The 1,153,433-nt window shown below is 35.0% G+C and overlaps 21 protein-coding genes, 2 long non-coding RNA genes, 2 other non-coding genes and 1 pseudogene across 47 annotated transcripts; 15 read left to right on the top strand and 11 right to left on the bottom strand.

Moving 5' to 3' along the window:
- The first annotated feature begins 56,071 nt into the window (after positions 1-56,071).
- On the top strand, positions 56,072-56,268 carry LOC114804853 (small nucleolar RNA U3; annotated as a pseudogene).
- A 62,966-nt stretch (positions 56,269-119,234) lies between these two features.
- Positions 119,235-194,499, top strand: LOC105219165 (protein kinase C, brain isozyme-like). Its single transcript, XM_054233460.1, has 11 exons — positions 119,235-119,740; positions 174,824-174,903; positions 186,075-186,203; positions 186,844-188,968; positions 189,752-189,854; positions 189,953-190,232; positions 190,492-190,693; positions 191,733-191,921; positions 193,146-193,286; positions 193,469-194,104; positions 194,185-194,499. The coding sequence occupies exons 4-9, from the start codon at positions 188,681-188,683 to the stop codon at positions 193,239-193,241; spliced, it is 1,158 nt and encodes a 385-aa protein (XP_054089435.1). The 5' UTR covers positions 119,235-119,740; positions 174,824-174,903; positions 186,075-186,203; positions 186,844-188,680; the 3' UTR covers positions 193,242-193,286; positions 193,469-194,104; positions 194,185-194,499.
- A 52,432-nt stretch (positions 194,500-246,931) lies between these two features.
- LOC105214832 (protein kinase C, brain isozyme) lies at positions 246,932-357,448 on the top strand. 11 transcript variants are annotated; one of them, XM_054233192.1, is made up of 16 exons: positions 246,932-247,092; positions 261,714-262,900; positions 305,458-305,484; positions 317,778-317,809; positions 318,287-318,366; positions 324,576-324,690; positions 349,459-349,587; positions 349,966-350,122; positions 350,560-350,677; positions 350,930-351,040; positions 351,156-351,284; positions 351,478-351,743; positions 352,038-352,239; positions 353,219-353,407; positions 356,364-356,504; positions 356,643-357,447. In XM_054233192.1, exons 2-16 carry the CDS (start codon positions 262,707-262,709, stop codon positions 356,793-356,795), a joined length of 2,043 nt encoding a protein of 680 aa, XP_054089167.1. In that variant the 5' UTR covers positions 246,932-247,092; positions 261,714-262,706; the 3' UTR covers positions 356,796-357,447. The 11 variants fall into 11 exon arrangements, with proteins under 11 accessions (XP_054089167.1, XP_054089163.1, XP_054089168.1 ...); XM_054233188.1 differs by having other exon boundaries at positions 246,932-247,604; XM_054233193.1 differs by lacking the exons at positions 246,932-247,092; positions 324,576-324,690 and adding exons at positions 258,790-259,046; positions 340,264-340,375 and having other exon boundaries at positions 356,643-357,448.
- A 7,507-nt stretch (positions 357,449-364,955) lies between these two features.
- On the top strand, positions 364,956-365,712 carry LOC105214833 (39S ribosomal protein L36, mitochondrial). The gene is made up of 2 exons (XM_011188493.3): positions 364,956-365,116; positions 365,184-365,712. The coding sequence occupies exon 2, from the start codon at positions 365,184-365,186 to the stop codon at positions 365,616-365,618; it is 435 nt and encodes a 144-aa protein (XP_011186795.2). The 5' UTR covers positions 364,956-365,116; the 3' UTR covers positions 365,619-365,712.
- Positions 365,713-365,953: 241 nt separating this feature from the next.
- Positions 365,954-367,208, bottom strand: Gapdh2_0 (glyceraldehyde-3-phosphate dehydrogenase 2). Its single transcript, XM_011188494.3, has one exon. The coding sequence runs from the start codon at positions 367,064-367,066 to the stop codon at positions 366,002-366,004; it is 1,065 nt and encodes a 354-aa protein (XP_011186796.1). The 5' UTR covers positions 367,067-367,208; the 3' UTR covers positions 365,954-366,001.
- A 175-nt stretch (positions 367,209-367,383) lies between these two features.
- On the bottom strand, positions 367,384-375,453 carry LOC105214837 (uncharacterized). Its single transcript, XM_011188496.3, has 15 exons — positions 375,199-375,453; positions 374,967-375,120; positions 374,625-374,909; positions 374,217-374,553; positions 374,080-374,151; positions 372,927-374,019; positions 372,843-372,869; positions 372,432-372,777; positions 372,237-372,365; positions 369,903-370,989; positions 369,694-369,827; positions 369,267-369,595; positions 369,047-369,203; positions 368,719-368,974; positions 367,384-368,661 (listed from the first exon to the last, which is right to left on the bottom strand). The coding sequence occupies exons 1-15, from the start codon at positions 375,315-375,317 to the stop codon at positions 367,493-367,495; spliced, it is 5,694 nt and encodes a 1,897-aa protein (XP_011186798.2). The 5' UTR covers positions 375,318-375,453; the 3' UTR covers positions 367,384-367,492.
- LOC105214836 (ubiquitin-fold modifier 1) lies at positions 371,414-374,553 on the top strand. Its single transcript, XM_011188495.3, has one exon. The coding sequence runs from the start codon at positions 371,690-371,692 to the stop codon at positions 371,951-371,953; it is 264 nt and encodes an 87-aa protein (XP_011186797.2). The 5' UTR covers positions 371,414-371,689; the 3' UTR covers positions 371,954-374,553.
- A 139-nt stretch (positions 375,454-375,592) lies between the features above and the next one.
- On the top strand, positions 375,593-377,807 carry LOC105214838 (CAAX prenyl protease 1 homolog). Its single transcript, XM_011188498.3, has 3 exons — positions 375,593-375,739; positions 375,815-375,958; positions 376,274-377,807. The coding sequence occupies exons 2-3, from the start codon at positions 375,866-375,868 to the stop codon at positions 377,546-377,548; spliced, it is 1,368 nt and encodes a 455-aa protein (XP_011186800.2). The 5' UTR covers positions 375,593-375,739; positions 375,815-375,865; the 3' UTR covers positions 377,549-377,807.
- Positions 377,808-378,805: 998 nt separating this feature from the next.
- Positions 378,806-381,514, bottom strand: LOC105214854 (uncharacterized). Its single transcript, XM_011188521.3, has 3 exons — positions 380,493-381,514; positions 379,782-379,956; positions 378,806-379,663 (listed from the first exon to the last, which is right to left on the bottom strand). Exons 1-3 carry the CDS (start codon positions 381,116-381,118, stop codon positions 378,824-378,826), a joined length of 1,641 nt encoding a protein of 546 aa, XP_011186823.2. The 5' UTR covers positions 381,119-381,514; the 3' UTR covers positions 378,806-378,823.
- A 97-nt stretch (positions 381,515-381,611) lies between these two features.
- LOC105214839 (protein C1orf43 homolog) lies at positions 381,612-383,331 on the bottom strand. Its single transcript, XM_029042048.2, has 4 exons — positions 383,060-383,331; positions 382,831-382,990; positions 382,555-382,777; positions 381,612-382,490 (listed from the first exon to the last, which is right to left on the bottom strand). Exons 1-4 carry the CDS (start codon positions 383,213-383,215, stop codon positions 382,043-382,045), a joined length of 987 nt encoding a protein of 328 aa, XP_028897881.2. The 5' UTR covers positions 383,216-383,331; the 3' UTR covers positions 381,612-382,042.
- Positions 383,332-384,138: 807 nt separating this feature from the next.
- Positions 384,139-563,572, bottom strand: LOC105214842 (calbindin-32). 3 transcript variants are annotated; one of them, XM_029042046.2, is made up of 12 exons: positions 563,104-563,572; positions 531,952-532,237; positions 530,442-530,527; positions 526,166-526,255; positions 508,854-508,940; positions 505,476-505,616; positions 490,210-490,265; positions 489,384-489,429; positions 412,272-412,286; positions 394,652-394,708; positions 389,792-389,863; positions 384,139-389,540 (listed from the first exon to the last, which is right to left on the bottom strand). In XM_029042046.2, exons 2-12 carry the CDS (start codon positions 532,127-532,129, stop codon positions 389,394-389,396), a joined length of 975 nt encoding a protein of 324 aa, XP_028897879.1. In that variant the 5' UTR covers positions 532,130-532,237; positions 563,104-563,572; the 3' UTR covers positions 384,139-389,393. The 3 variants fall into 3 exon arrangements, with proteins under 3 accessions (XP_028897879.1, XP_054089824.1, XP_011186806.1); XM_054233849.1 differs by lacking the exon at positions 563,104-563,572 and adding an exon at positions 551,367-551,384; XM_011188504.3 differs by lacking the exon at positions 412,272-412,286 and having other exon boundaries at positions 563,104-563,560.
- Positions 532,699-571,948, top strand: LOC105214841 (serine protease grass). 3 transcript variants are annotated; one of them, XM_054233848.1, is made up of 7 exons: positions 532,699-532,850; positions 569,405-569,678; positions 569,748-569,958; positions 570,723-570,997; positions 571,079-571,266; positions 571,337-571,438; positions 571,521-571,948. In XM_054233848.1, the coding sequence occupies exons 2-7, from the start codon at positions 569,650-569,652 to the stop codon at positions 571,859-571,861; spliced, it is 1,146 nt and encodes a 381-aa protein (XP_054089823.1). In that variant the 5' UTR covers positions 532,699-532,850; positions 569,405-569,649; the 3' UTR covers positions 571,862-571,948. The 3 variants fall into 3 exon arrangements, with proteins under 3 accessions (XP_054089823.1, XP_054089822.1, XP_054089821.1); XM_054233847.1 differs by lacking the exon at positions 532,699-532,850 and adding an exon at positions 569,168-569,309; XM_054233846.1 differs by lacking the exon at positions 532,699-532,850 and adding an exon at positions 569,173-569,309 and having other exon boundaries at positions 569,388-569,678.
- A 4,173-nt stretch (positions 571,949-576,121) lies between these two features.
- LOC128922643 (serine protease grass-like) lies at positions 576,122-580,739 on the top strand. Of its 2 annotated transcripts, XM_054233843.1 has the most exons (6): positions 576,122-576,400; positions 576,476-576,698; positions 579,153-579,427; positions 579,508-579,695; positions 579,767-579,868; positions 579,961-580,738. In XM_054233843.1, exons 1-6 carry the CDS (start codon positions 576,372-576,374, stop codon positions 580,299-580,301), a joined length of 1,158 nt encoding a protein of 385 aa, XP_054089818.1. In that variant the 5' UTR covers positions 576,122-576,371; the 3' UTR covers positions 580,302-580,738. The 2 variants fall into 2 exon arrangements, with proteins under 2 accessions (XP_054089818.1, XP_054089819.1); XM_054233844.1 differs by lacking the exon at positions 576,122-576,400 and having other exon boundaries at positions 576,511-576,696; positions 579,961-580,739.
- Positions 580,740-581,364: 625 nt separating this feature from the next.
- On the top strand, positions 581,365-584,842 carry LOC128922642 (serine protease grass-like). The gene is made up of 6 exons (XM_054233842.1): positions 581,365-581,537; positions 581,613-581,835; positions 582,392-582,666; positions 583,948-584,135; positions 584,206-584,307; positions 584,376-584,842. Exons 1-6 carry the CDS (start codon positions 581,509-581,511, stop codon positions 584,720-584,722), a joined length of 1,164 nt encoding a protein of 387 aa, XP_054089817.1. The 5' UTR covers positions 581,365-581,508; the 3' UTR covers positions 584,723-584,842.
- Positions 584,843-585,378: 536 nt separating this feature from the next.
- LOC105214844 (tetratricopeptide repeat protein 7B) lies at positions 585,379-590,672 on the top strand. Its single transcript, XM_011188505.3, has 9 exons — positions 585,379-585,856; positions 586,271-586,550; positions 586,618-586,729; positions 586,805-587,753; positions 587,817-588,377; positions 589,428-589,555; positions 589,627-589,740; positions 590,135-590,331; positions 590,391-590,672. The coding sequence occupies exons 1-9, from the start codon at positions 585,733-585,735 to the stop codon at positions 590,521-590,523; spliced, it is 2,598 nt and encodes an 865-aa protein (XP_011186807.1). The 5' UTR covers positions 585,379-585,732; the 3' UTR covers positions 590,524-590,672.
- A 423-nt stretch (positions 590,673-591,095) lies between these two features.
- On the bottom strand, positions 591,096-592,931 carry LOC105214845 (uncharacterized). The gene has a single exon (XM_011188507.3). It carries the CDS (start codon positions 592,777-592,779, stop codon positions 592,093-592,095), a length of 687 nt encoding a protein of 228 aa, XP_011186809.2. The 5' UTR covers positions 592,780-592,931; the 3' UTR covers positions 591,096-592,092.
- A 238-nt stretch (positions 592,932-593,169) lies between these two features.
- LOC105214847 (SAM50-like protein CG7639) lies at positions 593,170-602,480 on the top strand. Its single transcript, XM_011188512.3, has 8 exons — positions 593,170-593,348; positions 598,159-598,294; positions 598,382-598,503; positions 598,576-598,896; positions 598,969-599,080; positions 599,148-599,579; positions 599,647-599,773; positions 601,141-602,480. The coding sequence occupies exons 2-8, from the start codon at positions 598,235-598,237 to the stop codon at positions 601,290-601,292; spliced, it is 1,326 nt and encodes a 441-aa protein (XP_011186814.2). The 5' UTR covers positions 593,170-593,348; positions 598,159-598,234; the 3' UTR covers positions 601,293-602,480.
- Positions 594,418-642,809, bottom strand: LOC105214846 (SH3 domain-binding protein 5 homolog). 4 transcript variants are annotated; one of them, XM_011188510.3, is made up of 5 exons: positions 641,781-642,809; positions 597,566-597,628; positions 596,596-596,773; positions 596,332-596,534; positions 594,418-596,271 (listed from the first exon to the last, which is right to left on the bottom strand). In XM_011188510.3, the coding sequence occupies exons 1-5, from the start codon at positions 641,817-641,819 to the stop codon at positions 595,123-595,125; spliced, it is 1,632 nt and encodes a 543-aa protein (XP_011186812.2). In that variant the 5' UTR covers positions 641,820-642,809; the 3' UTR covers positions 594,418-595,122. The 4 variants fall into 4 exon arrangements, with proteins under 4 accessions (XP_011186812.2, XP_054089816.1, XP_011186810.2 ...); XM_054233841.1 differs by lacking the exon at positions 641,781-642,809 and adding an exon at positions 607,988-608,032; XM_011188508.3 differs by lacking the exon at positions 641,781-642,809 and adding an exon at positions 605,734-606,109.
- Positions 642,810-644,052: 1,243 nt separating this feature from the next.
- Positions 644,053-705,782, bottom strand: Caskin1_0 (Caskin-1). Of its 5 annotated transcripts, XR_008471661.1 has the most exons (11): positions 705,579-705,782; positions 704,588-704,807; positions 671,570-671,892; positions 670,711-671,435; positions 650,628-650,861; positions 650,103-650,285; positions 649,573-649,860; positions 648,418-648,711; positions 647,993-648,340; positions 646,907-647,925; positions 644,053-646,819 (listed from the first exon to the last, which is right to left on the bottom strand). XR_008471661.1 is itself a non-coding variant. In XM_011188513.3 (10 exons), the coding sequence occupies exons 3-10, from the start codon at positions 671,808-671,810 to the stop codon at positions 647,254-647,256; spliced, it is 2,985 nt and encodes a 994-aa protein (XP_011186815.2). In that variant the 5' UTR covers positions 671,811-671,892; positions 704,588-704,807; positions 705,579-705,782; the 3' UTR covers positions 644,053-647,253. The 5 variants fall into 5 exon arrangements, 4 of the variants coding, with proteins under 4 accessions (XP_011186815.2, XP_011186817.2, XP_054088853.1 ...); XM_011188513.3 differs by having other exon boundaries at positions 644,053-647,925; XM_011188515.3 differs by having other exon boundaries at positions 644,053-647,925; positions 649,573-649,851.
- On the top strand, positions 667,365-669,260 carry LOC128922441 (uncharacterized). Its single transcript, XR_008471662.1, has 4 exons — positions 667,365-668,389; positions 668,452-668,570; positions 668,666-668,839; positions 668,908-669,260. It is a non-coding gene; the product is annotated as an uncharacterized LOC128922441 (long non-coding RNA).
- A 630-nt stretch (positions 705,783-706,412) lies between the features above and the next one.
- Positions 706,413-709,538, top strand: LOC105214849 (pre-mRNA-splicing factor syf1 homolog). The gene is made up of 5 exons (XM_011188516.3): positions 706,413-706,591; positions 706,693-707,390; positions 707,446-708,033; positions 708,093-708,837; positions 708,909-709,538. The coding sequence occupies exons 1-5, from the start codon at positions 706,547-706,549 to the stop codon at positions 709,482-709,484; spliced, it is 2,652 nt and encodes an 883-aa protein (XP_011186818.1). The 5' UTR covers positions 706,413-706,546; the 3' UTR covers positions 709,485-709,538.
- Positions 709,539-711,978: 2,440 nt separating this feature from the next.
- On the bottom strand, positions 711,979-714,602 carry LOC105214850 (uncharacterized). The gene is made up of 4 exons (XM_011188517.3): positions 714,342-714,602; positions 714,157-714,285; positions 713,721-713,846; positions 711,979-713,647 (listed from the first exon to the last, which is right to left on the bottom strand). The coding sequence occupies exons 1-4, from the start codon at positions 714,409-714,411 to the stop codon at positions 713,436-713,438; spliced, it is 537 nt and encodes a 178-aa protein (XP_011186819.1). The 5' UTR covers positions 714,412-714,602; the 3' UTR covers positions 711,979-713,435.
- A 148,686-nt stretch (positions 714,603-863,288) lies between these two features.
- Positions 863,289-893,844, top strand: LOC128922449 (uncharacterized). Its single transcript, XR_008471663.1, has 3 exons — positions 863,289-863,436; positions 891,849-891,897; positions 891,966-893,844. It is a non-coding gene; the product is annotated as an uncharacterized LOC128922449 (long non-coding RNA).
- A 42,311-nt stretch (positions 893,845-936,155) lies between these two features.
- LOC114804306 (small nucleolar RNA U3) lies at positions 936,156-936,369 on the bottom strand. Its single transcript, XR_003752525.1, has one exon. It is a non-coding gene; the product is annotated as a small nucleolar RNA U3 (small nucleolar RNA).
- Positions 936,370-936,831: 462 nt separating this feature from the next.
- Positions 936,832-936,911, bottom strand: Trnal-uag (transfer RNA leucine (anticodon UAG)). Its single transcript has one exon. It is a non-coding gene; the product is annotated as a tRNA-Leu (tRNA).
- A 210,525-nt stretch (positions 936,912-1,147,436) lies between these two features.
- Positions 1,147,437-1,148,553, top strand: LOC128922448 (jerky protein homolog-like). The gene is made up of 2 exons (XM_054232907.1): positions 1,147,437-1,148,000; positions 1,148,062-1,148,553. Exons 1-2 carry the CDS (start codon positions 1,147,638-1,147,640, stop codon positions 1,148,377-1,148,379), a joined length of 681 nt encoding a protein of 226 aa, XP_054088882.1. The 5' UTR covers positions 1,147,437-1,147,637; the 3' UTR covers positions 1,148,380-1,148,553.
- Positions 1,148,554-1,153,433: the final 4,880 nt, after the last annotated feature.

The raw sequence follows: 1,153,433 nt of genomic DNA, 5'->3' as shown, positions 1-1,153,433 counted from the left end.
TCCGTATAGGTTGAAAGCTCTTCACACATCAAAAATGAACACGTAAATTTTGAGTAAGTTTTAAAATCCCGCTAGATGGTGTTGACAATTAAAGATATTAAAAGATCATACCAAACAACTCTTTAAAATATTTATTCAGTTATATAGAAATATACTAGCTCAAATTTTGCTAAAACTTGCCTTTTTATCTAAATATCATATAATATAAATTTAACAACAGCTCCATAAAGAGGTTAAGCTCTGGAAGCTTGATTAAGCTTCTGAAGTAGGCTTAAGCGAGAATTAGTTATTATTTTGTGTATGCAATTTTTAGTAAAAAAAAGAAGAATGTATAAAATTCTTTTACTATATTGACAACAATCGAAAAGGTAATTTTTCAATCAAAAGTTCAAATGCATTTTCCACAGTGCCACCTATCGTTGAAGCTCATATAGTACGGTAAACCATATGGACGAGGTATAGAAAGAAATAAGTGATCATTTCAAATATGAAATTTGTTGATAATTGACCAAAAAATATTATATCTTATCTTATTATTTTTTTTTCCTTAAGAATTTAAATTACTTCAGAAATATATATAAAAAAATATGCTTCAAAATCCTTTCTATACGACTTTTACATTTTTCCTGTTCAAATTGGATTCATTTTCAGTTTATAATTCCAATTATACTGAAGCTTAGTAATTGTACTCTGTCGCTAAATCAAAATGAAGCGCACCACATATTTAAGAGCCGCATAAAAACTCCTTCCACAGTACATCATGTGTGCCATCGTTAAAATCTAATTTCCGTATATTTACACTACCAAGTAGCACCTGTACATACAAGTACAAGTGCTCGTACAATACTCAAACACGAAATTCTCCGCATAACGAAATTGATAATAAATATTTTCGTAGTAGCTACCAGCTTCAACACACAAAAATTTTTTAAAAAAGCATTTTATGCGCAACTCAATTGCGGGCAGCCTAAATGTATGCTACACTTTTATTATTATTTTTGCATAATCTGCTTTTGCCAGCAGTAGACTTCCTGCCATTTCGATTATTTGTTTGTTTGTATGTACGAGCTAAGAGTTTAAGCGCGTGTGTTAAGACCTTGTCTGCTGATGTGGCCATTTTCAATGTTAAATTGCCAAGCCATAAATTTGTGGAGCTTTGTTGGAAATTTGGGCTATGCATGAGAGTAGTACTTAGGCAGCCGGCAATGCACTTGAAAAGATTGAAGTGCGCAAGGCTTTCACAAATGTGAAGTTATAAATTCCTTTTGTGTTCCCGCCTCACCACATTTACAGCAAATTCCGCCATATTGTTATTGTTGTTGCCCCGTGTGTCACTTGCGAATTTTATGATTGACGAGATATGCATCTCTTGCTTGCTGATTCGCGCTGTTGCTTGACATGTAAAGCGTGTGTGAACTCACAAAAATATGCATAGAAGTCACAATTCCTTCCCTTCCTCTTCTTTTGTCGACAATCACTTTGCGTGTCTTCGCTCAACGGTAACGCGCAGAAGGTATTGCTGACTTACAGCAACCCTAATGGATATTAATGCGCTTGAATTTACTATATACAAGTATATGAAAATATTTCTTTTTGCTGCTAAGCGCAGGCGATCAATTGACGTTGGCAGCGTTGGCAATTTATTTAGTTTTGTGCACAGAAAAAAAGTTGGTGGCGTGTGGCAGCTTCGAGTGGTGAGTAGTTGAGACCACATTTGTTTAGATAAATATTGTTTGTGTAGCAAGCGGAGGTGTTTTTGGGTTTTAAATCTGTTAGGTTTATGATTATTACAACAAATTATTAAATTATTTATAATTATCTAGAAGTTGTTTTCATTTACAGAAGACTTTTAGCAGGCTTTGTCCAATACTCAAAGAGTTTAAGGGAACTGCTCATTTGTAGTAAATTAAACCAGAAAGATGGCTACCATTAGTTGTGAAAATAAAATAAAATCCAAGTTTAACTCTGTTCCAAACTTCCTTCATAATCCTAAGCACTTTGTCCATAAATACAGTGTATTCTTTGTCTGTTTTCTAAACGGAAACGAGGCAAGAGATGCACTCTGATCGATCGATTATTTCTAAAGAGTTCACGTTGAACATCAGCAAAATGTATAATCAGCAATCAGCTCAACCAAAGATCTTAAGTTAGTTTAGAACTGAACCGAGATTCTACTGATCAACAGTTCGAGACTTGTTAAGTCGAATATAAATTATATATAAATTATATTCCAAATAAATATATGCTACAATCGAAATAGCCCTGAATTAACATTTAACTTAAGGTCGTACATATTTTCAAATTTAATGATGCAAAACTGACAATCTGACAGCTTCGATGACTTGTGTTTCTACAGAATCAAGAAAATGTCCACAATTTTGTTTGTAATGCGCTGGGATTGATATGTTGAATTTTCATGTTTTCTGTCATATATTAATTTAAATATATACGAAAATTCAGGCATTTGACTATGAACGTCAGTGAATTTGACGTAATGAAAATTAAACTTCATAATCGATCTGCGGAATTGGTTAAAACGCTTAACTTACCTATTTACCGATTATGTCAAAATTAATGACGTTAAGCTGACAATTATACAATTCCAATACTTGCGTTTCTACAACATCACGAAAATAACCTTTTTTGTAATGATTTGATTGACAGACAAAATTTTAATTTTTTTCTGTTCTAAACCTTATAAATGATCAAGTAATTTGATAATAAATTTCGTTGAATTTGACGTAATGAAAACCAAACGTAGTAATGATACCACTTCAATGAAAAACAAAAAAATAACTGAGTCAAAACTCAAAAGAGAATTCCAACAATTAGCTGAAGTCTTTTTATTTCTATTAAGCTGTATGTATATTCTGAAATTTCCGTATATTTACATTACCAAGTAGCACCTGTACATACAAATGCAAGTGCTCGTACAATACTCAAACACGAAATTCTTTCCGCATAACGAAATTGATAATAAATATTTTCGTAGTATCTACCAGCTTCAACACACAAAAAATTGTTAAAAAAGCACTTTATGCGCAACTCAATTTGCGGGCAGCCTAAATGTATGCTACACTTTTATTATTATTTTTGTATAATCTGCTTTTGCCAGCAGTAGACTTCCTGCCATTACGATTTTTGTTTCTTTGTATGTACGCGCTAAGAGTTTAAGCGCGTGTGTTAAGACCTTGTCTGCTGATGTGGCCATTTTCAATGTTAAATTGCCAAGACATAAATTTATGTCATATACAAAACAGAGCAAAGCATACACATGTATATATATATATATATATATATTTGGCGTAGGAACCGCTTTAAGCGATTATAGCCGAATCCCCCAGAGCGCGCCACTCATTCCTCCTCCTTGGCGCCAACTTGAAACACCAAGTGAAGCCAGGTCACTTTGCACTTGGTCTTTCCACCGGAGTGGAGGTCGTCCTCTTCCGCGGCTTCTTCCAGCGGGTACTGCATCGAATACTTTCAGAGCTGGAGTGTTTTCTTCCATCCGTACAACATGACCTAGCCAGCGTAGCCGCTGTCTTTTTATTCGCTGAACTATGTCAATGTCGTCGTATAAATCGTACAGCTCATCGTTCCATCGTCTGTGGTATTCGCCGTTGCCAATGTTTAGAGGACCATAAATCTTGCGCAAAACCTTTCTCTCGAAAACCCCAAGAGTCGTCTCATCGGATGTTGTCATCGTCCACGCTTCAGCGCCATACATCAGGACGGGAATAATGAGCGACTTATAGAGTTTGATATTGGTTCGTCGAGAGAGGACTTTACTCAAAAGAGAATTCCAACAATTAGCTGAAGTCTTTTTATTTCTATTAAGCTGTATGTATATTCTGAAAAATATATACAAAACTGTACATATTTTTATTTAAACAAAATTACGTCAGTATTATGACCACTTTCTACATATTTGAAAAAAGTGCTCAAATAGTTAATATACCACTTCAAGAATTTCTGCTATCCGGTAGAAAAAACTACTACATTAAAATTCACAGACAGCAATTAATTATTACAAACAGCAAACAAATGTATTAAATGTGTATAATAAACCGCACTCACTAATTTGAACTGAAGAGTTCAGTGGCATATATAACTCGACTAACTAAAGTCTAACACGAACGAAAAATAGAAAAATATAAATAGAAAACATTGAAAAAATAGTAGAGAAATGCCATGGAAAGCAGTTAAGCCAAAAAAGCACACATCAAATATTTATGAATGCAAATTTCGCTGCTAAACGCCATGATAATGTTTCGTATAACAATTTTTTTTGGTGTGTATGTGAGGAGAAAATGCACAGCAGAAGAAAACTAAAATTAATAAAATGACAGTTGACGAGGCAAACAAACGTCGCATGATAGGCATAAACATTTCAATTCTTTTATAGAAAAACTTTGTAACAACAATACTATATTAGAGCAACAATTTTAGTTGGTAAGCGATCATAGGGGCAGCAAAAATCTAGTCTACTCATGAGCACGACATAAAAACTTACAAACAACTGTCGCGCCAACTGGCTAACGGTCCGCTTATTAAGTCCGGTCCGCCCTTTATTAAGCGCAATTCACATGTTGTTTTTTACAAGAGCACGCCATGGCGTATGAGTAACAACGAAAGCAAAGTTGTTAAACCCGCTGACGGTGCTGTCATTTAATATGAGGATTTCTCTGCTTTCCGCTTTTTATTATTGCTTTTTTATTGTTGTTGATAAATGAACATATCAAAATTACCGTAGATAATCACTTTAAATTGAGTTGGAGTAAACTGAGTTTATTGGAAATATATAAATCTATACATATATATAAAATGAAACCCGTTTTCCGTTGTCACGACATAGCATGAAAACGGCTTGACCGATTTGGCTGATTTTTTTGTAGTTTTCTAATACTCTGTTCAAGGTTCTTACGGAAAAAAATATTAAGAAAGTAAGGAAAGGCTAAGTTTGGGTGCAACCGAACATTTTATACTCTCGGAATTTATTGATGTAATTTTATTAAGATAACACACAATTTGACCTATATATTCATAAAGAAGAATAGAATAACGAAAATCATCAGATATTGTATATGAGGACCGTGGTAATTCCTGAACCGAATTCACTAATTTTCACCATCAAAGCATAACGGGAATAGGGGCAACTTGGCAACCTGTTAGTAGGCACACAAACTGTACATTCGGCATTGAAATTACTCCTAAATTGCAAATCAACGAAACACCAGTTTGCAAGTTGATAATTTGGGAAGTACGGCGCATAAAAAATCGCTTATTTATACATACAAGTGTTTTTGTAACAATATCAAACTGCGATTTTAGAAGCTGTTGCTAGATATTGGAATTGGCATGGTCACAGTTGTCACCTCGATGTATTAATAACATTTCAAACAGATTTCTGTTTCTTTTCGGACATAAAACAACAATATAATACCCATAATTGGCTGAGTGAACGACCAATATTGAAATCAACAAACGCAAAAAATAAAGATGTCGTCGATGTCATTGCGACAATTTGGAATTTCGTTAGAGGAGAGCTGACATAGATACAAATTAGGATGACGTAGCCAACTATCCCAAAGGATTTTTATAATTATTGGAATTGCCTGGATTATCACCACTTAATTTAACATTTAAAAGTAGCATCAGTAAATGTAACATAAATCAACATTGACTTGTAATGAACTTTGTATCGTCATCGAAGCCAAGATTGTATATTTTAGCCACAAAACGTGTGGCCGGGTCTGCTAGTTATATATATAATTATTTTAATAAAATTTATAACAAATATTTTCATATAAAACACACCAAAATAAACGAAATAAAATTATTCAAACTTTTAATGTCCTTGCGACCAAGCATCACCTCTAATGCTCAGTAACTCAAAATTGCTAATATTCGATAACCTCTCAATTTGATATGCTATCCACTTATAGAAAGCTTTCATTTCACTCCATAAATAAATCGATTTTCGTTTACCTTTATATGTATTTGAATTGACGACCGTAATTACCTTTCACAACTACTCGCATTCGCAGAAAGTAAAAGTTCAAAAGTGAAACTTCACAAACAATTGGCGCATCAATTTTATCTCAATCTTAGCATTTCCACGAAATTCGACATCAATTTAAATCAATCCAATTAAATTGTGAGACGCATGAACTTGGCTGTGATTGACTGCAGTCAGCGCTCTCTTACTACAGATTTAACTGACGAAAAAGCTGCATAAAGTGCAGCAAAGAAAATGAAAACTAAAAGAAATTAAATTGAAATTGTGTTGGAAAAATTGTAATCAATTGATAAGCTCTGTACTGTTATTTAAATAAAGGTGAAAAAATCAAAAATGTTATTGAGAAGATGTGTAGTGTGGTTGCTATTCATTCAACTCACTCACATTTGAAATGGAAATGCGGAAGCTTATTTGAAAATGGTTTCAAGAAATTTTCAATAAAATATATTCCTAATTGATAACTCAAAGAAAGGACTTTTGACAGTAAGTTGTGAAATTCCGGAATATGGTGACAGTCTCGTTGAATGAAGAAGTGGGATGATAAAGCAGCTGACTGGAAAAGGACAGACATGTTGTGATCTCGAAAAATTTCTTAGTATTATAACAATGTAGCCCACTAGAGGAGATGCATTTCTCAATAGAAGATTTTGTAACAATCTTCCGATGTCCTATTATTATTTGAACAGTGGAGATGGCAAAAGAGATCACAAAAAGCACCTAAGAAATTCGTGTTCAAGAAGCGAAGAAGGAAACATTGTTTTGGATGGAGTTATTGTAATGCTTTGGAAAACACAATACTATGGATCGACTAGTCAATTGATCGCCCTGCCAAAAATGGATAATTTTCACTGATATTGACATAAGATCTTTGTGTCCAAGGCCGTGTGATGCTTTCGATTACGAGTTGGCCATTCCGTTGCCATTTATTCTTTGTTTACGAGTATCAAATTTGGTGCACTTGGAGGATTATTTGGATCTTCATATGACCGATGATCTTTCATCTTTCTAACTCCGGCTCTCCGTTGATATCTTATTATCCAAACGTTACCATTCTGTTTCAAGTTTCTGAAGAACCCCAGGGCATTTATATCATGGTCACTGTTTTGCATAGTCGGACTCGGATATCAGAGCCTAATTTGTTTTCACTCCTCTACGATCTATAGCATCAATTATAGAACACAGACCAATCAGTAAACCATTATCAAAAGACTGGCGCTTTCCTCTGACCCTGGATTCACCAACTCATCGTCAAGTTCTAGTGAAAGAGAATATTTTTACTTCAAAGTCGAACACATACCTGGGTTCATTCACTCTTAATTTCTATTAGATAGTTCATTAATTGTAATTTTTTTTCTGATCCTTAAGTAATTTTCTCTAATATTTCATTAAACTTTGTCAAGAACTTGCAATTCTCAACAGATTTATGTAACTTTCTATATACTCCAAGAAACAAAGATGAAAAAATCTTATGTAATATAGAATACTTATTTAATTTATTGAAGATTATGCTTATATTTCTAACATATAACAGCAAAACAAATTTCTTGAAAATTTGTGGTAATAATAAAAATTTAATATAAGAAAATTCTATACATTTGTTTATGCGTTTGGAACTGAAGAACCAACTTAAAGATAAAGAAATGGAGGAAAGAAACTAAACTATAACACAGAATTTGATTAGCTACTTTACAAAAGAATTAACAATAAGAAATAAGAGTTCACCACGAAAGCTTCATTTTCAAAAACATAAAAGAAGATTTACAAGATACAAGTCTGACTGTTAAAAATAACTTCAAAAGTACAAAAAAAAACGAAAAGCAATAAAGTAAAAACAACAACTGCAAACGACAATAACATAAGGTTGAAAAATATACAAAATTAATATTAACCAAGTCCATAAAATACAAAGCAAGCGCACATGTGGCACGACTAAACTTTTCCAATTCCAGCACAAAGTTAAAAAGAATCAAAAGCGAAAGAACACATACATAAAATTCAACAAAACTGATGAAACAAAGCAACAGTGAAATCGCTCAATTAAATGCCAAGTCCCCTTTGGGGATAAAGCAGTGGTCCGCAGCGATATAAAAATACAAAATACCAGCAACAAGTATACAGTACTCTAAGTACAGTACAGTACTCTACATAAAATGCAAACAATAAAAACTCTGCACATAACTTCCCGAAAACCAACTCCAAGTGCATACAAAATGGCGCCACACTCAGCTCAACAGGCTGAACACGGAATTTGTGCGGCACTCAAAATCCAGTCAAAGTCTGGTGGCAACGCTGCGCATTATCCGCAACAACGCCGCACTGTTGGCAGTCGAGTATCTTCCGGCTGGTGCACGCACCAGTGGCACAATGCCAAACAATGTATTACAGTTAAGTTCAAGTTTTTAAATATACACATCACGCTTTGAGAAAATCTGTCAGCTTTCTACTTTTCGGCCATTTTTCAACAGCAAATGCTTGAGGCGAATTTATGTGGGGAGAGTTTGGCGCAGCAGTGCGGAGGAAGTTGAATAACATGCAATATAATCCTCGGAGTCTAAAAAGGTGTCATTTAGAGTAGACGGGACTTGATCGAATATTCATTAATACGTCTGAATCTATGTTTAAAAATTTCATCTTCAAGAATGTAAGAAGAATGCTAATTAATCCCCAACTAACATCAAATTGATTAGCAAAGGTTTTGTTGCAACCAGATTTGTCCTAGCTTGAATTGGAGAAAACAAAAGAACATAAGAATCAATTCATATTGATCCATAGAAAGACGACTTCCACAGACTTTCTAGAGATCGTTCTGCTAGATCGTACCACACGTTTTACTTAACAGTCATAAGAATCAAATCCTGAAAACCGAAAATGTGTACACCATTATACTTATTCATACCTGGATAGAGAAGATAGTAGATATTATAGATCAGATAATTAATCCAGCTTTTGGTGCATAGATCCCAGGAGTGCACTCGGGATGAAACCACCAAGATAATCAAATAGAGTTTTTTACTTCGAAATGTGCATTCTCATCAAATATTTAGTATTAGTAACAAAAAGATTTTCAGGAGTATAGACTCCCAGAACCTTCCTTAGACTTTTTAAACCCCCATAGTAGGCTATTGAATTTATGAAGAAACTGTGACAAGTAAGCATACACAGTTATAGTCACCCCAAAAGAATTTGAAAACAATAAAACAACAAACATGAGTTTGCACCGGATATAATTCCCTTACAACAACTGGCATACCTTCAGCAAACAAATATTATTGATTACTTTTTCTATCTCTCTATGCTCCAGCGCTAATTTATACTCGTAGTACAAACTACTCGTATACATACTATAAGATAACCTACAATACTAGCTTGTATTCTGTTAAAAGTTCAGCGCTCATTCATAAATGTTTTTAATGGCGCCTAATGTGCCAGACAAACACTTAAAACACACACAAACACAGCAAAATTTTTGCTACAAAAAGTTTTAGATTTAGATTGCCTTTCGCCTTCACCTTCGCCTGCGACTTTGCCTTGGAGCCAAAAGGGACACACAACGTACAAAGCCGCAATGTCAATGCCAATGAGGTCAAAGGACAGGCAGTGCAAGATTGTATGAGATATAGATAAGACCATAAGAAACTTATTCGTTTGTATGTGTAGGAGATATATATTTATATATTATATAATATGTGTGGCATCCTTCATCGCAAAATATTTTTTGCTCTCTTCTTTTGTGCCACATTCTCTGATTGGCCTTAATGACCTTTTTACGATTCACATTTGTTTAAGCATATGTTTATATGTGTAAATGTATGTAAGTGCATAATATTAAATTATGTGCTCTACATGTTTTTGCTGTCATTTATTTGACTCCTTTTATTTTTATCTTTTCATTTATTGCGTTGGATTCCACAAATGTGATAATATGTGGCAAACTGATGGCATTTTTCTTTAGCACAATTTCAGATGGATTAACGGTTAGCTGATACATCTCAAGAAAAACTGAGAAATATATATAACTACATAGAAAAAGTATATATCATTTGTAAAGGGTGGATACTTGACAGACTAGTGTCATAATTATGGCATTAATACAGGCAAATTTCTACTTGTTTTAATATCGACGAGACGTTAATATAAAAACAAGTAAGGATGGGCTAAGTTCGGGTGTAACCGAACATTTTATACTCTCGCAATTTGTTTAGTCCAAACAAATACTCCTCTGCATTACTCTCCAAAAAGTAATAGAGAGGTAATGCAGTGGAGATAAACCGCCCTAACTTCGCTAATCACTGATCACCCTTTACACAACAACAAAGATAAACACAAATAGAAGAACAAGTCAACAACCCGAACACACAACCCGCGCTTAAACAAAGTGAATAACACGAACACAAAAACCCGCGCTTTCATATAAGGAACTAAACTCATAAGAAAAAACAAATAAACAAACTCCAATTAACACAAGTTACAGTGAAATTCACGAAAACATAAAATAAGTGAAAACGGTGATAACAAAAACCCAAAACTGTGACAATTACAGTGTACACACAAACTCAAGGATTATATCCCTCACACATAACACCAATCAACAAGGAGAAAATATACCCAACACTACACAACATAAAAAGGAATAATCCAACAGGTCAATATAGTTACGATATACGAACACTAAATTCTAACTAATAAAACAATTAACAATATTGTCAACACACACCCGTATAAATAAACCTAATTTATAACGTTTAAAACTCAACACACTAATCTTTTCTTCAACGGAATCGGCCTCATCGTCAGCTTAACCCGACACAATTTATTGATATATTTTTATTAAGATAACACACAATTTGACCCATATATTCGGCATATATATTGTATAAAGTCCATTGAATGTTGGGAACCGTAATATTAGGTTAGAAGCACCGAGGTCCTCGTGTTCGATATATGGGGCCTTAAAAACCTAAGGTCCGATTTCGGCGATTTTTAGAATTGGGCTGTCAATTTGTGCAAAGTTCTGCACCGATATCTTCACTAGTACTTACTTTAGATATTGTAAAGTAAACGATTCAGATTGTCTTCAAAGTTCTGGTATATAGAAAGTAGGCGTGGTTGTGAAGGGATTTGGCCTATTTTCACAACATATCATTGGGATGTAAGGAAAATATTACAACCAAGTTTCATTGAAATCAGTCGAGTAGTTCCTGTGCTATGGTTTTTGACCCATAAGTAGGCGACGCCACGCCCATTTTCCATTTTGTAAAAAAAATCTGAGTGCAGCTTTCATCTGCCATTTCTTATGTGAAATTTAGTGTTGCTGACGTTTTTCGTTAGTGAGTTAACCCACTTTTAGTAATTTTCAACCTAACTTTTGTATGGGAGGTGGGCGTGGTTATGATCCGATTTCTTTTATTTTTGGACTGTATTAGGAAGTGGCTAAAAAAACGACTGCAGAAGGTTTGGTTTATATAGCTCTATTGGTTTGAGAGATATGTACAAAAAACTTAGTAGGTGGCGGGTGCACGCCCACTTCCCCAAAAAAATTACATCCAAATATGTCCCTTCATAGTGCGATCTTCATACCAAATTTTATTTCCATAGCTTTATTTATGGCTTAGTTATGGCACTTTATGTGTTTTCGGTTTTCGCCACTTTGTGGGCGTGGCAGTGGTCCGATTTTGTTCATTTTCGAAAGCAACCTTCCTATGGTGCCAAGAAATAAGTGTGCCAAGTTTCATCAAGATATCTTAATTTTTACTCAAGTTACAGCTTGCACAGACGGACGGACGGACGGACAGACAGACATTCGGATTTGAACTCCACTCTTCACCCGTCAGAACCCAGAAATGATAATTGATTTGGACTTTGGTTTATAATATGTGAATTTAATCTCGCTAATTTTCTTTCATACAAAATGATATGCATTTCTTGGAATATTACAAAAAATATAACTTCATCCGCGCGTAGGGACTCCACGCACTCTTTTTTTTTTACGAGGAGGAAGCATCGAAAGCCTGAACCCCATGTCAGTGTAGAACTTTAATCCGAACTAAACCTCTTACCGTGCTGTACCGTTCCCCCCGGTACCACCGTCAAGTATTACGTCGGGAGGATGGTTGAGTTACACTCATGCGTACGTGATGGTCAAAATGCATTCAGTCAAAAGTTGCATTTACTTGGCCCCACCTCTGTTGGTCTATTGCCCCGCCTCGTACATTGTTCGTCGCCAACCCTTCCCTTCCCGTCACGTCAATGTTAGTGTGTTCAGGTCGTAGTTGTTCGTTGTATTTACCAGCTCACTTTGGTGCCATAAGCAGAGCACCAGAAAAACACGTGACTTCGGTAACTCACTTTTCACAGAGTTGTCTGTATAATATGTGGGTCAGAGAACTGCAAAACTCACTTTTTCCTTGAATCAGCTCATACGCAAAAGTTTCTATTCAATTCCAATCACTGAGCGAAACACAGCGTTGAGTAAAAATCAGCTCATGTTGCCGCACCGCTTATTCGCGTACAATGTGAGCCTTCGGTCCGAAATGCTTTGCTCACGTTTGCTCACTTCACGAAATGTTTAGCTCACGTTCGCTCAGTGATTGGAAGTGAATAGAAACTTTTGCGTATGAACTGATTCAAGGAAAAAGTGAGTTTTGCAGTTCTTTGGTATACATATACAATTATATATGTACGTATATATGTATATATGTATGTGTGTGTGCCAACGGATTTTACAAAACCAGTAGCGCTGCTGGTTGCGCATTTATTCAAGCACAGTCAGTTTATTCATATGTGCTGAGTGTGCTCATACCCGTTGAGTTTGCTCATAGACGTTGAGTTTGCTCTTTTGTTTGCTTGTTTTCATTCAACACGATCATTGTTGAGCCGAATGAGCGAACGCCTGGGTAGAGCTGTTTCAACACGAGCGTGAATAAACTCAGCAAGCAAACGAATTTACCGCAATTGAGCTGAATTTAGCTCAGTAGCGAATATATTCACGAATGCCATTTTGAGCGCTTGAGCCGAATGGGCTGATAGTTCGGGTATTGTTTGTGCATGAACATTTTTGCGCTCAACGGAAGCCGTTCTCTGATGTGAGTATCATTATGTCAAATTCAATGTCAGAGCAATAAAACAAAATAATTTTGCATTTTAAAGCACTTTGTTAGTGAAATTCCAACATTTTTGCTATTCAATAATGTTTGTAAGAAGTTTCAGCCTCTAACTTTTTAATGTGCAGTAGATGTACATGCCATTAATTTGCCAATCCAATTTGTCACTGAGTTTGACAAAATAGAAAATGCGTATTAGTTCATAATACATACGAAAATCGATTAAATATTTGTAAGACAGCCTCATCTATAAGTCATATATAAATTTGGAATTTTTTATATATCGTTTGGCTCTTTCAGCGATTAGTGGTACGCTTGTAAAACGACGGCCCATTAAGGTTTTCTTTATTTTTGGAAATGGGAAAACAGGATACTTGTGCGACTGGAATTGAAATTTTGAATTTTAAGAAATTGTTTCAATTTCACTTTGAAAAAATTTAAATGCATATTGTTAAGAAGTTTTTATAAAAAATATTCTTTAGTGGTATTTGTCCAGTTTTTACCATGAAAAAATATATAAATTATTTCGATCAGGAGACAGCCAAGTAGCTTGGTGTATTTTCTTATGCTGGAATCTGGTACTACAGACGACCATATTTCGGGCCCCAGCGAAGTCGATCAGCCTCAGGCCGTTTGGCGATGTTTCGTCATGGAGGCTGAATTTTCCGACTGTTGTGCCAAAGACACCTTCTTTACCCATCCTAGCGTTGAAATCGCCAAGCACGATTTTGACATCGTTTCGGGGGCAGCGCTCATAGATACGTTCTAGGCGCTCATAGAAAGCATCTTTGGTCACATCGTCCTTCTTTTCCGTTGGAGCGTGGGCGCAAACACATCTTGACAACTTTTTTTTTAATTTTTTTTCTGAACCATCAACATCTCAAGAATAGTGTGTTAAAGTTTTAGGTCATTCGGAGAAAAACTAACGAAGTTACAGCAGGTTGAATAGCGGTACCTCCAGCTACCTGCGCTGAGTGTACAAATCTTTGAATCGATTTTCCCAAATATGTCATTTTTAAAGTCAGTGACCAGCCTACAGAAAAAACTACTGCATCGATCGTTTTGAAATTTTGAACAAATATTCTACATATATATAGCTCTCGAATGACGTCGAGTTTTCTCGCAACAAATGTTGCTAAAGAGAGTATTACAGTTTTGTTCACATAACGGTTTTTTGTAACACCCAAAACTAAACGAGTTAGATATAGGGTTATATATACCAAAGTGATCAGGGTGAAGAGTGGAGTTCAAATCCGAATGTCTGTCTGTCCGTCCGTCCGTCCGTCCGTCTGTGCAAGCTGTAACTTGAGTAAAAATTAAGATATCTTGATGAAACTTGGCACACTTATTTCTTGGCACCATAGGAAGGTTGCTTTCGGAAATGAACAAAATCGGACCACTGCCACGCCCACAAAATGGCGAAAACCGAAAACACATAAAGTGCCATAACTAAGCCATAAATAAAGCTATGGAAATAAAATTTGGTATGAAGGATCGCACTATGAACGGACATATTTGGATGTAATTTTTTTGGGGAAGTGGGCGTGGCCCCGCCCCTTACTAAGTTTTTTGTACATATCTCGCAAACCAATAGAGCTATATAAACCAAACTTTCTGCAGTCGTTTTTTTAGCCACCTCCTAATACAGTCCAAAAATGAAAGAAATCGGATCATAACCACGCCCACCTCCCAAGTTAGGTTCAAAATTACTAAAAGTGGGTTAACTCACTAACGCAAACCGTCAGAAACCGTCAGTGGCGTCGCCCACTTATGGGTCAAAAAACATTTCTCATTAACTACTCGACCGATTTCAATGAAACTTGGTTTGTAATAGTTTCCTTACATCCCAATGATATGTTGTGAAAATAGGCCAAATCGCTTCATAACCACGCCTACTTCCTATATATCAGAACTTTGAAGTCAATCTGAATCGTTTACTTTACAATATATAAAGTAAGCACTAGTGAAGATATCGATGCAGAACTTTGCACAAATACTATCTTTATAGTGTGGCAGCCCCATTCTAAAAATCGCCAAAATCGGACCATAGGTTTTCAAGGCCCCATATATCGAACATGAGGACCTCGGTGCTTATAACCTAATATTACGGTTTCCAACTTTCAATGAACTTTATACAATATATATGACGAATATGTGGGTCAAATTGTGTATTATATAATATAAATAAAGTTAAATAAATAAATTGCGAGAGTATAAAATGTTCGGTTACACCCGAACTTAGCCCTTCCATACTTGTTTCGTCTAAAATCGTCATTTTGGCTTGAAAATGGTATAAAAATTGAAAAATTAAAAAAAAAAACCCGACGTTAATTGAAAGATTAACTAATAAACTAAAGAAAGCATTTTGATTTTTTGGTTTCGGATGATCCAGTGATGCTGTAGGCTGGTCACCCCAAAAAACTTCTTTTCGAGGTGCCTGCAGAGATCGACGATAAATCCATTATTCCTCGCTATTTTTCGGTAAAACTTTTTTTTAATTATCCTTCAAATGTTGTACTTTCATAAAATTCATGAAATAGGTCTTTTTTCGACCTAACAAATGTTTGCAGGGGTCAGCATCAAAATGGGGGTGTCTCATCCGAGGCTCTCGATTTTTCATTAGTACTTCGTTTTTATATGGTGTGTCCCAAACCCTACTCAAACCGCAGAGGCGAGTTCGCCTCCCCACTTTATCTCGCCTTCAAACGGATGTTTGTTGGCTACCCAGAGGATTCTTGGTCTAAAACCGGAAGTCGTGAACTGCTTGAATCATGTGATGATGATCATGTGTACACATGATCCTAATAAAGTTACATGCATAAAGAAATTTTCTTTGAATGCATTGAATGGCCACGATCCATCTTATTCCACGGGGCGTATGATGAACATTTACTCAATGGATAAATATTACTTGATATTGATAGGCTTGTTTTAACCATTCCTCAAACTAATTAAAATAAAAGTAGAAATGAAAGAAAACAAAATATAAAAAAATTATAAAAAAGTTTCGAGCAGAAAATAACGACATATACAATTTAAAAATATTTCATACCACTATTTTCTCACAAAATAAACACAAACAATTTAACTAGTAATAGCCTTCAAAGTAAATAGAAACAAATCTCACTACACGGCACAGAAAAGAGCAACCTTCTCAAGCGCGTCAGCCAATATTAGCGTTTTATTTCCTTCACTGTGCTTGGGACAACCACAATTTTCGTCAAATTATGCATACAAATAACACTTAAATGTAAACAAAGCACGAAATGGCTGAGGGTAGGAGCAGAAATGGCAGTAACACTATAAAGCACTGACGAATTAACCGCCAAAGAGAAGGAAAATAAAGAAATGTAAAACAAATCATTTTCTACATATTATTGTATGTGCTTTTCACAAAAAAAAAAAAATCTGCAAAAGCGGTTGCAGCTGTGTTGCTGAGTATTTACTCAAATATTTGTGGACAAATGTCGGTAGGTTGGGGACCACGAGTAATATGCATACGTCCTTACAGCTGTAATGCGCTGAGCAAACACAACATTTTATTCATAGATACATATATATGTACATTTGTATGCATTTAAGAATTCGAGTGTAGTACATAGGGAAATAATACCTTTATTTCGTATTTGCACATATTTACTGCATTCAAGCATTAATTTACATATGAGTACGTTCGAGAACATGTGCACATATTTGGCCTTGAGGCACGCACTGCTCGGTGCTGTCGAGGACAATAGGCACCCATTCAGTTCCTGATCCCCAGCGACGAGAGTTGAAAATGCAAAACGAAAAGAAATCAACAAAGGTTTGATTTTGGGGGAGCGAAAAAGTAAAGCAATTTTGGAAGGACATTGCAGTCAATGAAACATTTATAGTCATACATACATTTTATATGGCCATGTGTAACATGCGGAAATCATTGGATGTTATTGAAAATAATATAGTTTAGGGTACTTGTATCTTGTATATATACATAATATATTAATATTTCCTAAATACTTTTTTATTATATATTTAGAAGAAAAAACGATTACAAAATTAGCTTTGGCATTTTTACAATTTTTATACCAGTTTATATCAGTTGAAGGTGTTTTCTAAAACTTGAATTATTCTCAGTGTGGAACAATTTTTTTAAAATTTGGTGCTTTTGAAATACTTTTACACTTTAATTCATACCATTCATACCAGATTTATACCAGTTTAAACATCTAATAAAAACTTGTGTAAATGCCTTTTCCAATATTTAAATATTTTCGACCAGTTTGTATCATTATTTTTAATGACAAATGGGTATTTTAAATTGGTATAATTCTATTGTTATGTTATGGCCATATTTTTTTTAAATTTAATTTTATCACCTTTCGTTTATGCACACACATTACAACTGAAAAGCGCCGAAAGATTAGGCGATATTTCATTCAGCAACATTCAATCCCTTTTCCAAGCATACTATTTGCAAAATGCGCTCTAACAATCTTAAGAGCTTAACAATTCACTGAATGTCACAAATGGCACGATTGTCAAGCAAGACTGCCGGCACACAAGTGGCGGTGGTTAGTAAGTTGCCCAAAGAGGTTGGTTAAATGGCTATTCGCTCACTTTAAACTGGCTCTTGAGCCTTTGGCTGCATAGTTATTGGTTTCAGCCGGTAGAGGGCTGTTAATATAGGGTGGTCTATATGTATAGGAGATATATGGCTAACAGTTGCTTTTACACGTACACTTTGGCTGCTACATAACCTCACTACAAACCGTGCCTTTAGATGATAAAACTAATTTTACACTTGGCTTAACAATTTCCTTTATATGATGCATATGCTAATAAATATACAAGTCGATGTAGTAATTCTTGCTAAATATAGCCGTACAAAAACAAAGTAAAACTGTTTGTAGTAGACTGAATTCTTATGAAGAGAATATACAAAAATAGTTATGTATATTTATGCTGAGCGTGGTGGAAACGAGGGTGCTGTTATAAGTCTACGAATATAATTTTATTGGATTTTTAATCTGATTAAATGGACGTTTGGAGGGGTTACTCAAATTATCATATTAGTTTTAGTTTTGAAGTTAATAATAAAAATACACATATATGGAGACAGAGTATATGAATAATAAATATATAACTGGCATAATTTTTCAAACGGGAGTTCGACCGTCCCGAATAAGCTAAAAATATTTCGTATTGTCACTTACTAAAGCTAATTATACTTCACAAACGCATGATAGAAATCTTGACTAGAACAAACAAGAACTGGCATAAACTTTATTTGGTCTAAATTTTGTTAAATCTAGAAAAACAAATTTTATTTGTTTGGTATGTATATAAGATTATATAAGATTTTTAAAGCAGGCATAGTTTTACACAGCAAATACTTTTATAACCGGTACAAACATTTATAAAGTTCAATTTTGCAATACCAATCGGATAAAAAAACTTAAAATCGATATAAAAACCACAAAAGAAAATTTGAAAATTTAAATTAGTATCATATAATTCGAGAATTGATATAACATAAAACTGATATAAAATTCTTATGAAAGCCTTGTACATATCATTTACGGAGATATTTATAAAAAGTTAAAATGATTGTAAGTACATTAATATGTAAAATCTGGAATACATTTCATTTACAACTGGTATAAAATTCTATGAAAAGCAAAAGTTTGCTGGAATTGCGCTCAGAACTTTTTCATTTTTTAATAAATTCGGCACAATGTTAAACATTTTGGTACTGGTTATTCAAAAACTGGTATAAACATCTCAGAGACAAGTTTCATCTGGATTAAAAGAAGAATATGTTTTACACATATTGTTTGCCATACAACTAATTATAATTATGAAGTAAACACAAAAGCTCCCACTGCTTACGCTATCAGTTTCTAATAATAACTCACCTTTTTCTACAGAAAAATTTTTTCTTTGCTGACCGGCATTTTTGTACTTTCCTCCACTATTTGCAATTTCTTTATCTCCAACCACTGCTACTTACTCTGAACGTAAAATAATGCGTCATATTTTCATGATTGACTGTCACTATGTGTTTACCATGTGTTTCCGCCGCATACTTTTGTAAAAATGGCTTTGCAGCTTTTGCAGCATTTTTCTTTATTTTTTCCATTTCGGTCCCCTTTGTTCACAGCAACACAACAAAGTTTTACTTTTAAAATAATAACACGCCATTTTTTTTTTGTTATTTATAGTTAGAGATTCCTGCCTGGGAGGATAGAGTCATATGTAGAAGTTCACGTAAGTGAGGAAAGCTTCTGACTGTCATTCTCTTGGGAGTGGCCAGGAACGATTCTTTTGCATGTGGCTCAAGCAGCTCACGACTTCCGGCCTTAGACCAAGTATCCTCTGAGTAGCCGACAGACATCCGTCTGGAAGCGATCTAAAGTGAGAAGGCGAATATCCGCTTATGCGTTTGTGCGTAGGGTTTGGGACCCACCACATAAAAACGAATAACCAATGAATAAGAAGCAGCAGCCTCAGAAGAGACACCCTACTTTTTATGACGACCACAACAAAAGTATAAAGGACTATGATTTAAGGGCATACACCTGGAATGTCCGGACCCTTAATTGGGGAGGTGCCTCTGCCCAGCTGGTTTATGTCCTCGTAAGAGTAAAGGCTGACATCACCTCAATCCAAGACGATGCGATGGACGGGACAAGGACGGAAGAAGGTGGGTCCTTGTGACATCTACTACAGCGGCCATATAAAGGAGCGCAAATTCGGTGTAGGATTCGTGGTGGGAGAGAGACTCCGTCGTCGAGTCCTGGCATTCACTCCGGTGGATGAACGTCTAGCCACAATCCGCATCAAAGCGAGGTTCTTCAACATATCGCTGATTTGCGCCCACGCCCCAACGGAAGAGAATGACGAAGTGTTCAAAGATACCTTCTATGAGCGCCTAGAATGAGCGCTGCCCCCGCCACGATGTCAAAATCGTGTTTGGCGATTTCAACGCTAGGGTGGGTAAAGAAGGTGTCTTTGGCACAACAGTCGGAAAATTCAGCCTCCATGACGAAACATCACCAAACGGTCTGAGGCTGATCGACTTCGCCGGGGCCCGAAATATGGTCGTCTGTAGTACTAGATTCCAGTATAAGAAAATCCATCAAGCTACTTGGCTGTCCCGATCGAATCACTCGCAACCAGATCGATCATGTTGTGATAGATGGGCGACATGTCTCCAGTGTTTTTGATGTGCGTACGCTTCGTGGTCCCAACTATCGATCTGTGTAGAATAGCGCACACGTCAACAAACCCAAGGAAGGTTCGACATCGAGCAGCTGCAATCACAACCGACAGCCGAACGATTTTTTACTCGACTTGCACTCCTGCTCTCTGAGAGCATTCATCAGCATCTCGGTATAAGGGAGCTGTGGGATGGCATCTTCTCCAACAACACTTCTCCAGCCTTCTGAATAGCAGTGAAAGTACAACACCAGGAGATGGCGAACCCGATTCCCCAATCGACGACGATGGAACAGATGTTCCATTGCCCGACCGTGAAGAAATTAGAATAGATATTACACGCTTGAAGAATAACAAGGCGGCGTGGCCCGATGAATTGCCGGCCGAGCTATTCAAATACGGCGGCGAAGAACTGATATGGTGCATGCATCAGCTTCTTTGCAAAATATGGTCGGAAGAAAGCATGCCTGACGATTGGAATCTCAGTGTGCTCTGCCCAATCAATAAAAAGGGAGATCCCACAATCTGCGCCAATTACCGTGGGATAAGTCTCCTAAATATCGCCTATAAGGTTCTATCGAGCGTACTGTGTGAAAGACTAAAGCCCACCGTCTACAAACTGATTGGACCTTATCAGGCTTTAGACCTGGAAAGTCCACCATGGACCAGATATTCACCATGCGCCAAATCTTGGAGAAGACCCGTGAAAAGAGAATCGACATCTTACACACCATCTTTTTGTCGACTTTAAAGCTGCTTTCGACAGCACGAAAAGGAGCTGCCTTTATGCCGCGATGTCTGAATTTGGTATCCACGCAAAACTAATACGGCTGTGTAAGCTGACGTTGAGCAACACCAAAAGGTCCGTCAGGATCGGGAAGGACCTCTCCGAGCCGTTTGATACCAAACGAGGTTTCAGACGAAGTGACTCTCTATAGTGTGACTTATTTAACCTGATGCTGGAAAAAATAGTTCGAGCCGCAGAGCTAAACAGAGAAGGTACAATTTTTTATAAAAGTGTACAGCTACTGGCGTACGCCGATGATATCGATATCATTGGAAACAACGCCCCCGCCGTTAGTTCTGCTTTTTCCCGCCTGGATAAGGAAGCGAAGCAAATGGGTCTGGTATTGAACGAGGACAAGACGAAATATGTCATCAAACAAACAGTCAGCGTTTCGCGTCTTGGCTCCCACGTCACTGTTGACAGTCATAACTTTGAAGTTGTAGATAATTTCGTATACCTAGGAACCAGCATCAACACCGATAATAATGTAATCCTGAAATCCAACACAGAATCACTCTTGCCAACAGGTGCTACCATGGACTGAGTAGGCAATTGAAAAGTAAAGTCCTCTCTCGACGAACAAAAACTAAACTCTACAAGTCCCTCATCATTCCCGTCCTACTTTATGGTGCACAAGCGTGGACGGTGTCAACATCCGATGAGACGGCACTAGGAGTTTTCGAGAGAAAGTTTTTGCGGAAGATTTATGGTCCCTTAAACATTGGCAATGGCGAATACCGCAGAAGATGGAATGATGAGCTGTATATGTTGTTCGACGACATAGACATAGTCCAGCGAATAGAAAGACAGTGGCTACGTTGGCTGGGTTGTTCGAATGGACGAAAGGGCCCCAGCTCTGAAAGTTTTCGATGACCTCCACTCCGATTGAAGGACCAGGTGGAGAAGGACCTGTCTTCACTTGGTATTACCAATTGGCGCCAAACTGCCAAAAGGAGAGATGCGTGGCGCGCTGTTGTGGACTCGGCTATAACCGCGTAAGCGTTTTCTACGCCAGTCAAGAAGAAGAAGAGTCCTGCCTCGAGCAGGAGCATTGAATGAACATTAGACATGCTCCAATAATTCCTGCTAAAAGCTCTGGGCACCTTCCATTAGTTTCCTTTCATATTCTTTCCATACCCACCATGATGATGCAAAAATGTGTCTATAATACCAGCCATGCAGGTAAATGGAAAAGTGAAATATTGTAGGGGCCTGTTGCAAACTCTCCACACACACACTCCCACAAACGTGTGCTTCTCTCCGCTTCGTAAATAAATTGCGTGCATTCATTGAGCTTTAAATTTCCACACAAAATCCGTATTCAACGCACGCCAACTAATCAAATCGCAATGTATTGAATACGAAATGAATTGCAATGCAACATTGTTGAGGCTAACTTCTGTTTAGGATTGATTTACATTGGAACTGTTGCCTCGTGAAAGCTTGTTGCATGCCACACGTTGTAAAACTAACAATAATTTCACACAGTGATATTGTATTATTATTATGTGATAACTCCAACTAAATAGTATTCAGTTATTGCAGTTAATGCCACAAACAATAACTAATACCAATTTACAACAAATACATTTTACTACCAACATTTCCTTGCTAACCAAATTGTGTCGAAATCATAATTTCCGTTTGCCATTTAAATGAGTAGATTTACTATTGATTTATGGTAAATAGGCAAATGTATATACCATCCATTAGTTGGTGTGTTAATTGACACAGGATATTTACTCGAATTTCTGGCTTCCTTTGTTGCTGATGTTCCTTGCAATTTCGGCGCTCAGCGCAAAAGCTTGTTGATTGCAAATTGCTTGATAATTATGTCAATCGGTGATATTCATAGCGAAGTCAAGTAAACGAGGCGAATTAAAATGACCTCAGAAAAAATTATGCGGTTATAACGGTGGCAAGTTTACGTATTTCAGGGTTGTAATTTACTTGCTTATAAATTACGTAGTAATTTAGATTATGTTTAATTGGTTTACACAGTCATGTTCTGCAATTCGTTTTCGCATGAAATTGTTGGCGATTGTCATCAAATCGTAACGATATGACTATATTTATTAAATAAAACATACTGAAACTAAAATAGTTCACATTAAATTATTTGCAATTTGTTTTCTTATATTTATCGAATCAGAGTGCGGGCTCTGAAAGGTAGGTTCATCTTGAATATTTTTTGCATCAAGTTCTTTCATGATAAAATCTAAATAATTAAAGCGCCGTATGTTGTTGAAAACTCAACACACACGTTCTTCCAAGCGCTGGATCTCTGAAATCCCCCTTCCGCAAAAAATCTCAACGTAGCTGCTAATTTCAGCTTAAGCACTGAATAAACTTGCAGACTTGTCTGTACTACATGGCATACCGTCGCATCGTGTAAAGCCTGGTTGTACACCAAATTTTAGGTCTGCATGCAAGTATGCACAAAATTGAAATGTTTCCATTTTTCTGCTCGTCGTTGCGACGGGTAGCAAAGTGTATTGTGTGATACGCAGACCGATCTCATTCTTGCTTCATTTTTGCAGTGGAAGGTTGTGTACACATCATGGCGCGACACGATATTTCGAAAATTTATGAAGCGATTTTGTTCAAATTTTGCACATTTTTTTGCAATAACATTATGTAGTTAATGAACTAAGGATTATATATATTTTTTTATTACAAATGTTTTTTTGAGCCAAAATAAGCCGAAAATTTTAGTTTTTTTTGTTAAAAATCTATAAAAAAATTTAAATTTTAATATAATTTTTTTCCTTCGATCATTAACTAGATTTATGCATTTACTGTCGAAATATTTTTGGTTTTTTGATTTTAATATTAAGTTATAATGTCCACGGCAAGAGCCTTTTTGGACACATGATCGGAGATGAAGTACCAACGACTGAGGTTTCGAAATTTTTCAATAAAAATTTAAATAAAACAACCCTTAAAGGCTTATGAAACTCCTACAGGAGAGAATTCAGTAAAATCTTTACAAATATGTTCGCACCAAAATCGTTGCTTTCGTTTTTTTAAACTCTCGTAACAAAAGTTGCTAAGAGAGTATTATAGTTTTGTTCACATAACGGTAAAACTAAACGAGTTAGATATAGGGTTATGTATATCAAAATGATCAGGGTCACGAGACGAGTCAAAATCCGAATGTCTGTCTGTTCGTCCGTCCGCCGTGTAACGGATATGTATGTGATTGGCGTTGCAACCGTTTAGCCGGTTATAGCCGAATCGACGATAGTGCGCCACCTCTCTCTCTCCTTCGCAGTTCGGCGCCAGTTGGAGATCCCAAGTGTAACCAGGTCGCTCTCCACCTGGTCCCTCCAACGGAGTGGAGGCCTTCCCCTTCCTCGGCTTCCTCCGGCGGGTACTGCATCGAACACTTTCAGGGCTGGAGTGTTTTCGTCCATTCGGACAACATGACCTAGCCAGCGTAGCCGCTGTCTTTTTATTCGCTGAACTATGTCAATGTCGTCGTATAACTCGTACAGCTCATCGTTCCATCGTCTGCGGTATTCGCCGTTGCCAATGTTCTGAGGACCATAAATCTTGCGCAAAATTTTCCTCTCGAAAACTCCTAGTGTCGTCTCATCTGATGTTGACATCGTCCAAGCTTCTGCACCGTAAAGCAGGACGGGAATGATAAGCGACTAAGCGTAAAAATTGAGATATGGGATAAATGGCAAAATCGGACCACTGCCACGCCCACAAAATGACCGATGAAAACCGAAAACACATAAAGTGTCATAACTAAGCCATAAATAAAGTTATAAAAATAAAAATAAAGAACAGAGGATCGCACTAGGAAGGGGCATATTCTCAACAGCTATGTTCCTATATAAATCCCATAAGCAATCTTTATTTGGATAAAAATATGGGTCTTGATCCAACATCTGAGGTTTATAACAACATAACTACCATGCTTATATTAATCTGCAAGCTACGGAAACCCCTATGAACCTTACGAAGAAGATCTATCACCATCTTTTTCGGCTCGAAAAGCTTGAGTGGCTTCATTAAAGACACTATTACTTGAGAACATTATTTAAGACAAGCAGTTTCCTAAGCAGTTTCGATATGTTATTGCAGCAACAACACAACCAATTTAAATATATTTTCAAGAAATCTTATCACAAATACTCAACCATTTTTCTCAAATACGATTCATGAACTCTCATATTTCCTCAACAGATCATTCTATATCAACCGTACGGGAAATGAGTCGATTAGTTTGCCTATGGTGTTTTACGCTACGAAATGCTCGACGAATGCACACCTACAAACTAACACAGAAACATCGCAAAAATGTCTCGAATTTCGATAAGCAATTCACTTCGGAGAAAACGGATCTGACACCAATGGATAAAGTATTTATGATGAAATTGGATCAAACGGACTTTGTAGGCTTCTCCTACATGAATCCGGACTATGCGGGGCCCATTTAAATACGCTGAATACGCTGCACCAGCAGACACACACTCTCCCACATACTTGAAGGCATTGCATTCGGGCAGTGTGTTCCTATACACGAAGGCAAATAGCAATGGAAGCGAAATAGAGATAGGTGGTATAAAGTTTATGTGCGGATATTACATTGTTTTAACAGATGTTACAAGTTATGTTCTCACTACACTGGTGCTTTCAGACTATGGTAAGTGGAATCTGTTTCTTAGTTGAGATTTTGAGGTTAGGTTAGGATCTTTTGCTCTGCAGGGTCGCTTATTCTTCGTTATGGAGTACTATAAAGGCGGTGATCCTATGGATCACATGCAGATCTATGGAAGAGAGCACTTTTAAAAATATCAAAGATAAGCCGTATTCCGAAGCATTTTTCTCAGAAGGCTACGTGCTTCATAGTCAGCGTAAGTATTGTTCATATGAAGGGAATAGAGAAAACTAACTATAAGCATTTTTTACACTCTACATACAGTTCCTCGCTAAGAAGCCAAATAATCATTTGGGCGCCTGCCGCTATGCACGCTCTGAGGTTACCACACATCCATTCTTCAGGAATATTGTTTGGCAGAAAGCGGAAGCTAAGGAAGTGGAGCCACGTTCGAGCTTAAAGCTCACCCTCAATGAGTACTAATATTTCGTCGTTCATTTAAAAACGTCGCACGGAGATCTCAAATTCCGATAAAGCTTTTATCACCGAGAAAACTGCCTTGACACCAACTGATAAGTTGTTTATGATACACTTGGATCAAAATGATTTTTTAGGTTTAACGTATATGAATTCGAAATTTATTACTATTATTATGTCTAAAGTAAAGTTTCAAATACATGTATAATGTAATCGATGGGCGAATAAAGTGAAGTGGTAATCTATTTATTTTGATTAAATTCTATAAAAATAAATAAAGACACTTATATTCATTTGGAGACAGCAAAACAACAATTAGTACTTGTGGTGTTTTTTAATGGACAATAATAAAGGTGAGTGCTGTTTAAAAATCAACCAAAAACTAAGCTATTTTACGATGTTTAGTGATCTAAGAGTCATGTGGTATTATTAATTTTAGTACAGATTGTTTGGCACTCGTTTTTATTACATACTTTTAGCTTTTTAGCACATACACGTAATTGTAATTTGTTTTTAGTACAAAACTTCGATAGAAATGATACTTTTAGTGCAAAAAAACTGATTGCTGGTGAGAATTAGTGTGGTTGTAGTAGTTTGTTCCTTTTAAAATCGTATTTATTTGAGACATTTTAAGTTTTAGTACAAATAAATTTTTAGTACAAAACATAACACAACAATTATAATTATTCAGTTTTGGTGACAAAAAGGGAATTCTGGGCTCCAATAAAAAAATAATATCAAGTTTAAGTAATATTTACATTCCCCTTCAATGCTGTAGCAGTTTAGGTTTTTAGTGTGGGAATTGCATGTTATGTATTAGGGAGTTGTGTTTTAGTACAAACGTATTTTTTTAGTACATGGGCTTTTTTATACTCTCGCAACAAAGTTGCTAAGAGAGTATTATAGTTTTGTTCACATAACGGTTGTTTGTAACACCCAAAGCTAAACGAGTTAGATATAGGGTTATATATACTAAAGTTATCAGGGTGGAGAGTGGAGTTCAAATTCGGATGTCTGTCTGTCCGCCCGTTCGTCCGTCTGTGCAAGTTGTAACTTGAGTAAAAATTAAGATATCTTTATGAAACCTGGAACACTTATTTATTGGCACCACAAAACGGAAAATGGGCGTACAATATGTAAAGTAAACACTAGTGCAGAAATCGGAACAGAACTTTGCATAAATACTGCCCTTATAGTGTGGCAGCCCCTTTCTAAAAATCGCCGAAATCAGACCAATGGACATCGGTGCTTCTAACCTAATATTAGGGTTTCCAACTTTCAATGGACTTTATACCATATATATGACGAATATGTGGGTCAAATTGTGTATTATATAATATAAATAAAGTTAAATAAATAAATTGCGAGAGTATAAAATGTTCGGTCACAACAGAACTTAGCCCTTGCGTACTTGTTTTTTATTGTATTTGATTTATTCTTAACTTTTGTTTTCTCTTTATTACAATCCTTTGTGTACTAAAAGATTATAGGGTCTCTATCTTATCGCCTTCCTAGTACAAAATATGACTTTAGAACAAAAATAGAAACATGTTTTCTGACTCAATTTGATCAGTTTTGTTAGAATTATCTCAATTATAAATAACTAAGGTGTAAATAAATGTGTGTATAAAACTTGGAACTAAAACTAACAATATTATAGACAAAATTTTTTTTAAAATAAAATTAAATTATAAAAACATTTTTTCAATATTTTTAAATATATTTTTTGCTGCCAATATCTTTGAATTATCGATTATTTCTTATGTTGTCTACATAAAAACTGCATATTTGAAAGATTCTTATAATGTCTTCGTAAGAGATCATTTTCGCTTTTGGGGTTTTCAAAGCTTTTAGGCATTCCTAAAACACATCAATTTAAAAACATACAACATTTCAACATTAGAAAAACACAAAGTTATTTAATTTTTAAGAGTATCAGGCTACATCAAAAAACCCAAAATAAAACTTTTATGAGATTCTCAAAGTACAAAAGTGGAGAAGCTTTAGCGGGAAAATTGTTGTCTACTATGTGATTGGCGTTGCAACCGTTTAGCCGGTTATAGCCGAATCGATGATAGTGCGCCACCTCTCTCTCTCCTTCGCAGTTCGGCGCCAGTTGGTGATCCCAAGTGTAACCAGGTCGCTCTCCACCTGGTCCCTCCAACGGAGTGGAGGCCTTCCCCTTCCTCGGCTTCCTCCGGCGGGTACTGCATCGAACACTTTCAGGGCTGGAGTGTTTTCGTCCATTCGGACAACATGACCTAGCCAGCGTAGCCGCTGTCTTTTTATTCGCTGAACTATGTCAATGTCGTCGTATAACTCGTACAGCTCATCGTTCCACCGTCTGCGGTATTCGCCGTTGCCAATGTTCTTAGGACCATAAATCTTACGCAAAATTTTCCTCTCGAAAACTCCTAGTGTCGTCTCATCTGATGTTGACATCGTCCAAGCTTCTGCACCGTAAAGCAGGACGGGAATGATAAGCGACTTGTAGAGCTTGATTTTGGTTCGTCGAGAGAGGACTTTACTGTTCAATTGCCTACTCAGTCCAAAGTAGCACCTGTTGACAAGAGTTATTCTGCGCTGGATTTCAAGGCTGACATTGTTCGTGTTGTTGATGCTGGTTCCCAGGTATACGAAATTATCTACGACCTCGAAGTTATGACTGTAAACAGTGACGTGGGAGCCAAGACGCGAATGCGCCGACTGTTTGTTTGATGACAGGAGATATTTCGTCTTGTCCTCATTCACCTCCAGACCCATTCGCTTCGCCTCCTTATCCATGCGGGAAAAAGCAGAACAAACGGCGCGGTTGTTGCTTCCGATGATATCAATATCATACTATACTAAAGAAATAAACAGAGTGGAGCTTTTGCTGGTACAAGTAGAATTGAAGTGGAAAATGGACACTATCGATTGAACTCGACTCGAAGTTATGCTTGTCTGTGTGTGCATGAGGAATGAACTGCACTGGGTGGAGCGAAAATGCAAAATAAAATTTTACTGCTTAGCTATAACGGTCATAAATAGATTTATAAAGTTATGGTAGAGCCATCATTTTAAAATTATATTGAAGGCAAATAATTTAAATTTTTGAAGAAAAATGCATGTGCGTTAGAAAAAAATTCAATTTAAAAAGAGTTTTAGTGCTTTATTTAGTACTAAAAATTTAGTACTAAAAGTTTTGCGAAAATGTAAAATATATGTTTAATATATTTAAATTTGTTTTAAAAACTTATACAATTATAGTACATTAAAAAATTAGTTCTAAAATATGTGTACTTAAAATTTGTACAAAAAAATTAGTTTTGCTTTGCGAAAAAAATTTTTAGTACAAAAAATTATTTATTAACTAATGTAATTCTTCATAGCTTAGTAAGACAAAAATGTTTGATAATGAATTGTAGCACATTATTATCATCTATAGAAAATTTTTAGTACAAAATTTAGTACTGGTTTTTAATGCAAAACCCTAAAAGTTTAAATATTTTATATTATTTTTAGTCAAAGATTATGCTTTTTACTGTTAAGTCAATTATTTTGTACATATTTGAAGTTAAACATCATATTTTTAGTACAAGAATGTAGTATGTAAAAAATAATCATTAGCACGAATATTAGTACATTATTTAAAATTATATGCTCTACGGAATTTTTAGTACACTATTTCTAACTGCTTATTCTTAGTACAAATCGCAATTAGAAAATATTATTTCATAAATCTCAAAATTATTTATGTTTGCTGCTAAGATAATTATTTAGTACACATTTTAACGAGTGTAAGGTCAAATAGCATAATATTAGTACAAGTTAAAAGATTGTACAACATTTTAGTACAACATATTTAAGTACTAAATATAGTACTGAGCTCGAGTCTTATAATTATTATAAAGAATAATTGTAATAAATCTCAAATGTCAAAATGTACTTATGATATGTTAAAATATATTATTATATATTGAAATTAATGCGCTTATCATAGAGGTTTGTAGAGTTTTGGGCGCACAATTGTTTTGTATTGCAAGAAGTCCACGATGGGCTGTCTTTCACTATTTAAATTGTATAATTGTTAGCTAAAATTTGTGTTCTTTAAATTATTATGAATTTTTTAGCAAATTTGTTTAACTTTTCGCCAAAAGGTTTCCTACTAAATTTACAGTTTTCATGTGGGTGGTATTGTTAAATATTTTTGGTGGTCTCTTTGCTTGGTTTTTATATCGTTTCAAGCTGTTCAAGGCTGAGCTTCCAGATTTTCTCGCCTCACTATCATTTTTTTAAGTTTTGGTTTTATTGTACTAATATGCATTTGTTTGCAACCCTGTTTGAAATAGACATTCTGGTTGACGTTCATTTGGGCTTCGTACTGAGGGGTTTTATATGCAATCATTAAGTATTTTTCGTTTCTGAAATATTACCAAATCAAAATCTATTTGATCCTTCTTCCTAAGGTAACTCCAAAGTTCACTTTCAGATACAAATTGGATTCACATCCATCAGACTCATTAATGAATTGCGGATCCCTAATGTGGTCGGAATAAGGTTGGGAATCAGAACCAAAATAGTGTTCGGAATGTAGATCGAATACTAAATTAGTTTCGAGTTCGAGTTGGGTCTTTAGTATTACACTCCACAGAAATCAATTCTCACAAAAGCATAGAAGCTTACACCTCTTCGCCTTCCATCCACTAAGTTTGGGTCACTCACGTTTTGCTTTCCAATCATTTGGCTCGACAGCTCTTGACAGCTTAACATGCTGGCCTGTCGCTCGTCATCAGTACCCTGGTAGCCACTTTTCTTTTGGCGAGGCGTGAAGCTTTTGCTATTGCTATTGTTGTAGCAGTTGGCCGGTGTCGTGACTTGTTGCCAATAACAACTGCAAAATAGCCTTTGATACATTGACAAAGGAATTCAGGTCTCTAACATGCGGACTGTGGCTGCTGTGAATTTTCACTGGAATATTTGCTTATCAATTACGCACCCACATTTTGCCAACCGCAAATTTGATTACAAATGAATTTAATTTGAGATAGTGGAGTTGTGATTTTAAAATTGGAAGTGAAGACTTATTAGCGAATTTATAAAAAAACTTAAAACAGACTTTAGACCTCAATACAGCAAGATTGCATTACAATTCAAATTTTTAGTACAAAATTTAATTAGTACTAAAAACCAAATTTAGTACTTAAAAGTTTCGGTATACGTGAATACGAAAATAAATATTATAAATGAGTTTCTCAGGTAAACTAAACTAACTGAAAGTTATTTAATTATTATTTCAAAATTTAATATTACAAGTTTTTAGTTATAAGTTAATTTTATGAAGATAATAATAACAAATGTTGAATTGTTGCATGATATATTTTAGAACAAGCGTAAATTTTAGTAAATACTTATACTTATTTAAATTTCAAATGCCTTCTACCAGAAGTAATTGTGTTCGTTAGACATGAAATTTCAGCGTATAATATCATTTCAGAGCATATATAGAAGTTTAGCACAAAGTTCTAACATACTTTTCGATTAGTATTGAGTTATTTTTTGATCAATTAAATGCTTAACAACGGTTAAAGTTATATTAAATTTAATTAGAAGTTGTAAAACTATGAATATCTATATTATTTGTTAATTTAGCAATTCAGTACAGAGTTCTAAAACAAATTTTGTTTCATAGAAATTTCAAGTAAAATTTATGGCCTGCTACTGTACGAGGGCTGCTATATATATTTCTGGCCTAGGCAACACTATGTGTTGCCAGGTGCAATCTGACATTTCCACTGGAAAGTTTGACAATTTTAGCATAACATCCTTAGAACGTTTTGTCATTTAATCGTGAAATGTTTTATTTACAGGAATTAAAAAAATTCTTCTCGGCCAAAAAATGGAATTAACTCGTGAACATTTTCGTGCGATCATTTCGACGTGGATTATCGCGACAAGAGTGCTTCGATGCACTAAAATAATTGTATGGCTATTAAGCACCTTCCTATAGCACTGTGAAAAACTGGTACATCGATCAATCGTGGCCGACGCTCGCTCAAAGACGAATTCCGTGAAGGTCGTCCAAAAACAGCCGTTGTGCCAGAAAACATCGATGTCGTACGTGAACTGATAATGCAAGACCGTCATGTAACATACCTTCAGATAAAGGCATGCCTATGCATTTCTCCCACCAGCATATGTACATTCGATATTGCATGAACATCTGGCCGTAAAAAAGGTTTGTTCTCGTTGGATCCCGCACAATTTGACAATCGCTCAAAAAAAGGCTCAAACAAGTAAGGAAGGGCTAAGTTCGGGTGCAACCGAACATTTTATACTCTCGCAATTTATTGATGTAATTTATAAAGATAACACAATTCGACCCATATCTTCGGCATACAGTTCAACAGAATATCGAAAATCATCATAAATAGTATATGGGGACTGAGGTAATTCCTAAACCGATTTCACTCGTTTTCACCACCAAGATACAATGTATCGAAGACTATACGCTCACTTAATTTAATATTACTTATAATTAGGTATATGGGATCTGGGGGAAGTTATGACCAGAGAGCAGCTTCGGGTATGTTCGAGTGTGTTCAATCACACTAGCTTAAATTCGGTACGAGTGTGTCGTAACACTCTTCAAACACGTGTTCGATCGAGTTTGGAACCCGAAGCGAAAATAACGCAAACGAACAATCACGACGGTCCTATCTTCGAGTGCAAGCAGCAAACTCGGATTTTATGTATATTATATTTTCGGGTGTGTCGTGCACGTGTTGATTGTGATCGACACACTCGAGTGGCACTCGAAGACCAAAAAATAATAGATAAACATACGTACACACATATGTATGTATGTTGGCGTCGGGATGACGCGTTCTGTCTTAGCTTTTTTGGTTGAATAATTTGAATATTAGACGTACATAGTACATATTATAAAAGAATAATTCAATTTAAGAATAGAATTCACTCAAAACTTATTTTATTTATTAATTCATAAATCATAAATAAAAAACATTTCATTGCACTTAAATATTTTAATTTTTTTTTTAAATCACAAATTTTAGGTGTAGACCAGATAAGGTGTTTGTGCCATTGGAAATGTTCTCACAATCCGAATTTTCTATCGTTGTCATTATGAATTATAAAAAGTAAACAAAACAAACAAAACCAATAATCGTTGACAATCACTACGCAGTAATAGCATGACTGCCAATTACATACATACATATTCTGAAATTTTGTGCACACTCATGTGTGACTCGATCACATTCAATACGATCGGGTTAGAGTTCCAGCTCGTTCACAAACGAGTGTCAACTCGGCACTCTGTTAAAATAAGCATATATGCTTGTGGTTCGAGTGTCGCGAAAGACTCGTTCGTTTTGAACATGTCTCCAAGCGATCAATACGTGTATTCATACCGAAAAGTTTAATCAAACAAAATCAGAGTGGACATTCGAGTGTGCACGAAAATGATATACCCGTTGCAGCTCTCTGGTTATGACCCGATTTTTAGCCTTTTAAGGTACAGAGAGAAACTGTTATAAGAAAAAAATTCAGAGGAAATGAATTACATAAAAATATCTGAGGGATTTACCTATATTTTCGGTGAAAAATTGCCCTTAGGCACTGAGTCCTTCATGTTCGATATCAGGGGCCTTGAAAAGTCATGATTCGATTTTGACAATTTTTCCACAAGTGATGTCACAGCTCAAATACAGTATTTGTGTCATGCTTTATTCCGCTATCTTCATTTGTTCCTAATGTATATATGTATTATAAAGTGAACGAATCAAAAGAATTCAAAATTGAGTTATATGGGTAGTAGACGTAGTTGTGAACCGATTTCGCCCATATTCCACTCGTGTCATCAGGGTGTCAAGAAAGTGTTATATACTGAATTGCATTGAAATCGATCAAATAGTTCTTGAGATATGGTTTTTGGCCTATAAGTGGGCGACGCCACACCCATTTTCCATTTTAAAAAAAATCTCAGTGCAGAAAAATTTGGTGTTTCTGACGTTTTTCGTTAATGTGTTAACGCACTTTTAATAATTTTCAACCTAAACTTTGTGTGGGAGGTTGGCGTGGTTATTATCCGATTTCTTTCATTTTTGGACTGTATAAGGAAATGGCTAAAAGAACTGACTGCAGGAAGAGTTATATAGAAAAAACCTATTTGGGGCGGGGTCATGCCCACTTTAAAAAAAAAAAATTACATCCAAATGTGCCCCTCCCTAATGTGATCCTATATTGCAAATTTTATTTTCATAACTTTATTTATGGCTTAGTTATGACACTGTATAGGTTTTCGGTTTCCGCTGTTTTGTGGGCGTGGCAGTTGGCCGATTTTGCCCATTGCCCAGCGAAAGCAACCTCCTCAGGGTGCCAAGGAACATGTGTTCCAAGTTTCATTAAGATACCTTAATTTTTACTCAAGTTATCGCTTGCACGGACAGACATCCGGATTTCAAATCCACTCGTCATCCTGATCATTTATGTATATACAACCCCATATCTAACTCTTATATTTCTTGGTGACACAAACAACCGTTATGTGAACAAAACTATAATACTCTGCGCAACAGGTGGCGAGAGCATAAAAAAGTGATTCGAAAATTGGTTTGAGCGCATGCAAAAGTGTATAAATCTTGATGGAGAATATTTTGAAAAACAATAAAACCATTTTCGTTGATAAATATTCCTATTTTCATTATTAGGCCAGAAATATATATAGCCGCCCTCGTATTATAGTATTATATAAATGTTGGTTTTAGTATATCTAAAGAGGAAATGTATAATATTGGTCTAAGTTTTGTAGTGAATCAATTCTGCGAGGGTTTAAAGGAATAAAATTTCAGTAATAAAAATTGAATAATTTGTTTTAGTAGAAAACAAACTATAATACTCTCGTTTGCAACTTTGTTGCGAGAGTATAAATATATATTAAGACTTGCTTTTATATATGAAACACTGGCAAATTCTCTTTGTTGAGTTTTAAGGCATAAAAAGATAAGTTATAAATCATTAAAAATGTTTGAACACAGAAAAAGGCTAGAAATTATGTTATATAGTATATAAAATATTAATTTAGAGTACAATATTGTTTTAATATAATAGTTTTTGATCTTTTCAACGCTCATACTACTCTTGTTCAACCTACTCATCAGTTCAACAATCAAGTACTAAATAAATTTAAATTTTTTCTGCTTATTGATGAATGAGGCCATCGACATGATTGCTAATGAACGCCTTCATCAACGCCTTGTTTTGCCTAAGTCGATAGGCGCTGTACCAATCAACACATTTGCTACGCATCAGCGCCACAAAGTATGCTACGAAAATATGTAGCCGTTTCTGAATGTGGTTTAGCATTATTTTTGGCTTTTGGCCACATAAATAATGATCGAAATTATTACAAATTTGTGGTGAAATTTTGAGAAAATTGCTGTGGTTTGATGAGGTCGATTGAGGATAGGTCTCTTAAAATGTTAGTTGATGCTATGCTGTGTGCGTTAGCAAATAAAGCAGAACAGATTCACAAGAAAATCAAAAATATCTTTACAAAATTTTTATCAATTTAAACTCATATTTAATTATAACTCAATTTAAAATTAGACTTAAATTCAAAATAAAATCATATTGAACTTTTACTCAAATTAAAATAAAACTCAAATACAAATTAAACTTGAATTCAAATTAAACTCAAATTTAACTTTTACTCAAATTCAAATTTAACTCAAATCAAAATAAGTAAGGAAAGGCTAAGTTCGGGTGTAACCGAACATTTTATACTCTCGCAATTTATTGAAGAAATTTTATTAAGATAACGCACAAATAAATTCGGCATAAAGTTTAATAGAATAACGAAAATCGTCCTATATAGTGTATGAGGGCTGCGGAAATTCCTGAACCGATTTCATTCATTTTCACCAGCAAGGTACACTATATGAAAGACTATACACTCACTTAAATTCGCTAAGATATCTCACATATTAATCAATACATATATGCAGATTGGAGGCCAACGAATTTTTGAAAAACCTATAATTAGGTATATGTTGTGATGTTGTGACCCGATTTTAATAACTTTTGGAACAGAAAACAATTTCCTCTGAATTACATTAAATTAGCTGAGAGATTTACCCATATGTTCGGTTAAAATTTAACCTTAGGCGCTGAGTTCAACATGTTCGATATCTGGGGCCTTGAAAAGTTATAGTCCGTTTTCGACAATTTTTTCACAAGTGATGCCACAGATCATATACTGTATTTGTGTAAAGTTTTATTTCGTTATCATCATTGGTTCCTAATGTATATATTATAAAGTAAAGGATTTAGATGGAATTCAAAAGTGAGTTATAAAGAAAGTTGTCGTGGTTGTGAACCGATTTCAGCCATTTTCCACACATGTCATCAGGCTGTCAATAAAATATTATATACCGAATTTCATTGAAATCTGTCGAGTAGTTCCTGAGATATGGTTTTTGACCCATAAGTGGGCGATGCCACGCCCATTTTCCATTTTGTAAAAAAAATCTCAGTGCAGCTTCCTTCTGCCATTTCTTATGTAAAATTTGGTGTTTCTGACGTTTCTCGTTAGTGAGTTAACGCACTTTTAGTCATTTTCAACCTAACCTTTGTATGGGAGGTAGGCGTGGTTATTATCCGATTTCTTTCATTTTTGGACTGTATAAGGAAACGGGTAAAAGAAACGACTGCAGAAAGTTTGGTTTATATAGCTTTATTGGTTTACAAGATATATACAAAAAACATATTTGGGGGCATGGTCACGCCCACTTTTCCAAAAAATTTACATCCAAATGTGCCCCTCCCTATTGTGATCCTATGTTCCAAGTTTTATTTTCATAACTTTATTTATGGCTTAGTTATAGCTCTCTATGTGTTTTTGGTTATCACCATTTTGTGGGCGTGGCAGTGGTCCGATTCCGCCCATCTTCGAACTTATGGTGCCAAGGAACACGTGTTCCAAGTTGCATTAAGATATCTCAATTTTTACTCAAGTTACAGCTTGCACGGACGGACAGACGGACAGACGGACGGACGGACAGACAGACATCCGGATTTGAACTTTACTCGTCACCCTGATCACTTTGGTATATATAACCCTATATCTAACTCGTTTAGTTTTAGGACTTACAAACAACCGTTATGTGAACAAAACTATAATACTCTCTTTAGCAACTTTTGTTGCGAGAGTATAATTTGACTTATATTTAACTTCTACTCAAATTGAAATCTAACGCAAATACAAATTAAACTCATATTTAACTTTTACTCAAATTAAAATAAAAGTAAAATTCAAATTAAACACACATTTGTTTTTTACTCAAATTCACTTTTTACTCAAATTTAAAATAACCTCATATTTCTCTTTTACTAAACTCAAAATAAAACTCAAATTCAAATTAAACTCATATTTAACTTTTACTGAAATTCAAATAAAACTCAACCTCAACTTTAACTCAAACTAAAGTCAAATGCAAATTAACCCAAATTTAAACAAGGAAAGACGTTAACTTCGGCTGTACCGAAGCTAATATACCTTTCACAGGTGCATTTCTTTTAGTAATAAATGAAAAATTGTTTCGGAGATTAAATTATTTCTATGAACAATAACTCACACCAAATTTCGTGAAGATATGTAGTAAAATGCGGAAGTTTTCCATACAAGCCCTTGATTCCGATCGTTCATCATTTGTATGACAGCTATATGATATAGTGGTCCGATATCGGCAGTTCCGACAAATGAGCAGCTTCTTGAAGAGAAAATAACATCTGCAGACAGACAGACAGACGTACATGGCTAAATCGACACAGTTCAACATACTGATCATTTATATAAATACTTTATAGGGCCTCCGACGCTTCCTTCTGGGTGTTACAAATTTCGTGGCAAACTTAATATACCCTGTTCAGGGTATAATAAAATTGAAGAACTAATGAAGTTCAATATAAAATTTACAATTTATTAAATTACCATATCGCTCATTTACTTGAATAGTGTCACAACTCAAAAAAGTCGATTCTAAAGTTTTTTTGTCTCTTATTTAGCAAATATAGTAAAATGCCATTAGTTTATTGACAAATCTAGTGGCGTGTAATATATTAAATACAATGTTGAGCATAAATAGACCAAATAGAATATACTAATGCTTTATCTTGGGCATAAATGTGACCCACTTTGAATTATGTCGTTATTTGTAAAAAATATAAATCAATTTTGCCGTCATAAGTCAAATGTGTCGTTTTTGCTGAAAACAAGCAATATGAAAAATTTAATTAATTTTTCACCAAAATCGCTGTAATGCAAAATGTGTCGTTCTTTCTGAAAAGAAAATCAAATTCACCTTTTCACAAGATGTGTTGGGACACAAAATATGTCTTTATTTCGTAAAAAATATTATAACTAATTCTGGCACAACTGAGAAGTGTCGTTATTGTGGTTAAAAACTAATGCAAGATAACAAGTTTAAGAAAGGCACATTCTTATATCACGGTTTATTTTCCTACGTATCGGAAAGAAATTTTTATACAATATGAACGATGAAGTTGCGCACATTTCTGCATACTCAACTCAAAAATTGTGTTTTTTGAGTTATGACACTATTCAAGTAAATGAGCGATATAAAAACTTAACTTTTCACTCTACCGAAAAGTTATATGTATGTACATATATTTCACTCATTCATTTAATATTTAAAGTTATAGATTTATTGGGACATTCATTTAATAACCTACCACAATTAATCGTAATCAACTTGTCAACGGAATAAATCTGAATCACTGATACGCCCCGATGAGCACATAAAAAATGCAATGGCTCCAATGGACGGTGGTTAAAGTAGCAATTTTTCCGCTTGCCTGGCATAAGCAGTACAAAAATGCATGTTCGTGAAAAGCTACAAAGACAAGAGAATACACACAAATACACTACTGTAAAACAGACTTTACTGTATGCTAAAGCACCGTTGCAGTGCTTCACTTGTGGGCTTATGTGGGCACATTGAAAGTGATCATTCCAAGGGTCACTAATTTGCACAATGAGCGTGTGAGGGGATAGCAGAGAGATCTTAATGAGCAGGACTGCCACTGTATGGTGGCTGCATACATCCTCATGAGAAAAACAGCTGCATCAGCGGAATTTGTGGTCAAATACCATTGGCCACAGCCCACAAACTAGATAACTGAATAATTGTGAATTAGTACGATTCGTTGCACAAAATTGCTGTGTCAGCGAAGAGGGAGTTCAGTTGTTGTTTAATGGCCAGTGTAATGTTTTGAAGCCCTGATATGCTGGTATATACCTACGTAAATACTTGATAATGAATATATGCATTTCGTGTGTGTCTATTGAAATTTACATATAACTTCTTGAGAACCGTGTGCAGTGGAAGTGAAGTGAAAATATTTGCTGATTACGTTACAGAATTGCTTATAATACTATTTTTCTTAGTTAAGAGTGAAATGGAATGGAAGACATTGCTATGAATGTTGAGAAATATTTTAGGGGAGAAAAGTATATTTTTATTGTTTGAATACTGAACTAAATTCAATCGATCAATCCAAGTTAAAGTTAAAAACGAACAACTTCTATGAAACTAAATATTTGATTAGAACTATAGGATTCACTGAAGTTTATGTGCTAGTTTGAGTCAAAAAATCAAAGCTTATAAAAAATTTTACCAAATACGAGAGTAAATAACTAAATATCTAGCTCAAGAAAATCATTAAATCTCAAACTTAATATCTCTTTTTCACTCAAACTGAGAGTAAATCACCATCTCTTCCTTTCACTCTTCTTCTTCTTTTGAATATTTGAGTTATTAAATTTCATATTCCACTTGTACGAGTAATCCTAAACAGGCAGCTCATAAATGGCCCTGCTTACTAAACCAAATCCTTTTACAGGTAAGTCCGCTTTCGTGGCATTATCTGTCGTCCTTATGGTTTTAATGTATTTACTGCAATTAAATCATTGCGTTATTCAATGTTTGTCATTTGTAACAATACATAATTACAGCAACAGCAATTATAACAAGAGCTATTCATGGTAACCTCTTAAAATGTAATTAACTCAACACACAGCTGCCGGTTTAAACGGTTTGCCGGAGCTGTCATCATAGATTTCCAATGATGCTTTAAATTTATGCAAAGTTTCGAAAGTGCAACGAAAGAATATATTTACATATTTGTTTTGTCACTAAATTTTTTAGTGTATTTATATGTATAGCTTAAACATAAGCAACAGGATTTTTAAATAGTTATTGCACACTTTTAGGATGTTTTTTAAGTAAATATGTTGCCTACTTTTAGGTGAAGCGTGGACGATGAGAACATCCGATGAGACGACTCTTGGGGTTTTCGAGAGAAAGGTTTTCCGTAAGATTTATGGCCCTCTGAACATTGGCAACGGCGAATACCGCAGACGATGGAACGATGAGCTGTACGATTTATACGACGACATTGACATAGTTGAGCGAATAAAAAGACAGCGGCTACGCTGGCTAGGTCATGTTGTACGGTTGGATGAAAACACTCCAGCTCTGAAAATGTTCGATGCAGTACCCGCTGGAGGAAGCCGCTGAAGAGGACGACATCCACTCCGATGGAAGGATTAAGTGGAAAGTGACCTGGTTTCACTTGGTGTTTCCAGTTGGCGCCAAAAAGAAAAAGGAGAAACGAGTGGCGCGCTCTGGTGGATTCGGCTTTAATCGCTTAAAGCGGTTCCCACGCCAATTATATATATACTTTTAGGTGCATTCATACATTTTATTAATTTCAATTAAGTTTCAGAGACTATTGTTTGGCTCCTACGGTTATTGACACTGACCACCGAGCACAAAATGCAATTCAAGCTAAGGAAGAAATAATACAAACTACCTCTACGACAGTATCAAGTGTTGAGAGCATTGAAACAATGTTGGTGTGGTGAATTTCTCCGTAGATTCCTACCGAAACGAAAGCTCTGCCCAAAAAACGATTTGCAAATACTCTTATTGAGTAGATCAGTAGTGAAACTGTTATCCTGCTTTTGTAGTTCTTTAAATGTTGATGGGGCGACGTATGCTAACCTAAGGTCGGCATTATGTTGCCATTAAATAATTATTTATGTACGTCTTACACACAAAATGGTATCTCTTGTTGGATAGATATAGATATATATAGATATATTATTCCTTCAATGGGTTCAGATAAGCTCCCTGGTGTGTATGTACAATGCCCATTACTCGGTAGCTATGGATATATTACATTTGCATGCTAAATAAATATTAAATATGAGTATGCAGAAAGGTGCGCAATTTCATCGTCCATATTGTATAAAAATGTCATTCTGATGCGTAGAAGAATAAACCGTGATATAAGAATGTGCCTTTCTTAAACTTGTTATGTTGCACTAGTTTTTAACCACATTAACGACACTTCTGAATGAGGCATGGTTTCTTTTCAGAAAGAAAGACATATTTTGTGATAGAACGATATGTCTGAAAAGGGAATTAAATTTTTCGTGTTGCGGTTTTCAGCAATAACGACAAATTTATATATAATATAAATAATAATATATAAATTTATAGATATTTATACGAAATTGATTTATATTTTTCACGTTTATACCTACGGCAAGCTTCAGTACACTCTTTTAGTCTAATTATGCTCAGCATTTTATTAAATCCTAGCAGACCCGGCCACACGTTTTTGTGGCTAAGGTATACATTAAATTAAGTTGGCCAATCTTGGCTTCGGCGACGATATTGATTACTCGAGGTTGATTTATGTTACGCAGCATGATTACAACTCACACTACTTTTAATTGCAAAGTACAGGCAATTTTAAATAGTTTGGGATAATTGACTACGTCATCCTGGTTAGTAGCTGTGTCAACTCTCTTGGACCGAAATTCTAAATTGTTGCATTAAGATCATCGATATTTTTTTTTACCACCAATATAGGTCATTCAATCAGTCATTTGTGGTTATCATATTGAGGTTTCATGTCAGGAAAACTTCTCTTTCGAGTCAATGAAGTGAAAGAAATCTGTTGGAAATGCTATTAATCCATCGAGGTGTCAACTGCCAACTATTTCTACAATCGCAATTTGGTATTGTTGCAAAAACACTCATATGTTAGTTGTTAATTGGCGATTCTTTATGTGTCGCCACAAATTAAATCATTTTAGGCATGTGATTAGCCCGTCAGTAACAGTTGATCCAGGAATAATTGGAAGAGTCTGGCGTAAATCACCTACTAACAGAATCCTGCTCCACCAAAAACGTTCATCGACAATCAAGATCTTTTAAAGTCCTGTGCAGTACCTCCAACGACTTCTTGAATATTTGGAACATTTTCGTTAAAGCGCTATTTTTGACGATTTTGCTGACTGGTGTTTCGTTTATTTGCAATTTAGGAGTAATTTCAAGGCCGAATGTGCCGTATGTTTGCCTACTAACAGGTGCCAAGTCGCCCCTATGCCCGTTAACCTTGGTGGTGAAAATGAGTGAAATTGGTTCTGGAATTACATCAGCTCTCATATACTATATATGATGATTTTCTATTGCACTTTATGTCGAATATATAGGTAAAATTGTATGTTATCTTAATAAAATTACATCAATAAATTGTGAGAGTATAAAATGTTCGGTTGCACCCGAACTTAGCCTTTCCTTAATTGTTACAAATTGTTTTGGGCTATCGACACAACCTTATACAATTGAACAATAACAAAAATATTTTAACAAAGCAACAATGACAACCTTCAAATTATAATTTTTTGTTTTCTCTTTTATATTTTCTTGTCAACTCGAATAAAATTCTCTTATTATTATCTTCCTCTTTTTTCATATTTACTCACTTTCTAATCTTTTTCTGGCCTTCCACGAATATTTCAAGACTAAAATTAGCCAGATCGGTTTGGCCGTTCTCGTTTTTTTGCGGCACAAACGAACAGCAATTAATTTTTATATCATATTATTATCAAGCGACAATTATTTTTAATTCCGCACAGGACCATTCAAAAATTTCAAAATTTTTAACTCGTGATATCTTTTGAATGGTATGTCAGAATCTAATAATTCAAAAAGTTATATAAAGGTTTTGAAGCGATCTTAAATAATAAATCATTTATTTCGATAAGGATTAATACTAAGGTATAAATAAAGAGCCTTTTCAAGTAGTGGTATTTTAATTAATTTTTTTATATAAAATCGCTTATTGTGACAAAACTATAATAGTTAGAGGTATGATGTCGCGACGTTTTTTGTAGATAATGATAAGTTCTACAAAATACTAATAGTACTTCACTTTGTTATATCTTCAATCGTTTTCGCAGTATTCGCGATTAAAGAAAGTTTTTTGGTATTTTTTTTACATTATCGGAGTTTTGGTAAGGAACCCTATTTTTTTTTAAACTAAATATAGCCTATGTCACTCAGGGATAGTATAGCTTTCCAATGGTAAAAGAATTTTTCAAATCGGTTCAGTAGTTTCGGAGCCTATTCGACACAAACAAACAAAAAAACAAACATTTCCTCTTTATAATATTAGTATAGATATTACATGCTATTCGTTTTTTCAATCCACTTATAGCTATATATATTTGGTAAATAAGAGACAATTGAAAACTTTAAACCGCTCTCCTGAAAAATCAACTTTTTTGAATTGTGACACTATTCATGTAAATGAGCGATATATTAAGCAAAAAAATTAATATTGAAGTGAAAATAAACAAAACAACAAAATAAAAGACTTTCTAATTTATTTTGGCAATTTTTCTGGTGGCAACCACTGTAAAAATTATATCCGTCTAAAATAATGTTTTAAATCTGCTTATAAAATATATTTTATATAATAAACTTTATGCCAGAGTGTTCAAAAAAGAAGATACGAGCCTTCTTAAATCCTGATTAGACTGTTGAAAATTCTAGTGTTCTGAAATTGGAAGAGGATATACAAGTATCAAGTTAATACAGAATTAAAAGAAACTGACAATTAAGTAATGCTGTACTTATTGTATTGAGTCCATAAATGTTGGACTGACTACTCGAAATAGCGAAGAATATGATAATAATATTCGTTTATGGTTTCTCCTCTTCCTACTCTTATATTATATCTCACAATTTATTCTGACCATTCATTAAAAAAATAATAAATGTTTCTTGTACAAGCTTTCTTCAACACCAATCATTAATTATATTAAGACTGTGAGTGTGGTCAGTAAACCCTTGTTATCCCGACTACTTTCCAGCCTCCAACAGGTGTTTCTTGTCTTGACTGCATCCACCTTCATTGTAGTGATTTTCAACAGAAATTGAACCGTTTTGTTTTTGTTTGTGTGAGAATTGCTCATCTCGGCATTGAAGTGGCTTTGCTATTTGGTATTGTGTGTATGTGCTTGAAGAAAAGGTGAATGTGTTTTGAATGTGGCTTTGCTATTTGGTATTGTGTATGTGCTTGAAGAAATGGTGAATGTGTTTTTAATGTGGCTTTGCTATTTGGTATTGTGTGAATGTGCTTGAAGAAAAGGTGAATGTGTTTTGAATATAAAGTGAGCTACTTTCTGAAGAAGACAATGCACGTGTGTTTGTGTTTTTTTTTATAGTAGGGGGAAGTATCGAAAGAAGGAGTGCGTAACTTTAATCCGCTAAACCTAACCTACTCCCAACACAAGAGTCTCCCACGGGACCACCGAATAAGGTATTACTTCGTGGGAGTGACAAGATATTTTAAGTCTCCTCTATAGCGCGGACTAACTGACGCCTAATCTGTTGGAGTTGTCTCAGTTCTGCCATGATTAATGCTGCCGCTTCGCTTACAGCTTTCCATTTTTTAGAGGACTGACACATAAATGCCGTCAAATTTCCACCGTTAAGCTACCACCTAAGGTTATTTTCACCTTTTCCCTTATTTTTGAAAAGCGTGGACAATGAAAAAATACGTGTTCCGAGTCTTCTACAGATTCTACACATATTGGACAATACGGACTAACATCACAACGGAATTTGTACAGGTAGCTTCTGAAGCACCTATGACCACTTAATATTTGGGTCAGGTGGAAATCCAGGTCCCCATGTTCCCTATGTGTCCACGAATGGATGTCGAGCTAGTTCATCACCCTGGATGTCAATAGGCGGCATGCTGGCTAAAACTTCAGCAGCATCACTGGATATGGTTCGGAAAGCACTAATTACTCGGATTGCCGACAGTCTATGTACTGCGTTAATTGGTCTAGCATACGCTTTAATGTCTAATGCCTGGATCCATAGCGGAGCTGCATACAAAATTACGGAAATCATCGCCTTTGCAATTAACAGTCGTCGACTGGAGCGGATGCATCCTCTATTCGCCATCATTCTAGATAGAGCGTTATATATTTTATTTGCTTTGTTTGACGTGTGCGCCAAGTGCTCCTTGAATTTAAGTCTAGAGTCTATTATTACCCCCAAGTACTTTAACTGTGGTTGTGAAGTAATCTCACAATCCCCTATAGTGAGAGTTATGCTTTCTTCAATTTTCCGTGTGCTTATGAGCAAGACTTCTGTTTTATGCTCTGCTAGTTCCTAACTCTCGGAGGAAAACCATTACCGTAGACCATTTATGCATTCATTGCATTTGCTCCGTAGGTCATCAAGATGCTTTGCCACTGCTACCACTACGAGGTCGTCGGCATATGCTATTAATTTCACGGTTTTTGGTTGGTGTCTTCGCAGCACCCCGTCATACATCAGGTTCCATAAGAGGGGGCCTAATACCGATCCTTGCGGTACTCCACTCGTAATAGAGTAACTCATTGTGCCTTTGTCTGTGTCGAATATCAGCCTTCTGTTTTCAAAATAACACATTATTATTTTTACTAGGTATTGAGGGGCGTGCATTTCATGTAAAGCTTTGATTATAAAGGGTGATTTTTTAAGAGCTTGATAACTTTTTTAAAAAAAAAACGCATAAAATTTGCAAAATCTCATCGGTTCTTTATTTGAAACGTTAGATTGGTTCATGACATTTACTTTTTGAAGATAATTTCATTTAAATGTTGACCGCGGCTGCGTCTTAGGTGGTCCATTCGGAAAGTCCAATTTTGGGCAACTTTTTCGAGCATTTCGGCCGGAATAGCCCGAATTTCTTCGGAAATGTTGTCTTCCAAAGCTGGAATAGTTGCTGGCTTATTTCTGTAGACTTTAGACTTGACGTAGCCCCACAAAAAATAGTCTAAAGGCGTTAAATCGCATGATCTTGGTGGCTAACTTACGGGTCCATTTCTTGAGATGAATTGTTCTCCGAAGTTTTCCCTCAAAATGGCCATAGAATCGCGAGCTGTGTGGCATGTAGCGCCATCTTGTTGAAACCACATGTCAACCAAGTTCAGTTCTTCCATTTTTGGCAACAAAAAGTTTGTTAGCATCGAACGATAGCGATCGCCATTCACCGTAACGTTGCGTCCAACAGCATCTTTGAAAAAATACGGTCCAATGATTCCACCAGCGTACAAACCACACCAAACAGTGCATTTTTCGGGATGCATGGGCAGTTCTTGAACGGCTTCTGGTTGCTCTTCACCCCAAATGCGGCAATTTTGCTTATTTACGTAGCCATTCAACCAGAAATGAGCCTCATCGCTGAACAAAATTTGTCGATAAAAAAGCGGATTTTCTGCCAACTTTTCTAGGGCCCATTCACTGAAAATTCGACGTTGTGGCAGATCGTTCGGCTTCAGTTCTTGCACGAGCTGTATTTTATACGGTTTTACACCAAGATCTTTGCGTAAAATCTTCCATGTGGTCGAATAACACAAACCCAATTGCTGCGAACGGCGACGAATCGTCATTTCACGGTCTTCAGCCACACTCTCAGAAACAGACGCAATATTCTCTTCTGTACGCACTGTACGCATTCGTGTGGTTGGTTTAATGTCCAATAAAGTAAACTGAGTGCGAAACTTGGTCACAATCGCATTAATTGTTTGCTCACTTGGTCGATTATGTAGACCATAAATCGGACGTAAAGCGCGAAACACATTTCGAACCGAACACTGATTTTGGTAATAAAATTCAATGATTTGCAAGCGTTGCTATTTGGTATTGTGTATGTGCTTGAAGAAATGGTGAATGTGTTTTTAATGTGGCTTTGCTATTTGGTATTGTGTGAATGTGCTTGAAGAAAAGGTGAATGTGTTTTGAATATAAAGTGAGCTACTTTCTGAAGAAGACAATGCACGTGTGTTTGTGTTTTTTTTTATAGTAGGGGGAAGTATCGAAAGAAGGAGTGCGTAACTTTAATCCGCTAAACCTAACCTACTCCCAACACAAGAGTCTCCCACGGGACCACCGAATAAGGTATTACTTCGTGGGAGTGACAAGATATTTTAAGTCTCCTCTATAGCGCGGACTAACTGACGCCTAATCTGTTGGAGTTGTCTCAGTTCTGCCATGATTAATGCTGCCGCTTCGCTTACAGCTTTCCATTTTTTAGAGGACTGACACATAAATGCAGTCAAATTTCCACCGTTAAGCTACCACCTAAGGTTATTTTCACCTTTTCCCTTATTTTTGAAAAGCGTGGACAATGAAAAAATACGTGTTCCGAGTCTTCTACAGATTCTACACATATTGGACAATACGGACTAACATCACAACGGAATTTGTACAGGTAGCTTCTGAAGCACCTATGACCACTTAATATTTGGGTCAGGTGGAAATCCAGGTCCCCATGTTCCCTATGTGTCCACGAATGGATGTCGAGCTAGTTCATCACCCTGGATGTCAATAGGCGGCATGCTGGCTAAAACTTCAGCAGCATCACTGGATATGGTTCGGAAAGCACTAATTACTCGGATTGCCGACAGTCTATGTACTGCGTTAATTGGTCTAGCATACGCTTTAATGTCTAATGCCTGGATCCATAGCGGAGCTGCATACAAAATTACGGAAATCATCGCCTTTGCAATTAACAGTCGTCGACTGGAGCGGATGCATCCTCTATTCGCCATCATTCTAGATAGAGCGTTATATATTTTATTTGCTTTGTTTGACGTGTGCGCCAAGTGCTCCTTGAATTTAAGTCTAGAGTCTATTATTACCCCCAAGTACTTTAACTGTGGTTGTGAAGTAATCTCACAATCCCCTATAGTGAGAGTTATGCTTTCTTCAATTTTCCGTGTGCTTATGAGCAAGACTTCTGTTTTATGCTCTGCTAGTTCCTAACTCTCGGAGGAAAACCATTACCGTAGACCATTTATGCATTCATTGCATTTGCTCCGTAGGTCATCAAGATGCTTTGCCACTGCTACCACTACGAGGTCGTCGGCATATGCTATTAATTTCACGGTTTTTGGTTGGTGTCTTCGCAGCACCCCGTCATACATCAGGTTCCATAAGAGGGGGCCTAATACCGATCCTTGCGGTACTCCACTCGTAATAGAGTAACTCATTGTGCCTTTGTCTGTGTCGAATATCAGCCTTCTGTTTTCAAAATAACACATTATTATTTTTACTAGGTATTGAGGGGCGTGCATTTCATGTAAAGCTTTGATTATAAAGGGTGATTTTTTAAGAGCTTGATAACTTTTTTAAAAAAAAAAACGCATAAAATTTGCAAAATCTCATCGGTTCTTTATTTGAAACGTTAGATTGGTTCATGACATTTACTTTTTGAAGATAATTTCATTTAAATGTTGACCGCGGCTGCGTCTTAGGTGGTCCATTCGGAAAGTCCAATTTTGGGCAACTTTTTCGAGCATTTCGGCCGGAATAGCCCGAATTTCTTCGGAAATGTTGTCTTCCAAAGCTGGAATAGTTGCTGGCTTATTTCTGTAGACTTTAGACTTGACGTAGCCCCACAAAAAATAGTCTAAAGGCGTTAAATCGCATGATCTTGGTGGCCAACTTACGGGTCCATTTCTTGAGATGAATTGTTCTCCGAAGTTTTCCCTCAAAATGGCCATAGAATCGCGAGCTGTGTGGCATGTAGCGCCATCTTGTTGAAACCACATGTCAACCAAGTTCAGTTCTTCCATTTTTGGCAACAAAAAGTTTGTTAGCATCGAACGATAGCGATCGCCATTCACCGTAACGTTGCGTCCAACAGCATCTTTGAAAAAATACGGTCCAATGATTCCACCAGCGTACAAACCACACCAAACAGTGCATTTTTCGGGATGCATGGGCAGTTCTTGAACGGCTTCTGGTTGCTCTTCACCCCAAATGCGGCAATTTTGCTTATTTACGTAGCCATTCAACCAGAAATGAGCCTCATCGCTGAACAAAATTTGTCGATAAAAAAGCGGATTTTCTGCCAACTTTTCTAGGGCCCATTCACTGAAAATTCGACGTTGTGGCAGATCGTTCGGCTTCAGTTCTTGCACGAGCTGTATTTTATACGGTTTTACACCAAGATCTTTGCGTAAAATCTTCCATGTGGTCGAATAACACAAACCCAATTGCTGCGAACGGCGACGAATCGACATTTCACGGTCTTCAGCCACACTCTCAGAAACAGACGCAATATTCTCTTCTGTACGCACTGTACGCATTCGTGTGGTTGGTTTAATGTCCAATAAAGTAAACTGAGTGCGAAACTTGGTCACAATCGCATTAATTGTTTGCTCACTTGGTCGATTATGTAGACCATAAATCGGACGTAAAGCGCGAAACACATTTCGAACCGAACACTGATTTTGGTAATAAAATTCAATGATTTGCAAGCGTTGCTCGTTAGTAAGTCTATTCATGATGAAATGTCAAAGCATACTGAGCATCTTTCTCTTTGACACCATGTCTGAAATCCCACGTGATCTGTCAAATACTAATGCATGAAAATCCTAACCTCAAAAAAATCACCCGTTATTTGTCCATTTCGCTGAATTGAATGCATTCTTCACATCCAGGGTGATGAGAACGCAATATTTTTTGGTTCCTCCTTTCCATCTTTTACCACTAACTGCATCCCTTGCAGTGTTAACGACTTCTTTTAGTGCATCGATAGTGAATCTCCGTTTTGTTAAGCCGTATTGTCTTTTCGATAACCCGCCGGCTTCCTGGATTGCAATATCCAAGCGGTTTCTTATTATGCTTTCGTACACTTTTCCCAGTGTGTCCAGCATACACAGAGGTCGATACGATGACGGTACTTCGGGTGGTTTCTTTGGTTTTGGGAGTAATACCAAACGCTGAACTTTCCAGGGGTCGGGGAATACCCCTTCTTTTATGCATGCGTTGTACATTTTAACAAACAGGGTGGGTTTTGCAGTTATTGCTTCCTTTAGAGCTATGTTGGGTATACCATCTATTCCAGGCGCTTTGTTGGTTTTGATTTTTTTGGATATGTCCAATAATTCTTCTTCTGAGACTAAGAGGGGTGACCCAGTAGCATATTTTCGTTGTTCGGCATAGGTGATCGGTTCATGCACCGGAAATAATACTTCGACGATCTTCTTCATAAACGATACGCTTCTAGTTGGCTGGGACTTGTTCTTAAATTTTGACATACAAATTTTGTACGCTGATCCCCAGGGGTCTACGTTCGCTTCTTCACAGAGCTTTTCAAAGCATTTTCTTTTGCTGTTGATAATGGCTGCCTTCAGGAGTTTCTTATGCCTTTTAAACACCTTTTTGAGATTTTTTTCGTTTTCGCCACCCTGGTTGCGCTGTAGGCGACGTCTAGATGAGTGGCAAAGCTTTCTGATCGTGGCTATTTCTTCGTTCCACCAATATACTGGCCTTCGTTTGGTGTGGTGTGCTGTCCGGCGCATAGTTGCGTCGCATGCTGCAACCAGTTCTTTTCTAACTGCGGATACCAGGTGGGCTGCGTCTTCGCAAGGGACATTTGCTGCGCGCCAGGCAGTCACAAAAAGGTCAGAATCAAACTCTTTTTGCTTCCAGCCTCTCTTGTTACACCTGTTCCTACTGAGGTTTTCCGTCTCTCCGGGTAACGAGACTTCTGCCATAATAGCCATGTGGTCGCTATTTGTATATATGACTTCTACCCTCCAGTTAATGCGCCTGCCGAGTGCGTCATTCGCAAACATAAGATCAATTATGGAACATTTTTTCCCTTTCTGAAAGGTATTTTGCGTGGCGCTATTCATGATACTCAGATTTGTTTGGCTTAGAAATTCTAGTACTAGACGCGCACGATGATTTGTGCTTCTGCTTCCCCAAGCAGTCGACCATGCATTAAAGTCGCCCGCTCTTAGTATAGGCGATTTGCCCCTGGTTTCTAGAGTCAACTCCAGTATGAAGTTCTCGAATTCTGTGGTAGAAGCACTGGGACGAGCGTAGCTGCTTACGATGTATATACCATATAAATTCGCCCATGTGAAGCCATTTGGTGATACTCTGGCACAGGACATAAAAGGTTGTCCTTTGCAGGACCATATTGCTGCTTTACCAGTTACGTCTGCTATCCAGGTGCTTTCCGAACGCTGAGAATATTGTTCACTTTGTATGGCGACGTCAATATTCTTTTCTACTACAGTTTGTTTCAGTAATTCTTGTGCTGCAGCGCAGTGATTTAAGTTTAACTGTAAAACCCTCATTTCTTAAGTGACTTCAACATCTCCTGATACTTGGGACATATCGTGCTCAAGGCCGAATGTTCCCCCTTGCAGAACATGCAGCGGATGCGGCATATTGACCACCCAAATTTTACTTTGCCTAGCTTTAGGGCAGTCTTGGCATCCTGAACACGTAGGCAAATGATTGCAATTTGAGTACCGCTTCGGGTTTTCCGCATACTTTTAACGTTTGTTTTATCAGTTTTATTCAATCCGCATTCCTTTTTTAGTGCATCACAAATTTCTTCCGAGGTCGTGATCTCATCGAGGTCTTTGCACATAATTGTGACATTGTGGGTTTTTGGCTGCATTACTGCCATTTTCCCGATCACCCCCTCTAGGGCACTTTGAAAAGTCTCGGCTTTCTTGTGAAAGTGTGGGTGTGTGTGTTCTTGGTGGTCGTACGGGAATTGTAGGCAGAAACTCAATTAATTTGCGTATTGCTGTGCATTCTTATTGTGTTTGTAAGATAAAGTATCGGATGTCAATAAAAGTGACTTCCGGGAATGCAGGCTTTAATAGTGAAATCATTAGAATTTAGACACTTTTTGGTTAGTTAAAATTCACCCGAAATCCGACCTTAAATTAAAAATATTTTTGACTTTAAGTGGCTACTTGAGGCATTAGTCAAACCTTTTAACTAAATAAAAGTAAGGTTAAATAGAGATTTAATCGATGTGAACGAGTTCTGATTAGGTCCGTTGAAAATGGCTTGTTTATTTCAGAGTTAAAGAAAGTCTGGGTTACAATCTGAATCAATTGAGAGAATATTTTTAGTCAATATTTTGGTACGAATGGACTACTAATACAAGTGGTGACTTCGGAGGAAGGTGATAAACCTTTTGTGACCTTTATTCTTCGTACTTCAATATTTCCATATTTCTTTATTTATTTATTTTTTTCAATAAATGGTGCCTTTCAAATCGTTTTGCAACTAGTCATACATCTTGAAGACACGTTTTGCACAGCACTTCTACTGAAAAGCAACTTGTTGATCTCATATATACTCATAACATTAAATTTGAACATGAGAACCTTTTAATAAAATATATTTTTTAAATAACTTTAATATTTATTTGCCACCATTTATTTGAATCTACGTTTTCCGAGTATTTTTAATAAATCACCCGTGAATATCTACACAAAAACTTCATAACTCTTTTTAATATAAATAACATATAATTTTAAATGACATACATATATTTGGGGGTGAGCAATTTACCATTTCGCCACCAAATGGTCAATCTTTTCTGTAAACACCGATTAAAATATACAAATAACCGTCTGTAACCCTTTTAGCCAGCCAGTAGTGTGCGACATACAGACTAATACAATTTGATGCGCTCCTAAAAAATAGGTCTTAAGCTACATTATACTGCAGCAAAATGTGCGTAGGCAGCAAAACTGAAATCGCTGCTCTAAATGTCCAATACACAAAATCGATTTCGTACTATCACAATGAAACTCCCAATCCACCTAGAGCTCGTGTACGACGCCTAGTGTGCAACATTTATAGCATCTCCAATAATATGTTTATTTTTCTATTGATGTGCTCATCCGTTCAAATCCCAGTTTAATGGCTATATTTATAAATTTGACTGTCGGCGAATGCTGTGGCGTTGCTGACCGTTGGCCGCAATCTCGTAGCCGCTTAAGAGGTGCTGCGCACTTTTAGGCGCTCTATAACAATTTAAGTATTTACGAATTGAATAGTGTTGGGATTGAATATTGTGGTTTCTAATTATTTTCAAGATTTTTTGTAATCAGTATTTGAAAGATGTTGATGGATTATTTGACAAATAGGCGTCATTTGTTGATGAATTATAAATTATGAAAAGATATCGAAAAGGAACAGAAATTAAATTATGTGAGGAGTAAAATAAATAATACAATTTTCCTCCTTGGAAGTCGTATGAATGGAAAGTTATGCGGAATTAATTGATTTTTATAGCATTTACATTTAGGAGTGAATCTTGTTATCATTATAAAATGAAGGAAATTGTATTTCAAAGAGTGTCTTTTAGCAAAACATTTTGATTCCCAAGGATAATCAGTCATATTGTGATACGTAATAATTTATAATCATAATTCAATTTTCATTTCAATTCATTTTTTTTTATAAAGATGAACAAACTTTATATGAAAATGATAGTTTACCCAAATATTTTTCTCGTCAAACTTTTTGTCAGTCAACAAAAATGTGAAGCATACATTTAGGCGCTCAGCATATAAAGCTATATTTTACACAGAATGCAATTCCTAGTTAAAAAATAAAATCATAAGATGTACAAGTTAGTCATAAATGAATCTAAGTGGCTCTTACTATTTAAATTTGGCTTAATTGCCAAAAAAAAATATTATATCACTTATTTTATCTGTAATTGCGCTTCAATAGCTTAAACTTACTGTAGTAAGTGCCTAAAAGTAGGCTATAAAAAATAATAATTAATTTATTACCACAAACAATTATGTAGCAAGTAAACTAAAATTATAAAGGTGGTATTAAACAGTGTAGAAAATTAGTTATTTAACGGTTTTTTACAAAATACAATATTTATACCCTGAACAGGGTATATTAGGTTTGTCACGAAGTTTGTAACACCCAGAAGGAAGCGTCGGAGGCCCTATAAAGTATATAAAGTATGTATATATAAATGATCAGTATGTTGAACTGTCTGTCTGTCCGTCCGTCTGTCTGTCTGTCTATCTGTATATATACGAACTAGTCCTTCAGTTTTTAAGATATCGTTTTGAAATTTTGCAGATGTTATTTTCTCTTCAAGAAGCTGCTCATTTGTCGGAACTATCGGACCACTATATCATATAGCTGCCATACAAACTGAACGATCGGAATCAAGGGCTTGTATGGAAAACTTCCGCATTTTACTATATATCAGAGGCAGAGATATGAATTAGGAACCGTTGATACCAAAACACTTATATGCCACTTATCCCTTTACCTAGGTCTATCCAGTTGTTATTTTTTTTATGTGGTATATTTTTTAATGAAGGTAAGATCTGCGTTTGTTTTCTTCTAACTTTAATTAGAAGAAAGAAGAAGAATTAGAAGTGCCTTAAAACATGAACCTCGGTAACAAGTAAAATGCAAACTCCCACAAATTAATTGCAATTTATTGAACCAGCAGAAACAAGTAGAAGCTGGATCTCTACTAAACCACCACATGCAAACGCTATACTAATAAAAATGTATGAACTGAAAATTGCTGCCTAAGCAAAAATTGGAGAACATAGCAGGTACATGCGTATATACTGAAGCTACCATTTTTGAATTCTTGCGTGTGTCACCGAATTGAAAAAGCATACGAAAATTACTCAAACATTTAATTATTGCACAAATACACAAACACCAGTACTATTGGTGGAAAACACTAAACGGCAGCAAATCACTTACCACTCACTTACCAGAGGAAGAATTCATAGCGGAGTCGACTGAGGCGTAAGCACACACATAATTAGTGAAAGAAATTAGTGCTGGCAGTGTGTGTGGGGTCAAAGTTAAGTGTATGTATGTGTGTGCGCTTTAGTTAATATTGCTCTGGAAGTTGGGAAATTGCTCATCCAAGCAATTTCGTATGCGTATTTTTCGTTCAATTTGTTGCAGAACAGCATGGAATGGTGTGCTGAAACGGATATTATTTGCTATTGTTATTTTTATTAAACGAGTTTTTTTGGGCTTGCAAGTTGAGGGGTGGGAATAGTCTTACTTGGTCTGATGTGGCAAATTATTAAAGTCTGAGCCGTGGTCCATTTTCGTCGTTTAAGTGTAGGTTTTAAGGCATAAAATGTAGTTTTTAAATTTATTTTCATATTATTCTATTCCAGTAACTAAACTTTAATCAAATACTTCGACTGCAACGAAATTGTGTAGCGTAACAAAATTACATCACGCATGCAATTTTCACAAGCTGCACCATAAGTAAAAATGAAGAAAATTAATTAAATTTTATTTAAGTTATACTTCTTATACGACTTCGGAAAAGGTTGCGATAATTGTTTAACGCTTCAGTGGAGAGGGTAGTTTCAGTGGTAGCGTTGAACAATTAACGCGGGAGAGAGAGTGAATGAGAGTAAAGCAGAGAACTTAAAGCACTTGACATGCTTATGCTATTTGAGCAGTTCTTGTTTTTGTAGAACAATGTTTAAATTTTTGGTTGGTGACATATTCACATGTGTACGCATATGTATGTTTGTATGCTTGTGCATTATTTATCTTTCTTTCTTTTCTGTTTCATTTCTGCGAATTCTCAACTATTTTATGTGGCTTTTGGTTGAAATACTCTGCGTTGGCCGTTGAAAAGTTAAGGCTATACTTCACAGGATCATTTCTGTAGTCAGTCTTCATTTACTTTCTTTGCAAATCGAAAGTATTAGCACCTGCGATGAGGAGGTACATATATCGTTTTATCTGACAGCGTGAGGTTTATGAACTTCATTTCTAATTTTGTCTTGTGGCATATTAGAAATGATGTTAAACAGAAAAAATTTTATCATGGCATTGGAAGCAATGACAGGTGATGTCGCGCTTTGCGAGATGAAATGATAAAATTACGTCAAAATCCAATTATCACCTTAGAAAAAGAATTATTCGAGTTTCTTACCACAAGAAAATGTTTATCAATAATATCATTCAATTGTCAAAGTCTTCGTGCTCATGTTGATAATTTCTCAGATAAAGTGCTTAAACAGTCAAACATCTTGATGTTATCATATTTCAACGAAATGAAACAAGAAATTTAGGCTTTGCTATTTATCACAATGAGCAAGACAAATGTCATATTCTCACTCCTCATTTAGATATAAAGGCTGCGTCCGCGAGTATTGCTGATGTGACGATATCAACAACAATAAGAATTGGCGATTTGTGTACGGTACAATGCAAAATAAACCCTACCGATAGTCATAATAGTAAAAAATTGAATTTAATTGCATATATCACCAAATTCATCGATGAGAGATATAAAAATGTTCATAGGTAAAGCTTTATTACCGTTGTCAACTGCAGGTTCGCAAGCTTTTGCAGATATTATCGGAGAAATAGTAGAGTATAGCGAATAACCGGTACTCCTATAGATAAAATAGATGTAAGACATTTCATATCGTATTTTAGTTATCATAATCCAATTGTAAATATTATAGATATCAATCCGTCAGAACCCAAAAATGATAATTGATTTGGACTTTGTTTTATAAAATGTGCATAATAAATTTATAAAATGTGAATTTAAGAAAGTGTTGGTCACTCCACCACATTTTTATCCTTTCCCTCTCGCTAGTTTTCTTTCATACAAAATTATATGTATTTCTTGGAATATCACTAAGAAGTATAACTTCTTACGCGCTTAGGGATTCCACGCACCATTTTTTTCTTAGTGACAATCGAATATTACAATGCTGCCACATGTTTTAAAATTGTAATCAATAAAATTATAAATAAATAAAAATGTGAAAATCAAAACAAACTTAACAAACTGAGAATGTTTAAGAAAATTTCCAAATAAATTTTTTTGTAAAAAGAGTTGCCAAATGTTAAAAAAGTAAAACATATATTATTAAAAAAAAAACAAAAAAATTATAAAACAAGTACACGACCATTTTCCAAGGAACATATGTTCCAAGTTTCATTAAGATATCTTAATTTTTACTCAAAATACATACATATATGCGGAATAAAGCTCACCGTATTTTTGAAAAACCTATAATTAGGTATATGAGAGCTAGGAGAAGATACTTTTGAAAAACCTACAATGAGATATATGGAGATGTTATGACCGATTTTAATAATTTTTGGAACAAAGACACACTATTAGAAGAAAACAATTTCCTCAGAATTACATTACATTATTTGAGAGATTTACTCATATTTTCGGTTAAAATTTATCCTTAGGCGCTGAGTTCAACATATTCGATATCTGGGGCCTTGAAAAGTTATGGTCCGTTTTTTTTTTCACAAGTGAAGCCAGAGATGATATGCACTATTTGTGTAAAGTTTTATTCAGCTATCTTCATTGGTTCCTTATGTTTACATTATACAGTGATGGATTCAGATGGAATTCAAAATTGAGTTATAAGGAATGACCCATAAGTGGGCGATGTCACGCCCATTTTCCATTTTGTAAGCAAGCATTTCTGAGTACAGCACCCTTCTGCAATTTCTTCTGCAAAATTTAGTGTTTCTGACGTTTTTCGTTAGTGAGTTAACCCACTTTTAGTAATTTTCAACCTAACCTTTGTATGGGAGGTGGGCGTGGTTATTATCCGATTTCAACTATTTTCATGGTGTGTGGTGCGGTACGTAAGAGAACCGACTGCAGAAAGTTTGGTTTATATAGCTTTATTGGTTTGCGAGTTAAATACAAATAACCGACAGACATCCGGATTTCAAATCTACTCGTCACCCTGATCACTTTGGTATATATGACTCCAAATCTAACTCTTTTAGTTTTAGATGTTACAAACAACCGTTATGTAAACAAAACTAATATAATAATATAACATAAATAGCAAACAAAGAGTTTTAAATTTAAAATTATTTGTAGCGGGTTGCCACCTGTTTGGCAAGTATAAATCAAAAATTCCTTAAATAATTAGGTCGATATTAAAATATCTCATCAGAAGTTTAACAGCTTAACATATTATTTGAGAAGCGTAGCCCCATATTTAAAAGTATTATTCTATAAAATTTATAAACCAGAAATTTCGAGAGTAGTTTCGATTTTTGTAGATATTTTTGAAATTTTCAATTTTTTGTTCTTTATGGGTCTGCGTATATAAATAGATACACTCATGTGCAAAAAGCGCTTATTGCCTACCGCACTTGGGTGGGTAAGTCTTTGGAAAATTGCAGGGATAAAATGCTTTGCTAATACTCACGCCAATAAAGTAGCGGCGAAGGGCATGCATGTTTATGTGTCCGACAAGTCTTTACATTTATGTGGATGCGCCCGACCGCTTTTCTTGAAATTCTGTTTAGCGAGTGATTAGCACTGAAAATGAATTTTACCCAACTCACACTCAGACTTGTTCTCATACTCAAAAAAGTCCTCTAAATAATTTGTCATGTTGAATATAGAAAAAAAAAATTAAACAAGTTTAACAATTAACACATATTTTAATAAAAATAGACAAAACTTATTTAAGAAATCTAACTTAAATCCGCATAAACTCGCTCATATGTAGAAAGTAACTCAAAGTTAACATCAAAATGCAACTACAGACAGCGTAACTCCCAAAAAGTGTGAGAAATCTAGCTCAGAAACCAAGATTGTAGAAAAATTCACATTCATACACAAACCTACTCAAAATAGTAACAAATCGAAATTACTCAAACTCAAAGTATTCGTCACTCAAACAAAAAGAAACATAATTGCAAGCTGAAAGTTATAAATATAAGAATTTTATAAAAGCTCAATCATATATAAACCCACTCAAAACCATAAAAAACTCAAACAAGAAGAAAATATAGCGAACAACTGCAAAAAAAATGTTTACTCAAATAAAATGTCATGATTTTTCATTGTACTGAAATAGGTGAAAATAGTTGACAAGATAAAACGGCAACTCAATTTAATGAATCCAGCTAAAGCTGATATCTTGAGATTTAGCTTAACTCAACCTCAAATCATTATTGAGTTAATATTTGAAATTGTGTGAAATGCATATTCTTCTCTTCACATACAACCTTTTTATAAAATATAAGGTTCAAGCTTGAAAGAAATGTGGCATTTAATATTAAAGGACTTAATGGTTGAGTTTGCCACTCAATGCGTGCGAAACTACAAAACTTATTTGTTCTTTAATTTAGTTATACATAGGTAGGCTAGTAATACATATTTTCAATAAAATTTTAGAATGATTTAGAAACTACAGAAACTCTCAACACAAATTGAGCTAAAATTTTAATAGTTTTAAGTGATAATATTAAATAAACTCAATTATATATTCCCACTATTTATTAGCAAATATTACCACCAACGAATATTTAAAACTCGTATCAGATATGACTCGAAATTTAGATCTGAGTGAAACTCTGAATTTTGTTTGAGTGGAATTAAAATTTTTATTGAAAACATTGAATTTTACATTATTTTTTTCACAAAAAAATTTAATTTTTAATATATGTACATAAGGCACACTTTAAATTTTAGTACAGTTCAACATTTGTAAAATACTAAAATTCTAACACAGAATATGTATATTGAACAATTTTAATGAATTTTATTTGCTTTCGAATTAATTTACTATAAAGATAAAGAATGAAGAAATTAAACTTTCTTCCTAATATTATTTTATTCGAACGATCGCTTTGGACAACAGCTTATAACGCACGAAGCGGCAGCAGCCACAACAGCAGCAACATCAAGAAACAGCAAAGTCAAATGGACCTCAACCGAGCAGCTGTTCGAACTCAATTGCGCGTCAAATAATCCAATTGTCGTTGGCGTTCGGGGCTGAGTTTCAAGTTCCATGCTTGAATTTGAAAAAAAAAAATGCAAATTGCAAGCAAATGACTTGCAAATGGTTATGAGAGTGTTGTTGTGCAATGACATGACCACTGGGGATTTGTTGTTTCCTAGAAAAACATGCTTTTATTTTAGCCTCATCGAATTGCGAGTCGTACCATAATGAATTTGAGTTAGATGAAAGTTTTAAATTGTATTTTAAAGGAAACTCAATTAAACTCTATGCTTGGAAACTCTGAATTCCGTAGGAAGTTCGAGTTCATTCCATGTTCTGTAGCTCAGTTTGTTGTCGAGCTCAAGCCTTTTTCTACACTTCACTCATATAGGAATAGGAGGCTGGTTCAAGCTCAAAGGAAAGGTTGATAGGGGAATCAGTGACATGAACTCTCCATAATAACCTTCTACCAGAATACGGCATTACTGGAACCACTTTCAGGAAGGTAAGTATTAATTCGATGGCGAGGTATTTATATTAGTCCTGGCGTTCCAAAATAATGAAAATTGCTGAACTGCTCATTGTCATTAGCGGCCTTTACACGGTCACACATGCTCGCGAACATGGCATGATGCAAAAGTTTGACGTTTTCGTTCACACGGTCATGGATATGTGTGAACTTCACTTTCGTTCAGATTTCAACGAGTAAACATGGCACGCGCATTAGTGGCAGCTCTTCTTATTGAAGAAATTTTGGAAATGGAGAAAGAGGAAGAAATTGCAAAAAGTGGCAAGAAAAAACGAATTTGGGTGCAAGATTGGCGTAAGAAAAGACCAACACTCTCGCGTACAATTTTTTTAAAAGAACTAGAAATATCTTGCCCAAAGCATTACAAAAACTTTCTAAGGATGGATGTTGCAGTTTACAACGACCTCTTGGCGCTGATAACGCCATAAATTAAACTCTTTCCAAAATTGCTCGTTCATGCGCGACACCATCTCTGCAGACTGTCTTTTTTTCGACTGAAAAAATACACTGCGTGCATCATGCAGCCTTCACACGATCACACTTGTGTGACACACCAGCAGAAAAATTAAACAATTTTGAAAACTTTGAACATGTGTGACATGCATGTGTTTTCCCCCTTTACACGATACAACTTGGTGTGATGTCACACATGTTGTCACACATATGTGAGCGTGTAAAGGCCGCTATTAATATATTCATTATATTTCTTTGTATAGTATCCCATATAGGATACCTACTTGGTTACAATCGCTGGGTATTGTTAGTATGCTAAACTCGGTAATAAGAGTAATACAGGTTTATTTCAACCCGACTAGGAGCGTGCTGATATTTTCTGGAAATTTAGCTATTTAGTCTAGAACTCGTGGACCTTAAATAAATAAAATCAGTGAATATTTCCTGATGATCTCTATCGATATTACGTGACACAGCCTTCACACCTTGGTTCTCACTCTTTTATCCATACTAGGAGTATTTGCGGATATGGAAAGGGTTTCTAGAATAACCTCACAATTTATTTGAGTATACAATATCCTTTTTTTCTCTGTAAGACTTTATTATTCAATATGTTAAAGTAATATCCGAGTTTACATTATCTCATGCTGTCATTAAATCCCTCTTTTTTCGGAAGTATCTTAAGATTGAATTTTTAAAAAAGTCGAATTATCTTGTAGGCGCATAAATTTTTAAACTGACAAGTTGAGATTTTTCCACTTAAATCACCTCCCCTTATATAGATACCAGCTAACTAATAACTTAAATATTAAATCAAACATGAAATTTTCTAGCCAAACAAGCAACTCACTACAAGTAAATAATAAAATAACAGCAATCACATGAAATACACACACATTCATGTGCTTGTGAACGAATTCGGAAAAGCATACATACGTAGCGCCCACATGTATGCTATACTCTTGTCAGTTTGTCTGTTTGAAAGATGTCGATAAATAATCAAATTTACGCTTTTAGATTAAATTACCCGAGAAACAAGCTGTCCATGAAATTGTTTGCTTCGTTTTATTTCTTTGCTATTTTTCTTTTATTTTTGTTATTTCCTCCACATTTTAATTTTTTTTTATTGCTTTCTCTTCGATTAGTACTTTTACTTGTCACTGAACGGTCAGCAATAATAAGCAACAATAATATATAATATATATGGAGTCATATGTAGAAGTTCACGTAAGACACGTAAGGCATCCGTTTGGAGGCGAGCTAAAGTGAGAAGGCGAATCCCTCATCTGCGGTTGTGCGTAGGGTTTGGGATCCACCACCTAAAAACGAATAACCAATGAATAAGAAGCAACAGCCTCGGATGAGACACCCCCCTTTTGAAGACGACCACAGCAAACGTATAAAGGACTATGATGGTGGGTCCTTGTGACATCTACTACAGTGGAAATATAAAGGAGCGCAAATTTGGTGTGGTATTCGTGGTGGGAGAGAGACTCCATCGTCGAGACATTCACTCCGGTGGATGAACGTCTAGCCACAATCCGCATCAAAGCGAGGTTCTTCAACATATCGCTGATTTACGCCCACGCCCCGACGGAAAAGAAGGACGAAGTGATCAAACATACCTTCTATGAGCGCCTAGAACGTACCTATGAGCGCTGCCCCCGCTACGATGTCAAAATCGTGCTTGGCGATTTCAACGCTAGGATTGGTAAAGAGGTGTCTTTGGCACAACAGTCGGAAAATTCAGCCTCCATGACGAAACATCGCTAAACGGTCTGAGGCTGATTGACTTCGCCGGGGCCCGAAATATGGTCGTCTGTAGTACTAGATTCCAGCATAAGAAAATTCATCAAGCTACATGGCTGTCCCCGGATCGAATCACTCGCAACAAGATCGATCATGTTGTGATAGATCGACGCCATGTCTCCAGTGTTTTTGACGTGCGTACGCTTCGTGGTCCCAACATCGACTCGGACCACTATCTTGTAGCAGCTAAGATACGCACCCGCCTTTGTGTAGAAAAGCGCACACGCCAACAAACACAAGGAAGGTTCGACATCGAGAAGCTGCAATCACAACCGACCGCCGAACGATTTTCTACTCGACTTGCACTCCTGCTCTCTGAGAGCAATTACCTGCTTGAAGAACAACAATGCGACGGGGGCCGATGGATTGCCAGCCGAGCTATTTAAATACGACGACGAAGATCTGATAAGGTGCATGCATCAGCTTCTTTGCAAAATATGGTCGGAAGAAAGCATGCCTGACGATTGGAATCTCAGTGTGCTCTGCCCAATCCATAAAAAGGGAGATCCCACAATCTGCGCCAATTACCGTGGGATCAGCCTCCTAAATATCGCATACAAGGTTCTATCGAGCGTACTGTGTGAAAGACTCAAGCCCACCGTCAACAAACTGATTGGACCTTATCAGTGTAGCTTTAGACCTGGAAAATCGACAACTGACCAGATATTCACCATGCGCCAAATTTTGGAGAAAACCCGTGAAAAGAGGATCGACACACACCATCTATTTGTCGACTTTAAAGCTGCTTTCGACAGCACGAAAAGGAGCTGCCTTTATGCCGCGATGTCTGAATTTGGTATCCACGCAAAACTAATACGGCTGTGTAAGCTGACGTTGAGTAGCACCAAAGCTCCGTCAGGATCGGGAAGGACCTCTCCGAGCTGTTCGATACCAAACGAGGCTTCAGACAGGGTGACTCATTATCGTGCGACTTCTTCAATCTACTGCTGGAAAAAATAATACGAGCTGCAGAACTTAATAGAGAAGGTACAATTTTTTATAAGAGTGTACAGCTACTGGCGTACGCCGACGATATCGATATCATTGGAAACAACACCCGCGCCGTTAGTTCTAGTTTTTCGTGCCTGGATAAGGAAGCGAAGCGAATGGGTCTGGTGGTGAACAAGGACAAGACTAAATATCTCCTGTCATCAAACAAACAGTCAGCGCATTCTCGTCTTGGCTCCCACGTCACTGTTGACAGTCATAACTTTGTAGATAATTTCGTATACCTAGGCACCAGCATCAACACCGATAATAATGTCAGCCTTGAAATCCAACGCGGACACTCTTGCCAACAGGTGATACTATGGACTGAGTAGGCAATTGAAAATTAAAATCCTCTCTCTTCGAACAAAAACTTAACTCTACAAGTCCCTCATGATTCCCGTCCTGCTTTGTGGTGCAGAAGCGTGGACGGTGTCAATATCCGATGAGACGGCACTAGGAGTTTTCGAGAGAAAGGTTTTGCGGAAGATTTATGGTCCCTTAAACATTGGCAACGGCGAATACCGCAGAAGATGGAATGATGAGCTGTATGTGTTGTTCGATGACAAAGACATAGACCAGCGAATAAAAAGACAGCGGCTACGCTGGCTGGGTCATGTTGTTCGAATGGACGAAAGTGCACCAGCTCTGAAAGTTTTCGATGCAGTACTCGCTGGTGGAAGCCGAGGAAGAGAGAGACTTCCACTCCGATGGAAGGACCAGGTGGAGAAGGACCTGTCTTCACTTGGTATTACCAATTGGCGCCAAACTGCCAAAAGGAGAGATGCGTGGCGCGCTGTTGTGGACTCGGCTATAACCACGTAAGCGGTGTCTACGCCAGTCAAGAAGAAGAGAATATATAAACCCAAATGATTACCCTCCTACCGCCCAACAGACGCGTGCGTGCGCAGTCCGCATACGAGCGGAATTTGCCGAGTCTAGAAAGGCAAGAGATTTTTAAGCGTCCAGTTCTCAAACTGCTCAGCTACAGAAGGAAACATTTGAACAGCTGAGATTTAAAATTTATAAAATCAAAAAGTTAAAAATTTCTGAATATTACTTATTAAGAGAAGACAAAATAGTTTTTTTGATGCTAAATATTGAGTCAGATGGATCAAATTTGCTGGAATGAGAATTAAAATCCTAACATATTCGGCGGTTTGGATCGTTTAACTCAAAATTTGTTCTAGAAGTAATGGTCTAAACTGCCTAGATGAACGCAATGGGACATTAAACTTAATATCAGACAAAAGGAATGAACTACAAACTAAACCATTCATAAGTTTTACTAGCAATATTATACCTAGCATTTCTCTGCGACTAGTGAGTGTAACACAGAACTATACTCCAACATAGGCCTTACCAATGTTGTAAAAAGAATTTTAGTAATATACGGACCACAATTCTCTAGACCAACGTTTAACAAAGCTAAGAGCACCTTTAGCTTTTAAGACTATTAAATTTACATGAGAATTAAAATTTAGTTTACGGTCGTAACTCCTAAATCAACAAAGCTAAAAACTTGCTCTAAACTGAAGTTATTTACTATATAAGGAGAAGGATCACCAGTTCTGCGGGAAAAGCACATAGTTTTACATTTTTTAAGATTCAGTGGCTTATCATTTTTGTGACACCAAGTAATTAATTGTCGTCTCGCAGTGGAGAGATAACAGACTGCCTACCTCGCAATGTTGCGATCGTCCGCAACACGAGCGGGATGGGAAAGATACCGAGAGCTGAAGAGGGAAGCGAGACGCATTTGCAGACAAAAAAAGAAAGAGGCCGAAATGCGTGAGTATGAAGAGCTTGAAAAGCTGGCCGACAGGGGTAATGCTCGAAAATTTTACGAAAAGATCCGGCGACTAACTGAAGGTTTCAAGACCGGAGCGCACTCCTGTAGGACCCCCAGAGGTGATCTAGTTATTGATGACCAGAGTATACTGAGTTTGTGGAGGGAACACTTCTCCAGCCTGCTGAATGGCAGTGAAAGTACAACACCAGGAGATGGCGAACCCGATTCCCCAATCGACGACGATGGAGCAGATGTTCCATTGCCCGACCGTGAAGAAATTCGAATAGCAATTACCCGCTTGAAGAACAATAAGGCGGCGGGTGCCGATGGATTACCGGCCGAGCTATTCAAATACGGCGGCGAAGAGCTGATACGGTGCTTGCATCAGCTTCTTTGCAGAATATGGTCGGAAGAAAGCATGCCTGACGATTAGAATCTCAGTGTACTCTGCCCAATACACAAAAAGGGAGACCCCACAATTTGCGCCAATTACCGTGGGATAAGCCTCCTCAACATCGCGTATAAGGTTCTGTCGAGCGTATTGTGTGAAAGACTAAAGCCCACCGTCAACAAACTGATTGGACCTTATCAGTGTGGCTTTAGACCTGGAAAATCAACAACGGACCAGATATTCACCATGCGCCAAATTTTGGAGAAGACCCGTGAAAATAGGATCGACACACACCATCTCTTTGTCGACTTTAAAGCTGCTTTCGACAGCACGAAAAGGAGCTGCCTTTATGCCGCGATGTCTGAATTTGGTATCCCCGCAAAACTAATACGGCTGTGTAAGCTGACGTTGAGCAACACCAAAAGCTCCGTCAGGATCGGGAAGGAACTCTCCGAGCCGTTCGATACCAGACGAGGTTTCAGACAAGGTGACTCACTCTCGTGTGATTTCTTTAACCTGATGCTGGAGAAAAAAATACGAGCTGCAGAGCTAAACAGAGAAGGTACAATCTTCTATAAGAGTGTACAGCTACTGGCGTACGCCGATGATATCGATATCATTGGAAACAACACCCGCGCCGTTAGTTCTGCTTTCTCCAGACCTCGACGAACAAAAACCAAACTCTACAAGTCTCTCATCATTCCCGTCCTACTTTACGGTGCAGAAGCGTGGACGATGTCAACATCCGATGAGACGGCACTAGGAGTTTTCGAGAGAAAGGTTTTGCTCCTGATTTATGGTCCCTTAAGAATTGGCAACGGCGAATACCGCAGACGATGGAACGATGAGCTGTATGTGTTATTCGACGACATAGACATAGTCCAGCGAATAAAAAAACAGCGGCTACGCTGGCTAGGACATGTTGTTCGAATGGATGAAGGTGCTCCAGCTCTGAAAGTATTCGATGCAGTACCCGCTGGTGGAAGCAGAGGAAGAGGGAGACCTCCACTCCGATGGAAGGACCAGGTGGAGAGGGACCTGGCTTCGCTTGGAATAACCAATTGGCGCCAAACTGCCAGAAGGAGAGATGCGTGGCGCGCTGTTTTGGACTCGGCTATAACCGCGTAAGCGGTGTCTACGCCAGTCAAGAAGAAGAAGAAGTAATTAAATATTTAAATCCGATTGTAACTCAGTCCTTTCGCTATGAGAAGTATATGATTTAAAAAGTTTTACATCATCCACACTCACAGACACTCCTCAATTTTATATTATTTTTATTTTTAATACTTATTTCTAATTTTTTTTTGCATCACTTGTTTATCTACCATGAACAATTTTCTATATTTTGTTGTTGTACTTCAATGTTGTTTGTAGCTACAATTCGTATTTTGCATTCATTGCTTTGACTTGTGTGCAATCGCAAATGCAAACATTTATTTGTTATTAATGTGTGATGTTGTTTGCAATCCCATTGACACATGAAATATTGCATATTGATGATATAGACATGGCCGTAAGCCCCGACAGGCATTGCGCCAATTGCACACAAGTGACAATTTTCAATTTGTTTAGCATAATTTAGGCGTACCGGTTATTGATTGCTTTGGTATTCAACTGCAAAGGCTTGTCAATGTGCTCTCAAGCTGGCTTTAAGCAATATGCGGCAATGAAGTTTTAAAAATGCACTTTCTTAAATATGCAGATGTACATATGTATGTATATAGCATATATTTGCCATCTGATCCTTCATTCTTCATTACCCATATTGATCCATCGTTTTCAATGTTGGAAGACATGTTTCGCGTGCCAATTCCATCATCTGTAGTAGTAATATATTCATCCTATACATATAACTAATATTACTAGGATTAAATTCTGGAACTCCGAGGTATCTTAGCTCGGATCGCACTATGTAGCTTTCGCACACAGTCGTTATAAGAAGATATCTGCCCCGATTTTTAAATTTAGGAATATTTAAAGCTTTATTATTTTGCTAACATTTGTGGACTCTAATTAAAACCCCGGAAAAGGGATATATTACATACTATTTTGGATAAAAAAGTCCCCAATTTGAGAAGAGTATGTATACAGTAAATATTGTGTTTTCTATGGTTTGAGTAATGTAATTGAATTTGTATCCTTCAGAAATGAACTATTAAATAGTATATTCACAACGCCTCACAAACTCGAGTTTATTGGCAATCTCAGAGTTTAGCATTAAACGCTACAAATCTCAGATGAAGTACTGTACAGCCTCACTGTCGATTGACAGTTTTGAGTTTCTTAAGGACTACGATGAAAAAATTTTCACAAATGTTCGTACACAGAAAATATTAAACTCGAGTTTATGACAGAGTAAAATTACTATAACCTAAAAATAGATCAGGTATCCATAAGAAAGTTAAGAATTGACACCAATGTGAATTTGCTGCTTGCCAAACAAAAATTGTTTAAAATGTTAAAAGCGAAAATAATTTATTTCACTGATCTTACTGAGTGATCTTACTTAGATAAAACTAACATCCTTTTTCCTTTTCTGTATTCAATTTAACTCAATAGTTTGTTATCTAATTATTACCTAATTCAACACAACATAAATTGACAACTCTACTTAATTTGACAACTCAACTCGAATTTGAATTTAATATTAAGTATGATGTATGTTCTTAGCTTTTAGAGCAGTAATAAGTCGAGTTACTGTAATGCCGATAAGGTAGTTTAATTTAACAACTTTTGGGGGCTCTATTTACCAAATTATTTAGGAGTATTCTTTTCTTATATAATGCACGAGGTGTCAGTTTGTAACAATGTAGCATTTGATGCTTCCAATTCTTTAGAGACTGTATATCGAAATACTGCCGATAATGCCTCCACGATTGCTTCTTCTTCTTGACTGGCGTAGACACCGCTTACGCGGTTATAGCCGAGTCCAAAACAGCGCGCCACTTATTCCTCCTTCTGGCAGTTTGGCGCCAATTGGTTATACCAAGCGAAGCCAGGGCCCTCTCCACCTGGTCCTTCCATCGGAGTGGAGGTCTCCCTCTTCCTCGGCTTCCACCAGCGGGTACTGCATCGAATACTTTCAGAGCTGGAGCACTTTCATCCATTCGAACAACATGACCTAGCCAGCGTAGCCGCTGTCTTTTTATTCGCTGGACTATGTCAATGTCGTCGTATAAATCGTACAGCTCATCATTCCATCGTTTGCGGTATTCGCCGTTGCCAATGTTTAAGGGACCATAAATCTTCCGCAAAACCTTTCTCTCGAAAACTCCTAGTGCCGTCTCATCGGATGTTGACATTGTCCACGCTTCTGTTCCGTAAAGTAGGACGGGAATGATGAGAGACTTTGGTTCGTTGAGAGAGGACTTTACTTTTCAATTGCCTACTTAGTCCATAGTAGCACCTGTTGGCAAGAGTGATTCTGGGTTGGATTTCCAGGCTGACATTGTTATTGCTGTTAATGCTGGTTTCCAGGTAGACGAAATTATCTACAACTTCAAAGATATGACTGTCAACAATGACGTGGGAGCCAAGACGCGAATGCGTTGACTGTTTGTTTGACGACAGGAGATATTTCGTCTTGTCCTCGTTCACCAACAGACCCATACGCTTCGCTTCCTTATCCAGTCTGGAAAAAGCAGAACTAACGGCGCGGTTGTTGTTTCCAATGATATCGATATCATCGGCGTACGCCAGTAGCTGTACACTCTTATAGAAGATTGTACCTTCTCTATTGATTGCTTAAGTAATATTATTCTCTCAACGAGAAAAAAAGAAGTGATTTAGAATATTTTGCTACTCTACTGAAGAAATTATTCTTCCTCTTTCAACCTTTCTTATGTCGCCTAGGTATCATAAAAGTGCCTTCCTTGAACTGCCAGCCAGTGTAGATGAGAAATCACTCAAATTTTCTCGCAGCAACGAAAACAAAACCTTGGAGCTCACAAAATTTCCAAAGTTACTGTGCTATGTATGAAAGTCTCTTAAGAAACTTATTCGCAATTGAAAATTAAATCTCGCACGCTTTTAATTAGTTAAAATGGAATTGTGCTCCCCTAAACATATTTTACCATATTAATTTTTTCTTAGAACGGCGACATTTTCAAGACCCATTATGCTAATAAAGGACAGCATAACATAAGTTAGCAATTAATTTCTGCTCCTACGATGACGAGGTTGTCGCCGACTGGTAGACTTGTGCAGCAAAACTGCCACGTACACAAGCAGCAAAGACGAGTTGATCTCCATACACACGTTGGCAGACATACATTTGCATATTATTGCTAAGTATTTTCCTAAGTCTGGCTACACTGTTGTTGCTATTGCTATTAGTGGTGCTACTGCTGATGCTATTGGCTTGGCGTTTGCTTCACTTGGCTTTGGTGCCAAATTAAAATTGTTCTAATTAGTTTTAAAAGTTTTCGCTTCTGAAACTTATACCCTATTCAACTTGCTATTATATTTAATTAAAGGTAACCAAGCGTACATCCTCGTACGGGGACAACAAAAGCTTGCCAGCCTGACAGCGAGTTAAAGGTGCACGAGCTAGTAAAAGCAACAAGAACTATTGGAGCTTACAGCAGCTTTTACGTATAAGTTGATGTATAACATGACACTCCTGTTATGAAAAATATTTATATTTGTAGAAAAGGATAACGGTAGGACTAATGGAGAATGAGTTGACTTAAGTCACACAGTTTCCGGAATGTTGTAAAAGAAAACCATCGAGCATGTTACATTTGTCATTTTTAATGTCAATAATAACTATGTACCTGTAACATTAACGTAACTAAGACGTAACTTTAACAGAGTTAAGTTATTTAATAGCAATTAAGTAGAACAAAAGTGGTTCTATGAAAGAAAGGCCCAAGTCAGCTTGAATAAACTTATGCCGAAAAGTATGCTTAATAATATGTTGACTTTACTTAAACTTAGCCATAACGTAAGCATAGAAACTTAGGCTTATTGACTAAGATTTCTAATTTTTCTGGTTAATATAACACAATAATTATATAATTGTAATATTAACATAAACTTAACTTAACCGTAACATAACCATAACATAAAATATTTTAAAACTTTGCAATACTACGCTCGCATGGAGGAATATCAATTGACAAAATTCCAAAGTTTTCAATAAATCTTCCCCACAGGGTTGTATTTCTATTTAAAGTTTATGTGCTACTTTTACGTAAACTCGTAATTGCTAATGTATGGCTATGTGTTTATTCTATTATAAGTGATTACACTCACCTGTATGAGTCAGTGTCAAACTGAATACACGTACGTATACTTATAATATAATTATGCTATCCAAAACTTTTGTTAGAACGGTGCGAGAGGATGTTGTCGCAATTGGTATGTTTTTGTATGTGTGCGTAGTTGACTCGGTCAAACTTTTCAATGAATACCAAAACAACCGAAAAGCTTTTGTAAAAGTCGGAAACATATTGCTGTTGGTATCCCATTCTATTTTCAGGGCTAATGGCAGGTTAAATGCTGCACGTCAAAGCGCTGTTGTTGTTGTTACAGGTGTTAGAGGAAGGAAAATGAAAAATCATTCGAAGTAGAAATATTGTTGACAGTTTTTGGTGAAATATTTTCATGGGAATATAATTTTTTAGACTAGGTTTTGAGGTAGGATGCTTTAGAGAAATAATGTGAAAGTGAAAGGGATTGAAATCTGAAAAAGACAGATATACGAAAGCTAAAAGAAGTGCTACAGTCCCTGGCTCCAAACACTTTTACAAGAAATAAAGTACAGGTTACATAATCTCTATAACAAGCGATTGATAACTACTTATAAGATTTTACAAACCTAGATCAGAATAATTAAGGGTTTATAATAATTTTCTAAACGGGTTTCTAGGTACCTACAAAAAAAGTGGTTAAATCTCAGTCACCGAAGTTTCTAAATACATACTTTTATGGCAGTGAGAAAGAAAGAAATACCAAAAACAATAACCAGACTCCGGATCGATCCAAATTATTCGTAGAAACTGTAATAAAGCATTTCTCACCCTCCTCTGGATGAACGATATGACTATTAAGGGCTCCATGGCACATCACTCGAGATAAGTCTTCAGATCAATTTTGGTTGAGTAAGAAAAGTACTCGAAGTACAGTTCATTTGGTAGTAGTCTTCAATTTTTTGCCGAATTGTAATAGGTTATGGAAGAATAAATATGCCTAGGAAAGACAAGCATTCAACGGACTTTAATCGATCCCTAACTACTCACAAAATCGCAAATTCTGCTAGTTCCGGCTTATTCTGATCGAACTCCCAATTGTAATTTCAAATTGTTAGTTGACATTAGGTAGAGCTGTTTAAAATATACACATTTTCAGCCTCATTGTAATGTATATTGTTATCATCCAATTTCAGTTAACTATAAAACACTTTTTGAGTAATATGTAGGTTATTGACACGTCTAGGGTTTCAAGTGAAGATTTCTAAGAGCATTTTCTATATTGCAGCCTTTTAAGTATATATAATACTTAAGTATGAAGTTTAGATTGGAACAATACTTTTAAGTAGAACATGAATTCAATAAAATAACATAGTTAGGATCACTGTGATTATAGTGGACATCCCTCTATGTACCACCTGATCCATATTGGTCGATTTTATTTTCTAACTTCCAGAAATATTTCCGTATTCCGGAACTTAAATATCCAATTCTTCATATGTATGTATGTATGTATGCGATTGGCGTTCAACCGTTTAGCCGGTTATAGCCGAATCGATGAGAGCGCGCCACTCCTCTCTTTCTTTCGCAGTTCGGCGCCAGTTGGAGATTCCAAGTGTAACCAGGTCGCTCTCCACCTGGTCCCTCCAACGGAGTGGAGGCCTTCCTCGGCTTCCTCCGGCGGGTACTGCATCGAACACTTTCAGAGCTGGAGTGTTTTCGTCCATTCGGACAACATGACCTAGCCAGCGTAGTCGTTGTCTTTTTATTCGCTGAACTATGTCAATGTCGCCGTATAACTCATACAGCTCATCGTTCCATCGTCTGCGGTATTTGCCGTTGCCAATGTTCTGAGGTCCGTAAATCTTGCGCAAAATTTTCCTCTCGAAAACTCCTAGAGTCGTCTCATCTGATGTTGACATCGTCCAAGCTTTTGCACGATAAAGCAGGACGGGAATGATAAGCGACTTGTAGAGTTAAGCAGAACAAACGGCGCGGTTGTTGCTTCCGATGATATCAATATCATCGGCGTACGCCAGCATCTGTACACTCTTGTAGAAGATTGTACCTTCTCTATTTAGCTCTGCAGCTCGTATTATTTTTTTCAACATCAAGTTAAAGAAGTCGCACGATAGTGCGTCACCTTGTCTGAAACCTCATTTGGTAGCGAAGAGAGGAGAGGTCCTTCCCGATCCTGATGAGCTTAGCAGGAATACCAAATGCAGACATAGCGGAATAGAGACAACTCATTTTCGTGCTGTCGAAAGCAGCTTTAAAATCGACAAAGAGATGGTGTGTGTCGATTCTCTTTTCAAGGGTCTATTCCAAGATTTTGCGCATGGTGAAGGTCAGGTCAGATGTAGATTTTCCAGGTCTAAAGCCACCATGATAAGGTCCAATCCCACTGTAATTGGCGCAGATTGTGGAGTCTCCCTTTTTGTGGATTGGACAGAGTTAGATTCCAATCGTCAGGCATGCTTTCTTCCGACCATATTCAACAAAGAAGCTGATGCATGCATCTTATCAGTTCTTCGCCGTCGTATTTTAATAGCTCGGCCGGCAATTTATCGGCCCCACCGCCTTATTGCTCTTCATTCGGGTAATTGCTATTTGAATTTCTTCATGGTCGGGTAATGGAACATCTGCTCCATCGTCATCGATTGGGGGATCGGGTTCGCCATCTCCTGGTATTGTACTTTCACTGCCATTCAGCAGGCTGTAGAAGTGTTCCCTCCATAAACTCAGTATTCTCTGGTCATCAACAGCTAGATCACCTCGGGGGGTCCTACAGGAGTGTGCTCATGTCTTCAAACCTTCAGTTAGTCGCCGGATCTTCTTTCTTTCGGCTTCTTTCTTTTTTTGTCTGCAAATGCGTCTCGCTTCCCTCTTCAGCTCTCGGTATCTATCCAATCCCGCACGTGATTGTGCTCGTTTGCAACGTTGCGAGGTATGCAGTATGTTTTCTCTCCGCTGCGAGACGGCAATCCTCATCCTACAAGCTTGTTTTTTGTCGTTGCCGAAATCCAACTGTTTCGGCTGCAGCAGTACGCAGTTTGAGATGCCGTTTCACAGTTCCCTTATACCGAGATGCTTATGAGAGCTCTCAGAGAGCAGGAGTGAAAGTCGAGTAGAAAATCGTTCGGCTGTCGGTTGTGATTGCAGCTTCTCGATGTCGAACCTTCCTTGTGTTTGTTGACGTGTGCGCTTTTCTACACAGAGGCGGGTGCGTATTTTAGCTGCTACAAGATAGTGGTCCGAGTCGATGTTGGGACCACGAAGCGTACGCACATCAGAAACACTGGAGACATGTCGTCCATCTATCACAACATGATCGATCTGGTTGCGCGTGATTCGATCGGGGGACAGCCAAGTAGTTTGATGTATATCCTTATGCTGGAATCTAGTACTACAGACGACCATATTCCGGGTTCCAGCGAAGTCGATCAACCTCAGCCCATTTGGTTTCGTCATAGAGGCTGAATTTCCTTCCATATGAAAGTATCTTTGATCACATCGTCCTTCTCTTCCGTCGGGGCGTGGACGCCAATAAGCGATATATTGAATAAGCGATATATCGCTTTGATTTGGATTGTGGCTAGACATTCATCCACCGGAGTGAATGGCAGAACTCGACGACGGAGTCTCTCTCCCACCACAAATCCAACAACAATTTTGCGCTCCTTTATATCGTCGCTGTATTGGACGGCGGTGATGTCAGCCTTTACTCTTACGAGGACATCAACCAGCTGGGCAGATGCACCTTCCCAATTAAGGATCCGTTGCAGTAGTCGTCATCAAAATTGGGTTTTCTCATCCGAGGCTGTTGTGGTGGAACCCAAACCCTACTCACAACCGCATAAGCAGAATTCACCTTCTCACTTTGGCTCGCCTCCAAACGGATGTCTGTTGGCTACAGTATATTAGGGCTGAGGTAATTCATGAACTCATTTCACTCATTTTCACTACAAAGGTACACTATATCCAAGACTATACGCTCACTTAATTTTGCTAAGGTATCACATATTATCCGATATATGCGGAATAAAGCCCACACACTATAAGAAGAAAATCATTCCCTCTGAATTAAAGTAAAATATCTGAGATATATACCGATAGTTTCGGTGAAAAATTATCCTTAATCACTGAGTTCTGTTCGATTTCTACAATTATTCCACGAGTGATGGCATAGCTTAAATACCGTATTTGTGTAAAGTTTTATTTCGCTATCTCCATTGAATCCTAAATCAAATTGAGTTATATGGAATTTACGTATGGTTGAGAACCGCTTTCACCCATCCGTGTTATCAGGATGTCAAGAAAGTTCTACGTACCGAATTTTTTTGATATCGGTCGAGTAGTTCCAGAGATATGGTTTTTGACCTATAAGTGGGCAACGCTACGACCATTTACCTTTTTTTGTTTTAAATCTGAGTGCGGCTCTACCGTATTTGTGTAAAGTTTTATTTCGCTATCTCCATTGAATCCTAAATCAAATTGAGTTATATGGAATTTACGTATGGTTGAGAACCGCTTTCACCCATCCGTGTTATCAGGATGTCAAGAAAGTTCTACGTACCGAATTTTTTTGATATCGGTCGAGTAGTTCCAGAGATATGGTTTTTGACCTATAAGTGGGCAACGCTACGACCATTTACCATTTTTTGTTTTAAATCTGAGTGCGGCTCTCCTCTCTTTCATTTTTTCCGTAAAATTTAGTGTTTCTGACGTTTTCCTTTAGTGAGTTAACGCACTTTTAGTAACTTAAAACTAACTTCCGTAAAATTTAGTGTTTCTGACGTTTTCCTTTAGTGAGTTAACGCACTTTTAGTAACTTTCAACCTAACCTTTGGGAACGATTCCAGAAAGTTTGGTTTATTTATTTATTCGTTTGCGAGACATTGACAAAAAACTCATTTGGGAACGTGGCCATTGCCACTTAAAAAGAATTACATCCATATATGCCCCGGCCTAGTGCAATCCTTTGTTCCAAATTTTACTTTCATAGCTTTATGTATGGCTTAGTGTTTTCGGTTTTCGCCATTTTGTGGGCGTGGTAGCGGTCCGATTTCGCCCATCAACGAAAGCAATCGTTTTATGGTGCAAAGGAATATATGTACCAAGTTTCGTTACGATATCATTTTTACTCATGTTATTCGTTGCACGGACAGACGGACAGACAGGCATCTGGATTTCAACTCGTCATTCTGATCATATGGATATACATATATAACTTACAAACAAAAGTTATGTGAACAAAACTATAATACTCTGTTAGTAACTTTTGTTGCGGGGATATAGAAATAAAATATGGTCATGCGGTAGATTCTTCAAATAAGGTGCGATTGAAACCTTTTTTAGATAAATATTTGTATTCTACAGGTGGTAAATGAATAGAAAATGGGTAGAAGGAGCAATCATTTTAAGGATGTGACTTAGTGTATTCCTTTTTGTACTCGTACAAACTACACCTTCCTTTTGCCGCCATTGTATTGTACTTTTGTCAAGCATCAGATTTCCGACAAGTCTGATAAGGCTTTGCTTTTAAGGTCACTAGTGTAGTGTAATGAAGACGCTATTGTTTTCCTCTGCATCGAATCACATCCTCAAGCTGTGCGCATAGCGTCACGACGCAAGGCAATAACACGCTTATAACAAAACAGACAGAAAGTGATTTTTTTTCAGCAACAACGGTACACAAAAGCCCCGATACGCACCTTTACTTATTAATGTATGTGATGGGCGATAACTAACAAATTACGTGTGTATAGGGTTTCTAAATAGGGATGAGTTGAAAATACTCGTGATATCAGTTCTCAAATGATAGCTAGGACCCGTGGTTGATTTAGTAGTCTGCAAAAAGCTTGGGAGAAAGCTACTCTGGTAACATCGGTAGGATCCATGTAGGATATTGCAGTGTAGAGGAGTTGTTCGATTGATCTAACGTATAGATCTTTCAGATTTTCATAATTCGCCTGTACCATATTGACAAGAATGTCTAGGGATCCTGAAAAAGGACTTAGCAACAGCCATGACTTAGGAACTACATTTCTGGGAGGAGAAAAATAACCATAACCTCAAATAGTTAATGTTATCTTAAAAGTGAGTTTGATGGAATTTAGACTTCAACAGTTCAACTTAAGGCCGTCCAGTCTCAATCCTGATGTATGAAATCATGTATTCTGTATACTAAAACCACGCAAGAGATATAGTTTTATAGTTTTCTGGACTTTCTAGTCATTTCAGCCAACCGTCAACAGCCTCGACCGTCCTTTATAGAGAATCCGTTTACATAAACACATATCTATCTATATGAGAGTACACAATAACGGAAGATTGTAATCCTTAGCGCCAACAAAAGTCACGCTTACACACGTGCAACACAATGCTATGTCCATACCCATAGCCATACATATATACTAGTTTGTAACTATATACACTAATAAAGGCCACATAACCTTTGCGTCAAAGGGAAATAAAAGCGTTCGTTGATGTTGTTGTTGTTCATGCTCATTTAGCGCGTACTCGTATAACTAAGGTTGGGGACAAAGTTGTGACATTGGCGTAAGTGGAGATCAGCAACCTAACCATCCGCCTCGCTAATCTGCCGTTCGCATAGTTTTCAGTGATAAATTCCTGAGGTTTTAAATATTTAATGGTACTGTAGTATTCGTGTATATGCAGTGAGATATATTTCAGTAAGTAGTAGAAAGGAAAAATGATAGTTTTGAGCTATGCGTGAAGGCCAAGGTAGCGGGTGTATCCAAAGTTTCGTCAAAGTCATTACGGGTTGGCGCGCAGTCATGAGCGCAAGATGTCGTACATGTGTGTTTAAAATTTAGACTCTAAATGATAAGACTTGAGAATTCATAAGACTACTATGGCTCCTACGCGGACATCTGCATTATTCGTATGAAGTCCAGAGAGTCTCTGTAGTACTAAACTTTAATTTTAAGGATTTTTCTCATTCAGTGCTCTCCAGTAGTCGCTTTTCCCTTCACAAGACCTTTTCTACCTCTTGGTTCGCTTCCGAATTTCGTTTAATGTATCTACAACTTCTTCAATTCATCACCATCACCTCGATACATCTTATTGTACTCTCGCAACAAAGTTGCTATGAGAGGACATATTATAGTTTTGTTCACATAAAAAAAGTTAAAATCCCTGTCTATCCGTCCGTCCGTCTGTCCATGTAACGGATAACTTGAGCACAAATTGGGATATCATAAAAACTTGGTACACATATTCCTTAGCACCCAGAGGAGGTTGGTATTAAAAATAGGTGAAATCGGACCACTGCCACGCCCACGACCACAAAATGGTGAAAAATTAAAACACATAGAGGGTCATAGCTAAGCCATAAAAGGGAGGGGCATATGTAATGTATGTAATTCTTTTGGGGAAGTGGGCGTTCTCGAAAACCAATTTAGCTATAGAAACTAAACTTTCTGCAGTCGTTTCTTTTATCCACTTCTTTATTTAGTCCAAAAATGGAAGAAATCGGATTATAACCACGCCCACCTCCCATACAAAGGTTATGTTGCAAATTACTAAAAGTGAGTAACTCACTAACTAAAAACGTCAGAAACACAATTATATTTACAGAATACAATACAATTACAATTACAGAAGAAATGGCAGAGAGAGTTGCACTCAGATTTTTTTACAAAATGGAAAATGGGCTTGGCTTCGCCCACTTATGGGTCAAAAACCATATCTCAGGAACTACTCGACCGATTTCAATGAAATTCGGTACATAATATTTTCTTGACACCCTGATAACATGCATGAAAAATGAATGAGAGATCGGTTAGCAACCACGCCTGCTTGACATATAACTCAATTTTATATTCCATCGAATTCCTTCACTTTATAATATATTCATTAGAACCAATGAATATAGCGAAATAAAACTTTGCACAAAGTTTGTGGTGTGGTGAGGTGACAAAAATTTTGGAAAAATTTTCGAAATCGGACTATAACTTTTCAAGGTTTCGGATAACGAACATGACGAACGCAGTGCCTTATGCCAAATATATGAGTCAAATTGTGTGTTTTCTCAATAAATTGCGAGAGTATAATTTATTGCGAGAGCCAATTTTTATTTGGCTCGCATGAACTCTTTAGTAGCACAAATTTGTAGAGTACATGTCACATGTTGCTTGTTGCGAACTTTCTGTCCGGTTTTGTTGTGTTCTCTTATATACATCTGTAATCCACATTTAGTGCGATATTTACCGAATAAGCATCAAAATTCTTCCAGTTATCATAATGAGTAGTATTATATCGGCATTATATCGAGTGATGGTTCTGAATTCAATGAATAATTGTCAAAACAGTTATTTTATGTAAAAACCCGCCAAAGAACGACCTATTTTAGATTAGTAGTAAACTAAGCATAATAAACTGAAGTCCAAATGTATCTAATTCTTATCCTGCTTTAAAATGTCAATACTATGCTGGAGACCAAAGACAATGAACTTCACTGAATGGGCTTTAAATTTTGAATTGCCCCATGACCTACAAACTTTTTGCATTGGTGTAGACTGCTTTCATTCTCGGCCATTAGCAAATTTTGGAGTATATGTTGAAAAGACACAAATAAAGCTCAAATTTCCAGTCACAATCTGACTGGTGGACTCTGCGAGTAACGAACAAATGAGAGGCAAACAAAAAGACGGCAAACAACAAAACAAGTAAATATTTATATGTGTTGAGTGGTGGAATAACGAGTGCACTACTTGAATTTCGGCTTTATTAGTGTCTATTAGTTATTAGTGGTCAATCAATATTGATTATAACATTTCGGGATTTGATTTGGCACTCTATTAGGAATTTTTACTTAGACTAGATAGATACCGAAAATACCACTTAATCAAGAGCATTGTATGCCGAATAATTAATTTGTAATCATTTATATATGGAAAAGAGTAGTAGATGATATTTAGCTGATATCTTATATGTCCTAGGCAACTAGGAGTAAGACTAGAGAATTTTTTATTTAAAAAGTGGTGTACGATTTTTTTTTTTTTTTTTGAATCTGATAATACTCTACACTTGTTGCTACAAAAATGTGTTGTCCGAAGTCAGTATGAATTTGATCACACCTTTATACAGTTTTTAAGATAGTATAGAACGGTATAACCCAATTTTATAGGCAGTGAACTTCTTCGAAAGACATCGAAGTTACACTGAAGTTACTTCAGCTGTTCGGAATGATAAAAATAGGAGATTTTGGAAATTAATTCCCTAGAAAATATGAAATAAAAAGTTTTTACATCACTTAGATCACTGTTTTTTTTTAAGATGGATTATTGTGGAACTATGATTTTCAGAACACATTTATAGACCAAAAAATTAATTTAAGGGCTTCTCAATTCTGGATCACTATGGAAATATGATTTGAAGAGTTTCTGGATGAAATTGAGTCAGAGTGAGAGAGTCTCTCGATCAACTAAAAAGTTAAATTAGTTGAATTATTATCTAGGAAATTTTCCCCCAAAATTTTGGGATTACCTACATTATTAATTCAAATGTCTGTATATATATTGATAAATATATGTATGTTTCTGCGTAAATTCACGAACTACATTTACTTTATTGCTGTTCAAGTTGTACATTTTCACCAATTTGTGCTCTTTTCATTCCCGTTACCTTCAGTAACACGCTGCAGTGCAATGCACGTTTACCGATACGCTTAGCTGCCCAGCTATGTGTTTGCTTTGTTTGTTTACTACACTTTCATTTTGTTGTTATTTCGTTGCACAGTGATTTTTTCTGCTATTGTTTGCATTTATTGGCTTGTTGCGCTGTCCGTAGCTGTTAAAACCAATACTTTTTTATGCCAAGATCACTAAAAAATAGTTTCAAAAATTTACTTTACGACCGTCTTATAGTCTTGAATGAGCAAGTTCGACAGGGTTCTCCAGCTAACCTTGTACTTCCGGTACTTCCTCGTAAATTTTCTAATTCGAACCAAAATAATTATTCTGTAAATATAATTACATATATGGATCGTAGGAGGACTACCAATTAGTCAAATAGATGCAAGGAGAAGTATGTAGTCCAGATTTAGGTTTTCGGAGTTACGTACTCTCCTTTTCCAAGATTAAATGAGAAGGTGATAAGAAAACTCCTAACTATGTTCGCTGGATATTTAAGGCGACTGAAAGAAAAATACCAATCTCTAAAATATAACTTCATTTGAAACTTTTCACAAGCTTAGATCGTTTTGCAGCACCCTTTTGATTTCAGTATATAATAATTGCATTTAATCATTGCATCTGAAGTCTTCCTTTCCCTTTATTAAAGATCCAAAACTCCTTGAAATAATTCAAATTAATCAATATTGTTTATTCTTCTAATTTAGCAATGTCGTCACACAGCGCGTACCATGATAATGGTATAAAAACATAATCTAGAAATATGAGCCTCAATCAGCTCAGAAAGAGAGTAGAATACAAGAGAGAGAGAGAAAGAGCACTTGACCGCCGATGCTATATACAATTGTAGCAAAGTATGATATTATTTTGTGTTGTGTTATGATCTCGGGTTGACCATGTCTACGAGACGATCCAAATAATCCTGGCCAAGAACCATCAGTGCACTATACACTTCCCAAATTTGATAGCTGCTGATGCTGATGAATTTTGTTTTACATAGATCTAGCGATATAGATTTAACTAGATAAGAATGCCATCTAAGTCTGCCGAGCTCTGATATTGTTAGATTTTAAACAAACAGCTACAGTACAATAGCTTGGTATTCAACAAATATGAGTTAATAGAGAAAGATTTATGAAGAAGCAGAAGTCGTAGTAAATTTGTAGAAATTAGGTTTCAATTTTGATGTGCCTGTGTTAATCTTAAATATTTAAAACTATGTCATAAAGAATAATTAGAAAATATTATTCATAGTTTTCCAGAAGTGTCTTTCAGAATCAGAAGCTTTGTGGATACTCGAATCATTAATCATCAGCATTGAACTTATCAAAACAGTCTTTAAGAAAGTTCTTATAGATGATGTTAATGATGCATATAAGTTTTAAAAATATTTGTTTGTATTCCTGAAAAGTCTTGAAGATAACATCAATACCTATTTGTTAACTTCACCCCTAAAATTCATCGAGTATATACCAGAGTGAGGGTAATGCTCGAAAATTTTATGAAAAGATGAGGCGATTAACAGAAGGTTTCAAGACCGGAGCATTATCATGTAGGGACCGAGAAGGTAATCTGGTAACGGATGTCCAGAGCACACTGGGATTATGGAGGGAACACTTCTCCGACCTGCTCAATGGCAGTGAAAGTACAACACCAGGAGATGGCGAACCCGATTCCCCAATCGATGACGATGGAATAGATGTTCCATTACCCGACCATGAAGAAATTCGAATAGCAATTACCCGCTTGAAGAACAACAAAGCGGCGGGGGCCGATGGATTACCGGCCGAGCTATTCAAATACGGCGGCGAAGAACTGATAAGGTGCATGCATCAGCTTCTTTGTAGAATATGGTCGGAAGAAAGCATGCCTGACGATTGGAATCTTAGTGTGCTCTGCCCAATCCATAAGAAGGGAGACCCCACAATCTGCGCCAACTACCGTGGTATAAGTCTCCTCAATATCGCATATAAGGTTTTGTCGAGCGTATTGTGTGAAAGACTAAAGCCCATCGTCAACGAACTGATTGGACCTTATCAGTGTGGCTTTAGACCTGGAAAATCTACAATGGACCAGATATTCACCATGCGCCAAATCTTGGAAAAGACCCGAGAGAGAAGAATCGATACCCACCATCTTTTTATCGATTTTAAAGCTGCCTTCGATAGCACGAAAAGGAGCTGCCTTTATGCCGCGATGTCTGAATTTGGTATCCCTGCAAAACTAATACGGCTATGTAAGCTGACGTTGAGCAACACCAAAAGCTCCGTCAGGATCGGGAAGGACCTCTCCGAGCCGTTCGATACCAAACGAGGCTTCAGACAGGGTGACTCACTATCGTGCGACTTCTTCAATCTATTGCTGGAAAAAATAATACGAGCTGCAGAACTAAATAGAGAGGGTACAATCTTCTACAAGAGTGTACAGCTCCTGGCGTATGCCGATGATATTGATATCATCGGAAGCAACAACCGCGCCGTTTGTTCTGCGTTTTCCAGACTAGATAAAGAAGCGAAGCGTATGGGTCTGGTGGTGAATGAGGACAAGACGAAATATCTCCTGTCATCAAACAAACAGTCAGCGCACTCGCGTCTTGGCTCCCACGTCACTGTTGACAGTCATAACTTTGAAGTTGTAGATAATTTCGTTTATCTGGGAACCAGCATTAACAACACCAACAATGTCAGCCTTGAAATCCAACGCAGAATCACTCTTGCCAACAGGTGCTACTTTGGACTGAGTAGGCAATTGAAAAGTAAAGTCCTCTCTCGACGAACCAAAATCAAACTCTATAAGTCGCTCATTATTCCCGTCCTGATGTATGGCGCTGAAGCGTGGACGATGACAACATCCGATGAGACGACTCTTGGGGTTTTCGAGAGAAAGGTTTTGCGCAAGATTTATGGTCCTCTAAACATTGGCAACGGCGAATACCGCAGACGATGGAACGATGAGCTGTACGATTTATACGACGACATTGACATAGTTCAGCGAATAAAAAGACAGCGGCTACGCTGGCTAGGTCATGTTGTACGGATGGAAGAAAACACTCCAGCTCTGAAAGTATTCGATGCAGTACCCGCTGGAGGAAGCCGCGGAAGAGGACGACCTCCACTCCGGTGGAAAGACCAAGTGCAAAGTGACCTGGCTTCACTTGGTGTTTCCAGTTGGCGCCAAAAAGCAAAAAGGAGGAATGAGTGGCGCGCTCTGGTGGATTCGGCTATAATCGCTTAAAGCGGTTCCTACGCCAAATATATATATATATATATATATACCAGAGTTAGTTTAAAATATACTTTGATTTTTTTTTAATTATATACAAATCAAATACGATTTTGAAAAATATTGTATGCACAATAATGCAGAAATATTGCGAAGTTTGCAGAGCAGTGTGATGACCATACAAAAGATATCATAGAATGCGAAGAATAAATATAAAATCAATTTTCTGTGCACTTTAAAAACCTATAGCCTGGCGTTTGTGGAAGTATCTATAGAGATATTAGAGAGAACTGTATATACAACTATAATACGAGGGCTGCTATATATATTTCTGGCCTAGGCAACACTAAGTGTTGCCAGGTGCAATCTGACATTTCCATTGGAAAGTTTGACATTTTTTAGCATAACATCACTCAGAACGTTTTGTCATTTAATCGTGAATTGTTTTATTTACAGGGAATTAAAAAATTCATTTCGGCCAAAAATGGAATTAACTCGTGAACATTTTCGTGCGATCATTTTTCACAACTTTCGACGTGGATTATCGCGACAAGAGTGCTTCGATGAACTAAAATCATTGTACGACTATGAAGCACCATCCTATAGCACTGTGAAAAACTGGTACAAAGAATTCAATCGTGGCAGACGCTCGTTCAAAGACGAATTCCGTGAAGGTCGTCTAAAAACAGCCGTTGTGCCAGAAAACATCGATGCCGTACGTGAACTGATAATGCAAGACCGTCATGTAACATACCTTCAGATAGAGGCATGCCACCAGCATACTTTGGATATTGATGAACGCCTGGCCTTAAAAACGGTTTGTTCTCGTTGGATCCCGCACAATTTGCCTATAGCTCCAAAAAAGGCTCAAAAAAAGTACTTCGAAAATTAGTTTGTGCGCATGCAAAAGTGTGTAAATCTTGATGGAGAATATTTTGAAAAACAATAAAACCATTTTCGTTGATAAATATTCCTATTTTCATTATTAGGACAGAAATATATATATCAGCCCTCGGAGATCTGGAATGTATGAATTTATATACAAAATATGTATATTTTCTTATCTGTACTCCAATTGTTGCATGATTAAATACATACACATAAATGTACGTTTGTCTGCCATTTCATCAATAACCATCAGCTGATCACTGAATGGACCATGGCCATGGCGACCAAAAGGCAAACGAGTCAAAACAAATAGAGGCAGCGCCACACAAACAAACAACAGCAAAGCAATTGAATGAGATGACGTAAAAGGCCAGTCTAAGTTGCTTACAAATGGAGCAATAAAAAATCGCTGACTGCTTTGTCTACGCAAAACAATTGTTTATGTTTGTTGATTTTTGTAGCTTACAATAGTTTGCGTTATTGCTTTTTTGCTGTTGTAATTATTGTTGTTATTGTGTTTTGTTGTGAATATTTATTAATTTCCTTATTACAGTGCTTTTATATCTTTTTGCATATTTTGGTTGCAAAAAAATTTTAAAAATAAAAAATATATTTTCATTCACTATGAAAGCGCTACTGACTAATAAAGAGCGTAGTATTCGATTTTAGTGGTTTGTGGTAATAATAGCTTGTAAATTGCAAAAAATAGGTTGGAAACTTTGTTATTGTATCCAAGATATTGAGAAAACGTCATACAATGGAAAATCCCCTGAAATTTCGCTTTTGTTGTGGTCATAATGTGCTGATTAGCGTTCTACTAATTGGACTTTCGATGGGAACATCGAAAACGAAAAATTATTAATAAGTCCATTGTGGTATCAAAACAAAATTCCGGAAATATTTTGTACTAATTCCACATATATCAACCAAGAATCTCAAGCTCCTCTGCAATCTGCTACGGCAATTGATAAAACTACATAGTTCACCTGGATGGGAGAGATTTCTTATTCAGATTAGTTCTCAATAACTCAAGGAATTTATTTTCTAATGAATCTTGTTGAAACAACATCGAAAGCTAATTGATGGCCATGTGTGAGAATAAACATGATATACAAAGAATCAAGGAGAAAATGTTCCTAGTCTTGTAACGCTTACGTAATCGGAACGAATTCAGATTTAGATTAATCCAGGATTTATTAGTATGAGTTTAACTAAAAAAATTAAAAAATTTAAATATTGAAAGTTCGGTGAAAGAACTGCTGATATATTAGCAGTACTTCTTTCAAATGTTGGTCAGTTACCTTCAGATAGTACTGAAGATATATATATAATAATTAACATCGAAGCAATAATGATAAAAATTAAGCTGTCAATGAGGCTAAGTCTCCAGAATGGATCGATAGAGTAAAAATTCTCCAAAAAAAAACTCGAGAAAGAGTTATCATGCACCTAGAAAAAAAAATTTCGGAAAGTCTTGCCAGAATTGTTCGAAGTAAAGTTGCTCAAATCGACAGGAAAATCAACAAATTATTTCTACCAAGAATCATATAGGGTTATGAAGTCCTACTCGGTGTTTAATATTGGGAAAGTTGTGAATTTGGAAAAGTTTTACATTCCACCAAATTAGGAATTAACGTGTAAAATACCACACCATCTCCCCTTATAGATTAACTTTGAAAAATTACATTACGTAACTTCGAAATATTACTGCATAATTTAAGAACATTGTTATAGGAAAGCAAATATTTACCGCTTATTACACAGACGTGTTAAACAACTTTTTTTCGTTTTAATTTTTTTTTTTGTGGAATGCAAACAGCCATACATATTTACGTTGCATGTATGGCTGTAAAATTAAAAATGTGTATGCATTTGCATATAACGATTTTTTATCATCTCAGTAAAATTTCACACCTTACTATACACTGAATGTGGTAGATCGGACCACAGAGGAGGGAAATTCATAGTAACAACGTTGTATGCAAATAGCGAAGTATTATTGATTTTATATATATACAAACATACATATATTAAGTGCACAAGCTATATATATATATATATATATTTGGCGTAGGAACCGCTTTAAGCGATTATAGCCGAATCCACCAGAGCGCGCCACTCATTCCTCCTTTTTGCTTTTTGGCGCCAACTGGAAACACCAAGTGAAGCCAGGTCACTTTGCACTTGGTCCTTCCATCGGAGTGGAGGTCTCCCTCTTCCGCGGCTTCCTCCAGCGAGTACTGCATCGAATACTTTCAGAGCTGGAGTTTTTTCTTCTATCCGTACAACATGACCTAGCCAGCGTAGCCGCTGTCTTTTTATTCGCTGAACTATGTCAATGTCGTCGTATAAATCGTACAGCTCATCGTTCCATCGTCTGCGGTATTCGCCGTTGCCAATGTTTAGAGGACCATAAATAAACCACAAGAGTCGTCTCATGGGATGTTGTCATCGTCCACGCTTCAGCGCCATACATCAGGAGGGGAATAATGAGCGACTTATAGAGTTTGATTTTGGTTCGTCGAGAGAGGACTTTACTTTTCAATTGCCTACTCAGTCCAAAGTAGCACCTGTTGGCAAGAGTGATTCTGCGTTGGATTTCAAGGCTGACATTGTTGGTGGAGTCATATGTAGAAGGAAAGTTTCTGATTTCCATTCACTTGGGAGTGGTCAGGAACGATTCTTTTGCATATGACTCAAGCAGCTCACGACTTCCGGTTTTAGACCAAGTATCCCCTGGGTAGCTAACAGACATCCGTTTGGAGGCGAGCTAAAGTGAGAAGGCGAAGCCCGCTTCTGCGGTTGTGCGTAGGGCTTGGGACCCACCACATAAAAAAAATCTCCCCAATGAAAACAAGCATAAACTATATATTTGAATGAAAATGTCTGAATTTTGTCTGTGTGTGATTTCATCATTCAAGTAAATGAGTCTTTGTCAATTTACACTTTCAATTTACAAATTGTTGCTGTTCAAATATAAAAAAAAAACAAACTAATAGACATATGTTTGTAGTTAAAAATGGTCAAGACAGCCATTACAGTGCGGAAATTTGCGCTAAAAATTGAAAGGAATCATGAAATTCGGTCATAAATAGGTCAATAAAAAGGAAATATGCTAAATAAACGCGTGCAACAGGTGGAGCAATATCAAAAATACATAATAGATTTAAAAATAATTCGAATTTAGAAATTAATAATTCATTCATTGTAAAGGTTAAAGGTTTCATGATGATTCTAATATAAACGAAACAATAGGTACTCTGTAACTCTTATAAGCGTTAGAACTAGCAGTACCTGCAATTTTTTGGGACTCAGATCATGATGTTGTTCAACGAAGGTTTTAACAGTCTCATAAGTGTTCCTCGATTGAATGATACGAGTGACCGAAACACATTGTGTGCGAACTTGTCAGCTGAGAAATAATTCCACCGAGAATAAAATAATCAAGTTTTGTAGCCATCCATCCATGATATGAAAATCACGAAATTTACCACAAACGAAATAAAATATTACTTAGAAATTTTAATAATTTGAAATCTTGATCTTGTTCTGTTAGCAGAGCGGCACAAAATTTTTAAAACGTCGCAGAGATATAATTAAGTTAAAAATAGAATACTTTTATGTTTTGATTTGAATAATTTAATGTTTAGACATTTCAAACGATTCGTCAGGGTATCATAATGAACTCGCAATTACAGGTTAATTCAGAATTACCCCAATTAATAGCAAGTTGGAACAGCCGCCAGAATCGGCTAAAAACCCCCGGTAACTGCGGCAATCTAACAAAAAACATTTTTGTTCATTCTCTGAGGAAATCATACGGAAATGAGAGTCCAAGCAATGATTTGGCATAATTAATAGACTAATAGATCTCGAACCATAGATTGTCCTGTAGGCAAACTCTTAAGTTCTTCAGTCAACTTCGATTCTTTAGTGAGAACTAACAAAATCCTACAACTTCTATTGCATCAAATGAACAAGTGTAATATTTTCGATTGAATTCTACTTATGATAGTGTGATAACAATCATCTGCCATATTCAAGACATTATAGTGAGTTCAAAGGTAAACTATCAAAATCAATCAAAATTTGGCTTCTGGAAACCATCTCACAGATCTACATAGTGGACGCGACCTCTGACATTGATATAACATTCTGGCTTTTTAAATAATATATTGGGTCTTATGTGAGTTGGACAAACCCAAATCAGGCACTGTTAATTAAAAAAGCATTAGCTCTACAGGACCACAGTATATATAATGTCACCATTGAACACTAGTACATATAGTGATGAGGCTGGCGCGATCAGTTATGGTCTAATCGACGACAATGTTAAGGAGGAGAGATTATATAGTGTAATTATGTACTTTTGCTTTTAAAGTTAGAAAAGAAGAAAAAAAATTAAAACACTTTTGATAAAACTATCTAGAATGGGCGTCTTCAATATGATTAATAGTGATACCAGATGTATTTGATTTAAAAATCAGTAAAATTATTTCAACTTTTCCAAATATATTTCGATACAAAACGAACCATAAGAGCTTATATTTAATATTTATTTTCCCAAAATATGCAGAAACTCCTGAAGATTTATAAAAAAATATATTTCTTGTGGTTTCTAAGGCAAAATAAATATAATATATTAATCGTTTATCAGATCCTACATTTATTTCGATAAAACCGTTTAAAAATGCTATGCTCTATCTGATCTTCATCGCCATTAACAATTCATAGTTTCAGTCAATTACAATAAAAAATATTGTTTAATATGAAATTCGACATACCTGTTTGTTTGTTGAACGTAGCACTCCTACAGGCCTACACCCTAAGGCCAACAACAATTGCCCGCCAGCCAACCGGCTTTTTCGTTTTGCTTACGCTTATTTTGCATATTAAACTATTTATTTGTGTTCTTTGTTGTATTTGTATTTCTTTTTTACTTTTTTTCTTTTGCTTCTCCACTTTTATTATCCAATATCAATGACGTCGTTTGCGTCGAGCTCAGCTGATTAGGTTGTTGTCGCCAAGCGACCGCTAATGGCATTTAGTGCGATCTAAAGCTTTGTCGCGATCACTTGTACTAATCCAGCCGATATTTGTTCTACATATACATACATACCTAACATTTGTTTATATGTATAGTGTGTAGAAATCACGAAACCGTTTAGCCGGCAGCTGCTTATCATCTCTTAGCGATCGAGCGAGAATAGCGTGTCGTGCAAATGCTTTTCACTCGAGGCGTAAAGTTATTTATCGAAGTCGTGCAGCCAATGGTGACGTCAAATATTGAAGTTTACAGTTTTTTAGTGTGTGTGTGTGAGTGATCGAGTGTTTGGATATCGATTGTTTTGTATCTGCTGACCTATTGTTCGATACCAACATCTGTGAAAAAAATAAATTATTCATATGTATGTTAATGAAGATCGAAGTTGTTCGTTATAAAAAAACAACGGTATTTTGAGTTTTTTGTTTTATTCTAAGGAAGTAAAGTTCGGGGAACACTTAAGTAAATAAACGCTTTGATGGATGACGAAAACAAATCAAGATGTGTGTATAGACATTAATACCAAGAAATTATTTAAAATTATAATAAGTAAAAATATAAAACAAATAAAGAATTAAATGAAAGGCAAGGTAGATGAAAAATAATCGTAAATTGTAAATTAAATTTCTAGAAGTAAGAATTACTGCTGCTACAATTCTTATGCACTGCAAATGTGAGGAAAGGTAATGCAACTTGCTTAATTAATAATTCGATAATTTAATATATATTTCTTGAAATTTCAATAAAAATTTCCATCATGATACTCTATAATTTTTTTACCGTTATATGCTGTATACACTCTATTCTGATAAATGATTATACATTTTGCTTTAATATTTTATCCCATTTAAATATTATTATAGTAAAAAATGCTCAAGATTGATTGATAAGAATAAGATGTGACTGGATATATTCCTCTATCATATCTAAGCAGACTCTTAATTGGGTAATTAAGATAATTTAAGCCACTAAACACTTAATTGAGAATTAAAGTCTCTGATATAGAATAAATATTCAATATTTAATTAACAGTAAATTGATATACAATTTTCTATGCAACTCTGATTACTCTAAAAGAAAAAAGTCTCTTATTTAGAATAAAAAAAATACCATACCCATAATTGTTCTCAATTTATTAAACAAATAGACTATTAACTAATGGAGTAATTAATACTAAATTAACTCTAAATGAATCTAATAGCCTATGCAATTGTCAGTACGCCAAAACCCAAACCCAAAGCGATAGAAAGTCGCTAATTAAGGTTAAATCTCAGAGTGAAGCTATTGTGATTTTAATCACGTGGAAATCTTCATAAATTATTATTTAATAAATTGTTAACGCTAAATTACTACATATATGATTATTTTGTGTCCTAATTGCCTCAGTACTTCTGAATTGAGTATTACAGGGAAACTTATAGATTACAATTTTGGTTATGTATATAAGTATGGAAAAGGAAGGCGAAAAAGAATCTGTAACCAAGTAAAGTAAATTTAGTGAAGCTGTTTTCATAATTTACAGTTTTTACATTACAATCTAAATTGAAAAGACGAAATTAAAAAGTTTCTTCAGATCCAGCAGAGTGTAATTGATATGAGATTTAGATATTCAAAACATGTAATTTCACTTAGATCATTTTAAGAAGTACTTGATTATGAGAATGGATTATTATACAGTAACAACGAAATATTGAACAGTACCTGATGAAATGAAATCCTGATTATTTGTAGATGCTTGTCTAACAAAGTACCATGAGAGCACTTAGATATAATTACAAATATATGTACATGAAGTGATCCCCATTCCCCAAAGCGATCGCGACGCACTACCGAACTGTCTCAAAACAAAATTAGATGATCAGCCTTTTTTTTCTTTCTGCGTAACAGTTAATTATTGAATGAATCGTTGCCTGATTAATTCAATCTCAAACGAGAGCAAAAAAATTAAAATAACAGTCAACAATGGTAAACAATTGATGTGATACAGATCGAAAATGCCATTATATTAAATGCATAATTCAAGTTCACATTCATATTTTTATGATAACATTTATTTTGATCCAGCAGAACATTTATCAATTAAGATACGATCAAAACTGGCATCTTCTTTTAATACAATAATCACTTCAACTCACTTGACAACTTAATTAAAGCAACAAATTATTAATTAAGAACTAAGTTATACGGTGAGGTAGAGTTCATTCTAACAACAAATGTGCTGATCTACTAAGTATTGTCTCATTTAAAATGGCAAATAGTAGCTTATTCTAATCGCTTAACCTTAACTTCCAGAGGTTGTTTTCATTAACTCATAACCTAAGCTTTTCTATTTTTATGAGCTTATATAATGTGATATATTTTAGTTTCAACGTCATCAAGTAATAATATATATGAGTAGTAATATATTTTTGTACTGCTCATAATATTTCTCCAATCAGATTATAAATTTAAAATTGTTCCTTCAAAACTTTCTGATATTAAACTTCATTTAATTTTAACTTTTTTCTTTACGATCTATAAGTCTTGTCTTGAACAATGACAGCTAATTCAAGGTCTTTCAAACAACGTAAACAATGAATCATTATGATTACTTGAAAACCTCATTAAAACCTTACAGCGGATACATTGACATCTACAGAGTAATTATAAGGGACTAGGTATAGTTCTAATTTTTACAGCTATGAGTATTCGAATCTTTGGAGTTGGAAAATTGCTAAAGCTGAAATCTTACATATGTGCGTGGATTAAAATGATCTACTAGTTTGCTCTTCGATTGTTTTATTCTGATGAGAGATTTTTTCTTTTTTATTGTCATAGTTTTTGAAATGAATCAATCAAAATATTTTTTAGCCTTGAACCACCAAACCGGATATTACCAGTTCTTGGTTCCACGAATTTTTGAAGGAAATGATATTGTTTTTTTGGGAAGCTCTATATATAAAGAAGGTTTCATTATGTGCGGCCAAAAATATATGAAACTATTGGTTTCCGGTGCGGGTGGAACAATACAATTTACTTATTAAAATTTCAAATGTTTTGTGGCGGTTACAGCCTTTGAGTTGTTAAAGTTTTAGCAAACAGCATTCGGCATTTATTTTTATAGAAAGCTGTAGACAATGTTTTTCGGTAAAAACATTATATTCCGATTACGTAAAACCGAATGTTGTGATATTGGACTTAAAATATATAAAGTAATTATGGTTGGAGGCTCTTAATATCCATAAATTTGCATTTTGTTCACTATAGTATCTATGAGTTGATGGTTCTAGAATTAGGTGATTGGGTCAGTATGGGAAACATGAGTTAGTAATAATGTCCGACCGATACCAAAATTTTGGCCGATGCCGATGCCGCTTAATCGGCCAGTTGGCAAAGAATCGGCCGATGCCGATGCCGTTTCTTTCATCAATAACTTTATTTAGTAAATTAGTATAGTAACAAAAGAAAAACAAAAACAAATAACATTACAAAATAAGTAAACAACTCAGTTCATATGTAAATATGAAGTTGTTTATTCATTTAATTAATATTCAAAACTTAATAAATTATTATTATAATATATACATTTGTTGATAGAAAAAATAAGTTATTCACGTTTTTCTAAGCGAATCAGCAATATACAGTGGGAAGCTAAACTGTCCGGATGTTTTGCACTAAGGAAGTTAGGTAAAGAAAATAATACAAATATAGGTATATTATCAGATATATGTATTTTTTTTAATTAATTGAACATTATTTTAAATTATAAAGCACAAAAACTCATATAAATTGCTTCAAAAAAATAAAAAAAAAATTAAAAAAAAAAAAAAAAAATCCCTATTCGGACACTTTTGCACTGTTTGTTGAAACCAATTAACGTTGCCAATTTAATATTTCGTCCAAAGGCCTTTATTTCTAATTATGTTTTCAATACGTTTTGGCATACTCTCCACCAACTTTTGGATGATATCACGGTCAAGAGCTCGCCATTCATGTTGTATTCTCTCCCAAAGCTCGTCAACATTTTTTGGTGGGTTTTCATATGCTCGCAGCCTTCTTTTCACAATAGCCCATAAATTTTCTATTGGATTCAAGTCTGGGCTTTGTGCAGGCCATTCCATTGTCCTAAAAGTTTGGTTTTGTAGCCAGCTTTTAACAATTTTGGCCGTGTGCTTCGGATCCCCGTCTTGCTGAAAAACAACTTCTTCGTTTGGATAAGCACTCTCGTCAACAAATTCTGGTAAATTTGTTTGTAGAATATTCAGGTAATCCTCCTTCTTCATTATACCTTGTATTCTCACCAAAGGACCAATGTTCCACCAAGTAAAACATCCCCACACCATTATACTGCCGCCACCATGCTTCATCGTTTCCTTCACATGGTGCTTTTGGATGCGCTCCTGTGGCCTATGCCAATAGTATTCTTTTCCATCAGACTGGTATCGGTTGACTTTAGTTTCGTCGCTCCAAATAACCCGTTTCCAGTCATCTACTGTCCAATTATTGTGGGTTTTACAGAAATGAAGGCGTCTTTTCACATTTCTATCGGAAAGTGCTGGCTTTTTCTTTTTCACACTTGCTACTAAACCAATTCTATTTAATGCGCGTCTAACCGTCCAGGAACTGACCTCCTTACCAATACTTTTTGCAGCATTTTTCGGGGTCTTGGTGTCCTTATTATGTAGCAAACGTTCAATCTGCCGGGCATCACCATCAGAAAGTAGTCTTGGTCGACCTCCTTGGTTATTATTGCAAGCTACATTTCGTCGTTTTTTTATATCATTTACCGTGGATTTACTTAAATTTAATTTTTCAGCAATTTTACGGCATGAATAATTATTTTGCAACAAATTTATCACATTGTTTTCAATATCAGTTGGCGTTTTTCTCATTTTTGAAGATTTTTTAAATTTTTATTTAAAAATCATGTTAATCACTTCACAGGTCAAACAATAATGCACAAATAGAACAATAAAAGCTTCATAACGAGACAACAAACAAAACAAAAAACCAACGGGTTAAATACCGTTAGATTTTAACAAAGCAATATCATGATAATGTGTATTTCTTGTACTGTGCAAAAGTGTCCGAATAGTAAATTTTTTGTTTTTTGTTAATTTTTTTATTTTTTTGAAGCAATTTATATGAGTTTTTGTGCTTTATAATTTAGAATAATGTTCTATTAAATAAGAAAAATACATATATCTGAAAATATACCTATATTTGTATTATTATATTACCTTACCATTACCTTACTTCCTTAGTGCAAAACATCCGGACAGTTTAGCTTCCCACTGTAGGTTTTTTCCTTTAAGAGGTTACATGGGTTTCGTGGATTCAAAAATTCTTTTTTTTTTTGTTTTATTCTACAATATCGCAAGAATGTTATCCTAAATTTTCAAGTCGATCCGAATAATAGTTTCTTCGGAGTTACAGACTTTGGAAGGTGTGCATTCCAAGTCAGTTATTATTGTTCCTCAAAACTTTAAACGCGTTTTTTCTCGGCACCATGTTTTCATAGTCGGTTGTCAAATGTTCACGAAAACTACTCAATCGATCTTGATGAAAGTTTGCATAATGTGTATTAGATACATTTCGTGCTTGAACGATGATTTTTCAATTACAACTATTTAAAAAAAAAAAAACACAAAATGTCAAGCAAATTTGACCAAAATTTTTATTTTTTTGGAAAAATTTCTGCCACAATTCCAATTTTTAGTTTTTTGTCTTCCCTTCGTTCAAGCACGAGTTTATGGTCTTACCTAGAACACTTTTTTATTTTGGGTGATCCTGTCAGGAGTTATGCTGACAACGCGGACGCACCTTTTTTCCGAGGGGTCACCGGAAATGATGTCTCAATGGAGGAGTTTTATTATTTTTTTAATTTCAGAAATTATTCTTTAAATACTCGTATGTATCCATAAAACAGAAAAAAGTTTGAATTACATAAATAATTGTTTACATAGAAAAAAAAAATTATTGAAAACAACCATTTAATCCCTTACGGACAAATATTTGCATTAAGGCTAACATTCGAAAATAGTAGGTCTAATAAAAATAATCCGTTATTTTCAAAGGGATGACTTATATCTCGCATTGTGAAAGGCGTCACTTAGTAATGACTCGATAGAAACATTGGAAGCTTGTTTAGCAGGTTCTTTTGCATGCACCTTATAGTCCAGGACAGTACCAAGTGATCCGATCTATGGCGAACCTTTAAAAATAGACTCTCTTAGTTACGAATGCTTCTATAATAGTGGCTTTATGACATTATCTTCAAAATATCCACAAGTTGTTAAACAAAACTGTGAATATTTGACATAAATTTAATCTTTCTAGCAGTGCTAGAATAAAACCAATTTAATGCAAACTTATTGAATTTCTTTATACTAGACTTAAATTATCATCGTGGTGATTTACTAGTTTAGTCAAATGTGAATCACTGTGTTTTATATGGTAAGCAGAATAATTCAAATTATACGCGTGTAATTGTAATAAAGCGTGCTCCCCAGCTGGTCTGCCGTTTTGTATCGATCAGCTGTTCTACTTTTTTCGCTTTCGCTTTCGTTTTTCTTTTTGGTTTTGGCGTTGCCAACTACCGAATACATAAGTAGGGTTTTAGCGACAGAGACTGAACACACGTACGTACAGGTTTTCCCAACTATTTTCCAGCCAGAGTATGGCCTCTGAAAATAGCTTAGGGCTTACACCAGAAAATCCATTTAGGAGGAATTCTAAAATCATAAGAACGCCTCCCAATGGAAAAATGAGGTTTCCACCGCTGCTGGATCAGCAAACAAGAGTGAAATTGCTAACCAAGCAAGCAAAAGCTCTAAACATTCCGAGGAGCCAAATAATTCGGAGACAGCGCATATTTTTAGCCAACTAGGTGGTAAAATAAAGGAATTAGAATTAATGATGGCTGGTCAAAGGCACGTTAACCAGGCAATGCGCGACCTAGTCAGCGGTATTATGAGCCTACATGAAAGATGTTAGAAAATCGAAAATAATTCGAAAAAGACTATGGTTGAGAGAGCTACTCAAGTATCCCCTATTTTTTAAGATAAAATTACCCAAAAAAGGCTGCAAGAGATGCCAGGCAATTTACCTCCAACAAAAAAACCAAAAAATGTGGTTGAAAAAGTGCAACCAAATTATAACGAGGTTGTGAAAATGATATCAGGAGATACTACGGCTAAACCCAGCGCAAATGAAAAATGGGTAGATGTTTTGAAAAAAAGAGACCAAACGTGAATAAAATAAGATCGAAACCAGACGCCATCAAACTAACGAAAAAGGATGGTGCGTCCTATGCAGATATTTTACGTAAAATAAAAAGTGACAGTGGCCTTGAGAAATTGGGTTCAAATGTAACCCACATCCGAAAAACTCTCAAAGGAGATTTATTAATCGAACTAAAAAATCAGGACAAAAGAGCTGAAAACGATCGACAGGTCTTCTTTATGCACACGGTGCGGAAGCACGGGGCATGTAGCGAAGGTGTGCACTGCTACTCCTTGCTGCATGCTTTGTAAAGGGGAACACTCTGCCTTGAGTACGACTTGCCCCAAATATCAGGAGATGGTGAAGTCACTGAAAATATGAGAATATTGCAGCTAAATTTAAATCACTGCGCTGCAGCACAAGAACTGCTGAAACAAACCTTAGTAGAAGAGAACATCGACATATACACAAATAGCGACCACATGGCTATTCTGGCCGAAGTTTCGTTACACGGAGAGACGGAACTCCTCAGTAGGAACAGGTCAAAGAAAATATGCTGGAAACAAAAAGAGTTCGACCCGGACCTTTTTACGGCAGCCTGGCGCGCAGCAAATGTTCCATGCGAAGACGCAGCCCACCTGGTATCCGCAGTTCAGAAAGAACTGGTAGCAGCATGTGACTCAACTATGCGCAGGACAACGCACCACAACAAACGAAGGCCAGTATACTGGTGGAATGAAGAAATAGCCACGCTCATAAAGCTATGTCATTTATCTAGACGTCGCCTACAGCGCAATCAGGGTGGAGAAAATGTAAACAGTCTCAGAGAAGCGTTTAAAAACCATAAGAAACTCCTGAAGTCAGCTATTACCCGCAGCAAACGAAATTGTTTTGAAAAGCTCTGTGAAGAGGCAAACGTAGACCCCTGGGGAACAGCGTACAAAATTTGTATGACAAAATTCAAAAATAAGTCACAGGGAACCAAAAGTGCATCATTTATGAAGAAAGTCGTCGAAACACTATTTCCGACGCATGACCCGATCTCATACGCTGAACGCTGAACATGACGAAACGGCTGAGTCATCGCTATTAGTTACGGAAGAAGAACTATTGGCCATAGTAAAAAAAATTAGCATGACCCGATCTCATACGCTGAACGCTGAACATTACGAAACGGCTGAGTCATCGCTATTAGTTACGGAAGAAGAACTATTGGGCATAGTAAAAAAAATTAAAAACAACAAAGCGCCTGGAATTACCAAACAGAGCTCTTAAGGAAGCTATAACTTTGAAACCCACCCTGTTCACTAATATGTACAATGCATGCATAAAAGAAGGAGTGTTTACCGACCCCTGGAAAGTCCAACGCTTAGTTCTCCTTCCAAAACAAAGGAAACCACCGGAGGAACCTTCATCGTATTGACCCTTGTGTATGATCGACACAATGGGTAAAGTATACGAAAGCATTATACGAAACCGCTTGGAAGTTGCAATCCAGGAAACCGGCGGATTATCTGAGAGATAATACGGCTTCATAAAACGCAGATTCACTATCGACGCACTAAAGAAAGTCGTTGACACTGCAAAAGATGAAGTCAGTGGAAAAAGATGGAAAGGTGGTACAAAAAAATACTGCGCACTCATTACTCTGAATGTTAAAAGCGCGTTCAACTCCGCAAAATGGGCAAACATTATCAACATCTTATATGTAATGCGCGCCCCCAATACCTCATTAACATAATAATAAGTTATTTTAAAAACAGAAAGCTAGTATTCGACACGGACGAAGGCACTAAGAGCTGAAGTGTTGCTCATAAGCACAAGGAAAATTGATGAAAGATTAACTCTCACTATTGGGGAGTGTGAGATTATCTCACAGCCACAGCTGAAGTACCTGGGGGTAATATTAGACTCAAGGTTAAAATTCAAGGAGCACTTGGCGTACTCGTCGAACAAAGCAAACAAAATTTATATATTTATTCTTATAATATATTATTTTATTCTTATAAAATAAGAGCAATAAGTGCTTTCCGAACCATATCTAGCGATGCTGCTGACGTGTTGGCCAGCATGCCGTCTATTTACATCCAGGGAGATGAATTCGCGCGACTGCATATGGTAGCAGCGCCCCCCTCAGAGAATAAAAAGTTAGACGAGAGGAGAACGAGCATCATGAAGTGGCAGCAACGGTGGGAGGCCTCAACTAAAGGACGGTGGACACACAGACTACCGGACATCCATTCGTAAAGCATGGTGACCTTAAGTGGTCACTGGTGCTTGAGAAATTACGTTTACAAATTCCGTCACGACGTTAGTCCGTATTGTCCGGTGTGTGCAGAGCCCGTAGAAGACTCTGAGCACGTATTTTTCTACTGCCCTCGCTTTTTAGATATAAGGGAATAGTTGATAACAACCATGGGTGGTAACTTGACGGTGGAAAATTTCACTGCACTTATGTGTCAGTCCTCTGATAATTGGAAAGCTGTTAGCGAAGCGGCAGCGAATAATGACAGAATTGAGACATCTACAACAGGCTAGGCGTCAGTCAGTGCGCGATATAGAGGAGACTTAAAGTGTCTTGACACTACCATGAAGTAATACTTAATCCGGTGGTTCCGTGGAAGTGTTTTGTACTGGGAGTAGGTTAGGTTTAGCGGATCAAAGTTCCGCACTTCGGCTTTCGATGCTTCCCCTACTATAAAAAAAGCTACTAAACGTACAATAAGCTGAATTGAAATTTTACACCGTTGTGGCAAAAACAATATTTTATATTTAAAAAAACACGAAAACACATCCATAAGCAAGCAAGCAATTAATAATGGTAATAATCATGTGTATATAGAAATGAAAATGAAAACGTGCAAAATGTGGAATTGTAAAGTAATTGAGGATGAGCCATACGCTGCGTGGCCATTGTCTGGTGAATATACAAAAGCAAATAGTAATTTTTCAACTAAAAGCGTTAAAAATAAAAATTTAAAGCAATTAATAGGAATAAAAGTCATTGCAAGCAATTTACAGGCGCTGTGATGATGAAGAATGTGTGTGAGTAAGGTTAATTGATAATAGAGAAAACAAAATAAAAGTTAATATCAATGTTGTATAAATACATTTTTTGTAAAAATATGGGGACTGAAGTGTAATGGAACATGAAAGTGGTTTGTAAAATTACACTAAAACTGTATATTTTAATAAAAATTAAATGTAAATAAAATAAAATTTAGCGGCGCATAATGGTATTGGAACACAGTGGAACGTAATGGTAGTAGAACGTAGTGAAACTTAATAAACTTTGTGTAAACACTTAGTAATAAGGCTTAAAGGATTGTACTTCCATAAATCAGTCTGGATTACAATGGAAATGAAATATTTAGTATCACAAGTGAAATGAAACACTCTAATGTGCAGTGAAAATGAAAAAGTGAATAAATTAATTGCAATTGAATAGGAAAATAGCAATGGAAATAAAATAGTGAGGAACTAATTGAAATTGCACACTCTTCAATTTTATTGAAAAAGAATACTGTGAAACTTAATTGTACGTGAAATTGAAATACTAAAGAACATAATTGAAATTGTAACGCATGAAAAGCAATGGAATTGAAAATTTTAAATAACATTGAAATGAAACACTCGAAAATTCAATTAAAATGGAAATTGTGGAACTTAATTAAAATGGAACCCCCTGAAATGTTTATGTTCTTGAAATTATTTATGTTGCTCTATTAAAACAACATTTTTGGATCTAACTAAACTAGAGCCAAGAAGTCTTTTTCAAACTATTTGTAGCCCTGTACAATCTAGATTGTCTAATTCAATTCTACGTTATATTTTATCACATGCCTTTAATAGAGAAATGTCACTACATAACTCAAATACTCAGTGACACTATCAATCTTCCATCAACATTTCCATTACATCATTTTCCTCCTTCCAAGACTCTCTACAGTCTCTGTGTCTTCGTTCTAAACACTTGTTAAATGATAATTTATTTGCGCTTGTTTAGCAGGCATCGCTTGCCTACAATTTAAATTAAATGTATTTAATAACTCTAATTGTTAGTGATCCGTATATTAATTTCTAGCAAATTTACCCAATTGAACAAGTTTTCGGATTTAAAAACTATTAATTCTTTTTTAAATTTTTTTCGATTTCGAATTTTCGAACATGAGTTATTAATTTTATAAATTTAGTTCAGATTTCGAATTTTTCGAACATGAGTTCAAAACTCTGTTATTAATTATTAAAATTTAGTTTCGATTTCGAAAATTTCGAACATGACCTCAAAACACGCCGTTATTAATCTTTTTAAAGTAGTTGTGATTTCGTATTTTTCGAACATAAACAAAAAAATCTAACTATTAGTTTAGTCTAGTTTTTTCAATTTCGAATCTTAATTAATATTATTTTTTTCGATATAGAATTTTTAGAGTATGAACAAAACTGTTTTTTTTTTTTGTTTGAAATATTTTAATTTTTTTTCGAAATTCGAATTTTTCGAACATGAATTTAAAAATTCAATTCTTCACATAAAAAACTCAAAAACAGTCATTTATGCCTTTAATTGGTGAATGAGCCGCAAATCACAATATAACAACGACACTAAAAATCAAAACAAAAAACGCAAACACCAACTGCAACCCAAACAAGTCCAATATTAATGTTGCCTATGTTCGACAGCCATAACAACACAAATCCATAGCCAAATATGAATGTACGTTTTTGTTATTGTTGGTAAAAAAAATTATAAAAACCACAAACGAAGGAAATATTTTCAGTGAGACAAATTGGTTCACAAAAGATGTTGCTTACATAAACAACAAAAATAAAGGACTTATGTAATCAGACGCTATTAAAGAAATTGGAATAAAAAGAGTGTTAAAAAAAAATAAAGTAAAAAATAACAAGCGGAAAATGCCCCTAGAAAAAAATAAATAAACAGAACATTTGAAAATATTTGGGTTTTTCGACTCTTGCTCATACCAGCTAATTATTTAAGATTCAAAAGATATATGAAAAGATCCACTCCTACTCAAAAAAGTTAAATATGAAATTAAATTTAGAATAGGATTGCATACGACTTTATAAATATTTTCGAAAAAATTAAGGGGTAAAAGGATTAAGAAGTGTCATATCAAGTAAAAAAAAACAATGGAAATATCTGTGTTTTTATCTAAAGATATAGCGTAACCATCGAAAAGTTGGAATATTCATATTTTCCGGGGTTTCCATATTATCATATGCTGCATATTTATCAATTTCAATCAAGTAAAAAATCCCTTTTATTCCAATGAAATTCGTTATTAAAAAAAAACAACATTGAATTTATATAATCTTCAAAACAAATCAAATAAGGGTTGCCAAGTCTTATTTTTCAAAAAAAAAAAAAAAATATATAACATTTGACATTTAAGAAATAAATGAAAAAAAGTACAAATGACTGAAGCCTCGTTTTCAAATGTTTGCAAATGTTTGTAACAATAATTTTTTTTAACTATAAATCGTTGGCAACTCTGTTAATTTTTTTTAAATAAAAATTCTTATATATGTATATATGTTTTGTTTTTACATATTTCAATATTTTTATAATTTTGAATTTTATAAATGTTTTTTATTTACTTTTAAAAAGTTTAAACATTATTAGTAATCTATATATATAAAAGAAAGTCGTCTTAGTGCAAGTCTTTCTAATTGAAGAACGGCTGAACCGATTTGGCTTAAATTTGGTTTGGAGGTAGCTTAGCACCGGGGGCAGGACATAGGATACATTTTATACATTTTTCGTGACGAGAACGTGAATAAACTGTGGAATAAAAAACGCAATTAACATTCCATATAAAACACAAATTTATTGTTCAAAACATCTGAGTAGGCTTCCTTTTCATAAAAATGAAAACAAAACTGAAAAACGAAAAAATTATCAGTCTCAACATCGATTGAATAAAAAAAAGCAACTGAAAAAAAAAGAAATGTTACATCTTAATATATAGAAATCCAGTGTCCGTTTGTATGTTCCGAATGAACTCAAAAACGAGTCAATATTCATGAAAGTTGGCATATACATGTAATTTGGTCCAACTTAGATGATAGGATAGTTATTATTCAAATTAAATAATTAATTTTGTTCGTTTGTGCCGCAAAAAAACGAGAACGGCCAAACCGATCTGGCTAATTTTAGTCTTGAAATATTCGTGGAAGGCCAGGAAAAGATTAGAAAGTGAGTAAATATGAAAAAATTTCGAGGAAGATAATAATAAGAGAATTTTATTCGAGTTGACAAGAAAAATATAAAAGAGAAAACAAAAAATTATAATTTGAAGGTTGTCATTGTTGCTTTGTTAAAATATTTTTATTATTCTTCAATTGTATAAGGTTGTGTCGATAGCCCAAAACAATTTGTAACAAATAAGGAAAGGCTAAGTTCGGGTCAAACCGAATATTTTATACTCTCTCAATTTATTGATGTAATTTTATTAAGATAACGCACAATTTGACCTGCATATATATTCGGCATAGAGTCCAATATAAAATCATCATATATAGTGTATGAGGGCTGATGTAATTCCAGAACCAATTTCACTCATTTTCAGCACCAAGGTTAACGGGAATAGAGGCAACTTGGCACCTGTTAGTAGGCAAACAAACGGCACATTCGGCTTTGAAATTACTAGTAAATTGCAAATGAACGAGACACCAATCGGCAAAATCGCCAAAAATAGCGCTATAACGAAGATTCTCCAAATATTCAAGAAGTCGCTGGAGGTACTGCACAGGACTTTAAAAGATCTTGATTGTTTATGAACGTTTTTGGTGGAGCCAGGATTCTGTTAGTAGGTGATTTACGCCAGACTCTTCCAATTATTCCTGGATCAACTGTTACTGACGGGCTAATCGCATTCCTAAAATCATTTAATTTGTGGCGACACATAAAGAATCACCAATTAACAACTAACATATGAGTGTTTTTGTAACAATATCAAATTGCGATTGTAGAAGCAGTTGGAAATGGTAGGGTCGCAGTTGACACCTCGATAGATTAAAAGCATTTCCAACAGATTTCTGTCACTTCATTGACTCGAAAGAGAAGTTTTCCTGACATGAAACCTCAATATTATAACCATAAATGACTGATTTAATGACCTATATTGATGGTAAAAAAAAGATAGCGATGATCTTAATGCGACAATTTAGAATTTCGGTCCAAGAGAGTTGACACAGCTACAAACCATGATGACGTAGTCAATTATCCCAAACTATTTAAAATTGCCTGTACTTTGCAATTAAAAGTAGTGTGGTTGTCATCATGCTGCGTAACATAAATCGACCTCGAGTAATCAATATCGTCGCCGAAGCCAAGATTGGACAAACTTAATTTAATGTATACCTTAGCCACAACAACGTGTGGCCGGGTCTGCTAGTTTATAATAATTATAATTTATTATTATTGTTTTCTTCTCAATAACTTGTTGACATTTACATATAATATTTCTTTTATGAAATACACTAGCAGACCCGGCCACACGTTGTTGTGGCTAAGGTATACATTAAATTAAGTTTGTCCAATCTTGGCTTCGGCGACGATATTGATTACTCGAGGTCGATTTATGTTACGCAGCATGATGACAACCACACTACTTTTAATTGCAAAGTACAGGCAATTTTAAATAGTTTGGGATAATTGACTACGTCATCATGGTTTGTAGCTGTGTCAACTCTCTTGGACCGAAATTCTAAATTGTCGCATTAAGATCATCGCTATCTTTTTTTTACCATCAATATAGGTCATTAAATCAGTCATTTATGGTTATAATATTGAGGTTTCATGTCAGGAAAACTTCTCTTTCGAGTCAATGAAGTGACAGAAATCTGTTGGAAATGCTTTTAATCTATCGAGGTGTCAACTGCGACCCTACCATTTCCAACTGCTTCTACAATCGCAATTTGATATTGTTACAAAAACACTCATATGTTAGTTGTTAATTGGTGATTCTTTATGTGTCGCCACAAATTAAATGATTTTAGGAATGCGATTAGCCCGTCAGTAACAGTTGATCCAGGAATAATTGGAAGAGTCTGGCGTAAATCACCTACTAACAGAATCCTGGCTCCACCAAAAACGTTCATAAACAATCAAGATCTTTTAAAGTCCTGTGCAGTACCTCCAGCGACTTCTTGAATATTTGGAGAATCTTCGTTATAGCGCTATTTTTGGCGATTTTGCCGATTGGTGTCTCGTTCATTTGCAATTTACTAGTAATTTCAAAGCCGAATGTGCCGTTTGTTTGCCTACTAACAGGTGCCAAGTTGCCTCTATTCCCGTTAACCTTGGTGCTGAAAATGAGTGAAATTGGTTCTGGAATTACATCAGCCCTCATACACTATATATGATGATTTTATATTGGACTCTATGCCGAATATATATGCAGGTCAAATTGTGCGTTATCTTAATAAAATTACATCAATAAATTGAGAGAGTATAAAATATTCGGTTTGACCCGAACTTAGCCTTTCCTTATTTGTTACAAATTGTTTTGGGCTATCGACACAACCTTATACAATTGAAGAATAACAAAAATATTTTATTTTAACAAAGCAACAATGACAACCTTCAAATTATAATTTTTTGTTTTCTCTTTTATATTTTTCTTGTCAACTCGAATAAAATTCTCTTATTATTATCTTCCTCGAAATTTTTTCATATTTACTCACTTTCTAATCTTTTTCTGGCCTTCCACGAATATTTCAAGACTAAAATTAGCCAGATCGGTTTGGCCGTTCTCGTTTTTTTGCGGCACAAACGAACAGCAATTCATTTTTATATCATACTAGCAGACCCGGCCACACGTTTTTGTGAATACATTAAATTAGTAAATCTTTCAATGCAGAGAAAAAATTTTACGCATAAAGACGAAAACGTTATAGCCGATAAATTTTAAAATGATTGATAGACATTATTGTAGATCTGTGTTAAGCGTAAATCATCATAAATTGTAAAACTTTGATTTTTTAATCGTATATTAGAGAAAATAACAAATGACCAAATTTCATAGTTGGATTTTTATTGGATTTGGTGCCGATATTGATTACCTTCTTCACAGCCAGTCTTGTTCTTTTGCAAAGTTTGATGTTAATTTATGTTACGCAGCATGATGTCAACTCACACTACTTTTAATTGCAAGAGAGTGGGGATAGTCCAGCAATTTAAAATAGTCTGTGGGATAATTGAATACGTCATCCTGGTTTGTAGCTGTGTCAACTCTCCTTTAACGAAATTCTAAATTGTCGCATTCAGATCAAAGAGATCCTTGCTTTTTTACCACCAATATAGATTCAATCAGCCATTTATGTTTATTATAACGGGTGATTTTTTTGAGGTTAGGATTTTCATGCATTAGTATTTGACAGATCACGTGGGATTTCAGACATGGTGTCAAAGAGAAAGATGCTCAGTATGCTTTGACATTTCATCATGAATAGACTTACTAACGAGCAACGCTTGCAAATCATTGAATTTTATTACCAAAATCAGTGTTCGGTTCGAAATGTGTTTCGCGCTTTACGTCCGATTTATGGTCTACATAATCGACCAAGTGAGCAAACAATTAATGCGATTGTGACCAAGTTTCGCACTCAGTTTACTTTATTGGACATTAAACCAACCACACGAATGCGTACAGTGCGTACAGAAGAGAATATTGCGTCTGTTTCTGAGAGTGTGGCTGAAGACCGTGAAATGTCGATTCGTCGCCGTTCGCAGCAATTGGGTTTGTGTTATTCGACCACATGGAAGATTTTACGCAAAGATCTTGGTGTAAAACCGTATAAAATACAGCTCGTGCAAGAACTGAAGCCGAACGATCTGCCACAACGTCGAATTTTCAGTGAATGGGCCCTAGAAAAGTTGGCAGAAAATCCGCTTTTTTATCGACAAATTTTGTTCAGCGATCAGGCTCATTTCTGGTTGAATGGCTACGTAAATAAGCAAAATTGCCGCATTTGGGGTGAAGAGCAACCAGAAGCCGTTCAAGAACTGCCCATGCATCCCGAAAAATGCACTGTTTGGTGTGGTTTGTACGCTGGTGGAATCATTGGACCGTATTTTTTCAAAGATGCTGTTGGACGCAACGTTACGGTGAATGGCGATCGCTATCGTTCGATGCTAACAAACTTTTTGTTGCCAAAAATGGAAGAACTGAACTTGGTTGACATGTGGTTTCAACAAGATGGCGCTACATGCCACACAGCTCGCGATTCTATGGCCATTTTGAGGGAAAACTTCGGAGAACAATTCATCTCAAGAAATGGACCCGTAAGTTGGCCACCAAGATCATGCGATTTAACGCCTTTAGACTATTTTTTGTGGGGCTACGTCAAGTCTAAAGTCTACAGAAATAAGCCAGCAACTATTCCAGCTTTGGAAGACAACATTTCCGAAGAAATTCGGGCTATTCCGGCCGAAATGCTCGAAAAAGTTGCCCAAAATTGGACTTTCCGAATGGACCACCTAAGACGCAGCCGCGGTCAACATTTAAATGAAATTATCTTCAAAAAGTAAATGTCATGAACCAATCTAACGTTTCAAATAAATTTTATGCGTTTTTTTTTTTAAAAAGTTATCAAGCTCTTAAAAAATCACCCTTTATTATGGTTTCATGTCAGGGAAAAGACGATGAATAAGCTCCTCTTTAGAGGCCATGAAGTGACAGAAGCACGTTAAAAGTGTTATTAATCGATCGAGGTGACAACTGCGCCGCTACCATTTTCAACTATTTCTACAATTGCAGTATGATATTGTTGAAAAAACACTCGTATGCTATTTGTTAATTGGCGATTCTTTATGTGTCGGCACAAATTAGATGATTTTAGTAATGTGATTAGTTCGTCAGCAATCACAGTTGATCCAGGAATAGGCTGCCGAAAATCACCTGCCAACAGAATCATGGCTTCACCAAAAATATTTTCGTTGTCGCGTAAATCTTTTAAAGTCCTGTGCAGTACCTTCAGCGACTTTAATATCTGGAAAATCTTCTTTGTAGCTCCTTTTTTTTGGCGATTTTGCAGACTGGTGTTCCGTTGATTTGCAATTTAGGAGTAAATTCAAGGCCGAATTGCCGTTTGTCTGCCTACTAACAGGTGCCAAGTTGCCCCTATTCCCATTATATTCTTAAAATTGTGTGTAATAAAATTACATAAATAAATTGTGAAAGTATAAAATGTTCGGTTGCCTTTCCCTACTTGTTACAAATTGTTTTGGGCTATCGACACAGCCTTATACAATTGAACAATGATAAAAATATTTTAACAAAGCAACAATGACAACTTTCAAAATATTATTATTTTATGTTTTTTTTTTTTTTTTTTTTTTTTAATTTTGTTGTCAATTTAAATAAAATCATTTTCTTGTTATCTTCCCCACAATTTTTCGAAATATACTTACGTTCTAATCCTTTCCTGGCTTTCCATAAATATTTTAAAACTAAAATTAGCCAGATCGGTTTGGCCCTTCTCGACTTTTTTCGAGACTAATGACACAAATTGTTTGTATGGGTGATTAGAAAATTGTGGATTTAAGAATTTTTCAAGCAGTTTTTCTATTTTTTCTTTCCGTAATAACCATCCCGGTACCTCTAAAAACATTCTAAACAAAGAATTTGCGAAATCGGATCAGCGGTTCTCGAGTTATGCGCTTAGCAACACATTTTGCGATTCATTTTTATATTATAGATTATTATCAAGCGACAATTATTTTTAATTCCACACAGGACCATTCAAAAATTTCAAAACTTTTAACTCGTGATATCTTTTGAATGGTATGTCAGAATCTAATAATTCAAAAAGTTATATAAAGGTTTTGAAGTGATCTTAAATAATAAATCATTTATTTCGATAAGGATTAATACTAAGGTATAAATAAAGAGTCTTTTCAAGTAGTGGTATTTTAATAAATTTTTTTATATAAAATCGCTTATTGTGACAAAACTATAATAGTTAGAGGTATGATGTCGCGACGTTCTTTGTAGATAATGATAAGTTCTACAAAATTGTAGTACTTCACTTCGTTATATCTTCAATCGTTTTCGCAGCATTCGCGATTAAAGAAAGTTTTTTGGTATTTTTTTACATTATCGGAGTTTTGGTAAGGAACCATATTTTTTTTTTAAACTAAATATAGCCTATGTCACTCATGGATAGTATAGCTTTCCAACGGTGAAAGAATTTTTCAAATCGGTTCAGTAGTTTCGGAGCCTATTCGACACAAACAAACAAAAAAACAAACATTTCCTCTTTATAATATTAGTATAGATAAGAATTCCCAGTCAATGTAAAAACGCTTAAGTCTATACGACACAGCTCGAAGCCAACAAGCCGCCTCAGTTTAAAAGCCGCTAACTGAGTCTCAACAAAATGTCGGTCAAGCATATATGCTTTATTGTTCTTGTTATTGCTGTTGTTAAACTGGTCAAGAAACTTGTGAATAAGTAGGTTTATGAGACGCGAACGCTTAGTAATCGTTTAGCGGCAAAAAACAGAGACGCCGACAGCTGCGGCTCATAATGTGCGTCGCACCGCATAAGATGCTGACTGATAGGCCAAATAAAAAAAATCAAAACAAAACAAAAACGTGCTGAGTGTTGGTCAACGCTTTAGCGGCACTTAGCGGCTGCAGACGGCTCTCGCTTGGCTTCCATGTAATTCGTGTTTACGTGCATTGCGCAATCGCAATAATGCATTATCTGCATTAAATTTTGGCAGTAAAGTATTGATTAATTGCACAGTGTGCGTACATGTATGGGCGAAGGCTGGCGTTGATATGTTTCTCCAAATGAAATGAATGTAGACGAAAACCTCGATTTCGTTTATTACATGTTGTGTTGCCAACAAGTCTCGCCAGGTCTCATAAGTTTTTTTTTCGTTTTCATTCTTCGATTTTACTTTCTTCGTTCTGAAAGTATTGTCGATAAAATATACCCAAACATTTTCTAAGTCTTTTTAATACCTTTTACAGGATTTAAGTGATAAAACTTCAGTGAAAGAAAGTTTCCTATCTACTTGCCTTGTACTTTGCTTCCAGCTTCGTAATCGATCTTTTTCTTATGATTATTAATAAAAGTTATCGATCGATTTTGGTTGTGCTTAATATTAAGTTATGCTCGATTTTTTTAATGAAAAAAATGAAGCGACTTAACGAAGGTTTCAAGACCGGAGCATCCTCATGTAGAGACCAAGGTGGTAATCTGGTAACCGAAGTCCAGGGCATACTGAGATTATGGAGGGAACACTTCTCCGACCTGCTGAATGGCAGTGAAAGTACAACACCAGGAGATGGCGAACCCGATTCCCCAATCGATGACGATGGAACAGATGTTCCATTACCCACCATAAAGAAATTCGAATAGCAATTACCCGCCTGAAGAACAACAAAGCGGCGGGGGCCGATAGATTACCGGCCGAGCTATTCAAATACGGCAGCGAAGAACTGATAAGGTGCATGCATCAGCTTCTTTGCAGAATATGGTCGGAAGAAAGCATGCCTGACGATTGGAATCCCAGTGTGCTCTGCCCAATCCATAAAAAGGGAGATCCCATAATCTTTGCCAATTACCGAGGGATAAGCCTCCTAAATATCGCCTATAAGGTTCTATCGAGCGTACTGTGTGAAAGACTAAAGCCCACCGTCTACAAACTGATTGGGTGGCTTTAGACCTGGAAAATCCACAACTGACCAGATATTCACAATGCGCCAAACCTTGGAGAAGACCTGTGAAAAGAGGATCGACACACACCATATATTTGTCGACTTTAAAGCTGCTTTCGACAGCACGAAAAGGAATTGCCTTTACGCCGCGATGTCTGAATTTGGTATCCCCGCAAAACTAATACGACTGTGTAAGTTGACGTTGAGCAACACCAAAAGCTCCGTCTTGATTGGGAAGGACCTCTCCCAGCCGTTCGATACCAAACGAGGTTTCAGACAAGGTGACTCACTATCGTGTGACTTCTTTAACTTGATGCTGGAAAACATAATACGAGCTGCAGAGCTAAATAGAGAAGGTACAATCTTCTATAACAGTGTGCAGCTTCTGGGGTACGCCGATGATATTGATATCATCGGAAGCAACAACCGCGCTATTAGTTGGCGCCTGGATAAGGAAGCGAAGCGAATATGTCTGGAGGTGAATGAGGACAAGACGAAATATCTCCTGTCATCAAACAAATAGTCAGCGCATTTGCGTCTTGGCTCCCACGTTACTGTTGACAGTCATAATTTTGAAGTTGTAGATAATTTCGTTTATCTGGGAACCAGCATTAACAACACGAACAATGTCAGCCTCGAAATCCAGAGTAGAATCAGTCTTGCCAACAGGTGCTACTTTGGACTGAGTAGGCAATTGAAAAGTAAAGTCCTCTCTCGATGAACCAAAATCAAACTCTACAAGTCGTTTAGCATTCCCATCCTGCTTTATGGTGCATAAGCTTGGACGATGTCAACATCGATTTCACTCATTTTCACCACCAAGGTAGACTATATCCAAGACTATACGCTCACTTAATTTTGCTAAAATATCTCACCTATTAACCAACATATGCGGAATAAAGCCCACCGTATTTTTGAAAAACCTACAATTAGGTATATGGGAGATAGCAGATGTTATGACCTAATTTTATTAATTTTTGGAACAGAGACAGACTATTACACGAAAAAAGTTTCCTCAGAATTACATTAAATTATCTGATAGATTTACCCATAATTTCGGTTAAAAATTATCCTTAGGCGCTGAGTTCAGAAGCCAGAGATGATATACACTATTTGTGTAAAGTTCCGCTATCTTCAGTGGTTCCTTATGTATAAATTATAAAGTGAAGGAATAAGATGGAATTCAAAATTGAGTTATATGGAAAGTAGTCGTAGTTGTGAACCGATTTTGCGGATTTTCCATCTGTGTTTTCAGGGTATCAAGAAAGTAGTTCCTGAGATATAGTTTTTAACCCATAAGTGGGCGACGCCACGCCCATTTTCCATTTTGTAAAAAACTCTGAGTGCAGCATCCTTCTGGTCTTTCTTCTGACAAATTTAGTGTTTATGATGTTTTTCATTAGTTAGTTAACGCACTTTTAGTAATTTTTAACCTAACCTATGTATGGGAGGTGGGCGTGGTTATAATTAGGCGTATTTCAACTATTTTCATGGTGTGTGGTGGGGTACGTAAGGGAACCGACTGAATAAAGATTGGTTTATATAGCTTTATTGCTTTGCGAGATATTTACAAAAAAACTAATTGTAAGCCGGGCCACGCCCAGCTCCCCAAAAAATACCACATGAATATGCTCCTCCCTAATGTGATCTTCTGTACCAAATTTTACTTTCATTACTTTATTTATGGCTTAGTTATTACACTTTATGGGTTTTCGGTTTTTGCCATTTTGTGGGTGTGGCAGTGGACCGATTTCGCCCATTTTCAATACCAACCTCCTTACGGTCTCAAGGAACATGTGTACAGAGTTTCGTCAAGATATCTTAATTTTTACTTAGGTTAACCGTTGCACGGACAGACGGACGGACGGATGGACATACAGACATCCGGATATCAACTCGTCATGTCATCCTGATCAATTTGATATATATAACCCTATATCTAACTCGTTTAGTATTATGTCGTACAAACATCCCTTATGTGAACAAAAATAGCAACTTTTGTTGCGAGAGTATAAAAAGGACTCCTGATTGATCATAGGCTACTTGTTGTTTTATTTGCCTGACGAAACTATCGTTATATCTTTTCCTTGATCGCCAATTCGACATTATAAATGAATAATGAGGAGTCCTTGAAATCAATATCCTCTTTAGCGGTACGACATCTTTCCAACGCAGACCGATATGCTGCTGATTTTAGCAACAATCGCTGCTTTGGACAGCTGACAAAACATTGTCAATTGTATGTAAAATTGTTAAATGTTAACTGTTAAATGGACGTCTATGATAGCTGTCAAAGAGATGCCAAATTAACTACGGGCGATAGCTATCGAAGCGATACGCAGGCTTTCAAAGAGGTGAGAAATGGCAAATGTCTAACAGACGACAAATGTCAAGTTTATAACAGATGACAGCTTTCAATTGAATATCAAATACCGTTAAACATATCTTTGATTTATCGAAACCAAGTAGGAGAACGTCTCTAATATATCACAGATAACTTAGATATGGTATTATTATAATAATCTCATAAATACAAATTTTAAATAAATTTGAACTTAAATAAATTTAAATTTCCCTGTAAAATATCTTGCTATCACGAATTAAACAATAACAGTGACAATGAAATAACTCTGAGGACTATAAATTAAAGCCCTGAAACAACTGATTATCCAGATATGAGAATTTGAACCATAACGTCACTAATTATTCATAATGAAATTATTATAAATTAAGTATTATTCAAAGTTTATTGTAATACTATTTTTCAAAAAAGAAGAGAAAACCAGCAGTCGAAGCTTTTAACATAATGCATGCCACAAGCGTGGCAATAGTGACAACTAAGAACATTAACTCCAATAAAAATTAGCTACAAAATAAGAGAAAATTTTGCGAGAGACAAGTGGCGACCAGTGCCAGGTGCAACAGCACTTCTACAACACAGTGGAGCGAGCATTGCTACAATTATTTCGTTTTATTAATTTTATTTTTCTCCAAAAAAACTCGCAATGCCGAAAATACCGAAAGCAGGCAAGTGTGGCAAGAGCGTGGCAGGCCACAGCATTAACACACAGCACACTAGTTGCTCACTGATGAGAAATTCACCACGCGGGCACATACATACAGCTGCTGCTTCGAGCAGGCATTTGGATATTGGCAGCGCTGGACTCTCGCCATCAGCGACTGTTTTTGCAATTTTCACAAAGTATCGGGTTGTTGAGCGCAGCGGACGTGTGCTGATTTGAACGCAGCGGTCAATCGGATATTTGAGAGAAAATACCAACAAAAAATACTAAATAAAATCACCAGAAAATCCACAGACGAATGCAATTGGATAACTGGCGCAGAAGAACAAAAATAATAAAAATAAAAATAAATTTCATGTAGTAAACAAATAAAAAACAAAAATAAATAAATTAAACATTAAATGGCAAAACGATTGTGTAAGTAAGCGTCGAGTGTAAGTGAAGACTCTTTGCTGGCCAATTGAATTGTGTAGAATTCTTTTCACGCTGTTCTGCAATTGCCTGACTGCGTTGCATTCAACTGTGCGTATGACGGACTGACTGAATGTTATATATATATATATATATATATATATCTATATATATATATATATATTGCATATATTTATATATTTGAAGTGGGAACCGCTTTAAGCGATTATAGCCGAATCCACCAGAGCGCGCCACTCGTTTCTCCTTTTTTGCTTTTTGGCGCCAACTGGAAACACCAAGGAGTGGATGTCGTCCTCTTCCGCGGCTTCCTCCAGCGGGTACTGCATCGAACACTTTCAGAGCTGGAGAGTTTTCATCCATTCGGACAACATGACCTAGCCAGCGTAGCCGCTGTCTTTTTATTCGCTGAACTATGTCAATGTCGTCGTATAAATCGTACAGCTCATCGTTCCATCGTCTGCGGTATTCGCCGTTGCCAATGTTTAAGGGACCATAAATCTTGCGCAAAACCTTTCTCTCGAAAACCCCAAGAGTCGTCTCATCGGATGTTGTCATCGTCCACGCTCCAGCGCCATACATCAGCGACTTGAAGAGTTTGATTTTGATACGTCGAGAGAGGACTTTACTTTTCAATTGCCTACTCAGTCCAAAGTAGCACCTGTTGGCAAGAGTGATTCTGCGTTGGATTTCGAGGCTGACATTCTTGGTGTTGTTAATGCTGGTTCCAAGGTAGACGAAATTATCTACAACTTCAAAATTATGACTGTCAACAGTGACGTGGGAGCCAAGACGCGAGTGCGCCGACTGTTTGTTTGTTGATAGGAGATATTTCATGTTGTCCTCATTCACCACCAGCCCCATACGCTTCGCTTCCTTATCCACTCTCGAAAAGGCAGAACAAACGGCGCGGCTGTTGCTTCCGATGATATCAATATCATCGGCGTACGCCAGCAGCTGTACACTCTTATAGAAAATTGTACCTTCTCTATTAAGTTCTGCAGCTCGTATTATTTTTTCCAGCAGTAGATTGAAGAAGTCGCACGATAATGAGTCACCCTGTCTGAAGCCTCGTTTGGTATCGAACAGCTCGGAGAGGTCCTTCCCGATCCTGACGGAGCTTTGGTGCTACTCAACGTCAGCTTACACAGCCGTATTAGTTTTGCGTGGATACCAAATTCAGACATCGCGGCATAAAGGCAGCTCCTTTTCGTGCTGTCGAAAGCAGCTTTAAAGTCGACAAATAGATGGTGTGTGTCGATCCTCTTTTCACGGGTTTTCTCCAAAATTTGGCGCATGGTGAATATCTGGTCAGTTGTCGATTTTCCAGGTCTAAAGCTACACTGATAAGGTCCAATCAGTTTGTTGACGGTGGGCTTGAGTCTTTCACACAGTACGCTCGATAGAACCTTGTATGCGATATTTAGGAGGCTGATCCCACGGTAATTGGCGCAGATTGTGGGATCTCCCTTTTTATGGATTGGGCAGAGCACACTGAGATTCCAATCGTCAGGCATGCTTTCTTCCGACCATATTCTGCAAAGAAGCTGATGCATGCACCTTATCAGTTCTTCCCCGCCGTATTTGAATAGCTCCATCGGCCCCCGCCACTTTGTTGATTTTCAAGCGGGTAATTGCTATTCGAATTTCTTCATGGTCGGGTAATGGAACAACTATTCCATCGTCATCGATTGGGGAATCGGGTTCGCCATCTCCTGGTGTTGTACTTTCACTGCCATTGAGCAGGTCGGAGAAGTGTTCCCTCCATAAACTCAGTATACTCTGGTCATCAATAACTAGATCACCTCTGGGTGTCCTACAGGAGTGTGCTCCGGTCTTGAAACCTTCAGTTAATCGCCTCATCCTTTCATAAAATTTTCGAGCATTACCCATGTCGGCCAGCTTTTCATACTCACGCATTTCGGCCTCTTTCTTTTTACGTCTGCAAATGCGTCTCGCTTCCCCGAACGTGTTGTGGTCGATCGCAACGTTGCGAGGTAGGCAGTCTGTTTTCTCTCCACTGCGAGATGACAATCCTCATCATACAAGCTGTTTTTTGACTTTTCTGAAAGCCAATGGTTTCGGCTGCAGCGGTATGCAATGAGTTTGAGATGCCGTTCCACAGCTCCCTTATATCGAGATGCTGATGAGCGCTCTCAGAGAGCAGGAGTGCAAGTCGAGTAGAAAATCGTTCGACTGTCGGTTGTGATTGCAGCTTTTCGACGTCGAACCTTCCTTGTGTTTGTTGACGGGCGTTCTTTGCTGATCAGAGGCGAGTGCGTATCTTTGCTACTACTAGATAATGGTCCGAATCGATGTTGAAGCGTAAGCACGTCTAAAACACAGGAGACATGTTTTCCGTCTATCACAACGTGATCGATTTGATTGCTCGTGTTTCGATCAGAGGACAGCCACGTTGCTTGATGAATTTTCTTGTGCTGGAATCTGGTACTACAGACAACCATATTTCGGGCCCCAGCGAAGTCGATCAGCCTCAGGCCGTTTGGCGATGTTTCGTCATGGAGGCTGAGTTTTCCGGCTGTTGTGCCAAAGACACCTTCTTTACACAAATCCAACACCAAATTTGCGCTCCGTTATATGACCGCTGTAGTAGATGTCACAAGGACCCACCTTTTTCCGTCCTTGTCCCGTCCATCGCACTTCTTGAATGGCGCAGATGTCAGCCTTTAGTTGTATGAGGACATCAACCAGCTGGGCAGAGGCACCTTCCCAATTAAGAGTCCGGACATTCTAGGTGCATGCCCTCAAATCATGATCCGTAAAACGTTTGCAGGGGTCGTCATCAAAAGTGGGGTTTCTCTTCCGAGGCTCTGATTGGTTTTTCATTGGGGAGGCTTTTTTAAGTGGTGGGTCCCAAACCCTACGCGATTCTTCAAATGGTCACTTGGTACTTAATATTATGACTTGGGTTTGTTTTTACTAGACCTGTTTTAAATTAAGATTACTTCTATATATATATATTTCTTAAGTTCCTTATGTATTAAAAAATCAAAAAAGACAAATACCTGCTGTTATCCACATTTTCATTTCCAATTTACTCCAATGTAATTTATACTGACACTCCTCCTGCTATACGGTCAAACCTTTAATTTATAAACTCACTTTCCCTTCTTCTGCTTTATCACATCACCACCCATTTCCACACTTACAAAATTCTAACAAACACCTCACACTCCCATGCAAATAAAAGTGCCCACTCCAAATTGTTGCAAAATTGCACATAACTGTAAATATCGATAGACTTTGCGTGGGTGTTGTCATTCAGGTGTTACTCCGTTATTATCATACTCTAATATTTTTTTTATTATCTCTTTTTTTTCTTTATTACGATACCTTGTTCTTGTTGTTGTAGCAATTGTTGTAATTTTGCCCACGCTTTGTCACTAAACATTCGCTTATATTTGTGCAAGCTCACTCATGTCCCTAGGGTGCTATTTGCATGCGAATAGCTGAACAGCTATGTGGTGTGAAGGCAAATATCGCGTCAGACGGTGCGTATACGTATATTGTTGATAGTCAGTTTGCTGGAGACAGCCACCTGTATTTAAATTCGAGTGTGTTTAACTTAACAGTGTCCAATGAGTAAAATAGGAAGGTATAGTATAGAATAGACCTCACAAATGTTAAAAACTTATTTTGTGAAACTCATTTTGAAATATAAAATTAAGTTAAATAAGAAAAACAGCGTTTAAAAGTTTTTAAATATCCTTTTTTAAATAGAAAAAATTTAGAAAATAAATTGCGGAAATATATGTTTTTTAAAAAAGTGTAATTTGTTCATTATTTTTCTATTTGAACACTTCACTTGTATGCCTTTTAATTGACCTAGATAAATCTGCTTTTATTTCAGGAAAAATATTTTAATGAGCCAACAGCTGTCAAGTATATGTAATAATAAAAGCCACCAATTGATGAAACAACAAACAGAATAAAATTAAAAATTCGCACCAAAAAAATCCAAACTTACAGGTGTGCAATATCATCGTGGTTCGTAAATATTTTATATATAAAACAAAACTAATAAAAATCTGAATAATAAAAAAATAAACACACATACATACATAAAACTATTCGCTAAGTGGCATAATTTTAACAATAACATAAATTGTGGAAAAATTTTCATGGAAAGTGAGAGGGGAAAATAAAAATATTTTGACAAAAATTAAAAAAAAAATTAAATAAAATTTTGTGAAAAATTTTTCAAAAAAATTCTGAAAATCTCATATAATAAATAATAATTTACATCAAAATGGTAAATACAAAATATATGTGTGTAAAAGTGGAGTGAAATTGTTAAATTAACATGATAATAGTGAAATAGCAAAAAAGTAGCAATTTTTCAGAAAACAATTAAAAAAAAAAACAAGAATTAAAAATTCATCGGAAAAAACTGACCGGCGGAAAATTAACTAAATAAATTCAGGTGTATGTCACTCATGGGTTTTAGGTGAAAAAACTATAGTGGATTACTAGTTATATTTAACAAAGAAACAAGCATTTAAATTAGTTGTTGGAAAAAAAGAGTGACAAAATGTTTAATTGAAAATGAATGATGCCGAAAAGTGTGAAATTAATAATATTTAATCAAGAATTCAATCGTAAATTCCACTATGGTTAGAGAAATTTTGAACAAGTAAAAAAAAAATTAACTGAAACAAAACATTGTTAATATATTTAACAGAAAAAATCAGAAGAAGTGAAAATAAATAATATATAAATTAATTTAATTTTAATTAATTATTTAATATTAAATAATCTACATGTTATCAAAATAATAAAAATAAATAGTATTGAGCAAAATATAAGAGAAAATAAAATAATAAAATAAATTTCACAATCACCAAAATTCAACTATAAAATCCAAATTTTTATTACTCACACATAAAAAAGTGTATTGATGTATAAATACTATTCCCTAAGATTAAAATATCTCTAAATATAATCTGTGTATACTCTCAACTTTAGCAACAAATAAAAGAAAAACAAAAGCATAGTGTATAGTGTAGTGAATATCAACAGCAAAGCACCAAACTCTCCAACAAGATGTCTGAAATTCATGACAACAACGGCGATCAGCCGCTGCAGGATGAGGCTGGCGGCAGTGAGAAAAAAATGAAGTCACGCCTACGTAAAGGAGCGCTAAAGAAGAATAATATCTTCGCTGTTAAAGATCATTGCTTTATACCGCGCTTCTTCAAGTAACCAACATTCTGTTCACATTGCAAGGATTTTATATGGTGAGTACAGTACTGAGTTGTAGAAATAATAATCAATTTTAATAAAATATATTGATAATAAAGGAGTTTCACTAAAAATTATTATTATATCTAAATAAAAAAATGAGATTATGTAATGAAATTAGAATAGATTCACAATAATAAAATGTTCATCATACGCCATGGACACCAGACCACTATTATGCGTTTTTTAAGATTAGAACATAGTGGAACATTGTATATTAAATTATATTTTTAATTTATTTACCGATTTTTCCTTTGATTTTTAATAATTTGGCAACCATACAACTGAGAGAATATAAAGAAAGAAAGGAACCAAAATTGTGATAAATAAGTTTCCTAAAAAAAAATTTTTTTTTTAATTTTCACAATTTTATTTGTGTTCTGTTAATATTTGTATTGCAGCTAAGTGTGATACATACTCTGAAACCTTAGTAATTTTTACACGTGGTTTATTCACCTTCACCTTCAACCACAATTTAATTGTACATATAAAAACCACAACTATAATTTACTGAAAACTATCCTGCATTTGACAAGTTGACATTGTCATTGTTATATTTTAAAAATTTAAAACCAACCACCCATAGCTAAGTAAACACCCACAAAACCTCGAAGCATTAACAAGAAGAATAGGCTAAATGACAAGCACACATAAGAACGCTGTTATATAGTTACTCATACATAGTATTGTGCAATATTTTCACGAACACACACAGGTATTTTCAATGTGTGGGCGTAAAAAGAAAAATCGATGGCTATATGAGGTGGATATAACATGGTTATGAGAAAGTGAGATGAAGAAAACGAAAGGCAGAAAATTAGCGAAATTTCACAATGCAAGAGGTGGCAATGAAGGGCATCACAAGAAGCTTTGGCGTACAGTAAACGATGGCAAGAATTTCCGAAAAAAATGCAAAGAAGTTGGCGCATAATGAATATGAGCTCAGCACCCACATTGCAACTTAGTATGATAGCCACATTTGCTGCACCGTTATAAAAATGTGGCGCGTTTTTATAAGCTATTTTCATTGAAGCGGTATTTTTGCGATTTTTCTCTCTTCGGTTTCAAACTTTTTTTTCACCCTGCATGTAATTTGCCAAGTGCTGCACGTGCACGCTTTCGCATGCGTGGTTTCACGCAGCGTATGCAGGTGTGTCGTATGAGTGGATGTATTCCACATACATATAGTATTTTTCTCTCGCGTTCTAACCTATTCCATCATAAGCGACAATCGAAATTGACACATTTCCATCATACATTCGTCTCTTGATTTTTTGCTCAGTTTAGTGAAGTAGTGGAACTTGTCAATGAGCAGATAGCACTTACGTTCCACATTATCCACTCAATTAAATGCAGGCATTTTTGGGATATTTTAATTTTCATATTTAATTTTTATGTAGCCTCAGTTATTAATTCCATCTTTCTTGGAAGATTCCGGCCGTAGTCTACATGACTGCCTTTAATTTAATTTTTCTATATTTTATTTACTATATCAACTAAATTTTCTAAGAAAACGCATTTCCCTCAACTTCATCATATCATGTGATGAATATGAATGGATGAAATTGGATAATAACCACATTCACCTCTCATTTAAAGGTTATGTTCAAAACGATATTAAATGGAAGTAAAGAAAAAATCTGGAATATTAAATTATACATTAAAATACGCAAGTGCTATAAATCGGTATAAATTATATAAATCAGCAATGGGCGTGGCCGACCACCAACTTTAAGGTGGAATTTTTCCTTTCGATTTGATTGAACCACATTTAATGCCTAAAATTATTTTTATATCTAAATGTTACGACTTAAAAATGGGCAAAATCGACTTTATGACCACGCCCACTACACATATAAAACAATTTAAAATGAATCTGTCTCTTTAACTTTAAATCAAACACCAATAAAGATATGGGAATAAAACTTTGAAAAATAGCACTTTCTAGGATCGTTTCAGAATATTACTTTTCAAGCCCCCAGGTACCGAATATGAACAACTCAGTGTCCATTGCGGACTTCTCTCCAAAAACAATAGTTGAAACTCCGAAATATCTTAATGAAATTCAGTGGGAATCTTTTCCTGATAATAACGTGCGGTGGTGCTAAAAATGAATTGGATAGAGTCGGTCGGAAGTTTTGACCTTATGTTCCATATAACTGAAATACATAAGTACAGTGGAACTTCCATAAGTCGAACTTCTATAACTCGAAGTCTCCCTTACTCGAAGTTTTTTTGTGGATTATGGTGATTCGGGTTAGAGAAGTTTCATTGTATTTTCTAATTTTAATATGTAAAATAAGTAATTAAGTGAACGTATGCATATACTGAATATACTCTAGTTGCGTTAAAGAAACAATATAATATTAGGAAATTAAATGGACAACAAAGAGCAGCCTGCGTAGGGGTTCCCCGTGCTATTAGGTCCTGCCCGACCGATGCACTTAATGTGCTTCTATACCAGCTACCCATAGACATCCATATCCATAAAATAGCTGCATGTTCTGCTGTAAGAATTAAGGAGTTAGGTGTATGGAAACAGAAAACCTGTGTACATAGCGACATTCTGAACAGAGTTAAAGTTAATGCCAATAAATCAGATTGCAATAGTGAATTCCAAGTGAGGATACCCTCTAGACGAGAGTGGAGAAGAGGCCTAATAAGGAGGAAAATACCATATCAGTCTATACCGACGGGTCCAAAATCGACGGCGGAGTAGGCACGGGTGTATACTCCGATGAGCTTGGCATTTCTCGCTCCTTCCGTCTACCGAACTTGGCTAGCATCTTTCAAGCGGAAGTACTGGACATAGAGAAGGCCTGTGAAGCTCTATTGACTAACTACCAGAGGATACAAAAGGAATAATATATACAGATAGTCAGGCGGCGCTCCTAGCCTTGTTCCCGGCCACAAGAACATCTTCGGTAACGAAAGGGCAGACGAGTTGGCAAAAGCAGGAGCCGTTCTAGACGAATCCGATGCTGAGCTAATACCATGCCCGCTAGGAACGATCAGAAGAGAGCTCAACATACATTCCGAACAATTAGCAGAGAACAGATGAAAAAACAAAAAAATATAAAATAACTAAACAGAGATGGCCAAAATATGATAAGGCTAGATCTTGGGTATTATTAAATTGGTCCAGGAAAAGTATATTCAGACTTACAGCTACTCTAACGGGTCATTGGCTATTTGGAGAACATGCAATGAAAATGGGCTTGCCCTATAATAACATTCGCCGAGGCCGTGAACTAAAGGGGAAAATGAAACAAATTTCCACTTTTTCTGTGGATGTCCAGCCCTATCGCAGATCCGACACGGGGCACTTGGAATCCATCAGGCACCAAGCCTTAAATGGATTTCCAGTAAAAGCATATCGGACATAAGTAGCTTTATCGAAAACACAAAGTGGTTTAATATGGTTGCACTCCTTCCTACCAACCTACCTACTCTAGTTTGATAATGGGTATTGCGTTGATCCCCAGCTAATTACAATAATTTTCGTTTTTCTAGTGGACTTTATGCCAAATATATGCATAAATTTGTAAGTTAAACTTACGTGGAAATAGTATCGCGAGTATAGAGACTTCCCTGAACCAATAAACCTATTATAGTGGCGGAATCGGTATCTGCTGTATTCTCGATCAGATTTACCTTATATAATATTTTTCGTCCCATTGTTGTACTTTTCTTTCATATACCCAATAATGTACTTAATTTTGGTGATTATTTTGGGTGATTATTTTCATTAATTTTTATCATTTTTCGGACTTTCTTGTTTGACTTCTTTAACCCTTCTACTAAATTTTTAGTAAAACTCGTCGAAATTCGCGTGTTAGTCTAGTCGTATTGTATTGATTCTTCTTCTATTTGTTAACTGCAGTAAAAGGAATAGATAAATATGAAAATTAAAATAATATCTGTTTTTTATGTTGCTGGAGGATACCAAATGTAATTCCATTACACTTATTACGTTGTTGGGTCAATTTGACCCACCTAGTATTTTGAAACATTTTGCCGTTTATTATTACATCACTCGATCAAAAACGAAGACAAAGAAAGCTAGTTATCGGAATTCGAGTATATTTTGCACAGCTCTATGCTTTGCCAGAAATGAATCCACCAAAAAACCACAGCGATGTTTCCTCTGTCATCATACAAAAAATTCGAACAAATATTCAACTGTTTGTAGTATGTGCCAAAAATTTGTTTGAACACAGCAGCTTAGTTTGTGAAAATTGCCGTTAAAACATACATATCTCAACTATTTTCTACAATTAAAATACACTTAACTTGATTCAACTAAAAAAATATCAAGTCTTTCAATAAAATAGTGTTATTAGTGGAGTTTTTATAAGTGGGTCAAATTGACTCAAAATACTATATGTGTAATTTTTTCCTAACATAGCAGAAGGGTTAAAATTTATTTAGTTATATTTTATCAATAAATGCATACTTCATAATGTTTAAAATTTATAGTTTTAATTTTATTCCTAATTGTTATATTAATTTTATCATCCACTTCTGTTTGATATGACATTTGTTTACGCTAATGCAATGTTACGGTATTTTAAATTCCTGCAAACTACTATAAATAGTGCAGGACATACATGGAATAGTTCTTCTCTTTTCTGATGTGAAGCTGTACGGTCAAGCCGTCAAAAAAACGTAAGATTCAATTGGAACTTTACCCGCTGTAAAATTAATTATTTGACACATAATTTTTTCCCACTTCATCTAGCAACAAATACGGAAATAATAAATAAATGTAACATAATGAACCCCAACAATTAACAACACCACGCACTCATTTCACACGCTCTATAGACACCTGTTCGAAACAGTGCGCGCTCACCAATATATCATCATTTGCATGGACGGCACGCTACCTGCTGTCCGATCAACGCGACACTGGCGCAGCAGAAGAGCGTGAAAATTCAATTGTCTGTTTATTTACACGACGACATCGGCGGGTGCGGCAGGCGAGAGCCTACAAAGTGTCACCTTTTGTTCATGTAGTAGTGTTGTTATTGTTGTTGCGTGTATTGTCTACCGCATTGCATTTAAACCAATTTATAATATTAGTTTATAACGCTGCTGATGGTGGTTGTTGTTTACACGCTGTCATTCAATAGCAAAAACAAATAGCAAAACTATGGTTGCCACATGCAAGCAAATAACGATAGTGTGTGTAGCTGTGTGTATTTAAATATGTAGTAGTTATAAGCATAGCTATGAATAACAGTAGGAAGGGAAATTGTTTGTGTATTTTTTTTGTTTTAATTTTTATGGTTTCAAATCGTCCATCAGACTGCTTGCCTTGTGGTTGCATCAGTGCCGCAACAATGTTGTCTAAACACAGTTTTGGATAATAAATACGAAATAATACGACACTTAAAGGCCAATGGCTACGCAGTGAGCTATATAGGTAGCTAAAAGGGAATTGAGAATAACAAGAGTTGGTGGTTATAGTAGCATAACAAAGAGAAAGCATGGAAAATAAATACCTAGATGACAGAGAAAAAACAATTGCTTAAAATTGATTGTGTTGTGTCTCTCCTTAAATCTGAAAGGTTAAATTTTTAATAAGTAAAAGAATTAACCACAGTTTTCATACGAGTTGGTTTCAGCTTCAATATTGGTAACATCGTTGCCCTTCAAACCAAATAGAGGAAATTTTAGGAACGAGCTGAAACACAATGTTGAAAGTCTCATTATGTTACCATAACATTAAACTTAACCTTCAACTCAATCTTAAACTTAACCATAAAATTCACTAGAGAACTTAACCTCAAACTTTATCTTAAGCTTAACCACATTCAACTTAATCTTAAAACCTCAAAACAATAGTGGGGCCGCTTTCAAACTTGACAAGTGAGCAATCAACCGAAATTGTTAAGACCTCCAACACCCTTTAGAAACGAAGAGTTTCGAGAGAAATGTTTGTCACTTTTTTCCTCAACCCAAAGAAGGATTTTCAGTAGCCTGACGGATTCATGTAACACATCAACGGAGCTGGATTTTATGCTGCCGTTGTCTTAAAATACGACATCAATCTACTGTAATTTGAGGAAGAAGAGTTACTTCTTATGAATGTTGATTGTTATCAGAACTGTATGGGAATAGTGAGTATATGCGCAGAGACGAGTTCGTTGATATTATGTGTTCATTTTTCTATTTTTTCTGGCCACAATATAGGTAAAGATTGACTATTTCAACTAAACTAGTTTTTAAGAACATTTCTCTTATTTATCCGAAACTGAAGGAAGTAGGTTTCTTACAACATAGACTGAAGACCCTAGGCACATTACTCACACAGCACCGTTTAGTAAAAAGTATCAAAACTAGGCAATTCGTTTACTATTTATAAGACACCAGAGGCTTAAAAATATTTCATCTTCAGATTTAAATGAGTGGGAAAGTTGTTTCTTCTTTTATATAAGGAGTACCATCAGCTCAGAACTTGAGCACATGGTGACATATAGTGGAGACACGGTATGTGTCTATGAACATTATTTCTTTGCTTAAGTCCTTAGCTGAGAATAACATGTTTTGGGCAATATCAAAAGGAGTATTAAGTTTTGAAATTATTGCCTTCCTTTAGGCTTTTATATAATAATATAACGAAGTCTCACACCTAATAGAGTGATAATAAGTGGAGCGAAATTGTGTGAAAGAATATAGAAAAAATTTAGAGTATGTTTTCGGCAATTTCCGCTTCTTATTGTCTAATAATCGATTGAATATAATATTTAAAGACATGCCCATGATATGATAATGTTATGTATCTTGGAGCCGCAATTATCCACATCTAGTTGAACACATTTGCTTTACATGCCTTTCTAGGCTTCCAGCCTACCATTCAGAGTACAATAGTGCTTCTTTTATAATATATAAGTATTATATATAAATTGTTCTTGTAATCGTGTCGCATCTGTTGTACTGTCACGAATGTTTGCTAATCATTCGCGTAGTCGCTTTGAAACGAATATCCGTATGTATATAGAAACCAAGCAAAAATTTTAATTGGGGTGCCGAAGAATAAAGCCATACATACCAATAACATGTGAACGATGTATGCATGTACGCAAAAACTCAGCTGTGATAATTGTTGTATTTGACCCTATGGGGCAAAAACAGCAGGTGCAAAATACGACGTCAAAATACAATGTGGAAGCCAAGTAAGTAGCGCAAATTATTCTCGGTAATAGAAAATGTAAGAGCATAAAAGAAAAGTGATGAAGAATACGAGGAAATTGAAAATGTTAATGGGTAATGGAAATGTCTTAAAATAGCGGAAATATATATTGGCATAGAAATGTATAGAAATGTATGGAATAACAAATATTTTGTTTAGATGAACCATTATTATTTATTTTCAAAATTCAGGCGAAAATAAAATTATTCCAACAGCTGGTGCACAAACACTCCTCATTTTAGGCAACTGAAGCAATGATTTCCTACCGTTTTGTCCCCTCAGTATTATGCATATGATAATATGCAGCAGTAGATGTCAACAACAAAATATTTTCTTCTTCAGAACACTCATTTTTTTAGCTGTTCACTATACAAAACTTAAATTGCAAATGCAATTTACGCTCTTATCGCAGCTCTGTTATGCACACCACACAAAACTATAACTCGATGCTATGCTCTTGTCGCTGCTCTTATCGACGCTCTTATCGCTTATCGCAGCTCCGACATGCACGCAGCCTAAGGCAGTTATTTTTAGGGAACAAGCTTTCAGAGTTTACAACTACACACACTCATACAACGCCGTCGACATCTGCTCAGGTAGATAGACATTTAATCAATTGGTAAAATGGTGTGAGTTGCAATAACAGCAATAAAAAGTGTAAATAAATCACTCAAGCAGAAGCAACGTTTGATGTAAAAATGAGCTGATTTACTATTTATGAGCAGAGAAAGGTAAAAGGTAAAAAAACACAAAAACGCAATGAAGTTTGTGTATTTTTAATCGTTCCGCTTTCGACATACCGCGATTAATGCGAGTTAAATCCAATTTTAACAAAAAATCTGCATAAATTTTCACTTTAAGCGCCGAGTTAAATAAATAAAAGCAATGATTTATCAAAGCTGCTTGTAGGAATGAAGTTGAAGCACTTTATATTGGTAAACTAAGCATATTTACTACATATTTTACTATAATTATTCACCTTTTGCTATGCAATTAGCCCACATTTTCCACCATTTTACACGCAACTTAAGGGCAATTTTCTATTCTCACTTTTTCACACTTGATGCAGCTGTGCAAATTGCTTACCCATCCTTAATTGCATTGCAAATAATGGGCGCACTAGTTCTGCTGGAAATCTAATCAAATGGAAATCTAATTGCAGCAAATTTAAATTAAGAGCCAATGGCGAAATGGGTAGTATTTTGAATGCTTTTGCTTTTCTAGAAAAAAAAAAATTGTTTTTCTCCTTTCTGATTTTTTAATCCAAAATCGTTCTTTGGAACCTAAGAGTATGCAGATTATTTTAAATTCCGAGCCATCGGATCTTTTATGTAAAATTCGGAATTATATCAAATATAATGAATATGATGTAATAATATATTCTAGTACAGTTATCAATTTTTCTGGTGCCAGAAAGTATTATTTATTCTCGAGGAGACTGTTCCAAAGCGGGTATAGATATAGATTGTTCCAGTTATTTTAGCGATCTTGGAAGAAAAGTTGAGTTAGAGAGAGTGGAGAGAGTTATGTCGCTGGTCAGTTTATTGAAGATGACGTTTAAGGCCAAGAGTGATTGTCAAGTGTCTTAACTATCTGAACCTAAAATTAATGATTTTACTTTATTCCGTTGCGTGGGAGAATTCTATGCTCATGTCACATTTTTCAGTCACTTCTCATCTTATTCCAATATTTCTGAGCTGAAAAGGCTTAAATATAAATGTTTCCAGTTCAATTCAATTTAAGTACTCGAATATATTTAACATATCCCACAATTTATGCTTTTTGCTCGACTTGTAATGCCAGTTAATTTAGTTTGCGAATAAATTAGGCTTAACTATTTGAAATTCAATTTACAATATTTGTTACTGTTTAAGTACTTTTGTTTAATTGAAATGTAATACACAAGAATTAAGTGAAAATTGACAATTTGGTTATTGTGCGGTAGAATTGGTTTTAGCTGCAGTGTGTACATGCATTTGTATGTGTTAGTTTGTTTCAATATATTGGTTACAGAATATAAAGTATGCTTTTAATATATTCGAATGTTTTAGTAAAGATATGTTTTATGTTCAGTAAATCTAATATGACAGACTTAAGTGGACTTTGTAGTTATTACTTTTTGTTTGTGGTTTGAAAAATAAAACTTTTTTCAAATAACTTTTATGTAAGTTGTATTTAAGAGTGGAATACATTAACGGCCTTTGGTTTAGATTCAGAATCCTTTATCTTTGGCTATATAGGAAGTAGGCGTGGTAGTGAAGCGATTTGGCCTATTTTCACAACATATCATTGGGATGTAAGGAAACTATTACAAACCAAGTTTCATTGAAATCGGTCGAGTAGTTCCTGAGATATGGTTTTTGACCCATAAGTGGGCGACGCCACGCCCATTATCCATTTTGTAAAAAAATATCAGTGCAGCTTCCTTCTGCCATTTCTTATGTAAAATTTGGTGTTTCTGACGTTTCTCGTTAGTGAGTTAACGCACTTTTAGTCATTTTCAACCTAACCTTTGTATGCGTGGTTATTATCCGATTTCTTTCATTTTTGGACTGTATGAGGAAACGGCTAAAAGAAACGACTTCAAAAAGTTTGGTTTATATAGCTTTATTGGTTTGCAAGATATATACAAAAAACCTATTTGAGGGCGGGGTCACACCCACTTTTCCAAAAAAATTACATTCGAATGTGCCCCTCTCTAATGCGATCCTATGTTCCAAATTTTATTTTCAAAAATTTATTTATGGCTTAGCTATAGCCTTTTATGTGTTTTTGGTTATCGCCATTTTGTGGGCGTGGCAGTGGTCCGATTCCGCCCATTTTCGAACTTAACCTTCTTATGGTGCCAAGGAACACGTGTTCCAAGTTTCATTAAGATATCTCAATTTTTACTCAAGTTACAGCTTGCACGGACGGACAGACGGACGGACAGACAGACATCCGGATTTGAACTTTACTCGTCACCCTGATCACTTTGGTATATATAACCCTATATCTAACTCGTTTAGTTTTAGGACTTACAAACAACCGTTATGTGGACAAAACTATAATACTCTCTTTAGCAACTTTTGTTGCGAGAGTATAAAAATTCTCGTTAAACTAGATAATATTGTCGGTACAATGACCTACGATAAAAAAAATTAAAAATTGACAATATGGCGGCGTTTAAAAAAAAATAGTCGAATTTTACCCAAAATTTTGGTCGTTTTTGGCCTGCCAAAATTCGATTTTTTGATCAGATCAAAAATCGATAGGTCATTGTACTTAGAACTATATATAGAACATGTAAAAAAAACGATAGTGATCGGATCATTTGTTTTTGAGTAATCACTGCAGCAAATTCGGAAAATTCTGTTTCGAGAAAAACGCTTTTAAAGATAAAATGATCGTTTGCACTGTTACCGAGCGGCTATTTGAGATAACGATTTGAAATTTTAATATGTTATTTTTAAAGGTGCTAAACCAAAACAGAGGCAATTGTGCGAGTTCATTATAGAAAAAAATATGTCCCTTGAGAGACTGATTGGAATTTGCTGTGATGGAGAAGCAACAAACACAGGTTCTGAAAATGGAATTTTAAGGAAATTCGAAGTCATGTTGAATAGACCATTGCACTGGTTTGTTTATTTATTACACTTCTTCGTCACTTGTTCTCCGCATTGGAAAAGTCCACTACAAGCGGACCGCGCACAGCTAGCGGGATAATAACAAAGCAAATCGAAACATGCGAGCAGATGGCTGTAAGCAAACAATTGTTTTAAAGAGCCTAACATGTATATTTTGATCTGAGCTAAATAAATAAAATATATCGAATTGCAAATGTAGTTTGTGATGGTTTCTGCCTCGAAAATTGAGCCAGTATGAAACCGGGACAAATTGTGCACTAAATTTATACAGTCCACGCGATATTTACCACCAACGCTGCGAGAAATTGTTAATTATAATCCAAAATAATTCATACTTCGCTCATCCTATATCTCTCTGGCAATGCTTAATGATAAGGGAATAGATGTCCGCGAAAGAGTCATAAAAAAGATACTAGACTATCGTGATAAAGTTTGTGATCTAAGGGTTTATGATAAAAAGCACGTAATAAATTTTGAATGCTCAGACTACTTTGATCTGGTTGACCTATATGATGACAGTGTTTTGTCTGAGCCTCCATTCTCAGCAAACATTCCATACGAACACTTGTTGCAGTTTATTGAGTCTGATGATCCGCCGCTTCCTGACCCAGGGATTCCATGTCATACCCAAGCAACTGAGCATTGGATACAGCTTCTGACAACAGTTTCCCAACGTGCTATTGCAAAGAATAGAGACGATATCATGGCCGTAACTATAGAAAGTCGTAATATTATTTATTTACTGGGAATTAATTTTAGACCCATGGTTTCTTGGCAAAACTTTCTTAGGATTTTATGTAGTTTTAGTTTTTGCTAGCCGCTTTGTTGGTTTTTTTCCACCCATACAAATCGACCCGGCCATGTACGTACATGTACATACATCCAGGCAGTCAGTCAAGTTGAACAAAACATTCGAGTCATTTGAATATTTGTAAGAAAAGCATATGTATTTTCACATGTATTTTATTATTTCATACATATGCATATGTTTACAAATATAATAATATAACGTATACTAACATAACATAATCAAATATTAGTGTGTCACTCAAATGTTTATAATATTATTTTATTTTATTTTATTTTATTTTATTTTATTTTATTTTATTATTTTATTTGTTATTTCACTGTTTTCCTTTTTGTTTTGTTTTGTTTCTACGACAATACTTCAATATGACAATGCAATCTTTTATCAAAATCAGACATTTACGCCTCCAAACTGGCATATTCCATTTTCTCCCGTCTATTCATACCTGTATGTATACAAAGGAATACATATGAACCTATATATGTATGTACTCAGACTTTTTTAATAACCACGGTTTCAAACTGCATTTCACGCCCTTTGCATGGGCAGCCAAACACCCAGCGCCCATTCAAACTTATTGCAAACTAAAGTTTTTACATTAAAGATGATTTGTGGTTGTTGTTATTGTAGTTTTATGTGCATTTCGAGTGTTAAGCGCCATTAAGCGAAAAATTCGCAATAATTTCCTTGGACTTTAATGATATGGGGTGCAATACATGCGCTTACATCTATGTATATGTGTTTGTATGAGTGTAAGAGTGTGTGAGTATGTATAAAAAAGTCAGTTATACACTTGAAAACATATTTGTTACATTTTTGTTCATATAACTGTCGCTTAAGGTTAACTACAATCTCAAAGGTCTACTAAATGGCTGAAGCGCCTACCAGTATGCAATGAAATTGAATTGTTGGCAAAATGACATGAAAGTTAGCGAATGGAACTTCCTAACTGAGAATAAATGGTTTTCAATAATATTTTTTTCTTCAATCAAAGCACTGGAAGCTCGAGGTAACATTACAACTTACAAAGCCTGCCATACGACAGTAGTTTCATAATAATCTTGTGGTTTTCAGTTAGTGCGAATTTGAAGAGAAACTTTGTAAAAGTTATTTCTAGCCCACGGCGGTACTGCGGTGCGCTTTGAGTCCAGTTGTGGCGGCTAAATGGCCACACCAAAAAGTGCAAAAAACAAAAAACGGAGCATAAAACGAAGACAAAGTAACAAAAAGAAGTAGGAAAAAGAATAATAAAAATAAATACAAAAACAAGGAATCCTGTATTGCGGAAGTCTGTTCCGAAGAGCATTGTCCGACAAGTTCATGAACATTAATTTGCTTTGAAACCAAACTTTCCCAAGAAACCTGGTCCACATTATTAAAATTAGTCGACGATGCACTGCTCTTAGAATTTTAATCGTATAGATATGGATAGATTCCCCTTTAGTCTATTGACCACCTAGTAACGTCGATTCCAATTTGAAACAGAAAAGCCATCCAAAGACCATATTTCTTACTTTTCAGGAGCATATTTAAAAAATAGCAATTGAAGATGTAAACGCTCACCCAAAAAGCACATTCCGCTATTCTCTATCTGCAAGACAGAATTGAAGATCTCTTTTCATATCAGGAAAGATTAAAAAACATTTTTTTTTTTAAGTTAGGGTTCTGAAAAAGATGTGTTTTATGACCGGACTCCAGTTTAGAGAATGTCCAATTAGCAAAGAATGTGATACAGAGCTGTAAAGGAGTACGCGTAGTTTCATTTGAACAAATGGGATAAAGCCAGAACAGCGAAGAACTGAATGAAAGACGGTGTATTCACAACCGCGATAATCATGTGTATCCTGTCCAGAAACCTTTGGCGTGGAAACCGTTTAGCCGGTTATAGCCGAATACCATTTACTATACATTGAATGACCAGCAAACCAACCAAGTTAGTGAGCAATTGATTTCACGCTTAATGGCTTGGAAGCTTCGTAAAAAACTCACATATTCGCATTATGTTGTTAGTATTAGCGTAATACTGTAAAAATAATATCAGCGCTGAAATCGCTTTAATGCTGCTTCAGAAATATCCACTAACTGCTAAGGAGAGTTCCACCAACTGTGAAATGACCTTTATATGTTCAAATTGCACATTTCACTAAAAGCAAGCGATGGTTCTCTTGCGCAACGATAAATGGAAATATTGTGCGAAGCTTAATAGGACACTTTAAAGGGTAGTATTAAATTAATAAAATTTCTTCCAGATATTAAATTAATGTACGTGAAAATTCATTGAATATATGTAAATAAAGTATATGGAGTGGTGGATTGTATCTGAACAAGTGGATTGTATCTGAACAAGTTTTTATGACGGTTCATAATGGCAGAGCCTTTCAGAGGTCATCTCGATTACTCCATTGTCAAAACCTAGTTAAATTACTGGACCTTTTCATATAAATAATACAAAAGACCAGACTGCACCGAATATCCTGAGCTTTAAATATAATTTTTCCGTATGAATTTCAAAGACAAGTATGGAGATCTGATTTTAGAGTGTACAGATACTTTACAGCCACTTTCATTAAGCCTTAGTGACTTTTTAGGAAATAAATAAGATTGTACTGTACGAAATTATAGTAAAACTTCTATAATGAAAATGCAAGTGCTCTCTTGACAACTTTTTGACCCATAAGTGGCCGGAGTCACACCCACTTATAATTTTGTATACCAATTTAGATGTAGCGCTTCTGTACCTTCTTTATAATTAAATTTAAGCTTTCTGGTGTTTTCCCTTACTGAATTAAAGCAATTTTAGTAGTTTTCAACATAACCTTTGTATGGGAGGTGGGCGTGGTTATAACCCATTTTTGAACTGTATAAGGTAGTACCTAAAAACCTACCCAAAAAAGAGCCAAGAACCAAGTGTGCCCAGTTTCATCAGGATATCTTAAGTTTTACTCAAGTTACAGCTTCCACAGTCGGACGGACGGACGGAGAGACAGACATTCGGATTTGAACTCCACTCTCCACCCTGATCACTTTGGTATATATAACCCTATATCAAACTCGTTTAGTTTTGGGTGTTACAAACAACCGTTATGTGAACAAAACTATAATACTCCTTAGCAACTTTGTTGCTATTTTGTTTTAAGGTGATAAGGAGATCTACCTATTTGATTAACTATCTCTTTTTGACTTAACTATCTCAACTACAAATTCATAGAAAACTGTGCAGCAGTATCAGCCGTGCAACCGAATTGAATTACTCCTTGAATTCAGTAAGTTATTTGGACAGCGGCAACAACAGTAAGTTAGGTTCTTCTCATGGTTTCATGGATAGATCCCTGTAGATGCTTTACTCAGGAAGTTCTGGATTCTGGTATAGACAAAGATTATATTGAGAAGATTTTGGGATAAATACTTATCAAGAGTATACACTAAAGTCGGCAAATTAGAGAGTCCAAAAGGCATTAGCAAAGCGTGTCTTTTTTAAGTTTCAGATACGGCAACAAATGGTAGATAGAAAGCATTATTTTAAGAATAATATTAGGCGTTCCTCTTGATAGTGGATTCTTCATTCCAAGAGAGTGCTATTATACTAAAATTTCTTAGCTCACTAGTCAGTGAAGAAAATTTCTATACCAAAACCTATTAATTAAAATAGTTAAACCATTCTCACTACTCTTTTTGATAAATATCGTTTAAAACTTAAATTAAATGGATAAAAATATATGCTAACCCTCTTTACTTTCAAGTTTTTTTTCTATTGAACCTATCTAAGCATGTCTCTAAATGAAATTCTTTGAAGACACAAAAGCGAAGAGAAAAAAGAACTGCACTTTAATAAATTGCTCATACTGCGAATGGTATGAAAACGATTAACCCTTTACATGTTGTGCAAATTAAAAATAGGAAAAAAGAAGAAAAAAAATTTATAAATCAGTGAAAACCCGAATAACTTGAGTGAGCTCAACAAATGCTTTAATGATAGCCATCAGTTATGCAGATATTGCGGATGAATACAAACACAAAGGCAATCGGAACACAAAACGCCTACTACGTGCGGTCTTCAGTTGCACGCCAACAACTACATAGACACACAAGCAGATACTGGAATTTGAGAGCTATCAACGTTAGCGCTTAATTGCCAGCAGTTCAATGTAAAGGCAGAGCATTGAAGAATAGAAAAGTGCAGGCAAAAACAGGGCGAGGCAAAAAATTAACGAACAAACGCACATATAAACTTATAAAAGCCGTTCCGTATTTGTATGATTGTGTGCGTCAAATGACACTGATTGTTTTTGCTTCAACAAATGGGTTTTGGCATTTGTGCTTTGGATATAACGGTACCTCGCTAAGCGTCTATTAATTGCAACAGCATGTAGGATACACCCCATCGGACGGTCATGGCTACCAGTGAAGCTTCATGACAGATGCTGGCCATCGAACCAAGTAATGTGAGTGACATTAATGCATGCCATTTGTCAAGCGTTGCAGAAAGCAACTCTTCACTGGGGTGCTCTTCACTGGGAGATCTTTGCAGTTTATGGTGAAGAGCATAGTTGGATAATAGAAAAAAGAGGAAAATATAAATTTAGACCAGAATAAACTTATTTCGTAGATTAAGTTAGTCCAAACTTAGATGGATTGGTCTCTGATAGGTACATTTAGAGGTTCTAGTTTCGATTCCCATGATAGGACTTGAAGGATAATGACCTGGACTTTTATGCCGATTCAGTTATCTCGGCGATTGAAACTAAATGGGCTTCTTACTTATTATGTGGTTTAAGTTCCAGAAGTATCGGTAGTGGATCCCCAGTGAGCTTAAATTGGCAACCTCTAAGTAAAAAATTATATGAAATATAAGTGTTATCACGCAAGCATTCCATTTATAAAATAATTCTCTAGTTTATGGTAGTGGAATATTTGTAAGATGTTAATTTGATAAGGAGTCTCCACTAAGCCTTAACACCAGACCTCTGATCGACTTCGGGTTGATGTAACTTCCTTTTAAGAAGGCCTTATAGAAAAGGAGACACTATATTGATGGGCTCGTATTGGGGTTCTCTTAAACTTACTGTAATATTGTCACAAGAAGATCACTGAACCGATCGATCTTTATTCGAATGATATTAATACTAACTGGTCTTAGCAGCTAGCATGGCCTCCTTAAAGTCCTTAATATCCAATGACGTGGGTATACGGACTTCTATAGATTTACTTGCGCTGACCAATATTTGCTCACACCACTTGTTCGGTTTGAAGTTGTGTGCACATCAAATTACATCGTTTAACTGTAAAATGGTTTCAGAGTCCTTTGACAGCCTGCGAAAAGGATGTTGAGCTGCATTTTCCTTCAACACTATCACACGAAGATTTCTTTTCATTGTTGTTTGTTGATTCAGTATTGTTTTCGTACTTTGCGTGGTTGACTCTGTCGCTCATTTGTAGTTGAGTTGAGCTTTCTGTCGTTGCTTTTTTTCTACTATTTTCCTCTTGACTTATATTCTTTTTTCTATACTTGTCCATTACCATAATGTAACGTGTGAAAAAAGAATAAACTGATTTTGGTCAGTAGTGAAGCTTGTAAAGCGTTTAGCCACACCACAAAGATAAAGGGATGTGCGCACGAGCAAAGTGTAATACAATACAAATTAAGGTTGGTGTGCGTATAAGGAAGACACTACAAGATTATACCGAAGCTGTTGTTTGCATTTGCGAAACAAATGGATGTGACCAGACTTGAATTTACAAATGGGTGAGGAGGTCATTCGAAAATAGGAAAAGCAAAGAAATTCACAGATATAAGAGACAAAAAGAGTAATAGCTGTGGAAAAATTATATCGACGTAGTTTATCAGATGTAATTTGGAACTCAATTAGGGCTATCTTTCGTCACGGAGATCAGCGAACTTACTACCATTTAGGAAAATTTGGAAATCAAAAACTCAAAATTCGAACTTATTAACCTTTTTTAATGTAAAAGTATCATATCCCCGTGAACTCTAAACTATCGAATTGTCAGGTTCTGGTTTCATTAAAAGTTACGTTTAAATCTTTTGAACCAAAAAGAGGTCAGTTGCTATAAATTGCTTTACTTTGCCTTGAAAGCATCTTCGGTTTTACTAGAATAATGTTTAAAACTCTCTTCGAGATGTTTCCCGAAAACATAATCTTTGTCATATGGAAAGTAGGAGTCTCTTTATTCGAAGTTTATTTTATGGATTATTATAGGTACATACCTTCGTAACAAATACTTTTATATGTGTTCTATTAGATTTTGGTAAGTGAAAATGTAGTCCACTTTTTCTTCTCTAGATCTAACATCAAATCCACAAACTGTGTACTAAAGTGCTTACCGACTAAATTACACATCTACGCAGTCACTACTTCTTACTCTCTTGAAATTGCTTGCTAACAGTAATAAATAGCTTATTGATATCACTGCCTCGTACACTGTGCATTTTCTACTTCAACGTTCCGGCCAAACATCCGCTGACACGTGCTAATTAACCAGAATTCACATTGACTCTGCAAGGTTTATATGTAGATATAAATTTACGTGACAATCGTTTTTACGGTTATACTGAACCAACAATTGGCTATTACAAGGCGTAGAGATGTTCACATGCAAGGAGTTTCGGTCAGGAGTATTGCATATCAAAAGCCTCGTAAGTTATAATAATGACACAAAGACGAAAATCATCAGCTCATCCAAATAAAAAGCCCCTTAATAAGATCTTGTACCAATATCTCTACTTTAGCCGATCTATTCGCAATGGACTGCGCAAATTCGCCCAAAACTTGCATGCATCCGTTCTACCCCTCCTTTCCTTCCCATTCCAGTTCAATCTACTAACTCTGGCCTCTCTCTTATTGCATTCCCTAAATAAAAGCGGCACCTGCAAATGACTGTCAAAAAATCCGAAATAACGCAACGGCGACGTTGAGTGGTAAAATATATTCCGCCAACGTTTTTATTTAGGGAGAGCATGCTAAGATGTCTGCTCGTCTTTGCTTTCCTTATCAGATTTTCTCACTGATTTGCTGGTGATAAGTAAATATGCTTGGACTCACACACATACACACGCACTAATACAAATAGCTAAGCCCCAACTATTAAGCTATGCCAAAGCCACGTAAGTCAGAAACCACAAAATGTATAATGCAGTTAATTGCATATTCTTATGTAAGATTGCCTTGTTTGGCTGTGCAGATTATTTTAGTTCATGATATATTTCTTTAGAGAAACATTGACCTAATATAAACAAGTAAGGAAGGGCTAAGTTCGGGTGAGACCGAACATTTTACACTCTCGCAATTTATTGATGTAATTTTATAAAGATAACACAAGTCGACCCATATATTTGGTATAAAGTTCAATAGAATAACGAAAATCATCATAAATAGTATATGGGGACTGAGGTAATTCCTAAACCGATTTCACTCGTTTTCACCACCAAGATACAATGTATCGAAGACTATACGCTCACTTAATTTAATATTACTTATAATTAGGTATATGGGATCTGGGGGAAGTTATGACCCGATTTTTACCATTTCAGGTACAGAGAGAAACTGTTATAAGAAAAAAATTCAGAGGGAATGAATTACATTAAAATATCTGAGGGATTTACCTATATTTTCGGTGAAAAATTAACCTTAGGCACTGAGTTCTTCATGTTTGATATCAGGGGCCTTGAAAAGTCATGGTTCGATTTTGACAATTTTTCCACAAGTGATGTCACAGCTCAAATACAGTATTTGTGTAAAGTTTTATTCCGCTAGCTTCATTGGTTCCTTATGAATACATTATAAAGTGAACGAATCAGATGGAATTCAAAATCGAGTTATATGGTAAGTAGACGTACCTGTGAACCGATTTCGCCCATATTCCACCCGTGTCATCAGGGTGTCAAGAAAGTGTTATATACCGAATTTCATTGAAATCGGTCGAATAGTTCTTGAGATATGGTTTTTGACCCATAAGTGGGCGACGCCACGCCCATTTTCCATTTTGTAAAAAAATCTCAGTGCAGCTTCCTTCTGCCATTTCTTATGTGAAATTTTGGGTTTCTGACGTTTTTCGTTAGTGAGTTAACCCACTTTTAGTAATTTTCAACCTAACCTTTGTATGGGAGGTGGGCGTGGTTATTATCCGATTTCTTTCATTTTTGTACTGTATGAGGAAATGGCTAAAATACAGAATATATACAAAAAACCTATTTGGGGGCGGGGTCACGCCCTCTTTTCCAAAAAAAAATACATCCAAATGTGCCCCTCCCTAATGGGATCCTATGTTCCAAATTCCATTTTCATAACTTTATTTATGGCTTAGTTATGACACTGTATAGGTTTTCGGTTTCCACTATTTTGTGGGCGTGGCAGTGGACCGATTTTGCCCATTTTCGAAAGCAACCTCCTCAGGGTGCCAAGGAACATGTGTTCCAAGTTTCATTAAGATATCTTAATTTTTACTCAAGTTATCGCTTGCACGGACAGACATCCGGACTTCAAATCTACTCGTCATCCTGATCATTTATGTATATATAACCCCATATCTAACTCTAATATTTCTTGGTGACACAAACAACCGTTATGTGAACAAAACTATTATACTCTGTGCAACAGGTTGCGAGAGTATAAAAATTGGAACATAGGTATCTTTTTAGGCTTAACAAACGTCCACTGTTCGATAACTTTTCATTGAAATCGATTAGTCTATAACTGCAAAGAACAACATTATATTAAACGTTATTAACTCCAAGCAAAACGAACATTGTAGGTAGCTCAAAAGTTATGATTGCAAAACATTAGTATTACGATTACTAGTTTTATCGATTTTTGCAATCGAAATTTTAATCGATAGTACAATCGATATCTCAATAATCAGAACAAAACCGTCAGTAAATATTTAACCCTTCTGCTATGTTAGGAAAAAATTACACATATAGTTTTTTGGGTCAATTTGACCCATTTATGTATAAAAACTCCACTAATAACACTATTTTATTGAAAGAGTTTGTTTTTTTTATTTGAATCAAGTTAAGTGTATGTTAATTGTAGAAAATAGTTGAGATATGTATGTTTTAACGGCAATTTTCACAAACTAAGCTGTGTGTTCCTTGCAAACAAATTTTTGGCACGTACTACAAACAGCTGAATATTTGTTCGAATTTTTTGTATGATGACAGAAGAAACATCGCTGTCTTTTTTTGGTGGATTCATCTCTGGCAGAGAATAGAGCTGTCCAAAATATACTCGATTTCCGATAACTAGCTTTCTTTGTCGGCGTTTTTGATCGAGTGTTGTAATAATATACGGCAAAATGTTTCAAAAACCTGGTGGGTCAAATTGACCCAACAACGTAATAAGTGTAATGAAATTACATTTGGCATCCTCCAGCAACATAAAAAACAGATATTATTTTAATTTTCATATTTATCTATTCCTTTTACTGCAGTTAACAAATATAAGAAGAATCAATACAATACGACTAGACTAACACGCGAATTTCGACGAGTTTTACTAAAAATTTAGTTAAATTGACCCAAACATAGCAGAAGAGATAAAACTATTTAATATATTTTTGGTCTATAAATTGACTGTGAAGTTATCGGAATGAATTATATACCGACATCGACTATACAAATTTTGATCGATTTTACATTGCAAAAGTTAATTTAATGCAAACATAAATGAAGTGCACTTATGAATATATTTTCGAAGGATTATCTGGAATAAAGTAAAAAAATTTCCCAAACCAAAATTCATAAATAATTTCTTCATATATGGGAATATATCCATAAACATATCCCTTAGCATCCGCGCATATAAATTACATAATCGTCCAGTTTGTATGTGTGCAAAATTGTTTGTTCAAAATAAAATCGAAAATTAAATAAAGTATAAAAGCGGAAAGTGCATACTTTTCTCTGTAATTGAACACGTGAAATTGCCAAGCACTTAAGTGCCACAAGCTAACACACACGCACACTCCGGCACAGTGAAAGATTATTTGTATATTGTATATCTGTGGCTGACAAAGAGAAAAGTGCAATTGGCAGTTGAACAGGCAAATATACTTAAGTGGCTACTTAGCTGCGCTGGTGCGTGTGAATGTGTGTGTGTGTGTACACTCATGTGATTGTCAGTGAACTATTGAGTATAGATAAATATGTATCTAATGGATACCACCACAAATATGTCAATGTATGTGTTTGGCTAATACACGAATCGATAAATTTCCATCTTGTTAGCAAAGCAGTCAGTGGATAATTCCGCAATTCAATGGCAAACGCATCAGCACTCTTTGCCACAGTGACGACTTTATGTACATACATACGAGCTGCTATATAACGGGTGATTTTTTTGAGGTTAGGATTTTCATGCATTAGTATTTGACAGATCACGTGGGATTTCAGACATGGTGTCAAAGAGAAAGATGCTCAGTATGCTTTGACATTTCATCATGAATAGACTTACTAACGAGCAACGCTTGCAAATCATTGAATTTTATTACCAAAATCAGTGTTCGGTTCGAAATGTGAAAATCCGCTTTTTTATCGACAAATTTTGTTCAGCGATGAGGCTCATTTCTGGTTGAATGGCTACGTAAATAAGCAAAATTGCCGCATTTGGGGTGAAGAGCAACCAGAAGCCGTTCAAGAACTGCCCATGCATCCCGAAAAATGCACTGTTTGGTGTGGTTTGTACGCTGGTGGAATCATTGGACCGTATTTTTTCAAAGATGCTGTTGGACGCAACGTTACGGTGAATGGCGATCGCTATCGTTCGATGCTAACAAACTTTTTGTTGCCAAAAATGGAAGAACTGAACTTGGTTGACATGTGGTTTCAACAAGATGGCGCTACATGCCACACAGCTCGCGATTCTATGGCCATTTTGAGGGAAAACTTCGGAGAACAATTCATCTCAAGAAATGGACCCGTAAGTTGGCCACCAAGATCATGCGATTTAACGCCTTTAGACTATTTTTTGTGGGGCTACGTCAAGTCTAAAGTCTACAGAAATAAGCCAGCAACTATTCCAGCTTTGGAAGACAACATTTCCGAAGAAATTCGGGCTATTCCGGCCGAAATGCTCGAAAAAGTTGCCCAAAATTGGACTTTCCGAATGGACCACCTAAGACGCAGCCGCGGTCAACATTTAAATGAAATTATCTTCAAAAAGTAAATGTCATGAACCAATCTAACGTTTCAAATAAAGAACCGATGAGATTTTGCAAATTTTATGCGTTTTTTTTTTTTTTTAAAAGTTATCAAGCTCTTAAAAAATCACCCTTTATAATTCTGGCCTAGGCAACACTAAGTGTTGCCAGGTGCAATCTGACATTTCCATTGGAAAGTTTGACATTTTTTAGCATAACATCACTCAGAACATTTTGTCATTTAATCGTGAATTGTTTTATTTACAGGGAATTAAAAAATTCATCTCGGCCAAAAAATGGAATTAACTCGTGAACATTTTCGTGCGATCATTTTTCACAACTTTCGACGTGGATTATCGCGACAAGAGTGCATCGATGAACTAAAATCTTTGTATGGCTATGAAGCACCATCCCATAGCACTGTGAAAAACTGGTACAACGAATTCAATCGTGGCAGACGCTCGCTCAAAGACGAATTCCGTGAAGGTCGTCCAAAAACAGCCGTTGTGCCAGAAAACATCGATGCCGTACGTGAACTGATAATGCAAGACTTTCATGTAACATACCTTCAGATAGAGGCATGCCTATGCATTTCTCCCACCAGCATACATTCGATATTGCATGAACACCTGGTCTTAAAAACGGTTTGTTCTCGTTGGATCCCGTACAATTTGCCTATCGCTCCAAAAAAGGCTCAAAAAAAGTTCTTCGAAAATTGGTTTGAGCGCATGCAAAAGTGTATAAATCTTGATGGAGAATATTTTGAAAAACAATAAAACCATTTTCGTTGATAAATATTCCTATTTTCATTATTAGGCCAGAAATATATATAACACCCCTCGTATGTATGTCTGTTTGTGTGTGCTGTGTTGATTTGACACTTAATGATTTTGTGGTTCAATCCAGTAAAATTATACGATAATAATCATAATGATTTAGTACTTATGTCTTTATTTTATCGATATAGTAAATTATTATTATTTTAATTTTAATTTTAATTTTAATTTTAATTTTAATTTTAATTTTAATTTTAATTTTAATTTTAATTTTAATTTTAATTTTAAATTTAATTTTAATTTTAATTTTAATTTTAATTTTAATTTTAATTTTAATTTTAATTTTAATTTTAATTTTAATTTTAATTTTAATTTTAATTTTAATTTTAATTTTAATTTTAATTTTAATTTTAATTTTAATTTTAATTTTAATTTTAATTTTAATTTTAATTTTAATTTTAATTTTAATTTTAATTTTAATTTTAATTTTAATTTTAATTTTAATTTTAATTTTAATTTTAATTTTAATTTTAATTTTAATTTTAATTTTAATTTTAATTTTAATTTTAATTTTAATTTTAATTTTAATTTTAATTTTAATTTTAATTTTAATTTTAATTTTAATTTTAATTTTAATTTTAATTTTAATTTTAATTTTAATTTTAATTTTAATTTTAATTTTAATTTTAATTTTAAATTTAATTTTAATTTTAATTTTAATTTTAATTTTAATTTTAATTTTAATTTTAATTTTAATTTTAATTTTAATTTTAATTTTAATTTTAATTTTAATTTTAATTTTAATTTTAATTTTAATTTTAATTTTAATTTTAATTTTAGTTTTAATTTTAATTTTAATTTTAATTTTAATTTTAATTTTAATTTTAATTTTAATTTTAATTTTAATTTTAATTTTAATTTTAATTTTAATTTTAATGTTAATTTTAATTTTAACGCGCTTATACAGACGTTCGCATAACTATAGACTACACTTCACTTTATTCGCAAGTTCTTTCATGCGACACAGCTGTGTGGCATCACATCATTTCTTTCTCCTATTCATTGTTTAGCTCATTGAATTCATCAATTGTGCTTTTCTTTGTTTCTTGCATTATCTACTTCAACGACATCCACTTTACACGGTCTGCCTCAGACTGCCCATGTCCTTGCCACCCACACCATTGAATTATCATTAGGAAAAGTAGTTTATGTGCTTTTTGTATGAGAAAGTAAACAAAAGTGTGTGCAGAACTTACTGTGTGTGTCCACTTGTTTTCCTAGTACTGTTCATTCTCCGCAATGGCTAACCACTCAAACGCGCTCATCAAGTTGAAGACGATGTTAGTAGAGGGGGTGCGAGACACAACCAACACTCGCAATTCAACGCTTTCAAGCACGCGCCAGTGACATTAAGTGGCACAAATGAAGCGTTTTTCTGCAGTTATGCGTGGCTTAGCATAATTCTAGTGGAAATAAATAGAAAATGTTGCATGGCGCCGCGCATAGTGCGAGAAAATGAATTAAGCTGGTAAGTGCAAACTGCAATGGAATAAAAGGAAAGTGGATGAGATGAGCGTAAACATTCTTGTCATAAAAATGAATATAAAAAGAATTAGTGAAACGGACGTAAGGTTGAGTGGTTAGGTGTAAGATTTGTAGGTTCTCTTATAAACGAGTTGTGTAGAATCTGTTTATGGTGAAAATGGCTAAAATATATACTATATATAGCCAGATTTTGTAGCAAAATTTTTCGCAATTTCACGTCAGTTATAATTTTTATAAACTTGTTGCGAAAGGAGAGCTTGAAATTATCGTTGTAAAATGGTAAATTGTAAATGAAATTGCTTCATAATCTCGGGTAGTAATATCCAATTAGTTTACCTTATTTCTGTAATCTTAGTATTTTTATTTAAGGTTTTAAGTTTGTCAAAGCTTAAGAGAGAACTGAAGTTTAAAAAAGTCTCAAGTTAATAATCCAGTGATTTGATGAGTTCAGGAAACCCTTAAAGTTGTATTCCACCAAAAATTTGGTTCCCAAATAACTCGGAACCAAATATATGCTTAATTTCTAACAAGAAACAACTTAATTACTCATAAATTTCAAGAAATCTATATAAAATAAAAACAAACTACAGAAAAATTGAGTAAAATATATTCGTGCTACTAAAAGAATGTATCATTAAGATAAAGCAGAAGTATTCTTCTCGAAATATGGATATTTTATATTTTAATTTTCTACAACAAATTAATTCAACAATTATGTGCTGTGAAAATAAATTTTTTCCAAAAATTCAGAAATTCCGATTGTAATTTTTTAATCTCGGAATTCCAAATATCAACAATTATCAACACATTCATGGTGCAAACTACCTTAGAAATGTATCTAAACTTTCTGCATAAATAAATAAAATACATAATAAATAAGCATCAGCGGTTAGCACGAGCACCAAATTTATGTACACAGCATACACTTGGGCGCATAATATATTGCTGAGTACATTTGTCGCCAGCAGCAACGTGAATCATTTTAAATATTCATTCGCAATAAGAGTGTGACAAATAGGAAATTATGAGGTGAAATATGTTTAACGAGGCCAATGAAAAAGAGCTCGTGTGCAGAAAATTGCTACACGGAAAAGGTTTTGTTCACTTTTATGGTTAACTTTTACTTTGAAATAAACACACTTAAAGTTCTACTATATTAAAGTATGTGAATTCAGCAACTACTAGCTACTATTCAGTATTCAGTCGGCTAGTTTGCCATGCGTGCAAGTTACCAACGAAAATTTATAGTAGTCCAACAACAAAATGTGATAAGAAGCAGAAAATACTTGCAGAATATATGGATTTGAAGCATCAAGGTAGTAAAGTGCCTCCACTGCCTGAAAGTAGGCATTTTTTCATTCAACGGTTAGTCAATCTATGTATATAGAGAGCATAATTCATTCGACACTTTAACATTTTTATATTCTCGCAACAAAAGTTTTGTTCACATAACGGTTGTTTGTAACACCCAAAACTAAACGAGTTAGATATAGGGTTATATATACCAAAGTGATCAGGGTGAAGAGTGGAGTGCTAATCCGAATGTCTGTCTGTCCGTCCGTCCTTGATATCTTGATGAAACTTGGCACGCTTATTTCTTGGCACCATAGGAAGGTTGCTTTCGAATCGGATCACTGTCACGCCTTCAAAATGGCGAACACCGAAAACACATAAATTGCCACAACTAAGCCATAAATAAAGCTATAGAAATAAAATTTGGTATGAAGGATCGCACTATGAAGGGCCATATTTGAATGTATTTTTTTTTTTTGGGAAGTGGGCGTGGCCCCGCCCCCAAATAGGTTTTTGTATATATCTCGCAAACCAATAGAGCTATATAAACCAAACTTTCGGCAGTCGTTTTTTTAGCCATTTCCTTATACAGTCCAAAAATGACAGAAATCGGATAATAACCACGCCCCCTCCCATACAAAAGTTAAGTTGAAAATTACTAAAAGTGGGTTAACTCACTAACGAAAAGCGTCAGAAACACTAAATTTCACATAAGAAATGGCAGATGGAAGCTACACTCAGATTTTTTTACAAAATGGAAAATGGGCGTGGCGTCGCCCACTTATGGGTCAAAAACCATATCTCCGGAACTACTCGACCGATTTTAATGAAACTTGGTTTGGAAGAGTTTCCTTATATCCCAATGATATGTTGTGAAAATAGGCCAAATCGCTTCACAACCACGCCTACTTCCTATATACCAGAGCTTTGAAGACAATCTGAATCGTTTACATTACAATATATAAAGTAAGTACTAGTGAAGATATCGATGCAGAACTTTGCACAAATACTATGTTTATAGTGTGGCAGCCCCATTCTAAAAATCGCCGAAATCGGACCATAGGTTTTTAAGGCCCCATATATCGAACACGAGGACCTCGGTGCTTCTAACCTAATATTTTGGTTTCCAATTTTTAATGGACTTTATACAATATATATGACGAATATGTGGGTCAAATTGTGTATTTTATAATATAAATAAAGTTAAATAAATAAATTAAATAAATTGCGAGAGTATAATGTGTGTATAATGTTCGGTTACACCCGAACTTAGCCCTTCCTTACTTTTTTTAATTTTGTATATTCAAATAATTACTTTTGAGTATTATTAGGTCTTATTAAAATTCATATTATTAATTTTCTTATATGTATTATAAATAACTTATTTTTATTTTCTTTTCTTTCTAGGTATGTGAGAAGCTGCTTTCCCTAAAGTCTAAACTGTATGTTTTACGGTGTAGTTGACTCATAAGTATAAATGTATGTAGTACGGCTCGATTTCAAGCATTTACGTACATGTAATACATCTTTCAGTAAGTGTATATTCAATATCAAGCATAACAATTTATATGTATACGGTATTTAAAATATATTATTTTAAATGGAAATATTATAGAAGATTTTCCAATATTACATGCACACTTCTTCAGTTTCGCGCAGTATCTTTTAGAAGGATTACCAAGTCAAGCTACATAAATTATTTAATAATTATACAGGAAACTTGCATGAGAAACAATTATATGTTCATTGGACTTTATAAAATATTTTTGTTCTCACAGCGAAGTATTGTTATATACAAATTAATCACTGAGTGTACTTTAAAGGACAACCGGCATTGAAAAATAGACCTATAACCTTGGAACACAGCAATATTGAGTTCGCTTACTTTCTCTTGCTGATCGGTTTAACTCAATTATATCTGATGTTATCATGCTGATGTAAATAAATTGTTAACTTCATTTATTCCAAATGAACACCCATATACATTGGGTCATATCATGGGGTAAAACGGCGAGTCCGAAAGTCTTTATTCCAGCCGTAAACAGCTTAAGGCATTTCAAAAAGCCTTTCCAAACTAGAAAGATACTCAGTATGATATAGCCTTCATAGGAATGATCAAACAAAATATTTTCATTCCAGTTTTTATTTTAAAGTAACGAATTTTTTCTCTACAATCTATGCAAACGAAATCTCTAGCACTAACGCTGAATCAAACCAACTTCAGCCGATAAGTCTAAAGCGTCCCGCATTTGAAATGGATAATTTTAACACACTTTCTGTTATAAATTCCAATAATTTCCATCAATTTATTTCCGCTCAACCAAGCATTATTATAATATGAATGCGCGCAATTTACACTCATTCCATCAAAAGATACGCTCTCGCTACCACTTTGCTTAAATTTTGTTTTCCAATCGGTGAAATAATGGAAAATGTACACTGAAACATACTCATACCCACATATTAACATATAAGCATATAAACACTCACACAAGCCTAACTGTCGCATTACAAGTGCACATTGATTTTTAATGATTTTTCCAAAGGTGTGTATTTGAGTGAAAATTGAATGAACGCAAGCAAATGGCGGCTCACGTGCGCAAATACAGTAGATAAACACTCACAAACACACAAACACTTAAATATATATAAATAAATAAATATACAATGCTGAGTTGCATAAGAATGCCAGCGGCAAGAATCAAACTTTTTAACGGTACAATTGCGAACAGAGTGTAGGAAAAATGACAGAAAAATCGTGATAATCTGTGTGCTTAAACAACAACAATAGCACTGGCTTTAGCTATGTTAACAATATTAGCAAATAATCTGCAAAGCAAATGAAAATAAACAAATATTACTCTTACACACAACATCTCCCTGTAGTTCGGTACCATCGGAGAAGAGCTAACGATATAACTAATTCCGAATCATTAGCACCGGTCCTAGCCCGATTACATGCAATGGTATTTGACTAACGATTTTTACATTGCAATGTCCTACGAGGGTAATCGAGCGGTGCGACTCTGCATTACCAGTCATTGCTGAAAGGACTAGTTCCAAAATCGTTAGTGAATCGCTAGAACAGAATCACTAGCGTTTTCGTTAATTCAAAATGGCTAGTGATTTGACTAATTCGAATACGCTAGAGGTTTCATTAATTCAAAATCGCTAGCGATTCTACTGGTCCATTAACGCTTGTGGTTCTACGCCTGAGAAAAACTTTTGAAAACAACACTTTTACAAAAAATAAAACAAATGTTTACGAAATATAAAGATATATATTTTTTTTTCTTATTTTCTACTATTCTTATTTTTTATCTCCTCCCTTTTTTCGTCCTTAAAAATTATCTTACATTATATTATTCTTATTTACTAATTATTTATTTTCTTTATTAATATTAGTTTTTTATTATTAGTTATTTTAATTAATTTTTATTTATTATTTAATATACATACGTACATATGTGTACAAAATAAAAAATATTATTAGTTTTTCGTATAATAATGTTAAATTGATTGAATTGACAAAAGAGACTAGAGAGAGAGAGAGCGCGAAATGAAAAAAACAACTCAGAGTAGTGTTTTTAGGGGTGGGTTTTGCTAATTCATTTTTCGAGTAATGCCTCGTTGCATTACAAATCATTAGCGAAAAGACTAAATGCTAGTAATGCATGAAATCGCTAGTAGGTTTAGCGTTCTAGTAATCGCTTGACACCAGCCGAACTACTGGGCTGTTTACCGTATGCATAGAGCACAATAAATAAGCAAGCAACAGGAAATCTATTGAATGTTTTAAAAACTATTTTATGCATTTTTTTTGTGACATTATTCATGTTTTCTTTACTAAAAATTTAATATTTAACGTATAGAGCCATGTATATGTATGTGTGTATGTGGTTGGCGTTGAACCGCTTAGCCGGTTTCCTTCGCAGTTCGGCGCCAGTTGGAGATTCCTAAGGTAACCGGGTCGCTGGTCCCTCCAACGGAGTAGCGGCCTTCCCCTTCCTCGTCTTCCTCCGGCGGGTAATGCATCGAATACTTTTAGAGCTGGAGTGTTTTCGTCCATTCAAACAACATGTATAAATAAATCTACCGCAAAACCTTTCTCTCGAAAACTCAGTGCCGTCTCATCGGATGTTGACATCGTCCACGCTTCTGCACCGCAAAGTAGGACGGGAATGATGAGAGACTTGTAGAGTTTGATTTTTGTTCGTCGAGAGAGGACTTTACAACCCTAATCTGATATAACTGAAATGATATGACAAATAGTATCCAAAACCTTTAAAAATACGAAGAAATTGTTTAAATATCTATTTTTTATACACATTTATTTGTAAGAGAAGTTGGCAACTCTATTTCAACCCATTTGCAAGAGTGGCAACCTTGTCGAAAATTAACTTTCAAAATAAACAAGCAATAAATTTTTACAATATGAATTTTTAATTAATACCAAAAGAAAATTAATTGAAAATCCAAAAATAACATAAATTGTCACACATTCAACCATTGGAGTGTCCAACCCTTTCCAACCACTCCATCTTAAACACATTACTCATACGCCACATCCATCTCCAGATCAGCGCTATCTTATTTTGATAAATTACCACAATTGACTTTTGTACGCGAATTATTTATTTATTCCGTAGGCGTAATGCATGTGCTCTGCGCAGGTTTGTAGATTTATGCTAATTACAGTGATGGCAATAAATAAGAAAACCGAAAAAAAATAAATGAGTAATTAACAAAAATGTAATGAATAAAAAAATAAATGTAATTACAAAGTGAAAAATAAGATATTTTTAATATGTAGTGATGAATGATTGTCGGGAGGTAATTTTTATTTACTCGGCAGGTGGTGTTGTTATAGGTTTAAAAGAGAATTTGCAGACCAATTTTATACACACATGTATATCTTTTATTTTCAGAAATATTTATAATTTAAAATGTTTCAATATATGACACACCCTGTATAATATGCTTGACACTCGTATGTACTAGACGTATTTAACCCTCTCATGCCCGAACCGATTTTGCTCATCTTCGAAAGCAACCTTCCTATGGTGTCAAGTAACAAGTGTTCCAAGTCTCATCAAGATATCTTAATTTTTACTCAAGTTACAGCTTGCACAGACGGACGGACAGACAGGCATCCGGATTTGAACTCCACTCTTCACCCTGATCACTTTGGTATATATAGTCCTATATCTAACTCGTTTAGTTTTAGGTGTTACAAACAACCGTTATGTGAATAAAACTATAATACTCTCTGGCCAACTTTTGTTGCGACTGTATAATAATAGAGGTTAAACTATAAAACTTCCTTCACTTCCATTATTGACTTTATACAAAACTTCTATCAAATTGTATGTATTTTTTCGTCAATAAATTTCATATAACAACACTAAGTAAGTAAACTAGCTATATTTGTTGAAATATACATATTTAATATATCAGTTGTTTGTTCGATTCACCACTCTCAATGTTTGTCATTATACAGACAATTATTTCTGTGCGAAGATGTATATAAAACTGGCGCGTATTAAAAAAATATAGATTTAGATCAAGTATTTATTAAAACTCTTAGAAGACGGTACTAAGAAACCTCATAGAGAAAGATTTTTATAGGACTAAGCTCTGCCAACTCTGTAAAATTCAAAGATTGGGAGGTTTAATGTTTCAATTTAGAAATCTATAGAAGTTTGAAAAACTTGCTTTCCGCGAAAAGCATTATTATTTCATTTTTGGAAATATTGCTTGGAATTAATGAACTATTGAACTTGATCAGGAAAATATGAGAATTAGTTTTGAAAGATATAGCAGAGTTGGAAAAGTCAGTTTCTGAAACCGTTTTAGGGGTCTGGAATAATAGTGTGTACACAATTATTAATGTTTTGATTAAAAACTAATGAGTCAAGATATATCGATCAAAGCAACCAGATATTTTCAACCAACTATATTAATACATCCATTAGATTATTTTTTGCAGCATGATTGGTACTCTCTTACGATTCTTAAAAATATTTCCTAATAATAAAGATGTTTAAAACCTGAAGAATTTCTTTCAGCAAATTTTCTTATTTTATATCTTATACTGGCAGCCCGGCTTAACACTGGTATTAAACAAACACTTCAAAAGTTATAGTTTTTTACGCACATACTCACTCATAAATACTTTTTCTCTTTTGCGTGGGATCATTAAAAAGCATAATAAGAAGAAGAAAATACGAACATGAAATTATTTTTTTTTTTTGCATATTTATTATTATTATTTTATATTTTGTTTTCACTGGAAATTGAAGCCGTTTAAATAGTATTGGCAAATCACTTGGGATCATCGGAATCCTCGGTATATGAACTACTTGATCAGCTGCTGGGCCGGTGATAGTGGATGCCACAATAAAATTGTCCTTCAATTCCCCAACTTATTATTAGATTGTTTATTTCGTTGACACTATCATTCCTGGGTGACAATATTGCCCTGGAATACAACCAATGAAAGTCCTTTTCGTGCATATTCCGAACAAATATTTATAGTTATAGTTGCATGAGAATTGTTGTCATATGTAAATAAGTGTACGGGATTACTTCCGTACGGGATCTTCTTCCCGCCTTTTCTGACATGAGCTGTCAAAAATTAATTCAACTCGCATTGCTACCGACTGAAAATGATTGATCAGAGAATTCGGTTTAAGGTAAAACGAGAGAGTTTCGTATCATGTCATCTTTGGCAATAGTAATTGATTTGACAGTTGGTATGATATAAATATATTATAGGAGCTTTTGTAGCAGTGGTATTTGAATGCATTTTTTAATGAAAAATCACTTATTGTGACATAACTATTATAGTTAAACCCATGTTTTCGCGATATTTTTTGAAGATATTGATATGCTATTTAATATTTTTTATTCTATCATCAATAGTTACCGCACCGCATGACGACCGCGGCGGATTGCGTTAATTAAGTTTTAATAAGGATGGAGTAATGTAGCATTCCAATGGTAAAAGAATCGGCACAGTAGTTTTTGAGTCTATTCATTACAAATATCTTTTCTATTTATAATCATCTTTTCTGTTTATAATAGTAGTATAGATAATTCCTCCTTCCTTTTTTCTGCAATTGGCGACGTTGGGTTTTAATGGGTTTTGTCTTAATGTCTTTAAATTAACCTCAACATTTATATTAAAATTTTACCCTCCACTTTGACATCTTTGAAACATTTTTAACTCAACTTCCAACCTTCTGCTCTCTAACTTTCTCTAAGTTCTAATATTCACACTCCTTTAGTAACTTCTTAAGCACTTTTAAAATACTTTCAATAAAACTTCAAGTCATCGAAAAGTGTCATTAGTAACTCCACGTATTTAATTAATTAATACCAGTCAATATGGATATCTGACGCTACTTTTTCTTACTCTCAACTACTCATCCTAATGAAGCTACATTTATATTACAAAGCGTTTGCTCTAGAAGAAACAACTAAACCCAATCCAAGCTAACAACTCTTATTTTGAGAACAATGTGCAAAAACAAAGAAAAATAATATAAATTAATAACTTTTCTACTTTACGCCTTCTAACGTTTAAGCAACATTCAATAATAAATGATAGGACTCTTAAGCGCAGATATCAGGCCAACATATTTGCTAAGGAAGTTAAACAAAAGAAACTGCATAAATATTAAACAACAAATACATTTATGATTGCTCTTACTACAATATGTCTGGAGGCAAAAACTAAATGATTCACATTAACTCTCAAATGCATGAGTTTAATTAGTAATGAAATGTTGTCTGCCCTTAAATGTATGCTTCAACAGTGATAGCTTTGGCTATACTTTTGGCTGTATGTATGTCACGAAGTTCATTAATCGGCCGATTGCTTAATGTCAAAATCATTTTAGGTTAGTTCACATATGCCAATTTGTTTGTCAGATTAGCGTCAGCGCCTAAGGCATTGATTGAGTGAGTTTACTGCTTTTATTTATCAGTTTAATTAGTCAAATTTAATATATCTTATATCTAGTGTTGGAGAGGCAAATTACGAAGACTAAGTTGTTAGATAGTTTATGAAAAGTTTACTAAAGTAATAAATAAGTGTCTAAAGAAAGAGAGAAAGCGGTATCAGAAGTAGACACAAGAGAATTAAACCGTTTTATAAGACGAGAGATTATACATTTCTCTTTGCACATATTACAAATATCCCCCATACGCCCTGTAAACTCGAATAAATCAAATGAGTGAAGTATTACCACATTGATACAATTTTAAGGTTATAAAAATTAAAAGATCCGCTCATAGCTTCGAAAAAACTGCAAATTAAAAAGCGTAAATGTGGAAAAAGCAATGCACACAATAATACAAGTAAATAAAGCCCATAAGCCAATTAACGATGTGTACGATTTTTTTTATTGTTTTTGGGCATACATTTTCAGCTTAATGCTCTTTAACGAATTTTCGGAATTTCCGATTTTTTGTACGCCACAATATTTACGGACAGAAATGTTTTGGAATTACATTAATGCAAGTTGAGAAAATATGTATATGAAGAGTGTATATAAAAAGCGCTAATGCCAATCAGTGTAGCTACTGTTAATTCACGTTTTTTTTAACAAATGCTCGAAAATTTTGGCTAATTAATGCTATGAAAGTCAAATTTTGTACAAAGGATCGCACTATGAAGGGGCATATTTGGATGTATTTTTTTGGAGAAGTGGGCATGACCCGACCCCGCCTAAGTTTTTTGTACATATCTCATAAAATACTATAGCTATATCAAACAAACTCTCAGGAGTCGTTTTTTTAAGGTACCTCCTTATGCAGTTCAAAAATGGAGGAAATCGGATAATAACCACGCCGACCTCCCATACAAAGGTTATGTTGAAAACTACTAAAAATGCTTTAATTAAGTAAGGAAAAACACCAGGAACTTTAAATTTCATTATAAAGATAGTAGAGAAGGGCTGCATCCAAATTGATATACAACATTTTAAATGGGCGTGGTTCCGCCCACTTATGGGTCAAAAATCATATCTCAGAAACTACTCGACCAATTTCAGTGAAATTTTGTTTGTGATATTTTCCTTGCATCCCAATGATATGTTGTGAAATAGGCCAAATCGGTTCACAACCATGCTTACTTCCAATATACCAGAACTTTGAAGACGATCTGAATCGTTTACTTTACAATATATAAAGTAAGCACTAGTGAACATATCGGAACAGAACTTTGTATAAATACTGCATTTATAGTGTGGCATCGCTCTTCTAAAAATCGTCGAAATCGGACCATAAGTTTTCAAGGCCCCATATATCGAACATGTGGACCTCAGTGCTTCTAATAAATTTTTTACCGAAAATATAGGTAAGTCTCTAAGATATTTTGAAAAAATTTGTAGGTAATATTTTTCTTCTAATAATATGTCTCCGTGCCAAAAATGGGTGAAATCGGGTCATAACTTCACCTAGCTCCCATATACCTAATATTAGGGTTTCCAACTTTCAACTGACTTTATGCCATATATATACCGAATATGTGGGTTAAATTGTGTATTAATTAATAAAATTAAATAAATAAATTGCGAGAGTATAAAATGTTCGGTGACCCCCGAACTAAACCCTTTCTTTCTTGTTTTATTTTATTATTTTCTTTTTTGCACGCATTTGCTACAATTTAAATACTTTAAGCCGCTGTTGTCAATTATTTGGAATGCATTTTTTTGCGTAGTTTGTGCGTTTTTCTGCTGTTGTCCGCGCGTAATCACTTTTCGCCATCCTGTACATTTCATTAAGCATCATATTGCCAAACGAAAAGTAGTTAAAAAAAAAATGTGCCAGCAAAAACGAACAAATGAAGAGCACAATTTCAGTGAGTGAGAGATCGATTTAATTAGCACTCTTTTTTACACACCTACTCACAACAATATACAGAAACATATATTTTAAACTAAAATTGCCACTTCAGCATGGTTTTTGATTCAATTTTATTTCACCGTCGCTGCATGACAGCCGCTCACAGCGCGTTTGTCAACACTATTCATTAAATAAATGAAAATAAAAAAGAAATAAAAGTATTTTTGCAAGAAATCTAAAGTAGCCACTAAAGTACAAAAATAATAACCATTTTTTTGTCTTTAAATGTGGGCCGAAACTTACTGAAACTGAAACCAGAAAGTGAACAACTCAGTCCCATTGCAAATTTTGATAGAAAATGGTGCAATTTTATTATTCTAATTGAACTAAACATTTTTTTTCACTTCAAAAATTACTGAAAAAATGTTTTTTTTTTAATAACAGAAAGAGACTATGAATACACAATAGAAATACATTTTCAGAGAGACAACACTATATTTATTTATTTGGAATATAGGTGACTATCATATAATTAACGGAAGTATATTTCGGTTTAATTTCGATGCCATGGCATTCCAATTAGTCAACGAAGTCAAAAAAGTCCACTTTTAGAATAAATTAAATATGAATATAAATAAATATAAAAAAAACCAAGCTGAATGATCATAGCGACCATAAATCAGGGAAAGGTCCATGGATAACACATGTTCAGCTCTGGAAGTATTGTAAAAAATGCATATCAGCGGTTTCTGCTGTTTTCCAGCTCAATGTACCACAAGTAAGCAGAAACCTTTTCCAAAAGTTGGATTGATACATTTAATAAACACACTATGAAGATAAAGTTCCAAAAAAAGTTTAACCCTTCCACGACTGAAAGCCAACATATCTGCTCACATGCTAAAGCTCCTATTTTCAATTTGACATGGTAACTGCATAATTTCTTCATTTTCCACCTGAACTAAAGCATTTTTCCTTTTCTCCGCTACAATGGCGGTAATTTACATGCTTCAAGCTTCAATTTTACTACACTGCAGTATGAAATAATCAGGCGACAAGCAACTTAATTACCACATGCGGTGAGCCTGCAGTTGGCAGTTTATTATTGCTGTTGTTGTTATTGTTTTAGTTGCAGCAACACTTTAGCGCTTTTAAGCCGCCACAACACAACAACAACAGTGCAGAGAGTGTGCTCAACTGCCAGCAAAGCACCTCTGGGTACCAAGTCAACTCACATAACTCTCTCTCTCTTGCATGCAACTCTCTAGCGCACCTTAGCCATTGCTGCTGGCAGCTGTTGGTTGGCCTTTGCCTGCATTCATCACGTGGATTTGCTTATTTATTGCAATCGTTTATTGTTATTTTTGTTTCAACGTTTTGTTTTATCTTCACTGCAACAATCACAATGCAGCTGTCCAAAGGCGTTGGCTTGACACTGGCGAATATGACACACTTCTGACATTTCCACGAAATTTCAATGTCCGGATTTCGGTGCGTCGCTCACATTTGCTGAAATTGCTTTTTAATTGCATTTGTATGTTGGCATTTTTTCGCGTGAGTGATTGGCTTAATAATGCTGGTAAGTTTTGATGAACTGAGCTCTCACCTCTTCATATGGAAGATATTCGCCATGAAAATTGCTGGATATCCATGGTATCATAAAGAAACGTTTTAAGTTGAAATCAACTTGAAAATATCTGAGATCTGGTTAAAACCAAGAGAGGCCTCGAACGTCTGACGACCACTCTACGGTTCAATGACTTCGAAACTGACCAATTCTTGATTGATGACAGTAATTATTGAGTGTATTAGGTGTCAAAGGTTTTGTTAGTAATCAATAGTTGTTCAACAAGTTCATATATTGTTTTGAAACAGGCAGTCAAGTGTGCTCCACAAGTTCAGTTTTCATCATAGTCAGTTCGTGATGTCACTGGGTTCTATTACCTAAAACTGAGGAGCTCAAAGGCAGAGAGATAAGTAATATTAATTACCTTTCTCGGTTTCGACGCTGTATGAGTGGAAGCGATCGAAAAACAGGGAATTCAGAAGTGTTCCGCAAGTTCAGATACTGAATGCTTTCTAATTGCTGTCGATATTCGTAAAAAAAGACCGCCGAAGATACCTACACAGTTCACGATCACTTTGAATCAAACCAAATAAACGATTTCAGAAATATTTTTGCAAAATTTTGCTGAATTAGCAGATTCTATTACAAATGATTCCTTGTCAGTTCCAGTTACATAAAACCGATCATAATAGAAACGAAACTAACTGTTTAGGCTCGCCTATTAAAAAGTTCTTAACAAGATTTTTCAATCAAGAACATAAGCTGTAGTGTTCGCCTCGACAATGGCAAAATGCAATGGGGCAAATGCAACAATAACGGCTCAAACGTCTCGAATGCAGCAGTCACTCATCTTCTGTTGAAAGACTACTTTTTTGTGGATTTGAAAGTTGTGGCGTAATGACACAAGCTAATTGTGGTCAGCTGTCGAGTTGAATTTAAAAATTATTTTGAAGTGAAAAGTTTATAAAAAGTTGATTTGCGTGTGAGAGTTTTAAAAGCAATAAAACAAATAGATATGAGTAAAATACAAATATTATTTCGAATATAATATTTATGAGTTTGAATATGAATATGAGTGTAAGTATGAATATGAATATGAATATAATTATGAATATGAGTATTGATATGAATATTAATTTAAGTATAATTTCGAGTCTAAATTTGAGTATGTACAGGACTAGGAATATAATTATAAGTATGAATATAAATACGAGTATGTGTATGAATATGAATATGAGTATCTATATAAATATGAGTCCCAGATTCATATTTTCCAACAATGTCTTGAAAAATTCTTATTAGTATCCACGCGCTGAGTATTAACATCTCTACCGATCCTCGCTAAGCTTAATTGAGCTAATGGAACGCTTATGTCGAAAAGATTATCACAACGCGCAAAATTTAAAAAATTTCCGACTTAATGGTATTAAATTCTAATTTAGCGACGTGCAGCGAAAAAATAAATGGAATTTACCCTGATAATACACACAACACATTTAGCCACCAAGCAGAGAACAAAAAAAAAAAAACAAAAAAGCTTAAAAGACAGCACAAACAAAGATTAACAACAACGAGAACGCGTAGGAGATGATCCCTAATAGGGCTAACAACAGCATAAGCTTACACAGAGGCAACCACAGCAAATACACACACACACAGTAATAGTTCGGAAAGGACGCACTAAACACGCGCTGCCACTTAAAAATTAATTAAAAACTAAAATCCTTTACAGACAGCAGCGGCTAAACAGCTAAAGCGTATTTTGTGACATATATATACATATGTACAATTTTAATTTTGTAAACCAAACAACAACAGCAAAGTTCGTAAGTACTGTTGTTGACTGCCGCTGACTGTCCTGAAGTGTCGTTGACAAGGTCCACTCAAGTGGCATTGAGCGCGCCAAATGTGACGAAAAAGAGATTAAGAGTTGAACTGAGCGAATTGTTGTTGTTGTTGTAACAAATTGTGAAACGGAAAATTAATTTTGTTGCATAGCTTCTATTTGCTATATGTGTGCTTGTTGTTGCTATTGCTTTATACATATGCCTGTTTGGCCCTGACCGACTGATTGATTGACTGTTTGCTTGCGTGAGTGGAAAATGTGTGTGTTGAATTGTCACGACGCCTACTCGTATTAAAAATCGTACGAATTTGATTGAACGAGGTTTTTTGAGCATGTGCGTGGGTCATTTTGAAATTTATGTCCACAAAATAGTAATTGTTGCTTCTCTAAATGAGTGTCTTAGAGCGGCTTATATTTTGAATGGAAAGGCGAAACGAATATGCAGTCTACTTTCTCGGATAACCTATATAATTATAATATAATATAATTATGTGAATATGAATATAAATATGAATATAAATATGAATATGAATATGAATATGAATATGAATATGAATATGAATATGAATATGAATATGAATATGAATATGAATATGAATATGAATATGAATATGAATATGAATATGAATATGAATATGAATATGAATATGAATATGAATATGAATGTGAATATGAATATGAATATAAGTATGAATATGAATATGAATATGAATATGAATATGAATATGAATGTGAATGTGAACTAAATTTTAAGCATTTCTATTTATCTACCTAATTCCCCCTCACATTCCGAGTATTTATCCATGTTCTTGTAAGCTAATTTATCTCTTCAACAGGCCAAGTGTGACCAAATTCATATCCACATTTGACACTTTGGTGACAAGATATTTAACGCCGTTGGCAACCGGAAGGAACATATGAGCCACACGCACTTGCCAAACAGCCAGCCAGCGGGCCAACTTGACAAGCCCGAATAAAGTAGCCAACCCTCAGCAATTAAATGATAAACGAGCGTATAAATTTATGACAAAAACTGCTTCAACTGAGTCTGATATAGCCGAGGCAAAGATAGCGGTGTTGGTGGCAACAAGCGTTTGCCATAACCGTTACATTGTCACTTTCAAGACCATATGCATATCCATATCAATAATTGCGTTATTAATTTTTACAAGCTCACAGCGCTGATAAGGATGTGTGGCGGAGTAAACAATCAATAACGAAATGATTTATGAGGGAGATAACATGTGGTGTTATGTAAGCAAATATTAACATATGTATATGTAGTATATATATTATATGCATGAATATACATATATTCAGAGTAGTAAAAGTTATTATATAATAAATCATTTTCATTCTCTTTGATAGTGGACAATTTAATTAAAGCGAGTGGTTTTACAAGGTCGTCACATAAATATTTGAATTTTTTTTTTTTTTTTTTCATATTTATTGATCTATTAAGAGAAATACATATATGTATGATCACTGAAAGAAGTGAAAACTGGAAGTAATAATTAATAATGAAATTATAAATGCAGTACTTTAAAAAATTGCTAATTTAGAGTACTGTAACTCATATAAATACATCCAATTTATAAAAATAATGAAATGTATGAACGGTGTAAGCTTAAACGTAAAATGTAATGGCAAATATTGTAATTATAGTAGCATTACTTCACAATTACTCATCTAAAATACTGTAAATACACATTATGTTGTTAATTTGTTTATTTTTGTTCATTTATTGAGAATATGGGAATACTATGAGCACAAAAATTATAAATATCGAAAAGTAATGATCAATAATGGGATTAGAATAGCATTACTTCAATTAATTAATAATTTCGTGTACCGTAAACTAGTATTTATATTAAAGCAGCATTTTGTGAGCGGTGAAAGTAATTAGAAGTGGAAAGTAATTACAATTTCTGTAATTATAGCAACATTACTTTAAATAATTATTATACTAATCTTATTATATAAAATTCATTTATTTATGATTATTTTATATATATTTTGTGTAGAAAATTACGAGCGCCAAAATAATAAATTCCAAAAAGTAATGAGTAGTAATGAAATTAGAATAGCATTACTTCAATTAGTTACTTTTTCTTTTATTCAGAGATAAATTTAAGAGCGCTAAAAATAATGAAAAGTGAAGAGTAATGAATAGTAATTGAATTGAAATAGCTTTACTTCGATTAATTTAGAATATTTATTTTCATTTCTATCAAATAGCAAAAATTTTCTGTGAGCAAAAAAAGAAATTTATGAATGCTGAATGACAAATGAGATGTAATGGATAATATTTAAATTACAATAACATCAACTAATTACTAATTTAGAATACTGTTATTTAAGATAAAATACTGCAAAGGGCTTGGATGCATTGCGATTTAAAGCGACATTTTGACAACATATTAGAACAATTTCCTATTCTCATAACTACCTAAAGCAACTATACTACATTCTCTTCACACGTTGCTTAATTTTACAAATATTGAACTCATCTACATTTTCGTCGACCATTTCTAACAGCTTGTGCTATAGCTATTGTTTGTAATTTGGCAAATTTTTGGACTAAATTTCAAAATTTTTATTGACAAAATTTATTTTTTTCTCAATTTTATTTATTTGCAGTGGTTATCAAGTGGGCTATCGATGGATGTAGGCATTATTATCAAATAATATTAACTAAATATTTGAAAAGCAAATGCTTTTGAAACGTTCAAATATATACCGTTACTTCATAAATAACCATAAAAAAATTCACAAAATTTATAAAATTAATACAAATGGAAGCTCTTTATATATCTTCATATCTAAATCCTATTTGTATAATTTATTTCAACACATTGACATAATATCTTTGGAATTCTTAACCCCCTCGGCTTACTTCATTACACACTTATTCTGCAGTACAGTTTGTGTTTCGGTTGTATTTATGTGCTGTGTCAGCTTTACTAAACATTTCAACACAGCGACTTATTCAAAAATTTATATGCGCCACTCCCATACAAACGTAGCATATGCTGCATAGCTGTGTAACTAATGGTAAAGCATGTTTGTAATTGAACGTTTGTAATTAATTAAGCATGTAGACTGGGGTGTTTCACATTTAAGCTTGAATTTTATAATGTAATTACAAATAAAATTTAGTTACGCATACGCCGTGGTGCTCATAGTAATTCGAGTGTTTATGTGATGATAATTTATTGAATTTATCGCAAACTATTATGTTTCCTTGAAGATATAGGTAAGCAAATTGAAAATTGGTGGATCTAAGGTTTCATTACCAAATTGGAAGGAAACAACATTAAATTTATGTACATATTATATTTTTGCTACGGAAGACTCAATACAACATGCATGGCTTACGCAAATAATTTCCGAAAACTATTTCTTAAGAGAGCAAAGCTCATTGTAAACTTTCGTTTCGTTAGAGGTTATTGATTCCAAGCAGCTTCCAGAATGATGCAATAGCTTTCTTGTTCGCTCCAACCGAAGTCTACTTTGAAAAATTTGAGATCGATGTTATTGCGGTAACAACTCGTCGACAGACAAATGAAAATCTGAGCCCTAAGCCGAAGTTAAACGGGTTTCAGCGATAAGACAACATTTGTTCAACTGGTCGAACCTGGAGATATCCATACACACAATACTGAAATACTGAAGATAAGATAATAGATTTACTAGTATATTTCGAACATTCCATTTCCAGTTGCCATCTCAAAAAACGATAAGCATATGCTATTTATCATTATTCGTGAAGCTTTTCAAACCATCCAGCTTTTACCGACCCATCGAGCTTTTATTGAGCTACCGAGCTTTTATTGAAATCAATATATCAAAATCAAAATCATGCTCGATATACTATTATATTTCGAACGATTTGCTATCGTTTGCTATCTCTAGTGCGATAAGCTTTCATAGCCCTTGAAGTATACTTCAGCTGTAAAATACCAGCGTTACATACAAGTTTTATCGGACCATCTAACACATTAACTTTAACTAAATTATAATACCTTTTTATTACAACAACATCAATTCCTTTTATAAAAACTTCGGTGTGAACAACAGTAAGACAGCTTTTCTTCACCGTAAACCACTCAACCGCGTCTAAATAATTTAACACAAAGTCAAACAAAAGTTAATTGAAGTCTTAAGATAACGGGAGCGTCATTGTATGCCATTGTTTGCTTATGTAAATGCAAAGTCACTTGAGTTTATGCGCCAACACACAAAATTAGCGGGTGATAAATGAAGGATAAGACAGAGTTCAGGAGGTAAGAGATGTTAGGAGAAGGTGAGTTAAGCATTAAATGGCGTCGCAAGTTGCAGAGGTTAGCGTGACAAATTCAACAGTTTTCAACAGAAACGTATGTGCTTATCTGAATTGCGGATGTTTGTAAATATTTGTATGCAAATTTTATAAGAGAAGAACGAAGAGTTTGTTAAATAAGAACAACGATCCTAAACTTGGAAGGAAGTTCACAATCTCACAGAAGTCTTCACCAGTTCGAGAGACCCACAAATGAACCACCAAAGGCAACTGAAGTTAGGTATTACTTTGTTGGTATCTGCATCCATATCTGGTTAAAAACCTCACATATTCGATTTTTTGTATGTGGAAGCACCACCTTCAGGAACCAGACTAAAATGGAACGGTTCACAGCACTTGCTTTCGCATATGTACCAATTCTCTCTACCTTAACATGCATCTTGTGCTACAAAGCCACCACTTTAGTTATACCGCACATTATCTTTCATCCCCGTCAACCACGACGCATAGTTAGCTTTTGAAAAATTTAAAACGCCAACATAAAGTAAACATAGTAAACGCGCACCACAACGCCACATATTAATAATGACTTATGTCGTCTTTAAGCGGCAACATTGAAATATGAAAGCTCAAGTGTCTGCTTTAAGCCAAGTGACTGTCAGTCAAGCCGCTCAGCTTGTGGATGTTATCACACGCAGCAGATACCTCAGTTGGCGGCCTTGTGAGTTTACATTGCTTTCGACTCTTAACTTCTACTTCACTATGCAACTCTCTCCTATGAATAAAAACTTGAAATGATAATGGCCTGAATTTCGAGTTTAACATTGTTGTTGCAAGAGTTTTAGACTGGAATCAGTTGAGGTAAGAAAAGTGTTTCGCTTGAAGAAAAGAAGTTAAACAGAAGTAGGAAGAAAGTAATTTATTTTAAAAACAAGTAAGGAAGGGCTAAGTTCGGGTGTAACCGAACATTTTATACTCTCGCAATTTATTTATTTAACTTTATTTTATTACATAATACACAATTTGACCCACATATTCGTCATATATATTGTATAAAGTCCATTGAAAGTTGGAAACCATAATATTAGGTTAGAAGCACCAAGGACCTCGTGTTCGATATATGGGGTCTTAAAAACCTATGGTCCGATTTCGGCGATTTTTAGAATGGGGCTGCCACACTATTAACATAATATTTGTGCATAGTTCTGCACCGATATCTTCACTAGTGTTTACTTTATATATTGTAAAGTAAACGATTCAGATCGTCTTCAAAGTTCTGGTATATAGGAAGTAGGCGTGGTTGTGAAGCGATTTGGCCTATTTTCACAACATATCATTGGGATGTAAGGAAACTATTACAAGCCAAGTTTCATTGAAATCGGTGGAGTAGTTCCTGAGATATGGTTTTTGACCCATAAGTGGGCGACGCCACGCCCATTTTCCATTTTGTAAAAAAATCTGAGTGAAGCTTTCATCTTCCATTTCTTATGTGAAATTTAGTGTTTGTGACGTTTTTCGTTAGTGAGTTAACCCACTTTTAGTAATTTTCAACCTAACTTTTGTATTGGAGGTGGGCGTGGTTATTATCCGGTTTCTTTCATTTTTGGACTGTATTAGGAAGTGGCTAAAAAAAAAGACTGCAGAAAGTTTGGTTTATATAGCTCTATTGGTTTGCGAGATATATACAAAAAACTTAGTAGGGGGCGGGGCCACGCCCACTTCCCCAAAAAAATTACATCCAAATATGCCCCTTCATAGTGCGATCCTTCATACCAAATTTTATTTCCATAGCTTTATTTATGGCTTAGTTATGGCACTTTATGTGTTTTCGGTTTTCGCCATTTTGTGGGCGTGGCAGTGGTCCGATTTTGCTCATTTTCGAAAGCAACCTTCCTATGGTGCCAAGAAATAAGTGTACCAAGTTTCATCAAGATATCTTAATTTTTACTCAAGTTACAGCTTGCACAGACGGACGGACGGACGGACGGACGGACAGACAGACATTCGGATTTGAACTCCACTCTTCACCCTGATCACTTTGGTATATATGACTCTATATCTAACTCGTTTAGTTTTAGGTGTTACAAACAACCGTAATGTGAACAAAACTATAATACTCTCTTTAGCAACATTTGTTGCGAGAGTATAATAAGAGGAGTTTCATACAGCTTCTTAAATCTTATTCCAAGAAATATTAGCGTTGATTAGACCAATTAATTTTAAATTGAATAACAATTTAAACGAAGTCTTCGAATGCTTCAAATTTCAATTTATTATTCCATATATATGAGTCTATTAAGTCTACGCTCTTAATTGAAAAGTAATTCTATTTCAGCTATGGAATCCTTAATTGTTCTCAATTTACCATATAATGATTCAAATAACTAATTGAACAATTAGTATTTAATTGACGACAAATTAAATAAAAATAAAAAAACGAAATTTTTGTTATAATGCTGTCAAATTGTTCAATCTTAACACGGTACTGCTCAGAAGTTATTACGTTTCAAATTTTTCTGAAATGAAATGAACCCATGTATTTTGGCCCCATGACAATGAAGTTTCGTGTAGTTTTATAATGTAATTCAAGTTATTTTTGAATATATAGGAATAACTTTGCGTTACCATGTGGTAATCGTGGGTTATTTCGGGTTAACGTATTTGAACAAGATGACTCAATTCATCCAAATCGCCTCAGCTAATTGACCTGTGTGAACATGTTATATGTTCATATAATTAAAAGGCCATATTGTGCTCATATATAGTAAAAAATGTTAAAATAAACAAGAAATCTTCACAGTACTAAGGGTTGTATTTAAAAATACATTTTCTTGAAGAAAATTCGTCAATTGTGCTTCTAAAGGTATTGTTAGAAAGAAAATCCTCTTCTAAAAAACTGATGAAACTTTCGGCTTTAAACATAAAACATATAGGACATTTAAATGTATTTAATTAGTGGAATTCAGGCTTAAGTAGAATTATCCCAAAAACACAGGAACACACTTGAAGAAACATTTTTAAATTAAACAGGTAGACTGATTTAACGATAAACATGTGGGATTCTTCATGGATTTAGAGCCCAGCCCAGAGAGAATACACAAATATTGTACAATGAACCTTATAATTATCACCTTCCTCATAACAAACTTCATCTAGTACAGTTCGTAATGGATAAAAAAGTGCGAGCTTGAATATAAGTGGACTATAAATAGAGAAACAAAGAAGCAGATCGCTCAATATTACTCTAATACCTGTATCAAAACCTTTTGAATGCCAAACTACATACATTTGTTTTGAAACTTAAATATTTAAAGCGTAGAACTAAAAAATCCACATAGGACATTGTCTCTAATTTTTCTTTCTTTTTTCAAAACTTTTTCTTGTATAAGTTTAAAAAATACTTTTGACTTCTCGTTGTGGATGGTGCGGACCTAAAAAGTTGCCTACTTTTTAGCGCTTTTTAGGAAAACATGGAACAGTTGCCTACATTTGGGCGCAAAGAACAAAAGTTGGTTGAAAAAAAGCAGAAAATAGTAAAATTCAGAAGAAAAAATATATCCCTTCAGAACAAAAAATAATTTCGGCTGAACTATTTTCATTTTATACATTTCAGCAAAAAATTATCTGAACTGTGTTTTTTTGCCACAAAAATCGTATATTCTACTACATAGAAAAATAAAAGGGAGCTACAGTAAAAAAGATTAGCTGCAAAAGCAGAGGAAAACCAGTTTTTGAGGAAACATGTACTCTGTACACGGTAAAGTATTCATAAACTAATACCCTTCTACTGCAGCTACTACTTCACTCAGACTTTTTAGCATTTATGCGAATATATTCACATTCCTGAGCCCCATCCTATACAAATACCTACATTAATGAGTAATGCGTACCGCCGAGCTATCTTGTACGTGTTCGTGGCGCTTTTCACGTTCGGAGCATTTGTTGCAACAAAAATATACTCGTGCACTTGTTAACGGTAATTACTGACATTGTCGTTTGGCGTTGATGTCTTTGTGTGTGCATACCGCTTTTATTTTAATTTTTCTTTTTACTTTTATTAAATTGTAATTTACCGTTTACCTTTTTTTTTAGAAAAAATTGTGAAAGCATTTATTTCTGCATATTTGGGCGTAATGCCGTACAATGTTACAAATAAATAACTTTTTTTCTGTTTTGCTTTAAAACCCAAAATTATTTCTGCTAAAACTCCTAAATTATTCTCACATTTTGTCGCTGTTTTACGTGTGAAATATATGCAAAGTACGTGTCTTCCATGGACTACGCTAATCTTGCACTAATTAGGGATTAAGTGAAAGAATTTGGGAAATTCCAATAAATTGAGGGTAACAAATCGCAAAGTGGAGTTCGTTTTGTAAATAATTATATTCCAAAATTTGACTAAATAATTTGCGCTTTAAATAAATGTTATATTATACATTCGACATCTAACAAGTGTTAGAATTAAGATAAATATACATATTGTATAAATGAAAAATTTTGATATCCCTGTGTTCATAAAATTCCGCTATAAAGCCTCTAAACGAATTTCAATTATTATTTTGTGCGATATTATCATAAAATTTTGTGAAAATAATACGCTTCATACAGTAGTTTTAGGTAATTCCAACAGGTCTACACTTTTCATTAGTCCCTACAAGTTCCTTAAAACGATTTTCGACTTTATGTCTAAATGAAGTATAAAACGATATCAAAAAATTGAATTGCGTAAGAGTTTTCTTGGAATGAAATGTGATTTGGAGGTCGACCCTCCGCTAAGATATATCTCGTATATTCTGTCAATCTGGATATTATAATTATATTTTAACAATTTTAATATATAAATTTTATTTTAATTGCATTTGTTTCATATTATTTCCCTAAATTTAAAACTGTGGCCTAGTGCTCTGCGGATGTGTTATTCCATATATGTAAGTCTAAGCAGCCACATAGAGTACAAATGTGCTTTGCCAAACTCAAACGCCATTAACACCTTTTAAAGAAACAGTACTCGTTTATATTGTCTACCGAGCCCAGAGACAGGGCACTTAGTGCAGGTGCTCATCATACTTCTGCATGTAGAGTAGAATAGTGTAAAAAGGGGCCAAAAAATATAGTATATAATAAAGGTTGCCACATATTCAAGTTTATCTGTTTTTTTCTTTCACATATATGTAAATGAGAATGATTATTTTTTCCACATTTCCCCATTGCTCTTCACCTCCATCCGTCGTGTCTGCTTTACTGTCGCTATCTCTTCATCTGCTCTTCAATGCGCGTGTTTATCTCTGACACCCACATTTGTGTGGCATATTTTATTTATTTTTATTCGCCTGCCTGTCTATCTACGAGTTCACTCGCCTCTAAACTTAAATGTCTTTGCTATCTGTTTGTTGGTCATTGTGGTTGTTGTTTTGTAGTATGGTGTTCAAATAACAATAAAAAAAAAACATATAATAATCATAAAAATAAAATAAAATATTTGCCTATCATTATGCCACATTAAGTTAATATTTTTAAATTCACACTTGTAGCCTATCTATTTGGTATTATGGAAACATTTTATGTGGCACTTTGTGTATAATTTGGAGGCAGATGGAATGAGTTCTTTCTGGTAAATGCGGGTACTTATGAGTTTTGGAAAGTAATTTTTTGCAAATTGATTTTTAAATATATAAAAATACCGTTAATTGTTATCGATAGGGTATTTTCATGGTATTAATAAAATAGTCAGGAAGAATTTTGAAAATTTTTATAAAGATCTTAAATGGGGTTAGAGTTAGAGTTAGTCATTAATCGATTAAAATCTCAAATCGAGTTTATTGGATAACTATTCATTACTGCTAAAGCTCTTAAATGAAGAAGCAGAATGTAGATAAAATCGCAGCTGGAGACATCAGTTAATAATGAACTAAAATTGTTAAAATTGTTTAAAGTTATCGATAAAAGCTATCGATTTGGATATTTTTGATATAATTATTGTTTGTAATGTAAATAATAAACAAATTATATTTAATCGATGAACATTTTTTTAAATCATCTTCTTCTACTTCTTGACTGGCGTAGACACCGCTTAATCGCTTATAGCCGAGTCCACAACAGTGCGCCACGCATCTCTCCTTTTGGCAGTTTGGCGCCACTTGGTAATACCAAGTGAAGACAGTCCCTTCTCCACCTGGTCCTTACATCGGAGTGGAGGTCTCCCTCTTCCTCGGCTTCCACCAGCGGGTACTGTTTTTTCCAGCATCAGGTTAAAGAAGTCACACGATAGCGAGTCACCTTGTCTGAAACCTCGTTTGGTATCGAACGGCTCGGAGAGGTCCTTCCCGATCCTGACGAAGCTTTTGGTGTTGCTCAACGTCAGCTTACACAGCCGTATTAGTTTTGCGGGGATACCAATTTCAGACATTCCGGCATAAAGGCAGCTCCTTTTCGTGCTGTCGAAAGCAGCTTTAAACTTCGTAAACTGAGTTGTGTTTTTTGAGAATTTTTGGCTTCAAGTGTAATGATGAGTGGTGTTAAAATAAATGCCCCATATCATGATTTTCAGTTTCTGTCCATCTTGCATGATTTTGAAGATATTAACAAGAAAGTGTCTGAGGTGGCCATTAGGAAGTTTGTAGGACATCTGTGGTATTTAACACCTGAGTGGGTAACGCTTGCCGTATTTGATTCCACTCTTTCTATTGAAATGAAACGTAAGATGTCACAGATACTCTGCTCTATGGAAAAAGAGGATAATGCATCTAATTTATCGCATCCATCCTTGGGTTACAAAAAAATTATTGTCAGGCCGAAAGATGTTGCAAATTTTCTCGAAAAAGGTTTTTATGAGCTACTAAGTCCAAACTCTATCAAAATTTTCCGCATGTTCAATCTTAGTTATGATTTCCTACAAATTGATCCAATTGAATGGGCCTCATGTAAAAGTTTTATTATTGCCAAGGAATTTTTTACAACGTTTCCTGTTATCAATGACGCTGCTGAAAGGGCCGTAGGCTTAACTCAAGAGTATTTGGGACAAGTGAAAACAGAAGACAATTTCCAAAACCTTCTCCTTGTTAGTCAGCACGCTCGTCGACTAATGCCTATGAAATCATTGACCAAAAGCTCTGTTCTTTCAGGTGTATTTGCCAGTAAATAAATAATAATTTAACAGTCTTAAAGTCTTTGTTTTCTTCACTAAATGTACTGATATCAATTTAAGTTCTTCTGGTAGTAGAAACTTGCATTATTATTCGCGTTACAGCAAGTGAATAACCTTTGACATTTACCTTTCAAAAAGTTAAATAATACATATTTTGAGCTTCTTGAGGCAGGGTATAGGATCATCGCTGAAATTCTGAATTTTTGTGGCGGTTTCAGTTAACCAAAAAGAAAAAAATAACAATGTGCCACGCAAAAAAATATCAAATTTTGAAATTAAAAAAAAGGGACACCTTACTGTACCTCTGCCTTGAACTTACTGTACTTAATAAAGAGCAAAAGGCACATAATTGGCATATTTTGAGGCCACTCATTAAATTTGGCCAAGCACACATAATAACAGAGACTTCTTTCAACGCAATGTAGTACAACCAAAGCACACATAACACACGCTTCTCTACAATTTTAATTTATTAATCCCCTCAGCCGGTACTTGAGCATGGCCACAAGCAGTCAAGCGAAAATTTTGCCCTAAACAATGCCTTGAGACTATAAAGCACGAAAGCAGCCAAGCAAAATTAGGTAACGCAATGAAGGTGCTTGCAAAAAAATATGAAAATATGAAAACAAGAATAACTCTGAGAAGCACACACACACGCATTCGCATATTTGCCGTTTTAGTTTGCCACTCAAGCAACGAGTGGTGGCAACCACTGCCTCCATGTGCACCAATTCAATACATTTAAGCAGTTATGAGTGGCCAACTATAATAATGCTCATAAATGTTGCATACTTTGTGGCTCATGAGCGCATACATAGTGACTATAAAAATGCCATTTTCAGTTCCACTTGTATAAAAATATATTTCCTGTATATGTTTGCATGTAAGGTGTGTGCTAGCTAGAATTTATGCGCGTCCCCGATTTGCTGTCCGCCTTTGGTTATTCGCCTGTAAATATGCTTTTATTTTTATCGATTACCCACAGAACAAAATCTCTCACGAACATACAAACACACGATAATATACTGTTAGGTGAGTTATGTGAGTGAGCGCTTTTGTGTTTCACTTTCTACCGGTAAGTTGGGTACGTTACGTGGAATTGCGCTTATGGCATTATGACTGGAAGTATGGAAGCATGATTTGATAGTCTTTATCGTGTGTTTTTTATGCATTTCATCTAATATATTAAAGTATTGTGACCACTTAGGTGGTAACACTGTTAATATCTGTATCTTTTTATAATTAAATTTAATAACAATTCGAATTTGGTTGGAGGTCCGTAGGTTCATTTATGTAATTAATAGTTAGTTGAGTTTTTATAATACCTGAGCATCTATTTCAAAAATATTATTTTCATGGCATTCGAATAGACGTTATATTGGCTTTTATCCGATTTCACAATATTTTATGGAGAAAATATATACCAAATTTGGTTAAAATCGGTTATGTGATTTGGGAGTAACCAATTTGAAGTTTAGCTGTATTGTCCTTTTCATTGCATTTAAATTACTATCGTAGTTCTTTATAGAGTTGTAACGCTTATGATAATTTCGAACACAACAATTATATGGAAAATGGGTGTTGTCCATATTCGATTTTATTCATTTTGATTTTAGTATGAAGTCGTAGAAGGGGTGTTCTCGACTTTCAGAATGGCCTGACAATTAATGTCTTCGTTATTTCGGAAAACTACTGTTTGCTATAAGTACGTATATGCTTTTAAGTTTCTACCGGCTTTAGTATTCTAAGCCCTTCTTCCGTATCTCGAGTAATAACAATATCGTTAAACATTAGTAATTTCATAAGTCCGGATCAAAAAAAGATGCCAGAATTTTAAAGTCTCAACTATTGTTGTGTAGGAAATATTCATCGAACTACATTATTGTGTGCTTAAACGGAGCTACTGTACTTTCTAATTATACACTTTCCATGGGATTTCCTTTCATATCGAATAATATCAACGCCAGTACTTAGATAGGAAATGCGATTTCTTTTTCCTTTGCTAATCAGAAAATTCTACAATTATTCCTAGAAACCGGGAATTATTAGTCTAATAAAAAAACTACTTTTTAAATATGAAGAAAGATTTTTATGTACTCTCGTAGTTCTACTCTTTATTGAACTGAGCCTCGGACTTACTTTTAAGTTTTATAATGCAATTGCTCAATTTTTTCTACTTCTGTTTTTTTACAAAATACGTTTTTTCTTTTCCAGATCGATAAATTCCCTTATATTCATTTTGAAGCAATAAAGTAATAAATTTAGTACAGAGGCATCTTTGCCTGTTACTCTAAAGATCACTGCTCCGGAGTTAAAGACCGATAATTTCCTTTTCGGGTTCCTAACTAATTTCTAGACGTCATTCTCTCTGTTTTTAATTTCGCTAGAACTCTTTATCTGAACCAATGGGCACCATTGTCCTCCCAAAAAAAAAAAAAAAAAAAAAAAATCCTGAAACCAACCGAATTCATCATTCGTATAGCCCACATATTAACATCCACTTCAGTGGCACTTAGTCAATTTGCCATATTTACGCTTCACTTACTCGCTTATGACAGCATTGTATGCACTTCAATAAATCAGAATGCATAATTTTACGCAAGAGATGCAGCGGGCTTCAGTGAGTTCAAGCATCAAGGTCACTCCCGAATTGGCGCCAACTGGACGCCATAAAGTCAACTTGAACTGCTACAAATGGGTTCAGACATACAAACAGATACTGTACCAAACATAACTAATGACTAACGATTTGTCTCTTTTTTCGCTACGCCTCATCGAACTCCGGGTACACAACCAATTGCATATATAATGCAAATTTTGTGCGTAAAATTTGACTGATGGTATGCTTGGTCAAGTCTTAAAGTTAATTAACTCACTTAATTTTTAGTGCCACTAACCGTTAGCTTTCAACATTGCCGCCAAGCTTCAACTCGGTCATCTTAAGCGCTATAATTTCGCTTTAAATTGTTGTTATGTAGAAAGTTTGCGCCTATATTAAATTCTTCGATATATAATATATATATATATATTTACTTTTATGTCACTTGACCTTGACTTTATTATTAGCCATAGGTTTCACTCTCACTTCAAGGGTCACAAAGTTTTCGGCCCAACAACTGGAGCATATTTATATTTATTAGCCACCAGCCGACACCTGCTTGCCAGCACAGCAGCATTTTTATATTATTATTTAAGGAAAGGTTAAAGTATAATTTGCCCGTAGTTTTTCTCATAAAATATGTGTTTTTAGTATTATTATGACATTTTATTTTATATATATATAATATTAGTTCTATCTCAGTTAATTCCAGTAAACCATCATCATCAAATAAATCTCTTTTTTGAGTAAAGACCCTCATATGGTAAGGTTAATAAGAGTTCTGTACATCGTTTATGGAACGATTTTTCTATTTTTCCTTCCTCCACATTCACAATTCACAGGGGCTTTGGCAAACAAGGATTCCAATGTCATGGTGAGTTCAAAACATTTATTGCAAAATGCCTTAGTACCACCTACTAAAATACAAGCAACAAGAAAAATTAAAAAAAAAACATATAAAGTTATACAAGTAAACTGGTTAGTGCCAGTATTGGTATGAAAGGATATTACTTCAACTTTGCCACAACTATCACTGACAGTCTAAGGCAATACAAGCTGAGTACGAGCAGACCATATAATGGACTTATGGTTACTGATATTGCTTAGGAATACAAATAGACACATATATAATGGCTACATAGTAACTTCTAAACTACACATACACTTTCACTTACTGAGTTACAACAATTCCTTGTCGCTGCAACAAGCTAACTGTACTTTTAAAAACGCTTGCTGCACAACTTTTGTCCACATTTTAATATTTAATATTGGTGAAGGACAGCACAGGAGGCAAGACAACATTTTGCAACTTTTTGACCATCACACTAACTTTTTATGTCACATCACTATATTTCTTATTATTTCATTCTTCTTCTCCCCTCTCTTTTACAGTTTGTTCGTATGTGGTGCACAAGCGCTGTCATGAATATGCGACGTTCAAATGCCCCGGCAAGGATAAGGGAATCGATTCCGTAAGTTTTTTCTGAAACGAAATATTAAAAAACAAATTATAAGTATAAATTATAATTATAATGCATTTCATGTGCAATATTTTTAATAGAGAGAAAAACATATTTTTATATATTAAATTAACAAACTATAAACATTTACTTTCAATATTATTTTATTATTATTATTTTTTTGTTTTGTGTCATGATTACACTGTCCAACAGCATTTTTGGAACAGAATAGCGACCCCATAATTATGAAAGGGTATGTTCAGTAGATCATTTTTGTAGAACAAACTTATGGTCCAGCACGTCTGAGTTTTTTTACAGTGGGTCAAAGTTTTCATTTTTTGGTCGAAGGGAGCATTATACTATATGAAAAAAATGCTGTAAGTTAATGTCTGAGAGAATTCTTATGGTCAGAGTTGTATTGTGGAATTGTATGAGGATTATTTTTGTGGAAGATCTTAACCCTCTAACTGGTTTCTTTATGGGTCAATTTGACCCTTTTTTCGAGGAAATCAAAAAATATCCTTTAAAAAAGGACATTTAAGGATTAAAATTTTCTACGAAAATGTTTGGCGGAAAATTTTAGTGGGGGTCACCAAAGACACCATTGTTGTAAATAAAGCTCTTTACGATTAATTGGCAAAATTACACGCCAACATATACAAAGTAGGTGAAAACGTCGTCAAGTTCGGCCGTTTAAAAAATCAGAAGAACTTGTATACTGTTGCAGTATTGAAGAGGTTCGAGTTCAAATCCGAATGTCTGTCTGTCCGTCCGTCCGTCTGTGCAAGCTGTAACTTGAGTAAAAATTGAGATATCTTGATGAAATTTGGAACACGTGTTCCTTGGCACCAAAGGAAGGTTGCTTTCGAAAATGAATCGGACCACTGCCACGCACACAAAATGGTGAAAACCGAAAACACATAACTAAGCCATAAATAAAGCTATGAAAACAAAATCTGGTACAAAGGATCGCACTATGAAGGGGCATATTTGGATGTACTTTTTTTGGATAAGTGGGCGTAGCCCCGCCCCCTACTAAGTTTTTTGTACATATCTCGTAAACTGCTTGAGCTATATCAACCAAACTTTCTGGAATCGTTTCTTTTAGGTACTGCCTTATACATTCCAAAAATGGGCGAAATCGGATCATAACCCCGCCTACCTCCCATACAAAGGTTATATTGAAAACTATTAAAACAGCTTTAATTCAGTAAGGAAAAACACCAGAAATGTTAGATTTCATGGTAAAGATGGCACAGAAGGGCTACACACAATTGGTATAAAATTTTTTTAATGGGCGTGGCTCCGCCCCCTTATGGGTCAAAAACCATATCTCCGAAACTACTCGACCAATTTCAACAAAATTCAGTTTGTAACAATGTTTTGGCATCCTGATGGTACAGCTTGAAAATTGGCCAAATCGTATTACAACTACGCCCACTTCCCATATAACAATTTTATAATCGAACTGATTCTTTCACCTTAGATAATGTAAATGGAGATATCGGAACAAAATTTTATAAACTATATACGTATAAACTATACCCGTATATAGCATTGACATTAATCGGACTATAACTTTGCAGGTACCGAACATGAGGATCTCAGTACCAATGACGGTAATATCCATAAATAACCAAGATATCTCATTGAAATGCAAAGGGCACATTTTTCATCAAATATTAATAGGTTTTCTCCCATCTTATTTCTTTTACCTTAGAATACATTGAATTTATGAATTTATTGAATTTATGCTACCAAATATAATTGTATCCATTCTTGGTTTCGCCGAATCACGATTATTAATTTCCTTTGCATCATTTGTTTACTCTAGCAACAAGTTGCACGTAATATAATAGTTGTGTCCACCTAGCGGTTGTTTGTCACACTGAAATCAGTATCTAACCCCAGATATCGAATGAGGACTTTAGTGCCCATGGCTATTTTTTCCTGAAAATATCCTAAATATATGCAAGCTAATTTTTATACTCTCGCAACAAATGTTGCTAAAGAGAGTATTATAGTTTTGTTCACACAACGGTTGTTTGTAACACCCAAAACTAAACGAGTTAGATATAGGGTTATATATACCAAAGTGATCAGCGTGAAGAGTAGAGTTCAAATCCGAATGTCTGTCTGTCTGTCCGTCCGTCCGTCCGTCCGTCCGTCTGTGCAAGCTGTAACTTGAGTAAAAATTAAGATATCTTGATGAAACTTGGCACACTTATTTCTTGGCACCATAGGAACGTTGCTTTCGGACCATTGAAACGCCCACAAAATGGCGAAAACCGAAAACACATAAAGTGCCATAACTAAGCCATAAATAAAGCTATGGAAATAAAATTTGGTATGAACACACTATGTAGGGGCATATTTGGATGTAATTTTTTTGGGGAAGTGGGCGTGGCCCCGCCCTCTACTAAGTTTTTTGTACATATCTCGCAAACCAATAGAGCTATATAAACCAAACTTTCTGCAGTCGTTTTTTTAGCCACTTCCTAATGCAGTCCAAAAATGAAAGTAATCGGATAATAACCACGCCCACCTCCCATACAAAAGTTAGGTTGGAAATTACTAAAAGTGGGTTAACTCATTAAAGAAAAACGTCAGAAACACTAAATTTCACACAAGAAATGGCAAATGGAAGCTGCACTCAGATTTTTTTACAAAATGGAAAATGGGCGTGGCGTCGCCCACTTATGGGTCAAAAACCATATCTCAGGAACTACTCGACTCGAAAATCGACCGATTTCAATGAAATTTGGTTTGTAATAGTTTCCTTACCTTCCAATAATATTTTGTGAAAATTCGCCAAATCGCTTCACAGCCATGCCTACTTCCTATATACCAGAACTTCGAAGACAATCTGAATCGTTTACTTTACAATATATAAAGTAAGTACTAGTGAAGATATCGATGCAGAACTTTGCACAAATACTATGTTAATAGTGTGGCAGCCCCATTCTAAAAATCGCCGAAATCGGACCATAGGTTTTTAAGGCCCCATATATCGAACACTAAGGACCTCGGTGCTTCTAACCTAATATTATGGTTTCCAACTTTCAATGGACTTTATACAATATATATGACGAATATGTTTGTCAAATTGTGTATTATATAAATAAAGTTAAATAAATAAATTGCGAGAGTATAAAATGTTCGGTTACACCCGAACTTAGCCCTTCCTTACTTGTTAAGATTATATCTTCAAATATAATTTAGGTACGCTTGAAGCCTTTTACGTATCTAGAGTAAGTATTTGTTATATAGAAGATAAGTGGAAATGAATTCAATAGAAACAGAAGGTCCAGTAATTTAATGGATGTGATCATAGTGAATACCCTCCAAGTACCATCTGATGAATATGTATCAATTATCCTTCCTAACTTTCAAAGATCTCTCAAGCCTATAACCATTTATTTGAAGCAAAGATAACAATTTTAAAGAACATTTTAAGCAAATTACCATACCTAACAGCTAACTTATTTTCTATGTATTACTGCGAACACTCAATTGTACAAAAAAGTTAAATTTCCACTTCACATCAGCCATTTCTTACGCATTTTTTCGACATTTCGATTTCCGTATACATTTGGGTGTGTGTATATCGATAACTGTATTTACATGCTGTAGATATGTATATACAAGTGATTAGCTACAGTTGTGTGTGCGCATTGTTGCGTTCTGCATTTTCGGGAAGAGCAAGTCGATGTAGAATAGTGTAGAATGTAATATAAAAACATAGACACAATTACATACAAAAACAACATTGAAACAACTGTCATGTTTTACGAGTGAAAAAAGGAAAGGTAGAAGGAAAAAAATTAATAAAAATACAAAAAAAATAAAAAGAAAATAAAAAATAATGAAAAATTAATAATTGTATGAAAGCATAATCAATGTTACAGTAAGAATAGACGCTTTAAGTAGTTCAAAATCAATCACCGCAATATATATATAAACTATTTGTGCTACATACAAATATATAAATATGGCGACCACCGCTAACTAACGCTCATTAAGCCCGCCTTGGCACCTAATTCAATTTTTATTCTTTACTATCATTACTTTCTACGCCCTTTTGCTTTTATCCACATACTCTAACGTCTGCTATCACTATCACTATCACTTGTATGTTTCTTTATACTTTGGATGTATCCTCTGTTTTATACTTTATCATTTGTGTTCTACTTTATACTTTGTTTTCTCTTTTAAACTTTGTTTTTTACTTTATCTTCATTTCTCTCTCTCTCTCTCTCTCTTTATCTATCCTTCTAAAGTACTTTCTCTTATCGCTAAGTATTTTTGTACGAATTTAGTTTTTTTAACAGCAACTACTACCGCTAAGCTTTATGTTAATTTCCCATCAGTTTTCTCACCTATTCCCAGGCCCATCAGATGCCGCACAAATGGCAGCATATCTCCTTCCTGTCGCCGATGTTTTGCGATCATAGCGGATCGCTGCTGCATGGCATCACTCATAAGGGGCTCAAGTGTCGAGGTAAAGGTGTGGCGCGGCGCACTCTGTGCCCAATGCCACCAACAAGTAATGTTTTTGTGCAACAACTATTAATCAGCATTGTTCTGTAATTGTTGTTGCTTTCACAACTACAGTTATATGTAGTAGTAGCTTACTTTAAGAGCTTTCTTGCATTTACTACTTTTCTACCTTCCTGTTAAACTTTTTTTCAAGATTTTTTTTGTACTTTTTTCAATTCTTTCTTCTTATAGGCACTCTGCTTTTTTACTACTTTTCACTGTTTACAATAACACTTTATTGTTTTTGTTACTGTAGTACTTAAGTACAATTTTCCGTGCTCGCTTTTCACACTGTTACAACTAGCGGCTTAGTACTTTTTCTAAAACTTTTATTTTCAAGCTTTATATTTTCTTTTTATGCTATGTTTTGTCTTTGGTCGCTTTATTCTGCCTTCTTGTAGGTAATTTGCTATTAACACATTTTTGACTTAGTGTCTAGAATAATTAATTACTACAACGAACAGTGCCTCTAGTTTAGTCTTAGCCTTCGCTTAATGGTTTGTTTTGGAAGAATAGTAGTTGAATTTTTTTCAACATGGAAGCAGGTAAGAAGTCTTAAGAACATTACTATTCAGAAATAGTTTCAGTAAAGTGAAAAACCAGGTGTATTTAAGACAGTGGACAGCTCAGATCAAGATGAAGAAATATTCGCAACAAATACAAAAGACACATGGAATGTTTGTCGGTACAACCCCTCCAGCGGATTAAATATGCTTCAAACAACCATAAACCATGTAAATATGGAACCATTAATAAGGCATATATTCCTCCACCATTTTGTTTGAAGTTTGAACGGGTTATAAAAATTAGAAGTAAGAAATAAAAACGTAGAAAACCTCATTCGTAAGGAACTCCCAACATAAAGTTCTTAGCAAAAGAAACTGGTTTTCTTTCAAAACGTTTTAGTAGAAGTCCAAAAGCACTCACAAATCTCGTCTCATTCACTTTAGTCATCAGATTTTACTCCAAAGAAATTTTAATTTACACCGTAAATTGCTTGAAGCTGGAAAAATGAATTTGCTGAATAAACTGAACTAGCTCGATCGTAGCAATGATCAAAACAAAAGGAACTTATATCGAATACTTCATTAAATATTTTTTTGAATTACGTACAATGTTTTCTTTAAGTATTGGTTGAGGTTTTTGCTGGGAACTCCAATGAAGAACCCTTCAAAATAAACAAAAAAACATATCCCACTAGACGGCATAGAAAAGCACAACCTTCTCCGAAGCGTCAGTCTACATTAATATTTTATTTCCTTCACTGTGCTTGGGGCAACCACAATTTTCGACAAATTTTGCATACAATTAAATACAAACAAAGAACGAAATGGCTAAGCGTATAAGCAGAAACGGCAGAAACACTATAAAGTACTGACGAAAAAATGCCTAAAAAGAAAGGAAGTAAAGAAATGTAAAACAAATAATATTTTCTACAATAATATTTTTGTATGTGCTTTTCACAAAAAATACAACAAAAAAATAAAATATTATATTATTAATAAAAAAAATATAAGCAGAAGCGACAGCAGCTGTGCAGCTGAGTATTTACTCATTTGTGCGCAAATGCCGGTTGGTTGAATAATAAGCATACGCCCTTAGAGCTATAATGCAAATACAAAATTTTATTCACACATATTTATGCATTTATATGCATGTTTGTATGTATTGGAATTCGAGTAGTAGTACACAGGGAAATAATACCTTTATTTCGTATTTGCACATATTTACTGCATACAAGTATTAATTTACATATGAGTACACTCGAGCACATTTGCACATATTTGGCCTAGAGGCGCACACTGTTCGGTGCTGTCGAGGACAATAGATACCAATTCAGTTCCTGATCCCCAGCGACAAAAGTAAAGCAATTTCGGAAGGACATTACAATGCAAAATTTACGGCCATACAGACATTTTATATGGTCATATGTAAAGTGCGAAATCATTGTATGTTATTGAAAATAATATAGTTTAGTGTACTTATATCGTGTATTTATACATATAATTAACCCTTCTGCACAAATTGGGTCAAAATGACCCAAATTTAAGAAACAAACGCGTATTACCATGCCTTAGAATGGCTAATTGCTTATAAAACCATTTTGATATCCTCAGTCTGAGTCTTATGATGAGTTGTACGTACACATTTTTTTTCCAGGACGAGCCAGTTTTCTTACATAATTTTTTAAAAACTTTTCGTACGCGTATACAATTTGTGGGTCATTTTGACCACCAAGAACATTTATGCTCAAATGTGACTAAACAGAAAAAGCGTGCTAGTGCTTCATCATTCGGCAGTGACTAGGGATGATCAGAAAAAGAAACCACTATAATGCGACTAAAGCAAGTGTTGATGCGCTGGACCATGTACACCACGTACACATGTAAACGCCAAACGAAACGATGGCCAGTTGCACCCTTTTCCAATATGGTCGATGTTTCGGGATATAACGCATATGTTATATGGACCGAACTTAATCCCGAATGGAACAGAACTAAAAACTTTAAGCGGCGATTATTTTTAGTAGACTTGGCCACATCTTTGGTAACCCCGCACATTGCACGCCGAAAGCGAATGCCTTATGATCCTTCTGCAATAAGAGTTGTGAAAAACATCCAGGAAGCAGTCGCAGCAGACACTCCCAGTTTATCCACGGTCGTGCAGCCTCAAGATTCTCCTTTATGCTTCTTGGGTAAGAGACAAAGGTGTTTTTATTGTCCACATACTAAAAATCCAACAAGCATTCAGTTCGTCGCGATAAATGCTTGAAATTTATATGCAAAGAACATAGTGTAAAGGCAGTTATGTGTATAAATTGTCAGAATTTATGTATTTTTTACTGACTCCTATTGAAAACAATTTTGAATTTGTTAATTTTATGTTTGAATAATAAAAAAATGAGTTTGCCATTATAATTTTACCAAAAACACGTCAGTTTTGCTATTGGGTCATATTGACCCAAAATTGTTTATGAGGGGTACAATCTCAATTTGTGCAGAAGGGTTAAGTTAATATTTCCTAAATGCTTGTTTATTATATTATATATTTAGAAGAAAAAACGTATACAAAATTAGCTTTGACACTTTTACAATTTTTGTACCAGTTTGGAAATTTTTATTTCTCTTTCATAAAATTATACCAGATTTAAATCAGTTTAAAAATTTATTAAATTGCCTTTTCCCGTATTTAAATATTTTCGACCAGTTTGTATCATAATTTTTAATGACAAGTTGGTGTTTTAAATTTGTATAATTCTATTATTATGATATAACCATATCTTCCATTTAATTCTATCATTCTAACAATGCCTGACCAGCCTTTTGTGCTTTCTTGGAATACACTTGAATTTGTTTTGTCGTTGACTTTCATTACACAGGAATGGCATACCAAGCGCATGATGATGCACTTATTCTATTCAGTTTGGCGGGAATACGCCGCTCTGTTGTATGAAATTTTGGTTTTGATGACGAACCATGTTGACATAGTGATGTCGTTGGTGGTTAGTTAACGCGTTTATTTGTCAACACAGCCCACTAATTTGGTAGCTGCTTTGTTTGTGTATCAAGCTATAGAAGTCGGGCTGGGTTTAATGGTGGTGGTGGTTAGTAAGTTGCCTCCAAGCGATTGGTTAAATAGCTATGCGCTTACTTTACACTGGCTGAGCCTTTGTCTGCTTGGTTGTTGGTTTCAGTAAGTAGAAGGCTGTTGGTACTAAGTAATATGGTATGGTCTATATGTATACTAGATATATGGCAAACTGTTGCGCTTCCCCGTACACTTTGGCTGCTACATCACCACAAACCATGTGGTATAAAATACAATAAAATCGTAAAACTAATAAACATTTGTTATTTGTAAAAGTTATTTGAATGTAAAATTTACAAAAATCTAAGGTCGTACAAGATTGTAAGTTTAAAATATTTGTAAACTGGTATAAAATTGTGGTATAATACAATTTTTAATTGAATAGTACTCAAATAATATTTATCAATTAAAGTGGCCATAAACAATGTTAGACATATTAGTAATCTGGTATAAAAATTATTAGACTAATTTGATCTGAAGTTAAAGAGAAATATATTTCACATATATTATGTCATTGTCATCTGCTTAGTCACGTGAAAAGCCATTCGTTTGATTGATTCTACGCAGCTACACGACGTTGTCCATTATGTTCACGCTATTTAACAACTATTTATGATGTTTTGCTGCCTAGTTTTGCAAAAATGGCTTTGCAGCTTTTGAGGCATTTTGAATTTTTTTTTTTTCATTTCGCTCCCCCTGTAATTCGGTATATTGTTTTTTTTTTTATTTTGTTTTATAATTGTTAGTGAGTTGCATGCCTGCCTCGAGCAGAAACATTGAATGCACATTAGACACTGTGGACACCCTTCATTATTTTCCTTTCATGTTCTTTTCATACCCACCATGACAATACACATATGTGTCTATAATGCCAGTCATGCAGGTAAAAATGGAAAAGTGAAAAATTGTTGCGACCTGTTGCAAAGTCTCCACACATTTGTAGGAGAAACGTGTGCTTCTCTCCACTTCGTAAATAAATCACGTCCGTTCATTGAGTTTCCAATTTGCGCACGAAATCCGTATTCAACGCACGCCAACTAATCAAATCGCAATGAATTGAATACGAATTGTATAGCAATGCAACATTGCTGAGAGTAAGTTATGTTCATAAATGATATAAATTGACATTGCTTGCATCGCAAAAGCTTGTTGCATGCCAGACGTTGCAACACTGTGTTATTTGTGCCACAAACAATAACAACAACTAATACCAATTTACAACAAATACATTTTATTATCAACATTTCCTCACTAACCAACCAACTTGTCTCGAAATCATAATTTCCGTTTGCCATTGAAATGGCATTCCCCTGTTGCCCATTTAAATGAGTTGATTTATTATTGATTTACGGTAAATATGCAATATAATTATGTCAATCTGTGAAATTCATAGCGAAAGGTAAACGAGGTGAATTAAAATGACCTCAGAAAAAATGATGCGGCTATAACGGTGGCTAGTTAACAGTCTTCAGGGTTGTAATTTACGTTGTGTAAAAATCAATTGAGCATGTTCTTTAATATTCTCACTTTAAATACTCAGCTTTCTAGTTCATAATGAATTAGGTTATGGAGAGTTGGTTTATAACCTTAAACCACAGTTTAAAAAACGAGGTGAGTTATAATTAATTTAACTCAAGTTACTTCTTAGCTGTTTAAGTGAAATCAAATTTGAATTTCAGTTAACATTATGTTAGGTTAGGTTATGTTGAGGCGAATCCAAAAAAAAGTTTGAAAATTTAAGTAAAAATAAGTTTCTCTGTTGGTCCTTATATCAAGTTCGTGTTAGATTGTGTTAAGTTATATCACACTTGAAATATGTTATTTTAGACTTCTGTTGGCTTTAGTTTTCAATCCAGTTAACACATACATATGTTACCTCAAACTTTTTTGTAACCACAACCTCTTTGTTTATAAGTTGTTAGGTTAGATTCAAAATAATTTAATTCCAACTCTTACAATTAGTTAGTTTATGTGTTAGCATCTAATTCAAAATAAACTAGTCTATATTGGCTGGAATAATAATTATAATAATTAAGAATCTCTTAGAAGGTTTTAAATTTTCAATAATTGAAGTTAGGTAGTGTTTAAGAATTAAACAAATGACTTAAGTAAACTCTCATAGAAATGTTAATATTTTAAAAGCCTAACATATTTAAACTATAGAACTATAAAATATATAACGCTGCAAAGTTTTTCAACTTATAATCAACTTTCTTTTTGAAATAGAGTCGAAAATGAAAATGTAATTAATATATATCGTACTGTATCGTACAAATAAATTAATAAATATTTAAGCATCTCGAGCTAGTTTCAAAAGTTTTATGATCAAAGTCGGTCTGTAAAATCAAATGATTATTGATCGTCCAAAATCTTCTAGTTAATGCAGTAAAAACACCTAAGCTTCTACTTGTTCTAAGTGTTCAGTCAAGTTACCGTTGTTACTCGAAAAATACGTTTTATACAGTTCACTGAAGGTCCATTAAGACAATTCTGCAGAAGGAAGGATATTCAAATGGAATGATAATAATTTGGTCCTTAGATGCTTCTGATGAACCTTTATACACCTGTTATCATTATTTCTAAGAAATATGTGCGAGATCTGTATGAAAACTAGTGCTTACAATTCAATTGTTAATTATTAGTAGGTCTCTGCAAAAGCAAAAAACCGTTGACAAAACTAGATTTTAATATAAATTGTTAGCGTGTGTTGAACGTGCAACCGCCTTGAGTTTGTTTGTGTATGTTTCTCTATATGTAAGTGTGTGTGTATGTCCTTTATTGGCTGTAAATATTCTGTACTTTGTGCGCGTGAGTGTCTGTTTACCTTTTGTACATTTATTTTATTACTTTTTTATACACATTCACTTTCAATTGGTGCGCAGCATAGTCCAGATGGAGTTTAGTTAATTTTATGGCAGCTACAAGCTGTTTACAAAAGTTTTTTTTTTTTCATTTTAAGCTAAACACAAAAATACTGATTTGAATATACTTTTTATACACCTTTTTCGCAACTTTTCCACCGCTACTTGGCTTTTACGCTAACAACAAACGAACAGCATGTGACATGAATCTGCATGCCCGCTGCAAGGAGAATGTTCCGAGCTTATGCGGTTGCGATCACACCGAACGCCGTGGGCGCATTATTTTGTAATTGAATGTGAAGGAGAATTTGCTGAATGTGCAAAGTAAGTTGGGTGAATTGGAGTTTAATGGTTTTTTATCGACTTTTTGCCTTTAAAAGTATATAAAAAATTTTGTTTTAAAAAAATTGCATTCATTATTTTTTTAACTTTATATTAATAAATATTTGCAAAAATGAATTTTTATACATTTTTAAATATTTATTTTTTTCTTTATAAAATATTTAATTTTTGTTTAAATTATAATATTTATCATATTTACATGTTTTTTTATAAACTGTATTTAGTTTTACTTTTTTTCACTTATTTTCATAGAAATTATTTTTTTATTTATTCTGTTAAGTTAAATTATTTTTAAAAAAATTTCACTCTTCAATATTGCAAATTCTTAATATTCACTTTTTTAATAGATTTTCAATAATATATTTCACTTCATTTGATATTTGTTTATATGTATATTACTATATGTGACCTGGTCTACGAAAAGGGAGCTAACGTGTGAAAACTAGTTTTCTGGGAAACAGCTGTTAAAAATAAACACCAATAAAAATAAACTAAAAAGTGAAAATTGATTTTTTGACACCTAAGCCCCCTTTCCGTAGACCAGGTCACATATATATATATTTAAAACCTCTATTTATATTCAATTAAAACTAATTATAACACAATTATAACTTCATTTCAGTCAAAGAAGGCCGTAATCTCATTCCAATGGACCCGAATGGTCTTAGCGATCCCTATGTTAAGGTTAAACTCATTCCAGATGAACATGAAAAGTCAAAGAAAAAGACGCGCACTATTAAAGCTTGTCTTAATCTCATTTGGAATGAGACCATCAAATAGTGAGTAATTATTAATAAGGTAGTTAGCACGTCCCCGCAAAACTAATACGGCTGTGTAAGCTGACGTTGAGCAACACCAAAAGCTCCGTCAGGATCGGGAAGGACCTCTCCGAGCCGTTCGATACCAGACGAGGTTTCAGACAAGGTGACTCACTCTCGTGTGATTTCTTTAACCTGATGCTGGAGAAAATAAAACGAGCTGCAGAGCTAAATAGAGAAGGTACAATCTTCTATAAGAGTGTACAGCTACTGGCATACGCCGATGATATCGATATCATCGGAAGCAACACCCGCCGTTTGTTCTGCCTTTTCCAGAGTGGATAAGGAAGCGAAGCGTATGGGGCTGGTGGTGAATGAGGACAAGACGAAATATCTTCTATCGTCAAACAAACAGTTAGCGTATTCGCGTCTTGGCTCCCACGTCACTGCTGACAGTTATAACTTTGAAGTTGTAGATAATTTCGTCTACCTGGGAACCAGCATTAATAGCAATAACAATGTCAGCCTGCAAATCCAACGCATAATCACTCTTACCAACAGGTGCTACTATGGACTAAGTAGGCAATTGAAAAGTAAAGTCCTCTCTCGACGAACAAAAACCAAACTACAAGTCTCTCATCATTCCCGTCCTACTTTACGGTGCAGAAGCGTGGACGATGTCAACATCCGATGAGACGGCACTAGGAGTTTTCGAGAGAAAGGTTTTGCGGAAGATTTATGGTCCCTTAAGATTTGGCAACGGCGAATACCGCAGACGATGGAACGATGAGCTGTATATGTTATTCGACGACAGAGGCATAGTCCAGCGAATAAAAAAACAGCGGCTACGCTGGCTAGGTCATGTTGTTCGAATGGATGAAAGTGCTCCAGCTCTAAAAGTATTCGATGCAGTACCCGCTGGTGGAAGCCGAGGAAGAGGGAGACCTCCACTCCGATGGAAGGACCAGGTGGAGAGGGACCTGGCTTCGCTTGGAATAACCAATTGGCGCCAAACTGCCAGAAGGAGAGATACGTGGCGCGCTGTTTTGGACTCGGCTATAACCGCATAAGCGGTGTCTACGCCAGTCAAGAAGAAGAAGTCTAAGTGATCATTAAACTTGGAAAAGCTTGTTGTGTCAGTGAAACAGCTTTTTTGTGCAGTGTGAAAGCTTCTATAAGTAAAAGCTCGAAAAAATTCAGTAAAATAATGGCTATTATTTAAAAGCTTACTAAGTTAGTATGAATGCTACTGCATTCAATTTGAAAGCTTGCTTTGTAAGTGTGACAAAAACTTTCTCCAATGTGAAATTCTGAAAGCAAAAGCTCAAAAATAACAATGAAATGAAATATTTTTTTAAAGGTGCTCATTGTGGCTTATATTTCCATCGAATCTGATAATATTAACGACTTTTAAAAGCTCTTTAAAAGCTTTTATTTATTCTATGGCTGTATGGTAGTTTATATTTCCACCCCATATTTATTTTGAAATTTTTGACTTGATTTTCATATAAAAAGCTCTTTCAAGGAATATATATATTTTAAAGGTATTCATTGTGGATTCATTCTTTTATAGAACTTTACTCTACTTAAAATTCCGTTGAATGAGCCACAGTTAACGACTACTTAAAGTACTTATCTTTACGTACAGGGTGGCTGATGAAAACCGCTACCAAAAAAAAAATTAAATAACTTTTAACAAAAATGGATAACTGGGACACCGAAACAAGATTTTGGATTGTCCGCCGCTATCACGCACTGGAGTCCGTAGTTTCGGTTCAAAGAGAGTATAGGCGCACGTTTGGCGGCAATCCTCCGAGCAGATGGACCATAATGAGACTTGTAAACAATTTTGCCGAGCATGGGACAGTCAACAGAAGACCTTACCATCGAAACCCTTCAGTTCGAACGGAGGAAACAATCGCTGATGTAGCTGCTGCCATACAAAACAATCCACGTGTTTCGACAAGAAGCTTATCTGCTCAAATGGGTGTAAGCAGACAGTCATTACAGTCAATTATGCACAATTGCAAATTTTTAAACTTAAAAAATGCATTAATTTATTTGCTTTAATAAAACATACATGAAAAACATATTTACATTTACATACATACATATGTATTTACTTTGAAGAGAAAAAATCTTGAATATTCTTTTGTTTTTTTTTTCTTTTGCAATATATTTTCTGACCATTTTTGTACGACAATTCAAAAAGTCTGACACCTGATTTGCATCGTTTTCATTTTTAAACCAGTGGATCAAGTAGGAGAGTTTATTTACTAAAAAGACGCGATAAACAAGAGAGTAAGTGTTTTTGCGACATCGTAAAAAACGCTGCTTGCTTCGTTTCGAATTTTTTATCACACTCTCTGAAAAGTAAATTAAAAAATTTACTTTTTCGAGGTGCATGTGTAATCTTAAAGGTGATTAACTTCTCCGCGATTATTTACTTTTTGAGAATTTACTTTTCGAGAGTATACTGTATAATAAAATTGAATGAGCTTTAACATGAATAAAGGAAAAATGAATTCCATACACTGAAAACAAAATTATTTGAGTTTCTTAATGTAGCAAAATTCAGCAAAATTGGTAATAAACAAAAAGTCATTCTAATCCCGAAACTGAAACTCGGATTGGACTAATCTACCTATTTCAACTTGATTATTTTGAGTTCGGCTAAATTTAGTTTAAGAAACTTAAGTTTTTCTCTGACAAATTACTGTTATTTTGAAGCATCTTTCAAAGTTACACAATTAATGCAATTAAATTTTTCAGAATCCCGCGGATGGCTGGTTCAAATTGCTCACACAAGAGGAGGGTGAATACTACAATGTGCCATGCGCCGATGCCACACAGGATCTACTAAACTCAAATGCGGGTAAACTGCAGAAAAAAAAACAAATAAGCCAATTTGAGAAATATTATTTGATACTTCGCTCGGTTACTTACACCATTCTACTCGCATTTCATTCGCAGAAATCATCACAAAAGAAACCGCTGGTGATGCGCAGGTGAAGGGCACCGAAGATCTCTACGCCATTAAAGTACTTAAAAAGGATGTCATCATACAAGACGATGATGTCGAGTGTACAATGATTGAGAAACGTGTTTTGGCTTTAGGCGGGAAGCCGCCTTTCCTAGTGCAACTGCTCTCATGCTTCCAAACGCTAGATCGTCTCTTCTTTGTCATGGAGAATGGTGGCTATTTAATGTTTCAAATACAACAATTTGGCAAATTCAAGGAGCCGGTAGCGGTGTAAGTATAACGAAAGAAAAAAAAAAAAAAAAGAATACAAAAAAAACTAATAACGAATAAATAAATAAATAAAAAAAGACTGACCTCTGGCGCAAGTGATTTTTGTGCTGTTGATTGACCTCTCTGAAGTGGCCAATCTCGGCAGTGTATTTACACAGTTTTCTTTTCACAGTTTTCTTTACATTTTACTACTTTATTTTCTTTACAAACACCTTTTAATTTTTTCTATTTATTTTTCTTTTTTCCTACTGTCTATTAGCTTTTACGCATCCGAAATCGCCGCTGGGCTCTTCTTCCTACACAGTAAAGGCATTTTGTATCGTGATTTGAAATTGGACAATATTCTTTTGGATGCAGATGGTCATGTGAAAATTGCCGACTTTGGCATGTGTAAGGAGAATATTATTGGTGATAAGACAACAAAGACATTTTGCGGCACACCCGACCACATAGCACCCGAGGTGAGTAAAAAACCCGATCTCTGTTTATGTTTGTGTTGTTATTGTTGCAAGTAGTTGCTAATATAAATGGGACACATATTTCGATTTAATTTCAAAGATAAACAAAAATTTTTGTTTAAGTGTCTGCGTGTATTTGTGTCTGTCTGCCGACACTAATTAGTTCCGATTCAAGTCTATATGTGTTTGGATGTGTGCGTTTTGAGGCTTGGTTGCCTTAAAGGCAGTCCATTTTCTTGTTTATTTATTGCGACTCTAGATTACTTGAGTAATAATTTCGACAACGATCTGCTAGGAATGGTGTCTAATAGTTCGCAGCAGTTAAGTGAAAGCTGTCATCAATATTTGTGTGGCAGATCTCTTAATCCTTATCTTAACTACGTCTCAAATATTGGATAATTCGTAATTCGTCTTATAATAGTAAAAGCTTTAAACAGCTTATTTACATCCACATCTATTGTCTCAAATTTATGCAGAATTTTTTATCCTTATCTTAACTACGCTTAAAATATTGAGTGTTTTTTTAAATATCATACAATAGTAAAAGCTCTCAAAAGCTTATTGAAGCTTTCACTTTATTGTTTAAATTTAAATGGAATTTTAATTTCTTATCTTAGCTACATCTAAAATATTGAATAATTTGTAACTTGTCGCATAATAGTAAAAGCTTTGAAAGCTTCTTCTTCTTAACCCTCATCGAGACCAACGGTTCTGGCCAGGCATATTTTGTTTTTAAATTTTATTTAAATATATTTAGAGTGTAGCAAACGACGATATTACACCTCAGTCGAGACCAATGGTGCTTGGCTAGACCCCATGTATTTTGTATGAAAATATATGAACTTTGGTATGTTTCTATCACTTCGCACGGTTGATTTAGTCTTCATATTTTGATTTCTCAAGTAGGCCTCGACCTTAAGATCAAGATTTTAGGCAGTACCTAAAACACAACTAGTTTAAACAGATTTTTCAAATCCCTTATTACTAATTCTCCACCATTATCATCACCTACCAATCTTTAACTTTCAAATTCCCTCAACAGATCATTCTATATCAACCCTACGGCAAATCGGTAGATTGGTGGGCCTATGGAGTTCTACTCTACGAAATGCTCGTCGGTCAGCCACCGTTCGATGGTGAGGATGAAGAAGAATTGTTTGCTGCCATTACCGATCACAGTGTCTCCTATCCTAAGAGTTTGAGCAAGGAGGCCAAAGAGGCGTGCAAAGGGGTAAGTAAAATGCAGTAAACAGAGTTATTTAAAAATAATTACGCTCTCTGAACTTATGCCAAGCTTTATTCGATTTATTTTTACTGCGTTTTACTGTACCACAAATGCTTAAAGCCATAAGCTATCAACTGATCTTTTGTTTATATTTATATTTTTTGTTTTAGAATAATAAAATGTGCAATTTATTTTATTTTTATATATAAGGTACGATTTTATCTGTACGATTTATATGACGACATTGACATAGTTCAGCGAATAAAAAGACAGCGACTACGCTGGCTAGGTCATGTTGTACGGATGGAAGAAAACACTCCAGACATCATAATTCAATGATACATTGACCGACTTGATCGACTTCAAATTTAAACTGAGTATTTATTATTGAATATATTTACTATACAATGACCTACGATCTTTTTGATTGGTTGAAAATTGTCGATTTGGCATTAAAAGAAATACCATTTTTTTACCTAAGAAACGACATTTTTTCAGAACTACGCCATTTTGTCAATTTTTGATATTTTTCAAAAATCATAGGTCATTGTATAGGAATTTTTGTGTTTCGGCAACTCCTTCGGCCGGAATCATGGCAACAGTTAGGGAACATTTTTTTTGGCACTTCCGAAGACAGCATATATGTAAATCCGTTGATTTTCAATATTTTTGTAAAGAAAAAATTTTGATTGATTTTTTGAATTCGAAACAATCGATGGAGTACTTTCTTTTAAAAAAAATTAACGAAAATCGCCTAATTTTTCATGGGTTAGACTGGTATAGCACCTTGAATAAATTAAAATTAAAGATTTTAAAGAAAATAATTCATTAATTACGGATTACTCATGCCTTTGTTACACAATTTTGTTGAAATCCTTAAGTATTAAAAAGTATAAGTCTTATTAGTATAAGTCTGTTCATGATCAAAGTACGGACTATTCTAAATCTTATAGCTAGTTTCAAATATCCAATAGTTATCAGATATATACCCACTTGAATTTATTCTGTTCCAAGAGAACATCGTGTTGAAAAGACGTGAGAAGCTCATCAAAATATGGAGAAAAAAAATGTTCGCCTACGATGTATTGGCTTTCTACGACAGATGCAAGTTATTTTGATATAAAGAAATATAGTGATATTCTTAGTAAACAGAACTCGACTTTAATATACCAACATAATATTTGAGTATTATTAATCAGTAAACCACATTGCTGTCTCTTATCTTTTCAGTTCCTCAACGAGCAACCGAACAAGCGGCTCGGTTGTGGAGCCACCGGTGAGGCGGATGTGCGCATACATCCATTCTTCCGACGCATCGATTGTTAGAAAATTGAGAATCGTGAAGTGCAGCCGCCATTTAAGCCGAAAATCGTAAGTGAAAGCAAAAAGAAAAAGGAAAACTATTTTGAAAAAAATTAATTCATTCTTTTGACTATTTTTTTTTTTGAATACTCTTCTTTCCACTTTCCACTGTTTTATCACTTCTTCACTTCTGTGAAATTAATATGCAAATACCTTGAACTATACACATACACATCTAAAAACTTATATAGAAACATAAAAAAGATGTTTCAAATTTCGATAAGCAATTCACTTCGGAGAAAATGAATCTGACACCAACGGATAAAGTATTTATGATGAATTTGGATCAAACGGAATTTGTGGGCTTCTCCTACGTGAATCCGGACTATGCGCTGCCCGTTTAAATACGATGAATACGCCACACCAACAAACACACACTCGCCCACATACTTGAAGGCATTGCGTTCGGGCGGCAAATAGCAACGGAAGAAAGCAAAATAGAGATAATGGGTATATAGTTTATGTGCGGATATCATATTGTTTTAACGGATGTTAATAATTTTGGTCCCACAACACTGGTGCTTTCAGACTGTAGTAAGTGGCGTGGCTCTTTTATGCTGCAGGATCGCTTATTCTTCGTTATGGACTACTATAAAGGCGGTGATATGTATCACATGGAGATCTATGGACGGTTCACTTCAGATCGTAAACTATGAATCCTATAAGCATACCGTCGATTTGTGGTTTTGTAGTGTTTTGATTTATGAAATTTTGGCGGGTTAAAATTTCTTCCAGGATGTGGTTGAGGAGAGCACTTTCAAAAATATCAAAGATAAACCGTATTTCCGAAGCATTTTACTCAGGAGGCTATGGGTGTCATAACCAGCGTAAGTATTTTTCATTAAAATATACGCATAAAGCTCTTTGGCAGCATTCGTTTTCACTTCACAGTTACTCCATTTTTCAGAAATATTGATTGGAGAAAACGGAAGCAGGGGAGTGGAGCCACCTATTGTGCCTTCGAGCTTAAAGCTCACTCTCAATAATACTAATATTTCGTCGTTCATTTAAAAACATCGCAAGGGCATGTTGAATTTCGATAAATTTTAACACCAATTAATAAGTTGTTTCTCATTTATGAATTTGGAATACTATTATTATATCTAAAGTAAAGTTTGGTATATACGAGTATATATAATGCAAACGAAGAGCGAATAAAGTAAAGTGGTAATCCATTTGTTTTGATTGAATTCTAGAAAAATAAATAAATACAACATAATATACTCGTATATTCATTTGAAGGCAGTACAAAACAATTAGTACTGGTGGTGTTTTTGATTGACAAGAATAAAGGTGAATGCTGTTTCAAAATCAACCAAAAGGTAAGATTTTTACGATCTTTAGTCTAAGAGCTATGTGGCATTATTACTAGTACAGAGTTTTTTAGTACAAAATTGTTAATACACATTTTTAGTACAGATTGTTTGGCACTAATTTATAGTACATTCTTTGAGTATATTTGTCAATATACACGTAAAACTTATAGCTAATTGATTTTGTTAGAACAAAACCTTTAGTACACAAATATCTCGATCAGTTGATACTGAAACTTCGATAGAAATGAACCAAACTTTCTGCAGTCGTTTTTTTTTAGCCACTTCTTAATACAGTTAAATGAAATGAATGAAAGAAATCGGATAATAACCACGACCATACAAAGGTTAGGTTGAAAATTACTAAAAGTGGGTCAACTCACTAACGAAAAACGTCAGAAACACTAAATTTCACATAAGAAATGGAAGATGGAAGCTGCACTCAGATTTTTACAAAATGGAAAATGGGCGTGGCGTCGCCCACTTATGGGTCAAAAACCATATCTCAGGAACTACTCGACCGAATTCAATGAAACTTGGTTTGTAATAGTTTCCTTACATCCCAATGATATTTTGTGAAAATAAAAATCGCTTCACAACCACGCCTACTTCCTATATAGCAGAACTTTGAAGACGATCTGAATCGTTTACTTTACAATATATAAAGTAAGCACTAGTGAAGATATCGGTGCAGAACTTTGCACAAATACTTTATTTATAGTGCGGCAGCCCCACTCTAAAAATACGAAATAGACGAATATGTGGGTCAAATTGTGTATTATATAATATAAATAAAGTTAAATAAATAAATTGCGAGAGTATAAAATGTTCGGTTACACCCGAACTTAGCCCTTCCTTACTTGTTAAATTTTGTTTGCTCTTTAGTACAATCCTTTGCGTACTAATAGGTTATAGGGTATTCATCTTAAGGCCATCCATCTAACTACAAAATATGTCTCAATGTGATCAGTGTTGATAGAATTACCTCAATTATAAAACACTAAGTACTTGGTGTAAATAAACAACAAATTTGTGGGTAGAACTAGAACTGACAATATTTTAGACATTTTTTTAAATAAAATTAATTTCTGAAAACATATTTTGAATATTTTGAAAGATATTTTTTGATGTCAATATCTTTGAATTATTGATTATGTCTTATGTTGCCTACATCAAAGTGTATTCAACAAAGTGAACCAGGTATATGACATATCACAATTTTTTACCCGAATGTGACATCAATGGCAACAAACGATTTAACCCACACATTTATTCAAAAATTCAAATTTTGAAATTCAAAAGTAAACAAATTTCAAACCAAAAAAGAATATTTTTTAAATGAATAAAAGAAAATGCCGAATACTTTCTGCTTAGGCAAAACAACTCATGGAAGCAATTTACTAAGGTTTTGTGCTCCAACTGACAAATTGCAAACAATTTTATCAATATATATTATATTGTTAAAGTTAAAAAAGACGGGTTAATGTAAACAAATACATGTATTGTTTAATATTTTATTGTCAATAGCGGGTATGTCAAATACTTAGTTCACTTTGTTGAATACACTTTGGCCTACATATAAACTGCATATTTGAAATATTCTTATCAAGTCTCCGTAAAATACATATAATTATCGCTTTTGGGGCTTTCAAAGCTTTCAGGCATTCTTAAAATCCATCAAATTAAAAACATACAACATTTCCATTTCATAGTAACTATGCTATTCTAACCTCTCATTCGCCACTAGAAAACCTTAAAGTTATTTAATTTTTAAGAGTATCAGGTTTCATCAAAAGTCAAAAAAAAAAAAAAAACTTTTAAAAGATTCTCAAAGGTCCGAGGTCCGTTTCCGAGGTCCATTTAGCCCCATTTATGCGTGTGTTCACTCGAAACTTTAAGAAAGTGTGCAAAAATGTCAATGAAGTGGAAAATGGACACTCGACATGAAATTATGTTTGTCTATATGTGTATGAGGAATGAACTGTACTGTGTGGATCGAAAATTTAATTTTATAGTACAAAAAAAAATTTTATTGCTTAGTTAAAACGAAACTTTGAAAAGAGTTAGTTGAAAATATAGGCATAGAAATTTTAATATTTAATAGACATAAATAGGTTTAGAATTTATGATACAGCTATCAATTTGATATAGTACAGGCAAAATTTTTAATTTCTCATCAAAAATACCTTTGTGTTACCAAAAATTAAATTTTTTTGCTAAGCAAATAAATATTAAAAAAGAGTTCTGAAAAATATTTGGACTAAAAATGTTGCGTAAATTTAAAAATTAAGCTTAACATGTTTAAATTTATTTTAAAAACGTTTTTTTTTTATTAATTATAGTACATTAAAAAATTTAGTGCTAAAATTTTTTACATAAAATTGTGTACTTAAAATTTTGTACTTAGAATTTAGTACTAAACATTTTGTACTAAAAATATAGTACTAAGAACTTAGTATCCAACAAATTTTCAGTCGTAAAAAATGTGATAGAATGCTCCAACATATTTTTTTAAATCTATAATCTCAGGCCTTTAATTTGTATTGTACAAATGCAGTACTATTACTGTAGTTAGAAGTTTGATAACAATATTTCTGTAAATCAAGTGTAGTACAATAAATTTTGGTTTAAAACACAATGTATTTTAAATCATAACTTATATAACCAGTTAGAACTTATTGTTTTTAGTACTAAATTTACATTTTGGAATCAAATTATGGGCACATTTTAAGCTAGTTTTAATTTATAACTAAAAAAATTATTTTGTAGAAAATGTAATATTTCATAGCTTACAAGAAAAAAAATTTATAAAGAATTGTAGCACATAATTATCATCTATAATTTTTTTTAGTACAAACACTAAATTTTACAATATTTTATATACATAATTTATATAATTTTTAGGCAAATATTATGCTTTTACTCTAAAGTCCATTATTTTGTACATATTATAAGTTAAACATTATATTTTTAGTACAAAAACAAATTGATTAGAGAGTAGTTTCATATTTATGTAAAAAATAGTCAATAGCACGAATATTAGTACATTATTAAAAGTTATTTACTCTACGGAATTTTTAGTACACAATTTAAGCTGCTTATTTTTAGTACAAATCGCACATATAATATATTTTTTATAAATCTCAAAGTTTATTATGTATGCTGCTAAGATAATTATTTAGTACACAATTTAACGTGTATAAGGTTTTATAGCATACTATTAGTACAACCTGAAATTTAGTACAACATTTTAGTACTACATATTTTAGTAGTAAATATAGTTCTGAGCTCGAGTTTTAGTACATTAATACAGTTCAAAAATTTAGTATACATTTAGTACTATCATTTTTAGTACAAATCTACCGATTTCTCAAACTGCTTCAAAGATCTCAAATGTTTTCTTTCTTTTAGAAGAAAATATTTAAAATTTTAAAATATGTTTGAGCCACAAATTCCACATCCCAGCCCACTGTGCCACCAATCAAAGTGTCCGAGCAAAAATGGCGCAAGAACCAAGCTGTAGATCGACTGACACACCACTTGAGGTTGTCATTGCCAAAATTGATGGCCAGCAGCGCCAACAAATAACTGTTGAAAGCGCAGATGAAAGAGCCGAATCTGCTCGAACATATGGACATAAACAGATATGCTTGACGAGATGGGTGTCTGTATGGGCGTTTGGACCTGCCAGCGACTAGCTGTCAGACAAAGCAGGCGTGCCACGCCAAATGCTATGCAAATTGCTAACGAAGCCAGAGAGGAAATTTTTCATGACAAACGAGTGTACGCCTTGAAGTATACACTGACAAGTATTTTGGCTAAATTATGAGTGGATGGGAGTATAAAATTATTTATAAACACATTTACATGGTGTTGATAGGCTACTTTAAATTCCTATAAAATTGTTAAGCAGCAATTTCGACGTTGCAATTTGTCACTGCTGCCAACTTTTAGGGGTACACACGCAATATATCATTGCGTCATTTGCTGTGTCATTTAACTTTTTAAACTTTTTATTTGCACCGTTATGTTCAACTCTCACTTTTGTTTACTTCGCAAATTGCGCAGTAAGTATTTATAGATGTTTTGCGCGCCTGTAAGTATACACCACTGTTATATGTATTTCGACATTTATTGTCGCTTTGTATTGACTATCAGTATGTCATAAAGTTGCGCAGCAAAAATATGCCTGTCATTTAGGGGCGAGAAAAATATGTGCGCAAATTGAAAAGTATCATAGATTGTTTGTAGAGTTTTAGGCGCACAATTGTTTTGTATTGCAAGAAGTCCACGATTGGCTGTCTTTCAGTATTTAAAATGTATAAATGTTAGCTAAAATTTGTGTTCTTTAAATTATTATGAACTTATAAGCAACTTTGTTTAACTTTTCGCCAAAAGGTATGCTACGAAAATTACAGTTTCCATGTGGTGGTGTTTTTAAATATTTTTAGTGGTCTCTTTATTTGATTTTTATATCGTTTCAAAGTGTTTACGGCTGAGTTTCCAAATTTTCTCGCATCAATATCATTTTTTATATATTTGTTTTTATTGTGCTAATATAAATTTGTTTGCAACACTGTTTGGAACAGGACATTCTTGTTGACGTTCATTTGCGCATCGTACTGAGGAGTTTTATATCGCAATCATTAAGTATTTTTCGTTTCTGAAAGATTATCGACTCAAATAGATCACTTCCCAAGGGAGCTCCAAAGTTCTATTTCAGATACATCGGGCTCATTAATAAATTACTGATCACTCATGCGGTCAGATTAATGTTGGGAATTATAACCAAAATATTGTTAGGAATGTAAATCGAATACTACACCATTTTCGAGTTTCATTTCGCGATGCGTACATGGTCAAGTCTATAGTATTACACTCCACAGAAACCGTGGACGCGAGACGTGAAATTTGCTTGTCAAAGCTGTTGCTATTGCTATTGTTGTTGTTGCTGCTTGCTGTCACTACTTGTTGTCAATGACAACTGCAAAATAGCCTTTGATACTTTGACGAGGGAATGAGGGCTGCAACAGTATTTGCTTTATCAATTACGCCCCACATTTTGGACCACCGCTAATTTGATTACAAATAAATTTAATTTGAGATAGTGAAGTTGTGAGTTAAAAATTGTAAGTGAAAATTTATTTCAATAAATTGGTAAAGGCCCTCAGAAATATTGATTCACGAAGTAGAAAATCTAACATGGTTGCTATTGAATTCGAAAAAAGCTTACAAACTACAAACAGGATTCAGGAAAATATGGCATCTATAAAGTATTATTTCTTTAGAAAAGTTATTTTAGTACAAAACTAAATTAGTACTAAAAACGAAGGTTTGAACTAATTAAGGATTAAGTAAAGAACTTATTTTAAAAGAGGATGTTACTATAAGCCTAAAACCGTTTGGTACTAAATTATTACATGGAAATTTTACGTTTAGTACACAGTCCACTTATCATGTACTTGCTGAGTATTAGAATACATTTATTTTTATTAAAAATAAACTATTTGAAAGATTTCCTAATAATATTTATTAATTTTAATACAAAGTCAAGGAATTAGTACTAGGCGTTTTTAAAACATTAAACTTTGTATGCCAATATTATACTAAAATAAGTATTTTACCATAAACACAAGGTTTAGTACATATATATATATATTTGGCGTAGGAACCGCTTTAAGCGATTATAGCCGAATCCACCAGAGCGCGCCAGGTGAAGCCAGGTCACTTTGCACTTAGTCTTTCCACCGGAGTGGAGGTCGTCCTCTTCCACGGCTTCCTCCAGCGGGTACTGTATCGAATACTTTCAGAGCTGGAGTGTTTTCTTCCATCCGTACAACATGACCTAGCCAGCGTAGCCGCTGTTTTTTTATTCGCTGGACTATGTCTATGTCGTCGAATAACATATACAGCTCATCGTTCCATCGTCTGCGGTATTCGCCGTTGCCAATGTTTAGAGGACCATAAATCTTGCGCAAAACCTTTCTCTCAAAAACCCCAAGAGTCGTCTCATCGGATGTTGTCATCGTCCACGCTTCAGCGCCATACATCAGGACGGGAATAATGAGCGACTTATAGAGTTTGATTTTGGTTCGTCGAGAGAGGACTTTACTTTTCAATTTCCTACTCAGTCCAAAGTAGCACCTGTTGGCAAGAGTGATCCTGCGTTGGATTTCAACGCTGACATTGTTGGTGTTGTTAATGCTGGTTCCCAGATAAACGAAATAAAGTTATGCCTGTCAACAGTGACGTGGGAGCCAAGACGCGAGTGCGCTGACTGTTTGTTTTTCGTTTTTTGTTTTGTAGATATTTCGTCTTGTCCTCATTCACCACCAGACCCATACGCTTCGCTTCTTTATCTAGTCTAGAAAACGCAGAACAAACGGCGCGGTTGTTGCTTCCGATGATATCAATATCATCGGCATACGCCAGGAGCTGTACACTCTTGTAAAAGATTGTACCCTCTCTATTTAGTTCTGCAGCTCGTATTATTTCTTCCAGCAATAGATTGAAGAAGTCGCACGATAGTGAGTCACCCTGTCTGAAGCCTCGTTTGGTATCGAACGGCTCGGAGAGGTCCTTCCCGATCCTGACGGAGCTTTTGGTGGTGCTCAACGTCAGCTTACACAGCCGTATTAGTTTTGCGGGGATACCAAATTCAGACATCGCGGCATAAAGGCAGCTGCGTTTCGTGCTGCTGCTGTCGAAAGCAGCTTTAAAGTCGACAAAGAGATGGTGTGTGTCGATCCTATTTTCACGGGCCTTCTCCAAAATTTGGCGCATGGTGAATATCTGGTCAGTTGTTGATTTTCCAGGTCTACAGCCACACTGATAAGGTCCAATCTGTTTGTTGACGGTGGGCTTTAGTCTTTCACACAATACGCTCGACAAAACCTTATATGCGATATTGAGGAGACTTATACCACGGTAGTTGGCGCAGATTGTGGGGTCTCCCTTCTTATGGATTGGGCAGAGCACACTAAGATTCCAATCGTCAGGCATGCTTTCTTCCGACCATATTCTACAAAGAAGCTGATGCATGCACCTTATCAGTTCTTCGCCGCCGTATTTGAATAGCTCGGCCGGTAATCCATCGGCCCCCGCCGCTTTGTTGTTCTTCAAGCGAGTAATTGCTATTCGAATTTCTTCATGGTCGGGTAATGGAACATCTATTTCATCGTCATCGATTGGGGAATCGGGTTCGCCATCTCCTGGTGTTGTACTTTCACTGCCATTGAGCAGGTCGGAGAAGTGTTCCCTCCATAATCCCAGTATGCTCTGGACATCCGTTACCAGATTGCTTCCTCGATCCCTACATGATAATGCTCCAGTCTTGAAACCTACTGTAAATCGCCTCATCTTTTCATAAAATTTTTGAAACCTTCTGTAAATCGCCTCATCTTTTCATCAAATTGTCGAGCATTACCCATGTCGGCCACCTTTTCAAGCTTTTCATACTCACGCATTTCGGCCTCTTTCTTTTTACGTCTGCAAATGCGTCTCGCTTCCCTCTTCAGTTCTCGATATCTATCCCACCCCGAACGTGTTGTGGTCGATCGCAACGTTGCGAGGTAGGCAGTCTGTTTTCTCTCCACTGCGGAACGACAATTCTCATCGTACCAACTGGTTTTTTGGCGTTGCCGGAGACCAATTGTTTCGGCTGCAGCGGTATGCAATGAGTTTGAGATGCCGTTCCACAGCTCCCTTATATCGAGGTGCTGATGAGTGCTCTCAGAGAGCAGAAGTGCAAGTCGCGTAGAAAATCGTTCGGCTGTCGGTTGTAATTGCAGCTTTACGACGTCGAACCTTCCTTGTGTTTGTTGACGGGCGTTGTTTGCTGCACAGAGGCGAATGCGTAGCTTTGCTGCTACTAGATAATGGTCCGAGTCAATGTTTGGTCCTTGGAGCGTACGCACGTCTAAAACACTGGAGACATGTCTTCCGTCTATCACAACGTGATCGATTTGATTGCGCGTGTTTCGATCAGGTGACAGCCACGTTGCTTGATGAATGTTTTTATGCTAGAATCTGGTACTACAGACAACCATATTTCGGGCCCCAGCGAAGTTGATCAGCCTCAGGCCGTTTGGCGATGTTTCGTCATGGAGGCTGAATTTTCCGACTGTTGTGCCAAAGACACCTTCTTTACCCACCCTGTCGTTAAAATCGCCAAGAACGATTTTGACATCGTGGCGGGGGCATCGCTCATAGGTGCATTCTAGGCGCTCATAGAAAGCGTCTTTGGTCACATCGTCCTTCTCTTCCGTTGGGGCGTGGGCGCAAATCAGCGATATGTTGTCCACCGGGGTGAATGCCAGGACTCTGCGACGGAGTCTCTCTCCCACCACAAATCCAACACCAAATTTGCGCTTCTTTATATGGCCGCTGTAGTAGATGTCACAAGTACCCACCTTCTTCCGTCCTTGTCCCGTCCATCGCACTTCTTGGACGGCGGTGATGTTGGCCTTTAGTTGTATGAGGACATCAACCAGCTGGGCAGAGGCACCTTCCCAGTTAAGGGTCCGGACCTTCCAGGTGCATGCCCTTAACCTCTGTATTTGTTTTCATTGGGGAGATTTTTTTATGTGGTGGTCTAAAACCGGAAGTCGTGAGCTGCTTTAGTCATATGCAAAAGAATCGTTCCTGGCCACTCCCAAGTGAAATGCAATCAGAAACTTTCCTCACTTGCGTGAACTTCTACATATGACCCCATCCCCCATATTTATAGCATAAACTTACAAAACCTTGTACAAAAAGTTCACAACTCTTATGTGCTGATACATTTAGTACTAAACGTTTTTAGTACGTTTCCAATGATGTATACTAATAAAAACGTTAAAGTAAATATTTTTCATTCAGAAAATTCAGAAAAGTTTTAGTACATACAAAATTTAGTACAAAAATATTTCCATTACAAATTATATTAATTTTTTAACTTTTAGTAGACAATATATAATTTAATTTTATTTAACGTAGTTACAGTAATTTTCCGAAATAACGAATATTCGTTTTAACGAAAACCGCTTATAACGAACAAGCAAATTTGTTGTATTGAGTACTTTAAATAACGAACATCGGGGATTTGTAAGTACTCGGTTTAACGAAGGAACCAGAATTAAAAATACAACTTGAAAAAAATTCAAAAGAAATGTGCAAATTGGCCAAATAATGAATTTTATAACAAATAATTAATACAACAATTTATTAAACTGCAATTTGCGGATATTTAACTCATTTTGATTGAAAAATATATCTCTTAGTGAGTACTGGAATGAACGAAAAATTCGATGTAACGAACAGGCCTGACAATTAATGTGTTCGTTATTTCAGAAAACTACTGTATATGGAAATATTATTTATCAGAAATGTGTCTAGTTGTAGTAACGAAATAGAATTTGTACTAAAAATTTAGTACTAAATAAAACTCTAAACAATTCGGATTCTAAGTCATTATTAACTTATTGTTTAAAAACAGAAAATATATTTCTTTTGAAGAAAAATTTCCAAATGGTTAAATTTTTTTCCATGCCAAGTTTTAGTACATTGATTCAATTTTTTGTCTGGATAGTTCAAAATTTACTTAGTACTTACTAATTTTGTGGGAATAACGCCAAAAACTCATTTGAATTACTAGCACATGCTACTAGAAAGAAACGTATTCATTGCACATATAATTTCAGTGTATAATATCAATTCAGAGCATATTTAGAAGTTTAGTACAAAGTTCTAAAATACTTTTCTATTAGTATTGAGTTATTTTTTTATCATTTAAATGATCAGCAACGGTTATATTACATTTAATTAGAAGTTTCTGGTCTATGAACAGGTATGTATTTGTCTATATAGCACACAGAGCTCTAAAACAAATTACCGTTATATATGAAATACTGCATATTCCATTCGTTGAGAGTTGAGGCCTGAAAAGAGAGGTTTATATTATTAAACATTTTTGAAAATAGAAAAAAGCTAGATATGATGATAATTAGTAAAATGAATATAAGTTTAGAAGATACAATTAAATTGTTTGAATAGAACATTTTCTACATATTTTGTATTTGTTCAAAAATTCTTAGTTTCCTCCTCCTCACGTTCATATTAATCGCCTTCAACCTTCTACATACCTCAAAACTTTCTTTCCAACTTTTTTACACAACTTTTCAATTAAACAACAAAAACCATAAAAAATTGCTCGCGCACATGATCAAAGCTTCAAACAACCGCTTTACCACAAACAATCAAGTGCTAACCCTCAAGGTCGACATGGCGTATACGTAAAGCGCGAAGCTTAATAGTTGTAATCCTGGAAGCAACCAGTTGGGAGTAAATGCAAGTCAAGCGTACTGCTTGTAACTGTTAGTGAAGTCTTATGGATGTAGGGTAAACAAATGGAATTTGTGGCCATTGTGCTGGTAGTTGAAGGGGGAAAGAAGTGAGGAAGGGTTGGAAAACACAGGAATCAATTTCACCTTGAACGACAGCTTGTTGTACGCATCATTAAAAACTTTTTACAAAAACACACTCATACCCACTGAATGACAGTTACAGTTATGTATGCTGGAGGAGTAGAAAAGGAGGAGAGAGACAGAATATCAAGAAGCAGAAAATAGTGAATTTGAGATGCTGCGCCAAGTGGAGCTCGCCGTGGGAAGCAGACTACTGTAGAGATGTGGCGTTCTCACCATTGAGGACACACTATTTACAAGAGTTGTTGCCACCAAAAAAAAACCTGTTGTTTCCCATTTTGACATTTATAAATGAAAAGTTATTTTGCGAGTCAGAAATGCGAAGCAAGAGTGGACAAAAACACTCAAAACTGCAATGAATCCTGAGGCGGGATAAGTGCCAGCGGTGGCTTAGAAAAACTTTCGCAATATAATTGTCCAGCGCCGCGAAGTATGCAACAGTTGCTTACAAAAGTAATTGGATTGAGTTCTACTTTTAGAAGTGTGAGAAGCAATAAAAAAATAAAAGTTGCCAAGCAACAAGAACTTCTTGGAATTCACTAAGGGTAAGGGTTACATGAATAGTTTTTAATTAGTAATGAAGGTTTACAAAAGTATTTCATTACATAAATATTACTCATTTTTGTAATATTTTAAACTACTTTGAAATAACTGAATATGAAAAAACGTTGTCTACGTTGTCACTACAAACCCAACAATCAAACGACACAATTCAAATTAAAAGCAGCATAATGTAGTGAACATTTACATGACAATCAATTTAACAGCAACTTGGGTTGTTGTTGAATGAGGCCATCGTCTACATGATTGCCTATGAACGCCTTCATCAACGCCTGGTCTCGCCTAAGTCGGTAGGCGCTGTACTAAGCAACACATTTGCTACGCATTAACGCCATAAAGAATAAATAATGATCGATTGTGATTGTGTGTGTGTTTTGAAATTTTAAGAAAATTGCAGTGGCGCCAAGTTGATGAGGTTGGTTGATAGTAGGCGTTTTAAAATGTTAGATGATACTATGATCTGTGAGTTAGCAAATATAGCAGAACAGATTCACAAGAAATTCACAAGAATCCTTAATAAATTTTAACAAATTTAAACTCATATTTAATAATAACTCAAATTAAAATAAAACTCAATTTCAAGTTAAACTTATTTTCAACTTTAACTCAAATTCAATTTTTACTAAAAATAAAAAAAAAAATCAAATTTAAATTTAACTCAAATTGAAAATAAAACCCACATTTTGCATTTACTCAAATTCAAATCTAACTCAAATTGAGAATTAAAGCAAGTTTAATTTTTACACAATTAAATTTACTTTTTGAAGTGCATTGTAGAACTCACATTTCAATCACAAATGCGAAAAACTAGCATATATTAACTTAACACTTTACTCAACTGAAAAGTAGAAGGTATGTTTCACTCACTCATTTAATCAAAAATCAAAATTAAATATTTTTTTGGACACTATTTTACTTTTATGTTTTTTTATAAATTTCCCTATATTCCTTTCATTTAGTTATCTACCACAATAAACCGTAATCAATTTGTCAACGGAATAAATCCGATTTACTCATACGCCACCAGTGAGCACATAAAAAATTCAATGGCACAAATAGACGATAGTTAGAGTGGTAATTTTTTCCGCTTGCCTGCCATAAGCCGCAAAAAAGTGCATATTAGTGGAAAAGCAACAAGCGCAAGGGCATACACACACACTTATACATATAACGGTACTATAAAACAGTCTTTATTCTGTGCTAATTGCCCATATTGTACCGTTGCAGATGACCACTTCCAGTGACACTAATTTGCACAATCGAATAGTGCATGAGCGTGTGAGGGGAGTGAGCGGTTAATGAGCACGAGCAACTGTATGCAGCCAAAGCCATCATCAGCGGAATTTGTGGTCAATAGCATTGGCTATATGACAAACTAGTTAGCAGAATAATTGTGAATTAGTACGATTCGTTGGACACAATTGCTGTGCAAGCGAAGAGGGAGTTCATTTGTTGTTTAATTGCCAGTCTAATGGATAGAAGCCCGCATATATGCAGGTATATCCATACTTATATGCGATAATGACTGTATGATTTTCGGGTGTGTCTAAATGAACATTAGTATATAATTTCTAGAGAGCCATGTGCAGTGGAAAGGAAGTGAAAATCTTGGCTAATAACGTTGCCGAAATATTTATAATTTATTATATATTTTTATTATAATATTTTTTCCATTTGCAGTGAAATGGCGTGGAAAGCATTGCTTTGAGTGTTGAGAAATATTTTTTTTGAGACCAGTATATTGTTAATGTTAGAATAATGAAGAATATTTAATGTTTTTTTCAATCAAATATCAGTTAGAACTAAAGAAGTCACTCAAGCTTATAAAAAGTTTTAGTCGGATATATCAAAGTTTATGGATCCTTTACCAATTACCAGAGTAAAATTTCAAGTCTTTAAAATTGTTCCTTGATAGTAAAACTTAAAATTTTTTATTATGCCCTGGTCGAAAAGTTCGATTTATGGAAGGAAATTTGTATGAAATTTGACCTATTGCCAATTTAAGAGAATGAGTTAGATCTTCTACTTATAGAAGTACGAGTTATGGAAGTTCCTCTGTATTATAAAAATGTAGCTGAAATCTTACAAATATTCATTTTTAAATATATAATCGCATTTAAATTCACAAGCTATATTCAGTTTAAATTGAATTAAAATATTTTTAACGCTCAAGTTCGAAAACTCGAGTTTACGTTTAACTCCAACTTCAATTTACTTAAGGACACTGCAAATCAAAATTAAACTTAACTGAAATTAAAACTCAAAACTGAATTTTCAACTCAAAACCATACATTTTTCTGACTCAACCTAAAATAATATTTAAAATTACAACTCAAACTCAATATCTTCCTTTTTACTCAAACTTGAATTGGAAACTGCTTATAATCAAATTAACTCAAATTATGCTCAAACTCAATTTTTACTCAAAATTAACTTCAATCTAAACTCAAATTTGAACTAATATCTAAATATAGAATTATAGTCAATCCACCTCAAGTGCACAAACTTAAATCTAATTCATAGTAATAACAAAAATGTTTAACTCAATATTTGATTCAGAACAGTAATTTTAACTCAAAACTTTTTCTGATGCCCTCATAACCACAGTTTAAGATATTCATAACTTTTTTTGTATATATGAGTTAAAATGCCTCACAATTTTAAACATTTACTTCACTTGTATCTCTTAGCAAGTAACTCCTAAAGGGTCCTCCTTACTAAACCAAATACTCTTACAGTTAAGTCCGCTTTCGTGGAATTAACTTTAGTCATTATGGTTTTAATGTAATTACCGCAATTAAATCGTTGCGTTATTCAATGTTTGGCCATTGTAATAATACTTGTACATAATTACAACAACAATAACAAGAGCTTTTGGTGGTGACCCATTAAAATGTACTTAACTGAACACACAGACGGTTTGGCCGGAGAAGAACAGCTGTTGGGATAGATTTGCAATGCCAGGACGCTGAGGGGGGTATTGATGGAGACATATGCTCTAAATTTATACAAAATGTTGAAATTGCATCGTCTGAATATATTTATTTTTTGGTGATGTCACTCAATTTTGAGTAAAATTGTATAAACAAATTTAAAAACTTCTTGCATTTATCTGGGCGGAATATTTTTCAAACATATATTGTCTACATTTAGGTGCATTCACTTAATAAACAGGTGTTGGATACTTTCATGTGCACATTGTCAATTTCAATTAACCCGCTCATGCCCGAATTAAAATGAGCGGAGCTAACACATTTTTTAGGACAGATATATATTCGTCTCAACTCAAAAATGAAGTGATAAAAATTTCAAAGTCCTATGTATCCTGTTTCATTAGTTACAGGATTGATGCTTATAGGCACAAATTAAATTATTATAAATAAACCAAACACTTGTCTCATGCATTTTTTTTTTAAATAACTCTCTTATCTTTACTTATTTATATAGTTCACTTTGTTTTAAAATAAAACAATTATTTTTATGTTTTTGAGCACTTTTTGTATAATCACTTTAGTGTAACTTTTTTCGCGAAACCGAATTTCTCAGTAGATTCCTACCTAATGCCTTACAAACGAAATGGTAACTGTTCTTTGTGAATCTGACCACACCAGCATTGCTTACAAATGTACACTTATTATACCTTGAATGCGTTCAGATAAACTCTCTGGTGTTAAAAATGTATGTGTATGTATGTACAATGCCCATGAATCAGTAGCTGCGGATTATTGCATGCCAAATAAATATTAAATTCAATGCTGGTTTATGATTGACAGCGTGAAATACAGCGTTGCCACCGAAACTCTCAGTTGAGTGATTTTGAAACGGTGACGGCAGATGCAAGGAAAGAATATTATGCTTTCATATACGTGGAAGGAAGTAACTTGTTGATTGTAAAATTTATAAAGAAAACTTAGAGGTCCATCATAAATATAATTAATTCCTAATAATTTAAATAAGAAATTCATTATTCAAAAATTTAATTTTTAAGTCAATATTCACAAAACTTGCACTTTATATATACATATGTAACCTTGGAACCGAACTTCAAAATAAAATACTTAAAAACATTATTTTTATTTTTTTTAAATTAATTTGGATTAAAGCAGGTGGCAAACACCATAAAAATTATCTCTGTCTAAAATTATGTTTTAAATCTGCTTACAAAATAGATTTCTCATAATAATGCTTATGATAACTATGACTAAAGGTAATACCTAAAAGAAACGACTCCAGAAAGTTTGGTTGATATAGCTTTAGCAGTTTACGAGATATGTACAAAAAACTTAGTATGGGGAAGGCCCCGCCCTCTTCTCCAAAAAAATTACAACCAAATATGCCCCTTCCTAGTGCGATCCTTTGTATTAAATTTTATTTCCAAAGCTTTATTTATGGCTAGTTATGGCACTTTATGTGTTTTCGATTTTCGCCATTTTGTGGGCGTGGCAGTGGTCCGATTTTGCCCATCTTCGAAAGCAACCCTGCTTTGGTGCCAAGAAACAAGTGCCAAGTTTCATCAAGATATCTTAATTTTTACTCAAGTTACAACTTGCACATACGGACGGGCAGACAGACAGAATTTGAAACCCACTCTTCACCCTGATGACTTTGGTATACGAGTCAAGCTCATTAGAAAATATTTTTATATTATTTTTAAATAGGCAAAAATGCTACTGTAAAAATTTTGATTATTATAAATTTAAAAAAAATAGTTATCAAAAATGATAGAATATTAATAATTAATATTTATTGAAAAAAATACACCGATTGCAAAACACATTTATGCTGATAAGAATTAATTTAAAAGAAGATTGGTAGTCTGAGTTCTACCAGAGTAGATACCTAGAAGGTAGGTTACTGAAACTATAAATTTGATATTTTCATGAACTCTTCTTAAGGCTAAAATGATTCTGTAGATATTCAAGAAAAGTGATTTTTTGTTTTTTTTTACAATTGTCCCTTGTATACAATGATTAAATACTAACAACAGTTCAATTCTAATAACTTAAAAATAATAATTAAAAGCTAAATGTTAGAGAAATTCTTTTGCTGCAGTTGCCTTGCTAAGTCTGAAGGCCTCTTACGTTTCAGTCGGTTTTCTCGTTCAGCAGTACCGATGAGTCTGGATGCCTCTTCATTTACATGCTGTATAAGCCTCATTTCGTGAGTCTTTGCAAGTTTGGTTATTTCGTTACCTACTGAATTCACACCAAGATCACGGTGAAGGTCAGCAGATCTAACATACCAAGGAGCATTAACTATACTTCTTAGTACCTTATTGTGGAAGCGCTGAATGCAGGCAATACAGTTTTGAGTTGAGCAACCCCATAGTTGAGGTCCATAGGCCCAAATTGGCTTTAGTATTTGATTATATATAAACAGCTTGTTTGCGATTGAAAGCGTGGATCTCCTATCGACCAGATGGTAAAACTTAGCAAATTTTAAATCAAGCTCACACCTCTTTTTCTTGACATGCTCTTTCCAGCGAAGCTTTGCATCTTGGGTGATTCCTAGGTACTTAGCATTATTGTGATGTGGTATAGGATTACCATTTATATAAATGGGATGATGTGATTGTTTTTTTAAAGTAAAGTCTACGTGCATTGATTTGGAATCGTTTAATTTAATGCGACACTTGGAAGCCCATTTAGTAATTGCATTGACTGCTGTTTGCACTCGAAGGGTAGATATTGAGGTTGACTCTCCTGCTTCTAACAAGGCTGTGTCATCCGCAAAAGTTGCTGTCACGTATCTTGAGTCAGTGACCCGAATGCCAAACTCTATCAAAAGCTTGAGACACGTCTAAGAAGGCCGCAGAACAAACGTCTTTTTATCCTTAGCATTTTCAACGAAATTAACGATTCGGTGTACCTGGTCAATTGTTGAATGATGATCACGAAAGCCGAATTGATGTACTGGTATAAGGTGTTTTCGATTATTGATTTGAGCCTCTTTATGAGAACGTTCTCGAAGACTTTCGATAAGATGTGACATCATGTAGTGGTTGACCCGGCTTAGGTATCATAATAACTTCTGATACTTTCCAAAGCGATGGAAGGTATCTTAAGTATAATGCGCTGTTTACAATGTTTACAATTTTTTTTATACAATTCTTTGGTAGATTGCGTAATATCTCTCCGGTTATTAAATCAAACCCAGGAGCTTTTTTGAGCCTTACATTCCTGATAAGACTTTTAATTTCTTTACAATTAACTGGAGAAATGTTGACGAGTGGATCCAACCAACTATTTTCACAGTTTAGCTCATCTCCATCGTTAGGTGTAAATGTATTTCTCAAATCATTTGCAAATACTGGAGCTTTTTGTGCATTCGTTTTGGCCCATTCAGTTTCGTTTAATTCGATTGGTGCGACATGTTTTATGTGCTTATTAATATTCCTTGCAGCTTTCCAGAGCGAATAATCGGTAGTTTTATCAACAGTGAGTTTGGACAAATGCGTTTTGAAGGAATAGTTTTTAAACTCTCTAATTTGTGTTCTTAGTTCCGCTGTACATCTATTAAGCTCTGTTATGAGAGCAGCCGACCTAGTTTGCTGCCATCTTCGTCGAAGTTTGCGTTTTTTTATGGAAAGTGAATAACCGAGTGTAAAAATATATGATTATCGGAAGAGGATATATCAACTATATAAAAGAAAACTCATCATATAATACTGGTGTTCTTACTCGATTGAGTCATTAATGCTTTAAATGACGGCTTAAAATAGAGATCTGAGAAGACAATAATTGAATTTTGTTCAAGATTTCTTCCCTTCCTCTTTTTATATTAAGTCTTATATATTAGCGATGCACTCCCAGGAGTGCTCACTACAGTTTAATTTTACCATTTCTTAAAAAAGAATAAATTTTTCTTGCACACGCTTTTTTCAACACCAATCATTAATTATATTAAGACCATGCACCTTATTAAAAAAAGAAAACAAACAAATAATAACAACATAATAACCACATTTCATTACATAACACTAACTTCCCTTGTAAACCCCTTGTTATGCCAACTAATTTCCAGCTTCCAACAGGTGACAGGTGACCATCAAGGTTAGCGCTTTCAGCTTAATTTGAGTTCCCACAACCGCCTCCGTGACCGCCAACTCACGTTAAGACACCGGTAAATCTTGTGGTTGCGCTCGGCTCACTCGTAAATAAACTCATTGTTGTTATCAACTTTTCTGTTCCCCTCCGCCATCATATTGACTGCTGGAGCGAAATGTGGGCGGTCAATGTCGACGCCTATCCAACGGTCTGGCGTTAAGTCAAATTTGTGTTGATTTTCAACAAAAATTGAGCTGTTTTGTTTATGTTTTTCTTTTTGTTTTTCTTTGGGTGTGAATTGCTCACCTCGACAATGAAGTGGCTTTGGTATTATGAGTGCGTGCTCGAAAATGCGGTGAATGTGTTTTGAATGTAAATTGAGCTACTTTCTAAAGAAGACAAAGCACGGGTTCGCTCTCTGTTTATGTGAAAATTTGGTTGTGTGTACTTAGTGGTCGTACGGTATCGGATGTCAGTAAAAGAGACTTCCGGGAATGCAGGCTTTAATAGTGAAATCAGGAGAATTCAGACACTTTTGGGTTAGTTAAATTTCACCCGAAACCCATAAATTGCTAAAGCTAAGGGAAATAAGTGTTTTAGAGTTCGAAAAGATTTTCGACCTTAAATTAAAAATAATTTTGATTTTGACCAACTACTTGAGTCAATAGTCAAAGTTTTTAACTAACTTGATAATAATTAAGGGTAAAGAGAGATCAAATCAATAAGAACGAGTTCTGGTCAGGTCCGTTAGAAACTGATTTTAAGAAAAAAGAAGAAATTTGTTTTGTAATTAAGTCGTAAAAGACAGCAAACAACTGACATAGCGTTTCTTATCGAGCACCACCGAAGTAAGTACAAGAAGTTGTTCTTGTTGTCGTAGTAGCAGAAAAATTTACCCAAAATTATTTGACGAATACTACCGAGTTGATAGTACTAGGTCGGATGATATTACGGGTCCTTTGAGGTTATGCAAAGCGACCTTTTTTGGAAAGAGCTGGTGTTTGGATATGTTTTCTACCTGTAATATCCACGCTCTCCCCGGTATTGTTTTTACTATCACACACTGACAACAAAAAAAAAGCTTTTTGAGCTATTTAATAAGGATAACAGTGTCTTCCAGTTTTTTGGTCTTTATTCCACGAAATTTATATCGGCCTTTAATTTTTTATAACATTAATTTGCAATAAATAGTCCGTTTTCAATTCGTTTTGCAACTAAAGGGTGATTTTTTAAGAGCTTGATAACTTTTTAAAAAAAAAAAAATTGCAAAATCTCATCGGTTCTTTATTTGAAACGTTAGATTGGTTCATGACATTTACTTTTTGAAGATAATTTCATTTAAATGTTGACCGCGGCTGCGTCTTAGGTGGTCCATTCGGAAAGTCCAATTTTGGGCAACTTTTTCGAGCATTTCGGCCGGAATAGCCCGAATTTCTTCGGAAATGTTGTCTTCCAAAGCTGGAATAGTTGCTGGCTTATTTCTGTAGACTTTAGACTTGACGTAGCCCCACAAAAAATAGTCTAAAGGCGTTAAATCGCATGATCTTGGTGGCCAACTTACGGGTCCATTTCTTGAGATGAATTGTTCTCCGAAGTTTTCCCTCAAAATGGCCATAGAATCGCGAGCTGTGTGGCATGTAGCGCCATCTTGTTGAAACCACATGTCAACCAAGTTCAGTTCTTCCATTTTTGGCAACAAAAAGTTTGTTAGCATCGAACGATAGCGATCGCCATTCACCGTAACGTTGCGTCCAACAGCATCTTTGAAAAAATACGGTCCAATGATTCCACCAGCGTACAAACCACACCAAACAGTGCATTTTTCGGGATGCATGGGCAGTTCTTGAACGGCTTCTGGTTGCTCTTCACCCCAAATGCGGCAATTTTGCTTATTTACGTAGCCATTCAACCAGAAATGAGCCTCATCGCTGAACAAAATTTGTCGATAAAAAAGCGGATTTTCTGCCAACTTTTCTAGGGCCCATTCACTGAAAATTCGACGTTGTGGCAGATCGTTCGGCTTCAGTTCTTGCACGAGCTGTATTTTATACGGTTTTACACCAAGATCTTTGCGTAAAATCTTCCATGTGGTCGAATAACACAAACCCAATTGCTGCGAACGGCGACGAATCGACATTTCACGGTCTTCAGCCACACTCTCAGAAACAGACGCAATATTCTCTTCTGTACGCACTGTACGCATTCGTGTGGTTGGTTTAATGTCCAATAAAGTAAACTGAGTGCGAAACTTGGTCACAATCGCATTAATTGTTTGCTCACTTGGTCGATTATGTAGACCATAAATCGGACGTAAAGCGCGAAACACATTTCGAACCGAACACTGATTTTGGTAATAAAATTCAATGATTTGCAAGCGTTGCTCGTTAGTAAGTCTATTCATGATGAAATGTCAAAGCATACTGAGCATCTTTCTCTTTGACACCATGTCTGAAATCCCACGTGATCTGTCAAATACTAATGCATGAAAATCCTAACCTCAAAAAAATCACCCGTTAGTTATACATCTTGAAGACACTTTTTGCACAGCACTTTTAAAAGTGCAGTTTTGGTGATATATATTTGTAACAACACTACTGAAAGCGGATTTTATATTTAATTATCCATCTTGTAATACTTAATATGGACACGAGAATCATTTAATAAAATATTTTTTATAACTTATTAATATTTTCTTGCCATCATTTATTTAAAATATTAATCTCCCAATTCATTTCAGCTTACATCTACGCTTTCTGTATTTTTAATAAAACACCCTTAATTAAATACACAAAAACTTTATAACTCTTTTTTATTGCGTATATTTGGGAGCGCAATTCATCATTTCGCTACCAAATGTCCTTCAACACGCCAACCTTTTCGCGAAACAATATGAATAACACCGATTAAAGTATACAAATATCCGTCTGGCACCGTTTCATCCAGCCAGCATCCCACAATCAATACACTGTGCTACATACAGATTAATTCAATTTGCTGCGCTCCTAAAATAGGCACTTACGCTGTGTTATATTGCAGTAGCAAAATGTTCGTAGGCAATAAAACTGAAATCGCCATTCTAAATGTCCAATACAACAAAATCAATCTCGTTCTATCGCAGCGTACACAAGCATGGTAGAAGCTCAATCGGTAGATTGGCTCGTGTCCCACATTTATAGAATCGCCAATGAAATGTTTATTTTTCTGTTGATGTGCTCATCCGTACAAATCCCAGTTTAACAAAAGTCTATATTTATAAATTTGCTTGGTATTGAATATTGTATATTAGAAAGTGGTTTCTAATGATTTTCGAGATGTTTTCTTTTTGTAAATGTTGTCTAATCAGTGTCTGAAAGTTTTTGATGGATTTTGATAACAAATGGACATAATTTATTGATGAATTATCAATTATTTAAGGTTATCGAAAGGGAACGCAATTAAATTTGTGGAGGAGAAAAATAAATTGCTAAATTTTCTGCTAGAACAAATGGAAGTGGATAAAATGGACTGTTATGCGGAATTAATTGATTTTTAGGGCATACATTTAGAAGCGGATCTTATTTTTATTATAAAACGAAAAAAAATTTTATATCGAACAATGTTTTTTTGCAAAATATTTTGCTCCCCAATGATAATCAGTCAAATTATGATCCGTAATCATTCATAATCATTAAATTAAAGGATTTTTGAACGTGTATTTTGAATAAAGACGTGCATTCTTTATATGAAAATACAAGTTTACTAAAATATTATTCTCGTCAAAACTTTAGTCAGTCAACAAAAATGTGATGCATACATTTAGGCGCTCTACTTATAAAGCAACAAAAGACATTTTCCATGTTAACTATAATATCTTAATCGGTATAAAGTGGATATAAATGTAGGTAAAAAACTTTTAAGTTAAAAATATAGTAATATATGTATGTATTTAGTATAATTGCCTCGCCATAAATATTTTAATTACCTCTCCAAACACTTTCCTCTCAATTAAAACCAGTTTTGCTTAATTGCACTGAGTTGCATAAAACAATTAGTACTCGAAGACTTAATTTCGAGTGCTTTTTTATTTTCAATTGTGCAAAAATAGCTTAAGTAGTTAGCGCCTAAAAGTATTAAAATTTAACAATACATTTATTATCATAAACCGTTAAGTAACGAGTAAAATATAATGATAAAGGTGGTAATAAGCAGTAAAGAGAATTAATTGTTCAACTGTTTTTACATAAAATACCATTTTTTCTTATTAAAGTAAATAATTGCAGAAAATTTAACATTAAGGAATAAGGAATTTTGTTTTTAGATATAGGATAAATGAAAAAACAATTTTAAAACGCACAATTACATTATCTTCATTGGTTCCTTATGTTTACATTATAAAGTGAAGGAATAAGATGGATTTCAAAATTGAGTTATAAGGAAAGTAGTAGTGGTTGTGAACCGATTTCGCCCATTTTTTGTCCGTGTTATCAGGGTGTCAAGAAAATATTATATACCGAGTTTCATTCGAATCTGTCGAGTAGTTCCTGAGATATGGTTTTTGACCATATTTATTATTTAGGTATGAAAAATTTAAAACAATAGTTTTAAAGATTTCACAAAACAACTTGCCTATGACAAGAAATATTTTTTCCATACACTTTTCTGCACACCTACGTATAACTTTATAGCGCGCCTAACGAGCTGCTAAACTACAATTTTATAAGCGCTTAAAATGTCCTTCACTTTACCTTCCTCCACCAAAAGCGAACAAATAATAAAAAAAATTTAAGATAAGGCTTTTTTAAGCTAAAACCAATCCTCACACATGTAAATTTTAGAAAATATGTATTTGCGCCTAAATATATGCGGACACGTTGTAAAATGTTACACACTCAGATTCCCATGAAGTCAGCGAACCGTATTGTCTAACACATAAATGTACATACACCTTTAGGCACTCCAGCACCATGGCGCTGATGTTGTTATGATGCTGCTATTAGCCCGGGATACATACAGGCGTGTGTTGAGGAGTATTTGAAATCACTCCACAAAATCTGTTCCCTAGGAAGCATTTTAAATTACTTTTTAATGACGAATTATCGTGATTTCCTACGCTAACTTGGCATCAATTAGGCCATTCTTTTCGGCGCTATCACACAGATACTCCTAGCTAAGTCCTTATTTGTGTAGTAATTGCGGCGATTGCTTTAATAAATTTAAGAGCTAGGAGTAGTACTCAAAACGTAAATGGCAGGCGCCATAAGCGATTATAAAAGGCATATTTTTTGGATAATAAGCGTGGAGAAGAGCACCGCTGAGTATCGCCGGTTAGCATAGACTTGCCGGCAGCCAAGCGGAGTTACTCAAGCAAAAATTTAGTCATTGCGCGGTAACGAGAACTTAATTCTACCCGACTAAACAGAAATTTCTGCGACGAATCGACAACTTCGCTGCGCATGGTTGCACACTAATCAAAAATAAATGCTTCAAAACGAAATTGGCAAAGAAAATATGGATTTTTCAATATTTCAAATTGGCGCGCTTTAATTGTAGGTGATTTGAAGGGAACAGTGGAGGAAATACAGGAAAAAGCAATAAGTGGAAGAAATGAAAACGAAAAGTAAAGAGTTTAAATTATGAATGCAAGAAAGGCTTTATAAAATTTTCAGCAAAAGTTTCACAACTTTAATAAAATATTTAAATTAATTTAATTGAAAGGCTGAATTTGTATTCAGCGAAGAGTCAAATTATGTCAAGCCGTTTGAGGACTTAAAATTTTATTGCAAAGAGGTTGGAGTCTTTCGCTCGTAGATATACAACTTTGTGCATGTTCATACCTCTTACTACTCCTAAAAATATGCTTCTATTTGAGTTTGAATATACATATGTGCTAAGCGCGCCCGTGGGTATGCGGGTTCAAAGTTTACAGAAAAGTTTGATTTCGAATATGGAAAACTTCTTTGAAAAATGTTGGAACAATAAAATCTTGTACAAAAGTAATAAGTTTTAGTTAATTTATTGTAAATTAATTCAATTGTAATTCAAATTATATTATTATGTAATTCTGTGGAGTTAAATGCAATATTATTTGAAAGTAAGCCTAAAGGAATGCTTCAATATTGTAAAATAGAATTTTTGAAGGTTAATATACTGATCCTAAAGTATTTTTCTTACTTTAAAAATATTTTTTATAAAATTTTATATATATAGTGTTCTTAACAACACTTTCCGAATTCCCTATTTCTCATTTGATTCTAATATAAAAATGTGAAATGATCAAAAGAATAAACAGTGTGGAGTTTGGTATGAATTATTTATTCAGTTAAAAAGTCTCTTACAAAAATAGATTTTAAAGTATGAAGACTTATTCTTTTGCAACTTGAATGAATAATGTATAGAACATAAAAAGGAAGCTATTGGAAGTACACTAGTATTACGATGTAATAGATAGTATAAGAAGAGGTAAAATTAGAGAAATTAGAAAAGGTAGTTGGATAGAACCAAGATAGTTAGATCCAATAGATTTTTATACTCTCGCAACAAAGTTGCTAAGAGAGTATTATAGTTTTGTTCACATAACGGTTGTTTGTAACACCTAAAACTAAACGAGTAAGATATAGGTACCAAAGTGATCGAGGTGAAGAGTGAAGTTCAAATCCGGATGTCTGTCTGTCCGTCCGTCCGTCTGTGCAAGCTGTATCTTGATGAAACTTCGCACACTTCTTTCTTGGCACCATAGGAAGGTTGCTTTCGAAAATCGGACTACTGCCACGCCCTCAAAATGGCGAAAACCGAAAACACATAAAGTGAATGTATGAAGGATCGCACTATGAAGGGGCATATTCGGATGTAATTTTTTTGGGGAGGTGGGCGTGGCCCTTCCCCCAAATAGGTTTTTTGTATATATCTCGCAAACCAATAGAGCTATATAAACCAAACTTTCTAGAATCTTTTCTTTTAGGTACTACCTTATACAGTCCAAAAATGGAAGAAATCGGATTATAACCACGCCCACATCCCATACAAAGGTTTTGCTGAAAACTACTAAAAATGCTTTAATTCAGTAAGGGAAAACACCAGAAACCTTAAATTTCATTATAAAGACGATGGGTTCCACCCAAATTGATATACAAAATTTTAAGTGGGTGTGATTCCGCCCACTTACGGGTCAAAAACCAATATCAATGAAATTTGGTTTGTAATATTTTCCTTGCATCCCAATGATATGTGTGAAAATAGGCCAAATCGGTTCACAACCACGCCTACTTCCTATATATATATACCAGAATACCAGAACTTTTAAGTCGACATAAATAGTTTACTTTACAATATGTAAAGTAAGCATTAGTGAAGATATCGGAAGAACTTTGCATAAATATTGCATTTCTAGTGTGGCAGCCCATTTCTAAAAATTGCCGAAATCGAACCATAGGGTTTCAAGACCCCAAATATCGAATAATATTAGGGTTTCCAACTTTCAATGGCCTTTATACCATATATATATCGAATATGTGGGTCATATTGTGTGTTATATTAATAAAATTAAATAAATAAATTGCGAGAGTATAAAATGTTCGGTCACAACCGAACTTTGCTCTTCCTTACTTGTTTCTTTTGATGTGGTGTGTTTTTAAATGAAGGCAAGTTCTACGTTTGTTTTCTTCTACCTTTAATTACAAGTCTCTCAAAACCTGAACCTCGTTAGTAATGTGCAAATTCCCATCAAATTAATTTCAATTTATTGAACCAGCAGAAACAAGTAGAAATCGGAACTCGAATAAACCAACACATGCAAAGATCATAAATATCAAAAATGCATGAGCTGAATAATACTGCCTAAGCACAGACCGGAGCAAATATACTGAAGCTGCCATTTTCGAATTTTTGCGTGTGTCACCGAAATGAAAAAGCATACGAAAATGTGGTGGAAAGCACTAAACAGCAGCAAACCATTTACCACTCACTTACCGCAAGCTTATAGAGGTTTTGCGCCTAAAAATGTGCTTCATACCCAGGCAGTTTCGAGAGCTTCGGAGGAAGAATTCGTACCAGAGTCGGCTGAGGCGTAAGCGCACACATAATTAGTGAAAGAAATTAGTGTTGGCAGTATGGATGTGGAGCAAAAGTGTCTACATGTGTGTGTGAGAGTCTTTAGTTGAAATTGCTCTGGAAGTGGAGCGAGGGAAATTGCTCAGGCAAGGAATTTCGAGTATTTTTCGTCCAATTTGGTGCAGTGCATTATGGAATGATGTGCTGAAACGAATATTATCTGTTATTGCTATTTTTATTAAACGAGTTTTTTTGGTCTTACACGCATTGGAAATAGTCTTACTTGATAATTTGTATTAGTAGTACAACATTATTTTCAAATTATTATAGTAACTAAACTGAATTTAAATACTTCGGCTGCAACAAAATTGTGTAGCGTATCGAAATTCCGTCAGCCCTGCTATTCATACAAACTACACCATAAGTAAACATGAAAATAATTAATTACACATTTATAGTGTTTTAAATTTTTTTTTAAAGTAAATAGAAAACGAGAAAATAAATATAATATTTGATAGTCATACTGAGAATGTTTAATATAATTTACAAATAAATTTATTTTTGAAGAGGGTCGCCAATGTTAAAAAAATTAAAAAGAAATATTATTTCTAAGAAACAACAATTATTACAAAATTAATGTCAAAGCAAGAAGTTTTAAAATTCTTTTTACAAGGAAAAAAATTTAAAAGATAACCTTGCTTTCAAAATTATTCCAATTAAATTGTTAATTAAATAAGATTAAATTAATTGATTAAAAATTGCCACCTGTTTGGAAAGGATAGCTCAAAAAATTCTTTAAATAAACGTATTATATTTATTTATATATTGATTTATACATATTTTGAATTTAATAAAATTTATAAAACAGAAAATTCTGTTTTTTTGGTTTTCATTGTTACTTTTGTAATTTTAGTTTATTGTTATTATTATATGTACATATATAGCTTTAGACTTTCTGAAACTCTCCCTTTCTTTCCTTCTTTACGCAAAATGTTGGAGTATAAACCAACACAATAACTTAACTGTGCAACAAAACAATTTGACCGTACAATTTTAGCTACGCAAAGGAATTTCACAAAATAATTCCCAGAAGAAATGAAAAGTATTTGAATTAAGGTAAGTGAGCATTACAATTCAAGCATTGTGATAGCATTCAGACTAAGGTTCCAAAAGGAAAAGAAGAAATTACGTATAGAAAAGCAATGTTTTGGTCAGATGGAGTCAAGAAAGGGCGATGAAGTGGGTTGATTCTAACTAATTGGCTAATTTTTTAAACGTATTTTTGTTTTTGCTCCACTTTTAAGCACTCAATCTTTACTCTCAAAAACTGCGCGGAATTTAAAGTAAGATAATATTAGGTCTACAACTTTGCTGTGATAGTTTTACTTGGCTTTGGCAGCTCATAATATGTCACCCCCAACTGGTCCCACCAAATGCAGAGCATGCCTTGGCGCCGTGAATGTTCGGTTTTGCCGTCGACGTGGAGGCATGTCTAGGCTTTCCCCATGACTTTCTTCGCTTAGGATTATCGGAGTGGACCCATTTTTCGTCGCCAGTTATAATGCGATGTAAAAATCCCTTTCGGTTGTGCTTTTGAAGTAGCTGTTTACATGAAAAGAAGCGCCGTTCGATATCTCTTGGTTTCAAGTCGTTGTTTCTGAACCATCCCCATGGCTTTGAGGCGTTTTGATACGGCTTGCTGTGTCACTTTCAACGATTGAGCCAATTCCTGTAGGGTTTGAAACGCATTTTGGTCGAGTAATTCTTCCAATTCAGCATCTTCGAAAATCTTCTCCCTTCCATCACCATGCCGGTCATCTACTTCATAATCACCATTCTTAAAACGTTGAAACCATTCTCGACTTGTTCTTTCACTTAGGACAGCCTCACCGTACGTATCCGAAAGCATTCGATAAGCCTCAGCCGCACTTTTCTGGAAATTAAAAAAGAATAGTAAAATTTCTCGCAAATGTCGAGAATTCGGCTCAAAAAGTGACATTTTCAGTTGAGAATAAGTTTGGGATGCAAACAGATCTCTACAAATATTTTGTTGGGTTAATGTTGACACAAATGTCCAAGATTGATATAAAACGATTTAATCGACCAGTGCTTGACCCTAGAGACATCTATTGGAAAACGGTGGAAGCAAAGTTGTAGACCAATATAAACAGAGTACATAACACTAAGGGGTTACTTATGGCTAAATTATGGACGCATACTGAGCTTTTCTTCGAGAGTCTTTAGTTGAAATTGCTCTGGAAGCGGAGCGGGGTTAAAAGGTTAAAGAAATGAAATTGTCAAGAGAAAACAATTGTTACAAAATGGAAGTCAAAGTAAAAGGGTTTAAAACAACTTTATTAGAAGGAAGAAAATAAGAGTGATGCTATACCTTCAAAATATTTACTACATTAAAATTGTAAACATAAACTAATTCATTACATATGAACGAAAATATTAAACAGATTTATTTTAAAACAAAACGGTACATATTAATTAATTACTTTACAATTACTCAACAAGTATTTCAAAATGAGAGCTGAGAAAGTTGTAATTAAAATTTGTTTGAACAGGGTTGTCATCTATTTAGAAAGGTTAACTAAAAAAGATCTTTAAATAAACATGTGATAACAATATGGTTATTAAGATATCCCAAGAAAGTCGACAGTTGAATATATGATTTGGCAGCCATCTATCTAAAATAATAGTTTATTTAAATTAATAATACTTTAATTTCGAAAACAATAACCGATGTTTGTAAAATTTACGTTATTTCACTTTAATGCCATACTATTACTTTGGTATATTGATGAAATTGCGATCAAACTCTACGAAGTTCGTTAGGAGAATAGATATTGTGCCTGGGATTGGCTTACCTATAAGCAGAAACATTTCAGAGGGGCTAGAACAATAATCATTATAGCTGCAATTCTTCCAGTATATTACTATTTGGATTCACTTCACTTCTCCGTCTCTCTATCAAAAAAGTGTACTAAAACCAAAAATATCAACTTAACTGTGCAAGAAAACAACTAGACCGTACAATTTTGGCTACGCAAAGGATGTCTTAAAATAATCCAAAGAAGAAATGAAAAGTATTTGAATTGAGGTATGTGAGCATTACAAAGTCCCAACAAGAGTGCAACGACACTGTGGCGCGTGTTGTGTACTTTGACTTACAAAATATATGCATAAAAGTTAGTAGACTCGTTGTTGTTTTTCTCTTTGCATTCCCCAATTTTAGTAGAACAAAATACAAATGTTTCGTTTTTTGCTTCATTGTACGAGTCATGTTTGTAGAACACGAGCATTCACTTAATTACACATGCACAACCAAAATTTGCACATAAATACGACATGGAATGAAATGCATATTATTATTTTGGAATTGTGTGAGTCAAGTGGAAAATTGAAATTGTGTCGGTGACGCTCTTGGTGTTTTGTGGTTATGAGAGATTTGAAGGTTAGAGTATATTGAAGAGAAAGTTGTATTACTTTACTTCTATTGAAATGATTCATTGCCGTCTAGAAAGACATTGTTTTGGTCTGATGGGTCCAAGAAGGAAAGACGAAAAGGGTTAAGACCTTACACTGAGAGATTTCCCCTCTGTAATACGCGGTTCATGGACTACCTAATATATGTCGATTTTTAGACCAAAGAATACTTTTGGCTCCTGTCCTTAGATCAGATATTCTTCTTAAAAAATCGGTCCGAAGAATCGGTTCTCTGATCTGTAGACCAAAATATGAATACAGACTTCGAATTTCTTCGATGGAGTTCCCTTTCTCATATAATTTCTATTGGGATCAGTCTCCAACAAGAATTAGATTTGAAAATTTTTTGCTGTTATTGTTACTGTGGTAAAGATTTTCGTATTACTAAGATAATTTTCGAACAACTGCTACCCAAAAATGCCAGAAAATACTTTTCACACATTTTTCAAGATTTTTTCTTCAAAAATTTTTCATACTCTCCCAACTCATCAGTGTCAGCGAAACACACCACCCACACAACTATTCCTCTACCCAGACCTTAGCCTCTTTTAATTAACGCACTTTTCTATTTTTCACGTACTCTGGTGGAAACGGTTGCTCTTTCAATTAATTCCAACACAGAAAAACAGAAAACCAAAATGAAAGCATATCTACAGGCGCACACGAGGTGCCAAAAGCTCGGTGGCATTAGAAATATTCGCTAAGTAATTAAATGCTAATTAAGGAGATGCATAGGCTCACAGAAGCATAACAACAGACACGCAGCAGTAATTTTTATCTATAAACAACTCATAGGATAAGGAGGTTGGGATCATGTGTAGAAGTTCACGTAAGTGAGGAAAGTTTTTAATTGTCATTCACTTGGGAGTGGCCAGAAACGATTCTTCTCCACATGATTCAAGCAGCTCACGACTTCCGGTTTTAGACCAAGTATCCTCTGGGTAGCTAACAAACATCCGTTTGAAGGCGAGCTAAAGTGAGAAGGCGAAGCCCGCTTCTGCGGTTGTGCATAGGGTTTGGGACCCACCACATAAAAACGAAGTACCAATGAAAAATCGAAAGCCTCGGATGAGACACCCCCCTTTTGATGACGACCCCTGTAAACGTTTTAAGGATAATGATTTAAGGGCATGGACATGGAATGTCCGGACCCTTAATTGGGAAGATGCCTCTGCCCAGCTGGTTGATGTCCTCATACGACTAAAGGCTGACATCACCGCCATCCAAGAAGTGCGATGGACGGGACAAGTACGGAAGAAGGTGGGTCCTTGTGACATCTACTACAGCGGCCATATAAAGGAGCGCAAATTTGGTGTTGGATTTGTGGTGGGAAAGAGACTCTGTCGCCGAGTCCTGGCATTCACCCCGGTGGATGAACGTCTAGCCACAATCCGCATTAAAGCTAGGTTCTTCAACATATCGCTTATTTGCGCTCACGCCCCAACGGAAGAGAAGGACGATGTGACCAAACATGCTTCTGCTGCCCCCGCCACGATGTCAAAGTCGTGCTTGGCGATTTTAATGCCAGGGTGGGTAAAGAAGGTGTATTTGGCACAACAGTCCTCCATGACGAAAAATCGCCAAACGGCCTGAGGCTGATCTACTTCGCTTGGGCCCGAAATATGGTCGTCTGTAGTACCAGATTCCAGCACAAGAAAGTACATCAAGCAACGTGGCTGTCTCCTGATCGAAACACGCGTAACCAAATCGATCATGTTATGATAGACGGAAGACATGTCTCCAGTGATTTAGACGTGCGTACGCTCCGAGGACCAAATATAGACTCGGACCATTATCTGGTTGCAGCGAAGATACGCACCCGCCTCTGTGCAGCAAAGAATGCCCGTCAACAAACACAAGGAAAGTTCGACGTCGAAAAGCTGCAATCGCAACGGACAGCCACGAAATACTCTACTCGACTTGCACTCCTGCTCTCTGATCTCTCAAAAGTAAGTAAGTAAAGTACAATTCCAGAAGATGGCGAACCCGATTCCCCAATCGATGACGATGGAGCAGATATTCCATTACCCGACCATGAAGAAATTCGAATAGGAATTACCCGCCTGAAGAACAACAAAGCGGCAGGAGCCGATAGATTACCGGCTGAGCTATTCAAATACGGCGGCGATGAACTGATCCTCCAGGGGAAGGATTGCTCGGAAAGTGAGTGTCCAGGAGCAATTTGAGGGTTTCCTCACTACTCAGTGTCCAATTTCCATTCACGTCCTTGAGGTATTCGGAGGACGTGGGTCTCTTTGCGAGAATGTGCCTAAATCTAGACGCTTCTTGACATCCCTCTACTTTTTCGCAGAAAGTTTTCCAGGACGACCTCTTAGCTCTCCTTATCTCGGACTTGTACACGGCAAGTCCCACCTTGTACAACGTCCAGTCATTAGCTGACCCGCTTCTACGAGCTTTCTTGAAAAGCCTTCTGACAGATGCCCTTATTTCAGAGAGCTCCAAAGTCCACCAGATCGGTCTCCCTCTGCCCTTCGGCTTCGTAAAGGGACACGAGCTCTCCAGGGCATAGTTGCACGCGGAGCTGAAGATTTCTACGTAATTCTCCACCGCTTTAGTTGTAAGCAAGGATTTCTCCTCCGGTGTTTCTTGGAGAGCAAAACGGAGCCTTTTGGAGTAAAGGTTCCAGTTTGTTTTCCTAAAGTTCCTATAATATTTGTTGGATGGACGTGTTTCGTCCGGACTAAACCCGATGCACCTATGATCAGAAAAGGAGTGGTCCTCTAGGACCTTCCAGTCTGAGATCAAAGGTGCAATCGAGTTAGAGACAAAGGTGAGATCGAGGACCTCCTCTCTACCCGCAGTTACAAAACTCTACCCGCAGTTAAAAAAGTCGGAAGAATCTTGAAAGAGAATTATTAAGTGGTAAATATCCTTTAGGTGCACACAAATTTAAAGAAACATGTAGAACTCTCTTTCACTTAAATCACCTCCTCTGATATACAACGTTAAAAATATGTTATACGCCTAAAAGCTACCTAACTAATAACTTAAATAATAAACCAAACATGAAACTTTCCAGCTGTGGAAGTAAAAAAGCAACTCACAGTTAGTTAATAATAAAATCACAGCAATTATATGGAATACAAACACACACACATACATGTGACTTGGAAAATCATAAGTTGTGCCCACATGTTTGCTACAGTTTTGTGTGTTTGTCAGTTTAAAAGGTGTCGATGAAAAAATCAAATTTACGCGTTTAGCTTAAATTACCCGAAAAACAAGCTGTCAATGAAATTGTTTGCTTCGTTTTATTTCTTAGCTATTTTGGCTTTGTTTACTTTTTATTCGGGAAAGGACCTCTCCGAGCCGTTCGATACCAAACGAGGTTTCAGACAAGGTGACTCGCTATCGTGCGACTTCTTTAACTTGATGCTGGAGAAAATTATAAGAGCTGCAGAGCTAAATAGAGAAGGTACAATCTTCTACAAGAGTGTACAGCTCCTGGCGTACGCCGATGATATTGATATCATCGGAAACAACACCCGCGCCGTTAGTTCTGCTTTTTCCCGCCTGGATAAGGAAGCGAAGCGAATGGGTCTGGTGGTGAACGAGGACAAGACGAAATATCTCCTGTCATCAAACAAACAGTCAGCGCATTCGCGTCTTGGCTCCCACGTCACTGTTGACAGTCATAACTTTGAAGTTGTAGATAATTTCGTATACCTAGGAACCAACATTAACACCGATAATAATGTCAGCCTTGAAATCCAACGCAGAATCACTCTTGCCAACAGGTGCTACTATGGACTGAGTAGGCAATTGAAAAGTAAAGTCCTCTCTCGACGAACAAAAACTAAACTCTACAAGTCCCTCATCATTCCCGTCCTACTTTATGGTGCAGAAGCGTGGACGGTGTCAACATCCGATGAGACGGCACTAGGAGTTTTCGAGAGAAAGGTTTTGCGGAAGATTTACGGTCCCTTAAACATTGGCAACGGCGAATACCGCAGAAGATGGAATGATGAGCTGTATGTGTTGTTCGACGACATAGACATAGTCCAGCGAATAAAAAGACAGCGGCTACGCTGGCTGGGTCATGTTGTTCGAATGGATGAAAGTGCCCCAGCTCTGAAAGTTTTCGATGCAGTACCCGCTGGTGGAAGCCGAGGAAGAGGGAGACCTCCACTCCGGTGGAAGGACCAGGTGGAGAAGGACCTGTCTTCACTTGGTATTACCAATTGGCGCCAAACCGCCAAAAGGAGAGATGCGTGGCGCACTGTTGTGGACTCGGCTATAACCGCGTAAGCGGTTTCTACGCCAGTTAAGAAGAAGAAGAAGAAGAAGAACTTTTTATTGCTGTTTTTTGATTCTTCCTTTATTATCTTTACTTGTCACTGAGCGGTCAGCTAAAATAAACAAGCATAATATTGGCGATGTTGAAACGTTATTTGACTTAAAATATTAGCTAACGGTATACAAGATGTATACACGCACACAAAATTTATTTGATAGCTGATATTGAAGACTGATTGACATGTCTGACTATCTATTTATTTTGCAAATTTTGTATTATTTTAATTTCCATGTTTATTACGAATTCTCTTTTACTCACTGTTGTTTTATCTGTTTTGTATATATTTTTGGTGTAATTCAATGTTGCTTGTAACTACAATTTGTATTTCGCATTCATTTCTGTGACTTGCATATTGATAGCATAAACGTGGCCGTAAGTCCCGACAGGCATTGTGCCAATTGTATACGAGTGACAATTTTCTATTTGTTTAGCATACATTTAGGCGTACCGGTTTTTGATTGCTTTGGTAGTCAACTGTAGTTGTTAATGCACAAAGTTATAATGCAATATGCGGCAATAAAGTTTTAAAAATGCACTTTCTCATTAATACAGACAGGTATATACATATGTTTTCAGCATATACATATATGCCATCTGGTAGCGCTTCATTATCCATAAAGATGCATTTAAAGCATTCATTTTCACTGTAGTAACGATCATATATGTATTTTTCTATCAATGCTCTTAGTTTTATATTTATGTGCGCTATTCATTTTTATTTTTAATACATTATTTATATTCAAGCAATATCTGGATTGCTTGTAGAATTGTTTTGCACTTCAGCGAGGCTGTGAGTAAACATGAAAGCGGGTAATTTTCTGAATATTAAAAAATTTAAAGATTGATTTAAAAAATAAGAATCAACAACAAAACTCAGTGAGAAACTTATTTTTTGTGAATTCTGAGAAATACTGCTTATTGCTTTACTTTTATTGGGGAACGATCCAAAATCAGAACATGTAAGGATGTAATTCTATTAAGGTAACACACAAATTTACCCATAAATTCGACATAAAGTTTAATAGAATAACGAAAATCAGCATATATAGTACTAGCTGTGCCCGCGGCTTCGTCCGTCCGGAATAGTGATTTTGGGCTTCGTCTTTATCTTCGTCAGCGTCAATTTCTGTTATCAAAGAACTTCTGCGTAAATTATATTTTTTGTTTTATTTTCTGGTGGCAGAAGAACATATTGATTTTCTCCGCAACCTGGTCTTGACAACGCGACATATAATTGGCCATGACGTGTTTAAATTTTTGCTCCTGCGATTTATTAATTGTAACGGCGAAAGATAGCTTAATGGGAAATTGAATTCTTTTAAAATTAAAAGGTATATCATTTGGGATCATCGGGATGCGAGGTATAAGTACTGTTTGACCAACTGCTGGACCAGTCAAAACGATTGCAACGATCACGTTATTGCGAAAGAATTTGACTTGAAGTCGGGTCCCGTTGCATAAATTAGGTGGTTTCAGATTTCTAAGAAAAATTATTGGGGTTCAAAGAATTTAGAAACTCCTGTGGGTAATGGACCACATCTTCTTGATCCATTACATTATCAATAGATGTGTATGTGACTATATCTCCTTCAAGTTTATTTGAAATTATGTCATTAATTTCGTCCACGCTACTGTTTCTCGCCGCCAATATTGCCCTTTGCCACATCCATTGGTGATCTTTATTTTCTATTTCGCTAATGTCAGGGTAAACTTTTAATATTAAATCCTCAATGTTACCTACTCTTACTCCTAAATCGCGGTCAATTCCAATTTTATTTTGAAAATGAGGTATTTTCCCGTCTCCTACTAAAAGTAATTTTGAAGGGAAAGTTATACTTCCTCCCCCCAAATGGGCTCTCATATTTGTCGATAATTTTAAAATATTTACTAACTTGATCCATTACATTATCAATAGATGTGTATGTGACTATATCTCCTTCAAGTTTATTTGAAATTATGTCATTAATTTCGTCCACGCTACTGTTTCTCGCCGCCAATATTGCCCTTTGCCACATCCATTGGTGATCTTTATTTTCTATTTCGCTAATGTCAGGGTAAACTTTTAATATTAAATCCTCAATGTTACCTACTCTTACTCCTAAATCGCGGTCAATTCCAATTTTATTTTGAAAATGAGGTATTTTCCCGTCTCCTACTAAAAGTAATTTTGAAGGGAAAGTTATACTTCCTCCCCCCAAATGGGCTCTCATATTTGTCGATAATTTTAAAATATTTACTAACTTCCATAATGGAGAACTTTTAAGGCAAGACTTTACAATGTCTGCTCTAGTACTATTACGGGTAAAGTTTGTCGAAAGTCCCCAGCAAACATAACAGTAATCCCACCCACATTTTATTACAGCTTCTAAGATCTCTAAGAGTTCTGTCTAGAGCTTCTACGTGAACTGTATGGATCATGGTACATTCGTCCTAGATTATTAAACTGACATCTTGTAAAACTTTTCCCAAAGGGCCATTTTTACGTATAGAGCACACGCTATCTTTCTCTAAAGAAACAGTTGGGGGCAGTTTAAAAGTTTAAAAGTGGAATGAGCTGTGCGTCCACCTGCTAATAAAGTTGCAACGATACTAGCTAGCTGTCCCTGAGACCTTACTTTTGCTAATATAAGATTAGTAATGAAGGTCTTGCCGGCCCCACCGGGAGCATCCAAAAAAAATTCTTCCTTCATTGAAACGAACACTTTTCAGAACACCATTATACGCTGTCACCTGGTCATTAATTAATCTTGGTTCATTTTGAATAATATACTCATTTAATTCATTTATATCATATGGTTTTCGCAATACTTCTAACGAGTCCAAAAGCGAATAATTTCTTTTTGATGCAGGAAATCAGTTAGGGATTTGCCGAAAATCTCATGAATTTTATCTTCAATTATGATTAGTCCATCATTGTATACATCATCATTATATGCTAATGTCATATCCTGATTCTCATTACGAAGTCTGTTTAATATATCTTCACATAAAGCATTACGAAATTTATTTCATAACTCAAAGGGGTTAAATAGTTGGCAAAATATAAGGATGATGGTAAATAATTCCCTTAATTATGTTGCTGACTCGGATATGACAGCATCGGACATGATATTTTGCCAATGTTCATCTCCCTCCAGAACACCTAATTCCTAGCAAGCGCCTTGATAAGTTTGGAAAATAATACCATTCACGGTCTTTAGATGTTCAAATGACACTGGACCGCGAACATATTGCAGTAACATCCTTAAATAAAAACATTCAGATTGAGTTGGATAAATGTTGTAAACACGGTCTAAAGTTGTGTCTTTTTTAAACCGGTCGCAGCGTGATGCTATATAGCCTTCCTCGATAAATGGACTATCCAACACAGAAATAATTATTCAATTCGAACCAGTAGTTTCGGAGATGAGCGCGTTCAAACCAACAAACAAACTCTTCAGCTTTATAATATTAGTATAGATATAGATTTGAGGGCTGAGGTAATTTCTTTCATTTTCACCAGTAAGGTACACTATATTCAATACTTAAATTTGCTAAGATATTTAACATATTAACCAATACATATATGCGAAATAAAGCGCACCGTATTCTTGGAAAACCTATAACTAGGTATATGGGAGCTAGGGGATGATATTTTTGAAAAAAAAAGCTAGGAGATGTTATGACCCCATTTTAATAATTTTTGGAACAGAGACACACTATTAGAAGAAAACAATTTCCTCTGAATTACATTAAATAATCTGAGCTATTTTCCCCCTTTTTCGGTTAAAATTTATCCTTAGGCGCTGAGTTCAACATGTTCGATATCTGGGGCCTTGAAAAGTTATAGTCCGTTTTCGACAATTTTTTCACAAGTGAAGCCAGAGATGATATCACAATATGTATAAAGTTTTATTCCGCTATCTTCATTGGTTCCTTATGTATACATTATAAAGTGAAGGAATAAGATGAAAATCAAAACTGAGTTATAAGGGAACCGATTTCGCCAATTTCCGTGTTATCAGGATGTCAAGAAAATATTATATACCGAATTTAATTGAAATCTGTCGAGTAGTTCCTGATATGTGGTTTTTGACCCATAAGTGAGCGATGCCACGCCTATTTTTCATTTTGTAAAAAAATCTGAGTGCAGCTTTCTTTTGCTATTTCTTCTGTAAAATTTAGTGTTTCTGACGTTTGACTTTGCCTCATAATTTTCCCACGTACATCAGTTTAGAGAAGGACATGAAGGACATGAAGCTATTGAGTCATTAGGGTTATACCTTTATAGGTTAGTACTTGGTTAGTATAATATAAAACTTTATTTTATATGCCGATATCTTGCTTACCACGTTACCATCGGGTTTCCGTAACGAAATGTTTCGGCTTAAATTTGGTTTTCAGCGAATATACATCGAAAGATGACACGAAAATCTTTCGCAGATTGATTATACCATATCTCTCTCCTAAAATATTAAAATTGTCAGCAAATAATTTGGGGAACATTCACGGATTAAGGCTTTCAACAGGTCTTTTCTGAACAATATTATTCTCCCAATAAGAGACGTGATGCAACCAAGAATCTTTGCTTGACTTCTGTATAATTTTTCCCATTTCTTCTAGTCCCTTGTTATTAAAGCAGCCTTCCTTGAACTGTCAGACTGCGTAAGTGAGAAATCAGTCAAATTTTACAGCTCGAAAACAAAACTTTACAGCTCACAAAAGTTTCTAGGTACATGTAGTATGTATGTAAGTCTCTTAAGAAACTTCTTTGCGATTGAAAATTAAATATCGCATGCTTTTAATTAATTGAAATGGAATTGTGCGCCCCAAAACATATTTTACCATATTCATTTTTTCGTAGAACGACGACATTTTCAAGACCCATCATGCTAATAAAGGACAGCATAACATAAGTTAACAATTTATTTCTGCTCCTACGAGGACGAGCTTGTCGCTGACTGGCAGACTTTTGCAGCAAAAGTCCCAAATACCATAAGCAACAAAGACAAGCTGATCCGCATACACACACTTGCAAACATAAATTTGCAGATTAATGCTAAGTATTTTCCTAAGTCTGGCTACACTGTTGTTGCTTTTGTTATTAGTGATGGTGCTGCTGCTACTAGCTCGACGTTTGCTTCACTTGGCATTGGTGCCAAATTAAAATTGTTCTAATTAGTTTGAAAAGTTTCTGCTACTGAAACTTATACCCTATTCAACTTGGTGTTATATTTAATTACAGGTAACCAAGCGTACATACTTGTACGGGAATGAACACAGTGTGACAACAAAAGCTTACCATCCTGACACCGAGTTAAAGGTGCACTAGCAAGTAAAGGCAACAACAACTGTTAAAGCTTACAGCAGCTTTTGAGTATAAGTTTATACAGAACATAACACCCCTGTTAGGAAAATTATTAATATTTGAGGAAAATAATAACGGGAGTTTTAATAGCTAATGAGTCGGCTTAAGTCACTTTGTTACCATATTGATTTGAATCGTTATTTAACCAGCAAATCATCTAAAATGTAAGTTTTGACATTTTTAATGTTAATATTACCGTAACTTAAACTTAACTTAGACTTAACATTATCGTAACTTTAAAATAACTTATAATTAACTTAAACACAAGTTAAATTATAGTTAACCGACTTAACTTAATCGTAATATAACTTAACTTAACCATAACTTAGACTTAACTTAACCGTAAACTTAGTATTTATTACTATAATTAAATTGTAATTCTCCTTAACCAATTACAGCACAACACAAGATCTTTTCATTCTAACCTAATAATAATAGCAATTTAACATTAGCGTAACTTAGACGTAACATTAAATATATTAAGTTGTTTAACGAGCTGTTAAATACAACAAAAGTGGTTCAATCAAAGATAGGTCATGAAAGATAAGCAGCTTGAATCAACTTATGCCGAAAAATATGTGCAATATAATATTGATTTTACTTAAACTTGGCCATAGCGTATAAGTATGGCATTTTAGACTTATTGAGTTCTATTTGTTATTTTCTGTATAATATAGTAAAACAATGCTTCAGTAGTTACTTACTTAACTTTAACGTCACATAACTTAACCGTAACGTAACTTAACTTATCCGTAACGTAACTATAACTGAACATAAAATATTTTAAAAATTTGCAAGTTTACACAAGCATAGAGATATTCCAACCCATAAAAATTCTAAAATTTCAATAATTTTTCCCCACAGTGTCGTATTTCTATTTAAAGTTATGTGCCATTTTTACGTAAACTCTTAATTGCTTATGTATGGCTATGTGTTTATTCTATTATAACTGATTACACTCACCTGTTTGTGTCAGTGATAAACTAAATGCACGTACATATACTTACAATATAATTATGCCACCCAAAACTTTTGTTATAACGGTGCGACTGCGAGTAGCGGTTGTCGCAATTAGTATGTTTGAATGTGCGTAGTTGACTCGGTCAAACTTTTCAATGAATATCAAAATAACCGAAAAGATTTCGTAAAAGACGGTAACATTTTTTTCTATTTTCAGGGCTAATGGCAGGTTAAATGCTGCACGACAAAGCGGAAGGAATGTCGTGATTACGGCAAAGTTGCTGTTGTTTGTTACAGGTGTTAGAGGAAGGTTCTTTGTTACAGGTGTTCAAACATTTTTCGTTTTGAGAGAGGATGCTGTAGAGGAATAATGTTGAAGTGGAATGTATAGAATTCGCTCCAAGTACTGTTATTTTGGCAGTAGTCTCCATTTTTGTCGAAAACAAACATTCGATATTCGATTTCATCTTGTTCTGATCGATCTCTAAATTGTAATTTGAAATTGTTGGCTGATTCTGCTGTTGGTGCTGCTTACTTAAAATATTCACTTTTTCAATCCTATTACAATATATAAGACTTTTTTTCAGTGAACTGTAAATCACTTTTGGGATAATTTATTGATAACCGATCCAATTAGGGTTCCGAGATTTCTTGGAATAGTTTTTTAAGATTATATTTTCAAATATAATTTAGGTACGATTGAAGCCTTTTACGTATTTAGAGTAAGTATTTGTTATATAGAAGATAAGTGGAAATGAATTCAATAGAAACAGAAGGTCCAGTAATTTAATGGATGTGATCATAGTGAATACCCTCCAAGTACCATCTGATGAATATGTACCAATTATCCTTCCTAACCTTCCAAAGACCTCTCAACTCTCGAAACCAAAATATCCAATCCTAGTGACACGATGTGAGATATATGAGATCAATGAATGAATATATCCAAATTATCACCATTGTAAAGGGCTTGAAAAGGTATTAAGAAAATTAATAGATTGTTCCTGTCTTAGGCTCTGATGTAGCCTATCTTGGAGACGCTCATTTGGAAGGCTAGAACATATTGTCTACTGTGTTATGACCCATTCTAGACTTAAAGCTTTCATTTTCAATAATTTCATTCTTAAATTCAGGGAACGCATTTCCCATTAATTACATCCAACAATATTTAAAAAAAAAACCATGTATCATAACACGAAGCATATTTATTAGGAAAGCGCATTAATAACGACTCCAAAGTACGTTATTCCTATACAATTAATTAACGTTTAAGCATTTTATCACAAATCCAACGCTTCTAACTAAAAATATTTATAGCTAAATAGAAAATAAAGCATTAGCATTGCATGCCACATATGTGTATAGACGAACTTTAAATTTAATCTTTACACACGTGTACACTCGTACGAACATACGAACTTTTCTTCTGCCGCCATTGTATTGTATTTTTGTTAAGCATCAGATTTCCGCCAAGTCTGATAAGGCTTTTGCTTTTAAGGTCACTCGTGTAGTGTAGTATAGTGTAAACGCCATTGTTTTCATCCGCATCGAATCACATCCTCCCGCTGTTCGCATAGCGTCACGACGCAAGGCAACAACACGCTTATAACAGACAGGAAGTGATTTTTTATCAGTTTTTATTGACGAGAATGCCTGGGATTCCCCAAAAAAGCCTTAGTAAAAGCCATTACCACAATCCTGGGAGGAGGAACAAATCCATAACTTCAAATAGTTAGCATTATCTTAAAAACGAGTTTGCTAGAATTTATATTTCAACAGTTCAACTTAAGTCCGTAAGCCTTAGGTCTTAAGGACTTAAGGACATCCAGACTAAATCCTGAGGTATGAAATCATATATTCTGTATACTCAAAACACGCAAGAGATTTAGTTTTCTGGACTTTATGAAATACCTTTGTCATTTCAGCCAACCGTAAATGAATGAACCCTCCTCAGATACCCTAAGCAACTCTGAAAGATCTAAAAAAATAATAAAAATAATTATTGAAGAAAGGCCAAACAAGGAACTGTTCTTGGATACCCTTACAGATGATATCCTGACCGACCAAGTTCTTAGTACCTTATAAGACGTTATTTCTGTCATCTCAAATTAGCAGCCTCAAACGTCCTCTATAGAGAAACCCTCTCTATCTATACCTTAACCCACTCACCCATACGGATACAAGTACAAGTGTTTATCTACATTGGCAACATTGACAAAAGACACGCTTCCACACGTGCAACACAATCGCATAGCCATACCTATAGCCATTCATATACAAGTTCGTAACTATATACAGTAATAGAGGCCACATAACCCCTACACCATAGGGACATAAAATAGTATAGTTCTTGTTGTTGTTATAGTGAGCTCATTCAGCGTGTACTCGTCTAACTAAAGTTGGGGACAATGTTGTGGCATTAGCGTAGGTGTAGGTCATACACCAACTCAACTATCCGCCTCACTAATCTGTTGTTCGCACAGTGATATATCTGTGACGTTGTAAATATTTAACAGTTAACGGTACTGTTTAATCCATGCACAGAGTCGTATTTAAGTAAGTACGTAGAAAAAAACAATAGTTTTGAGCTTAGCGTGAAGGCCAAGGTTGTGGGTGTATGCAAAGTTTCGTGAAAGTCATTACGAGTTGGCACGCAGTTACTCAAACCTCACGTAGGTACTCACGCCTCCAGCTGATGTGATATGTCGTGTGGCCGTCTAAACGATAAAACTTGAGAATTTATAAGAGTGTTATGGCTCCTGTGTGAGCATCTGAATTATGGAGTGCTAAACTTTAATTTTAAATTTTGTCACTTTCATTCCTCTAACATTGGAAGACTACTTCCATGTTACTCTCCCTCTTTTAGTTCGTTCCGATTTTCGTTTCACCTTTCGGTAACTTCTTCAATTCTACGTCCTTCACCTCGGCACATTTATGCACATCCCATTTGTGTACTATGTAAAGTTCCTATAATGTACCGTTATGTATTCGTGTTTTCCATCCAGTTTTCCTACATTCGTTCGCCTTTTTTTGCAATTTTTATTTGTCTCGCATGATCTCTTTAGTAGAGCAAACTTGTAGAGTAAATGTCACATGTTGCTTGTTTCGAACTTTCTGTCCGTTTTTCTTGTGCTATGTTTGTTTTGTTTCTTGTAGACCTCTGTCAATTCAGGAAAAGCGTAAAGGAAAAGAAAGAAAAAAGGATGGACATAGTAGTTTTTGTATCCCTGATTGGGTCTTATTATAATACTCCGTCACTTGTTGCGGATATATTAATTTAGAATGATCTATGTGCATAGATTAATATAACGTTAGAATTATGGTACCACTTCTCTTGGGTGCCTTTTTAATCCCGTTATCTTTTATTTCTCTAGATAGAGTTTATTGAGGGGTATTAAAACAGAACTTAGCTCCAATTATTCTCCTGATATGTAGTAAATTCTTCCAATTAACATCAGACATTGCCTTATATGGGTATCATTTCGAGTGATGCACTGAATGTGGTTCTGAATAAATAATTGTAAAAACAGGGATTTTATGGTAAAATCCGCCGTGCTATTTTAGATATAGTAAGCTAAGTGTAATAAACTGAAGTCCAAATGAATCTAATTACAATCTATGTAATTTTTTATCCTGCAATAAAATATCAAAACTCAACATATGCTGGATACCAACGATAATGAACTTCGCTGAATGAGTTCATGAAAGACTGGTCTTTATTTTTTGAAAGTATAATAATCTAAATTTTAACATTTAACTTTAAAATTTTGAATTTCGGGCACCAGCAAATATTGGAGTAAATGATTGGTGGACTTTACAAGAAACGAACAAATGAAATGCAAACCAAATGACAGCAAACGTCAAAACAAGTAAATATATACGGTGAATGGTGGAATAACAAGTGCATTACATGGATTTCGGCTTTATTAGTGACGATGAAATGTTGTTCGTAGTTCGGGATTCTATTTGATATATTTAGTTCGATTGTTATATTTGCAGAGAATAAAAAGATGTATAGTCTATGATGTTTTTCACACTTTGTCATTTAGTTTTAGATTATATTATGAATCATTTATATAATGAACCTAATATACAAAACGCTTTCCAGGATTTAGCAGATGTAAGTCTCTACATATTTATTATTTTGGATAACAATTAAAAAAAATATATATAAAATTTATCTTGTAAATGGTTGTGGTCTTTTTGATTACTATTTATTCAGGAACCTCGCTAATATTATTTAAGTGGTGTCGTATAAATTGTTTGTTCTATTTTTACCAGTAGAAATGTCCATGAAATCTTAAAATAACTTATTTAGTTGGTCATGTTAAAAATGATCAACGGGTTTCGTGGTTTGAACGATAATGGAACGGACACGAAATAAAATTACTACCGGTCTGTCAGGTATTAAGATAAGCTACCCTAAGTGAAAGTGTATGATTGTTATAAAATTGGGATTTTTTGACTGCTAATTACTTTACTTTAGTTGTTCCAACTATTTCCACATTTGTCTTTGGTTAAGCCAAACAATTTATTTCAGAAATCAAAATTATCAAATAAATTTTCTCCTAAACACTTCGGGACTTACTTCATTATACGTTTATATACACTAGTATGTATCGAAAAATCAGTATATGTACATGTCTCTACATAAATTCACGAACTACATTTATTTTATTGATGTGCAAGTTGTGCATTTTCGCCAATTTCTGCTCTTTCCATGCCCGTTAACTTCAGCTACACGCTGCAATGCCATTCACATTCAGCGACACACTTGGTTGCTCAGCTGTTTGTTTGCTTTGTTTGTTTACTATGCGTTATTATTGTTGTTGCGTCTTATATTTCGTTGCACAGTGATTTTTTCTGCTATTGTTTGCATTTATTGGCTTGTTGCGCTGTCCGACTTTGTATTTGTTGTTATTATGGTTTGTGTTGTTGTTGCTACTGCACTTACGCTCATAAATTTCAATTTATTTAGGCGTCTTACAAGAGCACCAGCTTGTTTCGAGTGTTTTTATTTTGCTTCCATTGTATGTTTGACTGTCTGTCTGTTTCCAGTCCGCTGCGAAATCGCTTTATTGTGGCCACTGGACTGACCATCAGTACATCAGCTGATAATGTTGATAACGCTGCAGATAAGCTTAATGATGGATGCTATTATGTGCATCAAATGCATTGTTAGAAATTTGTACTGTTATTCTTAGCATTTTATAAGTTGCCCAGTAAGCTTTCGAAAGCGAACTGAGAAACATTTAGTAATAAAGATCGGTATTGTGCTTTTACTTTTTAGACTTTTTTATGCAAAGATCATTATAAAAACCGCCCTTCCTCGTAGAATTTCTAGGTCTGACCTCTAAAAGTATTACTCTTTAAATATTTAGACATATAGATCCTAAGGAGACTACTAAATCAATCAAATGCAAGGAAATTATGAATTATTTATTCCACATTTTGACCTTCGGAGATACTTACTCTTCGGTCTTTTTGGTCAAGATTAAATGGGAAGGTGAATAAAAAATGCACAACCGTTGTTACTGGATGTTAAAAACGACTAAAGAATAATATTATAACTCACTAAACTAGAGCTTTATTGAAAACTAAATTCCCGAAATATGGAACCAATTAGCACAAAAAGTGGGTGAGATATGAGAGACAGAGAGGACTTTACCACAGATCCGATTTACAATAGCAGGAATGAATGATATTATTTTATGTTATGATACGATCTCATATACACCTACCGGATCACACAAGACACCCTGGTCAAAAACCATAAGTACATCAGATTCCTCCCAAATTTGAGCTAGATCTAGAAAAAACAGCTACATTACATGGGTATAGTATGCAGCAAATAGACGGAGTAAAGATGTGGTTACGAATACAAATACAGTTGATCTCCTTTTTGCACGGTTAACTGGGACAGAAAATTACTCGTGTAAAAAAAACCGTGCAAAAAATGTAAAATTTTTACATAAAACTCACTATTGGGACCAATTTAAGAAAAAATCGTGCAAAAAATGGAAAACGTGTAAAAAATATCTAATTTTGCATGAAAATCTATCTATTCGTACTGTGAGAATTTACACTGTTGTTGTTGTTATAGACTTTTCTGGTATTATATGTATGTATATGTACATATTACTGTTAGAAGGAGCAAACAACAACTATTATGGGAATGGCAAAAATATAATACATTTCAAAGTTCCGTCATTAATCGCTGTTTCTTCTTTTTTCTTACTTCTTCATACAGCTTCGATTATTTGTTAAAAAGTATAAAATGTATGATTTTCGAACCATAAAACCCTATAGCCTCGAGTTTATGGAAGTATCTATACAGATATTAGATAGAACTAAAATTTGTTTTTAAGGACAGGAATATATCTAGAATTTATATACAGTCTCTTATATATACTCTCTCCATGATACTCAAACACATAAATGTACATTCGTCTGCCATTTCATTAATATTCATCAGCTGATCACTGAATGGACCATGGTCATTGCGCGGCGACCAAAAGGCAAACGAGTGATCGAATGAATGGAGGCAGCGCCACACAAACAAAAAACAACAGCAAAGCAATTGAATGTAATGACGTAAAAGGCAAGTCTAAGTTGCTTACAAATGGAGCCACAAAAAAAGCGCTGACTGCGCTGCGCTAAATACAATTGGCCCCCAGTTGCACTCTCCGCAGCATTATTGTACTGCTGGAAGCTCAACATTGTTTGTCTAAGCAAAACAGTTGTTCTATTTGTTGTTGTTGTTATGTTTGTTAATTATTGTTGATCTTACAATAGTTTGCGTCATTGTTTTTTTGCTGTTGTGATTGTTGTTGTTGATGTGTTTTTTTTTTAATATTTTTTACTTTCCTTATTACAGTGCTTCTTCTCGAGCGTGTGGGCACTTCTTTATCTTTTTGCATTTTTGCATTCAAATTTCAAAAATAAAAAAATAATTTTTCTATTCACAGTGAAAACGCTACTGACTAATATTAAGCGCTGTATTCGATTGCTGTGGTTTGTGGTAATAAAGCGTGGAAATTGCAAAATAATATTGAAAATTCTGTTATTGTATTGCGAGATATTGAAGCGTTAACGCTGCACAATGGAAAATCCACTAAATTTTTACTTTTGTTGTGGTCATAATGTGCTGATTAGCGTTCTACTCATTGGAAAGAGAATAATTTTGCAAAATATACAAGGACATCAAAAATAACGATATAACAATATATTTATTTAATAAGATTGGTTTAGTAGAGTAATATTTTCGACCTTCGGTCGGTGGATCAAAAATAAACAATTACAATTTAATCCATCCCACATATCTCAACGTAGAATATTATGGGCATCAGAAATTTGTTAAGACGATTGAGCTTAATACTAGTACTTAAAACACTCAGGTGAACTATGAATGGGTCAGATGTCTTATTCAGGTCAATCAATATATGTCTTAGGACATACATAACCGAACTAAAAGCTTCTTGGAACCATGCTTTCCTGAAATTACTTAAGACTGATCTAAGCGTATGAAGATGAATACAACTTGTCTTTACAACTTTTTTTAATTCAATGAAAAATAATATAAAATATATTTAATAAATAATATTCACTCTCCTAGCCTGTCAAATGCCTTCCTTATTCCCTTTTCACTTGACTTAAAAAATTATAAACTAGTTATCGAGATTATTTCACCTAAATATCTCATTAGATTATCACTCATGCCGATCATATTCCTATATTCTTTTCAGAAGAGTTTTCCTACACTAAGGCTATAAAAGCTGTTCTTTTTAACCTAAAATAGGCGTTAGGTGCTATAAGAATCTAAAAGATGGAGTATGTGGATTCATATGTGTCGAGGTACTCGACGTTGAGTTGCCGGTGTGCCAAATAAAATAAGATAATTAGTTTTGATATAATTTAAGTTTTGTGTATTTGGGTGTGTGGGGTATATGCTAATACAATTTATGTGGGTTAGTTTGTACAACTGAGGGTGTGTGTGTTTATTATATAAATGAGTTGGTTTGAATGTTAGTAGATCATACAATTCGCAATTAGGGATTAATTATAAACAATAGTTATAAATATAACCTTTGATTTGGGTGGGTAATCCCGCGATTAATTGATGATCCTGTGTTGTATTGGATTGATCCGGTGTTGGCGCCTTTTCGTCCGTCCGTGTGTTTTCCTTGCTTCTTCATCTTGTGTTGTTATTCTTGTTATTGTGTACTTCTTATTAGAATCCTCTTCGCAAGCTATGTTGGCGCTGTTGTGCATTTCTGCATTGTCCTCTAATTCGTATTTAGACGAGTTTATAGAACAATGCAGGGTTGTGTTCATCTGGCATGAACAATATGTATAAATCGAATCTAACAGATTAGGTACTTACATAATTTTAGACGCCTTTGAAACTTGACTACTCATATCTGTTACAGCAATATCGAGATGACATGATAGAGATGAACAATTAAACAAGGTTAGGAATCTTATGATTCCTGGAAAGTAGAGTAGAGTTTCAAAAAGGGACTGGTAAAATCAAAAAGCTATCTCTTCTAAGAATCATATACATTGGCAAGCAAACCCGTTCGGATGTTCGTCACTCCTGCACTTCCAGTGCTCTAACTTTTTAACCGTTGGGTCAAACGTTACCAAATTAAATTGGTCAAAATCTCTGGAATTATGAAAAAAGAAAACTACTTGGCTATGTCACTGTCAAATTTATGTGATTTTATGGACAATTGTCTTATCCAAAGGAAGAGATAATTTTCTAACAGCATACCGATTCAAAGGACACTGCCAGAATTGGTACCCATATCAACGATTTCAACTCATCTAATGTACAGCATAAAGTTCTGAGCTTAATCCGATTTAGAATTTGTGGGTTATTGTAAAGAGGAGACAATTAGAAAAAGAGAAAAAAAGAGCCGAGCCGAATGGAGAAGCATACCAAACGAAATATTAGAAAATTTAGTTGAAAATATGTCTAGACGTCTAGATAATTTAATTAAAAGTAAATGCCTTTAGACCAAATATTAAAAAAATTAATTTGAAACCATTTGGTCTTTACGAGCAAAACTGTACTGTATGAGATTATTTTAGTTTTTGTTGTATTTCTATTTTGTGTTAGTTTATAAATTATATTTTTGATTGTTATTTTATTATGCAATAACTAATAAACTTATCCTGAAAATTTTATAATATTTGAGCTGTTGTAAAAAAATTTACAGCACTCCAAATGCAAAAGTGGAGAACATCCGAACGATTTTGCTCGCCACTGTATGTTTAATATTCGGAATGCTGGAAATTTTAGGCCATATAAGAGTAATTTTGAACACTCTTGATCACAATGAGCCATATTAGCAATTAACGTAATAATAACACATCACACCATCTCCCCTCATAAATGAACTTCGAAAAATTCCATTACGTAACTTTGAAATATTACTACATAATTTGCGAACATTAAAGCAAACAATTAGCGAATATAACAGGTATGTTATAGGCAAGCAAATATTTACCGCTTATTACACAGATGTGTTAAACATTTTTTTCGTTTTAAATTTTTTAATTTTTTTGTTAATCGAATGCAAACAGCCATACACACATATTTACGTTGCATGTAAATTAAAAGTGTGTATGCATTTGCATTTAGCGATTTTTTATCTTTTCAGTAAATTTTCACGCCTTGCTGTACACTGAACGTAGTAGAATGGACCACAGAGGAGGGATATTTATAGTAACAACATTGTATGCAAATAACGAAGTATTATATGTATGGATATATACACACATACATACATATAAAGTACATAAACTATGTATTTGAATTAAATTGTCTGAATGTGTTATGTTTATGTCTGTGTGTGATTTCATCATCAAAGTAAATGAGTCTCGTCAATTTACACTTTCAATTTACAAATTGTTGTTGTACAAATATACAAATAGACATATGTTTGTAGTTAAAAATAACCAAGACAGGCATTACAAATCGGCAATTTGCGTTGAAAGTTGAAAGGAATGAAGAAATTCGACCATAAATAGGTCAATAAAAGGGAAACAAGTGCAAATAAACGCGTGCAACAGTTGGAGCAATATCAAAAATAAATAATTACAAGTAAAATTAATTAGAATTTATAAATTAATGATTCATTCGGTAGTCTCACTGTCTTAAACAATAATAAATGGTTTTACTCACATCTCGAACGAGAGAAAAAAGTGTGCTTGTAAAGGTTGAAGGTTTCATGATGGATCTAATATCAACGAAACGACATTGCCACTGTGACTCTTATTAGGGTTAGAACTAGCACTATCTGCAAATTTTGAGACTCAGATCATGAACGAAACATTTAATAGTCTCATAATGGTTCAGACGAAATAAAATTTTGCTTAGAATATTTAATGGTTTGACAACTTGACCTTATTCTATTATCAGAGCTAAACGAAATTTTTAAAACGACACCGAGAGATAATTGAGTTAAAAATATATTAGTTTTGAGTTTTATCTTAGTCATGTTTCATGTCAGTTCATGTTTAGACATTTCCAACGATTCGTCAGGATAATGATCTCTCAATTACAGGTTTATTCAGAAATACTCCAAATAATAGCAAGTTGTAATAGACGCCAGAATCGAACATTAGAATATATTGGATCGTATTCACATCTCTAATTGTTTACGGGTAAAAACCACTCATTCTCTGAGAAAATCATATAGAAATGAGAGTCCAAGCAATGATTTTGAATAATTAATAAATTAACACATCTTGAAACTTGTTCAATTTTATAGGGGGGTGTATCATAAAGGCTGCTGGTATCTGTTCTTATGGATAGGGTTATAAAATCAAACAATCGCGGTGCATATTGGGATCTAAATTAGCTGGATAGGTTCATGATTGTACATTGAAAGATTGCCCGTCGGCCAACTCTCAGGTTCTTCAGTCAACTTGGTTTCTTTGATAAGCACTACCAGAATTCTACAGCTTCTACTGCATCCCATGACCAAGTGTGATATTTTCAATCGAATTTTACTAATGATAGTGTAATAAAAATTATCTTCCATATCCAAATATATACATAGTTGAGAAGTGACGTTCGAGACATTATAGAGAGTTCAAAGGTAAACTATCAAAATCACAATTTGGCTTCTGGAAACCATCTCTCAGAACTATATAGTAGTCGCGACCTATGACATTGATATAGCGTACTTGATTTTCCATATACCTCAAAAGTTAAAAATAATTTATTGGGTCTTATGTGAGTTGGACCAACCCAAATCTGTAACTGTTAATTAAAAAACGCGTTAGCTCTACAGAACCACAGAATATAGAATGTCACAATTGAACACTAGTTTATATAGTGATGAGGCTGCCGCGATCAGTTATGGTCTAATTGACTACAAAGTCAAATAGGAGATATTATATAGTGTAACCAGGTACTTTTGCTTTTAAAGTTTGAACAGAAGAAAATGAAAACACTTTTGATAAAACTATCTGGAATATACGACTTCAATATGATTAACAGTGATCCCAGATGTATTTGATTTAAAAATCAGTAAAATTATTTCAACTTTTCCAAATATATTTCGATATAAAACCATCCAGAAGAGCTTTTTATTATAAACATCATTTTTTTTCTTAAGAAATCCTGAAGATTTATAAAAAATATATTTCAAGGTTTCTAAGGCAGAATAAATATAATATTTTAACCGTTAACTTTCTATGTTAAGAAAGACATTTATCAGAATCTATAAATATATCGATAAAACCGTTAAAAAAATAAAATTTTTAGATTCCCTTTCTGACCTTCATCGCCATTTACAATTCATAGTAAATAAAAAAACATTTTTAAAATGAAATTCGACATATTTGTTTACGAGTTGTTAACGCAGCACTCCTACAGGCCTACACCCTAACAACAACAATTTGCCGCCAGCCAACCGGCTTTTTTTTGCTTACGCTTATTTTGCATATTAAACTATTTATTTGTGTTCTTTGTTGTATTTGATTTTGTAGTTGTATTTTTTTCTTCTGCTTCTCCACTTTTATTATCCAATATCAATGACGTCGGTTGCGTCGAGCTCAGCTGATTAGGTTGTTGTCGCCAAGCGACCGCTAATGGCATTTAGTGCGATCTAAAGCTTTGGCGCGATCACTTGTACTAATCCAGCCGATATTTGCTCTACATATACACACATACATATCATTTGTATATATGTATAGTGAGTAGAAATCGCGAAACCGTTTAGCTGCCAGCTGATTGCCATCTCTTAGCGATCGAGCGAGCGTTCGCTTGTGTTCGTGTGAGTATTTCGTCGTGCACATGCTTTTCGCTCGAGGCGTGAAGTTATTTATCGAAGTCGTGCAGCCATCGGTGACGTCAAATTTTGAAGTTTACACGGTGTATGTGAGTGTGATCGAGTGTTGGGTTGTTAATTGTTTTGTATCTGCTGACCTATTGTTCGATGCCAACATCTGTGAAGAAAATAAATTATTCACATGTTAATGAAGATCGAAGTCGTGCATTATAAAAAACAACGGTATTTTGTGTTTTTTGTTTTATTCCAAGAATGTGAAGTTCGCGGAACTCCTAAGTGAATGAACGCTTTGGTTGATGACGAAAGCAAACAAATATGTGTATAAATATAAAAAATACCAAAAAATTATTTAGAATTATAATAAATATAAATATAAAACAAATAAAAAATGAAATGAAAGGCACGGTAGATGAAAAAAATACTGTTAAATTGTAAAAGAAATTTCTAGAAGTCAGAATTATTGCTGCAATTCTTATGCACTGCAAATGTGAGGAAAGGTAATGCAATTTTATTAATTACTAATTAGAAAATTTAACATATATTTCTTGAAATCTCAATAAAAATTTTCAGCATTACACTCTATAAATTTCTTCACCGTTATATGCTGTACACACTCTTTTCCGATAAATCATTCTAATGTTTGGATTCGAATAAATAAAATTACAACAATTTAACCTCTGGTTGTTGTCAATTTATCAAACAATCAAACAATTAACTAAATGAGCAATTAATACGAAATTAACTACAAATGAATATAAAACCCTATGAAAAACCTTATGAGCATTCCAAAACATAATCAAATTCTCTGACAAATATTCTCCATTTATAACAGAGTTAACTAATTGACTCATTAACATTGAACCGATAGTATGTTAATAAAAGTCCGTATGCATTCCAAAGCATTTAAAAATCAATAGAAAGTCTCAGGTTAAGGATGAATCTAAGAGTATAGCAATTATGATACTAACTACGTGAAATATTCATAAAATATCATTAAACGTTGTTTTCGCTTAATTGACTACAAGATTAATGTATGCCCTAGTTCTCTCCGTAAATTGAGTTTTTTGAATTGAGTATTAGTGAGACTTATTGATTGCAACTTTGGATTTGTATATACAGGAATACAAGTATGGAAAAGGAAGGAAAAAATAATCTGTACCTAGGTCAAGTAAATTGAGTAGAGCTGGTTTCATAATTTACAATTTTTATATAATTTACAATCAAAATTGAAGAACAAAGTTGAAAAGTTTCTTCAGATTCAGCAGATCTGCAATTTTATTATACTGTAGCTACTATTATCTGTATTTTCTCACATCTCACATTGAAGGTAAATAGTTTAATTTATATGAAGATTAGATATTCGTGATATGTAATTTCGCTTAGATAATTTCAAGAAGTACTTAATTATGAGAATGGGTTATTATACAGTAATAACCAAATATTGAACAGTACCCAATGAAATGAAATCTTGATTCTTTTAATCAAGTAGATAGATGTCTTATAAAGTACTATAAGAGCACTTAGATACAATTACAAATATAAACAAATGAAGTGAACCCCTTCACCAAAACGATAGTGAAGCACTACGGAACTGCTTAAAACACAATTAGGTTATCAGGTTTTTTTTATTTTTTGTTTCAATGAAACGGTGGAAACAATGGATCATGAATTAATCGTTGACTGTTGAATCGAATTGTGATCAGCCGAATAAAAAATAAATAAAATAACAGCACAGCAAAGGCAAACAATTGATAAGATGCAGACCGAAAAGCTAGCTGAACTGTATTTCAATGATATTGTGAACGATCACTGCCAGAGGGAACGTATTATGATTTATTATTCAAGGAACAAAATCTTTATATTATTGAAATAAAATATGAATAAAAAAAAAAAAAACAAAAAATATTTATATGTAATTTTACACTTTATTTGAAAGACATGGCTTATCAAAATTACACTTTCCTTTTTTGATTAACAATGCCTTCCTCTTTCGCATAGTTCCATCTAAAATGTTTGAGATCATTCAGGATACCATTTATATTCCAAAAACAAATAAAAATATTGTTCTTCTATGAATACCTATCTCCAGTCATTATACTTTTTTTAAATGCTTTTCCTTTATGACATATTAAATGCCATAATATTTTATGCATAATTCAAGATCACATTCATATTTTTATGACTACGAATTATTTATTTTGATCTCGTAGAACATTTATCAATTAAGATACGATCAAAATTGTTCATTAGTATTTCTACATCTCAATTAATACTTCTAAGCTACAATAAACAAGCAGTATTTTGTCATCTTCTTTTAATACAATCATCACTTCAACTCACTTGACAACTTAATTAAAGCAACAAATTATTAATTAAGAAATTCATTTCAACAGTTATAAAGTAGGGTTGAGTGGTTTCAAATATGTGCTTGACTATTGAGCATTGTCCCATTTAATACGACAAACAGTAGCTTATCCGAATCGGTTAACCTTCTTTCAAACTCCAGAGGTTGTTTTCACTAACTGTTAATAGGATAATAAATCAAAAGTACTGCTCACAATAAATATCCGATATAATTATTATTTAAATTTAAGACCGTTCCTTCTAATTAACTTATCTTGAACAATGATAGCTAAATCAAGGTCTTTCAAACAATGTAAACAATAAATCATTATGACTACTTGAAATCGAAAACCTTATTCAAGCCTTACTTCGGATAAATTGACATCTGCAGAGTAATTGTAAGGGACTGGGTATAGTTGGAGTTGGAAAGTTCTTATATATGTATACCGTGGATAAAAATGATCTACCAGTTTGTTGTTCAACTGTTTTATTCTGTTGGGTTTTTTTGGAAGCTCTATATATAAGGGAGTTTATTTATGTGGTAGGTGTTGCGGAAATCTTTGAAATGTGACCACAAATATAGGAAACTTTTTGTTTTCCGGTGTGGTTGGAGCAATACAATTTAGTTCTTAAAGTTTCAAATGTTTTGAGGCGGTTACAACCTTTAAGTTTTATTGTTTTAGCAAACAGCAGAAAGCTGTGGACAATGTTTTTCTGTTAAAACGTTATATTCCGATTACGTAAAACCAAACGTTGTGGTATTGGATTTAATATATAAAGTAGTTATGGTTGAAGGCTCTAAATATCCATCGATATGAATTTTGTTCACTATAGTATCTATGAGGTGATTATTCTAGAATTTGGTGCTGGGGTCAGTAAGGGTCACATGGTAACTTCTTGATTTTTTTTTTACCGAACTCCGAAACACACGAGGAACTACCGGTGTTCTCAAAAGTTCAACAGCTATGAACTTTTGCCGTGAATGAGTTAAAAAAAATTAACGAGGAACGATATTAGAAGATCAATTTGAATTTCTTCGACGTATGACACATTAGTATTTAATAGGAGGGATGTCTCCAACGTGAAGGGTTCCTACATTACGAGGTGAAGAGAAAAGCTATACCAAAGGTTAAGAAACGAGCTTTTTTTATTCGAAAACGCTTTTTAAATAATTTTTTGTTCTTTTAAGTTCTTTGGTAAAACTTTATGGCTGTTCGAATATGTCCCTTAAAAATGTTTACAACCACAACAAAATATTAAACTCTGTTTCAATAAAATGTAAATGGAAATTGTAGCAACAGCGACATAAAAATATAAATTACAACAAAACAAAAATTCGAATTTTTCTTACGTCTATTTGCTTTTCTGTTTGCGTATTTTCTTCGACGTTCGACATATTTGCACTTACACCGTTACGCAAGTGCATAAATACATTGATGATAAACAAAAAGAGCTGGAACAACAATAATCTTACACAACTATAACAATAACTACATACAAAAGAATTGAAAAAATACAAGATAAAATCAGAAAAGAATACAAACATAGCAATTGTAATAAAAATACAAACAAATCATCAACAACAATAACAATAGCAATAACAATTTGTAATAAAAGCGTAATTGAAACGACACACGTACGGGAAACCTTGCAAACACAGGGTGTGTGATATAGGGTGCACAAAATATCTTAAATCAGATAACTATCGATGGCGAGGCGCAAATAAGGGAGCGTCAGACACTAGCCAGCTGGTGTGGTAGGTGATTGTTGGATGTGTTGTTGTTGTTTTTTTATTTGTGTGTGGTTTTTTGAAAGTGCGAGCGGCGTACGCCAATGATTTCTGTCGCATCTAAATTTTCGGCGGCATAAATTAATGAACGCCAGGTCGTTGAGCTGGCGCTGACTGACGGTCGGATTGATTGTTCAACTGCCGCTCTCCTCCGTTGTGGGGATATCGCTGTGCCGCTGCAATTGTCTACATCAATGCTTATGTTTATATTATCAACTACAATAATAACAACAATGCGAGTAACAAAAGCGCCATCCAACAATAAATTGGAACAACAATAAAAATAAAGGTATATGTGTGTGTGTGTGATATATATATAAATATACCGCAAATGAAAAAATCTACTAAACGTACAATATGCGGAATTGAAATTTTAGACTGTTGTGGCAAAAATAATATTTTATATTTCTAAAAACACAAACACACACATCTGCGATGTACAAGCAATTAATAATAATAATCATGTGTGTATAGAAATAAAAATGAAAACGTGCAAAATGTGGAATTGTAAACTAATTGAGGCATGCGAATGTGTTGTGCTCCCTGGGTAGTGATTGCTTGCTGAAAAAACAAAAGCATATAGTATTTTTGCCACTAAATGCGATAAAAATAAAAATTGTAAGTAATTAATGGGAATGGAAGTCATTGTGATGATAAAGCAAGTGTGTGAGTAAGCGTAATTGATAATAGAGAAAAGCGTCTAACAAAGGAAAAGTAATATGAATGTTGTATAAATAAAATTTTAGTTAAAATAGGAGGAATGAAATGGAATGGAACATTAAAGTGCCATGCAAAATAACGCCAACACTATAAAATATAATAGAAATTAAATTAAATTTAGAGGAATTTTGTTGAAATGGAACGCAGTGGAACGTAATTGAAGTAGAACATAGTGAAACTAAATAACATTTGTGTTAACACTTAGAAATAGCGTTTAAAGGATATTACTTTTATAAGTCACTCCAATAAAACGGAAATAAAACATTTAGTATCATAAGTGAAATGGAAAACTCTAAAATTCAATTAAAATGAAGTACTCAGTAACTTATATGAATTTGGACAGCCTTAAAAGCAATGCAAAAAAATATTGAGAAACATAATTATGGATAAAAATGGAATAATCTGAACTATTTTGGAAACTCAGTACTGTGAAACTAAATTGAAAGTGAAATTGAGGTACTGAAGGACTGAATAACGTAAAGAAATGGAAATGAAAAACTTAAAAATTACTGAAATTTAACACTGTAAAATTCATTTAAAATGGAAAATGGGGGAACTTAATTGAAACGAAACTTTTTGAAATATTATTGAAACGGAACTCCATAGACAGTAGATAAAAATGTAATTGTGCTAGTGCACAAAAATTTAATAATTTAGAATGCAATTGAAATAAAATAGTATTTCTTATTACGCGGAATACAATGGAATTGGAACAAAGTGGAATAAAATGGAAACAGAAGATTATGGAACTACATAAACACTGAGTAACGTATTGGAAATATAACACTATATGTTTTAATAGAAGTAAAGCACTGTGAAGTGCAATGGAAGTGAAACAAAGAGGAATATATTTCAAAGGGAACACTCAGAAATGCGTTTTAAATGAAAAAAAAAAATATGGAAAACTGATTGAAATAAAACCCTCTAAATTGCAGATGAAATGGAACAATGTGAAACTGAATTGCAACTGGACACTCTGATATGGAATTGATTTGGAACACTAAGGCAATTTAAAGAAATGGAATTTAGTGAGTGTAACTATTTAATTTGCATTTTATTCTAAAATTAAATAGTATAGATACCAACTAAGTGCAGAGATATATTGTACATAAAATTGAATTAGAATCATGTAGATCAAAGAACGAAACGAAATTAAATGAATGACCGAAACGGAATGGATAGAATTTCGAATTTGTAAGAATGGAACGTTACTGGCATGAAGTGAATTAAATTGAAGCAATGAGTTATTACAGTTAGAATACATATGTAGCGAAACGGCGATACTTTCATTTTTGAATAGCGGTCGCCTAATTTCAAAAACGAAAGAATTTTCGAAATAGAAATATTCGAGTGCCTTAAAAGACAATTTTGTTGGTAAAATCTCAGAGGGAATTTAAATTATGTATGTTGCTTCATTAGAACATATTTCAAGCTCTATTCAATCTTGATTGTGTAATTCAATTCAACGTTATATTTTATCACATGCTTTTAATAGAACAATGTCACTGCATAACTCAAATACTCAGTGACACTGTCTATCTTCCACCAGCATTTCCACTACATCATATATTTTCCTCTTTCCAAGACTCTCTACAGCCTTTTTTTCTTCATTCTGAACACTTGTTAAATGATAATTTATTTGCGCTTGTTTAAAAGGCATCGCTTGCCTACAATTTCTATTATTTATATATTAATTTATTTAACGACTCTAATTGTTAGTGATCCATATATTAATTGTTCAAAGTCTGTGGCAATACAAATTTGTTGAGACATTCATATGAATTTTATACGAAGAAGTTAGTGAATGTCTGAAAAGTAAAGTAAAATTTTTTATTTAATTTTATATTAAGTGGAAAATATTTTAATAAATATATTTATTTTTTTTATTTTCACATGTTTGAGTGAGTAAACAAATTCATTGAGTATACGTGGTTTTAATTAGTGGAAAATTTACAAATTTCGAAGTTAGAATTATTAATTACTTTTTAATTTTTTTTCGATTTCGAATTTTCAAACATGAGTTCAAACACAAGTCATTAATTTTTAAAATTTGTTATCTTTTTCGAATTTTTCAAACATAAACAAAAAACACTCAACTGTTATTTTAGTTCAGTTATTACGATTTCGAAACTTAATTGATATTATTTTTTAATTTTTTCAATTTCGAATTTTTCGAACATGAAATCAAAATACACACTTCATTTTTTTAATGTTTTTGATGTCTAATTTTTCGAACATGGATATAAAACTCACTTCTTTTTTGTTTTTAATTTTTTTCCTTAATTTCTCATTTCAATTCACTTGAAAAACTCAAAAACACTCATTTACGCCTTTAATTGGTAAATAAGCCGCAAATCCCAGTATAACAACGGAAATAAAAATCAAAACAGTGGAGCAAAAAATGAAAACACCAAAAGCAGACCAAACAAGTCCAAAATTAATTTCAAAAATAAATTAAATAGGATTGCCAAATGTTGTTTATCTAAACAAATTTTATTAAAATGGGAGAAGGAAATGTTTTCAATATAGGTAAAACGACTTTCAAGGTTTATGTTTAAATTTTTTTTAGAATTTAGAATTGATAAGTAGTGATAATAATACCAAAATAATATATAATATCGTATAATAATCATGAAAAAGCTGAAATAAATATTTCTCAAAAATTACAAATAGTCTATGAAAAGAATAAGCAAAGAGTATTAGCGCCGTCTTCCAAAAGTACTGAATTATAATTATTAAATAATTATAAGAAAAATACTAGTCATCTTAGAAACGTTTAAGTCTAAACGGTACAGCTGGCTGCGCCAGAAGCTCGAAGCCAAGCAGTCGCCGTTTAAAAGCCGCTAAATGAGAAGCAACACAACGTCGGTCAAGCATATACGCTTTATTATTGTTGTTTTTATTGTTGCTGTTGTTAAACTGGTCAAGAAATGGCACAACTTGTGGATAAGTAGGTTTATGAGACGTGAACGCTTGGCAACCGTTTAACAAAAAAAAAAAAAAAACAAAAGAAAAAAAGACGCCGACAGCTGCTCATTAAATGGCTCATAATGTGCGATGCGTGTGTGTATGCGGCGCGCCGCTAAATGAGTGACGAAAACGAGATTTTCAGCGCCTGTGAATGCTAAATATTTCATAAGATGCTGACTGGTGGACCAAAACAAAACAAACACCAAAACAAAAAAAGCAATAGCAACAAAACAAAAACGTGCTGAGTGTTGATCAATGTTTTAGCGGCACTTAGCGGCTGCTAACTCAGACGGCTCCCGCTTGGCTTCCATGCAATTCGTGTTAACTTGCATTGCGCAAACGCAATCATGCATTATTAGCATTAAATTTGGGCAGTAAGATATTGATTAATTGAACGATGTAGCGTACATGGGTTGATGCATGTATGAGCGTATGACTGGCGATCATATGTTTCTACAAATAAATTTAATGTAGGCGTAAAAGTGGATTTCACATGTTATATATAGTAATCTCGCTTTACTATCCTACTGTTGTGAGTCTGACCTTTAGTTCCCCAAAACCAACAAACAAAGAAGTCGTCACATAAGGCTCCATGTATTTGATGACATCCACGATGAATGAATTTTTGACTATAATTTGAGGGGACTAACTCAATTTTCAAAACGGACAATATATTTCTATCTGTCCGAATTAATGTGATAGAGTTGATCAAATGATATTAGACACTCAAGACGTTGATTTAAATAATTCTAAGTCATAACTTTGATTTGAGGAGCATACAGGAAAATTACTTCAAATTACGGGCCCATCTAGAATTAAATTATGTGGAATCAAGCTCTTCTCTTTTAAGGGATAACTTAAAATAAAATAAAATGGTCTGTTTTATTAATCGAAAAGAACCACTGATAGAAATCGTCAGAGAAAACCATGTACATAAGTAATTGACTACTGACTCTTACTACAGTTTTCTCGACCAAATGAGCAATCGGCCTTCCCGGTCAAAAAGATGTCAAATTTAGATACATTCTCTGACATTCAGCATTATGTTACAATTACAAAGAAAAATTTAAAACGATCTACTAAATAGCTTGTCATATTTGTTTTGACGTATTTAGACACTTTTCAAACATTTAAAGACGAAATGCTGGTGTACCATTATCTAGATAGATATATTAGGTCTTCCGCCGTTTTCCAATAGATGTCTCTAGGGTCAAGCACTGGTCGATTAAATCGATTTATACCGATCTTGTCAACATTAACCCAACAAAATATGTAGAGATCTGTTTGCGTCTCAAACTTATTCTCAACTGAAAATGTCACTTTTTGAGCCGAATTCTCGATATTTGCGGGAAATTTTGCTTTTTTTTAATTTCAAGAAAAGTGCGGCTGAGGCTCATCGACATTTGTAACCGTTGTTATACAAAAAATTTACAAAAAAAACGATGTTCCGCCGATGTTTTCAGTGACCTTAAAATGCATATTCTTACAGGTCATTAACAGCACACATACAACGGTAAATATGTGTTTTGTTGGTGTTTGCATTCTGCTTGTTGCATGCAGCTCCCTCTCGGTTAAAAATATCCCTTATACTTTTGGGGTTATGTTCTCCTTGCTGCTGCCACTTCATGCAAATGGTTAATTTCTGACCAACAGCTGTTGACCACTAACAACAACAAACATATGTATGAACAGTCAGAAACAACGGTACAAATAATGTTACTTACTAAATTATACAGCGCTTGCATTTGAGTGTAAACACACACAGCTGGAAAAGCAAACAAGTGTGCCAAAGCCAACGGGAAAATGTACGAATAACAGCACAGCAAGAACACCAAAATTCCAATATTGTGAAGAAGGCCATTGACTTAGGGCTTAACAGAGCAAAGGAGTACTGAAGCACTTGCAATATTAATATTAGTATGAACACATACATACTTAAGCATAAAAGCAAAAAGCAACAAATATAAATTTTTAATATGTATGTAGTCCTACAACAACAAATACAAACACTCCACATTATTGACGAACGTTAATAGGGTATTAGTGTGTCGCCTACAAGGCGTTACAACTCGTTGTGGTGAGTTTAGCATTCGAGCTTTGTTTAAAAAGAGAAAGAGAGAGAGTGAGAGGGTGGAAGAGAGACCTAAGAGATTGAAGTCAAAGCTCTTAATGGCAATACATATTTAATCGGGGTTGTGGCGCATACATCCCCTAGATAATTAAATAGTGAGCACTGTTAAATTCCGAGAGTGTGGTGAGTTAGTATTCAAGAGTAGAGGTGACTTATGGCTGCTTTCTTTAAAGCTCTTACTTTTAAAAAGAAATTCGAAAGAGAAATATTTAATAAATATTTTTTTTTTTCATGAAAAGGATATGAATAGCTAGTAATTCAATTAATTACGAAAAAATATTATTTTTTATAGAAATAATTTATATAATAAATAATTTTGTAAAATAAATTGTCTATATAAAGCATTTAAGCAATAAAAAAATTATATATTTAATTATAGTCAAATTACATTAATACTTATTTTATTAAAAAGTTAAGTTAGGTCATAAGAAACTATGATTGTACTTTTTACAACTAATCTGTTTTAATTGATTCAATTAAGCTATAAAATATGAAGCAAATTTTGTTGTTTCATTCCTAAATTTATTCAACAAATGGCATTACATTAAATGCGTTGATGACCTTAACACATATTTGTTCCTATATTCCATCGTTATTTCGTAATACTGTAAATAAACTATCTAAATGGTTTAGAAAATAGATCTTAATTAATTTAATTGCCTTCAATTCCCAATGATAAAATGAGTTCAATTAACGACGTGATTTTATAAAACTAACTTTTATCTCAATTAACTGCCCATAGGATCCATGTATGACCGCTTTCTAAGGAAGTGGTGTTAGCTATACTAAAGTACTTCGAAGATAAGAGATTTAAATCTTCTCCTGCCTAGACTTTGGGACCGTGTTTGCAAGAACAACAGTTCTATAGTGAAAATACTAACCTTAAAAAGGGCTCCTGATTGATCATAGGATACTTGTTGTTATATTTACCTGACGAAACTATCGGTATATATTTTCCTTGGTCACCAATTCGACATTATAAATGAATGAAATCAATATCCTCTTTAACGGTACTCCATCTGTCCAACAATAGCTGCTTTGGACAGCTGACAAAACTTTGTCAATTGTATGTAAAATTGTTAAATGCTAACTGTCAAATGGACGTCTATGGCAGCTATCAGAGAGATGCCAAATTAATTACTAGCGATAGCTATCGAAGGGATCTTTCAAAGAGATGAGAAATGGCAAATGTCAAAAGAGCTATAGATGACAGTTTAAAAAATTTAAATAAATTGTAACATAAATAAATTTAAATTGTTCCTGTAAAATATCTTGCTATCTCGAATTAAACAATAACAGTAACAATGTGAAGAGAAAACAAGCAAATAAAGCTTTAAACATTCCGCATGCCACAAGTGTAGCTAGAGTGACAACTAAGCACATTAACTCAAATAGAAATGAGCTACAAAATAAGAGAGAATTTTGCGAGAGATATGTGGCGACCAGCGCCAGGTGTAACAGCACTTCCACATCACAGTGCTGCGAGCATTGCTCCATTTTCTCGCTTTATTATTTTTATTTTTCTCCAAAAAACTCGCAATGCCCAAAGCAGGCAAGTGTGGCAAGAGCGTGACAGGCCACAGCATTAACACACAGCACACTAGTTGCTCACTGAGGAGAAATTCACCATACGCACACACACACGTATAGCTGCTGCGAGCATTTGGGCATCGGCAGCATAAATGGCGCTCATCGCCAGCGCTGGACTCTCGCCAGCTGCGACTGTTTTGGCAATTTTCACAAAGTATCGGGTTGTTGAGCGCAGCGGACGTGTGCTGATCTGAACGCGGCGGTTAATCGGATATTTGAGAGAAAATACCAACAAAAAAATACTAAATAAAATCACCAGAAAATCCACAGCCGAAAGCAATTGGATAACTGGCGCAGAAGAACAAAAATAATAAAAATAAATTTCATTTAGTAAACAAATAAATAGTTGAAATAAAAAACAAAAATAAATCAATCATTAAAAGGCGAAACGATTGTGTAAGTAAGGGTCGAGTGTAAGTGAAGACTCTTCGCTGTCCAATTTAATTGTGTAGAATTCTTTTCACGCTGTTCGTCAATTGCCTGTGTGCGCTACGTCCAACTGTGCGTATGACGGACTGATTGGCTGTTATTGTTGTTGTAATAATATACAGTGATTTTTTTGCTTATTCGCCAATTTCATGCCACAAACCAGTTTGTATGTGTTTGCGGGTTGCGAATAGTGCGCCAAAATTTTTTTTGCTTTCGAGTACAGCGCAATTGTTGTGATTGTTTGTCCACCGCCGGCATTTCGCGTGAACTCAAGGCGATTTGTGGTAATTTTGAGCGCTGGAAATTATAGCGGTGACTTTGTGGTTGTTGATAATGAAAATTACAAATTAAAAAAAAGCAATTAACGGGAAACTGTGTAGGAATTTTGGAGTCGCGACGGAAAATAAAAGTTTATGCAAAGAGGTATTAAATCATTTGTTTTTTAAATCAAAAATAAATAAATAAAATGAAATAAAATCAAATCAAATCAAATCAAATCAAATCAAATAAAATAAAATAAAGGAAAATAAAATAAAATAAAATAAAATAAAATAAAATAAAATAAAATAATATAAAATAAAATAAAATAAAATAAAATAAAATAAAATAAAATAAAATAAAATAAAATAAAATAAAAGAAAATAAAATAAAATAAAATAAAATAAAATAAAATAAAATAAAATAAAATAAAATAAAATAAAATAAAATAAAATAATATAAAATAATATAAAATAAAATAAAATAAAATAAAATAAAATAAAATAAAATGAAATAAAATAAAATAAAATAAAATAAAATAAAATAAAATAAAATAAAATAAAATAAAATAAAATAAAATAAAATAAAATAAAATAAAATAAAATAAAATAAAATAAAATAAAATAAAATAAAATAAAATAAAATAAAATAAATGAAATGAAGTGAAATAAAATAAAATAAAATAAAGGTCTCTATATTTTTTCTTTGCGAAAAAGAAAACCAAAAATAAAAAAAATAAAATGCTAATATTTTTAATAAAATTATTTATTTAATTGTGACAATCGAGGATGTTTTGAATATAAAAAAAGTTATTGGCTTTAAATTTGTGAAAGGTATAAAATCGGGGATATTTTCTTTCGGTAAGAAAACTTTAGTTTACATAGTTCGCCTTAGAAAGAAACAGTTAGTAATCATTTGGTACACGAGATGGTATATACATAATCACCTTCCAACCAAGCTCAAGGAACTTCTGGTGTGTCCATCACCAGTAATCAACTCATTCAGGAGTGGATGGATTTTTGTCGCGATTCAGCAGATGGGCGTTTGGTCCATGATATAGTGATTTGGAATTTATTCAGCCTATTAACTCTTTTTAAATTAAGATTACATTTATCTGAAATTTTTGTAGTTTTTTTTTTATATTAAAAAAGAAAAATAAAAAAGACGCGTAAATGCCTCCTCTTATCCATTTTTTGCTCTTTCAATCCACTCCAATGTAATTTATAAAGACACACCTCCTGCAATACGCCCAAATTGAACCTTTAATTTCTAAACTCGCTTCCCTGCTTCCGCTTTATCGCATTCTTCTTTCAACCACATTTCAACACGATAAACAGTACACCTTATATGCTGTCCATTATTTACCCACAAACAAACAAAAATAAATTAATTACAAGCGAATAAAAACAAACAAAATAATAATGAAAAAGCAACAAAAGCTCCAACCTCTATAGAAAAGTCACGTAAAAAGACGCGTGCAGTGGCGACACTCATCAGCGTTGCCGTCGCAAAAATCAACATATCGACACTAACACAATTCTAACACTCTCACTCACATGCAAATAAAAGCGCCCACGCCAAATCCTTAGAAGTCTCACGCACATAACGGTAAACAATATCAATAGCCGTTACGTTGACTACACTGACTGAGTTTGTGTTGTCGTTCAGGTGTTACACTGTTATTATCATACTCTGATAATTTTTTATTATTTGTTTTTTATGACTTCACTTTTTTTGTTGTTTACTAGAAGTTGCTGTAATTTTGCCACACTTTGCGCTTCTTATGTCACTCAACTGTCGCTAATATTTGTGCTAGCGCCCTCATGTCCCTAGGCTGTTGTGTGGAGCGAAGGCAAATGTCGAGGCAGGCGGTGCGTATACGTAACTTGTTGATAGTCGGTTTGCTGGAGACAGCCAGCTGTGTTTACATATTATATGTTTGGTTCGCGATGTCGAAAGTCTAATACATGAATGAATACTAGTGAATGAAATGAAAATTTTAGTGACATTCCCATCAAATATAAAATTAAATAAAATTTTAGAATATTTGTCTTTAAAAAGTATTGGGAAAAAATTCAAAAATAAATTTTATAATAAATTTTTTCCTATATAAGCATATAATTTTCGAAAAAATCGTTTCAGGAAATAAACTTCTAAAAAAACCAAAAACAAATAATATTTGATTTTTTTTTTTTTAATTCTCGAATAGACAAAATTTTGCAAATATTTTTTTAATTAAGAATTCTACTTTTTTTAATTTCCTTTTTAATATATTTATTATTTGTCATATAAATAATATTTTTTTTTTTATTTTTTTAAACAGTTCACTTCTTTCTGCTGTTTAATTGACAAAGAAAATGTTTGATTTTATTTCAGGAAAAAATATTTCAAAGCTCCAAAATCTGTCAAGTATATGGAAAAATTGGAAAATAATAAAAGCCGCCAATTACTGAAATCCCAAACAGATTAAAATGAAAAATTCGCACTAAAAATTCCAAACCTGCAGGTGTGCAATATCATCGTAGTTCGTAAATAAATACAACAAATCTAATAAAAATCTGAATGATAAATGTATATGTTTAGCGCATATCTATACAAAAATAAAAACTATTTGTTGCTTCAAGGTCATATGAAGAGCTAAGCGGCATAATTTTGAACCAAAAAATAAATTGTGAAAAAATTTCATGGAAAGTGGAAGTGAAAAATAAAAATATTAAATAAAAAATAAAAAAAGATTTCAAATAAAATTTCGTGAAAATTAAAAAAAAAATCTGAAAATCTCAGCTTATAAATAAAATCAAAATGCAAATTATTTGTGCAAAAGTGAAGTGAAATTGTTTAATAAATACAAGAGCAGTGAAATTGAAAAAAAACTTTCGAATAAAAAAAAATCGCGGAAGATAATAAAAAATTCAGCGGAATATAAATGCAAGTGTGTGTCACTGATGGATTTTAAGTGGAAAAATTTATATGGATTATACATATAAAAGAATAGCAACAAAAAATATTTAATTAAAATTAATGATCCTTCAAGTGCGAAACTGATAATATTTAAATAGAAATTATTTCGATAATCATTCTACATGTATGCAAAAAAAAAGTAGTATCGAAATAAAGATATGTAAAAATTGTAAAAAATAAAATAATAAAATTAATTTCACATTTACAAAACTCAGTCATAAAAACCATCTTTTTATCACTCATGCATATAAAATAGTGTATTGATATATAAATATTATTCCCTAAGATAAAAATCACGCTAAATATAATCCGAGTATACTCTCAACTTTAGCAACAAATAAAATAAAACAAAAGTATAGTGTATAGTGTAGTGAATATCAACAGCAAAGCACCAATCTCTCCTCCAAGATGTCTGAAACGCATGACAACAACGGCGATCAGCCGCTGCAGGATGAGGCTGGCGGCAGTGAGAATAAAATGAAGTCGCGTCTACGTAAAGGTGCGCTAAAGAAGAAGAATATCTTCGCCGTTAAAGATCATTGCTTTATACCACGCTTCTTCAAGCAGCCAACATTCTGTTCGCATTGCAAGGATTTTATATGGTGAGTTATTATTAAAATTAAATTAATATGAAATGTAATGGTGATTAAGTAATTATACATATAGATTCAAATTTTCAAAATTAAAAATGCGATTTTGTAATAAAAATATAACAAATCCAAAATTTCAAAATGTTCATCATACGCCATGGTCACCAGTATACTTATATGCATTTTGCTTGATTAATAAAAATAATGTATTTATAACAAAGAGAAAAAGATGTTGAGAGAATTAACTTTTTACAAAAAAATAATGTCTAAAAATACTATTTAATATTATTTAATTCTTCTCAAATATTTTTAATTTTAGTATTCGAATTGCAGCACCATATAATTCATTCTCTGCTAATTTTGTCATAGTTACTCTGTTTTTGCATCACCCTTAATGTAGGCAACATATATTGCAAGTGAACTGTTGCCTACAATTAGGCGCACAGAGCATTATATTTTGTTATACAAGTTAGAGAAGCATTTATTGGGTACTGAGTTCGATTCTGATCAGGGTAAAGGCAAAATTCTTAAATAAAAGCAAGTTTGCAGGAGGCCTTGAGATATTAGTACCGCTTAGACTTAGTAGGCCCTATACTCGTATATCATATAACTAAATTTATTTAGAAACATTAAAAACAAATAGGAAAAGTTTTTTTCTCTAGAAGTTTTATTTAAATTAAAATTATTAAATAGGTGTTACCCTCTTAAAAAGTGTTGGTTTAATACCCATATGTTTATATATAATTCTTGTTATGAATTATTTAGAAAGCATTTTAAGCAAGTAAAATGTTTCCAAGATATTTTTTCCCAATCCGTTTCACTTTGATATCCATATTGTACTATTTTATTTATTCTAAGTATTTAATTAAAAAAAAAAAAACAATTTATAAAAATGTTTTCAAGTGGCACATTAATAAACACTCTGTGTTTGATGCTCATATTGTCATTATTAGTTCAGCTTTTAAATGCTTTTAACTGAAATTTTTTCCAAATGTGACAACCCCTTTTAATATTTCCAATATAAATTTTATATAAAATAAAACCGCTTTAGTTGATACCCCCAGTCTTATAAGTCGTTTAATTTGTCAATTTTATTAATTTATATTATTATATTGTTTTATTGTAATTTGCAAAAGAGCATAACATTATGGAAAATTACACAGCCACACAAAAGAAATGTGTGTCATGAACTGGGTCTTACTATGTGTGCCTTATGTTCGGGGTCTTTAAATCAGAATACTTGGTCCATTTATCCCCATCAGATCAGGGTTTTGGCAAAACCCCAGGAAACCAATATGGCGGAAATCGTTTTTTAAACTTCATCAGATTCGCTTGAAAATCGTTATTCGAGGGTATTCTGTTTAGTTTATCTAGATGTTCGAGATTCGAATATTTAACATCACCTTCACATTAAACCACAATTTATTTATTCATATAAAACCTACAACTATAATTTACTGAAATCTATCCTCCATTTGACAAGACCAACTAACGGCATATTTTTAACAATTTAAACCAACCACTCGTAGCGCAGTACACGCCCACAAAACCTCGAAGCATTAACATGTTACTCACACATAGTTACTCATACATATAATTGTGAAATATTTTTACGAACACATACAGGCATTGGGGTACGTGGGCTGAAAAATCGATGGCGTGAGGTGGATATAACATGTTATGAGAAAGTGAAATGAAGTAAAAGGAAAGCAAAAGCAAAGAAAGCAGAAAATTAGCGAAATTTCACAATGACAGAGGTGCAAATGAAGGGCGACACCTTCAGCTATGGCGTACGGTAATCGATGGCAAGAAGTTGCTAAAAAAATATAAAAAAATGCACAGAAGTTGGCGCATAATGAATGTAAGCTCCGCGTGGGCGTTGCAATTTAGTAGGATAGCCGCACCGCTAAAGCGGCATTTTTGCGATTTTTTTTCTGTTCAGTTTCAATATTTCTTTTTCTCTGCATGCAGTTTGCCAAGTGATGCACTTGCACGCTTTCGCATTGTGTGGTTTCACACTGCGTATGCAGGTACGTCGTATTTGTGTATGTGTTCCACATACACGCTCTCAGCTATTCCATTATAATCGACAATGTAAATTGACACATTTCCATCACATATTCGTCACTTGATTTTTTGCTCACTTCAGTGCAGTTATGGTACTTGTCAATGAGGGGAGAGCACTTACGTTCCACACTATCCACACAATCAAATGCCGGCATTTTTTATTTTAATTTGAGTTATCTATAAGTTGAGATATCGAAATAAAACCGTGTGAAAGACCTGTTCTAGAGTTTAAATCTTCCCTGGCTCCAATAAATCAAATAAAGTAACAATATCTGTTTAGTCCTTGATCTAGATATCATACAATTGATAAAGTATTTTTGCTTTGATAGAATTTTCTTCTTTTAAATTTCGTTGCTTTGTGTGATTCTATTTTATAATTCAAATTTTTTGTCTTCTATATCTGACTGTATATCTTCTTTAATATTTATTTATTTTTTTGTTTATCAATGAATATATTTTTCCCTCTTCATCAGCAAAAACTAACACATTTTGCCCCAACAATTAAAGCACTCATTTCACACACTCTATAGACACCTGTTGGAAACAGTGCGGCGCTCACCAATATCATAATTTGCATGGACGCCACTCTTCCTGCTGTTCGATCAACGCGACTCTGGCGCGACAGGAGAGCGTGAGAATTCAATTGTCTGTTTATTTACACGACGACATCGGCGGGTTGTGGTGTGGATTTAGAGCGCCAAACGCGCGCACTGCCAACAACAACACAATGTGATGTGCGAGTGGGGTGAAATGTGTGGCAACACCCGTGTGGTGTGCGTTTGGCGAGAGCCTACAAAGTGTATAGCATGTCACGTTTTGTTCCCTCTGTTGTTATTGTTGTTGCGCGTATTGTCGACCGCATCGCATTTAAACCAATTTATAATATTAGTTTAAAAAGCTTGTGGTGGTGGTGGCGGTTGTTTACATGCTGTCATTCAATAGCAAAAACCATGGTTGCAACATGCAGGCAAATATAAAAAGTGTGTGTGGTTGTGTATAAGCAAACAGTAAAGGTTCAGCTAAGAGGTGAGGTGAAATTGTTTGTCCGTATTTTTTGTGGTTTTCATTTTTTTGTTTCAAATCGTCCATCAGAATGCTTGCCTTGTGGTTGCATCAGCACTGCAACAATGTTTCTAAACACAGTTTTGCAAAATAGATACGAAAGAGTACGGCCTTTAAAGGCCAGTGGCTACGCAGTGAGCTATATAGGTAGCTGAAAGGGAATTGAGAATAACAAGCGTTGGTGGTTATAGCAGAAATAAAGGAAAGGAAGAAGAATGGGAAATAAATAGTTAGAGGACAGATAGACACGCAATTGCTTGAGGAACCGTAGCTTTGTTAAGTTTTAGCTTTAAATCTTAAAAGTTTAAATTTTAACAAGTAATAGTTCAATCAGTGAAAAATATTGAAAGAATTGCATATTCAATATCACATATATTAATATTGTAATGTTATGAACATTAGAGCCGCAATTATGCGCTTCTAGTTAAAAACATTTGCTTTACTGGCCTTTCTAGCCTTCCAGCCATTCACCATTACAAACAAGTATTATACATAAGTTGTTCTGGTAGTCAGGTCGCATCTGTTGTACCGTCACGAATGTTTGTTATTCAATCGCGTAGCCGCTTAGAAGCGAATATCCGATAAATGACATGAATGTAGAAACCAAACAAATTTGAATTGGCGTGCCGAAGAATAAAGCCATACAAAGCAGTAACATGTGTATATTCGTATGAAGGAGTATATATGTTTAACATTGACAGTAGTACAATGACACAAAGACAGACAGTAGTAAAGACTATGATAATTGTTATATTTGACCCTGTGGCAAGAACAGCAGGTGCAAAATTCGCCGTCTAAAAAATACAATGTGGAAGCCAAGTAAGTAGTGCAAATTATACTTGATAATAGAAGATGGAAGTGAGTAAAAGAAAAGGTGATGAAGTATAAGAGGAAATATAAAATGATAGTGAGTAGAAAAAATGCGTTGAGTTAGCGGAAATATATATTGGCATAAAAAATATTCGAATAACAAATAATACAAGTAGCGCTGGAATAAACTTTCCCTACAATTCAAGTCGACCACTTTTATACCTCATACCAACAAACCCAAATAAGGGTAAGGGTTGATTCAGCAAACACAACAAAGTTACTATCATAAACATCTCGCATGTATATAGCATGCAAACGCTTTTGTTATATGTTTGTCTATGAAATTAAACTTTTGTTGTTTAAGGTGACACATTTCACACTCGTAAGAATTCGCATAAGTTGGTATTGTATTAAGGTCGAGTGTCGGGGGAATTTAATTATTTACGAGAGGGTGGAACGAGCACTTTATGGACTCCTAGTCATGCATAAGGACTTAGAAAGGTATGACGGAAGTATTATGTAGGAAAATGGGTTGAAATATTCAAAGGTAAGCGATTGGGGTCTCGGCTAAATTTCTAAAAATATGAAAAAGTGCGTTTATTTCCGCTTAAAAACAAAATTTCAGCTTACTAAAAGAGCTTAAAACTAAAAATGTCAAAATAACATTAATTATTTTATTCTTTTACAATTTCGCCTGAAAGTATGTATTAATTTTTATTTCCGCCTAAAGGTAGGCCAGATTGTGCCTGATGATATGAAGTAATTTTCTTTGACATTAAAGAAACTTTGTTTTGTTTATATAATCCATTATTATTTATTTTCTTTCTTAAAATTTAAAAATAACAGTTTTTAGAAAAAAGTACTGACAAAAAAATCAGGCGAAAATAAAATTAAGAAAACAGCTGGTACACAAAACACTCCTCCATTCAAGCAACTGAAGCAATGATTTCCTACCACGTAAAATCCGTTGAACCGTTAAAGGTCGAACCCCTAAATTTAGCAATGAATTATTGATACTAAGGCAGTTATTTTTAGGGTATAGTATGGGTAGGTATGCAGAATTTACAAAGGCACACACATTCGTATTCTTTTTCCGACGGCCTCACAGGTAGATAGGCATTTAATCAATCGGTAAAATGGTGTGAGTTGCAATAACAGCAACAAAAAAAAAATGTAAATAAATCACTCAAGCTGAATCAACGTTTGATGTAAAAATGAGCTGATTTACTAATTATGAGCAGAGAAAGGTAAAAGGTAAAAAAACACAAAAACGCAATGAAGTTTGAGTATTTTTAACCGCTCCGCTTTCGACGTGCCACGATTAATGCGAGTTAAAGCAGAATCTGAAGGGAATGCTGCATAAATCTCCACTTTAAAGCGCCGAGTTAGATAAATAAAATCAGTGATTTATCAAAATTACTTCCCGTAACGAAGGTGCTGTAAAGTGTACTAGTAAACAAGCAATTTGAATTAGTAAACACTAACTACCACCAAATTTACTATATATTTTATTATTGCTGTGTGCGGCTATGATTAAAACTAAATATTCACCTTTTTAATTGCATAGCCCACCTTTTCCACGCTTTCGCACGCAACTTAAGGGCAATTTTCTATTCTCACTTTTTCTCACTTGAAATGTTGCTGTGCAAATTGCTTACCCATCCTTAATTTCATTGCAAATTATGGGCGCACTAGTTCTGTTGGAAATCTAATCAAATTAATTGCAGCTGAGTGTGGATTGGGAAATAAAATGAAGCATAAAAATTTAGATAGAAATACTATCGTGAAATATTTGGTATTTTGAAGGTTTATAGTTTGATTTTCAACGATAATAAATTTTCTTACAATTTCTGAAATCATATTTATTTCTATGAATCCAAAATGTTGGTAATATTTTCACTTTTAATGAATTCATTTCATCCAGCTTGTGAACCGGGAACAACTTGTAGAGACAAAATTTAAGAAAACTTTGGCTAATGAGTTAATATCTCTTCACAGCAGCGCAAAGTATCCTTCTTTGCGTAATCACTCAGAGCACAGAGCTCTTCAGGGATCGGAATATACACATAAAAATTAGCTGAAAAATAGTGTATGGATATTCAATGGTTATTCAAATTACAATCTATTATTAAAGCACTAGCATTATGACATTTTTGGTAGATAATACTCAGTCCCGATTGTTTCATATTCATAATAAAAATTCATAATACCACTATATCGGTAGTTTTTCAATATTTAAGGGTTTAGGGTTCGTCCACAATCACGAGGAATCAAGTCGACCGCTTTCAAAACTTTCATTTATACTGAGTGAAATACCTGTAATACTCTTAGAAATATGCGATTCCTATTTTCATGATCCTCAGATACTATATTCCTAAATTTTTACTCTCTCGCAACATGTTGCACGGAGTATACTAATATACTTCTCAGCTGAAAAGGCTTAATGTGAATACATTCCAGTTCAATTCAATTCAAGTACCTAAATATCCTTTATAGTACCCACATTGAACCCTTTTTGCTCGACATGTAACACCACTTAATTTAATATAATAATTTAGTTCGCCAATAAATTAGGCTTAATTATTTGAATTTAATTTACTATATTGTTACTGTTTAATTACTTTTGTTTAATTGAAATGTAATACACAAGGATTACGTGAAAGTTGCCAATTTGGTTATTGTGCGGTTAAATTGATTTTAGCTGAAGTGTGTACTTGTATTTGTATATGTTTGTTTCAATATAACTAGAATATGCTTGTATGTTTTACTAGAGATATATTTTATATTCCGTAAATTAAATGTGAAAGACTTAAGTGGACTTTGAAGTCATAATTTTTTGTTTGTGGTTTGAAAAATAATACTTTTTTTCAAATAACTTTTGTGTAAGTTATATTTGAGAATGGAATTCTAGAATGAATTTTGATTTAGAATCTTTTACTTTTAATACCTTTTCTGTGGTTTTGTACTCATTTTATGATGTTTTGAATCATGCATATGCTTTAAGAAAACACACACTTTTTTTTTTATTTAAACATTCTGTAAGTCGAACTAAATATTTGAGCCATTCCAACATTAGAAAGAAAAACATTATTTCCATGGACATATGCATACAATACATACAAAAATAATTACAAACATAACATACTCAACATAATGTTAGTTTATGAGCTTAGTGTTTATTCTCAAACATAAAAACCGTAATAGTTCATCCTTTTCCCAATGGTCATTTAAAATTTAATACCCTTGGCACATTATATATACATAACATACATTTGTGTTATTTACTCTATAAAGGCGTAACTATAACCGCCCACAAGGGAAGAATGCCGAAATGACAATAGTGCGCTTCAATCTAAAGCAATTATGTTGTTTGTAGGTCTAATATAAATATATAACATATTATATTTATTTTATTTTATTTCATTTTTTAACAATTAAATATTATTTCATTATTAAAAGGATTAAAGTCTGTCGTAAAGAACACATGGCGTATACGTAGCCTACCTCAATCTCAGTGGTTTGCTTTTCGTTTTATTTTTTCTACGTCACTGCTTCAATATGGCACTGCAGTCTTTGGACCTATGTATGTACTCAGAAGTTTTTTAATAACCACGGTTTTATGAATTTTTCAAGAACTTGTTTTCCTTTTTCTCACTTTTTATCACAATAACTACTAATAGCGCTGCCTCAAATTGCATTTCACGCCCTTTGCATTGACAGCCAAACAACCAGCGCCCATTCAAACTTATTGCAGATTGAAGTTTTTTCATTCAAGATGCGTTTGGGTTGTTATTATTGTAGTTTTTATGGCTTTTCGAGTGTTCAGCGCCTGTGAAGATTTTCATTAAATGAAAAATGCGCAGCAATTTCGTTGAACTTGAGTAGATAGGAGATGCAACACATGCACTTGCATATACATAATAATGGGAGTAAATGGGTGTATATGTGTGAAAGGGTCAATTATATTAAACAAAAAATATATTTTTTACATAAATTCACATATCTGCTCATATAACTTTCGCTTGAGGTCAACTACAGTCCCAAAATTAAACTAAATAGCTGAAACGCCTATGAGTATGCAATGAAATTTCATTGTAAGCAAAATTATATGAAAGCTACGGAATGGAACTACGAAGCAGGGATAAAATGATGTTCACTAATAATAATTTTTAATTCAATCAAACCAATTACAGATAGCTTGAGGTACCTTTTCACCTATCAATAGACATTACAACTTCCAAATCTTTTCATACCGCAGTAATTACATAACGATGATGTAGTTTTCAGTTAGCGCAAATTTGATGAGAAGCTTTGTATTGCACAATTCCAGCCCACTGCAAAATTTCGGTGGGCTCTGACATTGATTGTGGCGGCTTAATGACCACACCGAAATGTGCATAAAATGAAGGCGAAGCAACAAAAATAAGAAGAATAAGATAATAATAAAAATAAATACAAAATGAAGCAATTCTACATTGCGTGCTCGTTGAGGCATTCAACTTTAGCGAATCGCACGAAAATATACCGTTAATAGCATATGTGTTAGATCGATGTTTGGCGCCTAAGGGCCACATACCACATGTGGCTGATAAGCGTAGAATAATTAGGCAGCAATCGAGCAAAAAAAAAAGAAAAAACAAGAAATACACAGAAGTTGTGTAGAAAAACAGCAGTAAATTTGAGCAACAAAAACACATAAAAAAAAGCGTTGCGGAATTGAGGTTCCAATTTGGCGTTAAATAACAGACAAAAATTTGTTTGGTGTAAAACATTTTACGGCTTCAAAAGTCAGCATGTTTGTGGTTAATTAAATGTTCTGCGACCTCAGGTGAATTAACAGGAAGTGGCACAAAACAAAAAGAAAAAATTAAAAAAAATGTATATATGTATGTATATAACTACTTCATATAGAACTTTTTATTCGATGCATTGAGGCTTATAACGAAAAGTGTAATTACGACGTTAATGTAGTGTTGTGGTGTTGTTTTAACGTTAAATAACTGCTTGGAAGATTGATGTTGAGATAATTCACTTTATACTTAACAGATTACAGGAATTAAATCGTTGTAGTAAGATGAAAAAGACACAGAGTCTCGAAAGAACCGTTAAAAATGTATAGATCTTTGGAGGCCTCTAGACGCAATATGCAAGGTCAATTGGACACCTTTGCTCCAATCTATTGAATAACTACGGTTATCTCATCGTAAGGTGTACCTATAAATCTTAGACCAGAAGAACCTCAGACAAATTCAATTTAGATCAACAGTTTGCTGTTTGATTCAATGGTTCTGTGTCCAAAAGTAAAAAAGTCGGAGTTTTGATGTAATATTATGCTTTTTCTCAACAAGGACCAAGGAAGTCTGTACTGAAGAGTCGTCTCCGACAAGTTCACGAACCTTAATTTGCTTAGAAACCGACCTTCGCCAGGAGACCTGGAGTACATTTTTAAAAATAGTAGACAATAAACTGCGCTTAGAATCTGAATCGTATGGAAGGAGAATCCATCTTCAAGGAGAATCCATCTCTCCGACAAATTCACGAACCTTAATTTGCTTAGAAACCGACCTTCCCCAGGAAACCTGGAGTACATTTTTAAAAATAGTAGACAATAAACTGCGCTTAGAATCTGAATCATATGGAAGGAGAATCCATCTTCAACTCCAACTCCAACTTGAGCCAGAAAGACCATTCAAAGACCATATTTCTTCATTTTTAGGTGAATATTATAAAAATACGGATCGAAGAAGTAAGCTCTCACCCAAAAGGCATATACCGCTGTAATTCGGCTAAGGAGCTTAACCCCTATCTACAAAGAAGAATTGAAGATCTATTTTCTTATCAGGGTAGATTAAAACACATTTTTTTGCGCTAGGGTTCTGGACTAGCAAATAATATGATACAAAACTGCGAGTGAGTTCGCGAAGCTATATTTAAGCAAATGGGATAAAGACACGATGTATTCCCAACCGTGATAATCCGCGTGTCCTATCCACTTTCAACCAACCTTTCGGATATCACTTATTACTTACGGGACTCCATACATTAGAAATAAAAGTCACAAAAATTTAAAAAAATGGCTCGTCGAAACGACTAGTAAAACTATATCTTCCAGTTCTATTATTAGTAGAACCGCACAACAGTCAACCCGGAGAATTATTAAATTAAATAAATATATTAAAGGAACTACAGCGCCTTTAGTAAAAATCTATAATTTTATATACACGTAAACACGTATTTATACACGTATTTACTATACCATAATTTCCAGAAAGCCAACCAAGTTAATGAACAACTGATTTTACGCTTAATGGCTTGGAAGCTTCGTAAACAACTCCCGTATTGGCATTATGTTGTTGGTATTAGTAGAATACTGTAAAAATAATATCAGCGCTAAAACCGTTTTAATTCTGCTTCAGAAATTTCCACTAACTGCTAAGGAGAGTTCCACCAACTGTGAAATGACCTTTATATGTTCAAAGTGCACATTTCATTAAAATCAAGCAATGGTTTTCTTGTGAAACTATAAATGGAAATGTTGTGTGAAAATATGAAAAGGAGATTTTAAACATATAAATAAAGGGTGGTATTATGGTATTAAAAGTTTCAAGATATTAAATTTATGGAAGTGATCTTCAAATAATATAAATAAAGTATATGGAGTGGTGAAGTGTGTTTAAACAAGTTTTTATGGCGGAGCCTTTCAGAGGTCATCATCAATTACTCCATTGCCATAGTTAGGTTACTGGACCTTTTCATATAAGTAAGACAACAGATCCGACTTCACCGAAGATCCCAACCTTAAAAAATTAATTTTTCGCACGAATTTCGAAGCCAAGTATGAAGATTATTCACTTCTACTTGAAAGCAAAGACCGTATTTAGAGTGTATACATATATACTTTACAGTCACTTTCATTAAACCTTAGTGACTTTTCAGGAAATAAATAAGAAAGTACTGGACAAAACTATAGTAAATCCCTACTAAATATGATGGAAATACAAGAGCTCTCTTGCCAACTTTGATTTCAGATGCCCCGAAATACGTTATGGGTTTATAAGCTCTGAGGAAGATTTACGAATTTAGCAAACAAAAGAGATCCCAAAAACCTTGAGTGCGAACTATTAATGAAATATTTATGAAAGGTTTCAAGACCAGATAAAATAGTAAGCCTGGAAAGGGTGCTTGAGATCAGTTTTATACTCATAACTAAAGTAGGATGTCCAGGAGGACTATGTACTGAACCATTGACCGGGTTAAAGACGGTGTAGTAACATAAAAAGAGTTTTTGTTGTTCCAGTTATTTAGACCAGTCTATTATTAAAACGGTATTGTTGTAGAAACCTAGTATCGTGCAGACCTAATTCGGCAAAATAGAAAGTCCAAAATGCACTATCAAAGCGTTGCGGAGCTCAGTGTCTTTTATGTGAAAATTTAGCCTTCATAAGTTTCAGATACGCAACAACTCGTAAAGAGGAAGGATTATTTCAAGAATAATATTAGACGTATTAAAACCTATTAATTTAAGAAGTTAAATCCTGCTCACTACCATATTTGACAAAACTTAAATTAAATGGAAAAGGACATGCTAACCCTCTTTACTTTCAAGTTTTTTTTTCTATTGAACCTATCTAAGCATCTATGAATGAAATTCTTTGAAGACACAAAACCGAAAAGGAAAAAGGAAAAGGAAAAGAAGAGCAATTGAATAAATTGCTCATACTGCGAATGGCATGAAAACGATTAACCCTTTACATGTTGTGTAACTAAAAAGAAAAGAAAAAAGAAGAAAAAATATTTAGAATCAAAGAAAGCCTGAGCAACTTGAGTGAAATCAGCAAATGCTTTAATGATAACCATCAGTTATGCAGATAATGCGGATGAATACAAACACAAAGACAATCGGCACACAAAACGTCTACTTCATGCGGTCTTCTATTACACGCCAACAACAACTACATAGGCACATAGAGATACAGGAATTTGAGGGCTATCAACGTTAACGCTTAATTGCTAGCAGTCCACAGTAAAAGCAGAGAACTGAAGTAGAGAAAAATGCAGGCAAAAATCATGAGACAAACTTACATTTGTATGAGTGTGTGTGTCAGATAGCACTGATTTTTTTTTTGCTTCTACAATTATGTTTTTGTAGTAGTGCATAGCATGTAACGGTACCTCACTAAGAGTCCATTAATTGTAGCAGCTTGCAGGAAACACCCAGTTGATCGGTCATGGCAGCAAATGAACCTTCATGACAGACGCTGGCCATCGAACGGAGTAATGTGAGTGACATAAGTGCACTGCATTTGCCAAGCTATGTATAGAGAAAATCTACACTGAGGTGCTAACACCAGAGCTTTACAGTTTATGGTTGAAAGAAGATTTGAACACAAAACGGGGTTAAATATGAACATTAAGGCTGCTCAGAATAATATTCTTCTCAAATATCATCAAGGTTTTAAATTATGAGATCTCCGAGTGCACAAGGCCCTCAAGTAGTCTAATATATGAATCTATTCGTTCAAAACCTAGAAGGCAAATACAATCTCACTATATTTGCTTATGAGTTAACCGATTTCACTGCTCTGTTGACCAATTTTTACCCACACCACTGACGCTGTATGCACATCAAATTACAGCATTTCACTGTGAAATGGTTTTGATGTCCTTTGACAGCTGCGAAAAGGATGTTGAGCGGCATTTACCTTCAACACTATCACACAAAGATTTCACTTAATGCTTTCGTTCTTTGTATTGCTGCCTCTTTCGCTCATTTGTAATTGAGTTGAGCTTCCGGCTCGTAGCTTTTTCTACCATTTTCCCCTTGACTCAATATTTTTCTACACTTTTTTCCCAGTACAGACAGCGTACAAACTTATTTACCCATTACCATAATGTAGGGTGTGAAAAAAGGATAAACTGATTTGGGTCAGCAGTGAAGCTTGTAAAGCGTTTAGTCATACCACAAAGATAAGGAGATGGGCGCCCGAGCAAAGAGTAACACAAAGCAAATAAAGCTAAATATTGTTGTGCGACTAAGGAAACGGACGTGTGTGAACATTGGAAGATGCAACAAGATTATCCTGAAGCTATTGTTTGTATTTGCGAAACAAATGGAATTTGACCAGAGTTGAATTTTAAAATGATGATGAGATCATTAGAAAATAGCAAAGAAAGCAATTTTATTAATTTAAGAGCTATAAAGAGTGATAACAGTAGAAAGTTAGAGCGTCATAGTTTCTTAGATGTTACCAAGAGTTGAATCTGGGCTCCCTTTCGTTGTGGAGTTCAGTGAACTCACCTCAATTTGGAGAAGTTTGGAGCTCTAGGGTCTCAAAATTCGAACTATTTAACCTTTTTTAATGTAGAATTATAATTTTTGATTCCCCGTATTATTACCCGAGTACAAAAATGTACTATCGAACCCTAAACTCGAGAATGGACAGGTTCAGCCTTCAGTTGGTAATAACTTCCCGTCTGGATATCCAGGAAAAGGTCTTGTACTGTAAAAATTATATTTCTACAAATCCAGGATATTTTAAAATTTGGAATAAAGAGAGGCCAATTGCTATGATAACGGTGTTTTTGTCACATGAAAATGTAGGGTAAACGGTTCTTCTGAGGTGTAACATCTAACTTTGTTCTTTACTTTTGATCAAAAACTTCCTGAAATCTAAAAAAAAGTCAATATAAGCTCTCGATATTACGTTTCCATTACTCTTATTATACATTTTTAGTCACAAATTGGTAATAGGCTCATTATGTAAGTAGACAGTTTAGTCAATGGATATGTGTTTGTGAACATGACTCACCATTTGCCGAATGACATTAATCACTACGTGCGAACAGCTGTTTCAGACATTAATTTGTAGTCTAAACAGCAGCGGAGGTGTTGGGATGGTAATAAATACTGTCAAATCAAAAAGGAAAGAGAGAAAACCATTTAGTCCACATTCTTTTCTAGATCTAACTCCACATCCACAATCTGTGTACTAAAGTTACCGACTTATTTGCTCATTTCCGCAGTCACTACTTCTGCTTCTTTTACTTATGCGTTAGGTAATATGTCCTGAAATAGAGTATTGGTATCATTGCTTTGCTTCGTACATTGTGTGGCAGTCTCTCTCTGAGCACTTTCATTTATTATGTTAACACTTACAGTTACTTCAACGTTCCGGTCAAACATCCGCAGACAAACACGTGCTACTTAACCAGAACTCACATCGAGTCTACATGGATTATTTATAGATATAAATTTACGTGACAGTAGTTTTATACTGTTATACTAGGCCGACAATTGGCTATTACAAGACGTAGAAGAATATACTCATATGCTATAAACAGGGTATTCCAATAAGAAGTAGTGCATATTAAAAGCCTAGAATATGATGACACTGACTGCTATATCAAAATCATAGACTTGTCCGAATGAAAAGCCCCATGCTTAGAGCATGTGTATATGGCATATCTGTACATACCAATCTATTTCGCCCAAAACTTGCATGCTTCCGGTCTACTCCTCTTTCCCTTCCCATTCCGCTTTAATCTACTTACTCTGGCCTCTCTCACTTACTTAGCTTGTCTGCTCGCCTTTGCTTTGCTTATGTGATTATCTGACGCGTTAGCTGCGATGCTGCAATTCATGATTCAAGGTCGTTGCTTTTGTGCCCAGCCGAGCCGGGTGGCCGTCTTCTCTGTTTGTCTATTTATCTTGTTGTCAGTCTGTGCTGTTTTGGCTTCATTGTATTTGGTTATTTTGCTGTCAAGTTAGATTTGCTGGTGATAAGTAAATATGATTCGAGACAGACACACACATATGTAAGTCAGAAACCACAAATTGTACAATGCAGTTATTTGCATGAATGTGGGATGTGAGTTAATTTGGCTGTCTGTAATTTTTATTTAGTTAAGAGAACAGAAACACTGATTTAATACAAAGAATTGGGACACAGAAATCTCTTTAGGTTACAATAATTAGTTAACGATTGGTCGATAGCTCAAAAATAACGAATTGCTTTTAATTGCGAATTGCTTTTAAGTTGAATCCAAAATTTTCATAAATATTTATAGATATATTATATTTGATATAGATTATATTTGAAACTTTTTTTTACTTTTCTTATTGTTGTAGTTCGTTCATATAATCGATATCATATATTTACTATATCGAGGAAATAAAAATATTAATATTAAAATATTATTATTATCAAGTTATTTTTTATTTTATTGAATCACAAAATCATTAATCGTCCAATCAACACAGCAGACATACACATACAAACATATGTTCATAAAGCCGTCACTCACGTGCTGATGCGCTTGCCATTGAATTGCGGTATTATCCACTGACTGCTTCGCTAACAAGATGGCAATTTATCGATTCGTGTATTAGCCAAACACACACACACACTTATCCAAATATATACATTCACATACTTGCAGTGGTATCCATTAGAAACACATGTATCTATATTCAAGAATTCACATGGTATATATATACATATATATATACAATAACATGAGAGTGTCAGCTAAGTAGCCACTTAAGTATATTTGCCAGTTCAACTGCCAATTGCATTTTCTCTTTGTCAGTCACACACATACATACATACAAATAACCTTTCACTGTGTATCTGTATGTGTGTCACTTAAGTACTTGGAAATTTCACATGTTCAATTACAGAGAAAAGTATGCACTTGCCGCTTTTATACTTTATTTCATTTTCGATTTTATTTTGAACAAACATTTTAGCAAACAGCTGAACTTGACAGTTACGTATTTTATATGCGCTGATGCCAGGAAATATGTAATATATGTATATACATATATTTGAATAGATTTATATACTCTATATATGAATTTCGGTTTGTGAAAATGTATCACTTTATGCCAGATAATATTTCGCTTAATTTATATTATATTTTCATTAAATTAACTTTTACAAGGTACTTATGAATGGAAATGTTTGCATTTTATGTCCAACCAACGGAGAGTACTTAATTGTGGGCTTCTGATAAGTTAAATATGAATTTCCTCAACATCTGAATAATATTACAATATTTGCCATTTACTTACATCAGAGATATCACTAAATAATAATTTAAATTTCAAGTTCCAATATCCAAGGCATATGGTTCTAGCTAAATTATATATAAAAACTCAACAACACACTCATAATAACACTCATAACTAGCCAAATGTCTGAGACAAGTTTTCCGCTTGTTTTGCTACCAACTACCATTCTTCGCAACGGCTACCCACTCAAACGCGCTCATCATATTGACGGCTATGTTGGCGGAAGCGGGTTGAGACACAACCAACACCCGCAATTCAACGCTTTCAAGCACGCGCCAGTGGCTTTAAGTTGTACAAATGAAACGCTTTTCTGCAGTTATGCGACGCATTAGTATAATTCTAGTGGAAATAAATAGAAAATGTTGCGGTGGACACGTCGCGAGTAGTGCTAGAAAATGAATTAAACAGATATGAATAAATTGCAATGGAATGAAAGAAAGTATGAGATGAGCGTAAACATACTTATCATAAAGAGAAAAGCAAACGGAATGAAGCGGAAGTAAGCTGAGTGGTACGTGTTGAGTAGTTAGGTGAGAAATTTATGATTCTATTATAGATGAATTGGGAAGGATCTGTTGATGATGGTACTAGCAAAAATATGTATACAGCCAGATTTTGTTGAAAAAGTTTTTACAATTTCTCTTCTAGTTTAAGGTTTTGGTTACAAGTTTTATAAACTGGTAGAGAATTACATATGAGTAAGAACTGCATGTATAAAATTATGAGCGAGCCTAAAATTATGCCTAGTAGAATCCTAAATTATGCTATATGCTTAACAATATATTTTTTAAGTATAGTAAGTAAGGAGTCATATCTCACCAAAGATTACGGATACGTTAAATTTTAAGCGGGAATAAAAATAGTATTATTTTTCCTAACATTCAAACAAAATATTTAAATTAAACGTAACAGTCAAGAAAAATATATTCTATGTATTTGAGTTCATAAAAATAATCATTAAAATAAACCAGTAATTTTTTGTTCGAAATACTAATATTTAGTAGCATATTTTTTTAAAACTATGACCATTTTAATGGTTAAACCGTGAACTGGAAACACTTTTTGAAAATCTCGAAAAAAAAAATTAAAATCCAGAAATTTCGGGATTAATTTTTTAACATTACATTTTTTTAGTCTAATTTTGCATAGAGGCAACATTTTACCAAATTTTGCTATAATCTTCATTAAATTATTTTTCCTTTTTCATTCATTTCCAACTGCAGCTCTAAACAGGCTTATTGTTATTGCTTAAGTAATACTCCTTTATCCTAGAATTACACGAATTGTTATACTTTTTATTAACATAAATAAGTACTACATTAAACACTGCTAAAGTTAAATAAAATTCGCCAACTTTATTATGCAGAAGTATAATTAAATTAGGCAGTGAAAAATATACAACCAAACTAACTTAGAAATACATCTAACCTTACTTACAAACCACAAAACACAGGAGCAACTGCATAAATGAATAAAATATATAATAAATAAGCATCAACGGCTAAATGCTATTGTCCAGCCGTCCAGCGAAATTCATTTACAAAGCATACATTTAGGTGCATAATTTATAGTTGAGTACATATGTCGCCAGCAGCAACGTGAATCATTTTAAATATTCATTCGCTATAAGAGTGTGACAAATAGGAAATGATGAGGTGAAAAATGTTTAAGAGGCCAGGGAAAAAGAGCTGGAGTACACAGAATTGACTGGAAAAAATGTCTGAGATATTTTAATTTAATTTTTTTTTTGCTTTAGAATATACAAAGTATAGTAGTAGGTCACACTTAAAGTTTTACTATGTTAACGTATGTGAATGTAGCAATTACTAGCTTTTATAAACATATATACATACATTCCTCACGTTAACAATCAGCCGGCCTGCCTGCTTTGCGTGCGAGTAACTCGCGATAATTTATACATTTTTTGCCTGCCAGAGAAAACAACAATTAAAATAATCGTTGGTAAACATATTTTTTTTTGCCGTTGGCATACAAACATATATGCTACTTAGTGTGTGCATGTCTGTGACTCTGTGGTTCGTGGAAAAACGCTTTTCATGCCATTAATTAACCGCAATTTTACATAATTTATTAAGAGAATATGGAAGTGCATTTTCTGCTAGATGGAAAAGGGTGTAATGCAGCGAGAAAATGTGATAAGGAAGCAGAAAATACTTCCAAACTAAAAATAAAAATTTAAGAATCAAGGTTGTAAAATGCTTCCAACGCCTGAATGTAGGCAATTATTTATTAACCAGTTTGGCAATCCAGGAAAAGATATAACGAATTCCTTTTGAACCACTTGTTGAGGCTGTAAAGTTGTTCTCTTTTGTGGAAATGTAACTTTTTCCAGTACGATCCATTGGGTGTGCTTGTCATTTAAACTAGGTAATTTTGCGTGAGTAATTTTCTGCGAACTAGTATTTAAGTCTATTTGATCATATATTAGCCATAAGGCAGAGGAAAATGTAAAACTCAGTTCTCTATAAAGTTATTTCTATGACAAATAAATACAAAAAAAACACTTATACGCCAGCGTAGTCAATAACCAACAAATTTAATAATAACTTCCTTCCATATAATAATAACTCTTTCCATTCAAGCTTCCCTAAAACATTTTTTTCACAGCAGCTTTTGTGTTCTCTTTTCTATTAGATCCTTATTTTATTTGTATATTTTCTAAAATAAATTTTAAGTATTAATATGATATACATACAGATTTTTATGTTAATCATATTATTTATCTCTTTTCTTTCTAGGTAAGTGAGACGCTACATTTCCATCAAGTAAAACGAGTTAAGTCTAAACTGTATGTATTACCGCGTAGTTGTCTCATAACTATAAATGTATGTAGTACGGCTCGATTTCAAGCATTTACATGTAATACATCTTTCGGTAAGTGTATACTCAATATCAAGCATTTTAATTTACATACATATAAGGTTTATAAAAATAAAAATTTAAATGGAAGTATTGTTAAATATATTCTTCTTCAGTTGCACTCAGTATCTTTTAGAAGGGGTACCACGTCATTCATAGACTGAATAAAATATTTGATGATCATACTTGAAACTCTTACTGTTCAATTAACATTGTTATAACACTTTTATTCTTAAACCAATTCTTAGAAATATGGACCCCATATAACCTTGGAACATAGCTTAATTGAGTGCAACATTTTTTGGGTCCACTAAAGTTGTCTTACTTTACTTTGATTATCGGCTTAAACTAATTAGATTTGATGTTAAGCAAAAGAAATATATTTGTTTACGCTTTCTGAGTATTACGAAGAACTATTGGATATGGTGCAGCCCTATGCATTCTATATTAGATTAGATTAGATTATATTGTGAGGATTGCACCGCGACCTAAGGTCTATTGTGCCCTCTCCAGTTATCACAGCACCCACTCCAACCCCGTCACGTTAAGAAATCTTAACAGTGTTGCAGGGCTGATGCATGCGATACTTCCTCTTTGGGGATAAAGAGCCCCAATTGTCTGCCCCCTTTCCTTCGCGATCGCCGGGCAGTCAAGGAGTAGGTGCTCTGGTGTCTCCGCCTCTGAATCACAAAATCGGCAAAGATCCGACGAGTGGATTCCCATTTTGTGCAGATGACACCGTAGTCTGCAGTGGTCGGTATATAGTGCCACTAATTGTCTCAGTTTGTACCTGGGGTGCGCCATTAACTGTTTGAATCTTTTCAGATTGTATCCTCCCAGGAACAGTTTGGAGTGACGAAGTCCCTGCGTGTGCAACCAACAGCGATTCCTGCTTGCTGCCTCCTCCTCTTTCAGGCGGGTTGTAAGAACATGCCGACCAACCGCAATAAAGGGCTCTGGCCCGATTGGGTTGGTGGCCGCGGCCTTCCTTACTAGTTGGTCCGCGAATTCGTTTCCCTGTATTCCTTTATGCCCTGGAACAAACCACGCTAGGGTTATGCTGTTATATCTGCAAATCCTGTTCAAAGTATCTATGCAGTCCATGACCAGCCCCGAGTCCACCTCGAAGGATGATAGTGCCTGAAGAGCTGCTTGGCTATCGCTGATAATGGCTATGCGTTCCTTATGATAGCCCCTGTCCAATATTACCTCTGCACACTTGGTAATGGCATAGACTTCAGCTTGGAAGATGCTGGGGAAATGGCCCATGGATAAAGACAGCTTCAGGCGTGGCCCCGTTATCCCGGCGCCTATACCAACTGCTGTCTTTGATCCGCCTGTGTACCATTGTTGTGTGCTTCTACTTATGAGTTCCTTGAGAGTTGAGTCCTCCCATTCCCTTTTGTTGGACATGACTGTTTTGAAACGTCTCACAAGATGAACCCTTTTGATGATATCGTCCCTCGGGAGGAGAGTCATTGGAAGCTTCCTACCGATGATATCCAATTGCCGGGCGCTTAACATCCTGCTGTTTCCTAAACCTGGCCTTGTTAGGGCCAGTAAGGTCTTATTGACCATAGTGCCAACCACCAAATGAAGTGGGGTAAGGTTTAGGATTGCTTCCAAAGCTGCAGTTGGACACGCGCGCATAGCACCAGTGATGCATATACAAGCCAACCGCTGTAGCTTGACCAGCTGCTTTTCAGCTGTGGCCAGGGAGATCCTTGAAGACCAGACCACCGCTCCATAAGTGGTTACAGGCCTCACTATCATGGTGTACATCCATCGCAGTATGTGCGGGCTACAGCCCCAGGTTTTGCCTGCTAGGCGTTTGCACACCATTAGTGCCTTGGTGGCCTTCGCAATCACGGAATCCACATGCTTCTTCCACCTCAGTTTCGTATCTAATAATACTCCAATATATTTTATTTCTTCTACCCTAGCTACCGCTTCGCCATTGAGTGTAATGGAACCCAGGGCTGGGAGCGATCTTCTTCTTGTGAAGGGGATAATGCCTGTTTTTGATGGATTGATGTTGAGTTCAACATTAATACACCATTTCCTCGCTAGAGTTAGTTCTCTTTGGACGATGTCTCCAAGAGTGCTTTCGAATTTGCCTCTGGCGATGATTACGATGTCATCCGCATATCCCTGACATCGTATTCCTTTTTCTGTTAGCACCTCTAATAGCTCGTCCACGACTAGACTCCACAGAAGCGGTGAGATAACCCCGCCTTGGGAACAGCCCTTTGTCGTGCCTAGACGTATACTGCGTGAGCCTATCTGCGTTTCTGTGATTCTTGTACTAAGAACTGCACTAACCCATCTTACGATCGATGGATCGATCCGCCTCCTTTTTAGGGCTCTAGTGACACTTGCGTGGGAGGTGTTATCAAACGCACCCTCTATGTCTAGAAAGGCACACAGGACCACCTCACCGGTCGCAAATGCATCCTCAACCTCCGATACCAAGCTGTACAGAGCCGTGTCAGTTGATCTACCAACTCTGTGGGCGTCTTGGCTCGAGTGTAACGGGTAAAGCTCTAATGCCACAGTTCTGATGTAGTTATCCACAATTTTTCCATGCCTTTCAGTAGGAAGGAGGTAAGACTGATTGGCCTGTATGATTTCGCCAAGGAGTAGTCACTCCTACCAACTTTCGGTATGAAGACTACCTGTGCGATTCTCCATTTTTTCGAGATGTAGGCATGTGCCAGACTATCTCTCATCAGCCTGACTAGGTGATTGAGGATATGTTCCTGACCATGCTGGAGCAGCGCTGGGAAAATACCATCTACCCCTGGTGATTTGTACTTCTTAAAAGTTCCTATGGCCCATCTTACTGAGTCGGTGGTAAAGACTTCCTTAGCCACCTTCCAGTCCAGTGGACCAGGCTTATGATCCTCCGTCCGGACTAGCTGTTCCGTAGGGATCGCACCTGGGAAGTGCGTCTCCAGCAGACATTTCGCCCTTTCCTCCAGACTTGTTGTGAACGTGCCATCAGGCTTCCTGATTGCTCACTTCGTCTCGATGGCTCCTTTGGTGAGGGCTTTGTGGAGCCTGGCTGCCGCAGGAGTTGAGGAAACGTTTTCACAAAATTTCCTGAAGTGATGAGAGTTTCTTGGACCACCATGGGTTTTTGTTTTTAACTTTCAGGGATGTCAGAGGGCAGCTTGCCTGAAGTGCATCTATTATGATGCTCTCCATAATAACAGCCCTATCTTCGATTCCCTGCATCCGCTTTCACCGCTGTTATACACAACACTCTCCGCGTTAAGTCCGAGAATATCGTTATATTTGGACCAATTCACGTTTCTTGGGTTCCGTACCTCTGTACGATTCCCAACAACTAACCCCACCTTGTATTTAATAATTCTGTGGTCGGACAAAGAGGGTTCTGTGGAGACTCTCCACTGAGTGATCAGACCATTTGCAAGGTGGTTACTGAGGGTAACATCTAGTACCTCTTCTCTAGCCCTTGTGACGAATGTTGGTTGGCAACCAACATCACTTATTTCTAGGTTGGTACTTAGTATGCCTGACGATTGGAATCTCAGTGTGCTCTGCCCAATCCATAAAAAGGGAGATCCCACAATCTGCGCCAATTACCGTGGGATCAGCCTCCTAAATATCGCATACAAGGTTCTATCGAGCGTATTGTGTGAAAGACTAAAGCCCACCGTCAACAAACTGATTGGACCTTATCAGTGTGGCTTTAGACCTGGAAAATCGACAACTGACCAGATATTCACCATGCGCCAAATCTTGGAAAAGACCCGAGAAAAGAGGATCGACACACACCACCTTTTTGTCGATTTTAAAGCTGCTTTCGACAGCACGAAAAGGAGTTGCCTTTACGCCGCGATGTCTGAATTTGGTATCCCCGCAAAACTAATACGGCTGTGTAAATTGACGTTGAGCAACACCAAAAGCTCCGTCATGATTGGGAAGGACCTCTCCGAGCCGTTCGATACCAAACGAGGTTTCAGACAAGGTGACTCACTATCGTGCGACTTCTTTAACCTGATGCTGGAAAAAATTATAAGAGCTGCAGAGCTAAACCGAGAAGGTACAATCTTCTACAAGAGTGTACAGCTCCTGGCGTACGCCGATGATATTGATATCATCGGAAGCAACAACCGCGCCGTTTGTTCTGCTTTTTCCCGCATGGATAAGGAGGCGAAGCGAATGGGTCTAGAGGTGAATGAGGACAAGACGAAATATCTCCTGTCATCAAACAAACAGTCGGCGCATTCGCGTCTTGGCTCCCACGTCACTGTTGACAGTCATAACTTCGAGGTCGTAGATAATTTCGTATACCTGGGAACCAGCATCAACAACACGAACAATGTCAGCCTCGAAATCCAGCGCAGAATAACTCTTGCCAACAGGTGCTACTTTGGACTGAGTAGGCAATTGAACAGTAAAGTCCTCTCTCGACGAACCAAAATCAAGCTCTACAAGTCGCTTATCATTCCCGTCCTGCTTTACGGTGCAGAAGCTTGGACGATGTCAACATCAGATGAGACGACACTAGGAGTTTTCGAGAGGAAAATTTTGCGCAAGATTTATGGTCCTCAGAACATTGGCAACGGCGAATACCGCAGACGATGGAACGATGAGCTGTACGAGTTATATGACGACATTGACATAGTTCAGCGAATAAAAAGACAGCGGCTACGCTGGCTAGGTCATGTTGTCCGAATGGACGAAAACACTCCAGCCCTGAAAGTGTTCGATGCAGTACCCGCCGGAGGAAGCCGAGGAAGGGGAAGGCCTCCACTCCGTTGGAGGGACCAGGTGGAGAGCGACCTGGTTACACTTGGGATCTCCAACTGGCGCCGAACTGCGAAGGAGAGAGACAGGTGGCGCACTATCGTCGATTCGGCTATAACCGGCTAAACGGTTGCAACGCCAATCACATACATACTTAGTATAAACTCCAATAGTGACTCACCTCTGTTATTGCAGCAGTCGACCAGCTTCTGTATTACATCTGGTGGTGCCACGGACGATTCACCCGGGAAGTAGGCTGAGGCAATGATTACCTCGCCCGCTGTGCAGTTGACCTGCACCGCTACGAGATCACTCGTTAGGAATTCTGAAAGACAGAAGAAGTCAATGCCTTTTCTTACCACAACACAGGCCTGGGTCTCTCACTAGAGAGATCCCAAATTACCTTTCTGTCTTTTTCTAAGAGGCCCTTTACCTCACCTCTGAAAGCCCACGGTTCCTGAATTAGGAGGGCACCCAAGTTATTCGATATGAACCTCTTCGAGATGACAGCCGAGGCTGCCATAGCTCTATGCAGGTTCACTTGGGTTATTGTCATGTGGGATCCGTCTATAGAACCAGCTCCTCCAGGAGTGGTTCCTTCTCCTCGCAGGTTTTGTCAACTTGCATGGCCTCAGGGCAATCCTTTTTTGGCGGATTTTCGCATATTACTCATCATCGATGCCGATATTAAGCCTGAGCCCCGCCTCCTCATCGGTACTACTGATAACTCTCCAAGCTGAGAGGTTCAGACCTTCGTTCTGCGCTTTCAGCAGACCAAAAACATAGTCTGTGGTCTTACCAACACATCTCGGAAGGAACACAGTCATGTTATACGTGCTCGGTATGTCGGCACCTCGCCTGGTGCATAGTACCGGTCCTTTCCATCCTACTAGGCGCGGAGCAGTCTCCGCCAGCCAGGATGCCGTTTGCTCGTCTCTGCAGTCAATCAGCAGTAGCCCTGATCGGAAAAAGATGCCCGAGAAAGTTAAAGGATATTTCCACCCTTTAAGCGCCTCATCCATGATGACCTCTTGCAGGGTGGTCAGCATTTCTGCTTCCATGGCCTCAGCCGGATAATTGGATGGAAGAACCGCCATCCTGATGCTTTTAAGGGCATCGGAGTAGCGGCCGCCATCCCCAACTTGGGCACTGCTGCCTTGTGTGTCTGTCCACTCCTCGACCCAGTAGGAGGGAGTTTTGAGCGCGCCTAAGACCTTTTGTTGTCCGGCTCATTTGGTGTAATGTGGTAGACCTATCGGTGTGGGACTTCCCACTGTCCGAGACAACGCCCCTGTCTCGCTCCAGAGTGTGAGCCCTGGCTTCACTGGGCGATTTGCCTTTGCTAAAGTACCTAAGGTACCACTTTACGCTGGCCCCACTCATTCCAGCCCTCATTGGGTTATCATAGCCCCCTGGGCAACCGTCAGCCGGGATTTGAATAGGTTTGGACCTTCTCCGATTTCTAGTCCTTTTCCGGCTATTACTAGGCGGCGTAGTTTGTCGTGATACCTCTTCTGCCCTCTTACTAGTAGAGGGAGCCTCATAATCGTCCCTGGCATGTTCCTCGAAGAGATCTCTCTCCTCAGAGGTTAGTCGTTCCAAGAATTGCCGACGTTTGACACCAGCCGCTCCTGGAGTGCGAGTACCTTCACCCTTAGCTGCCTCCTTAGGCGTTGCTACAGGGTTGATCGGTTTTCGTTTTTGACTTTTATCTTGTCCTTTTACGTCGCCAGTGTCGTTTCCTTTAGGGGTATTGTCATTTTTGTTAGTTGTGTTTTTGTTGTTGTTCTGAAGGGGAACTTACGGTCCACCGCGCCAGCGCCCCATAGCGCGGTAAGGCCACAGTTACTTCCCAAGGCGGCCCGGTATTGGGAAGGCTCCGTAATACTACAGCCGAATTTACCTCCCGGCTGCAAATCATCCAATGGGCATGGTACGCATAACCACCCGGATTGGGAGGTGGTAGCTCTTGGTCACCGGACACCGCTCCACCTAGGCGGGGCGAATGTCCGGCTAAGCCTCTGCACCAACGACAAGGTGACTACCATCGCAAGAGGAGGCATTCTATATAGTCGGACTCTTTTTATACTCTCGCAACAAAGTTGCTAGCAACAAAGTCGCTAAACGAGTATTATAGTTTTGTTCACATAACGGTTGTTTGTAGGGTTTCCAACTTCCAATGTACTTTATACCATATATATGCCGAATATGTTTGTCAAATTGTTTGTTATATTAATAAAATTGAATAAATAAATTGCGAGAGTATAAAATGTTCGGTCACAACCGAACTTAACCCTTCCTTATTTATTATATAATGAAGTTTTCAATTCGCGCAATTTTCGCACAATCTACCAAAAGAGACGCTACCGATACCACTTTGCATACATTTTGTTTTCAGTCTATGAAGTAATGGAAACTTTAAGTACAGTATTCTCGTATACCTATACACACATACAAACACGCTCACACAAGCATTAATGTCGTATTACAAGTGCACATTGATTTCTAATGATTTTTCCAGAGGTGTTTATTTGAGTGAAAATCGAATGAAAACAAACGAAGTTGCTACTCACGTGCGCAAATACAGCGCATGAACACTCACAAACATACAAACACTTAAATATAAACATATATGTATGTATATATGTATATGGAAATAAATAAATACACCATGCTGAGTTGCATAAGAATGCCAGCGGCAAAAATCAAACTGTTCAAGGGTACAATTGGGAACAGAGTGTATGAAAAATTACAGAAAAATCGTGAGGAAGTGTGTGCGTACACAATAACAATAGCATTGGCTTTAGCTATGTTAACAAGCACACATAGGTATTTTTTTTGTAGGCGTGCTTGTGTTTGTGAATATGCACGAACGTAGCGTTACACTTGTCCAATTACATATGTGTCAGCAAATAAGCTGCAAAGCAAATGAAAATAAAGAAATAACAAAGCTGCTAGCAAACGCATGTACTACATACATACACATATAAGTGAAGGCTTGTCTGTTTACCGACTGCATGTGCATGTATGCAAATATGAATAGGAAAGACCTATAGAGTAAAGTAAATAAGCAAGCAACAGGAGATGTATTGAATGTTTTTAAAAACTCTTTTATGCATTTCTTTTGTAACATTATTGTTTTTATTTTTAATCTAACTGTGAACATATAGAGCCATATATTTTTGTGTGGCCACTGCCACGCCCACAAAATGGCGAAAACCGAAAACAGATATAGTGTCATAACTAAGCCATAAATAAAGCTATACAAGTAAAATTTGGAATAAAAGATCGGACTAGGAAGGGGCATATATGGATGTATTTTTTTAAGTTGGCGTGACCCCGCCCCTAAATAAGTTTTTTGTGAATATATCGCAAACAATTATATAAACCAAAGTTTCTGCCGTCGTTTCCCTTATGCACCCCACTATACACCATATATATATATATGGCGTAGAAACCGCTTTAAGCGATTATATCCGAATCCACAAGAGCGCGCTACTCGTTCCTCGTGAAGCCAGGTCACTTTGCACTTGGTCTTTCCACCGGAGTGGAAGTCGTCCCCTTCCGCGGCTTCCTCCAGCGGGTACTGCATCGAACACTTTCAGAGCTGGAGTGTTTTCATCCATTCGTACAACATGACCTAGCCAGCGTAGCCGCCTTGTTTTTATTCGCTGAACTATGTCAATGTCGTCGTATAACTCGTACAGCTCATCGTTCCATCGTCTGCGGTATTCGCCGTTGCCAATGTTCAGAGGGCAATACGCTTCGGCGCCATACATCAGGACGGGAATAATGAGCTACTTGTAGAGTTTGATTTTTGTTCGTCGAGAGAGGACTTTACTTTGCAATTGCCTACTCAGTCCAAAGTAACACCTGTTGGCAAGAGTGATTCTGCGTTGGATTTCAAGGCTGACATTGTTGGTGTTGTTAACGCTGGTTCCCAGGTAGACGAAACTATCTACTACTTCAAAGTTATGACTGTCAACAGTGACGTGGGAGCCAAGACGCGAGTGCACTGACTGTTTGTTTGATGACAGGAGATATTTCGTCTTGTCCTCATTCACCACCAGACCCATACGGTTCGCTTCTTAAAAATAGTATACAAAACCTTAAAAAATACGACGAAATTTTTTAAATATCTATTTTTTATACATATTTATATGTGAGAGAAGTTGGCAACTCTATTCCAAGCCATTTGCAAGAGTGATAACATTCTTGAAAATTATAAAAATAAACTTTCACAATATTTAAAATAAGCAACACATTTTTACAATATTAATTTTTAATTAATACCAAAAGAAAACAAGTAAGGAAGGGCTAAGTTCGGGTGTAACCGAACATTTTATACTCTCGCAATTTATTTATTTTATTTATATTATATAATACACAATTTGACCCACATATTTGTCATATATATTGTATAAAGTCCATTGAAAGTTGGAAACCATAATATTAGGTTAGAAGCACCGAGGTCCATGTTCATGTTCGATATATGGGGCCTTGAAAACCTATGGTCCGATTTCGGCGATTTTTAGAATGGGGCTGCCACACTATAAACGTAGTATTTGTGCAAAGTTCTGCACCGATATCTTCACTAGTGCTTACTTTATATATTGTAAAGTAAACGATTCAGATCATAAGTGGGCGATGCCACGCCCGTTTTCCATTTTGTAAAAAAATCTGAGTGCAGCTTCTATCTGCCATTTCTTATGTGAAATTTAGTGTTTTTGACGTTTTTCCTTAGCGAGTTCATCCACTTTTTGTAATTTTTCCTAACTTTTATATGGGAGGTGAGCGTGGTTATTATCCGATTTCTTTCATTTTTGGACTGCATTAAGAAGTGGCTAAAAGAAACGTCTGAAAAAAGTTTGGTTTATATAGCTTTATTGATTTGCGAGATGTATACAAAAAACCTATTTAAGGGCGGGGCCACGCCCACTTCTTCAGAAAAATTACATCCAAATGTGCCCCTCCCTAATGCGATCCTGTGTTCCAAATTTTATTTTCATAACTTTATTTATGACACTGTATATGTTTTCGGTTTCCACCATTTTGTGGGTGTGGCAGTGAACCGATTTTGCCCATTTTCCAAAGCAACCTCCTCAGGGTGCCAAGGAATATGTGTTCCAAGTTTCATTAAGATATCTTAATTTTTACTCAATTTATCGCTTGCACGGACAGACGGACGGACATACATCCGGATTTCAAATCCACTCGTCAACCTGATCATTTATATATATATAACCCCATATCTAACTCTTTTATTTCTTGGTGACACAAACAACCGTTATGTGAACAAAACTATGATACTCTGTGCAACATGTTGCGAGAGTATAATTAACTGAAAATTCCAAAAATAGCATAAATAACATAAATTTCCACACATTCCACCATTGGAGTGTTCAACCCTTTCCAACCTCTCCATCTTAATCAAATTACTCATGCGGCCCATTCCCCAACAGAGTGCCTATCTCATTTCGGTAAATTACCACAATTGACTTTTGCACGCGAATTATTTATTCATGCCGTAGGCGTAATGCACGTCCTCTGCGCAGGTTTGTAGCTTTATGCTAATTACAGTGGTGGCAAATCGCAAAAAATAATAATTAAAAGAGTGATTAACAAAAAAGTGATTAATAATAAAAAATATTGATTCTACAACCTTTTATTTAATTACAAAGTGAAAAATATGTTTGCGTGACATTGTAGTGATGAATGACTGTGGGGAGGTAATTTTTATTTACTCGGCAGATGGGACTGCTGTCATTAACTTTCCGTAAGACTAAATATTTAGAACTTAAATTTACTTGATAAGTGACACAACGTGTGATGTATGCTTGGCATTCCTATTTCCCAAACTTATTCAACTTAATTAAAAACCAATGGCTTTACTGTCAAACAGTTATTATGGTCATTCGTACTACTTTTACTATATGAATATATATCACTTACATATTTGTATATTTCGTACAAATAAATTATTCAGCCATATGTTAGCAGTCACGTTACCACACACTTATGCATACATATCGGCTTATTAATAAAAACACTCTGGCGAATGAGTACCTTGGCTACATGTGTGCATTAATTCTCATATATGTATGTACTTACAGCACAAAGTATATTAGATATATACACACATATGTATGTACATATCTATGTTTCCTTACATAGTTACATAGGCATAACAAGCATTATGTGTCAGTCTCATCTTCATATTCAATAAGCGAAGAGATCAAACAAAGCGTAAAAAACTGCAGATAAAGTAACTGCTTGGAAAACATTTATGTAACAGGTAAATAGGATAAGACGGAACAGAGTGCAATAAAAGAGGAATAGAAAAAATGTCTACATATGTGTTGAGAAGAAATTTTGACTATAATATTCAGCGAATTGAAAGAGATGAGAAAGTAAATATAAAACAAGTAAGGAAGGGCTAAGTTCGGGTGTAACCGATCATTTTATACTCTCGCAATTTATTTATTTAACTTTATTTATATTATATAATACACAATTTGACCCACTTATTCGTCATATATATTGAATAAAGTCCATTGAAAGTTGGAAACCATAATATTAGGTTAGAAGCACCGAGGTCCTCGTGTTCGATATATGGGGCCTTAAAAACCTATGGTCCGATTTCGGCGATTTTTAGAATGGGGCTGCCACACTATAAACATAGTATTTGTGCAGAGTTCTGCACCGATATCTTCACTAGGGCTTACTTTATATATTGTAATGTAAACGATTCAGATCGTCTTCAAAGTTCTGGTATATAGGAAGTTGGCGTGGTTGTGAAGCGATTCGGCCTATTTTCACAACATATCATTGGGATGTAAGGAAACTATTACAAACCAAGTTTCATTGAAATCGGTCGAGTAAGTCCTGAGATATGGTTTTTGACCCATAAGTAGGCGACGCCACGCCCATTTTCCATTTTGTGAAAAAAACTGTGTGCAGCTTCCATCTGCCATTTCTTATGTGAAATTTAGTGTTTCTGACGTTTTTCGTTAGTGAGATAAGCCACTTTTAGTAATTTTGAACCTAACCTTTGTATGGGCGGTTCGCGTGGTTATTATCCGATTTCTTTCATTTTTTGACTTTATTAAGAAGTGGCTAAAAAAACGACTGAAGAAAGTTTGGTTTATATAGCTCTATTAGTTTCCGAGATATGTACAAAAACCTATTAGGGGGCGGGGCCACGCCCACCTCCCCAAAAAAATTACATCCACATATGCTTCTTCCTAGTGCGATCCTTCATACCAAATTTTATTTCCATAGCTTTATTTATGGCTTAGTTATGGCACTGTATATGTTTTCGGTTTTCGCCATTTTGTGGGCGTGGCAGTGGTCCGATTTTGCTCATTTTCGAAGTAACCTTCCTATGGTGCCAAGAAATAAGTGTGCCAAGTTTCATCAAGATATCTGAATTTTTAGTCAAGTTACAGCTTGCACAGACAGACGGACAGACAGACATTAGGATTTGAACTCCACTCTTCACCCTGATCACTTTTATATATATAACCCTATATCTGACTCGTTTAGTTTTGGGTGTTACAAACTACCGTTATGTGAACAAAACTATAATACTCTCTAGCAACTTTGTTGTGAGAGTATAAAAATTGCAGTTAAGGGCAACCAACATAACAGTATATAATAATACATTATGTTCTTATACTTATACATATGTGTACTGTCAAATAAATAATTGCGGAATAAATTCAATATATTTTCGCTGAATTTCTCCTTCTACTTCATATTTATTTCTATTTATTTAATATCTTTCATAAACATTTTGTAGTCAACCAATAGCTTAATATCTCACATTAATTCCTTATGTTCAACATCAAAAATCAGAGGTGAGTTAGCTCACATTTATATGAGAGTACACAATTAATTAATTTCAGCATAAAAATCCTATCCCAAAAATAAAACTAGTTTAAATATTTAATAAAACTCTTAGAAGAAGTTCATAAAAAACTGTAACAAAAGGAGATTTTTATCCGACTAAGATCTACCAACTCAGTAAAATTCAAAGGTTAGGAGATTTAATTTATGCAGTTGTACTTTCAAATCGTAAATCTACTGAATTTTGGAAGACTTGTCTTCCACTAAGAGCATTTTTATTTCATTATCGCATATATTGTTGTAGGGACTCAATTGTAGTCATTTCTTGAAGAGAACGGTCTAGCGTTCTGGAATTCTAGAGTATACACAATTATTAACATTTTGGCTAAAAACTAATGAGTCTAGATATCTCGATCAAAGCAACCAAATCTCTAGAACAACTATATTAATATGTCCATTCGATTCATATTTTCCATTAATAAAGATTTTTAAATTCTGATGAAATTCTTTCAGTAAATTTTCTTATTTTATATCTTAATGTGTTTCATATTTAACCTAACCTCAACATTTCTATTAAATTTTAACACTCCATGTTGACAGCATTAAAAGATCTTTAACTCAACTTCCAACTTTCTGCTCTCTTACTTTCTGATAATTTTGTGTCCCTTCATGTTCTAATATTCGCACTTCTGTAACGGGTGATTTTTTTGAGGTTAGGATTTTCATGCATTAGTATTTGACAGATCACGTGGGATTTCAGACATGGTGTCAAAGAGAAAGATGCTCAGTATGCTTTGACATTTCATCATGAATAGACTTACTAACGAGCAACGCTTGCAAATCATTGAATTTTATTACCAAAATCAGTGTTCGGTTCGAAATGTGAAATCCGCTTTTTTATCGACAAATTTTGTTCAGCGATGAGGCTCATTTCTGGTTGAATGGCTACGTAAATAAGCAAAATTGCCGCATTTGGGGTGAAGAGCAACCAGAAGCCGTTCAAGAACTGCCCATGCATCCCGAAAAATGCACTGTTTGGTGTGGTTTGTACGCTGGATGCTGTTGGACGCAACGTTACGGTGAATGGCGATCGCTATCGTTCGATGCTAACAAACTTTTTGTTGCCAAAAATGGAAGAACTGAACTTGGTTGACATGTGGTTTCAACAAGATGGCGCTACATGCCACACAGCTCGCGATTCTATGGCCATTTTGAGGGAAAACTTCGGAGAACAATTCATCTCAAGAAATGGACCCGTAAGTTGGCCACCAAGATCATGCGATTTAACGCCTTTAGACTATTTTTTGTGGGGCTACGTCAAGTCTAAAGTCTACAGAAATAAGCCAGCAACTATTCCAGCTTTGGAAGACAACATTTCCGAAGAAATTCGGGCTATTCCGGCCGAAATGCTCGAAAAAGTTGCCCAAAATTGGACTTTCCGAATGGACCACCTAAGACGCAGCCGCGGTCAACATTTAAATGAAATTATCTTCAAAATTTCAAATAAAGAACCGATGAGATTTTGCAAATTTTATGCGTTTTTTTTTTTTAAAAAGTTATCAAGCTCTTAAAAAATCACCCTTTAGTAACTTCTTAAGCACTTTTTAAAGGACTTGCACTAAAACTGTGTAAAATTCATCGAAAAGTATCATTAGTAACACCACGCATTTAATTAATTAATACCAATCAACCACTGTATCAGTAGATACTTTTGCTTACTCTTCTCTACTCATCCTAATGAAGCTGCATTTCTGTTACAAAGTGCTTGCTCTGGACGAAACAACTAAACTCTACAAAAGCAAACAACTCTTATCTATCGAGATCAATATGCAAAAGCAAAGAAAAATAATATTAATTAATAACTTTTCTACTTTACGCCTTCCACCGGTTAAGCAGCATTTCAATAATAAATGATGGGACACTTAATGACACATGTCACGAAGTTATTAACACGTTGACTGCCAAGGCCTTTTTCTGAAAACTGTCCAAAAATGACATTTTGATTTTTTCACATTATATTACTAAAAACTCTATTTCTAGATCATTGGTATCATCAAAAATCAAAAATGATGTTTTTTGATGAGAAAAAGAACCTACGAGTTATCTCGTAGTTGGCGTCTGGGAAAGAACGCTACGAATTATCTCGTAGTAGGTAGGTCCTTTTTTTCCTAAAAAAACATAATTTTTGCTTTCTATAGTATTATGTTTTATAGTTATTATAATTTAAAAAAAGTTAGTTTTATAGTTATAAAATTAGCATAATTTTATTATTATATTCTTTCCTTTTAGATTTATAAACATTCTCTAAAATTACTGTTATAATTATCAAGAACCCAATACCTTTGTGTGGAAAATTGTTTTAAAAACTACTTTTGAGTTAATTTTTACATACATTTATTTATTTTTTTTTTTTAATAAAAAAAAGGTCACCGAAATTTTTTTTATTTTCCCAGAAGCCATTTATCGATACTAACACTATTATAATACGGTTTTACTCCTAGCTACACAAAAAGTGGTATTTTTAGGTAGTACGAGATAACTCGTAGTTGGCTTCCTGGAAGGGAAATCATACTACGAGTTATCTCGTAGTTGGCAGTCAACGTGTTAATCGGCCGATTGCTTAATTTCAAACTCATTTTATCTTAGTTCTCATATGCCAATTTATTTGTCAGATTAGCGTCAGCGCCTAAGGCATTAATTGAGTGAGTTTACTGATTTTATTCATCAACTTAATTAGTCAAATTTAGTATATCTTATGATAGTGTTGAAGGGGCCAAGTACGAAGACTAAGTTGTTGAAGAGTTTATGAAACGTTTGTTTAAGTCATAAATAAGTGTCTAAAGAGAGAGGGAAGGGGGTGTTAAAAGTAGACACAAGAGAGTTAAACCGATTTCTGATACGAGAATGTTGTTCCCTCTAACATATATTTATCTTTGCACATATTAAAAATATCACTCCTACGCCCTGTCAACTCGAATAATTCAAATAATTCATAAAATGAATTGATAAAATGATAAAATTTTTAGGTTATAAAAATTAAAGAATCACCTCATTGCGTCCAAAAAGCTTAAAATTAAAAGTATATTCGTGGAAAAAGCAATGTTCACAATCATACAAGTAAATAAAGCACATAAGCAAATTAACTCTGCACATGATTTTTATATGTTGTTGGCACACACTGTAAGCTTTAAGCACTTTATCGAATTTTCGGTATTTGCTATTTGTTGTACGTAGCAATATTTATTTATTTTCTCGCTCACAGCCAGCAATGTTTTCGTCTTCAAGCGTACAATTTGTATTACTCATACGACCTGACGGCCTACAATTTGTAGAGCTTGACATTGCATACAAAAAGCTGGAGGCTATTAAAATTGCTACCATCATTTGGCAACAAAAATTCGCGAAATTTCTTTAATGCAAGTGGAGAAAAAAATTATATTTATTTAAGAGAGTACTCGTATATAAAAAGCGCTTAAACCCATCAGTGTAGTTACTGTTAATTCATATTTTTTTACAAATGCACGACAATTTTGGCGTTTTTTGCTTATATATGTAATATATTTATTTAAAAATTACTCTTTATATTTATTTTTTGAATTTTTTATTTTATTGGATTTTTTAATTTTTTTCCTGTATTTTGCTACAATTTTAATGCTTTAAGCTAATGCTGCCAATTATTTGGAATGCATTTTCACATTTTCCAACATTTTTTCGCATAGTTTGTGCGTTTTTTCTGCTGTCCACGAGTAATCACTTTTCACCATCCTGTACAATTCATTAAGCAACATATTGCCAAACGAAAAGTAATTAAAAGGAAAATACGCGCGCGAATTGTGGCAGCAAAAATGGACAAATGAAGAGCACACTTTTAGTGAGTGAGAGCTCGATTTAATGAGCACACTTTTTCACAAACATACACACAAATAGAAACAGAAATACATATATATTTGCAGAAAAAATTACCCTTCCTTCAACTGCCATTTCAACTTTTTTTTGCTCAAATTTTATTTCACCGTCGCTGCATGACAGCCACTCACAACGCGTTTGCCAACACTATTCATTAAATAAATGAAACTAAAAAGGAAATAAAAGTACATTTGCAAGAAATCTGTTTCCGACACACTTTACAACAACATAAAACTACAACTAACTGCTTGTGTTGGTACCGTTAAAAGCTGTCTAAGTGAAACTAAAACATTTTCGAAGTTTTGCGCAAAATTTCTGAAATCAAATTAAGGCTGCAAAATTATGGAAGAGCAAAATTTGTTCAGAGAAGAGCTAAAATTGCCATGAAAACATATAATACCCACTAATGTACAAAAATAATAAATATTGGTTTGTATTTAAATGAGGAAATCAAAAAATTCCACTTTTAGAATAAATATGATATAAATATAAATATAATATATGAAAACTTAAGCTGAATGCTCATAGCGTCTATAAATCGGGGGAAGGTCCATGGGTAACCTATGTTCAGCTCTGGAAGTATTAGAACGGACTGTTCTTCTGACAAGATAATACAATAAAAATGACTGATGAAGTCTCCATCGAGTTTGGTACTAATCTAGAGGTCTTCATCCAGTCCAATAGAAATTTAGATGTTTCCAAACACTTGTAAGTTAATCAACGATTTCTGCTGTTTTCCAGCTCAATGTATCACAAGTAAGCGGAAACCCTTGCCAAAATAAGAATAGATGAATTTAATAAACTCACTCTGAAAGCAAAGTTCCAAAAAAAGCCTGCAAAGGGAAAAAATCGAAAAGCAAATTTAGCACTTTCACGACTGGAAGTCAACATATCTGCTCACATACTAAAGCTCCTATTTTCAATTTGATATGTTAGCTGCACAATTTCTTCTTTTTCCACCTAAACTACAAAATTTTAAAATTTTAAACATTTAATTAAATGGCTCACAGTAAAATTCATTCCTCTACACTTCAACACACACACAACCGCACCGATACAATGACGGCAATTCACATGCTTCAAGCTTCAATTTGACTACACTGTAGTATGAAACAATCAGGCAACAAGCAACTTAATTACCGCGTGGGGTGAGCCTGCAGTTGGCGGTTGTTGTTATTGCTATAGTTGCTGCAATATTTTCGCGCTTTTAAGCCTCCACAATACAACAACAGTGAAGAGAGTGTACACAACTGCCAGGAAAGCACCTCTGGGTGCCAAGTCAACTCACATGAACAAACGAACGCACACTCTCTCCCTCTCGCATGCAACTCTCCGGCTAACCTTTATTGCTTACCCACCTTTGCTTGCAGCTGTTGGTTGGGCAATGCCTGCATTTATCACGTGGGTTTGCTTATTTATTGCAATTGTTGTTGTTATTGTTTTTTATTACTTGTTTCTGTTGTTGCTTTCACTCACGTCACCAACCACAACAGCGTTGGCTTGACGCTGGCAAATATGACACATTTTTGACTTTTCCACGAAATTTCAATGTCCAGATTTCGATTCGTCGCTCACATTTGCTGTAATGGCTTTCGTATGTTGATAGTTTTTCGCGGGAGTGATTGACTTGGTTTTTTCTGGTGGTAAATTGTGACGAACAGAGCTCACGTCACAAAATATAATCAAAATTGCAGGACATTCGTCGTATCCAATTCAAATTCACTTGAAAAGAACTGAGTTCTGGTTAGAACCAAAAGAGACTCCAAACTAATGAAGAGCCTCTCGAACAGAATGACTTCAAGACTGATTAAGTGTTGCTCGATAATAGCGATTAGTGAGTCTGACATAGAACCCTAAGTAAGAGGATCTTCGCGAACCCCGATTTTATCAGTCAACAGGTGTTCCATAAGTTTATTTATTATCTTCAGAGTATAGTTACTTATCAGTTCGTCAGCTATGATATTTTTCGTAATGCCAGTAGGTTCTGCTACATAAAATTGAAGGCCTCAGCGGAAGAGATATAATTATATTATGTTCCTCTCACTTGAGGACCTCTGTGTTGAGACGAAACAGGCAATCAAGTCCGTTTTACAAATTCAGATATCATCTTAACAGTATCTTTCTTAGACAGTTCGACAATTCTGCTATTTTTCGTGATGTCCTGATTTTGGCTATTGAAAACTTAAGAATCTCAAGACAAGAGCGCTTCTTGGTAAGTTAGTTATTAGCACAACTCTTTCGGTTTCGACGCTATAATATGATAACAAGAACAAATCAGTGAGCGCTCAAGCTCAGTGAATATTCCTGCGAGAAAAATCAGGTTTTCAGGAGAGTTCCATAAGTTCAGATATTGTGTGCTTTCTAATCAATCGTCTACTGGCGATATTCTTATTGCCTTCCACATGAACTAGCAGCTGTACAGTCTTTTATCATTTTCTATGGAAGGCCGTCCAGTATAGAAGAGTTCAAAAGAATAGTTAGAGAATCAAGGTATTCAGAGATGACTCACGCTATAATCATTAAATGACCTCAAACATTAATTCCATAATATACTTTTTTGTTCCAACAAAGCATTACAAATAATATCTAAATCAGAGCGAAAAAAGGTGCTCAGAATTCTAGTAAGTTTTAGTTACGTAGAACCAATTGGGATGGAAACGGAATTGGATACTGAGGTTCGTCTATCAAAGAGTTCTTTACTAGATCTTTAAATCAAGTACATACAAATAAGCTAACTGAAGCTCTTTTTAGTTTGTGATTCTCCATTTAAATCTCTCCCGAAGTTCTATTGTAGTTAAGAAATGACAGCAAAAGTTTACAAATTCAATGGAAGAAAAGTATCCACGGAAGAAACTCAACCGAAGCCAACATTGATTTTAATTTCTTCATTGCCTGCTGTGGAGCTCACACCATGATATCATTTCGCTAAGCGCTTTATCTCTAGAATTCGTTTGCCGCATTAAGGTTTTTTCACGTGCAGAAGTTAAAAGTAAAAGCAGAACATTAAAATATGACTGACTGCTGACATAAAAGACCGGATGAAATGCAGAAGAAGTGTTAGTAGCACACGCACAAGTTAGATACAAGGCACAATGAGGCAGTACGCTTGCTTGCTGCATACCGACTTTCACCCTGCAGTGAATCTGAAAAGTTGGTAAGCAAGAGTGTACACCTCGACAATGGCAAAATGCAATGGGGCCAATGCAACAATAACGACTCAAGTAGTGTGTGGTATGATGTGTGAGTGCTTGTGCTTTCTTCTAGCATTCATGCACATTCAAACGTCTCGAAGGCGACAGCACTCTCTCTTCACTTGAAAGACTGCTTCGTTTGTGGAGTTGAAAGCTGTTTGCAAAAATCAGTTTGCACGTCTTGCAACCTTGCCATGCATGTGTGCTTCATCACTTGTTGCGCATTGTGGCGTAATGACACAAGCTGATTGTGGCCAGGTGTCGAGTTGAATTTAAGAATTATTTTGAAGTGAAAAGTTTAGAAAATGTGGATATGAGTGTGAGAAAAGCAATAATTGAAATAGATATGAGTATAAGTAGAATATGAATATTAATTCGAATATATTTATTAGTATTACTATGAATTTGAGTACGTTTATGAGTTGGAATAGAAATATGAGTATAAGTATGAATATGAGTATTAATATGAATATTAATTTAAATGCAATTAAGAGTCTAAATATGAGTATGTGTAGGACTTGGAATATGAGTATAAGTATGAATATGAATATGAGTATGAATATGAATACGAATATGAATATGTATATGAATATGAATATGAATATGAAGATGAATATGTATATGAATATGAATATGAATATGTATATGAATATGAATATGAATATGAATATGAATACGAATACGAATATAAATCCCAACATGAATATGAGTACCAATATGTGTCCCAAATTCAAATCTAACACTTTCGGGACTATCCATTCGCCAGCAACGACCTAAAAAGTTCTTTTTAACATCCACGCGCTAAGTATCCGCACCGTTACTCACCAAGCTTAATTGGGCTAATACAACCCTTCCGTCGACTAGAACATCACGCAAAATTTAATAAATTTCCGACTTAATGGTATTAAATTCTAATTTAGCGACGTGCAGCACAAAAATAAATGAAATTTACGCTGGCAATATACAAAATACAGTTAGCAACCAAGCACAGAACAACTTCAATCTAAAACAAAAAACTTAAAATACAGCACAAACAAGGATTAACAATAATGAGAACGCGTTGGAGCAGCTCCCTAATAGGGCTAACAACAACATACGTTTACACAGAGGAAACCACAACAACTCTTGTATATACAGAGCAATAGTTGGGAAGGACGCACCACGCGCTGCACTTCAAAATTAATTAAAAACTAAAATCCTTTACAGACAGCAGTGCTAAACAGCTAAATCGTATTTGGAGAGCACTACCACGTATATGTATGTATATACATACATGATTGTGTGTTTGTATGTTTGTAAACCAACCAACAACATCCAAGTACGTAAGTACTGCTGTTGACCGTCGCTGACTGTCCTGAAGTGTCGCTGACAAGGTCCACTCAAGTGGCATTGGACCTGCCAAATGTGACGAAAAAGAGATTAGAGTTGAACTGAGCGAATTATTGTTGTTGTTGCAACAAATTGTATAACGGAAATTTAATTTTGTTGCTTAGTTTCTATTTGCTATATTTGTGCTTGTTTTTGTTATTATTGTTGGCTATGCCTTGACTGACTGATTGATTGACTGTTGTGGAAATTGTGTGCGTTGAATTGTCACGACGCCTACTTGTATACAAAAGCATAAGCATTTAATTGAGGTTGAAATGTATGTATGTCCACAAAAGAGCAATTATTGCTTCTCTAACAGCCGGTTTCACGAAACAAATTTAAGTGAAAAATAATTAATTTCAGTTCCACCATTTGACTTAATTTTTATTTAAATGGTCACGCTTTGCCATTTAAATATTATTTAAATACTGTCATATGTAACCATGGTTACGCTTTTCTATCAGCTGAATTCCCATTTGTTTACCATTTTGACAAAGAAATACAATTTATTTGTTTACATAAATCAGCTGTTATTCTTACTAACATCCCTGCCTTTTAATTTTTTTGATGCCAAATGTCAATAATGGTGAAACGCAAGAAATTTAAGTGCAAAGTTAAATAAAAATTAAAATTAAAATTAAATGGAACTTAATTTTCAATTAAAAACTTTCGTGAAACCGGCTGTAAGAGTGGCTTAAATTTTGAATGGAAAGATATTTTCGAAACAAAAAACAAATAGTATGATAAATAGTATAGATTTGAGTATGAATATGAATATAAGTAGGAGTATGAGAAGGAGTATGAATATGAATATGAATATGAATATGAATATGAATATGAATACGAATATGAATATGGATATGAATATGAATATGAATATGAATATGAATATGAATATGGATATGAACGAATATATTTTCTTGATAAGAAATACAAAGTTTTGCCATTTCTATTTGTCAACTTAATTCCCCCTCACATTCCAAACAACAGCTTAGCCAGCTGATTTTCCATTCGAGCTGTGTCATCCACCCTTTCATTGCGGACATGAGTATTTATCCATGTACTTGTAAGCTAATCTATCTCTTGAACAAGCCAAGTGTGAACAAATTCTTAACCACATTTGACACTTTGGTGACAAGCTATTTAACGCCGTTGGCAACCGAAAGGAACATATCAGCCACACGCACTTGCCAAACAGCCAGTCAGCGAGCCAACTAGAATAGCCCGAACAAAGTAGCCAACACTATGCAATTAAATGATAAACGAGCGTATAAATCTGATATAACTGAAGCAAAGATAGTGGTGTTGGTGGCAATAAGCGTTTGTCATAACCATTACATTGTCACTTTCAATAAGACCATATGCCAGCTAACGGTTAAGCATATATAGCATCATCAATAATTGCGTTATTAATTTTTACAAGCACACAGCGCTGATAAGAATGAGGTACCGTAAACAATCAATGACGGAATGAATTTGTGAGGGAGATAACATGAAGGCTTATGTAAGCAAATATTAATATAAGAGTCTATGTATGAATATAAATATGCGGTGTAGTCAATAGTTATAATAAATCTTTTTCATTCCTTTTGACAGTGGACAATTTAATTAAAGCGTTAAGATTTGGGGACTTTCCTTATTATAGCGATCCGCCAAAATAATCACATAAATATGTGGAATTTATTTCTTTTTCCTCAATTAATTATTTATTACGAGAAATATATGAGTTCTAAATATAATAAAAACTTTCATTTGATTAATAATGGAATTATATTAGCATTACTTCAATTGATTACCAATTCAAAGTACAGTAAATTAATATTAAATCTAATAATTTATATGAATACTGAAATGTGTGGCCGCTGAAAGCTAAAGTCTAAGTAATGCACAATATTGTAATTATAGTAGCATAACTTCACAATAACCCATTACAAATACCGTAAACCTAAAAGAATATTGCCAATTTTTGGATAAGGGGAATATATGAGCGTTGTAAGTAATGAAAACTGATCAATAATGATTATATTAGCATTACTTTAAATAATTACAAATCTAAAGTATCAAATCTTTTTTCTCTTATATTAAATTTATTTTTTATTCGCTCATTTGCATTATATTTTGTGTAGCAAAGAAATTTATGAGCGCTAAAATAATAAATACTGAGAAGTAATGATTAATAACGGAATTATAATTGCATTACTTCAATTAATTACTACATTTTTGTTAATTTTTCTTTTTTTCTCTTCGTTCCTTACTTATTTAGAATACCAATAATTAAGATAACATACTGCCGAAGGGTTGAATTCAGAGATCATGTCTTGATTTCTGTGTTTTGGTTGCGATTTTTTTTTTTTTTTTTTTAAAATATTAGAAAGTAGAAACTAAAATGAGTAAACTTCTAATTTTCATAAATACATTCAAGCAATTATACTTCATTCTCTTCACAAACTGAACTCATCTACATTTTCGTCGATCATTTCTAACAGCTTGTGGTATAGCTATGGTTAGTAGTTTGGCAACTTTTTGGACTAAATTTCAAAATTTTTATTGACAAATTTTGTTTTTTTCTCAACTTTATTTATTTGCAGCGGTTATCAAGTGGGCTATCGATGGATGTAGGTATTATTATAAAATAATATTAAGTAAATATTTGAAAGCTATGTATATTTTTGAATAAAATTATAATAATTACTTCATAGATTTCCATTCGAGTACCAAATAATTACAATACTCAAATTTCATAACAACTCTTTGGCTCTTCATATATCGTTAATTCCATTTGCTTAACTTATTTCAAAACATTTGCAAAATATCTTTGAAATTCTTAAGCCCCATTGGCTTACAACACATTTCTTCTGCAGTACAGGATGCCTACAGTTATATTTATGTGCTGTGTCAGCTTACTAAGCATTTCAACAAAGCGATTTATTCAACAATTAATATGCGCCACACACATTCTTACGTAGCATATGCAGCTTAGCTGCCTAACCAGTGGCAAAACATGTTGGCAATTAAACTCTTGTATCTAATTAAACATGTAGACTGGGGTGTTTCACATTTAAGCTTGAATTTTGTAAGCATAATTACAAACGAAATTTAGTTACGCATACGCAGAGGTGCCGTCGGATGACTAAGTAATGAATGTTTATTGAATTTGTCGCTAATTAACTTTTAGAAAGCTCCTGAATGAAAAGTTTCTTGATCAAGTCTAAATAAAGTCCAGATATTCTGAGCAGCTACATCCTAAGCAGGAATTAAGGCTTTTTGTGTTTTGGGTTCAACTACAAGTACAACTCGAATGAACATGGAAATCTCCGTCCATATAATACTGAAGATTGATGATTGATTATCGTGTATCGCTTATCATCTTCAGCGTAATTAATAAGAACGACTCTTCATAAGTCTTTGGACTGTTAGAAAAATCGCTGCTTTCAATATTTTATCGATTTATATCGATATCAATTTTTTACTTATAATTTTTTATCGATAACTCTCAGTCAGGCATTACAACAACAACAATATTCTTTACATCAACCACGACCTTCGATGTAAACGATAACAAGGCAGCCTACCTCCACCGTAAACCACTCAACCGCATCTCTATAATTTAATACAAAGTCAAGCAAAAGTTAATTGAATACTTAAGTTAACGGTAGCTGCATTGTCTGCCATTGTTTGTTTAAGTAAATGCAAAGTCACTTGAAGTTATGCGCCAACACACAAAATTAATGGGTGAATAAATGAAGGATAAGACAGAGTTCAGACCAGGGATAAAGGGATGTCCAACTTATTCCAGTGTAAGAGCGCCTCAAAATTTGCGTTTTTTATAACATTTTGCATTATTACCAGATCAGACAAAATACTAATTTTTGGGCATTTTAATAAAAATGCCCAACATTTATTATGGTTAAAAATTATTATATACTGAATGTTTAATATAAAATGTACGTTTTATATTTCATTTAGCGATAAAATGGTATATTAAAATAGCCGGTTTTCGAAGTTTCAGTAATAAATATGGTCAATTATTAAGTGTCAACTCAAAATAAATCAATTTCTTTTATAATTTTCCATGAAAAATTAGTTTCTCGATGCTGCAATTGACAAAAACATTCTTAAACCACTTTTAAATTACGCGTTTTCATTGATATTTATTGTTTTAAGTTCTTATTAGTGATCTTGCAAGGCGGCTAAAAATGTCTCCATCGCATTATTTTTTTTGCAACATTTCAATCTGGCCTTTCCCGTTTCCCAATTGCGAAACGTCAAAACCTCCTCATCTCGACAAACTGTCAAAGTTTAGGTGGTTTTGACGTTTACAATTGCGCTCTCACTTCCAGTGATATGAAAGTTGTACATCTCTTTATCTCTGGTTCAGACGATAAGTGAGATTAAGAGAAGGTGAGTTAAGCATTAAATTGCGTCGCACGTTGCAGCGGTTGGCATGTCAAAGTCAAAAGTTTTCACCGAAAGCGTATGTGCTTATCTAAATAGTGGATGTTTGTAAATATTTTTTGTTGGAAGTGAAAGCCAGGGGGTTGAAATAACAGTTCAGAGAGTATAAGAGTAGGCCAAGAAGAGAGGTAGGATATATCAGAGCGAGTAATCCAAAAAGATGTTCCGACTGAAGTCCTTACCAGTTCGAGAGACCCGCAAATGAACCACCAAAATCGACTGAGCTAAGTAATTATTATGTTAGGATCTACATATATATTAAATTAAAGACCTCCATTTTTCGCTTTTTGGAATTTTAAACACCACATTCAGGAACCAGTCCAAAAAGGAACGGTTCACAACACTCTCTACTTAAACACACATGTGCCACAAAGCCACCACTTTAGTTACTCCGCACATTATCTTTCATCTCCGTCAACCACGACGCATAATTATCTTTCCAAAATTCAAAACGCCAACATAAAGTAAACACAGCGAGTGCGCATCAAAACGCCATAAATTAATAATGACTTATGTCGTCTTTAATTCAGCCTCGAAATCCAGCGCAGAATAACTCTTGCCAACAGGTGCTACTTTGGACTGAGTAGGCAATTGAACAGTAAAGTCCTCTCTCGACGAACCAAAATCAAGCTCTACAAGTCACTTATCATTCCCGTCCTGCTTTACGGTGCAGAAGCTTGGACGATGTCAACATCAGATGAGACGACACTAGGAGTTTTCGAGAGGAAAATTTTGCGCAAGATTTATGGTCCTCAGAACATTGGCAACGGCGAATACCGCAGACGATGGAACGATGAGCTGTACGAGTTATACGACGACATTGACATAGTTCAGCGAATAAAAAGACAGCGGCTACGCTGGCTAGGTCATGTTGTCCGAATGGACGAAAACACTCCAGCCCTGAAAGTGTTCGATGCAGTACCCGCCGGAGGAAGCCGAGGAAGGGGAAGGCCTCCACTCCGTTGGAGGGACCAGGTGGAGAGCGACCTGGTTACACTTGGGATCTCCAACTGGCGCCGAACTGCAAAGGAGAGAGACAGGTGGCGCACTATCGTCGATTCGGCTATAACCGGCTAAACGGTTGCAACGCCAATCACATACATATGTCGTCTTTATGTGGCAACACTGAAATATGAAAGCTCAAGTGACTGCTTTAATCCAACTAACTGTCAGTCAAGGAGCTCAGCTTGTGGATGTTATCACACGAAGGAGATATCTCAGTTCGCGGCACTGGCGACAGAGCTGACTGAGCAACTCTCCCCTATAGCTATAAACTGCAAATGGTAATGTCATAAATTTCAAACTTAACATTGTTGTTGCAAGAGTTTTAGACTGGAGGCAGATGTTACAAGAAGTGCATTTCACTTGAAGATCAGAAGTAAAACAGAAGAAGTAGAAAAGTAGTTTATTTATAAAATTATGCGGAGTTTCATAAAGTTTCTCAGATCTTAAGAAAGTAGTTTATATTCGTCAAAACGTATAACGGCTTTTCAGGCCAATAAATTTTTAATTGAATGTCAATTTAGACGAAGTCTTCTTCTGTTTCAGATTTTAATTACTCATTACTAATATAAGAGTATATTAAGATGTTCAAAAACACTCCTAATTGAACAATAAGATTATTTCAGCTATCGAATCATTAACTGTTCTCAATTTATGATATAAGGATATAATAATTCAATAAAAAACGAAATTGGTATTACGCAGCTGTCTAATTGTTCAAGCATAACTTAATATCTTTGAACCTTTATGGATTTAGTGCCAAATAAACTGGTCTACACGAGCACTTAAAATTAGCCCCCTTCTCATAAGATACTTCATCTAGCACAGTCTGAATTTAATGAAAAAATTCGAGCTTTCTTTAAAGAAGAACTTAAACTGAAACCACATACATTTGATTTGAAACATAAATTGTGAAAGGTGAGAATTAAAAAGTTTTTTTTCCTCTTCTTTGTTCATTACTTTTTGATGTACAATTTTAAAAAATACTTTAGAATTTCAAAGTTTTAATTCCGTTGCGGATGGTGAAGAGTGAACAAACAAATTTTGCGTACTTTTTAGCGCTTCTTAGGAAAGCATGCAAGAGTTGCCTACATTTGGGCGCAAAGCACAAAAGTACCATGTAAATTGAAAAATCGGAGGAAATAGTAAAAGTCATAAGAAAAAAAATATATCCATTCAGAACAATAAATCATTTCGGCTGAAATATTTTCACTTTCTACTTTTCAGCAAAGAACTATAAGAACTGTGATGTGAAAAATAAAAGTTGAAAAAAAATAAAAGAAAACATTATGAAGAAGTATTTGTGGAAAGAAGTATTCAGTACTCAATGAGGAATTTCTAACCTAATCCTCTTCTACTGCACTTGCTATTTTACTCTGTGCTTTTTAGCGATTATGCGAATATATGCACATTCCTGGGCCCCATCCCATACAATTACCTACATTTCTAGGTGTACTTTACATCGCCGTGCTGACGGGTACGTGCTCATGGCGGTTGTCACGTTCGAAGCATTTGTTGCAACAAAAATCTACTCGGTCACTTGTTAACGGTAATTACTGACATTGTCATTTGGCGTTGATGTCTTTGTGTGTGCGTACCGCTTTTATTTTAATTTTTATTTTTATTTTATTTTTATTAACTTTGTGAAAGCATTTATTTCTACTCTATTTCTATTTACGAGTGAAATATATGGAGAATACGTGCTTTAAAATGGAAGATGTTAACCTTGCGCTAATTAGGGATTAAGTGAACAAATATGGAAAATTCCAAAAAATTGAGGGAAGCAAATTGTTGAAAGTAGTGTACGTTTCGTAAATAATATTCAATTCCACATTTTAATTAAATAATTTGTGCTGTAAATAAAAATAATACTTTCAACACCTTAAAAGTGTTAGAATAAAATTAAATATTGTATAAATGAAAAATGTTTGTAACCCTGTTGTCATAAAGATCACTTTTAACATATAAAGCTTCAAAAGTACATTAGTCATTTTCCAAACAATATTTTATGGTTTTTTTTAATATATTTATAAAAATGAAATAAGTGAAATGTAATAAAAAAGATCGTAACCTTGAAAAAATATATTTCCAGATTAATATAATCTTTTTAGCCAACTTAAAGATAATAGATCGTATATTCTTCTTCTTCTTCTTGACTGGCGTAGACACCGCTTACGCGGTTATAGCCGAGTCCAAAACAGCGCGCCACGCATCTCTCCTTCTGGCAGTTTGGTGCCAATTGGTTATTCCAAGCGAAGCCAGGTCCCTCTCCACCTGGTCCTTCCATCGGAGTGGAGGTCTCCCTCTTCCTCTGCTTCCACCAGCGGGTACTGCATCGAATACTTTCAGAGCTGGAGCACCTTCATCCATTCGAACAACATGTCCTAGCCAGCGTAGCTGCTGTTTTTTTATTCGCTGGACTATGTCGTCGAATAACACATACAGCTCATCGTTCCATCGTCTGCGGTATTCGCCGTTGCCAATTCTTAAGGGACCATAAATCTTCCGCAAAACCTTTCTCTCGAAAACTCCTAGTTCCGTCTCATCGGATGTTGACATCGTCCACGCTTCTGCACCGTAAAGTAGGACGGGAATGATGAGAGACTTGTAGAGTTTGGTTTTTGTTCGTCGAGAGAGGACTTTACTTTTCAATTGCCTACTTAGTCCATAGTAGCACCTGTTGGCAAGAGTGATTCTGCGTTGGATTTCCAGGCTGACATTGTTATTGCTGTTAATGCTGGTTCCCAGGTAGACGAAATTATCTACAACTTCAAAGTTATGACTGTCAACAGTGACGTGGGAGCCAAGACGCGAATGCGCTGACTGTTTGTTTGACGACAGGAGATATTTCGTCTTGTCCTCGTTCACCACCAGACCCATACGTTTCGCTTCCTTATCCAGTCTGGAGAAAGCAGAACTAACGGCGCGGGTGTTGTTTCCAATGATCGTAGATCGTATATTAAATGTATAAAAAACAGCTAAGTGCTTATTAAATTACTGAAACTCTAATTAAACTTAATGTAACACTTAAAGCACAGCAAAAATAATTTATGTAGAACTAAATTACACCTCCCACCTCAACCAAAAAATTACCAAAAATAACAACAAAAGATATGAGCTATACCGGAAACATTCAATTTACACGTCTGAAAAAATAACGAAAAAAGGATAATGGTTCCATACTGCCAGGCATTACAATTCGTTTTGCTTTTCATTTCATAATGCCATAAGCGCAATTCCACGCAACGCACTCACACCCGCAACCAATTTAACGGTAGTGTAGCAAATGAAATACAAGCGCTCACTCATATAACTCACCTAATTCTCGTGTGTGTGTATGCTTTTGAGCGCCCCTGTTCGGTGGGAATCGATAAAAATAAAAGCATATTTACAGGCGAATAACCACAGGTGAGCAGCAAATCGGCGACGCGCATAAATTCTAGCTTACACACGCAAACACATGCAAACATACACAGGAAATGTATTTTTATACATGTGGAACTAAAAATGGCATTTTTGTAGTCTCTATGTATGCGCTTATGCGCCACAAAGTATGCAACATTTGTGGACATTATTATAGTTGGCAACTCATAGCTGCTTAAATGAATTGAATTTGTGCGCGCGGAGGCAGTGGCTGCCAACACTCATTGCTTGAGTGGCAAACTAACTGCAAATTCGTTGCTTAAAGTTAGATGCGAATATGTGAATGCGTGTGTGTGTTCTTCTGTTATTTTTGTTTTCATATTTTTTTTGCAAGCACCTTCACTGCATTACCCACGTTTGTTTCGCTGCTTTCTGGCTTTATAGTCTCAAAGCATTGTTTAGGGCTAAGCTCGCGCTTGACTGCTTGGCGACCATGCTCAAGTGCCGTCTGAGGGGATTAATAAATTAAAATTGCAGAACAGCGTGTGTTATGTGTGCATTGGCTGTACTACATTGCGTTGAAATAAGTCTGGGTTATTATGAGTGCATGTCCAAATTGAATGAGTGGCCTCAAAATATGCCAATTATGTGCCTTTTGCTCTTTATTAAGTACATACATATAAGGAATTTACCTCAAGTCGAGGCAGAGGGTCATTCTTCTTTTACGTCTGTGGTCAGCTCTATTTAACAGTGAATTTATATAGCACTTTTTCCATTAGATAATTTATGTAAAATCCACATTTACAAAATTATCGATTTTTCGATACTCACAGGCGTAAAATTAATTTTTCAAACCAAGTTTTATTAATACAAATGTCCTAGATATTAATGTTAGATTTTCACATTTTCGATAACACCCCATCGATATATTGATTCATTATTTCTATCGAATTTAATCGTTTTATTAAAAAAAAATTCCTTTAAAAGGTACAATGGATTATTATAAATGTTAAATTGCTTTCAAACAATATCGATATTTAAAAAATCATAAAAAATAAATTTCTGTCAAATTACCATAATATTTTATTTGCAATCGAAACTTTTGTTTAAAATATACAAGAATGGATTATTATGGACCAAATAAAATTCAATTTCCATTTTCCAAAAATATAGTTATAAATCCGATAACTTTTACTACGACAAATAAAATGAAAAATATTACAAATTCTTCTATCGATTTCAATCATTTTAAGCGTTTAAATCAGTTCAATTATATACTATATACAGTACGAACAAATTTACATTTATTACAATATTTAAACAAAGAATATTTTGTTAGCGATAGCTTCTTATCAAAATGTCGAATATTATAACTAAAATGGAATAGTAATAAATAAAAAAAAAATACCTTTAATTAACAACTTTCAATGAAATAATATCGATTTTATGATTATACGATTTCGTTTTTAATCGATAATAGAGTACTACTTCAAGTGGTCACATTTATTTCAGTAATAATGCGACTATAATACAAATATACGATACCAAACAGATGTGTATGAAATATTGTGACTTTAACAATAACAAAAAGTTATTGATTAATTTCGAATGTCGATTTTGTTTGATTAATGACTGTCATCTCTAACAAACCCTTTCGCTCAGAAATATTGTAACCAAAATACAACTTCTGTCAAAAGCTTTACAAGAATTTTAATGATTATTCGTAATTTAATTTTACCCCGCAAGCCAATTCAGTATCGATATTTCAGTATCGAATATTTTGCAGTTTTTTACTTAGCAAGAAATATCATCCCAAAACTCAGATGTTAAAAAATAACTTATCTCAACCGCCTTCAGTTCACCAAAAGTGGCATATAAAATGTTTCAATCACACCAAATAGGCAACAGTGGGTTAAAGAACAAACACCAAAAAGTGTGAATTTCAAAATAAAAATATTAACTTAATGTGGCATAATTCCAGGCAAATACTTTTTTTTTTATTTTTATGATTATTATATATTTTATTGTTTCTTCCACACCATACAAACAAATAAATGACCAACAAACAGATAGACAGCAAAGACATTTAAATTTAGTGACAAGTGAACAAGTAGACATGCAGGCAGACGAATAAAAGTAAATAAAATATGCCACTCACACGAATGGATGTCAGAGATAAACGCGCGCTGAAAAACAGATGAAGTGATAGCGAGAGTAAGATAGATACGTTGGATGGAAGAGAAATAAGGAAATGTGGAAAAAAGAATTATTCTCATTTAGATATATGTGAAAGTAAAATGAACAAATAAACTTGAATAAGAGGCAACCTTATACATATATATATTTGGACCTTTAGCACACCGCAATCTGTCGTTTGTCTATCCTACATGAATACATATGACTAGCACCTGCACTAAGTGCCTTGCCTAAAGCTCGGTATACAATATAAACGAGTACCGGTTTTTTTAAAAGGTGTTAATGGCGTCTGAGGTTGGCAGAGCACACTAGTACTCCATGTGAGACCAAAACAATATAGGCACACCCTTAGGAGATTTCTGCTACGAGTAACTGTAATTGTTGAGTACCTAGAATTATTGTTGCTGCATCTGCAGAGCGTTGGGTCCCCTTACATACATATATAGCTGTCAACATAGATAGCATACAAATATATATATGTATATAGTGAATTGAGAGGAGGCCGCGCACAATGCAAGTGTCATTCGCTTTTGTTGGCTGCTATGATTAAAAGCCGTGTGATAAGAATTTGAGTGTCACACTCACAACAGAGAATGAAGTTATTTTTAAGCAAAAATGTATGAGAATGTGCTGAGAAATTTCAATTCAAAAGAAAAAAAATATTTATACGTATATAATAATATTAGATATTATTAAGATTGAGATAAGTATTATCATACATCCACAGCTTACACACACATAGATTATATACGTAGATATGTGATTAAGATATCTAACAAAGTAGTCGTTATTTGTAGTTGTTCTTTGTGGTTTCTGCTCTGTTCATACACTTACGAGAGATATGTAGGCTTAACGAGGCCACTGGAAAAGAATAGCAATAAACTTTTTCATAAATGGATCGAAGCACAGAGGAATGGTTGGTGGAGGATTCTTCTGTAAGGAGTTCGCTGTTAACTAAAGTTTTAGATTACTACTGCCATCTTGAATTCTGACATTGGATCTTTTAATCTCACATGAATTCGTGAAGCGTTAGTTAATGACCAACACTTTCGTGTTTGACTAAGTGTGGATCGTAGGAAGTCCACTGAACTACTTGCTCTTAGCAAGGTTCAGGTCGTCTCAATTGTAGGAGTCCTTACTAGACACTGCCCAATGGGCTAACATGCCATGTGGCTACACATTCTGCAGTATGCAAGGTGCCAATATTGCATGGAAGAAGACGAGGGAAACATCATATTATCCTTTACTGTCCAGCTTTGGTCACTGAGGCTTATACATCTCGATAGCACTAACTTCGTTGAACCAAAAGAATTGGCCCGCATAGATATCTACCGCCTAAAGAAATTTTGAAAAAGCCGAGAAGCGCTTCATCAACTCTTGAAGGTCTCTGAAATCTATATTAAGGAGTTTGTGGTATTTCTGAGAAGTGGCGATTTTAGTTATCCATGTGAGATCCATTATATCAGCATTTTAACATGACCAATCTCACCCATGATATCTTCAAACAAATTCAAAGTAGGCGTGGTCAATATGTGATTTATTCGTCTTGGTGTCAGTAAGAAAAAAATGGAGTCTTCTTGACTTTCAAAGTTATACTGATAAATTTGTAAACCTTGGTTCTTATATTTAATACTAAATTTCACAACTGTTTTGTACATGAATCGAGCCTTAAAATGTCTAACCTTGAAATTCTCTAATAATAATCCCTACCAGGTCCGGCACGGCTTCAGCTCTAAGGAGTAATTATTCCTACTTCGGTCTCCTTAATAAGTACCTCACTGTATCTGGTTTACTCGAGTGCCATTATCCAAACCGATACGGTTATACTTACTAGCTTTCTTTATTTGCACCATTGGATAACTTTGCCCTTTCCTTAGATCAAAAGACATAAAATTTTTCATTCAAGCAATCGAATTCATCATTTGTATTGTAATTGATTCTCATCCACTTCTGTTGCACTTAGTCAATTTGCCATATTTACGCTTGACTTACTCACTTACGACAACTTTGTATGCATTTCGTACACAAATATTTATTATTTTGCTCCAATAAACTTGAATGCATAATTTTACATAAGGGAGTTATATACTCATATATACAACCAAACATAACTAATGGCTGAAAATTTATCTCCGATACCGGTATGCCTCATCGAACTCGAGTACACAACCATTTGCATACATAATGCAAATTTTGTGCATAAAATTTGACTGCTGCACAACTCAACTCATGGCATGCTTGGCCAAGTCATAAAGTTAATTAACACACCAAATGTTTAGTGCCAATGACCGTTCGCTTTTAACTTTGCCGCCATGCCTCAACTCGACCATCTTAAGCGAAATAGTTTCGCTTTAAAGTGTTGTTGTGTAGAAAGTTTCAACATTGTACTTTTCTTAAATATATTCTTTATATATATTTATGTCACTTGGCCTTGACTTTATTAGTAGCCTGGTTCCACTTTCATTCACTCCAAAGTTCAAAAAGTTTTCGACCCAACAACTGGGACATATTTATATTTATTAGACACCAGCCGACACCTACTTGCCAGCGCCACTACATTTTTATGTGTCGAGTCTGATAAATGTGCACATTTAGTTTTGGCCGGTTGCGTCCTTGCCATATTTTGCCTATTATTACATAGCAGTGTCACACGGCATTTACTACGCAGGTGTATAAGGAAAAGATAAAGTATAATTTGCCCCTAGTTTAACCCATAAAACATATGTATATAACATTAGTTTGACATTTTACTTTATCTTTATCCCTTTAAGAGCTTGAGAGCGATTGTAGGAATGTGAGTAACTCACCGCTCTTAATATCTACATTTCACTGCATGTATAATATATATATAATCTATCGAGCTGCAGATAGCTTTGAACCTTCCCGTAGATGAATTTTCATTTGTTAGAGTTTTACAAAGTAAGGATTATCTACATGTAACTAGTATCTCAAAAAGAATGGGGCTTTTCCTATTATAATATCGGTATTCAAAATTTGTATATCTCATCTTGCATATTTTTTCAGGAAAAATGTAGCAGAAAACAACAACGTGACTTTATATAGCAGCTTTATGTCGAGTGTTCTCCAAGTTATAGGAACAGTTTATAGAAGAACTTTTAAGACAGCTTGATACTATACATTCATAGCTTATTTCAGTAGTTATTTGGGCATAAGATCGAAGGCTTTAGTTGCAGAAAAATTTTAATGGTATCGAAACTATTTCATAGATACTGATGAACTGTTGCAGAGGAGACATTGTCGATAAAAATCAAAAAAGTACAATTTGGCGAAGAAAGCTTTTTCAAAATGTCTCTGATTTACTGAGATAAAAAGTCATTATGAAGAGCCAGATCTCATCATCAATAATTCCAAGTAATAAAAATTCCAAAATTCCAGTAAACCAATATTTATAAGCATCAGCGCTGTATATTCAGCATCAAATAAATCTCTTTATTTAGTTAAGACCCTCAAATGGTATTACTAATAGAATTTCTGTTTTTATATCCAAGTATAAAAGAAATTTTAGTAATAGCCGCATTGAAATAATATGCTAAGAGGGAGAGAGTCTGCACATCGTCTTTGGAACAAACGAAGGAACATTTGTATCTCAATAAAATTTCACTAAAATCAAACTTTTTTTATAAAAGTGATCGGTCATTCATTTCAATAGATAGATTTATTGATGGGTTGTTTGGAAGACTTCTCTACTTCATAGAAACATAGTAAACTATAAAAAAAAATCCTTAGGTACTTCGGATATATTTTAAGGATAAATATATACTCATAATATTATAAACTGAAATATTTTTATAAAATTTGTTATCCAATTTATAATAAAAACGTTTTAATAATAATTTTTTTTACTTTTTCTCTCTACCTTTCCACCCTGCAGGGGCTTTGGCAAACAAGGATTCCAATGTCAAGGTGAGTTCAAAACATTTATTGCAAAATTTTCTACCTCATTGACAGAGTGCCACCTAATAAAATACAAACAACAAGAAAATTAAAAAACCGAAGAACATATAAAGCTATATAAGTAAAGTAAAGTAGTTAGTACTTTGGCAGAACTAGCACTGGCAGTCTAAAGCAATACAAGCTTAGTGCGAACATACCCTATAAAGGGCTTATGGTTACTGATATTGCTTACAGACACATATATTGTTGCTACATAGTAACTTTCTAAACTAGACATACATATTCACTTACCTACTTACCTTATTCCTTGTGCCAGTTTAGTGCATGTCGCAGCAACAACAACTTTTGTCCACATTTTAATATTGATGAAGGACAGCACAGGAAGCAAGACAACATTTTGCAACTTTTTGAGTATCACACTAACTTTTTATGTCACATCACTATATTTCTTATTATTTCATTCTTCTTTTCCCCTCTCTTTTACAGTTTGTTCGTATGTGGTGCACAAGCGCTGTCACGAATATGTGACGTTCATATGCCCTGGCAAGGATAAGGGAATCGATTCCGTAAGTTTTTCTGAAATGAAATATTTAATAATAAATTTATAAATATAAACGATAATAATAAACAAAATTTATTATTAGTTGCACATAGATAAGAATATTGAAGAAATATAATAATATTAAAAATATAATTTTTTATCAAAGTAATAATTTAAATTAAATTTAAAGTTTTTTTATCATATATCAATGATTAATATTTTTTCTTAAAAAGATCGTATTTAAATTGTGTAATACAACAAAAATAAATGAATTAAATATTTATTATTAATTGCTTAAATACTAGCTATAAAATTAATAAATTAATAATAAATTTATTTAAAAATAATTTTAGAAAATATTTTAAAGAATTTTTCTTTTCGCAAATATTAAATTTTTGAATTTTTGTTTACATTTTTATCTAAAAAATATATTTAATGGTCATACATTTTTTATAAAAAAATATAATGTTTATAAACGAAAAGAATAAATTTGGTAATTTTTAACTTATATTTTTTCTTATTTTATTTTTTTAGTTATTATATTTAAAATATATCTTGTGTAATTTAGAAGAAAACTAGAAAAACTATTTTTATATATATATTAAATTAACAAACTATAAATATTTACTTTCAACATTTTTTTATTATTATTATTTTGAGTCTTCGTGTCATAAATATTAATTCTATTTTCATAATATTTTTGTACACATCTCATACAAAACTCATATTTCTTCACATTTTTAATCATTTAGTGTTAAGAAAAAAAATTATCAATGTTTTAAGCAACAAAATATTTTTAATTATTGATTATTAAATAAAGATAAATGATTTTTTAAAATAATTTTAATAATTTCATAAGAATATGTTTATTTTATATATTATTTCCCTAGAGTATAGGTAATGTTTCATATTAGTCACTTTTCATTTATTTCCACCATAATGATTAGCTAATAGCGAAATCTATTAACTAAAACATAAATATTCCTTATATGGCCGACTCCTTGCCATAACTAATAGTAGTAAAAAATGGATAGCTTATATTAAGTAATAAAAAAATACAGTTAGTACACCATTTTCTGCATGCGCTGCGTTTGAGAACACATATAATTTATCTACACATAAGCTTACACATGCATATACAGAACATATATAAAATAGCATATGTATGTATAAACACACTTTAATAGATATAGCATATAGCAAATTTAATGACAGTTGGCAGTTTGAAGCCTATAAACTGGAAATATGAGGTAATAAATGCTCATATATGCATATATCTCTCTTACTGGTTTACCATAAATTAGCATAAAGAGGGTGCTTGAGCTTAGTTTATTATCCGCTTAGAGAACGAAATTCAAATTTTGTCACGCTTTTACTTCCTAACTAGTCCAAAAATGTATATGATTGAAGATTGTTTACAAAACTAAACGCTTTGATAAGCTTCAATTTATTATATCTTTTATTTGTCCTGGTCTATCTCCAAGGAATAAGAGAGGAATCACTGAATTGAGATGAAATAAGTGAGTCCTATCCTCAGATATACATATTCCGAAATATACCCGAAAAATACAATCCTTCCTGACAAAGTCTAAATATAGAGCACCCTCAATTTTGCTCCTTTCTCCCTCCGAAACATAATTTACAAATCATTACTATATACATGCATAAATCTAAAAACTCACACCTACAATGCAAGGGCATAAAGAACCTCTTAATGCTCACAAGGTCACACACAAGCAAGGCCAAAAAAGATAAAACCGCAAGACAGAAAGCATTTGTATTCAATTGTACCAAAATGCTTCTATACCAACACGTCAGATGCAGCTGCACGCAAACAAAAAACAAAATACCGAAAGATAAGCGCAGCTCAAAACTTAACCAGTGGTTTTTTGAAAATGTATTTATATTTATTTCTTTTTACAAAAAAAAAGAAAATGTCTGCATTTAAGATATATATATGTATGTATGTGTATAAGGAAGTTTGAAATTTTATTTCATAAACAGGGTGATTTATAGTATGAAAAATATTTATTTTATTGATATACTTCTCAAAAAGGAAGTTCTTCACTAAGGTAGAGTTAATAATAGTAAAAATTATTACAAAATAAAAAAAATATTCAACTCAGTTTCATATTTAAAATATTCAGATATTTATATAGTCTCACTACCATAATGCTTGAAAAATGTAAAACGAATACAAGCATCAATACGAAATACTATTTATACTATATTTTTTAAGCCTTTCTAATTTTTTTGTTGATACACAAACAATCTGGCTGCGAACGAATTTAATATAAAGCATTTTTATGTCAAATCGGATGTAAAGCATTCATTCCTTCAGCATATTGATCGCCCTGCTATGTTATATATTTTCATATTTGCAGGATTTATATATAATATCAATATCTAAAATAACCAAGTGATTTTCAAATTCCCTCCACAATAATCATCCTGTATTTTTATACTCTCGCAACAAAGTTGCTATATACCAAAGTGATCAGGGTGACGAGTGGAGTTCAAATCCGAATGTCTGTCTGTCCGTCCGTCCGTCCGTCCGTCCGTCTGTGCAAGCTGTAACTTGAGTAAAAATTAAGATATCTTAATGAAACTTGACACACTTATTTCTTGGCACCATAGGAATGTTGCTTTCGAAATCAGCAAAATCGGACCACTGTCACGCTCACAAAATTGCGAAAACCGAAAACACATAAAGTGCCTAACTAACTAAACCATATATAAAGCTATGGAAATAAAATTTGGTATGACGGATCGCACTATGAAGGGGCATATTTGGATGTAATTTTTTTGGGGAGGTGGGCTTGGCCCCGCCCCCAAATAGGTTTTTTGTACATATCTCGCAAACCAATAGAGCTATATAAACCAAACTTTCTGCAGTCGTCGTTTTTAGCCACTTCTTAATAAAGTACAAAAGTGAAAGAAATCGGATAATAACCACGCCCACCTCCCATACAAAGGTTAGGTTGAAAATTACTAAAAGCGGGTTAACTCACTAACGAGAAACGTCAGAAACACCAAATTTCACATAAGAAATGGCAGATGGAAGCGACACTAAGATTTTTTTACAAAATGGAAAATGGGCGTGGCGTCGCCCACTTATGGATCAAAAACCATACCTCAGGAACTACTCGACCGATTTCAATGAAACTTGGTTTGTAATAGTTTCCTTACATCCCAATGATATGTTGTGAAAATAGGCCAAATCGGTTCACAACTACGCCTACTTCCTATATACCAGAACTTTGAAGACTATCTGAATCGTTTACTTTACAATATATAAAGTAAGCACTATTGAAGATATCGCTGCAGAGCTTTGCACAAATACTATGTTTATAGTGTGGCAGCCCCATTTTAAAAATCGCCGAAATCGGACCATAGGTTTTTAAGGCCCCATATATCGAACACGAGGACCTCGGTGCTTCTAGCCTAATATTATGGTTTCAATGGACTTTATACAATATATATGACGAATATGTGGGTCAAATTGTGTGTTATGTTAATGAAATTAAATAAATAAATTGCGAGAGTATAAAATGTTCGGTTACACCCGAACTTAGCCCTTCCTTACTTGTTTATATTATATTTTTTGCATCTTCTGAAAAAAATTAATATCCTAAACTATTACTTTTCAACAGTTCTCTGCGATAATCGTGCCTTATTAGAATTTCATGCACACATATAGCATACTTATAGGCTCAATTGTGAATAAATTTGGTAAAAAAATGTGGAAAAAATAGACTGCATTTCATTTGAAATAAAGTTATAAAACTAAAAAAAGTGATAATGGCACAAGCAGATATTACTTACAATTATGGCACGAAAAAATATGTAAGATATACTATTTTAAGTACTACAAACTTACAATGCACAGCATTGCTGCCTTACATTCGCTTAATTTGCGCCACTTAAAAAAATAATGTTATAACTCATTTTAGTAGCGCAGTCGCTTGGAAAATTCACATGAACAGCAGTGAAACGTATGAAAAGCGCATAATCACGCGTGTGTGAATGTGTGTGTGCCGTGCAGAGACATGTTGCGTGCCACACAAGGATTACATATGTACATATATATATATTTAAATGAGTGCTACATATATTCGTATATTTTACGAGTTTTATATGCCAAAAGTTACGCTGAACGCAGTCGTACGCACACATTGCACATTGCCTGCAATGCATTATGCAACAACAATTTTATATCAATCTGAAAGATATTCTTGTTTTTTTTGTTTTCAGTAGCACAACACGAGTGCCGAAAAGAAGTAATTGGCTTTAGGCACACCACAGCAACGTATTGAAACGTCTTTTGCATCCGAAAGTCTTTAAATTGCATGAAGATTAAGTGATTGCTTAAACATTAATTAATTCTTAGAAGATTGTATGAGGTCACAGAAACCTTTTCTACTAACACTCACAGATCAACCAAATTTATGATCCGATATTCATACTAGGAATAAATTTTGAAAAAATCATGTGGGGAGAAAGAGCCAAAGGCAATCACAATAACTAAGCCAATATTAAATTTTCTAAAATTTTCGAAAGTTTATTCTTTTCGATAGCCCATTGCTGATATGAGCTTCAAACCCCGATACTTAAAACACTCAATACAATAAAAAATGTAAGTCCATTTCAGATATTTTCCCCCTCACTTTACTTTTTCATGGATCTGTATTTCAACTGGGAGCATTGACTTAAATAGCTATTATTTATGTATTACTACTATTAACTATTACAAAATAAAACAAGATCGAGGCCATGTATTGAAGTTATCCTGTCTTAATCAAGCTTTATTACCCTTTTTTTATGTCTACTCATGTCAAAATATTAAAAAAAGACAAAAAAATCCTCTACAAATTCTGGATCACAAGAGGAGTTTTGAAGCTTTCTCCAAGAAGAAATTACTTTTTCATGGATCTGTATTTCAACTGGGAGCATTGACTTAAATAGCTATTATTTATGTATTACTACTATTAACTATTACAAAATAAAACAAGATCGAGGCCATGTATTGAAGTTATCCTGTCTTAATCAAGCTTTATTACCCTTTTTTTTATGTCTACTCATGTCAAAATATTAAAAAAAGACAAAAAAATCCTCTACAAATTCTGGATCACAAGAGGAGTTTTGAAGCTTTCTCCAAGAAGAAATACGAAGTCATTTGTGAACCTTGTTTGAAGTCTGTTCGAGATGTCTTCTATGCAAATATTTTTTTTAAAGAGTCCACCCAAAGAGACAATATAAATATTTATATTTATATAAAACAGTTTTTGAAATGCACTGGTGAAGTTTCGAAAGCTAAAAATAGCAAACAAATATTAATATAATTTATATATTTATAAGTACAAAATAAGACAATATTTTTAAGAAAACTTATACTTTAATAAAAAATATTCTATAATCTTGGTTTAATATTGTCGACATGTTTTAGTTATGATAATTTTACTAAACAAAAATCATTTCAATTCTTTTCATATCATAATTGTTAAATTCCTATTAAGGATATTTAGATATTTAAGAATTCCAAAAGTAATAATTCATTGCATTCTCACATATTTTCTTCTTCTCCTTTTTTGTATGCGTTTTTCAAAACAACAATTAAAACATCAAATTCATCAACTGCAACTCGACGCATGCAAATTGCAACATTTCACGTGTCTTGTGTCTCGTTTTGTGCGTCCAACATTCAACAAACCATCACCTCACCAACGAAAAAATTTGTGTTACAAAAAACAACATACAACAATTTAAATAAAAATAACTGAAAATTAAAAAAAAAAAATTGCACGTGAAACACTCATGACGCGCAATCAATGTCGTTGGCAACTTTTTGCAATCACAAACAATAAACCATCATAACAACAATAAAAAACAACTCTGTATTCATCCTTGACAATAATAAACGATTAAAACCAATTTAATCCCGAATAACGGTACACAATTGAATGTGACCTTTGCGTAATTGGCTGGAAATATTTACACGGGGTCGTGAAAAATCAAAAACATTACATTAAAAAATCTAAATTTTGTTAAAAATAAAATACAAATTATAAAAATATTAATTATTTAAAAATCATTAAAATGTTTGAAATTTTTTTATAAATTTTAACAAAACATATCAACAAAAAATGGCCAAATATAATATCACATTTGAAATATGTAATCTTCTATCGCGAAAAAATTACTGCAAAATTCATCACATTGGTTTGTCCATCACAGGATTCACCACAAACAGTGCATCATTTCGAACCATTCACATTTGGCGGTCCCACATTTTGCGACCACTGCGGCTCGCTACTCTATGGCATCTATCATCAGGGTCTCAAATGCTCAGGTAAAAGCAAATTGAGTGTGCGTGTTTGAGAGAAGTATTATTTATGAGTTCTGAGACAGTGCCAAGTGAAAGTGAGAAAATTACACACACAACAACTTATTGAAAGTATATGAGAGTGAGATGTGTTTGATTAAGGAATTTTTTTAATAATTTACTTGAAAAATAAATATATTATTTTAAATATCCTATACATTTATACTTAAAACTTGAAAACTATTCATTTTATTAAAAAGCTTAAAGCTAGAAGTGTTTAATTTTTGGTGTGCCATGACGTATGAGTAAAATTTCTTCAATTTGCTCGTAACTATTCATTACTAACGATCTGCTCATGAAAAAGTTAATTTAAGGTCCAAATTACTTATATTTTTTTTAAATTTATGCAATGATTACCAAAAGATTGAAAATATATCATAGAATATTATTTTAACCTACTCATTGTCTACCAATCACTTCCGAAGTGTCCAGACAGTCCAAAAAAATTTATTTTCATTAGCCCAACTCCACTTTATATTCAACCGACACACACTCAAGTCGGTAGACACTGCGCCCTCAGTATGCAATTTAATTTAAATATTCTCTTTTTTGTTGCGCAAAAAGCAGAGATTGTGCGTAAAATGCTGTCACATATAAATATATTGCTGCATACTACCTCATATATCATTACTTACCCTCTTGTGTATCCGAATGCGCGCTTAAGCGGCATTAAGACACTTCTTGCAATTTTTACTGATTCGATTTGCACTTCGTTGCCTCCGCATGGCTTTTACTTAATACGCAATATGAAAAATCAAGACCATGTGTTGACCGTTTTTAATGAATATTGTTGGAGGGACTTTGACTTTCAAGTATGTGTGGGATTAATAATTTAACCAGGCTAAGTCATACACAATATCAAAAAGAACAGCTCGGATTATCGATTCTGTATTGTTATCGCTAGACCTAGAAGAGACCGAATTAATTGAAAGGCAAGTGTCTCAAAATCACAAATTGTAATAAAATAATTGTATCCATCTAGAAATTGAAATCAAAAAGCTAGTCGATATTTCATCAACAAAGTTAAGATTTCGAATGGAATGTGGACGATTTCTTGAACTTATTGAGACATTTTAAGCTCTTATAAACCAAATAATTGGTTCTTAATGCATAAAAACTGTAGATTTAATTGCCAAAAGTAATTTATAGAAACCATAATACTTGAAATTCAACCGATTTGATATAAATATAAGCATTGAAGATTCCTATTCGTATTCTGAAAAAAATCAAAACCGCCAAAAATCCTGAATGGAAATACATAAATAACATATAAATTACTTATTTGATACACAGAAATTTAGACAAATTTAGTCTCCTTCAACATTTTATAGACCAACGTGTCTATGGGAAAAAATAATAAATGTACTTATACCAATATATTTCCATCTCTGAACGAAATAAAGTGATATATTCGGAGTTGCAGCTTTTTACCACAATGTGTGTACTAGTGAAATCAAAGTACTTAGAGCTAACGTGATGAACAGTGCAAACAAAGCATATTTTATTTAAATTTTTTTCCTCAAAATATATGTTCATTTTTTTTCAAAAAACATATAGACAATTAAAAAATACTCAAAAATATCTAAGTCTCATATTAACCATAAAATTTATCATTTTATTGTCTTCTCTATGTCACTTCTTCTGTATAAAATCCCTTAACTCAACACTTGTGTAAACAAAAGCAATAACAGAGGCAGATAAGGCTATAAACGCTGCGAACAATAAAAGGCATAAAATCATTTGTTGCGCCAATTGTCATGCGACAAAAACAAAAGTGGAAAATAGGCATGAGATTATTTGCATATGTGCCGCACACTTTTGCCTCAATCTTGAATGTTTCTAGACACACATACGCACACACAATAAATACATATATATTGTTAATCGACATGTACCTGAGCTATCGAGCTACAACGACTCGAAATGACGCTGGTCGAGTGAATAGCATATAAAGATACATATGTATATGTATGTATGTATGCATGTAACACACATGTAAATAGCAACAGTCGCGCTTGCAGCAAATGCATATCAACACATACATATGCAGATACAGTGCATCCACAGTTAATTAAAGGCAAATGTATGCGTACACAAACGTTACAAAAGCAACAACAACAACAGAATAAACTGCATACGTATGTATGCACTTGTCCACAGATGCATTTACATATTGGTCGTTACAAAGCGTTGCGGTGCTTTACTTACTCTCTCTCTCTCTCTCTGGCTTAAATATGTTTAATGGCTATTTTTGTTTTTTGTTGTTGCAATTCTCTTTCCTGTACTTTATTTTTTTGCTTGCATATATAATGTGAGTTTAATTGTGGCAACGCAGCCGAATGTCTGTATAATTAATTAAGTGTATTCAATGAAAATAAAGTATTTAAATAGGCTAATTTATATAATTTTTACACTCAATGAGTTAATAATGTTATAGTTATAGTTATAGTGTTATAGATTATTACAATTTCTTTAGACCTCAAATTAATGTACATGGTCGTAGTTTTCAAACAAATTTGGCTACTTTTTTTAGCTAAGTGGCATCTTTGTCCAATCAATCGATTCTAAATATTAGCATTTCTAATTAAATTGCCTTTCTTTCAGAAGAGTGATGTTACTTCTTCTCACAAGTTGATTTTTTCGAATAGATAATATAATAACACAATTTAATTAAATCACTTTTCCACTTGTAGCTACTAGAAAAATCCAGTGAAGGCAAAATTTTCATATAAATTTCTCTTAATTCCGATAGCACCTTACCGAGGTTACTAAATTTGCCAGTTGAGATCTTACTGAGTTCAATTCGTGTCTGCACTGCTTCGAGAATACGTTGTGAAACCCTATAAAAATACTTAGACATTATATGTATTACTATAAACTCATCACGGTCCTACATTAGTTTCATTGAAGCCACGTTCAATTAAAGCTCTCCTGTCCGTGTGGGTGAATAATAATATATCCAGAACTATTACAAAATTATTTATTGACAATAGAACTTATTCACCCTACTTATATTAACTTTTTACCAACTACTCGACCAGAGAGCTTTCAGATTTTTTTTTGATAATATAACCTTTCAACCTTTTTTCCTTATACCTGAGACAGACATGTATTATATATTGTAGTATGTTTGAAAGCAAATGGTGTTCCGTACTACTAGAGTTCTAGAAACTATTGAAATTTTGTGGTATTGTGAAATGTACTACAATGGATTGCATTCAATACACCGAAAGCTTTAAGCTCTTCTGCCACAATCATATGTTTCTGACATTTTGGCATACAGAAAATAAATTAAATTCACAATAAATTGAAATGAAAAAAAAAATTTGAAAAAATTATGTGAAAAATATGTAATATGTATGTAATAATATGTAATATGTAATAATTATAAAGGAAAATAATTTTTTAAGATTGCTTGGAGTTGTAACTAAGTCAGGATCAATTTTCCTGCCTGTTATTCATAATTATATTTTGCTTGAATTTATTTGCATCAGCTGATGGATGTAAACATAGTACAATACTTTATGTGTGTTACTATGCTGGTATATGGTTTCTTGAGCTTTTGTTGTAGTACATATCGTAGTACAGAAACCATATGTCTGTCTTAGGCATTAATCATTTTCACCAACTTTCAAACAACAAATAAACTTTCAAAACTGAACACGTAAATTATGAATAAATTTTAAAATCCCGCTAGATGGCTGACAATTCAATATATCAAAAGTTTATACCAAACAACACTTTATCATATTTATTCAGCTATATGTAAACATACTAGCTCGAATTCGGCTAAAAATTGCCTATTTGTTCAAAATATCTAATCAAGAAATACAATTTTGAAACACTTTCCTAACAGCTCCATCTAGGAGTTAAGCTCTGGAAGCTTGGTTAAGCTTCTGAAGGAGGCTAAAGCGAGAATTAGTGATTATTTTGTGTATGCAATTTATAGTAAAAAAAAGTATAATTTATAAAATATTTTAACCATGGCGACAACAGTTGAAAGGAAACCTAAATTTCAAATAAGTTTCGCACAGTGCCATCTGCCATTGAAGCTCCTATAGCACGGTTAACCATATGGACGAGGTGTGGAAAGAAATAACTGATCATTTCAAATATGAATTTTGTTGATAATTCAACAAAAAATATCTTTTTAAATATTTATAAAATTTTAGAACTTAATTTTTTACTTAAAAGGCCAATAAATTACTTCAAGTATATAATTACTTACTACCTATATTAGTACTAGTTAGAGAATTAATTCTAAATCCTTTCTATACGACTGTCACATTTTTCATATTCAAATTGGATTCATTTGCAGCTTTTGCTCAGCTGTGCTCCTAATACCAATTTACCTAAAGCTTGGTAATAGTACTATAACTTGTTGCTTTAACGAAATTAAGCCTCCCACACATTTAAGAACCACTTAAAAACTCACTCCACAGAACATCATGTGTGTCATAACCGTTAAAATCGAATTTCCTCATATAAACACTACCAAGTAGCGCCTGGTACAAAACTACACACACACAAAATTCTTTCTGCATAACGAAATTGATAATAAATATTTTCACAGTAGCTTCAACACACAAAAAAAGGTAAAAAAAAACACTTTACGCTCAACTCAATTTGTGCGCAGCCTAAATGTATGCTACATTTTTATCATTTTTGTTTTTTTTTTTTTTTCTTTTTTGTATAATCTGCCACTGTCAGCCGTAGACTTCCTGCCAAGGAAGTTAAATTCTTAACGCGTGTGTTAAGAGCTTATATGCTGATGTGGCCATTTTCAATGTTAATTGCCATGCCATAAATTTATGTCATATACAAAAACAAAGCAAGTGTGCCATTGGCAAATATGACAGGTACACACATATACATGTATAAAATCTAACATATGCAACGTGCGTTTGAGTTCGCTTTGGCTATGTGTGAGTGCGCGTACACGTGTCAGCAGTTTTTTGCCAGGCTTTATTGGCAATTTATATATGATATGTATTAGAGTATGAGGCCAAACAAACCAGCCAAGCACTTAGGCAGTCGGCACATCACTTGAAAATACTGAAGTGCCATATATAAGATATAGTATATACTATATATAAATATATGCAAATAACTACAAAAAAGTGAACTTAGTATAAATCCTTTTGTGTTCTCACCTCACTACATTTACTGCAAATTCCGCCTTATTGTTATTGTTGTTGTTCGTGTGACACTTGCGACTTTTATGATTGACGAGATATGCATCTATTGCTTGGTGATTTGCGCTGTTGCTTGACATGTAATGCGTACCTACACTTACATACATATACAAAAGCTACACGTACGTCCCCTACCCTTTCAGTTGCAACCCTTTTTTTCGACTATCACTTTTCGTGTCTTCGCTCAATTTGACTGCGCTAACGGTATTTCTGACTTTCAGCAACTCTCATGCATATTAATGCGCTTGAATTTACTATATACAAGTATATGAAATTATTTGTTTTTGCTGCTGGGCGCAGGCAATCAATTGGCGTTGGCAATTTGCGCAATTTGTTTATTTTTCAACAAGAAAAAAGTTGTTGGCATGTGGCACATTCGAATGGTGAGTAGTTGAGAACACGTTAAGTTAGATAAATATTGGTTATGTAGTAAGCAAGTGGAGGTATTTTTGAGTTTTAAATTTATAACAACTTAATGATTTCTATAATATGTTATTAATAATTTAATACTTAACTAGTATACTGATTTTAGTTAATATACTCAAAGGGTATAAAGAGAACTGTCCACTTCCCTATCGTTAGACTAACAAGTTAGCTCCCATTACTTGCAAAAATAAAATAAAATCGAGTTCACTATCAGGAACATCACAGAAAGCCGGGATCTAATGAATCCGGTTTAACCAACGTTTCTCTTCATTGAGATCAAATTATTTATATTATTAATATTTATAAATAAAAATATATCCGATAGATGGCGCTGCTGTCGAAATTTCTCTCAAATTGTATTTATCATAAGTTCATATGTTTTAGAAATATGAATTGTATAAAGGTTGTAATATTTCTTACTGACGAGTGGTTTAAATTATGGCAAATTTAATAACTTTAAATCGACAAGTTTACCTTTTCAATAACTTGCATTTCTATAGCATCATATAAGTGTTGCACTAAATATCTTCAGTTCAGTTTTTAATGTTATAGAATTGATAAGTATGATTTTGCTATATAAATGAAATGTCCACTATTTGTCAATGACAGTCAGTGAATTGGACGTAATGAAAACCGTACATAATATAGAAACTATTTCAATGAAAAATTAAATATTGAGTGATTCAAAATTAAAAAAAAAAACATTTTTGATAGGAATTTGACTACAATAATGCCAACAGTTGACAAGACTGCAGCAAATATGTAAAGCCTTATTTTTAATTTTTCATATAGGGTATTAGATATTGGTTGTAGATTCCGAAAAATAATTACAAACTTGTAAATATTTTTTATTTAAACTAAACTACGTCAGTATTCTGACCACTACCTACATATTTGAAAAACGTTCACAAATACTTAACATACAACTTTAAGAATTTCCATATCCAGTAGAAAAATTTACTAAATTAAAATTCACAGATGGCAATTGATTACGATAATCATCCATGTGTTTAGCACTTATTGTGTATAATAACTAACTAAAGTCAAACACAATAAGACTAATTTGAACGAAAAATAGAAAAAGAAAACATTGAATAAATAGCAAGAAATGTCATGAAAAACAGTGCAGCCAACAAAACACACATCAAATATTTATGAATACAAATTTCGCTGTTAAACGCCATTATAATGTTTCTTATAACAATTTAACACATATTATTTGTTTTCTCTGTATGTGTGTGATGAGAAAATACATAGCAAAAGAAAACTAAAACTAGTAAAATGACAGTTGAAGAGACATACAAACGTCGCATGATAGGCATAAACATTTCAATTTTTTTTGCATATAGAAAACTATGCAGCAACAAAACTACATTAAAGCAACAATTTTAGTTGGTAGGCGGCCAGAGGTCCAGCAAAAACTAGTTTACTCATGAGCACGGCCTAAAAACTTACAAATAACTGTCGCGCCAACTGGCTAACGGTCTGTCTATTTTGCGCTTATTTTTACTTCAGGCGCTTTCCATGATATTTTTATGAAACCTCCCCCCAGTGGAGTGCCCTTTATTTAGCGCAATTCACATGTTGTTTTTTTATATGAGCTCGCCATGGCGTATGAATAATCAAGGAAGACGAAGTTGTTAAACCCGCTGACTGTGTTGTTGACAAATGAACATATCAAAATTGCTTTGGCTAATGGCTGTAAATTGAGTTGATAGTCTAAATAGAGGCATTTAATTGCAGGAAGTTAAAGTTGAAATGAAGTAGTAAGTTGAAAAAAAGTATATATAATTGTTATACTCTCGCAACAAAGTTGCTAGAGAGTATTATAGTTTTGTTCACATAACGGTTGTTTGTAACACCTAAAACTAAACGAGTTAGATATAGGGTTATATATACCAAAGTGATCAATGTGAAGAGCGTAGTTCAAATCCGAATGTCTGTCTGTCCGTCCGTCCGTCCGTCTGTGCAAGCTGTAACTTGAGTAAAAATTCAGATATCTTGATGGAACTTGGCACACTTATTTCTTGGCACCGTAGGAAGGTTGCTTTCGAAAATGAGCAAAATCGGACCACTGCCACGGCCACAAAATGGCGAAGACACATAAAGTGCCATAACTAAGCCATAAATAAAGCTATGGAAATAAAATTTGGTATAAAGGATAGCACTATGAAGGGGCATATTTGGATGTAATTTTTTTGGAGAGGTGCGCGTGGCCCCGCCCCCAAATAGGTTTTTTGTACATATCTCAAAAACCAATAGAACTAAATAAACCAAACTTTCTGCAGTCATTTTTTGAGCCACTTCTTAATACAGTCCAAAAATGAAAGAAATCGGATTATAACCACGCCCACCTCCCATACAAAGGTTAGGTTGAAAATTACTAAAAGTGGGTTAACTCACTAACGAAAAACGTCAGAAACACTAAATTTCACATATAAAATAACATCTTTTTACAAAATGGAAAATGGGCGTGTCGTCGCCCACTTATGGGTCAAAAACCATATCTCAGGAACTACTCGACCGATTTCAATGAAACTTGGTTTACATTACAATATATAAAGTAAGCACTAGTGAAGATAACGATGCAGAACTTTGCACAAATACTACGTTTATAGTGTGGCAGCCCCATTCTAAAAATCGCCGAAATCGGACCATAGGTTTCGAACACGAGGACCTCGGTGCTTCTAACCTATTACTATGGTTTCCAACTTTCAATGGACTTTATACAATATATATGACGAATATACTGTACTCTATAAATAAATAGACTCTCGTCTACCTTTATATCCATTCATTTGAATTGACGAGCGTAATTACCTTTCACAACTACTCGCATTCGCAGAAAGCAAAAGTTCAAAAGTGAAACTTCACCAACGAGAGACGCACCAATTTTATCTCAACCTTAGCAATTTCCACGAAGTTCGTCATCAATTTAAATAGATCTTGAACTTGGCTGTGATTGACAGCAGGCGGCGCCTTCTGTGCTATTAACTTAACTGACGAAGAAGCTGCTGGCTGACAGTGAAGTCCTATAGAATTTTTCAATTAGGTGCAGCAAAGATAATAAAAACTAAAGAAATTGAATTAAAGCTGTGTTGAAAATATTGTAATCAATTGATAAGCTCTGAACGGTTATTTAAATAAAGTTGAAAAAGTCAAAATTTTCTTGGAAGCTTTGTAGTGCTACTTATTTCACTCACTTTAATGAATTTTTTTGATTCGGAGAAAAGTTATTTGGAAATGAATATTTGAATTGAAAGTATTGATATGGAAATACGGAAACTTATTTGAAAATGATTCTTACAAACATTCAATAAAATGTGTTCGTAATTGAAAATGCCAAGAAACGACTTTTCACAGTAAGTTGTGAGGAAAGTACGGGATAAGGTCACAGTCTCGTTGAATGAAAGAAGTGGGATAATAAAGCAGCTATTATAACAAAGTAGCCCACTAGAGGAGATACATTTCTCAATAGAAGATTTGGCAACAATCTTCCGATGTCCTATCATTATTTGAACAGTGGAAATGGCAAAAGAGTACCCATAGAGAAGCTCCGGTGTTCAAAAAGCGAAGAAGGAAACACATTTATCAAAATCTGGATGTGGTTTACGGTTTTTCAATGCTTTGGAAATCTCTGTACTATGGATCGACTAGTTAATTTGTCTCCCAAACGGAAATAAATAATTTTGACAGATATTGAAATAGGATCTTCGAGTCCAAGCGGAACTGGATATCGTCCTATCCAGCCCTTACCAGTGCCTTCAATCTTCGCTAGTGACCGAAGTCCAAGTTTTTTAATGTTTCTGAAGACTCCGATAGCATTTACCATCATTAAAAGCTGATCAATGTATGTCATTAGTCATTGTTTTGCACAGTTAGACTCGAATATCAGCGTTACTTCTAACTAAATGAAATATTTATTTTGTTTTATTTCACTCCTCTACAATCTGTAGACAACCTCGTGCATCTATTATAAAACACAGACCAATCAGTGAACCATTATCAAAAGACTGATGCTTTCCTCTGACCCTTGATTATCTAACTCCTCGTCAAATTCCAATGAAATGTAATATTTTTGGCTTAAAAGTCGATCTTATTTCGGAAATTAATACAAGTTCTAGGCATCTCAGAAATCTGAGTTCATTCACTCTTATATTGCGCTCCTTCTGTCACAGAGTCGATGAACTATTAAGGATGGAGAATAATATAGAACAACAAGATAAAAGAAGAATTCCAAGAAAAAAGTTTTAATGTGAAAAATAACTTCAGAAATACAACAATGCGAAGATCATTACAGCAACAAAGGAAAAAAATAACTTCAAAAGACAGCAACATAAGGTTGAAAAATTATACAAAATTAATATTGAGTAAGTCCATAAAATACGAAGCGAGCACACATGTAGCACGACAAAACTTTTCTAATTCCTGCAGAAAGTTAAAGCGAATCAAAAGCGAAAGAACATATTCACATACAAATCAACTTGCAACAAACTGAAGAAACAAAGCAACAGTGAAATCGCTCAATTAAATGCCAAGTCCCCTTTGGGACTAAAGCAGTAGTCCGTAGCCGCTATGAAAATACAAAATACTAGCAACAAGTATACTCGTATACATAAAATACAATCAATAAAAACTTTCCACATAACTTCCCGAAAACCAACTACAAGTGCAAACAAAATGACGCCACTCAACTCAGCTCAACATGCAGCACATGAAATTTGTGCCCCACTCAAAATCCAAAGACTGGTGGCAACGCTGGGCATTAGCGGCAACAACGTCCCACTGCTGGCAGTCGAGTAGCTTCCGGTTGATGCAACAGCGCACCAGTGGCACAATACGAAACAATGTATTACAGTTAATCGAGCCGACAACAGGAAGTGGGCGGAAAGAGATACCTCGGCTACAGGCTTTTAAATATACATATGAGGGTGTATGTATGCGCTTTGCTAAATCTGTCAGCTTGCTACTCTTCGGCCATTTTTCAAAAGTCAAGGCTTGAGGCGAATTTATGTGGGGAGAGTTTGGCGCAGCTGTGCATACAAGGCGTTGGAGAAAATGCGGTTAAGGAAGGTGAATTGGATTGCAGAATTTTTTACTAGCATTTTTCTTCTCTGGAGTTAAATTTCAACATTTTGAGACTATGTATAAAAGTAACTTAGGTAAAGGGTGGGCGAGACTTGATTGGATTTCACCTCTGAAACTGTCGCTGTAGTTCACTAGAGAGATCCAATCCAGTTCGATCACTAAAAACCGAACTAGGAACTTCCAAGAGATCTTTCCACAAGTTGCCGTTCGGGTTGTTCATAAGAAAAACTTGTAAAGACTTCTTGGAGATTGTTCAATAATTTTTCTTCTCGCTTACCCCAATCTTTAAGATACCCACACTTTAATCACTTTAATTCAGTCACACCTTGGTGTACCTTAGAACTCTACAAGATTTTCCGCGACGGATAAAGTACCCCGAAGGCACGTTTAGCTCTAGATTATATATCTCAACAATAAATACCGGGGAAATCCTTTTCCAGATCAAAGAAAATCCAATGGATAGGGTCTAAGTATAGTATTCATGCTCTACGAGATTTATGGAATTTTTAGCGGGAGTTGTTGGTGTTACAATAAACAGATCATCTAGTATGTTTGAAGAACTCCGCGAACTGACAGTTTTTGGCTGCATTATAAATAGTTTCTATTTCTGATTTGTAAAACGAGGCGTCTTGAGAATTGTCTATCGAGGTTGAGGTCTTAGCCCTAAGGGTCCTTAGCCATGTTGAAGAAATATGTAATCACTAAAAAAATCTTACTTATTTTAGTCCGAATTTAGTTGGTGAGCAGACTCTGTAATCCGTAGAACGATAAATATGGAGAATTTGTTTCCTCACATCTTCTTCCCAAAACAAAATTATAAGAACTAACAAAACATAATCCAAAATAAATTTGCACCGGAGATAATTCCTGTAAAACAACTGACATACATTCAGCAATGAAAAAATTATTGATTATTTTTTCTATCTATCTATGCTCCAGCGCACATTTATACTACAAAATACTTGAATACATACTGTAGAATAAGCTGCAATGCCGGCTTGTACTCGGTTAAAAATTCAGCACCCATTCATAAATATTTTCAATGGCACCTAATATGCCAAACAACCACTTAAAATAATACGCACAAAAGCAGTAACATGTTTGCGACAAAAACTTTTAGATTTAGTTTGCCTTTCGCCTTCTCCTACGCCTTCGACTTTGCCTTGACGACGAGGACATTTGCGCCGCTGAAGATTAGTAGGCAATGAGCGCTCATTGTAGTTTTTCTATGGACCCAAAATGGACACACAAAACCGCCGTGTGGCAATGTCAATGCCAATGAGGTCAAAGGACAGGCAGCGCCTGATTGTGTGATATATGTATGTGTAGATAGACATAATGGAAGGATATAAGAAAATTATTCGTTAGTATATGTAGGTGATATATATTTATATTAACGCCGTGTGTATGGCATCTTTCAAGCATCGCAAACTATTTTTTGTTCCCTTCTTTTGTGCCACATTCTCTGACTGTCATTTAAGAGTTAGGCAACCGAGACATCAGCAGTTTGTCCTTAATAACCTTTTTATGATTCACATTTGTTTAAGCATATGTTTAGATGTGTAAATGTATGTGCATAAAATTAAATTCTTTGCTCTACATGTGTTTGCTGCTATTTATTTGGTTCGTTTTATTTTTGTTCGTTTATTTCGCTGTATTCCACAAATGTGAAAATATTTGACAAACTTATGTCATTATTCTTTGTCACATTATTTGTGGCGGACAGTTTTTTAGACGAATAAACGGTTGGGTGATGTATTTTTAAGAAAAAAAATCTTTGAAATATATAAATAAGTTAATTTTTTTAATATTTTTTAGACGTCATTTAAGGCGTTTCACTACACCTCAAGGAAGGAATATTATAACTGCAATAGAAAAAAATTGTATATCATTTTTAAAGGTGCATAATACGACTAGATTAATTGCTTAGCAAATTTTATGGAGTTCAGTGTTAGAACATCCTTACGAGACCTTTTCCAGAATAGGCGGTCTTTTCTGGTTAATAATGCACTAGAGATCAAAAATGTCTTTGGTGTGCAAATCACACCAGACTGTAACTTTTTATACATGGAAGGGAGCCCGAAGAATCTTTTTCATCATAATAATCCTTAAAACAGATATATTATTTCATAAAATAATTAGCAAACCGATATATTTACTTCGACAGCTAGTTTGACAACCATTCTTCTAACAACTATACCCATAAAAGGCACCCTTTAATTTTATTTTACAATTTTTTTGCTAATCTCTATATAATCATCTAATTTTAGAAATTGGAAACAATTGCGCTACTTGACAGAGTAGTGTCATAATTATGTCATTAACACTGGTAAAAATCTGAATGTCTTAATGGGGCCTGCTCCACCTTCAATATTTATCGTGATATTTGGATCGCGATCTATATTATATATTGATATATTGCGGGTAAATACTTCGCGACTGCTAGACGTTCAATGTATATTATGTCAATATTTATTTGGACGTTATCAAAAAGACCTTTGGCAGATGAGTTGCATAGCTCTGGCAAAGGTTCTCCTTTAACATTATAATTCATGTTCATTTTATTAGAATAAAGTTGATTTTAAAATTTTGGCACTGTTTTCTTTCACCAACTCGGACTTGTAAATCACAAAATATTCATATACATGCGATCCACGATCCGTGATCTGCATTTCAAAATATTTAAATATTTTTTGATATATGTAGATCGTGATCCATCAATATTGCATGCTAAACGTTCAATAAATATCGCGATACAGGAAACGACTTTCTGAATACCTATGATATCTGTTGAAATGGTTTCAGTATAATGTGTGGGTACATTAATGAGAACAACAATGAAATAAAATAATTTTCCATATTTAAAGTAAGTTGTTAGTGGAAATCTAAAATTGTCGCTTATCAATCAAGTTTGTACGAAGTTTCACCACATCATAGTCTCTAACTTTTAAATATGCATTAGATGTACATGCGATTAATTGTCAATTTAGAGTCACGGAGTTTGACAAAGTCCTAAATGCGCATTAGTTCATAATTCTATTAATTTCTTATAAAAAATGTAACATACAAAAAGCGAAAAAATATTTATAAGACAGCGTCATCTATAAGTCATATTTAAATTCGAAATTTTTGAGATATCGTTTGGCTTTTTCAGCGATTTCGGGTATACTTGTAAAACGACTGCACAGGTTCTATTTATTTTTGGAAATGGGAGAGATTCATGTAAACCTTTCAAAGAAATTAACATATTTTTCCTTAGTAAATAAATTCGTTAATTCTCACACATTTTCGTTTGGTCACTATAAAAAAAAAGATATTTGTAATATAAAAGAGGATATTTCTAAAAATTTTGGTAAAATGTTAATTGAGAAAATCAACTCAAAACTGTGGTTTGTGTAATTGGAATTGAAATTTTGAATTTAGAGAAATTTTATCAATTTCATTAAAAAATTAAAAAAATATATTGTTAAAATGTTTTTATTAAAACATATTTTTTAGTGCTATTTGTCCAGTCTTTTTCCATTAAATTATAAGCTTCCAAAGGTATATCAATCTAAGCTGCAACATCAAAAATGACTACCGGTTACTGGGGCCTATAACAATTTTTTAAACAAAACAAGAAAAACATTTTGGTCACATCTAGTATAAAAAACGTCATGTTGTACAAAACTCTTATCTACATATTCCTCTTAAATGCGGTTTTTATACAAAGCAAATTACCATACCTAGCAGCTAACTTGAATTCTATATACTACTGCGAACACCCAGGCGTATACGCAACACGACAAAAAGAACAGTTGAATTTTCACTTATCACAACAGACATTTCTCACGCATTTTTCGACATTTCTATTTCAGTATACATTTGTGTGTATGTATATATAGTTAACTGTATTTACATGCTGTAGTTATGTATGTATGTATACGTGTTTAGCTACATTTGTGTCTGCGCATTGGCATTTATTCCTCATGATATTTGTGTAACATCTGCATTTACGGGAAACGCAAGTCGATGTAGAATAATATAGAATGTTAGATAAATACATAGACACATTTACATACAAACATAGCATAGAAACAGCTGTCATGTTTTTCGAGTGAAAAACGGAAAGGTGGGAGAAAAAATACATAAAAAATATAAAAACTGATTTAAAAAATATTAAAAATAATTTCAAGAAATATAAAAAGTAGAAAAGATTAGCTAAATGCTGTTATCTTTTATGTAGAAGACCCTTAGTAAGTCTAACACAGTCTTTGAAAATATTGTAACATAAAATTTTTAACTATTTTTAGCTTAATTACTTAAGCCAAAGCTGAAACTGTAATTAAAAATGCATAAGCTTAAGCAAATATCATTAAATTTACATTGAGAAAAAGAGCTTTAAGTAGTTCAAATTAATTCACTGCATCATAGAAATAAAATATATGTGATACATACAAACATATAAATATGGCAACCACCGCCAACTAACGCTCATTAAACCCACCTTGCCACCTTCATCGACGTTTATTCTTTACTATCATTACTATCTACGCCCTTTTGCTTTCTCTCTCATATTCTAATGGTCTTCCACTATCACTTTTATGTCTTTTTCTTTCTCTTGTATCCATTATGTTCTCTTTTATCCTTTGTTTTCTACTTTTCCTTTGGTTTTTCTTTTATCCTTTGTTTTCCACTTTACTTTGATTTCTCTCTCTCTCTATCTTTATCGGTCCTTCTAAAGCACTTTCTCTTATCGCTAAGTATTTTCCGTACAAATTTAGTTTTTAACCGCAACTACTACCGCTAAGCTTTATGTTAATTTTCCATCAGTTTTCTCACCTATTCCCAGGCCCATCAGATGCCGCACAAATGGCAGCATATCTCCTTCCTGTCGCCGATGTTTTGCGATCACTGCGGCTCGCTGCTGCATGGCATCACCCATAAGGGGCTCAAGTGTCGAGGTAAAGGTGTGGCGCAGCGCCCTGTGTACAATGCCAACAACAAATACTAGCTTTAAGTAGCGCAAATGCGGGTAGCATTAGTTGCGTAGAGTTATTCTAAGCGTGAGAGTATGTATGTATGCGTGAGTGGGTAAACCAGAATTATAAAAAAGCGTGTAATGTTTTTGTCCAACAACTATTTGCTGATTAGCAATGGGTTTTAATGTTTGTTGCTACTACTTATTTTCAACTGCTTTCTTTAAGCACTTTTTTCGGTACAGTTACTACTTTTCTACTTGCCTGTTAAACTGTTTCAAGTTTCTTTTGTATTCTTTTTTTTATTATTTCTTCTTATTATGCACTCTGCTTCTTTACTCTTAATTACTTTTCACTGTTTATAATAACACTTTATTGTTTTTGTTACTATAGTACAATGTTTTTCGTTTCCGCTTCCCACTCTGTTACTACTAGCGGCTTAGTACTTTTTCTACAGCGTTTTCCAAGCTTTAATTTACACATTCTTTCTGTGTTGTGTTCATTTGCTATTAAGATTTCTTAGGACTTCGTCTCTAGAATAATTAATTACTACAACCAACAATGCCTCTAGCTTGGCCTTAGCCGTTGCTTAATGGTTTATTTTAGAATATAAGTTGTATTTTTTTCAGCACGGACACAGGTAAGAAGTCTTCGCACATTTCTGTTCATAAATAATTTGAGTAAAGTCTTAGTTTAGTAAGAAGTAAGATTCCATAATCAGCAACAAAAAAACTAATCTATAAACACTCAGAAAATTCTCGCCAGTAGAGTCGAAATATCTTCTATTATAAACCATATTTTAAACTAAACTGATTTTTGGAGAAACAATGAAGATCTATTATTAACTGGTTCTAAATATTTGAGTTCCACGATATCGTATCACTCACAATACGATCTTCTTCTTCTTGACTGGCGTAGACACCGCTTACGCGGTTATATCCGAGTCCAAAACAGCGCGCCACGCATCTCTCCTTCTGGCAGTTTGGCGCCAATTGGTTATTCCAAGCGAAGCCAGGTCTCTCTCCACCTGGTCCTTCCATCGGAGTGCAGGTCTCCCTCTTCCTCTGCTTCCACCAGCGGGTACTGCATCGAATACTTTCAGAGCTGGAGCACCTTCATCCATTCGAACAACATGTCCTAGCCAGCGTAGCCGCTGTTTTTTTATTCGCTGGACTATGTCTATGTCGTCGAATAACACATACAGCTCATCGTTCCATCGTCTGCGGTATTCGCCGTTGCCAATGTTTAAGGGACCATAAATCTTCCGCAAAACTTTTCTCTCGAAAACTCCTAGTGCCGTCTCATCGGATGTTGACATCGTCCACGCTTCTGCACCGTAAAGTAGGACGGGAATGATGAGAGACTTGTAGAGTTTGGTTTTTGTTCGTCGAGAGAGGACTTTACTTTTCAATTGCCTACTTAGTCCATAGTAGCACCTGTTGGCAAGAGTGATTCTGCGTTGGATTTCCAGGCTGACATTGTTATTGCTGTTAATGCTGGTTCCCAGGTAGACGAAATTATCTACAACTTCAAAGTTATGACTGTCAACAGTGACGTGGGAGCCAAGACGCGAATGCGCTGACTGTTTGTTTGATGACAGGAGATATTTCGTCTTGTCCTCTTTCACCACCAGACCCATACGCTTCGCTTCCTTATCCAGTCTGGAGAAAGCAGAACTAACGGCGCGGGTGTTGTTTCCAATGATATCGATATCATCGGCGTACGCCAGTAGCTGTACACTCTTATAGAAGATTGTACCTTCTCTGTTTAGCTCTGCAGCTCGTATTATTTTCTCCAGCATCAGGTCACATCAGGAAATCACACGAGAGTGAGTCACCTTGTCTGAAACCTCGTCTGGTATCGAACGGCTCGGAGAGGTCCTTCCCGATCCTGACGGAGCTTTAGGTGTTGCTCAACGTCAGCTTACACAGCCGTATTAGTTTTGCGGGGATACCAAATTCAGACATCGCGGCATAAAGGCAGCTCCTTTTCGTGCTGTCGAAAGCAGCTTTAAAGTCGACAAAGAGATGGTGTGTGTCGATCCTATTTTCACGGGTCTTCTCCAAAATTTGGCGCATGGTGAATATCTGGTCCGTTGTTGATTTTCCAGGTCTAAAGCCAAACTGATAAGGTCCAATCAGTTTGTTGACGGTGAGCTTTAGTCACAATATGATCACGTTATAGAAATCTTTTACCAATTCGATCAGTTAGATTACCAGGAAGTTGAAAAATAATTTCAATTCTAATTTGAAGTTCGAAATGAAAATGTTAAGTTTTAAAACTCTGAATGAAATTATTTTTAACTTTTTCAGAAGGCTCAATAACCTACAAGCAGCTATCTGAAATTATTTATTAGCAGCGCAATATAGTAGTTTATTTTCTTTTAATACAATACATTTTATTTCACTATAAATAAGGCAAAGAAAAACTCCCCACACCACAGTACTGGGGCGTATACGTAACATTCATGCTACTCAACTAAATATCAGATACAGCTTAGTTCATTTCTTGACAATGCAATGCTACATACTTAAATAAATAATAATCGCTAATACTTTGTAATAAAATAAATTTTATGTAGAAAATAATACAACAAAATAAAAAAATATCTAATGCATACTAAATAATATTTAATCAAAAATAAAATAATAAAAATAAAAAAAAAAAATTTCGAATAAATTTAACATATTTTCAATAAAATTAAAGATATTTGCTAAGAATTGAAATGACCACGAAGTTTATTTTTACAATAACTAATAGCTGATGCCACGGGGCGTATGATGAACATTTATTCGAAAGAGAAATATTACTTGATATTCATATACTTATTGTAACCATACCTCAAACTAACTAAAATAAAAATGGAAATGAAAGTAAAGGGTGTGTGGAAAAAAATATAAAAAAATAGTAAAATAAAAAAAATAATTATTGTATAATAATAAAAAAATTAAAAAAATTTGAAATATTTTTTATGTGAAAATAGTATAATATACATTTTAGGCAGAAAATAACCGTATATAAAAATTTTAATTTTCTTCTATTTATTTTTCTTACAACCACCCTTCAAAGTAAATAAGAAACAAATCTCACTAGACGGCATAGAAAAGCGCAACCTTCTCCATCGCGTCAGCTTACATTAATGTTTTATTTCCTTCACTGTGCTTTGAACAACCACAATTTTCGACAAATTTTGCATACAAATAACACTTAAATGCAAACAAAGAACGAAATGGCTAAGAGTATAAGCAAAAATGCCAGTATCGCTATAAAGCACTGACGAAAAAATGGCAAAAATAAAATAAAACAAGTAAGGAAAGGCTAAGTTCGGTTGTAACCGAACATTTTATACTCTCGCAATTTATTGAGGGAATTTTATTAAGATAACGCACAAATTTACCCATAAGTTCGGCATAAAGTTTAATAGAATAACGAAAATCGTCATATATAGATATGAGGACTGAGGTAATTCCTGAACCGATTTCATTCAATTTCACCAGCAAGGGACACTATATCCAATACTATATATGCGTAATAAAGCCCAACGAATTTTTGAAAAACCTATAATTAGGTATATGGGAGCTAGGAGATGTTGAAAACAATTTCCTCTGAATTACTTAAATTAGCTGAGAGATTTACCCATATTTTTGGTTAAAATTTAACCTTAGGCGCTAAGTTGCGAGAGTATAAAATGTTCGGTTACACCCGAACTTAGCCCTTTCTTACTTGTTTACAATAATATTTTTATATGTGCTTTTCACACAAAAAAAAATAAAATAAAAACAAAAAAATATAAGAAAAAGCGGCAGCAGCTGTGTAGCTGAGTATTTACTAAAATATTTGTGCGCAAATTGCGGTTGGTTGAGCAGACGAGTAATAAGCATGCGTCCATACAGTTGTAATGCGCTAAGCAAACACAAAATTTTATTCATACGTACATTTATGTGTATGTATGTGTAGGAATTCGAGGAGTAGTACACAGGGAGATAATACCTTTATTTCGTATTTGCATATATTTACTGCACAGATGCATTAATTTACATATGAATACGCTCGAGCACATGTGCACATATTTGGCCTAGAGGCGCTCACTGTTCCGTGTTGTCACTTCCTGATCCTTAGCGACGACTGTTGAAAATGCAAAACAGAAAAGAATACAATAGTGGTTTGATTTTTGGGGAGCGCAAAATTGAAGCAATTTCGGAAGGACATTACAGTGCATAATTTATAGCAACACAAACATTTTATATGGACATGGGCAAAATGCGGAAATCATTAGATATTATTGAAAATAATAGAGTTTAGGGGTACTTGTATTTTGTATACAAACATATAATTAAGTTAATATTTACTAAATGCTTTTTTATTATATATTTAGAAGAAAAAACGAATACAACATTAGCTATGGCACTTTAAAATGTTTATACCAGTTTATACCAGTAATAGATGTTTTCTAAAATTTAATTCATACTCAGTTTGGAAAATTTCATTTTCAAATTTTTACCAGACTTATACCAGTACAAAAATTTATTAAAAATTGGTGTAAATGCGTTTTTAGTATTTAAATCTTTTCGACCAGTTTGTATCATAATTTCTTTATGTCTATTGTTTATTTATAAATTGGTATAATTCCATTGTTATGATATTTTGAATTTAATTCTTCCAAATTTTATTTAATGCACATACAATAAGAATATTAGGCGCAGCACTGCCAACATTTTTTCAGGAACATACAATCCCTTCTCCAAGCATACTATTTGCACAATGCGACCAACAATCTTAAGAGCTTAACAATTCACTGAATACCTCAAATGGCACGAATGCCAAGAAAGACTTGCGGCATACAAGTGGAATGCATTACGTTGGCTAAATGGCGTGTAGTCACGCTGATAACCACAATGCCTGACCTGCCTTTTGTGCTTTCTTGGTACTCGTACTCTTGTATTTGTTTTGTCATACGCTTTCATTACGCAGGAGTGGTAGTTGATGCTTACCAAGCGCATGATGATGAACTCTACTCAGTTGGTGGGCATACGCCGTTTCTGTTGTTTGAAATTTGGGTTTTGATGACGAACCATGCTGGCATGGTGATGTCGTTGGAGGTTAGTTAACAGGTTTATTTGTCAACACAGCCCACTAATTTGTTAGCTGCTTATTTTGTGTAACAAGCTATAGAAGTTGGGCTGGGTTTATTGACAGCGGTGGTTAGTAAGTTGCACTCAAGCGGTTGGTTAAATGGCTATGTGCTTACTTTACACTAGCTGATGAACCTTTGTCTGCTTAGTTGTTGGTTTCAGTCGGTAGAGGCCTATTACCGCTACGTAGTATAGGGTGGTCTATACATACTTATGTATAGGAGATATATGGCAAACTGTTGCTCTCTCGCGTACACTTTGGCTGCTATATAACCTCACCACAAACCATGGTGTCGTTAGATAGTAAAACTAATTTTACACATGGCTTAACAGTTTCTCTAATATCACCCATATGCTAATAAATATACAACTCGTTGTAGTAATCCATGCTAAATGTAGCCGATAGTAGAATACAAAAGCAACAAAAAACTGTTTGTTGTAGCCTGAAGTATTACGAGGAGATTACACAAAAATAGATATATATAATTATCCTGATTCAGTTGAGTTGCAGTGAAACGTGAGTGATGGCAGAAAGTCAATAAATAAAGTTTTATTGGATTTTTAATCTGATTAAATGGACGTTTGGAAGGTGATACTATAATTATCATATTAGCTACAGTGTTGAAGTTATTAAAAAATACTCTTAGATAAAGTCGTTTCTATGTATCAATTCAAACTGGTATAAATGATCGAGTTCCCAAATAATAATAATAAAAGACCTTGATTTAAACAAACAAGAACTGGTATAAATTCAAAATTGTCTAAATTTTTATGAATTAAGACTTTTATTTAAATTTTGATTATTTATCTCAAATGACAACAACAATGCTTTTACAACTGGTATAAAAACTAACCGTATAAAATATTAAAATCGATGTAAATAATTACAAAATAAAACAAAAAGAAATTAAATTGAATGTAATTCGGAAATTGGTATAAGTAAAAATCGTTAAACTGGTATAAATATGTTATGAAAGTCTTGTACATAACTAAATAAAATTAATACAACTTAAAACATATTTAAATATGTACTTTTAATGGCTTATATGTACATTTAAAAACTGGTATAAATGTTTGAATAACTGGTATAAACTTATTATTCATTCAAATATTTACCAGAATTGTACTCAAAACACTATTTATTAATTAAAGCCGTCATAAACAACGTAGTACATATTATTACTGGTAATTCAAAAACTGGTATAAAAATTCAAAAGACAAATTTTGATGCGTTTCAAAAAAAGGAATATGTTTTACATCTATTTTTTCCGTGGAAATTAATTTAATTAAGTAATAAATTTTTCTACTCGTGCTGGTAGACACAAAAGCTCCCATAGGAAACGGTATTAGTTGCTATTAATGGAAAAATATAATCATATTTTTCTACAGATAATATTTTTCTTTGCTGACTTTCCTTCATTTGCTGGAATATCTTTATCCCCAATCACTGCCACTGAACGTAAAATAATGCGTCATATTTTATGACTATTAATGAGTGTCACTCCGTGTTTGCTTGTCATCTGCTTAGTCACGTGAAAAGCCTCTCGTTTGAAGAATTCTACGCAACAACACGGCGTTGTCCATTATGTGCACGCTATTTAAGAACTATTTATGATGTTCCGCTGCCTACTTTTGCAAAAATGGCTTTCCAGCTTTCGAGGCATTTTTAATATTTCTTTTTTCATTTCGCTTCCCCTGTGTTCGCTGCAACAACACATAGTTTTACTTTTGTAATAATAACACGGAATATTTTTTTTTTGTTTTCTAAAAGTTAGTGAGTTGCATGTCTGCCTCGAGCAGGAACATTGAATGCACATTAGACATGCTCCAATAATTCCCGCTAAAAGCTCTGGGCACCTTTCATTGTTTTCCACATTTTTTCCTACATACCATGGCAATACACAAATGTGTCTATAGTGCCAGTCAAGTAGGTAAAAATGGAAAAGTGAAAAATTGTTGCGACCTGTTGCAAACTCTCCACACACACACTCCCACAAACGTGAGCTTCTCTGCACTTCGTAAATAAATTGCGTGCATTCATTGAGCTTTCAATTTCCGCACGAATATTCCGCACCGTATTCAACGCACGCCAACTAATCAAATCGTAATTGAATACGAATTGAATTGCAATGCAACATTGCTTAAGCTATGTTCGGTTCAGGAATGATTTACATTGACACTGCTTGCATCGTGAAAGCTTGTTGAATGCCACACGTTGCAACACCAACAATAATGCCACACTGTGCTATTATGTGATAACTCCAATTAAATATTAATCAGTTATTGCAGTTAATACCACAAACAATAACAACAATTACTAACTATTTACAACAAATACATTTTATTATCGCCAACTTGTCTCGAAATCATAATTTCCGTTTGCCATTTAAATGACATTCCCCTGTTGCCCATTTAAACGAGTTGATTTACTATTGATTTACGGTAAATACGATTATGCTAATATATATACCATTCATTAGTTGCTGCGTTAATTGCCGCAGGATATTTACTCCAATTTGCTTGCTTTCCTTCAATCAGTGTAATTCATAGTTTCGCTATAAATGTAAATGAGGTGAATTAAAATGACCAAGAATAATTGATTCATATCCTAAAAAGAGAAGATTAAGTTTTATAATTTGGAAACAAGTTTCTGTATCAGACAGATACAATAGTTTGGTTTTGTTGAGTTTAATCCAAAAATAGTTTTAAATTAAGTTAAATCGATTGTAGTCTTAAATAATTAATACATAAATAAATTTGTTGTGTTGGCTCTTATATCAATTTCGTAGTTATTTGACTTTCGCAAATGAATATTTTTATTATTAAAAATCTCAATATACAAGACTTTAATATATTAAGAACAGTTCGGCTCTCTAATTCAGTGGATATAGAATGAGGAAGTATGTTTTATACAATACACAATATACTGATCGTAGTTGTATTGTGACAACTCTGAAGAGGCTATAACCCTAAAAGTTAGTGATGAAGCTCTGTAAATAGGTTATCATCACTAAGAAGTTTTGGGATATCTTTTAATAATCTTTTTGTCGGAATTTTGAATCAACTTCTGTTGGAAAATTTATGCACTACTCGTACATCCAAAGGAAAACGGAGTGTATCTTCAACTCTGTTAAGCAGCAAAAAAGAAACCAAACTAAAATTTGAAGTTGCCGATATGGATTAAAGTATAGCAGTTAAGTAATTTTAATTGTAAGAGGAATACCTTCTAAGATTATATGGTTGAAATTGTTGTCTTAAAAAGGGCTCGATACAGTTAAAAGACTGAAGATATGTGCACATGTACATATATTGAGAAAACAGTGAAAAAGTAAATTGGGAATATGTTGAATCTTTTGGTAACACTTTATAAATAAGCTGAGCTCTGTTTATTAATTGGGAGCTTAAAATATTCCTGAATTTTTTGACCACTTAGTCCTTCGACTTCATTTGATATAAATAGACTTTGAAAACGATAAGGTCCTACTAAAAAAAAATATTCGCACAGGTAAGAAAATTTACACAAAATTACGTACAAAAACCCGTTGAAAAAAAATAAATTTTAATTTAAATTGTAAGTGTGTGTTGGACGTACCACCGCTTTGTATGTGTGTGTGTCCATAACTAAGTGTGTTTGGGTTCTTTATTGGCTGTAAATATTGTGTTCTTATGTGAGAGTGTGCGCGTGTTTGTTTAGCTTTTTGTACATTTCTTTTATGACCTTTTGATACACATTCACTTTCACTTGGCGCGCAGCTTAGTCCAGATGGAGTTTAGTTAATTTTATGGCAGCTACAAGTTGTTTACAAAAGTATTTTTTCCATTTTTTTTTCATTTTATGCCAAATACACAAATACTGATTTGAATATAATTTTTAATAAACGCACACCTTTTTCGCTACTTTTCCACCTCTACTTGGCTTTAACGACAAACAAACAGCATGTGACATGAATGTGCATGCCCGCTGCAAGGAGAATGTTCCGAGCTTATGCGGTTGCGATCACACCGAACGCCGTGGGCGCATCAATTTGGAATTGAATGTGAAGGAGAATTTGCTGACTGTGCAAAGTAAGTTGGGTCAATTGGAGTTTAATGCCACTTTTTGAATGCTTTTATAGGCTTCTGGTATAAAAAATATTTTATATAATTTTAATATATAATTTAATTTAAAATGTTTTTATATTATCTTTTATTTGATTATTTTCTATTATTTTTTATAAACTTTATTTATTTAATTTTTAAACTTAATTTTCAATGAAATTATTTTATTTTTATTATTCTGTTTTCAACTGATTTGTAAAAAAAAATTCCACTACTCAATATTTTAAATTCTTACTATTCACCTTTTTAAGTGATTTTCGATAAAATGCACTTCATTTGATATTAAAATATTAGTGTTAATAAATAGATTTAAATTAAATTTTAAATAATTCAACTTCATTTCAGTCAAAGAAGGACGTAATCTCATTCCAATGGACCCGAATGGTCTTAGCGATCCCTATGTTAAGGTTAAACTCATTCCAGATGAGCATGAAAAGTCAAAGAAGAAGACGCGCACCATTAAAGCATGTCTGAATCCCATTTGGAATGAGACCATCAAATAGTGAGTAATTATTAATACGGTAGTAGGCACGGCTAAGTGATCAATAAACTTGGAAAAGTTTGTTATATTATGTGAAAGCTCTTTTGTTCAATGAGAAAGCTTCTAAAAGCAAAAGCTCTAAAAAGTGTTCAAATTTTGACTATTCTTTGAAAGCTTACTAGCTTAGTATGAAAGCTGCAGTTAACGACTTATAAAAGTATCTAACCTTACTTGGAGTTGAAAGTTCTTAAAAGCTTTTCCATGGCCACATGGTAGTTTGATTTCCATTCCATATGTATTTTAAAATTCCCTAAATGCATTCCCTATATGTATTTTGAAAGAAAACGAATTAAATCCTACACTTTGGATATCCAATAAAAATAAACCCAAGCTTTTCGGGACAACTGTTTGATTTTTCTATATCCATAATATAATTTGAAAACTTTATCTTATTTTAGTGATCTTAAGCCAGAAGACAAAGATCGGCGTGTACTTATCGAGGTCTGGGATTGGGATCGTACATCTCGCAATGATTTTATGGGCGCTTTATCCTTTGGCATATCGGAAGTTATTAAGGTGAGTTGGTAGAGTACTTTTATAAGGTTAAGAATGCCATAGAAGTAGGCTTAGAGTGAATCGATAGTGATATGATAGAGAGTAATAAAGAACAAATCACATCTTTATTCTAAATTTAAGGAAAAGAGGAGACTCTTCCTTTTCGAACTTGAATCCTCTAGGTTCGACTAAGTTTTTTTAAGAAACTTTACTACTTTTGAAAAATTGTTGTTACATTCTGAAATCTTTCAATGTCTCTTTCAAATTTTCCAGAATCCCGCGGATGGCTGGTTCAAATTGCTCACACAAGAGGAGGGCGAATACTACAATGTGCCATGCGCCGATGCCACACAGGATCTACTTAAACTCAAAAGTCAAATGCGGGTAAATTGCAGAAAGAAACCAAAAACCAAATAAACCAATTTGAGAAATATTATTTGATACCACACTCTTACCTCATTCACTTACTTACTCCATTCTACTCGCATTTCATTCGCAGAAATCATCACAAAAGAAACCACTGGTGATGCGCAGCGATACAAATGCACAGACACAATCCAAAAAGGATATGATACGTGCCACAGATTTCAATTTCATAAAAGTGCTGGGCAAAGGTTCATTCGGCAAGGTGAGTGAAAAGCAATTGTCATGTTATTGATAGCTTAAGTTTGTTTGTATACAATTTTAAAGAGTGTTATGTAGATTTGGAGAAAGTTTTATTGACTCATTTTTTACTTAAAAAGTTATAAGATATTCCTGAAAAATCATAAAACTTCTCGTTTTTTCATAACTGTTTTTTTTCGCTTCTCAACCTGCTCCAGGTCATGTTGGCCGAACGCAAGGGCACCGAAGATCTCTACGCCATTAAAATACTGAAAAAGGATGTCATTATACAAGACGATGATGTCGAGTGTACAATGATTGAGAAACGTGTTTTGGCTTTGGGCGAGAAGCCACCATTCCTAGTGCAGCTGCACTCATGCTTCCAAACACTGGATCGTCTCTTCTTTGTCATGGAGTATGTCAATGGTGGCGATTTAATGTTTCAAATACAACAATTTGGCAAATTCAAGGAGCCGGTAGCGGTGTAAGTATAACGAAATAGAAAAACAAAATATAATAAAAAAGAGAAATGAAATAAAGAAAAAATAAACAAGAAAACCATTCGATTGTATTGACTAACCTCTGGCGCAAGTGACTTTTAGCCGTTGATTAACCTCTCTGAAGTGGCCAATCTCGGCAGTGTATTATTTACACTGGTTTCTTTTCACAATATCACTTTAAAACGTTTTTTTTTTTTTCATTTTACTACATTATTTTCTTTACAAACATACCTTTTAAATTTTTTCTTCGATTTCTCTTTTTGCCTACTTTCTATTAGATTTTACGCAGCCGAAATCGCCGCTGGGCTCTTCTTCCTACACAGTAAAGGCATTTTGTATCGTGATTTGAAATTGGACAATGTTCTGTTGGATGCCGATGGTCATGTGAAAATTGCCGACTTTGGCATGTGTAAGGAGAATATTATTGGTGATAAGACAACAAAGACATTTTGCGGCACACCCGACTACATAGCACCCGAGGTGAGTAAAAGGATACGCAATCCAGTCGTTGAAAGGGAAACTATTTTATGTTTGTGTTGTTATTGTTGCAAGCAGTTGCTAAAATAAATGGGACACACATTTCGATTTCATTTCAAAGAAAAACACAAAATTTCGTTTAAGTGTCTGTGTTGAATTGTATCTGTCTGCTGACACTAATTAGTTCCGATACAAATCGATATGTGTGTGGCTGTGTGCGTTTTGGGCTTGGTTGCCTTAAAAGGCAGTCCAATTTTTTGTTTATTTATCTGCGTAGCAATTTAGATTGTGATTCTAGACTACTTGAGCAATAATGTCGGCGGCAGTCGGCAAGCAATATTGCCATATATTGCAGTTAAATAGAAGTTTTCAATAATATTTGTATTTCATAACTCTTAATCCTTATTTTAAATACGTCTAAAATATTGGATAATTCGAAATTCGTCGTATAAATATAAAAGCTTTCAAAATCTTTATAAAGCTTTAAAATCTATTGTCGCAAATTTATGTAGAATCTTATCTTTATCTTACCTACGTTAAAAATATTGAGTGTTTCATTAAATTTCATTCAATAGTAAAAGCTCTCAAAAGCTTTTCTCACTATACTGTTTAAATTTATATAGAATTTTAATTCCTTATCTTAACTACATCTAAAATATTGAATAACTGGTCTAATAATAGTAAAAACTTTGAAAGTTTCTTAAAGCTTTCATATCTACTGTCACAAATATATGTAAAACCCTTACGTTGTACCTTAAATACGCTTAATGGTTATTGCGTAATTTGTCGCATAATAGTCAAAGTTTTTAGAGCTTATCCAATCAATCTTTTCAATTTCTCAAGTAAGCCTCGACCTTAAGATCAAGATTTTAGGCTGTACCTAAAGCACAACTAGTTTAAACAGATTTTTTAAATCCCTTATTGCTACTTCTCCACAATTATCATCACCTACCAATCTTTAACTCTTAATTTCCCTCAACAGATCATTCTATATCAACCCTACGGCAAATCGGTAGATTGGTGGGCCTATGGAGTTCTACTCTACGAAATGCTTGTCGGTCAGCCACCATTCGATGGTGAGGATGAGGAAGAGTTGTTTGCTGCCATTACCGATCACAATGTCTCCTATCCGAAGAGTTTGAGTAAGGAGGCCAAAGAGGCGTGCAAAGGGGTAAGTAAAATACCGCTGTTTAAAAATAATTACGCTCTTTGAACTTATGTCAAGCTTTATTCGATTTATTTTTACTGAGTTTTACAGCACCACAAATGCTTAAAGCCATAAGCTATGAACTGTTCTTTTGTGGCTGAACTTCATTAAATATGCACACATATGTTGTTGGGCATAAATTAATTTTAAATGTCCGTCAAGCAGCCCGGCACTTGTGCATATATAAATTGGAAGTGGAATAAGTTATAAGCGCCAACTGTGTACATTCTTTGTTTATGGCATCCTTTTTGCATTAAATTTTAGTGACCTTGCAAATTGTAAATAACTGTACTAAGTTGATTTAAATTTTATGCTGAAAATGTAAAAGTTTTAAAGCATGTTGTTGCGGAATACTTTAGTGAATAAGCATATTTTGGCAGCAGTGTTTATAGTGGTTCTGTAAAATAGCTTTTGTTGAGCTTTTGTGAATTATAATTATATTTTTAGATTTTATATTAGTGTAGGGGTTCAGTTTAGATGGTTTAAGTTTTGTTAATTTGAAATGTTATTTACGAAAAATTTGTTTAAAAAATTGCCCACTGTTTGAATCAGTTTCTAAAATGATCAGAAATTAATACAAATGGGCCCTTAGAAATCTTTAGTGCAGCGGACAACATTTAGGTTAGTTCTTATGTATATCTGTATAATTAATTGAGGCTAAAAGAGCCTTGTTGATTTATTGGAACATATTTGCTCAACGTCAGCTTACACAGTCGTATTAGTTTTGCGGGGATACAAATTCAGACATCACGGCATAAAGGCAGCTCCTTTTCGTGCTGTCGAAAGCAGCATTAAAATCGACAAAAAGGTGATGTGTGCCGATCCTCTTTTCACGGGTCGTCTCCAAGATTTGGCGCATGGTGAATATCTGGTCAGTTGTTGATTTTCCAGGTCTAAGGCCACACTGATAAGGTCCAATCAGTTTGTTGACGGTGGGCTTTAGTCTTTCACACAATACGCTCGACAGAACCTTATACGCGATGTTGAGGAGGCTTATCCCACGGTAATTGGCGCAAATTATGGGGTCTCCATTTTTTGTGTATTGGGCAGAGTACACTGAGATTCCAATCGTCAGGCATGCTTTCTTCCGACCATATTCTGCAAAGAAGCTGATGCATGCACCTTATTAGTTCTTCTCCGCCGTATTTGAATAGCTCGGCCGGTAATCTATCGGCACCCGCCGCTTTGTTGTTCTTTAAGCGGGTAATTGCTTTTCGAATTTCTTTATGGTCGGGTAATGGAACATCTGTTCCATCGTCATCGATTGGGGAATCGGTTTCGCAGGTCGGAGAAGTGTTCCCTCCATAATCCCAGTATGCCCTGAACATCGGTTACCAGATTACCATCTTGGCCTCTACATGAGGATGCTCCGGTCTTGAAACCTTCGTTAAGTCGCTTCATTTTTTTTCATAACATTTTCGAGCATTACCTCTATCGGCCGGCTTCTCAAGCTCTTCATACTCATGCATTTCGGCCTCTTTCTTTTTCTGTCTGCAAATGCGTCTCGCTTCCCTCTTCAGCTCCCGGTAGCTAACCCATCCCGCACGTGTTGTGGTTGATTGCAACGTTGCGAGGTAGGCAGTCTGTTTACGTACCAGCTCGTTTTTTGTAGTTGCCGAAATCCAATTGTTTCGGCTGCAGCAGTACGCAGTGAGTTTGATATACCATTCCACAGTTCCCTTATACCGAGATGCTGGTGAGTGTTCTCAGAGAGCAGTAGTGCTAGTCGAGTAGAGTATTTCGTGGCTGTCTGTTGCGATTGCAGCTTTTCGACGTTGAACCTTGCTTGTGTTTGTTGACGGGCGTTCTTTGCTGCACAGAGGCGGGTGCGTCTCTTCGCTGCTACCAGATAATGGTCCGAGTCTATATTTGGTCGTCGGAGCGTACGCGCGTCTAAAACACTGGAGACATGTCTTCCGTCTATCAAAACATGATCGATTTGGTTACGCGTGTTACGATCAGGAGACAGCCACGTTGCTTGATGAATTTTCTTGTGCTGGAATCTGGTACTACAGACGACCATATTTCGGGCCCCAGCGAAGTCGATCAGCCTCAGGCCGTTTGGCGATGTTTCGTCATGGAGGCTGAAATTTCCGACTGTTGTGCCAAAGACACCTTCTTTACCCACCCTAGCGTTAAAATCGCTAAGCACGATTTTGACATCGTGGCGGGGGCAGCGCTCATAGAAAGAAACTTTGGTCATATCGTCCTTCTCTTCCGTCGGAGCGTGGCCGCAAATAAGCGATATATTGAAGAAGCTCGCTTTGATGCGGATTGTGGCAAAACGTTCATTCACCGGGGTGAATGCCAGGACTCGGCGACAGAGCCTCTCTCTCACCACAAATCCAACACCAAATTTGGGCTCATTTTTATGGCCGCTGTAGTAAATGTCACAAGGACATAACTTCTTCCGCCTTTGTCCCGTCCATCGCACTTCTTGGATGGCGGTGACGTCAGCCTTTTGACGTATAAGGACATCAACCAGCTGGGAAGAGGCACTTTCCCAATTCAGGGTCCGGACTTTCCAGGTGCATGCCCTCAAATCATAATCCTTAGAACGTTTGCAGGGGTCGTCATCAAAAGAGGGGTTTCTCATCCGACTCTTTCGTCGATTTTTCATTGGTACTTCGTTTTATGTGATGGGTCCCGAACCCTGCGCACAACCCCTTCTTTAGCTCGCCTCCAAACGGGTGTTCGTTGGCTACCCAGAGGATACTTGATCTAAAACCGGAAGTCGTGAGCTGCTTGATCCATGTGGAGAAGAATCGTTTCTGGCCACTCCCAAGTGAATGACAATCAAAAAATTTCCTCACTTACGTGAACTTCTACACATAATCCCATCCTCGACTTTAATATACCCACAGAATATTTGAGTATTTTATTAATCACTGAACCACATTCCTGTCCCTTATTCTTCCAGTTCCTCACCAAGCAACCGAACAAGCGGCTCGGTTGTGGAGCCACCGGCGAGGCGGATGTGCGCATACATCCATTCTTCCGACGCATCGATTGGGAGAAAATTGAGAATCGTGAAGTGCAGCCGCCATTTAAGCCGAAAATCGTAAGTGAAAACGAAAAAAAACCCAAAATATTTTCACAAAATTAATTCTACTTTTATTATTTCTTTCAAATAATCTACTATCCTCTTTTTGAAATTAATATGCAAACACTTGAACTACGCACACGCACACACACACAGAAACATCGCAAAGATGTCTCGAATTTCGATAAGCAATTCACTTCGGAGAAAACGGATCTGACACCAACGGATAAAGTATTTATGATGAATTTGGATCAAACGGAATTTGTGGGCTTCTCCTACGTGAATCCGGACTATTCGGTGCCCGTTTAAACACGTTGAAACACACACCAGCACACAAACACTCACACATAGAAGAAAGTATTGCGGCGGTGCGTAGGAAACAGAGGCAACGGATAGAAAGGGAGAGGCAGACAGAGAGAAATTTATGCGCGGATATTACATTGTTTTAACGGAAACAAGCAAGAAGTGAAGCAGGAAATCAAGCGTTAGCCAAGCGCTGTAATATCATTTGGTGTGTTAGTGTGAATACTGTTGCGGTGCGTCATTTTTTTCGAACACACTGTACGTACGTAGGTGGGAACAACGTGCCATTATAAGAATTTTAAGGAGAATTTCTAGAACGAAAGGGACGAAAGGGAGTAGAGAAAGCAGAGCACACACACACGCTCGCACTCAAGTTACATGCATACCTGCAGGCGTGTGGCAAGCGAGTGATTGTGCGTGTGTGTGTTTGTAGGTGAATAAGGTTTGAAAATCCACTGCAGGCGTTGAGAAGTGCAGTAGCAACTAATTTATATGTTTTAAATGAAATTTTTGATTGAAAAAGACAAAAGTTTTTTATTTGCAAAATAATATTTTTTTATCTTGATATTTTTTAAATTATTATTTTTAAAGAATTTCTTTTTTATTATTTAACTATTTACAAAATTTGTAATTGAAATATTTAAGCATATTTTTTTGTAAAAATTGTTTTAAGAGAATAGGTTTTATTTGTAAAAATTATAAAAAAAAATTGTAAAATATACCTATTTTTTTATGTAAAAACTATTTATTTAAATATTTATTTAAATATATTTTTTTAATTATTTATTTAAATATTTTTTTTATTTGTAAAATTTATTAAAAAAATTGTTTTAAATTGTTTTTTTTTTAACAAAAAAAAATTATTTTTTATAATTTGTTAAAAAACGTTAAGCAATATTGTCTATTTAAGAATTGTGTATTATAAATAAATCATGTTGTTATTATTTGTTGACCGTTAAACGTATTACCTATGTTAAATAAAATATTTTTAAATAAGAATAGTTGTAAACTAAATTTTTAAAAAATTCCAATTTGTTTTTAAATTAAATTATGTGCATATGCTTAGTCATAATGAAGCTTAAGAAAATTGAAAATACTTGTTTAAGTAACATAAATGTTTATTATTAGGTTTTAAATTTAATTATTTAAAAAAAATTTAATTATCAAAAAATATTATTAAATAAAATTAAAGAAAATTCGAAATACCTTGTTTTTATTTTTTTAGTCTGAATTTTCATTATTTGTTTTTTTTTTTTTTAATTTTGGAGAAAAGCATTTTTTTAATTAATTTAATGGAAAAAAAAGAAATCCACAAAAAAATTTAAAAATATATTATTCTGAATAAATAATAAAATAATTTAAAAAAATTGAAAATAAAATTGAATATATTTATTTTTTTTTTAATTAAAAATAATTGCTATTATATTTTGGAAAAATATAAATATTATGGTTTTAAAAGTCAAAAATATTTTAGTAATTTATTTAAAAAATATAACACTCATAACTAGTATAATCGATAATTGAGTTATCGAAGTTACTTTTAAATTTCCAAATGACTTGAGTTGTAATTTTAATTTTGCAAAATAACAGTAATAATCTAATTGATTAATTGTGTATGAAAAACCAAGAGAAATACTTAAATCAACTTCTCTTATCGATTAATCGATATACATACATTTCGTAAAGCAACAAAAACAATGAATCATTAAAGCAATACACATTAAGCAACAACATTGCTCAATTTACATATCTTGAAATGTATAATTTGAAGGAGAATATTCATTTTTGTAGCACGATGAGCAGCATTAATCGTAATCGATAACTTTTCGAAATAATTTTTAACTTGATAAAATATTTAAATTTATACTGAAATGCAAACAGGTCGTTCTCTATTATTTGACGATGCTTAAATCGATAACCAATAATGAACATATTTTTAAGAATTTCCCCTTTATAAATGGAATGGGAATCTAAAATCGGGTAATTTCTTATTTGAAAAAAAAATAATCGTTTTATTTAAAAAATTGTTCTGAGAAATGTAAACAATTGTTATCGACTCAATTACAACTGCATGTATGGAGAAAAAATATTTGTTTCGATTAATTTCGATTTTGATTTTAACAAAATAATTTCTTCTTTTTCTCTTTAGGTCTTCTAACCTTTGACTGACTCACTTCCTTACCTTTTCCTCTCCAGTATAACCTTCCAAATATTTCCACTATATAAATATTGTGATCATCTACGAAGCACAACAAAAGTATATAAATGCGCAGAGAAAAATATACATAAATATTAATTTCCAAAAATATAGAACAAAAAAACTTATACAATGGGTACTCAAGAAATGAATGCTGAGGTTAAAAAATATGAATATGAATGTATTCTTGTAGAGTACTAACTAAAAAGTTGAAGTGGTGAAATATTTGATTTTCGCAAAAAAAAAATCGCCAATAATTATACCAAAAAATATAAAATCTCGCTATAAAATAAAACAATTTGTAAAACTTTCAAATATTGAGTGAATATAGTGCGTGAAAACGTTTGACGATTGTAATGTTCGCCCCTGCATTGCACAATCGGTACAAACGTTTGTTATCGATAAACGATTAATTATTCAAATATGGAGATGTAGAGATCATTTGCTGTCAAAAGTTTAAAGAAAAGTAAAATACGTAAAATATTGTAAGAATAAACATAAATGCTTGATTGAAATCAGAGATCAGATCTATATATTGAATATATGACGTATATATAAAAATATATATTTTTTTTTTCAATTTGTCTGTTAACTGCAATAAACATATTGATTTAAAAAAAATCTTCCGAATAATACATCTTTGCTAAATACACGTAGTCGATATTTTATAGGATAACATTTAGTCGATAGTATTTAATTCGAAATCAATCTCAATGTATTTTCAAATAAAGCACTTTGATGGCGCGCTCACCAAAGTCTGAAAAACAGTCTAGTTGCCTTAAAAACTCTGAAAAACACAAAAATTCAGCTATTTAGCTTCCGATAAATTGAAGCTTTCACTTATGAAATATCAAGCGCTATCAATTGATTTTTAGAGACTTTTAAACATATTTAACTATTAAAAAAATATATAAAAACACATTTCAACACCTAACTGTTGCAGTAACCCTTTTCCAAGTACACATTTTCGCTTATTCCCTTGCTATATATATATTCTTTTTCCAAGAAATTTCTACAACTCAGCTGCTTTACTACATAACTTATGGTGGGTTCACACTGTGCAGCGCTTATATGAAAAATGAAAAATACATAATAAATCCGTTTGAAATCTAGTTGTAATCAATTCATGAATAAAAATGTGTGTACAATCTTTTTTATGATTTTCGATACAATACATATTTGAGAAAAGAAATCAGTAGTAATAAAAATTATATTTATAATGTTGTAACGACCAAATAAATCGATAAAAACAAAAATATTGATAAATAAAAGAATATTGACGGTTTAAGAATACAATTTCAAAAAACTTGAAAAATAAAATCATATATCAAATGCAAAAGAACTTTAAAATAAACCATAAAAAACGTTTATGACAATCTTTTTAGCAGAATTTTTGTGCCACATATTTAGTTTAGGAATGCTCTGGAAACCAGTTGAGAGTGTTATGAGCGTAATTTAGTGAGAAAGATATGCACTTAATTTAATTTCAAAAAAGTTTTAAGTCTGCAGAGATGAGATTTCTAAACGTGACTGTTCTAATAATAAATTTGAAGGTTAATTTCATATAATTCTTGCTGAAAATGCAGAAACCCCTCTACTTCTTCTGAAAATAAACTTCAAACTATCCTCAAAGATACGATTAGGTAAAGAAAAAATAAAAGTAATAACAATAACAAATATAAGTTCCATATTCTTACCATTTCCTACGAAAGTTATGAGTTTTGCTAACGCCTTTATACAATTTCTTATCATTTTATTTTTAAAACCGAAAAAATAACTTTTTAGTATAAGAATGTAGTTAGCCTTCCAGTCTTTAGTCTAAAAAACTTATAAAAATATTTAAAAAACTAAACTCTAAATAAAATTTAAAACAAATATACACTTAAAAACGTAAATCTATACAAATACAAATAAATAATATATTTATGCATACCTCTAAGCCTAAAAAACTCTATATAAGTACTCTCTCTATAGGCTGTAGCGAAGCTAAAACTAAAAAAAATTCAAAAAAAAATTTTAAATAAGATGACTTAAGTAATTTATTTTTAAAATATATTATATTTATTATTAAACTATTAACTGAACAGAGAATTAGTACCTAACAGTTGAATACATATTTCACAGAAAGCATTTGAAGCATTTACTCCAAATAAATATTATTAATAAAATAAATATTTGCAAAAAAAATTAATAAAAAAAAGAAAGATTATGAAAAAAATATATTTAAAAAAATAAAAATTAGTAAATCTAAAGAATGCGACTACTTTATTATAAAAAAAAATTAAATATTGGTAAAGTCGCAAATATTAAAAGCTGGGTCGATTTTGCGTTGTTTTGCAACACAGTGCTGCACAGCAGTTGAAAAGGATTTGATTGCGATTGCTAATTATTGCATTTTTTAAATTAATTTTTTTCTTTAAAATATTAAAAGTAGCGTAAACGTGTCTAAAACATGTTAGTGATGCCTGCTAGTAGAAAAATTATATTATTATAAAAATAAATATAAAAAACAAAAATAAAAATAAAGAAAAAAAAATTACATGGAATAAAACTTTACATGAAAAAAAAAAAAATATTGAAATACCGTTTAAATTGCAACACATCAATGTAATGGTAATGAAAAATTAAGAAAGTACTTAAATTAACGGCATATTCAAGATATTTCTGTAAATGTAAGCACTTAACATTTAAGCAAAGAGACTACTTTAAACTTAGAGTTAAAAGTTACAAACTCCTAACTACTGACAACATTTGCCTATGCATTACAAATTACATATTTAATTACGTAGTTAAAATTTAGCTGAAATATTAACATTTTTAATTTAAAAAAATAAAAAATAAATTTAATAGTAATTCGTTTTGAATGTTAACAATTTAAATTATGAATGTTAACAGCAAAAGAAAAAAAGACATAGCGACGCTGTCTTATTTGTAAGTTTCATATTAACATTTACATTATATATTAACGACTTTATTAATATGCGTATACAGAAATTATAAAAAAAAATAGAAAAAAATCAACTGTTAGACTATAGTTTGAAATTTATTCAAATATATTTGCGATATTTTAAAAATCATAAAAGATATGTGTGTTTAAACTACATATAAACGATTTATTTTTAGGAATAAAAAGAAAAATTTAAAATTTAGCAACTAAAGGCAAAAACATTAAGTAAACAAAATCATTAAAGAAACATCAAATATACAAAATTTAGCGCGTATTGAAATTCCGAAACAAGGAAAACTGCGAATTGCTGCGGAAATCGGTGTGCATACTTAGCAAACATATTAGCATTCAATATATGAATTAGCAACATTAAATATTAAACTAAATATATAACGGTCAAAAACACATATTTAAATTAAACAAATATATCAAACTACTGCAGTTACTACAATACATAACCTAAAACTTGAAAAGCAAATATCTACAAGTGTATAGAAATACTACCAAAAGCGAGCATTTAATGTTATACTACATAGATACATATATGTATATGAAAGATGTAAATTTCTATTTATATATATATATATGTTACAACCATTATTATTTGCCTAAGCGTTTTGCAAAATTAACCTAACAAAAAACTAAATCTCATACACATCTTTCAAGATTTTACGCTTAAAGTAAGAAAAAACTTACAACAGATACTTACAAATATAGAAACTTAAAAAACATTTACTTCAAAGAAATCTTATGCACACATACTATAACATTCACATTAAAATGAAAAAGATTTATAGGAAAAAAGTAAGACGCAGAGTGTTTCTATTGCACTTTTTGTTAAGCAAATATTTAACTTACAATACTTTATATATACATACATAAATATATATATACATGTATTTTACATATAATAAATAATGTATTAGAATGCAACTCTAACAAAATCATCATGAACTTACAAAACATATTATTCCGGTAATAATAAAAATGAACTCTACAAAAAAACCTAATTTTGTTTATTGTATTTGACTGAAGAGAAGTGAAGGGTTTGAATATTCTTGGTAAAGACAGTAAATAGGTAATACATGTACTATCAGCAGCTGCCGATAAGTTAAGTGGTTGTCAATCAACGCGCCTAAGCCTTTGTGACACCACCGGGACTGGGATCCCCTCGCACTTGTTAAAGTGAAATAATTCACATAATTTTATATGTGCAACTTCGCCCACATCATCGAGGAAACCGCGCCCAATAGTTGAGATTCTTTTTCTATATAGAGTCTTACATCCGCATTACGACAAGCGACGAGCGACATCTGTCAAATATTAAAATACACGCGTTCTTATGGACACAGATTTTTTGACAGCAGCACGACTACGCGACAACAAGCTTGTAATTGTCGTTGTCGCCAAATTAGAAATGTTTCTAATTTTGCCGACGACAATGGCCGCTGTAGAGCTGCCACTAACATGTGAAATGTAAAATTATTCAAAGTTCTCCCAAGTATGACGTCATTTTGCCAGTAGAAACGTAAAATAGCTTTGATATATCATTTATAATAACAATCGATTATTTAAAACAAATAAATCGCCAATGTTTACATTTTTTGAGTAAATAATTTCACTTTAAACTAAATATGTAAATTTTATTTTTTATCTTCAAAATGTTCAAGGCGCTGGCTTCAAAGCGACATTTGTGATCAGCCGTCGCTACGTCGTGTCGTGTCGTCGTCTTTGTGTTCAGCACTATCTGCAAATTGCCAGAGCACAGCACAGCTGCCGATAACTTTCGATAACATTTATGCATCGTTTATTGTTTTTATATTATTTATATACAAATGTGTGTCTTTAGTTCTCATTTAATGGAAAAAATAATTTAAAACACACACCTTATTGTTATTGCACTTGTTTTTTCGAACGGCGAAAACAGTTATGTTGAAATATTTACACTGCCTCTGAAGAAATATGTATTTTATTTCTTTAAAATGTTTTGCCGATTTGATCAGTTTTATATCACATACCCTTTTATATTTTTCTTCCTTTAAATACCGTTTCAAAACTCTATTTCAATAAAGATTTTGGAAATCACATTTATAAATTAAAAAAATGCTGTATATATGCACCGAATAACAGTTAAAATGCAACTATCAAATGTAGAATGCTCAACGCTTTTTAAATCTTAAAATTAATATAGAAATAATTCACCAAAAGGTGGCGCTGTATGCAGTTGGTTTATTGGTATTCAAGCCAAATTTTATAATTTTTTTCGGGAAGTAATCATTGTGAAGATTACTTTTGTTTAAATATCGCTCTATATAACAATATTTTACACGAAAGACACTTTTTGTAAATTATTGCCTTTATATGGGTTCATGTAATACCGAATAACCGAAACCGAATAAAAACACGAAAGAAAATAATTTTCTCATAATTAACAATAATCTCAATTTTGTTGTTTAAAAATTTAATTGTTCCTACGCAACTGTATAGAGACCAGCACGGAATTCAATGTTTGCGATTGTTCAAAAATGGCGGAAAAGGAAGCTGAATAAGCTATATTTTTACATTTACTACAAAAAGCTTTTATGTACAAACAACTCGCCAACATATGGCTGAGAAAGCAACTGAATAGCGGTACATAAAAATATATATATGTATGTATATAATGCAAGTTGGCGAATTAAAGCAATATTATGTTTTTTTATAGAACAAAAAAGGGCGCACTCCCGATACATTGCTCCATGACCGCCAACAAACTTTTTAATAGACGGACGGATATAGGCCTTTTCAGTAGGTCCGCTTCCACACAGCTTAAATTACCTGATTATTTTTGCTTATTTCTAGCTACAGATACAATATGTTTTCTTCCGTTTCCTTTAAAAGTCATTTTATTAAATTTTATATTAAAATTTGAACAAAATTCCTAGTTCAAAATTAATATTAACCAAGCACGACCGAGTGAAAAGCGAACTGAATGCACTGACTGAAATTGGCAACTAAAATGGCGGAAAAGAAAGCTGAAAATTAAAAGCTTTTAAATTTACAAAGTTTACACAAACAACACGACAGCAGATGTCACCTACAACAGTAGACACACCGCTTTGACAAGCAAACAGCTGATTAGCAACATTCATAACAGCTGCTAGAAAATTAAGCAACGATTTTGGTTTTGGCAGCGTTAAAAAGGTAAAATAAATTAATTTATAATAAATACAAGCAACCATAAAAATAAACATAAAATACATTTTCACAGATGTCGTTCATCACAAAAATTGGTGCACAAGTGTACAAAAGCGGTGTACGTCTGTTGACTGCCGCCACCAATATGCAAACAAACGCCGTCAACTCGAGCAGCCGCACATATCACATAATGGCCAATTGTCGCACACTGGCACCAAGTGGCCCAATTGCCAGCAACTGTAATATCACTGCAACACCTACAGCCATTGAATGTGGACTCCAGCGTCTGCTCACACCATTCAATTCACTGCTAACACAAGTGGCCGGTTTTAAGGTTAAGGGACGTTTGCGTCGTCGCTGCAAAGATTGCTATTTTGTGGTGCGACAAGAGCGGCTTTTTGTGATTTGTCCGACACACCCGCGTCACAAGCAAATGGCTATGAAGAAACGTGAGAAGAATACATGGTTGCTAACGCATGCCACACAATCGAAAGTGAGACCTTACTAAGTTTGTTTAGTCGCCAAGAAAGTGCTAAAAAAGTGCATTATTATGTGTTATTTAAGCAGCGCATTAGAAAATAAAGTGAAGAAGTTCAAAAGTATATTTTTTTTATAAAAGTTTTGGAAGTGATGTAAGAAACTTTTCCTACATGCGTGGTTTATCTACGTAAACAAATAGAAATTGTTGTGTGTCAGTTACATCAGCAAAACATAAGCCATTCCCACGACAGTCGGTACAATGTAACTAGAACGAACCCTCTTTATCCGGCCAAGAACTGTCGAATAGGCAGCATTCCTAAAAATTATTTCGGGAGAGTTTTATGGCATTAAAACAACAACAAGCATTATTTAAAAATTGTATACTAAAAAATTATTTAATCAAAAAACATCTTATTTTTTCTTACTATCACACTTGTCACCTCCCTTTTTATCTTTTTTACCATCTCCGCCTGCTTTTTTATCCGCCTCTTGCACATATTTTACCAGATCTATCATACGCGAGGAATAACCATATTCATTGTCATACCAAGAGATTAATTTAAAAAATGTATCCGTTAATCCTATGCTCGCTTTAGCGTCAAAAATCGAGGAGCGCGCATCAGTTGTAATATCAGCCGATACAATCTCATCTTCTGTATAACCAAGAATGCCTTTCATTTTACCTTTTGAAGCTTCTTTTATTTTCTCTTTAATGCAATCGAGTGAAGTTGGCTTGCCAAGACTAACCGTCAGATCGACCACAGAGACATCCGGCGTTGGCACACGAAAAGCCATACCAGTGAGTTTGCCATTCAAAGCTGGTATAACTTTACCCACAGCCTTGGCGGCACCCGTCGATGCGGGTATAATGCTTTGTAACGCACCGCGACCACTGCGCCACTTCTTCGGCGACGGCGCATCAACACATTTCTGCGAGGAAGTGACCGCATGCACCGTAGTCATTAGACCTTGACATATTTCGAAATTGTCATTTATAACTTTCGCTAACGGCGCCAGGCAGTTAGTGGTGCACGATGCATTCGAGATGACTTTCATATCCGGTTTGTAAGCATCCAAATTGACACCGCAAACAAACATGGGCGCATCAGCAACGGGCGCAGAGACAATCACCTTTTGTGCGCCACCTTTCAGATGTGCACTCGCCTTCTCGGTGGATGTGAATTTGCCAGTGCATTCGAGCACATATTTGGCGCCCACTTCGCTCCATTTGATTTTGGTTGGATCCTTCTCAGCCAAAATCTTGATGCTTAAATCGTTGATTTTTAAATTTTGACCTTCCATCGCGATTTTACCTTTGAAGCGTCCATGTGTGGAGTCATACTTCAGCATATAGGCCATGTACTTGACATCGATGAATGGTTCGTTGATTGCAACAATTTGTGCCTTACGACGTATTGCTTCGCGCAGCACTAAACGTCCAATGCGACCGAAGCCATTAATGCCAATGTTGGACATATTTCAAGTTTAGATGAGTACAACAAATTTTGAAAAAAATAAAAGTATTCGATATTGCAAATTTTGAAAACGTTTTATAATCAAATAAAATATTTTTGAGTTTATTTTGAAAAATATTTCAACGTGTACATGTTTGAAATTAATTGCTAGTAAACTGATAAGCTTACGAGCTTTTTTGTATTTCCAGTTTAACTGTGTTGTCATACCCACCATTTACCGTTACATAACAGTTCAAACCAAAGAACGAGCTTTTATTGAAAATTCGTTTTTTTAGTAAATTCCTTTTTTTCAAAATTATTATATATAAAACACCCAAATTTTGGAATTCTTAACGCGAAATTCGATTTGCCGAATTTTTATTAGAAAAAAAATTTACGGTAATAATACAAACTTAATCTTAGACAATAAATAAACAAAAGTAACTACTTATTTGCCCTGCAGTTTTGACAGAAAGTCCATTAGGAAATTATAACGCTCTTTAACTTCCGCCAAAGTACGCGCTGGCAGCTTGTCATGCATGCGCTGGAAGAGTTGCTCCTTCTCTATGCCCGCGCTCAACTTCATCTCGATCAATATGAGCTTGTCCTCCTCGCGTGTCCAAGCTGTGGATGCTTTAACTGCGGCCCGAGTGGATTTACATGTCGCTGCAACGTCAGCTGGCGTTGAAGCGCTCAATGTGGCAACCACCTCCAATTTACAATCTTCAGTGTAACTTTCAGTTGTGGCCGTAGGATTGGACGCATTTGACAACTCCTGCATGCTGCTATCAGCACGTTTTGTTTGTTGTAATGTGTCGTAGCAGGCGTGCGCAAATGAATTTGTCACCTCAGTATTTTCTGGTATGAATTCCAAATCATCGGAATTATCACTGTGCTCCATTTTGGTGACTGACAGCAGTGGCGGCGTGTGCGGTGAACCTGCTCGACGCTCATGCGATTGCAGTATAACGCTGTCATCTGCATCAGGCGACCCTACACTCGTGTCGCTGACGTTTTTGACACAAGCTACAATAGCCAGGCGATCTTTATTATCGATTTCACCTTCACAGTCTTCTTCGGCAATTAATGATTGTAGTTTCTTCGCGCAAGCAATGGCCGAACTGTGTTCGTACACCACAACCATTGGTTGTGTGCTGCAGCTTGGACGTAAGCGTGACGCTGATAAAGGTGAACGAATTTTCTTTGTGGGTGATTTGCGTTTATCGCGTAGCTGCTGTGCGTCCGCGTTGCTTTCAACACTACTGACCGCATTAGCAGTCGGTGTGTTAACTGTTGTTGCAGCACACGCGTCATTTGGCGAAAGACATTGCAGCGGAGTTAAGCTTGTGTTGGCGCATGTAGGTGCACCTGGTGTTGGATGTTTGCGTGGTGATATTATTTTCCCCTCCTCGTTGAAATTCAACGCTGACTTCTTAGCATTCGGATGATGTGGCGCATAGTTAGTGCCCGTATTTGGTGTGCTTGTAACAGGCGCAAAGCAGGTGTTACCATAATAGGCGGGATTAAGACGCATGGCATGTGCACGAAGAGCAGTATCGTCACATACTTCCAGTGAAGAGGTGGTGTCCTCGTCATTCGGTGTATCGACTATAAGCACTGCAGGGAATGACATATGATAAATATATATAAATAATGTTTATTATAACCTCATACCTTTAGACACATCTTCCTCCTCATTGTCATCACTATTACAATCAGCCGCCGCATTTGCTGCCGCTTTGTCCGCAGCAACCGCCAACTGTTTCTCCCCATGCTCTCGTATACCATGCACACATTCGGGCATTTGTTGTTCCGACAGCTCTTCGTTATCACATTCTTCAGCCGTTTCAGGCTGACAATTACTCGCCATGAAGGAGAGTTTAGCGGGCAGCGTCATTTTATTGCCATAGAAGATGCGGCCATTTATATACTATAGAACAAAGGTAGAATATATAATAAATATATTTTTGTTTTATTCACCACAATCAAAATGACTGCTCACCCTTAACTGACAGCTGTGTATTTGGTTTTGTTGCTGTTGCTGCTGCTGCAGTTCACAGCAAGGCGCTGCCACTTCGGTGGAATCATTGAGCGTTTCATAGAGATTAGGTCTGATTTCGACTTCCTTCAAGTTTACTTGTTCTGGCGTTGAAAATATTCTGTAGAAAGCAAAAAAAAATGTTTTTTATAAATTCATGAAATTATTAAAAATATTTGTATACCTCTCTGGTGGTTTAGCCTCGGTAAATTGTTGCAAAAACCAGTCAATGAGGAATTGATTGCCCTTGAGCAGCGGTAAAATTTTTGATTCAACCTTCTTCATAGTAACCTCCGGATCCTCAGCCAACTCAGCTAAGCAATTGTAGATTTTACGTATTTGCGCGGGTTGTTTATTAAAATAAATATTCAATTTGTTGATAAACGTAGTCATATTGTTAATCATGAAATGCTCGAAGAATTTGCCTATTTCTGCGGCTTCAGATGGTAACAGAAATGTGAGAAACACCTGAGCCAGCTCAGGATGCTCGGGCAGAAAAAGTTGTTCTAATTTCTATTAAAAAAAAAATAAATATATATAATAAAAAAAATATAAAAAAATGATTAGCAAATAAAAAAAAAAATTTATTAATAAACCCGTTTTACACTCACATAATATAAATCCGAAACCTTATCACGACGCGGGTCGAATGTTTTGAGTATATGATTGAATTTTTTGCAGTCTTCAGAACGATTAGAAGCTTTGAAAGCTTCCTCCACCTTCTCATAAAAGTTAAGCGCGTAAACTGTGTATACAAAAATAAACATATTGGTAAGCAAATATATTTTAATTATTTACTATATACATTATCAATACATACTTGCATCTTTGCGATTTGCATCCTCAGCCGTATCAGGCAGCAGCATATGTTTGAAGTTTTCCTCCTGTCGGCTTGCCTTTTTGCTGCGCGAGACATTGGCGTCCTCTTCAACGCGCGCACGTTTACCGAAATATTGTTGTGCACTATGCACAAAAAATTTTGCTGTCGGTATTTGCTGCATTGCAGTAGGCGTACTAGTAGTTAACGGTTGCGTATTGCTGGTTGTGACACCACCAGCAGTTGTGGCAGCGATAGCATTACGGCAAGCCATTTTGAGATCTCTTAACAAATTTGTGTACAACTCTAAAGCTTTGAAATATCTGTAAACTGTGCGCACAACTGGCACACGTTTGTAGAACACTTCTTTGAGCTTTAAATTATTGCGGTAGCTATTCAATAAAAAGCCTAATTTATGCTGCCGTTGGCGTTTATTTTTCTTATGACGTTCAAATGTGTGACTCGCACGGCGGAATGTCCTGAAGCGCGTATTTTTCAAGTGCGCAGCTTTAAGCCGACTTGGCAAATGCAACTTGCGTCGTGCTGATGTAACTGTTGAATCACGCGCTTCACTTATACACCGCAAAGTAGTAGATTTCACGCTAGCGCCACTTTGATTCGGTTCAACAATCGGTTGCAAAGTTTTTGAACGCCAATCGTAATTGAATGAAGCGATATTCGAATTCTTTAACGGAGACGCACATGATAATGGCGTACATCCCAAATCTGAAGCATTCAAATTTTCTTTGCTCGTAGGAGTTGCATCCTCTATCGCTAAAGCAGTTGCGTTATTGGTGGGTTGTTGTGGCTCACCAATTGTAGTGGTAACACCAGTAAAATGATAATTTACATTTATCGTCACGCAATTAGCAATATTTCTTCTCGAACGAGATTTCGTGAAGAATGTATTGTTTTTTGTCTGTGAAAACCACGTTGAGTTAGCACCACTGTTGTCCGGTGTTGAGGCTTCAGTTGTGCTATCAGGTAGTCTTATATCTTCGCCCAAAGCTTCACGTACGAATTCCAAATAGGACGAACCAGCCTTTTCAGTTGCATAAACACCACGTTTTCTTCTTTCCGCACGTCTTTTCTAATGACAAAACAGTATTATGACAAATATTAACAATAAAGTTTTAAAATATATATGTTTTTGTAAGTCACTTAATTAGCAAAAACTTCACAAATCAAAAACACTGCGAAATGCAATATAAACTAATGTCAAAGTGACAAAAACACAATTATAAACAAAACCATTGTGAACGAATCGCTTTTAAATGCAGTACCCACTGTGAATATTTCGTAGCGTAAAACTGATAGCATTAGAAAATTATCGATATTTGTTCAACTCAAAACATATAAATAATTAATAATTTAATATTTACAAAAGAAATAAAAAAAAATAAAAATATGAGAAAATATATACAATAATAATATATATATATATATATTACGATATATGTATATTTTTTTATTTTACATGTTAACATATACTTTTTAAATATCGATTATTATACCGATAACTACTCAAATTGCAGCTCTCAAATAGTCAAGTGGAAAGTGAATTCCTAAACATAAGTGGTTGGAAATTAGCAAATAAAAAAATATTAGTTTTTTGTGAAAAAACTAATATAAATATTTAGACGCGCTTTGCAATAAATAAGCGTGACAAAAATTAATTAAATTGTGCTAAAACTTCGGTACTATTTACAGCAAAATTTAGTTGCATAGTTTCGAAGTGACCACGTCACAACGTTTAATTTGTGAAACCTGATTAGCCACCAGCATACAACATGAGTTCGAAAGTAACTTTCAAAATTACATTAACATCGGATCCTAAATTGCCATTCAAAGTGCTCAGCGTACCAGAGGGCACACCATTCACAGCTGTGCTGAAATTCGCGGCGGAAGAATTCAAGGTGCCAGCAGCAACCAGCGCTATAATAACAGATGATGGCATTGGTATTAGCCCACAACAGACAGCAGGGAATGTATTCTTGAAACATGGTTCGGAGCTGCGACTGATACCTAGAGATCGTGTCGGAGGCGCACAATAAATGTGTTTGGCTAAAATAGTTGCTATTTTTAATTATGTTAGCTTAACAGTAATGACACGATATTTTTTGTACAATAACCAGCCAATATAGCGTTTAACAAACCGTATTAAAATTTTTGTGAAATATTTTTTTTTGGAATTAATGAGATTTGTGTAAAACATAACATATTAGTAGCTTTAATTTGCAGTAATAACATATTGGTCATGAGTTATATGCCAATAATATGCACACAAGCGCAGAAATGTAATATTTTGTAATAATTTAAAATTAAATATGCACTTACCTCATCAATATGTGTTTGCCATGCCAACGGTAGCTCTGTGTAACGATCCTTAGGCAGTAATACTTTGTTGTTTTCGAAATAAATAAGTTTGTGTTGAACTGGTGGCGCACGTTTGTATTCGAAGTAGTACTGAAATGATAAACGCAAAGTGAATACTTAATAACAGGAATATTTTCTATATAAGCAGTAACTAACCTTCACGGGATTGTAATAATCTGCGCTTTTCAAGCATTTTACTTGAGCCCATATACGTCTATACGACTTGCCGTAGACGGTATCCTTTGCCAAACGTTGCACGACCACCTTTAACTCCGAGGTTTTCTTCGATATTTCCTCACCTGTTTCGCGTATTTTACGTATATGCCGTTCCAGACCCATTGCAATCAGTTGCATTTCGGCAGGTGCAAACGCTTCGTACTTGCTACGCCTTGATATGAACGGTATGCGCGGCAAATATTCGGGATACATGAAAACTTCGCTATTCAATACGAATTCCATAATGCGTGGCGGAAAACGTGGCACTTGGCGACAATTGCTTTTGCTGTAACGGTCCAGATAGCATTATTACAAAAAGTTAAATATTCAGTATTAACCAACAACACTTACGTGCTACTAATTTCGTGGTGTATGAATCTGTAAAGGATGGACTAAATTATTGAAACACTTTTGATATTATTGCATATTACTCACTTCATCATTTCTTTGTTTTCCGGTGTATCCTTATTTAAATCTTCTTCCCATTGTTGTATAAGGCTCACTGCTGACTTGAGATTCCACGCTCTAAACGATGCATCGTCCTGTGCTCTCTTTTCGATTTCCAACAGCATATCTTTCGCTTTAAACGACAGCTTCCAATAGATCGGATGTGAGTAGCTTTGTATAAATGTTTGTGTTAGCATTTGTACGTGTATACGTAGCTGTTGTTGTAATATATCATGTTGTTGTTTTGTAAAGCCTATTGCTTCGTTTGGTAACTCGGAGATTTGTGACACATCATGCGTTATGTTGCGTACACTTTCAAATCGCTTTAAGTATTCAGTATACACATGTTTTCGAATGGAAATATATTCATATGTAAAATTCGTGTCGTATGGTACACTATAACGTGGATCTTCTGTGGCTTTCGGGGTAGCAGACTGTTCAGCTGGACGTGCTGGCATCAATCGCTGTGGCTGTATTCTCACCAGTGGTGGTGGTCCAAAGGCATTAGCATTGGGTACAACGCGTGCCAATTGATAGGAGTTACTTTGGCCGGGTATTTTAACAGCTATCCACTCAGGTTCCGACGAAAAATTGGACGCGGGTAGTGTTACAACTTGACTACCACCTTGTTCGGGACTGTTTGTATATGCCACCGGCGCTTGTAGTTGCGTTGATGGTGTGGACACAACATGCGGATTGAATGTGTAATCATTGACAGTGACGTTGGGTCTATTATTAATGGGCACTAAAGGTGGTACATCAGCAACATAATTCGTCGGTGGCGCTTGCGTATTATAGGCACGTGTTGTTGGTGTGTTAAAATTTAGCGCTCTTACTACATGGTCACGTGCATCATTAACAGGAATGGCAGGTGTATTCAGCCTCTCAGTGGGCGGACTATTGTTATTGTCTGCAGTAATGCTTGTTTCGCCGTAGTTATGTAATAAAAACTTTTCAGGTGTATTCAATTCAATGCTTTCAAGTGAAACACCTTCATTGACTAGACCTTCGAAGAGTTCAGCCACGAGATCAGTTAGTTCTTTTCTGGGTATATTGATGTCACGCAACTCTTCGGCATCCTCTGCAATAAATTATGATTCAATTAATCAATTCAAAACAGAAACAATTTTAATTGTCAAACCAAATATCTTCTCGGCTGCAACATACTCGGGATCATTAATGGGATCATCTTCATCTGCTACAAAACTGGTGTCTGTAATTAAATTTGAAAAAATATTTAAACTAATTCACTATTTCACTTTTTTAATGATATGTTACTTAATGGTTTTGAAAAATCGTTTAAAAATTGCATCCAATCCTCATCGTTCGCAGTCATATCAAAGTCTTGCAAATCAATTTGTTCCACATCAGGCGGCACAAACTCAGACTCTAAATCTTCGATAGCTCTTTGCTCCAAACATAATTTTGAACGCGTACGCGCCGCAATACGCACATCTTCGCGCGCACTTTTATGTTTTTCCAATGGTATTTTGAAACAGCCATCGTCGGTTAGCTTTACGGGCGAGTCTTCGGTTTCTGTCTGAGAATAAGGTGTTTGTGGTGTGCGCGGATTAGAATCCAAATCGGAAGCTGTGGTATTTGGATCATCATCGGACTAGAATATATAAAAAAATTATAATATTTTAAACTATATAATTTTGAAAAATACAAATGATATTTGCATACAATAAAATCCTCCTCTTTGAAGACATACTCCTCATCGTCTTCATCTGAATGTAATTCGTCCTGTATAAGTGTTGCGATTTCCGGCGCTTTAATTTCATTTATTGCTGACAATGTAATACCAGGCGTTTTATTCAACTCGCGTGCTTTGGCGCGCGTCAATTTAGGCACAGAGGGTGTATCAGTAATTATTATGGCTGGTTGTTCGGATTCCCGGCGTTCACGCGCAATCTCATCTTCTGCTTTAAGAGTGACCAACGCGAGTATATGTTCATTTTTAACAAATTTCTATATGAAAGACATATTAAAAAATGAATGACTTCAAATATTAGTCAAAAATCTCACCTGTATCAATTGTCGCATCTCGTCGTGACTTAGATCGTTGTCTTTGGCCACTTTTCGCAACTTTTTTTCGATTTCAATTGCGTCCTCCATATTGCAATCCTCTAATTCGGATTCCAAGTCACTATCACTAAACCGCTTGACTTTACATCTCTTTCTGTAAGATATATTAATTGGATATTGTTTATACAATTCAAATAACTTTGTATAATGCTTATAGTTCTTCTAAACAAACCTTTTGCGCGCCCTGCTACTCCCCGTTGATCCGCTTGCATTTCGTACTGAACTATTACTTGTATTTGCTCGCGACGAGTCAACTCCAGGACTTTGCTTCTTCGCACTTCCACCAGGCATATTAACTTTTAAATGCAAATGCGCTCCAATCTTTTATAAATGCACTTAAAACACAATAATTTGGCATCAAAAATATCAGAAATTACTTTTACACAAGCAACAAACTTTATAGCGGCAATGATTCACAATAGATGGTTTTCATTGCTAGTAAACAATAGACATATATTTCTCAATTTAAAATAAACTTTATAAAAAGTTTTTTCACTGAATTAGCGTTTTCCAAAATTATTTAAAAAATTATTGAAAATAACACATAATTTAATTAAGCTTAACATACTTTTAATGAGAATATTTAATAAAAAAATGTATATCCAATTCGAAAAAAGTCTAATATGGCATCACCAGGAAGCGTGACAGCTGCCAGCTGCTACTCACATTTGCGGCGTCGCTTATCTTTAATATTAGCCCATTGGCGAAAAATTGTAAGTTCTACTTATTCAGTGATAATTATTTAAACAACTTGCTGCTAAATAAATATAAAATTTTCACATTTTTAGCTTCAGTAAATTTTTGGCACCTCGCACTTTAAAAGCCGGTGAAGCAAGAAAATGGTTTTGCCAGCGGCAGAAGTTGTTTTGTATAGCGTACTTGGAGTGATCCTTTTGGAAAACATATTTGATATCTACATTACATATCGTCAGGTAATTGGAATTATTGGAAGTTATTCATAAATTATTTAATATTAAAAAAATGTATATATATATAATATATACATATTGGGGTTTAATTATTCAATATAACAGGGCTTGAAACAAAACAGGTTAAACGAGGGTGGGGGTTACGATGCGTCAGAGAAATATACATACGTATGTATAGTTAACTATAGGTTAGTTTAGAACTTAATTTTGCCAAAGGTAATAAAATGTATAACAGACAATATTTATTGTCACGAAGTAGTAAATTTGCATATTCTATAAATAACAATTACTATTTTTCCATTTCTTACTTACTTGTAGATACGAGTTTACAGAACAGCTTTGAAAGTGCCCAGGGAGCTTAAAGACTGCATGAATGATGAGACATTCCAGAAAGCGCGTCTTTATGGCCTCGATAGAGCCACTTTTGGCGTATTCAGCGCCATTATAAAAGATGTTATACTGATGTGCATTGAACTCTATACTGGCTTCATTGCTGTACAATGGGCTTGGGCAATTGACTTGGCAAACCTACTGCATTTAAATGCCGATAATGAAATCATTATCAGCTGCCTATTCGGACTTATCACCAGTGTAATTGGTACAGTTAAGGATATTCCATTTAAAATTTACTCGGTATTTGTGCTGGAAGAGAAACATGGCTTCAACAAGCAAACTGGTGGATTTTTCGCATGGGATCAAGTAAAAGGCTTCCTCGTCACTCAAGTTTTAATGGTTCCTATCATTTCGGCCACCGTATGGATTGTGCAGAACGGCGGTGATCAATTCTTTATTTGGTTGTGGCTTTTCACAGGCATCACCTCATTAGTTTTGCTTACCATATATCCAATCTTCATTGCACCACTCTTCGATAAATACACACCGTTGGAGCAAGGTCCTCTACGTAAATCCATTGAAGATCTCGCAGCCATGCTTAAGTTCCCGCTTACCAAATTGTACGTTGTTGAGGGTTCAAAACGTTCATCGCACAGCAATGCTTACTTTTATGGCCTGTGGAATTCGAAACGCATTGTGCTCTTCGACACTTTGCTCCTCAACAAAGGCAAGCCAGATGATTCGGAATTGAAAGAGGAAGATAAAGGCAAGGGTTGCACAAATGAAGAAGTGCTCGCCGTACTGGGACATGAATTGGGTCATTGGAAGTGTGGTCATGTAACCAAAAATATTGTTATCGCACAAGTACATTTACTTTTATTATTCGTCGTTTTTGGTTATTGCTTCACCTATGGTCCCTTCTATGAAGCAGTCGGCTTCCAACCTGGTACACGCCCCATCATTGTCGGTTTACTTGTTGTGTTCACATACGTAATGGCACCATATAATGCTATAGTCAATTTCGCTATGACAACTCTCTCACGTTACTTTGAATATCAAGCCGATGAGTTTGCACATGGTTTGGGTTTCTCGAAGCAGTTGGGTCAAGCTTTAATCAAATTGAATTTGGACAACTTGGGCTTCCCCGTTTACGATTGGTTGTACTCGGCTTGTAATCACTCACATCCTACGCTTTTGCAACGCATGGACCGACTAAAACAATTAGATGTGGAAGAAAAAACACAGAAAAAGCAAAACTAAAGACGAAGCTGGTGCTATGCGAGTGTACTAAGCTAAAAGAATAAAAGTTTCTTTACAGTTGCCAATGCTACTGCACTCAGCGTAAAAAAGCCGCACAGTTACAGTTTCTCACCGCTGTACTAGTCTCACGCCGATTTCAATTAACAATCAACTATTTTATAAATATATATCATTTTTTAATATTTGTATTTTTAGTTGTACAAATTTAGTTTTATTCAGCGAAATAAATCGGAGTTAAAGGAAGCTTTTAAACGAAAAAGTTTATGATTTCAATGTTAAGCCGAAAAATTTAGTTTTAAGGAATTTTCTTAGAAAGCTATTGCCATTTGAAATAATTGCATATCATTTATGCTTTACATATATACAACTCTAAATTTTGTATACACAGCTGTAAACAAAAGCAAGCACATATTATGCCCTCTTAACTATACACGTATATATGTATGTTTATGCACAAATAGAAATACAACTGTATATATAGAAATATAGTTGTTTACTATTTAATTAATTTTTTGTCTAACAGACTTTTCCGAGCAACACTCAAAACACTTATGTCACCTTCTGGTCAGTTGTCTTACAAACGTTTTACTGTTAACGCGTCAAAATAAAATATTAGAAAATGAATTTCCTCCAAAACACGCAAATTATTTATATTTTAATATTTTTGTTGCAAAACTATTGCGCGGCTTGGCTGCTGCCCATGGTGAAGCAAAGCGAATTTCAGAAGGGGCAAAATGTTGATAATCTAGAAAATAACAGTACAACAGAAGATCCCAAAAGCGTAATAGGCATAAAAATAGTTAAATTTACACGTCAGGATCCAGCAATGCAAATTTTCGATTTCGATATGGATTTGGCACGTAAATTTGCCTACAGTGAATGGCAAAAGTTGCTGAATGTTTATGTGCCCGTGCCAGATTTGCAAGTGGAAGAATATACAGTACAAGTGCCAGCACGCGTTTTACCAAACACAAGTGAAAGACCACAAAACAAGTTTATAAAAGCAATTTTACCGGCAAAACTTGAATATGATGAGGATGGACCACAGCGTGTGGCAAAGGCGTTGCAGGATATGCACGGTAGCGAGGATATACATAAAGGATTGAAGTAGTTTTAATTTAAAATAAATTTTTTTATTAATCTCAATTTTATAAGTATGTATGTATGTATCCAGCATTTGACTCTCAATTAAAGCCATTTACTTTTATAACAACAATTTCTCATACGTGTATGCATTAAACAAATAGTTTTAGTTTTAGTTATTGACTAATTCGTTTAAAATGCCAGCGAATGTCGCTTTGTTTGCTTTGCTGTTATAGCCGCACTTCCCGCACAGGCTTTATGTTCCGTCTCGGCGTGTTCTTCTAGTGCGTTATTTGTTATTTTTCCACTCGCGATACCAATTTCAAGCGCTAGATTATCAAATGCATATTCACCAAACGAACTGGAACGCTTCCAAGCTAAGTCTGTACTCCACACTTGCTCGTGCTTATGTATGCCATGCTCACTACTGAAGCGATAACGATTGGGCGTACGTGGCGTTGTTACGCTATTCCGCCAATAGCGATACAAGTCGAAACCAGGCGTGCCGTCAGCATCTTCTGGATCTGTATCCCAGTTACCATTTGCACTAGCGCTACTGGCAGCATATCTTCGGCTTACACTCTTTCTTGCTTCCACCTGCTGGGTCACACAGTCACACTCAATGCGCCCATCAACAGTTGCATGTTCGTAAACACATTGCGTTACATTATTCCCTGTTTGTGACTTTTGATTGTGCGCCTTGCAGCAAATGTAACGCGCGCAGTGCAGTAGCGGCGTTAGACAAAATATGTTGCAACAAAAATCGGATGCACCGCGTAAGCACTCAAAGAATTCAGGCATAAATGATGGATTGATTACAGCATAGACGAGTATATTTATGCTGAGCTGCAGCGCATTTAAGGTTAGACAAATCATATCCAGTTTGGCCATCAAATGGAAATTTACACGCGTAACGTCGCCACCAAAAAGCAAATTAAGTGCATTTTTACGTGAGGTCAGCGCAGCCGGTAACTCACCAATCATGTAGAGTACAATTAAAATGATAATTGTTATAGTTAATTTAAGCTGATGCTGTGCAGCGGAAAGAAAAGAAGATTGTGTTGATAAAGATTGGTGTTAAACGGATATGGCGCTTAATTTAAAAATTTATATGAAAAATTGTATTTCCTCTGTATCACTCTATACTTACATGATAACGCTTTTTTGCTGTTTTTGCATTACTATTGCCATACTTCTGACATTTTTTGCTTTGTTTTGTCCAACGTCGAAATGCAACAATTATGGCTATATTACCGATTGTGAGGAATATAGCCGGTATCACGGTTAACAGCACGAAAGTACACCAATTGTGTATTTTGTAATAACTAAAAGTTGAAGGAATTTAAATAAAAATATAATTTATTAATTTGTCTATAGATTTATGCTTTCTATATATGTAAGTATGGATAACATACGGGGATTTTTCTATTATTTAAATTGTGTTTCATTTGTTGTAAATAAAGCTTAATTATATACGTAAAATTATAAAATACATATCTACACATATTTGTAGGCAATCCGTGCAGCGTCACACGATTTTATAAACGATAAATAATGTGATAAGCGTCATTGATTGCGTGTTTATCACCTAATTTAATTACAGTTTATCATAACTCCACTTCAATCAAAGCAACAACAAAAAATAATTACTTATAAATATGCAAAATTGCATATGAAGCATGACAGTGTTTGAGGCTGTACAAATATAGCAACAAATATGTGCACACCCATACGAATGCGTGAAAGAAATAGCCGGAAATGCAGTTAAAACGGTAGTATGTTGACAGCTGTCAACCGTTTTCTTTTGATGTGCCGCCAAATTATGTTAGAAAATTAAAAGTTCCCTCGCCTTAGTACTTACGTGGTGTAGTATAATTTGTGTGTTACAAAAGTGCCGTCGTCATTTACCACAAAAATTAAGAAATACGGTAAATTTAGTATCACCGAAAATATAATAATCACTACAATAATACGCCGCGCAATTTTACGTCGACAAAAACGCGGTGGCCCACAGCCATTGACGATGCCGTAATTTAAGTAAATCCAACGGTCACAACTTACGCTACCAAGTAAAAGATTCGCAGCACCGGTGCTAATGCCAAATAACGGTGTTTGCCATTGAAAATCATACGTCATCCAGAAATGGCTGTGAAAGAAAATGCTACGCGAGAGTGCAGTGAATAAAATGAGCAGGCAGGAAAAGCAGTCGAGCCAAGCGAGCGCAGCGAGGTAAGAAAAAGCCGATGGCGTCATTTTAGGACGCATAAAGACGATAGCATTAATAAAATTTGCACATAAACCGAAACAGGCGAGTACGGGCACGACAAACGCGTAAATCACATATGCGGTCACTATCGGTTCACCACGTTTCCAAACGCAATTCTCGTTGTCCGGTATGAATATATCATCTGGATTAATATGTTTTAACGTCAATGTGACAACGGTTGCATTTTGGATGTTACTATTTAGACCCACAATGCATTGCATACTTTGTAGTTCATATAGGTAAAATATGCGCGTTTTCTTATCTAGCCTGTTAGTAGGCTATGCGGAGGAATGCGGGTGTGTTTTATTTTACACTCTTAATTATTTGTTTATTTACTTTCCGTACCAGGCTCGCGCACGACAATCGCTCTGTCAATCAACTGATTTTAACTGAAAGATGACTATCAGTGAGAGCTGTAGCCAACTGTTATCAGTGTGTTATGCCTCAACTGAGTGGCAAAGCGGTGCGGGCAACGTTAAACGCCTGCAGATATGCTAATTTGACTATAATGATAAGTTATCAGTATCAGTTGTACACGCCAGTGCGCCTAAGAGTATACTGACAAGTATTTCACTACATTTTGGTTATTGGAAAGGCAAATAATTTGGTTACTATTCTAATAATTAAACGTCAACTATGACAAAATGCGGAGTGCACCTAGATGCACAATATTAAAGTAAATTTGAATTTGCCTAAAAAGTAAACAAATGTAAAGTTTCTCAGTATTTCTCGGTTAAATATTTATTATAACACATATAAATCAATTTCACAATGAATTGCCACATACATCTTAATACTAGGAATTATTTTAAATCTTATTTTGAAAGAAATATTTTATAACTACATTACTATTTTAAGCTTAAGCATATTTTATTAATATTTAATGTAAATATTATTCCATTATCATTTCGTTTATTTATACTCTAAATTAAAACTTTGGTTTAGAGCGGTAAAGTGTCCCGAATTACATTCAAACAAACCAAAAATTTCCGTGTCTTAATCTCATACAGCAGATTTGTACTGCACACATAACACTTGTATGACACTCCGTTCGTGCATTTTTATTTGCTGTTTTCCTTTCATTTCGGTAGCAGACGCCTTAACGCACTTGCCATGTAACGTGCACGCGCCGCGTACTCAAGCAATCAAACAACACTTGAATTCGGTTGAAATTGTACCGATGAAATGCTCATCACTTCATTATCTTCACCTTCAACATCTTCTATACGCACCGCGTCATTGATGCTACCATCGCCACCACCTAAATTATTGATTTCATCATCATCCACATCGTCCAATGTGGGCGTCTTAATACGATTGCGTATTATTATATCACGCTCAGCTGGTGGTTGCAAATGCAACGGATTTGGTGCTATATCTACTGTATCCATATCGCGTCCTTGTAGACCTAAAGTCAAATTCACTTTTGATTGTTGTCCAACAGCTAAACCAGTATTGGGTGGTAGTTTAGGTGTTGTTGTTGGTGGACGTAAACGTGCAGGATCCAATAAAGAATGCATTTTTGTTTGTTTTTTCGGTGTGCGTGCGGGTGAAGTTTTCCGTGAGCTGATCAGAGATTTTAATTGTTTCGCGCTAAAAAAGTAGAAATTAACGATTTACATAAATTACCGCGCTTTTTACAAATTATTATACTTACGCTTCAATTAGTTTAAGCAATAAACGATGATATGCTTCATATTCTTCACTGCCAAATTCATTGGGATCGTGTCGTGCGTGCTCATACATATCACAAAATTGATGTATCATGCGTTGCTGTCCCGTACCATTAAGTGTGGTGGCCGCAAGTGTTGTAAGCAGGAATGCACGTAAACTATCATAAGGATGCCGCATGCTACCATCGCTACGCATTATTTCCGTTTCTGCAAGTGTATGTGTTGCTTATAAGAAATTAATTACACTTACACTTGCTTACCCAAAATTTTCACATCGTCAACAGCTTTCATGCGATAATAATATGGCGGTAATGGCTGATCTGTACGCAAAATATACTTATCATCAGTCCAAAGTAAACGCGGCTCCTGTGCAATTTTCTGTATGCAATCAAGTCGTCGCTCAATCTCCTTGCGTAGTGTCTGGAATGTCATGTGTAATAGTTGTAAGCTCTAATATTTATTTTATGAATGTAACTAATTTTTCCACACCTTCTTTGCATCATTACCCACGGGTACGTGTGGTCCGCGTCGACTACGTAGTGTAAAGCGCATAATTTGTCGTTTAGCAAAGATGAATAGCATCACAAATGTCAGCACTCCACCTCCTATTATGATAATAATCATAACACCCGATAGTTGCTCCATTTTGTGTATTTTTTTATATTTTTTAAATTAAGAATCAATGTCCACAACAATTCTCTTAACTAGTTTGTTTTTCTTGCAAACAAAAGCACTACCAGTAGGTGCAGCAAAACAGATGTTAATTATCAGTGTCTATTGTGAATGAGTTGTACAAAAGAGGGTGCACCCCAATCGTTCTACATTTAAAAATTTTAAATTAATAAGAATTCGAAGATTAAAATAACACAAATTGCCAGGTATATTTAAAGAATTGGAATGAAATCCCAAAATACAAATAATAGAATAATACAAACAATTGTTTGTTGCAAGCTGAAAGCTTCATAGTGCAAGAAGTATTCAGTTTGATTTCTCAGATTGGAATCTTGATGGAAAATGTTGGAATCTAGTCCTTTATCTATAATATATTTGCGTAAAGATCCCGGGAAACAATTCGAGTTGCGGCCACGATATTTGAGAGTAAGATGACTATAGTGTTAACTCCCTGAAAATGATTTTTTATACCTTTTGGAAGGACACATCGCCATGCAAATAAAGATTCATTGCGAGGTGTTCTGCATATTGAGTCTTTTTAGACATTCAGTTAAAGCGATTTGCTATCTATCTGAGAATATTACGCTCATTTCTAAAAATAAAGCGAGAATGTTTGGATCTCTCGGGAGACTCTCAGTTATCTTCTTACCCTTAATATTTTTCACAAATGTCAAGTCTGCACCTTAACAGAAATAAAACACCATACAATTCAGTTTTGGTTTTCTTTTATTTATTTTCCATATTTATTGTTTACATAAATTAATATTTTTATTTTAGCTGTGGCATACATCACTGTATTTTTGGTACATTCAAAACAAATCAGCAATTTGTTTAGCGTTTATATATTATTTATATTATTTGTTACCTTTTTGGTAAATTATATTTTTAAGTTCTTACTTGTTTTTTTTTTTAATATTTTTTCAGTTTTAAGTACGTACATTTAGTTATACATACATCATTTTTAAGTTTGTCTAGAAGCGTTTTTTTTGGCTTTTTGGTATTTTTATGAATAGTTTCAGTATTAGGGCATTTTGTTTGACCAATTTGTGGAAATTTTAATACTTGTTACAGTTAAAATTGTAGTTATTTTACATAAAGTGCATATTTGTTACTTTTTATATATTTTCATATATTATTTAAATAGTGCAAGACTAGATTTGTATGCTGCCATAGAATTAGAATATTATTATATATATTATTTTTTAACTACAGTTTTTAGTTAATGCGTAAACAAAATCGAATTATATATATGTTAGTATATAAAGAAATATATTTTTAAGTTGAAAAATTTAGTTAAATGTAGCATTTCTTGATATGGCTTAGAGAAAGTGCTTAAGTATTTGCAAATAAATTATCTAAAGCGATAGTATAAAAAGTTTTGACTACGTTTTCACTTTAAATCTAGTATTTTCTACGTTTGCTTTTAAAACACAAAATGTCATGTCAATTTTATAACAACAAATAGTGTTTATCGGCACATCACTAGTTAGGCATGTGCAACACTGGCAATTAAGTGCCGCCTGCGCTCACGTTATACACACACACATAATTTCCGTTTCCTAACGTCACACATTTTCCATTGCGGTTAACTGCAATTCGTGCAATTTAAACGAGTTAAGCATATGCGCAAACATTTTCAGAGTATTTTGCGGTTGCACATGCCTAACGTTGGCATAAAATCGACATGTAAAATTTTGCATTTACGTTTTGAACAGCTGATTAGTTAAGTCTAATCAGTTGTGTGTGTTTATTAGTTATATATTTTCGTGTAACGATTTTTTTTTTGCTGTTTAGTATAGATAGTTATATATAGCACCGTTAGAGATACAATTTGCGTTCACTTTTACATTAGTTATCATTTTTGAACTTTTTTTTTAATGTAGGTAGTATAAGAAAACGTAGCAAGTTAGTAAATACAGCAGTTAGCTACATTTGTAGTTACTATTAGATTTGTTATATTAATTTTTATTATTTTTTTTAGTATTAATTTTTAATTTTTTTTCAAATGCCCTAATTAAAAATAAATAAATAATTTTTTAGTTAAACTTACACATTCATATTTATTATTTTTTATAGCGCCTTTAATTAGTTTTTTTTTCAAGTAGCATATTTTTTAGCAGTAACATTTATAATTTTTATAGTTATTTTTGTCTATAGTTTTATATACTGGAGGCATAAGTTTAGTTTTGGAAATTTTTTGTTAAATATAAATTTATTTAAATTACTTTTTCAGAAGTGAAAGCTTGATATTTTGGTTTTTTAATACAATATTTATTTAATTTATTTTTCAAAAGTATTGATTCTTGAATTTTGTTTCATTTTTTTATAGTTTTTAAAATAAAGTTGTTTTTTTATATTACTTGCTGTCTTATATACATACATATAATACATATAGTATGTGCTCCGTATCAACAGTTATATTTTTGCGCAAAAATTCAAATTATTAATAATTTTTAATAGTTTTATAATTTTTAGTTATTATTATTATATTTTAAATTTATTTTAAGGTAGCTTTCTCTCGCTCAATAGTTTGCTTAGTAAATGTTAGGTGACTCTGAAATTGTGATGTACACTGCATGACTTGTCCCGTCATCAGCGTTAATCACTTAAATACACTACAAATTGTTGCTATATTTTGCTTTGAAGTGTTATAGGTCATTATAGGTCATGCTCTTATGTATGGCTATGTAGTTTAAGGAAGCATTGTGTTTTTATTAAGTACTTTGCATTTAACTGCTTTGATCTTCACTTTGAATTGTCATTCTACGTTTACATGTTTTTTTCCTTCTCTAGCACATAACTACAATTTTAACTAACTAGTTTAAACGTACAACCACTTATTTTTCCTTTTTTTTTGTTACTTAGGCATGCTGTTGAAACGTTAAAAGCGACCTAGCAGCACATTCTAATGGACTCAATCACAAAGCGCACCACATTAACAACACACTACTTGAATTGGTATAATGTACCAGGCAGCAGTTGCACAACAATCACCTCAATGGCATGATTTTATATCACTCAAGTTCACTCTAGCTAACTAGTCAGTACGCCGGTGTAGCTGCTCTGCATAAATTTTCTACTTTTCTGCCTTTATAAGTGCTTTATTATCAGACTATTGCTGATGTTGATTGAGCGCGCATCAGCAGCTGTAAGCTGTGTACGGTGGCTGTGTGTTATTGGCCAGGACAGCTTGGTTAACTGCCAGCATATAATCTACATTTCACTTTTGTTTATTTGCCTTTGCACGCACTCAATCCTTTGCTGTGCCTCATTAAAACCCTATTTACTCAACCTTGCTGTCGATTTTGACATCGTTTTTTAGATTTCCTCAAGTATTGATTTACATTTAAGGCTCTCAGCTCTACAGCATTCCCTTTGGCTGCAGCATTAGCGCAACTGATAGACTTCACATCATCAGCGTGCTGATAGTTCGTTTACTCGTTGGCACTTTACTCAGCTCCAATGCTTTTTAATGTTCAATTTCCCCAAACTCTTTGCCGGGGAGCGCTTAATAATGTGTGGTAAATCAGTGTATAGCAGCGTACTATTTTTATGTCAAAAGTTATTGTTGTGTGCTTGTTTATGTGCGGGTTGTTGAATGCTCAATTTCAAATGGAAATGTGACATTTTGTGTTTTTAGTTCTAGTTTACCATAGCAATCAGTTTCAGTTTAGTAGCCGACATCAAAAACTCAAATAATGTGTCTATTTTAGCTAGTTTGTCAAATTAGTTTCTGTTGAATTTTATATGCAAAAGTTTAATTGAAGAAGTTTACTTTGTAAGTTTATTTAGTAGCTCGCTGTTTCAAGGGTCATTTGTTTGCTGTTAGTGCATAATTGGTTTGGTTTGAATGTGACCAAAGTGAGCTGGTAATGTTTTCGAAAAGGTTAAGTAAACACTATTTGTTACAAAAAAGTTTTAAAACAAATGTAATTTATAGCAAATGCTTGTTTTCCTCTTCGTTTGACCCTTTTCATTATTGCTAATAACAGCTGAACATTACTTGATAGCACGGAAATTGATTTCAATGCAATTTTGTTAGATTTCGAGCCGTTCACACGTTTTAAATTGACTTTCAAGCTTTTAAAATCAGTTCTATGCATTTTTGAAATTTTATTGCAAAAAATTTATACAATTTTTGTGTTTACATTTGTTTGTTTGCATTGCCTAATAGCATGTTTTCAACACTGAAAGAATTATGTGCTTCATTTATATGACAATTATTATTTTTTATTTATTTTTAATATGTACTTCAGCATGTTTGGTTAACGGAAAAATACCGTTAGTTTGTTATAACTATATTGTTGTTATTTTTTTATTTTGCTTTAGAGTTAAAGGAAGTTCATGTTTTTTAGCGCATCAATTAACATGCCAGCAATCAAGTTTTATACATTTCGCGTGAAAATCGAAAAATTATTGAATTAAGTAATTGAAGATAGCTTGCGCACAAGTTACAAGCACTGTAATTAACTATGTGTAAGCTTTACTTCATTTTGACAGGTACACAATATGACATTTAAACCATTTATAAGTATAACATTTAAATATATATATTTCTCTCGCAACAGAAAACACGTTTTTGAGGTTTTTGTTTTATAATTTTTAACAAACTTTTTTCGCTGTAATGATGCAGTAACAGCATTTTTGACATTTTTCACATCAATAGCGTTAAATTGCAAGCACATGCATGAGTTTTGAAAAATCATTTGTTTTCTAAATATTATTATTATTTTATTTGTATCATTTTTTAACAAACTAACATACATATATATTTATCTAAAAATTCGTTACTCATATGCCACATAATTAATATTTTATTTGTATGAATTAATAAAAAATATGTATAATATAAACTAATACACATTAAAAAACATACATATAAATTGTTTTGCAAATACTATATAAGTTTTCGTTATTTTCTTTACATTTACTATTTTAACAATAAAATCGATGTTTATATATATTTTTTCACGCTAGGACATGCACATTTATTGGCTGGTTTATTTTATTTTCATTTATTTTTTCACATATTTGGAGGTTTGTTGTACATAATTAAGCATTATTTTTTAATTGGCTGAGTTTGTTTTGTGATTTTCAAATTATTTTCATATTTTTTCAGCATTTTCTGCTGCAATGCAGTAAAGATTTTTCGTTTTACATACAACAAATAATAATTAGACAATTAAATAGAAACTTACGGTGAGAAAAAAATATATTTTTTAATTTTTGTTCAAGAATATATTTTAATATTTGTAATTCGAAAAGTTCGAAATTTTTAGCTGAATAAAGTCATTAAACAACAACTATAGCAATTAAAAAAATTGTTATATGCTTTAAAAATGTCATTTATATTTGTTTATTTTTTTTCTCTAGTTTTTTTTAGTACCCAAACTTGACACTTAATAAGTGTAGCTAAAATCTCATTGCCTTCAAATGAAACATCCACTTTTTATATAACATTTAAATAATGCTTCCTTCTTCGGCTTTGATTTTGATATTATATATTTCATTGACTGCTTTACATTGGCAGCATTTTAAAGTAATTAATTTCCCTCGTTGAATGTTTTATTGTTGTATTCTTGTGTTTTTGTGTTGTTTTTGTCACTTGATTTGTTGTTCATTTCACACGCATTATTGCGGCGTCTCGTCGTGCAATTAATTATTTCAATTAAATATCCAAAATGTATGTTATAATTTATTTGATAATTTTTTTTCATATATTTTAATAATCATTTTTTTTTTTTTAATAAAAATCGCAATATTTACGCTGCATTGTACGCTTATGCAAGTTTATTTAATTTTTTTCAAATATACGTACTACTTTTTTTCTCATGTTCTATGCCTCTGTTTGCTTAACGTGTCATACAACGCATAAGCTGTCCAAAAAAGTGTGGTTATGTGTGTGTGTTTATTACTGTTCATTGGTTTTATCTGTTTTTTATTTTTTTTCAATTTTACTACATATTTCTGCTTCTATAATACCATTTTTTCGGCTTGCCTCTTTAATAGCTTGCACTTGCTGCTTATTTTCATAAGTCTAAAATACTTTAATATTAAAATTTTTATGTTTTTTCGTACCACTTTTTAATTTTTTTATTTTTATAAATACTACAATTTATACTTGTTGTTGTGTTACTTGTTGGCATTCAACTTATTGTTCATCCTCTGGTGGCATTTTAGCCAAAGTCAGCAGTATCATTGTCAGTTCCTTACGTGAGATTTTGCCATCTTTGTCGTAGCCCACACCACGTAAGATGGTCTCCTCGAAAGCTTTTAAATCCTGCGCATCATAGTCATCCTGTGTTGGTACGAAAAGTACAAAAATAAAAAACAAAATTAGCTTGTCATTGAAACAACAATTGATTTTAACAGCTGACTTAGTTGATAGTTTGCTATATTTTACTTTATATTCACTAGGTTTTTGCACTTACGTGCAGAAATATAAACTAAACCACAAACATACTAAACTATAGATTTACTACAATCTATACATACTATACTCTATACATATTCTACTCTATTACTATTATACTATACTTTACTACATACCTTCTTCACCAACTCCAGCAGATCCTTGAGGAATCCCTTTAGCTCTTCGTTTTCTATTGAGCCGCTATTATCCTGCAAGTGTTGAAAAAGATAAAGTGTGTTTAAAGCACTAAATAAATATGTGTCGGGTTATGTGCTTTGCGTAAAATAAACATTGAAATATTGCTGTGGCGCCGGCACAAATCCATTGCAACATGTCGACAGCAAATAAATGAAAATTTAATAGCTCTTGCTAAATTCCGTTCGGAGATAAGAACGTAATGAAATGTGATCTGTGCAAATATAAGCAACGCTGATGCTTATATTATACATACATATGTGTTTTTGTTACAGGGTTGCACTAAAACATAGCTTTCCGGTAAAAATATATGACAGTTACGGGATTGAATGCAAAATGTTTGTGAATTATAATTAAGAAATAATATTACTTAAAAAATTAGTTAAACTATCTGATAGAAGCTAAATATGTTTTGCAATTTCAGTTAGTGTTGTGCACAAAAATATATAACGACCCTTTTTTGTAATCTTTTTAAATTGCGTAAAAAACAGCAACCGATGGTAGCAATATGTATTATCGAAAGTCGATAATTATGAGTTAACGTATGACTTATGAGATGTTCACACGCTTGTTTGATACATGTGGAGCTCAAATTTAAAGAAATATCGAGCTGTACATAGCAATTTACAATTTTTTATCACAAAAAAGCACTAAATTACAATATTTTATAAAATTTGAGTAATTTTTTCTAGGCTGAAGTACATTTTTTGAAAATAAATATGTTTGTTTGCGAAATTAGTTTTTTTTTTTAATTTTTAAAGGCGTCAAAGCCTAAAAGTAAAAAGTATTTGCAAGCCTAACTTTAAACACAAACTCATTTATTGCCGAAACCAAGTTTACGCATCGGTTTTAACGCTGCTGAGGTTTATAGCATGATTCAATATAAAGCGAATTTTCCAACGCAAAGAAATTCTAATGCACCCACTTTAGCGCTAAACGTGTGGATTGCAAATAGCATGGCTAACTGGAGAATTTCGCATACATACATTGCACAAGCTTACCCGATTGCCTGAGTTGTGGCTGTAAGGATTTTATGGAGAAAAAAGCAACTACCTAATCCAATATAAAGTGGAATCTCTGTGTTTGCGCAGAGTTATTTAGCTGTTTCCCATTACACAGCAAGGCAACCAACACTAACCAAATCCTGCTGTGGCTGTGGATGCGGCTATGGCAGAGGACTCTGTTGCTCAACGCGCCATTCAGATTGTTTGAATGGCAAAACAATTGACCGCACTCCACTCAACACAGCATAATGTTGCAATACAATACAGCAACAGCAGCGGCAACGGCAGCCGCAACCAAATCACACAATAAAGCATGCTATCTTTTACATACAGCCATACATACATATCTATGTACACTGTTAACATAGCATTTCCGCTGAGTGTTATCTGAGTTCGTGTGTACAACTTTTGCTTGAATTTGCGAATTTTCTTTTTTTTTTGTACTTCATTTTTGCGTGTGTTTGTTGACTTTAAAATGTACTTAGCTACATAATGTGAAGTAAAATCGAAATTCTGAAGTGTTGCTTTTCTGTGTTCGCACATATTCCCCTTTAACCTGGAGTGGAGTGAATGCTGTAGCTCAATGCTCAATTTTAGATTGGAAATGCAAAGTAGGAAATTAATTTACTTTTGTCACAGTAAGTATTGATTGTGATTTGTGGAAGTGTGGAATTCATAGCTGTTTTTAAATTCGCTCTGGAATGCAACGCTGCAGTTGTAAAATCTTGATAATTTGTAGTTTTCGGCAGAAGTTTTATCAGTAAAGGATCGACATAGAATAATGATGACTTTATAATATAATTTTTAATTTCATATTGGTGGAAATGGGTAAAATATATCGATAATTTTGCAATCGAAATATGAATATAATTGTTAGCAATAAAGCTGACACTGAAATTGAATATTTTTCCGACAATATTACTTTAAAAATCCTTTCAAAGCTAGCAAATGCAACCTTAGATTTTATTTAATTAAAATGTGAAATTTTTTGTTTTATTGAATATTTTCAAAATAAAAATGAAATAAAAAGAAAATCACCGTTTTAATTAAAACACATAAATGCTTTAAATCAGCTGATTAAAACTTTGACAGTCAGCTGATTGCAACTTTGGCTGTAAGCTGTTTTAAATTTTGACAGTCAGCTGATTTTTAATTAATTAATTTTAATTTTTTTTTAATCTAATTAAATCTACAAAGCCTGTGTTTTTCTATTGAACCCACTTTAGTTGATAACAACACACTGCTCTTCATTTGCTTAGTGTTCTTTTATAACCTCTATCCTCTAGCAATAATTCTTGCCACATCTTTATTACAATGCCAAAAGTGATTGTTTAGATTTGAATGACCACAACAAGTATTTACCATTATTTGTAGACGGTAGACTGTTCAAGGCATCTGTCGCTTCACAGCAGCTGTATTATAAACCTTTCAGAGAAATACTACTTTTAAATTCTATGCAAATGGTATTTTTACTGTTACTGACAGCTGCAAATTATACAAAATTTTAAGCATTCCTTTTTCGTCCGAAATATTTCCACTTCTCACAATTCACAATGAACAACCGTTGTGACCATTAAGCACTTGTGGCTTTTTAATTTTACTTATTCATTTGGTTATTTATTTATTTTTTTTTCTTTCACTTTAGCTTTCGAGCTGCTTAGTGAAATAAGCTTCATTGAAGTGCGAAATTTTATTAATGCATTGTGATTGCTTTTTTATGTAAGAGGTGTCGAAAAGCCAATGAAAAGAAAAGAATTTATTAGAGTAGATCTGTTGTAGGGAGTGGCGGCTGCTATCTTTTCTTCATCAATAATTTATGTTGCACATAAAAGTAATTTCATTTAAAATTCAAATGTGGTAAACAAGTGATTTTGTTCTGAATGTGTCACTTGCGGGTTTGAGTTGGTATGACAGCTAGTTTTCTTCTTCTTCTTAATCGAATTGAGAGTTGACACTGTGGATATTGACATTTTTCGATTATTAGAAATTAGGTTCGTTCTTGCATTACTTTAAGGAAGAAAGAAGAGAGAAGAAGAGTTCTTACAGTTTGAAGTACATATTTGAATCATTCAATTTTACTTAATATTTATCTAACAATCTCCTAATCTTTACAAATTATGGTTTATTGATCGATATTAATCGACTTATTGTTTTCACTAATATGAAAATTGTCTCTAAATAAATACACATAACTAGATTTCATTTATTTTTCGAAGTATCCTGCAAGAGAACGCAAAAAGAACGAACCAGTGCATAAAATTGCTCCATAGCAGAGATAAAGAGATGTACAACTCTCATATCACTGGAAGTGAGAGCGCAATTGTAAACGTCAAAACCACCTAAACTTTGACAGTTTGTCGAGATGAAGAGGTTTTGACGTTTCGCAATTGGGAAACTGGAAAGGCCAGATTGAAATGTTGCAAAAAAAATAATGCGATGGAAACATTTTTAGCCGCCTTGCAAGATCACTAATAAGAACTTAAAACAATAAATATCAATGAAAACGCGTAATTTAAAAGTGGTTTAAGAATATTTTTGTGAATTGCAGCATCGAGAAACTAATTTTTCATGGAAAATTATAAAAGAAATTGATTTATTTTCAGTTGACACATAATAATTGACCATATTTATTACTGAAACTTCGAAAACCGGATATTTTAATATACCATTTTATCGCTAAATGAAATTGAAATAAGTTATTTTATATTAAACATTCAGTATATAATAATTTTTAACCATAATAATTGTTGGGTATTTTTATTAAAATGACCAAAAATTAGTATTTTGTCTGATCTGGTAATAATGCAAAATGTTATAAAAAACGCAAATTTTGAGGCGCTCTCACACTGGAATAAGTTGGACATCCCTTTATCCCTGTCCATAGTGTGGCCTCCTTCAGAGAGGTATGCATTCACTCCGACAGCAGAGCGGCAATACTAGCATTGAATCTTCTCTAAGTAAGCCTCCTGGCAGATGCATTTTGGATACATGTTTGGGTGAAGGCGGGCTGGAATCATATAAGCATTTCCTTCTCTAATGTCCAGTTTTTGCCAGACTGAGGTTGATACACCTTCGTCGAACATAGCGAATTGGCTAGAATTAACATTAACTGACTCAAGAAGTATGTAACAGATTCCAAGCACTTTGCCAAATCATAAGGGTCTCTCTGATCCATTCGAAGTATTTTAGTATAACATGCATGCAGAGACCTGCCTACTAACTTAATCTAACCTAACATGAAAGTGAACTAATTACAAAATGAAAATAATTCTCAGAAATCCTAAGAAGAATGTGGTATCCACACATAGATAAGCTGACAAAATATGCGTAAGTAAAAATGACAAGCCACATTACACAAAATACAATATTCCTTCTTACAGATACTGCAAATCGAGTTATTTCACACCACAGCAACAATTTTCTCTTGTGGTTGGCATGCAAAATGCAGTCTGCGTTATTTTGCATACTGAAACACATTAATTTTCATTCAACTACAGTACATAAGTCAGAAGTGTAAGAGAATTATTTGATTTGCAGAGGATGGCAGGAAAACAACTCACAATAGATATGAAAAATAAGAGAAATAAAAAGAAAAAATCTGCATGCTGCCTTGTTATAACTCCGCTGCGCCCCAACTCCCAACTCTCCTAAGCATAGAAATGTAAAATAAATCAAAATAGAAAGAAAAAAACCAAACATGTTGAAATGTTGCGACGCAAATGTTAACTGTAAAACTATTTCTGCGCCATTTTTCTTACGCAACTTTGGCGTTGAAAGTTTTTTAGCATTTCAACTTACCCGATCGTATAGGGAGAAAACTTTTTCGATGTCCTCTTTTGTCAGCTTAGCGGCACCCTATTGTAAGTCATTGCGGAGCGGCGTAATTCGAGGTTATGTTGTAAAAGCGCCCAAGCGTCAAGATTTGCATAGAGTTTTGGTGCAGTTGTTGAAGGTTGCAAACAACAATGGCGGAAAGTTGGCGTCAAAGTTGACATGTGCGGCAACGTAGTGTTGAGTATATAAAAAGAGAAAAGTAATATTTGTAATTAGCATTTATTTTTGTTTTTCATTTTTGATAAATATTTCATGAAAACAATTACAAGTGTAACAAGTAAATTTTTTAACGAAATTTTTTAAATTTAAATTTATAATTTTTGGAGTTTTCAAAGTGTAGACATAGTATTATGTATGAGTATTTGAAGGTTATATAAAGTCGGTGTGCTGAGTATAAGATATTTTCAGCAACTAATTTACAAGTTTATGTGTATGTTAATAGTGCGGTTTGTTTTTATAAAACATTAAAAATATCGATAAAAAATCAGTTATTAATAATAGATATTTCAAGTCGAATATTACTACAATTGAAGAAAGAAATAATTTATAAAAACAAATTTAATCTTTATACTATTGGATTACAGATATGCTTAAAAATTTATTTACAAGTTTGTGAGTATGTTCATGGTGAGATTTGCATTTAAAAAGCATTTAAAATATCGATAAAAATAAAAATATTTGGGAAAATATATTTGCTAAAACTGGATATTATAATGTGTAAACCAGTTATTTAAAATTTTTTTTAAAGCTTATATTGATTTATATAAAATTATATATATTTATATTTAAAAAATATATATATATTTTTTTTTCAAAAATGTATGGAAAATTCGATTACCTATATTAACAACAATATTTATTTATTAATCTAATAGATATTAAAACATTTTTGTATACTAATAAAAAAATTTAAATTTTAAGCATGCAAATTTTATTGAAACAAAATTATATTAAACAAAAATTAAGTGAACATTTTAAATTTTTACAAGAAAATGTGATAAGCTTAACAGTTTTTTATATTTACATTAGAAATTTCACTCACTTCAATATATGACAGTGTGTGTCTACTCATTGTCAAAATGTATTTTATTTCACTTCCTCCATACCATATACATACCAATAAACTTACATACTGTATTAAATAAAGTCAAAATGTAAATAAAATGTATGAGCGTGTGTAGCTGTCTAAATTTGAAAGCCTGCTGCTGTGCCTAGATAGAAATTTTCTCAGCTATCATTTCGATTTTAATATATTTTTATTAGCTTTAAGGCTTGTTTTTTGAGCCTGTAATAATATGATAAAGAAATTCAATATATAAAAGCACATGAATGTGTTATTTGCATAAGAAATGTAAATAAAGCTTAGTTTCAAATATATTTACTTGTATAATAATTGAAAAAAAAAAATTGTGAAAAAAATATTTAAATTTTATTATTTCATATATCATTTTATATAGCTATATAGTGCAAACAAGATTTCAGGCAGCGAAATAGCAGCGAATAGTAGTGAAAACACAAAAATTTATGAGTAGTATGGGTATAAAAATAATATTTTCCTCTCTACAAGTTCTCCACATATATTTATAGTTACATACTACCACCAACAATACGTAAATTCACATTTTAAATCAAAACCATGCCAAGTACTGATAAAATATAGCACCTCAAACACTTGTAATTCTGTAGCAAAACATTCTCTTCCTCCTCCATCTCAACCGCTCACACACTCGCTGCATTCAATCAAAGCATTTCATGTGTCATCATTTAGTAATGCGCTTCTTTTCTGCTTTTGCTTTTGTCAGCTTTTAATTATGCTGGGAAATGCTCTTTATGCATATTTAAATTTGTCGTACGCGGCGTATAAGTAATTAATGGCGGTGGATTAAGTGGCATAGTGTTTGCACTGGGTAGTGTGGTGTGGTGATGAGCGCGCGAATGTCAGCGAATGCTGGCGAAGTTCAAATGGAATTATTTTATTGAAGTGGCGAAGTACGGATTATGATTTGAATAAAATTAAAAGGGAATTAATTAGACTTTTCGTTGGGATTTATGCGTAATAAATTTATTACCATGAAAGGCGGATTAATTGGAAGTGATTTAAAGCGCTTAAAGAACTTTTTTGATTCGAGAGGTTTGAGAGAAAATAAAGAAAAAAGTTTATTTCATTAAAATTTATTCACTTTTTTAAGAATAATTTTACGGAGGTTTAAATAATCACAACTTCCTCGAAATCAGGATGTTTGTCCATCCATACGGATATCTTTTTGAAACGGATTTCTCAATGAAACTTAGTATACAAATTTCTTTACACTATAAGAACGTTGCTATTGTGAAACTAGAACAATGGCACGTCCACAAAATAGCGTTAACCGAAGTGCTAGAGAGCTACACACAGATTGGTATGAAAAATTGAAATTGAGCGTGGCGTCGCCCACTTTCAAAAACCATATATCAGGAGCTACTTGACCGATTTTAATCAAATTTGTGTTGAAAACGAGCTAACACTACCACGCCTACATCCCATTTAACACAATTTTGAATTCCATCCGATATGTTCGCTTTACAATATGTAAATCAAGAATCATGCAAAAGTTGTGACATTGCTCTTTTAAAAATTATTGAAATCGGACTATAACTTTTCCAGGCCCCTAATATCGAACATGAAGATTTCAGTGATTATGAATAATTAGTTGCCGAAAATATCGCTAAATCCCTCAGATATTTTCAAGAAATTCGTTTTTTCTTTTAAGCTTTTAAGCCATAGCTACCATATCCTTAAAATTAAGAATTCAAACAACTGGTGGACTTTATACCTATATATCGATTAATATGTAAGATATGGAGAAAATGGGTGAAATCGGTTCAGGAAACACCCAAGCCCCATATACTATATATATAATGATTTTCGTTATTCTATTGAACTTTATACCCAATATATGGGTCGAATTGTGTTATCTTTATAAAAGTACATCAATAAATTGCAAGAGTTTAAAATGTTCGATCACACCCGAACGTAGCTCTTCCTAACTTGTTTCTTTTCGTTTTGACACCTAAACTTTAGTAACCTCATGATAGCTTCCACTTGAATGACTATAGTAGATTAAATGTCAAACATTTTCTGCCACGAAACAAAGCAAAATATATAAGATGGAATAAAGTAAAATAAAAAGAAATTATCTATCGATTACCAACCCACCAATGCCACCAATATGCCACTAAAATTTAATGTCCTCCATTATTGTCCGTCTGCCAGCTACTTCGCGCGCCGCTATCATGCTTTAAAACCACAATGAATTAATGTTTGTTTGTGTCTCTTGGCGCAGATTAAAAACGAAAACAGTAACCGTGCCTTATTGTCGTAGCGACGTTGTGCTCATGTAATTGGAAATTTGATAGCGATTTTGTGTCCTACATTTTTTCGCACTGTTGCCACTGTTAAAAAGCTGAAGCCACTGCTTATTCATGTTTCTTTTTCATTTCTTCTCTCTCTGTCTCCCTCTTTGTTTGTCGTGTCATTGGCACTGTTTAAATTCCAGTGGCTTTATGTCGATTACTATCTCCTTAATTTGTATGTATAGTGTGACCTGCTGTGCGACAATATAATTCCGTTTTCTGCTGGCACAGCTGTGGAGCTGTCCAACACCCACTATTTGTCAACGAATCTGTAAATTCTCACAGTTGATATCCACCCACAAACGAATGAAAATAGATAATCGCTAAATAATCGTGTGTCACACACTTGTGACCGGAAAACCGGAAGTGCCGCAGCAAGCAACGGTAGAGGGATTCATAGTAATTGCTTTTAATTAAAGTAAGGCAAGAAATTTGTAGAGTGAAACAGAGAGAATTTGAAAACAAAGATAAAGTGAGAATGGAAAGTAAACAGATAATTAAAGAATGATATTTTAAATGTGATAGACCGTAGCGGGGAAGACCTTGTAACGTTTTTATAAAAAATATTGAATTGCTTTATGGAAAAACAAACATACACAATTCATTATTTTATCCTCTCTCTCTCTGATATGATATGATTCTACACATTTTTTCATCTTACTAATAAAATTTACAGTTCTTTCGGATGGCTTTATTTTCAAGGCGACTTTAGGTACCTTCGGTGTGGTTCTAGAGACACCGTTTCTAAATCTGTTGAGCAATTCATAGTTCTTTCAAAAAACTATGTTTTTTTAGATAGCTCCTGTTCGGTTCTGGATATATCCTTTCCAAGTCTGTAGAGAAAGTTATACAAGGAGCGCTTTCCATATCTCATAGAAGTGTGTTAAAGGTTGCTCGGATTTTGGGTATGGCTAGTAAGTCTTACGTCAGCAAGTTTAGTATCTATACTGATTTGTAAGATCTATTCAGGACGTTTTTTCTGGGTTTAGACATATAATATGTCAGACATCAAAATTATTTCTCACACCATCCCACACGACTAAATGGGTTCCAGAGATTTATGATTTATGATAATCCAATCTAACCGCTGTTCTACATTATCCCAGTAACATTATCCTGAACATGAGTACTATCTCTCTTTCTCATTTTAAAATAGTATTCTCCCACTCTTTAAATTCATTCCAATATCTTTCGTGACAATTTTCGAACAGCTGCAATTTCTCACAAATTAAAAACTTTGTTTACCCAACTAATTAGTCTCCAACCATTTTCACACCTGCCCAAGTACCCAAGCAGTCAGCCAGCAATGTGAGTCCAAAGCGCCAACCCAATTAACACATTACTGCCTATTAGACTGAGGCTGCAAAACACAAATGGATTTCTATATCAAACAAATGTTACACCAAAACAAAAAAGACACTTTGTAAAAAAGAAAACTTAATATGCAACTTTTGTGGGACGCATAAGTATAATGTCGGGTCGCTTTGGAAACTTGTTTGATTCCAACAATATTTGCATAATTAATTGTGATCCCTTGGGTCGCTAAGCTATTAAAACTCAGCCGTACACACTCTCCACTTATCACCTTATGTTCGTGTTGGCAGCTCTATTGAACTGGCTAATTTGATTATGCAAATATATCTATGAGGGTAGGTAGGTTGTAGGTAGTTGGAGACTCCAAATGTTGAGATGGCGCTTTCGGCTGACAGAAGTAAGTGATAGGCAATTTACCTTAATTTGTGCGTTTTCTTTGCTTTCTTAATGACATCGAGATTTTTAATTGAGACAGCATGAGTTTTTTTTGTTTTTTCCTTTTAATTTTTGTTTTTGTTTTGGTATTTTGCCTGACGGAAAAGTTTTGGTAATTAGGCGACGTCATTTCGTCTGCTCTAAAAAATATGCATTTGTATTAAAAGTTGTTGTTTTAGCTTTATTTTCTTTTGAATGTTTTTTTTTTAAGATTCAATTATTATTTTTATTTAAATTTTATATTATAAATGTATCAACAACTTTGATGCGAGATTTCTCGGTTTTTAATTTTTACGATTTTTTTCTAATTGGCGGGAAAGTTAGAGAAAAAATTATACGTCCTATCGAAACGGGACAAAATTTATTGTATTCGAGATTGAATTCTCTTCTAGTTGAACCAAAAAACCTTAAGAAAGTTTTGTTGAACTTACTTTTTAAACTTTTTTTTTGCGAAAAGTTTTTGAATTTCTGGCTTTCTGTTTGATTTTCTTTGTTTAGAAGCTATACTAATAAAAAATTTTGGGGTTTTTTGGGGAAATTGCGACCTGCATCTTTCCCGCCGCATGGCACATGCTCACTCGAGGCGCCTCGGTGAAATGCTTGTACCAGGCGTAATATGACATATATTTTAATGAAAAAGACTGTTGAAATATATAACAATAAAACCTGGAATATTCGTTTCAATCGAATATTTCTTTTCTTCTCAAAAAAGTCCTCGATTTTTGAAGCTTCTAAAGCAAGCTACCCTTAAGATAACATTATTAGAAGAAACAGATTGCCTCTGAATTATATTACAATATCTGAGAGATTTACCGATATTTTCGAAGAAAAATTACCCCTAGGTAATGAGTTTTTCATGTCCGATATCCGGGGCATTGAAAAGTTATAGTCCGATTTCGACAAATTTTCCAAAAGTGATGTCAAAGCTCAAATACAGTATTTGTGTAAAGTTTTATTCCGCTATCTACATTGGTTTCCAAAAAAAAAATACAAATTTGAATTATATGGAAAGTAGGTGTGGTTGTGAACCGATTTCGCCCATTTTTAATCCGGATTATCAGGGTGTCAAGAAAATAATAAATATCAAATTTCATTAAAATCGGTGGAGTAGTTCCTGAGATATGGTTTTTGACCCATAAGTGGACGAAGCCAAGCCCATTTTCAATTTCTTAATAACACCTAACTACAGCTTTCTTTTACCATTTCATCTGTAAAATTTAGTGTTTCTGATGTTTTTTGTTAGTGTGTGTGTGCCTGCAGAGAGTTTGGTTCATATACTATATATAATGATTTGCGATATATCTTCTTCTTCTTGACTGGTGTAGACACCGCTTACGCGGTTATAGCCGAGTCCAAAACAGCGCGCCACGTATCCCTCCTTCTGGCAGTTTGGCGCCAATTGGTTATTCCAAGCGAAGCCAGGTCCCTCTCCACCTTGTCCTTCCATCGGAGTGGAGGTCTCCCTCTTCCTCTGCTTCCACCAGCGGGTACTGCATCGAATACTTTCAGAGCTGGAGCACGTTCATCCATTCGAACGACATGTCTTAGCCAGCGTAGCCGCTGTTTTTTTATTCGCTGGACTATGTCTATGTCGTCGAATAACACATACAGCTCATCGTTCCATCGTCTGCGGTATTCGCTGTTGCCAATTCTTAAGGGACCATAAATCTTCCGCAAAACCTTTCTCTCGAAAACTCCTAGTGCCGTCTCATCAGATGTTGACATCGTCCACGCTTCTGCACCGTAAAGTAGGACGGGAATGATGAGAGACTTGTAGAGTTTGGTTTTTGTTCGTCGAGAGAGGACTTTACTTTTCAATTGCCTACTTAGTCCATAGTAGCACCTGTTGGCAAGAGTGATTCTGCGTTGGATTTCCAGGCTGACATTGTTATTGCTGTTAATGCTGGTTCCCAGGTACACGAAATTATCTACAACTTCAAAGTTATGACTGTCAACAGTGACGTGGGAGCCAAGACGCGAATGCGCTGACTGTTTGTTTGACGACAGGAGATATTTCGTCTTGTCCTCGTTCACCACCAGACCCATACGCTTCGCTTCCTTATCCAGTCTGGAGAAAGCAGAACTAACGGCGCGGGTGTTGTTTCCAATGATATCGATATCATCGGCGTACGCCAGTAGCTGTACACTCATATAGAAGATTATACCTTCTCTGTTTAGCTCTGCAGCTCGTATTATTTTCTCCAACATCAGGTTAAAGAAATCACACGAGAGTGAGTCACCTTGTCTGAAACCTCGTCTGGTATCGAACGGCTCGGAGAGGTCCTTCCCGATCCTGACGGAGCTTTTGGTGTTGCTCAACGTCAGCTTACACAGCCGTATTAGTTTTGCGGGGATACCAAATTCAGACATCGCGGCATAAAGGCAGCTCCTTTTCGTGCTGTCGAAAGCAGCTTTAAAGTCGACAGTGTCAAGTTGGCCGACAGGGGTAATGCTTGAAAATTTTACGAAAAATGAAGGTTTCAAGACCGGAGCACACTCCTGTAGGACCCCCAGAAGTGATCTAGTTATTGATGACCAGAGTATACTGAGTTTGTGGAGGGAACACTTTTCCAGCCTGCTGAATGGCAGTGAAAGTACAACACCAGGAGATGGCGAACCCGATTCCCCAATCGACGACGATGGAGCAGATGTTCCATTGCCCGACCGTGAAGAAATTCGAATAGCAATTACCCGCTTGAAGAACAATAAGGCGGCGGGTGCCGATGGATTACCGGCCGAGCTATTCAAAGCTCTTCATACTCACGCATTTCGGCCTCTTTCTTTTTTTGTCTGCAAATGCGTCTCGCTTCCCTCTTCAGCGATATATAATATGTACAAAAAACCTATTTAGGGGAGGGGCTTTCAAATTATAGCTGGAGTTAAATTTTTTTTTCTTAAAAAAAAAATAAATCAAATGTGAAATGTATCATTTCCAACAACTATAATTGATAATTTTTTCAATTCTAGAAAAAAAGTAATAATTAATCTGCTAATTATTTGTTGAGCAAAATAGCTTCGCCACCACCCTTGGAAAAACTTTAAAATCTGCCTGACTGCATTTATCTTGCATAATTTATTTTCGTCTGCAACTGCTAACACCTATTTTTTGCCAAATAACACTTGAAAAAAATATTAGCACCATTGAGTGCCATAAATCAACCAAAAAACCATGTTTACGCCGATGCACAAAAAGCGCCATAAATTACCAAAGATCATCAGCAAAATACAAATTTGCATTTCCACAAATCAAACGCGCCAGCATTACGTGCATTTATTTAACGTTTTATGCACACACACACAAACACTCAGTCGGCGAGTGAGCAATTAGGCGCGTAATTTACTTGTCAGTTGCACAAAGCCATGGCTCACTGCAGTGCCATGCCCAGCAATGACAAATCAGCCAGTTAACATGCCAGACAACAATAATAACGGCACATTAGCTACAGTATTGTCATCAATTGCAGCTATTTGTGGCCTTTTTTCACGCACTCTCTCGCTTTGCTTGTGAACTAACACGAGCTGCCGCCCTTATAATTAAGCCTGCGCCTTTAGTCTCATTCCTGGAAGTTGTGAAATTTATTGGCACGCATTGCCAACAGTTAGCAAATATAATCAATTATGTGCCTCACAGTTCAATTGCTGCAGCTGTAGTCTGGGTTTGTCAAAATAAAAACAAAAAATTTTAATTGATGACTTGCTTTCATACACTGGCCACAGCTCAAATGCTCAAAATTATTTGCAAAGAAAAAAAAGAATTCAATTTCACCACTTCATTTCATAATTTCAATTATGCGATGAAATTCACTTAATGCCTGTCAGCTGATTTTATTATTTTCACGCAGCAGCATGCGTAATTGCGGTCAAAGCAATAATGTTAATGGTTACTCATACGCCATGGCAACATAAAGTGGCTGCGCTTTTTTGTATTTTTTGTGTTGTGGCAACGGCACTGATTGAAATTGTTATTATTGTTTTTAAAGTGATTAAAAATTGTTATTATTATGATCATTTGCGGTGCGGCTTGCGTGAAGCAGTTAAATTTAATTTTTCCTATAATACTAATAGAATTATATGCGCAATTTGCTTTTATTGGCAATATTAAATTGATGTAATAAATTAGGATTTATGGCATAATTCAAGTGAGGCAAATATGAATTTTAACGAGAAATAAGTTTTTGTTTTTTTTCATTGTTTTTTACTTTTACTTTTATTATACATATAGGGTGCGTCGTCTTCTATGTCGGTAAATAAACTTAATATGAGGGCTGCTATATTTATTTCTGGCCTAATAATGAAATAGGAATATTTATCAACGAAAATGGTGTTATTGTTTTTCAAAATATTCTCCATCAAGACTTATACACTTTTGCATGCGCTCAAACCAATTTTCGAAGCACTTTTTTTGAGCCTTTTTTTGAGCGATTGTCAAATTGTGCGGGATCCAACGAGAACAAACCTTTTTTACGGCCAGGTGTTCATGCAATATCGAATGTATGCTGGTGGGAGAAATGCATAGGCATCCTCTATCTGAAGGTATGTTACATGACGGTCTTGCATTATTAGTTCACGTACGGCATCGATGTTTTCTGGCACAACGGCTGTATTTGGACGACCTTCACGGAATTCGTCTTTGAGAGAGCGTCGGCCACGATTGAATTCATTGTAGCAGTTTTTCACAGTGCTATAGGATGGTGCTTCATAGCCATACAAAGATTTTAGTTCATCGATGCACTCTTGTCGCGATAATCCACGTCGAAAGTTGTGAAAAATGATCGCACGAAAATGTTCACGAGTTAATTCCATTTTTTGGCCGAGATAAATTTTTTAATTCCCTGTAAATAAAACAATTCACGATTAAATGACAAAACGTATTGAGTGATGTTATGCTAAAAAATGTCAAACTTTCCAATGGAAATGTCAGATTGCACCTGGCAACACTTATAGCGTTTTCTTTTCTCAAAAAAATGTAACATTTATTCTGCCCTGTATTCGGATTTTCAAATCAAATTGTGGATGAGAGTTGACCAGCATAATAGGAAGACATTTCTCTGTTCTTTTACCACGTAAAAAATGGAAAACATTCAAAAAGGTAGTACAGCATTTGTATAATGTTGAAATATAAAAAGGCAACATTTTCATCGAGAAAAGAAAACGCTATTAGTGTTGCCTAGGCCAGAAATATATATAGCAGCCCTCGTAATTATTAAATAAGTTCGATATTTACTAAATAATTGAGTTGGTGAGATGAGGTTAAGAATATATAAATCAGTCCAATTCTATCCACGAGTCGCTTCTATGACGAAACAACACGCTCAAATAATGATAACTTACTATAGGCAATAGTATTTAATATTCCATTCTATTGAGAGCGACATGAGTAGTTTTCGAACTGCTGTTGGTCTTAATAAATAAAACTATTAGTAATTGGGGCACAGAAAATCCATTTGGGTTCCACGAAGCACTATTGGCGATTCAAATCGTGTTTTGGTTTGTAGTTTAAACTAAAACCTTCATATTTCTTCTTCTTCTTGACTGGCGTAGGCGGCGCTTACGCGGTTAGAGCCGAGTTCACAACAGCGCGACACCCATTTCTTATATTGGCAATTTGGCGCCAATTGATAATACCAAGTGAAGCCAGGTCTCCCTCTTCCTCGGCTTCCACCAACGGGTACTACATCGAACACTTTCAGAGCTGGAGCACATTCGTCCATTCGAATAACATAACCTAGCCAGTGTAGCCCCTGTCTCTTTATTCGCTGAACTATGTCTATGTCGTCGAATCGCACACATCGTCTGCAGTATTGGCAGTTGGCAAAGTTTAAGGGACCATAAATCTTCCGCAAAATCTTCGTCTCGAAAACTCATTGCCGTCTCATCGGATGTTGACATCGTCCACCCTTCAGCACCATAAAGTAGGATGGGAATGAGTAGGGACTTGTAGAGTTTGGTTTTTCTTCGTCGAGAGAGGACTTTACTTTTCAATTGCGTACTCAGCCCAAAGTAGCTCCTGTTGGCAGCAGTGATTCTGCGTTGAATTTCCAGGCTGACATTGTTATTGCTGTTAACACTGGTTCCCAAATAGACGACATTATCCACAACTTCAAAGTTATGACTGTCAACAGTGACGTGGGAGCCAAGACGCGAGTGCGCTGACTGTTTGTTTGATGACATAATCTAGAGGATGGGGTCATGTGTAAAAGTTCACGTAAGTGAGGAAAGTTCCTGACTGTCATTCACTTGGAAGTGACCAGGAACGATTATTTTGCATGTGGCTCAAGTAGCTCACACCTTCCGCTCTTAGACCAAGGTTCCTCTGGGTAGCCAACAAACAGCCGTTTGGAGGCGAGCTAAAGTGAGAAGGCGAAGCCCGCTTCTGCGGTTGTGGGTATGGTTTGGGACCCACCACATAAAAACGAACTACCAATGAAAAGGCCACCATAATTATTCATATTTTTTCGGTTTCGATGAATTTTAGTCAATATGTCAGCCCGAGAAATGCATGAAATAGGTTTTAACAAATGCTGGTTTTAACTAGATGGGCACCATATCCAATTGCGACCCAAACTATTCAGTTTCCAAAACCGAAATCTCACATTCTTAAGAAAAGATAATACAGAGCTCCAAATTTGTCTCCCTCTGACGTTTTTTCTTTTAGGTTTTTTTTGGACTACAAAGTGTACATCAGCCATCCTAGGGCCATTCAAAAGGTTGAAGTAAACATTCCTGCCGAACACATTGATACGATGCCCGAAGAGCCCGAAAGTCTCAATAAAAATAATGGAGAATAACTAATTTTTCCATGGACAATTTAAATTTTAATCCAAAAATAGTCCATATAAACTCTGTAGAGTCAGTTTAAATAATAAGAGTCACTTTCATTTTTTAAAGTTTTTCAGTGTTTTAATATCGACATAAGCGACAACACACTCTGTAAATTCGAGCGTAAATTAATATAAATATTCACTTCCTAACTTTTATGTTCCACAAACAATTTTCTAATTATTATTGATATATACAATCTACAAAATGAATATACACCTTCCTTTACACCCACTATCACATAAGTCGAAATATATTGAATTTTATACGATCTATTATAAGGCAATTATAAATGATTGACTGTAATTATGCCCATTGAGCATGCGCCTACATACATAAATACATATATACATATGAACATGAATGAGAGGCAACAAAAAAGAATGCACTCTCTCCACAATCGCCACATTCTTTTAATATAGAAAAATCTGTAACAAAAGCAGCTTTATACCAGTGTGTGTGGTCTTCTTCTCCCTTGCCAGTAATTTTAATTTATTTGCCTTTCTGGCTTTTGTTGTAATTAATTTCACGGTCATTTGGGTGAACTCACAAGACGATAAACATTTAATAGACAAATTGTTGATGCATTTATAATTCTAATAAAAGTATATTATAATATATGAGCATATATATATTTGTGAGTGCTTTCACGCGTTATGTGACAGTGATTATCTGTTCAATTAATATTTTTATCTTTGCCACATTATTTTACGATTTGATGTTCTGTGTTGAAAATATTTGTAAGTTTTTGAAAAAAAAAAACACTTGAAAACTGTTGATCATATTTACATATATGTATTCATTTTTATTTTATTTTCCTCTTGAGCGGAATTTATATTATAATTGATTTTTCTTCTTCTACTTCTTATCCCGATCGTAGAGAACTTCTATACATATATGCCAATTGTTGTATCGTTTAGACCATAAATTAACCGATTTAACCTAAATTCTAATTATATTAGTATTAGTCATTGATAATTTTAGCTCTTCGAAGTAGTTATCTGGTTTGGTTTATCTTCGTAAAACTTAAAAACCATGAATTTTATAATAGTGCTAAATTTCGAAAACACCCAAGTACTAGTCTATTAAGAATACAGACTTTAGTTCTTTCATAAGAATTTTAGTATTATAAAAATATTTTCCATTTAGTCTTAAAGTGCGGCTCACAAAAATCACATACCAACGGAAACCAGCCGTAACTTAAATAATTTGTCAAAAAATATAATTTAAACAAGCATATCCTCCTCTTTGTTTGCCTTTGCTTTTATGTAGCTTTTGTTAGACTTTCACCATTTGTTTTAAACACAAAGGCATACTTTTGCAAACAAAAGTATATTTGTACATAATTTCCACACACATTTTCTCTGGCTTAGCTTTGTGCGGCACCATTTCTTTTGTTTTGATTTTAATGATGTACATTACGGTTGTACGGTACTACGTTGTTGTAGAGTTGTCAATATGGAATACGCCAGCTACACCTTCATTACCTTTATATTTCTTCACCTCCACATAGCTTGAGCTACTCGTTGAGAGTTAAAAATGCTGCTTTAAAACCTTTCCAGTATTCCATTAAATTTTCACCTTCGCTCATATCATAATTTTTATCATATTCTCTGTTTGGTGTTAAAGATAAATTCGCAGAATATGTGTTAATAATATTTTTATAGCTAGAAAGTTAATGCTTGTTTACATGGTTATATTATTTGTAGTAGTGTACATAAGCCAGTGCAGGCGAAATATATGATAATAGTCCCCCTTTGTCACTGCTTATCCTCCTCTTCACGTAGGGCACCAAACACGAGGACTCTCATATAAATTTACAACTTATCTTCTTTTTATCGACGGCAACTTTCATTGCATGTCGCACAGAATGAAGCTATTTGTTGGACAAAGTGGTACATAAATGTTGGAAGTTATGGCAAATAAAAAAAACTGTAAGACGATGATGGTTGGAATATATGAGCATTAAAAAGTGGTGAGAATAATCACATCATACTTAAAGATTCGATTGAGATAGTAAGTTGAGTGAAGGAGGACGCCCAGAAACTAGGATTTGATAACCAATTCTAGATTAAAATTAAAATTAATCATATTAACTACTTTTTAAATATTAGCAGAACAAGTAAGGAATGGCTAAGTTCGGGTGTAACCGAGCATTTTATACTCTCGCAATTTATTGAAGAAATTTTATTAAGTAACATACGAATTTACCCATAAATTCGGCATAAAGTTTAATAGAATAACGAAAATCCTCATATATAGTATATGGGAACTTAGGTAATTCTTGAACCGATTTCACTCGTTTTCACCACCAAGATACAATATATCGAAGACTATACGCTCACTTAATTTTGCTAAGGTATCTCACATATTTACCGATATATGCGGAATTAAGCCTGCACATTATTTGGTATATGTGAGCTCGGGGAAATTCTGATCCGATTTTAATAATTTTTGGAACAGAGACACACAATTAGGAGAAAAAAATTTCCTCTGAATTTCATTAAATTATCTGAAAGATTTACTAATTTTTCTGTAAAAATTTACCCTTAGGGGGTGAGTTCTACATGTTCGATATCTGGGGCTTTGAAAAGTTATAGTCCGTTTTCGACAATTTTTTCACAAGTGAAACCAGATATGATATGCACTATTTATGTAAAGTTTTATTTCCACTAACTTCATTGGTTTCTTATGTTTACATCATAAAGTGAAGGAATGAGATGTAATTCCAATTGATTTTTGTATAAGGAAAGTATTCGTGGTTGTGAACCGATTTCACCCATTTTTTATCCGTGTTATCAGAGTGTCAAGAAAATGTTAAAACCCCCAAAGTAATTGAATTTTTAAATAATAGAATTTAATTCTACATAGTCATTTGAAAAAATGTAATTTGTTGTTTTCAAAGCAATCTTTCTGCCGACGATGTATGAATATGTAAAATAAATGAATACATTAGTCACTAACAGCGTTACCGTTTGGATACAATTGTATCTTCTAAATTTGATTGCTACTTTTTTTCACATACGGCCTATTTTGATACTTTTCTGCTGATAGAATTTAATTTTTTGAAACTATGAAAATGTTAAACTAAAAACAAACCTATTGTATCTGGATAGTATTAAAAAGTTGTGGGAATGCAGGCCAATTAAAAAACCCAGAAAAATATAAACTGGACTTTGCCTTATAACTCTGTGGCTGCTGAACTGGATTTTTTTAGATTTAAGGGGAATTGTGAGTCGAAAATGGACTTCTTTTGAAAATTAGTTCTGAACTGAAAAGTCACCAATAAGATTTCTATTATTTTTTTTAGAGTTTATTGTTAATCATAATACAGGAAAAATTTGAAAAATTTTTTTATGACTTTCAGTTTTCGTTCCATGAGCAAACTGTTGTGAAATAAATTTAAATTAAAAAAAAATTATGCTATTTGCAAAAAAATACTTGAGTGTCTTAACTTAACCGCTGATGTAGAAGATCCCGATGATTTCGTTGCTGAATTTAGAATGTGGAAAAGGTTAAAAATCTTTTCTTCAGATTATATTTTTAACTAAAATTTTGAATATATTTTCAAGAACTGGTTAAATCAAACAAAGAGATCCAAAACTTTTTTAGACGCGTTGAATTGTTGCGATGCAAACATTTTCAAAACAGTGCATCGTTTTTTAAAGATTGGAGCAATAATCCCTATATCTGTCGCTTCAAGTGAACGCTCGTTTTCGTCACTTCGCAGGCTTAAAACATATTTAAGAAATAAAATTGGAGAAGCACGCCTGAACGGAATGGCTCTCTTGAATATCCATAGAGATATAGACGTGACGGAGAAAGAGATTTTAAATGTTATGGCCCAAATTAAAAGAACATTAGACTTCAATTTCTGAATAAAATAATGAAACATTGTCTTTTTACCTAAAACCCCCCCAAATTTTTTTCCTGCCTTCGCCACTGGTGGTAGGGTACGTAAGAGAACCGACTGCGGAAAGTTTGGTTTATATAGCTTTATTGGTTTGCGAGATTTATACAAATAACTGATTTGGGGGCAGGACCACGCTCACTTACCCAAAAAAATTACATTCAAATATGTCCTTTCCTAGTGCGATCCTTTATTCCAAATTTTACTTTTCTAACTTTATTTATAGCTTAGTTATGACACTTTATGTGCTTTCGGTTTTCGCCATTTTGTGGATTTCGCCCATTTTCGAAAGCAATCCTCTCACGGTCCCAAGGAATATTTGTGCCAAGTTTCGTCAAGATATCTTAATTTTTACTCAAGTTACAGCTTGCACAGACGGACAGACGGACGGACAGACATCCGGATTTCAAATCTACTCGTCATCCTGATCACTTTGGTATATATAAGTGACTCTATATCTAACTCTTTTAGTTTTAGGTGTTACAAACAACCGTTATGTGAACAAAACTGTAATACTCTCGTAGCAACTTTGTTGCGAGAGTATAAAAATAAGTTTTATGAAATAATCATAAATTTGATAATTCGCGATTACCGCTAAAAGTAATCATACGAGCTACTTTTTATATATTAGCTGAAAAAAGTCAATATTTTATGAAGTAATCAAAAATTTAATAATAAATTCCCGATTACCGCTAAAAGTAATGATAATTTTTTTGATAATCAATTCTAGATTAACATTAAAAGTAATGATAATAACTTCTTTTTAAATTTTAGCAGAAAAATTTAGATAATATGTTTTTTTTATGAAATAATCATAAATACTGCTTCTGAATTTTGGTTTTGATTACTTTTAAATTATTTTTAATTCTTTTTTATATTAAACATACGAGTATAATATACAGATATGAAAAAAAATAATCTAAAAATATTCAAAAAATAATTAAATTACTTTTTCATTACTTTTATTTTTATATGATTAATTTTGGAAATAATCATAATTTTTTCGATTACTTACATTTATATTTAATTACTAAATCTTCATTTAACATATGTATTATATTATGAATACCACACTCAAGTAATTGATTAGTTTATTAATTGTAATTGAATGTAATGGTTCGGTTAGAGATTTTAAAACTTCTACCTTACATACATGCATACTAAAACAAGTTAACGGTGCAAAGCATGGAAATTTTAGAAATCTTTAATTAATTATTTTTGTTTGTAATTACTAATTATGTGAGGGGAGTATGTTAATTAGTTGGATTACATGTATGTCTGTGTACGATTGGTTCTTGATTTGGTTGATTAGTAAAGTAAAGTTCCAATAATTTATCGGTTATTTAAGAACTTTTTAAAAAATATATTTTTGCAAATAAAATTGCAAAGGTTTTACAAAAAGAAATTCAAACTGTTTAGTATTTACAATAAACTAATAAAATAATGGTTTTATTACATAGGCAACAAGTAAGGAAAATAATTGAGCAACAGTTTGAAATATTAGAATTAAAGAAAAAAATATTCAAAAACTGTTCAAAACCCAAGTTTAATTGTAAAACTCGCCGAAGCGTAACAAAATAACAGCAAAATATTATTACAAGTTAGTAAACAAAGAACTTGAAACCAACAACAACAGCAACAACAACAACACAATGAACAACGTTGCTGACAATAACGGTGACGACGTAGGCAAATGGTTGTAACGGTACTTACTTCAATACCTTCCTGCTTGTGGTTGTAGTATTTACAGTGCAATAATTGTTGTTGTTGGCATACAAATTTGTTGTGCAATATGTAGAGTTGAGTGGTTGTTGTTGTATATTTTACACAGCAGTATATGCAAGTATTTAGTTACATAGTTGACAGATATACATTTTTGTTGTTGTAATCATACACAAGCCAGCGCGCATTTAATGTTGCGATAGTTGCAGTTGTTGTAGTCGAATTTGTTGTACAATTGTTGTAGTGGTTTGTTAATTTGTTGTGGAATATATTTTGTACAAGTGTGTGCGTGTAAATAAGTTCAGTTATTGCGTTTAATTATTTTTTAAATATTTTATGATGTTTTATATTAATTTTTTTAAAATAATTTTAATTTTTGTTTAATAAGTTTATATATATACATTTTAAATTTCATAGCATTTGAATTAATATTTAATGGATTGTTGGGAGAGTAGTGTGTGGTGTAATTTGTGGTTGTTTTAATATGGAAATTGTTGGTTGTGTATAGTTATTAATATTTAATTTATTAAGTTGATAGCATTTTTTTGTAATTGGAAAGGTTGTGTGTAGTTTTTAATTTAATGTTTTTTATAAATTTGGCATAGCAACATAGTAGTGACGTTAGGCATACACAGTTCATACGGGAAGTTGGTTGTGATTGGGAGTACAGCGATAGAGAGAAAGAGAGAGATAGAGAAAGAAGAAGAGTATGGTATAGTCATAGTTGGCTAAGTTTTTTAATACTATTTTAATGAATAATTATAAGTGTAGGTATGTGATTTAAGTTTCGTTTTAAGCGTCGAAAGTTTTGCTATTTTCATTTATTTTTTTGCTTTGTGCTACTACTTGTTATTAAAAGAAAATTTAACGCGATTTAATTTAAAAGTTAATAGTTTACAATATGCTAAAAGAGAAAGAGCTAAAAATATGCAAAACAGTCATTAACATCATTACTTTGGCAACATTTTGAACTTAGCAACATTTTAGAAATTTTGCAGTAGCCATATTCTTTTCATTTGTGTGTCATTTGAGGCTAATGTCGTAGGTGTAATATCGCAATATTAAAATATTTAGCACAGTCCTTTGCAGATATGCCGGCAAATCGCGTCTAAAAACTGACTACACTTTTGTATACATTCTTGCAATGCTTTAGGCAACATGTTGCTGAGTGTAATATTGCATTTTAAACTATTATATCCTGTCATCAAACAAACAGTCAGCGCATTCGCGTCTTGGCTCCCACGTCACTGTTGACAGTCATAACTTTGAAGTTGTAGATAATTTCGTATACCTAGGAACCAACATTAACACCGATAATAATGTCAGCCTTGAAATCCAACGCAGAATCACCCTTGCCAACAGGTGCTACTATGGACTGAGTAGGCAATTGAAAAGTAAAGTCCTCTCTCGACGAACAAAAACTAAACTCTACAAGTCCCTCATCATTCCCGTCCTACTTTATGGTGCAGAAGCGTGGACGGTGTCAACATCCGATGAGACGGCACTAGGAGTTTTCGAGAGAAAGGTTTTGCGGAAGATTTACGGTCCCTTAAACATTGGCAACGGCGAATACCGCAGAAGATGGAATGATGAGCTGTATGTGTTGTTCGACGACATAGACATAGTCCAGCGAATAAAAAGACAGCGGCTACGCTGGCTGGGTCATGTTGTTCGAATGGATGAAAGTGCCCCAGCTCTGAAAGTTTTCGATGCAGTACCCGCTGGTGGAAGCCGAGGAAGAGGGAGACCTCCACTCCGGTGGAAGGACCAGGTGGAGAAGGACCTGTCTTCACTTGGTATTACCAATTGGCGCCAAACCGCTAAAAGGAGAGATGCGTGGCGCACTGTTGTGGACTCGGCTATAACCGCGTAAGCGCTTTCTTCGCCAGTTAAGAAGAAGAAGAAACTATTATATTGAATTCAAGAAGGTAGCTGTCGCCTAAAAGCTGTTGCATTAACTGTTGCTATGCTTCAAGCAACATGTTGCTGAGTAAAATGTTGCGCTTTTCTACAATTTTATTTAAGAGTTTAGCTTTATTTTTCAAGTTACAATCATTTATATGAGTTCGCTTTAAATTTTCTTTTAATAAATATATAAATATACATATTTGTTCTATTGTTTGTGCTTTGCTGTGCTTTGAGCTTCTATCACGCAGTTCTAAACACTAAATATATAGCATTGCAGTTGCATTAAAATAAAATAAAATGTGAAGAAACTAAAAATTAAAGAGCGAGCATTCCGAAGATTGAAATGTGATTGCTAAAAGCTACAAATTCTGTTGGTGTTCTTTATGAAATTTTTAAGAAAATTTTGTGAAAGAAAAGTCTTAAAATTTTGTTTTAAGAAAAATTAATTCAAATATTTATTAATTTTTTATATATTTTTATAATCTTTTTAATATTTTATAAAATAAAAATGAATATTTTTTTCGTAAAATTCACTTTAAAATATTTATTTCAATAAATTTTTGTAATCAATTATTATAAAATACATATCATATATCTACTCAATACAATATAGCATAAATAATAATTTTTATCTCCTATTTTCCGCTGTCAAAAACAATAATATAAATTATAATAAATATAATATAATTTATATGACAATTATCTTCACTTCTCCTAATCCTTATTTAATATATTATCTCTAATATTTAACCCAACTCATTGTTATTACACTCAAGTACCCAAGCACATCCGGCAATAAAAATGGACACGTTCGCGGATTTCTAAGCTCTTGCTGTATGTCTTACTCACATTTGTACACTCTTTTTACATACATAAATATATATTTGTCATACTACACTTCGTTGCATTGTATTTCTACACATTCGTCATAAAAATCCAAATCAAGTAATAATATTTTTATTACATTTGGTATTCAGAGCATCCATCGTCTTTCTGGAGTTGTCAGCGAAAAAAAAAAAGTTGATTGACACATGTCACACAAGCGCGTACACTGGTATTTTAAAGCTTAGAAACAAAGTGCCAGAGACAAAATAAAAATCATAAGAAATTACATACGAGTATATGCGTAAATATGTGCACGTACGCGGGAAAAAATGTCGAAATAGTAGAACAAATAATAAAATTGAAGTACGTGTGGAAGGAATATTCCTATATCCTTCATTGTACTAATACATATTTAGCAATATATATTTGTGAACAAATTTTTCGCACTAGAATTAGCAATAAATTTCACTCTTTCAACTGATTGAACACTAATTATTTATTATAGATTCGTAATTATTATTTTGGTTAAACTTTAAAAAAGATGTAATTTTATAGGGTATATTAGTATAACTTCTCTCCTTAATGAGCCCATGCAAAGCCTCAAAATAAAATACCTTATCTAATCTACGGTTTGAATAATATACATAAATACAGATGCACCATCCTAGGGATAAAGAACTTGTCTAGGCATAAACATATTTATTTCTTGGAAATTTAACAAACCGATTTATCTTAACTTCGTATTTTTATCCTCTCAAGCTGTAAATACCATTATTTTAATGTTAACCAACCAACCAATTAGTTCTATAAAGGCAATGAGTCCTAAAGCTGGATTTAATCGAAGAAAATATGCTAAAGTTAAGTAAGTTAGGGTTTTCAAAAGTCCCCCATATTTTTATAATTAACAGCCATTTAAATAATCATGAAGTATAGCCATCTAGAAGCCACAATTTAATTTCTATGAGAAACTATTCATATCTTTTACTTCTACGTAATTTGAAACGGAATAAGCTGCCAAATATTAGTAATAAGTTTAATTAATTTTTTTAGTTAATGGATTTTACTATGTCCAATCTGGCATCACTATTAACAGGTGATCTGTTAACGCTTTGGTATGTCTCACGATCATGGTCATGCCATTGGCGTTTCTCGAGAAGAGGGGTTCTAATAGCTTCATTTCTACTATCTTCCACCGGGTTACTGCAGCCAATGAGAGCCACGATCAAATGTCGTTTTGCAATCTCACTGTTAGTGACGCTTAGTTTCCCAACTACGCCCTTGCACTTCCTCTTCGTTGGTGGCTTCGGTTCGCTCTCTATCGAACGCTGCCTCTTTTCAGCTCCTCTTCCCTCAAGTTGGACTTGTCCTCGAGTCGATTACAAATCCCAACCCCCGCCTTATAACACGCTTTTGCCTTCAGTGTCTTCTTACTTGTTTCGGGATCCTCTCTTGTTGGCAGAATTAGAACCCTCAAGAGATCGAAGAAGTTCTTTCTTTCTCCGCGTTCATGTTCACACCGCTTTCTTGAAGCTATGGAGCTAGCTTGGCAGGCAGCTTGTCGCTCTTTCTCTTTCTGCGGCTATAACTATAACAAGGCTAACAAAATAGTGAATCGCGGGGTCGCTTTGAAATCATTTTGCAGCTAAAGAAGCAGTCGAAACGGAGAGAGATAGCAATCGAAGAGATATCAGACAGAGTTTAAAATTAATACTACTATGTAAATACTTTAGATGTTTCGAGATTTGATGATCTTAAAGACAATACTCAGAATTTTTGACACTTCAGGTTAGATCGCATTATAAACTCGTCGCAAGTGGGTGAATACGCCTAAAACTAGCGGCCTAGATTACTACTAAATTTAGACTAGATTACATTTTCAAAATGTATAATTTTGGTATACAAAAGGTGCTTTGTCATTCTTTTCGGACATATTAAATCAGTTATAAATTTAAGTATACACATACATATGCGTATATAAAGCAAAAGAACGGTAAACATATGCTTTCTGTGAGGCCTCAAATGAAGCTATATAATACAAGTACCCTACAACTACATCAACTACAATAAAAATAAAAAATAAATAAGCGATGTGAAATGAAAATAGCATCTTTTGAGCTTAGCTAAGCAAAGTAAAGAACCCGAGGCTAAAACGTGAAAGAGGACAATCAAAAATGAGCTAACAAGCGAAAGAGCAAGTGACCCACACACACTCAAAACACATATATGAATACAAAAGCAGCGCATAGAAAGTGCAAAAAATAAAGGAGGCTGTTACCTACAGCAACAATAAAAACAACAAGGCAAGCATAACCAGAATTGAGCAAGCTCCAACGCAGCTCAGATGGGCTTTGCAAACATTTCCCACTCAGCAGCCGTTGCGTTCGCCATAAAAGAAGGCTTGTATGGCTTCTATGAAAGTATATATGTATGTGTGTTAATAGGTGTGCAGCAATAAAAAACTTTTTAGATACCCTATTTCGGGTTGTCGGCTTGCATGTGGGCGTCTAGTAATATTTGTTGATATAACGTACCTCAACACATGCACACACACAACTACATGCAGTATTTGCTCAAAATTGCACTAGCTTGTAAAATTTATGTGTTTTTGACTTCCGTTTTCTATGCCAACTTCTTACAGCACAGGTGTGCTGCGGCTGTAACGGCACATTCGTTTATATTCATGCTCATGCTTGTGCTGATAGGTAATATCTCAATATCTATGCCTGCTGGGTTGGCAATGTCTTCCGTAATTTATCAACTGCTAATGCCAAAGGAAACTTTAACTCGAAGCCAAATGCCTGAAATTTGTCCACAAACCTAATGGAAATCTTGTGAGAAGGTGTGTAGTCGAGCTTTGAATACTAAGCGGTGGTTCAAATTTATATTTTGTTTTCAGTGAGGGTGACAGGGATCCAAGCTCCATTTAATATAACACTTATTAGCTTTTAATGATTTTCTACTCGACTTGCACTCCTGTGTGAGCACTCATCAGCAACTCGGTATAAGGGAACTGTGGGGCGGCATATCAAGCTCTTTACGTACAGCTGTCAGGATCGGGAAGGACCTCTTCGAGCCATTTGATACCAATCGAGGTTTCAGACAGGATGACTCACTATCGTGTGACTTCTTTAACCTGATGCTGTTGAAAATAATTGGAGCTGCAGAGCTAAATAGAGAACAATCTTTTATAAGATTGTACAGCTACTGGCGCACGCCGATGATATTGATATCATTGTAAACAACACCCGCGCCGTTAGGTCTGCTTTTTCCAGACTGTATAAGGAAGCATATGGGTCTGGTGGTGCACGAGGACAAGACGAAATATCTCCTGTCATCAAACAAACAGTCAGCGCATTCGAGTCTTGGCTTCCACGTCACTGTTGACAGTGATAACTTTGAAGTTGTAGATAATTTCGTCTATCTGGGAACTAGCATTAACAGCAATAACAATGTCAGCCTGGAAATTCAACGCAGAATCACACTTGCCAACAGGTGCTACTATGGATTGAGTAGGCAATTGAAAAGTAAAGTCCTCTCTCGACGAACAAAAACTAAACTCTACAAGTCCCTCATCATTCCCGACCTACTTTATGGTGCAGAAGCGTGGACGATGCCAACATCCTATGAGGCGACACTAGGAGTTTTCGAGAGAAAGGTTTTGCGGAAGATTTATGGTCCCTTAAACATTGGCAACGGCGAATACCACAGACGATGGAACGATGAGCTGTACGATTTATACGACGACATTGACATAGTTTAGCGAATGAAAAGACAGCGGCTTGGTGGTGAACAGGTGGAGAAGGACCTGGCTTCACTTGGCATTACCAATTGGCGACAAACTGCTAAAAGAAGAAACGAATGGCGCGCTGTTGTGGACTCGGCTATAACCGGATAAGCGGTGTTTACGCCAGACAAGAAGAATATGCTTCTTATGAGTGGTTCTTTGGTAGATATTGTTGTAATTTTTGCTTGGGTATAAGATATATATGTGATATTGATTTCATAAATCAGTGGAGAATTGCAACACTACATTCTCAATGCGAGAGATTTACACCAATCAGTGACTTCTATGAATGTTTGGACCATATTTATGAGTTCAGATCAAATAGAATAGTTAAATAAACAGAGTTAGTAACGAGCTAATAACGATAGGAAGTCTGCATCGCGGTGAAGATACTGATTTAATGTGAAAGCGGTAGGTAAAGATTGACAATTGAATCCTGTAACTGATGGAATGTTCTCTTCTAATTAGATCTTATTAATTTATTTAAGTCTTTACCAATTTACCATTTGTTTACCATTTTCTTATCAGAATTTTATGTCAATAGTTCTTATATTGACAGACTACTATTTACATATGACTGATGACAATTGACATATGACAGATGACATAAATCAATATTTTAAGCGTCGGTAATGAGAAAATTCATTTAAATTCTCACTTAATCATTTATAAATACTTCTCAATTAGTATCTTCTGGAAATGTGGGTCAAAATATTTTTTGGATTTTAAAAAATAGTTTTTTGGAGATTTACTAATATTTAAACAATATTTGCACTTTGTTCCTGAGTTTCAAAGTTTGAACACGCAGGAATATTAAATTTAGTGTCTATATCTATCTTACAACTATAAAACAAGTTGGGTTGTTGAGACCTTATGCGCTCTATTTTTAAACAAATGGATCTAAGTGTGGATGAACAAAAACAAACACATCTAATTGCTTGCTTACTGGCTCTACTGATAAAAATCGGAACAGAAGCTATCGTAGGTCTTCTGTAGAAGTATTGAAGTCTGAGATTTTCATATTTCTATTTTGACTGAAGTTTAAGCTTAAATGCTCAAGATCGCTTCAGTTCTAACAGTAGTAATCTTTGCAGAATCTCATATAAATTATTGTGTTAAAGGATTTTACTAATTAACTCAATTAAATTTCGGATTTCACTTTTAATTTACCAAATTAGACATTTTTTATTTTCTTGAAAAATACTCATCAAACCTATCCCAGATAACTTACTAACTGTGTAAAACTATTCGCTCTTCGTTATATTAAAGCCCGTTTGTTTCGTTTTAATTAAGCTGCTTTTGCGCTTTGTTAAACTAAATGTGATCTATTATCTTTAAACTGTGGTCCACCATCTAACAATACAAATCCCCACACAATTTTAGTTTATTATACACTCATCTATTAAAATTCTCACGGGAAAAATGAGCGCTCTATATTTTCTACACTTGTCTATATACACGACTCTATCTACATACATAGATGCTGCGCAATTCTCTAGCAGAGGTGGTGCATAAATATTTGCTTACAATATACCTTGTGTGGCATTATGTACGTGGTGACTATATATGTATGTATGTAGCTTGTAGCGCGACCAAGCGTTGTGGATATTAAGCTTAAATCTTTTGCGAACTTTGCCACAAACGCCGATAAAGCTAAAGGCGCTAAAGTGGCTATGATAGCGGGTACGCACATACATTCAAAGCATACATTGGGGCGCAAAATAAAATAAATCATATCTGCATATACTATATATATTCGGTCTTCTGCCACTACAGTAGTACCATTGCGAGCATCCTCCAGTTCGCTGTTGTATAAGTAGCATTGTTGTTGTTGTATGTCCTTGCCCGCTGCTAAAGCACCAGCAACCTTTTACACAACGCATTGTCTTTTCACAATAAGTTTGTTGTTGTTGTTGGCTTTTGTTATTGTACTTGGCGCAGTGTTGGCACATTAGTAACTTTTGTCGCCTGGTTGAGCCCAAACAATTTGCGCTGAAGTGCATATGTGTGTGTGAAATTTGTGTGCATATGCAGTACTATGTATGCGGCGTGTGTATGCGCCTAAGTGTATGCTATGCGCGTTGCCACAGCCATGTCAACGATTGCTAATGCGACTTTAGTTAAAACTGTCACACACACACATGCATATATTCTTACATATATACAATAACTGTAAAATAAATAATATTTTTTTGTTATTGCATTTTTGGGGTGTGCACAAAGTTTAGCCAAAAGCTGTCGTTGACAATAAATTGCATGTCGACAATATATGGGCATACTCCTTTACCGCTACCGATCTATCGTTGATTTTTTCGATTTTCCTCTCCTTCCTTTTGCTTACAAAGCACCTCCTACTTTTCCACTCACGTACACGCTTGCGTTATTCTTGGCAGCGTTTCGGCTTTTAATGAGCATTTTGCTACGAAAACGCCGCAGTGCATCCAGTGCATAACGAATCAAGTGAAAAGCGGCGAGTACGCGCCGTGAAGCTGGCGGGGAAAGCTACTAAATAGAGTTGCTTTATGGGATGTTTTTATTTGTGTAGATTTTGGCTTGTGGCCAAAAGAACTTTTGACTTGTCAGTGAAATAGAAAATAAAGAGTTTGCGTGACCCAGTGTTGATATTAAATTGTAGAGTTTTAGGTGGGTTTGTGTGAAAGTTATGGCACGAGTAAGCGCCGTATGTTACCCAGCTGAAAGACACCTATAATTCTGGTGAGTTTTCCGCAAAAGAGTTTTCAAATTGTTAATGTTTTCTTTGCTAAAAGTTAATAAATTTTGACAGGTAGATGGCTCACTATGGATTTTATTAAATATTGAAGAATTTTATAATTAATTCTAACTAAACTTTAGACAATGTTTTTGATATTTGATGAAATATATTCCATATATATATTATTATATATATTTAGACTGTTCAAACCAGCATATTATATATTTTTTCCAACTTTAAAAAAGTAAGTTACTTAATTTAATGACAGCCGTAGTCTAACTCTTGACAAACTTCAAATCGAATTGACAGCCAAGTGACAGCTATCAACTTTGCACTTTTCAATCTAAATAATGCAAAATGTCAGCACGGTTTGAAAGCTATTGCAGCGCGTGTCATCGTCAAGTATTCGCCATTAAATTTGTCATAGTATAAATTATACCTATTAAATACCTATTTATTGAGTAATTAAACTAGTTTATGGAACCTTTCTTTTAAAAAAGTACATTTTGTAATTGAATATATATGTTCCATTAAATGCTTGCATACTTATAAATATATCTATACTTTCTCACTTCTACTGGTGAGTCTGCTTTCATTTTGTTCAACTTGTCCGCTTGTTTTTCTTTCCATTATCTGCTATTTAATTTTCTGCTCTGGTCACATTTTTGTTCGCTTCTCTTCGCTTCCTGACATAAATCATATTTTAATATCACTGCCAAAAGTCGGATACTAAATTTGCTTGCAGCTTTTTTCGACGTTGCCAGATAGATTCAAATTATTATAATGGCGCTCAAGTGCTTTATTCTCATAAGATCGGAAGTGATTAAAAAAGCTTCTTCGATTTTTTTTATTTTGTAGAGCAAAAGTATTAAATGTGAAGTAATCGAAAATTAAATATTATTGTTTCTATTTTCAGTTGTTTGAAATTCGGATTTTTTTTTAATATTTTGAATTAAATTCCTAATGTGAACTTTTCTTAATAATTTTCAACCTTTAGCCCAATTTTTTGATAACTCTAAATTCTTTGCAATTCAATTTCTAAATTTTTTTCTTCTCCGAAATATGCTTCAAGTTCTGTTGCACATTCGGCTTGGAATAAATTATGCAAAACAATTGTAATGAATGTTGTTGGAGACTGTAAGGCAGAAGAATTGAGGCTGAATGAAAAAATATGAGGAAAGAGAGCTTTTGGCTTGCCAAGGAAATATAAAAAAAATAAAATATAAATTTCAATTTAGGCTGACGTATGCCTACGAATTTAAATATAAGGATTTTCATGTGATTTCATTTTTTTATTTTCATATTTTTTGATTGCAAAGTCATTTCGTACAACTACCTTATACAATTCAACAATTCACATGACTTGCCAAAAAGGTCTCAATAAAAACATGGAAAAATGTATAATGATACACACCTAAACCCTACTTTGCCTCACCTCACCTGCTCACCAAAAGTCCCTTTTATTCTCTCTCATTTATTTATTTATTTCTTTTCCATTTACCGTTATCATGTTTAGACCTCAGCATCAGCATCCACAATTCGCCATATTGGCAAGCTCATGTGCTCCGTGTCTGTTTGTCTGCCTGCCTTCAGTCAAAATATTCATTTTCGCTTCCTCAATGAATGACAATTACGAAGGTTGACAGCTGCCGACATGCAAACACAGACATACATACACACCGACATACACAATTAAAGGTCGTGCATTTCAAGATTGTTTTGCCATTGTCAAGAATGTAATTATTTGGATTCTCATAGCTGATTATGCGAAAATTTCCACGGAAATATGCCAATGTCACTTGTTGAGCGACAACCAACAGCTTTTGCGGAATTAAAGTGGTTTGGGTAGCATGTGAAGGCTTCAATGATTACATAATTTTTGTGTAGAGTTGCATTTCAGGAATTGAAATTATTATTATAGCTTTCAAATATAAATTGCATATGAATAAGAAATCGTAGAACTGTGGTATTTTTTTTTCATAGAGTTGTCCATGTTTCGCGATTGTTATTAGTTTTGTATTTAGTTTATATTAAAGTTAGCTGTAATCATTGTGCCTACAATAAAACAAGACTCATTTCAGCGTTATAAGATATTGATATATTCATGGTCTTCCGTTTTCAAGTAATAACCCTTAGCAGGAGATATTCCGACGTATATTAAAGGAGATATCACATGTATCCTCGTTCATTTAAAATCCAGTTTTCAAGATATTTCATTAAAATTTATAGTAAAGACACTATATCTGTGCATTGTTTCAATCCACATGGTGGTTCCTCAATTCGATTGGTACCTAATTGATTCCTTCCGATCCCGAAGTAATTTATGATATTATTCTTTCTTCCTAGGTCTTTAAGGTTATCAAATGTGAGCCTAGTGGTTTAAAATACACTCTTTGGGGTGTTCCGAAAACGGATTTGGAAATAGATTAATAGCTAGGTCTGACTAATTGCTACAATAAATTATTCATAGTATCTGCTAACTTTTTTATAGCATTTTTCCAGTTCAGTTCTTGGATTGGTCTGACCGATTGAACCTCCGCCTCAAGATCTACGAAGATCAAGAATATACAAATCTTGGTGTGGCACAGTCGAATCATCATCCGGAACGGTTCTTACAACGATGACATATGAAAGAACTAGCTGTATGAACCACAGATCAAGAAAGGTTTGAGCTTAGTTGGTTGTAACTGTTTTAGGAGATATTTTCTCGAACAAAGGTCATCCCTTGGAAAATACTTTCACGAACTCGTGAAATATGACTTACTGGAGGAGAAGCTCAGTCAACATTACGACAAAGATACAAGCAACCATTCTACAACGAATCAACACTTTTAAACGTATGAAATTCCGAAAATTGAATTTATTAGCCTCCAAGTATTTTGTATCGGGTTTCGGTTTGGGATTCTTTTAAATTTGACAAAATATTTGAGGTTATTTTCCAGTTTCGCAAAAGATATTAAATGAACCTCAGTACCTCAAGCTAACACTGTCTAACTTGACAAATTGCGCTCAGGGTAACGGTACTTAAATACTACGTTTAGCTAAGTCATTTGCTAGTCACCGCAAAATCATTTAACACTTGAATACAAATTACATGACATTCAAGTGCACATAGTGCAACTGCATGCCAGCACCGCTGTAGTTGTGGCAAAACAAGTTTTCAAGTAAAGTTTACCTTACCACAAGTTCTTCCTTGGCCTTTTAGCACTCTGCATGGCAACAACATTTCTCGCAAACACCTCGTACCCAAAGCTTATTGCTGTTTGCCTAACGAGTTCGGTTGGAAAAAATATTGAAATTGCAAGCATTTATGGCGCCTACGTCGGGCGACCTGAGGAAGCCGGAAACCCGAACAACCGAATTGCGGAAAGAGACAAAAGCAAAAATCAAATTAAAAAAATCAGAAAACACAAATGCAATGACAGAGGACACTCATAACTTGCTCGTGTGTGTATATTTACAAAAACTCTCATGCAGACATACATACGCATCCTTATTTTGCCTCAACTTACTTGCTCGCATATGAATGTGACATATTTATGGAAATGTACGAATAGGTTTTTGTTTTTATCTCTATGTAACGGTTTGAAATATTTCTGTACACGTTTCTGGTCGAAAGTACCGTTAGTTGAGTCAGCATATTGCAAGCAACAATTTTATGAGTGCTTATGCAACAAGGCTACGAAACGAATGTTTATAAATGCAATTTGCCGTTAGTAAACGTTCAAGTCTTTTCATGCTGCTTTGCACGTGACCAACTATTGTAAAGAGTAGAAAAGGAAAAGAAAAAACATTAATACAGTTATAAGCACAAAAGCCTTGGAACATTTAACGGGTATACTATTAAGTTTTTTCTTTTTTTCTATGGAGATATTATTGTAGACGTGAACATCAATCTCTGAGATCTTTAATCTACATAGAGTAAATAATATCGTTTTGGCTATGCCACAAAACAAAACAGTCTTCTTGCGCTTAAGAAAATGGTCGAGCTTCAATCCAAACTCTACACACTCAAGCACTCGAGCACCCTTCTTTTTGCTCGTTCTTTCGAGGCTTTCCAAGAACACGTTATATAAGCTTTGTTACGGATAGAGATGTGAAAGATCTCTGCCTTTCCGCCAATTATCTAGATCTTGAGTCATGAGATAGATCTATATAAATACTAGAACGGTTGTAGTTCAATAAAACTTTATATAATATGGAACCGGACAGCGTTCTTTTCACTTTATGACTTACATATAATATTTAGGATGATTTTTTAACCTAATGAAGGTTGCATTAAAAAAATATGGTAAATTGATCTGTCGAGAGTTTTGATTTCGGACCTCTTCATATGGAGAAGGGCTTGTAACCGTCAAATCCGTGTATGTTGCAATTACATAGTCCCGAATGACTTGATAAAGTTCGAAAGTTTTCAGAGAGGCCTGTTGTCTGGTTTTCGGAAATCTTTTCAAACTCTGCAAACTGTTATTCGACAATGTTTCGCTACAGATTACTCTCGATAGACAATAGAGACAATGGGCGTTGTAAATAAATTGAAAGGGTAAAATTCGGAATGGACGACAATAAGCGATCCAACTTGGTTTGTACCCATTTATGAACAGTTATAGTTCCTCGCACTAGTCTCTTTTTGGTCTATGTATGAAGACGACTAGTTTGTGAGTTATGCAAAAAAATGCTGCTTGAGAACTTGCGACACATGATGGCTTTATTCTCCCCACATGATGGCTTTAATCCGAGGTCGCATGGGTACGACTTTTGCGTATTTAGGCAGATGGTAGGACAGAAAAATAAAATTCTTTATAGTGATAAATTATTGGGTCGTATTGGCCAATGGAAAGCAGAAAGGGATCGAAGACCATTCCCACGACAGTCGGATCTATGCAATCGGAAAAGATTTGAACTTATATCGAGCCGAGCATCTAATGTTATTTGTGCCTACCACAGACTTGCTGAGACAGAACTAGAGAATAACCGCTTTCACTGAACGGTTCGATTTGTAAAGTCTTCATGAAACTCCAGAGCTTTCGAGCCTTCTTTGTGGTATGTGAATGAGTTGGATGTAGAAATAGAGGCTGGACTTAAACGTATGGATTCTACACGATGGAGGCTTCACAGACATGAGGCTATAAGCAGCGTGGGATCTTGGTTATACAAAAGCTTGCTTCCAAGATGAAATACAATCTTTGTGTTGTTTTTCAAACAATTTAATTTTCGGTATATGACAACTCTGTTTACTTCGTTATGCTTAAGCTGCCACTGACAGTGCTCCCCTTTTAACCACAACCGAGTTATAAGCTCTTAAATCACAAGCAGCCAACGGTAGTTTTTTTGCCAGAAAAAAAATAAAAGGAATGGCGAAAACAACGCAAAAATTGGAAATGAGAAAAAACCGCGCAGTAAATAGCAATAATAAAGCTTCACAAAAAGCATATCGTGCTTCTACGCGACCGAAGCTACATCCGCCCCAAGCGCTGAAATGAGCTGCAAGCGAACGAGCTACTCAACTGAAAACAACAACACATTATCATTACTACTCATTGGACTATTTTACCGTGCTAACTGTAAATATGCCATATGCTTTTATGCAAAATAAAAACGCCCAGCAACAACAAGGACGGCAATAACAATAACCCAATAATGACCACAATGGCCGCCGAGTTCTGAGTATAGAGCAATGTGAAAAAAAGAATATTTAATTTAACATTATTTAAGCTGCAAGCGAAATAAAGTCATGTTTACTATTTACACTTATTATTTGAGTTTCGCTCATTCTCCTTGCATTTTGCTTTTGAATTTTTTTCTCAAGAGGCCTTATAGCATCATATAGTCAATGCCATCTTGTTGTTGCTCGTGTTTTTCTTTTTTGCTGCCGCTGACGTTATTTGTTATTTATCTCCGTTACGTGCCATAGGCGCCTGCAAAGTGCCTTCAACGACGAACGGAATGGCCATGAGAATCGGTGAAGATGTCGAAAAATTGCAACACAGCAAATAACTTCATCCTCGCGGTGGCAACAGCAACTCAGTTACAGTTACAACGCAAAACTGTTTACAGTGTTAGCTGCCATCATCATGCATATAAAAAAGTAGAAAAAAAGAAGAGAGCAGAGTTGCTACTTATGCACATAAATGCACAGTTGTTTACGTAAATAGCGTAGCAGCTTATATCTGCCGCAACTTCGAAGCTGAAAAAAGTAGAAAGTGTGGCGACGACTTAAGCTGCAGGCAGCAGCTTAGCTCATGATCATCATGTGCACTGTGGGGCGCAAAAGGCGGTCAATAGTGTGTTAGCTGGCTTGTAGCACAGTGGGTCATGATAAGTAAGACAATTTGTATTTCCCTACATCGTTTACCAATGCTTGAAGATTCTTAGAAATAATCTTTAAATCTTAAAAGTCCAAAAATTTAGGTTGAGTAACACTTGAAGGTATGGACATTTCAAATAACACCTTATCGTTTTCGAACTCGGAATGAGATGTTCTATCAAAATATATAAATATTGGTACTCATATTCTACGTCATCTCCATTTTTTATGAGGAGTAAGTAAGCTCAGAGATATAAAATTTACCAGAAAATATCCATAAATAATCGGAACAGAAATAATGTTTCGACTTGTCTTACTTCTAGAAGAACTGGAATTCTTATGGGATGAGAATTGTGGGAGCCTTGTGTGGTTGTTTCTATTTATTTATTGTTTCTATACAGTCCTGCAGTTGAAAATGAAGTACACGTGACGTATAAGTCAGCTTGTCGTTTCTATCCCAATTTCTAGTAGATTTTGAACTGTTTTCAGCACCGTATTCAGCATTCGTTAGACTGTGATCTCGTTAAAAAGGCTTTTTCTAGACTTTGTCTAATTTCAAGCTCTTTAGATTCGAAACCGTGGCACCGCTGTCTAGTTCGATCTTTATTTGTAAACTGAAACACAAACTGCTTTTTACTGGAACTGGAACCCATAGCAATCGTGTCGATAGCGGCTTCACACTGTTCCACAGGGCTCGGGAGCTCTGAACTCAAGAATCATCTTGCCATAGCCCGAATAGTTTGTTACAAAGGAACGTTAGACTATGAACCCCTTAAACATTTTTTTGTAGAGACGTTCAATCTCTTTAGATTCGGACACGTGGAACCGATATTTCTTTCGAACTCAATGTGGGAATGGAAACATGTCTCTGGAACTACTTCTCACTCGAATAAGAACCCCAAACAATCGTATTGATGGCGGCTTCACTCTGTCTCACAAAGGTCGGGAGCTTTAGCATCAGGAATCACCTTGTCCCTTTCTAAGATTCAAATCTGAAATAGTCTCTTATAAACTGTGCAGACCTCGTACGGCTTGTTATAAGTGCCAATTAAATATTCACAGTGCTCTGAGTAAAGGCTGAACGGTAGTTTCATGTATGGATTATTAAAAAAGAATAAAGTAATTTAAATAATTTTAAACACTGTACCACAACCAAGCGCTTAGCACCAACGAACTTTTACCCTACTTTTTTCTTACCCACAACAAAGCAGCATGCTTCCTTAATATCGCACTCACCTTGTGCTTATTGTTTCTTACCAGACTTTGCGGGCGGTAAATAGAAAAAGTCAAGGTTTCTTATGTGCTTGCGCTCTAAATTACTGTATTTTGTAATTTTAGACAGGTACGAGTGCAATAAAACCAACCGACCAACCCGCAGCTTTTCTTTTCGGCGATTAAGCAGCTGCGATAAGTAGTTCCGACGTATAATACATTCCTTTGGACGTTGCTGCTTCACCAGCAATCAGCTTTTGAATTATTTTGCAATATTTTTTGGACCATTTGAATTTATTCACCATTTATTTTTGCGATAATTCTTTATGTGAACCCAGCAATTTCAATATTTTTTATTTATTTAACGCGCTCTCATAGCGGTGGCGCCACATAAATTCAATGCGGTCATTTTATTTTTATATTTTTTATTGCTTCTACATTTGTATTCTATTTTATCAACACACATTGTCTATGTATTGCATATTTTCCGCTTATTTCTATAATATTAATTTTTGTTTTCTTCTTCTCTTTTCAGGTAAGATTTTTCGTTGCGTACTTTCTATAAATGAAATTTGAGGTTTTACAACAACTACTCTGGCATGCATGCGGTTGCTGTGCGACCGTGATATTATGACCTTGTCTTGTCGGCCCTTGAAATGAGGTTACGTATTATGAAATTACACGGGTGGCGCATATTTTATTGAAACTAGTTGTGTAGAGTAGTAATATTCGTTTGGTGAGTGGAATTTTGATTTACATTTTTTACTAAACAATTTTTAAGAAATTGTTTTACTTAAAAATCATATATTTTATACTTTCTGAATACAGAAAGTTTCAATTTTATTAAAACGTTTGTACAAAGTAATAGACGAACAGTATTGCTAAAAATAGACTTCATCTTCATATATGAGGTTAAAGAAGTACCGTTATGCGAGTTCTAATAAGGTTAAGCTCACTTTGGGAGATTAAAAAATCTCTTAAAAGTGTTGTTTTTGAAGGCTATCTATTGAAGTAATCTAATCACTTTGGTCATCATCAGATTTCCAATTCGTTGCTAAACTGAAGCTAAATATTATTAAATCGAAATTCTGTTGCATACATTTAGGGTGAGTTTTTTTTTTTAACTGGCTACAGAAACGTAGATAATCATTATATTGGAATAATAATTGTTTAAATATAAATATTTCAATTTTGACATAACATTTCAAAATATATCGTTAAATCCTGGTCTTCAGTTTACTGGAATCGAGACAATTCAAAAAATGTTGCCTACATTTACGAAGATGCTTATTTTGGAAATACTTTATAAAGTATTTGGAGCTGTGAGTAGCAATAGACAGAACTATATTTTATCGACAGCTAACATATTTTTGAGAATAAAATGCTAGGGAATCAAGTTTACCAAAAATAAAAATTAGTTGCCTACATTTAGGATGAATCTTAGCATAGTTAGCCACGAAGGCTTTTACAATTTCCCAGATTGTCAGACCCAGAACTCATCACATGTACTACTTAGCCATCTACATTATTCATCTATCTCACTCTATTAACACAGACTACCCTAGTACCTAGCTTGGCATACTACTTTCTGAGAACTATATATTACACACTTTTAATACTCACATAAAATATATGGTTTCGTTTTCAAAACTAAATCATAATTATACGCTTGTAATTACGCTCGCACACACAGAGCAACATATATATATGTAAATTTTTTATTTGAATATGGTAGACATACATCCTTACAACTGTGTATTATACGATAAATACCGACCCAGACCTCTTCGCCTTCATTACACTCACTCGTGTGTCGGATATATGAAATACTTAAGTTGACTCGAGTTGTGTTGAGTGCATGTGCACTAGCTTTTGTGTTTTTGTTTCATATTTATCTATGTGTAGGTTTTGAGCTATGTGTAGCAAAGTTCCACCTTACATTCATACAAGTATTCGTATATGCAAATCTAAAAATTTCATTAGAAGAGATTTATATTTATGTACTTTCTCTAGTACTCGGTGAGTTTGGCTTAACTGTGGCTAAATAAAACCCGACAAGTGTGCTAGATGCAAATGAAACTATTCAGTTTAGAACAAAGACAGAAGTACAAATAATAATATATGCGTGCCACTAAAATAGGTTGTATGCGGAGGATATATGTATAAAGCTGCTATAAAGGACTGTTTGTTTTTATAGCAAAAGTTTGTACGACTCTTAAGGATATGAGACACTTATAGTCCCCAGAGGCATAGCCAACTATTGCTACTTTTGTTGGAGCGAAAATACCACATGCACACCCAAAAGAGATACTATTTATTCTAGGTGATCAGATGGGCAAAATATATTCTACTGGAATTAAAATCTCTTGATATCGAACTGGATCATCTCAAAAGATTTGTTCAATCTACAAAACTTTAGCCAGTGAACATCTAATGTATTTAATTCCGTTCTTTATCATTAGAAAGATATGTCCATATCTTTCCAATCAGTAGTATTAGAATAACCTTCATGACTGATTACTAAGGATTAATTACTTGTATAAGGCTCTTGTGATGTTTTCTGTCAACGAATGGAATATGTTGTTTTAAAAGTATACGACTTTAAGAAATGTCTAGTATAAAATATATACTCAGTCAGTTCCTGTTACGTAGACCAGACAATCGTGAGAACGAGGAAGGTACGAGTGCATAATATAAAGGTTACAATGAAGATAAAGTAAAAAAAATAAGCCGTGAAATATTTGAAGTAATGTGTTTTGAAATAATTCTAAGTTGATATCAAAGAATATCTCGATCACTGAATAAGTGCTCAAGATTTGAAAAATAACTGAATTAACCAATATAATGACGGAGTTTTTAAGAATTGAAAGAAAAGACTTCTAAACCTCGCTCTTTTGTGTATAGCTTAAATCACTGTGTGACTTAATTCTTTATTAATAGTGAAGTTTCAGCTCAGAAAACTGAGGTTTTCGAAAACACTGTGCAATAAAATATGGACTTTCGCGAATCTTGAAACCGAGATCCACGGAGCATTTTTCGTTTATATGTTTTGACGAAGTTTATAAATTTATTTATGGATGAATACCAAATCGCTTAGAAACCGTATAATTTTGAGGGTTATTTGATATGAGCGCCACTTATCGGGAAGCTTTGAAGTTAGTTGCGACGACAAAAAGTTGAAAATTATTTGATTTTATCATTTCAAAGGCTTCATAGTATCTAAAAATAGATGCACACTCACAAAAAATAAACTATTTTATGTTTGTATGTATATAAACTATTTTTAGCCATTTTTCCTCATTTTCATTTTGGCTACCACATGGGTTTTGACTAAATCAACACTTCAAAAATTCTAAACTTGGATTCACGTGAGTACTTTGTACAACAGCACAAACATACCAATATTACCAACTATTCTATATGCATGTCTGTATATAAAAGCCACGACTCACTGAGTAAAGCAGCATGCCAGTAAACATGCACAGGGCCACCACATAACCGCAGGCTTATATGTATTTTACTCTTAGTCCTTGTTTATATTTCATTAAAGACGTCCTTTGCATTTTAAGCTCAATTTAAGACCCCAACTCGCAGCAAGTGTAAGCGGTTAGGGTGTGTGAGCTTACTAACACTGTATGTGCGCATATTTAGTTGTTAATATGGCTGTGGGTGTGTTTCATCGTAAGCTTGTGGGCAAATAAAGTACAAATATAGATGAATGTGTGCATTCACACGTGTGTGTTTCTATTTGTATAAATGTGTATGTATTCAACATATTTGAAGACAGCACGCCACAGTCGCTCTTATGTGTAAAGTCAAATACCGTTACGAGCTTGCACACATCAACTCTGACAACCTTGTGCCACTACTACAACAGCAACAACTACTACAGAGTAGTAATAAAAGCTAGAGTAGTCATAGTTGATATTAACCTCCGTGCCTTTACTCTTCATGGCCTTAGGGATTTGACAAAAAGCCACAACAGCGCCAGTGAACCGTATATGCATGCTGCGCCACGCTTATAAAGTTCTTAGCACTTACCACACACACATACATACTTGTACATACTCAATCACATATTTATGCATATTTACCAAAATGCGCGCTCATAATTGCCGCTAAGCTCAAGCACATAAATACTCGCAATCGCTTATGTATGAATATGTATGAATATGCATGTGCTAAATTGTGCAAATGTGCTAGTATTTAGTGTTTAAATCCAGTGCGTGGCACTGCGATGGCGGTGTCTTTCACCGCAACTAGTGATTTGTTGATCTTTGCCTTGCCGCTGGAGCTTTTGGACATTTGTTGTTTGTATCCATATAGGTAGTTGAAAGTTGTTGTTGCCTTCTACCACATTCATTCATTTAGCACATTTGCATAGTAGTTTTGTGTGTGACCAGCCGAGCTTTGTGCCAAGCTAATGAATGTATGAATCTTCGTCGCGTTGGGTTACGTATACGCCGTGTATTGCATATGTTGCGGTTCAGTGCATTTCATTACCATCAATTAGGATGTGAATTCAGCGTTGTGTCTGTTTGAGGCTCACTTCGCTATTTGATTACCCCTTTTGCAAGTTGTACAAAAACTTTGTTTGCATTTTCTCAACAATTCAGTTTCAAAGGGTGTCTATGTTGTGAATTATGCCCACGCCTTTTGTAACTAAGTATGTTCGAGGGTAAGGCATATAAGTCATAGTTTTGAGCGGAAATTAAACGCAATGACTTATGTGTTGAAAGAAAAATGTTTTGCGAGAGCAATGAATCAATGATTACTGCAAAATTTCTGTGACAAACAAAGCCTAGACTGTGTTATATTGCAAAACTGACGGTTGATTGTTAGGAACACAATTTGAGACATGTCAAGCCTTAATGATGAATCTCCAATATTAGAAAGAACTATTAAATCTTTAAGCTTCCGAAAGCGAAGTCGATCAGTGTTGGACTATAAAAATATAATTATATTTGCCATATATGTAGCATATACTACATATATCATAGATCTCTGTTTACAGCTCGGTCCCTCTACAGATAACCCTCTGTGATATATATGTATTTTGTCATATCTGGACCCAATCTCTTTGATTTTGCAAATTTCATTCCTATTCTTATTCATTGAAACACGTTTTCTTCTTGATTTGAAATTTTTGAAGTAATTTTTTGAACACAGTATGTTATAATTTCGAAATAATTTAGATAAATATAGAATCTAGTTTGTTCACTAACTCCCTCGATTTTCAAAATCCCACAAAACTTGTTTCAATCATTAAGCTTCGGCTTGGAAGATGCAGGTCGTATTCGAGTGGCAGATTGAAAGATAAAGGAGGCATGTCTAGAACTTTAGAAAATATTAACCATAAGAAATCGCTCCAATAATATCCTCCCCAAATTAAATTTTGCTTAGCAGACTTCCGCTGTATGATAATAGTTTACGATAGAAACTACTGTTGAAGAACCAACAAATTTCCAATTTTCTCCTACCTCCTACTAGGTTAGATTAGGTTAAAGAGCTGATCCAATGGAACTTAGACCCTAACTTTGACAGCTAAAATCCCCAGTCCAGACAGGCCTTCAAGTGTCGACAAATGGCTTTTAGGTTATTACAAATTTGTTAAGACGGTCATTATGTAAACACCCCAATTCATCTGGTTCGCCAAAACTAGTGCTGCCAAAATGTTTCCGCCGCAGTCTAGCAAAAGCTGGACGGTGAAGATGAAAGTGCCTAGTTGTTTCATCTTCCACCAACTAACGTCGACAACTTGTATTCTGAAGGATACCATGGCAAATAAGAATAGCCTACAGATCCAGTGCCAGAATGCAGGAAGATGTTGAGGTTCCAGCTTGTTCCCAAATCCGTCATGATCCGGCACCCAAACGAGTCTTATATTAAAGTAGATTGATGGTATTGATAGTGAGGTCAGACGATTTGACCAACTTTGAATGCAAAGTCAGCTACCTCTAGAACAGTTCTGCCGAACTCCTACTCTGAACAGTATTCCTACGGCTTAATTGCAGCAACTTCTGCTTGAAACACTCTGCAGTCATCTGGTAGTCTACAGCTGTCATTGACGACGAGTTCCTTACAGAAATCTCTTTCACCAACTATCTCTCAAGACTTCGATCATGAAAAAGTTCACAGCACCTTTACCCCATCGATTTCGCTCCGCCCTTATATCCGTCGTACGAATGTCATTCTGCGGCGCAGTGATCCAGGTTCCCAGGGATACAGTCGAATCAGCTAAGAATTTCGAAATGTCCCAAGCCTCCTTTTAAGAGCACCAATATTATCAAAGGCACTGGAAAATACTTTCTAAATATTTTTCTAAAAAAATTGCACTACAGGGTTAAGTTTGCTCTCACACATTAAGCTACAGCACACTTTAGAATACATACTTCCGGTTTGAGGTTAACCGCTTCTCCATCTATACATGCAATGTGGCTCCGAAGTGCTTATTTATCCTTTCGATTAGTTTATTGGCTGTGGAGTGCATGTGTGTATGTGTGCGAGAGCATGTGTACAACTTGGTAATGGCTTATTTATGTTGACTAAACACTTGAGATTTAAGGCAACAGTAACGAAAATTTACACTTTCAACGCTAACAAGAGTAATTGGCCTTCCACACTTGCAATAACTATGCTAATAATGATATAACCGCAAAAGTATGAAAGCAACAACAACAATTGTAATAAACACAACAACAATAGTAATAATAACAATAATGACAACAATAATAACACTTTAATTGCCAACAACAAAGTGTACTTTTGAACAATTGAAGTGGCTATTAAACTGTGTCTTTTGCGAAACAGTCGGAGGTGGAGAAGGGAGCTGTGGAACAGGCGAGGTAAACAGGTGTAGTTGTGTATCCATGGGTATATTTCAGTGTGTGCCTGTTGTTATAAGCCCCTACATGCTTTTACGGTAATTAAAAGTGTAATAACAGCGCGCCATGCGGCAATTTACAAGCGCGCAGTCAAAACCGTAGTGACAATTGGGTAACGTTAAAACTGCTGCCAGCTCAAAAGTCAACACATGCTAAATAAATTACTCCCACTTTTTCTGCCGGAAATTCCGGTTGAATTGCAAGCAAATATTTTTGTGAAACAATAAGCCATTCTTTACTTCACGTCCGCTCGTTTAATTTAATACCACTCTCTCTCTCTCTCTCTAGTTGACTTTAAGTGTGCTCATACTTTTATTAGTCTTCCCGTTCGCTTGACTGACTATCATAAAATGTATATTAAATGTCGTTTATGACAAATGGTCGCTTGATTGTGCTTATCTGACGCAGAGCAGCGTCGAGTTGTCACTCACTAATGTCGGTCCAGCACTACAGAACGCAATTAGAATGCAGTGCGTTTGTAGTGGAAATTAAATACATGCGCTTTGTATGAACGAGGGACATACGATAAATCTTCATGACTTTAAAGCTCTATAGTTCAAGTTACATTATATTACAGTTGATTTATTTTAGACACGGAAGTCAAGTTCCGCTCTTAAAGATAGGAAGAAAGATCAGCGGATGCAGTTGAGCTAAAGAGTAAAGAGCAGTGCAAAACTAAAACTTAAGAGAGGTCACATCTGTAAAGCTTCAGAAAGAGGAATCGTAAAGGTAATCATATTCGTCTAACAGACATTGAAAAGATCATTGAACTGATCTCAAGTTTATTCGATATAAGAAGAACTCTCGCGATCTCTTTCGTTTATGCGATTTCAAATCCGCGTTCTCTCACAAATCTAAAAACGCACAGTTGTCGCCTCGTGTAACCAGAATATGAGTTTATATATTCTCTTCATAAATTACCGCTGTACAGTTCGATAATAGTCATAGACTTGAGCGAAGCCTTGAAGGACAAGGTGTTCTAGAAGTGCTTCCTACATCGTTATTGATATTCTTTACTTCAAAATATTAATATTCTTTGTAGATCAGAAGAACAACTGTAGATTTGAAAAGGAGCAGCCGTTTACTGAAGCATACAGGTCTAAAAAATCGGATTAACAATACTTTAGATAGATAAAGCCTTAAGTTGTTCCGATTGTAAAACGATTTTGTTATTGTGAATATCATGAAGTCATCAAAAGAAAGAAGAAGAAAACGAGGATGAAAAATAATTACTTCCTGACAGTGTTTGAACTCTCTAAGAAAGCTTCTTTTTGAGAGCTTTGAACCTTTAAAAAGCTCCTACCGAGAGCTTTCACAGTTCAAAAAGCTTCTTTTGAGAGCTTTCAAACTTTAAAAGTTGTTCTATGTTTTTAAAACACTTGACTGAAGTTATAGAAAAAGATTTTCGTTTTAACAGATAAAAAATAACAGTATTAACAGAGAAAAATTTATTCTTAAACACTCGCCGACTCATCTAACTACCCTTGTATGAAGAAAAATGAATTAAATGAGAAATACAACAATAAAATGTGTTTTCAACTCAAGAGCTGGCTACTGAAACTAAATAAATAAATGAAAGCCGGAACAAAAAGCAAAAAAACACTGTTTCCCTGTTACAATAATAAAACAGATAAAACCGGAAAAGGAAAGCAATAAACTGAAATCAGCTGCGAGTAATAAGAGCTCTGTCAAATCGTTTTCCACCTTTCTGTATGCCATCATTCGCATTTTATTGCCTACAATAAGGCGCATAAACGATGTGCATAATTTTATTACCGCCGCTTCGAACGTCTTGAAACTTTATGAGCTTAACTTTTTTTTCTTTCTTATTTTTAGTATTTTTTGTTGTTATTGTTTTCATACTTCCTCATCGTCAGCGAGATTTCTGATTTCGCTTTAACACTGACATATTTGATTTTGCTTAATCTCAAGCGTCCATTTTACAATGTCATGACACAGTGTTGCTTTACGTTGTTGGTCCTGTTGCGCTGTTAACCCTCCATCCCTTTGCGTTGCGTTGTAAGTTACATTTTATGATTACTCATTGTCAAATGATAAATCGAGTTATGACTTGCATTTACAATACATTTGAGCTCACATAGCGCCATAAATTGAAATTAAGGCGCGTGGGTTGCGTGATTGGCAATTTGTTCAGGGTATGGTAAGCATGTAGGGGGCATGTGCTGGAAGCAACAGTTTGCTATTGAATTTTTAAATTTACTGTTTGCTTTTTGTTTGAATTTTAAATGAAAAATAATTCGTGAAGAAACTAAATTAATTTTTTGGGTCGGTAATATGACTACAATGAACTGGCGATCTTTCAACCATTTCAATAATAAATTTCTATAACTGCAGTGTAGGATCTCTTGGAGGCTTGTTATATTATCTTTATTTTGAGAGAACCAAATATTTTATATATGAATGTAATAACGTTTTTCACAACATATATAAGAAATCATTTTAATGGGATAATTAGCTTGTGGTACTATGATTAGACTTTATTCCTGAATTACTTGGAACACTTTGAACATCAAGTTGTTCTCGGCCTATTGAAAGTTCTGGAGGGACTGTTGTTTTGTTGTATGGCTATGATAACTTTTGTGGGTGATTGAAAACATTTCAAAAATGATATCCAGATTCTTGGTTATTGTTTCATGAGATTTAGAAGAAATTAGTGTGTTCTAAGGCAGATTATTCTAGGTGGTTCTGTTATATCTCGAATATTGATTATGAGCTCTTTCTGGGTTCTGGGGTAAGGTCCCTCTGAATTATGTTCGTTAAATCAGCATATAACCACATTGTAGAAGTATTTTTAGGTAACCCTTTCCAAATATATAATACAAACCTCATTTTATCATTTTAAGTGAATTTCTGCATAATTCCTAGGTAGAGTTATAAAATTGGATCTTTTTATTTAAATGGCGAAAACTAAGCTTTATATTTAATCTGATTAGTAAAGCTAAAGCTTTGCTGGGAGAAAATAAAGATTATGTTTATGAATATCCAATTAGGTTATTTTGAGTTTAATATTTTCCTTAGAAACTCAATCACTTGTTGACAAAAAGTTATGAGCTATGATCGTTTGTACAAAATAAGTATATTATCGGTTATTCAAGCTTTGGGAAACGGTAGAAAAAAACTGCACACAGATTTATTAAAAATGGAAAAGGGCTGGCGTCGGCAACTTTTGGGTCAAAAATCATATCTTCGACCGATTTCAATGAAATTTGGTACATAATATTTTCTTCGCACCCTGATGTTACCGATGGAAAACTTATGAAATCAGGTAACAACCACGCCTACCCATGTGGCACAATTTTGAAGTTCATCTGAGTTCAATTTACAATAAATACATCAAGAGCCAATGAAGATCAAACAACATCAAAACAAAACCTTACACAAACACTGAATTTGAGGTGTGACATCACTGATTTAAAAATTATCGAAATAGGACCATACATTTTAAGGGTCCCAGATATTGAAGACCTCAGTGCATCAGTGCTAATTTTTAACCTAAAATAGATTAAATCGGATCACATCTTCCACTAGCTCTCATATACATACCTAATATTTGGGTTTTCAAATATCCTATGCGTTTTATACCGTATATATCGGTTCATATGTGAGATATCATAGTAAAATTAAATGAGTATATAGTCTCGGATATAATATAGCTTGGTATTGGAAATTAGTGGTGAAAAATCGGACTAGGAGTTATCTCAGCCCTCATATACTATATATAATGGTTTTCACTATTCTAGTAGTTTATAATAAAATTACAAATTACAAATTAAAATTCATATGAAATTTTGTTTAGAATCTGCTGATTTATTAATAAATCGCTCTCATCTATTTTGCCATATCCATATTAATATTATAAATGCGAAAGTAACTCTGTCTGTCTGTTACTCTTTCACGCCTAAACGGCTGAACGGAGTTTTATGAAATTTAGTTAGGAGATATTAATAATTAACATTTTGTTTTACTTCTAATTTACAGTTACATAAATATAATACATAACGGGTGATTTTTTTGAGGTTAGGATTTTCATGCATTAGTATTTGACAGATCACGTGGGATTTCAGACATGGTGTCAAAGAGAAAGATGCTCAGTATGCTTTGACATTTCATCATGAATAGACTTACTAACGAGCAACGCTTGCAAATCATTGAATTTTATTACCAAAATCAGTGTTCGGTTCGAAATGTTTTTATCGACAAATTTTGTTCAGCGATGAGGCTCATTTCTGGTTGAATGGCTACGTAAATAAGCAAAATTGCCGCATTTGGGGTGAAGAGCAACCAGAAGCCGTTCAAGAACTGCCCATGCATCCCGAAAAATGCACTGTTTGGTGTGGTTTGTACGCTGGTGGAATCATTGGACCGTATTTTTTCAAAGATGCTGTTGGACGCAACGTTACGGTGAATGGCGATCGCTATCGTTCGATGCTAACAAACTTTTTGTTGCCAAAAATGGAAGAACTGAACTTGGTTGACATGTGGTTTCAACAAGATGGCGCTACATGCCACACAGCTCGCGATTCTATGGCCATTTTGAGGGAAAACTTCGGAGAACAATTCATCTCAAGAAATGGACCCGTAAGTTGGCCACCAAGATCATGCGATTTAACGCCTTTAGACTATTTTTTGTGGGGCTACGTCAAGTCTAAAGTCTACAGAAATAAGCCAGCAACTATTCCAGCTTTGGAAGACAACATTTCCGAAGAAATTCGGGCTATTCCGGCCGAAATGCTCGAAAAAGTTGCCCAAAATTGGACTTTCCGAATGGACCACCTAAGACGCAGCCGCGGTCAACATTTAAATGAAATTATCTTCAAAAAGTAAATGTCATGAACCAATCTAACGTTTCAAATAAAGAACCGATGAGATTTTGCAAATTTTATGCGTTTTTTTTTTTTAAAAAGTTATCAAGCTCTTAAAAAATCACCCTTTACATATATAAATTAATTGCTGTTCGTTAGTCTCGCAAAAAGTCGAGAACGGCCAAACCGATCTGGCTAATTTTAGTCTTGAAGAATTCGTGGAAGGCAAGGAAAAGATTAGAGTGAGTAAATATGGAAAAATTGCGAGGAAGATATTAATAAGAGAATTTTATTCGAGTTGACAAGAAATATATAAATAGAGAAAACAAAAAAATAATATTTTGAAGGTTGTCATTGTTGCTTTGTTAAAATATTTTTGTTATTGTTCAATTGTGTAAGGTTGTGTCGATAGCCCAAAACAATTTGTAACAAATAAAGAAAGGCTAAGGCTAGGCTCGCAATATATTGATGTAATTTTATTAAGATAACACACAATTTGACATATATTCGGCATAAAGTCCAATAGATAATCATCATATATAGTATATGAGGGCTAATGTAATTCCAGAACCAATTTCACTCATTTTCAGGAATAGGGGCATCTTGACACCTGTTAGTAGGCAAACAAACGGCACATTCGGCCTTGAAATTACTCATAAATTGCAAATAAACGAAACACCAGTCGGCAAAATCGCCAAAAATAGCGCTATAACGAAGATTTTTCAAATATTCAAGAAGTCGCTGGAGGTACTGCACAGGATTCTGTTAGCAGGTGATTTACGCCGGACTATTCTAATTATTCCTGTATCAACTGTTACTGACGGACTGACGGACAATTTAGAACTTCGGTCCAAGAGAGTTGACACCGCTAGAAGCCAGGATGACGTAGTCAATTATTCCAAACTATTTAAAATTGCCTTACTGTTACCACTCACTTTACAATTAAAAGTAGTGTGAGTTGTCATCCTGCTGCGTAGCATAAATCGACCTCGAGTAAGCAATATCGTCGCCGAAGCCAAGATTGGACCAACTTAATTGAATGTATACCTTGCCACAAAAACGTGTGGCCGGATCTGCTAGTGTTTATATATATTTAAAAATCAGTTTAAAGCAAAAAAATAAAATTAAATTATGAATATAGAATTACTAGTCTAAAATAAATATTTATGCAAAGTTAAGTGGAGTGAAAACGCATTTCAATTATATGCGCCAAACATTGTAATCAAATATATTGGAATATTCATAAACTTTCACTATATTTTCGCAGAATACAGAGCCTATAATGAATTTTATATGAAAAATATACATTATTTTAATACAAATATACAATATTTTGCATAATTGTTCAGGCGACGAAATTACTACGCTACAATAACCGTTATTTTTTACGCTATAATTTTCAGTTATATAAATTTCGAAAGTTTGTTTTCGCAGCAAAAGCACAGCCACCACTACACACACCTGCACAAATGCCCAAAAGCATATTTACCGAAATGTTTAGGCACCATTTTCCACACTCAACATACACCGCTCACTGCTTACCATTTATGTACACCAGCTATCACAACATACATTTAGCATTTATCTGTGAGCGTTTTTTCCATAAAACATTTGTAAACTCTCTTACCGCATTTCACTCCATTTCCATTTCCATTTTGCATATTTGCATTTTAGTTGTACAAAAAAATTTTGTGTGCGCACGATTAAGTTTGTGTGTGTGAGTGCCACACTTACAGTTGGCGAACTGGAATGCGGCATATGTTCACACTCGTGTGGCATTTAGTTAAAATATTTTTGCCCCACTAGTGTATTGTGCCACAAATATTTTTTGCTGCACTTTTGACGTTAGAAATATGGAAATTTTGCGTGTATTCGTTTTGAAGATAATGCATTCGTGCTTGGTGCGTCTTTTTCGACATTAAATGTTGTTTTTGTAATACTCCTACACAAAAATGCACTAATGTGCTCACATACATAACTGAAGGCTAAAATTCATTACCTTGAAATATGTGTAATTGGATATCGTGCTCTTGATCTTGCAAATATAATGGATGAATGGATAGGATGACTAAGATAAACGCTGTGGGCACTCCAGTTAGAATATAAGTTAGTTTGGAACAATGAAGTTTAAACAGCCAAAAAGCCATTAGATCCAAAACGAACAGGACTTAAGTAAGCTTAAAATCAATATTTTTAACTGGACAGATCATTAACTTTTACATTACCCAAATTATCTTCAATCTCATCTTTGTCACATTTGTCTGTTTAAAGATAAAATAATGTAATCTACAGTCAATACTAAAACAATTCAGACATCTTCCCATGAATATCGTAATCGTAAGAATCCATATAGGTACAAAATATTTTTTATATTGCTTTATTCCTCATTCACTTCATCATACGTGACGTAAACTAGAAGATAAAATAATAAAATGTCTTCTTCTGATTTGAGTTTCTCTATAGAAGCGAAGTAAGATCGTAGCTTCAGGGGCCAACCTTAAACAGTTTTTGACAAGAATTGCTAGCAGATCTATAATACATAGCGATATATGTGATCTTGTCTAATCCCTGTAATTCTCGGTTGACCACGATTGCTATACCGACAAGTTTATGTAACCGGTATGGACCCAGGAAAGAAATTACTTTCAGTAGTCTAGATTATTTGAGAGTTGTTTATGCTGTTAACGTCGGTTTTCTTATTATTTATTCAACTTTCTTTTATTGTATTAAGTACAGTAAAATTATTATTTGCGCCGTAGAACTCACATAACGATTATTACGGGTTATGAAATGTGAAGCTGTCCCGGTAATAGTGGAAAAAGCAGAAATAAATGCCTATCCACTACAGAGTCCAAGTTTTATACATTTTCAATTACATTAACAAGTTGAGAATTACATGAATTTGATTAAACGAATGAACTAAGAGGTTTACGCCTGAGATTATACAATGAGGAGACTGACATATCATTTATAAAAGACATTTAAGACTTATTTTAATATAATTTAATATAAATAACTCACTTTTACAAAACAAATACCCAAACTCTCAGCTTTCATTTATCATATTACTGATATGCTTTTGTTAAGCAGACTACTTTGTTTGAATTTATATTATTTATATCGTAGACATAATCTCTCTCATTTTGTTTATTCCCTTTGAATGTAATATTTATTTGTCTACTTTGCTGATGACAGATAAATACAGAGTCATGAGATGCCAAGGAAAAATATAAATTGGATAAATGTAAGTAATTCAAAAAGTTTCCAGCCATATGTGCACATTATTTTTATGCAATCATATGCAATCTGTCTACAAGTTATTAAAATATTTTGCTTTAATTTTTTACTTGCTATCTTGTGTGCTTTCTCTAAGGCTATTAGTTTTGACAGGATCTGACTGGGTATACATTTTAATGTAATTTATAAACAAAAAAAAAACATTTTATTGCAGAAGAAGGTTGAGGAGTATTTTGCTCAGCTACTAATATAATAACACATCAAATGATGAAATGTACATTTAAGAAATTTAGTAAAAAAGATAAGTGAATGCATATGCATAGTTTGTTTCCCCTCTCATCTCTTTGAATCCTCGTATTTACTCACTTTTTTACTACTCTTTCCAACCAAAATTGCTTGTAATTTTGACCTCACATTTATACTGCTCTTCATTTAACCCACGTCTTTCGTTCTCCCCATCTTTTTTTACCGTATTCTGTTGTTTCACGTAATTTTCTTGCGCTCGAGGGGTCCTTGAACTCAAATATTCATATGCAAATATGAATTAGGGGTACTTATACTTACATACATATATTGCCCTAGGTATTATTGTATATGCCTAATAATCGCTTTGCGTCACTTTGTCGCATAATGAAAAAAATTGTTTATTCATTACTGTCGCGCTGCAGTCATTTTAATAGCTCATTAGCGTCGACTACATGTTCGTGCATTAATGTACGTGTTATTTATTTATTGATGATAAATATTGGGTATTGATTTTTTCGTTTTTCTTTTCAACAGATACATAAAAAAATTTAAGGCAATAACGGTGACATAAGTATTTCATAGACCTTGTAATAATTTCTCATAATTGAAAAAAACATTTTAATTCAAATACATTAATAATTTAATTTTTCATTATAGTACAGTATTCCAACATGTCTATTAGCTGCGGCAAATAATATATAAATTAACATATGGGTTTTAAATTTAAATGTACTCAATTTAGCTTATTCTTACGAGCGTCCGGTCTAACTAGAATCTGGATTTTTATCTGCCTAAAACTTGAATTGAGTAATAATTTCAATTTGAGTAGCATTTTATTAATTTATAATCCCGATCTTCACAATCAATATGCATTAGTACAATTCTACTAATTTTAATTATACTTAAGATGGTTGTAGCTATTATTCCTTGAGGTATTTTGGCAAATCTATCACATCTGCAGTTTAAAAGTTAATTGAATAATTTACTAATTGCTCACTTACAACCTTTTCGTACAGCAAAATTAATTGATCGATTGAAATTTTAATTGAGAAACGAAATAATACGATTAAATATAGAAAATTTATATTTTTATTTTGTATGGTAAATCGATCTAAATTTGCGCTTTAATCGAGCAAAGGCTCAATTAGCTCCTGTGCGAAAAGGCTATTACGCGGTAAATTGAAAACAATTAGAGTTTGAGAGTTTTGTTCAATTAGGAGCCTAATTGTCTTAATTGCTCAATTAAAGTTATTAAAGATTGTCTCAAGGATAAATTAAAAAATTAATCGGAATCCAAAAACTATTAAATTTGTAAGTCAACATATAAACCCATTGTAATGTGATTAAATCGTTTAAAATAAATTATAAAGTATAATTGGGAGACGACTATAGATATATAGATAAGTCCATGCTGTTAGATATAGAACAGGACGGCTCTAGAGAAATTTATGAATTAGAATATTGATTCAAAATCAGGCGTTTCCGATTACAGGCACGCATTTGAAGCCTACTGATTTGTTTCCAATTCAAAAATAAACCTGGTCCCCACCTGGCAACTATCAAGCAAATATATGGTGATGGTTTACAAGAGAAATTAGTTGAGACTGTTACGCGAATATGGTTCCATTAGGCGCTTGAAAATATGTTGAAAAATAAATTTGAAAAAATTCGTAATTTTTGAGAGCTTTTGTATTAAAAAAACTAAAATTCCTAATTTTTTTTTTAATTTTTAACTTTTCTAAAAAATAAAATTATTAGTTTTTCTTTATTTAATAATTATTTCTTATTTTTTCTTAATTTTTTTTTAATTTGTTTTAATGAATTTTTTCATTTTTTAATTATTTTTTCAAAACCACATCTGCTTATAGTAAAACTGCTTTTTTTAATTTTTAATCCAAAAATTCTAAATCATTTAAGCTAGTATAACAAAAAAATCACTTTTACCCACACAAAACACACCACCATATGAAAAATCACTCATACGCCCAGTGCAACCATGCACTCTTAGCACAAAACCCCCCAGCATTAGTTTGCTAAATAATTGAGTTGAAAGCATGGCAGTTGCAAAAATGCGGAGATTAGCTAAAAAGCGTAGAATTGAATTAAGCTAGAAAAAGCAGAATGCATGTCATGCTATGAAATTTAAATGGCATTATGCAATTTCAAGCCAAATAATAAACTACATACTGTATGTATTTGTGCTGCATTTTATTATAAACGAAAATGTTATGAAAAAGATGTAGTTTAATTAGTTTCTGTATACGAAAATATAAACAAATAAACACATTAAATCATTTTGCGGTGCGTTTGTGTAGCAAATACAATTTAAGTGCAAATAAATCACTCATACGCCATGTTGGCTGCAAAAATTTTTGCTAAATAAAGCTTATAAAATGAAATGTATACGTTTTGATAGTAATTTTTGTGAAATTATTTAAATGCATCAATTAAATTTGATATCAAATTTAGTACAGATATGGCTTATGTGATTTGCAGCAGACAGTTATTGTGATATATGCTTTTAATAGCATAATTGGTAAATGACAGCTGTTGACAGTATGGAAAATGAAAAACAATTTTTTTGTGATTTAAAATTCAAATTTTTTAATTAATGTGGTACATTTTATTATTATTGCTTAATGGAAAACGACAGAAGTGCTTCTTATTTATATTTTTAAATGACATTTCACAATTGATTGGGTCCTAAAAGTAATTGTTGGCTGCAAAAATTAATATTTGATTTGTGAAATAACAACAAAATTGGTGAAATATTTTTTAAAACCATTTTATTGTGTTATTCATTACATAGTAATGCCTATAGAAGTCTTCAAAAGACGCGCCAAATAACCCTCATAAATATTCATATGACTAAATCAGGCTTTCAACAAACTGTGATTTAATTTTTCAGCGCCACATACACAAAAACAAAAACATCCTTTAGTAACAGCCCTGCCTGAGTTGGCTCCAGCGTATGCCGCCTGTGCTAAATGATTGTCAGTAATGCGACACAAATGCGTCCACGCATATTAAAACAAAAACAACAACAAATAATTGGAAGAAATGGAACCATTTGACATTTGCTTTCACATTAGTGTCGCCTTTTAAGTTTGAAGTGTGTGGTGATAATAACGCCAACAACAACAAATCACTATTATCAACAACGCTTTTGTAGTTGTTACTGTGGGGTGTCGTGTGTGTTGTTGCGCTTGTAAGCGTATGCTTGGCGTCTTTCCGTCTTCTCCGCACCATTATTTGCCTATCACGATACGTGTCTTTTAAGCAAATTTGCGTCTTAAGCACACTTTAATAGCAGGTTGACCGATTTTAGACGCATTGCAGTTAAGCTGTAAAGTGTGGAAATATGTAAATACAGCTGTTGTGGAAATTAACATACGCGAGTAAATGCATAGATAGATGAATTTTTGTATTAATTTAGTATACAACAGCTGGTGGGTTTCATGCATAACGCACATTTTGCGCTCATTTCATATTTATATAAGTACTTATAGATAACAAGTTGGAAAATTTGACTTGAGCACTCAGTTTGCCTTAAGAAAGAAGTATTGAATACCTAACGGTACATAGATACATTTATTTTTGGTTAGAAATGTTGTATATTTCCACAGGTTGCGATACTGTCGCTGTACCAAATATCCAATCCAATTCCATATTAATTCCAATTTGTCCCAACAGATGGTGCTGAGGTCAAATCCATTGTTCATCAACTCACATTAAGATAAAATTAAACAAACGTTATTGATTATAACGAATTGTTTTTAGAAAAATTTATGTTATTTTAAAGTATAGTATAATGAAATTATTTCATTTTCTTTCCTTTCATACTTTGTTTTATATACTAGTGGTAGAGATATCATGCAGGACAACGTCTATCGGATCCGATAGTATACATATATGGATGATTCCCTTGACACTAGGATAAAATCACAGTCGCGTTCCTGATATTGTTTGAAAGTTATATTTAGGGTTATAATTGACATTTACTACCTTTCCAGTATTTTCCAATTTTTGTGTTTTAAAAGTTTATTCATTAAGTCTTTTAATTCCAATTTTTTATTCCAAATTTGCATTTTATTAGTATATATTTTACTTCAAAAATAAAAGTTGTTTTACTCTAAAAAATTTCCCAACCTCCCACCACAACACCAATCCACATGAAATCCACGTAGCAAGCGTACCCATATTACCTTTCTCAAACGTGCGCCCCACCTGTGCAAACTCTGAAATTTATCACACTGTATCATCTACAAACAAACTACAAAAATTCACACGCCAGCGGAAGTTTCAACATCACCTGCTCACTATCAAATTCAAATTTCACACCTTCGAAAACGAGCGCACACAAAAAAAAAAGGAAATCATAAAAAACGTGCTTGCACGTGAAAATGGTAAAATCCGTTAACTTCGCACACAGTTGGCGCACAAATTCGTTTTCAATGCAACTTCGCTGCGCAATTAATTGCAGTTCACCTCCGTGCAGCTGCAGTTTAACTGCCTGCTGTTGCCGCCTGACGATTTTGGAAAATGCACGTAAATGAAGATGAATTGTTGTGGCACCCAGTTTTTTATTGAGTTTGAGTTGCGCCATTTTGTCACAATTGTTGTAAAGTTGTCGTAGCTAAAGGCATGAGTGTAGAGTTCTAACAGCTGCATGTGATTAAGTTAACGCGAAATGGTAGAGATCGCTGATAAATGACATTTTGGTCGATGAATTAAATTTGAATTACGATTTTTAGGTTTGCGGAAGAAGTTTCTTATAAAAGTCATGTGTCATTTGGATCAAGTTGAAATATTATATATTTAATAATCAAATGACTCACAGTTAAGAACGTAAGATCTGTCAAGCCTTATATCTATATGTCTAGAATAATTTTTTGAAGTTGGACTCATAGATTTTTGTATTTGTATAAACGATTAATAGTAGTCTTTATAACAAATTAGAAAGAAAGAATTGCTAAACAGCTTAGAAAAATAAAAAAATCTACTTTCATAAACCAGTTGAGAATTACAAACGACTTTTAATGAAATCGAAGTATATTTTCTTTACTAATAAAATTAATTAATTAGATGTTTGGCAAAATATCATATTCCGTTCGCGGTATTTTAATTTTAATAGGTACTTTTATAAATGTGATTTTTACATGTATTTATTATTAAAATTGAGCTTTGTAAAAATTATTATGTTTTCTTATCTTTTTGTTTGCTTGTCAGCTTACTTTTATTTTTCTCTGCCTCGGACTCTTATTCATTGTCAGTAATGTCAGTAATACTAGAAAAGGTTACTGGTGACAGCTTTTAACCTATTTTTAGTCAGAAATATTTTGACCTCTTGTTGGTAGTAACTGGAGAATATTGAGGAATAATATTTTATTAACATTTATTATTAATACCGGTTAAAGGTTTGAAAATCAGTTAAGGAAATTTTTTAGCGGAATATTTAACTTACGCTTAAGTTATTGGTCACTTTATGTGACGTTTAAATACATAAAATATTCCTTGGAGAGCTTTTTAATCTCTGAAAACTTAGAGAACATACTGGTATACTTTTATATGAAAATAAACATTAAACATATGTATAATTGGCAGTTAGCAAAGTTCCCTACCTTTAAGTTATTGGTCACATTATCAGACGGTTAAACAAACCCTTGAGCAGTCTTTCTACTCATATATATTTAAGTATTTAAGTTAAGTATGTATTTTAAAACCAGATAAAGAAACGAGAAATTTTTTGGAATGTTTATATAACTTGCCTTTAAGCTATTGGCAACTTTATCTCACGGTTAAATATGAAAGATATTCCGTCGCAACTCTGTAAACTTGGAGAGGATTAGAGCAGTTAGCAAAGTTTCCTTAAAATTCCTTTAGGTTATGATTACTTTTATCTGACGATTAAATATAACGGATACAGTATATTAAAGTATACTTTAAAGTTAGTCAAAAATTACCGTATGAAAATATATCGCATAAAGTACAATTTAAGTTATTAATCAGTTTAATTCACTGTTAAATCCACTACATAATTTTCGGGCGGTTTTTATACTCAGAAAATAATGATTTGAATGGATAGAAAATATGCTAGCATATTAAAGTATACTTTAAAGTTATTTAATAGTAAGTTAATCGTCACTTTATCTCTTTTACTTTATCACTTGTACTCAATGTTGAGAAAATAACCACAAATTAGGGCACATTTGATTACTGTTGTAGTGAGGGAAAGTTTGCTAGCATTTCAGCTGATTTCAAACTCTTTACACCCACAAATACTTTCAATTTTCGTTTGATTACAATTGCATATGTGTGTCAACAAATAAAAAACCAAATATCCATATAAATATTTTTGGCATTTCTACTGACTACTCATGACATTTTTCTTATTTTTCATTGCTGTCATTGGCCGTTTGACGACTACGAAAATTTGTGCACTCGCCGTTTAACATTCAACGTCTAGCCAACATTGAGTGCCGTGGTTGGTCCCGACGACGCCACACAAAGGACGACAGGGTTACTGACGCCGTGTCGCGTCCCCCAAAATCAGACGACGCAGTTGATGGAGAGGAAAGGAAACGCTCATTATGGCTTGATTGTTAGTTGTAAGAAATTACAATTGTTTCCTTCCGCCCCTTGGGAAGCTATGTATATATACATAAGTTTGTACAGTATTATACCGTTATACTGCCTGTCATTCTTCAGCGTCCGCAGTGCCCTTCACTCAACTTTGAACTTGTTTATTTATTTATTTTCATAATTATGTTATTGTTGTTATTATTATGCTGCTTGTTTGTGTTGTACGAGTACATAAAACGCCGTAATAAAAAGGCAACAAACAATGCCACCAACAACAACAACAACAATTGCTATAATTATCGCTATACTTTACTACGTTGTACAAGCGCTTTATTGTTGTTGCTGCTTTTGTTATTCTTCATCTTATTCATATTCTTCACCGCTGGCACTTTGCTGGCTCGAAAAATTATGTATATCCGACTTGTTGCTTTTTTGTTATTCTTCTCCATCAACAAGTAAATGAATAATGTCAACAGCCAGCAAAGTTAAAGTGAAAGCAACAGCATGCCAAGTAGTGGTGCGAACGAACGGTTGGCCGTAACAAAAGGTAATTAAAAAGCGAAAAAAAAAATAATAATAAGTCTACTTTTAGGCGCCTATACTTTTAGTTACATCATACATATATACAAAGAAAAGGAAACATATGTTTACTCGCTTTCATGAATTGCTCTTTGACTTATTTATTTTCATAACTTGATCGTATTGTTGCCCCGGTTGCCTTGCGTACAGCCAATAACAAAAATAACAACAAGAGTGCTGCATATTATTTACATTATTCTTAATGCCATACGCCCATCGATATGCTCGAGTGTTTATTTACTTCTCTATTATCAATAACAATATTGTTACTTGCCACGAGCAAAAGTGGCATGGCAGCCACTCACTACAAGTGTTTTTTTTTTGTTGTATTCAGTGTTGTTTATTTGATGTTAACTTCTGCAATGTAAATTTTGATGGTAAAATTTATTTATGGATTCTTGAAATATCAAATTTCTCATAATGGAGAAACTTATTTTTAATTATTTGTTCTCCACCTGCAAAGAAATTTAAGAATTTTAATTAAGAAAGACTTATACAAATTATTATTTCTTCGAAAACTTTAAAGATTATTTAAGTAGTATTGTGCTTAAGATTCGAAACAAAATGTTTCGCTGTAGGATAATATAGTTGTGACAGGTAGTCCTCCATTTAAAGCATTTGACTCCGACAATCTTCACCCAATACCTTCATTTGACTTTCCAGGTTTAACATTTTAAACCTTTATTTCTGTAATTACCAATTTTTCTTTTCAACCCCTTTGTCAAAGAACCGCCTTTTCAAGTTTGAGAGCAGATTATAGTCTGTGATTGCACTGAATAAATTATCAGTTAGATAACCTAAGAATAACGTAATTATTTGAAGCTCAAAATACTTTATATCACTGAACTATAACTGTCTTATTAAAAAAGATCTTATTGCCCGATCAATATAATCAGTATTCCAATTAATCTGGACTATGACAAACTGTGATTTGTTTGTTGGCCTTACGGAGAACCATAAAGTGTTCTCTCCTACGATTTTTTTATCACTATCTTGTTTTTAGTATCCTACATTTCAACGTTCATTATGATGTTCATTCATGGTACTCAAAAATTCTCCAAGTTTGTTGGGGTTCTATCAGGTAGAGAGTTAAGAGCATATATGATTTCTAGATATATAGTATAAATACTTATTATTTTTTTACTTTAGAATTATGATAAACTACACCCTTTTTTCAGCATAAAGTAGGTTTATATTGAACTTTATTTAAACTGAGTCCGATATAATATATTTGGTATCTTTTGGTTTCTAAAGCTGATGGTTCTAGGTTATTTTAACTGGGTATTTTAACTTCAACTCCATGAAGTCAATACGTGAAGTAATAAGGTCCATTTATATCTACTTAGTATTCATCTTTCGACTATAAGAGTCTCTACTTCGAATATAATCTTATTTACCAAGATCTTATCAATCAGATCAGTTAATAGGGATATTGATGTAGCTCGTATAAACTTGAGCAAACCAGTTAGGTTCAGCCAAAATATATCTATACTAATTATATAAAATCGCTTATATGAAAAATGTTTGTAACGGCTAATCTCCTAAAGTTCTGAAGCGATTTTTATAAATTTTTTTTTTTAAATAAAGCATTTGCTCTAGGCTCGCGAGTGGCATACTTATTTTTTTAATTTTCCGAAATCAAATCCTTTTTCTTTCGGGTTGAAGTTTTTGAAAAATCAAAAATATTGCAAGCATAAGGTTTTTCGTTCACCAAACGCAGTCTACAGCGAAGCGCGCTTTGTGTGTGTGCGTGTGTTCTTTATCGTTTGCGGCACGCACTCTCTCTCTCTTCCATCTCTGCACATCTTTTCGAGCATAACGTAATGAAGTAAAGTACATACATATGTATGCACTCTCTCTCTTCCATCTCTCGCATCTTTTACTACATAACTTATTGAAGTAAAGTACAAAGCAAAAAAGTTTGCATATATAAATGATCGCAGAACAAGTGAAATAACGCTAAACAGCACAATCAAATGCTCGCATAAATTGCCGTATGTATGCATGTATGTAGATATGTAAATACAGTGTCAACTATATTTACTCTGTTTTACAGTTACTTATTTTGCAGCAACGCACCGTTGCTTGAATTGCTTTTCTTATTGTATTTGTACTTTTTTCTAACAAAACACAACTATCGTCTTCTTCTATATAAATAAAAATGGATCTTCGAAATGTATGTACGCCCATAACTTTCGAACGATTGCACCAAATCCGATGATTCTTGGTTTTATGAATTCTTTATTGTTAGGACAAGGTTTGTATGTTGGAAAATTATAAAAAATTAAATAGTGAAGTATTAAAAAACACATTTAAGAAAAATTAATTAAAAATGAATCGCAAAATGTGTTGCTAAGCGCATATATCGAGAACAGCTGAACCGATTTCGCTAATTCTTTTTTTGCAATATTCCTTGAAGTATAAGGTCCTGAAAAAGTATAAAATCCACACTTTTTTAAATTCTCATACAAACAATTTCTAATCTATAGATATAAAAATGAATTGCTGTTCGTTAGTCTCGCAAAAAGTCGAGAACGGCCAAACCGATCTGGCTAATTGAAGTCTTGAAATATTCGGGGAAGGGCAGGAAAGGTTTAGAAATTAAGTAAATATGGAAAAATTGCGAGGAAGATAATAAAAAGACCATTTTATTTGAATTGACAACAAAAATATGAAAAAAGAAAACAAAAAATAATAACATTTTGAAGGTTGTCATATGAAAAAAGAAAACAAAAAATAATAACATTTTGAAGGTTGTCATTGTTGCTTTGTTGAAATATTTTTGTCAGTGTTTAACTGTATAAGGTTGTGTCGATAGCCCTAAACAATTTGTAACAAATAAGGAAAGGCTAAGTGCAACCGAACATTAATTTTTTTTTAAGAAAACACACAATTTGACCCATATATTCGGCATAAAGTCCAATATAAAATCATCATATAAAGTATATGAGGGCTGATGTAATTCCTGAACCAATTTCTCTCATTTTCATCACTAATGTTAACGGGGCAACTTGGCAACTGTTAGTAGGCAAACCAACGTCACATTCGGCCTTGAAATTATTCCTAAATTGCAAATCGAAGAAACACCAGTCTGCAAAATCGTCAAAAGTAGCGCTATAGCGAAGATTTTCCAGATATTCATGAAGTCGCTGGAGGCACTGCGAAGGACTTCAAAAGATTTACGCGACAACCAAAACTTTTTTGGTGGAGCCATGATTCTGTTGGCAGGTGATTTACGCCAGACTCTTCCAATTATTCCTGGATAATCGCATGATTAAAATCATCTACTTTATGGCGACACATAAAGATTCGCCAATAAACAACTAACATACCACTAATTTTGCAACAATATCAAATTGCGATTGTAGAAGCAGTTGGAAATGGTAGGGTCCCAGTTGACACCTCAATGGATTAATAACATTTCCAACATATTTCTGTCACTTCATTGACTCAAAGAAGAAGCTTATTCATCGTGTTTTTCCTGACATGAAACCACAATATGATAACCATAAAGACTGCTTGAATGACCTATATTAGTGGTAAAAAAACAAGAATCTCTTCGATCTTAATGCGACAATTTAGAATTTCAGGAGAGTTGACACAGCTACAAACCAGGATGACGTATTCAATTATCTTACAGACTATTTAAAATTGCTGGATTATCCCCACTCACTTGCAATTAAAAGTAGTGTGAGTTGTTATCATGCTGCTTAACATAAATCAACGTCGACTTTGAAGAAGGTTAAAGTTTTCGTCTTTATGCGTAAGAATTTTTTCTCTGCATTGAAAAATTTACAAATTTAATGTATACCTTAGCCACAAAAACGAAAAATTAAACCCGTTTTCCGTTGTCACGACATAGCATGAAACCGGCTTGACCGATTTGGCTGATTCTTTTTTGTGTGTATTCCAGGGGGTTTGAGGATGTTTCTTACGGAGAAAAAAGCCTAAAATTCACACCTTTATAATCTCCCATACAAACAATTTGTAATAAGTATTCATTTTTATATGGAGGATATTATAGATTCCAGTTCAAATTGAATAGGTACGCATACATAAGATAGGTCAGCTATACAAAATAAAGTAGTGCACCAAATTTACGCTACGGCGATACGAAGTTCGCCGGGTCTGCTAGTATATTATATATTCAAGAGATAATAGTCATCTCTGAAGAGCCTTTTTAAAATATTAAAGTATTCAATAGTTTAGACAAAGAGGCACCATTTTCTGGCAGCTATGGTTCTAAAACATTCCAAATGAGAGGTTGGTAATGATAAAATGTCAATGTTGTTCTGAGGCAATACAAAATACACTTGAGCATCTTTCAGAGCTAGAACATAAATATAAGTCATGAATTGTCAATTAGTCAACTAGTGAAAGCTTATGCAACTATGACCTAAATACGTAATATGATTTTGCTATAGATCAGAGGGAACACAAATTAAAGAGTAGTAAAAAGAAGTATTCAATAGGCCACCTATATAACTATTGATAAGTATCCTAAGTTATAATGCTCTTGTATTTGATTTTAGGGTATTTCTTCCGGGGTTTGAAAACAAATGAGGCTGACAAGAAAATTCAACCAAGTTTAGGGTGTAAGGGATCAGCGTACAATAGGATCAAATATACAAATATAGGGCATTAAATCGACTCTTTCACGAAACTAGAATAGAATAATAAAATTATTTCCTTTTTCTATACTCATATTAACCCTTCTTGGAATAAGGGTCTTAATTGAAACATTTAATAAATTTTCTAATTTATTTATAAATAGTTTATCACTCTCCTTGTATTAATACAAAAAACAAAAATATTTTTCCCATTAATATTCATTTCACAAATGATAATTAAATATCGCACAGCCAACGCATCAATCATTTAATCGCCGCCATTCAATTAGTTCCTTAAGAACAGACAAGGCATAAAATTCACTTCGTACAGTCATAACAAATAGCATTATTGTATTTTTTTCCTTTCAGTTTACAATTTTTAATAACGAACTCGATAACTGTGTGGACATTCTACTAATACAAACATATTTATATGTATGTCTGAGTATGGGAGTAATAAATTTGAACGCATGGGAGTGTACGAGCAATATGGGTCGACGCACATGAGTAATGTTTGCGCTTACCACTAGATATTCGTATATACATACATATGTATGTATCTATATATACATGTAGGATATGACAAATGAACTTTGCACTCACTTATCACGATACTGAATGGTATATATTTTACAAAGAATGACAAGTTTTGAGGACGCGTATGACGCGTTTGGTTTATTTGTGAAATAAGAGAAATTGCTGTATTTCGACAAGTGAGTGATATATGCTTGCAAGTACGAGTATGTGTAGTAGGCTCATGTAAATTGAAAAAGTAGGTTTCGTTAAAAAAAAAGAAAATTTTAAGCTGTGATATATGAGTATTATCAGATTAAGATTGAACATTGATTCATTGGATGACGTCGAATATAGACTTCATTGTCAAGGGAGCAAAAGTTCAATTTACCTGAATCAACAAGAGAGCTTCTAGAAGCAGATTTATTATAAATAACATATGGAAGGATCTTCTAATAGTTGTGAAGTTGTTAATGAAATCTTATTCACCGAAAATTTTGATCTTCCTCGCTCAGATTATTAAAGTCAATACTTCAGCAAACTGAGAGTCAATATGATAAAAAGAAAACAAAAATTGGCTTGAATTGCGCTTATTCTCTCTCTACTAGCAGACTCCGGTAGGATTAATCTCAAATAAAGAAGCAGTATTTTTGCTCTTGAGGACTTTAATATACAATTCTTCCAGATATTCATTAAGAAAATACTTCTTAAAAGTCTTCAGAAATTATTTAATATCTCTCTAGAATTTTTTTTTAACATCTTCCTATTATTTAAGAAACTAATTGTTTTCTTCGGCTGGGAACAATTGATAAGGTGCATGTATCAGCTTCTTTGCGCAATATGGTCGGAAGAAAACAGGCTCGACGATTGGAATCTAAGTGTACTCTGCCCAATCCACAAAAAGGGAGACCCCATATTCTGCGCCAACTACAGTGGGATAAGCCTCCTCAACATCGCTTATAAGGTCCTATCGGGCGTACTGTGTGAAAGACTAAAGCCCACCGTCAACAAACTGATTGGACCTTATCAGTGTGGCTTTAGACCTGGAAAATCAACAACTGACCAGATATTCACCATGCGCCAAATCTTGGAGAAGACCCGTGAAAAGAGGATCGACACACACCATCTCTTTGTCGATTTTAATGCTGTTTTCGACAGCACAAAAACTAGCTTCCTCTATGCCGCGATGTCTGAATTTGGTATCCCTGCAAAACTAGTAACAGGATCGGGAAGGACCTCTCCGAACCGTTTGATACCAAATGAGGTTTCAAACAGGGTGACTCACTATCGTGTGACTTCTTTAACCTGATGCTGGACATAATAATTCGAGCTGCAGAGCTAAACAGAGAAGGTACAATCTTTTATAAGAGTGTACAGCTACTGGCGTACGCCGATGATATTGATATCATTGGAAACAACACCCGCGCCGTTAATTCTGCTTTTTCCTGGCTGGATAAGAAAGTGAAGCGAATGGGTAACGAGGACAAGACGAAATATCACCTGTCAAAAAGTCTGCACATTCGCGTCTTCGTTTCCACGTCACTGTTGATAGTAATAACTTTGAAGTTTTAGATAATTTCGTCTATCTGGGAGCCAGCATTAACAGCAATAACAATGTCAGCCTGAAAATCCAACGCAGAATCACTCTTGTCAACAGGTGCTGCTTTGGACTGAGTAGGCAATTGAAAAGTAAAGTCCTCTCTCGACGAAAAAAACTATACTCTACAAGTCCCTCATCATTCCCGATGTCAACATCCGATGAGGCGACACTGGGAGTTTTCGAGAGAAAGGTTTTGTGGAAGATTTACGGTTCCTTAAACATTGGCAACGGCGAATACCGAATCCGAGACGATGGAATGATGATATGTGTTATTCGACGACATAGACATAGTTCAGCGAATAAAGAGACAGTGGCTATGTCCTGTTGTTCGAATGGACGAAAATGCTCCAGCTCTGAAAGTGATCGAAGTTGGAAGGACCCGGTGGCGTCAAACTGCCAAAAGAAGAAACGAATGGCGCACTGTTGTAGACTCGGCTATAACCGCGTAAGCGGTGTTTACGCCAGTCAAGTAGAAGAAGAATTATTTTCTCCAGAGTGCTGAATTTGAAGTGAGAGCTTGGAAACGATGAAATCATAATATAATCGGTCACTTTCCGAAAGGTATTTGGCTGAGAGCTACAACAGCTGAGAGTCTTTCTGTTCGGATTTTTCTTTTTGTTTTCAAGATGTTGATTGAATTATTTGTACACCGTTCTCAAGCTTCTACATCCACTGCAGCGTAGTTACGTTCAATTAATCAAAAAGTATTCTTGTAAGGCACACAGTACCGCAGTTGATTACTTAATTACTTAAAAATACTGTTAGCATATTGGTACAGTATTTCAATCAATAGCGCCACACCTTGCAGCACCAAAAGTCATGCAAGACACAAGCAAAACTTCGCAAAACTTCTCGCCACTACGGAAGCAGCAAACAATTAAAAACTACGAACTGAAAATGTTAGAAATTGCAATAGAAATTCAATGATTCATTCTGCACTAATCGAACAACTCAATTACACCAGCAACTTTTACCTGAGCCAAGGCTAGAAAGCAAGTCACGGACTCCACTCACACAGTTACACTTGATTGCAAATTACAACAATTACAACAATGCAGTACGAAACAAAAGCGTAAATGACAAATAAGCGTATCTTCAAACAGTAGAAACTTCGACGCGTAGTATAACGGTAAATACGAGTGTAATCAGTAGTGAGTGAGAGAGAGAGGGTGAGCGATATTGACAGCAAATTCCACCAGCTGTCACACACATACAACTACAAAGTACACAGTTAAAACTCAGTGGACTGCAACAGCAGGAATGTAACGGAAAACATATATTGTTAAAAAGAAAGAAAAAAGGATTGCAGCGAAAGGAAAAAAATTGCTTGCATTTCTAACTTCAATAAATTCGCTAGCGAGTGAAGGTTGCTCTTCTGCATATTTGTGGGTCACTCGGTGTAGACGCACACTTTTTTCTTCTCCTTCTTCAGCTTACATTTACACACCGCGAAATGTTTGCTTTTGCTGTGGGAAATATTTGAAAACATTACAACAACAATAAAATCGGTATATTGTGCAATCACATGACACTGGCGCGGCACTCGCTGCATACCAAGCAGCCAACATGGCCAACACATGGCTTTGTGTGAAAATGACTGAATTGCATGCGCTCTGCCGCCTCCCACCTGCGTTTGTCCGCTCTCCAATCGCCGTTGCCACCACCGCTACAAACAACTGACCCGGAAAATACACGTTGTATTAGAATCTGGCACTGTTGAACCATCGATTGCTTCGGTTGATTTTATGGCCGCAATGGCATTCGCAATCACATGGCGCCGTGCTATGCTACGCTGTGAATGTGCTATGCTAAGTGAGTGTCTGTGCATGTAAATTCATTGAAATTATGTGGCTATGATGTGCGGCAATAAAATGTATACAGAAATGTTGGAAAAAAAGGGTGTGTCTGTGCAGGGGATTGCCAGCTTGCAGGTCCATTAATAAAATTACAAATAACACAATTTTGCTTTGGATATTGAAAAACTTGTCGGAAATGTAAGAAAATTGTAGAACTAATATTATATTTTGCATACATGTGGATTTTTTTTGTTGTTGTGATATACTTGAGTCTTTTGTAAAGAAGCTATCTATACAACTATACAACAGCAGAGGTGTCTGTACTTAAGGTAGCGGTAGATGAACTGATTCGAAGTGTAACCTCCTCATCCACTCCGGTATTAGACACAATTATGGCCCAGATTTATGAGGACATTATCTCGTGTGGGTGCTGGGTCATAGCGGAATCGCTCGGAACTGCAGAGCGAATGAGCTCGCAAAAAGGGGCACCAGTGTACTTTTTTCACTATGCTGGGAACAAGTCGGAGCTCCGTTATCCTAGCACTGGATTACTGGACCTTTCGCGAGCTTGGAAAGCGCTGGTTAAGAACTAAAATCTATTGTGAGATCCTTTGACCCAAAGTGGAGCGCAAGAGATCGGAGAAACTACGTGCATATAAAAAGGTTCGCCTAATGGGAGGACACACCGGACACTGCGAAATTGACATACAGTATGTCAAGAAACAGTTTACACATTGAAAATAAATACACTTCTTCACTTTCCGCAGCAAAATTTTTTACTTTTTACTTCAGTTCAACATATTTTTTGAATCAGGTATGGTTACTTACAGTATTTAAAGAGATGTGATGCAAAAAAATCTGCGAAAGCAATGCAAAAACTAACCAAGAACAACAACAAACAAAAATCATTCAATCTAGTTAGTGTCAAGAAAAACTTTACACACTTCGATTATTTTACTTGTTAAGCACGTGTTATACAGTTAACCGTACTTCACCGTTACCTATTCTTCGCAAAGCCATTTACAATGAATTTGTCAATTAGGTGGTGATTAATTTTTGCTTTTTTCATATCTAAAGTACCCAATATTGTCTTTTTAATATTCCATGCAAAGGGTTTAGTTTGAAGAGGTCCAACTATTGCCCCATAATCCCCAATGGGGTAAAAACGTTTGAGATCTAACAGCAATGTTTTCTTTAACCCTCTAAATAGTGTATAATGGCTAAAATTGATCGGAAAATATGGAAATACAAGAGCCAAAGCCAGAAAAAGGGCCTAAATTATAAATAAGTGGACATGTACAGTGCTTAATGTCTCGAAAACTTGACCAAATTCCAAAAATTTCGATCAGTGTTCTTACGAAAGAGTTCTAGGAAGAGTTCAATATTCAGATTTCTCATGAAACTGCGCGACAAAACATGCTACGACGCTGTGGAATTGACATATGTACATGCGATACTGGCTAGGAATCCTGCCGGACTCAAACTGCCATAATTCCACTGTCCAGCTTTAGCAAGACTGAGGTTGAAACATCTCAATTGCCGTACTTTAGGCTGACTAATAAAATTTGTGATAAGCTCAAAGCAGTTCGTCACCTTTGGCAGTCGAAATGGGATCTGACCTAACCTAACCTGGTTTATAAACAATATTCATAAATAGGAGGACTATAGTCAAATTCATTTTAGCAATAAGAACATAAACATAAATTAAATCCTCAATTCAGATTCGTTTTTGGAATAAAGTTACCATATAACAAAAAAAATGGATTTTTTTTTGGAATAGAGTTACCATCTATTGAAAAAGTAAACCTAATGCCGGAAATATTAAAAAACTGAAAAATGTACTCTTTGGAATTTATTAAATTATAAATATGTGGCAACACAGATTTATTTATATATATTATAAGCAAAGCTTTGAATATTAAAATAAATTTATTATAACCAGTATAAGTTGGAAACCTTATTCAATATTTATAATTTTTAAATTATTATATTATTGTGTGATAACTTTGGTTTTTTTTCTTTTTCATCTCTATGAATTAAATATTTTAATATAGATGTATATATTTCAGTTTCCCTACTCGTATTTAATACGCCAACAACACAATCACTATCACAGCATGTGCTTATTCCAGTATTGTTATCTACACTAAACTCTCGTTGTGCGTAAGCCATGTTACTTAATATGCAGAATTTTTTTAATTTTGTATTTAAATATAACATAAATTGAAATAATCATCTTTTGCGTCATACAACCAACTAAGTCGAATAATCAAAAGATGCAGTCATCGTTTGCTCATTAAATTTTAGTGGTACGTAGAACTTAAGAAAATTACATCATCATCACCATCGTCGCCATACAAAGAATTTCGACCTAATTCGAGAAAGTGTCAAATAACATACTTAATATGCAAGTAAATAAAATTACTAAAGTGAATATACATAAATAATCACAATGATATCATCTCGGCTGAAATACTTTTTTATTCGTCATCACATCTTTCGGCAGTATTTGTGCATATATACAGCCCTATTTTGTGCACTTGACAAAATAACAAAAAAATTGAAATTTTTTCAAATTTTTATCAAGTAAGAAAATTTTTGGTATTCTGTGACAATTTTGATAAAATAAAAAGCTTGAGTACGCATAGCTTTTCCCCACACGTGTGGGAAACAAAATAATATAAACAGAAACAGCAGATTTCTGTCCAATGATATTGAATTGAATTGAAAAATTTATTTGAATTATTCTATTAAGTACGTTTTCACATGCATTTCAATTTTTGTTGCAAAATAGTTGGTAATTTAACATGAATTTCAGAATAAATCATTTGCTCTTGGTGTAGACGTGAAGTTTCTGAGAGTGCGCAAATATTCCATGCTGCGAATCTGGCCCTATTTTTCATGCATAAAGCCGTTATTTGTATGAGTGTTTGTTTTAACCGAGCCTTCTTCATTGTAGCTTCATTAATAAGTTTGGTTTACGATTGACCGGTTATCAGCCTATCTATCCGGTTCTGATGTCGAGATATCGACTGAAGCGTCCCGGACCTGATGCAAAGTATTTGGTTTGGTTTTACAACCCCATTTACTCTATATAGATGATAAGGTTATACCGCCTTTACTCGGTCGCCAGAGCCTCATTAGCCTCACTAACCAAACAGGGAGTGTCACGCGTAAATGAGGTTAATTGATAATCGGATGGCAGAGGCTATTCGCTTTTCCATCCCATATCCCCCCTAATCTTTTGCTCCCCCGCAAAGCCATAGAATACTATATATGTACATATGTCCTTTATAATATATTTAAAACTATTTGGAATGCAATTTTGATTTAGTTGGTAGTTATGTTTAGCTTCAGAAAAGTTTTTTGGGGACTACGAAATCTTTGTTCATTATTGGCAAAAATTTGCTAAGCTGTAATCGTATGTAATACAGAGAAAACAATGTCCTCAAAGTAACCCTCATTATCTTAATTTTTTTTATATAAAAAAGGGGGAAAAAAACGGCTCAATACTGCGAGCAATCAACATGTTCATATTTTTCCTCTTTGTATAGAAATAACGACAAAAGTAAAATATCTCCATTGCAACAAATTCACTTTCACACCTATCCACAATTTGATATTTTATTTGTCAAGAGCATTTTACTTTTTAACAACTTATAAGGAAAAAGCTTTTTATTTTAGACACAGAATACGAAATGCTTGATAAATTTCAATTTTTTACAAATTAGAAATTTGTTGAATTTGTAAAGTGCACAGAATAGGGCTGATAAGCTTAAATAAAAGTTTAATTATCTATAGGGAGAAGACAAACTTTGTGGAATTTCTTGATGATTATATTTATTGTGAAGGTTAGTCGGTGAAGAGATTATATTAAAAAAAGTAACCAAATATAATAAAAATATGCGCATTAGAAGTGAAACTAATCTAAAATTTATTTAGTAAAAACTGGTGGCAACCCTTCTCAAATACATTTATGTATGCCTGCTTAATTAGCTTTTTTAATTTTGTTTATCATATTGTAATAATGCATTTATATGGATTTAATTAGTATAAAATTTCACGCAGATGGCAACCCTACTATAAAAAAGTTTTTAAAATAGAAAACCTTTGCTAAAATACTTATATTAAAATCATAAACTGATGGCAACCTTCCTCCAAAATTCTTTTATCTACATGCATACAAATACCTTTTTATTAATTGCTTCAGTGTGACACCCTTACTTTACTTTTTTTTAATCTTATCAGATCTCATAATTTAAATTGAAACAGTTGGCAACCTAACTTTTCTTGTTTCAAAGCATTCATATAATTCACGAATAATCCAAATAATTTATTGAAAAATTATATGCGTTCCATTTGGTGACGCATTGTATTCTTCGAACGTAACGGAATTTCGTTGCGCTACACATTTTCATTGCAATCGACGCAATTATTTTAAAAATATATTTTGTTTAACATTATCTTCTCTCACCAAAACCCAAAATCAATTCAAATTTTTGAAACTATTTTATTCCAAATAGATGGCTTACATATCTTATTAGTGTAGCTGGAAATATTTTATAACCACCACAAGTTGGGAATATTATTCAATAATAAATATTTATATAGTATTATTATGTGGCAACTACAGGAATTGTTATTTAAAGCTCTATAGACTCGGATAGATATATGTATATACTTTTCACAGTTTGTCCACTATTATTTAATGCACTAAAACACCATCAAACAATTTGATAGCGTTTGCACGAGCTTATGTAAATCCCTCCCTTAAGTATTTCTAAATAAAATCAGCTTATGCACTCAGCACTGGCTCATCCCAATACAATGCGAAATTACATAATACATAATACATGAAGAAGTACTCACACAAATCTGCAGCGAATTTGCAAATTTCAGTGCAGTGCAACAACGATTAGAGTAACTGGAAAAATACTTCAATATATATGTATATACTTCAATGCTTTTTTCTTATTTTCATACGGAATTTCACACGTTTTTCTCTGGTGAGGCAATACCGACTCGAAGCGGATTATCGTCTTCTAGGCAATACTTGCGAAGGAATGAGAAGTGAGATTAAAAAATTGTAAAATACAACCACAAAAATATGCAATTTATTATATTTTTTTATTTCTATATATATTATATTTTTTTGCTTTGATAAAAGTTCAGCACACGCCATGAAAATTCGCGCTAATGTGGCATAAAATTGACTAATAAATCAAAATTATATATTGCAGCCATGTGATGTAAGGTCAATTTATTTATTTTACTTAGCTTTTTGTCTCGATTCTTTGTCTTCCATGCGAGTGAACATGCCAAAGCTGACAGCAGGCGTCAACTGTCAATTCAATTAATTTCGATATAGATTTTGTCTAGCAGCCGGTTGCTTTTAACTTTTATACACACCCGCGGCGGCATAAATTAAATATAATAATATGTAATTATTTAGTAAAATACTGGCTTGAGTATTTTAAAGGTAAACTTGCTGTCTTTGGAGAAGAAATGGAAGGCGACCGGCGAACAGACAAAATATACTAAAGATAATAAATATCAATTAATTATTAACAAATTTTGATACAGTTTCGAGTATACGATAAACAAATATAATATACAAAAATGGCAATAGTACACTTTTGCTGGAATGCGATACCACTTTACTCAGATTTTTTTTTCAAATGACTTTAAGCTCACAATTTATCATAGTTTTTTTCACTTGAACAGTGTTGCCATTTATTTTTATATTACATCGTGCCAAATATAATTACGCTAAGCAGACGTTGAGCAACACTAAAAGCTACGTCAGGATCGGAAAGGACATCTCCGAGCCGTTCGACACCAAATGAGGTTTCAGACAAGCTGATTCACAATTGTATGACTTCTTTAACCTGATGCTGGAAAAAATAATACGAACTGCAGAGCTAAATAGAGAAAGTGCAATCTCCTATAAGAGTGTACAGCTGCTGACGTATGACGATGATATTGATATCATCGGAAACAACAACCACGCCGTTTGTTCTGCTTTTTCCAGACTGAATAAGGAAGCGAAGCGTATGGGTCTGGTGGTGAATGATGACATGACGAAATATCAAGCAAACAGTCAACGCACTTGCGTCTTGGGTCTCACGTCACTGTTGACGGTCATAACTTTGAAGTCGTAGATAGTTTCTTCTACTTGGGAACCAGCGTTAATAACACCAACAATGTTAGCCTCGAAATCTAACGTAGAATCACTCTTGCTAACAGGTGCTACTTTGGACTGAGTAGGCAACAGAAAAGTAATGTCCTCTCTCGACGAACCAAAATCAAATCAAAAAACTGGAGTAAGCCGTGGAGGAGGACGAACTCCACTCCATTGGAAAGACCAAGTGGAAAGTGACCTGGTTTCACTTTGAATTTCCAGTTGGCGCCGAAAAGCAAGAAGGAGAAATGATTGCCGCGCTCTGGTGGATTCGGCTATAATCGCGTAAGCGGTTCCTACGCCAAATATATATGTATATACATATAATTGGCAATAATACATTTTCGATGACCTGAGTCAAAAATTAGAACGATGTGTTCCGAACAATTCGATCATGGGAGAGAAGAGCGCTTAGAGAATAAAGAGTTACTTACAGAGAGTTAGAGTCATACTTCTTTTGTATCGTACTAGATCATCATCATGGTCAGGAACTAATGTTTTGAAGGCCAATATTAGTGTCAGAATATGTTCTAAACATGTTATGTCTCTGTTATTTTTAATTGGAAGAGACTGGAGTTTTCAAGAGCATCTTAGAAGTAAATTCTTAGGCCGGTACCCATCATTCAAATCCCCGAGTTTGAACATATCAATTCATCTACTCAGCCCAAGTTAGCGTGCAAACCGTCTAAAAAACCATAATACAGACCCTCAGAAATCGATGTACTAATTACATTTAAATTGAACGATTGACGTCAATATGTAATCATCGTGAGATTTGTTGAGAAAGAACTAGAAGCAAGTACCAACCATTGCACTTTTATTCTCTCGCGACGATCGAATGAAAGACGGCACGACTATTTAACAATGGGATTTGCATTCAAGAAACTCTGGTTACATAACCAGCTAGCCCAAAGCCTTCGCAGAATTTGCTGGAAATTTCATTTTCTAAAATATCTTCATTTCAAAAGCCTTTGCTAACACTTACGTCTTTAATTTGACATTTTCAAGCCTTCACACCACACAGAAATGCATGAGATGACCCAAAAACACACAAAAATAATTACTACAACAAACTCTGCAATAGCAAGCATATGCTTACTGAGTTCACCGAAATATGTCAAAAAATTAATCGCATTACGATGATGCAATGGAGCACAGCGCGTGCCATCTTTTGCAGGCACAAATTGGCATTGCCAAACAGCCAGTGCACGAAGTGTGTTCACCACAGGAACTCATTGCATAACGTATTTGCAAACGGCATTCGCTTGGAAATTTTCGAACATTTCTGCGCGGCAAATACAAATGCCTGAGTACACAAGCGCTGGCCACATGCCAATGCTTGGAAAAGTCGCACGTGAAGTTGTGGCAACAGCAGTTGTAGCTGCATTAACAACAACAACAAGCAAACAATCAAAAGTAAAGGACTTGAGCACGAATGGCGGCACAAACACAAAAGACAACTACAAAATCCACAACAAAAGCACGGTCCACTGGCGATTTATGCATGTAATCGCCCAACAATGCCTTCAATAACAGCAATAGCAGCACCAGCAACAACAGCAACAACAACAGTGAAGCATCGCCATCATTATCATTGCTGCAGCGAGAAGCAAGAAATCATTTCGGTTTTATTGTGGCGACATACATAATTCGTGCTTCAATGGCAGCGAGAGTTGTTGGCGCTTTTGTTGTTGTTGTTATTGTATCGCGCTAGTTACATTATGTAAATGCTCGTAAATATTTGCAATGATCATGTAAATTACGTTGCATTTTCCCCATTTTACAATTCGCATTTTGTAATAAGTTGACTGTAACAACAGCAACAACAATAAACAACTACAACTCGAAATACACCAAAAGCGCCGACCACATTCATCGAGTGAGCGCCGCCTGAAACGCTATGCAAATATTTGCGCTTCGCACACACATACACTCACTCACACAAATTAATCTGCCGTTATTGCTTCGCAAGCCTTGTTGTAGCGCTGAAATGCTCGTTCGAAGCCTGCTTACATGTCCTTCAGCTATAAGCATACATATATCTCGTATATATAGTTATTACGAGTGTTCTTGCACTACAACTACCCATCAAATTGCATATATTATACACTTCAGTTGTTTGTAGTGTTCAGCAATTATTAAATCAGTTTTAATTTATGCATTTAAATTTGACTTTCATTTTTTTCGCGCATTAATTTCTTTATGGAGATTATTAACCATGAAACTTGGTTGCTTAACCTCACTTATGGTTGATGTATTATGTAATCGCTGGGAGCATATTTTGTCATTCTCATTAAGTTTACTTGTTTAAAAATAAGTGAGAAATGGGAAATCTGGGTGCTTTGCTGTTCTTGCAGATTATTGCATCGCTGAGCTAACTACTGAACGCTTTGAAAATTTAATATATTTCTACGAAGAATAGTTTTCTCCATTGACGTATTCGCAAGGCACAAAAACTGACCTCGCTTGCTATTTCTGAATTCCTCAACCTCACTCTCGTTTGGATGGGAACAGTATGGCTGATGAACTTCCAAAACAAGACAGAGAAAATCTTACTTTCTCACTTCACTTCCCAGGTTCTTCTGGACCGGTTTAAATAAATCGTAAAATAGGATAGTGATCATCTTACGCTTAACCAGGCATTTCTGCTTGTACTTATAAAGGGTTCGTATGGTTTGACTGGATTGGAATCATTCTATCGAAATAACCTGAAATATGATGAAGTAGAACAATCTCAGAACTTCATCTATTAAGCTTTTGTAAGACTTGCTTGAGACAATTCCAGGAAGGGATTGCCAATATTCAGAGGACCATAATTCTTTCGCAAAATTTTTCTTAAACTCCTAGTGCCGACTCATCGAATGTTGACATCGTCCACGCTTCTGCACCATAAAGCAGGACAGGAATAATGAGAGAGGTGTAGAGTTTGATTTTGATTCGTCGAGAGAGGACTTTACTTTCCAATTGCCTACTCAGTCCAAAGTAGCACCTGTTCCAAGAGTGATTCCGCGCTAGATTTCGAAGCTGACATTGTTGTTGATGCTGGTTCCCAGGAAGACGAAATTATCTACGACTTCAAAATGATGACTGTCAACAGTGATGTGGGAGCCTAGCCGAGAGTGCGCTGACTGTTTGTTTGTTTGTTTGAAAAATTAATTGCTGGTCCATAATTCCTTCGACTTTTAACTTTAAAAGTATTCTTCTTACTGATCTTATGACCATAGACATACCGCCTTGGCATTAAAAAATAGTGAACCAGAAGATTAGGTTTTGGTTTCGACTGTATATTCTCCAGCAGACATACATAACTCTTCAGCTTCTTAGTTACTCTTTCTGCTACCGGAGACAAAGAGTGTCTGACTTTGTGCAGTATTTCTACTAGAAAAAATGTGTGAGAGCACTTACTTTAGACTAGTTCAAGTAAAACGTTTTTGTTGTGGGTTCAAAAAAGAACGGGAATTTTAAAACCTCAAGAGTTTGAAGAGTTCAATTGATATATTTTTTATATGTTGGCATGTAGCCCAACTGTACTATTTGCAACTGTATTCATTGCTTACTTAGTCTTAAATAGCCGCTGAGGTTAGATGTGTTTTTATGGACTTGGCGATTTTCGTTGGTTAAAAGCGCTCACACTTCGTTGGTTGTTCATTAATTCTTGGCCAAAAACAATACTGTAAAGATGCCCCAGCTCTGAAAAAAAATTGTTATTTTAGGTAAAAAAATGGTCTTTCTTTTAATGCCAAATTGACAATTTTCAACCAATCAAAAAGATCGTATAGTACGAGTATATATAGTAGTATAGTAAATATATTAAGAATACTCAGTTTAAATTTGAAGTCAATCGGTCAATGTATCGTTGAGTTATGTGTCAGCAATTTTGGGAAATGTCGTTTCGAGAAAAACGCGTTTAAAGTTTCGACTATAGCTGCTTATACCAGCGAGCGGTCGCTCTTTAGAACGCTGTCATTCAAAAACTATTCAAGATACAAACATACCGCATTCACAGCATATTTTTTAAAGTATAAACTATCGAAAACACACTGGTATAGCCCCTTAAAGGGCCGTCGTTTTATAAGCCTACGAGAAATCCATGAAAGAGCCAAAGGCTATCTCAAAAGTCGGTTTTGAGAAATGTTTCGACGATTGGAAGATTCTTTCTAGATCTCATCTAGTTTCTAAACTGAATAAAGTTCAGAATTCTCAAAACAGATGTTGAAAGATAATTCTCGAGGCTCTTACCAGAGATTGTTGACGAGGACGTAATTAAATGGTCTGATGTGAGTAGTGACAATCAGTCCTTCAGCTGCGGTAACCTCGCACATTTTCTCAACATCTTCATAAAGATTTATCAATGTCCACCGATACATACCTTTATCAAAAGTCTTACTAGAAGAACTGTATTGTATATCAAACGGTAGTTAAATACTAATTGTGCAAATTTTGCCGTTAAGTACCGTAATAAAAATATCAAGCGCCATTTCCCGTCCATTCACAATCGAGACTCACTCACTTACTCGTGGACTGCAAATTACCACGCCCATAACATAACACTAACACTTAAATCAACACTTAACGCAAGGGTACCAAATTGTAATGTGAATGAAAAAGTATACTCAAACGACTGCATACAAATTTATACGTTGTCCTTGCGGACCAAAATAATCGCTCGGCTATAAATTTCGGACTATTTTTATACACACAAAAAAGGGTTCTTCACACCGAACGCCACAAACTCGCCGGCTTAACGAAGAGTGTGAAAGTGAATGAGCGCGAAAACCGAAACAAAGCAACAAAAAAGCAAAAAAGAAAACGATGCAAATCAATTTAACAAAGTCATCAGCCACGAAAGCAACTACAACAAAGCAAGGTTTATAATACATTAATTTGGCAAACACTGTAGCCCGGCGTTGGCTTTCAATTCAATTAATTGCACTTGTAACGCAACAATTTCGCTTTATTTTACGATTGAAGTGAAACAGTCAAGTCGAACGCGGTGAAGGAGAGATGGGGGCACACGCTCACTGAGCTTGACGTCGGTAGGCAATTAAAAGGGTCGTTTGAGGTGTTCGTTGGTAGGAATGGTAAAGGAAAAAGGCATTTGCTTTACTGCTTTCAAGTACCGTTGGGCGGACGTTAGAAAGCAAATGAATGAGTGGATTTACCGAGCTACAAAAACCATTGACGGAATTAAGCGATTGTCTAAGACAAATAGGAGCGAGTTGTATAAAAAAATAGGAAAGGTAAAGCTGTACAGAATAGTATAAGTAGAATGATACATTTCAATTTGACTATAGTATATAAAATCATAATTTTTTTGTGAGATTTATAGTAGTGGCTTGATGAGATGGCGATTTGCACAGTGTCCTGAATACGATCAAAAATAACAAGATAGTTTTTATAATTTGTCTGGTAAATATAAAATGTTTATATACTTTTCAAAGCCTTTTATAAAATTATAATTTATTTTTAAAATAATATTTTCATTTAAATAAAACTTTTGAAACCAAATAATTTTGCGATTAGACCGAAATTTGATTTAAGTCCCTCTAACATGTCTTCTTTTAGTTACGTATTACAACCATTCAACTAGCTTGCATATTTAATCGATATGTTTATCGATACAATGATCGTTTCATCGTATTTTTTAGTTAAATTAGATTTAATAGAAATAAGTTTCTAAAATGTTAACTAAATCAATGTGTTCAATATTATTACAATCGCCTTTATAATTTACCGCTTCAAATATAATGTTTTAATATTTTTTGTCGAAGAAACAATCGAAATCAAATTATCGATAAATATAATTTTTTTATCGAATTACTATAGTATATTTTGTCCAAATAGTTCTGAAAGTTATGTTTTTTATAACATAATTATTGATATAACAATTTTTTTCCAAAATAAACTTTTTTTTAATAAAATGAGAGTCTAAAAGAACAAATATTATCTTAATTTATTAGATTTTTTGAATATTTATATTATCGAAAACTAAAAAACCGTTGTGGTTATGAATAATTAATTTTTGAACTGCGAATCCTATCCGTAATATTTGATTATTCAAAATTCGTTATTTTTTACTTTTTCTATATGATTTATTCAACAGAAAGTTGACAATTAATGAAATTAATTATCGATATACATTAATTTGTATCAAATTGCGATAAAACTTGTTTTTAAATAAAAATAATCGCTTTGACTCTTATGATATACATTTATCAATATTAATTACTGTACGAACCTTTAATATCCATGATTCACCGAAAAAACGGATAACATTTTTATATAATCGATTTTACGAAGGAAATTATCGATAGTTTCAGTTTTATTTTTTCTCTGGGAAATTGAAATCCCGTAATTTTTTGAACACATTTTAAGTCTCTGCGTTGCACTGTGCAACATCCTCAGCCAAATGCGATTTACGAGTTCAGTAACTTCAATGAAAAATGTGTGCAGAAAGACAAGCGAACCGCCATTCGAGTTCCATTCAAATGAGCATTTATTTAGTCAGTCAAACGGTCGACTGGTCATTAAGCATTTCATCTTCCATGCGGTGATAGCTGCTACAGTGCGGTGCTGTGTTTGTTGTTGATTATCTATGGTTTTCAGCCAACCAAATATTTTACCCAACATACATACATACAAACGTATGCACATTCACATGCATATTAATTTAAGTGTCAGTAAACAATGCCAAAAGAAAACAAAATTTATCTGACTGATAACTTTGTAATTTTCGGCAAAATACCTTTTCTTCTTCTGCTTCGCTTTTCGCCTGCAACTTTTGACTCTATCAATTAATTTCGTCTGCTTAACATTAATTTGATTTTCACACTAATTTTTCTTCCTTTATTCAATATTTGTGTATGGTAGAGCTTACACTGTCTGGGCAAACACTATGCTTCTCTGTTGTTGTTGATATAGGTAAGCTTCTTGTTAAGCTGCAGTGCAAACACTAGTAATATCATTGAGATAGAAGAGGGATATAAAATAGGCAATATTTGCAGAAGCAGAGTAGATTCAATAGAGAAACGAAGATTTAATGGAAATGTTTTTTTTTTCTTCTAAGAAATGAAATTGAGTATGCTCTTCGTACAGCCGTTTTGTCCGAAAATTGATATTTAGATCTAAGAAAGGCTCCCGAATCTTTCATTGACGGCGTCAATATATAGCTAATTATACTCGAAAAATCAATTAATCAATAAGACATCTGATTTTTTTGAGAAACGACAGTTATACAAGCCAGACTATCGATAAACATATTCGAAAATGGATTATTTGCTAATAGTACCACTAAAGCGTTCAGGGCAGTTCCAGAACTTAAGGGGAGTTTATGGTAAGGGTCGTCAATAAGGGTCGAAAATTATTATTGAGTAATAGACGTTCAATAAAGTTTTGGTATATGGGAAGAAAATTGCTTTGGTTCAAAAAGACATTTCCGAGTGTTTTCAAGAATTTGAAGTCGAAGAACCCTGCAACGAAATTTCCTGGGTCATGATGGCCTTCAACGTAGAAAATAAGACTGAGAAAATTATTGGAGACATCAGAGAACTTTGTTGTATTTGTTGTTGTAATGACACAAAACAGTCTTTGGGCAGGTAAAAATCCGTATCGGTTCCGATTAGGTAGACCCCATTGTCGTAGCTATAAATGTGGTCACCGTCGCAGATAGTCAACCAGTTCCGAAACTCAAAGCGATCCCAACTTGCTCAATTCGGTGTTAGTAAATGAAAATTCTATGAGCCTTGAAGTCCTCAAGCTTTAATGGAATTTGAGAATTACGTAAAGGGATTTATAAAGGAGGTAGGGTGTTGCTACTGGCATATACTGTATTCCTTTAGTCATCAGGACTTTTTCGAATTCTTAATTCTGTTGGAACTGAGGGTCATGTTTTCGAATTGAGATTATTTCTTCTCTATCGTCTAAGTATTCATATTTCGAGTTTCGAGTTCATCTTGTAACATATTTTTCTTTATTTTTAGATTTTCCGTTGAATTTTCTCTTGTTTTTATTTTTTCGCTTAGTAATTTATGTGAGATTATATCATTATTTTCAATATGTTTTCCAGAGTAAAAACTTGAGTATTATTGAGACCTATTCCCAACCAATTTTCATTTTATTGGCTTCCCTCCCCGAAATGTGATTAAATGTGCTTCTTTAAAGAAATTTCTTTAGTACCAGTTCTAAATGAATTCTTCTTCTCATCTGCAATCCACATTTTCCACACACAAACCACACACTGTCACTAAATTCTTATACACAACCTTCTACAAATATGAAACAGTATTCGTTACGACAACTGCAAATGGGCATGTATGTCATCCACAGAGATGTATCACCGCACCAGGTACAAATGCATTACAGCCATGGAACATAAAATCGTTTTGTAATAATGTGTGGTTCGGTTGTTGATCACGTGTCGTTTCGTGTCGCCTTGAAATGCGGGTGTTACAATATTACTGTTAGAACTGTCGACATTGCACAATGTACACAAGACGACACTGCAAGGGGAAATGACAATGAAATACTAACTGTGAAATCAAATAAACGTAGTGCTAGTTGACGAAAGGACACGACGATTGCTACTGTTTATTTTAGTGTGCATGCGTATGTGTTGCACTGAGATTGTGAAATTTTAATGCCAATCGAATGGTAAATAACGACGAGGGGAGAGGAAGAGTACCAAAAATGTGTGGGTAGAGGAGTGCTCTTTGAAAGATTGTGAGGATGTGTACTTGTGAATACGAATCTCTACCCAGGAGCAAAACTGGGTCTACAAGTTATAAGAAAATTATTTAAGGAACTTCATATTTTTCTAAGATAATACATTTATTCTGGAAAATTTAAAAACAATATTTGTTTGAAAAAGCAAATTATTTCCTCTTAACTAGTTGGACGTGAAAGAATTTTCTATTTTTCTCTGGCAAACTATTCATTGATAATAAAGATCGAATCGTTCATTAAGAGAAAATTTTCGACTTCCTCGGGATCTACATCTTGGTTCATATATTTCTACAACAAACCAACAAGTCCCGCAAAGATATTTCATCAGTCGTTATAGACTCTTGTGCCGCTTTGAAGGTTCAGATTTCAAAAATCTCTCATCTCAACCTCTCCTCTTAATCTCTATATATTTAGTTCTCTGGTATAATGTTATGATTTAATATCTCTCGCTTAAATGGTATTTTTTTGGAATATCTCGGGTTCGACTTTTGAAACTGCCATTCAAAGACGGATCTATAAATTTACACAACTGCTCATGATGGTAATCAATCATGGATAGACTCTTCGAAAGTTACCAATAATCAACCTACCCTATTTGGGAATCAACACTTTCCAACTAGTCCAGCACGAACCATTCATTTCATTCAATCTTCACTTTGTAAAATGCAATGATGCTCAAAATTTAACTCTCCTTCTAAAAATAGAATTCCTGCAGCTTAAGCTCACCGTACTGCAGCAAACTAACCAATACTCACATGCTTCAACAACACGCGAATGTGTGAAATAAATTCGAAAACAGTAAAACAATGCCAGAACACGAATTCTGTTTTCCACTTCATAGCATTTCGGTTGATGTGAATGCAATATGGCCATTGCGAATATGGTCATAAAGAGTGAGTAAACAGCTGCGCATGAATTCCAGTGAATGAGGCAAGCAGCGAGTCGCACTATTGCACCATACATATATAGAAAATACATTTTCGCATTTGTTGTACCGTCATGAGGGTGTCGTGTGAATGTGCAAATAAATGCCGTTATACTCAAATAAACGGATACTTCGATATTGTTCAAATAAGCATTTGGGTGATTTTGCAGCTTTGTTGATTGAATATTAGTTTTATTGGCAAATATAAAGTGTAAGAGCATAGCGATTTGGTGGTATTATTATGACATTGGCAACAATTGAGCTTTAGTAGAGGAAAGATACAATGAAGTAGTTGATGTAGTGAAAATTAGATAAAGACATACATTTTGGTAATCTATCAGTAGTAATTTTTTCTGTATGTTTTTTGAGATTTGATGGCACTTAAAATATCTGGCATGAATACTTATTTAATTTGTTTCACATCTCTCTCATATTTTTGCCTACTATGTTCTCCAAGAATCTAACTCTATAATCCCCGACTATAATGGCTTCATACCCACCTTAGAGCTTTGTAACTTTAACTAGTAAGGAAGGGCTAAGTTCGGGTGTAACCGAAGATTTTATACTCTCGCAATTTATTTATTTAATTTTATTTATATTATATAATACACAATCTGACGCACATATTCGTCATATATATTGTATAAAGTTCATTGAAAGTTAGGTATATGGGAGCTAGGTAAAGTTATGACCCGTGTTCACTCATTTTTGGCACGGAGTCATATTATTAGAAGCAGGGAATATTTCCTCCGAATTTCTTCAAAATATCTGAGAGACTTACTTATATTTTCGGTAAAAAAAATTATTCGAAGCACTGAAGTCTTCATGTTCGATATATATGGGCCTTAAAAACTTCTCATTTCGACAATTTTTAAAAAGGCGATGCCATACTATAAATGCAGTATTTGTGCAAAATTCGGTTCTGATATCTTTACTAGGACTTAATTTATATATTTAAAGTAAACGATTCAGATATTATATGGAAAGTAGGCGTGGATGTCAACCGATTTGGCCCATTTTCAAATGGGATGCATTTTCCTTGGGATGAAAAGAAATTTCATTGAAATTGGGCGAGTAGTTTCGGAGACATGGTTTTTGATCCATAAGTGGGCGGAGCTCTTCTGTACCATCTTTACTGTGAAATTTAAGGTTTCTAGTGTTTTTCCTTAGTGAATTAAAGCATTTTGAGTAGTTTTCAATATAACCTTTGTATGGGAGGTGGGCGTGGTTATAATCCGATTCCATTTTTGAAGTACATAAGGAATGGCTAAAAAACGACTCTAAGGAGTTCGGTTGGTATTGCTTTAGTAATTTACTAGCTATGTACAAAAACCTTACTAGGAGACGGGGCCACGCCTACTTTCTCAAAAAAATTACATCCAAATATGCTCCTTCCTAGTATGATCCTTTGTACTAAATTTTACACTAATAATTTATATTATGGCTTGGTTATAGCACTTTATATGTTTTCGGTTTTCGCCATTTTGTGGGCGTGACAATTGTCCGATTTCGCCCATTTTCAATACGAAACTCCTCAGGGTGCTAAGTAATATGTGTGTCAAGTCTTTTAGTTTTATAAGAACTTCTCATTTTATCCATTGGACTTATTATACCGGAGGAAGGGCATGAAGTATTGATATAACTCCCAGTTTTTGGCCGATGCTCCTGCTGATTAATCGGTCTGACTGTAGATATAGCCGCTAAATAAATATTAACTCCATTTTAAAAGTCTCAACCATTGTTCTTACGTAACAGTTATCAAGATTGAAAGCTAGCAATAAGTATTAAGACTTTTCAACCTTCATATATGCTTTCTAAATTTCATCTTTTCTGTATTTTTAATGAGGCTTGCAGTAAGAAGTGTAGGATAGGGTATTATGTAATAATATTAAATGGATGGAAAAATTGTTTTAGTTAAATTTTCTAAGAGTTGAATTCAAAGTAACTGAGTTTGTGGATAATTTATTCGCTTGTTATGTTATCTATATCTTAGTAGGCCAGTTTATAAGATTTATACCAATTGTTTGTGCGATTAAGTTCGTTAGGTTTTACTCCTTCGAACGGGTTAATTTTTAGAAATACTTAAATAATTACAAAAATACACTCGTGTAACCAATTTGATTTGGAAAATCGTAAATTAAAGAGGTCAGTTTAAGCAGTTTGTTGAATAGATGGAATGAATAGAACTACTTTAGAAATTTTCTTAATTTTTTTCCACAATAATTGAAGTTTCTTTTATATTCCTCCTTGTATTTAGTAAGCCGATATCAAATTTCATTCAAATTTCCTTCCCTTTTGAAGTGCCAATAAAAGGCAACTTTCATGTAAATTTCCTTCCATAAATCGAACTTTTCGGCCAGGGCATAAACAAAATTTAAAATTTTACTATCTAGGCACGATTTTAAAAGAGTCCCTCTATATGGTATGGAGACGACCAAAAAATATGATAATATGCTTATGGAAACAAAAGCAAACTGCAACTAACAAAATTATAGAATAACTGTTTTAACGTATGAATATAAAACTCTATATTTCCAGCTTTTTGGAAAATTTTATGTTTTAATTAAAATTCTATAACTCGAAGTCTCTCTAACTCGAAGTTTTTTTTTATGGATTATGGTGATTCGAGTTAGAGAAGTTCCACTGTATATGAATTCATAAATTGAAACATCGATGACTCAAACCAAAGCCTGGCATACCAAACTACATATAAGATCACTGCTGTATATAGTACATATATTCCATATAGGATTTTTTTAAAACAACAAAATTATAAAGTCATTAAACTAAAACAAATGGGCGTACTAGGTGACTAGAGAAGCAATCCAACGTGGAAATGTATGCAAGACAACCTGAAAGCCACAAAAAAGGCATCTTTATTTTCGGGCATAACGCCCCAGTAATCAACTTCACAGTGAGTGCGCACAGATAAGAGCTGCTTAATAAACGGCAGCGCAATAAGAAGGCAATTTCAACAACCAACTGCCAGCCGCAGAGTAGAAAAGGCGTAGCAGTCTACATAAAATGAATCGGGCCATACGAAAGCCAAGTGAAAGTTAAGTGAAACGACAAAGCGCGCAATCACACGCAAATGTAGGGAAATCTGTGTGTGTGCAGAAGGGTAACGGCAAAAAATACTGAGAAAGAGTTAATCTCTTCTGTATATATATATATTTATATATATCTACACCAATTTTCGCTACATGGACAGGATGTGCAAATTAAGTTGCGTCCGCTGTTTAGCACGCTATTGTTGTTGTCACTTAATCGTGTTGTTGTTGTTGTGCATGTTGTTAATGCTGCGGCGTTTTTCATTTTTCTGCTGTTTTTTTGTTTTTGTTGTTGCGCATCACTTGCAAGCAGGATATTAAAAATAATTGTACTGTTGACAGTGCCATATAAATCTTCATTTTCATCCAGCATTAGCAGGCAGCAGCGAGCGTGTTCTCCACTTCCGCTTCAACTTTGGTTATGCTCTGCCTGTGCGCCGACAACTGCGTGTTCACATGCAGGCAGCATTTCAGCAGCAGGCTGCTTTTACAACAACAACACACAGACCTCTGCTTGTGTGCTTGTAATCTGCTTGCTAGTGCTAGCGGCGTGTGGAGCCTGCTGAAGCCAGTCAGCCAGCTGTGTGTGCGCATTAAAAATATCTGCTTTAATTTTGCAGAAAATTCGCTGTTAATGGAAAATGTGTGCACACATTTTGCTGTAGTAAAATTAATTGTGTACCGTTATAGCTTTATTGTGTGCAACACACAAAACCCAACGCCATCTGCAAATTGCTGCAGTAACTCTGGCTATTAAGCCAAATACTATTTAAATTGAAATAATGCCATTTCCAAGAAACACACACGTGTAATTTTTTTTATTCAGTCACCGAACGTACATGCATTCCACGTGTGTTGCACATTTATCGTTGTTGCAAATTAAATTCGCTTCAATGCATTGGTATACCTTTGTATGCCATAGCTATTCGCTTGAGCGCATTACATTAACTGCTCTGCATGTTTTTCTTATTTAAATTATTTGTTGTTGTTGCGGAAGTATAATAATTATTTTTTAGAATTTATTTCATTATTTATTTCAGATGACATCTCATTAGAGACTAGAGACTAATGTACTTTCTTCAAAATTTTATCGCATCTTTGAAATATCCAAAATATTTTTAACTATTTAACTTAACTTATAACCTCACTGTTACCATCAACCTAACGCGATTGACAAGAGAAATAAACACACAATTTCTAAGTGAGCGCATTATAATAGTCAAGAATTTCACAGCTCAATATCCTGAATTTATTATCAAATCCTTGTTATCATTACTATAAAATTAACCATATAAATACACACTCTGAAGATGTAGCTTTTGTAGTCTCTGAAATATTTTCACGTATAGCGTCTCAAAATTTTGATCTCGACCAAATTTTAAATTAGCTAGCCAATTGCTGCAATATTGTTAACAGGCCTGTAACAGCTCTTAAAAACCTTTCAGTTGAAAATATTTTTTTAAAACTGTTGCCACATGTTTAACATTACTACATTTGTTTCAGTAATTTAATTCAATATAATTGGCTACAAATTTCAATTTGATAGAAACCAATTTGATAGATAACGAGCTGAAAAGGTTTTAGGAATTTTCAGTTAAAAAAATTAAAGAGTGTTGCCACCAGTTTAAATTTGGTTCTACAATTTAATTCAATATCAAGTTAAACAGTGTAAGGAATATTTTCAGTTCAAACATTTTTTTAAAAGGGTTGCCACCTTTTTATATATTTTGTTCTATTAAATTAATAATTAAAATTACTAAAAGTGGATTAACTCACTAACGAAAAACGTCAGAAACACTAAAATTTACAGAAGGAACAGCGAAGGAAGCTGCACTCAGATTAAAAAAAAAATTGAAAATGGGAGTGGCATCGGCCACTTATGGGTCAAAAACCATATCTCAGGAACTACTCGACAGATTTCAAAGAAATTCGATATATAATATTTTCTTGATACCGGATGCATTTTCTTGACGGATGCAATATGGCGAATGTTTAAAATGTGAACCCCCGAGTAGCTCTATGTCAGTGGAGTATTTCTCGAATCTGGATCTCGAGCGCCTTCAAAATTATTAAATTACTAACATATGTATATCGAAAGCTTATTGAAACCAGAGTTCAGTCTGTCAAGATAGGAATGCATAAAATCCAAGAAAATATCGCTATATCGTTTCCTTCCTCATTTTGAAAGCAATAAAATCTGATCAAGTCTAATAGTGTAAAAGCTCTCCTTCGTAAAGAAAAAGCTCTGAAGAGACCAAATTGATTAATTGTTGTTTGTTGGAATTTTACCATAGTGGCTGTTTTCAGATCAGGATGAGCACTATTAGAAATAAAATTCAGAAAACTATATTTTTGAAAATTTGTGGAAAGAAGATTGTCAGCTGTTCCAAAAGTTTGAATTAGAAAGCAAACCACTGCAGTATGTGGAACAGGCTGAAAATGTCTAAAAAACCTTGCGGTTGAAAATATTTTGAGAAGTGGTTTGCCATATGATTAAAACATTTGTTCAAGTATTTTAATTTAATATCAGTGGCTAAAAATCTCAAATTAGATAGAAAATCACTGCAATGTTTATAACAGACTGAAATTGTTTAAAAACTTACGAGCTACAAAAATTAAAAGAGTTGCCACCTGTTTAAATTTACTTCAGTATTTAATTATACTAATTCTATATCAAGCTAAAAACGTATAAAGTGAGTTTACACTTAAAAATATTTTTTGAGAAGTGTTGCCACCTGGTTTAAATTGTTTATTATCCTAAATTCATTACATAAAACATATAACACATACATATATTATGGATATCAATAGATAAATGATTTAGGAAGACTTCTATCGAAGACATTTTTGAAAAGGATTGCCACTTATATGAACATCTTAATTCAAACAAAAAATAATAAAAAATTACATTTACTATATTAGTATCAAATGAACGGGTTTGGAACAATCTGAGATGTAATAGAAAAGTTTACATAACAAACAAGTATCTACTTTCGCTCTAAAGTTATGTGAAATCAATCAAAATGTATCATACTAACTTTTGAATAAAATCATAGTTTTTTCAATTAGAAAATTTGATAGAATATTGTAAAATATTCCTAACTCTTCGACTATATAGTATATCATTCAATATTCAATAGTGTTCAAGTGGGAACTTAAAGGTTCAGATAGTTATAGCGGCCCTTAAGGGGTTATATACAGTTAGACGGCCGAAAAAAAGTGAATTTTCCCGAATTTTTTCTGAGAAAACTTTTTAATTTATTGTTCCAAAAATTTATACACATATTATATTTATTTGAAAAAGAGCTACAGCTGATCTCCAGGAGCTCCTCTCAAAAAAGACGTTTTGCGGTGCCCACTATATCTCGGAACTGGATCATTTGAAATTAAAAACCAACCAGATTTCGTTAAAATAATGTTAAATCTAGTAATTAATCGAAGGAATAAGCAAAATAAAATTTTTTGACAAAATGGCGGTTTTTCAAAAAAAAAAATCGATTCTTCACCGAAATTTCGGCCTTAAATTGTTTAAAAAAAAAAAAAAATATTTATCGGAGAGAAAAAATCTTCGATTAATTACTAAAAAATATATTTAAGAAGGTCGTGTTAAAATTGAGACTAATCGGTCTAGCCGTTTTCGAGTAATGTTGGTCACCGACTTTGAAAACACCATTTTGAGAAAAACGCGCTGCCGCTCGGACCTTGTACATCCAAGCACTCTGAAATGCCTTTTCAAATTTGCTTGTAACTTTGAAAATATTCACCTGAACGATATGAAATTTTCTGTGTGTATTCTTAAATATACAGAGGTAGTCAAAATTATTCACACATCGGACGTTTTTTTACATGTTTCACACAAAAAGCTTTCGCTTGTTGTTGTTGTTGTTGTCGCAGGGTAACAAATAAACAAACAAATGCTATGTTGTTGTAAACCTTGATCTATTCCCGAGCGAATGAAGTCAGTTTGGCTAGAATAGCTAGAAAAATGGCGGAGATATAAGCAAATGAACTGAAGACTCGCAGTAGTCAAAAGTATTTACACACATTTTTTTTGCGTCAAAAGTATATACACACGGCGATTTAGCCTTTATCCTTGGATTTGGTTTGAGCAAAAGTAGTAATTTGATTCTATTGCATTCTTAACAACCTAACTCAGCCTTAAAATATAAAAATTGGTAAATAAAATATCGAAAACAAAAGAATTATCGATTATAACTAGATTGGAGACTGTTACTAAGTTTAAGACTCGAGTTTAGGCTTCGGAGTTAGTTAAAATTTATAGAATTTGATGGAATACTGTTTATAATGTTATTAAAAAGAAGGAAACTAAGTATTGCAAGGACAATTTAAAGATAATTGGGCGGAAACCTGTGATAACTCAAAGAGAATGCAGAAGATTAGTAGGAACTGTCATACAAAATCCCACAATTAGTCCTCTTAATATTGCAGCTTTATCGAATCAGCATATTGCATGAACAGTCAATGATGCTACACTGCTAAGGACATTTAAAAATAGTAACATAAATACATACGTTGTGTATAAAGTTGACCACTTCCGAAACCAAAAAAGCTTTATTTCCGAAACCAAAAAAACAATATGCCTCTCATTTACCTTAATTTGTTCCAGGGCTTATTTAGTAAACGCTTTATGCATTTACCACGTGAGAAAAAGAATAATGCAGCTTAGACGCTAAATAGAGTCGGGAGTGATGATTTTTGATTTTTTTTGATTCTTTGGGGAAATTTTCCTTACTTCTGTTTTGGAGATTTGGTATTAATTTAGTGACCATAAATCATCCGGATATATCAGATTTCACATGACCATGCCATTGTAGTGGTCCGTCGGCCTTTTCCAACTATTGACTACATTTTACAACAGGATAATGCTCCATTTCATGAAGGATCTTTACCTACAAAAGTTTTAAATGAAGCAAATCAAGTTGACCTCCGCTCAGCCCTGACCAAAACTTTAGTCAAAATGTTTGGTCTTTCGTTAAATATCAGAGGACAATTGATATAATAACCGAAAACGCCGAAATTAGCGACATTTGGTCTAAATTAAGTGTTAACTTAGCGCACAATTGTGTTGAATCAATTCGGACCATAAAGCAGGCTAGTATTGATGCCAATGGTAATGTAACCAATTATGAATTTATCGCCTTAGAATAGTAACTTGGACTAAACATTAAAATTAAAAAAAGTATCATTAAAAACTAACAGGATAATCCATTTCATGTTGTGTGTAAATACTTTTGACGCAAAAAAATGTGTGTAAATACTTTTGACTACTCCGAGTCTTCAGTTCATTTGCTTATTTCTCCGCCATATTTCTAGCTATTCTAGCCAAACCGACTTCATTCTCTCGGGATAGATCAAGGTTTACAACAACATAGCATTTTGTTACCCTGCGACAACAACAACAACAAGCGAAACCTTTTTTGTGTGAAACTTGTAAACAAACGACCGATGTGTAAATAATTTTGACTACCTCTGTATATGTAACCCCTTAATTTGCTCTCGAACTTTTTATACAATTAAATTATTAATTATATTTCTGTGATTATAATATTTGTATTTTAGAAACTATTTTATTTACATTTTTTCAATATTTTAAAATGAAATATGTAAAATAGTTTCTTGGTTATAAAAAGAACTGAAATTATAGAATTATTTTGCTAACCGAATGAGAAGTACAAGTATATCAAATAATAAACGAAAATCCGTTCTCCAGCCAAAAAGCAAACTACAGAAAATGCTTTATCAGTATTTGAGTTAGAAGGGATTATTAAATCATTTCTAGAAATCACTTAGTCTCTTTCGCGTCTTTGCAACAATTAATGCTGAATTTTCACCGGACCCATACACATTAATTTGCAAATTTTACAAATACAGACCTACTAAATGCGTATATTATGCACATTTCCAAACACTATTAGGTGCCTTCGCGTATAATTTCCATAAAAAAGTTCCACTATAACAGCATTCAATAATTCCCTTTATTGCAGCGCTTAACAGCTGTTAAAAACTGTAAGCATATGCATATGAAAACCAGTACAAAGCGTATTGAAGCAAAAAAAAGTACCGCATTGCGCATAAAATTCATTATAATTGCAAAAATTTGCGTAAAGTTGTAATGTAATGTAATGTGTGGCAGCCTGTGTGTATGCTACGATTTTGCGTTTTTTTTTGTGCTACAAAACTACAGCAAAATGAATACAAACGCACGAATTGTCCAATAAATACATGAATAATTGCTAGTATTTTGACGAAATGGAAGCATAAAAAAGTGTAATAACACAGTTACCGTTAAAATAGTGAAATTGAAAAGTCGAGTGTTAGTGAACTTTCACCAGAGCGACGTTGAGCAGCAAATTGAAATAAAATTTAATGGTCATGTACATTATGCGATTTTTTTATGTTTTCACATGAAATGGGTAACACTGGCTAGCAGCACTAATGGAAAACCACTGGCTTGTGTAGTATATCAAATTTATTGCCTGCCTGCTCTTTTCGCTATTTTTTTTTTGTTTTGCTTCTATTTTTTACGCTCGTATAGCGCTTAACTTTGAGTTAACAGCGTAGGTCAAGTGTTGGAAAGACACTTTAAAATTTTTAAAAACTCAAAGCAACAAAAAAAAATAAATGGCAAGTGGTAAGGACACCGAGTATAAGAGTGAGCGCAGAGCGATAAAATTGTTGGTCATGCTTTCGCTAGTGGCTAAGTGCTTTTACAGCTTACCAAATTCGAGTCAAACTTACTGTGCCACAGCGGCACGTGGCAGCACGTGTGTATGCATGTTTAAAGCGCAAATAAATTTTCAAATTAAGGAAGTGTTAATAGTGAAAGGATTAGGAAATTCGAAACTTTTTTTCAGGTCATTGGATTTAGAAATCTCATGTGCCGCATACAATTACCAGCAAGAAGCGAAATAAATGAAAGTTTGAACCTTTATTCAAGCTTCAATGACGAGTTTTAGCAATATCCAACTTCTATTGGCTCATATCGTTTGAATTTTGACAAACAATATTCACCTTCTTATTAAAAATACAATAATAGTATTATGAATTAGTAGTAGTAGTTAGAGTAGTAGTTTGTTTTATATAATTTGAGAAAATATAAATTTTTGATTTTAATTTATTTATGTTGTTGTGTTGAATTAAAAAAAAACATATATTTAAAAAAAAATATGTGGCAACCCTATCAAAATATTTTTAACTTTAATTTTTTTATAATTATCTATTAATTTTTAAACTAAATTTTCATTTATACTCCATCAAAAAGCAAAGTAAACAATCACTGCAACCAAATTAAAATATAGATAAATGGCTACCCTGACAATAAAAATAAAATGCATAATTTCTAAGCTATAGGCACTCGTCTATCTAAAAACTGTAAAAAATTTAAATTTAATGAAAAATATTGCTCTTCTATACTAATGAAGTACAGCGCTTTAAAAAGGACAACGTTCGGCATAATTGTGAAAGCAATATACACCTTAAGCCCGAACAGTCCTTTTTTCGATTTCCAAAGTAATTGTTTAACAATCATCCGAAAATATCAAGAAGCAGCATAATTGCAAAATGAATAACAAAAATTTTCAAAACTAAGTCCTAATCCTTCATATAACAGCTGCCCAACCAAAGGGTTTCCTGTTCTGTAGTAAATTTTTTGATTTATTTGACAGTGGAAATGTGAAATTTATTTAAACTTTTGTTTTCACTTTTTGTTTAGTTTTTTTTCCTTTTGAGCCTTTCCGACTAAAATTCATTTATTTAAACTCGCATTGTACTTTCACATTGTCTTTGACCCTTTTGTCACTTGTTTGACTTTTGAATTATTACTTTTGTGTGGATTGTATTTCATGGAATCTGTATTATCTTTTTGTTCAATTTTTTCAACACCTTTCCTTTTCTTTGTTTTTCTTTTATACTTTTTTTGCGTACATTCAAATATTGATATTTCGTTTTTTATTCCTTTTCAAACTATTTCAATTTTGGACATTACATTTTTTACTCTCTTTCTTAAGGCAAGCACTCCTAACAAACTAAAGGTACTCTTTTCCATTTAAAAGTGCACTAAGCTGTATACGATTTTTAATCTTGTCAGTTTTATTGTTTATAAGTTTACGAAATACATATAAACATAATATTCTAAAAAATTTTTTCCAAACTTAATAAAACATCTTAAAAAACAACCGATTTCTTACTACCAAATTTCCACAAACTCAGCAAGCTTATTTCAATAAAACTCAATCTTTCGGTTTGTAAAAGTTTTCGCTAATTTTTCTTAACTTTCCTCATTGCAATGCAGTAGATACTTGAGCAAGAATTTTCTCGAAAATATATTACTTTACCTTGTTTCTTTTCTTTTTACAAAGTATTACATATGTTTCATGGCAAATATCTCACAAAGCTTGTGTCCATCAATGTCACAAATGTAGGCAACAACTTTTATCAATAAGTTGCATAGAAGTAAACTTTCGCAAATATTACAAATATAAAGTAAATGCAAGAAGTAGACATAAAATGAAAATATCAGCATGCAACTGGAAATATAATGCGTTAAATTATATCGAGCTTGACAATGATTAGTAATTTTTTTTCAACTTTTTTTGTAGCTAAGAAAATACATGGATTTTCTCAAGAGAAATGTTCATCAAGTTGTAATTAATTAGTTTTTCTTGTCAGCTCATATGAGTTGGGCACAAAAGTTTAACTCATTTTTAGCATTAGTTACATAGTACGAATAAAGCGTTGCCTACATGTTGGTGTATTCGAATAAAAAAGGTTGTATTTTAGCGAAGTCGCACACCAAATACAGAATATTAAATTAAGTGGTTTATATGAACGATAAAAGGTCCAACACTTTGGAAAATCTTTATCGACCAGTTTTAAATTGTGAAAAGTTTTTATTTAATTTATACCAATGGCTTGTTCGATTCGCCACTATCCATTTATACAACATTACATGTATATGTAAGTTGCCCTACCGAAAAACTCGATAAATATAAACTGGATAAATATTTAAAGTGGCAGACAAAAAACAATTTAAATATTCGAGGAATTAATTCATAGATGAAAATGAGTGAGTGAGCTACTATAAGACAATAACTGAAGGAAGAACTTAGACTACGAAGGATGTGCTTGGGTCCGCAATAACTCTAGCTTATAATAATTATTTATGGTAACAAATATTTTTAAATATATTAAATTTTAAAATCTTTATAATACTTGAATATTTTGAAATATTTTTCGTAAAAAAATAAAAATAAATTCTTACAGTTTAAAAAGAAACAAACAATATTTATAAAAATGTAGGAAATTAATGTGGTGCTGAAATGTGTTTTTTTTTCAGAAGCATGCTTCTAGCAATGCACTGAAGCTTAAAAGTATGCAATGCAAAAAAAATGCAAATAAATGTTAAGTAATTCAATTATATAAATACTTTACTTTGTATTGAAGCAACAGATTATTTCAATTTTATCGTAAGTAAATGTCTTTAATAACCCTTTCACACAGCCAAATAAATTGATCAATTAAAATTTTGATCGAGAAACCTGTTTTTGCACTTCACACTGCCGGCTACTCGGTAATTGAGCGCTTTTACACATTTTTGTTTTTGCCGATTAATTGATCAATTAGCTCCTGTGTGAAAAGGCTATTACTTGTGATAATCTCACTTCTTCATTTTATAATTTTATAAGTTTATTATATTATTACTTTTAAGTATTTAAGGAATTTAATGATACATTTTAATGCTAAAGAAATATATTTAATAATAGTAAATAAATTACTAGAATAATTACTTAGACGTGATCATGTAATTTATATTAGCAATTAAAGTAATTTATTAGATTTAATATCATTTCTTCATCAAATAATTTAAATATTTTAACACTTTTTAGTATAAAAGAATACTACTATAATTATTTAGATGTATTGTCCATACAAATAATTGAAGTAACTTACTTGACATAACCTCATATTTAATCATTTTTCGCATTTAAACAAACCACTAATGCATTTTTATAATCAAGAAGTGTTTTTAATAAAAGTAAAACAATTACTAAAATAACTTAGGTGTAATCTTGTCATTTATATAAGTAATTGAAGTAATTTTTCCGACGTAGCCCCTTTTTATATGATATAATTGAATTATATAATCTTTAATCATAATAAAACAATTACTACAATGATTACTTATGTGTAATCATATTGTCCATACAAGTAATTGAAGTAATTCACTGGATTTAACCTAATTGTATAACCTAAAATTACTTTATATATAATTAAACCTAATAAAAATGTATATCTTGATTATCAAAACGATTGCACGCAACATTTGCGCTGCTGGTATAGTAAAAATTACTTTTTTTCGTATTTGTGTCTTTGAATATGTGTATCCCTAAGAATTTTATGCTGACTTCCATTCTAACCCATTTTATTTAATTTTATCACAATCTTATTTCGAATCTTTCTATATAAATATATGTAAAAGTGTTTGTGTATGCTCAATAGTAATTGAAATCAGTAGGGTTGAGTGGTTTCGAAGGGACGCAAGTGAATGCAAAATGCATACAGACAACTGTATTAAGTCTAGCACTTACCTTGAAAACCTGGCGACAGAGGAAATTCTCTTTTACCGGAAGCAATCTGTAATGAGTGAAAATAAACAAGTCAAATAGGAAGATAAAAGGAAGCATATAAGAGGTCAGTGATTGAGTGTAACAAACAAACAAACAAACTGAAAATAAGTATGTAATAGAAAGTTAAAGATCTCTCGGGTTTAAGTAGCACCGGAAATATCTGGAAGGCGGTCAAGTGCGTTAAAAGGGGGAAATATGCGAGTGTTTGAGAATTGGTGAGCAGGAAATTAGTTTGGTGAGTTGGTTGGTGCTATCATATTTCATTTAAATATGCAGAAAGTTAGGAGAGAATGTGGTGGAAGTGGAAAAGAGGATATAAATATAGGACTACAGGAGAAGGGAAGAGTTGACAATATACATATATTTCGACTGTGTATCCATTTAATTTATTTGCTTAGCTTAAAATGGCTTTCCTCTAGAATATATGTACGAGTACATTTGAAGTTAAATAAATTTTCGGATTTTTAAAGCAACTTTCGAAGTTCTCTTCAACATTTTTCGGAAAGTTTAATGTTGAAACTAAACTACAAACTTAATTTATTTGCTCAACAAATCTGCAGTTTAGCAGAAATTTAAGTAATTAGCGATAAGCCGCCTAACTCTTAGCAGGCAACGTCACTACAAGCTGTCATACTTAAAACAATGCCCGTAATGGCGTTGCCACACTCTGCGCTTGTCTGCAACTTGTTAAAATAAATGCATTTTCCAATGCAATCCAGCACGTATTACACAAACAACAATAAAATAAAACAATACAAACATTCCGTTAATGCATATATTTACTCACTTGGCCATTTCGGAGAGCTGCAGACGTCCATCCTTGTTGGCGTCGAAAACTTGCAACTGCAAAGAGAAACGAGAGAGAAAACAACAAAAATAAGTTAAGTTTTATATAGTAAGCGGAAGCAGAAAACAGCGAAATAACTGTAAACGCAGTGTTGAATACAAATTAGTAAATTTCACAGTGAATTTGTTGAAACCTCGTAATACACGCAGCGCCTCAACTTATGCAATCATTTAACTTGAACAATGGCGCGTCTTTAGCAGCAGACATTTCGAATTACAAGAGTTATTCTTTTCTTCAAGCTACAAGTACAGCCAGCACTTGGGCGTATTTTCGTTATTTCTGCATTACTGATGCGTTGCGGCGCCTGAAATTATGCAAAGTATAACACGCTTTATGCTTCGTTTCGCTTCATTCACCAGCGTCAGCGCCGGCGACTGCCAGCTTGCGCTCCCTTAAGGTCACTTCGAGTGCTCCCTACGGTAATTAAGTAAATTTTATGCTATTGCTACAATTACAACAATAGTCCGCAATTTGAAGCACATTTTTTATGTGTTGAGATTTATGGCAGACATTCAGTTTAATGTTATTGTTGCTGTTTTATACATTTGCATACAATTTAGTTCACTATTTGCTACTTTGTTTTTGTTTCTACCTGTGGGATATAATTTTGTCTCTTATATTCACTGTGGATTAGGGAAATCTGTGTCCTGCCAACAGGGGTTATGCGCTGATTTAACCCGTTATTTCAGTGAAGCCACTGTAGTTTTAGGGATTATGAGTTTGCGTGTATTGGGTCGGTTTAACATGAATTTGGTTTTAATACTGGGCAATTGTTAAAAAAATAATAACATTTTATTAGAAGAAACATATTCCCTCAAAATTTCTTCAAAATATCTGAGAGACTTAACTATAATTTCGGTACAAAATTTGTTAGAAGTATTGAGGTCCTCGTATTCGATATATAGGGTCTGGAAAACTTATTGACCGATTTCGACGATTTTTAGAAGGGTGATGGCACTTTTTAAATACAGTATTTCAGCGAAGTTCTGTTCCGATATCTTCACTAGTACTAACTTTATATATTGTAAAGTAAACTATTCAGACCGACTTCAGAGTTCTGGTATATGGAAAGTAGGCGTGGTTGTGAACCGATTTAGACTATTTTCACAACACATATCACACAACATATCATTGGGAAGATAGGAAGGTATTATGAACCGAATTTCATTGAAATTGGTCGAGAAGTTTTGGAGATGTGGTTTTTGACCCATAAGTGGGCGGAACCACGCCCATTTAAAATTTATCTACCATTTTGAGTGCAGCTCTTCTGCACCTTCTTTATAAATTTAAGGTTTCTGTTGGTTTTCCTTACTGAATTACAGCATTTTTAGTAGTTTTCAACATAACCTTTGTATGTGAAGTGGGCATGGTTATAATCCGATTTCCTCCATTTTTGGACTGTATAAGGTAGTACCTAAAAGAAACTACTTGATAAAGTTTCCTTGATATAGCTTTAGTAGTAGTTTGGAGATATGTACAAAAAACTTAGTAGGCGGCGGAGCCACAACCACTTCCCCAAAAAAATTACATCCACATGTGCCCCTTCATAGTGCGATCGTTCATACCAAATTTTGCTTCCATAGTTTTATTTATAGCTTAGTTATGGCACTTTATGTGTTTTCGGTTTTCGACATTTTGTGGGCGTGGCAGTGGTCCGATTCCGTCCATCTTCGAACTTAACCTTCTTATGGTGCCAAGAAATACGTCTTCCTAGTTTCATTAAAATATCTCAATTTTTACTCAAGTTACAGCTTGCACGGACGGACCGGCAGGCATCCCGATTTGAACTTTATTCGTCACCCTGATCATTTTGATATTTATAACCGTATATCTAACTCGTTCAAATTTAGGACTTACAACCAACCGTTATGTGGACAAAACTATAATTCTCTCGTAGCAACTTTGTTTTTCGATAAAAAAAAAACTTAAAACTATATAAAATAATGTCTTTCAATTATCATATGTTCTTTAATTATAATTGTTAAAATAAATATTACATTAAGAATAAAATAATTTTTAAATGAATAAAAACATAAATTCAATTTTTTTAATAATTTTGAAATTTATTAAACTATATAATTTCTTTTTTTTTTAATTATTAAAAATAAGTTTAAATATAAATAACTTCAATTAAAATTAAATATCTTAAATTTTGATTCTTTGATTTTTTTAATTGAAATATATTTTATTTAAATTGTTGAAAAGAATTCTTAAGGTTTTAATACATTTTTAAATGAACAAGAAAACACATTTTTATAAAAAAAAAGTTCAATTAAAACAAAATAATATTTTTGAATTATTATTTTTTTTTTTGCTAAACAAATTATAAAAAAAAACAATTAATTACTAATTTAAATTTAAAAGTGAAATAAAATAGAATTTTGAAATTAAAAAATAAACAGATTTGTATAACAATGTTTAAATATTAAAAATATATTTTTCAAATATTTATTTTTTATTTTAAATTCTTATATATTTTAAAATAAAATATTTTTTGAGTTTTTATTGAATAAATTTTTTTTTTTCACATTAAAAAATTAAGAAAAAAAGTTAAAAGTTAAATAAATAAAGTACATATGTAAATTTAAAGAACGAACTAAATTTTTCAATTATTTTTTTAACTTCATATTTATTTTTTATTAAATTTACGAAAACACATATTTTGAATTTTAAACCTTTCTAAGAATATAGTATAATTTTAGACATCTTTTAAAAAATATTTCTGGAATATGGATGACATCTTGGACAAAACGTTTATATGTACATATTTATTAAACTTTAAATTATACTTTATATCTGAAGATTATGCGTTCAAATTAATATTTCAGAAATGTTTTTGAAAAGTCATCAGAGTGCTCAAAACTATTGAATTCGATAAATAATTGATATTTAATTTATACATTTTTTTAAACTTAGATATTAGATGTATTTATTACTATAATTATAACATATTTTTACTCTAGACTAAAAAATTTATAATTATTTTCATTATTTGATTAAATTTTCTATTTACAGCTTAACCACTCAATACGCTTATTGAAAATGGTAAGTCAAAATTTTAATTTATGATATATAAATTTAAAGATACGAAATTTTAATAAAAGTATTTCTTTGTTTTAATTTTTGAAGAATTTTAAAACTGTTTATATGTATTATTATATTAAATAATTTTTATTTTATATTTTTGTAATTTTTGTTTATCATACAATATGGATTTTTGACCTAGATCGTATTTAACACCACATTGAATTTAAATTAAAACCAGAAATAATCGGTATGCATTTTAATGCATTAGTTTCTTATTTTCTATTATTTTGAAATATTGAGTGAATCACAAATCCAATTACGCTTTGATTTGATGGCAAGAGACCCATCACCTACAGTCAGGATGCGTGCGTCCTGTCAATCAAACTGTCTCTGCACACGCAGACAACACGCTCTCTATATACTTTTATACGCAGTTTCATGCTTAGTTGGACAGATGTCGGGTACAAATATAAATATACCTACGTGAGTTTTGTGTTTGTATATTTTAACCGAATTGCTGTTGACATAGCAAAATGTGACATTTGTGCTCAATTATAAAGCAGCAAACTGCATTTTGTAGAATTAATATCAAATTGATGATAGATCTTAATTATAACAAAACCACTAGTGAGAAACACTATGTTTATCAAGCTATCCAATTGCACCCTGGAAAAAATTCTTTCAAGAGCAGATAAACTCTTTTCTTATTTTCCGAGATCGACCCTCGTTAGATAATGTCTGACCTTCAAGGGTAAATCTACTCTAACAAAGATCTTAATTTAAGAGCTATATAATCGCATATCTCAATCTGATCGACTTTTGTTACCGAGATCTATAGATTGAGGTCTCTTCTTCAGTCCTCTCCTAGGAACCTCATTAGGAAGAATTGATTAAAGTTCAACGCTAATAGATTAAAGATCTTCTGATTATATATTAGTTAGAGTTAACCCTAAATTACTAGTATAATATATAGCTTCCCTCTTCCCACAGTATATCTCTTTCAATCATAAAGCAAAAGTGGTAGCGGTATATATACACTTCGTTTTAATACTACATACAATATTTAAAATTAAAACCCAAAGGAAGTTTAGCAGAATTTATACTCGTATATATACATTTATGAAATTCCAAATTTTTTAATTAAAATATTTAAATTAGTCTAATAAAACTTATGACAAACTTTTCATCAGCATTTTATACACCTACTTGTTACACCGCACGCTTTGACAGGAAGTGAAAAGAAGCGAAAAAGCGATAACAAGCGCCAACTACTTAAAAATACATATTAATAAAACCCGAAAGCCAGTGATTGGCAGGCAAACTTTGAAATTCGTGATAAAATAAAAACAAAACGCACACAATAAAATACACAAGAAACTATCTTAACGAAATACAACAAAAATTGGACTAAAATTGGGACCATCAAATACAAAGTATAAGAAATATAATAAAATGAGTGAAAAGTTCCGAAAAAATACAAATACCGCAGAGAAAGTGAGAATGTGACAGTTAACGAGGACTTACTTCTTAAATTTATACCCAAGGCGTGTTCTATAGTTGTGGGTACTTTATTTGTTTACTTGGTGGTCAATATATTTGTAGAGAGATCTCAGATTTGAATTATTCGTCACAAAATTACTTTAAAAAGATACTCATAGGTGGTCCGAATAAGAATTTTTTCATTTAAGCATAAACCACCATCTTCCAATTTATGAAATGAAGCATAGAAAATTATATTCATTGTACTCCGATTCATTGTCAAAAGAAAGGAATAGAAATCTAACAAAACAATGTAGAGAGATATGGATTCAGAGAAATAGGGAGAGAGAGACTCTGGTTTTAGAAAATGAAGAGTTGTGAGATAGGGAGAAAAAGATAGCGAGCTATAGAGAAAAAAGAAGAACAGAGATATGAAATCTTATGTCAAGTTAAATGTTGACTCGAAATTTCCAATCAATTTTGGGATCACTTATTTTTTGCGAGAGAGAAACTCTAATTCAAGAAAAAGGAATAATGGTTTAGGATAATTGAGAGCTGTGTGATAAAGAGGGAAAGATAGCGAGTTATGGAGGAAAAGAGAGGGAGAGAGAGTGAGAGAGAGAGATGATATATTATGTTGTGTTAAACGTTAGACCAAAGCATCTAATCCCTTTTTGAAACGCTTATTTTTATACGATAACCTGTTTGATCTCAGAGGCCGACCTATTTAGAGAACTGAGTGGTTACTGCTTTTTCATGAGGGTTTTTTTCGAGAAAGTTATTTTACTCTCGGACACCAACGAGGTTTATATATTAATTTAGCTTTGAAGGACCTATTTTGCATTAGCCGCAGTAACTGTCATTAAGTATCAAAATTAATTCTCTAGAGGTTCATATTGATCGTTATCGAGGAGAACCCTCTCCAAACTATATAGTTAATTTAAAAAATTTTGATCAGGACTTGATCATTTGATGACTAATTCATAACCAGTGTAGAAAATATTCTAAATTATTCTTCAATATGAATATAAGCAAAGGTGATAAATATATACAGCCGATCTCTTAAACCGAGAGGCATTCGAGACGTGTCTTCTCAGAAAGCAGAACTCTGAGAAAGTAGTCAAAATAGATTCAAATCTGGCTTATAGTACGAGAGAACTCTCATTTAACATTAACAAAGATAAATCCTTAAATGGAATATTTTTCTTGATTACCAATCTCAACATCGATATATCAGTCCAACGTTCCATAGCCTAAAAGTATGCATTGGGTACAAAAAACTACCAACAACAATGACTTCCTTATTTTTCCCTTTATATTTTATCGCATTATTCGATGTGCCTCGAAAACTTTTGGAATTGCCAAAACTTTCAACATAAAAACTTTAATTCCCCACCATTATCTCCACCAACCACAAGCGCCTGGCAGACAATTGAAGCAGCTAGTTAATAGCCCGCGAACCCAAGCGGATATCTCTCAGCGCACACCTGCCCCTCGCACAACCGTGGCGCGTACACTTACTACGTGTAAAGTTCGTTTATTGTAAGCGCTTTTGTTTTTTTTGAATTGCTTCCTCAAAAAGGTAAAAAAAAAAGAAAGATAAAAATAAAAACAAATACTTAATGTCAATGGAAATGAATCTGCATTTATTTGTGGGCGTTTAACGGCGAAAAGGCAAATGAGAAAGGTTAATGACGGCACACAATGAAATTGAGGTGTAATGAAAGGTGGGTTGATGCCGTGGAGTGTTGGGGCGGGAAAGGAAGGAAAATTTGTTGGTAGACAGGTAGCATGATAGCAATCCAGCAGACAAAGCCTAGCAATATACCACACGACAGGATCCAGGAGACGCACAGCACGAAGCCATGGTAAGATTGTTCGTTGGCTCCGCAGCATAATAGCACTTTGGTTACTTTCATATGCGCATCAGCCTAAAATGCTGATAAGGTTGGTCGTGTGACATGTTCAATTACTTACACACACACATACACAAACAATAAAATAGCGATAAGCCGCAGGCACTACAGCAAAAGTTCCCTTGTCTCTTTGCTACCCAAACTCTGCCTAGTCGAACTCTGTGCCAAAAGCTTTGTGCTCTAATGTGAAATTCATGCGCTTTGTTGGGAAATAGTTCACCACTCACGCTTCGTTTCGTCGTCGTTTTATCGTTTTTCAAGCTACAGCTTTGCATATTTTTTTTTAAGCCTGCTAGCCTGGTGCGGCCTGCCTGTAAGCGGGCAGGAGCGCAAAAAATCGTAGTAAATCATTAGCATTGACAGCTGAAGTGGCGTGTGATGACAAAAGCCAGTTGCCGCCAGCATGCGGTTTTTGTGCCCTTTATCTGCCACGTATACTGTATCAGTGGGTGGTCTAGCTGGAAAAAATGCGCAACAAGAGCTGCCGGCTGCAGTGTAGTCGGGAAAGTTATACCGATATTGCTCATCAATTTCAATTTAATTTCTTTTTTATTTACATTTTTTTGCCATTTGTATATATTTCTTAACCCTAATTAAGCTTTAGAATCTTTATTTATTTTCTATATCTTCATATTTACTTTTTTATCTTCATAATATTGGAGTATTGAGTGTAATCGTGGGTTTATTGTTATTACTTGATGTCGTAGTCGAGTGAATTTAGTACATGACTAACACCCGGATGTTCTTAGGTCTAACAGCCGGTTTCACGAAACAAATTTAAGTGAAAAATAATTAATTTCAGTTCCACCATTTGACTTAATTTTTATTTAAATGGTCACGCTTTGCCATTTAAATATTATTTAAATACTGTCATATGTAACCATGGTTACGCTTTTCTATCAGCTGAATTCCCATTTGTTTACCATTTTGACAAAGAAATACAATTTATTTGTTTACATAAATCAGCTGTTATTCTTACTAACATCCCTGCCTTTTAATTTTTTTGATGCCAAATGTCAATAATGGTGAAACGCAAGAAATTTAAGTGCAAAGTTAAATAAAAATTAAAATTAAAATTAAATGGAACTTAATTTTCAATTAAAAACTTTCGTGAAACCGGCTGTAAATATTGAAAATTTAATTTTTTGTCTGAGAAGTCACGCCCTGGATGGCAATGTCGAAGGTTCGTGTATATTTCGGACGTAAAAATGCTTCTCATAAACTTCATTAACCTTTCATTATAGCATAAGACCCCCGATCTATTTGAGAACGACAAGGCTTATACCAAAATAGTAAAAGTAGTTGACTAAAAAATATAAAATAAGTTTAGTTAAGGACCAGATTCTTCAAGATCAACCTGTCTGGCAACAAAACTCCATCTGTGAATGAATAATTGATTATTCAGAGTAAATTATCATGTTAAGGGACTATTTGAGTCTTCATCTATTCTCATACTTTTTGGCATATCGAAATTCCGGAAAAGTTGGGACGCATATTTCGCAAACTCACTGTTGCTGAGATCCGGAAATAATGATTGTTTATATCCACCGATCACAATGAATATACGGAGGAACATGTGTCGAAAAAACGATGGGGTTTCAATTAAGAGAAATTTAAGAAGTCCAAATCATGTGAAAGTGTTGATCCAAAAATAACGAAGAACTTACGGAAGAACACTTGACACGACTACAATAGTACAATTACAACACCTAATATTTTTATGTTTGGACTTGTGAAACACTACGAACTCTGATCAATTGACAGCTAACTCTGAACTGGAGAAGAAAACGCCGGCGAAGAACTGATAAGGTGCATGCATCTGCTTCTTTGCAGAATATGGTCGGAAGAAAGCATGTCTGACTATTTTAATCTCAGTGTACTCTGCCCAATCTATAAAAAGTGAGATCCCACATCCTGTGCCAATTATCGCCTATAAGGCGTACTGTGTGAAAGACTAAAGCCCACCGCCAACAAACTGCTGGAACTTATCAGTGTGGCTTTAGACATGAAAAACCACAATTGACCAGATATTCACCATGCGCCAAATCTTGGAGAAGACCCGAGAGAGAAGAATCGACACACTCCACCTGTTTGTCGATTTTAAAGCTGCTTTCGACAGCACGAAAAGGAGCTGCTTTTATGCCGCGATGTCTGAATTTGGTATCCCCGCAAAACTAATACGGCTATGTAAGCTGACGTTGAGCAATACCAAAAGCTCCGTCAGGATCGGGAAGGACCTCTCCGAGCCGTTCGATACCAAACGAGGCTTCATACTTCTTCAATCTATTCCTGGAAAAAATAATACGAGCTGCAGAGCTAAATAGAGAAGGTACAATCGTCTACAAGAGTGTACAGCTCCTGGCGTATGCCGATGATATTGATATCATCGGAAGCAACAACCGCGCCGTTTGTTCTGCTTTTTCTTGACTAGATAAAGAAGCGAAGCGTATGGGTCTGGTGGTGAAAGAGGTATTCGCATCTTGGCTCCCACGTCACTGTTGACGAAGTTTAAGAAAACTTATCAAACAACTTAGAATATCAAAACAATTGCGGAAATCTATCATATACTCTTAAGTTAAGTTCTGATGTATAATATTATGTTACGTTCCATTATGTTATGTTAAGTTACGTTATGTCATATATGTTAAGTTCCGTTACGTTACGTTAATTCATGTTAAGTTATGTTATGTTAAGTCATTTTTTTTTTCAAACCTAAAATTTTAGGTATTCGTTTCTCAAAATCATAAAAAACAGATTTCTGTATCGCACCTTACCATTTGCAAGCCATACGAATGCTAACCTCCTAACCACACTTTCTGCAATAGCCAAATATCTTAAATATGTCAGTTGTTAATTTTTTGTAATAAAATGACTGTGGAAAAGTTCATTAATTACACACATTTTCAAATGAAATTCATAGCAGTCGTGGCATGTGTACACATAATAATGCGGCAATAACGACTTGTAGACATAACCACGCGTCAGCTATGTCGACATACGAGTGTTTGGGCAAATAGTGACACGAATTAATTACAAGCGACGCTATGTGGCAACAAGCTTTGCGACCCACGGGCATAACATTAAAACTAAAGGCCAGGCAGCGCAAGCCATCGCACAACATAACATAACATAGCACAGTAGTTGTTGATGATAAACAACAGCGCCCGTGTTATGTGCAAATATCTATGCCTTTTGGGCAACTGACCAACGCTGTTATTGTTGTTGTGGTTAGCTGACCACGTGCTGTCAAAGTGTCAGTAGGTTGTGTATGAAAACCACGAATGTCAACGCAATTTCCACTTATGCCACGACCATAATTAATCGAGTCAAGTCAAGGCGACGAAGCGAGGTGGATGGGTGTGAGATGTGAGAAAAGCCGGAGGACAAGCATAATAAACCATAATAATGTTAGCTGACTATCTTCAGTTTTCCCGGAATCTCCTCTAAGGATTTGTGTGCTCCGAGACAGCGTTGTTCCACAAATTATGCAAGCGATAAGACAGCTTGCACATCCTATTCACCAGTAGTGACAAAGCAACAGATAGCAGATCAGCGTTGCTTGTGCTCTTAGGCAACTCTCTCTCTCAGTGGCTGCGCTAATGCATAGAGACTAGTGCGTCAGTTGAGATTTCAACTATTTGGACCGCACTGCCGCAATTCTAATTACACTGTTGCATATTAATACGTGTACTATGTGACCGTGTAGTATTCATGTGGTTGTGTGTGTGTGTGTGAGTTGGTGATTGCAATCGACCTCCAGTGTTTACTTAAAATTCATGTGTAAACACACAATCACAAATTACGTTTCCGCCCATACAGCTGCAATGTGCCCTTAGCAATAGATATTACATAACACACCACACACATATTTGTATGTATGTTTGTATGTATTAATCATTGGTTGCCAGGACACGTTTACGGGTTTAACATAATTGACCAAGAATGTTCAAGGCTTCAATAGAGCTTATATATTTACATAGAAGAATATAATTTTTTTTTAATATTGAACTTCCATTAAAGAGAACAAATTGATGAAGAATGGCATTAGACTTCTGATCCTGAAACATTCAAAGCTTGTTCAATTAAATAAAAAATATTGAGATCTCTTTCTAACAGTCAAAATCAGTCATCATCTAATCAGTCAATATTGTATTCTATGAATGTCGTCGTATAAATCGTACAGCTCATCGTTCCATCGTCTGCGGTATTCGCCGTTGCCAAAGTTCAGAGGACCATAAATCTTACGCAAAACCTTTCTCTCGAAAACCCCAAGAGTTGTCTCATCGGATGTTGTCATCGTCCACGCTTCGGCGCCATACATCAGGACGGGAATAATGAGCGACTTGTAGAGTTTGATTTTTGTTCGTCGAGAGAGGACTTTAGTTTGCAATTGCCTACTTTTACCACCTTAGCTAAACTAAATTTTCGAGCACGATCCCAATTTGAATTTTCTCCTTATCATACCAATGCATTTATTTCTTCGCCTGAATAGCCAATGAAATTAAAATGTTGCCCCAATATACGAAGTGTATATACGAAGTATTCTATGGTTAAGCCTCATTTTCAATTATTCCGAGGCATCTTACCTATTCTACACACTAAGATCTGCACTTCTCTATTGAATAATCACTGCCAAAACTATATCTACTGTGGGTTTTCGGTTAAGTCATCCCCTTGAGAAGACTTGGCTTAAGCACAACTGTTTTTGTGGGACACTTATATACCATATTGCCGTCATCCGACACCTCTGAAAAGAGGCGGGATGTGATATCCTATAAATAAGAACTTCACGGCGTTCGCATAAAGACTGCTAACACCTCGTTCAAATCTCTTCTCGTTTTTTCAGAATCAAAAGTCAAAGAGTCCATATTAAACTTGTCAAATTGTACTGATATGTAGTCTTCGGACATCTGGACATATCTAAGTATAGTAGGGGACTTGAAGTAACAATAATTTCAACTTAAGTTACTTCCAACAATAAAAATATTAATTATGAAAACTTCATCTGGAATTTTAGTAAAGGTAACCAAAAACCGCTATAATTTTTTCGACAAAAGGATCTACTAGGTGCATTTTTAACTTATTCGGTAAATGGAAATCCGAGGTGGCACGGATCTGATCAAAATTATCGGTATATGGGAAGCAGAAAATAATGACCGATTTTTCCACTTTATTCAAACTTTATAAAATTATGCTAAACGAAACAGTCTTACTCAATATTATTAGGATCGATTTTTCCCATTTTTGAGCCAGAATTTGCTCAAATGTTGTTTTTCAAATATAATGGTGTCTTCAATATCTTTGCTGATGTTTAAAACATCAGCTGTGAACTCAAAGAGTTGATAGTAACAAAATTACGTTATCTTAAATATGGGTGTGGTTTATTTTAACATTTGGCTACCAAGTACAGTGGACTATATGGGAAATTTAAATATTTTTATACTATACAAAGTTGCTAGCGACAAAGTTTTGTTTTGTTCACATAACGGTTGTTTGTAACACCCAAAACAAACGAGTTAGATATAGGGTTATATATACCAAAGTGATCAGGGTGAGGAGTGGAGTTCAAATCCGAATGTCTGTCTGTCCGTCCGTCCGTCCGTCTGTGCAAGCCGTAACTTGAGTAAAAATTGAGATATCTTAATGAAACTTGGCACACTTATTTCTTGGCCACTGCCACGCCCACAAAATGGCGAAAACCGAAAACACATAAAAGGCCATAACTAAGCCATAAATAAAGCTATGGAAATAAAATTTGATATGAAGGATCGCACTATGAAGGGGCATATTTGGATGTAATTTTCTTGGGGAGGTGGGCGTGGCCCCGCCCCCAAATAGGTTTTTTGTACATATCTCGCAAACCAATAGAACTATATAAACCAAACTTTCTGCAGTCGTCTTTTTAGCCATTTCGTAATAAAGTCCAAAAATGACAGAAATCAGATAATAACCACGCCCACCTCCCATACAAAGGTTAGGTTGAAAGTTACTAAAAGTGGGTTAACTCACTAAAGAAAAATGTCAGAAACACTAAATTCCACATAAGAAATGGCAGATGGAAGCTGCACTCAGATTTTTTTACAAATTGAAAATGGGTGTGGCGTCTCCCATTTATGGGTCAAAAACCATATCTCAGGAACTACTCGACCGATTTCAATGAAACTTAGTTTGTAATAGTTTCCTTACATCCCAATGATATGTTGTGAAAATAGGCCAAATCGCTTCACAATCACGCCTACTTCCTATATACCAGAACTTTGAAGACGATCTGAATCGTTTACTTTACAATATATAAAGTAAGTACTAGTGAAGATATCGGTGCAAAATTTTGCACAAATACTATGTTAATAGTGTGGAAGCCCATTTCTAAAAATCGCCGAAATCGGACCATAGGTTTTCAAGGCCCCATATATCGAACATGAGGACCTCGGTGCTTCTAACCTAATATTAGGGTTTCCAACTTTCAATGGACTTTATACAATATATATGACGAATATGTGGGTCAAATTGTGTATTATATAATATTAATTAAGTTAAATAAATAAATTGCGAGAGTATAAAATGTTCGATTACACCCGAACTTAGCCCTTCCTTACTTGTTATTTATAGATTTCATTGACTTTAACAGATAAACAATCAAAACATTTATGCTAAATCAAAAGTTTCCAAACGTACGCCAAATGTATGCCAATTTGATTTGTAAATAAGCCTTCACATATCCCCGAAACAAAAATAATTGCAAATATTATTATGCATCGTATATGTTTACTCGTGTGTTCATATGTGTAATTTATGGTATTTATTTTTCACTTCATCATTGGTTATTGAGTTTTGTTCGAACCGCTGCAATTGGCATGCGAAAAGGCAGTTATCGATTGTGGTTTTCGCACGTACAGTGGTGGCATAAATATACGAATGTAGCTGCATACAAATATATGTGTATATACATATATATGTATATATTTACATACATACATACGTACTGGTAACACTCTTTTTAATTAAAAGTTCATTTCAACCAAATTTCAATGAATTGCACAACCACAAATTGTAAGCTTGCGGAAAATGATAACTGAATTGTCAGCGAAAGGGGAACAGCTACAGCAATCAAAAATCGTGGAAAACATTTAAAAGAGATTTAAGTATTATATTTTAAAGTCATACGTAGTCAAACATGCTTAAAATGAATATTAAATGTTGGAAATACGTTTAATTTTCCGTTCAATTAAATAGCGTACTGTATGAAATAAATTGGTAGATATTTCGTTGAATACAATATTGAATCATTAAATGGCTCATTGTGTTAATAAGTCTGAAAATTGCGTGATTCCATGAAATCAGATTTTAAATATTTTAATTCGTTACATCACGCAAAACCTAACAGCCATGTTCGATTCATCACTTATCTGCTTGTTATATCCAGCTCTGAAAAACGGTGCTAGTCTATTAGATTTGTACAAATTGTTTGTTCGATTTGTCAGTATCTACGGTTCATCTATCAAAGCTTAAAATAACCTTTTCACACAGCCAATTTAGTTTAGTACAATAAGATTATAATTGAGAAACCAGTTTTTGCTTTTCGCACAGCCCGCTACTTGATTAAGGATCAGCTGTTATACATTTTTGTTTGCTCTGTTCTGCTGATTGCTATGTTATCAATAGCCAAGTTTACAGCGTGTATTCGATTCGATTTGTATTCGATTAAAAATTATTGAAGTAAAACAAGATTTTTCTTTTGTATGGTAAATCGATTTAACTTTAATCGAGCAATGACCGGCTAATTGATCAATTAACTATTGTGTTAAAAGGCTATAGGTCTCAACGACTTCACTGAACTCATTGTTCTATTTTATTGGAATGCATATGTATTTTCATTCATAAAAAGATCATCTTAAGTCGAGAATGATCGACATAGAATTGAGCCATATGCTCTGGCGTAACTATTTACCCTGTGGTTATAAAGAGTTGCTATGAAGGCTGTTTGAAATTTCTTTAAAGGTATTTGATATCAGGCAATTTGAAAGTGAGTGCAAAAGCATAGATTAAAAACTTCCAAATCTTTCAGATCACGACTCTTTATCTTTACCTTTTCAACGAAATTATGTCTTTCGGGTATTGATATGACTACATATTGTTTTTTTCTAAGGTTAGATTGAACCAATGTGTATTTTGAAGTAACCTAATCAATTTCGTTGAACATACGTTTAGAATGAAGATTAAATTTATAGTAACTAACAAGATTGATTCGTTTTTTGGTACATTTATTTTGGTCAGAGAACATAATCTTATATTCCTTGACAAATGAAAAAATATTCATATACAATAAAATGGTATCTTTTATAGTTTACTCTTCAATAGAAAGGTTTTGGTGTTCCTAACGAACCTTGTTCTAAGTCCTGGATACAATGTCTATTATACGGTCTACGTATGTATATACCAATAATTTTTTAATTCAATGATTAGATTTAGTTTAGATTTCACTAACGACTTTCCACTCCAATACCCTCCACTTTTCGTTTACATAACTCTTTATTAATTTTCAAGATCACTAACATATTTTTGATACAGTTTATTAGCAATTTTTAAAGTTTCTGAGAAAAGATTATCTCAAAAAACTTTTCGTAAACCTATAGGTAGTAGAAAAATCTATGTGAATGCAATACGCCTACTCATCAATACAACTCACCAAGAAATTTTTATGATATAAAATATGTATCTCCGCCGCTCGTTATCATTTCATCAGCCATAATATTGCACAATATTTATTCAAAAAAGGAAACTCACCATCGTATCGGTATATTCAATTAATTTATCCTCGGAGACATCATTAATTTTCTTGGCCTCCTTGAGTAAATCGCGTAAAAAGTTTTTTAGCTCATCAGCTTCAATGTAGCCGGAATTATCGGTGTCGTATTCGCGCCAAATCTGCAAAACACACCACAAAAAACGGACAAGTAATAAGCAAAAAGTGAATGATAAGCAAAACAAATTGCATACAAAAACACACACTACAACAACAATAGCAGTTGCGAAAATTAATAGTAAAGCATAAGCTTAGCGTTGGTGATAAAAACGGGCGTGTACATATACACGGCAATGAAAAATGTTGGAGCTCAAATGAATGGGCTTACAAGATAAGCAGTAGACAAATGCGGGCTGGTCAGATATGCAGCCATAGAGTGGCTGCAGATTTGATAAGTATGTATGCAGCAAATGAGATTTTAAAGCAAAAGTTTGGAGGGTTCAAAGTTTGGCGGAAATCTAATATAAAGTTTTTGGCAGCGAAAATGTGTTGAGTTTTTTCTACCAGCTTTTCAATATATGCTATATATCTACATAGTATGTATTTTTATTTTCTTGTCTTTTGCTTTCCCATCTTCGTTTAACCAAAATATCTATTTATATCACCTCTGACATATCTATTTGCTATTTCCTTTATGTATTTATTTACGCAATTTTCTTCCGCACAATTTGATATGCAATAATTTCGCAAACGTCGCATGAAATATTGCTTACCCTCTGCCCTCCATATATTTCACGCAGCTTATTTGCTGGCATGGCTCCTTTGTGTATATCGTATGCATCACTTTGTCAGCTAGTTGCGCTGTCGTTTCCTCTAATTAACGCCATTTATTTGTATCAATGTCAAGTCAAATTATTTTTTTCATCAATAGCGCTGACGTGGCATTTAATTAATTATTGCACAATATTAAAGTGAATTATTTATAGATATTTGTCTTTAATTATGTGTGTGCTAAACTTATATTTCAGCAATGATATGAGTTTGTTATCTATGAATAATTGCTTTAATGTATCTTTTCACTAAACAAAGTGAAGTTGAAAAATGGTCTGAAAACATTTTAATTTTTCGAGATTCTCTAATATTTTATACTTTACAAAAATAAGGAGCTTATAAAGTATGCTTTTAAAGAGATATATAATTTCATGGGGTGATAGCTTTCAAGCAAAACACATGTGGTTGACATTTTTTTCAGTATAGTTTGATGTATTTTTTAAGTAAAGCCTAATATTGGAACAACAATGTCAGAATCGTACAGATTTGGTACGTAAAATATACAAAATTGCCCTATTTGAATTAAACAATCCTGAAGAGATCTTCGTGTACCGAAGTATTAAAAAAATAATATCTGATAAGGTGTGCATGTCAAAATCTTTACTAATTCATAGTTTTCTTCAAACTAAAGATTCAGTTGGCTGATAACTAGCACCTCCGGAAAAAATGCCTGTCCTTCAGATTCCCTGGTTCAATATCAATCGCCTAAGAGCTAAATACCTAAACGAAATCATCCATTTCGGTTCGAAGGTTCGTTCTTCTTCTGTTACCGAATAACATCAAGAAATAAGACTGTCAATGGATCAATCAGGTTGATGTTGTTGTTGTAACGCTCATTTAGCCCTGCAAGCACAATAAATTGTCATCAAAGTCATCTAACGGAAGACCCAAGAAGCGAACAGTTTCGACAGCGTCTGACAAAAGGTGGAGTTGTTTGAGCATGCAAAGATGGACTTATTCTAGATATGTTGGAGTCCAGTCTGGATAAGTAGGACTTTAATCAGTATCCAGGACGAAGTTGAGCGAGGCAACTCGAACTCGGTATCTGCAATGAATGGTGATTTAACTCCTTTTCTATGAAATCATCCCAACAAAAACTGCTTAAAGAGCATTTGGTTATGATCCTTAACAAAAGGCATACGGACCTCGTTGTGCAAGTGCTCGACTGGAGACATTAATAGACAACCTGGGACCGGTCCGGTATTCTGACAAGTCTGAAATTTCCTTATCTGCGTCCAGGCGATAATATTGAGGCGTAGGTTATGACTGGATTGCCTTTGTCCTTTCCTCATGTAGTGCATGCTAGCTACTTGAGGATCTAGTTGTGGCTTTGTACTTTGGTAACAATCACGTTCGTATGCGGAATGAAAGAGTTCACTGTAACATTTAAAATTTTAGGATTGTACATTGTCTGATTTTTAGCCATCAACAGAAATATTTTGGTCTAGACTGTACTCTTTCGTCCAGTTGATGAATATGGTCGCAATAGATTTAGTTGATGAGAATGTTCGACTTCTAGAAGTAAATAAGGTCCTGAAGATATTCGTGTCAATTCCCACGTCAGCCGGTTCTGCGGTATCGGAATTGCCCCAGATTTTATTCACCCAAAAAATGTACTATTTGGATCGTCATGTCATTTGATGCTTTCAGACGAGTTTTTGTAGGGTTATGTTATATCCATGACACGAATCTCAACTTAAGCATAATATCTACTAAAGGGTATAACCTTATCAAATCTAAAATTATATACTGAGGTTATCCATTTTCAAATATGTGAACATTCAAAAACAAAAAGAATCTTATATGTTGACATGACTACTTAGCCATAAAAAGCTTACCTCTAAAATAGTTCTGAAATTTATCGTTAAATCCATCTAACACCGTCAGAGAGCAAAACATATAAATGTAAGCGAACAACAGAAAACTTAATCTCACAACTAACAACCAACACAGGATTGTATTTGAATCACTATTTTGGGAAAAAAAATTGCGAATGTGAACTTTCCCACAAAGCTTTAATTTCTCACAAAGCTTAAATTTCACTACCAGCTTTCCAAAGCATTAGCTTACATTGACCAAGTTGTCTACTTTCCGAATTAAACTCTTACAACTAATGACTAAAGCAAACATTTCCTATGCGTTTGTGTAAAGTTAGTAACTTGCGACCGCAAATTGATTGCGATGGGTGCAACAGGACGTATGAGTAATGTTCAGAACCCTTTGGCGATAAGGGAAAAGGAGACTGAAAAAAGTATACATATACTCTATATACAAAAGTGCAAAGTAAGAAAGTAAATTAAAGCAAAAAAGGGTTTACACATACAACAGCGCTTGTAGGGCAATTTAATGTTCAGAGAGCGCATGTGGTTGTAAAGTGTTGAAAATGAAAGTTTGTGAGCCAGCAGTTCAATTTCAATGAATGTGCGGCTTGCTTATATGATATATATTGATGTGTGTAATATTTGTCTATATATATTTTCGCAAACTTTCTTTTGGTTGTACATGTTGCTTTTACTTTGATTTCCTTTTGCCTGTGTATTTTACAAATATTTTCCAATGAGTGTTAATTGCTTTGACTGACGACTTACCTTCATGAATTCAACACTGGATTCCAGTGGATTATCGAAACGGAAGAGCAAAAGGAAATTCTCCTCCATTGGCAAAAGTTGAGCGAGCTGCAAAGAGAAAACGAAAAAAACACATCAGAAAAAAATACACTAAAAATCCAAAAAAAATAGTAGTTATTGTAGACACACCTTAAAGTAACCAGTTTCAGTGAGTAGTAAAAGCGTAGAGCGTAAATACAGCCAATGAGTAAAAGCAAAAACAAAAATCATTAACTCAAACTTACTTTACTTGCTGCTTTCTGCACTCTTTACTTATTTTTATACTCTCGCAACAAAAGTTGCTAAGAGAGTATTATAGTTTTGTTCACATAACGGTTGTTTGTAAGTCATAAAACTAAACGAGTTAGATATAGGGTTATATGTATCAAAATGATCAGGGTGACGAGACGAGTCAAAATCCGAATGTCTGTTTGTCCGTCCGTCCGTCCGTGCAACGGATAACTTGAGTAAAAATTGAGATATCTTGATGAAACTTGGAACATACGTTCCTTGGGACCGTGAGAGGGTTGCTTTCGAAAATGGGCAAAATCGGCCACTGCCACGCCCACAAAATGGCGAAAACCGAAAACGTAAAAAGTGTCATAACTAAGCCATAAATATAGTTATAAAAGAAAAATTTGGAACAGAGGATCGCACTAGGAAGAGGCATATTTGGATGTAATTTTTTTGCGAAAGTGGGCGTGGCCCCGCCCCCAAATCGGTTATTTGTATATATCTCGGAAACCAATAAAGCCATATAAACCAAACTTGCTGCAGTCAGTTCTCTTACGTACTCCACCACACACCATGAAATTAGTTGAAATCGGATAATAACCACGCCCACCTCCCATAAAAAGGTTAGGTTGAAAATTACTAAAAGTGAGTTAACTCAGTTTCGAAAAACGCCAGAAACACTAAATTTCACATAAGAAATGGCAGATGAAAGCTGCACTCAGATTTTTTTTACAAAATGGAACATGGGCGTGGTATCGCCCACTTATGGGTCAAAAACCATATCTCTGGAACTACTTGACCGATTTCAATGAAACTTGGTTTGTAATAGTTTCCTTACATCCCAATGATATGTTGTGAAAATAGGCCAAATCGCTTCACAACCACGCCTACTTCCTACATACCAGAACTTTGACAATCTGAATCGTTTACTTTACAATATATAAAGTAAGTACTAGTGAAGATATCGGTGCAGAACTTTGCACAAAGACTATGTTAATAGTGTGGCAGCCCCATTCTAAAAATCGCCGAAATCGAACCATAGGTTTTTAAGGCCCCATTAATCGAACATGAGGACCTCGGTGCTTCTAACCTAATATTATGGTTTCCAACTTTCAATGGACTTTATACAATATATATGACGAATATGTGGGTTAAATTGTATATTATATAATATAAATAAAGTTAAATAAATGAATTGCGAGAGTATAAAATGTTCGGTTACACCCGAACTTAGCCCTTCCTTACTTGTTATTTTTATTTTTTATAGACTTTCTTTGATTAATTCTTGCCTCTTTTACTTTATCTACTTTTTGATATTTCCTCTCGATTCTTCTACAGCTCTCCACTTCACTTCACTTAGCTTGTGCTTAATGAAAATGTAATGTTGCAGAAAAATCCAAGAAATTCAACTCAAGCGCAACCAAATTCGTAATCCAATTGAATTCGCCGTCAGCACTGCAATTTGTTAGCGGCAAAATTGCTGTGAGAAAATTGTCAACGGCGCAAATAGAGCGCTGCAGTTTCTCATGCAAATACTCGTGCAGTTTAATATGGGCAGCATAGAACTTTACAGCATTATTGGAAGACGTTAAAATTGAATGCTCAATGTGCAATCGAACGTGCTGTGGCGTGACTTAAGCCCAAAATCCGTTAATGTTGGCGCTTTTTATGTTACAGTATTTAATAATAAAGACTTTTGAGGCTTAAAAGTAAAGTAGAATTCGAAATTCGATTGTTAGAAAAAGATATACTTATTTCTATGAATTTATATACAAAATTGTGGAAGCAAAGTATTTTCATCGTAAAAGATGTGTCGTAAAATAGTTTTGCATTAGAGATGTTTACGATGTGTTGAAGAATTCTCTAGAAGATTTTAAATTAGATTATTTAATAATGAATCTTTCCAAACTAATATTATATCTCCATCTTTTTGTTTCACTCGCTCTATCTCCCTTTGTCTATTTGTCTAATAGATCATCTAAATTGTTTAGACAAAAACGTTGATATGGGTAAGCTAAAGCCAGCACTAAATCATGTTACAACTTCGAACATCATGCATTGACATAGAGGTATCTCTCTAAAATTGGTACTAAAAATAGCCAAGAACCTCACATAGAATGACACAAAAAATATATTTTTTTGATGAATAAAACGAACAACATGATACTGTATCCTGATGTAGGTTTTCTTGGTCCAATATTGTCGAAATTTTAAACTGAATCATAAAGTATTAAAAACCAAAAGATTTAAAGGGTTTTTCAAAAGGGACGCTACAAAAGTATAGCGATAGGGACAGCAAACGACGCCTTATTGTTCCGCTCTTTTGACATTTTTCTTCAGTAAGGTTTGCCATTTCATCATGGATATACGATTCAACTTCTAGTATAAATTATTAAAATTTACTAACGAAATTCGAAGTCAGTGACCTTAACTTTAAGAGCGCTACGAACAATTTATGGCAACAATCCACACGTACTCCATAAGTCACCATTGCATCCCGAAAAAATACATTTTGGTTCGATTTATGGGCCGATGGCGTGATTGGGCCGTACTTCTTCCGTGATGATTAACACCGGCACGTTACTGTGAATGGGAATCGCTATCACTCATTTATAACCAAATATTTTTGACCCGAATTGGATGATTTGGAGTTGGACAATATGTGGTTCAAACAGGACGGCGCCACAAGCCACACAGCGAATATCACAATCTAGTTATTGAAAACCAAGTTTGGTCAACGTGTTATCTCACGAAATGGCACAGTCAATTGGCAGCCTCGGTCTTGCAATTTGACGCCGTTAGACTATTTTCTGTGGGGCTACGTCAAGTCTATGGTCTATGCCAACAAGCCAGCGACGATTGATGAACTTTGTACGAATCTCCCACGTGAAATTGGAGCAGTATCGGACGATTTAGTCTTGAAACCCGCCGAAAATTGGGCTCAGCGTCTGGTCTTCTGCAAGCGTGCCTGTGGTGACCATGCAAAAGAAATCGAGTTCCATACATAATGGCATCGAACGGAGTTTCACAGGAATAAATAATAAATTTCATTGGTATCATAAAACGTTCCAGCCGAAGATCTCTGACTATTATTTATTACAAAATAATTAAAATATTTTTTAAGCAGTTGGCAACTCTTTAAAAAATCTACGAAAAATAGGAATAAACTCTGGTTTTAATAAAGCTAGGCTAAAAATTTTAGCAGTCTGTTTTTGTGCTCATAACCATGCTATGCGTATTGAAATTCTCTGTCATCTTATGTGGTGCTCGGAAGCTCTCATATATAATTCTATTTTATCTCTAGTTATATCATTTGTTGTTCTCAACTGTTTAATAATCTAAAATATTTATTTTTTGCCAACCTAAGGAATCAATAAATACTTCACCTCTTACAAAACCTCTTACAATGCAGATGGGTTATGTATAATGAAGGAAAGCTAATCAGTATAATCATTATAATTTCCAAGACACTACTGGTATTTGCATTTTCGAGGAAACCGCACTTCTAGCAATTAACTCAAGATGAAAAAATCCGGGGCCGAGTTAATCGAGAGGAAATTGGTTTTCCGCACTATTTGCACTTTCACTCAAAACTTACAACAAAATTCAGCCGTTTGTTATCAGATAAGCCAGTGTCATACCAATTTCAATTACAAAATTCTACAACAATAACAACACCTGTACTATACCAAATGCATGCCATCAGTACCAAAATCACCAGAGAAGTATGAGAACTAACCACAAGAGCAAATATCACGCAGCGCTGCTAATCTGTGCCATTCACAAGCGTATAAATTTTGAAATTTATGGCATAACGGTGTTGGCTGTCATCGCTTAAATGCATACGGTTGGAATTTAACACGCACATTTTGCTCGCTTGCGATTTCGGAGGCGTTAAACAGTTGTCGCTGGCACATAATTGCTCGGAGGCGAAACCGAGACAGCGGAAAATGAAAAATTCATGGAATTATGCAGCAAATAGTTTTGGTTGTGTGTATGTAATGTGTGCAGACGTGGAATTTCCATAATAAAGCGTGCGTGTGTGAAGTCAGAATTTTAATTAGTGCACTTGTTGGCATTCTCTTTATTCGCTTTAGTCGCTTTGAAGGAGAGTTGAGTATTTGAGTGTTTTTGCGCTTTAAATTTGAAGTTTTGAGGTTTCTACAAAAGATAGAAATCTATAGAACGTTCGACTAAAATATATTGGGATTAATTCATGAAGGGGATCATTTCCATTGAATCAACTATGTTCTAAGTAGTTATGTAATCATTATTTAGACTCTTTAATATTACATGTTTGCTGAATTGAACGAAAAGACGGAATGAGGGAATGGGTGGGTAAAATTCTAGAAAAGTTAAGCAAAACTCTGGAAAATATATTCTGAAATGCAAATAAATATAACAATATGAAGAAAATACCTTATAAGCTGTTTATATATCAATATCATAATTTAGATAAAGAGAAACACCAAATAACAAGGTGGATGCATAAGAACCACCCTACCAAGACCTGAAAGCTTCTGGCTAGTCACTATCGAAGTGCCTGGCGTTATCCTAATGAAATGCAATTATTTTCCTATTGGCGACATCTGACGATTGCTTTCTTCAGACGGCCCAAGCATTAACTGATCTGATAAGATTTTGCACGGATTGGGACAGCTCATGGTAGATGAGAGTATTGGAGCAGGGCATAATAGATTAGATTCATAGATTCCTCAAAGTCATAGCAAAACTTTCAAAATCGTTATTACTGACTTGGCCTCTATTTGCACCAGCTCACCACCAATCTACCACGACTGTTTTCACTTGACCTTCACCAGTAACCGCCGTAGCAATGGATTTGTTTTTATAACGTTTTTTTTTTTACTAGGTCTTATAACTAGTCTTGGGGTGTGAGGGCGTTGTTAATTACTCTCCACTTCGCTGTGTTCTCAACCTTAACTATGCTTCTAGCTTTATGTTGTAATATTTGACTTGTGAAATAAATAAATTATAATTAGTATACGATTTTATGTGGTATACATGCGTATGCAGCTATTTACTTCACTGTGTTCACGGTCTAAAAGCCTTTTCACATAGGAGCTAATTGATCAATTAACCGACCTCTGCTTGATTAAAAAAGTGATTAATATCGATTTACCATTGAATTTTAATCGAGTTGAAAATGAAATGCAACTCTGCGACAAAGACAGCCTTTGTAATTAAAGATACGTTCTTTGTCTGTGAGTTCTTGTTCACGCTACAAGACGCTAGATGTCGCTGCTAAAAATAGCAATCAGCTGATAAAACTTACCAACTTCTTATGAAAAGCAAAAATAAAATCGATGATCGGTTATCGAGTAGCCGGCAGTGCAAATGGCAGGTTTCTGAATCAAAATATTAATTGATCAATTAATTTGGCTATGTGAAAAGGCTACTTATTCTACTAGAATCTTAATTTCGAAATTCTTAACCGTTATCGTTTTTAAATGGTTTTGGAATCATGATTATACGATTCACGCTAATCTTTAACTTTGAATTCAAAACCAAAACCCAAAAAAATTATACTCCCAAATTCATAATCAATTTCACCAGCAAAAACATTAACCACAGGCAGAAAACAAGCACAGATTCTAAAACGGAATTCAATTTTTTATGACAGCGGAAGAAAATTAAAATTCCGCTAACGCACAAAAGCAGTCAAAAGTAAAATTGCGTAGCTATCACTGCCTTCCTGTGCTACTCAGTGCCTGCATACATATATGAATGTGCGTAAAAATATTCGCGCGGTAGAAAAATTTGCTTATGCATTTTAGACGGGGTGGCAACTTTCGACAGGAAACCGCAACGTTACAGCAGCAGTCGCGCATTTAGCGGAAATGCGTCAACATATTGTCAAACTTTACGAATTTGCCCTCAAGAAAGTGAGAAAGTGGCTGTGAAAGTCGAAGACACTCGAAAGGATGCGTCGGCAAGCAGCTGAGCTGAGCTGGCGCATTGTGTAATCCATTCAAGGCAGACAGGATGTGAAATGCATGACGTCGCGTTACAAACAATTTTCACTCACTAAGCCATACAATAGCGAAGGGCCAATACGCTTGCTGAGGGGAGTTGAGTGGCGAAGTAAGAAAATGTTACAAGAAGTGCCGCCACGTTGTAATGAAAAAAGTATTTAGAGTGTGAAAAACGAGCTCCCAAGTTGAAAAAAAGTCGCAGAAGATGTAGAGGGTAGCACAAGAAACAATAATTTGCATTTTTCTGCATTTAGTAGCGCCAAGCGTTACACAAACGCCGGCTGACAGCCAACTTACAGCTGCTTACAACGCGAAAGTTTCGCATGATGGAATTTTAAAATGCAACACATTGGCTGTCAAACGAAGTTTCAGCAAAAAACAATGGAATTAAGTGGGGATTGAGTACGGTTGGAACCGACTTTTCTGCTGTGGAGTACATTTTAAGCGATAGGCTTATAACACCTCAAAGCTGTTTACCTTTTATATCCCTTTGATTAATCCTTCCTTGGTTTAAATACTTCATTAAAATACTATTCCGATAGATAATTATGTACCAATGTTTTTAGTACATCTACAGAATACCTCGAGTCCGCACCAAGAACCTCCACTAGATCACAGCTGTACTAAACAAATCTTAAAAAACTCCTCCCCAACCATTGCTTGGTTTAAATAATTCATTAAAATATTATTCCGAAAGAATGTTTTTATTATAACTAGAGAAGACCTCAAGTCCGCACCAGGACTACTTAACCACAGCTGTTCTGTACAAAACTTGAAAACCTCTCCAACCCTTTCAATGAACCTAAGTGCTTCTCATGTGGATCGAACATAGCGAAGCTCTGAAGGGCTTCTGTTATATTTTCATGTTCCGCTATCCACAATTTTTCTACCATGATTTTTACAAGTTCTAGTAATCCCAAGTGGACCACCTATATAAATTAATTTAGATCAAGTATATATACCTAACCTTAATAAACAGGAATATCACCCCAACCTAACTTCTTGTGCGCGGGTATCATTTTGGTAACATCACTGCTGTTACTAGCTACTTTCAAGAGAAAAACTAACACAAATAAATTAACGAAAGTGGAAGGAAGCTAAAGCATGCATTGTCAGGGTTAACTTGAAGTAACACACAAAACACTGTTATTTTTTCCATGTCTAAGCGCAACGAAGGGCAACTACTTTGCTGCACCGTTGTAAATTGCAATTTCGTAGCAACTTGTTTCGTTAGAAAAAGTGCAATAAAATTGAATTACTAAAACGCGAAAGTAGCTTTTTTATGAATAATATAACGCCAGTTGAAGTATTATGTAATAACTAAACAAGCTGCGAGAAAATTTAAAATTCTTACTTTTACTTACTACTTCTTGCTACTGGAAAAGTGTGTTGAAAAAGTTCAAAAATACATTTCAAAGCAATATACGAGCAGATCTAATTAAAATTTCACTTTTTAGCTCCACTAAAGAGTTGGTTTTTGGTTGTTTTTTTTTTCTATAAACTTGATATTAAAATTTTTCTGACTCACATAATTAGCTGAAAGTAATGATTGTAAGTTACTGGGGAGTACATCTGAGCCCATCAACAGCCCTTCGAAAATAATTATGATCTGTATTTTTATCCTATAAGTATACACATATTTCTATGATACGATTCTTTCAGATTTCAGAATTATGAATATTTTTTACATACATATGTAGTAGCTTGTTCTAGGAATGTTCTTGAATTGCTTTATGCTGCAGTATCTTCGTTAAATATTTCAAACTTAGTTTCTAACAAATTTGCTCGAAAGTGTTTGTAACAAACACTGCCGCATGTTGTATTCCGAAACCCGCTGATGATCCGTCAAAAGAACTACATCCCTACAGAGATTCAGTATGTATCATCATTGGATAATGCTGGATGAACCTTTTCTGTCAACGCCAAGTGGTAAATAGAAGATATATTTTTTATAGATAAATAAGAAGAATTCAGAAAATGGAGTAATTACTACAACATTTTTATGTTTTGTACATCGAGTTCAATGAAAGGGTTATCTATTAATATCTCAAGGTACTGAACAGCGCATTCATGATTTTGGTCTTTCAAATTCAATCAAGCTATAATAGATGTTGTAGAAACATTCCGTAAGGTCTGGTGAGAGTCATTCGAGGCACTCGCTTGAAAGAAATTGTATGTCGTTAATTATCTTAACCACAATTCGAAGTTCATGTTGCTTTTCATAAATTCTTTAAAAAGAAACCACTATGCATTTTGTCAATACTTTCTTTATCAACTTTTAATTAGGATTTAGATCCCAATTTTTGTGCAACTTTCTGGATTCGACTAAGTAAGAAATAGGTAATAAAAAAACGTGTCTTTCTATTCTTCAATAACCCATGTCATTATATTATAATATCATTACTTTTAAGTAATTTACTCTATATATACAGTATATAAAAGCGAAAAGATATTTAAATAAGAAAGCTTAAATCTTAATTGTAAAAGTATATGAGGGATAGATATCGACTATTTCTGATAGAAGGCTGCGATCAAGTGGTTCGCAACCTGACTAAGGCAATGACTAAAATGTTGAAACATGATTTCTAACATTGATATACCCTCAGCAATGTCAATTTCAAGTTCCAAATGTTTTGCTGATATGAGTAAAATTAAAAGCTTTTATAAACATCCTTGATATATATATATAATGATATGGTATTATCGAAGACTCACCACATATTCAAGAAGAAGATCAACTAGATTGAATCACAGCTACTCTATTTATTACTATAAAAGCACAATTTCACTAATCATTTATAATTAACAGTTTCAGCAACTTATGTAGAACAAGTATGAAATTGCGTGCCAAGGTATGTTGACACTCAAAAATTTGTGATTTCCCTCATGTGAACAGATCTAAATCTAACTAACAATGAGTGTGAAAATTTCAATTCAAAATCTACGCATCAAATCACTTCAATGCCATAAATAAACTCATATTCACCTCATTACTGTTTATCACCGTCTGACGCGCAGTCAAACACACACTCACTCGTGCTCGAAGGCGCATTAATTAAAAGTGACACGTGTAATGTTTCAACGACACATGTGGCAACTGTGGCACAACAACCACAAGCAAAGCCGCAACCGATGCCACAACCGCAACCACAAGTGTGTGCATGCAGCTGCGCGCAGCCGAAAAATGGAAACAAAATGAAATTGCGCAAAGGGAGAGCAAAAAAAGGCTCGCAACTACAAACTATTGAGTAATGAGTGGTGCGGAAAAGTCAAGAAGCAAGTGCAGAGCGTGCGAACAATTGCATGTGCAACACGCAAAGACGAACGCTTCCACACACTATTGTAGAGAAGATGAACTTTTATGTGCTTTAGGATGGTTCTTAAATGTTGTGTGACATATCTTAAATAAAAGCTTTTTTTAAATATATGAAATGATATTTTCATATATGAAAAAAATCGATTTTAAATATTTATTTTTTTGGTTTCGAAATCGGACCACTGCTACGCCCACAAAATGGCGATAATCAAAAACATATAAAGAGCTATAACGCCATAAATAAAGCTATTCAAGTAAAATTTGGCACAAGGGATCGTCCTAGTAAGGGCCATATTTGGATGAGAAATTGGGCGTGGCCTCTCCCCTAAATAGGTTTTTGGTACATTTTGTATATATCTCGTAAACGATTAAAGCTATCAAACAAGCTCTCTAGTGTCGTTTCCCTTGCGTACCCCATTACACGCCATAAAAATAGGTGAGATCGGTTAATAACTATGCCCACCTCCTATACAAAAGTTGTGTTGAAAATTACTAAAAATGCGTTAACTCACTAACGGAAAACATCGAAAATTAAAAAACAAAATGGAAAATAGAAAATGGGTCCATATTATTTTCTTGACACCCCAATGACACGGATAGAAAATGGGCGAAATCGGTTCACAACCACGACTAATTTCTATATAACTGCATTTTGTGTTTCATCCGATTCCATCACTTTATAATAGAGGAATAAAACTGTATACAAATACTGTATATTATCTGTGGCTTCCCTTATGGAAAAAATGTCGAAATCGGACTAGAACTTTTTAAGGCCCCGGATATCGAACGAGTAGAACTCTGTGCCTAAGGATAATTTTTCACCGAAAATATCGGTACATCTTTCAAATATGAAAATAAAAGCATGAGAATAAAAATGCAGGGGAAATTTTTATACTCTCGGAACAAAAGTTGCTAAGTAAAACTTGAGATATCTTGACGTAGCTTGGTACACATGTTCCTTGCGACGAGAGAGGTTTGCTTTCGAAAACGAGCAAAACAAATAGGTTTTTTATATATATCTCGCAAACCAATAAAGCTATATAAACCAATATATATATTTATATTTGGCGTAGAAACCGCTTTAAGCGATTATAGCCGAATCCACCAGAGCGCGCCACTCGTTCCTCCTTTTTTGCTTTTTGGCGCCAACTGGAAACACCGAGTGAAGCCAGGTCACTTTGCACTCGGTCTTTCCACCGGAGTGGAGGTCGTCCTCTTCCGCGGCTTCCTCCAGCGGGTACTGCATCGAACACTTTCAGAGCTGGAGTGTTTTCATCCATTCGTACAACATGACCTAGCGTAGCCGCTGTCTTTTTATACGCTGAACTATGTCAATGTCGTCGAATAAATCGTACAGCTCATCGTTCCATCGTCTGCGGTATTCGCCGTTGCCAATGTTCAGAGGACCATAAATCTTACGCAAAACCTTTCTCCCGAAAACCCCAAGAGTCTTCTCATCGGATGTTGTCATCGTCCACGCTTCGGCGCCATACATCAGGACGGGAATAATGAGCGACTTGTAGAGTTTGATTTTGGTTCGTCGAGAGAAGACTTTACTTTTTAATTGCCTACTCAGTCCAAAGTAACACCTGTTGGCAAGAGTGATTCTACGTTGGATTTCAAAGCTGACATTGTTGGTGTTGTTAACGCTGGTTCCCAAGTAGACGAAACTATCTACTACTTCAAATGTATGACTGTCAACAGTGACGTGGGAGCCAAAACGCGAGTGCGCTGACTGTTTGTTTGATGACAGGAGATATTTCGTCTTGTCCTCATTCACCACCAGACCCATACGCTTCGCTTCTTTATCTAGTCAAGAAAAAGCAGAACAAACGGCGCGATTGTTGCTTCCGATGATATCAATATCATCGGCATACGCCAGCAGCTGTACACTCTTGTAGAATATTGTACCTTCTCTATTTAGCTCTGCAGCTCGTATTATTTTTTCCAGGGATAGATTGAAGAAGTCTGAAGCCTCGTTTGGTATCGAACGGTTCGGAGAGGTCCTTCCCGATCCTGACGGAGCTTTTGGTGTTGCTCAACGTCAGTTTACATAGCCGTATTAGTTTTGCAGGGATACCAAATTCAGACATCGCGGCATAAAGGCAGCTCCTTTTCGTGCTATCGAAGGCAGATTTAAAATCGATGAAAAGATGGTGAATATCGATTCTTCTCTATCGGGTCTTTTCCAAGATTTGGCGCATGGTGAATATCTGGTCCACTGTTGATTTTCCAGGTCTAAAGCTACACTGATAAGGTCCAATCAGTTTGTAGACGGTGGGTTTCAGTCTTTCACACAATACGCTCGACAAAACCTTATATGCGATATTGAGGAGACTAATACCACGGTAATTGCCGCAGATTGTGGGGTCTCCCTTCTTATGGATTGGGCAGAGCACACTGAGATTCCAATCGTTGGGCATGTTTTCTTCCGACCATATTCTACGAAGAAGCTGATGCATGCACCTTATCAGTTCTTCGCCGCCGTATTTGAATAGCTCGGCCAGTAGTCCATCGGCCCCCGCCGCTTTTTTGTTCTTCAAGCGGGTAAGTGCTATTCGAATTTCTTCATGGTCGGGTAATGGAATATTTATTCCATCGTCATCGATTGGGGAATCGGGTTCGCCATCTCCTAGTGTTGTACTTTCACTGCCATTCAGCAGGTCGGAGAAGTGTTCCCTCCATAATCCCAGTATGCTCTGGACATCCCTTACCAGATTACCTCCTCGGTCCCACATTATACACCATGAAACTAGTTGAAATCGGATAATAACCAAGCCCACCTCCCATACAAAGGTTAGATTGAGAATTACTAAAAGTGGGTTAACTTACTAACGAAAAACGTCAGAAACACTAAATTTTACTGAAAAAATATCAGGAAGAAGCTGCACTCAGATTTTTTTACAAAATGGAAAATGGGCGTGGCATCAATGAAATTCGGTATATAATATTTTATTGACACCCAGATGACACGTGAGGAAAATAAATATCGTTAAATCTCTCAGATATCTTAATTTAATCCAGAGGAAATCCTTTTGATCTAAAAGTGTGTCTCTGTACCAGAAATTGTTAAAATCGGGTCATAACTTGCCCTAGCTCTCATATACCTAATTCCAGGATTTTCAAAAATACGATGGTCTTACGAGTAATAGCTTATAAATCGGTTAATATGTGAAATATCTCAGCCAAATTAAATGAACATATAATCTTAGATATAATTTATGGTACATATAATAATTGGTGGTGAAATCGATTTCGGAATTACCTCAGCCTATAGACTATATATGATGATTTTTTCTATTGGATTTTATGCCGAATATATGGGTCAAATTGTGTGTTATCTTAATAAAATTACATCAACTTAGCCTTTCCTTTCCTTACGTGTTTTGACATACCCTATATCATTTCGTATTTGTTGAAAATTAATTAAAGATATATTTCACCATTATATTACCGTTAAATGAATCAAAATATATACTTTTTTTAATTTAACTGGAGAAGATGATTTTTTATAAACATTAAGCTGGTCACTAAATGTAGAAAAATATTGATATGTGGAATTTCTTAAATCAAACCAAAATTTTTATGATTTTTTTTAAACGATACTACTACATGAAATATATCTACTTTGAGTTAAAAATTTTTAATTTTTTTTTAATTTTAATTCCAAAATTTTTGACACACTTTTACAACTTCCAATCGATTAAAAAATATGTAAAACTAAGATATATTTCTGTAATGTGGGATCAGTAATATTTTTTCGGTTTTAAGCACCACCATAATGAGCGTATATGTATTCTACTTGCTCGTCGCCCTAACCTCACAATTACACATTATATTTACAGCTTAGTTTTCGCTAGCAGACTTGTTGCTGCCACCAAATTACAAATAAAACCAACAAAGTTTGTTAGCAACACGCTTTTTAACGCTCTTCAGCCATTCGCTTGCATTTTCCTTCCCTTCTCATGCTTGTTTTTGGTTGTTGGCAGCAGCGGCGCCATTTATTTCTTTGTTCGCCAGTCAGTCTGACAGTCAACACAATGCATTTTGTATGCAGCTGTCACTTTGACATCTTGTTTGTCATATACTTTCTTGGCACACTGTACGCTTAGCGGTTTTTCTTTCTTTTTTGTTGGTTGCGTTGCATCAAGTGAATTGTTGGTTTTTCTTGTAGCTATTTTGATTTAGTGCGTTGTGGTGTGGTGTTAACATTGTCTACTGCGCTGTTGCCTTGGCCCTAAATTAATTTTTGGTCGTATATATTTTGACATTTGGTGTACATGTTTACAACGGATTTTTTGAATGGCTTGGAATGTGTGTAATAAAAATTGTTGAAATTGAATTAAGTTACTTAACTTTAAATTATATTTTTGACCAATATGGTGGCAATAATATTGCCTATATTTGAAATGCCAGTTCTCATAGTTCATTGATTGTGAAGAGTTTGAAGCCATATTAGCCAGAAAGAGTAGCAGAATACTCTAGAAATATATCTGAGATTTTCAGTAGACTACACACTTATTCATCTAAAAATTACAAAGAAAATCTTTAGATCTGCGCTCATAGCACTTCTGTCCTGATGAATAGTTCAAGAAAATTAGCATTATATTATCCTAATGTCAGAAGGTCCGAGTCGCAAAATTCCGTCAGAAGAACAGTGGATTCTATTGACTTGCCGACTGAGCTTACCAAATACAGCATCTGAGAGTTGATAAACTTTAAATACAGTTTATCAACTCTCAGATGCTGTATTTGGTAAGCTCAGTCCTATTATAGGCTGTGGTCGATAAAGAGTATGTTCGGGTATTGAAAATAAAAGGTGTTCTGCTAAATCCACAAGACGATGAATCCCACAATTTGCACCAGCCATCATGACCTCAATTTTCTTCAGATCACATTAATTGTTCTATATAGCTATTGGGAGAAATATTACATTTACCACCAACAAACTTATCGACCCTCATAATCATTTGCAGATATTAACCAACTATTTAAATGATAGTTGGTACTGGCAATACTAAAATCCCTTAGATTTGGGAAGAACCTTTCCGAGCCGTTTGAAACTAAACTAGATTTCAAATAATCTCACTCACTGTTCTAATCCTAGCATCCTACTGATTTCCCTGCGATTAATTCCACTCATAATTTGTTTTTCCAAAGCAGAATAACCAATTAGAAAATTATTCTGAGCTGTGGATGAGGAGCTTTTCAGATTTCGATAATCTTTGGTTTTCAAAATTTCTCTGGGCGGGAAGGAATTAGTCTAAAGCCTTCTTATCTAGACAAACTTGTGAATGGGAAATATTTTATATTTTTTAAGAGAAACCATCCGCTTGTAAACATTTATAAATGTATATAATATTTGTCTAGACCTCCTTTTGTGCTTTTGTTGGATTATTTGGTATTTATTTATTTATTTTTTCATATACCATATATGTATGTATGTACATTACTTAACCCTTCTATTCAACCGCCAGCATATGAGTATATTGTCAACAACATATCTGTAAAAAGAGTCATCACGACACACAAAAACTCAAAAAGGTCACCATTGAAAATCAAATAAATAATTTCCAATGCTTTTCTCTTAGTCAATACAACAATAAAAGGCTTTAACAAATAAAAACGCTTTTGTGCGATTGATTGTGGATTTATTTGTGCAATGTAAATGAAGCGTTTTATGTCCAATAATGGGTTATTATTGGTTGAGTGTTGAGTTTGCTGAAGTGGGGCGAAAAAGGTTTAAAATTTGGCAGCAGAACAGTGAAACAGGTTAATGTGAAAATATCGAAGGCAAACAATGTTGCCAGATTTTTTTTTTTTCAGTTATAGTCTTTTCCCAACATGCAGAGATGTAAAATAATAAAATTAAATTGTGATTTTCAGCTATTTTTCTGCCAAGTATGGTCCAAAAATTTTTTTACGTACAATAGATATGTATATTGATAGTGTTAAAAATATTGATAGACAATTAAAGATACTACAGATTTGATTTTTTGGCTTTACAAGTATAAAAAAAATTATTTCAGATTTGTAAAAGTTTTTTATATTTCTGTTAAAAAGGGTGTGAGTGGATTCATACACAGTATAGTCACTCACATTTAATATGTATGTATGCCATTGGCGTTGCAACCGTTTAGCCGGTTATAGCCGAATCGACGATAGTGCGCCACCTCTCTCTCTCCTTCGCAGTTCGGCGCCAGTTGGAGATCCCAAGTGTAACCAGGTCGCTCTCCACCTGGTCCCTCCAACGGAGTGGAGGCCTTCCCTGTTTATAGCCGAATTTGTGGAGAAGCTAATTCGATAATTTTATGTAATTTTGGAAGATAATCGAAGCTATATTTCATCTATACTCAAGATGTTTTCAAGATTTGATGGCTTGTAGTCTTTTTCTAACGTTTAGTAAAAATAATCGATTATATTTCAACCGATTTTAGCCTATAGTTCTCTATTATCCGTAAGAAAATTTTTCTGGAAATATATCGATTAAAGACCGGTAGTAAAATCGACATCATATAAGTCCATAACATATTAGTTATCGGTAAAATGTTATTCATCGATAAGATTTTAGTTGCCTTTAAAAAACTGAGATATTAGAGCTACCAAAAATCAGTAATTTATATAATATAGATACAACTCAATGCCCCGATATCGATATATATTTCTGTTTGGAAAAAATAAATCTTGTTTAGATTACAGAATTATTTTTGCAAATAATGTAAATATTTTTTTTATTATTATTTATATTAATTTCTCCAATGAAAGCCAAAAAATCATAACATTTTAAGTTTTTTCTTATTGTGGCAACTCTACCACAGCTTAAAAAACCTTTCACAGTAAGCTGCTAAGTAAACACAGACACGATATGTAAGCAAATAAATAACGGTACATATGCTTGAGCATACAAATATCGTAGCCCGAAGAAAGAAATTCGACTACCACTGATTTGCTTTGTACGCGCTTCATTTAATCCATTAAAGCTTAATAAACAGCAATACGCATCCCTAGGCGTATGAGTAACTTGTTTTTTCGGGTTGCGCCATGTTCATGTATATATTTCATCCACAAAAATAGAGGATGCTAGTGTGTAGCATTGTACAATTTTGATTACTTAGTAAGTGTAGTAAGTGAACTATAACGGTTACACATTTGTCCCTTTTAATACCTTTTTCATGTTTCGGCACATTTTCGAAACGTCAGCAGCGCATTACATATATACATACGTGTGCCGCTGGGCTGGTGCGTTGATTGTGTCGATTATAAGGAGAAAATGCTTTTCTTACAAATATTTACAACAACAATCTTAGTTATTCAGTTGCATGAACATGAACGCACAAATGATTTCAATTCATTGCGGCGACTTCTTAAGCTAAAGCTTCCTAAAAAAACACTTTCATGCGACAATCAATTTGCATGCGACATCAAAGTGATTGCGCCAAGCGAAAAAAAAAATAAAAAAAAACTGTTTTCAGAAACAATAAAAACCTTTGAAATCTGCAAAATAAATAATAAAGAAGGTAGCTTGCAGAATAAAGCAAGACAAATATGCTTAGCAGTGCCAGCGCACCTTTTTTACTCCCGCATTTCAACGTTCATTACGCACAAATTCTTCGTCTTTAACTTTTTGCCAGCTTTTCTGTTTTTTTTTTCTCAGCATAACATTTTTCCTGCCGCCCACCACAGCCAACTTCAGCGCATTCTTACTCACTTCAAATCTTCTTTTTCTTTACTTCATCCCACACTTCACTTACCTCTCTAATGTCGATTTTGCCATCCTGATTATCATCGTAAGCCTCCATGAAACAAGATTTCAGCTCCTCAAGCATTGTGTCGGTGACAGCCTAAAAAACCAAAAAAAAAGAAAGAAAGAGAAAGAGAAAGAGAGAGAGCATTAAAAAAATAAGTTGAACAAAGCCAAAAGTATGTGTGTTGTAGTAATTTGAAAGGATACTTGAAAGTGTGCGCCGCAGTGAAAGGCATAGAAATCAATGCGGGCTTAAAGTATGATAAAGTGGCAAGGCTGTTAAGCAACACACTGAAAGCGTCAGCTTCACCGCTGCCGACATGCTTAACACAGATAGCTGAGTGCTCGAGTGTTTGCGTAGAGTTTCAGTTTTTTCTTGCGCTCTGCGTTTGTAATTTTTTATGTGAATTGCTAAGTTTTAGCCATATTTATGGAAATAAGCGCGATTTCTATGCGGAAAAATTTATAAATATTTATGCAGTGTGAGCCTGCATACTTTTTTTAAAATGTGCGCAATTTATTTAAGAATGAGCTGCAGTGACATTACACTGCTACTATTGTTAGAGAAATGATATTTTTCGGTGGAATATGCTACATTTTCAGCAAATCCTTTTCTTGATCAATATAATACACTACTTTCATTTTTCGATGGGATTAATTTTTGAATGGTATAATAATTTTTTCTCAAAGCATTTAAATAAACATTTTTCATAAAATAAGCATTTTCCATTTTATTCATATAATGGGATAATTGATTTGGCATCTGCTTGTACGTTCACCCATATGTCCGTGTATACAACAAAGTTAGTAAAATTTAGTTAATCTCGTACTATTTGGAATAAGTGTTCCTTGGCACTCTCAAAAAACCGGTCCAGCAGATGAGCAAAATTTGCCACTTTAGTCAAGCATCAATGTGGATTTCGAAATAAAACTTAATACAAAACAAGTAAGGAAGGGCTAAGTTCGGGTGTAACCGAACATTTTATACTCTCGCAATTTATTTATTTAACTTTATTTATATTATATAATACACAATTTGACCCACATATTCGTCATATATATTGTATAAAGTCCATTGAAAGTTGGAAACCATAATATTAGGTTAGAAGCACCGAGGTCCTCGTGTTCGATATATGGGGCCTTAAAAACCTATGGTCCGATTTCGGCGATTTTTAGAATAGAGCTGCCACACTATTAACATAGTATTTTGTGCAAAGTTCTGCACCGATATCTTCACTAGTACTTACTTTATATATTGTAATGCAAACGATTCAGATCGTCTTCAAAGTTCTGGTATATAGGAAGTAGGCGTGGTTGTGAAGCGATTTGGCCTATTTTCACAACATATCATTGGGAAGTAAGGAAACTATTATAAACCAAGTTTCATTGAAATCGGTCAAGTAGTTCCTGAGATATGGTTTTGGACCCATAAGTAAGAGTGCAGCTTCTTATGTGAAATTTAGTGTTTCTGACGTTTTTCGTTAGTGAGTCAACCCACTTTTAGTAATTTTTAACCTAACTATTGTATGGGAGGCGGGCGTGGTTATTATCCGATTTCTTTCATTTTTGGACTGTATTAGGAAGTGGCTAAAAAAAAATGACTGCGGAAAGTTTAGTTTATATAGCTCTATTGGTTTGCGAGATATGTACAAAAAACTTAGTAGGGGGCGGGGCCAAAAAAAATTACATCCAAATATGCCCCTTCATAGTTAGAGACCGACCGATTAATCGGCCTTGGTATCGGCATCGGCCAGTATCGGCCACAAAATTAAGCATCGGCATCGGCCATATTTGGCCGATTCTTAGCCGATTCTTTCTACTTCTTTCGGATTATACGAAAATACATTTTTTTTCTTTTTTGATTTCTTTAGAGCATAAAATTTGAATTCTTCTGTTTACCATATAAAATACAGTGAATCACATTTGACTAAACTAACAATTCATCATGGTGACAATTTAAGTCTAGTATAAAGAAATTCAACAATTTTGCATTAATGAAAGGTTTTATTTAGCACATTTATCATTCGATTTATGTCAAATATGTACAGTTTTGTTTAAAGTTGTTGAGGTTTTGAAGATAATGTCATAAAGTCACTATTATAGAAGCATTCTTAACTAGATTAATTTATTTTTAAAAGGGTCACGTAATAATCACTTTTTGCTGGCCTGGACTATAATAAGGTGCATGGAAAAGAACTTCCCAAACAAGCTTCCGAAGTTTCTATTGAGTCACTATCACTATTTGCCGCCTTTCACAATGTGAGATATAAATGACAAAAGTCATCTCTTTGAAAATAACGGATTCTTTTTACTAGACCTACTATTTTCGAATATTGGCCTTAATGCTCATACTTGTCCTTAAGGGTAACCCAGTGTAAGCCATGAAAAATTGGCGATTTTAGTGAATTTTTTTAAAGAAAGTATTCGGTGTTTCGAAGTTCTTTGGGCATAATAAGGTTACTTTCAACTATATTTTAAGATTTTTATTTCACAAAAATTTGGAAAAATAAAGGAGTTATGGGTTGTCTTGGGAGGTGCCAAAAAAAAAAGTTCCCGAACTGCTGGCATGATTCCGGCCGAATGAGTAACTGAACACACAAAAATTGAAAAAGGTTATTAAAGTTGAATATATTCCCTATACAATGACCTACGATTATTGAATCAAACATTAACAAAATGGCGTAGTTCTGAAAAAAAATTTGATTTTTTAGGTAAAAAATGGTCGTGTTTTAAATGCCAAATTGACTATTTTCAACAAATCAAAAAGACCGTAGGTCATTGTATAGTAAATATATTCAAGAACATTCAGTTTAAATTTGAAGTTGATCAGTCAATATCTAGTTGAGTTATGATGTCAGTAATTTTGTGAAAAGTCGTTTCGAGAAAAACGCGTTTAAAGTTTCGACTATAGCGGCTAATACATGTGAGCGATTGCTCTTTAGAACGCTGCCATTCAAAAGCTATTCAAGATACGACCTTACCTTTCACAGGATATGTTTGAAATTATAAACTTTCGAATAAGCAAAAAATAAAAAATCGATTTTTTGAAAATTTCACACCGGTATACCCCCTTAAAGGAAAAAAGCTATACTGCTGATTGCAGATTCGCTTTGAGAAAACGCGAATAACTTATTTGTTCTATCAACATATATCTTATAATAATAATTTATTTAGTTTTGAATATTAATTAAATCAATAAACAACTTCATGTTTATATATGAATTAAGTTGTTTACCTATTTTGTGATGTTATTTGTCTTTGTTTTTATTTTGTTACTATACTAATTTACTAAATAATGTTGTTGATGAAAGAATCGGCATCGGCATCGGCCGATTCTTTGCCAACTGGCCGATTAATCGGCATCGGCATCGGCCTAAATTTTGGTATCGGTCGGACACTATTCATAGTGCGATCCTTCATGCCAAATTGTATTTCCATAGCTTTATTTATGGCTTAGTTATGGCACTTTATGTGTTTTCGGTTTTTGCCATTTTGTGGGCGTGGCAGTGGTCCGATTTTGCTCATTTTCGAAAGCAACCTTCCTATGGTGCCAAGAAATAAGTGTGCCAAGTTTCATCAAGATATCTTAATTTTTACTCAAGTTACAGCTTGCACAGACGGACGGACGGACGGACGGACAGACAGACATTCGGATTTGAACTCCACTTTTCACCCTGATCACTGTGGTATATATAACCCTATATCTAACTCGTTTAGTTTTGGGTGTTACAAACAACCGTTATGTGAACAAAACTATAATACTCTCTTTAGCAACATTTGTTGCGAGAGTATAAAAATTCAGATATGTGACCAAAAAATCGTCAGAATCGGCCTAAACCTTTTAATGCCGAATTAATACTGAAAATAGCAGACAATAGGTTAGATATTATATTTTAATTAACTATACATCATTTTCTAATAATAATATGTTTTGGTGTGAAAATTTATAAAATTGGTTCTCCAAACTTCTAAAAACTTAATATACTGATTTCCATTTCTCAGTTGATTTTTAAGGAAGAAATCACCTAGCATTTATATGGAATATAATGTCCTTTATCCTCTTGGACTCCCTATTTACTTTCCCATACACTCGAACTTAGACCTTCATCACATATTTGAATAATATTTTCTAACTAAGTAGGAGTATTGTGTTTTTCGAGTTGAAAAAATGGGAAGCGGAATGCATTGATAATTTATGTCTTTTTTATGTTCTTCAACTTTTTTTCGAAATAGAAAAAAAATGAGAAAATTAAAAAATTTGTTTTCATCATAACGCAACATACCTCTGGACTAATATCCGTGGCATTGGCACTCGATACAAATTCGCGCAGGAAGCCATCTAATTCTGTGCCTTCAATATAACCGTTACCTGTCGGAAGGAAAAAATATATATAAATTTATAATTAATAATATATGGAAATAAGAAATATATATTAAACAAGTACGGAAAGGCTAAGTTCGGGTGTAACCTAACATTTTATTCTCTCGCAATTTTTTTATTTAACTTTATTTATATTATATAATACACAATTTAACCCACATATTCGTCATATATATTGTATAAAGTCCATTAAAAGTTGGAAACCCTAATATTAGGTTAGAAGCACCGAGGTCCTCATGTTCGATATATGGGGCCTTGAAAACATATGGTCCGATTTTGGCGATTTTTAGAATGGGGCTGCCACAATGTAAACGTAGTATTTGTGCAAAGCTCTGCACCGATATCTTCACTAGTACTTACTTTATATATTGTAAAGTAAACGTATCAGATCGTCTTCAAAGTTCAGGTATATAGGAAGTAGGCGTGATTGTGAAGCGATTTGGCCTATTTTCACAACATATCATTGGGATGTAAAGAAACTAATGCAAACCAAGTTTCATTGAAATCGGTCGAGTAGTTCCTGAGATATGGTTTTTGACCCATAAGTGGGCGACGCCACGCCCATTTTCCATTTTGTAGAAAAATCTGAGTGCAGCTTCCATCTGCCATTTTTTGTGTGAAATTTAGTGTTTCTGACGTTTTTCGTTAGTGAGTTAACTCACTTTTAGTAATTTTCAACCTAACCTTTGTATGGGAGGTGGGCGTGGTTATTATCCGATTTTAACTATTTTCATGGTGTGTGGTGGGGTACGTAAGAGAATCGACTGCAGGAAGTTTGGTTTATATAGCATCATTGGTTTGCGAGATATATACAAATAACCGATTTAACCACATCCCCAAAAAAATTACATCCAAATATGACCCTTCCCAGTGCGATCCTTTATTCCAAATTTTACTATTATATCTTTATTTATGGCTTAGTTATGACACTTTATGTGTTTTTGCCATTTTGTGGGCGTGGCAGTGAACCGATTTTGCTCATTTTCGAAAGCAACCCTCTCACGGTCCCAAGGAACATGTGTTCCAAGTTTCATTAAGATATCTCAATTTTTACTCAAGTTACAGCTTGCATGGACAGACGGACGAACAGACGGACAGACATCCGGATTTCAACTCCACTCGTCGTCCTGAACATTTATATATATATATAACCACATAACTAACTCTAACTCTTTTATTTCTTGGTGACACAAACAACCGTTATGTGAACAAAACTATAATACTCTGTGCAACAGGTTGCGAGAGTATAAAAATGATTCCTTCGACATGTCTTCAATCAAAAAATTATTTATTTTATTTATTAATTCAAATCAATTTCTCATTTGAAATTCTTTAAAATTTAGTTATACTACTTAATTACAATTTTTTTATTTTATTCGCATCACCCTGTACTTGTATATAAAATTACTCACCATCTTTATCATAATGTGCCCACACATCCATAAATTGATTAGCTGACAATTTTTTCAATTCACGCGATTCCGGATCACGATATTGACGCATAAAATTGTGCGCCTTCTCAATTTGCACGCGCTTTGCGGCAGCTGCGGCGGCAGCGGCTGAAGCGGTAGTTGCACTGGGTGATTCCATTGCTTAAAGAGTGTGTGACAACTACTGGGCTACTGTACTAAAAATAACTACTTCTTGGCTTTGGGCCGTGTGTAACTGTTTTTGCTAAGTTTAGCTTGAAGTTGGGCGCTGTAAAGAGAGAGAGTTTTTTTTCATTTGAGTTAAGGCTTTAATTTGGCTAATGGAAATTCAAAATGTTAAAAATAGAAATGAAAAATATATGCGTGGGACTTAAACTTTCTATTTTATTTTGTTTTATTATGAAATTGTAAAATCATTCGCACGTCAAAAACTCCTCATTTTATACGTCGTCTGTCAAAAAAATGCATATCCAATTATCAGCTCGACGCGCACTGACACTGTTGCTATCATTTATTCGCTGTCACTGCTGTCAGTTGCAGAACAGTGCGGTTGGCAAGCTTGACAGTTAGTGTGGTGAACGCAAAAGAGAAATGATAAAATACGCAAAAAATCGAGATTTTTGTGGTTAATATACAAAAATAAACAATAAAGGAAGGAAAAAATGTAAAAGGAAAAACAAATTTAGTACCGTTGGTTGGTTTGAGTATAAAAAAAAAAAAACAAAAAAAAAAGAAAAATCAAAAATTGAAAAGTGCTTAGTATATCGCTTTCGCCTTCGCACTGCAACGTCACGCTTAAAGTATCGCTTGCAATTGCTTGCCTAAATAGGATTAGAGAGCACGCACATTCGACAATCCGGCTGTTGCAAGTGTTTTTGCAGGTGAGCCATGATTCACTTTTCACTTTTCGCTTAAACTGCACGCAACTTGAGCAACGCAGCTAACTCTCAGGGTAGCTGAAGTGAGTACGCTGCCACTCACTGCCACAAATGACACCTGAGCCAACGAAAAAACGGAAGCCACAGTAAAGCATTGGCATTGTGTACTGAGGTTGAGTTCGAAACCGTTTGGCGAATTGGCGAGCAGTGGTGGAGGAAGCACATAAATACATTGTGTGAAATTAATCCGAGCAATTGTTGGCCTCAATTGGGAAATTTAACACGATAAGGCTTTCAAATTGGCATTAAGCGCGAATGAAAATAAAAAATGCAATCAAATTTAAATGGATAATTATTTTTCTTTTTTGCATTAATCGGCATTTTTCTCAGCTGCAATGATTTTCTATTAACGATGCTTAAGTCATCAGGAATGTCGAAATTTGGTTATTGGACTATATCTATCTACATTAGTTGATAAATATCTTCAAATTGATTCATTTTGTAATACGATAAAAATCAAAAACTTGAAGCATTGAACAATATAAAAAACAGGGCTTTAATTAAATTACCTAACCTGGAATATATTCGTCAAAAATATCCCTCTGTTGCTGCTGAAATTTTGGTAGTAATGTATGTAATTTTCACTCTGAACTACATATTCGCCGAAACGAATACCAATTATGATCTGAATGTGAATATCAATCTGAAACCAATATACTCCTAAGGTGGTGTTCATTGGAACCTAATCCTAGTTACATAGACTGTGTAGCCTAGGTAACCGGAACGTTCTCAGAAATATATTCGGTTAAGCATTCCTCAAAATCATGTCGAGAATGTTTTCTGCCGCCGCAACAATAACTGATATTTCAATATTCTTATTCATGAATACTGTTTCATTTCACTTATCTAAAAAGTAAAAAAATTCCTTGCGTGACCTTTCAACGGATCGTAAATCATAAAGACCTTCCACGAATTTAATCTCGTACATATTACATGCTTCGAACAGCATCGACGCTATAGAAGGAAGTGCTGAGAAACATAAGGAAACAATATACCGGATACCTGTTATGCTCTTTTATGAAAAAAGGTCCGCTCTTTTACATTCATTGGCCTTTTATAAGTTTCTGTGAAAGAAAACCGCTGTGGTTTTATTTATGTGACGAACAGTATTAACAGTATTGGACCGTTTTACTAGAAGAGAAGAGAACTCTTACCAACAAGTCCTATATGGAGTAGAGTTGACAACCAACGAGATCCTTCTAATACAAACGTCTCCTATCTAATTTCACATTTTAAAAATCATGTTTCAAGTATTACAAAGAAACTTAGATAGTACCTATAGGAGATAGGAAAGTTCAGGGGTGGTATTCGAGAGAATAATTCGAATGCTAACTTTTTTTTTTCAAAAACAATGAACACCAAAGTTTTTCGCTGAACGTTCATCGTAAACTCCGAGCGACTTTTTGCTATTGCCAGTAATACAGAGACCTTCGTTAAATAAGCATATATCAAATCCCAAAGAATATCCCAAAAATCGAGTTTGAGAATTCTTTCAGTGTGCATTATAACCAATGAAGACCAGCTCGAAGGCGACAACATCAATGTAAAAGAATTAATGATTTTTTTCAAAAACAGACTGGTCTTATATTTCATCGCAGTATAGAAGCTTATGAGTATATGTAAATATAATCACTTTCAAATATATATATTTTTTTTTACTTTTCGAATTCGTTACTCATTTTCCATTGATTTAACGTACCAATAAATTGTTTATCTCAAAAATCTCCGCCAATTACAAAACATTTGTATCTATGTAACTTCAAAACCAATAAAGCACGCTAATTGCAAGTGTTACTTGCACAAAACAAATAGTGTTATCATAATTAAATCTAAATTTCAATTAAGCTGGCATTCACCACCCTTTGCAAACTCTTTGGAACTACTCACAGTTGTTAGCACGATTGCCTGGCATTCGCGACTTTTTACCCACTCACGAACATACAAATGCACTCAATTACAGTTATTTAAGTATATATTGGATTTACTGCTTATGCATGTTACACAGCAATTTTAACAGCTTTGTACAGAGCTTTTCAATTTAGCCGACAGGTTGCATGCAACACTATAAAACAATGCATAACAGCGTGAAAGACAAATGAAAAATAAACAGAAAATAAAAACGAAAACTAAAGCAAATACAAAATGTTAAAACAAAAGCAAAACGGCGAACAAAAACACAAACGCAAAAAAAGAAAACAGAACGGCATAAAAGCATGGACTTGACATACAGCCGCTGCCATTCATTGACACACATTCGCTCCATCACAACCGTCATCTACCTATATCAGTCGTTGTACTGTAGCCGAGCCTACATTGACCTGCGTGTATTCATTGCTCAGCTATTTAGGAATTCATGGTAGCAACTTACTGGAAGTTTGAAAAACTTTCGACATGCCACACCACACCAGGTAAATTCAATTGTGATTAAGAATTGCTACGGCTTTACAGAGATTTACAGTAAACGGGTAGCAGGCGTCAACTGTGGGCGGTAGTAGCTTTATGAAAAAGCAATATAAAATCTTAGGTAGACGTTGTAGCAATTATTTAACCGTAACTTTTGGCAAAATTATTTGCTTTGAAAAGTATGTGTGAAAGGCTTTCGATATTAAGTTATTACCAAATGATACAACTATTTTTAGATTTCTAATTTCCTTGTTTTATACAGCTGGTGGACTGAGACAAATTTCTAGGTTATGTGGGAAAATATATATCATTAAGAGTTCAGTTTGAATCTATCGTATGTTAGTAGCATTGAATATGTAGTTCAAAGAAAGTAATAACTGTAATCTCAAGGGCCGTTAGTTCTGCTTTCTTTAGGCTAAATAAGGATGCGAAGCTAATTAGCCCGGTAGGGAACGAGGACAATACGAAATATCTTCTGTCATCAAACAAACAGTCGGCACATTCGACAGTCATAAGTTGTAGAAAATTTCGCCTATCTTGGAACCAGCATTAACACCAAGAATAATATTCGCCTTGAAATCCAACGCAGAGTCACTCTTACCAACAGGTTTTTCTTTGGACTGAATAGGCAATTCAATAGTAAAGTCCTCTCTCGACAACAAAAACCAAACTCTACAAGTCGCTCATCATTCCCGTCCTGCTTTATGGTGCAGAAGTGTGAACGATGTAAACATCCGATGAGACGACCCAGAGAAAAGTTTTGCAGAAGATTTATGGTCCCTTAAAAATTGGCAACGGCGAATACCGGAGAATATAGAAGCTCATCCTTCTTTGAGTTATTCAACGACACAGACATAGTTCAGCGAATAAAAGGATTGCGTCTGCGCTAGCTAGGTCATGTTGTTCGATTAGACGAAAGAGCACCAGCTTTGAAAGTGTTCGATGCAGTACCCGCTGGTGTATGCGCGCTGTTGTAGACTCGACTATAATAGCGTGGCAAACTGATGGCTCAAATCCATTCTTCCCCATTCCTTAAATCTGTGTGCCCAAAATGTCTTCTACTATAATAATTAATTCAGAAGAGTAGTCGAGGAGTCGAGATTTTAGATTTGGTGAAATTGATCAAACTGAATTCAATGAACTCTACACAAGAGATAAGCTAAGAATTAATCCTTGAACCAAGTCTCATGTTGTGTTTTTTTTAACATAAAATTAACTTCTGCAAGAAGTTGGAATACTGAGTATGTTAGTATAAGACATAGAATAATATTATGAGTTTGTAGTACTGATCATGCCTGGAAGTGGGCTTTTTTTCTCCACCTTTTGTTAAGATCTCTTTGTAAATTAAAAATAAACCATGACTTCAGTCCCATCGGTTTATCAAAATTTTAATGGAACAGATGATTATATTACATCAGTTCCTGCAATCTTTTTAAATTGTGAGTTAGAACCTTTGAGATGGTTATGTATTTTCAGGTCATGCTTAGAAGAATTAGAATCAGTATTCTTTAAACTAAACATATGAAATATCAGTGCTTTTGAAGATAGTACTATCTCATGAGTATACATCCAAGCCCACAAACAAAGTCGACTGACTTGATTTTTTTGAAATCACTAGTCCAAGACCAAGACATCCAGGCATTAAACTTTTCGAAATTTATCTCCACAAATTTTTACTACAACTAATTTAAAACACATATACCCAACTACCATACTAAAAACTCAACGCTCAACAAGTGTTCAATCGATAAAAACATAGAAACAAATTAACTAATTCCCAATATGTACTTTAAAAGTAATCAAGTACAATACTTAACTGCACGAGTTTGTATGTATGCGCATAAAAACTTAACCCAGACACAACAATTTCCATAGCGTGTGCTACTACTTCCTGTCATAACTGTAAACTAAACGACGAAAACAAGAAACCGCCACAAGCAATAAAAAAGCCAACGATGAGCCGTCAAACTAAAAGAATAAAAACCATCAACTACATAGTAGCAAAGTGTAAATAGAAAACACTAACAACAATGTTTGCTTAACAAAAAGTTCCTTCCCGTTAGACGAGGTAGACGAGATCGAGAGGCTAACAAAAAAATCGTGCTGTATACACAACTCAACGAGCGGGTGCTTTCAAATAACTGTGTATAAAAGTTGGTGTATTTTTAACGTTGGGAACGAATGGAATCTAAGAGACTAAGCACAGAGGTGAACTGTGGGCTAGGTCTGACAATAATTTGATCTTGAATTCTATGGTTTAGAATTAGAAATGTGACTTTTTAAAAACAAAAAGCTAAGGCTAATGGCTATTAGACCAAACGAATACAGGTCTAATAATTAAAATCTCAGTTCCTTCCCACAATGTCAATACAATTGCTTCTAAGAAAGAACCTCAAAATACACTTTTCTAAAAGATTGCTTCTACTGAACTCTACGAACTGCTACGAAGTTTAAACTGACAGTTCTCCGATCGAGCACTTCGAATCCGTTCCGTGTCTATCAGTACGAAGGGAAGTGATTGTATATTCGATCCCGAACTCAAAAGCCAACTAAATTGACCTATAATTCTAAGAATATAAGAAGATATTTTAGAGAACCAACCACGGCATAGTTTGAAGGCTAGGTTTCTGTCAATTCACAAAGAAGATCCATTAGTCAGATGAACCTTATCAATGTCATCTATAAATTTATTCCCTGTTGCAACAATCCTAAAACAAATTGCCAAATAATGATGAATTCCGCACTGGTCTATCTTTTTCATGTCATCTATGTCTTTCCAATAATTTTGAAGTATTAAGAGAAGCTTTTCTTATAACTTAAACACGATCTCCTCTATCAATAAATTGTGAAAGCTCTCTTAGACAGACACTCACCATCGAGCGATTCTTGTTCACCCAAGTGAGGTGTCCGTCTAAGAGAGTGTCATTTGTTCTAAAAATGTCCCTCGATGGAGGTGTCCGTTAGGACATATAGAACCCTGGAACTGTAAAACAGCAATGGAAAACTTTTGGAAATCGAAATCGAAGATATAGCTTTGTTTCAGTTAGAATTTTTATGTTATAGTAGACATATGTAATCAAGAAACAGTCGTCCCTAGAACTATGAGATGTACAACGGAGACCTTCGTGATCTCTAAAATCTTTGAGAGATCTTAATTCGAAAGTATCTATCGACCAAAGAACACAAATATATTATTTACACCACTTAATATTACTTTTTCCTGGTGTAAACGTATCATCTCTGGCGTAAGAACCTCAAAATACAATTATACCAATATTTTATCAATTCTTATCCACAGTAACGACTAGACAAACAATTGTGATATTATAGTAAGCGGAGCAACTTCTTCATATAAACAATTTTCGTGTGACCTCCAAAGTGAACACGAGTGTATTGTTGTTGTTTTGAAGGCACATGGATATGTAGCCTAATGTGGTGAGGGTAGAATAGGTCATGAGGGCGTAACGCATAACCGGAAGCAAAGCGTGAAAATGCCAACATTGTGGTAAACATTGTGGAAACGCCTAAAACTATGTTTCTGCATATTTTCGCTTTGAACTGTATGCGCGCAAACCGTAATATATGGCTTTGTTGTTTTTAGTAGAATGGGTTTTTTTTCTTCCAACTAGCTCTCATTGAAAAGCTCATTTTTCACACACAGGAATTCTGAAGCGGAGCAGCGAGAAATCATATGCTGTCACCATATTGAAAAGTTGTGCTTTTTTATTTATTTGCAATTCGCCTGCTTTCTATTTTTAGTAGTCAAGCACTTCAACGCCGTCACGATTTGCTGATTTTGCCTGTCAATTCAAGCGTTGACTTTGCTAACTGTGTGGTGACGAGAATACTAAAGTACACCATATGCGGCTTAGGGGGGTTTTGGGTTCTGTCTTCTGTGGGTGGGAGAATTGTTAAGCTCACTTAGCGGTTTGTTGTGACGGCGACACTTGTGGGCGGACATATACCCATCAATAGTCGTGTGTGGAATTGTTACACGCTTTGGTTTGCCTTGGGTTTTTTCAATTCTGTCAGTCATTGAATTAGCATTGATTACCTGTGTAATGAAATAACAATTAATTGCATTACGTTTGCATTCGCTGCGAATCTACTAATTGTCGTTTACATGCAGTTGACTTAATTTAATGATAGTCGGAAGGGTTTTAAATACTGTGGTAGCGGACTACCACTAAATATTTTAATCATTTCATTATATATATTTCAATATAATTACATATAAGTCTAATTATTATTAATTTCACTGAAGTTGATTACACCAATGAACAATGTAGTATTTTTAAAAGTGCAACATAAAATGCAATACTGTTTCTATCAACTGTCATAAAGTATTCTCTAAGTACGTAAATATTATATTTTCTTGTTTAGTATTATAGCGGGATCAATTATAATTTTACCATTAGTAAAAAGGGTATATATTAGAAAATCTAAATTCCATCGGGTCCAAGATATATTTTTACCATAAAAAATGTGTCTCTCTTAAATAATAAAATTCGCCAAAAAGAGTCCAAAAGCAAAAGCATTACATAGGAGAACGAAATTAGACCTTAAAAGAGGGGATTAAGTTATATAAGAGATGATCTTATGGGTATGTAGTTCCATGTTACCCAAAAGAGTTACTGTATTATACAGTAGATCCCTTATCTGGGAAAAACAACTATGAGCATCGAACGATTTTGACTAGAACTTTAAATAATTATCATATAGTAGAAAAAATATTTCTTCAATTCTGTTGTAGAAGAATATAGTAGCGGGCAACAAGCTGCGAGGAAGGATCGATAAAAGATTCGGTTTTCAAAAGAGATCTATTACATCGATACTTCCAGCTTAAACTACTTCAATACTATATGATTTTTTGTACCACAAAGAACTTGTCCGAATATATCCAAGTGTGACCTCTCAGTTTTGGAAACAGTCTTAATGTTCAAGGTAATAACCCAATTTGAGCTTGAATCAAGGTAGGGAAACGTCGATTTAACAATATATGATTAAGATTTAGTTCTCAAATATTCCACTTGTCATTCATTCTCTCTCCCTCTCTTCTCTCCTCGCTCGATCTCTCTCTTATCTATTTCTGTATCTCTCTAGCTCTATCATAAATAAATCACTGTCTTTACTTAAACATTTCAGCGAATCACTCGTTTTAATAACAGCAAATAACTAATGAACATTTTAGTTATCAGCTGACTTACTATCCTACATTTACCTGTCCTCCCTTTGATACTGAAACAATAATGTTTTGAAGCAGAGTAACCTTGTGCGTGTCCTTAAATTATCGATTTGCCATTGACATGCATGTGAATCGTTAATGAATGTGGAACGCCACGAATGATAGCGAGCAAATAAAAAATAAATACAATACTAGTATACACAGAAGACAACATGTTTTAAATTATTGTTTTTGCTATTTGATATTATTATTATGTTCATTGTCTAGATTTTCTGTTAGGGCTTTCAACAAAATGTCATTATTTGACTGAGGCGCAGGCGAAATATTAACATATGTCTATTTATTACAGTCGAACAATTTATTTTCAAATTATTTAATATGAACCAGAGGCCAAAGTGGGTAAACAACTAAAAGTTGCACGCGAAAGATAGAGAGTTGAAATCAATGTTGAGGTGAGGGTAATACAAATTTATATAATTATATATAAATTTTTTGCCATGAATATATTCATATTCATGTGATTCACAATGAACTTTCAGCTGAGCGAATACTTCCAAAGTGAAATTGATGATATATAGTAGAGATATATTTTAATATTGGGTCGTGAATCGTTTATTGAATTCTTTGTTAAAAATTGAATATAAGCGTCAGAAACTTCTGTCAGGTGCCAGCACCAGATTGTCAAATTTAAGCCAATACAAGAAGGGTAGGGTTAAGTTCGAGTGTAACCGAACATTTCATACTTTCGCAATTTATTTATGTAATTGTATTAAGACAGGACACAATTTGACCCATATATTCGGCATAAAGTCCACTAGAATAACGAAAATAATCATATATAGTATATGAGGACTAACGTAATTCTTGAACCGATATCACTCATTTTCACCATCAAGCTACATTATATGCAAGACTATACGCTCACTTAATTTTGCCAAGTATCTCACATATTAATCCCACCGGATATTTTAAAACCCCAATTATTTTAAAACCAAAATTACATTTTCTATGAAAATTTCTGTCAGACAAGAGCTGACGCTGTCTTAATGGCGTTGTTTTGTCATTATTATAATTCGAGATTTAAATTTAGATATTAATATTTTTTATTTATTTTTTAATGTAATGATATTTAGGAGTGCCTAATATACTATTATCGAACTTTTTAATGATTCTAACCTTCTAATACAAGCAATGAACTGCCGCCATTGAACTATAAATAGGTTTCAAACCTTTTTAATTTCAACAAATTTCTTAATTATAGATAATACTAGAAGACCCGGTCACACGTTTTTGTGGCTAAGGTATACATTAAATTAAGTTGGTCCAATCTTGGCTTCGGCGACGATATTGCTTACTCGAGGTCGATTTATGTTACGCACCATGATGACAACTCACACTACTTTTAATTGCAAAGTGAGTGGTGATAGTACAGGCAATTTTAAATAGTTTGGGATAATTGACTACGTCATCCTGGTTTGTAGCTGTGTCAACTCTCCTGGACCGAAATTCTAAATTGTCGCATTAAGATCATCGATATCTTTGTTTTTTACCACCAATACAGGTCATTCAATCAGTCATTTATGGTTATCATATTGAGGTTTCATGTCAGGAAAACTTCTCTTTCAAGTCAATGAAGTGACAGAAATCTGTTGGAAATGCTATTAATCCATCGAGGTGTCAACTGCGACCCTACCATTCGCATGCTTAAATGACTTTAGGCATGCGATTAGCCCTTCAGTAACAGTTGGTCCAGGAATAATTGGAAGAGTCTGGCGTAAATCACCTGTTAACAGAATTCTGGCTCCACCAAAAACGTTTATCGACAATCAAGATCTTTTAAAGCCCTGTGCAATACCTCCAGCGACTTCTTGAATATTTGGAATATCTTCGTTATACCGCTATTTTTGGCGAATTTGCCTACTGGTGTTTCGTTCATTTGCAATTTAGGAGTAATTTCAAGGCCGAATGTGCCGTTTGTTTGCCTACTACCAGGTGGCTATTCCCGTTAACCTTGGAACCTTGCTGAAAATGAGTGAAATTGGTTCTGGAATTACATCTGCCCTCATATACTATATATGATGATTTTCTATTAGATTTTATGCCGAATATATAGGTCATATTGTGTGTTATCTTAATAAAATTACATCAATAAATTGCGAGAGTATAAAATGTTCGGTTGGACCCGAACTTAGCCTTTCCTTATTTTTTACAAATTGTTTTGGGCTATCGACACAACCTTATACAATTGAACAATAACAAAAATATTTTAACCAAGCAACAATGACAACCTTCAAAATATTATTTTTTTGTTTTCTCTTTTTATATTTTTCTTGTCAACTCGAATAAAATTCTCTAAAATTAGCCAGATCGGTTTGAACTTCAACAACCAATAACTTCCCGATTTTAGAAAATTTTTATTTTTCTTCGCGGAAAGTTAAAAAAATTTAGGGGTGGACCACCCTTAACATTTAGGAGGATGAAAAATAGATGTTGTCCGATTCTCCACCCTAGCCGATATGCACGCTAAAATTCACGAATATCGGTCGAGCGGTTTCAGAGGAGTTCAATAACGTACACCGTGACACGAGAATTTTATATATTAGATTATCTTAATACAATTTTATTTAAAAACAATAGTAGGATTTTTGCAGAAAATTGTAGTATACATTTCAGCGCAATATAATTTAATAAATTTTAGCGAAGTCACACACCTCATAATACTTATTCAAATAAAGACTCCAAACTATTAAATACTTTATTTTTTTTTATTTTTAGCATCATCTTTCTTTAACAAGAATTTTAGTTAAATGTAGTATTTTTCCCAAATTTGAAGTATACACTTCTGCTACTTTGAACACCTACTTGCACATACATACATATGTATAAAAAGTCAAAAGCCACCAAAATTAATGACATTTGCTGCTCAGCAGTTGATGAAGCTGTCATATAAATATGTCATTATTATCATTATTTATACAGAGCACAGCACATACACCCACATGCGGGTACATACATATGTACATATATTGCATTTGATACTCCAAAACTTGTCCTGTTTTGCTCCTTGGCACGGCTCCTTCAGCGCCCTGCTTCGTTCTCAATTGTATTGTATTCCCTACTGTTTTGTGGCCACATTTTTTCTGTCGTCGGTTTTTATTAATATGGTCGCTGTCAATGTTGGCATTTATGTTGATTAACTGACACATTTAAATGCGGTAACCACAGTCACGAAAATTACTCAACATTTGCATATGGCGACGGCGAGTATGAAGAAATAATGCGTCTAAGTATATATACGTGCCTCGTGCCTCGCGCCGTCGCTTGATTGTGTGCGAATGATAAATGTCCTGGAGACGCATTTATAAACTAATAGCCATTATAACCGTTAATGTGCGTTGAGGGAAAATTATATTTAATGTGGCGCAAATATTTTCATTTAAACCAGAAATTGATAATGAAGTGGCATACGGGGGCTGGTAACTGGAAATTGATGTGCTCGTAGAGGTGTGATTGAAAATTAAGTAAATTATGGGAGAGAATTTATATTAGTAGTCATAAATATCGATCAGATGAACTCTTTAAACGTTATACCAGAAATCCACAATTCCACAATTCGTTAATTTAATACATTAAGATTATAATTGAGAAACCAGTTTTTGCCTTTCGCACAGCTGACTACTCGATTAATGATCAGCTGTTATTCATTTTTGTTTTTACTGTTCATAAGAAGTTTGTAAGATTCATCTGCTTATTGCTATTTTATCAATAACCACAATCAAATTTACAGTTTTGAATATGATCTAAGGACTTCCAATATCTACACACTAAAATTCTTTTCGAATCACAAACACGTATTATTTTAGGTGCTATCAAAACAATTTATTTTTGTATCAATGGCAGGAGGTAAGTTTTAAAAGTCGATCTCTTGAATCGCATAACCAAAAATAAATTTCGCCGTTCCTGGGACCTTAAATTGAGTTGATTACGATAGCAATAAGAGAGTTTTATTACTCTTCTTTTAGACCGCGATGGAAGTATTTCTTCTGATGATTATTTTAGCAAAATCTACACTTAGGTCCTAACCTACAAATCTTGAATAAAGAAGACATGACATGGTTTTAGATTATATCCGGAAGTACAAAATATCTTTTGTAAACATATATGCATACATACATATATCCAAGCTATCCTTCAATTAATTTTAGTCAAATTACTAAAAAGAGCTTCCAAAATTCCCATTTATAGGTAAATATAGGTTAATTTCGTGTTTTGCAAGTTCCTTTCAAATTTATTTTATAATCAATTATGGACATCAATGGATCTTGATTATCGCCATTTAATCGACTTTTGAAAAATATCCGTGACCAAGTTTACATGCATTCAATACCACCTAAGTGTATCGATTCCAATCGGGCAAATTGACATGGAAAATTGATTTCAATTTCGCTGACTTAGTTGTCAATCAAGCAAATAAAACAAAATAATAAAAGAAAAGTAAAAGCAACAAAGACAACAAGTCAAAGCTTTAGCACCGAAAGTGAATGACAAAAGAAAACGCAAGTCAATACGAAAGGAAAAGCAACAATCACTAAACAAATAAACAAAAAGCCAAACAAACAAAAATGCTTAGAATAATAAGAAAAAAAATAACAACAAGAGCAAAATACACAAGTAAAACCATAATCAACGAAAGTGAGGTGGCAATGAAATAACGAAATCCACCATGATAATCAAACACTCACAGTTGTGAAAAGAACTCAAAGCGAAGAGCATAAAACGACCGCCGTGCCAGGTAAATTGTATAAAAGAATAATCGAACTTTTTTTATTGTGTAAACGCTCAAGCAAAGTAAATTCACGCCAGTCAACATTTTGGTAGATTGAGCCTCCTCTTGAAGTTGCATAGCGCAAAGGCGGAAGCAAAAACGACAGCTCGTAAGCGTATACGCAAAGCAATAAAATTGGAATTAATATTCGGAGGTTGGTGGGGTTATGAATGGGAACGAACCGCTATAAATGTGTTTAACATGTGTTTGCCAATATGCAGACAAAATATAAACAAACACATATGTTCGATTGTGCTGGGAACCTGGCAGAATTTTGTCATCGTCATAAATTTAACCTAAAGTCTGCTGAGATACAAATGTTTGCATATAATCAGAATAGCTTTGAAGAAGCTGATTTATGTCGAGGAAAGTACTGATTTTACAGCTGCCAAAAAGCTCAATTCTATTTTATCCAATCCTGTGGACTAATATAAAACTTTAATTTAAGCTCAAAGAATATTAAATCTTGAACAATTGAGATTACATCGGAGAATCTAAAAGTTACTCATCCGATGATTTATCATATAGCTTGCTTGAATCTGAATCTGAATGTTCACAATACAATTTAATCTGAAAATTTCCTAAAGCCAACCATCCGATCTGATGTATCTCCAACTAAATTGTGATGTGAGTTAATAACAACAAATTCGGAACCGAAAACATTACTTGAATGTCAGAGGAGAGGAATGATGTCGTTCACATGTGCATCAAAACTAGTCTCTGTAATGTTTTAGTCAAAAATATAAATACAGGAAGCTTAGAGCTTTCGACAGAGGCGTAGTGGTAATTGAAGAAACCCTGCTTATTTATATAAATTAAAATTTTATTAAAAACACTTAATTGGACAATCAGTAGGATTTTAATTGATATATAGTATACATACATATGCGACTTTGAAATGTGACTAGGCGTATGAGTAACCTGAGATGGTTTAAGGCAGTAGTCTGCTTTAGAAACCGAAAAAGGCGTTTTTTTAGCAATTTTTATTGAAAGGGAAGGAAATGATTGTGGTAAAAGGAATTTTAAGACGATAGTGTACTATATTTAAGGCTTAAAAAACAATATTTATTATTAACCCTTTCGACCCCGACTTTTTTCCTGTGGTTTTAAAATTTTTTTCTCCATTGGGACCATAAAAGAATGCCAAACAGAGATTACAAACAAAATTTTACCTAGCCACGCCTTTTATTATGAGCGCTACAGAAGGTTGCTTGTGAGTAACATTGGGGCATGATGGTATACAAAAATGATAAAGCGAAGATTTTGAATTAATGAAAAAATGCTATAATACATTTCGAACAAAAATGCATACCCATTTTTTCATTGAATTAAATTATTATAATAATTGGATCGATTTTAACAAACGTTTGCAAATTTTCATTTACAAATTATCAATGACTTTAATGCACTATGTTAAAAAAAGCTATAAGAATAACGGTAAAGAATGTTGTTAACCGATTTTCATTTTTAATATATTAATCTATAAGTAGCCAGTTAAATCAAGTTAAAACATTGAACACAGCTTTTGCTTTAAGTCATCAAACTGGTGAAATTGCTCACAGGTAACGTCGGGGTCGAAAGGGTTAAAAAATATTGAAATTTTTTCTAACACTTGTGAAAATGAAAACTCGAGAAAACGAGCTTTAAAGTTTTCAGTATCCATTCGCACCTGCTGTACGCTCGGCCACTAAAACTGCACTAGCTTCGAAAATATCTCGAATTGGCCTCTGGAATTTTAAAGACATATTCTTGGATAGTTTTGGAAGAGATTTAGAACAAAACAAAAAAAACGATTTTTTTAAGCCTGTAAAGCAGACTACTGCCTTAAACGAGACAGAATCACACAGAATAGAATTGAATTCAAATTGTAAAGTTAGGCAATAAAACTACTTAGAAATACAATTAAAAGAAAAAAATATTTTTATACTTCATTTCTACATAATACTATGTTATGTAGGGATTCCACCATTCATATGAAATATGTCGATTTCTTGATACCATACATACGTTACAACCCAGACTCTATGACTTTTCAGACATTTCCTATACTTTTAGGTGAGAAAATCTTATCTGATAATCCCTTTGGCTGCTTAAGGATAAACTAATTAAATAATAAGATTAATAGTTTTATTTCCATATTCATTTTACTCCTGAGTACATTAATTAGCACCAATTCAACTAAATTCACATATGTCAACCATGAATGAAGACAATTCATCTTTGTAAGACAACATTATCCAAAATCAAAAACTCACAAACAAAGGTACATAAATCTGAGCATGAACCTAACACTCAAATAAACCAACTATGAATTTTGTGTAATTAATTAAAGCATAAAAGCAAAATCTCTTTTATTAATATAAATATGTGTTTCTGCAAGAGAACAACCGAAATTAACTCCTTCAGCAAACATAATGAGAAGGAGAAAAAACAACACTGTGTAGTAGTATATCATATTTTGCGGAAACGCCTGGGGTGACTCTAAAGCCAACAAAAGAGATGGAGGCAGAAGGGCAAAGAAGAAGCATGCTTATACAACTTACATGCTATTAAGTGTTGATCTCCCTGCAATGTAATTTAGGGTAGCATGATGTACTCAGATATACATATATTATATATGTACAAACAAACAGTTATATTTATATATACATGTGTATGTACGCGTTGCTTGATACTCAACCATAAAATTACTGTCTCGCCTCTTCACTAAATTGAGTTAGCGCATAACACCACATCAAGTGCCGTCACATATACATACTTATACATAAGTTACTACATAAAAGACTCACAATTGCTTTTGCTACTGTCTTCACTACAAGTGCCGCACACACTCACACACAACCAACAACAAGTGGTAGTTACTTTGTTAAATCTAATCTAAACTTGTAGTAGCATCAAAGCTTCTACACAGCTTGCCACAAAAGCTCGTTTCTCACCGAAATCCGTTAGTTGACACTTCACTAGTATTGCTAGTTCATTATCAACCAAAAATATTTCATATACACACAAACGCCAGGCACGTTATAGTGCCTGTATCAAGCGTGTTTTGTAGTTGGTTGAGCGCCAAAAACAGGGGTTCCATCATTAAAGCTACATTGGATTTCACCCTATGGGTTTAACGCGAACTTGAAGTATATGTGGTAGCAAGGTTACAAAAGTAATGCGTACTTAATTATATTTCAATGAGGGTATTTTGTTGAGTTGGGTTAGAAAGCATAGATTACTTTATTTTACAACTAAATTAAATTTAGGACGATTATAAAATAATTTATTTGAGAATCTAGTTACATAATAATGCAAGTAAATTTTAACTCATTTTTCTTTCACGTAAAGTGTTTCAACAAGTATGTTTGTAAAAAGCTTAAAACAAAAAATAAGAGCACGTTTCGACCAGTTTTCAAGAAAAAGACAGTTGGCAAAATTTCGCATTGTTTAAATTTGCAAAATTTTCTAAATAAATATATTTATCAATGAATTATATTTCGACCAGTTTCAAAAAGTTTAGACTTTTTATCTTCTACATCTTCTAAATAATAAATTATAAAAATTATACCAGTTTCTTTAAAAATTAATTTTAATTTGTTAAATATTTCAAACGATTAAACTAGATTTTTGTAACTTTCTGTTCTACTCACTAAAAAATATTCGACCAGTTTATTCAATTTGGTCTAAAATTTTGGTCAGTTTCTCGGATAAATTAAACTACTGATAACAGGGTTTACATTATATTAGCGATGTTTATAATATTTGTGCAGATTCCCCTTTTTGATTTTGAAAATTTAATTAACTTAATTTCAACTAATTTTCTATTATCACTGATTACATTTCGACCAGTTTTCTAAAAAATACCAACTTTTCTTTATTGAGTTCTTTATAATAAATATAGCAAATATTATAATGATTTTTTTTTATATTCTTAGACATAATTATACTCTCTAAAGCGTTTTTGTAAATATTTAACTTTAGACTAGAATATAAAATAAAATTCTAAATAAATAGAAGACCAGATTTTTAGCCGTTGCAGTTCACAGTATCACATATTCCCACCGCCTTTTTTATTATTTTAAACATGATATAATGTTTTTAGCATCAAAATTTACAAAAAACAAATTTCGACCAGTTTTCTTTTTTCAAATTTAACGATCTCTGAAGTGCGGTTTATTTTCTGTTTATTATATCTTTTTGATGGCTTTATTTGTTTGTAGTCAAATATTTCGCATAAACACATCTTTTCCTTTCTTTCTTACTCAACAGCAATAAAATAGACAAAAATAGCTAAAAGCGACACTGTAGAAAGGTAAATTATGCGTGCTAGTGAACATGTCACTCTAACGACTGATAATAAAGGTAGTGTTCGCCAAAAAGGAGGTATGTACATGCATAAAAAGGGAAATGAATTTATATGCGCATATAATAAATACAAATGTATGTAAATATATACTCTTCTAAATACATACATACATGTTTTTCTAAAACCATTTCATATGACTTATACAGCATTTTCATTGTTGACTAAGCGGATAAGTTGCCGCGTTTGGCACAAAATTGATTTACTAGAGCTCATATTTAAATAAAGTACGAAAAAAAGTCAAAAAAGCATTATATTTGTTTATGTATATTAAATGATTTTTTCATACACATGTCTAAACACTTTTGACGTAGTAAAATTGATTGGTTTTTCTCACTTTCTCTCCAAATTTTGTCGCCATCAAACAAATACGCGTGGGCGTATTCGTAACAGCTACGAGAATTGGGTTGGTTTTGACGAAATAGCGAAAACGTTTGCAATATCCCAACAAAACAAAAAGAAACAACAAAAACACATATGAAAACGTTTTCCCTTAAAACTTGTATATCCATTGTGTCAACATTTATTATAAATCAAAAAAAGATATATACATACATATATGCAAATGTAGGGTGGCATGCAACAAAGTGGCATTTGCGTCTAACGCATACTGACAATGCCGCAATAAATGCGGTTGGGAGTATAAATATGCAAATTCGCTCAATATTACCATTATTCGTGACATTCACATGCGTAAATCAAATTATTGTCAATATGTCATGACAGCGCACGAACATTTGCATTTCTTTAGCAACAAAAAAAATGAATTGCGAACGCGTAAAAAGTGTAAGCAAAAACAAATGGATTTACATACACAAACATGTGTGTGTAAATTGAGACCGTTAGAGCGTCATTTTCCTGAGTTCGAAATGAAATGTTTTATTTATATCGCTAGTATTTTGGGGATTCAATGGGAGCTAAAGTCATACATGTATATGTATGTACTCAGATGCAAATAAAAATAACTCAAATGCATAAAACGCGCAGCTTAATTCTTTTGTTATAAAAGTATTACACCGAATATCTCAAAATAGGCGTAATAAATGCATAGAAAATTGCGAAAAATATTCATTGACTTATTAGTGAAAAGATGAGCAGAAAAAAGTTTCGACCAGTTTTTATACCAGTTTCAAAAATTCTTGTTTCACTTCACGTTAGATAAAGAAAATAATTTTACATCTAAAGAAAATGGTTAGCGTAATTTTTGCAAAACTAGACCTGTTTTCATTAAACAAAATTCGCAAGTTTTATAAAAAATGCAGGTTATAAGCTTATAAGATTCTTTAAGTGCATATATAAAGGTATAATTCTACTTAAATCTCATCAACGGTCATCAGATTATACCATTTTTTTACTTTTATTTGAAATCGTTTATGACAAATTTCGGTTGTTCACAAAAATGTTAGTGTCGATATCGATTTATACTTATTTCGAAGTCTTATTGCTTAAAAAATATATAAATTTAAAACCTAAATTTGTTTATACCAGTTCAAAAGTTTATACCAATTTTTTTAAAATAAGTAATATCTATTTCACTTGAGTTCTAAAAAATATAAGATATAATAGATTTAAAAATTTCGACCAGTTTTATACCAGTTTAAAAAGAATAATTTTACGCTTTCTACCACTAAAACGTTTATTTACACATAATATTTGTATAAATAACCAAATAACTTTTGGGCTTGCCAGATTACTTACCACAGCAATCATATACATTGTAATTTAACGAATTTCACAGCACATTTGCAAAATGCCCACCGCAGAGCAACTGATTGTAACATTTTGTATTGTCAAATACAGCAACCGTTAGCACCTGCGGCTAAACGCAATAAAATTTATGAATGGACAACATTTAGCAGACAAAATATGTATGTAAGAGGGAATATATAGGAGAAGAGGAGGGATAGAGATAAGAAGAAGCGTAAACAAACTTGTTTGAATATTTCTGTTTGTGCATAAATGTTTACTTATGTATATTTGCTTCTATAATGCTATATATAACTTTCTAAATGCATTCTACACCCACAGACCACAGACCAATAATGAAGCTGTTGGTAGCTAAATTTAGACATATAGCAGTGTCTAAGCTCATAAAATGTACGCGGAAAAATGCGCTATATATGTGGGTGCATTCGTATTCTTATGCGAGTAGGATTCAGTAAATATATGTATTTATATGCAGTTTTGTATATATAGTTTATTAAATCACCAAGAGCCGCATTGACACTCAGTTGTACAAAGCCCTTAGGTGCCTCGTTGCTTGGAAGAAAGAAACAGTTAGAATGGTATTGTTAAGCTAACAACAAAATGCAACGTGTTCCTCTAAAGTGTCTCCTACATAAATATTTCTCTTTCAAGTAGACTCACTTTTTAGGCACAGCAAGCAAACAATAGCTCAATGGTGTCAGGTGGAAACTAGCAGTACTTGCCGTGTCACCGTAGCATTATATATTCGTCTTATAGTTCGACCGTGGTGTCAGTGGCAAGTAGTTGTAGCATGCAACAGAAGCGTGACTGGCGACATTTGACTCATCACCGCTATCACGGCTGAGTTTTAGGGTATAAGTAGTGAGAATACATAATACAAGGATTTCTATTGCATTATTACCCAGGTGGGTGCATAAAAAAAAAAAAGAAAACAAACTAGAAAGTAAGAAGTAAATATATTTATCTCTCTCTCTCGCAACAACGTTGCTTAACAAATTTTCCGAAGAATGTCAGAAGGAAGCTGCACTCAGACTAAAAAAAAATCAAAATGGGCCCGGCGGTGCCCACTTATGGGTCAAAAACCATATCTCAGGAACTACTCGACCGATTTCAAGGAAATTCGGTACATAATATGCTCTTGACACCCTGATAACACGGATGAAAAAATAGCGAAATCGGTTCACAACCATGCCCACTCCTCATATAACTAAGTTTTGAATTCCATCTGATTCGTTCACTTTATAAGATATACATAAGGAACCAATGAAGATAGCGGAATAAAACTTCGCATAAAAACTGTATTTGAGCTGTGGAATCACTTGTGGAAAAAATTTTCGGACAAAAAAATCGGACTATTACTTTTCAATAACCCGGATATCGAACATGAAGAACTCCGTGCCTAAGGGTAATTTTTCAACGTAAATATCGCTAAATCTCTCAGAAATTTCAATTTAATTCAGAGGGAATCTTTTTCTTTTAATAGTGTGTCTCTGTACCAAAAATCGGTAAAATCGGGTCATAACTTCCCCTAGCTCCCATATACCTAAGTCTATGTTTTTCAAAAATACAGTGGGCTTTATTCCGCATATATCAGTTAATATGAGAGATATCTTAGCAAAATTAAGTGAGCATAAAATAATAATTTCGACCAGAGTTTCGACCAGTTTTCAAAACTATAGTAAAACAGAAAATTGGGTTATAAATTTCAGTTGTTTTCAATAAATTTTCACTTTCGACCATAATTAAAGAAAGTTCATAAACAAACTGAGATTCAGCCGGGAAAACATGGGCATTGCAATGTAGCTAAATTCTACAAAAGCAAAATAAAATTTCCGTTGCTGTTAATCTCAACAAATCATGTGCGCAAATATTAATACAGCGGTATTACAACACTTCGGAATTCATGTTTTATTGCACACCATGTACTTATGTATGTATGAACAGATGCCCCTAAATTGAGCAGAAACAATGACGATTGCGACGCGCTACATTTCACACTAATTAGACAGGCGAACATTGCAAAATAACACAAAACACTTTATAAATAAGTGCATTGTAATAAAGATGTACTTGCTCCTAAAAATATTCATATGCACATATGTTAGCAGATCAAAATTATTGCTTAATTTATGTATCATTGCAGCGTAATTCACTATAGTAGCCGCCAAGTTTGTATATATTTCGCTATAAATATACATATATGAAGCACACAAACTTGTATGTATTTCTTCTATTGGATAAATCAGTACGTATTTGCTACTCAACTCACACACCACACATTAAAAAATGTTTTCAAGGTAATTTACTTATTAAAATCTGAAAAAAAAAAAATTCTTTGAAGTCGAGATATGATTGCTTAACCACACATTAATGTATACACTAGCGTCTGAGTGTGTTTATTTAAGGCTTGATAAACACTAAATAAAGCAATTATAGATGTATTATGTGGAAAATAATAACCAATTAAAGCAAATTTTTATACTCTCGCAACAAAGTTGCTAAGAGAGTATTATAGTTTTGTTCACATAACGGTTGTTCGTGATCAGGATGGAATTCAAATCCGGATGACTATCTGCAACTTGAGTAAAAATTAAGATATCTTGATGAAACTTAGCACACTTATTTCTTGGCACCATAGGAAGGCTGATTTCGAAGATGGCAAAATCGAAAACACATAAAGTGCCATAACTAAGCCATAAATAAAGCTATGGAAAAATTTGGTACAAAGGATCGCACTATGAAGGGGTATATTTGGATGTAAATTTTTTGGAGAAGTGAGCGTGGCCCCGCCCTAAAATAGGTTCTTTGTATATATCTCGCAAACCAATAAAGCTATATAAACTAAACTTTCTGCAGTCGTTTCTTTAAGCCACTTCTTAATGCAGACCAAAAATCGAAAATCGGATAATCAAAAGAAATCGGATCATAACCACGCCCACCTCCCATACAAAAGTTAGGTTGAAAATTACTAAAAGTGGGTTAACTCACTAACGAAAAACGTCAGAAACACTAAATTTCACATAAGAAATGGCAGATGGAAGCTGCACTCAGATTTTTTTACAAAATGAAAAACGGGCTTCACAATCACGCCTACTTCCTATATACCAGAACTTTGAAGACGATCTGAATCGTTTACATTACAATATATAAAGTAAGCACTAGTGAAGATATCGGTGCAGAACTTTCCACAAATACTACGTTTATAGTGAGGTAGCCCCATTCTAAAAATCGCCGAATCGGATCGGTTTTCAAGGCCTAATATATCAAACATGAGGATCTCGGTGCTTCTAACCTAATATTAGGGTTTCCAACTTTCAATAGACTTTATACCATATATATGACGAATATGTGGGTCAAATTGTTTATTATACAATATTAATAAAGTTAAATAAATAAATTGCAAGAGTATAAAATGTTCGGTTACACCCGAACTTAGCCCTTCCTTACAATGTTCTTATTTGTTGTGTAATTTGGCATTTTTTTTTACTTTTCAACTAATGTGAAGCGAAATACTTGTGATAACTGACCATTTGTGATTATATTACAATGAACCTAATTTCGGTTTAAGTGCGTCCGATTATGAACTATATATTATAAATATTTCCAAGAACATCAGTCATATTTCGAATATATTATCCTTGGAATCAATATTAATTATCAGCTGAATAAAAAGTGGCATTTTTCTTGTCTAATGTCATTTTGGATAAAAAATATCCACACTCTAACTTTTTACGAATTTTGTCAATTTAATTAAATAAAAAATTTAAATAGATGGCAAACTATCTCTCTTTATATTTTTTATCTGTAAGCCTCACTCTTGCAAACAGGTGCTACTTTGGACTAAGTATGCAATTGAAAAGTAAAATGCATTTTCGACGGACAAACACCTAACTCTATAAGTCCCTCATCATACTTTATGGTGCGGAGCGTGGACGATGTCAACATCCGATGAAACGGCACTAGGAGTTTTCGAGAGAAAGGTTTTGAGGAAGCGAATAAAAAGACTGGGGCTACGCTGGCTAGTGTGAAAGTGTTTGATGCAGTACTCGCTGGTGGAAGCCGAGAAATAGGAAGGCCTCCACTCCGTTGGAAACACAAGGTAGAGAAGATCCTGGCTTCACTTGCACTTACCAATTTTGTAATTAAAATAATCATTGGTTGCCATCAGGCCCTTCTTCAAAATATGTCCCACAAAAATATTTCTTAAGGGGTTACATGGGTTTCGTGGGTTTTGCTTATTCATTTCTACAGCACCGCAAGAATATTATCCAAAATTTTCAAGTCGATCCGAATAATAGTTTCGGAGATACAGCCTTTGGAAGGTGTGCGCTCCAAGTCAGGTATGTTACTTAAAACTTTAAACGCGGTTTTCTCCGAACCGTGTCGGTTGCCAAATGTTCTCGAAAACTATTCAATCTATCTTGATGAAATTTGCACAGGTATTCGAGATACAATTTTTTTTTTTCAATTACAACTATTTAAAAAACAAAACAAAATGTCAAGCAAATTTCGCCGAAATTTTTATTTTTTTGGAAAAACGTCTGACAAAATTCCAATTTTCACTTTTTTGGTCTTTCCTTCGTTCAATCACGAGCTTTTAGTTTTACTCAAAACACTTATTTTTGTATTTTCATTTTGGATGATACTGTCAGGAGTTATGCTGACAACGTGGTCACCGGAAATGACGTCACAATGGAGGAGTTTTAATTTTTTTTTTTTAATTTCAGAAATTATTCTTTAAATATGTATCTATAAGACAAAAAAAGTTTGAATTAAAAAAATAATTTACATAGAAAAAAATATTGAAAAAGGCCTTTTTTTACCCGACAAAATTAAAGCTCTTGGTATTCGACCAATCGACTAACCGGATTAGCGGTTAGGGTATTATTCGAATAATAATATTCGGTATGCACTATCCGGATAGTCGTAAGTCGTCGACTATTCGATTAAATGTTTGTTGTCGACTATTCGAACGGTACAAGTTCATTATTTTCTTTCCTTTTTATTGAAAAAAGTAAAAGTCACGAAAAATGGTCCGGAAATTTCAGAAAATTTTATATCCGCGCACAATTGACATTTTCACAAATTTAAAACAAGCAAAACACAAAGGCTGAACATTTCAAACAATTTTCATTTATTCAAATACTCACAGTAGGGCAACTATCGAATAGTCGCAGCAGAACAACTATTCGAATAATCGGTTAATATTCATACAAACGGTTACCATCCTGATATTCGAATAATCGAATTTAGTTTATTCGAATAATTTTAAGAGCCCTGGTTTAGACGTTTTAATTGTATATTTCTCTTAACAATAATTATAATATTATATATATAAGTCACGAACCTTACATTTAATAATAAATTGATTGAGCCTATAAAATGGACTTTTGTATACAAAGAAAAAAAACTAAAGGAGTCGAAATCTTATTCGGCTGGCTGTTTGATATTGGTTGAATTTTCATGAGAGAAACATTCTCGTAGCATTGTCATTATCTACCAAGAGACGACTGCTATTAGGAAAACCAAAAGCTGGATTCGTATCCAGATTATACGTGCCGGCCTTATCCACAACACAAATGCTACCACAACAAGTGGCCTATATGTATATTAACTATATATTACATCAGCACATTTACTTTCATTTTTTTTTTTTTTTGGTAAGTAAGTCCACGATATTCCTTTAATCACCCCTATCGCATTAAAAGGCCTTCATGAATTTTACAAATACTTTCGGAAACACTTACTCAAGTACACTGATAATATAATGATTTACGCACTCACATGCCACATACCCAACGATTTATCACCAACCCGGCATGCGCCAACGCCGCTGTGTTGGAATTTCCCATTTCCAGAGATTAAAGCAGCTGACTTAAAGTTTTTATCGCCTTGTAATTAACACTTCAAACATATTTGCTATATTTCGACTGTGAGTATATACATATTTTTTTTATAAATTAAATTCTCTCTCTTTACGAAATTATGTTTATATTCATATTGTTATAAATTGTGCTATGTGTAAATAAGTGGTGTGAAAATTATTACTTTGCGCTGAATTATTACTTCGTATTAAATTATTAAGTCGAAGTAAAAAAAAAAATATTTTCAATTCCCATTTGTGATAATCTGACGTTTTGCAGTCAATGTTTTAGAAGTAAACAATTTACTCTTTTGCGAAATATGATGGATTTTCTGAAATTTCCAATTTTTTCTTTGATTTTGAGATTTACGAACTTCTTCTATTTTATAGCAATATTTATAAAGAATTCAAAATGTAATAAGTTACACATTTTATGCTGTGAAAATGTAATAAATTTCGTTCATCTATTAAATAGCAAATTTATGTGGCGCTTCTTTACTGCAGTCTAATTTATTATCCTGTTTTTTGGGCACTAAAATCAAATTGTTTGTGTAATTTGTGATGTTTTTTTTATTTCTAAGTAGCTTTGCCACATTCTTTGCAGGCATGATGGATAGTAGTGGGGAGTTATAGTTATATTGTGGGTAGAAAACTAAATTTAAGAAGTGACCTCTGACGGAGCATAAGTTATATACAAGTGTCACAGAACTCTTAATAAATAGACCCAACTAAAATGGTGTAAGGTCTAGTAAAACAGATTCATTATTATTCGAATAGATAGCTACCTCACGTTGTATAAATACTCAAAACTACCAGTAACGGCAGCGGTGAACTAGGCTAGATCCATAGCATCGTAGATATACCATAATTGAATCAGTTGAAATATTCAAAATAAATATGTGGCCGATAACAGATAACTTTTATAAAGACTGAAGATAGCCTGTACTCGGTTTACGTTTGAAAGAAATTCTAATATTTTTATAAAGATATGTATACTTTTAGATTAACCAATTCTCTGCTCTGAATTTATTAACTTTGCTCTCTTTTCAGAAAATTTCCCAGCGAAAAAAACCAATAAAATAAGTGAAACTCATTGAATCCGCAGCGAATTCGATTTCAATACGATAAAGATTTTCGATGGAAAATTTTCATGCAATCATTCATTCCGTCGATAGACTGCAACTTGCAACTTTTTACACCTTAAATTTTTGTTAGTCTATTTCTGCCTTTTGTCTCTAAAATACCCATTTAAGATATAATTTAATCCGTCTTCAATAATTATTTACATAAATACTTCAAAATTTCTTTTAAATTTCCACAACTCATTCATCAACGGATAGATTTCGACCAAAATTTTCGATTTTGCGAAATCAATGATTTCATAATTAACGACATCTATTAGACGAGGAATGTATTTTTTTGAGTCGGTAAGTGAGTTCAATGTGGTCGTAAATTTTATTTTCAATACGGTTTCAATGATATGAACGTGAAATTTTTCGATCATATCGAAACATTTTTCAATCGAAACAGATTCAATGATAAGGCCCAATATAAGAGAGAATATATTACTTAAGTATACCAGTGGTATGTTCGATTCCCTACTATTTAAGGTTTGGCAAATTGAAGACAGTCGCTCGTTTTTTCGATAATATTCTCAGTTAAGAACTGAGGTTTAAAGATTTACATTTTTACTTTACTCTAGATGATACTTTGGAAATTTGATATTTGAATAATTTCTTTCTCCATTGCTGACATTGTTTATATAAATGGGAAATTTCTTTTCTTCGTTATTGATAATTAATTTCACACTACTAAGTACACATAATATGTAATATATAAAACTTCTTATTACAAACTGGAAATTATGAGCGCTAATATTTCACGCTTAATGCACACGTAAATGGAAAATTTTCAATTCATTATAAAGTAGTATGAGTTTTGATGGGAAACTTATGCCGCTGCATATTTCTCTTTTACATAATACAATAATTTTGCAATAATTATCGACTATTTGTAATTGCGTATAAACAGGAAATACCACCGTGATGTTTAATGAGACGCATCAGCATTATGCAAACTTATCTACATATACACCTATATATATGTATAAAGTAAAACAAGTTATTAATACAAATTTTTTTTCGATTAACCAAATAAAGAAGCAGGAAATTATAAATTCAATGATTTGGTCGAAAAAATCGAGATTTCTACTAAAAATAAAAGAACAAACAACGCGTCTAAATCCAATTAGCAGCTAATTTCTTTACGTTGTGGTTTCAATTAGAGGCAATAAAAACATTTTGCGGTTGGCAATACCGCAAACTTTAGACCTTTTATGAATGAAAGTGAGCTGAATATATTATATATTGTATAGCAGACGTAAGAGTATTAAATGTCAATAAACTGAAAGACAGGTTAATACTATATTAATTTAATATTGTTGAATCAAACCAACAAACTGGTATAAATTGTATTGATATAATTAAATATGGTCAGAATAACAAAAGTTACACCGCTTTAAGAAGCCATCCACAGGCTCTCTTTTACTGCCTCCATTCATGAAGATAATTGTATACCTAAATTATCCAAATAACTAATATTCTAATGATTTCTGATTTCTTCTTATTATTTTATAGCACAAAAATCTATTTCTAGTGAAAAATCATTTATCATCGTAGTAGCCAACGTACAATGGCATGATAAAACTAAACAAATCCCCATATTACAAGTCAAATAAATATTTGTTAAAATTTGTATAATTATTGTGGTTTGTTGTTGTTTTAAGATTTATAATTCACTTTGCTTTCTTATGCAATTAAATTAATATCGCGTGCGTTATATACTCGTTTTTATTTTATTTGTCCGCAATAATAAGTTGATTTTGAGCATTTGAGTTTTTTCTTTCATATATGATTGCTTTTTAAAATCGCATTGCTCACCAAATAATTACCTCATTTATGTTGTTTTCTTCTTTGAAAATATTTATTTGAATCATGCATTAATAATTAGAATAATGAAAATATGCTTCGACTGCAATTAATATTCTGCAAATTTACTTCAAAGTACTGATGTATTTTTTTAACTCAAAAGTATTTGTACTATAATGTGTAGCTATTTGGGAAATGAGATTGTTATATAAATGGGAGAGCGTTGGGATTGTCCCTAGAACAGAATTAACATGGATTCATTTATGTTAAAGAATTGTAACTTCAAAACCTTTAAACTTAACATAATCCTTTAAAAGATTTCGACAATGTAGTTCAACAGAATAAAAAAAGTCAGTCGAGAGACTTATACTTACACAATATTCTAGGTAAGGTAATCGAAGGGAGATATATTGTGTCGTCCTTCATAGAATTCAACCTTATACATGAAATAATGAGAACAACGCACTAATAGCTATTTCTTTACTGTAAAATTTATTCTGCCCTGAGTGAGAGTTGACCAGCATAATAGGAAAATATTTTATTGTTACTTTATCATGTAAAAAATGGAACACATTCAAAGAGGTAATGCAGCATTTGTATAATGTTGAAATATAAAAAGGTAGCATTTTCATCAAGAAAAGAAAACACTGTAAGTTTTTATATTTACTTTTGATACGATCAAAAATAAATCTCCCGAGCCTGAAAAATATTTCACCAGAAAAAGAAAAATAAATTACAGAAAATACTTTTTTCAAAAACAATCTGAAACTTCGTAGGGTCAATCGTAGTTTTTGAGTTCGACAAAAGAAAACTTTCGAGTGTACTTCACACATGAAAAAAATATTTATAAAATCTATACGCTTTTTAGAAGCAACTTAAAACAAGCAGTACGCTCCATTTAGCGGATAAACTCAACACAAGAATGAGTAAAAACTCGGTCAGTCCTCAAACGATAAACAACGGATCATGTTAAATCTGCTAAAAATCATGCTTTTCGTCTACTAGGTATTGTACACAAATGATGTTACATTGAAATTAGAAAGTATTCATTATTTCAAAATACCTATAGGAAGTTCTTTTTCAAATATGTACTCTGTGATTTATTTCACTTTCCTATTAAATTTAGTGAAAATATTGTACTTATAGCCTTCAAGAAGATTTTTTGTGATTCGTATGAAATTCCTTTTAAATTTTATTTTTAAGAGTAATGGCCTCACGGAGAGTAGTTTCAGATTGGAAAATCCCATTTAAGAAATTATTTTTCATGTTTTCTTATTTTTTTATATTTTTTTGCACTATAAGGATCGCATATTTTCGATAGCCACTTATTCTACAACAACGGCAACTTGTGCAGTAATTGTTCATTTACATTCAGAAAATTCATTGAAAACTCAATTGAGCGGAAATAATTTAAATTTGCCATTTTATTTTATTGTTATTTTGACTGACTGACTTTTCTACAAGCCTCAGTTTCAATAACACGGGTCAAAGGTTGTGTAGTAGATTATTATGTCTGCTTAAACTCTATATATAGAATGTTTGATGGATGGAATTTGTAAATAGCTTGTACATTGCATTCCCAGTAGCGAAATGTGTTAGAAGGAAATATATTTAGAGCTTTAATTTATATATCTCACGGCTACAGCAAACGTACCTTTCTAAATGGTCTTGGAACCAGATCTGGTATAACCAAAAAATATCAAACACTAAATGAAAACTGCTTCAAAAAAATTTCTTTCGATGTTTCAGCTTCTCAGTTCAGTCTCAGGCTGCTCATTTTGTATGAAAAAAATATTATTTCCACAGATTTTTTGAACAGCATAGTGCTGTAAAGAATCGTATTTCACATGTTTGTTCAAATAAAAATATATTTGTATGTTGAGAGACTCATGTTGTGCGAGTATCACAAGAAGTTAAGGCATCATTTGGAACATATTAGTTAGCAACTTTGGTATTTAAACTATACACAAAGTGAAAACGTACAAATTTAAATTATTTATTTGATAAGCCTGCGACGGCACACTAGCTTATTTCGACGATTACGGATATTTTTTGGAGAAGGTGGAGTTTTCTTGCTTCAATTAAGGCACGATTCGTATTTATTGTCTGGGTTACCAAACATTTCTGAATAATTTTTTATAAAAGACTTTATTTTGAATTTAAATTTATCTTGATACAAATTATATACCTATTTATCTATTTATTTTCCTATTATACGCTATATATTATTTAGTATAAGTCTAAAAAACCGAAAACATAATAAAGGCCGCTGAAGTAATCAAAATGTCTTGGCATTCAAATATTCCCGACAATTTTTGCACAAGAAGATTGGGTTTCCGCGGCTTAATAGCGGAGAATATGTTAAATATTTTGTAAAGTAAATGAAGAGCAAACGCTAAAGCCCAATTTGAAATTAAAAATAACAATTCCGAATTTTTGTAAATTTTTTGGATTTTTCCAAAATATATTATTTTTCAAAAACAAGTAATTTTGAAAATTTATAAATTTCGTACAAAAAAAATTGTGTATTTTATATAAACGATAAGGTCCTGACGTTGGAAACATTTCTGTTCCAAAGACATAATTTTTGAGTTACGCATACGACACGCCGAACAACTGAATAAACCGTTTGATATACTCTGTGACTAAATATATTGCAAATTGCAAGGCAGATTTGTGTTTATCCACATTTCTACGCTAATATACACTAATTGTTGAATAATTTTGTTTCAAAAGAAATGAATAAAATGTTTAGCAACTAAATAATCAAGCTGTAAGATATTTGCGGCACACTGAACCCATTTCTTTACTAACGTCATACCCACAAGCATCAAAGTTGAAATAGAAAGTGGTAAAAATAAATAAAACACCCTAAATGGTCGTAAAATGTATACAAAGGTAAATACGCAAGAAATATCGCAATAAAAATAAAATGTACCCGTGAATTGGAGGAGAACAGTTGTTGCGTCGTTTTCTGCTTAACTGTGCTTCTGCTTGGCCGTTGGCTTGCTTGTTGGCGTGCACTTCCGCTGTAACTTTGCTCGCAGCACTTACAATTGCAGTTAAAATTTACTTGGCAAATGTTACAATTGTTTTTGCACAATTTTTTCTTTCGTCAAAATTTCAATAAACACCAATTTTACTTTCAAAAAGATTTTCTCAAAAAAATTTTTTTTTCAAAAAAAATTTTGTTTGTATTTTTTTGCTCCAAAAAATATGCTTTTTAACACAATTTCTTAGGATTTTCTACACAAAAGATTTTCAAGTGCGCGTCGCTATTAGCGTTTGACTTGTGAAACGTTTGCTTTGAGAATCCTTTGCAGACTGGTTGGTTTACGAGCTGAAGCAGGGTTTTTGCTTGAAAATTCCTCGAACGGCTGATGTTGCAACGTAACGTAAATGTGCGCGCTATGTTGGGCCAACAGCAATTCACCACAGCATAAAGCAACAGTAAATGTGGCCAAGAGCGCGTTTGCGTGTGGGTTGCCTGTACTTTTTTTTCGTTTCTTTCTTTTATTTATTTTGAATGTCGTGTGTGTGTGTTGTGCGTTATAAAAAATATTCCTGGGACAGCGTAGCGCATGCAATAAGGCACAAACAAACAAATAAATGCCACGCCGCTATGAATGAAAATGTGAATTATATGCGCTTATACAGCTGTAAGTGCCAGCAACATGTTGACGCAACAAATGTTGTTATGTACAGGTGGGTGGTTGTGAGGTACACTGAGCACAGCGACGCATTCAACAGAATTATTAATCCACCAATTGTATATGATTGAAAAAGCGGAGTTAATCTTCAAAGAACATCAAAATAATATATTATTATTAGAGAACTCGATTCTTTGCTATGTTCATTTATTCCTTTATAACCCTAAAAAAGGTGACAACTATAAACCTTTAAAGTGTCATAACCAAGCCATAAATAAAGCTATAAAAGTAAAATTGGGAATAAAGGAACTTTCTGTAGTCGTTTCACTTACGTACCCCATCATACACCATGCATATAGTTAAAATCGGATAATAGCCACGCCCACCTCCCATACAAAGGTTAGGTTGAAAATTACTAAAAGTTCGTTAACTCACTAACGGAAAACGTCAAAAGCACTTAATTTTACAGAAAAAATTGCAGAAGGATTGCTGCTCAGATTGTCGAAATCGGATATCGAAAATGAAAAACTCAGTGCCTAATGGGAATTTTTCACCGAAAATATCGGTAAATCTCTCAGATATTTTAATTTAATTCAGAGGAAGTCTTTTTCTTCTAATTGTGTGTCTCTATTCCAAAAATTATTAAAATCGGATCTTGGATATAGCTTAGCTTGGTGGGAAATTGAGTGAAATCGGTTGAGGAATTACCTCATATACCATATAAGACAGTGGCGAACGCAGGCAAAAAATTTGGGGGGGGGGGCGGTTTTAGGTAAAAAGACAATGTTTCATTATTTTATTCACAAATCTTCTTTTATTTTGGGTCATAACATTTAAAATCTCTTCCTCCGTCACGTCTATATCTCTATGGATATTCAAGAGAGCCATTCCGTTCAGGCGTGCTTCTCCAGTTTTATTTCTTAAATATGTTTTAAGCCTGCGAAGTGAGGAAAACGAGCGTTCACTTGAAGCGACAGATGTAGAGATTGTTGCTCCAATCTTTAAAAAACGTTGCACTGTTTTGAAAATTTTTGCATCGCAACAATTCAACGCGTCTAAAAAAGTTTTGGATCTCTTTGTTTGATTTAACCAGTTCCTGAAAATATATTCAAAATTTTAGTTAGAAAATATAATCTGCAGAAAAGATTTTTAACCTTTTCCACATTCTAAATTCAGCAACGAAATCATCGGGATCTTCTACATCAGCGGGCCATTGCTTTTCTAAAACACGAACAGTCTCCTGCATCTCAATAACGTCAAGATTTATGCATTTATTTGGCAAAATGTTTTCAATTTTGCAAAGCAGCTCTCCATGTTTTAAAAATCGTTCATTGATTTGGACCAAAAAATTATCTAAAAACGGTATATAAATTGATCTGCGGTAATATTCTTCCGGTTCGCCTTTATGATTGCCGTTTCCCAAACGCGGAATTTTGATTTCTAAATCTAATTCTGCGGCTATTGTTTTAACTGATACAAAAATTAGTTTAAACGATTGTTCAATTTTGAAAAACAAATAATAAGTAAAGTTTTTTCTGGTTGTTTTTATTAAAAATATAGACATTTTAGTTAAGACACTCAAGTATTTTTTTGCAAATAGCTTAATTTTTTTTAATTTAAATTTATTTCACAACAGTTTGCTCATGGAACGAAAACTGAAAGTCATAATAAAAATTTTTCAAATTTTTCCCGTATTATGATTAACAATAAACTGTAAAAAAAATAATAGAAACCTTATTGGTGACTTTTCAGTTCAGGACTAATTTTCAAAAGAAGTCCATTTTCGACTCACAATTCCCCTTAAATCTAAAAAAATCCAGTTCAGCAGCCACAGAGTTATAAGGGTTTGGTTTTTGGGGTGGGTTTTTTAATTGGCCTACATTCCCACAACTTTTTAATACTATCCAGATACAATAGGTTTGTTTTTAGTTTAACATTCTCATAGAAATTAAATTCTATCAGCAGAAAAGTATCAAAATAGGCCGTTTGTGAACAAAAAAGTATCAAAAAAGATACAATTGTATCCAAACGGTAACGCTGTTAGTGACTAATGTATTCATTTATTTTACATATTTATACATCGTCGGCAGAAAGATTGCTTTGAAAACAACAAATTACAATTTTTCAAATGACTATGTAGAATTAAATTCTATTATTTAAAAATTCAATTACTTTGGGGGGTTTTAACACCCCAAAAACCCCCCTGCGTTCGCCCCTGATATAAGATGATTTTCATTATTCTATTAGACTTTATTCCGAATATATGAGTCAAATTATTTGTTGTCTTAATAAAATTACATCAATATATTGCGAGAGTACAAAATGTTCGGTTGCACCCGAACTTAGCCTTTCCTTAATTGTTTTAAATATATTATCCTCAAAGCAACTTTTGTGATTTTTGGTGGTCGAAATTGTTTTCTTCTTACTTTTACACTCCAAATCGTATAATTTTTCGAGAATAGCTTGCTCTGAAAACTATAAATTAAAATTTACTAAATTAGGGTATTTACTAACTTTCAACCGATTTTTTACTCATATAATATAAATTCGAGCATTCAAAGCCCTCATTTGTCAAGAGCTCTTATTCTTCGTCGCCTAACTACAAGCCGAAATTTTTTACATCAGGAATCATTTCTGATAAAACGACAGATTTTCAGATTATGTATAGGTATGTACATATCTGGCTTTCTTTCAAATCTATTTTATCTTTTTAATAAAATCTAGATTTGAAAGAAGAGTAAATGGGTTCCTCGAAAATTTTGATAAAATTATTTAATCCATTCCACACACTGTTCATAAAATTCACCATATTGACTACTTGTCTCCAACCACGTCCTTCCAAGGCAAAATTGTTGGTGCCCTGACGAACGTGTGCTCAGCGCTCATGCGCACTGACATCATACCTTTATAAATAGGAAAAAAAAGAACGTGTGTACCGAATCTCTTGCGCGCTTACCGCTGTTCTCTGCTTTGCTTGATTTAACAACAAACTGTTGGACGCGGCGAACAAAACAACAGCGAAACCAAAATAGCCAAAATACGCGTAACAACAGTAAGAAACAAAACAAATGTGAAATATACTCGTAAAGAGAAAGCGAATGAATAATCGTGGAAGAATAACAAGCAAGCTTAAAACGAAAACGACAAACGCAAGACGCGCTGACTAAGAACAGATTAACTTCAAGTGTTGGGAGAGAAGCTTGAAGCAGATGCAGAAAAAAAGCGTTTTGCATAATTTAGAGAGCAAATGGAGGGCCTAAAGGGGTATACATTTCTTCAAAGTGGTTGTTCCCCGATAATTGCTTATCAGTTATTGAATCATTTGATTATTAACTACGTCAATAACGCAGTGTAAATTTCTTCCAGCACCAGTCATTATGGTCAACGAGGAAAAATATTACTCATACGTACAATGACGTCCATTTATTATATCACAATTATATATGTCATTATTGCCATTATGGTAAAATTTCTTGTTATTTCAAAACCGGCGTTACTAAACATACTTAATGGGCTATAGGAGTGTAACCCATTAAAATGATTTTTTTTTTTAAAGAAAGTACTCGATAGAATATTTTGTGATTTTTTGGACATAAGAAGGTATATTTTTAGCTATATTTTAAGATTTTCATTTTACAAAAATATTGGAAACAAAAATTCCCCAACTGCTGACTTAATTCCATCCGAGTATCTGAAACAAAAAAATGAACAACGATTTTTGAAAAATATTAAAAATTAACATTTCTGCAAAAAAAAACGTTTTTTATGTACAAAAATTGTTGTTTTTTATGCCAAATTGACAACTTTTCACCAATCAAAAAGATCGTAGATTATTGTATAAAAATAAACTATCGAATATGTAAAAAAACTCGACTGGTATAGCCCCTAAAATGGCTCTAGTAATATATCAAAACTTTTTGAGTGCTCACAAAAAGTATGTGTCAATGCAGCATCTTTATTAGAAGTGTTCATTACTTCAAATTCAATGACAGTCATAGCGAAATATCATTTAATTCTCGAGACAAAAAGGCAACCAAAAGAAAACATTAAAAGTGTTTCATTTAGTTCAATGCAGTAGAAAAACAACTGACACAATTGTACTCTTGTCAATTCAGCGTCATTGAATTTGACATAGTGAAAACGGCGCATTATTCTGTAAGTCTACCACCACCATGTAAAATACATATATCTTAGAACATAGAACATGTAACGGAAATATTTATGAAAGCAAATATTACAACCTAATATGTGATTGAAATATGTACTAAATCGGATGAAAAATTTGATCTTCAAAAATGTATCAATTCTAGCGCTCATCCCTACGCTAAAGTGTTTCTCAAATAGTTTCAAATATTGTTTTCATTTTGACAGTACTTGTACAGGCTCAGCTTCATTCCGGTTATGTAGCACTAACTGTCGTGAAAGCGTATTATTCTTCGTATTTTACTCGGAAACTGCCTCTGGTCTCGTAGATTGCAGCGCGCAGCCCCAACCACTACATCACGATGGCCGACTTACTTTGACTAATTTTTTTATATATTACAATATTAATTGGCTTAGAGTATTTTTCACTGCATTCTACTAGTAAATATTTTTACGAATTCTACAGTTACTATACTAATCACCTAATTTGCTGATTTTAAATTTTTTTTGTGAGTGCCGATTTACTAGGGATGTACAGTTTTTCAAATTCCATTGTTTTTTTGATTTTTTTTTTAATTACAGATTTTTATTATTTATAGATATATCTATTATTTTTTTATAGACTTACTACGGTATTTATACACTCATAAAAGTAAGGTCGTTTAATATCAAGAAACATTTTCTTTTGTTTTATAAAAACATAATCTGTAGTTTTAAAATGTATCAAATTGTTTTAAGTTTTCACCATTAATTGCAATTGATTTTATTGATTAAAATATTACATTTATATTACTTTGTATTTTTTAAATTTTATTAAATTTAAAATATTTTTTTCTTTTTATTTTAATTTTTTATAGTCATATATTTGATAAAAAAATTATGTTCTCAAAACACTTTTTGTTCCAAATATGAACACCACTAACATAATGTAGCCAATATTTCAAAGCTAATAAATTTGCTTAAAAATGTATGTACTCAATAAAAAAAAAGTTCTTCTTTTGTGATAAGACCACACCTAATACAATATATGTCGTAACATTGTATATACTTTGTAAATGTACTTTGTAAAGTCCAAAGCGATATAGCGGGTAACTACAAAACATATGCTCAGCTATCAATGAACGTAAATTCCCACTGATTCACACTAATACACAAAAATCCCTCTTGTTATAAGACTATATTCGCCTTTAGCGTGAGGCATTTATCCAAGCTATCGTACTCGCTCAGTTGGATAAGTCGGTGATTTAGCGAAACAGCACAAATTCAGTCAATTTTAATTTAGAGTGTAGATATTTATAACACGTAAATTCACTTGAAGATCACAAGGCAGATGCGTTATTTTAAGAAACAGGTGCTCCAACACAGTTTGGTTTCATATATTATTTTAAGCCTTCAGCTTAAGTCAGGTTACTCAAAGTTCTTATCCTAGAACGTTTATCATTGCAGCCGTTTGAACTCAGTACCAACAAAGCACACAATCAGGCACACAACAGCATAATACCAACGGTGACTAGTTATATTTGACATAAAAGAGAAATACTGAGTACTCGTTTCTTAAAATGTACACGCTCACGCGAGTTCAGCTCAAATATAAGCAAGAGTTGAATTAAATTGTTTAGACGCTACTCTTTCATTTCACTTCAAGTTGTGATGTCGATTAGAGCACACCAAGTGTTAGTTGAAGACTCACAATGTGGCACCAAACAATTACTTTTTCCAGGTAAGTAGTAATTGAATTAATTTTTAATGCATCAGCTTTGTTAAAAAACTCTTATATATTTATTTTCAGTTCGCATTGTTTAAAGCTGCTAATAATACTGCAAGTATTTATACTGTCGAATACTAGTGATAACAACAAAATTACTTTCCCTTGTCATGCACCAAATGGTTCTCCGGGAGTTTGTCTATATTATAATGAATGTGCTAATCTAACAGATTGGAGAATACAAAATAATATACATGATGCAGATGACGTTAAAAAAATGCTTTGCGGAAATGATGTGAGTATAATATCTACATATTAAGAACTTACTTGCTTTAGAGTACCAACTTTAACTACAATAATGTCAAATTGACACGGTATTTCAATCATTGGTTCACAATTCATTGATTTTAAAGTGGCCGACGTCTATAAGACGAGCTATAATATGATAAAAAATAAGAATTATAACAATTCCGTGACATTACTTCCATTACTTGTTTTAAACTGCTTTTCATAAACTAACTTAACCCTTTCATGCCAAATGTTGCCTATAGGCAACATTGTACTTATCGGCTTCTAACTCTCGTTATTTAAATATTTTTGACCAGCGGTTTTATGTAGACTTATGTGTTGTGCAAGCTTACAGTTACATTTTTTGTAATGAGCTGTGCACGTATTCATTCAGTAGGCCTTCTCCGCAGAGTGGAATTGTCAAAATCGGTTTCGCGAAAAAGTTATACTGAAGTGTTTATACAAAAAGTGCTCAAAAACATAAAAAAAATTGTTTTATTTTAAAACAAAATGAACTATATAAATAAGTAAAGATAAGAGAGTTATTTAAAAAAAAAATTTCACGAAAAAAGTGTTTAGTTTTTTTATAATAATCTAATTTGTGCCTATAAGCAACATCCTGTAACTAATGAACCAGGATACATAGGACTTTGAAATTTTTATCACTTCATATTTGAGTTAAGACTAATATATATCTGTCCTAAAAAAATGTTAGCTCCGCCCATTTTAATTCTGACATGAAAGGGTTAAATAAACTGAATTTTATTACAGGAAATACACCTTTGCTGTAATCGAACCAATTACTACTTTCCTGACACCAATTATATAACACAATTAAATCCTAAAGGCTTGGAAATACTCAACGCAGTAGAATGTAATCGACTATCAGGGGATCGTGTATCCAATGGGAAAGCAGCAACGCTAGGCCAATATCCATTTATGGCATTATTGAAATATAACAGGGACGGTGGTCAATTCTTATGCGGTGGTACATTGATAACATCCTTATTCGTGCTGACGGCTGCACATTGTATAACACAGGACTTGTAAGTATCGTTTGAGTATGGTATGCAAGTAAAAATCAGTTTTTTTATTAATTTTATTGGTATTTTTAATTTTCCTTATAGATCTAGTGTACGCCTGGGGGAACATGATACTTCAACAGATGTGGACTGTGTTGGTTCGATACGCCTATGTCTGCCGAAAACGGAGGAATACGAAATCGCACAAATCTTCAGGCATCCGTATTATTCGCTTCGACGACTTACACATGATGTGGCTTTGCTAAAATTGAAAACTGAGGTCATAACTCAAGGTAGATTCGCTATAAATTATATTATATTTTAATAGTTAAAATAACGGTGGACTTTTTTTCATAATTTCAGTGCATATTAAACCCATTTGTCTACCCATTTCGCAGCTCGTCTATGACCACAGCAATACAATACGACATTATGACATTGCCGGCTGGGGACGTACCGAAAGTAGTAAGTTTATTCTATATATATATATATATATTTATTATGTATATCATATCTATAAATATATGTTTCTTGTGTTCTTCAAAAGATGAAAAAAGTAATGTTTTGCAACATGCCAAAATTCGGCATCGAGCACGTGAAGATTGTCAGAAGGTTTTCTCCCCACGCGGCGTAAACATTACTCTTGATCATATTTGCGCTGGCGGTGAAAATGAAATCGATACATGTAAAGGTGATTCGGGTGGCCCGCTATTTGCAACCGTACCCTTTAAGTTATTCAACAACTTAATAATCAGACGTCAAGTACAATTCGGTATTGTTTCCTTCGGCATAACCGGTTGTGGTGGTAAAAATGTGAGTTCCGCGGCGTATTCAAATTTAATGAAATACATGCCTTGGCTCACTGAAATCATAGGCAACAATACATGAGTATTTATATATACATAAGTAACTGATATGAAAATGTATTTAAAAATATTTAAATTTTAAAATAATATAAAGAAACATACAACAATACTTTGCTTTCTGTACTTATTACTCAGCTATTAATCTGCAAAAATCACATAAATAATAACACCAGCAGACATACAGGCATACATATACACAATAACATCAAAACAAACAATTAACATTTTAAAATTTCCCAGTCGCGATAATCTTGTTTAGCGAGAAACATTATTTTCAAGTTAGGTCAATAGTTCAATAGGTCAGTGATTTTGCGAATCCACAAAAAATTTATATATGATAGGTTTTACCACAAAAAATTTCTCACTTTGTTCCCGCTCATACTCATTATTCTTAAAAAAAAATTAATGCTGTAAAACCGATTATACGTACATATATCCGGTGTGGAACTGTTCGTTTGAATACTAACCGATTAATACATTCGAATAGTAGTTCTTTTGAAATTCCAGCAGATTTTGATTTTTATACTCTCGCAACATGTTGCACAGAGTATTATAGTTTTGTTCACATAACGGTTGTTTGTGTCACCAAGAAATAAAAGAGTTAGATATGGGGTTATATACATATACATATATAAATGATCAGGATGACGAGTGGAGTTGAAATCCGGAAGTCTGTCTGTCCGTCTGTCCGTGCAAGCAATGACTTGAGTAAAAATTAAGATATCTTAATGAAACTTGGAATCAGCGTTTACTCTCGTAGCATTTCATTTTACTCTTGCTACCGCTCCCACTTTGTCGGGAGCCACAGCATAGCCTAGCATAACAATGTAAAAGTATGTGCTCTACTCTGCTCCGAGTTTTGTTAGGTAAAAAACTATAGCTGGAGCGGGAGCAAAAAATTAAATTCTGCGCTATGCTCTGGCGTAGCGGTAGCAAAAAATTGAGAGCGGTAGCACAGCAGAGCTAATGAAAATTTTCATGTGCTACAGCTCTCGCATGTGTTTGTTGCTTTTTTTCTTTTTCTTCAGAAATCTTTTCGAAGTATTAAGTATTACGAAGTATTATACATTGAAGTATAGTAGTTTTCCAAAATAACGAATATTCGTTTTAACGAAAACCGCTTATAACTAAAAACCAAATTTGTTACATTGTACGAACATCGGAGATTTGTAAGTACTCGGTTTAACGAACAAAATGAAGAAGACATATGATGAAAGAGAAAAAAATCAAATAATATCGAAACCACGTATTATAAATACATAGGAGATTGCTTTCGAAGATGGTCCACTGCCACGCCCACAAAATGGCGAAAACCGAAAACATATACAGTGTCATAACGAAGCCATAAATAAAGTTATGAAAATAAAATTAGGAACATAAGATAGCATTATGGAGGGACACATTTTGATGTAATTTTTTGAGAAAAGTGGGCGTGTCCCCCAAATAGGTTTAATGTATATAACTCGCAAACCAATAAAGCTATATAAACAAAAATTTCTGCAGTCAGTTCTTTTAGCTATTTCCTTATACAGTCCAAAAATGAAAGAAATCGGATAATAACCACACCCGCCTCCCATACAAAGGTTAGGTTGAAAATTACTAAAAGTGCGTTAACTCGCTACCGAAAAACGTCAGAAACACTAAATTTTACAGAAGAAATATCAGAAAGAAGCTGCACTGAGAGCTTTTTACAAAATGGAAAATGGGCGTGGCGTCGCCCACTTATGGGTCAAAAACCATATCTCAAGAACGGCTAGACAGATTTCAATGAAATTCGGTATATAATATTTTCTTTATTTTAATGTAATTCATTCTTATAACATTTCTTATAGTCTTCGATATATTGCATCTTGGTGGTGAAAACGAGTGAAACCGGTTCTGGAATTACCTCAGTCCCCATACACTATTTATGATGATTTTCGTTATTCTATTGAACTTTATGCTGAATGTATGTGATTGGCGTTGCAACCGTTTAGCCGGTTATAGCCGAATCGACGATAGTGCGCCACCTCTCTCTCTCCTTCGCAGTTCGGCGCCAGTTGGAGATCCCAAGTTTAACCAGGTCGCTCTCCACCTGGTCCCTCCAACGGAGTGGAGGCCTTCCCCTTCCTCGGCTTCCTCCGGCGGGTCCTGCATCGAACACTTTCAGTGCTGGAGTGTTTTCGTCCATTCGGACAACATGACCTAGCCAGCGTAGCCGCTGTCTTTTTATTCGCTGAACTATGTCAATGTTGTCGAATAAATCGTACAGCTCATCGTTCCATCGTCTGCGGTATTCGCCGTTGCCAATGTTCTGAGGACCATAAATCTTGCGCAAAATTTTCCTCTCGAAAACTCCTAGTGTCGTCTCATCTGATGTTGACATCGTCCAAGCTTCTGCACCGTAGAGCAGGACGGGAATGATAAGCGACATGTAGAGCTTGATTTTGGTTCGTCGAGAGAGGACTTTACTGTTCAATTGCCTACTCAGTCCAAAGTAGCACCTGTTGGCAAGAGTTATTCTGCGCTGGATTTCGAGGCTGACATTGTTCGTGTTGTTGATGCTGGTTCCCAGGCATACGAAATTATCTACGACCTCGAAGTTATGACTGTCAACAGTGACGTGGAAGCCAAGACGCGAATGCGCCGACTGTTTGTTTGATGACAGGAGATATTTCGTCTTGTCCTCATTCACCTCCAGACCCATTCGCTTCGCCTCCTTATCCATGCGGGAAAAAGCAGAACAAACGGCGCGGTTGTTGCTTCCGATGATATCAATATCATCGGCGTACGCCAGGAGCTGTACACTATTGTAGAAGATTGTACCTTCTCGGTTTAGCTCTGCAGCCCTTATAATTTTTTCCAGCATCAGGTTAAAGAAGTCGCACGATAGTGAGTCACCTTGTCTGAAACCTCGTTTGGTATCGAACGCCTCGGAGAGGTCCTTCCCAATCATAACGGAGCTTTTGGTGTTGCTCGGCGTCAATTTACACAGCCGTATTAGTTTTGCGGGGATACCAAATTCAGACATCGCGGCGTAAAGGCAGCTCCTTTTCGTGCTGTCGAAAGCAGCTTTAAAATCGACAAAAAGGTGGTGTGTGTCGATCCTCTTTTCACGGGTCTTCTCCAAAATTTGGCGCATGGTGAATATCTGGTCAGTTGTCGATTTTCCAGGTCTAAAGCCACACTGATAAGGTCCAATCAGTTTGTTGACGGTGGGCTTTAGTCTTTCACACAGTACGCTCGATAGAACCTTGTATGCGATATTTAGGAGGCTGATCCCACGGTAATTGGCGCAGATTGTGGGATCTCCCTTTTTGTGGATTGGGCAGAGTACACGGAGATTCCAATCGTCGGGCATGCTTTCTTCCGACCATATTCTGCAAAGAAGCTGATGCATGCACCTTATCAGTTCTTCGCCGCCGTATTTGAATAGTTCTGCCGGTAATCTATCGGCCCCCGCTGCTTTGTTGATCTTCAAGCGGGTAATTGCTATTCGAATTTCTTCATGGTCGGGTAATGAAACATCTGTTCCATCGTCATCGATTGGGGGATCGGGTTCGCCAGCTCCTGGTGTTGTACTCTCACTGCCATTCGAAATGAATTTCATATACCCGGCAAAAGATATTGGAACTTCTCTAACTCGAATCACCATAATCCACAAAAAACGGCTAGTGTCTCTCTAACTCGAGTTATAGAAATTTTCAATAAAACATACATTTTTGAAAAAATTATAGATTTAAATAATAAATTAAAATATAGATTTATACACAGTTTTAATTATATACTTCGCATAACGTTTTTTTAAAAAATATATATTTTTTAAATATTATAATATTGTATTCTGTAATTTTATTTGTTGCATTTTGTTGCTTTTGTTTGACTCTTGAGAACTGTATACCATGCTTTTGTTACATGATTTATGCAATCCATAAGTGTAATATCATATTTTTTGTTCGCCTCCTTACGATATATAGGGACTATTTTAAAATTCTGTCTCTATAGTAAAATTTTTAATTTTTTTATGCCCTGTTCGAAATGTTCGATTTATGGAAGGAAATTTATATAAAAGTTGCCTTCTATTGCCACTTCAGAGTTCGAATTATAGAAATTCGAATTAGGGAAGGAAATTTGTATGAAATTTGGCTTCTAAACGCTATTGCCAATTCAAGTGTTCGAGTTATGAAGATATTCGAGTTATGGAAGTTCCACTGTATTTATTTTTTGAAGGAAACTATATCTAAAATTAATAATAGCAATGCGTTATGCCAAGAAACTAGTGCTTCAAGGCAAATGCATTATTAGTGCTTTAGAAAAATCGAATAAATTGAAATCGAAATAATTGAATTCAACTAGTCTTCGTATTTCGTATAAAAAAGAAATGCCGAGTACTCGTCTCTTTAATCATACACTCTCAATGGAGTTCATCAAGCTCTGTAGATAAGCAAGACTTTCATGGAATTGTTTATTTTATGGCTTGGACGTTACGCTTTCATTTCACTTTTAACCGCGACATCGATCAGAGCACATCAGTTCTTAGTTGAAGACTCACAATGAGGCACCAAATAATTAATTTTTCCTGGTAAGTAGTAATTCAATTTATTTTTAATTATTACGAAGCAATTATATACATAAATGTTTTTCTAAATTCGCACAGTTCTACGCTGCTAATAATGCTGCAAGTATTCATGTTGTCAAATGCTGCCTATACTGCGCGCAATAATTTCCGAAATGAGGAGGTTCAACTACCTTGTCATGCACCAAATGGTTCACAGGGAGTTTGTCTATATTATAAGGAATGTGCTAATCTAACAAATTGGAGAATACAAAATAATATACATGATGCAGATGACGTTGAAAAAATGCTTTGCGGAAATGGTGTGAGTATAATTCTACATATTAAGAACTTACTTGCATTAGAGTACTAACTTTAAATATTGCCACGGTATTTTATTCATTGGTTCTCAATTTATTGATTTTAAAGTGGCGCGACATCTGTTATACGTGTAATAATGGATAAAAATAAGAATTATAACAATACTTCCATTTCTTGTTTTAACCATTGGGACCATTAAAGAATGCCAAAAAAAGGTTACAAACAAAATTGCCACCCCTTTTATTATGGGCGCTACAAGGGCCATGGACCATGGTGGTATGCAAAAATCATAAAACGAAGATTTCCATGTCATGAAAAAATGCTTTACTTAAATGATTTTATGAATGGTTGTTGTTATATGTACGAAGAAACTTTAAAGTATTATAATTTATGTGTGGAAAATTAAAAAAAAATAGTTTTTTTGTTTTTGCAGCAAAGACGAACACCACATTTGAGTCAATGGAGTCCCAGTTTGGGTCTACAACGTCCTTTTTCACCAAACACAACCCAGTACCCATTTTGATCGTAGTGTTTCGCATTGGCATGTGTAGAAACAAACTTGTAGACTGCTTGTTGAGTTCCTAGGATCAATCAATTGGAGATTATATTAATGTTGCTGATGAGGCGCGACCTACTTTTCTGTTGGTTGCCTCGAGGAATCTAGCAATAGAAGTTATAAGAGAATTCGCGTCATCAAATTACAGTTTAGTGTGTGGAGTGTGCTTTAGTTTTGGTTAAAGTACACTCAAATTATTGCAATAAAATATGCACGAGTTAAACGGTCAAATTGTCTCATATACCACTTCTTTGTGTTTATTATAGAATGTGACAACAGCAGGCCTAGGAATCTCCAAATAATTTTTAGAATTTTCACCAGTCACCAAAACTATCTGTAATTTCAAATGCTTTTGATTGACATTATCTTAGAGAATTAAGGTACTTTTTTTCAATGCTATTATGTTATTGCTGTTCTTCCATTGTAGCGAATCATAGTATCTATTCACCAGTTTCTTCCAAAAGTCCTATTTCAATGCTCTCTGCGCTTTCAACAATGTCCCTAACATCGGTGAAACATCTCCACTGTCTTCATCACTCGAAACATTCCCATCAAACTGCAAAAAATTGTTCACTTTAAGATACGTCTTTCTCTTTTGAACGCATATCTGAAAACAACAATTTTTATTGCTACTATGGCCCAACGTTGCGCACAGACAACTTGTAAGATTCAAAAACAAATCCTCACTTAATACACAAACGACTAAAAACAAACTTACTTTTCAACAAATATTATTCAATAGTTTTCGAACAAAAATGCGTACTAATTTTTCTATTACAGTAAATTATTATAATAATTGAATCGATTCTAACGTTTGCAAATTTCCGTTCACAAATTATCAAGAAGTTAATGCACTATGTTAAAAAAAAAAATATAAGAGAAACGGTAAAGATTGTTGTTAACTGTTTTGATTTCCATTCTTAATATATTAACCTATAAGTAGCCAATTAAATCAAATTAAAAAAATTGAACACAGCTTTTGCATTAAATCATCAAACTTTTGAAATTGCTCAATGCTCGAAAGGGTTATATTGCTTTTGACAAGAAAATATATTAGTTTGTAGCGTCAAACTGCCACCTCACATCTCAATACACAAGCTGCATTTGTTACTGCTTCCTCATCTTCATTGTTTCAGAAATCATAATGCTAGTTCTAAATTGACGCCATAAAACTAACTTAAGGGGTTATATACAGCCGGCCGAAAAAAAGTGAATTTTCCAGAACTTTTCTGAGAAAACTTTTTAATTTATTGATCCAAAAATTTATACACATATGATGGTATCTTTTAACTGTATTTTAAGACTTAGTACTAGTAAAAATGTTTATTTGAAAAAGAGCTACAACTGATTTCCAGGAGTTCCTCTCAAAAAAGACGTTTTGCGGTGACCACTATATCACGGAACTGGATCATCCGAAATTAAAAAACCAAACAGATTTCGTTAAAATAATGTTAAATCTAGTAATTAAACAAAGGAATAAGCAAAATAAAATTTTTTGACAAAATGGCGGTTTCTCAAAAGAAAAATCGATTCTTCACCGAAATTTCGGCCTTAAATTGTTTATAAAAAAAAAATATTTATCGGAGAGAAAAAATCTTCGATTAATTACTAAAAAATATATTTAAGAAGGTCGTGTTAAAATTTGAGACTAATCGGTCTAGCCGTTTTCGAGTAATGTTGGTCACCGCGTTTTAAGTTTGGACCTTGTACTTCCAAGCACTCTGAAACGCTTTTTCAAATTTTTAATTTGCTTGTAACTTTGAAAATATTCACCGGAACGATATGAAATGTTCTGTGTGTATTCTTAAATATATGTACATTAAGAAAATTAAATAAAAAAAATCGATTTTTTGAAAATTCTAACTGTATATAACCCCTTAAATAAATTGCATTTTATTACAGGGTGTACACCTTTGCTGTAATCGAACCAATTACTATTTTCCTGACACCAATTATATAACACAATTAGATCCTAAAGGCTTGGAAATACTCAACGAAGTAGAGTGTAATCGACTATCAGGAGATCGTGTATCCAATGGGAAAGCAGCAACGCTAGGCCAATATCCATTTATGGCATTATTGAAATATAACAGGGATGGTGATCAATTCTTATGCGGTGGAACATTGATAACATCCAGATTCGTGCTGACGGCCGCACATTGTATAACACAGGACTTGTAAGTAACGTTTGAGTATGGTATGCAAGTAAAAATCAGCTTTTTTTTAATTTTATTGGTATTTTTAATTTTCCTTATAGATTTAGAGTACGATTGGGGGAACATGATACTTCAACAGCAGTGGACTGTGATGACTCAAAACGCCTATGTCTGCCAAAAACGGGGGAATACGAAATCGCACAAATCTTTAGCCATCCCGATTATTCGATTCGACGACTTACACATGATGTGGCGTTGCTAAAATTGAAAACTGAGGTCATAACTCAAGGTAGATTCGCTATAAATTATATTATATTTTAATAGTTAAAATAACGTTGGACTTTTTTTTCATAATTTCAGTGCATATTAAACCCATTTGTCTACCCATTTCGCAGCTCGTCTATGATCAGAGCAATACAATACGACATTATACCATTGCCGGCTGGGGACGTACCGAAAGTAGTAAGTTTATTCTATATATATATATATATATATATATATATATTTATTATATATATCATATCTATAAATATATGTTTTTTGTTTTTCAAAAGATGAAAAAAGTAATGTATTACAACATGCAAAAATTCCTCATCAAGCACGTGATGTTTGTCAGAGGGCTTTCTCCCGATTCGGCGTAAACATTACCCACGACCATATTTGTGCTGGCGGTGAGAATAGAATCGATACATGTAAAGGTGATTCGGGTGGCCCGCTATTTGCAACCGTACCCTTTAAGTTATTCAACAACTTAATAATCAGACGTCAAGTACAATTCGGAATTGTTTCGTTCGGCTTGACCGGTTGTGGTGATAGAAATGTGATCGCCGCGGCGTATTCAAATTTAATGGAATATATGCCTTGGCTCACTGAAATCATTGGCAACAATACATGAGTATTTATATATATACCTAAGTAACTGATATGAAAAAGTATTTAAAAATATTTAAATTTTAAAATAGTATATATAGAAACATACAAAATTACTCTGCTTTCTGTACTTATTCCTCAGCTATTAATCTGCAAAAATCACATAAATAATAACACGAGCAGACATACAGGCATACATATATACAACAACATCAAAACAAACAATTAACATTTTAAAATTTCCCAGTCGCGATAAGCGCGTCTTCGGGTTTAGCGAGAAACATTATTTTCAAGTTAGGTCAGTGATTTTGCGAATCAACAAAAAAATTTTATAAGATAAGTTTTACCACAAAAAAGCTCTCACTTTGTTCCCACTCATCATATTATAAATTATTAATTTTTTGGTGCTGGATTTTGCTGATTATTTTAGTCGACTCAATTATTTTCATTATTTTGCTGCTACAATTTCATTTTCGCTCGTTAAAATTACTCAAATTGTTTAACTTTTTACAACAATTAAATGTAAAATGTCCAAAGAAAACATTAAATATGTGTTTATTTTTGAGCTGATCGTCCATTGTGTCGTGTATCATGTATCGAATAATATCTAATAGCTAACAGACCTATCAAAAAACTGTCGGAAATAAGTAAAAATATGAAGAGAACATATCAACATTTTTAAATTTCAAAATTAATTTCATATACACGACAAAAGATATGGAGTTATTTATTTATTGAAGGAAAATGTTTCTAAAAACAATAATTGCAAGGCATTATTTCAAGTATTTAAGTGCCTCAAGGCAAATGTATTATTAGTGCTTAATCGAATTCAACAAACTTTAGGGTTTCTAAATTGTTTTGAAGAAAAATGTGGCGATATTATATCAAGAAACTGGTGTCCTTGTTTTCTATATTGTACGTTTGCTTTAAAAAATGTTTTGCAAACATTTCGATAACACTTCGACTGAGATTCGAACTCAGTACCAACAAAGCACACAATTAGGCGCTCAACATCATACTACTAACGGTCAACTATTCACCATATTTGGTAAAAAATATAAATGCCGAGTACTCGTCTCTTTACTCATACACTCTCAATGGAGTTCATCAAGCTCTGTAGATAAGCAAGACTTTCATGGAATTGTTTATTTATTGGCTCAGAAGCGAACTTTCATTTCACTTTTGATTGAGACATCGATTAGAGCACATCAGTTCTTAGTTGAAGACTTACAATGAGGCACCAAATAATTACTTTTTCCTGGTAAGTAGTAATTCAATTTATTTTTCTTTATTACGAAGCAATTATATACATAAATTTTTTTCTAAATTCGCACAGTTCTACGCTGCTAATAATGCTGCAAGTATTCATGTTGTCAAATGCTGTCGATACTGTGCGCTATAATTTCCAAAATGAGGAGGTAGTTGAACCTTGTCATGCACCAAATGGTTCTCCGGGAGTTTGTCTATATTATAAGGAATGTGCTAATCTAACAAATTGGAGAATACAAAATAATGTACATGATGCAGATGACGTTAAAAGAATGCTTTGCGGAAATGATGTGAGTATATAATATAAATGAATATATGTACATACATTTACAATTTGAAACGAACTTCAATGCAAGCTTAATATATGATAATACTCAAGTTATTGATTTCAAAGTCATATGCCTCTGCTATTTTTGGTTAATAATGAAGAAAAGTAAATTTATGTCAAGGACTTTGCCACCCTGTTTAATAGTAGTTTAGTGTATGAAGACTTCCAACGACATCTTAAACTTAAAGAATGGCTAACGGCTTTTTTTTTTCAAAATACCCACGTTGTTCATGATATTGTTAATGTTTGTTAGTTTTCTCGAATTTCCGGGTATTTCATTTTGGTTATCGCGTTGCATGTCTTGTCTCTATCATTATTAAATACTTAGTAAGTCTCAGGATGAGTGTTTGAAATTATTATGAAAGTTCGCGCAATGCAATTTTAACTGTACTGTAAATACTGAGTATTTAATGCATTTATACAGTAATTTGATATGAAATATTTTGTTTGAACTAGTTCAAGATAGATTCGATTTAACTATGGTAAAGACTTACAAAGTAAACTGAATTTTATTACAGGGTCTACACCTTTGCTGCAATCGTACCAATTACTACTTTCCTGACACCAATTATATAACACAATTACATCCTAAAGGCTTGGAAATACTCAACGAAGTAGAGTGTAATCGACTATCAGGGGATCGTGTATCCAATGGAAAGGCAGTAATGCTTGGCCAATATCCATTTATGGCATTATTGAAATATAACAGGGTTGGTCATCAATTCTTATGCGGTGGTACATTGATAACATCTAGATTCGTGCTGACGGCCGCGCATTGTATAAGACCAGACTTGTAAGTATCGCTCGAGTATGGTATGCAAGTCAAAATCAGTTTTTTTTATACTCTCGCAACCTGTTGCACAGAGTATAATAGTTTTGTTCACATAACGGTTGTTTGTGTCACCAAGAAATAAAAGAGTTAGATATGAGGTTACATATATATAAATGATCAGGATGACGAGTGGAGTTGAAATCCGGATGTCTGTCCGTCCGTCTGTCCGTCCGTCCGTCCCTCCGTCCGTGCAAGCGATAACTTGAGTAAAAATTGAGATATCTTAATGAAACTTGGAACACATTTTCCTTGGGACCATGAGAGGGCTAAATCGAAAATGAGCTAAATCGGTCCACTGCCACGCCCACAAAATGGCGAAAGCCAAAAACACATAAAGTGTCATAACTACGCCATAAATAAAGTTATAACAGTAAAATTTGGAATAAAGGATCGCACTAGGAAGGGGCATATTTGGATGTAATTTTTTTGGAGAAGTGGGCGTGGCCCCGCCCCCAAATCGGTTATTTGTATATATTTCGCAAACCAATGAAGCTATATAATTCTCTTACGTACCCCACCACACACCATGAAAATAGTTGAAATGGGATAATAACCACGACCATCTCCCATACAAAGGTTAGGTTGAAACTTACTAAAAGTGAGTTAACTCAATAACGAAAAACGCCAGAACCACTGAATTTCACATAAGGAATGGCAGATAGAAGCTGCACTCGATTTTTTACAAAATGCAAAATGGGCGTGGCATCGCCCACTTATGGGTCAAAAACCATATCTCAGGAACTACTCGACCGATTTCAATGAAACTTGGTTTGTAATAGTTTCCTTACCTCCGAATAATATGTTGTGAAAATTGGCCAAATCGCTTCACAACCACGCCTACTTCCTACATACCAGAACTTTGAAGACGATCTGCATTGTTTACTTTACAATATATAAAGTAAGTACTAGTGAAGATATCGGTGCAGAACTTTGCACAAATACTACGTTTATAGTGTGACAGCCCCATTCTAAAAATCGCCAAAATCGGACCATGTGTTTTCAAGGCCCCATATATCGAACATGAGGACCTCGGTGCTTCTAACCTAATATTAGGGTTTCCAACTTTCAATGGACTTTATACAATATATATGACGAATATGTGGGTCAAATTGTGTATTATATAATATAAATAAAGTTAAATAAATAAATTGCGAGAGTATAAAATGTTCGGTTACACCCGATCTTAGCCCTTCCTTACTTGTTTTTTATTGATTTTATTGCAACTTTTAATATTCCTTATAGATTTAGTGTACGCCTGGGGGAACATGATACTTCAACTGAAGTGGACTGTACTAATTCGAAAAGCCACTGTCTGCCGAAAACGGAAGAATACGAAATCGAACAAATCTTCAAGCATCCCAATTATTTAAAACCAATAGATACACATGATGTGGCTTTACTAAAATTGAAAACTGAGGTGATAACTCAAGGTAGATTCGCTATAAATTATATTATATTTTAATAGTTAAAATAACGGTGGACTTGTTTTCATAATTTCAGTGCATATTAAACCTATTTGTCTACCCATTTCGCAGCTCGTCTACGATCACAGCAATAAAATACGACAATATACCATTGCCGGCTGGGGATATACCGAACGTCGTAAGTTTATTTTTAATTTTTGAAAGTAAAATATTGATGTATATGTATATATTTCTTTTGTTTTTCAGAAGATAAAAGTAGTAATGTTTTGCAACATGCCAAAATTCCTCATCAAGCACGTGATGTTTGTCAGAGGGCTTTCTCCCGATTCGGCGTAAACATAACCCATGACCATATATGCGCTGGCGGTGAGAATAGAATCGATACCTGTGCAGGGGATTCGGGTGGCCCGCTGTTTGCCCTTGTACCCTTTAAGTTAATCAACAGCTACATAATCAGACGTGAAGTACAATTCGGTATTGTTTCATTAGGAATGGAGAATTGCGGACATAGAAATGTGAGTGCGGCGGCGTATGCAAATTTAATGAAATACATGCCTTGGGTCACTGAAATCATAGGGAACTATACCCCGTAATTTAAATGAAAATACCATCACAATTCATAACAAAAACCTATAAGAATAGAAAACAATAATGACTATTTAGATATATATTGGAAATTTATTAAAAATACAAGTTATATATCATACAAATTATTCAAGAATTCACATTTTATACAATTTGCAAAAGATTTTTGAAGGTAAAGTAAGTAACCTCAAAGATTGAAGGACATAAATACCCACATCTGTGGATAAAATGATATCATACAATATTTTAAGGTATTTGAAAATATTATGTTTTTAAGAAATTTAAAACTAAAATTATCTTTCATCTCAGAAATAAAAAAATGTGACGTGTTTTTGTCTATTATCATTCAGCGAATTATGAAACATTTGACAAATTATACACGGAAAATTGATTAATAATTTTGTTTAAGGAACCAATCCATGATAAAAAAATGTATCGGCAAAAACTATCTTAAAATGTATGCTATCTTATGTATATTACAATTAAAACCCAAATAATAAAGAGAACTGAAAGTCACATCTGATAATAGAAAACTAGTCTCAAATTCACTAGATGAAAATAAAATTAAAATTCCGACTCACCTTGTGTCGTGTACCTCACACATAGCTGCGTGTTAAGAAAATTAATTCGATAAGAGCGCAGATGACAGCAGTGACAGCATTCGTGAAACAGCAGCAGTAAAAATAAAAGTGATTCTCATAAAAATTGCAAATATTTATACAAAACAATGTATTGTCAATTAAAAGTAAAGCAATAAGTTATAATATATGCTAAAGTAACGGCTACAATCAGAGAAAGGTTTTTATGCCAAATAAAAACAAGTGGATATTACTGGCAGAATTGACAACAACGACGTTGATGAAGAAGACCTCAGTTCAAGGAGGAAGCGAAGTCCAACAAACCAGTGTAGCTAAATTTTAAATTGATAGTCACTTCAACAATAATTTCAATACATAGATGTGCACTTTAGTGAAATAACTTAAGAAACAAATACTGTTTTTTGTTTAAATATAAAAATATGGCCGGCAGAATGCGTAACACAACAAAAGTTGAGGCACTTATTGAGAGCTGCCGCAGTGAAGGGAAATGGCAACGGGTTATCGAGCTGACTGAGGAGCTCAAAACTGGTTCGCCCAATAATGGTAAGTGTGCAACAAATGTGTCAGCAATATGTATAATTAAATTAAACCAATTATACACACTAAAAAATGTGTGCATATATATAAAAAGACAAAAGCATTGCCCATAAGAAAGTGACTAAATCAAATATCTACCTAAAGTAGACAAACAGTGTTAATGCCAAAGTTATTATGTCATCAAAATCAACACAACAACAGCAACAAAACACAGTTTACAAGCAATAGAAAAAAAACAGCAACAGCAATCATATGTTGTTACTACTAACCCCATAAAAAGGGGGGCAATGCTGGTCATGCATTATGTAGGCATATATATACTTAATTTTTAGCTCAAAATAAAGCGCAGAGTTACTATAAAAAAGTAAAAAAGTGATTCATACAAGTTTTTTATTTGAATAAAATTATATTTTCATTTAGAATGCCTTGCAAATTTCCTAATTGGAGAGGCTAAACTTGAAAACTACCTCGAAGAAAATGCTCCCATCGAAAGTAATTTTGCCAAAGCCAAAAGTGGTCTGCAGGATGCACGTCGCTGTTTACATTTAGTTACGGGCGAAAGTGGACAAAAGGCGGGCATAGCGTTAGATGCATATTTGCTGTTGGCTAAGCTCTGCTATGCTTGTGGCGAATATGAGAAAAGTTTGGAAAACTTTGTTAAAGCCGAGCTAAACACATTAGCTGAAAAAGAATTGACGCTGTAAGTTAGAAATGATCATAAGCAAATGTATTTGAATTATGCCTAATGCTTATGAAAATAATTACAGACGCAGCCTGAAAATATTAGCTGAATCATATGCCATTAAGGGGTTGTGCCTGGAAAACCAAACCAGTAAACCTACGTCGAAATTCAAAAAGGCCGAAAAGGAAGCAGAAATGGTAATAATGGATATACATATATTAATAAAGGAATTATAATAAAAAATGTAAATAAATGCTACTTTTTTCCAACAGATTACTTGCTTCGAGCGTGCCACAGATTTGGGTTTACTATATCTGCAAGAACAGGATATTGCATCATATTCTTCGGCGACTAATAATGCAGCCAATGCCGGTTCAATGCTAGCAATAAATTCCACTAGCAATATGGGTGGACTGCAATCCTCACTAGGAGGTAGTAGCTTAACCATAAGCACCACTATACCTGCCAATCCACTGGAACTTAAACGCCATATGGGCGCCATACTCGAAACTGCATTGCAGCGCGCGCCAATTGTACTTATCAAGGCGGGCAAATTGCAGGAGGCAATCGAACGCTATCGCACCATGTTGAATGCCATTGAAACGAAAATGACACAGTCATTACGCCTTACTTTGGCGCGACAGTTGGCCGAAGTGCTGCTGCGCGGTGTCTCGGGCACCATTTATACTGCACCCTTCACGAAAAAGCCAACTGGACAGGCACTGCGTTCGACCACAACGAAACGTTTGTGGAAACCGCGTAAATATGCAGCGCGCAATCAATTTACACCACGCAATCATCACGAAGAAACACTACTATTGCTACTCATATCAGAGGCATTAGCGGTGCGCGACACAGTGCTCTCTCAAAGCCCGGAATTTCGTGTGGCACGCCAACATGCTATGGGTAATGCCTCGGCGGTTTATGATCTGCTCACACTCGCCACCGTGCGTTGGGGTTTGGTGAATATGTTGCAGGAATCCTTTGAGAAGGCATTAAAATTCTCATTTGGCGAACAGCATGTATGGCGCCAATATGGCATAAGTCTAATGGCCGCCGGTAAGCATGCGCACGCCTTACGTGTGCTACAAGAATCCATAAAATTGACGCCAAGTGACCCATTACCCTGCCTGCTGGCGGCGCGTTTGTGCTACGAGTCTCTGGCGTTAATCAAAGAGGGGCTGGACTTTGCACAACAGGCGCTCAAGCGTGAAACCAAAGGTGCGTGTGCGTTCATTATTTAAAGTTAAACAACTTATTTATATTTTATATGAAATTTTACAGGCATACGTCCAACGCGCAGCCAACTTTTCGTCGGTATTGGTTATCAGCAATTAGCCATATTGACAACGCTCAAATCAGAGCGTGATGCCTACAATAAGCAGGCATTGGATTCACTTGAGAAGGCTGTACAAAACGATGACAACGATCATCTATGCGAATATTATCTATCATTGCAATATGCACTACTTGGTAATATCGCCGAGGCGTTAACACACGTACGCTTTGCGCTCGCCCTGCGTACTGAGCATGCGCCCAGTTTGCATTTATTCGCTTTACTGTTAACCGCATCGCGTCGGCCTCGTGAAGCATTGGCTGTGGTGGAGGATGCGCTCGATGAGTTTCCGGACAATTTGAATTTACTGCATGTCAAAGCCCACCTGCAATTGCATTTACAAGACGCCGAATTATCGCTGGTCTCCGTGCAAAAGATGCTGGCCATATGGCGTGAATTGTACGAGGGACAAGTGAGTGTGGAGGAGGAGAAGCATTCGGATACCAGAAGCATTGTAGTGCACATGAACCCCACGGCCGTGTCGTCGCAAATGTCCGACAAAGATTCAAGTAAGTTGTGTATAGTGTGGGCGTAAATGAAATATGTATTTGTGAAATATTATTATTTAAGTAGTTGTTAGGTTTATTATGAATTTTTTAATACAAAAAAAATTAAATTTTGAAATTATAATTCAATTATTTGATTAAATTTATAATATTTTTTTATTAAAAAAAAGTAATTAAAAAAATAAAAAAATTTTAATAAAAAAACCTGTTTAATAAAAAGTATTTAAAATGCTTTAGTGTTGCTATCAAATTTTTTATAAAATATTCAATTTAATATTTATTTTGTTATTAAAAAAACTAATTGAAAAAATAGTTTTCAAATAAAAAAAAACTAGTTTAATTATCATTATTTAATATTCTTTAATGTGGCAGTCAAATCTTTGATAAAATCTTATTCAATTAAATTTCTAATGTTTTTTTATTAAAAGAAAAGTAATTGAAAAAATAGTTTTATACAGACATAGATTTTTTCAAAATAGTTAATATATAGTAACTTGAATATATGCTGCATTTTATAGTCTCATTCATATTGCTCACCTAAAATAAAACGTCATAATTCATAAAATAATATTGTACAAAATCTAGTAGATATTTTTTTACTAATTTTTATTTACTATACTTCAATATGTATTACCAAAAAACTGTCTAATAATTTTTACTGTTGGCCACTTTTGCGCAACAACTTATTTGAAATTGTAAGTGTAACTAGTTACTTAACAACTTTTATAAAAAACATAAACGACAACAACAAAAAACTCAAATATGCTTGCAACACAACATACACAATACAGTTTTTGCGCCAGTTGCTTTAAAAATAATTTTAAAATTTTTTAACAAAAATTTTCATATTTTCGACTAAAAAGCCTGCTAAATCACTTACAACTAACTAACCAATTATTTACAAAACAAAAAAACAATTTCGCAACTCCAATGCCCGTTACTTGCCTTTCACTAAACTCTTTCAAGCGTTTGCTTATTTTAAAACTAAAAAAGTAATATAAAAACAAGAAATGTATAAAAATTAAATAAAAATAATTCTCAACTTGTCCACAGATTCGGTGTATGCTGCTTCATTGGCAGCAGTTTCGCGTGTTGAACAAGCTTTAAGTGAAGCGGCCAGCTCGCTGAGTTCTTTTACGCCACGTCCGGGACCACAGCGGCCATGGATGATACAGATTAAGGTAAGTTATGCGTGACTTTATACGCGCTTACACTGCATTTATTAATGAAATTCCATTTTTTTTCCATACAGATTTGGCTGTTGCTCGCTGATGCGTATTTGAATATCGAACAACCGCATGAGGCATTAAATTGCATACAGGAGGCATCGCAAATCTATCCGCTTTCACATCAAATTATGTTTATGGTGGGTTGATATTTAATTATAGTTTAAAAAAAAATGACTTAACCTCAAAATTATTTTTTTGTTTATTTTTTTGACAAAATTGTGGCAGTGTTCAATTTTGAACAATTTTAGTGTTTTTTTGTACTAATTTAATTTTTTTATTAAATTACATATTTAAATTTTTTTAATTTATTAATTTTTTTTATATTTTTTAAATAAATTTTTTTGTTATATTTTTTTAATTTATTATTTTTTTAATATTTTTTTTATTTATTAATATTTTTATATATATTTTTCTATATAAAAATTGTTTTTGACAATTTTTTACTAATTTAAAAAAGCTTTCAACAACAATAACTTAATATTATTGCCAATAAAAATTAAATAATAACCTTTCCCAACCTCTGTTTTACAGCGCGGTCAAATTTACTTATATCTGGAGCAGTGGAACGATGCGAAACAGTGTTTCCTTAATGCCGTTTCGGCCAATCCAAATCACACAGAGGCATTACGTGCGCTCGGCGAGACGCATCATGTACTTGGCGAACCACGTCTGGCGGAGAAAATGTTAAAGGATGCAGCGCGCTTGGATCCCAACTGTCCCAAGATATGGTATGTTATTAAAAAAATATTTTTTTGTGTATTTATTTATTAATTTCAACTCCCAACAGGTTCAGTTTGGGCAAAGTTATGGAGACACTGGGTGATTACACTGCCTCTGCTGATTGTATGGCGACTGCATTGCAATTGGAGCCTACATGTCCTGTACTTCCATTTACCTCAATACCGCTGACCTTCGATTGAGTGCGACAAGCGTTGTTACAATGTATGCGATTTATATTATTTATAATGTTGGCAAATTGTGCAGCGATTTAGCAGCACTTACTCTATATATACATTACATTAGTAACTAACTGAAACAACATATAAAAATGCAGTTGATTGAACACTTACTTGCGTAGTTTGTATGTATAATGTAAACGTAAATATTTACTTTAACTTACTTACTAAAACTAATGAAATGTTTATTGATGTGTTGTATTATTAGCCAATGTTACACTAGTTAATTGTTAATTATACACCGTTACATTTTGTTTTTATTTATTCATTAAACATTTTATATTGTAGAAATTGTAAATGTATGTATATTTGTAATTAACATAAAACTCTAAATAGCATATGTTTGAATGAAATGTTATTAGTGGTCTGTTGGTTAGCGTAATAAGTTGATTTCATTTTTCAACCACTGCGAAGGTTGCCTTTGGTGATTGCAATATTTATTCCATAAAAAGAAAAGTTAATGAAAATACTATAATTGAAGCTGATAGTAATAAATGTGTGTTTCAGGTATTTATAGTTATACATTTATCTACATATATATACATATATATTTAGTATATTATATAATATACATACCTCCTTCGTAAACATATGCACATATAATAACTAACTGAATATTATCAAATTGAAAATTTAAATGCATAATAAAAACCAGTTTTACAAATACACATATAGCCCTCATTCCTTTACACCTTACAGTAACTAATATCAAAATATGCTCTACATACATATATAATAAAATATAATCTCAATAGTTATGCTAATATTACCCAATTAATAGTTTATTAATATTGAAATGTTGCAATTGACATTTGAAATTAGCAACAGAATATACAAAACTGTACATTCCTTAAAAATGTGGTTTGAAATAGTTCGAAATACATATGTACTGTTTGTTTGTGTTTTTATAAGCCCATTATCCAATTGAATCTAATTGAAAAGTGATGAGTTATGGAATTTAAAAGTATTTAAATTAATTTTATTGCAATTGTGAATATACTAAAAAAAAATTGTTGCAGTCCTAATCGATGTTTAAGAAAACCGGCGAAAATACTAAAAGCAAAAACGAAAATATATAACTTTATTTTAACATTGAACGATACTTTATTTCTGTAAGAATTATGAATTATATTTGTCTGAGTTATAAAACGAGTGGCCACGCGTCCAAATACTATTTAATACATAAAATGCATATGTTAACGTTATTATTAAGTAGCAAGTTAATTTTTATTGTCTAACATTCTAACTTAACTTATTTGTGTGGTAAAACAATTTAAAAACTGTATAATAAATATTACTAAGTCATTATTAAATCGCAGTATACCTTTGTACTAACGATTTAACAAATAAATACATTGTTGTTTTGATGCAGCATAAAGTAGTTAATTGTTTTAACATAAAACTTAGACTCTTTAGTAACCGGTCTTCAAAATAAGTAGTCGCATTTTGGCTTTAAAAAATATTTTATATTTTCTTAACATACAGCAACGCTGCGTACATGCAAAAATAAATAACACTAACAAAGCAGTTAAGTTAAAAATTCTTAGCTGCCTCCAACGCTTTTTCCTCCTGGTGCTTCTCTTCGGCCAACTGTTCTAAATGCTGCATTTTTAACTGTAAACGCCAATTCTGCATTTGTTCTTTATATGTAATATACATAGCACAAACTGCTTGTCCAGCTAACGCGGCGCCCAATATTGGTAATATAGGTCTTGTCATGCCCCGCCATAGTTTAAACACCTCTAGTGGTTCCTTCGTTATGGATGGCAAACGATATGTGTAATGGCGTGTGGCAAACATGAAGGCTGCGAACGGTGCCAATATTGTTGGATAACAAACGCCTAAGCCACCCTGTAAGGTGCCAGCACGTACTTGCAAGCACAGTGGACATTCATTGCCTTGTTGCAATATGACATATCGTTGCACCATAAATTTGTGTGATAACACGGAAAACATGGCAGGTATAACGACAATTGGTAGGTAAGTGGATGCCTTGCCATAACTTCCTAGTTTTAATTTACGACGATAATGATTGTTTACGTAAATGCCTGTAGCCGCTGCCAAAGCGCCTAGTATGCCGGGTCCATAGCGCAAGCTCCACACGTCCCAGCGATTTTCCCAACCAGAAATAACATTCCACTGATAGGCTAGCGCTTGTTCCTCAGTAATAATAACCGCATCTTTGGGAATTTCTTCTTTGCGGCCATGTGAAAGTGCCATTTGTGAAAAATGCAGCGGTTACGTATATATGACCAATGTGATTTCGGATTGAGTTTATAGAACTAAAACAGCTGTTTATAGGGGGCGGCGGGCGATGGTGTCTGTTTTTTTGTTTCTTTCACCTGGAGAGTGGTGCCACTTTTAAAGGCATTGTGACAAAAGTTATTTTTATTTTATTTTAGATAATTTACATATACAATTCGTATTTTTTTATACTTCGTAATCAAGCAAAATGTAGACATAACGTTTTGTACTAATACTTAAGCATATTTTAAATCTTCATCAAAATTAATAATTTTTCTATACATTTGTGTATTCCTGTTTGTCAGCTGTCTGTTAACTGTTTCGTCTGACAGCTATTACCGTTTGATAGTTTGCCGAATTGTATCGCTCGCGTGTGTTTTGCATTTTTCAGCAGCAATGTGGATTTTCACAAATTTTGCCGAAAAACGCCAATAAGAAAAAACAAGTGCTTAATTTAAAGAAAGTAGTGTAAAGCACATAAACAGAAGTGCATAAACAAAGTGTTGGAGTTGTGTGACAACCAGCTGGCGTGTACAATTTTTAAGGTAAACTCAACGAAAAATTAAGGTTATATAAGTTGGGAATTATTAAATTAATAAGTTATGTGAGCATAAATTATGCATGAATTGTAGTGAAGCATTAGTTTTCATATTATTAAATAAGAGTTGCTGCCAATTTAAGTATATTGTTAAAAGCTGCAGAGATTCACATTCATACCATCTATGTAGGGAGCAACCACCTGATGACTTACTCCAACATAATAAGAATGCGTTAAGCCGCATAAACATACATACATACGTATGAGTTTAGTAATTCAAATATTGCTTTTTACCATAAATTTTTGGTTTCTCACAAACGTCACAATATTAACCAAGGCCACTGAAAAAAACTATGATGTCATAAAATTAGCAGCATTTCAAATATAAATATTCGCGCTATGTACATATATACTTACAAGTGTACTCACAATTTTATTTTATGACTTGTGCAATAAACAAATATGTAAATTTTGTAAAGATTGCTTTAGACCAGTATTGTTAAAGAAATAGTGTTAGCAGCGGATAGTTCATTGAGTTCTATCTGTCTTAGTTCCCACCTAGCTGAACTATCATTTCTTATAAGGATAAAATAAATATTTTAGACTTTATGATATAATATTACTTAATTCTTGTAATATTATTTAATCTCTATTTATAAAGATATTTGCTAAAAGTTTATAGGTTTAGTACTGGCACGATTAGATAAAAACTTCGTTTACTTGCCTGACGTCTGTTTATTGTAATCAAAAGAGAATTGTAGCTGATAATTGAATATTCCTGTCTATGTAGAGTTCTCAAATGTGTATTTATTTAAAGTTGTATACTTAACCGATTTACACCATACATCCAGCAAATGTAATCACCTATTTTCTATTGACGGTTAGAGCCATTTAAGAAAATATCTTCCAATTTATATGTTGTTTTTATTACGTTAGGCGTATGCAAAAATTGTTATTTACCCCATTCCGCAGTTGTCCTCTCCAATATACTCTGAAATAATCTTCAAAAGAAAACGAAAATCGTAAATTTTTCTCCAATATACTCTGAAATAATCTTCAAAAGAAAACGAAAATCGTAAATTTTTCTTAAATTGTGATTTTATTTACTGCAGTTTTAAACTTATTATAATTTTTAGTATTTATTCATAAATTCTGATTTCGCAGACAGTAGCTGTCTTTGAAGTTGTTGTTTCCATAATTAATTTTCGTTTTGCATTTTTTTTGTGGCAAAGTGTGTATTCATATGCACAGACTAATTGCAATATTCATAATACAATAATTTAAAATTTGTTCTCTTTAAAATTGCATATTTTGTATTCTATGATATAGCGTTTACTAAGATACAACTATTTAATGTATTGATAATTGGAGATTTGCACTTTCATTTTTATTCTCAATGTTTTATCCTACATAAACAATTAATTAATTGTACAATAATATCGATATTTATTTATTTTTTTTACTTTTACAATTATTTCAAATAAATATTACATTTAATTTCTTCTGCAAATGAATTGCACTTCTACATGGTAAACAATTTTAACTGCGTATGTTTTGCTGCTGCTCTTTTGCACAAAAATAAATACTTTTCACAAATATATTTATATGTAAACTTAAAAAAATTATTCGTATGCATAGGTATTTATAGTAGTTTTGTATGTATGTATTTACTTTAAACAATACTCATGTAATACATGTTACGCTCCCCGCTTATCACTAATCATTAATGCACGCTTAAAATTACCCCAAGTCCAGCGCAACTGGCTGCCCACAGACGACCTTTAGTCTAGCGAACGTCGTCGCAACTGGCGTCCTCTGTTGTTGTTACTAGCGGTACGGTCGAGTATTTCATTGGAGAGACGCGCTAGCAGTGGCAATTCGCGCATCGAAACATTCACCGTTGGCAAGGGACCCAATTTCTGTTGCAATTTCTTCAACGGTTGTACAGCGTGTTCGGGCGTAGCTGGGTAACTGACCACACCAGCATCGACTGGCTGCTGTTGCGTCGGCTTGACATGTGTGATTTGCACGAGCGGTCCAGCCTTGCCCGTTACCACAACCACATCGACGTCATCTTCGTCGAGCTCCTCCACCACAGCGGCTGGTTTGGCGTGTACGATATCGTACATTTGTGCTGGTGCCTCGGCGCCCAAGGAATCAGGACGCACACCAGCGCCGGTCACTTGACGTTCAGGTTGTTTCTGTTGTGGCTGGTGCTGTTGTTGTTTGATTTTAAGCTGCTTCTGTTGTTTGAGCGCACACTCATTCCTCAACATCAATTGATCCAATTTGTTGACGGTGGCGGTTAGCTCATGCTCCCACATATCATTGCGCTGTTGCTCACCATCGCCACCCTCAATGGGACGTACTGCGAGTATTTTCACCTTCTGACGCAGTTCTTCGAGATCACGTTCATCCACAACGCCATTCAATTCGACGCTATCCGCGTAGTCCGCCTCGCATTCCTCAGTTTCGGATTCATCACCAGCAGCACTGTGACTCATGGAGGCAGGCTGTGTACTGACACTCGCCAAATCGCTGGAACGTTGCGAATTGCCACTCAGCGATATTTGACTGCCGGCAATCGAGGGATAATCACACTTCTCCAATTCGAATTGGAAGTCTGGCAGCGGTGGCAGCGTGGTCGTTGTAGGCGAATTCAATTCAGCGCCGACACCCGGTTCACGTGGACCCGGCGGGGGAGCGCCCATTTGTGGAAAGTCGCCACGCTGACGATGTATGTCGTCGCTGATGCGTTCCAGGTTGCGCAGCGCTGTGGCGTAGGTGCTCTTCGCCGTTTGCACCTGCTGTTGTAGCTCCTGTATGCGATTCTTTTGTGTCTGCAACTGATCTTGACAGATTTGCTTCTCTTCAAAGTACGGGCGTGACTTGGTGATGCTGCGCCGGAAACGTTCTTCCAGTTGTTGTACCTGTGGAGTACAGTTAGTTAAGTAATTGTTCTTCACATATTAAGAAAATATGTTGCTCACCTTTTGTTCGGCTGTGTTGAAGACCTTCGTGCGCTGTTGATGTTCCGCATGACACTCGGCCTTTTGCTTTTCCGCATCCATTACCTTTTGTGTGGCATGATTCAACATTTCCTGCCAGGCATTATCGAATTGCCACTCATGTGAGTTGGACATGAAACGTTGTTCGGCTAAAGCCACGGTTTCCTTAGCAGCAGCGTGAATTTCTGTGGCAATTAAGAGTAGTATTAGTATTTTATATTTTACTACTTTTATCTTGTAACTCACCATTAGCGCGCTGAAATTTCACTGCCGCCTTCTGACACTCAATTTGTGCCTCACGCGCTTTTTCCAATGACTCATAGTAGGGACGTGCCTTCTCAATGCAGCTGCCCAATTTTTTGGATGACAATTTTAGACGCCTTGTAGATTCATTTAAGAGTATGCGAAAGGTGGAATTTGCTTCCTGAAATTATATGAATGCAAAATTAATAATTTTCTATTGAAATTTATTTGTTAATATTGATGGTTCAGTGTGTTAAACTGATGTAATTAATTTATTGAATTTTGTAGTTTACAAATTGTTATTGTTATTGCAAGTAATGTGGTGAATATCTTGCAGTATTGTAGAAAAAAAACATTAAAAAGGAAGAAAAAATTTATCATTAATATATTTTTCTATGAAATTGTCTTATTCAAATAAAATTAAAATAAAAAAAAAATAAAAATTAAAATAAAATAAATTTTAATTTTATTTAAATAAATGGAACTAAATTAATAAATTAATTTTATTAAAATTTTAATTTAATTTAAATGAATTTTAATTGTATTTAAATAAATTCTAATTTTATTTATTTAAATAAATTCTAATTTTATTTAAATTAAATAAAAATTTGTACCATTTTTTTTTCTTAAAAACCAAAAAAAAAAAATTACATTTACAATTTTTATTTTACATTTTTCTCAAACTAAATATTAATATTCATTCATTAATGTCTTTAACTATAAAATTGATTTTCTTTGAACAAATTTCAATTTAATTAAAAGAAATTCGTAAAATTAATTAATACATGAATAAAACTAATTTATATAATTTAGTTCCATTTTTTATCTTAAAGCCATAAAAGCATAATTATTATACATTTACAATTTTATTTTATTTTTTACTCAATTTTAACAATAATTTAAAATTAAAAAAAAACAAGGCATTTTCCATTTTTAATCTCTCTGCGAAATTCGGCTTTCCATTTCTATTTACCTCTAATTCTATTTCGAGTTTATTAATCTCATCTGTTGCACTATTGAGATTCTCCAATTCGATCTGTAATGAGAAATAAGAAATTTATTAGAAATATTGCACTTCTAAAAAATATAATATATTAAAATATAGTAAGGAAATAACAAAAAAAGGACGAAAATTTACAAAAAAAAAAAAAACAAAATTATTATTTTTTAAATTCATTAAAAATCGTGCAATTATATTAAGATACTAAAAATATGTTTTATTTATATTTTTAATTATTTTTTGTACTTATTTTATAGAAACAAAATAATTTCACTTTTAAAATATTTTTTATTATAATTTTAATCAAATTACTTTTTTCTAAAAACTCTTAAAATAAATAATGATTTTTTTTTTTCAATTCGTTAAAACATCCAATAATTATATTACGATTATAAAAATATATTTTATTTATTTTTTCTTATTGATTTATTTTTATTAATATTTTTTAATATTATTTCTTGTATTTTTAATAATTTTTTGCTACTAAATACAAAAAATACATTTTCAGTTTTAAATTATTTTTTTCATTTTAATTAAATTATTTTTTTTTTCCAAATTCCTTGCAGCTTTCCTCGCTTCCACATTTAACGCATTTACATAACGTCTACAACAAAAATAAAGTGCAAATAAATCAACAGCAAAATGCCGAGACCCACGCGTACTGTGAAAGAGCAGGCCAAGGTGGATTTATCCAAAATACCAGTGAGTTAATTACATTATGAGCTATGCCTATATAAATATACTATATATGTATGTATAAATGCTAATTAACACTGTCACGCACGCCAGGCACATGTGGAACGTGTAAATGTCAGCGGTTTGCTGCGCACACACAATGACTATGTGATGAAGGCAGCCGAAGGACTGTTTAAAGCGCGAAATTTTCAAGATCTCATGATTGAATCAATGAAGTAATAACATTTAAAATTAAACAACATTTTATTTTTCATTAATTTTTTTATTTAATATTTACTCTTTTACAGCGCCAAGTCCTACCTACATGAATTGGGCATTTTCAAGGATGTGCAAGTGCGCGTGGATGTGAGTAGGGGCGAGAATGCATCACCCAATGGCTATGAGATTACCCTCAAGGGACAAGAATTGTCGCGTCTTGTTGGCTCTGTGGGCACTGAGGTGGGACAAAATGAGGGTTCACTACGCACCGAGCTGAGTATACCGAATTTGTTTGGACGCGGTGAGAGCGTGTCACTGCAAGGCTCCTATGCCACAACACGCGCCAATGAATTGCAGCTGCGCTTCTGGAAGTCATTCTTTCATACGCGCTTCGTGGAGAATCGTCCCGAGTGAGTTGACGGGAAATAATAATAATTTTTACGGTTACATTTCAAATATTTTGTCACATTTATGACACACAGAGTCTCCTTTTCGCTCTTCCGCCATGTGGACCGCATGGATGTGAGCTCCTTTCAAAATGCCAATTTGGGTTTCGTTGCCGATTTCTCAGTGAATTCACTCTACCCCTTTGAGGTAAGCGCAAACTAAAATTTTTGATAATTTCATATTTTAAATCTTTGTTTTGCTTTTCTCTCCACAGCTCACCCACTCTATACAGTATGAGGCGTCCATACGCGAACTGTCACTGCTGGCGAAACAAGTGCCATTCGCCATACGTGAGCATTGTGGTCCCAAATTGGCATCGCTGGTGCGTTATTCGGTAGTTTATGATCAGCGCGATAATCCCGTATTTCCCACACAAGGCCTAATGTTGAAATCGGTCAACGAGTATTGTGGTTTGGGCGGTAATGTGGCCTACATGAGCAGCACGACACATGGTGAGATTAGTGTGCCATTGGTTGCCGGACTTGTGGCACAAGTTTGTGGTCGCATTGGTGTTATTAAGGAGACGAAAAATACAACAGTACTGCCAATCAGTAGTCTATACTATTGTGGTGGTCCACTGACGTTGAGAGGTTTCAAATACGGTGGCGCTGGTCCGGTGGTGGATGGCACATCCATCGGCGCGCAGGTGAGCATGCCATTAGTTGCAATTTAAGCTTTGGTATTTAAAAAATACTTTCTTTTATTGCTTGCAGACTCATTGGTGCACTGGCCTGCACTTGTGGGGCCCACTGCCATTCAATCATGTTTTCAAGGGTTTGGCCAACAATTTCCGTACACATTTATTCTACAATTGTGGTGGCTTCAACTCATTCTCAGCAGGTAAGTTACATTTTTTTTTTTTTTTTTGGAGTTTGGCTTAAATTTGTTGTACCTTCTGCTTTAACTGAAACTATGAAAAGTTTGCGTAATATTTTGAAAGCCTTCTTCAGCTTCTAAGGCAATGTTGTGTGAAGGTTTTTTCTTTAAATTATATTTTGAGTTTCTTGTAGTTCGAGTTTTAATTATTTAAAAAAAATATTGTTATTAATTTTGGAAAACAAATAGTTTTATTAATAAAAAAAAAACTTTTATTAATTTTAAAAATTTATTTTAATAGTACAAAATAATTTTGAAGTATTTTCTTATTTCAAAATGATTTTTAATTAACATAACTATTTTTTTTTTTATTTAAAAAAAAAATTTATTATTTAGTAAAAACTTTATTTTTTTTATAGAACATTTTTCTCTCATATTCCTTTTTTTTTTAAAAAAAACTTCACTAAGCCTAATTAAAATCTCAAAAAAATTCAGCGCTTTTAAAAATATTTCATCTTTTCAATTTCAGTCAAGCATTAAGGGTATGCCAAATTTAAGCAAAATTTTTAGGGGGGAGGATACATAAATTTTTTTCTTGATGTGCATTGATGAATCGCGCCGCTCTCCTCTTTGGCGTTTGATTAGCACTCGAAATGCTAAAAATTTTAGTAGCTCTTCAAGGCAAACTACCGTTATACATGCTCATGTGTTTTCCATTATTATAATGAGTCCTAATTTGGAGACGGGGCATTGAAATTAATGCTACATTGCTAACCTAGTACAAAATGGGCATGAGTATGAGCTCTTTGGTTTGATCGTTTGATCGGTGGTGAATCATACATTTCATATGACGCTCTGACTTTTGCTTCTACTTTATGAATTTATTAGCGAAAACTTTGCATGTTATGTGATTAATAAGTAAATAAATTTGTAATATAAAAATATAGAATACTATAAAATTGTAAAAATTACTATTTTGGCTATAACAATAAGAGATTATGGATTGAAAAGTGTAAAAGTTTGGATAACACATAATTATGTATATCGATCAGTTTCCAAAAAGCATTACTAAATTTGTCCTTCCGAATGCTACTTCTCAATTAGTAGGGGGGAGACCTGTGAGTTATGTTCTGTGGAGGTTTAACCTCGTACAATTATTCTCAGCTAAAGTTTTCGTTTCTAATTCAGCTCTTTCCGATATCAAAACGAATTTACAATTATTTCGTTAACTAGCTTAAAATTTTTTTTTTTCTAAAATGTCGAGTTTTTATAGAAATTTTAATGTTCGCAAGTATAGAAATTTAAATACAACATATCAACCAATAAAATGTTAATATGTCTGTCTACCAATTTTTAAAATATTTCTTTATTTTTTCTCCGTACTTTTCTAGAAAACATGCGCAGCGCTTTAGGTGTTGGCCTAGCATTTAAATTAGCCGAACGTGCACGCATTGAAATGAATTACTGCATACCCGTACGAAAATATGCGAGCGACAAGCCAGTGAATGGTTTTCAATTTGGCATTGGCTATGAATTTGTCTAAATTAATCTAGTGGTGTGACACGCAATCGTTGGAAGAACTGTCGGTTAGACTAGCAGCAAGCAAACACCACTAAAACTAATACCAACACTACCATTAAACACACACATGCAGCAGCAGCAAGCCTTTCGTCGTTCACTAATTTGTCTGTCGTTTGTCGTTTAGATTATTATTATCACTTTTTGTTGGCTGTTCAAAGACATTAATTGTTTAATGTTTGTTATTATTATAGTAATTGTAAGTTAAATATTAAAATCAAGCCTGGCAAAAGTCACGCTTACATATAAACACAACATATGACATACAAAGCATGTAAATGAAAAACAAAAACAAAAGATGAAGACGAATTTTGGTAGTGTGCAAAGGGCAAAAGGCAATGAGTGCTAATAAAAACAAAAAATTGAAAACACAAAATGTGCAAAAATACTTAAAAACGAATACAAATCTATACTTAAATTATAAACGAAACAAATAAATAAGTTTATGTTAAAATATCAAATAAATTTAAAAAAAAAAACAAAAATTAAAATGTAACAAATACATACAAAACGAAACTAAACTGCATGTTTACATTTGTTAAAAATCCTCACATAACGGGTTTAGATAGTTAGCAATTAGTTTAGAAAAATTAGCAATGTGACTATCCGTTCAGTAGACGAGGGGTTGCGAAACTCAAGCAAGGTGAAATTTAATATTTTAGTAGTGACCGCTGGCAGATAATTTCCGAATAAGGTTGAATAATTGATAGCAGGAAAACTTTAGAGATTGTTTAGAAGAGTAGCACCCTAATTTTTATGTACAAAAATAAAATACCCAAAAAATAATCAAACAAATCGAAATGAGAACTATAGTAGTTCAGTGTCAATTACACCAAAAAACAATTAACAAAAAAACGCACCTTCCACTCAACACCCCCCTCAAAACGAAACGAAGCGAATGCACAAAACGTGTATACAATAAAAAAAAAAAGAAAAACTAGCCAAAACAATTGCCATCAATCTAAAAAGTCATAAAAAAGAAGATATTTAATTTATCATAAAGAACAGGATGGGTAAAAATAAAGCCAACGAACTGACCCGACTCCCGCTAAGCGCAGCTATTCTTGATGCTAGGCGTGCAACAAAAGTAGGTCAGCGCGCTTCTTTTTTTTTTTGTTATTTAGAGAACTATTTAGACAATTCGACAGCAATTTATTTACATAAACGTGAACGCAACAAACAGGCTGAGTACAAAAATTCAAATTAGTGCTGTTGCTGCTATACAAAGGCTGCGTGTTATTTAATAGCTTTGGGTGGCACGCATAACAAACGCAATGAAATCGTTTGTGAAAATGAAAAAATATGACAAAGGCAAATATAATTAAAATATTTGTTATAAATTTAAATACGTTCTCAGCATTGTTTCAGTTTTTGAAAATGGTTTATAGTGTTTTAGTAAACAAGGTAATTTAGCAAAACTTTACAATTGTTGTGCTCAAACATATCACGATATTTTTAAATTTGCACAGTGGAATTGGAATAAGCTAGGTTTACAAAAAAATCGATGATAAAAATATATCTGATTTTTTTACATGGTTTCTATATTTTTAATATCTACTTTATTTTGTAAAATATTTGATTTATTTTTTAATTTCATTTAATTATTAATTTTTTAATTATTTTCAATATTATTCAACTAATTATGCATTTTTTTATATCTTTTAATTAATTTTGTATAATATTTAATTCTTAATATTTGTTTTTTTTCCTATTTTTATGACAATTTATGTTGCTTTTGTATTATAGAATTTCGATTTTTGGTTTCAGTTTTTATTTTTATACACCTTTTTATTATTTTTATTTTTAAATAAATTAGCACAACTGCTTTTTACAGAGAGGTAATGAGTTTGCTTTAGTTTTTAATTGCTATCATTAAAAATTAATTAACTTTAAGCGAATTTATTACACGAAATGTACTTAGTAATTTACCGGAATTCAGCTGTTTTTTACGTGATCACGAAGAAAATTTAAATGGATCACACACACCTATCAACACATTTAACAATTTCATTGTTATTAATTAATTTCTTATTTATTCTATTATTATATTATTTATTATTTAATATATTTTTTTTTAATTTTCATGTTTTTATTCTGTGCAATGTTTCTTTACTATTAACACAGCTAAACAAAACTCACTTATAACACTTACTCACTCGTTAATGGGTTATCATGTATTGTTGACGAAAGTGCATATAGATGCATTAAGAAAAAAATTTACTGCCTTTTCAGTGTAATATTGTTTTTAAAACTTTTTTGTAGCTTATAGTTTTTTTTTTTTTTAATTTAAGTGTAACCGTAGCAATTAGTATTTTTCACGCAATAATTCACAAACTAAATCTTAGGAATTTTATTATTTTAGTTGATTTTAAATTTTAGTACGCTTCAATTTATTGTTAGTAATAAGAAATAAAAATCAAATTATTAAACAGAACAAATAAATTATTTTTTTGTAGTATACAATTAAATAATTGATTGTTTTACTTTAAAATAAAATTTATCAAAAAGAAGAAAAAAAAAAGAATTGTTATTCCCGGGTTAGTGGGGCCTACAGCTTGGTAATACGCCGCGACCCCGTGGAGTGAATAGGATTATTTTCTATAGCCCCGTTGTGTAATGGAAAACGCATTTGAAGCAGCAACTTTCCGTTGGTACAACAATAGGGGCATCAGAGATGAGCTAGAAGAAGAAGCGCAGCACACAACAAATTTCAATACCGTTTTCGAAGTGAGAAAAACTCACGACGCCCGCAGCGCGATTCGAACATGCGACCAACGACAAGCGAACGTACAAAATCGACGTCAGCTAAACAGACTCGGCTAACAAACGATTTCTAAATTGGTGTCAAATACTTTACTTGATCACTTAGCTTTTGTTTGTGTAGTTGGCACATTCACAATAGTAATTTAGATAATTAATGAGTATAAATTGCTATGAACGAAATGTGTTTTTGAATAGCAAAATTTAGAAATAATAAATAAATTAAATTAAAACAAAAAACTTATTTAAATAAAAAAAATTTTTAAAATAAAAAAAAAAGTTTAAAATAAAAAAAAATTAAAAAAAAAAATTTAAAAAAAATAAAAAAAAATTGAAAAAAAAAATAAAAAAAAATTGAAAAAAAAAATAAAAATAAAAATAAATAAAAAACAAAAAAGTTTAAAGTAAAAAAAAAAAAAATTAAAAAAAAAATAAATAAAAATAAATTAAAAAATGATAATAACAAAATTGAAAAAAACAACAATAATAAAATTAAAAAAAAAAATAAAATAAAAATAACAAAAATAAAATAATGATAAAAATAGTAATTAAATTGATTATACTAAATAAAGGGTACAAATGTAAAAATTAATTACGAAACAATAATTACAAAATAATAATTAACAAAGGAAGTAGTAAACAAACAGAACACACAACCTCCATTATGTTAGAATCAAGTCTCTCACTCAAATGCGTCAAAAATAATTTGATGTAATATTTGCTAATATTGTCTAAACTTTTCTAATCTAAAAATGTGTTAATATTTTACACTTTTTCAAAATTGAATTGGATGATAAAATTTTATATTTAGTGCCCCTCATATTATAAAGTTAATTTAATTTTGAGGATTTTTCTTCTAAAATGTGTACAAAAACAAAAAAAACTGTTGAAGGCGCCTGCTACACGTTCAGTATTTAACGTGATATTTCCTGTATCGCGATATTTATTGAACGTTTAGCATGCAATATTCATAGATCACGATCCTTATCACAAAATATTTAAATATTTTGAAATCCAGATCGAGGATCGTGGATCGCGAGATAAATATTGAATGTGTAGCATATTTTGTGATTTACAAGTCCGAATTGGTGAAATACAACAGTGCCAAAATTTTAAAATTAACGTTATTCTAATAAATGAACATGAATTATACTGTTTACAATAGAATCTTTGCCAGAGCTATGCAACTCATCTGCCAAAGGTTTTTTGATAACGTCCAAATTTTGGATACATATAATGAATTGCTGTGGGAGCAAAAACAATAGCCAAACATGATTTTCTTAGTTTTTCTTCCGAAATTTTATGAAAAAATGTACGAAAAACACTAACAACATCGTATAAATATTAACATAATATATGTTGAACGTCTAGCAGTCGCGAAGTAATCCATCAATATTCAATATAGATCGCGATCCAAATATCACGATACATACTGAAGGTGTAGCAGGCCCCGAAGAGAGCCTTCAATAAAACTTCAATAATTGAGTATGTACACAGTTTTATCGATAATGTAATAGGCATATGCACATCACTATATTTTATTATTTTTATTTTTTTACGCATTAATTTCTTTAATGCACAAAGCAATATAGAAATTACAACACAATTATCATCAGCTGATGTTTATTCAATTCATCATTACACACATTTCCATTACGTATTTTTAACACTTTTTTACTACTTCGCATGATGTGCATAACTGCGGGAATATATTTTTAGATATATAGATAACTGTGTATGCGTGAACTTCAAGGAGATGCAATAAACATATATATATGTATATTTATGTTAATAATTCAATAATCAATCCAACAAATAGCCACACAATTTATTTGCATTCACCACACGCTGAAAACGTTACAGATACGCTGCTATTTAGCAAAAAATTTAGTGAAAAAAGTAAACAGACCGTCTGGCATGAGTGCCTACCTAACCTACTAATAAATTAAATTGATTACCACGAGTGTGAAAAAAAGTGCGACAAAGTGGAAAAGGAGGAAGCATAGCAAATAAATGCGGAGTCATGCATTTGAGTATATCCGTTATGTGGATGAAATATTGTTATTGCGGATAATGATGACAGGTATGTAAGTGGTTGCCAATGTGGAAGGTAAAAATAGACAGTGAAAATAATGTGTGGGAGTTTCCGAAGTGACTTTGTGTTTTTAATTTTTTTTTAATTGAAGTGTTTACGTTATGCGGTGAATATGATGGCAAGATAGGTTATATATAATTATTCAAATATAAAAAATTAAAAAACGAATAAATCGAAAATAAAATGTAAACAATTTAAACAAAATTAAATTAAAAAATAAATAATAATAATAATAAATAAAAATATAACTGATAAATAAAAATAAATAAATAATATAAAATTAATAATAATAAAAAAATTATAATTAATAAAAAGAATTAAAAAATAAATACACATAAGAGTTTTACTATAAAATGTGGCTTTTATTTCTATTAACTGTTAAAAAATTAACCAATATACAACGAAAAAGTATAAATCTGAACACTCAAAAACAAAATTTGTTTTCTTTAAAATTTAATAAACACGATTAATTAAATAAATGTTCAAAGTGTAGCATAAAAAAAAGGTTTATTAAGAATGAGTGGTCATAAAGAAAATATATAAACAAACAAATGGTAAGCAAAAACATATCTTTGATATCGAAAATCCAAAAAAAGAAAGCTTCGCTACACAAAAACTGTTTTCACATTTCACTTGCAGCATGCCAAACTTCAAAATTGAATGCACTCACTAAACGGTTTGGATTGCATTTCGTTATACTTTTCAGTGAACAACTTTTACGTGTACTGTTGCTTGTTATGGTGCCATCCAACTCACCGTCACATAGTTCAGGCCGGCAAGCCAATGAACTTTGCACAAAAGCGTAGTTCGAAATGAAGCGATTGGAGGTAATTGTTGCTGTTGCAACAACGATACTAGTACTTTGCCACGGTTGTTGCAACTATCCAGCATTGCAACTGCAGCTAGCTGATAAAATGTAAAAAAATCGTAAAAAACACCAGCGAGGGTAGAAAACTGTATACAATGATGATATTACGTAAAGGGTGTTTCGAAATTTATGGCAATATTTAAAGAGTAGTGATTTAAAAAGTTTTTCTTACACATTTGAATATACAACAGATAGTTGTGACTTTTATAAATAGTTCAATAGTGAGATTTTCCAAGATCATCTCACAGATATTCAATAATTCAGTAAGAAATATTTTATTTTTTTCACTTTCCACATTTGTATTAAAATACAAAATTAATTCACATATTCAGACACCCTTTTAATAAATGCACTCTACGCGCACAATAGCTGGAAAAAATCGTAAAATTCTCATGGAATTATGTATTGCAAAATCGCAACGGATGCCAAGCGCGGATATGGCAAACTTTTTGGCGTTGCATTGCACACAACAAAAATGGATGAAATAAAAGCAATACAAAAGTTAAGGAAATTTGCAATGCAAGTGCCTGAGCAGCAGCAACAGCAGCAGTAGTGAGGAAAGCAACGAAACTCGAATAATGGCATTCAATTGAATTGAAGTAAATCAAATTCATGCTGCCGCTTACAATTTCCGCCCAAAACACAGTCACTCTACAGAGAATTCAACTAAAATCTCATCTCGGCGTATGCAACGATACCAAGAGACTCATACAAATGTATGTGCATATCAATGAATATGTGAACTTTCAACATGAATTGATAAAAGAATAGAATATTTACATATAGAATATTTAGATATGTATTTGCACACAATAAACGTATTGACTTTGCAGTAAATGAATAAATACATTCACTAATAATTCAAAAAAAGATAATTGAATAACAGAAATCATCGAAATATAGAAATAAATACAAATTTTACGATTTATTTACGCACATTTGCACTTAATTTAATTTCTATTGACATTTTCAGTTGCAGTTCAATGCTTTTCCGCTTCGATCAATGACTAAAATTATTGCTAATACACATATCTACATATTTATGTACGTACTTATGTATATAAACACACCTTCATACCAAAATATATACGTAAATATAACAAATTTTTTATTTCTCTAAACAAAAGTCATCTCAAATGGGCTTCACATGAAACACATTTATTTAAGTATTTCGAAACACAGCTGGCTGTGTTAACTGCATACAATAAAGTTTTACTGTTGTTTTCGCCAGCACTGACATTCCAATTGATTTGACATGCAATACGCGTACATAAAAACATAAAAATAAATTGATTTCATTTATGCACAAATTTCTCTAAATCTTTACAATTATATATGCATGTTTGTACTGTTAATACTTGAAAATGAGGAAGCAATAAAGTGAACTGATAAGTGTAACAATATTATTTTATTGTTTTTGTTGGAACAAACTACATATGTATATTTAAAATCTCGGCAAGTGGTAATCACATACTTTAAAAAGGCAAAGGCAAAGGTCATTTGAACAAAGCAAAATTTCCATTGCATTCTGTAAGAAGTCGGTGTCGGTGTGTTAAAGTATAATATGTTAACTATAATTCACAGAATACATACGTTATTTACAACTGTTAAAATCTTACAATATTTGAGAGTATGTTCGAATCTTCTACTTTCATGCATTTGAAAAGGCCTTGAGCTATGTTTATTATACTACATCCAATAAAGAAGATGAGACATGAATTGTATTTAAAAACGAAGTACGTGAAATCAATACAGATGAAGAAGTAATAGCCAGAGACCTTAAGGGGTTATATACAGTTAGAATTTTCAAAAAATCGATTTTTTTTATTTCATTTTCTTAATGTACATATATTTAAGAATACACACAGAAAATTTCATATCATTCCGGTGAATATTTTCAAAGTTACAAGCAAATTTGAAAAGGCATTTCAGAGTGCTTGGAAGTACAAGATCCGAGCGGAAATGCGTTTTTCTCAAAATGGTGTTTTCAAAGTCGGTGACCAACATTACTCGAAAACGGCTAGACCGATTAGTCTCAAATTTTAACACGACCTTCTTAAATATATTTTTTAGTAATTAATCGAAGATTTTTTCTCTCCGATAAATATTTTTTTTTTATAAACAATTTAAGGCCGAAATTTCGGTGAAGAATCGATTTTATTTTTTGAGAAACCGCCATTTTGTCAAAAAATTTTATTTTGCTTATTCCTTCGATTAATTACTAGATTTAACATTATTTTAACGAAATCTGTTTGGTTTTTTAATTTCATATGATCCAGTTCCGAGATATAGTGGTCACCGCAAAACGTTTTTTTTTGAGAGGAGCTCCTGGAGATCAGCTGTAGCTCTTTTTCAAATAAATATTTTTACTAGTACTAAGTCTTAAAAAGTTTTCTCAGAAAAACATCTGGAAAATTCACTTTTTTTCGGCCGTCTAACAGTATATAACCCCTTAAATTAGAGATTATTTTTATAATCTAATTGGCAATTAGCGACCTGTAGTTGCGCAAGGAGTATCTTCAAACGTCATATTTTGTATCAGAAACCAAATCGTAGAAGACTCTAATTTCTTATTTTATTTAAAATCTCTTTGTGTGGAAGTGTCGGATTTTCAAGCTAATTAACTATTGTAACTTGAAACTATTAAGAAATGTGCCGAAATATTTTTAAATTGCTTCTATGAAAGACAATAATACATCTTTACCACCTGTGATTAACCTCTTTCAAATAGAAAGTGAATAATTTCGAAAACTACTAAAATACCAGTTGTTCACATGGCTACATAAAAATACTTAAAAATAGTACTAAAATAGTCCAAAAACATATAATTATACGTAATTGTACACTTTTATGTAGAACTTTCATAAATTATACAACTAGCGTGTATTTTGAAAAAATTGGACTAGTTTAGTGCTTGGAAAGTTTGTTTCAACAGCTTTGAGCTAGTTCCGACATTTAACTAGTAATTTCCTGTTTCTATTGTGGTTAATTAGTACTTAAGAAGATACATATAGTACCTTTATTCTGAGTCACAAGAGATTATGGCTACACGAAGTGGTTATTATTCTGAAATTTATAAAAGCCAGAAATTTCAGTAATTTCACAATGTGAACAAGTTTATATAAATGCATAAAATGTACACACATCTAGTATTTAAGTTTTCGAACTAAGTTTAATAACATTTATATTGTCACTTAAACACATATGGCCAACTTATTAAGTACATGAAGTCTGTCACTGGCAACTTTCTCATTAATTGGAGTTGCAGGCTTAGAATGAAGACGTGCAGACTAGTGAAGAAATGACGTCGGTATATTTTTTAAGAAGAAGAAATGATAGATGTCGCAGATATCTTTGAAAAGTTATATGCGGAATGGTTAAACATATTTCGAATTTTTAGTTAATATTTAAATTTCGTGAAAATGCTAGATAAAAAAATAAAAAAAAAAAAACAAATAGTTAATAAAACCCTTCTTATAATATTCATAATATAATTTTCAATGTAAAAATATCTTTTAATTTCCAAACAAATATTTAAATAATTGCGTACTTATTCTGCTGAACGCTGGTGTACAGCATGCACAGGTTTGCATGAAATACCTGCCACTCATATTCATATGCACCACCGTCAATTTCAAATTAATGCATGCTGATAAACGCTTGACGGCATGGTAATAACAACTTGCGATTATTAATTTTTATTTTTTATTACACATATGCATTTTTTATTTTTCTTGTTTTTTTTTCAACTAATTTATCAAGACTACTTGCTTTCCATGCGGCTGAGTTATGGTCAGCAACTTTGGCGCAAAGAAAATTCGCAAGCAGAAAAAACAAGTAAAACTGGTAACTGTACACTTGAATGCGACGCATATCGGTTACTTGGCGACCCCAGACAGAGTGTGTGGCGATATATTTCATTTTTTTTTTATCTTTTATTTTTTTTTTTTTTGTTATTTTTTATATTTATTTTGCGCATTTTAAATGGACGCGCTTCAATGGCCATGTGAAGCGGACACGAAAATTAAATAATAAAAATAAAAAAAACAACAACACAAGCAATACAATACAAAATCTACCTCAGGTTTTGATCTTCAAGAGTCTTTACAGATTGCGCATTTCCTTTGTTTCCTTTTTTTTATTTTCTGTTGATTTTTGCATTTCTATTTGTTTTTGTTTTTTTCTACGTAGTATATTGAACGTGTAGCGTCGCGTCGTTTCAACCGGTTTATTATTTACCTTTTTTCGACAGATCTTGCAAACTGGCTTTGTACTTTGAATGCAGAGTAGTACTCGTCGTCGTCGATTGTGCTGGAGAACGAACTCACTTAGCGTGCGCAGTTAGTGGATCGGTGGTGCAATCAGGCATACGGTTTACGATTTTTACGCTATGAAATCGTATACAACCAGACATACAGACGAACATACACACGAACAGATGTAAAGTGGCGGCGTTGATGACGACCACGCCAAGCTTCGTACCACGTCACGCCGTGATACCAATAGTTCAAGCCATTGTTATGCTGTGTTTGGTAACCAGTTTTTGATGAGTTTCTTTCACCTGGCCTCTCATGTGTATTTAGCTTTACTTTGGATTGTTTTCTTCTAGTTTTTTTTGTATACAACTTTTGTTTTCTTTTTCTGTTTTGCTTTGTACACATTTTGTGGTTTGTTTGTTTTGAACTTTCCTGGAATTCATTGCTGTCCAGAGTAAACCACTCTGGTGTAGAATATATTTTCTGATTTTTCGGTTGTTTATCAATGTCATGCAAGTTGTGTGCGCACTTTTTGGGGGTAAGCTGGACTTAAAAGGAATGCCAAGCAGTAAACAGAGCATGATATGTGCTTTTTCCACGAAATTCATGTGAAGAACAACATTTTAAGCAGTAAACACATTTAAATTCATGGGAGATATTGTAAGCGGCACATTTGACGAAGTGAGTTGTGTGGCAGCAATCTTTAAATAATGCTGGAAGAGTGCTTTAATTATTTATAAACTATTCAGCTACTTGAAAATAATATTCAGCGCATCTTAAGTACAAATTAACATGTTTAATAAGCAATTCAGCGAATTTTGTTTGTAATTTAAGCACCAGACAACTGAATTTTGCTGACAACAGTACTTAAAAATACATTATGAAGATCTTTATACAGTTGTGAACTATTCAGAATTTTTCAAATGAAATTCAGCGCATTTCATATAAATTCTACACTTTGTAAATAATATTCAGAGCCTTTAAAGTACAAATTAACATGTTTAATAAGCAATTCAGCGCATTGTGTTTGCAATTTAAACCCCACCAACTCAGTTTTGCTGACAACAGTACAACAGTACTTTAAAATATATTCAGAAGATTTTTATGCGACTGAGGACTATTCAGCGCTTTTCAAATGAAATTCAGTGCTTTCAAATAAAATTCTACACATTGAGAACAATATTCAGCGCATTTTTAAGCAATTTGAACACCAATCAACTGAGTTTGCTGACAACAAACCACATAGATGATAAAAATTACGAGCTGACGATCTATATATGTACACTTACGAACTATTCCGCAAATTCAAAGAGAATGTCAACATATTGAAATGAAGATTCAGCGCATTTAAAATACTAATTGAAACATTTAATAATCAATCGGTACATTTTATTTGGAGTTCAGCCGTTTTTTAAATTATTCAGAAATACGCAGCGATACAAAACACGATCACAATATTAATTTGTAGAACAAAACCGGTCAGCTTTATTGCGAATGAACTGCTCACTTGCTAAATAAAATACACATTCAGCGATACACTTATGCAATTGAGTTCACAAATATTTGCGGTCGAGCAATTTAGAATACTCAAAGCAATTCAGCACATTTTTAAGCTGATAAGAAAGTGGTTTGAGTACTGTAAACATAATTAAGCAAATACTGTGCATTTTCAGCAAATTTCCAATATACTTAAACTTATTTCATAAGCCACTAAAGTAGTTATAAATAAGAACAGCTAATTATATTTGAACATTTCAAAAAATTATTGGGTCAAAAAGCAAGTCACTGCATTTTATATGCAAAAATATATTTTTAAATTTGGAAGCAAATTAGCAGTGATGCCAATTAGTGTTTGTAAAGATCATATATTAGTGTAAAATAAAATAATTCTTTATTCAGCACGAAAATTAGTGTATGGCCAATCTCTTATATGTGCTAACATCAACAATACTATCAAAAAAAACTGTATGATGCATATAATACCTATTCAGCACAATTTTTTGGCAATTCAGCTAATCATAAGATGTTAAGAGCAAAAATCGGATGAATTTTTATGCGTGCTCAAAATATAATAACAAGGCACTAAAATAGCACGCGTTATACAAATATTGCAGAAAGAAAAATGTTTGTCAATTCAGCAATAGTTAATGTTATTCAGCAATATTAGAAATATTGTTTAATTGCTTGCAAAGGCTGACAATTATTGACACGATCAATGCTTATAAAATTCACTTGCTTAAAATGCATAGAAAACTAAATTATCTACAGATTATTGCTTTTAGGCAGCATTTCGAGTCATTAAAAACGCTAAGAGCAACTTTCCTCATTAAAATTAAACACATTAATTCACACTTCTGGCTTGGAGCATTTTTCACTCAAATTAACTTTTCGTGAAATTCACATTGTGAAAGTGATTCAGCGAATGAACACATTATCGGCAGAATTTCATAATTTCGCAAAAACGCTTAAATTATTAACGCAGAACAATTGTGAAAGTTGTGAAATTAGTTTAGAAATATGCAATCGCCATCAAAACGCCATTTTGCTTCATTAACAAAAAAATTATTAAAAAAAGTAGTTTCTAAAGACAAAAAATATTAGAAGTCATTAAATTTCACGCCGCTTGAGTTTGCACATTCAAATGCTATTAAAAACAATTTTCAAATGTTGTTAATTATTTTGCGTATAACATGAATATTACTTTGTGCTAGTGACGTAAATTCTGCAGAATTCCAATTCAAACAAATAATTTAAATAAATAAAATTCTCACAACTGGTAAAAACAAACTAAGTTTGCAATTTTTGTTTTTGAGTGGCTTCTCGAGTTGAATTGAGTTATTTCACGTTTTCGAGTGGGGCTACGTCGGAATTCATGGAATTCTCAATGTGATCGCAACAACAATTTCTACGCGTGAAAAGACCATCTGTGTGTGGCTATGTAAATGAAATATAAAGCACCAATTGTGGGCGTTAACAATGGACTGAATGTGTAAACTCACATCTATTCACTTGGTGCAAGTTGGCGTTTTAGAATTTTAATAAACAAAACACAGGAAAAGTTAGTTGGCATGAGTGCAATTATTTTCAATTGAAATAAACGAAATGAATCCCACAAGATGTGAGAGATAAAGGTAGAATGCTACATAGTTTGGAGCAATTATAGTATTTATGTGTTTGTAATATACAATAATAAAACTATATGAATTCGCTGGCGTATTTAGCATGAAATATTTATATTTACTGTGAGAAAAATTGTTTTTCCAATCACTAATTTTAATTCTACATATGTGAATATTGCTTAAATGGTATGAAATAAATTTACAATTATTAAAACTACATTAGAATAGTTTATTATATATTTAAAATCATATTCAGCTGAGCTGCATAGAGTTAAAAGAAAACATTTTCATATTTATGTTAATGGTTTTGTTGTCAAAATTTTTGAACACTAAACTAACAAGTTAAAGTAAATAAACATACGGGAGAAGTGTTCAGAAGCAATTCAGCTAAACCTAACTTTATTCAGCATCATTAATTGTAATTCAGCGTATAAGAATAATTCTTAAATTTATCTAGCATTATTAAAAATACATTAGACTGTTTTATCACCTATTTGAATTATATTCAGCTGAGCTGAATTGAGTTAAAAGAACAATTAATCATATTTAGACTAATACATGCTATATATTATTCAGCATTTTTACTTGTATCAAAATGTTTTAACACTAAACTAACAAGTTAATGAAATTATAGCAATCTGGTTAAGTGATTTTACTATTCAAGTAAACCTCATATTATTCAGCACCTTTATAAAGCGTTTTATTGTTTAATTAAGTATTTCAAATGACATATATCCAAAGAAAATTATGTAATATTTTTAGATACGGCTTAGAAACGGTTATTGAGTACTTAAAATCTTATTCAGCTGAGCTGAATAACTTAAAGTAATGTATATGTTAAGTAAATTAGACGCTAACCCATAACCAATCCAACAAAAAATTTGCTTACAAGTGAAATCAAAGTACAGCCACTTAATGAATGTGTTAATTTTATTGACAAGCATTATATTGGATAATTGATTTACAAGTTTATTTACTCTACAGTGAATGCAGTCTATTAAAAAGTTCTTAATTAAAAATAAGTTTTATTAAGTATTATAATACAATTCAACAAAGCTGAATATTATAATTATTTGAGCAAAGAAAAATGCAAAGTCTGCGAAAGATTTACTTTTAAGCATATTTAATATAATCAGAAAAAAAGTGTATTCAGCTTTACCTTTGAACAATTCAGCGAAGTTTTTAAGATATTATGAATTATTATATGAACTTATTTAATTCATTTCTGATCAATGCATATTTTTATAGGCACGTATAATATATACATATAAGTATGAAGAAAAGTTAAGAAAATCACTGAACGATTACGAAATAACATATTTTTTTACCATGTATTAAATAAAAACAGAAAATTTTTGTGTGAAAGCAATATTTTATTAATTTTTATGTAATTCAGCGCAGCTGAATTCAATAGAAAACACTCAAACTCAAATTTTATTATTCTCTAAGTAGTAAGGATGCACGTGAATGCAATCCAGCTCAGCTGAATTCAATAGAAAACACTCAAACTCAAATTTTATTAATCTCCAAATAGTAAGGGTACACGTGAATGCAATTCAGCGCGGTTTTATAAAACAAACATAATTTTTTTGCTAAAAAATGTACAAACTTTTTTTTATAATACAGCAATCCGTAGCAAATGAAGCAAAAAGCAACAATAAATTTACAAAAACAATGTTAGGGCGCTAGGAAGTATGACAGCACTGCGAAAAGGACGCTACGGTAAAGCTTACAAAATGACGGATAAAAAATAATATTTGCAACACAATACCACCTCCTTCTAGCCTCAAACCAACCACGTGATGTAATTTTCCACGACATTGTTTCGCAAAAAATTAAATCCATAAAGGTGTTGCAGTTTCACTGGGGAAAATTTCAGTAGCAAACACAAACAAAACACAAGTGCTGCGCCTACAGGCATAAAAATAAAGCAGAAATAAAAAAACAAAAGATAAATATGCGCCTGCACGCCTAGAAATATGCTACGAGTATTTAGAATTGACGAAGAGGGAAAAAAGGTGAAAGGCTAATGCGGTAAAAGGGGAAAGGTTAGCCATTATCACCAGCACGCAACTGGGACTTTTCCACTTTCGCCAGAGACTCTTAACCTTATGTCAAGCTCGTTAGAAAGTTACCAAGTGCTAACATATTGATTTAGTTGCATGCTTATGAATACAACAACAACAGCGTTGCATTGGACTTGCTGACGTGTTTAGGAGCTCAGCTGAATGCTTATGACTTTGGTGTCAAGGGACACAATGCAGTTAGCGCTTCAGGTCCCACAGTGTGTACAAATATATGCACGTTTATACCATTATCTACGTAAAGCAATGACGCAGTGCAGTTTGGGCTACAAATATGAAAAATGAAATGGTTTAGTGATATACTGAGTGAGTGTCAGCTGGACATACTCTAACAAATTGCAGTCCTTGACAGCAACAAAAGTGTGAAGATAAAGTAATTTAATACAACACAGAGTTGCATGGCAAGGAATGAGATGGTATTCAGGAGGATGCTGATATTACTTACAGCGCTTAATATTAAACACAAACAGATTCGCAAGGACTCAAGGCAACCACCTTTGATTCAGTAACTTTGCCACCGTTAATCAACGCTCAAAGTTCCAAAGGCTGACTTATCACACCAGACACACAATATTTACATAATAAATTGACTTCAATCAGCCGTGAAATCAAATATTTGCCATTGGAGTACATATAGAACAGTGGCAGTGAGCACTGCGGTTAATTAAATTTCTCAATTTCCTTCGTCTGCAGATATGAATACATATATACATTTATAGCTGTGGCACACTGGTAATTAATTTTACTGAGTTCGAAACTCAATAAAGAAACTCGTTTGTCATTCAGTCTTTGACAAAGCTAGAAATCTTGCAGCGAACTTCATTTGAAACCTTAGTTTCGTAAAATGTCTAAAATGTAATTAAAATCATATTCAGCTTAGCTGAATTGAACATTTTAGTATTTTTCTGATAGAGACAAAGCTTGAAAGCTTAAAATAGGCTTGTGAATGTATTTAAAGTCATATTCAGCTGAGCTGAATTGAGTGAAATTGACTAATATTCATATTTAAAATACCATATAAATTATTCAGCACACTTTTATTTCCTTAAAACAGACTTCTTTCCTGGAAAACCTTCAGTAACCTAAAATTAAAATTACATTTTTTTCTCCAATTAAGAAAATCTCGGCCTAAATTTACAAGCGCAACCGATTTTTCCAAAAAAAAAAAACAGTAGAAATTTAGTGAGTAATTATAATGAAATCGCCACTTCCGTTTTGACATTTCACTTTATGGCGTCCTTTCATTTTATTACATTTCAAATCGCACCAAGCGAGATACATAAAATTAAGCTGAATACACAGAAAGGCAATTTGTCGTGTCAGTCATAATACAAATTGTCCAAAATTCAAAGTGTAGGCAAATATGTAATACGAAACACATTTTACAGTTAATTAAAAGGCTTCGGTATATTGTAGAAAACTACTGAACGCGTAATAGTGCATAATATATCCACTGTGGGAACATTCAGCGCATTTTCATCAAACAAATTATAAAACAGCATAAGAAATTTTTACTATTTCCGTTTTTATATGTGTTAATATGTTATTCAGCGTAATTCAACTATTACGAAATACCATATTATAGTGTTAATAGTGTTATTGAGCAGTATATTTAAGTATTACGATGCATTTAACACATTCATTAAAAATAAAATGCAATTCAGCGCATTAAATGTCAATTCAGCGCATGAATTAATAGTGAAAAAAGCAAATGGAGTATATTTAAATTAATTAAAATATTTTTCCTGTACTTTTTCTTACATAAACAGCATTCAGCGCTATTTATAAAGATATGTTATGAGGCTAAAATTTTAAACTGCCAAGAAAATATGGCAGTTCAGCTGAATATACAGAAATAACACTAATGACAATTTTCCTTAAGTTTCCTAATATGTATGCATAGTTTAAAAGAAATTCAGCAAAGCTGAATTTGTGAATTTCAAAGTAAAACATACCCTTGTAAGCAATAACAGCAATTTAAAAGTAAAAACATAAGAAATACATATATGCCATCAAAGGCTAAAAGCCATAAAGACCTGCCAACGAAAGCTTCAAAAGGACATTTCCATAATAGTTTGGTAAAAGAAATTAAATGTTGCATATTTTAAAGCGTTCAGCCAGCTGAATGACCTAGTTTCCTTTATGACGTTCATGACGATTAATCGTCCGTTATTCGTATTTCTTTAATCACTCATTTGCCTAAGTTTATGATGTAAGCTGACGCGTTGAAGGTGTGAGAAATGTGAGAGAAATTGTAAAAACAGACGTTTTTATATAGTTAGACTATATAATTGCGCAAGAACCGTCATAGCTTTATTACAACTTAGTACAAAGCTTTATGGTCTCCATTACAGTTAAGCAAAGCAAACAGCGAAGGCTATTTTCAACAGGACGAAAAATTGTATGCGAAGATAGCAAGCTTTTGGACAAGTAAGCTGGCAGGCAGGGTGGGTAGCCATCAAGTGTTCGTTTTCACAGCATTTAGAGGTGACTTTTAAGGTGTGACCAAGATATGAATGTCGCTTAGGTAATTTGGAAAATTTACATATATAGCTAAGTGTTCTTCAGCATGTGTGTTTAAGAGTGGTAAGTGGTGCGTGCACAAGTACATACTCGTATGTGCTCACCTGAGCTTTGCTCTAGTTCTAATTATAATGTTATTTTTGTCTTTAAGTTGCGTTTTACCGCATTGCCAGCGGCATAATATGTAAGATTTATTTTGGACAGCGTCCAAAAGATGAAGTTTTAATTGGATATGCGCTTACATGCAATCCTACACTTACAATTTTATGTGAACAAAAATTAATGTATGTCTAATTTACTTTAGCAACAATTCAGCACTAATATAGACGAGCTTAATATTAAAATTGGTTAGAAAGACTACTGAAAATTCTTCAATTTTCTCTAAAACTGGACATATTAGTAATTCAGCTGTGCTGAATTCAGATTTAACGGATTTTGTTCATAATTATTAGCATATATGTTGTAAATGTATATCTGAATACAACTCAGTTAATTCAGCAGATGTTTATTCGGCTGTTAAAATAGAAATATAGAATATACTTCAAAATTTTATGAATTTACAACAACAATTGAGCTGAACTAATTATTAAGCATCTCAAATATTTTATGTTAGCGAAAATTATAAACTGCAATGCGTCTTGCCAGCTGCTGAATAAAAATTATATTATATATTATATTAAGGAAAAACAAATTAAAATTCAGCGGCCTTTAAGCAAGTATAACTGGTAGAATTCAAATTCAAATTGTGAGTGTGTAAATAATGGTTCTAGAGAAAACCAAATATTTTTAATACAGCTTTTTTCATAATTTTGAAATTTCAATCTATTTTGTTATAAGTCCCGCTCTTTGGTGGTGATATTTTAATAAGCCGATGTATAATTATTAATTCCTAAATATATTACACAAATACAATTTGATAAGAACGTTTAGCGTATGCGAAAATCACACTTTCAGCCAAACTGAATTAATTCGAATGCGGTCAAAATTAAAACCCAAAGGAATTAACTTAAATTTTGGTTTTAAAATTATTTCTTCATAATCACATATACGAAATTTCCAAAATAATATTGCACAAAGTATAAATAAAACTTGTCAACCGCGCTGAATAAGCGTTAAAATAAATAAAGGTTACTATTTATAGTATTAGGACAAATTTCGATCCAATTCAGCAGCGCTGAATTCATTAAATGAGCAGTAAAAATTTTAATAATTGAATTGACGAATTTTCTTAATTTCAACACATTCAGCTTGATTTTTCCTGAAGTGAATAAGTTACAAACTGATGAGTTTTACGCGTATATAAAATTTAGATCACAGTTACTACCTTTATTTTCTACCTGCTTTACTTGTGGCTATCATAGGAAACCTTCTTTATCAATTTTATTTAATCTTTATTTGGTTTTTCTTCCTTCGTTTAATTTTATATTTATTAATGCACGACCTACTTCTAAAAGCCACACATAATCCGATCCGATCTCTTCACGCACCATATTTCCGCCTGGCTGAGCCAAATGCGTACACGTAATAAACTAATTGTTACGAACGATATGGCAGCATCATTAACGTAATCCTAATTAGTTACGTTTTTTCCTAATTACTTACGTATGTCCTAATTACATACGCGCTTATTGCTATCGTGGCGAATTTTGATTGGTCGATTTGGAGAAACGGGGGCAATCAGAAGATCAGTTAGCAAAGAAGGAATAAATAGGCAAAAGCGGGAGCCGTTGCTAACAGATCGGCATTATCGCATTAGAGGGTAGAGTGTAAAGTAAATTTTTTAATTCTCAGAACTAATTGTTAATTAATTTAAATTAAAATAATAAATTAATATAAATTAATTCAAAACTAGCGTTTTAGTTCGAATTGCAAAAAATTCTTTATATTTTTTTACATCTTAAAAAATTTACTCTACCCTCATCGCGCATTCCATAGAAGTGGAAATTATAATGTTGCGTGCTAACAATCCTGAGATGTCCGCTGTACCAGCTAACTTCGCTGGAGCTACCAGTCTCACTGCTTCTACAAGCTTCCCAATGGTGAGTAATTTGGAAGAAAGCAGTTCTACTGAAAGGCCTGCCGAACAAGGAATCTCTGTGATGCACGCTGAGAATTTGAACGTGGGCACCTCGTATGGAGCTCCACCACGTGTCGATGGGGTGCATACGGTATCACGCCCACAAATGCATTTTCATGGAAGCCAACCCGCAACTCCTGTTCACTCCGCAAATTCTATTGGTCCTCAAGGGCTACGTCGCCGGGCTGAGTTGCTACGTGAGCAGAGTGAAATTCTACGTCAGCGGGAAGCTTTACCGAGGGAACAGCACAGCTTCCTAGATCGCATAGACGCAATGGGTTTCGAAGATGACATAGATGAATACTCAATGCCTAGAGTCTCAACCGGGATGAGGGATCAGGCGCCTCTCCCATCACAAATATTGCAGTTACCTCCAGAATTTGTAGCGCCCTTTAATAGAGCCGTTTCAATCGCAAACTCTGTAAGTAATAGTGGACCTACGCAGCACAACAATATCCCAAATAGAACATCATCTGATCAACGAGGTGAAAGTAACCTACAAGCACCTATCCTTCAATCGTTATTGGACAGGATACAGTCGTTAGAGCAACAGTTGCGACAGAACTCGACATTATTTCCGGAATGTCCTCCGCCGCAACCAACGCATACAACTTTGCCTACAGCTGGACACGCTAACAGCCTGTCTTTTGGAGCCTCAGCTTATCGCCGGCTAACCAGGGATCAGGTGGCGTCTCGTAACAGCCTTGCTAAAGAGTTGCCCAAATATGATGGCAAACCCAGCGAGTGGCCGTTGTTTTATGCTGCTTATAATCAATCGACAGATGTTTGTGGATTCTCTGACGAAGAGAATCTGTTACGACTGCGGCAGGCGTTGGAAGGTCCAGCGCGGAAGGCAGTTAAAAATCTGCTACTTCACTCCTCATGCGTGAACCAAATTATGGCTACGCTTCAAATGAGATTTGGACGACCAGAATTGATCATCAGTGTTTTGCAACGACAAATTTACGAATTGCCTCCTCCATCAGAGAGTCATCTGGAATCTATAGTCGACTTTGCTGTAGAAGTGCAAAACATCTGTGCAACAATGTCAGTATCTGGCCTGATTAGTCATTTGAATAATCCCGAATTTGAACAGCGGTTGGTTTCGAAATTACCTGGGCTTCTACCGGCATACTGGGGCATGCATAAGCGAACCCTGACAGTATGCAATCTACAAAACTTCAGCGATTGGCTATTCCAGTTAGCTCAAGGGGCCAACTGCGTTATCGTCCCGAAGGAATCGGTAAGAGAGCGTAAACGCGGGACAGTTAATCATCATTTTAATTCGGTAAGATGTATCGTTTGCGATGAAAACTGTGGTGAAGTCTTTAATTGTACCTCTTTCAAGGAAATGCCACGAAGTCAAAGGTGGCAAGTAGTTCGAAAATCGAAACTATGTCATCGATGTTTGAGAAAACATGCAACGAATAAATGTATTGCAGTTAAACCTTGCAGCGTTAATGGATGCACTCACAATCATCATCCGCTACTCCACAACTTAAACCTTAATCAAGCAGTAGCTGAAAAATCATCAAAAAACGTCAACGTGTTATCCAGAGCGCAGTCTGCCAATATAAATGCGCATATTTCAACCGGGAGTTGCACTCTGTTTCGAATACTTCCAGTAGTTTTACACTCAGGCCATTGTAGAGTGTCAACATACGCTTTCATAGATGATGGTTCGTCTCTTACCCTCATCGATGATGAGCTTTTAAAACGACTGAAAGTAAGAGGCACACCGCAACCACTCTGCCTACGTTGGACTGGTGACACACATCGTTATGAGAACGAGTCGGTCGTAGCCGACCTAAGCATATCAGCTCCAAATGGGCATAAGAAATTTGCTCTTAAGGGTGTTCGCTCCGTCAAGAAGCTTCATTTGCCTACGCAATCGCTTAACGCTTTCAAATTGCAGTCCGATTTCAAACACTTGGAAGGGTTGCCATTGCAATCCTATTCGAACGCCATTCCGCAACTGCTTATTGGCTTAAATAACGCGACATTAGGATCTCCTATAAAATCATTATATGGAGCAGAAAATGAACCAATTGCAGAAAAATCTAAACTTGGATGGACATTGAAAGGTCTTACGCCTGACCCATACGTTGATACCATACACCATGTCTACCATATTTGTGATTGCTCGGCAACAGCCGAACTGCTTGAAATTACCAAATCGTACATTTGCCTCGACAACTTGGGTGTGTCAACCAAACCTGTTGTCATAATATCTACGGAGGACGAGGCTGCTTTGGAGCAATTACAAAACCATACTATTCGTATTGGAAGTCATTTTGAGACCAGTTTATTGTGGAAGCATCCGGACATCCAGATACCCGATAGCCTTCCAATGGCCTTATTTCGGGCCCGATGTCTACGGACAAAAATGCAACGCGACCACAAACTGGCTGAAACTCTTAACCAAAAGATTCACGATTATATGCAGAAGGGGTACATCAGACGTTTAGGGCCATCGGACGCTGCCGTAAAAAAATACTGGTATTTGCCGATTTTTGCAGTAACCAACCCCAACAAACCAGGAAAGATTCGATTAGTCTGGGACGCAGCTGCTAAGGTAAATGGCATATCTCTAAACAGCATGCTGCTGAAAGGTCCCGATCTAACCACCCCTTTGCACAAGGTGCTCTTTAAGTTTCGACAAAAGCGAATTGCAATCACTGCCGATATTGCTGAAATGTTTCATCAAGTTCGTGTCCGAAAAAAAGATCAGAACTTCCAACGCTTTCTTTGGTATGAACCAAACGCTAATGAGCCAACTACGTTTGTCATGACGGTGATGACCTTTGGGGCTACATGTTCACCAAGCTGCGCACAATATGTCAAAAATAAGAATGGTGAAGAATTCAAACAGGAGTACCCTAATGCTTCAAAGTGTATAATCGAAAATCACTACGTCGATGATATGTTGGTGAGTGTGGATACTGAAGAAGAAGCTATAAGATTAGCACAAGATGTTCGGCATATTCATTCGCTAGGGGGCTTTCATATAAGAAATTTTTTGTCCAACTCTAGTCGAGTACTGACTACCCTAAATGAGCATCCATTAGATGCGCTATCTCTCGATCTTAATAATGAGCTGCCTACTGAGAAGGTTTTAGGCATGTGGTGGATTACATCCAGCGACCATTTCGCCTTTCGTGTATCCGCTAAGTACAGAAATTCTGACATATTTCTATGTCAACGGCGACCTACTAAACGTGAGGTCTTGAGCCTGGTGATGACTATATACGACCCTCTTGGGCTAATTGGATTCTACGTAACATATGCCAAAGTCATCTTACAAGGGATATGGAGAGCTGGATGCGACTGGGATGTCCCAATCCCTGATGACCAATTTACCAAGTGGCTAAAATGGATTAAATTTATTCCAAAAATTGAGAGTTTGAGAATCCCACGATGCTACATGAGAACCACGATTGACGGAGTTCCTCAAATTACATTACATACATTTGTTGATGCAAGCGAAAGCAGTTATGCGGCAGTGTGTTATCTTCGATACTCATACGGCGATACAATTAACTGTACAATGGTCGCTAGTAAAACAAGAGTAGCCCCACTTAAGTTAGTATCTATACCTCGTTTAGAACTGAAAGCAGCTCTCTTAGGAGCTCGCCTCGCCAAACATGTAATTGAATCGCACTCTATCCACATTGATAAACGCGTTTTTTGGTCAGATTCACGTACGGTATTAGCTTGGCTACAATCCGATCATCGCCGTTATAAACAGTTCGTAGCCTTCCGAGTTAGTGAAATCCTAGAGTTGACTGACGTCAAGGAATGGCACTGGGTTCCAACTGGAGAAAATGTTGCTGATGAAGCTACCAAATGGAATGGTGATCCTGACTTTTCGAACGACAGTCGGTGGTTTAAGGGGCCACCGTTTTTATACCTCTCGCATGAAAAGAGGTTTATGTCTGATGAAGCACAATGTGTTTCAACTGAAGAGCTGCGTCCGCAGTTTACCGGCATTCATAACTCAACCTTAGAACAGCTTGAAGTAGTACCAGAACCTTCAAGATTTTCAACTTGGAACCGTTTACTTCGTGGAACCGCTATGACTATGTATTGCTCTCGGATTTGGTTAAGTGTTATTCGAGACAATCAATTCATTGGTGATGCACCAAATAGTGAAGATTTTCGTAAAGCGGAGCGCTGTCTTTGGAGAAAAGTCCAGCATGACAGCTTCAAAGACTCTATCAAGTCTTTAGAATCCGGAAAGGTTATTGACAAATCTAGTAATATTTTCAAACTATCACCTTATCTGGATGACTACGGAGTTTTACGAATAAACGGTAGAGTTAAGATACATGGGCGGCCAGACCAAGTATTGTTGCCTTCAGATCATCACGTTACGCATTTAATTATAAATTATTTTCATATAAAGTATCATCATGGCAGCTTGGAAACAGTGATCAACGAAATAAGGCAATTCTACTGGATTATAAAACTTCGCACACTGGCCAATAAAATTCGACGCAATTGTCAGTATTGTAAAAACAAATCATCTCAGCCTCGACCACCTATGATGGCCTGTCTACCTCCAGCCCGGACTTCAGCATTTAGTCGACCGTTTTCCTACGTAGGCGTTGACTACTTCGGCCCACTCCTGGTTACGGTTAAAAGGAGTACAGAGAAAAGATACGGAGTGTTGTTCACCTGTTTAACAACTAGAGCAGTTCACATCGAAATTGCATACTCGCTATCAACCGACTCCTGTATTTTAGCTATACGTAATTTCATGGCCCGCCGAGGGAGTCCTTTAGAAATATGGAGTGACAATGGTACAAACTTCAAAGGTGCTGAAAGGGAGTTGAAATCAGCATTTGAACTGTTAGATAAAAATCTTCTAACGAAGACGTTTACCTCTGCTGCAACTAATTGGCGTTTTATACCACCCGCTTCGCCCCACATGGGTGGAGCCTGGGAGCGGTTGGTCCGGTCAGTAAAGCAGATACTGAAACAAATTCTGACAACTAACCGTCCAAGTGACGAACTACTTCGTGCAGTCTTAATGGAGGTCGAAATGACTATTAACTCTCGTCCATTAACTTACATCCCCATCGACCACGAAGAGGAGGAAGCACTCACGCCTAACCATTTCCTGCTAGGTAGCTCAAGTGGTGTTAAGCCAATCGCAGAACCAGTTACTGAGACCACTTTAATGCGTCGTAACTGGCGAACATCACAGCAACTAGCCGATGCATTCTGGAGACGCTGGATTTTGGAGTATCTACCCACCATAACCAGGCGAACCAAATGGTTTTCGGATGTAAAGCCTATTCAAATCGGTGATATTGGGTACATCGTTGACCCCAATAGTCCAAGAAACTGCTGGCCTAAAGGCAGAGTGATTCAGGTACGAAAAAGTGATGATGGAAAAGTCAGAAGCGCTACTCTGAAGACCTCTTGCGGCATCTTTGAGAGACCAGCTGCCAAAATAGCCGTTCTAGATTTGATGAGTTTGGTACACCCTGATCAACAGGATATACCGGGGGGGAGTGTTACGAACGATATGGCAGCATCATTAACGTAATCCTAATTAGTTACGTTTTTTCCTAATTACTTACGTATGTCCTAATTACATACGCGCTTATTGCTATCGTGGCGAATTTTGATTGGTCGATTTGGAGAAACGGGGGCAATCAGAAGATCAGTTAGCAAAGAAGGAATAAATAGGCAAAAGCGGGAGCCGTTGCTAACAGATCGGCATTATCGCATTAGAGGGTAGAGTGTAAAGTAAATTTTTTAATTCTCAGAACTAATTGTTAATTAATTTAAATTAAAATAATAAATTAATATAAATTAATTCAAAACTAGCGTTTTAGTTCGAATTGCAAAAAATTCTTTATATTTTTTTACACTAATTAAAACGATATTGACCACAAAAAGGGCTGCTAACCACGAAAGTGTGAAGCAAACAGGCCAAAAAAGGGGAGAAGAAATATTGTAAACAAATGCAAAAGGAAATTGTTGAAAAACAAAAAAAAAACTAAAACACCACAAAATAACCAACTACGTAATGGTGAGCAAGGAAAATTACCATGAACTCGGTTTTTCATAAAAATAAAATATAATTAATATATTGTAGGCATTATTAAATAAAGCGAACGATGAAAAAATGCTGTTAGGCATCAGTGGGTCACATGAGCGGCACAGGTGACCACCACAGCCAAGTTGTGAGATTATGTCAGCACGAGAAAGTAACCGGAGAGTATCGGTGTAACTCAAAAACCAGCAGAGCATACTAAAGCAACACTAAGTGAATTCAAATGCCAAACGACCATAGCTAACTCTAATGTCAATTTAAGCACACAACAACAACACATTGCACAAAAAAAATTGCAAAATTATGAAAAAAGGTTACGCACTTGCCGAGCAAAAGTTTGCTTTTTATTGCTGCTGCTGATGCGGATATGGTATGACATGGCAGAGAAATGTGAATATACACAAATATTCACCCAAACGTCATGCAAGAAACCACATATTCAGCAAAAATTGAAGACCGCAACAAAAACACTCATGCATACATATAGACACACCGTACCCCAAAGGGATCCATGATTAGTAGGTGAAGTTACAACATTTTTTTATCTAAATAAACAACAGAAGTAATTTAAGATGTGTACAAATAGACATTTGCTCGTCGGCACTGTTTGTCTATATAATTGAATATTCATACATATATAAAATATATATCGTAAATAGGCGGACATGCGATAGACAAATTCATTTGATAACGATTTTTCTACAGTCAATGTACTTATGATGATTACATTCCAACACTTTGCGCCAATAGACATTTGAACAAACATTAGACAATTGAATTTGTTTGTTGGTATACGGTAGACGAAGAAAAGAGATGAGACGTATGCCCATGCAGTCTGATGACATAATATACGTAATTGCGGCAAATGTAGACAATTCAGCGGCAATGTCTGTGAGATAAACATACGCAATTGAAAATGAGAATGAACTGGAAGTGCAGTTTAGCCTATTTAGGTATTAAGAAAATACTTAATGGAAAAAATAACTGAAAAAATTAATTAATTTTTTTACATAAAAATAATATAAGCATGTAGAAATATTCATATCTAGCAAATTCAATCTAATTTTTAAACAATTTTTAAACAAAACTAAATGCTATTCAGCGCGTGCTGAATTGACTGAAATTGTTGTAAAGTAGTATTAAGCATATTAGCTAATTAAAATATATATTTCAAACGTTTTGGATGCTATTCAGCGCGTGCTGAATTTAATGAATTTGTTTAAAAGCATAATTTAGGCTTATACTATGAAGTGTGTAATATATCAAATATTATATAAATCAAAACATCTCTAAATTGTGGTTTAACACGCAGCTACCAAAAGTTACCACAATTTAGCGCGCTGAATTGAGTGATATATCGAATGCAAAGTGTCAAGTGTGAAGTATTACTGTTAATCAGAAAATAAGTGCAAAATACTACAAAATTAATTAGTAATTAAAAAATTCAGCAGGTGCTAATTGATTTTTTTAATTTTGTTGTTTGTTTTTAATTCAAAACGAGTCTTTGGAAGATTGCGTGCAATGAAAATTATACTGCATTGAGTTGAAGTGTAATTAATGTACATATCTTTAAGCAATAATTTAAGATTAACTGGCGCTTATAAACGCAGAAATTTACAAACTTAGTCAAAATATAATAACAATGCGGCATACACGCAACTACTTAAACGCACATCCTTGAAATACTTTGTTGTACTTGACTTGAATTCGTTGCAACCTCTGTGCTACGAAAAACTTGCACAAAATTTAATAAATTGGATTGTTTATAAGTTTAAATTAAATCTTAAGCAATTTTGGCATTCAGCAAAGTTGTTTTAGACTTTCATAAGCAACAGATAACATTTTAGTTAAAAAAATTACATAATATTGTAATACACCTGCTATTCAGCGCAGCTGAATTCAATTCAGCAGAAGATTACACTAATTTGTTGCACTAAATTGGTTACTATGCGACTTTACAACACGCTGAATTCATTTAAAAACACATTTTAAAGCAATTTACAAAACATTTCCGCTAATGACTATTATTATTATCGTTGCTACAACAAAATATTATACAGACGATTGGTTAATAATTTGAATTACAAATTCACAACTATTTTGCATTAAGTTTGTAACGAAACGTTGCAAATCGCGTTATGCATCATCAATTTGTGCGATGACAAAATAAGTAATAAACATAGGTATATTAGCGAAGAAAAACATTAATGAATGAAGGAATGAATGAATGGTAAACAAAGGTAGAGTGGTGTTGGTCATCACTAGTTAACAATAATAAAAGTATGTATGTAAGTTAGTAATAAGAAATATGCAATAAAATGAAAAAATATCAGTAAAATGATAATCTTAATATATAAAAATCACGTGTCACATTGTTTGTTTTCGATGGACTCCTAAACTACTGAACCGATTTTAATGAAATTTTTAACACTGTGTGCAGTTTGGTCCAACTTGAAAGATAGGATAGTTTATAACTCTCCTTATAGTCGCATTATTTATTTATTGCAAATTATTTGTTTATTATTAGCAAAGAGCTATCCACCAGTTGGTGGCGCTAAGTACGCTATGTAACAGTAGATGGCGCTATATTTCTTTTTAAATGTTCATGGATTTACATTTTCAACATTAAATGAAAATGCGTTGTTTGAAGTTTATATTATTTGTGGTAAAGTTATACGAATCTATGACTTCCAATATTCTAAATTTAAGAAAAAACCACATACAATCCGTGAAATAAATAAAGTTATGTACATATGTATGGTCAGACAAATAAGCAATGAACAGAGTTCAAAAAGCGTTTTAACTATTTCAAATAAAAATTGGGCGGGGCGAAGTTCGCCGGGTCAGCTAGTAAATATATATGAATAAACATTTTAAAGGGTCATCAATATGAGTATTAATATTTTATATTATTTTAATACAATTTTTAAATACATACAGTGGAACTTCTCTAACTCGAATCATTATCCACAAAAAAAAAACTTCGAGTTAGAGAGACTTCCGAGTTACCGAATGTAATTTGTATGTATGAATTTTGACTTCTATTGCCAATTCAATAGTTCGAATTATGGAGAACTTCGAGTTAGAGCAGTTCGACTTGTGGAAGTTCAACTGTATTTTTACTAATAAAATACAAATCTTAAAATGTGAAAACAACAGAAAATGTCTTTAAGAGTTTAAAAAAACGGTATTCGGTCTATGCATCTACTAGTCGATAAATGTCAAATATGACAGCTGTGACTTGACGTTTTAATAAAAAATCAGAAATATTGACATACAACCAGCGACTACGAGTTTCACTATCTACAAAGAATCTTAAATCTACATAACAGTATTTTTCATATCTGCATAAGAACACAATATTTACCATTTAAAAGTTAAGTCAAAGTCAACAACAGGGTTGAAGAAACGTCTGAAAACGTACATATGCACATTTTGACCTCCTCGGTGGAAAGATAAAAACCAAACATATGTACGTAGAACCAATATATTGTATATGATTGACATGGCAACGAATGAGTTCAAAAGAAATGCAAATATACATATTTACTATGCATATATAAAGAAGTAAATAAAGGATTGCTCCATAAAAAATTAAAAAAATACAGCTGATAAGCGTCATATAGTGGGAAATAAATTTAAAAATAATTGCAAAGCACCTGCAAACTGACAATAAAGAAGCAAACAAATGCCAAATATTGCGCAAAGATAAAGAAAGATGCATGGAATATCGAACGAAAAAGCAATTGAAAAGCAATAAAAATGAAAAATAACTAGCCTTGACGAGAAGTTACTGTAAGGGCAGGAAACAGCTGCTATGAAACTTGTAAGGAAAATCACCGGAAATTGCATTCGAGATTTTTGTGAATAAGTTTGAGGGCAATGGTTAACAGAAAGCATAAAAAACAAAACACCTACAGTAAATGGTTAGAAGTGAAGGAATTATATGGGCAAATGTAGCAGGTGTAATCTTGAAAGTAATTGATTGCTGTCATATACTCGTACACATTTCTAGTTTTGATTTTTAAACTATAAACCAAGTGAGTCATAACCATATTATATGCTAATAAAGTAATCAGCGTAGCTGAATTGTTGAAAATGTAAAGTATTTTTATAGTTAAAAAGCTGTGTTAGCGCTTTTCAATGTCTCAAACTTTAATTTGCGTGCCAGTGTGAAATAGAGAAATGTTTAATGCCAAGAGGGAAAGCGCAAAACTGCGAATCTACATTTTCAACAATTTCATAGGGAAATGAAATTTTCAAAAAACGTAGTTATGATCATATTCAGCTAAGCTGAAAAATAATTTTTAATATCATTTGTACAAAATTAGTGAAATTATTAAATATATAAGCAATTCAGCTGAGCTGAATAAGTATTTTATACATTATTTGTTCAAAATTAGTGAAAATTTTTAATATATAACCAATTCAGCTGAGCTGAATAGGTATTTATAATCATTAAATATATAAGCAGTTCAGCTAAGTTGAAAAAGTATTTTCCATATTATATACTAAATTAGTGAAATGATGAAAGCATGCTATTATATTGCCAAAAATATAATGAAAAATTTAAAAATATATATTGAATACTGAAATTATAATAAATTAAATAATTCAGCTGAGCTCAATATATAGTTTTAGTGCTGAATATCAGTGTTGGCGATATAGTCAATAAAATTTTATATTTTCGAAGAGAAGTGTACTGCAGTTTAGTCTCTGTGAAGATACTTTTGTTCCACGTTCGTAATCAATGACCAATATTAATGGAATTCTCAATCTAAATATTATGCTATTATTTTATTTAACTGACTATTTAGAAAATAATTCCCACACAGAAATAAAGAAATAAAAACACCTAAAATGACTACACAATGACACCAGATATGTCAATAAGACCTGCCCACATAAATATATATAATCACCATACAAAATGAATCATCTAAATACTGAGCTGACTAATTATTTCCAGCGGGTATTCTACCTGGTTTTCACTTGACACAAAGAAATATAATAGCTAGATAACTTAACACTTTGTGTCAAATAAGCACTGTATACATTAACAAAAGTACTTACAATTAGATAAGAAATTTGTTGTGATCAGCTGATTTGTGCAATCATTTGAAGTATCAATTTGATAATTACCTGTAAGTAGAAGAAAAAGTACAAATGCAATTAATTGGCATTAAGAATATTAAATGTCTTATTAAAAATTAATAGAAATAATATAAGTATGTATATATGATACCTCAGCAAGTATTCAGCCATTTGTAAGCGATATTCAGCGTGGCTGATTTGCATGAAAATCAAAATTTTACTGTATTTTAATAATTTACGGCTAAGTTATGACTCATAACAAAGTGGACTACATATTCAAATTAGTCAAATACTTGCAAAAACCACACGCCACGAAATTTAAACCACAGAAATAATTGAATTAAACTATATAATCGCATAAAATAACAATGGAGTTTTAAAATAACAATTAGCATAGCCACTAGTATGCAAGCACTTAAAAAATATTAGCTTTAAGGCCAATATTATTTATTGCAGTACTTATTTGTTATCTTTATAGACAAAATGACGTACGTAAACAATATATGCCGGTTTTATACCTACTACTGTATGTCGTACATATGTATGTAAATACCACACGTATTAATTTTATCAGCAAGCGCCAAGATAAAGGCACCCACGTGATAGCGTAAATGATTTTTTACAGTTAAATAAAATTTTAAAACTTGCAAAAGTTCGATCACACATGATAAAATTGTTCAAGAAGTTCAAATTATTATGCAAAATATCAAAGTAACTGTAAAATTCAAAAATTATTTAAAATAATTAATATAACGCAATTCAGCTTAATGAGCTGAATAAGTTTACTTAAGGCTTATAAGTCTTATTTATGCAAAACTATGATTAAAAATTATAATTTAATGCCGCTGAATAGCACTAAAAGCTAGCTGAATGTGGTAAATATATTGTGACGCTAACTTTTGTAAAAAAATAATTATTTATATTGCTAATGGAGGCGATTAAATTTATACGCTTCACATATTTGCACACATACATATGTAGATATACAAATCTACAATATACAGCTTAATATAGGAAGCATGTAGAGCTATTTATTATTGCTGAATTATAATTTATTATCGTTGCGGTAAGATTTAAATGACTTTAAACGGAGCTGAAGTAATTTAAATTTATATTACATTTGTCATGCATTATATGTTACATTTATTATCATTCTTTTTTGTAAAAAAGTATTAAAATTATTATAATATTACAATTTATATATAAAATAATCGAGCTGAATTGTAAAATGCTTAAATAACGCACCTAATAACTTGAGCTGAGCGCTTACTTACAACTTTAACATGCGCGGAATAAGTATAGAAAGGTGCTGGAGCAAATGTATTTGCATTTATTGTGAACATATTCAATAATATTATATGTAAGCACAATTCAGCTGAGCTGAATTGAAAATATAAGCCGTCAAAGTAAAAAAAAAATAAATTTTTAATGGATTTGTGTTATGTATTGATTTATGAACCAATGGTTTGAGTGATTAATATTATACCAAAAAAAACCATCGTTTTCACATACGTATGTTCATAAAACGCAAGTACGCACGTTTCGTGCCACAATCGTTTGTTATTGTTGCAACAAACACAAGTTGCTTTACGTCACGTTGTGGGTTGCCCGGCAAACGATGGCGTGTTACAAGCAAATTCAAGGTAAGCATATGCAGAGGGTGTACAAAAATTAGCAACCAAATACGCCCCAAATTGTTAAGCAGCATTGGACTGGTGAGAGTTTTCTCCATGACAACAACAAAATATGCATTTGTATTTAAATAGCGTTCAAATGCCGCACTGATTTCGATGTCTCGTGTCGCACACACACACATCCTGACTAACGACGGTTGGTCTAGCGTGCATAGTCTGTTTGTGACAGCCTTCTGTGAATATTCTATGAAATATGTACTTACGCTAGGACATAGTGGAAGGACACCCGCTACTCATACTGAAGTGTCTTCACATTTTTCGAGCCATAATTGAGTTAGAGTCTGACATCACTTCCTAGAAAAACTCGAAATACCTTATACGAGCTAGTCAGGTAGTCAGACAATTATTGTATGTAGTCATCGACTAATTATACGCATCACATTTCATCGCATTGTTATGAAAGGTAAAAATATTTCACTCTATTTGGTTGGTAAAATTTTTTGCATTATTTTTTCGCAAATGTCATTAAGAATATAACACAACACAAACCTGTTTTGTCAACAAATACAAATAATGTGGAAGTGGAAGTCTATGGAGTACAAAGCGACAAAGCAATCATTACTATTTATATAAGAGTCGCTGTTTTATTCAAAGAATGTGTGCACAGTCTGTTGTATATTTTGGCATACTCAAATATGCTCTCAAATATCTATGAGATAGATATCTAAAACTACGTAATTTCCTTTTGTTATTCTTATCGCACAAACGTACGTTAGTATACGAAGCAGGTAAGTGAATTCACACAGAAGTGAAGTGGTTTCATATAGAAGCATTATTTGTTTGATTAAACACAAGATTTGAAGAAATTTATCATTTGTGAATGAAAGTAAGGTGTGAAATATAGTGGTATGAAAAAAATGATAAGATTTTAGAACAAAAGAGGATAAATTATAAGATTTTACGCACTTGTTATTCATTTAACATTGTTTAATTTAATTAATAATGCGCAGTGGCCAGATTTAAATATATTAAGTTACTTAAAAATAACATTCAGCGCATAATTTATATATATTTGAGATATTTGAGTATAATAATCTCATTCATCGTAACATATAAGCAATTCAGCGCTTAAAACTGCAATTCAGCTCATTTAATTTAGATTATTATTATAACTTTGAGATATTTGGGTATAACAAAACATATTCAGCGCAAAATTAATTCAGTGCGCTAAAACGCAATTAAGCTCATCTAATTTAGATTATTATTACGACTTTAAGGAACTTGAGTATAAAAAATGCAATTCAGCGCAAAATTAAGCAATTTAGCGCGCTAAAAATCCAATTCAGCTCATCTAATTTAGATTATTATTATGACTCTAAGATATTTTAGTATAAAAAATGCAATTCAGCTGGAAGATATGTATATTCAACGCAGTTAGTATTTAAATAAATATCAAATTTGTACCTACCATAAAACAGTTGCCAGTTTTAAACACATTTAAGTAGTTTAAATTACTACATATCTAGTTTGGAACCTAATTATTGATTTTAATATTTTAAAAATTATATTTAGTTCGCTTTTCTACATCTGAAGGCTTCTTATACGTTGGAAAGTTATGCAAACTTAAAAATAAGTAATTAGTTCCAAAGGAAAAAGTCATTTGACCATTACTACACTAATTCAGCGCAGCTTTATTACATTCAGCTCATTTTTAAGTTCGATTATTAAGAGTTTATACCTACTCTTAATATATTTTTTTAGGGAACCACTGACGAACATCAGAAAATTTGCAATAACAATCGAAGAATGCATACCCTTCAGATAACATTGACAAGATATCTATACATATCTATGTACATATTTATATAGAAAATACAAAAGTAAGCGTATCATCAAGGCGTGTGAAAATCTCGAGCTTACAAAGCCAGTCCACAATGTCAAGCCTCTGAATACGCGCATTACAATGGTTTTATCAATATTTAACGTGTGATTTCTGTCAGCGATTAACTTTTGTTAAACACGCACGTGAACATAAATACATACATACACATATACAATATGTACTATTTAACAACTTTTTTTCAATACAAGCATTTGAACGATTTATTTATGAATGACTTAACATAGTGCTTCACACACTTAGTATATGTATATAATTATACGTACTCACAGAGGCCATAAACGGCAGCAAATCTATGTCAAGGAATTGGGCATGGAAAGGGAACGGCCAACAGAACGCGTCGAAAAAGAAAAGTGATTGGAAATTCCATAAAAGGAAACTTATGCCGACGTACATATTTAATGTAAATAACAGTAATAAAACGAAAGTAGTTTGCATGTAAAAGTGAAAAAGTAAGCAATAAATAAGAAAATGTTGTGGGGTACATAAGAAATACATAGATTGGCAGGTCATTACACTTGAATTCAGCGAAATTCCCATATTTACATATAAGCCATCACTCACAGCACGGGGTTAATGCATTTAAGATTATTTGTATAATGAGACATGGGAAAGACGTAATAAAATTTGACAGCTGAATATACGATTAAATTTAATAAAATACCATAGGTTCCAAACAGCTGAGCTGAATTTAATATTTTGAACTTTTTTTGAAAATGAATTTAATATTTTGAACTTATATTGCAAATGAAAATAATTTTCAAATATCCTAATAAAAACAATATTTTTAACTGTATGCAAAAAAAGTCAGCTGAATTCGAGTCCATCAAAAAAAAAATAATTTTAAATAATAAAAGCAATAACACATGCATTGTTGAAACTATTCAGCTGAGCTGAATTTGAACTATTTTACCAGAAATTTGTTAGAATTAATTTTAATACAAATTAAAGTAAATCTTATAACCATCTATATACAATTGCAAAAAAATTTAATATTTATTATTAATATATATTAAAAGCAACTATTATTAACTGGAGGATGGAGTCATATGTAGAAGTTCACGTAAGTGAGGAAAGTTTCTGACTGTCATTCACTTGGGAGTGGCCAGGAACGATTCTTTTACATGTGGCTCAAGCAGCTCACGACTTCCGGTCTTAGACCAAGTATCCTCTGAGTAGCCAACAGACATCCGTTTGGAGGCGAGCTAAAGTGAGAAGGCGAAACCCGCCTATGCGGTTGTGCGTAGGGTTTGGGACCCACCACATAAAAACACCCCCCAATGAAAAAGAAAAAACAGCCTCGGATGAGAGACCCCAATTTTGATGACGACCACTGCAAACGTTTAAAGGACTACGATTTAAGGGCATGCACCTGGAATGTCCGGAAGGTGCCTCTGCCCAGCTGGTTGATGTCCCCGTAAGAGTAAAGGCTGACATCACCGCAATCCAAGAAATGCGATGGACGGGACAAGGACGGAAGAAGGTGGGTCCTTGTGACATCTACTACAGCGGCCATATAAAGGAGCGCAAATTCGGTGTGGGGTTCGTGGTGGGAGAGAGACTCCGTCGTCGAGTCCTGGCATTCACTCCGGTGGATGAACGTCTAGCCACAATCCGCATCAAAGCGAGGTTCTTCAACATATCGCTGATTTGCGCCCACGCCCCGACGGAAGAGAAGGACGAAGTGATCAAAGATACCTTCTATGAGCGCCTAGAACGTACCTATGAGCGCTGCCCCCGCCACGATGTCAAAATCGTGCTTGGCGATTTCAACGCTAGGGTGGGTAAAGAAGGTGTCTTTGGCACAACAGTCGGAAAATTCAGCCTCCATGACGAAACATCACCAAACGGTCTGAGGCTGATCGACTTCGCCGGGGCCCGAAATATGGTCGTCTGTAGTACTAGATTCCAGCATAAGAAAATCCATCAAGCTACTTGGCTGTCCCCGGATCGAATCACTCGCAACCAGATCGATCATGTTGTGATAGATGGACGACATGTCTCCAGTGTTTTTGATGTGCGTACGCTTCGTGGTCCCAACATCGACTCGGACCACTATCTTGTAGCAGCTAAGAAACGCACCCGCCTCTGTGTAGAAAAGCGTACACGTCAACAAACACAAGGAAGGTTCGACATCGAGAAGCTGCAATCACAACCGACAGCCGAACGATTTTCTACTCGACTTGCACTCCTGCTCTCTGAGAGCACTCATCAGCATCTCGGTATAAGGGAGCTGTGGGACGGCATATCAAACTCCTTACGTACAGCTGCAACCGAAACCATTGGTTTTCGGAAAAGTCAAAAAAACAGCTGGTATGATGAGGATTGTCGTCTCGCAGTGGAGAGAAAACAGACTGCCTACCTCGCAATGTTGCGATCGACCGCAACACGAGCGGGATGGGAAAGATACCGAGAGCTGAAGAGGGAAGCGAGACGCATTTGCAGACAAAAAAAGAAAGAGGCCGAAATGCGTGAGTATGAAGAGCTTGACAAGCTGGCCGACAGGGGTAATGCTCGAAAATTTTACGAAAAGATCCGGCGACTAACTGAAGGTTTCAAGACCGGAGCGCACTCCTGTAGGACCCCCAGAGGTGATCTAGTTATTGATGACCAGAGTATACTGAGTTTGTGGAGGGAACACTTCTCCAGCCTGCTGAATGGCAGTGAAAGTACAACACCAGGAAATGGCGAACCCGATTCCCCAATCGATGATGTTCCAGATGTTCCATTGCCCGACCGTGAAGAAATTCGAATAGCAATTACCCGCTTGAAGAACAATAAGGCGGCGGGTGCCGATGGATTACCGGCCGAGCTATTCAAATACGGCGGCGAAGAGCTGATAAGGTGCTTGCATCAGCTTCTTTGCAGAATATGGTCGGAAGAAAGCATGCCTGACGATTGGAATCTCAGTGTACTCTGCCCAATACACAAAAAGGGAGACCCCACAATTTGCGCCAATTACCGTGGGATAAGCCTCCTCAACATCGCGTATAAAGTTCTGTCGAGCGTATTGTGTGAAAGACTAAACCCACCGTCAACAAACTGATTGGACCTTATCAGTGTGGCTTTAGACCTGGAAAATCAACAACGGACCAGATATTCACCATGCGCCAAATTTTGAAGAAGACCCGTGAAAATAGGATCGACACACACCATCTCTTTGTCGACTTTAAAGCTGCTTTCGACAGCACGAAAAGGAGCTGCCTTTATGCCGCGATGTCTGAATTTGGTATCCCCGCAAAACTAATACGGCTGTGTAAGCTGACGTTGAGCAACACCAAAAGCTCCGTCAGGATCGGGAAGGACCTCTCCGAGCCGTTCGATACCAGACGAGGTTTCAGACAAGGTGACTCACTCTCGTGTGATTTCTTTAACCTGATGCTGGAGAAAATAATACGAGCTGCAGAGCTAAACAGAGAAGGTACAATCTTCTATAAGAGTGTACAGCTACTGGCGTACGCCGATGATATCGATATCATTGGAAACAACACCCGCGCCGTTAGTTCTGCTTTCTCCAGACTGGATAAGGAAGCGAAACGTATGGGTCTGGTGGTGAACGAGGACAAAACGAAATATCTCCTGTCGTCAAACAAACAGTCAGCGCATTCGCGTCTTGGCTCCCACGTCACTGTTGACAGTCATAACTTTGAAGTTGTAGATAATTTCGTGTACCTGGGAACCAGCATTAACAGCAATAACAATGTCAGCCTGGAAATCCAACGCAGAATCACTCTTGCCAACAGGTGCTATTATGGACTAAGTAGGCAATTGAAAAGTAAAGTCCTCTCTCGACGAACAAAAACCAAACTCTACAAGTCTCTCATCATTCCCGTCCTACTTTACGGTGCAGAAGCGTGGATGATGTCAACATCCGATGAGACGGCACTAGGAGTTTTCGAGAGAAAGGTTTTGCGGAAGATTTATGGTCCCTTAAGAATTGCAACGGCGAATACCGCAGACGATGGAACGATGAGCTGTATGTGTTATTCGACGACATAGACATAGTCCAGCGAATAAAAAAACAGCGGCTACGCTGGCTAGGACATGTTGTTCGAATGGATGAAGGTGCTCCAGCTCTGAAAGTATTCGATGCAGTACCCGCTGGTGGAAGCAGAGGAAGAGGGAGACCTCCACTCCGATGGAAGGACCAGGTGGAGAGGGACCTGGCTTCGCTTGGAATAACCAATTGGCGCCAAACTGCCAGAAGGAGAGATGCGTGGCGCGCTGTTTTGGACTCGGCTATAACCGCGTAAGCGGTGTCTACGCCAGTCAAGAAGAAGAACTATTATTAACTACAGCTGATAAAATGCATAGATGTATGTACATATGTATGTTTGTATTTTAATTTGGTATTTACGTTCGTGAACTTGGCTTGACTAAATTGATAATATTTATTCAGCCACTAACACGAGGGTGTATATATAAAAAAAGAGGAGGTAATATAATTATATTTTCACGATTTTTTTTCTATAAATGAACAAACGATTTACCGAATTTGGAGCACATAAAGAAATATCTTGAAATATATTATCTCTTTAATATAAATATTGACGTTATACGCTTAAACAGTTAGACTGCGTTATCTTGCAAGTGAAAGATAAAAAACAGCTGACAATTTGCACAATAAATTACTGGTCACAAATGTTCTGCGCGAAAATGACGATTCAAAAAACTGTACTGAACAAAATGATCAGCTATATAAAAATTTGAAACAAAGCTGTTTGAAAACATGTACCTAAAAATCCTACAAAATAAAGAAACGATTCCGATACAATAGTTTTAATTGAAACCTCAACATTGAATATAAATAAAAAAGACAACTTCCATTTAAACACGTTCTAAATTGTCGACAGCAGTTGTAATAATTTCTGCTGGACACGTGAAATTATTTGAAAAGTACACATCTCTATTAACAAGTCAAGATGCAGCAATACACACGTCCCATAGTGGAAATTTAGATGATTGCCCTTGTGCTTTGGCACCAAACACAACATAGTATATTTTTACATTCGCTCATTTTCTAGGTTAGCAGACACATGAGTGTGCCACTTGTCAAATGCACCCAATGCAACCAACACGGGCATCAGAAATAGCAAAAAAAGTAAACATTCAAACAAGGAGGGTACTAAAAATATATTCAAATATTGAACATGTGGTTGCACGGGACAGTCCACTCATAAAAGGGCAACACACAAATTCCATAGTAGATTGGCCTGCACATACATACATAATTAATAAGAGACACTTTTCAATTTGCCTTTGAATAACACAGAATGATAATACAACAAATTATGGGTGATATTAAGTAAATATATACGCAAATACACATGGACAATTAAAGTGGAAAAACATTGAAATTCCACAAGCGTAACACAAAAAGAATTTATGGTATGTGAAACGAATTTCAACAAAAAATAGAGAGAATAAGAAGCAAGCAGAATGATTATATTGAAATGATAACTAATAAAACTTTACTACGCAAAATTTGCAATTGAAATAAATGGGAATGCTTAAATTGTGTTGGGTGTAGTTGTACAAATGAATAATTAATAAGAATGATCAGCACACGTGCCCGCATTTTTCGCAAAACACAATTTTTTGTTTTAAAGCACGCACCGTCTGATATTTGAAATAATGTTTATTGTACCTAATAACTAATAAGAGTTGTTATTGTTTTTTTTACGTTTATTGAGAGCTTTCTGTGTGCAGACTTCCAACTTTTTATTAAAATAATAACATTAAATATTTTGAAAATAGCAAATCCTAACCAATCAAAAACGAAATCATACAATAGTGTCACTTTTCATTTGTCGACTTTGAATTAAGGAGTTTAAAAGTTATTAAAAAGGTTATGACTTATGTCCTGATATAAACATGTACAAGATATATGTACATATATGTATTACTAAATCCCAATAACCCTGACCTATTGATACGACACAAATATATTTATGTGTAGACCACAAATAAACTCACCTTAATACGTGGATCCAGTTCGCTGCACTCTGAAGCCATTTTTATTTATTTTTTTTTTTTTTGCAAATTTCACTCTCTGTTTTGAATGGATAAACTGCCAATCACTTGCAATGCCAATTTTATCCAGATAGTTAGCTTTTAATTATTTAAATTGAATGTATAATTCACGCAACAAATCAAAAGGACTTGTAATTATGTACAAGAATCCTATTGGCAAAATGTAAGTTGTTGTGAATGTGGCTGTGAGGGTTTGAAGCGCAAACTGATATGCATTGATGTAGTAAGTTGACTATGATGATTTTCCCAAGTAATTGGTTACTCATGCACTTCCAATTACAGCTAGTATACAATGGGGGAAAACGCACACTTTCGCAAACAATTTCTCAAACTCTATTCACATTAATGGATAATCGATTATACTTTACTAAAGTGTGTTAACACATATGCTGGATTTATTTATTTTCATAGAACTATTACGGAGTCTAGAAAATATTCAGTGCTGAGTTTCCATGTACTCCCTGTGTGGCTTTCAATTTTGTTGACACAGCGAGCGTTCGTGAAATTTCCAAAGCCAAACAATTTGTATACACCAATACTTATATAATTTTGTGCTAAATTTTGCTACACACTTCACTCTCAATTTCTCAATTAAACACCGAATATTTTTTCTGATTAATTTCACTTGATTTTCGTCACAACAAATACGAAGCGTGTATTCTTGTTTTGCATTTGACTGCACACTTGCTTTTTTACTTTTGCTCAACTTTACTACGCCCGTTTTTCCGTACGAATTGTCGTTGAATTGATAACCACTGACTGACGCTGCACTTTGCTAGGATGAAATGAATATTTTTATTATTATTTTTTGCAAAATTAACTTTTGGGGCTCGCAACAACGCCAATCAGCCGTTTGTCAATGATGACCGTCTGCCGCGCCACAACGTTTCAAGGAAAATGACAACGCAGACGCTTGGTGAGGCAGCGCAGTGGCGCAGCAATGCAAAGAATAGCGGATATAACAGAATAACCAATAACAATGCGAATGACAGTGTGCAAGGTAAAGAGCGCTTATAAATGATCGATTATCGATTTGTTTGGTTAAATTCAGTGTTTGTGGACAAAAAGGAAATTAAATTTTGTAGCTGAACTAAAATTAAAAAAATGCTGATATTGTACAAGTGCTATGATTATATTTAAAAATAAATTAATATTATCCATCAGATAAGTAAATGTATTTGTATCGTAAAATTTTTTGTCTGGCAGCATTCTCTTTTGTGTTGTTTCCCATTCGATATTTATCGATAAGTATAAAGCAGAGATTTTTTGGTTAGAATCGAAAATTATTTCAATTTATATTAAATTTTTAAATAAAATTCATGTTCTATCTATATTCATTTGACCACTATTTTTAATTTTGAATTAATAAAAGTAACTGCTTACGGAAAACAATATTTGAAGTAAATATTAGAATATATATATATGTATGTGGTGTTTTGGTTAGAATCGAAAATTGTTTCATAGCTAAATGCAAGTTTAATTATATTTTTAAATACAATTCCTGTATTATTCACATACATTTGACCGAAAATTCAAATTTTGAACTAAAAATAATTAAACGCTTGAAAAAACCCCAAAATTGTGAATAAATATTAAAAATTATTCCAAAAATTTAAAACGTTTACTTCTAATTGTTATAGATAGGAAATTCTGAACCTTTTTATGCAAACCTTAAGGTATGCCAACAATTATCAACAACTCTCATGCCCAAAAAATAAAAACACATTTTTTCATATTTTTATATTTTATATATTTTTTTGTTGTTGTCCGTTTGTTTTATATTTATTCATTTATTTTATATTTTTTTTGCTATAATATTTTTACTTGTATATAAATTTATTTATATGGAAATAACACTTACATATCATTTTGATTTCAAGTTGGTTTTGTTGCCCATTCATCATTAAAATAAAAAATATTTAAAAACTAATTATATTAAACACTTCATTAGCAATAAGCAATTAATTGTAGATATTACATACACAGCGTTGCATTGTAAAAATACGCTGTAGTATGCTTAAAAAATGGAAGTTATTAATAATAATAGAATTTATATTAAAAATACACAAAATAAAAATTTTTTTTATCGTAAAAGCAGACAAGCACACTTAACGCATTAAATTTTGTTTAGTTGTGGTATGCTTGAAGTATACAATAATTTATGAAAATGGAATGTTACATATTTAAAGTTTTCATAAGGCATGGTATTGCTGTAAAAAAAATAATAATACAAATTATTAAATTATTTTTGAAATTAAACTGTTATATGCCTGGCCACTTGCGTTTAAACGCGCTGCATTTCACTGGCCTTTCGCTTATTTTTATTTAATTATTTATTTTTATGCTATAAACGCCTATTTTATATATTTCTTTTTATTAATTTAAGTTACTCTTTACTGTTAGTTGCTGATTGAGCTTTTCAACTCACTGCACCATTTAAGTTTGTTTTTATGATTTGTTGCTGTGCTTTTGTTGTTTTGTATTTTTTGCTTGTTTATATACTATTTTAAAGGTAGTACGCATACATGTATGTATATATATAAATGTTTTTTTTTTTATAAAGTTTAATGTAAATGGATTTTTTTATTATAGTTTTATTTAGCTTTAGATTATGCTATTAGAATTAAAGTTAGCTTATCGCATGGAATTTACTGATACGGATTTTTTGTTGTTGTGTTGTTATGTTTGCAATACAGTGTGTGTTGTATGCATGTTTGTGTGTGTGTGGCGTTTGAGAAATATAAAGCTTTTACTGTCTTTTCTCAATATTTAGTAGTTGTATGTCTTTGACATTTCATGTTTTTTGTTTTTATTGAGAAATCGCACTTTCTTTTTGGGACAAATTAATGCCGGCAATATTTAAACAAACCACAAAAATTTGCATCGCTGAATGTAAGGATTATGAAGTCATTCTTTCTGTGTTATGTAATATTTGTTAGGTCTTAAATTAAAGTTTATGCACCTTTCGCTACATTTCCACTATATAATGTTAACACTTATTTAATTTTTTATTTTAAATTTAATTTAATTTAGTTTAATATATATATATGTATATGTATATATTTATTTATATTTAGTGTATTTAAATAGTACAAAAGTATACTTTTTGTTTGTTTTAAAAGCTTTTACAACTTTTAGTTTACTTGTTTTACTTATTAATTTTTTTTATAATGCTAAGTATGATGTTGTTGTTTGTTTTAGTTGTTGGTTGTTCGTAACTTGTTCTATACTTTTTTCAATTTTTGTTTTATTATTAGATGCGTAGATTAGAAGTATATAAGATGATATACTCATATTTTTTGTAATTTTAACAAAAATATTTTTATTTTCAAGCGCTGTTTTGCGGTGTTTATGGGAGATTTTCATTTATTGTAAAAATGGAATGTTTCGTGACATAATTTGGGATTATTAAAAAAATATTTTCTTTATATAAAAATGACACTAAAAAAATGTTTTATTTCTTCGTATAAAAATTAAATTTAAAAAATATATATTTTTTAAATAATATTTATGTATAAATTGAATGTTTTGTAACTTAATTGGGAATTAAAAAAAATTGTTTTCTTAAAAAAAGAAATTATTATGTGGCTTATATAACATCTATGCATATTAGCATGTTGAATTTTAAAATTTTTCTGTATAAAACAAAAAATGGCCACTGTTGGCAACCCTTTTTGACAACAATCTTAAAATATTGATGTTATAAACCTTATTTAATTGAAGGATCGAAAATAAATTAATTTCAATAATTTAGAATTAAAAAGCAAGGAAAAATAAAAATTTAAAAATCCAAAAGACACGCTTCTTTTAATATTTTTCCAATCTTTGACTATTTTCCGCCTGTCAAACAAATCTTAAGCTTCATAGCTGCCAATAAACACCCCAAAACAGCAGTTGTCAGTAAAAAAAAAAAATAATTCACAAGTATTTTATAAATGCTAAGTTACAATTTTACTTTCTTTTTTTAACTACAAAACAATATAATTTTATACAAATACACAATACACTGCTATAAATATATGCGTATAAAAAGTATTATATTTACGCTTATCATGTGCGTATATACAACAATTATTCATACATCTAAAACCTTTTGGGGTTAAATGATAATTCCTACACACTTTAGTTATAAGATCAAAACAAAGAAACTAACAACTAAGACACTCAAGTGTTAGACGCAACTAAACTACACATGCGCGTACATGCGAAGGAGCTACAAGGCAAAGATTCATTCTTGTTTGAATTGTAAAAAATGATTTAAAAATGTGCATGGTTTGAAAATGAATGAGGCTTGAAATATATATGCTCTGGGAGTCTATGCCATTTTCTACTGGAGAATGAGCCATTTTAAATAATTCAATAAACACAATAATTAGTCAAACACTGTATAAAGGACTGAAAACGCTTATCCGAAGACAATTATGGCGTAAAAGTAAATTTTATAATAACTTCTCAGTTCTATGAATGATTTGCCAAACATAAAACCATTATCCGGCGTTATCCGTAGCTTATTTCATTATCCGCACAACTAAATTGTGGACATACAAGTAAATTCAACCACTTTATACATATTAGAAATTGTGCGCAAGCTTAAACATGTTATCCGACTTTATCCGAAGCTGATCTTAATATTATAGTTACTATTACTAAACTCAAAAAATACTCAAACATATAATAAACAAATTGCACAACTTGATACAAAGTTTGGAAATATTTCGCAAGCTTAAATGAAGTTATCCGACTTTATCCGAAACCGATTTAATTATTTTCGACTTTATCCGAAGCAAATTTATTTATTTATGCCAGTGACAGAATTAGGACAAAATCATTCAATTAAGGTAAATAAGTCATAAGAAGTGTTCATAAAAATTTATCCGCTGGTCGGTTTCGGTGGTAAAGACACATTATATGACAAATTACTTGGGTAGGAAGTTAGCTAGTGCTTATCCGACGTTATCAATGTATTTTCTTATGTATAGCACCTCAATATATTGATAAGAAAGTTCTTAGTGAACCACTGAGGCTAGTGCTTATCCGACGTTATCAATGTATTTTCTTATGTATAGCACCTTAATATATTGATAAGAAAGTTCTTAGTGAACCACTGAATGTGTTTAAAATGTAACACGAAGGCTCTGTTATACTGAATATGGCATTTTCGAAGTATATGATCTACTAATACCTATGCTAGACATCTAGCGCACATTTTAACATGTAAATTTGAATGACAGAGCCCGAAAAGAACAATGTCTGGAAGCTCAATGCTACGCACGCGCATGTTTCACTAACGACCCACTAATTTTTAAATTCCCAACATACAAAACACACGCTTCTACAACTAACCACACGTGTCTATATGTATGCAACTATGTACCTGTGTACTCCCTTGAGCAATATGCCCCCTCCCAACTTGTGCTTATTCACTATCAATATTCAGACCGATGCGTTTCTCCTCTTCCAGCATGGCATCGAGTTCATCCGTCAAATTGGCCAACATATTACCAATGTCATTGAGCACATTGACAGAGACTTTTTGCCCCGGCGTTGGCATTGCGGTTGTGCCAGCGCCAACAGTGCCGCTTGTTGCTACTGCACCCTCGGCGTCGGTGACGGGCGCACCATCGCCTGTTGCATCCGTGTTGCCCTCAGCGCCGCTGGGCGTATGCAAATCCACGGTGGTGGTGATTGTCGTTGATGAGCCGCCGCTGCTATTCGTCACGTCAGTCGGTGGATATTGTAGGGTGGGTGAGCGCAACAGCAACAGACTATTGCTGCCGCCACCACCGGTACTGGCACCTGCACTGCCGCCGCTGGTGGTGCTGCCGATGCTGTCGCTGCGTATCAGCGAGGCGTCATGCAACGAGGCAGATGTCTTCAGCGAGTGGAACGAGTGCGCGATATTGGCGATGGTGTTGGTCGACGATGACGACGACGACGACGAGGAGGAGTGCAGATGTGGTGTGTTGCCCGATTGCAGCTGCTGCTGGGGTCCACCGATGTCTTGGCGATTTAAGAGACGCTGTTTGATGGTGCCAGTGTTCTCATTGGCGAACGGTATGGTGTCAATGGAATCGATGCTGGAGTTTGACTGCAATAAAAACAAAAAAAAAATGAATATTAAAAAATTCGAAACTCACAGCTTTGCACACGCTCACCTTATTGTCGTGGAATTTCTCGCAGTGTATTTCCGCCGTGGTCTGTTGTATGGTTGCGTAATTCGCATAGATTGGTTGATTAGCAGCTGCCGCCGCTGCTGCGGCCTGTTGTTGCGCATGCGTCATGTACATGCCGCCGTGATGTAAAGCGCCAGCGCCACCGCTATAGTAGAGGCCTTGCGTTCCTCCAGCGCCGACATGCAAACCCAGCTGCTGTTGTTGTTGCAATTGTTGCTGTTGTTGCGCGCCATCCGCACTCAGAGTACGTGAATTTCGTATACTACAATGGCGACGCGGTGGTTCCGGTGCGATTTTCTTATTACTCATTGGACTGCCGGTCAAGTAGGACTGCGCGTTGAAGTGGAGGAATAAAAATTACATAAATTAATACAATATTGTGATCAATAAACTTGTGCCTAACTTACTGTATTCAGACCGGCTCCGTCCAGCACACAACCAGTTGGGCCTGCAGCGCCCACATGCGCAGCCGCACCTGGCACGCCAACGCCACCCAATCCACCTGCATGGCAAACATATTCAGCTGCGGCAGCGGCATTCATATAGTGATGCTCGAGCGGTGGCATGCTGTTCAAAACGGCGCGCTGCAAAATGCCACGCTGTTGACGTGGCAGTGTGCCGCCACCCTCCTCGTACATGAGTTCGCGTGCAGCATCATTGGTGGGCGTAATGTCACCATCGTCGTAGGAACGGCGCCAAGACTGTTATGTGGAATAAGAGAGAGGGAAATATTCAAATTAATGTATGTAATTTGAAGTTACGTAACTTGTTTTATGACTTAATCGTAGCTTAATGCATTAACAATAATGAGTCGAGATTTTATAATGTCGAAATAAATAAAGAAATAGGTGAAATTCTATTTTTCTTTATTACAACTTTTATCCGAGGCCACTGCATGGTAAATACGTGTTATATTGGATGAAATGAAATGAAAAAAGGTTATCCGGTGTTATCCGGATAAAAGAATTTTACATTAAATGAAAATATACAGGTTTAATATAAGTTTTTACATTAACTTAACATCATATTAAAAAAAAAAATGATTTTAAAGCAATTGAAACCATCCTGTTTTTTATATTAATTCATAAAAATTAATATGTTAAAAATAATAATGTTATCCGGACGCATTTTATCGAAAAATACAGACAAACTGAGTTCCTAAAATGTCAATTATACATTAATTTAGAAAATATATTTTTTATAAATCATTGTAAATAATGACATATACACATTTAAGTGCATTAAAAACCAGAAAAAAATATCCAAATTAAGACAAGCATAACAGCAGATGCATTTATAAAACTGAAGTTTTATTCATTTTTCATTCATTTTTTTTTTAAATAAATGCATAACCTAAATGTATTATCCGGGAGAATATTTTAATTCCAAATTCAAAAATTCTTAAAATTATATTGTCCTTATAAGTTGAAATTTCATACAAAAGCTATGTGTCTCTATAGAGTATACAATTCCTATACTTCTAATAACTTCAACGAGATTCACTGACATATTTCTTCCCAGAGAAATCTACTCCCACTCATCCAAAATACTAAAATACTTACCATTGCAGCCTGATTGCTAAGCAAGCGTGCACCGCCAGCTCCACCTGGTCCGCCCACAACAGCACCGCCCATCATGGCTGCCTGATGATGCTGTTGCATTGCCTGTTGATGTTGCTGCTGTTGGTGTTGCAAGGCTTGTTGATGATGTTGTTGTTGCATAGCAGGCGTTGGATGCGCAAAATGGCCATAATCAGTGGCTGTGTAATGGCTAAAGGTCAAATGGCTGCGTGTGCTATTGTCGTGTATATCCTCGAGTGATTCTAAGCTTTTGCCGCGTGGCTGGCGCACCTAAGTGGAAGAGAGCGCGTGGGAGAGAGCACAAGAAGTGGGAGAAAACAAATCATGTTAGTTATAAAAGTATTATATATAATGTGGTATGTTCAATAAATAAAATCTAAAAAAATGCAAAAATAAATTGAGTTTGTAAAGAAATAAATTTCAAGCTATTTAAAGCAAAAATAAAAAAAACTTTGCGGTTTCGTCATTAAACAGCGCCTACACTTGTACATCAGCTGGCGTACTCCGCTCACCTTAATCGGCACCACATCGTTGCCATTGCAGCACTCGTGATGAGTGCCGCTGCAAAAGTAGACGGCATCGACGCCGGGCGTAGCATAAATCTTGGAATCGTCCCACGACACGCGCGTGGTTGGCAAATAGGTCGGTGTGGTGGGCATTGGCACGGCACTGGGCCAAATCTTATTGCGATAATCCTTTGGTTGCACACATTTGTTGTTTTTGTTTTTATTTTTAGGTTGGTTGGGTCGACAGCGGGTTCAAATCATAGACAGTAACAGAATATAACACAATGAATTAAATAAAGGTACCGAAAAAGAGAAGAAAATTAGGAGAAAAAATATTAAATAAAATAATAATAAATTATATTTCTATAAAGATATTGAATATTATACAATAAAAAAATATTAAAGAAAAAAATATGTCTTAATAAAAAATTTATTCAATTAAAATTTAAATGTTAAAAAAAATTAATAATTGTTGGGCAAAATTATAACTCATGCATTATTATTATGTTTTAGTTTTATCCGCAAACTCACCTGCTGTTGATAAGCATTAATACCGCCCGGATTCCACTTTCCGCTTATGATATCCTTAACACGTTTGATGGCCAATAGAATTTTCTTTTGATGCCCCAATTTAACAATACCAATATCTTCCAAGTCTTCCCAAGTGACTTGTGTAACATCGCGTACAGTTTTATAGTTTTGATCAAGTAATGGCTGAATGTACTCCTCGAGACGTAACAGTTGTAGCCATTCTTCAATAGAGCCCTAAAATAAGAGAAAGAAGAAAATTGTTAAATAAATGTTAGAAAAGTCAACAGTATAAGGAAATTAAAGGCTAAAATTAAACTGGCAGCAAACAAGTACTAAAACAAGCTGATAAAACCCTTATCCGCTATTATCCGGAGCATGTTATTTTAATAAAAATTGTATGATATAGTTATTAAACTCTGAAATAAAAGAATTACAAGAAAATTAAGAAATTCTTCCTCTAAAAACTCTTATCCATGTATATCTAGGGGCAAAGTTTTGAGTTAAAGTTAAAAAATTTTACGCTTTAGAACTTTAGAGAAGCTTGTAGATTTTATCCGAGAAAATTTTAATTTAGGGAAAATAAACTGGCAGGAAACAAGTACTAAAATAAATTTATAAACGCTTATCCGCTTTTATCCGGAGCAAGTTTTTGAATAAAAATCCCATGTTGTAGTTATTAAACACGGAAATATAGCAATTTCAACAAAATCCAGCAATTTTTCTATTAAAAATTCTTATCCGTGTTTATCCGGGTGGAAAATTTTGATTACAAATAACAAAATTTACGCTTTAGAATCATAGTGAAACCTGTAGATATTATCCGGGAACATTTTGACTAAACATATTTGGAATAGTGATGGAAATAATGAAAATTTACAATTAAAACTAGAAATTTGAGTACATGATACGGATATATAAAATATATTAAAAATTTCAATTAATGCACAAAATGATATAGCAAAATGCAAACAACATTGGAATTATGTATGTAAGTATTCCTGAGAATTGTAGACTATTGCGACTTTGGATAATAAATTGCATTATAGATAATACATTTTATTACGGTATAATTAAGTTTACTATTTAATAAAACATTATTGCTTTAATTGTTTTATGCCAGTATGTTAGATAGTAAGATAAGTTATTAGAAACATTTTGCATAGTCACATTCAATTATAGGTCCAATTAATATAACCGTTTTTTTCACAATCATTGTCGATACAACCATATTATCCGCGCTTTTTCGAACACATAAACTAAGCTTATTAGTGCATCTAAGTGTCACCTGTTCGAAGGAAAGATAAAAACATATTATCCGCGCTTATCCGAGCGCATAAACTGAGCTAATCTGGTAATCTGAGTTCATTTAAGTATCAATTGATTTAAATGAAGCTACACACATATTATCCGCTCCTATTCGAACACATAAACTGAGTTTATTAAGTAAACTCTATTCATTTACGTACCACATATTCGAAATCAAGCTACAAACATATTATCCACGCTTATCCGAATACATAAATTGAGCTAAAAATGTGAATTGGATTTATATTAACATCACCTGTTCGAAAGGAAGCTAAAAAAATTATCCGTACCCTATCCGAACACATACATTGAGCTAAATAAGTAAGCTGAGTGCACCTAAGTGTCACCTGCGCCAAAATAAGCTAAAAATAAAGTATCCGCGCTTATCCGAACGCATAAATTGAGATAAATAGGTGTATTGGATTTATATGAACATCGCCTGATCGAAAGAAAGCTACAAACAAATTATCCGAGCTTATCCGAACACATAAATTGAGTTAAATAAGTAAACTGAGTTCATCTAAGTATCACTTATTCGAAATAAAGTTAGAAATAAATTATACGCGCTTATCCGAACGCATAAATTGAGCTAAATAGGAGACATGAATTTACATCAGCAGCACCTGTACGAAATGAAGCTACAAAGAAGTTATCCACGCTTATCCAAATACATACATATATGCATGCATTTAAGACCTGTATACTTGTTATTAGCCATGAGTCACTGTGCACGGTTAATTTATATGCATAGCTTCGGTGAAAACAACCATTAGGAGTTCGCCAGCATAATTATAGCTGTTCATGGAATTAAAAGAAATAATATATTTATAATCAACGTCAATGGCAGTGATTTGCATAAATTGATTGAAGAAGATGGACGACATTTTTATTGTAAGTTTTCAACTTTTTTTCTACATTTTATTTTACATTTGTTTATTTATTTATAAATATATGCAAATGTATGTGTATATGCTGCACAGCGCATTAAATATTCAATTCAATTCAATATCTACGCTAGATGCTCATTGAATATTTCAAACCTCTAAATGGCAATAACAAAAGCATTTCAAATGAATATTGTCTTATTTGATTAATGAGCACGCTTGAATTAGTGTGTGTGTGCGTGTATATGCGCGCTATTGACACTTTTTACTTTATCTACATTGGACTCGCATAATGAAATCTTATAATTTCCAACTTTTTTCTGTATTTATTTTCGCAAATAGTGGTAGACAAATAAAAGTAGTCTTTCAAGCAATAATAGGAATTTATCGCAGATAAAGAATGACAAGCAACAAAAATAAATAGAAACAAAAACAAAAACAAATAATAACTTGAAAAACGTTAGTTGGATGCGAGAAAACGCAGAAATCGCATGCGAGAACTAACTAACGATGCGGTGTGTGAGGCAAAGGCAGGCAGACAAGTGGATACAAAGTTGGGCGAAAACAGACAGAGCAAGGCGGGGTGCTGTGAAGACGACGACGCTGGTAGAGGCAAATCACCGACCTTGAGCGATGACGCCAAAATAAATTAATAAACGAAGCAAATATCGAATAGAATAGAAGTGGCGCGATAGAGCGGGTAAGGCGTACAATGAAATATGCGAGTGGATATATGAGTGGTAAATATTCGTAATGGAGATTTAATTATCATATATAAATATAAATTGAAAAATTTATAAAAAGACAAAAAACAAGAAAAATAAATTATTTTAAAATAAATTTAAATAAATAATTAAAGCGAAGGTAATATAAAGATAGAGGGTGAAATTATTAAAAAACATTTTTTTTTTTAAAAACAACAATAAATTGGATGTATGACAAAAATAAAAAAAAAAACAAATATTAATAATAAATAAATAAACTAGAAAAGTATTTTTGGAATAAAACTAAGTATAAAACTAAAACATTAAGTTAAGAATTAATATATGAACTCAAACAGAAACGTGTAATTTAAAACATTATATAAATTGTATATTAAAATAAATTAGATATAAATAAAAAAAAAATAATTACAAAATATAATAAAAAACAAAAAGTAATCGATTGAGAATATAAATAAATTAGATATTAATTAAATTAAATTTATCAGAACTAAAAATTAAAAAAAAAAGAATAATAATTTTGTACAAATAAATATAAAACAATTCGAATAAATAATGGAATTAAATAAAATTCGAAAATATTCTAGTAATGAAAGAAAATTGTTGAAATAAAATAAAACTTAGAAAATAATAAAAATTTATATATATATATATTTATATAATATTTTAATTAATTACAAGAATAAAATAGAAAATAATAAAAATTTTATAAAAAAAAATATTAATAATAATAAATAAAATATTTTAATTAATTACAAATATAAACCCAATAATAATAAAAAAAATAGGATATAACAAGTGCGAATTAAAAAAATTGTTTACATTAAAATTAAACATTAAATTAAAGAAGAATACAAAAAAATATGAATATAAAAAAAAACATATTTTAAGAAACAAAATACACAAATTAAAAATTTAATTAATAATAAATAATTAATTAACATTAATGAATTAAAAAAAACTAATATTATATATGATATATAGAGTATGTTAAATAATAAGTAAATAACTAATTACGCAAAATTTATAATAAAAATATTTTTTTTTATAAAATATAGTAATTTTTTGATAAATAAGTCAACAAAATATTGATTTTAAGTATATAGGATATTCAAAACATATAAAAAATATCTTAAATGATTATAGAAAAATATAAAAAAAATTTTGAATAAAAAATTAACTACAAAAATTTATAAAAAAAAAACAATTTTAATGAAAAATAATATATTTTTTTCGTAAAATTGTGAAGAAAAGTATGAAAAAGTTGTAATAAAAATTTTTGTAAATAAAAAACTGATTTTAAATTAAAAAAACTAACAAATTATGCAAAATTTATAAAATTAAATAAAATAGATAAGCAATTTATTTCTAAGAGTTACAAAAATATATTTAAAATAAAATAAACTGCAAACTAAGAAAACAACAGCAGTTCGACATTAGAAGTAGCACAATAACAGGTTTTTTATACTTAGCAACTATAGTCAGTTTAAAAAAAAAAATGTAAAACAAAACTAACAACAAACCACCGGTCCAGCGAATGGTCAGCATGCATGTCACGCCATTAGCTACCTGCAGGCGCCCGCTCAAAGCGCTACAAACCAAACGAAACGACACACGAGCTCGCGAGTGAGCATGGGGTTTGCCTCTAAGCCTCAATGTGATTTCTTAAACGTGCAGCTTTTGCTGTCTTTTAGCTGTTTTTACATGTCTTTTTTGACTTCGTTTTCGTAAATGCTATTGCCCCGCTGGCGGTCATTTGGCTCGGCTAAGCTTGTTTTCGTAGACGTTTCGCTATGTTGTTGTTGTTGTTGTTGCGGTATTGTTTTTGTGGCATCGCGCATTATTTTTCTCGTTAAATGTGAAATAAGCTGCTAAAAGACAACAGCAACATTTTCGACAACAAAATAACCACAAAAAGATAAAAACACAGCAAATTTTAAGAGTGAAAAAAGCAATAATAACACATCTTAGAAAAGCACAAAAAAAAAACAAAAGCAATAATAATAAGAAAAACCCCAAATCGGAAATTGTTGGCATTTCAACGCTTGTCGATTGTCGGCGTTGGTTAATCTGCAACGTAAAAGCGAATGATGACTGTCGACGGAACGTGACTTTTGAGCGCATGGTAAACGTGTAAAATTTGCTAATTTGCGTTGAATTTCAAATGCTTCAATTATTTAGTTTGCAAAAATAATCGCTTTGGCATTTACAAAGTTTTAACACCACAGCAGTAGCAAGAAGGCAAAAACAATGCTGTGAAACAACAAACAAATTGAATTGAACCTAAGCTATGGCATATCAATGTGCTAAATAAGCACAAACGGTATAATTCCAACGTAGAATTGCATTTAGAGTAGATTATTAATTATGCATACAAGCTGTGTGTGCGAGGCCTATTTTAGAATTCTCGTAGACTTATGAAATATTATGCAATAAAATTTAGAAACGAACAAAATACGTACGTAAAACACAAAGGAATGTCGAATTAGGAATTCACACATGTTATCTGTGTTTATCCGCGCTTATCCGTGCCTACATTTAGAGCTTAATAATAGTAAAAACAATATAGCAAGAATAAGTGATAACAATACCTGTTTTAACTTCGAAAAATACTTATCCGTGGATAAGATTCGTAGGCTTTTATGTAGTAATTTATTAAAGTAGTATAACGAAACGAATCCCAGTAAAAATAACTTTTATCCGGAGTATTTAAAATAATGTACAATGGTCAGTAAGTTGAAAATAGAAACTTTAAAGTCAAATACTAGTTGTCTAATAGTAGAAATAAGTTTTTATTATAACCGAAAGTGTAAGAAAGCTAGTAAATGATTATCCGACTTTATCCGATATAAAGAAAATAGAAGTAACGAAAAAGAAAACATGCAAATTAATTTCCCTAATTAAATTGCCTTTAGTTTATTTTAAAACAATGTGGATCTAATATAGAAAATGCTTAAAATGCATATCCGATTCACTCAAGTATTATGAGGGATTATGAATATATGTTAATTCCAATATGTTAATTCCAATAAAAACTGCTTTATCCGAAATTATCCGTTATTCCACAAGCTAAAATTTTAAATATAGTTAAAGCTTTTTGGTTAAATTAGATACTTTTAATAGTAAGACATTAATCAACTCAATATTTTTCATACAAATTTGTCATTAAACTAAAGATATAATTAATAAATAAAAAATAATAATAAATTAGGAATGTTAAAATGATACTTTTAAAAATATCATAATTTTTACACCAAGAAAAATATTATTTACTCTTACTATAACATGAAATTCAAAGGAAATCAAATTTTAAGCAAATTGTTGTCAGAAAAGTATTATCCAACATTATCCGCAGATGCAATTTATACTTAAATGTTAAATAAAAACAATAGATATATTAAAAAATATCGAAATAATGTTATCCGAGATTTAACGCTTCCAGTTATTGTAATGCTAAATACTGAAATAACTTACTAGTAACTATTATATATTATAATTATCTGAGGTTTTCTGGAGGCACAGTTTAAACTCAAATCTGGTATGTGTTAAATAAAAACAAAAAATACACTAAAAATAATAAAATAGTGTTATCCGGGATTATCTGCTTGGAGTTTTTGTATGCCAAGTTACTAAATATTTTACTAATAACCATAATATAGTTATACCAGCTTATCCGGAGGCACAGTTTAAGCTTAAATCTGGTATGTATCAATTAAAATTAATATTAACAAAAAAAAAAAAAACTCGAAAAACTGTTATCCGGGATTATCCGCTTGCAGTTTTTATATACCAAACTACTAAATAATTTACTAGTAACCATAATTAAGCTAACCAAACTTAACCGCTGGTAAAATTTAAGGTAAAATCTCTCTAAATCTCGTGTGTTGAATGGAAATGCATTAAAATATAAAAGAAAAAATATTAAATGTGGTTCGTTGCTCCAAATTTCGATATAAACTACAACCACAGTTGTTGTGTATATAAATACATATATAATAGATATAAGTTTATGTGGGTTGTATATGTCATAAAGAGTGCGTCTAACTTGAACATAGTTAAATGCAATGCTCCTAATCAGTGTCCATAAAGTTTTCCCTAGAAGCTTAACAGATTGCTGTAAAAGTACAATGCAAGCGTATCGGTGTGTATGTGTAGCGTTTTGTTTTTCTTGATTTTTTCTTTCTTGTATTTTTGATTGCTTATTTTCCGATTATAGTTGACGTTTTCAGTTCACCACATTATGCGTTTACAATTTCAGCATTGAAGTACTACGCAGCGAGAAGGAAACAAAAGGCAAATAGAACTAAAAAAAAAATACGCAGAAAATATAAAAAAGTAGTCAGCTTGTCAGTGTGATACTGTCAATTGGAGTCGAATTTCGGCGCTGCTGTGTTACATACATATGTGCTGCTATTTACTTTTATGTGTTTTTATGTATTTATTTGTGTTTCTATCTAGTTCAATTTACTTTAGTACCATTCTATGTTATCCTACGTTTTTCTATGAAATTCTATGTTTTATATGTTTTTTCTATCTAAGCATGTATATGTATTTGTGAATATAAAACACATATGTACGCATTTAAGTAGCCCACCGGTGGCCTTATGTGTCGCATATCAGCGATACGACAGCCACCAAAGCGGCTACGACGCACATATCGAACCACATTGGCCATACCGACCCAATCTTACATTGAATACGCTCAACTCACTCATCACCCATACATATTGTATCTCAGTTTATTAAAACTGGTGTAATGACAAAGTAGTTCATGGACATATTCTATTCAATAAATAAATAAGCTCTGCTTTATCTTGTTCGATATGGAAGCGCGAAATATTTTGTTTTGCTTATTTTCTCACATACTCTATTGCTTAGTGCCGGATTTCTATAATATCAAAATACATAAATATGTGCGTAATTTTATACACTCACACACTCATATCGATAGATTTACTTTTATCAGTAACACCTATGTATACAGACATACAATCGAGCGTAGCACACCTAGCCCTCGCTTGTTACACATACCGTACTTGTCAATACCATGATTACACTCTCCAATTACGGTTAATTGAGTATCCATGCGCTTTTGTTCACTGACATTTAGCCATATTCGCGCCAAAGTCACTATTCACAAAAAAACTATAGAAATATTTTTCGATTTTTTTGCCTCCTTTACCCAATCAGTTAACACCTAACCAAAGTTGTGTTCCGCCAAAGTCAAAATAAAATGTAAATAAAAAAACAGTTGGCGTACGTGTACCGCTATCATAAGTAAAGCTGTTAAATATTATGTGATTTAAGTACTAATAGATTTTTTGTTATTAGTTAGTTACACAGCAGTTTTTAAATACTTAATATGCATGAACTATTTTACGGCAAACTATGTTAACAGCTGCTAATTGGCATTTCCACGTAATGGCAAACGAATATAGGAAGTGGAGTTTAGGTTTAATAGAAATGTGGTCGTGTATTTATTATTATGAAAACACGTGAAAACAACAATAGTTGTGAAATTCTATTGAGAGGCAGTGTTATTAAGAAATATGAAGTTATCTACATCATGGTTGTTTCCATATTGCAGTGGTGCATTTTGACAGCTGTCATATTAAACTGTCAGAAATTCAATAATTTGTAGATTTTTAACTGTCAGAAAAGTAAATACGTTTTTGGACTTTTTGCACCAATGATATTGACATATGGATTTGGGTGTCCCTACCTTTAGATAGCTGACAGCGAATTCGCGATTTGAATTCACATTTCGTTGATATACGGATTCAAAGAGAAAGGTAAAACACTTCACAATACCCCTCCAAATATTCGAATGAATTTTGAGGAAATATTATTAAACGTTAGTGAAGGGAAATCTTCAACAAATGGTGTAAATTTGCTTCTAAAACTCGATATAAACTTACAGAGTACTATTAACCAGCATTTCATATATAACGAACACTAAATCTGGTGGGGTACATACGTAAAATTATAGTGCGAACACTTTTGAATAGATTTAAAAATATTCTTTGGATCTAGAAAGAGTTATCTGGAATGATGTGCCTTTCTTAAACTGAAGATAAATGCAACGTTGCAGACATGAGATTCGCAAGAAATGGAATGTCCATTGGCCATTCGAACTCCAATAGACTACTTTTTATGAGGAAGTTAATAGCGTATGATGATAAACCAGTTATGACTAACCGGTTGGAAAACAATTTGGGTTTCTGGCAAAAAAAGTTGGAAAAAGTGAAACAGATCGAAAGGATAGTATATGCTCAAAGCTCTGTTCAAACAATAATTGACAATAAAATTATATACTTGACGTTTTAGACAACATTTCTATAGTCTACTCTTAGGAGTGATAGTTGCATTGGTATTAGAACTAGACATATTTTACGATTATTTCTAAAAAATTGAATTCTATTGCAACCAATAAGATATAAAGTCTTATCTTTGAAAAGTGCGGATTCTAACAATCACTAGAGTTATTCCTGCGAGAACAGAGAGAGAGAGAGAGAGATCAAAATATTCGGGTGTCAATTTGTAAAGGTTAAGTATTCCGCTTTCTCAAAACAACAAATATAGTTGGGAGTTATTCTTTTAAAATAACACTCGACGACAATCCACAGAAATTAATATGCGCTACAGACTAATTTAACAAAGTTTTGAATGAATTGACACTAAATTTCTACTCCAAATGTATTCGATTACGCATTGTCAACAAGTGAGACGAATTTCGAAGATTATGTGAGCAAATTAACACAAAATGTTATGTTTTATAAACTAGTCCAAGTCAATCTTCTAACTATTGATTTTTTGTGAGGAAAACGATTTCAGTTACATTGGAAAGGAAGTTGACCTGATAAAGATTTGACTAACTACGATTGTAGGATTAAACATTTATACACGGTTGAGCGAATTTCGACAGAAAATCTACAGTAAACAAAAGCACGCAACCTCGGGTGCCTTGATCACAACAAATCTCTGTATCAAATCAGCTATGTTTCTATTCACCTGTAATTTATTATGCAAAACTCCTAATTGTCTTTAATAACTCATTGTGGTATTGTATTTTCTATAACAAAGCACTGTTAGTAGTTTTCGTATCAATTGAGAATCATTAAAGTGTCATAAATTGACATGGAAGCCCAAAATTAGTAAATCAGCGAGAAAACAGCAGGAGAGTTGAATGAATGACAAGAAAAAACAATTGGCCAAAAATAATAAAAACAATAAGGTTAAATTTAAGCATCATAAAAATTAAGGTTAAGTACCAAAGCAGAATTTGTGCGAAATGTATAAAAAGACCAAAAAATACTGAATGGCTAAAATATGCGAAATTTGGAAAGACACAACATAGTAACAGGTAGGTAGCGGACGAAGAATGTAAATAAAACGAAATGATTTCATTGTTGCTTTACAATTCGGCAATAAAGGGTGTTTTTGTAGAATATAGAAATTATATTTTAAATCCAGCTTTCAAGAACGTTCAAATATTGGCCCTATAGACTTGACGTACCTTCACATCAAGTAGTCCAAACGAAATCGAATATATATTTGAATTTTACTTTTATAACTCTAAAACAAACACCCTATATTCCCATCTTCAACTTCCAATATACCAAAAAAAAGGAAAACAAACCAAAATACCTCATAAAGCATTCAACTCAGTTGTGCGTTGTTTGTTAAAAAGCTGGATGAATGAAGAGATGAAGACTTTTTGCTACTTAATTTTTGGTTTTGTTTTCTTCATAAACAGTCAATACGTTGACATTTAAGACACAATGTTGCCAAATTTGCGCGTACATAAAATACATAAGTACAACCCACACACAAAGCAATAAAATGCGAGAGTTGACGGAAAGGAAAGGTAAGAAAAGCAAACAAAACACGTCATTTGTGTATAGAAAGCGTTTACAATGATAGTGATTCCGCACGCATGCGCAACTCTTCGAAGAGATGTGGAGCGATAAGAGAAAGGCGTAATGTCAGCTAGCGCTTGACTAAGAGGAAGTGAGAGCGTTGCGCATATGAAGCGAGCAATGATTTGCATTGATAATGTAGTGGTAGGGCGAGGGGATTAGTTTTGTCTCATGTCTTAAGCCAGTAATTTGCATATGAGGTGTGAAGTTGTTTACGATTCGCTTTGTGTCGTGTGCGGCATAATAATGGATTGATCTTTAGACGACAAGGGAGAGCTAAAGACATATATTTATGGCTGCAATGAAAAAGGTTTCTTACAAAAAGTAACAATGTACCACTCGGAGCCGCTAAAAAACATTAAATTGTTTTATTAATGCTAAATTTTTGATCATTTGTACAGCGGAATTATTGTATGACGTCATACTAGTGACACACTGAGAGAGATTTGTCAAATGCATTATTATTCTTCTAATAAGTAATGGAACTGTCAAAAGATGTGGACATAGATCCTTATGCATATAATGGACTTAGTCTTGACGATTTCTTTCCAGCGACCATTCTCATGACGTCTGAGGACAAGAAAACGTCGTTGAATGTCCGGTCCGGAGAAAACAATATACGCATAGCAATTCGAATCACAATTTATACAATTTTTTTATTGTTTTCAATGATTTAAGATATATCAATTGTGAGCTCGGGTTATTCCCATTTCGTACAGAGCTTTTTCTTAACCAAATATTCCTGAACGATATGTACAACAAGTTCCTTTGATACCTTCGGAACGTCAGTTCAATCAACCTCATCTTACTATCATTAAAAATCAGTTTATTGGCTTATTGATGTTTTCGTCCAACAAAATTTTTTTGGACGTCCGATGGTTCGTTTGAACTTCTGGTTAAGGCCTTTTTCTAAAAGAATTTGAAAAAAAGTATATATAGAAGGTGGGAAAAAATCAGATCGAGCCAGATTAAGTTTCCAAAAAACAGGAAATAAAGATCGCATATTGTTTTAGAAATTGAGATAGAAAGACCCAAAAATAATCCCTTTCCATGACAATGCGCTGCCGAAAAGAACACGAATTTTTATATGTCCAAACGTTGCCAATTCGGTAGCATGCCATGAACTTATCTGAAGAACATTTGCGTTGCCATTATAACAACAACACATCACCACCATGACCTCTTGATTTTTAGTTTGGTACATGTGTCCTTTCTACAGTAGACTACTTAGACAAAACTAACTTATAGGTTAGGTTAGGTTTCAGAGCTCATTTCCACAATGGAGCTTACGGCGATCACACCTTATAGCAATTAAAATATTTTTTTAATGAAATTAATCTTGTGTTTTAGGAAGACAGCTATTAATAAAAGTTGGAGAAGACTTCCGACCACAATTGGTATAATCTGCATACAAAATAATAGATGATTTATAAGCGCGGAAATAGCTATTAAGTTTTATACATCCAATAATAAAAATAACTGCGTAGTTTGAGTGCATTAAACCCCTAACTAGCTGCCATAACTCATAAGCAGCACTGAAAACTTGCTGTAATAAGATTGATTGAAGATTTTTCATATTTTTTGGGCATATTTTTTCGAGACTCCCGCGCAATTCGTAGGTGTATATATATACAAAGTTTTAAAAGCCAAACAGCTGCGGAGAAAATATAATAAATCTGTAGCTTTAAATTCAAACGCGGCAAACAATAACTCACATAAGTCAACGTTAGCCGATCAACACATTAATAATGGAAATTTTGTCGTTTTTCTTCCTCATCTATTTCTATATCTAGTTACTATACTGCTGATATCAAATGAAAGCAACGGCATTGTTTACTTTCATTTGGCGCTAAAAATTATTGCTTTGTGAATACTAATAATAATGCTGATGCGATATGATTTATGCATTTATTATTTAGACTAACCAACAAAGCGATATAAAACAATTTAACCGGTTTATTGCATAATAATGCCAAGCAATTAAAGTGGTATGAAAGAAGTGAGACTGAAAAGCAATAAAAACAATAAAAAAAATTATAATTAAAACGCATTAAAATTAAATATGTAGTTTATGCATTGAATTCCAATTACTTTAAAAGCAACAACAAACAGCAACAGTATAGTTGAACTTAATTATAAATTCAAGTGTTACATAGCCAGTATGGAGTTCGAGCGCTGTAGACGGTGGCAAGAGAACGCCACAAATAAGAATACGAAAATCAGCAAATAAACAACAATTTATGAGAGAAAAACTTCATATTCAGTTACGCGCTGAAAACTTGAAACTTATGCGCAATCGCAGCGGTGAGGTCACTACTCATTATGTATATAAGCAGGTACATATGTTTGTATACTAGTAGTACTATGCATTAAAAATCCGTCTACAACGAGATTTATGCTTTGTATGCGCACATTGTTGCTTAATTACAATGTTTATATAGTGTGTTTTATGGCTGGAGTAATAATAGTTGGCAATTTTTTCCGCACTGAAGGTTGTTTGCAAACAATGCGCGCTGACTTTTTGACTCGCCGTCAAATCTGTTAGCTGCCAATATTTCTTATTTTTTATTGGAAATTTCATTTCATTTTCGCAACAACTAACCTTAAACTTGTCGAAACAATGCACTCATTTGGAAAGGATTGTCGATTTAAATGGATTAGTTAGGGCAGCGTGGAAAACAGCCAACATAATCTATCATTTTGTGGTATACGTCAACTGGTTGAAAAAATATTTATTGTAGTTCGCAGTGGCAAATTGCAATATAATAAGAGTGTACTACCGAGCAGCAACCGTGAAAAAGTCATTATATCAAGAATTCAAGCGATTTCTGCAAGGTTTTTTTCAAGACCTGAGTATTTAATGGATTATTATATGCACTTCAAAGCTAGTGCTCATTAATGCTACTGTTATATGCTGTGAAATATGACTCGATATAAACAGTCATTACTCAGTAACATAAGTCAGCCTTTGACTAATTTTCTCCTTACAAGAAACAAGCAAATGACCACAGAAGACAGAAGAGGAAAAAAATCAGGAAATATCATATGATACTCGTTCCACACAAATTCTTATGATATAAAGTTTGATATATTAGTCTAAAATCTTCCAAAATCAATTATCATATAATATTCATCAAAAGAAAATAAATATCTAAAAGATGAAAGTCCTATATTTCGCTAAAAGGCTTAATTAAAGAGTGACGATGCTTTAAGTATGTTTTTTAAACACTTTCCAACACTCCAAACTCAACAACGCAATTTAACTGTTGGTTTAAACGTCATGCCACTTATTGGCCAACTCATATGAGCAATAAATATCAGCTCATGTGACAAATAACACTAAAGAGACTTTGCAAATACTTGTAAGTACACATATATATGTAATACAGGTAATGACTTAAAAAATGAGAAAAAAAGAGATATTTGCTCGCAATTATTGCACACTTGAGACGAGTTTTGCGTTTGAGAGTTGAGTTTGCTACTGTCGAAGCCGCTACGCGTATCCAGTCGGAGAGTTATAACCACAAATATGACAATAACTTAATTGTCTATTGAAACGATTACAGCTGCTATTACTTTTTAATTTGTTTCAGTCGGAAAAAACGAGTAATTATGTATGGAATACAGTAGCGGTGTAAATGTGTAGAGTACTTCAGCAGAAACAGGTAAGTGTCATGTGTGCTTATAAATACATGTGGCGGTATGTATCATATAACTAATATGCTTAGCATTGCTAATTGGAAATAATTTGCTGATTCAAGGGAGTAATTATTGTGGAAGTTAAGAGAGAAATTTCAGTTTTCAGATGAATTTCGTTATATATTATATATAGTGCATTAGGGTGGCCACTAAAAAAAAGAGGAAGATTTGCCTCGAAACAATAATATTAATGTTCAAGATATCAGGACCCGTTTAGAGAACTTTTCAGCGTATTTTACAGTGTTTTGAGTTCTGAACACTCTAGTTAATTTGGATTACATTACGTCTAATACATTATATAGTCGAATATATCATATAACATTTTGGTGCCGATTAGATTGAGGGCAAGTTATACAGCTGTTATAGTTTAGAACACTCTGAGCAGATCTTAAATATAAAGTTAAATTAGTTATTACCCATCGAACGATCTGAGTAGTCCAAGTTGTTAAATTATAAACGAACCACTCTAATGAATTTAAAGGGTGATTTTTTAAGAGCTCCATTCGGAAAGTCCAATTTTGGGCAACTTTTTCGAGCATTTCGGCCGGAATAGCCCGAATTTCTTCGGAAATGTTGTCTTCCAAAGCTGGAATAGTTGCTGGCTTATTTCTGTAGACTTTAGACTTGACGTAGCCCCACAAAAAATAGTCTAAAGGCGTTAAATCGCATGATCTTGGTGGCCAACTTACGGGTCCATTTCTTGAGATGAATTGTTCTCCGAAGTTTTCCCTCAAAATGGCCATAGAATCGCGAGCTGTGTGGCATGTAGCGCCATCTTGTTGAAACCACATGTCAACCAAGTTCAGTTCTTCCATTTTTGGCAACAAAAAGTTTGTTAGCATCGAACGATAGCGATCGCCATTCACCGTAACGTTGCGTCCAACAGCATCTTTGAAAAAATACGGTCCAATGATTCCACCAGCGTACAAACCACACCAAACAGTGCATTTTTCGGGATGCATGGGCAGTTCTTGAACGGCTTCTGGTTGCTCTTCACCCCAAATGCGGCAATTTTGCTTATTTACGTAGCCATTCAACCAGAAATGAGCCTCATCGCTGAACAAAATTTGTCGATAAAAAAGCGGATTTCACATTTCGAACCGAACACTGATTTTGGTAATAAAATTCAATGATTTGCAAGCGTTGCTCGTTAGTAAGTCTATTCATGATGAAATGTCAAAGCATACTGAGCATCTTTCTCTTTGACACCATGTCTGAAATCCCACGTGATCTGTCAAATACTAATGCATGAAAATCCTAACCTCAAAAAAATCACCCGTTACTTATGAATATTTATTAAGACAGATCGATAAAGTAAGCATAGTGATTAATGTTCTTCATTATGTGTGTAAGGTGACGTGAAGTGGAGATTGGGGGGAATTTGAAGCAATTTTATTGGAATTTTAAATATGAAAATGTATTATCATTGACAATTAAGTTATTTGCTTTAAGTTTCAGGAAATTAAAGCACGATTTTTACATTTACAATAAAATTATAATTGTATATATGAATGAGGCTGCTAATGGGACCATTTGCTATATGCTAGCTTTGAAAAGTAAGCGCTCAAGAATATAATAGAGTCTACAGAAAATTGTTTCCTTTGATAGCAAAAGATTTTCTTGTTTTTTTTTTTTTTTGTTATATCAAACAAATAAAATATACCGATAAACACCCCCAAAAGGGGGACGCCTCCCAGAGATGTAAGCGTAATAATAATATTATTAAGTGTGGAAAATCATTAAAATTGTATATAGTTTAATGAAAGAACTTGCTTGTGACAAGATTTAAAGGCGTTAGACCAGTCTACCATTCTCTAAAGATCGATTATTTCGCTTAAAGTACATTTTAGGATCCGAAAATCGTTATTCAGTAGCTAGAATAGCAAATAATTTCTTCATTACTAAGGTATAATGTATTGAAAAAGAATCTGAAATTGTGTAAGCTTAAAACGATCGATTTTTTTCGCTTGGAGTACTTTAGGGTCATAAAAGTCATGAAATATTAGAATATTGAAAATATGTGACAATCATATAGGATGTACAAATTTAAAGGCGTTTTTACAAGTGACCTTCTTGGAAAATGTTATCTCAAAGATTGACCCAGTGGCGACAAAAATGTCAATATAAATATATTTTTAAAGACTTAAATATCGTTTTAATAAAGTCTAAAACAGAGAAATTCGACGGATTTTTTCTTACTCTCAAAATAAATGTACGAAGTTAGATCTATGTTGAGAACATTAGATAGATCTACGATTACTTTCAGAAATCTTAAATGTAATATGCATATATTATAGATACAAAGTCTTTGAAGAAGCTAGTTAACTGTTCAATCGTATTAAAATTTTAGTTTTAATAGGTTAACTAATGGTTTGAGACAAAGTTTCAATACTTTTAAGACACACTGTATATTTTACAGCACATAGCATGTTGTCTGCTCTGCAGCTCGACACCGTGCAACAAAGCTAATGAAATGACTTTGGTAATACCCTAACACAACGGTAAGCATAACTAAAGGCCAAAAGCGCAACAAGTGTACGGCTTTTATTGAAAAAAAAAAGAAAAAGATACAAAAAATATGAAAATAATAAAAAAGAGGAAAATAAACACAAGTGGATAAGGACAAGAAGAAATAGCAACAAGTTAAAAACAATGTGAGATAAGTTAAAATCATACACAACAACACATCGCCGGTGCAAGTGACTGAGTAAATTACCGCTTGAGTAGTGTATCTGTACGTTTATAGCTTTTGCGAGTGTGTATGTGTCTGTGTAAAGCAATAACTGCTAAATGGCGATTTTTATGGTGATTGCGAAAAATTGAATAACAAAACAGCACAGTAATGCATGAAATGAAATGAACAAAAATAGAGAAAAGCCATGGCTTTAACGATAAAAGGCAGTCACATATAGCTGTAAGCAGATAAATGTACTGAAAAAAGAGCGCGCAATGATAAACAAAAAATAAACACCGTTGGCTGTTGGCTGTAACGACACAAGTGCATTTCTGCATGTGTTTATGTGAGTGTGACAGAGTCCAGAGTTGCATGCGCAGCGTGGAATGTGCGACCGTTCAACGGTGAGGTGTCAGCATAGCTGCATTTGCGTTGCATTCCCATTGCACATAAAAAATATTCACAAGCCAGCAGTGAAACACGCGGTTGTTTGTTTGTTGTTTTTATTATTATTATTAAGCATGATATTATATCGGCTGTTATCGCGACTTAAGCTTAAGTAAATAAATGAATCAGTAGCATTCTACAAGCATACACATATGTATATTGTGTCAACTGCAGGAAATAACTCACTCACAGCTGCATAACTACAGCTACAGCTAGGTGTGTGTGGAACGCTTAAGTGGATGAAGGCGACGAGGCAGTGCGAAAAGTGCCATTGCAATTGCAAAGAAAGTCACGTATGTAACAAGAGCGATCGCTTACAGCTTTTTGTTAAAAAAATATAGACTTTACTTTACAAAGCTGTAATGCTTTTGTGTTGTTGTTGTTGCAGTTGAACCTGTTCGCCACGCAACCCACACATATCGCTTGTAGATCGCCAATCATTCACTCAATGCATTTGGTGCGATTTTAGCCAGTCAAAACTGCCGTTAACTAGTGAAATATTCCACGGCGCTTTACATTCCTGAAATTTGGAATTCACTGGGCCTACGTGCATGTCTCATATGTATGTCTACGATTTTTGAAATTATCATTTTCGTGTGGGTATTATGAATAAAAATATGTCAATTTTAGCAGCAGGTTCTTGACAGACAGCTGGTGGCTGGCATTTTCGAAAGCTTTGTGGGAAAACTGGAGTATGGTTTTCTTTATTTTTTACTATAAATAGTTTTGAAGTGTGGCAAGTACTTGGACAAATGTGCGACCAGTTACGTTACCGTTATGCGCATAGTATCCAAAAGCGAACCTAAAGCGATGAGGGACCTCGGCCTTATTCCAGTCAATATATATGTACGTAAAGAAAACTTTGTAAATATAGCTAGTCAATTGTTCGAGAAATAAAAAATTGGTCGGATTAGACCAAAAAAGCTCTCATAAAAGCTTAATGTCGAAAAAAGGAAACTTGGCGTTCCCGCTTTCAGCAGCAGTCGATGTGTAACACTACCAACATCACTAGCACTATACCTAGGAAATACCCAGACAAAAATGTATTATTTGGTCGAGAATTCAAAACATAGTCTAATTAGGCATAGAAAAGCTCACAGAAAATGTTAATAAGGGAAAAGAGGGAACATTTATTATTCCTACTCCAAACATTATACCTTACCCTAATTTTCATCGGTTATCGGGCTTTGACCAACAATTAATAGTAGCGCGAAGCAAATACAGATTAAATTTGTTAAAAAATATCCACTTCAAATCAAAACAAAATTGTGGGGCACACAATAACAACCTTATCTAATGTAACCCAGATACATTGATTTATTACAGAGAAAAACTGAACGCTATCAGAAGCTTTCTGTTAAGAAAAATAGAGGTGATTATTTTATGATTATAGATAACAACTCATTGGCGTCTATAGAGTAAACTTCACTTTCAATACAACGAAAGTAATAGTAAGTACAAAGCTTGATAAGCTCAAAGTTTTACTGACTTCGATTTCCTCAACAGTACAGTGGCATGTATACATGTTGGTGATATCGGTTGATTTAACGCATTCCGTTCAGCAGTAAACACAGATGAACAACAACTTTTCATTAACGAGAATAAATGACAGCCTGAAGAGCTTTATTTGCCATGTGAATTCCACGGTAATCTCACTTTTGCTGCATTAACCGACAAAAGTAAACGGAAATTCTTTGAATAAGCTTGCAAAATTGTTTACTTGGTTAATAAACACTCCAACTGCATTAATAATTTGATTTGTTTATTAATAAATGTATAATTTTATTGCTTCCTCGATAGTATAGTGGTTAGTAAACCCGTGATTACTTCATACTTGAGTTTGAATTCAGGCTTTATGCAATATTTGCAAACATGCTTAATCCTTGGCTCATGCAGACACTATTATTGCCGCAGATAAAAGTTAGAACCAATCAAACGCTGACAGTATTGTTGAAAGCCGATAATTAATTGGAACTCGTCTATATGCCGTGCCTCACCCTTAAGCATTTAATATTTAAAATGCGCCAAACTCATTGCCACCCACATGCCGCAAGCAGGTTTTAAGCCTCAGTAAGACAATCTGCTTTGCATACTCACAACGTGCAATTTAAAATCTTATTTACAGCTAAGCTTTTCAGCGCGCATATTATATTTCTCCACTTGATTTATCTACCACGCTTCCAATTAAATCATTTGCCATTTTAATGTGCTACGTTCACATAGAGCCATAAAATCCAGCAACTAGTCGATCGATCACTGCACACCTACACAAAAATGTGGAAAGCGTGATAAAACCAGCGCCGCAAGCTTTTCACTTGTGGCCCAACTACATATTCTACACCAACTCGTCGTCGTCGTCTACTTATGCTACTTTGTACGTTATTAGTAAATAGTGTAGCCAATAAAAACACAAAAACCAAAAACTGGACTTACCGGCACAAAGTGTGGCAAGTTATCCAATACTTGCAACTTATCGATACGTTGTTTTATGCGTTCACGATGATGTGGATTTTTAATGCCAATCGCCGTCAAATCTTCGGGGGTCATTCGTGCAATGGTCGGTAAATCGTAACCGGCCGCTATAAACAATTGTGCATACTCCTCATACTTCATCTCCATTAGCCAATCGATGATGAGTTCATCGTTACGTTGCCGATCGACGCTGCCAATCGAACATGAACTCACCGAACTGCAACGTGGGGATGAGAGTGCACCGCCCGCACTGCCACGTATCGATGCACCCGACACACCGGTCAAATACGATGAAGCACGACCCGAATCCAAGCTAGCTGTTGAGTGTCGCGAACCAGAACCAGCTGAACCCGACGACGAACCGGGCGAATCGCGTCCGGGCGATTGTGTCAAATCGATACCCTGATCCTCTTGCAGCGCCAACTGTTGATGATAGTAAACGGCCGCTTTGTGTGTGAGCGGTTCGCGTAGTGTGGCGCAAAACACGGGCGGTGGACATGGCACTATTGTGGGTGGACAACCGCTGAGCAGCGGATTAGTTGCGGTGGATAAAAGTGTTGCGCCAGCAGTGGCTACTTGATTGGCGGCTGCTTGTTGTTTGCCAGCCGCGGCATTACCGGCAGAGGAGCCCGACGATTGTGATGTGCCTGATGTGGACATGACTGTAGCGTATTCGCTTATTTCATCTGCATGCGAAGAAAGGTGAAGTGTAAATAAAATGAATATCAATAACAATGAGAAATTGTAAACAAAGTATGCAAAATATTTTGAAATTCCATGCAAACAAAAACACTCGTAAACACATGTTGCATATACGCACCTTTCATGCGCAATGCTACCGATGGCTCACGTGGCAAATTGAAACCGCCCTCCTCCAACGATGGCGATGATACCATGCTACTCATTATGATGCCATCATCCAGCTGCTTACCAGCTGCACTCGAAATACTGCCACCTAAACGGTATAATGGTATTTGCTGTTGTTGCGGTGCTGGATCTCCGGGTAGCGCAGGTGGTGGTACCTTTTTAGCTTGTGCGTGTGGCTTCAATGATCGATGCATTGCAATGACAACAACACCGTATGGCGTACGGCTGTAACCAGCTGGTTGCAATAATGCGTACGCACGTTAACTGTAGCGGATTCTATGTAGAGAAAATGAAAGGAAGTACAGATAATATAGTTAGCGAGTTGTTGCAATGAGTTTTTAAAGGTTATGTGTTTTATGAATAAGGAGGAAACAGCTGTGCGAAAAGGTGTTTTTGGAATGTAAAGTGATATACGTAAAATATTCAAGATGTCGAGATCATGTGAAAGATTTTTCGGAGTTTGAGAGGGACTGGAACTCTATTTCGTGTTCTTCTAATCAGCAGTACGGGTTATGACGTAGAAAAAATTTGGTTATAGAAATTGACATCTTTTTACTATGAAGACGTTCAAATATGACTAGTAAAAAATCTTGTATAAAGACTTAGGTACTTCGATAAAGACGAAAAGTGGAAAATATCGTCAGCTGAACTCTGTAAGACATAGTTAAATGAGGGCTAATTTGTCTAGAGCCCCTATCGATGCAGTTAGAGTTTCAAACTGACCCCAGAATCGGAAAGATCAAAAAAGTGACTCCCTCAGCTACGGTGGAATAAAGCTTTCGCATAAATTTAGGGTTCCATAGAGCATACTAAAACTAATCGAGATAGATGTGGGATCAAAATAATCAAATGGTCAACGTGGACTATTTTCCTATTTTTATTATCAGTCTCAGTGTGTCTCTAATTATAGCAAAATTTCCATATTATTTTCGAATGAGTGTGCTTCGCTGAAGAACTATATAGATACTGTTGGTATTAGTAGAAATGGGATACGTTCACCTTAGAAGACACTTCACCGTAGTATTATTTTCTATCGGTGCTTTAGTCAATAAAAAATGTTTTCAAACTTCATAATAATGAAACGGCTACTATTATTGGTAATTCCTCGATAGTATAGTGGTAAGTATCCGACTACGTATGCCAACCTTTAGGATAGCACTACTTCCTCTCAATGCTGGACTGTATAAAACTATTATTAACATCATTTAAATAAAATGGTTAACATTTGTGGTAATTCCTCGATAGTATAGTGGTAAGTATCCAATCTCGTCCGTATGAATTTAAAGAAACTACACTATTATACTACGTTCTGTGTTAAATTGAATAAAATCATCCAACCCAGTTCCATACTATCGAAACTAATATTATTTGGAATTCCTCGATAGTATAGTGGTGAGCATCCAACGAGATAGTTGGGTGATCAAAACCATTTTTAACTTCAGTATAAAAAATCGTCGAATTTTATTGGTAATTCCTCGATAGTATAGTGGTAAGCATCCGCCTTTTTGCTACGATTATTTATCAATCCATTGCGTATGGAAACGCTACAGCTGCTTAATTATTTACTGAATGAATTCGTGAAATAAATCCAATGCAAACAAATTCTCGGAAATCACTTTCAACCAAACAAATAGCACGTCAAACGCCTACACCCGCACCTCACCCAGTTAGGGGTGAATAAAACTGGCAGTGGTTAAAAACAAAAGCATAAAATAATTGACGGAGAAGGAAAAAAGTTAAACCAAAAATTATACAACAAAATTTAACGCCCGCACATTAGTGCAGGCATTTGAGTGTACTCCTGAAATTTGATATCGCCCACAATAATAAACAAACAAAAAGTTTGTTTAAAGTAAAAAAAAAATAATGGAAGGAAGAGCTTGGTGTCCGTTAAATGCGCGGCCACTTGACGAGTAGGCGTGCTGATATGTTTTCTTTCTACGAAAATGCAATTTTATAGCGAGAGCGCGTACCGAGCATAACGAGGCAGGGTAATGTCAATACACTCCAGCAACTTCGGCTTACTGGGTGTCAGGTGTTTTGTTTGGCGCTGTCAGTGTGTGCGTGCGTATTAATAAAATTGTAAAAGGTCATATTACGATTTCATTCACAAAAACACAAACAAAAGTCTCGGTTATAATATTGCCAACACGACGAATGACACCGACTAGCGACCGCAAGCTACCGATTGACGTGAGAAGAGGCAAGCAAGAAGAGCGTAGGCGAATGCAAACGTAGGAGCGCAAGCTACTGCAGTTGAATACGACACAAGATGCGTTTTGTTTTGTTGCTTTTTTGTGTTTAAAAAATGTGGCCCCTTTCATCCTACTGGAATTGAAATGCGGCTCAGTAAGAAAAAAACAAAAAGAAACTAGAGCAACTGCATAGAGAGTACAGGCGCAAAAATTTGCTTATGGCCCACTGCTTGATTGCGCCACGCAAAACGCCGTCGTGACGCCTTGCTACCGAGCATAGCATGCAATTGGTTTTTTTTGCCGAGAATGCAATCACGAATCATGTATCACGTAGTCGTCGACGTCGTCTCATAGCCGTTGCACTCAAATTAATATTGCGGTACAAAATAGACAGCACAGCGGCAAGTGAACGTGTGACACGATGTTGAACGCCACGGCTCGTGTGTCTCCTATATGGAAATGACTTTTGAATGCATAATCACGATGTCTAGCGACAATGCCAGCGGCGGCGTATTGTATCTACTTACATATATGTGTCGAGGTATCGGAGCGTGTCATACCTTAATATGTTTTGTACTGAAAACGGAGAGTGCCGACATTTGTACAAATATATTGGCGGCGTACGCTATGAAAGAAACATTAAAATTCAGTGTGGAAATTCATTTCTAAATGCTGTAAATGCAACACTGCACAGCATGACGAACGTGGGCGCATGCGATGAGCATGTGTTGGGGCAAGAATTGTGCAGCAACCAGAGCTGTCAAAATGCAAGGTATAAGAGAGTAAAAAACAAATAAAAAAAGGTAAAGTAGATACTCAAAAATCGAGCTGCAATGGGAGTGTGAGAGAGCAAAACTAAGCGAAGCGCAAGCGCGCGCCAAAGATAAGAGCATAACATATAGAGAGCGCAGTAGAATAAGTGTTTTAAGCTGCCACAAACCAACTTTACTCATTTATATATACATATGTATGTATGTGAAGGTATTTTTTTACAATAAATCTACTTTTATTTTTGTTGGTATATACCTTTATAAGTATGTCACTAAGTGTACAATAAATTGTACCGGTTTTTTACGATTTCATCTGCTCGTAAATGCCAACACTAATCGACTGCTACAAATTTCAATCAACTGATTTTATGCCTCATGATCAATGCGTCAGCAACAATTTTCTCCGAAATGTGTGTAATGTGGAAAGCGCATAAATACATAACAAAGTCCACACATACATATACATACATATATAAAATAGATAACCATGCAGCCATATTGTCAAAAGCAATCAGAATTGTCAAATATTTGTACCGTAATGACAAATTGACCGCACGAACAAAAGCTAGAGAGTTGGAGGAGAAAACAACTGTAGGATTGGACACATTTGTGTTATTGTTGTAGAAGATTTTTAAGTGACAGGTGGAATACAATAAACACTTTGTAGAAAGTAACAAGTTAGCTGTAACTAAACGAAATAATAATAGGTATTCTGATGAATAAAGTTGATGGGGTACGGCTGTTTTGGAAAGAACAGAAGTGATCTTTTTGAACGAAAATAGAATAACAAATGTATTGAAAAGAAGCGCAAAGGTTCGTACTAATTGATAGATTTCTACGCTATGGTTTTTGGAGAACATCTTGTTGCCTCAAATACCATCCGTAGATAATCTTATATTTTTTAAGCCGACTTCTAAAGAATTGATGCATTTTTCAATTAAAAAATACACGAGGGTTTTGGAATTTCCTGACAGAAGCCCGAGTTAGTAGTTGAATAGGTTCCTATGACTGTGACTTAAAATTCTGTGGCAACTCACTCGGTAGTTTTGACCCAGGCTGATTGGTAAACTTTGAGCTGGAGTGGCCATAAATGACATTCTGGAACCGAAATTTGACAATCATCATTTGTTTAAGACTGAAATAGTAAATCTGATGATTTTTACTTCGACAAATATGTCGTGCATCTAATGAAAACATGCTTTGGAAACACCCACAACATTCAATAAGTATCTTCAAATCGTAGAAAATTTGTCTATCTCAAGTTTATCTCTGCTATCTTCGATATGGAAAATGTGGAGCAAGTTCGAAAATGGATACACAAAACAAATTTCATAAATTAATGGTAGACTACTAACAGAAGAACTCCTGTGAAGCTCTGTTGCTCTCTCTCCCTCCGGTCTGAAATCTCGATTAATACATCTACCAGTAATTAACCAGAGAAAACGCTGGCTGATCTGTTACTAATAGATAGCTTTATAAGCTTCCACGATTTTTCACGAATGTTATCTACAATGAGCTGATACAAGGTTGATCTCTCAAGACCCGGAATTAAAACATTCTAATTGGGTCTGAGCGATCAGGCTTATTATAATGGTGGATACCATATTATAGACAATAACTATATCAAGGATCTTGTTCGGGAATTATACAACGTTAATTGGATCAAGTTCCAAAGCATAAATATAATCTCAATCTATAGAATTTTTGATAAATATTTTATGTAATCCCCATTATTTCGACTTTCTTAGATAATTATAATATCATATAGAACGAAAACCCTAAACATAAAACCCTAAATGGATAAACAACATGAAAATGTGTGCAACATTTTCGCCACTTGTGGCAACACGACTCGACTCGTGTTGAAACCACAAACCGGCAGTGATGAATTCGCTACACAATCAAGCAAAGGAAGTGAGAGCGACAGGTGAACGGAAAATAACTGGAGCATCTGGAAGCAGACGAAACGAATGGTGAAGCTCTAGAGAAATGCAACAATAACAAGAAAAAGCAAGTCTACTATGAGCAGCAGACGAGTAAGACACAATAGCAAGCCACAATGAAAAAGGAGCGGCAAAAAGTAACAAAAAAACACAAGGAGCAAGAAATGCGAGCAGGAATGAACGAACTAGTAAGTGCAAAAAAAATCGCCGCAGGAAGGCGAAGCAATGATTGCAACAAAAAAAGAACAACCGTAACTACATACGTACACATGGAGCAGCAAAAGACGGGAAATGCCGAAAGGAAAACATAATAAAAATGTGAAAAAGGAGTAGAGGAGCAAAGTGGCAGCGGCTTAATAATATATATGGGTGCAAAGGAATGTGGAAAACGGAAATTCACCTCGAACATACCAGAGAATCAACGTTGGAAGTGAAACACCGGCCGGAACCAGGATAATGGTAGTAAAATAGTAAAAGGATATGAGTAAGTATGAAAACTAGAGTAATATTGCTTTAGTCGGACGAGTTGGGAGAAGTTGTAAGCGCCGAACAGAAAAGGTGTAACACAAAATAATGAAGGTAGGTAAGCAGAAAGAGGAAGTTGATGGTGATAGGTAGGAAGAAAATTTGGCAAGATTTGGTAAAGGAAGAAAGGAGTTAAGGTATTTCAGTGCTTTTCTAGCTCCTCAACTCGAATGCTTAACGGTACATGACGGCGGCATCTTAGACGCTGCACATAATAGAAATTTGTAAATAGGTATATTTTATGATATCCCCATTGAATGTGGAAGCGCATCAAAATCGCTAAAATAGCTGTTACAAAGCAACAACAAATAACAGAAATACATATAATATCCGTCTAACAACACATCAACAAAATACAATAAAAGAAAAAAAGTACGTACAACAAAAGCAAAATCATCATAATGGCCAGTGTTGCACAATTAGGCTGCCGAGCTGACAGTGGAGATAACGCTACGAAATGCAACGGTAAAAAAATGACAATGGTACAATAGGCGTAACAATAGAAAAGTGTCTGTCATGCAAAAGGTTTGCATAAACAAACTGAGCAAATCAAGCATCCAACACGCCAAAGCTAACAGGAACAGGACCGCACGATGGTATGTAGGAAAATGTCGAAGCGGTGCGTTCAGACTGCAGTGGGTCGTAGATGCTTTTTAAAGATCTTTGCCATAATTTTTGATAGAATATTGTATATAGTTCTGGGTCTCATTCGGGACCTTAAGTCGTGAATCTTGGAACTTATCACTTAGAGTTCGATATAGATGATGGAGTGAGAACTGGTATATTTCGAAATATCATACCGAGACAGAGAAATAAAATGAAGATACTATGAATTCTTCGAAAAGCAATAGTGTTCACATTGTAAATCATCCATTCGGGTCTTATGCTTGAGTGCCTAGCTTGGTTTTAACTCTCTAAATTACACTGATATCGTCTTAAGACTCAAGCTCTTAATCTCATACGAATACCAATTTTATTGTTCACGAATAGATTTTGAGGTTCTTGCATTCTCGATTTAACAATTTAATGAAAGTAAAAGCAGTCAAGAAATAATATTTCTTTATCACTACCAGACCTTAAAAGATTTAACACTTTGAGTTGTGGTATATTTGGTTTCGTACGAACTTATAGGCGTCGTCGTAGTTTAAACGAGTAAAAATCGTTATTTGTGAAAACTGAAACTAGGGCGTCCCGTATTTAATGAAGTAGAAGTTCGACCGAACAAATCGCAAAGTAGTAAATATATATAATATGTATGTATGCATATAAGTAATATGGAGTAGAGCGAGCACTCCCATGTGAGTCTGAATATTTTTATAAGCCACTGTTAGACTACGCCAAATGCCATGTTAGACCGAGACACTTTGACCCCAAGCATAGAGAAAGGAACCAGGCGTTCACACATACATATATACAACTAGTACATAATATTTATTTACCCGGTTACTAAATACAGATTTTTATGTTGTGGCATGAAATATGGTATTATGCTGCATAATGACTTGGCGTGCGCTGGCGCACTGCTGGGTTTTGGGGTTGGGGTGATGTGGGTTGGCGTGCTGCCTTTGATATATACACATGTACAAATGGATGTAGTGCTGCATCATATAAAATAGTTTAGCGGTTGATGTTGGCGAAGCTGCTGGGTGGTATTGGGTGGTAGGTACATACATATATGTTCTGGTACATATATAGAGGATTGGTGTTGTTGTTGCGTCCAATGCCGCCGGCATTACTCACAATACAAATAAAAACACATTTAGTACACACACAAAAATGAAATAACAACAAAGTCGGTTGGTAGTGACTACTATGTATAGTACATTTAACATACATACAGACATATATGTACGTATGCGTGAGGGAGGCACATGCAACTACAACATGAGTTGTAATGTTGTTGAACCGGCTTTTCTGCTTGGCAGTTGGCAAAATAAGAAGACCATCATGATGATGAAGTATGCTTTACTATGTACATATATATACGAACATACATATATGTATATTTTCAAACATATCCACTGGGTTGCACCAAGAAAAGGGCGTCGCTGCAGAAGGGAATCTTGCTCATTTACGATTTCTGTACAATTTTGTTGTCACAGCATAAGACTTTTTTCTCTTAATATTACATTATTGTTGTTGTTATTGGACAGCAATGCATTAAATTGCAGTACAACTGCTGATGTCAGCAATGGTTAATGAGTTTTATACAAGTTAACACATAATGCCCAATTTCCAGTTGGGTACGAATGTGGTGAGGCCAATACAACATCTTGCCTCATCAGCAGATTGTGTGTGGGCAACGACCGCCACTAAAGCAAATATCAGATTACATAAACAGCATAAACAGTGTCAATAGCCGATTGCATAAACAATTGACCAGCGATCGTTACTTGCACTATCATCAATTTTATGAAGCAGAGCAGCACGACGCAGACGTCAAAGCCGGCAGCGTCGACTACTGGACATGCGTTATTAGGGTTTAGTGGTTAAGTTAGGTTTTGGGCTAGCTCAGATTTAAGTTGATCCTAAGCCGAGACACAAGTCCCGGGCTAATAAAGTATATTTGCAGAACATAACTTGTGTAATTATTTGCCGCGTCGGTCGACCGGCTCACACAGTCTCACCTGTTAAACTTTACTGGCGCCCAACGTGGGGCAAGAAGAGGAAAATTAGCGATCAACAATCAACAAACCAGCCACAGAGCAACGGAATTATTTATTGAAAAATCATGTAAGTGAATGGCACAGCCAATCGTCATCATTTGTTAAATTAATAAAAGCAGCATTATATAAAGAGTGAAGTGATCTTTTTTTTTATTGTTGTTTTTGGTGGCCGTTAACGATTGCGCCGCGTTTGAGTGAAAAAATACTTGTGTGTGTTAGTTTGTTCAGGGTCTAATGAGCCACCCCCCTTACGATAAAGAGCTTTACGATAACTCAGTGCAGGAATTGATAAACCATACTAGCAGGTTACGTGTGGCCGACGTTGTGGAAACAGAGACCGGTATGGAGGCAAGACAGGTACAAGCGGTGTTAGAAGCCGCATTGGCGGCACAGGCCGCTCAATGGAAACAGGTTATTGATGAAAAAATTAGTGAAGTTAGGAACGAGATGAGTGCATTGAAGATCACGACCCCTGAAGTAGAAAGCTACCAGAAAATTACGATAGTGCAGGGAAAATCGTGTAGTCAGACATTAGACCTCGTCAAGTCATTGCCAGAGTTTGATGGTAAACAAGAAGAATATATCTCGTGGAGGCAAGCAGCGATGGCCGCCTACGAATTATTCGAACCTTATGAAGGCAGCGTAAAGCATTACGAGGCAGTGGGTATTATTCGGAATAAGATTAGGGGTTCAGCGAATAATTTACTGGCCTCATTTAACACAGTTTTAAATTTTAAGGCCATTGTGGCACGATTGGATTTCACCTACGCTGACAAAACTCCAGTGCGCATTCTCCAACAAGAGTTAGATACCTTGCGTCAGGGCGATTTGAGCTTGTCACAATACTATGATGAGATAGAAAAGAAACTGACCCTCATAATAAATAAAACGCTTATGACATATGATACAGCTGCTGCAGCTGTCCTAAATGAAAAATTTAGATGTGATGCCCTAAACACGTTCGTATCGGGTTTAAAAAGACCTCTATACCAGGCTGTATTCCCAGCTAGACCAAAGGATTTACCAAGTGCCTTGGCGCTAGCTCGCGAGGCCGAGTCGAGTCACGATAGATACATGTTCGCGGCAACTTACGCTAAAAATGCCGAAGAGAGAGCTCAAAAGTCAGGGAGTCAAAAACCCCAAACTCGGCGACAAAATAATTATGCACAGAATAGTGGCAGCGATGCCAATCACGCAAAAAATCCACATTACTTCAAGAGTCAGGGCAGAAATAATGCAGGAAAGGCTTCATCATTTAGGCAACGCGAAAATGATAGGGATTTTCGTGGTAGAGGCCCCGAACCTATGGACGTCGATCCTAGTTCGTTTAAATTTAGGCACCCAACGGAATACCAACAGGCACAAGTTGCCGGTATTCACAATGCTCCCATTCAGGGAAATAAGAGACAGAATAATTCAGAGCGTATGACAGATTTTAGGCGTCAAAGGATCAACAATTTGAATCATTCGGATGTTGATCAGGATTTTCAAGCGTATGAGGTTGCTGCCGCAGCTGCAGTAGCAGAGGTAGACAATGAAAATGAAGTTGACTACGAAAGTGACTCTATTAATTTTTTAGAGGCCACTCCCGGCTACCGTTCCTTGAGCGGACGTTGGCTGGGAAAACACTAAGGTTCTTAATTGACACGGGGGCGGCAAAAAATTATGTCAGGCCCGTAAAGGAGCTTAAAGGCGTAAAGCCGGTAGACTCCCCGTTTAATGTGAACTCTATCCATGGGTCCAATAAAATCAAAGAGAAATGCCTGATAAATATTTTCGGGGTAACATCCCCATTCTTTGTGTTGGATAATCTAACACTGTTCGACGGAATCATAGGCCTTGACCTGCTAACGCAGGTGGGCGCGACTATTGACCTAGACGGAGGCAAAATAAGTTATGGTACCATGTCAGAAGATCTGCAATATCATAAGTGCAGCAACGTTAACTTTACAAATGTCAACGACATACAGGTACCAAGTTCAGTGAAGGCAGAATTTAAAAAAATGATCCTGAAAAGGATTAAGGCATTCGCAGACTCTAACGAGCTGTTGCCATTTAACACTTCGATTGTGGCCACGATCCGAACCAAAGATAACGAGCCTGTTTATTCGAAGTTGTATCCTCACCCAATGGGAGTGGCAGATTTTGTCGAAAAGGAAATAAAAGAATTGCTACGCAATAAAATCATTAGACCGTCAAGGTCCCCTTACAACAACCCAACCTGGGTCGTGGATAAAAAAGGTTACGACGAGTTAGGCAACAAAAACAAACGTCTGGTTATTGATTTTAGGAAGCTCAACGAGCGCACTATTGCCGATAAGTACCCAATGCCGAATATTTCAATGATTCTGGCAAATTTAGGGAAAGCTAAGTACTTTACGACTTTAGATTTAAAATCAGGTTACCATCAGATTATCCTCGCCGAGCAGGATCGCGAGAAAACGTCTTTTTCCGTTAACGGTGGGAAATATGAGTTTTGTCGATTGCCATTCGGTTTGAAGAATGCTGGAAGCATCTTCCAGCGGGCGATCGACGACGTCTTACGCGAACAAATTGGCAAATCATGCTATGTTTACGTCGATGACGTCATAATTTTTTCCGAAAATGAATCGGAACATGTCAAACATATAAATTGGGTTTTGGAAAAACTATGTGAGGCCAACATGAAAGTGTCACGAGAAAAAACACATTTTTTTAAAACAAGTGTGGAATATCTCGGTTTCATAGTAACAGGAGGTGGGGCAAAAACTGACCCCGCAAAGGTCAAGGCCGTTCAGGAATATCCTGAACCTAAGGATTTGTTCAGCCTTAGATCCTTTCTAGGGCTAGCAAGCTATTACAGGTGTTTCATAAAAGATTTCGCCTCCATAGCAAGACCTTTAACTGAGATCCTAAAAGGTGAAAATGGCTTAGTAAGTAAACACAAGTCTAGAAGGGTACCCATTGATTTTAGTGAGGCGCAACGTAATGCCTTCGAAAGATTAAGAAACATCCTAGCATCTGAGGATGTAATCTTAATGTATCCAGATTTTAAAAAACCATTTGACCTAACGACAGACGCCTCCGCTAACGGTATTGGCGCAGTCCTCTCGCAGAATGGTAAACCAATTACAATGATTTCAAGAACGCTGAAAGATAGGGAAATACATTATGCAACAAATGAAAGAGAATTGCTGGCCATAGTATGGGCTTTAGGGAAACTTCAAAATTATCTCTACGGAACTAGGGACATCAACATCTATACAGACCACCAGCCTCTAACGTTTGCGGTTTCTGATAAGAATCCGAATGCAAAAATAAAACGGTGGAAGGCATTCATAGACGAGCATAACGCTAAAATTCACTATAAACCTGGTAAGGAAAACTCTGTCGCAGATGCTCTCTCACGGCAGAACATAAATGCGTTGGAGAGCGAACTCAAATCTGACGCAGCGACAATTCACAGTGAATTGTCACTGACCTACACGGTCGAAGCAACAGAAAAACCCATAAACTGCTTCAGGAATCAAATAGTTTTGGAGGAGTCGCGTTTCCCTCTGAAACGAAATTTTATACTCTTTGGCGGAAAAACCCGCCACGTTATTCACTTCATAGATAGAAACAGCCTCATTGACGAAGTAAAGGAGGTTATTAACCCCCTCGTGGTGAACGCGATTCACTGCGAGCTACCGGCGCTAGCCAGCATACAGCACGAATTGGTAAGATGCTTCCCATCTACCAAATTCTGGTACTGCAAAAACATGGTGTCGGATATTACGAACAAGGATGAACAAAGGGAAATAGTCACTACTGAACACAATCGTGCTCATAGAGCTGCGCAGGAAAATGTGAAACAGATCCTCTGTGACTATTATTTTCCGAAAATGTCCAAATTGGCAAACGAAATTGTCACAAACTGCAAAATATGCACGAAAGCCAAATACGATCGACACCCTAGAAGGCAGGAACTCGGCGTTACGCCGATTCCATCGTACGCAGGTGAAATGCTGCACATAGATATTTTCTCCACAGACAAGAAGCATTTTTTAACTTGTGTTGATAAATTCTCTAAATTTGCAGTAGTTCAACCGATACCGTCGCGGACAATAACGGATGTAAAAATACCCATCCTTCAGTTGATTAATTTCTTCCCAGGAACAAAAACTATTTATTGTGATAATGAGGCGTCCTTCAACTCGGACACCATTGTGACTCTGTTGAAGAACCAATATGGGATTGATATCGTAAACGCTCCCCCTCTCCACAGCTCTTCCAACGGACAGGTAGAGAAGTTTCACAGTACCTTGGTAGAAATTGCTAGGTGCCTTAAACTTGAAAGAAGAATAAGCGATACAATGGACCTGATCACTCAAGCTACCATTGAATATAACCGAACAATACACTCGGTCACAAATAAAGAGCCTATTGAGGTAATATACGCCTCAACCGAAGAATTCCGAAAGGAAGTGAAAGGTAAAATTGAACAAGCACAACAGGCTCAGCTCGATAGAAATAACCCGTCAAGGCAGAATAGGGTCTTTGAAGTGGGGGAAAAAGTAATGGTAAAAACTAATAGAAGGTTGGGGAACAAGTTAACCCCCCTGTGTGAGGAGAGGAGAGTAGAGGCAGATCTAGGAACAACAGTCCTAATAAATGGAAGGATAGTTCATAAGGACAACCTTAGATAAAGTACTTAGCCTTAAAAAATGACGAATTAATTTCTAATCACCTTATATTGCTTCTTTAGGTTTTCAATCACAATACTTCTCACTTTCGGGATAGCGGCAGCCAAGTTAACGGATTACTCACACTCGCATTACATACCGGTAGTGGACGGCGACGCACTAGTATGGAACGAATACAATTACCTGAGGCACTCAACTAATTTGACCGAGTTTATGCGCATGACAGACGAAACTGCCAACATGACGGACCTGTTCCCGCAATCGCACATGCGAAAGTTGCTAGAGATTGACAATAGACATGTTAGAACATTACTAGCCGCTATAAGCGAACACCATAGAATGGCAAGAAGCCTAGACTTTCTGGGTTCAGCCCTTAAATTTATCACAGGTACCCCAGACGCTGACGATTTCCACCAAATTAGAATGACAGAAGCCCAACTAGTAGAATCCAACAATAGACAGGTAGTGATTAACACAAGGACACAGGAACAGATTAACGCACTAACTAGTACAGTGAATGAACTCCTCAAAGAGGCGAAGAAAGAAAAAATCGATACGGCGCACCTTTTTGAAATTTTACTCACTCGAAATAGGATTATGATCACGGAAATTCAGAATATAATGCTCGCAATAACCCTTGCGAAAATAAAGGTAGTAAATCCAGTAATCATTGATGACGAGGGTTTGAAATCCATATTGGTTGGGCCAATCACAGATATAGCAATCACTGAACTAATGGAAGTGTCAACCGTTAAAGTTATTCAGCACAATGATGTAATTAATTTTATAATCAAATATCCTAGAGTTAAGTTTTTGTGTAGGAAGGTTTTGATTTTTCCAGTGGTACACAACGGCGTCGTGCTGCAAATCAACGAAAACACAGTGGTCGAGTGCAAGAGCGGAATTTTGGCGGTCAACAACTGTGAAGCAACAACAACTTCAACGTTCTGCAGATTAACTACAAACACAACATGCGCTCTGCAACTTCACACCGGTGGCACAGCACATTGTAACACGCAACCGAGTCACCTTAACGCTAGCACCATAGTTGACGATGGAGTCATAATCATTAACGACAGCCCAACCAGAATCGCCATTGATGAAACACCTGAGAAAAATGTAAGTGGCACGTATCTTGTCACTTTCGAGGATCATGTGTTCCTGAACGGCACTAAGTACGTTAACAGAATGAGCAGGCTGGAAAAGGCTCCAGGTATTGCTGCTTCACCCCTGCTGAACATCACTGGCCATGAGACCATTTTGAGTTTGCCTTACCTTCACCGCCTCAGCAATCAAAATCTACAAACCATTGACGAAATTAAGGAAGAACTAACGACCGTCACGAGCCGGACACTTGCTTTCATCCTGGGTCTGGGAGTAGCTGCGTTGATCAGTGGCCTCGCTTTCCTCTGGCAGTACAAGAAGAAAACACGAGCATTACACGAGATTAACCTGGTAGTGAAAGATATGGCAACGAACGAGGACGATCGTGTTTCGAAGGGGGGAGTAGTTAACACATAATGCCCAATTTCCAGTTGGGTACGAATGTGGTGAGGCCAATACAACATCTTGCCTCATCAGCAGATTGTGTGTGGGCAACGACCGCCACTAAAGCAAATATCAGATTACATAAACAGCATAAACAGTGTCAATAGCCGATTGCATAAACAATTGACCAGCGATCGTTACTTGCACTATCATCAATTTTATGAAGCAGAGCAGCACGACGCAGACGTCAAAGCCGGCAGCGTCGACTACTGGACATGCGTTATTAGGGTTTAGTGGTTAAGTTAGGTTTTGGGCTAGCTCAGATTTAAGTTGATCCTAAGCCGAGACACAAGTCCCGGGCTAATAAAGTATATTTGCAGAACATAACTTGTGTAATTATTTGCCGCGTCGGTCGACCGGCTCACACAGTCTCACCTGTTAAACTTTACTTACACAAACAAAACATGCATCGATACATAAATATATATAGACATACACAGATGTATATTGTATACATACATACATACATACACAGATGTATATTGTATACATACATACATACATACACATACATACATACGAGTATCTACACACATACGAAGCTTAGTTATGAATGGCTGTGCCTGCATTTAGTGCAAAGTGTTAAATTTTATAGCGCGGCCACATAAATAAAATGCAAAGATTTAATCGCTTTTGTGTGTCAATACAAAGGGAGAGTGAGTCCAGAACAAAAAAAGAAGAAATTATATTTATTAGAACAGCGCTCCGGGTGTAGTTTTAATTGATTTTCCTTAATTAATTTTATGCAATAATAAACGGGAGAGAGCGAGGAAGATAGTCTTAAAACAGAAGACAGGTTTTTAGCACCGTAGCGAATAAACGAAGAGATGAGAAAGTGGGTTTCTCGACTGGCATTCGAAACTTACATGGACTACTCAAATCTGACTAACGAAGTCAGCCGTTCGGTCCCTCGACGGAGGATTTAACATCAATCGAGTAATAATTGTAAGAATAAAGAATACCGATGTTGGGAAACCCAAGGGCGCCCTGAACCAAGCTTTTCAACCTGAATCTTTGTCCACTGCCATAAAGGTATAGCTCAAATAAATTAACAGCATTCAGATTGTAATCTATAGAAAATATCTTTATCAACTTGGAAATATAATTGGTAATCTCTTCGGATTATACAAGTAGATGATCTCACTCGACTCATTGTCGTGGAAAAATTCACGAAAGGTAGAACTAATACGAATTTTATATTCTTAAGGTAGATCAACCTAAAGCGAATCTAAAGGAGAAAGAGGGTTAGAACGATTCGACTGGCCCAGATCTGGTGTATCTAAACTAACTCCGCATAGGAATTATTTAGGGTATTCACAAGGTGTCATATCGTCATATTGTCATATTTTTTTATGACTGTCACACCAACACTGTTGTTGTTTCACATGCAAAATTAAAATATGACTCATACAACACTGCGTGGTAAGTTTTTTGCGTTTTGGGGCAAAACTTCGACGAGTGGGTAGTCGGTTTTCTGTGAAGAACCGTTTTTTTTTGGGTCGGTCAGTGGTCGGTTTTGCTCGTGCCCTTCTGCCCGAACGCTTCTCAACCGATTTATACCGCACATTGTATATATCTGGTTTTGGCCTCAGCAAAAATCGCTATGATTAAGTGTAGAAATATGACATACAACAGTTAAGGGTGCTCACAAGTGTCGTTTTTTTTTTAAGAATATTAAAATATGACATAAGACATACAACAAAGCTTGTGAATTGCCTAATTGTATTTAAGAATTTATTGTATTTCAAAAGTAAAGAAATTTTCGAAACACGGTGCTATTCTTGTTATTCATCTCAGTGGACTCAACCCAACTAAAATCTGAACCTTTCACTTTCACTTTCAAACAGTTCGAGATCCAATTGATTATAAGAGACTGGTAATAGGGACTGGACAGGGACTGGAGTATATATTTCAAGTATTCCGAACCTCTCAATATAGCTGTAGTAGCGGTCCTAATACACAACCGTGTTCGCAGTTGAATCCAGATCAAAACTCTTTGTGTATGTGGCACAGTTTGAGTTGTCCATTTAATATTATGAAATACTAAATGTCATCCTTAAACTTTACGACGAGGCTCAATGTACGAATGGCAAGTAATGTTATTACTAGCAATAACGGGTTAAATAAGAGACGAGAAAGATCGTGATCCGATAAAAAGGTGTAGAGAGCTGAACATAATAATTAATACCTAAAAGATCAATAAAGAATCAATAAAAGAAAAGCATTCGAGATTCTTCACCACAATGAGTTCAAAAATCAATCACACTACTTTCATATACTAGATTAAGTCGGTAGAATTATCTTCTAAATATTGGAGCATTCTTCTTCAGGTTCGAAGAGTAGAATTGGAAAACTAATGACTGGGTGATAAAAAATGATAAAAAAGTTAAAAATAGAAAATTCTCATCTCTAAGTCATGAAATTATAAACTAATTAAGCACCGCGCTGTCAAAGGCGACTTCTAGTCCATTGTCCAAGCTCCAGCATAGAATCAATTAACGACATTTCCGTACTCTGTTTCCGCTTAGCTCCTGTTTCGCCAAAGCAGTACAGTCCTTTCCAGGCTATTCATCCATCTATGTGGATATGTGTGTTGTAAAACAGCTGCGCGGGACTGCTAACGACTGTATGAATGAGTGAATTTTAAAGTGAGGGTGGCCCGGACCGTGCACACATGTGTGACTCAGCGACTAACATAAATACACATACACATGACAATAGATAGCGGGCGGACGGACGGTCGTTAGTTTTGGTGGCTTGTTGCTGTATCGCTGGCAACTGATAAGCGTGGCCTTACAGCAGTGACGACGACGACAGTGGCAGTGCCCAAATGGGTGAGTAATCAAAATAGTGCATTGTTTCCTGACCACTTTTTCGTGCGGCGCGCAGAGTCAGTCAACCCAGTTAGTTAGGCAGTCAGCGCGAGTACATTTCACTAGTTCATTGTTTATTATACATATTTATTTATTTTTTGGTATTTTTGTTGTTTTTTTGGTTGTTTGTGTGTTTATGCGCGGCATATCGTTCGTTGGTCCCACATGTGGTTGGCATGTGCGCCGCTGCTGCCGACTCCGCCTCGTTGGCTTGTTTATGGTTGGCAAAATTTTCCAAAAAGGATAATAAAATACAATCAGCAGCACACCCACACACACATGTACGGGTATGGTAGCAAGTAAAGGCGCTCTTAAAAATCACACATATGACAGCAACAGCTCCCGGCAAGCTCAACAACTCGTTTTGTTCAACTGATTGCATATATTTAGCCGGTAGTCGGTAGCCGTTGTATATATGAAGATCAGCATGTATTGGTATGTATGTTATTAGGTATTAGGGCGAAAGGGATGCTAGTAGCGCGACCGTACCAAAACCAATGAACCAGCTAAGTCAACCCAGTAACCAAGCGACTAACTATTATGCTTATGCCTTTGCCTCTGCTGCTGTAATGATGATGATGAACGACGTTGCATTGTTATGTGTATTGATTGTTGTTGTTGTCGGCAGTTTCGTGCCTTTGAAGCGTGTTTCCATCCGTATGTATTTTGCGCGGGTTGGGCGTCATAGGCTGTTCTGATCCTAGAAGCTATTGTGTATTTTTTCCCAGTTTTTTTTTTCAATTTTAAATCAAATCAGTGTCTACATCAGCAACAAGAGTGCGGCGGCGACACATTCGACGAGTTCAAGTGAAGTGCATAATAGCTTGTGTGCGGTTATATTTTGGGTTTGGGGTCGGTTATTGAAGTTTAAGTGGTGGCATTGTACGTTCAGTTAGGGACACAACAGTCAGGCTTTTAATAACTGATATATGAAAACTAACGTACGAGGATATGGGTTCAATTCAATACATCAATATACATATATAAGACGATCCAAAACCCCGCGAAGCTGCGGAAAAGCTTTACGCAGCTCTTCAAGAGTCAAATTTGTCTGCCTAACATCGGTTATGAGGTTGGAGATCTCTCAGATGGTATACATACACAGCTGAAATTTGCTTCCAATCGTTAGATCCACTATTCATAAGGGTTCTTAGGGGTAGGACGCATCGAATTTGTCCATAGAAACATGGGCTCCATCAAAATTTTGTTCTCTCATTCAATCTCTCAGGTTTCTGTATATTTTTCTTTGATTGGAATCCAGAGAAGTGATATATGAGGTGATTCCGATGAATATTTGTATCAACGAATACTACTGAATAATCCATTTTGAAAGATACGTCGTTTTGGTCCGAATAGATACTGGCTGTATCTAGCTATTGCTTAGTTTTGTTCATGTATATTGTCCCTTGAACGGAAACAATTTGGGTCCCCTACGGGCATATTCCGATATAGATAAGTAAATAAGTCTTCATTCCTAGAGAACAAAACATAATTAAGTAACGGGTGATTTTTTTGAGGTTAGGATTTTCATGCATTAGTATTTGACAGATCACGTGGGATTTCAGACATGGTGTCAAAGAGAAAGATGCTCAGTATGCTTTGACATTTCATCATGAATAGACTTACTAACGAGCAACGCTTGCAAATCATTGAATTTTATTACCAAAATCAGTGTTCGGTTCGAAATGTGTTTATCGACAAATTTTGTTCAGCGATGAGGCTCATTTCTGGTTGAATGGCTACGTAAATAAGCAAAATTGCCGCATTTGGGGTGAAGAGCAACCAGAAGCCGTTCAAGAACTGCCCATGCATCCCGAAAAATGCACTGTTTGGTGTGGTTTGTACGCTGGTGGAATCATTGGACCGTATTTTTTCAAAGATGCTGTTGGACGCAACGTTACGGTGAATGGCGATCGCTATCGTTCGATGCTAACAAACTTTTTGTTGCCAAAAATGGAAGAACTGAACTTGGTTGACATGTGGTTTCAACAAGATGGCGCTACATGCCACACAGCTCGCGATTCTATGGCCATTTTGAGGGAAAACTTCGGAGAACAATTCATCTCAAGAAATGGACCCGTAAGTTGGCCACCAAGATCATGCGATTTAACGCCTTTAGACTATTTTTTGTGGGGCTACGTCAAGTCTAAAGTCTACAGAAATAAGCCAGCAACTATTCCAGCTTTGGAAGACAACATTTCCGAAGAAATTCGGGCTATTCCGGCCGAAATGCTCGAAAAAGTTGCCCAAAATTGGACTTTCCGAATGGACCACCTAAGACGCAGCCGCGGTCAACATTTAAATGAAATTATCTTCAAAAAGTAAATGTCATGAACCAATCTAACGTTTCAAATAAAGAACCGATGCAAATTTTATGCGTTTTTTTTTTTTAAAAAAGTTATCAAGCTCTTAAAAAATCACCCTTTACAAACCTTCATAGCTTTCATCAATATTTGTTGGCATTAATTGAAATGGGATGAGAGCTTATAGGAAATGAGTTGCAACTCTACACAAACATACAAATATAGACATATACATGAGAGTAAGCTTCGTAAGCACGCCTAAATTTTCGCCCCAGCTGTGTAGTTTCCAACTTGTCCATAAATAAGTGTTCAAGTGCTCTACAACAGTGTCAATTCAAGTGTCTCAATGATCATTACAAAGAGTGCAGACAATCATCGACTAACAACAACAACAGCACAGCAATAAAATCATAATGATTGTTGCAAGTATCAAAACAATCAGCAACATCAGAGCTTTTGAAGTGGATGATGACAAGCTCACACGCGCAATTCAATAAAGCAAGTGCAAAAGCAAAAGGCAGCAAACTAATATAAGAAACACAATAAAATAGTAAAAAAAAAGAGAAAAAAGCAACAATAAAGACAATAACGAAGCAAAAACAATATTCGCACTCAGCATGTCAGCAGTGAAGACAACAAGGCGGAGACAAAAAATGAAGAAAAAATTAAGAGCCAGCAACAATCATATCAGCGGGTGCAGATAAATGCTTCCTGAAACGCATCTTCTACTCAGCTGCAGTCGGCAACGTTGCTTGTTACTCGTACTAATTCTATTTTGTATCGCTTTGACTCCCGCTGTTTGAACGAGAGTCGATTGAGAAGTTCGTAGGATGCTTAAAGCTTTTTAAGGTTAAATGCAACGCTGTTTCTCTCAAGTATCAGCTGCTTAGGACCAAGGTCAAACTCTAAATCTTCTAACCTCAAAAATCTTGATCTGAGTTTATTGGACATCAAGTTTTTTATGAAAAAACTGAAAAACTTTTTCACCAAAGAAGTTTTCCCTCTTTTACAGCGACTACTAACAGTTACTTCTTGGAATTTATTTGAACCCTCGGATGACTATTGTGGCTTTGAGAGTGAACTGTGGCGCCGTCTATTTTCTGCCGCTAAATGTACACATCTTAAGAGGTACTCGGCTTAGGATGGCAGCTTTGATCTTGTAACGGAGACAAAATATTACTAATTACAGACAATAAACTTCGAAATAAGCTACCTTCGGATGGAATATCAGTTTGAAGCGGAATAAAGCAGTCCTCCAGCAAGGGCCACATATTCGAACTAACAGAAGTAGATTCCCTCTGGTTGTGGTGGACAGGGAAGTCTAGGTTGAAGATGCATGACATAGTAGAGAAGTCTCTGTGGGATTGATATGATGTTCGGGGAACTCTACAAATCTTCGGAACGTAAGAATTGTCTCATATCAGTGGCCACTTTGGAACACTTTGGTGGCTAGCAGGATGAAGAGGTTACTGGGAAATAGTTAAAGTATCAAGTTGAAGGAAGAGTGTATTCAGACGAATATTCCGAATTAACGTAACGAACAGCCCTCGTCGGACGGAATACATTACATTTGTGTCTACTGCAACAGGGCCTTGTCAGCTTCATTTCAACTAGCTTCAATTGAATTATTCTGCATTTTCTTTGAAATCAACAATTGATTGCTAACATATATACACAGACATACAAGCAATACATACAGACATATAATATCTTGACACAAATATAAGTATATATGGAGTAGAATATTATTTATATGCGTGCACTCCAATTTTTACTATCTTTCACAGAGGAAGACTGTGTCCCTTTGGCTATCAGCAAATATATGGATGTATTGTAAATATAAATACATGTATGTAAGTATGTTTGTATGTATTTATAATGATAGGGAATAAGTGTTCACTTGATTGTATTTACTTAAAGTATAAATTAGATTAAATTATTTGCGTTCTACATTCGAGTATCATAACTCTCCGCATGAGTGTGAGTAAATGTATGTATATAGATGTGTATGTATAGATGTGTGTGCTGTAAATGGGTTAAATTGGTAAAGAAATTGTCTTAAGTGTTTTAAATTTTCCTATGGAAAAAATTGACAAAAACACTTCTGGTATTGCGACATATTTGAGGCAATTTGTGTTACTACGCGTGTACTCAAATTTAGTTATATACATATGGGAGTTATGGCGAAGAAGAAGAAGAAGAAGAGAGTCAGAAACAAGGGTAATTGCAAACTAAACATATAGGTGGTTCATAATTTTATACTTATTTGAAACTGACTACAAATCAGGTAAGCATACCTTTAGGCGGATCAGATTTCGCGTTAAAAATTTCATTCATTGAAGTAGATAACTTAAAAGTGAACTTCTCAGACGGTTTATGAATTTGATAAATATACTTAAAATACCACAAAAGTTCATGTTTCAGATAAAAATAAACTATAAGTACACAATTTTGACTACAACCTAAACTTATATGTGGTATATTAACCAAGTAGGGTATGAAGAAAAGACCGACCATCCCTCCATCGAATGACTCAAAGATAAGCACCACCTACTGTACACAGAATTTAGGAGTTTGAGATTTGTTGTGAATAAATAGATCCCATGTTGTCGATACTATTCATATGGATTCTGGTCGATTCTTGGAAGTAATTAACATCGGGAACTATATCTTACATGAAAAATCTTTTCAGAAAACCATCTTCTTTTTAGAATTTTTCCGATAGGAGTTCAAATTTTCATTAAAGTTGTCAAGAGAAAATATTTTCAGTTTAATCTCAAGAATTTTAATTAAAGCCGGCTAAAGACCATGAACATCCTAATCAACTAAAATGTCCGTAAAAAACTATAATTTACTCTCGAAGGAAATCTCTAGGAATTGTATCAGGCCTGATCTAACCTGCTGGGAGGGTATCAAATCGGAGGAGCTCACAGAATATACATATTTCATTCGAACTTTAAATAGAGGCAAAATAAGATAGTCTCATTTGAATATTACTTCTACTTGATAGATGGTCGATGGCACTAAGTTCTTTTCTAATATAAATCGTTTGAGTTCATTGAGAAAGCATGGATTAGACTTAACAAAATCGGGTATGCAAAGTAAAATCCGTTCACTTGTAGAAAGACCTTTAAAACGAAATTAAATCTTTTAAGAGTCTCGTTTCTTTCTTCCTAAATAGTTAACAAAGCCTCTACAGAGAAGTCATAACAGCGTGGATTTGAGTAACGCGAGGGCTTCGTATCAAGACCTCAGGGCAACAATTGGTGCAGACCGGAACGGTGAAGGGTTATAAACCGGTCAAGGGTTACTACAGTAATGACATTTTCATAAAATGAGTTGAGATGCGGCTATCAAGAGAAACTAGGCAAAAATAAAACTAAAAATTAGTGGAAAGCGAGCAACAATTAAACAAAAATAAATGAGAAAACTAACAACTAAAGCAACAATAAATCATGATTAGGTAAAGCAACTAAAACTATATACAAAACAACAAAAATACAACTAGACAACAACAACAAAAACATCATTTATTCAACAACATAAGCCCTATTTGGACTACAACAAACTTCAAGTCAAAAGTTCAACAGCCGCAAATCACTACAACAATACTAACAATAACAACATCTAAAGTGTCAAACAATGCACTTAAAATGTATTTTATACAAATACATAAATTACGCTATAGACAATTATTACCCAACACAAAAGCAACAATATAATTAGACCAAATATGGAAATAGAACACGCATAAATTTCCCAACAAGAAATTATCAAATGTCAAGTCGAAAATGGTGGAATGGAATGCAAAACAAAAAACAAACATAGCACAGGATGCACGAACTTGGAGTAGAACAAGAAGAGGAAGACAAGCGAACGCTCCGGACAAGTGAGTATAACCGTGTACATGTTTTACATAAAAACAAATTCGGGTTTCGCTACGAAAATGGTAATGAAATGCATAAATGCAATGGTTAAATGTCAACGCGACACGCCTAGTCACAGCCAAATTCGTAGCAGATTGACGTTATATGGACAACAACTGACAAGCGTACATTTTAATAATAATAACAGTAACAACAACATTTAATAATATACAAAATTGTAATAATAACGACAACGGCGACAAGAACCAACGAGAAGAGACGAGCGACTGGCAGCAAACCATAAGCACACAGGTAAGGTACGGTAAAGTAAGGCGCGGCGCGGCAACAAGTCGATAAATGGTAAGGTCTGGCGACTGAAGTGGTGCGCGGCTCAGTTATGGATATAGAAAAATACAGTATAATTTACAGCACAAAACAAACGAAGAAGGCTGAGCAAACAAAATGCGAAAATGAAATAAAAAGAAAAATGTGAAAAAAATAAATAAAAATGTGGAAGAGAACAAAATGGACAAGACGACCAAAATGAACAGCGGTGTCAAACCAGTTTTGTTGGCAGTCTTTTTTTTGAACACACATTCATGCTTCTACATTGCTTGTGCCTCTTCTGCGCATATGGCATTTGTTGGCGGATCTCCAACAGCGCGTTGTTTACCGATCACACAGCATTGAGCGAGCGAACGCTAGCCAGCTAGCTCCAAAGCAGTTACATATCAAACACATTTATTTGACTTGCCTGTGCCAACAAAGGCGTTCGCTGTTGGAGCTAACTATGCATGAACGCTTTTATTGCTGGCTGGACTGGTTGGACGAACTTGCCTTTTTGAATGCTGCACCGCTTTTATTATGATTATTATTACTGTTGTTGTTGGTGGATTTATTATGGCCAAACAGGCTAAGAGTTTCCTGTGTACCACCAGCAACCCAACTGACGGATGGACTGGTTGTGTGTTTTTGGAGTGTCAGCCAACTGTCATGATCAAAAGACCGAATCTTTGTCAGGCTCAGGCCCAACGGCTGTAGGAGTTCGAGCAAGACGCGCAAGGTATATACAAACACGCTGTCCGACAAAACCGACTTTCGAGTACCGAAGATGGGCATGCCAGCCAGCTTTGAGGGCACAAACAGTTTTATGGCAAACGCTCGGTTTGTTGCAAGTTGTAATGTCGTTGTCGTAGCTGAAATGATCGTGGCAAGAACTGCAAGACGTCACTTCGTGGAAACAATGCGCGTGCAAACAAGCGGGCGGTTGCATGTTTTCTTTTTGGACTTGGCACTCTTTTTTTCCAAACTGACCAAGTGTAAATATGCGAGAGTGCCCATTGCGGCAGGCAGGCAGGAGAGATGGTGTGAACGAGCTAATGGATAAGCAATGATGCGGAAAGTATACATATGTGGATGTGTACCGACTGACCAGTAAGACCACATGATCCTCTCTATCGTTGGCAAGTAAACACATATTTGTGGGCAAAATGTGCAGAACAAGCTTTGCTGCTGGGCGTTTATGGTAGTGGTTTGGCTGTACGCTTTAAATAAGCGATTAAGCCATATTTCTATGCAGTTCAGGAAGTCAGTCTGAAAGTATGCGGTGTTACGACGCGTGGGAATCAAATGGTTTGGGATTTAGTAAGTGGGTTGCTTGGTTCCCAAAATTTGAGAAAGGCTAAAATTGTGTATAAAGTTAAATGAATGTCGAGGGAATAGGTTTTATAGCTTTTGTTTTACTACTTCTATGCAGAGCTCTCAGGACAGTGAGTAGTAGAAAAACAAAAGGTTGGATATTCATTTGGGAACAACCGAAAGTTTGGCTTTATTAAGTTACGGGGCTGATCCTCACGAAAAGGCAGGAAGGATTTCACTTGACAACTTAAACCGAAAAAAGTTATCATAGAATAAATATTTTCTAGAGTTGGACTTCCCTCGGCTTTAAGGAATTTCTTATATTAGATATTAAAGAGATTACTTCGTGGGATGCTATAACCGGCTAAACGGTTGAACGCCAATAACATACATACATACTTCGTGGGACTGAACTCCAAACTCTACAAGTCCTTATGATCCCCGTTTTGCTTTATGGTGCAGAAGCATAGATGAAGTCAACATCCGATGAGACAGCACTAGCAGTCCACATAGTTTCGCAATAGACTTTACCCAAAAACGAATTTAGTGGGAGAAGATATTAAAGCTTGGTTATCCTTTAAAAATAACCGAAATACGTCAAGTTAGATTAGGTTGGCGGTCGGATCCTCACGAAAAAGGTCATGAAAGATCTCTCTTGGACGGCTGAAAATCGAAAACCTTCTATTTTATACCAATCAGGATGACTTTTTTCTTCTTTATAAAATGTTTGATTTCGATTTCCTGACGATGAGATTAAAATTCGAAAAAGTGGGCGTGGCAGTATGCAAAAATATACAAATTTATATAATAAGCAACTATAAAGACATCAACCAAGATTATGGTTTATTTTTGCCTGCAGCGTAAACATATACCAAAATGGGTGACTTCACATGAGAACCACGCCCACTTTAATCTCTGAATTTCGATTTAAGACTTTATCCGTTTTAAATGTATAACCAAAGTGTACACCGCGGAAAAGTAACTGACCGCTGTCGCTAGCTGATGAACGGGAGTTATGCGCAAGCAGACTTTTGGAAATATGCAAAATATATAAAATACTGACAGTCAAGACAAAAAACAATAACAACAAAGGGCTTTCGCAAGTAACAGCAACAGTAGCTGTCAGGCACGCACATCAACTTAGCAACAGCAGCAGTAGAGGCAACAAAAGATTTGCGGAAGACGCCCGTTTAAGTACCAACTGTCTAAGAAGAGCCAAAGTTAGAAGGAAAATAATAATAATAATGCAAAACAAAGGCAAGTCGAGAAAGAAATCACAAAAAAACAAGTAAGGAAGGGCTAAGTTCGGGTGTAACCGAACATTTTATACTCTCGCAATTTATTTATTTAGCTTTATTTATATTATATAATACGCAATTTGACCCACATATTCGTCATATATATTGTATAAAGTCCATTGAAAGTTGGAAATATTAGGTTAGAAGCACCGAGGTCCTCGTGTTCGATATATGGGGCCTTAAAACCTATGGCCCGATTTCGGCGATTTTTAGAATGGGGCCGCCACAGTATTAACATAGTATTTGTGCAAAGTTCTACACCGATATCTTCACTAGTGCTTACTTTTTATATTGTAAAGTAAACGATTCAGATCGTCTTCAAAGTTTTGGTATATAGGAAGTAGGCGTGGTTGTGAAGCGATTTGGCCTATTTTCACAACATATCATTGGGATGTAAGGAAACTATTACAAACCAAGTTTCATTGAAATCGGTCGAGTAGTTCCTGAGATATGGTTTTTGACTCATAAGTGGGCGACGACACGCCCATTTTCCATTTTGTAAAAAAATTTGAGTGCAGCTTTCGTCTACCATTTCATATGTGAAATGTGTGATTTAGTGCTTCTGACGTTTTTGGTTATTGAGTTAACCCACTTTTAGTAATTTTCACCTAACCTTTGTATGGGAGGTGGGCGTGGTTATTATCCGATTTCTGTCATTTTTGGACTGTATAAGGAAATGGCTGTAAAACACAAGTCCAGAAAGTTTGGTTTATATAGTTCTATTGGTTTGCGAGATATGTACAAAAAACTTATTTGGGGGCGGGGCCACGCCCACTTCCCCAAAAAAATTACAACCAAATATGCCCCTTCATAGTGCGATCCTTCATACCAAATTTTATTTCCATAGCTTTATTTATGGCACTTTATGTGTTTTAGGTTTTCGCCATTTTGTGGGCGTGGCAGTGGTCCGATTTCGAAAGCAACCTTCCTATGGTGCCAAGAAATAAGTGTGCCAAGTTTCATCAAGATATCTTAATTTTTACTCAAGTTACAGCTTGCACAGACGGACGGACGGACAGACAGACATTCGGATTTGAACTCCACTCTTCACCCTGATCACTTTGGTATATATAACCCTATATCTAACTCGTTTAGTTTTGGGTGTTACAAACAACCGTTATGTGAACAAAGCTATAATACTCTCTTTAGCAACATTTGTTGCGAGAGTATAAAAAGAAAGCAATGAGCTATAGCGAATATTGGTAGGTAGGCGTTGTTTATGTAAGCTTGCAGTAAGCGCGTTTATCGGTTAGTGCTAGGCTCCTGTCTTCCAGAAGATGCGTGACGCATTGCGTCACACCGCTATTGTTTCCAGTCAAATACAAGCTACTGTGCATATATGTGTTTATTTTATAGCAAACATTTAGTTACACATCAGCCAGGAGTCACGCTGCAAGTACACAAACTTCACGCGCAGAATGCGTGTCGCCGATGAAGTGCAACGTCTTGAGAGCACATACATATAAGCATACATCGACTGTATTGTGGTGCACACAGCCATTACCTCTTCTGGCAGCTTCATGTTGTGCTGCTCCACATTGTCAACAACAACAAAACGACAACTAGGCTTGGTTCCAACAACCAGAGCCACATCCTTCATATAATGGCACACTGTAAGCCACACAGGCCCAGTAACTCCATTCGGTGGCAACTACTTTCCACTATAGAGTCATATATATTCGCAAAATATACCGTTTATGCCCATACCAAAGTGTGGATGTAGGTAAATTGCTTACTTTTGCTACGCCTTGTGCTCTACTGCTTTGCGGGCCATCTTTCGGTAAAGCATTTGGCACATATTGTGTAGTTTATGTGGTTGAAGTTGGAATCAGCGATCTGACTACCTTGCTGCATTGAGCTTCCTTTCATCTCTTACTCTATGTAGTGGATAAAAACGGGGTTAGACATTTTGGGATTTGAACTTTTGGGATCAGAACTACAATTCGACTGCTGTCAAATAAGCAGATTTTTGTTGATAAAAAGACTTCAAGTTTCGGAGGAAAAAGCTAGCTATAGATGAATTTTTTTGAAGATGAGACTCATAAATAGAATACAATAGCACATATACTATGTTTTCTGGGATAATTCCTCACTTCTGAATTTTTCTCTAAATCTATAGTTTTCTATATAAAGCAGACCCGCTGCAGATGAATTTTTTAGGCATATTTCAACACAGAAACTTACAATGGGAAGTTCGTTAGATATTTATATGAGTTTAGATTTTTTCATTGTCGGAGATCGTAGAATTTGTAGTCGAAAACTCGGGTCGTTCTATGTGTGGGAGGACCGGTTGTGAGTTGTCGTTTATAAACACTCAAAATTTAATATTTGTATATCTTCAGCGAGATCTTTTCCGTTGAATTAAAAAACTAAATTTCTGGTTCTGGCCTTATGAAAACTAATTATTTTGACCATTCATATAAGTTTGAAGTAACATCAGAGTCCACAGTATTGAAAACTTTACTACAAAAGAGCCTTCTTTGATAAGAAATAAAATCTTTGAATTTCTAAAATTCGCAAAGAAAAATATAATTTCAATTGCAAACACCGAATGTAGAACTCTTTATATTCCACACAACACCACTCGCTCCTACCAGAGCCCTTCGTTCGGTGGCATGCAAAAAATATACGAGCGTAGTAGTAGCAGCAGCACGATTTAGATACGCCGCCGAAGTACTTTTGCGTATACTAGTTACGCCAATTATCTACGCATACCGATACAGACAGGGGCAACACCGAAAAACAAACATACATATTATAGTATAGAATGTATATATATGTAGCTGGTATATAATTGAGCCTCCAAATACCTATATGCGGTAAATGATATACAAAATTTGTGAAAAATTACCATTTTCACTGCTGATTATTTTACGGCCAGTTTCACTGAGTATATAATGGATATGTATTTGTTGTTGTAATGTAATTTTAAGGGTACATGTACTATTTGCTGCACTTAACTTTCACAAACTACAATTTTTCTTTTACTTGAACATTTTTCAACTACTTTGCTTTTTCACAATTTTTATTTTTTTTCCACTATCATTTATGTTTCTTATACTTCTCTGCTGCTTCGCTTATGCACAATTTGATATATGAAATTTGATTTGCATTGATTTTTCAACGAAACTTTTTTCTTCGAGATACGCAGCATTAAAGTTAGAGGTGTGTGTATGTTGTTGTTGGTTTTTTACTTCACTTTATTTGTATTTTGACGTAAATTTCACCGTTACACGCTTTAATTGCTACATTTGCTTTGCATCACATCTTCATTACACTTTTTTTTTCGGCCAACACTTTAACATAGTCAGTAATTCAGTTAGTCAGTCAAGTCATCAATTGGAGTAATTGGAATAACTCTCTGTACAATACACCTATATATATGTGTGTAATCATTTTGGGTATTTTCGTTAAAAATTTCCGCTGCACAAACCGCAACTTGTACCGAATTGTGCGAGTGCACTCCGTTGAACTGAAACTGACTTCAGTCGTTCATACAGCGTGGAGTAAGTATCCCAACTTGAAGTGGATGGATATACGCAAGGAAAACAAAAATAACAACAACATTACAGAGTCAAGCAGCTGACAAATGCACTCAGCAGTTAAAATTACAACAAATACACACACACACCTTAGTCCCAGGAGCTTACCGCCTCATATGTGAGCAATGAGAGCAAAAGCTAAAATCAGAGAGTCAGAGCGCGCTGTAGCGAGTTCGCGCATACGCTTGAACAAGCCGACTTCGCTTCAAATACGCTCTACCAGCAACCTTTGGTAGCTCCTCATACATAGCTATAGGCAGGAGCAGGCAACAGCACGATAAAGTTCGTTGGCGGCCGCCTACTGTGCAAGCTTAAGCCCGTGATTGTGTGTATCTATCTACCTACTACGTGCGCATATATGCAGTCGTAGGTATCAAAGGTTTTGCGAGTAACCGGCATCGTGGACCAATTATGTCGGCTTGCTAGTGTATGGGTGAGTTGTAGCTGCCGCCTAGTCATTCAAGATTTCGACGACAGTGTTTGAGAGTGAGTGAAATATGTGTGATGATTTAAATAGGACATATAATAAACTGTACTCTGAAATCCTCTGTTTCGGTATAAAAGACCCGTACTACAGAGAGACCCTGCAATCCTTATATTCATCTGGTGTTCTAAGTCCGTTCATGGTATAATATATCAGGCTCTACAATGTAAATTTCGAATGTTGCCAGACAATACTAGAATATCCAAGGACAAGAAGTTAAATATCGACTCTTCTGCAAGAAGATAATGCACTAAATTCTCTAACCATGTAACTCTGCCTTCTTAAACTCGAAACAACTCCCATCCAATCCACAACTCACTCCATTGAGTTCTTCTCTGGTAAGACTAGAAGGGACTACATACTAGCTTGGGGTCTTGGAAAGATAAATCGGAATTATTTTTCAATTATCTCGTATGGATAAATATATATAAGAAATATATATATAATATATATAATAAATATATGATAGGGTTACGGTGTAGGAAGGATATATTGGTGGTTAATCAAGTAGTTCAGACTAATTTAGAACCATGAGAAGTCCCATAATAAAACGAAGCCTACCATTAGGCTCCTTGAAACGTTTTATCAAGGCACTTACCTAAAATGGCTTTCGTACTATAATATTGAAATTTTAACGGATCTGAGAAGGTTTATAGGTTGGGGTTATTACTTTTATAATATATAATACATTTTTTTGGAAATAATTTTTCAAAACATTTTTATAATATTTATATAGGCTTTTTTATATTAATTTTCTGTAATTTTGCCCCACCGTGCCACAAACTACTCGTTAGCTCCAACATTAAACAAAAAACTGGCGAGGACAACAAGTTTCTTGTTCCACGAACAACGATATATCTACATATAGCTATATAAAACCAGTATTCGTTATGTAGTATTGACCACGACCACGAATCGTTTTCCGACAGCATACACTCATTTCGCGCATATTCGATCCTTTTAAGGGAACATAAATGGAGGGAAACAGAGGCAAGAGTAGGATTCTTCTATATAAGAGAATTATAGGGAATGGCTGGAGTAAATTAATTCAAAAAATTTCAATATAGTGATTACACAAAATTAAAAATTGAAAAAAAAAAACAGTTTAATAAAAACACAAATTAAAAAAAAAAACAATTTTTAAATAAAAAAATAAGTATTTAAATAAAAAAATTAAGTTAATTAATTAATAATTAAAAAAAAAAATTATTTTTAATTAAAAAAATAATAAATAAAATAAATAAAAAAAAAATAAATTTTTAATTAAAAAAATAAATAAAAAATTATAAGTATTAAAAAGTCATGCCAGTAAGTAGAATATACCTATATAAATCGAAGAAATATTTCAAATAAAGAGATCCAACATTCAAAGTGACAACAATAACATAGTCAAGGATCTCTCAAAATACTCTTGAGCCACAAAATATGTCTAATCAAGTAAATTACTTCTGAACACACATAATGTGAACGCTAATGCATCAATTACTTTCGTAAACATAACATATACTTTCCGCTTAGAATAGTCGGAAGACTTAAGAAGAAATAAAACTTTCTTAATGACCTGTTTTATTTCCTCGGAACACATCCGCGACTTCCTGTCATTTCTATTATGCATAATGTCTAGACAGCCCTAAATTTGATTTCACAATCGTAATAACCACCATATAACATATAATAAGGTATTCGCATATCGGCTTATGTCATAATTATGCTAAAATGTTAAGTACTAAAAGGGTTTAAGTAAACACATTAGCGACTTTGCAACTAGCCCTTTCACACCTCAATAAATTAAAATTACCAAAATACTATTTTTGAAGCAGCCAAAAATTAAAATACAAAAGATAATTGAATCAGCAGCATATGATGTCTCTTCACATTAGGTAGGCAGATAAGCGAGCACTTAACAAGTGGTGACAGGTAACCCTGCATGTAATCGACACAAACACATGCACATAACCTCAGACAATACAGCGATAGACGGTTTAATGTAGGTGAGTATCAAGAAGGCGCCACTCAACAGAAAGGACAACTAATTGGCGATTTAGTAAAGAGAGGGAATTTTAAATGCGACAGAGAAAGAGCAATAAAGTATTAAGAGAAATTGCTGTGGCATGCAAATTATTAAAATGGTTGCCATTACAAGTTAAATTAGTTTAATTTAGTTTAAATTAGTTAAATTAACTTTTTCCTTAATTCTAATATTTTTTAGGGAATTCGAGTAACAAAAATGCAAAGCTGATAATATTTTTCAGTTTTTAGAAAAGGAGCTGTTAGAGCTTGAACTTCTCATTTGTTCACCTCATTAGTGCTATGAATATTTTCAAAATAATGCTAGACTTTCCTTCCACTGTATTGACATAAATAACTATTTTGATATTTTGAATAGCGGTGCCCATTTTTACGTTACACTTTGTTTTCTTTGTTTTTTTTTTAAACTAATTTTTATTACTAGTTAGAATAACATGAAACCAAACCTCAAAACAATCACACATATTAGACTAAACTAGATTTTTTTTATCAATTTCGAAAATATATTTGAGTATGAGGGACTGATATTTTATTCGCAAAAGCTTTCTGTGTACATATATTTTTACAGTTTCCTACTTTAAAAAACATAGATAATAATATAGATATATATTAATAAATTTATACAAACCTTGTTTATGAATTCCGTTCGTAATTTGATCTCCTTTATTTTCTTTGTCTCACTATTTCCAATACAATAATAATTGGAACAAAAGTAAGAATTTTATTAAATTATTTTCACACTGTTATTTCTGTTTACTTGATTAATTTTTATTTCAACGTATTTTGTGGTTTTCATAGCACTTTTCCTTTATTTAAATTCACATTCTAGACTGTGTTGAAGTTGATAACTGAAATAAATATATTTAAGTTTACACTGACTGATTAGATTATTGCTTGAAAACTAAACACACTTATGAACAACTTATTTGATAACTAATGCTTTCTGGCACACACTTTACATATTTTATATTTCACACATTACACATATTTAGAATATTAAAGCATTAAATTTGGACAATAAGGCTCAACGAATTAACTAAAAAAAAAACACAAGAAAAAAATAAATGCCAAAGGTTGAGTTTGGGAAAAAACTGAAATAAACATGAGCAGAGCCAGTGGTTGTTTGCTTTGGTTGGTTGCAAACGTCAAAAATCCACACATACACATGCATATGCAACTACAGCAACAAGAAAGAATGCAAATGTATGGCATGGAGAAAGCGCATCCTTTGTTGGAAATAGTTGTTAAATTTATTTGCAACCAGATAGCGTATACAAATCTCACTTATACTTCGCTTTGATTTGTTCAATAACTCAATCAGAATGCACAAATTGAAAGCAGTGGTTTTTAAAACTCTACACAAGCACACACAAAAAAAAAACAGCGATAAGGGCTTGACAACGTTGAAGTGTCTTGCGTTGGCAGCGACAGCGGCGCAATCTTGACAAACGCGTCAACTGGCTTTGGCTATTTAATTATGCTGCATTTAGCTTTTAATGCAATATAATGTGATATTGTTAGTTTTGTATTTATGAACGTAAATTAAACATGCTTAACTGTAAACTCAGTTGTGGAGTACACATAAACCTTTATTATATTAAATTAAACACATTACTCACTCCTTAAGCAATCATTTGCTTTATGTTTATTAAATGAATGTTACACTATATATTAGTCACAGGCTGCATATGCGCTTTGTTAGATTTTATTTACTCAAACTGGTTTTAACTTTATTGGTTTTTCTATGTGCTAAGCGGCGTACGATATTAAAACTCCAACTACGCTCCAACCGGGCACGTCAAAAATCTATAGAAAACTGTTCAACAAAGCAAAAGCAGAAAATCTACTAGGGTTGCGTGTTTATTGTGACATTGAGGGCGCAATTGGCAACTCTGTGCATGGTTGTTTTGTGCATTTCATTTAGTATTTAAATATTTTATACGAATTTCTTAATTAAATAATTTTGGTCTTTACTTTAAACATTTATATTTCAATTTATGAAACAAATTAAACTGTATTTTCAGCCTGCAGATTACGGCCTGTTCTGTTTAATTTCTTTATTCATTTATATTGTATATAAGGTATTGTTTATGAGAGCTGTGTTTCATGATCTTTAAACTACTTAAGGTAAACATAATTGGATAAAAATGTTGAGAAATTTAAATACTAAAACTTAAAGTCTACAATTATATTTAAATATTAACTATGTACTTATTTTGTAATTGTAAAAGTAATTGCTCTTCGAATCTTGTAGCTATAATTACTTCCTATTAACCTGTGAGAGAAAATTAATTGTACTTATTAGATATGTATTATTATTTATATATCTCAATTGGAAGATAATTTTGTACAATATAAATATATTATTATAGAAATCAAAATTAAATATTTTATTATTTCATAAACAATTCTTAAATGTCCCCTAATATGCTTTGCATTTTCCAACACTGTCTCGCTGTTTGACAAGCTGCCACAACAGCTGATCGGACAAATAAGCATTCCTTGCAATTTTATCGCATTTTATACGATTGGGTTATATTTGTTAAAAAAAATAATTTATGTTTAAAAAATTCGTTTAAATACAAAAATGACGCTCATTGATAGGCCACTGATTACAGTGGATATCGATTTTGTAAGTATAAAAATCAGCAAAGCCGGTTATTGTATACTCACCGGTCACATATTGCCGCCAAACTTTCACTACTAAACATATTACATTAACTTACTCTACAGCCTGAGGAAGATGTGCCCTACGAGGAGGAGATACTGCGTAATGCATACTCTGTGAAACATTGGCTGCGCTACATTGAACACAAGTCCAAGGCGCCCAATTGTGGCGTGAACATTGTTTATGAGCGTGCACTCAAGGAGCTGCCCGGCAGCTACAAAATTTGGTATAACTACTTACGGACACGCCGCAAGCAGGTGCGTGGACGCCCACTCAACGATCCCATGTATGATGAAGTGAATAATACTTTCGAAAGAGCGCTGGTGTTTATGCACAAAATGCCACGTATTTGGATGGATTATGGTGTATTTATGACGGGACAATGTCGCATTACGCGCACGAGGCACGTGTTTGATCGCGCCCTACGCGCGCTGCCCATTACGCAGCATCATCGCATTTGGCCGCTCTACTTGAAATTTGTGCGACGTTTCGATATACCCGAAACAGCATTACGCATATATCGACGTTATTTGAAACTGTTTCCGGAAGATGCGGAGGAGTATATAGAGTATTTAATTGATGTGGGACGTTTAGATGAAGCGGCCCAACAATTGGCTTCAGTGGTGGATAATGAGCATTTCGTATCGAAGCATGGTAAATCCAATCATCAGTTGTGGAATGAGTTGTGCGATTTGATTTCGAAAAATCCGGACAAGGTGCATTCGTTGAATGTGGACGCTATTATACGCAGTGGACTCAGGCGGTTGGTATAATAAAATTTGTTTGTATATTATATATTAATAACTGTTTTTATATAGCTACACTGATCAACTCGGTCATCTCTGGAACTCTTTGGCTGATTACTATGTGCGCTCGGGTCTCTTCGATCGCGCACGCGATATTTACGAAGAAGCAATACAAACAGTGACCACTGTGCGTGATTTCACGCAAGTCTTCGACGAGTATGCACAATTCGAGGAGGTGTCTTTGAATAAACGCATGGAAATGGTGGCTAACGATCCACATGCCACCGAAGATGATGATATTGACGTCGAATTGCGCCTGGCACGTTTCGAATATCTTATGGAGCGCCGTTTGCTGCTTTTGAACAGCGTGCTATTGCGTCAAAATCCACATAATGTACATGAGTGGCACAAGCGCGTAAAGTTGTACGAAGGCAAGCCACATGAAATTATCAATACATATACCGAAGCCGTGCAGACGGTGCAGCCGAAGTTGGCCGCAGGCAAACTGCACACATTATGGGTGGAATTCGCTAAATTCTACGAATCCAATAGTCAAGTTGAGGATGCGCGTGTCGTCTTCGAGCGTGGCACTGAGGTGGAGTATGTAAAAGTGGAAGATCTGGCGGCTGTATGGTGCGAGTGGGCGGAAATGGAGATTAGGTGTGTTTGGAAATTTAATTTTTTCTTGTAAAAACAAATGATGAAATATATTTTTACAGACAGGAAAACTTCGAGGGCGCTCTACGTCTGATGCAGAAAGCCACTGCAATGCCGAAACGCAAAGTGGCCTATCACGATGATACCGAGACCGTGCAAATGCGTTTATATCGCTCATTGAAAGTGTGGTCTATGTATGCCGATTTGGAGGAGTCTTTTGGCACTTTCAAGACATGCAAAGCTGTCTACGATCGCATAATCGATTTGAAAATCTGCACTCCACAGATTATCATCAACTATGGACTCTTTCTGGAGGAGCACAACTACTTTGAGGAAGCTTTTCGTGCCTACGAGAAGGGCATTGCGCTCTTCAAGTGGCCCAATGTATACGATATATGGAATGCTTATTTGACAAAGTTTCTCAAGCGTTATGGCGGCACCAAGTTGGAGCGTGCGCGCGATCTTTTCGAGCAGTGTTTGGAGAATTGTCCGCCGGAGCATGCCAAGTATTTCTATCTGTTGTATGCGAAGTTGGAGGAGGAGCATGGTTTGGCGCGTCATGCCATGGCCGTCTATGATCGCGCCACTAGCGCAGTGAAACCGGAAGAAATGTTCGACATGTACAATATATTCATAAAGAAAGCAGCGGAGATTTATGGGTTGCCGCGCACGCGTGAAATCTACGAGAAGGCCATCGAGGCATTGCCCGAGGAGAATATGCGTCCGATGTGTGTGCGCTTTGCCGAAATGGAAACGAAGCTGGGCGAGATTGATCGTGCGCGCGCCATTTATGCACATTGCTCACAGGTAAGAATATATTTTTGATTTTATTTTATTTAAATTATTTGATAAACTTCCACTCCCCCGCCATCCCGCAGGTTTGTGATCCACGCATAACCGCCGACTTCTGGCAAACGTGGAAGGAGTTTGAGGTACGTCACGGCAATGAGGACACCATGCGCGAAATGTTGCGCATCAAGCGCTCGGTGCAGGCCACCTACAACACGCAGGTGAACATGATGGCCGCACAGTTTCTCAATCAGCCAGCGGCTGGTGGCACCAATGCCGAGGGCGGCGCCGATGCTATGCGTCTGCTTGAGGCCAAGGTCGCGGCAGAGCAACAGGCACGCCAACAACAAACTCTCAAACCACAGACCAGCAGCAATATTATGTTTGTGCGCGGCGAGACACAAGGCGGCAACGCCAAGGATAAAGTGGTTAATCCGGATGAAATCGATATTGGCGATAGCGATGAAGATGAAGACGAGGAGGAAGATGATGCTGATGAGGCGGCTGAGGGTGACGCCAATGGCGCACAAAAGCGCGGTGGGAATGAGGAGAATGTCATTTCGGCCAAGCGTTTGCGCATCGAACAGCAAGCCATACCGGCGAAGGTGTTTGGCAGTCTGAAGAAACCCACAGATGATGAGGATAATGAGCAGGACGCCGATTGAGTGGGCGGACAATTCAATTTATTATTGTAATAAATATAATAAAATTTAATTGCGAACAAATTTTCCATTTTTTGCTTTTTTATTAAATAAAAATTATTTTATTTTTTTTTGATTTTGAGATTTTTTTTGGTTCATAAAATTTTTAAAATTAAACTTTTTTTATACAATTTTTAGAATTTTTTTATTTATAAAATGTTTAGATTTTTTTTTGTTTATAATTTTTTTAAATTTTGTTTTTAGTTGTTTATTTAAAACTTTTTTTTATTTATTTTTATTTTTTCTTTATTTTTATGATTTATTTATTTATTTTATTATTTTTTTGTTTATTTTTTTTTTAATTTTTTATATATTTTTTTAATTTTTTTTATATTTTTTTTTATTTATATATTTTTATTTATTTATTTATTATTTATTTATTTTTTTTTGAATTTTATTTTTATTTTATTTATATATTTGTTTAGTTTTAATTTTTATTTTTTTTATTTATTTTCTTTTTTTTAATTTTATTATTTAAATTTTTTCATTCAACTTTTTTTAGTTTTTTTTTATTTTGTTTCTTATTTTTATGTTTTATTTATTTATTTTTATTATTATTCTTTTGTTTTTATTATTATTTTTTTGTTTGTTTTTATTATTATTTTTTGTTTGTTTGTTATTATTATTATTTTTTAATCTGATTGTCTTTTTAATTTTATTTTTAATTTTTTTTTTTAATTTTAATTTTATTATTTTTTAATTTTTTTTAATTATATTTTTTTTATTTTATTTTTATTTTTCTTTAATTTTATTTATATATTTGTTTTCATTTCATTTTTATTTTTATTTTTCTTATTTATTATTTATTATTTTTTTTATTTATTATTTTTTTAATTTTTTTATTCATTTATTTATTTTTTATTTATTTATTTTTATTTATTTGTTTTATTTTTTATTTAATTTATTTATATATATATATATATTTGGCGTAGGAACCGCTTTAAGCGATTATAGCCGAATCCACCAGAGCGCGCCACTCATTCCTCCTTTTTGCTTTTTGGCGCCAACTGGAAACACCAAGTGAAGCCAGGTCACTTTGCACTTGGTCTTTCCACCGGAGTGGAGGTCGTCCTCTTCCGCGGCTTCCTCCAGCGGGTACTGCATCGAATACTTTCAGAGCTGGAGTGTTTTCTTCCATCCGTACAACATGACCTAGCCAGCGTAGCCGCTGTCTTTTTATTCGCTGAACTATGTCAATGTCGTCGTATAAATCGTACAGCTCATCGTTCCATCGTCTGCGGTATTCGCCGTTGCCAATGTTTAGAGGACCATAAATCTTGCGCAAAACCTTTCTCTCGAAAACCCCAAGAGTCGTCTCATCGGATGTTGTCATCGTCCACGCTTCAGCGCCATACATCAGGACGGGAATAATGAGCGACTTATAGAGTTTGATTTTGGTTCGTCGAGAGAGGACTTTACTTTTCAATTGCCTATTCAGTCCAAAGTAGCACCTGTTGGCAAGAGTGATTCTGCGTTGGATTTCAAGGCTGACATTGTTGTTGTTGTTAATGCTGGTTCCCAGATAAACGAAATTATCTACAACTTCAAAGTTATGACTGTCAACAGTGACGTGGGAGCCAAGACGCGAGTGCGCTGACTGTTTGTTTGAAGACAGGAGATATTTCGTCTTGTCCTCATTCACCACCAGACCCATACGCTTCGCTTCTTTATCTAGTCTGGAAAACGCAGAACAAACGGCGCGGTTGTTGCTTCCGATGATATCAATATCATCGGCATACGCCAGGAGCTGTACACTCTTGTAGAAGATTGTACCCTCTCTATTTAGTTCTGCAGCTTGTATTATTTTTTCCAGCAATAGATTGAAGAAGTTGCACGATAGTGAGTCACCCTGTCTGAAGCCTCGTTTGGTATCGAACGGCTCGGAGAGGTCCTTCCCGATACTGACGGAGCTCAACGTCAGCTTACATAGCCGTATTAGTTTTGCAGGGATACCAAATTCAGACATGGCGGCATAAAGGCAGCTCCTTTTCGTGCTATCGAAGGCAGCTTTAAAATCGATAAAAAGATGGTGAGTATCGATTCTTCTCTCTCGGGTCTTTTCCAAGATTTGGCGCATGGTGAATATCTGGTCCATTGTGGATTTTCCAGGTCTAAAGCCACACTGATAAGGTCCAATCAGTTCGTTGACGGTGGACTTTAGTCTTTCACACAATACGCTCGACAAAACCTTATATGCGATATTGAGGAGACTTATACCACGGTAGTTGGCGCAGATTGTGGGGTCTCCCTTCTTATGGATTGGGCAGAGCACACTAAGATTCCAATCGTCAGGCATGCTTTCTTCCGACCATATTCTACAAAGAAGCTGATGCATGCACCTTATCAGTTCTTCGGCGCCGTATTTGAATAGCTCGGCCGGTAATCCATCAGCCCCCGCCGCTTTGTTGTTCTTCAAGCGGGTAATTGCTATTCGAATTTCTTCATGGTCGGGTAATGGAAAATCTATTCCATCGTCATCGATTGGGGAATCGGGTTCGCCATCTCCTGGTGTTGTACTTTCACTGCCATTGAGCAGGTCGGAGAAGTGTTCCCTCCATAATCCCAGTGTGCTCTGGACATCCGTTACCAGATTACCTTCTCGGTCCCTACATGATAATGCTCCGGTCTTGAAACCTTCTGTTAATCGCCTCATCTTTTCATAAAATTTTCGAGCATTACCCATGTCGGCCAGCTTTTCAAGCTTTTCATACCAAGCTTTATTTACCTATTTTTATTTATTTATTTTTTTATTTACGAATACCGTGGTTTGGTAACGAAAATGAGAGAAATCGGCCTTTATTTACTTAATCTTAATCTTATACCGTATATATCGGTCAATACATGAGATATCATAACAAAATTGAGTGAAAATGATCTACTTAGTATAATGAGATCTGGTCTCAAAAACGGATGAAATCGGTCTATACCTTCATCTTGCACACATAAAAAAATGATTTTTCGCCTTCCGGTTATGCTGTATATGTCGGCAAATAGGAGAGATATATAAATGAAACTGTCTGAAATTGTTAGATTTCCCATAATACCTTTTGCTACCAAAAACATATCCATCATTATAATTAGTCCATATCTTCCCCCAGCCCCCATATACCGCATCAAATGCTTTTTTACTTCCAGCTGGTTTTATAGCTCATATATCGGGTAAATATTTGAATTATCTGCATGAAATTCGGTGATTCGGTTTGAATTCCTATAATGTCTTTTGCAGCCAAAAATAGCTCAAATCGGTCTACGTTTTCCGGTAGCTGTCATATATCAAAACAAGTTTTTATTCTTCCGGTTAATTTTATTTCGTATAGATCGGTAAATATGTTCATTATACAAATGAAACTAGGTGAGAATATCAGAATTTATATAATGTCTCTTGTGACTGAAAATTGCTCAAATCGGCCCAAGTCTTCCCATAGCTACTATATATATATAAATAAAGAGATTCTGCAACATCCGCTTGATTTTACTCCCTATATGTATTACAGGAAAATATGTTAGAAAGTAAATAAAACTATGTGAGGAAATTGGACTTCCTTAATGTCTTTTCGGATCAAAATAGATCAAAAGGGTCCAAATTTTGCCGTGGACCCCATTTAAAGCATTAAATGGGTTTCTCTCCAATTGACTTTATAGGTTATATACCGTTGAATAAGTAACGTAAAATATAAAATAGGAAGAGCCACAACACAAGGTCTGTTGAAATCCAATCGGTCCATAACTACGCCAAAAATCAAATACTGTCTCACTTTCTCGAAAACTTTATCTCAAAATAATCCCAAATCCTTAATTTTTTACAATTTGCGATTGTATTTAATGCATAATTCCGCGCGTACTTACACTACCTTACATATTTTATCTAATATTAGTGATAAAAACTCGAAAATTTGTACAGTGTTGCCACCTATATTAAAGCCAAATGAGTGAAAAACCGCCTACAATGAGCCACAAAATGCCGCTTTTGAGTAAATTGTGCATTGAAATCGTCGCGTGATTGCAGGGCACATGCCCCAGCTCTGATTTACAGAGACACACTTCAACCTCCAAACCGGAAATGAACTTCTGGCGATAGCAACCGTAGGTCGCGTTCGATTTTGCGCACATATATGTGATGTTTTGCACTAAAAAGGCCAAAGCAGGGTTACACGGTGTAATTAACAATTCATATTATAACTGTATAACGGTATTACGCACCTCCCTTATTGTAGGTGTATGTGTATTTGACGCACGCCTCACCAGGTACCAAGGGGCAACCGAAAGTGTTCGGCTGTTTGTGATGTTGACGCCACAAATCAATTGTGTCCGGTATGGCATCATTATCTACGGATGTCAGAAATTGGTGAAAATATTAACACAACAACAATAGCAATAAACAACAAAAATTTTATCAATCGGATATTCGGGTCTAATTCGATTTGTAAACTCAACAACCTATCAGAGATCTGCGTCAACTCGACTGCATCCCTCAAGGATAGGGACTACAACAGTGTTTGCAACACTATACCCTCGGTATTCGGGTCTAATCCGATTTATAGATTAACAAGATCTCTCATCTCGGCAGTGTTTCTCGAAATGTTTTTCCCAGCCTCTCCAACAACAATATTAATTTAACAACAACCATTGTACTCACCTGTTGCCACCAGTGGCCGTCGACACGGCACATTCTTGAAGTCCTCACGCAAGTGCTCACAAGTCAAACCGGCAATATGCTGCTTATCCTGATAGGGTCCGATCCAGGTGAAGCGAAAGCAATATGGATCTGTGGAAAGACTTGAGATTATTTACACTTTCGCACTTTCCTTCGCATAAACTTACACTCAACCTGCGTATCCTCGCTTGCCACAGCGGCCCCGGCAAGTGCTAATCCAAAGACTACACACAACATTTTAATACCTTACTTTGGAGAGGGTTTGAGGGAGTATAGACAAACAAACACCTCTGCACTCATAGATTTCTAGTACATCACAAATGCAATTGTAATTGCTAACTAATGGCCAAATGGCAATCGAGCGTTGGAGATACTTGAAGATTCGCAACGCGTCTTTTTTGCACTACATAATTGTTATTGTAATTGTACATATAAATATCAGAAAATATGTGTGATAACTGACTGTATCATTGTCAACGTACAATTCATCATTGATTGATATCTTATCAGAACAAATGTGATGTTGAACTAGAAGTTTGACTTTTCTTTATTTATCACTTAACTGACTGATGCCGGATTTATTGACTGTTTGTTGTAATTGTTTTTGTTATAATTGTAGACAGCCATTATCAGCATATAATAATGCTGAATAACTCAAATAGAACTTTTCATGGACCTAATGATAGCGTTCTACTCTCAAGTGCCTCTGGGAAACCGTAATGAGTTTACCGTTAAGTATTACTTCAAAAATTGAAAAGGAATTTAGTTGTTGCTACTGTAGCAGTATTAAATATTTTCTGAAACGTTATTTTGAGTAATGCTAAGGTTACCGTTCTTTACCGACTCTAAAACTCCCAAAATCAATCCGGTTCAAAATAGTAGACCCGATTATCGAAAGGAACGTTGGAGTTGTTATTGTTGTTGAAGTGAATACCCGAATACTGCCCAGATAAGACAAGAAACGAGAATTTGTCATCGACTGAATGTAACGGTAGGTCCAAAGAACGCGCTATTTCTAAGTGGTTGGATCAAACGGATAGCAAACTTGGATGGTTGGGTTTGAGGGGCCCTGTAAAAAGAGGATTGGTGATATGCCGGGTCGTGGTCGGTCGGGTTTCATGCAGCTCGAGCCTTTTTATAGCAACAAGTATCAGTTGGACATTTCGCATATCACTAAAAAGAAGACAGTTACTGATGATATTGATAGCCTCGTTGTGGAAGATGTCGAGTTCATGAGTTTTAGGTAATTCACCATGATATTCTTGGTAGACAGTTAGAGCGCAAAAATCTCTTAACTGAGGTCATTTCAATGAACGAGCAAATTCCGTTTTTTGATTAAATTGCTATTTTCACTTATTGGAATATGTGATTCTTTGAAATCATAGCTCGTTTCTCGGTCACCGAAAGTAGAAAATTGTTTTAATGCCTCCATTACGCGCCAGCTTTGTGTATTCTTGACAAACGCGTACGATTCGTGTAAATTCATGGTCAGTTTCATACCCACATAAGCTTTAAACGTTTAGACACCATGTATTCTAATGCGGGCTTTAGAATAACTATTTGGACTGTCTTTATTGATCTCCTCAAACTGTATGAATTCCAAGAACAATTGCGTTTCGTTTGCTACTTAAACTTATTCAAAAATCCTATTCATATTAAGTAAATCCGTTGAAATGGATCGCTGGGATGTAAAGCGGGTCGCCTCCTAGTGGTCCTGGGTAACGCTAAATGATCTGCGACGCTAAAGGCGACTACCTTCGGGAAGATGGACAGCGGCTCTGAGTGGGAACCGTATTAAATAATGAAACCTACAAAAACGAAAACGGAAGAGGGAGAAGGAAAGTCGGAACCGACTTTAAAAACGGACTGTGTCCCGGGAGGGTCAGTGCAGGCGGCGTCGGAACCGTCTACCGCGAAAGGCTGTGGAAAGACAAAGCCTTCGCAGGTGAGAATACCCCTGGTAAAGGGATAGGCAGGGGCACTCTGAAATTCTCCGTCGGTTCGATTGTATCCCTGACTACTTGGAGCACTGCACCGCGGAGCCGTCCTCTAGGTTTCTTAAGCTATACAATGATCTTTGATCGAGTACCACATCTTTCCCACATTATTTTTAATTATTTTTATTTTCCATATCGAGTTTGCTCTGTTTCAAAAATGGAGTTATTTGAAGAATGGCGAAAATGTAAAATAGAACGAAATTCCCCGTTAGTTAATTATGTTTTGACAAAATTTAGTGCTACAGATGTAACTCCTGATACAAAGAAGGAGATAAAGTTAAAAATTTCGAGTGTTTCGTCAAAATTTTCCAAAAAATAGACTGAAGCAAATATGATGATTGAACGTTTTTTAAACAAAAATCGCAGTTGGTTAGAAGGAGCAGATTTACAATTTCACCTACAAATGGAACATCCCTATCTTATCTCACCAACTGGAAGCAGTCGACCTCAAGGTAGACTAAAAAAAAATTTTGAAGAGGAGGGTAATAGAAACAGGGCAACTTCGATTAAAGAAAGTTTGAAATCTACAGAAAAAAAGAAGTCTGGTAATATAACATGCGAAGGCAGGCAATTGACAAGTGATGAGGCATTAGCTTATTATGTGGATTCTAAGTGCACAAGTTACTCCTATAAACAGACGCGAAAATGGTCATTGAAGGCGGGACATAAAGTTTTTCCATCTTATTTTAGTTTACAGGTTCTTTATGAATCCGGAACTGAGTGGGCATATTACCGGATTGGATATTAAGCTAATTAAAAAGTTTAGCATTTTATTGAGAACGCTATCCTCCGGCTACGATACTGATTGCAATAAATTCGAAAATCTTTGTTCCAAAACCAGAACCCTTTATCTTAATTTATATTCCTGGTACTATATGCCAGTCACCGTGCATAAAATCCTGGTACATAGTACGGAGGCAATTAGAACTTGTAATCTTCCAATCGGGCAACTTTCGGAGGAGACTCAAGAGGCCCGTAATAAGGACTGCCGTGGATTTCGCGAACACCACACCAGAAAGCAGTCACGTATAGCCACGAATATAGATTTACTACATATGCTTTTAATAACATCCGATCCGGTAATCAACTCGCTCAGAGAAGTACCTAAAAAGAGAACAGATAAATTACCGGTGGAAGTTCTAAATTTAATTGTCCCGCCTTCAATACCATCAAAAGTACCACGTCAGGTAACATGTGACCATGACGATAAAGAATATATAGTATCTGATGTATCTAACAGTGATGATGAGTCATTCAATGAGTAATGATATAGTAGCAATAAACATTTTGTTGTGTGTTATTGTTATTATTAGGTCTGTTGGTAAAAACCCTTACTAATCATCGCGTTTTTCATTAGTTGAAATGTAATGGTATTTTATACATTCAAGTAAATGTTATTGTATGTACTGAAATTTAAAAAAAATAATTAAATATATATTTTTTACACAATTTTTTGTTTTCTATTCGTAAATCTAAAAAAATTATATTACTTTTTCAATGAAACTTAAAATCATTAATCAACGCGACCAAAAGAACTAAATTTCAAACTAAAATATTTTTGTCCCCCTAGCTTGTATTAAACGATACACTCTGCACTCTGCAGCGGCAATACTGGCATTGGAATCGATGAAAATACGCTCTGGGCTAGTAAATGAGTGTCTTAGATCCTTATCAATGGCTTCTAGCTATTTTTCTATCTGACTAGTGTGGGTACCCGGTCACCGAAATCGTGACCGTTGGTAACTGTAAAGCGGACAAGTTCGCTGGACATGCAAACTACGCATGAGCTTGTCAAACGCTGGTCAACAACAAGCACTTGTGCAGTGGCGAGGTCCTTTGGCCCTCTGTGGAGCGTAAGAGGTCCCTTCAACTGCTTTCTCTGGGCGACCTAATCAAACCACCCGAGCTCGGTACAATTATAACCTACTATTGGTTAAGATCTCAAATATATACCATTTTTTATGGGCTTCTTCTCTTTTATACTCTAATTTTTATTAAATTTCCCCATTCGGTGAAAATTTAGGTGTTGAATTTGGAGCTACTACTTTACAGGTCGGTGTGTTGTTGAAAGCAGGTTTTATCTTCTGTATATCGTAAAGCCATGGTTCGGTTAAGTGGGGTTCACTGATTCGTCCAGGCATGGTCGTAAAAGCATGGTTCGGTGAAGTGGGGTTTATTGATTCGTTTGAGGTCTTGATCATCGACAATGTGCCCATATTAATCGAAATTACATTCTTCATGTGTCTACATTGATTTGATCGGATTAAAGGTAATTCTACATGAACTGTTGGGATGCGGAAGAAACATAATAAAAACATTTCATGAATTTGGATTCGGAAAGACTTTCATTTAATGGATTTTCAGACTGATAGGTTGAAGCGAATTGCTTAAAAGGTCATTTGGTAGACAATTTCTTCATATTAAAGAAGATGTATGATATGTAAATGATATAGTATATGCATACACGTATGTTTGTGTACATTCACACTGTTTTCAGCTTCTTTAGTTTTCGCCGAAACCTTTTTTCTGAGCACGCGCTTACTTTGTATATTTCTGAGTACAAAATATTCTTATATTTACTTTATTTACATTTCAGTTTGTGTATAACTGTATTTTACTTACCATAAATCTATTTGTGATTTCACTTGCCAGTTCATGAAATTAATCGCCTGTGATGTTTTATTGCCGCAACGCCAATATTTTATTGGTTTGCTTGCACTTTTTTCTGCGGCGGCTAGCAATACTTCCGTTGATGTATTTGCCGTCTTTTTATTTACTTTTATTAAAATTCATTTCTTCTTCGATTTGGTAGCGGCTTTTTTGCTACAGCTTCGATTATTTGTCTGACCGCTTTTTTACAGCATGTGTATTTCTAGTTGATTTGTTTTGCCCCAGCCTTTTTTATGCACCCACGGCATAACGGGATATGCCGCGCCGCACAACAACAAATGTTAAAATTTTTTATTTTGCTCTTTTTAGAATATTTTGTACGAGAGTATTAAAATTGTTAAAATACGAGGATGTGTCAAATGTTATGGGTGTTTGAAATAAGATCAATCTCGGTCGGAAGGATCAAGTACGAAATAATCTTCAGTGAAGCTATATATACATACATATATTTGGCGTAGAAACCGCTTTAAGCGATTATAGCCGAATCCACCAGAGCGCGCCACTCATTCCTCCTTTTTTGCTTTTTTGCTCCAACTGGAAACACCAAGAAGGTCCTTGCAACCGAGTGGAGGTCGTCTTCTTCCGCGGCTTCCTCCGGCGGGTACTGCATCGAACACTTTCAAAGCCGGAGTGTTTTCGTCCATTCGGACAACATGACTTACCCAGCGTAGCCGTTGTCTTTTTATTCGCTGAACTATATCAATGTTGTGGTATAAATCGTACAGCTCATCGTCCCATCGTCTGCGGTATTCGCCGTTGCCAATGTCTTGAGGACCATAAATCTTGCGTAAAATTTTTCTCTCGAAAACCCCAAGAGTCGTCTCATCGGATGTTGTCATCGTCCACGCTTCGGCGCCATACATCAGGACGGGAATAATGAGCGACTGGTAGAGTTTGATTTTAGTTCCTCGAGAGAGGACTTTACTGACATTGTTGGTGTAGTTAACGCTGGTTTCCAAGTAGACGAAAGTATCTACGACTTCAAAGCTATACGCTCAAGAATATCACGCCTAGAAAGATATCATACAATAAAAAGTCGAAGTCTTTCATCCTTATCCTTAAATACCAAAATCTTCTCTCACAAAACACATTGGAATTAAGCATGCTATTGTCTAATTTCAGATAGATTGTGGTAAGAAACAAAATCTGTCTCAAATCGCCTCTATCTCAAATAGCATACAAGATGGCAATTAGACTCTTCTAGAAAAATCTGGGCGTTATACTTCAGAGATGCTTTTCAAGTAGAGATCGTGGCAACTTCGTAAAGTTTCATACCATAAAAGCTAAATCTAGTAGAATCGGTAGGACCTGTGTTGAACTTTAAATTTTTCATAAACCAGTTAGAGTTGCGCTGATAAATGAACCAAAAAAAAAATTGTGTTTAGTGGAAAAAAGCTCCTTCTTGAACAGTGTACATATTGAATTATTGTCTTTTTTAAAGCTCCAGCGTTGCATTTTGTCCATTTTTAGCTCGTTTATTTTCTTAAGGCCTGCATTTTATTGACCAGCAGTTGTTTGCTAGGCTTTTTATGCTCAATATAACTTTAATTTGACTTTTTCTGGCTTCGGGCCTTCCTGCTTTCGGAATTGAACGGCCATAATTCATGAGCAATAAATAAAAGTAATTATTCGCCAATGAACGGGATAAAAATGTGCGGGTGACTAATAAATAGCTCAAAAAAGGTATACAATGATTGAGTGTTTTTGTGAGGAGGCTTGAAACATATTTGAAATTTTTATTTAGACATATTACGTACATATATATTAATAGATCCCGAAAGTTCGGGATTGAAAAATTATATGCTATTTTTGATATTTAGGTATTAAGATATACATATATATTCTTATAGAATCACGAGATTTCGGGGTTCTGAAATATTTATATCGACAATTTTCGGTATTCGAAATTTCATATAGCTCTCAAAATAACTTCTTTCTGAATTTTGAAACTTCTAAAATACTAATTACGAACATTCCGGATTTTAAAATACATTGTTTTTAGTACTTTCGGTACTAAAGTTCTAAAACACATTATTTTCAGAAAAGCTATTACAAACAGTCAAAAATATTTGAATATCGAAATTTCGGGATTCGAGTTATAAACACGAATTGCCGAGATTCGTCGTTATTCGAACTCGGTATTATAAACACTAGATGTTCACACCGCTACGATTATCCTTTCTCTTAGCCAATCTCAGTCTCTCGCCTCGCTTTCACACTCTCTGCAGCTGACCGCTTGTTTAACTCAATAAATATTTCCGTGTCAATAAATTAGTCAGTCATTTATTGTATTTATTCACATTTTTCTCACAATAAGCCAACTTGGTGTGGCGTAAATATTGGTCATTGTCTGAGCTTATTGAATATCCTGTCGGCGTACTGAGCGTTATTGACCGTGGAGAGAGAATATGTCACCGATTGTGCAATTGATTTGTGGTCAGTGAGTGCAGTCGACAAGTAGTCAAAATTATTTATGACAATAAAAGAGGATTTAATAAAAGTAAGAAAAACCATTCTTTGAATAAAGTGATTAATATCTTCGTCTTCATGGCTCTAGGTTTACTCTTCAGCTGTTATAAACCTTTAAAACAATAATAATTTTATAACAAGAAGTTAAAAACAGCAATTAGGCAGAGAGCCTGCTAAAAGCAAAAAAAAATACTTCGGAAGGTGGTTGATAGAGATTTTCAAAAAAGTCATGGAGGTGCTTACCTAATTGAGTTTATGAGAGTAAAGTTTAATTCTTAGCACTTAGATAAATTCAATATGCTACAAGCAAACGTAATATTCATTTATTCATAATATTCTTGTATTTTAAAATTTATTGAAAGACATAACCTTACGTTAGGTAAGGTTAAGGGGTAGATCTCCGCAGCTGCAGAGTATCTCACTTAGACAGATTCGACTGTCCTTAGTGACACCCGGAAAACTACTAACGGATCACTAAGACCCTTATGATGCGACAAAGCGCTTGGACTCTGCGATAAAGCACACAAGTCGGATTATAAAGTAGTTCGAAGCTACCGATATCGATGTTAGACACTTCCTTACTAGCTTAGAGCGTACTGTCATCGAATCCAACGACAGAATTGGCACTCTGCCTAACCTTAATATTCATTAAATTTTAGAAACGGAAAAAGGACTGAAGGAAAATAGATTTCGTAAAGAATTTTCTTTTTCAAACAGTCGCTAACATGAATCAAGTAATAGTGTTTTTAGAGACTGGTTATGACGCAAGGCTTGGTGAATTTATTGTGATCCCATCATGAGAGGCATTGATATGACCTTACTCTACTACTAATAGGTTATATCATATTTTTTATCATAATCCTGAAAAATGTGAAAACAGGTGTAAGCTCTAAGATTGATTAACTTTTTCGAACTAAGAAAAGCTTTTCTTCTTAGAAGTGATCAACTCAAGGCTGTAACTCCTCGGTTCTCTATACTTTTGACATCCAATTAAGCTTGAAATAAAGAGATATAACTGTGTCAGTTCGGCCTGCCTGTCCAAGTGTGACATCCTGATTGAAATTTAGCCAGAGAACCTAGCCTTGAGGCAACCTCTGATATTATATGATTTCAGATTTGAATTCAAGACTACTTTGGGTGTAAAGTAGTATTGAAATGAGATTTAAAACGGGTGCACAAAATTAAAATGCAGTGATTTAAATAATCTCTTTTTCAAATGTCAATATTTTCTATTTATTTCCCAATTGACCGCCAAATGTCAACACAATGACCACTCATAAATCCACGCAGTTTCCTCTCAGGCAAATTGCATAATTCAACGCTGACAACAACAACAACTTGATACTTCCTTGTATTTCAACATCCGCTTCAATAATTCACTCTACAATACACTCACATATGTACATACAAGGGTATTTCCAAGCGCTGCTGCTGCGTCGAATCACTCCCTGCGGTCTATTTAATTCTAATTGTTTCGATTGTTTGTCAAGGAGGCCAAAATATTTGCGTCAACACACAGAAGGGGCAAAACACAATTTTTTCCTTTCCAATTACATACATACAAACACATACACGAACGAGTAAGATGTAAAAAGAATTCGAAAAAAACTGATTCCGAGAAAATATTACAAAAATGCAACTCATTTCATCAACAAACATCAAATGATTACCGACGTTGTGCAGTAATACGTAAATACCATATCTACTTACGTACTACTGTGGTAAGTACAAGTAACAATTTCAGCTAACGACCGTTATGCGTCGTCAGTTAAACTGTGTGATTGCACAGTGGTATGAAACTGCTACTGGCTGGCTCTACTATCTTTCGATGTGTGGACGGATCTTTTTAGGCAGAAAAGTTTATTTACTAAAATTTGTCCGGGGAGTTTTTCCAATACTCGTAGAAGCCTATATTCGGATAGTTAGTTCACTTCGTTCCTTAATAGACCTCACAAAGAGTTTGAGGGCTAGAGATGTTTCTACTGCAGCTTGGTTTATTTCGATGTATTGTCGATTTAAGGCCATTGAGGTCCAGAACTCGGCAATCCATGTCAATTGGATAACGTCCCACTTTCACATAGTCACTTATCACATTCCTTTACAATTAATTTCTTTTTATTCTCGGTATCACTTTCTGCAAGCATACCGTGACTGCGAAACGGCAGTATGGTCCTAATTTATATGGGACAATTTTGTAGCGCTAGATCATCATCACTTAATTGATCTTCGCCTTAACTTTTAAAGCACCAATATCTCAGTGCGAGTGCTGAAGTTCACCGAAGCGTTCCAAATATTCGGTTTAGGACTCAATCAAAGTCAGGAGCTTTCAAAGTTTGCCCACCAGGAGATACTAAGGCTGAATTAAATGTTTGTCTAGAACTCGCCCAGTGAATGTGATCTTAATGAAATCTAATCGTTGCAAAGTTTACTAAAAGTAGTGAATACTTTTCTACTTAGTTCGAAAGGATATTAGTCGTTCACTAAATTTTTGGCATGGCTATTATAAGACTCAATCTAAAAAGTCTTTTATTAATTGTCTGAATATAATATTAAATTAAGGAATCTTGAGGAGTGTGTCATTGAATTAAATTGACTGAATATTATTAAATTAAGGAACCTGAGGAGTATCTCATTGAATAAGCCGATTTATTTGGTTGTTTCTAGAGAATTTTGTAAACGATAATATAAGCTCCGATAGTGGTTGTGTCAGGGAAGGTCTCATTAACGTCGAAAAGGAGATCTATTTTTTCAATAAAATCGGCTAAAAATAGCTATCCCGAGTTAGACGTCGATCAAGAAGAACGAAAAATCATCATAACATATATATGGTACTTGGAAGTGAATAAATAATCTCTGGTTATATTGGGGAAATGTCCTCTATTAAAGAGTTTATCAATATTTGGCGAACACTGAATATTGTTTCTAGATAATATTGTAGATGGGGATGAAGAAGCTAGGTTTGAGTCCGCGATTTGCGTTATGGAATGCGCTTGGCTAGTATCGATTCTTTAGTTTCAGATTCTTATTTATGTTAGAATGGAACAAAAGTACAACGTCAAAAGTCAATAATTTTGAGATTTTTGTGAAAAACTCTAAAATGTCTGTGAAATAAAAATAATATAATTATAACTTATATAAACTCCAAACTACATTTTAGCATTAATATTCTTACATTTAACCCACTGTCCCACTGCATATTTGACATTCATGCCGGCACTCTGCCTTAATAGCGTCCAAGCGCTCCAATTTCAGCTCCGACAACAGATAATCTCGACAATTTTTTTGTAAGCTCCCGCCAATTTGTTTTTCTCGTTAGAAATTTTGTTTATTTTTTATTTATTTGTGTTTTCGTTTTTCATTTGTTTTGCATTACATCATCGCAATTCACTTTGCAATTTTTATTGCTATTTATTTGCTTAACGATGTGGCAATGTATAGGGCCAAGTAGATATAAAGTGGAGTCCTCATAAAGTGTAGTGGTGGCAAAAATATGCGCCTCATCTCGTTTATGTGCTGTCTTTCTTCGGTTCCTTTTGCCACAATGATATTGTTGTTTAATTTATTTGTTGTCTTTTCTTGCATTTGCAGAGCATTCTTGGTGGTAAATATGACATTGCTAATGATGTGCTACGGTTTATGTGATGTTATAAAAACAAAATATACTTTGGTACTATACATTTTTTTATTGGCTTTGATTTTCATTAAATAGTATACTTCCTTTTACTGTCCTTCTTTTTCACTTTATAGTTTTGACTTTTTTGCCTATTTGCTTAACTTCGTCCTTTCCTTATATCTTATACTCAGTTCTTAGTGAATCCATTACATGATCTACCCCTTTAACATTATCGCTGGAGGTCAGACTTTTTATTTATCCCCTTCAGGCAATCGCTTCTACACTTACTATTTACACATATTAATTCTATTGACTTAAGGTGTGTTCAGACGATACAAGTAAAATACTTTCAGAAAATTAATAATAATGGGTGATTTTTTTGAGGTTAGGATTTTCATGCATTAGTATTTGACAGATCACGTGGGATTTCAGACATGGTGTCAAAGAGAAAGATGCTCAGTATGCTTTGACATTTCATCATGAATAGACTTACTAACGAGCAACGCTTGCAAATCATTGAATTTTATTACCAAAATCAGTTGGCAGAAAATCCGCTTTTTTATCGACAAATTTTGTTCAGCGATGAGGCTCATTTCTGGTTGAATGGCTACGTAAATAAGCAAAATTGCCGCATTTGGGGTGAAGAGCAACCAGAAGCCGTTCAAGAACTGCCCATGCATCCCGAAAAATGCACTGTTTGGTGTGGTTTGTACGCTGGTGGAATCATTGGACCGTATTTTTTCAAAGATGCTGTTGGACGCAACGTTACGGTGAATGGCGATCGCTATCGTTCGATGCTAACAAACTTTTTGTTGCCAAAAATGGAAGAACTGAACTTGGTTGACATGTGGTTTCAACAAGATGGCGCTACATGCCACACAGCTCGCGATTCTATGGCCATTTTGAGGGAAAACTTCGGAGAACAATTCATCTCAAGAAATGGACCCGTAAGTTGGCCACCAAGATCATGCGATTTAACGCCTTTAGACTATTTTTTGTGGGGCTACGTCAAGTCTAAAGTCTACAGAAATAAGCCAGCAACTATTCCAGCTTTGGAAGACAACATTTCCGAAGAAATTCGGGCTATTCCGGCCGAAATGCTCGAAAAAGTTGCCCAAAATTGGACTTTCCGAATGGACCACCTAAGACGCAGCCGCGGTCAACATTTAAATGAAATTATCTTCAAAAAGTAAATGTCATGAACCAATCTAACGTTTCAAATAAAGAACCGATGAGATTTTGCAAATTTTATGCGTTTTTTTTTTTAAAAAAGTTATCAAGCTCTTAAAAAATCACCCGTTACTATCGGAAAATAAGAAGATTGATATCTTTCTACATTACAGACTGACATATTCCAGTTCAGAGTTTTAGTCATGATACGAGGGCTGCTATATATATTTCTGGCCTAATAATGAAAATAGGAATATTTATCAACGAAAATAGTTTTATTGTTTTTCAAAATATTCTCCATCAAGATTTATACACTTTTGCATGCGCTCAAACCAATTTTCGAAGCACTTTTGTTGAGCCTTTTTTTGAGCGATTGTCAAATTTTGCGGGATCCAACGAGAACAAACCTTTTTTACGGCCAGGTGTTCATGCAATATCGATAAATGTCAATTCCAATGGAAATGTCAGATTGCACCTGGTAACACTTAGTGTTGCCTAGGCCAGAAATATATATAGCAGCCCTCGTAGTAGAAGGGATCAATAAGTCCTTTAACTGTCCCATTTTGTTCGACTGGGTAGGCTGGACTCTTCTTCTGCATTTTTGAGATCTGGATCTATATGTAGACTTCGACTTAATGTTTCCTTATTCAAATTTTCATTGAGACATTTTGTTGGGGATTGAATGACCTATATACATTATATTCAGGTTAAAACCCCCGCTTTTCCGAGTACAAGAAAGATTAGATGATTCACACATAGATATAAGTGTGGAAGTAGCTACAGATCCTAAATATGGATAAAATCAGGAAAAATATTATAGATCTAACAATTATTGAATTATATGAAGTCTTCAAAGACCCGGAAAGTAAATGCTTCAAAAATGGATTATGGATTATGGATGGTTTAGGTTTAGATTCTATGGCTGTCCGCCACAGGAGGAAACACACTTAGACTATTAAAGATAGTTCTTTGCATGTGAAAGTTGGCGGGGGATTCCTAAAGGAAATATTGGGTAGATTCTCCCTCATCCTGCTCCAAGCTGCTGCTGCACAATGGCCAGTCATAACTCCAAAGACTAGGGAAAGATTCATCTTACTTAGGGCGAATAGTTCCCTCGACCTCCTGCGATTTACCTTGGGCCAGAAGGATCTTGCGACAGAACAAGTGCTAGTGACAGTTCAGCGCTTGCTCAGTTCAACTCATATGCCTTGCAATTTCCTGCGATTCCGCTGTAGCCAGGTATCGAAACTAGTCTGATTGCGAAGTGATACGATGCAACTGATAGTGAGGTCTGATATTCCTTTACCAGCCTGCAGCTCACAGTCAGCGAACTCAAGGTTAGTATCGCCGCTCTATTATCAGAGTGGATGGGTAGTGCTCTGAAGGAAGTGTAGCAAGTGCTTTATTAACAAGAATATTGACTACGTACCTTTCTGAAGCCAGAGTGAAAAATATGATACTCAAGCGCTATCCAATAGCTAATTTCCAAAAAAACACTTTACTTGCAACGTCTGCATCCAGCTTAAGCCTATACTGTGCCTTACTTTTATCGTTAACGCATAAACCGTTAAACTCAACAGAGTCAAACCTCAGACGTTGCGCCCAATAAGCAACTCTTCAAAAGTAAGCAATAACGGTTAGCCTATGCGACCGCACAATACACGCACGCACCACTCAAACTCGCATCACACATTACATACAGCTCATCACTTACGAATTCGACGTAGTCTTCTTCTTCGCATGCATTTCACTTTTATTTGCTCTTCATCACGAATGTGTTTGCATTGCTGGCATACAAAACCGCGCTGTTAGCGCTGCGACGCAGAATGAAGTGAATTTCAAGTGGAATAGGGTTGCCAACACTAGCTCAATTCAAAGCAACAGTGTTTGTTTGTATGTATGTATGCAAATAACAACTACAAAGCGCGCAGCACAAACACGAGCAGCAGCAACAACAAGCGCCAGCTGTAATTGTCATGATGCCCGCCAGCGTTCGGTCATTCAATGTCTCTCCCTTTCAAGTTGCGGCAAAGGAGGTTAAAGGTACGACGACGCCAAAGTGTTGCCAAAGTATGTAAACTACTTTCAACTACTAATTTTTCATTTCACTTTACATGTTTTTTACTTAAGCGGCTTATTTGCGCACTCATCTGAGTGTGTGTTTGGCTGTGTGGTTCACATTTGTCAATATTTGCATTCATAAGTTTTTAGCCCTGTGGCAACACCATTACCGATGTCGCCGGTATCTAACGTTGTAATCAAGATGTTATGCGTTATTTTTGGAGTTGCTGTTGTTGTTGTAACATTTTACTTCATTTATTTGCGAAGCTATTAACTGAAATGAAGCATATTGACGTGGTTTACTAACTGGTTTTGTACTTTGCTCTCTCTCGGTCTTTGCTAATATTTATGTTATCACTTTAATCCATATCCGGTTTGGAGATTCTTTATTTTTTTCTTTCTATAGTATAATTTATGAGTTGAGCATTTTCTTTTGACTAGGAATAAAGACGCTCTTTAAAGACGCTCTTTAAAGGCGTTCTGCTGAATTACGGCTAGGTTAGGAAAATTTGTACAGTTCCAACGACTGTTCTCGTTTTGATAGAGCTTGTCAAGGCTGGCGAACTCCATTTCATCCTGAATTGTAAAGTTTTGGAATACAAATCTTAATTTTGTAGTTTAAAGGGCTGATCCAATGGATCCCACTTGTACAGTTAAAATCGCCAACCGTCAAGAGAAGACAAAGCGTTTAGAGCCTATTACAAATTTGTTAAGTTAATCTTATATTAATCTAACAGGTTTAACTATAGTTTATTATCGGGTGGATTCATTTACCCTTTTCTTGTTGAATTGATATCGAAACTTCTATAAACATTTCGGGTCCAATCCGATTACTTAGAATCGACTGTGGAAAGTACAGCTTTTACCGTCGTCCGATCTCTTTAAGGAGGTATTCTGGTCTAGACGCATGCATTTTAGGCATTTTCTAAACTAAGATTAAAAAATGAAAAATATTTTTACTATCCATGTTTTTTATTAACATTTTAATAATGTAAAAAAATTGCAAGAAAAAAAATCAAAATTCGTCGAGATTCGGGCCGGTGGAGTGGGAGCTTCAAAAAAAAAAAAAACGGTGCGTCCTGGTTGACGTGAGATTTAAAACAAACAAAAAAATAAGAAGATTCTTCATTAGTAAGGATGTCGTTATCGGGTTGACCATTTTCAAAAAAAATAAATAATTATATGGCGCCGACTTGTAAAAAAAATTAGTTTGACCCGACTTTTTCGACCTTTTCGTATTTTTTAAAAATACTTCAAATCAAAATTTTTGGAAATCCAAGGCAGACACGATAAAGCATTGTATAAAGAAGATATATACCAAATTTCAAGGAAGTAGTTTTCAAAAAAGTAACTTCGAGAACAACGCGTTTAAAGTTTAGGAGACCGTTCGGCCGGACACCACGTCACAAAATCGGCTGTATTTCCGAAAATAAGTCGAATTTTGAAAAATCCTTCCAAAGTCACATTTTTGAAAGTCTAAACTTTCAAAATATGCCACCTCGATTTGCAGCGAACTTTTACCGTTCTTACAAATTGTTGTGTGAATCTAGCTATGTCTTATAAAACTGTTGGGTGTTGGTGAAGATCTTATCGCAACTTTCTTCACATTTCCTTGCGCCGTCTTAATTGTTGTAATAATTTTGAAAAGCGTATTTAAAGTTCTTCAGACCGAATCTGAAATGCTGTCATTCTATGATTCCAAACACCTTTTTTCACAACTCTGGCATTCTCTTCAGCATGAAAGACATTCACACTGTCGTACGATCTGAATTATCTCGGTATTGGTGTATCATGTATTTCGATCGCTAGGAATAATCCAATGTAGAGACTCCCAGTTATGGTGTTTAGAGGCTTCTCTTTCTTCATTTGATTGTGCTAAATAAGACTTTTGTACTCTGGTACCAAATTTTTCAATTTCTATCAAAGGTCTGTTAAAATAAAATTTTTGAAGACGTAATCAAAATCTAATTGTCAATCAAATAATTTGACTCCAACAATGTGGTTTAAGGTCTGGTACATCTAACCAGTCTACGAGGTATCTGTTATACGCGGAATTTATAATGGGATTCGAAAAAATTGTTATCAGAGGTTCTCGTCGAGCTAATATATAGTACAGATGAGGTTAGGTGATAGACCGTGGACCCAATGAAAACCCAGGGTGATATTGCAAAGCTGGGAAACCTGATTAACTGAACTGAATTGGATGTTCTGAAAATGTTTGTTAGAAGAGAAATTAGAAGCAGAAAAGCTGACTGTAATTAACAGTTGGAGGTGGATTAGGATTCGCCAGAATATTGTAAAATCAAAATTTATAAAACAGGACTTCTGGGCAGTCTTTCGGAGACTCTTCAAAAAGGTCATATTTATTTTCAATCACCTTTTATCGGGCATCGTTAAGAAGAAGAAATAGTAACTTGGAAAGCTTCAACGCGAAAATTTGGTTGCACCTTTCACAACCACAATATATGCGCCTGTCCATAAACCACCAACAACAAAACGGCGAACCAAATCGGCAAAACCAACGAAAAATTTCGCAAAAAGCGCCACCAACAAAAAAGCAAGCCAACAAACAACGATTAGAAAAGTGGAAGATAACCAATAAGTGATGATAGCAGCTGGATTCCAAGGCACTTGAAACCCATTGATACTCTGTGTCTTTTGCCAATTTTATTACATCCGATTTTTAGTACATGCCTTTCATGACGCTTGCTTATCCTACGGCTATCGTCGCCAGCAAACGATTTGTGTTTCTATGCAATTTAACTCTTAACCGCATGTCCTTGCTGGCGATGCATGGCAGGGTTTTTTATCCACTCTTTTCTCTTCTCTTCTTTTCTTTTTGTTTTTGTCTTTTTCGCTTTTTTATGGCATTGTTTGTGGTGATACTTTTTTTTATTTTTTTCGATTTTTATTTCTTTTACTTTTATTTGCAATTATACAGTGTGCTTCCTTTCGTCTGCTTGAGCACCATATTGCCTTCCTTGAACCCTCGCTGCAGTGGACCATATAGTTTTACTCTTCATTTGACAATCTGTCGCTTAACTATTGTTGCTTTACTCCTTTCTCACTCTCTCACTCTCACTCTATTGTATCCTTTGTTTACTGTCTCCTTTCAACTCCTCTCTTCACTGTACCGTTAGTTTGTGGCGTTCGATATTTGTTGCTTTAGATTTTATTTTACCAAATCATGTCTACACATATGTATATATCCTTGCCACCGGCTGCTTTACTCTGACTCGTGCCATATAAAACTTTTAAATGTTCTTTCGTTGTGTCGCATCCGTTTCGTGTGATTTCTGCTGTATTTTTCATAGCGCCAAACAAATGTTGGCAATTGTTTTGCCATTTTATTTTGCGCCCCTGCGCCGCCATCGCATTTGCCACAATAAAATCGGCACTTTTTTCGTTATAGAAGCTCCTTCAGCTGCTGCTGTGGCTGCGGCCGCATCCTTGCGGCTGTCATTCGCTACCGCCGCCAATTTTGCATATTCGAGTATGTGGAATTTTCATTATTGCCGCTTTGGGGCAAGGCTTTGCCATTATTGCCTGCCCAGTTGACTGGCAGTGTGCTGCTTGCTGTCTTGTGCTTGCCTACCCTCCGTTCGTCCGTCCGTCCGCCGGTTCGTGCAGCTGGCGTTTCCTGCTACTCGAGGCAATTTTCTATGGCATTTGTCTTGGTAGTTCACTGTCGTTTGATATTCGCCTCAATTGCAAGCCTTCAATGCCACACACCAAAGCGTATTTGTTTCTTTTGGTATTTTTTTATTTTCCACAGCCTCGAGTTGTGTGTCCTGCGATATGGTTGATCTGTGGTGTGGTTGCCGGTAATTTACAATGATTTAAATTTTATGATGATATTATCGCAGTTACTCAGTATGTATGGGGCCTGCATATACGGTCGAATTGGTCTACACTTGATGTGTAAGGATTTGGTGTGAGTTACTTCGTCGTTAGAATGTTTGGTTTATAGCATTTGAGGTTCACGAAAAAGTTGACCTTCATTCGGCGACAGTTAAACTCAATGGTGCTCAAATTTGAGCGATTGTATCTTCTACTATTCGAGAATTCACATATAGACAAGCTCTTAACTTCTTATTTTAAAGTTAAAAGTATGAAAAACAAATCTTTGAAGGTGTAATATTCAGCATTTATCCATCTCATTGCAGTTACGGTAAATCAATGAGGTCAGTATTCCGTCTTTATCAGAGCCGCAATATTGACCTTGATCGGTATACCGAGACTAGTTCAATTGCATCGTGATACTTCGTGATACGACATTTATGGATGTTTGGTCATCGCGGATCGACAGGAACTGAAATCTTGCCTCATATCATCAGACAGGGTACAGCCAAAGGTTCAGTTTTCTTCTGGTGGTTTAATGCTATACCACAGGTTTAGTGACCCTACAGTTGCAAGGTTCTTCTGACATGGGGTACAATGAGCTCCTTGCCAAAAGCGAGGTTAATTTTACTCTAGTTAGAGAGGGTCTAACTTGTCACTCTCCATGAGAATATGTATACCAAAAATGTTGCAAATGCAAATTGTCCAAGTTATTTGGAGGAATATTCCCAGTGATTTCTTCTTGTCTGTTTCTTCTGTTGTTGATTAACTTGTATCTCATTCCTTTAGCTTAGACTTTAACATTCTTCTTTAGAAGTTTTTGATAACAGAAAGGACTCGGGGTTTCGTAATATAAATATGGGTCGAAGGACAAGAAATAGCAATATTGAGAATTCTTGAAGTCCGGTTGCTGCGAGGTATGTCGTAAAGTTTAATTGGGTTCATCAAAGTTCAAATACTTTTTCAGTTCAATAATAAATAGGCGATCTTGGCAACAATATTACTCTTTAAAAGCCTTATGAAGATGTAGGCCTTCTAATCTTCTATAAAACAATATGTTAAGGTCAATACAAAGATTGTGTGATATTCCGAAATATACACTCTTCTTAGGTAAACTGTTTGAGAAACAGTCCTTGAGAAGATATAATCCGTTACAGGAACTCGGCATCCGTTGAAAAGTCCATTCTGGTCCTTCAAAGTTTTAATTGGTCCACTGTTATAGGTGAAATCTTCTATATTCTAGAAAAGTTAAATCGAAAAGGTTCATCTGAAAGAAGTTTCGATAGAGGAGCCCAAGTTCTAATTGGGGCTGCAGTCTTCTTTGGAATCGAGGAATAAATATAATCATCAATCAAGGAATAAATCCTAGCTCAGTCCCTTTGGCTTTAAGGGAGAGGTTAATACATATTATATTATTTGTCTCTCCCTCCATTCCAACCTCAAATATGTAAAATAATATTATTATTTCGACAAATTTTCGTATGCAAAGTAGTACACATTGGCAATACTTCATTCTCATCAGGATTAATGTGGCGGCTTTAAAAAAAGTCGAAGTAGGAGTAGAAGCTGTGCTTGTATCAAAAAACTGACAACTTCTACGTGCAGAATACTATGTATGTAATATATGAGGAGCAAGCATGTAAGACTGTGAGATTAAATGAGATTAAAAGAAATCAAATGTTGGGAGACTGAAGATATTTTCCACGCACACTCCCACGTTTTTATCGCTTGCCGTAAATATATGCACTGTTATGAATGTAAGAATGAGTCTTTTACGACAAACACGAAATAAGAATGATGATGAGTGGCAAAAACAAAAAATAAAACAAAAACACCAAACCGACAATTCAACTATTGAAGGAGGAGGCATCTTCTAAAGTCTGCGGGGGTGTTGTTGGAGGCTGCGCTGCTTGAAATTCCTCAGTGCCGCTGGCTTGTTGGCGTTGGCGCTGGTGATGATTATGTTGATGGAATAAGCGTGCCTTTAATGGCTTTTTAAGTTCAGGAATTCCGTATAAAGTCGTTGTTTTTTTCTAGCCAGTTTTTGGTAGCCTTGCGCTAAGATAATGACACAATCTTAATTTGCGTTTTAAATAATCACCTTTAAGCATGTTCATAATAATATTTGTGGTTGCTGTTAGGACTGCAAAGTGGTGGCTTTTGTCGCTGGTGGCGGGGTGTGAGTGGCATAATTGTCAATTACATTTAATTTAAGCAGTTTAAATCAAATTTTAGGTTATGACTATCGCTATTAGATTGCGAGATGAAATTTAGGTAGGAGTTGGAGGAAATTTTTAGCTTTTGAGGACGAATTTGTGATTATATTAAGGCCGGTAGTGCTCAAAACAGTATAAATACGTGCTTTATTTATGAAGCTGAATCTACAAAAGTATTCTTCTGAGCTCGGTTGGAATATTTTCTTTGATTTGCTTCTTCGCAAAATATTCAGAGAAATTGTATTTGAAACAAAAATGTTTCTTCAGTAGGTCCTGGATTTACTCCTAGTGTTTGAGAAAAATAAAATCAACTTCTGATATTATCACCCAGGATCCTCCATTTATAAAATAAAAATAAGATAGAAAGAAAAAATATATAAAACAGGTAGCTCAGACCAATATTTGTTAAGGAATATTAGTAACAAGAACAGTCTCTTGATCCATATTTGAAAATGAAGCTTTTTCAATCGTATCTGAGACTTCTTGGTCTCTCGTACATACATATATCACATTTAGACTTAGACAAACAACAGAATCACTTTCAGTTCCCAAGAGGGGCTTAACATAGATTAAATGACTTTTACTCAAAAGCCGATTCATCAATAACGTTTATCAAACTTGGTTTTCAATAATTGTCCATACCATCCAATTCGGTTCAAAAATATTCGGTTATCATTGAGGACGATTATGACGACCATAAATTGGACGTAGCGCTCTTAAAGTTGAGGCCACTGACTCCAAATTTCGGTAGTAAATTTTAATAATTTCGACTCGTTGTTAGATCGCATATTTTTCGATGACGAAATGGCAAACCTTACTGAAGGGAAATGCCAAAAGAACGGGAAATAATATGGCGTCGTTTGCTGTCCCTATCGGTCTACTTTTGTAGAGTCCCTTTTGAAACCCCTTTAGAATTGGGGAGAGAGAGTGCTCACTGAATTTCCAGAGAAATATACTTATGACATGCAGCTTTGTTTACAGTTGAAAATATGATTTTTTAGACTATTTCTAAGTCATAATAAAGTAATAGATGGGACCTATCAATAAGTAAAAAATATTAAAATCGGATTTGTTGGTTTTCACTACAATTTTCTATGGGCAATCTTCTTGGCAAGAAAGGCATTATATATTTTTACTGCGAATTTGAACTAAATATAAGATTCTCCTATGTGGGGAAAGAATTACCAATGGTGGACCTCTTTATATACATATAGCTCTGAAGAGATACGCTTTATAAATGTTTATTACCTTTAAAGTGAATGAAAAGATATGTCCTAATCAACGAATTGAATGAAAAGATATGTCCTAATCAACGAAAATATCATAATTTAACAAGAACATCTTCTCTACATTGAGGGTATTGTACGAAGAAGGGTATCGTATTGGTTCATATTCGGCACAAAGAAATTTTACTTCGGGTTCCTACCACAGTTGTTTTAAATTTGAAGTAAAGCAAGCTCCTTGCATATACTTGAGACCACCATTTATGGGTTCATTAACTTCAAGTGGTATGAGCCTGTGAATATATAGTTGTTTCTTAGTGAAGTCGCAAACCATATTTCACACAGCAAGTACTACAAATAGTAATTCTGCCAAGCGCCTGCACATATGCAAATAATTTATTCCCCACCATTTTTTTCACACTCTCAGCCCATAAAACTATATTTCCCCATACGACCATTTATTTGCGGTCGTCTGGTTCTTAAATACGATTTCATTCTTTGCATAAAATAAGAAAATCATTTATTTATTCGTATTATTTGCTTTCCACACATTTCTGACCATCTTTCCATCGTGATACTTCGTGATACGACATTTATGGATGTTTGGTCATCGCGGATCGACAGGAACTGAAATCTTGCCTCATATCATCAGACAGGGTACAGCCAAAGGTTCAGTTTTCTTCTGGTGGTTTAATGCTATACCACAGGTTTAGTGACCCTACAGTTGCAAGGTTCTTCTGACATGGGGTACAATGAGCTCCTTGCCAAAAGCGAGGTTAATTTTACTCTAGTTAGAGAGGGTCTAACTTGTCACTCTCCATGAGAATATGTATACCAAAAATGTTGCAAATGCAAATTGTCCAAGTTATTTGGAGGAATATTCCCAGTGATTTCTTCTTGTCTGTTTCTTCTGTTGTTGATTAACTTGTATCTCATTCCTTTAGCTTAGACTTTAACATTCTTCTTTAGAAGTTTTTGATAACAGAAAGGACTCGGGGTTTCGTAATATAAATATGGGTCGAAGGACAAGAAATAGCAATATTGAGAATTCTTGAAGTCCGGTTGCTGCGAGGTATGTCGTAAAGTTTAATTGGGTTCATCAAAGTTCAAATACTTTTTCAGTTCAATAATAAATAGGCGATCTTGGCAACAATATTACTCTTTAAAAGCCTTATGAAGATGTAGGCCTTCTAATCTTCTATAAAACAATATGTTAAGGTCAATACAAAGATTGTGTGATATTCCGAAATATACACTCTTCTTAGGTAAACTGTTTGAGAAACAGTCCTTGAGAAGATATAATCCGTTACAGGAACTCGGCATCCGTTGAAAAGTCCATTCTGGTCCTTCAAAGTTTTAATTGGTCCACTGTTATAGGTGAAATCTTCTATATTCTAGAAAAGTTAAATCGAAAAGGTTCATCTGAAAGAAGTTTCGATAGAGGAGCCCAAGTTCTAATTGGGGCTGCAGTCTTCTTTGGAATCGAGGAATAAATATAATCATCAATCAAGGAATAAATCCTAGCTCAGTCCCTTTGGCTTTAAGGGAGAGGTTAATACATATTATATTATTTGTCTCTCCCTCCATTCCAACCTCAAATATGTAAAATAATATTATTATTTCGACAAATTTTCGTATGCAAAGTAGTACACATTGGCAATACTTCATTCTCATCAGGATTAATGTGGCGGCTTTAAAAAAAGTCGAAGTAGGAGTAGAAGCTGTGCTTGTATCAAAAAACTGACAACTTCTACGTGCAGAATACTATGTATGTAATATATGAGGAGCAAGCATGTAAGACTGTGAGATTAAATGAGATTAAAAGAAATCAAATGTTGGGAGACTGAAGATATTTTCCACGCACACTCCCACGTTTTTATCGCTTGCCGTAAATATATGCACTGTTATGAATGTAAGAATGAGTCTTTTACGACAAACACGAAATAAGAATGATGATGAGTGGCAAAAACAAAAAATAAAACAAAAACACCAAACCGACAATTCAACTATTGAAGGAGGAGGCATCTTCTAAAGTCTGCGGGGGTGTTGTTGGAGGCTGCGCTGCTTGAAATTCCTCAGTGCCGCTGGCTTGTTGGCGTTGGCGCTGGTGATGATTATGTTGATGGAATAAGCGTGCCTTTAATGGCTTTTTAAGTTCAGGAATTCCGTATAAAGTCGTTGTTTTTTTCTAGCCAGTTTTTGGTAGCCTTGCGCTAAGATAATGACACAATCTTAATTTGCGTTTTAAATAATCACCTTTAAGCATGTTCATAATAATATTTGTGGTTGCTGTTAGGACTGCAAAGTGGTGGCTTTTGTCGCTGGTGGCGGGGTGTGAGTGGCATAATTGTCAATTACATTTAATTTAAGCAGTTTAAATCAAATTTTAGGTTATGACTATCGCTATTAGATTGCGAGATGAAATTTAGGTAGGAGTTGGAGGAAATTTTTAGCTTTTGAGGACGAATTTGTGATTATATTAAGGCCGGTAGTGCTCAAAACAGTATAAATACGTGCTTTATTTATGAAGCTGAATCTACAAAAGTATTCTTCTGAGCTCGGTTGGAATATTTTCTTTGATTTGCTTCTTCGCAAAATATTCAGAGAAATTGTATTTGAAACAAAAATGTTTCTTCAGTAGGTCCTGGATTTACTCCTAGTGTTTGAGAAAAATAAAATCAACTTCTGATATTATCACCCAGGATCCTCCATTAAAATAAGATAGATCCAAATAAAAATAAGATAGAAAGAAAAAATATATAAAACAGGTAGCTCAGACCAATATTTGTTAAGGAATATTAGTAACAAGAACAGTCTCTTGATCCATATTTGAAAATGAAGCTTTTTCAATCGTATCTGAGACTTCTTGGTCTCTCGTACATACATATATCACATTTAGACTTAGACAAACAACAGAATCACTTTCAGTTCCCAAGAGGGGCTTAACATAGATTAAATGACTTTTACTCAAAAGCCGATTCATCAATAACGTTTATCAAACTTGGTTTTCAATAATTGTCCATACCATCCAATTCGGTTCAAAAATATTCGGTTATCATTGAGGACGATTATGACGACCATAAATTGGACGTAGCGCTCTTAAAGTTGAGGCCACTGACTCCAAATTTCGGTAGTAAATTTTAATAATTTCGACTCGTTGTTAGATCGCATATTTTTCGATGACGAAATGGCAAACCTTACTGAAGGGAAATGCCAAAAGAACGGGAAATAATATGGCGTCGTTTGCTGTCCCTATCGGTCTACTTTTGTAGAGTCCCTTTTGAAACCCCTTTAGAATTGGGGAGAGAGAGTGCTCACTGAATTTCCAGAGAAATATACTTATGACATGCAGCTTTGTTTACAGTTGAAAATATGATTTTTTAGACTATTTCTAAGTCATAATAAAGTAATAGATGGGACCTATCAATAAGTAAAAAATATTAAAATCGGATTTGTTGGTTTTCACTACAATTTTCTATGGGCAATCTTCTTGGCAAGAAAGGCATTATATATTTTTACTGCGAATTTGAACTAAATATAAGATTCTCCTATGTGGGGAAAGAATTACCAATGGTGGACCTCTTTATATACATATAGCTCTGAAGAGATACGCTTTATAAATGTTTATTACCTTTAAAGTGAATGAAAAGATATGTCCTAATCAACGAATTGAATGAAAAGATATGTCCTAATCAACGAAAATATCATAATTTAACAAGAACATCTTCTCTACATTGAGGGTATTGTACGAAGAAGGGTATCGTATTGGTTCATATTCGGCACAAAGAAATTTTACTTCGGGTTCCTACCACAGTTGTTTTAAATTTGAAGTAAAGCAAGCTCCTTGCATATACTTGAGACCACCATTTATGGGTTCATTAACTTCAAGTGGTATGAGCCTGTGAATATATAGTTGTTTCTTAGTGAAGTCGCAAACCATATTTCACACAGCAAGTACTACAAATAGTAATTCTGCCAAGCGCCTGCACATATGCAAATAATTTATTCCCCACCATTTTTTTCACACTCTCAGCCCATAAAACTATATTTCCCCATACGACCATTTATTTGCGGTCGTCTGGTTCTTAAATACGATTTCATTCTTTGCATAAAATAAGAAAATCATTTATTTATTCGTATTATTTGCTTTCCACACATTTCTGACCATCTTTTATGCTTACAATGCATTGTTTGTGTAATTGAAAACGTCAGCACCACCACCCGAGCTTAATGCATTGCAGCTGTGGTCAATGGAGGGTGGACAGCGGGGAGTGCCCGAAAGGCGATTGAACTCATCTTCACACACATACAAACAATGAATTTTCATACAACAACAACCAGACGAAGTAACGGTATAGTTTTTGGCTTGCGGCTGAAGAGTAGCAAGATGGGACAGTAGGATACAGAGAGTGTGGCGGAAGCTGCGTAGTTTTTCAACACTTCTGCCACATAGCTCAGCGCACAGCTTTTCGTTATTGCTATTGTTATTGTTGTTATCGCTGGCAATTATGACTGTTGATTTACTATACTATTGAACCCTTTTGTTATTACATTAAGTGCGGACTTTTTTCGGATTATTTTCAACAACTTTTTTTCAAGGGTTTATCACGCTTGGCGTTTACTCTCGCCATGTTTTTGTCATTCTTTGCGGCGCTTTTTTCACCATTTCAATGTGAATATTTACACGCCTGTGTGTGTGTGTATTCACATGGTGCGCGTTTACATTTGGGAATTGTCGTCCAGCCAATCCATTCATTCATCGAACTGCCGAAAGCCATGAATGCAATCAATGCATTTTAGTCGCGCTCGTTTTTTTATTATTATTTATGACTCATAACCGCAGGGTGTCGTAAAGCGGGCATTTCCTGCGTATGTTGTAAATATTAAAGCAGCCGAAAAGTATGCAACGACTTTTTGAAGAGGAAAAATTTCTCGAAATTTGTAACCAAGAATTTCGGTAATCCGAATTTTGAAATTAGCTTATTATTACTCATAGTTAATACAGTGTAAGGGGTAGAGTTGTAGCAAGATATTAAACTCAGAGCTAGCATTCGTTCCATGGTGGTGCTACTTGAGAACATTTCAGCTGAAATAATTATTATAAAATACATTATTAAATTATGAGGAGCTAATGTAGTTTTTAACTGTCCAGCTAATAAAATTTTGTTTATTAAATCTCATGTCCGATATGATCAGGAAGGCTAACTTGAAAAAGTAATTTCTACCGATAATAAGAGAAATAATAATTGTGTTCTCGTTAACGCTAGTTTTGGTCTTATAACCGTTTCTTTTCTCTCCTTGTCCACAAAGCTTCCTGGGTTCTTGCTTTGGCGGTCGTTATATCAAGAATCCCGAAAGTTCATTTGCACAGTATGGAACCACCCTATTTTTTAGATTGTTAACTGATAAATAACCTGATACCTCAAGGGTATAACAATGAACTCACTGCTACTATGATTGTTTCCGTTTCTCTCTCTCTTACGGTATCGAACTATTTTCAAGCGTTCTATTCATATATAGATATCCTTGAAATCAGAATCATCTGAGCAAACGTCTTTAAACAGCAGTACTATCGGCTATTACATTCTCATGCTTCTTCTCACCGAAATAAGAGCGTCAAAATGAATCTTTAATCTGAATAATAACACAGCCACAAAAAAAAATTGTTTGCTATGACCTGGATCTCTTACTATGGGTACAATATGTTTTTGGCCGAATCCGAATTCGTGGTCCATTTAACCCCATCAGATCAGGGTTTTGAGATAACCCCAGAAAAACAATATGGCTGACAGCGATTTTTAAAATTCGCTTGAATCTCGTTCTTCGGGGTCGCTGATTACGAATTCAGTGTCGGTTTCTCAAAATGCAAAATGGCGGACGGTTTTTTGAAAAATGCATCGGAATCGCTTGAATCTCGTTATTCGGTGGTTTTTGGGGTCGGATTTGAATTCATCCAAAAACATATAATACACATAGAAAGAAAACCAGGTCATGATCCACAACCTCGAGTTTCGCGTCCTTCCACAGGTTTGGAAGCGTTCTCACTGCTTCCTTCACCCATGTTAGCGACGGGTCGTCCTTACATTTAAGGATTTTGACGCCACCAAGCCACCCCGCTACATCAAATGTTGGCATTGGTGCGCTTGGATCGGCGTCCATCCTCGAGAAGAGCGCTTCTAGTAGCTTCATTTCGACTACTTTCCACCGCTCCTGCGACATCTGTCCCAGCGGGTTACTGCGGTCAATGAGAGCCACGATCAAGTGTCGCTTTGCCACCTCATTAGCTGCCGCCGCTGCTCTGGACGTTGTCGGCTTGTCGTCCGCTCGCTTGACTTTTGGGTTCTCAGCCTCATTCTTTGTCTTCCTTTTCTTTGTTGGCGCTTTCGGTTCGCTCTCTGTCGACCGTTGCCTCTTCTCAGCGATATGCTCCTCGATACGGTTAGCAAATGCTGAGTTCGAGGCACTGCACCAACTACGTGAGGCAAAGTGCGCTCGGCCGCTTTTCATCTCCTCTCTGGCCCAAGCCAACCGTTTCATCTCCTCTTCACTCAGGTTGGACTTGCCTTCGAGTCGGTTACAAATGCCGACCGCCGCCTTGTATCTCGATTTGGCTTTCAACACCTCCTTGCTGGACTTCTTCCGGGGCCCTCTCTTGTTGCCAGAGTTGGCACCCTCGGTCGAATCTTGCGGAGAGCGAAGTAGCTCTTCTTCTTTGTCAGTATTTATGCTCACAGCGCTTTCTGGGTCCGAATCTTCATGGATTGTGGAACCCACGCCCTGCAGAGCTGGGCTGGCAGTAGCATTACAACCACGGCAACCTGCTCCTGTTGCAGTGGAGGTGTGGCCGCTAGCGACACCGCTTGAAAAGTCGCTGTGTCCGCCGGTGGTAGCAGCCTCGTCTCCCACCGACGTTTGGGCTGATATCCCAGTCCGCTGTTCTTCCTTTTTGACCTCCATATTGAGTTTTTGTATTCGAGGGTCTCTACCCCTAGCGTTTTATACCTACCGCCAGGTACCTCACTGACAATGGCTGATGTACTCACGCCTCCACCGCCTTATGAGGATACATATAAAGCATTCCAACATATGATGATGGATGTGTAGTACATCAGCCTTAGCTAGATGGCGCCTGCCTGCACTGCCGTGACTTAGCTTGTCATAGACAGCTTGACACCCCAGCAGTGCAGTCAGCGCCACCCATTGCCCAGTCGACACCCGCGCGGAGGATATAGCCAAGAGGAATTTTTGTCGACCCGACTAATGTCATAGATGTTAATACACATCTGGGCAAAATTGCAGGACCAGTTTAAATGGTAAACAAACTGAAATTAAATCAATTGGATCACTCGGAATCAAATTGGATCAATTGGGGATCATTATTGTGAATGAAGTGGTCTATGCTTAAGGGGTTAAGTGGGTTTCAGAGTATAAAAACAAGGGTATTTTTTAATTTTTAATTTTTTTATATATACAATCATATATTTCATTTTAAACAATTCAGCGTATCAAAGATATATGTTTAAACAGTATTTTGTGAAATTTTAATTTAAAAATACCGAAAAATCACCTCATCTCCTCTGATCTGTCCAAAAAACGGTCTTGCGGTGGACATCATAACTCATGATTGGTTCATCTAAAAACAATAAACCAAAAATATTGCGATAGTATATGGATAAATCTACTTAATGAACGAAGGAAAAAAGAAAATATTGAAATTCGAATTTTTGACAGAATTTTAACCAAAAAATTCGAGTAAAAAAACCTTCGTTCATCAACTATATAATGTTATTCCAAAGAACAAAATCGCTTCATAACTTTTTAAGATATCGTGTCCACCGACTTGAAAAATTGAGTTTTGAGATAAATGCGTTTGAAATTTCACTTTCTTACTGACGAGGCCTGTTGGACGGAACTTCCAAAGGGTATATCTTATAGAATATTACTCGGATCCGATAATTACTTTTATTATCCGAATTATTCGACAAATAACGAAGAGCGCTCGGGCAATCCAACATGCTAGTGCGAAACTTTAAATGCTTTCTTCTGAACTGGTGATAACTGTAACTTCAAACCCGCTCAGTAGATTTTAATGACATTTTTACAGTTTTTAGAATACTTAATTATCCTGGATCGAGACTTTTTCTTTTATTCAAAAATTTCGATATTTTAAGACCAATTAACTGTGGATTTTTCTCGAAAATGTAGACAAAAATGTTCTGTTTATTTTTGAAAAAAAAAAAATCGGTCCGGCCAAGAATTATCTATTTATAAAACTAATTTTTCTTATCCGATTGATTTTCGATGAATCTACAAGAACTTCTGACTGTCATCGTAAGGAATTTGTTTTTGAACTGGATCAACTCACAGAGCAATAACTTTGAAAGTTATAATTTGGTTTTTCAAATTTAAGGTCAAAGTTCAGTGAATGATTCTTAGTTGCCATAGAAATATGGTTTTTAGTAGTGGTATTGTTGTATATCTCATTAAGAGGCAAGCCTCGTTTGTGTTTGAACTGTCGGTGTCAATTCCATTACTCAGCTCGTGGAGAATTATGGAATTATGGTTATCTTCATGGAATGAATACAGAATGGAATTAGAATTGAGGTTTGTTCAAGATTTGTATTAAAAGAACTTTAAGACTGTTCAACCAGTGTTATTTCGAAGTATCAAATGACAGTTGCCAGTAGCAGGGTTGTTTTTTATATCATTAAGTGCGAAAATATTCCACCTATGTATTTAATTCAATCGTGCCAAATAGTGATTGCAAACATAAATCAAGCATTGACTTGCTCCACTTTACCACAAATGCATTATTTTAAATCCACAAAATGTGTAATTTGCACCTGACACTAAAAAGTTGCATGTCCCTCCCTTCATCATATATGCATATACATATATATGTATGTAATCATAGCTATACCGCTATAACTGTGAATTGTACTTATTCTAAGTGTAACTGACACTTTCTCATTTTTCGCCATTTTATTGCTTGTTCTATTATTACAATGCTCCTCTACAACGACATAAGAGATTTGCAAAATGAGCGAAATTCCGTAAAGCGCTGCTTGCCATACACACTCTCTCATACAGGGAGATGCTGATACTCTTTTCTTTAAGGCAAGATATATGCAAATGCAACAACAAATGAAAAGCAAGTATTGTAGAATGAAGAAAAACGAAGATGCAATAAAGAAATGGTAAAAAAAGAAGAACTCAAGATGATGCTGAAGAAAAATAAGGCAAGTGAAGACTTGTAGGAGATGAGGGGCATGTAGAAAGCAATGCAAGTAAGCAGCTTTAACATGAGCGGGCAGTGGCTTGGAATTTGTTGGAATCTCAGTTAGTGTCAGGTTGCATGAGAATTTGTCGTCATCATGTCATGCACATGAAAATGGCATTAAGGATATAACACGCTGTGCGGTGTGATAGTATGCATGTGTGTGTGTGTAGCGGTATATATGATATATGTAAATGGTAAAACGAATTGCAATATCTACAAGAAATAGCAGTGGCAGCAGGCGGATTAGCTGAGGTAGTAGTAGAAGCGACAAAGGAAGGCAAGAGGAGAGAAGACACATATGTAGATATGTAAGTATGTAAATATGTGTGTATGTATGTATGTCTGTAAGTGTTCTTGTATGTATATTTGTAAGCAAGATAAGCTGCCGTGGTAGAACAGATTGCAGCAGGACGTCTTCCAAAGCAATGCAACTCAAGCTGCCAGCAACAGTAGCAGCATAGACAATACATACTTACATGTACATATACATATATACAACTGCTTAAAAATTTCCATTCATATGTGTATGTTTTGCCATGACTTAGCAAAGACTAGCAACGGCTAAGCAGCAGTTTGTATAAACAGTGTTACATACCTCTAGGCGCTAATACAAAAGTCGACTAATGCAAAGCAGGTGAAATAAGATGGCATTGCAGCGGTTTAAATTTAGACTGTATGTGTATGAAGACCCCGCTTCAAACACTATAATCACACACACTCACGTATATTATACCCACACACACATTCATATTCACAACAAACACATAGCAACTATAAGCAAGTGTGAATGTGTGTGTTCGTGTGTTAAGTGTTAAAATGTGCACTTTTCATATGCATAATGATATTTTAGCATCATCTCATATGCTCATACAATGGTTTATGATATTTTGGTGGCGTCACTGCCGGCTGCTGCTGCATTCCTTTTGCACTTTTCATTTCTGTAAGCTTAATTTATGTGCCTTCTTACTGCATCTTCATGCGGTGCTAATGTCTTATGAATATGTGCATATTGAATGTGTTTTTTTGGTGGGGTGTTAAAAATTGTAAAATTGTGCATTACAATCACGCAAATCGAATATTTATGTTATGTTATGGGAGAGCAGAGGTGTGTCGAGTTTTTTGGGTCACATAGTTAATAAGGAATTTCTCGCTTTATCTACTTTAAACTCGCTTGCATTCATATTGTAAGTGTGTGTGTGACAAATTTATAATAAAATTTTAGTGTTATCATAACTTTGATCGCACTTATTCGCACTTTCAAAAGTGATCTGCAAGCCATTCATAACTGCAATCCCTCGACTATTAGTCGGTATCTCTTCCTCATTTAACTCATTTAAATATCGAGCCTCAGCCAAGTCTTGAAATAAATTTTATGTTCACTAACTCCGAAAGGCTTAAATTTATTTTCAACATATTTCCCTTGAAATCCTCTCATCTTATGACCTTATAGTCGACGGAGAAAATAATAATTTTGTTCGACAAAAGAGAAACAAATATAGAATCAGCAAGTAATGTTGTTAGACAATGCTATTGCTGTCACTTAGTGAAAATCTCAATAACTAGATCTAAAACTGTCCACACCGAATACGAACAGTCCGCTACTGACACTGTTGTTTTTGTTGTTGTAGTGATAACACATTTCCAATGTATCTTGGTAAAATGTTGTCGAGTTTATTGTCATTGTTTGGAAAATATTACAGGTTTGTTTCAGTTACTTAGACCCAATTGTGGTGCGACCGAAACACTGACACTGACCTTGTGTCTTTTCAAAAGTCCCATAGAAAATCTTACGGAATATTAAGAATACAATTAGTATTCCTCTCATGTGAAATAAGAAAATCTCATTCTGGAGGTGGAACATCTGTCCAATCCCTCAGCTCTAGAACCCTTACTAGTCTTCATTAAAGCTCTTTAATTAAATATTCTTTAAGCACTTTAAATTATTTCATTAGTAAATCAGCTAGGAAGTGTAATATCAAATTTAGGTAGATATATAGTCGAAGAAGTTGACGAATTTTCACTGATTAGTTGATTAGCTTCGTAAATGAGATAAGATGGATGCCTATCTGAAACTAAGATAGGTATGAGTGCAGTAGATGCAGCTTTTTCTTGAAAATATTGTTAGGCTCACCTAGGGTTGTTGGTACTGTTAGTATTCTAGATAATATAACATTTGACCTTAAGCCTTAGCTTTGAACAGTGGGTTTATTTTTTTATAAAAAGCCTGATCAATCGAAATGAAACGAAATGCGTATGAGGGAGTACATGATACTTGTATCAGTCTTTAAAACATTATAAATTGCGAGGTTCTCATAAATATTTATAAATTATGTTTTGGGGATGTATAAAGCTGATCGAACTAATTTTCCTTATGATGATATTTATCTAACATTATTCCGGTGATTTTGTACAAGTTTCTGTAAGAATTTTGCAATTGAAGATTCTTTAAATCTTCCGATTAGATTTAAAACCGTGTCCATTGAAAGCATTCAAGCAATGTCATCCTCATCAAAAGTGTTAGGTGTTGTTGCATAAGGCTGGTATATAAAAATCTTGTTATTGTAACAGATCATCATTAACTATATCTATATTTTTGGATTAGTCTAAGACGAGTTTAAATAGTCAAAAATGATAGTGTTTTGACCGGACTTATAGTCTGCTTGTCACGATTGTCTCATGTTTCTAATTGTCACAATTGTGAATTAGCGACTCTGTTAGTCAGTATGTATCATTTTGGTATTCTGGTAGATACAGTCTCAAAAATATTCACCAAATAGTGTGGTGAAAAGAAGAGCGAGCAATCAGCTGTTCAGTTTTGCGTTCTTTTTTTTTGTGACCTGGTTCAAAGTACATCACAAATTAGAGACTGCTATTGCTCAATTTGAGATGAGACTGGAACACCAAAAACTCACTAAATAGACTTCGCCTTAGTCTCTATTAGAGACTTGAGACAGCTCACAGAATACCAGTATTAGATGTCGTTTTTGTGTCAGAACATCATCCTTGGGATATAATGGTGTGTTGCTTCCTTCAAATTGTGATACTTTTCCGAGCTACTTTACTATTTGTCACTACTGAAAAGCTACTGAAAAGAAAGTTAGAAAAATAACTTTATCTAATAGACTGTAAGGATATAGTGTTCAGCTCTAATTTTGTGCCAAGCTCAACTTTTTAATGGTGAGTTAATTTAGTTAATGAAATCCTTAATGAAGTAGAAGCAGAGATAATTATGAATCAGAGCTGCTTTAAACCAGTTTCTGTAATAATAATGCTTTAAGAGCTTAATATTATTGAGAATAAAAAGTAAAATACAATTCCACCACCAGCACAAAGACCCTCAATGCAATAGAGGCTATTATTGCATATTTATCTTACTCCCCACCAAAAGCTTTACTATATTATGCTATGCACACACATAGATTACTAGTTTTTTTATTAATGCCGCCAATTAATTTATTTTCCCCTCGAGACATAGTGACAACAACAATAATGCTGGGAGGAACAATGTTGCTACACTGATATAATTACATACATACATGTGTGTCTATGTATGTATGTATGTATAAAATACATACTCCAGACAACCGTTAGCCAGTGGCAAACTACTTTGTCACCAACTATATTATAGTGAATCCCGAACACGTGCCGCCAAGTTAAAACTACCCGCCACAACACAACAGCGCCGGATGTGCGGCAAGGAGCGGTAGAGTGTAAAGCTTGAAAATGGTAGAATGACAACAAAAGGTTGATAGATGTTAAAGTAAGTAACACATAACAGCAATTCACCTGTAATAGACACGTTTCGAAGTGGAAGGAAGAATGAAATGTCCTGTCGGCGAGCAACCGGCACAGAGACACACACTCTCTTAGAGAGAGGGCAGACAATGTAATGGCAGGGAAAAAATTGTGGGAAAAATATACTTGCAATTCATTGAGTAAATCCGTTGCACAATGTGCAATATTGTGTAAATAAAGGAAGGTGAAGAAAAAAATTCTTTTAACAACAGAAAAGTTTGAGAGTGTAGCAGTAGGAAGGTCGCAGGCAGCAGTAGCAAGGTGATAACAAGTGATATAAAAGCATATATATGCACATATAATTGCAAAAGTTTGGAAAAAAATGCCATAAAGACGGTCAGTGATGATTCTGAGGGTGTTTTAACTGATTATCTAGTTTGCCTTCAGGCGCAAGTTTTTTGTCAGCACACATTTCGATGAGATTAAGCAAGGTATTAAGGCATAAAGGCGTGCATTAGGTAAAGCCGTAGGGTAAAATGACTTACAAGGGAAAAATATTCAAAAAAATCTGAAAAACAGAAAACACCCCTAAAAGTATGCAAAGTTAACTTAATTTAACCATAATACAGACATATAATAGTACAATAGCTATGTAAATCTGTTTTAGAAAGCTAGAACATAATTATTTTGTGTCACCACATACAAATTAAAACTATACCCACGTCTCAACGCACACGAAGGGGTCAACCGGAACTGCAGTTCAATTGCTAAATAACGCGTTACAGATTTTACGTCAAATTTGAACATACTTACCCTATATATACGTATATATATATATGTATATGCTCAAAAGCACATATTTGCACAAAAAACTACACTCACAAGCACACTCAGCGTCAATCAGTTGCCGTGCGACACGTGCCACACCAAGTGTTGTTTTTGTGCATTGCACCGTTATTTTCTTTGTCGCACAAAGACACGAACACACACACCGTTCGTGCGAAATTCAACAGTGAGTGACATGTAGTTAAGCAAAACTAAATGACTGTTGAAGCGTCCATTTATTGCATGTCAACATATGAGTGTTTGTATATCGCGTCTGTGTATGCATCTCTGCAAGGTGTTAGTTTAATAGCGCCAACGCTGGCTATTTGATTTCATTATGCTGTCGTTTCACAATATTTAGCGTATGACACGTTTCTTGCAAGAAAGGTGTGTAGAGTAGTGAAAGCAAGATTTAAAAGGGTGTTCATGTGCCGGTTAAGTGTGTACTCAAGCTGGTTGCTGCTATGTTTTAGCCATAAAAGTGTATGTTACAGAAAAAATATAATTGAACAGATAATTGAAGTCTTAAAAAAATATAGTCTTTGAAATTCACCGCACTATAATTTTTGTTCCGTTTTCACGCTCTTACACTCTTTAGTAGTGCAGTATTACAGTTTGTAATGCCAATGATTGCAACTAAAAGCTTTTATTTTGTTACAAAAGCTAGAGCAAGCTATAATTTTAACAATTTGTAACTGTTATACTGTTATAAACTGTTATGTGAAAAGTGTTATATGCCAGAAATAATGCACGTTTCTCTCAAAAAATCAAAATCGTTCTATATTTTATTTGATTTCCAATTGGTAAAAGCTTAAAAAACTGTTATACTTCTATAATTTCCCAAATTTAAAAACAATTTAAATATAAGTTTTAACTAAATGCTTCAGTAAACAAAAAATTACTGCAAAAATATTAATTTAATTACTAATCTACAATAATTAAAATAACTGTTATAAATTGACATTGAGCAACACCAAAAGCTCCGTCAGGATCGAGTATCTCCTGTCATCAAACAAACAGTCAGCGCACTCGCGTCTTGGCTCCCACGTCACTGTTGACAGTCATAACTTTGAAGTTGTAGATAATTTCGTTTATCTGGGAACCAGCATTAACAGCAATAACAATGTCAGCCTGGAAATCCAACGTAGAATCACTCTTGCCAACAGGTGTTACTTTGGACTGAGTAGGCAATTGAAAAGTAAAGTCCTCTCTCGACGAACAAAAACCAAACTCTACAAGTCCCTCATCAGTCCCTACTTTATGGTGCAGAAGCGTGGACGATGTCAACATCCGATGAGACGGTACTAGGAGTTTTATGGTCCTCTTAACATTGGCAACGGCGAATACCGCAGATGATGGAACAATGAGCTGTATGTGTTATTCGACTACATAGACATAGTCCAGCGAATAAAAAGACAGCGGTTACGCTGGCTAGGTCATGTTGTACGAATGAATGAAAACACTCCAGCTCTGAAAGTGTTCTATGCAGTACCCGCTTTAGGAAGCCGCGGAAGAGGACGACCTCCACTCCGATGGAAGGACCAGGTGGAGAGGGACCTGGCTTCGCTTGGTATAACCAATTGGCGTCAAACTGCCAGAAGGAGGGATACGTGGCGCGCTGTTGTGGACTCGGCTATAACCCCGTAAGCGTTATCTATGCCAGTCAAGAAGAAGAAGAAGTTATAAATGGATTTCATAATTTGTGTAAATTTACTATCTCATTTTGTGAGTGATCTAAAATTTAAATTCACAATGCAATTTGTATAAACTGCTTGAAAAGCTCGTTCATAGACAGTATAACAGTTTCACAATAAACTAAAAATTCTTTCTTGTAAAAATGCACAGGGTGTCCCTATTTCTTATAACAAAGAATTCATTTAAAATTTTGGCAGTATAACAGTTAAGTATATCTCATAAAAGGAAGTCCACGTCAAAGAAAACGTTTGTGCCGGTGTCTTAAAAGAAGAGGGTTAAATATGGAGAAGACCGGTTACGAAACCTAACCCAATCTATGAATGTATCTTAAATGACTAAAGAAGATGGATCTCAACTAATACTCAGAGTTCGATCAAAAAAAGAATACTTACGTAAGATATTTTGGTGGATATCTTAACTTTATTTAAAGCAAGAGCCCTTGTCGAGCTTCTGCTAAAAAGTTAGTCAAAGATATACGCTGCGACCTATATTTTAATCCTTAAGGTTACCAATCCATTCTTTAGAGGATTTAATTGTAATAACTAATAATATAACAGTAGATATTGGTATAACTGATAATATAACAGTAAATGTTAATATTAAAATGTCTGAGAGTAACTGATATAAAAAATATTCTCTGCATTGAGTGTAATGGAACGTAGACAATTAGTACCATAAAAAACGCTCTCACAGATGACATCTCAAGAAAACTGACTACTACCGCAAACTGACCGAACTGCTTCCAGAAAAAGGGGTAAAAAGCCGTACGACTAATATGAAAGAATCGAACTTATACCAGAGAATTTTCAATATTTTAATTTCTTAGCTTAAATTGCTCCAGCCAGGCTCTAAATATTGTTGACTTTATCTGTTCTTAAATGACAAATTTATCCTGTATAACAGTTTTAACACAATCTCTCACACTTTGCCACTCTCACTTATTAATCTCCCTCTCTCTGTCTCTCTCAGAGAACACGCGACAAAACTACAAATTCGCTATACTAATTGAGAGAGTCCGAGCGCAACTTTGCATTCGCTTTGTGTACACAGAATGCCGGTGCGTACTCGCCGCAGCAGTACTCGGCTGTCGGCTATGGCTGGGTGTCGCCAACTTTCGAACAGTTTGCCAGCGATGGCTGTGTGCAAAGGACACACAGGCGGAAGATTATGTAAATTTTTGTCGCCACCAAGTCGTCGTCCGCTCCGCACGTTGACGATGGCGTCGCGCTTTTTGCGTGTTTTCCAAAGCGTTTCATATTTTTTATTTTATTTTTTCTTTTAACTGCATGCACAGTGCATTGGCATTCGCGGACCAAGTGACCATAAATTATGCAGCAGTGGCATGAAACTATGCTTGTATGCGCGTGTGCGTGTTATAAAATATTTGTTGCATACTTTCTGGCGACAAATGAGTTATGAAAAAGCAAGTTATGAAAACATGAAAAAAATAATAGCAAAACCCACCTTCTTTCGCCCCGCTGCGGTTGCCGGTATTTGCGTTTGCCCACCTGTAGGCGGAAGTAATTTTAAAATATCCGGTAACTGACAGCTTGTTGCACGCCACTCGTCCACCCTCGCCGCACATAGCGGCTACTACAAAAACAACAATTATTCTCGGCTGTTCGCCAGTTTGTGCGCTTGATTGGCAGCCGGCTATTTGAACGGTGTCAAAAATGAAAGAAATAATTGCTTGGGTGTCAATGCACACGCGGGAGTCTTTAATTCGTTGCATACTTGCCGGCTGCGTTTGTTTGTGTGTGTGCAAGACAGTGTTTCTTCACGCTTTAATGTTGCACAACAACAATAATGCCGGTAAGTGTAAACATTTTTATTGGTTGTTAGAGAATTATAAGTCTTTTCGCTGTTATTTGATATTTTATTTGCATAATTTTAGGTGTTGAGCGTTTGGTGTGAAAATATAAAGTTAGGAAAACAAAACTTTTATACCATTTTAGTTGGGTACTTTTACATCGTTTTTTGAATAATAAGCAAAATATTGCATTCTTTTAGGATTATTAATTTTTTTGATAAAACTAAATATTTATCTGATATTACTTCAGATCCTTATCGTCTTATATTAGACAGTAAGATTGTTTTATTGCATACTTTTAGGATTGCTAAATTTTGTTTAAACAAATAAGAAGCAATTAAATAATTGATCTTATAGCCTATTCACACAGTCAAAGTAATTGGTCAATTAAAAATTTGATTGAGAAATCAGGTTTTGCCCTTCACACTGCCGGCTACTCGATACTCGATCAGTAGTTACACATTTTTATTTTTGCTTTTTATAAGAAGTTGGTAAGTTTCATCAGCTGATTAGTATTTTTTAGCAGTAACCTACCGTCGTGTAGCGTGAACAACAACTCGCAGACAAATAACCTTTATATAATTTCAAATACGGTCTTTGTCGCAGAGTTGCATTTCATTTTCAAGTCGCTTAAAATCCAATTAAAAATTAATGTAGATTTATATTTTATATGGTAAATCGATCTAAATCAGCGTTTTAATTGAGCAGAGGCTCGTTAATTGATCAATTAGCTCCTGTGTGAAAAGGATATAAAATTATATATGATCACTTATGAATATATTTTTGTAGTTTATCTGCTCAGAAAATTTAGATTACACTAAGTAAGTGATGAAGACAAACCCTCATAGGAAATCATTTTTGTAATTTTTAATTAGTAACATAGTATGAACTAAATATGGCAAAGCAATGTTCGGTATTTCTTGAGTTTATAATTGATGGTGTAGTTTCATGGAATCGATATCAAGTTGTTTGCTTAATATAGAGAACATAAAGGCCTATGGTTTATCAATTCCAAAGCAGCTTCTTTGTTATTCTTGAACATTGTTGAAAACTACAAAAACTATAAAGACCTTAGGAAGATGGAGTTTTATTTAGGATCTTATTAGATTTGTAATATTTTGGAATGTTTCTACATCTATTTGTACATATTCAATTGTCACTTTGGAAAAGGCTTGACTCTGCTAATTAATTTTTTCATCGCTTCTTAAATAGGCAATTGATTCGATTTTCGATCTGTAAGTTGTTTTACGGATATTTATAAGCGTATTTTGAAGCGATTGATTGAGGTCTGCTGCGAGTGCTTTTCCACTAAGTTTAGGTTCTCGATTTTTTTAAGCTCATTTCATAAATAAAATTGTATAGTGATGGTAAATCAATAATTATATAAAAAGCATAGGTCGTTTCGTAAACCTCGTAACATTAAGTCAGCTAAAAAGAGTATTATAGTTATATCGCCTTATTATAGTTTTCCTACTATCAATGGTTTTCAAGACCCACATATAGGTGGTTAACACACAAATCTAACCTAACCTTTGAAAATGTGCTTGTACTAATGAGCATGATTCATTACATAGCCTGAGTATTCTTGCAGAAAACTTGTTTGCTTAGTTATGAAAATCTATGAATGTGAGGCCTTATGTTCCACCTAAGAACTACTGGAAAATATATTTTTATGGATTTTGTTAAAACTAGTATTAGCTTTTATAGATCCATTAAAGCTCTACCGAAATCATTCGACATTTTGATAGGATTTTTTCATCGAATCACTTGTGCTCAAAGTAAGTGGATACCGATGGTTAGACATTGCCCACTTGTCGGGTTGAAAGATCTGTTATATGAACTATTAGCTGACATAGTTGGAGAGTGATTTTATTTTGAGTTCTCCCACATCTACTTTATTTGCGAAATACTTTTCTGAGCACTTTCATTCCATATACCGATGTTGAATCAGATTTTTATTGATCAATTGATGATCTGAAAGCACACAATTTGAGCTTTTGAAGAATAATGAAGGAAAACCAAGACATTCTTGTTTTGAAAAAGTGTATTGTAGTCTTAATCTCTGCTTTATTGATTGTAAGATGCCCCTAGAGAGATTGAATTTAAACTTCAGCTAAGCTCCTACCAAAGACAAAAGCTTTAAGCATACTTTCTTAAAACTAAGAGGTCTTCCTTCACTGATCTGTATACTTCAACTTTAATCTCGTAAGTTCAAGCCAACTACTTATTGTGTTCTTAACACAATCACACTCTCTGCTATGCACTTCCTCCCAAAGTATTATTAATTAACTCATTCAATAACATTAAGATCTCTCCCAATTAATACTTAATTAATGCGCAGGTATTGCTGCATATTTGCGAAGCTATGCGCAAGCTATTTATAAGCATTTGACGTGAAAATTAGCAGACATAAATATAAATAAAGTCAGCAATGAATTATTATAAAGGCCGAATGCGATTTTCATACACTCACCATGGAAGGCTGGCGGCCAAAGTGTTGGTTATTTAAAATGTGATTGGCACGCAATGCGAAAGCTCATTAGCATTTCGCATAAACAAACAAGCGGCGCAATGAACAAACGATGGCGTTGAGCCGCTCAAATGAATGCCAAACAGATATATATTTACATATAAATGAATGAATGAATGGCGTACGCGCTCGAAAGTATGCAACACCGATGAGTGGGTGGCCAAATGAGCTAGGTGAGTGTGTGAGTGTGCGGGCGACTGAGTGGGGACTTGAAATTAATTGCATTTGAAGTATTTTTAAATACAATCAACACATTTTTGTCATTAAGCCAGTCAGGCAAATAGCAAACAGCAAGCACACAGTCAACGAGAGCCGACGCTTAAACGATGAAGAGTCGAATGAGATAAGCTGGTTCGGTGATATGTAGATACATTTACGTTGTTGTGATGATGATTGTATGACTGCATGATTTTTCCATAAGCATGTATATGTGTGGTGCTTGCGCCTGTGTGTATGCTCAAGTAAATAGCGCACATTTATTTGCGGTTTTAATTGTATGCCAACAAAGCTGGACAAACACACCGATATATTTATATATGTATAAAATCAAGCAATCACTGAAATTACATGGCGCGCAGTTGCAACAATAACAAATAAAAAAATTAAAAAAAAAATTAAATCGCAAAATTATTGAATGTTGCAAAAGTCAAGGAAAAAATGTCGGCAACTGAAATGAATTTAAGTATAAAATTTACCAGAGTGTGTAAATAAAAAATTAAAATAAATGTAAATAGTAAAGAAAAAAAATACATATTTTCGAATTAAAAAGTTAAATCAATGTAATTTTAATGCGCTTTTCTAGTGTTGTTTGCATATTTTTAGGCGCGCAATGCAGTTTTTTCAGCAAAAAATAATGTGAAATATAAAAAATAAGTATATAAACTAAGAGAAAACGCTCAAAAATGGCATGTTTAATGCGAAATCGCTTAATTTACACAGCACTCAAAGCGCGACTGTCGGCAGGATGAGCGAAAAATAAATAAAAAAAAATGGAAAAAAAATTAAAATAAAATAATTTAAAAAATAAATATAAAAAATCTGAAAAAGCAAAAGGCAAACACACTAAAAATCAATACCTGTGCCCTTGCCTTGGCGTTCTTTAATTAAAAATGCCATACGAAAAACGGTAAAGTAGCAACCGAAAAGCAAGTGTAAGCGCAAGGTGACAGCATACAGAGAGAGAGTCTGTGTAACGCCAACAAAATAAATACGAGGGTACTGATAAAAAAAAACAACAGATATTTACAAGGACACATCTGAGCAGAACGAGCGAACCAACTGCTGTTGTACCCAATTTCTCGCCTTTGAAGGGCAATCACCGGCAAGGATGTGGCCGTTGAAGGCGCACAGATAGGTTAATCTGGTATTAAAAAGGCGTATATGGCATGAAGTCTGGCTGAGTGCCACAAGCACACACATGATCACGACAGGCAATATGGTTGCAGAAAGCACTTGCTGTTGGCGTCTTAAAAGGCCACTCATTCGCTGTATTGAAGTGCGCTAAAGTCAGACTGGCTGCTTTTAACATAAGTTTGGTTATGTATGTATATGTTTTTGTTGTTCGGTGGGTTATGTGGCTTTTGGCGTGAAAATCTGCAGGTGTTTAATTTAAAATTTCAACTTGACAGTGTCTTTGCAACTTAAATGCGTTGCTATGGGACGCACATATACTTAGAAATATATATTGTTTTGCTGTTGTTATTTAAAAATATTAGGGATCTAATAATATAAAAAGTGTCGATATACTATGCATCAATGTACATGCATGCTTCACTTATGATCATGTATTGATCGATAAAAATAAGATTGCATACTTTTAGGGTTCATTATTTTTCGATTCAATGCGTCATATGTTTTGATTATTCGAAGATTTGATTCTTCAAAGATTATTCCAGATCGGAAGTATATACAATTAATAAAGTAAATATATTGCATCCTTTCGGGAGCTACTAATATCTAATTTGTAATGTAGTATCCATTTAGGCAAACTAAAGCGTCGTTTAGCTAGGTATAGCGAAGTGGAGGTAAACTAAATGGTGATTTTGCATACTTTTCGGATTTTAATTAGATGTAACGATGTGGCAACTCTATGTAATCACATTTAAGTAATCATATTTTTTTCAGAGTCAGATACTCTATATATAAATTACATTAAAATATTTTGTTGTTATCATATTTCTCCTACAATTTTTTTTTTCAAATAATAAAACGTGGCAGCTTTTTTCATATGTTTTTCTAAAATTCAACTTTAAATGTTCGAGTTAAAGATTTGAATTCGCTATCGATTGAAAGTGTTTAAAACTTTATTAAAAAAAAAAATGTACAATAAAACAGGTGGCAACCCCACAAAATAAAGCATAAGTACATTCATATAAACATATATACGTATGAACAGAAAACAATTACGAAACACAAAACACAAGATGTATTAAAAATAAAGCAATCAGAAATACAGCAAAGAATAATGTAGCATACATTTAGGCTACTTAATATTTGAAGGTACAATCTTCTACAAGAGTGTACAGCTACTGGCGTACGCCGATGATATCGATAACATTGGAAACAACACCCGCGCCGTTAGTTCTGCTTTTTCCAGACTGGATAAGGAAGCGAAGCGTATGGGTCTGGTGGTGAACGAGGGCAAGACGAAATATCTCCTGTCGTCAAACAAACAGTCAGCGCATTCGCGTCTTGGCTCCCACGTCACTGTTGACAGTCATAACTTTGAAGTTGTAGATAATTTCGTATAACTGGGAACCAGTATCAACAACACCAACAATGTCAGCCTGGAAATCCAACGCAGAATCACTCTTGCCAACAGGTGCTACTATGGACTAAGTAGGCAATTGAAAAGTAAAGTCCTCTCTCGACGAACAAAAACCAAACTCTACAAGTCTCTCATCATTCCCGTCCTACTTTACGGTGCAGAAGCGTGGACGATGTCAACATCCGATGAGACGGCACTAGGAGTTTTCGAGAGAAAGGTTTTGCGGAAGATATATGGTCCCTTAAGAATTAGCAACGGCGAATACCGCAGACGATGGAACGATGAGCTGTATGTGTTATTCGACGACATAGACATAGTCCAGCGAATAAAAAAACAGCGGCTACGCTGGCTAGGTCATGTTGTTCGAATGGATGAAGGTGCTCCAGCTCTGAAAGTATTCGATGCAGTACCCGCTGGTGGAAGTCGAGAAAGAGGGAGACCTCCACTACGATGGAAGGACAAGGTGGAGAAGGACCTGTCTTCACTGGGTATTACCAATTGGCGCCAAACTGCCAAAAGGAGAGATGCGTGGCGCGCTGTTTTGGACTCGGCTATAACCGCGTAAGCGGTGTCTACGCCAGTCAAGACGAAGAAGAATATTTGAATTCATTGGGTGAATGAGATGTAATACTATAAATAAATTCAAAAGTATTTCAGTTTTGTAAATTTAGGATTTGTAATGAATTTGTGTTTAAATAAAGTTTGCACTTTTTCTTGTGCAAAGTATAGTTTTCGGCGCTATCAATTTTAAAGAAAGGGCCTTACCAAAAACACATGGAATGGCATTGAATCATAATAAAGTATTAATTATTCGAATATTCTAATTAAAATTTACTACTATACTATGTATTGCATACTTAAGTAAAAATTAAACTTTTTGTAGAATATGGATGCTTTTAGGCGCATTTTAAAATATTCTGTATAAGCCTTACATGCTATTAAACTACTTAGCCATACTTCCTTATAACAAAAAAATGCTTTAACTCTGTACTTATGTAAGTTTAAAGAAAATTTCATAGTATACTTTTAGGGTCTGAAGCATTCGCGCTTGAGAAATTCCCATAATTTGATGCACACAGACGCCCACAAGCAGTTGCTATGTTGGCATATGAAGTTCTTTCCAAACACACACAAATTCGTAGTTGTATGCGCATTTTTTGTGCGCCGTCAATGCACAAAAGTATGCAATAACTTTTTATTTAACTTGACTTGACGCTTGGCAAACGTCAGTTATTTAACGACGACTTTATTATTATGATGATTATTATTATTACAGTGCGCTTGCATTGCGCTTCGCTACGCCATTGTGCCATGCATTGCGCCTGCTTATCTCGGCAGGCTTCACGGCATTTTCGACGGTGCTCACTATGCACTCGGAGCTCCATTTCACTCAACTCCAGTAGTTTTTCTTCAACATATTAAATGCGCGCATTTTAACAGCAAAATGCTTGTTTGTTTACGCTTGTAGTGGCGCTAGTCACTCATGCCGCTCATTCGTGTAGTCAGCAAGTCAGTTGATTGTATGAGTGTCTGTATGTGCTAAGCGCCTCTTTGTATGCAATGCATTCGCTTTATGAATGTATGATATTTGGCGCCTTTTAATTTTCTGTTGTGCGCGCTCTTTATATGACTGCCATTCGAGTTTCATTATATTTTCTCTGTTTTTTTCGCGCTTTTTGCTTGAGTGTGTTCGTAAATACTCCCGAAATGGTACTTGTTCGCCTACTTAGGGCGTGTTTAGCTGCGCTTAAATGTATGCTGTAAATTTGTATGGTTTAGTTTGCATTCGTTGGACCCTTTTCAACTTTCCTTCAATTCAATTCGGTTGTAATAAATGTTAAGTGAAGCGCCAAAAAGTATGCAATGCTTTGGGCAAGCAACTTTGGTGGCATGTCTTGTTGGTTTAAAGTGGCGCTATAATATAGTTGTAATAATAATAATAATAATAATAATTCTGAATACAAAAATACCCCGCTAAATGTGCTATTGCATTGTGAAGTGCTACTAACTGATGCATACATTTAGGCGCACCACCTTTTCTTGTAAATAATCGGCTTAAGCGCAAATATTTTGTACTTTTCTACCCTCTGTAACTTGAATTTGCAAGCTTTTTACGCGCAAAAAATAACAACAAGACATAAAATATATATCTTCTGATATGCTGAGCGCGTTACAAGCGCCCTACAATAAATTCACTCCAAAGAAACACGTAAATTCACACACATATGCCCGCAGCGCATTTTCACACGCTTTGCGGCCTTTAAAGTGTCTGCGCTTGACTGCTTCTTGCTTACACTAACCCAACTTTCTTTTTTACCAGCAATGCTTACACACATTTAGGCGCATTTGTTTGCCGTTAAACTCCAGCTGCGTTTTTGAGGCGGCAAAAATTCGCAGACAATTGGCAGCACTCGACAAAAAACATGCGCAAGGAAATAAAAATAAACATAACACAACTACCATTTAGTGTGCCGTCTCTACACCTTTGTTTCTGTTTCTGTATAGTGCACGCTTTTAGGCGCACAATGCGCGCTGTCTTTTGTACAGTGCTAGTAGCACATGTAACGGACGCTGCTGTTTTGTCTGCTTCTATGTGTACGCGTATATGCGCTTTTGTGCGCCAACATTTCGCAACGCGCTTTTCTTTACTGTTGCATACTTGCAGGCGTACTTCGCTACACTTGTAGGCGTGAAATTTTAAGCATATCTGCATTCACATGCATGGTGTTATGCTTGCGTGGCGCGTTGTCCATGTGGAAGGCAGCATTTAAATGTGTAGCATAATTCGTGTGGGTGCTTTATGCTTTAAGAAATATGTTGAATTTGTAGAGAACTGATTTATAGCAATTTTAACTTGAATTGTGGTGCATTTACTGCTTTGTTATTGTAGTTTTTTATATGGTTCTTTTCTAGTTTAAGAATATAGTTAACCTCACAGCGAAGTGATCCCTGGAAAATGGGCGTGGCGCCTTGCACTTTTGGGTCGAAATTCATATCATAAATTACCAAATTTAGTACATGATGTTTTCTTGATATCCTGATGCTATAAATTGAAAACTACTGAAATCCGTTTACAACCACGCATATGGGAAGCACATTATTTAATACAGACGGATATGAAAAGAACAAATGAATATATTTAGACTATGCAATATTAGTATTAGGAGGTGGGTCATCACTCATCTAAATATTTTCGAAATCGAACATGAAATATACGTGTAAATCTTTCAAATATTAAAGAAGATATTTTGGATTTTGCAGTTTATTATGGAGTACCATGACATCATCTGGATATTTCTGACAGCTATGACCAAAGCTCAGACCATTTGCCTATTATAATTACATATGGCACTACTCTTCCAGCTATATCTAGAAGTGCATACGGCTGTGGAAACGTTTACAAACATCATTCATGAAGGAGGTATGAGGAATACTGCACCAACCAAAACTACGGCAACGAATCATATCATATCATATCAGCTGAGTTTAGGAACCTCATAAGTAACAAGCGGAAGCTTCGGAAAAATTGGCAAACCAGTAGGTTTCCAATAGATAAAACAAGGTACAATACAGCATCAAACCAACTTAAAAAACGCTTACATGAAATAAGAAATGAAGCAACTGCAGAGTTTCTCAAAAGTCTGGATCCTAACGCGAAAGACTACGAATACAGCCTTTGGAGAGCGACCAAATATTTAGAGCGACCTACAAAGCGAAATGTTACCATATGTAATTATAACGGAGATTGGTGTAAAACTGCCATAGATAAGGTTGAAGCATTTGCACAACATTTATACTCAGCGTTTCAACCAAATTCAAATCTTGCCCCTGAAGATACTGAAATAATAGAGTTCCTGGATGCACTTTGTCAAATGTGTCTTCCAAATCGTAAATTCGCTGTATTCTGCGGCAGTATTTCTTGATATACAACAAGCATTTGACCGAGTCTGGCATCCAGGCTTGTTATATAAACTGAAAAAAACTACTTCCTAATCCATTTTTTCTCTTATTGAAATCATATTTAAACAATCGCTACTTTTATGTTCAAATGGAAGGAGAAACGTCAAAACTATACAGTATCTGTGCTGGCAGTGTTCTGGGACCTGTCCTTTACACAATATTCACAGCTGATTTCCCTGTTGCTGATGATGTTCAAGTAGCCACTTACGCTAATGATACAGTTATAATTGCATCCAAAAGTACTGCGGTAGGAGATACTCAAGTTATTCAAAATGAAATAATTGAAATTGAGCGATGGCTCAAGGAATGGAAAATATAGGTAAATACTGAGAAATCTAAACACGTCACATTTGCTTTGAGGATTGTCCGCCGGTATTTTTAAATAATACACAAATTCGTCATAGTGATTCCGCAAAGTATCTCGGACTCGATATAAATCGAAGAGTAACTTTGGAAAGCCATATTAAAGGCTTGAGAAAGCAACTCAACATAAAAACTAAAAAATATTGGTTCCTTGGACGAAAATAGCAGCTCAGTTTGGAGAACTCTGTGGGGACCTATGTCATCCAGTACTGCAAGTCAATGAAATATTGAAATCCTTCAACGATATCAGTCTATAATTCTTAGACTTATTGTTGACGCCCCTTGGTTTGTAACTAACGATCAAATACTCAAAGATTTAAATATTAAATACGTTAAAGAAGAAATAAAAAGTATAAGCACAAGGTATGTTGAGAGACTTCATGGTTATGAAAATGTTCTGGCAATAGCTCTACTGGATAATAGCGATACAACTCGAAGACTTTAGAGAAGTCACGTTTTAGATTTATCTTTTAGGTATTAAGAATTGTAAATATTGTAAATAAACTCTTAACTACAGAATTTGGAATGTATTAGCTGTTCTCTAAATAAATAAATTGAAACAAAAAAAGAAAAAGAAATGAGAGGGTCTATTTTTCTTCTAACAGTAAGCCTCCGAGTAAGAAATGGATGAAGTCGTGTCACAACTTCCTCTATCTCTCATATACCTATTTTAAATTTTATATTTTATATTTTATATTTTATATTTTATATTTTATATTTTATATTTTATATTTTATATTTTATATTTTATATTTTATATTTTATATTTTATATTTTATATTTTATATTTTATATTTTATATTTTATATTTTATATTTTATATTTTATATTTTATATTTTATATTTTATATTTTATATTTTATATTTTATATTTTATATTTTATATTTTATATTTTATATTTTATATTTTATATTTTATATTTTATATTTTATATTTTATATTTTATATTTTAAATTTTATATTTTATATTTTATATTTTATATTTTATATTTTATATTTTATATTTTATATTTTATATTTTATATTTTATATTTTATATTTTATATTTTATATTTTATATTTTATATTTTATATTTTATATTTTATATTTTATATTTTATATTTTATATTTTATATTTTATATTTTATATTTTATATTTTATATTTTATATTTTATATTTTATATTTTATATTTTATATTTTATATTTTATATTTTATATTTTACATTTTATATTTTATATTTTATATTTTATATTTTAAATTTTATATTTTATATTTAATATTATATATTTTGTAACTCTTTGTCCTTTCCTAACTAGTTATTGTCTGCCCCGTTCACTCCCCAACCTTCTCAAATTTTCAAACTTTGCGTCACATCTGACACTAACAAAAGGTGTCGCACCCAAACAAACACCAACGGCTTAACAACCTTGTTGTACACAAACACATATGAATATGTGCCATTATGTGCTTCACAAACGTGTGAAAAGGTGCTTTAAATCTTAAATTTTAGTTACACAAACTTATCGAGACACCAAAGTAAAAGCACAACAACAATATGAAGAAGCCCCTTTTGGATATGCTACACACACTCCAAAATATAAGAAAGGTCTTTCAAAGTATGTATGCATGTGCCGTTAACTGCCATGGCAAACACCTGCCGCCTTTTATGTCAGTGTAGTGATGTGTGAATACAAACTTAATTCCATATATATGAATAACAGTGTGTTTGTCTGTGTTTAACTCTTTGTTTTGCTATTTAAACTGTTTGTTGTTATTCTCGTTGTTGTTGTTGTTGAAGGTGCCGGGCACCTAGTTAGCAAAATTTTTGGGTTAAAAGTCAACGTGGCAACGGCCATGATTTGCCATAAATGTTTGCATAGACATAGTAACAGCCAAGGCAGACAATAAACATGACATACGAACACACACAAAAACGCACACTGGAGTGCCGAAATAAATGCACTTGTGTGTGTGCGACCTTTGTTGGTGTTTTTTTTCACCAGGTTTATTTGCGTATTTGTGCGCCTTATTGTAGGCAAATATTTTGACAATAACTTAATATTTTGTTAGGAAACAATGCGGGTGGTGTCTGCAGAAGGGGGGGGGGGGAAGGATTTAGAGAGAGTGAGAGATAGAAATCATTATTTTTGTACTAGTTTGCCAAAAACCTTCAAAGGAGGTCACACATAAGCATGATAAATATATATGTACTTCCTTGACTTTTTACAACAAAATGTCGCCTTCAAAGTCAGCATATGTTACTGTTGTTGTTGTTATTTAAATTTATGCTTACAGGTGTGCATTTGTCAGCAAATATTTACCGAAATTTATGTATCTAACGGTGCGCACATACATATACACCATTCTAAACATCTGTTCACACACCCCCACATACAAATATAGTATTTATAGCGCATTATTTAGGTCGTAGGTTCTTGCATAACCTTTCAAGTTTGACTCAAACGCAGATTTATTTGTTGCCTGTGATTTATGGCGTTTTTGTTAATAGATGCAGATTGTTTGTTGTAAAATATTTGGGCTAAAATAGCAGATTTGCATAGTACTTAAATGAATGTACATATATAGTATATGGAATAAGAGTATACGCAAGTAGAGGTAAATATACATATTGATATAGTTTCAGCTGGTGAATTTTGCGTAAAATTTCCTAAATATTTAAAGACTAATTCTGCTGGTATAAGAATTAAGAAACATTTTGAAGAATTGTAATCTCTGCTGATAACGAAAGACTTCGCATGCAGAGCAGACAAGAATATAAGGTCCAATTATTGTTGATTATCTCTTATATTAGGATTGACTTAAGACGGTGGAGGAAGAGTTCTTCGTTTTGAAAGTCGTTACCGCTATAAAATATATTCTCTTTTTTACTTTAAAATATTAAAGAGACCTTGCTATCATCGGATTTAAGCTAAGTTATACAAAAGAAAATAACCTCACATCGAAGTCCCTGATCCCTGAAAAATGAGCATGACGCCGTCCAGAAATTATCAAATTTAGTAGATGATATTTTCTTGATATCCTGATGCTATAAATTGAAAACTAATGAAATCGGTTTACAACCACACCTTCCTCCCATATAACACATTTTTTAATTCATTCGGATACGTTTATGTCTTTACAATATGTACATTAAGAAAAAATGATGATACTTAGACTAATATTGCATTGGAGGTGGGTCATCACTTTTCTAAAATTTGTCGAAATCGGATTACAACTTTTCAAGGCACTATATACCGAACATGAAGATCCACTAGTATGCATAATTTTTTACCGAAAACACGGACAAATCTCTCAGATATTAGGGAAGATTGAACAAATTGAGAGGGTGTATTTTTCTTCTAACGGTGTGTCTCTGTGCCAGAAATGGATGAAGTCGTATCACAACTTCCTCTATCTCTCATATACATATTATTAGAGGCACCAAACATCTGACGGCCTATATATGGTGTGTATAGTCTTGGATATAATGTAGCTTGATAGTGAAAATTAAAAAAAAAAATTATATTTTTACACCTTCATATTTTTAATTTTTGTATTTTTATATTTTTACGTTTTAACATTTTAGCGTGAGTATGAAGAGCTTGACAAGATGGCCGACGGGGGTAATGCTCGAAAATTTTACGAAAAGATCCGGCGACTAACTGAAGGTTTCAAGACCGGAGCACACTCCTGTAGGACCCCTAGAGGTGATCTAGTTATTGATGACCAGAGTATACTGAGTTTGTGGAGGGAACACTTCTCCAGCCTGCTGAATGGCAGTGAAAGTACAACAACAGGAGATCGCGAACCCGATTTCCCAATCGACGACGATGGAGCAGACATTCCATTGCGCGACCGTGAAGCAATTCGAATAGCAATTACCCGCTTGAAGAAAAATAAGGCGGCGGGGGCCGATGGATTACCGGCAGAGCTATTCAAATACGGCGGCGAAGAGCTGATAAGGTGCTTGCATCAGCTTCTTTGCTGAATATGGTCGGAAGAAAGCATGCCTGACGATTGGAATCTCAGTGTACTTTGCCCAATACACAAAAAGGGAGACTCCACAATTTGCGCCAATTACCGTGGGATAAGCCTCCTCAACACGCGTATAAGGTTCTGTCGAGCGTATTGTGTGAAAGACTAAAGCCCACCGTTAACAAACTGATTGGACCTTATCAGTGTGGCTTTAGACCTGGAAAATCAACAACAGACCAGATATTCACCATGCGCCAAATTTTGGAGAAGACCCGTGAAAATAGGATCGACACACACCATCTCTTTGTCGACTTTAAAGCTGCTTTCGACAGCACGAAAAGGAGCTGCCTTTATGCCTCGATGTCTGAATTTGGTATCCTCGCAAAACTAATACGGCAGTGTAAGCTGACGTTGAGCAACACCAAAAGCTCCGTCAGGATCGGGAAGGACCTCTCTGAGCCGTTCGATACCAGACGAGGTTTCAAACAAGGTGACTCACTCTCGTGTGATTTCTTTAACCTGATGCTGGAGAAAATAATACTAGCTGCAGAGCTAAATAGAGAAGGTACAATCTTCTATAAGAGTGTACAGCTACTGGCGTCCGCCGATGATATCGATATCATTGGAAACAACACCCGCGCCGTTAGTTCTGCTTTTTCCAGACTGGATAAGGAAGCGAAGCGTATGGGTCTGGTGGTTAACGAGGACAAACAGTCAGCGCATTCGCGTCTTGGCTCCCACGTCACTGTTGACAGTCATAACTTTGAAGTTGTAGATAATTTCGTATAACTGGGAACCAGTATCAACAACACCAACAATGTCACCCTGGAAATCCAACGCAGAATCACTCTTGCCAACAGGTGCTACTATGGACTAAGTAGACAATTGAAAAGTAAAGTCCTCTCTCGACGAACCAAAACCAAACTCTACAAGTCTCTCATCATTCCCGTCCTACTTCACGGTGCAGAAGCGTGGACGATGTCAACATCCGATGAGAAGGCACTAGGAGTTTTCGAGAGAAAGGTTTTGCGGAAGATTTATGGTCTCTTAAGAATTGGCAACGGCGAATACCGCAGACGATGGAACGATGAGCTGTATGTGTTATTCGACGACATAGACATAGTCCAGCGAATAAACAAACAGCGGCTACGCTGGCTAGGTCATGTTGTTCGAATGGATGAAAGTACTCCAGCTCTGAAAGTATTCGATGCAGTACCCGCTGGTGGAAAAAGAGGGAGACCTCCACTCCGATGGAAGGACTAGGTGGAGAGGGACCTGGCTTCGCTTGGAATAACCAATTGGCGCCAAACTGCCAGAAGACTTTTGGACTCGGCTATAACCGCGTAAGCGGTGTCTACGCCAGTCAAGAAGAAGAAAGAGGTTGTTATAGCGTTGTCTATTCTTTCAAAGTGGTAATGCAGCAGGTGTATAATGTTGAAATAGAAAGAGGGAATATTTTCATCGAGAAAGGACAACGCTATTAGTGTATTAGTTCTTTACTTCTAGGACTTGTATCGGAGATGACGTGATCTAGTCTGGATCAGTTTAACCTGCTACATTAGAGATTTCTCTCCAAGGACGCTATTAACGGCGAGGGAGTTAATGAATGTGTCAATAGTTCCTCTGTGAATAACGTACAGTGCTTGCATGAGGTTAGTCGCGTCCAAAGTCTGATTGGTATAGTGCTATAGATCGTCAATGTATTGCAGGCATGTACTCTTGCTGATTCGAGGAGTTCAATCGCCTTCAGCAGAGTGACTGCAAGTGTGGTTTCTACGAAAGCATCCCAACAGAAATTACCTAGAGATCTTTGGCATTTTCTATGGCTATAATTTGTTCTTCTTCTTGACTGGCGTAGACACCGCTTACGCGGTTATAGCCGAGTCTAAAACAGCGCGCCACGTATCCCTCCTTCTGGCAGTTTGGCGCCAATTGGTTATACCAAGCGAAGCCAGGTCCCTCTCCACCTGGTCCTTCCATCGGAGTGGAGGTCTCCCTCTTTCTCGGCTTCCACCAGCGGGTACTGCATCGAACACTTTCAGAGCTGGAGCACTTTCATCCATTCGAACAACATGACCTAGCCAGCGTAGCCGCTGTTTTTTTATTCGCTGGACTATGTCTATGTCGTCGAATAACACATACAGCTCATCGTTCCATCGTCTGCGGTATTCGCCGTTGCCAATTCTTAAGAGACCATAAATCTTCCGCAAAACCTTTCTCTCGAAAACTCCTAGTGCCTTCTCATCGGATGTTGACATCGTCCACGCTTCTGCACCGTAAAGTAGGACGGGAATGATGAGAGACTTGTAGAGTTTGGTTTTTGTTCGTCGAGAGAGGACTTTACTTTTCAATTGCCTACTTAGTCCATAGTAGCACCTGTTGGCAAGAGTGATTCTGCGTTGAATTTCCAGGCTGACTTTGTTATTGCTGTTAATGCTGGTTAATTTGAGAAGACCTTTTTGACGATTTCTGGACTATATTTTCTATTGATTTATTATTTATAATTTATTATTATATATATTTTGAACTGATAGATTGTGCAATAATCGATTATGAGGCTTGTGAGGAAATCTTTTTTTTTTTTGTACTACAGACCAAATATGGTTAGAACTCCAACGAATAGATAATACAGTACTTCGAGGTGCTACGAGTATAATTGGCATTAAGCACGTGACTACCACTGTGTAGGTTGTGGGCTCTAGATCTTGTGGAGGATAAAACTTAAATTCCCAAATTAATGTCGTCTTACAGCCAAAATGCAGTCCCTGAATGTATTTTTGTCATGAAACAAGATTACTTAAGGAATCCAACACAACTTTGGAGTCACCTTGAGCCTGGTTGGACCCATCATTTGTGGTGGAGTATAACTAGGCTTGAAATTCACATCTTGCCTCTACCTTATTTAAGAATAATGTGTGCTATTTTAATATTCTAATTTATAGCTTCTCAATTTTTTTCCGCATTTTGTTATTATATGCCTTTCATACTTTCCCGGCTTATTCAAAATACTTTTCAGATTCCTCAATTATACTATTTTTTATATGTGAACTTCACTGCTCCTGTCTTCTCCTCAAAAATTTCGTTGCTTGCATGTTTTGTTTTGGTGCAATTCAATTTATTTTAATTTTTATCACCAACACTTAGATATCAACTCACGCACACACACACAGACACAGAGAAATTACCAATTCAATTTTACGTCTTTATAAGCAAGGAATGAATGGAAGACTCAACGAATATAGGTATAAATATAAATATATATATCCACTATGAAACCAAACATTTTCGGCTAAAGAACTTAGTATATACTTTAGCGCCAGAAAAATAAGAAGCTGACCGAGTTCAAGAAGTTTATACCAAAGGAGAGGAAAAAAGAAAGAAGCTAAAAAAGCAAAAACAAAAATAAACAAAAGAAAAAGTCACAGCAAAGAAGGTGTAAAGCAGCAGTAGCACAATGCGGCTTAGAAATGTACCCGCGCTGTGTCGGTGAGAAAATATGTAAATAGCGCAAGTGAAAATAAACAGAAATAGATTAAAAGCACGAAGCCATCGAGCGGCTGAGGAGGGTAGAATGACACGAAAGGCGCGGCGCATTTGCCAAACTACTTCAAATGCAAATCAGTTGAGCTGCTGCAATAACACCGAGCGAGGAATATAGCCACAAAAATGGAGAAAATTCGGCAAAAAAACTGAATAACCTTATTGAGCGCCTAAAAATATGCTATCGAAACGAGTGCTACCGCAAGCAGCGTATAATCATTGACAACTGACATGGTATATAATACCCACGAGGAGCATAGTGAGGTCATACATATACACGCAACACAAAGCGTATTGAGTAGCCAAACATTGTTGGTGGGTGTGTGTGTGTCTTTCAATAAATATGTATGTGTGTGTGTTGGTGTATTTGCGCCAACCGATAAAGATGGCGTAAGATAAACTTAAACAATGATTGAAACTGAAATTGAATGGCATTTTAACAGAGCCTGCCTGAGTGACTGCCTGCCTAGTTGACTAGCTGGCTATTGGCCATCGGGTGTAGCATACTTTCAGGCGCGTGGAAGCTTTAACGCTTTATACTATTTGTTTATATGGCGTGTATTGGTTTTGCAGCGCACACTGAACGCGTTCACCGCGAAAAAGCGGAGAATTATCGCTGAATGGGCGAAATGAAATTTACATTCTTGTTTTCTTTGTCCCTCTCCCAAAAGCAGCCAAACAGCGTTGTCCGCAATATATAGCGGCTACGTGTTGTTGACACAACGCTTTTACAATGCAAAATGGCTTTTACGTGAGCAAAAAACATATATAAATATATACTACTCACCGGATCGCTGCTGTTGATAGCTGCTAAGAGTTTCATGTTTCACGTATATTTATAACACCTTGATGAAGCAATCTTAGTTTAAATTTTATTTTGTGTATGCATTCTTTTCTTCCTGTTTTGCAAATGAACATTTACATTTTCTACGTTTCTACATTCTACGCACAAGCAGCACCAGCTTCATTGCGGTACTTAAATGCTGGGGATTAAATGCTCTTTAGAGATTGCTTATCACGCAAATGAGATGAGTAAGCTCTAAGCGCTTTTGTGTGTGCCAACAGTGTGAGAGTGTGTTTGATTTTCGATTTACTTTAGGCAAATGTAATCATTGCGAAAGACAAAATTAAATTGGATAGAAAATTAAGCGATTAATCGATTGAAATACACGTGTAGATATTTGATAATATGTGCAGGAAAATATATTTAGCATATATTTAGGCGCCAAAAAATACAACAAAAGAAGATGTAATGAACTTTTGTGCATAAATGAAAGCAATTTCGGTAATAAGAATAGGGAAAATAGCTTATTAGCGTATATGTGATATAAAATAAGTAATACAATCTTTGCTGAATTGCGCTGAATAACTAATAAAAGCGCTGAATAGCTTTTAAATGCAATAGTTAAGGAAAAAACATATTTAAGTATAAAATTTATAAGAAATGGCACACAATACCATATAATGTTGCTGAATTGCCCATACAATCTTTTTCAGAAATTATGAAATAATAAATAATTAAATTATAATGAAATTTATTCATAAACGAAACTAATTTCAGGGATAGGGTGCAGGAAAACACCTTCAAAGTGTAAAAGATACCTGTAAAAGTGATACAATGTTTGCTGAATTGCGCTGAATAACTAATAAAGGCGCTGAATTACTTTCAAAGTTAAAATAAAAAACATCATTCAATTAAAGATAGCACAAAACTTCATAAAAATAGTGCTGAATTAGCCATATAATCTTTATTTAAGAAATAAAATAGGTGAATATAATTTTCATGAGTAAAGGAATATATTCTGCTTATGATGAATTGAGCTGAATACACTGTTATTGTCCATTGCAATCACATTCAGAGATGATTATTAATAAATAAAGTAAAATGAAGCAATAAAACGTTTTTTATTTTTTTTTAAGTAAAATGTTGAAGCTGAAATGAGAAAGCTGTTTTCTGAGGAATAAAGTTAACATTTTAATTTTGAGCAATATGACTCTTAAAGAAATAATAATAATAAGTAATAAAATTGCAATGTTTAGAAGCAAAGGAATTCGTTGAACTTAGATTTGTAGTGTAAATAAATGCTCATTCAGGACAATTCAGCACATTTAAAATGACCATATCATATGACAAGGATGATTTTATTTATGTCGGATCAGACAATCTTTAGATTTTGCTCAATTCAGCTCCATTCAGCAATTTATTTTCACTATTATATATTTTATAACATTATTAATTTGTAATAATATACGCTATAACCGCGTAAGCGCTGTCTACGTCAGTCAAGAAGAAGAATTCAGACCGAGATCAGTAAGCAATTTTGTTTAAATAATTTCTTCTTTTTAAGTTTACTACAAAACACTTTTTTAGTTTATTCAGCTAAAAAGAGTTAATTTTGTTATTAAGAGTATTTAATTCAGCTTATTTATAATATAATATGGTAAATTAACTCATACCGTAAGTTCCGTAAGTTATACATAAATTAGTAGCAAAAGAAGGTTATTCCTTATGTAATCAAATCTTTAGATGCGATCGACTGAACAGAGAGAGGGGGGGGGGGGGAATGTACTATTTGCTGTGCATTCTTCAATTCCATCTGAAGAAGTAGAAGTTCCTCATGCGGACTTTATTGAATTTAAGTGAATACGAATTTGTATTAATAAATGTTCTATTTATCTAACTTTATCTTATATTCCGCCTCAATCGGACTTATCTGTATATACGCAGCATGTTTCTTTAATAAATAATGTTTTTTCAATTGCTAAGAATACTGATTACATAATTGTTCTAGGCGATTTCAATTTACCGTGTGTATCTTGGAAATCTGTTGACGATTGCATTACCCCTTTTTGCACTCGTTTAAGCTTTAATGAGTTTTTGAAAGAAATGTCTGGGATGGGTCTTAACCAAATTAACTTAATTCCGAACAAGTTTGGTAAATTCTTAGATTTGGTCTATGTTGATAATACTTCAACAGTTTCTGTGGTCCGATCTGATCCTTTAGTTTTGTCAGAGGACTCTTATCACCCTGCCTTGGAAATTAATATCGAAATCATAGACGAATTACTTGTATACAACAAACAGGATCTTTGTTCTGGGTTCAACTTTGCGAAAGCTAACTTCAAAAAGATTAATTGTGAACTTTCTAAATTGACTTGGCCTGATTACAGTGGTAATATTGAATTAAATGTATCACATTTTATTGAAACAATTTTTAATATTTTGAAAGATATGTTCCGAAATGTTTTATTACCAAAAGAAAAAGAGTGCGTTATTATACTTCTTAGTGATATTGCAAGAAATGCATATCATTTTGTATGAAAGAAAACTAGCGAGAGACACTTTCTTAAATTTACATTTTATAAATTTATTATGCACATTTTATAAACCAAAGTCCACATCAATTATCATTTCTGGGTTCTGACGGATTGATATCTATAATATTTACAATTGGATTATGATAACTAAAATACGATATGAAATGTCTTACATCTATTTTATCTATATTTCTCACGAATACCGTATCAATAGTCGTACCTCCTTTTAACGTAGGATCACTTCTTCCATTGATCATTTCTAATGAAAATTTCTCTCTGAGGAATGCCAGTAATGGTTCAGCTTCTGGCAATGAGAAATTTATATTAAAATCTCCCGCAAGGAGTACCGGTTGTTCGCTATACTCTACTGGTTGTCCGATAATATCTGCAAAAGCTTGCGAACCTGCAGTTTACAACGGTAATAAAGCTTTACCGATGAACAATTTTATATCTCTCATCGATGAATTTGGTGATATATAAATGGCAATTAAATTCAATTTTGTATTATTTTGATTATCGCTAGGGTTCATTTTGCATTATACCGCACACAAATCGCCAATTCTTGTTGATGTTGATATCGTCACATAAGCATCACTCGCGTACGGAGCCTTTATATCTAAATGAGGAAGGAGAATATGACATTTGTCTTGTTCATTGTGATAAATAGCAACACCTGAATTTCTTGTTTCATTTCGTTGAAATCTTACAACGAAAACAAAATTTGGTAGGGATACAGGAGGCTCGTTGTCGTTCATAAATGTTTTGATAACATCAAGATGTTTGACTGTTTAAACACTCTATCTGAGAAATCATCAACATGAGCACGAAGACTTTGACAATTGAATGATATTATTGATAAACATTTTCTTGTGCTAAGAAACTCGAATAATTTTTTTTCTAAGGTGACAATTGGATTTCGACGTAATTTTATCATTTCATCTCGCAAAGCGCGACATGACCTGTCATTGCTTCCAATGCCATGATAAAATGTTTTCTGTTTGTTCACTGGGATAATGCAGGCAAAGAGGTCCATATCCCCAACTTTTATGTCTTGATTCTTACTAAAATCAATTGTAGTACATTAATATTTGACATCATATATTAGTAGAATATTTAAATACATTTAATTATTTATATTTGCTAATAGTAAGTCAATACTATCCAATACATATTTTGCGCATTTATAATTACGGAGGGATCACTTGAAACGACTCTGTAAAATTCGAGAAAAATTGATGGCCGCCTGCGCGACGCTACATTGCGTTGTTGGTAGAAAATCGGCTTATCGTAAATATGTATGAGCATGCAAACATATCGACATAAATTTTTGGCGCTTGTTGTTTTTGTAGAACATTGCTTTTGATTTTTGGTGGTTGACAAACCTACGTGCACGCATATATAAAAAGTTTGTGTGTTTGTTCAATGACATATAAACATGTACATATGAATGTTTATGCATAATGTTGCTGTTGCGCAACAATTATCGCAACTGTTCCCAACTCGTATAAGAAGTATAACTTCAAAAAGTTCAAATTTCTGGTATTCGAATGAGCTATGTAAATTAAAAAATAAAAAAGCTCGTGCTTTTAAACTTTATAAAAAAACTGGAGCTCTTGTTGACTATTTAAAATATTCTAAATTGCGTCGACAGTTTGAGGAACTTAACAAAAAATGTTATAAAAACTACATAATCAAAATAAAAAATAATATTATTCGTAATCCGAAATTGTTTTGTGGTTTCGTTAACTCCAAACGCAGGATTTCCAATTTTCCGTCCGCGATGAAATATAAATCAACAATGTCAAGTGACAATTATATTATTTCAAATATTTTTGCAGAATTCTTCAAATCCAATTATTGCTCAAACTACCCTATGAATGTGCCATATCAAGTGTTATGTCCGAGTACTGCAATTAATACACCAATTATTTCTGACAATGTTCTTCAATTATTTAGTTACGTTAAAAAATTCGTTTAAATATGGCCCTGATATGATTCCCTCAAGCTTTCTTAAAAATTGTGCAAAATATATCTATCTGCCCTTAACTAAGCTTTTTAACCTATCTCTTAAACAAGGTATTTTTCCGTCAATGTGGAAAAACTCTTTTATATTACCTTTGCATAAAAGTGGAGTTAGATCATCTGTTGAGAACTATAGGGGGATAGCTAAAATGTCAGCTATACCCAAACTTTTTGAAGCTATTGTCACTGACCAAATAGCTTTCTTAATCTCTCCTTTAATTTCATTTTCTCAACATGGATTTTGTAAAAGGAAATCTTTAGTGACAAACTTGCTTGAATTTGTAAACCATGTGTCAATAGGTTTTAGGGATAATAAGAATACTGATGTTGTATATACAGACTTTAGTAAAGCATTCGATAGAGTAAACCACTCAATTCTTTTGCAAAAACTGGATCTTCTTGGTTTTCAACCAAGACTTCTTGAATGGGTATCCTCATATCTTACTAACAGAAAACAACAAGCTTTATTTAATAATACATTATCCGATTCAATTAGTGTCACTTCAGGGGTTCCACAGGGTAGTCATCTCGGCCCGATTCTGTTCTTGTTGTTCATCAATGATATACCTTCTGTAATTAAGTTTTCAGAAATTTTATTATATGTGGATGATGTAAAACTTTTTAAATCATATACTTATCGTAACGAAAGGACTGAGTTGCAATCGGATTTAAATAATTTAGTTACTTGGTGTCAAAAAATGATATGCCACTGAATCTTAAAAAATGTAAAACGATGTGCTTTTCCCGTGGAACTGTTGATCTTTCTCCCTATGTAATAAATAACTTCAGTTTAGAGCAAGTTTTTAGCTTTGTTGATTTAGGAGTTACTATGGACCCTAAACTAAATTTTAATTCTCATTTAAATTCAATTGTCTTAAAAGCTAAAGGTGCTCTTAGCTTTGTTAAACGTTGGTCTAAAGAATTTAGTGATCCGTATATTACTAAAATTCTTTTTACAACATTGGTAAGGCCTATATTAGAGTATGGTTCTGTGGTATGGAATCCTAGCTATCAATCCCATTCTGATAAGCTTGAGTCCGTTCAAAAACAATTTTTACTTTTTGCTTTAGGCCATTTACTATTGGGATTCAAGATTGAATCTTCCCCCGTATACTAGTCGTTTAAAACTTATAAATCTTCCCACACTAACTAGTCGCAGAGAAATGCTAGGTATAATATTCCTAGTAAAACTTCTGAATGGTTTAGTTTGTAGTTCATTCCTTTTGTCTGATATTAAGTTTAAAGTCCCATTGCGTTCATCCAGGCAGATCAGACCATTATTTCTAAAATCTTCTAGAACAGATTTTGAGTTAAACGAACCATTCCGCCGAATATGTCAGGATTTTAATTATCATTCCAGCACATTGGATCCATCTGACTCAATATTTAGCATCAAAAAAACTATTTTGTCTTCTCCTTATAAGTAATATTCAGAAATTTTTAACTTTTTGTTTTTATAAATTTTTAAATCTCAGCTGTTGAAATGTTTCTTTCTGTAGTTGAGCAATTTGAGAACCGGACGCTTAAAAATCTCTTGCCTTTCTAGACTCGGCAAAATCCGCTCGTATGCGGACTGCGCCCCACGCGTCGGTTGGGCGGGAGGAGGGTAATCGTTTGGGTTTATTATTACTATTATTAATCGGCGTAGGTTTTAAAATTAATTAATGAAATCTTATTGAGTCAATAAAAAAGGGGTGAGCTTGATTTAAAATTTGCTAAGTTTTACCATCTACTCGGTAGGAGATCTACGCTTTCAATCGAAAACAAGCTGTTTATATATAATATATATAATCAAGTGCTAAAGCCAATTTGGGCCTAGGGAACTCAACTATGGGGTTGCTCAAGTCAAAGCTGTATTGCCTGCATTCAGCGATTCCAAAGTAAGGTACTAAGAAGTATAGTTAATGCTCCTTGGTATGTTAGTTCTGTTGACCTTCACTGTGATCTTAGTGTGGATTCGGTAGTAAATGAAACAACCAAACTTGCAAAGCCTCACGAAATGAGGCTTAGACAGCATGTAAATGAAGAGGTGACCAGACTCATCGGAACTGTTGAACGAGAAAACCGACTGAAATGTAAGAGCCCTTCAGACTTAGCAAGGCAACTGTAGCAGCAAATGAATTTATCTAACATTTAGCTTTTAGTTATTATTTTTTTTAACTTATTATTCATTGTATACTAGGTACAGTTGTAAAAACAAAAAAAAAATCGTCTACTAGTTGAAAATATAATATTGTCAACAAACTGTTTATTTTTGCAATTCAGCTCGGTTTTAATATTAAATATATAAATTCTTCGTGTATAATGAAGTGTATAAGGAAAAGTATTTTCAGACTTACAGCTACTCTAACGGGTCATTGGCCCTATAATAACATTTGTCGAGGCTGTGAACTCGAGGGGAATAAGGAAACAATATTCCACTTTCTCTGTGAATGTCCAGCCCTAACGCAGATTCGACACAGGACACGTGGAAGCCATCAGACATCAAGCCTTGAATGGATGTCCACTAAAAGCATATCGGACATAAGTAGCTTCATCGAAAACACAAAGTGGTTTGAACAGAAAGATGAAACGGGATAACAGTAAATTATAAGGTCTGCGAATAGTGTATCAAAATGGCACATCTAGTGCTAATTGGGCCATATAATTATATGGCTGCACTCCTACCTACCTACCTACCTAAGCTGAATTTCGTTCTTCCTTTAGTTGGTCATAGAACAATTCAGCGCAATTCAGCTCAATTCAGCTTAACTTTAGTAGCTAATTTTTACATTTTTGTATATTATATTCGAATTTTCGTTTAGTTTCTCAATTATTTGCGTCATGTGAAGTAATTCAGTTTAATTCAGCAAAGTTCAGCTGATTTCCAGTATCGACTTTTTTATACTCTCGCAACAAATGTTGCTAAAGAGAGTATTATAGTTTTGTTCACATAACGGTTGTTTGTAACGCCTAAAACTAAACGAGTTAGATATAGGGTTATATATACCAAAGTGATCAGGGTGAAGAGTGGAGTTCAAATCCGAATGTCTGGCCGTCCGTCTGTGCAAGCTGTAACTTGAGTAAAAATTATAAAATTATATCTTGATGAAACTTGGCACACTTATTTCTTTGGCACCGTAGGAAGGTTGCTTTCGAAAATGAGCAAAATCGGACCACTGCCACGCCCACAAAATGGCGAAAACCGAAAACACATAAAGTGCCATAACTAAGCCATAAATAAAGCTATGGAAATAAAATTTGGTATGAAGGATCGCACTATGAAGGGGCATATTTGGATGTAATTTTTTTGGAGAGGTGGGCGTGGCCCCGCCCCCAAATAGGTTTTTTGTACATATCTCAAAAACCAATAGAGCTATATAAACCAAACTTTCTGCAGTCGTTTTTTTAGCCACTTCCTAATACAGTCCAAAAATGAAAGAAATCGGATCATAACCACACCCACCTCCTATACAAAGGTTATGTTGAAAACTACTAAAAGTGGGTTAACTCAATAACGAAAAACGCCAGAAACACTAAATTTCACATAAGAAATGGCAGATGGAAGCTGCACTCAAAAACCATATCTCAGGAACTACTCGACCGATTTCAATGAAACTTGGTTTGTAATAGTTTCCTTACATCCCAATGATATGTTGTGAAAATAGGCCAAATCGCTTCGCAACCACGCCTACTTCCTATATACCAGAACTTTGAAGACGATCTGAAACATTTACATTACAATATATATATATAAGCACTAGTGAAGATATCGGTGCAAAACTTGGCACAAATACTGTATTTATAGTGTGGCAGCCCCATTCTAAAAATCACCTAAATCGGAACATAGGTTGTCAAGGCCCCATATACCGAACATGACCTCGGTACTTCTAACCTAATATTAGGGTTTCCAACTGTCAATGGACTTTATACAATATATATGACGAATATGTGTGTCAAATTGTGTATTATATAATATTAATAAAGTTAAATAAATAAATTGCGAGAGTATAAAATGTTCAGTTAGACCCGAACTTAGCCCTTCCTTACTTGTTTAATTTTAATTTTAAATTAATTGAATTTATTGAAAATTTGTATTCAATTGACCATTAACTATATTAAGTCTGCCTAAAAGTATGCCACATATTTCGATGTCAACACATTCATATTAATAATATTTTGAAACAAAAAGTAATATTAATATAATTCAAACGAGAAACACACGAGAAGTACTCATATTCAAGGCCAAAGGCGATAAGTTGCAAAATACCGTTACGTGCGCACAGCAGACGCACGTAAATGCGTTCTATTAAGTGCTAATATTGCCACGCGCTAAACAAATACTCATAACAACTAAGAGTGCAGATATGGAGGGGTGTGTGTATGTATACATATCTACGTTCCCAAGTAATCATCAAATGCCTTGATAAGAAATATCATATGTACATATTTGTACAAATGTGTTGGTATGGTGAATTTTTATGTGCCTCTCCAACACACACACATACAAAGGTAACGGCATTTGCTATTTTGAGGCCTAAGCACGTCTGACAAAAATGTGCTCCTTGAGCAGGACATGTACGCCAAAAGTATAAGCGCATGTGTTATATGAGCGTATATGCGCCTGTGTATATGTGTGTGTGTCTTTAATTTTCAAGTGCCAACAGAAGAAGGAGGTGGAGAAAAGTAATAAAAATACTGAAGCGCCGACAGTTTTGTAAATATACAGGCAAATAAATGAGGGTAACAGCAACAATGTTGGCTAACGGCGGTCTGCAGACACACACACTTCTTTGTATGTGTGTATGCATGCAACGAGACTCTTAAGTAGACGCACGAACGTCATGTGATAAACATTCAATGGTTTTTTGGTTTTTCGTTTTTATTTTTGCAACAAAATTCTCTTGTAAGCCTGTGCCATGGCATTTTATTGTCGTGCAAACGCCTATAAGTATGCTAAGTTATATAATTTTTGCACTGAGGCTTTTACACTCACGGTCGGCGCTCATTTGTTGGCATAATACACACACTTTGTTAACATATATATATATATATATATTCTTGATTTCTCATCTACTTCGTAACCTACCGCTATCTCAGTCACTTGCTACTTTCCGCTTCTTCGTTACGAACACTTCCGTTTTCCGTCTGGCGTGTTCAGCATCCGTATGCGTTGACTTATTTCCGTTTCATGCCAGTTATTCTTTCAAGCTAGGCTTCTTACATGGGTTAGATATGAGTATTTACTTCAAAATTTGGTTGTGACACTTACCTAGAAAATGAAGTAAAGAATCAATAAAAAACTTAAAATATATGCGAATGAAGTGCTTTTAATTATAATTGATAAGTTTATAATTAATGTTGTAACTAAAAGATACTGATTTGTGATTAAACATGATTAAAAGCCTTAAATTGTGCTACAAAATTTGGAAACTTCATTGTTCTGTACTCTAAATTAGATTATAAAGTATCAAAATTTCAAGAATACCATACAAAAAGCCTTAACTTTTCATGACGTTGAGTAAAGCTTTCATTTCATTCGACCATGTTCTTACACTTTGAAGGAAAGCTTTTGGAAAGTAAGGCCGATGAGAAAAACAAAATAAGCTTAAAGTGATATTAAAAACCTTTTACTAATTTGGAAATAATCATTATAAACGGTTTAATAAAACAGTTTCATACAAAATTCACAAATAAAAGCAGAGTGATTGCATATTCTACATATTTCAAGTCAGGATCATCTTTGATGTGGAATCCATAACATTGTTGGAACCAGAGACAAATCATGGAATTTGAATTCGATTTCCATTTCAGTACGGTAAATTGAGCCTAAATAAAGTATACTACTGAAAACTGACAGAGCTTTACGGCAATTCGTTAGTAAATGTAATGCATTTATTAGCTTTTGGTTGACTAGTGATATTAGAGACATAAAGGATAATCGATATCAAAGATACCATATATATTTATCAGGAGGGCTGCTATATATATTTCTGACATAATAAAGAAAATAGGAATATATAGATATCAACGAAAATGGTTTTATTGTTTTTCAAAATATTCTCCATCAAGATTTATTCACTTTTGCATGCGCTCAAACCAATTTCCGAAGCACTTTTTTTGAGCTTTTTCTGGCACAACGGCTGTTTTTGGACGACCTTCACGGAATTCGTCTTTGAGCGAGCGTCGGCCACGATTGAATTCGTTGTACCAGTTTTTCACAGTGCTATAGGATGGTGCTTCATAGCCATACAAAGATTTTAGTTCATCGATGTACTATTGTCGCGATAATTCACGTCGAAAGTTGTGAAAAATGATCGCACGAAAATGTTCACGAGTTAATTCCATTTTTTGGCCGAGATGAATTTTTTAATTCCCTGTAAATAAAACAATTCACGATTAAATGACAAAACGTTCATTCACAACGAGTGATGTTATGCTAAAAAATGTCAAACTTTCCAATGGAAATGCCAGAAATATATATAGCAGCCCTCGTAACAACCTTAAAAAATGGATTTTTTATAAAATCTTTTTACAACTTCACTTGAGAGCTTTCAGGTTTAATTTTTTTGAGCTTTTACTTGAATATTTTTATGTTTCAAGTCGTATATCTATTATAAGTAATTAAATACCAATCCTTAAAGCTTATTTAACTGTAGAACTTCAGAAGCTTTGTAGCGAAAATGTCAAAAAGATACTTATATATATATATATATATATATATATATATATATATATATATATATATATATATATATATATATTAAAAAATTTCGTGGACAAATTGCTATCAGTAACCGTTTGTTAGCTTGAACTATTTTGATAAGGATGAAGCTTGGCGAAGTCAGTTTCACATTGATCTATATGCCACAGTAGAACTCTTAAAATTATTCTAATGACCTGAAAACCGATAAGTCGAATATCCTGTTTGTAACCGTTCTTATGAATATTAACCGAATATTTCTATTCGAATAGTCGCAACATTGCGACCAAGTAGCCTTTGATTTTTGTTTCTTTTAGTTTGTGAAAATATCAATTGTGCGCATTTTTCGTGAGTTTTACTTTTTTTCAATACAAATAAAAATTTAATAAACTTGTACTATTTGAATAGTTGACCACGAACGGTTAACCGGATAGTCAGAAATGAGAGGTTAATCGAATAGTTGACAACTTACCACTACACGGATATTGCAAACCGAATATTATTATTCGAATAATGCCCTATCCGGATAATTCGATTAGTCGAATACCAAGAGCTCTATTTCACAGTCTTCTTTGCGACCACGAACGTTGGTTTACTTTATAGATGGAATCTAAGTAAGCATGGTTGAAGAGTGTAGAAAATATGATCTAAGAAAGAGATATCAACTTGCTTTGCATTTCACTAAAATTTCAAATATTTCTTTATACGAGTATGTGTTAGTCATTTACTAAAATCCTTTCACTTAATCAGAGCTATGGAAAATGCCAATTTATTGCTCCCCTTTAAAACAGCCACCACTTTGCCAAGTCTAAAGGCCTCTTACGTTTCAGTCGGGTTTCTCGTTCAGCAGTACCGATGAGTCTGGATGCCTCTTCATTTACATGCTGTATAAGCCTCATTTCGTGAGTCTTTGCAAGTTTGGTTATTTCGTTTACTACCGAATCCACGCCAAGATCACGGTGAAGGTCAGCAGATCTAACATACCAAGGAGCATTAAATATATGTACTTCTTAGTACCATATTTTGGAAGCGCTGAATGGCAGGCAATACAGCATTGACTTGAGCAACCCCATAGACCCAAATTGGCTTTAGTACTTGATTATATATAAACAGCTTGTTTTCGATTGAAAGCGTGGATCTTTGCACAATTAATGGCATGGTGGGAAGCTTTAAGTGTTTAGCAAACTATTATCGAATAAAGCAGACTGTAAACACGCATATTACTTGTAATATCCACGACACCCAAGTTATGGATCATAGAAACCAATTTTGGAGACAGTACTTTTTGACGATAAATATAACCCATTCGATAATTGTACACTAATAACGTAAAGCTAATGGATTTTTTGTCATATTTCCTGTCAATCTCTTTGAGAATGCGAATAATGGGGACACCCCTCGATACTTACTCTAAAACCTAGAAACCTGTAGAATCTTTCGAATCATTTTAGATAAGTGGTGTATTTTGGCATCCAAGAGGTATATAATAATTGATTCCACTTTATTAATACAGAAGCGCGTCCGATTATACTAATTACAGGCTATTTTATTTGCGACTAGTTACAAATTAGTTCCTGAACGACCAGTATTAGTTTGCTCTAGCATTTTTAGTAAATTTTTTGTGCTCTCTATATACTACATTTATCTAATAAATCTTTTTATAAGGTAGACTTGGTTATTATTGTTTTTGTTTTTCTGTCTTGCTGTTGCATTTATCAGCTATCTGAAGTATATTTTATGTACTTCGTTAACTTTTTGTTGTATTCTATATGACATTTGCCAAAAGAAATCACCCGGCACATTTATTCAATGTATACAACAACAATGAAGCAAACATCAAATAAATGGACAAAAATAAACGGAAAAATTATAATATATAACAGCATCACAATAACAAAAACAGCAACAACAGTAAGAACAACAGCAAAAAATAGCTTGAGTCTGTAGTGGGTGGCAGAGTGAAGAGGGAATTGAAAGCAACACTGTCATGGTCACTGGTGTGTTTATGTATGTATATTTATGTGATTGTACGTCTGTATATATATATTTATATTTATATATATGTATTTTACGCTACTTTATATGAGCATAATTTAGTTTCAACGCTTTTGCTACCCGCCAACGCTCGGCTATTTGATTTGTTTGTCTGCTATTTTGTTTGTGTTATATTTACTGTTATTTTTGTAGCTGTTGTGCTTGCTTTGCCGCTTCGGTGAAGAAAAATCGCTTCATGCTTTCAATTTTATTACTTTTCTTACGTTTCTACGCTTTTATTTATGCTGCTTAACGTTTGGGTGTGCGCTGTTGTTGTTGTTTTTGCTATTTCATTTCCAAGTTCATAGTAGTTTAATGTTGTTTTTATATTTTTGTTGTTTTTCTTTATATTGTTTGTATTTTTACAGCAGCCAGACATTTGTTGGAATGAGCAGTGGGTTGTGATGTGTGGGTGCAAGATTTTTGTTGCTTTATAACCCGCTTCAAGCATCATTTCAGCTGTGCCAAAAACAACATGACTGAAGTATATACATATACATACCCATAAACACAGTAATACATATAGGGAAGTACTTAAGGCAAATATTCGCTGATTTTGTAGGTTATGTAGACCGTTCTGTCTGCCTGTCGGCTTATATACCAAATAAAATTAAATCAAAATAAAGAAATCCTACCGCGCAATCGATTTCACTCTTTTTACTCCTCTCATTACTTTTGGCAGTTTTTTTGTTTTATTTCATTTCATTTCATTTTATTTCCTTCGATATGATTTGTTTTTTATACGCGCTCTTCCCTTGAAAATTGATGATGATTGAGTGTATTTATTATGTTCATAAAAAATGTTTTCCTTCACCTTCACTTTACCCCGGCACTTTGTCTTCTATACTTTCAGTTAGTTTGTTATGCTTTTGTATTTTGCTGTTTATATATCGCCTAAAAGTGCGCTTTAGCCATGAAGTAGCCTCAGCAGTGGCGTCTGCATTGTTAAATCGCTTGATGACCAGTATTTTTATTTGTGTTTGATAATTTTGTTTTTATTATTCAAACGTGTAGCAGTGATAATGAGGTGTGTTGTAGTTTAAATTGGTAAGCGCCTGTTGATATGCAATGATTTTTGACAATAGTAACTTTCTTGATTATTGTTGGATTGTTGTAAATTGAAAAAATTCATATAAGATTGGAAAGCTCAAGGAGTGAAATGAGATTATCAATTACTTAGTCCCATGATCGAAACTTCGACGATCAAAAATTCAATATTTTAAAAGAAGCATAATTTTAGGGACGTGCTTTATTAGGTAGATAACACTTAAGCTCCGAGTGTATTTATGATATAAAAAGGTCTTTCAAAACATTTCCTTACTGTTATGAGGCAGCTTGAAATTTGAAGAATATTGTTATGGTATTTTTGGCTATACAATAAAAGTTCATAAAAAATGTAGAAAAATAATAGACCTCTAATCTGCCAAAAATGGAAAGTATGTAAGCTCTTTTTATTAAAAAAATGTAACCATATTCCTCCTCAGATAAGTTGTTCAAATAACATTGAACATGCATTCTTTTATGCCTTAGCAAATCCGAGGAGCTATATATAAAACATAAATTTGTATACATAAATAATATGCATTAATATGCAACAAGCACACATTATATGTTGCACACATACATTTATATGAGGCACGCATGCATCTATATGCAACACGTATGCACTCAACTATTGATAAACAAACATATTTATACAAGATAACCTATTGGTTATAAAAATACATTTGGGCAATTGCATGTGTGCATGTGAAATAACCCCTTATCGTGCAACATATAAAATATACATATAGACATACACACATACACATATAATTAGTTTCTTAAGATATATTCAAAAATTGTATTTAAGCAGTGACAAAATGAAAATAAAACTAGAATGAAATAATTTCTCAATAAGGCTAGACTATCATTTATTTTCCCCCACCAGCGGTAAGAAATAATTGACACAGCTAGTCTTAACATAAGTACTGAATGTAAAAGTGAAATAACAACTTCAGATGTTGGAACTGAGTCATACACACTTCGTGTATTATTTTTAATAAAATATTTTCCCGCTCAAAGTCCTCTTCATCTAAACCTCAAATCCACTTGTCTCCAGTTTCTGTACAAGACTTTTGGTTGGAATTTATTTTAGTTTATTCAATGACCAGTCAGAATTTACTTATCTACGTCTTTAGTTTGAAATCCTCGAACATAAGACGAATATTGTAGTGAATACAACAACCAACAATGTCACTTGATTGATGTGACTTTATGAAATAATAAATCGCTGAAAACTTCGTTAAATAGTACTTTCCTTTTCATTTTTTCCTGCTTGATATGTGTTATGCTGATGGAGAGAGAGAGAGAGAGAAAGATAATATAAGCCACTGTTCATGAAGATATCAGTATTTTAAGAGAATATGTTATTGTTATGAGATGTGGATAATGTGGATAACTCAGTGAACTATGTTTTAAGTAATCCAATTTAGAAGCCATTTGAGAAGAGTCGACTTATTAGTATTTCTAGAGAAAGAGGACTTTCTCTTTTGAGTTGTCTTTTCCTATTTGAACTGTGTTATGCCAAGGGAGAGCGAGTGTGACCCCTTGTTCCTGAGAAAATAAACTTAGGAGTCTTTTAAGAAGAGTTATATGAATATGAGCGCCAGCTTTTTCCTGGCCTGACTGTGCCATTTGAGGTCAATCGATCTATCTCTAGGCACTTTGTAAGATTATTTATAGCGCTTACTGAACTCTCCGACTTTTGCGACCGGATTCATACCTTTGAGTTCGTTTGTAAATGATCTGTAGTAAAAGCTCGAGTTCTCTAATCTGAAGTTATATATTCCTTATCAAATAAGTACGGCACTTATTGCTCTCTTTCACATGTTAGTTGGCGGTTTGCCTCAGCTGGTTGAAGTCATATGAACAATGTCTAGGTTCATCATTAGAAAATTGGTAGAACATACTGAACTCTCCGACTTTTGCCTTTTCAACTTCTTTCGCTCTTCGGAAGATTCGGCCATGATAACTATAGGTCTCTAATTCAAAATTAAATGCTCGGTTCTTCACCACCTTTAATTCCAATACTCTCGCAACAAAGTTGCTAAAGGAGTATTCTAGTTTTGTTCACATAACGGTTGTTTGTAACACCCAAAACTAAACGAGTTAGATATAGGGTTATATACACCAAAGTGATCAGGTTGACGAGTAAAGTTCAAATCCGGTCTGTCCGTCCGTCTGTACGTCCGTATGTGCAAGCTGTAACTTGAGTAAAAATTTACATATCTTGATGAAACTTGGAAGACGTATTTCTTGGCACCATAAGAAGGTTAAAATGGGCGTAATCGGACCATTGCTATGCCCACAAAAAAAAACTTTCTAGAGTCGTTTCTTTTAGGTTCTACCTTATACGGTCCAAAAATGGAGGAAATCGGATTATAACCACGCCCACCATACAAAGATTATGTTGAAAACTACTAAAAATGCTATAATTCAGTAAGGAAAACCACCAGAAACCTTAAATTTCATTATAAAGATGGTACAGAAGAGCTGCACTCAAAGTGGTAAAATTTTAAATGGGCGCGGTTCCGCCCACTTATGGATCAAAAACCATATCTCCGAAACTACTCGACCAATTTCAATGAAATTCGGTTCATAATATCTGTTTGGCTTCCAAATGATATGTTGTGAAAAACGATCTGCATCGTTTACTTTACAATATATAAAGTAAGCACTAGTGAAGATATCGGAACAGAACTTTGCAAGCATACTGCATTTAAAGAGTCGCATCGCCCTTTCGGAGGGAATATTTTTCTTCGGATAATGTGTCTCCGTGCCGAAAATGAGCAAAATCGGGTCATAACTTCCCTATCTCCCATATAAGTAATACTCTCAATGGACTTTTTACCATATATATGCCGAATATGTGGGTCAAATTGTATATTATATAATATTAATAAAATTAAATAAATAAATTGAGAGCGTATAAAATGTTCGGTGACACCCGAATTTAGCCCTTCCTTACTTGTTTGTTAGTAAATACCTAAATTGGGGGATTCCGTTTTCCTCAGAAGTGCTCCACCAAAAAAAAAAAAACAATTACGGACCTACTTCAAGACAACAAATTAAGTATCTAAACCTTCAATGTTTTCATGCGCTTCAGTTTTAGAACAAATATTAGAAATATCTCTGTATCCCCGCAAGTATTTATGTAAGTAACTGTACCTTGGCTCACTGCTGCCTAAAATATATATATTTCACGCATATACAATATTACAATATTTTGTTGGCTTTTGGCATTTTTATCAGCTTGCTGGCTGGCAAATAATGACTGTGTCCTTGCTACGGTGCTGCCATACCACATAAATTTGCCAATTTTGTGCTTAACACATATCACCGAGACGAAATTTATTGTATGCGATGCACTTAAGGAGCAACATTGATAAAAGCGACAAGGATAGCACGGCTATGGCTATGCCACTATGACTTAAGCGTGCAAATAATGCTTTGAATGTGTTTAGTGGACAGTAATATGGATGTTGTTGTTGGTGAGTATAAGTGTGGATGTGTGTTTTATATACGACTCATAGTGCTGTTTACTGACAAAGCTGTTACTTGCAACTGTCGCTGTTACTACACATTGTGTGAGAGAGTCCTTTGTGGGTGGAGGTGTGTGTGGGTGAGCTTGTACATGTGAGTGGTAATTTGTACCATTTTTGTTTACATACTCGCTGCATATTATAGCTTTAGTAGCCATTTTATTTATTTAAAAAAAATTATATTTTTTCCTCTCTCAACCTTTTTTGCTTTTTCTAAGCTGGCCATGCATGAATTGCAGTTTTATGTTAATTTTAATACATTTTAGTTATTTATTGGAAGCGGTGTGCGTAGAAAAAATTGAACATAAAATTGTTATCCTGGAATTTATTGCACATTTTCCCTTCTATCCTCATCCACTCTATCTCTCCCTCTCTTTTTCTCTCTCATATAGGCGTATGCTTTGTCTGTTATCCTGCGGGTTCCGTCACTCGGGTATTCTTATTGCCAACAATGGTGTTAGTCATTCATTATCAGTTCATTGTATGCGTAGAAAATATATGCATTTATTAAGCAATATCTGTGAATTCATTGCCTTTACTGTGGAGTACAATAAATTTATTGGATATGCTTGAGCCGCTTGAGCAGCAACCCCTCCCTTACTTAAGAGAGATTAAATGCATAAATTTCGTAAATTTATGACATAATTTGTTGTGTTAATATTTTTCGGTTATATTTGCATTTTTATAATGACAATAACTTGTGTGTGGGATTGTTGTAACTGTGTTTAGGAAATGAAAGACATTTTTATAAAAAAATTATAAAAAATATTTATTAAAAAATTGTGAAATAAACTTTCATAATCATGTCGAAATATTAGCTGTCGAAATTTATAAAATTATATAGAATGTGAAAAGGATAATGGTAACCCTCCCCAAAAACAAATTCCTGAAATTCCTCTTTCGAAAGTTTAGAAAGTCTGAAAACATAAAATATGGCAACCCTGTCAAAAAATATGTGCACTATGGATATTGTATTTCTGGTGTGACATCACCCATCTTAAAATAACTGAAATCAGACTATAAATTTTCAAAGCCCCTGATATCGAACATGAGGACCCCGAAGGTTTAGGCTATTTTTTTAAGAAAATATCGGTAAATCTCTCAGATGTTCTAAATAAAGTCAAAGCATATGTGTTTCTTATTATAGTATGCCTCCGTACGGAAAAATTGGAAAAATCAGTCCAATATCTCCTCTGGCTCCCATATACATTCCTCATAAACATATTCTCAAACTTTCGGAGGACTTAATACCGTATATATCGGTTAGTATGTGAGATAGCTTAGCAAAAATAAGTGAGCGTAAAGTCTTGGATATAATGTAGTTTGGTTGCAAAAAGAGTTGAAATCGGTCTAGGAATTATTCCAGCTTTCATATAGTATATATAATGATTTTTGATATTCTAGTGGAATTTGTGCCAAATATACGTTTCGAAATGTGTTTTCTTATAATAAAACTTTGTGCATAAATACATTGCGAGAGCATAAAATGTTCGGTTACATCCGAACATAGCCCTTTCCTTCTTGTTTTTTTATAAAATATGAATTTTAAATAATTGGAACCAATTCAAAAAATTCTTCTAACAAATATATTTTATGATCTGTATAGTTGGTTGTCTATTTCTTAAAAACTCATCCTCTATAACCATTTATTTGAAAAAAGTATTGAACACGTAGAAACTCTTCTAAACATATTTAAAATTTAATGCTTATTTAACACTTTAAGTTTTATAATGATATATATTAATTTGAATTTAAAATTTTAAATAGGTGGCAACCTTTTACAATAAAACCAGTATAGTTCGTTGTTTCTATGTTTCATAATATTTCATTATTTATATCATTAAATTCAGCCTCTCTCGACGAACAAAAACCAAACTCTACAAGTCTCTCCTCATTCCCGTTCTACTTTACGGAAGCGTGGACGATGTCAACATCCGATGAGACAACACTAGGAGTTTTTGAAAGAAAGGTTCGGCGGAAGATTTATCGTCCCTTAAACATTTGCAACGGGGAATACTGCAGAAGATGGAATGATGAGTTGTATGTGTTATTCGACGACATAGACATAGTCCAGCGAATAAAAAGACAGTGGCTACGCTCGAAAGTGCCCCAGCTCTGAAAGTGTTCGATGCAGTACTCGTTGGTGGAAGCCGAGGAAGAGGGAGACCTTCACTACGAAGGCAGGACCAGGTGGAGAGGGACCTGGCTTCGCTTAACCAATTGCCGCCAAACCGCCAGAAGGAGAGATGCGTGGCGCGCTATTGTGGACTCGGCTATGACCGCGTAAGCGGTGTCTTCGCCAGTCAAGAAGAAGAAGAAGTCAGCGAATATTTAAATTCGAGGCAATCCTTATGTAATAATTTTAAACTGGAAGCCGTCTTGAACACTAGCTGGGTCAAAACATGGGGTTTAGTATGGTCATGCTAGGGAGTAAGCTGCTTTTCTATCGAAGTGAAAGCTATAACAGGAATGAATATATGTACGAAGTCGCATGGTCCATGAATTATTATTAATCGTAATTTAATATTAAAAGAGGGGCCCCAAAAATTTCTATGTAGATAAGTTATTTAGTTATTGTTTTGCTGTATACGAGGATATTTTTTTATATTGTATATGACTAGATATTATGACCCTGTTGTAAACTTCATCGCATTGTATTAGTGATACTTATAGTGTTACTATATTGGTACTGGTATTGGCGCAGTATTTAAAATTATATTGGTAATCTTGCTACCAGTATTGATATTGATATTGGAGTTGGTACTTGGTACTTTTATTGGTACTAATATTCTTATTGGTATTGGTATTTGTATTGTAATTGCTATTAGAATTTGTTTGGTAATAGTGTTGATAGTAGCGTCCGACCGATACCAAAATTTTGGCCGATGCCGATGCCGATTCTTTTATCAACAACATTATTTAGTACATTAGTATAGTAACAAAATAAAAACAAAGACAAATAACATCACAAAATAGGTAAACAACTCAATTCATATGTAAATATGAAGTGGTTTAGTGATTTAATTATTTTTTTATTTTTTGCTTATTTGAAAGTTTATAATTTCAAAAATATCCTGTGAAAGGTAAGGTCGTATCTTGAATAGTTTTTGAATGGCAGCGATCTAAAGAGCAATCGCTCACATGTATTGGTCGCTATAGTCGAAACTTTAAACGCGTTTTTCTCGAAACGACTTTTCACAAAATTACTGACATTATAACTCAACGATATATTGACCGATCAACTTCAAATGTAAACTGAATGTTCTTCAATATATTTACTATACAATGACCTACGATCTTTTTGATTTGTTGAAAATTGTCAATTTGGCATTTAAAAAACGACCATTTTTTACCTAAAAAATCGACATTTTTTTCAGAACTACGCCATTTTGTTAATGTTTGATATCTTTCAATAATCGTAGGTCATTGTATAGGGAATATATTCAACTTTAATAACCTTTTTAAATTTTTGTGTTTCAGTTACACATTCGGCCGGAATCATGTCAGCAGTTGAGGAACTTTTTTTTTTTTGGCACCTCCCAAGTTTGTAAAATAAAAATCTTAAAATATAGTTGAAAGTACCCCTTATTATGTCCAAACAACTTCGAAACATTCGACCGAGTACTTTCTTTAAAAAGATTCACTAAACTCGCCTCATTTTTCATGGGTTACACTAGGTTATCCCTTAAGGACAAATATGAGCATTAAGGTCAATATTCGAAAATAGTAGGTCTAGTAAAAATAGTCCGTTATTTTCAAAGATATGACTTTGGTCATTTATACACATTGTGAAAGGCGGCAAATAGTGAAAGTGACTCAATAGTAACTTCGGAAGTTTGTTTGGGAGGTTCTTTTCCATGCAAATTTTTAAAAATAAATTAACCTAGTTACGAATGCTTCTATAATAGTGACTTTATGAATTATCTTCAAAATCTCAACAACTTTAAACAAAACTGTACATATTTGATAATATGTGTACATATGACAATCGAATGTTTCTAGCAGGGCTAAATAATGCAAAATTGTTGAATATTTATTAGTTATATGGTAAACAGAAGAATTCAAAATTTATGCTCTAAAGAAATCAAAAAAGAAAAAAATGTATTTTAGTATAATCCGAAAGAAGTAGAAAGAATCGGCTAAGAATCGGCCAAATATGGCCTATGCCGATACCGATGTCGATGCTTAATTTTGTGGCCGATACTTGCCGATGCCGATACCAAGGCCGATTAATCGGTCGGTCTCTAGTTGATAGTATTGTTAAAGATATTAGCATCCCAAACGGTGTTTCTATTAAGTATTCATATTAGATTTTGTTTGTTAATATTAAGAAATTTCAGCACACAAAATGTCTATTAAACAAATTCTCCGGAAAGACTACCTATTTGTAGTATAATTTAATGACGCGAAATCCATAAAAAATGGCACAAGTGTGTCCAACATTTCCTCATGCGAATTTTCGCAATTTTTCTCGTAAACAACTCAGAAGCTCAAGCTTATTTGCGACTTTATTTATTTCGATATTTGTTTTTTTTTTTCACAAAACTACTGACATTGAGCCATTTAAAGCGAAATCTTCAATCACATTTAAGCCACTTAAGCACTACTTGCCCCGTCCGAACCGCCCGAAGAAATGGCAAAAACAGAGAAAATTGTCTTAGATAAATACTATTACGCTGCTGCAAGCTCAGAGATACATACGCACATATATTTACAAAAATAAAAAGGCGAATTCTAATGTAATTTTGTGGCTACTTTCGCTCGAAGCATTACACATCGATATGGGTCAGCAGTGAATGTGTGACAAGTAAAAAAATCGCTACGCCAACGTTGAATTTAGCTAATGCAAAAATACACACACACATACAAAAGCTGTTGCTTATGTAAAAAATGATCATAGTTTATTCTAACTTATTTAAAAAGTGTATGAACTACATAGATATATTTGGTATTCTCACCAAGTTAGCACATTACATGGGTATTTGTTGTTTGGACAATAGTAAATTGTGACATAAAAACAAAGGACATTTTCGGCAGAAAATCCAACCAATTTGTTCGACAGTCGTGTGTCCTTTCGGGCTTACCGAAAGATTGCATGCGTTTTTCTTGCTTTGAGCATTATAAATGTGCGAGTGTGTGTGTGTATTTATTGTAAGGGATTTCTGTTCGCTTTTCGGGAATGACCTCGTTTGCGATATGACCTCGACTGAAAATAAATTACTTCAGTTATCTAAATACAATTTACCGTTATGTTTATTTCCGTTCTTCTATTGTTAAATGTATGTTTGTTGAGGATAGAAACTATAAGTATATGCAGGAATGGTAATGGTATTGGTATTATACGTTAGTATTGTTATTAGACTTAGTTCTGTTACTAGTATTGATCATGTCTTGGTCTTGGTTTTTGCCATCTTCTTTTCCTTAAACTCTATTTGATCTTTCCTTGGACGAATTCATCTCGTTTACGAATTTCTTGGAAATATAGTAATTGGTATGCCTATAGTTATGTGTATCGATTGGTATTGGTATTGATATTGAATAATTAGTAATTTGGATTTGGTATTGGTATATTATTGATATTAATATTAATATTAATATTGATATTGATATTGATATTGATATTGATATTGATATTGATATTAATATTAATATTGATATTGATATTGATATTGATATTGATATTGATATTGATATTGATATTGATATTGATATTGATATTGATATTGATATTGATATTGATATTGATATTGATATTGATATTGATATTGATATTGATATTGATATTGATATTGATATTGATATTGATATTGATATTGATATTGATATTGATATTGATATTGATATTCGTAATGGTATTGGAATGGTATACATGAATTGAAATTGATCTGGGCCCTATAATTTATCCTATTTTTGGTCTTGAAGTTGGTGTTAAAGTTGTCTTTGGCAGTGGCACTGTAATTTATTGAAGTATTAGCAATAATGCCAATAGCTAGCAAAATATATTAGAAAAGTCAATGTCATGTCCAACACTCAGTATTTGACTTCCTTTTCGTTGTCGAATAGCATTCGTTTTTTTTTATTAATTTTTGTTTTTTTTTTTATTTTGTGTCGCCGTTTCTGCTTTCAAAGCTTTAGTCATTATAATATCAATGGCTCAGTATTTTATTTCATTACTGAATTAAACAATTCTCCAAAGTATATTCTTACAGGTTTTATTAAGATTAATAACTTTCCAACACTAAATAGATATGTGATCTCTACTGATAGATTGAGTAAAGACAAGTATTATAAAGGAAATTGTATTTGTAATATAAAGGAATGAAAAGTGAAAACAAAATCAAAAACTGAATTATAAAAAGCAATAACCAAAAGGTGAAGGAGAAAAAAAAGCAACAGCAAGAACAACAAATAATAAAGTTTGCAAAAATTCCACCAACAAATCACACAATCTCGGTATGTACTGACCGTCGTAAGTAAGCTGCTCAAATATAAAGAAATTTGTTTTTGCACACATACAAATATACATGACATTTGCTAGATGAGATTCCAACTCAACTGAAAACAGCTGAAATGAGGCGTACTGAAGCATACTTTATGTATGTCATGGTAATATGAAAGGATGTTCTAAGCTGAACGAATTTCACTGATTGTGCTGGGTGGTGTAGTTTAGAGGATATGAAAGGTTGATTGGTGGTAATATATATAAGTTGTAGAAAAATATAGAGAAGAAATGGATAGGAAAGTATTTTTTTTTTTGTTATTTGCCTGAAGCAATAAGACTGATTTACTCTACTCGACTCTACTCAACTCTACTACATAATTAAATATTTATGCATTTCCGCAGTGGTAGATTATAATCTGATAATTATCAGTGTTAAAAACTAGAAATCAAAGGATTTGATTTAGTAATAAATAATACCTTATGAGATGTGTGTTTTTGCTGAATGAGTCTAAATGTTGGCAACATTTTTTATAATTTTTTTCAGCGTTTTATATCCAAAATAAGTGTTCTTAATTTCACAACATTTTCTTGTTATGTCGTATGTAAGTTAAATCTTTTTCAAATAACGGGAATTTTAGTAAAATATCTTATATAATGAAGCTTCTGACCTTTTATTTTCTAGTAATTGTTTTTTTAGTTGGGGTGAAGGTATTAAATTTATAATTTCTATTTCAGGATCCTGAAGACCTAATAAAAATGTAAAAAAGAAATTTGAATTTTAATTCTCGGAATCTGGAAATATTCAGGTCGGGAATCGGAAATCAATAGACAAATTTTCCCAATTGATTTGAGCAAATCGAAAGACTAAATCTGGTATTAAACGTGTATGCGAATGTAATTGCAATTGTATGGCCCCTAAAACTATGCATTTTTATAATAATGGCTTAAAAAGCTAAAAATAATGTGCGTTTGTAATACGATGTAACTTAAACTTTCGCTTCATTTGCCTGCAAATACGCCACTCCATATCTATGTATGCTTAAAGCTATATAGTAGCTGCAACGCCAAAAAGTAGACTACAGCTAACAGACAACAAAATAATGCTTCTATTTTCATATTTCACTTTGAAAGTAAGTATTGAAAGGGTTGTATCTGTGTGCAACTGCATTTTGTTTTCTTTCCACTTAATTTTCGTACTTTATTCCATATTGTTCAATATGCTTTTCGTCGATTCGTTGTCATACAAGCGAAATATGCACTGAATCAACACTTTATCGCCGTTGCCAACGTCGCTGTCGCCGCCAACAGCGTGAAATCGATCGTGCCAACGAAGAATTGGGTCGTTGCGGAAACTATTTGTACAACAACAGAAAACAAAAAACGTGAAACTGCACTAACAACAATGAAATACAAATCGCTGAAAATTACGATACGTGTAAAATGTTGCTGAGTGTGCTTTGCTGTTGTTGCTGCTGCTGTTGTAGACACTGTACTGCCAGTGACACGCCACGGCGGGGCGCCAATGTGTTGATGTCATCGCAATGGGAAAAACGCTTTTGTTTATAACAACAAGACTGCATGCAGCAAGTTGGCGGCAGACGGCAGTCGGTGTGCACAACAGCAGCTTCTGTAGCATATCCTGTGGCGCACAAGGCCACACAACTATTGTACAATACACCAAAGTGCTTACAATGCATTTTTCGTTTCCTGCGCAATTTGCGTCGAACAAGACGAAGCTGTAAGTAATGGCAAAAACAATAAAAAACACCAAAAATTATAGTCTATTGGCGGTGGGCTGCTGCCGGCGGGCGCCGAACGTAAGCTGCTGATAAAGCTGCCAACATCAGCAACATAAATTCGATTTTACCTTGATTTTCGCACAAACACACAAGCGCACACACAATCAAATTGCATACAAGTATGAGAAATATAAGCCAACACTAATGCCCAGACAAGCGCACTGCCTTTCATATTACTTGCATTGCCGCCTTTTAGGTGCTCATGGCTTATTGCAATTGTAATCGATTTGAGTTGTTGACAAGCGACAAAGCTCAATGGGGTTATGAAAGTGGAAAATTGTACAAATGCATTGGAGGCGTCTGCTCTGCAAGCGTTTTGCCTCTTGTTCAGCGCCGCTGGGTATGCGTGTGAAATGTGTTAAGAAAAATATTGTTGCAGCTTTCAAGGCGCTAGCGCTAGTCTCGTTGAGCTATCAATGAAAGAAAACTCTTTTCACCAACACACACGCACACGCACAAAAAATAAATGTTATAACAAGATACTTGAACACATATATACATACATATATATATAGTATATCCCAAGCATTTATGGGAAATTGCAAGTTTGTGCGAAATATTTTTGCGATCACAGAGAAGTATTTTTTTATTTTTTGCAATAAAATTGTCGCAGCGGAAAGAAAAATGTCTGATTGTTAAGCGGAAACGTAGAAAATTTAAGAAATAAAAAATCAGGAGTTGACAATTTGGTGGGCGATGAAGAAAATGAAGGAAAATCAATCAAGATTTTCTTTTATTTAAATTATAAAAACTTTAAAATTATCGAAAAAATATATAAAGTACAAAATTAACCTTTAAGAAGTCGCGCGAAGTCTTTTCGACCGCCCATGGTGAATAAAGTATTATAATTTTTGTGTATATAATCCCAGATATTTAGTAGTTCTAGTAGCTTGAGGTTAGTTCATTTCCAATCGAATGCACTATTTCCGTCTCTTTTTAACGCTCGTCGACTGTTTATAGCGAGCATTTACTTCTGTTGCCTCTCGTCGTCGAAAAGACTACGCGCGTCTGACGTCTTTTAGTTTACGCGCGACTCTCTGTGCCCATTTCCTGATATAATAAAGTGTTGCAGTTATTGGTAAAAATGGCTAAAACAAGAATAAGTGAAAGTGAAATAATGAAATTTCTCCTAGAGGAAGATGATGAAACTTTAAGTGATGAAGGATCAGAAGTATCTGACCACTTATCTGATGTGGAATGTAATTAGGAATCAGAAATATCTGAATGTAGACCAGATGTGGAATCTGATGAAGAAATGGAACATTCAAACGAAGAAAGTAACTCGGAAGAGGAAAACATTCCTTTGGCTGATAGCATATGCTTTTGCATACTTCATGGCACGTGATAATGTTACAAAATGGAAAAAATCAAATAGTGATAGAGTCAGGTATCCGCCCCATAATATTCTGACTAAGAGGCTGGTGTTCTTGGAAAAGGCATGGGCGTAACAACATCTATAAAAGCATGGGATTTGTTCATATGCGATAAAATTATAACGACAGTAGTAAAATATACTAACGAATTTATACAGAAAAAAGAAAGTTAGAGATTGTAAAACTACCAATATTGCTGGAACCTTACGAATGTCTCATGGAAACTTGGAGGATGTGTATAGTGATGCTAGTGGTCGAGACCATACGATATTTATTTGCAATGAGTGTTTTGTGACCAATGAATCTGATGAATCTGACTATTGAACTATTCTAACTTTCTAATAATATATTAATGTATTTACATTCTTTTCAATGTATTCTATGAATTTTTATGTTTCCCAAAATTTTGAAAAAGATTTGTTTGGTTTTGTGTTAAGATTAATGAATTTACTTTGCATTCAATGAATTATATTACTTTTTATGTTTTTCCCTCATTTAACATGACAAAAAAAAAATACTTTTCCTGTAAAATATTATTTTATGATTACATAATAACTAAAACTAATAAAAAAATGAATTCCACAACTTAATCCACTTTAAATCTCGCATTTCAATTGAGGCGTCGAAAAGATTTGTTACAAAAAATGGCGCGCCCGCTTGAAGGTTAAACAAAACACTTTTCAATAGAAAAATAATTTGATTTTAAAATCAAAAAAAAAAAAAAAAAAAATTTATTCAAATCAAATCAAATCAAATCAAATCAAATCAAATCAAATCAAATCAAATCAAATCAAATCAAATCAAATCAAATCAAATCAAATCAAATCAAATCAAATCAAATCAAATCAAATCAAATCAAATCAAATCAAATCAAATCAAATCAAATCAAATCAAATCAAATCAAATCAAATCAAATCAAATCAAATCAAATCAAATCAAATCAAATCAAATCAAATCAAATCAAATCAAATCAAATCAAATCAAATCAAATCAAATCAAATCAAATCAAATCAAATCAAATCAAATCAAATCAAATCAAATCAAATCAAATCAAATCAAATCAAATCAAATCAAATCAAATCAAATCAAATCAAATCAAATCAAATCAAATCAAATCAAATCAAATCAAATCAAATCAAATCAAATCAAATCAAATCAAATCAAATCAAATCAAATCAAATCAAATCAAATCAAATCAAATCAAATCAAATCAAATCAAATCAAATCAAATCAAATCAAATCAAATCAAATCAAATCAAATCAAATCAAATCAAATCAAATCAAATCAAATCAAATCAAATCAAATCAAATCAAATCAAATCAAATCAAATCAAATCAAATCAAATCAAATCAAATCAAATCAAATCAAATCAAATCAAATCAAATCAAATCAAATCAAATCAAATCAAATCAAATCAAATCAATCAATGATTTTTATAATAATTAATTATATAAATATTTTATTATAAATAATAAATTAAAGAAAAATATTCTTTTTAAAAAATGTTGTTTGCAAAATATATCAAAAATTTATTATAAAATACAGTTGATCTTTCATAACTCCAGCTTCCATAACTTCCTTACCTCGAAGTTCTCCATAATTTGGAACTTCGAACTCGGAAATTTTCAATAGAAGCCAAATTTCATACAAATTTCGTCCATAAATCGAACTTTTCGACCGGGACATAACACAAAATTTAAAATTTAAGGCAGAATTGTAAAAGAGATTTGAGTATTAAAAATTATAAAAAAACTAGCTGACCCGGCGAACTTTGTACCGCCTAACTGTCAATGAATGTGGTGTTACAGATAAGCAGAACTTTATGATTTTTTGAAAGCAATACAATGAATACTTATAATATTTATAGCGGCCCGGTACGTGCTTCGCTACGTTTAAAGTGAAATATTAAATCAAACTCATTTTTATAAATTTATAATTATTTATTTAATTATTTGCTAGCTATCCAAAACATTTGGATAAACAATATTTTTTGTTTTTCCATTTTGAGCATGAATAAACAAACGGCTGGGGGTACCGACTCTGGAACAGGCAACATAAAGTTGGCCATGTGAAAAACATGATTCCTCCAAATTCACACCACAAACTTTAAGTGTTTGCCCTTGAGCTTTGTTGATGGACATCGCAAATGATAAACGAATAGGATATTGTAATCGTTTGAATTCAAATGGCATATCAGTTGGAATCATAGGGATACGCGGTATTAAACAAACTTTTCCTTTTGATTTACCAGTTAAGATCGTAGCTTCAAACAAATTTGGTAATCAATTTTTCACTGCCAATCTGGTGCCATTACACAGTTTTGGTGGATTAATATTTCGTAATAATATAATTAAAGAACCCACTTTCAGATTCAAGCAATGCGGTGGCATACCAGCCGGTTCTAATGAATTTAAAAATTCAGTTGGATAATTCATTGCCTCATCTTGATTCATAGCACTGTCAATTGATTTATATGTCGTGACTACGCTCTTAACCAATCATGGTTTCTGTAATTCTGAAGAATATTTGGAAAAACACATTCAATCAATTCATCTATCGATTTCGTAATTGTACAAAAATTGTTCGGTACAGTGATCAATCCGTTGGTTCTGTCGATTTGTATTTTGCCATCACCAATTTGTAACAATTGTTTTGAAAACTCATGGGCAGCAGGATCATTTTGTAGGTGAATACGCATATTAATGTTCAGTGTCAATTTTTGTACATATCTCCAAAGAACTGATGACTTCAAACAGGCATTAATTTCATCAGCATCGAGGAATGACAGGCAATGTTTGTCGAAAATCCCCTGACAGTAATATCAAAGCACCACCAAAAAGCTGTTGGTTACCACGTAAATCTTGCATTGTTCGATTAAATGCTTCTAGTAATTTTTTATTCGCCATTGTACACTCATCCCATAAAATAATTGACGTTAATCGCAGAACTTTTGCCATAGCAGAATTTCTCGAAATATTGCAAGTTGGAGTTTCAATAACCTGTGCATTCAATGGTAATTTTAATGCAGAGTGTGCTGTCCGACCACCTTCTAATAATGTAGCAGCAATTCCCGAAGATGCAAATGCCAATGCAATTTTCTGTTCCGATCGAATAGTGGCTAAAATCAGTGATATAACGAACGTTCTGCCTGTACCACCAGGTGCATCCAAGAAATATAACCCACCTGCATTATTGGAAATGGCTTGCATGATTTTGTCATAGACATGTTTTTGCTGAATATTCATTTTGGTTATATTCGATTGTACAAATAAACGCAAACCTGCTCACGTTGCAATTCACGATCAAATAGATCATGCATGTCACGATTTGGTGCGGTCATACCCAATTGTACTAATGTTTTATTTGCAATCCGTAGACACATATCTTCAATTATTCAAAGCTTCGTTGTACATTTCCAAAGTTATCAACAAATCAGGATTTCTTGCATGTTGATGCATACGAATTAAAATATCTTCTGCAATATTATGTTTATATTTGTTCCATAATTCAAGTGGATTTGATGGCATACATGTTGATAATATAACGGCAAACAGCATTCGTATTTGTTGAGGATGAGCCGAAATAGATGCATCATGAACTGTTGAATCCCAATCATCATCCTCCAACAAATGCAAAAGTTGGCATGCTTCACGGTATGTTTCACACAAATGACCGTTGACTGTTCTCAATTCTTGAAATGATTTTGGGCCATTCACGTTAACTAATAACAATCTCAAATAAAAACACTCAACATTGTTTGGATGTACTGTATATATTCTGCCAATTGCATCTGTTTGGAAAATGCCAGGATGCCCTTGAACTGCTGTTCCTTGTTTACGTCTTTGACATTTTTTCGAAGACACATTCCATGTGTAATACTGAGGCACTTCAGAATATAACAAAGTTATCACAAATGTATCAGTTTCACATAATTTGAAAAAAGCTGTTGACGTAGTTGCTGGTGGTTGCGCTGCTCTTTCCAATAAATTTGCCATATTAAAATAAACACGTTAGCCATTCTCAAGATGTACAGCCAAGTGAACAACCGCTGGATGTCACATAATCGTGCATTGGAAACAACATAATCCTCCATATAGCTTCATTGCTGCTAATATAGCGACCCATTTGATACTGAGTAATTTCATCATTTCTATTCTCACCAGCAACACCGAAAATAGCCATATCGCTCCCTTTATTTACATACTTGCAAATATATTTAATGGATTTGACAGAATTACAATATTCCACATTTATATGAGCGTTGAATATTTTCGATAATAATGGACAATACGGAACCACCCAACGATTATCAACTTCAACTTCCTGGTTATGCATTCTAATTGTTGCCGTTTTGCCATTATCATTAGGTGATCTACGTCGATACAACGGATATCCGTTATTGCCCGTTATTGTGTCTGAAGTTAATTGCCTTGGGTATCGTTTCGAACACTTTTCATCAATCATACATGGTGAATTCATATTTAGTTCACCGCACGGTCCATGTATCATGTTTTTAACGACAATTTGAAATAACTCCGGATCAGCAGTGTGATTAGGAATTTCAGCTGATATAAGGTTATCGATTTGATCCGGAGTTACTTTATGTACCAGCCAAATTAGTATATGTGCGTGCGGCAATCCCCTTTTCTGCCATTCAATGGAGTACATATGGCAACGTACCTCCCCAAATACATATAATTTCGCAATTAAATCCATAATTGCTTTACATTTTTGCTGAAAAACACGCGCAGTAATGTCATGACGATCGGTTGTCGACTGTCCTGCAAATAAATTGTTTTTGATGTCATCCCACTGCGGATTACATGTAAATGTAATAAACAGATCCGGTCGACCGTATTTTCTTACATAACACATTGCGTCTTGTGCATATTCGTTCATATTCCGTGGGCTACCAATATACGAAGATGGCAATATAGTTAAACGTCCAATGTCATTAATATTAGCATCATTCGCTATCGCATCTTGCAAATGAATATATTGTTCAGATCTTAATTTTGCTTGGTTGAAACGAATAAAATTAAGACGTGCTGTTTCTATTTTGACGTACATATCAACGATGTACTGATGATATAGTTTACGACATCTCAAGATATAATTTTGTTCTTGTGGACGAACCATCAATCGATAAGAATAATAATTCATGGCACTAACTTTTTTCTGTACGTGTAGGCCTTAAAATAAGTGGAAAATGTGACTTAAGAAATTTCTACAAATGATGAAATGTCAACACACTGAAAATATTATTTACCTGTTCGTGGATCAATCATTGGTATATTTATATTATAGCCATCGTCACCTTTCCAATGCAATATTGGGTATTGTAATGCGTCGTAACTACGATGAAGTTCGGAAACTCGTTGCAATTGGTCATTTCTACTATGAAGTATATTATACTCACTTCACGCGATTGAAACTGATCACCACGAATTACAATTGCAACCTCATCAATTGTCGGTGCATTGAATCGCCTTTCATGCTCTCCAAATGGTGTTCTATCAGCCCTAATTACGATTTTGTGATGATCAGAGGGCATACGATCGCGAGCAATTTTGAACAATTGAACTAATGCGTTATGCTGATGGAAAAACCTTTGTAGCTCACAAATAATTTCTCGCCTTGCATTCAACGCAATTGTACAACGTTGATTCAATTCACGATTTTAATCACCAATAAAATAAATTTGCAAAAATTGATAATCAGCGTCGGGGTATGGCAATAACGAACCAGCTTGATGATAAATTTGGCCCTGAATCTGCAACATGTATGCAATTATAATGCATAATAATTTTTAAATTTTTAAAACTATAGATTGATTGGGACAATCCTGTTTAAGTATTTACCTTAAACGTCGGCATAAAATTATCTCTAATAATGTTAGTAGCACCAAAAGAAGTCATTTGAATTTTCAGAAGTCCCAAAAATTAATAAAGACAATGGTTCGGGTGGAGTTTCTAATGGTGGCAATCTCACTTTGCCATTAGCACAACACATGCCGGGCGTTTCATCTGGAAATTTAGCCGCATCACAATGTGGACATATTGCGTCCATTATTCCAATATATCCGTACATACTGTAATTAATCTGACTGTTGTAATTAAAAGCAGCACGCATAATTTCAGGTACAATAGATCTATTTCGTGCATTACGTTCACGCTGCGATGCATTAGCTTGTGCTCGTTCAGCTGGAGTCTGTGATCGCCTTTGTAATGCCGTAGCATTTGCACGACGCGTTCGCCGACCTATATTTCCTCGTGTGGGTCGTGTCATTTTTCTTTCATTTAAAAATGAATAAATTAAATTTAATAAAATGCCTACAGTGATAATGGTACACCATATGTTTTTTCAAATAAGGGTACACATACATTCGTGTAATTCAATTCAACAGTTCAAAACTTACCGTTTTTTGCTCGGAAATTCGCTTTGCGCTATATTTATTTTTTTCACTTATTCACTCAAATTTCAATAATTAAAAAAAAAAAAAATTCGATGTTTTTTTTAAAGTCTAGTTTGTTTATCGATCTGCCTGCTTCATACATACTTACATGTTGATATAAATATAATGCAAGTAGTTTGTAGGTGGGAATAATTAGTATGCTAGTTAAGACGAAAGTTCATAAATTTTGAGAGCGAAAGAGCATAGCTAAGTAGGTAACAAATCGTTTAGAAAATGATTAAACTATTATTGATGTATGTATGTTAAAATGAAAACGTAAAATCCGCTGGCTAAGTGGGATGAATCTGACCAAACAAATGGGTTTTTGATGTGTTTTTAAAAATAATTCCACCATACATTGAGCGCTTTTCAGCTTTCCAAGTAGGTACGAGTTAATTTAAAAAAAATGTAACATATGTGTGGTGAAATTTTTGAAACATTTTTGCCGATATCTCGAGACCCTGGTCACGCAGCGGCATCAAAAATACTCTATACTATAGAAATCATCAATAGCTTCCATTTGCTACCTATATTGCACTAACACATCCTAGGGTTACCCGGGTCCACGTTTTGGCCTATTTCTCGAGACCCTGGTATCCGATTCTTAAAATTTTGAGTTATAAAGTCACAACGAAAAATGGCATTCATTTTTATATATATAGATAAAAACTTACAAAACTTTGTACGAATAAAACAAAAATAAAAATACAATAATTTTATTAAAATAAAATTGACAATCAACATATTTAAAACACTTCAAACATCATAGCTCCTCAAAACAACAAATAAAAAATAATGTAAAAAAACACAAGCATACTACGAGTTCAATCCAAATTCTTAAAGTCTAGCAGTCATATACAAAGCACAAAAACAAAATATTTGCAGTCTTGCAAAAATGTCAAATCGAGAATTGTTGCGCAACTATGTTGCTACGCAGCGACAGCAACAGCGAGTCACCAAAGCAAAATATGAGAAATATGAAATGCGATTGCTGCCAATGCGAGCCGCAACTCATACATACAAGAGTGTGTAGTTGCAGTAGCAACAACAGCAATGCAGTCATGGTGACATTGTCAATTGTGTGGAAATATCAATTGCATGCTTTCGGTTATTTTACAAGTATTGCTGCAACCTTGCAGAGCAATTTTTTCCATGTAATTTCTTATACAAGCTAACTGTACACATATATACATATAAGTATTTATATATGTATGTTTGAGTGTGTCTGCGCGTGCGACAAGAGGTAATTGTCGTGTAGCGCCAGCTTTTGGCGCTGACAAGCTTTTTAAAAATCGCGCTGACTTGTATTATATATATTTCGCCTGTCGCACGCTATATTGTGTTATTAAAGTACATAGCATTTATTTATTTTCTGTATTTGAGTAGGAGAGAAGATGGTAGGAAAGTTGTATGTGATAGTAGCAGAAAGAAATTGTATTCATAAGTTTAAAAATTAGAATGGAATTTAAAGCGTATAAATTTAAAAGATTTTATTTGCCAAAATATTGAAATTAATAACTTAAAAATATGTTTTTAAATAAAAGGAGGAATTTAATTTTAAAACTTTTATGAAACATAAACATTTGAATTCAATTATAATTTTTATTTCCAAAGTGGTGGCAACCTTTTTCAGATATAAACGAAAAAAAATGAAAAATTGAATATGTGGGAATAGATATATTTGTGGCAACTATAAGTGGCAACTCGTTTAAAAGTGTTTTCTGCAATAAACCGTCTTTAAATCATTTTAGCTTTTGCATTTAGCATTTCATTGAAATTATATATTAAAGTTACGTGACAACCATTACTGAAAATATAACAATCAACTGCAAGTATTTAGTTTGTAGTATTTCTTAAAATCTTTTTATCGAATTTAACAAAATGAAGATATACAAATGTGGCAAGGCTTCTTAGAAAGATTTTCTACCGTAACTTTTCTTCAACCTCATTATAGGTTTCCTGAAATCAACCTTCAACTGTAAGCATTCCAAAACACGTGGCGATTTTAGCATTTCTTATCACAAACTTTAAAAAATACACAGCTGGCAACTCAATTCAAAAACAATTACTACTAAAAACATCTTGAGTTTGGTGGCCATATTATAATAATTCATTGATTTTTATTGCAATAATTTTTGTAATAAATTTAATTTTCAATTGCATTTTTTTTTACTTATTTGAAAGTGGTGGCAACACTATCAAAAAAAATTCCATTTGAAAGCTTCTTAAACCTATTTATTTCGTACTACTATAATGAGAGTTTTCATTTATTTTATAAAAAAAAATTGACTCCTTTCAACAAGTGGCAACTATTCTGTATTTTTTTGATTTTTTTAAGAAGTCTTACATTTGTTGTCCATATTTTTAATAGCAATACATATTAATAAAATTATTAAAATAAGTTTATGAACAGGTGGCAACTCTAATAGTGTATTATATCTAAATATAAGATCTGTTAACCTTCTTTAATTCGTAGCGGTTCCATTCTCTCTTATTATATGGATGGGATCGCTCAGTCAGAACGAAGAGCCATAGTTAATTAGTATTAGTTATTAAACATTTATTTTATGGTGTTGCCACCCTATTTAAGTGAAAACTAATAAAAATGTAAATAAGGAGAGATATTTAACTTAGCTTAGTTAATGATTGTATGATTATTATTGTATAGAGTTTAGCAGCGGGTGTATAGAGTTGCCACCTAATTAAAAAAAAGTTGCTTATATGTTGCAAATAAGTTTCAACTGGGAACATTTAAATAAATTTAGGGTGTTCGTTTTTGTATAAATTGGAACAGCGTTGCCACCCTTATTATTATTATTTTAAACTGATATTTACAAAAATTTGTGTTATAAAATTTTGTTTATGAGTCGAAATTTTAAATTCTTATATGTATATTTACACAAATATTTATGTAAGTTAATCAATATATTTTAGAATTCTTAGTATTTCAAAAAATGTTTGAATTTAATACCCCCACTTTACTAGCCAACATTCAATGCATTGCAAATGAATCTGCATAGCGTATACGATTTTGATTACTCATACGCCCCGTCCAAGCCAATTTTCTAACATTCAAATATGTTAAATGTTAGGCATGTAGTTGATGTACAACAACGAAAATAAAAATAAAATATCGCAAAATATTCTATTCTTCCTGCGTTTTATGTACATTGTATTCTCCGCTGCTGATATTTGCATAACACAAAATTGTGCCACAAAAGCTTTCGCTACTTTTTACCAAACCAGTTTTCGGTGTGTGCATATTTACTTTTAGCTTCAGTTCATTCAACAATTTTTAAGTACCATCACTTTGTTATGCTCATATGTATGGTACAGAAAAAATGAATGATCCATTAGTGCCATGAATATATGTGTGGCGTTGGAGTTTTAGAGGAAGACAAATGTATGGAAAAGTGAAAAAATAGCTGAAACCCCAAAAAAAGATTACAATGCTGGAGTTTATTTGCTTTCGAAGCGCATAAATTGCACACGTACATGCACACATATACAACGGCATATCGCGTGTATCGCCAACAACAAATGCGTAAAGCCAAAATTTTTTCGAGTTACACACAAACACACACATAAGTGGGTGTATAAAAAACACACTTTCGAGCGATTGGCATGCATTCACATTTCATTTTTCGACTTTTTCATACATAAAATGTCTATATATTTATATTTATATATGTATATACATATATGCGCTAGCTCATCGCTCAACAATGTCGCACTAAAATATTTGCTTGCGATTTATCTTACTTCGACAAACTAATGGACATTTTTTGTTCGCTATTTATTTTGCTGTTTGTCTGCTGCGACATGACACGTACGCCGACACACACACACATACATATAAACTTCCATGTAAGCATACATATATTTGTATGTATGTTATATACACTTATTATTCGTATCAAATGGCTTGCATTAAAAAATGTAGCATATTTTTAGGTCAGTAGCGTGTAAGGCTAACAATGGCTGCTAGAGTGTAGCAAAGTAGTAGTCTGTGTTTGAGTTTTAGCAATGTAAATAGTTGTTAAGCAAAAAAAAAAAAAAAAATCGAAAAGGGTTTGAAAAACAGTTTCCCGTATATAAGTGGTGATATAAAAGCAATTTGGACGCCCACACGCATGAATATCGTTATAAATTTATATACATATGTGAAAAATTTTAATTTTTTCTCAAATTACTAAAATATATAAACTCTAAAATGTAGCTAATCACAGTCTGCATGAATAAAAATCAGTATTGAATGTTCTTTAGAAATCATTTGCATACATTTAGGCCGCATGTGCATTTAAAGTGGTTCAAATATTGAAAAAAATTTTATAGCCGAAGATTTGGTTCAGCTCCGCAGAGTCTGTTTGCATTTTAAGTCGCAATTAAAATTACTTTGAAGAAAAAAGGTTATAGATATATTTACAGAGCTAGAAAATGTAATTATCAGCAAAAGTTTTGGTATAGCTTGGAGAAATCGAGTTATGTTAAGTGATAGTGAACATTTTTCCGTAATCTATGTTATACTTTTGAAGCCTTATGTTCGACCAAGGAACAACCGGAAAAAATATACTTTTTGGCTAGCGATGTATTTGAACTTTATATTCCAGACAATTTAATTATAGACAAAGTATTAGTAGACAATAAGGTTATGTGTCTCAACAAGACTTTCGCCATATTTATTAAATTTTTAGTAGCATACTTTTAGGCGTAATTCACTAAATGGTCTTTCTTTGTATATTTTTTTTAACATAAGTAATATGATTTAATAATAGACACCAAGTTAGAGAGAAAACACTAGAACTCACTGCTGAGGACCCTATCAAAAGATGGTATCTACTAAGAATATGACAGAACTCTGTAAAATTTTTCAATTTACATATACCAGTAAAGTCCCCCCGCAACAATGTCCCACTATCGTGTTCCGGTCCTCAACTTCACATCAAAATTTCTTCAAAAGCAACTTAAGCACATAATGGATAGCTCCGAATGTTTCCTAAATAAATAAAATGTAAATATAAAAAGTACGACTTCCTTATCTACACGAAATAACGTCATCTGATAGCAAGAATTATGCTTTCTAATTCTACTTAAAAACCGGCGCGATTCGTTACTGTCGTATAAAAGTAAAGATTTAACAGCTTCCTCTGGCTCGCCAAGTAATGGAATTTTAACCTTTCCACCAGAACAGCACATACCTGGAGTTTCTTCTTTCCATTTCAGTGCTTCACAATATCTGCATTTTTTTCCATTCTCTCAATGATAACCAAACGGTTAGTCGATAAAAGGGTCATACTCAAAAGCGGCACCATTAAATGCCTTCCACGTACTCATTGATTGAAGGCACTTTCTGCCTGCTGTCGTCTTTGTGAATCTTCATCAGTCTCTGCCGCAATCAATTGCGCGTGATGTTTATCACGGGGACTACGATCAAATTTTAATTTTAAGAACTTCGATTTTTTTTCGATCTAAAACTGGTCCAAAAATAGCTATTTTGAGAATCTGAACTTCAAAAGCGCGAAATTTTTTTAGTTTTTAATTCTATTTTTTGGTTGTAGTTCCAGCGATAGCTGCGCTCCTACTGATTAATAATTTATTTGGTTTTTATGTTTCAGATGTTCAGAAGAGTCAAAATCAGCAACGGCACCGGGAGTAATTTTTTAAGATAGCTTTTTTTAGACGCCATTTTTAATCTTGTTGAATTTTTTTTTTTTATTTAGGAAAGAAATATTTTTGTACTTTTCATAAGTGTATAAATAAACTGTAAAAATTTTAAATTGATTGCTCTTTTTTTAAACCTTAAAAAAAATTCAGAAAACACCTACCTAATAATAAAAATGTAATTAAGTACTATCTATCTCCTAACTAAATTTCATCAAAATCCGCTTAGTCGTTTAGGCATGATAGAGCAAAACTCCCAGCAAAAACCATAAAAAAATCACTATCTCAATTCAGTTTTCTGCCTACTTCCTACCCCCTAAGTACGATGACGTGATCATTTTGATCTTATATCCGTTTTTAGCTAACCATCTATTACCTTACTAAATTTCATCAAAATCCGTTCAGCCGTTTAGACGTGAAAGAGCAAAAGTCCCAACAAAAACGACTAAAAATCACAAACTCAATTTAGTTATCTGCCTACTGCCTACCCCCTAAGAACGATGGCGTCTATCACGTTTAGGCGTGAAAGAGTAACAGACAGAGTAACTTTGTCATTTATAATATTAATATGGATACATATTGTCCCTGAAGAAATTTACATAAAATTCACAACAAATATACGATTTTTAGTGCTATGAAACCAATGTATTTAATTCCAACTTTTTTAAAATCTCTAAGCTTTCTGCAAATGTTAACCATTTACATAGTTTCAAAGTATTGCTTTAATTTATTAGACACACATTTTGTCAATAAACTGAAGCTTATATTAATCATATTTTGCATGTAAAATTTGGATACGAACTCGAAGTTTCTTAAACACTAAACAATTTCTCAAAGAAGATTATAGACCTTAAACTCGAGTTTGTGTAAATTTTAGCTTAAAATTTGTCGATCCATCCTTCATAAATCATACAAAAGTGTTCTAAATATCCATCCCTCTACTCCCACAGTGTAAACCCAAAGTTTGAGCCGACATTTTGAATGTAGTAATTACTGGTGCTGTTCTGAACTAATCAAGTTCCTATAAGCAGTATAAACATCGCGACTTCCATATTCTTCTTATATATTTAAATAGTTCTACCTACCAATCTATAGAGTAGTTGTACTTAAAGATACTGAACTATGAAGCTCGAAAAAGCGTTGCAAATGGTGTCTTAATGAGTGTACGATAAAACAGCCAAAGATGTTTATAGTTCAGCAGACATTTATGATTTCACAATTTAAGCCAAAAATCAACAGGAAAGTTTCCTTGTTTTATAAGGAATACATTTCTGCAGGTATTCTTTAATGGAAGAAATACCAAAGAGACGCCTGTATGTATAATATGGTTTACCTCATTGTCAGATAGCATTGTAATCTACAGGACAGAACAAGATATTTGTAGAGAATTACAAATCAAAAGAGAATTACAAAGCCAACTTCGTGTATTTTTGTGTGTATAATAATACTAGTGGCTGAGCCACGCATTGTTGTGGATAAGGTATGTATGTATGTGATTGGCGTTGCAACCGTTTAGCCGGTTATAGCCGAATCGACGATAGTGCGCCACCTCTCTCTCTCCTTCGCAGTTCGGCGCCAGTTGAAGATCTCAAGTGTAACCAGGTCGCTCTCCACCTGGTCCCTCCAACGGAGTGGAGGCCTTCCCCTTCCTCGGCTTCCTCCGGCGGGTACTGCATCGAACACTTTCAGGGCTGGAGTGTTTTCGTCCATTCGGACAACATGACCTAGCCACCGTAGCCGCTGTCTTTTTATTCGCTGAACTATGTCAATGTCGTCGTATAACTCGTACAGATCATCGTTCCATCGTCTGCGGTATTCGCCGTTGCCAATGTTCTGAGGACCATAAATCTTACGCAAAATTTTCCTCTCGAAAACTCCTAGTGTCGTCTCATCTGATGTTGACATCGTCCAAGCTTCTGCACCGTAAAGCAGGACGGGAATGATAAGCGACTTGTAGAGCTTGATTTTGTGCTAATATACCTAATATTAGGGGTTTCAACTTTCAATGGACTTTATAACATATATATGACGAATGTGTGGGTCAAATTGTGTATTATATAATATTAATAAAATTAAATAAATAAATTGCGAGAGTATAAAAGGTTTGGTTACACCTGAACTTAGCTCTTCCGTACTTCTTTATAATACCTTTATTTTTTTTTAGAGAGACTAATTCCCCACTTATCCTCAGTTTAGCTATAGGGATTGATCGCTTTGATGCTGCTAACCACATTTACGATTGTTTTTGCGTGCTTTTTATCATGAACTATGCAACATTTTTTCGTCTACCTTCACTTTACCTACCCAAATAGCTTAATTGGAAATAGGTATAGTTATTAGTATGTATGTATGATAGGTATGTACATAAAACTGCATAACGGTGTAATATATCGGCAGCAATCGGTTAGTTAATGGATGCAGTTGATTGCTACAGTTCTGATTGCAAACGTATGATTATTGTTATTAGTAATATTTGCTGTTGTTATTGTTGTTTTTGTTATTTGTATTTGAAAATACACACACATACAAAGTTACTGTACACAGTGCAGTGTTGTGCGCATATTTTGAGTACAAAATCAAAATCAAAATCAAAATCAATTTAATTAGTTTTCTTGTTTATTTGCATGAAATACCGAAGTTGGCAATAACGGGCTTAAATAAATAAAATTTGGAAAATTGCTTGCAACAGCAGCGCTGGCGCAATAAAAACAGGACTGATATAGTGTAGAAGCATAACTTGTGTATATGTCAGACTATATGTATGTGTGTGTGGTCAATGCAATTTCGCTACAACTTTTTAGCAGTTCGATTTGACTCATATTGTTGTTAATGCAGTTGTTGTTGTTGTGCGTATAAATTTGGTTTTGCTTAGATTTCATTTGCAATATTATGTTGCAAATAGCGGTGCATAAATAAATGCAATACACACACACATGCACATTTACATTAAGCATGCGTCTAACTTCGACTATTATCATCGAGATTTTTATCAAATTTTGCCTTTAAATGAATTCCACACAGGCATTGAATGCATTTTTATTATGCACAATCATGCAGAAGCGAGTAAATATGCAATGGCTTGCATACATTTAGGCGCTCAAGCTATGCAAAGTTATGCATTTGATGGCTATGCAATGCAAATGAATGTATGCTTGTGTGTGATGCATTATTTATGGCGCTTTTTGGCAAATCAATTGGATTTTCACTCTTCCTCTCGTTCTCTTCTCTTTGTTTTATTGGCATAAAATTGAGTTAAAATTGGCGTAACATAATTTTAGGCGGCATGTGTAGTTTATGGTGCATTTAAATGGCCTTTACAAGTTATGTGCTGTTGGTATTTGCATTCAAGTTTTTTTCACTAATAATATAATAACGATCTCACTTAATCTATATTTTCCTCTTTTTTAAATGAAACTATAATTATGAAATTTTTCTTTATATTTCAGCGTTTTAGGAAAAATATATTTGAATTTCAATGAGTTTTAAGTGTTTGCCATTTCATTGCATTGTTTTAGTCGTGCATATTTGGATGTAATTTTTTTGGGTAAGTGGTCGTGGCCCCGCCTTCAAATCGGTTATTAAAAAAGTTATATAAACCAAACTCTCAGCAGTCGTTTCTTTTAGCCACTTCCTAATACAGACTAAAAATTAAAGAAATCGGATAATAACCACGCCCACCTCCCATACAAAGGTTAGGTTGAAAATTGCTAAAAGTGAGGTAACTCACTAACGAAAAATGTCAGAAACACTAAATTTTACAGAAGAAATAGCAAAAAGAAGCTGCACTCAGATTTTTTTAAAACATTGAAAATGGGCGTGACATCGCCAATTATGGGTCAAAAACCATACCTCAGGGACTACTCGACAGATTTCAATGAAATTCGGTATATTTTCTTGACACCATGATGTCACGTGAAAATGAATGAAATCGGCTCACAACCACGACAACTTCCCATGTAACTCAATTTTGAAGTCCATCTGATTCCTTCACTTTATAAGATATACATAAGGAACCAATGAAGGTAGCGAAATCAAACTTTGCACAAATACTGTATATGATCCGTGGCATCACTTGTGAAAAAATTGTCGAAATCGGATTATAACTTTTCAATGCCCCGGATATCGAATATGAATAACTCAGTGCCTTATGGTAATTTTTCAGCGAAAATATCGGTAAATCTCTCAGGTATCTTAATTTAATTCAGTGGAAATCTTTTTCTTCTAATTGTGTGTCTCTGTACCAGAAATGGTTAAAATCGGGTCATAACTACCCCTAGCTCTCTTATAGCTAATTATAGGAATTTCAAAAATATAATGGGCTTACTAGTTTATAAATCGGTTAATATCTTAGCCAAATTAAATGAGCATATAGTCTTAGATATAATGGCGTTACAATATTGTTTTTGGACAAAAATTCACAAGCAACGAAATTTTGAAATTCCAACCAAACTCGGGTTTCAATAAATTGATTGTGACATTCGCTGTGTGGCTTGTGGCGCCATCCTGTTGAAACCACATATTGTTCAAGTTCATATTCTCCAATTCGGCCAAAAATATTCGGTTATCAATGAGCGTAAGCGATTCCCATTCACAGTAACGTGCCGGTGTGGATTGATGCCTGATCAATAACGTATATTGAAGATTTAAATAATTTCGACTCATTGTTGGTTTGTATATCTTTCCATGATGAAATGGCAATTCTTTCTGAAGAGAAATGCCAAAAGAGAGGGTAAAAGTCTCGAACGGTCTACATTTGTTGCATCTCTATTGGAAATCCCTTTGTAATGTTCGTGGGCCGCCCTGCATTCTCTGTGGCTCTAATTTATCATATAATCATCCTTGTAATTTTAAATTATGGTTCATTAAGAACAGAGTCACCAGTTCCTCCCCCAATTATTTGTAATGTGATTTATTACAGTTATTTCAGTACCTACATTTACATATTGTTACAATAAACAAAAATATAAAAAATATAAATATTGAATATGCGTTCCAATAAATCTGCATTCTTAGCCTACCTTAAGACGTCCACACAAATTTTTTTTCACTCCATATTTTCGAGTACTTTTTCAAAGGCATTCAAAATCAAATAATAATAATATTTTTTCTAGCGTATTTAAGACGTAACCAGCTTGGCGCCTTCTGCACTACATTTCTGCTTCACAGCCACTTGGCAATTTTACCGCTATTTCCTTTTCTTTATGCTATATATTTTGTGTGTTTTTTATTTGCTTTGGCTTGACTTTGATTTCGCACACTATTTATGTTTTGACTGGTTGGCCAATTTTTTACGCCATTCATACTTTAACGCAACACAAACATACATTTCATTTGTTGTTGTGTTTTTGCTTTTATTTATAGTTATTTTTTCTTTTGGTTTCCGCTTGACACGCGAGCCCTTTTCGGCCTGTTTCCGTTGTATTTAATTTTTATTTTTTGCTTTTGCACAGTTCACTCAACTCTCACACTTACACAGCCTAGCTGACCGTCTAGCCACCTGCCTAACTGACTGACTGACTGCTTGTAGCTTGTTGCTTGTGTATTTTCGTGTTATTGCCGGTGTTTGCCGCCGCCACAAGTGTGTCGCTTTGAGGTTGCCTACTCTCGGCGCTTATGTATTGTGCACACGCTCTCTTCCTCTAATTCTCCCTCTACATCAGCCGCAGTCGAGCTCTTAAATCGAAAGTCATGTTTCTACAATTCCGTTTCGTGTTCTAAGCTCTGTTGGCCCTCAAATTGATTCGCCCAACGTTTTCTGCCTTTACGCCCGCTTTCTTGGCTGCTTGCTTTATAGTTGACTTGCTTGTTTATTTGTTTGACTACATTTGGCTACCTGCTGCCTGCTAACTTGGCTTAAAGTGTGCCAGTTGCCAACAGAAATGGTTTGCTAAGCGAAATTTATTATGACACTGATTTTTATGATTATTTGGCATGTTCGCTGGAATGCGAATGAATTGTGTTATGTGTGTGTATGTGTGTGCCTTTGAATATATGACCCAATTGAAATGGCACCTTTTGGCGCCTGTTAAGTGTTTAACTGCTTGTATTTGATAGAGTTTAGCGCATAATTTAAGAAAACTAAGATATACTTTTAGGCGCCAAGTGAATACATTTAAGTTAAAGTAGTAGTAGCAGGTGTCGATGTTATGTAATAAATGGCGTGAAAATAATTTTATCACAATTTATAACTTGACTTTCGTCAATGAAGTGCGAAATGTTAATGTGATTTTAGGTTCAAAATTATTTTTTCATTTTATTTAAAGTTTTTAGTTTTCATAAATGAAGACAATAATGAAGTCAACATAGGGCATTTATAGCATACTTTCGGGCGTTCACAGGATAATTTAGTATTCCACTGGTTTTGAACCAGTTTTTATTTTGTTTTTTTGCCCTCATTCTGTTTTGTACTCATTCTGTCTTACAATGTTTACATAAGAAATAGCTTAGGAAATCTTTCACTTATGGATAATCTTTCACTATCTCTATCTCTATCTCTATCTCTATCTCTATCTCTATCTCTATCTCTATCTCTATCTCTATCTCTATCTCTATCTCTATCTCTATCTCTATCTCTATCTCTATCTCTATCTCTATCTCTATCTCTATCTCTATCTCTATCTCTATCTCTATCTCTATCTCTATCTCTATCTCTATCTCTATCTCTATCTCTATCTCTATCTCTATCTCTATCTCTATCTCTATCTCTATCTCTATCTCTATCTCTATCTCTATCTCTATCTCTATCTCTATCTCTATCTCTATCTCTATCTCTATCTCTATCTCTATCTCTATCTCTATCTCTATCTCTATCTCTATCTCTATCTCTATCTCTATCTCTATCTCTATCTCTATCTCTATCTCTATCTCTATCTCTATCTCTATCTCTATCTCTATCTCTATCTCTATCTCTATCTCTATCTCTATCTCTATCTCTATCTCTATCTCTATCTCTATCTCTATCTCTATCTCTATCTCTATCTCTATCTCTATCTCTATCTCTATCTCTATCTCTATCTCTATCTCTATCTCTATCTCTATCTCTATCTCTATCTCTATCTCCATCTCCATCTCCATCTTTATCTCAATCTCAATCCCAATATCATTCTATATTTTTTTATAAACTCGTTGAAAATTTCAGAATCAATATTTTTTGCTTTTAAATTCTTAAAAAAACACCCCTCTCTTTAAACTCCATCGCAGCAATTTTTCGTAATCAACCCACTCAACCGCCACGCACTTCGATTAATAGCAATTTTCGCCATTCTACGCTGGCTTTGTGTGCGTCTAAATTAAACCCCGAAACCCGCAAAGTGAATGCGTCACTTCAATGCGAAAAAATAACACAAAAAAGATTCAGCAAAAGGCAACAACAATAAACAATATTGGCCAAAAAATGCGAAAGTAGTGCGCGCTCGCGAATCATACAAAACTCGCTAAGCATTGTGTGGCTTGGTCAGAACAGTAACAACAAACAATGGTGGCTACAACAACATACGCGAAATATGCAAACAAATAAATCCGCAAAATCGCTCGAAAAATAGCCACCGAAGCAACAATTACAACAACCAACCAACGAGTATAGTGCATTGTCTCACACGCCTAGGCTTACGTAGCGTCGGAGGGACAGTGGTACACGTTGCATGCCTCAATTGTCGCCTTCACTTTCATTTCAGGCTAAGCTGTGAACTACTCGTCGGTCGGTCGGCCGGCGCATCGGTCATTTTCATTACGAACTGGTTCAATGAATTCGCTGGAAATAACTGGGGACAAGAGAAAAAAGAAAACAAAATAACTGTAACAGTGGAGTGAAAAATATTTGCGACAGTTGCGTAGTTTCTATGCGCCGAAAAATGGTTTAATTTGCTCGCAGCCAGATGGCGGCCAGTAAGTGTTCGAAATTCCAACAAATCTCCTGCAATTCACTGATTGGGTGCGCGCACTGCACTGCCGCCGCTGGCACGTCGCTTGCAGTAAGTAACACTTCGTGGCACATGGTGTGCCGCGAAAGCCTCGGTCACTCCATCGAGGTTTCCAATTTTGGCTGAAATGTTAGTTGTTGGTGGCAATGCTTTGGCGTTGTTGTTGTGATTGCAATTGCTGTATAATATTTTGTGTTATTGTTTTTGATATTTTTGTTATTGTTGTTGCAAATTATTTTCTTTTGTTGTTGTTTTTAAAAAGTTTGTTATTGTTGTTGTTGTAATTGTTGTAAATGTTCATATTGTTGTTATTATTGTTGTTTTTGGTTGTCAGTCGTTGTTGTGCCATTCGTTGGTATTGCCTTCAAATTGGTTTCCATATGTATGTGGTGTGTGTGTCCAACCGGTGTTTATGTGAGAATTTCCCTCTGTATATGTGTGCGGTTGTGTTTATGTGTATCGTTCCATTTCTATGCGCATTCAAGAGTTGCTGGTAATGGAGTGACATCGAACTGAATGAAATTGGAAGCAATTCTACCCAAATTCCACTTTTTTCTAGTGTACATTTAGGTGCGACAGTTAGCATATGCAAAAGCGCTCGAAAACGTGGAGAGTAAAATTATTTGAGGCTTTACTAAAAATCGAGTTGTAATTAAGTTCAGCTGCTGGTGGACGAGCAAATATCTTAATTTTTTTTTCGGTTGCAGGCGTGTTTGAGTGCGAAATTGTGCGCCTAAAACGCGGCAATGATACATGTGGAGAGCACTTTAGCGGATACTCTGGGTGCTTGTGAGAGCTGTGCAGGTAATGGTTGGTTTTCGGATTTAGTGGTCTAAAAAATGTGTGTTTTCAGATAAAAGCCTTTGGATGTGGGGGATATTGGTCAGCCATAGTGGAATAATTGACTTTTTCTTTTTTGCTGTTGCATACTTTTTGGAGTCACACACACAGTTATATATTTCTAACCTGATTTTTGAGAATTGCTTTGCTTCATCCAAAATTCTGAGGTGTTTCGAGCGGTGGCGCCTTAACGTAGATACTTAAAAGTGTTCGAAAATATTTTCTATTTAGTTCTGTGGAAAGTTTGCTCATAAAGAATTCAGATATGTTTGATTTGTAAGATGATTCATGATTAGAACCCAAGTAAATCAAAATAAAATAGAAAATGAGCCTAAAGCTATGCTATAAATTCCGCTTTTGAATAATAAATATTGGAGGAAACATATACATATATTTTTACAACTCCTAGTAAATTTTGACGGGTTAAGTTCTGTTAAAATATTTTAAGCGCCCAAAAGTATACCGCATTCTGTCAGCTAGAAATCGATATTTAAACAAAGAAGCGTGCGACAAATAAATAGAGCTCAATAAACAGTGCAAAATCGATATCGCAAAACAAAACTACAACAACAAATTTTCTAAATACCGCGCACTTCACATACATTTAGGCGCATTCAACAGTAACACCTCTACTTTAAGCCACAGCAAGTCTCTACAAGCTTTTAAGTCTACCGCATACAATTTTTTCGCACGCTCTTTGTGTGCAGGCGCGTAGTTTTTTGCTTGAACCCAGTATTATGGCTAAAAATATGACATGACAAACATGGTGAAAAAAATGAAGAAAAAAAATCTAAAAATACGAAAAACAAAATTATACCAATTTTTTGTCACGCCGTTAAGCTTTCAACGTGCGGCTTTAATATTTTTTGCGACCGAGCTTTTTTGCCGTCACTGGGCAGCTTCGAAATTTTGTTGCACTTTCAACAGTGGCGGCATTGCCTAACTTCAGGCGCAACGCCGGTTCGGTTAATCGCAATGCAATTTTCGTTGCTGCACTTTTTTTCGCACAACGTCTGCACGTGACATCAATAGACCGTGGTGTATGCAAATGCGAAAATACAGCATTAAACGCAAATAAAGTGCGCCTAAAAAGAGGCAAGCAAATATGTAATCAAATGCATGTCGTGATAAATAAATGCCTGTTGACAGGCGGTGTTATAACGCATTTTCGCAAGTGTAGTAATACATTTTTCTGTTGAAAAAAAAAAAAAAAAAGTGTGTTGAGTGCCAATAATACGCGCCGAAAAGTATGCTGAAAGAAGCTGTTGATAAAAGTGCATTAACTGGCGTTTTTTGCGCGTGCCGCAATAATAATTCCTCGAAATAATTGCCGGACAAAAAGTGACATGCAATCCAATAACAAGCAGTTTTCAGTTTTTCGGCAGCGCTATTGAAGTGCGCTTAAACGCATGCTGTGAAAATTTAATAGAAATTGTGATAAAATTGACCGCACAGTAAGCGAAATCGAACAATACATGAAAGTGTTTCACGTTTTAAGGCATTTAAGTGATTAAATGACGTAATGTCATGTCATTGGCAACGTAAGGAGGGAAAAAATTGTGTGTACGCCTAGAAGTATGCTAAGTTTTTTGATTATTTAAAGTGTGTTTTTCCGCTATATATATGAAAATATATGAACAATTTATATGGCACAGCTGACAATATACTTATATAGTGAAGGTAATAATTAATACTGAAAAGTATGCTATACAAATCGAAATAACTGTTTAAACAAGTATGTCAATATATAAAAATTCAGTGTCCGTGTGTATGTTCCGAATGAACTCAAAAACGAGTCAACTGATATTCATGAAAGTTGGCATATATATGTAATTTGGTCCAACTTAGATGATAGGATAGTTATTATTCATGGTTATCCATTGTATCGCCGCAGAAACGCTGATAATGGTGGTCATGCATATAAAATGAGAACTTCAAATTCTAACCAATTAGAAATTGACAATCAATGGGTAGTACCATACTCACCACTACTGTCCAAAACGTACAAGGCTCATTTTAATGTTGAGCTTTGCAGTTCTGTCAAATCCATCAGATATATTTGCAAGTACGTTAATAAGGGCAGTGATTTGGCCGTATTTGGAGTACAAAATATAGACGAAAATGATGAAATAGCACGGTACATTAGTGAAGCTATCTGGCGCATTCTTAGCTTCCCCATACACCATAGAGAACCAGCTATCCAACATCTTGCAGTGCATCTTGAAAATTGTTATCTTTCATTCTTACGAAACTACGGTCACAACATAAAATTCCATTAGCAGTTGCATCATCAGGCATAGCTGCTACTTTGTTGGATGGTGGGTGGACAGCACATTCTGCTTTCAAGCTACCATTAGATATTCATAACAATCCAAATGCAATGTGTAATATAAAAAAAGAAGCGGAATGACAGCAGTGTTACGGAAGACTTCGATCATAATTTGGGATGAGTGTACTATGGCTCATAAGCATTCATTTGAAGCATTAAATAGGAATATGCAGGATTTAAACAATAGTGACAGACTTTTCGGTGGTACTATTTCATTACTATCTGGTGATTTTTGGCAAACGTTGTCAGTTATTCCTCGCTCTACTTTTGCAGATGAAGTTAATGCATGTCTAAAACAATCAATTTTATGGAGAAATGTTGAAACACTCAGACTGACAAAAAACATGCGAGTACAACTCCAAAATGATCCAACAGCACAAGAATTTTCTAAACAATTACTGGATCTTGGAAACGGTAAAATAGAATTTCATCAAGATACTCAACATATTAGATTGTCTGATAATTTCTGTACTGTTGTTCAAACTAAAAATGAACTGATTGAGAGTGTCTTCCCAGATATACTAAATAACTATTTAAATCATGACTGGTTTAGTAATCGTGCAATTTTAGCAGCGAAAAATGTTGATGTTGATCTGATTAACTACCAGATTTTACCAGGTGATTTAATGTTATTTAAGTCTATCGATGCTACTGTAGAAGAAAACGAGACAGTGAATTTCCCAATTGAATTTTTAAATTCTTTAGACATACAAGTTTAAAGGAGAAATTGTTTTGTTACCACGTATTCCGATGATACCATCCGATTCTCCCTTACTAAAGACTACAGTTTCCTATTTGTTTAGCTTTCGCGATGACTATAAATAAATCTCAATCTGTTTCTCTCATGGGCAATTATACGTGGCGTGTTCACGAGTAGGAAGACCATCAAGTTTATTTCTATTAACAAAGGACCGTTTGACCAAAAATGTTGTACATCGATTGGCGCTTCATTGAACATTAACTAAGATTTATTACGATTAAAGCATTTAGAGTATATATATCAAATAAAAATATTTAAAGTATTTATTAAATATGTTATAAAAATGTTATGTTATGTGTATTTTGTCTTTCAAATCCTTCTTGAATCACTCAGCCACAGCAACGCGTGGCCGGGTCTGCTAGTTTCTTATAATTTTTCAATGGAATGTCCCTTTATTTATATATTTAAAATGAATTTAACATTTATAAGTCAACTAAAAAATTATATATTTTAAGTTGGAAAATGATTTCATATGAAAAAGTACACCAAAAATGGTAAATGCTCCATGCAAAGATCTTGTTCATTACTTAACAACTACTTCTCAAATGAGCAAAGCAGTTTGAAAGCTAAAAAATTCACAAAGGCAGCATGCACATAATCATTTTATTACTTTTTACATGAAGCAAAATATAGCAGAAAGCCTAAAAGTATGCTTAGTTTATGAAGGCCGAAATTTGCAGTATAAAACTTATTTAAATATTAAACAAAGCAAATATAATGCACTCCAAAAGCATATGAGGTAGATAATTTACAGTTATAAAATAAATTGCTGCATACTTTTAGGCGTAATTGTTAAATTAATATTTTTATATGAAGTAAAATGTGTATAAACTAAGTCGGAGTCTTGTCTTCTTTCTAAATAAGTATCCTTGTATTTATATACTACTGCACTCATAAATATGAACAATACATTTTTAAAATAAAGAAAGCATAACTTTATGCACTTGAAGAACTTTTTTATAGTTTTTGAGAGCAATATATAAAAATAATGGTAAATTACAAATTAAAATGGCAGAAGTTATTCAAATTGTTAATTTATAAATTTTCTTTCAACTTTTATTATGCATTTATATATTTTCTTAGTTTTAACAATTTAGAAAATAAATTTTATTTACGAAATAAGTAGCTATATACCATTATCACATATCAAACTGATCATTGTGTATATGAGAATTGAGTAACAAATTTTATTTAACAAAACAACTCAATTAATATATGCAATTTATGTTAGAGCTGCAGACATTTTATACGTAGCATACTCTTAGGCGTCATAAAAATGTGGTGTGTTTAAATGGATATATAAAGTTTCACCAATATAAAGACAGAAGTTGCTGGAAGAAAAGGATAAAATTTTAAGCTTTAGCCAATACAATATTTAAATGTAGGTGTATAAAAGAGTATGCTTTTAGGCGCAAAATACATAAAGTGCAAAATTTTAATTATTTTTATTGGAAAATACGAATTTAATTTATTTTTATTGTTATTTCGCAAGCTTGAAGGCGCACGAGATATATAACTATTATGGATTTAAATAAATTCAGTATAGAGAAGCATACTTTGAGGCGTAACAGGTTATTTGGAAATGTTTATGTAATTCCAATAAAATTTTTAGAGTGGAGATGAAAAGAATCTTAGCTTAAACTATGAAATTAGCTATTGTGCAATATATAAATTGTATTGTCAGTATACTCTACTCCTAGAAAGCTTCGTATAAATCTATTGTACTATATTTGATTAGGAATCATTTTACAGTTAATTTAAAAACCTAAAGTATTTATTAGCAATATTTTCTTTCAAAAATTATCTTTTTCTGAGGTCATACAATTCAAACAACTCATTTCGCTGGCATACTTTCAGGCGCAAAACACTTAAATATTCATACAACCAGCTTGCCTTGTTGTTTAATACATTAGACCCACCGAAGAAGCATGCGGTAAGTCAAATTTTATGCATTTTCATTTCACTTTTTTCCACATTTCTTGTTTCAGTTTTAATTCTTTGCTTTTTTCACTCTTCGGCAGCCTTCAAGCAAAGTCATAAATTGTTAGTTAATTGCCCAGTGGAATAACGTCACTTCATTATTTAGCCATATTCACGGCGCTACAAGCAACATACTTGCATATCAATATATACCGGACAGTGCTGCAAGCTTCGATAGCCGCTTTTCTTTTTTCTCTGCTTCTTTTACACTCTGTGTTTCATGCTTTTTTGCTAGTCTTTTCACATATGTATGTATGTATGTATGTTTATGTAAGCATTGACCAATTTTTCATTGAGTCCAAGTTATTGAGTGGCCGACAATGGACGCAAAGCGCAGCTGAAGTGCGCTCTTCTTCCTGTTGTGTTCCTTGCTTTAATGTTTCCATACTAATACAGTGGCTTGAGAGCAAAAGCAAATGCATGAATAATGATTGTTTCTATTCTCACATATGAGCGTGCATATTTACGATGGAAGACCAAAATTTGAGTCCACACAGCATACATTTAAATACATGCCTTTTTGATTGGGCGTTTATAGAAGAATATACAGTGTTGGTTATAAAATTAGATACGTTTTGGAAACTATGACTCTCTAAAGCTATGACTGTCTTTATCTCGAGTAAGGAATATCTCTTAAAAATTTTTATATAAAACTAAAAAAGTAGAACAATTCGGAATAAATCTAGGACAATATGAAGTCTTCGGCAATCGTTTGGATTCAGATCTGGTTTTGACCGTTGAAACTCCTTAAGATATTATCTCAATAAACTGGAGGATTTACAAGGATCGAGTGTCTATAATTCACGAGAGAAGAGTATGTTTTGACTTAACTCAAAACGATGCTTGATTTCGTCTAAGTACTGAGGTATTGCGTGTAGTTAGGGAGATCTATCGAAGTCTACTTCTGAACATAAAAATAGTTTGAAGTTTTCAGCTGTCAACTGGCGTTCTTTGAAAAGCTTCTAGAGGCTCCAGTATCTCTATTTATGTCAGGGACTGTCATATCATGTGGCTCAAAATTAATTGGAGTTTATTTTATAGCACCACTTTAGAGCGTCCAGTCGTAAACTTCTCTCATGATTTCTCGGATTTACTTCGTAGGTCTTCAATATTTGAAGTGCAGAAAAATCCCTGACATTTGAACTTCATAAGAGTTTCACCAGATTGTTGGATATTGGAAAGAATTGAGATTTTTCGCGATCTTGACGTTAAGTGAAAGGTCACACTTATTCGTTAAAGAATGCCACTATTTTCTGACATTAACAGGTAACGAGTAAGAATCCTTCACAAGAAGATTAAACGGATTAGTTCCTAATAATTTTTAGATTCCTTTGAAGCTAGTACTAGAGATCGGACTTATGTGATTAATATCACCTCAGGAACATCCTTAGTAAAATTATTTCTTTGTGGATGTTTCTCTTCATAACTTCTGTGAGATTTCAAGCCTTTAGGAGACCGCTTGTTTTATACCGAGATTCCTATACCCATTTCTCTGATAACCACTGTATATTCCGGAATATTTGGGTGTACATTACTCCATTGAGCTTTTTCAATTGTTTCTCGCTGCCATTTTCATGCCATCAAAATGCGATAAATTCTAAGGTTCATATGCTGTAGGCCCCCAACATATATGACATAAGTAAGGGAGTGTGTTGTACTGAATAAGAGCAGCAAAGGTATGTATGCCATATTCTATAGGCATATTCGCAAATCTGAGCATAGAATTAATGATGTTCAATGTTTTCTTATTCTCCTAAAGCAAACCGTATGCATTATGAGCTTTTGGCACATATCGAAGAGGAGTCTATTATATAGACACACACAGCAGATGCCACCCCCTCTCCTCCACTAGATTTACTCTGGCACTCTTATCTCTACCCAAACACGCGTGTCGGCTTTTGTTCTTCCAGATATTTGATGTGTTGTTGTGTATTTTGTTGTTGTAATTGAACATATGTTTCCACCGTGATCATATTTATTGCGTACAACACATACTCTTAGGCGCATTGCTTTGAGATAAATTTCAGATAATTGATTGATTTTACATCAACGCATTGACTTTCGCTATAATAAATTGTGTGTGAGTCAAAAATTCACTTATAGACAATAAATTTCGATTGGCTTGAGTTGTTTGGGTAAGGGTAGGACTGGGTGGTTAAGTCCCTTTAAAGGTAATTTATCTAGCTTAAGTTGATTGAAGTTGTTAACTATAGCATTAAAGAAGGGAAGCTGTTTAAGGTTACAGAATTCACAAAGTTATTGTACGGATCTTCGAGAGCTAAAGAGTCTTCAGATGCTTATATCTATCGTTGTTGTCTCAGTTTAGTATAATGATGCGGTATTCGCATAACTTCGTATTTAACGAACTATTTTGGGGAATCGAACCTCCGAACCTACTTGTTTTAAGCTTTTTTGAGATCACATTGATCATATTACGAAAAACCGTGGCTTCTGATGATTATTCCTTTATGGAACTTGATGGAAGTTCGAAGGTCGTTAAAATACTAATACTTTCTACTATTCTACTACGCCGACTGTCGCGTTCTTTTAACTTAGAATTAAGATCCGAAGCATTCGGCTAGACCTTGATGACCTCATTGTTGCCTTGCAATGTAGAATTAACCAGTATATCTCTCAGCTGCAGCAGCGCTTCTGTCTTGGTCGAGATATTACACTTTGGCGAAAGTTAGGATGGTCCAATAGTAAAAAGAAGCTTTAAGAACTTCGGGAAATATTTATATTTCCATTTTGACCGACATATTTCCTAGAACAATCTCGAAGAATTAAAACCCATCGATTCCCTTCCTCCGTTACGGTATTGGATTTCTAAGCCGGAGATGATGGTCTTAATATGGTCGAACTGTAGTCTTGTATTTGACAAAACGTTTTTCGTCAGAACCTCGGTCAGATATGAAACCATCTTTGCCAGTTATACTTTGTACAAAGACGGGCGTTTAAAATCTCTGATACGTCCTGAGCGATAAGACCAAAGATCTCACTTGCTTTGGAGTTTTGAATTCGAAGCTTTTGATGGTGGTTAACATGATCTTCAGGCTCCATTGATTAATTTGAATCAGAGAGCTCTGTAGATGCAATATGCCCTTCCAAATTGGTAAATGATAATGGAACGATTTGAAGTATACTTCCCCAACTCTTCTGCTAAGGTTAGGAGTTTCAGATTCCATAGATTGCTTTCATGATACATACTGCCGAATTCTTTCTTGAGCTTATCATGAAGATTAATCTGACAGAACTATAAATACCAATAGGAGATACCTTGCCTCCCATTCAGTTCACCATGGATAATTTGGAAGAATATTTGTTACCTTTTTCGCTTGGACTTAGATTAGTCAGTTATTGAAAAAGGCCTCGCCATCAGCGTTATAACGTGAAAAAGCCACAGAGGCTTCACCTGTATGTTAACTTTTGGACAATGAAATGGGAAAGAAAAAAGAAGAAGCAACACATGACAACTGGACTGAGTTGCAACGCATATGAAACTTCCCCGAAAGATAAGAGTAAGCGCAACAAATGTGGCATGTAGAGAGAAATGAAGCGGAGTGGGGACACAGGAGAAAAGCGCAAGACCCCAAATGAAAACCTGAGCGGAAGAGAAGAGCTTCAGACAGACAATGGCAGCGGTACAGGAAAACAAAGCTGCGCGGAAGGATAAGAAGTCGGCTGGTGAGACATATGAAAGGAAGGTGTGACAGCGCAACAGACAGGTGGTCGTGGTCGAGTGACAAACAGGTGGCGAGATAACCGTGAGGACCGACATACACGGAACGCAAAAGTGGCAGCCATCATATAAGCGGAATGCGAAGAATTTGCCAGAAAGCGCCACGGAAACTTTGGTTTCACCAATTTTTTTGTTTTTGCAAAGACACACGCAGATAAGACGACGCTGAATGACATGCCAAGCGATAAATGCACGGAAATGCAAATGCGCAAGAACGCGCAAGTCAAACGATAAAACTTCGAGAAAAACACTCCAAACAAAAAAATGTAATAAAATTAAATTAAAATAAAAGCGCCGAGAAGAGAGTGCATTTAAACGCACAAAAGATGTATACAGTGCGCCATAAAAGTGTGCAACACACATGATGCAGTTGTCGCTGGAAGATGATGCGCCTTAAAGGCAATCAGCAAACGACTGGCAGCGTCACTTGACGAGCGGCAGCAGTACGAGTCTTATTTGCATGACAAATACCGGCACGTCGCAAGCAGAGCATGCAAGATAAGACACGAAGAAAGCAAAAAGTAGGTAAATATTTTATTTTTGAGGAGCATTCAAAGAAAACGCTCACGCGGAAAAACTGTGAAATGCTGCAAACTTTGCATTTTTTTCCTGTTTTCTGTGTGGTCGCATGCCTTGGCGTACTCAAAGTGCATAGTTTCGTCTTCATACACTTATATTCATACAAGTTGAAGATCGACATGTGTAGACATGCATGGCTGCGCACCTTAGCTTGGTCAACATGTGGCATATTCTGCATGTCTAAGCGGGACGTTTTAATAACGGCAATCAAATTAGGGAGCTTAGCGACTTTAAATTTTCTTCTGAATAAAATATGATAGAAGAAGGAATAAATATGGATTAATTCAAGACTGTCAAGATTAAGAATTAAGAAGAAAGAATAGAGAATTAAGAATTAAGAATTAATGATTAAGAATGAAGAATTAAGAATTAAGAATTAAGAATTAAGAATTAAGAATTAAGAATCAAGAATTAAGAATTAAGAATTAAGAATTAAGAATTAAGAATTAAGAATTAAGAATTAAGAATTAAGAATTAAGAATTAAGAATTAAGAATTAAGAATTAAGAATTAAGAATTAAGAATTAAGAATTAAGAATTAAGAATTAAGAATTAAGAATTAAGAATTAAGAATTAAGAATTAAGAATTAAGAATTAAGAATTAAGAATTAAGAATTAAGAATTAAGAATTAAGAATTAAGAATTAAGAATTAAGAATTAAGAATTAAGAATTAAGAATTAAGAATTAAGAATTAAGAATTAAGAATTAAGAATTAAGAATTAAGAATTAAGAATTAAGAATTAAGAATTAAGAATTAAGAATTAAGAATTAAGAATTAAGAATTAAGAATTAAGAATTAAGAATTGAGAATTCAAAGTTAAGCGGAAGTCTACAGCTCTCTTCCTCAAATCTTCTCGTCGAGGGAACGTTCCGTACTGTTCTCTGTTAACATGAGAAAATGCAAGGTCGTACTAGATTCGACAGTTATAAATATCTCATTTACTCCGTTTTCATGGGGGAATACCATTTCATTCCAGATTCGGACTTCTCAACTTTTAGAAAGCTTTTTTCTTCCTTGATATAATGAGACACATTTTAAAGTATGTATTTCTAATCCGGAGTGGAGGCTGTCCCCTTCCTCGGCTTCCTCCGGCGTGTACTGCATCGAACACTTTCAGAGCTGGAGTGTTTTCGTCCATTCGGACAACATGACCTAGCCAGCGTAGCCGCTGTCTTTTTGTTTGCTGAACTATGCCAATCTTGTCGTATAGCTCGTTCAGCTCATCGCTCCATCGTCTGCGGTATTTGCCGTTGCCAATCTTCTGGGGACCAAAAATCTTCCGCAAAATTTTCCTCTCGAAAACTCCTAGTGTCGTCTCATCTAATGTTGACATCGTCCAAGCTTCTGCACCATAAAGCAGGATGCGAGTGATAAGGACTTCTGCGGTTGTGCGTAAGGTTTGGGACCCACCACATAAAAACGAAGTACCAATGAAAAATCGAAGAAAGCCTCGAATGAGACACCGCTATTTTGATTCAGTCATAGCCTTTTGTTATCGTACGAAGTTTTTCTAGATATCTTCTTTAAATCGAATATCTTCTTGTTCCCTGTTATCATAGGAGGGTTGCGGATCCTTCTAAATAGATTAGGCCTCTTTTATAAAAACAAAGATTTCTCTTGTCCTCCGTCTTATGAGAGAGTATCAATTCTCCATAATTCTCTTGTTCAACGTTGAGTAGATCTCTCATTTCTTTTCTTAGTTGAGAGATGTTCTTGGTTTTCATGCGCTTGATATCATCCAGATTTCTTCACATTTTAGTCTGGAACATCTAAATTCCACAACTTTGTCTTTCTTCTGCAGAAAGTATTTTTGCGAAAGAAGAAGAAGAAATTCTTCCAAAAATCTTCTTGGTGCACTAAAATGTCAATCTTCCTGTCTCCCTACCGAAATCACACAAAATTAAAATGAAGAGCACAATTGTAAAACAACTTAAAGAAAAGTACGTACAAAATAATACCAAATAAACAACAACAAAAACAACAACAATTTCGAATAAAAACTGCAAAAACACTTTTGAGTAAAAAGTGGTAAACTTTTGCCACAAAAGTTTTCAGTTGTAAAATAAACTTTTGTAACTTGTGCCTTGCTTACGACAACTACAACTCTACGCTACACACAAATACAACCCTGCGTACGCCATACGCACACAAACAACTCAACCGAGCAGATTTTGGCCGCCTGTCACGCTGGCAACGCAGACAAAATAATGCATTGCAATGCAACTCAGCTGCAACAGAAAAATAGGAAAATAAAAAAAAATAAAAATAAATAACGGCAAAGCAACGAAAAGGTTATAAAAGTGTAAGAAAAAATAAAGAGAAATGTATAAAGTAGAATTATTGCTTTTTTAACACTGCTTACTATTTACAACCAGCGGCGACAAGTTGTAGGTTGCAGCCATATCAACACAACGTTGAACAACGGTGAAACTATTGCCCAGACAACGAATGTTTTAACACTTGAAAGAAGAAGCAGTTGTTGGAAAAATATACAACATCTACTAAACGAGCAACAAACAACAAAATTGTGGTAACTAGAGCCGGTTTAGGCTTTTGACTGCTTGTGGCAGCTGTTGAAATGACTGGCCAGCTAACGGTCAAGTGACGGACAGGTCAGCACTGAGGCGTAGGTAATGGGTCAGAAAGGAAAGTGTGAAAAGTGTAAAGAAAAGTAAAATATTTGAGATAAAATGAGTAAAAAAATGCCTTTGAAGGAGACCGAACATCGAATGCAACTTATATGAAGCCACGCCCATTTCTTGTCACAATTAGGCTTTATATGGATCGTCGCGATTTCTTCAGCTGGTTTTATATTATGCTCATTTGGGACTGTTAGAGGACAGACTCTAAGCTTTCCAAAAAATGGAGAAAATTACGAAAGTTTTCGGGGTTGAAGTCTGAAAAGGGCGAGTTCTTATGAACAACGTGCAGTTAACTGCCTTGAAATTCTTGGCATACTTGTTCGAACTTCGAGTTCAAGAAACTTCGGAGAGCAGATATTGACCTTAATGCGAAAACTTATCTATGATGATGGAACATTATATTAAGTTAGTCGAAATGAGAACCCCGTACTGTACATGAACCCGCCACAATTTAAAATCCTTGTAAATTTTTTTATTCATTAAAAACGACAAAAAAGCAAGAACACGAATTATATAAAAATGTAAACACAATTTCACTGCTGAAAACTCTGTCCGCATTCGCCTTGCACTCGAAATTTTTTGGCTGTTACTTTAATTTTGGTTATGTAAGCAGAGCTTAAGTGTGCTGATAGCGTACGCAGAGAGAGCTTGGTGGTGTAGAGAGTGGTGCAATGTGCTGCAGCGCCAGAAAGAAGTAGTCACAATAAGCCGCATAAAGTAGAGTAAAGTGAAAAAAATGCCACGAGCTGCTGCCGAAGTCACAGCCACAAAGTCACTTTGAAGACGTTGTAATAAAATTTGTAAAAACTTTTTTTCTGCACTTCGTCTGTAATGCGTTCTCACAAGCGCCTCCACCAGTGCATTGGATGGTATTAATTTCATAGCGTCGCTGTTTTATTGCTCCGACAAGCGGATTTCTTAACGTCGACCTCACGAAAAAGTCGTTTACTTTGACTGCAATCAGCATTCGGCGTGTGTAAGTTTGGTTGAGCTGGAATCTTAAAGCTTAAGTAGTTATTTCCGAGAATCTACTTGCCAGCAGGTAAGCTAGTTTATTGAATCTCATTGATAGATTATTGAATGTGATTGCTAGGTAGGAGATTCAATTGCCAGCTTGATATATGAAGAGTTGTTACTAGTGTAAAATGGTTATGAAGGCTCGCAAAAGTTTGTCATGTAAACAGAAGCTTTTAAGATTAGTTGATAATAATATATTATATCTTAGGATTCATGCTTTATATCCGATCGGGCGATAGCTTTTTGATCAAGAAATGAATCGACGAAACCGCCTAAGAACATTAAAATTGTGAAAGATGTTTTGTCGGAAACAAATAGTCCCTGGATGGTTAAAGAAATCAACCGAATTACTTCAATCGTAGACTCACAGAGTCGGTACAGTCAATAACGTGACGATTCCTACGACATCTTCTTAAAAATATTGACAGTATGGATATAACAAACAAAATCATGTAACGGGAGACAGGAATTCTTAACTGAGCCATCTCAGTCCCGAATCGGTGCCGACTGGAAGCTAGACTCTCAGTGACGCCACAGTCAATAATATGATGATTCCAAAGGCTTATTCTTAAAAATATTGACAACACAGATTAAACAAACCACTATAATTGGAGAAAGGCATTCCTAAGCACTAGAACATCCTTAGCCTTATATGAACCACCTCAGTCCCAAATCGATGCTGGCTGAGCTCAACTGAGGACCAGTAGTATATATGTAGGTGAATTCCATACCGTTGAGAGGATGAGATTAAGGATAGTTAGACCGTGTCCTTTACAAATAGTCTCGACAAGCTCATAAAAAAAATTATATAATAACAGTTTTTGGAGTTGAAGTCTGAAAAGTACCTCGAGGTCCTTGGTGCACTGTTTCGAACTTAGGATACCCTTCGATACCCTGCTAATCAAGATCGTACATTCCAGAGTTAGTTCAGTCTAAGATATAATTAATTATATATTCCTAGGTTACTACATTTCTGTACTCTAACAGATCCACACTTGACTCAGACTTCCTAAACATATATTCTCAGAGCAAGGACTTCTCGTATACTATTAAAATCGCGTTGTATGCCTCTTTAAACAAAATGATCTGGCTGACGTACCTTATCCAAAGGACCAATCACATCGAAACAGCTCAGTATTACATTTACAAATTGAGAGCCCGTCACAAACTTTGATCTGGTACCGTTATATTATGGTGAGTTTAATAAGCACCTATGGAACCACCAAGGGCCAAGATAAACCAACTTCTTATTCCAGGCGGTTTTCCAGGAATCCTATTTTATCTAATCTGATCCTACTTTAATTTATTCTAGATATTAGGAGATCCACCGTTGTTAGAGATATAAGTAGATTCAGTATTTGTGGTATATTAATTTCTATCCTTAGGCTGAAGCTTTCTGAACTTCTTTTTATGGAGGATTCTTTTGGCTTGGATGTGAAAAGCCCCCAAAGTATTGGGTTCAAATATTAGTTAGTAAATAAATGAAAAACCGAAAATCCTTTTAAATAAAAACAAAATATTTCCACTCAATTCGTCAATTCATGCATTTACACATCACCAGCTGCCGGATAAAGGATAACACTAAAACCTTGAATAGCTTAAAAGCCTTTTGGGTATATTTCACTTGCAGCGACCGTTATTGGCATATAACCTCAGCGCTGGTTCAGCAAGTTAAAATCCGGCACATATGTTTATGCTCAACAAATAATATTTATGCCACATCCCGGCGGCATTTTTATTTACGTGACCCATACTCACATAAAGAGTTGTATTTGCACACACATCACAATGGGCAATGAGCAGAAGAAATGGAAATGTAAGTGGCGTTATGCGATGGCGTATGCATTTTTATTTTCTCTGCTCCCACTTGACCACTTTCATTTTATTTGCTGGAGAATTTATTTTTTACATACTTTCGTTTTTGCTTTTGTTTTTGTTAGTGTTTAATGTTTTTTTTTTTTGTATTGAACAGCTGTGAGTAGTTTTCGTGTTTTGGAGTGTGTGTTTTGTATATGCATAACGGTATATTAAAAGTGAAAGGATGCGCAGCTTTTGTTGGTACCTTCTTTCACACATATTTACTTCCATTTAAGTCCATACAATAACTAAACGACAGTGTAAGCTGTAAAATAAGCTTAAAGATGTTCAAATCACAAAAAGAGCTTTCTTTGTATGAGTAGGCGTCGGATAGCCTAAATGCACACATATTAAGAGTGTCAAGGATATTAGTAAACATTGACAACCCATGCACATAAATAGTGTGATAGATGGAATGGTGGCAGCGTATTTGTAGTCCTTTTTTGTCAGAACCATTTAAGAACACTTAACAATGGGATGAGAAAGCTCAATAAAAACATTTCTTAATTTACGAGGTGAGTTCAAAGGGTAAGAGATCCTCTGAAATTTTCTTTTATTGTCGGTAGTCCGAGTCCGAGTGACATAAGTCTTCTGAAAAGATCGAATCTTCTATAACCCTCCACAGGCCATAGAGTTCATTCGAAAATCGTTTGTAGATTCATTCATTCACTCTAAGGTTCAGCACATGACAACGAGAACAATGGATTTAGATATTAGAGGCTCGAAGGTGAACATTCCCTTTATTTCATTTTTAAAACGACCAATTACAATTAATCAAAGGCTTAAACCTAGTCTTTAGGGGGTGTGGTTTTACCAAAGTACGAATTTGACGCTAAAAAAGCTCGAGAAATATTTTCTTTTTATGAGAGGGTGATCAACTGTTCAGAACAAAACTTTCTTGCGGTGGTGAAAATGTGGAAACAGCGAACTTCAGGCAAGCATTTTCGGAATGCTCTCGAAGCTTTAGAAGCAGTGAACAAAACGTCTTTTGGGAATGTTTTCAAGATTTTACGCAGATTGGCGTTATTGCCTGTTTTAATAGCATCACCGGAAAGAAGCTTCCAAGTTTAAAGAGAATTAAAACCTATTTATGAGATATGACAGGTCAAGATAAGCTTAATGGTCTAGCATCAATGAATATTCATAGGGATATTGATCTGTCAGTTGATGAAATACTAGAAGAATTCTTTCAAAAACCAAGGAAAATATAACATGGAATGTGAGATCTTGTGTAATCCTCAATTAATCACTGAGCTTCAGCGAGTTGTCAGCCAGTTGTGGTATAGCAGATACTCAAACTCTCTTCAGCGTCATTTTCATTGCATACGAGTCGAATTTGTGATGCGTTCGAAATCGATATATAGTTACTTTTCTTTCTCGAAAAATGTATGCTTATCATCTGAGATCGGTGGAGTTTACCAAGGGTTCTCTCAAGACGCCATGCACCAGAAGTTAGTTTTTAAGAGTTTAATCTATTTTCAATGAATGACGTTTCCTAACACCACAGCCGTTCTGATTTAATGGATATTTCGATATATTATGCCAAAAAAATCTTCCCTAAAGAAGGGCACTACAGAGTTCGTTCACATCAAGGCCAAATATGTCGAATTAATGAATTAAACGGTGTTCTAAAACAGATACATTTGTGAGGATGTTAACTTGAACGCTCAGATTTCTAAAGAAAAAATTTACTCGAGCAAATATCTAATAAGTGAAGCTCACCGTCTTTAAACTTTCTATTAAGATTTAAAGAATATGATGGCATTATATTTGTACTAGTGGCTCGTCCGTATAGGTCGTGGAAAATATGTGATCCATGAAGCAAATAGTTGACAAATTCCATAGAATAAAATAGAGATTTCGAACCATCCCGACCTGTTTCGCGGACGATTCGGTCGTCTGCAACCGTGACATTTTTCTTCCAATTGGAGTATCGGATCAATTATTGAATATATTGATTAAAATTCGAAGGAGAACCTAGAATAGGACTCTTCCGAAGGACTAAATAATCGGTCCAGACGAGGTTAGTGGATAATCTTATCCGATCCCATGCAATGGGACAGAGTACAGAGTTTACTTTGCGAAGTACTATAATATGGAGCCACGCGACCTGCTTCCAAAGCTATCCGATTGAATGGATTCATGCACGGTTTTGTCAAAATGAGAGATCCTGCTCTAGAAGCAATAAAACGTTGGCGTTGGTCTGAGCTTTTGGACAGCTATTATAATCAAAATCAAAGGTCGATAATTAAATCAGTTGAGAAAATCAGTGAAACTTGAAGCTAAATATATACGAGGCTTAATATATAGTAGAATATCTATTGATCATAATCGAAATATTTAATAATAAATTCACGAACTTACGTAGCTAACCTCGTATATTGAATATTTTGAAATAAAACTACGAAACTAATAAAATCGAAAGCTCACTATGTGCTTAGCCTTGCGGGTGGGTCAAAACGCTTTTGAGACATTTTACGCTTGCTACACACGTCGCCCGACAACAACACAACAATATAGAGTATGTAGATAAAGGATATTCACGCGCACGCACAGCATCCGAGAATAATGCAAAACTGAATATAAGCCAGTGAAATCCTCCGGTATGTGTGCAAAGGACACCACTTTCTTTAATAGGCGAAGTAAAAACAAATAAACATTGGAGCAAGCGCACACTTAGGACTTTGAAAGGACATTGATGATGATGACGATGGTGATAAGATGTCCTTGCGTTTAGAGCGACGCATACAAATGTGCTGAAATAAATATTGCCAACATTTCATATACACAACATGTACTATCTACGTCGGTGCGTGAGACTTCAAACGTTTTAGTTTTATGGTCGCTTTGTATTTCTTCTCTCTCTCTACTTTTGTTCTTGCATTTATTCTATTGCTTTTGCCGACTGCGTTGAACATTTTTGTGCACTCCACATATCCGGCATTTGGAATTCTTTTAATGCCTTCGGCTCTTTTCATTTTTATTACACTCACGTTCGTTTATAGCAACAATACTTAGTGTTGGTCGAACAGCTGTGTCACTACCCTATCCCAAGCGTCTGCTTTGGTGAAGCTCGTTGACTGTGTAGTGTCCCCATTTTATCTAATCACTTATTTGTTAGATTGTGGATGTGATATCGACAATGAGATGAAATCTTGTGGGTTCGAGTAACATAAACGAAGTATTAAACTTCAAAAGAGCCCTTAGTTGATGGAGCGGAAAAAAGTGAAGGTATTTCAAATATGAGAACATTTACAGGCAGAAGAAATCTTAATCACGGGTCTCAAACCTAGAACTAGATTGGGAGCTCTTTGTGCCCAGCAAAGATCGACCAATTGCTGTTAATAATAAGTCAACCTCCATCATAAAATATGGAAACAAAGATAACAGAAAGAACTTTTTTTACCTCAAAGTTAAAGAGCCGAGCTCACTAAAATTCAGACGGAGTTCGGAGAACCGAGACGACACCTCATTATTTTCCAGATAAACGAGTGTTATCCCGTAGTTCAATAGATGTACGTAATGCCAAAAGGAAACTTCCATTAGCTCCAAATCTATCATAAATATGGACGAGTTGTGTTTTTTCTTTGGGGTTCATCAGAAATTTAGTTGCAGCCAATACCAATATCTTCAAACTTCTTTCAACGATTCCCCCTCTTTTAAAAAGGCTGAAAGGGATCTGCCGTTTCGGTAGTAATAGCCACTTCAAAGGTGAGAGGTCTCGAATCCTGAACGTAGGCAGTGGGGATCAGGAAAAGCTTTCCTAGCGCCAAACCAAAGCCATTAACCATCTTTTATGGTGTATTTATCCGAGTATTCCGCACCAGACCTATTCTTCCAACCTTCAATTCCGAAATCTAGATTTATCTGGGTGCCTATATCTTTACAACCTGGAGATCCAAGAGGAAGACTTGAGCAATCGCAACACATTTCACTTTAGTAAAGTTTTTCAGAGCTAAGCACCTGAGCTCCAAAGCATTTTTGGATAATACTGTGTACATAACCATCTTATTACCTATATATACAAAATCTCAGCATCCCTTTAACCCAAATATGTTCACCAATTGCCACTTCCGCCAGGCAAATATTTCACCGTCACTCGCACACACGCACGCATAGAAATACAAGCTCGGCTACCCGGCCGACTGAGCACTTTCTCCTTAACAACCGTGACTTTTGGACTTGCCGCTGGGCGAAATATATTTCGTTCTTGCATCTTTTTTTGGTTACCAGTAGGTCGGCAACCCTGGGGCACTCAACACTTCCTTTAAATTTCCTTAAAGGAAATTAATAAAATCAGCTCGAAAATGCCGGCAAGCCAACAACATGCATGGCACACAACTAGGCCGTAAAAATATTAGCCTTTCGGGCAACCAAGTGAATCTCCGGTGACCGTATGAAAGTAGTAGAAGAAGAAAACGAGTAGCAAAAAAATTAAAAAACTCGTAAAGCCAAAAAGGCGCAAAACACCCGCTTCCGTTTACTTGGGTGTCCGTGAGTAGGTGTACGTGTTTTTGTTGTTGCTTTTATCGTACAAAGCAAATGGTTTAACCCGTTCGACCATAACGCGACCATTGACCAAAAGTGCTTGCATCATCGCCCAAGCGATTCAAGCGCACACAAACCGTTTTCCTTCATCTGCGCCCACTGCTTAACCGTTAGTCGGTTCGCGCGCCTGCAGCCTGAAGAAGAAGAAAGTAAGCAGAAGTCTTCAGCGCGCCGTGCCGTAAAAGAAATGTAGGTAACGGCAAAACAAGCAACAATTACTACAGCTATAAGCAGCATTTTATTGCTGTGGCCGCTGCCGAGCCACCAGACAATTCGTCCGACCATCCAAACATTCTGACCAACGCAAATAATAGTGTTGCGGTGGCGAAGCTCTTAAATGCCCGCCTGCCAGTCGGGAGTGGGTCAGCGCTGAAATCGTTCGGGAATACCAAAGTATTGCGGCCCACTTGTACTCACAACACCTTCGTCCAACTACCTCCCTCTACTCTTGTTCCCACAAGTTCCTCTTTCTTCGTCCTGCTTCCGTCCGGTTTCTCTTTCGCTCTTCATTCTCACCGTTCGCTCGACTGCCGTGTTGCGGCGCGTTGCTGCTCACCGGGTTATGCACTAAATTACACACCTGAGAATTAATGTTTTGGCACTTGAAAATCGTTAAGAAAAATGTTGGCTTGCGGAATTCGCCATTCTCTTCCGGTTGTTTGTACTTTGTACATTCGTTCAGTCCTCCTACGCCCATTTGGTTATTCGAATATTTGCTTTATTATTGTTTTCTTTATTATTTTTTTCTTTTGTGCGATTGCCGCTTCATTCGTCGCTTCCTTGTTCGTTGCCTCATTCGGTTGGTTGATTGTTTATTTGTTTGCTGGTCTCCTTTATGGTTTGTTTACTTGTTTGTGGCTTGTGCCGGTCATTTATTCCTTTCTGTCGGCTGCATTTTTATTTTATGGCCCTTGGGTAAGCAGGCCAAAAGAAGCAGAAGAAGAAAGTGAAAAAAGAAATAATAGCAACAGAGACACACATCTTCGTTAGCCTTAATAATGAGCGGGTGGTGAAAAGGTGATATGACTACGAAAATAGGTAAAGAAGAGCCGCTGCCAAAAAACTGTACTGTATGCTCTCTCAACTTTTAAGAATGGAAATGAAAGGCATGACAATTTTTATACTCTCGCAACAAATGTTGCTAAAGAGAGTATTATAGTTTTGTTCACATAACGGTTGTTTGTAACACCCAAAACTAAACGAGTTAGATATAGGGTTATATATACCAAAGTGATCAGGGTGAAGAGTGGAGTTCAAATCCGTCCGTCCGTCTGTGCAAGCTGTAACTTGAGTAAAAATTAAGATATCTTGATGAAACTTGACACACTTATTTCTTGGCACCATAGGAATGTTGCTTTCGAAAATGAGCAAAATCGGACCACTGCCACGCCCACAAAATGGCGAAAACCGAAAACAAATAAAGTGCCATAACTAAGCCATAAATAAAGCTATGGAAATAAAATTTGGTATGAAGGATCGTACTATGAAGGGGCATATTTGGATGTAATTTTTTTGGGGAAGTGGGCGTGGCTCCGCCCCCTACTAAGTTTTTTGTACATATCTCGCAAAACAATAGAGCAGTCGTTTTTTTAGCCACTTCCTAATACAGTCCAAAAATGAAAGAAATCGGATCATAACCACGCCCACCTCCCATACAAAAGTTAGGTTGAAAATTACTAAAAGTGGGTTAACTCATTAACGAAAAACGGCAGAAACACTAAATTTCACATAAGAAATGGCAGATGAAAGCTGCACTCAGATTTTTTTTACAAAATGGAAAATGGGCGTGGCGTCGCCCACTTATGGGTCAAAAACCATATCTCAGGAACTACTTGACCGATTTCAATGAAACTTGGTTTGTAATAGTTTCCTTACATCCCAATTAAATGTTGTGAAAATAGGCTAAATCGCTTCACAACCACGCCTACTTCCTATATACCAGAACTTTGAAGACGATCTGAATCGTTTACTTTACAATACATAAAGTAAGCACTAGTGAAGATATCGGCGCAGAACTTTGTCAAATACTAATTACCAAAGTTAATAGTGTGGCAGCCCCATTCTAAAAATCGCCGAAATCGGACCATATGTTTTTAACGCCCCATATATCGAACATGAGGACCTCGGTGCTTCTAACCTAATATTATGGTTTCCAACTTTCAATGGACTTTATACAATACATATATATGACGAATATGTGGGTCAAATTGTGTATTATATAATATAAATAAAGTTAAATAAATAAATTGCGAGAGTATAAAATGCCCTTAGCCCTTCCTTACTTGTTATATGTACTATTAAAACTAAAAAAATAATAATTAGCAATCCTGAAGTCTCCAAAATTGGACAGAACGAGTGCACTTGATGGCGCCAATCTTTTTTTGTCGGCGTATTATTGTACTTTTATTAACATTAGGTGACCCCTCATAATTTAAACAACTCTGACACGTCATGTGACTCCTATAATGTAAGCAAACCTGACTTCATCTGACATCTCAAAATATAAAAAAATCTGACATCACATGTGCGCTAAATATTAACATAAAACAAACCTCAGATGACCCGTTGAAATTCCAAAATGTGAAAAAACCTCACCTCTTGAGATCACTTAATATGTAACCAAACTTGCCCTTAATGTCCCCTAAAACAGAAATTCGATCGTACCTAACCTCTCCAAATAAAATAAACCTTGACCCTTCAAAATTAAAAAAAAAACATTGACCTCGACCCGTGGGTCACATTCGTTGACCCGGACCAAAATATAAACAAATCCATACCGAAAGTCATTGACCCCGACAAAAATGTAAACAAACCCCAATCAAAGGTCATTGACCCTGACTAGAAATTAAAAAAAACCATGCCAAAGCTATTGAACTCTATCCACAAGGTAAACAGATCCATTCGAAAGGTCATTGACCCTGACCAAAATGTAAACAAATCCATGCCAAAAGTCATTGAACTATATCAAGAATGTAAACAAACCCAAATCAAAGGTCATTGACATCGACCTCGAAATGTAAACAAACCCATGCCAAAGGTCTTTGAACTCGACGAAAATTTATTTACATTTTGAGGTGTCACGTGATGTCAGGTTTGTTTACATTGCATTCAAATTAAAATTTTCAGGGATTACGTGTTGTTACGTTAGGTGTATTTTGAGTTTGAGGCCCACCCGAGAATAAGTTTTTACATTTTTCATGGTCAGTTGACCTTTTCATGTCCTGTTCGAGAGTTTTATATGATGCTTTAGTTAATAAAGAAAGGTTAATAGTTCTTTGGTAGATTTGTAGTTGGAGGTTTGTTCTTTAAAATGAAATTTAAAAGAACTTGTTTATGCTGATTGTAAGAGAGATCTAAAAATGTCGCTTTTAGTATTAGGATGTGAAGACTTTTTGGTAGCAACATATGACTCTAGATCTCAATGGGCTGGTTTCAGAATCTGATTTTCTTTTTATTTTTCTATTGATTTCTTTCATTTTCGGCATAAAGTCAAAAATATGCGGTATGCCATATATTTGAAACCTCGCACTTACTTTCCCTTCCATTCTACTTAATTTCATTCGTTGCGGCATTGCTTCAATTTTTCCAGCCACTCCATGAACATACATATAGTATGTGGATGTATGTGAAAATTATAGGCACGGAAAGTAAACATAAATGAAGTCGAATTTAATGGACTTTAGAGGCAGCCTACAATGAGGCAGTTAGCAGGGATATGAAAATAAAATATACTTTAACTTAAAATTTGCATTATTTTGTATAACAATATTTCCTTTTCTATGATGTTTTCTGAGTTTCATTACTACAGTTTTTTACTCTCCTATAATACTTCTTGAAGTAGTACTGAAACTAACGTATATTGTCTTGTATTCTATCTTAAACTAAATCTACCAGTGCCAAATAGGCCAGGGCACGTTAGCGGTCTATACATCGGTGTTTTTATTCCAAATAGATCATTCCAAAATTAAATCTTGACGAAATTAATCTTTGAAATAAGGAATGGTCTATAAGAGGGAAATAAATGTGGTTAAGCTGAACTTAGGAAAGCCACCCAGGCTTAGTGTTCAATGTGCTCATCACCTAACCAATTTACACATGCTTTACGCTGGTATAACCATTTTAGAGTTTTCAGAATGCGATAGAAAGATTGGAGAGATGAGTAATCCATTTGTTAGATCAAAAGGTAGAATTGAGGTTAAAATACATTAGAGATGATTGACCATGAAAGTACATGCTTGTAATGAAATGAGCGAACTTGTCTTTACCGGATGATTAAAGTATGGGAAGTACGGATTTGTAGTATATGTTCCTCTGGGAGGGAACATCTTCTTCTTCTTCTTACGTGGTTCGATTCATTACTCACTTTACTCTAGGATTGAGCTATTTGTTTAGCACTCTTAAAGTAGTTTTATATTCCGCTTAAGAATTCAACAGCTCAACATAATTTTTAATTCGTAGCAGCATTTACTTATCTTCTTTTTTACCCACTCCTTCCACTGATGAAGTCATTAAGAGCAACAGTTAATACATTAGATAAATGATGTAGAGGAGATGTGAAAACAGGATGTTAAAGCGCGGAAAGCATGTACAAAAATTCCGAAACAACTCAACTCCACACCCCCGCTCCACCGAAACGTCACTCACAAACTGCCTTCAAACGGCGCAACTAACTTCCACAGCCCCACAATAACGACGAATGGACGGACTCTGTTGCTTACTAACGTGACTTTTGGCCTATTTAAGTACAAAATAAAAACAATAGAGCGTACATGGAGGATAGTAGGTTGGCGAAAATATGTAGGTACAACAACAATGAGCGAGTTTACAGGAAACTTGAATGCTTTCCGCGCCAGTGCCGCTGCCATCAATGGGGCTTCCTGCGATATTTGTGCCACGTTCCAGTTGATGTTCTTTCACTTTTATGCTGCTGCTTTTATGCTTTTTTTGGGTTAAAGTAATTTGTTGTTGTAATGCTAAAGCTTCACCTACAGAGCCTCCGTAGCTGCTGATGCCGTTGCTGCTCTTGATGCGGCCGCCTGTCTACGAGCACACAAAACGACGTCATGAAAGGTTAATGACGGCATTGCATGCCTGCTGACAGGTAGTCATCATAAGCCAACGAAGTGCAAGTGTAACAACAATGCCAAAAACAACAGCAACACCAAATAGAGTGAAGGAGCGCTGGGATGAGCATAAGTAAAGAAGCAGTAGAAACAAAAGAAGGTAAGGAGCGTAGAAGAAGCACAAGCACAAAAAAACAAAGGCATACTGCCGCTTCAACGAGGAAGAGTGAAAGTGAGTTTGCTGTACGTGTGATGCTGTGCGTACATTGTGGACGTAACGTCAAATATGATGAGTCGGCAATGGCAACACCGCGCTCGCTTGACTGTGGCAAAGTTTTGCCTTTGACGTTCGGCTGTGCGCAGTCAGCTGTAACGGTTCCTGGCCATGCCTTGTATTGACAGGTGTGCTGTGCTGACGTGTCAAGCAAGAAAGTTGTGGGTACTAACGGGAAATGTTTAGGTAAGGAAAAAGTTTGGTCGTAACGAAACGTATATGCCCTACGACGAGGATTGCGATGGAACTTATTCCTTTAGATATCGGTATTGTGTTACTTAAGATGCTTATGGAGTTATGGAAAAGTTGGTTCAAGCCGATGGAGTCTCTCCCGCAAAGCCAAATTTGGTTTCCTATTTCATGTTAGCTACAACCAGCATCAGTTTGCAATGGAGACAAGTAAATTAGTTCTCATGTTAAGGAACCGAAGATTCCGTTGTGCTGGAAGGGAGCTCGATATTTTTATTCGTTCGGTGGCCCGAATATAACTAAGCCAAGGGCAAAAGAAACTCAAGTACAAGTCCAAATATCAGTAGAGATCAGATCTTCAGACATTCGGACTCTTCTATTGCATATACCTAATGATGGAGCTACAAGATGAAGTTTGATTTCTTTACTATGTACTTTTTTTCTTTACCTTAACTTAAGGTTTATCATTGATTTTGCCGGGCCATCCGAATTTTTTGTACTCAGTACTCTCGAGAAGGCATCAATAAGTCAGTTAGAGTCGCTTTTCGGTTGGTTTCGGGGACCGATTATTATATGTGGTTATCCTTAAATTACGGTCCAAAAAAGTCGCTTAGACTAACTTGGAACTTGTTATGTGAGAACTCGATTTTCCATTGAGCTATTTTATACAAGAAAGAATTCGGTTCAAACTGGCCTTCCACAGGTCATTCTACTACCGAAGTCACTGTATTTTCAAGCGAACTTAAAGGAGAACACATAGGTCCTGCGGTTTTAATCAAGACCAAAAGCAGCTGTCAAACCCCGAGCGCAGGAATTCTTAGGCCAAAAACGTCTTCGCATTTAAAACTACAACTCTTTCGGTTATTCAAATCCCCACGGAATTTTGAATACATTTCGTATAGGAAGTGAGATCACGGCTCTAAGGGCTGGGTTCAGTGTCGCACGATAAGTCCACAACTCGAAATGTACTCGTCTGCATAAAACCAACTTTCAACTTAATATACCCCAACCGCTCAGATGTAGGGTACACAAATGGTGCTCACCACTAAAGGGCTGCTCATCAAGCACGCCAGTGATTGCAGTAAAGGCGAGAGTAAAGCGTAAAAGTTAAATGAAACGAAACACGTTAATGAAATGACCTAGCGGTGGTGGTGTTACCGGGCAGTAAAAACAATAAAGCAATCGAGTGACGCAGTAGCGGCATGAGCAAAGACTGCTATAACAACATAACAGTACTTTCACTGAAACTGGACTACACACACGCAGCAGCCAACAGACCAGCGCCACGACGACAATACACATAACTCACCACAATAGCCACGACCGAGCGTGGCAACGTAAGGAAAGGTGGGTGGGAAGCTGGTTATTACACCTGTCGCGCTGTGAAAGTGAAATTTCAGCAACAAAGCTGACGAAAATCAACGTGGGAGTTGCCAGAGTGACAGGTGAGTTGAGCTGGTCATTTGAGACGAACGCGGCAACGGACGACGGTCTGCGGTGTGCTGTATGCGCCTGTGTGTGTTGTGTCCTTTTTTGCTGTTGTTGCTCATTAACTTGACTTGTTGTTTCGTCGCTGCCGTTTAATGGTGTGCTTGCTGGCTGGCTGACTGTCCTTTAATGTTGAGCGGTCGTTCGGTCTTTTTTGCAGCTCTTTTATGAATTTCCAGTTTAGCTTCTAGCAGTCGCCCGCCCACCTCCCGGCTTGTCAATCTGAACGTGTTAGACTGTGCATTAGCCATTAAGATACGTTAATGAAACGGTATCACCTCGAATGGCTCGTCGTCTCCTGCACTAACACTGCCGCGTGCTCATTAAAGGTAAGGTAGTAAGGACACAGGACCGGCTGCTTGTGTAAGCTAATAGCTGATATCGACTTTCCTCAACACTGTATTTGTTGTATTAAGTTATTTTTGGTGCATTTAAGCGCAAATGGCTAAATGAGCGCTGCCGAAGCCTAAAGTGGTCGCCTGATTACCTTGGCTGGGTGATTAAAAGGCAACAAAGTGTGCTGTTTTAATGTTGAAAGTGAAAAGTCGTTGTGCTTGATTGACTGTATGTCTGGCATTGGCTAATCGCCAAATTTGGTGCTTTAAGGCTTAAATTTGAAGTGCTGTTGAAAGGGATGCACTTGAGGGATTTCGTGGAAATTCAGAAATGGAATCCGAGGCTCTTATTAAAGATACACTTATTAAAGAGATTCTTATGGATAAGAGAGATAAAAATGGATAATATACAGTGGCTTGAAGCTAACATGTATACAATATTAGATCCAACTGTCTAAACTTCCATCCAAAACGTTTCGTCAGTCCCAACAGAATATTACGGAGTCTCACTTTCTTCAGTCTCTCCTTACAAACTAGGTGCTCGCGTCTTGTATATTCTCTCAGCGAGGTCATCACAAATCAGATAAGACTGTAGATATCTCGCGAGCTAAATCAATAGTAATTAACGAGGTTCGACAATACCTAGCCCATAACCCCGAAAACATTGTAGAAAAGGCGATTTATTTAAACTGCCTCTCCCTTTAGATTAGGTTTAGTACGGTACACTTGCTCCAACTTATCTAAGTCGTCTGTAAAGTACTTTTTATGGAAGTCTGCAAAGTAGAAGGTCTGCCCGGCAAGATTCTCGTTAGAATGTGGTGGAAGAGGCAGCAGTTGTCAACCAGTTGTGGCGATGTGTGCTTTTATCCAGGATAATGAAGTAGATAACATCTTGTGAAAGAAACCAGTGCCCATCAACTCTGCGGCCGATAGGAAGGTTTTCGCCTTCTTCCGAACAATTTCGTCAGATGAAGTCCATTGTTACGATTGGTCATTGGTCCCCAGTGTACATCAGTGGATACATATTTAGTCGACACTCGCAAACCGACTTTGTATTGCGCTTAAGCGTCAAACACTGCTGTAAAGTGGTCTCATGATTGAGGTTTTTGTCCGCTGTCCGCTAATAGCTTTCTCAAGCCCAAAGTTTCAGTATTTCATATACATGCCAGCGGTGGACTTTCATTTGCAGTTATCTGGCGGACCTTCAAAAGGTGGTCTGCTCGTTCGAGGTCGTAGACTTTTCTTTTTATCCTTCGTGGTAGTCGTATTCGGTCGTAACGAGTTGAAGCTAGTCAATCCAATTCTCGTGCGTCGTTATCGAATCTTCTCCTTCTATATGTGATACAGTATCCATGCGCTTTTTGGTTTCAGTGGATTTCCCTTCCAAAAACAAGAATCGACCCACCGTCCGATATTGCTCTTTTTCTAATGCGCCCGCTCCCTCACTACTCAGTCCGATGTAGCTGAAGTTTAGTAAGGACAGACTACAAGAAAATGCCAAAACTGAAAGCTGAATGATAATCTGGACTGCTATTTACTTCTCTCTTTGGCAATTGGTATTTATATAACGGTGGTTTGAAGGCCCTGCTAAGAGTTCGAGTTCTGAAGTTGGCGAGTTCCGTAATATCTGAGAGTATAACATACTAAACTTTAAGAGGTTTTCCCTAAAATATAAAGAGAGTGAGTATATAAAGAAATCTGCAAGAGTCAGAAGCCAGATAAAAATCGATACCACAGCCTACGTGTTAAAGCCACTTTCATACACTTTCTTCATACATAGCTATACAGCCATTTACTCATTGTTGTACCACAAAATGAAACTCATAAATCTTTCAACGTCATTGTTTCTGTTGAGTACTACTATAACAGTTCACTCTCCCCAACCGCCATACTTCTGACCACTTGCTGACGGCACAACAATGTCTGCTTGTCTGTCTGTTGCAGTATCGTTACAAACATTTCATTAACACAATTGACACACTGGCATCGTTTAACATTTCGTGTGTGAGCCGTAAGCAACACATACATACAGATGTATCCTTTCGTCGAGAGAGGGTGAGCGTAAGGCACTAACAACCATGCATATGTATAGCTTTCTAGAACAATGCACTTTTGCCAAAGCTGTAGTCGATGCCGATGCAAAAATGTTTAGTTCCGTTCTGCTTTTACAACGCCATGAGTGTGGGCAGACAATAAACCGTTATAAGCGGTACTTCAACGCAGCTGTCTGTCATTTGTGGAGAGGCCGAAACATTTCAGCGAAACCACAATGTGTGCGTTAATAGTAACATTTTTCGGAAAAAAGTAAATATCAATATATAGGAGTATAAATTTTTGATGAAACCCGAATTTTCGGTATACGTTTTTCGGGATCCCAAAATTCTAATAATCTAAACCACTTTTGAAACTATTTTCGATTTCAACTTTATTTAAAACTATTGTCTTTTTTCGAATTTTATAAATATTAAATTTAGATATTCTATATTTGATCACTTTTTTTTTAATCCCGAATTTTCGGTATTCACATATTCATACTTTCCTGATTACCTACATACTTATAGTCTAGTGCAACTATGTATATATACAGTAGCGGACAGTGAAATCCGGACAACCATTCGATTTGTATTTAACGGGCGATTGTGACCGAACAGTGTATTTTACTGCCGAAAGGCTTATTCTTTCACATAAATACGTGTTCGGTACACGTTTTAAAGCAACTTTAAGTTAATTTTTTAAGAGTTTAATAATTTATTTTGTTCTTGTGCTTTGGTATAGATTAAATATACCGAATTTCAAAAAAAAATGTCCGAAATGCAAAAAAGTTATATTTTGATTTTGGGAAAATAAAAACTGACAATTCATGAATTAATAAGTAATAGAGTTGGCTTCAACAAGTCCTCCGTCGGAGAATTCCTTAAAAAAATCGACAGAACCAGGTCTATTAAGGATAAAACTGGCTCTGGATTAAAGAAGAAGACAAATTCAAAGAAAAATCGAGTGATGGAACGTATTTGCTTGAGGAATCGCTTCAAAATTGCTGAGGATGTTAAAGAGAAGTTATTTCAAGATGTCGGTACAGAAATTTGCGCAAGAACCGATCGTTGACGGCTTCAAGATGTTGATTTGAATGCTCTTCGGCCCGCCAAAAAACGATTTTGGACCTCAAAAATGCATCAAAACCGTACACGACGGGCAAAAGATTATGAAAATTGGAGTTAGTTGGCGAAATGTTATCTTCTCGGATGAATCAAAATTTAACCCTTCTTGTAGCGACGGCATGTCGTACGTAAGGCGGAGAACTTGTGAGTGGTTCAAGGACGAATGTCTTCAATGAATCGTTAAGCAAGGAGGCCGCCGAATGGTCTGGGAATGCTTTTTTTACCATAGCCATTCACAACTAGTCCTAATAGATGGAACCATCATCCGGTTTAAGTACCAGGAGATACTTAAAACGAATTTAATACCCTTAATGGAGGACTATTTTTCATAAGCGGATGTCCTTATTTTTCAGGATGACTATGCGCCATGCCAGCGTGCCAAAATTGTAAGTATGAATTTTTTTGTACATCTAGAGGTTATTGCTATAATTTAAATTACAAATTTTATAATTGTCCTTTCATTTTTCTTTCAGGCGAAGAATTATTTATAAAAATTCGGGGTTTCGACTTTATAGTGTTCAGGTAATAGTCCAGATTTCAATCAAATTAAGAACTTTTGGTTTATAATGAAGACTCAGATATCATAGAAGAGACCAAAAACTTTAGCAAAATTGCATAGAATTCTCTAAGATGTATGGTATAACGGTATTGCATCAGGAACATTACAAAATCTGATAAATTCAATGGAAGAGCGGATAAAATCCGTTATAAAAAACAAAGGAGGTTCGACAAAATACTAATTATAATGTTTTTGTATCAATTAATGTTCCCCTTAAATAATACTAAAAAAATATTTCTTTAGTGTAAAGAACAAAAAAGATATCACTGTTTATATTGTTAGCTACCAAAATGATAAAATATCTGAAATTAATTAAAATAAATGGAAGTATAACTGCAATCAACAACACTGACTTTGTTTACACTTAATACTCAATTATTCTACATATATTATTGTTTTAAAGTAAAAAGTTTAAACATTTGGCTAAAATAATATGAAATAACTATGATTTTTTAGTTGTCCGGATTTCACTGTCCGCTACTGTACATGATTCTGCGTCTAAGTAGATTGTTGTAAGTGACTGAAGGCATCAGCCGCTCTTAGTATGTCAGAAACTATCAATAACAGTTGAGTTGCTCCGTACTCTGCACTTCCCCTCACTATTTTACTTTATTTACTTAAGTACATAAGTCTTAATTGTGTTGGCTGCAAACAGAAAAGTATTATTTAAGTTTTCTAAAGCACATTGGCAAGCTTTGCTGTTGTTGTTGTTGTTGTGCTTAGCAGAGAAAGTAAGTCAGCAAGGAGTTATGCGTGAGGAAACAATAAAGACTTCCAATAGCTTAAGGGGGAGCATGAAATTGCATTGAAGTTCCTTAGTCACATAATTTAATTATAATGTTAGTTGGTGTGAAGAAATATTAGGAGATATGTAACAGAATGCACATTTCACATACGTTCGAGAATTCTTTGAGGGATTTGTAGAATTACGATATTTGCACTCTTTGGTCAATTTCTTATTGCAACTACTAGGCAGAACAGTTTACAGGGAACTTTATTAGCTTGTAATCGAATGAAAAATTATTTGAAAGCTCTCCGAAAAAACCGTTGGTTTCTAATTCTTATCATATTCTATAACTTGCTCAATCGCTTCTGTGGCATCTCTTCTATTATACTCCAGGAAATCGAATGCGTCTTTTAAGCTTAAAGCTTTCATGACTTTGAATGGAAGTGGATGTTATACATCGTCGTCTTGAAATAACCCCCTTTTAGAGAGAGTTTATGTCATCTAATGGTCAACTTGTTTGCCGAACACATTAGACTGAATCGCTCTTCGAAACTGTGGCGGATCTTATCAGAACAAGCTGTTTCATATTGTTCAAAGGGATTCGAGCCATCAATTTACTGGATCCAGTAATCGTATGTAGAAGCAATGTAAGAGAAGTTTATTTGTGAAATGAAGGATGTTTTTAAAAATTATTGAGCTTTCATAAAAAGCTGTCAAAGTATTTAAAAATTATTGAGCTTTCAAAAAAAGCTTAAGTCAAAAGCTTAATCGGAGAATCATAAACCTATAGAGGAGTTACCGATTTCGAATTTTTTAGTGTATTAAAGCAAGGTGGAAAGTAATTCAGTGTCGACAGAGTCGGAATCTTGGTCTGCAATTGGTAGCTTTTTTGCTGATTTTTGAGATCAATCTTAACAACGGATTCTTTTATGCTCCTTGAATCGCCTTGATAGTGGATAATATAAAGCTCGTTACTGTGAGTTATAGAGGAAGATCCTGTGACAGATTTTCTTATTTTATTAGAGCTTTTAGCAATCTAATCCTACATAGATTGGTGAGTGGTATTCAACATAGTCACTATGATTGCTGCTCTCTCCGATAGGACGGGAAGAAATAGAGTACATTTATTAAGAAAATTCCGTTGGTTGGTTTAGAGCTACTTTTCTATTTCTCTTAATAAAAAAGAGTTACCCTTTAACCTCACCATACTCAATCTATTCCTTTTTCAATACCTCAAATGTATGAACTTATTCAACTTAACTGAGAAATTTTCTTTTCAACACTTCGCTTGACATTTCCGCTTTAAAACTTTGCACTCAACATTACCGTTACACACGCATAGCCATGTTCATTTACTTCCTGTGGAAACACATTTGTATGCCGAAAGTGTTACACAAATATTTCGCGGAAACCTCTGACACATCTGCTTCCGCCACTTCGCGCTATTAATATGCTCGCGTTCGTCTCTCGTACGCTTCGCGGCGTAACCCTTTACCTATTATGTTTGACGGCGCGTCAGTAAGTCGCCAGATATTTTCGGTTGCGCTTAATGTCAGTCTGCGTAATTAAATGTTTCCTTGTGTAAGCCTTTATTAATTTCCGTTTTTTGTTTTGACGTTGTGAAAGGGGGTGGATGTGAGGGAAGCAAAGAATGTTACATTTAAAGGCGAACAAATTGAAAGGAAATGTTAAAGACATGTGAACATGAATGAGTTGTAAGTGAGTTTGGAGAAAAGTAAATAAAACAAGTAAGGAAAGGCTAACGGGTGTAACCGAACATTTTATACTCTCGCAATTTATTGGTGTAATTTTATAAAGATAACACAATTCGACCCACATATTCGGCATAAAGTCCAATAGAATAATGAAAATCATCATAAATAGTATATGGGGACTGACGTAATACCTGAATTACATTAAAATATCTAAGATATTTACCTATATTTTCGTTGAAAAATTACCCTTAGGCACTGAGTTCTTCATGTTCGATATAAGGGGCCTTGAAAAGTCATGGTCCGATTTCGAAAATTTTTCCACAAGTGATATCACAGCTCAAATACAGTATTTGTGTAAAGTTTTATTCCGCTATCTTCATTGGTCCTAATGTATATATTATAAAGTGAACGAATCAGATATAATTCAAAATTGAGTTATATGGGAAGTAGGCGTGGTTGTGAACCGATTTCGCCCATATTCTACCCGTGTCATCAGGGTGTCAAGAAAATGTTATATACCGAATTTCATTGAAATCGGTCGAATAGTTCTTGAGATATGATTTTTGACACATAAATGGGCGACGCCACGCCCATTTCCCATTTTGTAAAAAAATCTGAGTGCAGCTTCCATCTGCCATTTCTTCTGTAAAATTTAGTGCTTCTGACGTTTTTCGTTAGTGAATTAAGCCAGTTTTAGTAATTTTCAACATATCCTTTGTATGGGAGGTGGGCGTGGTTATTATCCGATTTCTTTAATTTTTGGTCTGTATAAGGAAATGGTTAAAAGAAACGACTGCAGAAAGTTTGGTTTATGCAGCTTTTTTGGTTTGCAAGATATATACAAAAAACCTATGGATTTGGGGCGGGGTCACGCCCACTTAAAAAAAAATACACCCAAATGTGCTCCTCCCTAATACAATCCTCTGTACCAAATTTTATTTTCATAACTTTATTTATGGCTTAGATATGCCATTTTGTGGCCGTGGCAATGATCCGATTTCGGCCATTTTCAATACCAACATCCTCAGGGTGCCAAGGAATATGTGTCATTAAGATATCTCAATTTTTAGTCAAGTTATCGCTTGAAGGGACAGACGGACGGACATTTCAACTCCACTCGTCATCCTGATCATTTATATATATATAAGCCCATATCTAACTCTTTTATTTTTTGGTGACACAAACAACCGTGAACAAAATCTAAATTGAGTAAGCTAGAAACATCAATTAGGAATGTATTTTAAGTAAGATTTGTTTATGTCAAAAGTATTCCAGAGTGGGTGAGCTAAAGATTATACCGATTTGGAAGAACAAAAAAATATCTGAAGAACGGGCATTACATCCATGAAACTCGGGTTCCATACTCAAGGTTAAAGGGCGAATATAGTCCAAAAAAAAAAAATTGAAAATAAAGCTTAAAGTTGAGGAATGGTCTTAGCCAGATCAGAGAAAAATCTGAGGGATGTGTAAAAAGTTCAAGGGCAAGGGATGTTTTCCATATGCAGTAAAAAATAATATGAGTATTACATTCCAAACAACCAAATATGATGAACTCTTTGATTTTGATTGCTGAGGACCTAAATTCACTTAATCCACTAAATCGTGAGGATTTTCTCACTATTGATTGATGAGTGGTTCGAAGTCGAGTCGAATTAGGTACTAAAGAGTACTCAAGAGATCTGGGGGACTGAAGCAGGGCTAAAATTCAACGTACAATATTTGGAATATGCAAAGATTGATAAGTCGACCATAATTTGAATTTCCATAAGCAAACGGTAGAGTAGTCGATTTTTAGTGAACAAGTGTATTCGTGGACTTTTTTCAATGCTTTAGAGTCTTGATTGAGCGGTATTACTTTATAACATGTATTATAACTCCGAAACTTGGTGCACAAAACGAGATCTGGTTAAGTCCACGAACTGCCAAAATATCCATCAAAATAAACCATGAGGACCCATAGAATTCGGTACTTTGGTTCCAAGTCTACATTTGTATCTACAACTTTATTTCATACCTGTATTGAAATTCCAATGGCCTAAGACACCACAAAAACTTTTTACAGGATCACATTAGCTCTTCTGTGTCTTGGGTCGGTTTTCTTTGGATTCGGTTTATGTTTCGGATTGAAGCATATAGTCGTTCGAGAGTACGAAGATAATGCGTGACAGGTCAATGGCGACGAATCCTGTCTATATATTGGTGAATAACTGGCAGTGATCTTTAGACTCGATTTGAATGGTTCAATTTTTGTAGACCCATAAAAGAAGATAATGTAAATTATAGATGCTTAAAGTCGTCCAAGATCTTCGTCAAGGCAGTAACTCCGTACACCGTTTTTAAAGCTTTAAAGCTCACATCGTTTATTCAGCCGAAATGAATGATTACTGTATAAATCGCTGAAAGCCCAAGTGTCTTCAGAGTCTAGAAGGAAGTTAAACTTAAAAAATCTTAGTGTCTTGAAACGATATTTTTCTTCTGAAAATATATATTTTTTTGTAATCTTAAAGGTAACATAACTGTAAATTCAAACTTTGGCTAAGCCTTCTTAATGCTCTATGTTTGGCAATACATATGTCTTCATCTGCATACCTGAACACAAAAGCATGCGCTCTGTGCATATTCCCACATCTAAAACAAATATGTACAACTTAATTAAATGTTAAATGCTGACGCCATGGGAGCAACAACACTATGTAAAACAACAACAACAGCAAAGCACCAACAACATGCAAAATACAAATAAGATTCATTACAATGGCGGTAAAGAAACCAAGGAAACAACAAAAACGACATAGATGACAACAACAACAAAAACAATTAAGCTAACATTCTCTGCATAGATGCTGTATAAGTGAGTGTGTATGAGCCCGTGTGACTCCATCTAAATATGCGCTGGCAAGCGCAAATGGGTGTTGGAGCGTCTCAAGGAAATTAGCGTATCTGTCAGCTGTCATTTAATTTTACCACCGTGACAGGTGTAAGGGTATGCACACATACATATACAGGTGTCTCTATGTCTCTATGTGTGTGTCTGTGACTAGTTGTGCCATTTGGCATTCCATTGAATGCTTCAACACCTTTATAGCGACGCTGCGCGCTGCGGGTGTCTTTCACACCTTCATTAGTTGGTCGTGCAAATAACTAACTAACACATATGCATTCATACAACAGCACACACTCAAATATAGCCATATATACAAGTGATTGTTGTTGCGTGTAAAGGTAAGTAAATAACTTCACACATGCGAAGGTGAAAATTCATTCATATGCTCATATGCATATAGGGTATGTGTGTGAGCGTGTGACTGACAAATTGCTCTTGCTCGCTGTCACTCACACTCTTACACTTCTATGAGCATACATATCCGCAGTCGTTGTTAAACTGTGCACCGCTGTTGTTCTTGTTGTTATGCATAACTGCCACTGACATTTAACATTTGTGCCAACGTCGGGAAGTTAGCGATGTTTTGGACGCGGAAATTCTGTAAAACATATGCATATGTACATGTAATTACATTCAGGGGTGTATCACAGAGGGACAAATTATTAAAAAATATACCAAATAAATCGAATACGCCAATAATCTTTACAAGCGATTTCCAATACGTGAATTGCTTCTCAAACGTATCTACCTTTAGGCACCTCATTTTATTTTTAACGGATTCGAAAACTTGTTTAAAGTAAGCCGAGGCATAAGCTTAAGATTAAATACAGTTTAAAGATAAAAAAGTTCGTATCTAAAAAATCATTCGATTTCAGAATAGATCAGATACAGTGGATTGTATAAGTAGATATAGCACATAATCCTAATTGCAGATCCTCTCATTGCTTCCGAAACTAAAATTAGATCTGTAAGTCATGAATCGTTGAACTTTTCAAAGATTTAACCACAAGCATTGATATTGTCTTAAATTTATTGAATATAAAGATTACTACATTTGACTGATTCCAGGTTTGAATCTTTCGTCTTAAACTCAAGTGTATTGTTTCTTGGGGCTTTAGATTGAATATTCCATTGATAATGTAGCACTTACATTTTCAGGTCAAAAGGTGATATATATTATATTAAAATTTTTGAAAGATTTTGAATTAACTCAGTTTCTCAACAACGTACAATAGCTAATCTCTGTCCTCTGTCCCTTCGACATGTCATTTTGAGTGCTTCGAGGATTCTTACCTTCCAGATAATTTAAGAAAATCATATGTAGTAAGATCTATGGAAGCAATAGTCTACCCCTGACATCACATAACAAGTTTTTTAAACCTTATCTTGTCCATCGAGCTGTGTGAGCAGAGTTTGTTTGTACAAAAGTGAGTTGCACTGGTAATTTTGGAGTTACTTTTGGACTTTCAGATCGGAATTCGAGCGGATTTTCGGACTAGATCAGGAGGTAATTCGATAAGTTTTCAACTCGACATGTTTCCTCTCTCTATGGCTTCTTACTAATCCGTGCCTATTTGGAACCATATGTGTTTATTCTTCTAATGCACCCGATCTTTCAGTAATGTTTGTTTCGATCAAGATTGGTGCACGTTCCCATGATAAAAGTAATACTATTCCTCTTTTAATTAACCCGAACCCAATGGAACGGCTTCAGCACATGGGGACTTTACAGTACGATAATCTGGAAGAGATATCGTTAGTGAAACCACATCACCTTTTGAAATTCGCGTCAAGCCGTACGTGACGGCACTCCATCTGGCATCGCAAAGGACCAAAATCGGTCTATGTGTGGCTAATTGGCCTACCAGATTAACCTAACCTAACCAAAACCCCCCTTCGCAATAAATCTAGCTGCGTCCTAGATGAAACTTATGTGTATATTATACTTAGATACTTAGAAATTGCTTATATATAACCAAGTACAAATATATAGGTCGCGGCTAACATATTATATCTTTACTTAAGCATACTCATATCTATATGGAGTCATATATACTCTCCCATACACACACTTAACATTTGTCGATTCCACCGTGTTCATCCATTTCCAGCGTAATTTGTTTATTTCCCCGCATTTTCGAATTTAATTTTGGTCTGACCCTTTGCAAATGGCGCTTATGTATATGCTAACGTTACCTACATGGCCTTTAAATTCTGGGTTCACTGCCTTTTAACCTACAATTTGAGAGCGTGGCAATATTTCTGGTTGTTGGTTGGTTTTGTTTGAAAAAATTCGGCGTAATTTTAGTTTTTTCTAGGGAGTAAGCGAGATACCCAGTATTTCAATTTTCATATGGCTTTACTGCCACCTGTTTGTACAAGCGTTTATTCACAAATGTAATTGACATTTCGTGTGAAAATGCTTAAGTTTTCATTTCCGTTCGAATATTGACGGTGGGAGAATTTACCTGCGACATTCGTGGAAATTCAATTAAATTGAACGTATTTCGATGGCTGTAAACTTAAAATTGTACAGAACTTGTATACCTTTATGATGAAAACTCCATATTTCCAGCGTCCTTTCATAGTCTTGCCATGCGTTCATCGATTACGTTCCATATCTTATCCTGATATGATTCTCGGACTAGTTCACTATGGAAAAGGTTTTTGTAGTATTGAACATTTCGAGACGGCGAAAGACTAATAGGTGAGCCTTTATGTGTGATTACTGTCTTGAATGAGGAGCAAGAGATTCAGAATATTCTACAACGGGTCGATTTGTATAAATGTGGTTCAAATCTTTAACTTCACTTGTTCGAAGCTACAATTATCAGTAGATGTTAGAGTAAGATAAAATAGATTCTAAAGTTCCAGATGACGAAACATCTTTATAGGTATAGAGATCCTTAGACGATTGGTCCGGCTGTGGCAGGACCAGGACAAACCAAACTACATTTGTTTGAAGCAAGTAGTCCGGAAGTGAGACTTCAACCATTCGAAGTCTTTGTTAAAGTAGTTGGACAATGGAAGTCACAATTCTATTCTTGGGTATTATTATTAGATATTAGAAAAGGGGGAACATTTTAAACGGATTCGCTAGATCTTCTGTAAATAAGTGCTTGTAAGCCCTTTGCGATTTGTGGGTGTCTGTTGGGGTGATGTGTATTGAGGAAGAACCTTTAATTACTTTATCATGTAAGCAATAAGCAATGACTGCGCGTTGTGCTGCGTACTCTTAATTAAACAGGATGCTGTTGGCATTAAGGCCGCCGGGCATTCCGTCATGTTGCAGTTGTGCTGAAGAAGAAAAGACGCGTGAAGACATGCTATTTCGCGAGCCCACAACTTAATACAAAAATACCAATGCGCGCAATTATACGAGCGTTGCTGCATAAACACGACAGTAAAAGTGTTCTTGTATTTGTAAGCATAATTTCCGTTTGTTGTTGAAATCCTTTATAATGCGAAATGTTGTTTACCGCTTGTTGATTTCATAGCCTGTGGCCACTGTTGATTTGACCCGACAAAAAGCGGCATAAATCGTAGCATAATGAGGAGAAGGGATTTGAGATTGTGTAAGTGAACTTATTGAAAATTAAGAAAGTGGTAAACAAGTTTTTCCGCATGAAATTTCTTAGTGAGCGGAACAAAAAATTCGATATCAAAGAAATAAGTTCAGTGTTTTTCGTTTTAAGGTGAGAAGTCCACTCACGAGCATCTGAAGTGGGAGAGAAGTGTACAGAAGTCAGTGGAATTTCATTGCTCTTTTTTTTTGAAGTTTTTTTTTGTTATAAGACCTCCCTTTTTATAAGATACTAGCGAACCCGACAGACGTTGTCCTGTCCCACGTCTCAATGTAAACTTTTGGAAATTAGCTGTAACCATTATTAGACCCTTATGATGCAAATTTTTATTCAAAACTTATTACAATACCTAAAGTCATATTTATACAAAAATAACCAATAAAGTCGTTTGTTGAAAAAGGTGGATCTTAAACTATTTTATAGCGGGTATTTATTCTAAGAGTTAATTATCTACAAATACTGAAATTATCGTAATGCCATCGTATGTACAATATTTTTGGTTAATCCTTGAGAGGTATAAATAAATAAATTCGATGGTTTTCCTACCCTCGAGCACGCAACGTATAATTGGCCGTGAGAAAAGCGCGGATTTTCTAAATCTAGTCCACAAATCGTCATCGTTTGACCTTGCGCCTTATTAATAGTCATCGCAAATGCCAAACGGATTGGAAATTGTAAACGTTTAAATGGTTTCGGCGAATCTGAAGAAATCATTGGAATCCGTGGTAGGAGTACATTCTCAACTTGAAATTTTCCACTCAAAATAGTGGCTTCAAGAATGTTGCCCATGATTTTTTATGACTAATCGCGTACCATTACACAATTTTGGCGCATTCAAATTTCGAAGCAAAATTATAGGTGGGCCAATCTTTAATCGCAAGTTATGTCGTGGCAATCCAGGTAAATCCAGTGAATTCAAAAATTCTACAGGATAGTTGACAACTTCATCTGGAACAACAACAGTGTCAATTTATTTAAATGTAAATTCATTACCAAGCAGTGACTGCTGTATTTTTAAATTGATCGCGCCGACATCTTCTAAAATAGCTCGCTCACGTAGCCATGTATGGTCTGTATAATTATATTGTAGCTGTGGAATAATACTTTGCATCAACTCATCTTTGGTAGCCACCATATTGCAAAAGTTTTCTGGAAGTTGAATATATTGCGTATCTCTATACAATTGAATTTCACCATTACCAATGTTTAGCAATTATTCAGAAAATCGCGACGCAGATGGATAATTTTGGAGTTGAACACGCATATTGATTGTATGGTTTATTTTTCTGACATGTCGCCATAGTTAGGACTCTTTCAAACATGCTTTTATTTCGTATGCGTACAGTTGATTCAGGCATAATTGGCAGAGTCCACCAAAAACGTTTTGGATATCGCGTATTGATGTCCTCATACGACTCAAGGCTGACATCACCGCCATCCAAGAAGTGCGATGGACGGGACAAGGACGGAAGAAGGTGGGTCCTTGTGACATCTACTACAGCGGCCATATAAAGGAGCGCAAATTTGGTGTTGGATTTGTGGTGGGAGAGAGACTCCGTCGCAGAGTCCTGGCATTCACCCCGGTGGATGAACGTCTTGCCACAATCCGCATCAAAGCGAGGTTCTTCAACATATCGCTGATTTGCGCCCACGCCCCAACGGAAGAGAAGGACGATGTGACCAAAGATGCTTTCTATGAGCGCCTAGAACGCACCTATGAGCGCTGCCCCCGCCACGAAGTAAAAGTCGTGCTTGGCGATTTTAACGCCAGGGTGGGTAAAGAAGGTGTCTTTGGCACAACAGTCGGAAAATTCAGCCTCCATGACGAAACATCGCCAAATGGTCTGAGGCTTATCGACTTCGCTGGGGCCCGAAATATGGTCGTCTGTAGTACCAGATTCCAGCATAAGAAAATACATCAAGCTACTTGGCTGTCTCCTGATCGAAACACGCGGAACCAAATCGATCACGTTGTGATAGACGGAAGACATGTCTCCTGTGTTTTAGACGTGCGTACGCTCCGAGGACCAAATACAGACTCGGACCATTATCTGGTCGCAGCGAAGATACGCACCCGCCTCTGTGCAGCAAAGAATGCCCGTCAACAAACACAAGGAAGGTTCGACGTCGAAAAGCTGCAATCGCAACAGACAGCCACGAACTACTCTACTCGACTTGCACTCATGCTCTCTGAGAGCACTCATCAGCATCTCGATATAAGGGAACTGTGGAACGGCATCTCAAACTCACTGCGTACCGCTGCAGCCGAAACAATTGGTTTTCGGCAACGACAAAAAACAAGCTGGTACGATGAGCAGTGCCGTCTCGCAGCGGAGAGAAAACAGACTGCCTACCTCGCAACGTTGCAAACGACCACAACACGTGCGGGATGGGATAGATACCGAGAGCTGAAGAGGGAAGCGAGACGCATCTGCAGACAAAAAAAGAAAGAGGCTGAAATGCGTGAGTACGAAGAGCTTGAGAAGCTGGTAGACAGAGGGAATGCTCGAAAATTTTATAAAAAAATGAAGCGACTTAACGAAGGTTTCAAGACCGGAGCATCCTCATGTAGAGACCAAGGTGGTAATCTGGTAACCGATGTCCAGGGCATACTGGGATTATGGAGGGAACACTTCTCCGACTTGCTGAATGGCAGTGAGAGTACAACACCAGGAGATGGCGACTCCGATCCCCCAATCGATGACGATGGAACAGATGTTCCATTACCCGACCATGAAGAAATTCGAATAGCAATTACCCGCTTGAAGAACAACAAAGCAGCGGGGGCCGACAGATTACCGGCAGAACTATTGAAATACGGCGGCGAAGAACTGATAAGGTGCATGCATCAGCTTCTTTGCAGAATATGGTCGGAAGAAAGCATGCCTGTCGATTGCAATCTCAGTGTGCTCTGCCCAATCCATAAAAAGGGAGATCCCACAATCTGCGCCAATTACCGTGGGATCAGCCTCCTAAATATCGCATACAAGGTTCTATCGAGCGTACTGTGTGAAAGACTAAAGCCCACCGTCAACGAACTGATTGGACCTTATCAGTGTGGCTTTAGACCTGGAAAATCGACAACTGACCAGATATTCACAATGCGCCAAATCTTGGAGAAGACCCGTGAAAAGAGGAACGACACACACCACCTTTTTGTCGATTTTAAAGCTGCTTTCGACAGCACGAAAAGGAGTTGCCTTTACGCCGCGATGTCTGAATTTGGTATCCCCGCAAAACTAATACGGCTGTGTAAATTGACGTTGAGCAACACCAAAAGCTCCGTCATGATTGGGAAGGACTTCTCCGAGCCGTTCGATAACAAACGAGGTTTCAGACAAGGTGACTCACTATCGTGCGATAATCTTGTACAAGAGTGTACAGCTCCTGGCGTACGCCGATGATATTGATATCATCGGAAGCAACAACCGCGCCGTTTGTTCTGCTTTTTCCCGCATGGATAAGGAGGCGAAGCGAATGCGTCTGGAGGTGAATGAGGACAAGACGAAATATCTCCTGTCATCAAACAAACAGTCGGCGCATTCGCGTCTTGGCTCCCACGTCACTGTTGACAGTCATAATTTCAAAGTCGTAGATAATTTCGTATACCTGGGAACCAGAATCACTCTTGCCAACAGGTGCTACTTTGGACTGAGTAGGCAATTGGACAGTAAAGTTCTCTCTCGACGAACCAAAATCAAACTCTACAAGTCGCTTATCATTCCTGTCCTGCTTTACGGTGCAGAAGCTTGGACGATGTCAACATCAGATAAGACGACACTAGGAGTTTTCGAGAGGAAAATTTTGCGTAAGATTTATGGTCCTCAGAACATTGGCAACGGCGAATACCGCAGACGATGGAACGATGAGCTGTACGAGTTATACGACGACATTGACATAGTTCAGCGAATAAAAAGACAGCGGCTACGCTGGCTAGGTCATGTTGTCCGAATGGACGAAAACACTCCAGCCCTGAAAGTGTTCGATGCAGTACCCGCCGGAGGAAGCCGAGGAAGGGGAAGGCCTCCATTCCGTTGGAGGGACCAGGTGGAGAGCGACCTGGTTACACTTGGGATCTCCAACTGGCGCCGAACTGCGAAGGAGAGAGAGAGGTGGCGCACTATCGTCGATTCGGCTATAACCGGCTAAACGGTTGCAACGCCAATCACATACATACATACAATTGAATTTCACCATTACCAATGTTTAGCAATTATTCAGAAAATCGCGACGCAGATGGGTAATTTTGGAGTTGAACACGCATATTGATTGTATGGTTTATTTTTCTGACATGTCGCCATAGTTAGGACTCTTTTAAACATGCTTTTATTTCGTACGCGTACAGTTGATTCAAGCATAATTGGAAGAGTCCACCAAAAACGTTTTGGATATCGCGTAAATTTTTTAAAGTCCTGTGCAGTGCCTCCAGCGACTTCTTGAATATCTGGAAAATTTTCGATACAGCGATATTTTTTGCGATTTTGCCGACTGGTGTTTCGGTCATTTGCAATTTAGGAGTAATTTCAATGTCGAATGTTCCGTTTGTTTACCTACTACCAGGTGCCAAGTTGCCCCTATTCCCGTTAACCTTGGTAGTGAAAATGAGTGTAATTGGTTCAGGAATTATATATATGATGATTTTCTATTGGACTTATGCCTATGTGTTACCTTAATAAAAATATAGCAATAAAATGCGAGCATGTTCTTATTCTTTTTTTCTATCGACACAACCGTATACAATTGAACAATGACAAAAATATTTTAACAAAGTAACAATGACAACCTTCAAAATAAGATAATTTTTTGTTTTCTTTTTTTTTAATTTTGTTGTCAATTCAAATAAAATTTTTTTATTATTATTTTCTTCGCTATTTTTCCATTTTTACATATTTTCTAATTTTTTTCCTGGTCTTCCACGAAGGTTTCAAGACACACTCTTGAATAGTTTACACATCGACTACAGCGCAGTCTGCCGTATCCTATGTAAGTTCTGCTAATATCAAAAACAATTTTTAAATATATAATATAACTAAAAAAACATAATCTAGTTTATCGTATTGTGAATCTAAACCATCCTTAAACCCCCTGGAATACACACAAAAAATTTCATCAAAATCGGTCCAGCTGTTTAGGAGGAGTTCAATGACTAACACACGTACAGAAGATTTATATATATAAAGATTTTTAGCTTTTAGATGAGGAGGGATTAAATGGGATTAAATATATATTCGTTAATTCTCGGTATAGTTAGATCGTGGTGCTTAGGGATCAAATATGACGCTAATTGCCAAAGCTGCTTGGAATAAAGCGAAGAGGCATCATCCAAGCACTTCCTACTTCAATGTCCAGCATTCGCCAGACCAAGGTTAAAACACCTCGGTAGCCATACCTTCGTCGAACCCAGAGCTATGACTGGAATCGTCATTAGCCGACATAAGAACTTTGTAATAGAGTCCAATCGCTTTGTCGGCGATGCGTCAGGAGTATTTGGGTATCACAAAGGACAGTCGAAGCTGTCGAAGGGAGACTCTTTGCAGTTGCCGGAGATCTACCCCTTGACCTAATCTAACCTAACCCAGATCGTGGGTTTGTCTGGGTTTGTATAGGAACTGTTAATTCAAGTATGTCTCATATTTGAGAATTTTTGATTATTAGTTGGACTCAAATTATTTAGTATTCAGCTTTCAAAAGGACCAACTCCAAATGATTGTTGCCACACGTTTAAAAAGCACCCAGACAGAGAACGTTTAAAAATCACGTAGCAGAGAAAAGTGTAATAATTTTCCTTGGTCCAAAACAGTTTGTCGTTTTCGAATCATGGTTTTATAAGATCGAAATTCTTATAAGGTTTTTAAGTATATAAGGGAAGGTCCCTTTTAGGATATATAATCTGAGCTTGATTTCTAAATGGAAAGTCCGAATTGAATCATGTTAACCCAAATAGCCACAAAGTAGCTGAGAAATGTGATTTTACTTGTTTAAAAAATGTATAAGTCGGTCGAATTGTTGCTCTATAAAGTCGTAGTTCCCATAAAGTCGAATTTTATATATATCATATCAAATATGATATTCATTCGTCTCTTCCACTTGGTTTGGAATGTCTTATGCTGGTACAATGGAGGTTCCAGAAAATAAGTCCATCTAGTTATCTAGTGAAAAAGCTATTACCTCTTATACTTGATGGATCTCGGGCCACCATATGTGACAGGTCTAACAGCTAGGACATATTTATATTATATTTTAAAATAATTCGTTACATAATCCCTAACAATAAGTAACAAATCGCACAATATTCGCTTACACGCTCACCCCCCTAATATTGATGACTAGCAAAAGCATATAGCTTACGCCGCCCATTTCCAATCCATACTCAAGGCAAACAATAAATATTGGTTTCGTTGAGGAAAAGAGTGTAAGCAAAACATAGAAATGAATGAGAATGAATTGTGTGCCAAATTATTTACTATTGTTCGCTAATCCACCGCTTCCGCACGAGTGCGACGAACGAAGGAAGAAGACGAGTCAACATATTTCATGCATTCAAGGACACAAGTGTAAGTGTCTCTGTGTATTTGTGTGTGTGTGTAACGGTACATTTATGGCGTAAAATGTGGGCGTTGGCTGTCATATGCAGCTTTCACAACAGCTTTGGCATTAAAACGCCACTACAAAATATTTATCATTGTCCTTAGAGCCGCGAGACTTCATCAAACATTGCAACAAAGCGCAAAGCCAAGTGTAAGCGCAAAACGAAGAGTCAAGTAAAGAATAAGTAGTAGAAGCAGCGCTGTCTGTGACAATGGCAGACGCGCATCAGCTTTCATCAACAATATCAAGGCGACGCTTATATGGGGCTCATATGCTTTGGGTGCTTTGGCGGCTCTACTCCTTTTATTATTGTTGTTGTTATTATATTTAATTTTTTTTCTACCATTTCACTCTTGCTTGCTTCGCCCATATCACTGAAAGATTAAAATTCCACAGTTGTTGACAATGACGTTGATGATGACGTGCGAGTCGAGAGCGCTACAGCTCAGCGAATGAGTTGAGTTGTGTTGCAGCTGCTAGTGGTCTGAGCAGCGGAGGCGCCGCAATTTATATAGAACAATATGGAAGAAATACAATAAGTAACGGAAAAAAAAAAAACTCAGTCAAGGAAGCACAAAAGTAGGAAATTGTTGTGTCCTAGTCGTTGTCACTGCCATCCGCTTTCGCGGTCTCACACTCAACTCATCCGCCTGCGAGGAGTATCTAGGCTCTAGTACTCAGCTTAACCGCATGCAAGTGCAAAAGCACTAACTCATCGCCAAGCAAACTTAGTTGTGTGTGTATTTTGTCTTAGTTGTCTTCTTGCTTGGTCTTCTACTTATTCTTTGTTGCTTGATCCACCATGGAATAATCACAACAATCAGAGGCGCAACGTCATTGTCATTGTCATGCTGGCATCATCAATGTCAACAACAGCAATAGAGCAATAGCAATCACAATAGCAACAACAGCAACACAATATAAAATCTAATAATAAATTTTCTTGCGCTGAGTGCGGATCTAAGCGTTGCACGAGTGTTGAACTCCTCGCTAGTTGGCTGTGAAATCCGAAAATTGTATTAGTTGTGAAGAGCATTGGAGAGAAATGAGTTTAAGCTGAGCACATAGCGGAGCGGAGACCAGAATTAGAAATCGAAGACACGAAGAAAGGTTGAAAATCAGCACTTAAGTCATGGAATAAGTGAAGTTCAATTAAAGTAACAAGAGACTTGAAAATTTACTAAACGAAATTTTAAGGAGACGCAATTAGAACAAGTTTAAGGGGATGTAATATGGAGAGGTCTATAAAGCATTTTTGGGACCTTAACCTAATCTAACCTCACACAGATCGTGGATTCGTCTGGGCTTATATAGGAACTGTTAATTCAAGTAAGTCTCATATTTGGGAATTTTGGATTATTATTTGGACTCAAATTATGTAGTATTCAGCTTTCAAAAAGACCAACTCCAAAAAATGTTTGCCTCATTGCGAACCACTCGTTTAAAAAGCACCCGTCATATTATTCGGTGACGTTATCACCACTCAGAAGGGGTATTTGGTAGCAGAGAAAAGTGTACCAACTTTCCTTGGTCCAAAACAGTTCAATGGAAAACAATATTTTTCAACAATCGTATAGCTTTGGATATTATCAATAAACCGTTCGAAAAGTTATCAAATATTTGATGCTCGAAAAAAGTGTCACTTCTCTGTCCATAGTTAATCCAGAAATATTAGGCGTGTGGTACATCGGCCGTTCAGTCACTGTCAGTCACTGACGACTTGTTGATAATTTCAGATGTTATCATGATCTTATCTTTTTCCTTTCTGCAAATTTATCGAATATCCCTAGGTGAAAAGATCTTGGTTACTCGAGTGTGCTTTAATATCTTTAAGGATTTAGGAAGCTTCAATTTTATAAAAGAATTGACCTGATATCAGTATCTTGGAATAGATAAAGAAAATCCTCTCAAAGGTGCAAATATAATCAAACACCTATCAAATAGTTTATGTTTCAACCTCAAAAGTGAGAAGACTCATTACTAGGATGGTCAGTCGGAAAGCTTTAATATTTTAAATGAGTTAAGTCTTCTTAATAATTTACTTTTGGCCTTTTGAATCAATGTAATATAAATCCTCATTCTTCGACACATTGTTTAACATTGAGAAGCGAAAAATTATCCGTTCCACATGATCATATAAATCATAGAAATATGTTTTTGTTTATAGAAATGTATCGAAATGAAGAAGTTTAATCGCAGTTGTTGTTGGAACTGGATTTTAAAGCATGATTATTGAGAGGCGACAGCAAACAAAGTGAGATAACAAAAGCACTAAAGACACCAAACGTGGTTCAAGATCTAGCTTAATGAAGAAACGAAATAAAAACAAGTAAGGAAGGGCTAAGTTCGGGTGTAACCGAACATTTTATACTCTCGCAATTTATTTATTTAACTTTATTTATATTATATAATACACAATTTGACCCACATATTCGTCATATATATTGTATAAGGTCCATTGAAAGTTGGAAACCCTAATATTAGGTTAGAAGCACCGAGGTCCTCGTGTTCGTTATATGGGGCCTTAAAAACCTATGGTCCGATTTCGGCGATTTTTAGAATGGGGCTGCCACACTATTAACATAGTATTTGTGCAAAGTTCTGCACCGATATCTTCACTAGTACTTACTTTATATATTGTAAAGTAAACGATTCAGATCGTCTTCAAAGTTCTGGTATATAGGAAGTAGGCATGGTTGTGGAGCGATTTGGCATATTTTCACAACATATCATGAGGATGTAAGGAAACTATTACAAACCAAGATTCATGGAAATCGGTCGAGTAGTTCTTGAGGTATGGTTTTTGACCCATAAGTGGGCGACGCCACGCCCATTTTCCATTTTGTAAAAAAATCTGAGTGCAGCTTCCATCTGCCATTTCTTATGTGAAATTTAGTGTTTATGACGTTTTTCGTTAGTGAGTTAACCCACTTTTAGTAATTTTCAACCTAACTTTTATATGGGAGGTGGGCGTGGTTATGATCCGATTTCTTTAATTTTTGGACTGTATTAGGAAGTGGCTAAAAAAAACGACTGCAGAAAGTTTGGTATATATAGCTCTATTGGTTTGCGAGATATGTACAAAAAACTTAGTAGGGGGCGGGGCCACGCCCACTTCCAAAAAAAAAATACATTCAAATATGCCCCTTCATAGTGCGATCCTTCATACCAAATTTTATTTCCATAGCTTTATTAATGGCTTAGTTATGGCACTTTATGTGTTTTCGGTTTTCGCCATTTTGTGGGCGTGGCAGTGGTCCGATTTTGCTCATTTTTGAAAGCAACCTTCCTATGGTGCCAAGAAATAAGTGTGCCAAGTTTCATCAAGATATCTTAATTTTTACTCAAGTTACAGCTTGCACAGACGGACGGACGGAACTCCACTCTTCGCCCTGATCACTTTGGTATATATAACCCTATATCTAACTCGTTTAGTTTTGGGTGTTACAAACAACCGTTACGTGAACAAAACTATAATACTCTCTTTAGCAACATTTGTTGCGAGAGTATAAAAATACGTTTCGACTGAGATCAGATTGGTACTAGGTATACAAGTATTTTTTCAATACCTTTTCAGGCAGTCTCCATGGATTAAGATTCGGCCTCAATTCACATTTTCAGGAATCTTGGAAGCTTTAGTTAGATTCATTGTATGATCTTGACTCCAAGCATTTTTAAGCACTTTCATTGAACAAATTTTAAGACTCCCTAGATCATAACTAACCTTTTAAATAGAGGGGAAAAAAGTTATGGAGTAAGAATCATTATGGGTCTAGTGTAATGGTTTAAAAATTTAGATCGAATCAAGGGTTTAGCGGATGCTCTAATAAACGATCCCAAGGATTTACGTTAACTCCGAGTAGAAAAAGAAAGTTAAGGATGAAACCAAAAAGCTGACTTTATAACAAGACAAAGGTCGAAAGAGAACTATTTTAGTTTCCATCCTTGAGTCGAATGGTTCTATAACTAGATAAGTTGGAAGAAGTGCTTTGAAATGTATTTCTGTAATATTTTATTCTAAATTCTCCAATTCTCCTGAAGTATGTATTTCTGAGGATCTGGAGGATGGGATCATGTGTAGAAGTTCACGCAAGTGAGGAAAGTTTTTGATTGTCATTCACTTGGGAGTGGCCAGAAACGATTCTTCTCCACATGGTTCAAGCAGCTCACGACTTCCGGTTTTAGACCAAGTATCCTCTGGGTAGCCAACAGACATCCGTTTGAAGGTGAGCTAAAGTGAGAAGGCGAAGCCCGCTTATGCGGTTGTGCGTAGGGCTTGGGACCCACCACATAAAAACACCCCCCAATGAAAAATCTACGAAAGCCTCGGATGAGACACCCCCCTTTTGATGACGACCCCTGCAAACGTTTTAAGGGGACCCTTAATTGGGAAGGTGCCTCTGCCCAGCTGGTTGATGTCCTCATACGACTCAAGGCTGACATCACCGCCATCCAAGAAGTGCGATGGACGAGACAAGGACGGAAGAAGGTGGGTCCTTGTGACGTCTACTACAGCGGCCATATAAAGGAGCGCAAATTTGGTGTTGGATTTGTGGTGGGAGAGAGACTCCGTCGCAGAGTCCTGGCATTCACCCCGGTGGATGAACGTCTTTCCACAATCCGCCCACGCCCCAACGGAAGAGAAGGACGATGTGACCAAAGATGCTTTCTATGAGCGCCTAGAACGCTCCTATGAGCGATGCCCCCGCCACGATGTAAAAGTCGTGCTTGGCGATTTTAACACCAGGGTGGGTAAAGAAGGTGTCTTTGGCACAACAGTCGGAAAATTCAACCTCCATGATGAAACATCGCCAAACGGTCTGAGGCTGATCGAATTCGCTGGGGCCCGAAATATGGTCGTCTGTAGTACCAGATTCCAGCATAAGAAAATACATCAAGCTACTTGGCTGTCTCCTGATCGAAACACGCGGAACCAAATCGATCACGTTGTGATAGACGGAAGACATGTCTCCTGTGTTTTAGACGTGCGTACGCTCCGAGGACCAAATATAGACTCGGACCATTATCTGGTCGCAGCGAAGATACTCACCCGCCTCTGTGCAGCAAAGAATGCCCGTCAACAAACACAGGGAAGGTTCGACGTCAAAAAGCTGCAATCGCAACAGACAGCCACGAAATACTCTACTCGACTTGCACTCCTGCTCTCTGAGAGCACTCATCAGCATCTCGGTATAAGGGAACTGTGGAACGGCATCTCAAACTCACTGCGTACCGCTGCAGCCGAAACATTTGCTTTTGGGCAACGACAAAAAACAAGCTGTTACGATGAGGAGTGCCGTCTCGCAGCGGAGAGAAAACAGACTGCCTACCTCGCAACGTTGCAAACGACCACAACACGTGCGGGATGGGATAGATACCGAGAGCTGAAGAGGGAAGCGAAACGCATCTGCAGACAAAAAAAGAAAGATTCCGAAATGCGTGAGTACGAAGAGCTTGAGAAGCTGGCAGACAGAGGTAATGCTCGAAAATTTTATGAAAAAATGAAGCGACTTAACGAAGGTTTCAAAACCGGACCATCCTCATGTAGAGACCAAGGTGGTAATCTGGTAACCGATGTCCAGGGCATACTGGGATTATGGAGGGAACACTTCTGCGACCTGCTGAATGGCAGTGAGAGTACAACACCAGGAGATGGCGAACCCGATCCCCCAATCGATGACGATGGAATAGATATTCCATTACCCGACCATGAAGAAATTCGAATAGCAATTACCCGCTTGAAGAACAACAAAGCAGCGGGGGCCGATAGATTACCGGCAGAACTATTCAAATACGGCGGCGAAGAACTGATAAGGTGCATGCATCAGCTTCTTTGCAGAATATGGTCGGAAGAAAGCATGCCTGAGGATTGGAATCTCAGTGTGCTCTGCCCAATCCATAAAAAGGGAGATCCCACAATCTGCGCCAATTACCGTGGGATCAGCCTCCTAAATATCGCATACAAGGTTCTATCGAGCGTACTGTGTGAAAGACTAAAGCCCACCGTCAACGAACTGATTGGACCTTATCAGTGTGGCTTTAGACCTGGAAAATCGACAACTGACCAGATATTCACAATGCGCCAAATCTTGGAGAAGACCCGTGAAAAGAGGAACGACACACACCACCTTTTTGTCGATTTTAAAGCTGCTTTCGACAGCACGAAAAGGAGTTGCCTTTACACCGCGATGTCTGAATTTGGTATCCCCGCAAAACTAATACGGCTGTGTAAATTGACGTTGAGCAACACCAAAAGCTCCGTCATGATTGGGAAGGACCTCTCCGAGCCGTTCGATAACAAACGAGGTTTCAGACAAGGTGACTCACTATCGTGCGATAATCTTGTACAAGAGTGTACAGCTCCTGGCGTACGCCGATGATATCGGAAGCAACAACCGCGCCGTTTGTTCTGCTTTTTCCCGCATGGATAAGGAGGCGAAGCGAATGGGTCTGGAGATGAATGAGGACAAGACGAAATATCTCCTGTCATCAAGCAAACAGTCGGCGCATTCGCGTCTTGGCTCCCACGTCACTGTTGACAGTCATAACTTCAACACACATACATTTATATGAGGCACGCATGCATCTATATGCAACACGCATGCACTCAACTATTAATAAACAAACATATTTATATGTATGCACAAGATAACCTATTGGTTATAAAAATACATTTGGGCAATTGCATGTGTGCATTTGAAATAACCCCTTATCGTGCAACACATAAAATATACATATAGACATACACACATACATATATAATTAGCTACTAAAGATATATTTAAAAATTGTATTTAAGCGATGACAAAATGAAAATAAAACTAGAATGAAATAATTTCTCAATAAGGCTAGACTATCATTTATTTTCCCCCACCAGCGGTAAGAAATAATTGACACAGCTAGTCTCAATACCGGCTAAACGGTTGCAACGCCAATCACATACATACATGTATTTCTGAGATCTTTGTGTAGCCAAATCAAGAAATGAAGTGAGGGAAAGTTGTGTTCCACGAGTTCATAAAAATCGTTGAAACTATGATTTGAGTTTATATGCATGTACTCAGGAGGTGGTTACTGCTCTGCTAGAAACCTGATAGCAGCGACAAAATTTAAATGGACTTTTGGAAAAAATTTAAAGTAGAAATTTGAACTTTAAAAAGGATTTACAATTCAAAATGGTTTCAAACCATCGATCTGAATCAAGGAGAAATGGTACTCTATAACTTTTCTAACATTCAACCTCTATGAAACATCACTTATTTAACAACAAACAAAGAACATACCAGCAGACATAGCATATTTTTGTGCGCCAAAACAAAAACTTGAATTGTTTCAATCGTAACTTTAAAAAAACTTTTGGGTTAGTAAGTGAGTTTACGGCTTTCAATAATTTCTGCTGTAGCAATTCATTAATATTTCGAATTACACAATAAGCGGCGATAAAAGTGGCTGCCAATAAACGTGGGGGCCGCGAAAATATAACAAAGTGGAAATGAAAACGAAAAAAATGCGCGCCAGCAAAAGTTACGGATTTGGCGCCTTTGGGTATGCTTTGAAAACTTTACGCTATGCAAGCCAGCCAATAATCAAAGGGTTTGCTGGAAAAATTCTATATAAATGCGCATGTATAACTGAATCAGCGTCCACAAATGCAAGTTTCAAGCACTTTACCACAATTGAAGCACTTCGACAGCCACTTCAGGGACTTGAGGGCGTTGCGGCGGCAGCATACCATAATCGAAGTCTGAGGTCAGTCAGACGTACTTCCTTTTTTTGCGTGCTTTACATATTTATTTACTTTTTTATATTGTGTGTTTGAACTTGCTCTCTGCTTGGCACTCTACACCGCCGAGGTTATCGGCCCATACAAGTATGCAATACACAATTTTAATTAGTTTTAAAAGTATTTTAATTTTGTGGAATCTTTTTTCTCTGCTCTGCAAAATTATTCATCATCAGCAATAATGTAAACCCCTTGAATGTGGCGATACAAGAATTTTCGAGTTTTACATTTTAATCTTTTATTCCGCTTTCAAGCGAATGAATGTAATGTTGCTAAGGAGTGTAAGCGCGCTGAAATGTATGCAATGTAAATATGAATGTTGTGGTGAGTGAGTGAGAGGGGAGGCAAATATGCAATTACAACTTCGTCACAGTTTATACTCCCACTCCGCTGCCGATTTGAAAGCACATTCGCGCTTTTTTCATTGAACTGGTTTTTCTCTTTTTGCTCTTTCGTTCTCTTCCTCTCTCTCTTTCATACTTCTATCGCGAATTGATGTTAAGCAGTAATTCGTTTTCCTACAAAACTATTTTCTTTGGCTTGGCTGTATTTTAAGTTTGAAATAATTATGAAAAGTATGTGGAGTTAATGCGTTGCATATATTTGTATCCATTTACTTAAATGGAATTTGAGTGGTTCCTGGAGGGAAATGATGTGGAGTTTCAAATCCATCAACTGTATAAATTATAGTTTACTAATTCGATAAGAAAATATTATCCAGATTATCCGGATAGAAAAAAATACGAAATTTTAACTATTTTTGGAAACTCAGTCTTATAACGCGGTTATTGCTTTAAGGAATCTGTTATCCGGACTTATCCGTTAACGAAAATATTACAAATAAATTCTTATTTTAATTTCTCTTTAGGCCCTCTTTGTAAATTGAGTGATAAAGTCTGAATGCTTTTATATTTGTTTACTTTATATACATAAATATTATCAAATAATCATTACCTTGCTCTTGTCCCATAGCACCTATACTATAATATTAGTTATCTAGCTTTATCCGCGAGGCCCGGGCCTAGGGCGGCACAATTTGGGGGCGGCAAATTTTTCAGAATGTCAAAATCTGATATAATATAACGAAAATACATTTTAAGGATTTATTCTGGTTTTTATACTTTCGCAACAAAAGTTGCTAAAGAGAGTATTATAGTTTTGTTCACATAACGGTTGTTACACCCAAAACTAAACGAGTTAGATATAGGGTTATATATCCGCGAAGAGTTCAAATCCGTCCGTCCGTGCAAGCTGTAACTTGAGTAAAAATTAAGATATCTTGACGAATCTTGGAACACGTATTCCTTGGCACCCTGAGGAGGTTGCTTTCGAAAAAAGCAAAATCGGACCACTGCCACGCCCACAAAATGGCGAAAACCGAAAACAGCGTCATAACTAAGCCATAAATAAAGCTATGGAAATAAAATTTGTTATGAAGGATCGCACTAGGAAGGAGCATATTTGGATGTAATTTTTTTGGGGAAGTGGGCGTGGGCCCGCCCCCAAATTGGTTTTTTGTACATATCTCGCAAACCAATAGAGCTATATAAACCAAACTTTCTGCAGTCGCACTTCTTAATACAGTCCAAAAATTAAAGAAATCGGATAATAACCACGCCCACCTCCCATACAAAGGTTAGGTTGAAAATTACTAAAAGTGGGTTAACTCACTAACGAAAAACGTCAGAAACACTAAATGAATCTGTTACCGAAGCAGTTGACTTTTTTTCTACTTTGCAAGAATTATATAATTTTTTTACCGTTTCGACACATCGTTGGGAAATTTTAAGACAGCATACAAGTTTAAGACTTAAAAGCCTTTCTCAAACTCGTTGGTCGGCTCGACATGATACATGCTACACATTAGAAAAAGAGTGGCCTGGAATAATTGTTGCACTAAACTTTAGTGGTGAAAACAAAGATGAGAAACCTACTACGCGAGCTGAAGCTAAGGGACTGCAGAAAAAATTACAACATCTAGAAACAGCAATTCTAGTCATGGTTTGGAATGCAATTTTGGATTGCTTTAATGCTGCGAGTAAGAAACTTCAGGATTCTCATCTGGGATAAGAATATATGGTTCTTTGGAATTATTTCTCCAAGATATGAGAGATAACAATTGAAAAAGTTCAAAATTATTACCACTATGACAATCGTCGTACAAAACCCGTAAACTTCAGGCTGACGAGTCACGGGCAAATGAAAGAACAGCTTTATCTGGAGAAGAAAATTTTCGAACCAACGTTTACTATCTAATTTTAGATACTTTAAGTGTACAATTAACAGGACGTAAAAGTGGTTATCATAATCCTTACGAAAAATTTAATTTATTTGGCAATTTATATGAAATAGATATCAATAAATTAAAAATTCGCGCAGATAAATTAGTTACCAAGTATTCTGATGATTTTGAATTCATTTGCACTGTCAACTCAAAGATTCTCTAATGAACACGAAAGATATTCGTTCCGCGTAAGGAATATAAAATTTTTTGCATTCTCAAAATCTTCAAGACGTTTATCCAAATGTAAACATTGCTCTACGTATTTTTTTTTTTTTTGAGTATTCCGGCTACGGACTGTTCAGGAGAAAGATCTTTTTCCACCTTGAAAAGAGTCAAAACGTATTTACGCGCAATTGATTACAACGACATAATTGATGTTTTGCTCAGACAAAAGTCAGAAAGAAGATATTTGAAAATTAAGTTATACATTATAGTTTAAGAAAACTGACTATTATTTATGTTGTTAATATTTATTTGTATTATTTAACAATTATACTTTTATGAAATAAATAATATATCTTAATAATAAGAACGGACTCAAAAAAAATAAAATTTCATCCTTTAAAAAGGGCGGCTAATCAGACAGGGCTTAGGGCGGCAAAATACTTAATCCGCCACTGTTTATCCGTTTGCGAAATTATTACAAATAAGTTCATATTATTATTTCTTAGTTAGTCATTTAGTTTATTTCTAAAAGTATGCAATGAAGTTACCCGAAAAGAGTTCTATTGTGTTATCCAAAAGCTTTTTAAGAAGTTTTTTTTTCCAAAATTTAGAAGATTTTTTTCACTAAAAAATTACGTACGCGCATTAAAAAAACGAAAAGTTTATAAATTTGTATACAATTTTCGATATAACATAAAAAGCAAATTAAATTTGAATGATTTAACGAATTTCGAGAAAAATATGTGGGAATCGAGGAGATATTACGGATTTTGCATGATTCACACGACATTTGTCTCTAAAAGTAGTGAAAATTTATCAACAAGAAGCTGTAGTTTTCAAAAAAAGACAAAAAGACAAAAAATAAAAAAAAATAAGTATTTTCTGTTTTTGTATAAAACACTATAATATATTTATGCTTTATCCGGTATTATCCGCACTCTTTAAAATTACCAAAACTCATTTTTACTACATACAAACAGTAATATAATACAGGAAAATATTCTAAAACACTTATCCGAAATTATCCGCATTCGAAATTTTGTTATTTGAACCAAATTTTATGAATTAGAGTTATTTTGGAAAATAAATTGAATCAGATATTAATTAATAACAAGAACCTCTTTCGGAAATTTTTCAATTACACTTTAAGCTTTGAAAACACCATATTATTGCTTTATCCGGTTTATCCGCACACTTAAAAACTATTGAAATGCACTTTTAATGCACAGAAATGCTGTTGTAATATATGGAAACACTATAAAACACTTATCCGAAATCATCCGCGCTCACAATGAAGACAATTTTCATCACATGAACCGAATTTTTTTAATGAGTGATATATCTGCAAAAGAAAGAGAACATTTATTATTCACATGTATTAAAAAAACCAATTTTATTTAAATACAAATCATTTCACATAAACTCAATTAATTTTTTACACAATTAAATTTCTTTCACGCATAAACAAACGTCATCAAATAAAGTCTCGCATAGAAAACTTATAAAACCACAAGTAAGTGGCAGTCAAAAGGTGCTTGCTGCAGCACTAAAGGCCACTACATATAATCAATGCCACTAATTGGAATTGTGGCTTCGACAGTGTAAGTGCACATTACAAGCCTCTATGCCTATGTATATGTGTTTGTAATGAGACAAAACTGTTTTAGGTGTGTGTGTTTATGATAACTAATACAGACTATGTTTGTATGCAAAACTACCACATCCAGGGCGGTTAATGCCTGAGGTTAAGGTGACCACATTGTATAGCATAAATAATTGCGAAGCCACTAAATTCGCTGCGTATGTATGTGTATGAGTCATCCATTTACCTATACTAATGCGCTCATTTGGCTTAATCAATTTCATTAAGTGATTGCAATTAGTGTGTACACTACATTATTGTTCATTTGTGCATAAGTGCGCACATGGTTTGCATATATGCGTTCTTGTGTTTAGTTAATTGATGAATGCATGAATGCATTTTCCCTGTTTGCCCTGATTGTGGTGTGAAAAAATTGGTAGAATATGCAGAGAAGCGTGGTTGGATTGGTGTATAGCTGACGTAAGTCATTTTTAATTAATTGCTAAAAATTGTGGGAATAATGTGAACTAAACAGAAATATGGAAAAAGCGTAAAGAAAAAAATGGAAATGTCTAATTTTTTTAACCGCGATGAAAAACCTCACATTTGACCTGAGAATTAAAATAGATCACATATTTTTGAAGTTTATTGCGTTTTATCCGTATTATCCGGATAAATATTTTCTACGATATTTTGGCAAATTTGGCTTAAATTTGAACAATTTAGGCAAATAACTAATAATTCACTCTTATAAAATCTGATAAGAGGTTTTTAAACAGTAAAGTGAAGGAAAATGTGAAGTTAAATTATTACCGTTTTAATTCCTATCTCAGGATTATTTAAAATTATAACTGAGCTTCCTAACTGCGTCAATCTTAAGCTTTTAAAGTTTTATCCGTAGTATCTGGAAAAAGTGTTATGAAATAATGTAAATCTAGCATAACTCAATTTTCATTTTCATTTTATATTGTTCCTATGTACTATGTAGTATATCATATTCAATAAAGTCAGCCGCTATATTACTTTGAAACTGCGCGTACCTTACTTTGCCCAACTGGTTATGGGCCTATGCACTAAATATAAATAAAATTAAAATTAGTTTTTATTTATTTCCATTTGAAAAACTTTGGGGCCGCGAAAATTTTGATAACTGGCGGCGAAACGCAAAATAGTATCTTGTTTTAAAAAGTTGTTGGAAAATAACCCAAAACGGCTTATCCGAGGGTTCATCGGAAAAAGACTATGACAGCAATGAACGAGCACTGGCGGAGATTACTCTCATGGTGGAGCCGTGTAATTTCTCACATATTGCAAGTGCAGTGACTGCAAAAGACGCGTGGGATTCTCTAATGGCAGCATATGAAGACAGCGGTTTAACTCGCAAGGTAGAGCTTTTGAAAAAGCTGGTGCAGTTAAATATAGAGAAGTTCACTATATATCTACTCAAATTACTGAATTGCAATTGCGATTGTAAATCAGTGATATTTACAAAAATTGATCACAGTTGCTATATGTGATTTTTCAATCACAGTGAATTGATCACCGGTAATGAAATATCACTCATCACTAATCAGTTCGAAAGTATCAATCACTGTTCGGTAACAATATCAGTTCGAAAGTAGCAATCACTGTTCAGTGATCACAGTAGAAATTTTAGTTGTGATTTTGATAATTTTGGGTACGGTGATTACAAAAGCAGTTAAATGTACCTAAAATTTATCAATTAATTAATTGTGAATACAAAAGCAGGTAAATTTTGGATATTGTTAAAATTTATAAAAATGTAAATATAAAAATTGAAAAAAAAGTGGAGTACAAATTCTCATAAATTCGTTTTTTTGTTGTGATCGCAATAGCAATATAAAATTACAGTGATTTAAAAATAGCAATCACTGAAATCACAGTGATTCAAAAATAGCAATAACGCTCATTACTATGGTGCACATGCTGAAAATTTGCTGGACATTATACATTGGTCCAATTAGCACAAAATCGTTCAGCGGCTTCTTGTTGGTGTTTGTTGATGATTTCTCAAGAAAGGTATTTGCTATACCAATTTTGTACACAATCAGATGTATTTGAGAAATTCAAGCAATTTAAAAACGAGGTAGAAACGCAATGTGGTCGTAAAAGAAAAGTTCTGAGGACAGATAATGGTACAGAATATTGTAATTCACATTTTTTTTACGATTTGTAATTCACAATTCATAAAATTTATTCGTGAAAGTGGTATTGTTCATCAAAAAACAGCACCATATACGCCAGAGCAGAACGGAGTTGCTGAGCGGATGAACCGTACTTTAATTGAACGTGTGAAATTTAAAACACTTACGCATATTTGGTTGCACAGTGATGGTTTATATACCAAAGTAAAAACGTTTGAAGTTAGATGCAAAATCAGATGAATTTGTTTTTGTTGGCTATTGCATTGTATCTAAGGCATATCGGCTTTATCGAAAATCTCATAACAAGTTTATTGTGAGTCGTGATGTTAAATTTTTAGAAGATTCCTACAATAAATCCAAACGAGCGGAGCCAAATCTAATAGTTGATATTATTAACGAAAAAGAATCTAATGACATTAACAATTCAGGGGAAGTAATAGAAAGTGAATTGTCTGATGTCAGTAATTCTTCAGATAGTGAGTACGATGAAAACGAAGCAGCTGATCAGCATAACAACAAGTGTGTAGTCCGTCGATCGGAGCGTATTGCAAACAAAGCTAAAGGTAGTTTGTTGTTAAGCATGATGTCCGATGCTGATGATCCTGTAAGCCTTGAAGGGGCATTGAGTAGTCCAGAAGCAGGTGATTGGAAACGCGCAATGAAAGAGGAGGGAGATTCTCACAAATCAAACAAAACTTGGATACTTACGAAATTACCTAAAGGCAAAAGAGCAATAAATTCGAAGTGGGTTTTTAAGACTAAGCGCAACGCTGAAGGTGTGTTTGTTCGTTATAAAGCAAGACTCGTTGTTAAGGGTTGCTCACAGAAACAAGGCGTTGATTATTCGGAAACTTTTTCTCCAGTAGTCAGGTACAATTCATTACGATTTTTATTTGCTATGGCGGCGAAGCATGATTTGTCGATGCATCAATTAGATGCGGTAACTGCATTCCTGAACGGTGAACTTCAAGAAGAAGTGTTCATGAAACAACCTGAAGGTTATGATGACAATTCTGGCAGGGTATGTCGTCTTCTAAAATCATTGTATGGTTTAAAACAAGCAAGCAAAGTTTGGAACGATAAATTGAACGAGGTACTTATCAGTTTGGGACTAAATCGGAGCGAAGTTGATCAATGTATTTACTATTGTGTAAGTAAGCATCGCATGGTGTGGACGATGTGTTGGTGTTTCCTAATGACAAGGAGGCTACGCAGCGGATAAAGAACGAGTTGTCATCAAAATTTAAAATGAAAGACATGGGTTCAGCGTCATCCGTACTTGGAATGAGAGTTCAGCGCGATGAGGTAAAAAAGTTAATCAAACTTGGTCAGTCTGAATATATTTCTAGTGTATTAAAACGGTTTGGAATGAATGATTGTAATGCCGTTGCTACGCCACTAGATTTGTCGCAAAAGCTAACTTTGGAAATGTGTCCACAAACTGAAGAAGCAAAGAAAGAGATGGAAAAGGTTCCATATATGGAGGCAATTGGTAGTCTATTGTATGCTGCACAAAATACTCGACCCGATATTAGCTCCGCAGTCAATTTGCTGAGTCGTTTTTCACAAAACCCCGGCAAAGCTCATTGGCTAGCAGTGAAGCGCGTGATGCGGTATTTGAAGGGTATAGTCAACAAAGGCATAGTGTTCTAGAAATCGGTTTAATTGGTTCTTGCGATGCCGACGGGCAGGGGATCTTGATCAAAGGCGGTCAACGTCTGGTTACGTATTTGTAATGCAAGGTGGAGTTATTTCTTGGTCATCGCACAGGCAGCGAACCGTAGCATTGTCATCAACTGAAGCTGAGCTAACATCCATAGTGAGCGCAATGCAAGAAGCAATCTGGCTGCATCGTATAGAGTCGCAACTAATTCATGGTGGTACAGAAGGAATAAAAATGTACTGCGATAACAAGAGCGCTATTCATATTGTTCGCAACAATAATTTTTCACCCCGTACTAAGCATGTGGATATCAAGGCGAAATTTATACGAGAGAAGTTGCAAGATAAGTCATTGCAACTGGAATATATTTCTACAAACGAAATGTTAGCAGATGGTTTAACAAAGGCTATACCTGCTGTAAAGAATGAATTCATTAATTTTAAATTAGGCTTACAGTAAAGTCTTGTAAACATGTAACATTTAAATATTTTTAATTTAACTAACATATTTTGAGTGTTGTCAGATGTTCCATTAAAGGGAAGTGTTATGAAATAATGTAAATCTGGCATCACTCAATTTTCATTTTCATTTTATACTGTTCCTATGTACTATGTAGTCTATCATATTCAATAAAGTCAGTCGCTATATTACTTTGAAACTGCGCGTACCTTACTTTGCTCAACAAAAAGGATTTAAACTAATTTCCAAACTATTACTTCAATTTAGCATTTAGAATAAATAATTAAGAATATACTCTGACATAATCCGACGGGAGCTTTTTTAAGTAGTAAAGATAATCTAAAAATGTCAAAGTATTTTATAAACGTTTATCCGCACTAAAAAAAATTATTTTATTTCAGAATTATTCAAAAATGATCACCTACCATTTAGTCGCTTCAGTGTTAAGCTTTCTTAGTTTTATCCGTATTATCCGCATAACGAGTTTGAATATTATTTTCAAAATTGTCTTCAAATATGACTTCATTATAACCTTTCCCATGAATATAAAAAATGCCTGCGCTTGACGCGAATTTAAGAAATTTCTGTGGTTTTACTAACGATACCTCTTCCAGCTTATAATATTTATATTAATTTTTTGGTTGAAAACGTTCATAGTTTTATAGAAAAAAATTATCCGACCTTATCTGACGGCTGACTCTATTTAAAAAATGTCAACTGAAAATATTTTAGTGTGGATTAAGTAGTACCATAGTCCTTATTTCGCTCTATCCGGGTTTAATCGAACATACCATTTCATTATTTTTAACGTAAAAACTTATTAGAGTACAATTTTCAATATATTCTTTTACAAAAATACTTTATTTAGCTTTATCCGGATTTATCCGTATAGAATATTTCACAATTTTAGAACAAAAACTTCAATATTGAGTAATTTCCAATACTATATTCTTAAGAATTCCTTATTTCGCTCTACTTTTCATTATATTCTTGTATGAAAATACTTTAATTTGCTTTATCCGGATTTATCCGAACAAGCCGAATTACTATTTCAAAGTACAAAGTTATAAATTTCAAAATTTTGAACGTATTTGGGGAAAGTATTTCTGGTTTTGATTTATCCGGATTTATCTGAATAAGATGAAACACAATTTTAAGGTACAAACTTATAAATTGTACAATTTCCGACGCATTCTTTTAAGTTTTGTGTTATCCATTGCATACAACAGTGTTAAAATATATAAGATATAATAACAAGTACCATCGACTGCGTATGGCATGTTAATAATGCAAGCTATACGGTTGTATCCGCCTGTAAAGGCATTAATTGCTGCACAATTCGTCACAATTAAATGGTAGATAAAAATTGCATCTGTCTTGCATGTACACAGCAATTACGCTATTGAATTATGACACTACGCTGCGAAAATAAAAATGCATAAAAACTCAATAAAAACATTTCAAATGAATGAACTTAAAGTTTTTGGTTTATTAAGTAACTACAGGCGAAATGTGTGTGTCTGTATGAAATGCATTTGCACGCCTATAAGTATGCAATGCTGGCTATAACCTGGTCAGCGCAGCGACTCATTGCAATGCAGTGCCGGGCCGGACCGGCTCACTGAAGCACAGTCGAGCCGAGTGAAGCCAATCCAGTGCGCACTGAAATAGTACAAGCGGAAGTGCCAAAGTACAAGTGGAAGTTGTAAATTTACAACATTTTTTATTATTATTGCTGTTTTTCACTTTTCTCGTAATTTTGCTGTTGCTGTCGCTATAACTGTTGTTGTTGTTTGCGCACTCGTTTGCGCCGTTGATGTTGTTAAATATTGTTTAATTTATGCGACTTTCATGTGCTTCATGAGCGGAAACTCCACAGCACAGGTAAGCTGGTGCGAGCTGAAAGCCAGAGAGGGAGAGTGGTCGCAGGTAGTTGCAGGTAATTCCGCACTCGTTGTTTAATGAGCAGTAAATAAATTGTTTGAGTGTCGTAAATTATTTGTATGTAAGCCGCTACTGAAGTGCCTTTAGCTTTATATATATGTGTGTGTGTGTAATGGGCATAAAATTTATGTTTGTATTTGTGCGCTGACACTCGCTTATTTTTGCGCTGATAAGTTGTAAATTTTTGAAAAATTAACAGTTATTTGCCGATGGTGGTGGAGGAATTGAAGTGTGCAGAGGCTGTGAAGCACTCTGAGTGTGTATGAGGGGGATCCTGGTGTTGATTGGGTATGAAGCTGTAAAATGTGAATTGTGAATATGTCATAATAAATTTATCGTAGTTGCGCGGCATAAAGGTAGTAGGGGAAATGGTCGAAATTGTGGTTCTTATTTGATTATACAAATGAATTTTGATTAAGCGGAATGGAAGAGGAAGTGAATCGATGTTGGTGGAACGGAACCGGATTTTAACCAAACCAAGGGTTCAAGTTGTATCACTTTTAAAATTTACTTGGGAAAAGTCTTCTACAGCCACAACAACATCAGGAAGATATAAGATACATAATCTGCTAAAAACTGTAAAGAATTACATCCGAAAAATTCTGCTTAGTCTCGTCTGTTTACGAGTAGTTATAATCGGAAGTCTACATTTTCTTGCCCAACCGGAGAATGTTGTGTCAAAGCGATTTAGACATTAAATTTAGTAACAAAAATTTATCTAAAATCCGTCGTTTCGTCTTTAATATCTTTTCTTGAACAGACGAATTTTTTCGGTGAATCTCAAGTTGAGAAGTAACGGGGTAGAGATGTGGCTAGAAACCAAGTATTGCCTAGGCTTGAAGGCTTGGAAAATGAAAGGATCATCTTCGAAATGCCTAATCTTCAGTACCTCGGAAAACATTCATTTGATAGGAGACTGCGAATACTGTGGAGATCTTATTACTTGCCATGAAAATGGCATCGGAACGATATTTAAGTGGTTAATATGTTTATCTAAAGCTCAGCCTCATTAATAGTCACAGTCCTTGGCTGAGCAGAAATGATGTAATGCGGACCAGAGCTGATCATCCCAATCATTTGAAGCCAAAAGCTAAAAGCTTAGTCATGAAAGCATATCCACCTTGTTCAACTAATCACACAGAATTTTTAAAAACTTCACTTGTTCGCTGATATGGACATCATTTTAACGATGGTCTGGCGGTTTCCAAAGTAATTCGGTAATCCGAGCTGGCGGTCCAGTGAAATTGAACAAACTAAAGGTTCAGATTGTGGTACAGCAAAAGTACGTGCAAGTAGTATTACCGCAGATGCATATCACCAGTTATCATAATTTTTCTAGCTTGAGAAACTCTGGACCGATGAGCTTTGTTTGCTGTAATTTGTATTCAGTTCATTCTCCCCTACTTCTTTAAAAGCCTCCTTTTCATTGCATATTCATGCAATACTTTCAATGATACCGTATTTTAAACTAAAACTCTTAATGACTGCACTGTATTCATAAATACTCAAACAACTAGCCAGACTGACTCTACATCCACACGCTGCTTCCACTTGTATGTATAGCCTCCACACACTGACCAAAAGTCTATTTGTATGTCGGTAGGCACATATTTCCCACCAGGCAACCCAACTGTCCACGCATTCAACCGCGTGCGCGGCTTACAGCTTGTACCGCCGGCTGTCGCCCAACCGACGACTGATTGTCTGCTGCAGACACTTCAAGTGGACGCTTCCTGCTTTGTATCCAGCGCAGACGTTTCCTCCGTCTCCGTCGTCTTCGCTGGTGTAGTGGATGCTGTAATTGTCCTTGACTGCAAAGCGTTGTCTCTTCGCATGTGCAAGGCGGGCGCTGAAGCGCAGTCCACTACCAGGCGGGTGTCGCCCAGTGGCGGGCTGGTGCGGTTCGCACGGTTGGACGGCACATTACAACCCTTTCGGGCGCATTTATGCGCACATCCGCCGGCGCGTCGTCACCGCTTGGTTGGTCATTAAAGCAAACAACTGCCAAACAAGCGCCACCGAAAGTAGTCTGACAAGCAGTCGGACTGGCTGGACTGGCCGTTGCGCGCATGAATTGATGAGCAGCCGTCGTCGGGGCCACTTCAGACTCGGCCTTCAACTTCAGTCAGCGCGCTGATGAAATGCTGAAAAGCCGAAATGCAATTGCAATGAACGTCGGCGTTCAACAACTTGCAGTGCCGACGTTGTTGCATATTAAAATTATACACGAAAAGTTGTTAATAAAACAAAAACCAATAAATAAGAGTGGCGATAAAAAATGGAAAATTGTGAAAAATCACGGTAACAAGCGGCTGAGCTGACTAGGGACTGTGGGTGGATGCTGTAGGCATGCTGCCGGTTTGGGTTCTGTCATTCTTGTCTGCCGTGCTGTTTGTGGCCTGACGGTATACAAGGCAATTTAATTTTTGCTGAGTTTTTTATTTTATTTTACGCTTTTAATTAAATATTCCATATTTCTCATTTTGCATAATTTCTTCTTTTCTATCTGTTTGCGACTTCCTACTGCTGGGTGGCCGCCGTCGACGCGTAAAATTCAGCGGGCTAATAATAATGTTTCCGTCTTATTTTTTAAATAACAATCCGTACATGTAAAATAAAGTCATAAATCACACTGGAGAGGGGCAGTGTGATAAAAAATGAAGAGCAGTGTATAGTTTTTGTGAGGCGTTGAGATTGCAGCAAGGTACAGTGTTGTAAGCAATAAAGTAAGAGGTTTAAATATAATTCTTATTACTATGTAAAGGTAATTTCTGATTGAAAAGTTAATTGGTTTGCAATTCAGCTCGGCTGAATAAGCCTATATGCTGCTGAATATATATTTGAAAGCGATAAAAATATCGTACATTATATTATGAGAAAAAACGGCCAATTCAGCTGCTGCTGAATAATAAATTAAGGTATTATAATGCAGATAACGGGAGATTAAAGGAAATTTCTGCTTGAAAAGTTAATAGATTTGTAATTCAGCTTAGCTGAAGACATCTATATGCTGCTGAATATAAATATAAATGACTTTAAGACATCGTTTACTGTCTTGAGAGTAAAAACCGTCAGCTACTGCTGAATAGCAAACTCAAGTATTATGATGCAATTAATTGGACTGAATAATTTATTCTAAATAAGTTTATACAAATACGAACTCTAAGTAGATGATATTTGAAAATATTCAGCTGTTGAATAGAAATTGTATGCCATGTAGGCGCTGAATAACTTCAAACTACGCTGAATATGAAGTTTTAAACAAATTTCGAATGAAATGTGAACAATTTCGACTTACAGGTTTGCAGATGTAAAAATTCCAAAGTAACTACGCACATGTACTATGCACGTAGCTTAGATTTCAGCGTAGAATATTCAATTCGTTCCACTGTACTAAATTTTTTTCAATCATAGTTTGGCAGTCAAAATCTATAATCAGAGTAAAACTATGAAATTGTTATTGTTGAAGCATATTCAGTCGGAGACAATATAAATCAAGGAGAAATAAAATGTCCATAATAATAACTTTTTCCAGACAGATCCCCACTTAAGAGAGGGAGAAGAGTACTTAAATTAAAAAAAACTATGTCTTTATTGAGTCCAGCAAATGGCGCTGGGAATATAGCTTAATCTTCTATTCATATAATACCGGATAATAATGGATAACTCCGGATAATACTGGAAATTATAATGAATTACAATTGAAAATATTTATAATAGTTTCGGTTAGGTGTACTTTGAATAGAAACAGATGACTCTGCATGAAACTGGATAAAATCGGGTAATACGGGATAATTGACCATAATGAAAATCCTGAAAATAGTTGTGAAATATTTAATTTGGCATGTGTTGGATAGTAACGGGTTCGGATAATGGATAACCCCGGATAATACCGGATAACTTCGTAAAATGAAACTCCGTCGAATGTAATTATGGAGAATAATCAGAATATTTAATAAGTTATTGGCTCATATTAGTCAGCTAGAGATCAGGAAGGATTAAAAACTGTTTGATATTTAAGGTTCCGTAAACCTGAAAGGCTACGAAACCGATGAGAATATAAATACACGCTGAGTGATACCCAAAAGGAGTATATACAGGTAAAACCACTATTGCTTTGAGATTTTTGAGCTGATATAAGATGAGATCAATATACTTTATTAGACATTCCGGCTGTTAACTGCTAAAAAATAATCATTATAGTCTCAATTATCAAATAAATATTCATTTACACTGTTTAGTGTATCACTTCAATTAATTCTTCTACCATCATTATCCCATTTGGGATGTGTACTGGGTACCGGTACGGGTGTTGAACTTGTTGTTGTTTTGAGACCTTCATCCGTTAGTTCATGCTCGAGGGTAGGATCGAGGTCATAGTATTCAACCCAGAGATCCCAACGGTAGTCAACAAAATAACGATTTATGTTCCACTCAATGATGTAGAGAATTAAATGGCAAATCTTGAAGAAGAAAAGGAAGAGGGAACAATTAACAAAAAATTGGCAATTTGAAAGGACTCACCAAAATGTATTTCATTTTCCGTAAATAGTTGGCAGTATTCTAATGTTAACTGGTGAATACTGAATGGAGTGTAGATATAAATATTTAAAGTACTTAACACAATAACAGTAAAATATTGTGGTAGACGCCACTAATGTGGAACTAATTGGGATTTCACACAAATTAAATCAGTATTGTATCACATGGTACATTTTAGTATTCTTAAGTCACGAATTATATGGAAGTCAAGATTTAAGTTCTGAACTAAGCACTCTAACCCATGCCTCTCAATCTTTTCTCTAAAATTTATGAATGCTTCCTCGTTCGTATATGATTGGACACGCTTGAAATTCTCCGTAAGATTACTAAAAGCAAAAACTTGTTTTTTATACTTGCTTCAATATGCTTGAATACACTAATCACAATCTTATCCTAATTTAAAAAAAAAAGAAACTTTTTATGAATAAAAAAGGTTTTTATAATTTTGAAGCTTAAAACAAGTGGTATTTGAATTAGAGTTTCAACCAATTACAAAATAATACAATTTATGTGTATTTTATACAATGACTGACTATACTTGAACGGTTATTGGTAAATAGTTAGTAGTAAGAACGTTATAAAAATTGATAGTTTTTTACTTAAATAATAATTTTTTTTTTACTTGGTTGTGGCGTGGTTAAAAACGATTTTTAGAGGATGCCTAAGGTTCGGGTATGTGCCGCACTCGTGGAGAGAGGCTAGGGTAGTGTTCATTCCAAAGGCAGGTAAGAACAACCCAAACTACTCAAAGGAGTTTAGGCCCATAAGCCTAACCTCTTTCCTTCTGAAAACATTAGAGAAAATTATAGACGTGCATATAAGGAACGCGGCGCCCCCTGGCAGCCTGTCCAAGGCACAGCATGCGTATACTAAAGGCAGATCTGTAGAGACTGCACTCCATTCACTAGTATTTAACATCGAAAAGGCCCTGGAATATAAAGAGTATGCTCTCGGAGCTTTTCTGGACATTTCCGGGGCATTCAACAACGTTTCAACGGAAGCCATTTTGAATGGCATCGAGTCTATAGGAGTTGAACCAGCCATACGCCACTGGGTAAAAAACCTCCTGACATCTAGAAGGATAACGGCAGAATGGAACGATGCCAGAACTACTAAGGAAGTTGGTAGGGGAACTCCGCAGGGCGGAGTACTTTCTCCGCTCCTTTGGACACTGGTCGTGAATAATCTGTTGAAGAACTTAGAAGGTAAAGCTCCCAAGATAATAGCATATGCGGACGACATAGCCATAGTAATAACAGGAAAGTGTCTGCATACTATTAGCAACATAATGACCAGCACACTCAATACTGTCCAAAATTGGGCAACACAAGCAGGCCTAGGGTTAAATGCGGAAAAAACCGATCTGCTTGTTTTTACAAGGAAATACATAATCCCTCAATGGAGGCTCCCATCGCTAAACGGAACAGAACTATCACCAAAGGACCCCACTAAGTACCTAGGAGTCGTCTTGGACAGTAAGTTACTGTGGAAGCACAATGTGGAAGAAAGGGTAAGAAAGGCTAGTAATGCTCTATATGCATGCAGGCAGTTGCTTGGCACTACCTGGGGGCTTTCTCCCTCTCTCATGCACTGGTGCTACACAGCGATAGTGAGACCAATCATGCTCTATGGTGCTATTGTGTGGTGGAAAAAGTAAACTTATCGAAAGCCATTGGAAAGGGTTCAGCGACTCGCAGCTCTCAGTATAACGGGAGCTCTGAGAACCACCCCTACGGCAGCTCTTGAACGGATACTTAACCTGCCGCGAATAGATCTCTTTGCCGAAACTTATGCGGCAAAATCTGCGGGGCGACTACTGGCGGGAGGAGAATTTACGCATAGAACTTTTGGGCACAGCTCGGTGGGTAGGGGCGGTTTGGCAAGTACCGACTACTTGACCCCACTAATGAACTGGGAAAGAAGATTCCGGGTGAACCTGGAAAAAGATGGCTGGCGTAAGGGAATGATAACCTCACGCAGTACATTGAATATCTACACGGATGGCTCGAAAATGGAGGACGGGGTAGGTGCTGGAATATACTGTCAGGAGTTAGGCGTAAAGCAGCCTTTTAAACTTCCGAACCACTGCAGTATTTTTCAAGCGGAGGTATTTGCTATTGGGAAAGCCGCGGAGCTAGTCCTCAATACAGCAGCCGGCTACTCCAAAGTCAAGCAGCAATTAAGGCAACAACCTCGGTTTGCATTTCGGCCAAAAGTGTCTTGGATACCAGGATGGCAGTGGAGAGAATTGCCAGGAACACGTGTCTTCGCTTCTACTGGGTGCCAGGACATAAAGGCATTGAAGGCAACGAGATTGTGGACGAAATTGCCAAGAATGGTGTAAAACTGTCTTCCGGAAACGCGAATAACATTGGCAAACCCATGCACTGTCTGTTCGATGATCTGGACAGGGGCATGAAAAGAAAAATCCTAGCACGTTGGACAAATATACCGGGGTGTAAAACCGCTAAAGCCATGTGTAAAACCTTAGACCAGAAGTACACCAAACTCATTCTGTCACTCGATAGAAGGGACTGCAGGAGTTTGGTGGGAATACTCACGGGTCACTGTCTGGTGGCGGCACATGCCTACAAAATGGGACTTACAGATCGAGATAACTGCAGGAAATGTCAAGAGCAAGGTGCAATAGAAACAATGAAGCATCTTCTGTGTACCTGCCCTGCATTGTCAAGGCAGAGACTTCGCTACTTGGGGGCCTCACAATATGAGAATCTGGAAGAGGTATCGAAAGTGAAGCCACAAATGCTTTTAAAATTGGCGTCAAGCGCAGGCATCCTAAGAGATGACTACTCCTCGTGGACAACGTGACGGCACTCCATCTGGTATCGCAAAGGACCTAAATAGGTCTATGTGTGGCGTATTGGCCTACCAGTTTAACCTAACCTAACCTACTTAAATACATATGCTTGTTTAAATTCTTAAGACTTTTATGATTAAACATATTTGAAATGCTTACTACTAGAAAAAAAGTTTCACTAACTGTTTTACAGATCTAGGATGTGTTTGAAAACATTTTACATTTGAGAATAAGTTAAGACATCTACACGATATATTTTTACGAACAATATATCAAGCTTGAACGTGCTTGAATGTCGTGTGATAAACACAATTTGTTGCTTATGGCATATTAATAATATGGATATTAACAGATTGACTGCTTGAAATACGCCTTGTCATTTTAAATTCCATGCTTGATATCACTGTGACGTATGAGTAACTATTACTTCAAGCTGCGGGAATGAAAAATAAAACTACTGTGAATTCCATAAAAAGAGAGAATTGAAAGAGGGAGGTAAATATGTACAGATAAAGAGTGAAGAAACTTTTCAGAGCCACAAGTAAAACACTCGCCTTGCCTTTCGCATTGCCTGACTTGCAACGAAAGACAGGAAAATGTCAATTAATATCAAAATGCTTTGATGGATATTTTAATGAGACTTAATTACAGCTGACAGACTTTGAGTGAGCGAAGGCGTACAAATATGAGTGGTGATGACTAGGCCGAGACACAAGGCCATAATATGAAGAGGTACACATATATGGATGAATTTGTGTGTATGAATGATGTAATGACTCGGCCAAATGTGAATGCGAGTTGACTTCGGTTGTTGTTGGTTGTTGGACTGTCCGCGCATCAAATAGTGACTGAATGATGGACAAAGTGGTACAAGTGATTGAAATGTGTTACGAGAGGCCTGAGAAAAATGATTGTATGCAAGAATGTGTGATGTGAGCTGACGTGCAAGTCATCAAGCACAGTTTGTATGTACATATGTTGGCATATGCAAAGTCGATTTGCATGCATTAACTATTAGCGTATTCAGCGTGTTCTTCGTAATAGAGTGTGTACTCTACATGCTTGTTGATTTCTCCTTTTCGCTCTTCACTTCCATGCGATTTTACAAATTCCTACAAATTAATTGCCATTACTCGGCTTTAAATTTGTTCGTCTGTATGTGAGGCATTTAAGAAGAACAAGTGCCGATTCGCATGACAATGTTGACCGTTGCTTGAAGGTAGCGTTTATAGTGGCGGAAATCGGCTATTCAAAGTTGGTTAGCATTAAAGTGGAAAGTAATAGCGGAAATTGGTTGAGTGTGGGCAATTAGAGTATCACTGATTTGTAATGAAAAGAAATTTAGAAGAGAAAACGGAAGGTAATTTTTCTCTCTTTCTCTCTCATTTTATCCTTTTTATAGGTCCAATTTGTTGAAGATCGGAAATAAGTACTGGATCGATGACAAAGAGGTGAGTATTCGTGCATAGGATCATAAAGACCCGAACATTTAATGAAGACACAAATTTATGTCTGGAAGACCAGCGACTTGGAAAAGACCTTTAAACTGAATCAATGATGGAGATATCTTCGAAAAAATCAAAAGTGAAAAGAAGAGGAGCGAAAAGGAGACAAAGCTCTGAGACAAACGTGATATAGGAATAGAGCAAGAGAGAGAATAAGAGAGAGTCTTAGTTTATGAAATGGTTATTTTGAACTTCATCTTTAAGAGAAAGCGAGCGCGAGATGTAAAAAAACAAGAGAGAGGAAGAGATTTTGAGAGGCTTTGCGCTTGAAATGGTTACTTATTTATCTTTTTTAATTGTGGGAATATAAATGAATTAAAGATCGAAAGAGAGAAAGAAATTGAGAATGACCGGGATAGAGAAGGTGAGATGAAGGGAGAGAGGGAATTATAAACTTCGAGAGAATCTTAATTTATAAAACGAACGTCTGGAATCGACCAGCTGAAATAAACCTTCGTTACAGTTTCATATGAAAGGACTGAAAAAGAACTGAATTGATTGCCTAGCTCAATAACTCAAGAGAAAAAGTATTTAACATTACCAAAGAAAAATGTATAAAAAAATGATTTCAAAATATTGAAATTATTTTCCAAAAAATAATTTAATCAATATTTGTACTCTGGATATTATTCACATGCATGTTTATTTATTCGCTATTACTTGAAATGCATAGAACTCACTATTTTCTTGACCCAACTATGCAAATGAACTCAGTGAAAATACCAAACCAACTTGATTTGAAAGCAAAAACGAAACGGAACGTGGTCACTCCAGTTGAACAATAACAAAAAAACAAAAAACAAACATATATTGATTCAGCAAATTTTTGCATATCATTGAATACTTGAATAACTCGCACTATCAACATCCAACAACGGAGCACAATGCTTCAATGGACACAGGGTTGCATGGAATGCATTTTTGGTTATGGCTTTTAGCTCTATATGTATATATTTCATGCGAGATAACAAGTTTTGAGTTTTGGTGGTGTTTGTGGGTCGGATGGTGAAGATCTAGAAATTTAGTTTAAATATATGAATTTGAAGAATCTCAATTGGACTCTCTCACCTTTGCTATTTTTTCGACAAACTTTAACAGTTCCTATTCTAAACTAGAAGTTTTAGAACAAAAGCCAAACCATTGAATTGAATGTATAAAATTCGTAAAAACAATGGACTACCCTAGTATAAATATAAAAAACCACTGTCCAACGGACATTGCCATTCAATTGAATGGAAATGAAAATGGAATATTCGACTGCCTCACTAGCTCCATAACTGAGTAGCTGGGAGAAGGAAGAGCGCACCAAATCGGTTGTGAGTACATATACAAACTATATATAGCGCTGCAGCGGTAGTTGCTGTTTGAATTTATTGCATACAGCCGACGGCCAGTGTCATAGCCACAGCTGAAGCAAAGTCAAAGCAAACTAGTCGATACTGCGCCTCCAAGGCAGAGAGAAAGACAGGAATGTGTTCGCAGCGAAAAATAATAGCAAAACCAACCTAGTTGGCGACTGCAGCTGACATTGGTTACGTGGCTTTGCCATTTACAATCGACAATTTGCTATGGGCTGTTGCTTACTTGTGCTTATGTGCTAAGAAGCACACATACCTTTCATTCAGCACCATAATAACCAGCGGCACTCCTGCCTGCTGCAGCTCTCCCTCGCCCGTTTAAGTGACCACAGCCAACATCCAGGCTTAAATATGGCAAACATTTGAATTGACTTCGCATTGTTTCGGTGCTTGTATTTGCAAGGTATTGTTTAATGCAGTGAATGCCTATTTGGCTGCCTATTCTAACAAGCAAGGATCCAAGTGACCAGGTTTTTTGCGGATACTTTTCGATTCAGTCAAAATTTGCTTAGCTGTGAGTTCGGAAGCCGTTTTCTGTGAGCTTCGTGTAAAACTTCATAATTAAACTTTTCAATACAAAGTTGAAGCCGAAGTATGTTTTACTCTATTACAAGTTTTATGTAAGACAACTGAAGACTGACGTACTTTATTTATGTCTTTTATTTTCTTTTTCCGTGAACCGGTTAGTTTTGGTTAGATTATTGGGTATATCCCCCAACCAGCCCACAAGAGATCCCACTTAGACAGCTAAAGTCACCAGGTCTTTGTGATGTCATAAACTCACCGAAATTAATATCATAGACTTTAAAAATTGACAAAGCGCTTAGAGCCTTTCAAAAATTGTTTGAGGCAACTTATTTGTATTTGAAACAGTTCATCTGTTTCGCCAAAGTTCCTGCCACGATGTCTGAACCTCCAGCTCCTATTGCCTACATTTAATAATTTTTATTCGAAAAACTAGAAAGTGATAATGGACTGCTGCTGGAAAAGAAGTTGGAATTCCCTGACAACAGTTCGTTTTGAGGTCTATTCCTACTTACACCAGACGTATCAATATATGACTACTTTCAATAGTTGTGTCTTCAATTCTTGATATTATCACATATTCAGGCATATTCGAATAAGGTCTGATCACTTTGTGCAGACTTTCGACTTTAGGATTCCAACCATTCCATTACATTTTGGCTACACTGAAGCTCTACTGATCTGACTAATTTGAAATAGATTTCCAAAGCAGTAGATGGACATTGTTCTTGAATAATTATCGGATTATCCAAGTGATATTTCGAAATGCAAGAATTGCCGAGACTTATTTTTAAATTGCAGCGGATCCCTTTTTCATAGATCTCCCTTCATCACAATTATTCTCTTCTGTAATATTTTGCTTACAGCTTATAATTGTCGTTATTACTTACAATATAAAAAAAAAACAAATTTTTCATTGCGGATGGGGCTGAATAATGTTTTTTGCGGGAAAGTTATATTTAAATGCATTTAGTGAGAATTTTCGGAATGGAAGATAAGTAAGATCTACTACTCAACTCTGATGATCATACGATTCAGTCTCGTTTTGCAGAAATTATAGAAGAGTACTCTGTGTAACAAATAAATAACCGAGAAGTATATATGCGCCTAAATGTATACTGTATTAGGTAAATATAAGCTCTAAATTCAAACAAAATTTATTTTTTCAGTAAAAACACTTAATAATAGGAGTTTAATACCAACTTTTTATAGTCCCGCTTAGAAGTACCTTCGAAGACCCCTACGCATAGCGGGAAATTCCAAAAACAAAAATAAAATCAAACACAAAAAAGTTTTCATCACAATTCACTGCACACGACGCAATCTCGTCAGCGTGAAAGCGTCCATTGCGACATTGATGCGTTTTTACGCCAAGCTCCATTTCTTTTAGTGCAACTTTTCAATTTTTCATATTTTCATTATGTGCGTATGTATATACGGTGTGATTTTAGTGACTTGTTTTTCAATGTATGCAGTTTTTCCGATGCCTTTACTTATCAAACTCTGTGCAACAGCGCCTAGTTGCATGCCCCTTCACAATGTTTATCCCCTCTTCACTCTCTCCACCACACGCCAGCCCCTTGCTTTTATCATATTTTTTGCCTGTCGGTTGCATTTTCGGTTTGTGTCTTTCAGCATAGTGTCATTCGCCAAATGAAAATGTGCATTCGCATCGCATAATTTCCGCTTCGTTTGATTTCATTTCACTTTTTTGCAAATTTTTTGCTTGTTGCATTCGAAAATCTGCGAACCCTTCGTTTACTCTCTTTTGTTTTTTGTGCGGTATTCCCTCGCAACTGGCGACGGTTGGCGAGTTTAGTTATACACTCTTGTTGCGTTTCATTCCTCTATTTTGATGCGGGATATGCTTTTCTTTGCATACATTTTGGTGCACTTGATAATTTCTAATTTATAGGCAAGTTTGTGAAATGCAATTTTGTAATGCGTGTCTTCCGTTTTGTATGGTTGTTGGTATTTTGCTGTCACAATCAGATTGTGTGTTGAGCTCTGGCGACTAATGCCAGTTGAAGCTGGATGCTAGCTATTTTTAGTGTCTAGACTAATTAAATGCTATTGTCAAAAATAATATTCTTTTTCCAATTTGTTTTTGTAAGGCTGTTAAAAAAGAAACAATTAGTGGCAGAAAGCTAAAATCGAACGGCCAAACTTTAAATGGTCCCAGTAAAAAATATATGTGTATATGTTCAAATTTTAATTGAGAAACCAGTTTTTGCCCTTCGCACTGCCGGCTACTCGATAATCGATCAGCTGATTGTTATTTGTTCAATAACCACAGCCGTTAATTCTGACATGCTGGGAAAGTTTTAAGACTATGAAAATAACAAAGCCACACAAAAAAATTGTTACGACCTGGAGATCTTACTATGTGGACCTAACTACCGAAGTTCATTTAACACCACCCTGATCTGGTTTTGACATAACCAAAGAACACCAATATGGCGTACAGCCTTTTTAAAAATTCAAACTTGTTATTAGGGGGTTTTCGGGGTCGATAATTACTTATTGTTTTTATACTCTCGCAACAAAAGTTGCTAAAGAGAGTATTATAGTTTTGTTCACATAACGGTTGTTTGTAACACCTAAAACTAAGAGTTAGATATAGAGTCATATATACCAAAGTGATCAGGGTGACGAGTAGATTTGAAATCCGGATGTCTGTCCGTCCGTCCGTCTAAAGCGTCATAACTAAGCCATAAATGAAGACATAAAAGTAAAATTTGGAATAAAGGATCGCACTAGGAGGGGGCATATTTGGATGTAATTTTTTTGGGGAAGTGGACGTGGCACCGCCTACAAATCGATTATTTGTATTTAACTCGCAAACTAATATAGCTATATAAACCAAACTTTCTGCAGTCGGTTCTCTTACCCACCCCACCACACACTATGAAAATAGTTGAAATCGGATAATAAGCACGCTCACCTCCCATACAAAGGTTAGGTTGAAAATGACTAAAAGTGCGTTAACTCACTAACGAGAAACGTCAGAAACACTAAATTTTACAGAAGAAATAGCAGAAGGAAGCTTCACTCAGATTTTTTTACAAAATGGAAAATGGGCGTGGCGTCTCCCACTTATGGGTCTAAAACCATATCTCAGGAACTACTCGACACCCTGAACTACTCTTGACACCCTGATGACACATGTGAAAAATGGATGAAATCGGTTCATAACCACGACAAGTTCCCAAATAACTCAATTTTGAATTCCATCTGATTCCTTCACTTTAAAATGTATACATAAGGAACCAATGAAGATAGCGAAATAAAACTTTACACAAATAGTGCATATTATCTTTGGCTTCACGTGAGAAAAAATTGTCGAAAACGGACCATAACTTTTCAAGACCCCAGATATCGAACATGTTGATCTCAGCGCCTAAGGGTAAATTTTAACCGAAAATATGGGTAAATCTCTCTGATATCTCAATATAATTCAGAGGAAGTTGTTTTCTTCTAATAATGTGTCTCTGTTCCAAAAATTATTAAAATCGGGTCATAACATTTCCATATACCTCATTGTAGGTTTTTTAAAAGTATCTTCTCCTAGCTCGCATATACCTAGTTATAGGTTTTTCAAAAACACGGTGGGCTTTATTCCGCATATATGTATTGGTTAAATTTTTTCAATAAATTGCGAGAGTATAAAATGATTGCACCCGAACTTAGCCTTTCCTTACTTGTTTTTTTTTTTTTTTAATTCATAATGGCGGATGCAATATGACGAGTGTGTCCGCCATATTGTAGTAAGAGTAAAATACCAATTGGAGGTGTCTTAAAATGTCATGAGCATTTCAATCGTTGAAAAAAACGATGCGAGTAGAGAATAAGAAAAATCATAATACTCGTATTATTCTTATTTATTTCTTTTTATACTCTCGCAACAAAAGTTGCTTAGAGAGTATTATAGTTTTGTTCACCTAACTGTTGTATGTAAGTCCTAAAACTAAACGACTGAGATATCTATACTACTATTATCAAGAGGAAATAGTTATATGTATGTTTGTATTGAATAAACTGGAAAACTACTCTGACGATTTCAAAAATTCTATGACCATTGGAAATCTACATTCACCCTGAGTAACATAGGCTGCATTTATTGCTAGAATCTCAACTTTCTGGAAATAGTTCCAAGGTGAGGGTATCAAAAAGACACCGTGATGGAGTCGAGTAACGAGTGCTCGCAGCTGCTTGCTAAAAATTTCTAAACCTGCCAGCGGCTAGATAAAATATTAGAAATATACAATCTCACTCTATGGCGTCGATCTCTGAGCTTTCCCACCCCTTCATAATCAGAGAGAAAGACAACTCACAAAAAAGACTAGAGGTCGTAATCAAATCTCATTGCAAATAAAATATAATTTAATGTTCGAATTTTCCTCATTTTACTTTTTTAAAAAGAACCCAGATATGTATGAGATAGTGTGTATAAATGTGTAAAAACTTATAACTTTTGAAATGTTTGTTTAAGACCGTGCGAAGCCGGAGTAGTCTGCCCCAAACAAAGGTTATGTAGAAAACTACCAAAAGTTTGTTAATTCAATAAAGAAAATGTTGACCCACTTTTAGTCAAAAACCAAATCTCAGGAACTATTTCATTAAAATTTGTTACATAATATTTAGTTGACACCCTGATAACACGGATGGAAAATGGGCAAAATCGGTTCACAACCACGACTACTTTCCATATAACTCAATTTTGATGGAATATCTTACAATATATACATCAAGAACTAATGAAGATAGCGGAGAAAAACTTAACACAAACACTGCTTTTGAGGTTTGGCTTAAGAATTGTCGAGATCGGACTATAAATTTTAAGGCCACAGATATCGTACATGAAGAACTCAGTGTCTAGAAGTAAGTTTTCACCGAAAATATTGGTAAATCTCTAATATTTTGAATGCAATTCAGAGGAAATCTTTTTCTTCTAATATTGTGTCTCTGTACCAAAACTGGTTAAAATCTGGTCATAATTTCCTCTAGCTTCCATAAACCTAATTATAAGTTTTTCAAAAATACGGTGTGCTTTATTCGGCATATATCGATTAATATGTGAAATATCTTAGCCAAATTAAGTGAGCATATAGTCTTGGATATAGTGTACCTTGGTGGTAGAAATGAGTGAAATCGGTTCAAGAATTACCTCAGCCTCATGGGACAAATAAAACTACCCGAATTTCGTCCTTCCTTAATGAATGCTTAATATTTCTAAGAAATGTGGAGAATTATTCTTTCGGAAGGTACTGCAGTGACTTTATGGACTTGTGCTGCTTAGAAATGATAAAAAGTTACTCAAAGATAAGCCTAACGTCTTTACTTCTGAAAACATTAGAGAAAATCATAGATGTAGGGATGCACCCTGGCAGCCTGCCCAAAGCATAACATGCGTACACTAAAGGCAGATCTTTAGAGACTGCACTCCATTCAATAGTATTTAACATCGAAAAGACCCTGGAATATAAGGAGTAAGCTTTCGGAGCTATCGAGTCTATAGGGGTTGAACCTGTCATACGACGGTGGGTAAAAATCCTCTTGACTCCTAGAAGGATAACGATATAGAACGACCAAGGGAGTTGGTAGGGGCACTCCGCATGGCGGAGTACTTTCTCCGCTCCTTTGGACACTGGTCGTAAATAATCTGTTGAAGAACTTCGAAGGTAAAGCCCCCGAGATAGTAGCGTATGGGGACGACATAGCCATAGTAACAACGAGAAAGTGTCCGCATATTATTAGCAATATTATGACCAGCACACTCAATACTGTCCAAAATTGGTCAACACAATCAGGCCTAGGGTTGAATGCGGAAAAAACCTATCTGCTTGTTTTTACAAGGAAATACAAAATCCCTCAATGGAGGCTCCCCTCTCTAAACGGAACAGAACTATCACCGAAGGACCGCACTAAGTACCTAGGAGTCGTCTTGGACAGTAAGCTGCTGTGGAAGCACAATGTGGAAGAAAGGGTAAGGAAGGCCAGTAATGCTTTATATGAATGCAGGCAGCTGCTCGGTACTACCTGGGGGTTTTCTCCCTCTCTCAGGCACTGGTGCTACACAGAATAGTGCTCTATGGTGCTATTGTGTGGTGGACAGGCATAAAGAAATCAACTTATCGAAAGCCAATAGAAAGGGTTCAGCGACGCGCAGCGCTCTGTAACTGTGAAAGAAGATTCCGAGTGAACTTGGAAAAAGACGGCTGGCGTAAGGGCACATTGTATATCTACTGCGGAGGTGTTTGATATTGAGAAAGCCGCAGAGCTAGCCCTCAATACAGCAGCCGGGTACTCCAAAGTCAATATCTACGTAGACATTTGCATTTCGGCCAAAAGTTGTTTGGATACCAGGGTAGCAGTGGAGAGTGTTGCTAGGAACACGTGTCTTCACTTCTACTGGGTGCCAGGATATAAAGGCATCGAAGGCAACGAGATTGTGGACGAAATTGCCAAGAGCGGTGTAAAACTGTCTTCCGGAAACGGGACTGACATTGGCAAACCCATGCACTGTCTATACGATGATCTGGACAAGGGCATGACAAGAACACGTTGAAGAAACATACCGGGGTGTGAAACCGCTAAAGCCATGTGTAAAACGGTAGACCAGAAGTATACCAAACTCATACTGTCACTCGATAGAAGGGACTGTAGGAGTTTGGTGGGAATACTCCCAGGCCACCACTGTCTGGTGGCTGCACATGCCTACAAAATGGGACTTACAGATCGAGATGACTGCAGGAAATGTCAAGAGCAGGGTGCAATAGAAACAATGAAGCATCTTCTGCATTGTCAAGGCAACGACTTCGCTACTTGGGGGCCTCACAATATGAGAATCTGGAAGAGGTATCGAAAATGAAGCCACAAAAACTTTTAAAATTCGCGTCAAGCGCAGGCATCCTAAAGGATGACTACTCCTCGTGGACAACGTGACAGCACTCCATCAGGTTTCGCAAAGGACCTAAATGGTCTATGTGTGACGTATTGGCCTACCAGTATAACCTAAGCTAACCTAACCTACTCAACGCTCAGTTTGTTTTAATAAAAGAGAGATAAAATATAGACTCAATGTATTAAATTTGATAAGTTATAGTGTAATTAAATGTGCTATTATATTGGTTAGAACGCATTATAGCCATGCACTGCTACATTTTTATAAAATATTATGGGTACATATGAATCTATCGATGGTCGACTATCTAAACTTGCTAGTTGGTAATCACAATTGATTTGGACTAAACCATGAAAATTGAACTCACTTAAAACATAAAAACTGAGTGTGTGAATTCATATAGTTCTCTATGTATATTTGCGCAAAGCATATAACAATGCTTATTTTTCTAAGCTGACCACTACTCAATTTTCAATTTGCCCTGAGGTCACGTATACGCAGTGGCGCACATATGTACATATGTGATGGCATACAAATACATGGAAGGTATATGTGTGGCCTTGTGAATATAGAGTTTTTTCAAGTTTAATATACACACATATAGATGTGTGTGTGTGATATTTTTCACACATCTGCTTGTTACCCAATAACTGTTACACTCCAGAAGCTAACCAACCACCGACCGCTTCCAGCACAAGTGTAGGAAATTGCTTGAGCGACGAAATAAATAAAAAAAATGAAATGACAACCTAAAGTACTTGCCTACGATGTACTTTTTGTGACTTTAACGAATTTGTTAGATTTGCAAAAATTACGAAAAATTGAATTGATATCATCAGCAGGCCAAGGCAGTTGATAAATATATGTGGGCATGTGGGTGTGTATGCTTTAATGTGTAAGGAGTGCAGTGAGGCGCTGAAAACGCAGTGAAGGGTAGCAAGAGATGAGTGTGTATACGCAGAGCAGCTTAAGCGCAACGAAAATTGGCAAAACTTTTGCAAAAATCTGCAAGTATTTGGTGAAAGTGAGTGGAGTAAGAGCGCCTTTGTGTATATGTATGTATGCATGTGGGTGCACTTTTCTGCGTGTGTGTGTGTTAAATTCTTCGTGTATTTGTTGGCAGTGCCACTTCGTTATCTAAATCGTGTTGCGCAAACTTTTAACGAAATTTAGAAATTTGGTTTTCAGCCAAAATTTCGAACGAACACTCACACCTATATAATGTATACACACATACATACATATATAAATATACTTACTGTTATAAATGCGCTTCTATTTAGTATATATGTATGTGTGTGAATTTCGCCCCTTTACACGTGCTCATTGCACTCCCTTAACGCGCTAGCTCGTTCTCTCTATACATACACTTGCGTGCTACGTGTCGTATGAGTAACCTTAAACCACAATCATGCGAAAGTTTGCAAGCAGCGCACACGAACACACACACACTTTTAGCCAAGGATAGATAGTTGAAATTAAATATTTAACTTAAGGCGTCAAGCTTAAGTGTAATACATTTCAGTGGAAAATAAGATCACCCTCTCACCCTCTATATCACTCTCTCTCTCTATCACACTCTTTGCGGCGATTAACAGTTGCAGATAGCATTGCAGCAGATTTGTGTTACTGATTAAATGTTTTCGGTTGACACAGTAGCTTAGTGAGCTATAACTGTAAACTTATAATCAAGTAACTCTGGATATATATGTATGTGAGCATGTGTCCTATTGCTTGTTGGTAAAAGCAGTACGCGTGTGTAGTGCTTTTAAAACTTTTAATGCCAACTCTAATCGCCAAAAGATTTCAATGAGCGCACAACTTTAATGCTTGCGTAATAATTTACTTAAGGTCAGTAGGATGACTGAGATACTATATACTGATGATGGTATAATTGTATGTTAGAGTGTGTGTATTTTTGTTGCTTTTAGTGTCGGTAAAACTGCATTAAAGCGACTTAAGCAGTAGCAATGGCAAGGCTAGTTGAAATATTTTCTTAATAAAAACTTAAGTGGCCATTTGAGATTTTGCGAATTAGTGTGCATAGTTGAGCTTTAAAAGTCTTAAAATGCTCGCACACGCTCAAGGATCACATACTACATACTCAATTTGCTTGAAATAGCATTATTTATATTTTATAGCAGAGTTTGTGTAATTTAAGAATTTAGTGAGACAAAAATTGAGAGATTTTTATATTATTATTTTTAACATTTATGTAGTTTTATGTTTTATGATAGAGTTGCCCATTTGGAGTGATTTGATTTACATTGTTGTGGAAATATGAAAATTTCTGATTCTGATCTGAGTAATTAAATTCAATCTGGAATATAATTTAGAATTTTTTTCTGGCTGTTTATATGAAATGTTTAAAAAACAGGGTTGCCATTTAAGTATTAAAAATAATTTTTAGAATAGTAAATTTAAAAGTTTTCAAGATATAATGAGGTTTACAAACCATAAAATATAATATAAAATAAACCGCCAAACAGTGGATTGTGAAAATAGGGTTGCCACAGTTTACAGAGTGTAAACTATTATATTTTGGTTTTAATAGAAAAGCACTTTAATATCACTTACAATACTTTGGAAAAGAAAAATAGTGTAAGATAAGAAAATATAAAAGATGTTGCCATTTAATAATTTGAAAATAATTTTTGAATACATTTTTTTTATAAGTTTTCTAGATAAAATGATAGTTACATACACAGAAGTTTATATGAAATAAACTGTCAAACGGATGTAAATAAAAAATATTGAATAAAGGGTTGCCACATGTTTTACTAAATAATACTATAATAGGTATCTTTCTTAAATAAAAACTGCACCAATTGTACATAAAATAACAAATACTGAACAAAAATACTGTTGCATACAAAATTTAAAAGGGTTGCCACACATTATTTTTAGTAAACACAAATTTGAAAGACGCAAAGACTAAATATAACATAGATTTACACAATTCATATTTCACATAATTTGCAGTGAGTTGCCACCTAAATTTTATATTAGTACTGAAACTATTTTCTTTTATTATAATTTATATATATTTATGTAAAATCATCTAAATAATAAATTATTTGCTGAAATCAAATATAATAACCACCAAAAAAAAAAACAATAAGCAATTCTGAAAAAAAAGGAATTAGCAGGATTGCCACACATATTTTAATAAGTACATGAATAATGTGTGCACAATATGTACTATTTACTTAAGTAAATCATTAAAAAGTGATCTTACACTCCTTGCAATACATAAAAAATGTCGCACAGTGTACCCATATTAATTTTAATCTATGAAAATATTATAAAGAGGAAAGGTTTGATTTTTTGTTTGTTTGTCTCGAATAGGCTCCGAAACTACTGTACCGATTTGAAAAATTCTTTCACCGTTGGAAAGCTATACTATCTCTGGGTAACATAGGCTATATTTAGTTTAAAAAAATAGGGTTCCTTACCAAAACTCCTAAAATTTCTTTAATCGCGAATGCTGCGAAAACGATTGAAGATATAACAAAGTGATGTACTACAATTTTGTAGCACTTATTATTATCTACAAAAAACGTCGCGACATCATATCTCTAACTATATAGTTTTGTCACAATAAGCGATTTTATATAAATTAAAATACCACTACTTGAAAAGGCTCTTTATTTGTACCTTAGTATTAATCCTTATCGAAATAAATGATTTATTATTTTAAATCACTTCAAAACCTTGGTATAACTTTTTGAATTATTAGATTCTGACATTCCATTCAAAAGATATCACGAGTTTTAAAAATATCCGCTCGGCGGCTAACTATGCGTTGTAGAGTTGTAGGCGTCACTCGGGCACGGAGGTACGGAGGTACGGGAGGGGGGTTAAAATCACTCGAGCGGTCGGCTCCCTACTGAATGGTCGTGTGCGGAATTAAAAAAATTGTTGCTTGATAATAATATAATATAACAAGTAAGGAAAGGCTAAGTTCGGGTGCAACCGAACATTTTATACTGTCGCAATTTATTGCTATATTTTTATTAAGAAAACAGACAATTTGACCCATATATTCGGCATAAACATATTTCACATATTAACCGATTTATAAGCTATTAAGCTCATCGTATTTTTGAAAATCTTATAATTAGGTATTCTCATATATTTATATATAAGGGAAGTTATGACCCGATTTTAACCTTTTCTGGTACAGAGACACACTATTAGAACAAAAATATTTCCTCTGAATTAAATTAAGATACCTGAGAGATTTACCGAAATTTTCGGTGAAATTTTAGCATGGGGAACTGAGTTCTTCATATTCAATATCCGGGGCAATGAATAGTTATAGTCCGATTTCGACAATACAGTATTTGTGCAAACTTTTAATTCGCTATCGAATCGACGATAGTGCGCCACCTCTCTCTCCTTCGCACTTCGGCGCCAGTTGGAGATCCCAAGTGGAACCAGGTCGCTCTCCACCTGGTCCCTCCATCGGAGTGGAGGCCTTCCCCTTCCTCGGCTTCCTCCGGCGGGTACTGCATCGAACACTTTCAGGGCTGGAGTGTTTTCGTCCATTCGGACAACATGACCTAGCCAGCGTAGCCGCTGTCTTTTTATTCGCTGAACTATGTCAATATCGTCGTATAACTCGTACAGCTCATCGTGCCATCGTCTGCGGTATTCGCCGTTGCCAATGTTCTGAGGACCATAAATCTTACGCAAAATTTTCCTCTCGAAAACTCCTAGTGTCGTCTCATCTGATGTTGACATCGTCCAAGCTTCTGCACCGTAAAGCAGGACAGGAGTGATAAGCGACTTGTAGAGTTTGATTTTGGTTCGTCGAGAGAGGACTTTACTGTTCAATTGCCTACTCAGTCCAAAGTAGCACCTTTTGGCAAGAGTTATTCTGCGCTGGATTTCGAGGCTGACATTGTTCGTGTTGTTGATGCTGGTTCCCAGGTATACGAAATTATCTACGAACTCGAAGTTACGACTGTCAACAGTGACGTGGGAGCCAAGACGCGAATGCGCCGACTGTTTGCTTGATGACAGGAAATATTTCGTCTTGTCCTCATTCACCTCCAGACCCATTCGTTTCGCCTCCTTATCCATGCGGGAAAACGCAGAACAAACGGCGTGGTTGTTGCTTCCGATGATATCAATATCTATTTAGCTCTGCAGCTCTTATAATTTTATCCATCATCAGGTTAAAGAAGTCGCACGATAGTGAGTCACCTTGTCTGAAACCTCGTTTGGTATCGAACGGCTCGGAGAGGTCCTTCCCAATCATGACGGAGCTTTTGATGTTGCTCAACGTCAACTTACACAGCCGTATTAGTTTTGCGGGGACTTCTGCTATTATTTCTGTGAAATTTAGTGTTTCTGACGTTTTTAGTTAGTGAGTTAACCCACTTTTAGTAATTTTCAACCTAACCTTTGTATGGGAGTTGGGGGTATATACAAATAACCAATTTGTGGGCGAGGGGGTACATACAAATATGGCCCTTGCTAGGACGATCCTTTGTGCCAAATTTCACTTTCATAGCTTAATTTATGGCTTAGTTAAAACACTTTATATGTTTTTGGTTTTCACCATTTTGTGGGCGTGGCAGTGATCCGATTTTACCCATTTTCGAAAGCAACCCTCTCACGGTCCCAAGGAACATGTGTACCACTCTACATCTAACTCGTTTAGTTTTATGACTTACAAACAACCGTTATGTGAACAAGACTATAATAATCTCTTAGCAACTTTTGTTGCGATAGTATAAAAAGCGAAGAAACAAACGCTAAAACTGTTGAATAGGTGGAAGAAGAAAAAACAATAACAAATTTGACCACCAAAGCTGACATTAAAATGTAACTCTGCGTGCCTGAAAAGTAACTATACATGCATGACACCCACTCACTTTGTAGCCAATATGCAATTTCCGAAAATTACCAAAGAGACGCGCAATCACACCAATGAAAAATAAAAAACAATCCAGAAACAAAAAATTCAATCAAAGCAAAAATGAAAAAAAGGACATGTGTGACTGCTGCGAAAGACAAATCGCGCAACGAAAACCAATAAAGGATACACGAAAAGTATGGGCAAGCAAAAAAGGATATATATTTACACATATAATAAAATCAATAAAGACGCTTATTGCCGGCAAGACTAAGATGTAGATATGTATGTACGTATGTATATTCATTCACATATAAACTTGACTACTGTATGTCAAGTCATTGTCATGTCCTTTTCTCCCACTTTATACTTGTGCCATGTGACACGTCTATAAATGCAAATTGAATAAAGTTTGTTGAGTGTGGAAAAAGAAACGCTTGCATAGGAGCCCACACACATAAAATTTGATTGCATTTGTTGTGTTTTTCTATTAAACATTTTGCTTAACTCGGTCGAGCTAAAACTGAAATGAGTGCAAGCAAAAGTTTAATGGGCACGTGCTGAGGAAAAAAAAAAACATAAATTGGCTGCATAGAGGCTGTTAATAAGAGATATGCTTAGTTAAAGAAAACTCATATGGTAAATTAAAATAAAATGGCAAATATAATAAAGTTGATTGGACTAAGTGAAACAAGTCAGCGGTTGGTGTATAATATAGTACGTATGTATCTGGGTGAAACTTTAACTAAACAAAAATGTTTAAATGCTAAGCTACAGAATAGAATTGTCTAGGCTGCAGTGAAAATATTATAATGAATATTTTAAAAATTTGGGTGGCAACTCTGTTCACAAAAAAATTTTTAAAATTATATTTCAGGCGTTTTATTTTGATTACTATTTTCTTAATTTCTTAATTACTTTTCCGTGAAATAAGTATTTAAGTAATGTAGGTATAAGTGGCAACTCTATTTAAAAAAAATTGTTTATTTATTTGATATTTATTTTACAATTTTAAAAACCTGGGTATATATCACATATTAAATATGTGCCTTTAACCCTTTTCAAAAGTATTATCATCTAAAACTATGTTATTTGTCATCTCTTTTATGATTCTCCGTTTCTCTTAACAATTTCAATGAATTAAAATTTTAAACAGGTGGCAACACTTAAAACTAATAATGCAATCTCAAAAAATTTTTATTCATAAACTTTATTTTATAAATAATTTTTCAAGTCTAAGATCTTTTAAATTTTTTTCACTTCAGTTTCTATATATATTTTATCGAACTCAGAACCGTGATTCGATCTATCCACTTAAAACGACAATGATTAAGGTCTCAATACCATATAGATCCGTTACTAAAATTCTTTAAAATAACCATTTCAATTGCAGTGGACCCCAAACTAAGTACCACTTTCTAGTACACTTAGTCATCTTTAACGAGGGGCATCTCCTTTATCAACCATTCATTTAGTTTCCTGTGTTCTCTCAATCTTCTTATTTAAATCCACAAAATGACAATTGGCAATTTTGATTTTATGGTGCTACCATACAATTTTATGAGTCATCGTAGGTCGTTGACAGCCATTGCGGACTGAAAGGCAAACTGTGATATTTATAAAGAGGATGTATGAGCGTATATGTTTCCCCTCTCATATGAGTATAGCATGTATATTATATAAAGAAACCAGCATCCCTAAAATTTAACCAAGTGAACATAAAATATCGGAATATACAGTGTAGAGGATATCAGTAGAGAGAAGGTGCTACTGTCAGTTATTTGGATATACTGTGCTTTTATACTTTTAACAGAACCTACCCTAACCTCCCCTAATCTAACCTAACCTAAATTCAGAGGAGGTCTTATCGTTTGTTTCGTGAAATTGGCGGCACAAGAAACTACATGTACTTAAACCAATTCTTATTCAACCCATTTTAGTTAAACCTAATCTAACGAATTCCTACATAACCTAACCTTACTCCACACAATCTGATTTAACGTCGTATTTCCCATTCGAACCTAACCCAACCTAATAACTATATCATAATCTAGACCAAAAGTGCTTTTTCTATCCAAACATGACCTGTCCTATGAGTATCTTCATGAGAATAACCTCTCATCTTGTTCAGCATAACTTAATCTAATCTTACATATCCAAACTTAACATCACAAAACGTAATATATACTAAAAAAATATTTATCCAATCTGTCTAACACATTACCTCACCTAACCTTACCAAATCTTTCATAAATAATTCTATTCCAATATAGCCTTAAAACATCGTCTCTAACCAGCTATAACTTATACCAACTTCACTCAACATAACTTCATCTCATTCAATATTTTCTAACCTAACTTGTTCTCAAATTTGGTCCACCAACAAAATATTTCGATAAATGTGAAAACATAATCTAAAATGTTAGCTGGGACATTTTTAGTAAGCAGCCAACGTACTCGTATCCCCTAGTATTTAGTGTAGTCACCAATGACTCAGAGGAAAAACTTTTGCTGATTTTATTGCTCTAGGTTGGACAGTAGGGGGCACCACTGTAAAAAAACTCACACATATGTACAGATAAATAATATACATTCACAGATGTAGTACACCGAATACGCAATCGACAATATCACTTTGTGTTTATATATTTTCTCTATTCAGTTTTTATTATGCTCCCCACCACTTTGATTTTATTACCCACTTTCGTTTGGCATGGCATTGATTTAATTTTGCCAACTTGGCAGTTTCACAAGCTCATCATTGCTCTAACTCTAGTGACGACTGTGAGCTCCTCCCCAGTTTTGTTATGTGTGTGATATACATACATACATACTTATCGCCAAATAATAATAATAATGCGTGGTTTTAACTTCCGTTAAACCCTGCCGCACTCCCCTTAAACCCTCTCTCTTCCCTCATTGACATTTTATGTTTTTATCGTCACTATTTTTGAGATTGGTGAGTTCGACAACCTTTCGTTTGGTCAACACCGTGTCACTTCCATTTCTGTTGTTGTTTCCTCCTTATTTATTTTCGCTTCTTATTGATTTCTTATATCTCATTATCTCTTATTGTTTAAGCGAAACCATACAAGCTGCTGGGTTCTTTCATAAAGCTTCGGTAAATGCTTGAAAGACAATAAAACTACAAATTTAACCGCTATCACAGTCGTATGACGTTTTTTATTATGCTCATTCGTTTTAAAATGTTTTTATGTAATCGTTTTTTTCCTCAGTGGTGCAATAAAAATTCAATTCTTTCTTTACCATTTCTTACGCATTTTTCAACCATTTAAATTGGTTTATTGTGGGCATCAAATTGTATGTTGATCACTAATGAGCCACTACGGTTATAACAGTTATGGACCTCAACCGAGATCTCTCTTCCATCGGAACCATATTTAATCCAAGGTCATTGCAATCAAAACTAATACGGCTATGTAAACTGACGTTGAGCAACACCAAAAGCTCTGTCAGGATCAGGAAGGCTATCTCCGAGCCGTTTGATACCACACGAGGTTTCAGATAGGGTTACTCACTATCGTGCGAATTCTTTAACCTGATAATGGAGAAAATAATACGAGCGGCAGAGCTAAATAGAGAAGTTACAATCTTCTTTAAGAGTGTACAGCTGCTGGCGTACGCCGATGATATCGATTTCATCGGAAGCAACAACCGCGCCGTTTGTTCTGCTTTTTCCAGACTGGATAATTAAGCGAAGGGTATGGGTCTGGTGGTGAATGAGGACAAGACGAAATATCTTCTGTCATCAAACAAACAGTCAGTGCATTTGCGTCTTGGTTCCGCTGTCACTGTTGACAGTCATAACTTTAAAGTCTAGATAATTTCGTCGACCTGGGAACCAGCATCAACCACACCAACAATGTCAGCCTCGAAATCTAACGCAGAATCTGTCTTACCCACATGTGGTACTTTGGACTGAGTAGACAATTGAAAAGTAAAGTCCTCTCTCTACGAACAAAAACCAAACTCTACAAGTCGCCTATTATTCCCGTCCTGCTTTATGGTATAGAAGTGTGGACGATGACAACATCCGACGACAACGACAATGAAACAACCTTAGAAGTTTTCGAAAGAAAGATTTTGCGCAAGATTTATGGACCTCAGAACATTGGCAACGGCGAATACCGCAGACGATGGAACGATGAACTACATAGTTCAGCGAATAAAAAGACAGCGGCTACGGCTAGGTCATGTTGTCCGCGTGGACCAAAGCACTCCAGCTTTGAAAGTGTTCGATGCAGTTCCCGCCGGTGGAAGCAGAGGAAAAGGAAGGCTTCCACTCCGTTGGAACGACCAGGTGGAGAGCGACCAGGTTACACTTGGGATTTCCAACTGGCGCCGAATTGCGGGGTAAAGAGATGAATGGCGCGCTATTATCGATTCTGATATAATCGAATTAACGGTTCCTGGGCCAATTACATACATACATACATTGAAATCAATTTGTACCAAGAAAGTTCTAATCATATTGTAGAATTATACTTATACAAAAGCTCCGAAGTTTTCTCAAAAGAGAATATAATCAAACTAAGATAAGTTGAAGTCACTGAAAGTCGACGTCTTATCCATAATAAGGAATGTTCAGAATCAGATTCTCTTCTATCTAAAGCGTGTGTTTTTTGACGGCGATCTCGGTTTGATCGAAATCATGGGCGCATCTAACTGTTTACCGATTTAATTATGAAATAATGGAAATCGGAGCTCACAACTTCAATGAAAAGTACTGCCAGTAAGTCTCTAAGCGCTTTGCTAACTTTAATTTAAGGTGGGCAGTTATAGCTGAAGTACTATGACTGCTCATAATGTTCTGACCGATCTCTCAATGTCTTTGAAACTTCGAACTTATAATTGACTAAATATACTAAATGTACTCGCTTATATTAGTCTCGTTCTTGCGATCAATTTACTTTAATGAGGTTGTGACTTATCAATACAAATTTAGACCAATTCAGAAATCCACTGAACCCTAGAGCATTTGAAATAAATTAATGAGGTTGTAATGCTGAGGTGTGATAGATGAGAAATATGATTAGGAGCTAAGACAATTAATAATTATTTTATCCAAATTCATGTTATTAAGGAACCAATTTAAGGGAATTGAAAGTATAATTGGCTCAGAGTATACTTGTTCTTTTAATAAATTGTTTGAATCGTTTTCAGAAAAAGTTGGTTGTATAGAAGAATATAAGTGTCATGAACTATGAACTGGTTATTATATGCATAATTCCTGAGTTATACTACAGTGCTTTTATATCGTGAAGCAATATATCGAACTTAGTATTGCCCGGTGAATAAATTTCAGATTTTATTACTTTTTCTCACATCATCAAACATATATTGACCAAATCGGATAGAAATAATATATAGATTTTGATATAAACGCCAACTGCCGGTCAAATAGTGTATTACAATATTTGCAACGAAAATCATTGATGTTAGGTTCTTTTTAAAAGACTCTCTAAAATGTCTTTTAACAAAAACAAATTCCTTCTCTTCCGTTAAATTATTTGCCCACAGGCAGATATAACTATTAAAACATTTCTCTTAAATTTCCGACCCAAAATATATTTAAGCCACTTGCGGTGGCAATTGTATGTGATTCATAGTAATTTTTAAGCTTCCCTTAAAATTATGAGTTGAGCTCCATCAAATTAACATACCGTGATTAATGCGCAAATATGTGCAATCACATTTGCACTTATATATTCACATGTGTGTATTTGCATCTGTGTGCCCTTGTTTGTGTTCACTTTGTTGTTTGTGCATTTACATTGTCTCCCCGCCCACCAATGCCCCAGCAGGGCATAACTCATTTGCATCAAAATTGAAATCAATGCGCCTTCATTTGCTGCAAACATACCCATTGTACATATATTTGTTGTTACAAAAACACATCATATGATCACAGTACATGTGTTAGTGTGTGTGTGTACTTTATGCTGTTTGCCAATACAATTAAAATGATAAATCATACAGTGTTTGCACTTTGTCCGACACATTGCACTCTCATTTGCAACCTAACTCACTGTCACACTTGCGATGGCGGCAGCATGTTGCACAGTGGGTGATGGATTGCAAAAATTGGAAAACTATTTTGAAAAATCGAAAATAAGATTTAAGCTTACTTGATTTAAATACCGAAGACCATAACAAAATTTGGTCCTCTGCAATTTGTATACTGTATTCCTATATTCCAAGTGGATCTTTAAAAGTATGAGAAATTATTTTCTTTTATGGAATATAGATATTTAAATATTAAAAGCGGTATACAAAGTTTTTTTCCTTAATTGCAAAAGCCCATAGCTATCGGCTTCGTTAAACTGAATATTTATTCCTTTAATAGAAATTTTTGACCAAATTTGGCGGCATTGAATTCAGTTTGTTGAAATTGGTTATGAATTTCCTATAATTTTCTTTGGGAACAACACCTATATCATTCTCTAGTTATGCGGTTTTGTTGTATGGTATGCTTTTATTGGATTACAGAATAGTAATGCTGTCGGACTCAACATCATTCTTCGGGCATCTTTGGTTTTGGTCTATCATCTAGCTCACTATTAAACTCTACATATCTTAGTCTATAATGAAGCGAAGTTTTATGTTGCGAATATTATTGTATTCGCTTTAGATGGTATGATATTCCAAAAATTATCGTATTAGATAGAAATATGTATTTGAGGGCTTTTCTTAAAGGGATCAAATAATGTTATTGCGTTAACCACCGAAATACGTATGATTTTAGAGATCAACTTTAAATCTTTTTCTATTACTATCACCATATTTTCTTAATAGTAGTTTCTCAAACTGAGCCAAAATTATTAGGTCGTTGATTCTCTAAACGATCAGAATGAATCATAGGTGGTAGTCAGAAATTAAATATACACTATAATCTTTTTAAAGAATTTTTTTTTTTTCAATATTTCTTTATTTATTGAATCTGCTTTGTTTAAAGCCTAACAATAAGTATTAAAATCTTAAATCTATTTACAACTAAGTAAGCTCAGAATGTGTTTGAGCTTTTTGGTAGAACGTTGCTCTTTAGTAGGCAGGTAGATCTCTTCTTTTTAAACGTGTTTGATTGCAGGAATGTACCAAGGCATTTGCCAATGGATTTGGATGTTCACGAAGTTTAGAAATGTATTTCTTTCTGCTGTCCTCTATTTCCTTCTTTACCATAGGAATATCAAGATCCTTATGGATATTTTCATTACGCATGTACCATGGTGAACCAGTTATTGTTCTAAGCATTTTAGATTGGAATCTCTGAATTATTTCAATGTTGGTTGCACAGGTCGTACCCCACAGTTGAATACGATACCTCCAAATCGGTTTTATGATTGCATTGTATAACAGGACTTTGTTGTCTAGGCTTCGTTTAGACTTTTTGTTTAGAAGCCAATTTAAATTTGCTGCTCTTAACTTCATGCAAGTTATTTTACTCGCTATATGTTTCCGCCAAGAAAATGTATCATTATTATTCCAATTATCGTCTACTTCTTGGTAATAAATTCGCAATATCATTGAAGATATTCGACAACATTCGAACATAAAGATGGGGTTAATGATGTATTTTAGGTAGTAACCGAACGTATCAATTGTATCGAAGTTAAGTCTATTGAAACAGAGCTTATTGTAAGAACTCCAATTTTAATTGGTCGTAATAGTAAGGTCTGAATTATTAGATTTCACAGATGTATGTACGTCAGAATCACCAAAATGGTCCACTTGATTATTCGACTATAGTTTTTAACATAGTTTATTTGAGCATCATATTCGAGACCTCCTGTTTTAATTTCCATAAACTCAGTATAAGTTTACATTAAAATCCAATTTAGTATCATAGAATCTTAGAGAACTATTCTGGTCCTACTTCCATAGGAAATAAATTTCGTAATCAGAGATTTTTCGTCACACTTATGTTATAAGAAGGGCCTGTGTTTATAGTAAGTGGTTTCATATCTCTATAAAAGAAAATATCAATCCAAAGTTAACCCATTCAAGCTGATTAGTTACTTCCAGCCGTCATATTCACTATTCAATGTTTGAATGATGGATTTGTGGTTGAATTGTGAGAGTGTGCCAGGCAGAAAACTATCCATCGGGTTAAAAAGAAATTTCAGCTAAGTTCTTAAAATTGCGTTTGTCTTGAGAATACAAAAAATATTTATATTTTTTCTCAAATGTAGTAGGAATTTCACTTATCACTAAATACATTTTTTAATCAACATGCTTACCAAAATATCCCACTGTGCGCTAACTAAATTCCGGTGTCATTAAGAAACATGTGTGCGTATTCACAAACTAACATACCTGCATACATATATGAATAAGCAAACAGTTGTCCTTCAACACTTGTACAGTTGTGCTTTTGCTGATTGGAATTGTCTGCATACATTTCTTACGGTATCACAAACACATACAAACATACATATGTATATGCTTATATGTTTGGTTATCAATATTTGTCTGTATGTATGTCGGCAAGTGCAAATGTCAATTCTATCGGTTTATTTGTTTTCTCAATGTCAGTTATGATTGCATATTCGCATATACTAGTATATATGCAGGCAAGGGCTTCTAGGGGGTGTGTAGGTGTGTAAACACTCATAAATATATATACATATATACATACATTACAACTGTAATTGCATTGTCGCCAGTCGTCGTTGTTGCATTAATTTCGGACACTTGTTCATTTACTTGTTTGTCTTACATATACATTTGTAATTGTGTTTGTTGTTGTTGTAAGTCACAAATACATATGTATGAATGTATGTGTGTTTTCGAATTTTCGTCTACACTTGCATATAAATTACTTTTAACTGTGAAAAAATATACGAAATTTTATATAACCATATTTATCATCACTGGACTTTATGCAAACATATTCATTTACCGTTATATGCAGAAATAAATATATATACACATACACAAACATATATACATAAGTACATATGTATATTCACTAGCGTGTAGCATTTATGTAATTTTTGTATGTTTGTAACCGTATTGGATCACTGCAGTTAACATGTTTGCTACTCCTCCTCTTTCTCTCTCTCTCTCACTCTCTCTCTCTTTCGCACCATGTGTGTTCTTTTCGCGCATTCACACCACACATATATCCGTTATTTACAATCATCGTTAAATGTGTCCACTCGTTCAATAATATCATAATTTTCACACTCAAACGACTTCATGCAACTGCACAGACAGACAGACAAGCGAGCACTGAGTGCTGCACACAGTTAAAGAACGAGTTCATTTAAGAAAGCAAATAGAAAGGATTTTTTGTTGTTCGAAATTTAACTGATTTTCATACAGAGATTTTGAAGGCAAAATGCAATTTCATATATATTTTTGAGCGTTAAAAGAAGTTCAAGCGAAAATTAGAAAATACAAAATTAGAGAGAGAACTTTCTTTGACTTTGGAAAATGTATATTTTAAATGAAATGCAAAATATTCCAAAATATATTCCATTCGCTTCGCTTCCTTATCCAGTCTGGACAAGGATTTAATACATATTTAGAAATCTGTGATATTTAATGAGTTCCTTAGAATTTGAGAGGCAATTTTCTCCAACTAATTTTGAAATCCAATAATATGTAGAATAATCTTTTTAAAATACAATTCCATTTGTACTTACTCTTAACTCTTTTTCAACCCAAAAGTTCTAACTCACTTAAAGCGACAACATCATGAAAAGTCAAGCTCTGACTGGTTCGTCTTTCAACGATGAAATCAGCTTGTCGGAGATTTTTCTGTACATTGTTTAAAAGATATTTCCTATGGATTGTCTCTTCTTTCGAGAAATTCATGCTTTTCAAACAAAGAGAATGTGTTCTACACTCCGGATAAGTTACTTTGTCTCAGTTAGTTTAGTACTTCTAATTCGATTTGGTGACTATAGGTCTTAATTTAACAGTCTAATGATTTGCCTTCCAAAACGACTAAATTGAGAGTGGTGGAACTTGAAGCCTTACCTAATTTTTTTAGGGAGTTTATATCATCTTTATCACCAGCTCCACAACTCGGTACGAGTCTTCGCTTGCTGCTATTTACTTCTTCAATAATTTTTACTTCCTACTAGCATTCGCCAACATTGTAGTTCCAGCGTTTCAGTGCTTTGGTCCACAGCATCAATTGATCTATATTTTGGTCTGCTATTTATGTTTATGCAATTGCTTAGGAGTATAGTTTTCGTTAGCGCTAACAATATGGTCAGCCCATCGTAGCCTGTTTAATTTAATTGATGTTACAATATCTGGTGTCTTGAAGGTTGATGACGTGCACCGTAGAGCAGCTGTACGTCTACAAGAAATGAAGCCCCTCACCTTTCATTCTGAATCTCCTACCTAACCTTCGCGTGGAATACCCAACTACAGTAGAAAAAAGGGGAACGAACGAAAGGGTGATTTGGTCCTCTTAGAGAGGGTTGGGCATAAGGCTTATTCCAAAAAATGTCTTTGTCACGGAAGCTGTAACTAAGTCAGGGGCCTAACCTATCTTCTGCTCCACTGTGAGCCATTGGGCATATTAATTTTATTTACAGATTTTTACTACGGTCGTCCTGTTAGTATTCGTATTCAATACGATATGACTTTCTATATCATACCAGCCAAATTTTCATGAATAGATAATCTTAGGAAGTGGAACCAGAAGATAGTGTCTAGGTCTCACTGTTAGTCCGGCAGTACCTTTCGAGCATGGAAATAAATTCTTTGACATTTTTCTCCTCTGTTTGCTTGTGAAAATATTTTGAAATTTCGACCATTCAATATCAATATATTTGAAACCATTTATTCGATAACCTCTATTTAATAGCATAAAGGTGTTTGCAGCCAAGCTCATATATTTTAGCTAATTTATACCTAATTCAAGAAATATAAATCTTTGTTGGACACTGAGCTTAAAGCTCCATTCTTTCGTTTGAATCAACAATCAGCAACAGTTATTTTCCTTTCCTTATATCTTCAGGTTATTTTTTCAACAATATGAAACATAAGTGCGAAGGCATATAGAGAAAAAAACAATAGTGAGACCTATTAACAATGAAATAAATGCCCAGAAATCGGCACAAACAATGGTCAGCAAGCGTAAATAATCGCACCTACGCAAAGGAAATATATAAATAAGATTATTGGAAAGGTAAATGATGGATAAGCTTAGGGTTGGTAGGAAAAATCTTGTGATATGAAGAATGTGGGAGAAAGTCGAATGTTGTTTTCTTTGCAGCAGACTGGTATGTATTGGTATCTCAAGTTATTTATACCAGCCTTCTAATTTCAGGCCAACGAACCAATCAACGAAAGGTCTGAACTCCCTGGACTATGGGAAGGTAGACATTGTCGACGTGAAGCCACAATGTTTATCGTGTCATTAGAATTGCGTTGAATTATTTTCAAATGGATGCTTCTTAATTTGTCTGGACCAGTATGAATAGACTGGGGTTATGACTCAAATTCAACCAGAAAATGTAGTCTAGTTACTAAGGACTGTATGCACGGTCCTGTTATGCAGTGTGATCCATTAGGATGCCTTTACTTACAATTTTTCATAGATGTTGGAGTTTAGGCTTATGCCTCTACATTATGAGTGGAAAGGAAAATGGGTTTCTCTAATCCAAAATACTTACTTTATATTTGTATGGAATCACTTCAGTAATTGAAGTTCGTGGTTTATCAGTAGGTCGCTGAACTCTTTGGTAGCACAAAATTTCTCGCATGGAACGCATCGTAAAAAAACCAGACGGAGGTGCTAGCCTTAATGCTAAATCAACTGGTATTAATACGAATCAACATAATACCGACAGGCTGAAAACCGCCAAAGCTTCAGACACACTGGATGTGTAATGGTGGTGAGGCAGACTGAGAGCAGCAGGGGGAGCGCAGATTAAAGTGAAAGCCATACATGAACTGACCGACAAACCGAAAACCCGTTAAACACTACATAGACACAAGTAAGTTTGTTTGCCTGTACACATTTGGTTATATTTATATAATATAGAGCGCTTGCAGAATAATAATAAAAAAATATGAAACCGTGTCTGTTGCCAAAAAAATTCCACAATAACAGTCAGTGTCAGCGCCACGCACTTAACAATAGGTCTGGTAAAATGATGATATACTGCTGTATTAAATAATCATTTGTTTAGGCAGCGGTGGGAAAACAAGCACTACATACAGTTATTTTTGGCTACAGTGGCGTGAAATAATATTGGGACCAAGAGATAACAAATATTTATGGATTTGTTCCTAGAGATAAAAATCGATAATTATATGAAAAGTTAAAAACATCGATCGATATTAATAATATTGGGACTAACGGAGTGCAAATATTGGACGAGTTTTGCTCTAAAAAAGAGTTCCTGCAATACCGATAAAATTCGATTAAAATAAAATATCGATATACATTGGTTTATTCTACAATCGATTAAATATAATCTGCTTTGTAATGTTTATCGAACGTGATATATCGGTGAAATATCAAAAAAAGTAAATTTGAAATTTTTTATATAAGATTTTAAATCGAAACGTATAATGGAATTTGTTTCGTAAAAACTAAAAGTTTATTTAGAACTGAAATCGATATTGGAAATTAATTGAAAACTGACTTCTAGTTACTGATGGACTAGACTACCTTACAGCAAATATCTTAGATCATTTCCCAAAAACTGCTCTTTCGGTCTTGCTTCTAAAATACAGTGAACGCAATATCTTTTACAATAGATAATAACTGTAAAAACTTCCATTTCGGTTTATTTTATTTGAGTCCGTGTATACTAAGGCCCTGAAGAATTTACCATAGTAATGTCACAGGTTGACAGTCATAACTTTGAAGTTGTAGATAATTTCGTATACCTGGGCACTAGCATCAACACCTATAATAATGTCAGCCTTGAAATCCAACGCAAAATCACTCTTGCCAACAGGTGCTACTATGGACTAAGTAGGCAATTGAAAAGTAAAGTCCTATTTCGACGAACAAAAACCAAACTCTACAAGTACCTCATCATTCCCGTCCTACGTTATGGTGTAGAAGCGTGGACGGTGAGACGGCACTAGGAGTTTTCGAGAGAAAGGTTTTGCGGAAGATTTATGGTCCCTTAAACATTGGCAACGGCGAATGGAATGATGAGATGTATGTGTTGTTCGATGACATAGACATAGTCCAGCGAATAAAAGACAGCGGCAACGCTGGCTAGGTCATGTTGTTCGAATGGGCGAAAGTGTTCCAGCTCTGAAAGTGTTCGATGCAGTACCCGCTGGTGAAGGAAGCCGAGGAAGAGGGACCAGGTGGAGAAGGACCTGTCTTCATTTGGTATTACCAATTGGCGCCAAACTGCCAAAAGGAGAGATGCGTGGCGCACTGTTGTGGACTCGGCTATAACCGCGTAAGCGGTGTCTACGCCAGTTAAGAAGAAGAAGAATGTCATAGGTCTCTCCATTTGTCAAGTGTGGAGACATTTTTGCTGAACTTCTCTTATGGATCTACAGTTTCTCTGTACCGTAAAACATTATTGTTTTTGATACTAAATAAAAACTAAAGTTGTTTTTCTTCGCTTGAATTAGCAGGGAACACGTTCAAATCAGCAAACTAGGTGAAGTCTCATTTTATTGCAGATATTTACCATTTTTTGGAGGATAGAATCACATTAGCTCGCTGAACTCTTCTTGGGAATTTTAGGGCCTCCCTTTATTTAATGTTATCATCATCAATGATTATAAATCATCGTATTAAGAGCACATTCTGAAGAAATTATAATTATTTCTCAACAAAGGGTTTCACTTATCCATTTATTGGTTACTTCAAAGTAAAACCTGTTGACATGTTTTAAATTTCGGTCTGAATGATAACTCTTGAGAAGGCGAACAATAATTTTGTTATCATCTACATATAGAACAAAAAGTTTCAGATGATGTTGTAATGTTATGATAGTAGAGAAGGTTTCATACTTTTATCGATTAAATGTAGTAAGACTTGCTCCAAGCATAAGTTCAAGTTGCCACCTGAACTATGAAGGTTGTTCTAGTTAGAATTCAGAGATTTCGAGATCATTTTGATTTTGATCCAAAATCTTTCACATAATTAGAGGTATTTTAAGCCTTAAGACGAATAATTTGAGAACTTTTCTCAATCTAAATGAGTAGGTGTGCTGTCTACTTTAGCAACCACCACTGTATGGTATATCAACTAGCTCATTCACAGCCTAGTGTCTATGTATGTTTGTCAATATTTTCGAACTAATGCATATATATTTGTACACAAACACACATTTATTATTGGCAAAAGGATAATAAAGCGATTTTATTCTTCACAGTTCAATGAGTTGTAGTTTGATTGTCCAGCGAGAATGCGAAACTGAATGAAATGGAATGGCATGGCGTGGCTTGGAATGAATGAATGCATGACTGACTCGACGAACGACTAACGGCCTGCCGGCCAATGTGCCAGCCTGGCTGTGTGTGCCAATTGTTTTTTCGCCTTCGATTTATTGCTTTTTTATATATTATTGGTGAGCAAAAGTGCTTATTTATAGCCAGAACTGTGGCTGTTGTTGTTGTTAGCGCTGGCACACTTGTTTTGGGACACAACAACATTTATAACCAAATGTGTTTGAGTGTATGTATGTCTGTGTATACATAAATAAATGAGCGCTTGAATAATTGTGTGTTTGGTTGGTTGAATAAATGATTGTTATCGTTGCTCCACTATCAACCAACCGAATACAAACAAACAAATAAACAAACAAACAAAAATGCATGTTGTTGTGATTAAGAAAAAAAATCGTAGAAAACACCACTACAAGCGCACACTTTACACGCTGCTTCATTTAGACGCAATTACAGGTCGTTTGGGTTGTTGTATGAGTGTGTGTATTTGTAAATATATTTCTAAAGATATATTTGTGTATGCCATTCACAGCATTGAACTGCAACCAAAAATTGGGTCATCAGCAATTTGCTGCGCCAGCATAAGCATTGTTAAATACGCAGATATATTATATGCCTTTACATATATATTAGAGTGGCACTGAAATATTCGAAGAACATAAAACATGAATTTTCATAAGTATTGACTAACCTGTTCATCGATTCTTCTTTAGTCTTAAATATCGATAATATTATCTTAAATATCGTTAATATTATATAATATATATAAAGTTTTGTTCTTTAAGATAGCGCCAACATCAAGTTACCACCCTAACAGCAATTAAAATATTAAAATCTTTTTCATTCGATATCAAAAATCAATATTAGGGTAGCTGGTTATAATATGTAAACATTTTGGTGTCGATTGGAGTAATTTGAGACAATTTGAACTTTGACCTCTGCACTAAATTCAAGCTTAATTGTCTCCAATATGGTCTAAAAATGTATTTGTTATCCAAAAATGTATGTATTTATGAAAACTATTACTGAATTATTACCGTTTGATACTTAGAAAAACCATTATTTTCATCTTTGAAGGACCACGTTATTAATTTAGAACCACCCTAATAATTTGTTTATAATTTTAAAATTTTTAATCATTTGTTTTACTTTGAATTTAAAAATTTTTATTAACCATTTAGCGAAACCCCTAAAAAAGTTTTAAGTACCACCCTAATACCCACAACATACTTCTATTCATTCATTTATCGCTCGCACTTTTTCATGTACTCTTCACCCCTCCAATTCTTCATCACTTCCATTCATTATTCTACCTCATTGTTTAGTCTAATTTCTGGTTTTCTCTCCGGATCTCTTCGTTGCACTTTACCCACAGCTGTGTTCATCGATTGTATTGTATTCGGCTTGTTCGTCTGTCATGGTTTGCGGTTTTTGTTCGTTGTTTGTTATATAGATTTTTTCTGTTTCGATATTGCTTTATTAATGACATTTTCAAATTTGAACAGCTCGGAAAGTGAAAACGTACAACAAAACATAGGTTGCGCCACCTCACCCACACTGTGATTAATGAAGGACTTGTGTTTAGAGCTGTTCTCTATGTACTGCAGGTCAAAATGAAGGCCAGTGGATGTGTGGGAGGGGAGTGAGTACAGTTAAAAGTGAAAGCTTTAAAGTTATATGAAGATTTTTATGGACGAAAAAGGGAAATATATTGTAGATTATGATTCAAGCCCGAAACCATCGCGAGTATTTTATTGACAGAATCTAGGTATCGCGCATAAACTACACTATTGCTAAGACCAGTTTTATTATCTCTGATACAAGCGGATTTCGTTAAGGTTTCTCATAAGGACCATTTGTTTAATAATATGTGGGAACTACATATTTGAGCTCTCACTCTCCTTAAGTTGAGAGATTCGATACTAACAACGAAGTGATACTAACAACGAACGAGGTTAAACACTACTTCTTCCATCTTAATTTCTGTAGGAATAAAGTGATAACAAAATCTCTTAAGGTGGTTACTTAAAAAATAGGGTTTTCATAGACCTGAGTCCATTATTTTATTTGTATTATTTCTTTGTAGAACTTCCGAGTAGAGGTCGAACCAGATCTTATAATAACTAATATTCGGTAGCTGCATTAGTTCTCTGGACTAGGTAAAACCATTTTGAAAATAAGTAGGTATGTCACAAGCCTCGTAATTAAGCAATAAACGCAGAGAACATCTTCAAAATCGTACTGCTTAAGCTTCGTCCCTTTCTTCATTTCTCCTGATTGGAGGTCTGATCCTCTAAGATCTTTTGGACGAGTCCGCTATAACGCACTACTTAATCGTTACCACCGGTGAGCTAGCATTATAGTCCATGTGGAAAACCTACTTAGGTACTCTAAGTCTCTTACTCCACTAGCTGCTGCCATAGTAAATACCTTCAGAACTGAAGTTAGGCAACCAATAAGTTCACAGATTCTTCATTAGTTAATCTAAAGTCGCCAAAGTTATTCTGAGCTCGCATTTTCAGAAATATTTTGCAGAAACTCTTCTTTTGAAGAAAATTACGCTTGTCACTCCTCTTTTCTATTAATTTATTAAGAAAACCTTTATTATATCTGGATTAGTCGGAAGGGGACTTTACATGGATATCATTTGTAGACTGAAGTGAGAGTTATTCGCATGCTTTGTTTTCATATCTAATGAATTTCATTAAAGGCTCTCAGAGATCCATATTACCAGTCGATAATCATTAATGCGATCGACGAACCCAACTGGGGTTTCATTTAGATGCACTGAACTTATTAAAGACCAAGACAACTTGTCTTACAACTTTAACAATTTTTCATGTACTAAATATTGCCTCTATTGAACATGTGACTTGGCTGACAAGTTTCCCCATTTATTCCATAATACAAAATACTAAAAAATATATTGAATAATTGAAAAAATGAAAAATAAAAATGGAATATCAGCTTGCCAACTAAGTCATCGAGTTCATTGCTACCAATTTGTTGGGGTTATTGCTTGTGTACGCCGTCAGCTTGCAGCATGAGCTGGTTATTCTATCATTGATTCACTTATTGAATGATATTTTTTCAATTCGATGACAACGCTGACTTGTCCAGCAACAAGAAAGGAGGAAAGTAGAGACATGTATGCTATATATTGCAGCCAACAACAGCAAAGCAACGGCCAACGGCCACCAAAGTCTACACAGCGGCAACTTGGCTAAACTAGAAAGAAGTTCGAATCGTTAGTTGCCAGCAGCAGTAGCAGCAACTAAGTTTATTTGCTTCAACTATTTGTGCAATTGATGAAGCGATTGCTTTGGCATATGAAGTAGCGGACACACTCTCTTTCTGAGATATGCTTGTGCGTCCTGAATGCGCTTTCACAGTCGGTTCTGCTTTCGGCTCCACTTTGTCCGTTAAGTGAAGGCGACCACTCGACAGTGCTTTGGTCATTCACCACGTCCTCGGTCGTTTCATGGGTTGTCAAAGCGCTGAATTGTTTGGTATTACGTTGCCTCCCCGCGGCACCTAGCCGACGGGTTTCTAACAAACGATCGCTCTACTCTCGAACCAGAGACATTTGCGGTGGCTCCACATTCTTACCAACTTCGTACACTGCAGTCTCCATTTTTATTAGACTTCCATTCACAGCAGTACCTCCTCACCTCATCGCTTCGTCCGCGTCGCTATTTTGTGCCGCAGCTTGTCGTTAAGTTGACTTGAGTTGCATTCAGTTTAGTCGAGTTTAGTTGAGTTGAGTGGAGTTATGTTCGAATGAAGTTGCATTTTGCCGTCCAAAGTGTAGTCAAAGCGAAGTGGCCATTCCATGCGCAGCACTAACGGCCACAGCCGTCTTCGTCTTCAACTTCGTCCATCATCTTGGCTGCTCAAGTATCTGTTGCGTTGCTTGACTTTATTCTCTTTCATTGCCTTTTATATTTGAAATAATAAAAGGAAAGTATGCGAAGTAAATCTTTATAGAGAAGTACATTTATTTGTGCAATTTTATTCAATTCAATTTGACTTTGGCGAATTCGCAACAAAATGTGCAACAAGCTGATTGCAGTCAGTTACGGTACTGTACTGTATAGAATTTCAGTTCTGTTTATATTTGTTTAGTGAAGCAAATATTGTTTGGAAAAGGTGCAGTCAATTTTATGCTTTCGAAAATAATAAAAAAGCATAAAAAAAACAACAAAAAGAATTGAAATTGGCAGCGAAGTGTATTGTTGCAAGCATACAGTAGGAGACGCAGGCACGAGAAAAAATAAATGATTTGAAGCTTCGCTAAAGTCTACTCAGCATAGCGTGGATCGTGAAACTTACAAGGCCCAATAGTGGGTAAGTCCTTATATTAGGAATCCGGAAGAACGTGGTGAAAGGAGACTTGAATAGCAACCTATGCTTCATTCCATTTATCAACATTTTAATACATCAGACTCATGGAAAGGAAGATACCAACCGGTAGATTCCAGTACTTAGCAACCTCACTCATTAAAAAGAGAAATACCTCAAGTTCTTTAATATGTGGATTACCTGATCAAATGCCCTTTAGTATTCCTCTTTCTCTTTAATCAAAATATATTTCTTTAATATATCTCTCATAGTTTGTATGTTTAAAAGGACAAGAAGTGATTTCGGTCTACGAAACTTTACATGTATTTAAAATTTTCAAATTCGTAAACTACTATATGGGACAGATAGAATAGAGCTACACTGGCACCACCAGACTTTCGGCACGCTAGAAGAAACAAGACAGAAAACCAGCGATATAGGTTAAGAAAAAGAACATACAAAGCGTCATTAACCATAAATTTATTCAGGCTATATCCGGTATAGTGTCCTGAAGAACACGTATTTTATGAATAGAGTTTGGGATGTTGAGGGTTATGATATACATATGTACCAGTGAAAGGGGATCGAATACCAGTTTTTAAAAAAACGTCTATTGTCTTGCGGGAAATAAGAACGATTTTAATACTAGAAATATTATATATCAATCTCAAACTCAGAAAGTAAATACCATGTAAAGCTATTGAAAAGTTTCATAAAAAACAATTTGTAACCGAGAAACTTTTGAAAGTTCAAGAAAAGCTTTCGAAGCTTTTTCAATTAGTTATTTATTATTATGATATATTACTAAAATTTTACTTATTCCGATATTAAAAAGCTTTCGTCGAGCTTTAAGGAGCATATTATAAAAGCTTTGTAGGTTTAGGTTTATATACAATTTTTAATTATTTTTGTTCTTTCTTCTTTTTATTAAGTTCCTTTAAATGTTTTTGAATAAAAGCTTTTAAAAGCTCCTTATATTACGTGGCACTAATATTACCTTTGGAAAAACCAAATTTCTTGTAATCAAGTTTAAATCAATTGAAAGTTCAAGAAAAGTTTTCGGATTTTCCGCCTAATTTATTTTGCGTTGTAATAAATTGCACAATTGGATATATAAGAAGCTTCCGTCAAGCTTTTATGAAAGCTTTTCCATCCAATCTTTTATGAAATCCATCAAATTTATAACTTCTTATTTTTAGATTTTCTCGTCTTTGAAAAAAAGCTTTTTAAAGCTTCACATATTCCACATCACAAATTATTCCATGTTAAATCTTCAGAAAAACCGCACAAGTTTAAATCCAATTTTCTGAGGTCAAATACAAGTAATTAGTTTGAGAAAAACATACATACATACCCACAGCTGGAGAAATAGTGAACGTAAATGCATAAAACCAATCGGCATACAGTTCATTACCACCTCGATGAAGCGTTAAATTTATTTGGTCTTAATGAGGATTTGTAACAATTTAAATGCAAATAAACGCTTTTAAATAGATATGTGTGTGTTTATATAGTAAATATATATATATATATATGTATATAGGTATATAAAAATGTATATAAACCTAGATATTGACCTATTGGCTACGACAAATCGCCTACCAAACCAATTTGCAACCGCATTTGAAGAGCAACAACCAGACAACAACACATCGATCAGTGTTTCAGTCAGATACAGAGAAGGTATAAAGGAAGAGAGGAAGGGAGCGGGAGTGACTGTGTTATATGGAGATTTGTTTCGACATTTACATGCAGAGCTTTTCAAAATAGTAGTTAGTAGCTATTAACATGGTGTTTGTGTATATTTGTATCTAGCCGACAGTCAATCAAAAGCCAACAAACGCCTAAAAGTGTGCTACACATCATGCAAGTGGAGTGAAATTAAAGACAAAACTCACATATAAATGCTTAAAAGGGAGTATATAAGTATTTGAGTGTGTTTATCTATATTTTTGACTTTATGTATATGTATTTGTGTTTGTATATATGCATTTCTGTATATATGTATGTCTGTGTGTTTACAGCCAAACGGTTTGTCAAACTGTGAATTTACTTTGAATTCAATTGGATTTTGCACGTTGAACTGACCACATGCAACCAACAACAGCCGGCAATTGGCAGTTGTCAGCCGACAAAATACGCCGCAAAGCTGTTGCTGCCACCGAGTGAGCGTGGACGAACAGCGGATGCCATTGAAGACACACAAGCACTCACACCTGCCATTGCTGTTGTTGTTGTTTCTGCTTGCTGTGAGCTTGTGTGGCATAACACGGACAGCAACAAAAACACCAACAACAATAATAATGCAAAGTTTAACCACACCACCACTCATTCATTGTATTGCATGCGGCTCAGTAGGTCATTCGGTCTTCCATCAAACTGTTGTTGTTGTTGACCACTAACGGAATTTAGTGTTTTTCGGTTGATATATGTATGGTAAAACAGCGTATGATTTGTTGGTGTTGTTGTTATTACAATTGTTGGTTTTTGCTGATTGTTGTTGTTTTTATACGATTGTTGTTGTTGTTACACGTACTTGTTGTTGTTTCTGTGTTTTATGTTCCTATGATAGTCGCTTGTTATTGTAGTTGTTCTGCTTTATATACGTGTAGTTGTTGTTGTTGTACTCGCAATTGCTTACAGCTATACCACACGCCTATATAAATTTATGCGCCGGTTGTTGCTATCGCTGTTGTTGTTGTTGTTATTGCAGCTTGTCTTTGCTCAACCGGAAATTTGTTTGTATTCCACTTTGGCCACAAATTGATGCCATTGTAATCGACCAGCCGTGGGTTAAGTAATCGTTTCGTAATTTGTCTGTTTGCCTATATTGATGAGTGTGGGTGTGTGTGTACGAGCCAGTATATGTCTGTATGTGCGTGCTTCTGTGTTCTTAGTAAACGCACTGACGTGTTGCTATGGCAAAACAAGCTTCGCAGCGCTGGACATTGATAAAGGTTCAATTTCATTGTGTGCTTTAAAGTGAAGTGGTCTTAAAGCACTTGTTTACTCGTAATGTGCTTTCTAACCTCAATTTGAGTTGGAAAAAATATATTGTATTTCAAGGGCATTATTTGATATAATCAGCTGGAGGTTCATTAAAAAAAAGTTAGCACTATCCTAGACAAAAAAGGTCAGTAAATCCTTAAGTTTCTCGTGGTCAGACAGTTTAAATTATTAAAATAGGTGTTCATTAAAAACCTGATGCAAATGAAAGCTTTTCCCGACAAGAGCTTAGAATTGAATAATTAAGAAATCAGGAAGAGCTAAGTTCGGGTCTAACCGAATATTTTATACTCTCGCATATTATTTATTTTATTTTATAAATGTAGCACACAATTTGACACACATATTCGGCATATTAATAGTATTAAGTTTGGAAACCCTAATATTAGGTATAAGGGAGGTAGGGGAAGTTATGACTTGATTTCACTTATTTTTGGCACTGGTACATTTGACTAGAAGAAAATTATTCCTTCTGAATTTCTTCTCAATATCTGAGAGACTTATCTATATTTTCGTTAAAAAATGTATCCGAAGCTCTGTGGTCCTAATGATTTTAAGCAGGGCGATTCCGCAATATAAATGTAGTATTTGTACAAAGTTCTGTTCCGATATCTTCACTAGTGTTTACTTGTACAGCTCTTCTGTGCCATCTTTATAGGTTTCTGGTGGTCTTCCTACTGAATTAAAGCATTTTTAGTACTTCTCAACATAACCTTTGTATGGGAGGTGGGTGTGCTTATAATCCGATGTCCTCCATTTTTAGACTGTGTAAGGAAGTGCCTGAAGAAAACGACTCCTGTTTTCCACTTTTCCAAAAAACAAGTTGCATTCAAATATGTCCCTTCCTAGTACGATCTTTTGTACCAAATTTCACTTTCATAGATTAGTTATAGCTCCTTATAGGTTTTCGGTTACCATCTACGAACTTAACCTTCTTTTGGTGTCAAGAAATACGTGTACCAAGTTTAATCAAGATATCTCAATTTTTACTCAAGTTACAGCTTACACGGACGGAGGGACAGACAATCATCCGGATTTTAACTCCACTCGTCACCCTGATCACTTTAGTATATATAACCCTATATCTAACTCTTTTAGTTTTAGGACTTACAACCAACCGTTAGGTGAACAAAACTATTATACTCTCTTTAACAACTTTGTTGCAGCCAGTAACAATATTGGCTTTGAAATACAATGTATAAGTATAATCGCCCTATACTGAAGAGACCAAAGAGATTATATAAGTTTTATATACTTCTATCATCAAGTCGGTCTTGAAATATAGCTCCAGAAGCTTGGGAGGTTGACCGAGATGAGAAAGCATTTTTAAAACTGTTATTGGTTTATGTTCTCGATCCAGATCAGCTTACGTTTGTAATGCCAAAGAAGAAGAAGTAGAACAAAACCCGAAAATGTGGCTCATTAGGTATTTGGGTGCGTAAGGAAAAGTTTTTATGAAATAATCGTATCTTTGGCCATTCCAAATCATAATCACTGATACAATTTAATTAATAAGTATAGTATATATAATAGCTAACATATGACACAATGCAGTACTAATGGACCTTATAATGCTAAAACTGAGAGTAATAAAGAAAGGGAGAAGTCTACCATTATTTCGAAAGACTCAGAACGGAAAAGATTAATTTGATGCGCATTCTGACCGAAAGAATGAACAGACAATGCTCATGGATTAATGATGAACCGCTCGTTATCATACATGAATATCTGTTCAGATATTTTTAAGTCCGCTTTTGTGAAATTAAACTTATAAATGGATATAAGTAGATACTAGTTGACAAACAGCTCATTACTTCTAACAACTTTCAATTTAACCATAAAGAAAATTAAAGAAAGTTAAGTCCACATTTAGTCGAATTCAACGAGAGAGACTAATATTCATAAAGCTACGGATATATATTTCAGGTTCGAATTTATGTCGTTAGGTTTTCTTGGTATTGAACTAGGTTTTCTTCTTGAACTGAACCTTGCTCCTTTCTTTATCTTACATATTGATGAAGTAATTCCACCTAAGTTCCTCACTTTTTAGTAAACGCTCCGACGTTTGCTACACGGTCACAGGAATTAGTTACTTCAGCGCATCCATAATTGGCTTATGTATTCACACAATGTGCTGCATTACTACAGGAAAGATGAAAGAGTCACGTACGCTTCTGTCCTTCCTAGACTTTCAAGCGGGCAACATCATCATCTTTAATTGAGACTTCAGAGGACTCTAAGGTATGTATCCACCGGTAGATGTCTACTTTTTCGATTTTAGTATTACAGATTCATAAATCAGTGAAGTCTCATAAAAAGTTTTTGGAGAATGATGTCGAGATGACTCTACTGGATCGTTAAAATAATTGTGAATCCAGGCAAGTTGCCTTTTTAGTTGAAAACTTGGCGTGGGGTGATGATCGAGACTTATGTGTGGACCCCCCATGTGTATGGGGAATCGATTGGAATACTTGGGATCAGGCATATTTAAACTTTTTACACCACATTTACAAAAACAATATTTCATTAACCTACGGCTCTGGGAGAACTTCATGCGCCGAGAAAATATTAAGGTATAATTTATACCCCCTTAAACCTAATTATGCAGATAACTGTAATTGTATGCATATATACTGACGCGCTTGATTTTCGCTTTAATTTTCCATGTTTTCAATTGTAATTTCATGTAGTGATTTTCTCACACACTTTTTTCACAACAGCCTATAAATTAATATATTTGAATGTATGTGAGTGTGTGTGCATTGTCATTGGCATGAAGATAAAGCTGTTAATGTGGCTTGAAATTTTATTAATAAAAATTCAATCATTTGCTGACTTCATTTATTAATTGACTACAGTGCGATGGTGGGGCGGATACACGCACATGTGGATGTGTATGTGTGTGTGGATATGTAAGTGTTAATAAATATGTATGTAAGTGTGTGTGTGTGTGTGTACAGATCAGCAGCGATAGCGCATGGTAAATGATATGCCACGGCGTTGAGGCAATTGAGTGAAAGCCAGAGCAAAATTATGCGCGAGATAATGAAAATGTAGAGCGCAGAACTTTATGGATATGAATGTTAAATTTTTTAAACATTAATATAAAATTAAATGTGTGTGTGTATATGGAAATATGCCTATGAGCTTACACACATATACATATGAACATTTTTTATAAACATTTTTACAGCAGCTTGCCGCTGAGTACAAGTTTTATTGCATATCCACTTAAGTAACACAGATTATAGGCATACACACACATACATACATTCTCTTCATTGATGCAAGTAGTCTTTATATATGCATCTGTCTGTGTTACTGTGTGTTGTACGCGTTCGTAATCGATGATGTGGTAATTTCTTTATGGTACATTCAATTAAATCGCATTTTTATTAAATTACAAGCAATAAACTTATAAAGTCCGCTTGTATTTGTGTAAATATTACGCTCTCCCTCTCTCTCTGCGTGTGTGTGTGTGTGTGTTGGTATGCGAAATGTGTGGTGGCAAATTTAATGAAGTTTTCATTCGTTTAATTTCATAATATACTTTTTTTTCATTTTCATTGCAGTTCGTTTGGACCTCGTAGGTGTGAGCAGCGGCCAGAGCAGCGCAGAAATTAACACGCAAGCATAACGAATGTTAAATATTAACAGTTACATAATTGAGTATTGTCAATATACATATGTATTGATTGATTATGAGTAGAATGTGTCAGTCTGATGAAAATGTAATACTTTTATACGGAATAAAGATTTTACTGAAGAAAAATATTTTAAAAAATAATTATTAACTTTTAATATTTAAAAAATATAAAATAAAAATTTTTTAATATACTTTTACTTTAAAAACTACCATAGAGCCTTAAAAATTATGGACATATTTTACAGAAAATAATAATAGTTGCGAAACCACCTAATACCGTTAACATAGGCAAGTATGTGTGGTTCAAGAGGGGTCGCGTTTCACTCTGAGATAAGTGGGTGACAAAGAAATCAATTTTTATACTCTCGCAACAAAGAGTGCAATAGTTTTGTTCACTTACCGGTTGGATGTAAGTCCTAAAACAAGAGTCAGATATAAGCTTATATATACCAAATAACCATATCATATTTTAAAAACCATATCTCCGAAACTACTCGACCAATTTCAATGAAATTCGGATCATAATATTTTCCTCACATCCCAATGATTTGTTACGAAAATAGGCCAAAACGGTTCGCAACCACGCCTACTTTTCATATACCAGAACTTTGAAGTCAATCTGAATAGTTTACTTTACAATATGTAAAATAGGCACTAGTGACTATGAATACTGCATTTATAGTGTGGCAACCCACTTCCAAAAATCGCCGAAATCGGACCATAAGTATTCAAGTCCCCATATATCGAGCTTTTGGACCACAATGCTTCGACTACATTTTTTACCGAAAATATAGCTAAATTCAGGGGTAATATTTCTCCTCTAATAATGAGTGAATTGGGTCCCCTTGCTCCCATATATCTAATATTAGGGTTTCCAACTTTCAATGGACTTTATACCATATATGTATATGCCGAATATGTGGGTAAAATTGTGTCTTATAATAATAAAATTAAACAAGTAAGGAAAGGCTAAGTTCGGATGCAACCGAACATTTTATACTCTCGCAATTTAAAAAAATTTATTTAGATAACACAGTTTAATAGAATAACGAAAATCAGCATATATAGTATATGAGGGCTGATACATATATGTGGAATAAAGCCCACCGTACTTAAAAAAACCTATAATTAGGTATATGGGAGCTAGGAGATGTTATGACCCGATTTTAATAATTTTTGGAACAGAGACACTCTATTAGAAGAAAACAATTTTCTCTGAATTTCATTAAATTATCTGAGAGATTTACCCGTATTTTCGTTTAAAATTTACCCTTAGGCGCTGAGTTCAACATGTTCGATATCTGGGGCTTTGAAAAGTTATAGTCCGTTGTGGACAATATTTTCACAAGTGAAGCTAGAGATGATATGCACTATTTGTGTAAAGTTTTATTCCGCTGTCTTTATTGGTTCCTTAAGTATACATTATAAAGGAAAGGAATCAGATGGAATTCAAAATTGAGTTATATGGGAAGTAGTCGTGATTGTGAACCGATTTCGCCCATTTTCCATAGGTGTCATCAGGGTGTCAAGAAAATATTATTTCGAATCATTCAAATCTGTCGTGTAGTTCCTGAGATATGGTTTTTGACCCATAAGTGGGCGATGCCACGCCCATTTTTCATTTTGTAAAAAAATTTGAGTGCAGCTTCCTTCTGCTAATATTTCAGTGAAATTTAGTGTTTCTGACGTTTTCGCTAGTTAGTTAGCCCACTTTTAGTAATTTTCAACCTAACCTTTTTATGGGAGGTGGGCGTGGTTATTACCCGAATTCAACTATTCATTCATAGTGTGTGGTGGGGTACATAGGAAAACCGACTGCAGAAAGTTTAGTTTATATAGCTTTATTAGTTTGCGAGATATATACAAATAACCCATTTGGGGGAGGGGCTACGCCAACTTCCCTAAAAAAATTACATCCAAATATGCCCCTTCCTAGTTAGTTCAACTATTCATTCATAGTGTGTGGTGGGGTACATAGGAAAACCGACTGCAGAAAGTTTAGTTTATATAGCTTTATTAGTTTGCGAGATATATACAAATAACCCATTTGGGGGAGGGGCTACGCCAACTTCCCTAAAAAAATTACATCCAAATATGCCCCTTCCTAGTTAGGGATGCAAACATCGTGAAATGAAACATCGATGGTTCTTCAAAACCCATCGAAATCAAAAACATCGGCCATTAAAACATCGATACATCGAAAAATTGATGTAGTTTTGAACTTTTATAACTTATTTTAAATTTAGTGTGAAAAGCTAAGGGATACAGAAGCAGAAGCAGAAATAAATGAAATGTAGTACGTCTTAAGATAATGCATTTTATTTAACTTAGCATTATATGTTTGTTAAAGTTTTTTCTCAATAAATAACAGAATTTCAAAACAATGACATGGAAAGTTTTTTCACTGTCATTTCTTTTCGATTTTACTTCTGCGTGATAGTTGCCCTGGGTTTAGAAAACAATCGTTTTCTCGGCACTGAAGTGGCCACAATGTGTAAATATTAATAAGCCTATTTATACAACTCCGGAAACACAGTATTCATGTCAACCCAAACTCTATTGGCTTCTGATTGGTAGGGGTAACAGCCGAGATACACTTTCTCTTCGACCTTCCGTCCCTGTAATTGTAGATAAATTTGACAACTTACATTTCACCTTTTGGTGGACCAAATGTTTATTCTGGTTCCAAATATCAAACGAGTATTCTGTTTCACATTCATCCGAAGATTCCGTTGTATCAGCTCGATTCTTTGATTTTTTTTTTAAATAAAACAAGTATTTCTGTTAGCCATAGCATCTTTAAAATGCAGTAATTTGAATCTTTGATCTAACGCAGTAGCCTACTCCAAAATTAAATTGTATAAATAAATCATAATCTCCGTATTTTACAAAAATCGAATTCCAATGTAATAAAGCGTATCCAAATAGAGGGTTTCGATTTAATACCCGAAAAAGTGTGAAGGTAGGAAGTCAAATTTTTATACAAAACATCGAAATAAAACATAGTTGAAAATGACATCGATGCATCGATGTTTTTAGATTCGAGACATCGATGGCTATGTTTCAAAAACATCGATACATCGTTTGCATCCCTATTCCTAGTGCGATCCTTTATTCCAAATTTTATTTCTATAACTTTATTTATGGCTTAGTTATGACACTTTTTGTGTTTTTGGTTTTCGCCATTTTGTGGGCGTGACAATGGTCCGATTTTGCCCATTTTCGAAAGCAATATCCTCAGGGTGCCAAGGAATACGTGTTCCAAGTTTTTTAAGATATCTCAAGTTACTTTTTTACTCAAGTTATCCGTTGCACGGACAGACGGACGGACGGACGGAAAGACAGACATCCGGATTTCAACTCGTCTCGTCATCCTGATCATTTTGATATATAAAACCCTATATCTAACTCGATTAGTTTTATGACTTACAAACAACCGTTATGTGAACAAATAACAAATTGCGAGAGTATAAAATATTTGGTTACAACCAAACTTTGCCCTTTCTCACTTGTTCAAAATCTGTTCAGTTGAAAAAGGTTTCAGTGGAAAAGATTGTGAAAAATCAACCAGCCAATGACAGCAACAATAAATAACGAGAACAACCCTAGATGGACCTATTTCTAATATTTTCTCTTGATATTTAGTTGTAATGGGAAATCGAAAAGGTGCCGCTGACGCATAGGACAAAAGAAGAAAAAAAAGATGAACAACCAAAAACAGAACGACAGATTCAAAGCCGTGCTGTCTGGTCTGAAGTCTGGTCAAGTGCTTCGATTTATACTCACTGTTACATTGATCTAAAACTATTTCGGAAATTTGTACGCCTCAACAAGCACAAAACAAAGGATTCCAATAAAAATAATGTTCTAAAAGCGATACGAATTTGAAGTAATATGAAACTGATTCATATCTCTGCAGTGGAGTTGTAATTTTGGCATCATTCATTTCTTTATATTTTAAAATGACAAAATAGAAAATATTTACAACAAAGTTTTAATATTCTAAAGACCGAAAAAAAACATCAAGCTTCTTTTTATACTCCAACTATGGAATAATCCGTGTCGCTACGGAATGATATTTTGAAGAAATTTTGAGCTCGTGTTTTATTTTCATAAACCTTTAAATGTATTTATTAAAAAAACACCACTCAGAAGTCGTTTTATCCGTTGTAACCGTGCGATCATCGAAGAAACAACACTTCAAATATGCCATAAGGCAAAATTAGAAATGAAATTCATAAACCTCACGCTGTCAGATAAAACGATATAACTCCTCATCGCGGGTGCGAATACTTTCGATTTGCAAAGAAAGTAAATGAAGACTGACTACAGAAATAATCCTGTGAAGTATAGTCTTAACTTTTCATTAGACAAGGCAAAGTATTTCAACTAAAAATCACACAAAGTGGTTGAGAATTAAGAGTAGCGAAACATATATTAAAGAAAACTACAAACAACTGAAAATGTTACCTGATTCAGTAGGCATAAGGTAGCTTGTAGGTAGCCAAGAATGTAATAAATAGAAATTTAGGGTAGTTAGTATGGTGGTGGTTTATGCTCAGTCTAGAAAGATATTCAAGTTTGAACGACTTTGTAGACAGCGAGTACCACGTTGTCTTCGAAACACACCTTAATTTTGCACCAGTTATGACTTGAATCTCGGCAGATGTTAACATTTTCTACCGTCAGTAATGGGAGAAGTAATTGTTTATTACTTTTATATTATTCTAAAGTAAATACTACATTCCCTCAAATAATTCGAGTAACTCATTAGCGTTTCATTTAAAAATCGAAATTTCTTAAATTAAAAAAATTGTATTGACAGCGGTGGGATTCGAACCCACGCCCTTTCGGACTGGTGCCTAAAACCAGCGCCTTAGACCGCTCGGCCACGCTGCCTGCGTGAGCAATGCAAACGAATGACGCATATCAGCGCATGTTCGAATTGCTTAAATGGTCGGATTTTGCGCATAGTTGAGTGGGTATCATAGAGATGTCATCTTTCTCTTATATTCGGTGGCCAAATTTTGGATTTATTCGCAAATACGACTAATATCACATTGAACATCATACTTTCCATACAATAATCATATTTCATGAAGATAATCTTTTTTTCATCAATATGATTTATATAATGTGTACCGGTGATAACCAGTTTCAACATATATATGACCGGGAGAGCAAGACATATATCGTAACATCAAATGAGAGACCGAGGTATTAAATGTTGGTAGTACCAGTTGGAGCAATTGAGACCCCGGAAGAACAAGTGAGAGACGTTGAGTACTGGTGAGAAATGGTGAGAGACCAATTAATTTGGAGAGATTCAGAAAGGGACCGGAAAAGCTAGTGAGAATCATTGAGAACTAGGAAGACTCACCGAGAATCCAGGAGAGTCAATAAGAAAACGAGTAAACGATCATTTCCTAAAAGCGTAACATACTACTTTAGAGCAGCTCGTTATTTCCTCTTAAGTTTTACTTTCGGGTCCTTAGTTGAGTTTTTCATGCTGTTTGCATGAGTTCATCTCATCCTCTGTGCTTTTATTCAATTCTCTACACCTGCCTCCTTATTTCCTTCTATTATATTCATTAATTGTGTTGCGATAATTGCTTGTTTGTCATTCCTTTCTCCAATCAACCATTCACCATACTTGTTCACCAACCACTTCACAGTCATTCAGTATTCCAAATCCACAACCTTAAAACATGGCGTAATGAATGTTAATGCGCTAAATTAATTGCACCCTAATTTTGCCAATTCTATGCAATGGCGAAAAACAAGTTGAGGTGGGTCGGTGCTTTTTTCGGTTATAAACAACGAAAATTGTTGTACCCCATTCTTACTTACATTCAGATTGCTACAAATTATGTCGAAGTGTTGAGCTTAATTAACAGCGATTCGTTGTTTCGGTAATTGTCAATGATTTGGTTCGAGTGTCAATATGTTTGAGGGATGATAGAAAGCAATGCCGATAAAATTTAGTGGAACCTTTTTTGCAAATTGAGGCTGACATCGTAGGAAAGGTTGAATTACGAACAGATCTTAGCAGCAGTCTGCTTAAGCTTTTCAAAGGTCAATATATAATACTTCAAAAACTGCAACTCTGACTCATTTACTAAAACTTTTCATTGTGATACATTAAATAACACTTAATTTTGATTTTAGAATTGTATTATATCTTAACCTGACCAGCTTAGCCATCCCGTCTTTAGCTACAGCTCAGAGGACTGACACAGACAGATTTTCGAAGACTGGTAAACGAAAAAACTTCGAACTGGAACTTACTTCTTAAAACTTGGAAGAATCTCGTAAGACGGAATGAAGGAAGAGTAGAGGTCGACAACCCAAAAGATATCAAAATTATTATACTACGTTAATTGAAAGTGAAGAAGGTACGTATTTACCATTTACGTGGAACGTGTTTGAAACGTCAAAAATACCTTTATAGGCCTTTATGACTTAACACAAATTTTCAAATGTTATTCGAGTTTGGACAAGAGCCTATAAAAAAAAGAAAATATAAAAACGTCCTATCTTAACATGACCAAACGTGATGGTTCTTATTCCAGAACATAAGCTACATAGAGACACTTAAGACGAATTGCCAAGGATTCCTTATACAAATGAGGAAAATTGATACATAGACATATTTTAGAAAATAATGTCGGATTGTACCAAGAAATCTTTACACTTAGTTTCAGATCCTTAGTGGAATGTGAGGATATCTTCCGTCTTCTTAATAGAAAGATGACAAGAAAAGTCATGGGTAATAGACTAAGGTCCGATTTCAAAATCAAAACCCATATGTATATGTATAGACCCTTCAAAATTCGCTTGAAACCAATATATCGGTACCCACAAAATACCAGGTCACCCGTTAGTATTACGGTTTGACAATCTTGGACTGAAAACACAAGTGACTCCGACTCATATTTCGAATGTATGCTCCGTTTTACGATTAAGATTAGATTAATCTTTTAACTATTTACCTAAAAAATACTAATAAAGCCTCTACGATGGTACCATCCTTATTATTGTTTTTTCCAAACCCATATTTAATGTCAAGCTCTTTATCATTACCGCATTCTCATGCCACTTTGCATTGGATTACGCATAACTAAGCAAATTATTGGTAGCTTAAAAGAAAATATAAAAAATATTCTTGCCTCTCACGAATACGGAAGAAATTCCGAGCCCTCATCTCCTCCAGCAATATCCCTTAAACGCATTTCCTATGCCACAACGGAGCGACTGACACCACTCTCGATAGAAAACATGTATTTTCTTTCGAAATATATTTTATTGCATTTATTTTGCGCTCACCCCCCTTAATCCCTTATAGTTTTGTATACGTGTATATTCATTTCTAGCCACACTTTTTTGCCTTTCCCGCATTACCGTTGCTTCTGCTTTCAATATTTTTATTTTATTGCGAATTTTTATCATATCTCCTTTTTTTTTGCTTTTCGCTATGCGTGAGTTGTCCGTTGTCGCCTTGGCTTTTTGACTTTAATTGCATTCCACACAGTATTTTATATGCATTCGCTCTCGTAGCGCACAGAGTTATCGTCTGAACTGTGCTCCCTTCCCTTGATGGCTGCTCCAATTTTTTCTTCTAACTGGCTTTTAACAATGATTGTCCGTTTTGAAGTTTTCTACGGAATCGTTTCAGTTTTTTTGTTGTTGGTGCACTCATTTTCCCCACTTTTCATTCACTTTTCCAATTATTTGCGATTTTGAACCCATGTGAGGTTTTTTAAATATATTATCATTTTGTATCTACTGATTGTTTCTTCGTGTATCAATGTCTATATCAATGGGGTATAAACTGACGTTGAGCAACACCAAAAGCTCCGTCAGGATCAGGAAGGACTTCTCCGAGCCGTTCGATACCAAACGAGGGTTTAGACAGGGTGACCCACTATCGTGCGACTTCTTCAAACTATTTCTGAAAAAAACAATACGAGCTGCAGAGCTAAATAGAGAAGGTACAATCTTCTATAAGAGTGTACAGCTGCTGGCGTACGCCGATGATATTGATATCATCGGAAGCAACAACCGCGCCGTTTGTTCTGCCTTTTCCCGCATGGATAAGAAAGCGTAGCATATGGAAATAAGACGAAATATATCCTGTCATCAAACAAACAGTCAGCGCACTCACGTCTTGGCTCCCACGTCACTGTTGACAGGCATAACTCTGAAGTCGTAGATAATTTCGTTTATCTGGGAACCAGCATAAACAACACCAACAATGTCAGCCTCGAAATCCAACGCAGAATCACTCTTACCAGCAGGTGCTACTTTGGACTGAGTAGGCAATTGAAAAGTAAAGTCCTCTCTCGACGAAGCAAAATCAAACTCTACAAGTCGCTCATTATTCTGGTCCTGATATATGGCGCAGAAGCGTGGATGATGACGACATCCGATGGCTTTCGAGAGAACGGTTTCGCGCAAGATGTATGATCCTCTAAACATTGGCAACGGCGAATACCGAAGACGATGGAACGATGAGCTATACGATTTATACGACGACATTGACAGAGTTCAGCGAATAAAAAGACAGCGGCTACGCTGGCTAGGTCATGTTGTACGGATGGATGAAAACACTCCAGCTCTGAAAGTGTTCGATGCAGTACCCGCTGGAGGAAGCCGCGGAAGAGAACGACTTCCACTCCGATGGAAGGATCAAGTGGAAAGTGACCTGCTTTCACTTGGTGTTTTCAGTTGTCGCTAAAAAGCAAAAAGGAGAAACGAGTGGCGCGCTCTGGTGGATTCGGCTATAATCGCTTAAAGCGGTTCCTACGCCAAATATGTATGTGTATGTAGAAGTTCCCTAGACGTACAATGAACTTGCATAGAAAAGGCCCATGCCATTGAGCTTTCAGGGAGGAAAAGTAACGACAGTAACAGTAAAAGGAACAACAGTTTCGAGGTGGATGAGCTGATCTATAAACTACGGTAAGACCTTGTTAGAACTGGATTTCATCTGTGGAAGGACGTAATAACAGTTCATGAACTTCTTACCTTGGAGATAATGACAGTCGGGTTGAAACGGAAACGGAACTCTGTCAAAAACTGTCAGTTCACAGAACGTAATTTTAAATCTACAACAATAACCACATCTCCAAAACCTCTCTCACTACGAGGATAAGGCCAATATTGCTTATCTCAGCTGGTTATGTCTACCTGAATTTCAAAGAGCTCTTTTCGAGTTAAACGAACTCAACGAATCCAGTACTTCGTGTCGTCAATGGTGTGATTAGAAACCACAAACCAAATGGAGTAAGAAAAGCGCGACAAAGTTTTAAGAAGTCTGTGACTACGTACAGTTTCCAATACAGCAAAGCCCTTTTTCTCTAGAGCTATCATCATAGGCTATTGTTCCGAAAATTGTTTTCGTAAATTAGTTTATTCAATAGATTCGAGAGAACCTTGTCCCTATTATTACCCTTAGCGAGTATTTAAGTTTTTCTTTTTGGTATTTGATATTTCTAACACTTTAATAAATCAGAAATGAATACTCAAAGAGTCGCCCAATTCGATAGGATGGATCAGTCGGAACTGTTAATTTTTTCGTGAGGATTTAGCTTTTAGTATTGCACTCTGTTTGATTTCCAGGTCTGTCTTAACTGATCTCTGACCTTGTCATCAAATTAACTTTTTGTTTCACGCTGATACATGCTCATGTAACATCCGTGACAGCTTTATGGTATATAGAGGAACTGCTGAGTTCTGTAGGAAACATTATCCTACGGATCCATATACAAAGAACTCGCTTATTTCTATTGGGTAATAAGGGACCGCTCCGGATTAGTTTCCAGCGACATTCATTCCCGACATCGAACATTCATGTGAGGGATTACTCGAAGTAGTTTGGAGAGGTTCTGCAGAGGTAACTTAATTTGTTTGATGCCGACCGCATCTCTATCTCCCTTATACAAGTTTTTATCATATTCCTTTTCTTTTTGCTGCATTTTGTCATCGTTCGCCCCCTCTTTTGTCCCTCTCAATCCACCAACTCGACTGTTTCTTAACTTCTGCTTGCTATTTTCTGCTTCCTTCAATTCATTTTTTTGTTTTACGGCTTTTTATTCATTTATGGCTGTTGTTGCTGCTTTTTGTTGTCACTTTATCCTGTCTGCTTATTTGTCGTTTGCCTGTCGTATTATGTAAATAGGATAATCGCTGTTATTGGATAGTTTTCGATGTCAAAGACATTTCGCAAGTGAATCGAGGGCGACAAATGACATTTGCCTCCGCACTGAAGAAGGGAAGGGAGAAGCGAGTGCAGCAAAGGGGACAGCACAAGAATGCGTAGAATATTTAAAATGTAAAAACACAAAAACACACACAAGTGAAATGAAAATCCTTATTTAAAAGTGACACACACACACCGAGAGCGACTGCATTCTATTTCGCTTTTAATGAAATGCATTTCAAGTCCGAGTGATATTTATTATGAAAATGAGAGCGCAGTCAAGTTAAGTCGTTTAAATTGCTCTAGCTGCCGTCTTGTTAAGGGGCTGCTCGGCATTATTATCGCAGCTTTGCTCTGCTGTACTCACTGCAGCGAGTGAACGTGTTGGCAATGGACATTTATTGCAATTGAATTGTTTTGTTTGAAACGCGGATGGCAGGAGTGAATGGCGAAAAATTAATAAAATGCGAAAATAAAAAAAGAAATATGATAATAAAAATAGTTTTTCAATTGCCGTTAAGTTTTCAATTTTTATAAAACGAATTCTAACACTATTGCTTATTCGGTTGTGTCCCAGGGTAGCGAATTTAAAATATTTAAAAAAATATTAAGAATTTAATATCCAACAGAGTTGCCACGTGTTACATTATTTAGAAAATAATAGAAAAATTAAAATTAAATTAAATTTAAAATTATAAATTATTAGTGCTTTTCTCCAAACTTAATTTTTTTCTACATTTTTTAAATTTAATTCCATCTGGGGTTGCCACACTTTCCTTTTCTATATTTAATTTTGATAATCATAAAATTTTTAATTTATTTTATAATATTAAGGATAATTAAAAAAAAAAAACATTGAGCATTATCTCCAATATATTAAATTTAACAAAAAATAGAGTTGCCAGATAATATTGTTTATATAAATTAATTGCTACTTTGTAAAGCATGCTAGACAAAATTATATTTTACACAAATATTTAAGAATGTAAACATTTTATACACAAATTTTCATAATTAGCTAGCAGGTTTGCCATAATTTTTTTCTATTAATACTTGGAAGGTAATTATTATTTTTAAAATTTATATAAAATTGATACTAACGCTTTTAAAATGAGATTTAATATATGAACCTTCTCACTTTAGCTCGCCTCCAAACGGATGTCTGTTGGCTACCCAGAAGACTCTTGGTCTAAGACCGGAAGTCGTGAGCTGCTTGAGCCACATGCAAAAGAATCGTTTCTGGCCTCTACCAACCCCACCTCCAGTACTTGATACCCAGAGTATACTGTGTTTGTGAAGGGAACATTGCTGCAGCCTGCTGAATGGCAGTGAAAAACAATACCAGGAAATGGCGAACCCGATTCCCCAATCGATGACGATGGAACAGATGTTCCATTACCCGACCATGAAGAAATTCGAGTAGCAATCACCCGCTTGAAGAACAACAAAGCGGCGGGGGCCGATGGATTACCGAAATTACCGGTTTTTTGCAGTTTTTTTGAGGGCAGATCTTCTTGCATGTTTTGGCGCGGTTTCATGAGAAATCTGTAGGTTGCACTCTTCCTAGAACTCTTTCGTAAGAACATTGATCGAAATTTGTGGAATTTGGTAAAGTTTTCGAGACATTAGTCACTGTACTTGTCCTTTTATTTATAATTTAGAGCCTTTTCCTCGCTTTGGTTCTAGAATTTCCTTATTTTCCGATAAATTTTAGCCATTATACACTATTTAGAGGGTGAAAGAAAACATTGCTGTTTACTTTTACCGTTAACTATTCTTTGTAAAGTCATTTTCAATGAATTTGTCAATTAGTTGGTGATTAATTTTTGCTTTTTTCATATCTAAAATACCCAATATTGTCTTTTTAATATGCCGTGCAAAGGGTTTAGTTTAAAGAGGTCCAATTATTGCCCCATAATCCCCAATGGGGTAAAAATGTTTGAGATCTTGAATATTGGGTATTTTAGATATGAAAAAAGCAAAAATTAATCACCAACTAATTGACAAATTCATTGAAAATGACTTTACAAAGAATAGTTAACGGTAAAGTACGGTTAATTGTGTAACACGAAGTGTGTAAAGTGTTTCTTGACACTAACAAAATTGAATGATTTTTGTTTTTTGTTGCTTGTTTATGCATTGCTTTCGCAGCTTTTTTGCATCAATTCTCGTTAAATACTGTATGTAACAATCCCTGATTCAACAAAAAAGTTGAACTGAAGTAAGAAGTAAAAAACTTTGCAGCGGAAAGTGATAAAGTGTATTTATTTTCAATGCGTAAACTGTTTCTTGACAAAACGTATATATAATTAATAATAATTATGCCGAAAAAATTTTAACTGGAAGCATTATAACTTGGTTTTATTTTTGATATTTGCAGACTCTCCAACATACTGGGTTACAGGGTTACAATTTTGGTTTTAAAAATTTGTTTTTTGGCTTTTTCCAATTATGAATTTTCATTTATAAAATAAATTGTTATGTAATTTATTCCATAAATTATCTATACCAATTGTATGGTAGCCTTGGCCTCTGACAGCTGCGAGCTTGTGTAGCTGAACTAATAAATTAAATTTAAATAAATTTTAACAAAACACACTACAAACTGTATGGCTGCATTTGAGCATCACTTTTCAGCTAAATGCAACTAATTATGAAAATTTTATAAACAAAAATATGAAAGCGCACTTAACAGCTTGCTACAACTGCCACATATATTAAGTGCACAAGCGAGCAACAGAGCTTATTTATTTGCAAAATTATTTCTATATATAGAGAGCAACTATATATGAAATTTCATTTAACTTTTTGCCAGCTACTTGATTACCTTTTTAATATTTTTGGCAAAAACAAAAGAGACAAAAGTGCAAAAAAGTTGTGCCAAACACTTGCTGGCATTATTTATTACAATACAGAATATGTATTCATTATAAATTTATTACAATTTTTGAAATTTTCGTTAGTTTTACAATTTTTCATTAAATTTGGCTTTGTTGTATTTGCTTTTTTTATTTTTTATTTTTTCTGTAAACTTAACCAAGCTATGTTATTGCTGCCACACAAAAGCGAAAGAGGAGAAAAAACAATTCACACCTAAAAGTATGCTTCAAAAATGATTACATTTGAACATTTTTCACACAAGTGTAACAACAACAAAGTGAAGGGTTGCCATGCTGTGTGTTTGTGGTGCAAACTCTAAAGCAATATTATTTAAAAACTTTCACTGTTCGGGGGGAGGAGGGGAAATAAATAAATATGTGTGAATGTGGAGATATATAAATGTGTGCTATATATATTCTAGATATATATATACTTGATATATATATAAACTTTTATATATTTTTTTCACACATTTGAAATGAATTTTTGGCAATTTTGGGCAGCACAGCAAAGTGAAGGCCAACCAAAACTATGCAAGTCTGTGCAAATAAATGGTAAATAGCACAGTAGCATACTTTCAGGCGTGCAGCAATTTATGCAACTAATGCAATACAAGCAAGTGCTGAACCACATAGGTGGTTTCAAAATAAGCATGAGTTTGTATTTTTTTTTACATCTGCCATTTATTTTTTCTGTTTTTGCTTTTACATTTTTCAAAAATGTTTCCATGTAACAGCTGCTCTCATATTTACATTTCATTGTTGCTCGCAACAATAGTTAGCAACAAAAAAAGTTATTAAAATCTAAATAAATAGTAAATATAAATTTCCCTTCTAAAAAACTGTTTCATAATTTTTGCTTCCTGCACTCTACCATTTTGGCATATGTATTGTTATTTTTATTATTTTTGTATGTTTTGCACTTTTTTACTTCTAATATTGAAATGATTGCGTTTGTAAATAGTGGAAATAAATAAAAATTTTGTTCTACATTAGAAGCCACAGCAAGTTGGGTGTAGGAAAACAGGTGTAACTGTTATTTATGGCACTTGTTATTGTTTTTGTAGTCGTATGTAGGGCATGTAAAGTGGTTGCTATTTGTGTAGTATTTTTCGAAATGACAGATGTTTTTGGAAAAATAAAGTGAAAAGCTGAGTTTGTATAATATTTTTCATGTTAAATGTAGTTAAAATGTATATTAACGGTATTTTTTAAATATTTTTATTAATGGGTAATGTTGACTTATTAATCGAATATTTTTAGTAATACCAACTTTATTGTGATGTCATTTTAGCTGAATATCTCGAAAATGCATTCACACTTTAGCTACTAGGTTTCATTTGAAATCCCACTTACCGAGCACCCTCTCTTATCCACCCAAAAATACTATGTGATCTAATCGTGCCTCTACCGCTAATAGTTCAAACAGTAAACGACTTAAACCCGTAGACGGAGAGAGCCTAAACGACCTGTCTTGTGAGATTTCAAAGTAAATGAACAGTCATCTCCGCTTCTACCGAACACTACCGTATATATTCTAGGCATTCGGATTTTCGGATGGGTAACAATTTATGAGTACATAACCTGGCATATGCTTACGTTTTCCGGGTAGTATCACACGAGGCGATTGGAATTATGGCTCCTCTTATGTCACCAGACATATTGGCTTTGAAGCTCAAAAGAAATTTTGAAAAATCTTAAAGCAAAGGGAGAGTGGAACCCAGATGCAGGAAGGATAAACGACTCTCACGGAGTGGCAGAAAAGGCGGGACAATGCCTCGAAAGGTCTACATGAGTGGGTAGCGCCTAATCATGGCTAAACTGATTACTATTTGACGTAGTACCACACTGAAAACGGCTGTTACAGACTGACTACAGAAAATGTAGTAGATCGAGTAAGAGAATGGATTGCTGAAGGCACTATTTGTAATAAAGAGAAAAGTGTGGCAAAGGAATGCTGAGACAGTACAAGATTCGTAACTGTTGGATGAAGAGCCAATCGGCTAAAGTTTGTATTTGTGATGAAATTCCTAAAGGTGGTCTCGCATGGAAATATGATAAGTTATAGGCGACGGAGTTAAGGTTTTATTACGTAGGTATCCCATCTAGTAAGTCCTGGATAGTAAGAAAACTAGCGGGGTATAATCCCGAATGAGGTGCATCTTTAGCGGTATCTTTTAGAAAGTTTCTCATCACTTTAGCCACTAAGAGGACAAAAGGTGTTGAGAGTAGGGTTCAAAACTTGTATAAATCAGTTGAAAATTCAAATTTTTTGAGTAGCGAACGAAATACTTGGAAATTGTTTGCTATCTACAAACAATTTTCATTCAAGATCTCGGCATTAATATTGACATGTTAGCCCTTTGCTTAATGTTTTCAAGTGTTTTCAAGTGTTCGAAAGTGTATTTCAATGAGTCTATAAATATCATAGTTCACATTAGTGAGTATTTTATTTTTTAGACATTTCCATTGTTTCCTTTACCTTACATTCTACTGACATAATTACAGTCCGTTATGTAAAATTTTCAAAGCTCACCCGGTTACCTCTGCAAATAAGCTTCATAATTTTTTTATTTGTTAATTTAAAATATTTTATTCCTCTAATTCACATTTCAGTGGTATATAATAAAATCTCTTCCCTTTTCGAGTTCCTTGCTCTATTTACTCCACTTCAAAGTGGAGTTTAAGTACAATAACGGTAATGTAATTGTTTCTGGTCTTGCGCCTCCTCAACTATGCCGTTAGGCAATTGCGGTAACAGCGAGCGCTCCAACGACGACCGTCAACTATGAAAACAAGCTCCTTTTTAATATAGCTAGTTGAGCTGAATCTTTTAGTAGGTGCTTTGCGCTACCGGTGCACTTCAATTTGCTTTTATTTACTCTGCATGCTGTAGCTTTCTACCATTGGAGTTTCTTTGGAGACATAATTTTTCTATTTATCATATTTATTTTATTGTTTTTGTTATTTTATGCTTTCTCGATTGTAGTAACTTTAACTACAATACAATTATTGCTGTTTGATATGCAGCTGCATAAATAAATGCAATTTTGCCAACAACGAGGAGTCTCTTAAAGTTGTTCTACTTCCAATGTCAATAACCGTTAGCGGAGCTGGAAGACGTTGATTTATGCGAAGAGCTGCTGGCGGCGTAGTTCGGCTGGCGAGTACTCAAAGAACTGCTCCAATTTTATATGTTTTAGAATTATTTTGAATAAATATTTTAATTTAATATGTCTATGTCCATGTCTATGTCTATGTCTATGTCTATGTCTATGTCTATGTCTATGTCTATGTCTATGTCTATGTCTATGTCTATGTCTATGTCTATGTCTATGTCTATGTCTATGTCTGTGTCTATGTCTATGTCTATGTCTATGTCTATATCTATGTCTAAGGTTAAGACTCGTACTACTCATATACCAACACACTGATTCCCACTATTAGCCATTAATCAACGCTTTTCCTATAATAAATTTAAATGAACCACAACTATAGCTGACAATTTTATTGATTTCTATGATCACGATTTCATTTGAAATAAATCACAACTGCAATAGAAATTAATCAAATGGAAAATTCCCCTGTTGCAGCGTAAATTCAGCGAATCAAAAACAAACGAGCATTTGAGGTTACTCATACGCCACGGTGGCTTTTGACAATTTTATTTATCACGTCCCAACTAATAACGGTGTGGGGCCAAAATGTGAGTAGAGGGTGAATTATTAAAGTAAAGAGTATCAGAAACGCAGTGGAACATACATATATTATATATTATGTTATATATATAGTAGATATATATCCTCTCACTAACTACCTTGCAAGCTCATAGTAACCACTAATATGATTGCTACTGTTGTTGTGGTAATACATTTTTTGTTTCCTTATTGCAACACCAAATCGATTGTCCCACACAATATAAATTGCGGGAATAAATTGCTCCCTCCGACCTTCTCTCTCTTTCACAACTATTACGCTCTAACAAAATTCCCTAGTACTCAAACTTCTAAAGCAGCAGCACTGGACATGCTGCACACTCACTACAAACTCTCCACTTCCCACTGCAATCTCTTATTTTATGTAATTTTTGTGTGTAACGTCTTTCAACTTGCCATCCTTATACTCTTAACTTCACAATTACATACTTTGTATTGCTGGTCCTTGCGTAGACAATTATCCTGTCATGGCGTGGCATGGCTGACTGGCTGCCTGGTTGCCTGTTGTTATACTATACCCTTTATCGGCATTGAATGACATGCGACAAGTGTTGCAGTGATAGCTGGCAACTTGCAACATGCAACATGCCACACACACATACAGAGATACAAATATCTACTTCTCGAGGCAACTGCATAGTAAAGTTGTTGTTGTTGTAGGTAGTAGTGTAAGTAGTTACACAATTATCGGGGGACCAATAGATCTACGATATCTCGACGCTGTGCAATTTCAGTCACAACAATTGCACAGTTTACTTTCTGCTGGCTGTGCAGTGTGTAGCTTATAATTTTTTCATTGCCGTGATTGAGAGTTTCATTTGGCTATGTGGACAAGCGTTTAATCGTTTGTGGGAATACTTAATGCATTAAGTGAGTTTAGTTGCAGTGACAAGTAAATGAACTTAAGCAATTTTGTTTTTTAATGAGTTTATGTTACTGTAGCTTTAGAAAAAAACTAAGTGGTAAACGTTAATAGCTACAGCGTATAGAAATAAATAATTTTGCTGATTATTCAGCTCAATTGTAGTAATTCAGCGTAGATTGATTCAGGTCTTCAGAAAAATTTTATTGGTACTAGTCTTAACGATTTTTATTAATTTTTACTAAAAACAAATATTATTTTTGTTCTTCAGCGCTCTTACTGGCTGCCTTCAACAATTCAACGTAAAATTGGGCGATTTATTATATATTTTTATAATAATTTTTAGCTAAAAGTTCCTGCGTTATTCAGCAACTTTAAAGTATTTGTAAGCAACAATGAAGTAATCGCCTCAGCGCTTTTACGCACAATTTTGTTTTTTGAATGTTTCAAAAACTTTAATATTAACGAATTCAGCACCTTTGCAAGCAATTCAGCTCCATACTTGCAAGTATTACATATTCGTTAAATGTAGCATAATAATGATTTCACATATATAATCACAGTGATAACAAGAATATATATTCAATATTTTATTTATAAATTCAGCGCATTCAGAACTAATTCAGCAAAAAATAAAATTATAATGACTGTCTCAATACTATGGTACAAGTTCTCAAATTGTGCTGAATTCTAATGGAAGATTCGAAGACTTCGTAAAGAGCTAATATTTCAAGGTTCACTTTTTGATAAGTCGACGATCTTGTGTAATAATCGTACGGTAGTAGATGACTTTCGAGACCAGCTTTAATACCCAGGATAAGAAAGCAATATCCAAAATGCAGAAAATTCCGAAAGAATCTCCAACGTAAACTCAAATAGGTCCAATTATTGTTCTACAACTATTAGCTTCTAATGGAATAGAAGAAAAGTGTTCATTTAGAACACTGCAAACAAGCTTTGTGACTTTCAAGCAACTACCAATCCACAAACTCAAACACACAGCGAAACGGAAAAGGCAGCGAAATAAAATGGCAATACATGAAAACAGAAATCGACAAGTTGTCAAGTGGATATGTGGAAATGTAATTCCGTTGTTAACACGGTCACTCAACTTGAGCCTTAGCTGGATCAATGCAGGCTCCCAGCCGTAATCGGTGAGTGGGGAGAGTGGCGAGGTTGAGTGTCAGCACGAACCAAGTAAAGCACATATTTTGAGGTTATTGCGCTCTCAGTCGCAGTAAAGGCATGTGTGTTAGCAGGCAGTCAGTGTGGACGAAGTGTGATTTAAGTGTCACTGAAATGGTTGTTCAGAGTAATTGAGGTGCTAAGATTGTGGAGTTAGTGATTGTTGTTAGATTTTTAGTATTGAGTAATTGCAATTAGATGCTTTAAATTTAAATTTAACAGAACATAAAAATTGAGAATTTAAATTTCTGAGAATAAAAGGAAGTATAAAACCCATTAAACAATTCTCGAACCAATTTCTCTCACCCCCCAAAAAAACTTAAAACAATCCCGAATTCTTTATGCAACCGAGTACAACAAATCATCGTGTGAATTAAGAAGAATTCTAACAACAAGCTGAAAGGAAGGAAAAAAATACCACAGCAAAAACAATAGCGCATCAAAATGGCTGCTGCAGCGTTTGTCAACAAGCTGCATAGTTTATGAAACAACTCCGGCTGGCAAACAAGTTGAAAAGCTATGCTAAGCGCGGCTATTTTGAATATGACAATGGCGAGCGAGCATTCTAAAACATGGATACCAAATAAAAAACGAAAAAAAAAAATAAAAAAGAAAGCTCAGCAGCACAAAAATCGCCAATGAATGCAATCGACTATGCCTAAATGCCAGACATATCCGTTTGGTTGAGCGCAACACCGACAACGCCGTTGGGTCCATTGCGAGTTCGACGCTTTTGTTTATGCACCCATTGTGGAATTGGAAATATTACGTGCTGCGCACTTTTTGCCCTGTCAACATTTGGTTAGCGTAAAAATTCGTTTAAAATTTCTTTTCCCAAACAAAAATCTATATTTTTTTTTGCTGTTGCGGTTTTTAGCTACTGTTGGTTGGTTCGAGGCAACGCGTTGAGGGAGCTTAATTGTTGTGGTCCAAACTGAACAAAGACCCGGATTTTTGGCAATAATATTACATCTGAGTGGCAATAGTATTGACAAAAGTTTGTGAATCCAGTGAAAATACGTGTAACCGCTTATTCAACAGCTACTTATGATCCGATAGCAAATATGTACTTCTATGATAAGCTCATCTAGCGTCGAATTGGAATGGATGTAACCATATAGAGAAAAGTTCAACACAAAAGAAGAAATATTCATTAGCGAACCATTTTAAAAGAACTCGCTAGCGATTCGTTAGCAACACGGAATTAAGTCAGCTGATCAGCAATGGACGCAGCAGGATTTTAGACTTCATGTTCCAAGCAAAGGTTTCAAGGTTTTGACCACTGGTCAAACCAGTTACTGAAGAAATATTACGGATAGGAGCTGAGTAGGTTTATGTCAACAGACATCTGGTAGGACTTTAATGGAGATATATAGAAAATGCGAAAGGAGAAAATTTAAAAAACAATGTAGTTTAATAAAATTTCAGTAAGTATTTTCAGACAATGGATAGAATCAATTTCTAAACCAAACTAAAACTCCATTCGTACGACGACCTTTTGAATAAAAAGTTGGATCTCAACTAAATCAGAAATTGTATAGATATTGATGGCGGCAGAAGTTGATGTTAAGAAACTATGTCCAAGATAGGATCCCTTGCTTCAAGTACCTGTTCTTGTGTTTGTAACGGCTGATACCATCCCCAAGTAGTTTTGAGGAACGCTGATGCGTTGACGATCTTTGGTAGGATAAAAAACTGAATCCGTTCCTGTTTCGTAAGTCCAGCGGTCGTGCGTTTCGGAAATCTGAGCGGATCTATGGTTCGGGTCAATAGATTGTTGAAACAGAGCCACTCAGAAACATTTTTCTTATCTGACTGGAAGTCCAACGTATGATAGTTCTTACTACTAAGTACTATCTTAAATTAAGCAGACGGTTGATATATAAGATGAAGAAAAATACTAATAATTTTTTCTTCTATCAAATATTAAGTTTATTAGGGCTTCTCTTAGAGTTTTTTTGGAGAGAAATCATATCTCCAACACAATGTTCAAGTGTTAACGAACTTAAAATATAATCATATTCTGGAAGTGGTAGAGATATAGTGAACTCACCAAGGTTTTGAAATATAAAGTAGAAAACATCTTAATTCTAATACCGAGATAAAAGCGGAGAGAAGAGTAGATCTATTACGAGTTTGCAAATTTTAAAGAGAAGATCACTGTAGAGGCTGAGAAAACAACGCTTATTTGAAAGAATTTGAAACAGAAAACGTTGTAGATTTTAGCTTCAATCAAGAGACGAAACTGTCACGAGTGGACTACGAAGGAACATCGGATGTATAAAATATAGGTGTATAGCTCCTAGCTCCGGCGGACAGCTTTTAGTACATTTAGTGCCAGCGCGAAAGTATGCTGCGCTGCAATGCAATCCTCAAATCACTTTAAAATTAAAATAAGACATTTTTAAAGATATTCCCTTTATTTCCTGTTATCCTCTTTAACAATTTAATTAATACCAAAAAGAATTTACAAAAAATCCAAAGCTTTTGAATTCAGATAAGCTATTTTGATTTACAACGAAACTTTTTCATACATACACTTTATTTATAGCGTACAAAATATTGTTTTAAAATACATTGCATACTTTTCGGCTTATGCGGATGATAATGAAATATGTGTTGTGAAACAAAAGATTTTTGTTTTAATTAATTAAATGCTTTAAAATGTGGTGTTCGTTGCTGGACATACATATATTTTTTGGAAAGACGACTTTAGTAAAGACAATCCCCAATATTTAGTAATACCGCCAAAATGTAGGCAATAAAATATGCTTTTGTTACAATAAGAGTCTAAAACCAGACTATTGTTGACGAAAATCTACTCAAAAACTGTTTCGCACAATTTCTACTAAACAAGAACCAAAAAGTTGCTGCTTTAGACAATCCATATTGACTTCAAATACCTATTATAGTAGCCGTGGTGACAAGATATTGACAACAACAGCGCACCACCATCTTAGGCGTGCAGCACCTCACTCGTTATTAGTGTACAAAATTGCTACAAAACTTTTCTTGTTAAAATTCTCGAGGCCGTCCGTGGAGATGAGCGTCACATAGACGCGGCAGCTAGCGACGACGGACCAACGGCGACCATGTTGCCAGTCAAAAACTGTGTCAAAACTTTGCTTTACATTTATGTAAGCAACACAAGATTGCCGGTAGTTACACATCTTGCGGCAACATTGCGACTTCTTAGCCGTGAGGCGGTCGGTGGACGACCGTTGAGCTGCTGTTGGCTGTGTGGAGTTGCTAGCTTGTTGACTTGACTGCTTGCCAGGCGTCTTGATTGCCTTTCTTTTAAGCTGTTACTTTTGCTGTTGGTGTTGTTGTCGCCGTCAACTTTTGATGTCGCACAAGTGGCGACGTGTGCGTTGAAAGCTCGAAATTAGACGGAAAAAAAGTTGCCCGCACCAAATTTCGTTGTACGGGAGAAAAGTAAGAAAAAGCGAGGCTAGAGACTAGTGTTGAAACTAAAACTTTTGAATGACCAAAAATGTTCTACAAGTTGCTGGCTGGCTACAACAGTGAGAACAAAAATTTGATGAGAGAATACAACAACAATACTGACAATAGAAAATGAGTTTCGCAAGCAATTGAACTCGCGGCTTTCAGAACGAGTCCTAAAGTTCTAATATAAAGGGTTCTGGAGTACAAAATGGAACTGAATCAGAGAGTGATAGCGATGATAATATCGAAACAGGGGTTTCTGAAGCCTGTCCCTGCAATAAAGTCTTTATCAACACGACGGACAAAAGCAAAGGTCCAGTATCTAAAAACTACAGACCTAAGTGATGACGACTAGATCTTAACACCGATACAACAATTATTAAGTCGAACGACAGACCCTCTTAGTTGCTTTTATCGGCCTCGGTGCGGGTCTGTAATATGGGTATATACTACGAAAAATATGAACCCCTGGTTTTCATCAAGCATGACAACCAGGTCCAACCAAGTCTCAATTAGTGGGAATATCGATATATCTCGCATCAAATCGAGATCCAACCTAGTTCTAGGTACCGGAAGCATCCTAATTGAAATTCCAGAACCAATCACATTCCTCACACAACTTATTAACTACATTAACTGTTGCGAGCTACAAATTAAAAGTCAACTGCATCCACCGAACAACGGAAACGCGTGCAATTTGGAGCGGAAATAAATTTTTCTTCACATTCCTTGCACAAAACACACATGCAACACAGTAAGTAGTTGCATTCAACGGTGAAACAAATTACATCTATACACATGTACGCACTAATGTTTTGCATATTTCTCGCCATTTTCTGCATTTGCCGAGGGAGAAGAGTGTACATGTGCACTCGCGTCAGGCAACAGCAATGCATTGGAAATGCGTTGACATGTCGTGAGTTGTTAAAAAAAAAGTAATGAAGAGACAAAAAACGAAATGAAAATGAAATACGTGGTATATTTGCTGAAATTTACTTAATGGGAGTAATGACGCCTAAAAGTAGGCAGCATATTTGAGATGTAAAGTAATTCTGAGGGTGGTAGGTTGAATTACATGCTGTTAATTCATGTAAAAAAATAATTACTTTATCAAGGTATATAATTGCAGATAAATTTTTGAATTCTGACATTTCGGGATTGTTGTCGAACATGTTTTTCATTTGAATTTTCCATATTCCTAGCGACTTTCACAAGAAAAAAGCATAAAAGGCTAATTCCGAAATATCACGATCCCGAATTCATGATCCCGAAAATTTTAAACATTAAAATTACACCTTTACCTTATTTATTTCAAGAATATTTCAATTTCGGCCCCAAATAGCATATAAAAATATCCTGAAATCTCGGGATCCCGAAATGATAATATCGAAATTTTGAAAAATTTCAAATTGCAAATTTGCCTTCAATATTTAACACATAATATTTCGTTAGCGTAACAAAATGACATCTAAAAAACGCATACCGAAAAATCGGTATCTCGAATTAGTGATCCCGAAATTTTGAAAAATATAAATTTACAACTTCCCCATAGTAAAGTGACAACTCGAACTAGAATACCAACCAACTGAGTCATTATTTGTTGGAGATTGAAAAGTTCATTAATAGAGTTGGGCGAACAGTAAATGCTTTCCAATGTACCACTGCACGAGTGTTGTTGCATTTTGTTACGAAAATTACAGTAAGCACGTTTACGGCACACATTTGTCGCAAAAATTTTGCTAATAGATATTGAAAATGCCGCTGACAGCAGGCACAATTATTATATAAAGGCGCACATGCAGATATAGATGCAAATAAATACACAGAACTGTAAATATATAAGTATATCGAATGCAATACTGCATCTAGCTATGTGTGCACACTTGTGTAACAGCTACATGACGGCAACATTTTGTCTTTTCCAAGTCAACGACGACAACCGACAAACTAAAGTTGCCTTGTCAAAAGTCAGCTGCAGCACAACGGCAACAACAACAATAATAATATTCACAACAGTAGTAAATGTGGCTAGCAGTGCAGTGGTAACGCATACAAATAGTAAGCCAGTGCCAAAAAACAATAACAGTTTTAGCACAGCAACCGGAAATGAGCTACATATTTGTGCATATTCCTTGCTGTTGATGAGAGACATGTGATATGTATATGTGGGTATATTTACATATATCTGTATATTGATGTATATATATGTATGCGTATTTGACTTCACAAATGTATTTTTGTATCTTTCTGTGTAAGAAACTCTTCGTCGCTACACAGAATTGTACTTTCACATTTGCAGGTTACTCATACGCCGTGTATGTCGTGCGGCAAACGGACTTATTTACTCTATGCAAGTGTGTATATAAGTAGATATATAAGTATGATAGTTTGCTGCAGTAAGTATGCACATTATTCGTTTTCACTTTGTGGCGCACAGGAGTGCTTTGCAAATTAAGGTAATTTATTTCTTCGAAATATACATATGTATATTATGATTATGTGATGCTGGTCGCTTAACAGATATATTTAAGACAATTGCATCTTAGTTTGTGTTACAGTGGAACCTGAATAAAGCGAACGTAATACTAGAAAATTATATTATTTTAATTATCGTAAAGGAAAAGACCCCACAATCTGCGTGAACTACCGTGGTATAAGTCTCCTCAATATCGCATATAAGGTCCTGTCGAGCGTATTGTGTGAAAGATCAAAGCCCACCGTCAACGAACTGATTGGACCTTATCAGTGTGGCTTTAGACCTGGAAACTCCACCATGGACCAGATATTCACCACGCGCCAAATTTTGTAAAAGACCCGAGAGCGAAGAATCGACACTCACCATCTTTTTATCGATTTTAAAGCTGCCTTCGATAGCACGAATAGGAGCTCCCTCTATGCCGCTATGTCTGAATTTGGTATCCCCGCAAAACTAATACGGTTGTGTAAGTTGACGTTGAGCAACACCAAAAGCTCCGTCAGGATCGGGAAGGACCTCTGCGAGTCGTTCGATACCAAACGAGGCTTCAGACAAGGTGACTCACTATCGTGCGACTTCTTCAATCTATTGCTGGAAAAAATAATACGAGGTGCAGAGCTAAATAGAGACGGTACAATCTTCTATAAGAGTGTACAGCTGCAGGCGTACGCCGATGATATTGATATCATCGGAAGCAACAACTTGGTTCCCACGTCACTGACAGTCATAACTTTGAAGTTGTAAATAGTTTCGTCTACTTGGGAACCAGCGTTAGCAACACCAACAATGCCAGCCTCGAAATCCAACACAGAATCACTCTTGCCAAAAGGTGCTACTTTGGACTGAGTAGGCAATTGAAAAGTGAAGTCCTCTCTCGACGTACCAAAATCAAACTCTATAAGTCACTTAGTATTCCCGTCCGGATGTATGGCGCTGAAGCTTGGACGATGACAACATCTGATGAGACGACTCTTGGGATTTTCGAGAGAAAGGTTCTGCGCAAGATTTATGGTCCTCAGAACATTGACAACGCTGAATACCGCAGACAATGGAACGATGAGCTGTACTACTGCCAGAACCCAATAAAACAATAACAGAACCATCCCACTTCCGGCATCTTTGCAAGTTAGACCCCGCGGGAAAAGTTTTGGAACGGATCATATACCAATGGCTAAACAAGGCAATCGTCGTCGACGGTGGACTATCCCCAAACCAATTCGTATTCAGGAAGGCAAAATCCACAGCTGTAACCTTTGTAAAGACGCTGGCTGAACGGCCTATAGGTTGGAAAAGATGGAAAGATGGCGTCAGTTCAAAATGTGACAACTTGTGACAAGGAGGGGGGGAGGGGTTAAAAAGTCCTTAAATTCGTGTGACGTAATTTATGGATGGCCCCTAAGAAGAGAATAAATATTTCTTTATAATGTAAAGTTATTAATCCGGTGTTTTACTGTAGTACCATAAAATCAGACATAAATTATTATGACCTGTATATTTATGTAAATCAGTAAATACTCTCATATTTCACTATGTCAATGGGTTGTTTAAAACTTAACACTAACAACTTGCGATAGCTTTAGGTCTGAAATTTATATTAATTGAAAATCACTTGAATATAAAATTTTGTAGTTTCATTTTAGACCAAAACGCATATGATAAATTAATTGATAATAAGAAGGTTTACGTAGATCCGAGTTAAAGAGTTTTAATAAATAAAAAGCTCCTTTAATAGCAAATTAGTCAAAAAATACGTTTGTTATTGGCTATCACATCATATGATGCTCTACAAGCTAAAAGCTCATCGTGTGATGGAAAGACAAATAATACATCTCATATCATGTGTAAATAGTATAGAAATGTTCTCTTCCTCTCTCTCTCTCTGTAATTAGGGCGCTAAAGTACATGATGCTATCTATACCCACTTTTATCCAATTAAAGTCCCTTATTACCAGCTGAATCATGCGTTATCCCTATCTTGACCTTTGACGTCTAATTTTATCTCATTTGACCCAAAACTTGACCTTGTTGATCTCATTTGAATCCATCATAACCCTTGATCCTTAACATGACCTCGCGTTCAGCGTTGATTTACAAAAATACGAGAGTAAAAATTGTGTAATAACCACAACCTCTCGATACCAATATGGTATTGTAAGAAGAAAAATGAAGTTCGAATGATATTCGTGTTTACTCGCTTGTCATTTGATGTAGAAGTACTCGACGTTGAGTTGCCGGTGTGCCAAATAAAATAAGATGATTAGTTTTTTGATATAATTTAAGTTTTACGTATTTGGGTGTGTGGGGTATAAATTACATACAATTTGTTAGTGGTATTTACACAAAAGGGTGAGTGTGTTAATATATAAGTATACATATATATATATATATATGTATGTATATATTAAGGTAATATTAGACGTATATTTATAACCAGTTGTATGGGTTGTAATCCCGCGTTGGTTGGATGGGTTATCGCCTGGTGCTGTTGTTGTAGATCTGGGTTGATCCGTGGTGAATTGTTTTGGCGCCGTATTGTCCGTCCGTGGGTTCTTCTCCTTTCTCGCATGTGTTGTTATTCTCTATATTCGCGGGTTATGTTAGCGCTGTTGTGCATTATTGCATTGTCCTCTAATTCGTATTTAGACGAGTTTAGAGGACAATGCAGGGTTGTGTTCATCTGGCATGAACATTTGACATTTATTTCAGTCAATTATTTATTCTTTATTTTAGACTGAGGTAAGAGTTTGAAATGGAGGATGGAGTCATATGTAGAAGTTCACGTAAGTGAGGAAATTTTCTGACTGTCATTCACTTGGGAGTGGCCAGGAACGATTCTTTTACATGTGGCTCAAGCAGCTCACGACTTCCGGTCTTAGACCAAGTATCCTCTGGGTAGCCAACAGACATCCGTTTGGAGGCGAGCTAAAGTGAGAAGGCGAAACCCGCTTATGCGGTTGTGCGTAGGGTTTGGGACCCACCACATAAAAACACCACCCCAATGAAAAGAACAAAACAGACTTGGATGAGAGACCCCAATCTTGATGACGACCACTGCAAATGTTATAAGGGTATGCACCTGGAATGTCCGGACCCTTAATTGGGAAGGTGCCTCTGCCCAGCTGGTTGATGTCCTCGTAAGAGTAAAGGCTGACATCACCGCAATCCAAGAAATGCGATGGACGGGACAAGGACGAAAGAGGGGGGTCCTTGTGGCATCTACTACAGCGGCCATATAAAGGAGCGCAAATTCGGTGTGTGATTCGTGGTGGGAGAGAGACTCCGTCGTCGAGTCCTGGCATTCACTCCGGTGGATGAACGTCTAGCCACAATACGCATCAAAGCGAGGTTCTTCAACATATCGCTGATTTGCTCCCACGCCCCGACGGAAGAGAAGGACGAAGTGATCAAAGATACCTTCTATGAGCGCCTAGAACGTATCTATGAGCGCTGCCCCCGCCACGATGTCAAAATCGTGCTTGGCGATATCAACGCTAGGGTGGGTAAAGATGGTGTCTTTGGCACAACAGTCGGAAAATTCAGCCTCCATGACGAAACATCACCAAACGGTCTGAGGCTGATCGACTTCGCCGGGGCCCGAAATATGGTCGTCTGTAGTACTAGATTCCAGCATAAGAAAATCCATCAAGCTACTTGGCTGTCCCCGGATCGAATCACTCGCAACCAAATCATGTTGTGATAGATGGACGACATGTCTCCAGTGTTTCTGATGTGCGTACGCTTCGTGGTCCCAACATCGGCTCGGACCACTACCTTGTAGCAGCTAAAATACGCACCCGCCTCTGTGTACGAACGATTTTCTACTCGACTTGCACTCCTGCTCTCTGAGAGCACTCATCAGCATCTCGGTATAAGGGAGCTGTGGGACGGCATATCAAACTCCTTGCGTACAGCTGCAACCGAAACCATTGGTTTTCGGAAAAGCCAAAAAAACAGCTGGTATGACGAGGATTGTCGTCTCGCAGTGGAGAGAAAACAGACTGCCTACCTCGCAATGTTGCGATCGACCGCAACACGAGCGGGATGGGAAAGATACCGAGAGCTGAAAAGGGAAGCGAGATCGCATTTGCAGACAAAAAAAGAAAGAGGCCGAAATGCGTGAGTATGAAGAGCTTGACAAGTTGGCCGACAGGGGTAATGCTCGAAAATTTTACGAAAAGATCCGGCGACTAACTGAAGGTTTCAAGACCGGAGCACACTCCTGTAGGACCCCCAGAGGTGATCTAGTTATTGATGACCAGAGTATACTGAGTTTGTGGAGGGAACACTTCTCCAGCCTGCTGAATGGCAGTGAAAGTACAACAACAGGAGATGGCGAACCCGATTCCCCAATCGACGACGATGGAGCAGACGTTCCATTGCGCGACCATTTCTTCACGGTGCGAATAGCAATTACCCGCTTGAAAAAAATAAGGCGGCGGGGGCCGATGGATTACCGGCAGAGCTATTCAAATAGAATTTCAAAAGAAATATCTCCTGTCATCAAACAAACAGTCAGCGCATTCGCGTCTTGGCTCCCACGTCACTGTTGACAGTCATAACTTTGAAGTTGTAGATAATTTCGTCTACCTGGGAACCAGCATTAACAGCAATAACAATGTCAGCCTGGAAATCCAACGCAGAATAACTCTTGCCAACAGGTGCTATTATGGACTAAGTAGGCAATTGAAAAGTAAAGTCCTCTCTCGGCGAACAAAAACCAAACTCTACAAGTCTCTCATCATTCTCGAGGACGATGTCAACACCCGATGAGATGGCACTAGGAGTTTTCGAGAGAAAGGTTTTGCGGAAGATTTATGGTCCCTTAAACATTGGCAACGGCGAATGGAACGATGAGCTGTATGTGTTATTCGACGACATAGACATAGTCCAGCGAATAAAAAAACAGCGGCTACGCTGGCTAGGTCATGTTGCTTGAATGGATGAAAGTGCTCCAGCTCTGAAAGTATTCGATGCAGTACCCGCCGGAGGAAGCCAATTAAATATCAAAAGGCTCTTAATGTTGTGCAAATGATTTTGTTAAGCCTCTGACTCTTCTGCAAGACATATGACTAAGTCCATCATTTAAGTAAGTCTTTGAATAAAATCCACTAATCGATAGTTGATACCTATTTTTTGACAAAAAAAAAGCAATTAAACTCTCAACATAAAATTTAAAATATAATAATTAAACTTAGCATACCTTTAGGCTGACATAGTTTTATACTTCCATGTAAATTTAAACCATCAGCAGGATGCACACATACTTATATATTCAATATACCAAAAACCTTATCCTTTTAAAATTTAATGCACAACCAAATATTTTTGCTAACAACAAGTACTGCACCTTCATACAGAAAAATGATATCACTTTGACTCACACACGAAAAGTTCAACAATTTATCTAATGTGCAATGAAATTTTGTTCTTCTTTAAAAAGTCAAAAATGTGCGGGAGAAAAAAAGCTGAATTCCTTGTGAGTGCGCCTAAAAGTAGGCTATACACTGTGCGCTAGAAGGTAGTCAGAAGTAGTGAAATTAGCTAAAAAGCAACAACGGAAGGGCGAAGTGTGAAAGTTTAGCAGTTATGTAATGAAAAGGAATGTAATAGCAATGTGAAAAGTAAATTTGTGGTGTGGGAGGGGAGTGAAATGCAAAATTGCGCGTCTACTTTATGGCGTTGAAACGTGCGACTTGACATTTCGGTGACTGGCACATACACACAGCGCTCGACATTTGCTCATTTTATGTTTTTATCGCCGGTTCGTCGCTGTGCGGTTACTAACCGCAAATTAAAGAGCTTTGGAGCAAAAGCAGAAGAGAACACAATTTTCTATGACCTTTTTCTTTTATTTATTTGTTTAGTTTTTTGTTTTTTAATATTATTTTTATATTTTTTTCTTCAAGTCACACTATATGGGCGTGAGTGCGTTGACGTTTCAAATTATTGCCCGCAAAATTTTAAAGCAAACTCCGTAAAAAAATGCCTGTAGCAGTCTTGAAAACCAGCGCTAACCCCACCACCCCTTTTATTCTTCGACTGTAAAGTAGAAAGGAAGCAACTCCGCGCCGTTGAGATGAGAAGTTATGCACATTTTTTAATGGCAACGCCTAAAGTAGCTCGTCTTTTGTGCTGTATTTTTTTCTTTACGCTTTCGTAACATAATTTTAGGCGCAATCAGCGTGCAAAGTACTTTTTTGTTCCACTTTGGCGACAAAGTGACCTGCGTTGACCGCTTTTAAGTTGTCTGTCTAATTTTTGTTATCTTGTTTTGCGTTCGCAATTTATTTTATTGCCTTTTAACTTCATTTAACGGTCATTAGCGTCCGAAAATTATTGGAGAATTTATAAGATATTTAGTGTACTAAAGTGGTGACGGAGGTAGAGAGAAATTGTTTGAATATTTTCTTAATTTTGTTGGCTGGTGTGGTACTTTAAGTTGAGAAGAAGTGAAATTTTGATGAAAAATATACAAAATTATACTAAAATAAATAAATTTAAATTTAATAATGATGTGTAACTTAATTAAGCTTCATATTAACCTTATCTCTATATTAAATAATCTGCTACTCTTCATTTTGGCATAATACGAAATCTTATTGTGTTCTTTATGTGTAAGTGAACCCCTAAAGCCACCTCCACCTAAGAAATACATCTAATATTAACTGTAACCATAACCTTATTTGTATTTCTGAAGTCTAGTCTAGTCCCAGCCTTAAGTTTTATTTTAACATAACCCTTAACTTTAAACCTTAAACATAAAGCTTTTGTATTTGCCTCAATTAGAAAACTTATGTTGACTGTAACCTTAACGGTAAACTTAAACTTAAACTTAACACTGAAATTAAACCTAATCTTAACCGTAACATCAACATTTCCTTTTAGCTTTACCATAACCTTAAACCCAACCTCATTTAGAACACTAAACGTAACCTTAACACTAAACTGAACACTGAACTAAAGCATAATCTTAATGGGAATATCAATCTTTTAATAAACCTTGTTCTCGACATTATCAATACTTAATACTTATACCACAAGCTTAATTTTTACTTTAACTTTTCGGAAGAAGCACTTAAGACTCTTTCAACAACAAAGCTCATAATTAACTGAGTCATCTCAGTGATCGTCCAATCTAGTTGTATAAAGCATAATAGCGTTTTTATACAGGAGCTAATTGATCAATTAACGGCCTCTGCTTGATTAAAACGCTTACTAAGATCGATTTACCGTACAAAATAAAATCTACAATTATTTTAATTTTAATATTAATCGACTTGAAAATGAAATGCAACTCTGCATCAAAGACGTACGATATAGATTCTTTGTCTGAGATTGGCTGAATTTTTTGATAAAAAAAGCTACTGTAGATGTCGCTGCTAAAAATATTAATCAGCTGATGAAACTTACCAACTTCTTATGAAAAGCAAAAACAAAAATGTATAACAGCTGATCGGATTGATTGATCAATTAATTTGGCTGTCTACCAACGCTATAAAAGGTGTTTTAAACTTCCAGATATCATGAAAAGTTTGTCATCTAAAGCTTTAAGCTTTATACTATACTTTAAGCCTGACCGATGACTGAAGTATATTACAAATAAAATGTATGTTAAAAATAAACTTATTTTCGACTTACTTAAATTAGAATTTGTCGTTAATGTAAATCAAAAGCTTTTATGTCCAAAACTTAAAAAATTCAAGTTTAGGTTGAGATTTGATATGCTTTATTGTACGATATTCTATACTGATCATAACCTAGTTAGTCTTTCATTACATTACTCAATCAGTGAGCTCTTATTTTTAGTGGGGCATGCAAGTTAGCTTTAAGCTTTTTTGAGCTTTCATGGCTAGTATTAGATCATAAGAATTTCAAGAGGCATAAAAATTTAATATATAATCCATGTACTTATAAAAGCAAACACTATTTTTGTCTCGACATTTCACAAAAGCCTACAGCTCAAAGCTCAAACTGACAATATTTTAATCAATTTCCCAATATAAAACTAGTTATGTAATATTATAAATATTTGTTGTGTAATATTAAACTAGTTTAGTGCTATAAACTTAAATTAGTTAAAATATATGTATATATATTTAGTAAACAACTGTATTTGGCAACTTTCGGACGCAATTGTATTTTTAAAATATATAATTTAATTTTAGTGTGGCATTGGCTCTAACGAGTATTATTATATAACTACATATGTGTTTTTCTTCAAACACTAAAATCCGTTGACAAACTATCGATTTATTAAGTTTTGCTCTAAGCGCCTTAAAATATGCTATGGAATGCAATACTGGTCATATAACGAGATAAAAAAATACACAAATTTTATTATCTAAGGTTTGTAGTTTAAAAATGTTCACTAAATGCTGCAAATAAACCTGTATATATAACTTTAATAATAACAAATGTATACTGAAATTCATATTATTCAAAAATACAAGCATACCTTTACTCGCCAACAATGGCAAGTAATGCAACATTAACAATGAGCTAGACAATTAGTCTAACTGCCTGACAAGGTGATTATATGTGTGTCACGCAGTTGATAAGCTTTCACTTTGCTCCACACACGCTATACCCTCACACCTTTATATGCCATAATATGTATGCAAATAGTAAATACTTGTAATTAAAAATGTTGCTCACGGGCTAAGTATAAAAGTAATGAGTCTGCGTACGGGTAGTGAGCCATTATAAGTAAAACAAATACATGTGTGCTCTTATGTAAATATGTATTATATATATGAGTTGAATAAAAAACTCAGTGTTTACACACATGCATAGCGCTTATTTCTTATTTGTTTGTGTAGGTAAATAAAAACAATGGAAATAGAAACACGCTTTGTGCGTGTGTATGAGTCTGTGTATGCTAGGTACATAAGTAAATACTCAGGCGACCCGACAACTTTGACATTGACGTAGGAAATTTTCACTTTTTCTTCTAAAGACTATGAAGGAAAAAATGCCGTTGTGTATCCTTTTATTTTCATTCTTTCGCGCTTCAGGGGGTGGAATAATGAAGTAAAGCGCTATTCGTAATTATAAAATGTACACAGAAGTGAGGTATGCGTAAATAAGTACAGTTGCATATACGAATAAAGTAGAAAAGTGAAATGGGAAAGTGGAAAAGCTTTAAGGACAGTAGCCATATGGAAATCTGAGCTATATTTTCATAGCAGTCTTGGAATGATTCAAAAATCTTTCAGTTAGTCTTTAAAAAAATACAAGGACTGTATTCGACTGAAGATGAAGCTTATATCCTTTTTACACAGCCAAATTAATTGATCAATTAAAATATTGATTGAGAAACCAGTCCTTCACATTGCCGGTTACGCGATAATCGAGCAGCTGTTACACATTTTTATACTCTCGCAACATGTTGCACAAGAGTTTTATAGTTTTGTTCACACAACGGTTGTTTGTATCACCCAGAAATAAAAGAGTTAGATATGGAGTTATATATACATATGTATATAAATGATCTGGATGACGAGTGAAGTTGAAATCCGGATATCTGTCCGTCTGACCGTCTGACCGTGCAAGCTATAACTTGAGTAGAAATTGAGATATCTTAATGAAACTTGGAACACATATTCCTTGGTGCCCTGAGGAGGTTGCTTTCGAAATCGATAAACTGCCACGCCCACAAAAAGGCGAAAACCGAAAACACATAAAGTGTCATAACTAAGCCATAAATAAAGTTACGGAAGTAAAATTTGGAACAGAGGGTGACATTAAGGAGGGGCATATTTTTTTCAAGTGGGCGTGGCCCCGACCTCAAATATGTTTTTTGTATATATCTTGCAAACCAATTAAGCTATATAAACCGAACTTTCTGTAGTCGTTTCTTTTAGCTATTTCCTTATACAGTCCAAAAATGAAAGAAATCGGATAATAACCACGCCCACCTCCCATATAAAGGTTAGGTTGAAAATTACTAAAAGTGAGTTTACTCAGTAACGAAAAACGTCAGAAACACTAAATTTTACATGAGAAATGGCAAATGCACTCAGATTTTTTTACAAAATGGAAAACGGGCGTGTACTCGCCCACTTATGGGTCAAAAACCATATCTCAGGAACTACTCGACCGATTTCAATGAAATTCGGTATATAACACTTTTTTAACACCCTGATGACACGGGTAGAATATGGGCGAAATCGGTTCACAAACATGTCAACTTCCTATATAACTCAATTCTGAATTCCATCTGATCGGTTAATATGTGAGATATCTTAGCAAAATTAAGTGAGCATATAGTTTTGCATATAGTGTAGCTTGGTGGGGAAAATTAATGAAATTGGTTTAGGAATTCATCAGCCCTCATATACCATATATGATGATTTTCGTTTTTCTATTGGACTTTATGCCGAATATATTAGTCAAATTGTGTGTTATCTTAATAAAAATATAGCAATAAATTGCGAGAGTATAAAATGTTCGGTCGCACCCGAACTTAGCCTTTCCTTACTTGTTGTTTTTGTTTTTCATAAGAAGTGGTTAAGTATCATCAGCTGATTGCTATTTTTTATTTATATCCAGCAGCGACATCTACCGTCGTGAAGCGTGAACAACAATTCACAGTCCAAGAACGTCAATATTATTCCATTTACTGTCTTTGTTGCAGAGTTGCATTTCATTTTCAAGTCGTTTAAAATTCAATTAAAAATTAATGTAAAAAAATTAGATTCTTATGTTGTATGGCAAATTGAACTAAATCAGCGTTTTAATCGAGCAAAGGCCGGTTAATTGATCAATTAGCTTTTGTGTGAAAAGGCTATTAGACGTGAAACTTCTAACTGAACAATATATTTTTAGAAAGTATCGAAAAAACACATTTTTAAAAACATTGTGGAGAAATATATTTAAGACCCCCTATTTTACTATGTAAAATTTCTTCTAACTCCTCACAGAAAAGATACACATCTCTAATAGCTTTAGCGATGAAATGCTCCAAGTCTGGGTGTTGGTTGGTTAGTTTACAGTACTTATGTGAGTGTCCTTTATCCTTTGGTGAAAAGCTTTCCACAATGATCCCTAGTTGGTTAAGACCAAAACATTTGTTAAATATTAATATATTAAAACTCATCACAACAACCATATTTTCAAGGAAACTTTTGATTGGTAAACCAATTCAGTAATTTTGAGGATATCAAATTGACCAGAAAAGGAATTTCCATCTTCTAAACTGTATGACACTTGTATTATAATACTTCTAACACTTGACATCAGGGACTCAGAGGTGTGTATCTTTGCTAAAATATGCCTGAATGTAGGCAACGTTTCAACTATAATGTTTCTTCAATTAGTGTCAGCAATAAAATGTTGCCTACATTTAGGCCATATTCGTAAAACAGGAACCCAGACAAAACGAAGATTAGAAGCTTTTCGAAGAAAATGAATAATAATTTTGACAATTTTAGTAAAATCAAAAATTGCATTGTAAATCTTTTGTAGTTTTTCAACCCGCGCCATATCAACTCTACAACTTTATTGCTCTACCATATGAAATCCGTTATTTGTGCACACTCTGAACTTTAATTTGAGCGCATGCTGTTGTAATTGCCGCAATGTCTGCTGATGGCAAAGGTACTTCCTCTGTTTTATTGTTTTCAGCCATATATTGTATTTTTGCAATATCCTTTTGGGTCGGCATTCGCAGCAAATATATATTTTAAATATTAAAGCGCACTATAGACCTTTCACTTTTCACTTAAACGCTCACCTTCGCGCCAACAAAAAGAGAGCATTACATGTTGGTGCGCCCAAAATTGTGTGAAGTTCCACAAGCAGCTTAAAAACAAGGCAATGAATAATGTACGAGTATGTATGTGTATATATTGTTGTGCATATATGAGTGTATGCATAAATGAATGAGTGATGGAAATGCAGCGCAGCGCTGTGGCCATATATATGGGCAAAAATAGCCACTGTTGCATACTTGCAGGCGTCAGTATGCCAACCCAATGAAATGTCTGTGTATTTAACCGTTGAAAAATGCAATGTAAAACAGACAATCACACACAAACATATTTACATACACAGAGTTGCCAAAAAAAAAGTTAAACCAAAAATTTATATTTTGCTTGCTTTTTCATGTGTGCAAACACAAAAATGCCACGCACACACACACATACATATGTGTGAGTGAGAAATTAAAGAGCCGAGTGCGTGCAGTTGAAGAAGAATTCAAATGAAAACAGACATACAACGGCTCATAAAAAAATAAACAATTTTGAGCGTGTGTTATAAGTGATTGGCCCTTTGCGCCTGTTGGTATGCACCGACAAGTGTTGCATGCATATTTTATGTGTGAAACTGTGCGCCCACATAAAATCGTAGCGGAAGTGCTGAAAGCGATCACCCTGTCTCTTTCTTTTTTCCCCTCCATATGGCGCCGTAAAGTAGGCAGTGGAATATTTATTAAATGCGTTTGCCTGAAAGTCAGATGCTCACAAGCTTTTGGAAATATTTTCATATGTAGCTGTGCCTGCTTTGCAAGTAGAGAAGCGGTTATTGCCGATCCTGCTTGGAGCTTTTCAGCCCTGGGGAAGTCATATGTGGAATTCTTATGAAATTCCTGCTAGATTGAGTTTATATGCTTCTATGAGGAAATTAAAGTTGGGAATATTGTCATTATGCTTAAATTTTTATCAATTTCATTGCTCTACTCGTGGAGTATACTAAAGCAATAACACCATCCTAAAAGCAAAATTTTAAAAGGCGCCAACCTGCCTTAGAAATATCTTCCAACAAAATTTTTCTCAAACCTGTTTCGTTTTGGGCACCTTCTAAAATTTCTTAATTATATTGTAAATATTAATGAATTCATTTTTTAAATAGGTGGCAACCCTGTACACAAAATATTTCCTACTGTAAGCTTTCTCCAACCTCTTTGCGTAGTACCAATTTTTTTGGCGTTTTTTCTTAAATAAAAATCGAACATGTGGCAACCCTCTACAAATATTTTTACTTTTAACATTTGTTGTATCATTCGTAAAATTAATTAATCATATTTCTTTCAAAAATTGTTGGTTAAAAATATTTCAAACAAGTGGCAACCTTTTAAATTTTTGGTTCTTGTATACTGAGATTATGGGGACCGCACTTTGACAGCTGGTCCTTACCGTTCCGTTGTGATACCAAAACTTAATTTTAATTTAAAAAATATCAAACATGTGGCAACCCTGAAAAAATATTTTTACGTCTAAAATTTGTTGAATCCTTTGCATAGCTTGTAATTATAATTTACTAATGCAGTGTTTTATTTAAAAATATTTCACATAAGTCCTTTTTAAATAAAGTATTCTGAGATTACGTAGATCGCACTTTAATAGTTGGTACTTACCGGAGCTTTGTGATGCCAAAGTTTCGAGATATAGATCAACAGGTCGTCAAGGATTTTACGAAGCGTTTTGATATTCTACAAATTATTGACCCATTAGAACTTGAAAGTCTGTAGTTTTTTGACCAAATCTTTTTCACCTAGTTATCTTTGAGATATTTGAAAATACCTCATTTGTAAAAATTATTATATTTCTTCATTTCACTTATAAAGTCAATTTAAACTTAAACATTCTCCTTTACTATTTTCGAAAAACTTTAATTCAACGAAACGATTAATTTCGTAACGTGAACTACGTTTTCGGCTAAAACATAAATTTGAGTTATACGCACATAAATCTGTTCACGCTTAATACCGAAAATTATGTGCCAAGTTGACCGACCGACCGAAACTACTGACCAAACAGTTGAAGCGAACGGAAACCAAGCAATTCACACGAATACGGGAGAATAAGGAGTGGCAAGTGTGGAAGAGGAGGAAGAGAAAATAAGAGAAAGAGAGGTGAAGAGGGCATACAAACTTCGGCGTACAACTCTATTGTAACAAAAGTACAAAAGTAACAACAAAACGAACATTTGACTATACATAAGTGAGTGCTAACAAAAATACAGTTATGGAGATGTGACTGTAAATACGAGAGTTGTTTGATAAGCTCGTGTGGTAGGTAAGGCTTGGATCTGGTGATACAGGGCGCGGGTGACGCCGAACGGGTCACATACTGTTTGCAATGCATCAACTAGATTTTCACACCAAGTTCTTACTCTTATATTCGATAGATAAAATCATCATTGCGCTATAAGAATGTCATAACAATCCCGAGAATGGAAGGCTTGAAGATTAAATCAAAACCATTAGCCTGAATGTGGTGTGAGCTCTATGTATATTGAGAAGCTGAAACTAGGAAGTTAGTTATGAACTAGTTGACCTCTTAGGTTATAAATGAAAGTGCAGATAAGGCAAAGAGGACCAGCCCGTGTGAAGCTCACATCTCCAAGACCAGACAACATAGAAGTGTTCGAAAAAATATAGAATGGAATAGTCAGATCGCCTATATCCACCGAGCTCTATGCTTTATATCCGTGAGGTGTTTGAGGTTTATAAAGAATTCGTTGTCAATAATTACGATCCACACTTTGAGTTAAGCAGTTTTACATAAAGCCAGTTTGAAAGGAGTTGAGATTTAACTGTCTTTATAAGACCTTTTCCAGACGCCAAGACATATTCAAAAGTAATAAAGAAGGGTACAGCATAGTAGACCACAATGAGCTATTTTATCAAAAGACTACTGTATTTCCGAATGAAGGAATGATCCTTTGTAGGACCTTTGGTCCAGCTTCGAACTTATTCTTTGGATATTTCACTGTTTAAACCGCTTACTCTTAAAGCACTTATGAGAACTTCATTCAAGGACAAATTACTTCCAGAAGCTCAAGCACGGTTCTAAGACTGAGTTACAAGTCTGCAATCATTAATGTAGGAATCGTCATCCAGGCTGGTCTCCAGATTTATATTTTGTAACGATTTCCTTGAGTCAAAACTACCGAATGAACTCGGAGGCCGAAATTTGGAAACGGTTCAAATAAATAATTAAAACAATTAACATTTTATAGAAACTTTGGTACATTGAACAAAAAAACTGTTTTAAAAAAGGTATAAGGAGCTACAAAAACAACAAAAATTTACCGAAATCTCACACCAACCTCGTACGCATATAAACACACTTCACACTTTTGTAACTTGAAGTGGCTGGTAGTGTGCGTAAGTAGTACACAATTACTTAGTTGGTTACTAGCACAAGTGCCACTTTAGCGGCAAAGCTTAAAGCTTAACTCGCCTTACCTTTGCTTCATTCGTTCATTCACTCACTCATACATTCATTCATTCATTTGCTTGTGTACGGCAAGTGTTGCCTTTGCACTGTGAAATTTCTCGCACTCGACTGCTTTAGCCAACAGCAAGAAAGCTAGTAGGAAGTGGCGTAGAAGCAGTACTCTAGTAACAGTATGATCAACAACAACAACAACACGAGTAATAACAAGGATTCATATTTTCATTCATAATTCACTTTTTAGGTCAAAACAATATTTTCATTTGGTTAACTAGCAAAAATGGTGGAAATTAGTGAAGTTGAGAGGCTGCGGCGTGGCAAAGGGTTAGTAGTGCTAGTAGAGAGTCAAGTATGTAGTCAAGTCCAAGATGCCAAAGAAGATGTAGAATAAAGTGAAATAAATATATGTTATGGTAACTGACCGAGCAGCTGTTACAGTTAACTAACGGGTAAGAGAAGTGGCGAGGAGAGAAAAGTCAGAGGTTTGTACAGCGGGAGTAATGGAAAAAATGTGGTAAATTGTTAAAAAATGGTACAAACATTTGCTTATTATGTAATTTACTCAAGTTTTTAAAGAAGACTTAATAAAAAAGTTCATAAGTTGTTTTTGCTGAGCCACTCCGAGAATGGAATGCAATGTATCAGAACCCTAGAAGTAGAAGCTTTGAAAATATAGATAACTGTATATTGCATTGCATACTAATTAAGATATGCGTTGCCTTGAAAAGTTCCCGGTAAGACTAAGACGCATAATCATACTCAAAGCCATGGGTCAGTGGTTTGGCTCCACCTTAGTTTGCACAGAATAAATTTTAAGGTTAAGTTTTGAATCCTCAAGAGCTCGGAGTACGCCATTAACAAAACCGATGCCAACTTAGTAGTTTACAAAGCCAATTGACTTCGATGAGCCGATAGTAAACACTAGTACTAATATTTGTGGGCCTAAGATCTAAAAAAAAAAAAAATATTATTTACAATAAATCAATAAACAATTTGCAAAGAAAACTGTTTTTAATTTCCCTGTGTTTCTACTTCAATAATAACTCTTATTTCAAAGTAAAACTCTATTCATAAAACTTTATCAATTAAATCGACCACGTGAATACATAAATGAGTGACCAGTGCTCACCTTTTGAGCAAGGTCACTCGATGAAGAGAACAACATTAATTAATAATGAGTCAAGAGCTCTTTTAACACAAACAACAAACCCAAATGCTGAGTTATTAAATAATTCAACAAAAATGTCAGTTCTGCTAATGAATTGAGAAAAGAAAGTGATAACACAATGCAATGGCAAACTGTGACTAATAAAAGACCTCAATCAGGCTCTCCCACTATTGATCAAAAACGAATAAGATGATATAAAAAAAGAAATATAAGCGTTGGGTTTTAAGGTTAGGAACGTTAGCAATATACGAAGTAGATTTACGAATATGCCTTTATGCATGCATTTTGTCGATTTAGAACCAAGCAATGACAATAAAAATATCTTTAATTTAAAATATCTTGGAAACGCTATTGTTAAGGTTGACCCTCCAAAAAAGGTAAATGATGTTGTACAATGCCATCGCTGTCAAGAGTTTGGGCATACCAAATCATATTGTACAAAATTGTACAGGTGTGTGAAGTGTGGTCTGGACCATGCAACAGCTGAATGCGTTAAAAGTAAAGATACGCCTGCAAAATGCATTAATTGTTTACAAAACCACCCAGCAAATTACAAGCGATGCAAGGTGTACCAAAACCTTGCCAAAAAATCTAATATGACTGATAAAAGAAACAATTTCCCATCATACTCCTATGCCCCTCATAATTTCCCCCAACTGAATAATTATAAACAACCAGAAAATGTGTATGCCAACCCAAATATATCATATACCCAATGTGTTCAAAGTAATTTTAATTCAGAAAACAACGTTCTTGAAAAAATTGAAACCTTACTTTCTAAACAGCTTGAGCTTACTCAAAGTCTGTTTAAAATGATGTCCATTCTTTTGGAAAAATTATGCAAGTAGGTCTCCGAATAGCTATTTGGAACGCCAATGGTCTGACTAATCATACCGAGGAAGTAAAAATATTCCTAAATACAAACAATATAGACATTTTCTTAGTGTCTGAAACCCATTTCACAACTAAATCGTACTTCAAAATCATCGGTTATGATCTTATATGTGCAAACCATCCACATAACAGAGCCCATGGGGGTTCCGCCATTTTAATCAAATCCAGAATCAAATATGAATGTCTGGAAGAAGTTAGAGAACAATATCTACAAGCAGAAGGAGTAAAAGTTAAATGTGATAACCATGAGCTACCAATTTACTCTGTATACTTTCCCCCAAGATTTAACCGTAAAACAGACCAATACGTTGATATTTTTAGACAGTTTGATTCAAAATTTTTGGCAGGTGGGGACTTCAATGCAAAGCACCCTTGGTGTGGCTCTAGGATCATAAATCCAAGGGGCAGAGAACTTGAAAAATGTATTACCCAAAGAAATTTTTCCATTTTATCAACAGGCACTCCAACATATTGGCCAAGGGAGCCAAGAAAAAATCCGGATCTTCTCGATTTTGTGATATACTCTGGTTTACCCAGACATAAGTTAATTATTCAAGACAGTAATGAACTAAGTTCAGATCACTCGCCTTTAATTGTTTCATATAATGAAAATGTTTACCAGGCTGTCCTGCTGAAGTGTTGGGTCTTATTAAAGAAAAAAGAAGATTAAGAAAAGCCTGCCAGCTAAATAGATACCCAGCTGAAAAGAAAGCACTTAATAAAGGAACCAAGCTACTAAAATTAAAGCTATCCGAACTGAAGAATGAATCCTTCAGTTTATTTATTAAAAACCTTGAACCCACTAAAAACGATGAGCACAGACTCTGGAAAGCTACCAAGTACATTAAACGACCAACCAAACGAAATGCAACAGTTAGGGACTCAAATGGTGTATTTTGCAGGAGTGATGAAGTCAAAACAGAGGCCTTTGCTAAACATCTCTACCAAACTTTTCAACCTAATTCCTTAGGTACTAGTAGTGATGAAACAGAGATACTAAACTTTTTAGAATCTCCATGTCAAATGGATCTCCCCATTAGCAAGATATCAAATAGCGAAGTTGCTATGGAAGTACGTAGATTAAATAATAGTAAAACACCCGGCTACGAATACATTGATAGCAAAGTTGTTAAAATTTTTCCGGAAAAAGCTATCGAGTTTCTCACATTAATATACAATGCTATTTTAAATATAAATCATTACCCGACACAATGAAAATGTGCTACTGTGGTTATGGTCCCAAAACCAAATAAGCCTGAAATATGTCTTACGTCATATCGCCCTATTAGCTTACTGGTAACATTTTCGAAAATATTCGACAGAATATTTTTGCAAAGAATGTTACCAGTAATAGAGGATCAAAAAATCATAACTGAACATCAGTTTGGGTTCAGAATAAGACGCGGTACGCCAGAACAATGCCATAGGGTGGCTAATGTAATTTCAAATGCGCTGGAAGAAAAAAAATACTGTTCTGCAGCCTTCTTAGACGTTCAAAAAGCTTTTGACAGAGTATGGCATCCAGGACTCCTCTTCAAAATAATAAGGCTAATGCCAGCACATTACTATTTAGTGCTTAAATCTTATTTAAGTGACAGACACTTTTATGTAAGGCACCGGGATGCCTCATCAGAAATCTACAGCATTAGTGCTGGTGTACCGCAGGGTAGTGTTTTGGGTCCAGTCCTGTACACAATATTTACATCAGATATGCCCACATTACGCGAAATAGAGGTAGCAACTTTTGCTTAAGACACAGCGTTTATCGCTTCTAGTGGTACCCCTATAGAAGCTTCGTCTCTATGCTGGAAGTTTGGCTCAACAAATGGAAGAAAAGGTTAACTCCGAAAAGTCTACTCATGTCACATTTGCATTAAGAAAAGAGGAGTGTCCTGCTGTATTTTTAAATAATAAGCAGATTCCTACTAGGGACAAAGTTAAATATTTAGGGATGCATTTAGATCGACGTCTTACATGGAAAAGTCATATTCAGGCTAAACAACAACAATTAAAAATCAAAACTAAACGCATGTACTGGTTGCTCGGTCGAAAGTCTCAACTTAGCATAGAAATTAAAATACGGCTCTACAAAGCTATTCTCAAACCCATATGGACATACGGCATACAGCTTTGGACTTACTAATGTAGAGATTTTGCAACGTTATCAATCAAAAACATTGCGGTCACTTATTAACGCCCCATGGTTTGTTACCATGAAGCTATCCAAAACGACCTAGGTATTCCCTTTATAAAAAATGAGATCCCAAAATACAGTGCTAGATATCTTGCACGTCTCTCAAACCATATAAACCCAATTGCTGTTTGACTGTTAGATACAACTTATGAAACTATACGGCTAAAACGTTCTCATATCTTAGATTTACAATTTCTGTAAAACTCTCTTAGATTTAAGTCTGGCAAAAAAAATAAATAAAAAAAATAAAAAATGAATGAAAATGTAAATGAAAATGAATTTTTGATGGATGTATTTAATAACCTAAGTTAATTATATTTTACTTATGTATATGATCTAATTTACTGAATATCTTAATGTAGATAGATTGTAAATAAAAATGACCGTTTATTATTACATCAGTCGATCAAAAACGCCGACAAAGAAAGCTAGTTATCGGAAATCGAGTATATTTTGCACAGCTCTATGCTCTGCCAGAAATGAATCCACCAAAAAACGACAGCGATGTTTCCTCTGTCATCATAACAAAAATTCGAACAAATATTCAGCTGTTTGTAGTACGTGCCAAAAATTTGTTTGCAAGGAACACAGCAGCTTAGTATGTGAAAATTGCCGTTAAAACATACATATCTCAACTATTTTCTACAATAACATACACTTAACTTGATTCAAATAAAAAAATATGAACTCTTTCAATAAAATCGTGTTATTAGTGGAGTTTTTATAAGTGGATTAAATTGACCCAAAACACTATATGTATAATTTTTTCCTAACATAACAGAAGGGTTAAACTGGGTAGCCAATACTACGCTTAGCCTCAACAGTAATGGTGTAAGCAATATCCCCGTGATTCATATGATGTGATTCATATTCATCTTCCTAATGAAAATGGAGTTCTTTCTTTATAAAGAGGGAGTTCAGTTCTTAAAAATTGCCATGAAAACCAATCAACGTATGTTTTTCGGCAATCTTAAATAAGGAATAACCTTCTCACGCAAACTATTAGGTGCGAACTATGAACGGTTGCTGAATTCGCAAGTGCAGCTCAACTAATGAGTGGTTGAAACAGTTCAGATATTAACTATATTATTGTGACGACCTCTTTCTTTATGGATTAGAGACCTTTCGATAAGCAACCGAAGTGCGGTTAGGAGGAGAATATATATATTTATGAGAACATATAGTTAAATTATAAATGGAATGAGGTTAGAAATCCTGAGTTGTACAAAAACCAATCACCTCTTGTCCATCTTAGCTCACTCTGCATACTTTTAGGATTTGCAGTATTGTTAAGGTTCTTTTGGCGATTGCTTAAGATTTACCGACTCAAACAAGGGTAGATCGCTCAAGTAATAGTTTTTTGAGGAATAAAATGCTGGATTATGCCAGTATTGTTGAATCTGTTGTGGTGGGTATCCGCTCGTAGTCATGAAATGAGCACTTTAACATCGGTAAGATGAATTTGAACGCCCAAAAGAAATGGATGTCAGTAAAGGCTTGGGAATAAACAATCACAGACTTGAAAGTGCTTCTATTTATATTTAGCATTTAAAAACTTGATAAACCAAATGTCTCATAAAAATCCAAATAAATTACCAAAGTTAAATAAATATTTGAATGAAGTAAATGAGCAAACACCAGTGCAACAAATTACAGTCACATGAACAAAACCACAGTCATAATATTAGACGACGCAACTACGATTTTTTTGTCTACAAAAATATATAGTCTGCAATTAGGCGCGCAGATAATGATATGCGAGTTTCTTTATTTTCAGCGCCTAAAAATATGCACAGCACAAATATTTACACAGCATTTGATTTGGACAAATGTGCGAATAAGTATACACATACAACAGCAAGAACAACAAAGTGAAAGAGGCAACAACAATGAGAACAATAAAGAGATGTTTGTATGTGAAATATTTTATGTAATTTCATCAGTGACAACAGGAAGTCGAAATGACTGGCGCACACACAATATTTATATATTGACAGCCACACAAACAAACACTTTGCTAAATAGTTGCAGAATGATTTACGAAAAATGAGCAAATGAATTACAGGCTGAGACTGAGGTGGATATGTGCCGCCGCTAACAAAGTGGTGGGAGTCTTGGGTGAGTCAACATTGAGCATTTGGTCGGTATTTAATGATAACTGCCGCCACAAGCGTTGGAATGTATGTATGTACATTATTTGCTAACAGTTCGTTTGACTAAGCCGACAGGCTGATTACATGACACATACATTGCGTAATAGTATTGTTGGAAAACTGAAAACTCATCGCTGACAATGAGAAGGCCGCAGGTTAACTGTGTCTGATGAGACTTGAATGCAGGCAATGGACTCTGAATGGCATTTATATAAATATATACACATATATATAGTCATGTGGATCAACACTCGCTTGCGCTTTTCCCACAGACTGCACGACTGTCCACTTAAATGTGGCTCCACACCGCCACACTCCACACCCAACCGCACTTCGTCCAACAGTTTCGGTTTTCTATTTGCTATTCGTTCGTCCATACGTCTGTCTATTTGCTCATCAATTTGTCGACTTGCGTGTCATTTTGTACGATTGCCTAATACTTGACGCAGTGTGAGTGAGCTCAGACAACCGTTTAGTTTTTTGTGTTGAGCTGAGTACTCAAGTGTGTCTGTGTGGGTGTGTACATGTGTATTTACGACCGACTATTTATCTGACTGGCCCGTATTTACACAATGCATGACACTAAAACAACAAAAAAGCTTCACACAAATGTGCATCATTTCCTTTACATAACTCCCCACTTCACTTTCGTTGACCTCCTGCCGGCGGCTGGCTGCCTCGCACAATGTTCATTGGTTGCACTTTAGGCGTGTTTATTTTTTTCTTACTTTCATTGTGGTCATATTTGTCAATTTGCACAGACATAGCCGGAATCTGTGCAAATAAAAAAGTGTGTACCCACACACACAAACACTAGCATAACACCACACCCTCGTGGCCGGAAATATTTGATCATAAAGACCTGACGGAAATTATTGAAATTTGTTCAAGGAGATTGCTGTATTATTGCGAGCAAGAAAATGGCGGAGAATATTTAATGTTGGAGGCTTTGGAAAAATAGAAGAAAGTAAATGAAAAAGTCGTTGATACTACAATTATCCATCCTTTGATCTATTTCAGAGTTGCTTGTTGTACTTCACATGGTTGCGTTTGATCGAATCCTGGGAATTCCATTTATTGATATTCAAGAAAAAGCAATAATATTTTAGTCTAATAGAAGTCAGATACGTGTACAAACTGCTTTATGCAGAGCCGTCTTATGACAAATAAGGCCTTACAAACAATTGTTGGGAAATAAATTGAAAATTGATCCTCATTTAGATGCACTTAGAACGTGCAGACGTAATATCCAAGTGCCTACCTAAAAACAAGAACTTGTTGTTTCGCTGTCCATAAAAGCTGAATGTCTCTATCCATCGATCGGAGTCTTTTCTTTCTTAATACGTTAGGCATTTCCAGTTTTCGATCTGAAACAGCCGATCGTGTATGCTAGTGACACCTGTCGGTGCTGATGAACACTATACGTAGAGGCCTACGAAATTTTTGGAACTCATAGCAAAGATAATATATTACTGTACATAGGTCTATAATATGATCTAATAGATTAAAACTATAGGTAAAACCTCTCCAATAAAGTCTTTCATCTATTCCCTCTTAATCAACCTTTATAAACTAAACCGTACGACGAAGTTCAGAGATTAAATCGTATAAATAGAATTAAACTATAGTTAAAACCTCCCAATATAAGTCTTACATCTATCCCCTTCCATCTCCTTCTATAAACTAAGTCATACTACGAACTTCAGAGTTCAAATCGCATTAATGGTTCAGAATGTTATGTACCGTAATATGAGACCTTTGATGAAAAACTTCTGAAGTGTTTCCTAAGCTCACTTTCCGTACTTTTATTAGATTTCCTCTTCCAAGAACAATAAAACCCTTTTTAAACCCGTTTTGCACAGCCAAATTAATTGATCAATTAAAATTTTAATTAAGAAATCAGTTTCTGTCTTTCGCACTGCCGGCTATTCGATAATTGATCAGCCGTTATACATTTCTGTTTTTTGCTTTTCATAAGTAGTTGGTAAGTTTTATGAGCAGATTGATATTTTATTAGTTATATCCAGCAGCGACATCTACCGTCGTGTAGCGTAAACAACAGCTCGCAGACAAAAACGTATATGTAATTATACAAATACGTTCTTTGTCGCAGGGTTGCATTGCAATTTCAACTCGATTAAAATATAATCAAAAAGTAATGTAGGAAAATTCGATTTTTATTTTGTATGGTAAATCGATCTAAATCAGAGTTTTATTCGAGCAAAATCTTATAAAAAATGTTGATTTAAATCACAGAAGGAAAATATTTTCATAAAATGAAAAATCTGACATTGACTTCAATATGATATGATTGTTGTAAGAGACTAGTAACTCCACATAACAAGGCACATGCATTTGAAGTAGGTTTGAAGACCCGAAACAGATTTAATATAGGTCCTGTTTACTCTAGACTTCGAAAAATAAGACGCATTGATCGGAAGATCAAAATTTCAAAACCTAAAATCGCGATATCAGAAAGAGCTTTCAGCTTATCTTTTAGAGAAGACTATTTTTCGTATTTCCGAACTCATGAGCTCCTCCCACCGCCTTTCGCTGAAACAATACTGACCGTAGAAGTAAATAGATGGAAGTGATAAAGAGCTGATAAAGATTCTGGTAAAGAGACACCGAAAGACCGAAGATTAACTTCCACTACTTTATGTTCCAACATAAATTTCGGAATTTCTCATATGGCATGTCACGTCACTAGAGCGCCTACTTGTTGGCCACGTAACGACGCGTCATCGGCATTGCTTATCGCCGCTGTCTATCGCCCAATTTGTGGCTGTCTGCCACAGTGTCTACACAGCGCTCTAGTCTGAGGCGCAGCACTCATGCCGTTGGCGGCAAACAAGCACACAGACACACACATCCCAACAGGGGAAGAACATAAATTGTTCATTGACTAGGCTGTCGCTGCAATTGAATGCGTCTAGCCGCATTTGTACGTTCAGCGCCTATCGATAGGCTTTAATTGCGCTGCACGGAGACAGATAAATAGATTTACTCACACACGCATATCATAACTCTTCAATGTCACTGTATGTATGTAGCTGTAATACTAGATATATGTTGTTGTATTCGTATATTGTTGTTGTAATACTAAATTCCCTTGTCCTGTCTGTCTGTCGGTCTGTTTGTTTGTCTATTTGTTTATTTGTCTATTTATCTGTGCGTCTGTCAGTCAATTGTCTATAAATTTCTGCTTGTCTGCTCTGATTCGGCATTCGTGCGGCTTTGTGCTTGTTATCGGCATTTGTTGTGCAATTGTCTGCCATACGAATTTTTTATCGAGCATTTTTTTATCTCCGAAATTTAAGCCATAAAGACTTTATAGTCTGTAGGCGTTCGTAGTAAGAAAAAATATGCTATTTGCTTGTGGTCGATTGCTTTGCATTGCTTTGATTGGCTTTGAGTTAGACAATGCAGCAAGCGTTTTTGACTTATGTCGTAAGCTAGTCATGCCAAATTTTGTGCAGTTTTCGTACGCTTTAAGCCTTTTTTTGCTTTAGCCTGCTCTGCTTATTCCGCCTCTCACTTGCTGCTTATGTAAGTTTATCCAATTAGTGTGGCTTAAATATTGGTTATGTTGAGGGAAATAATAAAAATTTATTTTCTAATATTTTGGAGTTGAAAGCGGAAAATATTTCTTTGTATTTTCTGAGTAAGTTCTACATACATATACATACATACAAAAACTAAGCATTTAAATAGCCCAGCTTATAAGTATTTACATACATATACATACATATATTATTTAGTTAAAATTTTAAACTTATAATCGTAATTCGTATAAAAATTAGGTGGCTACCCTTATATGTTATAAGCATACATCCGATACACTAATTACTTATTAGTGCTAAATATACTATTTATATATAGTTTCAGGTAATTTAATTTAAAACAAGTGGCAACCCTTAAAATTTTGTATATGTTAAATACTTATTTTTAAGTTTCTACGTTAACTCTTACACAATTTTTTATAAATTGTCGGTTTTTATTTCACCCTTCTTAAATTTGTATACGTGGCAACACTATACAGCAAAATTCTGCAGTAAATTGCGATATATGATAGAAGCAGATATATTAAATATATAAAATTTAAATTTTTTGTAATAATTCGTTTTATTAAATATTTCTCTCTTTATTTCACTTTATTTTTAACTAAGTGGCAACACTTATCATTTTTAATACGTCAAATAGTTGTTCAGAAGTTTTTAGTTTTTAAGTGAACTCTCCAATTGTTTTTATTATTACCCGGTACATATTTCATCAAATTGTAATTTCTTATAGGTGGCAACACTATAGAGCAAAACTATTGGGAAATTTGCAAGGTCTCACAAATTTAAAAGTGTGTTTTATTTTAACTTAATAATTTACAGTTTTGGAGCAAATAATTTGTTTTCATAAAAAATTTTTTAGCATCTAGGTTGCCACACTACTGAGAATTAAAAAAAAAATAACCATATGTACATACTATCTTCTATACTTTATACCACTTCACTTAATTTATTATTACAAATATTTTGTACAATTGTAATAAAAAGTTGCAATGTTACTTCTAAATTCCGTTATTATTATTATTTTAGGTATATTATAAATAACTAACTAATGATAATATTATTGTATTATTTATTATTTGCACCAATATATTAGTTATTTATATTTTAATAATTTTTTGTTTTAGAAAAGTGGCAACCCTTTTAATTTTTTTAATGCTGCAAATAACTTGCAAAATTTGCCTTAATTCTTAACATTGTATTTCATATTCTTCCGTTATGTTTTCACTTCAATATTTTTTTAACCATGACAACCCTAGGCATAAAATTTGATCATTTAATATGAAGTACACTCAGTTAAATAGTGTACGTATGTAAACAAAATACTCTCTATACTATAATTGTTGTTTATTTGAAATAATACAAAATATGTATATATATCTCCATTAAAGCGTGCTGGCAACCCTATTCCAAAATATTAATTAGTACTTTCTTCCTATTTTTTTCCAGACGGCATCAATGGGTATCATAGAGTGTAAGAGTGTATATTTAAATAGCCCCAAAGACGTTCATAAAACTCTTTGAAACTCGGCTCTCTAAAAATAATTAAAACTCGAAAATTTATCAAAAAAAGTTAAAACGAATTAAACTTTGACTTATTACTATGAGCAGGATTAACTCGAAAAAGTGTAATGTGTTTTTCAGTAAATGATTATCTACCAGCAAAAGCCACACCTGAGGGACAGACGGACTTGTAAACACATCTCAAATGCAAACATACCCGAACAACAGCACAGCTAACACGCCTCTACGCCAAGTGGAACATATTCTTAATCGGAAGCAAGAACACGCTACAAATTGCTGCAATGATTGTGCTAAGTATGCGCGTACAACAATAAACAAATACCAAACTTTTGTGGTCTCCAATTAAAAGTCTTGCAAATTAAACCGGCAATCTGGCAACGCACATATACACATATGACAACAACAAAGACAAGAAGAAGGAGTATCTGTGCGGAAAGCACTTGCCAAAAACAAGTCTTAACAACAAGGGCAACAACAACAGCAACTTTGCTACTGCAAAGCAACCAGCCAAAACCTACTACGCCACAGCGTATGAGCAACTTTTTTCCGCTCACATTGAGTTACTTATTCTATACTTCCAATGTATGAACGGTGATTGCGTATACGCCGTGTATAACTCTGGTTGGCTGTTGACAACTCACCATACAACAACATATATATATTAATAGACACGAAGTAGGTAGCAACGCTAATGAAAAACACACAGCATTTAAGCGCCTCTGTGGTGTTTTCTAATTAAAAAATATAAATAAAACAAATTTCGAAAATTCGCAGGTGTAGCAGCGCCGTTGTTTATTTTCTACTCATTTCAAGTCGTTGAATGAGCGGTGAAAGTTTTATAATTAAACTAAATGCAAATATGTGTGGCGGTGATTTAATGAGAAGTGACACAAATGAAACCGGCGAAGGCGAGTGATTTGAAATAAAACAACAAAAAGTGGACTACAACAAAAAAATATGTTATTGCACTCACATTATTATTATTATTATTATTTTTTTTTTATTTAGTTTATGTCTATGCTCGAGATATATCCAAACCCTATTCATATCCTCTTTTTTTCGGATACTTTTTCTTTTTAAATGATTCTTCGTTCATAGCAGTTAAGAGTAATCCAAAAAATAAGACCCCTTTGTTCCTGAAAGTCATTTGCTTTCGTCCAATACACATAAATTCTAAAGACTTGATTACCAGTTGTTGTAATTTTGTTAACGGCGCTTTATAATGTGCTATTTGCCTTTCTTCCACAATCGTCTTATGTAGCAAATATTTTTTTTCATTAAATATGCGAAACAAGTAAATAAATAATTTTTACAATATTTACATTTATTTAACCACTTAAACATTTTTATGTGTCTTAAAAGGCATGAATACTACTGAAAGATCGATTATCTTTGGTTACTTTATAGATATTGTCTTTTGAAATTTGCAAAATATGGAGAGCATTAATTTTTATTAGAAATTTTTAGTGAAATTGAAAACAATTCGCTTGCTCATTGAGCAGTAGTTGAAATAAGTTAGATAGCTTTTGTAAAACTTAAAAAGTATATATGAACATATATTAACCTTCTTGGCTTGGGGAATGGGGTCATATGTAGAAGTTCAAGCAAGTGAGGACAGTTTCTGATTGCCATTCACTTGGGAGTGGCCAGTAACGATTCTTTTGCATATGACTCAATCAGCTCACGACTTCCGGTTTTAGACCAAGTATCCCCTGGGTAGCTAACATACATCTTTTTGGAGGCGAGCTAAAGTGAGAAGGCGAAGCCCGCTTCTGCGGTTGTGCGTAGGGTTTGGGACCCACCACTTAAAAAACCTCCCAATGAAAGACCAAACAGAGCCTCGGATGAGAAACCCCACTTTTAATGACGACCCCTGCAAACGTTTTAAGGATCACGATTTGAGGGCTTGCACCTGGAATGTCCGGACCCTTAATTGGGAAGGTGCCTCTGCCCAGCTGGTTGATGTCCTCATACAACTAAAGGCTGGCATCACCGCCATCCAAGAAGTGCGATGAACGGGACAAGGATGGAAGAAGGTGGGCCCTTGTGACATCTACTATAGCGGCCATATAAAGGAGCGTAAATTTGGTGTTGGATTTGTGGTGGGAGAGAGACTCCGTCACCGAGTCCTGACATTCACCTCAGTGGATGAACGTCTTGCCACAATCCGCATCAAAGCGAGTTTCTACTGGTTTCACAATGGGCGTCTCAAAGGACAGACAGCCACCAAACCTAATCTAACGATATAAAGAAGAAAGTTAGTAAATATGATTTTATTTGCAACTCAGTGACCTACCAAAGGCACCAAAATTCCTAAGTGTTTGTAATTTGGTGTATAAATATGTATAAGGTTTTCGGTTTGCTCTTACAATATTTCAATAACATTTTTTAGGAATATGAACAATTATATAAAACTGACTTAACCACATATGGATATAAATATAATTTGTTAAATAAGTGTCATACCTTACATACGTAGACTTCATCGAAATCAAATATTTTTTTAACTAATAATTCCTTATCTGAAAAGAAAAATATAAAATATTATTTTTTTATTAATTTGAGACAAATAAATTATTTTCTAAACATATAAAACTAGCAGACCGCTCCGGGTTCGCACGGGTTTAAAAAAAAAGTTGTAATTATTTACACACATTTCTAATATTTTGTTCTTCAAGCCACTGCACACGCTCCGTACTCGACTCTCAAACGCGTACTTGGGAGGTTTCGAAATTTTATTCAGCAAGCAGGTGCAAGGGCTCGTTACTCGACTCTCTGGCATGTGATTGCGATGCGAAGAGAATGAGTTGCATGACGATTTCCAGTTTCGGATTAATATTCTCCATCACGGAGTCTTTTTGATACCCTGGGAACTATTTCCAGAAAGTTGAGATTCTAGCAATAAATATAGCCAATGTTACTCGAAATGAAAGTAGCTTTCCAATGGTGAAAGAATTTTTGAAATCGGCACAGTAGTTTTTGAGTTTATTAATTACAAACATATATACAAATTTTTCCTTTTCATAATAGTAGTATAGATATAGTTATTATTTTATTTATATTTACTATTAAAGGAAAGCTCTAATACAGTGGGAAAAGCTTACGTTATCTAATTGTCACATTATGAGGGAAATTATAGAAACTCTGTGCAAGATCAGGGTTTTCGAGAGCAGAAGAGGGACCAATACTATTTCTGGGAAACGTGAATGTCCACAGAGCATTTGAAGTTGTTGGTAGGTAGAAAGGGTCTAAGTAGTGCAAATATTCTCTTTATTTACATAGTTTCTATAGGAACAACATTGAAAGAATTTTTTTTGGATATTTTGTGTTGTCAGGAATAAAATCTGGAAATGGATCTTGAGAAGATCTGAGGAAAATATTTTATAAAATATTTATTGACTTACTGTTTGATGATAGTACAAATGATTTAAAAGCTCCAAATAAATATAATTGACTAGGCCCATTCATTGATATGGACATAAAAAGCAAATACTATTAAACTAAATATATACCGTTAAACCTGCTTAAGTCAGTAATAAGGTCACAGGAAAAATTAAGCTATTTTCTCTTCATTGCAACTACAATTACATCAATCATTCGCCTTCTAGTGAAGGAATTGACTTGGCGATGCATAACGATTCGCATTGTTTGCCACGCCTTGTATCATCAAATGCGAATTTATCTTATCCGAATAAGTTTTTTGAATGAAAGAAACAGTTGGCTGTGATATATTTATTCGTTTTCTTTAGCGCTTTCTTCTCAAACTTGTATACATATTTTCTTCATTATTGTTCTTATTTTCATTCTTCATTCATGTTCTTATTAAATTTAAATTTATTTGCCGAAAATGAGTATGAGAAATGGCATGTCCTTAAGACAGGAGCAGACTGTGTACAATTAGATAGGAAATAAAAAACACAAATACCAAAAAAAGGAATAATATAAAAAGAAAATAGGGAAATGTCGAAGGTGTCAGCTGATTGTTTAGAAAGTTGGCAATATTTTCGGTTCATAAGGTTATTTTTCCAGATTAGTTCGAATGTGATGGAAATTAGTCTAGACAGTTGGCAACGGGGGTTGATTTTGTTTTCATTGAAACTGTTTTTGCTTTTGTTTTTGTCGCTACTTTACTGATATTGATATTTCGAAGGTCTTTTTTTGTTGTTGTTATTACCAATTGAACACTAACACTGTAGGCTGTCAGCTAATCGCTCTTTAATTTAGCCTGCATGTTAAACGAGTGCATCAGCCTGCAGCGAAGGACGAAGGATATCACAGTACGAATTTTTGGCATTCAATGATTGATGAGAACACAATTTTTCAATTATATTATATTAAGCAGATGTGTCGATGATGCCGTGATTTTAATTCTAACTGTCGAGAGTGAGTAGTTAAAACTGAAGACATTCGTAGTAAAAAAATAATGATATTCCTACAGCGAATATGAATTTGAAAAATTTCAGAATTATTTTGGGGAAAATTCGTTGGGATACTCTATAATTATGCGCATAATTTTGTTTATCGCACAAAAATTGCAAAATATAATCATATTTTTCTTTCGTCCTTTTGCCTTCAACGGATCCTTTCCAATACATTAAAAAAACACTCGTGTGGACAACAAAACATAATCTACCACTAAACACTTGCCCCTCCTAAAAGGCGGCAATACTTTTATAGTAAGGATAAGTATATCGCTTCCCAAGCCTGAAGCAAACATTAGTAATGCGATAATAAAATTTTACGATTCTTTTTGAAAGTGAAAGGCAAGCAAAGCGAATATTTATGCGCATGAATTAATGGTTAAAGTTTTTCTTGCTGAAGTGGAAAAATAGCAGAATATAAAAAGTTTTGATAAACAATACACATAAACAATAACTGCTTTGCACACTTGAGTTATATAAAAACGGGGTGCAATTGATTGAATTTGTTTTTGCGCTATTTATTTTAATAGTTTTTGAGTTTGAAAATAGTTTACACTCAATAGATGTGGGTAAATTTGTAAGGGAGGTTTTATCATCTTAATGTAAGGTTGTGTTCATAGTGAAAGTGGAAAGGTTTTGTGAAGGGTTCTTTGATATTCTCAGAATACCAGTATACATTTATAATGATAAACCGTGCTGTGTTAAGTTCCTTTTATACTCTCGCAAAAAAAGTTGCTAAGAGAGTATTATAGTTTTGTTCACATAACGGTTGTTTGTAAGTCATAAAACTAAACAAGTTAGATATATATCAAAAAGATGAGGGCGACGAGACGAGTCAAAATCCGAGTGTCTCTCTGTCCGCCGTGCAACGGATGTATGTATGTGATTGGCGTTGCAACCGTTTAGCCGGTTATAGCCGAATCGACGATAGCGCGCCATCTCTCTCTCTCTCCTTCGCAGTTCGGCGCCAGTTGGAGATCCCAAGTATAACCAGGTCGCTCTCCACCTGGTCCCTCCAACGGAGTGGAGGCCTTCCCCTTCCTCGGATTCCTCCGGCGGGTACTGCATCGAACACTTTCAGGGCTGGAGTGTTTTCGTCCATTCGGACAACATGACCTAGCCAGCGTAGCCGCTGTCTCTTTATTCGCTGAACTATGTTAATGTCGTCGTATAACTCGTACAGCTCATCGTTCCATCGTCTGCGGTATTCGCCGTTGCCAATGTTCTGAGGACCATAAATCTTGCGCAAAATTTTCCTCTCGAAAACTTCTAGTGTCGTCTTATCTGATGTTGACATCGTCCAAGCTTCTGTACCGTAAAGCAGGACGGGAATGATAAGCGACTTGTAGAGCTTGATTTTGGTTCGCCGAGAGAGGACATTACTGTTCAATTGCCTACTCAGTCCAAAGTAGCACCTGTTGGCAAGAGTTATTATGCGCTGGATTTCGAGGCCGACATTGTTCGTGTTGTTGATGCTGGTTCCCAGGTATACGAAATTATCTATAACTTCGAAGTTATGACTGCCAACAGTGACGTGGGAGCCAAGACGCGAATGCGCCGACTGTTTGCTTGATGACAGGAGATATTTCGTCTTGTCCTCATTCACCTCCGGACCCATTCGCTTCGCCTCCTTATCCATGCGGGAAAAAGCAGAACAAACGGCGCGGTTGTTGCTTCCGATGATATCAATATCATCGGCGTACGCCAGAAGCTGTACACTCTTGTACAAGATTATCGCACGATAGTGAGTCACCTTGTCTGAAACCTCGTTTGGTATCGAACGGCTCGGAGAGGTCCTTCCCAATCATGACGGAGCTTTTGGTGTTGCTCAACAACAATTTACACAGCCGTATTAGTTTTGCTGGGATACCAAATTCAGACATCGCGGCGTAAAGGCAACTCCTTTTCGTGCTGTCGAAAGCAGCTTTAAAATCGACGAAAAGGTGGTGTGTGTCGATCCTGTTTTCACGGGTCTTCTCCAAGATTTGGCGCATTGTGAATATCTGGTCAGTTGTCGATTTTCCAGGTCTAAAGCCACACTGATAAGGTCCGATCAGTTTGTTGACGGTGGGCTTTAGCCTTTCACACAGTACACTAGATAGAACCTTGTATGCGATATTGAGGAGGCTGATCCAACGGTAATTGGCGCAGGTTGTGGGATCTCCCTTTTTATGGATTGGGCAGAGCAGACTGAGATTCCAATCGTCAGGCATGCTTTCTTCCGACCATATTCTGCAAAGAAGCTGATGCATGCACCTTATCAGTTCTTCGCCGCCGTATTTGAATAGCTCAGCCGGTAATCTATCGGCCCCCGCTGCTTTGTTGTTCTTCAAGCGGGTAATTGCTATTCGAATTTCTTCATGGTCGGGTAATGGAACATCTGTTCCATCGTCATCGATTGGGGGATCGGGTTCGCCATCTCCTGGTGTTGTACTCTCACTGCCATTCAGCAGGTCGGAGAAGTGTTCCCTCCATAATCCCAGTATGCCCTGGACATCGGTTACCAGATTACCACCTTGGTCTCTACATGAGGATGCTCCGGTTTTGAAGCCTTCGTTAAGTCGCTTCATTTTTTCATAAAATTTTCGAGCATTCCCTCTGTCTGCCAGCTTCTCAAGCTCTTCGTACTCACGCATTTCGGCCTCTTTCTTTTTTTGTCTGCAGATGCGTCTCGCTTCCCTCTTCAGCTCTCGGTATCTATCCCACCCGCACGTGTTGTGGTCGTTTGCAACGTTGCGAGGTAGGCAGTCTGTTTTTTCTCCGCTGCGAGACGGCACTCCTCATCGTACCAGCTTGTTTTTTGTCGTTGCCGAAAACCAATTGTTTCGGCTGCAGCGGTACGCAGTGAGTTTGAGATGCCGTTCCACAGTTCCCTTATACCGAGATGCTGATGAGTGCTCTCAGAGAGCAGGAGTGCAAGTCGAGTAGAGTATTTCGTGGCTGTCTGTTGCGATTGCAGCTTTTCGACGTCGAACCTTCCTTGTGTTTGTTGACGGGCATTCTTTGCTGCACAGAGGCGGGTGCGTATCTTCGCTGCGACCAGATAATGGTCCGAGTCTATATTTGGTCCTCGGATCGTGCGCACGTCTAAAACACAGGAGACACGTCTTCCGTCTATCACAACGTGATCGATTTGGTTCCACATGTTTCGATCAGGAGGCAGCCAAGTAGCTTGATGTATTTTCTTATGCTGGAATCTGGTACCACAGACGACCATATTTCGGGCCCCGGCGAAGTCGATCAGCCTCAGGCCGTTTGGCGATGTTTCGTCATGGAGGCTGAATTTTCCGACTGTTGTGCCAAAGACACCTTCTTTACCCACCCTGGCGTTAAAATCGCCAAGCACGACTTTTACATCGTGGCGGGGGCAGCGCTCATAGGTGCGTTCTAGGCGCTCATAGAAAGCATCTTTGGTCACATCGTCCTTCTCTTCCGTTGGGGCGTGGGCGCAAATCAGCGATATGTTGAAGAACCTCGCTTTGATGCGGATTGTGGCAAGACGTTCATCCACCGGGGTGAATGCCAGGACTCTGCGACGGAGTCTCTCTCCCACCACAAATCCAACACCAAATTTGCGCTCCTTTATATGGCCGCTGTAGTAGATGTCACAAGACCCATCTTCTTCCGTCCTTGTCCCGTCCATCGCACTTCTTGGATGGCGGTGATGTCAGCCTTTAGTCGTATGAGGACATCAACCAGCTGGGCAGAGGCACCTTCCCAATTAAGGGTCCGGACATTCCAGTTGCATGCCCTCAAATCATGATCCTTAGTTCGTTTGCAGGGGTCGTCATCAAAAGGGGGGTGTCTCATCCGAGGCTTTCGTTGATTTTTCATTGGTACTTCGTTTTTATGTGGTGGGTCCCAAACCCTACTCACAACCGCATAAGCGCGATAAGGGATAACTTGAGTAAAAATTGTGATATCTTGACGAAACTTGGCACACATGTTCCCTGGGACCGTGAGAAGGTTGCTTTCGAAATGGGCAAATCGGTCCACTGCCAGGCCCACAAACTGCGAAAACCGAAAACACATAACTAAACCATAAATAAAGTTATAAAAGTAAAATTTGGTACAAAGGATTGTCTGAGTAAATGCCATATTTGGATTTTTTTTTTAGAAGTGGGCGTGGCCCCGCCCCGAAATAGGTTTATTGTAAGTATCCCGCAAACCAATAAAATTATATAAACCAAACTTTCTGCTGTTGTTTCTTTTAGCCACTTCTTAATACAGTAAAAAAATTTAAGAAATCGGATAATAACCACGGCCACCTCCCATAAAATGTTTAAAAATTACTAAAATCCATATCTCAGGAACTACTCGACTGATTTCAATGAAATTCTGTGTATAATATTTTCTTGACACCCTGACAACACGGATGAAAAATCGGTTAACAAGCAGGACAACTTCCCATATAACTAAATTTTGAATTCCTTCTGATTCCTTCATTTTATAAGATATACATAAGGAACCAATGAAGATAGCGAAATAAAACTTTACACAAATACTGTATATGAGCCGTGGCATCACGTGTGAAAAAATTGTCGAAATCGGACTATAACTTTTCAAAGCACTGGATATCGAATATGAAGAACTCAGTGCCTTATGGTAATTTTTCACCGAAAATATCGGTAGATCTCTCAGATATTTGAATTTAATTCAGTGGTATTTTTCTCCTTCTAATAGTGTATCTCGGTTCCGGTATCGGGTCAAAACTTCCCCTACACCCCATATACATAATTATAGGGTTTACAAAAATACGATGGGCTTAAGAGCTTATAAATCGGGTAATTTCTTAGCCAAATAAAATGAGCATATAATCTTAGATATAATGTATGTTAGTGACGAAAATGAGTTTAATCGGCTCAGGAATTACCTCAGCCTATATACTATATATGATGATTTGCGTTTTTATACTACACCTTATGTCGAATATATGGTTCAAATTGTGTGTTACAAACACACAATTTTATATTAACAAAAATATAGCAATAATTGCGAGAGTATAAAATGTTCGGATGCACCCGAACTTAGCCGTACTTTTCTTGTTTAAGTAGTAAAGAAATGTCTACTCTAGTCTTCCTTCATAATACGGACAAGTGAAACAGCAGCCATACAGGTTCAAAGCATATATAGCAAGCCGGAACGGAAATTAGATGAACTATTATATAGACTTCAAGGTGGTACCTAATAAATAATTTGTTTTTAGGACATTATGTTAAATCTAAAGAGATGAAAACTTTGGAGAAATTACACTAAGCAACAAAAACTTAATTTTGAAAGATCTTATTCCATTTCCATTATTTTCGTAGAAGAAAGTTGTCAATATAATAAAATGTATATAATATTGATATAATATGTTGGCCGTTTAGATTCCTATGTCTTATATATTTCCATGCACGCTACACACTTTCTATTTTTTAACAACAAGCTTTGCAGCCTGATTAAAGCCTGCTGGAATATGCCTACAAAATTATCATCAATAATAAACCAACTACTGTCACTGACAGAATCCTGCAAAGGCATTTGAGCGCACATTTCATAACTCAAGAAAGTCCCATGAGTAGGAAATCTGACATACTGCAGGCATTTCTATGGAAAATCTCACACACGCATATCAGCGCAGCAGAAGAGGGTAACATGAAACAAATTTGTATAAAACACTGCATGAACGCCATAAGATATGCTACAGTTTTGAAGGGAAAATGTGAATGACGATCACCTATGTATTGATGAAGGACGACACACACACAAACATAAATTCATTTAGTGGTTGTTTGCAAAAACAAACAAATACAAACCATACACAACTGGTCAGGGCAAATGTGTGCGTATGTGTATGTGTGTGTATCCGACATGCGTGCATTTTAAACTACTGCTTCATATATGATTAATGATTGGTTGGTTAGTATGTCATATTGTTATATATTGGCATTTCGTTCCGTCGCTTGAAAAGGGCTGTAACAGCTCAAACCAGCGCAACTAAGGCAATCCGTTGATGGTTGATGCATTGACTGGCTGACACATTCGGGCGGTCATACATACATATGTGCAGTGAAAGGATGTGAGAAGGCTGGTTGTTTATGTTTTTGATTTTAGGTCTTACTAACGGCGAGTAATGCTTAGATTGTTGGTTGGGCCGTCAGCCAACTCAGGCGCAACTAAAGTGGGTTGTATACTATGTATATATTTTTTAGATCTTCCACTTCCACACCTCTTTTGCTCCATATATTGTCAGTAAGGCGTCAGTTTGAGTTATTATATTTTTATTGATTCTGACCGGAGGGTATATTGAAGACAAGTAACTTTCTTCACATTTATTGGGAGCATATAAAGAGTATTTGCAAGCAATAATACAATACAAATAAACTGTAAGGCAAAATGTTCGAGAGAGAGGGGGAGAGAGGATTAATACTTCACAATAGTTATGTGTTTATTTTTAGATGCAAAGTTCTAATAAATATTATGGCTGTTCTCAAAAACTGTCTTATATTCGTATCACATATTTTCTTCCGAAGATGGCACAGTCCTAAGAAAATGACCATCTCGAAGAACAATGCATATACCTTTCTATTTCTTTGTGTTCCACTTCTGTAAAGGAAACGGACTTTGGCTACATCGAAATTATTTAGATCAAGCTAGTAGTAGCAGATAAAAAAGAAAAACTAAAAGAAGAAAGACTTGATACGAGTAGATATATCTATGAATGGAGTCATGTGTAGAAGTTCACATAAGTGAGGAAAGTTTCTGACTGTCATTCACTTTGGAGTGGCCAGGAACGATTCGTTTGCATGTGGCTCAAGCGGCTCACGACTTCCGGTCTTAGACCAAGTATCCTCTGGGTAGCCAACATACATTCGTTTGGAGGTGAACTAAAGCGAGAAGGCGAATCTCGCTTATGCGGTTGAGCGTAGGGTTTGGGACCCACCACATAAAAACAAATAACCAGTGAACAGGAAGCACAGCCTCAGATAAGGAACCCCAATTTTCATGACGACCACTGCAAACGTATTAAGGACTATGAATTAAGGGCATGCACCTGGAATGTTCGGACCCTTAATTGGGAAGGTGCCTCCGCCCAGCTGGTTGATGCCCTCGTAAGAGTAAAGGCTGACATCACCGCTATCCAAGAAATGCGATGGACGGGACAAGAACGGAAGAAGGTGGGTCCTTGTGATATCAACTTAAGCGGCCATATAAAGGAACGCAAATTCGGTGTTGGATTCGTGGTGGAAGAGAGACTCCGTAGTCGAGTCCTGACATTCACTCCGGTGGATGAACGTCTAGCCACAATCCGCATCAAAGCGAGGTTCTTCAACATATCGCTTATTTGCGCCCACGCCCCGACGAAAGAGAAGGACGATATGACCAAAGATGCTTTCTATGAGCGCCTAGAACGCACCTATGAGCGCTGCCCCCGCCACGATGTCAAAATCGTGCTTGGCGATTTTAAAGCCAGGGTGGGTAAAGAAGGTGTCTTTGGCACAACAGTCGGAAAATTCAGCCTCCATGACGAAACATCGCTAAACGGCCTGAGGCTGATCGACTTCGCCGGGGCCCGAAATATGGTTGTCTGTAGTACCAGATTCCAGCATAAAAAAATTCATCAAGCAACGTGGCTGTCCCCTGATCGAAACACGAGAATCAAATCGATCACGTTGTGATAGACGGTAGATATGTCTCCAGTGTTTTAGACGTACGTACGCTCCGAGGACCAAACATTGACTCGGACCATTATCTAGTAGCAGCAAAGATAGGCACTCGCCTCTGTGCAGCAAAGAACGACCGTCAACAAACACAAGGAAGGTTCGACGTCGAAAAGCTGCAATCACAACCGACAGCCGAACGATTTTCTACTCGACTTACACTCCTCCTCTCTGAGAGCACTCATCAGCATCTCGATATAAGGGAGCTGTGGAACGACATCTCAAACTCATTGCATACCGCTACAGCCGAAACAATTGGTCTCCGGCAACGCCAAAAAACCAGTTGGTACGATGAGAATTGTCGTTCCGCAGTGGAGAGAAAACATACTGCCTACCTCGCAACGTTGCGATCGACCACAACACGTTCGGGGTGGGATAGATATCGAGAACTGAAGAGGGAAGCGAGACGCATTTGCAGACATAAAAAGAAAGATCAAAGATACCTTCTATGAGCACCTAGAAAGTACATATGAGCGTTGTCTACGCCACGATATCAAAATCGTGATGGCGTTTTCAACGGGGTGGGTAAAGAAGGTGTCAGACGGTTAATTCAGCCTCCATGACGAAATATCGCCAAACGGCCCGAGGTTGATCGACTTCGCTGGGGCCCGAAATATGGTCGTCTGTAGTACTAGATTCCAGCCTAAGAAAATCCATCAAGCTACTTGGCTGTGTGTTGCGGAAGATTTATGGTCCTTTGAAGATTGTCAACGGCATTGAAACGGTTTCTGTAGATAGCGGAATAAGATTTTCGTCGTTTCGATCGAGCAACTTAGCTTCACACTCTTCGCCACTGAGGGTATTTATAGCTAAGAGCAGCCCTTCTTAAGGTGGTTGATTTTATTTCACGACCTTTGCATAACCTTCAAGATCTTGTTTAAAAAGAGCACAACCGAGAAAGTGACACTTATTCTCAACTTTAACTAAATCGGTTCATTATATGTCAACTTGAAAGTTCTTCTACTTTTATCTGAAATGTCTGATTTTGGACCTTGAATGAATCTACTAGTCGAAGTGGAATTTTAAAGAACCAATTTGAGTTACTGTGAACTCAACAGGAATTCGTATAGGAAACTTCTAGCTCCGCACTATATGGATTGGAAAAAAAAGAGTCGACCGGATCATATTTATCAGAAAGAATCTCTCGGAAAGAGAACAAAGGCGTCGAAGAATAAAGAAGTATTTTCTCTGAAACAAAATTATGAATTTATTTCAACTCTTTAATAGATCCCACTCTTCATATAAAATAAAATAAACTGTCAGCTCTATACAAATTTTAAAGCACCTCAGGGACACATATACAAAACTAAGTGTTGTACTGCTTCCAACAGGGTAGATATATTAAACTATTTGTTTAAATTTTTTCTCTGTAATGTATAAGAGTATGCAATATTCCGTTACAAACGTATTTTACTCTCTTTTATTTGATTATTTTCGAAGAATTTTACTTCAAATGACCTATTTCATATTTTCTTCCTTACAGCAACGCCTACAATTCCCCTGATCATTCCACATTGATGCCTTGTACTTTCAAATAATTCAACCCTTAAAGCATTTACAGCACCTTAAAGTCTTTTCAGCGCTAGCAAATCCTCAACTAAACACCAATTGACATTGCAAAGCTATGCGAGTTCAAAGGATTTTCCTCCCCGCCAGCAATCAAACAAATAATTGAATGATGATAGCTCTAGGTAATGACAGTCTGATAATTTGCTGAATTTTCCGCTTTGTAATTATGCGGCTTTGTAAAATGATATGCGAGTAAGAAAAGCAGCAGGTATATTGCTTGCATTGCAAAACAAATGTTAACATTTTTCGCGGTCACGCCCATTCAAATATGCCGGCACTTCCGGCCAAATGGTTGAGAAGACGAGAAGAAATAAAGAATGAAATCAAATAATTATAATGAAAATAAAGAAAGTGAAATTACGCGGCACAACCCTCAACCTATTCAGTTTCTACGCCGACAAGCATACAAGCGGGCGCTTATAACGCCGCCACCCCTAAAAGTAGACTTACAGCAGCGCACAGCCACATGTCGCCGGCGAAATATTTTCCTTTCATAACCATTTTCAACGCTTATAATTTATGAATATGCATTACCTACGAGTGGTAAGCAACACATTGCCACTATTCTTTTCGGCGCGCTTGTGAACAACTGTCTGTATTGTCTTTTGTAACGCCTTTGCATATGCAATGCTTTTTATTGTGCACATCATTGTTTTGGCTTGACATTCTTCATCTTTTGTTCGGTGCGCTGACACTTGCAAGTGCACTTAAATTTTTTATAAGTAAGTACCGTTAAAAAGCCACAAGCTGCTGCCTGGGCGCCCTTGTTAGCGTATTTATTATAATTTTGTATTGTATACTTTTCGGCTTGCAGTCGTAAAAACCCATAGAGCACATGTCAATGTAAATTGTAATTTATAGTTGCAAGAAAAACAAAAGAAAAATATTGTAGTAAAAACGTTTATGAATGTCTCCGTATGGCGCGCATATAAATGCAATCTTAAGTATGTGTTGTATTTATGACGCTAATGGAACGCTGAGAACGCATAATAAAAGACGATTGCAAGCGGCGCGAAGCTCTATGCAGCTGATGAAAGCGAATTACGTAAATAATAAAAATAAATAAGTAAGCGGAGAATGCACAAGCGAGTTTGAATAGTATCTTACCGCTGATTCTTACGATTTTATAAAATTAAGAGGCATGTGAATAGAGAGCGCACGTATATTTTGTGAGAAGGCGGACCGCATAAGGAGAGAAAGGTGAAAGGCAGATAGGCTACTAGTGGATCTATTAATGTAATAAGAGCAGAATGTGAGTAAGTCTTCCGAAGAATTATATAGTTAGGGCTCAATATATTAGCTGACATTCTACCACCGGATTCTTTGGTGTTCCTTTACAGGATCAAGCTTAACACAGCCACTTCTAAGACATACTATAAGGTAACTGTTTCAATGTCTAATTTTCACTCACTTTATTGGCCTCTCTCTAACTCGCTCCCCATCTAAGTCTGTCTTGCTCTCTCTGTGTCTCTACGCCTCTACCATTTTATGCCTCTCTCTTTCTCTCTTTGTGTCTAAGTATATCTATATCTCTCTTCTTAATTCTATATATAATTCTATAATACGTATGTATCTCTTTCTTGTTTGGGCTCTAAGGCTGATCGTCGAGATAGTAGTCATAATAAAAGTTCTTTGTGATGGCAGAAAGCTCAGAAGTACTCCATTCTACTCTATTCATTGACTTTAAGGTTATAGTTTGAGTTTTTATGCATATATGTCTGAAGACGATTAGCATTCATGGAAGGTTTTGCATTTTTATTTGCAAGAACACTTCCGCAGACTCTTCTCATCCACTTGTAATTTCAGTTTTCATGTACTATTGAGATCCATTGTGAACTCAGACTACTAAAACCTGATTACCTCATATATGAATATCGTACTAACTACATTAACCCCTTGTTGTCTGACGGTACTCTCCAGTACCACTTCGAATTTTTCTGTTTTAAACAGAATCGCTGAACTTCTTGCTGCAAGCAGACCAACGGTACTTTAAAGAACAAAATAAAGCACACATATAACAGTACTTTTTGTAATATTCGTGAATTTTTCGCTCTCTATGCTCATTTCAAGTTAGTGTTTTCCATAGTGCGGTCGTAAAAAAAAGTGTTGTATTATTTTACTTATATATTGTAAAATTCTTAAAATTTATCCAGGAAATAAAGAGAAACTTAAAGTTTTGTTAATTTGGCATTTATTATTGAAGACGTAAAGGAGTCTAACTTTTTTGTTTACCAGTGATATTTGATTTTCTGAAGGACACTTGTAAGTACCGTCGGGCTCTGTTGGCCTTGTTTTTTACACACAACACTGATTTCCTTATATACAGGTTTATACAGATCATGTAATATAATATAATGGCTGGAGTTCACGGCAGATTTTTGACAGAAAATCAAATTGCTTCTATTTTGGAAGAAATTCCAATTGATAATGCACAAGATACGGATATTGAGAGTGAGGATGAAGTTGAAGATGAAGAGGTGATGACTTCACCGAACGATGAAGATCAGTTTTTGATTGAAGTTCTAAATCAAATTCAGGAAGAAGAAAATGAAGAGATCAATATTTTGCCGGAAAATTTCCGAAGCACAGTTTTTGAAGAACCGTTGGGAAAATGGAAAAAAGTTGAGAAACCCACCGTGGTTTCACAATTTGACTCAGTAGAGGGACCAGTAACTGTTTTTTTTTTTAGGATATGGAAACGCCAACACAATTTTTCGTATCTTATATGGAAGCCATTATGGAATGAATCATATTTCATTCAAATTTATATGCGGTACAAAAAAATAAAACTTTGAATCTACAAAAAAGTGAACTATTGGCATTTATCGGCATAAACTTTTGTATGGGCTACCATCAGATGCCAAGTTATCGTCATTATTGGAGTATCAGTGAAGATCTGGCAGTCCCCGTAGTATCAAAAGCCCGAAACAGATTTTATTTGATTTTACGTTTTTTTCATGTAAATGATAATTCTAAAATTCCGGAAAACAATAAGGATCGGCTATTCAAAATTCGCTCTATGATTGAAGCTCTAAAAAAAGTGAGTCAGTACCGAAAGATGTCCGATTAGGTAATTTGGGGATACATTGGCCAACATTTGGTGAAAGTCGAGAAAGATGTGAAATGTGCAGTTTAAAAAAATTCAGTCAAAGCCACATTCGAAATGTCAACACTGCGGTATATTTTTGTGCTGCAATGAAAAAAAGAACTATTTCTCCGAGTATCATGGCATTAATGTATGAAAAATATGAGCTCCTCAAGCCCGACGGTACTTCTAAGTACCATATCCTTTTTTTATACTAAGATGTCCTTTACATTTTTTTTGTTGTTTTTATTGCTTAATAATATATGACTACGAATGGAAATATGTGAAAACTTATTAGATAATTGTCTTCTTTCTTGGTTTGGTCAACAAGGGGTTAACTTACAACAAATTCTAAAATTTTCTACACTCAAGTGTTCAATCACAGCAATTCCATTATGAAATCAAATCTCGATTGTGTTTAGTTTGTACTCAAACTAGTATAGTACGAGTATTGTATTCACTCGAACGTATGCACTCACTCAACAACGCAGTGTTGCTCAGTAGCTGCCATACTCACTTGGCACTATGGACAAGCACACCTGTAAAAGCCAAGTGCTGGCAAAACTTTTCATAAGCAAAGTTAAATACATTTGTTTGCAGGCAAATGCTTAAAAGCATACTTAAGTTCGTGCTTATGCAAGTGCATGTTGCATGTGATGCATTTAAACTAAGCTAAGCTAAGTTAAGTTAAGTAAAGACAAAGCAGCTGAGCGCCTGAGTGACTAATATTACAACAAAAAATGAGATATAAGCGTTGACTAGATTGTGAGCTGAGTTGAGGATGAGTAGCGACAAAGACAAAGCAAAAGACTCAGGGATGCATATGTGAAGTGGCAAAGATTTGTGGGAGTAATATATAAGTACACTCTTAACTGTGTATGTCTTTGCGAAACAATCAAAGTCGAAGTGGCTTTCCATTAAAATGAAAATGTTGAAAAGCGGCCAAAGGAAATCATATACAATACTTGAGCTCGGACAGTAGAATTGCAATTTTGTCGAGTTGAAGAATGGTCACTTATATTGTATTTTGCAAAAGACGGTTGACAACTTCTTCCTCTTCTACGGATTATTATAAGAGGATATAACCTCACAAGAGAAGGAAGTGTAAAGCGAAGATTGCATACAACTTTGAGACAGGTCGAAATGAGCGCAGGAATAGGCCACTTGAAGGACAAGAGAAGTGCAGCGTAAACATAACGAGTTGAAGGCGAAGAGCACGGAGATGAGAGAGAGGCACAGATGGGGAGAGAAGGAAGCATATGAAGATGCAGTTCAAGAAGAAAAGTGTATAGAAGAAGCTCAAAGGTAATGAATGGAGCCAGAGGAAGAGCAGGAAGTTTAAGCTGTTCACTCGAGACCCCACTCTACATGCTATACATCTTCCTCAATACTCAACCCATTCTCACTTCGCTCATGCAATTGCAGCTGCGAAAGGAAGTCTTACGATGAAGAACCTTGACAAAGAAAGGAAATCTTCATGCTATACGTATATCCACATTACTATCAAAGAAGATAAGCATTTAAGTGGATAGCATACGGTTGAGTTGTATTGAAGCCGTTCGCTCAGAGCGGCGTGTGAGTACGGGTGATAAGAAGGCGACAATGATTGCTGTCTGCCTGCGACTGATTGTGTGGCGTAAGTGAAAGCAAATTTATAAGCAAGACCAAGATTGCTAAGGAGCTAAGGAGTTGCAACAAAGGACAGGTTTTTTGATTAAGGTAAGGTGATGTAAAGCAAATAAATAAACAAAGCGGCGTGGCAAATGCGTAGTAATAACAATTGTGAAGGTTATAAGGACCGAAAATGAAAGACATTTGTAGGGTGAAGGGTATAAAATGAATTGTAGACACTTATATTGTAAGTGAAAGCTGCAGAATTGATGTAGAGAAATATTAGCAGTAGCACCGGAGCATAGATACGCTACATAAATCCCGGAAATGAGCGTGGCAAGCCTCTTGTTAGTCAAAATTATGGAGTTATGGACCAAAGGGGTTGAATTCTTCAGTCCATCCGAGATTAAAGAGCCAACTTATTCTCGCGATTCACATCCATTCTATCAATTTCGGTTTTAGGCTCTTAGACCACTGTTTTTTTTCTTAGGTGCTTCGAAGAGAGTACTTAAACTCACAGCCAACTGGTCTTTGCAGAACCGAACTACTGGAGCGATGAGATTACAAGAAATGGCATTCTTATCTCATAGTTGATTGATAAGGAACGAATGTCCCTTGTTCTGATTTTCAGATGGATGGCTTAGACCCAATGGTTCCCTGGTCCTTCTAAGTAGGGATCCTATGTTGAACACGGTCTGTCTTTCGCACATTGTTTGATTATGACATAGGTCCAATGAAGCAAAACAATATCGAAGATGTTTAGAAGTTTTTGTGGAAGAGTAATATCTGCTATTTCTACTTGACTTTTGAAAATAATAAAGTAAAACAAAATTCCAAATTTTTGGGATTATGACATAGGTCCAATGAAGCAAAACAATATCGAAGATGTTTAGAAGTTTTTGTGGAAGAGTAATATCTGCTATTTCTACTTGACTTTTGAAAATAATAAAGTAAAACAAAATTCCAAATTTTTGGGATCAGTACCTAAATTAAGATTACGCTAGTTTATTTTGCACTCCTTTAGGATGAGACGCTTTTAAAAGAAAACTTCATCGAACCCGACGGAAATTATCCAAAAACCTAACTTAACCCAAGGTCCCGTACCGCATCAAGCACGCCGAAACTAAGGATTTAGTCCACGCGATCTTTAATCTTCTTTGGTTTAAACTACTGTCTCAGTATGAGTTTTTTTTTTATAAAATCAAAGTATGCATATCATAGGGTATCAAAATCTAGGAATGCCTCAAAGAGGACAACAAAGAAAATGCATACAATCAGACGGCTGAACGGCTACAAGACATGTGACCACAACAGACAACAAATAAATATGTCTTTTATAAGCGAATATAAAATATCTAGAAAGCAAAGAAAATATTGAAGAAAGGAAAAATAAACACTAACGGAACAATTTACACACTGCTCAGCTCTTCAAGTAAAGTGAGAGTGGGCGCCTACAACGTGAGTCATGACAGCCAGTTAAGAGTGCCATTGAGACAATAATTTATTTCGAAGCCAGGCAAACAGCTGGGCGGTCAAACAGACATCCACAACTTTCACCCTTCTGGCCACGCAACTGACGTCTGTCGCCTATAAAGCATAACAAGACACAGGTGAGGTTATAGCTCATACACAACAATATCCTCGGGGCGAAATTTACACATAAAAGTGAAAGAAATATGTCTGGGAAATATTTAATTTTCTTCTTATTGCTCTCATATCTACTCAAACAACTCAGAAGTGAGGCACAAAGCGTGTGCGAAGTGCAGTTGTAGGCGTCGTAGCAAATATTGGTTTGCAGACAAACATGTGGCTCACGTCTGTGTCCAGTCAAGCGCACAGCTCACGGTCTTTGTATAAGCTTGTTAATCAAGCATTTGTCAATTGAAGTAGTCGACAAACATTGAATGTGCGACAAACTGTGGCATCACATGAAATTGGTTATTGGGTGACGAATTCGGATTATGAATGGAAGTTACGTGGACATAAAGGGCTTGTATTTAAGTTGACAACAAGGGCGTTTGATTTTTTCAATGGTTTGATATCAATTCCACTTGGCATTTGTCAATTCACTTCAACGAAAGGCGAATGTATATCTGAATACATTGGCCAAAATTATAAGTAACTACGATTGGTTGAGTGCACGCGCAATTTTAGCTGCCAAAAATACCGATGTTGATGACTTAATCTATACGATTCAAGTCAAATTCAGGGAGATTTGTGTGTTGAATTTCTAAATTTTTTGGATTTGCTCGACATGCCGCCGCATCATTTACATCTTAAAGTTGGATTCGTCATTATTATGTAATTATGTCGAAACTGTGTAATTGAACCCTGATTGTGACGCAGCTATCGAATAATGTGATAGTTACAAGAATTTTGAAAGGGACTTACAAGGGGCAGAATGCTTGATTCCACCAATTCCTCTGAGTTCCAACGATTTGCCATTTCAGTACAAACGTATTAGTTTCCACTGAAACTTGCATTTGCGATGTCAATCAACAGGTCACACAGACAGTTGCTGGAAATGTGTGGCATAATCTGGTAATGCCATGTTTTTCATACGGTCAGCTATATGTGGAGTGTTCACGGGTTGAAAAACCATCTTCTCTGTACATTTACGCTCCGGAACAGAAAACAAAAAATGTTGTTTATCAAGCTGCGTTACATTGAAAAAAATGTAGAAAAATCGAAAATAAATGCTTTTCAATACAATCTAAATTCAACTTTCTTTCCTTTTCAAAACAAATAATTTCACGCAGGGCAACTTCTGTGGGGTCAGCTAGTTGTAAATATACCTTTCTCTCCGTTTTTCCTTGGGACCTTAATACGCTTCTGTTGCTATGATTTGACTAATGAGTAAGGGTTTTTCAGTATTAGTCGTTAGGTATGTTTCCTTCAGATGTTTCTTGCTTAAGAATGATTGGAGGAACTGAAGAACTTACGAGTTTGAACAGATTAGTTTTGAGATTTTACTTTATCTTTTTGAGAGTAGAGAGATTATCAATTTATATTTAAAATCTTTATTTTTTTAATGAAAAATCATCTCGTTACTCGCTTAACGAGGACCATACCTGCAGAGCTGGAATGTCTGCGAGCATTGCACATGCAAATAGTTTGATTAAAAGGGAATTTCATAGAGCTGCAATTAATTAATTTTGCATTAAAGTTTCTCAACGAAAATTTTTAATTTATTTAATTGATTCGAAAGCGGACATTTCGTGCTACACCACCGCGCTTCGGTGAGCGTTCGTCCTATACGTCCACATTCTTCTACCTCTCAGTGCACCCCACGCCACCACTGTCACACCATTACTTTTGATTTTATTGTTTTTGTTGGGCTTGCTTGCCGCTTATTTGCTCCACTCAAAACTTCACAGTTTCGAACAACAGTGAGTATACATTTCGTAGCGACAAATTCATTATCTGCTTTCAGGCGCTTGCCATGAGCACTCGTCGTCGTCTTTGAACGGCAGCACCGTGCATTTTCAATTTAAAATTTTCCCACTTTTATTTACCATTTTTATTGACATTTCTTTCAACAGCAGCCACGAACAGTCGCCAGTCGCGAGTCGCAAGTTTGCCCGTTGTCAGCCATTTTTGGCGCTTTAATTAAAGCGCTCGCCTGTACTGTACTTCCACTGTGGCGCTGTGAAGTTTATACTATGCGCATTTTTTACACTCTTCTGTAGTCACAAGCAGTGGATTGCACGCATAATTAATTTTCAATTGTGCTAATTAATGATTTTGCGCCTAAAAGTGCACAATGTTATGGCAAACATTCATTTATATAATTCTGTATTTAAGTATATGTGTCTATAGTTTGTGTTGTCTGTTTCTTTGCGATTTGTTTTCGTCCAGCGTATTGTCAAATGCCTCTGCCATGGCAGCACTACTCAAAATTAATGTGCTCTTTTGCGCCTGCAATTAGACTACGTGGAAAATGTAATTAGTTTAAAAGCAACTTTTATTTAATTATCAAGTTATTTGAATTATTTTCGTCCGTCAGTGTTTGTGTGTGTGTATGTCTTGTGCTGAAATCTTCAAAGTAAACAAAATGTTGTGCACAAGACAAGCGTGAAAAATGAACGCCTACTTTTAGGCATTTGACGTGCGTGCGCGGTGCGGCGTGCTCTGCATGGGTAAACAATTAGAAATTGTGCATTTATTTGTTTGTCTGTTTGCTCTGCTTGTAATTACTAATAATATTTATTTCAATTGTCATTTAAATTGTAAATTATACCTGTGCGCCCAAATGTATGCAGCGGCAGGTTGTTTATTCAATTTAAGCTAATAATTGAGTATATTCTTTGTTCATTTGTTGGTTCAGTACTTCACTCAAAGTAAATAATAGTTCAATATATTTAAAGGTGTTATAATATTTAATATAACGCCTAAAAGTATACATATATGCCGATATTGCTTAACTATTAGGTCTACAACTTTGCTTCCGCCGCTTTTTTTGTAAATTTAAGGCTTTTTTCATTCACCGTACGTATCCGAAAGCATTCGATGAGCCTCAGCCGCACTTTTCTTGGAATTAAAAAAGAAAAGCAAAATTTCCCGGAAACGTCGAGAATTCGGCTCAAAAAGTGACATTTTCAGTTGAGAATAAGTTTGGGATGCAAACAGATCTCTACAAATATTTTGTTGGGTTAATGTTGACACAAATGTTTAAGATCGATATAAAAAAAAATAGATTTAATCGACCAGTGCTTGACCCTAAAGACATCTATTGGAAAACCGCGGAAGTAAAGTTGTATAAATTGCCTAGAAGATCGTAGAGCGCCTAAAAGTAGATCTCAAATCCAGTTTTTTACTAAACCTTTAATGAGAAAGTAATCGAAGTTCAAATGTTAATTGTATAAATTTGCTAAATTCGAAAGATTAATTAATCCATTAATCCCCAGAAAATAGTGTGTTCAAATTTTTACAACTTCCTTCGAAGCAATTAATCTAATTACTGCTCGTAATCTAACTTTAAACCTAACAAAGTTAAATGAAAGCTCTTTTCAGTAAACTATGTCTTTGAATGTTCCGGAAATGGACTGATCTGAGCGTTTTACCAACTTCCCCCGGAGCTTTTTATTTTATAGTTGCTTTTCATTCCAAAGCTTAAAAAAGCTCTTGGTAATAAATTAAGTCTATGATCACCCTTCTTCTTTGAGTTTTCGGAAGTTTTCGAAAATTTGAGTTTTCGCAAGAGAATTTCATTAGCTTATTCCTACATATCAAGATCATTCCTAGATACTGCCAGGAAAGCTTTTTGGTTCAGGATTCACGAACTGTAAATTTTTACAGATACTTATATCCAAAACGCCTTAATTTATCTGTAACTTGAACTCTTACATTGTTACCGAAAATCTCAAATGGTGACTAAAACTGAACCTACCATGTGATGAAAAGCTCTTCTGTCTTAGAATATGGCGGTACTTTTCTAATGAAATATTTCTGTATTGTGCTTAACTCTTTTCAAAAAGCTTTAAGAGCTTTAGTGGATGTGCCTAAAAGTATATTAAAGTTTCTCTAAATATGTGCCAAACGTAGATTTAAAGTCAGAGTACCAAGACAGTGATTTCCTTTAAGTTATAAGAAGCATATTCTCCAGTGGGAGATCTAATTCAATGCCCAATTCCATTTCTGTCAAATCCAACCTAAAAAAAATAATTCCAATCGCGCCTAAAATACTATTTCACCAAATAAAATGCGATATTCAGCGCAAAATCCATTTCTTAAAACAATCTCACACAAATTATATCGCTTGATCCGACAGCTTAACAAGCTTTTCAGCAGAAATTTGTTGCTTTTAAGCAATTACTTATTATGCAAGTAAATAACTACGCTCGGCTACCAAGAGTGGTATTGAGGTTGAGTGGCGATCTGTCGCTCTTCATGTGGATTTGTGACAGTTGTCAACTGAAATGCCTCAAGAGGCCCTAAACCAACACCAACAGCCTCACTGCTGACTCGGCTGGATGGTTGGTTGACTGGCTGGATAATTGAAAAGTGCTGGCATTTTGCGCTCGTGCAAGCAACTGAGGCTTTTCATTTGTCCGCAGGCGAAATGTTGAAAGTGAAGAAAGACGTTGGTTAAAATAAAATGGCGAAAATAACAACAATTGCAAGCGCAAAAAATTGTTATCAACATTTTTTTCTTTTTTGCTTTCCTGCTGTCATCTAATGAGTCTAAAGCCATCAACGATCATTTCGTGCGCCTGCAAGTATGCAACGACGACAGAGAGTAAATTAAAATTCCACTGCTTTAACAATTAAGCAAGAAGTTCACGCTTTGAAGCGTGCATGATTAACCCATTGTAAGTGGGCTGATGACTTTAGATATCAGCTCTTAATGCGAAAATGGTAGCGTTGTGAAATTCAAAAAAAAAAAGAGGGGAGAAACCAAAATGTTGGTGAAGGAAGACACAAAAGGGGGGAAGACAGATTAAAAGAGCCACAAAAATTATTTATGGCAAAAGCTTACAGTTAATTATTACTGCGTCTGGCTGGCTAATCCAAGGTACCTGATTAGCTGTTTGGCTGCTTGAGCTGTAGCCTGCCTTCCACTGCTGGGGCTTTGATTCAAACTGAGCTTAATTTTTTTTTTTTCATTTTTAGTCTACCAATTTTCTTCTCAACTTATGTCTAATTACTTCTTCCTTGTTATCTTCAACCATACACCCTAATGTTATTGTCACAAAGAATATTTGTGATTAATAATTAGAACTTCAAAGCGAAATGTTGACAAACATTTAACAAAGGATATGAAGTTAGCCAACAAATTACTAAAAAAGTTGGCAATTTTTTCGGGATACACTTGCTGAGGAGACTGTGTAGAGTCAATGAACATGTTATTATTAACCGCGCTCCTAATTGTAGGCAACAGCTTATTGATGTTATTATTGTTGCCTACATTTAGGATGAAAACATATAATAAAATATGGAAATTTTTAGCAATTTTTAGATGAGACAAATATCAACTATCTATCAACTCAAAAACGATCAAAATAAAAACTATGTAATAAGTGAGCGAAGAGTCAAAATAATGCAATGAAAGTTACAGAAGTCTTTCTACACATTCACAATGGTTCGAATATCAGTAAAATTTCTGAAGAAAGCAGATATCTCTAAAATAAATGTTACATCCTTACTTAGGTTTGGATCAAGATGAGATCTCAAACAGTTAATATAGCTCATTGAAACTACTAAAAGTAAAATCATTGAAGATCTTTTAAACAAACTTATAGGAACGAAATACTTTTTGGGAAAGGAAAGTGTTGAACAAAATAGCTTCCATTCAATAAACCCGGACAGGACCAGCAAGAATTCTCAGAAGGCCTACACTTAGTTACTGAAAGCTTAGTCATAGAAATGGAGTAAATTTGTAGACACTAAAATTAATATCTGACAGATATCTTATTTAAAGCGCCGATCAATCGGTATTCCTTGCAATTAAGTCGACAAAATAGGAGCTCAAGTCAATTAAGTTAAATAAAAATCTGAAGGTGGCAAGTAGCTATAGGTAAAGTTTGTTATCTAATATTTTGACGTGAAAGTGAGTTTTTGTTTTCGCCTTTGTAACTGAGAAAAAATTACATCATTTTTGAACAAATACAAAATAATTCTTTCTTATATATAATAATTCAGGCACTGAGGTCGTTTTTTATGAGAAATTCTAAAAGGTTTTTAGTTTTCTTCATATCCAAAAATAAAAATATAATTTTTTGAAAGAAAAGTGTACCTTCTTTTATCCCCTATATGATAGTACGGAATGAATTACTACAAAGAAAGTGTGATTTTTGAATGATTTTGGTTTGATTTTGTGACAAATGAATTAATCAATAAATAGCACTATGTACTATGGGTTAACCCATTCAGGACCAATGTGACGTAGACGTCACGACAGCATAGCCCCTCTTTATTTGCCGTAAAAAAAATGGCTAATGCAAATTTAATTTAAAATGCAACATAATCTCTTCACAAGCGGTACGATCAAGTTTGCGTCAGTTGCTGTTAAGTTTTGCTTGTGAATAGATGTTTTGGCGTTAGTTTGGTTTAGTGTGTATATCGAAATCGTGAAAAATGTCGAGAAGGGCAAAGCCCAAAAAGTAAGTACATATATTTTTTTCTTGCGTGCAACTAAATAAAAATAATGTATACAGTATTACTAAACAATATGTGTAGACAAATAGTGTGAAATAAAAACTTACAAGTTATTGTGCTAGATTACCTAGAGAGTTTACAGAGTGACGATGAATGAATTGATAAGGTGTACCTAGAGCCGCCCGATGAAGGTCAGGTGTCCGATGAAGATTCATGTGAAGAAGACTGCGGCGGCACTATCGAAAATTTAAGCAAGAAGCAGTTGCAAGAGCCATGTGAATTAGTGTGTACTACCAACGACGATGACATACCTGTAGACGATGTACTGAACAACACGGATGACGATATTGACAATTTAATTGAAGATGTTCTTCAAAATTCGTTTCAAAGCAGTGGAACAAATTTATTGACAGAATCTCCATCTTCCTCAATTCAACGACCACCAGAAATTCTAGAGGAAGAATCAGCTATGCGTACTTCTAACAAAACTCCTGATAAAATTTCACTACGTAGTAGAAACAGAAAGAGACACAATACTTCGAAACGAAACGGTCCTCGAGAGAAAATACAAAAAGTGCGGGCACCACAGTTAGCTTGGGTTGAAAGCATCGCTGGTAAATCAAAACCTTTTTTCCCTGAGCCAAATTACACAGATTCTAGCTTGCTTGTTCAACATCAGCAATTTGAAAAGTTTATTGCTCGGTTTGAAAGAGCGGAGCTACGATGGAATTGGAACAATGCAAGAAATTATGATATGATTAGGTCTTGCCCTTTGCCTGATAAAAAGGCTCTAAAAAAGAAACAACGTGGACACATAAAGAGCATAAAACTGGAAGGTGCAGAAATATACAGAACCAAATGGACTGACAACTCTGTTGTTACTGTAGCTTCAACGATTTACGGAAAAAATCCTGTGTCCAAGGTCTATCGATATTCACGAAAACAACGCCGAAAAATCGACGTCCCTCGGCCATATGCGATAGCCATGTACAATGCTTCAATGGGAGGTACAGATCGAATGGATCAGAACGTAAATTCTTACAGAATTGCCGCTAGGGGCAAAAAATGGTGGTGGTCTATATTTACGTGGCTTATAGACGTTTTAATTCAAAATGCTTGGATTCTGCATCGGAAAAGCGGTTCAGGCATAACCCAAATTGATTTTCGTCGAGAAATTTCCAGACACTATTGTGGTAGTCTTGGCGTTTGAAAGCCACCTGGAGGTTTTCTAAGACCAAAAAGTGAAGCTGAATGTGCGAACGAAAGATACGATGGCATTGATCACTTTGTGGAGGTAGTTCCTGATAATAAACGTCGACGTTGCCAAGGTCATAATTGCAATACAGTGTGCATAACGATGTGTGGAAAATGCAATGTGAGCCTGTGTACTAAATGCTTCAAACGCTATCATTTTATAAATGTTAACTAATCTTTTTTTACTCTTCCTCTCGAAATATGTATGTTCCTTTTTTATTTAAGTGAAATGTAAAATACAAAATAAAAAAGTATGAGGAAAATAGTGACGTATACATCACAGGATCCTAGCACGCCCCCTGTGAACATTTAGATTTTTTTCTTTTCGGATTTTAATTTATGTCCTACAATTTCAATGTTTTACGTAAATTTTAAGCGTTCTGTCCTTAATGGGTTAAAGTTAAAGTACACCCACTTAACAGAAATGTTTGCCAGAGGTAGACTGAGTTAATATGCTCGCATGCCTTCCTAATAATGCAAAATTTCAGCTTCTCTTCTCAAGAAAGCGTTCACCAATGTGATATGATATTCAAAATTACCCTTAAGCTGTCTACTAACGCACATCTTCACATTGTTTAATTAAACTGCTTTACGCATAACCATTAATAGCCATTTATATACGCCACACAAATACACATATAAATCACTTCTAGGATACACATGTGGCATGAGTGTATGCATTTGTGTGAGTTTTTACACGCGTAAGCCTGGCAGAGACAAGAGCCTTAATGAAAATATTTACATAAGATTTTTGGTGGTTGTGTGTGAAATTTTTGTGGTGGAATTTTCAGGTCGTCACAAGCACACGGACAAACAAATGTATGTAGATATGTGAAAGTGCTCAATAATACTCGTGTGTGTGGCAGGAAGTTAAGTGTGGAGCAGAGAAAATACTTTAATGTGTCTAATTTCAACCAATTTGGGGTTGCTTAGCTTGTAAGGAGTCTAGGAAAAAGCAAAAAAAAATAAATAATAATAAAAATTGGCTGCTCATACTTTCGAAAATATTTTTCGAAGATATGCGAAATTGTATTTCAAGCAACGCATCGAAATAAAATACCAACGCTTCCACATGCGTTCACGCCTCGCGGCTATTAAGGCAGATGAGTTGGCAATTTGTATATAATATGTACGGAAGAGTCTACAAACTCCATAGAAAGTAAGCAAAAATGCGGCAGAAATGGCGCTGAAAGCAATGTGAACGATTCTTTTGATAATTTCATGCATATAAGAGCCTGTGTATGTGTGTTGTTGTGCATGTAGTCTGCGGCTTAATTGCTTAGAAAGCAATTTATATGAAATACAATACACGAATTGACAATTAGCTGTTGGAATTTTCAAGAATTTAATGAACAGAATTTTTTTTGCGCCTGAAGGCAGACTAAAGTGTGAAAAGAAAGTGATTAGCTGTTATTTTTGTTTGTGTGTGTGCGTGAGTGCATTAGCTATGTAATGCTTTGTTGCGGAAGGAGTAAATGAAAAATGTCTGCACTTCAGATTTAAATGGGCAATTACGAAAATTTTAAGAGTTTTTGAAATCAAAACTTTATTGGTATTTAAAAAATATATATACGAAAATAATATAAGATAAAGTTGGTTGCCGATGGTTGTCAGTGTAAGAAGATACACACTTTAATAAAAAAAATCGACGTAATGGCATCAATAAAGAAATTGGTGCTTAGACAGTAGAGTGAGCCATTAAAAAGTCACGTATTAAAAGGTGAAAGAGGCCTTTTGGAGAAACTCTTTAGTACGGGGTTATCAGAAAAGAACGGATTTTCGAAGCAAACAAATAGTGGAATGATAAGAAAAATTGGTCCTTTGGAGCTTGTTTGCAACAGTTTAGAGCCTCATTGACCCAATTTCCATCAGACCCAAACCATCATTTCATCCTATCCATAACAGCTCTCCAACCAACTTAAACATGAACTAGACCGACTTTGCAGTCTATCCCTATAATGCCCATTTTATCACATGGGAGCCCAAAAAATTATTCAGAATACTATATTCAGAAGGCTTTGAGAGTACTTCGGAACCAATATGATTTCTTGCTTCGTTCTATCACCTACCACGGGATTCGACTCTCTAACTACTTTATTGTAGAAGTTTTCTAACAATAGATCCATATAGAGCCTTCACTATCATTCAAAAGTCGAATTGCATTGCTTTGTTACCCTAGCATCTAATCATTTTCTTCAATGCGATCAAAAACCGTTCTTAAAATTGTTTGGTTTAATATCTACGTTTTTCCTAAGTAGAAGTCAAGTCTGCATCCAAAGAAACACAACATCATCGATAAAGCTCTTCCTATACCGAGAAAACTTCCGCTCTTCATTTAGAGAGCACAATATATAAAGATTCAGGAACTGTCTGAAGAAATTATTTAAAAGCATTGAAACTGCTTAATTTCAGTAGGTCGGTTAAAGAAAAAGTACGACTACATTGGAATAAAGCTCGAAAAGCTTATCAAAAGCGTTGCTCACTTCATATTACCAAATGGGCTTTCAAGTGGCGCATTAAATTAAACGATTCCAAATCAATGCACGTAGACTTTACTTAAAAAAAAAAAACAATCATACCAACCCATTTATATAAATGGTACTCCTATACTACATCACAATAATGCTAAGTACCTAGGAATCACCCTAGATGCAAAGCTTCGGTGGAAAGAGCATGTCAAGAAAAAAAGGTGCGAGCTTGATTTAAAATTTGCTAAGTTTTACCATCTGGTTGGTAGGAGATCCACGCTTTCAATCGCAAAGAAGCTGTTTAAATATAATCAGGTACTAAGGCCTATTTGGGCCTATGGAGCTCAACTATGGGGTTGCTCAAGTCAAAACTGTATTGCCTGCATTCAGCGCTTCCAAGATAAAGTACTAAGAAGTATAGTTAATGCTCCTTGGTATGTTAGATCTGCTGACGTTCTCCGTGATTTTGGTGTAAATTCAGTAGTAAACGAAATTACCAAACTTGCAAAGACTCATGAAATGAGGCTTATGTACGTATGTTATTGGCGTTCAACCGTTTAGCCGGTTATAGACGAATCGATGAGAGCGCGCCACTCTTCTCTTTCCTTCGCAGTTCCGTGCCAGTTGGAGATTCCAAGTGTAACCAGGTCGCTCTCCACCTGGTCCCTCCAACGGAGTGGAGGCCTTCCCCTTCCTCGGCTTCCTCCGGCGGGTACTGCATCGAACACTTTCAGGGCTGGAGAGTTTTCGTCCATTCGGACAACATGACCTAGCCAGCGTAGCCGCTGTCTTTTTATTCGCTGAACTATGTCAATGTCGTCGTATAACTCGTACAGCTCATCGTTCCATCGTCTGCGGTATTCGCCGTTGCCAATGTTCTGAGGACCATAAATCTTGCGCAAAATTTTCCTCTCCAAAACTCCTAGTGTCGTCTCATCTGATGTTGACATCGTCCAAGCTTCTGCACCGTAGAGCAGGACGGGAATGTTAAGCGACTTGTAGAGTTTGATTTTGGTTCGCCGAGAGAGGACGTTACTGTTCAATTGCCTACTCAGTCCAAAGTAGCACCTGCTGGCAAGAGTGATTCTGCGCTGGATTTCGAGGCTGACATTGTTGGTGTAGTTGATACTGGTTCCAGGTATACGAAATTATCTACAACTTCGAAGTTATGACTGTCAACAGTGACGTGGGAGCCAAGACGCGAGTGCGCCGACTGTTTGCTTGATGACAGGAGATATTTCGTCTTGTCCTCATTCACCACCAGACCCATTCGCTTCGCCTCCTTATCCATGCGGGAAACAGCAGAACAAACGGCGCGGTTGTTGCTTCCGATGATATCAATATCATCGGCGTACGTCAGGAGCTGTACACTCTTGTAGAAGATTGTAACTTCTCTATTTGGCTCTGCAGTTCGTATTATTTTTTCCAACATCAAGTTAAAGAAGTCGCACGATAGTGAGTCACCTTGTATGAAACCTCGTTTGGTATCGAACGGCTCGGGGAGATCCTTCCCAATCATGACGGAGCTTTTGGTGTTGCTCAACGTCAATTTACACAGCCGTATTAGTTTTGCGGGGATACCAAATTCAGACATCGCGGCATAAAGGCAGCACCTTTTCGTGCTGTCGAAAGCAGCTTTAAAATCGATATAAAGATGGTGTGTGTAGGTCCTATTTTCACGGGTCTTCTCCAAGATTTGGCGCATGGTGAATATTTGGTCCATGGTGGATTTTCCAGGTCTAAAGCCACACTGATAAGGTCCAATCAGTTTGTTGACGGAGGGCTTAAGTCTGCACCTTATTAGTTCTTCGCCGCCGTATTTGAATAGCTCAGCCGGTAATCTATCGACCCCCGCCGCTTCGTTGTTCTTCAGGCGGGTAATTGCTATTCGAATTCTTCATGGTCGGGTAATGGAATATCTATTTCATCGTCATCGATTGGGGAATCGGGTTCGCCATCTCCTGGTGTTGTACTTTCACCGCCATTCAGCAGGTCGGAGAAGTGTTCCCTCCATAATCCCATGGACATCGGTTACCAGATTACCATCTTGGTCTCTACATGAGGATGCTCCGGTCTTGAAACCTTTGTTAAGTCGCTTCATTTTTTCGTAAAATTTTCGAGCATTACCTCTATCTGCCAGCTTCTCATGCTCTTCGTACTCACGTATTTCAGACTCTTTCTTTTTTTGTCTGCAAATGTGTCTTCAGTTCTCGGTATCTATCCCATCCCGCACGTGTTGTGGTCGTTTGCAACGTTGCGAGGTAGGCAGTCTGTTTTCTCTCCGCTGCGAGACTGCATTCCTCATTGTACCAACTGGTTTTTTGACGTTGTTCAAATCCAATTGTTTCGGCTGCAGCGGTACGCAGTGAGTTTGAGATGCCGTTCCACAGTTCCCCTATACCGAGATGCTGATGAGTGCTCTCAGAGAGCAGGAGTGCAAGTCGAGTAGAGTATTTCGTGGCTGTGTGTTGCGATTGCAGCTTTTCGACGTCGAACTTTCCTTGTGTTTGTTGACGGGCGTTCTTTGCTGCGCAGAGGCGGGTGCGTATCTTCGCTGCGACCAGATAATGGTCCGAGTCTATATTTGGTCCTCGGAGCGTACGTACGTCTAAAACACTGGAGACATGTCTTCCGTCTATCACAACGTGATCGATTTGGTTACGCGCGTTTCGATCAGGAGACAGCCAAGTAGCTTGGTGTATTTTCTTATGCTGGAATCTGGTACTACAGACGACCATATTTCGGCCCCCAGCGAAGTCGATCAGCCTCAGGCCGTTTGGCGATGTTTCGTCATGGAGGCTGAATTTTCCGACTGTTGTACCAAAGACACCTTCTTTACCCACCCTGGCGTTAAAATCGCCAAGCACGATTTTGACATCGTGTCTCATCCGAGGCTTTCGATTTTTCATTGGTACTTCGTTTTTATGCACAACGCACAACCGCATTAGCGGGTTCGCCTTCTCACTTTAGCGCGCCTTCAAACGGATGTTTGTTAGCAACCCAGAAGATACTTGGTCTAAAACCGGAAGTCAAGAGCTGCTTGAATCATGTGGAGAGGAGTCGTTTCTGGCCACCCAAAAGAAATGAGGCTTATACAGCATGTAAATGAAGAGGCATCCAGACTCATCGGTACTGCTGAACGAGAAAATCGACTGAAACGTAAGAGGCCTGAAGGCTTAGCAAGGCAACTGTAGCAGCAAATGAATTTATTTAACATTTAGCTTTTAATTATTATTTTTAAGTTATTAGAATTGAATAGTTGTTAGTATTTAATCATTGTATACTAGGTACAATTGTAATAAAAAAAACTTCATATTACACACAAAGCTTTTTACGGTTACCAAATTAACACCACAAATCATGCTTTTCACAACAGATATTATTACAGACTTGCGATACAGTTAGTTGTATTTTACCGGAATGACTTGAATTCAAATATATCTCCCTTTTTAGTGACCAAAATATATTGGTTTTTGTTAGTGTTTGGATAAATGTCTTCTCGAACAAACATTTCTCCCAGGTTCGGAAGACTTTGAAACCGACTATAACTATAAAAACTGTTAACCAGATCGGGATCACCGGGAACGTGAAATTTTTATGTTAATAGTACTAATGTTAACATCTTGGGGTCGAAAATTTTTCGCAATACTATTTTCTAATTTTTCTTCTATATAAAGTTTTGAAGTTTTAGTAACTATAAAGTATTTATACACTTCATTAGGGGCTGAGTATGTTCAGAAATTGGAGAAATAATAAAGCTTCAGAGATTTTTTAAGACTTTTACCGTTATGTTGGGGGAATGCTTATAATCAGCGGGTAAATAATTCAAGTCGTGTACAGCTGCTAATATGAAAACTTATAGGGGTTCTGTATACGACAATTATTGAGTAAGTCGTAGATTTCAGTTCCATCAGTATAAAAACTTTTCTAAAGTGATCAGCACTCTAAAATGTAATATCTAACGTATGAGTAATTTTATTAATTAAAATAAATGGTCATTAAATCCAGCAAAAGTAAAAGAGGAGCTTAAAGCTTGTTCAAACTTCGGTTATTCATCATAGTGAAACTCAAGCTTTATTTTTTCTAAGTTAAATTTTAGTTAAAAATGTGCAGTTGCTTTCTTGACAGCAATTAGGTTCTTTAATTACAATATAGACATACTACAATAAAAAAAATTCAATATAAAAGCTTTTAAGAAAAATAAAAACCACAGGAAACGGCGGAAGTGCCAGCAAATTAAATAATAAAATAATGAAGAAAATTGCAGTCATAAGCAAAAGCGCGATGCGTAAGTGGAATTGCAACTAATTTGTGTGAGTTTATATAGATGTGCATATATATGTGTGAGCGAGTGCGGGCGCGCAAAGTGCCATGCAAATGCCAATAATCAACCACCAAAGCAGGGGTATGCTGTTGAGACATACGCACTTACCCACGAGTATACTTCACAGCGCAGCACAACTAGAGTACGTGGAGGCGAGGAAGACACTCACGATGCCATCGAGAGGAACACCAGGCGCACCACTACAACAACCACCATCACCAAATGAACCAACAATTGGCGCCACAGGCGACCAACAAGTGCTGGTTAACGCACAAGCATGGGAGGGGTTAGTACATATGAAGAACAACAACAACAATAATAATAACAACAAGGAATACAACTAGACCAGTGTCAGTGGCAATAAGGCAAGGAAGCAGCTACAACAGCAATGACATTAGCGCTACTTCGCTGCGGTGGCCTCGGGTCGCTACGCGGCAGCAGCGGTGGTTGTTGTACAAGCACAGACATACCCACACACTCATATATGTATACATATATACGTTTGTATATATGTACTTATGTCAGTATGCAAGCATATTCCTTTATTAGCGCTTCCATTTGCTGCCTTCGAGCCTCCCACTGTGTTCGTGTAGTTTCTTGGCATCTTCTCTTCTGAAATTGCAAGCAAAATTGCAAATTGCTTGTACTTCATTTGCTGCGCAAAGCGTTAAAGTGGCGATATTTATTTATTAACGTTCATATGTATGTTCTTTTGCTCAAGCATTGGTGTTGTGTCTTGATGCAATTTGTCGTCTAATAACAATGACCACAATTTGCTTATACAATTCATTAAGTATTTTTCAAGCATGAGTCTATAAAACTATACTTATAAAAAATTTAAACAAATAAAGGAGGAGCTAAGTTCGGGTGTAGTTTAGATCCAGAATAACGAAATATACTATATTTTCTATATGGACCCTTAACTTGACCTCCCCCACGTATCTTCCACTTCCTTCACTTTCCAAGACCCCTAGCTGGTACACCCGACTTCAAAATGTAATCAAATTTGACTTCACCAAAAGTCATTCACCTCGAATTGGCCTTCCAAGATGCCTACCTTGACCGTACGACTTCAAAATGTAAACAAACTTGGCCTCACCGACGGTAATTGACCTCAATAATTTTCATTGATCTCGAATTGGCTATCCAAGATACCTATGTACCTTGACCTTGCGACCACAAAATGTAAACGAACTTGGCCTCACCGACGGTAATTGACCTCAATAAAGGTCATTGATCTCATAAAAAATACTTGACCATTCCAAGGTTATTGAATTTGATCAGGTTTGTTAAGTTATGAGGGATCACGAGTGCTCTCACTGAAGTTCAAAGGTGATAACAAGAGAGTCAGATGAGTTCAAGATGTGGTGAAGATATCGGTAACGAGAGTTCAAGATTTTGTTCAGAAGTCCGGGGAACCCTCAGGGTCTGGGAAGTGAAACTTAAGACCAATAGTAATAAAGTTATGCTGTGATGGCTTCGAGATGATATATAATCATTTTTTTTATTGAAAATTCACTACCCTGATGGATTTTATTAAAAATATATATAATTAAAAATGTATTAATAAGAACACACACTTCCTTCCTACGATATTAGCTGATAAAAGAAGAAAATATCGAATCAACCGGCAACTACAAACAAATAGTATTATACCGAAGAGGATCGTTCAACAAAAATAATTACTCCCACCTCTAAACCATTAACCACTACTCTGTTTTACCGTAACGCTTATCTGCTTGTGCATTTTGCGCAATTAAACAAAAGTTTCCTTGAAACGAGCACACTCACTCACACACACACACATAAAATACTTGCAAGACCTGCAAACTTTACTTTTCTTTCCTTATTTCACGGTCGCAAACTTTATAACCTTGAAACCATAATTTCTTAAGTCTTTGCTGATAATTTTGTCTGCTTATTATTGAAAAGTTTTATTTTATTTTATTTGAAACTTCTTTTTTTCAAATATTCGTCTCGAAGTGTCTGCAAAGTTTTTTAACCATTTCTTAATGCCGGAGAGCAAAGAGCAAACCGATTGGAATCAAATAAAAAAATAAAAAATAAAAAAAAAACAAAGTGCAAGAAAAAGGAATTCTAAATGAAGAAGTAATGAGATGATGTGGAAATAAATTTAAAATACAAAAATTTAAAAAGTAAGAAATAGGTAAGAAATAATCAAGATAATGGGATAAGCTATGATATTTGACTAGCAATTTCTGAAGTCTTAAAATTGAAACAAAGTATTTTATCTGAAAGGATTATATTACCTTACCATTGAAAGCTCCTACGAAATGAGATTACTAGATTTATACATATGTATTCAAAATTCTTTGCATATGCATAGGCGTTGAAGAGCATTCACTCTTCTAACACCAATTTTGTGAGCCAAAAATGTTTAGCAATGAAAGCCAAAAACCTTTCTTTCACTCACCACAGAAAGATATATATTCAAAAGCGTTTTTGAGTAAAATCATAAAATTGGCGCCTAAAAGCACACAACCGCATTATTCACGGCGAAAAGTGTTGAAATGTGTGCAAATTTATGTGAAAATGAGTGCGTGTATACTTTTAGGCGCACATGCAATGACAATGGCAGCGAGGATGAGCAGTCACAGGAAGGCTAGAGGGACGAAGAGAGAGTGAGTAAAAGGAGAGAGAGTAGAAGAGAGAGGTGGGAAAAGGAGGCAGAAAGAGTGCTCCGTGCAGAAATCACATCATAAATTTACTTGTAACTGTCAATGACAGGCACATAAGTGAACAGCACAAAAGTGCGTGTGAATGTATGTGAGTGATAAATTTGCATATGTATGTATGTCTGTGTGTATCTCTGACGTCGCAACAAAAGTGTGTCGACGCAGTGATGCGTTAACGCGCGCCCACATTTTCATAAGTACTTTCGCATGCCTGTGTATGTGTGTGAGTGTCAAATGCCACGCACTGTCAATTTTGCGGTCGCACTGCACATTTGTGTGCGTAGCGCTGACTGTCACACACACATACAACCGCACAGCCTACTTTTTACTCTCGGCGCTTAGCTAGCGCTTCGCGTTGACAGTTTTATTAGCTTTGCGGTTGACATTTTGTGCGCGCAACATAGCCACCGACTGCCACTTGCACCGCCGCACGTGACACGCCCCCTACCACCTAGGCTCACATACACACACACACACACACATTTGAATGCATTTGAATAATTGTTTGCGCGCTTGTGCTCGTTCGGCCCTAAAATCGCGACGAACTTAATTACTTTTATTGCTTTGTTGCAATTATGTGGAGCGCGCCTACCGCCGCGCGCTCTCTCTCTCACTCTCTCTCCATCGTTTGGCGCTGTTATTATAACGCTACTAAAACCGCTGGCAACTCAACTGCCAAGTTTTATTTTTTTTTTTTTGTTTTGTATTTTAATAAAAGCGCGCAGTTACCAAATATTGTCGCGAGAAAAAATTCATTTTACTGTACTTTTCACATGCGCGCCACATGCAATAACTGTTCATCAGCACTGCCTACTTTTGGGCGCCAAGCGCTTTATTTCGCGTAATGATTTTTCGCAGCAATTGCTGCTGCTGCTGTTGCCGACAATTAAATGTGTTGGCGTTAATTACAAAAGGCATTTAAATGCAGACACACACATACATATATAGCTACTAACACACAAACATACATATAAATGCTAAATACATACATACGCAGTATTTTTTGGCGTGTTTCATTGCGCGTGACTGCGACTGATAATTTAGCAATTTTTCAACGCTCTCGGCATGTGTGCAATAAATGTGTGTAATTAAAATTTGTCACTGTATTTTTGCGCAATAATTTTGACTGTCCGCTGCGAGCATATTAAAGCCAGCGGGTGTGCATAAATTAAGTTAATTTGAATGTGTGTGTGAATTATAGGAGTCTTTAAGGCTTGTAAATGATAATTTTAAGGACCTGAGTTGTAAAGCAGAACCGTTTTATATTAGAAGAGAATATATTTAAACTTAATATTTCATGAATTTTTGGAAATATTAAAAAATATCGGATTAAACCGTATATGAAATACAAAGATGTATATTGAGCTCTCAAATAAGTACCTCATACAAAGAATTATATGTGCATTTCTGCTATTGTTTATATTTCTTATTTACTGTTATTTTTTGGATTTCGGTAAATGTGGAATAAAAGGTTGATATATTGCAGTTACTATGCAACGAAAATTGTTTCATACCTTACTCGTTCGTTGTACAGTCACATTAAGAATGTGCTTGTGAATTGGGTATTGCATAGTAAATATTTATATGTGCAAAATCAGTTTAGCTGATCGTGATAGTGTCGCAGCAAAAACTTTTTTTGTCAAAATTTGTTTGCAAAAGTATTGTAGGGGCATTAACTTAATAAATTATTAAATATTTGTTTCCAGTTATCTAACTTTAAGCCTAAAATGTCTCGTGATTTTAGTTTATCAGCCGAGGAACAAGGAATAATCATAGGAATGCACGAAAGCGATTCCAAAATGGCTCTAAACCAAAGCGACATCGGAACTGTATGTCAAAATTTCTTAAAAACCCCACTAATGATGGTATAGTGCGACGCAGCGGACGAAAAACAACATTGATGAACGGTGCGAAAGGATGATTTGACGGCTAGTAGTTGCGTACTTGATAAGCAGCGATCAAATATGGACCTAGTTAAGACAGAAAATCGCAATAAATATAATTTTTCCAATTATACATAAAAATCAGATTCTGAAACACACCCCCATGGCACCTAAACCAACGCTAAAGAAAGACACAATAAAGCACATTTGAGGTTTGCAAATAAATACCAATTCTGTGCCGATGAGTGATAGAATACAGTTTTTAGTGACGAAAAAAATTAAATTTGGTCGTCTCAGATCATTGCAAGAAATATTGGAGAGATTCGCACCAGGAACGACGGTCCTGCTACAAGCGATGTTTTGGAAGCGCTACCTTGATTTCATGGGCTGAATTTTGCTGCAGTGGAAAGAAATCTACATGATTTATATCGACTCAAATGAATGCTAATATCTATGTAGATCTTTTGAACAGCGAGTTAATAAAATTTGCTGGCAATATTTATGGCATATAACTGGACACATCGGGATGATAATGCTTCAATCCACACGAAGAACATCTTTAACGACCGGAAAAGTCCGGTATTGCATTGTGCAGCATTGAGTTCAAACCTAAATCCTATTGAGGATCTCTGGGAACCTTTCTGCTCCTGTTTCCCAAAACGGAAAGCAGTTTGAGACAGTACGTCAACTTAAATTAGCCATAAAGCTAGAATTCGCCAATATTTACATAACTATTCTACAGGCATTAGTTAATTCTCCGATTTCTTTCAGTTAAACACAAATGTATATGAGATAGTGATAAAAATAGTAAAATGCACATATAAATATTTACTATTAGCGTAAACTCAAATTCGATTTTATAGTTCAACAAAATTTTGAAATTTGTCAATTTGTTGTTTTTTATATCGTATACATTAATTATAACAAACCTGCGTACCCAGAAATAGTTTGCAATTTGGTATTCTTTAATTTTTGTTTGCAAAAAGTTCATGCACATTTAATTATTTGTATGAGGTACTTAAGCAAAGGCATAAATAATTAAGGAAATTATAAGCCGATTTTACACAAATTTTGCAAGAATTTAGCTTAAGTCAAAAGCAACTTATATACTGAATTTCATTGAATTATCTCACTTATTGTCTGAGATATTCATGCTTAAATCACGGGCTTGGCAGAATTCATCAAGCTCGTTATGTGGAGGCTTTGTGCTTTAAGTGGCTCAGTGCTTCTCAAACTGCTCACTATTATATTGGTTGTGATCTCGGCTAATTCAGTATAACTATTGTTATTCTATTTACTATTATATCATATTTTAATTTTTATTATTATTTACTATTCTGTTTTTTCCTTCAATTTAATTTTTTTTTTTTTTTCATAATGACTTGCAATTTTCCGAATTGTACTATTAAAGGCGATTCTGATCGTTTTGTTTCTTGTTGGCTTTGTGACGGGCTTGCCCATCTTAAATGTGCTGGATTGACAGGTAGAATCTTAGATTCTATTCTCGATGGAAAGGGTCTGCGCTGGTCGTGCTTAAAGTGTAGACCGACAGATATTGAATTATTTAAAGTTTTTAAACAGGCGCGCAATAATTTTAAAGAAATCGGTCGAGAACTTCAAAACCTTACAGAAAAATTTAAGCATTATGAAGTGTTGTTTCAATCATTTAAATGCCTAAATGATCAAGATGATAATGCTAAGCCTTCATCAAAACGTAAACGTCCGTCTAATGAGGAACCTGCCACTTTGTCCGTGAAAAGTATGTCACCGGTGAAATTAGACCTTATTAATCTCTCATCTCCTTGCCCTCAAGGAGAGAAGCCTTCCTCTTCAAATGTGCTTAATCCTCCGAAAACAATTAACGATAACCTTAAGCGGAAAACTATTCAGGATCCGCCTCCTATTAACTCTGAGTTTGTGGCAAAAAATTTGGTAGTAATACCTCAACGAAAATCTATTTTCGTTTCGAGATTCGCTTCGGATACCACAATCGAAGATATAAAGTTTTACATCTCGTCGAAATTAAAAATTAACGATATTGATATTGATGTCAGAAAATTTAACTTTAAATACGAAAGAAACATATCTTCTTTCAAGATTGGCGTTTCAGTTGTTAATTTTCAATTGCTACTTGATGAATCATTTTGGCCACCTGGTGCTTTCGTGCGCGAATTCGAGCAAAAGCAACAAAAACAAACTGTAATTGCTCATATTCCAAAAAATGCCGCGGATTCAAAAAACTAATTATAAAAAATTCATTACAAATTCACTATCAAAATGTAAGGGGTTTAAATACAAAATTAAAAGAATTGTATTTGAACAGCACTAATTGTAATTTTAAAGTCATCGCTTTTACTGAAACTTGGCTTAAACCTCATATCTTTGATAACGAAATATTAAATAGTGAATTTCAAATCTTTAGATGCGATCGACTGAACAGAGTCGGGGGGGGGGGGGGTGTACTATTTGCTGTGCATTCTTCAATTCCATCTGAAGAAGTAGAAGTTCCTCATGCGGACTTTATTGAATTTAAGTGCATACGAATTTGTATTAATAAATGTTCTATTTATCTAACTTTATCTTATATTCCGCCTCAATCGGACTTATCTGTATATACGCAGCATGTTTCTTTAATAAATAATGTTTTTTCAATTGCTAAGAATACTGATTACATAATTGTTCTAGGCGATTTCAATTTACCGTGTGTATCTTGGAAATCTGTTGACGATTGCATTACCCCTTTTTGCACTCGCTTAAGCTTTAATGAATTTTTGGAAGAAATGTCTGGGATGGGTCTTAACCAAATTAACTTAATTCCGAACAAGTTTGGTAAATTCTTAGATTTGGTCTATGTTGATAATACTTCAACAGTTTCTGTTGTCCGATCTGATCCTTTAGTTTTGCCAGAGGACTCTTATCACCCTGCCTTGGAAATTAATATCGAAATCATAGACGAATTACTTGTATGCAACAAACAGGACCTTTGTTCTCGGTTCAACTTTGCGCAAGCTAACTTCAAAAAGATTAATTGTGAACTTTCTAAATTGACTTGGCCTGATTATAGTGGTAATATTGAATTAAATGTATCACATTTTAATGAAACAATTTATAATATTTTTGAAAGATTTGTTCCGAAATGTTTTATTATCAAAAGAAAAAGTTCAAATTTGTGGTATTCGAATGAGCTATGTAAATTAAAAAATAAAAAAGCTCGTGCTTTTAAACTTTATAAAAGAACTGGAGCTCTTGTTGACTATTTAAAATATTCTAAATTGCGTCGTCAGTTTGAGGAACTTAACAAAAAATGTTATAAAAACTACATAATCAAAGTAAAAAATAATATTATTCGTAATCCGAAATTGTTTTATGGTTTCGTTAACTCCAAACGCAGGATTTCAAATTTTCCGTCCGCGATGAAATATAAATCAACAATGTCATGTGACAATTATATTATTTCTAATATGTTTGCAGAATTCTTCAAATCCAATTATTGTTCAAACTACCCTATGAATGTGCCATATCATCAAGTGTTATGTCCGAGTACTGTAATTAATACACCAATTATTTCTGAAACAGATGTCTTAAATTATTTAGTTACGTTAAAAAATTCGTTTAAATATGGCCCTGATATGATTCCCTCAAGCTTTCTTAAAAATTGCGCAAAATATATCTATCTGCCCTTAACTAAGCTTTTTAACCTATCTCTTAAACAAGGTATTTTTCCGTCAATGTGGAAAAACTCTTTTATATTACCTTTGCATAAAAGTGGAGATAGATCATCTGTTGAGAACTATAGGGGGATAGCTAAAATGTCAGCTATACCCAAACTTTTTGAAGCTATTGTCACTGACCAAATAACTTTCTTTAATCTCTCCTTTAATTTCATTCTCTCAGCATGGATTTTGTAAAGGGAAATCTACAGTAACTAACTTGCTTGAATTTGTAAACCATGTGTCAATGGGTTTTAGGGATAATAAGAATACTGATGTTATATATACAGACTTTAGTAAAGCATTCGATAGAGTAAACCACTCAATTCTTTTGCAAAAACTGAATCTTCTTGGTTTTCAACCAAGACTTCTTGAATGGGTATCCTCATATCTTACTAACAGAAAACAACAAGTTTTATTTAATAATACATTATCCGATTCAATTAGTGTCACTTCAGGGGTTCCACAGGGTAGTCATCTCGGCCCGATTCTGTTCTTGTTGTTCATCAATGATATACCTTCAGTAATTAAGTTTTCAGAAATTTTATTATATGCGGATGATGTAAAACTTTTTAAATCATATACTTCTCATAACGAAAGGACTGAGTTGCAATCGGATTTAAATAATTTAGTTTCTTGGTGTCACAAAAATGATATGCCACTGAATCTTAAAAAATGTAAAACGATGTGCTTTTCCCGTAGAACTGTTGATCTTTCCCCCTATGTAATAAATAACTTCAGTTTAGAGCAAGTTTTTAGCTTTGTTGATTTAGGAGTTAATATGGACCCTAAACTAAATTTTAATTCTCATGTAAATTCAATTGTCTTAAAAGCTAAAGGTGCTCTTAGCTTTGTTAAACGTTGGTCTAAAGAATTTAGTGATCCGTATATTACTAAAATTCTTTTTACAACATTGGTAAGGCCTATATTGGAGTATGGTTCTGTGGTATGGAATCCTAGCTATCAATCCCATTCTGATAAGCTTGAGTCCGTTCAAAAACAATTTTTACTTTTTGCTTTAGGCCACTTACATTGGGATTCAAGATTGAATCTTCCCCCGTATACTAGTCGTTTAAAACTTATAAATCTACCCACACTCACTAGTCGCAGAGAAATGCTAGGTATAATTTTTCTGGTAAAACTTCTGAATGGTTTAGTTTGTAGTTCATTCCTTTTGTCTGATATTAAGTTTAATGTCCCATTGCGTTCATCCAGGCAGTTTAGACCATTATTTCTAAAATCTTCTAGAACAAATTTTGAGTTAAATGAACCATTCTGCCGAATATGTCATGATTTTAATTCGCATTCCAGCACATTTGATCCATCTGACTCAATATTTAGCATCAAAAAAACTATTTTGTCTTCTCTTAATAAATAATATTCAGAAATTTTTAACTTTTTGTTTTTATAAATTTTAAAATCTCAGCTGTTGAAATGTTTCTTTCTGTAGCTGAGTAGTTTGAGAACCGGACGCTTAAAAATCTCTTGCCTTTCTAGACTCGGCAAATTCCGCTCGTATGCGGACTGCGCCCCACGCGTCGGTTGGGCGGGAGGAGGGTAATCGTTTGGGTTAATAATAATAATAATAAAAAATATAAGCCGATATCAACCAATTTGGTTAAAAATGTCACTAAAATATGAGTAATAATCTCACAAAATTTTATTAAGCTGGCTCATTTTTTAACCGAGATATAGTACTTTAAACAAACCGGAAGTACCGAAATCTTAATAAGTGCTATATGGGAACTAATGGAAGATGATGACCGACTTCAATCAAAATTGTATACAAAGTTGCAAATTACTAAGCGAAATATTTTCACAAAATTGTATTAAAAAATAAAACCTTAAGAGCAATATATTAGGTTGGCAAATATCTCCCTTCCGCTTTTTTCTCCTTATTCAATGCTTTCTAAAAAATGAGATCGGATTTAGTTCAAATACGAGCCGTTTCGTTCGATAATATTTTTCCATTTATACGGCAACTTCATAAACCCCCCTCGTAGAACCCCCTTCCTTGTTTGCGAAGAACTAGGACAGCCACTCTTCACAAGCCTCTTATGAGTTCAACTTTACACCACCAAGGGCGTTCGCCATGCACAGGAACAGGTGGCAATCACTTGGCACTATGACGGTGCTATATGATGGAGGCAATGCGATGGAACCTCCCATCCGAGCTCTCGTAGCTTCTGACGAGTCATCAACGAAGTGTATGGTCTGGCGTTGTCCTGGTGGAACACTACACCCTTCCTGTTGGCCAATTCTGGACTCTTCTGGTCAAACGCCTGCCACAAGTGGTCCAGTTGTTAACAGTGGATGGTAGAATTAAGCGTCTGGCCATATGGGAGCAGCTCGTAGTTGATGATTTCCTTCCAATCCCACCAAACACACAGCAAAACCTTCCAGGCCGTCAATCCCGTCTTGACCACTATTTGAGACGATTCACCGGCCTTCGACCACGACCGTTTTCGCTTGATATTGTCGTATGTGATCCATTTATAGTCGCCAGTCACCATCCGCTACAAAAATGGGTCGAGTTCGTTTCGTTTCAACAGCATATTGCCGGCGTTGATTCGGTCCAGAAGGTATTTTTGCGTCAAATCAAGTGGCACCCAAATATCAATCTTTCTTAGTATCCAGCCTTCTGCAGATGGTTTAAACTGGTTTGGTGACTAACTCATATCTCCTGGGCGATGTGACGAGATGCCACATGCCGGTTGCCATGATTTGATCGGTATGCGTCGTCACAGGTTTCCGCCAGCTGGCTTACCCATGGAGTCGTTTTCACCCGCTCTGAATCATCGAAACCATTCATCTGCAGTTCGAAGTGATAGAGTACCATCCCCTAAGACACCAGTAATCTCAAAGGAAGGAAAACTTTAAAATAGCGCGAATTTCGGCGTTAGTGAACTCCATGTTTACACGTCTATAACTGTTGAACCCAATATCCAAACTAATCATGCATATCGTCGTTTTGAAGGTTATGTCAAGACCTTTCAAAGATGTATAGTATTGCCAGATACGAGCTTTGTAGCGCTTTATAGATAGCCGCGAAATTCGAAAGACAAAAAGGCGGACAGAATATATTTGACATATCCTTATATTATCCTTATATCCTTATATTAGCTTTAAATTAAACCGGAAGTGGAGTGATCAACTTATTCAGTATCAGAAAGCTATTAGAAATAATGAACGAAATTTAACTATTTTTGATGGATAGTTGTTACATAACAAGCGTATTATTTCTGCAAAATTTTACGGCGATATCTGATTTAGTACTATAGTTATCAGGCGTGCACTTAAGCAAGTTGTGTGGAGTATAGGAAGTAGGTATAATTTCCACTTTCAAAGCTGTTGAAAAATGCCATTAAATCAAAAAACATTTAATTCTTACTCACACTCTTCTAATTCCATCATTGTTTACCAAAAATTTCCTTGAATTCTGCTAAATTAGCAATTCGTTCAGTTAAAGGTCACTCATACGCCGTGTCGCCTGCGTAAATCAACATGCAAGTCCTCAAAAAAGGGCACAGATGTGCACTTAAAAATTCTCTTTGTATATTTACACAAATTTTATCAATGTCAAATGTGTGTTTATGTGTGTATAGCAATTGCAAAAGTTCTGTGTTTTACTAAACGAAAACTTTTTCATTAGAAATTCCATTTCTTGTATACAAAATCAACTAAGTTCACGAAAAGTGCCGTTACATGGCAAACATCAAAGGTGACCTTACTGTGTGTGTAGGTCAAATTTAAGTAAACAATGCAAACAACTATTTAAGAGACACATGTAAGTTTATTTGGGAGAAGGCGAGGAAGAAGAACTAATTTGGTTGGCGTTGAATTTGAAAGGTAACGTATTTCGAGGAAGTTGATTATATACGTTTTTTGTTTCACAAATGAGATTTCTAGTATTTAGTTTGTAGTACTGATTTGCTAAGAAAAATATCAAAAATTGCATTTTCACAAAAATGCGCCTTAATGTATGCTATCAAAAATTTCTGGAAAGTTCTCTAATATGCTTTTTTGAGTTCTTATATCGAAATTTGTATTTTTTTCCGAACTTTCACTTACTTGTCTTCCTGAAATAAAACCTTTTTCCCATTTCGAAATGAATTTCGCTTTACATCACGAACATGGTGGCAACTCTCTTACATAACCGCAACGCACTACTATTTTGTTTCTTTGTTGCTGCTGCATTCATGTTTATTCAGCGTGGTTGTGCTTGTCAAAGTGATGGTGTTAAATTTCGCTTGAGGGTCATTGGTTGTAACTCAGCTAAACAAGTGCTATGTACACATGGAAAACTCATACAGTTCTTGAAACTGTGCTAGTGGACAAGTGTCGAAATAAATTTACATAATAAGACATGTGCACTCATATACATATGTACATACCAACAATGTTGTGGAAGTGGAAATTTCGCAAAGATATATGCATATATCTTCCTATGTATGTCCTTTCACACACATACATACATTCGTGGAAACTTTACAAGTTTATATAATACTCAGCGTTCGTTCATGAAGTGTTCGCTTGCATATGCATAGATGCATGTATAAATCTAGCATTTACATTGTTTTGTGTATACATATGCACATATGTAAATGTAAATTTTGTATGTTACTAGGTAAGCGCACATGTAAGTGGTCTTCCGCTGTTACTTTCGGTTTGTCTGAAGTGCGTCGAGTGTTAGCAGTAAATGTCTTAATTCGACTACGGACTAAGTTGGAGAATTATTCAACTATGATTAAATACATATATTTAACTAAGAGGGAAGTGGAGCTACAATATAAAAATGGAAAAAGTTAAGACTAGTACCCGGATACAAGATTTTTTCCTAATTTGTACAGGTGGCAACTCTGAAAAATATAGTGAAAGATATAATTACCTTTTATAATGTGGTAACACCAAAAATTTATGATAGTTTTTACCAATCATTTCTTACTTATCCTGCATAGCCGATACATTTGTGTTATGGTTCAGTTAATAAATTAATTTTAAATTATATATGTGTGGCAACCCTTTTCTATTTTAAAATCTGGGTTTTGACCAAAATATAGAATTGATATCACGAAAATACCTTTATCTTTCAATGGAAATTTTCCAAATATATAGTTTTTTAAGTTTTTTAATAATGTGGCAACACATTATTGCATACTCGAATAACATTTGTGCTATGTTTCTATAAATAGGTTAGGTTAAGTGGCTGTCAAACGACGCACCTAGACCTTTGGGAGGCCCATTGTGATACCACCCTGTGGTCCTGATAAAGTGAAAAAGTTCACACAATTTGACATGTGCAACTTCGCCCATATCATCGAGAAAACCGCATCCAATAGTTGCGATTAGTTGTCCCGTTAACACCCTTACAAGGGTTCTTGTGTCATTCCTCTTAAATTTCAATAAATCACATGTGCGGCTCTTACTCCACTCAGGCCACGTTTGTCTACTTACGGAACAAGTCGTTGATTGTTTCCATTGTGATTCAGCCGTATCAACAGCATGTCTATCTATTAGATATCTGCACGTTACCAGAGGTATATAGATTCCCTCTTTATTGGCCTCCAACTGCAGTGTGGTGCCTAATCCGGCTAGTTCATATACATGCCGCTCTTTGAAATCTTCCCATACTCTTTACTGCGTACTTCTTGTCAATTAGTGGCCACCAGACCAATATACCATATGTCATAATCGGCCTTACCACAGCTATGTAGAGCCAATGCGATACGCGGGGTGTTAATCCCATATTGGTCCCACTATTCTTTAACAGGTGGATAATGCTAAAGCTGCCTTCCTTACCCAAGCATTCTATGTTTGGTTTCCATGATAGCTTCCTGTCTAAAATTAGTCCCAGATATCTTGCTTTCTCACTTATTGTTAGTGATGTGTAATTTATTTAAGGTGGTGTGAACTCATTTACTCATTTGCATAAGGTCTGCGAGGGTGCTTGGGAATTTTCACCTAATTGAAACCGCCACATCATCAGCGTAGGCCACAACATGTACTTCCCCTTTCTCTAGATCTAACAACATACTGTTCATTGTTAAGATCCATAGAAGTAGGGATAGCACGCCTCCTTGAGGCGTGCCCCTATGGACAGATCTGCACATCGTTGAAACACACAGCGTCGCAGTTATGAACCTGCCTAGAAGCATCTGTTCTATAAGCTTCATGAGTAATTCTGACACATGCAGATCGTTGAACGCGCTGATAATGGCCTTAGGCTGGATGTTGTATTCTATACCAAGAAAGTTATGAGATCGTATTCCTTTACTTCCAGAGCCATTTCAATCTCTGCCACCACTGAGTTTAAATAAATTATTTATAAATTCAATAAATGTGGCAACCCTGTTTCACTACAAAATATTTTTTTACGATTTCAGTTTTTAACAATAGTACGAAGAAATCGTTTATTTTACTATAGATTTTTGCACAATTTTAAATTAATATCAGGTGGCAACTCCGTAAAATATTAGTTAAGTAATAATTATTCCTTAATAACATTTCATTAGATACCCATATTGTATAATTGCATTCGTTTTGCTACCATTTAAGAATAACAAATCTCCAAAAGGTTCTCGAAACAGCTGTTTGAAAAGCTAGTAGAAGAGGCTTTATTCTTAAAAAATCGTTATATCATTTTCAATTTCAACTCTAGAACCCTTAGAACCTTCTCATGTATCATCGTTCTGTGATGTTAACCTGAAGCAGTTTTAGAGAATTCAAAGCTGAGGCTGAGTAGCTCCGTCCCGACCTAGTATCATCGCCGTGAGACTAGAAACATCGGGAATAGAGTATACAGATCTGCGATAGTTTAGTGTGTTTAAAATATCCTAACTTTTCGCGTCACCACTTTAATCTTCCATGAAGAAAGGTCTGGATTAAAGGCTAAATGATCAGGGCTTTTTGAGAGCTTTCTAACGTAAAAGCTAGATTTAAACATATGGCAATAGCAGATCCAAATCGGTTGTATATATAAAATACATTATAATATATAAAATAAATCTAATAAACCTTCCAAGGAACTAGAAGGGACAAGAATATGTATAATAAAAATGTCTGGTTATATTAGGTTATACCCGAAAATAGATGGACTTTTTACGGACATCTAATCACTATAATGTGCGATTTATTTACTTACGAAAATCCAAGTTTAAGTGACCCAAGGCTTGACATCTTATTGCTATCTGACCTCTTCTGCTCATTAAAAGCCAAAAACATGTAACTAAACTCAAAGCAAACTCAGAGCACATACTGTAACTATGAACTCCATGAAATAAATTTTATGTCAGAAGACCTTACACGCCTCGCCGCAGTTACACGTAGCATCTAGACATCACGAACTAACCAGCGCACAACTGAGACAACTGAGTAAAGTAATGTGTTCAAGGAAATGTAGACTTTAGACGCTTTAAACTAACAAAAGTCATGAAACGACGAGTCTTAGATACACATCACGAACTGACAATAAAGTGTTGCAAACCGAAAATGGTGCCTTGACCTACATTTTTGGGGACGACATAAATAACAAGGAAACTAGCAGTGTGACGGACATAGTGAAGTACCGTAATGTGTACTACGTAGAAGATATGTCATGAAAGCGCTACGCTCGTTAAAGCAAATGTGCCGGGAAGGTCATTTGGCGACAAAATGGCACTAAGTAAAAGCGCACTACACTCAATCAAATTGCTTAAAGAGCTGCTTAAAACAAATTGAATTGTGGTCTGTGGGCGAGGAAATTCAAACATAAGCATATTGTGGAAGGGTCGGAGAGTATATTAAAATTGTGAGAGTTTGTAGTGACAAAGGAATGGAAGGTCGTACAAGTGACCACGAGACGTGATGGCAACTGCTATGAAGAGAATGCTGAGGTAGCGGTATATCTTCATGACTGTAAATGAGTTCGGGTGGTTCTAAATTTGGTACCATTTCAAATAAACTTTATAAAGAAAGATGTAGAAGGAGGCAGCTACTGCTTAACTTGCAAAACGGTTTTTTTACAGTAGTACAAGGAAAGATGGAATAGAGAATTGAACTTGTGCCACAGTTTATTTAAAGTAAGAGGATAGCTTCCCGGTGGTTTAAGTTACAACACCGAGAAAGAACTCAATGTAGTTGATATGGTAAAGTTTCATGGATAAGATGTGCACATAAAATAGCCTGTTGTCTCTTAGATCTTGTGAACATCATTAAAACCTTCTCTTCTCGATCTAAATGGTGAGAGGTTTGAACGCATTTCTTGAGATCGTTTCAACTGTTTAACGAGATTGTACTCTGAGAATTCCATTGAGTTAGAAGATCTTCCAAAATTGGCTCGTTCATTATTTTTGAAAACGAGTTGCCATCCCTCATAAATTAGAGTCTCCCTGTACCCCAACTCGTCCAACTTTAGACTTTCAATAGGCGCTCCGACAAACATATATACGTACACTTAACTGTTTTGTTTGAGGCCCCAATTGATACATGTTTCGTTTGTGGTTTTGTAAATGTGCCAAGTCCTTGAACAACAAGAACTACTACGAAGATACTCTCCCACACACAAATGAATATTAGGAGTGAATAATAGCCAGGTGAAGTGTCGATAGTGCATTTGCTATAACGGAAGTATTACAAATTTGATGTTGCACGTGCCACACATACGAAAACTGGTTGGCCTAATAAGTTGAATGTAAGTGAAGGTGACGGTTGGAGATCAGGAAAGTGAATGAGACATTTCGTTAGTGATAATGAAATTAATTGTAGGAAAAGTAAGATAAAAAATTGTAAACAAGTAGGATAGTACCATAGAAGGAGGTTTAAAAGACATAATTCACATAAAATTGAAATAAAGCAATTATTGTTGCCTACATTTGTGCGCAATATTAATAGAACTGGAAACTTCCGCACGCGTTCAAAATTTTATTAATATCCACACTATTTTACATAATCCTAGAGAAAGTTCCTCCCCCACTTCACATCTCCACAAACAATGCGAAATTCAATTAAAACTCAGCAGCTTTGTCTTCGCTACCATCGCCTAAAAGTGTGCTACAAAAATTAATATCTACAGTATAGTAGACCCACTAGCTGTCAGGTTTGTGCACACAAACTAATAAATATAACCTCGCGTTTTGCAGCATACCACACACCAGCCAATAAATATAACTGCTGGCAATGTAGTTGCGCGCTTTTAGGCGCACGAGCACGCACGTTTACATACAGCTGCCGCATTTAAATCCGTTCACTTCAATTGTGCTGGTTTATTACGAAGCAAATCACGTATTTTCAATTTATCAGCGCGCCCCCGAAAATCGTGGGCACCAAAAAGAGTTAGTGCTCTAACGCCTACAAATAGACAAGGCAAAAGGCATAAAACAAATGTAAAGTAGGGAAGTGTGTTTGTGCATAGATAAGTTTAAAATTAAATTTCTTATTGCGTTACAGAAGCGTAGATTTATTTGCAGCTATGTGAGTCTATTCATAGTTACATATATAAAGGAGGTTTGAAGGCTCTTATTAAATATTTAGAAAATCTTTTAAATGTGTTGAGACAAAAGTTCATCAGCGTGGCGCTAAGATTTATGCAAATAGTTTGGTGTTATTTGTTTTAGAGGTATTTCTTTGTACTTCAAAGGGGTTTAGAATTTTTAGTGCTTATATATAATCATATATGTATATTCGCTAAAAGCTATCTGATGCTGCTTTCTACAGCTCGGGCGCCGACCAATTAGTTCATAAGTGTACCAGTTTTAACGTATGCTTAGCTGGAATATGATTAAGTTTGACCTTCTCGGTATTATGTGGGCCCTCTAAAAGTAATAAAGAACCCAGAAACTCCAACAACTGCCTATGAACTCCTTCCGCTAATTTGCGGTAATATCCGAAAGCCAAGCTAGAGATGAGGAAGTACTAACGTTCGTTTCCGTTTAGTGTTCAGGGTCGGACTTAGATTGGTCCAAGCCTTTTTAAAAACCTCCAAGATCTTGAGTTTATTAACGATCGCTCAAGGCCCCAAATTTCCAAATTTGGATCAGCACTGGGAATTGAAATGAACTGGGACTGAATATGGGAATGGGACTGTTCCGTAGGGAAGCTAGTAAGGTTGAAGAAATCGAGAAAGTTGTATAATAAGAAGTGAGTAAGGTAATCCAGTAGCCTGTGCTGTGGTTTAAAGAGTACATAGTCTATATTTTTCTTCGTTTTTCGAGAAGTGGATGGTCGGAGAATACCGTTTTAACTATTCCTCGCTTTGGTTGAACCCTTATTTGTATGTGGGGGTTTTTGAAAGATAGTTGACCACAAAAGAGTGCTCCTTGGAAATGGCAATCTTGTCTACTCTAACAACCCGGCTACGAAGTAATCTGGAATGATCAAAATCGTGGACCTTTAGGGGAAAGGCAATACATCTGTGTGTTAAAGATGCGTTGTTCTATGAGGCATTCGGAAATAAATGCTAAATTTTGCCACTGAGAGTAAAAGGCTCTGACTGAAGTATAACTACTGCTGTAAACTGAAACCAAACATCAGTATTAGACAGGGATTTATTCAAGAACTGTTGGGAATCCTGGACCCTTTATACCAAAATGTTTCCTTCCTTCCTGTTCGTCTTAATTATGGAGACCGCACAAGATACATTTAATCTTAAATAAAAAGATGTGAGTTCATCTTCATAACCTGTATTGATCCGATTTCTTTATCTGCCCAAGGGCTGTCAACTAAATGTATATTGAAAACGAAAGAGGTTTGAATTCTGATATTAAATATTAAGATTAGTTTTTGTGAAATCAATTATAATACTTCTTAAAAATTTAATTGAAACCCCAAACTCATTTATATCTCTCAAATTTAATTGTATTACCTACACTTCTAGAGAGCAATCGTCCCAACTTCTCTCCCCAATAATGAGCAGTACTTTTTAATGCAAATATTGTCCAAAACTCAATAGCGCTAGACAGTTTCTATCACAAATAAAGACCCTAACAAAAGCTGTTGCAAATCTAAATGCAGACATAGTGCTACGGATTATCCACTCAGCCTCATTTTAAATGTATGGTACGGTGGTATGGTGTGTCTCGCGCACCCAACGCACAAATGCGAAGATAAATAAATTGAAATTTGCATCGAGAAGTGCTTTTGTCTCACACACATTGGCTTGTTTCGAGACTCAATTCAACACTCACTAAATGATTTGCTATAGATAATATATTTGGGGGTTCCACATACAATGGAGCAATTTGTTTTATTATTTATTTATTTGGTGGCGACACTTCAGCAACAACAGAGAACGGATATTAGCAGCCGAGGTAGTAGTAAAGGTGTTGTGTGATGAGTGCCACAACAGAGACGGAGTCAATGAAATTTTCATTAACAAAGCACCTTTTTCAACACCCAACATTGTTGCTGTGCCGTTTGGTAGCCACATGACTGGCCATAGTAATTTGTCAATTGTCAATTGCCCAAATGTTCGGACGCATAAAGTTGGTTAGTACACAGTCTCTCCTCCACCCTATTTCTCTTGTATATACAAAAAGCGTTGAGCAATTGCTTTGTTTACCATGTGACAACGTTAATTGATTTTATTGCCTACATTTGGGAGTGGAGGTTGTTATAAAGGTGTGCGGTTTAAACCAATGTTGTCCATTCAAATCATTTCCACCACCCTCCACTTATCACTTCATTCGTTGTCTCTCCATCAATCTGCATCTACTTAAATGAGTATGCGACCTGACATCAGTTAGGCTTTTAATTTCTCATACTTGTTGCCTAACTGAGACACTCATTACATTGATTTCCATGGTTGAGTGATTTATTATGCTGTGCTTGATAGGATTTCCTATATAGCAATATAAGTAGATTGAGGAAGAAGGGTCAATAAACGACCACACTAGACGAGTAGGTTGATACCCATGATAGGTTGGTAGCCATCCAAAAACAGGTTTAATTAAAGTTTCAATACAATATTGTTTCCATATCCCGGAATTCAGATTCTGCTTAATATAAAAAAATCTTTCGGGAATATTTTGCGCAATTCTTAGATCTTAAGTCTTAGAAAATTTAATCCTTATTTACTTCAGGAGATTCTATATGATTGACCAAGCATCTTCCTGCATTTGTAGGATACTATTCAGTATAAGTAGAAACCTATTCTGTGTATATTTTAAGAATGTATGGATTAATGTGGCAACATGAAAGGCGTTGAGAAGCATAGGCTACAAGCAATTAGCTGAAATACTAAGATAAGTTCATGCACATGAATTGCGTTAAAGCGGTTGGATTCTATATGACTTCCTCTACAGGCATTTAAAGAACCTACCCTCACTCGACTAATCAGAGCTCTAGTAGTAATCTTATCTAGAAACCAAAAGCATCTCTGAACACATTTCTTCTGATTTACTTACAAGTTTCCAATAAATCATGCCTCAAAAATATGTATTTTGAGATTCTAAACAAAAAATTTCTTTTGAATCTACAAAGAACCGTTTATATCTAGTCTAGGTCGAACAATCGTAAACATATTTTTCTCTATGAAAGATAAAATTGGTTTAACCACAATTACAACGATAGATTTTTAAGATCTTAGGTTATGATGTATCGGAAATAATAGAGATGTTGGCTGATACCTCCATTAAACTGTAGAACCCACAGATCTACAGATCCATTGTATTTAAAAGTATTAAGATTCGCTCTCTGGATGGAGTCAACGATCTAAGGCTACTTATGTGTTAAAGATGTATAACATTCTATGAAATGGAATGAGGTATACAAAAAATCTGTAGTTCCCGGTTTATCATGGTTCACATTAATACCAACTCTATAGCCAATAATGCAAAATAACTATGAGATTCTGGTCTTCATTCAGAAAGCAAAAAACGATCAGTCTGCTCTTTTGAGTGGCACTAGTGAAATTTGGGCTCATTCAATAGAGTTTAGGATAAAAGAAAAATTCTTTTCCTAACCCTGATATGCTAAAAAGACCTTGTTTTCAGCTTAGTATTCTTATAATAAATCCTCAAATATTTTTATGAATTTTCTGTAGATAGTTCTTGCGGCTGAAACCTATTTCAGGAAGTAAGTTGACTGTTTTGGTAATGTTACGAGGGTGCTTTGGTATATTCTGTGAGACCATTATTATTAATTACGCCTAAATTGTTTTCTCAAGCTGCCACAATTCAAAATTCTACATATTAATGAGACTACCGGCAGCTGAAGCCAACTAAGGATGAACATGAGCTTCTGGCATGGCTCCTTCCTCCCCCCGCAGAGATCGATTAAAGGACGGTAAGCGTATTGCAAATTTTCGCTTCTAACATTCACTAATCGAACTAAGAATAAACTTTGCAAATGTGGACCCAAGGTAGACTCTACACAGTCAAACTCTCGAATTTAATTTTGTTTACTTTGCAATTCGAAATATATCCCTAAACATTTTAATCAACTCGAGATTTGGAAATATTAAATTATATGTGTTATTTACTGTTACATTCTCTCTTGCACACACACATATAAATTGGTACATTTGTGGATATTTGGATATTTACGAAAGTATTTACCAAAAATCTTGAAAATTCCGAGAAACCACAAATTGTATACGGTTGTATGTTTGATAGCATATAAGTATGTAAATATACATATATATCTAAATTCCCAAATGTTGAGTATGCGAAATATGAGTTAACAACAATAATAAACACAGCACTTGGCATGCTTATAGCCACTATGTATGGCTGTATGTAGGTCTATATATGTGTGTGTATATTGTTGTAGTTCCATGTCCCAGCAGTTGTGTTAACAAATTGTAAACCGTTTGCCACAATTGTCGTCTACATTACAACATTGAGACTGCATAATTTATGCAATTGGTTACAATTTGCACTACAATAAAATAACACACTCAAACTAACAACAACAACAGCAATAACACCAGGTTTATGAACAGCCAGTAAAATGGCAAATAGGCGAACAGGGCGAGCTGATCCCAAAGGTTTAATGTGTAAGTTGGACAGTGTAAATGGATTCGAAGGCGGACAAATGTGGTTATGGATTTGGATTGTGGATACACAAACATACCATGTACTTATAGATATGTGAATAAGCATAGATATGTGTGTAGAGTGGAGAAATACAAATTATAAGAAAAGTAATTAAAATAAGTTGAAGATTATTTTTGTAAAAAAAAAATTATCGTGACTCATTATTTTACAAAAAAAAAAATCACTTAGAGGATTGTTGGTGAAAGCTAAAAATAAGCATGTTAGATCTGGCAACACTTTTCGAGTTAAAAATTGAAGGTATATTATATATATTTCGAAAACAAAATTCTCACGTTGGATGGAATTCTCAACTGATTTAATAAATAGAAAGTTTCGATGGTTGCCACCTAATAAAACATACACTTGAAAATATTTTTTTTTTTTGTAAAATCGTCAATCGTAAAATTTTATTTGGATTTTTTGAAATAATTCGAACTTAAAAAAAAAATTAAATGTTGCCACCTGTTGAGAATTATTAATTTGTAGAAAAAGAACAAATAATAACTTCAAACTGAAAAGGTTTCCGAAAGCTTAAAGTTTAAAATATTTATTAAATGGGTTGCCACCCACCCGAAAATTTATATCAAAATAGATAATATTATATGCTATTTAGTATAATAAAGTAGAACATTTTTATAAAATAAAGAAATATTTTCATATTAAAATGAAATAGTTTAAAAAAGCTTAGAGAAAATATGTTGAGAAAAGTTGTTGAAAATCTTAAAAAAAAAAATTATATTAAAAATTAACAAATTAGAAAGGACTTGAAACAATTTGGTAACATATTAAATATATTTAGGAAAGCTTATAATTAAAAATTGTCTAACAGGGATGTCACCTGTTTATATTTGAATAAATTGATAAAATAAATGTAAAAACTGATGAGTTTTAAGATTGCTTACAGTTAAACTTATTGTTTAAAGAGTGTTGCCACCTGTTTAAAATTGTAGTACTCTGAAATTGATAAGACATACGAATTTGTACAGTAAATATATCAAACAACAAAATTTACAGAAGGCTTACAGTTTGAAACTATTTTTTAAATGCGTTGCCACATGTTTAAAATTATATTTAAAATTAAATGATAGGAAAAAAGAATTGTTACAATATAATCTTCAGGTGGTGAGTGAAGGTCGGTAGTAACAAGGCCTCAAGCGTCTTCACTACTTGGGAAAGGAGAGTTATCGTACGATAAGACTGCCATTGGTTGGCTGGTTTCCCTGGTTTCAGTAGTGGGACGACTCTTTCAGTTTTCCACGAATCGGGTATGTTAAGAGTGGTCATAGACAGATTGAGAACATTGGTGAGATAGTTTACTCCCGCCGAGACAAGGTGTTTAAGCATCAGCATGTTTATACCGTCAGTGCCAATGGATTTGGTCTTTTTAATGACATCTGCAACCTCGACTAAGTGGTGCGCAGTCTTTTGGCATTTTGCGCAACCTCTGGGAACACATCTTTTCGCCTTATCCACCGAAGGGTGCAGTGAAAATTGTCGGCAAAAATAGCTCGCGCACTTTTTCGGTTCCGAGGAGACATGAAAAGCGAATTGAAATTTATTATCAGAAGGGCGATGACACAGTATTTAAAATGAAATGATAGCGAAAAGGAATTGTTACAATATAGTCTTCAATTAGGAGAAGTTTAGAATTTATTACTTTCAACAATACTTTCATAAAGGGCTGCCATCTGTTTATAAAATTAAAAAAAAAAATTCAACCAAATTATTGAAATTTGGCCGTTAAATTATACAAATCTGTTTATAAAAGCCTTCTATTATAGATATTTCTATTTAAATAAAATTTTAAATTTATTTAAGCAAATAAAACAAATGTTCTTTATGAAAAATTATTTTTAAATATATTTTATTTAAATCCAATTATATCTCATCTCAATCAATTACACCTACAGGTTAAAGCTTAAAAAGTGCAATCTGTCATACAAAAACTCAAAATAAAAGCTAATAAAAATAGTAATTTAACTGCATGTGAGTGATTGACATTTTTTGTGATTTATTAATAAACTATTGTATTATTTATAAATAAAACGATTAAGCAATCTATGTCAGATTTAGTAACTCATGTATGTATATGTCAAACATTTCTACATTTTCATATGGCAAGCATGTCAAACAATTGCATAGCCTCTCTTCAATCAATAAAAACAAGAATATATAAAATTATCACATACACTCTATATAAGCTTCATACATAAGTTTACATATGCTTCAATATATGTACATTTAAGCCTTTTTCTATTATTTTCGTTGTGTTCACTCACTTTGTGCTCCGCTGCCATTATTATTGACGAAAAATTCACTTAGAACTTTGACAAATGAAGTTCTTTTATTTTCTCGACAGCAGCTGTCAATTTGAAATCCTTTTGACACAAATTTCGCTTTGGCAAACGACGCAAGCAAAAATCTTTAATCTTGTTTACGCACACAAAGCGCACACATACAGTACATGACATAAATATGCGTACGCATGAAATGTTTTCAAAGTTTCGTTAGTTATTGTGTTGACAATGTTATACATGCTGCTGGTTAACAATGACGGTATATGTTGATATATATAATACATAAAAAAATTGATGATAAATTGTCGAAAATCTGCACTTGATTTGTTGATGATTTATTGAATTTGGATACGCTTAAAGTTTTACGAAATTCAAAGAGATTTATAAACAAAAAAATGTATGTGAAGCTAATGTGACCTTTTTCGATATATATGTTTAATTAATGTAAACCATAATTAAGACCTTCGATCTATCCTAGAAATATTTATGGAATATCACATCAAAATATATGTCTGAGCTTAGATTTTTATCGTTGTTATAGTTGTTTTTGTTCTAAAAAAAAATCTTCAATAAAATACATTCCAGAATAACGTTGATCTTACCATATAGATCATGGTCAAATGCATAACCAAATTTATTGCATTCATCTAGCCCCGACTATATTGGGGAAGGGCGATCATGGGCATCAAAGAAGCCTGTTTTCGCCTGTGGAAAAAACATTATAGATATCAACTCATCGAGCAGATCCACCTTTAAATCTGTTTTAACGAGCGGAAAATTGGGGTTCTGAAAACTAGTTCTAGAACTGGGTAAGGTTCTTCTAGAAGAAATGTAGGTTATAGAATGAGAGCGGAAGATCTCTGCAAAACTTTCTAGATAACTCCTCATGGAGCAGTTTCACTTTTAACTCAGTATCAACGAGGGGAAGTTCGGGATTAGACCTGACTATTACAAGAGAATAGACAACCATCGGAATAACAAGTGGAGAGTCTTCAACTAAGCTTAGCAGAAATATAGATTAAGAGAGATCACATCTTTCGAAAGCCTGTGAAAAAAGCATTCTAGACATCGTCTTATGGAGCAGATTCTCTTTTAACTCTGTTCGAACGAGTGGAAGATCGGGATTCTTATAAGTCCTGACTATGGGACTGCAGAAGAATTTTCAAGCAGAAATAAAAATTACAGAATGATAGAAACATCCCGCAGAATATTTGTGAAAACCCTTCAGATATAATCTTACACAGCAGACTCACTTTCAACTCTTTTTTAACGAGCGGGGTTCTAACAAGTTCTGACTGGGTAATTAAAAAAATAGAGTTCTGAAATCATAATTTTGTATTACCTTAGGGTATCTGGTCATTATAACGAAACCCGATCTCGAGCAGGCCTCAATCAAGTCCATAAAACAACAAACTTTTTTAGATCAGGGTAACCTTTGAGTGCTTTCGAAAACTGAGAAAGATTCACATAAGAAGTCGTTAGCCATTTGTAGGCTTTCTTAATGTCGACTACGAGCTCCTTCAGTCCTCTAACTAACTCAAACTTTATCTAAGACTCTTCGAAATAAGTTCGACATTCCATATGAATCCGATCCACTCGAAGAGTACCGCTAAAATTCAGTAAATCTTTGTCATTTAATTTCTCGCATTCTTCAATGTAAGCCCGCTGTCCTCTTCAACTCACTTTTCTAGGCAAATGTTCCCCTTTTTTGCTATGTATAACTCTAGTTTGCGCAAATTTAAGCAGACTCGTGTTAACACGCTACAACAACTCTCTCGTCATCATATTGCGCGACGAGCATCGTTCATTCGCTTTTGTTCTTAATACCTAACTAACTTTGTTACGCAGGCAGTGTTGTTAACAATTGTCTGTTGTTGTTATTACTGTTCGTATTGTTGCATACTTGAATGTTGTTGTTGCTAATACTGTTTGTTTATTTAAGTGTTCACTTTGTTGTTCCTACTCATTTTGCAAGCTTTATTGTTTACATTGTTTACAGCTAAGTTCTTTTCTCACCGCTACTAACGATTCGCCATTCGCCGTTCAGCATTCGCTATTCACCGTTAACCGTTTCACTATGTTGTTTTCACATTGTCTGGTTTTGCTTGGTTCTGCGGTCAGATTGGAGAGTGGAGTGTGAGGAGACAGAGACTTGAGTATCATCCTGCTTTGTGGTTGTATTTGTTGTTGTTTCGCCTATTTGCTGTAGTGGCTGTTGTTTAATATTATTAGGCTTGTTTTTTACTGTTATTTTGTTAGTTGTAGTCTTTTGTTTTTGTTGTGTTTCGTTCAAGAAGAGTTATATTTTTGTTTGTTGTTGTGGCAGCGTCATTGTCACCGTTAGACTAACGCTATCGCCAGCCAACTCTGCCGGCAAATCATATTGCTCTGGGACATTCACACGCCTACAAAGTAGATTCTCACTCTTACTCGCTCTCGTTTACTTGGACCTCCTCGACTACTTTAGGTGTTTATGCCAATGCCATTATAAACTTTGTTGCTGTCTACTCGTACACTTTATGGTTCAACGTTATTTGCACATAATATTGTTGTTTTATTAGCATTTTATTATTATTGTTATTGTTGTTGTTTTTGCTATAATGTATTATTATTGCATGTATAATGAAAACATTCTGAACAAATGCCTGTTTGAGGAACACCTATATACATATATTAGGGTGGTTCTTAAATAATCCAAATTAAAGATATCACTCAGGCTTGATGGCTCAAGCGGTAGTAGCATGGTAAAGCTTGCAAGAACTTAAATTTGATGCTGATTAAAGATAGCTATGAGGGTTCAGAAAGGAGATTCATGGTTGTGATCACCCTAGAGTATTGTTGATAGAGTTGGAATCACTCTATGAAGACTTAAACTGTTTAAAATAGTTTTATGGTAGTGCACATATAACTCTTCAGTACCCCGCAGAAACCTTTATAAAAGTGTGGACCCATAATAGCTATGCTGAAAAACTGACCTATATAGTGATTATAAATAAATGTAGGGGGTTTTCAAGCTTCCATCTAAGACTAATTCAATCCAGAAGCTAATTAAATGTCTTGCCTAGGATGTCCGCGAGAAGTTATTGAAGCAAGTGAACCCTTTAAGCAGCAGTTTGAGGTTTTAGTTCCTAAACTTTTCGATTATTCAAAACAGAATGCATTTCAAGGCAGTTTAAGGTATACTTAAGACTCTAGGGGACTTTATGATAGATGTTCCAGCTATTTTAGAAACGGATGTACTTACTCTCTCGAAATTTTAAGAATCAATTGAAGTTCGGGAGTGATCTTGATACGTTTTGGAACCTATTTCTTTGAAATTCTTGAACTTCATATCTATCTTGTAGGCTTTAATAAGTACAGTCTTTGTTATGTTTGACTACTCTAGAAGCCTACAAGTGGAAATTGCAACCATATTTTTCATCTGTCCAATGCCCGAAGATTGGTCGAAGATATTGCATATAAGTGTTAGACCCCATCGGGTCTTCGACAAGTCTACCTACCTAATTTTCAGTCTCTAATGAATCTTCAATTGTCAATCTGAATTTCGCTTTACAATAACAACCTCCAAACGAAAAAAAACTTTATATTTTCACGATAAAAATTCCGTTAGACAATATTTTTTTCCACTTTTAAGCACCACCTTAGAATGCATATTCACCCAACAAATAAGTACTTGATTGTGTATGTTTGTTAGTTATTTGTATGTAAACAATGAATATTTAGTCCATTATCTTGTCGCAGCTTCAATTCTCGGCTAGTTAGTTAGAAGAGGGACATGCTACTAAGGCAGCTAACCAACCACTCAAGCGAGGCAAAACCAGGCAAACCAACAAAACCAAACCGAACCAGCACTCAGCCGCATGAGATTGCGTGCGACGCTCTGTTTGCGTCTGTGTGTGTGTGTTTGAGTGTTTGCATATACTGGCAATGCGCCGATAAAATCTAATTTGGATTTAATTTTATGAGAAACAAAGTAACATACATATACATATAGAGAGAGAAGCATAGCTATAAACTTGCTTGTATTCACTGGTTTTCATAAAACAAAAGCCTGTGTTGTACCGCTACTCATGTCACACATACAAATACATGTATATGTTAATATGCCTACAAAAGCCAGCCGTCTGTGTGTGTGCAGCTACTTTGATACGCCAGCTAAACAAAGCTTTAGAAGTGCTAAAAGCAGCTGTGCACGATGAGGTAGGAGCAGCAGAACAAGCAATGTGAGACGATATATTAGCTAAATATGTGCGAAAACAATAGCTATAATGGAATTGGAGTAGAGTAACAACAAATTTACAGCAACAAGTGTATTGAGAGTGTAGCTTAACAGCATACTACTGAGGCCATACTCTACTAAATAGTAAGACAATGCCAAAATTTCACTATATGGGAAGTAAAAGTGATCTCGAAAATACAGTAAAGTAACGGTAATTTAATTTAGGGGATCAACAGGTTAAACAAAACAATATTTATTGACCGAACATAAATTGTGGTGAAGCTACCCAAAATGGTTTAGATCGGTCGTCTAATCTTAGTTTGAAAGCTACTTTAGAAAGTTTGGGATCCATATATACATTCGTAGTAGAAAAAAGAAGTAAAACATATTTGCCGATCGAAAAGTAGAGGTGCAATTAAGGTCAAAGTCCTTAATCGGCTCTACATAAGTAGTTTCTACCTGTCTAGAGAGGTCTACCAAAAAAAGTTTCAAGATCCCATGCAAAAAGAAGGGGAAATTGACAGACTTCTAGAACATAATTGAGATGAAGGAGAAGCTCTTTTGGAGGTTCTTAACTGGAGGCTAACATAAGTTCTATCGTAACCGTTTTACACCTAATAACAATGGGATCTCATCATTCAGGCTTTGAAACTGAAAACTTCATTCGTTTGACTTTCGTTTTGGTTTGGAAAAAAATCTTAAACGTTTCAGTAAGATCCAGACATAAGTCAAAATTAGAATGGACTCCTCCAAGAAACATCTTATATAGTCGGGTTCTCATTACAATTAAAAAAAAAGTATATTTACGAGAGGAATCAACCATTCCTGTGTAGAATTCCGAGAAAAGACCCTTGAACAGCTTGATGTTCCAGATCCACGAATAGAACCATCCTTAAACACCTTAGATTAAGATCCTTATACTCATAAAGTTGAAGGAGTTAGTAAACTAGAACGTATAGTTTAATCTCCAGCAAGAGACTGAGAAGATAACATTAGTAAAGTCTCAAACCCGAAACATATCTCTAGAAGTTTACTTCACTAAATTATCTAAGACTTCTACCTATTATTATTCATTGAGAACAAATATCTAATATAGTTCCACATTCCAGTCGAATAACGTTACTCAAATGCTTCAAAAAATAACCTTATATTTTATTCTTCTTCTCTCAATTGCGTACAATCTTCTTATACCTACATGGCATATGCTTAACTACCACAAACTCTGCTCACTCATCTTCGCTTTCCTCCAATTTAATTCCATCTCCATCGGATAACAATCACTGAGCCAATCATTGTCTAAGTGCCAGTATTTTTACCCATAAACGCAAGCATTAATTTCTACTTTATTTGCCTTTTTCGGCTTAATCATGACTTTTATCCGCTTTCCATCTCTGTACGTTCGCCATGCTGTAGGTATTCTTCATACTATTGAGGTATGTGCGCCTGTGGTTGTCCACTTACTACTCAAAATATATCGATTACCAGGGATTTGGTATGTTCGTAAGACAAAGACATGTTTGGAATTAATGAAATGTTTATGGTCAACTTAAGGCAGGAAGTTGGCTGCTTAATGACTGTTTTTGGGCTTTAATGCGTACAACCAGAATTTGTGTATAAAAGTAAACAATGATGTTGACTTAAAATAATTTGTTGCAATAAAGAGACGGACATGTTCGTCACGTCTTCAGCTTTTTACTTTCCTTTTAATGCTTGTTGTGTTTAAAACAAATGAATTTAATTTCAGATATGTTTTCTACAGTTTAATAGTGTTCGATAAAGCGGCCTAATGAGCGTACTATTCGAAACACCATGACTCATCTTGAGACTCAGCCTTCATTATTGGATAATATTCGACCGAACGCAGTGAAGAAAATATAGGAGCTGTAGCTGAAAGTGTACACGAAGACCGTGACCGAGACGATTCGTCGCCGTTCGCAGCAAATCCGACTGACGTAGGAAAGGATTTGGCGCTTTTTACGTCGAGATCTAAAAAGCAAGCGAACAAAATACAGTTTGTGCAAAAATTCAGTTTTCGACATTCCCAAGCGATATCGCTTTGCTCTATGGGCTCTAGAAAAGTTCCAAGAGCATCCGACGTCTTCGAGCCAAATTCTGTTCTGCTAAATAGGTATGTCAACAAGCAAAGTTGCCGCATTTGGAACGAAGAGCAGCCTGAAGAAGTTCAAGAGCTGACAATTCATTGAGGACAAAGGTTTTGTGTGGTTTGTGGACCCTTAAAATCATCAGTCCATATTTCTTCAAAAATTATGCCGGAAAGAACGTAACCGTCAATGGCGACCGCTATCGCGGCATGATAACCGACTATTTGTGACTGAAATTAAAGTTCCCACACATAGCATCAATCAATGGATTCATAGAGAGAGCACGTCGGTGCAGATAATTTCACAGTTATACTTTTTCATTTGTGGATATGTAAAGTCTAAAGTCTATGCGGATAATCCCACGCGATTCAGGCCTCGGATAACTCATGTCATCCGCTAAACTCAACCTACTCCCAACACAAGACCGTTTATATGATGAAATTTGAGATCAGTGTTAAGCCTCATAAATATTTTTATATTTTTTTCTGGGTACTCTTTAAGACACCAAAACCATTTTTATACAAAACACACCATCAATATTTTTTTCAATCATATGCCTTAAAATGCTATTGTATAAAAGAGCCTCAGATCTCTACTTACTTACAACAGCCAGTTCTTATCACACAACCTCACGTTAGAGTACCAACAGGGTTCCCTTCTATTATCAACATAAATTTTCCAGAAGCTCTTAGACAACCAATACACGAACAAACACACATAGGCAGGCAGTTGAAGTCTGCATGCAACGCACTTATCAGGCTTAGTAGCGCCTACAATGGCATTACAAGGCACCAAAGCGTCACTTGATAAGTCAGCTGCAGTGCACAGACGCCACGTAGTGTCATTAACACACACACACACACTCATACTACTGAGGTATTAACTGCCGTTCATGCGCCTAAAATCAAACGCACACGCATAAGTTAATTTGCAATCAGAAATATTCACACCAAACTAGCTTTTCAGAGCCATTACACTCACATACACACAAGCAAACGTTTGGAAGTATACAGAGGGATCCTCATACACACACACTCATACAGATGCAGGCTGGCCACTTTTGCATATTCCGCTTACTGTGCTATGATATTATCTAACACTTATTGTTGTTTTTGTTGTTATCACTGTTGTAATCACACGCTTTCCCTTAGTCACACACACACACACACATATATATATATACATTTTTCTAACGGTTGTTAACAAGCGAACGCTTTCATGCTGCATCATTGTACGCTGCCATAGCCGAAGCTTATCGTCATTATGCTGTTGTTGTTGTTGTTGCTGTTAGTGTTGTTGTGGGCGCCTATGAAATTTCATGCCCATTTTATGGGTTTCGGAAACACTTTTCACTGCCATTTTCTGCTTTTCAGCTTCACCGTTGAAATATTTCAGCCGGATGTAATGTGTTGCAAGTGTCTAACAAAGACAACAACAATAACAACAACAATAACAACAGCGCTCGAGTGCAATGCCATAATTGTTGTTGTAGTTTTTGTTGTTTTTCCTGCTGCTGTTGTCATTGCCGCTGCTGGTTGCATTTATTCCAAGCGTATTACTTGCTGTTATTGTTGTTGTTATCATTGTGATAGTTCTTGTTGTTGTTGTCTTTTGCAACACTGCCACTTCCTATTGTTTTTCGATTAGTCAGTTGGTTGCTTGACTGTCCGACTACATGGCTGCTCGCCCGTCCAACCGAGGAGCGGCTTTCGTCCAACATAAATGTGCGAAAATGTGCGCAGCAACACTTAACTGCCTGGCAACAAAGCAAGCGAAAGGCCTCATGCGTGTGTGTGTGTGTGCGGCAATTGTCCGGCAACGCTTAAAATTGTAGGCAAATTTTCGTAGCATACTTTTAGCTGTGCATGCTTTGTGTGTATGTATGTGTGTTGGTTTTGGTTTTATAATAGAGATGGCAGTTGATTTGAATATAGTCAGTTGCGGCTGAGCGATTTTTTGCCGGAAAATAATATATTTTATTTGATTTATGAAATTACAATGGAAATTATTAGAATTTTGGAAAATCAAATAAAAAATCGAAGTATACATTTGGGCACTGATGATAAATAAATTCAAATTGAAAAATCATACGAAAATTATTGGAATCATGTGTGTATAACTACTGTTTGCTTCGTATTTTTAGAACCATTAGAGTATAGACTCAGTCCAGGAGAGTCCATAAAGCATAGAGTGATGTAGACATTAAATATATTGGACTGCAACCAGCCTAAAGGTATACTTCAATTGAGCTTCGATGATATTTAAATGTATGTATTTGTATAATGTATATTCATTAGACAGTTAACTAGTATTGGAGAAAAAAAATTACAAGAAAGTAACGCGGAGAAAATCCACAAAACTAATATCCTAATAGACTAGTGGAATGGATCTAACTACTAGAAAAGGTTTATACGTTTTTCTCACAAAAATTCAGACCACAGTAGTTGCGATAGCATACGTGCTTCATATAATGATTCATTGAAAGAAACTTTTCCAAGAAACGATTCCTGAAGTTGGGCATAAAAGAAGATAGTTTCGAGATTAAGTTTTACTTTTAGTACTTTTCTACATACAATCAAAACAAAGATTTAACGGATATGAAAAACAAATTAAAAGAAAATATAGGCTACCGAGCAAAAGAACGTAGAAGACTTTAAAGCTCAACAAGATTCACAGCTCAAAAACGCATTTGAAAAACTCTTCAATGTAGAATTTACCATAAAGGGCCAGAAGTAATCTAGAATAGAAATCTGGAATATAATATCCTTTACCGCTTTTTTATTCCAAAGCTTCTAGTAGAACAAGAAGAAATGGGAGTTGGCGACCAAAATAACTTAGAAGATCTTACAACTTCACAAGGCTCATAACTGGGACACGCTTCCAACCATATTTAGGTTGTATTCAGGGTAGTTTCAGATATCAGTGTAAGTGTGAATCAATATCTGAAAGGAAGTGTTTCGAGGTGTTAAATCGTCATTATAAAATTGATTTTAAGGACAGCTTAAGACTATTGAACTTAATTCTCACTATGTTGACATTAGACATATCTTCAATTCTATCCTTCCTATCCGGAAGTATGTTATCATTTACTCAATGCAATGCTTATTGCTTAACTCAACTAAGAATAAAGCATACCTTTAGGCGTATAGCTCTAAAGTTTTCTCGATTTAATCATAGCAAATAGTTATATCTTCTAACATATTATTTCACATATTCCAAAAATTTGTTCAAATAAAATACTCAAACAAATAACACAAGTTCACCTTTCTTCTGAGTGCTAAAGATATGCGTCTAAAATCCGACATCATTAACAACACAAATATTGCACAATCAAGCGCGTTCACTGTCAAAAGTTGACAGTGCACATGTCAAATGGTGGCAGGGTAAATTGTAAAACAAAAAAGGAGGAGACAAATCATGATGAGTAGAAATTAAGCAGTGTAGAAACGGAAGACAGGTGTTCTGCGAAAGTTGCTAAAAGTACAAAGTGGAAGACAAGTGTATTCAATGCATTTGCTAAGCAAAAGTTTGTCAGTCATTATCAACTACATCAAACACTCATCGTCTACATTGACTGCCATTACTCCAACTCAACAAATATTCTCAAATAGAAACATTGTTTTGTTGCTTAAGTGCTTGCTGCGCCCACAAATACAGTCGACACACAGTTTGAGTACGCCGATGAAGTCGTTTAACCCTATGTCGCTTGACATATGCACGCACGACACAAATTTGTCATCACTTTAGCAACCATTGAATATATAATTAAAGTATACTTTCAGGCGCGCGGCAACGCAAAAACTGTTCCTCAACGCTGTGGGGGATAAGTGAAAAGTGATAGGGGTTGGAGAAGCGCGTTACTTGAGCGCAGGAATGTATGCTGTGCATGAGTGAGAAAATTTAATGTTAATTTGACAACTACAAGCCTGCTCTGGCATGCAGAGAGACACATCAGGTACGTAAGTACACGTAGGATCTTAACTCACATTTTAGAGCTCGCTCCTACATCCATGCCACAAATTTCACCTACACACACCGTTAAATTCTGGACTTTTGTGTTTTTCTACATAGCATACTTTGTGGTGCGCTGACACTTTCCTCCCATCGCATAAGTCGCACATTATCATATACATGTCAACTCATGTTGTGGCAAAGATTTAGGTTAATTTAAAGACATGCGAGTCATACATTATAAAAGATAAAAATACGGCTTGCGAAAAACAGCAACAAAACTTAACGAGAACAGTTAAGCAGACGCTGAAAGCGTAAGCAGCAACAAGATTACGAGACTACCGCCAAAAAAAGTAAGAAAATGAAAAATAAAAAGTAAAAGTTGAAAATTATGAAAATAATAATTTTCGCTTAAAATACGCGCAGCACACGTGGCGTCTGCACAGCCCATTGTCAGCCAGGAGGATGTGTAAACAATGCGAATAAAATATATATATTTCTTACCCCTACTTTACAGCGTACAGCAGCATTTTTTTGGCTAACCAACCGACCGGCAAACCAGCGCGCATCAACAACTTTTGTTTAGCGCTTGCCACACGACGGCGCTTTATGTAAATTTATGTCACAAAAACATGGCATATATTTAGGCTGGCTGGTCTATGTTTGTTTTAAATGTGGATGCGCACTGCATGAATTTTCAGCGCATTTCCGCATTTTCGCCAAAATTTGTTGCGACATAAAACTTCCTTTTGTTGAAAATCAACTTCCATTCGTGCGCATAAATTTTGTACGAACATGTTTTCCGCTCATATGATTAACATAGGGGGGGAGAATAGTTTTTAGTTGCCTACACTTAGGGTTTGAGAAAATATTTGTGAAAATTACTGTTTCGACAAACTTAAGATCAAACTAGCACGACTAATAACTAACAATCGCATAAATTTCGAACAAGAATGTATTACGCTCATATGACTATAATGGAGAATAGTTTTCGTGTTGCCCACCTTTAGGCCTAAATATAAGAGTTGAACTAAAATCTTATTTCGTCTTAAGACATTCCTGTAATGACTAAATGTGCTACAAAATTTTGTGGAACTTTTTCTGATTCAACAGACCACAAATGAACATCTACCGATGAGGTTTAATGCGTATAGCTATTTATTGCTATATTTTGAAGGCGAACAATTTGATCTACATTGTATTCAGAAAAAGTAACGCAATATAACTGAAGATAGACCCAAGGATTGCGTCAATGGTGACCACTTTAAGCCAATAAATATTGGCATTTTGAATTATCTTTTCTATCTGGTAGTCTGTCCTAATACTCCAGACAACCAACGGACTTTCAGCGTGGAAGTCAGTGACCATCATTTAGAACGAAAAAAAAAACACGAAAGAGTTAATCCCACTGGCGCGGCTGATAACACACTCTTCCTCAGATCCTTCAAAGTCTACAATATATGATATTGGAACACCTTAGCTCCTGGAAAAACACTATAATACCAAATTGTAATGGATGCTGGGTAATCCAAAACACTGCTACTACTACTAAAGAAGGACCGTAGTATCAAGATAGGGATCAAGAAAAGTCAGTCGCTTTTCAGATCTCACTTTCAGAAGCTAAGTAAAGTACATTCGGCAGGATGAGGATGATGAAACAACATTATCTCTAAAAAAGTTTAGGCGGAATAGCTTCGTTTGAGACGGAATGGCTTCCACGGCTCTCAAATCCAATCAAAAGTTTATCAAATTTAACGAGTTGTTCATCGGAGTTTAAATAATAACTTATCCAACTATCCATTTCTAACTCCATTCTCTATGTCAAAGCATTCTGTTTGCCATTATAGAGAATTATAAGGACCATTACCATACTAAAAACTCTACCAATTTTTTCAACAGCATTATTTGCTAAAGCTCAAACAAGAAAGCGTAACTGTTTTAAATTTCACTTTTATTTTACAAAACAAATCAAGACCTTAAGTGAGCTTTCATTAAATGTCAAATAAATATGAGAGCATTCACATTAGTGTCTGCGAAAGCCAATTACAATACATAAACCCGTTCAACTTAAACTCACAAACACGATTGCGGCATTTACAAAAGCAGCCACATTTTCCTGCCATTAAATCATAATTTTATATTCGCCACAAAAATCTTTGGCAACGTTTATCGCTGCTTTTCTTCTTTGTTTATTAGCCAGCCATGAAAAACCGCAATCAAATACTCAAATGTTATCCCTTTCAGCTCAGCCACAATCCACAATCCACTGTTAAAGTTGACCTTTTTCGCTGCGGCGCAAAATCATGTAGTGCTTTAAACCCGAAATCGCCGTTGAAGAGTGTTAACAAATTATGTTATCATATCGGCCAAATTAATCTACATTATAGCGCCAAAAACCACAAAACGGTTTTGTTGAATACGAAAATACAAAAGGCAACCGAGTATTCAAATAATAAAAACAAAACAAAAGTAATATGGTACGGTAATAAAAACAAAAACAAATTGCGATACAAACAAAATTGTTGAAAAATGCTGTGAAAAAAGTGGAAAAGAGTTACAATTTAAGTGACCACATTTCAGCAACGGTATTATGAGCTTAATAGGCAGACAGATAAAAAAGATATTGCATGAAAAGTAGCATATATTTGGGCGACAGAGCGGTCGGTGCAACAACATGTTTGCTAAGCAATGGCAAACATAGAATGGATATATAATTTTTACATGTATATTATAAAAATATAACAGTAATTTATGCTTGATTACGAAGCAGCTAATACCGCCTGAAAGTATGCAAGAGACAATTTTTTTTCTTCACTGACTTCTTAAAGCTTTGTAATTCTCAACAGATTAAATAAAATATATATTTAATCTATCTACAGTTTGTCAACAAATTCGTTATATATATATATATTTGGCGTAGGAACCGCTTTAAGCGATTATAGCCGAATCCACCAGAGCGCGCCACTCATTCCTCCTTTTTGCTTTTTGGCGCCAACTGGAAACACCAAGTGAAGCCAGGTCACTTTGCACTTGGTCTTTCCACCGGAGTGGAGGTCGTCCTCTTCCGCGGCTTCCTCCAGCGGGTACTGCATCGAATACTTTCAGAGCTGGAATGTTTTCTTCCATCCGTTCAACATGACCTAGCCAGCGTAGCCTCTGTCTTTTTATTCGCTGAACTACGTCAATGTCGTCGTATAAATCGTACAGCTCATCGTTCCATCGTCTGCGGTATTCGCCGTTGCCAATGTTTAGAGGACCATAAATCTTGCGCAAAACCTTTCTCTCGAAAACCCCAAGAGTCGTCTCATCGGATGTTGTCATCGTCCACGCTTCAGCGTCATACATCAGGACGGGAATAATGAGCGACTTATAGAGTTTGATTTTGGTTCGTCGAGAGAGGACTTTACTTTTCAATTGCCTACTCAGTCCAAAGTAGCACCTGTTGGCAAGAGTGATTCTGCGTTGGATTTCAAGGCTGACATTGTTGGTGTTGTTAATGCTGGTTCCCAGATAAAAGAAATTATCTACAACTTCAAAGTTATGACTGTCAACAGTGACGTGGGAGCCACACTAAGATTCCAATCGTCAGGCATGCTTTCTTCCGACCATATTCTACAAAGAAACTGATGCATGCACCTTATCAGTTCTTCGCCGCCGTATTTGAATAGCTCGGCCGGTAATCCATCGGCCCCCGCCGCTTTGTTGTTCTTCAAGTGGGTAATTGCTATTCGAATTTCTTCATGGTCGGGTAATGGAACATCTATTCCATCGTCATCGATTGGGGAATCGGGTTCGCCATCTCCTGGTGTTGTACTTTCACTGCCATTGAGCAGGTCGGAGAAGTGTTCCCTCCATAATCCCAGTGTGCTCTGGACATTCGTTACCAGATTACCTCCTCGGTCCCTACATGATAATGCTCCGGTCTTGAAACCTTCTGTAAATCGCCTCATCTTTTCATAAAATTTTCGAGCATTACCCATGTCGGCCAGATTTTCAAGCTTTTCATACTCACGCATTTCGGCCTCTTTCTTTTTACGTCTGCAAATGCGTCTCGCTTCCCTCTTCAGTTCTCGATATCTATCCCACTCCGAACGTGTTGTGGTCGGTCGCAACGTTGCGAGGTAGGCAGTCTGTTTTCTCTCCACTGCGGAACGACAATTCTCATCGTACCAACTGGTTTTTTGGCGTTGCCGGAGACCAATTGTTTCGGCTGCAGCGGTATGCAATGAGTTTGAGATGCCTTTCCACAGCTCCCTTATATCGAGATGCTGATGAGTGCTCTCAGAGAGCAGGAGTGCAAGTCAAGTAGAAAATCGTTCGGCTGTCGGTTGTGATTGTAGCTTTTCGACGTCGACCCTTCCTTGTGTTTGTTGACGGGCGTTCTTTGCTGCACAGAGGCGAGTGCGTATCTTTGCTGCTACTAGATAATGGTCCGAGTCAATGTTTGGTCCTCGGAGCATACGCACGTCTAAAACACTGGAGACATGTCTTCCGTCTATCACAACGTGATCGATTTGATTGCGCGTGTTTCGATCAGGGGACAGCCACTTTGCTTGATGAATTTTTTTATGCTGGAATCTGGTACTACAGACAACCATATTTCGGGCCCCAGCGAAGTCGATCAGCCTCAGGCCGTTTGGCGATGTTTCGCCATGGAGGCTGAATTTTCCGACTGTTGTGCAAAAGACACCTTCTTTACCCACCCTGGCGTTAAAATCGCCAAGCACGATTTTGACATCGTGGCGGGGGCAGCGCTCATAGGTGCGTTCTAGGCGCTCATAGAAGGTATCTTTGGTCACATCGTCCTTCTCTTCCGTTGGGGCGTGGGCGCAAATCAGCGATATGTTGAAGAACCTCGCTTTGATGCGGATTGTGGCAAGACATTCCTCCACTGGGCTGAATGCCAGGACTCGGCGACGTAGTCTCTCTCCCACCACAAATCCAACACCGAATTTGCGCTCCTTTATATGGCCGCTGTAGTAGATGTCACAAGGACCCACCTTCTTCCGTCCTTGTCCCGTCCATCGCACTTCTTGGACGGCGGTGATGTCAGCCTTTAGTTGTATGAGGACATCAACCAGCTGGGCAGAGGCACCTTCCCAATTAAGGGTCCGGACATTCCAGGTGCATGCCCTTATTCATTATCCTTAAAACGTTTGCAGGGGTCGTCATCAAAAGGGGGGGGGTGTCTCATCCGAGGCTTTCGTAGATTTTTCATTGAGGGGTGTTTTTATGTGGTGGGTCCCAAGCCCTACGCACAACCGCAGAAGCGGGCTTCGCCTTCTCACTTTAGCTCGCCTCCAAACGGATGTCTGTTAGCTACCCAGGGGATACTTGGTCTAAAACCGGAAGTCGTGAGCTGCTTGAGTCATATGCAAAAGAATCGTTCCTGGCCACTCCCAAGTGAATGGCAATCAGAAACTTTCCTCACTTGCGTGAACTTCTACATATGACCCCATCCAAATATGACAAATTCTTTGCAAAATGAAAATTGACTCAAAAAGTCAACTTTGACATTAAATTTCTTTAACAAAGGTTTAGTTTTTTATGATTTTTCTTTTACAGTATTATTATAGGATATATCTAGTCATAGAATATGTTAAAAAAAATAAGAAAAGTAAAAACAAAAACATAAGATAGGACTGAAATAAGCAAAAACAACAAAAAACCAATTGTCAATCAATTATTTGCAAAATGCAAGCACATGTCGAAGAACGAATTCATGAGAAATGAACGGGACATTTTCAAAAAAAAAAAAAAAAACCAACACGTGTTCTTCTCGGAATATTCTGGCATATATTCATGTTTCGAATTGCACAGATCTAATTGGAACTACCGATCTAGTTGAAAATAAGAATCGTCAAGTAAATGAGTTCATGAGAAATTTAACCAATTGGTATATTTTCATTATTTCAAAGGAAAAAAAATATGTGTCCAAAATTTTTAATATTAAGCTAAGGACACAACATTATTCAGGTGCAAAAAATAAAATATACTGCATTGGAAGAACTCTGGACGCAAACTTTCAGAGCTTTCATTTTGGGATTTTTCTAAAATAATACAATAAGTAGATAAAAACCCCAAAAATTTGACTGAAAGAGATGGGGAAAAATAAAAAATAGTATTACAGCAACAAGAGAATTTATACAAATTCTCATGAAATAATGTTTTGCCGCAAGATTAGCAGTCCTGCCAAATGCCTTTTACTATGAAAACTGTTGACGGTCAGTTCGTGAAGCATGTCAGCGATTGCATTTGTTAGAAGATGATATGCATTGGGACACCGCACTTCATGACGCATCACTCACATCTCATCCAAAACAAATACGCGTACTATCCGCCATAATAATATCTACATACATGCCTTCCGTCAAAACCGCAAGAACTGTGGAATAAGTACAAAGACTGCATGACCGAGGACTTATTAATTTTGGCGCGTAATCGAACATCGGACGCAGACTTGCTATATACATTACAAATGTATAATGATGCTTTGATAATGGTTGAAGATCTGTGCCTTACAATTGCGAATAAGGCATTAGCGCAACTTGTCATAACTGCGCCCAATCGTTCAGAACAACAATACGATTGCAATGAATTGCGTGCTTTCATACAAGCTAACATTACCAAATTGAATATTCAGCAGAAAAATGGGTATGACAAGATTATACGAGCGGTTGACAATAACGCCGGTGGATTCTACTTTCTGGATGCGCCCGGTAGTACAGGGAAAATGTTTCTGATCTCTTTGATTCTTGCTACTATATGGTCACAGCAGAAAATTGCGCTGGCAATTGCTTCGTCAGGCATCGCTGCTACTCTACTTGATGGCGGCCGAACAGCACATTCTGCGTTGAAATTACCGTTGAACATCCAAGTCGTTGAAACACCTACGTGCAACATATCGAGGAATTCAGCAATGGCAAAAGTTTTGCGAGGAGCTGGAATAGTTCTATGGGATGAGTGCCCAATGGCTAACAAAAAGTCATTAGAAGCTTTCAATAGGACAATACAAGATTTACGCCAAAAGCAACAACTTTTAGGCGGAGCATTAGTCTTATTATCCGGCGATTTTCGGCAAACTTTGCCAGTCATTCCTCGATCAACTCCTGCCGACGAAATAAACGCATGTTTAAAATCGTCAATTTTGTGGAGACATGTTCAAAGGCTGACTCTTACCATCAACATGCGAGTCCAATTGCAAAACGATCGATCCGCAGCGGCGGTTTCGAAGCAGTTGTTGGACATTGGCGAAGGCAAAATACTGATCGATGATACCGGTTTGATCACATTGCCGAACTTTTGTACACTTTTACAATCGAAAGAAGCATTGATAGAAAGTGTATTTCCGAATATTGTTCAACACTATTTAAGTGAACGCAATATTGGCACCGAAAAATGTACACGTCAGCGAAATCAATTTTGCCATTCAAGAAAAACTGCCAGGAGAAGCTAAAACATATACATCGACTGATAGCGTTTTGAATCAAGATGAAATAGTCAATTATCCAACTGAATTATTGAATTATTTGGATCCCCCCGGTCTGCCACCGCATCGTTTGGTCCTGAAAGTCGGTTCACCCATTATGTATGTGATTGGCGTTCAACCGTTTAGCCGGTTATACCCATTATACTTCTACGAAATCTGAAGCCACCGACTTTGTGTAATGGCACAAGACTTTCAGTCAAAAAATTGTGGCCAAATTTGATTGAAGCAACAATACAAAATGGCAAGGCAGCAGGTGAAGTTGTACTTTTACCACGCATTCCCATGATTCCAACGGACATGCCGTTTGAATTTAAGCGCTTGCAGTTCCCAGTGCGATGGCCATCAATAAGTCGTAAGAGAACGAACCGTGCTTCTCCCACGGCCAATTGTTCGTCGCATGCTCGAGAGTGGGAACACCAAGGTGCTATATTCATTCGCGCCTGGTGGAAAAACCAAAAATGTTGTATACCAATATGTTTTATAAATGTTTTATAAATAAGTAACAGTTTTACAACAATAAATAAAACACAAAGTAAAAACCCTTAAGAGTTTTAATCGATTTAGGTGTAGCGAAGCGCACAGGGTAGCAGCTAATTGAATTATACATTAAATATCTCAAAAATATTTAAAACTAATTTTTAATGCTTAATATTTCAGCAAACTGTTCAAATATAAATAATTAATTTTAAATAAGTTATGAATGTTGTTATATGTTGAGGATATCGAGAACTTTATAATTTATAGATGCTAGTTCTGAAAGCAATTTTCCAATCATCTAAAGTCATGAAGACGCAATCACGTATCACGGTACTCTCGTTACTCAGGATCATAGACAGAACATGCTATTAAAAATCAGTTACCTTCGGTGACTTCAAAAACGTAGCCAACGAGGTTCACTTCTACTGTATTTTTATTTGCTCATACAGCCCATCATTCCATCGTCTACGGTATTCGCCGTTGCCAATATTCACAGGACCATAAATCTTACGCAAAACCTTTCTTCCGTAAACTCCGAGAGCCGTCTCATCGGATGCTGACATCGCCCACGCTTCAGCACCATAAAACAGGACGGAAATGAAAAGAAACTTGTAAAGTTTGGTTTTTGTTCGTCGAGAGAAGACTTTCTCTGTAGTTAAAGAGGAATAAGCTTTCTCTATGGCTGAATGGTTAATTAGAAGACTAAATGTTTGTTTAATTAGGATTTCAATTTTCATACAACCCTTAAAGGTGTTCTAAACTATTTCGTTGAGGGCTTACCACAAAAGATATTTCCATTGTACTATTCTCTGGTATTCGATAATGCCTAGGGGCTCTTTGTCATGGACCTACATTCATCATAACTTTAAAATTCATTACTTTAAGAGATTTTCAAGATAATAACAATTGTTTGCTCATACTATAGGGTCCATTAGGCCCTTGAAACCTCCATTTCTATCACTATACTCTAATTTTTACATTTTTAAATTATTATTTAATATAATTACCTAAAATTCAAATTAGGATTTATGGGGCCGTTTGACTGCTTTCCCAAGTCTTTCGAACCTATTATCAATATTCAGTCTTTTCGAGGTGATTTTCCTATATTTTAATTTAATTAATTTGCGGTTGGAAAAAGGCACCCTTGGTCAGTAGTTAACATAAACTTGTATTAAAAGCTCATTTATTACCACCAAATTCTTCTATACTTCTCTTCTGACCATAATTAATCGCACACTCTACTTTAGATTTTCCCAAAAACCCAATTGCAATATATTACAGCGACTTTCCAGAAGATCTGCCGGTCAGCATAGGAAAAAACGTAGAAGGGATTAATGGACTTACGAATTTTGGCTTAAATCTCACTATAATAATATTATATATCACTTTAAGCTCAACTTAATACACATTCCAACCGCCAAACTTTTGGTATAAAGTCCAGCTATAAAATTAATTGTGTGGAATAAATGCATATTAGAACAATGGATTGATGGGTATGAGTAAAATGGTAAAAAAATAACAAAAAACAAAAAAGAAAGGAGCACCACAATGAAAGTCAGGTCATTAACTTCATAATAACAATAGCAAATAGAACGGGGGGCGAACACGACGCTTTTGAGCATGAAAAGTGTTTACATTGACCGCAACTTTGTTGTGTCAAGTGCATATTATTTGGTGCCCACAAAGGGATGACAGCATAGAAGAAAGTAAAATGTAATCTACAGAGAATGGGTATAAATATTCTTCGACTAAACAGTCGGGCTTCCGCGCAAAACAAGCCACTTAACGCGCGTTGCTCTCATTTACCACTTTGTCGGCTTATTTATCGCCTCTTTGCTTTGTCTTTCGCTTTTGTCAATGCCTAGCACTTACCTACGCACGCCATTTTGTTTTCTGCTAATTACGTTTAGTGTGCGCAGTTGTTGTTGTATTCGCAGTATTGTTGGTAATATTTGGTGTATTTTCTATGTTATTGTTGTTGTTGTTATTGTGCTTGCGTTATTGTCATAAATTATGCCGTGGCTTTAATAAAGTGGGTTAATGTTTGCATTTCTCTCTTACGAAGTGCTTTTGTGTTGTTGTTATTGTCGCTTTACGCGGTCGCCTCAACACCTTCACCAGCACCATTTCGTGCTCAGCTTCCTTTTAACCAAATTTTGTACCCGCTTCCTTTCGCTTATTAAGCTTTCTTTACTTTTCGTTACTTTTCGTTTCTTTTTACGCTTCTTTCTTTATTCGTTTCCTTAGTCTGGCAGCCACAACTTATTTACCATTGTGTGTTGTCTATGTATGTGTTGTTGTCTAAATTTCGGTTTTCAGCGAGGGCGCTTGTATTAACGGTAATTAGTGTTGCATTTTATGGCAAGGATTAAAATTGTGTTAAAAAGCAATAAGCGTCATTATGTCCCACAGCTTAAGTCATCTACACACAGAGCACACCTACGACGACGCCATGTCCATGCTTATATACTTTTAAATACTTATGTACTTATTTACATATACATCTATATTGAGTTTCTTTCCAAGCTTTCAGTTTATATTTTATCTTCACAGCCAGTTCACTGAAGGCCAGGCGAGCTAATTTTGGCATTATTTTTAATGATACCCAATGAGAAATTCGAAAAATTTTAGCTGCATAGAACTTATGCTACCGTAAAATATGTTTCAGAAACTTTTATGAAAAGTTCTTGTAGTTTTACAAAGTACGACCCGTATAGAGACCGTTCAGACATCAATACTAACCATAATTTCCTTTAAGGAACTCGAGGATAAAGGGTCTGTTCTTCTTTCATAATAATAATAATAACCATCCATGGATAATTAAGACATATCATAAAACTTTAAACAGAACAAGATTTCGATATTATTAAACTGAAAGGTTATTCTCTTTAAATCGATCTATTGAATGAAAAACTAATAAAACAGTATTAAAATAAACCAAACTCTACGAAGAATATACACTATTTTAAAACCATTCATGTTAATATACATCCAATATGGTTCAATTGGAATAGCGCTCAGGTTCTCCATTAACTTAGTGATATTTCTTCATCTTATACGATGATTTCATGAGACTGTTGCCCAGCTTTGATATTATTGATTTGTACTGTAATGAAATAAAATATTGAAATATATAATTCCACAATCCATAAACTTCAATCTATCATCGGAATTAATCCCAGGAACATCATGAACCAGGTTCCTAAAAATATAATAGTTTCAAAAAATTCAATTGCAAAAAGCTTTCGAGGAAATTTTAATCCACAATTCCCAAGACCATAATGAAAGTGAACTCGAAAAGATGTCAGAAGATTCTTACGGGAGGGGGAGATAGTATCAATGTCTAAAACATACAAGGTAAATCCGAGACGAGCGTTTAAATTGTAAACTATTGGATTTCAAGATGTATCAAGAAGATCATGAAATATTAGAGTGACCCAATCATCAGATTTATATCAAAAAAGTGAAGATTACCGATTTTCCGAACCGACAAGATCGAGTGGATTTCAAAAAAGTTAAAACTAATGGCTTCAGCAGACTTTCAAGACGATATTTGGGGCAAGAAGTGTTGTCTCAGTTGCGTAGTATATCAAAGATTTAACAAAAGAGTTGTCAATATTGAATTCATATTTAAAAGCTTCCGAAAGCTGTGTATAAGTGTCTTATTAGTCTGAAAGAGTACGGATGGAAATTTGAGATTTGTTTAATAAATAAGGTCGATACAGCATTTTACTCCTCCTTGTTCGACCCATACGAAAACTCATTTCTAACTCAAAGAGTCACCTCTAGCCTCCTAAAGCATACTCTTCACACAAATATTTCCAAAAGGTCTTTATGATATAACGCCTTCAAATCGTATATGACCCAGCTTATCAACCCACTAGCCACAAGATATTAATCCAACCTACTAACTTCCTACCGCACCTCGCGCACATCAAGCGCTATCAACGTCATTAGCTGTGTTATCGCTTTTACCAAGCTTAATTTCCACTTTCAGCTGTTTCGCCATTGTCGGCGCATTGTTTGCTTGATAGTAATTTTGTTGCTCAAACACCTCACCCCGCAGTTGCCCTCATGATTGCTATAGATATTTACAGTTTTTCGCTTTGCTAGTAATAATGGATTAAAATTGGAAATGTTGATAAATTTAAAACTATTTACGTTTTCGTTCACTCTACGCTGCATACATATAGACACGCGCATTACATTTAAGCTTAGCTGAGCTCACCACATCAGCGTCATCATCATCAGTGTGGACCTCTTGCTTCCACAACCAACGAATCAGCTTAATTACAGTAAGTTAATTAAATATTAGCTGGCCATGGTGTGGGTCCGTCCTTCTTCACTCACTTTCGGCGCCGCCGTTTTAACCAGGTTCTCGACGCGGCGCTCGAAAGGTTCGACTATCCTCAATGCGTGCGACGTGGTTTGTATGCGGTTGGGTCACCAATTTTTGTCTGCACTGCGGCCAGCAATGATCGGTCGCTGCTTGTTTAGTCACTATAACCCCTCTTTTTCTCTCTTACGCTCTCGCCTGTCATAAAGTTTAAAGGCTTTATTTTGTATATTTGCTGGATTTCGCTTTTGGTTTTCACTTAATTCCTTTAAATAATGAGTTTATATTATTTGGAGATTTGGCAAGTAATTTTAAGTAATCAACTTTAAAGTGTGTAGATATTTTAAGCGCATATAATTTTATATTTAAATACTCAATTATACATTAAATAGCTGAAAATTTACTGTTGACAAATGATTGTGGCTTTTGTGGTCGATGAAAAGCATCTCTTATGTTGGATTAATTGTAAAATGTGGCTATAAATTTTGAAGAACAAATGGATTGAAAGACTGTGCCTTAATCTTTTATGCAAAAATAACCGAAGTGTAAGGAAACTTCAACGCTAGAATTAGTCTGAATAGATATATAGTTATCCCATTTATTCTTTTGTTGATATATAGAAAGCTTTCAAGACCGGCAGTAAAACTATCTAACTGAAATACTTCGACATGATTTTGCTAACCATCACTAAGCTGTTTGAATAAACGGTAGAAGATTCATGAGTATCACGACATTTTTTCCGTTGATTGATATACATATGTAAATGATATTTCCTTATACATCTGGCTTTCAAAGACACAAAAACACATATAATTTAATGTCAAGAATTTATTTTTATTATAAAGGTAATGGTTTGACATTATGTTTTAAAAATAATTTTGGACAATGTATTAAAGAAACCGCCACATATCTAAAAAGCACTCTGTATAAGGTTCCAAAGAGTTCCAACTAGTTTTTGAGGTTAATTGCTGCTGTTATGTAAGATGTTGATCACGTTAAAAAAGGGTTCTACCCCTATAAAAAAATCGACTGCCTTTGGAGGGGTCTATGATATGTACACTCCACTTACTTATGGTTGAGGTGCGTTGTAATAATCAAGTCATCTAAGTATGTCAGCTAAGACCAGTAAATCATATTTTTGAAACCCTATTTGTGCCTTTGATAGCTTAGAATAGAATGCTTCACTTCCAAATTCATAGTATAGAACCAAGAATGATAGAAGACAAGATTACGACAGGCTGAAGCGTTCACGACCCACGAATGCAAATAGAATTCGAATGGGAATAGGCAACAGAAGAATTGTCAAATGAAAACGGAAATGTGAAACATAGTGAACCGAATGGAATAATGTGCAGATAAAATATCACAATGAACGTAATTCTTAAAATCTTCATTTATAAAATGATCCAATATAATAATGCATATTTATAATTAAAATTATATGTTTTGTTACAAAAAGTTCGCCATTTTGCCAACTTTTTTGTTGGTTGGAAAAGTGAAAAAAATTCTTTATAGACGACTTTTTTGTACTATTGTTGTTTAATTCCGCCATTGCGGACTTCTTTTTCAAGTTAATACATTTTTCACTTAGAATTTTAAATAATAATTAAGCACTAGCCTTGACTTCAGCTCTTTGTTTTGGTTTTATTGTTTTGTACCACCGTGCAATTTTGTTTTGCTCGCGTGTTCGGGGTCGTGAAAGTTGTCACTCAACAGGAACTCAAAACCCAAAAAAAGCTAACTGTAAACGCCTGTCGTAATCTTGTCTTCTATCATTCTTGGTATAGAACTTAAACTTATTCATCTATCATTTATCATTTGACAAACTAAGGGGATAGAGCTCAAAAGGAGCAACACTTCGACAATTTTCATTGAAGAATATCTATGATTGGTTGCCATAAAAATGTGGGCTAAGGTCAAAAATACCATCCAGAGGGTTATTCATTTAAATCCTGGACATGCAAAATATATAAGAATGGTGTAATGTCTTACAGAGCCTATCAACAATTAAGAGGTCGCTCGTAAGAATGATATTCTAAGTCGTTTCTAATTAGAAATTAGCTAATAACCTCATCGATCGAATAGCAAAAGTTTCTCATAAAAACCCCTTGTATCAAAATCTACAGTCGTTTGTGAATTGAAACTGTACAAAAAAGAATCGCAGGAAGAAAGATTTCATTTGTATATCTTCAGCGTAGTCGGAATTATTGAATGATTCCTAAATAAATTAGTCCATTCACACCCTAAACAAATTCGCTGTACATATGAACAGTGGTCTGATGTTCTTTTACATTTTCAATCAAGAAACTTCCTTATAGCCTTTTCTCACAGGAGTTAATTGATCAAGGGCTTATTTAGATATTGTTGCGGTTACTGATAAAATAACTTTCAGCTGATGAATTTTACCAACTTCTTATGACAAACAAAAACAAAAATGTACAGCTGATCGATTATCGAATAGCCGCCAGTGCGAAGGGCAATAACTAGTTTCTCAATTATAATTTTAATTGCTCAAATAATTTGGCTCTGCTATTAACCACCATAAAAGTGGGTACTGAGCCTTATAGGAATACATAACTCATTAGCGAAAGGAAACAAATGCAAATAAATCATTTTGAGATAGTTAGATAATATAAATTCTGCATATTCATATTCAATATAAATTATAACTTTTTTTCTTGTAACACCGAAAAAGCCTGTAATTGTTTGGTATAAAATTTGATCTAAAATATACTTGCAATTCGTAATAATATAAGAAAAGAAATAAATACATTAGTTTAATATTTTATAAAATTTATTTGAATTTATTGTCTGAACAGTTGAAATTAGCAATATATATATTTCCTTAGCTCTCAAACTGATAAAACTATTTTCAAACTATGCAGCGACAGGTGGCGTTAAAATCTCAAATTATCCTAATAGTATGCAAATATTTTGTAATTGATTTTGCATTGATAATTTAGATTTGACTATTTGCCTGCAGGATAACTGAAGTGTACGTAATTATAAAGCTCAACTAATGAGCAGCCAAACTTTTCACAGCAACAAAACGATCGCTGAAACTTTGTACGCTGAAAGCTCAACAACAATTTGCAAGGCCACCTGTCTCATGTGAATAAAGTGCCGCTATTTATTCGCTAGCACACAAATGCAATTTGTATATCAATATAATATATTTTCTTTTTTATTTTCAACTCACCTTTGATTGACTCGGGATGAATGCCTTTTCTACACTTCGCTTTATATACTTCATGTTTAATACATTATTTTCACAATTAATACACTTCTTTCACACACGTTTGCCTTTGAACTTCACACACAAATGCAGGACCGACAGATATTTAATTTCTTTTCACTCAAGAACATATATCACTTGTGATTTTTGCACAAACTACTTTACTTTACACAATATTTAACTTTATATTTACACTTTTCACAAATTCACACATGCGTCCGCGACTTGCAATCGCAACTGTAGAAATGGCGCCGGAACATTTCCAAGAGCAGTGTTGTTTTTTTTCTTTCTTTCTAACAGCTGTTTTGTTTTTATACTCTCGCATCAAAGTTGCTAAAGAGAGTAAAATAGTTGTGTTCAACTAACGGTTTGTTGTAAGTCCTAAAACTAAACGAGTTAGATATAGGGTTATATATACTAAAGTGATCAGGGTGACGAGTAGAGTTGATATCCAGATGTCCGTCGTTTTCTTATCTTTGCACTTCCTTATATTGTCAAAAATTGAAGAATTGGGATTCTAATCACGCTCACCAAGAAACCTTAAATTTCATGGTAAAGATGGTAGAGAAGAGCTGCACTCAAAATTATATAAAAAATTTTAAATGGGTGTGGTTCCGACCAATTATGGGTCAAAAACCATATCTCCGAATCTACTCGACCAATTTCAATGAAATTTGATTCATAATATACTCCCAATGATATGTTTTCAGAATAGTCCAAATCGGTTCACAAACACGACTACTCTCCATATACCAGAACTTTGAAATCGATCTGATTAGTTTACTTTACAATATATAAACAACAGAACTTTGTATCGTCCTTCTATATGATATGTTTTCAGAATAGTCCAAATCGGTTCACAAACACGACTACTCTCCATATACCAGAACTTTGAAATCGATCTGAATAGTTTACTTTACAATATATAAACAACAGAACTTTGTATCGTCCTTCTAAAAATCGCGAAATCGGACCATAAATATTCCAGGCCCCATATATATAAATTTTTTACCGAAAATGTAGGTAAGTCTCTCAGATATTTTGAGGAAATATTTTTCTTCTAATAATATGTCTCCGTGAGTGAAATCGGGTCATAACCTAGTATTAGGGTTTTCAAACTTTCAATGTACTTAGTCCTTCCTTACTTGTTTTAATATGATGAGGTAACAAAAAGAAAAATATTTGGGTATATATTATAAATTTAAATGTTATATTTGACTAACGTTGCCACTATTTTCTAATTATAAAATATAAAACAATTTCAAAATTAATGATTTTTATATTGAAAACTCTTCCGAATAAATAATGTTCTTACTCACTAATATATTTCTAAATTCTCTGATTCTAGCTACCAGAGTTGTCATACGTTTTACTAAGTTAAGGAACATATGCCAACCCTGTATTAAGTGAATATTTTTAACTGATCTCATTTAATTAAGTTTATGTTAAAAATGTGGCAACACCCAATTAGCACTTAGCTCCGGTAAATGCAGGCCTATGCTTAATGGGAGTTCCGCCGCCATTTGCTCTGTTCCAAATTTTTTTCCGTGCCGCGTGTGTGTTAAAATTCGTCAATTTTTGTAAAGTGTGAATATCGCGCTTTAAATAATATATAAAAGTGGATTAATTTGTTGTTAATATCATAGTGTTCTGTATTCCGATATTTAATCAAATGAACTAAATGTGATGGCGATGAAATTCGTGGATAAAAATGCCGACAGGCGCTGCGACGTGCCTTCAAATTAATTGAACTTAACAATATTGTTGCTGTATTACAATGAAAGTTGTTAGTTTTTGTTGTTAGTACTCAAAGCAAGTGGATAATATAACAGCTCAAAGCACAACATATTCGGCAAGTGTTTTTGTAGTTATACAATTTTACGCACATTATTAGCAACTGGAATCTTCAATCAGCGCGCGCTGCTCCTTTGCTTTTGTAATTTTCTTGCATGAGCTTTTCCGGTTAGCTAAATGCAAAACTTTGAACTTTTGTGGAAAGTATGTTGTTGTTGGTGTTTTTCCATGTCAAATATAATATATACCACCTTGCAAAAGTATACAGAGGTATTCAATCTGTCGATGCTGGTGATTGCAGCTTATGATTTTTAGCGATCATTATATAATTGTGGATGCAATGGAGCGTTCAACTGACAGTGTGAGTACTAAATGTAATCGTTTGGACTTTTAAACATTTAGGTAATCAATATTTTTTTTTGCTGATTTATTAACGTTTTTGCGCTGTTTTGGAACGAAATCAAAATATATGTATATTTATACCATATAATAATATTATATAAATAATGAAATAAATTATTTTTTGAATGAATTTTGTGCTTATTCAAATCTATATTGCCAACAGAATAAAATTTGTGAAAATCATACAAATCATCTTTTTAATAGAAATTTTATTCTACGTTGGTTTTGCTTTCAAAATGACTCGAATCTGCAATTATCTCTATCTTAGCAGCAACAAAATCTTTGAACTCATCTCAACTATGAATCTTATAGGGTCGTTTAACTTCTCTACTCATCCTAAAATAGTTCTTATAACACTTTATTAATAGAAAGTGCTTCTATGGAATCCCGAGCCCAACGATTTTATCTTAATAAAACATATTACTTACTACTCCCTATTAGGACGGAGGATAGAATGGACAATACAGTCCTTCGACGCATTTAAACCACCCGGTACGGATGGAATTATTCCTGCCATTCTGCAAAAAGCTCAATGATTGGTTGTGCCATGGCTAAAAACGATTTGCAGGGGGTGCTTGAGGTTCGGCTATGTGCCGCATTCATGGAGAGAGGCTAGGGTTGTGTTTATACCAAAGGCAGGTAAAAACAATCTAACCTACTCGAAAGAATTCTGACCCATAAGCTTAACTTCCTTCCTCTTGAAAACGGTAGAGAAAATACTAGATGCGCATATCAGAGATGCAGCGCCTCCCGGCAGCTTGTCTAAAGCGCAACATGCTTATACAAAGGGCAGATCCGTGGAGACTACACTCCATTCGCTGGTATTCAGCATCGAAAAAGCCTTGGAATATAAGGAATATGCATTCGGAGCTTTCCTGGACATCTCCGGAGCTTTTAACAACGTGTCAACGGAAGCCATTCTGAACAGTATCGAGTCAATAGGCGTTGAGACTGCAATACAACGGTGGTTTAAAATCCTCTTGACTTCAAGAAGAATAATAGCAGAATGGAATGATGCCAGAATGACCAAGGAGGTCCGCAGAGGTACCCCACAAGGTGGGGTGTTATCTCCGCTCCTATGGACATTAGTTGTGATTAAACTAGTTGGACGGCAAAGACCCTAAGATAGTAGCATATGCGGACGACATTGCCATCTTAATAACGGGCAGGTGTCTACACACTATTAGCAACATAATGACAACCACTCTCAGTACCGTACTGCAACTCATGCAGGCTTGGGGTTGAATGCGGAGAAAACTGACTTGCTTGTTTTTACGAGGAAGTACAAAATTCCCACATGGAGACACCCCTCCCTAAATGGGATAGAACTCCCTCTCAAGGACCGTACCAAGTACGTGGGGGTAGTGTTGGACAGCAAGCTGCTGTGGAAGTACAATGAAGAGGAGAGTGTAAGAAAGGCCAGCAATGCTTTATATGCGTGCAGGCAAATGCTGGGTACTACCTGGGGGCTTTCTCCCTCTCTTATGCACTGGTGCTACACAGCAGTGGTAAGACCGATTCTGCTATACGGTGCTCTAGTGTGGTGGACAGGCGCACGGAAATCAACGTATCGAAAGCCAATGGAAAGGGTTCAGCGGCTTGCGGCTATTTGCATAACGGGAGCACTAAGAACCACCCCAACGGCGGCTCTTAAAATAATACTAAACCTGCCGCCTAGGATGGGTGGGCGCGGGGATATACTGCCCGGAGTTAGGTATAATGCAACCATTCAAACTACCGCACCACTGCAGTATATTTCAAGCGGAGGTGTTTGCAATTGGAAAAACCGTTGAGCTATCCTTAAGCGCACCAACAGGATACTCTAAAGTAAACATATACGTAGACAGTCAAGCGGCAATCAAGGCAATATCCTTCAGCATATCGGCCAAAAGTGTCTTAAGTGGTAGGACAGCAGGGGATGATGTCGCCAGAAATAGGCGACTTCAATTCTAGATAGTGGACGAGATTGCCAAACGTGGCGTAAACTGTCATCCGAAAATATAATGAACGTAGATAGACCTATACACTGTCTATATGACGCTGGAAGAATATACCGGGATGCAAAACCGCAAAAGTTATGTGCAAGGCGGTAGATAAGAAGTACACGAAATTTCTATTGGCGCTCGATAGAAGCAAATGTAGAAATATGGTCGGTATACTTACTGGTCACTGTCTTGTGGCGGCGCACGCCTACAAGATGTGGCTGATAGATCGTGAAGACTATAGGAAATGTCAAGAGCAAGGCACCAGAGAAACAATGGAGCATCTCTTCTGTGAATGTCCTGGATTATCAAGACAACGGCTTCAGCATTTGGGGCTGCACATTACGTTAATCTGGAAGAGTGGTAAAGCCACAAAGCCGGCACTCCATCTGGTTTCACAAAGGACCAAAACTGGTCTATGTGTTGCGTTGTAGCCTGCCAGAGTAACCTAACCTAACCTTCTACTCCCTATTGGTTTGTCATATTATCTACTAGACTTCATATTTTTCGTCGAAGAGGTTATGTGATTCCTAAAACTTAGTACGCTTATTGATTCAAGGAGGAATAAGTTATCATCAATTTTTAAATATATATTTTTTCTTCCAGATGATGTCTCCAAAGTGACTTTTCTATCTCTTGGTTTCCAAACATGAGCTAACTGTAAGCGCACAAATGGTTTTTCCTCCACCGATTTTTCCATCCAAATATATTACAGCAAAGATGCGACTTCAAGTCTTTAACTAAGTCTTTAAAGGGGTATTTTGTGAAGGAATTTTTAAGTTTTTAGAATATATTTCGATTATGGGAACAAAACTGGTGCGGGGTTTATTGAAATCAGTTATCTCCCAAGTTTCTACTTGATTTGTATTTAAAGTTAGGAGTTAGGAGGAGATATATATCGCCAACGAGCTGATTGATTCATGGAGACATTTAAGCTATTTATTCTCTTAGTTGAGACGTCCCCAGAATCATCCTCACAGGCGGCTTCACCCCATTTCGTGAATTGACCACTTCTGAAGACCCGATCATTTCCAGGTGTATTGGGGAGATCTGAATGTATATTAGACCTTGAATTTGGTATAAAATATTCTCACGCTCTAATATAAATTATATAATGACTTGCGTAGAAAAACGTGTCTCAATTCACAGCCATACCAAAACTGAACCAAAATGTTCTTAAGCTCTTACTTACGTTGTCACTCGTTTGTAGCTTCGTTGAAAAATATTGTTTTTGTTTTTAAATAGTTTAAATCGCATCTAAAAATGTAGTTGACAACTTTAAGAAGAAAGAGAGAATGTAAAAGATATTTGAACTAAATTTGAATAGACAATGAAGATATAAGAGAGTATGCTAAAAAAGCTCATATCATCAAAATATAAAGCTTTATAATTACTAAAAATTTACGCAAAAGTCCATAATACTCATTAAACTTAATGCAAATTGGCCGCTTTCAAACACTATACTCTTTTCGTGTATGTCTACCAACAGAAATAAATTTCGCCACAAAATTTTAGTTTTTTAGCACTTCTCACACCCACACATCCCCGCACTAACAAGCACACTTCAAATCATTTTAATAGCGCACCACTTCAGCGACTTCGCGGCAAATGAGTAATGAGCATTAATGAGTGAGTGCGTCTAGCGCAATTGTTGAGTAGCAATTTGAGTTAAATTGTAAAAGCAAATGCGAGTCTCCAAAATAGTTGTTAGCAGTTAGATAATTTTTGTTACTGTGAATTTCAAAAATAATATTATTTGCCAGTGCTTTGACTTATGGCATTGCTTCCTGCTTTCTTCCACTTGTCTCTTCCTCTCTCACACAGGTCTCTTACTAATGCCAGAATGCCGCGTGAAGTGTCAACTTATAAAAACTTATGAAAACTTTATTACGACATTTACATATACATGCATCTATATATTCTTTTTGCATTCTTTGGGGGAGACTAGAAGTCGTGAACACTATTTGTTGTAGTTATTCGCCTGACTGTTTAATGAAGTGTTGACGAATTAAGCGTGTTCAAGTGGGAATTAAATGCGAAGAATTTATGGGCGAAAATATAATGGTTGAAGCTTAAGAACCAGAAGGTGGATAAACAGAAAATGGAGACACAAAAAAGAATAAGCAATTGTACGAAGACTAAATGTGTTGTGAGTTATAAAAATTACTGAGGACTGAGATGATGGATACATCAATGTCCGTTTTTGCTACTACGTAAGGATTGATTGGGTAAGGAGTAAAACTCTTACCATTCCAAGGATCGTTGAGAGACCAAGAGAGTATAGTACTTTTTAGGCCTGAGCGTCTTTTTAGGGCTTTTGAGAGACCAGAAGATAAGCTTTAATCGAAGCCTTAGCCCTTTCAAAGTGTAGAGAGAGAGTATAGATTGCCAGTGAAATGGTGCTGATTATTGAGAGATCTTAAAAGGAGTTCTTGAAAGTTTTTTGGCCCCGAAAGCTTTTATAATGATGTTTTCTTACAAATATTTTGTACATTAAATATTGCCCTGAACCTCGTGCGTATATTTTCTTAATTCCTGAGAGCTTTCCAATAGTGCCTGAAAGCTTTAATAATGATGTTTTTGTTTACTTATTATGATTATTTAGTTTCTTAAATATTGCCTTGAACCTCATGAGTAGTACAGAAGAAAAATATAATATACAAAATTTATTTCCCTTTTGAGAAGTGGGAACTTAAATAACTTACTGGTTGTTCATACCAAATGAACACATCCCTGCATTGTCCTCTAAACTGGTCGAAAGACGAATTAGAGGACAAAGGCACAAAACCGGCTATTACGAAATCGATATATCTCGACATTTTGGTCCTTCGAGCCGGATCATATTTATTCGAATATATCGATGAACACTACGACACCCTACCTGAAGATGAGTCAGTCCATACTCTCGAAATAAAAAGAGTTGAACTCAATGCCATTTACGATAAGGCAAATAAATCGTACGACGCTTTTCGCAGAGCCCCACACATCTTTCATCTTATTCAAAAAACCCGAGGAGATGCTAGAGACATAGTTAAAAACGCTCCTTTAACAAATGATGGTTTCGTGATGGCATGGAGGGACCTCGTATTACAATACAAAAACAAACGCGTACAAGTTAACGCGCAATTAAAAATTTTGTTCAATTTACCCCACGCAACCCAAGAAAATGCAAGCGGGATTAAACACCTCCAGAGGACCGTCAACAATTGTCTTACGAATCTGCATAATGTGTATGTAGACACCAACACCATCAGTTGGGACCCTATCTTGATATTTTTCTGTGGATTGAAACTACCCAAGATCCTACTTCATCAATTTGAAGATATCCTCGAAGACAACTCTGAAATACCATCATGGAAAATATTCGATGCGTTTCTCACCCATAAACATAAATCTAAGGAAACAGTAGACCTGATTGACCCCGCTCCAGTTATCCCATCCAACAGTGGATTCTACAGAAAGGACAGGAAATTTAATATCTTTCACCCAAACGTCTCTGGAATTTCGACCCTTCATTTTTGACACACAACTGAAAACTCTAAAAGAGCCAGCAGCTTCTCAAACTAATTTCAAAACATGGAGAGTTGTAAATTATGTAGAACACATTATTCCATTCGAGAATGCCCGAAATTTTTATACATGAATATAGAGACCCGCTTACAATTGCCTTGCATTATCCCATAATTACAAGGACTGCAAGAGCAAATACTCGTGCAGAATATGCAGAAGGAAACATCATACCCTTCTGCATAAAGAGGCCACAACCCGACCTCATTCCCCCCCGCAAGGACCAAGAGCCTCAAACCCGGCTATTGATTCAAACCCAAGCAGTACCTCCCAAACCCACAATCCCAATACAAATCCGCAAGCCTACACATCCTTATTACAGTTCTCTGAAAGTATAACCCAAGACCCACTCAACTCAAATAAGGAAGCCGATTTTGTTAGGTACTGCTATAGTGCAAGTGTACAACAAAGGGAAATTATACACAGCCAGAGCACTCATAGATTCCGGGTCAGAAGCCACATTAATTTCTGAAAATTTCCAAAAAAGATTGGACATACCCACAACCCATAGAAATGCGCAAGTGATTGGATTAAAAAACACAGTATCCGCAACAGCTAGCAAAACATGCGAACTCACCCTGCGATCACCAACAAACAAAGAATTTCAAATAACAACCCAAGCACTCATCTTAAAAACTTTAACCGATTATTTACCCAATCACCCACTCGACTCAACAATTGTCAATGCAAAATTCGGTTTTAGTTTAGCGGACCCATACTTCTACAAACCCAGACCCGTGGACATCATAATTGGAAGTGATTTGTACCCCCAAATTGTACTCAGTGGAGTACAAAGAAATGTTTTTGGAACACTATTGGCCCAAGAAACAGAATTCGGCTGGATTCTGTCTGGACCCACACCTGAAAAATCCATCTCACCCTCGGTAATGTCATTCTTTCATAAAATGACCCCACACAATGACCCAAGTACAAAGCGGAGCCGTTATTCTGGCAAATCAAGAGGATGCGACCCTACACCAAATAAACATTACCCAGTATCGCAATTACCTTTGGACGGACTCTACCAATGCAAGCCCTCATGCTTATGCACAACCCTTGTGCCCCAACGAGGATATTCCAATGCACATAAAATGAAAAGGCCCATACATAACGTTGGAAATAACAACACGACCCTTACGAAGCTAAATATTTTAACGCGAAGAAAGTACTTCAAGGAGGAATATAATGCTTTGACCCTAAGGACGAACACACCCAGGAAAAGTTCTATTTGACTCTAGACCCTTTAATCAACCCCAAAGGAAATATGCGAGATAATGGTCGGTTGAGTACTTCAACCGCACTATCACATAACGAGCGTTACCCGATTATACCACCCTATAGCAGTCGATAGATAAAACTACTTACCTAATTTGCCCACTCAATTACTCTACATGATGACCCAAGCCTTACAACTCATGGATGGATGTAAATTTGGATACCGAGACCCACATCACGTCCACCAACCATCAGTGCACAAGTTACGTATGTCACAAGAAGAGTGAAATACAACCCAGACAACGGCATAGTGATCGGTTGGACTCTAACCGGTGCTTGTGCGATTTAGACCGCAAGTATAAGCTAAACACATTTCAAGATTACTGATTAACCCGTATCAAGACAATTAACTAATAATTTTTTTTCGCAGACCATTCAAGGCTGCCGGGATGTCCTCTAAACTCGTCTACATACGAATTAAAGGACAATGCTATAATGCACAACAGCGCCAACATAACCCGCGAATATACACAATAACAAAAAAACAACCCAACAAGAGAGAAGAAGGAAAACACGAACGAAAAAGGCGGCAAACAGGTTGAATCACCGCAGATAACACAGCACAACAACAGCAAGGAGGTAACCCTAAGAACCATCGCCACCCAATCAAAGGTTATATTTATAATTATTGTTTACAATTAATACATAATTACGAATTGTACAAAATATAATTTAACCCATACACACACCCACTCGTTTGTACAAACTAACCCAAACACATTGTATATATGTACATTATAAAATTATACCCTATATGATAATATACAAACAGTGAATTCAATATTAAAAAGAAATCATCTCTTTTATTTGGCAAACCGGCTATTACGAAATCGATATATCTCGACATTTTGATCCAATCGAGCCGGATCGGTGCCAGATAGAAAGGGAATACACCCAAAATAACAACCGTTTGTATCAAGAGGACTTCGATTTTCATCAAGCCACCAACAAACCATCATCGTTGGAATAAACCCGCCGGCAATTTTTACCGCAGCAAAAAGGAAAAACAGGTCAAACACTTACCCACCCAACTCAACAAATTCATAAAATCAACCTACGTGGAAAATATTTGACATGGCTCCTCAAAACAATAGCAGAGCATCCCACAACCGACGCAACAGCCCAGCCACTACCGTACGATCACTCAGCTTGACCCGAAGCATCACCCCACTCCCTGAAGAAGGGACTCTGGCGCGACGTCTACATCGTTTTAAATCGACCCTTTCCCCAATTCGTGAAGAAAGAGGAAGTACCCACCGCACGGCACGGCGTACTGTAACCCATACAGCAAAACGCACATACAAACACGTTGCTTGCGGAGTATGCAAGAAAGACCATAGATTGGTGACATGTTCCAATTTCATAAAAATGAACGTAAAAGAAAAGTTTGACGCAGTTACCAAGTACAGGTACAATGTCAACTGCTTGGCCAGATCACATCCGACCCAAAGGTGTACAAGCGAAAAACGATGTAACACATGCAATGGGAAACACCATTCAAGCCTTCACGGTCACCCCAGGTTGTTCTGCAAAGAACCAACCAAACCAACAAACATCGACAAAATATACAAAAGACCCAATGATGTTCCAACATTACTGGCCAAACCGACCCTCATACCAACGGCGATGATAAAAATCAAACACGACGGAAAATGGAACAAAATCCGAACCATAATCAACTCAATCAAATTTACGGGTCAAATGTCAATAATTGCATCAGAACTGGTACAAAAGTTGAGGCTACCAAAAACATATCTCAACTCACACCGTGTATGCAAAATTGTTATAGGATCACTCACTGATCCGGACTGGCAAGTGGAAATCAACTGCCATATAACAAACGAGTTACCGACCCGACCCTATAATCGTGACATAAGTGGCGAAATCATCAAGAAATTCGACCACTTAGTCCTAGCCGACCCAATGTTTTTTAAAGACGACAAAATCCTATTGGAACTTGGTGCAGATATGTACTCTAAAATCATAAAACCCGGATTATTCAATCCCGACAACGGCACTGTGATCGCACAAAACACTGCACTCGGTTGGACCCTTACCGGTGCTTGTGTGATCTAACTCTAAGTACACAAAAACCCAATTACATTATTCCATTAACCCAATTTTTAAACACTCCATCAATAAATTTTTTTTCGCAGACCCTGAACACATCCCTGCATTGTCCTCTAAACTGGTCGAAAGACGAATTAGAGGACAATGCAAAAAATCACCAACCGCACCAACTTAGCAAGTTAGAAATATTCTTATAAGCATACCAAAAGGAGAAGGAAGCAAAAGACGGACGGACAAAAAGGCGCAAAACCGGATAACATTAGGAAGAACAACAAACAGAACAAAAGATCATTTAATCATCGAGGGATTACCCACCCAAATCTAAGAAATCATCTCTTTTATTTGGCAAACCGGCTATTACGAAATCGATATATCTCGACACTGGTTATGTTGGTTTTTTAATTTTTGTGGCTTCTAGGTTCTAATTAGGTTAACGTAGTTTTATTCTCTTTCTTATTAAATTCGGACTCTTCGACATCTCAGAGATTAATATTAATTACGACACAAAAAAACTTTTATTTTAAAAAGTAAATTCCATTTTTACATACTCAATTCAACTACTTGCCCCGCATGCCGTCCATTTGCAACGTGTAATTATAATTTTATCTATTTTTATTACTTCCTGCTTTTAAATTATCCACCTGTCAGCTATTAATAAAATCTATAATGCCATTTCGCCATTTACGCTCATTCTTCATTTTATCCTTTCGCTCATCTGGTTTATAATTATTGTCATCCGGCACTTATCTACCGCCCAGTTTGGCTGGCCAAAAAGGTGTAGCTTTTAATTTAATTTATTACACGGATAGCACGGATATCAGTAATTCATTTTTAACTCGCTTACATTTTATATCATTTTAACTTTTTTTTCGGTACACTTTTACGCTTTTTCTCTTTTTTCTTTTTTGGTTTGTGAAAATTGTTGAAATTAAACGAACTGTAAATTATGGTCGAAGGTGTTACATATACATGAAAGGGAGGTGGGTAGGTGATGCGTTGTATTTTGAAGTGATAAAGTAAAAAAAATAAATATAATTTGTTTCGGGTCAACTTAGATAAGAAAGAAACGTTAACAGGGCTCAATTCTAAAATAATTTAGATTGATATTGTTCAAGAAGTGCTTTGGCTTTAACTTTTTATTATCCTTTTAAGATATAATGTGGAGGGTCTTCCTTTTGCTCAACCATTTCCTAAATACCGCTGCCTCGTAAAAACCAAAGATCTTTAATTCATAATTTTTTTAACTTCGATACCTCTCTGGTTAAGAGTGAGGCTTCTTCTCAAATAGAGCATGATTCATTTTCTGAGCTTGGTATTTTCTGCTCAGGTTTCCATATCTTAAATGATATAACCAAGAACCTAAACGGTCGGTTTGAAATGTGTCCTTTTAGACTGACCATTTTAGTTCGACATAAGTTGGATCTATCACTTGGATTTTCAGACTTTAGGGTTATGGTCGGTACTATTGTTATCCTAGGACGTCTGGAAGTAATTGTCGCAATTCTAAGATCCACGATTAACGAGAATAGCATATCTTTAGATGCTTGATCTCCAATTGAAATTATTTCGTTCGTGTTGCTTTCCTAAATATAAATTCTCACTGGGTTAATGAAATAATTTAATAAGTGGTGACTGTACGCCATATGTTGTTTATCGATCTGAGTATCCTTTAAAACGCTTGTTTATGATTTTTTGGTTCTTGTTCTTCATTAAAATCGTTCTAATTCGTTTTCTTCCTTTCTATTATCTATATTATTTCTTGATTTAATAATACACAAACTATAGTTTCCACTATTGTATAAAACGAATGCAATCAACTCTGCACTAAATTAATTGAGTATTTAATACTAAAATTTAGTAATAAAATTAAAATAAATTTCGAAAAGCTGTAAAATATAAACGTTTAACTATCAATATCAATTCCCTATCATATGTGCATAATGCCAATGCAGTTCGTATTGACTCATTTCAGTGGGAATATATATATTCGTATTAGGGTGGTTTATATTTCTGAAAGAAACAACTTTTCTTTATTTAGATCGACCAATATTTACTGTTTCGCGTTGCTTGAAATTGAAAGTGGTTCATAATAGCTGCCATATTGATACGAATGCCGGAGAATCTTCGAGGTAGATATATTTTTTGCTCTCTAAGGTCCAAAAATATTTGTGTCCTGATACCATGAAAACTGCGTCCAGGAGCGGCTTGATCTTCGAGCTGTTTCGACGGGTTTGGAAAGGGATGATATATGAGTAGGTTTTAGAGATTTCTTGTTCAAATCAGTAGTCTAGAGGCAATTATTCTATATAGATGGTAATTTGGTCAAGCTAGGGCCAGGAATTAGTAAGAATTTAAACTCCTACAATATATCTACCTGTTATTCGGGTTTCGAGATCCTACCGAAGAAAACACCCACTTACAGGATAATCAATACTCTTAATGCAAAGTTTTTTCTGAAGAACGGGGCCTTGACTTAGAAGAAAGCTCTCGTTACTGACTCTCGTCTCATTCTTTATTTTCCTTCTCACCCTAATGTCAATACATATATATATATATATATATATATATATATATATATATACGTTTAAATGTCTATAAGCTCAGCTTTTATACCCGTGGTCGTAACAATTTCCCTGTTGTCAAATAAACCAGACAATTCTAAAGCCACACAATCGAACGGAAGGCACGCAGCGCCGGACCATACACAAAGCCGGCGAAAGCAGATGCAACTGCAGGCAAGCTTTATTGTCGCGAGTGTATTCAGGAAATATTCCAACGGTATGCGCTTATTGCGATTACTGTTGTTATTGCAATTGCGGCAATTTACATTATGATATTATATTATTGTTTGTTGTTGTTGTTTTTGCTCGTATTTATTTATCGACACAACTATTGTCGGCCATTGTTTGCAATAAGATTTTATACCGTTATGATTGATTTTTTTCCAATAACCATAAATAAGTGAGCGGCGCCGGTAAAGTTGTCACAGGTAGTGGTTGCGAGCACGTACAGCGGTATTGGGAGTAACGGCATTTAAATAAACTATTTGATACTCATATTTCTGTTTACTACGAGTGTTTGTAACTTTAGCAATGACATTAAGCGAATGTAATTTGTGAAAATTATAAGCTTTTAATGGTTGTAATGCTCTCTAATAATCTCTTACGGGTCTCTTGGGGTCAAAAAGGAGTTATAGATTCGAGTAAGAGCTTAAATAAGACACCAACTTCCTCCTCCATTGATCTTTTAAAATTTTCCCTCTCTACTTCAACACTGAAAAGAGGATTGATACACACTACCTTTTCGTCGATATTAAAGCTGCTTTCGACAGTACGAAAAGGAGATGCCGCTATGTCTGAATTTGGTATCCCCGCAAAACTAATACGGCTGTGTAAGCTGACGTTGAGCAACACCAAAAGCTCCGTCAGGATCGGGAAGGACCTCTCCGAGTCGTTCGATACCATCTTTAATTTGATGCTGGAAAAAATCAAACGAGCTGCAGAGCTAAATAGACAAGGTACAATCTTCTATAAGAGTATACATCGATATCATCGGAAGCACCAACCGCGCCCTTAGTTCTGCTTTTTCCCACCTGGATAAGTAAGCGAAGCGAATGGGTCTGGAGGTGAATGAGGACAAGACGAAATATCTCCTGTCACCAAACAAACAGTGAGCGCATTCGAGTCTTGACTCCCACGTCACTGTTGACAGTCATAACTATGATGTCGTAGACAATTTCGCATACATGGGTACCAGCGTTAACAACACCAACAATGTCAGCCTCGAAATCCAACGCAGAATCACTTTTGCCAAGAGCTGCTACTTTGGACTGAGTAGGTCCTCTCTCGACGAACCAAAATCAAACTCTACATGGCGCTTATTATTCACGTCCTGCTTTATGGTGCAGAAGCGTGGATGATGTCAACCTGCGGTGAGACGACACTAGGAGTTTTCGAGAGGAAAATTTTGAGATTTAAGGTCCTCCAAACATCGGCAACGGCGAATACCGCAGACGATGAGCTGTACGAGTTATACGACCACACTGACTTAGTTCAGCGAACAAAAAGATAGCGGCTACGCTGGCTAGGTCATGTTGTCTGAATGGACGAACACTCTCCAGCTTTGAAAATGTTCAATGCAGTAGCCGCTCTTGGTAGTCGCGGGAGAGGAAGGCCTCCCCACCGTTGCGAAGACCTGGTGAAGAGTGACCAGGTTGCACTTGGGATTTCCATCTGGGCCGAATTGCGGGGAAAAATAGGAATGGCGCGCTGTGATCAGTTCGCCTTTAACCGCCTAAACGGTTTCTACGCCAATTACATACTTCAACACTGTGTTATTAAAAACTTGAGTTTATTCAAACATCTTACCTTTGATATAACAAAATGACTCCCTTTTCTATGAACTATCTGTAGTAGTATGAAGAATATCACCTATATTTTTTTCTATATTCACTTTTTGTAGCAATCAATTAATTATTGGAGCTATTTTATAACATGGGAGTATGAAAAGCTCAAATTCCAGAAGGTATAAACGGATACACTTTTAGGAACTTCAAATAATACACTAATGAAGATATGCCGTTGACAAGCAAGGGTAATATCATCTGCTGGTGTCTTAGTGCTGGAAAGGCAAAGTTAATACCGAATTAGGAACACCATGGTATCTTCTATGTCACTGCTTGCAGAATGCTTGCAGAACTAGACCAATGAGTACGATTAACAAATAAATGTGTAAGAAAAACTAATTAATCCGAGCCTGGTATTAATATATCTACCAAAATAGGGTCTTTAGGGTAGATATTGGTACACATCTTAAAGAATTTTCAGCAATCAATATTGGGTTTCATAGCATATATTAGGCAAGAAAAAAAAATTCTATGTTGGCTTAGAAATCCGATCCGCACAGATGAACTGTAAAAATAGGAGGTAAAGCTGAAAAATAAATGGAAGAGGTGTAGATTTCTTATTTTCCTCCGTACACCCAGGCTTACTATCTCTTCTTTCTAATCAATAATTCTTAACTTTTCTTCAAAGTAAAAATTTCCCTTAGCATCAATACCACTAACCTCAAAATCTAACCCCCTCCAACTTCCATTATTTTATTTCACATACAATAAAATTCTAAAATAATGTACTAAAATTCAATTCATGGTTTAGTTTCTATTCTTTGATAATTTATTTGCCATCATCGGCTATGTCCAAGTAATCCCCCAATGCATACTAAGCACATTTCACGCAAGTAAGGCTATACACTAATCGGCTATTATTTTATCGAAGCTCAAATCGCATTAAAATATTTGTGATTGTTCATTTTGTTAAATAAATGAAGAGTTATGCTAATGCTTATGCATTGGAAACGCACACATAAACACACATAGCAATGACATTGTCAAATGCCAGCACATTTTGGGCTTGTATTTACGTGCTTTTATTTATTTATGTTTGTTTATTTTTTATCCAGCACAGCATAATTATAATCCTTTAACACAATAAATATTAAAAGTAAATAAAAATAGCGGCACTTATTCAAACCGTATACATACATGAGTATATAAATATTTTTTCCGAATAAGTGAGCTTTTAAGCTCACATATGAATATATTTTATTCTGAAATGAAAAACAAACACTATTTGAGAAGCCACGAAAATCCCAAATGATTTATTTTATGTGCTACACATAGCCCCAATGCGCCCCTTTAAGCCGCTTCACTCGTATACTCGCCCATAAAAAGCTTCATCATTCGCTCATTTGGCTTCCCTTGCACTCACTCACACACACATTCGCTTAACAGTAGTTGTAGTTATTGCCATAAACATATAAAATAGTGGCACAATAAAATAATAATATTAATAACATAATTTATGGCGCTTTAGCTGCGTTTTTGAAATTCGATGAGTCGAGATTTGTTTGACCGCAAAAGCTTTTAAATGTGCGCGCTTTTTTGTCGGTCAGCCGCGTGTTTGTGGGGCTTTTTTCGGTTATTTGTTCTGCTGTTGTTGTTTTTTGTTAAAATTTATTGTTATTTTAGTTTTGGCATTTTTAAGTGGTTGTCACAAATAGATGCATACTTTTTGGCGCTTAATCGCATTTGCATACTGAGTACATGTGAGGGCTTAAGTTACGATTTTATATTGTTGATGTAGGAAGTCTGCAAAAAGATTTAGTTTATTTGCAATCCTTTTATGCTAGCATTATTTAATAATATAAAAATTTAGTAAAAATATATTTTTATTTTTTTTTTAATCTATTGAAACTTGCTTTCCCGAATCGTGTCTGCCTGGGATTTCCAAAAATTTTGAATTGAAGTATTTTAAAAAAATTCGAAAAGGTCGAAAAAATCGGGTAAAATTTTTTTTTTTTCAAGTCGACTCCATTTTTTTTATTTTTTATTATTATTTTTTTTCGAAAATGGTCAACTCGATAACGATATCCTTACTAATGAAGAATCTTCTTGTTTTTTGTGTTTTAGATCTCTACAATGGTTGAAATCACGTCAACCAGGACGCACCGTTCTTTTTGATGCCCCCACTCCACCCGTATCTCGACGAATTTTGGTTTTTTTTTCTTTCAATTTTTTTTTATATTATTAAAATATCAATAAAAAACATATAAAAAATTGATAGTAGAAATTATTTTAATTTTTTTTATCTTAGTTTAAAAAATACCTAAAATTCATGTGTCTAGACCAGAATACCCCCTTAAATATATATTATATATGATTCCACTTCGCCTACCTCCAAACAGCTTCGACAGCTTGCGTCTGGCAAAATCTCTTGTCTCACCGTTAATTTACTTACGAAGGACCTTATTCGCTCTACTGCGGATCGAAAAGACAACTAAACTGCGCAGGAGCTGGTTATTGTCCAGTGCTTGGCGAGCCCAGGTGGACCGTCGACTGCTAACCCGCTCCTCTTCCGATGTCAATGTTGTGGGGTACCCTCTCTTGCAAGCGTGTCCGCTTTGAAGATCCAACTATACCGGGTACTCATACAAGTCGGACAGAGAAATACTTAGAAGCTATTTACAAAGTGATCGGACACTCCTTAACTAGCCTAGTGATCGATTTTAATGCTAGTTTCTCCGCTCTGCTGTCGTGGTGAAAGCGCACCACCCTGTGCAGTGGGTCTACTGCCACATTAATCGTAGCGACCTCTGCATGACATTGCATGGTAGAAGGTGTTTGTTTCAAAAATCGGTCAGTTTTTCCAGATTAGCTAGCGCTCTCTCAAATACTTCGTTTTCTACAATACATTTTAAAAGTCTTCGAGAGAAAGAAAATGTAAGATATTTATGAAAGGAGCGTTAGAGGTATTTGAAAAAAGGAAACAGGTATTCTGGCTGTTAGTAATTTATGTAGGAACCACCATTCCTGAAATTATCTAAAACAAGGGTTTGTCTCTTTATAAAACCGTCGAGCATGAACTACACAATCGTTCGAATCTAATGTTGAGTGTTCTAAGTTCTTATATGATAGAATGAGTTATATCCGCTAGAAACCTTATCTACCAGTTATAGAATAATATTTAGGAGCTAATCTCAATATTGGATAGAATATTGAAATGAGAAATTATTTGAAAAATTGTGGTTTGTTCTAGAATTGTTGTTCTCGTAAAATAAGTGGGTTTATCAACCTTCCAGTGAGAGGAACTTTGAAGAAGTGCTGGATCTTTGCGAATCACATACTCTAGATGACATAACATCTGCAATATTTGTGAGAAAAAAGTTTATGGATCATTAAGCTAGAGAAACTTTTAAATATTTGACTTTTTGATTGAGTGAAAGAAATTCCCATGTTTTATAAACTTGTACATGTCAGAACTAATAGAATAGCCATCCAATAGTGACCTTCACACACAACCACTATAGCTGCCTTAAAAAATACTCTGAACAACTTAAATGAACTTAACCTCACAAATGTCTCAATTGCTCACAGCACGCACAAAGACAATGCCGCCACAGTTTCCAAGACAAAATCTAACCGACTATAATTTTGAAAAGAGTAGTCATAAAATAAGAACCGCAAGTATGCATAAAAATAAAAAATGGCGAAGATAAAAATGAAATGAATAGGCGACGCGTCAATGCTATTAAAAGCTAAATTGCAACAAATCGCCAACAACAACAGCAAGAAACAGAAAGCAAAAATAGTAGAACTGACTAAGCGATGGTTAAACAAATTAAATGAGCAGGAAGTCAAACAAAACGGAGGAAAAGGAGTAGGAAAATAAAAGAAGATAAGAGAAAAATAACAATTGAAAGACCGACGGCAGACAGGGAGACATGCACACAGACTAAATAGAAATGGCAGGTGGTTGCTTGGCATTAAAGACCAACTCGTATAGAAAATGGTAACTGAGCGGTCGCGGCGGTCCGCAGCCGGGCAAACAATACACACAAACAGAAGCCTAGACTAAACCCCCAATTTTATGCTAAGCTTTTTTCTATTTACAACTTCTTTTGGGGTTTTCGTCTGAAAATAACCGAAAAAACTAGAAATTTTATCTTTTTGATTACCGTTTTAAATGTGAAATGTGAAAAAAATCGCAATGAAATATATTGCAAGCGATAGGGTAGTTTATGTCAGCCTCCATTACATTTTGGGTTTGGGTTATAAAATTGCGCTTTGGACAACAGCAAAAATCCGAACTAAACGAAATGAGCGAGCAACTGCGTTTTCATTCACGCTAAGGGTTGTGGCTGCCATTAACCGTTGTGCGCAGTTCGTACTCATCTTGTTAAATATCGCATTAGAAGACTAAATGTGAACGTGGTTACGGCAGACCGCACGTGTCTAACGAATTTTTCACATTCCAATGCACTTACAGCTCGTTTAACACTGGTTAAATGACAACGTCCTGCGGCAGTAGGCGGAGCGAAAGTGAGCAGCGATGCGCTGAGGACAGGATAGAGTAGTAAAATTGCAGTGTTGCGGTTGAAAGAGTAGCAGAATATGGATGAAGGTGAAGGTGAGAGGTGGTAAGGTTGAGGAGTTCGGGAAACTAAATGAGTTGGAGAAAGCAGATAGGGAACTTTGATGGATGAAGAAGAAGAGCTAATAATTGTATCACTTTAATCATAAGGCAATTAAAGTGAAATCCATGTAACGGGTGATTTTTTTGAGGTTAGGATTTTCATGCATTAGTATTTGACAGATCACGTGGGATTTCAGACATGGTGTCAAAGAGAAAGATGCTCAGTATGCTTTGACATTTCATCATGAATAGACTTACTAACGAGCAACGCTTGCAAATCATTGAATTTTATTACCAAAATCAGTGTTCGGTTCGAAATGTGTTTCGCGCTTTACGTCCGATTTATGGTCTACATAATCGACCAAGTGAGCAAACAATTAATGCGATTGTGACCAAGTTTCGCACTCAGTTTACTTTATTGGACATTAAACCAACCACACGAATGCGTACAGTGCGTACAGAAGAGAATATTGCGTCTGTTTCTGAGAGTGTGGCTGAAGACCGTGAAATGTCGATTCGTCGCCGTTCGCAGCAATTGGGTTTGTGTTATTCGACCACATGGAAGATTTTACGCAAAGATCTTGGTGTAAAACCGTATAAAATACAGCTCGTGCAAGAACTGAAGCCGAACGATCTGCCACAACGTCGAATTTTCAGTGAATGGGCCCTAGAAAAGTTGGCAGAAAATCCGCTTTTTTATCGACAAATTTTGTTCAGCGATGAGGCTCATTTCTGGTTGAATGGCTACGTAAATAAGCAAAATTGCCGCATTTGGGGTGAAGAGCAACCAGAAGCCGTTCAAGAACTGCCCATGCATCCCGAAAAATGCACTGTTTGGTGTGGTTTGTACGCTGGTGGAATCATTGGACCGTATTTTTTCAAAGATGCTGTTGGACGCAACGTTACGGTGAATGGCGATCGCTATCGTTCGATGCTAACAAACTTTTTGTTGCCAAAAATGGAAGAACTGAACTTGGTTGACATGTGGTTTCAACAAGATGGCGCTACATGCCACACAGCTCGCGATTCTATGGCCATTTTGAGGGAAAACTTCGGAGAACAATTCATCTCAAGAAATGGACCCGTAAGTTGGCCACCAAGATCATGCGATTTAACGCCTTTAGACTATTTTTTGTGGGGCTACGTCAAGTCTAAAGTCTACAGAAATAAGCCAGCAACTATTCCAGCTTTGGAAGACAACATTTCCGAAGAAATTCGGACTATTCCGCGGTCAACATTTAAATGAAATTATCTTCAAAAAGTAAATGTCATGAACCAATCTAACGTTTCAAATAAAGAACCGATGAGATTTTGTGCGTTTTTTTTTAAAAAAAGTTATCAAGCTCTTAAAAAATCACCCTTTATAACATTGAACAGGTATAACACCCCAATATAGATGCGATCATTTCTTTAACCTTTATCTTATGCTCGTATTCTGACTCAGTCATAAATTCACTCCAATTAAAGATCCGTTTGTGTAATTATATCCCAGTTAGAACAGTTTGAACCACAATAAGATATTTGATGAAGGACATGTCGGCCGGCACTTTATCAAGAAAATCTCCATAGTCTATCCAGATATTTTATCTCTGGTTCACAAGAAGAAGATATACATAAAATACAAACGTATCCCTCACGACTTGGATCCGATTTTATTATGATTTGACTGTTAAATATACTACCCACTGAATAGTAGGACCTAAGATACTTCAAATGGGTCTTTCAAGAAACCTTTCCTAATAAATCGCAATGAATGGATGTTCATAAAGCCAACATTTTGTCGAGATTTCTTAAATCTCCTTTTAGTTCTTCACTGTTCTAAGCCGGGTTCCACTAGTTTTGATCGGTTATTACTGTAAGTTCAAAATTATTTGAGTTACGTGTCCGATATTTCCCATTTTGCAGAATTTCTTTCGATTTGCTGTAAAAGAAGACTTGAACTATAAAAGACCTTTCAAAAGTTCAAAAGACTATAACTTCATACAGCCCTTAAGTAGATCTTTTTGACTATAAGTCCTTTCTAGCTTAGTTTAACGGTGGAACAAACAATACTATTTGTTGGTCTGGAGCACATTTTTTTTAATTCCGGGGAGATGCTTTCCTGTGAGATCACTTCAACAACTTAATAGATTTGTAAAACATTCTAATCGTTTTTTATAAAAGCTATTCAATTTATTTTAAATTTAAACTTCAGGAGCAGTGGAAGGTCTCAGTCGGCTGAAGACTAAGTTTTCGTAATATTCTAACAATTCTTCATCCTCCTCAGTATCTTACCAATTCCGCTTCACCAAGCGTCTGAAGTTGAGATCTCATGGGTCCTTTTGTTTAAACAATACCGCCTTTTTAATTGAGGCCAGAAAGCGCCATTTGCTGTCGGTCACTTCAAGTAGTTAAAGACCGAGGAAGAAAGCTTTGTAATTTTGTGTATCCTGTGCGTCCCTTTAACCAACTAGTACTGTTTATTTACTTGTGTCTGGTATTTCCGCCGCATTGCACAACGTTTACTACATATTTAGCTAGCCGTCCAGTGCCAGTACTTGTCGGCCACGCGAGTCCGCTTTTCACTCGAATCCACATAAACAGCGCAAATTTCATTAGGATCCTTTTCAAATGTCGCGTTAACGAATTGCTGTAAAAATAATGGAAGTGTAGACATTGACCAGCTTCGCGTTAGCCAACACTCGGCTCGGAGTGTACTGAAGTACAATGACAACGGTATCATTTTCGTATGTCAGCGATAAGCAAACACCTCTAAAGCTCAAGCTCAATTGGTAGTGCTCCACGCAGGCTAACACGCTTAAATGTGGCGAATACTTTTGGTTTCCTGCCATTTCAATGGTATTTCGGTATTTATACAACGAGCGACTGCAGTTGGCGCACCCATCAGCTTTGGTGTTGTAGCTCCTCGTATTTCAACGCCTTCTTTCAGCCTCAGCCATTTCACTGACTCACTTCTGTGCTTCTTTCAATTCATTCACTTTCCGTTCGCGTTAATCATTTTGGCATTAATTTTCGTTGGCCGCACGAGCTTCCCCAGAGAGTTTTTGTAGTTAAAACGAAAGGATTTAAATGATTTAACACTTTTCATTGACGCGTGCGGCGGCCTTCGCGTTCGCGGTGTGCGGTCAATTTTATTTCGGTACAATTAATTCCACATTCCGTTGCTTGTAGTCCTTTATATTCGTAACTTTTTTCTCAAATTTCTCAGTCCGTTCTTTCACCGAACACCTAGCGCTGTGGTGACTTGTTTGGGTGTGTTGGGAGTATCGTTTGCTAAGCTGGTTATTGCCAACGGCGACAAGTTTATTAAATTTTCGTTTTTCAATTTACTCCCTCTCTGATTTGACTTCTCGCAGTTTCATTCGTTCAAGTTTGTAAGCTTGAATGGACAGCGTTAAATTTAGTGAGTTGAGAAATCGATTAGCGCTTTATTTTGCTTCAGTAATTTGAGGTGGTACTTGAAGACATAAAAATTATTACTTATACCACGTATATTTTCCACAAATTTCAACGCAAAAATATTTCGATTTTGAAATTTTAACTCCATTCGCAACATTTTTGAGCTCTAAATCACCTCAACCATTTTTTTAAACTTATGTATACTATAAAGGTAAGATACTTGCTAAGAAACTTTCGCCCGCTACCGGATAACATAAACATAATCTTTGTAGGTCCACCACGATTATCGATTTCATAAAGTGAAGGTACTTAAACGGTCCAGGCTTTCAATTAGTCTACCCAACTTGCTTGTTCAATAAGATATGGAACTTAACACACAGTGTAACCGTATAATCAAAAGCAACTACAAATAAGACCCATTCACACGGCAGTCCGGTCTTTCGGACTTGTTTCTCAATCGATAATCTGATTATTAAATTCAAAAACTAATATATTCATCTTAAATACGGACCAATTTTTGACCTTATGGAGGTGGTAAGTTTTGTTAACCGCCCACTTTTTGTTGGAATTTTGTATCTCAAGTCATTTAACCGATTTCAACATAATAATGATAATTTGGTTTAAAATATTGTCCTTATAGTCCAATTCAGAAATGGCCAAAATTTTATCATAACCAAGCCTACTTTCCATTTAATCCATTTTTAAACCAACCAAGAATAGAGATATCGGAACAAAAGCTACAATGATAGTGTCTCGGATATTAGACTTCTCTGAACTAAATATATTTGAAATCGGCGTATTCCTTCCACACCCCCATATATTTAAAATGTGGTTTCCTTTCTTAAGGTTGATTTTTTCAGTCACGAAGTAAGATGTTTTAATGAAAGACAGAGAGCTATTATGTTAAGCATAATGTCGCATGGTATCAAACTTGTCAGAATCAGTTGGCACTTTCCCCCAATAAAATTGTCTACAAATCATTCGTTCCGGTTAATTGGTACCTTATCCTGGAACCCTTGTATACTCGTAGAATAAAATGGTTCCCGTTTAATAGCCTTTTCACACAGCCAAATCAATTGATCAATTAAAAAACCAGTTTTGCCCTTCACACTGTCGGTTACTCGATAACCGATCAGTTGTTATAAATTTTTATACTCTAGCAACAAAAGTTGCTAAGAGAGTATTCTAGTTTTGTTCACATAACGGTTGTTTGTAAGTCATAAAACTAAAGAATTAGCTATAGGGGTTATATATATCAAAATGATCAGGATTACGAGACGAGTTGAAATCCGTGTGTATGTCTATCCGTCCGTGCTACGGATAACTTGAGTAAACACTGAGATATATTAACAAAACTTGGAATACGTGTTTCCTAGGCACCCTGAGGAGGTTGGTATTGAAAATGGGCGAAATCGGACCATTGCCACGCCTAAGCCTTAAATAAAGATATAAAAGTAAAATTTGGTATAAAGGACCACATTAAGGAGGACCATATTTGGATTTAAATTTTTAGTGTAAGTGGGCGTGTCCCCGACCCCAAATCGGTTATTTGTATATATCTCGCAAACCAGTAAAGCTATAGACACCAAACATTCTGCAGTCGGTTCTCTTACGTACCCCACCACACACCATGAAAATAGTTGAAATCGGTTAGGTTCCTAAGGTAAGGTTGAAAATTACTAAAAAAGCGTTAACTCACTAACGAAAAACGTCAGAAACACTAAATTTCTCATAAGAAATGGCAGATGGAAGCTGCACTCAGATTTTTTTACAAAATGGAAAATGACCGTGGCATCGCCCACTTATGTGTCAAAAACCATATCTCAGGAACTACTCGACAGATTTCAATGAAATTCGGTACATAATATCTTCTTGACTCCCTGATGACACATGTGAAAAATGGATGAAATCGGTTCATAACCACGACAAGTTCCCAAATAACTCAATTTTGAATTCCATCTGATTCCTTCACTTTATAATATATACATAAGGAACCAATGAAGATAGCGGAATAAAACTTTTTTTTGTGAAAAAATTGTCGAAATCGGACTATAATTTTTCAAGGCCCAAGTATGACATGTTGAACTCAGCGCCTAAGGGTACATTTTCCCTGAGTGACATAGGCTATATTTAGTTAAAAAAATAGGGTTCCTTACCAAAAATCCGATAATGTAAAAAAATACCAAAAAACCTTTTTTAATCGCGAATACTGCGAAAACGATTGAAGATATAACAAAGTGATGTACTACAATTTTGTAGAACTTATCATTATCTACAAAAAACGTCGGGACATCATACCTCTAGCTATTATAGTTTTGTCACAATAAGCGATTTTATATAAAAAAATTAATTTAAATACCACTACTTGAAAAGGCTCTTTATTTATACCTTAGTATTAATCCTTATCGAAATAAATGATTTATTATTTAAGATCGCTTCAAAACCTTTATATAACTTTTTGAATTATTAGATTCTGACATACCATTCAAAAGATATCACGAGTTAAAAATTTTGAAATTTTCGAATGGTCCTGTGCGGAATTAAAAATAATTATCGCTTGATAATAATCCATATATATAAAAATGAAACCCGTTTTCCCTTGTCACGACATAGTATTAAAACGGCTTGACCGATTTGGCTGATTCTTTTTGTGTGTATTCCAGGGGGTTTGAGAATGGTTCTTACGGAGAGAAAATTTTAGAAAAATTGCCTGAAAATGTTTAAAATTCACACTTTTCTAATCTCCCATACAAACAATTTGTTATAGTTATTAATTTTTATATGGAGGATATTATAGATTCCAGTTCAAATTGAATAGGTACGCAAACATAAGATAGGTCAGCTATACACAATAAAGTAGCGCATATAGTACTATATATGATGATTTTCGTTATTCTATTAAACTTTATGCCGAATTTATCAGTAAATCTGTGTGTTATCTTAATAAAACTATATCAATTGCGAGAGTGTAAAATGTTCGGTTGCACCCGAACTTAGCCTTTCCTTACTTATTGTTTTTGCTTTTCATTAGAAGATGGTAAGTTTCATCAGCTGATTGCTTTTTTTAGCAGCGACATCTAGCGTCATGTAACGTGAACAATAACTCACAGACAAAAAACGTATATATAATTGTAAATACGGTCTTTGTCGCAGAGTTGCATTTCATTTTCTAGTCAATTAAAATTCAATTAAAAATTAATGTAGATTTTTATTTTGTATAGTAAATCGATCTTAATGAGCATATTAATCGAGCAGAGACCGGATAATTGATCAATTAGTTTCTGTGTGAAAAGGCTATACCCGTATAATCAATTAATCTTTTTTAATATTTATCTCTTTAAATTTGATTTTTTTAACCTATTGGTATATAAAAAGTTTGGAAAAGGCATAAGAGAAGTTAGATATGATCCGAAGATCTCAGATTGATCATAACTATAATAATTCATCGAATGTATGAGTATAAAATTCTATGTTATGCCGGAACTTGCCACGTCCTTATTTATCTTCGAATGAAAATATTCAATATTATTTTGTCTTTTCTGTTTTCATAATATTTAATTGAATTTATTTTATTTAAATTTAAATTGGCAATAAATCTTTTTTATCGTCTTTCATTGTTTTCATTTGTATCACATTGGTTCTCAATTGATAACTAATCGAAATACTCTCAATTAATTGCCGTAAGCTTCACAGCAAATGAACTCAAAAGCAACTGTCTCAGTTATGCAATAATAAAAATTTTTGATTAGTATATAATATAATCAACAAAGTGTCATCAAATAAATTTGCATTGCAATCTGAACTCGCTTTTTGTTTTGCCAGACATTTTTTGCCTGCCATTTAGCCAATTATTAACAGTATTTTAATGAGTTTATTGAATTTTCATATGAAATTTCACAGTGAAAATGAGGAAAACAAAATTCAAAAAGTTGAAATAAAATATTTTTGTTACATTTTACTTTATGGATAATGAGAGTGAAGAGACCTGAAATTACAAAACTATGCTCTACATACCTACATCGATATAGCATATGTAAATTGTGAAATAATTGGCTCCCAGGTAAATATGTAGGTTATGTTAGGGTGGTTCTCAAATTTGGCGAGAAAATTTTTGAATTTTCTAGATATGGACATTTGTTTAGAAATTGTTATATATTGTCACATAAAACCACTTGATTCCAGGATTAGGGTGGACCTAAAAGCTGATGCTTGAGCCAGAAAAAACGTTCCAACCTACTCTATAAATCTTAAACTTATTTAAAGATATCTGTACCTTCCTATATAGAGTGGTCCTCAAATGAAGCCAGGCAAGTTTTTGAAACGAATTCGGAAAGTCTCAACATCTCATAATAACGAATGTGATGTCATATATAAACATTATTGACACTAATTAATTTTGTGGAAGTTTGAATTAACTTAAGGGGGCTGCGCAATATAATATCGACAAGCAGAATACTCAATTAATTGAACCTCTAAGAAAATAATAGAAGACACAGAAATATTTGCTACACTTAGAGTAAGGTGTTTATTGAGTTCAGTTAAAAAAGCGCTATCTGTTATGTCGTCATGTAAACACTCGATATTTTAATTTATTGGAATACTCTTCTCTGATTTTGGCACGAAATTTTGCCTGGAATTTGTCAATGGTACAAAAACCACTGACGCCTACCTTGATCTTAAATACAGAAATACTGAAACAAAAACTTTGTTTTTAAAGTAAACCCACAAAAAGAAGTCGGTATGACTCACAGATACCGTGAGCTGAAGAGGTGCTTTTGTAATTAAAAAGAGAAATGTGTGAGTATGAAAAGCTTGAGAAGCTGGCCGACAGGGATAATGCTCGAAAGTTTTATGAAAAAATGAAGCGACTAAACGAAGGTTTCCAGACTGGTGCATCCTCGTGTAGAGACCAAAGTGGTAATCTGGTAACCGATGTCCAGGTCATATTGGAATTATGGAAGGAACACATGTCCGACCTGCTGAAAGGCGGTGAAAGTACAACACCAAGAGATGGCGAACCCGATTGCCCAATCGATGACGATGGAACAGATGTTCCATTAACCGACCATGAAGAAATTCGAATAGCAATTACCCGCTTGAACAACAAAGCGGCGGAGGCCGATGGATTGCCGGCCGAGCTCTTCAAATACGGCGGGGAAGAACTGATAAGGTGCATGCATCCTGGCGATTGCCCAATCCATAAAAAGGGAAGGGTGTGGACGATGTCAACATCCGATGAGACGACAATAGTAGTTTTCAAGAGAAAAAATTTTCGCAAAATTTATGGTCCTCAAAACAATATCAACGGCAAATACTGTAGACGATGGAACGATGAGCTGGACGAGTTATACGACGACATTGTCATAGTTCAGCGAATAAAAAGACAGCCGCTACGCTGTCCGCATGGACGAACACACTCCAGCTTTGAAAGTGTTCGATGGCTTGGTGGAAGCACTCCACTTCGTTGGAAAGGCCTGGTGGAGAGCGACCTGGTTGCACTTGGAAATTCCAACTAGCGCCGAACTGTGAGGGAAAGAGAAAAATGGTGCGCTGTTGTCGATATAACCGGATAATACAGTTTCTACGCCAATTACATACATATATACATACATGACCACAGCTAAATGGGTTCGTATAATGTCAAAAAATTCTTTTGTAAGCCCGTCAATGTCAAATATATTGTTAGGTATTTGCTTAAAATGAAGGTATTATCACTTATTGAGGTTTGAAAAGTGATTTAAAAACATTTAAGGGATCACCCTTATGTATATAAAACATGTTTATTGCACATTTCATACGAAATTTTTGACTTAATTACAATTTAAGCATTTACTGTTATAATTGTGAATATTTGCATGCATATGGAAAACTATTTTTGTGCGCATTTGCCGTTATGAAAAAATATTTAAATTTATTTTCTGACACACATTTTTGTTGCCAATTTTCAGTTAACGGTTTTTGCTCAAAATTTCATATTGACCATAGATATGCATTCTCATATAATCATAAACATATATATCATAGCTACAATTCATTAACTCTCTTCACCTGTGATATTTATTTGCTAATATGCGGCCACTCATTAACCTTCTACCTGCTATTGTGGTCAAAGCACAAAAACACACACAAACAAACGACAAAAAACAAGAGTGAAAATATGATAAATATTAGAAATCAAATGCACATTTATTAATAAACCAATAAATTACGCATTTAACAAAAATCATAAATTCTCAACATTGCACTTTTTTGACACCTTTTTCACATATTTGTTGTTGCCGCTGTGCATGCAATGCAAAATTGTTAATTGGCAAATGTTGTTTTTTTTTTTACTATTTTATTTAACGCTTTGTTGTGCATTTTTTCTTTGCGGCACTAATTTTCCGAGCGCAGTGAATTAAAGTCAGCTAATTGACATTTAATTAAGTTTTTTTTTATTATTATTGGTTCTGTTTTGTTTTGTCGCATTTGCTGTCGCTACATAAGCGCTAAGGGTCAATGATGCTCGTAGATTTCCATTTATGTTTGCCATACAAACCGATAATTATTGTTAATTTTTTCACTGATTAACGCCGCTGGCCACTAAAAGCTATTTGACATTACAATTGTCATAATTCACATGATTTTTTATGATTTTTTCGTTATTTTCGCATTTTGTTTGTTTATGAAAAAATTAAATAAAATCCAATTAATGTGCAAATTAATGCCAAAGAATGCAATGGGACTCAAGTTTTTTAAATTTATAAAGTAATCTACAAAAATAACTGTAAAAAATTAAAATCAATGTGTTTCCGGAAACGCTTTCTTCTAATAATAACTGTGACCTATACCCATTACAATATACCATCTCAAAAACTGGTAAAGCAAGCTTTAATTTTCCCTGTCCTTTGAACACATTATTCTTTAGAATCTACTAAAGATATTTATATCCACACACAAAAATCAAAACTGATCCGAAATCTAAATGGCTCTTCCAAGAAAGTGAATAGGGTTCTAAGGCAACTCTTCAAACAGATATCAAAATACTTCAGGTAAACCCCGAGATGCGTTTAATAAAATTTAGTTTTTTCACTTTTGAAGATTACTTATATATGTCTTAGATTGCAGAGTGACTTAAAATACTAACTTTTATTAATACATGTGTATCTGATATACATAGAGATTACCATAAAACCGAAGAGTTATAGATTAGACAACTTCTGTGTACTTACTTGTACCATAAGTAGATTAAAAATATTTAAATACGACACAGTCTGATTGCGTTGGTTCTTCAAGTAAATATTTCAAAATTCCGATCAAAATCTATATAAAGGGTTTTTCAAAAGGGACGCTACAAAAGTAGACCGATATAGGCACCAAACGAAACCATATTTTGCTCTTTTGATATTTCTCTTCAGTAAGGTTCGCCATTTCATCATGGAAAGATATAACGGGTGATTTTTTTGAGGTTAGGATTTTCATGCATTAGTATTTGACAGATCACGTGGGATTTCAGACATGGTGTCAAAGAGAAAGATGCTCAGTATGCTTTGACATTTCATCATGAATAGACTTACTAACGAGCAACGCTTGCAAATCATTGAATTTTATTACCAAAATCAGTGTTCGGTTCGAAATGTGTTTTCCGCTTTTTTATCGACAAATTTTGTTCAGCGATGAGGCTCATTTCTGGTTGAATGGCTACGTAAATAAGCAAAATTGCCGCATTTGGGGTGAAGAGCAACCAGAAGCCGTTCAAGAACTGCCCATGCATCCCGAAAAATGCACTGTTTGGTGTGGTTTGTACGCTGGTGGAATCATTGGACCGTATTTTTTCAAAGATGCTGTTGGACGCAACGTTACGGTGAATGGCGATCGCTATCGTTCGATGCTAACAAACTTTTTGTTGCCAAAAATGGAAGAACTGAACTTGGTTGACATGTGGTTTCAACAAGATGGCGCTACATGCCACACAGCTCGCGATTCTATGGCCATTTTGAGGGAAAACTTCGGAGAACAATTCATCTCAAGAAATGGACCCGTAAGTTGGCCACCAAGATCATGCGATTTAACGCCTTTAGACTATTTTTTGTGGGGCTACGTCAAGTCTAAAGTCTACAGAAATAAGCCAGCAACTATTCCAGCTTTGGAAGACAACATTTCCGAAGAAATTCGGGCTATTCCGGCCGAAATGCTCGAAAAAGTTGCCCAAAATTGGACTTTCCGAATGGACCACCTAAGACGCAGCCGCGGTCAACATTTAAATGAAATTATCTTCAAAAAGTAAATGTCATGAACCAATCTAACGTTTCTTATTTTTAATTTTATGCGTTTTTTTTTTTAAAAAAGTTATCAAGCTCTTAAAAAATCACCCTTTACGATCCAACAACGAACTTAAAATTTACTTCAGAAATTCGGAGTTAGTGGCTTCAACTTTAAAAGCACAACGTCCATTTTGTCATAATCGTCTTGTCAGATCAACAATTGAGCTTCTAGTGAAAAAATTTAAATCCACAGGCACAGTACAAAATGTTCCCATGCCAGTGAGACAAAGTAAATCCTGTTGTGTCGATTGCTGTCGCTAGCGCTTCAATTGAGGAAGACCAAAATCAGTCTCTCACACGTAGTTCTCAAGCGTTAGACATTTCTGTGACGTCGTTGTGGCGCATTTTGCGAAAAGATTTTGGCCCACATCCTTACAAGATCAAATCGTTCGTGAATTGGGCTGACTAACAACTTGAAAATGATCTGGATTTTCATTGAAAAATCTCCTTCGGCGATGAGGCTCATTTCGGACTGAACGGCTTCGTCAATAAACATAATACCATCCACACGTACTCCATGAGCTACGGTTTATGAGCCGGCGGCGTCATTGGGCCGTACTTTTTCCGTGATGATCAATAGTGACACGTTACTGTGAATGGGAATTGCTACCGCTCAATGATAATACAATATTGGATGATATGAACATGAACATCTATCGTGCGATTTGACGCTGTTAAACTATTTCCTGTGGGGTCAAGTCTATGGTCTATGCCTACAAACTAGCGATTATTGATAAACTTCGTATGAATATCGAACATGAAATTTCAGCAGTATCGGCCGATTTATGCTTGAAAACCGTCGAAAATCAGGTTCAGAGTCTGGACTTCTGCCGTGCCCGTGGTGGTCATCGAGTTCCATACATAATTCCATCGAATGTACTTTCACAGGAATAAAGAATTTCATTCATATCCCAAACCATTTATATATACTCTCGCAACAAAAGTTGCTAAGAGAGTATTGTGCTCAGGGTGACGAGTAGATTTGAAATCCGAATGACTGTCCCTCCGTCCGTCTGTGAAAGCTGTAACTTGAGTAAAAATTAAGATACCTTGACGAAACTTGGGACACATATTCCTTAGGACATGCTTTCGAAAATGGATGAAATCGGTTCACAACCACGAAAACTTCTCATATAACTAAATTTTGAATTGCATCTGATTCATTCACTTTATAATATATACATAAGGAACCAATGAAGATATCGAAATAAAACTTTACACAAATAGTACATATCATATCTGGCTTCACTTGTGAAAAAATTGTCGAAAACGGACCATAACTTTTCAATGCCCCGGATAACGAACATGAAGAATTCAGTGCCTTAGGGTAATTTTTCACCGAAAATATCGGTAAATCTCTCAGATATCTTAATTTAATTCAGAGGTTTTTTTTTTCTTCTAATAGTGTATCTTGGTTCCAAAAATGGTTAAAATCGGGTCAAAACTTCCCCTAGTTCCCATATATCTAATTATAGGGTTTTCAAAAATACGATGGGCTCAATACCTTATAAATCGGTTAATATCTATCTATATGTGCAATATCTTAGCCAAATTAAGTGAGCATATAATCTTGGATACAACGTACGTTGGTGGTAAAATTAGTAAAATTGGTTTCGGTTTTCAGCCCTCATATACTAGACTAGCAGACCACTCCGGCTTCGCACGGGCATAATCAAACATTTCAAAAATGAGGAAAATTCGAACATCAAATTATATTTTATTTGCAATGAGCTAAAATTTGATTATGACCTCTAGGCTTTGATGACCATTGTCTTTCTCTCTGATTTTGAAGGCTTTGGGAACGCACTCTCTATTTTGAGCTTGTATATTTCTAATATTTTGTTCTTCAAGCCCTGCACGCGCAAGCAGCTGCGAGCACTCGTTACTCGACTCTCTGGTACGCGATTGCGAAACGAAGAGAATGACTTGCAAGACGATTTTCAGTTTCAGGTTAAGATTCTCCATCACGGAGTCTTTTTGTTGCCCTCACATGGGAACTATTTCCAGAAAGTTGAGATTCTAGCAATAAATATAGCCTATGTTACTCGGGGTGAATGTAGCTTTCCAATGGTGAAAGAATTTTTGAAGTCGACACAGGAGATTTTGGGTTTATTCATTACAAACATAGATACACATCATTCCTCTTTATTACTATAAAATATATACAAAATGTATAAAAGAAATATTAATCTATATATATATATATATATATATATAATATATATAATATCATCATATATATAATATATATAATATCATCATAAAATATATAATAACTGTATATAAAACATCATCATATCCAGCTAAGACCAAATATCTTCCATGCTTACATCAAAATCAAGCCCATCTTCACTCTCCCAGAGCACTTGTCATATTTCATATTTTTTGAAAGTCCTCGCAGAGGGTTCATCTTCTATCCCCGATACAGATTCTGTCCACTTTTCAGGTACTGGGCGGCAGATAACAACAGGAACGTAAAATATAAATTCTAGCATTTTCACAATTAAACTATATTCGTTGGATAAAGATTAATATTATTATGTTAATACAACTCTAACAAATAATTTCGACCAAATTAGTTATCACAAAAACGGTACTCACGGGCTTTTTTTTAGATCATTAAAAGAGAAGTAATTCTTTCATACATAACTTTTGTGTATCTTGAACCGCTTTCGCAGCGCAAGGAACGGAAGCCCTCAAAGATAAATAATTTCCCCCGTTTTTTACACATTTACCACTGTTTCTTCGTTCCTATTCGCAGCGTATAGCCTATAGCCTTACTCGATAAATGGACTATCCAACACAAAAAGAATTATTCAATTCGAACCAGTAGTTTCGGAGATTAGCGCGTTCAAACAAACAAACAAACTCTTCAGCTTCATAATAACGGGTGATTTTTTTGAGGTTAGGATTTTCATGCATTAGTATTTGACAGATCACGTGGGATTTCAGACATGGTGTCAAAGAGAAAGATGCTCAGTATGCTTTGACATTTCATCATGAATAGACTTACTAACGAGCAACGCTTGCAAATCATTGAATTTTATTACCAAAATCAGTGTTCGGTTCGAAATGTGAAATCCGCTTTTTTATCGACAAATTTTGTTCAGCGATGAGGCTCATTTCTGGTTGAATGGCTACGTAAATAAGCAAAATTGCCGCATTTGGGGTGAAGAGCAACCAGAAGCCGTTCAAGAACTGCCCATGCATCCCGAAAAATGCACTGTTTGGTGTGGTTTGTACGCTGGTGGAATCATTGGACCGTATTTTTTCAAAGATGCTGTTGGACGCAACGTTACGGTGAATGGCGATCGCTATCGTTCGATGCTAACAAACTTTTTGTTGCCAAAAATGGAAGAACTGAACTTGGTTGACATGTGGTTTCAACAAGATGGCGCTACATGCCACACAGCTCGCGATTCTATGGCCATTTTGAGGGAAAACTTCGGAGAACAATTCATCTCAAGAAATGGACCCGTAAGTTGGCCACCAAGATCATGCGATTTAACGCCTTTAGACTATTTTTTGTGGGGCTACGTCAAGTCTAAAGTCTACAGAAATAAGCCAGCAACTATTCCAGCTTTGGAAGACAACATTTCCGAAGAAATTCGGGCTATTCCGGCCGAAATGCTCGAAAAAGTTGCCCAAAATTGGACTTTCCGAATGGACCACCTAAGACGCAACCGCGGTCAACATTTAAATGAAATTATCTTCAAAAAGTAAATGTCATGAACCAATCTAACGTTTCAAATAAAGAACCGATGAGATTTTGCAAATTTTATGCGTTTTTTTTTTTTTAAAAGTTATCAAGCTCTTAAAAAATCACCCTTTATTAGTATAGATATGATGACTTTCGTTATTCTATTGGACTTTATGCCGAATATATGGGTCGAATTGTGTTATCATTAGAAAAATGCATCAATAAATTGCGAGAGTATACATAAAATGTTCGACTACACCCGAGCTTAGCCTTTCCTTTCTTGTTTATTTTTTGTAGCAATGTGATTGAAATCACATTTATTTGAAGTAAAATATAGAACTAGTCGTGTTAGGTTTTAAATATATGAGGTACAATTTTTATTGAAGAACTTGGACAAACCTTTAGTGGCGTTGATTTTAATAGATCGTTGTTTTTAACTACATATATAAATATTGAATAAAAATATAACTCGTCCATCATGCATGCTAAACTAAAAAGCACAGTGTACAGTGTAAAGCGCTCAAGCAGCTGCTTGTCAATCATAAAATTTCGTAACACTTTTTCGTCAAACCGCAAATGTCACATTTACCTAACTACACTCACTTCACTTGACACATTGACACGGATTGTTTGTACCTCAGCACTTTTGACTACTTTTCGCGACCTTGTTGATGCAGAGTTTGCGAAAGCTAGCGAAGACTAGCGCCGATCAATCATGTGGGCGACGGCTTTAAAATAAAGCCACACGTGACTGCATTACAGGTAAAGTCAATTATTGCATAATACCTTTGTACATAAGTTTTATAGTACATTCAGATGACACTCCAGAAAATGGAGCTGCTTGCGTTGCCTTACTTCTTTCTACCTTCCCTTCTTTTGAGCGTCGAGCACTCGCCTCGCTGATGATGAATGAGCCGCAACATCCTATTTAGCTCGTGATATAACTTCCATACTTCCTTTTTTTCATTTTTTTCTTCCCATGTGTATCTCTGTTTGTGTTAGTGTGTGTGTAAAGCGTTCCATCAGCCAACAGCCAAATGCTTCTACTTCGAGCTCATTGACAGACACTTGACTTTAAATTGACATACACTTAAGTGGTTCTCAGTTAGCGCTGCAATTGAAGTAGGCAAAAAAAACTGGAGAGTGAGAGGAGAAGTGCCAGCAACAACAAAAAGTATGTAGAAATTAAAAATCACACACATACAAATACATGGCACTCATGTCAACCAAAATCGTTGTGGCAATGAATGGCAATTTTTATATGGGTTTCCGTGTCAGCATATATCTTGAAAGGAGCGTAAATAAACACATGTGTGTAGGAGTACAGTTATAGCTGTGTGTGTTCGTGTTTAAGTAGCATAACGGCAGCGACTTCCGTTTTAAGTCGTGCCTTTGAATTTTGAGCAACTTTTTTCGGCCACTTAATGTCTCTTTCTTTCTAAATTTTTGTTCTTGGTGCTGATCTTCGCTTCAGCGACTAAGTAATCTCCGAAAATTGATGAGTATTGCAAGGAAATTTCGTGGGAAATTAAAAGCGTTCAAGCGGCATGACCAGTTATCTGGCGGAAGCATTTTAGATATCTTAGAGAGGGGTTTATAGTAATGCCATATGATGAGGCAAGCATGTGAGTATATTCCATTTTTTTGGGTATATCACTTGAGTAGTTACAAAAAGGGAAACCTTACATAATAAGGAAAGGGTTATTTCTATCTTACAACTATATTATTTAAGGATTAATAATATAGTTTATCGATTATTTCGAATATCTTATACTAGTATGATATAGTGGATTCGTTAAAACTAAAGTGCCATAAAATTGTATAAGCCGTACACATTTTTTTCTTCGACATCAAAAATTTCATAAAAATAAAAAAAATATTATGTCATGGCTATAATTATAATATTGGGTATATTTTATCACTAAAAAAATGGAATAAGGTGGCAACGCTTCTAAAAATGTTTCAAATATAAATCTTTCAACCATACTCAAATTTATTTTTTAACTGAAAGCCTTTCGAAACATCTATATGCACTTGAATACACACAATTTTTCAAGAAATATTTAATTGATTCCATGGTTGTAATATTTAATTTATTTATAAAAAAGATTTTATGTAAGTAAGTGGCAGCCCTTCTTTAAACTATTTCTAATATAAACCCGTTTAGTGTAATAATTTACATTCAAAGTTAATTTATTTAATGAAAAAATATAGGTGGCAACCCTACTCAAGTATATTTTTACCCGCAAATCTTTTATAACCGCTTTGGTTGATTACACAAATTGTTGTCTTATCTTTTGCATTTTATGTACTTTAAAAATTGAAATAGGTGGCAACACTTCTCAACGAAATGTTAAGTTCTTAATGCCTAGTTAGATTGCAGATTTTATTTTTATATACAACTAAATATTTTGTGTTATATTTCCAAAAATAGGTGGGAACTTTCTGCAATCTGTATGCAGTAACTTTGGCGAAATTCGTTCACAATTTTGATCTATAGTCGGTCTATTATTATCTGATAGAGAGGCAAAGAGATGTACTGCAATCGAAAACCGAAAGCGGCCGACGATATACCCGATAGGCCTTTTGTAAGGTCTGGACGAAATCTTCGGAGAACTAATATACTGAACTTTTACTACTTATCCGAGTAATAAGCGACTCTTAGTTCCTTTCGTTTTTGCTCCCGTCCGTGCTGAGCCTTGGGATTATGTTCTAGAGGTCGATTTAAGTTGTGAACTGACTAATTGTGTTCTGGAGATCGGAGGAGCACAGATATTGGGGACTATCGATACGACATTGTTTGTGTGTAATCGAAAACTTGTGGCTCATATATGTTTATTATTGGGATTATAAATAAGTAAATAATTTAATAAATAATTTGATACTCAACAGAGTGATGAAAAAGGTCCCATATCAGAATTTGAAATGTCCACTCCGCCTAAAAGTAGGCAGTAAATATGTGAGACAGGTCTGCAGCGTATCATTTCGTTTGACCAAGCGTGTCACTTAATTCGTTTTCATTTCTTTTGATCCACTTCACTTAAGCGAAAAACCTGGGTCAGTTGGAGTAGAAAGGGATTTCCAATATAAACGAATTAAAGTCTCTTATCTGTAAATTATTGACAATGCCACACAATAAGTCAATAATTCTCAATCAAAGCGCAAATAATATGATTTAGTAATGTCCCCCTCCGGTTATTTGGACTTACTTATTTGCGGTCAACCAAGAACAAATTGTCACATGTGGCACTTAGTGTGTCTTCTGCATGTGTGTGTGTGTGCCCGTAACTCAATCACCGCCAGTAAATTGAAGAATGCTTATCGAAATGAAAATTGGGTTACGAAAGGAGAGAGAGTGAGAGCGCGGATGTGTCACCGGAAGAAAGTCATGAATTTTGTAAGAATTTATTACAAAGCGGATATGGGCGACATGTTGGCTACAGGTTACCAACGCAAACATAGATACACATATATTTACTGTTATATATATGTGCTCGAAGTGAAAGTCGCCAGCCGACCTCCATTTCCGCTAGAAGTTTTCTTTCTCTTGTCTCACAATTGAAGCACTTTTCTACATGCTATTCTATTATTTTTTGTTCAGCTTTTGCTTAGTTTATTTGATTTTAGATATCTGCTTTACACTTTTAGCTTTTACCGTTTATTTTCTCTATTTTTATTACTTTCATTTCCTCGTACCCTTTTTTAGCGCAGCTGATATGACAGTCAGGCCTTTAGTTAGGCATTTTAGCGCCTCAACCCCGACAAGTGATTTAGTTTTCAGTTTTTATTTTTCTACTTTTTCTTTATTCTTCTTTTTGCTTTTAACTCTCTCCCTTTCTATGCCAGACAGTGACATAGTGTTTTGTGATGGACTATCGCAACACCTGCCAAGTTTACCCAGTGACACTGATATGCCACTTAGTAGTAGTTGGCTGCGGCAGACAGAGGTGAGGGCGCTTACAAAGCAAAAGAATGGCAAGTTGACTGCTGTTGAAATGTTTTGCAATGAAGTGGTAGGGAAAAGGTTAAAGTGGTGGCGTTTGAGTTAGATAAGTTGACAGGTGTTGGCAGGCAAGACATTAAGTATTTACAAATATTTATGTGAGTGTAGGTTCTGTAGGGTTTTGTAGTAATGAAGGAATTACTGAATTAATTTAGAGATTTGCAATAAAAATCAATTATAGAAATATTGATACTTAACAACACTTGAATTATTCTATTAGATCTCTTAACTAAGCCAGATATTCTCAAATTCACTATAACTGTACTATGTTTACACGTCATGAAAATTGATATAATCGGATAATAACCACGCCCCCCTCCCATAGGTTAAGTTAGGTTGGAAGGCTGTTTCCCAAAGGGAAACACACGTAGACTTTAAAATATAGTCCTTTGTGAAGCTTGGATCCGCCCAAGATTAACAATTAGGAGTCGACAAAGCGCCCTGAACCTACTACAAATCTGCAAATATTTTTAACTTCTATATTCGCTATTTCGCGAGGCTGCTCTAAAAAGTGAGATCCAAGAAATCTCTTTCGTAATCTCGCAAAGGCGGGACATTCCAGAAGTGATGAGATGATTCCACCTCATCCTCCTCCATGAAGCTTCTACAGCTAGCGTCCGGTAATGTTTTTAACCTTACAGTGTAGATCCCGATGGGGCAATGGCCAGTAAGAACCCTACGACTAAGGAGAGGTAAAGTTTACTGAGGGCGAAAAGTTCGAAAGACCTACCGCGGTTTACCTTAGACCAGAAGGATCTTGTGACTACGCATGTGTTGGTAGCTGACCAGCGCTTACCCACCTCAGCTCCTACATGCTTCCATGCTTCTAATAGTGAATCCATCGTTCCTGACCTTGCAAGCTCATCAGCCTTACAATTCCCCGCGATTCCACAGTGGCCTGGAACCCAGACTAATCTAATTGAAAAGTATAACGGTGCCACCGACAGTGAGGATAGGCATTCCTTAACTAACCCTGAGCGCATGATCAGTGAACTCAGGGCTAGTATCGCCGCTCTATCGGAGTGGATCGTCACCTCCCTAAAGATCGTAACGCTTCGAAGCAATATATCCGTCGCTGCCTTAATGGCAGCCACTTCCGCTTGAAAAACGCTGCAATAATCGGGAACCCTGAAACTAAGGTTGATGCGAAGCTCCCGACAGTAAACTCCCACGTCAACTTCGACCCATCCGTGAAGAAGCCCACCGCGCCTTTCCTCCAACGACTCCTTCCCCCCAAACGTCCCTTGAGGGAATAAGAGCAGTGAAGTTGTTACCAGGGCTATGCTCGGCGGAATTGAGATGATCCAATAACCTCGGAATGAAGTCGAAGTGTGCGAGGATACTTGAGTACCCAGGCATGCACTTGTCTGTAGACTCGGATTCCATAAGTCTAACAGCAGCTTTCGCGGCTAAGCACCGTCCAGCTATGTCCACGGGTGCTATGTGCAGTAAGGCGTTAAGTGTTAGGTTTCTCTGTTAGGTTTCAAGAGAGCTTTCTATCAAGAATGAGCCCTAGGTACCTGACTCTATCCGCTGGTCGGAGACAAGTTCCGCCCATCAATGGCAAGGACGTTTCTGGTATTTTGTACCGTCTTGTGAACAGAAGCTTTTGAGTTTTGCTTGGATTTACGGAAAGACCACATTCCGCAGCCCATTTCGTTACGACTTCAAGATAACTTTGTGTAAGTTCATACACAGTACCTACACTCACCTCCCATACAAAGGTTAGGTTGAAAATTACTAAAAGTGCGTTAATTCACTAATGAAAAACACCAAAAACACAAAAATTTTCAGAAGAAAGCTGCACTCAGATCGCCAAAACTGAAAATGGGCTTGGCGTCGCCAACTTATGGGTCAAAAACCATATCTCAGAAACTATGATGACCCGGATTTGAAATCGGTTCACCACCACAACTACTTCCTACTTTCTGTATTAGAAGTTATTAAAATCGGGACATAACTACCCCCAGCTCTCATATACCTAATTATAAGCTCTTCAAAAATAAGGTGGACTTTAATCGTCATACATCGGTTAATATTTAAGGTATCGTAACAAAATTAAGTGAACGTATATTCTTGGAAATAGTGTACCTTGGTGGTGAAAATGAGTGAAATCGGTTGTTGATTCAGCCCTCATATACTATTTATGATGATTTTCGTTATTCTATAGGACTTTAAGTCGAATATATGTGTGGGAACTAGTCTGATATTCGAAACATAAAAAAGAACCCTTTAAATATGAAAGTTCATTGCAACACTGGTAAAAGTATCCAGAACACATTTTTGACATACTGCGGATGTTGCCCGGTATGTCCGTTATGATTTCAAAAAAATAAATTTGTATCACAAATTCACAAAAACAGCATTTAGTAGAAAATTATATTTTAATTTAAAAAGTGTTAATACAAGTTTTCAAAGCTCTTACATATCTACCTATTTCATTGGTATGAATATTTTTGCTTATTTTATAAAAAATTTATTTTTAGTAGAAGTTGGCAACCCTATAAGGAATACGTCAATTTTTGTTTTTAATTTAAATAAACACAGCTTTGTGTTTAACTCATAATATAATTTGTTCTGAATATTCAATGGTAATAAAATTAAAAAGATAGTTGGTAACCCTGCATATATTTTTTAATATATTTAAAAAAAAATAGTTCCGAAATTTTGGTTATGTAATATATCTAACTTAAGCTATTTTCTTTTTTTTTGCAAAATTTGGCAAACCTGTTTAGATTTTAAAAATATTTATTTTATTGAATTCGGTGATGTCAGATACAAAAGTTTATTTACGTAAGAGATATAATTTTAGATATATTAATTTTTGTATAAAATGTGGCAACCCTGTTTTAAAACGTTTTTGGGTACAGCTGTACCAAACTATGCTTTGGTACAAATATTGTAATATTTTAGTTAAAGTTAATAAAATAACTAAAATTGTACCATTTTTGTTTTTAAATTGAGGCAACTCTGTGCATTATGTTTGGCTTTAAAACGCTTTTCCAATTTTTTTTTTATATTTTTTATAACATAATACTATAAAGAATATTAATATCTTATGAGAAAGCAGCATAATTTAAATTTAACTCCGCCGCCTAAAAGTATACTAAATATACTACCTTTACTCTATTAAATATACAGCTTTTTCGACCGCATTAACGATATTCTCACTTGACTTATTTCTCCGAAAAATTATTAATTTTTTTTTTGTTTTATTTCTCTTTTATTTTATTCTTTGGCTGCACCCACCTCAGCTTTATCGCCGTGCCATAATGGGAAATTGTTGATGTCATTAAATGATTGCCACTTTAGCTTTGCGCAAAATTTCGCGCCTTGAAATGGATGGTATTTAGACGACAAGCTGCCATTTTATGCGCTAAAGCACACACACACACCTACACAGAAACATCAACAAACTAAGCGAAGTGTTTGTTATCTGCCAAGCAAGCAAATTAAGATGGAGAAAGAACTTAAGGTTAGTTGTTGTTATTGAAAAAAAAAATAAAGTATGGTGTGTTATTATTATTTTTGTTTTTGCTTCTTTTTGTCGTGGAAAGCACCTTAATTGCATAAAATTAAATCGCATTTGGCGAAAAGTGGGCAAAACGCTAAAATGTTACATATACGCAGTGGTGAGCCAACTAATAGCAGAGAGAGAGAGAGAACCAACTACAAATGTGTTTTACATGTATATCTAAATATATTTAGGTCTAAAAGCTATAATTACTTGTTTTTGTGTATGTGTTTGCGTGTACGTTTGTCGCTATTGGCGCTCATTAAGCTCCTCCATGGCCATTTATCAGCGTATTAACCCATTTAATTTTGTTGCTTGCTGCCACAAACGTTGCCGCTTTGTCGTGTTTGCACGCTTTGGCGCTCTTGTCGGACAACTAACTAACTAATAGTCTACTATTCGGCAATTATTAACGGGTCTTATGCATTGCTAATACATATATACATATGAGAGTGTGTGGGTGTGTTTGTGCGCGCGATTGTGACTATCTTAATGTGCGTTAAAGGTTAATTGGATTTTGGCATTGTGCCCACCTTAATCACATGCTTAGGTAACGTGTTTCGGTAGTTATCAAGAGACACTGCTGAACATTTTGTGGTAAAATTTAAAATTTTTTGAAGAAAAAATGAAGAAAGACACTCAAAAAGAAAAAATGGATAAGTCTTCAGGTTTAAATAGACTACTCTTAATGGTTTTGCGGTATACGAAGATTTTTGTGTTAGTCTCCTCCAGGTCCGGCGGATTTTGTCTTGTAATAATGAGTTTCAGAGAAGATCTAAATCGAAATAACATTAGCGAGCGACTTAAACACTCATTCATGAGATTCTATGAGGTTTATCTCGCACCTTGTAGCATATAGAAAGCTTAACCAAAGATTACTGACCACTGAAGAAGTGTCTTCATATACCGCTGGCTTCATATGAGTACCTACGAACCCAAAATTCGAACTTTCTTCAATTTCAATTTCCTTCACAATCTCCATTAATTATTTTTTACTCTAAACTATTTTTTCCAACATTTTCCTCAGTGTACTCTTCTCACACACACACAACACAAACTTACCCGCAAAACTTAAACACTGTAACCTCTTAATTTCCACTACTAATTGGCGTTTGTAGAGCCTCACAAATGTAGGCTGACCAAATCTCTGGCTTTGAATGGCGAATTATGAATGTGCATTAAAGGCATGAAAGCATTCAAGCATGCAGACAAGTATGTACATACATTCTGCATTTACTTAAGCATATACTTAGCCACTTACTTACGTGCTTTCAATGCTTTTGTGGCACAATTTGGGGTATCACCAGAAATTATAGTTTACGGCCTAGTTAGTGCCAAAAGTTAAGTGAACAAAGCATTGCTATATATAACTGTAAATAAATATATGTATATATTTACTGTATCAAATTTTCATATTTCTATTTAATACTGCATAAATTTCAATTCCAATGTATTTCACTTTACATTAAGTACACTTGCATAAGCTTTCACTTTGCATGGCATTTCAGTCAATATCTAGAGATCGTAACACTTTTGAGAGGTGTATGTAATTGTAATTCAAGTACAGATAGGCTTAACCCTTGCGGCTCCGAAGGCCTTTTGAAAGCTTTGATTTTTCACAATTATTTTTGTCTAAAAAGCAAAGAAGATACCAATAAAGATCTAATATGAAACGAAAGTGAAAGAAAAGTATAATTTATAGATGTGATTTTGACCCGATTGTGTCCATTTTTATTAGTGATGCATTTAAGCTGAAACAAGTAAGGAAAGGCAACCGAACATTTTATACTCTCGCAATTTATTGAAGAAATTTTATTAAGATAACACACAAATTTACTTATAAATTCGGCATAAAGTTTAATAGAATAACGAAAATCGTCTTATATATAGTGTATGAGGGTTGAGATAATTCCTGAACCGATTTCATTCATTTTCACCAGCAAGGTACACTATATCCAAGACTATACACTCACTTAATTTCGCTAAGATATCTCACATATAAACCAATACACATATGCAGATTAAAGCCCACCGTATTTTTGAAAAACCTATAATTAGGTATATGGGAGCTAGGAGATGTTATTATCCGATTTTAATATTTTTTGGAACAGAGACACAGTATTAGAAGAAAACAATTTCCTCTGAATTACATTAAATTATCAGAGAGATTTATCCATATTTTCGGTTAAAATTTACCCTTAGGCACGGAGTTAAACATGTTCGATAACAGGGGCCTTGAAAAATTATAGTCCGTTTTCGACAATTTTTTCTCAAGTGAAGCCAAAGATAATATGCACTATTTGTGTAAAGTTTTATTCCGCTATCTTCATTGGTTCCTTATGTATACATTATAAAGTGAAGGAATCAGATGGAATTCAAAATTGAGTTATTTGGGAACTTGTCGTGGTTATGAACCGATTTCATCCATTTTTCACATGTGTCATCAGGGTGTCATGAAGGTATTATGTACCGAATTTCATTGAAATCTGTCGAGTAGTTCCTGAGATATGGTTTTTGACCCATAAGTTGGCGATGCCACGCCCATTTTTCATTTTGTAAAAAAATCTGAGTGCAGCTTCCTTCTGCAATTTCTTCTGTAAAATTTGGTGTTTCTGACGTTTCTCGTTAGTGAGTTAACCCACTTTTAGTCATTTTCAACCTAACTTTTGTATGGGAGGTGGGCGTGGTTATCATCCGATTTCTTTCATTTTTGGACTGTATAAGGAAACGGCTAAAAGAAACGACTGCATTATTGGTTTGCGAATTATATACAAAAAACCTATTTGAGGGCGGGGTCACGCCCACTTTTCCAAAAAAAATTACATTTAAATGTGCCCCTCTCTTTAAAAAAATTTTAGATTCATATTCAGAAACTTCATCTTCTTCATCTTGGAAAAATTCCAAATAAGATGACTGTTAACAGTGACAGTAAACGTAAGTTTAAATATTTTGAGAGCTCCAAAAAGGAAGCTAAAAACGTTCTCTCCCTGGTAATATATAGAACCGATATAACTTCTATGATCTTTATATAGAAGACATACCCTTCGTTTAAGTGAAAAGTGACTTTCAATGGGTTAAATATTATTTTGATCAGATATCTACCTTTATAATTGTATATCATCGTGAGTACCCACAAAATTATATAGTAAATCTATACTCAACAATACATTTATGTTTGTAGAATTTTCATTGAGCAGCAGGCCGTTAAGTCAAGGCAATATTTGGAACAAACGGAAATGAATAGCTGAACGTGCGATTGCAAATACGGTATTTCACACTGTCCATACTCAAACTTATGCCGAGCCTGGGCTACCTTTGCTCATTTAAGCCACCTAGCAAACGGAAGTAGTCACCTAAACTAGAGCACTAAGATCGAGTGTTAATCTTGGCAATGTAGGTGTATTCGGCTCGGCATTCGTAGCTCGACGTGTATCGCTGCCTTTGCCTTGCAGGAAGCTTCCGCTACAGCATTCTCTTCTCGCTTCGTGCTATGTATGACATGGAAATTATGCCTGTGCTTATTAGTAGATAGCATAATTGCATTTCGCTCATATTTGCATGGCAATGGCGGTGGTAATGGCTGCAAGTTACTAATAATTCCGGCCATTGTATGTGTCGGTATTGGCGCGTTTGGCTTGTGGAATGTGTAAGGGGGTAGGTGAAGTACAGTGTGGCTGATGATGGGCATTTGTGGCATTTTAATTGAGTCACCAAAAGCCAAGAACGCATGAATTTCTACGAATACATTTGCATTTTGGCGTTGCATTTGATTATATAATGTATTTAGTAATTAAGGTAAGTAATGGACAATCGAATACTGTGTGGGTTTAAGTAGTGAAAGTGAAGATATTAACTTCAGGAAATGAGAATTTAAGTGACGCGGAGATTATTGCAGTAATATTGCAAGTGGTGTGAAGGAATTAATGAGTGAGAACCTGCGATTAGAGACTGCCGTTAAAGAAACATTTAAACGAAGGCAATTCGACCTCTGACTTTAGCTTGTTAGCTTGCTAAATAGGTAGAAACATAGAATAGCTTAGAACAGACGAAAGAGACATAAAGAAGTTCTTTGATCTACTATAACTCCATTCTAAGATAGCGGTTCTCAGCCCTCGTTAGATTCATTAAATTATATATAATCCAATAGTTATGTCGAAAATATAGGTCGGTGTTCACCTTGGGTCGAACTGTAAATATTAATGATTATAACAATTACAACGGATTCAGGCTGAACTACTTCCGGCAGGATTAAAAGAATTATATAGTCCAACATTCGGAAGTTAATACTCTTGAAAATTAAATCTGTTAATTCGTCTAATAAGGGTTCCGTAATTTAATCGACATCAATCCAGTCCAGTCCAATCTAGTATCCGGACAGTCATATTCCAGGAGATGAAACCTTAATTTTAGACAGGATATTTGAGAACCACAGATGGTGTTTTTTTTTCCTAAGTTTACTTCCGGTTCCGATAGAGATTTTCCCAAGATCTGGAAGCTTAGATTAAATAAGTATCTAATTCCCGCCGTCAGAAAGTCGATAATAGAAAATTTCAGAGTTCCTAAGCTGTAAGCTTGAGTACATTTAAAAATATTTTTTTCGATTACTACGTGTCGTTTCGGAAACGTGAATTCAATGCCCGACTTTAAGTCTACTAGAAGATATATGTAGACTATATTATATGTGGTTTGAAAAAAACAGAGATGATTCAACCTCAGCTCACAAGATGATCTCAAGATAGACGCTGATAGTTTCCACAAATTAGTTCTCTCCTAATAACTTCCACCGACTATAAACAAGAAAATAATATATATACTATCCCTTTATTCTTCACTGAAAACCTAACCTCACTTATTAAATTCAATTATATGTGAAATGTAATTATATTGCCACAAAACCACTTTCGAAAATTCCAAATGATTTGCATACAAAACCACACCACAATTAGAGATTCAATTCACTTTATATACCTCAAAATTGGATTCGGTTAAAAATGCTCGAAGTAAAAGTTTCTACCAAGCTTTAATTAAATTTTAATGAATCCTCAAGGAGTGTGGTGTGGGGTGACGAATGTTGAAAGCAATAATAAAAGTTATTCACTAATGTATTTTTCGACAGGTAATGCATGTGAAAGTTAGGGAAAACATTGGCAACTGCTGGCCAAATGGCTAAAATGTGGTGAAATTAAAATGGTTTTAACTTTGGTTGTCCATTTAAATGTGTACATACATACGTACTGAGTGAAATGTGGTTAGGGACAATGCATTTTTGTATGTTAGGTGCACTTATGACCTCTGTAGTTGCTCTACAGACAGATACACAATGTTCTTGTATCTAGTGGACGATGTCGGACCAGTGATAAAGGGAATGTTTTTCTCGAGAAATGTCTTAACTTTTGCGCTCCCGCTAAGAGATGTGATGAATAACTTGTATCTTACAGTATTTCCATAAAATAAATTGATTGAAATAATTGGCCCAGCCATAATATTAGGTTGGCAAATATCTCCCTTCCGCTTTTTTCGCGGCTATGTATAAAGCGCTACAGAGCTCGGATCTGGCAATACTATACATCTTTGAAAGGTCTTGACATAACCTACAAAACGGCCCTATGCATTATTTATAGTTTGGATATAGCGTTCAACAGTTATAGACGTGTAAACATGGAGTTCACTAACGCCGAAAATCGCGCTAGTTTAAAGTTTTCCTTCTTTAAAAGCAAATCCGCTAGAGGAACGTTCCGTGAGATTAATGGTGTTTTGGAGGATGGTACTCTATCATTCTACCATCTATTGCGAACTACTGGTCTGGTGATCGACCAGATGCGTCCAGAATTGGCCAACAGGAAGAGTGTAGTGTTCCACCAGGACAACGCCAGACCATACACTTCGTTAATGACTCTTCAGAAGCTACGGGAGCTCGGATGTGAGGGTTTATCGCATCCACCATATAGCCCGAATATAGCGTCAAGTGGTTACAACCTGTTCCTGTCCATGGCGAACCCCTTTGGTGGTGTAAAGTTGAACTCAAAAGAGGTGTGTGAAAAGTGGTTGCCCGAGTTCTTCGCAAATAAGGAGGGGGCTTCTACGAGAAGGGTATTATGAAGTTGCCGTCTAGATGGAAATAGATTATCGAACGAAACGGCGCATATTTGAACTATATCCTATCACTGCAACACTATATAAAGAAAAGCATTTAAATTGAAATTGGAAGGCTTTACGTAGAACTGTTATAGAAAACTTGAATATTGCATCAAAAATATTGATTTTGGCTTAAAACGAAAAAATCTTCTTACTCACTTTCGACACCATCTCTCAAGTTTTCAGGGAAATGCGACCCGGTTTATCAAAGACTAAAAAAGTGGAACTGGAAAATTTTTAGTCTCTTAAACACATAACCTATAAATTGAGTTTGTTGTACAATGCGAACATAATACAATATGGTGGTTTCAAGTTTCTTGTCAAATTATAAAGAGAGTTTCCGGAATGAACTAACCTATTTAAGGTCTCCAGTCTCAAAGTAGGACTTTCGCAACCACTGTTTTTTATTCTTGACGATTTAAATTTCTTGATTTTCAAATTTATTCTCATATGGCAGTTGAAGAAACAGCTGTTTCAAATTCACTAGACCACTTCGAACAAAAATTATCTCTGAAATTATTTCTCTTATACCTCAGAATCGGACCAGATGAAAGGGTCCGTTATCGATTCTTATAGACTTCGAAAAATATAAGTTCATCTCGTTGATATCTTGATTATCAGGTCAAGATATCTTCGAGAGAGGTGGCACCTGTTTGAAAAACTAAATTCCCTTTAAAATTTAAGTAAAAGAAATGTAAGATATCGAATATATTTGAAAAATATATTTCGAAACACTTTGATGTTAACATATTTTAAACAGAGTTGCCACCTTATTATAAAATGATAATTAATTATTAAATTTTCGAAGGTTTCACATCAAATACTACAAAATGAGTAAATATTTAAGGCAACTATTGGCTGAAAAGCGGTTAGATTGGGGTTGCCACTTATTTTTTCCTGTATCTGTATAGATGATGAGATTTGTTATACACTTCCACAGAGTCTCCTGCTTACGAGAGGGCTTGAAAGAATAATCTGAGCGAATCTTTTGTAAATACAAATGCGATTCGAAGCCGTGATCCTTCTGAGGCAAACTGTCAGTTGTGACCATAGTCTATGCAAAAACGCAATGTTGCAGTTGGAATCAATCAAATATTTATGATTTAGAGAATAACAAGATGTTGCCATTACATCAGAATCTCTAAATTGTCCTCATATGTTCACAATTTGTCTGCCAAAACTTTAGCAATTTCATATTATATCGTTTACGCTTTTAATTTGTAATTGCACATTGTTCTTTCAATCCTATCATATTCTTCGAACTTTCCACCTGCTCAACACTTGTTTATCCAACTGCCTTGTCTATCCTATTGTATGGCAATTAGTTTGAAATTTCACCGCTTCATCCCGTTTATACCAATAAAAATGTGTCTGCAAACATTTTTCATTTATTGTCGCAGGACGAAGGTCATACATATCCTCCCACAGATAGCAGACAGAGCAAAAAATACTGCTAGAACTGGTTAGCAAAAACACAAATCGTTTATGCCGTCACAAAGTCACTAATGTAGCAAGTAGCCTGCAGTGGACAGCAGTTGCCTGGGTGTCAGCTCGACTTTATAGCCCACACGCAGCCAGTAAACAGCAACAACATTGTTAGAGACCAACGATAAATCCACACATTGGTTGTCAGGGCGCTTAAAACTCGCCAAGCTGTCACATTACAAGGTATTTTTGCTGTTTTACAGTTGCAGGACAATTTTAATTTTGCATTGTTTTTAATTACTTGGCATTTATGTTGTAAATGTTTATTTCTGGCAGCGGCAAGCGGCAAACGAGCACTTTTGTATTTTGGAATAAGGCATAATGAAAATCATCATTTATAATTTGCATATTAATTCCATGTCTGCTACCTGCAATGCTGAAAAACTACCCTTGCGTCGCTTCGTCCTGTATGTCCTTTGACTTGAAAGTGCTTAGCGTGGAAGCAAACACTGCTATGAGCTTTATACCAGCTTTAGAGATGCACGGCTCTACTCAATATGACTCTCCATTTCTCATTTTCTCCCTCTTTCTGTCTCTATCCACCTCCCTTCCTTTGCTCTATCGGCTACGACGTGACTGTAAGAGAGTAAAAAAGTGTAGCGAGTCTAATTTTATTACGCCATGACATTGTCATAACAACTTTTGTGGTGGCGTTGTGGTACTCCCTTACAGACAAGAGCCGTCAAAGGGATGCTGCTTTGTCTTATGTGTATATTTCTGTCAGCTTCAGCTGTGAGTTTAACTTCCTTGTGTCGCATCCTCCTTCTTAGTTGGCATTTTTGTTTTGCCTTAATACGCTCAGGTAAAACTAAAATCCTTCGCAAATCCTTGGCAATTTTTTATAGCTTAACTCTGGGTATATGAGTTGTCAGTTTCGGCGGAAGTAAAAAACTCAAGAGTAGAGGAATGTAACAAAATGTTGATAAGTGAGCTTAGTTCAAAGTTTTTGGGCAGTTTTTTAAATTACAGCTTATGACGGAGCTTTGGTTTTACTTCATAGTTATTTCATTTCTAGAATTCCAGAGGCTCCGATGTATATATTGAATCGTTCTTCACTTCAATCCACAACGTTCCTGAAGTGTGATGATTAGTGTTTTGTTCCCATTTCTTAGTTCCTATTTTGTAGATTTGAAGTTTATTGAGGAATCTAATACTAAATTATGAAAAAGCTCGAAACGATTCTTGAATATTTGACTTCTTTCCGGATAATTTCTTCACTCTTTGGCATATAAGATCAATCCGCAGATTAAACATCCCTTAATTGGTTGAGCCACAATGGAACTCGGTAGTTTTGCGTTGCAGGAGCAGTATTATGCGACTTGTTCTAAGTAGCTGAGTCGTAAGATCTTACTTTCAGAGTCTTTCCAAAGTAAAGAGAATGAAAATACATAGTTTCATCTCTACTTAGTAGCTTTGATAGGAATTAGAAGTATACTTCTTTGCTATGTGGATTTTTTGAGTTCTGTGACTCCTGATTCTTATAGCATGGGGTCGATATCCTAATGATTTCTCGATAGAACTTATGGTTTAAAGTCTAGAAATTTCTCGACAATATGAACATATGTTCTTTGTTAATTTCTTCCCGATCTTGCCAAAAACTTCTTATTCTGTTATTGTCCTTTCCAACTGGAATTATTTTTGGAACTACCATTCAAAACAGTGTCAAATCGCATAAGTTAGAAAGTAAACTTATTAGTTTCTATCACTGTTTTGTGCTATTAAATTGATATGGAAATATCTCTTTATTAGACCTCTCCAAAAGTTTTGGAGAAGAAATCTTCCTATAGTTTAAATTCCAATACTTACCTCTATTCTAGCTTTATTCCATGCATTCCATATCGTTCCATTATAAAAAATATTTTTACTCCGTTCCGATATTTCTATGTTCTATTCCATCCATCTCTGTTCCGTTCCTTGCCGTTCAATTCAAAAATTGTTTTTTACTTCGTTCCGTTCCATTATATTAAAATTTTCGTTACTCCATTGTATTCCATACCACTTAAGCCTTTCATAACATTTCATTCCCATTTCAATCTAGCTTAATTACACTCCACACCGTTTCATATAAGCTAAACTCACTTCGTTTCTTATCCGTCCATGTTCTCATCCCATACCTGGGTATTTTGTGAGATTTTGTTATTGTCGTTATTGCTTTTATGCTGCCACTACTGCTTCTCGTTCCATTCCAATTCCTTACAAATCATAACATCCAACAATTAAACTCGCATGAAGTTTTGTGTGAATTTTGTGGTTCCGTTTAACTCCTCATTCCCTTACACATAATTGCATATCTCAAATTTAGTAGCAATCTTCGCAGTCAACCCCTTCGAGACTGCTAAAGATTTACGTCTTTTATATTTTGATCTTATGAGTCACAAAGGAGCACTAGTTCACATAAAACAATCTTTGTTATGGAGACGGGCGGTGAGATAAGCACACATGCACACATTTGTGTTATCACCTCTGCGCGGTATTTGTAATGAGGAAGCGACGACACGGCAATCAAAAACCGAAGCAGCCTGCAGACGTGTCAATGTGTTGGCTGGTGTCAAAAGCCGTAGCTGGCAGATGACAAAGCAGTCAGTCTCTCACGGCGAGTTAAGAAATTTCTTTAGCTACCGACAGCCAAAAACAGCTTTAGCTCAGACACAGGCACGTAAATGCAACTCAAGTGAAATGTTGCATGTAATTTACGCAAATCCGAAATTAGCATGAACTCACACTTCACGGTGTTGCGCGACGCTCGGCGACGGCGAGGTATTAATACGCTAAAATGTTAAAATGCATGCACTAAAGCTATGGCAGAAACGTGTCAGTGCAAACATTTACAAAGCATTCTCTCTCCCTCTCTCTCTCTCTCCTTTGGCTTATCCTCCTCGTCTATCTACTTGCGCTCATCCACGCATTTTTGTCGCTTCAAAGCGATTTTTGAAGTCTACATTCGGGCGACAGTTGCACGTTTTGACGATATAATAAATTGAAGTACATATTTGAGGGTAACTAAGCAGTTGAAATTAAAGCGCGTCCCATAATATGTGGTTGGGTTTATGTGAGGGCGTGCATGCTAGTTAATGTTCATGGAGATCATTGACATTAAACTTGATTACAGGCAGCCTTAGGTGTGGGCGAAAAGATTTACACTGCAAGCGAAGTATTCTAAGATGAGTTGATTTTTCTATTGGAGCCTTCGTTCAGAAAAATAAAAAAATATTTGAGCCCACATGATTTAGGATACTACAAACAACATGATCTTATATCTTCAAATATAAAGTTTTCACTAGAGAGTGCGGTGTTTAAAGTGATACATTTAACCTCTTGTTAGTTATCATATGATTAATTATCGCCAACAATATAATTTCGAGTTTAAGTCTTTAAGTATTCTTCAAAAGCTGGTTTTGATTTGCTATATCTTGCAAATTGGAAAACTGGTATAAGTTGGCATAATCAAGTAGTTATACCATAAAATCTGAAGTATCAAATTAAAATGTAGTAGATAAGGACTTGATGAACTGCAAAGAAATCCGGACATGGTAAAGGTCGATACACATCTGATTCTATGTTGATATCCTTTGGTTCTATATTCTCTATATTCTCAATATTCTACATATTTTCATATTAAGTTTTCTCTTTTATTATCTCTTCTTTTGTTATATTTTTTATGCCCGAAAGCTCATCACACTTTTCTAACTCACAATACAGCAATAACAAGATTGATTGTATTAGTTTATCTCATATCTTTTATTGTATCCAAATCTCAAGTAACACTCAGAAACAACCAGCCTCAACATCAATACACTTCCACTTAATTATTCTGTGCTGTAATTGCAGAAGTTATTGTGAACTCCCTGGTGGCTATTTTTGTTTACTTGACGGCGGTGTGTTCTAGACCAACGACCACAACATGTAGCTTAAGAGCATATATATCTACATATGTATATATGTTTATGTAAAATAGCTAACTGTTCTTGATTTCATTGACAATTTTTCTACCCTTCAGTGAGCCAATAGACTTTTGTACAGCTCATTACTTTGTAATCCTTTTTCCGGAATTTATTTTCTACTCATCTCTTTTAAGTCCTTCTTGTTGTTGCAATTCGGATTGAAAATATTTTAATTGCAAATTAAAGCGGCCACAAATTTTGTTTTCTTATGCAAATGAGTCTCAAAGTAGTTTCGAGATTTGAGTTGTTGCATTTTTAGGGTTGATTTTCGATTTGGTAAACAAATTGGGGAGACCGGTGAGGAAATTGCGCAATAATTATTTAACTACCTGAAAACAAAATGAAGAATTCAAAAGACCTAAATTTTATCAAACTGTAGAATTTTCGAAAAACTATGAGTCGAGGTTAACTATACAATGACCACTGACCTGTAGTGAGCTCTAAGTAAGTTCGAGTTGATTCTTCTATGCTCATTAAGTATATATATATCATTAAGATTTCAAGACAATTGCGGTTATTTAAAGTAGTGAATACCTAAAGACAAAGGGTTTATTTGGGTTCCAAGGTATGTGTGGAATCTGAATTTTATTTTTCTTGGAAGAGTAAGAGATCCGTTTTTCTCAGTGTCTTTCAAGTTAAATACTGGTGATATGATGTTAAGGCACTTCCGGAACTATCCAAAGCATAATTGTCAACCTTAATCTAGATACTAACTGTCCAATGAACTCTGTAGTATCCTATGAATCTTAATCTCTTTTTGTATTATACTGTAGGCTGAATAATCCCCAACTCTGTTCTATCTAGTATATTGCGTGAAACTACGGAATCAATATCGTATACAAATCCAGTTACCGTTATAACGCTAATACATAGTTCCATCATATCTTTAAGCACATTTTGTTACTTTCTAGTACTTCTAAACTTTTGTTGAATTCATAACAAACTCAATTTGTTGCCCGAATCGCTTTTAGACGCAACCATTTTCTAACTGTCACGGCTGCCATGTCAACCTTTGAAACAATCGACACAACTACCTAAAATTAGTTGAAGCAGTGCTGATGCAATTAGGCGCAGCACAACAAGTGTTCAACAAGAGTACAGTGGGACGGAATGATTGAAACATGAAGTAAAAATTAGAAAAATATTTTCCCAAATAATAGGAAAAGAAAATGAACCTCAGTTTGTTGAAAGCTTTTCAGAGCTTCCATTCAGACTTGGAAAGTTTAAGAGAGTCCTCGGACTCTACTCACTCCATATAACTCACCCCTATCTTTTACAAACTATACGAAGTTATCTTTACCTCGTGAACTGAGTGTTCATAAGTGTGAGAACTAGTATTCATCTAATCAAAATATTTTGCATTGGTTTGAAAGCCTTTGAATAGTTCTGATTTTTTTTCTAAGCAAACCGGCTCGACACCGTTGTTCGGAATCTGCATTTTGTGTCATTTTGAACGTACTTGGGAAAATACTCAATATAGACTTACCGGACCACTGGGCCACATTCTTTTCGAAGTTTGTCTGATATTTCTTCGACTCTATTGGAACGACCAACCATTGGCTCGAGTTTTGAGCCTAAATGTGAAAAGTGAAGACTGAACTCTCCCTTACACGTTCTCAGCAAAAATATACTTCGCGACATCTCACGTCCATTCCCTCCCCACTGTACCCAGAAACCATGCGACATACACCGTTTGGCTTCGCATGAGCGCTGTGAACAACCGAAAAACTTCTTTGTGCGGTTCCAATGTGATTTTTATTTTACGCACCGCAAATGGAAACGTGCAACAAAGTCCACGAGCCATTGTTGGCTACGCTTGGCTGGTTGCTTTGGTGACACCTGAAGCCAACAGCTCGACACAGCTCGCAGCTTTTGTTCGTACTTACACATACATACAAGTGTTTGTGCGCCGCGTGTTGAGGGGCGGCGGCTGCGTGGCGGTGATCGTGGCAACCACAAATTACAACAACAATAACAATGTCGAATTTACCAAACTAGTTGTAGTAAACATTGTAACTAAAATGTTTCCTGCGTCCCGGTGAAGCCAGAACTGTCGTCGGCGGATGTGGGCGCCCATTGTACGGGTCTGACACGTTGCCAATGGTGCGGTGTGGCGCGGCGCGGCGCGGTGGTGAATTCAAAGTTAGTTCGGTCGAAAAGTCACAAAGTGGCAATTTTTCGGCCATCTACAGTTGGCAGCGGTGAATTTTTATTATGTGCTTGTTACCCAGAAAGCATGCCACACGGTTGTATTGCGGCAAATTTGCTGTTGCCGTTTAACTATTTCACCAGTTGTTTGTTGTTGTGGTTTTTGTTTTAATTTGTTGTAGTAGTTGTTGTTGTTTATTTGTACTAGTTGTTTTGGTTATTGTTTTATTCCGTTATAGTTTGTCACTGTGTCGTCCCGGCTAGTTTTCTGGCCTCCCTTTCTGGCTTCATTTAGTCACTTAGTTGCCACCTTTGTGTAAATTTCCCATAGTTTTAGTTGTTGTTGTTGTTATTTTAATTGTTCACAGCTTTAGCTAACGTGTGGCGAGTTAACGCATTAAGTTGCTGCTCAACTCCACTAATGTGGAAAAGCTGGTAGCCTTTGCTGGCGAAGTGATGTTGATGACAATCAAATAATTTAGTTTTTTGTGTGGAAAATTTGTGAAATGTTTTCTGTGGTTTGTTGGTAATCTAGTCAGTGGAGAAATTGTGATAATATTCGTTGATTGGAATCACATATAATTAAACATTCTTCCGAACTTTATCGTTCTTCAGCAAATAACAAACATGGGATTTCTGAAACAATCATAAAAAACGGTATTCTGATGGTGAGATCAAGTTGTGTCTCAAGATTCTTTGTATGAACCTGTTAAACTTGGGCGCTTTAAGCTTTAAACCTCAAGTTCTTCATCAAATCCAAGGTTCTCATATATTTTAGAGACTCGCTTCTAAATTTAGAAATCATAATTGGAATCCTGAAATTCGATCACGTTCATGTATTCATTTGGATTACACGTCATGAATCTCTGGGGGGCTACGTAGGTCTTTGCTAATTACTTCATCCGACCTTAGCCAAATCAGCTTTGTGTTGGAGACTCGTAATAACGAAACATAGTTTCAATAGTCCTTAGATTTTAAGTTATAGGTATTTCTTTAATTTCATAACATCCAACTTAAGAAATTCTGAGAATTGAGGTCTGAGGCAATGTGTAGCAAGGGGTGAGCCAGAGCTTGAATAATAATTCTTACAAAAATTTCTTTCTACTCCACTTTTCATAAACTCAGCACATGTATGGAATTGTGTAGACTTCCCTAACTCAAAAGTTGATCCAACAATACTCTCTTTAACTTATTATATAGATAGGGCTGACAGATAGCGAAGAATGCAAGAAATGTCAAGAGCAAGGTACCAGAGAAGCAATGGAACATCTCTTGTGTGCTTGTCCTGCGATGACAAGGCAACATCTTCAGCACATGGGGGATTCACAGTAGGTTAATCTGGAATAGATAGTGAAACCACATCACCTTTTAAAATTCTCGTCAAGCGCAATCCATCCCATGTCGAACATTATCGAGACTTCTACTCCATGGATCGTTTGGCTCCATTGAATACGGCGAAATCTCTTGAATCGTGTTACTAGAAGATCCAGTTCTTCATTACTAATATTTCCCAAAGGTACCGACGAAATTAATTATGTTTCCGTTGACACTATTATCCTCAAACTCTGGATTCTGTTAATGACTTTTTGAACAACCTGTCGCTTTTTAAAATAGTGTAATGATTCATTAGATGAGGATGAAGATTTTTTCGCCACATATTCGGATTTCCGGATTTCCCATTTGATTTTCCGTCAGAAATTCTTCTCAATTGGGACTGATCGATCACATAAAATCTTGCCGATTCTAAAATTTGCGAGTGTTATAGCACTTTCCAGTCCTATTTGGATTAAAGGCACGTTTTCGACGGTCCAATCAGAGTTTTCTCTCGGGTGACATCCACCTTTTTCCTACGGATTTTTCGTTAATACTGTCAAATAAGTTTAAATAATTTTCTTAAACTTCAACACTGTAACCACACAAGAATAGCACAACTTTGACTTGCGAAATCACCATCAACCGCTTTCATGACAACTTCCGACTCCCAACAACTAAAAGCTTCATAACAACAACAAGATGAAGTTGAAACAAATATACATATAAACAAGATCAAAGCGAAGGGTTGCAGTGAATTGCTAAGAGAATATTTCAAACTAAAATTTACAATGTTAATTTGAGCACAACAGCCACAACAAACAATAGCAGCAACAACAATTAGAGGGCAAATAGTATAAATTTTAACGCCACAACGTCTAGAGAATTCACAATTGAAAATACAATGCGCATTGCGCTACTTAGCCTGGCTGAAGGTGTCCTTTAATTTGCTTGGATTTAACTACCCGAAAGCAAAAACAAAAATAAACCCCCGAAATATCTGACGCATTTAGTTCATTTAAATACCGTTACAAAACACGCAGCCATTGCATAGTTCAGCTAAAGGCCAATAAAGTAAAGTTGAAGACAATAAAAAGTGCGGTTGGGCAAACACATAAAATAGTTCAGTGCAATCTGGTCACCCCAAAGGGCTTACGCGCATAAACTGTGAGTGAGTGAGTGCTTGGCTTTTTATGAGACCTATGAGTGCGACGCAGTATTACTGGCTGGCTGTGTGAGTGTTTTAGTGCTGATAGAAAGTGGTGTGGTGTTCAGGGTGCTGCCGAATGGGAGCTCAAAAAATTGGAGGAAACAGAAGTTTAGTCTGGATCTAGCGAACTTGATCTTTTAGCTGAGACTTTAGTTCCGGAACAGTTCGTGAAAACTACAGAGATCTTCAGGAAGTTGAGCTCGGAGGATTATTCAAATCAAACGTTCGTCCGATTTCAAAGTAATCATAGTTCGAGCGTCAGTTCCCCACCTTGAATTTTACAAACCTGTATGGAGTAAGTAGAAACAGAGTATTCGAAATAGTACTCAGTCTAATTTCATGAAATCATATATCAACTACCAAATTCCATGTATCAGTAGAGCCTCCGAAGATCTTTTCTATTTATCTATAAAATAACATCTGTCTGTTGATCAATACTGCAGCTACTATGCTCTTGAGATTGGCCGGATTTCGACTTTGGGAAGATTTAAATTAGGTCAAGTCTCAATTTCTAGGCCCATAAACCTTACATCCCACTTGGGACCTCAACAGTTTTCTTTTGATGTCCATTTGGGAAACTGTTTCGTAAACTCTTCTCTCTCATTGGGAGCTATTAAGAAATACGTAGTAACGTTGAGATCTTGATATGTATATCTCAAGAAAGTTGGCCTCGAAATATATCCCAAGAAGGAAAGTAAATAATATAAAGCCTTTTGAATATCAACGTAGGGATCAGATGCTTTCAGGTTTATGAAAGTAAACACTTGATGTCTGACTTATAATCTTAAATAGGACATTCAAATTGGTCTGTATTGTCATTCCCAATACTTCTGACATATATTTCTTAAGACAGTGGTATGGTTTATCTATCGCAAGAAATGTTGCATGAATGAAGGTACTCCGTTGAAGGGACATTCGTGTGGATCGATATAGATCCGTATTCTACCGAATTTTTAGAAACCGTTAAAGAGGAATCCGAAAATCAGTTCATGATAACTCTGTTTCTATCCGCATGCGGTTCAATCTCATTTCTGGAGCATTGAATCTGACATTATAATTCAGAAAGTGGAGCTCTAGGTTCGTACTTCGTTCGAAAAAATTATACAAATTGCGCTCTATGTCTCAAAGAGATAAATTTAATATCTAAACTTTCTGCACAACTTCCTTACCATACCACTTACTTTTTGAACAACCCTCGCAATTTTGGCTTGCGGCTTTTACAGCTGTGGCCGTTTCCAGATACCTTAAAAAGGAAATTGCGGTGATTTAACCCTTTGCCGTTGGTGCGTGCGATGAGCGCTGAGTGTGGAAGAGCAGCATCAACTGTAGATTAAGAGACACTCGAGTGTACGTGCGTAACTACTGCATAACATGAGTGTGGCGAAAAACCTTCGAAGGGTTGCGAAAAAGCTTTGGAATTGGCAAAATTATTATGGCCTGACAATATCATATAGTTTTCATGCGTTCAAATTTGATTATTTCCGGCGCTTTTAAGGAGGACTTAAGTATGCACACATATAGACAAAATTACATATAGACTTATATTTAAGTAGGCAGTGTGGCTTTGAAGGCTTTTGTTGTTAATCCTTGGCGAAAATTTGTTATTAACTCAGGCGCACACTTGTAAGTTTTCATTAATATGTAGGAAACACACACATTTATATCTTTTTTTTGACTACTTTACTATGACTTTGTGCTTTCTTTCTACCTCTCACAGCCAATAAGGTGAACTCCAATCCAGAAGATATAAGGCTTTTAACTTGCACTTAATTGTGCGTGCATTGGCTTAAATATTTGCTCTGTATCTGTCTATAGTTATATATGTATGTGTGTGTGCTCTGTGGTACGTGAGGAATTACCGTAAAATACCGAAAGTGGTATTCTTGTCGGTTCGAAATTGTTGATGGGTAATTAAAAATGTTTTAAGTGCACAGTTAAGTGGCTACGATTGATGGTGTGGAAGTTGTGGATTACGTGTATAGTAAGTAAGATTTTATTGTCTTATCGCCCACACTGAAATTAGTACATTGAAATGTGGCACTAAAAAATTGAGGAGCTCAGTTTGCTTGCTTATGAAAAGTCGAATTTATTTATGCCGATTAATTTAAAGTATATTTGAGACTATTTAAGTTGTTTATGAAATTTCCTAAGTTTAGAAAGTGGATTAAGTTGCTGCTCGAGCTCTCCCGCTCAGCTAATCTGAAGTGGTGAAATATTCTACTAGATTGAACGATAATAATAGTATCTTCGTACATAAAAGAACAGTTAGAGACTTCTACTACTACGGACGTGGCAACTCTGATATGTTTCTTGGCGGTAAAGAAAATATAAGCATTTAATATAACCGTTAAGAGTACTGGACCAGGTAAATGACCTTGGACGAATCCTCTTCGTTTTTGCTTGAGATAATAAAGACACTTCCTGATCCATACATCTAGATCTTACCTTTAATGGTTTGGAATGTCGATGATCTCTTTCGGTTCATCATCACCAAAATTGGAACAGAAATGCCTGTAACAAGCTGAATCTTTCACCGTGTGAAGAACTAGCATTAAAGGCTCTCTGGCTTCATTAATCTATTGAGGTAGTTCAACCGTTTCTACTGAATCGTGTAGATCTTTGTGAGCGGCCTAGATCTTGCAGAAACGTATACAGGAGTAAAGGTCTCTGATTCTTAAATGACATTTTAATTGTTGATTACTCGTTGTTACTGTTTGAAAAAATCAGATGGTTCAGAAAGGATGAGGTTGATTTCACTTAAACGTAAAAGTTAAGGGGCTATTGATACGGCTGAATCCTCTTTTTCAGTTTACTGGCTTGTGAGCTAGAGTTTCATAAATATTTTTCGGACCTTGGTATCGTTTCAAATAGAAATTAAAAATGTTTTTGAAAAATTGCTCTTTCTCTCATAAGACCATTATAAAGGTGATAGAGAGGCTTTGTTCTCAATTCCTTTGGAAATCATCTATATAAGACTCATATCCGAGGAGTAAAAGAGTTCAACGGTATGTATAATATATGTAATCTATGAGTGGTACAGTAGATGAGACTTTGCTCGAATAATAATGTTATTTAAACTGTAGCTTCTGAGTCTGGTTCAATTGGTGAGCAATAGTTTCTGGAATTGTTTCGTTTTTTGTAACAATTAATACGTATTCACGTCTTCAACCGGCTTAATGCAGTGTTTTGTTATCTTTTTCATCTGTCATCATTTCCTTCCTTGTTGTATAGAGTTCAAAAAGTTTATGAAGTATTCTCATAACAATCTAACTTCACTTAATCTAATCAGGAATTCCACTAATAATAATCGTTAATATTTTCAAGTTATATCTCCTAACTGTGCTGAACAATCGTATGCCTTCATCTAACGAGTTTTTCCAAGTATTTTTGAGTGTTAAGCCAGAGAACGTTCTGCGCTTTGGACGTTCTCTATATTATTAGAACTCTCACAATTTTCAACGAATTTGTTGTATGAACATTTAACTGGGTCTGTTTAGAATAACACAATTTGGGAATTTCTAATTCTTATACTTAAAGACATAGTCAAAAATGGACTCTATATTGAGGGACTTGTTTCCAAGCTTCTTTGACAAATAAAATCGAGTGTTTCTTCACATTAATGACCGGTAATAGTTTGAAGTTCTTTTCAAGTAGCGATGGAAAGTATCTCGCAGTAGCAGTTAGAGATCCCTGCACAGCCTAACTTGCTATCTAACCTATATTATATCTTAGAATTATACTTAACCCATAATTTACTGTAGACCCCAATTCCAATGATCATACTTATATGTATACAGTTTGTTAAGCTACATTACATAATACATATACTATATATGTATGTATTTGTTAGTCAAAGGACATGCATATTCAAATGAATTTTCCAGCGATGCCATGACTAAATCAGTTCCATTTAGCTAATGAAGTGATTGTCATTTGTGGAATTATAGCACCGACAAGCATAGAAGCATATAAATGAAAGCATTTTACATAGATATATTAGTAAAGGGATATGTATGTATGTATATAAGCAAGCATCTGCTTGATTTCGCGCATAAAATTTGCTGAAATGACTTTAGTCTTGACTTGCTTTGAGCATAGCTGATATCCTAATGAGCCAAAAGCGAAGCGAAGAAAGAAGCACTAAACGCAAATGAAGTGAAAGGTAAAGACAAAGGGCGTGAAATCACTACAAATTAGGGGCTCATGAGCGAAATTATAGTAAAGAAAAGCTTTGGAGGATTGAACACTAAGAGCTTTGCATTTAGAATACCTTGATTAGTGTTAGAGAAAAAGAGCGCATGTGTATATGTATGAGTGTGTGTGAACTATATAGCTAAACATTTTTTCTAAACACTCTTTTTGTTCTGCTTTGTCATACGCTAACGCAAAGCACCCTTTCATTGGGGTCACAAGGGTATCAGCAGGCAGCACATCAAAGCTAGTTTTTTTCTCTATTCCCCTCTCTATTTGTATTTATATGCATGTGTTTGTGTGACTTTTTTCTAAACAATTGCATACGTGTGTGTGTAGGCATCATTTGAATCATTTGACGTTTCGAGTGCTTCACGAAATAGCACACTCCCTCCTTCGCTCTCTCTGCAGCGCCTGGCAAAACGTTAATTAAGCAGATTGAATTTGATGGCATGCATATGTATTGTAAATCTGTGTATATATGTATGCGTGCGTGTGGGTTCGTGCACATTCACTTTTGTGTGCTCCACCATTGTGGGTGTTAAGAAGATTAATGTGATTTTTGGCTAAAAGCAATCGGTGCGCAAAACTTTTTTTTGCAAAGCAGCACTTGAACCCAAATAAATGCTCGTAAATGATGCAAACGGAGTGGATTTATTCATTTCGTATATATGTACATATTAACGTATGTGTTTATTGAATTGTGAATATCATGCATATTTTTACATAAGGGAGGTTCGTAATGAGTGGACCGAAGTTGTGACTATATATACTCAAAACGATCGGGTCTAACGAACCTCAATGACTCTGATTTATAACTGCACAAAGACACTAACAAATAGCAATATTCTTTAAAACCATTTGGAACTCTATACTCCTGCCAATGAAATAGTTAAACAACTGATCTCTTCTTTATATTTTAGCGCTTTGAGTAATTCTCTTACCACCCAAGACCAATCTATTATGACACCACGTCTCTATAACATTCGAGTTTTATACATAGTTTGTTGACATTTTCAGGAATCATTGATAAAGCTTTGTACTATCTATGGGAAGTTCAAAATAAACCGTTACTTCAGTAAAAAGAAAGTTGGCTTTATATTTCTAGGCGGCTTTTCATCTATCCTGATAAAAGTAGAAATAGATTTCCCAGACTATATTCTCAGATATGTTAGGTCTTATAGTTTAAAATGAGTTCCTTCCATCCCAACTGACCTCAAGCAAGAGATCCCAAGTCGGAGAAAAGTAAAAAAATGTCTCGATATACATTAGTTAAGTCCAATCTATTAAAGATATCTTTATGTCACGAAGATCCAAGTAAGGCAGAAACACTGATTTGGGATGAAACTGGAACTCGCAATGTTGTTGTTTCGGAGCAATATATTTAGTTAGGGAAGTTGGAAAACCTAGAATGATACTGCGTTGTCAATGTTTCATTGAAGGTTTTATAATTCAAAACTATAGGCTTCAAGAATATTCTCCTTTTTTTAATTTTATAAAAAGCAAGTATGAAATTAACGTTACTAACTAAAGAACGTTACTAATTTTAAGGTATCCAGAGAATGAATCCTAGTTTGTAAAATTCCCAGGGAAGTATTTTTAGAAGTGAATCAAGTTTTTTAAATCCATAATCAAAAAGGACATCCGCAATTCAACTTTTTATTTTCCCCGATAATTCTTTTTTCCTACCACCCTAATACTAATATGGAAACATAAAAAAACCGAAAAGATTTATACATGAACTAAGCACAAATTTTTGTCTCATTTTAATTATTCCATTCTATTGTGGCAATATTTTTCACATCCCTTTTGTATTGGCATATTTATGGTGATAATATTTTATGCGGTGTCCTTAAGTGTTGACAGCAAAGGATTACGCGTGTAAATTCACACACAATCAGATACAAGTACACGCGTTTTAGCTTATAAATATGTTTATATTTATAGTGGAAATCAGAAATTATTAGCTTAATTACATTTGCATATGCTCTTCTGAAGGACACTTGGTGCGGAGTGGGGAGTGGATGGGTAGGAATTGGGCGAATTATGCTTATTAGGAATTAAGTTTTATTTTTATCGTTTGATATATGGTATCGTACTTAATTAGTATTCGAAAAGAACTACGTAAGCAGATAAAGTAAATCAAGTAAACGCGTAATTTCTGTGTTCTCAAGGTATTAAGCTAGAATAGGTCATTTGTCAAAGGCTATTCCTTAACTTCTCGATAGGCTACCACCCTCATCGATATTTATATTCTCATACTTGTTTAAAAACCAAATGACACAAGAAAGTGTAAACTAAAAGGTAGAGATCGGACCAAATAGAACCTTGAGAGTATATGACACATCCAACAATTGAGAAAATATTGGGAGCTTCATCCACTGTTTTTCGCCTGAGAATTGGATTTCTTAAGACCAATATTGTCATAAGAAAGCTGAAGCTCTACAGTGAAAGCTCCAATTAAAATAAAAATTCTCAGATTTCCTTCAGAGTTCTTCAAAGTTAGGTGTGACTCGCTATTTTGCATATTTCTGAATGATAGTGTTCTCCGAGTGATATTCCGGTTTGTTGCGCTTATTTGGCCAACAATCCGAAGTGATCAGTGGTCAGAGTTCTGAAACTTGATACCCTTCCGATTATAGGGTTTCAACTCAATCGGTTTTAGAACCATTTATGATCAAACTTCCGCTCACTACCGCTACTGATTATCGTCATAAGAACATTTACTCGTCGATTCAACTTCTTCAAGACCGTTGTGGTTATATGCATTTTCTCGATCATTTTAAACTAACTCTGAATCTATTATGAGCTTTGATCACATATAGTTGGGCCAATCATTGAATTGGGCTCAAATTAAAAGGACTGACTCCTTTGGTTTGCGTTCGTTTCATTTTTTAAGCTTTTTCAGACTGAGATTTTGGTATTCCGTACTAAATTCTGATATCAGAGGATACTTTCTTCCATTAGACCGGAGTTTTTCAGTGAGGACTACATTAGAGGAAAGTTGGATACCATTCAAGGTTTGGATGTAATATCCAAGCTCCATTCCTAGCCGACCATGCTTAAAGATACTTATATGGATGAGTAAATACAAAGCATGGGAGGTGGTGAGTTCGGCCAAGATAGTTTCTTATATTGCCAAAAATAGCTTATATTAAATTTAACAGCTGCTCGGAAGCGGCTTACAACTCGTTGAGTATTCCAACAGATAACAGGGGAATCCCATGAGTGTATATTAACGAAATCTTCAGCGAGACGACGAAGTAGCCGATACCTTCAAAGGAAATATTCGGATCCGTTTAGGGACGAATCGTGGAACTCCCATTCGATCTCATGAAACCGAAATGTTAAATGTGAATTAATTGAAAATACATTACATGCCGCACCTGTCAATTGTCAGAATATCCTTCAATATTCTTCGAACATAACCTCATGCACCAACTACTTTACATTTCCACCCAATCGTATTTTTAACCATTTAGCATTTTTAAACCGCCATGTCAGGCCATCTTTCGCCAATGGCTGTGGGTCGAACTCGTTTGGCCTGCAATTATTCAACAAGAACAACAAGCGAAGAACCCGCAACTAAAACGACTGTTGCAAAATAAACATAACTGCATTTGTTGTTGCTGTTGTTTTTATTACTGCCGTAATTGTAATTGTTGTCCTTTCGTTATTGCCGCTGCACTTTTGCCCATTGCGCACACAAAACTTTTGCCTGCCACTGCAAAATGTGCACAAAAAACTTTCCAGCAACGATTTTCCTAAACTTATACGCCACCTCAGCGCCCCACCGCCGCCGCCTACGTTGAGCAGTCCGCTTTGTGTGTGTGTGTGTGGACCACACTTTTGCCGACTCCAATCACGCAGTAAAAAGTTTGCGACGTGTTCAATTGCCGACTACCGATGTTGCTTGCGCTATCAGTGGTGGCACCCAGTACTCCCAACCCCGGCTGGTCCCGGCCAATACCTGCCCTCCGACTCCGCGGTTCGCTGCAACTCTGGCTGGCCTCGCTCGCTTGCTTGGTTGTTTCCTGCCTGTCTCCACCGCACACACTGCTTCGATTCTTCATATTCTTGCAATTGCCGTTGCTATTGTCATTGCATTATTATTATTGTTGTTGTTACAGCCGTTGTTATGTCGCATGTTGCTTAACAACAATAAATGTTTTGCCATTCCAATTGTCTGCCACACGCTCCGCTTGTACTCCTCGCACCCCGCTTCACTTTGGTCAACTTAGCGTTGCTCGCACTTCTCTCGCTCGGGACTTCTCTAGTTTCCACTGCTATTGCTGCCATGTCCTTTGAGGCCTCAAGCACTCGTTTGCAATCGTCCTTGCGTGGCATCGTTTGGGGCTATTGCGGCAATGCAATTCACTGGTTCTTCCTCTTTTACTTTTCTTTTCCTATTTTGCTGTCGCATAATTGTTGTTGTTATTGGAGTCTAAGTTTATTTTGTTGTTGTTGCTATTATTGGTGTTTTTATTTCGATTTATTGATTTTATATTCGCTTTTTCTTTGAATTTTCTATGCCTTTGGTTTTGGTATTTCCAGTATGAATAGTTAGCCAAAGAAAACATTGTTAGCGCTATACAGTTATTTCAGATGTAGACACCGATGTATGTATTAAAACTTGGTACTCAAAGAAAATATTATCTACAGTTTCTGAAACCTCACTTAAATTGTATTATCTTGCTACAGCACACTAAATGTGTATCAGGAGCTTGTCTTTGAAAAATAGATCGGTCAATTTGCTTCTAGAAAAGATCGTAACACCGAGTGATAGTCTCCTCTAGAATAATTTGTACAAATATTTCGAATTTGTAGCTTCGTGGCGTTCATTTATTTTTCAAAATTTGATTTTTGTACTTATATACATATATACAATAAATAATATAGCATAAGTATAAGGCCACGCTTAGTCCGATAATATCTGAGTTCAGATTAAAGAGTAAATATTTTATTTTTGTAAAATCCTGAGATTCAGATTAGCTCTCAGCATATTACAGAGTAGTGTTCTCCGTAAGAAATCGTGACATGCGAAGATATGTTGAAGAACTCTAATTAGTCTAAACAATCTCATGACGACTATATCCATAGTGATATCTCTGGATCTCTGAAATCTGAAATGTGTTGGGAAATTTTCTCATTATTATACTATCGTAACAAAGTTGCTAGAGAGTATTATAGTTTTGTTCACATAACGGTTGTTTGTAAATACCAAAGTGATCAGGGCGAAGAGTAAAGTGCCATAACTAAGCCATAAATAAAGCTATGGAAATAAAATTTGGTATGAAGGATCGCACTATGAAGAGGCATATTTGGATGTAATTTTTTTGGGGAGGTGCGCGTGGTCCCGCCCCCAAATAGGTTTTTTGTACATATCTCGGAAACCAATAGAGCTATATAAACCAAACGTCGCAGCACTTCTTAATACTTCGTTTTAGCCACTTATTAATACAGTCCAAAAATGAAAGAAATCGGATAATAACCACGACCACCTTCCATACAAAGGTTAGGTTGAAAATTACTAAAAGTGGGTCAATTCACTAACGAAAAACGCCAGAAACACTAAATTTCATATAAGAAATGGCAGATGGGAGCTGCACTCAGATTTTTTTTACAAAATGATAAATGGGCTTGGCGTCGCCCACTTATGGGTCAAAAACCATATCTCTGGAACTACTCGACCGATTTCAATGAAACATGGTTTGCAATAGTTTCCTTATATCCCAATGATATGTTGTAAAAATTAGCCAAATCGCTTCACAACCACGCCTACTTCCTATATACCAGAACTTTGAAGACGATCTGAATCGTTAACTTTACAATATATAAAGTTAGCACTAGTGAAGATATCGGTGCAGAACTTTGGACAAATACTATGTTTATAATGTGGCAGCCCCATTCTAAAAATCGCCGAAATCGGACCATAGGTCTTTAAGGCCCCATATATCGAACACGAGGACCTCGGTGCTTCTAAGCTAATATTATGGTTTCCAACTTTCAATGGACTTTATACAATATATATGACGAATATGTGGGTCAAATTGTGTTTTATATAACATAAATAAAGTTGAATAAATAAATTGCGAGAGTATAAAATGTTCGGTTACACCCGAACTTAGCCCTTCCTTACTTGTTTTTAAAATTATTTCGGTTAAAAATTATTCGGTTTAAGCAGAAACTGATTTGATGGTATTCGTCGTCACAGGTCTTCCGTTGGCTAATCTGGCTTATCCATATTGTCGTTTTCACCCGCTCTGAATCGTCGAAACCATTCCTCCGCAGTTCGAAGTGATATAGTACCATCCTCCAAAACACCATTAATCTCACGGAACGTTTCTCTATCGGATTTGCCTTTAACGAATTAAAACTTTAAAATAGCGCGAATTGCGCAAATCCAAACTAAACTGCATAGTGTCCTTTTGTAGGTTATGTCAAGACCTTTCAAAGAAGTATAGTATTGCCAGATACGAGCTTTGTATCGCTTTATATATAGCCGCGAAATTCAAAAAGGCGGACGGGAGATATTAGCAGGCATGTGCTGGAAATCGCGATATCTCTCTCTCGTTCGAACTTAAATTCAAAATTGCTGATAGTCAAATAACAGGCATTGAATAAAAATTTTTTCGGGAAATATTTATATGAATATGAAGCATGAAGCAGGCGATCGACCAGAAGCGTCCAGAATTGTCCAACAGGAAGGGTGTAGTGTTCCACCAGGACAACGCCAGACCACACATTTCGTTGATGACTCGTCAGAAGCTACGGGAGCTCGGATGTGAGGGTTTATAGCATACACCATATTTCCCGGACATGGCGCCAAGTGATTACCACCTGTTCCTATCCATGGCGAACACCCTTGGTGGTGTAAAGTTGAACTCAAAAGAGGTTTGTGAAGACTGGCTGTCCGAGTTCTTCGCAAATAAGGAGTGGTGCTTCTACGAGAGGGGTATTATGAAGTTGCCGTCTAGATGGAAACAGATTATCGAACAAAACGGCTCATATTTGAACTAAATCCGAACACTGTTTATAAAACATTGAATAAAGAGCAAAAATTGGCGGAAAAATGCATATTGTGACTTTTTATCACGCATCCTTTCTTATGTCGCATTAATTTGCTTAAATTATATAATTTCATGTACATACATGTTCATCTGTCTCTCTAGCGTATATAAAAATACCGCATGATATTATATCACATGACGTTTGATCACGTGATGTTAGAATAAGCATAACTAGTTTTAAGTTTTTTTTTTTTATTTCCTCATCAGAATGCCGAATGTATAAGTACGAAATAATATGGATAAATAAAATAATATGAATTAAATCATATGATATTTCAGTTGATAATATTTTTTTAACTCATTTCAAATTTTATTCTTCAAAATATATCATATGATTCCACATCATATGATGTTTCATCGCATACATGTTTGTGACAACGCAATATTTTCATGGAATACAATATTCTTTATTTATATAATATTTTATTAATTTTTATCGAAATACACTTCATTAGAAAAAGTTTTACATCACGTGACTTTTCGTCACATGTTTCTGTTTTTCAAAAGTATGATCAAATAATTGTCAACTGCAGATCATTATGACACTCTTTTATGTTCTGTTCAACTAACTAACCATTAACCTTTATTTCGCTTACTTTTTTGAAAAATTTCATATATGTTTTATTATTCAGTTCATACTGAGACTTAAACTAATATACTCATACATTCAGTTTTATTGCATTATTTATCCACACCACTTCTAATCCACCTAAATGACCCAAACATGTGGCAACATTAAGCAACAATAAATTTCTATCAAATAAATGTGCCAACCAAATCGAATGCTGAACCCTCGGCACATTTAGCTGCTAAACACCGTTATATGCATGCAATCGGCACAATTTATTTGAGAAACACAAATCGTCGCAATTAAAGCCATAAATACAAATGACAAAAATCCAACAACGAAACAATAGTGAAAAATCCCGCGTTGTTGTATAGTGTTGACACAAACAAATAAAAGTGAACCTAAAAAATGCACAACAACAACAAAAACAATAGTAAAATGTGTAATTCAAAACAATTGTTAAACATGTATAAATAACAAAAACAAGCAACAAAAATCGCAGTCCGACAACAAAACACTTTATGACAGCGGTATAGGCTTGAGTGAGGAGAGGGTGCGCAGCGCGGCTTTACCAGCTAAGCTGCATGTCCTTTTTCACGCAACACATGCCAACAAAGGCGCACATCAGCAGCGTTGGTACCAGTGCGAAAAGCCAACGCGCTGACATGAAAAAAGGATAATACAATGACGAAAAATTAAACGAAAGGACGAACGCGTCTAGAATACAACAGATAAAGGGTGAACCGATGGAGGCAGAGTGTTTGAGCTCCGAGAAGGTGCACAACCACAAATTGCAATAAATATCTGCGCGATAAGTATGTGAGTGGAAATAAAATGTTCGCTGATAAAAATATTGAAAGGCGCAAGGATACCGAAGGGAGTTGGTGTTGGCGAATACAAAGGTTATATGGCTGATAAGCGATAATAAGCAAATGCTGAGTGAATGTGAACTGTGTGAAGGAAAGTGTTGAAGGTTGAATACTAATTTATTGTTGTTGTTGTTTTTAGAATTATAATGAAAGGCAACAAAAAATATAAATCAAAATATAATTGCTGATAAGAGCGTTAAAGACAATGAAAGAAAACTAGATTTAGAGAAGAAAATGAATTAAATGAATTTTTTTTAAGTGAAAAAAATTAAATATTTTAATTAAATTACTTGTTAAGAAAAATAATAAAAAATATTTTGGTAGAATTTACAGTGAAAAAAATAATACAGTTAATTAAAAAAAATTAAAATAGAGAAAAAAAATTAAAAAAAAATAAAATAAAAATAAATTTGCGGCGAAAAAACAAATTAATTATTTTCTTAAAACTACTTTTCTTCGACAAAATGATGAATTTAATGCCAAAAATTATATTTAAAATCAATTAAAATTTATAAAAAAGTTTATACAATTCAGAAATTAAACATTTATATTTCAGTCACATTCTGATCTGACGTAAGATTTTGTTAAAATAAATTATAATGGAATGTATTTATTTTAATAAAAAAATAAAATTTAAAATGAATAAAAATTTATAAAAAAATTTAAAAATCAAAAAATAAACTTTTGCCAAAATTTCGAAAATAATGTTTAACCAATTTAATTTTTATTGATAAATATAACTTATTTTTTGTTAGGAAAAAGAAAATTTAATGTATTTTTGGCAGAATTTATAAAAAAAAAATGATCCTAATTTATTCTAATGATTGGGAATATATTGAAATATATTTTTGACTGTGAAAAAAATATTTTTTTTATTATTTAGCGAAAATAATTACATTTACGATAAAAAAAATTTTAAGAAAAGAAAAATTAGTGAAATAATTAAAAATATCAAAAATTAAAATTAATTAAAAAATTAAAATTTTCTAAAAATTAATAAAATTAAAAGAAAATTTTTTTTTTATTCAATTCAATTAAAATTTATTTTTTTAATAATTTTTAAATTATTATTTATTATTTTTTAATTAATCCTAAACCCAAATTCGGATTAGTTGTAAACTGTATGGGAACTTATTAAAAACAGATAAGCATACAACAAAAAGCAAGCATTGACAAAAAAATATAAATCTGCCTATAACAGAATAGGCAATCAATGACAGCACTGCATACCCTTGCTGAAGGACAAAATCCAATAGTTAAAAGCAAGCAAAAAATGTGAAACAAAGCAACTGAAGGGAAAAGGTATTAAAGAGAGAGGGGCGGGAGCTGTAAGCCAAACTAAAAAATATAATAACATGCCACCAAACCATACACACACACCAGTTTACATGTCAATACATGTGAAAAAGGATAAAGCATACCAGTGAAAATATATCCCTACACAAGGAAGGTCGACAGGCAAGCAGACAAACAAGCAAAAATCTCGATACCAGCGCGTGGCGATGGAAAGTGTCAAAATAGAAAAAACGAAAAAAGAATTGTCCATGCGACTGCCAGAAGTACTATATCTATGCTGAAAGAAGGAATGCAGTAGAGCACTATTGAAGCATGCTAAAGAGGAAGGCGTAGTTTATTGGGCGTGGCAGGTATTTACCGCCGCGATAACTGCTGACATGTGACTTTTTCTTGTTACAAATGCCTGACTTCCTTTGACACCACAATGAAAAGGGTTATTTGTGCATAATATAATATATAATTTGATTTATTTCGATGAATGAATGAATGCATATAAACACTCGGTTTTTTTTTCATACCGCATGAATAATAGTGTAGTTTTAGTAAATATAAAAAGCTTGATTGGATAATTTCATGATGAATTTGTGTTATATTAAAGCTTAATTTTTGGTAATTTAGGCTCACTGAGTGACTTTGAGTATCGTGAAAGAAGTATATGACCACTACACCGTAAAGTAACAATAGTTGTGAACCTGTTTTGAACTTTGATGACAATTTGGTACTTGGTACCATGAGTTCCCTATCAATATCTTTTAATTTTTTTGTGGTCATACACAATTATCTCGTTATATATCTTTTCTAACAGAAGGTGACCTTGAATTTCTCTAAATACTAAGTTACTTCCTTCGTTAACATACAGCTTAGAGATTCCAATCTTATTTGTGGTATTTAAAAACTCGGAAATAAGCCCGAAGTCCTCGTTGGTACATCCCGTCTGCTTCATCAAATAAATAGAAGCCGTGAAGTACTTTATTTATCCAGAAATGACGCATTCGGTAATCTTTTATCATTGAAGCTGACTTGAGAGGTCTCTTCTCAGCCTCATCTTAACTCATATTTCGGCTCAGCCTCAATTTGAAAATTTAACTTGAGCTCGTACTGATCCGCATATATCAAGTTTTCTTGAGAACCTCTAACATCCTGGTTGCATAATATTATGTTACCTCGGTGAAATAAAATACTAAATAACATTGGTATATATGATTCGGATGAACAACTTTCTAAGATCTTTATAATTATCTATTTATTTATCTATCATAAAATGGTATGTTCTGGGTAAATCCCTCTCTTCCTTTTCTTTAATGTAACCTCTTCTTTTCAAACGAAAATAATACAAAGTGAGAATAGGGAACAAAAGATTCAGAATCTAATTATAACAGACTAAATTAAAGTACTTGGCTTTGAAAGAAATATCGTCTTAAATAAGTCTTTACAACTGAGACTATATTTCATACAGCAGGTTGTTTGTTAAGTAGCTTCTTTACTATTTTTTTCACATAATTGAATGAATTCGCTACTTAACTCACCTCTAACAAAACTCCCAAACCAATGTATTCCACACTTTCATTCAAACGGTTCTTTGCACTTTCCATTTTATATATTTTTGGCTCTTATTCTCACCTCACTCCCTCACAGCAGCAATCTTTTTGTCCCCTAAATCTTGCGCTTTTGTCGGTAGGCACCAAAATATAAATCAAATATTCACCGAAACATTAACCACGGGTGTTCTTTGAAAATTATTGGCTTCCTCAAGCCTTTTCATGCATATTTCTTTTCGTTTTTTCCACGGCAGTTCTTTAACATAAATACGTACCATGAATACAGTCAGCATTTAAAGCTTGCTCCCTCGCTCGCTCGGCCGACTGCTTCATTTAATTCGTTATTTTATTTACAGCGTTTTTCTCTTCAATGGTGTGAATACTTTGGTTTTGCTGTGTTCTTGATTTTCGACATGGGTTTCGATTTTGTCTTTTATCATTTAACCCTTTTTATTTGCCTTCGCTTTTCCGCATTTGGTATGGCCTTTGATGACATACACACAGGCGACTTTACATTATTCTTTTCGCTTATTTACATATGTCTTCTATTGTCTCCTTTGAGTTGCAATAGGGTTTCATGCTGGATTACGTACAATACTATTAAAAGTTGCTCGTAAATCACTGACATTTCTTTATGTTCTCGGTGATAGAAAATTTAATTTTTTCTGTTGCAATTTTTGTTGTTGTGCTGGTATTAGCTTATTCAGAAAAATTTCAATTTCATTTCATTTCTTTGCTTTTGCATTGAACAAATGAAGTGTTTTGTTGTGAGTTTGGAAATATTCGAGGTTAGCTGAAGCTGTCGCAGAGAAGTTGGGCTCGTTTGTGATTTCACGATCTACTTGTATCAACTTTGTAGTGACGAATATAGAGTGTTAGATCTTGATTTATTTTAGAACTAATATAGTTCTTAAGATTGTTGTATTTATTTTTGATTTCACCAAAGAAAACTAATTGACTAAGAACTTATTTTTACGGAAGAACTTTGGATGGTTCCAGTCAACAGTTATTATAATTTCTGGATACTTATGGAGTCTTCAGTATCCTTAGCATGGAAATTTGTATTAAAAATCATTTTTAGTGTCGAGTTTATTCTGGATAGTTTGTATTTTAAGCTCCAGAAATTATTCAGATGTCTGAAGGTGAAGGCCTCTTAGAACCAAAGAAGCTGAGAGAAAGAGTTATAGGCATAGAAACAAAGTGTCTCTGTCAGGTTTTTCTGGGAAACCACTAGCTTAAGATCTCTAGGAAACTCTGTGTAAAGATAAACTTAAGATTAATATTGTCAAACGGTCCAAAACTGGATTAGCCTACAACTACGTATTCAAAATAATAAAAATTAAATAATAAGTAGCTATCTGACCCTTAAAGTCTATTTAAGTTCATGTCATACAATTTCTTAATTATATACCTCGTAAAATAACGTTTGAACTAAATGTATAAATGGAATAAAGTCATATGCAATTTCTGGATTTCTTAGTTCGATTAATCGAAGTCTGCTACATAGATCAGAAGTAGAACCCACATCTTTTATAATTAGGGGGATTCGCGCCAGGCAGTTGCTAATTCTTATTGTTATATAATAACTTGTTATATTCTAGGTTATGTTATATTAAGTTACTTTGCTATGTAATGGATTTCTATGTTATGATATATTATGTCAAGTCATGTTATCATCTAAATTTTATACCAATATAAGTTATTATGTTCACTTGTACTATGCTACGTTACATTATGTTACGTTTTCTTATGTCATGTTATACTTTTTTTATGTATGTAATGTTTATGTTATGTTATGTTATGCTATGTTAAGTATTTCTATGTTACGTTAAGTTATGTTAAATTATAATTTTAAAATCTTAATTTTCGTATGATACATTTTTTTATATTACCACATTCGCTTATGCTATGTTACGTTGCATTATGTTATGTTACGTTACGTTACATGAAATTGTATTATTATTTATTTTACTTATTACACGCCTTAATTAAATTTTTATGGGAACCAAAATACACCAATTCATTTAAATATAATTAAGTTAAGTCATTAGCATAAAGTAGACACGCCTCCATCGCCACCAAAACACACGTAAGCGCATCGCACTGAAATTACAGAACCTGCGTGACAAATCAGAAAACTGGTTTTCGATGCTGAGTGTGCGCTGGATTACGCAGATTTTTGAGCATCCAAGGGATTAATGCAGTTATAAGTGAGGACGTGTGTTTATATGAGAAAGAGTACAGACCTTTGTTGCCCCCACGAGTGAGCGCTAGACATACTTCACTATACCCATGCGTTAAGTCACTTGCTACTTGCAACACAACGCAGTCACACACCCACACTCGCTTGCTTCTTAGTCAGTCGCTTGGAATTTGCGACGATTCATTGTCATTTCTGAAAATCCTGTTTACGCAGACACTTTGCGCTTTGTCGCTGAAAAGTTGTGAAAAAAACAACAAAAATAAACAGAAATAAATTACCAAATAAACAGCAGCAAGCGTTTAATGAACAAAACGCGTGCAACAGCAGCTACAACAAAAATAAGAACAACAAATAGTGTACTTTCGTGAACCAGCAGAGTCACAGTCAAAGTGTACGAACCCTCAATGCTCCAGCACACGCTGCCTGCATCCTTGTTTGGCTAAACGCGCACAGTCATTGCAAGCGCTCATGTTGCATGTCACAGTGCAATGTTGCACCCATATGGAGGTATGTGGAGTGTGTGCCACAACAAGCAGACAGCAATGCAGCGCTTGCATGATGACTCAACTCTGCTGTTGCTTGACTCAGCAGCGTCGAGTTTCTGCGTATGCTTCGCGCAATCTTGCGTTGATTGAGGGTGCGGGGTGCATGGTTGCATGGGTGACAGTTGCAATATACTATAAAGCACCAAGTTGGTTGGTTTATTTTGATATTCTATAATCTAAAGGCAGCTTGGCTGCCTTGACATTTTTTTTTTTCATTTTCTCTGCCTTATCGCTTGCAAAAAGTGTGCGTGTTGTTGCTAAGGGTGGTAGTGTGGAAAAAAAGTTCGCTTAAAAATGTCATCGCCTGTAATTCAATATCATCGCGGCTAAATGAAGCGATGCGCTGAAAGAGTATGTACAAATGTATTTATAGTTTATGATTATAGGCAGATTATTTAATTTTTTTTTTAACAGAATTTCTATACCAAAGCACAGTGCATTTCAGGTGGTAAAAAGTGATGAAAATTTTAGGAAACTGCACAGTAAATTGTCAGTATTATTTAAGGATATTTTCAGTATTCTTTCAAATTCTATTTTTACATATAGTGGAACTTCTCCAACTCGAATCACCATAAAACGCTGTAAAATATAGATTTACCCACTGTTTTAGCTATTTACTTCACACACAGTTTTATGTACATACATTAAAATAACGTATTCTGTAATTTTGTTTGTTGCAGTATGCTGTTGTTTGGTTCTTGACATCTGTATCCCATGCCTGTGTTACATGATTTATGCAATCCACAAGTGTAATATCATATTTTTTGTTTGCCTCCATTATTAGATATAGAGAGACTCTTTTAAAATACTGCCTCGATAGTAAAATTTTAAATTTTGTATTATGCTCTGGTCGAAAAGTTCGATTTACAGAAGGAAATTTGTATGAAATTTTAATTCTATTGCCAATTTAAGAGTTCGAGTTATGGAGATCTTCGAGTTATAGAAATTCGAGTTAGGGAAGTTCCACTATATTTCTTCCGGGAACTTATCTATCCTACTAAATATAGTATTATTTCGAAAAATTAAATTATTTATTATATATGTACATATCAGCTATATTCGGTTTCTTCTTATTCTTTTAACTAAAGAAATACAAAGCGAAGTTATCCAGTGTAGTTTAATACAACAAAGTTTCATTATAATGCCATAACTAATTGTCATTCTAGCTTTATATACCCTATTATACCAGTATATGAGATTTATACCGGTTAACTGTTCGATTCGCTACTATGAAAGGCTTAGCGCAACGTAGAATAAAATATGTACGAAAATCCTATAACTATTTGCACGTGATCTCTAATATATTAGCTACAGAGTGGTATTCTAAGCAAGTTTATACAAATATTGCGTATTGTTGTCAACAAATATGATATTTACTTGTATTTTTAAGTACAGTGGTGCTCCAGTATAACGAACGCCGATATAACGAATGTTCAATATAACGAACGCTGTTTTTGAATACATTGATGACTCTATATAACGAAAGCTGAAAATTGGATAAACTCGATATTACGAATGTATGGCGTTTGTATTTGGTTTTGGTTGTCTTACAATTTTTTTAAAGAATTCTATTTATTTTTTTATGGTTCAGGTTTGTATATTACAACAGTTTCCACTTCAATACTCCTTAATAATACTTTTAATTATAGGTTGAAGATTTTCTTGAAAGTCGAAATATACTAAAACGAGCAATATTACTCCTGGATAACGCTCCTAGTCATCCACCAGAAGAAGATTTGGTAACTCCAGATGGAAAAATGTGGACAGTGTTTATGCCACCGAATGTAACGGCTTTAATTCAACCGATGGACCAGAACGCGATTCGCCTCACCAAATTATTTTACCGAAATTCTTTACTGAGCAGTGTAGTGCAAAAGGAAAATATAAACACAGCGTTAAAGGACCTCACCCTTTTCAATGCAGTTCAACTTATTGCTGCAGCTTTGGAAAAAGTTTCAGGGGTTGTTCTTGAGAAGTGTTGGAAAAACATATTAATTAATAAAACCACACCAGACGATGAAGATGATGAGGACAATATACCTCTAGCAGATTTGCAAATCAGAGAAGACCTTTCTCTTATGGAGAGCACACTTTCTTTTATCCATACAGTGTTTCCCCAGGTACGGTTTAACTTATGCATTTGTAGAAATAATTTAAATTAATATTCAAATAAAATTTTAGACAAACTTCAACACTGATGATTTTGAAGCATGGAACAGTGTAGTCAATGTACTTGTAGAAGAGAACCCGAGTGCTGAAAATGAACTAGCTATAGAAATTTCGGAGGAAGGTGATACCGCTGCAGTTGTAGCTGTGCCGCCAATAAAGCATACTGATGCCATCGACTGCTTTGAGAAGTGTATCAAATGGTCTGAAGAAAACAACGTGGAACAGGAAAAAATATTTTTATTGAAAAGCCTACATCAAAAGGCACAGGATCTCAAAATTTCTCGCCCACAAAAGCAAATGAGCATAACAAATTTCTTTTCAGTTGAATAATACTCATATTTTTGTTATAAAATTCAACTTTGATTAATCTTATTGTATGCATTTTCCATTGTAGATGTATTTATTTCAACCAATGCTTATGAATTCATGAATAAATAGTTATTTTTAAACATATATGTACCAATATTAATTTAGTTTTCGTTTCAGATATAACGAATATTTCAGTTTAACGAACGGTCCCATCATTATATCATTCGTTATATTGGAGTACCACTGTATTTACAAATTTAAATTATGTGAAGTTATATGTTCTGCAGATTGAGTTAATACTTTTGGATATTTGCATACAGATATTAGTTAATATATATTTGTTATCAGTAGCAACAATTATTATTTTTCTAAATACAATGATTTCTAAAAAAGATTATAAATTTATTTTCAAAATCCTTTTTTTATTTTTAAAGAACTTTCTGTTCTGTTATCAACTAAAAAAAATATTTTTCTAAACACCAAAAATTTATTAAAACTGTTCCATTTAAAAACATTTTATTGATTTACGGTGCTAATTAATTCATACTCATCTGTTAGCGACCACGATAATAATTCGAAACTACTCGACAAAATTTCAATGAATTTTGGTTTGTGATATTTTCCTTGCATGTGATATGTTGTGAAAAAGTCCAAATCGGTTCAAAACCACGCCTAATTCCTATATATCAGAACTTTGAAGTAGATCTGAATCTATTACTTTACAATATATAAAGTAAGTACTAGTGAAGATATCGGAACAGAACTTTGCATAAATACTGCATTTATAATGTGGCATCGCTCTTCTAAAAATCGTCGAAACAGGACCATAAGTTTTCAAGGCCCCATATATATAAAAAATGAGGACCTCAGAGCTTCTAATTTTTTTTTTACCGAAAATATAGGTACGTCTCTCAGATATTTTGAAGAAATTCAAAGGGAATATTTTTCTTCTAATGATAAGTCTCCGTGTCAAGAATGAGTGAAATTGGGTCATAACTTTATTTAGCTCCCATATACCAAATATTAATAAATTTAAATAAAAAATTGTGAGAGTATAAAATGTTCGGTTACAAACGAACTTAGCCCTTCCTTACTTGTTATGTATCGATTTTAACTGTTAAATTAACTAAAATGTTAACTATTTTCTATCGATAACATTAGTTGAAATTTAATTATTGAAATTTATATTTCAAAAACCGTATGTAAATATAGATTATATTAGTTGACGAAAATTCGATACGTTATCGATATCGGTAAAAAATTTCTATATTTATACGATTTCATATCAAATAAATTTTATTGTGATTATTAATATGAATTACTTGTTTCTGGGATATACAATTTTGTTTGAATTTTGCTTCCAAATATTTTGTTATCGACAATATAAATTGAATGCTTTTGCTCATCAGTTCATTTAAACGAAGAAAAATGTAATCGATTTCGATCGATTTTTGTTATCTATTTTTATCACTATTTTAATATCGACTTTTATCAATATTTAGTTATAAATTTAAATCAATATTTTGTTATCGATTTTTTTTTGATATTTTGGTTTAATATACTAATGATGGATGTACTGCAAAAGATCTCTATTTGAAAATATATATTTTGTACCTGAAATATATTACATTCGATTTTTTTAATCGATTTTTATTAAATTGTATTGCTTGTTACAAACGAATGAAATGAAATATCTATATTTTTATACTATTATGTTATATATTTGCTGAAAAATATATTTATATGTACATATCTACCATTGCGTTATAAAATACCTGAAGAACCCGCTTCGACTCAATACAATTGTGGTTGCAGTGCTAAACATCGCTTTATGTTACCATACATCCAAGTGTATACAAAAATAAGTGTATTTTTTCGTTATTCCTGTGCCCTTCTTATCCCTTCCGTGCATTGTGTCATTGTAGCAACCACCAAAAATTGCCACAAAGGCTTGCACTCTACGCAAGCATGCCGCAAACAAGCAGCACAAGCACAGTGCTATACCCATTTTTGAAATATTTACAACACACTTCATTGCTATTGTTGTTGTATTTACTTGTGCAAAAAAGAAACAATAACAAAAACATAGCAGCAATTGTAGAATCATCAAAACTATTCCTGCCTTGCCAATTCGACTGCCACTTCGATGTGCATGCGCTGCTTGTATGGGTGTGTGTTTGTTTGTATGTATATCTATGTGTTTGTTGTTGCTTGTGTAATTGTGTGCGTGTGTTGGCTTCCTGCTATTTTGCACACCCGCTGCGTTGCATTCAGTTGAGCTGAGAGGCTCAAGTACTTAGGCGGGTGAACGATGTTGTTGTTTGCTGAGGCCTCTTTGTTGTTGTTTTTGTTGGCATTTTTGCCCGCGTTAATTGGGTTTATTTTTAATGATGTTTATGGTCATGTCAAATGTTGTGCATTGAATGCAATTATGCTGGGTTAGTGCGATGTCACTGCGCGTAAAACCCGCCTGACAAAGGTATGTACGTATATATATATAAGTACATATGAATGTTTTTCTCTATACCCGTTGTCTGTTGCCCGCTGTTATGCCACACGCTAATAGCACGACCAGCCGCAAGACAATTTTCTGTTTACTTATTCCCTTCATACAATCTATCTCGCTCTCTCCCACATACTCTAACTTTTTTTGTCTCTTTCCTCGCATTTTCCTCGCGTGATTTATTTTCATACACCCAATTGCCTCACAAGTCATTTGCTTTGATTGTTTCAACATTCCATATGTGGCATTTGCCTTTGCACAGAGACACAAACACTCGCACTCACATGTCTGAGTGCATTTACACTCTTCGTGTAAAAATCTATTTGTATGAGCGCATCTTTCACGGTCACTTCAAATGCCGCTTGTCTAAATGCCTGTTATTAGCAATTCGTCTATCATTTCTTTTTAATCTTATATCTTTTTTTACTTTTATCGCTGTGTGTTCTCTATTTTAATGGCTTTATGGCTTGTCAATAGCAGATTTATACTCTCGTAACTTGTTGCAAAGGGAGTATTATAGTTTTGTTCATCTAACGTTAGTTTGTGGTATCTAAAACTATAGGAAACAAATATAGGGTTCTATACATATATCAAAAATATCAGGATGAATTGGACTGGAAGTCTGACTGCCTGTAGATACCTGTGATGAAAACAACTAAATCTGTTATAAATGTCTAAAATTTTATAATATTCAATTTACCCAAAGAGATAATATTTTACATAATAATTTGACAGGATCTAACAACAACTAATTTTGATTTGACAACATCGAACCGATATCGTCAGGCATACTACTGACCGCTATTTGAGTGTAATTGAGTATAAGAATAGTTATCTGACTATAGCTATTTGAGAGCATCTAAATGACAGTTTTTTGACAGCAGCTAGATCACATTTGTTTGGCAGTAGTCATCTGTCAGCTATTTGACCATCAATTGACAGCTACATATGTGATAATGATTTCCCATCATTTGATGGCCTCACCGGACATCTATTTACCTGCAGTATTCCTATAATTATTTGACAATCATTTGACAAGCAAATAACAATTGCAAATTGACAGTCATTTGACAGCATCCAATTGTCATCCAACTCATTCAACTGACAACTTTATGACATCAGTAATCTCAAAAATATTTCACAACCATTTAATTGTAATTTAACATCAGCGGTTTGACAGCTAACTGACAGCCATTTGAGAGCAATCGGCACACAATTTCATCTAATTAGAAACATTGGGTACAAATTCAAACTTTTCAGAAATAAATTTTTCAAATATCACTTATGTCTTTATTCATTTGATAAATTTATAAAGTAATAATATTTCGTTGCATTTGAACTTTGACCTACCTTACTTCTTTTTCAAATTCGTTAAAGTATTTTTGTTTCTTTCGGCTTGTCTGTCGCTCTAATGCAACTCAAGTAGCAGGAAATAGTACTTGCGCTTTTGTTGGGGAAGTTGCGGCAGCTGATTCTTGAAAGTGTTCGGCTGTCAATTTGGAGTATCTGTGACAAATGAGTTTCCTTACGCTCGGAGATAACTAAATTCCAAAGTTGGAAATTGGCTGAGAAAATGTGAATTTTTCATTGTCATATTGTTTTAATTAGTGTGAGTTTTTAGAAAATTTGTAAGAGTGGATTTTATTATCTCAGACAATCCATTAACTTTATCAATAAATTTGTTTTTGACCTTCTTTTTCGAAAGTTCACTCGGAATCTTTCTATAGTTTTTTCAACTTCATTGCTTGATTGATTATTCTGTACTCACAGACCTGCATGAAGACAGAATATTTTGAAAAAGAGATCGACAAAGTTTATATTTTTTATTTGGAAAGAGGATCTCGAGATTCACAGCTAGATCCACCTCCTCGGCAGAATCCTATTTCTTTCATAAAAAAACGGAATTGTAGATCTATCTCCTAAATCTAAGAACTCCTTTAAGCCCTTTGTTATCCATTGTAACTAAATCCTCGAACTGCAGATGTAATACTGAGACTCCAGTTATGGGAAACTGCCTGAGAAAAGCAAACCATAGCACTGGATCATACACACACAATCACAATGAAGACAGCGAAGTTCAGAGTTAACAAGCGGCAGACGACTTTGGAGTCATTCTACCTTTCTGAAGTTGTTTGGAAGCTAAGCTACGATATATTACCTTGTTCTGTTGAAGTTTATTCGGCATTATTATTAAAGATTCAATTCAATTGACAAATAACGGAGTAGAACTGAGAATATGTGTGTGCGAATTGTCTTTTCAAATGAGAGAGCGCAAAATCTATCAAAAGTATTCTCCCGTGCAAAGTATTTCTCCTCTATTCGATCACATTTGTATCAGTATTTGATATTCAATCGATGTCGATTGATATGTAATATCGATTTCGATGTACATATATGACACAAAGCTCGGGGTTGATCGATAAAAGAGACCAGAGTAGCATATCAAGTTAGTAGCTGCTCTATAAACGATTGTCTTATCAAACTTCTATCGAAGTTTCTGCGCTGAAAAAACCATTGACAGACCGTTAAATGATTAAGGCGATGCTATTTTATAGATAAGTAATTTTGAAAG

This window comes from Zeugodacus cucurbitae, chromosome 6 (genome assembly GCF_028554725.1).
Source record: "Zeugodacus cucurbitae isolate PBARC_wt_2022May chromosome 6, idZeuCucr1.2, whole genome shotgun sequence".
Lineage (NCBI taxonomy): Eukaryota > Metazoa > Arthropoda > Insecta > Diptera > Tephritidae > Zeugodacus > Zeugodacus cucurbitae.
The sequence above is the reverse complement of the archived record's forward strand: the minus strand, read 5'-3'. Positions and strand labels throughout refer to the sequence as shown.

Coding starts and splice junctions, on each gene's coding strand:
- Caskin1_0 (XM_011188513.3), bottom strand. CDS start 671,810: ATGCATCGATCATTGAAGCCACACGCACAAGCTAAAAAGGTACCACCA. Junction 671,436..671,569: donor GGTAGCATTGCGCATGAAAG/GTGCGTATATGC, acceptor CTTCGCATGCAG/ATGAAATAAGCGAATACGCT. Junction 648,341..648,417: donor ACGGAGCCGGTCTGAATACA/GTAAGTTAGGCA, acceptor TTCAACGCGCAG/TCCTACTTGACCGGCAGTCC.
- LOC105214847 (XM_011188512.3), top strand. CDS start 598,235: ATGCCGAGACCCACGCGTACTGTGAAAGAGCAGGCCAAGGTGGATTTA. Junction 598,504..598,575: donor CTCATGATTGAATCAATGAA/GTAATAACATTT, acceptor ACTCTTTTACAG/CGCCAAGTCCTACCTACATG. Junction 599,580..599,646: donor GCACATCCATCGGCGCGCAG/GTGAGCATGCCA, acceptor TATTGCTTGCAG/ACTCATTGGTGCACTGGCCT.
- LOC105214841 (XM_054233848.1), top strand. CDS start 569,650: ATGTGGCACCAAACAATTACTTTTTCCAG. Junction 571,267..571,336: donor AACTGAGGTCATAACTCAAG/GTAGATTCGCTA, acceptor TCATAATTTCAG/TGCATATTAAACCCATTTGT. Junction 571,439..571,520: donor CTGGGGACGTACCGAAAGTA/GTAAGTTTATTC, acceptor GTTCTTCAAAAG/ATGAAAAAAGTAATGTTTTG.
- LOC105214854 (XM_011188521.3), bottom strand. CDS start 381,118: ATGCAATGCATTGTGGGTCTAAATAGTAACATCCAAAATGCAACCGTT. Junction 379,957..380,492: donor CACAAATTATACTACACCAC/GTAAGTACTAAG, acceptor TTCAACTTTTAG/TTATTACAAAATACACAATT. Junction 379,664..379,781: donor CAGCAAAAAAGCGTTATCAT/GTAAGTATAGAG, acceptor TCCGCTGCACAG/CATCAGCTTAAATTAACTAT.
- LOC105214836 (XM_011188495.3), top strand. CDS start 371,690: ATGAGTTCGAAAGTAACTTTCAAAATTACATTAACATCGGATCCTAAA.
- LOC105214849 (XM_011188516.3), top strand. CDS start 706,547: ATGACGCTCATTGATAGGCCACTGATTACAGTGGATATCGATTTT. Junction 706,592..706,692: donor TTACAGTGGATATCGATTTT/GTAAGTATAAAA, acceptor CTTACTCTACAG/CCTGAGGAAGATGTGCCCTA. Junction 708,034..708,092: donor TGGGCGGAAATGGAGATTAG/GTGTGTTTGGAA, acceptor ATATTTTTACAG/ACAGGAAAACTTCGAGGGCG.
- LOC105219165 (XM_054233460.1), top strand. CDS start 188,681: ATGGATAACTGGGACACCGAAACAAGATTTTGGATTGTCCGCCGCTAT. Junction 188,969..189,751: donor GCTTATCTGCTCAAATGGGT/GTAAGCAGACAG, acceptor TAAATTTTTCAG/AATCCCGCGGATGGCTGGTT. Junction 189,855..189,952: donor TCTACTAAACTCAAATGCGG/GTAAACTGCAGA, acceptor TTTCATTCGCAG/AAATCATCACAAAAGAAACC.
- LOC105214845 (XM_011188507.3), bottom strand. CDS start 592,779: ATGGCACTTTCACATGGCCGCAAAGAAGAAATTCCCAAAGATGCGGTT.
- Gapdh2_0 (XM_011188494.3), bottom strand. CDS start 367,066: ATGTCCAACATTGGCATTAATGGCTTCGGTCGCATTGGACGTTTAGTG.
- LOC105214837 (XM_011188496.3), bottom strand. CDS start 375,317: ATGCCTGGTGGAAGTGCGAAGAAGCAAAGTCCTGGAGTTGACTCGTCG. Junction 374,910..374,966: donor AGATGCGACAATTGATACAG/GTGAGATTTTTG, acceptor TCTTTCATATAG/AAATTTGTTAAAAATGAACA. Junction 368,975..369,046: donor TACACAGCTGTCAGTTAAGG/GTGAGCAGTCAT, acceptor TTTGTTCTATAG/TATATAAATGGCCGCATCTT.
- LOC105214839 (XM_029042048.2), bottom strand. CDS start 383,215: ATGGAGCAACTATCGGGTGTTATGATTATTATCATAATAGGAGGTGGA. Junction 382,778..382,830: donor TGACGATGTGAAAATTTTGG/GTAAGCAAGTGT, acceptor ATACACTTGCAG/AAACGGAAATAATGCGTAGC. Junction 382,491..382,554: donor TTGCTTAAACTAATTGAAGC/GTAAGTATAATA, acceptor CTACTTTTTTAG/CGCGAAACAATTAAAATCTC.
- LOC105214846 (XM_011188508.3), bottom strand. CDS start 605,784: ATGCACATCATGCGAAGTAGTAAAAAAGTGTTAAAAATACGTAATGGA. Junction 597,629..605,733: donor TAAAAATACGTAATGGAAAT/GTGTGTAATGAT, acceptor TTCTCATTACAG/ATCGAATTGGAGAATCTCAA. Junction 596,272..596,331: donor TCAACACAGCCGAACAAAAG/GTGAGCAACATA, acceptor TGTACTCCACAG/GTACAACAACTGGAAGAACG.
- LOC105214842 (XM_029042046.2), bottom strand. CDS start 532,129: ATGGAATCACCCAGTGCAACTACCGCTTCAGCCGCTGCCGCCGCAGCT. Junction 526,256..530,441: donor CCACGGATATTAGTCCAGAG/GTATGTTGCGTT, acceptor TTGGTTTTTTAG/GCTGTCACCGACACAATGCT. Junction 389,864..394,651: donor TTTTCTCCCTATACGATCGG/GTAAGTTGAAAT, acceptor CAACACTTGCAG/GATAATAGCGGCTCAATAGA.
- LOC105214838 (XM_011188498.3), top strand. CDS start 375,866: ATGGTTTTGCCAGCGGCAGAAGTTGTTTTGTATAGCGTACTTGGAGTG. Junction 375,959..376,273: donor TCTACATTACATATCGTCAG/GTAATTGGAATT, acceptor ACTTACTTGTAG/ATACGAGTTTACAGAACAGC.
- LOC105214832 (XM_054233192.1), top strand. CDS start 262,707: ATGTCTGAAACGCATGACAACAACGGCGATCAGCCGCTGCAGGATGAG. Junction 317,810..318,286: donor ACAAGGATTCCAATGTCAAG/GTGAGTTCAAAA, acceptor TCTCTTTTACAG/TTTGTTCGTATGTGGTGCAC. Junction 351,285..351,477: donor GCAAAGGTTCATTCGGCAAG/GTGAGTGAAAAG, acceptor AACCTGCTCCAG/GTCATGTTGGCCGAACGCAA.
- LOC105214844 (XM_011188505.3), top strand. CDS start 585,733: ATGGCCGGCAGAATGCGTAACACAACAAAAGTTGAGGCACTTATTGAG. Junction 586,730..586,804: donor CCGAAAAGGAAGCAGAAATG/GTAATAATGGAT, acceptor TTTTTCCAACAG/ATTACTTGCTTCGAGCGTGC. Junction 589,556..589,626: donor CATGGATGATACAGATTAAG/GTAAGTTATGCG, acceptor TTTTCCATACAG/ATTTGGCTGTTGCTCGCTGA.
- LOC128922643 (XM_054233843.1), top strand. CDS start 576,372: ATGAGGCACCAAATAATTAATTTTTCCTG. Junction 576,401..576,475: donor CAAATAATTAATTTTTCCTG/GTAAGTAGTAAT, acceptor AAATTCGCACAG/TTCTACGCTGCTAATAATGC. Junction 576,699..579,152: donor AAATGCTTTGCGGAAATGGT/GTGAGTATAATT, acceptor ATTTTATTACAG/GGTGTACACCTTTGCTGTAA.
- LOC105214833 (XM_011188493.3), top strand. CDS start 365,184: ATGTCGTTCATCACAAAAATTGGTGCACAAGTGTACAAAAGCGGTGTA.
- LOC105214850 (XM_011188517.3), bottom strand. CDS start 714,411: ATGTTGTGTGTAGTCTTTGGATTAGCACTTGCCGGGGCCGCTGTGGCA. Junction 714,286..714,341: donor CGAGGATACGCAGGTTGAGT/GTAAGTTTATGC, acceptor GTCTTTCCACAG/ATCCATATTGCTTTCGCTTC. Junction 713,648..713,720: donor ATACACCTACAATAAGGGAG/GTGCGTAATACC, acceptor TGGCCTTTTTAG/TGCAAAACATCACATATATG.
- LOC128922642 (XM_054233842.1), top strand. CDS start 581,509: ATGAGGCACCAAATAATTACTTTTTCCTG. Junction 581,836..582,391: donor GAATGCTTTGCGGAAATGAT/GTGAGTATATAA, acceptor ATTTTATTACAG/GGTCTACACCTTTGCTGCAA. Junction 584,136..584,205: donor AACTGAGGTGATAACTCAAG/GTAGATTCGCTA, acceptor TCATAATTTCAG/TGCATATTAAACCTATTTGT.
- LOC128922448 (XM_054232907.1), top strand. CDS start 1,147,638: ATGTGGACAGTGTTTATGCCACCGAATGTAACGGCTTTAATTCAACCG. Junction 1,148,001..1,148,061: donor TCCATACAGTGTTTCCCCAG/GTACGGTTTAAC, acceptor ATAAAATTTTAG/ACAAACTTCAACACTGATGA.